The sequence below is a fragment of the Camarhynchus parvulus genome, chromosome Z, assembly GCF_901933205.1.
Source record: "Camarhynchus parvulus chromosome Z, STF_HiC, whole genome shotgun sequence".
Classification (NCBI taxonomy): domain Eukaryota; kingdom Metazoa; phylum Chordata; class Aves; order Passeriformes; family Thraupidae; genus Camarhynchus; species Camarhynchus parvulus.
In genome coordinates this window covers 13,436,281-14,589,713 of record NC_044601.1, presented here as the reverse complement: position 1 = coordinate 14,589,713, position 1,153,433 = coordinate 13,436,281, and the positions used below count along the sequence as shown (strand labels likewise).

At 37.5% G+C, this 1,153,433-nt stretch overlaps 9 protein-coding genes across 23 annotated transcripts; 4 read left to right on the top strand and 5 right to left on the bottom strand.

The window, feature by feature from the left end:
• Positions 1-205,042: 205,042 nt before the first annotated feature.
• CAAP1 (caspase activity and apoptosis inhibitor 1) lies at positions 205,043-223,804 on the bottom strand. Its single transcript, XM_030968930.1, has 6 exons — positions 223,639-223,804; positions 222,415-222,615; positions 220,831-220,915; positions 220,153-220,228; positions 212,418-212,491; positions 205,043-207,393 (listed from the first exon to the last, which is right to left on the bottom strand). The coding sequence occupies exons 1-6, from the start codon at positions 223,768-223,770 to the stop codon at positions 207,050-207,052; spliced, it is 912 nt and encodes a 303-aa protein (XP_030824790.1). The 5' UTR covers positions 223,771-223,804; the 3' UTR covers positions 205,043-207,049.
• A 3,246-nt stretch (positions 223,805-227,050) lies between these two features.
• PLAA (phospholipase A2 activating protein) lies at positions 227,051-245,406 on the bottom strand. The gene is made up of 14 exons (XM_030968748.1): positions 245,210-245,406; positions 242,874-243,067; positions 241,833-241,933; positions 241,629-241,749; positions 241,120-241,287; positions 239,955-240,090; positions 239,283-239,452; positions 237,654-237,811; positions 236,367-236,586; positions 234,304-234,372; positions 232,657-232,728; positions 231,706-231,807; positions 230,945-231,109; positions 227,051-229,483 (listed from the first exon to the last, which is right to left on the bottom strand). Exons 1-14 carry the CDS (start codon positions 245,356-245,358, stop codon positions 228,918-228,920), a joined length of 2,391 nt encoding a protein of 796 aa, XP_030824608.1. The 5' UTR covers positions 245,359-245,406; the 3' UTR covers positions 227,051-228,917.
• Positions 245,407-245,501: 95 nt separating this feature from the next.
• On the top strand, positions 245,502-281,561 carry IFT74 (intraflagellar transport 74). 3 transcript variants are annotated; one of them, XM_030968577.1, is made up of 20 exons: positions 245,502-245,649; positions 246,158-246,292; positions 246,762-246,897; positions 247,370-247,418; positions 248,177-248,275; positions 248,441-248,501; positions 248,920-248,979; positions 249,932-249,993; positions 260,661-260,799; positions 261,818-261,880; positions 262,497-262,640; positions 263,373-263,413; positions 264,645-264,724; positions 267,954-268,007; positions 270,459-270,556; positions 271,491-271,617; positions 275,506-275,669; positions 276,258-276,383; positions 278,823-278,883; positions 280,515-281,561. In XM_030968577.1, the coding sequence occupies exons 2-20, from the start codon at positions 246,182-246,184 to the stop codon at positions 280,628-280,630; spliced, it is 1,791 nt and encodes a 596-aa protein (XP_030824437.1). In that variant the 5' UTR covers positions 245,502-245,649; positions 246,158-246,181; the 3' UTR covers positions 280,631-281,561. The 3 variants fall into 3 exon arrangements, with proteins under 3 accessions (XP_030824437.1, XP_030824435.1, XP_030824436.1); XM_030968575.1 differs by having other exon boundaries at positions 246,158-246,304; XM_030968576.1 differs by having other exon boundaries at positions 245,644-245,757; positions 246,158-246,304.
• Positions 281,562-289,753: 8,192 nt separating this feature from the next.
• On the top strand, positions 289,754-328,912 carry TEK (TEK receptor tyrosine kinase). Of its 2 annotated transcripts, XM_030969101.1 has the most exons (23): positions 289,754-290,228; positions 301,720-302,031; positions 307,213-307,323; positions 310,468-310,620; positions 311,499-311,630; positions 312,750-312,890; positions 313,094-313,222; positions 314,186-314,340; positions 314,598-314,739; positions 315,106-315,267; positions 316,069-316,203; positions 316,971-317,264; positions 318,521-318,820; positions 319,327-319,484; positions 320,728-320,938; positions 321,887-321,997; positions 322,334-322,524; positions 322,981-323,094; positions 323,983-324,053; positions 324,630-324,670; positions 325,778-325,874; positions 326,371-326,470; positions 326,612-328,912. In XM_030969101.1, exons 1-23 carry the CDS (start codon positions 290,177-290,179, stop codon positions 326,684-326,686), a joined length of 3,387 nt encoding a protein of 1,128 aa, XP_030824961.1. In that variant the 5' UTR covers positions 289,754-290,176; the 3' UTR covers positions 326,687-328,912. The 2 variants fall into 2 exon arrangements, with proteins under 2 accessions (XP_030824961.1, XP_030824962.1); XM_030969102.1 differs by lacking the exon at positions 316,971-317,264.
• Positions 328,913-342,774: 13,862 nt separating this feature from the next.
• MOB3B (MOB kinase activator 3B) lies at positions 342,775-427,291 on the bottom strand. Of its 2 annotated transcripts, none has more exons than XM_030969126.1 (5): positions 427,164-427,291; positions 414,838-414,994; positions 388,913-389,521; positions 358,314-358,516; positions 342,775-347,848 (listed from the first exon to the last, which is right to left on the bottom strand). In XM_030969126.1, the coding sequence occupies exons 3-5, from the start codon at positions 389,328-389,330 to the stop codon at positions 347,819-347,821; spliced, it is 651 nt and encodes a 216-aa protein (XP_030824986.1). In that variant the 5' UTR covers positions 389,331-389,521; positions 414,838-414,994; positions 427,164-427,291; the 3' UTR covers positions 342,775-347,818. The 2 variants fall into 2 exon arrangements, with proteins under 2 accessions (XP_030824986.1, XP_030824987.1); XM_030969127.1 differs by lacking the exon at positions 427,164-427,291 and adding an exon at positions 426,759-427,097.
• Positions 419,592-420,158, top strand: IFNK (interferon kappa). The gene has a single exon (XM_030969128.1). It carries the CDS (start codon positions 419,592-419,594, stop codon positions 420,156-420,158), a length of 567 nt encoding a protein of 188 aa, XP_030824988.1.
• Positions 427,292-449,467: 22,176 nt separating the features above from the next.
• On the bottom strand, positions 449,468-464,913 carry C9orf72 (C9orf72-SMCR8 complex subunit). Of its 6 annotated transcripts, none has more exons than XM_030969155.1 (11): positions 464,021-464,158; positions 462,690-463,175; positions 460,028-460,087; positions 459,033-459,128; positions 458,341-458,405; positions 457,459-457,531; positions 454,321-454,437; positions 453,387-453,622; positions 452,830-452,887; positions 452,210-452,319; positions 449,468-452,128 (listed from the first exon to the last, which is right to left on the bottom strand). In XM_030969155.1, the coding sequence occupies exons 2-11, from the start codon at positions 463,131-463,133 to the stop codon at positions 451,942-451,944; spliced, it is 1,446 nt and encodes a 481-aa protein (XP_030825015.1). In that variant the 5' UTR covers positions 463,134-463,175; positions 464,021-464,158; the 3' UTR covers positions 449,468-451,941. The 6 variants fall into 6 exon arrangements, with proteins under 6 accessions (XP_030825015.1, XP_030825020.1, XP_030825018.1 ...); XM_030969158.1 differs by lacking the exon at positions 464,021-464,158 and adding an exon at positions 464,633-464,913 and having other exon boundaries at positions 451,942-452,128; XM_030969159.1 differs by lacking the exon at positions 464,021-464,158 and adding an exon at positions 464,485-464,622 and having other exon boundaries at positions 451,942-452,128.
• Positions 464,914-574,367: 109,454 nt separating this feature from the next.
• Positions 574,368-1,064,023, bottom strand: LINGO2 (leucine rich repeat and Ig domain containing 2). 6 transcript variants are annotated; one of them, XM_030968283.1, is made up of 6 exons: positions 1,063,436-1,064,023; positions 896,518-896,598; positions 808,962-809,039; positions 747,368-747,410; positions 737,614-737,771; positions 574,368-584,208 (listed from the first exon to the last, which is right to left on the bottom strand). In XM_030968283.1, exon 6 carries the CDS (start codon positions 584,170-584,172, stop codon positions 582,352-582,354), a length of 1,821 nt encoding a protein of 606 aa, XP_030824143.1. In that variant the 5' UTR covers positions 584,173-584,208; positions 737,614-737,771; positions 747,368-747,410; positions 808,962-809,039; positions 896,518-896,598; positions 1,063,436-1,064,023; the 3' UTR covers positions 574,368-582,351. The 6 variants fall into 6 exon arrangements, 5 of the variants coding, with proteins under 5 accessions (XP_030824143.1, XP_030824144.1, XP_030824145.1 ...); XM_030968284.1 differs by lacking the exon at positions 1,063,436-1,064,023 and adding an exon at positions 944,471-944,587; XM_030968285.1 differs by lacking the exons at positions 896,518-896,598; positions 1,063,436-1,064,023 and adding an exon at positions 842,736-843,011.
• LOC115915360 lies at positions 1,062,741-1,126,856 on the top strand. The gene is made up of 3 exons (XM_030968722.1): positions 1,062,741-1,062,785; positions 1,062,998-1,063,531; positions 1,126,731-1,126,856. Exons 1-3 carry the CDS (start codon positions 1,062,741-1,062,743, stop codon positions 1,126,854-1,126,856), a joined length of 705 nt encoding a protein of 234 aa, XP_030824582.1.
• Positions 1,126,857-1,153,433: the final 26,577 nt, after the last annotated feature.

Here is a 1,153,433-nt window from a genome sequence, read left to right as displayed (position 1 = left end):
AAGGATAACCAGAAACTGTTGTGAAATTAGCATGAATTTCAATATAAAACGAGTAAATGTAATTCTGGAAGGAAGAAAACTTGTGGGGAGACAGCTATGCAGGAAGTGATCTGAAGAGTTAAAATAAATAACAGGCTGGACATGAGTAACTATTTTGTAAACATATTTCTCTTTGACAACAAACAAAAAACTGGGGTCTGTAACTAGTGCATTATTAGGGATGTCTCATCTGAGCCACTGCACTTTAAGTGCCAAAAAGTCTAGAGCAGTTTAGCAAATCAATAGAGTTCTAGAAAACATGACCAGTAGAAAGACTGTGAATAAATTGGTAACTTCTTTATTCTAGAGAAAAAAAGAGGAGTAAGTGAGAACAGTCACAGAAACATTACCAAGGTGGGCATAAAAACATACCTAGAGAGACAGGGGGAAAAAAAATCAAAATTAGATCCTATGAAAATATTTCCAACAGAAGGAGCACAAAAGCATAGGGACATAATGGTGTCATCACCAGCTGAGCTTAGTAAGCATTTACTGAACCAGAATGAACAGGAAAAAATTGGTCTTGCCTTAATACAAAATGGCAGATCAGATGATATAAGGTGGCTCTAAGCCTGACTTTGCTGCTCTCTTAAAAAGAGGAAATAATCTTAGGATTTTTTGGATGCAAGACTCAAAGGGATACTAAGTAGGTTTCCTAAAGACACTAAATTTGGAGGAGCTATTGACTCCCTGGAAGGCAGGGAGGCCTCCACAAATCAGAGAGCTAGGGAATTACCAGCTGTGTGATGTTCAACAAGGAAAAGTGCCGGATTCTGTACCTGGGATGGGGCAACCCTGGATATACAGAGAGAAGGGACAAAGGGGAATGAGATACAGTGAGAAGTGACCTGGGGTCCTGGTTGATGGTGAACTGAATACAAGCCAGAAGGGTCACCTGTGTCCTGGAGTGCGTCAGGCACAGCACAGCAGCCGGGCAAGGGAGGGGATTGTCCTGCTCTGCTCTGCTCTGGGGCAGCCTCACCTCGAGTGCTGGGGGCAGTTCTGGGTGCCACAATGTAAGAAAAGATATTGAGCTGTTAGAGAGTGTCCAAAGGGGGGCAATGAGGATGGTGAAGGGCCTTGGGGTGAAGCTGTGTGAGGAGCAGCTGAGGTCACTTGATCTGTTCAGCCTGGAGGAGATTGAGGGCAGACCTCACTGCAGTTACATCTTCCTTGTGAGGGGAAGAGGAGAGGCAGACACTGATCTCTTCTCTCTGGTAACAGTGACAGGCCCGAAGTGAATGGCCTGAAGTTGTGTCAGGGGAGCTTTAGGTTGGATGACAGGGAAAGGTTCTTCACCCAGAGGATGATTGTCACTGGAACAGGCTCCTCAGGGAAGTGGTCACTGCACCCAGCCTCACAGAGCTCAAGGGGCATTCGGACAATGCTCTCAGGCACATGGTGTGACTCCTGGGGATGATGTCGTGCAGGACCAGGAGCTGGACTTGATGTAGCTTACGAGTCCCTTCCAACTCAGCATATTCTGTGGTTTTATGTCAGTACTTTGAGCAATGGTGGAGAGAAAAAAAATATATAATCTGTGACATTTTCCTATCTGAATGATTGATATGGCTTCTGCTACACTAAGTAATCTTAAAAAAATACAGTTATTATTCACATATTCCATATGCATAAAAATTTACTGTATGATTAAAATTAAATCTAACATTACAAGAGAAATGACCTTTGAAAAGAATGAGATTGAAAAACCTAGCTAGAAGGCATTCTGTAAAGATATTTCTTCAAAAATACAAATTTAGACTTTTTAAACTTATATCACAAAAGTTTCCTTTCTTCTTTTCAGCACCTTGTCATTTCCCCAGAAGCCTTTCCTTCCCCAACCTGACTTTTCCCTTTTTTTTAACCTGTTTTGTTGTTGTTTTCTTGTTTGTTTTTTTTCCCACTAATGCTTCTGAAGCTCTCCAGGCTCTGCGTTTTTCTCTTAAAAAAAGCTACACTGCTTTTTTCACATCCCTGTACCTTTCTTGGTTACCCTGGTGTAGGAGATGTTTGCTATTGCTGATGATAGCTCCTTAGACAGACTGTTCTCTCTGTCTCAATATGGTAAATGATAGCAATCTAGAAACATTTCTGATGGGGTTATATCAAAAAGGGATGCAACCATTAAAAAAAAAAGCTAATGTTTTTAGTTTTAGTTTTAATTGTTACTGTCTGTTTTTTCTCTCTTCTTTTCTGAGACACTCCTAGTCATTATTTTTGTTTGGCTTTTCCTGCCTCCCTGGATCTTTTAGTTGTTTTCAGCAGTATAACTGAAGAAAAAGTGACAAAAAGACAAAAAATCGGGAAGTTTTATTCTTTTCCAAAAATCACTCCAATGCTGGCAATCAAGCTGCTTTGGGAAAGGCTGACTAGGAAATTCTTCCACTCTAAATGCATACTTATGTGCATAAGTACACATTCTTCTTGGTAGTGTTATGAGTGTTAATGGATAAAACTGCTTTTTTTTTTTTAACTGACACAAGTCCTTTACCTTTCTTATTCAGCCTTGCCCCAATTTTTTTCTCATTTTGGGCCATGCATTGTTGCTGAACATAATTTACTTCAGTCAACTGGTTTCCAATTAGCAAACCCACTTTATACCTGCAGGAAGAGGGTCAGGTTTTTTCCCTATGACCTAATTCTGCTACCAGCTTGTTTTCATGTGTGCCACCACATGAATCTTCCCGTTGTCAGGAAATTGTCTCCAGAAAGGTGGTTGTGTCAGGCACTTGAGTTATTAGGAAGTGTGGTGCACACCTGGCAAGAAATCCGTGTAATCCACCCTTCTCTTTAACACATGAATCTGTACACACAGGAGCTGCATGAAACTATAATTTCAGATGAGACACCTGAGCAGGCCAGTGGTATTACCTGGCTAGGAAAGAATCTGTTCTAAATACTGCATTGTATCTATTGCCTCAGGTATGAAAGAAGATGGTAGAGAATTAAATATGTGAGATGCAGGTTCATTTGGACTTTGCATTTGTTATGAACATCAGCATAGTGCAACAAAGATTTTCAAAATAAACACCAGAGTTTAAGCGCATCTTTTTCATACCTCTCTATTTCTCCACATTATTTCATAAAGACAAATCATGTTAAGATCTCACCAAACTATTTGTGAACCATCCCATGCCTCAGTAGACAGTTTAATGTCTGACACCTTGAATGAGGCTTTCTTTCTTCATATTATCCAGTCTGGGAAGCTACACCAGCACCAGAATTATCAAAACTGAACAAATATTTGCAACATAGGTTTGCAAAAAGTATATTGTGATCCAGCCTTCTGGTAACAGAAATGAAGTGTGTTCTTTCCATTTTTTCTCAGGGGAAGAATCTATCAATAGGTAGTATATATAAATGAAACATTTGAAAAGCAGACAAATAACACTCTACCCAGTCTGCACTCAAACTTCCACCAGATAAGGGAATGTAGTAGCAGCTCTCTGTGTCAAAACTCTCTGAAGAGGAAAATGTGGGATAAACAGTAACATGCTGCAGTATGTCTTCTGGGTGTGAGCAGAATCCACATAAGATTACCCACAATTACAGTGTGTAGGGCAAGTTGCACAACAAATCTGGTATGATAAAAGTTTTAGGTAGTTCATGTTCTTTAAGTGTTATTCAAAGAACTGTGAAATTGTACAGTAAAGGTCTCCTTTGGCTTCGAGGAGTTGGTCAAGAGAATCCAACCAATTAAAATTTTTGTAAGATCAGACCCTAGTACAATTTTCATGTTTTCTTCTCATAAGATTTATTTTGAAAGTTTTTCTTTGAAGTGGGTAAGTTAATTACAGTCATGCAGACATCAGGTTTGAAGTTAAAAATTCTTCAAAATTTGTCTCTTTCTGCATCAACTACACAATGGTAAAATAGACTTTGTACTATCTTGCTTTAAAAATCAAAGTATACTATGTTGAGAGCAGCGAGATTAGAAGGATTTGTCTTAATGTTATGAAAAATTTTATTGTTTCCTATTTTAAAAAGTCATTTAGATAGGGTATGCTGAAGCAAAATAAAATGGCCACGCTTGTTAAGATTAAACAGAGCCGACTTGAAGTTTTGGTACAAAATAGGATGGAAGAAATTAAGAAGAAAGAGGAAGGAAGGAAGGAAGGAAGGAAGGAAGGAAGGAAGGAAGGAAGGAAGGAAGGAAGGAAGGAAGGAAGGAAGGAAGGAAGGAAGGAAGGAAGGAAGGAAGGAAGGAAGGAAGGAAGGAAGGAAGGAAGGAAGGAAGGAAGGAAGGAAGGAAGGAAGGAAGGAAGGAAGGAATCTGTCATCCTTTTAATAAAAATATTATTTTTTCCTTTGATTTTAAATATTTCTGTGTCTTGATGAACCTATTTCAGGCTTGTAGAAGGGTATAATCAAATCAAAGACAGGATTTTGGGAGATACAACTGTCAGGGATGAGGCCTGGTTCAGGTGTCTCTGGTACATGGAGATGCTCTTCCCAGTCCCCTACATTTTCCGGAAATGACAAGACTGAACACAAATTGTTTCTTCCCCTGCATGGCTGCATGATCTTTCCCATACAGTGGGAGCATGCAAGACGTTGTCAGGACTTGTGGCATCAGCACTGCAGAGATTTAAGCAGCTCTGCTGCAGCACTTCTGTTTGTCACTAGTGCTGTCTGTCACCAAAGCACAAGAGGCTGCGGTAGGCAACAGTTCAGGTGGTTGTTCAGCTGTGAATGGACTCCAGTGACGTGCTGGGAGCTATCATGAGGGGCATTTGGTGAGGCTTTTCAGTACAGCACTGCAGCAGGGAAAAATTTGCTCCTATATGTTTGCATACTCCAAGCTTCTCAGTATCAGGCAACTGTCTAGAAGTCATGAAGAAGGTATTTTCACCATACAATTAATGAATTCATGAATATATGCAGCACCAGAAGTTTTACATGTAGGACTGTGGCAATCTGAAACTGACCCTAAAAAATAGCACAGGAGACCTAAAATTAATTTGGAAAGAGGAACGGCTGCTCTTTTCTCCTAAAATGCTATCAAAATTAATAATTCTTGGGACCATTTATATCTCAAGACCCATTTTTCTTCCGCTTAATAGGAATCATCTCATTTTCCCTCAGCAGTTTTCCTGAAAAACCTTGGATTTGAGCCTGTGTTATTGCTTAATACCTAGGACTCAGAGAATGTAAAATAGGAATGGACTATTAGAAAACTTGCTGTAACATGGGACAGTGCTGTCCATTTCCAAAGAGAAGGAAGCTCAAGGTCATTTGTGGATTCGCTTCTGTCGTGGGCCACTATGGAAAGAGGCTGTTTGGGGTGCAGCAATGTCTTACCTCTCTAACACAGCAAACCCAGAGAACAAGAGGGAGCGAACAGCCCCTCCTGGGGCAGACCCACCACAAGCAGTGGTTGTTTGCCATGCAGAAAGGGCATGCAAAGCAGGTGGATCATTTCTCTGCAATACAGTATCTGTGAAATAAATAGGGTTACATTATCACTACTATGCTAATGGTGCAGTATGTTTAAAAATTATCCTGCCAATTAGTTTGACTAATATGGAAAAGGGAAGAGATTTCTGGGCACGACATCTTTTGTTGACAGTGTTGTTGTCTACAATATTGGATTCATTATCCAGCATGCAACAAGCCAGTAGTTACACGCTCTAGAGAGGCATTGATTATTTATTTCAGATTTGTTCTGGCCCAAGTGCTCTGTGATTTTCCATGACTTAAACATACCAACAGGACTTTCTACACCATTATTTATATTCAGAATTTCAGGGTTAGTAACTTTCCAAGTATAATCCTTCTATTTTGATTGGCTGGTAGTTTCCATGTAACTTTTGTAATCATTACTGACTTATGCCCAAGGGAAAGATCCTTACTGGGAGAGGTGTCTTTTTGACCTGTAGATGTGATTTTTTGTATTATAATGAAGATAGTTCTATTAAGGGATACATGGCCCTTAAGTCTTTTGCCTAGTTAGCAATGAATACATAGACATAGAACAACATCTTAATTTACTGCATTTACTACTTTCAGGATGTATTTGACTAAGGGATGCTAACTGGTTTTTTCCCCTGATGAAATATCTTTTCTTGCTGGGCAGGAAAGTCTTAATTAGCCAGCTTAAAATGTATAAGAAACATCCCATTCTAAGACAACTTTGACATAGTCCACATTTTGCAACAACATAATACTTTATCATTACTCATCAGCTTGTGTCTTGGAACCATAGGAAGGAAGATCTAATATCCACACCTGCTTTATATAAATAATATAAAAGCTGATTATTTCAAGAGGAAGGGGAAAAATACAGCTTGGGAAAGTAAAACAAAGGAAGGAACAGTAAAGTAAAATCCAAGAAAAATTTAAATTGCAGTATCTGAATAAAAGTGAAATACATTCACTGAAGGTGTTTTTTTAAGCCAATGGGGTCAAGAGGGATTTTTATGTATAAAATATTTGAAATATTGAGATTATTTCCTTTGAAAAGAACAATGAATTTGGTGAGCGGAGTAAATAAAAACATGATTTTTAGACCACAATGGTTAAGTAGTTAAGCTATTTAGTTTGGGTTTCACATTAAAAATGAAATTATAAGATGGAAGAACAATTTAGGAAGAAAAAGAAGGTTATTTAAGAATGCAGATTTGGGGCATTGACCTGTTGTTTAGGAGGCCAAAAGAGTAAGATGGCAGAGAAAACGCAATGGCATCCTAGTCAATTCCTTCAGAAGTCAGTAAATGTCTTCACATTTATGTCAGTGGGAATTAAATCCAGTTTTCAGACAAATTGACAAAGAAAACAAGACTTCAAGAATATACAATGAAAAAAAAGAAGTTGTACAAAACATGACAGAGCTTCAAGGACACAATGCTCTAATAAATGAGCAAGACTATGTCTTTGCCTTTGACAGGCACTATTATGCTAAATGATATGCTTAAATGACAAATGAGAGATTATTTTCTTTATAAGAATAATTTCTATAATCTGAAGTAATTTAAGACAGCTTCTATTAGTACTAATTAGATGTAGAAGCATCATTTTGGCAAACTAGGCAGTCACATAGAATCAAATAATCATAGAAAGAGATTAGAAGGCACCTTAAAGATCATCTAGTCCCAACCTCCCCGCCACAGGCAGTGATACGTCTCACTAGAACAGGTTGCCCAAGGTGTTATCCAACCTGTCTTTGAACACTGCCAGATTTGGGGCATCTGCAACTTCTCTGGGCAGCTTGTTCCAGTGCCTCACAACCCTCACAGTAAAAAACTTCTTCCTAATATCTTCTCTCTCCATTTTTACACTCTTCTCCTGTTGTATCATAAAGATTTCAATCTAACTGTCATATGAATCCTCTTTTTAAAAATTATTTTTATTTTTACTATAAATTATTTATTTACTATGTTTTAAAATTAAGCATAGACCTAAACATAAATACAGTCTAATTATCTGATCTCCAAATTTGAATCACATTTGGCCTTTTTCCTGTTACTAATATTTTTAATGAATTGCCACCCTAAATTACAGGGAATTTTCTACATAATTTTATATTTCTATGATAAAATTGTAGAAAAACCCCAACAACCTATGAAAACTATTGTTGTTGTTGAAAGCTCTCCGGTCAGAGTGACCATGAGGTGCATTAGAAAGTCTCTTTTCCCAGCCTTGTGGTCAAAGAAGGAGTCAGAGCTCTTAATTTCTCAGTCTCAAGGCTCTTTATTGTATCTTATGTATACAATTCTTTCTCCTGGCCTGCTGAGGTCCACTCAGCAAGACAGACAGAAGCACCCTGTCCGCCCCCGCACAGCATAACTTTTTATGATAAAAACTACGTGTACAATGTTTACAATTAATTTCCAATACTTATCACCTATGTTAGACAGTGAGCTACTCTAAACCAATCTAAAAGTGCCAACATCACAGCAGAAGATGGAGGCCAAGTAGAAGGAGAAAGGCTGGACATGCCCAGAGTCCTCCATCTTGCCCCCTGAACCCCCATTCTAAAAACCCCAAATATCTACTATCTTTTCACTCTGTGATAAATTCGCTATCATTCTACTTAAAATTCTGTGGCTTGTAATTCTTCATATAAGGTTGTTGGTTGTTTTTCCCAAGGGCTAAATCAAAGGCACAGGGGTCCTGGGCTCTGTGCTGAGGTTACTGAGTCCCCTGACAGGGTCTCGAGTGCTCCAGGGCAGCCAGAGGAATTTTCTGGGTTCCCACAACAAACATGCGTTTGGGCATAATGTATTCTGAACCTAAATCACACCTGCCATATCACATGCTAGTTATTTAATGATGTTGCCAGCACACTACTGATTTTAAGCTTCCTGAGGATCAGATCTTTGTCCAGTCTCTACCTGCTGATTCCCTCATGTTTATATGTAGCACTAAAATAAGAACAAAACCCTGTGGTACATTTCCCTCCAAAACCAACCATATACTCCTGTTGTCTGTGATTTTACTTAGTGAGCAAGCAGGATGATACTCCTGGTATTTCAATCATCCTTTGAAAATACTCTATTAAAAAACATGTTTAACATAAACTAGTGCACTTCTGTGGCCCGCTGTGTTCACTGGTACGTCATACAAGCAGATAGCTTCAATCATCCACACAGCAACAGTTGCAGAACTAAGACCAGAAAACAGGACAAAACAGAATGAAAGAGTCAGGACTTACTGATGTCAGTGGTTTCCATGGCTTCTGGACTAGTTCCAAAAATCTAAATATTCTCTGAAGTTAAGGAGAGTTTGCACTTACATGGGAACTGAAAGCTGGGTCATTATCCATGTTCTTTGTTTTCAGTGGTAGAGTTAACTATGAAAGGAACATTAGCTCATTCCTCTCAAGAAAAATTTATGTAGCTTCTATATTAAAATAACCAAATTATAAGTTTTGGGGTTTTTTTCCTATTATTTAGGCTGATTGGTGCTTTAATTTCTTTTATGTTTGAAATGAATGCAAGAAATGTCACGTTTTAATATTTTGAGATTAAGAATGAGAAAACAAATATGAAATCAGCTCTGATGAAGTTAACTAGCTTGTACTGCAGTACATTGCACATATTCCATGGATATGTGTGAATCACAGGATTGTTAGGGCTGGGAAAAATCTCTGGAGATAATCCCATCATCCCATCCAACCCCCCTCCCAAGTCAGGGTCACCTAGAGCAGGTTACACAGGAACGTGTCCCGGTGTGTTCGGAATGTCTCCAGACAGGGGGAGTTCACAACTTCCCTGAGCAGCCTGTCCCAGTGCTCTGCCACCCTCAATGTAAAGAAGTTCTTCCTCATGTTGAGGTGGAACTTCTTGTGTTTTAGTTTATGGCCATTGTTCCTCATCCTGTCTCTGAGCACCACCGAAAAGAGTCTGGCACCACCCTCTTGGCACCTGCCTTTGAGACATTTGTGTGCATTAATGAGAGCCCCTCTCAGTATTCTCTACTCCAGACTACAAGGCCCAGTGCCTACAGTCTAAAAGAGTATCCCACAGAATATTAAACAGTAAAGCAATTACTACATTTCAGTTAGGACAGAAAAATAGAAACCTCTGTGGTATATGAACAAGTAATTGTTGCTAAATTTTATCAGTCAGAGTTGACCAAATCCCACTGATGTTGAATTACTACATAGCAGAAATTATTTCCTCAATTTTTTTAAGCTTTTCAACAGTAAAAAGAGCTTAAGGAAAAGGGTGGTCAAAATAAATTAAGGAAATGTAGTCTGAAGAAAAATGTGCCATTTAAGTTTTAGAAGCTTCAAATTGCTTTAATGATAACTATGCCTTTGGTTGGATGATCAGACCTCCAAGTGGAGAAACATGCTTGTACACCTACATGCAGCATGGCTCTATTTAAACTGGTTCATTCTAGTCTACATTTCTAGTCTACATTTCACATTTTCTCTAGTTTTAGGAAGTTTTTATTCACTGAAATACATAAATGAGAACTGCATTTGTATCAAGTTATACTGAAAATTATCTGCAAGAAAACACAGACATAAAAATGCTGACTCAGGAATTTATGGCTTTGTGAGGAAAAGTATAAACTTTTCTTTTCTTTTTTTTTTTTTCATAGAGTAGAGCTATTGACCAGCCTTCTGGTGCCATGATGAAGAGCTAACCATCCTGGGCCAGCTCAAACATCCACTACACCTACTTTTAGATTAATAGTTATCTCCTGTTTTCAACTGTATGTGCTTTTTAGTTGTTTCCTCACACACCATGTAAAATAATTACTTCCAAATAACTTTTAATGCACAAAGTACCTGGGAATAGCAAACTGGGATTTTATTTCCATTTTTGGGCCCAAGTGAACACGTATCTCCATATATTTTGCATATATTTATTTTATAAGTTCATAGGTTGCAGAGCATTTCATATGTAGTCCACAGGGTCAGTCATTCAAATCTTGCCTAATCAGAAGCATCCCCTGTTGTCTGGGGACTGTATGAGACTCAAAAGACATTAATAGGAGTAGAATTCCATAATAAAATTTGATATTTTTATGTTTACATTATCATCTGTAGAGTCCAGAATCTCTTACCTTAAAAACATCTCTTTGTTTATAACATTTTGTGGTTTTAAATACCTCATATGGACAGCTATAGTAGAGGCAAATTACTGCAGAAGAGAAGTAAAAGTATAGTCTAGATCTGCAAATAAAACAAAGCTATCATTCTTCTTTAAAGAGCAGCTGCAAAACAATGGCACAGAGCTGTGGCAACTGTTAATGGGAATAGGTGCAGAAGCCAGCTGAGTGGTAGAGAAATGGTTAATGTAGTCCACACGAGGTAACATTGTGAAAAATCTTAAAAGATATTTCGTTGTTTAAGCCTTTTCTCCTTCATTTGTGGGTGTACCATAATTTACCACAGATCTAAGAGAAGAAAAGCTAGTAAAAGGGTTAATTCACCTGCATTAAGTACAAAGAACTGTTCTCTTCCCAGAATTATTTTATTATGCAGTTGTTACTTTAACTTTTCAGTCCAGAAAGGCATGTGAAGGAAAACATTGGATTTTAGTCTTTGTAAAGATCTTTGGGACAACCGTGTGACATGTGCCTTAAGAATGCATTATTTAAATGGCTGAAGATACTCCTAATTTTTAAATGCTGCCATGCTAGTTCAGTCTGAGATAAAGCTGAGTCCATAGACTGCATTTTGCCACCCTTTTTGTACTCAAATACATAGGTTTCCTACTTGACAAGCTCGTGGCATAACATGTCAAGTCAACTCAAGTGGCACTAGGAGACTATTTTTTTAGCTCTTCACTCTTTCCAGCTGTTATTTCTCTCTTCCAAAGACCTTAGTCTTATGCCAGAGAGGTCTTGTGTGTAGTGTTCATTTTCTTGCCACTTTTACTTTATGACTTCATATCAGGAGGAATCATTCTAAAGCTGTCTTAGGAAAAACAAACCAACTGCAAATCCATCTTTTTTGTGTGTGTACTAAAAGTACAGAAACCAGGTGGTGCCAAACCAATACAAAATTATAAAACAAAAATTTGAAATTCTGAAGGGATAGAAAAGGTGGAAGAGCTTTCAGGGAAATCCTTGCTGTGCTTGTTTTTAAAACTACGTGGCAATGATTCTATACAAACCTAGACATTCTAAAAAGAAAATTGTGTGTTATGAAACTTATTTAATAGCAAAGGAATTAAAAAAAAAAGGAAAATTATTATCAGGAGAAGCTGCAAAGATGACCAAAGCATAAATCAGGCTTTAATAACATCAGATTAACAATCAGCTGCTTCTGTTTTTTCAGTTCAGGTGAGAGGGATGCACTTGTCAGGGTGAATGTTCCAAAACACATTTTTGATTATTGTAATTAATATCTGCCATGGTCTTGATTTCACTCTACACCCTGAATTTCTTCTGCTCTGCGCCTTTCTTGTAGCTTATTTCTGTTTTTTGCTTTTAATCATCTTCTGCTCCAAATCCATTAATACTGTGGTTTGGGTTTCTTTCCGTTCTCCTTTTCTCAGAATGTGCACTGATATCAAATTTCTGCTTCACATGCTGGCATATAGTTATGAATTTGCACAGAACAAGTTTTGAGGTATTTTCTTGCAAAATGCTGCCTCTGTCCAAATGGAAACTTCTGCATGTGATTAGGTAGAACTTTAAACAAAGGAAAACTACCAAGTCTTCCAAACATCCTTGCTTGTTTGCATAGCCTGGTATTGGAACTGCACAGAGCTCGTATATCCCTTAGTGATAGTCAGTGTTGCTGCCCTCAGGAGTAAGCAGAATGAAATGGTTATGATTTTGAACGCTTGATGTGATTAAAGGTCTTGAAAGAAACTTGCATTTCTCAGGCCACCATCCTCACTTCCAGGCAGAGGATTGTTGCATAATTCTTAGACACTCCTGTTAGGTTCTTCTGAATACCAGCTGATAGCAGTAACCCTCCCCAGTTTTGCCTAAATGATACATGAGAAAAAGTTTTAGTTTCTTCCTTGTGACGGTGTTCACATGGGTCTTAGGATGAGGGAAGAGACGAAGATCTGACTCCATGTTTCAGAAGGTTTGATTTATTATTTTATGATGTATATTATATTAAAACTATACTAAAAGAATAGAAGAAAAGGTTTCATCAGAAGGCTAGCTAAGAATAGCATAGGAAGGAATTATAACAAAGGTTTGTGTCTCAGGTCTCTGTCCGAACCAGCTGGGATGTGATTGGCCATTAATTACAAACGTCCAACATGGGCCAATCACAGATGCACCTGTTGCATTCCACAGCAGCAGATAACCATCATTTTGTTCCTGAGGCCTCTCAGCTTCTCAGGAGGAAAAATCCCAAGGAAAGGATTTTTCATAAAAGACGTCTGTGACATTTCCTCTTATTCTATATAAAGAGACCATATGGTTAGGATAAGTAAAATGAAGAATATTCATCTGTTCAGTCCTTACACACAGGGCACATATATCTGGAAAACTGCTATAAGCTGCATATATGTAGCTCGTCCTAAATATACCACCCAGTTGAATTCAAAATCAATTTTTTCCTTTCATTTTGAAACTATGAAATATTAAGTAAGTAATACAGTTGAAAGAGAAGTGTGTTCTTCAAAGAAAACGAGTGCAATCCTGCTATTTCTAAGTTTATAGGGCTGACATTTTTCTCTCCTTGGAGTTTTGTAACAGTATGACTGGATTGGATCCAACAGTTAATTGGATCAAAAGGCAAGGGCTGTCACAACTTGAAGGCAGAAATAAGACATTAAATCAATAGACGCTTGTGGGAACAAAGGTATACCAACGACTGTTTTTAAAAGTATCCATACAGGGAACTTAATGGTCAGTGTGGAAGAACGTTTAAATACAGAAAAAGCAACCATTAAATAGTTTTGTTTTCAGACCTTCTTGTGTGTAAAAATATACCAGTTGTATAATTTTGAAGTATCTCCTTCTGCTCTGCATATAACAGTGCAAATTTAGTTCAGAAAAGCCATCCAACATGTCCGATGACTTTTTTGTACAGCTGTCAGAAAAAAAATGTGTTTAAGCAGTGGCTGCGTATCTTCAACTCTCTGCCTGTGTTCATCTCCCTGAAATATGCTGAAAATTAAAAAAACTCCAAGTATTGTAAGCCCAAATTACTTTTTTTAGCATTGTGTGTTTATTTTGCAGAAGTGTTAATCACAATATCTTCAATCAATGGGCTCGTGTCAAGATAAATTGACTATATAGATTGACCACTGAACATATGTCTGAATTTAGAACCAAAAGCAAGAGATGACTTTATACACCTGAAACAGAGATGCTATGCAAAGTATCAGTGAAAGACCATATGTAATTCTGACTGTGGAACTCCAGCAGCTGCATGTATAACAAGGTAGTTAGTGGGTCAAAGCTGTAAGAAAGTTAGAGAATTGGGATTTTCTTTCATAGTAAAGGAATATGAAGCCTGTGCTAGTTTTTAGCATGTCTTCTAATTTCATGCGTGTGAGTGGGTGAATTGGTTATATTTTATAATGCAGACTGAGGCCCCAGACTCAGCGCAGTGAAACATTACTTTGCACACAACAGAAATCAGACATAAAACCCAATAAAAAAATGTGACAGCAATTTGTGACAATAATTGCCCTGCCAAGTCCTACAATTAAGCATTCCCAGGTTCACACAGGATGAAGTCCATATGCTAAACAGTTCCAATAGGATCTGTGCTACTGTATTTCTACTTTCACAGCCTCGTCTTTTTCTTCACATACTGAATGTAAAACTGTACGGACACTAACTATCTTTTATTACTTAAAGTACTTCAGCATACCTTTTACCTTCTGATAGTAGCACACATCTTATGGTATTATTGGGAACAAATGCAGTCTTGCATGTATCAAAAGGCAAGTTGTGAGCTAAATGACTGGTGAAGATAATATTCAGTTTAGAGAGATGCATTCTCAATTTCCCAAATAGTGGACTAAGAGGAACAGAAATTTCCAGAACTGCTATTTTGTGAAATTTTTCAGAGATGTACATGAACTGTGTCAGGAAATGTTAAGGTATATTGGCAAGTGCCTGTTATGTGGTGTGGTGAGGGTGAAGGAACTTTAGGAAAAGAAAGTCTGAAAGCCTGAGAGACTCCTAAGTTTAAATGCTTTGTAAAACAATTTTCCTTCTGGGCCTCCCATGTTGTTACTCATGGGTGCCATGGTGTTACTTCGTGGCAATTTAAGCTGAGATGTTGGAAGGGAGACTGAAAATGTACTTATGTTCATTTATTACTAGGCTTATAAACCAGTAACTTTTCTGTGATGCCTTGGATACTTGCATTTCTTGTTGGTATCTTAACATTCTGGAATTAAAGTAAAGACCAGCCTCACTGAAAAATGAAGGAAATAGACAGTTAAATTCAGGGACTTTTAGTGCCTTGGGATCAGAGAAAGCACACCCTGAAAAAATTAGAAAGGGCTCCAATTTGAAAGGCAGCCACTCTGTTAAACATGATGCAACCAATTTGCAAAAGAGTGAAGTATACATCCCTCCTCACACCATGATCTCAAAATAACCTCATGGGAGCTGCAGCATAGAATGCATTTGCATACATGTATAAATATAACATATATATGCAAGCATAAATACCTGCATATGTATACTTATAATATATTTAATATTTAAATATAGCAAATATAAAAATATTTAAGGGCTTTTGTAAATGCCCAGAAGTTGTAAAAGATCTCTGTCACCCATGAGAATCTACCAATATCTGCAGGACAAAAATGGCATTATTATGCTTCTCAGTGGAGCTAGATTGCTGGTAGAACTCCAGACAAAAGGTTTTGTGCATTTAATTGTACTTCCTACAGTATCAGAAAACTGATATGTGTGAGCATCTTCTTCCCTTGTATCCACTCACCACTGGATTTTGGTGATTCCTGTCTGTGTAATGTGAATCTCCTCTCAAAGTACTTCTCAGACCTCTGAGACTGAGGAAGTCTTTTTCATCTGCTCTATAAGTTTCTTTTCCTATTCATTACCTTCCTGATTTGAAATGAGGTAGGACGGAAAAAAGCAAATATTTTTCAGTATCATGTATGAGGATACTGAGGCAAACTTGATTTTCAGCAAATGTTAAGTTCTTGAATATTTTGATTCCATAAAGCCCAAACTATATTAATATTTTGTCATTTTAGGTTCTTTTACAGAAGTATTGCACATCATGGATCTATTTACGTTATGGAGTAAATGTTTATGTTAAGAGAAATAGAATTAGGAAGAAATTAATCTTTCTGTAATCACTTAGTACTTTTCCTCTTTTCATAAAAGAAATTGAAAAATGATCTTAATAAAAACAATCATATCTGAGAACATAGTCATAAATTATGCCACAAAACACAGACACATTTAAGCTGAAAATTACTTCTGAAGTAATATAAAAGTAATTTCATATTCATATCTAAATCAAATGAAATTTTCAAAATGTTAAAGAGAACAGCAGATGTTTGTTTTCATATTTATTGAAAAACAGTTCTGCTGTTGCAGCTCAATCCTCTCTGACTGACTTTTTAAAATGGTTTGCTTTGTTATGTTTCATTAAAAACTCTTATAGTGAAATTATTTTCTGCAACAACCTGGGATCATAGTAGCTTTTAATGACAGAAATGTCCAGATTGTGATAAAAACCTGCACATATCAAATGTCAAAGCAACACTTAACAGAACTACAATAATGTAAAAGGAAGCAGAGCTAAAACACTGCAAAAGAATTTTCTTTCTCTTTTGCTAATCAGAACAAGGAATTTCCTTGAATCCATGAAAAAATATAGCAAATTACACTGGAATAGAATCTAGCTGCATTTGCATTCAATACTTTTTAATGTCCCTGAAATTTGTTCAATTTTATGACTATGATTAGTGAAAGGTTTTTTACTGAATTCTGTGAGGGCAAAGATGCAGATGCATACTGTGCAGATATGTTTTATCACATAAATCACATTTGAATAGGCTGAATGATGTAAATTGCCTGTTTTGGTGCCACCATGATATATAAGGTTTATAAAATAACCCAAGCAATGCAGAGTCAGTAGCATAGCTTTTACAACATTAATAGTAAATAATGTCTTTTAAGAATGTTTAAACACAGAGGACCTGCAGTCTCTCTGGAAAGTGAATGACCACAAGCTCTAGGAAATACCTGAGGCCACTCACCTGCAGATTGGAAGGCCATTTACAGAAACTGCATTCAAAATATTCTTATCAGTGACCGGGTGAGGAAATGTCATCTCTCAGGTGTCTACTTACCAAAGGGTTCACGTCTTGACAAGTTGAGTTGTTCACTCACTCAGGAGATTATTGAAGGCCAGTTCAGATCTGAAAGCAGTGGCCTTTTGTTCTCAGCATTGTCATTGTTCAGAAAAGGCACTGCAGTGAGTAAGAGGTGCCAGGAGCACTAGGACTGAGTCCCACTCACCAAAGCTCTCCAGCTGTGGTGCAGCTGCTGGCTGGATAATTTTGACAGGACTGATATTGCAGAATAAAAGATTTATTTATTTTCTCAGGTACAGATAAGCAAAAAGATTCTTATATGCCCTACCACAGGACTGGACAGGCTAAGGAGAGCCGGGAAAGACCCGTGTGAGTAGGTTTGTGAGTAATTAAGATCACTGAAATGGCTTAGGTTGGCTTGCTCACATGCTAGGTGCACAGTCACATCCAGCAAAAAAAAAAAGGATAGCAAGGAAGCTGTGGCATGATCCTGAGGCAGAGAGCAGTAAAACCAGATAATAAATTGTGCAGCTCCTTCTTCCACACAGAATTTCAACATTTTCTTGCATTTTATAGAAGTATAAAAACCTGTGCACAGAATTGCAAATATATATATTGATGCTATTCTCTTGAAAAAGATACATTAGGATACCTTGCCAGCACAGTGAATTTTTTCAACTAGAAAATTAAGCGTCAGCACCTAAGACAAAACAACTTCAATGGTGACTGCTCTTGGGTTGGCCATCTGTTCTCTGCCCCAAGATGAGTCGGGTGGTCTTGGAGTGACCCCGCACTCTGAAGAATGAGACAGGACTCTTCAATGTTCCGTCTTCGGGTTGTTTATTATTTCTTATCTATAAAATTTTCTCCCTGCCAAGCAGAGGTCTCTTCAGCAAGGCAGCCACAAGCACTCTGACTGCTCCCAAGGCAATGTCGTCTTTTTTATACTACAAACTACGTACATCATATTTACCTTTAATTCCCAATACCTATCACCTATGTTAGGCAGTGCACTTCTACTCTAAACCAATCCCAAGTGCCAACATTACAGCAGAAAATGGAGAACAAGAAGAAGAAAGAAGAAGGAGACACGCCCTGTTCCCTCCATCTTGTGCCCATAACCCCTTTACCAAAAATCCTAAAATCTACATTTTCAGCCTGTGTGCACCCTGTAAATACACCATTCAAACTCGTGTGATTTTCAAATCCCCATACCAAGTTGGCAATTCACTAGAAGGATCAAAGTCAAGCCACCAGGTGTTCTGGGCACCATGCCAGGATCTCCAAACCCCCCGAGGGGGTCTGCAGCGACTCTGGACATCCGGAGTGATGTGCTGAGTTCCCACTCAGCTGCCTGCCCACGGGGGTAAAGCTTGGCAGATGTGAGTCCCCTTCATGCCTCCCACTGTTCAGACCCCAATTCTGATTCATCCCATAATCTCATAAACATAACAAGGTCTTCTGAGAGTGGGTAATGGCGCTAATCATGACCAAAGCAGCACACCATGAACAGCAAGGGCCTTATCTAATCTATGTGGAAGCGCAAGGGATAAAAAAGAAAGGTTCCAATGTAGCCTGAAATTCCACCAGAAATCTTAAGTTCTTTGTGGGTTGGCAGTTTCAGTCACTTTGTGCAACGTGGTAGATGAAATCACATACAAACTCTCATCCGATTTTCTTTCTCTCTCTTCTATTTTTTAAAAAGAGGAATCCTCTAAGTTCCAGGCAGTACAGCTAAAAGCGCCTGATTGAAGCTTGTATCAGGATGATAATATAAATAGTACAGTGGTGAAAAATCCTTCACAACTAGAAGGGGAAGAAAGACAAAATTACGCACACCAATCTGGGATTTTTTGTAAGCAATTCCTTGGGGTTGATTTTCTGGTCTTGTCAATCAGTGTAACATGCTGCAAATATAATCTAGCTGAAAACAAGGGGAAGAGCAACAGCTAAACACCTTCAAAAATACTTAGCAACTATGCCATCAGGAAAAATGAATTAAGGCAGGACAAATAAAGCTAGGCTATCCAAAGGTTGTGAAATACCCTGAGAAATAGGAGAAACAACCCAAGATATTCTGTTTGGAATTAATCTAAATACTGATCCAAACAGCTCATATTTGTCAACTCTAAGAATTAGGCAATATTTTGCCTCCTAAGAGAGATATTTTTTATGTAATTGAAAAAGCACATTAAATCCTGGAGAAGGTACTTGGGTTTAGGGAGTGAATTTTTATGAAAGAATGAAGTACATTCTGAATTCTGCAGAATTACTATGGTCATACTGAATGGGTCAGTTATAAAAGCCAGTGTACCTGTTCTGTGTCCTGTTTCTTACTGTCCTCCAATAAAATCAAGTCTATTTGGCCAGGAATATATTTTCTGTGTTTAGCTCAGTTTTCTTTGTGAACTTGCTTAGGCTCACAACTTCATTATAGTTTCCATTATTTCTAAATTCTCCAGAAATAGGATGTAAAATGCAGAAAATATCTGAGGATAGATCAGCAGAGTAACTACAGGGTTCCTGTTTGGTTCTACGTACAGACAGTGCTGCTGTGTAGCCTGCAGCTCTCAGGAGAAGGCAATGCTAGGAGAGGACCACAGTCACGGCACTGCCTTTACACAAGGCTTGGGAAAGGGCAGCAGCCCTGGGTTTTGAGAACTGACTTTGAGGTACCAGTGCAGGCACTGAGCACTAGTCTTGAAGACCCAAATATAGTACATTTGTAGACTGGGACAGTATGTGAATCTATTTTTTTAATTCATATAATGCCATCTGAACCACATTTATGTTCAATTCCAAAAGTACATGATAGTGTTTTTACATAATTTGAAATGAATGGAATATATGAACACAGTGATAGGAAGGTGCAGAGCTGTCCTCAGTCCCATGCAGCCAATTGCACTTGGGAATTTTTAAACAGGTGTTCTAGTTTTGAGACAAATTAGGAGATCCTGTCCCCCCCAGGACAAAAGGGTAAGCAAATCAAGGGCTATTACACTCCCAGTTATGTTTCAAAGCGAAAACCTTTCTTGTCCTTACCTTAATATCATTCCAGAGCAGGTGACTTTTTAACAAAACGCACATGCATACTACATAAAAAGCAAGTAATCACTAAAAATATTATCCCTTTATTTTTCCCAAAAAAACCCTTAAAAATCTATCACAACACAGGATATGTGATGTAGGTGTGGTTGTGTCTGTTTTTGGGGAAAGAGAATGAACTAGGTAACCTTTCGTTCTCTCAACTCCCATTTTCTTTCTTCAAAAATATGATCTAAAGCTGCTATGGCAGCAAAGGTGTCAGAGTTCTTGGCAATGGCATGACATATGCCCTGCAAGGTGCTGCATGCCTTCTGTTTCCAGTTAGTCAAAAAAGAGAAGGGAGATGTGGGTTTTGTCCCGCTGTGGTCTCTGTCCCTTCAAAACCAGCTTTGCTTTGTCTTCTTCTTCACTCCTGAACAGGCAGTTAATAATCCCTGGGCATTCACCACAACACCTTCACTATGGAGGTCTCCTCAAAAATGATTGCAAGTTGGTGAGCACAAAATAGAACTGACATAGCGATAACATTTGAAATTATGGTTCCAACAGTACAGTCTGAGTTTTTTCCTAGCTTTAAGCTACTTTTATACTATTTTATACCCCTGTGGGCATGCTGAATAACACTGCTGATCCCAACCATTTTGACACCTAACGAGCCAGTTCTTTCTGTGCAATGTCAGTCAGATATCTCACTGTAGACAGAGGCACTTGTGTTTATCAACTGGCAACTGGTTTGATAGACACCGAGAGGCAAAGCTCTGAACACTTTAAGCACTTCATCCAGTAATGAACAATTACAATTAATAATTTAGTTTTTTGGAAATTAGGTGATCTGAAGAGGTGGGATTTAAAGGTGTTCTCAGGCAGTAAAATGTGTGCAGCTTCTTTTTTTCTTCTGCATTAATGAATTATTTTAAAATTCAAAAGAGGACTATCAAGTAGTAAATAGAAGCATTACTTTTACATACTTTAACCCAGAGGATAGGTGTTTTTCCAAGCACAGTGCTGAACTTTCCTAGGGCTAGTCAGTATAGGAGGAAAACAGGCTGGAGATAGGTTTGTACAAAGATATAAAGTACTTAAAATTCATCAAGAACCTGGGCAGGAACCATATACCCAGTGGCCAAGAGAATGGAAATGTATATTCAATGAATAGAGCTTAGCTAAACAACAACAGTTATAATTATCTGATATCCTCTCCATCATCAAGCTGATGGATCAGCTGTCCAAGTTTATCACTGAACAAAAAAAAACCCCAAAAAACTTTAAAAGACAATTTCAATCTAATTTGCAAAAGAGATTTAACTATTGAACTACTTGTATTACCATTGAAATTTCATCATCTGTACAGAAAAAACATGTGAAGGCCATTTATCGTCACTGAATGGATTCTCTAAATAATTACCTTAAATGATTTTTAGCAGCAAAAAGTGGAGCTATATTTAAAGAAGAATCAGTGCTCTAATTAGAAAGCTTCATCCTGAAAAATTAGCACCCTTTATCAGAGAGACCACCAAAGTCATTAGCTGCTTACCCAAAATGTGATGTGACTTTCAAGATGATAATATTTCACAGACTTTCAATTGATATTATTTTATTTGGATTTATTCTCAAGACATGTTTTTCACATAAACCCCGTGAGAGTTTGTTTTACATAAATTAGAGCTTCCCTCTATAGAAGAGAACAAGCCAATGCACGCTAAATAAATAAATGAATGGGTCTACAAAATGCTAAACTTCCATTAGCCATACGAACAAACTTTGAATTTTGATATTGAATCTAATTCATGGGAGAAAAAAATCAGCAACAAAAAACCCAAACAAACAAAGAAGTATGTGGAATTTATTTTATGATCTCAAGACAATTCAATTCCACAGATATAAAAATATGGCTTAGTAACATTCAAAGCAGTGACAAAAGATTCAAAACAGTATCCATTTTCACTGAAAATTTGAATGTTCTTTGAAAATAACATTTTTTGCCATTTTTTGCCATATTTTTGCTAATGTAATTGACCATGTCATCTGGGCCCTCAAACATTCCTAGGACATCAACTTAAGTAATTTAAATACATATTAAAATCTATTAGAATATTTATTTTAAGAGACTCAATCCCATAGATTTTGCCATAGCTATTAGCAATGAAAAAAGACCTGGTGAATTGAATATTCGATCTTTCTACTAATCCTTGCTAAAATAAATGGTTCCCAATGAGAAGTAGATTCTGCTTTAGCTGGTATCAGTGGAAAAATAAATACAGAGTTTTGAAGCTAGAATGATATTTGGCAAATTGGAGCAGAATGTAGCCCTGTAGGTTTTTCTGATCCTGTTTTAAATGAGAGAAGTGATTATGTTTTTGCTGTTTTTGCTTCCTTTAGGAAACCCCTTTGCAGTTTAACAGATCTGAATGCAAAGGTTACTTTTACTCCTGATATTTACTTTATTTTTATTTTTTCAGTTTCTTCCTGTTTCCCCACTAATTTTCTACTGAGTTACACGATGCATGCTACACGTATGTGTAGATACCTAAAAGCTCTGTCTGCTGCCACTAATATTCAGAGACCAAACATGACTGCTGAAATTGCCCTGTCATCTTAGTTCATGTAACAGACTCAATCCAACTTTTCTGGAATATATCACACCACGCCTTTTGTTTTTCCAGCACATTTCATTATACCTCTGCACCATAATGCATATGTTCGTGTGTTTATGTGCACTGCTCTTTTAATGTCTCCTCATGGACAAGTTTCAGTCCATTTTCCCCAAGTTTCATTTTACTCAATTACTGACATGCCAAATGAGGAATTCCAAAAGCCTTCCTATTTCCCCCCCTCCCCAAATGTGACGTCTCTCATAGGCACAATTTTAATATATCTGTGGAAATCACACAAAGTTTCTTTAAAAAACCCCAAAGCTCGTTCATGGCAATGATTTAATATTGGCAGTTCAGCCAGGGAGTAGAACTGCTGTTCATTTTTTGAGTAGAACAAGGAAGTGCAGCAGCGCCTGTGTTGTACCTCTCAAACAGAGCACTTCCAAGTACATCTCACACAAGAAGCACAACTGTGAAAATTTAAATGCTGCAGACCCAAGGTAGTTGGAAGGTGGGCTAAGAGGGAGGCTTTGAGGAGAAAGGAAAGAAGAATCATGGAGACATGATACATGTCTCCCAACTCTTTTCCATGAGTTTATAGTGCAGAAAGCACATGACTCTCAAGAAGCCGCAGCAAGAGGATTATGGGGACTGGAGTTCTCTGTTATCTATAGATCTGTTTTACTCTAATGAATGATTCTTTAGTCGTCTATAAGAAGGCAGTGCTCAAATTTGAACATAAAGCAAATGCACTGCCAGACAGGCAATATGGGGGGAGTTTTTAGGTTTGTCTTTTATTTAGTGAAATATGATGGACAATTAAGTGATAGTAAATCTGTTTATTCTGACAGTTTTTTGACGGTTTTTTCCCCCTGAAGGACCAGGGCAATCCTGTCTGGTTTCTGGCTTTTGGGAAGGCACTCCAAGCTGTGATTCTGCTCTAGAAGCACCCTAGGGGTATCTTCACTGGCACAAAATGTGAATATGCTCAGCTTCTTCTTGTCAGTACAAACTTTTCAAAGCAAAACGGAGAATGGGGGAAAGGAAAGGAATTAATTATTTAGGATATTAGGGCATTCAGGTTTTCTTCATTAATATTTGGTTAAACTGTGGTAGATTCTTTTTCATCCATCCTTTTGGGACTTCTGATTAGGACATGCCAGTATCTGTTGCCATTGAACATTATTTTCAGGATAATGCTCACAGAGTTTTTTGTAACTCATGGTGTTTACATCTGCTTCTCTGATAAGGCCAGCTTTAAAATGCTGTAACACATTTAGTGACCATATGTCAACTGATTTTTGCCCTTGAAATTGGAAGTGATGCCTTTGTTCATGTCTCTATCCAACAGGCAATAAGGAAGGCAGAAGGATATCACCTAATGTTGTCTTTTGACTATTGATGATAAGGATCACAGTATGGACATTAAAGTTAAATGAGGTATGTAGGGGAAAGATTTGTAAAAAGTGATACTTTTCAGCACACTTACGATCTGCCCTGTTTTTCTTAGCTGAAACTTTGCAAAAAGCCTCGTAGCACAGAGGGACCTGTGGTATCTTCTGGTGTGTCTCCTGGCTAGACTAGGGCAGGATACAAAATATAGGGTGGGTAAATGCTGTGGGATAGATATAGCCATGTGGAGTCATCAGATTGAACGAAATTGCTCTTTCTCAGTGCTGAGCTCAAGTCCTAGTCAAGGTAATCTTTATAATTCATAACTACCTGAATAGAGAATCAGGGAATATTTAATAACGAGGCAACCAGAATGCATGTGCCCTGTAAATGAGATACTATTAAGTGGACCTGTTTTGTCCAAGGCTGTTTGCAAGAGATTCCCAAATGATGTGCATTCTGTACTACTGTTCTAGGTAAAAATATACTTCTTAAAGCAGATAACATCATGCCAGCAAAACGAAGGGGTGGTCTTTGGTACAGAGAAGCTTGTGACCCATATCTGACACAATTTAGCAGTAAATCAGGAAGTTCCATTTACGTCAAGCAATCTGAATCCACTTCATAATCAGAGTCCCTTAGATAGAGCACACTGTGAGAAACATCAGAAAAAAACAACTAGGATTTTTTTTTTTTTTTAATAAGGAAGGATGGTGTCAGAACCTAAGGCAGCAGCACTTTTGAGATCAATAACAATAAATCCTGTAACTATCTGGAAGTCAGTGACACCTGACAGAATAGTCAAGATGTCAAATTCTAGAGAGGTGAGTTCACAGATGTTGTAGCAGCAGCCTTTAAAAATATTGCTCTGTGAGATTCATCATATCAGAAGTACATAAAAAAGACAAGATATAATGAAATCTTGGTGGATAAAATGAAATATGAGCGATTATGGAATAAAATAAACCTGACTTTTGTAATGATGCATGAGTGAAGATTAAAATAGATAATGTCTGAAAAGAGTAGACCAAGAGTGATTAGAGCAGAAGCCTAAATTGAAATTTATAGGGTTTTTAAAAATCTACAATTCATGTAAGAATTCATTATATGAAGTGCGGGAACATGTAACATGATCATTTGAGAAAGACACAGCTGATATTTATCGATGGAAAGAAGAAAAGAAAAGCAATACTATTATTGCCAAGGGTGTATTTATTTTCCTGAAAACAATGTTTATTAAAATATAATATTTATTTATATTTTAGATTTTATTTTTAAGTTTTGCTACTAAGATAGAGCTTCAATCCATAGATATATAACCGTGATTTATGGTATTGCATTAATGACAGTTCTCAGAAATTAGATTACTTAATCTGTGATACACAGTTGTGTCCCTTCAAAAAGAAGTTAGAAGCAGATCATGCCTAATTTCTGTGGTAACTTCCTATCTTTCAGTGAGAATCAGATCATTAAAAAACCTTTCTTACAAGGAAATAAGGACATGCAGCTGCCAATCTGCCATTCCCTTTTAACATATTCCAGTCAAAATTAAAAGTTATTCCACAAAAACTTTTCCATTGCAGATTTGCTTGGCTTTTTAAATGGAAAATCCTGTTTTCCTAAGAAATGGAACATCCATCATGAAAAAATTCACCAGGTTAAAAGTACAGGATCCTTTTGAAAACTGTAATTGTAATACTGAAAACAAACTCTGCCTGCTGTTATCTGGCCCTCACATCAGAATGTAAGGATCAATATTTCTAGCTCCTATTTCTGCTTTTTCTCATTTGTTCTCTCAGTCACTTGAGGTAAGTTACAGACCCTCTACAGTTCTCCTTTGCAAAAATGTATGAAATGGATTCAATATTCTTAAAAGGTGTTCTAATGCTAACCTATGTAAAATGCTCTGAGATTCTAAAATGAGAGGTTCTTTCTAAATGAGATTATGGATAAAGCACTATGTTTAAAGAAGATATTACACATTAGTGATCTTGTTCCCCCAGGATTTTGTTCTCTGCAGTCTCAAAACATTGGATAAGACATCTCCTCCTAGACTGAATCTTGAGGAGCAGTGTTTGTAATTTTCCTCTTCCAAGAACAGTAATCCCTCACCAAAACTGCTGGTTCCCTTCTCCAATTGGCCTGCTCTCTAAATAATTAGGGAAAATCTAAATATTTTATGGTTTATTTGATTATTTCAGACACAGCATTGACAAAGGCCTTGACTGAAGATCCTCCAAAGGATCAGGTTTTTCAACAAAGAAGGATACCAAAATAGATTTATATGATTTGTGTAAGATTATGTTGCCCTGGATCCAAGAGCAAATTTGCCACCTTTCTCTAATTATTCTGTCTTTAAAAATTACAATTTCTGGGGCAGAGAAAGTGTCCTCACTATTTCAGCAATCAGGCTAAATATATGAGCCTGCCTGGATCACCCTGCATCCACGTTCTGTGTAACATAACATAAAAGATTCCTGAAATGAGAGTTTATGCTGAGCCGGCCTTTAGGCTTGGCTGGACTCTGTTGGCAAGTATCACCTGCCACAGCTTTTTCACAGATGCAGTCTGGTTAATATTCAGAGCAAACATGCTCTGTCTGCTTTCATCAAGGCAACATGGATCTACTTATTGTCACCAAAATGAAAGATTTTCTATCTACTGCTGATGACAATTTCTCTGGGTGATGTTAAATGGAGAACCAGTGCCAAAATGGCACTATATACATGGAGAAAGCATTAATTATGTTGTATGATACCAGAAGAGTAGAGAGGAACATCAGTACAGTGTCAGTTGCCTATAAAAAAAACAGAGCAGAGGTGGATATTGGTGCTTCACACACTGGATGAGCTGTTGAAAACAGGAACACAACATATAACTATCCGGGCAAAGCCAGTTGTAAAAAGGACCTGAATTCCTAATAATCATTCACGTTCAAAAATAAAATACGATACTTTAGCTGCATTTCAAATTACATAACCTGTTGCCCATGATTATAGCTGGTGTCTAAATCAACAAGATTCATGTGTTCCAGTTTCCAAATAATTTCATTTTAAAATTTAGTTTGTTATTGTTACGGGCATATGTATTCAGTATTGTTGCATGCAAGTATTTGCAACAGCCTCCACTAGACAATAACTATTCATTTGACGTTTCTGTACTATGCAGAAGTGAACAAACTAAATAATTAGTTTCTTTTAGTAGAATAAATTGTAAAATTAATCAAAAAATATACTCATTACTTATTTGCTTGAATGCAACTTTATGAGAATCTCAGGTTATATCTGGATTAATTATATTATATCATACCTCTATGAAGTAGATGCAATGAGAAAAAAAAGGTAAAACAAAAATTAAATTGTGCCTGTTCTTAAATTTTTTAAAGATTAATTTTTGGCTCATGATATTGAAATGTCATTTATTTGTTGATACTGTTCCCAAATTGAAATGAGCAGAGTAAAGTCTTCCAAAATAGGTGTTATTTTGTTATTAGTCAACAGACTATGTAAAGCAAACTCAGAGGTTATCAAAATAACTGAGCAATGGATAAACAGTTGGAAAAAAATCAAGTCCCAGATTCTTATTCCTTTTAATGCAAGTTTGATTAGTTTTCTTCTGTAGCTGTTATCCAGAATACCATAGAGTCCAGAAAAGGAATTCAAACAAAAGTAAGAGTATCTCCATCAGGAGCTGAGTCTGTGGATGTCCCTAGAGGATGTATCTAATGGCAGCCATTCAGGAAAGCAAAGCACAAGGATTAGCTGCCTGTTTTGATCAAACATCACACAGATCTGAGTAGTGAGGCACAATATCAGAGAATAAATCATAGAACACTTCAGATTGAAAAAGACCCTTAAGATCATTTAATCTAACCATAAACTTAGCAGTTTACTGCTAAGCCAAGCTACCTACTAAGCCATGTCCCTAAGGGCCATATTTATAGGTCTTAAATAACTCCAGTGACTCCTCTAGAGCCAGGCTGCTACAACATTTGGAAACCCTTACAGTAATGAAGTTTTTTTCTAATATCCAAACTTGAACTTTCGTGGTGCGACTTGAGGTTGCTTCCTCTCGTGCTACCTCTTGTTATAGGGAGCAGAAAACAATCCCGCTTCCAAACAGCCTCCTTTCATGTAGTTTTAAAGGTCTTTTCTCAGTGGCTGCTCATGACTTACTCTCTAGACACCAGTATTTTGGAAGATGTATGAAGTATCAGTTAAGATGGGTTGGAGAGGAAGCATTTCAATAACCACTACACTGTGGTATTTTTCACATACTGAGGGGAGTTATCAACACAGGCTGGTGGGTGAGGGGCTGGACATGACCCAGTCATGGGCACTCCCAGCCCAGAGAGCCAAACATGTCCTGGGCTGCATCCAAAGCAGTGTGGACAGCAGGGGAGGGAGGGGATTCTGCCCCTCTGCTCTGCTCTGCTCTGCTCTGCTCTGCTCTGCTCTGCTCTGTTCTGCTCTGCTCTGCTCTGCTCTGGTGAGAGCCCACCTGTAACCCTACATCCAGCTCTGGGGTCACATATCCTCTCACCTCTCCTATGACAAAGGGCTGAGAGAATTGGGGTTGCCCAACCTAGAGAAGAGAGGGCTCCAGAGAGACCTTATTGAGACCTCTCAGTGTTTAAAGGGAGTTTACAAGACTAGGACAGGTCCTGTTAAACTTTTTAACAGGTCCTGTTATGGTAAGAGAAGAGAAATTGGTTTTACATGAAAAGAGGGTAGATTTATACTACCTAGAAAGAAGATTATTTTTTTTAGGATGAGCACATTTAAACCCTGAAACAAGCTGTCCAGAGGGGTGGCAGGAGCCCCATACCTGGAAATATTCAAAACCATGTTGGATAGGAGTCTAAACAACCTGATCTAGTAGAAGATATCTATAGTCACTACAAGGGATGATGGTGTTCAAAGATCCCTTCCAATTCAAACTACTTAATGTTTCTATAGCATCCTCATTAGAATCCATTACAAATGAATGTGCATTTTGAAAGATAACACAAAGCCAAGTTCTGTCATGATCCTCATCTGCTTAATTTAAATTCTAAAATATGTTATTTGTACAACAGATTTATTCTCCTGCAAAATTTAATAGAATTCTGGGGGGAAAATAGCCTGAACACTGGGAGGAATAAAAGTGCTCCATGTTTTCTTTCCTAGAACCTGTCTTCTCTCTCATTTTATAGGATGGACAAAAAAATCTTTTCAAATTTTTCAAAACTGCCTTTAAAGATCGCAGGAATTAAGAAAACTTCAGTGAGTCATAGACATTTTCAGAGGTCTCCCAGCTCAGTGTTTCCTAAAAAAATAAATAGAAAATGAATTGACTCTTTAAAATAACAGAAGCAATCAAAAGGAAAGTGAACTTCAATATTCATAACTTATTTTACATTCTCTCTTCATTCTGGCAACTGTTGTAGTTAACAGATGGTACAAAGTCAAATATACCTTTGATTATAGGAAAAAAAAGAAAAAACATTAGGTGATTCAGGTGTTCAGTTAAGCGTAAGATATTAGGACTGGTTCACTTATACTGCTAGCTTGTAACAAAATATAGGCAAGCTAGAGGAAACATGGAGTGCTTAATTGTCTTACAGGATTCTAAAAATGCATTCCATTAGCCCCAGTTCAGGAAGCAGCTCTGTTCCTAAAATCATGCTGAATCCTAAATATGGTCATCAGTGTTATTGACTTCATTGCTTAACTCCAACTTCTCCATTAAATTCCAATGAGCCAGATACCAGTGACATTATGTAATTCATCACCATCAAATAGATATTTAGATGTCCACTTCCTTCACTTTCTGAGCTCTGCATCAAATACCATGAATATTGGAAGTTGTCAGCCATTTCAGCGCTCACCAGAGCACTCACAGTAGCAGCTCTCCGCAACTCCTTCCACAAGAAAATCCAAAAAAGTCAGCATTAAACAGATAATACTTATAGTCAAACCATTGACTAAATGACTTTTCTGTTTTTTCTGATGGTGCCCTTCATTTTATTGGAGACCAGATGGCTTTGCTGTTATTGGGAAGCAGAAGGCCAATTAATTTTGACAGCACCAACTATTAACTCTTATGATACAGATTCTTCTGCATGAGTACCTCGTTTGCAACCCCTTCCATACTGAGGCCTTTATTTTCCACTGCAGATAAGCCTAGCATCTTTTTCAGAATAATTACCATAGTTAGCACGTAAACCTTACTTTTTAATTTCTTCGCTCTTTGTTTACATTTTAACAGTTATACAGCCCTGTGGGCAATTCATAGCCACAGGCAGGCTACCTTTTCTGGTCTACAACTGAGGAAAAGTGGAGTGGTGGATGTAAATATAGATTTCATCTATGAAGGCAAGTCATGGCTCAGTTTTCAGGTTTTGGTTTTGTTACAAGTCCCTGTCTATGAGTAAGAGTTCATCAGGCAAAGTGGTTCATTCCACATGGAAGAGAAAACCTTAGCTTTTCTCAGGGATAAAGTAGGATACCCAAAACTGTAAGCTGACCATCAACCTTCACCAGACTTCCTTTCTTGTACTTTGAAAACACAGGTCTTCTGTGTTTCACTTCAACGTGGGGAGTATTTCTCATAAAATATTATAGAGACCTTGCAAAGCTTCTGTCATGTGCGTGAGTCAAAAGAAATGTAAAAAAGCATTAATTGCTTCATAATCAGCTAGTACTAAGAAATAAAATCATCTTCCATATATATTCCTGTTTTCAAGCAGCTTTTTCATGCATGAAGTGTAATGTTGCTTTAATCTCCTTTCACTTGTACTCCATGTTATCAGAAGGCTGCAATTGAAGTTTTCAGTGTCTGTTTTCTGCCAGTTGCCATAGGGGTTGGTTTTTTTTATCATTTTATTTATAAATCAAGTCACTCTGTTAACTGGGTGGTTCTATTTTGATACTCAAGAACAATATTGTCCAGGATGTTTGTGTCTCTCTAAACTGTTATTTTGGTTTACCATAAATTTGCCTTCAGAACAGATTTTGCCATATCATTATTTATGTATTATAAATGACCCCAGAATAATACATTTTGCTGTGGTCATCTCATGCTTGACTGAGTTTGAGGAAAGAAATAAAACTCTCTGATTTCTTAAAAAGTTAACTGTTCCAGCTTGATAATTCCAGACGAGAAATGTTTCTTTAGTTATCAGTTGTTTTTCAGGAGAGCATCATCATACTCACAGGTTTTTGACATGCTTTTGATTTGTTTTCTTTTTTTTTTTTCAATTTAATTGCTTCAGAATGTTTCTGTGGTGAAAAAAAAAGACATCAAATTTGCCACTTCAGGAGGTTAGAAAACTAATCTTTTTCATTTTTAGAACATCATAAGGAATTTTTGGGATTTTGTCCTTGACATAGAATATTCTTGTAGGTCACTGGTAGTAAGATTTCTGAATTTATATCAAAAGTCTGCATTCATATGATATAATTATTTGTCTAGAGGTTTTTTTTCATTCTGCCAGGATGGGATCTTTATGGAAAATCCTGTGAAACAGTTTTTTCCTTGCATTTTTGTTTTCTTGCCTTGTTTTTTTTTTATAAAATAGGTATGCACAGGGGTTTACAGTGTTATTTGTTGTTCTACAATTAAGGAACAGACATATGGAATGAATATCTTATACTCTGTGTGGTACTTGTAAAATTCTAGATAAAAGAACTGCTTTATCCTGGTACAATGTCTTGTATATAACAATTTTGGATCTCTTGTTACCATAACAACAAATTGAAAAGCAAGACTAAGTTAATTTCATAATGCAATTTTTGACTGTTCATTCCTTCATCTAAAGATTTTCTTCTTCACTCTGAAGAGGCTTGCATTATACTGCATTTGTTGAAACATTATTATAGTAATTATGCAGAGTTTAATGTAAGTGATGGGGGGAGCAGGCAGATGGGATTCTGAATTTTAAATGAAAAGAGATGATTTCTCCCTATGGAACTGTAATTGTCCCACAGATAAAACCAATCCATCAGTCTCATCTCTCACTCTTGTGCATCAGTTCTTGTTTCAATCACTTGTTTGTTGTGCATCTGTTATTGTGGTAATGCATTAACCAAAGGATCAGCATCTTTACTTTTCCTTCTGGTCCATAAGAGTATAGAGAGATGGCAAATGCTGTGATTTTTCTGCCACTACACACTACCAGTAAAAATCCTACAATGAAAATATTTTGCCATTCAAAACAGGAGTTGATAGAAAATTGATACTTAGACTGATTTTCCACTGGGCCTAGAAATGGTCTAATACTAGTGAATTTACACATCTCACAGAAGTTTTTTTTCACTTGAATAAGAATCATCTATGAAATGGTTGAAGAACATATTTGAAAGATCCCACAAAGTACTAGATGTCTGCCAATAAATACAGTGCCCATGTCTTTGCATTTTGCCATGCAAAATTGTCTTTATGTTCCTTATGTGCCCCGAGGGGTGAAGATAACAATGGGGGCCAATGCACTGAGCTCACTAGCCACTGATCAGGGTCACACCACAGCACTATAATATCTCCATATTCTCAATTGCTAGCACTGTATTTAATTCTGCTTATATTCCACTCCTGGAGACCTTTTTTTTTCCTCCTGTCTACAGTGTAGACTACTGAGAGTATACTAAGTCATTAATGAGTTACAAAGGGTAACATTCTCATGAAATTCTAAATCATTTTGAGCCAATTTGCAGAAGTCAGCTCAGGTTGAGCAAAATAGAACGTGATGAGAACTGAAGTTTAATTTGTAGAAATTAAACTACACTTTTAGATCTACAGTAATATTTAATGTAGAAAAATGGTAGTAATTTCACTTTCTTGTAAATACTAATTGTCATTCAGCTGTATAATAAATTATTTTTAGGCAATGAATCAAAAAAGTAGTAAAAATAAAAGTGCACAGCAACTTTGATCCTGTTTTGCTTAAACTCTGCACAGTGTATTATCTCTCAGTCTATTATTTCTTTCTCTTCCCTGTCTTCTTTTCACATCTTTTTTGCCCTAAGCACTCTAACTTCTCTGTTGTCATTTGGGTTCTATTTTTGTTCATTGAATTGCAGATTATCTGAGGGCGTTAAAGTGTTATGATTCATTTACTAGAGAGAAATACAATTTGAGCCACTTTGCAATAATTTGTTTTGCTGCAGTATAATTGCCCTGTCATGACATTTTTTTGTAAAGCCCTCAATGCATTCTGTAATATGTGCAGTTACCATATATTATCTCACTCAATATAATTTATAAAATTTTGAAGTAATCATTACAAATTAATTCTGTGCTAACTGAGAAGAGTGCTGTACACAGTGCTTCAGCAGAAAAAAACAGGGCAGAGAGACTGATGTTCACTGAGTCAGGCTCATCCTTGTCACCCATTTGTCTCCTTGTGCAATACCTGCAGTGCCTCAGGGTGGCACAACACAGGCACTGCATGTTGGACATGTGACATGAACAGCAGGGCAAGAGCTGTGTCCTCCCAATTGCCTGCACCTTGGTCATTTCTATAAGGATGAAGGTCCATTTCCTGGCTCTTTTTCAGGAGTTATGAGCCATGACTGTGCCTTTCCGGAGTGTCTATTGTTCACAAGGTTTTCATCCTCATAAATAAAAGGGAGCATGGAGGGGCTTATGTGGCAGTACTTACCCTTGTTAATAGTGTATTTAAAAAAAAATTAATTGCAGTGAACCTTTATAGGTTTTATTTCTTATTTTTCTAATTTTTTAAATAATATAATTTATGGTTATTACTATTATTACTATTACTGCTACTGCTACTGCTGCTGCTGCTGCTGCTGCTGCTGCTGCTGCTGCTATATAACAGCAACTCAAGTACATCAGAAGGAATATGGAACCAACACTACAGGAACTGTAGAGAGCTTTTATGTGGAACTATCAATGAGCAAGTTGAAGAAAGGACAACTTAGCTTTACTATTGGATAGGCCATCCAGAGGTCCTTTAAGAATGGGACTTCTACATCTTCCCCCTCCAAATTCTGTAGACAAATACAAAAAGATAGCTCAAAAGGAAAACATGAGATTTTTTGTGAAGAAACAAGATGATGTAGGACACAATGAAATGGTCAGAGTGCCAGAAGGACACAATCAATGAAAATAGATTGTTAAAGCGCAGTGGAAACTTCAAAGTGCCCACAGATCCAAATATGGTTACAAAAATATAAAAGCAAAAATAGTTGCAAGAGAAAACAGCACAAATATTTTAAGCATCAATTGCTTCAAGTAAGATTCTTAGATGTCTTTTGTTGTGCAAATGAGATGCTCAGGAGGAGATTGTTTTGAACACCAGTTCAGAGGGATTTTGTACTCTGATTTTACATTTTTGCATTTCCCACAGGCTTGGTGCTTGTGTGCACCATTGCAGGGCTGTGCAATGCTGTGGGCTGAGAGTGAGTCTTTATGCTCACCACCAGAGCTACCCAGCATCACCATTCCCATCTTGGTCACACCTTTGTCAGCCCCAGCACGTTTGCCTGCAGCCCTACTGGGCTACCATGAGTCCAGCAGGACTCATGTGTTACAGGACAAACCTGGATTTCACATTCCTGTTTGTCAGAAGCTGCTGTTTTGTCACTGCTGGGTGATAAATGAGCAGTTTATTTTTTGCTCAGAAAGATCTGGCATTATTTTTCTTTTCGCAAAATGGGTTCTGGGAGAAGAATGGGAGGGAAGTTAGATGTTAAAAATCTCATTTAGCATTGAACTCTGCTAATGCTTTCGTCAGAAACAAGGAGATTTCAAAATATCAAAACATTTTTACTCAGAAAACATGCAAGTAAAATGTTTTGACATTTTCAAAATTAAATGCTTCATTAAACAAATGGTGAAATGAAACATTTTGAGAAACAAACCCTTCTGACTTTGTATTTAGCACCCCCCTTTTAGAAACTGTCTTTATTAGAACAATAAGATCTGAAGGAGATTGAATAATTCAGAACTGACACAAAATGCTTTTTAGTTTGACGTAAGTTGCTACTTTAATGTTTTTGATCTATTGAAATTGAAAACCTTACAAAATTTCCCCAGGACCCTTTTAGTTCACCAGGTTTCTGCTTATTTATCCAGACAACCACTGATATGAAATGCATTATAGCTCTAGTTTCAAGCTTTCACTTTTCTGCTGGTCCTTATTTTTCCTATTTCTTAGTCCTCTCTGCTCCCCAGAATAAATGTTTCTTATTTAAAAACTACTGAAACTTCTTCTCTTTAGCTGAATACTCCCTAGTCACCGTACTTGCCATTTGCTCACAGTCTTGGCAGAGAGATGAGGCTTTGGTTGTGGACTGCAGTGCGCACCAGGGCAGCAGTTACACAAGAAGGAAGGGCTTTCAGACTTTGACAATATCTGCAGTTCCAGTAGACTACAGAGGGCATCTTACTTTTTTTCTTTTTCTTTTTTTTTTAAATCAAATCTATGCAAAGTATTAAAAAAAAAATCTCGTGGATGTTATTTTTTAATCTTTCATTAGCCAACCTGTCCAGCTGCAGCCTAATCATGATTCAAGTGTCTGATCCATGAACACAGAGCCCATGCTTCCCAGTTTCTTACATGATGAGAAGTAAATTTCTTTCTGCCTAAGAAAAAACCCATAAAGAATTCAGGTTTTTTTTCTATCCTAAGGAAGAGTCAGCAGGAATATAAACCATTTTTAATGACTTTTTAAATCATCCTGCAGCATCCTTCCTGTGGTTAAACACATGTTGGATACCATTCAGTCCCCTTCGTTATTGAAGAAAAAAAATTCAACCCCAAGAACTATGGTCCATGATTCAGAGGGGAGCACTGTGACAGGGCACCATGACCACTTTCGTTCCAGACTTTCTGTACATATGAACAAGATGACCCTATCTTCCACACTTGTCAGACAAACACTAGCTGTTATCAGCCACAAACTCACTGTGGAAGACTCAAATGAACAAAGAAACAGACACAAGATACTGAACTTAAAAGAGAAAAAAAAATAACACTACAACGAAAACTATATGTTTTTAAAAGGCTTGAACAAAAATAAATACATTTTTCACAGAATGATATGTCTTCAATCTACTATGTTCTTTTAGAGACCGGTGATGTAACTTCATTTTGTTCTTCTGAAGATACTGAAAAGCCATTTCAGGGAAAATATTTCAAAAGAGAGATAAGATTCTGTGACCACCAAGAAGTTAAGGGCAGGGGCTTTCGTTCTAATTTATTCTCAATTCATTTTGGACAGGGACAGTTAATTTGAGCATTGGTCACAGTTTTGATGTATTGGTGACTTACTGTGTCACGGTGCTTGAAGCTGAAGTATTATTCTCTAATTGTATTTTAAATTTATTTTAGTAAACTTAAGTACTTTAATTGTACTTTAATTGTACTTTAAATTCTAAATGGAAGGTTGCAGCTGTTTTGCTGATTGGGTAAAGGGTTTCTTTTCAGTTCTGTGAATTTCTGGAAGGCTTGAGGAGCAGCTTTTGGATATGATTTCCAGAAATGCCCCAAACAAGTTATTTTTCTATCTCTGCACACCAAATTTCAGACCAATTTAGAAATACATAATGGTTGTCTTTCACCTTTGTCCATTCCAAAGCTGGAGGTCTGCCCTTGTGTATGAATTAAGAGGAAAAGCCAACAGAGCTGAGCCACAGCTGGCGATTTTAACCTGACCTAACAGATACGCCACACACACTGACTACAATGCAGTTTGCAGGGTAATGAAGCTAAGATCAAAAATGTTGAATGAGGTAAGAGCACATGCAAGTATTTGGATTGCAGAATGCACCTTGTGTGCACCTCTGCAGGTCAGATGTGTCTGTACACACAGCAGCTGGCACTGTGCTGTTTTGTGTGGCTGCTGCAGGACGATGGCTGGGCAAAGTGACCTGGCGTACAAGCAGGTGAAACTGGCTTGCACTGTCCTTCTCCCACCCCTTTGTAGGGCATAGCCTGGACATGGATGTGCTTTGCTGGGAGTTACCCATTCCAGGCATAGCAACTGCAAGTTTTCCTGGAACAGCAACCTGAGCAAGGTGGAGGTGGCGGATGTCAGCTGAAGCAAAATCTGCTTTAAGATCATGTCACAAGACTGCCAGACCACTGCCACTTGGAATCTATCACAAGGAATGGGTTTTTCTGGGAGAGAATCTATCATTGGCAAAGGACATGAATCTATTACAGGTGATGATATTTACAGAATGTAAATTTTTATAAAAGCCCAAATCTCTGGCTATCAAGAACAGAAAGCTAAAGAACTAAAGTAGCTCTATATTTTTTCCATTCAGATAATTATTAATTGTACGCAAACACATTTTCGCCTTCCTGACAGTTAATAGCAGTTTTCAATGATTTTATAGGTAGCATAATCCTAATTCAGATGTGATAGTTCAATAATATTTATTTTTTTAATTTATTGAATGACTCCATATTTTAATAAGGAAAATCTTTTGAAATCCAGCTTTCTCTCTCAAAAGAATGACATCATTTTAGGCATTTCTTTACTATTAATTATTTTTCTAAATATTAAGTCTAAAATCACCCATCACAGACTTACTGCCTGATAATTCTGCAAAAAGTGAACAGAATTGTTCACAAAAATTGTTTTGCACCAGAGTGACTCTCAATCAATAGAAGAGCAAGCTATTTACTCTTCTGATATGTATGCTATAGGCTACCCAACCTCCATTTACCTGTATTCATGCCTTTTAGATGATGAAGGATGGTTTTAATAAGTATTGAAATTTCAATTTCAGTAGGCATTGGTGCTCCCCAGATGTAATTCCCCCCATACATGAGGACTATATCCTCATTTTTAGCAGGTATTTTCCCTGTATTTTTACTTGTTTCTCTAGAGAATCTGAGCAAGGAGTAAAATGAAAGAGAAAAAATCAATAGTCCAGTGTATGTCAATGAAAAATGAAATATCAGTCTGAATAGTACATAGATACTGACACAGATTTCTGAAGTCAAAAAGTCACTTTCAAAAGTATAGTTTAAAGGCTGCTTCCAAACATATAAATCAACTCAATTGCAGAGAAGCTGTAAAATACCTAAGAACTCAATATCTTTAGGTGACTTAAGCACTTAAAAGCCTACATGTCATTGAAAGTCAGTGGTTTCTAAACACTTAAATCATTTCTATATTTGAAATTTGGGCTTAAAAAATCACATAGAAAATTCAAAGAATTTCACCTATTGCCACTCCAGAACAACGGCTTTTTGGAGAGTTGGATCCCCCATAACCACAGGTTTTAAGAGTTTTGTGAGACCTCTGGGTTTGTTTGGGGGCCTTTTTTGTTGTTTTGGGGGATTTTTTGGTAATTGGTAACAATTTTACAAAATCTTTTTGAAATCTTTCTTAAATCTTGCTGAAATCCATGTCTGAATTCAGAATAATTCAAAAAGCAATAATGCTACCATCTCCCTCCTGCCCTCTCCTTGCACAATAGCTGCAGAAGATAGGGCCATTGGAGGGAATCTAAATATTTATATTTACTTCTATGTGTCACCTGTGCCTGCAGTTAGAAAATGGAAATATCCCATAACATTGTTTCCAATGTTATTTTGTAGGGCCTTTTAAACAAAACAAACAAAACCCACCAAAAAACCAAAACCACAATAAAAGCCACGTGCACACACATATCAGGGATTGGATAGAGTTGATTTTTACATTACCTTTTACTTCAAATAGTTAACCTGTATTTAGTTTCTAATCTTCTTCAAGATCATGAACTTTTCAAGTCTTTTATTATGGAAGACCAAGCACACCATGAATAGAACTGCCACAAAAAGTGTTCAGAACCATCCATAATTCTGCACCTGGCCCTCACTGACAAAATACCATAAGGGTAAAGAAGAAAGAGAGAAAAGGCTTCATGAATTTGACATGTTTAGAGTTTTACCAGTTCTACCAATCAAAAGTAGAAATTGCATGTTTCAATTATTCACGTGGGCTAGAATGCCTCACAGTAGTAGTAGTAGTAGTAGTAATAATAATAATAATAATAATAATAATAATAATAATAATAATAATAATAATAATAATAATAACCATCATCATCATCATCATCTGGAATGATAACATAAACCTGGAGCAGATAACTGTTACCCAATTCATTGTGCTGTAGAGCTGTGGACAGTCATCTTCCTGACAACACTACTAAATGAGGATTACCTGAAGTTTTCCTCTGATTTTGAAAACCACATATCAAATAAATAAATGCAAGTGCCTTCTTCTTGATGTCCCAACATTTCATGTGCCCACAGTGCAAAAGCTCTCAGATATCAGGGATACAACAGTAATTCAACAGAAAACATTGTCCCAGGCATGTGTGTGGGGCTTTTACGGGAATTGAGCATTTGCAAACAAGTATGTACAGACACGGAAATGCCTAATGTGGACTATCACCTCCTGGTGACATTCTGGTGCATTTTTTCTGACCACTAGATGACTGTAACCATTATGCAGTTCTCATAAATTCAGCAGAAATAATAGAAAAACTTAAACTGACTTTTAACTGTGTTGCCTACAGGTATGCAGAGAATCAAGTATCACAAAGAATCACAGAGAATACAAATTGATATTTGGGGAAAAAAGTCATTCAGCCTAAGTAAAAAAAGTTTGTATTACTTACATCAAATATTTATTATGCTTTTCCATGAGATTAAGGACAAAAAGATGAAGAAAAAGAGTCAAAAATGAAAAGGAAGAAAAAAGATGGGGTGTATTTATTGCAAGAATTTTTTCACATAATTTTTTTTTCACATAATTTTTTTTTCACATAATTTTTTCTAGTAGTCCAAATTAATTTATTTTAAAAGAAAGAAAGTTTTAGAACTGAGAAAAAACCCCAAACTTAAAGAAAATGTATATTGAAGGTGACTGGCAAAGAAGGCTATTCTTGAAATTACATAAACAAAAGGCTTTGTTCCACATTTATATTCCACATTTCTTCCTGTTTCTTCTTGACATATTCAAAGACTTCTCCACCACCAATCTTTTGCATCAGGAGAAAATTTTCTGCAGGAAAGTTGCTTTTCTGCAACAAAAGACTGGTGCTTCAGTTAACCAGCAAAAAACAAATGACCTGTAGGCACAGATCCGTGTTTTTACTTCATTGTTTTCAGTTGAAGGTTCTAACTTCCTCTTTTTCTTAAGTGGGGTTAAATCCAGATCCCAAGCAGCGAGGTATTAAAATTTTTTTGCAAAACTAAGTATCTAGGTGGTACCTGGAATGAGCTAATCAGAATTCCCTGCAAAGCCTGTTCTCCTTATACTGATTCATCCCTATATGGATACGTGACCTGGGAGCAAATGCTGTAATTTTGTTTAGCTTTATTTTCAGGCAATATCAGGAAATGGGCAGAAGGGGCAACCTGTGGAGGAGCAGTCAGTGGGTGAGCATGACCCCTCTAACTGTGCTGGGTTGCTACTGGTTGATGCAGATTGAGTGGAACATGAATTACAATCATTTGGGGTGACAGCACTCTCTGGTGTGTCAGAAACAACACTGGTACCAACAACCTCTGAAGGGCTGGAGGAAGCAGTCATGCTTTCAACCCTGAAAAAAACAGATCAGGATTTTAAATGGTTAAATAGTTACTGTAAAATTTTACAAAGCCTCTTCCAAAAAATGGATCCATGCATCTCTTTAAAAGTTTATTATATTCTGACTTACAATGAAGGATGGATGGGTTATGTACCAGAGAGAGTAACCTAAAATTTGGAAAGCCAACCATGTTCTTCATAGTTTTCTGTGTCTAAGTGGCAGTCCATTACCCCAGTGAAATCTGCCTGACCTCCTCCTAACCAGGAGATTACATCCTCCTAACCACAAAAAAAAGAGTCATACCCAGTATTGGTAGGTCAACGGCAATATGTGGTCATATTGCTGCAAGCAGTTGACTGACTGGACAGGAAAAAGGGGGCTGGCCTGGTGCACATGTCATCCATCTGTTTGCTCGTGCTGCCTATCATAGCTCTTCTGCAGGCTGTGCTGGGAAAAGCTGGATGTGATGCTCATCCTTGGAATGACTCTTCTGAATGGTTCCCCTTTTGTTATAAGGAGCAGGAGAGAGGGATGTTCTTCCCTTCTTCCCCTGTCTTTTAAACAGAGCTCATCTTGTAAAGTTTTACAGTAGGATCTAAATTAGTGAACATGATATATCAGTAAAATTGGGAGAGTGCCTTGAGGAGTTAGTAAAGAAAACAGCAACGTTTAAAAAAATTATTTGAACTTAGGTGCTAGCTTTATTATTATTATGGGAAATAAGTCGGAGTAATTAAAAATTACTTAATTAGAATAACTTTAATTTTTTGTTTAATAATTTGCATTTCTTTTGGGCTTCCACAGTTACTGGATAAAGTGTTGCAGCATGTCTATTTTCTCTGTGGCATTACGAGTACAGATTGTGCATATGAACAACTGCAGCTGATTTATCGAGTCTATACATTCTTATGTAGTAAAAATTATGTTATCAATTCAAGATGTTTTCCTTGGAGCCATTCCTGTTACCAAAAATAAATTAAATAAATAAAATATTAAAAATAGTTACAAATCAGTAAATAGTAACAGTATATACGAAGACAGGTTAAAAAAATATACAATTTGTTAAAATAGGTCTATGGGTCTGCTAAAATTCCCTGTGTGCCTCAAATTGCTATTTTAGCCATGTTTGAGGTATGAAAACAATACATCTGATATTAAATGCTTAGTGCTGTAATATAGCCAGTGCAAGCTGATGCTTTTCCAAATTGAAAGACTTATTTGTATGGTATTGAAGGTTAGCAACAGGAAATGCTATCTGATTAAGTTCCCATGACTACAGCTCAGCCTTTATGTGGATGCATGCATTTGAGGCATCATTTAATGATGTGACCTCTGAAACAAGCAGATGGGGACTGTGACACAAAAAGTTCACAGCTGTTGAGCTGGGATCTATAAGCAACTGTTCCCTCTGCAGAACAGACACCTCATGGCTGTTATGCTCACTTTCCAAACAAAGACACAGCGCCAGCTGAATACTTAGAAACTCACAAGATCCCAGAAACTCTTTATTTGCTGCAAGGAGCCTTGAACAAAGCAGCCGACTTGTGAAGAAGGATTATACTATTAGGACAGCTATTAGGCCTTAACATGAGCCCAAGGAGGTTACAAATCAGACAAGCTTGTTCAGAAAAGTGATTCTAGAGGAGTTGCTGCAGGGAGTTAGAAATGCTATGGATTTAGCACAAGGAACTAAGCTCAGTGTATGCCTGTTTTTCTCACTAAGGTTTTTTGTTTGGCCCAAAGAGACAGTTAAAATTATATGCCATGAATTTGCAAAGAGAGATACATAGATATCTGAGCAAAGATAGAGCATTCTAGTTCTATAATATTCTTAGAGGGTACATCAGGTACACCACCAACATATGATTTTGGTATTGCTGGTTTTTTTCTGAGGTTTTAATTTAAATCCTCCCATACAAGTCTGGTGTTGGCTAGAACATGATCTTTGTCTTAGACTTTTGATGCAAAGTAACACGGATCATTTTCTAATGAGGTGAAGAAAATGATAGAGATATTTAGGCAATGAAGGCTATGAAAGCCTGTTCTTAAAGGTTTGAAGCCTATGATTATTGCTGTTGTGTGTGTAGGGATAAGACCATCTTGTAATAATTAAAACCAACCAACCAAACAAACAAACAACAATAAAAACCGAAAACACCCAAAAGGTTTTTTTTTAAGTGGCCTTAAAGATGACTAGAAGACAAAATGAGAGTGAATTATGTTATTCCCTGGAATCATTGAGACCTCTTGGCATTTAGAAAGAGGAATTTAGGAGTCAAGAGGAAAAGACTAAGACATTTATAAGGAAAAAAGGCGTGAAGGAAAAAGGCGTTTGGCAATGAGACAGCAGTAGACAGACTTCTAGAAGGACGTTGCATTGATTCCCTGTTTTATTTTCTTACTACTGATTTTCACAAGTTTTGATGAGATTGTTTTGGTTTGCATCCATTCAAGCATCAACAAAACCAGATATCTAGAGTCTTGATGGAGAAAAGAGCCTTAGGTGAGCAATGCTGACCTAGTTTCTGACCAGAGGGTAGTATTACACTAAAATAAGCTTTTTCTGCTAAGATTCTTTGGTTTAAGTCCTTTGAAATTGATGCCATATAAATCTCTCTTTGTTAAAAATTTATTAACTTAGTGTGATTACTTCTTTCCAGAAAGAGATATTTCTATAAATTAGAATATCTAATTGTAATACTTTTTGATGGAAAAAGAAAGGATTTAAAAATTCCCTTATTGTTATATTGGTTATAGTATAACCTCTCTGCTTTCTATCTTTTATAAGCTTAATAAGTAAGTTACTATTAGAAATTAACATTATGATTTGAGCTTGTACTGCTTTACTCTGGATAGCTGCTACCTCTGTGTTTATTGATAAAATAAATAATTTTGAATATTTTAATTCTAATTTTAATTTTAATTCTATTTTAATTTTAATAATTTTAAGTCATATTGATTGAAAATATAACTGTTACTACAAAATGTCTTTGTGTGAAGAGCTGTGGCATTCACTGAACTTGGCTAATGATACTGCATGAGCAGCACACATCACAGTTTAGCTAGACTATAGGCAGCTCTTTTCATCATAATTAATATCATCACCAAGTCAACATTTCTGATTTTGTCTTAACAATAGGAAAAGTAAGTCAGGAGGTTTGATGGACTGGTTCTAAACAGAGCCCTCTGAATTTTGAAGAGGTAGTCATGTTATCAAGATTTCTAGATGATGTTTTGCGTGCTTTGTGCAATATCTAGCTTCAATGGCATCTCAAAAATTTTTTGATCTTGTGGAAATCCTGGAAGCTTAAAGTGCCAGTGGAGATGTTTCCTGTTCTGATACATTGTGGTGCCAGTCTTGATGCTGTCCTGATTGATGAGCAGAGTTTCACTCAAAACCCCAAACCAAGCCCGAATGAAGACTTAGGAAGCCTTGGCATACATAGCCTAAGCAAGGTTCCCCACTGGAATAATTTGCTTAGACTTTATGTCTATTTAGAAAGTTGCGATAAAAAAGGTTTGTATTAATTTTCTCCAGGTTACAGTCAAGAGCAGTTGTTGTGGCCAAGCATGCTCAAAAATAAGAAATCCTACCAATTGAATAAATAAAGGTCATTGTTCCAAACTAGACTGAAACTTGTGGATATATGAATCTTAATGATTTCATTCTCTAAAAGTTCAACTAAAGGTGCTCCTTCAAATGCTTTTCTGAAGAAGATAATAGATGAAAGTCAAGAACTTTTTAGCATATGTCATAAGCTGCAATTCTAAATTAAATATTGTGCTATTGCAGGCTCCAAAAGTAACACAAGGTCACAAGGAATATTGGATGTAGCACAGGAACCTAAGACAGCAGATGCATCACAGCCTAGGCATCCTTGAGAGACTTCCTGAAGGGTACTGACTCTTTGAGGAGTCTGGGAAGATCTCTATGTTATCTATATGATACACTTTTCAGTAATTGAGTCACTTCTTCTCTACATCATACTCAGGCTCCATATGCTTATCCTTGCCCATTTTTATGTCTAAAATGAAGGCAATTATAATTGCATTGCTTTAATTTATTTTGGATGAAATATATTACTTATGAACAACTTCTACCTGACACAGATAAAAAATATTAAGTATCCAAGTCAACATGCCTGCTTTCCATGATAACACTTTTCAGTAATTTTATTAAAGATCCTGTCTCAGGGACTGTTACATTTAATGTTAGTATAATATGACTGACGCAGAAATAGGAAACTGTCCAAATTCAGGAGTATTTTTTGAAACCTCTGACTGAATCTGTAGGGAAAAATGGGATTTTAAATGAATATTAACTATGTAACAGAAAATTCTTATCAATATATGTACTTTACATTACATAAATGGACAAAATAATTTTAATACAATTTTTATACAATTTAATTTTTATATTATTTTCTTGAAGAGGAAAACCTTCCATTGGCAAGATAATTCCTAATATGGCACACAGATCTACAGTGTTCCATGTATAAGGGCAAGATATCACTGAGGTGAATGGAGAACTTTACCCAAATGCCAAATGTCAGATTTCTGAAAAAAGTGTTTTGATGTGATATGAAAATCTTTAAATGATCTCATGTGGACAGCTCAAAAGGTATAAATACTGACTAAAGTACAGCCCAAAACATCTGAATATTCATCACCAAATGGGACCATGGTGCTTGTGACCAAAGAAGTTGAATTGATGTAAGATGATGATCTCATTGCATTTGAAATAGTTCATATCAAAGAAGCCAGGGAAAATTTAAGAAGACACAATATTAAGGATCAGCTTGACATATTCCTTCCCAAATTTGGATTTAAAAGGGTTTCCTTTACACAAGTTGAATTTTGTAGCCATAGAAAAGGCACTCTGGTATTTCCACTGTAAAACACAAATTTTGGGTCACCATAAGCAGTGATAGAAAACCAGTCTCAATAATTATTGTCTAGAAAATAGGCAATAATTGTCTATTCCTGTTTGACATCAGCAACAGTAAAAGGATGAAATATTTTTCTGTACCGTAGATGAAACATGAATACATATATACAAAAGAAATCAAAATGTTTACTTCTTAGTCTTCCTTTCATTATAGAGATTTTTGACTGGGTAGGGGGTTTTTTGTTTTGTTTTGATGGATTTTTTTGATACAGTGTGGTTTGGTTTTCAGGGGGTTTTGGGGTTTTCTGTGTTTGTTTTCTTTGTTTGTTTGTTTGTTTGTTTTTGTTATCTTCATGTTTCAAATTCAAATAAAAATTTTAGTGGAGAAAAACAGGGTCTAAACAGAATGATAAAGTGTTCCTTTGCAGTAATTTATTATTCAGTATGATGACTGAAGGGCATGATGCTTTCCTAAGGGACTTAAGTTCCAGAAGTGCACTTATGGGAACCGCATGAGATTTAATAAGACCAAGTTCAAGGTGCTGTACCTAAATCACAGTAAACTTCAGTGTCAGCACAGGCTGGGGATGAACAGATGGAGAGCAGCCCTGTGGGAAGGACTTGGGGATGCTGCTGGGTGAGAGGCTGGCCATGACCCAGCCATGGGCACTCCCAGCCCAGAGAGCCAAACGTGTCCTGGGCTGCATCCAAAGCAGCGTGGGCAGCAGGGGAGGGAGGGGATTCTGCCCCTCTGCTCTGCTCTGGTGAGAGCCCACCTGGAACCCTGCATCCAGCTCTGGGGTCCCAGCACAGGGAGGACATGGAACTGCTGGAGTGAGTCCAGAGGAGAGGTACAAAAGTGATGAGAGGTCTGGAGCACCTCTCCTATAACAAAAGGCTGAGAGAGTTGGGATTTTCCAGCCTGGAGTAAAGAGGGCTACAAAGAGACTCTTTTGCAATCTTCCAGTACCTAAAGGATGCTTTTAAGACAAATGAAGTGGGCAGCCTTTTTAACAGGGCATGCAACAACAGGACAACAGATAATAGTTTTATTTTTATCATTATCTGAATTAGTCTAGATTCAGACTAGATATCAGAAACGTTTTTATGATCACATTGGTGAAATCCTGCAATGGGCTGTCCAGAGAAGTCATAGATGCCTCATCCCTGGAAACATTCAAGATCAGGTTGGATGTGGCTCTGAACAATGAACAACCTGATCTATTTGAAGATGTCCCTGCTTATCACAGGGGATTTGGACTAAATGCTTGTTAAAGGTCGCTTCCAACCCCAACCATCCTGTAAGTCTATTCTATGCTCGTTGTGAAGTTAGTTTACTCTGAGCATCACCTTTCCCCTCCCTACATACTTACTATAGGCTTATATCTCTGAGCACCACTACTGATGACCGCAGTTAAGATGCTAAAAGTTGTTGTTTTACTGGGTAATTTTATTACCTGCACCTAAATTCTGCAAAACATTTCTCCCATCTTTGTACAAAGCCAGCACTACATCCAGTGTCTGTGATAAAATTCTAAAACTGATGCTGTTCTTTCCAAGGGGTACTGAAAAAACCTGCAGCTGTCAAACTCAGAAATATTTGTAACAAAACAGCTGTATGCCACACTTAACTAGGAAATTTTTCTGGCCATGACAACATGAGTTGTTTGTGGAGGACAAGAAAAAAGGAAGTTTATGTTCTCCCTCAGGTTACGGTGAGTTCAGTACAAGCTGTAGCTTTGAACAGATGCGTCAGTTAATATAAATGCCCAGTACTAGGGCTTTCAACATGCATCAAATTTCTTACTTTTATTGAAGGAATGGGATACACATCCTGCTATTTCTATACATTCCTTTACTTTTATAAGGGATTCACCTGTTCAAGGACAGCAGATATTGGCTTTCTATGGTTGTCAGATAGCTTATCTTGCCTGAAACACTATCTTGCCTAGATATATTCCCTTGCTGCAGCATCGTCAAATAAAACGAATAGAAAAACCTACAGCCACTTAACAGAGAGTAGGTCAGAAGAAAAAAAACTAACCTAATACTTTCTAGCTTGTGAGTATGGCCTATTTCTCCCTTGTGGTTTCATACATAGAGGAGGTTTTATGTTTGGCCAACTGATAATTTCCAAATTCTGTTCTTAGACATAAATGAAAAATGGAGTGTAGTTTTTCTATCAGAACATAAAGAAAATAATTAAAATGTATATAGGTGATGCTAGCTTTCTTTGATGGCTAAATTTTTGAATTGTCTTTCACTTCAAATAAATAATCTGTGCTCCTTTTCATTATGGCGAAATAAGAGAGCAGGAACTCTTCAGTCAGCCTATTCCAAAGATGCAGCTGCTCTGGGTTCTGTCTTCACTGGCCCTGAGTAGTAATAGGGATGAAAACAACTGCTAGCAGCAAAGTAAAAGGTTAGGTGGAATAGGCACTTGTGGTTATTCTCACTACTTTTAAGGTGACTGCAGAGTCTCTTTGCCTTAGAATTAACAGATGCAAAATTTAAAGTGATTTTAATCTAAGACATTGAGGGGCTTGTGCCAACAATGCTTACTGATGACCAGTGCAGGCAAGTGCTGCTGAGATTTCCAGATCGTTTCCCATGATCACTGATGGCATAGCTGTGGTTTAAGTGTAGTCTCCCTAGACTCCGTCTGGCTGATTCCTTATCGCCCAGCTTTGTAAAAATTGAACAAAACTAACTAGGTTAGGTGCTTTATTATTTAATGGGTAAATGTCTATTTGTGACTGAAAGAGGTAGATATCTGAACCACAGATAATTTCATTGTAAATTTCCCCTGTAATGATCCTTACTGACTGCAAAACCCATTAACAGCTGACACTATTGCAAGTCACAGCAAATAACTATGTGCTTATACTGTAGATTTGTCTCATATATTGCTTCCCCAGTTGAACTAACAAGAAGAACTTAAATGAGCAAAAAAGAGACAAAACAGCTTCATTTTGTTTGTGTTAAGCAGCGGCTTCTATTTAGTATTGCCAAACTCCAAAATATCCACCTGATTTGTTAATTTGAAAGCTAGATGAAAGCTTAATTCAGAAATACAAAAAGAAAGTGAGATAGAAAAAGAAGACTGCAGGAGATTTCAGTAGGACTAAACCACAAAAAATTTGAGGGTGTATAGAATATTTGTTCCTACCACTGCACAGAAACATCTTTCACACCTTTAAAATGTCAGCCTGCATTTTTAAACTAAATTTGATTGTAACTTTTTCAGATTATGAAATGCTTTGTTACCCCATCTTTTGGTCTTAGTAACTAGGATCATAATCTGAAATATGAAAATAGGGTAAAGAAGTTACAGAATATATGACAGAACAATTTTAATTCTAAAGAAGTTACAGAATATATGACAGAACAATTTGAATTCTAAAGAAGTTACAGAATATATGACAGAACAATTTGAATTCTAATGAACATTCAGATTCAAAGTTACTTCTAAAATTCAGGCTTGTGCTTGTTTAAAAGAAAAAAACATATGCTTAAACTCTTACCTCAGACTTTGCAATCCATGACCACTCAGGTTTCAGAATTATTTATCCCCAGCAGTTCACATGTAATTTAATTATCTTAGTGTAAGACATAAGAGTGATTCATATGTCTCATTCATTTCCTCTGTAGACATGGTGCAATGAGGTGCAGAACTGCTTAGTAGGAGGTGCATATTGCAGCAGAATTTATGGTTATTTTGGGTTTTGGCTAGTGCTTCCCTCAGATTAAAAGGAATTCATAGCTCCTCTATGTAACTGTGATTTCTTCCCAAAAAACATAAAATGGGGGAAAAGATTAAATTGAAAATAGTGTACTGCAACAGAAAGGTTGGGATATACTATCCTGTCTGAATTTTCCACACTTTCAGCCAGCATCTTAACAACCTTCAGTCTTCCCCCTTTTTGTCTACAGACCCTGGGTGCAGTAATTTCTTCTCTTTGCTGCTTTACAGCAACTCCATGTTCCAGCTGCTCCAGAGCAAATGCAGGCAGCACAAATTTAAGCTGTTACAGAGAGCACATTTTATAAGCTGTAACCATGGTAAGTCTCAATATTGCATTTTAAACTATTTAGTTTCTAGACTGATAAATTATGCATGTATTAACTCAGTTAACTCTATTAACATCTTAACGCAAAACTAATGGAACAATTGAATTATTGATAAACCACTTTGACATAATGAAATTATAGCTAGGAGCAGTGCAACTTTGGTATACAAATTTGTAGCTCTGAATCTTGACTTTCAGTCTGCAAGATGTCTCTGCACATGAAAGGGTCCTTAAGCATGTGCTTAGCTTTGAGAAAATCTTAAGCATGTGCTCATGTAACTTCCAAAGCTGATACATCGTGGTCAGTGCAGTAAGGGAGAAAAAAGGTTCCTGTAGGAATAGCATTGGTGATTCAATAGGTGGCACTCTTATTGACTGAATGATTCAGCTTAGTGCAAAGTATTGAAGGGCTCATTTTTCAGCTGAGGTATAAACTAGGGGTTACAGATGAATCCTGATATTTACAGCTCATTACAATTTGAAGGTATTGCTACTGAGAAAATCGTGTATCAGCTGGACTTCCATGCTGTGCTTTTTGGTTAATATTGTTGCAGCCAGTGGACAATTCTACAATGTAGTGGGAACAATTGTATGGCTCTGAAGATGTTTCAGCTGAGGATGAAACAGGTCCCAAGCACAGACAGTGATTTAGTACAGGTCAGAAAGTAATCTCAATAACAACTTAGCATGAAACTATAGTAGTCTGGAGAGAAAGCTGCCTGAAGATCGGGTGTGGTCCAGAGGAGACGCCTTCACACTGTTCCATTTGCTGTCTGAGACACAGCTCACCAGGAGAGGAGTTTTGTAATGCAGCTGAATTCAGCACCATGCTCCACATCATTGCTCAGTGTAGAACATTCCAGAGAAGAGCTGCAAGCAGTCTTTCCAGGGAAAAGCAAAAGCAGCTGCTCAGTGAACTGCATTATATTTTACAAGAATATCCCATATTTATCAGGAAAAGATTATTAAACCTGCATTCTAGAAAAAATGATTCATCTTTAAATTAAATGAATTCAAGTTCTCTGTACAATTGGTGCAATCTCTGTTTAAATTTATTTATGGTATTTAATACCAGGTGCAATCACACACTATTTTTCCTGCAAGATACAAGTCATGTCCTTATCCCATAAGGCAGTTCAGGATCCTCCAGCTTTCTCTGCATGTACCAGCACAAAATCCAAATTATTTTCTGGTTAATGAGTTTCTTCTTAGATATTTCCTACCATATAAGTTCAGAATGATGCTGCATTTACATACCCCATACAGAAACAGATATTTTCAAGGACATTTTCCTTGTATTTCTATTGCATCAGTGCTAATGTTGTAGCCTTTTTGCTGAATCTCATTATAAGAGGTTGTCTGCAGGACAAGATCATTTTTCCATCATGAGCCCTTAGGAAAGTTATTGAGTTTGGTTCTTCAAATGTTTTAAATCATTTTAGCAGTTGACAGTGCATGCAGCTATAGGGGAGGAGGGGAAAATGAAAGCAAAAAAATGCAGATAGTGAATCTGGAAGCAAAAAGCCAAATTCTCCTCTGCTTTCTACTTTACATAGTCATTTTACTAGTGCTGGCCAATACAGATTCAGAAGCTGGTAGTAACTTATGATCTCTTTGAAAACCCTGCTCAGACGAGGGGACTTTGAATAAAAGTCAGTGTAAGACACCTAGGATGCAGTTTTACAGCTGCATTAGGCAGTCATTGCAGAGCTATTAAACACATGGTGCTCCTCTTCTGTCTTTGCTTGCCACTGCACTACTGTTAGAGAGGGAATCTGGATCATGGACCTGGGCTGCACTAGTGCACTTTCAATCTGGTACTGCATAGTGGCCTTGGCTTTCTAAACACTGGGAAGCAGCAGAGCAGAGTGAAGTTGGGAAAGAAGTATGATGGTTGTGCAGGTGCCATCAATTTGATGGACTTGAAAGTACTATAAAATTACATCTGAACCTACTCTGGTTGGGTCATCTGCACGTCAATATTCTGAAAATACCACTCTTCATTACACCTAATTTTGTGTGCTGAAAATTTCACACTTGAGCTAATGCCAGAAGTCAAGAGCTCGTATCCTTGAATGTTATGAGCACATATTTGGAGCCATTTAAGGCTAGAGAAGAGGGTCCTTCTATCTTTTCCTGCAGAAAGCCACAGTGTCTGTCCTCCCTGCCTCCATTACAAGAGCTGCTAGGTTGTCTTTCTCCCTACCTCAATTTCTCATTTCAACCTTTCAGTCTTTTGCTTCCCTTTCCCCTCCTAGGATAGGTACATTCTTCAAATGAGGAGTGCCTTCACTCACTTTTACCTGTAATGAAGTTCTCAGTCAGCAATATCCTATTATTACTGCAGGCTGAATTTCTTTCTACCTAAATGTGATACAAAGCTTCCTGTCTAGGAATCTCTTCTGCTCCTGTTTCCCTCACCAACATTTTTCTTATCTCAGGTGTTGACTGGCAGTGTAAACTCAGCCTTACTGACATACTGTTCTCAAATTAATGCTGTTATTAATGAAAAGTAGTGACTGTGGCTACTGTCTACACAATAGAAACAGGATGTGACAAAGCCTTTGCTAGACAAAAGAAGAGTCAGGGTAAAATGAAGGCAGAAAATTGAATTGCTCATCTACTTCATGCCAAGCTCTTGAGTATCTCCCTGTACTGCTGCTGCTGCACAAGGAATTGGACCGAAAAATACTATCTTCAGTCCAGTGCACAAAACATGGTAGTGTGGGCTGGGAAGTAAAACAAAAGAGCTACAGTCAGCACTCCTTGGCTTTGGGTAGGATGAGGGAAACATTACAAACCTTTCTTGCAACATGAAGGTCATGATATAGAAAAGAAACTGATTATAATGCCCATTGTAACCTTGGAAATGTTTTTCAATATGAACATTGCAGCTCTTTATTGTGCTTTTACATTTGTCTCTGTCTGTCAGAATCCAGTGAAATTTATTTGTGCCTCTGAACATATAATTTCCAAATACAATTTGAATTGGAAAGATTAAAAAATCTGAGGAAAGAGATTCTAGTACAACCCAGTCAAATGAGTACTGAACTAAAAGCAAGCATATCCAGTACAATTGATTTCCAGGGAAAATAAATAGGAAAACAAATGTGACACGTATCAAAAGATATACTGACACCAGATAAATATTAATGCCTGGGAAAAGACAACATATTTCACTGTCATTTACCAAAAAAAGTATATATCATTCATCTTAATGAATTAAGTTACAGTAAATTAATGATGATTCCCAAACTCAATAGCCATCACATAAAGGGATATTTTCAAGCAGTATTCTGTATTAGAAGTAAGAGACCTTGTCGCAATGAAATATGAATGATATCAAACATACACTGAAGAATGGTGAATGAGGTTACAGGAAAGTCAGATGCAAAGTGAATTTTCTGAAAAGACTGAGTGTTAGACTGAATACTTAAAGTACACACCTTAACAAGAAGTTTTGTTTCCAGTACTGACAGGAAAAATGCTCTCTAAGGGTGAGATTTTCAGAGGAGTTCAGCACCGGGGAGTTTATGAAGAAGTAATTTTGACAACATCCACTGTTAAAGTGAATTGATGGGCACTGGAAGTTTGAAGTTATATCTGGTCTCTTCCCTATCCGCTCACTCTTACAATGAAATAAACTTTTCCTTCCCCAGTAAAAAAGAAACAAGGAAACAAAGAAAACACAAAACAAAATCCATACAGAAGACTCTGATTAATTTGCTTTTGCAGAAGGACAGTTGTCAAAAATGCTTTGTATAGCTGTTTGCTATTTCAAGTCTGCTTTAGTAAGTCATCACTAAGTTCAGTAAGACATAAGGTCAAGTTATTCAGAGTTCAGAACTAAATGTTCTTTGAATCTGATTTACTGAGTCTCCTTGGCACTGCAGGCTCTTGAGGAAGAATACCTACTGTACAGACTCTTCAAAGGCAAGCATATAGCTCTGACCTATACTAAAGGGTTCTCTTTGAGCAGCAGCCACTTCTGCAGCAACTAACCTTTTTTATAAATCCAGTGCCAGGGGTTTTTTTGGTCACATGAATTTATTTTTTCATTGACTAAATAATTTTGCCTTTGTACTATTTCCTTCTTTATCAACAGCTTGCATAAAGTAGCAAATATTTTGCATTTCTACTCAAAAAATACAAAGATGTTAACAATACCTACCCAAAACCACCACCATTTTTTTGCTTCAGAGTTAGGCTGGAGGCACATGAGGATAAGGCCATCTGTTTATTCATGAAACAGTTCAGTTCAAGTGCCAGGCCCACCAGGAATTGTTGGACAGAAGAGCAAAAGAGCAGGAGTCACTTAATAGATGTAAATACTTGTAAATGTACAACTGGAATGATTCACTTTTTTCCCCCCCCTCCTTTCTCAGGGTGGAGAGTGTTTCAGACCTCCAGGACTCTTTCCAACTGTCTAGATTCTGCACTCCAATTTATAGCTGCAGTAATTTGGATACTCACATAATTCCCTCCTGCTGTCTGCTGTCTTTGAGGAATTTTTTGTCATGGAGGAATAGTAAGAGCATGGACCTCACCTGTTAGGTAAACACATAAAAACCTAAACATTTCACTGGGAAATCAAAAATGTAAGTATTTTGTGTCTGCCACACTAACATTTCTAACAAAACTCTTATGTTACAAGTGTTCTAACTATTTAATTGATAGTGATCAGCAAGATGTTTTGACAAATTTAGATTCAGAACAACATCATTGCCTCGTGCACAGTGGAGGACCTTCAGATCTAGCAAAACGCAACAGAGAGGGAACATCTGGCAAGACAGACTCTGACCTGAAAAACAGAAGCAAACTTTTCACAACAGCCAGTAAGGAAGCATAAATTTGGAGGTCCTCATATCATTTCCAGGGAGTGACTCTTCTGATCATAAGAGCCTTCCTTAAGAGCAGGAGTCCAGCTCTCTGACTTCTCTTGCCTTTTCTGCTTCTTTCCTTTCTCATCTCTACCGTAAGCTACTCCTTCACAATATGGAAATTGCAAAGTTATAACAGAGTTTGATGAAACAATTCATCTATTACTGATGCCATTTGGTTTTTGCCTTTTTACTTTAATATGCTCTCTGTACTCTTCACACATATATTTGCAGCCTATTGTACTAGAGGCTGGTTTTCCCAGTACTTTTCCATGGCCTTTTCCTAGGCAGAAAGACAAAAGAACTTGCAGAGCTCCAAGCCCTGGGAGGTGCATGGCCCCTCTGCTATCTTGGTTCCTCCTGGGAACCAAGGCCTACAACAACTCTTTGGGACACATTTCATGGACAAAGGCTGGCTAGTGCTGAGTGGGGGACTCCAGAGAAGGGGCTTGACCTGGGCAGGGGGGAATTACATCAGCTATTGTCCTCTTAATTGGTGCTTTTTATCAATTATGCTAATTTCCTAAAACGTATAAAAATGTACTCATCCTTGGGAGGGTGGGCTTTTGTGGACATCTTTCCATCACTGCCCCTGAAGGTCTTCAAATAAAGATCCACTCTTATATTACCTCCTTACTAAAATGATCTTGAGTTTCATTTCTAGGTTTGGAAAAAGGTAACATTACAAAGTTGCTGAAATTTACTTTATCCTTCTTTTTTCTTTATCCTTATTTCTTTTTTAGTAGTGTAACAGAATTTAGGAAATTTTTGGGCTGATATTTTGAAATATTATATTGAAATAGTATTCCTCTTTTGTTCCTTCTTTTAGGTCAAAGTGAGTGTTGTGGATCCAATAACAACCTCATTTTTTCTCAAATGAAAAAGACACCAAGAGATTTTCTTGGATAAGTACCTTTCAAAAAAAGAAAAAAGGTATTTCCAGGTTTTTCCAATTTTTTAATAACACAATAACATTTCTGTGAACATGCTTTGACAACTCAAGCACATTTTCACTCCTTGTTGGTACAGTAATATCTCACTGGAAATAACATTAAATCATATGAGATGCAAATCTACACCTATTCAGATGTCACAGCAAAGGATTTAATTTACATTTCTCTGTCTTGCAGTCTTCAACTATGATGTGCAGTTCAAGACCCACTTCTGTCACCTAATATTTGGTCCCTAAAAGTACATGGATGAACCTGGAAGTGTTTTCTGACTGCAACAGTGGTTGTGACATTGTGTTCTGACCTCTTCACATCCACTGAAGATGTTTCCACCTGTAAGAGGGAAGAGTATTTGCTTTCCCAGAAGAAAAGAGCTCAGCAAACTCACTGCTGAGCTCCCAGCACTGCTCCTGAACTCACCCCACAGCTGCAGGGTGGTGCAGCTCCTCTGTCTGTGAAGCAAACACAGCCCAGGAGTGATTTTCTGCATTTTCCTGGAAAAGTCATCTGCCTCTTGGAGGGTAGATGTCTTTTTTTCTTATCTGTTGGCCAAATGTCTGTTGTTTGATAGGAAATCCAAGAGAACCATCACTGTGCCCTGAATCTAATCTGTGGTATGAGAAACAACTTTAAAATCTGAACTCTGAAATACACTCCTACTGCAGCTTTTGCCCTTGATTAGATTAGAGCAAACAACAAGTCCCTCCTCTTTTGTAACATGCCTAAAGAATTTCAGCAGCTACAGAAGATACACAAAAGCTTAATATAATATTTTGTTCTGACCCAGGTCCCCTGAAACTGCTGCTTCTAGCACTTCCCTGGTATCACCTGGATATGCTTTCACACCTGAGGCAATTTTTTTCAATCTCTCAAAATGATGTACAATTCTCTCTCCTTCTTGTATTCTGAAACACAAGGCAGTGAGTACAGAAAGATAACACAGTCCTTGAAAAATATCAAACAAAAATATTTTATGAAAAAATGGGTCTTACATGCACTGCCCAAATATTTTTTTTAAAGTTTATTTTGGTTTTGCCTGGGTTTTGATGAAGCTTGGGAGGTTTTTTTGGTTTTCTGGAACAGCCATTTCAGAAACAGCATTTTTGACCTATGCCAGTAAATAAGTCTTAGAAGAACTTAAACAGGGAAAAAACCAACAAAAACCTCATAGCATATTAATAAAGCTGAATAAATGCATGATGATAGGTAGTCCTAGCTGTCATCACTGTGAGAGACTGAGTGACATTCCCATCCTAACAAAGCTTGATGCTGAACAAACTAAGATATTCAACAAAGATTTCCAGACAGCAGGGGAAAGAAGCACTGTTGTATGAAATTAAAATACTAAAAAGGAGGGCCAGAACAATTTTATACTTTCTTTCCAGACACCAAAAATGGGATAGAAAACTTGGGAAATTGCTGAGAATTAAGGAAAATTAATGTTTCTACATGTACAGTCATGACCATCTCCCTGCTAGGAGAGCTCTCTAAACACCTCTTCCACAAACTCTTGACAGATCAAATTTCCCCCCTCATAATGCATCCATTGCTTTTATTTTCACAATATGAAAATGACAATATATTACGACAATCTAGAAAGTGATGCCACAAAGTAAAATCTTATCCTTACTGGAAAAATCTAGCATGATTTTCCACTTGTCCTGGTTTTGCTTAAGATAGAGTTGATTTTCTTCCTAGTAGCAGGTACAGTCCTGTGTTTTGGGTTCAGTATGAGAATAATCCTAATAACACACAGATATTTTAGTTGTTGACAAAGCAGTGCTCATGTGTTCCATGTGCTCATAGTGTTCCATGCCCTGCCGACAAGCAGGCATAAGAAGCTGAGGAGCAGCTGACCAGAACAGGCCAAAGAGAGATTCCACATTATGCCCTGTATATATAGGCTGGGGGGAATTGGCAGGAGCTGTGGATGGCTGCTTGGAGACCAGCCGAGCATTGGCCAGCGAATGGAGAACAATTGTATTGTGCATCACTCACTGTAGCTGACACCTCATAGAGCAGATCATTAAATCAGTAATGTTTGCTTCCTCAAGCTTTGGCACACCATCCCACTCCTGTCCCTGGCCAGCCTGGTTTTGTCCTTTTCCCCATTCTGTTCCTTTCTGCCTTTTGATGCAGCCCAGGATAAAGTTTGCTTTCTGGGCTGTGAGTGCACATTGCTGGGTCACATCCAGGCTCTCACCCACCAGCAACCCCAAGTCCTCCTCACAGGGCTGCTCTCACTCTGTTCATCCCCCAGCCTGTGCTGATATTGGGGGTTGCCCTGACCCAGGTGCAGTACCCTCTGGATGCCATCCTGTCCTTCAAGGGTGTGAACAGCACCACTCAGCTTGGGGTTGTCTGAAAATTTGCAGAGGATGCTCTCAATCCCTTCATCTGTGTTATTAATGAAGACATTAAATAACACTGATCCTACTGTGGACCCTGAGGCACACTACTTGCCACAGATGTCCATCGAATGTGAGCTGTTGACCACTGAGCTGTGGGGTATTTTTGTTGAATTTCAGCACATGGTGTGTCCCACATCAACTAATAAAATTCAAAAAAAAGAATTCCAAGAAGAGTCAAATATGCGTCAGCAGAATCAAGAATTCTTGTGCAAAGATAAGGGTTGCCCTTGCATCTGTCTGAAGGTGTTGCCTGATCTTCCTGAGAGTGCGCAATTATGAAAAACAAACCCTTGAATTTGCTCTGTGTAGGTCTGTGTCAGCTTCTGAAACTATAATCCTTCACAGACACTTCACTTGAACAGCAGCCCAGAGACATTCAAATAATGCTGCTTCAAACACAATAAAAGAAATGCAAGCATTTTGCTCTAAACACAAATGCTTAACGAGTTACACTTAACCCTCAGCTTTTCAGTCTCAGGTACACAAACAATCCTTAAATTCCTCATAAGTTTGCTCTGAGGAGTCTTCCAGCAGCCACAAAATGCTCAAATACCATTTCAGAAACAGAATTTATTTAGAATCATAGCAAGATTTCAAAAAAGAAAGCCAAATAGAATTAAGGAATTACAAGTAAGCAGCAATATATGTACTAAAGAGGAATCAAGCACTTCCTTCTCTACCATTTACAAAATTTTTAAAAATTTTTAGAAAAGAAAGAAAAAAGAAAAAAAACCAGCAATTTGAATAAGCTACTGCATGGATTCATCAGATGGCTACCAGGTAGATTGCATGATTATTAAAATATCTAAAAACAATGCATTATCTCAACAGAGGTAGGAAATAAAAACTTAGTTTCTTTTGAGGTTTTCAAATCCCTTGTCTTCTTCTCTTAGTTATTCCTTTTGTTGTGTTTTGTCTACTCACTGGCCTCATTGTCATGGTTAGCAATCCTTAGAGGTGTATCCCACATACACAATTAATGCTTACTGGAAGAACACTAGCAAAACATACATTCTGTAATGGTCAAACTTCACAATTTTTAAGAAACTAAAACCTTTACTCTTGAAAAAAGTGTATTTCTCATGTGTCTAGAAATCTCTGGCAGCCAGAGCTGAGCTGTTAAACAATTTGAAATGGAAGATGTTTTGAAAAGAAGAGGAATCACCCATGAGGCAATTTGATATGAAACAGTATTTAAATTACAGCTAGGAATACATATGTGGTAGTTTTCTAGAAAAACGTTAGAAAAAGTTAGGCAAGCTATATGAAATATCAATTCTTAGCTGGAAAGTATATACTTTAAAACTCTGCTCCCTATTATGAGGTAAGCCAATAAAAACAAAGCAGAAACCAGGTATTGGCTGGTCTTGGAGACAAAGTAGTCATGTATTTGTAACAGAAACCAGCAGAACAGATAATCTCTCACTTTTGATGGCATTTGTCATTTAATTTGTCTTTAACAATCTTCTCCACCGGGAAGGTATCTTAGAAAATAGGGAAGGCATCTTCTTAGAAGGTGAAAATGACCTGTCTAGTTTTTCACTGCTGCATATGCAAGGCAGCTTGTGCCTCATCAGCCCACATTATCTGAACCTCCTGTGTCTCACTCAGCCGTGGTACTGTCCCTCCTTGCACCAACAGGTCTATTTCTATCAGTAAAAGTTTTTTTGTTCATAGCCCTTGTTGAATGGAGCCCACATGCACCAATCCTGCAAACCCTAAGACATCTTAAAAATACTACTTGTTTGTGTTAAAAATACCACTGTTGTATTCCTTCAGAATCTGAGGGAAGTAAAACAAATCAAAGTTTGCACTACAGCCTTAGGAGCTCATGAGAGAAAGCAGAAGGCAAAATCTCACTCCAGCTTTCTGCTTCAGCTCCCCTGACCACTTTACTCTTTACTTTAAGGATATTCTTAATCATGGGCTCACTTGCTATCTTGCAGATCCATCTGATTTTTTATCATTTTTAATCATTATGACTACTTCCAATTTGATTTTGTATTTTAACATGTGATGCTTTTACAATGGCATACCCATTTATCTCACACACCTGGTTTCCCATGGAGTTTCCTCTCATGTAGTGTTTCAGGACTATAATTTTTTGTATATTGCAGCCTGCTGTTGCTGAGACACTTAGAACAAACATTTTCTTCCACATCCCTTGATATGTTGGGCAATGCTACTTTCACCCCAGTTATCAGCCATTATGATTGTGCAGTTGATCACAGCTCTTCAAGAGCTCAGAGGTGTGTTGACACCATGCTTATCCACAGTGCTGTGCATGCATTCACTTACAAACATTTGTAGCAGCTCATTAGAGATAGCCCTCAAAATACTCCACAATTACATCAATCGCCTGCTTACAGATTTTGTTAAAGTGTTCACTGATGGTCCTAGATAATTCAGCATCAGCACTAATTGCTTTGCAATCCCAAAGCCACCCCAAACTCTGGGTCAGAACATGAGCACATCTTCTGTCTTCCTTACAGCTCCATCCATGAAGCTTCAGCCTTTTCAGTTTTACTAATAGAGTCCCAGCCAAAGAAAATATGAGACTTGATCAATATTCCACATAAAAATAACACTTGACCCACTTGTCTTAACTACCAGAATTAAATTACCAAACTGGATCAGTTTTTCTTAAGGAGGAGTTTCACTGTCTATTCAGAAAATAACACTGAGAGTTTTTACACTCCTAAACAAGTTCTGATACTTTGTTAACCTATGTGAGTTAACTACAAAAACCTTCTCTAACTTTTAATTAAAATTAGAAAAACTGGTAAATTTCATGGTTTGCGGTGCTATCCTATCTTTATTGTAATATCTCAAAATAATTCACACTTTCAATGAAGCAAGTAAGAGACATTGTCATTTTCCATGAAAAGAAATCCCAAAACCTCCACACTCACAACCCTTCTTGGCATTTTCAGTATGTTCTATTTCCAGAATATCAGTCAAAGACTGGATTTTTTATTTAATCCACATGGTTTTCTAAAAAAAACAAATCAAACCAACCAAGCCAAACCAAACCAAAAAACCAACCAAAAAAAACCTACAACATTTGCTAAAAGTTATAAGACTGCATTATTTACAAGTGACAAAATCCCAATATACAGAAATATTCATCTCTGTATATCATTATTAAAGAGGTTTGCTCTATTTATTGCATACCTATACAATTTTTAATGCAAATTTTTCCCAATAACAGAATATTCAAACTGGGCACTTGTGACAGTGCTCTAATTACAGCAAGAGAATTACTGCCTGAGAAAGGACAGCAGAAAGAAAAAAACCCATGCATTCTAGACAAAAAGCAGACCATTTTCAAACACTGGGAAGAGGAATCTACTGTCTAGTACCCAAGTTAAGATTTTATTTCCCAAGAGAAAAAAATGTAAAGACATAATTATCAGTAGAAGTATCAGATCAGCTGATAGCTTTACTAGTTTAGCAGATATTTCATTCCATTTGTGTGCATGTATACACACAAATTTACAGGATGTGTCATCAAATGGGGAAAGGATACATCAATATTAACTATCACGTTTCTTTGCATTTCTTTTTAACCCTTCATCCCAATGAAAAGTAACTTATCCAAATGCCAGACTTTCATAGTACATACTGTGGACCATTTAAAAATTATATTATCTTCAGCAAGGAAAATATGACCACTAGTGATCCTGATTGTCCTCTTGTTTCCCCTGGCAAGGTCTGCTACAAACTTCACTGATACCTGTGGCATAATACCAGACATGGAAAGGAGTCATGCTCCTGTGTAGTAATTTACACATGAATGTGTACATTTATAATGTTAAGTTAAATTAGGAAAAGTACACAATGAGAGGAGAGGTCCAACCTAGACAGCAGAGCAAGAGCCTGAGAAGAGAGAAAGCACATTCATTTCAGGAATAGTGCTTGGAGATAATGGCAACCCAAACTCTGTTTTCACACTGTTATAAAGCAAGTACTTGTTTTACAGTACTTTGCAGCCAAATAGTACAAATACACATTGTTCAGTAAATGCAGGACAGGAAACATTCAACTTTCTTACAAGATAGCCAAATTAATACTACAAATATTCTGTAGAAGATATATAATACTCCCCTGGTCTCTCACAGAAGGGTAGCTATAGCTTCTTGCTTTGCTGCCTTGTTGCATCAATCCATCATAAAAGAAATGAAAACAGATTAGTTATCCATCTTTCAGTTCACACAGTTTTGCGTTTAAAAGCTATGCTAAAAAATAACAAGATGCTGGTGTTCAGGTCAGGTCTTCCAGTGATGTAAGTGAGATGAGTTCATTTTACTTTAAAAGAAATTCAATAGTATCAGTCAGGTACAGAAAAGAAAAGACAAATCGCCCCCACTCCCCAAAATTGTATGGTTTCTTTAAAGATGCATTCACTGATAAAGAATGCCTGGAAAATTAATAGGTGTTAAGAACATTTTCATCTGATTCTTTCATTATTTAAACCCTGTTGACTCCTTATGGCAGTCACCAAACCAGACACAGTTGAAGAGGTAGGCGGAGGGATAGTCTATTACATTCTTTTTCTGATTCTGAAAAATGTTAAAGGGAGTAAAAAAAATAAAAGCAGCTTAAATATCAGTGTATAGGAACAGCGTAAGCACAGCAAGCTCACTGTCAGTAATCTATCTCATCCTTAAAGTACTGTTTCATTTCTGACACCCAACTTAATTGCATGTAAGGAGTAACCATTAGACCAAAAAATTAAAAGCTTTAAGCTCAGCCCTGCTTTACATGAGTTTGTGGATCAGTTTGTCCTTGGTCGGATACCTTACAAATAGATCCCTTTGAAAAAGTGAACTTTGGTCCTGTTGCTTTGACAAGGAAGACAGTGTGGCAGTACGACAGGGAAATGGCGAGCTATTTAGTATACAAAATATGATTAAAAGCTAATTCTCAAAACTCGGAGTTAAAAGGAATCTGATTGCTTATTTGTTAATGGAAAATAAAATTTTTAAAAAGACCGTGTAAATCTTGACATGAAATTAATATTTTACTGAGAAACATACATGTGTGTTTTCTTATTCTCCAATAACTCAATGAATGTTCTTTGTTCTGTAGTCAAACAACAGTTTTCTGAGCAAGCCATGTCAACTCACATAGAAAATTACCTTCCAGCCTTGATATAAGAGTTCTAGTGAATTCTTATTATTTCTGATTTATCCTAGAATGAGTTTTGGAAGTTAGGCACCCACTCTTCTGTTAAAAATTGCAGATGCTTACCAGCACAAAGGAGTCATTTTAAAAGATTCACCAAGAGAACATGAAGTCATCCTGAAGATATGGCAAGGCATTAACTGTTACCCTGAAAGCTGATCTTAATTGGGCCACACCTTGACTTATTCATTTGGATTTTTAAAATGAATCTATTAAAATTTGTCACATGTACCTTGAAAATTGTTTGAACACATATTGACAAAACATCTTCCAGTTAATTCTGGAATTCTGAAAACTACTTCGATTGTCACATTTTACCCAGTAGAAGGAATGAAGGAGAATTATAATTCATGTCAAAATCTCTGGACTTAGAAGTATTAGGAACTGAGTAGTATGGCTTCAACATCAGATTTGGTCCTAATTTCATCACCGATGGCCATGGGAAAGAAGATAAGCTCTTTGATCCCATTGCAGTTCCAGAAACAAAATTGAAGGAAATGTTAAGTTGCATATTCTGGAAATTGAGATATTTTCCAGGAAGAGTGAGATAGAAAATGTAAATCCTAGAAGCTCCTATTCTGTGTGGCCTTGGGGCCCCAGAGCTGGAATGCTTCAGTCAAGACATCTACAGGAAAGATGCATTTGAATCATGCTAATCAATCAGGAAGCTATTTGGAAAAAAAAAACTATTTCACAAACAAACCAGAAACATTTTAATAACTCCTGTAAATATTTATACTTCTCTTTTTCATTCTAATTTTCAATTCAATATATTAGTATTGTGCTATCTTGGATTTAACAAGAAAGTCTGAAGTTTTGGGAGGATAAAGACAGACACTTTTGCACAGATCAATCTGATTGCCTTTATCAACCAAATGAGGGAATCAGCATTAATTTTTATGAATACAAGTTTAGGATAAAAAACATTTTATGGAATGGATAGATTTATTTTTGTCTATTATGCATTATTAACTGAAAATACCATTAGAATTGTAAAAGTCAGAGCAAAATATTTCAAAGTGAGAGATGAAGCAAAGGCGGTATTGTCATTCCACCTCTTAAGGCATCAGCTTTCTGTAAATTCCATTGCACTGGAAAAAGGCAGGACAGTAAAATACACATGAAACTCTTGGCCTGGTGAACATGGTCTTTCAGATGCCTCCAGTAGGGTGAATTTCACTCAATTTAACAATCAGAAAGGACATTTTCAGTATGGACTTTAAAAAAGAAAGCTCCTCCCACTCTGTTTTCTGTGAAAAAGGGTATCTCAAGACTTACAGAAAGGCAGTGTAAATAAAAATGTTCTTCATTATCACCCTTCTTTTAAAGTATTGCATGTACTGATTGGTTATTTAATGTATAGGATTTCACAGAAGGAATTTATATCACTGGAAAAATCACACCTTAAATTTCTCAGCCTTAAAGCATACATTTTTCTCCACAGGTAGGACACCTAATTTGGAACTCACAGAAGCCATCAAAAGTTTTTAAGATCTGTTTGGATAAAAGTCTGTTAGCAGTCACATCTGATTCTACTTGATGGGGACAGTGCTGATGCCCCAGATTCCCTTCCCTTCCCTTCCCTTCCCTTCCCTTCCCTTCCCTTCCCTTCCCTTCCCTTCCCTTCCCTTCCCTTCCCTTCCCTTCCCTTCCCTTCCCTTCCCTTCCCTTCCCTTCCCTTCCCGTCCCGGAACTTCCCTTTCCCTTTCCCTTTCCCTTTCCCTTTCCCTTTCCCTTTCCCTTTCCCTTTCCCTTTCCCTTTCCCTTTCCCTTTCCCTTTCCCTTTCCCTTTCCCTTTCCCTTTCCCTTTCCCTTTCCCTTTCCTTTTTTTTCCCCATAGCAACTTAGTGACCCATAATCTTATCAATTAGTGGCTTAGCTTATGTAAAACACATGCAAGTCTCTCAAGTTTCTTTATCTTATGAGCTACAAGATTCAGTTATGAGAATCTGAGAAAAAGTATACAAGTAGTCATCTATACACAGAACAGGTATAAAATTTCAGCCTTGAGTCACACTTGAGTCACGAAAATAAGGCTAAAATGCAAAACTCAGTGTGCTATGGAACACCGAAACATTTTCCCCTTTCTTCTCTTTCTAAAGTTTGTGAAACATAAATTAGTAAGGAAAGACTCCTTAAGAGATGCAAAATCTGGACTGACAGATGTAAAATTAAAAGTATTTTACAGCAGTGGCATGAGTTAGAATCATTTCTACATGACATTAAAAAAAATCAATTTCCCAAATCATAGATCGGTTTGGGTTGAAAAAAACAAAACAGTAAAATGAATGTTTCAAATAAAATTTTAAAATATTCAGATACATTTAAAAGGGCCATAAATTTTTCTGACCATTTCTTTTGGGGAAGGTACAAGGACAAACCCCTTTTCAGAATGATAAAATAAAAATACATATTTTACCTGAAGATGTATTTCTCAAAAAAAAAAAAAAAACTAACAGTACTCAAGAGCCAATCTTGATGTGTTTTCTTCTTCTTTGGGTGAATTATGAGCTAAGCCCATTGCCAGCTCAGCCAGTCAGCTAAGATTTTCCCTTATCTGTTATAGGGTGCCTGCTAACCTCAATAGTCGACTAATATGCCAAGTCACAGCCAAACCCTGGGAGCAGCTGACATCCCTGAAGACCAATTTTTAGGTGTCTGAAACAGTTGTCTAAATGTGAGCAAAACAGAGTCCAAACATCACACAAGTAACTTAAGATCATGTCATCTTGCAATCCACATCTCCTGACTAGTCTAAATCTTTAGATATAATTGAAAGAATAATTTTAATTTCCCCAACATAAGTCCATTAATGAAGCTGTCCTGAATCTCCCTGACCAAACTGAATCCTAGAACTCGTTCTATGCAACCTTGGGCAGTGAGAAATGCAACATAAAGCAAATCCTCTGATGACCTCTGAATGTTCTGTCTGTGATTTTCCTCTACATTTTAGACATGACACTGGGGATGGCTAGAAAGACTCAGAAATGAAATTTAGGAGTCATCTAAATGTGTAAATAGGCTACACTGCCCAATGAACTACGCAGCCGGGGGCTGACTCAAAAATACAGCACATGGCTGAATGTTTCCTTAATTTCTGATATTTTTTTAACACACAATAATGCTATTTAAAACTTTTTTTCTATTCAAAGACATCTGGAGACATGGTAAGCCAAGAAAAAATAAAAACCAAAAATTGAAGACTGGTCCTAACTGTCAGGTTTAAACATGGATGGGCAAAAAGCATAATTTTCATAATATGTGTGCCTTTTCATACGAAGTTTTGGTATAGACTTCCATTCGATTTAATCTGTACTTTCAGTCTAAAGGGAAAAATATGGAATTTTAAATTCAGTTTATTTATTTATTTGGAATTTTAAGTTCAGTTCAAGATTTTCTAAACAAAAAATGGAAGGGAAATGACAAAGGAGGACGTGAAAGGGGAAATCGTGTTCAGCACATGAAAAAAAAAAGAAACATTTAAAATAATCTGAGTACTACTGCATAAGGCAATATTATGCAGCTCTGCTATAGTCTTCTCAGGAATCTGGAAACAATCAGCAAGCTCACATATATGGTTCTTTTCTCTTACGCATGTGAGTTTGCCTTCTCTAGGAAAATGGAAGGGTCACATGTTTATAAAAATTCCAAAACTATTGGCACAAATGCAGCTGCTTTCCCTTTATTAACAGACATTTTCAAAACTACCTTATTTTGCCTGCCACCAATACTTTTAATTTGCTTATTTTCTTTGGTCAGAGATACATCAAATAACATTGTTGTGTTACTCCTGCTCTCTCAAAACTGAAATACAAAATTAAAGAGCTGGATAACTGGCATTTCTGATGCTTGTTTGGTTTTAAAAGGGTGCATTTTCAGAACTAGTGATGATGAGTAGTGGTCATTAACACATTTTAGTTATTTCTCTCTTGACATGAATCATAAACATTTTTCAAATTTCTTTCCACGTTTCAGTGAAGAAACACTTAATACTAAGCTGAAAATAATCTGTTCACCCATATTTCTTTGGCATCACAAATTATTTCTCTTCCCTCGCTCAGTGCTGAGGATGTAACGGAAAAGTATGAATTGATTTTTAAGTATCTTGATTTCAATATGCAACACTCTCTGAAGCACACTGGCATATAACTTAATTGTTTTGTACATAACATCAGCTTCCCTCCATTTATATTCCCGTGAAGTATATAGCCTCACATTGCCCATCTGATTTAATTTTGACTGCTTGAATGCCTTTTAGATAAAGGACACCATTCCATGGTGAAATTAGGAGCATTCTTCTCTTTTGACTTCATTCTCCTCATTCTCTCTCCTGAAGCCATAGGAGCAAGAGAATGAACAGAGTAAAGAAACAAAAATTCATACACATCTAGATGCAATTCTCTCCACTGAGCAATAAGGTTTCATACTCTGCTGGAGAACCTACTATTCTTAATCCATCTGGAAAGGGGTCTATTCACAATATTTCACAATCTATGTACTTTCCTAACAAATCTATTATGCACTCAAAAAAATTATTTTCTGCCTGTGGAGAATTGTTCCTGGGTTTTTTCTTGTGCCAGCATCCTTTCTCTTTCCTTCCTCTTTATATCAAATTAACATCCTTTTTTAAATAGAATTCTCTTATCTCACTCCACAAATTCTTGGGGAAAGGGATCTAAAAAGATAAGCAACAATTGCTCTATTAAATAGAAATACAAATCTTTTGTCACCACACTCTTTCCCCTCCCCCTTACCCATCTTATATTATTGCATAACTCTAACTTTCACTGGCTTTTCATTTGTCTTGCTTAAACATACGGAATTAAGTAAATTCTGCAGCAGTTAAAATCAAAATAGAATCACTGGCTGTTTTAAAATCACGACATATTGATCTGTCAACCCATTTGGCATGGCAGGATGATTCAGGTCAATGTAAGCCTCAGGAGGTCTTCACCCACACCCCAGCCCAGAGCAGGCTCAGCTGTGGAGTCAGAGCAGGTTGCTCAGGCCTTTACCCTATTTTGTGAATTCATGCTGATCACCTTCTTGTTTTCCATGTTGGTAGAGATGGCCTCCAGAATAAAGTACACCCTCTCCTTTCAGGGAATGAGCTGAAGTTCCCTGGGTCCTCCTTCTTGCCCTTTTTGAAGACATGGTGACATTTTCTTTCTCCTGAGGCACCTCTCCAGGTCACCACGACCTTTAAAAGATGATCATAAATGGCTTCATGGCAGTGTCTGCCAGACCTCTCAGCACTCACGGATACATCCTGCCAGGGCCCAGGCACTCATGGATGTCAAGTTTACTTAGGTGTTCTCCGAGACTGTATTTATAATCTCTTCTCCAGGTTTTGCTGGCATTTCTACTCAATTTTTTCAGCAGCGCTGCGCTCACTGCTAAAGGGCAGTAGTTACCTTACGAAGACAGAGAAGATAGAGAGGTGCTGTGAAACACTGGGGAACTAATTGAGGCTCAGCCTGCTCACCCACTTCAGCGATCCTGCGCTATAAGCTCCAGGATGTTTCCATCAACACCATGTGTCTGCATCCTTTCAGTTCTTCTCCCACTCTACTTGAGTAGCACTGGAGCATTTCTTTCCCTGACAATTTCTAACATGCTAGGGAGCACGGTTTGCAAACATAAAGACATTTAAAAAGATTGAAAAAGCTTTCTAAGCAGCTGACAGGTGTTTTTTCACACAAAGAGCACTTGTGAGGGAAGGTCTGTTTATGGAAAAAAAAGATTTTTTTTCCTGCATACTCCTTATCTCTCAATGTGAAATATTCATTAATCCTGTAAGTAGCATACAATGCATTAGATACAGCCCAAAACTCTAACACAGAATGAAAATTGCTGAAAAGTGTCTTGTTTTTATACAATGACCCTGAACAAGCCCAAGAAACCTAAATTTCAAAGCACCATCTTGTACTGCAATATCCTCCCTGCCTGGACAAGAGGGAATCAAGTCCTAATTCCTAATAATATGCCTATCTCAACACAGCACATTTGTCAGCAACAAAAATTCCCATAGTTCCCAGTCATATTTTAGTCATACCTATTGCTTGTTCTACAGCAAGCACATTTAATATAAAAATTCAAATACTGCACAAAGTAAATCCCAGAGAGAAACTAACATACACATCTAGCTTCCTAACAGATTAGGTCCTGTAAGGTCAAGATCACCAAGTTATTTTTTTCCTGAAACACATCCCTGCAAATTTCCATCCTACAGTTTGTTTAAACTGGGCAGACTTTAAATTCACTGGGAGTGATGTCTCCAGATAGGTTGCTAAGGATGGAATATCACACAGGAGGGCTTTATGAGAAATGTGTACTGTGTTCACTAGGAGACACAATCCTAAGAAGTGGTTGCCAACAGTAGATAGAACAGTGAGAAAGGAAAAGGAAAAGTTACCTAATTACCAAACTTCCTTTTACACTTCAGGAAAAAAAAGAAGTTAGTTATATATGATAGTTATCGCTTTTAGCAGAGAAACACTGTTTCCTATGACACTGAGATACTGAGTGAAAGCATTTAGGTTAGAGTATAAACTTAATGAAAAAGACAAGGATCAATTGCATATTAATTCTTTATTTGAAGATAAACAATAATTCTGTAGGAAATAATCATTGATGAAACAAGTCACTGGCATCATGTTTGCTTCTGCTTGAAATTTTTTTATACAGGTCTTACTGGTTTTTCATTACTATTGACGTGTATTTAGTTAAGTTTCATAACTGTAGGAAAATTCTTCCATTTTTCACATAAAGTGAAACTTGCCTTCAGGCAAGAAGGAAGCAGAAGGATTCTGTACCTTTCAAGTCTCTTCAGCTTCTTAGATCAATGACTTAAACGGGATTTAAGCAGTGCTCTGGCCTCATGCCACTTCAGCCAAATGTTAACTTTACCAACATGTGGTGGCCTCGATTACAATCCAAGCACCCCTACCCCGCTAAGTAAACCCACTACAGGAACAGGTACTTTGGAAATTATTTTGTCCCATCCTGTTTTATAATGATTCATGCTGCATCTCCTTCTCAGAAATGGAAGCTAGAGATATTTTCTGGTAAGTGTAAAAATATGCACTTGTACCAGCTTGAAGATTTTCAACAATAAAGTTTTTTTTTTTTTTTCTAAACCAGGTTTTAAAGTGTTCTATATAAATCGGCATTACTACTACAAGCAGAGGATATTTCTTCAAACACACAGAATCATTAGGCAATTCACCTAATTTGAATGGATTTATCTTTCACATCTCTAAATCATGCAATAACCACTATTCAATCACTAGTAATGCTGAGTCCACAAGAAAGTGACTTGTAAATCTCTCAAACATCGATAGATATGCTCTGAATTAATTTGTATGGACTTCCTAATCCTTACACAGCATGTGTGCTCTCCTAACAAGTACTGTCTCCCCATGACCCATAAATCTTAACAACTAATGGCACCGTAACTAAATGAACCAGACTACTCCTCAGACTTATGAGGAGCAGCTCAGGTCACTTGGTATGCTCAGCCTGGAGAAGAGGAGGCTGAGGTGAGACCTCACTGCAGTTACAACTTCCTCATGAGGGGAAGAGGAGGGGCAGGCACTGAACTCTTCTCTCTGCTGACCAATGACAGGACTTGAAGAAACAGCATCAAGCTGAGTTGAGAGAGGTTTAGGTTGGATATATGGAAAAAGCTCTTGCCTGGTGTGTGATTGGGCACCAGAAGAGGCTCCCCAGGGAAGTGGTCATAGCACCAGCCTGACTGAGCTCAAGAAGGGTTTGTACAATGCTCTCAGGCCCATGGTGTGACTCTTGGGGAGTCCTCTGCAGGGCCAGGAGCTGGACTTGGATGATCCTGATGGCCTCTTACAATTCAGTACATATTATATGACCTTCTATGACTGAGTACAGTCCAGACTCAATCAGCTGGGATATCAATGCATTGGGAGAAAGCCATTTCTTGGCATCACTTCCTATTTGAATTCTATTAATGCAATATCCCTGAACTCCTAATCATTCTACAGTAACTCAAATGGATGCTCACCTTGAAGGAAAATTCCACACAACCTAAAACTCTTCTCAAGAAGATAAACTGCTGCAAAAATATTTTTCTTGCTGTTTTTCCTCTATCAGGACTTTCATAGAATTCAAAACAAAGTACTAGGCCTAGGACCTCAGTGACACAACACTGTAAGACCTGAGATTGTATTTATCAGCATGAAAGCAAATATTGACACTCCAGTTTATATTTATCCAGCTGGAGGACAACCCTGAACAAGGTACAAGGCAAAGCTCAGCATCTTGAAAACTACCCACAGTTCTCTATTGCGACCATGGATAAATCATGTCCTTTTCCACAAATGCATTGTACATTTTGTAAAAAGATGGTTAAGGCAACAGAAGTCAGCTCTCTTTTTTTTTAATCTTAACTTGAGACATTCAAAAGGACACCTCTTCCAGGGTTCAACAAGACTTGGGTCCCTACTGCAGCTGTTCCCAGCTTTCCACACCTAGCTGCTCTTATTTACATGGCTTTTCAGAAATTCCTTAGCAACTGTTTTCACAAAATACATAAAACCTCCATTATTTTTGAGACATCTCCTGCTCTGTTAGTTTTGATGTTGATCTACAGGTTAAATGTTATTTGGATAGAAGGAGGAAGTAGAAAATGGGGAAAAAAACTGTACTCAGTGTAACTTCTTACAGAAAAGAAGAAATGAGGCCAAACTCAAAACCTCATCAAAATAAACTGCTAATCTATACAGACATAAGAGGAAAGAAAGAGAAAGAAATTCAACTCTTCATTCAATAAATTTTTCTAGGCACATTTTTAGACATCCAAGATATGACAAATATAGAAAGCAGAAGTGAACAGACATGAAATAAATTTAAATAATAGAAAACAGTAAATATAGAAGGATGAAAAAAAATATTTAACTTAAACAAAATCATATAATTAATCCCTACAGCAGATGTGTGTATTTATTTGAATATCTTCCATACACTTCAAAGTGTTAATTCAACATAATATAGTTTATACAAAATTAAAGAGAATGAAATTGCTTAACGGGTTTTTATTCCTGCACAATAAGCACTAAGTGTAGGAATAGAAAATGCTTCCAGAGGCTGGGCCAGTGTTGTAGCTGTAGAAGATGAGCTATTAGCACCACAAACCAGGCACAGTGATGGCACTAAAGCCACAATGCACATTCCCTCTGGAACGGATTTAACTTAGAGACATAAGAGGTGCACAAAAACCAAATCTTAGATGAATGAGCTGACATGATTGATGTTTATCTTAAATTCATCTAAGTGGAGAGAATATAATCATCCATATTATTAGACACCTGAAAACTTCTATCTAAGCGGGATTTCAGCAAGATGTCTTCAGCCAGAGGTTATCCAAAAAACAATAAAGTCATGAACAAAACTGTTCAACACTTTCAGAATTAATACAGACTTATAAGATTTTGCACATCATCTTCACATGTGTGTCATTAGTATTGAAAATATACCACATTTCCTACATCTGGATCTGTCTATAGCCTGCTGCCACATATGGGTAAAAACATATGCATGCTTCAGATCTTCAGTGCATTACCCAGAAAAGAATATTTGGGGGAATCTTTCCCTTCTTACTGTTTTAATGCTGTATTGGTTGTCAAAGGAAATGAAAAGAATTTTAATAAGTATTTTTACACTCATTTCATTGCATCGATTCCTCTCCCTGTCTCATAGACATAAAGGCATAGACACATACCACTTGGAAAAAATTCTCTTTTTTTTTTAATGGTTCCAATCTAATTTAACTCAAAATTTGAGGGATATTCCAGCTCTGCAATAATGAGTCTGCAGAACAAGAAAAAGAAAGTCCTTTTTTGTGATGAAATATTACAGTTTTAACTTCATCATGAGTTTCCTCTATGAAAGAGCTAGTACCCAAAACCACTAGGTGGCTGTTGATGTCAAATGCACACAAGAGCATTTTTTTAAAAAGTGAGGAATTTTCAGACTATAAAACTTCTCAGTAAAATTCAATCTAAACTGAAAATAAACACTAGTACTAATCCAGATGAGGAAATTCATTATCTGAAGCAGACAAAAATTTGTTTTGAATTACCCTGTATGCATTACACCCATTAAAATTATCATGTGAAGATGACTGTATATTGCTGGGAAACTGTCAGTTAATTAATTCTTCTGGGCATAAAAGACTCCTTTGCGGTGTCTTTTTCCATACAAATAAGATAATACTTCTGTTTACTCTCAAATAAAAAACTTAAGCAGCACATGAAAGAAGGAGAATAAAATAAAACCTATAAATAGGTGCTATTTGTGAAAATAATATGTTGTTGATTAATTACTAAAAATAGCAAGTTGTGAAAATATCTCTTAGGCACTTGAGGACCATTGAGAAACCAACTGGAACTGTGCATTGCATTGATTCTCACTTTTGAAAACATTTATTTTATCAATTGTCCTCTTTACCAGTGCAGTAAGGTCAGAGGAAAATGTTCAGAGAACTCAGCTCACATGACTTAGCATTTATTTCTAGCATTGAGGTGTCTCAGTAAATAAGAACATCCAGGTTATAATACAATGTGGCTGAGTATTCCACTAGCTGTGTTCAGAAGTGCACATTCACTCACAAACCTTAGAGATATTAAATTCAGTGCAACATGGGAAAGAATCATAGAACAGCCAGTGTTGGAAGGGACCTTAAAGATTGTCTCTTTCCAGCTCCTCTGCCATAGGCAGGGCCACCTGCCACTTGACTAGGTTTCTCAGAGCTGCATCCAAATTGGCCTTCCAGGGACTGGGCATCCACAACTTCTCTGGACAGCCTGTTCCTGTGTGTCCCCACCTTCACAGCAAACAATTTTTTTCCTAATATCTAATATTTTACTTTGAAGCCATTTCCTCTTGTCCTGTCACTTGATGTTCTTGTAAATATTCTCCTTCGACTTTTCCTGTAGGCTCCCTTCAGGTCCTGAAGGGATATCTCCAAGTTTCTGAAGTAAAACCATTTCTACAGTGTCCTCATTGTCAGGGCTGTTGAATTCTCATTCTTCTGATGCCTCAGGTTCATATCCCTATATGTCACAAGGAACAGTCATTATGAATTAAAAGTATGATTTTACTTAAAATGTTAAAAGAAAATTGACAGAAAAACTGTATGCATGGGAAAAATCCTGTACACATACAGAACTCAGGATTTGAATACTGGGTTTGAACTGTAGAATTTTCATATTATAAATTCTTAAAAAAATTAAATAAATAGAAGATATTGTTGGAGATTTCAGCGCTATTTAGGACAAAACAGCATTAATCCAATTTTATTACGTACAAGAAAATCTCTAGAAAATGGGCACTTAGTTACTGCTCCTGGGGCTCAGGTACCTCAACACACCTAGCTCAGTGACCTATTCATGACATTCATTATCATCCCTGGTCTTTCATTAGGGATATATTTACCCCCAAGTTTAGACAGAAAAGGATCTTTTTTTCTGTCTGCTTTTGAAATAATGTAGCAAATGTAGGGAAATATCATGTTAAAAACAAAAAAAAAATCCTTGCCTGAAGAAAAAACTTTCAATGATAGGCATCTCTTTCACTTCTTGGTGCATTTTTCCAACTCTCCAGGCTTTGTCCTTCAGCCCACCTATGAAACAGTTAAAACTTCAGGCTACAATGGAACAGTCAGTTTTCATACAGATATGTTTCACTGTGAATGGCACAGCAATATATAAGAATCATTTTTTTCATAGTGGGCGTGTATGCTCTGTCTTTATAGAGACATTTTTTTAATTTGGAACATAAATTAAATTAAATATTTATGCCAGAGCTGTCAAAAGAAAGATAAATAGGGCTGGCAAACAATTCTCTTAATGAAGTTCAATCACTGTAATGCACACTGTTGTCAAAGGATAAGTGCAAGTTAATTTTTTCTTTAAAAGTTTTTCTCTTTTTCCCTGACAGTCATGTCAGAAAAAAATGATAGTTTAAAAGGTGATTTATTCAGAGCATAATCCTGTGCTCAGTTAAAGTAAATATAATTTCTTTTCCCTTCGGCAACATCAGCAACTGCTGAGTTCTTGAAGATATTTATTTATGTTTATTAGTTGGTTTGGAGGAAGGTAGTTTCATTAATATATATTTTTAGGCATAAACAGATTCACCTACACAAAAGACAGATATCTTTTTTTCTTATTTATTTAACTGCAGACATCCAAAGGAAATGGGCAATAACCTAAGCATAGCCAACCATGGTACCTCAATATCCTATTTATCTTATCCAGGTACAAAACTTGCATCATCATCAGTAGGCAGAACAAAAAACGGTGTGTTCTCAAACTCAGATTTTCAACTATAGAGAAACACTCTAAGGATTTTAAGAATCTGCTTTTTAGCACAGTTAGTGTGGGACACACATTTCTGTCTCCCACACTGCCAGCTTCTCTTACTCTCAACACCATTTTAATACCTGCTAAGAGAGATTGAGAACAATTGGCAGGACCAAAGCTAAATGGCCTCATTCCATTTCTTTGAAGTATGTAGAAAAATTGCTGAAATACCTGAACTCCTAGGTCAGTGACAAATTCCTGAAAAACAGCTTACAGTACTGCCACAAAATGTGATTTTAATGGTACTTTATAAGTCAAGTCCTCCTAAGCCTTATCAACTCAGTTTAATGACCGTTTCCAAATCTTTTCTCAATGAACTCATGTGCCATGTGAATAAGGGTGGATTGTATAGTTAAGAGCAAAGGACTGGCCTAATTAAAATAAAAAGTTGCATAACTACATTCCAACTGCATACCTTTCTGGTCTCTGTGTCCTTGATAACCTCCAGTTACCTCTTCTTTGTGCCTTGATTTTCCCAATTTTAAACAATATCCATGTCTTGTTTAACACAGTTTGATCAATAATATTGTTCAAAGAACTAGTAACCTACATTCACTTCTGAAGGTCTTCAAACTCCAGTAAAAATGTTGAAAGAGAAGTAAAAAGTACTGATCTACATTCCAGTCTCATTGTGAAATCTCCTAGTACCACTCCGTGCAATACTATATACATAACAAAATCTCTCATGTATGCACAGTGTGATTTTATCTGGCTGTTAATAAAAGAAACCCTGAGCTGATAACATGGGAAATAAAAAAAGGATACATTAAAACTATGAAGATATATTAAAACTATGAAGACAATCACCAACTGGTCTAAATTATCATCACTGAATTCCTTCTGTTGGAAGTCCATCTTTTCAACCTGCTTTATTGTTTGATTCCATCAAAATACAATGCCAGTCACTTATAATTTACACTGAATAGTATTTTCTACAGACAAAAATCCTGAGTCCTACACCTCAAATATTAACTGAAATCTTGAAAACAGTCCATTATCTTAATGACCAAAAACGTATGTTGCAGCATGAATTGTTGTCAATTATTCTTCATAGAATATCAAATACTACTTTCAAGGGTCAATATGAAGTTTGCAGAATACAACATATTTGCCTAACCAAAAGAAAGAGAAATTTTCACAGAAAATTCAATTCAAGAAAGGGAAAATTCCACATATAGCCCTTTTTTTTCAGCAACAGTCAGAAACCTCTGAAATCTGCTGAAGAACATAAAGAGATGCCTTAGGCAAATATTAGAGAAAACATACAGGTAACTAGAATGAAGACCATGCACATATTGTTGTCAGCCTCTCTTAATTTTTCCTTTGTGGTGAAATTCATGAAATCTGATACCTATAAAAACTTGTCACTTTTCAATGCAAAAAACACCCTTTGGGCTGAGGAGTAGTGGAGGTTCTTGCTAAGCATACCAAAAGGGTGCTAGGTTTTGGGTGAATTATTTCCTTGTGTTGGACCATTTAAAGCTGATTTAGAAATTAAATCACATATTTCACAGCTTTCTTGAAAATGTGAGCTATCATATTGTTCTTAATAAGGTTTTTTATAAATGTGTGTGTACATATATATATATACACACACACAATTATTTACATTCCCATAGTCTGCATATTTTGCTTTTCATGCTCAGAAATAGCTACAAAAAAGGGAGGATATTAGTGGAGTCAGTGCAGTGTTAGAACAGGGCAAGCATCTGAATGTGAAATTTTGAGCATGTACCTGCACTTTTATATATACACATATCACACTGCCTGAGAACACATCTACTAATGAATCAATAAGTTTCAATACTCTCCTCATTTGATACCACATTTGATGTAATAAATTGAAGTTTTACTCAGCTTTGATGTCTTACACCTTCGCTGGCAGCATTGGAAAAGCTTGAAGAGATTATAAGTGTCATTTAGAAATTCAGTACATTATGAAATAGTGTTGAGGGTTTTTTTCCCTTCTGGGGTATTGCTTTCTTTGCCAAGGCAGTGAGATCTGCTAATCTAATCTGATTCATGACTCATGCATGTGCAATTCCAGTAGTAACACTAGAACTAGTGTGCAACTTCAGCTTTTCTTCCCTCCTTTGAATAAGATGTATAACACAGAAATTTAAATTGGCTTTTTTGGTGATCCATATATCTTCAGACATACTGTCCCTTGAGACGGATCAATGCCTGTTTTTCATCAGATACATGGCAATTTTGAAAAATGGGCTAAAAGAGACAGATGCAAATATCAGCTTTGTGAAATAAGCATTGTGAGTCCCAGATCTAAGACCTAATGTTTCCCTGGACCAGCCTGAATATAGTTTAATGTTTCTCTGGTAAACATGCTTAGCCAAGTCATACAGAATTGAATAGTCTCTCACCTGAAAGGCCAGTCCTAAGCAAATACTTTAGGGCCTGCTTTAGGATATCCAGCTGCACAGCCACTTATAGATTGTAATAAAATGGGAAGCAGGTTATTCAGTTGCCCAACACTGCCAGTAGTTTCTGCCACAACACTGTTTTCCTTTCCTGGGACAAAACAGAGTCAATGAGTCCTTTGCATGCTCAGTCAACTTGATCACCCCCGTTCTGGACAAAACAGAGCATGAGCTTGGGAATTAACCAAAAATTACTCCCAGGACATGGACCTAAACAAGGTTTATGCACAGTGTCCTGAAGGGAGCTGTATGTCTTGGACAGTAAGGATACTGCCACCTTGTCTGGAAAGAAAAGAGGTTCTTTATGTGTCAAGTGCACATTCACCTATATCATCAGTGGTCTGTATCTACTGATCTGTCTTTTAAGGAAAGAAAAGTATTCAAGACTTTGAATACTGGTGGAAGCAGTGTCTGGCCCCTCTTCTAGCAAATAGGTGCCACACTTACAAAAAGGAAATGGTGGGAGAGAAGAGTCCAGAGGACAAAAAGGTCTTTAAAAATATGTTCTCAGAGCAGAGGATAGAAGCACCAGCCCTGAAAATGGAGATGAATAATAAAGAGTTTTATCTTCTTGAGCTTTTCAGACATTGAAGGAGGACAAGATTTAGTCCACTACAGAATTAAGATAACAATAAGCTGGAAGAAACTCTCCTTGATTTTCTTCTTGCTGAATAGAAAATCTTTGTTACTCTATTGTCACCACACTTGCTCTAGAAAGGATGTCACAAGCCTGAAAGTAGATTTCCATTTCAGAACAGATATCCAAGCCCTATTAGGCATCACCTGATTTGTGATCAGGTCTGGTACACAGACCCTTAAAATGAGGCCAGGTAAAACGCACACTTCTACTGCAAAAGTCAGGAAGAGGAGATTAGGAAGAGAATAGAATATTATGGCCTTGACAGAGATGATTTGAATTTGCAGTGGTGGTAGAATCTGACCCAAAACAGCTTAACATCAGTTATACAGAATCATTATAGGAAACTTTTTTTTTTCAATATTAACATTTGATTAAAGGAGCAATTCTTGAACAAAATATTCAACCCTGTCAGAAGGCAAGAAGTGATAGAAAATTAAAGGCATAAAAATGGCTTACCAAGGATATTTCATATAGCTATACATTAAAGTAGAAGGTAACAAGACAGCTTTGAAGGATATGTTAAAAAGCCATGTCAGTTGCATTCCAGAGAGTGAGAAAAAGTGGTGACAGAATGAAAATGGAGAGAGAAAAAAGATGATGTAGCAGTGGCAGAGTATATTTGTTTGGGTTTGGGTTTTTTTATTTGGGGTTCTTTAAAAAAAACAACTTATTATTATACTGATAATCTAATTTAAATGTTAATGTTTGAGTACATATCTCCTCATGAAAGATATAATTCATTATAATTAGAGCAAAAATCATACATAAATGGAAAATCAGCACTTTTATCAGTAAATCAGTTGTTAGTAAAAGACAGACATTGTACAAAGCATGAGAGAAGTGATCCATTTAATCATCAAGATACACTTTGTTTGCAAATCAGTATTTGATGTCATCAGAGCATGTAAGTTTTTCTATAGTTACATTTCATCAATAGTGGTCATGCACATTCAAATGGAAAAATGTCTACCCTCCATATTAGTATTATTAATAAACAATACAAAAGCATATAAGTGTTTCTAGAAAAAGCCACTTTTATCTTATGAGGTTAAACTGTCATACTTTTTTCATTATCCACCCTCTGTTTTCTTACCTAAAGACACATTTCTTAGGCTTGTAGATCTCCGCATTGATTTTTAATAATTAAAGTTTATATCACAATAAAAGTTCAATTTATCATTATATACCTTAAGAAATAATTAATTAATAAAATTCTGTGTATTCTTTGCTACTCTTTAATTGAATTCATGTCTCTCTTCTCCAAATTCTCCAACACTGACCATGACATGACCTTGACAGTTGTCATGCCAGATTCAAGTCTTATATACCAGTATCTAAATCACACCCACTAAAAAAAAAGGGGGGGGGGGAGGTAAAGTCCATTAATGAAATATTGGGGTAAGTAGAGATAAGTTAAAAGACTAACTGGTCTTGTTTTAATTGCATAATAGAATATTATTTGGAAGTTGGTGGTTCTCAGCTCAAATAAATCTCAAAACCTATAGTTTTGCCTTTATGAGTATTTCAATTCCTAGTTCTGATTCTTGTAGTTGCATTCTCACCTGCAGTGGGAGAGTAGAGGTGATTGCTGACATCCTTAGGCTTCTCTGAACAGCTGATCCTTAGCCTCAGCAATAATGAAAGAGTGAGATAGTCAGCAGAGCCCTGACTCAATGTGCACACAAACTTCTTCACATGTCAAGCCTGTGTCTTGACTGTGTCTACTCACTAGATATAATCTCACTTGTTGTATGTCTTGGTTTGGAAAGACAGGAGTCTGCTACAGAAGGCAGGAGCCTCCCCTGAAATGGAGAATGTAAACCCTCCCCACCCCTCCAAATTGCTATAATTTTAAATTCAGGGGCTCTCGGGCAAAAATATGGGAGCAGGAAATAACAGTTCTTTAATAGGGAAGAAAAAAAAAGAATAAAATAAACAATGCAGTCCACTAGAACAACATTGACAGAGTCAGAACCCAACCTGACACCCTGTTGGTCAGGGTGTTGGTGGCAGTCCGATTGAAAATGTGGCTGCAGTCCTCTGAAGTATCAGGTGTGGTTCTGTTGGAGCAAGGAGGTTCTGTAGAGAAGGATGTAGTCTTCCTCTGAAGATCCAGGAGGAAAAGGCAGCTGCTGTTCCTCTGGGGAATCTCGTGGAGAAAAAACTGAACTGCAATTTCAGAATCTCAGAGTATATGGGGTAGCAGTGCTTGGCTCCTCCCTCTGGGCGGAGCATCTCACAATGGGATGTTATAGTTCTTATCAGTCATGCACTGATATTCAATAGTCTGTTATCAGCGGAGGTCCCCTCCCAAGGGAAGGTGTGAATGTGGTCACTCAAAGAGAGAGATAAGGCAAACTGCTCACTTGACAAGGTAATCAGCCATACAGATGGTAATGGAAAACATCTTGCATGCAATCTTTGACATCGAAATTAAGAGCCAGGAGAACATAAACTGTTAATGTAAACTTTCATATAATTCTGATTATTTGCTACCAATTATTAAAGAATTTAATGAGGTTTGTCTTGAAAGATGGTAAATCTAAAATCACCTCAAAAATACCAGCTCAATATTAAATCTATGCAAAAATTGCCAAGTCAATCATAACCTAACAGAAGCAGCAACCTTTTCTTTCTCCTTTTAAGGATGGCTATGAGTTGTGATGTTCTGCAACCTTTAATTCATTAACACCTACAAAGAGAATGAAAAAAATTTAAAAAAAATTGTTAGGTATAAAAAAACATCCCTTTGTTGAGGACTATAGGCATTAGATTTAGAATATATTGAAATTTTATCATTTAAAATGTGTGCTAAGATGTATCTGTCTTATTGCTTAAATACCCAAGGATCTATAATTAACACTTCATATGACAAAAATACCATTTACAGTACTAATATACATTCTAGAAGGTTGGCAACTCAGTACACAAGGTTGATACTTGCCTTATTTTGATATCATTCAAATTCCCTCATCTCCAAAGCTAGAAGTTATTCTTGATAAGTACAAACATTATTGTGTGAGAAAATGTTTAACTGCTTTATCAGGCAGCAGTTTCACTGAAGTCCATACAGGAGCTGTATGATTTGGTGTTCACAATCAGAATCTCTAAATCGCTGTTAGTGAGCAGTTGTTAAGCTAGTCACACAAAATTAGTTTGCAGTTCATAGTGGGCATATGGTAATAACATAAAAATCACCAAAATGGGCAACTACGGCTTGTTTGGTTTGCCAAATGGCTTGTTTGATGGCCACCTGAGAAGCCATTGGTAGGACAGCTATTTGAGAAACATACAATCTATAATGATGCAATAAATGCTGAATAAATTACGACAATCACAACTTTCCTATTTTTATGACAAAGAGCACTAGGAAAGAAGAAAATCTTTTGCAGAACTGTGATTGTCAATAGGAGAATAGAGCTGCCTTGACAACTGTGGCATGAAGTTTGTGTTCATTACATTTCTGTCAGAATCCCAGCTCTAAATGTAAAAATTATATGTCAATTTTCTTTTCCCTTTCTCAACAAATATATGTGCTTTTCCGGAAACTCAGTAAACAGAGCAATTTTAATCTGCATGTATAGACTGCAAGAGAGCAGTGCAGAGACTAAAACTGATGAAAGTTAAGTAAACAAAAGATGCTGGTTAGAAGGCATGCATACACCACATAAGAAATTAATGATCTGAGGAAATATAGCATTGCTCCTATTAAGGCTTTGAAACATGATTTTTATTACTCTCTACTCTGCAGACATCTCAGTATGATGTGTGATGATTTTGCATCAAGGGATGATTCAGATTTTATTTGTTAATGAAATAGCACACTTGCTAGGCACAAGTGCTATGCCTGGCTGCCCAGAGCAGTGCCCAAACAGGTAATGCAAATTCAGTAGTCCAGAATCCGACTTAATAGCCTTCCCTAGAAAAATCAATTAACAGGTAGCTCTTTCATGATCATTTCATCTACAACCAAACCAGCATTTCCTAAGACTATGATCAAATACCCAATTTTCAAAATTAGTTAGATGTTATTTATTGCTAAATTTTCTGTCTTACAAAGGTGAAAAGTTATGAATTTTACACTGAAAAATTATAATATATGTGATTTACTTTTAAAATTTAAGGAATTACGTAAGAATATTAATTTGAAAGCAGAATAATGTTATAACTATTATCAACCTCAATGCTATGTACTAAATCTCTTTCACTAAAGAATAAAAATATGAGCTCCAAGCACATGACACAAATAATCAAATGGGACATTTACCTACTAACTCTATAATATATTTAACATAAGGGCAATACAGTGACTCATATGACTGATAGGAAAGAAACTGTGCTGGTAATAAGTAATTTAGAATTGCAGGAGGACTTCCAAGTTTTGAGATTATGAAAAGTAAGGACAGTCATGTAATTGAATCATATAACATTTCCTATTCCTAACTGCTTTTTACACGTGTTCTGTCTCTCTCTAGGTTCAATTGCATTTTAAAATGGGTGTTATTGTGACTGATCCACCTCATTTGCCAACATCCCATCTTTTGCTGTGGAATACCTTTATCTGCTCCACCAACAAATCACAACTAGGGACATCTTGATGCACAGACCACAGCTAGTGGTCACTTAATTTCCAAAGTCCACCCCAAAAGCTACTGAACTGAATTGTAATTTTTTGCAGTTGAGGTGAATGATAGGCCGGAGTTGAGACAAAGCAGGGCGAGAAAAGAGATAATTGTTTGTACACATAAGTACTTATGTGATTGTTTGCACTAATAGACTTACAATAAGAACTTCCCTTTACACAATTGCATGAAGAACATGACATTTATAGCACAGAAAAACAACTACTCAGAAGCTGTAAGAATTTTATTAGTCCTAATTCCACATAAATAGTGTCTAAAGATAATTACGAGATAGAACCTGGTGTTAATCCAAACATCCAAATTATGAAGATAATTATGAAACACAGAAAGAAGTATTAAAAGCACCAAAAATATTTACAGGCCAGTATTATAAGGTGGGAGCGTAAAAGGTCAAGGAAAACTGCAAAAAAAATCTTTAAAAACACCAAGACCAACCTTCAGATTTAACTACAGCAATGGAAGATGATGATGAAAACATAATTGGAAAGGAAAATTTATTATAATATACAACTTGGGAAAGAAATGCCAAATGCCAGAAAAAAAATTTTCATAGGATATAATGACTAAAGAAAAGGAGGGAAAATATTATATGGAAAGATCATATACAAATATTTTTGTCATATAAAAAACATTTTCAAAGATCTTTTAATCCCTCAGAAGACACGGGTCCTCAGAACTGAAAGCTTATCTATGATAAGTACGTATTTTGATCAAAGATATCATTAATTACACATTGAATAATAGATTCTCTGTAATACAATTTTGCTAAAAACAGACTCATACCAGCTGTAGGTATTGTGTAGGAGGAACAATTGAAAAGATGAAACTATTTTCTCAAGCATTCTTGAGTGCGATCTTTTAGTTTTGCAGTCTTTTCTCTACAAAGCTTTTATATGGAGCATTCTCTTTCCCACTCCCACTGGCATGATGCTCAGGGTTTCAGTTCATTATTGAAGGCAAACCCCTCCCTTGTCTAAATTCTACTGCACTCCTCCCATGGTGCTTGCTGTATCATCCCTTCTGAAACAGCAGTAAAGACTGTGCTAGAGGCCACATTAGTCCAGAAATACCAGTTAATTGTGCTCCAAATATGTCTGCAATGTAGGAATTGTAACCTATGTCTTGCAAAGTAGAATAAATAACATGTTTAGTTATTTGCAGTGTTCATATTTACTCCCATACAGAATTGTGAAAACTGGCTGTCCTATAAAGATCAGCTAAAAGAATTGAAGCCGCTTAGTCAGGAGAAAAGAAGGATTTTCTCTTTTTTTACACCTTCCAGTACCTAGAGTGAGCTACAAGAAAGCTGGAGAGGGTTTTTTTACAAGGGTATGTAGTGATGGGACAAGAGGAATGGCTTCAAACTGACAAAGCAGTACATTTAGACTGCTTTAAGAAATTCTTCACTGTATGAGTGCTGAGGCACTGGCACAGGTTGCACAGGGAAGTTGTGGATGCCCCATCCCTGAAACTGTTTAAGGCCAGGCTGTTTACAGCTCTCAGAAGCCTGACCTAGTGCAAGGTGGCCCTGCCCATGCCTGGCCAGGGGTTGGAACTGGATGATCTTTAAGATCATTTCCAGCCCAATCCCATCTTTGATTCTATGATCTTGAGAGGTTGAAAGCTGTCTTTGAGGTGTAATTCAACTTAAAAGTTCAAGAGACTCATCCAGAAACTTATGTACCAAACCTAAAACAAAAACTGCCTTTTATAAAGGCAATAAAGTTGCTTTATAAGTTGCTATGTAAAGAGGCCTATGAAATTTAGTCAATTTCTTTGCTGTTCCCTTCAAAAGTAATGGGTCTCTCACTCAAATAACCAAAACATCTGAAATACAAGAAACCCTAGGTCACTCAACATTCCATCCTGTTTTCCTTCTGGTCTGACATCTCATAAAAAATCACACAAAACTGGAAGAACATCGTAATTGTGGTAAAAAAAATAGGATAATATAACACTTCACTGTGTGTGTATTTATATAAGAGTGACAAAACAGGTAATTTTCTTTTAAATTAGTGAAAACTGTTATGCATGAGAAATGCTTAATTACTTTACCATATATTTTCTGAGAACAGGAGTTTACAATTGTAGCTTGAAATCTATCTAGGTACTGCAATTGGAGCTTCTGAGACTTAGAGTTCTGGCAAAGAAACTTACAAACTGCGCTTCTCTGAATAGGTAGATCATAACTGATAGGAAGTTGTTGGGATTTCACCCCAGCCAGCAGCCAAGCCCCAGCAGCTGCTAACTCAGTCCCCCACCAGTGGGACGGGGGAGAGAATCAGAAGGGTAAAAGCCAGAAAACTCATGGGTTGAGATAAAAAGTTTCATAGGAAAAGCAAAAGCCAGATGTGTAGACAAAGCAAAACAAGGAGTTCTTTCACTGTTTCCCAAAACAAGGAATTCATTCACTGTTTCCCAAGGGCAGGTAGGTGTTCAGCCATCTCCAGGAGAGCAAGGTCCTCTCAGCTATAACAGGGACCTGGGCAGACAAACATGTTTCCTCCAAATGTGCACCTCTTCCTTCTTCTGCCCCCCACTTTGTGTCCTGAGCATGGTGTCACATGGTCTGGAATACCCCTTTGGTCAGCTGGGGTCACCTGCTCCAGCTCTGCCTCCTCCCTAGCTTCCACACAACCCCAAGCTCCCTATCACCATAGCAGGACAAAAAGCAGAAAAGGCCTTGGTTCTGTGTGAGCCCTGCTCAACAATAACAAAAACATCCCTACACTGTCAGCCCTGTGTCCAGCACAAATCCAAAACACAGTCCTACAGTAGTCACTGTGAAGAAAATTAACTTTACCCCAGCCAAAACCAGCACAGAAACACAGACAATGTTCCATAAGTTGTTCTGCATGACCCAGAAAATACATATTTTCACATATTTTTTCATGTCTTTCTAGTGACTCTTTACAAGATTCAAGTGTTCAACTTCTTATCCCTGCTCCGGATTTTATGCTTAACTCAACAACTATTCCCCTAACAATTCAAAGCCTATAAAAGAGGTAGGTGATAAATTCCCCAGAATGGAAAAAAAATTAGGGACTTAATAAGGTATGCCATCTCTTTTTCAACATTTTTTATCATTTCACAGTGTCTGATTTCTCATTAGCAGTCAAATACAGCTTATAGAAGACTATATCTCACAGATGAGGAAAATGTTTCAGCTCTCTGGAAAAAAATTTTAGGCATTCAGAGGTGGCACTGAAAATTAAATTACGTAGTTTTCAAATGTGAATGAAGAAAGAGAAATTTAGGGATGAAAAAATATACTCTACTGCAGACTCCAAGGAGGTTGTTTTTAAATTGTCATTTTGTGAAAGTCAACTGCTGTCACTAAAGAGATAATAGAAGAAAAATAGGATGTAAAATCAAATGGTGGAGAAAAGAGAAATGCTGAGAGAATCACAGAAACCTATGTAATAGAAATACTTTGAAAGAGGAGAGGGGCAAATTAGGAGGGCAACTAAGAGGCAAAAATGAGTACTTCTCATTCATGCACTTATATACTTGAACATGCAGAAAATTAGAAGTATAGAATGAGTTCTCCAGGCTTCTGCTTTTAGGAAAAGCTATCAGGTTCTAAAGAGCTTTGTCACTGCCAGCAAGATTGTAATATTCCATCTAATCCTGATGTCCTTCTCGGATGGGCGAGGACAGAGTGAGGAAGGGGACAAAAGGACCCACACACAACTGAGGCAGGAGCACTGGGGCTCTGCCCACCTGGCAGTAATGCCAGTGGAGCTGGGAGAAACGCTCTGGAGAGGCTGAGCAAGGTCAGACAGATGAGAGATACAGAGAAGATTTTTTTCCCCATGAAGGCAGTGGGAACAGGGCTGACTCCTTCCTGGTAAGGTTTCCAGTCCCCACAGGATAAAGTCCTGAGCCCAGGTCTTATCTCATGGCTGAGCTTGCTCCACGTAGTAGCTAGGCTGGAAACTTCCCAAAGTCCTGAGTATCCAGTGGCACTGTGCAGTGGGCCACACACTAGCAGGGAGCAGGACTGAGAAACATGTACTTTGTGCTTCATAAGGAAACAGCTGAGGCACTCAATTATTTCCAAAACCGAAGCTCCATGACTGAAGATGACAGAGAAAGAGCAGCACAGTTTTTCAGCAATTCCTTGTGACCATGGTGCAAATTTGAAAAATCAGAAATTAAAGTGAAAATTACCAGCTGGAAATTAAGTTGTATGTATGTGAGGAGGAAGTACATCTGAAGCAAGGAATAACATTTCTCTCAGCAATCAAGAAGGTGAACAAATGTTTGAGCATCATCATGAATCTGGATTAGCCAGACATAGGTCAACTGATTAGAATTTTTCCTCTTTGTAGCTCTACCAATAATCAGTACTCAGTAACATTATGGGATCAACAGTTTTGGAGTTTCAGAATTAAAAATGTGTTAGGTAAATGGATGAAGTTCTCTTACAGAAACAGAATTCAGCAAATGGTTTAAGCCAAAGAGAATGTGGGGATAAGCAGAAAATTGGTAGAAAGATTGAAAATATGCTCAAGTGACCTTGCAGCTGGAAATAGCCCTTGATAAGCCTGTGTGAAAAGCAGCCTGGTGATTCTCTAGCACAGACTGAGTTTAGCCATGCCTGCATCTCCACTTCCCGACTGCTGCTTCGGGGATCCCCCAGTTATCAAGGTAACAGAAGTAAGTTTGCTCTTTATGTTTTAGCCAGGGGTTTGTGGTTCCCCCAGCTGTCTGCCTGTGCCAGGTCAGAGTCACCAGAGAAGAAAAGCTCTATTGTTCGTACTGCACTTCAAACCCAGTCTCTGACCTGAGTTTGGTCTGGCACAGACCTGCTTACCGACCTTCACTAGTTGCTGAAATGAGGACTGATACTCTGACTAAATGTTTCAGGATAATGAAGTGGGAATTAGATCTAGATGCTAGATCTTCACTAGCTTTACAAAGAAGAACCTCAAAGTGTCTTAGGAGTAATCTAATGTAGGTTCAAACTGACTATTAAAATCGAATTGGTCCTTTAAGGCCCCCAACGACAGAGAAAACCCCTACCCCTGACATGGTAAGACAGGTATTAGTGCAGAATGTTGAGATGCATTTTACTGTGATAGTTTGGTTTTATTATTGCAAACAAAATCTTTTTAATACATTTTATGTTTTGTGGTCACTGGTTTAATACCTGCCTTTCTGAAGATGGCTTATCCCCTGAGGTATTCAAAAGGCTAGGTCCTTATAAGGTGAGCTAAAATTTCTTTAAAATGTCCCTAGCTAGTCCATTTATTTAAGTAGTGTTTTTTTTCTTTCTTAACTCAGAATGAGCATGGTTTTTTAAGACACTGTTTATTTTTGTTGCCAAACCAAATTTTGTTTATTTCTATTCTTCAAGAAATTCAACTTTTCTATTAATACAAATGAACTGGTTTTGGGGGTGGGTTCTGGGTTGTTTTTTGGTTGTGGTTTAATCTTTTTTTCCAGTTGCTGTTTATAGAATTACCTTTTACAGATGGTTATCACAGGCAGTTTTCAATGGTGCAAGATCTGGAAAGCTTTTGACTGCTAACACAGTTTAAAATATTTTTATTGACCATTTTATTGAGGTAATTGAAGTTGATAGCAAAGTTTACTGCTGGTAATATATTAGTGGAAATAGTGGAAGCTTGTACAAAGTTTCATTTCTTTCTTGTATAGTTTATAGCTGATGTTATTACTGATGTTTAGATGCACTAAAGGGTCCTCTTCACTGTGAACCTGGTTTTTGGAAGCAGCTTCTTAGACTGAACTCATTTCCAGAACTTGTATTTTGGTTGTTGGTTGTTGGTTGTTGGTTTGGTTGTTTGGTTGTTGTTCTTTTGTTTGTGGTTTTTTGGGTTTTTTTTATGAGGGAGGGGTTGTGCATTTGGGTGTTTTGGTTTTTTTTTGGTTTTTTTTTTTTGATTGGTTGGTTGGTTTGGTTTTGGTTTTTTGGTTTTTTTTGTTCAAATGCTGTTTTGTTTTATGTAATGCCCATAGGTACCTATAGGCTGTAGTCTGGATATATTATGGAGACTTCAGACTCCATGCTGATATTTGACCAGAATAGTTTCCTCTTTTGTCTTATCAATTTTCAAAATGTTTTTTGATGTATTTTTATAGGAACACACTGGCCACAGTTAAATACTAAATATAATATTTTTAGGGATTATTTATTGTAAAAGCTTTGTATCAAATGAGTCTTTGAAATCCAGGTGCTTTTTCAACTCCTGACAAGAAGGTAATTTCTTTTGCTTTTTATCTCAAGACATAAGGAGAAGAAGATTAGTCCCAGAATATGCATTATAAGCAGTTATATACCCATTGTAAGTAGTCATAGCTATCAAGTAACTCCACAGATGATAAGAATTTTGTTATGTCACTCAAGCAGGCAAGTTTAGATGCCTTATTCAAAGCAGGCAAGTTTAGATACCTTATTAAAAACAACAAATATTTGAGGGGCACATTCTCTAATATTTAATTTTAAAACAATTTTGTTGGAAAAAAGGGAGATAGGAAAGACAAGGAGGTATTTTTACTCCATGTGACTTTTTCTGCTGAGATTGTAATAATATTGCCTAAAAACACAGCTTAAAACTGGGATTTAAGACTTTGAAGCCCCATGAGGCTGGCTTGCACTCCTTGAATTCAACAAATTATACTAATATCTAATTCCATACCTGTAACTAACTTAATAGTCTCATTTTTTGTAAGATGCCCCAATTGGCTAAACCTATATTACCTTGTCCATTACCACCTCAACTTAAGCATAAAGTAAGGCAAACTGAGTACTTATTTCCTAAAGTAATGATTAAAAGATTACTTGATTGAAGAACACTGTTATGTTTACTAATTTTTTTGTTAATGAGAAGGGTGACACTGTGTACCTGTGTGTGAAAGGAAAGAATGTTGTATGATAATTTTGGGAGGGTTTAAACATGTGTGTACATTTCCAGCAGTAAGTTATACTTTTACTGTGGGAAGGAATTCCTCTTTCACTGTCTCAAAATATGTGATATGGAAAACATTTATTTCTTTTTTTGTTTTAAATCTTCATTAAAAAGGCATTTATGCTCCCAGCAGTAGTAATAAAAAAGAGAAAGAACTAAAGGTAAGATTTATTTGCAGTGTCCTTTTCTGTTCTTTGCCTGTGGTAAGGGTACATTGCATAGCAATGCACACACTAAATGACAAACTGTTCAGCAAATAAACACTGCCCTCTGTGGGAAAAAAAGGTCCCTCATATGCTACAACTTTAGGCAAGTTTTTCAAAGTGATACCATACCTAGTGTGAAAATATTAGCCATGGTATTCCTGTAAGAGGAAATGATCAGTCTTTTAAGGTAAAACTTGTGGCCTCATCAAATACAAGGTTCCAATCTGTCTCTAAAACCATATTGCAATGTTAATTACAGGTAATATCCAGAAGCAAAAGATAAAAGGATAAAAGATTTTCTTTTATTTAAAAGGTATAGTCTAAGAGAAGATTGCACTACAGCTCCAGCAAAATAACTCTCTTATTTCCAGACACAGCAAAATGGAAATTTTCTGAATGTTAACTGTTCCTGAATCTCAGCAAGACAGGGATTTTATGCTAATTTTTTGTCTTCCCTTTTATCCCATGTACCAAAAGAAAAAATTTCTACACTGCAATATTTTGATGGCAGCTCTAATACACTCTTCTTACCAAGAAAAGTACAACAGAAAAACAAAAATATAGGGAGAGATAACAGGAGCCAGCAAGCTAACTCCATAGATCTCTAGAAGCCACAGGATATATTAAGCAACGACCAGAGAATCTGAAATCACCAATCTCTCTGTCTTCTAAACTAGTTTCATTATGCATTGTTTTCCAGTAGAAGGAAGGAAATCATACACTTTTGCTGCCCACATTCCATGACAAGACCCATACTTACAGGCTCAGGTTGAATCAAGGAAAAATATTTCTTACCACCCTGTAACATGTGCTTTGGTTTGCAGAAGACAGGGTCATGGCCTTGCTGTGTCCATGATTCTTGCCTTCAAGCCGCCTGAAGCAAATAGGGGCAATAGGTCAGAGGGGCATGCACAGGTCCTGAAATGTCTCAGAGGGAATGGCATGTATTAATGCCATATGGCACCACTGCCTGGCTCACCAGGGAATGTCAGTCAGCAGAGTTTAACCCTTTGGGGAAGAATAGAAGGGTGAAATTCGGCTTTGGTCATCAGCAGAGGGGTTCCCATAGAGAAATTAGTAAGGAGCTTCCAACTAAATTAACAAATTACATTATCAGACTGCAGGAAAAAAGTTGCCCTATCACCTGGCTTGCTGCAATTGAACTAGAATCTAGCTATAGTATAACTATAGAATAGAATATAGACTCTAGTTATAAATATAATTTCCTTCTCAATTTGAACAAACTTTAGCTTTCTAATTTATGTCTGAAAGGGTAAGAAAGCTATAAATTTAATGAGAAATACAGGTCCAGAGCAATCAGCAGTGTGCTCTTGCCTTTTTATGTCAAAGTTTGTAACTCAATTAAGTCAAGAAAATAGTTTCTTCTTCATGCATCCCCTTGGTTATTATGCTAAAAAAGACCTCCTATCTCAAGATTCAGGAGCTAACCTCAGGGAAGATTTCTCTATTAATATCTTTTGCAACTGTTCTTATGGTCCTAGTTAAAGTTATGCAGAAAGGCTGTGACACGGTATTTGTAGTTGTTTGCTTTCTTAAGCTCAACTGTAAGCAACAGTGTTGATCAGTAGACAGCTGAAGATGTGAAACAGTTGCCAAGGGCAGCTCCTGCGAGTTGTGTGGTATTATTCTGTTAGTGTATAAACAGTTTCAATACAGGTTTTCTGCTTCTAAGGCAAACACTGCACAAAATTCTAGTCTAGAAGGGGCATACAGTGTTCCACAATAAAAATACCAGCCTGTGAACTCACAAAGACTTTAAATCCAAAAAATCTCAGTCCCTTCACTTCTACTGAGCTGCATAGCTAATAAATCCTTATCATGCATCTCTAATTTCCCTAAATGCATCATGCATCTAGGGAAAATTATTACTTTAGGAATTTTATGGTGTCTTTCAGTGGATGTCAAATTGCTAAAGGTTCAGTAAAACATTAAATGGGTTGTTTCTTATTTTTTCAATGTGGATGTAAAACTGTTCATCATAGAGGTTTATAAAGCCCTTCAGGACATGCTTTGAGTTTGCTATCAATACGCATCAGACCTGAGAGCTGCCCCCTGTCTTTACTACTTTGTAAAGTGAATGAAGCAGAAAAGGGGGCAACTTCACATAGAGAAATTTTAAATTCCTGTTGCCATGGTAGCCCTGCTGCATGTTAGGAAGCTTTTCTGAATATTTTGGCTTTCTTTTCTATCCCTGTCTTTGCTCAGTAGATCTTTAGTGCTCACATGTTTAATTCACCTGACAAAAGCTTTTTTCTTTTTTATTATTTTATTGTTGTTGGTGGTGTTTTTGTTACTATTAATATTAACATCAATATTAGTGTCAATATTGTCAACTTCAAAATGTTTCCTTGTGCAGTTGGGGACATACTCTGTGTAAGAAAATGCTTCATGGTAACTTTCTTCCCCATCTTGGACAGGAGCAGCAGTGTCCAAACAGGTTTTAATCCTCATCCTTTAATGCAACTATCCTGCATGTTCATGGTTTTTCTTCTTGACTTCCTATGACTCATTCCCCTTTCTATGACTCACACATAAGAAAGATCTGGACAAAAAAAAGGGCCAGAAGTATCTGCACAGTCACAGGCCAGTGCTTGCTGGAGGAGAGTTCAGGGCTGACAGTCAGGTATTGTAAATCCTGAGGGCAGTTTCTACAGATAATCCTGACACATCCACTTTCACTTTCTGTCTCAATTTCCTCCTGGGTCAGCCAGAAGTGAGAGCTGGTCTAAGCAAGCACAGTGACCAGTACCTCTTCATGTTTAGCAATTACAGCCATCCCATGGGATAATACGCACATCTTTAACCTGAACCCAGCAAAAACTTAGGACTTCTTGAGCGTAACGGTTCACAATCTATTCAGAGATCTTTAGCACTCAGAACCATAACCAAAGAACCCCAAATTTTAACTTTTTAAAGTATGTACCTTTGAAATATCTCAGGTTTTAGGAATGATTTTTTTCCACAAAGCGCGTAGAGTTGTACTAACATTATAACATCTGTCTCTTTAATCTCTCTGCTTCATTTTCCCCATCTTTAAAACAGAAATTGCGCTTCTTTTTCATCTCTGACTTGTGTGTTGAGGTGTCTAGGCAGGCCGTGTCAGAAGAAAGAGAGAAACACGAGGCTAATGAGGAGAAAGAATTTTCTTATTTAGCAAATTGAAGTGGTTTGAAAATAGTAGATAGGCAACTAAACAATTAAGCCTTCATTAAAAACCCCTTAAAAATTATTATAATTTCCTATGAATGTATATAACTTTTGTTCTTTCCCTTTTAGGCACAATTGTCATTATTGAAATATTTCCAAAATGGAAAATAGCATACATGTACTGTGATTTTTGCAGTATAATTTGAATGTATTTTCATTCTTCTATTCATTGTTTGTATTTGCCTAATAGAAGTCCTAACCATAAACATCCCCCCAAAAAAACCATTTTCATAGAGAAGTAAACACCAGGATTTCAAAAGCATTAAAGCATTGGAGAGAAAATGTGAGCTTCTACTTAAAGCTCCAGTATTTAGTAGAAGTAACTGCCTGTAAGTTTAGCAGTGTAATGTTTCCTGCCATAAAAAATAAAGAGAAGAGGGTAGCTGTGTTTCTGCTGAAAAAGTCATTTCAACCCTGCAGAGATTTATGGATCATATTGCTTGTCATTACTCCAAGAGGTATAGACAGATATTACCTTTTTATTTTAAATGTAAATGAATAAATAAAAGTACTGATTTATAGAAGTGCCATTATATTATATTCTAATGTATTTTTCTAATATAGGATGCATTTTATTTTCTTCTTAAACTGAAACAGAGACTTCAGGAACCTCTCAAAAATGACTTGACAGTCTTAGGATTATCTAAGTTATTCAGAGACATCAGCAAATACAGTAGTATTCAGCCTGCACTGCATATGGCTGTCTTCCCTACTATTGCAGGCCCAGTCACTATATTCAAATTCAACATCAGTTAGAAACAATTTCTGGTCCCTTCTGTGTATTTTACAAGAGAACAGCCCCAGCAATCCCAAAAAGATCAGTGCTGCCATCCTCTGTATTATTTGTTTCTTCAAAGTGACAGTTGCCGGGAAGGGTCCTTACAATAACAGGGCAACCTGATCCTGAGCACAGTGAAGAACAAATGAGAGTTCGCATTCTGTTTGATTTGTTAACTCCCAAATCACACACACACACAGAACAATAACTTACAAGGAAGAAAAGATGGGGACACTCTAATTGATGGTTAGAGTTCCCTTTACCTCATGTTTAATTTACACTTTTTATCACTGTCATCTCTGGCCAGAGCAAACCAATGCTCTAATCACATTCTGATCATTAATATAATTCCAGAACTATCAAAGATCCCTGGTAACAGCACTGTTGCTTTTTTGGTTTGTTTGTTTGTTTGGGTTTTTGGAAGGGAGTGTTGCTTTTTGGTCTTGCAGATGGATGCAACATTTCTCACTCTGTGATATTGAAACTCCACTTCTGGATAGAGCAACTGGGAGTTTGCAAGTGATACTGCAATTACATGACAAAACACACTGATCATATAAACCCTAAACTTACCTGACAAAAAGTCAAGTTGGAAGAAGGAATAGAAGTAATGTTTTTCACACTCCAGAGTTTAAACTGTTCAGACTGATCAGTGAAGAATCATCCTCTTCATATATAGAATTCTGATATGTTGCTTTGAGATCTCAAGCTCCTTGAGTCTAGCACTGCAGTGATGAATTTTCACTAGAAAAATGCAGACTTGGCTATTTGGTAGAAATTTTTTTTAAATGAAAAGTTATGCCTCTTAGCTTTATAGATTATATACTCAGGCTAGAGTTCTCATTGAGTTGTACAAGAGGTTGCCTATAAATGTCTTTTTTTACAGAATGTCATGCAATAAATTAACTTCAGTTTACAAGACTATCCCCATTTCCTGCACTATATTTATCAATATCCATATGGTAAACCAAAATTTCACAACTATCCATTCATTAACAGGTATTCTACAAGAACAGTTCAACTGCAAAAGTTACAGCTTCAGTGCTTCCTGTTTCCTTTGCTTAAAAGATTGTGCTTCTCTCTCTCCTGTACTTGAACTTCAGTTTGCACCATTTTTTATTCTGATGGATATTTTTCTCTTGCCTACAGGCTGGAAAATATTTTTTTTAATTATTCTGTGTGACATTGATGCAGAATTTTATTACTAAATTACTAGATTTTCTAAATTATTACTAAATAACTACCTTGATTGCTAAACACTCTTGTTCCATAAGAACATGGAGGAACACCTTAAATTGACTTATTGTTTATAGTCATGAATTTTATAATAGCAGCTCCAAAAGAATGAACTCACAGAAGGAATATATTTACAAAGGTCAATAATCTTCCTAAACACTTGCCCTACTTTTCACACTGAAGTATTCAAAATGTTTCCACAGATCATGCAAAAGTCCTGTTTAATCAGTTGTCAAGGACTTTACTACCCTGACAACAATTTTTACAACAGTTTTTAAGTTGCCTCAAATCATCAGCAATGGTATTACAGAAGAGCTGGTACTGTCAGCAGTGTATCCTGACACCTCACTGATATTTAAGAGCATTTTAGTGCCACATTTTCAAAAGTGCTTGAAGATATGTAGGTAAGCATAGTGTGGGATTTTCACTAGATGAAAACACATATGTCTTTGAAATCAAGGGGCATGACACACCCACACTCTGCTGTGCTGCAAACCTCTCTAGACACCTCTTTGCTAATGTTACAATGCATTTAAATTCTAGCTCCCTGACAACTCAAGATGAGTCATTATTCTCAATTTTTGATCTTCCATCTCTGCATAAATTGTAAAAACTAGTCAGCATTATGTCTTCCTTGCCTTATCTGCATATCTGTATCCACAGGAAAAAGTCAAATGTGATGCTCCAGTATAGAGTATACAGTTTTTCTTATTGCAGGGCCAAGGAGTTCTGTCATATGAGAGTATTTCCATGCTTTTACCACCAGACAGAGTAGGAAACAGTTCATGCCTTGAAGATAATCAAATTGGGCAAACAACATGATAATGCTTTAATTCCAAGTCTGAAGTAGGATTTTCATTTCATAGAGAAGGAAAGGAGAGGCCACAGTATATTTGTAAGGTGATAGCAGAGATCTAGGACTAATATATCAGTTTCTCCAAAATCTCTGACCAATGTTTTGGCCATAAACAAAGGACAGAGAATGTCCAAGGAACAGTCTGCTTTTCCACACTACACAAATCTTAGAAATTTACTTATTTATTTTAAAATATGCTTTGAGATTAGCTTCTATCTTTTTACTCAGATAGTAAAATGAAAGGAGAAAAGTAGGAATTTGGAAGACTTGAGCAAAATACCCACCTAGACGTCAGGACTGAGTACTCCCTTGGACAGTCTTCAGTGTTAAATTCAATTATTCTTATCACCTCTAATTCATAAAGAAGATATCTGAAGAATGTCTAAGTGAGATTGTTAGGTGTACTTAAGGAGAATCCAGCCAGATATGGCAATTAACTTTTTTTATTCATAGGACTATTCAGCACCATGGAAAAACTGTTAGGAAATAGCTCCTGTTTGTTCCTTCAGAGTATTTGGTTAGCAAAGCAAAAGGACAATGTAAAAGAACAATTAAGAGCAGAATGAAAAAATAAGCAATCCATCTATATTTATCTGTAGTGAAATACAGACAGCTTCATAATCACTGAAGCATGCTCACAGACACACAGGATCCACCACCAGCTCAGTGCTTCAAACTTCAAGGCAGATAGAATCTAAACTGTAAAATTCAGCCACTTGCTAAGACCTTATGAAAACAGACCTGTGGTTTCAGCCTTATAGCAGTCTTCTTCCCTATTACACAGCTGAAGGTATAAAATTAACTCAGCTTGGAGCAGAAAAAGGGTTATGTGCACTGTAAATCAAATAATGTTCCCTCCAGCTGCAGTGTAAAACAGAGGTTCCTTTATAGTGAACCTGCTAGTTAATGTCCAGGTTTGGCTTACTAAAGAATTTGCAAAACATAACATTAAGAGTAAATTGTTCTTAACAGGTCTTCAATAATTTAGAAATGTAATAAGTATTGCAGAAAAACAACTGCAGTATGCTATTCTGTGAGAATCAGTGAGTAAAAATGGCTATAATTAATGAATCTAATGTCACAGTTTGGTGGGTTAGGTAAATACATATGCTGCTGGGTCTACACCTCACATATGAAAGAATAATATATATCATACCTGAGGCAGAAGAGCCCTGGAGCTAGAATTTTATTACTTCTCACCTACCTCAAAAGCAAGCCAGCAGAGGAATCTTAACATTTCCAGATGTGGCACCTAAGTTTTATTCAGTTCTTTTTTTCCCAGTTTTAGAAAGGTCCATGTTACGTTCATAATGCTCATATTAATATATCCTAAGATTAATCTGGATCTAGAGCTATTAAAAATAAATGTTTTAAATGTGTCTTTTGGTTTGTTTTTTTTTAAGCAAATGTCCCATAATGCAAATTGATGAGGGTTACTGAAACTATTCAGTCATCATCAAGGACAGTCATCATTTATCTTCCACAGTTCTAAGAATTATTTAAATTTGACCAAAAAAGCTTTTTTAAATTACAAGTATACATTATGCTTTGTTGCATTCCCATGCAAAACTGAATAAAATAGGAGGAGAAAGTGCACCACTCAACCATATTAATATTAGAGCACTGAGCTTACCAATGCACTTACACTTCCAAACAAAAACCAAAAATTGCCTTAAAATCAACTGCTGAGGGACAGAAGCATCTTTTACAAATAGCAGGCATGGTCACAAAATGAGAAGCATGCAAGGTAGATCACACTGGCTGTGGATGTTCAACTGACTTAAGGGAGCCACATCTGACTGCAACTGCTACAGCATCTGCAATTCTTTGAAGTTCAGTCCCAACTTTTACTTGTAAAGGTGTATCTGTTGGTTTAATCTTGAAAGGACAGGTCTACCTGACAAGATCTATGGAGAAAAGTCAGTTTATTTCTTTTGCCTGTTCTGAAAGAGTAGTGAATTATTAAATGCTCCAGGAAACTAAAAACATTAACTTAAACTATATTTAGAAAGATAAATAAAGGAAGTTATGTTTCACAAATGAAAATAACCTTTTAGGTTAAGAGTCCTTGTTTCCCAGCCTCTAAGGAAATGTCATCAACAAAGCAAAGCAAGTAATAAAACCTTTGTTATTTCTAAATACTTGCAACTGTGCCTTCAAAGAGAGCTGAAATATGTTCCCATTAAATTTTAAGAACTCTTCTTTAAGGAAGGACACGATCTGTAGCTCCTTTAGCTGGAGTTTTGCCAGCTCTTCATGTGATTATAGTACTAAATGCATGGATAAAATAATTTTAGAAAAATGCAATGCATCAAAGGTTATAGGGAGCGCTAAAAAAGATAAAGTACAAAAAAGTTTGTTTATTATTTGCACATATCTGAAATTAATAGTTATCAATGTAAGTCTTCCTTCGGAAATAAATAAAGTTTTAATAAATGTGCATATTTGTATTTTGGAAGATGCATTCATATAGCAAACCTACATAAGCTGATAAAATAAGTCTTGGGGTTTGTGAACGCTTAAAAATGAAACAATAAATGTTTCTTCCAATTAAATGTTGAAGCCTGGTTCAGCACTGATTATTTCTGTCACACACTGGGAAATCATAAAAAATGAAGACGTATTAGTTACAAACATGCTAGAAAAGGAAAATTAAAAGAGGCATAAATTTTAAAGAAATGTTCACTTGTGTAACAAACTTTAGAAGTGACTTAAAGAATCTCAATTTTCTTTTTAAGCTTTCACTTCATATTTTTGTGTGAAGAGAATATAAGAAACTTCAAAGTTACTTCAAAAGGAAATATATCTTTGTAAATTTAGAGTGAGTTAAGTTCTTGCACATGACGTTCACATTCATATTGTTATATTTTATAAATGCAGCTAGAAAAGGCACACAAAAATATAAAAGAAACAAGTATCAACTCCCATAGTGCACAGTAATTGCTGTATCACTAAAATTGTAGTAAAATGGCTCAAGTGACAAGAAGGAGACCAATCATCTCTTTCCTGCAAATATTTAGAAGTGCCAGTTGCTTAAAAAAAAAAAAAGTCTGGAGAAGAGGGAAGAAAGGCAGATTTCAAAACATGGATATGTTAAAAGCATACAAAAGGTCTAAAGATCATGAAAAGTTCAGGAGAACTATGAAAATCTAGGCTGCAGGATGAAAAAATTACGATAAATATGTTCTTTAGAGTAAAAAGGACAGAATTTAATAAAAATGCTGTGTGAAGGTGTAGCAGGCTGACTCTGCATAGGTACCAGTTGCCCACTCAGTTGCTCTATCTCTCGCTTTCCCGCTGGGACAGGAGAGAGAATAAGATTGAGAACAACCAGCAGGGTGAGATAAGGGAGTTTTATTACAGCAAAAAGAAAGGAGCAAGTAGAGATCTGCATGCAAGAGCTAAAGAAGAAAAAAAGATCAGTCTCTACTGCTCATCAGCAGCGATGTTCAGACACTTCCTGGGAAGCAGGGCCTCAGCATGTGTAACATTTCCTCTGGAAGGCAAACACTGAAAACTCTCAAACACCCCCCCTTCCTCGTCTCTCCCTTAGTTTATTTCTCTGAGCTGATGTCATATGGTATGGAATACCTCTTTGGCTAATTTGGGTCAGGTGGCCTGGTTGTGTCCTCTCCCAGGATCTTGCCCATCGCTTTGGTGAGGGAAGGGATGTCAGAGGAACAGTGCTGCTCAGCAGTAGCCAAAATACTGGCGTGTTAACAACACTCATGCAGCTGTCAATGCAAAGCAAAGCGCTGTAAGGACTGTGAACTTTACCTTAGTCAGATCCAATATAGATGGTTCAATAAATATTGAATAGAGATGATCAAAAAATACTCACAAAATCTCTGTAATATAATAAAAAATTAATATAGAATCTAGTTGCCATTTAAAAAAAATATTCAATATCAGGGAGAGAATTACTTATACAATTCATAGCCATTATGTAAGCTGACTTTTTCTTTTAACTTTTTTCATGGAGACCATTATCTCCATTCTAAAGGTGAGATGTCAACGTACAGAGATATTAAAATTACCATGGGTAGCACCAAAGAGCCACCTGAAATTAGTCAAGTGAAACACCTTTAAACAAGTGTTTAATTCAGCAACAGAGAGCTTGTACATTTCGTCTCAAGCATATACCTGAAAATATAACTGAAAATTCCTATTCATTGGGGGGCTGAAGTGGGGGAAGTAAAATACACATGTTGGAATCCCAAGTATGCCATGCTCTGCTGCCTGACTTTTGACTAAGTTTCTACTGTGGATTTGATTTACTTTGTGAAAAAAAACTCTTGACAGCTGATATCTGAAAAAGAAACATCAGCCTCCCAGGTCAGCATCCTCCTGCTGGGTGTCATCTTCTATAAAAGGGGTAGATCATCTATGCCAGAAAGATTTTCTCTTGCCAAATGCCAAATGGTAATCCTACAGAGATAAAGTCAAGTAAAAAGTTGGACCAGACATCAGGCCCAAGTCATTGATTCTTTCTAGAAGAAAGCAAGAAATAGACTCATTAAGATTGTGAGAATGATTTCCAGAATGACAAGGACGTTTTTCAAAAGACTAACTCATGTAAGAAATGGTCCGTTCCTAATTCAAAGACATAGCACAGAAAAACTGCTAAGCAGATAGATAGATAGATAGATAGATAGATAGATAGCGATCCTTTGTTTGTACTTACAGACTGATGACTAACACTTGGATTTTCAAACAAGTGCCTTCCTTATATTAACAGTAAAATTCATGTCTGAAGAGTGGTGGTTAAATTGTGAGGGAGAAAAATATAGGAATGACATACTTTTCCTAGGAGTGTAAAGTTTTCAGTTTGCCATGAAAGCTAATTCACAAATTCAGGCTTTTACAGTACTATTTTTAGGGAACTTTTTATAATTAACTCACTCCAATATTTACATATCACACAGAGCATAGTTATTACAGTAAGTGTGGATAAAAGTGTTCATAGCCTGTGATGCTGGACTACAATTCTTTTTAGCTCCAGACAAACAAGTAAGAAACAATTTGTATGCTGTAAATTAACTATGGCTTCCAGACTTTTGAGAAAACAGATATGCATTTCAGCAGAGTGGTTTCTGCCTGTTACCTTCCCTCCATTTGTCTGTTCTCTGCAGCAAACCAAGCAAAAGCACAGAAAAACCTTTGTCTCTTTTTTCTTCCATTCATAACTTTTTCTTATTTTTTCCTAAGATTTATGATACTGTTTCTCTATCTCTCCCCAGAGGAAATTTTGAGGTTTTTGAGCAGTGCTGCAAAGGCAGAATGTGCAGCTTTTCTTCACCAATATTGTCTTCAGTGTGTAAAACAATAGGAACTATCATCCTAACATTTCTTTGCACACTCAGATTATCGGAAGTCTTCTGGAAACATTAAATTATATCAATTGAATCCCAAAGAAATCCCAGGCCTAGGCCTCTTTCAGGATCACTGTGCAGTTTCCCCTTTTTTAGTCGCCTTGGAAGTGCATGATATGCTATGCTTGAACTATACTCCCCAGAAAGGGCCCTGAAGGCGAGACAGGCTAATCCAAAGAAAAGTACAAAGGAAAGTATTTGAACTTTTATGAGCAGGTTTCACAACAAAACCTGAATTTGAGTCCTCAGGCATGGTGAAAAATCTGAGTAAAATTTTAGCTATGTAAAAGCCAGCCTTCCACTCACAAGACACACACAGGGATATGTAGAAAATGCTTCTTCACACTTACAAATTACGCCTTTGATGACCAATATCAAAAATGCAACATTCTCTTGTATGGACCAGCTCAGCAAACAAGGCTTCTATGTGCTTGCCTCCATATTACTACTACTTTTATGTGCAGCTTTCTTCCAAAGGGGTCCCTTTTCATTCTATTAGCGGTATTGTTGCAGCACATTTTATCAGACAGACTTTCTCAACCTCAGAATCAAAAAGGTAATGAACAGGTTCAGATTAGTAAACACAAAACACTTTAGACCTCTCACTGGCAACCTACCTATAGATTTTTTTCTGTTGCAGTGAATGGCATGAAATATGTAGAATTTTCTAGAGCTGTAGTAAGAAGGCTTTTATTCCAGCAAGAGGGAATATAACCAGGAGCTGCCTGCTGGCCATACACACTGGGAGGCTCCTCTTGTTGTGGGCCACAGCTCCCCTTTCCCTGTACTTCTGACAAGAGGTCACACATCAGCCTTGCCCTGAAAGTCCCTCTGGTGCCTAGAAAAAGTGGAATCATAATTGTCTTTCATCTGGGCACTAAAGCAGTTGAGTAAGGTTTTTGAAGCGCCTGGGACGTGTCACTCTCCATGTATCACCAGTATAGTAGCAGGGTAGTTGCAAACAGGTAGGAGAAAAGAGCAGGGGAAAAAAAAATACAGAATTCTGATGTACTTCTGTAGCTGCAGTCTTGTCTTCTGCAGTGCTATCCAGTTTAGTCTGTGACTTCTTTTTTGAATCTGGCAGGGAAGATCTTGTGACAGGTCAGGAAAAAAAAAATTATATTTTCTGTTTCCTCTGAACCAGGCTGGAACAGGAAGACAGTGTTATAATGCTCCTCTGAAGCAAGAACACAACCAGCTATGGGTAGGATACTGAGAAAATTATGCTTCTGTACTCAGTTAGAAAACACGAATCTTGAACACACTGGTCGCAACTTTCTAAAGCCTGCAACCTTTGCAGTACTCATTGCTTCAACAAAGAAGAGAACATTGCTATCAACACATACATGTTAACAGGGGATTTTTTTAAATATTTCTCTGGTGAAAGTGCATTCTTGTCACTTTGGGCATCAACTACACAAATATCAGATGTGCTTGGTACTTCCAACAAATTATGTAAGAACACCTTTTGCACTTACATGTATCTTGCAGAAAAATATAACGAAAAATTGCCTGATTTCCCGTGGCACAAGTGGCCTGGTTTGAAAGAAGAGATAAAGGGCATAAAAGATAAAGTGTTGGATTATTTTCTGTTTTCTTCTGAAAATCTGTATGCTTTCCAAATTTTCCAATATCAAAAAAGTATTTCAGTAACACACCTGGGAAAAGCAGAATTATCCTTGCCTAATTAATGTCTTTTTCTGTTTAATACAAGTTCAAATATCTTCCTTTTACACACTCTTCTTGAAGGAAATCTGTACAAAATAGATGTCTGTAACTCCAAATCAAGAAAATATTAATTGTGATTTTACAGTTGCAATTCATATAACTCCAAGACTAGCTGAGGTTGTATTTCTACTCTTGCCATTTAAATAAGTCACAGCATTTTTTGCATCAATACCTGAATGCATAGACAGCATCAAAGCCCATTCTAAGGTCTCATAAAAATACCAATGGATTGGTTAATACTAGTATTACAGAAAACCTTGCATGAAATACATCCACATATTGAAAAAGACCCCAAACCATAGAAACCCCAGAAAATCATGAATTCTTTAAACTCTTCAGGTTCAGGGACATGGACTGTTAAGGAGACAGGACACCCTGATCAGAGTTTCCATCATGCATCCAACAAGCCAAGAAGGAGTGTCAAGTTAGCAGCTGACAAAAAATAGGGAAATTACCAGGGTATTTAATGAGATATAGCTTCCCACAGAATTCCTACAGAATCCTTGACAGGATTTCACTAAAGTTTTCTCAAACACAAGTCAACTTATTAATATTGGAAATGTTTTGAAAATTATAATCAGAGAAAACCTATTACATTTTTCACCCAGTTTTCCAGGATAGTCTCAATTACAGATTGCTCAAACACCCACAGAAAAAAGATCAAAGCCAAAATAAATGAAGGGGGTTTTTTTCTTTCTAGAAACACCAGATTCTTACTATGTCTAAGTGTTAACATTTTGACTATTTTATACCAAAAGTGCATTTCAAGGCGCAGAAATCCTTATTCAACCAATATTTCTCAAGATCACTGGGAGTTGCTTGAATATTTGCTCAAGAGATTTTTCTGGTGAATTGCCCTTTAATGACTTACCCCATGTGAAATGATAGCAATCAGACACCTGGCACATCTCTGAAACTATGATGAGGTTAGTTGTTTTGCTAGCTTTAAAAATTTGTTTCAGAACCCCAGGGAAGCTTTCAGATTGTTAGTGAGAATTTATTTGACTCAGATAAAAATCCCCAAAGTGACCATGACCTAGCTCCAGTAAATGTATAGATCCATTCTCAGAAAAAATTCCTCTGGTTAGGAGGTTTTTAGTTGCATTATGTTATGCAGATCATTGTGTACTCACTGACTTGGGAGGAGAAAGGTGAAGCTTTGCCACTGCAGAGGTCAGCTTTTTGGCTTCTCTTTTTTGCTTTCTCCCTCTCAAATTCTTGCAAAAAGAGGATTAGGAGAATAGGTTAAGGTTGCTGACAAACACTGATCATTTGGAAGGATGATTTCAGCTATGTCCTGGAGCCTCCATGCATTTTTTCCACAGGAGTATTTTGTCACTGCTGTCAAGCTTCCCCTACCTTCCCAAGTATATCTTCTGAATGATTTGTAGAAACTAGCTGTAACTCCTCACTCAGCAATGCAATATGCGAGGGAAGGTTCTTGAAAAATAGAAAATTAAACTGATGGATTGCTTGATTTGAAAACTGTCAGAGCCATCCCTGGAGTAGCTCTGCTCGAAGCAGATGAACTTGGCCTTCTGTTGCTCAGCATACTGATTGTTGATGTGGGAGTGTGGGCTAGGGGGTAAAAACACAGTGCAGACATCTGATGACAGTCCTGAGCTCAGCCAAAATTGGAGACTGGTGATTTTCCTGTGAACTGCCTAAATTTGCATATTTGAAGAGAAGAATTTGGCCTGCCGTGAAAAGAGAAATGCAGGAGATAATAATATAGTTAGGTAGTTATAATTCAACATAGAGAAGAACAAGCCATTTATTTGATAGGCAAAACTGTAGCTACTGAGACCCAGAGATGATTTTCAGAGGAAGAATCCTGGATTCAGGCAGCTATTACCAGAATAGTGTGATAAGGTTGTAATGAAGCATCCAACCCTACTCTTTCAATTGCCTGGAACATGAGCTTTCCCAGCCCCTCTTCTGCACCTGTCCTAAAAAAATGTGGTCTGTTTTCATAATAGGAAAATAAAAATTATCAAGATGTACAGCTTTGGTAGTTAACAAAAAAAAATTTAAAAACCCAGCCAACCAAAAAAATTGAACTCGAACCAAACAAAAAACCCGTAACAAAACAAACCCAACCAAAAAAAAAGCCCCAAACAAAACAAAACTAACAAAAAAATCCAAACCAAAACAAACTAAAACCTCACAACAGTCAAATATAACCACAACAATAAAAGATGACCTCATCTCCACAGAACAGAACAGAGTTGTTTCTCTGCAACAGATTTTCTTTTGGTGTGCCTAGAAACAAACCCATGGTACATCCCTTCCTCGACTTTCTTAATGCCCTCTCTCACTTGGATGCAATCTGCTTGTCTCGAAACAAGCTAGCCAATTCTTCATTGGCCCCACGACCCAACTTCCTCTGTCCTTATTCTCCCCGGGTAACTGCAGCAGCTCATTTGTCTGCCACAGATGTTTTGGGTCCCTGGCCCGATGGAGGGCTGAGGACAATCCCCACCTTGAATTCCTGTAGGCTATCCCCCACCTGGGGATGAAAGAAGAATTAAATATTACTGAGAGTACTGGTTTAAAGAAAGAAGTTTAAACTAATGATGCTTATCCCCATTTCCAGCTACCACTATTTCTAGAGCTTCTTGACTCACAGCAAGACCTCCACAAGGCATTTTGCCAACTAGAAGCAGCAGGAAATATCAGTCAGAAAACAGCATGTAAATGCTGTAGTTCCCTCTCTTTTAATAGAATGTTCATCTTCATTACATCATTTCATATTTATGACAAAGCTGCTTGTCACTCAAATTAATCCAACCATGCTGCATCCTTCAGTTTAATTTGGTTTCAGTTTAGGTGAATAGCAAAACAACTGTCTGAGGTTTGCTTTTTCTCTGTCAGTGGCTGGTAAATGCAAGAAAAAAGTGAATTTTAAAACGTTTATCAAATCTCAATGCTTAACGTGGTTTGACTTTTTTATGAATGCAATGTCCCTTATTTGTATAATTAGTAATGTATGACAATATTTCTCTCCCCATTTTTCCCCCTCTCATATTATTCTATGGCCTCTACACTAATTCAGGGACATTTTGAAACTGCACTTTTTTCCCTCTTAAGCAAGGGTGATGTCTGACAACACATCATCCAATGCCAAATCAGAGCAGTGAAGTAATATCTCCTGTACAAAATCCTTTTCTTGACTTCTTTTCCGTCCAAATTGGTGCTCGTTCTTTCTTGGTAAATCAGTACATTGAATTGCAAGTTCCATCATTTCACAATCAGCAAACTTCTCTAGTTTGGGTTTCAAAAACATAACTATGACATTTGAATTATAATATTTCAATAACACAATGCTCTGAGTATAATGGCAAACAATCATGGCAAACCAATATCACTATTCTACAATTGGGCTACAGGTGATTTATAAGATTTGGCACTGGCTGAGGTCCTGATGGAGCAAATCTTTCTTGCATGAAGAAGAGGTAAATGCTATCTCAATAGCATTTTCTTCAGCTTTGCCTGCAATCTTCAAGCAACACTTCATTTGGCATTTCTTGAAAAGGAAATTGGGACTTGTGAATTGAACAAAAATAAGGAAACTATATTCCTCCTCTTTGGCATTTCAGCATCACATGTAACTATACAATCATAGAATCTGTCAAGTTGAAGGTCCCACCCACAAGGACTATCAAGTCTAAATCCCTACTCCAGCCAGACTACCTAAAACTAAATCACAAGACTATGAGGATCATCCAGGTGACCCTTGAAATTTGACAACATTGGTGCCCTGACCACATCCCTGGGGAACCCCTCTCCAGTGAAAAACCATTTTGGTAAAGAACCCTTTCCTACTGTCAAAACTGAACTACCTCTGAAGCATCTTCAGTTTTGTCATGTCCCATTGCTTTGTGGCATGGGATGTACTTCAGGACATAGTTGGCACTTTTTGAGAAGAGGGCACACAGGGCATACATTCCAGCCCTTTCAACAGCTTTGTCACATCCCTTTGGATGCATTTTATTACATTCACATCATCCTTCTTAGATGGTGGGACCCAGAACTGCATTCAACTCAAAAAGTGAGGTGGCACCAATGCTGCATCCAACAGAATCATGTCCTCTTATAACTATCTGGCAGTGTATGATGCCCTCCAGTATGCAGTTTTCCCTCTTGGCTGCCTGGACCCACTGCTGGCTCACAGAGAGCCTGCCATTGACCAACAACAAAAGGTCCTGTTCTGTAGGGCTCATCTCCAGCCACTCCTCTCCCAGTTCATACTTGTGTCCAACTTACTCTATCTTAAGTGCAGAATCACATAATCACAGAATATACTGAGGGGGAAGGGACCCATCAGGATTCTCAAATCAAACTCCTTCTTCTATACAGTATACCCCAAGAATCACATCATATGCCTGAGAGCATTGTCCAAACAGTTACAGTGCCCAACCACACCTGGGTCAAAAAATTTTTCTTGATATTCAACCTAAACCTCCCCAACTCAGCTTCATGCCATCTCCTTGGGTCCTGTCACAGGTCACCACTGAGAAGAGATCAGTGCCTGCCCCTCCTCTTCCCTTCATGAGGAATTTGTAGACTGCAATGAAGTCTCCTCTCACTCTCCTCTTCTCCAGACTGAACAGACCAAGGGACCTCAGCCACTCCTCATCGGCTTCACTTCAAGGCCCTTCACCACCTTCATTGCCCTCCTTTGGACACTCTCTAAGAGCTCAGTGTCTTTCTTACATTGTGGCACCCAGAACTGCCCCCAGCACTCAAGGTGAAGTTGCCCCAGTGCAGAGCAGACAGGACAATCCCCTCCCTTGCCCGGCTGTGATGCTGTGCCTGATGCATCCCAGGACACAGGTTTCTTCCTTCTGGCTGCCAGGGCACTGCTGGCTCATGTTCAACTTGCCACAGACAGGACCCCAGGTTTCTTCCTGTGGTGCTCCTCTCCATCATCTCATTCCCTAGCATATACAGACAACCAAGGTTGTTCCCATCCCCGATGCAGAATCTGGCACTTTTATTTATTAAATTTCATGCCATTGATGATTGCCAATGCTCCAGTCTATCCCCATCCATCTGCTAGGCCTCTGTAAGAGGCCTAGCAGATGGACTTAAGAGAGTCAACAGCACATTCCAGATTGGTATCATCATTGCTGCTGAGGTGTTCAGCCCCTGCATCCTGATCATTGATGAAAATATTGAATAGAACAGGTCCTAGGATTAAGCCCTGAGAAACACCACTGCTGATAGGTCAGCAACCACTGATGGTCTCCTTCACTCCAACACTTTCTTTCAATCAGGTCTTCATCCAGCTAATGGCAGACCTTGTCATTCTGTATCTGGACAGTTTGTCCAGAAGGATGCTGTGAGAGGCAGCATCAAAAGCCTTACCAAAATCTAGAAAAACTACAACCACCGTCTTCATCCATGTGGTAGATGACCTTGCTGTAGAAGGATGTCAAAATAGGTAAATAGAACTTATGCCTAGTGAACCTGAATTAACTGTGCCTGATTCTTGCATTGTTCTCTCAATAGTACCCAGCATGATCTTCCTAATTTTTCCAGGAACCAAGGATAAACTGACAGGGCTGTAGTCACCCAACATATTATAGAGTAGTTGTTTGCTGGACATTTTGTCTAGAAGCTTGCGTGGAAAACAGAATCAAAAAGCTCCCAAAATTCACAAAAACCCCATATCTACTAAGTTATTTTGGTCAGCTAGATGGCTGTACTTTTCTTAAAAGGAAATCAAGCTACTTAAGGAAGATTTTCCCCTTGTGAACTCATCCTGGCTATGACCAATGTTGTTGCTCAAGTACTTTTCAATGATTTCCAGAGCAAACATTCTCCATAATTTTATCAGATACTGAGGTGGGACTGGTAGGCCTATTATTAACAGGGGGTTCTTTCTTGCCCTTCTTGAAAACTGGGACAGCACACATTAATTTACTATCTACAAGGATCTCTCCAGACTACCAGCCTGTTGAAAAATAATAGAGACAGGCCCCATGATGGCATCTCTTTCAATATCCTGGGATGAATCCCTTTGGGCCCCAGCGGTCTGTTGCACATCCAAAAAAAGCAGCAAGTCTCAAGCATGTTCTGGGTTGGCTGCGAGTTTGTCATCCTCCCTGAGATCCACAGTCTTCCAGCACAGGGCTTATGGGGTCCCAGGCCCCATCACGAGTGTCAAATACAAAGATGAGGAACATATTATATGTCTTTGCCTTCTCTACATCCTGATTTGTGAACTGACTTAATGAAGTATCAATATTATCACTCTGATCCTTCTTTTGCTATTTATATAATTTTAAAAGGCTTTTTTCTCATCCTTCACAGTGCTAGCCGGCAGTGATGATTGAAGCTGAAGCTGTACCTTACAGAAGTCAACTGAACTGGTGCATTGTCTTGAAGGGACAAGATCTGAATCTGTGGAGGTAACAAATTCTGTGCCTGCTGCAAAGGATAGGAACAAACCAGAGCAGAAATCTTCCATGGGATGGGTGTCTGATCCCCAGATTCATTCTGACCATCCTCATAGCAACAAACCTTGCATTTAATTTAAATCCTTGAAGTCTCTGGAAAACAGGCATTTCCACAAAAAAAAAATCAAATTATATTAATATTTTCAAGAAGCAGAATTTCACAAAAAACATAGAAATAATTCATTTACTTATATTCAGGATCAGACTAGTAAGATCAATAACGATTGCTCCTTAAGTAGATCTTAAGAAGTTTTCTCTGAAATTAACTTCCTCTGGTGACCCACACAAAATACCATTGCATTGCAATTCATGATCCAATTCCTGTGACTTAAAACTGATGAAGAAAAAAAAAAAAAGAAAAACACAAATGTGAGTTACATAACTGTTCCTTTTCCAGGATTCAGAATACTCATTTTGTTAATAACTAAATGACAAACAAAAATGAGAAAAAGCATTAAAATTATGAGAAAAAAAACATTAAAAATACAATTATTTTAACTAAGTCCTCCCTGTATTCAGCACTCTATTTTGCAAATTTGTATAAGGAATTCATCACTAAAAAAAAGCTTTACATGTAATGAACAGCATCCACAGTAAAATGTAATTTCATAAATTAAGGCCACAATAATGTAGGGGACAGTTTCACAGAAGATTCTGAATTTACCTAAAGTAACTCCATTAATTTACCTATAATTACTATTAAATTGACTTTTAGCCACAACGTAATACATATACACAAAAAAGAGGCATTTTTTCACTTACCAACTTTAGAAATAATTATACTTATTCCTCAGATAAATTTTCATTTATATCCCATAAATGCCAAAATAGTCTAATTCCATTCTAAAATTTACATAACCTAAATAAAAAAAAGTATGTAAGAAATTATCTGTTATGTTTCAAATTGGATAGGGCACAAATAAGTGATGTTTTAGTTTTAAAATGGTTCTACTTCAGTGTCTACCATCCTTCCTGAAACTGGCCTTTGATACCACCTGCAAACAAATGAAGATTTTTATGAAGTCTAGGATTTATATAATGGTTATTTTTACCTATTGACACAGGTGGTATCAGATTGCAGAGATCATCAGAGCACTTCCAAGTGGTGACAGTCTACTGCCATCAGCTGTGACACAAGTGACTCCAAGAGCCACCAGGTTTCTCCACATGCAGCAGCCCCACAATAGATATTCTTTATGTTTGGAGTCCACTGTTTACCTTGCAGACTTCATTGTTCCCTCTTTGCTTCCTTCTGGCTCTAATGTGAGGCAATGACATCTGTTACAGAAATACTTTCAGAAGACTTTCATGAATACTATAAGGGTTTGTGAATATATGGCAGTCTTTGTATTCCAGTTTCACTTTCTTTCACTTCAGCCATAGTTCTAGGGTTTTCTGTTTTTTCATGTTTTGCTTGCACTTCTACAGCAAGAATAATACGTGCTCAAAAGCATAATGTTGGCAAATTTACAAAGATGCACACTGGGAAATTTGACGAAATTATGATGGTGTCCCTGCTCATGGTAGAGATATATTTGCATTGTCAGGACTTGCCAATGAAGATCACTTATTAATTAAGTTAAATTCAAAATTCTGCTTGGTAAATAAGATAGATGGACAGCCCTCAACATAATCCTCTCACTCACAGAAGCCAGCATCCCTCGGACCACTCATTCAAAAGGGCATCTGAGCAAAAAACGTCTGCACGTCAACCAGCTGTCAAGACTTACGTAGCCTGCAGAAAGTAAATGGCACTTTTAAGGCATGTTTCATCCCACTCAAGGTTCACAGTAGGTCAGATTACTCTTATAGGAGCATTTTTTATGCATCAACTGTAAAGTGAGTTGGGACAGTAACTAAGACTACAAGAATGGTTTTCCTTCATAGATCAAGGTTTATTATAGTGTCACTCTATAAGTGACCAATAATGGATTTAACTGTAGGGAACAGCTCAGGGAAACAGTGTTGGCTATTAGAGAAGGTCTGTTTTAATCATAAAATGAAGTATGTTTTTAAGGACTAAAACAAGACCTGACAGAGTGGACAGGATTGGATGATGAAAACATCTTCATCTTCTGATGTAACAGCACACATGCCCACACATGTTAATAAGTTTCCTTTTTTCTAATAATCCATATTGTCCATACGTAACATACCATACCTAGCTTTGTTGTTTGTTGTCTGGTACATAGAAGAGCCCACTAATTTAGAAAATCATATTTGATCTTCTAAACATGAACAACCTCACAGATTACAGATGAAAAATATTTCCTCCAAAATTTAATGCTTTGAGCCATCCCGAGTTTAAAAAAAAAACCACAAACAAAGAAACAGCTGATGAAATGCACCAGTCCTGGTTTTGGCAGGGACAGAGTTAATTTTTTTCCTAGTAGTAAGTATGGTGCCATGTTTTGGATTCAGTGTGAGAATAATGTTGATAACACACTTACAGTTTGGTGGTTGCTGAGCAGCAGTGCTTATACCAAGTCATGGACTGTCCAGTGTTTCCTGCTCTGCCAGTGAGCAGGTACATAAGAAGTTGGTAGGGAGCACAGCCAGGACATGGGACCTCAACTGGCCAAAGGGATATTACACACCATAGAACATCATGTCCACTGTATAACCTGGGGAGAGCTGGCCAGGAGGGACTGATTGTTGCTTGGTCAGCAGGTGGTGGTCAATTGTACTTTGCACCACTTTGTTTTATAAGACTTTATTCCTGTCACTTGTTTGTTATCTCTCTCTTCATTATTTAGGGGCTTAATGGTTTTTTGTTGTTGTTGTTGTTGTTTTTTTAACTATTTCAATTACTAAATTGTTCTTAACTCACAGATTTACTTTTTCTAATTCTCCTTCCCATTCCACTGTGGGGTGAAAGGGTGAGCAGCTGCATAGTATTGAATTGCCAGGTGGGGTTAAACAATGACAATGTTGTCTTAGACAACACAGGCTTTGCATCACAAATGCCAAAGTATCAGAAACAACTGCATTAAATGATGTAATAGGACAAAAACACTCAGAAGTTTTTGCACAGAAATGTAACACTTTCCAACCCCAGGAGGAATAACATTTCTAATCTGTTCCTTGGTCTAAAAGGAATATAAAATTCAGTATCTTCTTTAGGGCTTCATTTACAAAAGTGAAAGTAACTAGAATTGCTTACTCAAAGGAAAAAAAATAAACGATGGGCATAAAATAAAAGATCAATCTTGAGAAAGAAAACATCATTTTTAATTAACTCCACAAACTATATAGAATCAAAAATTGAGTAGAATGAAAAAACAAGTAAAATAAACTGCATAGAAATAGATCAGAATATTAAATGGAAATATTTTAAAAGAAAGAACAACCCCTCTTAATTTGAATACTATGAACAGAATTGCTTTTGAATTCTCACTTGTGCATCAACCTTTACTTCAGTTCCTCAGTGCACAGTGTATGAAGCACTAGCTGTCTATTTTGTTCTTTCTGCATTAGATGAACTTAGACCATACTAAAAAACCGCAAACTTGGTAGCCATTAGCAATTGGTATTCTGATGGCCCAACTGCAGAAACAGCTGTCATGTCATCTTCTTACTGAACCAGTAGAATAGAATGCTGCTCTCTATATTAACTTCTCCAGAGGCAATTTATCATGACTCACAAAGGATTATGGACCTACCCAGGCAATTCTGAGGTTTGGCTTTGTAGCTTCATCTGATGCCCACATGCAAATTAAGGAATGAACAGAATTATCTTCTCTGCAAAAGTGTTAAGAGAGACAAGTGACAGCTGAAGGCAGAGGGACGACAGCTCTAAAACACCAAAGACTGTCTGACACACACAATGCTCTTTGATTCCAGCACAACTTACTGCCAGTGCTGCATGGACAGCCAGTAGATCAGGAAGATGGAAAACATTTTGTAAGGTCAAGATAATAAACAGAAATAGCTGACATCTAAATTTACTACAATTTCTTTCTCACATATACTGCAACTACAATACAACTCTACTAACTAAAGAACTCAAGACTTAAGAGGTCATAGTGATAGAGAGTTTAGAAAAGGATAAAAATTGCTTAAGCAGTAGTATCAATCATAAACTTTTGGCAAAGGTTTTAGTGCAAGATCTCTGTGACTGGAGAAATGGTACCATATTATAATAATGTCTTTGACTTTAAGACCATGCTCAAAGGGAAATTTAAGGGAGAAAAATTAGTACTCATCAGGTTTAAAGTGTAGATAAAAATCTTCAGTGAAGTTAAATTTAATCAAAGGTAAAGCTTGTAAAAACTTTTAGACTTCTCAGAGATACTTTGTTTCTGACTGTAACTGAAGACACAGACTAGTAATTCAAAATCACATGTAAAATAAATATATCAGAAAATAGGATATCCCTTTATAATTAAAAAAATATAAACCAAACCAACCAAAAATACACAGCAAAAATCACAATAGTCTGTGGAAAACAGCAATGGTCAGATATAGAAATTTGACCAAATAGTAATTTGTTAACAGAGAATTGTAAAAGATGGCAAGTGCATCAGTCTGGGGGATGTGCAACAAAAATCTTCAGCCATCCTTATGCTGTTCCCACAGCCAGGCTTCTGGCATCTTGGTGACAGCTCATGAAGTGGCACTGGGAAGAAGGCTGACATGATTTTGTCCCCTCTGCATAGGACTTTCAGGTCATGTCAGGCTCTCCAAGCACCTGTGCCTTTTTTCATACATCACAGATGCAGATCTCTATGGTACCAATATAACTGGTGCTGGTGACGGAGACAGGAATGCAACAAGAACACACCAAGGTCATGCAGCAACAGCCTAAGTTTATTGCTGAGCAGCCCCTGTTATAGGGGCTTCAAACTTCCCACACTTACATATATGATTGGATAGAAGCCTTACCTCCACCTGTCGCAGCAGATCTCTTGTTAGGGGTGGAAACGCACCAAGATGCAGACTCTCATTTAACAATGTGAAAAGGGTCCCAGTTTATTCTTCTTTACAGCTTGGCTATCCTGCCTCTAACTACAGCAAGCTTCTACTGTTGTCTTCTCTGGCAGACTCTGACTGCTGGCTACTTCCTGCTAGAATATGACTGCAAGTATTTTATTTCCTTGCTGCCTCTGACTGCAGGCTTTTACCTAGCTTGACTATGACTGCAGGCCAGTCTCTAACCCCATCAGACCCAGAATGACCTCATTGCAGATCTTTTGCAGCAGCAACTCTCTTTCTTGTTTCATTCTTTGTGTCTCTGGATCATTCTTTCTTCTTCCCTAGGGCTCATCTATCTCCTCCAGGTCTTCTTCCTCAAGATTCTCTCTGATGAGCCAATCCACTCTTTTATCACACTTATCTTTATTAGTCACAGCTGTGACCCATTAAGGGCAAGGCTGCTCTTCTTCTTTGGTAATCAGTACAGCTATGACTTACCAGGGATGAGTTCACTTGTAATCCCTTGTAGTATCCCATGAACCCCCTCCCTCCAGCCAATTCCCAAGGGCAATTGCACCATAGAGTTCATTGCTCCTGTAGAAAAATACAAGACTCCCCCATGGACCTCTGTTTCACTGATCCCTACATTTCACATCCTACCCTGGTTTCTCCTTACCTTGTTTCCTCATTGGTTACTCCTGGGGGCTGCCCCCTCTCCCCTAGAGATCAATCCCCTTTGCTCTGCCCTTAGCTCTGCCCCCCCATCCCTTCTTAAGCCATCCAGAGCACATGCTCTCTCTTTTGCCTGGGTTTCCTTCAGCCTCCATGTGATAAACTTCCACTGGAACATACCCACAAAGAGCCTTCTGCCTCTCTTGCTGAGCCAGCTGTGGCGAGTGCTGTGTGTGGATCTGTGTTGCCTGAATGTTAACCCAACCTGCATTTCTACAGGAGAGGTTTGTTGGGAACAGGCAATAGGCAGCAGTACGCACCATCCAACGCCCACAGTTTTAATCCCTTCCTCTACACCCACACCACACTGCCAATTATATGGGTGCATTCTTGTTTGAAAGGGATTTGCTGAAGTCCCCTGTTTAAGTTTGAAACTGACCTATCCTCAACATGCTCGGGGCTTGTTTACGTCAATTCCCTAACGAGCTAGGCTGGTCGAGTTGGTGTCTGTTATGCTAAATTATCTGTGCAGCTATAGACCAGCTACAGCTGTCACAGTTTCCCCTTTTGTGTTTAAAAAAGATGGAAGTGTTCTTTGTCATACTTCTGCAGGTGCCTTGTAGACAAGATGACAAGACAGCATGATGACACAGATGTTTTCACCCAGCTCCACAAGCCTAGCTTCTCCCAGCTAGCAATGTATCCCGTATATCATTGAAGTTGTAAAATTCCCAGGATTTGTTAGGCAGGATTACCAATAATACATGTTTCCAAATTGTCATGCTGCAGGTTCATTACTTGGAAGTTACAAACTTACAACTTAACTCTATAAACAGGAAAAATTTCAACAAAAATGTTGAAACATTACAACATTTCCCAAAGAACCGTGGGAAAACCAACCAACAGGGGAAACAATAGATTTTAACCCAGGTTTGTGACTCACATCCATGAATAGATAAATCCTTAAATCCTTATCTTTTAAATATATAAAATCCTTCTAATAGTGTCTAGTCATTTAGGGTATAGATAGCACCAGGCATTCCTCCTGTTTCTGTTTAAAATGAATATGTTTTAAAGTGCCATGTACTGGATACGGGTGGCATAACACATCCCAGAGCTGCAGGAGTCATTTTGTGTTTAGTGAAGTATATAACTGCTTTTGAAAGCACTGTTTACCAAATAAAATTATTAATGGAAACATTTCCTGTCCTAGTTAGGTTTTACAGGTCACATCTTGGTATATGATTAAAAATTACACATCCGTTATTTGTAATGTCCTTAAAATATTTGATTCTTGAGCCAGTTGAGTAAATTCACAAATTCCGGAGGGCAGACTTTGGCCTGTTTGGGAGACTTATTCAGAGAGTCCCTTGGGAAGCAGCCCTTAAAAACAAAGGAGTTCAGGAAAGCTGGGCATGCCTCAAAACAGAGATCTTGAGGGCACAGGAACAGACTGTCCCTGTGTGCCGAATGATCAGCCAACGGGGTAAACGTCCAGCCTGGCTGGGCAAGGAGGTTTTGGAGGAACTTAGGAATAAAAAGAGGATGTATCAGCATTGGAAGGAGGGTCAGGTCTCTAAGGAAGTATTCAAGAAGGCAGCTAGAGCATGTAGAAAAAAATTAGGGAGGCCAAAGCTCAGTTTGAATTTAGAATGGTGACTTCTGTAAAGGATAATAAAAAATGTTTTTACAAATACATTAATGCTAGAAGGAAGGGTAAGACCAGCCTTAGTTCTTTATTGGACAAGGGAGGGAACCTAGTATCTGGAGACGAGGAGAAGGCAGAAGTGCTTAATGCCTACTTTGCCTCAGTTTTTAGTGAGAAGATGATGTGCCCTCAAGACACCTGCCCGCCTGGGCTGGTAGATGGTGTCAGGGAGCAGAATGGTCCCCTCATTATCCAAGAGGAGGCAGTCAAAGAACTACTGAAATGCTTGGATGTTCATAAATCTATGGGACCAGACGAGATCCACCCCAGGGTAATGAGAGAGCTGGCAAATGAGCTTGCAAAGCCACTCTCCATCATCTACCAACAGTCCTGGTTCACTGGTGAGGTTCTGGATGACTGGAAACTGGCCAATGTGATACCCATTCACAAAAAGGGTGCAAAGGAAGATCCTGGTAATTATAGACCAGTCAGCCTGACCTCAGTACCTGGCAAAATAATGGAACAGTTTATATTAAGTGCCATCACAAAGAATTTACAGGATGGCCAGGGTATCAGACCCAGTCAGCATGGATTTAGGAGGGATAGGTCATGTTTAACCAACCTGATCACCTTTTATGACCAGGTAACCTGCCTAGTGGATGCAGGAAAGGCTGTAGATGTTGTTTATTTGGATTTCAGCAAGGCCTTTGACGCTGTCTCCCACAGCATACTCCTAGACAAGCTGGCAGCCCATGGCTTGGACAGGAGCACTCTTTGCTGGGTTAGGAACTGGCTGCATGGCCGGGCCCAGAGAGTGCTGGTGAATGGTGCTGCATCCAGCTGGTGGCCAGTCACCAGTGGTGTCCCTCAGGGGTCTGTGCTGGGGCCAGTTCTGTTTAATGTTTTTATTGATGACATGGATGAGGGTTTAGAGTCTTTCATTAGCAAATTTGCAGATGACACTAAGCTGGGAGCATGTGTTCATCTATTTTTGGGACAGAGGGCTTTGCAGAGGGACTTGGAACGGTTGGATGGATGGGCAGAATCTAATGGGATGAAGTTCAATAAGTCCAAGTGCCGAGTCCTGCACTTTGGCCACAATAACCCCCTGCAACGTTATAGGCTGGGGACGGTGTGGCTGGACAGTGCTCAGGTGGAAAGGGACCTGGGGGTGCTGGTTGACAGCTGGCTGAACATGAGCCAGCAGTGTGCCCAGGTGGCCAAGAAGGCCAATGGCATCCTGGCCAGTATCAGGAATGGTGTGGCCAGCAGGAGCAGGGAGGTCATTCTCCCCCTGTACTCGGCGCTGGTGAGGCCACACCTGGAATATTGCATCCAGTTCTGGGCCCTCAGTTTAGGAAGGACTTTGAGATGCTTGAGCATGTCCAAGAAGAGCAACGAGGCTGGTGAGGGGCTTGGAACACAAGCCGTATGAAGAACGACTGAGGGAGCTGGGATTGTTCAGCCTGGAGAAAAGGACACCCAGAGGTGACCTTATCACTCTCTTCAGCTTCCTGAAGGGTGGCTGTGGTGAGCTGCGCGTCGGTCTGTTTCTCCAGGCAACAACAGACAGAACAAGAGGACACAGTCTCAAGCTGCGCCAAGGGAGATACAGGCTAGAATTAAGGAGGAAGTTTTTCACAGAAAGAGTGGTCAAATACTGGAATCATCTACCCAGGGAGGCGGTGGAGTCACCATCCCTTGATGTGTTTAAAAAAAGACTGGATCTGGCACGTGGGGCCATGATGTAGTTGAGGTGTTAGAACATGGGTTGGACTTAATGATCTTAAAGGTCTCTTCCAACCTAGAAATTCTGTGAGTCTGTGTGATTCTGTGAAAGGGGTCTCTCTAGAAAGCTGATTCAAGGGGCCCCTCCCCCTACTGTTTCAGGAAAATATGTCCTTGGAGAAAAGTGGAAAAAAACTGTTTATTTAATGGGCAAAATATTCACAAACATTAAAAAAATAATAGTATTAAAAAATAAAACCTCTTGCTGTTCTGAAGAGATGGCAAATTCAGAGATAGTGTCCCTTTTTTGTAGTGTTGCTCATCTTGCTCAGTCTCTTATCAGTCCCTCCTGTGCTGGAAATGCTGCATCTCAGGCCCTGGTGGGCCACAGGTGTGAGCTCCCAGTGTTTTTCTGCATCTTTTCTCAGTCCAGAGCAGGGCTGATGAGTTCCAAGAAAAATAAAAGCCACAGTCCAGGGAACTTGTCTACCTCAGCTAGCTAAAAGCCCTAACTAAAATCAAAGGGCAACTCTCTCCCACTGTCTGTGCTGCAGACAACACAGTCTGAGAAAAAAATACAGGAGAGTGAGTGCTGTTTCTAAAAACAAACTCCATGCTTCTTCTCCCCCGCTTCACTCTCAGAACCAGTCTTAGTCTATTTTTCTCTCACTCTCCCTTTTATTCCTTTGCCTCCTACCCTCTCTACCAGATATTATTGTCCATATTTAATTAAGCCAGTTCTGTGTTCACCTCATCTGAAAATGACAAGATTGATGTTAAAAATAATATCAATTCCTCTGATTTCTAGGCAACCTGCAGTGTATCAGCTCTTACAGTAGATGACTGTAAGTCTTAAAGGTGCAGAACTTAATATCCAGCATAAACCGAACAGACAACTAGGGAGACAACCAGCATAAAGTCACCCTAGGACAACCCTTCATACCCTGAGAGAAGCTCAGCAGGAGTAGAAGTCCCCCATCCATTTTACCATCAGGCAGAAGGAGGAGATCTAGTAGATGGGGGGGGCAATGGAAAGAGGTCACTGCTCAGAGACGTAAAAGAATCCCTTCCTGACCCCCATCACCTATCCAAATGCCCTTTAAAAATACGTACAAGGCACTGGATCTAGAGAGTCTGGCAGATGACACTAGAGACAACAGTCTGTCTAGAGGGTCCCCCAGTTGCACTCCACCTGTCAGACAGATCACAACCTCAGGTATTAAGAGGAAAGGAAGGGTAGTTGTAGTATGTGACTCCCTTCTGAGGGGGACTGAGGGCACTCAATTTCAACCAGACCCATTCCAGGGAATTCTGTCTCCTCCATGGGGCCTGAGTGTGGACTATTACCAGAAGACTCACTGAACTAATTCATCACTCTGATTATAACCCACTACTGGTTGTCAAGGCTGGCAGTGATCAGGTTGACAAGAAGGGTAATTAAAATGGGTTTCAAGGCTCTAGGTTGGTCAATGATGGGACAAGAGCACAGGTAGTGTTCTGCTCAATGCCTTCAGTGCAGGGATGAATGATGAAATGAACAGGAAAATCTATAACAGGCTAAAGTACTGGTACCATCAGCAGAATTTTGGGGTTTTCCCTGGGGTACTTCCCACTGGTGAGGCCATGCCTTTAGGTCTGCATCCAGTTCTGGGCCTGCAATTCAGGTATGATACTGAGGTGCTGGAATGAGCTCAGAGTAGGGCAACGAGGCTGGTGAGGGATCTGAAGCAGAAATCTTGTGAGGAGCAGCTGAGAGAGATGGAGTTGTTTAGCCTGGGAAAAGGAGTTTTAGAGGAGTCCCCCTTTCACTCTCTACACCTCCCTGAAAGGAGGATGTAGCCCAGTGGGGGTTGGTCTCTTCTCCCAGGCAGCCAGTGACAGGAGAAGAGGCCACAGTCATAAGCTACACCATGGGAGGTTTAGGTTGAGCATTAGGAAGAATTTCTTCACAGAAAGAGTGATTTGGCATAGGGATGGACTGCACAGGGAGGTGCTGGAGTCCTTGTTCCCAGGAGTGCTTAAGAAAAGACTGGACATGGCCCTCAATGCCATGGTCTGACTGACAAGTTGATGTTAGGTCATGAGTTGAACTCAATGACCTCAAAGGTCTTTTCCAACCTAGCTGATTCTGGGATTCTGTGATATAAAGACAAATAAATTAAGCCATAAAAGGTAAGCAAGAGAGACACTTCCCACTAGCTATTATGCCATTTGCTTGGGGAATTTTGCTTTTCAGTCTTGTTGCAGAGTAGTTAGATCACTTTCAGTGCTTATAGAAATAAGAGGAAATCAAATATACATTTTCATGTTATCAGATGATAAATGGCCTACACTTGGTAAGCTAACACATGAGCCAGCAGTGTGCCCTGGTGGCCAAGAAGGCCAATGGCATCCTGGCCAGTATCAGGAATGGTGCGGCCAGCAGGACCAGGGAAGTCGTTCTTCCCCTGTACTCAGCACTGGTGAGGGCACACCTTGAGCGCTGTGTCCAGATCTGGGCCCCTCAGTTTGGGAAGAACATTAAGACACCTGAGCATGTCCAAAGGAGGGCAACAAGGCTGATGAAGTGTGGCTGTTGGGGGTATGACTGACATCAAAAAAGGCTTCAAGCATCTGTCCTTTACTGGTTTTCAGTACAACCTTGTATACCCTTCATCTTACATGCATTGCACCTGTGTACCCTTTTGTGACTGCTCAGTGTATCTCGGCACTCCAAGTCTCATTACCTTCAATACTGCTTACCTGTCCTGCACAGCTGTAGCCCTGTAGGGATGAGGCTTGGCCATAGCCCCACTCCCAATTAACACAAACTGTGTGTCTACAATTTCCCTTTTTTTTTCCTTTTAAATAAATGTTGTCATCTTGTTGCAGGGGTTCCATACTGTTGTCTCCTTATCACAAAAGTTTCATACCTTATTGGTACTTCTCGTGGGCATCTCCTCAGAGCACTGACTCTTTCTTCTTCACAAAGCAGGCAACTGACTCCAGTTCCCTTAACAGCCAGCCCACTCTTTTATAGCACTCTTCTCATTGGTTACATCTGTGCCCTGTCAAAGTCAGGCCTATTCCTAATCTTTGATAATTGGCCCAGCTGCAACCCCTTAAGGGTAAGATTACTTGCTACACGATCTTTATTTTCTTATATTCTATCCCCTTACAAATAAATGCCATGTCTACAATCCCTTTACAGGGCCCTTGCAGAAGAAATAGCAAACATGGTACAAGTATTTTTTGTTTAGGTTCCACCACTTCTGGAATGCATCCTTGATTCCTCCCCCAAACCAACATACATATCATCAAAGTTTTTATCCTTATGGGATATCAAGAAGCACCACTTGCAAGAATCCATGTGTCTCGGGCTGTTGTACGAGTCCAATCCGGCTAGCTCGGACCCTGGCCCACACGGTCTTACATGGACAAAATAAAAGATGAGAAGCACTCTTCTTCACATGGGGACGAGTGTCCTGTTTATTGGCTTGGGAAGAGGCACTTCCAGGTGAAACCTTCCAGGTGGAAAAGAGAGCGCGACAGTCTTGCAGTGGACTTTTATACCGGAGGGGATGGGGGCGGGGAAGAGGACTGCAGCCAATGGGATACCATTGAGGAGGGGCGAGGGGAGGGGTAACCAGGGAACAGACCACCAGGGTGTATAGCAGAGGGGTGCATGAGGGAAAGACCATGTGATGGGAGTGGGGAAATAACAATCTACGTGACATACCATACTCAGTACAAATTTCCCATCACCTAGTGCAAAACAACAACTAAATAAACTATTTAGTGCAATACAACACTCCCCCTTTTCAGTTAACTAAAATTAAAAGGAAATGCATCAGACTATTTCTGCTGCAGATTATCAATTTGTCCACCACTCATGATTTGCAGGCCTGTCAATTTTCTTTAGTTCCACAAACTCTGTGCGGTTGACTTCTGAGGTAATGGAAACCAAACTGTGGATAGCCTTTAAAAGTATGAGAGTAGAATCCCGAATGCTAACATGACTAGGAAAAGAACAACAAACTGGAACTGATGGATTAGACCTGGAATATTTTGATGGTATTGTTGCTGACCTAGCTTTGCCTGTTGAAAGATGTCCGGAAGGCGTGCCATTTCTGCTGGGGCAGCAAGGGAATCTGCTTTGCGATTACCTTCTGTGACCTTGCCTGGCAAATCAGTGTGTGACCTTACGTGCATCACATAGAAAGGGTGCTCCCGCTGCGCAACTAAATGAATTAGTTTTGAGAGCAACCTGAAGAGATGCTCATTCTTGATGTCTTTGAGAACTGCCTGCTGTGCCCCAGACACTACTCCTGCCACATAGGCTGAATTGGTAACCAAATTCATTGGCTCCGAGAACTTCTCAAAGGCTCTCATGACTGCGGCCAATTCAGCTATCTGGGGCGACCCCTCCACAAACTCAACATCAACTTCATAATGTTGGGTCTGGGGATTTCTCCAAGTCATCACTGACTTGTGGGATGCCCCAGATACATCAGCGAACACTGTAAGCACCTTGAGTGGCCTACGACTCCTCTTCTCAGGGGCAATGGGGTGGAATTCCTCGTTGAACAGGTTGTGTGATGGGGCCTGGACTGATACCTGTCCACTGTAGCTGTCCAGAGATAGCTAGAGACTGGCATTGCTCTGGAGCAGGTCCTCAAACCTTTTTTGGGTCAACCTCTCGGGAGAGTTCTTTCTCTCCTTAGAAAGGTTGACTGGCAGGTGAATACACTCAAAGACACAACCAGCCAGCTCACGCAGTCTTACCCTGGCCTTCCAGATCAACTGAGCTATCAGCTCCTGTGGCTGTGTGATGGTTTTGGATCACTGATGGGAGAGGAAAACCCACTCTATGATTAGAAATGGATACTTCTGCCCTTCAAACCACTGGAATATCAACCCATGTATGTGTGGTAACTTCCCCAAAACAATGAATTCGAAAGGCAGCTCAGGCTTATAACGATGAGCCTGCCTCTCAGCCAAAGCCTTCTGCACTTTTTGGAGGGCGGTTTTTGCCTCTGGGGTCAGTTCCCTGGGAGAGGCTAGCTCTCTCTCTCCCTTCAGTAAATTGAGAAGGGAAGCCAGGTCCTTGTTGGTGAGGCCCAGCCAAGGCCTGACCCAGTTCAAAGACCCACACAAGGAATGGAGATCTGCTAGGGTTTTGGGATCACTCTTAATTTCCAATTTCTGCAGAACAATGGTCTGCGCAGTGATTTGCAAGCCCAGGTAATTCCAAGGTGGCATCCTCTGAACCTTCTCCTCCTGCAGTTGGAATCCAGCAGAGGTTAAAACTTTAACCACTAGGTCAAGTGTGTCTTGGAGTGTTATGTCATTGGGGGCACAGACAAGCACATCATCCATGTAGTGTAGGATGAGAGCCTCTTTTTTCTGGGCGCACACTGGGGACAGTAATGAAGCCACGTACCGCTGGCAGATGGATGGACTGCATTTCATTCCTTGAGACAATACTTTCCAGTGGTAGCGCTTCATTGGGGCTTTTCAATTGATGGTAGGAACTGAGGAGGCAAATCATGGTGCATCTTTCGGGTGTAGGGAATATGGAAGAAACAGTCCTTGATATCTAGGACAGCCAATTGCCAATTTTGGAGGAGCATCGTTGGGGAGGGCATCCCTAGCTAGAGAGACCCCATGTCCACAATTCTCTTGTTTATTTCTCTTAAATCATGGAAGATCTGCCACTTATCTTTCCCTGGCTTTTTTATTACAAAGACCGGGGAATTCCAGCAGCTAGTTGTCTCTTCAATGTGTCCTTCAGCCAATTGTTCTTCCACAAGCTCCTCGAGCGCCTCTATCTTTTCATTACTGAGTGGCAACTGCTTTACCCAGACTGGATCATTTTTCAGCCATGTTAACTTGTGGGCGGAGCGCTCCACAGTGGCCGCTTCTAAAAATCCTGGGGTGTCTTAGGGATGATCAATTTGACCCCCCACTGCAACATAATGTCCCTACCCCACAAGGGAGCTTTGTAATTAGTTTATAAGCCACTAAAAATTTCTTTGACTTTTCTTACCTAACCTATTTTACTTTGAATTAACACTTTTACACAAATCTTTTTATTGGTCTGAACTTGTACTTTTCCCACTACTTTTACAGCTTTCACACATTCACTCTCACACAGGGAATAGGGTATTAGAATAACAGGTAGGGTTTACATGCTCTTCTCTCACCCTCTTGCCTGGGCAAACACACTGCAATCACACTTAGGTTGGCCCCTATGGCCGTTTCCTGCATCCGCTTGGGCCAAGGGGTCGGACCTCTGGCCTATCTCTTGGGGCTGGTCCTAGTGACCCAACCACCTATGTACCCCCGTGCCTTGCCTCACCACTGAGACTCTGAGCACACTTTGTGGTGCACGACAGGGTCCCTAGCACTGGGATCCTCTCAGGCTTCAGGACCTTCCCTGTCTAGCCACCCGCCAAGCCAGACCTATAGTCCGATCTCCGGGCTAGAACTGTCCTGTCCCTAGTGCTGTCTCCCTCCTGACTTTTTTATGCGGAGGTAGGAGGGTACAGGAGACTCCACGGGGTTACCTGGGGGTATCCCTTCCCTGTTACTGGGATCAACCCAAACGGGCCCCAACCCCTTTGCCTCCCACCATGTCTGGCTTGGCTGTCCCTCCCCTAGCAGAGAAGCCTTGGCAAAAGGGATGATTGGGTGTATGTGTGGTGTCCACCTTGCCCCCAGTGCTGACTCCTCACCCCTGTGCTTTCAGGCCATGGGTTTACGGCCCCCCTCCCTGGGACCATGGCAGTGCACCACCTACAATACGTCTGGCCCAGTCCTGGGAAGCAGGTACCTTCTTGGGCTCGTGGTATCGGCAGTGTCTAGGGGACACCCTTTAAACCCTGGTACGGTCTCCCAGCACCTCCACGGATGTATGTGACTCACACCACACCAAAGGCTCTCTACATGCCCAGAGCTGCCTAGGCTGCTACAGCCTTACCAAGGGAGGCCTAGCCCTAATGCGTGTGGCTCACAAGCAACTATCCCCTGCACACCCGGGAGGGCCCCCCTTTGTACTCAGGAGGCACCTCGCTCACTTGTTTCTTTCACTTCCCCCCATTCCCAGTAGGCCCCCTCACAGGAGTCCGGAACCACGGTACTAGGGGGCTCACATGCACTTCGAGGGTCCAAGATGCCAGCCCTCATCTCATTCATGGACCACTCACATGCCTCCTACGCCCACCGCCGGAGTTTGTTACCCTTCCGGTGCTCCTCGACGTCACTGGTCCCAGTCTGATTCCTCTGGTCCAGATAGCCAGCTGTCCTGGAGGCCCAAAAGGACAGGCAACCATCCCGTCTCTGGTCCTCTTCAGGCGTGGCAGTCCTGGACAAGTCCCCAGCTGAAATAAAAGGGCAAGGACACCTGCTCCTTTTTAATGCCTTTATTTATGAAATCAGCTCTGGGTGGGGACCCGAGGGGTCATGCACACCACCGCTGCTCCCTTCAGGGCACGGAGGAGGAGGTAAACAGCTTTGCTATGTAGCAGAGCTGGGGCTTCCATCCTCACAAGCATGCCTAGGAAGACAGCTCTCAATTTATCATCCAAAGTCCTCATCCTGGTCCTGTTCTTGTAAGTTTATGGTGGCAACCTGAAATCACACACAATGGAATAGAGCAACAGCTCCCAAGTAGGACATGTCACTCAGTCTCTTACACTGCAAGTTGGCTTGTCTTTTTAGGGGGTTTTTCTCTAGAACTGTACGTTGTGTCTCAATTTACATATTACATACGTGACATCACCTTCGCTATGGCTAAAGCCATTCTGGGACACCGTGGAGGCAACACTCGACAAGAAAAAAAACCACAGGCAAGGGGCTGCTGGGTAAGGCGACCAACAACATTGACAGTCAACAGAATCAACATATTCAACTGGGTAATCAACATTTAACAACCAACAAACAGGGCAAACCACCAATTTACTGAGTTATCCTATAAACTTGGTCGTAACGAGGGATAGCAAGATAGAGAGTGAGTGGGAAAGAACAGGGATTTAGCAGGCAAGCAAGGGACTGGCAACTGCACAGAGCAACATAAAAAGAGAAACCCAGGGGCAGTTTTTGCTGCATCCCAATAAATCCAGAGGTGTTTTCCTGCTGCAGTGGTCACTCCAATCCAGCGGGAGCAGATGGAGCTGCGGCCCGGGAAGCAAGGCTGGCACAGCCCCGCAGCCCCATGTGTGCCCCTCAGAGCCCTGTGCAAAATGGTGGCAGCGGAAGCAAGGAGGCCGTGGGCTGCAGGCAGCGCTGCCTCCCTGCTGTGCCACATGCCACAGGCGGCTTCAGCATCACCACAGGTGGTCTCGGGACACTGGTCCCGCAGCTGGTGACGAGCCGCCGAGCAGCAGAATGCCATGGATAAGGGGGACACTGGGTGTATAGCTAGTTAAGGAACAAAGAAGGGCAGTGTTCATCAGTGCCTCCCCTCGGGCAGGAATGGAGGGCCCAAGATAGCACTCAGACCCAAGGCTGAGGCAGCTGGGCAGCCTGCCTGGGTTTTGGGTAGGAGATGTCACCAAGAGACCCTCCAGCCTGGTATGGCTCTCTGCTCATTATGTGCCACAGCCTTCAAGGTGGGCAGTGATCTGTGCTTGATTCCAGAGGACAGCACTGGCCGAGTTTATGCAGCTTGTCAGCTGGAGACTGCTTATGAGCCTTGGAGAGACACCCCAAGGGGGGGAAATCTCTCAGTGCCTCCCTCTGTGCTTGCAGCTCTAAACACCTGGGGCTTCAGGGGTAATTATACCAGAGGTGCTCTGTAAGGTTTTCCAAGACATTCTGAGCATAGGGTGCCTGGAACACAAGTGTCATGAATATTTCCTTCCCAGAAGAGCTGCTCTGCTAAAAGGCCACCCGTGTTATCTGTTACCTGCAGCAACCAACACATCTGTGTGTGTCCTGTGGCAGTACCACATGGTGTCCGAGGACAAGCAGGAGGGAGCTCAGGGCCTCTGGATGACTGCTTGAGGGATCTGGGGCGCATGTGGTATTTACTTCTGCCACTTGCAGTGACCAGACACAGGAGGGTCCTCGAGATGAATACCTGGCCACCCTGGTGTTCCCAGCAGAAGTGTGTGGGTTTGACCCTGGGTTACTCTACAGGACACCAGGCCTGATGGCAGCACGTGGGTTACATCTGCCTCAGAGGGAAAAAGAATCTTGGCTCGGGAGTTTGTGGGGCTCCTTAAGTGAGCACTGGAAGTGGAAAGGCACTGCACACCCATGTTTGGGTGACAGTGGAGGATGGAAGCAGTGCTGCCATCAAAGGTCATGAATCTGCAGCAGAAGTAATGGGAAAAGCAGGTTTCTTGCCAGGATGCTGTCAGCCAAAAAGACTACCAAAGAAAGACACTTGCACTTGGGTTTTTTACAGCAGCCTTCATACAGGGCTTCTGATGGTGATTTCTGAGGAATAAGACAGGAGCGCCTTTGCATTCCCACGCACAGTGCTGCCTCCCAGAATACATCAACCCTTCTCCATGTTGTTCCTTCCATTCCTATGCAGAATAAGGAAATTCAGTAGTGGGGAGGTCCAGGAATTCACAGGCAACGTGGGCATACATTGGGTTGTTCACAGACACCACTTCGTTATGAGGTCACAGAGCCCTGTTTGATGTGAGGTTCCAGAGCTCCACTGTGCTCTTCAGTCATTCTGCCTTGTAAAATCCTAGAAGGCAACCCTCTGCCCTAAAATCCATGTTATTTTGATGTTAAACTAGTTTTAGCTTTTTAACCACAACTGTCTTGAAGTTATCTATAGTGACTGATCAACTCAGTTGGGTTTTCAGTCTTCTGTTCTGAAAAAGCTTAACAGTATAAATCTGATTATGAGAAGAATTTCAAAGTAGGGTGCAAATCCTATTAAATATCAAACACTAACATTTTTTTCAGATCACAGGGAACTCAAAATCAAATCCCATCAGGTGGAGATGTGATTTTCCCATTAATACCCATTCCCTCAAACTCCTCCCTCAAAATCACATGAATGAGTTTAAAAAAGGTGTGATCTGATCAGAAGGTAATGCTGCTGGGTTTTTTCTTAATTGTGTGAAGAGAAAGAGAGGTGAATATTTCGGTTGGGATCTCCTCACAAAGTATTCTAACTATTCATTAGGAATTAAATTTTTCTTTCTGGCCTGCTATCCAACATCATCATGAAATTAGGAATTTACCATATTGGATTAGGATGGCTGTGGTAACATGACATCTCAGACTTATTACCAAAATCTCATAATCATTTCATGGTAACACCAAAAATGTTAGAAATACACTATTAGTCAATGCAAACAGATACCGTCAGTTGTTCTCTTTAGACTTATTTCTTTCCTTATTTGTATAATTCAACAATAAATACCAAAAGCAGAAATAAACTCATTTGTCAGCCAGGCAGCATAATAGATTAGGATAATTTGTTGCAAATTTACTATATTTCTGAATATCTTGTCATGTGGACACTTAGGTCAGTGAACTCCAGGCATATTCAGCATCAGTACTGTTATTACAATATTAAGGTATTGAACATATGAGCCAACAGTAACAATTATTTCCTGATATTTAGTGGTTCAATTACTATAAGCTCCTTTCCATATAGGTGGTACAGTAACTGTACAAATACAATTCTTAGAGCAATAAATCATACTGTTTCTGTTGCAAAATCCACTGTTCTTGGCAAGTTAAATCAAAATGCAATTTTTAAGAAGGTATTTGTTTTGAAAGCACATATTAGGCTTAAAACTGTATTGGTGTTTATTTGGAGACTTCTTATGACAGTGTCAGTCCATATAGTAAAGAATTTTTTTAAACTGCAAGAAAGAAAATAAACATGCAATGCTTCTTCTAACTGTGTAGAGACATTTTTCAAGGCAGTAAATAAATCAGTGTTACTAAAAGAGTAATGAAAATGTTACTTATATTTATAGCAAACTGTCCACTGTAAAAAAAAATAGAAACTCTAAATAAATAATAGAAAAAGGAAACTAGTATTCATATATTTTTAATATATCTGGTGGGCAGGTTTTCAAGGTACCCAGACAATTCAAAAGATGCAAAATAGTCCATAGCAGAATTTAAATTGTATTGGAGAGTAGACACTCAGATGCTTTTAAAGCCATGACTAAATACTGCTACAAATTCTCTTAGCATGACTGTTATGAGAGGTGTGTATATATATATATGTAATTCTAAACTGAAAGCTGTACATTTGACTGAAATTAGTGATAATTTTCTTTTGCAAGAAACTTTTCCATAATTATCACTCATACTATCCTTAAAATTTGTTTCTTTGTTTGTTAATATCCAAAGTTAATTTCCATCAGAGATTCCCAGTTACACCCTGTTTCATTGGAGTTTCTGGGGTGTCTGCCCCTCTGTAAAACTGGAAGACACTTTGACAGGCATCCTCCAAAAAGGGAAGAGGATGAAGCAGCTGCTGAGAGGACAAGCAATGATGGTGACCATACAGCTATGGAAGAGAAAGGACTGCGGGTGATTTGGTGCCACTTCTCTGGAGAATATTTAACTCAGCCTCCTGAAACCCTTGCGACTATATATCTATGAAGGGAGAATTACTAAAGGAGAACATTGACATCAGATAAAGCCTGGAGTGGAGGGAGAGTAACCACAGCATCAACACCAGCTCTGTTCAGGAGCTGTTAAATAGGCAGATCCATTTCAAGGGGCTGAGAAAGAGGATTTAATGTAAATTATAAGAGTTAGGGGTATGAACCAAATTGTGGGAAATAAACTCCACTACCAAAGAATTAAATGGCAATCAATAGGAAAAGAGGTGCAGCATAAAAGAATTACTACTTGGAGCAGAGCAAGCAGCACAGCAGACTAGCAGCAGCAGCAGTGTTTGAGATACAGAGCAGCACAGCACAAGGACAGTGGAAGTCCTGGAGAATAAACCAGAAAATTCAGAGCCACCTTATCCATGACATGAGGCATAATCAAGACTGCAGCCAGGAATAGAGGACATGAGAGTCAGGAAAGGGAATCCAGTTCAAGGCTGGTGCTATGCAGAATTCCACAGGAGAAGAGTGAGAGAGAAAACAGCACTAATTTTATTAATCATGAAAACCAAGGGGTGGGAAAAGAATGTAAAGCCTCAAGACAGCAGCAAGGGAGACCACAGCTCCTTGCTGCAAGCACTATGAAAGATGAGAGTGATTGATCACAGTGTGACTAACATTGAGATCAAATGAGATGAACTGCAACTCTCAAGCAGCAAAGAAGGCAGTGGAAATTCTCTTCTCTTGCTCCAGGATTACAAGAAGAATTAAATGCTTAATAGGTTCAATTCTAGCACTGAATTAATTTAAGAACAACAGCAGTGGAATAGCGTGCTAGGTAGTGCTTTATGAAGTTTCACTTACCTTGTTTTCATTGGAATATTTAATAAAGTAGTGCAAATTCCAATTAATGAGTCCAATCAACATCTCATCTCTAAATGAGGCATTTGTTTCCTCTCAGTGTCAGCGAAGTCAAAGCCATTTCCAGGGACTGTGTTTCCATGGCACTTTTAGCATCACTAAAAATTACCTTGTGCAGTTAATAAAGTAGATGATATTGCATAGCTCAGCAGGTAATTTTTACAATTATTGTTTTTTTAGACTCAGCATCATGGGTGAAGGGAAGGCAAAAAAATAGTAATGGCAAAGAAAGTAGCCTTTGGAAATAAAAATATCAATAAAAAGCAAATAGCCAATATAGCCATTTATTCTGAACTAATGAAAAAATGTATCTGTGGGTAGACTTATGCCTGCAAACAGAAACATATCTTCCCTTCCCTTCCCTTCCCTTCCCTTCCCTTCCCTTCCCTTCCCTTCCCTTCCCTTCCTTCCCTTCCCTTCCCTTCCCTTCCCTTCCCGGAACTTCCCTTCCCTTCCCGGAACTTCCCTTCCCTTCCCTTCCCGGAACTTCCCTTCCTTCCTTCCGGAACTTCCCTTCCCGGAACTTCCCTTCCCGTTGTAACACCCAGACCTCTAGATCCTAATTCAACATTATTTCTTTCCATGAATTGTCCCACTGATCTTAGTGACCAGTCAACACAGACTAACAGTGAAATAAACAAAGGAAGAAAAAAAAGAAAAACAAACCCAACAAATAAAACCTCATATGGAATAGATGCAGTAAATATGTGATTCTGTTTTGAATTGTAATATTTTGCATTTTCTAATGTTAATGTTTGCCTAATCAGTCATGCTTCAAAAGTTGCATTTAGAAGCTTGCCTAAAATTTTTGCACTCCAGATATGCCTCTTTCATCAAGCAGCTGTAGAAGTTTTATGAAACATATTTTGAAAATTAAATTAAAATTTTAGTAGTACTTTGACACAAGTTGATCCAGATACAGCCTTCAAAACAATCCACTACCCTTCATTTCCATTAATGGGAAGAAGGCAATCCAGGTGCTCCCCTTCTAACACAAATTTTCAGAGTGGTGTGACTAGAAAAATATCACATGACTCACCATTCTGCCATTGAAATCCACCAGTATTTACCTGAATGATGCAGTGTATGATGTTCTGTCAACACATGTGTGATCAGGCAGTCAGACAGAAGCTGACTCTCTTAACATTTAAAAAAATCCCTGCTATCTTTGGAGAAAAAGAGAAATCTTACTCTTCTACATTATCATGTTCTCAGAAGTCATCATATATTCAAAGAGATTATATTTAAAAACTTTATTATATTAATAGTCCACTGGGATTACTGTCATTGTGGAGGAAGCCCAATAGACACTCAATAGGCGGAAACTCCATATTAGTTTATTGAACTTTAATTTACATTCTTTGTTCTTCCAGAGAGAAAGACTATTTCTTTTGGTTTCAAATCCAAATATCTAGAAGTGGACTACTCCTGTTGATTAAAAAAATATTGGAATAGTCTTTTCACCAAAATGCTAAATGTGGACATTCTTACAACTTAATGCAAAGAAAAAGACCAGTGTGATTAAACTGTAGAATTTTGGGCCAGACAAAAGGAAAGTTTTCAAGTAGTTTTTGTGTTGCATGTGGCACAATTTCAGTTTTGTAGGGAACTAGATGCTTCTGCAATGGCAAAAATTATTGGATAAAATACTCTTTTTTTTGTGTGTATGTAACCCCTCAATACCATGTTCTCAGCGCAAAAACAATGCAAAATTCCCTTGGAGGATTCCCTAATGGAAACAAACTGGTTTTTGTGTTTATTTCCAAAGGCATTTTGGCTCATATTTTAGAATATTTTGTGTAATTTCTTTCTGACTCTGACAAATGTTTCCTTCATTATTGAAAATAATTCAAGTTAACAAAGGAACCAATGGAGCTTTTGCAAATGCACATTATCTCTGTAAAGCTGGGTTTAATAATTTATTGATTCATCCAGGTTCCTCTACACTGCCTCCCAAAGCAGTTTTAATACTGAAAAGGAAAGAAAAATACCAAAGTTATGGTATTAATGGCAAAGTCATTTGCAGTGATCAACTACAACTTCTACAGTTTCAGTGACAAATGACTTATAAACAGTGATTTTGTCAAGAAGATAAAGTACTCATAGCTACATTCTGACACACAGAAAAAATTGCACTATGATTGTGGTTTCCATAATGCTTACCCAAGTTTCTGAGCAGACTTATAGATTCCTTTTCTGCACAATTTCCTCCACGTAATAGGTCCATTTTCACTTTTTTAGAAATACATTATCTTTATCTTCTTTGCTATCTAAAAAAAGTTTCTGTCAAGCCAAACACTGGAACTACCCACAGTGTCTCATTCTTGTTTAATACCTAAAAAAGAAAAGCCACTCACCAAAGCAGAGGGTAGCTATATGCATTTAAACATTGAAGAAAGAGTAAATTGGGCTGACTTCTACATCAGAAACTAGGTTCTTAGCAATTCAGCTATCAGAGTTACACTCATTTACCTGAGAAGTGAGCCTTCCTGAAACATTAAGGAATTAAAGGATTAATCTTCCTTGATTCTGTACTCTGCAGCAGGGAGAGATATATGAATGTAGCACCCTACAGGATCAGACTTCTCAATCAGTCTGTAAACAAAGGCTGTAGGTGTGAAGAAAAGGAAAATAATGCACATTGTTTATCTTGAATGCAATGGGCTTCAGGTATAAAAAATTACTATTGCTTGCAGAGTATTTGTAATCTGAAACACCACACAACTTTTTCCTCCATTTAATAAACTCCCTGAAAAAGATCTAGTCACTTGCTACACCCTGTTAATTAAAAACTTATGTCTGGTGAGCATACATGGTCCTGTAAGCTATGGTGAATAAAATTAGATGGATAGAGAAAGGGCAGAGGAGTACCAAGGACAGAACTATGTGATGCATCCATGCAGCACACAAAGGCACAGTGATTTTTTTAGAACTTTACTCGTAGGTAGTCAGTTAAAACACTTCCAATACTTTGCACATAAGGAAAGGTCAGTCTGCATCCAAACAAGCAAATGTATTAGAAAATTATGTTCACTCAGCAAAATTGCAAAGAAAGTAGGCATGGCAACAGAAACTTCATGTCTTGTGGAGTTGAATACTGTTAAGAAGTTATCAAGGAAAGGCAGCAGGATGAAGATACATCATGGTGCAACTTTGTTTCTCACTTTATTTCTACCCATTGTGGCTTAGAAAGAGAGCATGACTTTTCTCAAAGTTATGCACCACAGGCTTAAGGAAACTTTACAGCAAGTCCCAGTTTCATGAGAGGCTTCTTGAGGGAACCTTAAACCATTAAATATCTTCACAGTTTATTCCTTAACTAGGAGGATGATTAGTATTTCCATTGTTTACACAATTTAAATACCATGAAGGCATTTCAATCTGTGTAGAGCTAATACTTTGTTTGGTGTTACCAAAGCACAGTGATTGATTGGCATCACCCCTTCAGCTGTAAATAAGATGTTTTTTGTGGGTGTGTGGGTGCCACCACTTCCCAAATCAGACTTTCATTTAAAGGTTTGAGAAAGAGTGACGGAAAGAGGAAAGTAAGAAAGAGAAAGTAAGAAAGAGAAAAGAAGGAAGAGAGAAGAAGGAAGAAGGAGGAGGAGGGGAAGAAGGAGGAGGAGGTGGAGGAGGTGGAGGAGGAGGAAGAAAACTGTCCTGGTTTCAGCTGGGATAGAATTAATTTCTTCTCAGCAGCTGTACAGTGCTGTGTTTTGGATCGGAATAAGAGTGGTCTTGGCAACACTGATGTTTTTGTAGTTTTGGTAAGTCATGTTTGTCCTAAGTCAAGGATATATATTTTTTTTTTGTCCCACGTTCTTTCAGTGAGACAGTACAAAGAAGAAGCTGGGACAGATGACCTAAACCAAACGATGTTCCACACCATAGAATGTCCAGCCTAGTATATAAAATGGGGGGAGTTACCCAGAAGCATGGTTTATTCGGGCCTGGGAAAGGGAGTCTGACATCCCAGTTGAATTACAGCTTTACAAGACATGGTTGGATGAACAGGATTCTAAGTGCAACAGATACATACTTATTACTTAATTTCTAAGCATTTTATCAACTGATGCTTGGATAATTTAAGTAATTGGCTGATTTGATCAAAATTCAAATTTTATTTGAAGAGTTTTAAACCTTTTCCTTGACCTGGTTTTGTTTTGCTTATTATAGCTTTTGTCATTTTCACATTTATTTTATTCCTCAATAAGCTTGTACCTTCTTCTCCTGTGACATACTGGAAGTGTCACAACAGCAAACTTTACTATTTCTTGCATAGTTTTCCAATAAAAGATAAAATCAATAGCTCTAGTTCCACACTTTGCCATAAGCTCCATAAGCTGCCACCAAAGCATACCAGGAAAGGGAGGGTAACTATTATTGGGTATCTATGTCTTTAGAAATTTGTCCCTTGTGTCAAGGCATCACAGCTGTTTTTAAATTACCTCTGCTATGGGACCAACCAAGCAGCAGTAGCCTGGGCTTTGAGATGTCGAGTTGTTCCTCCACAGTTAGGCTACCATTTTTCATCTGAACTGGGTACTATGGTTGTCCTTACACAATGCTCATTTCAGACATAAACATCAGAGAATTACTTCTGTCCCTACTTGATTTTAGGCTTCTATGGGAACAATTTTAGTCTGACTTCAAGCTCACTTCTCATAGCCTTTTTCTGGAAATACCTTTGCTGGGGAGTTGGAAGTCAATGACAATGAAAAGAGTGGTGTCAAAAGTCATTAAAAATGTGTAACTCCATTATCCACACTGATCTGTGCAATGTTAATAGCCTGCATCCTGATGTAACAAAATTGATATCAGTCCTCACTTCCCTTGAAAGGACAGCAGACTCCTGAACACAAGACACTCTAAGTTTTGTACAGTTTTGTTTGTTTGTTTGTTTGTTTGTTTTTGTTTTTGTTGTTGGTGGTGGTGGTGGTGTTTTTGGGGGTTTTTTTAATTGTAAAAGCTCCTGAGTACTAACACATGCACCTGTTAGCAAGTATATGTTCTCTTTGAGCAGAGCTACTGGGCTCAATCATCTTCTTCTGAGGAGCTCAGGGGCACTTCTAGATCAGAGTGCAGTGAGGTCCATCCAGCCAGGTTTTCAGTAAGAATACTCTGGTATGACTGCCTGAGCCACACCCCTACCTCACCTTTCCTACACTCATCTAACCTGCCCCTATCATGATAATGGTAATTCCCTGGGCAATCCTTCTTCAAGGGGTTTGTAATGGGAGCCCAGCCACACAGGTTTGAGAGTGGTTCTAAAGAACAGCAAAAGTTTTTGTGAGTTAAAGAAGCTGTCTTATTCTACTGCAAACTAGGAAATCTTACTCTTTAAAAGGCAAAAATCTGAACAACTTAATCCAACAGGGCTGAAGCAAAGTATTGGTTTATAAACCACCCCACTGAACATGCCACGAAGATACTTGCTCTAAGCATTGCTCCCAGGCAGTGCAGTGGCATGCAGCACTTTGCATCAAGCTCTGTGCCTTTCCTGATCAGTGTCTTTATCTTACCCTTCAAACCCCAGCTGACAGTTGTTTTCTCCCTGTAGTCTCTCTGTAGAAGCAACAGACTTCTATGTCCTCGTTGGAAATTCACCTGCTTGCATCTCAATAAAACCATATCAGCTGCTCACAGCATCTCTTCTGGGTTTGTCCAACAGCAGCAGTTGCCCTTTCTCCGAAGGAGCTTACCTGAGCTGCTCTTTTTTTAAAGGCACACAGCATGTTGCAAAGGATGAGCAAACAAAAGAAAAAATTAGCTACATCAGAGATAGCCAGGTAACACAGACACAGCCACCTCATCGAACTGAGGTGGGTTGAGCCCAGCAGATCCCAGCAGAATACCTCATTATTGCATATAAACATCTCAAATACAGGTGTCAAGAGGAACATGACAAACTCTGTTTAGTGGTGCCCAGACGAGAAGCAACAGACACAACCTAAGCCAGAAGAAGTCCCATCTCAACATTAGGAAGACCCTCTTTAGTCTGGGAATGGCAGACCACTGGAACAGACTGCTCAGGGAAGTCATGGAGTCTCCCTGTCTGGAGGCATTCTAAGTCCATGTGGACACATTCCACCGTAACCTGTTCTAGGTGACCCTATTTTGGTGGGGATGTTGGATTGGATGATCTCCAGAGGTCCCTTCCAAAAGTAACAATACTGTGATTCTCCGCTTCTGTGAGTACTGGGGCAGATGGAAGCACTCTACAACCTCAACAAGATTGCAGATGATACCAATACAAGGGTGCAACTGTCACACCTGAGGATGTCATCCAGAGGGATGGCATACCATCCAGAAGAACCTGGACAAGATGGAGAAGTGGGTCCATGTGAATCTCATGACATTCAGCCTTGCAAAGGTGCCTCATCTATGTCAGAGCAATCCCTGCTAATATAGGGTGGGAATGAATAGGAGACCAGCTCTACGAGAAGGATTTGGGGGTGCTGGTGGGTGAGAGGCTGGACATGACCCAGCCACGGGCACTCCCAGCCCAGAAAGGCAAACGTGTCCTGGGCTGCATCCAAAGCAGCATGGGCAGCAGGGGAGGGAGGGGATTCTGTTCTTCTGCTCTGCTCTGCTGAGAGCCCACCTGGAACCCTGCATCCAGCTCTGGCATCCCAGCACAGGGAGGACATTAACCCATTGCAGTGAGTCAAGAAGACATCCACAAAAATTTTGAGACATCTGGAGCATCTCACCACATGCTGAGGGAATTAGAATCATTCAGCCTGGAGAAGAGAAGGCTCCAGGAACAACTTATTGAAGCTTTTCAGTACTTATAGGGGGCTTATAAGAAAGATGGGGACAAACTCAATAGAATCTGTAGCAATAAGGCAAATGGTAATGATAAAGAGACTAAGTTCAGACTAGATATAAGGAAGAAATTTTTTACAATAAGTGTAGTGACACAAAGAAGCAAGATGTCCAGAAAAGTGGCACATGCTTCATCCCTGCTAAGAATTAAGGTTAGGTAGAATGGTGCCTCTGAACAATCTGATCAAGTAGAAGATGTCCCTGCTCATTTCATGGGTTTTGGACTAGATGACCTTTAATGTCCCTTCCAACGAAAGCCATACTATGATTCTACGTTTCTGTGAAATTAGGCTCCTAATCACTCATCAGAGAGGACAATTTTTTCAATGGCTGCCAAAAAGACGGAGACATCTTCTCTATCATTGTGACATGAAGTCATATTTTCACTGTGGAAGAAAGCAGTAGCACTTGCTAGTCTGTTATTTGGGGCATTTGAGTTGAATGTGCAAAGTTCAAAAGCTGAATTCACTCCACTGCATCAGTGTGCCACACTCCCTTTTGAATATAAAATTAAAATTTGCATAAATAAAATCAAAGAAGGCAAAGTTCCAATTCCCACCAATGGCAATGTTTGCTCATGAACCCTTTTGCCTTTAAAGGCTTTCCTTTGCATAATGTAGAAAATAGGTTCTGCTTTACTATTGATGTACTGTTTTCTGTTCAAAAAGCTAGAACTTGCACAAAGTCTCTCAAAATTATCATTAAAAAACAGATCACTTCAGATGTGTTTGGAGGTTAACAGAGGTTCACTAACAGTTTGGGTAAACTAGAGATATTTTAACCATAGCAAATAAATTTGCTGATTTTAAAACAAGTTCATATATACTTGATATTGGTGATTAAGCAAAGGAAATTTCTTGTCTGATTCTGAAGATTTCCATGGAACAAAGCTACGAAGCAAACCCATACTCTTCCTTGTTAAAAATACTTTGATAAATTGCACCAAGCTGGAATCACCGAAAGTGTCAGTATTTTTGTGTTGAGTGTCATTTCAGTACCACTTTGTGAAAGATTGATCTCAGAGAAGGAAAAGATAATAAACGGAAAGGATCTCTTTTAGAAAGGGGCAAGATGAAATTTCTTTCATAGGGAAATGTTAAATCTTTAGTCTTGAATCTGGAGCTTCATCTAGGTGTATTTCCAGAAAAAAACAAAAGGTTTTGTAGCACACTTTATAGGCCATATGCTTAAGCCCACCAAGTTCAGGAGAGCTCCTACATTTCTGCCATTAACTTTTTGCTATCCAGGCTTTCAATCTTACTTCTTTCTGTTGTAGGACTTTCTGTTTCATCTAGTGCCAAGTTGTATGACTCCAAGCTCTGTTTCATCATCCCTTTTCACTCAGATGAAGGAACAGATTCCTGTGTTGCCCTTTCCCTGGGGGCTTACCCACCTGCATCTCGGGAGCCGCAGCCAAGCACAGAGGAGAGACATCACTGCAGAGAAAAGCCAGCATGGTCTTTGCATGCACAGCATTGTTCTGCTTTCTCTCTGATTTCCTTTTGCTGCTTCTGACTGAAACAATAAGAGAGCAACTGCACAGCTCAGGCACAAGAGAGCGGACCATTTTGGCCTTGCTTTCCAAGGTAATAAAATGAGAACTAGCCCTAATGAAAAACTACATCTCTAAAGCTTATTAGAGTTGAAACTAACCTTTCAAGTAACCCAGACAGATTGTGAGACAGAGGATTTACTGCCCAGTGCAAGATGTAATGGACCTACAAACCAATCTGACTACAGACATGAAACTGCTCAGAGAAATTATGCAATCTAGAGTAATGGAATGACAACATTTTTCAAATACAGAACTATGCAGAGTGAAAGAAGGGAACAAAATAACTGTTAATTAGAACTTTTTTGTTCCTAAATGAATTTTATTGACTTTGTCAAATTTTATCCTCTTACCATTGCAACATTTTTGTCATCTCTGTCCTTTATTTGTTAAATGGTGATTATGACACTGATTTACAGTTGATAATTACCTTGGTTTAATGGGTCTAAAGTCTCTTCATTTAGTGTTTGTCATTAAGAGGGTGTGTCTGTACAATATGCCTTTGGCTCAAAAGAAGTTTATCACCCTATAAAAATGTCCTCAGCTAAATAAAAAATAAATTCACCTCTCTCCATTCTATCATTATTCCAGTTTTATAAATTTGGGGTGAATATTTATCTTACAGAAAGAAGAGAGGTTGCTGTTACAAAACCTTAAGTCTGGCTGTAGATACACTATAATAACCTATAAAACGTATTTGCCCACAGTGACCCATTAGTGACCTAGTACAACTTATGATTAAAGCCAAGATTGTTAAGTGAGTTTGCCTGACAATATTGGTGAGTGAGTTTGCCTTTTCGCCTTTTGAGATGTAAGTAAGGTCCTTTTTGAGCATTCTTGTCAAGGTTATCTGAAAGAATGGAAGAACAATCACAACATTCATCCCCAAAGGGAAGAAGAAGGAATAGAGATGCATGGATGTGTGTTTTTCTGTCTGTGTTTGGGTCACCATGTGTATGAGAAGAACACTGTTTATGCATTACAAAAAATCTTGGTCCTTTTTTTTTTTCCTCATAAGATATCACTACTAAATCCAATGTAAATTTATACTGCAAGATGGCACAACTTGGTCTAAAATGAAAGTCAATAAAATAAATAACCTGTGCCAGATAATCAGCTCATTCTAAACTCCATACTGCCTGTCCTGTCAGGTCTTTGGACTAACTTGGATAAACTACAGATAAGATCAACTTGGCTACTGCAGGACTGACAGCCAACTTCTTCAAGATTCTGAAAAAAACAAAACCAAGACTAACAATCATTCCATAAAATTAAGACTTTATACTCATTTCTATCTAATTTCCATGATCTTTAGATATTTTTTATCACAGTACAGTGCCATAGCACTTGTAGCACATCCTAAGAGTATCCAGACTCCTGGCAGTCATTGTGAACTGTGGCTGTCAGATAAAGTATAGCAATTAGCACATCACCACATGTAGGGGTATGGTCTGTGTGCTCTTACTGATGCAGCTGCTATAGTGCATAGGCTGCCTAACGGATCAGCTTTGAAGTGCCTTTCTTCTGAAGTTATCATTTTCCCTCTATGCACAAAATTATACCTAAAAGCAAAGATGAATTACCATGTTAATAATAACACTGCCTAGTTGTATTGCTGTGATTAATGTTTGCAGACCCAGGCCAAATATGATTTGTCTTATGCTGGAATAAAAAACTACACAACTTTGACAGAGATGAAATGACAGTGCCGTGTTTAATCAAAATTCCATAATTTTTTTCTCTTGCTCTTATGCAATTTGCCTAGCTTACAGAATTTTCTGGACAGTTTGTTAGCTGAAATATTTTGTTTCAAATTAAGATTTCTGAAGAAAAGTTAAAACCAGGTATTAATAAAGAAAATAGTTATTTACAAAGCAAATGGCTGATTTAACAGCAGTATCTATGCCTTCCAGGCGCCCAAAAAATTACTATAAATTAGTCCCTTGGTCCGGGGTCAATAAAATGTATTTCAGATGACAACAGTCTTCTTTTCCTCAGACATATAGGAAAAATATCTGTGAGTGTGTCTTTGGAGTATTTACATAAAAATTGGCATAAACATGGACTAAGACTTTCCTCTGAGCTAATCAGAAAAAAAAAAAAAGCCATATAGTAGACGAAGTCTTTAAAGGAATTAATTTATGAAAATTAAGTAAATGAAATAAAACCATGACTACTAGTGAACATATCAAACAGAAAAATGCAATATTATATAGAAAAGTATTTTTGGAGCTTCTTAGTTGTATGGCTTCTTCAGCCCATTGCAGGAAATGCAGGACACAGTACAGACACTGAAGCAGCAGCTGTGTAAAATTGTCCCTTCAGGACGTCCCTGCTAACAAACCAGCACCACTAGCAGCTGTGGGATACTCTCCCCACGAGTCAGGAGAGCGTCTAAGGCTCTCACCTTGTTCAGGGATGTGACTCACAGCAACAGCCAGCAGAAGAAATAAGAGCGTGGACTCCAGCTGGGGTGAATCTGGGTTTATTGAATCCCGTCATGGAGACAACACCCCCAGGGGAACCAACAGCCAAAGACAGCGGTGAAGGGCTTATAAGAGTTTATAAAGAGCGGAGAAAACGGGGGGGGAGTGGGTCCTCAGGCGAATAGGATTGCAAGGGAGAGTGGGGTACAGAAGATTGATATACAGAATACACCAATGGGAATAACTTTAGGGTGGCCTTCAGGGCCCTGGCCTCTGAACCAATCACTTAACGGCCAGGCTGGAAGCTTCTAGAGAGAAGGGATGGGTCGCTAAGTAACAGACAGGGCACCAGGGAGGGGTCAGGGAAAGGATACATTGGTTTCCAGGGTAACTGGGGAGGAGACAGGGTGATTGACAATGCAAGGGAGGGAGGAGAGAACCACGGCAGAGCCATTACAACGGAGAGGGGGCTACAGAGCCGTCCAACCTACAATTTATACAATCAAGGCATATAAAATGCAACACAACACAGACACCATAATCTCTAGTTTCTGTAGTCCCAGCCTCTGTGACACAATAAAGACTGTTTCACAAAGCTCAGTCATGATGTGCTAACTTACTACTTCTTGATGGATTTACAGAATTTTGTTGCACACTATGAACAACAAAAACACAAACTTCTTCATTTGGACAGCTAGAGAAAAATACATGTCTGTTCTGTCCCTTTGATTTGAATTCCCTTCAACTTTCTTCTTATTTAAAAAAAAAAATTACAAGAAAAGACAGAAAAAAATCCTAAATGTATTTCCTTCAGAACTATTTCTAGTTCAGAAAGTAGTAAATATTTTTTTTATTTGAATACTGTGTTTTTATTAAAGAAAAGCAAATGCTTGGATTTTTTCAAGTTGTTACTATTGTCAGCATATATACGTGCCAGCTAAATAACCTGACACATACAGCAAAAAAAGTTTCACCAAGATATATGTTCAGCCAAGCTTGTGCCTAGTTTTGAAATAATTCCATCAAAATTTGGGTCAAAGTTTCAGTTAAACAAATTGACCCTGTTAATATATGTTTCTCAAAAAATTGCATTTTTACATGGAGTCGGAGATGGCTTGACACATCATCAAGTCCTCATTCACTGAAAATTTGTGTGCAGACCAGACAAATATGGATAAGCCAACCAAGCATAATTTATGCCGGCTCCTAATATAACGTAAAAATGTATGATTAATAGCTGCTTCAAAATACAGCGTGCAAGGAAATGAAACCAAGTACACGTTGCTTACATAGAGAACAGAGCACAGCATCATTTCATGACATGCAGCACACCTACTGTTGTACAGAAAAGCTTCTCAAATATGCTATTGTCCAGTGGCAAGTGACAGACCAACACAAAGGTGTTCCTCAGAGTGTCACATTTTTTAGTTCAACAGTATGTCAGGTCAAGCCAATCCTTCCTTACAATGAGGAAATAAAGTCATACTTAAAGCTCTAGAATAGAGTATAAAGTGTTCAGATTTTAGAACAGGAAGATCCATCCAATGACCATAAAAGAGCTTCCTTCTGTATTGGGCCCTGGGACAACAGAAATTTTGCTGTATTTTCTCTTTTTCACTATGCAGTTATCATATGCAAATCATTAACCCCTTTGATTTACTTAAACAGACATCATTTAGTGATTAGTTCATGTGCATGATTTAATCCTGCATCCCATGAAGCCAGTAAAATTACCACAGGCAATCTTTTTTATCTCTTTCCCAATAATCCTACTAGTCTTGACCTTCAGAATAATGGATAGAAGTGTAAGAGGTAGATGATGCATTAATAAAAGAAATTTTTAGAAGTATGTTGCAAAATTTAATTACAACTCAGCTCATTATTTTTTTATCTTGGTGGTCCTTAAAGCTTTGCCATAGTGTGGGTACATATCACAGAAAACACAGCAATTAAGATGCCTAACATTGCAACATTTTGACTCAATGCGAAACTCAGTCAAAGACAAAAAGCAAACTGTGGTGTCATTTTATTAACCGTCATTTCAAAAGCACTCAGACGGTAGTTAAAGAGATAAAAAAAGGATTTTTTTTTCTGCCATGTACCTACGAATTCACTGGGCTTATAGGAATATTAAAATTATGAAGGAGATAAGAATTGAGTAGAAGAGAAACAAATTATCTACTCTGCTAAGTTTTTTATACCAGCCTGCAGGAGACCCTGATTTTACTTCAGTTTATGCTACTACTAGTAAACAATACTGATTGTTTTCACATTTACATCAAGAAGAAAGTAATATAATTATTAAATAAGTAAAAATTACTAATAAGTAAACTAATAAAGATATAATTATCTAAGTAATTATTTCATTAATATTAAAAACACTTTATTTAAAAGTATTTTATAAAACAACTGCCCTATGTTTCCATAGGGTACCATACACTGGTATCAAAATATATTCTAGTTGTATATTCATGGCGGAAAAATCTGCTCTTCAAATATTTTCTTAGGCAAACTTCTCTCTGAAATTAGCAGCCTATGCTTATTTGTGTTTTAGGTCAGTTTCACCAGATTTTGGTTACTCCATCTCATGCAATACAAATCATGGGATGCTTAACCTCTTTCTTTTAGACTTAGGGGCATTGGAATGTCATGTTATGGTCAAGAATTATCAAAGTTTTGTGCATTAAGTTATTTTGGGTTATTCGTCTGGACCTGATATAACCTAGAAATTCTGGCTTTAAATTAATTTAGGGAAACTATTGTTGGGTGAAAACAAATAAATTAATGTTTTAAAAAATTATATGTTTTTAAAACAGATTCCAGTTTGGTATCATGAGCATATCTCTCTTCAATATTTTTGGGTAAATAAATTCCACCAAGCAGTTTGTACCACAAGTTGCTGAGAGAACATTTTGTCTCTGTTTCTTGAGCTGTGCACCCTGCTTATTGCATATTCTGGGAAGGTTTTGATGCTCTGAAGTGACACATCAGCATGTCAGTACATACACCAAGTATATCTGTGGAAACTGTGACAGACTCTTAAACGTAGCAGATACCACTTACACTGCATTAATGTTCTCTGAGTAGCTAAAGTAATCAGAAGAATATAGCTAATATACTTGAGATATTTTTCTAAAGAGCCTGAAAAGGCTTTCATAGAACTTGGACAGTTCCTGAATTAACCAGGAGAAAATTTTTAATGAAGTAAATTTTCTTCTACAAGGCATCCACAATTTCTGCATAAAATACTGTTACTTAAACTGAAGGAAATCAGTGAGCTAAAATCTGATTCTAAAGAGGCAAGGCCTGAAATGGGATTCTGTTCATCTGGACAGAATTCTGGGTTCTATTTCTTCCAGGTGAGCTTAGAACTCAAAAATATATACTGAACATAACTGTACTTAATTACTGCAATTTTATATAATACTAAAGAAGCAAATTCTAGATGCTCTATGCAACATACATTAACCTTCTATCACCTAAATCCTCAAAAAATCTGTATTTGAAGTCTAAGAGGGCGTTCAAAGAAATTATCAATAGAAAACAAGAAAATCTGAGCACATATTTTCCATGGCTTTAGTACTTGAAAGTCATGAATACTCAGTGTCTTCCACTATCTGCAATTTTTTTATAAATAGTTTTTTCCATCCAAACCAAAAAAGTTAGCCACAGCTTTCAGTTTTTCTATATATTTCCTTCTGCTGTCTGTGTCACCCACACACTAGGTAGTTTTAGTGTCTGTGTGACTCAGCTTCCAAAGTAACTTGATCTCATTCTACCATTCTTCTTTCCTTCACTAATGGCATTTCTAAATTCTACTTATATTGCAGATTTATGTGCAACTGATGCACTGATGAGCACAGAAATCTTCCTGTCAGCTATTTTGAGGTTTATGGCCTTGAAACAGGAACTGAGAAAAATAGAAAGGGCAGAACATTCCTCTTCTTTGCCTTTCCTAAAGCAGCAACAGTACATTTCAGCTTTACCACACACACGCCTTTGCCATATACCTAAATCTATCTAAAACATATTTAATTTATTAACAACCTCTTAGGTTTTGGCACAATTTTTTGACACCTTTAATAAAATCATGAAAATATATTTTTAGCCCTAACTGAAAACCCAGTCATCCTTTTGCCAACAAATATCTCCCAGTGCTAATAATTTGGTCACTTACTGATATGTATTTCCAAAACTTGTTACAGCACATCATGTCATGCTGTCTCAAGGCAAGTTTACTCCCCCTTTATCAAAATTTGTTAGAATTGCACAAAGTCCTACACTGGATCACTTTTCCAGGTGAGACTGTAATGTGAAAACTGAAGTGGCTGAGACACCAAAACATATATAATTTCAGCACTTTGCTGCAAAACTCTACAAATTCAGGGTGGCTGAGGACAAGTACCCAAAATTTTAAATCCATTATGCACAGTAAATTCCAGAGTATCAAATAAAGAAAGAATACTAATTTTTGAAATCATATCAATATTTGAAGTCCACAAAACCAAAAATATTCTGCCATCAAGTGTAGTATTTTGATCTTGTCAACTCCAACTCTCACATGTGTCAAACTTTGTGGCAATATACAGTAAAAGCTATAGTCCTGAAGAGAAAGTCAGCTCTCATGAGTATAATTGTGCCATTGCAATCATCTTGGTTGTGAACCTGACTTGTCAGTGTGATAAGTGTATGCTTGGAATGAGCAGTCTATGTATTTAGGAAAAAAATCAACCTGGGATTTTGAGCAATGTCATAGTTTAAATTGGAAGGAGTTCTGGTGCTTCATAATATGTCAACAATCTTACAGGCTTAACAAATAATACAAGAAGTTCTTAGATCTGTGTGTGGGCAGCTGAGAGTCTTTAGGGCTCTGCTCAAAGAATAACAGAATATTTTAGAAAGTGCCTCTGGAAAAAATAGAATTCAACTCTGGACTTTAAACAGGATTTACTTTAACGTGAGATCTGACAGTCTGTGTTGTTCAACTGAGCCTTGTGATTCTCTGACCTTCATGTGAATCTCCATAAGCAGCAGCATAAGAATCTAAATAGCTACTAAATGGATTTGGACTACCAAAAACAAAGGAAAAAAAAAGTGGAGATCTCATCTCTGAGGACAGGAGAAACAAAATAATCATCTACAAATGATGTAAGGTTTCTGATAGCTTCCTAATGCAACTGTAAGTAGTGACAGAGCATTTTTCAGTGGAAAACTAGATATGGTCATGATTGGAGTGTTTCTGTTCATTTCTATTCACCTGTAATTGTGGACTTTGCAAAATCCAAGACAGACAGCCCATTTAAAACTACAAAACTGTAATTTTTTTCTGATTAATCACATTTAATTAAAAAGCAATTTGAGAGTAAGCCTCTGAATCCAGAATAATTCTGTTAATTTGATATGGCAAACCTCAAAACAAGTCTAACATCTTCTCTTGAAAGGACCAATACTTTTGGATACACCCCATAGGTTACCTATGAATTTGTTGTCATAGCTGTATATCAAACTGTTTTAATTACTGTAGAAAAACTGGTTTAATTTCTGTCTTAAAGGATTACAATACAATACTCTTATAGGGAAAAAAAAAAGTTAACATTCTGTTAACATTCATTCATGTTCTGACATCTAGTGAATCTGTGGAGAATACACCAAACCCTAACAGTGTTGAAAAGATCTACTTCAATGGGATTGGAAAGACATCTTGAAGCATAGCTGCTCCTAGGAAAGCAAAGATTATACCTGGCAATGTTAAAATTAATAATTTTTGCAATATCTCTTAGAAATATATTGTAGCTATTATTAGGTCATTTAATTGGTGCCATAACACCTTACCAATATGGATTTTCCCTTGATAAATATGAGCCACGAATCACATATTTTACCTTTCTTTTTTTTATCTTGAACCTTATTAAAATTATTTTAATATTTTGTCTGAAAGTACAGCTGACTTAGAGAAAAACAACAACTGTCCATTATTACAACAATGGTGACATCTGCAATGATATCATAGATATTTCATTGTCCCCAAAAAAGTAGTCCCAGTCCCTTCCAGGGGTTCAAAAACTTAGTTTTTGTCAATGTAGGTCTTATGGGCTCCTTGAAACCTGGGGACACAAAGGCCTAAAAGAAAGTAAACTCTTCTCCTATTGATTGCCAGCTGGGAAAGCTTTCTAGCATTGAAAAAGGCATTGAAAAACAGTGCTAAACTTGGATTATAGCAGATGGGCATTAGGATCTAAGGCAATGGACATGAAAAAGTAAATATGAAGGGTGAATTATCTCATATTGTAATTCTGTGATTGTAAATAACATATTTTGCTCAAGCTATATTGTTACACTATTTCCAAAGTCTCACAATTATTATTAATTGTAATAAGTCTCTATTACTAAGCACATAAAGTTCTTGCTATTATATGAATTGAAGAAATATTTCTAATGGTAAGATTATTTCAAATAATCTAAAAGAAAGCAAAGCAGTTTATTCTCTTACAGAAACACAAAAAGAAATGGCGTTTTTCTCTATGCATCCAAAGAATTAATTTGGTATTTCACTGTTTCATGTCTGTGTTTAACCCGGCTATGTCTTTTCATCTGTCCAGCAGATTTGACTGAAAGGTTTGTTTAAAAATCAATTTGAGTCAAAGGCAAATAGGAATGGATAATGAAACACTAACAAGCTAAACCAAAACATAATATTTTTCAGTATGAAATGGTGGGGAAAAAAAATCATGTTTGGCAAACAGACAGACAAATGTGTATAAAACATTGGGGAAACAGTAAAAAAAAAATCAGCGTAGAAGGAGGAAGGAAGCTGCAAAACCCGGAAGAACTCACTGAAGTTTCAGGGGGAAAAATTTTAATTTTATTGTCTCCAAATGTTGATTTTGCCTGTAACATTTATAAAATATTGAAAGATAAGAAAGAAAGCAACATGGGTATGAATCCTGTGGCATGTTTTATTTTCCTTTGAAAAAGCTGCCATAAATCTTGGATGAAGCCAAATAAATCTGACAATTTTGGTCTTAATTATTTCCTATTATTCAAGACATAAATGATCCTAATGGAATCAGAACTAAACAGAATGTCTTTTTTCTATGATCTTCATATCCAATGATCTACAGATTTACACCGGCCAAGCTAAACCAGGCTTTCCCTCCTATTCTAAAGAGCCTGTTTGTGAATGTGCAGGTACATGCATTCGTGTGTCCATGTGTGTACCTACTCTCATGCTTGAATAAATACCTGAAATTTTAGGAGAAACTTGAAAAAAATTCTAATGGAAAAGGGAAAGGAAAAGAAAAAGCTATCAGTATAACTACTTCTTTTTATTTTTTTCCTTTGTAAGTCACACTGGAGCAGACTCATATTGATAGCAAATGTTATAGCCAGAAGAGATGCAGAAGAATTTATCTGGACAATTTTCTTTTTCACCATTACAGCCTTGCAGAGTTTTTGGCATTTGAGGAATATCTTTTGGCACGGTTGTTGCTTTTACATCACAGAACAAATGAAATCACGCATAGCATGTCTACAAATGGCTGGATCTGAAATAAAACTGACTAAGGAACCACATGTAAGAGATGCTGCAGAGGAATCACGTGGAATGTTAAGCACTGTCAACAAGAAAAAATACTATATCTGTTAGCTGATTGCTTATTTTGCCAGGAAAATGTTAAATCCACTGGAGAATTTTCAAAACAACATTTTCTTAACAGAAAAATGTATTCTATATTGCTGTTATATTGTCATTGAAACATTTTGATTGCATCAAGATGAAAGGAAAATGTTCAAAATAATTCTAGAAAGAGCATATTGCAGCTCATGTCATTTGAAATTTACATTTTATATTTTATTCCAGTGTTCTAATTTGATGTACCTTATTAAACGGCATCATCAGTGTTTTATACTAGAAGTGACAATATAAGCAAAACAAAAATATATTAAATTAGATGTTTCATTGAAATAACAGTTATTCCATGCTTTTTTTGTAAATTCTGCTTTCTTCTTCCATTGTTCTTGGCTTTTAGATCCAATAGATAATGGCAATCATCTTTTATATGCTTGAATTTACTGCAGGAGTGCAACCTCACTTCATTACTAGTTCTACTGAAAAAGGGTTATTCACTCAATAACTCTATAATTATTTTTAATAATTAATATTGTCCACAAGGGTCTCTAACTGCTCAGAACTCAAGGTCAAGATGAGTTCATTTTAATTGGTTAGAGATGTTACTTAGTGGAATTTTTGCTTCCTGACTATAATGAATACATATCTTAAAATTATGTCCACAGATAAATAATTACATTGCATGAATTCCCTCCTAAAATTTCATCATTCTTTTAATTGTAAATCTTACAGTTTATTTCTTGAATAAATATCCATGAGAGTTTTAATATTCCTCAAATAAAAGCATTAAATATTTTTTGTTAAATATTGCAGATTTTTTCTTATTTGTGTCAATGTAATGCTTATTATAATTATTTTTCAGCTATTTTATTACAAGCTATTAATTAGAAAAAAATTAGAATGTACTCTGCTTCATGAGAGTTTCTTTAAAGTAAGTATAAAAGTGTTAAAAATATTGAAGTATAAAAATACTTTGTTTTAGTCTACTCCACAACAATTTTTAAGTTATCTTGGAGGAAAGTGGTTGTAGTATTTCTCTATGTGATGTCTATAATCCCTTAGGAATGGAAGCCACTTGTGCCAGCTCTCATAGCCCATTTGGATTTAGTCCAACCAGAGTCATTTATCATGGAATTGTACATGGTTTGGATTGGAACTGACCATAAAGGACACCTTGTTCCAACTGCCCTGCCATGGGCAGCAACACTGTCCACTGGATCAGGTTTCTCAGACCTCCATCCAGCCTGGCCTGGAACACTTCCTAGGATGGGGCATCAACAACCTCTCCAGGCAACTTGTCCAGAGCTGCACCACCCTCACAGCAAATTTCTTCCCAATAGCCCATTTAAATCTACCCTCTTTCAGCTTAAGGCCATTTTTCTGTGGACTGTCACATTTGATGATGCAGCAAAGCCATTTCCAGCTCTCTTAAAGGCCCCTTTCAGGTACTGGAAAGCTGCTGTCAGGTCTTGCTGGAGCCTTTTCTTCTACAGGCTGAACAACTCCAATTCTCTCAGCCTTTCTTCGCAAGAGAGATGCTGCAGACCTTGAATCATTTTAGTGGCTCTCCTCTGGACTCCCTGGAAGAATGAGTACTGCAAGTGGGGTCCCACAAGAGCAGGGTAGAGTGGTAGAATCCACTCACTAGATCTCTTGGCTACACTTACTTTGATGCAACCCAGGACACAATTGACTTTGTTGGCTACAAGTGCAGATTGTCAAGACATGTTGAGCTTCTTGTCCACCAACACCCCTAAGCCTTTGAAATGCAGGGCTGCACTTGATTCATTCTGCCCCCAGTCTGTATTTGTCTTTGGGATTGCTCCAACCCAGGTGCAGAACTTGGCCTTGTTGAAATTCACAAGGCTCTCACTGGCCCTTGTCTCAAGCCTGACAAAATTCCTCTGGATGGCATCCCTTTACTCAGTGTGTCAACTGTACCACAGCACTTTTTCTTTTTCTTCTTAATTCCCCCTTAGAATTTTTTAGTAACTTAAAATCAAATGGGTTTACAGTTTGCTAAGTTGAGTAGGCTAAGGTAATGCTTTGAGAAGGAAGGGTTTTATGTTGACTGAATGTTGCCCTGAACATTTTGCCACAGTTCTCAGATTTTCTAAAGTTGTCAGTAAAGTCTATTTTTTTGTTTTGACCTCTTGAGAATATCTTGTTGGTATCTCTCCTGTGAGTCTAACTCAGAGTACATGAACAAACAAAAGCTCTTTTAAAAGTCTCATCAAGCAAGATTTTGGAGTTTAACAACCCATAAGCTCTCAGTCCATTCCCCAGTGCAGTTCCATGCACTCCAGAGGGTTACTGACACAGAAGGCAACACTGCCTCCTCATCTCCCTTGTCAATCCTTCCTCGGAATCCTGTATCCTTCCACTTCAACACTCCAGTCATAAGAGCCATCACACCACATCTCTGTGATGCCAATAAGATCAGACCCCTGCAGACATCCACACATCTCTTAACTTCTCTTGTTTATTCCCTATGTTGTGTGGGTTTGCATAGAGACTTTTAAGTTGGGCCCCTGGATACAACTGACTTACTGCTGGAATGGCTGAAACTCCTTTTTGTTCCCCTTCATGGGCAGAAACTAATGTACAGACAGTTTCTTCCAAATATGAGAAAGAACTTCTTTTTACTTCTTTGGTTTTTTTCCAAACTTTCTGCAAAGAAAAGAAAAAGGCTTTAATTCTTCTCAGATCTTTACATGAAATGTTCAGACATCTCTGGAAACAATAATTCATAAAGAAGGCACAGTAATTCAAACAGTAATCTATGGGCATATATATCATCCTGCAATGGTACATTAATCATTACCCTTCAAGACAGCCCGAGTGATGAAGTTTTTCCGATTGTGTCTACTGCAACTCAGCTATATTCAAGTGCTTTTAATCTGTGCTATTACATCAAAAAGTAGTAACTATATTTTAATCTAGAAATCTTTTATATACCCTTTGCAATGTGATTGGAAAAGAATCATAAGCAAAGGAGAGGTGGCTTGAATTCAGCATGCATGAGCATACACAGGCACTGCCATGCACACAGAAGAGTTATCTACAGAATACAAAATTTACGTTGCTTCTGAAGGAGAAATTCAATCAGGTCCCTGAAGATAGAACTTCCTATGAAAAAGAAAGAAGACAGGAGAGAAGGATGTGCATTTAGGCTAGGTACAATCCTGAAATTCATAGTATCTTGTGTCACTAGCCTGCAGCTGGTTCAATAGATTTCAGTTAGAAAAGGTCAGTGAAAGAGTTGACAATTTCACTCTGCTTAGACAGACAGATTTAAAAAAAGAGTATAGCAGTGGGGATGATAAAACACCTTCATGTTCAGAGACAAACAAAACAATTTCAAAAATTAAACTATTGTATTTATGTAAACCAAAATAAAATATATCAGACACTCCGTATTCATGGAAAATTCTATACTTCTTTATAACCTGGATTCATCTTAAGAAAAAAAGTATTAGTCCTGACAAAAAAGATTTTCCCAAAATTCTTTCAAGGAATTTAGTGCCAAAATGAGAACCTGTATTAAGGTTTCAATAGAAGAACACCATCTTTGAATGGAAATTTGATATTATTTTGAAAGTGACTTATTAGTTATGATCATGAGTCAGTTGAAATCTACAAGATACACCAATACACAGTTTTCTAGTCCAAAAATAGACAAAAATATTATCTCTCATGATTATGATGAAGAAACCAGAGATGTTGACTGAAGCCTGTTTTTTTTAGTGCAACCCTTTCAATTCAGACACAGGTGTTTCTCACTTTACACAGCACAGCACAGGCAACTTCTGTTGAGAAGAAGAACCAGCTGAGAATCTCATGACAGGCCCTGCAGGGAAATCTCCTTCGAAATTTGGCCCTGATAAAAAGCAAGCATAAGTTAGGGACCAGATGCTGTCTGAGTGGTGGGGACTGGATAGCTGCCAGAGGTGGTGCATTCCAACAAAATACTCGTAAGCTGGGTGTACAAAGACAGTGAGAAAGTCATTATACCTGAGTGACAATGGCACCTGTAACACATGAGCGTAGAAGATGTTATCATTATCAGGCACTTCCCATCTTTTGGATCACAAACTGGGTGTTATAGTCCCAAAAGGAAAATCATCATTTCGAGTATGGTCAGAAAGCAGCATGCTCTGCTAAATGTTTATATTTCACTTTCCACAAGTATTAGACTTCCTGGAAACTGGCCTATTATTTTGTACCTAACAAACATCAAGTTTATGGAAATTATACCACTACATCAAACTTCCTTCTCTTCTAACATCTTGAGATCTTATCAAGTGCTACAATTACCTGAAAGAAGGCTTCAGAGAAGTCAGACTCTTCTCCCAGGTAGCAAATGATAGAAGAGGAAATGGACTCAAGTTTCATCATGAGAGGCTTAGGTTAGATGTTGGAAAAAAAGTATCACTGAAAATGTGTTCAGACAATGGAACAAATTTCCCAGGAAAGAAATCGAGTCACCACACCTGGAGGTATTTAAAAATCTATAGATGCAGCGCTAAGGGATTTGGTTGAGTGGTGGACTGAGGAATTTTGCATTTACAGGTGTGTTGGGGAGGATGAAACAGAAAGCCTTATAAATATAATTGCCTGGCAAAAGGTTTTGAGAATATGGAAACTATAAGCGAGATTGAAATGAAAGCAAGCTTTGAGATCCCTTAGTTTCGGAACAACGGGAAAACAATTGTGTGGCCGCTGAAGGTAATCCTCTTTTGATGAAATAATTCCCTCTGCAAGCAGGCAGGTCCAAGGGTCCAAGCAGCACCTGCCAGCTTGGCAGAAGGGGTCCAAAGAGTAGTTTTTCAGGTTTTAAATGTAGCACAGTATGGTAATGTAGTGATTCTTATAGGCTGTATGGAAATGCTATAGGATTTGTATCTTGTACTGGATTGGTTAGTGAGAATCAGAATATTCAACACAGAAGATGATTTATTACATTGTAACAGGAACTTCTCACTCTTACTCTTACTCTTAGCTCTCAGCCCTTAGCTCTTACCCCTTTTACTCTCTTATGCTTTCACGCTCTTACCCTCTCTCCCCCTCTCTCCTCTCGGGCCTGCTCCGAGCTGTGGCTGGCAGCTCCCAGCAGGGCCCTGCACCCAGGCCCTTTGCAATAAACCCCAAGTTCCACGACCTGGCTGCAGAGATCTCTCGTCTCCATCCGTCCCGACCGTGCTGATTTCCTGTTGCTCCTACACAGGTGGTCTAAATGACTTTAGCATCTTCTCCAGCTTAAGTGATTCTATGACTCTATTCTATCCAATTTGTGACTCAGGCCAATATTATTTGACAGCCAAATAAAGCCTTTTTTACAAGCATTTATACCCAGAAATTTAAAAGGTCTAAAGTGTTCTATGCAATATAATCTGATACTAACCTCAGTTTACCTCTCTTTTAAAATCTTTTAAAATATCACAACTATGATACTCTGGAGTTTGATCTTTTTCCTTTTTTAAAGTTTACTCCTCTTTCTTAGCTACTGAAATTATCGATCCTTCTACTAAAAATTAAAATTTATTCTCTTTTTTAATAGCAATGTGATCAAGAGAATTGGCCATTTAAAATAAAATTAGAAATATAGCTTACTAGAACAGACCATGAAATTATAGGCAGTGCTTATTATAGAGACAGAACCACTGATCTTTAAACATACGCTTTCAGGCATACAGCTCCACAGGAATTAGAAGTTAAAATTTATTACCTGCACATCAACTCAATCCAAATACCTGACAGAGGGGTAAGCAACACTTAGAAGAATAGTATTTTATGGGTCAATAAGTCCTTTCTGAAATCAAGCTTATTCAATCTCTTTCACTTTCTCTGACAATGACAGCAAACTACCAGCATAAGTCAGTCTGAAAATAAGCATATTTTTCAATATTTAAAATTACTTAAAGAGAAAGATAATCAAGACATGACATAGAATGAAGAAGCAAAAGGAAAGAAGGATTATTTGCAATGGAAAGTAGACTTCAGGCAAGGGAAGCTTGCATCTCTTAGTTTAGTTTGGTCTATCCTTTACTTCATCAGAGAACCCTTGAAGCTCCCATGGGGCATTTCTCCATCCATCTTTAATTTTTGTACATCCTAAAATTAAAATCGTCAGCTCTTTTCCATCCGGACTAAACCAGAACAGTTTTTTTCAAACTGAAAACCCCGATGTTTTAAAGAGTGAAAAGAGAATACAGAAAATTAAATCCTTCTATGCAGTCAGTGAAGCCTTGCCCCAGTCAGATTCCCTGACCTTTTCTTTCAGCTAAGCCTGAGCTCAGGTGCACAGGAGAGAGCAGGAGGATGGTGGCTTTAACACAATTCTGAACAATTGTTGCTCCACCAAACCAGAAACCTGATGAGTAGTCTTAGCCATAAGGCCTTGTCCACCTGCACAGACCCCTTTTCCAATCCCATGAACAGGCAGCTTCCCACATGGATGGCAACCATGGCTAAGTACCTTGGGGAAGCGGCATTCTCTGTAGTATGGAGGACCCAGATCTTTTGTAGACCACAGATTTATGGTTCTCAGGAAAGAAACCCAGTTTTATATATCAAGTAGTCAATAAATTCTGTACAATTTGCAGATTCTGAACAGATTTAAGATCACGGTAGGTTGACCCTGGTTGGGCACCAATTGTCCACCAAAGCAGCTTTATCACCACCCTGTTCAGCTGGTCAGAGGAGAGAAATTACGAAAAACTGTGGGTCAAGATAAAGGTAGGAAGGCCATTCACCAATTACCATCACAGACAAAACAGACTTGACTCAGAAAAAGATTTCTTTTTAAAACTTCTCCTTAGAACACAAACTCTTACAGCCTAGAAGCACAATTATAGGCTTCCTTCACACTTTCTTCAACCCAAATCCATCTTTCCTCTGATGCAACAGCCTTTCATGCATATGGCTCACTAGATTACATGTACCTATTCTGGTGGCATAGGGACAGAACAACAAAAAGTCTGAAAGTGTTTGCAATCTGGAGTCATTTAAAGGAGTGACTTCCATCAAAATTAATAACTATAAAAAGTTTTTTGAGCTATGGATTTTGTCACAAACACTGAATTCTTCCATAGCCCTGATCCTTCAAAAGGTAAAAACATCTGAGGTACCACTGTCTTTGTCTTGATAAATGATACATGTCTTCATGTTCAAAATGGCAGAAATTCATTTACAAGGGGAAAACTGTAGGTTTCACTACTTTTATGTTTGGAGTACAACATTTTAGGGTTAATTTGAGTAGATGCAGCTACAGAGGATGCTCATAGCCTCTACTCAGACACAAAGAACTTAACCAGGCATTGTCCCAGTGAAAAAGCCCTGGAGCCATACAGCCACTGGAGCTGGACAAAATACATTAGAGACTGGATTTTACTTCCACAGGCATGGATCTGTTTTTTGTGAACCAGGAACCTAGAAAAGTTCAGTTTAAGAAAAAAAAATTATATTTTACCAAAAGAAACTACAAAGAACACAATGAAAACCAGCCTTTTTAGACAAGGGAAGCAGAAGGAGGAAAAAAAAGCCCAGGAAACAAAAACAAGAATGCAAACAAACAAAACACACCAAGGATATACGTTTTTCTGACCGAAACCAGTAAAAAATTTGTCTAAAGATGCAAAATATGTAATTTTCATGACATTTCTCCTTCTTTGTAATTTACTGGACAATTTAAGTGGGTAATTTCTCAGTCATTTTCTGTGTTCAAGTCATGTATAACTTTATTCATTATCATCTTCTCACTTGAATAATCACTCAAATATTCATTCCTGATAGCACAAAGCAAATGCAAAAATGTATCAAAAAGCAAGTTACCATAGCAGAATTCTGCAATTGCACTAGATTATATTGTTATAGTTGACATTGTAAGACAGGCAAAAATCAAGCTTTATTTATAGACTGTAGTGACACAAATAATCACTCAAAACATCCTCATTTTTTCATGCATGGCAAAGTTGTAATTCCCAGTTGGTAACAAATGTATTCTATCTCTCAAGTAATTTCTCTGTTCTTTGTGTATATATATACACATGTATATATATGTATGCATATATATGTGTGTGTGTGTGTATATATATATATACATTCAAAAGCATATTCAAAATTTCCTCTTTTAGCTTTCCTCACTTGGTACTTGAATTTCAGTAATTCCTCTTCCACTCACATATGCCTAACTAACCTAGACTATACGTATTTTCTAAAATTTTGTATATTGGATCTGTTTCGCTGAAGCCCATGACAGTAAAATTTTGGCAATAGGCTATCACACTTGCAAGAGCAATGAACTTTGTCATCACACACACAAATTATTTTGATGTGTTATCCCTGGGTGGGAAAATAGCACAAGAAAGCAAAACAGCCCAAGAGCAAAAAGCAGAAAAGTGGAAAAGCACCAACAAAACTGCAGTCATGTCATTTATCTTCCCTTTTAACTTCTGCATATGTTTTCATATAAAAGAAAGAGAATTAGATGGAACATTATTATGACATCCCACTTGGAGTCACTCCATCAGCAGTGCCCACAAACTGCCCGTTCCTGCTCTTCTGCTTCATAATTTATACTCCCTCTGTAAAACCCTGAATGGAAGAACAGTGTTGTAATCAATCATCTCCCACAATTACATCCTTTCTCCTTTACTGTTATTATTTTTTATCTCCTCTAAATCGTTTGTAGACAAGAGTGTAATATAGAAATTTGTGAATTTTAGATGAAATTACTTACAAAGGAATATAAAAAGTATATTAAGAATGCTCTTGTCTCTTGAAAATTTAGTCATGAAGCCAGGTCAAAATTCTTTACGAAGTTTGTCTAGTACAATTCTACAATAATAAACAGATCCTCAAGAAACACATTTAAAAAACTCTACAGCAACCTTTCAAGCACATAAAGCTCCTTTCCAGCACAGTTTTCTACTTCATGTGTCCTCCCAAATACAGATAGATGACAAGGAATCTGAGCCTATATTCTTTAAATGCTTTGTTCTTAGCAGTTCTTACTTAACTTTACTGAATAAAATACTACTGAATAAAAATATTCTTCTCTGACACTTTATTCAAAGCAGTGATGAGCATTGGGGTTAGATCAGGAGAGCAGTGATGCATTGGGGTTAGATCAAGAGTCAGACTGTCAATTACAAAAAATCAAAAAACCTTTTCTCCCGAAAATGAGAAAAAGTCATATAGTGCTGAAAGTGTCCCTACTCACAACACTATGTTAAAATTTTCATTTAAAAAATATAATGCAAATAAGGAATCCATTAAGCAAGTTACCCAAAATTCAAACCTCTAAAAATTCCTAGCAATGTGGTTTTAGAAAGGACAAAAATATCTCAAATAACAACAAAACTATTTTAGTATAACTCATTCCTGACTAAAGAATATCCACACATGGCAATTTTATCCTGTTTGAATTTCAGTATGCCCAAAAAATACATGGCTCCTCCATGAGTTAGCCACAATTAAAGCTAATGTTAGAACTAAAATTTATTTCAGATGTTTTATTTCATTTTTTGGACATAACTATTACTGCTATAAAGTCATGTATGAGAAATTCACCATTCAAATAGAATAAAATTTTTCCTATTTTTCCTGAAATATTTCTTAGATGGGGTAAAAAACTTCAACAAAGATTATTCAATGAAGAAAACACATAGCTCAAAAAAATCTAGAAAAAGGGGTTTTTTACATTGATGAAAGGAAAATCTCAGCTGATACTTTAAGCCACTTTTCATGATTATTTCATACTCAGGATATGATGCATAAATGAAGAACGTCTTCAGTTAAAATAAATGGAAGCATTTGATTGAAACTAGTGAAAATGCCACCACAAAACAAATGCCAAGCAGCTTCAGTGGTGTGAAATGTTGACATGCGATCACTCTGGTCTGACACAAAGACTGCTTTCCAAAGTTTGTGTTTTGCACAGCAGACATATAGCACAGCATTATCCCATAGCAGATCATGCCAGCTTGGGACAGTACTTCTGCTCTGACTTTGATCAGCAGCTGAAGACAAGATATTAACTTACAGCAGGACAGGCAGAGCAGGCGTGCCCTCCTAGTATACCCTCCCAGCACTACTGATCTATGATTAAGGAAGAGGATCAGAGCTTTTCAAGATGAAGTTTCCCTGAACACACTAGTTTTCTACAGCTAGATGCAAGAAAAGAGGTTTCCATAACCTCTTAGGTTATGGAAAGGGTTAGATACATGGATAAACATTATGTGTTTTGAATCACTAATCTTCATTTCGCATACAAAGCAGCACAAAAAAAGTTAAAAACCACTGGTTCTGATTATTTTAGTAATAGTCTCTGAAGGTCATGCAACATATTTCTTAGATAACTTGCAGCCACAACCAGTGAATACTTAGCGCATTTCACCATTCTCCCTCTAGAAAGAAATATTTTTTTTGTAAACCTTACTAAATAGTAAGCCAGAATTAAGCTGATAAATTGCCAGATGCAGCCCAACTCTGTACAGATTTTAGAGAAGCAACCACAAGATTGGAAGGAATAAGATTTATTAAGTTTCATTATCCACAGCACACAGATTCATTATTAACAGTACTTCTAAATCCAGCATGGGGAAAGGAAATGGGCTTCAGTCCTTACAGCCTGTAGGAATATGGAAATAATAGTTGGGGAGAGCACATTTTGTACAGTGGAAAAATTCTCTGCTCACACTGAAGATTATGATTGATGCTTGCCAAGGAGCATTGGCAGGCACCTTTAACACATCTAATTAGGTCTCTTCTTACAAAGCAGGTTTCATTGTACACCCTGGCTCCTTCCAAACTTGAGGAAACAGTTATATCTACTGTAGGAGTTCTGTTCCAGGCAGTACACACTCTATTTTATCCTTCACTATATTAAATCCAGACTTTTCATATAGTTTAGTGTAAACTGAGAAAATTTTAAACCATAAAAATAATTACAGGTGAGGACCAGAACGCACCATGCACATTTAGCATAAATGTCACTTTATGTGTCTCTTGTCTCTAAAAAGAGATTGACTTAAAAATCAGGGCTAAAGCATAAAATAGGTATTTTTTGATTTAAGAAAGTCATTGGAGGTCCATGCTCCTTATGTCAAAAATAACATTACTAGGGTGACAAAGATGGATGCCTGTTAAATTTACCAGAATACAATGGATTCAGCAATATGAGGAAGTGTTTTGAATGACAAGCATATTAAGCATTTCCTAGAGGCATGGTGCTGGCATCAGAGACTGATAAGCTCCTATTCATAATGCATTCCACCAGATCTTGAAGGAAAGTGTGTTTTCCAATATAATACAGGAGAGAAATAAAACTGTGTAAATTTGCCTCCAAAGATAGCTCAAAGTATACTGAAGTACTCTACCATTTCAAAAAATGTCTGAGCAGAAGGCTGTAATATGCCACCACTTCTTTCTGGAGGGATGGATGACTTTTTGACTTGGAAGAAGTAAACCCTCACCTGGACACATTATTATTGTTTTGCTCCATTTGAACCAGTCAGTTCTATTTAAAATACAGATTTTTTTTTCCTTGTCTAGGGTGAGCAACAAGTCAAAGAACCCACAGGCCATGTCCGTGCTCTCTGGCTGGAGCTAAACGTTTCACTCAGTCCCTGGCAATGAGGTTGCAACAGGATAAGATATTGTGCAGTCCTCCCGTTTTACTCAAAGAGGGATCTGAGTTACCTGTTAATGCAGAAGGTAGGTATCACTATCACTGCCATTATTCTGTCACTGTTACTTATTATTATTGTCACAGTAAGCCTGTCACTGTCACAGGCTTATTATTCTTCAATTTTAGGAAGGGAAGACACAAACCAGATAAAAAATGCTTGGTTCCATACTTTAATTCTTATGCTGAAAGTACCAAATACATTGGTGACTCCTGGCATTTAGCCACAAAGAGTTCACTGGGAAGTAGACTGGGAACCATTCCCTTCAGCTAAAGAATCACATAGTAGTCAGAGAAATATTCTTGGCAGCAGTGACACAGCAGGGACAGAATCATACCTGTGATCCAAGCAGTGCAATCCCAGTCTCACAGCAACTGGCAAGGGTTTGGTGTTAACTTTAATATTGTCCAGATGTCATCCAGGGGACATTTCCTCCTGCCAAGTCAGTTGTACTTCCTGTGCATACCAACTTCATTTGTTTCTGTTAACAAGCCAGTGAAAAGCTGTTGTCTTTGAATATATTAAACACCATGGAGAGAAAAAAGGTTCTCTGCCACAAAGTCAATGGTTAAAGGATACAGCTGTTCTATTTGAAGGGAAAAGATACAATCTCACATTTCAGTTTTTAGCAAGCATTAATGCAAGAGCAGCAATGCACTAAGTACAGAGAGGAAGAAAGCTCGGAGACTAATAGAATGGAGATGATATTAGCCTCACATTTGAACAGTTTACTTTTCAAAGGCAACACAAGGACAAATTGCTTTGTGCAAAGAGAAAATTAGTTTCCAAATTGTGTGCTTTCTACAAAGAGTCAAGTTAATTATTTAAAGCAGAGGCCCATGAATTCTCACAATTTAGTCATTATGTTCAGACACATTCAGGCCCAGTGAGCTGCTTCTTATCAAGAAGACTTTGATAATTAGCTTAGACATATCAAATAAAATTTCTGGAGAATTCAGTAGTAAGCAGGTATGATATCCTAACAGGGGTTGTATTAGACATTTCTCTGCACAATAATGTGTTAACAATCACTATGACATTTTCTGCCCTGAGGGATTTTGGCCTTGCTCATTTTTACAACTTGCTGGGAAATAAATTAATTCTTGACAAAGGTCTAATCCAACACATGACTCTGTTTACCCTGATTTGTACAGTAATAGGTGTCTCAAAATTAATGAGAAGTGACATAAAACGCCAGAGAAGAAAATGCAGTCTTCATCCTGACTGAATAGCCATGATCTCTCCTGATCCTGCAGACTGTGGGAAGGCATTTTTAACTGTTCTGATCCTCACATCACAGATACAATTTCAAATACATCTCCAGAAAAGAAAGGGCTTAACATTAATAATATTATGTGAAAATTCTTGCTCATATGTGAACTATCATGTGATTAATCTTGTACTGGTTACAGGGATACTTATGCTGCAGAACCTAAAGTGTTATTTATAGATGATCTGCAGCATGGAAGTGGCCTCATGCATGGTTTTATTTAACGTTTCATAAAACGGAAACGAGAGACTCTGCAAACACGTTTGTGGAATTCACATTCTCTGAACCTGAGAGAAGTGGTGAGAGAAGCAGAGAAAAGAATCATCAAAACAATTCTTATCTCATTTACTGCTGCTGTGTTGTACCAGAGTAGAATGCAATATGGGGATTGTTTACCCAAAGGGATGGTGTTTTGTTTCCTTGGCCTACCAGGGGCAAGCGCGTGTCCTGACGGTCGGTCAGCAGACAGTCATGAGATTTGGTTCAGTTGAGCGCTTGTGCAGTTTCAGTTTAGATGTAATGTAATGAAGCATAGAATAATATAGTATAATAAAGTAATTAATGAGCCTTCTGATATCATGGAGTCAGATACATCATTTCTTCCTGCACATCAGGAATCCTTCTTTTAAAATACACATTCTGATTTTGGAGGGTCCAGATAAAGGCAGAAGTATCTCTGGAACAGGAAAATAAATACATAAATAAAATTTCTGAGTTAGAAGGAGAAACATAAAATGGGAGAATAAAAAAAAAACCAAGTTCTTGTCTGAGCAATTACAGTTCAAAGAAAATTGCCCTGACTTATTCATAGCACAGTCAGATTGTGATATAATAAACCACTTGACTGTAATCATGGGCCAACAGGATTAGTAGATGTTTGTAATGATTTTATTTTACACTATATAGTAGCCATGACAAGTCTAGATCTTTTTTATTCTAGGTATAAAATCAAATCTTGTTGCATTCTGCTGCATAATAAAATCACAGAAGAACACATTATTGATGTTAAGAACTACTAATACAAATATTCTTTGAACTACAGTCTGCTGAAAAAAAACCAAACCAGAAACCATGACCTAGGGAGTCTAAGCCTGTACAATTAACATGTTTAAACTCTCTGGTAAAACTGAGTGGAGATTGGCCTGAATTCACAGAATCATAGAATACTAGGTTGGAAGGGACCTCAAGGATCATCTGATCCAACCTTTCCTGGCAAAAGCAAGATCTATGCAAGATGGGCCAACACACTGCACTGGATTATAAAAGTGTGCAGCAAGGAATCCACCACTTCCTGGGGATGAGATTGTTACCATGGTTGAGTGTTCTCATTGAGAAAAATTTTCCACTTGTCTCCAATTGGAATGTCCTTAGGAGTAATTTGTACCTCTTGTCCCATTCTGTCTTTTCCATGTGACTCCTGGCAAAAAGGGAGTTTCTATCTTCTTTTTAGCCACATGGTGATAAGATTTCCACTAAACCTTCTTTTCTCAAGGTTGAACAAAGCCCAGTGGCTCAGCCTTTCCTCACTCAGCAGGCTTCCCAGCCTCTGGACCATCTTTATGGCCCTTTTATGGACCCTCTCCAGACTCCTCGTTTAGGGACTATATCCAAGCACGGTATTCCAGGAGTGGCCCGACAAGCGCTCAGCAGAGTGGGATGGTGGTGCCTTTGTCTCTGTAAGTGATGCACTTTTTGATGCAGCCCAGCTTTGGCTCTCTTCCACAGCACACTCTGTACAGCCAGTGTGAGTTTGGGGACTACCAGGACCCCTGGGTCCCTTTCCACAGGGCTGTTCCCCTTCTGGGAAGATCCCAGCCTGTGCTGCCCTCCTGGATTATGTTTTTCCTGGTGCAAGACCTTGCACTTGTCTTTGCTGGACCTCATAAGGCTCTTGCCAGCCACTCTTCCAGCCTATCCAGGCCTTCCTGCAGGGTGCTTTCGCTTCCCAAGAAGCCATTTCCCACTCTCTTTGGTGTCACCACAGGCATCATCACAGTACACTTGATCCCATTGTCCAGATCAATTAGGGAGATAATCAGCAGCTTTGGGCCCAACACTGATGCCTGGGGTCCCCCATTTTGAGAGGCTGCCAGCCTGGGAAGGAGCTGTGGACCACCCCCATCTGGGGGCCCATGAGCCAGGGCCCCAGCCATGCCACAGACCTCTTTTCCAGATCATCACACATCAGTTTCTCTGAGAGGAAACTGTGGAAAACTGCATGGCAAGCACTGGAAAAATCCAGATAGAAAATATCCATTACTTACTCCACAAACTGAGCAGGATTGAAAGAGCAAAGCTGTAGTTTGGATACTTCGAGCAGCTGAGAAGATCTGTGGACACAGAAATATTCCCTTTTTTCCTAGAAGAGATTAAGTTAGTCATTCTTACGTGATGACGAAACATCTAGTAAATGTCTTATGTGTGACTCTTACTGTCAACAGGTAAAGTGAGAAAACAAGACTTGGAATTTTCAAGCCCCTCCATGAATGTTTACTCGTCACTGCATTTTTAGGAAATATTTAATCTCCCCCTGGGTTTAAATTACAGCTTCAAACAGTTTGAGAAATTGTTCAAGAAAGTTCAAAAGAAGTCATGACAAATCAGCTTGTCAAAAATAACACCTCAGAATAATAATTCTTGCACTGATTCAGGCAGAAACTCCTCTGTCTCCATCTTTGGGATCCATGCCTTCAATGAGGTTCTGGAATAAGCCATTTGTTTTATTCATAAGAATAAGAAATTAGCTCACTAGAAGTCAAATAAATAATGGTGCCAGTATGAAGGTGTACTTGATGTTCTGTCTAATATGCTTCTCATAAATATTTTCTCATTCAGGAGGATACACAACATTTATGGAAAATTAGTAAGAAATGCAAGTTACATTTGTGTTTTTCTTATCTTCTAAAGTTCTTTACAGGGTTGAGGAGATATAAAAAAGACCCATTATGTTGCAGGAAAATATGGAGAATTAATTCATTCCAACAGCATACAAGTAGTATTTTCACAATTGTTCTATTGCTGCTGTAGGGAAAATAGTGATCTCAAACACAGAGTTTTCCGTTATCAGGTAAAATCCATAAAAGGACACTTAATTTTTTCTAAAGGTTGTAACAGTGGACAAAAGCTATAAAGAATATAGCCCACCTGATGGATAAAAGTTTTCCCAATACCAGAGGATATGTGGGTGGAAGAAGTGAGTAGACATCAAGGAACTTTTTCCATTAAAATAAATTATTCTCTTAAGTTACAAACAACTAAAATTACAATATGCAGCAAATATACCATAGTTCACTGTGTCACCAACATTTTTTGGCGTTCAGATAAGGGATAAAGATTAAATTACTTTTATTTTCAATTGCAGTTTTGTTGCCAAATACAAAATATTTAACTATGAAGGCAGACATTATTCTCCTCCTGTTGTTGGCCGATTAGTTCTTATAATATTAAACGGAACTTCATGATATCCCTCCATATCACAAGTCCAGCTAGAGGAGATAAGCCTGATATAATATCTCTGAGAACAGTTATAAATTACTCACTTCAAAAGAATAATAATGCAGCTATGCGAAGCTGACTAAATCCTCAATATATTTTGTATAACTTACTTAGAAATGTGCAGCAATTTACAGCCAATAATCTTCAGTATTAAGCTGCTGCTTCCCAAATTTTTGCACAGAAACTTACCTCTGAAATACAAATGTTTAATTAGTTTTTAATGGTGACAATTTTTTTCACTAGATCTGTCTCCATTATTTTCTCTGTTTTTTATAGCTTAAAAGTAATTCTCTTTTCAAGAGCTTTCTTTGTCCTTCTTCCTGAATTTTATTTCTCTCTTTGAAAACACAAGCTTCATCAAGACCCACTATAGGAGCAGAACTCAGCCATTTCCTCTTGGCACAGGTGTTCCAAAATTTGAGGGCTCAAGTACGAAGGAGTAAGCTGGTACTAAGCTGACCCTCTGGCACATTGTATAAATGTATGAATAAGTGAAAAGCAATGTATCTTGCTTTGGTTTTCAGTAAATAACTGATGGCAGGGGGTGGGAAACATTGCATAGCAGGAATTCAGGCATTTTATAACTCTATGATTCACGTGCTGTTGTGGGAGGAAAAACCAAACAAACACAAAACAAAACCAAAACAAAACAAAACCAAACAACCCTCTTTGGATAACTTTGAACAGCAGTGGTCTCTACATTTGCTTCTTATGCTGTGCTGAAAATATCCTTCAAATTAAAGAATATTATTACACTGGCTTTTATTATAAGTTTGCCTCCATTGAGTATCTAATGACCATGATATCTGTAAAAACTTCACAAAAATGCTTTTTTTTCTTCTTTAGGCCAGCAACTAATTGAAAATATCTGAAGAAATGTAATTTTTTTTCTCTCATTAAATTTGGTCTAAATAGTAAAAATATTCTATTGAATTTTTCTCTGACACACAATAGTTCATCATCAGGCAGATACAATGTCATGGCCTTGTGAAGGGCCAGGCATAAGCAGGATTTGCCCTGAATATATTGACTTTTGGGACAGGAAAGGTGTAACTAGAAGAAAGGGTCCCACACCAGACTAATATTTCTTCCCTGGTGTTAGATGTAGGGGAAGGCTTATGTGGTGTTTGCTGCACGTAGGGAGGTACTGTAAGAGGAGAGCATAGCTAGGTAGGAGTCATACAAAGCAGTACAGACAAACAGGCACAAAATCCCTGGTTGGAGCTGAGGCCTCAGGGACTGGACTTCAGTTGTGATGCCCCTTTATGGAGTTAATGTATGCAAATTTATAGTTGAACTCTCTGAAGTTCAGCAGGGACAGGCTATGAAAATTTTAGAGGAAAATCAGTTTTGCTTTGATATTTAAACCCAAACAACAGCTGCAACCAGATCCAGTTGCACAGAACTAATTCAAATTACCAGATGGAAACAAATTTCAGTGACCATGGGGAATCTGTATATTCCCTGTTCACATCCATATTTTGTGACTATGTCTGCCTTTTCATGACCTGGGAACATGGTGAAGTTTCAGAAGGTCCATGTGCTGAATTTGGCCTTTTATGATAATGACTTCTACTGACAAGCATCCTACTTCTCTTCTTTGATTCCTTCCAAAGACAGTGAAGAGGTTCAAAGCCTTACATTAGTGAATTTAGGAGACTGGTCTGCATACATTTTAAATTGTCATTGCTTATCCATAAGCTGATGGACTTTGGTGGGTCATAACCTGATCACCATTGGAATAGAATGTGGTTCTCATCATCTGTTGGCATTGATGCCTAGAGCTAAACAGGGTAGGATGTGTATGGACAAAAAAGCATCCTCTTCAGAAATGTAAGCTCATCACAGTCCTAAAGATATTAAACAAAGAATTTGAATTTATTCAAAACTTTTTTCTTTCTGAATTGTGTCTTAGTGTCTATTTCTCTATGCAATATCTATTGTTTATAATTTTATATACTAGTTTTAAAAAGATAAGTTGCAGCAGACCAACAACACAAAAATTATATTTATTATGCTATACTTAGAATCAGTAGAAAGTTGTTAAACTGATGTTGCAACTGTATGGAATAAAAACAAAAGAAACTCTATGAGAATAATAGCAATTAATTTGCAGCTTCAGTTGTTCTCACCTGTTTTTATATTAAAGAAATAAAATACTATTTCAAAGGTCATTTTTCTATATTTCAATGCAGCCAGGCTGATGAGGAAGGACAAACACTTGAAAAATGAAGTTGCACAAGGTGCTTGAAGATAGAAATTGTTTCTTATAGTGTTTAATGATGCTTTTCAAAACCACTTCCTCTGGTAACCTAATCACATAAATCATAGTAAAAGGTTAAAGACAAAGTTCAATTGCACTAAATTATATCTGATAGTTTCCCTGACATAGATTACTTTCCATTAAAGAGTGAAGTCATTCCACTAAATAATCATACTCTTTGCATGGCCTCAGGAATGAAAGCTGGTACTTTGTCACACACTTGTACGGATGGATTTCTTGGCTGCTTAAAACTTCACTACATGGGAAAATAAGAACAAGTCATATAGCTGCAGTGTTCTGGAAAATAATCACTTAACTCATTACTTACTCCATGCAATGAAAATGTTACATGTGATTATGATTTCTGCAGAAACTCCTTGAAACTCACTTGATTTACAACAGGGGAAATCAAAGCACAGCTCGTTGACAGAGGCCGGCTGCTCCACAGAGCAGAGACTCTGAGACAGAGTGACTGAGCGGCCACAGTCTGTCTTGATCAGGGGAAGGTAGGCTGCGGTGAGGCAGAACCTATCCCCCGACCACCTGGGTCCCCTGGGCGGTTTAGCACCAGGATGTAACCCAGCGAGGTGGGACAAAATCCTCGGCAGCGGCAACTGCTAGAGCGGTGGAGCGATGAAGAGAAGAGGCGAGCCAGTCAATCTCCCGTGGAGGAACGAGGTTTATTGGAGGGAGAGGGAGGTACACGAGGTAGGGGTCACAGGAGACTGACCACGATCCTCCCCCTGGTCAGGCCTTATATGACCAACCCCAGGGGGAGGGAGACTAGGACATAACCAATCAAAATACATTACACAATCATGAAGAACAAATCAAGAATAAACAAAGGTGTGGCTTTCCCCCCTAGCCCAATCACCACCCAAACCCCGGGGAACTTTCTGGACTTGGGGTGTGGGTTGGGGGTGATGGACAAGGGGGTCGCCCGGACAACAGAGGAGGGGAAACATTGAGTGACAACAGAATTTACATAAAATAAGGAGGACCCGGCACGATTGACAGATAACGATCACTGGGGGTGGGGAGGGACCCTGGAATTCCCCTTGCCCTGGTCGCCATCTTAACTCAATATAATTCAATGGGAATAAAATATAAAACTTGTAAAACTTAACATCCAAACAGTAAAACAGTACAGAACCATGTAAAACAAACGCACCCCAACAAGCCCCAAAGTAGGTAGAAAGAGATTTGAACAACATCTTCAATTAGTGTTTTAGCATGTAACTGACAATTGGGAGTGCTGAAAAGCAGACACTTTGGTAAAATTCCATGTATTTAAAAAGATTTTAAAGTATTAGGTTTAGACTAGTGCAAGTGCAGGGAACAGCAGAAGAGAGGTAAAAATTCCTGAGACATATTTGGTTGATTAACTTGGATCATTTTTTTAAAGTTGAGTCTCTCTCATTTTGTCTTTAGAACTAAAATATTAACCAGTCTTTTATGCTAGTAAAAGTCAGGATTTAATTCACTAGCTGCACCGAAGAAGTGTCAAAACAAGCATGCCTCTTGATAAGGTGACAAGTTCCGTTCTCTGCTCAACATTTTCCAGTAGAACTACAACAAGACAATTTAATGAATCACAAGTCTTCTTTTTATTTAATGCAGGTGTGCTCATCAAGAACTTGATCTTCAAGTTCTCTCTGTTTCTTTTCTCCTTTTTTCTGCTTGGCATCTTCAACATCCTTCTCAAGCATTTTTGACTGAATTCATGTACATCTTTTAAGTAAAAATTAGTCAACACTCTCTGGAAGCAGTTGTGCTATTGTGTCTGGCTGGGGAGATAACTTTGCATGTATTGTTAGCTGCCTACAGGTAGACCCACCTTCTAACATACCCCTTAGTACTGCCAGAGGTCCACATAATTTTCCAAGTGGGATTTCCCAGACCCTTTGGCATAACTTCTCTAAGACCTTATTTTGGCCATAGACATATTACTTCAAGAGCCAAGAGATGAACTCTAGTATAAGAGAGCATGTTGGAAGTGCTAGCAGCACCATCATGAAGCTGGTTTCCATGGACGGGTTTCCAGCAGCATTTTCCAAACTGCACACATAAGACATGTTTCGTTGGTTGTGCTAAAGCACACTTGACACAACCTTAGCCTACCTGAAAAAGGGAAACTTATGACTCAAGCAGATGCCTGCAAGTTTAGCCAATAAGTCATGAGTAAGTATTTACTCTGTAAGTAAATTAGAGGCTCCCTAATTAATTAAGCTCCCTAATTTAAAGTGGGCCTCCCCACAAGTGTTTAACTTGGGGTGCAATCTTAAAACCAGAAAACTACTTTCTTTGTGTTTATTTGTGGAAAAATTTATCCAGCTGCAGTCAGGAGTAACAAGTTGAATACAGGCTCTTTTCCCAACATTTCTCTACATATTAACTGAATGAAAATACTTTACCTTCTTTTCAGTTTAGCTGAGCAGGCTCCAGAATACCTAACTAGATTTTCTGGCACAGAATAGAGAAAAAAATGGTCAAGATTTGTTTAGAGAACACAGTCAGCTGATTGCTGTTAAAATTAAACTTAGGGCCAACATCAATTAAGGCAGAACAAAAGATTTTTCCAGTCCTGCTAGCCAATAATCTTGGATCTCCCAAACTAAACAGTTGCAAATCTCTACAAAAAATACCATGGCCACATGCATTGAATCTTAACCCTATTAAAATAATATGGACCTGTGAACATTTCAGTGAGACCTGAATTTCTCTGTTGAGTTCAGGTATTTTAAGATTATATTTGATTCTGGAATTTCCCATACTCACAGTCATTCAGCTGCAGCTAAGCAGAGTAAGCATCACTTTTAAGAGAGTGACCTTTTCCTCCCTGGTTGATGAGGCGGGTTTTCTCGGTGCCAGCCTTCAACAGAAGGTCACTCTGATCAGGTTGACAACTGGTACTGTAAAACAAGTAATAACACAGAAAGCTGTAAATATTCCATTTGGTCCAACTACAGCTGTCTTCACATAAGGGTTACAATCCTGATTTTTCCTCCCACTACTTTCTGCAAAAATGTTGAAAGTATCAGCTCATATTGAGCAGTCAAGCTTCCATGCAAATATTGTACATCTAATATATTTGCACAATTCTTGCAGACGAACCTGCACTTACATTTTTCAGAGACATTTACACTCATTATGCTCCAGTATCATTAGATTCTGAAAATACCATGTTGAAGGTAATGAAGAGAACTCTGCCAAGAACACCATGTCAGGATAATGAAGTAGCATGGTTTTCAAACTGGTGTTTGCTCCCATTACTTGGCTTTGAAAGTAATTACAGAGAGAGCACAATGGAGACTGCAACTTCCAGGCCCTCTGACAGGAAGCACACTTTCACTTCAGGTTTGAAACTGACTAAAGCCAACTAGGCAGACATCAATCTTCCACACCATGTGCATTCCTGTGGTTATCAGTGAAAAGCTTCTCATTGCATTCAGACCCCTCTTTTGGAACCAAAAGCTTTTAGGTTTCTGGAACATTAGAGGAGCAAATAGACCTCGAAATTTGGCTAAACACCATCTTTTACAAAAAGCCTCTACCTCTAATTCCTCTATCCCTAATTCAAAGTGAATCAAGGAGATAGTGACAAGCACAATATGCACTCTGCACACTTCTCTTAAAACAGTTATAAGGTCAAGAAGAGACAAAATAAATTAAGAAAATTCAGAAAAGATTATTCAGAAGGACATTAATGGTAGATAGCAAGCTACCTACACTCTGTACTATTTTATGCTGCCTGTTTTTTTTTTCCCCCATATAATAAAAGTGTGGCTAAGGCAGTACCTTAAAGATAAGGGAAGTTAAAATTTCTGGCTCTGACATAAGAACACTTTTGACTGCAATTCCTTCTACTTCATTTTCATGTGAGTAAATTACTTGGAATGTTTAGAAATACTTCACAGCCTCAAAAGAACTGCATGTAGGTCTCCAAGATTCAAAATTGTTGTGCACTCGTGCTAAATACATGTGGTCACTCAAATACTTCAATCATGCAAGAGGAGAATGTGCACCTTCCATCTGCACACCTCTACTCCTGTATCATCAGGTCCTGCATTCTAATCTTCCAATGTACACTGAATTTCAGCCTTTTCAGTGGCATCATGAGCCTGTGGAGCAGGAGATTTTGCTTTAAATGGATCATGTTCCATTCAGAAAGAAAGGAAAGGCACCTCTCTGCTCATCTCTCTGTTAAGTTCTTGTTTATCAGTTTTTCCTGAGGAGGTAATTCTCCAAACTTTAACGGCATTGGCAGCAGAATATAATTTTTGACTCTTGGTTCATTTCTATGTTGCCACTGTGGTGTGGGGGATGAACACTTCCAGGTTTCTGTATGACAGGCAGAGAGCCCAGAAGTGATCATTCCACATGTAAGATCTCTTCTGTACATGTAATATTCTGCCCTGGTTTATGCATTATGACATATCCCATAAAGACCCAGGGTTCTTTGGCTTCATCTGAGCATATTGCAGTCTCAAAGGGATTTACACTTGTGCACTGATACCAAACAGTCATCTATTTGGACATTTAGTAGGTCCAGTGGTGGGACTAAAAGGAGCCTATTGCTTTCAAACCATAGTTGGATTGGTCTTTACAATGTGTGTCTAAAACTGTGATGTATTCAGAATGCAAAAACACAAGAGGTAACAAAAGTAGTTTACAAAATCTGGCGCAAGAGGAAAAAGGCCTTCTTGGGAGGACTGCTTGTAGGTATAGCTGCTTAAGTATAATACTTTTAAGTTCTGCTAAACCCCATTTTATAATCCAGTGAGAATTTTTGTACTACGTCCTTTTTGATGCTGTCTTATCTTTGCATGGCATGCAATCCCTTCCCCAAAGAATTTTCACTTTTTCTTCTAAGTCATCATAACACCTAACACAATGAATAGATGTTCACTAAGCTGGCAAGATATTATTTGTTTTAACACTAAGTGACAATTGGCTGCTAGCTTTAATACAAGCTGAGCCTCAAAACAAAGTGCATCTCTGTGTGTTACTTCAGTTCTTCACTGATTTATAGCAGCACAGAGTCAGCTTGCAAACACTGGGCCCATTTATACCACCTCAGGAAACAAGGCTTAAGACAATGTTTTATACTTCTCCCAGTGCTGTCTGACTTGGCAGTTCAGCATGTTGTGTAAGATTTTTACCCCTATATCTCCGTTGTGGTTACATCTGAAACATTTTTTTATCTGTTACACATTTTTTTATCTGTCAGCTCTAACTCTCATGTTACAATACAGCTCAGAGGATATCCTCTGTGATGCAGGGGAGCAGGAAAAGATCTTTGCATCTTGTAAATCACCACAACAGTTCTTCAAACATCACTATTACATTGAGAAAATACTCATCTTTAACTCTGTTTGACCATATTGAAGACAAAGGCCGCTTAGCACTAGTTTGAGGCACCTGATAGATGAAAGGATTGGCCCCTACAGGTTCCACCTTTCTGCAGGGCTCAAGGACAGTGTATGTCAGTAAGTGCGGTGGGACATGAATCAAACTTCAAAAAACCTGATCTCATCTAGAACAGGAAATTTTTTCTTTCATATCTCCACTTCAAAATGAAACAAACTTAAAAAAAAAAATCTGCAGTCCAGTGAAAAGAACTCTAAATAAAGTCCATTTGAAGTATAACACTGTAACACCTGAAGCATATGGGGATAAAGTAGGTCAAAACATAAACAAAATAACACAGCTTGGTTCCATACTATCCAGAAGATTTCAACAAAATGTTTTCTGTTTAGAGATAAACTGTTGCTAGTATTTGAGTGGGTGTAACAATAAGTATGAACATAATTTTTTAATCATTGTGTGCTACTTCAGAAACTAACTTTTTCTACACTATTGAGGGTAATAATATTGTTAGTATCTGTTTTTCTTTTTCCCAAATGTTACATTCTGCTACCTTTTAAAAAGAATGAAATAAAATTTATGAGACAACTCTGTAAGTTTTAGGTATATAGGTTCACACTAGACTACAAAGAGGAATGTCATGCCGCATTGGTGCCATTAGTTTAGGAGATGAGAGCTTAGGTGAATGAGACCCACATATAATAACACATTAAGGCAGAATTTATTAATTAAAAATGAGGTCTGGTTTCATTCACTTCTGGTGTGAGTTGAACAACCCATGGCATTTCTTTAACAGGAAAAAATATTCCTTTCCTCTTCAAGTACAAGAAAAAAGTACATGCCATATTCTTACATAAGCATAAATCAGAACAGCTTCACTAGTATCTGATAGAGTGTAACTATGTATAACTAAGAGTACTATGCACCAAAACATAGAACAACCTTGCATGATCATAGAGTTTCCACTTGCAGTATCAAAAATGTCAAGTAGTATTTTTGCTATGGAAGACATAACTAATTTTCAACTTGAAGTATTAGAAAATATCTCCTCCAGACTATTTCTTATAAAGGAAGGGACCAATTCGCAAATTTGTACATTTATGGAATCAATGTGTGGCTCAAAGAGTTTTACTGATACTTTCTAAACAAAAGTACAAAAATAAAACCAGAGCAAAAATATTATTGACTGTATCTTCTAACCCAATTAAATTAGCTCTGTGACTTAATTGAGGAAAATTCACCTCCACAAATTCTGCATCCTGAATCCTAGAGAAGCTTTCTACTTTTGGTATGATCTCTGCAGCTTAAACTTATCTTTAGTTCTAAACACAACTTCTTTAAAGTCTCTTTTATTCCATGGGAAAATGGATTCATTACTAAACCTGCTTACCACATACTTTCTTTATTTATAACAGCATATTGCTCCCTACCTGCCTTCTCTAGTAATATTCAGTTTAAGTGTAAACAGATATACCAGATATTGCAATGAGATACCTACATTAAATGGAATGTTATGTTTTTCTGGCTTTGGTAAAATATATTTCAGAAACAAATGTAAGAGACTTTTCTGATTGCCATTCCATTCCCACAATGGGATTGCCCTAGAGCAGGACAGCAGCTCCTAATACTTCAGTTATTCTATCACTCTTCAATTGAAAAAAATCTACCAACATTTGCAGACTGTTGCAAAAAATCCAGGGTCAGGGCCCATTAACGTAATCCCGCTACCTGATGTACCAATATCATCTATACTAGGTAAAATATTTTGTATATATGCACATTTGTAGGAAAGTAGACAGGCAGAAGTATAGATACATTGAAAGATGGATAAATAAATATATATATATGTATATATATTCCTCCAGCACTTCTATTTTTCAACAAATCAGCTGCGACTCTTCTGCATTTAACAGTTTAATGCATCTTGTAGATGCATTTCTTATGTAGAGGAAACATAAATGAAAATTAATAGTTTATTATGCCCAGTAGAAAAAGCACCTCAGATTATATACCTCATCTAAGTCACTACTCCAAGCAGAGTGAAACTTTAATGTTCAAATCTGAACAACACTTTGGTGAGGGAATGTGAGCTTTTCCGTTTGGTCTCTCACAACCTGTGCCCTCCACATAGTCCTTCAGTAAAACACCATTACCTTAGAGGTTTTCAGAAGCAAATGTTTCAAGAGACTGCTTCATAATTTGTAATATTCAAGACATCATTTTCTATTATCATTCAGTCAGGCTGACCACATCTTTCCTGCCTTGTCTCTTTTAGTTTGCTAGAAGAGCTGCCACTGCTGAGGGAGAGGTTAAATATAGACATCCACTGGACAAGGAAATGAAGATTTCTTGAAATTGAACTGATTTTTGCATTTTTTGAGTCTCTTTTCTCTTTTCCTCTTCCCTTCCCTTCCCTTCCCTTCCCTTCCCTTCCCTTCCCGGAACTTCCCTTCCCTTCCCGGAACTTCCCTTCCCTTCCCGGAACTTCCCTTCCCTTCCTGGAACTTCCCTTTCAGTACTCCCAAATCTAAAAGCACAAGTTCAACTTCATCTCAACTCAGTACTGTTAGCATGATCCTGAGCAGAATTCATAAATCCACCCATAATTTACCAAAGTCTTTCACAGTTGTCTTCTCAGCCAGTTCCCATGGCCTATACTTTTAAAAAATGTTTCTGTTACCTGGAAATTGGGGATACAAATAATGGATAAGCAGGATGAGAGTGACTGTGTTTCATGATTGAACTCCCAAGAAGCTTTATGGCAGGCATCACCAGCACCATCCTGTTTCACCACAGCTGAAATAAAGCACTGACATATGGGACTGCTTACCCTCACTTTAATTAGAAACAACTTAAAATCAGAAAAATTTTGCAAAACAAGGGGACCGCACCTTGCTGAAATACAGGGTATGGCTCTTGAGAGAAATCGCAATGAACCCAAATCTCCCAAAGGGGTAAGAAAAGGAGAAGAAGCACAAATGGTTTATGCTGCTTCCTAAGACTATATCACAAGTCTATTACAGAGTTTATTCTTAGGGCATGTATTCTTCCATGGCACTTTGTTAAACCAACAACAGTCTCCTTGGAATTAGTCACTTGGCAATATATGGAATAAGAATGCAACCTCCAGCTTATTTGGCTGTTACATTGCCAAAGGGGAAAAAAAACCCAACAAAGTTAATGAAAAGTTAAAATAAATATGTGGTTGAATACATAGGATGTTCATTCAGCACCACATGATTTTCCCATGGCAAGGAATGATAGGAAGTACTGAAAGAAGTGAAAGAAGGGAGAAGACTTTTACAGAGTTACACCAGAAACAAGGAGAATTACCTTGTAATCCAACTAATTCATGGTGATGGTAAGGTTATTGCTTGTTCAGCATCTGTGTTTCATTTTTTGCATAGTGGTCCTGGTGACCTTTGTGAGGCATGCTGTAAAAAATTACAGACAACACAACAGAAACAGACCTTACAACACAGAAAAAGGTGTTAGACTGGTTGTTTGTACAGGGGCAATATCCCTATGGATGAAGCACAGTCGTGTGTTTTGTGCCTGACAGATTCAGAAGAAAGAAGAAAAACCAAAAAAAATATTTTCAAATACACCTTCTGTTTATCATACCTTATTTTAAATTCAGTAGTGTTGAAAATTGAACTTAAAAACAAAAGAAAATTACAGAGGTGCCCATTGTGTCCCTTCAACCAAAATGTGTTGAAAACAAACCTTGGGGTTGAATTCTCAAAAGAATGAAACATGTCCACTATTCCTACAATTAAAACCAGAACAGAAGTGCTAAAAATGAGCACTTAAACTTCCTTTTTAAATAGCTGGATGATTTGACAGATGCATCACATCATTCATGTTTGCTTAAACCACTCAGAGTGAAAGCTAAAATTAGCTTTAACTTTAGGCTCTCCCTGAAATCTCCAGATGAAATAAATACAAGCTTTTTGCATCTAGTTAAAAATAGATTCTGCTTTGAACATGTTCATTAAAGCTAATTATTTGCATATGTGTTTAATCTCTATTTATCAGGGAAATTTCAGGGACAAGTATATATATATGTATATCCCTTTTTGGAATTATTATTTTTCTATTCAGAAATTATTAAACTTTAAACTTCATTTTCTTCAACTGTTACTGCAGGTCTCCAAGATTAACTAAAGTATCTACCCCCTCTAAACATTTTTGCTAAGTGTTGAGAGGAAGAGGTTGAAGAAGGTAAATACGCACAGGCAATATGAAAGTCAAAATAAATATCTTCACAATTTCTATAAATTATGTGAATGGGGTTTTTTTCCCCCACTTGCACATACTTTTCCCCTGTGACATCACAATATACATCTTGAATTAGTGATACAAATATACTCAGGAACTTCTAAATTTTAAAATTTCCTGATGCTTAATTCACAACAGAAAATTTTTTTAAATTTAGGTTTATAGTTCTGAAACATGGGGTTTGGACTTGGCTCAGCATTCTTTTTTCAAGAAAAATTAATGAATTATTTTAGAATTTGATTCCAATTTCACTAGAACAGAAATTCGGGTAGAGGGCTTTGACTTCAACCTATGTGTTTCCTCTTTCCACATCTTACTCGGCACTATATCATCCCCAGGGTTTGCAGGTTTTTAAACCAAGTGCTAATTTATATTATTCTTTGCTCCATGCTTGGCTGTGCCTATCAGCCTATTATGACGTTAATAGGGTCTCAGTATCTGTCATTGCTAATTTTAAGCAGGAAGAAGCACATGACAAGCCATAACATTGATGCATTTGAGAATATGTTAATTGTGTCTTTCTCCTTATGTAGCCTACTTAACTACTTGCCAATACTACTTTACTAAATACAAGTAATGAGAGATTACTCCTATACTTTAAAAATTATATCTGAATGCCTTTGAAATGTCAGATGTTTTCTACCAATTGAAAAATAGTTTTCATGAGGATTCCTGTAGAGAGATCACCAATCAGAGATAAAAGTTAATGTACAACTGGTGCACGCTACTGACTGCTTTTCGACCTCAAATACTAATGAAAGCTATCTGAACTCAGCAGAGTGGTAACTAGCTTTCTTTCAGCAACAGCAGTTCTCAGCATGGGCATAGAGCAGCTGCCAACAGTTCAATCACACTTTTGTGGCAAAATATCTGCGATAGCTGTAAAATGGCATGGTAGCAAAGGAGTATATTTTTCTCTCCAGCACATCTGGGTAACACTAATACTAACACTGACATGCCTGTGCAATGATGACTATATTCCACTCAGACTGCAAAAGGATGTGTTTACTGTGTGTCAGTGTGTACAAGGAAGCATAACAAATATTAGTGGTGATTTACTGCATAATTTTCCACTTTCTGTATGAAAACCTGTAATCCTGGAGGGTCCTACTCCATTTTAGCCTTTGGGAGGACACCTGATGTGGGGGTATTGGATATGTAGGGAGCAATAACTCTTTTAACATTTAGATGTCAAGTTTCCCATTTTGGTATTTCATTAATGGGCTGCAATATCTTATGGGCTGACTGAGATCTTATCTACACAAATGTTTTAAAATCCTCTTCCCTTTCAAGAGATGAAGCAAGATGGGAACCTTTCAAGCAATAAGTCAGGAAATATCTCCCTGACAGCAAATGTGAGCAAGAGAGAGGCAAAGAAAAGTGTGGGGGGAAAGAAGTGGGGAGAGTGCATGCATGTGCAAAAGCTGGTAATTCTCACTGCTGCTATGCTCTTTAAATAAGTGGCAAGCATTTTATGGGATATAACTCTTTTGTCTGTATTCCTTGCCATGTTACTGTATCTCACTCTTCTCTGAGACTGGAAAGGATTACTTATCCAAGGGGTGCATAAAAATTTCACTCCTTAGACCACCAAACCGCATTCATTTTGCATGTATTCATGTAGATGCTACTCTAGATCACAAGCTGAAGAAGAAGAAAAAAGAAGGAAAAAGAAAGAAGCAACCAAGATAGAGATGGAAAAGGAGGATGTGGGTTGCAAATGTCAAGAGATCAGGAACTGTGTTTGTTCAAGTTTTTCTCAAAGGAAAACAATATCCCAGACCTAGAAATTCTCTGTCTTAAGCATTTAGACTCAGATTTTCAATGAAACCTTTGCATGATCTGGCACTCAAATCCTCTAAAGTTGCATATAAGATACTAGATTCTTTGTGTCTGAAATAAGTCTAGAGTTCAACATTATATTTAGCAGAAAACAGAGGGAAGAAATGCATCTGTATAAATACTACGTTCCATGCAGAGATATACATCTTCACAGCAATGCTATGGAGGAAGAAAAGAATTCCTAAAAAAAGCGTAATTGACCATTCTACCTGTGATTTTAGATTAGCAGCAATCTGAGGAGACAGTTTGATTTGAGGCCATGACAGACCTGATAAATTTACTGTTGCTGGACAGCAGAATGTTCAGAGGCATGCCAAAGCCCAACCAGACAGTGCAGGTAACTTATATTTCAAAAGTTGACAGCATCTTTCTGTTGATTGCTAATTTTTGTGCCTTAGCATGGAAAAGAAAGTGTGATAGAGATTCTTATACAGATGAACTGTAATTGAGTGTAAGTTGTGTATTGATTCCTGCTGACAAGAGTTTAACCATTCATACTCTATGTGGAATTCAAACAGGATTTTTGTCTGGCTGTGTCATGACACTCAACATCCAACACCAGATGAAGGATGAGGCTCGTATCAGATGGTGCAAGAAGGTCTCTCATGTTCCAGGTCTTTGGAAACCTGTGCCTAGATTCCTTCACCACTGGAGACTTTCTTCCATGAGTGGTCCTGCTGGACCCCTAAATCAAGTTTAAATCCAGAGCTAAAGCTAGCCCCAAGTTGTGTGTCAAAAGCAAACACGTACTTAATGTTTTCAGATGTTTTCAATGTTTGCTTATCCTGTAAAGGATAAGCAAAAGAGAAAATCACAGAACCACAGAATCACAGAATTCACTAGGTTGGAAAACACCTTGGAGATCCTCAAGTCCAACCTATGGTTAAACACCAGTTTGCCAGACAGACCATGGCACTGAGTGCCACATCCAGTCTTTTCCTAAACACATCCAGGGACGGTGACTCCACCACTACCCTAGGCAGCCTATTGCTGTGCCCAACGACTCTTTCTGTAAATAACTTTTTCCTAATACCTAGCTTAAACTTCTCCTGGTGCATTTTAAGACTGTGTCCTCTCATCTTGTCACTGGTTGCCCGAGAGAAAAGGCCAACCCCCACCTGGCTACAACTCCAACCTCCTTTCAGGCAGCTGTAGAGAATGATAAGGTCTCCCCTGAACCTTCTCTTCTCCAAGCTGAACAACCCCAAATCCCTCAGCCATTCTTCGTAGGGCTTTCGTTCCAGACCTTTCACCAGCCTTGTCACCCTTTTCTGGATGTGTTTGAGCATCTCAGTGTCCTTTCTAAACTGAGGGACTCAGAACTGGACACAGTACTTAGGGTGTGGCCTCACCAGTGCTGAGAACAGGGCAAAAAAATCTTGTGAAAGGGGAGAAATTACCCATACATGCCTTAGAAAAAGAAAAAATGTAGCTGTAGAGTTCAACTCCATTCGATTCCCTTTCCATCCTTTAAACCAAAAACTAGAGTGAATGTTCTGAATTCAGAATGTCCCACTAATTACAACTTTTTTCCAGTGAAAAGGGGAAAGAGTTGTGTCTTATTTCATTGCAGCCTGGGCTTCCTACTCTTGATTTTGGTAGGTCCTGTCTAAAGACGCTTAGTGTTCTGGTTGTTATTAGTCCATTTTTAAGAAACAGTAACATATTCTTGTACCAAAGAACAAGCTGTGGGCAGTAGAAGCAGTAACTTTATTTTGGGTACCCCAAAACTGATTCACCTGTAGTCTAGGCCAGGTGTAATGCAGTCAACAGCACTGACCTGTGGAAGACAAAGTCCTTATTACAGAACACTACAAACTAAAGGAACACGATAAAGATATGAGTACGATGAAACTTGAATCAGAAGCATTAAGGGATGGAAGGCAGAAGAGAACACAGAATATATCTCATCTCTGTGCCATATGTCTAATTAATACAAAGAAAGAACTTATGACAAATCATCCCTCATCTATTTTCCTTGTACACAATGGATGCCTAATATATTTGGTCATTCATGTGCTGCAGTAAGGAAGCAGTACAAGAATACACAGTCCTGACCGCGAATTCACTGACAGGACCATATTGAACGGCCTTCCCCAAACTTAAGAAATCTGTGTTATTTAAAAATAATTCTTCAAAAGGTCTATATTTGCATTTCACAAAGTTTAAACATATGACAGAAAGCAATAGCTTTTCTTTGTTTTGCTACTGGTTTGCTGTGGCACTTTGGTCATACCTTCCATGCATTTTTTACCTTTTTTTGTCCATAGTGGAAATAAGTTTGTATGAGATAAATGGAATTTTATGAGTACTAGTTTTTAAACTTTCTGATCACTGTTTCAGTTCTGTTATCCCTTTCTCTCTATCTGATGCTGTAAGTGTGCACCAGCAGCCAAGGAAGATGGTAGAGCCTCATCCCCACTCCCTATCTGTTCACTCTTCAGGAGGCAGTAGGTACAAAATGCTGCATCCAAAAAGGCAAGGGAATCATAGGGGAAGAATTTTACAGGAAGAGTTATGTTGGGCCTAAGCTCTAAATGAGATTCTAAAATCTTCTTTTTTATACCCTTAATCCAGAAAGCAGGAAACAGTCCTTTTCTAGTTCTGCAGTTACTGGTGAGGATCACGTGGTTTTATTTTTCATGTGCCAGTTAATGGGAGACAAAATGGTGTTCAGACTGCTTCTGATGAAAAAAGGCACAGTGGTATTGGAGAACAGTGAGTTAAAATGAACAGTTAAACTGTATTAATATAAAAAGTACCTCGTCATTAATAGGACAACACCTCCTATATGTCACTCTCCAAGGTGAACATCTCTATCTTTTATTCTAGAGTAGGTGGAGCTTACTATTAAGCATGTACATGGGGAAAGGCACCATTTGTTTTCAGGTTTCACATTCATAAAAAATGCTGATCTCTGCTTGTAGAATCTCTCTCATAGTTACATGCAAAATATCTGAGATGTTACCTCAGGTGTGGTCAAATGGAGAAAACCATAGCTGTGGAATATTCCCTTTCTTCCTCAGATGCTCTATTGTTACATGGTTTTAACCATGCTAAAATATTTTCTGCTCTCTCAGTAAGCACAGAGTCCCATGATGTGAAAGAAAAGGGGAGGGCAGGGGGAAGGTTTGTGCGGCATTTTGTTCAGGGGCAAGCACGTGGCTCCCAATATACTCTGGGGACACAGTCATTCAATTTGTACCATGCAAAGTCCAATCACAAGCTCATGAATCAGAAGTGAATGAGCTCCCCATACCCAAGAGATGAGGCAAGTGGTGTGATTCCTGGAAGTAGCATCATCTGGAATGCAAAATCAGAAAGAAGAAATTCAAGCAGCTCCTCCTCACTGATGTTTGCATTGAAGCAAGCTGTGAAAGAGAGGGAGAGGATGAGGAATAGAGATAGGGGATGGGTGAAGAAGAGAGAAGAGGGAGAGGGAGAGGGAGAGGGAGAGGGAGAGGGAGAGGGAGAGGGAGAGGGAGAGGGAGAGAGGGAGAGGGAGAGGGAGAGAACATGCTCTTAACATTGTTTCTGGGTGCAGCTCCAGCACCTGCACTAAGAGCTTAGACTTGCAATTGACAAATGCACAGAAATAATTATAGGACGGACAATATGCCAGCTCTATAAAGCACCACCTTTACTCTGACATTGCTTGATGTGTATTATTTGTGTTAGTGCCTCTGCAGGATGTCCTAAAGGGCATGAGGGTGCAACAGGGTGCAGTGGAATGCACAAATAAAGACTTCCACAAGCCACTCATCCAGAGATTGCCAGACACAAAAATCTCCTTTCTGTTTCTAGTAGTTCTCCACTATATATAATGGAGCCCAAAGCTCTGGCAGTAGCTGCAGAGTCAGAGGACACAGATTGATGTGTGACTGCATGCACACTGCAGAAGGGTTTGGCTCTATTTACTGCAGCCAGCAGGGCAGCAGGACTCCTTCCTCCACTCCTTTATTTTGTTGTTACTTTCTTGCCCTGGAAAAAAGAGGTAAAACCTAGTGGTTTTCCACTAAAAGAGGCAGAGCATAGGAAGAGTTAAAGTAAGAAAGCCTGAATGTTTAATCTGCCAGAAACATATGAGAAGAGCAATCAAATCTGGGATAAGTAGTTCTGAATGAGGTATGCCTGATTGCTTTAGACCATGCTGTTTTCAGCCTTTTAAAATTCAAGTCATTACCAGATGCTGATCTGCTCTAATATTGTGATATTTTATCTGATTACACTTACGTGATTGTGCTATATCTGCTATTTGCCTTCCCATTTTTCCATGTATATTAAATGCAGGTGGTTTTATTATTCAGAGAGCTAGAAAGTGTGGACTGCTCTGAATATAAATGGGGATATTATATCATTACCTTGCTCTGAAAGCAGTCATTCAGTGTGTAAATCATATGCAAGGTACCTAGTGGAGACACAATAAGCCATAATGTCTTGAGAGAGAAAGCAATGAGAAAGGGATAAGGACATAAAAATTTAGGGCATTGTAAAAGAAGGATAATCTTCATAATCCTATTTAGTTCTTTCAAACCACCATTTGATAATATAACCTTTATATTCAAAACTTTTTTTAAGTTCATTGAGTAGCTCTTGGTGAAATTATTGTCACATGGAACATTATCAATAGTGAGACTGAATAAAAACAACATTGCCAACCAACCAGGCATCTTAGCTGCTTTCAAAAAATGCAGAAGAGGCCCACACATTTCTGCAATTTCTTGGTGGACCCTTCTTCTAAAACATGACTTACTGTGAGTACAGGATTTTGGGGTACCTTGGAAAGATAGTCAGGAATTACTTACAACATATCTGAAAAGCAGACCAGAGTAACAGGGCAATCCGGGTATCCCTTTTTCTTGCAAGCAAGAAAGTTCCCTTGCAAATTCCACTAAATTGAAAGCATGATAAATCCCACTGTGGTGATGCTTAGAAAAGTTACGGGATCATGGAAAGGCTGAGACTAGAGACACCTCTGAAGAACTAGCCTAGCTCCCTTGCTGAGCTAGAGTAGGTTGCTGAAGACAGTGTGCAGCTGCATTTTGGATATCTTCAGGGATGGAGACCCACAACTACTCTGAGAAACCTGTCCCATTTCCCAAAATCCCACACAGGAAAAAAAGTGTTTTCTTACATGTAAATTAATATTCCTGTCTTTCAGTTTGTGCCCATTACATCTTGTCCTGTCACTAGGCACAGTGAATCTGCCTACATCTTCTTTACCTCCCCATGAGGTATTCATACATCTTGATAAGATCAGCCCCAGCCTTCTCTTCTTCAGGCTGAACAGTCCCAGCTCTCTCAGCATGTCCTCTTAGAAGCGGGGCTCCAGATCTCTGATAATCTTTGTGGTGCTTCTCTGAACTTGTTCCAGTGTGTCCATGCTGCTCAGGGTGAGGGAGCCCAGGACCAGGCACTCCAGGTGTGGTCATCTCTAGATGCTGTTCTCTCCTTTGGCTGTTGTAGCACAACCTCTTGTAACCCTGCTCAACTTCCAACAGCTGTGACAGACAGATGAAGGTAATGGCACAACAAACAAGTAAAAAAGTGAAATAGTTAATGCCTCCCCATCCCTGCCCCCATCAGTTCTGCTTGCAACCTTCAGGATGACACTAGGGCTGTCAAGTCCCCCAGAAAGGTTGCTGCACAAAACCACCCAAGCACCCCTGTGTTTACAGGAAGGATTTCAGTGTGACTAGGAGTCCAGAGAGACATGGAGTTGGCCACGTGAACAATGACTCTGAGTAAATAGGATAACTTTATGTAGATGCTGGTGGGGCAGAGTGTACAGAAGGCAGACAGAGGAAGGCTCTACAATTTACACACATCAGCCATCAACTTTTCTGAAAAATAAAAAGGCAAAAAAAACATATAAGGAGGAGGAGAAAGGGCAGCCAATGCAAAAGCCATGGATGAACAGTTCAGAGACACAGAAGCTCAAGAGGAAAAACTAGCAAATAAAGAAAAACAAACATAGGAGAGAGAAACATAATTATTAAAGGTTGATTTAAGCTTGCAGGGTAAAGCATATCTGCAACAAAAGAAAAGCAAGAGCTAGTGAAATGTGACAGAATTTTAAGTAAAGGTGGCTTGAAATCCAAACTGAGGAAAGCAGAAATGCTCTCCACTCTGTAAAATGCACTTTCAGAAAGCAGAAACCGAGAATACTTTGAAAAGAAAAAAAAATAGGCAGACATAGTCCTCCGAATAGTGGCAAAATTCAGATGGGCAAGTCACTGGCTTAAATACTTCTCTCATGAATCTTCACTGATTTTTTTCTGCCTGGAAAATTTTTAATAACAGCCTATTGACATTGATATATAAATCTGGGCACTAAAGGAGCTAACTGCCAGGCTTGAAGAAAAATGTGTGATTTCGTCACAAATATCACAGAATGTTATATTGATAAAGCCTCTGCTACTGCAGACGTGGGACAGGGAAATCCTTGTTTTGAGTTAGTATTTCCAAAGTCAGCTTTTAGTCCCATTTGTGAAGAAGAGATTAAAGACACTAGCCCAAGGTTAAAAGTGCCGGAAAAAAAAAAAAAAGTACTTCAAATTTAAGCAACTATATTTTTAAATGTTACAGAATGTAATTTTCAAGATTTTTGAAATTTTGATATTCACCATGCTTGAGCTCAGTTTCACTCCTTTCTTAAATTTCCTGCACAGAAAAGCTAACTACTTTTCCCTGATAAAAAGGCATCTTGCTAATCACCATCTCATACATACAAATCTGACAGATGATGGGGGGGAGAGGGGGTGGGAAATGGAGAACAAAATATGAGGGAAGTTCAAAAACTTCAAGAACTAACAGTTGAAATGCAGTGTCAGTTCACAGAATAGAGGTTTCTGTAGGTAGAATACTTGCTGAACTGTACTAGGACACTTTTAGAATGTTTTCTTCTGTTAGCAGTTCTTTGAAGGAGGAGCGCTGGTTTTACCCAGCCTTCAGAAAGCAACTGCTTCAGCTGGCACAGAAGTTCATTCCCATATCTGCTTGGTTGTAGCACCAGACTGAGGATTTAAAGATAAAATATGACCAAATGGAACAGCTTTTTCCTGTTATTTGACTTCTAAGACTGGGAAATAAAGGGAACATGGGACTAGATGAACTGCATTTGGATGTTGATACAGCACTTTCATGTTTTCAGGTTTCAGCATTTTTAAGGAAACTTACTTCAAAACTCACACTCAAATTTGTTTGGACAAAGACAATCTTTTACAGAGTCTGAGTGCCAGAGTTAGGAGTGAAAGGTGGTGGTATAAATTTTCAAAGGTACCCAGATACTCATGGACAAGGAACACAGTCAGTTTTGGTTCTGTTTAAAGTCTTTCTTGTATAGCGTTTTAGAGTGAATAAATATTACATTTCTGAAAGCTCCAAATTATACTTAATGTAGAGGACCTGTAAACACCAATTGAGCCAGAAGGAGGTGAAATCTCTTTTAGGCGATTAGAAAGACAGATTGACAAAATTTACGACAATGCTCCTTATACATATTTCTGCCAAGTAGTGCACTCAAGGTTGGAGGCTTTCCTGAGGTGCAAATGTGCCAGCACAAACACCTTAGAAACCGCAATAGTTAATGTAATCCTGGGTGCAATGACATCAGACTTATTGGTTAGAGGGAGATGTTTGAAATCTCTGAGTTTCAGATCCCGCTCTCGACAATTTTTCCTCTTGGTATAAAAGAAAATAGGAAGAGGAAGCTGACATTTCTCAGATGACTGTGACAGGCACAGAAGAGTTTGTCAATTCTTATTCACATTCATATGCAATAATTTGCCTTCCCCTAGAGAAAAGTCAACTTATTTGAGAAAATTATATCAGAAGCAAAACAGCTTGAACAGTTTCTTGTCTTTCTCCTGCATTTGTTTATATGCTAATTCCTGTAATAGTTCTGCTAAAAATACAACTTTGTTTTGATTGTTAAAGTGAAAAGAACATCACTACAAACAGAGCCTGCAAAGTTTTTCAGTTCATCCTTCCACCTTACAAAAAGCCCCTCAGGCACAGTGTTGCAAGGCCTGAATGAGCTTTCCATCAAATTATGCACATGTTTTCCAGCTACACATTGTGAATTCTCTAAGTACTGAGTTCCACTGCTGTGGCCAGGAGTGACTCTAGGTTGTATAATAACCATTTTTCTTTGATGAGAAAGCTCAGTCAACTCCTTCAAGAGACCTCTTCAGACTGCTGTGTGAATTTACAAAGAGTTAACCTGGTTAATGCATGTCCAGGTGTGTAATTTTCCAAAGGCCTCAATGACTTCTGAGTAGTGACAAACGTGACTTTGTGGCTTTTATCACTCAGGTGAACCTAGCAAGAAATTACTTCTGGAACTTTATCCATGATGTAGCAACTTGATATGTTACAGAAATGATACATGTAGGAAATGGATTAACAATTCCTGTGCTGAAAAATCTCATTGGAAAAAACAGATGAATGTACAGTTTCATCATGCACATGTGTAGTAGAATCACAAAATCATGAATATGCTGAGTTGGGTGGGACCCATCAGGATCATCAAGTCCAGCTCCTGTTCTGGCACAGGACATCCTGAAGAGTCACAGCATGTGTCTGAGAGCATTGTCTAAATGCTTCTCAATTTATGTCAGCCTTGGTGCTGTGACCACTTCCCTGGGGACCCTGTTCCAGTGCCAATCTTCTTCTAGGGGAAGAACTGTTTCCTAATATCCAACGTAAGCCTCCCCCGACACAACTTCAGGCCATTCTCTTTGGTCCCGTCACTGTCACCACAGAGAAGAAATCAGCATCCTCCCCTTCTCTTCCCCTTATAAAGAAGTTGTAACTACAATGAGTTCTCCCCTCAGTCTCCTCCAGGCTGAACAGACCAAGTGACCTCAGCCTCTCCTCCTACAGCTTCCTCTTCACCATCCCATTGCCCTCCTTTGGACATTCTCTAGCAGCTCAATGTCTTTCTTACGTTGTGGCACCCAGACCTGCCCCCTGCACTCGAGGGGGACAATCCCCTCCCTTGCCTGGCTGTGATGCTGTGCCTGATGCCCCCCAGGATACGGCTGGCCCTCCTGGCTGCCAGGGCACTGCTGACTCATGTTCAGCTTCCCACTGACTGCATCCCTTTCCATCGAGCTGCTCTTCAGCTTCTCATTCCCCAGCCCACACACGCCACCAGAGTTGCCCCATCCCAGGTGTGGAATATGGCACTCACCCTTGTTAAGTTTCAGAGCTTTGCAGAGATGTTAAGACACCATGTCAGTCTTTTGTTTCAGAGGAAATGTCGGTTTAAGGAGTACCAGAAGCTGGGCATTATTCTCCGTGCTGTCCCACAGTTGCAGTGACACAATTGTTCAGTAAATTTCCTTGTAATATCTAATCAATCTATCTAATTCAAACCTAGTCCCACTTTGAAACCATTGTTTCCCCCTCCCTACTTCTACAGCTCCTGATGAAGATTTCACCTCTGTTTTCCTTGTAGGCCACCCAAGGATACTGGAAGGTTGCTATGAGGTCTCCAGACAACTTTCTCTTCTCCAGGCTGAACAGTGTCAACTTCCTCAACCTGTCTTCACAACAGAGGTGTTCTGCTAATGTTTTAGTGTTTCATTGGCTCTTAAAAAATTAAAAGTTAATTGGTGTGACATAAAATTTTTTTATTACTAAAGAAATACATTCTGCTTTGCTCACATCCTACCATCAAAGTACAACAAGCCAACCTTATTCCTGCCCTTACTTAAAAGTTTTTCCATTTACAGATGAAGAATTTAAACTGTCCACAAAATCTCTTGCAATGTCTTGTCTATTATTCCCTCCAACCCCATTACTACACCACAGAGAGACTCATATTAAGCAGCTACTAAAATAAACAATTTGTTGTGTAATTTATGATTCTCCATGACCCTCTTGGCAAAAGGCAGGGATGCAGAGGAGAATCCTATTTACTAAAGATTGTTTAGTTCAGGCATATTCACCAAATGAGTCCACTCAGCTTTCATAAACTATGGCAGTGGGTTTTCATGGAATGAAAACATTTATTTGAGGAAAACACTGGCAGCCACTAAATTCATCAATACTGGCCATGAGTTGTTTCTGATTTTTCTTTGAATAATTTTTGTGCAGCAAACTCATCCATTCAGTGCCCCATATTGTTTTCCAGTTACTCGTTTCCCAAGGGCAACCTTTGCTACATTCATCTGCTGATAAAAAGGCTTCTAGTTTATGTACATATGGACAGATGTGCTCACCATATATGAACACATGGGAACCAGAAGTAGTGTGCTTTTATTCCTCTTTAGCCATACAGAAACAGGCCTTTGTAGCAGTCAAAACCTTCACAAGCCAACACTTCTGCTGCATTTCGGAGCCACAAAAAAATCTGGAGACCTGAAATAATAGCATGCCTAAAATTTGACAAAATAAATAACCCCTCAATTTAATTTTGCAGTATGACTAGCATACCAATTCAGGCAGTCTAATAAAGTATTTAGAAATCTGTTCCTGATTCTTTGCAGATGGCCCCTGAAACTTATATCTAAATATAACAGCAGTGTATTCATTAGTAGTGTCAGCAAAATAAATATTTTCAGTAACAAAAATACATTAAATATAAAGGAAATATCGAGTCAGACATCATACTGTATAAACAAGCACAAAACTATTCAGGATTTTTTTTATTTTTATATAATAATCTATAAATGCAAGTAATACATACAGTATGGAAAATTATAGGCCAGTCATTTAGAAATAATTGGTCTTATGTGGAAGAAGAGGATAGGCTACAGAAGGGGACATACAACAAAGACTCCAATGAGGAGCATGCATTTCTTAAAAAAAAATGTGCCAGGCTACCGTAAACTCTCTCCCTCAGTTTTTAATTCTTAACTATTAGAAATATAGACTCTTTAATACTTTTAATGTTATTCACTATTTAGGCACTTTGTGATTAGCTTTCTTTCTGCTTGAAACTTTGTACCATCTGGGTACCAAAACATGTTTTGAACACTGTAAAGTAAAATATGTACAGCAGAAGAGCTTTCTATACCAAATTTTGACAAAAATTCTACTATACTCTACCAGTCTTAAGAATTTATGACAGTATATTTTTCTAAAGCTAAATGCATATTGGAATTTTTCAGGTCTGTATTAAGGACAACATTATATTAAAAACACCAAGAAATCTTATTATCAACTTCTTTGGAATTTATAACTTAGGTCACAAATCAAAACAATCTCTGTAAAAAACAATCCTTTTCTTCTTTTCTTTTCCTTTCTTTTCTCCCATAAAACTTCTGTTCAATACCTTTTTCTCCATAGACCACATAGTATGTTAACAATCTCTAGTTGCTGCCAATAAAAGAGTTGTTGGCTATGAACGACAAAATCCTTTCTTTTCTCGGTAGCTGAGAGAAAAATGGGACTCATTAAAACTAGACTGTCCTTCTCACACAGAAAAGGAGGAGAAAAAGAGACATGAAATGGACAGGGTCAGGAAGAATGTCTGGCAGGTAAGAATGCTATTTCTAGTATTTTCCTCTATATAAGCCTTAGGATTACCTCAAGAACTGGCTGTATTTTAAAGATATAAGAAAAATTTCTAGTTATCTAGGAAGGCATAAAGTGTGGTCCAAGAGATCAAAATAGTGCTAGCAAAAACCTTCACGGGGAGATTGAGCCATACCCTAAAACCAGAGAGACAGGAGGAAGCAGGCATGAGAAACAGGTGCAGGGAAAGTAAAAAGATAACTAGTTTGAACACAACTGCAGCGGCACCTGCCCTGAGGAGGTGTACGAGTTCTTTTACTGTGCAAACCCCATTTGTATTTACTATAACTGCCCAACACCTCTAGTCTCAGAGGCAAGTCTGAAGGACCATAATTAATATGCCAAAACAAGATTTATAGATTATCAGTTTACCCATAAGAGTGTGTCAATTTTCTCTCATAGGTATGAAAGAGGCACTTCTGTCACCACCAACAGTAGACTGAGAGCAGAGCAAGACACCATGAAGATACAGTGAAAAGGATGCCTGACGATCATTTTGTTGAGAAAATAAAGAATAAGGTGGGAACCTCAAGCCTAACATATAACAGAAGCTAAAAAAGTTTATTCACTCCAATAGTCAGCATGTTTGAGTAGCTTTGTGGACTGGGCTTCAAATTTCTATGCCTTAGCTGACCAGCTCAGTAAAGGACATCTTAGGATTGCCCTGCTCCACAGTGCAGTTCATTCAAATTCTCATTCATTCTAAATATAGAGCTTGAAATCAGGAAGAGTGAGGAAGTTCTCATGATGGGCATACAAAAATAAAACCAAAGAGTTGACAAAAAATGCTGTGGATCACACATCCAGGACAGTTGCAATTCATAAGGTGCGACATTACTGCAGAAGGACGTGCCTGAGTGGAGAAAATTAACAAGAAATTATCAAGGAGTGGAGAACAGAGAGGTACTTTCTAGCCGGCATGTGTGCTAATGCTAATAAAATACTGTTTCTAGTTCTTATGTCCATCACAGAGACCAGGATATGCAGAAGGGTCCAGCATCTCTCCATGCATTGGGGCAGAAGCACTGTTCAGCTGTGTTCCTGTCAGGCAGAGCCCCAGCAGCAATGCCAATGGGGCTTGGGACAGGCCTGAGGAAAAGGACCTGTGTCCTGCTGGGCACAAAGCTGAAAAAGGACAGAACCTGGAGATAAGGGAACATTTTCTCCATAAGAGAAGCCACAGCTGGGCTGTGTGTTTTGGGAGGTGGTGCTGTCTCCCTCCTTGGAGACATGGGATTAATGCCCTGACTCTGTGGCTGAGCCAAGTGGAGGAGGGTGGAGGTGGCTGGCAAGGGTCAGAGCAGAGACCTCCTGAGGATCCTGCTGGCCTTAAATATCTTGTACTGATTCAATGTTCTCAAGTCAAGGAGGGCATCAGAATGTTGAAGAGGATTCCTGGAAGACCTGATTAAGGATTCATTAAGTAACTGGAAAAGGTGCAGTGCAGAGGAAGATTTTTAGGATCTCAATCTTTTTACTGCATTAGAAGCAGGTCAGTGGATGCATTTATCACTGTTGTTAAGCATGACTTAGGGAAGAACAAACCTGATACAGAGGGCTCTTCAGTCTGCCAAAAGTTACAACAGAATCTAATGACTGAGACAGAAGAAAAGCTACAGAAAGAAAAAGCATGGACATTTATAAAATTAACATAATTAAGTCAGGATTTGTGAAAATTCTCTGGTCTCAACAGAATATAAGTAAGCTCAGTTACAGCTGGTATTTGAGCCTTTTATTCTGAGAACCTTGAGCACTGAATAACTTTTTTTTTTTAATAATCAACATGGGTCAGAGGTTTCATTCTAACCAAAAAATTTAGAAAATACATATATCAGCCATTGGGTGAGAAAAGGCACAAATTAAGTCTAGGAAGAGAGCAGAGCTTATGGAGAGAAAGAAACCTAAGTCCAAATGTTGTATTAAACACGTTTACAGCAATTCTCATACATATACTACACAACAATACATTACAACTCATACATATACTACACAACAATACATTACAACTCATACATATACTACACAACAATACATTACAACTCATACATATACTACACAACAATACATTACAACTCATACATATACTACACAACAATACATTACAACTCATACATATACTACACAACAATACATTACAACTCATACATATACTACACAACAATACATTACAACTCATACATATACTACACAACAATACATTACAACTCATACATATACTACACAACAATACATTACAACTCATACATATACTACACAACAATACATTACAACTCATACATATACTACACAACAATACATTACAACTCATACATATACTACACAACAATACATTACAACTCATACATATACTACACAACAATACATTACAACTCATACATATACTACACAACAATACATTACAACTCATACATATACTACACAACAATACATTACAACTCATACATATACTACACAACAATACATTACAACTCATACATATACTACACAACAATACATTACAACTCATACATATACTACACAACAATACATTACAACTCATACATATACTACACAACAATACATTACAACTCATACATATACTACACAACAATACATTACAACTCATACATATACTACACAACAATACATTACAACTCATACATATACTACACAACAATACATTACAACTCATACATATACTACACAACAATACATTACAACTCATACATATACTACACAACAATACATTACAACTCATACATATACTACACAACAATACATTACAACTCATACATATACTACACAACAATACATTACAACTCATACATATACTACACAACAATACATTACAACTCATACATATACTACACAACAATACATTACAACTCATACATATACTACACAACAATACATTACAACTCATACATATACTACACAACAATACATTACAACTCATACATATACTACCACAACAATACATTACAACTCATACATATACTACACAACAATACATTACAACTCATACATATACTACACAACAATACATTACAACTCATACATATACTACACAACAATACATTACAACTCATACATATACTACACAACAATACATTACAACTCATACATATACTACACAACAATACATTACAACTCATACATATACTACACAACAATACATTACAACTCATACATATACTACACAACAATACATTACAACTCATACATATACTACACAACAATACATTACAACTCATACATATACTACACAACAATACATTACAACTCATACATATACTACACAACAATACATTACAACTCATACATATACTACACAACAATACATTACAACTCATACATATACTACACAACAATACATTACAACTCATACATATACTACACAACAATACATTACAACTCATACATATACTACACAACAATACATTACAACTCATACATATACTACACAACAATACATTACAACTCATACATATACTACACAACAATACATTACAACTCATACATATACTACACAACAATACATTACAACTCATACATATACTACACAACAATACATTACAACTCATACATATACTACACAACAATACATTACAACTCATACATATACTACACAACAATACATTACAACTCATACATATACTACACAACAATACATTACAACTCATACATATACTACACAACAATACATTACAACTCATACATATACTACACAACAATACATTACAACTCATACATATACTACACAACAATACATTACAACTCATACATATACTACACAACAATACATTACAACTCATACATATACTACACAACAATACATTACAACTCATACATATACTACACAACAATACATTACAACTCATACATATACTACACAACAATACATTACAACTCATACATATACTACACAACAATACATTACAACTCATACATATACTACACAACAATACATTACAACTCATACATATACTACACAACAATACATTACAACTCATACATATACTACACAACAATACATTACAACTCATACATATACTACACAACAATACATTACAACTCATACATATACTACACAACAATACATTACAACTCATACATATACTACACAACAATACATTACAACTCATACATATACTACACAACAATACATTACAACTCATACATATACTACACAACAATACATTACAACTCATACATATACTACACAACAATACATTACAACTCATACATATACTACACAACAATACATTACAACTCATACATATACTACACAACAATACATTACAACTCATACATATACTACACAACAATACATTACAACTCATACATATACTACACAACAATACATTACAACTCATACATATACTACACAACAATACATTACAACTCATACATATACTACACAACAATACATTACAACTCATACATATACTACACAACAATACATTACAACTCATACATATACTACACAACAATACATTACAACTCATACATATACTACACAACAATACATTACAACTCATACATATACTACACAACAATACATTACAACTCATACATATACTACACAACAATACATTACAACTCATACATATACTACACAACAATACATTACAACTCATACATATACTACACAACAATACATTACAACTTATACATTATAACAGTTACATTACTACAGCATCTATCTCTACTTGTCGAGGCGGTCATAAAGTAAATACCTCAAATGTCCCAAACCAAATCCCTCAAATGTCCCATAATTATTGCTTGTTGGTGGCTCACCTATTCCCAGGTGTCTTGATTGAGATAATCAGGTTTAGACCTCCTTGTGGCTTCCACCTGCCACTCTCAGCTTCACCAACGCCGCCTCCCCCACTCTGTCCCAGTGGGTCACAGTAGCCCTAAACACTTTACACTAATACTTATACATTACAGTAAATATTACAACCATACTTATATATTACAGTGAGCATTACAACAACAGAGTCCATCCCCTCCAGGGGCTTTTCCCAAAGCACCCAGCCAGAAGCATCTGCAGTTAATCCAGCAGTGATCCAATGAAGGATATTGCTGCCAGACTGCCACAGAGCCCTGGCATGTCCGAAGCTTCTCCAACCCTCTCCTGGGGTCTACCCTCCTGGGGTCAGTCTTCTTCTGGGATTATTCATCCCCTCCAGGGGAACTCACCATCTTCTCCTGGGACTCTCCTGGTCCTCGCTGCAGCCCTCTCTGGGACTCTCCTGGTCCTCGCTGCAGCCCTCTCTGGGACTCTCCTGGTCCTCGCAGCAGCCTTCTCTGGGACTCTCCTGGTCCTCGCTGCAGCCCTCTCTGGGACTCTCCTGGTCCTCGCTGCAGCCTTCTCTGGGACTCTCCTGGTCCTCGCTGCAGCCCTCTCTGGGACTCTCCTGGTCCTCACCCTCTCCTGGGGTCCTGGGATTCTTCATCTCCTCCTGCAGTCTTTACACCAGCCATGCAGCTCTTCTTGCATTCTTCATCTGGCTTTTACAGTCTTCCTTCTGCTTCTTGCAGGCTTCTGACTCTCACTCCTTGGCTGACTCCACACTTTTATGGTCCTTGTACTTAATTGCTTACAGGTGTATATGCCACTTGTTCTTAATTGGCCCCAGCTACAACTCATTGGGGAATACTGTGCCTCCTTACCATTCTCCCTACATCCAAAGGAAACAAAAGTATGGAATTGCACAGGTGAAAACTATAAGCTGGCATGATAGAGAAGACTGAAAAAAGAGATACTTGCACTAATTCAGTTCATTCTGGCTTTGTTTTGACAGCTCTCTAGAGTAATCAAAAACTCACATGACCAGCAAATGAGGCATTATGTCTATAACTTTGCAGCACACATGGAGAAGAAAGATTATGTGGACCAGGAACCATGTTTCTGTGTTGAGAAGGTGGTGTGTCTCTTGTATTGTTACTGGGCAGTACCATTAGGAGTTGTTGTCAAGGCATCACAACAGCATGACCAATGCTGATACACAGGCAGAGCAGTCCTTTATTGTGTTCTGGACTTGAACCAAGGCTGTGTAGGGCCTTACAGTTTCATAACAGCTGGATGGAAAAACAAATCAGAAGGTTAGATAAATGTTAGAGACAAATAACAGCCTGTAGGTGGTTAATATTTATTTCGAAGTATAAACACAACAGAAAAGAGTAATAATTAGCTGAAAATGCAGCAAGAATACTTGTAGGCCTAAAACACAGGTGTTTGTGGGAAATGTCATAAGTAATGAGTAATTTCAATATTGTTTGCAGGTCTGGTGCTGAGCTAAAAGCAGAAGCTATAGTCAGAACTTGTTCTAACACCATAGTGACATTAAGAATATATTATAAAGAGTTTTCAGTGTTATCAGATTCACTCTTCTTTAAAGGACATAGAAAATAGCTAGCAAACCTTTTTCTTTGTATTACAGCCAATGTTGGCTGTTGCTTACCTAGGGTTGTTGGTGTGGAGAGTGAAGAGCTTTGACAAAGGAAAATGTAGAACTGATTAAAAAAATTAGAGTAGGCACGGTTTCTTGTGTAAAAAGTTTGAAGATGCCTTCTGGGATTTAAAACTGCCTTTTGTAACACTTGAGCAGCAAGTAGCAAGATTATTTTATCTAAAAACTCTACTACATTTGAAGTCATGTGCCTTGCCATGCAGATGGTCAGGGTAAGGTTTCTAAGAAAAAGCCATGCCGTAAGAACAAGTTTGGAACTGCCATCTCCTCTATAGGCATACACTTCCGACCACTCCAATTATCTTTGATGAAATGGGTTTGGGATCAGCTGGGTTCTTCAACATCAAAAACCTGAAAGGAATCAAATTTTTAAAATTGCAGAGTATAAGCATAATTTGTCAATGACTGACAAATGCAGTCTGAATTATCAGTGCAAGTTATAATAGCCCATTATTTCCCTTTGGCAGCATCCTTCCAAGGCTACTGTATCACACTGCTGTTGGACTATGTGGTGGAAAGGTCAGAAAAGCTTTTGATTGGAAAAGACCTCTGAGATCATGTAGTCCAACTTTTGACTGATCACCACTTTGTCATCCAGACACCATGGCCAAATCATTTTGTGATCATCTCCAGGGATTGTGATTCCACCACCTCCCTGGGCTGCCCATTCCAATGTTTAACAACCCTTCTGTGAAGAAATTCCTCCTGGTGTCCAGAATTCCTTCTGATGTCCTGATGTCCAGATTCAATACCGACAATCTTTCTTCTGCAAAAGTACAAGAACCTTGCCTCTCATCAGCAATGTTTCTTCCAGAAAACTGCACTGAATCACCGCAATATGCTTTCTTCATAACTGATTCTGCAGATTTTATTTGTAAGTCAATAAGGAGCCCCAGTTTTGTTTAATTGCTCCATTTTTATTAATATAATTCAATGCATTTTAAAGGCTGCTATGGCTGGAATTAAAAGGAGGTTGTTACACTATTGAACACTTCTCCTTTAGGCTGACAAAAAGATTCCGTCTAAACCTGATGGCAATGAAAGACAGTGAATGAATCACTGCTTGAGGAAACCAATTTATTTAGTCACTGTGTCATGGTTATTTATTACTTATCAGCACATGCTGTTAGTTCAATTAAATACAAAAACCTGAAGTTCTCTTCCAGCCTTCTCCCCTTCTCAATTTTAAAAACACACAACAACAAACCAGAAAAGAATTACTACAATCTGCAGTGCAAAGGCTGAACCCTATAAGTTTATTGTGCTTCTCTTGTTTTAATTAAACTTTGTTTATTAAATTTCTGCAGCTAAAGTATGGGGATTATTAATCTTATTCAGTAGCAAAAAGTTATTAGTAAAGAGAGGACAAAAGGAAGAAATTAATAGTAAGACAAAGTGTTGATTGCAACATTTTACCAAGAAAAATACAGGGAGCTGCAAAGAGCAAATATTTTCTCATCTGCTTACAAAGGAGAAAGAAATAAGAATTCCTAATTTATGTACATGTGCACGTATGTAATTTAGAACATTAGTAGTAAATGTATCTGCCATTTCAGAATATAATCACAGATATATAAAACCAATCATAATCAGTTCAGTACCACCCTTCCTCTTGCTTTTTGCTTCCTACATGTTCCTTGTTTAAGACATCATGAGAGCAGAAAACAGAATTTTTGTTCTTCATGAGAGGATACTCTGTTTTTTGCTTAATATTACAATGAACATGAGAAGCTTTTCTTATGAATAATATAACTAAAAAAGGCAAAATAAATAATATTTATATGAAATCTTCTGGTCTGAGGACAAATTGACATTTGGAGACCTGCTTAGTAAGTACCATTGCTGAAGTAACAATAAATTAGAGTTACTGCACCCAAAACCATTTTAGAAGATTAAGGGATAGTCTGAACTGCAATTCCAACTACAGTTACACATGAACAGTGTCAAACACTGCCTACTAATTCCTGACCCTGATTCCAGTTTGCAATAAGCATGTATTATATCCCAACAATTTCAGGGGCTGCCATTCATCACTGGCCCTCACTTTGGGTAAATTCATTCCTTTTGGACAGTTGAAATTTAGTGAAAAATACTGGCAACACTACTTTCCTTTTGCATCAAGTGGAGGTATAATTAGGGGCCCAAGGGCTCCCTGTTCTCACCGTTTTTTTTGTTTGGCTTCCCAATACAAACTTTAGTGTTAATTTAGGTGGCAGTGAAGTATATATTTTTGTTAAAAAACAGTCTGCTGAAAAGTGTTTCAGGCATTCACATTTTTGACATGCAATTATTTTCACGAGACAATAAAAATCTTAGTTAACTTCATTCTCAGTTCTTAGACAGATTTTTTATTAAAAGAAACACATTTTAGAAAAAGTGGAAGAAACAGGATTCACCAGGCTGGACTGTACCCGGCAAAACAGGCAGAAATGCCTGCAGAGCCTCATTATTCATGCTAAGGACACAAGATTCACCAACCAGAAATTTAGTAAAACCATTATCTACCAATCCCTTTACCAGTTTATTTCACCAAAGGAGAGTAATTTACTTATGAAAAGTATTACTATGATAAGATATGTATGGAAGCACTCTCCATGAACAATGAAAACACAGAAATGTTCTTAATGCTCTCCTGCATATATTTTTTTTTAAACAATATGCAGATTAGTTAGTTTAAAAAGTGAGGAAACTCCACTACTATGTGATCGAATGCTAATATTTGGTAGGAAGAGACATATTTGAATGGTCTAAATTCTGCCTAATCTTGATACCTAACACCTTCTAATAGAGGTTGTAGCTCTTCAGAAGTATACAAACAATGTAAAAAGATAAGGCTCAGCAACTTAAAGGGAATTTATATTGCCTAAATAAGGTCCTACTGTAGTAAATGCTGCCTATTTTAACTTCCTTGGAACAATATCAACAGCTCTTCAGCATTTCAGTACAAAGATATATTCCATAAGAAACCTGTTTCTTTAAAGTACCATTTTTTACACAGTTTAAAGAAGGGAATATATTAATAGAGTTGTTTAGATCCACTAAGTGTTTAAAAGGTTTAGTAGCAATTGAGGATAGAAAAGATATTACCTGCCTTTACAGGTAGGCAGGAGGTGACTTCAGTTAATTTCCCAATACTGCATCTACTTGTGCTACGTCAGTGCCCTGATGAGGACTGGAAAGCAAGTTGAAGACAACAAACAATGCACCTCAGTTTTGTTTGGGATACAGAGCAAATGGCTTCCTAAAATGATAGTTTAAGGAGTGCCATGTTTGTAGCAAAGCAATCTTACACCCTGTAGTGATACGCGAACTGGGGCAGTCAAAGAAACAGGGGACTAAAACAGCATATCCCAGTGTAACTGGGATATGCTCTGTATAGAAAATCCCTCTTTATGAAGAAAAAATGCTACAGGTTGCTAAATCTTGATGAAGAGCAACCTACACATCCCCAGTTCCAGCAAACTGGGTTATTGCATCCTCCGAGAAGCAATGCTATGACTGAAGTAACCAGGTCTCAGCCCTTCTACTGATCTCATGACAATGAGAGCATCACTTTATCCTTCAACTTTTCAACTTTTTATCCAAGTACCCAGAAAATAAAGTTTCGTTGCTCCTACACTATATTTGTATAAATTGCAAGTCATTTCCCTTTACTATTCTTCTCCTGTTCACTTTATTATGTAGGGAAAAATACTGCTTACAAGTAATTTATACAGTTTGGACTCTGCTTTTAGTACATTACTTTTTGAAACAGACATTGTTAAAGCAATACAGCCCCCTAGTGTGGATGTTATCCAAAAGTTTAATTCACATACAATTACAAGGCACTAGCTTTCACCAGATTTCTTGTAGTAAGAATTATACAGACTTCAACAAAAAACCTCTAACTAAACGATGACACAAATGAAAAACCCAAAACCATACACACAGAAAATCTGCACCAGCCAATAATTAAGAATGTAGATTTAACAAAAATTTTATAGTTTAGATAGTTTATATTTGGAACAGTTCAGCTAACATTTTTGGGTGAAGATTTAGATGCTTTCAAAAAGACAGAATTAAGTCATGGACCTTATTTCTCATACCTCATATCTTAAGAACTGGAAGAACTTGTTCTCAAGTGGGTTATCACTTATGTAATATAATCCAGCAGCTGGATTTTCACTACTCATTCTGTGGTGCCAACACAGCAAATTCAATCAGAATTGGTGCCCCAGGTGAGAAGCAGATGGGCAGGATTTCCTGCATGAATAAGTTTCCTGATGTGGTTCTGTAGATATCCACATTAACCTTAACTGCACAACAGCAGGGAGGGGACCAGGACACAACCTGGGAATAAGCAACTACACCAAAATGTATGCATGGTTCCTCACCAGCATTCATATTCAGCTTAAATGTCTTCCCCAGTACTGTTTCTGCCTGCCTTTAAGGCTAGTGTCAACATGCTTAGACTAAACACACTTTTCGAGTCGTGTCTCTTGCCCTGTGCTCCTCTAACAACCTTAGAAAATTTTATCTGCATCTGCTCCACTCCCAGTGGATAGGCCTTCAATACAGTCATGCAGAACTGCACACAGTATTCCAGTGAAGTGAAGCTGAGACTTCTTACGTAAAGTAGATTGCCTGGAATCTGGAAACACAAGATGGAGGGCAAGGCTTTAGATTAGACAATTCGTGGCTTTGCAGAACCATTAGATTTAAAAAAAATGAAATTTTGAGATTGACAGTAATCAATGATCCCAGGGACAAAAAGTTACCTTTACGCACTGTTTAAAAAAATGATGCAATGAATGAACAAATGAACATGTTCCATTCTCTGTTTATATTTGGTTTGAGGTTTCTTTTCATGCTATTATTGGGCTGCATAATGCAATAAATATGTAATATCTAGATTTAAATTTTTGCGATCTTTCCTAACCTGACTACAGAGTCAGGTTGATTAAGGGATATGTGGCTAGCCCTTCCTACAAGCCGTAATTTTTCTCCTCCTTTTATGTATTCTGTTTGCACAATATTAAAGCTAAAAAAGGGCCAAGAAACATGGGATTTCAGCCCCTGCCTCACAAAGTCAAGTATTTTAACATATATATTTGGCCACAGAAAAGGTGAACAAACTTTTTTTCTTCTCTATGTTGCAGATTGACTTAGCAATAAACATGAATGTTTATACTACTGGGACTAAATTGCAGAAATTTATAATCAGTCTTAAATTTGGTGCCTATGATCCTAAAGTCATGCTGTTCTTATGTTTCTGGATCAATTAACCACCTCATCTCCCTTCCTGACTAAAGGGCTTATTTCACAATTAATCTTTAATTATCTTCTGTGAAAAGGGCATATTTACCAGCATCAGTGATCTCATAAAGCTAAAATCAGTGTTTATAATTTTAAGATAGGCGCACCAAATGCCATATAATAACTTACTATGCACTCATGCGCATAAAGTCTTTCTTCAGATGATGTTTTTAGAGAATGCTTTAGCCACAGAAGGAAAAAAAAGCAACTTTAGTTACAGTAACTGCTTTTGTAAACATTATTTAAAAAATAATAGTGACAACCAAGCAACAATTTACCAACTTTAAAGCTCTGAATCTGTACATTTTGTCCCGAGGTGGCTGCTGTTTTTAAAACTGTGCTCCTTTAAATACAGACAAGGCCACAGTAAAGTGCTACCCAGCTGACTCCTTTGGCAAGACTCACAATGCAGTGCTGAACTGCCCGTGTTCCATCTGGCATCTCAACAGTACCCCGTTAGAAAAGCAGCCTCTTACATCACCTACACAGATTATCTGACTCCTTGTTTTTTCAAATACACTCAGAAACAACCTGTAGTTATCAGTGACCAAAATTTCATTTACTACAATTAACAATTACACTAATTTCAAACAGCACAGAACGTATTTTAAAACACAGCCTAAAATAAAGTCTCTTGGGCAAAATACTTTTGAGAGTAAATACTATATTGAAAAGTGTGTTACAAGGGCAACTAATTCTATTCTGTGGAAATATCTGGGATTTGCTTCTCAAAACTGGCATCTTGAAATCTATTTATTGTTCGCTATGAAATCACCATAACAGCAAAGCCTCCAAACAGAGATAAATACTTTTGACCCTCTGTGGGAGAGTCAATGATTTTTTATTCATCTAGTACACAGTTAACGCTCCTCCTCCTCAAAAGATCTTTTTCAGGCTGGCCAAAACCAAGTGTTTAATATCTGTTTCCTGACAAAATGTTTGATCAAAACCCAGTAACACTATATTAACATTTCATAAATAATTAAATATATTTTACATACAAATTGCCTCTCCTTCCAAATGAAATAATAAATTTATTTTCAAGGAAAGATCACAGACATATTTAAAAGTGAAAAACAAAACAGCTGTATAATAAATATTTTTAATACACTGTATTTTTTTATCTCTTCAGTGATACAAATCAATGCAAGAACACTTGTAATTTAGCTGATCTGTTTTTAACCTAAGCAGCAACAGTACAATATCCTAAAAATGAATTAGCACTTGTGTAACCAATCACATTAAGCATCTCACATGATTTTATTTTTATTTTTTGTAAACAGCTTAATTGAATTTTCTTGGAATACTTCTCATCTTTTAATTTCGAATTTAATTAGGTTGTAATTACAAACCTTCTCTGTCATATGCATAGTAAACCTGTTTCATCTCTGTCACACTACATGTTAAAGTTAGCATTAGCTAACTTTAACATGTAGTGTAGCTCAAAATAATATCCTTTAACAGTTCAACATGCTATATAACGAACTTTTAAGGGTGACCTGGGAAACCAGTAGAAAATAATAAATACCATATACCTCCACAAAGTAGTCAGTAGAAGGCAATTACATTCTAGTTTATCATTACTTCCACCAGTATTTTTGTGTTGCTAAACAACTGAAATGTGTTGTTTTCCAACATCACTGAATAAACTTCATACATGTGGCTTCTTCTGGTGATGCAGGAAATGCCCTTGCAAGCAAGATTTGCACTTCCACAGCAGGCAAGGTGAGGTACTTGGTGCCTTTATGACCTAAGTACAGCAGCACCAAAGTTTAGCTTTGAAATCTAGCACAGCTCCACCAGTCTATGCCTTTGTAAAAGAGAAGACAGCACATCTAAGTTTTGCCAGATGTCCTTCTCCGATTACTTCTTTAGTTTCTCTGGACTCTAATAAAACACAAATTCACCAAACACCTAAATGGAATTGACCAAAGACAACACCCACAGATTTTGAGACAGTAAAGTTACCTTTTGAATTGTGTGTATGTATTTTCACTTACAACCTCCATTTGCTACAAAATAATAGAAAAAACGTTGACAATGTGGATAACACTAAAGTCAGATGCACTTTACCCAGGTCACTGACATCACTTAGTAGAAGCACACTGTAATTTTATCAGCTGTATTTAATGAATGTTTTAGTTTATTATCAAATTTACACTGCACTAACATTTTACAATAATTTTGGTTGTAGAGGAAATCAATCATACTTAAGAAATATACAAGAAGCTTTCTACAGAAAAGGGTTTAAAAGGAAACTGGTAAAAAAGAAAGGGAATAAGGAGAAGGAAGAAAAGGGATAAAATGGAAGAATAAAAAGAAAATTATAAACCTTGAAAGAATTCAAGACATAATATCTGAATAGACTAAAGTTTGCAGTAATATTACACAATAGTAGGGGAAATTATGTCTGCTACTGTTGCAAAGCATGTAACCAGCTTTCTAAGTAACAACCAAGGAAAAATCATGAACAAAAATACATAATACATTATTTTACTTAACAAACAGTACAATTGTAAACTTCATACCTTTAAAGAAAAAAATTGAGGTCTGCATGTGTAAACCAACACACAAATATTTTAACCAGCATTAGTTGTAAAAAAAAATTAAAATAATTGTTGTAAGATATTATAGCATCGAAATTAATTCTGAAATTCAATTTATTTATAAAGGAATACCTTGAAATGGATAAAAATAGAATTTATATTTTAAAACCTCACAAATAAATTAAATGCCTTTTCTAAAAAAGCATACTGAAATTAGGTGGATTTTCTTACTTTCAGGGGACATGAAATGACCACATCAATTGAATGTTAAAAGCTCAAGGTCTTCTGAACTGTTTGATTTGTTAAATATTATGCCAAATATTCAAAAGAAAAGCTTTCCAGTTAGGAAGAAACTCTGTTTTCTTCAGTTATAATACAAAAGATAAGAGTGGAGAAAAGTGACAAAACTACATGGCAGTGTAATAAACTCTGCTCTGTCTCTTTCAGGCACTTTCATAACTCTAAAAATAACATGTTCAACTGTTTATTTGAAAGGTAAAAATCCTTCCCTTCAGGAATTCAAATTTTAAAAACTGAGTATGCTTTTACAGAAAGCATCACATTGTAATTAGAATACCTATATTATGATGAGATGGGCCCCAAGAAGAATTAAGCAGTCTCAAATTTCTTCCTACTCTAACCATTCAATGATTCTATGTTTCTACAACAACCTTTCTGGAAGGCACCAGGTAACTGGCACAGCTCCATATGTGGTGTGACTCCCTGAGGAAGTGACGCAGCACAAGGACATCTCATCTCAGGGAAGCATCTCTCGGGTCGGCTGCTTTGATCTCTGCTCCGAGATACATCGGGTGGTCCTGAAGTGGCACCGCGCTCTTAAGAATGAGACAGGACTCTTCGATGTTCGGTCTTCGGGTTGTTTATTACCTCTTATCTACAAAGTTTTCTCTCTGCCCAGCTGAGATCTGTTCAGTAAGGCAGCCACAAGCACTCTGACCGCCCCCGAGGTGGTGTCGTCTTTTTTATACTGCAAACTACGTACATCATATTTACCTTTAATTCCCAATACCTATCACCTATGTTAAACAATGCACTTCTACTCTAAACCAATCCCCAAGTGCCAACATCACACTAGAAAATGGAGAACAAGAAGAAGAAAGAAGAAGGACAAGACATGTCCTCATCCCTCCATCTTGTCCCCATAACCCCTATACCAAAAATCCTAAAATCTACATTTTCAGCCTGTGTGCACTCTGTAAATACACCATTCAAACTCGTGTGATTTTCAAATCCCCATACCAAGTTGGCAATTCACTAGAAGGATCAAAATCAAGCCACCAGGTGTTCCGGGCACCATGCCAGGAACTCCGAACCCCTTGGGGGGGGTCTGCAGCGACTCTGGACATCCGGAGTGATGTGCTGAGTTCCCACAAGCATCAACCACTGTTTGTGCATGTCATGGAAGCAGCACACTAAAGGCAACAAAACCAATGAACCACAGGTCAGGATACACAATACAGTTTGAATAAGGAATGTCACACCCAACCCAAACACAGCACTGAAGAGAAGAGATATCACCTTCTTTGAAACAAATAGTGAAAATGAAATCTGAACAGTCTCATGCATGTTTCTTTACATCACCAGCTTTCATCAGAGCCTTAATAGCTCTGGCCCTCATCTCGAGTTCCAGAAGCTCCAGCTGTTGGGCTGATGGCTGAACATCTTCTGATGGAGGAACAGCTAAGGTTGCTGCTTTGGGCTCCTTCGGGCTGGACTCTGCCAATCCCAGAATCTCATTCACACTCTTCTCAATGTCCTTCTGAAGGTCATCTATCTGGCCAGATCCACTTCTGACAGTGCTCTCTTGCACATCGGGACCATCCTCTTCATTGCATGGGCCTTCTATGTCACTATCATATGCATCTGCATTTATGCTGAGGACATCACTATCTTCTCCCTTGCCTGTAACACAAACATAACTATCACAGATTTGCCTAACAGAATTCTTTTACCTCAACTTACAAAATCACTTCTGCTTGAAGTGTTACTCTGCAAATTAAGAGAGTGAAAAAAATCTAGAAAAAAAATCTATATGATAACCAACTCCTCTTCTTTGTCTCCTTCAACTTTTAAAGGTAATTTATACAAGTTTTAATGCATCTTTATGCAATTCTAAAAGAACACACAATATATCAATACAGCAATACCAGAAAATTTTGTTCTCTCCCGTGAAGTTACATTACCTATTTTCCTAAATAAACTGTCAAAAAATTCTATATTGAAGAAAACTTTTGCAGTGCAAAACTGATTTTCGTTTCTCTCTTAAATAAACCTAATATTCAGAATGCAACTTCAAAAATTACACTCAACTATGTTATGTATTTTAAGAGGAGTAAAACTTTAGTGAGACACTGTCATGGTTTGACGCTGGTGCAATGCCAGTGCCCCCATTAAAATACATTCTCCCTGGTGTCTGCTGTGGGATGTGACCAGGAGTAAGCAAAGCAGGTCTCCACTTAGAAATAAAGAAAAGAAAACTTTATCAACTACACTACAACTATAAGTAAAAAGAAACACACACAGGGAAAATGAAAACCTTACAAATACATTTCCTCCTCCCCCCCCACACCAAATTTCCAATACGTCTATCCCCCAAATCGCTGACTCTCAGTCCATCACCACCCTGTAGATAATCAATTCTCAATTCGTCAAGAGGAGTCCTTCTTGTGCCATAGCGACCTCTTCCTTTCGTGTCCAGTGCTCTCACCACTGCACAAGGACCAGAGCTGCTTCTAGGGTTGTCTTTTAAGGATGCTTTGTCCCATTCCAAAAAGGGCACAGTCTCTCCTTTGGGACACCTGTCCCCCCCAAATTTTGTCATGCCCTGGGGCCAAGGGGTCTCAACACTGAACTGTCTTGGTTCTGAGCCATTGCCTCCCCCTGGATGCAGTCTCTGTGTCACAAGGAACATGGTTCTGTCCATGGCTATACAAAAAGAGTTCAGCAAAAAAAGCCACTCCATCATCTCTTCCAGCCTAAAACTCTTCTCTATTCTTCCAACATCTCTCACTGACCCAGACCTTCATCACACTTGCACATTTCCTTCTTCATCCTCCACTCCCTCTCCCCTCCAGGAAACGTCAATGCTCTGCAAAGTTTTCATTGTCCAAAAAGGGGTTAAAAGCTCCTACAAGCGGCCAGACACCTTCTCTGCAGGCCCGGCTGTGCGCCCGCACATGGTATCAGATTTCAAGGTAACAGTCCCAGGCGCTCTCTCTCTCTCTGTCTTCCAGGGGGCCCGATGGCTCCCGGTGTCTGTCTCTCTCTTCCACCCTCAGGGTCAGGCCCACCTCTCCAGGCCGCATGGCTTTCCCCTCCCCCCCGCCCAGCCAGCAGCTGGGTCGGGGGCCGGGGGGAGAGACCTGAACTCTTCCTGCCCGAAACCCAAGAGAGCTTCTCTCGCGAGTGCTCTGCTTTTTAACCCCTGTGTTCTCACAGGCATATCCAATGCCCCAGTGGCCAAACCAGATGCCAATATTAAAATCTGAGCACCCACTGGTGTGACCACAGCATATCCCAGAAAACCTACTTCCTATCAAACCACGTCAGACACAAGACTAAAAATTAATAGAAACCCATAGTGCAACTACTCAGAATTTATCATTAGTCCTCCAGATGTACTTAACTCCATGTAAAAACATGGAGGAATTTAAGACTTTGGTTTTTAATTGTGGCTGAAAGTTGGAGTGTATTTTTAAAAACATAATTAAAAGAGGTAGCTCAATAAAAAGCAAAGCTCTAACAGAACCTAACTAACCATTCTCCCAATTTAGCTGCAGCAAGACTTGCTTTTGACACACTGGCCTCGGAAGTTCACACTCTTTCAACAGCTTTTGCAAATGTGGAAATTAAGAGCAGGATTGGTTCCAGCTTAAAATGAACAGTGTGTAGTCAGATGATGATAACGTTACTGATTACACAGACTTTATAATTAAGTTATTATTTTTAAGTTGTTATTATTATTAAATTATTACTTTTGGTAGTACCATTTTTACCACTTGCACAGGGAAAAAAAGGCTTTAGAAAAATGTTATTATTTTTTTAAAAACATTTTAAATGCTTTATGGTACCTGTATGCACTTGGTATTAATATATGGAAAGTGCCCAAAAACCTATTTTTCTTGGTGTTTACAATATTCCTCCCATCCTGAGGGTGTGGGAAAAAGAATCAATACTGACTTCAAAAGCTATAAATGCGATTTCTCTACTTAAAAATTTCTCTACTTAAAAAAATAAAAGGAGGGAGGAGAGGAAGATCAAAACAGCTCAGAATTGTTTCATGAACAATAGTAATATTTTAAAATATTAGGGTCTTGTTGATTTAGCATTGAAAATTTTTTGTATTATAGGACACAATTCAAGTTACAATCACTCTGTATCAGGCTGTGATCATCACAGCATTTAAGTTCAGATTTAAGAATTCTGCACACTCACTCTGAGAATACAGTCACACAGCTAAGGTATGTGGCACCTCAAAAATTCCCAACAAGGCTATCAGGAAAGCAAATTCAGCTCACGAAAATATATGTTAAGACATACAAAAGAAGTTTACAGATCACTTTTCACCTTTTTTTTTAAGGCAAGATAAATCACAATTTTGAAATAATATAATCTGAAAGCCTAAAAAATAAACAAGGCTACAAAAAATTCTCCTCACAGCAGTAGCAGTGTGTATGAAAACTACTCATAAGATGAACATACAAAGGTCTTCTCTGATCCTAAGTAATCTTGGCCTGTTCCTACTGTGACAGTAACTTCAAGATTAATATCTCATTTTCATATGCAGTTTCCCCTACTTCCCATACCATTTAGTCATCTTTGAACAGTATCTTTTTAACTTTACCTTGCAAGCTACCATGTGTGTGAAAGATCAGAATAGGAAACAACAGGATTAAGAAACTGTCTTTCTTCACAGTATCAGTGAGTGTTTACTTAACATGCTGGTCAACCAAGCAGCATTCCCATGGATCAAAAAATCAGCTGCATTACAGGATCACAGTTCAAAGCCTGAAACTTAACATCTGAGCCTGACCATCCTAATATACTGCCAAAGTCAAACTGACCTGTACAGAGTCTGGCTGGGATGGAGTTATTTTCTTCACAGCAGAGCACATGATGCTGCTTCTGGATTTGTTCCTGAAGCATGTTGATAACACGCCGGTTTGCTACTGCTGAAGAGTGCTTGAATAGCCTCAGGGCTTTCTCTGTTTCTCACTCTGACCCCACAGAGAGTAAACTGGGAGGCTGGGAGGGATGCAGAGCCAGGACAGCTGGGCCAAACTGACCTAAGGGATATGCTCCACCATACAGCACTGGCATCTGCCTTCCCAAGTAACTGTCATGCATGTTACATGGGACAGTTTTCTTCTCTGTCTGCGTTCCAGGAAGTGGCTAAAAATCTGGCTGCCAATGGGAGCTTGTAACTAAGTCTCTGATTTTTGCTTTGTTTCAATGTACAGCTCCTGCTTCACTTACTGATGAGTCTTTATATTGACTCCTAAGTTGTCCTCATTTTGTTTTGCTGACTGTCACCTTTATCCCACTGGGGGACGAGCGACTGACGGGTTAGTAGGTGCCTACTGGGTCAGCCCACCATAGGATTCCTTTTGGAATCAATTGGTCACATTAAGAAGGAACAAAATATTAAGTCATTCATGTCTATGCTAGAGAAGCTGGGCAGAACTACCCAGGGTTCTATTTAGAAATTGGAACCTCCATAACTGTGGAATTCAGCATTCATTCGGGCTTTTTGGCCTACAGATTATTAATGAGCTAACAGGCTTTATTTCTCTCTTTTGCTCCTGTGTTTTTACAGTAATAAGGATCATGGCTGGCATTTCTCATTATCTTTTTCATTTTGGTAACTTTTACTTTTTTCTTCATCTACAGTTGCAAAATTCATTTCAGCACACTTAATTCCATTTTTAAATTTTAATTTTATCCACTTTTGCTTATTCTCTCATTCTCTCTTCTTTTTCCCACAGCTTCTCAGGCTCCAGTAAAGGAGAATGACTGGAGTTACCCTTTCTAATCTATACAATATTCTCAAAAGTTCTTAAAAGCTAACATCTTGAGAGGAGCCACTGTTATAGCCCAAAGCAATCAGGAAGCTCTGGTTGATTAAGTCATAAAAAACAACAATGATATCACTTGCAGTAACCATCAGTTCCTTTTGATAACACAGAAGCAGAAGAAATCTCAGGAAATCTGTCAGTTCTAAGGTTCCTCCAAGAGTACAACAAGCAACATTTAAAGGATTATCCACAGTCATAGCAACTCACACCTAAGAGTTTTGGTGCTTTTATTACGTATGACTCTTTCCTTTCCCATTTAACTCTTCTCACTAACTAATTCAAAAAAGAAACACGTTTCAAAACTCATTCCAAGAGACATCTTTTAGACAACATTCTGAATTGTGAAATAGTAGCTGCGAGAAGCAAATAAAGTTAGATCTTTGCAAAAAGAAATGTAGCTTAGAAGAATTTTCAACATTCTTTGACTGGAAAAGCTATTTCTGATCTTTCTGCTTAGACCCAGTCAAAATGAAAATAAACAGACTGAGACAGAAATACCTATAGTTCTGGTGCTTCATGCACAAACTAATATGGGCAATTGTTATATGTGCTGATTTAATGACTGGAATAAAATAAATACTACTGCTGGCTAAAAATACTGTTTTCTTGTGTAAAAAGCACAAATGTGCACCAATAACTTATGTGCCTTTGCATTTTCTAACCTGCCATACACTGTAGTACTTGAATGTCTCACAAGCTATGTTTTTGCATTTAAGAAGAAAAAGTACACAAAACAAAATACTCTTTCCCAATGTACGTTCATTCTCTGTTCACAAGAGAGCAGTCAGCTACTTGGAATTAGTCACTGGCCAGCACTGAGAACACAAAATTTCAGCTTTCTCTACAACATACCTTGCTTTGATTCCTGACCTTCCAGCTTGCTGTCTTCTCTCAGAGAAGAAGTTGAGTCTATACTGTTGTCCTGTCTGGAAACAATTAAGAACGCATTTTAATTACCATAATTTAACATCTAACAGAACATTTTTTAGAAACTAAAAAATTATCAGGTGGTAGGCCAATAAGCCAGCTACAGTAGGAATAAGGACAGAAGGAATACAGAGAGCTAATGTGAGCACTCAAAAATAAACTTTTTTTATTTTGCCTTGTGATACACAAGGATAAAGCAATTATTTCCACTGCATCCTTGCCTTTTAAAGTAACAATCCTCAACGGCTATAACTGAGGAACCACAGCTGAGCAGTTATAAAGGAAAAGCTCCTCATATTAGGAGCTTTTCTGTAAAACTCAAAATAAACTGTCATGTAATTAAATTGTTTGGGAAAACTACAATTTCTGCTGCATTCAAATACTATTTACTGTCTTATTTCGAAAGTAAAAAATTATTCTCGTGAAATTATCATTAGACCATCATCAACCTCTCCTAAACCAGAATCTTCCTGTTTCACAAAGGGATACCTTTTAGACGGAAACTGTTTACAACTCAGCTATTACAGTGCATTCAGTACCTGCATTTCTCTATTTCTCCTACTTAAAGACTTCAACCCTTGATGTCTAGGGTTTCAACTCTTTACACAAGTGTAAGAAAGAGACACTTCAGTGAAAGGTTAATGTCTTTCATGTACTTCACACATACTAGTTACACAAACTGTGAAAACACGCAGGAAGGGCACAGGTAGAACAATCCAGAATCACAGGAAGAGTTCAGTTGCCACATCCAGAGAGCACTTTGACAACAGAATTGCCAAATTTCTAAACTAAAGTTAGCATGTCAGTGGCTTAATCTGTATTAATATGGAATCAATGCAGCTCTCCTGGCCATGGGAACCTAACAACAGTATAAAAAGGAAGCTGTATTCTGGTGTCACAGATGTAAATATAATGACTAACAACTTGTTTCTCAGTAATGGCCTTTAGGGCTTTCCTGAAAGTGAACACATGTCTATTTTCCTCATGTTTCACAAGTTGTTTTTTTTTTCCATATGCCCAATGGTTTTATCAGGAGGAACAACACCATAGTATTTCTATAAAACATGGTCTGAGATGAGAGGCAGTCATTTTTATTTCTATTTCCTTTTCTGAAGTGGCAAAGGCTACATCAACAGACTCTCCTCTTTTCCCCCACTTTTTTTAGCCATTGGAACATAATTGTGTAAAGTATCATGCAATAACTCTTTATGGACAATAAACAGGTCAATACATTTGCCTAGCAAAGGCCTGGATGTGAACGTCAGCCTGTTTTGCTTATTTATTGAGCCACATGGCTACACTAACTCCTTTTCCAAGCAAGATAAGAATAATCTAAATATGCCTACACATGTGTAGGCAACTGCAACCAGCAACTGCAAAGAGGACCACAGGTCAGAATGGCCTACAGGACTGTGCTGCCAGAAATCAGACAGAATGAAAAATGTACACCTTCTCCAGGATTTTCAGTGTCATGCAGCTGTAAATAGATGCTTGTAATTCACTAGCAAACCTCAAGCTAGTCTAGACAAGAAGCAAGATGCAAGATCTGAGACTAAGGTATCAAACTGACTGTAAAATCAGAGGTAAAATTCCAAAAATAGACTAGGTTCTGCAAGTAGGCAAGCTGAGGGATGATAATAGAGCACTAGATACCCCAGAGATGAACAGCATCAGCTACTGGCGACAATCACAGGCCTACACCTGCCATCAGAGAGGCCTGCATGCACAAGGAGGTCTGAGCAGCAACAGCAACAAGGATACAAACCTTGTGAGCTTCTGTGTCAGCAGGCAGGGAGAGATGTGGATTTCAGACCAGTTACTGGTCAGCAGATGTGGATGGAACCACTTGGTTTTTAGCTTTTTTTTTTAAGCAACTCCTAACAATTTGCTATATCTAGTATCTAGATATTTAACTCTTGACCAAAATTAGGTTGTGATATACCCTGATCATCACTAAGAGTGGAAGCAGCTTTGGCTGCTCCTGTCCCATCCTCTTTCACACACATACTTCACCATTCAGAACTCAGTAGTCATGTCTGCACTAGACAGCAAACTGTCACTTTAAAAAGCCTGATCTTGCACCAGTAGTATTCAGACAGTAGATTTCAGAACTCTGGTATCACCTTGATGTCTGATGAAGAACTGTAATCATCTCTTTCAGAGAAAACAAAGTGACCACTATAGTTCACACATTGTCTGTGAAATTATCCACAACCATTTTAATAGTTGTATAAAAAGAAATTACCAACTTTAAAAAAAAACACACATTGAAACTTGTAAAGTTTCTTCCTGATGCTTTGACTTTAACAATAATTACAGCTAACCCATATTCATTTAGAGACTACCTACTGTCAGCAAAAGAATTTTTACAACATGGAAGTACTTTTACAGCACTCTCTCAGAATTGATTGGATTGGACTGCATTGCTGCTGAACCTTCACAACTTTGCTTCGTAGGCAAGCATTTTGCACCATCTACTGGCCCAACAAATGCATCTTAAGTTCATTGCTCAGTTTGACTTTTAACTTGTTAGCCTTGTTTTATGTGTCTGCTAGTGAAAAATATTTTTTCCCTAATTATCTGTACTGTGGTATACATTTAAGAAAGGGGGGTCTTCAAACAATGGGAGCAGAAGATACGTTGTTCTAAAATTAAGGGACATTATCCACACTTGATACTCTCTTTTTTCATGCTGTGCTGGTAAGTGACAATAGTAATTTAGAGTGTCACCCTTTTGCCAACCTTTATATTTCTCCCTCAAGATGACAGTTAAGTCCAAAGTCAATCTTCCAAGCAATAAACTCAGCACATTTAAATTATTATTTTAAACAGAACAACACTTTCACAGTATGATCTTTTCAGCAGAAAGAAGCTAACTTTCAGCAGTTTGCTGAAAGCAAATGTTGTAAATTTAAATTTACCTCATTTTACATAGAGCATGCATTTCATGTTGTCATGTGCCACACTAGTGTAATCCCTAACTGGGCTCACACAAATGGTTTCTGTACACGATTTGCTACAGGAATTTGTAGAGCTCTCAACGCATCTGGGTTTGAAGGTGATTTGGTACCCAATTCCAATAGGTTATCCAAAGCTGGGTAAAAACACAGCAAAGGTTAGGAAATGAGTACTGGCAGAGGAGCAGATGGCTAAGGATTGACAGTAGCTCTCCAATACTGGTGGCAGGGATACCAGGTTTCAGTGGTCACTGGGGTTGGAGACCAGAAGGCAAAGTATTACTCACCTGAATCTCCAGTGAGACTTGAGATTGGGACCTCTTATTTTTGACATAATGTACCTTCCTGAATTAAAATTTGCCTTTGCACTCAGTTCCAGGCATAAAAATCATTTCCAGAAGTCCCAAGTCCTTGAAAGATTCCTGCAAATTTTTGTTCCAAGGACAGTTTTTTTTAACACGCTTTAAGTAGCAAGTTAAAAAAACAAAAGGGAAAAAAGTTCTTATGAAGTAGTGCTTCTCAAAGAAAGGTATCTCAAAAGACAGGTGTTAATAAAATAGTTTAATGAGCTATGCAAAGTCCATCAGTCCTGTTACAGGTGATGTTTCAGGACACCATAAGAACAGAAGGCAGTGAAGCAAATTAGCCAAATGCTGATGTATCTGTTCAGTGACTCATGTAGCTGGTTGTTACAGTGATTCCAAATGCTGAAAAATTGTCTTGCAGGGCTGGGTAATTATCAGATGGTAAATGCATGCTTGTGAACAGCCCAGCAGCCAGGAGCACAACACATCATAACAAGACAAAACTTTTAACTGCTAACCTTTCCAAAAGAAAACAAGCAAAAACTGCACTTTTGACTGCAAAGTAGTAAAATACCTGTAAATTCTTGAAAGAGCAAATATTAAACTGCAAATTTTCACTCAGTGAAAAAATAAGCCAAATATGATTTTGAAGGCAAAAGATCATTTACTCAGACACATATGAACATTGATCATTATAATGCTATTAGAATGCTTGTTCTTTTAATGTTTTACTAATACAGCATGTAACTTACTTTCACTTGTTCTGCTGGAGGATATTTGAAGAGTCAATTCAGGTAAAAGAAAAGAAACAGCTCAAAAACATGCTAACACTTCTTGAACAAGATGAAGAATACCTACTTGGTTTTTGCAAGACATTATCTGACTCCTGTCAATTAAATACCTGATGTTTAGTTGGAAGCTTCATATACAGTAATTCTCTTGTTTTAACAGTATTCCATTTCAGACAATAACACAGAAACAGCAACAAAAATCTGAGAATTGCATATTCAAAAACCTATACAAAGCCAACAAATAACAAAATTTATCTATTGCAACAGCATGTTCCAGTTACTAGTAAATATAGGTCCTGCTTCTTCAGTTCTTCTGCATGGTTATTGCCGGATTTCTAATGCTTCACACAGCATAAGCTGGTGATAGAAGAGCAAATATTTTACATGCTAATGTAAGCATGTGAAGCATTTACATAGTTGAAATTCAAGAAAAGCCTCAGGACTTCCACTTCTAGTAACAGAATCAGGATATGTGCAAAAACCAAAAAAGGAAGATTCAATTTACAATTAGATGCAATACCATCTAAAAGCTTCACATAAATATCTGAATTTTGCAAATTTCCTGTAACTAGAGAAACTTCCCTAAATTCCTGCTACTTTTAGCTCGTTCAGACAAGAAACAGCTCTTTAGAGACGGAGAGTCATTTGCTTATTTCATTTTAAATTTCTCTACATGTATTGATTCAAGCATTCTGAATTTCAGTTGATACATGCAGATGGCTAAAGATATGTTTGTTGAATTTATTTTTTTCAAAGGACAATAATGAAAGAAACAAATGGATGTTTCCAATCAGTTAAAACACTTTTGATTAGAGTACTACTTGCTATTCACTTTTTCCCTTTCCACATTCACATTTCCATGTAAAAACTAATACAAGTCAGATTTAAAACAAGTAAGTTATAATAGAATGCAGGAAAAAGAAGTAGTTTATATGAAAGCCACATGCAATGAAGATAACCTAGGAAGAACTAACAGTGATTATATAAATAGAGAAACTGCCTTTTTTGTTATGAAAAGTCTTTTCTATTCCCAGGGCAAACAAATTTACCTACTTAAATCCAGAAGAGAAGTATAATTAATGATCACAAACAATGCTTGCTTGTCTTAGCAATGCAGTTTTCAATATTTTTTCACATATGCACCCTAAGCCTCTCTAGTGGCTGACTTGTTGCTGAAACACAGTTTTCTGAAGTTTTGAAAACTTGCATTTATAATTATTTACACACAGGTTATAAAGAAGCTGACCCAAGGCCCAAAGATTAGACTACTTAGTAAAAAGTGCTTGTGATTGTTTACCATTGTAAAAGCATCATATTGGTCTACTTACTGAGCACTGAACTTCAAGATTAACATAAAATCTTAATTCTTCTCATTTTCTCCTATCTCTTTATTTTTCTATCCTCCAAACAGTTTTTCTGTTTTGTTTTCTTTTTGTTAATGCCACCACACAGCTGAACCGTGGAGCCAAGGTACTCAGACAGCACCCACTGATGCAGAATGATAATTTTGAAAGGGAGAAGAAAATCCCTAATTCCTAAAACTTGCCTGCCCAGCTTGGAGGGGTCTGAAACCCTAAACTATCAGGATACAGATACAAGAACAAGGGACACCTCAATCACTGTTTGTCACAGGAAGCAATTTGCTCTACAACTATGAACAACATCTCTCAGTTTCGTTTACCTTTTTGAAACACAATTTCTTCTTGATTTACTACCAGCTACTGAAACCTTCCCAACTGGCACGGGAAAACAGGGTAAGTGTCTTCGATATCCACTAGCTAAAAACTGGTAAATTCTGATTTTTCTTATTTGATAGTTTTATTCATTAATTTCCTCTTTTTAGATTTTTACGAGCTCAAATAATTTCCATATAAGAAATAATTTACACAGTCTACACTATCAAAGGATCATAAATACATGTCTCAACAGTAGCTTTGAAACATCTTAAAGACACAGAACAACCTTACTGAAATCCAGCAGCACTACTCCTGCCATACATCTTGGAGATAAAGAACATTTAACATATTTTGCCGTAGTAAATAGCTTGTGAGTTAGGCCTTAAACAAAAACCCAAAACAACACAAAATGTCTTAGGGAATCAAAAACCTTGGGTGTTTTTTATGGCTTATTTAGCAAGCAAGTGTGTCTTCTGATTCTATTTAGAACTTCACTGGCAAATTATCAATCACTTTACAGAGACTATTCCACATAGAGACCACTAGACTACATAAAGAGACCCAATATTTAGTATATTTAATATTTTATTATATTTAGTAATTTTTCTATCTGCTTTTCCAAACCGCCAGCAGAGGGCAATGTCCAAAATAAGAAAATTAGTTTTTAAAACTGACTAGTGACAACCCTGTTCACAGATCAGGTAGGCAACAAATAGCACAGCAGGATACATTAACAATGGGCTCCAAATGGAACTTTAGAAGAAACAGTGTCAAAGGGTATTAAAACTGTATCACAAGGAAAAGAATGAAACATAATTTGTATTCACTCCAGTTCCTAGTATATTTGTATGATGAGAAGTCATCAAAGAAAATTTTGTGATAACTTCATAGCTTGTTCTGAATCAAAGATGGGATCAGAAATTAGGTCTCTGCTAAAGAAAAATACTGACCAGAAGGTGGAAGTTGAATTAGTGTTACTACCTTTCCCATCCATTTGTTCTTATTTAGGAGGTTTAGATAAACTAACCAAACCAATAAAAAAAGTAACCAATAAATAAAGTAACCAGGAGGTTACTTTAATCTGCCCATCTCTGCTGCATTGTCTTGTACTGTCTCAGAGGTTTACTAAGTGTGTCCTGAATCTCCGGACCACATGTAATCAGGTCAGTACTGAAAACATAAAAGCTTACTAGTCTTCTAGAAACAAGTTAGCCTCCCTAAATTTGATGCATTGTGCATGATAATGAGTAACTTTCCTTTTCCCTTTAATACTTCCATAGAAACTATCAAACAGGTGAACTCCTGACAAAGAAACGGTCTTTAAAAAACAGAGAAGCATTTTAAGAAAAGGTTAAGAAGTGCTGTCTTTTACAAAACTGCCAGATGCCAAGATAAGAGCAAGAGACTAGAAGTATCTGTTCTTGAAACTCTACATTCTGTAGCACTCCTTATACAGAGTGCATTGAACAGGTGAGTGCCAGTGCTGCTTCAACTGGGGCAGGAATGAAGGACCAGAATGAAAAGGTGAAAGAGAAGGGAAAAATCTCAGCTGAACTGAAAGTACACTTAAACAATTCACTGACCTAAGTGGGAGGGGTTTACTGCTTTAGCTCACAAAAAGACAACCTAAATCACACCACTTCTGTTGCAGGACACAAGTATGAAAGTTTAATTACCACAACTCAGATGATAGTTGGTATGCCACTATGAACCCAGTTATGTGCTCAAGACACACTTTATGTCACAAAGTGAAAAAATCATGTCTGTAAGTTTAGGGCTTGCTAGTAGCCACAGTTCATTGTCATTCAGAGTAATTAATTCAGGATATAGCAACTGGGTCTTTCAATTATATATTTGATCATTTCTCATGAAAAATGTCTGAATTGTTCAGTCTCCTGAAATTAAGTTTAAGTGTTTTATCTTTTACTCACTGACTGACTGAATCACCTCCAGTCTTGTCTCCTCCATCTGCCTCCTCGTCAGTATCAGAATCAGCTCCAATCTTGCCTAGATATACACAGTTCCAAACATGAAAATTTAGGAAAGTGATATAATTAATAATACATACTTAGGTTTACTTTTAATTATTAACTCTATTACAGTCAGCAGAAGAGGATTTTTCCCAGTTAAAGCAGAAGTTCTAAAATTAGACTTAGTCAAAACCAAAACCCTTATTTGGGAGTTTTCTGTTGGCTTTGCATACATTTATACTGGATTACAAAAAATCTGATTAGCTACTCTGATTAGTACAATACTGTGGGTGCTAAAAATAAAGTACAGAATTAACAGCAAGATACTCTGGAGCACTCAGACTCGAAGAGCTTTTCTTCATTGACAAGACAGCAATATGTTTACAAATAAGTTCTATATTCCTTAAACTCCACGTGCAAGTTTAATAAAGCTGTGAAAAGCTGGAATGACATATCCTTAACCAAAGTACCTGAGCTGAGTGACTTGGTGGAACTGAGCGATTATGTACACACTAATATATACTTACTAGTGTGTGTCTGTATATATACATACATATTTAAGTAGCTAAAAAGCGTGCCAATTAGGTTGAGGCAGACTATTTTCTGGTATACAGTGGAGTTTTAAAGTTTCATTCATACCTTCAAGTATCTTCAACAGTTTTTTTTCCGATAACAGCTCCAACTGCTCCATGCAAAGTCTTTTGATTTCATCCATGGAACAGTTCTAAGAAGACAGATAAGACAAACCACAAGCTACTAAAAATTTCTGAGAAGAGAGTAATTAAAAGATGTAATATCTAACTGTAATGAAGAGTTAACTTGGATTAAAGCCTCTCCCATATTCTGATCTGCATTGATGCAACTGCTGTAGAAAACCAGGCATTTCAGTTATAACAAGAATAGCATATGTGTGGGTTTCATCTGAAAAATTAAGCAATACACACTCTATCAGTTACCTGACCTATGGCTTGGAGTCTTTACTGCAGCTACAATACTGAGCACCAGAAACACCAGAACATATGTGTGAAGCATGGAACCGCAAACAATTGCAGACCTGGTTATTCCTAGTTTTCCATCACTAGGGGGAAGCTGGGCTATGTAATTAAGCTTGCAAAGACCAGAGGCAACTGTTGAGTGCAAGTCCACAAACTGGAGAAAATAATGCTATTGATGACAGACCAACAGATGCAAATCACAACACAGAAAATAAAGGAAGTATGTAAACTGTGATTAATTTCTCATGCTTGGTGCATACCATACACTGCCACAGATTTTACTGGTATTCCAGTTACTTTCAAATCTCATACCTCCTGGTGACATTTGGGAATTTCTCATTTTCAAATGAGCTATGATACCATGTACAAGTACCAAAATTAGGAGCTGCTAAACAGGTTGTAACACTCTCAATCATATTTTAAGTTTGGTTCTACACTATGAGGCAATTTCCCTACAAACTCAGCAATGTCTTTCCTTCCAGATTCTCAACTTCTTCTTCTACTGCCAGAGACAAGAAATGGATGAGCCTATGTGCAACTTGCCATATGTTTAAAACTAAGTCCTGTCTCACTTATATTATTAATAATACAAGTCATTAAGATAAAAATTTGAGATAAAAAATTTACAACTACTAACAAGCATTACACAGATGACATTTCACTTGCAGCCTCCTTCTGTACAGGCTGCTAGCCTAATTTATTTTAAGTCCTATCGTTCACAAGATTCAAAAAGTGTATGATCCAAGCCAGTAAAACTCCACCTTTAGTCCACAGGAGTTACAGCTTCAGAAGTTGTTTATGAAGAATGGGCTTTATTTTCTTATCTCAGACATTGCTTTAATACCATACAAAGAAAATCAGTTGCCACAAGCAGAAATCAGTATTTTATTTACAAATCAGCATATTAGTTAGTGAACAACACTACTGTATTTACTCCTCATAACCACGAAAATCTAAAGGTAAACCTGAAGTTCAGAAATGGTTGAGCAGTAGCAAAAGTAGTAACCTGGAATAACAACAGCAAATCTTTAAGAAGTCTCACTTCCAGACACATGACTGGGAGACTACTTAAGAAGAGTACTTGACTTCGTAGAAACTTCTTCAGTTGAGAGAAATATACAGGCAGCTTTTAAAATGTAAATGCACTAGGCTTGAGAAATAAGTATTTTTTGTCACACAAGCATTCAAGATCATGGTAAATATATAAATGGTAAGTGTACTTCGGTACCTTTAAAGTATCAGGCAGCATCTTCTGTAGTTTCTTCTCCCCTATGACACAGAAACACTGTTGAAGCATTTCCTTTTTGTCCCCAATGTAGAAACTGACAGGTTTGAGTGACACAGTGAGATCTAATCCTCCTTCTTCTATATCACTGGGTTGTTCAGCTTCTTCCACTTTTTCTCCAGAGAGTACATTGCATTTTGTTTCCTAAAATCAAAGAAGGCACATTTTCTAGTGAATTAGAGAAGAGAGAAAATTACAGCTTTACCTGTGCTTGCAATAATATTCCCTTCATAAAGGCAAGGTACATCTTAACATGGGTTTCTCAAGTTCCAGTGTTTCATATTGCAAGGTAACTGCATTAGAGAAGTTTATGTATTTTACTACTGAAAACATTATTGTGCCAGGAAAATTGTTTAAACCTCCATGAAGTGAAAACTACTCCTAAATATTAACTGGGAAATACTATCTGCAAACACTTAGCTGGTGCTTACACATGAAAGCATGCTTTAATGCAGAAGAAATCCATCTGATTAGCTGGGCAGTTAAATCATAAAGCTCATCATTTACAGCTACCCTGCTAAGACTGGCATACAATCCCCCGTATGGCAGTCTTCACAGAATTAAAATGGGCTTTGTATTAGAAAATAAACCCTCCATACATCAGCGGAGGACCTCTAAAATAGAAAAAACTAATTAAAACAAACAATCAAAAACCCAAACAAAAACAAAAACCCAAAAAAACTAAAACTCAACCAAACAAAAAAACCCCAAAAAAGACCAAAAAAAAAAAAACCGAAAAAACAAACGACCAGTCAGGAATATATTTGTTAGCCTCAGAATTCACTTAGGCGTGCATGTCACAACCATTTTTTGCACACCAACACATCCTTGGGAAGACTCGCAAGGGCAGAAGTGCGAAAACCACGACGGGCGCTAACGGACCTTGTACGCCACACCCTCACACCTGGGAAGCACAGACCGGCGTTCCCGGGACGCGCGCCACGGCTCGGCCGGCCCCCGCCGCTGCCTGTGCCTGGGCTGCCCATCTTCGCGCCGCCCACCCTGCAGCCGCACACCGACCAGCGCGACTGAGCCTGGCCCTTCCCGCAGCCAGCCCCGGCAGGGACCACGGCCAGGCCTCTGCCGCCAGGACGCGGGACCGGGACGCGCCTGGGAAGGCAGAGGCGGCACGGCACCGGCCAGACCCCGCGACTCCGCCCGCGCTACCTCCAGGGCACCGTGGCTGGACTCGGTGCTCCGCCGCTTCCTGTCGCTGCCGTTCGGCCCCGGGGCTCCCTCCGGGCAGCATGAACGCGAGCGGCGCCGCTTCTTCTCCTTGGAAGACTTCCTGCCCGGCATGGCCGCGCCGCGCGGACACCGCGCCAGCGCCGCTTCCGGCGGGACTCGCGCGCAGCGCCCCCTGCCGGCCCCGTGCCGCGGCTCCGGGGCCGCGAGAGGCGAGATGGAGGGGCTGTGAGTGTACGGAGGGTGGCTAGGGGAGAGCGAGGCCAGAGAAAAACTGCAGCCATGCGTGGGCACGCACCTCTTTACATAAATATCGATGATCTAGGGCCTAGAAAACACATCTGACCAGGAGCTGGGGTTATTTAGTGTACAGAAAAGGAGGTTCAGGGTTGACCCCATTGCTCTCTAGGACTCCCTCAAAGGAGATTCTCCTGCCGTGCCTGCAGTGAGAGGACAAGAGGAAATGGCCTTAATTTGAGACACGGGAGATTCAGATTAGATATTAGGAAAAAAGATTATCGCTGTCAGGGTGATCAGACATTGGAATAAGTGTCCCTGATGGTAGAGTTCCTGGAGGTGTTCAAGACATGTCTGGATCTGGTGCTGGTGGTGTGGTTTAATGGTTCAGTGGTTACAGTGATAATGCTGGGTGAATGGTGGACTTGATGATTACTTACAGTTCTCTTCCAACATGGATGATTCTACGATGATTCCACAGTTCTATCCTCTGTAACTACTATTTAATTCTGACCTTTTCCCTGACTTTCAACCTGTTTCAATGCTGCAAGGACCCACAAACTCCTCCCTGGGCAGCTGTTTTGCATTGCCAATAACTTTGGAACAATAATAACTCTTTCCAAGATACTTAATGAATACTGGAGAAGTATTTTCATGGGATGCAAACAATTGGGAATTGCAGCAGAGAAGCCTGTTTAAGGCGGGTGGCTGCTTTGTACAATTCACTAACACGCTGATCAGCTTTCTGCCACCAATAAGGTTACAGAGGGAACTCAGTCCATTATCCCAAAGTTAGTCAAAATTAAAGACTAGGGAAGACAAATGTCCAAACTAATGCAGAGAGTGTTTGTATTAAAAATCTCCTTTACTGTGCAAAGATACGTAATAATTTTCTTCTTTATTTAACACAACTGAATGTCTGTTCTTTTTTGTCTGCTTTCTTTCCCAGGTTCAAACATGTTGCCATCCAGTTTGTCCATATTGGGTTGGATCTTCAAATGGGAGGTACTGGCCTATTTAGGCACAGGTCTGCTGAATGCAAGTTGTACAAAACTAGTGGCATCAAAACTGCTGTGGGCAAATGATACATATTTGCATGGGCTGACACTGCTTCCAAAAGGGTTAGAATTTACTAAGTACCATCACTTCTTTTTTCAGCAAGCCTGAGTCCCTGCAGAGGCAGATTAGTATCAGAGTTAATCCTGATTAGCCTACGTTGTTAAAATTACCTGGATTGTGGGAATAGATGTTCATATTTATCATCAGCGAATAACAGCCTCAGCATACACTGAAGGTGGCAGAGGTAATGTAATTAGGAAACACTGAGGAGTGGTCTAAGTTTGGGATGAAAATGGGATACTTGAGCAACTGTAAGAAAAACAAAAAGTTTAGCAGTGTATGCTTCGGCATGCAAACTGTGTTTTAAATCAATGTACAATACAGAATACAGAAGCTAACTGGGCTGTTGATTAAAAGATTTGTAACAATATTCAAATTTATGTGCTCACAGGCTTCAAATTCTGCTGTCAAAAAGGGGTAGTTCATACTTTAAACTATTTTTTAACGTGTTTTGTACGGACCAACAGTGGTGTCATGAACATTGCAAATTTATTTTTGCAACTGGGAAGTCTAGAAACAAAATTTCCTACCAAATTTGAAACCTCAATCTCTACAGTGAATAAGCATCAAAAAACCACTGTAAGAATAGGACATCTGAAAATACCCAGAGACTTTTCAGGCTCACAACAGCTGCATAGGGAACCTTGTTGCCAAACATTTAATTTCAGTCTAATTAGTACACATTTTGAAAAGATGGGAAACATCTACTGTTCCTAGACTTTGGATTTGTTGATGCTTTAAGTAGGAAGTGACAAAAAGAGGCAAGTGATCACAGTATACAGTAATGGATTGCATTCAGCTAAGCTTAACTAAGTATTTTTAAGCAAAATACTTCACACAATTGAAACCAGCAGGCTATTACATTTCCTAAAGCATTTGGAGTTGCCTCTGTAATACTGATCTATGGTAAGACTCCTCCTGTAGATTATTATAGCATGTTACATTATATAAAAGTCAGTGCATCCAATTATTCATGAATGTACAGCTCAGTGTACACTGCTTTTAATGAAATAGGTTTGGAGACTGAAGTTAGTCTATTTCTGGCTGTAGCCTGAACATGACTGAGTAATTAACATTGCTTGGTCCTGATAGGAGCAAGGTGCATCATAGTAACACACATTAAAGAAACCTTGTGATCGATTTGTGTTACTGTAGTCTTCTTCTATCTTGGAAAGTCCAGCAGTTGGTGCTGACATTAAGTCTGCTTTGACTCCTTATTTAGTTCCTTAGGAAGGCATTTTATACTTGTCCTGAGCTTTGGCCTAAGTAGATCCCAAGTTTTTCCACTCCATAAAACCCAAGCCATGCCTAACAGCAATGCTTTAATGTGAGATGCTACTGTGTGCTGTTGGCTATTCTTTCTAAAATCTTCCTATTTCAGAAAAAGATGACAAAATAATTGTGTCATCTACTGAGAGACTTTGAATTCTTAGCAGAAGACACAGCTTCTCTTCAAGGGGTTCTTGAAATCTTTCAAACATATTTCAACTATTCCCCTGATAAATGAAATCGGGAGCCCTTAGCACGCAGATCAACTTATTCAAAATGTACTACTGTAGACAGTAAGCCAGCTCCCAGTTGTGTGTCAGGCACATACTTATTTTCAATGGCCTCTGGTCTCAAAATTTTTCAATTGTACCCTGGGACCTCATGTCTGGCACATTTCCCACTACAGATATAACATTCTTTCACTGCAACAGTAATTTCATCCTACTGACATGTCTAAGGCATTGCTCTTATTGGTCCCAGCAGCAGATTGTGCAGTACTCTTACATGCATTTATGTGTTTATGCATGTGGATGCTGACATGAACCACAATGGAGTTCTAAACAGCGCTATTTAAAAGCAAAAGCAATTCCCCACTCCCTGTTTTCCCAGATGATGCTAGATCATGGAAGGGTTGGTATCACAGTACCCTGTGGCAGCAGGTATCTTTCCAAATCATCCTGGCCTGCTTTGTTTATCTCACCTAACACTTAGTGCTGCAGTCCCCAGAAGGATTTTTTGCTGTGCCTCATCATTTCTCTGCAAGTTTAAGTGAATTTTGTAATACCTTTTAATATACCATTTCTTGGGAGTTGCCAGAGTATGTTTATTAATATAAACATTAATTTTTGGTCTGAGAAATTCATAACAATTTTCACGTAAAGAGATAATCTGTAACAGAGCAATCCCACAATAATAAACCAAAAATATTAAGACACGTATAATTTCTTAAAATAGCACAGGTACAAACACAGTTGAAGAGCACGCATTAGAAAGCTGAAGCTTCAAGAACAATTGTATAGTAGGCAACCAAAATTCAACAGACAGGCACATTATTTCACAGACATGTTTCCTAAAGGTAGTTTCTTAGATGCTTTCCCAGGAAGGGCTTCATCTATCAAGCACTGTAAATCACAAATAATTTGTTGGACTGCCTCATGTATAAACCTCCAACAGATCAAATCAGAAAGTGTGTGACTCAGACCATGATCAGGATTGTGAGGGTATTTATCTGGAAATCCATCCAAAGTGTAACTGTACAAGTGTGCAACTAAAGATCTGAGAGACAAAGTTTGCTGGAAGCAGCGTGTAACTCAGTTCAGGTAGCTGGAGCAAAACAAAAGTTAAGAACTCTTGGTCACAAAATTCTTCACATCTAACATAGGCAGGTATCATGGGGTGTGGAGTTCATGTGCCAGAATTTTGCCCATTTTTTCCTGTTTTCCCTTTTAGTAGTCTAATGAAAAATGCAACTTAAACACTGACCCTCTTTAGCTCATCTTAATTCTGAACCCAACTGTAACGCTTGCAGTAGTAGAAAATAGCATTTCCCTTTTCAGGTGAACATCTTAGATCTGCTGGAATAAGTTGCAAAGTATTATTTTCCCTTTCAACAGTCACCACAGTTATGAAGTTAAAGCTGCTTGATAAAACTTCACTTCAAATACGTGCAGTTTACAACAGAGTATTTCAGTTGTAAAGAGACCTGAACATTTCTGGACAAAAATTAGAGCCTCTTATCAAGGACATTGTCCAAATGCCTCAAAACACTGACAGGCAGGGTACACCAACCACCTTTAGGAAGCTTCTTCAAGCTTCTGCTGCTCAATCTCTTCTCTAGGTGTAGACTGCTCTCCCACTCTTCAAGATGACCTATTTTAATCATCTAGATTTTACAACATGGAATAAGACACCTGCTATTAACTAGAGGGGTATTTCTGTCCTTAAAAATTAAAAAGTCAAGTTAAAGGCTTCTCTAGAAGTTCATGCCATTTTACAAGCTGCAAGATAAAAATTTATGAGTGAAACACAACATCCATATGGCAGGTAGAGGTTCTACCCCTCAAAAAGTCATCTAGCCCTAGGGTTAAAAGACATAAGAGCCATAAAAGTTAAGTTTCAAAAGGAAGTGGAGAAAGCTGCTGAAAAATTTCCTTACCAGGCTATTTGAAAAGGGTTAATATTAACTAAGGTTAACTAATAAGCTTGTGAAATGCACTGCTGAACTTAAGGAGACCTCAGGGCCCCACATCCACTGAAAAAAAACCCACAGTGAAGAAACAGACGAATCATGCTGGAACACAGAACGTGTTTGGGGTAGGTGTCAGAGTTGACAGTCACTAAATAACAGCCATTTCCTACCCTTCTGTCTGGATGACCTGTAAGTACTGATATAGTTTGACTTCTTGGTGACCTATTTTTATCTGAGCAATGTCTAGACTCCTTGCAAAGCTTCTGTGCACTGATCACTTCAGAAAAGCAGTCCAATGACAAACAGTGAAAAAAGTTTTATTTGCTCTGTATCTTGAAACAAGTGTAATTAATCCACAGTATTTTCCCAAGTATAGTCTGTCATAAAATATGAACAAAAGCATCTTTTTTTCTGCATACACTGTCTTCCAAGTGCTAAGAAAAAATTATTATAACAGATTAAGAACAAACCTACAGCACTCTTTTACTTTAGCTGGTTCTGATACAGAGGCATACTTTTTTATTTGAGAATCAACTCCCAGAGACTTAGCTAATTGCACAGCATTTGTATCATCACTGATTAGCGTCCCAAGAGCCACAAGCAGTCTAAAAATGGCTTCAAGATCTTGAACAACTTCCATAACTGTGCTGATTACTGATAAACATTGGGCTTTGCCCTCAACGTTGTTGACTTTATGTAAACATACAGCATAGTTCAATGTCAGTGTGGCCAGTGCAATATGGATGTTCTTATTACTGCCTGATTTAGTTTCTATTGCTTGTGTCATTATTTCATCCCTCTGTTCCATCATGAGCTTCTGGCCTGCATGGCTGACAAAACAATTACAAAGAGCTCTAAGTGCCAACAGTTGGTTTGCTTGTTTGCCTTTAGGATTCAGAAATTTAAGAAGAAGGATGATAAACTGTACATGTTCCTTTTCACTGCAGAAGTTTTCATTCACAGTGGGATGCCTGACAGACAATCTAAGAATGTCTAGCGCTGGAAAGACAATATCTAAGAAACAGAACAAAACAAAATTTTAGTATTAATACTGCATTATGTATAAATTTATCAGTGAGTTTCTTTCAGATGCAGACCTTATTTGCCCTACAGGTTTGGGAACAGACAGTAACAGTTTCATGCGTAAGTGAAGCATAAATTGTTTCACATTCATAAAGACAAATATTGACAAATCTATTCCAGTAACACTTCAATTATCATTAAAAAATACACAATCCTTAATTTAGGATTAACATAGGGCTTTGCAGAAAATCTTAAAATCTTTTCTTTTCTTTGTCTAAAATCTCTAATTGATAACACTGAAGGTAAGCACAAGATATGTTAAGTAATCCAAAAAAGCCTCTGAAAGCTGAAAGTTCAGTGACTGATCACCCCTACATAGACAGCATCTCCCTTTGTCCTCATTCCATAACTTACAGTACAATATAGCTACAAAACTGCTTACAAGAGAAGAAAATAAAAAACATCTTCTCAACTGAAGAGCTGGAAATCATTGTAAGGAAACTGAACTGAAAGCTTGTAATGTCCCCCCTTCCCCAGATTCTGAATACATATATATCTTTGTATCTACTACTGGTATCCAATGCTTTCAACCAAATCAAAACTGAACTTGTCCAACTACTTATCTTATTACAGGTTTTTCCTGCATATATGCAGAATCTTCAGAATTAATGCCTTGTACAATACAAAGAGTCTGGAAGGTATGACATTGGCCATCACCAGCTCCTCTTTATGCAAAACACTATTTGATTAAGTGATATTATAAAATGAGCACGAATTTTTAATATTGAAATGTTTTTCTTATTAGTAAATCTTTAACTGCAATTTTTAAAAAAACAGTTAATTTTAACCATTCTTAGATATTTGTATGTGCAAACAATTGTTTCTTCCAGAATGTGCTGTAACAACCAAAATACCTTTTCCAATCCATCAGTGCTGACAATATTATTAAATGTAATTATATCACCTCCACTTCCATTCTTCCAGCATGTCATTTCACTAATGCAGTTTTGATCATATAGCATAGCATCAGTAACTTCTTCTCTACCATATTAAACAGGAGCTACTTTTGATTTTTTTTCCCCATAATTTATCTCATAATTTCATCTCTCATTTGGTAACAGCTTAGGATGCCAAGTTCGCACTTCCTTACTCTATTTCCTGACAAGTCTCACACCTTTTTGAGGATGGCCCTGCTAATGAAATAATCATAACTGACTTTTAAATCAAGTGTCCTCTTTATGTTTATTATTTTGCCAAAAAAACTTGACAGCCAATTACCAAATTTGCCCCTGAAGCTGATCACTGCTGTCAGCACCTTTTATTCATCTTCTCTTTTCTACTTGGGCTATCAAGTCTTTGGGACTGACTCAGTGTAACATACAGCATGATGAGTCTTTTCATTCATGGTGAAGTACTGATGAGATGATGCAAAAAACAATTGTAAGAGTTTACCTTCTGGCCAGTTAACTGCTCTCCATAAAGTCTGAAGTTGCTGTGCTGTAGGTGTTTCCGTAGAGGTGTTGCATGTTGCAGACAGTAACTTTTCTAGGATTATCAAGTCATCTTCAGTAAGCTTATGTTCTTCAGCTGCACTGCAATTAAGTTCCTTTAATTTGCCTATAATACCAAAAGAAGAGGCACAACTTTCCCAAAACAGAACTTCAGAAATTGAGATCTCAACTGAAATGCTACAAAAGCACTTTAAAAACAAGTAACAACTATTGCAATTGAGTGGTTCTTGGGGGGTCAGATTTTTTAAACATGTTTTCCAATTTGATAATTTCTCATTTCAAGATTTTAATTATCACAATGATTGTTACTATTAATTTCACTTGAACAATGCGACACAAAGATTCAGAATTTGTAGAAAAATTTTAGAAAATGCCTATATAAAGATAAAAATGCAGAAAGGAGTCATAAGAACAACAGAGCTTTCATAACTGAAATACAATTTAGTTTTGCTCTTTTATTAAGTAGTAAAAACATTAAAGGTACTGGATGTTCTTAGTGTGATCATAATTTTTTTATTTTTACTTCAATCATGTGATCATGTTTTGCTTATGACATATGCTATATTCAATCTTCAGTGTGATTTAAAAATCGAACTATTAGATTAATGTAATGGATCTGGCATTAAGGAAATGTTTTTTTAAAAATCTCAATCAAATTACTTCAAAAATATTTTAAAAAATCCTTGATATTAAAACACTGACCCAGTATCTGCGTAGGATTGGCCTGGTCAAAGGTGACAGCATCTTTCTTCGGAAAATAAATATTTTCAACTTTAGCTGCAGCTGACTGGTAGGCATCCATTCCTACAGAAGGGAAATACAGAGCATTCCACGGTGTACCAAGGTGTCTGATATAGAATGATGTCCTAGCAGTAACTCTCTACTCCTGGACATTACTCAGAAAAACGTCTCTTGAAAAAAACCCTGAATGTCTATGCAAACAGCTGTCATTCCTTACATTATTTTTAAATTCCTGAAAGCAATATCTTCACAAACTGTTCCCCCCTCATGTAAAAGTTTACATGAACTTTACATTTCAACTTCACATGAAAGTTGAAATTATTAACAGTCATTTCTTAATTATGTGAACTAAATACACAGTCACTTATAGCAACAGCTATCGTACTTGACACATAAAAATGGCATGGATCTTTTTAGGAAAAATATCCCTCTTGCCCCTGAAATCTTGTATTTTTATTATTTTCATAATGAAACTGTTCACATATTAGAAGATTTGCAGACATGATGAAGTTAGGGCACATGCAGTAGTAGCCTGAAATGTCTTTTTTTAAGGAGCAATATAAAGCTTTTATCATCACCCATAATGATTTCTTAAACTCACAGATCTAGCGGCTGATATTGTATAATGCCCATTAACTATGTATCAGTTTTTCTGATCAACAACACAACTACTAGGAGATCAATAATCCTGTCATATTATTAATATTATACATTTTAATGCTTGTGTGCATGATTCCTGCAGGCAAAGGAAGGCTCTGTTATCCCTCTTTTATGATTAATTTCAGAGTATAAGCAGCTTCAATCTGCTATTTTTAATAAAGTATGAATTTGCATCAATGCAGAAATCGTGTCAGAGGAAAACAACAAACCTAACAATCAGGAATGTTTTTCACTGGCAGACATTTCTCTTACCTGTAAATGGATCAACCCCGCCCACTGGAGGTACTGTGTTTGATGCTGAACCAGGAACATAGCGACCAGCACCTAAAAAAGATGTCAAGTTTTTAAACACCATCACCAATAAAGAGGTAATGTATACCGGTATTTAGTTACTACTTTTCAAACAAAACTATTAAAAACGATTTTTCTGCACTAAAGGAAATACAAAGTAGTGTTCAACACCTCTCTAAGGATTAAATCAATGCCTGTGCGAGGATGTTGGCGATGACAGCATTCACAAGCTGTGAGCCCACAGCTGGGAGACACTGTGTCATCACTGTGGGACACTGTGGGATCTCTGGCACTCACAGGTGAAGTGGGCTTCAGCACAGCAGATACCTTATCCATGACAAGTTCCAGCAGGAGGGCACACTGCCCTGGCAGTGACTCTCTTGTGCCTGAGCCATGAGAGGTCTCTCCTTTGGGAGTTGGACTCTCTTGCACTGAGGCCTCAATGAGGCCTCCATCTACAGAGACCACAGAGCCACAAAAGCCATGGAGGAGAAACAGCTGGACACAGAAGGCTGTCAAGACTCAGAAGACCAAAGGCTGTGAGTTTTTGTAATAGCACAAAGGCTTCTGCTCTACCTGTGTACCTGCAACTGCAAGAGCAGGCAGTGAGCACCCTGGCACTGGTGTGGACAAACACCCAGCAGTGATGTGTTAAGAGCCAGTTGAAACTACATCTCATGTTTCCAAAAACAGGAAAGGCAAGCAGCAGTGATGGGAAGCAGAGTAACATCCTGCATGGTAGGGAGGCACCTGCCTATGCATATGGCCTGGTAACTTGTGAAGTATGTGTCTGCTGGGGCAAGGATGCCACAGAGACACTAACAAGCCTTGCCTGGCCTTCAGACTGTTACTCTGCTACTCTTCCACATGGCAATCAATGGTTTTGCCAAGGAGGTCTTGGAGGATTTCAAGAGTGATTAGAGAGCTCTGAGAACAAGGCTGAAGAGTTCAGGGCATTTCTTTGTTACTCTGAACAAAGCAGAAATGCTGGAATGCAAATGGATTTATCAAGTGGATCCAAAACTCACTGGACGGCTGGTTTTGCAGGCAAGATTTTGGCATCCAGTGATTACAGGAACCTCTTTGAGGACCAAGAGCTCTTAATCAGGGATGGGAGAAGTCTGCCAATGCAGGGCTGGAACTGGGAATGTTTTTGCAAACAAGACTACTAAATTAGTGAGGAGGACTTTACAATAGCTATACCAATGAGGATCAGAATCTAAGATATGGGGCGGATGGTACCAATAAAGATGTAAAAAAAAAAAAACAAGTAAAAATGAAAATAGAAAACTACCTCTATGAATATACCTAATCTTGTGTGGTTCATGAATATGAAGTCTGGCAAAACAAAAGGTTTAGGTCCTTACTCTTCTGCTGTAGTGGACAAAGTAACATGAGGCAGACCCAACAGCAAAGGGCTTACCTCTACTGAAAAGATCTCGGTATGCTTTGAAGTGGCAGAGCCCACCTTACCAGGCTGTTCCACACTACTGCCCCAAACAGAAAACTGCAAGAAACAGCTGTCTGGAGCTAAACATTGAATGCAACAGAAAACAACTGAAATGTGTATCTTAAGTGCTAGCCAGACAGATATGAATTTTACATTACCTGTAAATGGGTCTGCCCCAGGTATTGCACTTGATCCAGATGAAGAGCCTGGAACATAACGTCCAGCACCTAGTCAAACACCAAGAAAAGCAAGGACTATTAAACACACCTTGATGTTATTAAAATCCAGAGAGGGGTAACAAAGCTGGTGAAAGGTCTGGAGTGCCTATCCTATGAGGAGCGGCGGAGGGAGCTGGGGTTGTTTAGCCTGAAGAAAAGAAGGCTCAGGGGATACCTTACCTCACTCTACAACTTCCTGAAAGAAGGCTGTAGCCAGCTGGGGATTGGCCTCTTCTCCTAGGCAACCAGTGACAGGAGGAGAGGGCATAGCCTTAAACTGCACTGGGGGAGGTTTAGGTAGGACATGAAGAAGAATTTCTTCACAGAAATGGTGATTCGATACTGGAATGAGCTGAGCAGGGAGGTGGTGGAGGTGTTAAAGGGAAGACTGAATGTGTGGCACTTGGTACCACGGTCTAGTTGACACGGTGCTGTTCAGTTATAGGTTAGACTTGATCTCAGAGGTCTTTTCCTACCTAATTACTTCTGGGACAACTGCAGCTCTCAGACTTACATATAAACCAACAAGCCTGTATTCCCATTATCAGTCCCTTGCAAGAAAAAGATTTAGCTCAATTATTTTAATGCTATTTTCTTCTTAAATTCATCTTTGTGAAATTAATTTAATTAGTTTGTTTTGTAAATGTGATAAGCAGATGTAATTGATTAACATGGTTTAGCTTATCAGTAATCAATTTGTTCTAGTTCCATTTCCTGCCTGAAAAAGGTCATTTATGTATTTCACATTTATTTATTTTGATTAATTCTCTGGCTAAATTTTTGCATTTTATTAATTGTTTTAACAGCATCTGGCACTTCTTGTATGAAAACTGGACCTTTCTTTCACTGGAAAAAAAAGACTAGACTGAAAAATACAACTGGCTTGATTAGAATTTTGCTGAATATTTTTCGTTTTTTGGCTTTTTTTTTCCGGAACTATCTGTGCCTTTGCCCTCAATCATTTAAGGATATGAAAGTATCTGTAGAAGTTGTTCAAGAGCTATGACACTGAAATCTGCGTGGGCAGACAATTCTGTGAGGTTCAACAAGGCCAAGTACTGGCTCCTCCCCGTGGGTCACAACAACCCTGTGCAGAGATACAGGCTGGGGGCAGAGTGGCTGGAAAGCTGCCCAGAAGAAAAGGACCTGGCAATGCTGATCATCACCTGCCTGACCATTACCTAAGAGTGTGCCTATGTGGCCAAGAAGGACAATAGTATCTCGGCTTTTATCCCAGCAGGACCAGGGCTGTAGCTGTCCCTTTGTACTTGCCCCTGGTGAGGCCACACCTCAAATCCTGTGATCAGTTCTGGGCCCCTCACAACAACAAACACACTGAGGTGCTGCAGGCAAGTCCAGAAAAGGGCAATGCAGCTGGTGAAGCGTCTGGAGCACAGGTTTTATGAGAAGCACCTGAAGGAACTGGGGGTGTTTAACTGGTGCAGGTGGACCTTACTGCTCTCTACAAGAATTTGAAAGGTATCAAGATGGGGGTCAGTCTCTTGTCCCAGTAAAAGGATGCAAAGAAGTGGTCCCAAGCTGCACCAGGAGAGGTTTAGATTGGGTATTAGGAAAAAGTTCTATATTGGAAGGGTGGTCAGGCATTGGAATAGGCTGCCCAGGGAAGTGTCTGAATCATCATCCCTGAAGCATCCGAAGAACTATGTGAATATGGGATATGATTTAGGGGTGAACATGGAAGTGGTCAGTTAGTGGCTGAACTCAATATTCTTAAGCGTCTTTTCCAATCTTAAATGATTCTATGACTCTATGGAAGGGATATGGATTGAAACCTAATGGGACAACCACGGCCAGAGGGTGGTGGCCAGTGCAACAACATTTGCTGGAATCCAGCCACTGGTGGTGTACCCTAGACATGAGTAGTGCATCCAGTCCTGCTCCACATCTTCACTAATGATGGTGTGGAAGATCAGTCAGAGTGTGCTGAAGACACAAAACTCAGAGGAGTATCTAATGTCATCACTTAACTTTAAAATATTTACCTGTAAATGGATCTGAAAATTGATTACTTGTACTCAACAGTGTTTGCCCCTTAGTGTTGTCCATAATAAACTTGGCCACCTGATCCAGAAACATAGGATTTAGATCATTCTTTTGCAGGAAGTTGTATGCAGTCAGCCAAGGATCATCAGTGATGTTATATGGCAGTTTGTAGGAAGGCCCATTTTCGTTTACATCAATGGTAAAAACATAGTCATATTCCTTCAAGTGGAATAAAAATAAAAACATATTAGAAGTCTTCCAGCACTTTTTATGTAATGTTGTATTAAATGTAGTGTAACAGAGGCCCAGACCTAAGCCTAAAAACTTAAACCACTGCTACTTACAGAACATATCATCAATACTCTCCTGAGAGATTGCAAGTAAACATTTGCTGATTTAGGGTAAACACTAAACATTACTTAGCAACAGCCAAAACATCAGTGTGTTGTAACACTGTTGCTATACTATATCCAAAACACACAGCATTGTACCAGCTGCTAAGAAGAATACGAACTCTGTTCAGGCAAAAATCACACTTAAACCTGTATTTCCCAGAACTTTCTGCTCAAGAAGAGCAGAGTAAAACAACATATCATAATGCATGTACAGATATATTACCAAATAAAGATGCATCAGGTCACTATCATGGACACATCTGGCTCCCTCCAACGCTATAAAACAATCAGACATCTCAAGAAATTTGAGTCTTAAAAGTACACTTCTAATGCTAGCAAACGACTTCCTAATGTTTCTTTAAAATCTGTGAGAGTGAAAATCAGTATTTTGGAGGCATTTCTTCTGTGGCGGACCCTGACAAGCTTTTCTGTGTATATTTCAGTAAAGGAAACATTTTTCAGCTTATATGTCTTTAGGTCAGCTTACCTGTTTTTAGGTTCAATAGTTACTATAGAGAAGCAGTACAGAAAGTCTGGTATCTAACATTTTAGGTAAGCCTTGCATTATAAAGTTAATTTCCTTTGGGAAGGATATTAAAACTAACTTCTCAAGGTATTAACAATACATACAATAGAACTTGACAACTTCTCTAGTAATGGTTTACCTTTCTCCAAAATAATGTGTCTATTGGCTTGCTCATTTTACAAAATGTGTTTTGTAAGTAATAAACTGTACTTACTTACACTTCTACCTCTGAGATCAAAGGTAACAAAAAAGTTCCTGTTTTCTAATACAGATATTTTTCAAAGACCTGTTTTCTAAATTATATTTTATATGAACAAAGACCAGTTACTTAGGAAAGAATGAAACAAATTAAAGTTTGCATATACCTTTCCTTCAAATAAAACTTTTCCAGATGTTTGTTGTGTGGCTCCAGAAGAACCAACAACATCACCGATCTTTATCCATCTTCCTTCACTAACACTCCATTGATATGCTTCTACTTTCCCATTATCTTTAATAAGCCGTGTCTGTCCATCTCTTGTTCCTGTAGGCAGGAGTTCAAACAATTTCAAGGATATGATTTACTTTAGGAGAGAAAAATACTCAAATGGCGCTCAGCATTAAAAATTTAAAAATAGTTCAACAACACTTGAATCAACAGCACAGGAATTAAGCAGATACACGGTTTAACCCCAGATGGCAACTAAGCACCACACAGACACACTCACTGGCTTCGTGGTTGGGGTGCAGGAAAGAATTGGATGCATAGAAGTGAAAAATTGGGTGACTGAGATATAATTTTAAAAGGTTAATCAAAAACCACATGCACAAGCAAAGCAAAACAAGGAATTCATACACCACTTCCCATGGGCAGGCAGGTGTTCAGCTGTCTCCAGAGGAGCAAGGCTCCATCAGGCTCAACAATTCCTTGGAAAGACAAATGCCAACACTGCAAACATATCCCCTCTCACTTCCTTCTTCTTCCCCCTAGTCTATATGTTGAATGGTATGGGGATTCCCCTTGGGTCAGCTGGAGTCAGCTGTCCCAGCTGCACCCCTCCCAGCTCCCTGCACACCCTCAGCCTCCTCACCGGTGGGGTGGGTGAGGAGAAGCAAAGGCCTTGGCTCTGTGTTATCCCTGCTCAGCAATAACAAAAACAGCCCTGTGTTATCAGCCCTGTTTTCAAGCACAAATCCTAAACACAGCCCCATAATAGTTACTATGGAGAAAATAAACTCTATCCCAGCAAAACCCAGACAAAATACTACATCTCACAACAAGAATATCAGCAATTTTAACGAGCATCTTACAATTATGCTAACAGTATCTGCCAGCCGACCAAGTGGCCAAACCAATACTTAGATCAAGTACTCCAGAAGTTCATCAGCTTCTCAGCAAGATGCCAATTAAGAAAAGTGATATTCTCTCATAGTCTAACAAGATGCAAAGTTTCATATGGATCTAAGATCTATGCCACTTCCTGATCATAGCCAAGGGCTGAAGTCACTGGTTACTTCACCTTGGGAAAAAGTATTTGTCTGTTTAAGAATAATGTTTACTACTGCTTCTACTGCATTCTCAAGTACCTACAAAGTGTGAGCCCAGCCCATCAAGACTATCTTTCAAGCCAAAAGCTAAAGCAGAAAATTTGCATTTCTACTGTCATTAAGAAAAAAACCTGCACATTCAGTACTCCTTTTACAAATTACCTGTTTCACATACTCTTGGTACAGCTGGCAGAACAGATAGAAAATATCTCAAACATAATGTAGTATCAATTCCACCCTTTTCTAAATTATCTCATAGGAGAATAAGAAAACCCCCAAAACCAAAAAACCTTGAGTCCTGTTTCTAAAAGAATCTGTGAAAGGATACCAGAGCAAAATTAAGCCATTTCCTTCAGTAACCCTATCAAAAGGGATTACAGTTTTAAGTTCAGAAACCATCAGAAGCTTCAATACCTCCAACCAAGATTTGGAGGCACCTCTGACATGACAGAAGTATAGTAACTTACCAGGATCCTTAAGGTGTTCTCTTCCAGGAAGGTCATCAGCATTGATATCTCCTAAATCACCAGTTTTAGGGTCAATGGATGCTTGGGCAAGCTCATTTTCAAAAGCCTGAATCTCCTCAGCACTTGCTGTACGTTCCAAGGACTCTGTAAACACCCTTATAATTCCATCACTGAACAGAGAGAAAAGATTCAAATAGAAATACTATTTTAAATATCACAATGACTGCATAAATTCTAATGGTGACTTCTGTGTTGCAATAAATCATCGCTATTTCCAATTACCCCTCCCAATTATTGCTATGAAAGGAATTCACTCTCATACTAAAACCATACAGAGAAGGAATCAAGCAGGTAACCCGGTCTTCAGAAAAATTTTTAAGTCAAGATACAATATGCTTATCAAAATGGTTTTTTATACCATGTTTACTAAATTTATTCTCAAGTCTATTCATGATTTACCACATTTCTAAAGAACTCACTCTACCCCATGAATGACATCAAAAAATTACTTCTTGGATGTAGTGTAGCGCATGTTTAAATTTAACGCACATTCACTCTGACGGCTTTATTTTTAAATATAAATGAAACTGACATCCAAAGTGATGCTGGCAATTTCTTCAAGGATTGTCAGATTCGGATCTACAAATATATTGAAAGTAAAACTTGGGATACCTTGCACCAACTACGATGTCACCATTGTCTAAGACACAGCAGCACCATACAGACTGAGCTGGAAGTCTGATTGTTTGAGCACATTCCCCTTGTTTCCAGATTCTAAGAGATCTATCCTCTCCAGTTGTTACAAAATCTGAAAATAAAAAGATATAAAAAAACTTTTGAAGTCTATTTTCAGCATACTGTGATAAAGGATGCTATTCTGAAACTGGATATCTAAAAATCACAACAGTAAAAGAATCTTTCTGCAATTTAGTACTTGTCTCAATTACAAGTAGAGAGCAAAAAAAACCTACTGTTCACTTGCATTCTCAAAAAATCCAAAGTGCATAAATTGCAGATTAAGCAGCCAGACAGTGAATAAAACTGTGCCCAAAACAAAAAAGATCCCTTCATCCTTTAAAGGGCTTGAACGATTTTATAATCATCATAGTTTCATCTTGCACAATAGTTGCATAAGTTCACATTTGTTTCAAACTGACTTTTGGAACATAAGCCTGCTTTATCAGGAAACACACAAAAGCAATTTTAAAAGTCTACAAACTCCTCAACGAGGGATTTTAAGGCATAGGAGGTCTACAATATAAGTACTAACCCATATACATGCACTTGACCTATTGAACACATGTGCAAGTGTCCAATACACCCCATAAAGGTCACTGACTTGGAATTTCTTCTGCAACTGGCTCAACAGTTAGTTCTGAACCTCTAAATCTCTAACTCTGAAAACAACTGTAATTAAGCCTCATAACATGAAATTCTTAACCTAAACTACATATAATGCACATTGTGGAAGTATTTGAATTTACATCATCTCAAACTGGCATGCCATACATTACTATTTTACTACTCTGCAACAGCACTGAAATACAAGTGGCAGCAAAGACAATAGTTTTGCCCACTGTTTCATCTAAGTTTTAATTAAGCTTTCAATTTGCCCTAACCCAGGACCTTTTATCCCACATACTGCCAGAGCAATTTTGACAGCAGAGCAACTCGGAGTCAATCTCAATGTATTTTTTTATCTATTTACACTAGGTGTAAGAAAAAAATTAAATGGTACTGGTGTTCTTCAGTTGTGGCAGTGGCACAGAACATCAGAATACACACCCTCCCATTTCATTTTGAAGAATGTTGTGTAACAGTCAGGAAGGAATCCTACCTTTACATCGAGGGAAGACAGAAATGCTGTATATGTAATTTGTATGTCCGTAATACACCTGCAGACACTCGCCAGAGATCTGCCACCTTCGAACACTAGCATCATTAGCACAGGAAAGGAACTCCATTTCACTGAGAATAGCTAGACCTCTCACACAATCTTCATGTCCTTTACAAAAGGAAGAGAAAATTTTAATGCAGTTATTGTCTCCATTAGCAGCAATATACCGCTTCTAAATATAAGTATAGTTCACATCTAAATTCAGGTAACAAATCTTTGTGGGAACAGTTAGGAAAAAAAAATTAATTGCTCACAATTCTGTGAGAAATATCTTATTTTTTTAGATGTCATGTGGCCTCTGGACATAACTACTTCAAAAAGTAGATTACTTTCAAAATCCTGACTAAATATCGTTCAGTTTATCCATGCTCTTGTAAGATTTTAATGTTTTTTCTCTTTTGACAAGAACAGACCACACCAGTGAAATTATCAACTGCAGCAACATTTACCAGCGAATGTTCTTTCACATCTGCCTGCCTTCCACAGTTTTATAGTTTTGTCAGCTGAACCAGTCAACATTAATCCCTGTTCAGGAAGTATCTTCACTGCCCATATTGCAGCTGTGTGACCCTGCAAAAAACCCAACATTGTTAAGACATGTCAGAATCAAATTCAGAGTACTTATTTCACATTCACGTAGAGAAACTTCATACCTGTAATGTCATCATACATCTGTCATTCAACCAGACTTTTGCTGTTGTATCCCATGATCCACTTAATAATGTGCCAAATTTCCCAGATGAAAGGCTGCAAACTGGAATGAACATTCAAGTCAGAACTGACAAGTACCCTGCACTGCTACAAATCTTAAGTAATTTCAAAAGATTCAATTAAGAGGATTTATTTGGTATTAGTAGCATATTTAGTGTTGAGGAGTCTAGAGAAGAATTAAGTGAACTGTAGTTGCAGTGCAACCCAGAAAGAAGCTGCTTAAAATTCTCCTAATTTTAGGTTTAAAAAATTGAAATATTTTTGCCACTCATATTTTAAAATTTCTCACAGTCATAGATCTCTTCTCTTGGACTAGAATATGATGACAAACAGGTGAGATAACTAGTCAAGACACACAATTAATGCAAATGTGTAGTTTTTAAGAGAAAGACATGTTTTGTCTATAGGTATTAATTTATGTCTTCAAGAAGTTATTTCATATGAAAAATACTTAGCTCACCTTCTTGGAAGGCAAAATACTATCACCAAGAAACTGTGGTGGGATTCAAAGATTTAGTAGAAAGGTAATCTGCAATTTACACAGTGTAAAGCTCTGTATTTAAAGCACCAATTAATATTAAATACTCATCTAAGTAACAAAATGGGCAGAGGAAGTTTATTTAGGAAGCTCATTTTTTTCCACTTGTATCAGCTTTGACAAAAAAATTAATACATGAAGAACTAACTGCTTCTTAAAAGTGCAATTCTTAACAAAAGGGTAATCATTCTGTGAATTGCCAGGAATTTTGAGAGACAGTGAAAGTTCAAACATTTATCAGGACAAACTTAGAAGTCCTTGCAATGAATGGTCACTGCATGAATTAAGATTATAAAATCCTATTTGCAGAGGACATAATTAAACAGTTTGTTACATTATATACCAAATAAATCAAAATTGAGTTTCATAAATTTGTTTTAATTTCCTCTCTAATAAATCAGGTTAACTTTTATGTAAAAAACTCCAAAATATAATTATGACATACCTGTGTTTTTATGACCCTTAAGAACGTAAAGAGGAGCTGGGTTGTCAACTGTGAAAATGCAAATATTATGATCATTGCCACCAGTTGCAATCAGCCCACGAGGATAGAGGTCACTTGGAGGTATGATGCACACGCAAGATACAAAATTTGAGTGGCCACTCATACAGTGCATCTCAGTAAAACCCCTGTTAAGACTTAAACATAGATGATAATCAGTTTAGAATCATGACAGAAACAGTACTTTATTTGAGTAAATTACAGTTCTTTAATTAATAACTATGCTTGCCTTGCACTGAACAAGTACTATAGATGGCCTAGAAAGAAGAAATTTAAGACAAAATTTACATCCCAGAATTCCTCCCTGTACACAATACTAAAGCTTTCCACTTATTTTTCAATGCAGTGATAGGCCTGGAAGGACTTTTCTTTTTTCTTGCTCATTGGCAAACACTCTGCCAAATTTTATCAGAAATAGCTACAGTCTGCCTTTATGGCATCTTTTTTTTTTTCTGAAAACTCAAATGTATGTCCAAGTACATGCTAAAGTAAGAGCACACAAATGTAGTTTACTGCCAGCCATGTGTATTCACTGGCTCTTCATTAGGAGCACTATAGAGGAATAAAAGTTAAACAGATCATAATGGACTCAACCAGCACCCTCATTTCTTCATCCTCAGCCAATCTCAGTAGTTACAGTACTAACCAAAAAAAGCTACTTATTCCCATAGGATAAACATGCAGGTTGTGGTGCTGTGTGCTTGCTCTGTTTTCCTGTGTTTGTTTGCGCTCACAAATACGTAACCTATCATATGATATCACACAGTTATCCTTCAAACCCTAAAGCTTGGCAAACTTGAAATATGTCAGGAAATCACAATACTCTTCTAGATTCTAAAAGATCTCCCCTTAAGGCACATAGAACAAATTATAGAAGGCAACATCTCTTCTTGAAAAAGCTGAACCAAAATAGCACACAGTAGTGTGCTCACCCACTGAACCCTGACTACTGTAGTCCCTGAGCCTCGGAAGCAGAGAAGCATAATCAATATCGACATAGTAAGTTGATACAAGTAAGTTATGTCTTCTTCCTCACAAAGTTCTCAAAAACTGTGGGTTAGAACTAGAATTCCTCTCCTCCTGCAAATTTCTGTGCAATTTAGCAAGTTCTTTGTCTTGTGATAACAGACTCAATAAGACCCACTTAATAAGATTAGTTTTTCTTCACCTCAGCCGCAGAGCTCCAGAGATCAATACGAAGAGACATGTGAGCACTCAGCAAATCTGCCAATTATTCTATTTCACATGAAGGCAATGGGAAGAATATTCATGCCTAGTAACTTCAGAATACAGATCACAATACACAACTACAAGTCTGGGAGGAGGTACACCCTGTAGCTTCCAGCAATACCCAACACCTCCCACACGCGTTGCTTAGCAGTGTATCTGGTCAGCTTTTGGTCAAGGTAATATGCTGAAAAAATCACTCTGTGAATTCAACGACACAAATTAGTAGGAGAAAACCCTGTGCAACATGAATATCAGGAAAATTAATCTTGGGATATTTTTTTCTTTTTCTAAGTGTTTGTGTATTTACTTTTCTGTACGGTTTTTTGTTCATAATCCATTTTACGTTTAAAGAAGCTTGTCTAGCAAGAGTGAGAAAGGATGGGGTTTTTTGGTGTGCTTTTTTTCAAAGCACACTGCCTTACTGTCAAAATGGCAGCACTCTTACTTAGCAGGATTACTTGGGCACTGAATACCATGAAGTAGAAACAACACTATTAATACCACCTAGGAAAAAAGATGCCTAGAACTATTGACATTGTTCCAATTTCCAAAGCACACTACAACATCGATGTACAGCAAAACTGCTTTAAAGCATACAACTTTCCCCAAAGACATGCAGAAGTTAGGCCTGCTTATCCTGGAAAATACAAAATTGCATGGAGACCTCATAGCAACTTTCCAGTATCTAAAGGGGCCTACAGGGCCCCTGCAGAGAAGTTGTGGATACTCACGGGAATGCTCAAGGCCAGGATGGACAGGGCTCTAAGCAAACTGTTCTGGTGAAAGGTGTCCCTGTCCGTGGCTGAGGTACTGGGACTAGCTGATCTTGAAGATCATTTCTAAACCCCTAACCTGATTCTCTACAAGTAACAATGCCAACCACGAGCGCCGCCAGCGAACAGGCTCCCGCCGCTCGCCACCTCCCTCGGCCCCACCGATTCTGCCGGCAGCCCCTGAGGAGAACTCAGCTGCACAGACAAACTCGGCGGGGCACGGGCGGAGCCCCTGTGGCGCCACCTCCACGCTCTCCGCCACGGCCCAGCACTCACCCGTCAGGGGTCCAGAGCCTCGCGGTTCTGTCCCGCGAGACGGACACGAAGCTGCCTTCCGGGAAGAGGCCGCGGGTGAGGCCGCGCACGTCCTGCCCGTGCCCCAGCAGGGAGCAGCGCAGCCGGAACGCGCTGCCCTCACCCGCCATGGCGGCAGCGCCGGCCTGACACAGCACGGGCCGCGCACCGCCGGAAGTCGTGCCGGAAGCGCCGTCACAGGGCGCGCCGCCGGCCCAATGCGAGGCTCCTTATCCCGGCAAGCACCGCGCCTTACCCAGCTGGTTGCGCCGCCGCTCTTCCCTCGCCAGGCCCTCTGGGCGTCGTAGTCTTCAGGAGCCACGGCAGGCTGGAGCGAGATTTGCGGCCATCGCGATATCCGCGCGAGCGGTTGCTGCGATACGGCGGCGCCGCCCGCGGGCTCATGGCGGCTGAGGGGCGCGGTGAGGGGACGGGGCCCGCTCGGGCGGTCGCAGCGCTGGCTCTGCGCTGCTGTGCGGCTGGGATGGACTCCTTGATGGGCTCCTTCGGGGGTGGCGAAAGTTGCCGGGGTTTGTCAGGGATAGCGCAGTTTGGGATTGCTGTAGTGATGGGTGGTGGCTTACAGACCCTCTGTAAATAACCGGAATGAGTATTTGCACCAGTTGCTCTCTTCCAGTTTGTTTCATTAAAGGTTTGCATTCAGATACTGAAACAATAAATGCCACAAGAATAAGCTGAGAACTTACTAAACACTGAAAAGAGAGTGGTGCCTCAGCTTACGTTGTGGTCTTTCCCGAGCCCTGCCGCTTATGGTCTCGTACCATCCAGTAAGGAAGTACTTTGCAGATTATTAAAAAAAACCAAAACCAGCCCCCATAACAATCTAGTAAGAGTTATGCTTTAAAGAGTCGGTTTCTCATAGTTTTAAGGACCTTGTGCAAGTCAAAGGATGATTTCTTTTCTTACCAGAGAGAAGTTAAAAAGGAAACGAATATGGCCAGCGGTAACAGACCTCCCACAGCTCGTTCTGCTTCAAGAGCAGGAATAGGACTGACCTCTTCATCAAGGCCTGCCTCTTCATCAAGGACTCCGTCAGCAGGCAGAGTAGGAACAGCGGTATGTTAGAAAATATCAAAAATATATAATTAATTTTTATGTATTTAGATTTTTTTGTTTGTTTGTTTTTGCTAATCTTATTTTTTTAGTGCCAAGACCAGAGTGAGGAGAAGTTCTTTTTTGAGAAGAATTTCACATTTCAGTTTTGTATAAAGTTTTCCTAACCTTGTCTGGAGGGGATCAGGGACATCCAGCATCCAGAATTCACCTGGGAGACCTAAATAGCATTAGTGTTGCAGATAGATGGAACAATGAACAGCTGCTCAAAAGTAATCCCTTATCTTCTACAGCAGATATTAATCTGAAACTTTGCTTCCCTGAAGAGATGTAAATGCTAAAAGATTCCTACAGAAAGACTGTACAGACTAACTGGAGTTTTTAACTGCTTTGGCAATTGCTTAAGGATAATAAAGTAATATTTCAGACATGGTACATTTTTCATTTGTTTTTTTAATAGATGCCTCCTAGTACAGCAAGACCTGGTTCTCGTGGTGGTTCTTTGACTCCTGGAGGAGTCTTATCATCTCAGATTAAAGTTGCAGACCGTCCAGTGACGCAACAGGGATTAAGTGGAATAAAAACTGCAGTGAAAGGTATTTTATACTGAAAATAACCCTCAAGATGTCTGCAAACATTTTGAAAAAATATTTAGGTTTTTAAAGGAAAACTTTTCATCATTGTGTAAATTACAGAGTGAAGAGCTGTGATTAAAAAGAGGAACAAAAAGCGAAAATTAAAGCATCCTTCTTTCTGTCATTAGTCTTGGTAGCCAAAGAAGATAAGCATTTTTCTATAACTGAGCTGTCTTTAAAAATAATTCAAAATAATAAAACAAGGTTATTGTGTCTTCTTCCATCACTAGAGAATACTTAAAATACTCTATTACGTAGTAACTATTTGTAGGTTTGTATTAGTAATGCTTGTCTTCACAGCAGTCCAAAAATGTCTTCTTTTTTACAATTACACAATAACTATATAGGGGCACCAAAATATATTATTTGCACATTTTTAATGCAAATTTTGCAAATTGTTTTCCTAATTTATCATATTACTTTCTTTTATCAGGTCCTCAGAGACAGATAATGGATAAAACGTACTACCTTGGCGTGCTGAGGTATGTCTTAACAGCACACATTTAATGGTCTGTTCCCTTTCAGACACAGAGTGGAAGCTTGAAAATAGCATGCAATAAGTGGTGTTCACGTATAATGAACTTTTGTAGGAGTGCTGCTGTAAAAGTGAAGGAAGTAGATTCCCTTGAGCTTTTGTTGTTAGGCTTGCTAAGTTAAATGCTCTCTCACAGTGTTAGTAACGGGAGGGTCAGTGATTCTGAGCTTCCAGCTCCAATGTTTATTAGGTCTGATAGCTCCATTTGTAACAAGTAACATTACAAAACAAAAATTTTTTATTGTACATTTCAGATTATTTGCTTGGATTATACATTCAGCTAGCAATGGCAAAGGCAAGACCTTGTGCAAACTGTTGCATGCAGGATTTTATCAGTTGCTCATATTACACTTTTGAATAATTAGTCCTAAAATATGTCATTTTAAATATGGATGGTACTCACATTGTATGAAATTAGACTGTGTGTTTTTTATTTCTGCATCTGTTTTACCAGCAGAGACAAAAAGCTAATTAAAACATTTTATTTCATACCAAGATTTCCCAGCAGCTACTTAGGACTTTAACTGATACAACCATTTTGTTTTTTTCTACACTTACCTCTTCTTAGAAATGCTGGGTTGAAACAAATTGCAGTGTGAGAGATACTAAATGCAAACCTCCTATTGTAAAATGTGTTTACTGTTTTAGCTGTGCTTTAGTTGGATATCCAAATGTTAATGATTCTTTTTTCTTTATTTTTTTCAGAAGTAAAATAAATGAACTTACAACAGAAATTAACAAGCTGCAGGAGGAAGTAGAAATGTACAAGCAAGAGAAATCTGTCTATTTGTCCTATGAAAAACGGTGAGATAAATTGCAGCTAACGCAGTGCTAACTTTCTAAGTCACAAGACTGTTTTCAAGTATTGGGCAGGCTTCAAGGAATCACTGAATAGGTTTTTTTCATTATTTTATTTTTACATGTGCAAATCTTACCATCTGAAGTTTGACTTTTTTGTTTCATATTTAGGGCAGAGGCTTTAGCTGGTGAAATCAAAGATTTTCAAGGGCAACTAGCAGACTACAACATGGTATGCTGATGTTGAATTTTGATACTGAATGCTCCTATTTATTCTCTTGCTGCTTTTGCTTTATTCTGAATCATCTTTTGACATTTCTGTGTGAAAATTTGTTAGTTAATACTGCCTTTATTCAGTTATTGGCAAGGAAAGAGATGGAAACAGGAAAACAAAAAGTGTACTATACATTAGGAGAAGCATCTGCATATGGATTTAAGAAACTGGTGCTGTGTAATATTTCAGTGCTTCAAACAGCTACATATAATGATGATTATTTCTAAAAACGACATATAATCTATTCAGATTGCCAAATCATGTTTTTTCCAATTGCAATAACCAAAATTTGCTGTTTTCATGAACCTTTTGTCTGACTACTTTTTTTTTTAAGAAAAGGAAAGCAGTAACAGGTTGGTATTCTTTCTTGTTTCAGGTTGTGGATATACTTAACACCAGTACAGATATGGCTGAAGTGATCCGTGATTACAATATGGTAAGAATTAGGATATTTGCTATGCTTTAACAGTGAAAGGATGTGTTACTTTCTTGGTGCTTTGAATGTGTGACATATATAAAAAAGCGTAGCGCTGACTTAAAACTTAGGCATTTTTTTCCAATTAGGTTATTCATAATGTTGGCAACATGTTAGCAGTAAGAAAATTGCCTGGAGTCTTGTGTTAACTGTCCCATGATAGTTTTCTGTGATTTACTTCTGAGAAGGGTGTTGTTACCCCAAATTATGAGTGTTAAATTATCTTTTTTATTTTTTGGGAGCACAAAACACTAGTCTTAGGGAGGCAAATTTAAGCAGACTGCACTGCCTTGTAAAGCTGCCTGGTCTTCTGGACATTGAGTTCTCTTTTGTCTTCAGCCTTCTAAATGTCTCCAGTGTAAAAAATATGAAATAGGTCTCTGACATAGCCACCACAATATCAAAGAGTTTTGTTCTTCCTTTGCTTTCCTTGTTTTATTTCTAATACAGCCTTTTAAGTGTTAAGGCATAAATGGCATTATATGGATTTTATTTCTTATGATCAATTTGTCCATAAACAAAAGAAACCAGTTTCAGTAAAGGTTGTTTTGGTAACTTGAAAGATGACCTGAATATTTCTTGGTCAAAATAACTTTTTTTTTGCTTGCATTTGGTTGAATAATTAATGTACAATGTCTGTGTCGTAAAGAGAAGAATGCTTTTCATCCCATCTGTGTAGTTTTAAACAGTATATTAGGAAGTGTTTCAGGAATAGATCCCACAGAAATAGGAGGTGGATCAATTTCTCTGGAGGTATTTAAAAGATGTGTACATGTTGTTGTGGTTTATTGGTGGACTTGTCAGTGCTGAGTTAAGGGTTAGATTTGGTGATCTTAAGAGGTGTTTTCCAACCTATATGATTGCATTATTTATTACAAACTTGATTGTATTTAATTTTTTAATTTTTTTTAAGTTAAAGGTTCAGAATGACCGAGACACTCAGAATATAGATAAAATTTTCACAGAAAGACAAGCGTAAGTACATTTACGTGGATGTTTTTCACTTTTGAATAACTCAACTTCTCATAACTCAGTTTGGGAAAATTGAGGTGTTGCATGTTACCATAGCAGTGCAATGCATATGAACAATTTCAAGATGATACATTAGTGCCAGGTTGTAGTTGGAGTTTCTAGCATTAAACTCTAGTAACTCTTCTGAAGATAATTACCCTGCCATCCAGGAAGAGTTAGGTGGCAGTAGAGACTCCTGCTTTTTGCAGTCTGCTGTCAAGTTCTGGGAGTTTTGTTGTGGAGTAGCAGAGTGAAGAAAGTAAGCAGGAGTGGGAACTAGACCTTTACTTGGCTAGTAATGTAGGTTTGTGCAGAGGGACAGATGAGAATGGTGAGATGCTTGAAATAAGAATTTGTAAGCCATGAAAATGGCTTTTGTAGTGGTAGGCTGAGAGTGAGTTTTTGGGGTGGTTAATTTAGGCACAAGAGAGGTGCAGGAGAAGATATGATCCTGCTTGTTGCCAGTGAAAGCAATCTCAGCAACGAGATTTTATGTGTCAATAAGGACTCCAAAGCAACAAATTTACCAGTTAATAATCACATTGTATTAATACTGTAGATTTCAACAGGTCACAATTTTGTCTGTTCCACCCTGAATGAATTTTTAAGTGTTAAGAAAATATGAAGAGAAAATACTTGATTCAGTAGCAGTGCAGTAAGGGTAGTTTTTCATTGCACTGTACATACACATTTTTGGGAATATAACAGTTGGTCTTTCTTGCTCTGCTAATTTGGGTCAAAAAATACCTAAATGCTCCATTCTCTGATTGTGTTAGTTTTGCCTAATAGACTTCAGAGCTGTTACAGCATTGATTTGGAGCCAGCCCCCAGTCTGTCTGTGGTCTGCTTCAGCATCTTAGAGAAATTATTTTTCTCTTCTAGACCTCTTCACAATGACAGCATTAATAATTATGCCAACTTCACCTGCTACTTTGTTCGTGGTAAAGAATATGTAGTAAGCCCCCCAATATAAGTAGCCAAATACGTTTTTATAAAAAGTAGATTATAAGTATTTTTTGCAAGTTTTTAAGTATTTGTTGTGCCAATAATGCATGCATATGACCCCATTTTTTTAACTTCCTGATTGATGCAGCAAAATCTTGTTAAGAATTTGGCAAGATGAAAGGAGATAGACTGGATAACTTCATTCTGTATTGTATGTAATAAAGCATAAAATTGAAGTACAATGTACTACATTTTTGATATGTCAGTTCAACATCCGTTGTTTAAGACATTAACGCTCCTCATTTACATAAATATCTATGTATTTATCCTCAATAAATCCATCTTCTTCATCTCTACATGCATGAACTTTCTCAAATACTACAATGGGTTCTTCACTGCTTGTGCCCGATATTGAAGGAGAAGGACTCATGTCAGCTGAGAACTCCTGTTCAAACATCTCTGAGTCATTTTCTTCCAGACGACGGTGACGATAGCTGATCAAATAGTGATACCATGCCGGGCATTTTACAGCAGTGAAAATCAGGAGTGTAGTGCCTAGGACAAACCCTAGGACACCTGCTAGGAAGGTCCAACTTTTACCAACAAGTGGTAGCTCTTTAAAAAAAACAGGAAAAGAAGAGTAATCTTCATGAGGAATACTAGCAAGAGCTCAAGTATGATTTTTTTCATAGTTTAATTGAAAATTCACCAAGTAAACATTGATAGGGGAATGAGTGTCTCCAGAGCTTTGTTGTTGCTGTGGTGTTGGGGAGTCAGTAACAGAGACTAATAATGTATGTGCATAGCATGTTTCCCAGCAGTATAAATCTACCTTGCATATTTATAAAAAATAATTGTTTCAAAGTCTATTTTAAAGACAAAGCTCTGAGGGCATGTAAAAGATAATAAATACATATAAATATTTTTTCCAAAAGTTAAATTCCAGGATTAACCTTTGGAAAAAAATAATCAGTAATTGGCTTCAAATTCTATTTCCCAGGCTTTACTTTTTATATGATGATAATGTCTGAACCCTAAAATATCATGCCTTTTGTTTGGCATATCCTTTCAGCTGTGCTTCTTTAATAATAAAAATTTCAGTAAACTGTAGTTGCCAGTAGTTTTTATCTAGAAGCTGCTTTTGTGTGCTGGCCACTACCCTATAAATAAATTATCAGGTGGTACAGCTAAATAAATGTGTCACAGTGGTAAGCTTATAATTTGTGTATATATCTGTAGATAATTTTCTTGCTTTAGCCAGAAGAAAAAAGTAAAGCATTTCAAGATGGAAGGGTTAACTGACATGTAAAATTAACATTGAAAGGTGAGGAGACTATCAGTGAAATTTCCAGAGAATGTGTAACAGGCACATTCACATCGTTTATACTGAGCACAGTTAGGACAGGAGTAAAATCTGTAAGTTCCTGCTATCATGTTTTAGGAAGACAACTACATCTAGAAAGCAGTTAATTTGGAAAAAGCAATTTTTTTTAAAAGCTTCTTCCCTAGTTCTGTTAGGCAGAGATCTAGACAATTATCTGAATTTTAGGGCTTTGAAATTTCATCATCATTTTTTAGTATAATTTGAGAGTTGTGGGGTTTATCTGTTTTGAACACTTACTCAATAGGCCTTAATATTCGCTGCGATGTCTGTGACTGTTTACCAGGACATGGAAATATGCCTGCTCTGTAGCACTGGCTTTTATGGAAGAGTCAAAGTGTACTAGGGATGCAAAACACTATAAAGTCATTGAACAGCAAATCAAACAGCTCATAAGCAGTAAAATGAAATATCTGTGTATTACCTGCACGCGTTCCATTGTTTCCAGTGATGTTGTTTGGAGTCAGAGCTGTTAAGGCATTACTTCTAAGCTTAACAGCAGGAGTGGAAGTTACAGTGTTTTCTAAAGGAGTATTTTCAGTTATGCAGTCAGCTGGTTGAATAGCTGCCATCTTGATGGAGATTTTTTCCATGTTTGGGAGTGTACATGTAGTGTTGCTTTCATTTTCTGTGAATGTGAGCAGTGAAAAGGCTATGAGATGCTGGTAATTTTTTGGCACTCTAAAAAAATCTCATGGATAGCTATTGTATTACTGCAAAATATGGGTAAATTTATGGTTGATTTTATCCACATGAGAAAAAAATGCACACTAAAGTTATTTGATGTAAAAAAATATTAAATGCTGCTCTTACCAAAACTTACCCAATGTCACATTGGAGGTAGTTAGCCATATCTGTAAGTCAAGGAGATCACAGGAGCAGATCCATGGGTTTCCAGCTAAAACAATTTTAATCAGTTTAAAGGATGATTTTATATGAAAATATTTCAGAAAATTATACTGTAGATTTAAAACTCTCAGACTTTCTAGAGAAGTAAATGTATCTGAATCCAGTTGAACAATCATGTTATAGGATAGATTCAACACTGAGAGTTGATTTAATCCTGCAAATGCTGCTTTATGAACTGTGCTAATACAGTTGTTACTAATATCCAGAGTTATGAGATTTTTCAGATTGTAGAAGCTGTTATTGTTCAGTACAGTAATGTTGTTATCATTCAGATAAAGTTCAGTGAGGTTAATAAAACGCCCAAGAATCTCCTTGTCATGATCTTCTAAAGTGATTTTGTTGCTTTTGAGGCTTAATTTGGTAACATTTTGAAAAAGGTTGAGGGAGATATTAGAGAGGTTCTTTGCCGACTCCTCACAAGCAACCTGTTGAAAAAGGAGAATGACAACAATTAAATACCATAGAAAAGTCTGCTAAAGATGATGTCTCAGTGAGGAGTCTTAAAGGCAAGAGAGAACTATCTTCTATTTTTAATGCTATTGCTTTAAAAGAAAAGTTACATTGCTCTTCATTAAGTTTTATTCACATTTTTCTTAATCGACTTATGGTCTGGTGAGAGAGTGGAATGAATCCTCCTAGTGTCTAGAGACCTGATGTTCCGGAGGACTTAATGCTGAGCTCTGTGCTTAGATACATGGGTCTTTATGTGATGGTCATCCAAAATGTAACCAGTTTGTCGTGCCATTTTGGAATTAATATTTGGAATGTATTATTTGTTGGATATAAAAAGAATTCCTTTCCTACATAATCTGGAAAGGTGTCATAGAGGAGATTTATTCAAGACTGCAAATTAATTAAAATATAGTTTCTAAAATGTATTTTTTTTTTAAATCTATGTTTATTCTTAATTTAAAATAACATCTTTAGAGCAGATCTTCAACTAAACTTTTGTTATATATATGTATGCTATAGCACTTAACTTCATTTTGCTTTTCTGTGTCAAAGTTTAGCGTAGCTAGAGTCTTTTCTGATTTGAGTCTTTGCTCTCAATACTTTGAAATATTTTTGTTTTCTGAAAAGAGTATATTTGTTTAGATATGTAAAGAGGCATTCCTGTTGTTTGGAAGAATTTGAAATACAAAATAATCTCAAATATGCTTCAGTGTTATTTACCCACTTAAAATGACTACCATCAGCTAATTGTCCATTACACAGAAAACCACTTCTTACTTATATTTTTGTATTTCTTTCTTCGGGACTTTTATGTTTATGAAGCAGTTTTTAAAATGCCTTCTGCTTCAAGTGTATCTTTCAAAAGTAAGGGTAGTTCAGATCAATGTAAAACTTACAGTTTGGGATGTAATGTTGCAGTCAGCAGTGACTGAATTCAAAAACAGTGTTCCAACCCAGATCACAAGCCAATGGAATTTCATGTTTGGAGCCTAGTAAAAAACAACACTTTTGCATATCAAGACCAGAATTTTACCGGTGTCTTCTGTAGTGGTTGTTTAACAAATTAATAGATACAGTTATTTCAATGATAGTTTAATAAATTTTGTTCTACATAAATACTTTGTCATTAAAATTAATTGAAAAAATTGGGGTTATCAGAAGTAATGAATTCAGCTTTCACTTAATTGAGCCAAACCTAAAATCCAGTGTGCAGACTGTATCAGCAACTAGAAAAGGGATTGATTAGACAAGTTAATAGAGAAAAGTATCATAAATGAATAAAACAAATTGGCAGGGCTGTACTCATTATTATCCCTGTTAAAGCAGTTATGTGTACTGGAAGACTATGATTGGCGTAAACTGCAGAAAGTATTGAAGCTTGCATGCTCTCCCCATGCAATTTCTCTTGTTGCTCTGACAGAGGCAGAATGCTCTACTAGACAATTGTTGGTTTCTCCAGTCAGATCTCTTTTACATTCTTATGTAAGTTACTAAGCATTTTTTTTAATATTTACTTAGAAGATAAATCTTTTCGTCTCTTTCTTGTCCATAATATAAACTATAACATGACATAAACTGGCACTTTTCTGTCATGAAGGTATAGTTGTTGCTCTGGTCTTTGGAACTAAGTAATCTCAATCTCTAAGTTCAATCTCTATTGATGGAATTCTTGTACAGATTCAAGCCTTATTTTTTGAAAGTTAGGAAAGGTCCTACAAATGGTATTTACTGTGACATTAACATCTCTCAAAGAAAGGGTCTCTCAGTCATTGCCTTTGAATCAGACACTATTTGTAATATCTATTAATTTTGAGCAGAAATGTTACACCATATCTCTGAGATGTTAAGTTAGTCCCTGTTTGTGTCATTCATTATAGTTGAATGAAAATGTTATGTAAAAGGTAATGAACCTTTAATTTTTCCAGTTTTTCTTAAGCATCTGAAAAGATAGGATGTCAAGTTAATATTAGTATCTCCTTGCCAGATTTCTATCTTGCAAAGTAATAGAAACCCAAAAGGTAAAATGTAAGATAGTTGTTTAAAGTGAGCTGTACAGAACATTCACTGAATTTAATAGAAAAGAGTGGGGGAAATTACACGAGGAAGTTTAATTACAAACAGTGCTAAATATAGGCAGCCTGTCAGATTTACAAAACCTCCACCAGTCCTTAAAATGAATGCTGGAAGGTCTTTGCTGATCATACTGAAATAAATGAGGTCATAGAACAAACTGATTAAGTCTGTTTGATAACTTCTATATATTTGCATGCCAGAGGATTGACCTCATTCACCTAAATTGAATCAGCCTGGAAATTTCATAACTTCTTGGAAAGAAGAGGAAGATAATTGCCACTTAAAATGCTCTGATCCATTGTGTATTTCTACTTCTGTCAGAAACTTAAACTGAATACAGAGGGAGTTCATAAACCTTTTGCCATTTAGCCATTATCCCTGGCAGGGACAAGGGGTGCTAGCAGCAGCAGCCCCTGTGGAATTATATTCTGTATTAAGTTTTGCACTTGTCAGTGGTGGTACTGGTGGCCTGCATGTTTTTTTAGTCAGTTTGTGTATTGTTAATGGAAGACATGATGCACTTTGAGAACTCCCAAAATGGCCATTTTAACATCTGGATCTTGCAGCGTATTTGAACTTTGAAGATACTGCTTCCTATAAGTTCAGAAACAGAGCAGATCTTAACCTGGCAATTTATAAATACAGATTAATAATTTTATTGTAGTTTGCAGATTAGAAGACAAGAGCTGTCTGAAATAGAATGGGAAAATATATTAAGTATTGTTTTTAATGTTAATCTGGACGTTAATAACAATCAAGTTGAAAAATCTAAGTTGTACATATGTCTAAGTCCAAAACATAGCTCCTAGTTCTTACTTAAGTTTCTGCTGAAAAGGTAGGTATTTCTTACAAATGTGACTGCCTGCATTTTTTGTGTGTGAAGCTGTATAATGAGTAAAAGAACAGGAAAGAATCTGTAATTTTAGTTGCAGTTTAGCATTTTACTAGAACTAGTTTTTATGAGCTGCTGCTTAAACTAACTGCTTTGAAAAGAGGCTTAGCCTGACAATACACTGGCAATACATTGGTAGCATTTTGATATTTCCTTGTAATTACAAGAGACTTCTTAAAAATTTTCATCTGAGAACTTTGAAAACTATATGATTTAAAAATAATGTAATTAGCTTTCTGGGGAGGTGATTGTGTTTATAGAATTGGTCTGGTTTTCAGAGTCTGTTCCCCAGCTTTTTAATGGAGTAGGATTTACTTAACAACTCAGCATGTCCAAGGTTCATACTAATTCCTGAAATTTTAATGTACCTTGAGATGTGTTTGCTTCCTGTCTAGCAACAAAGTTACAGTAATAAATCTTTGCCTGCATTTTGAATTAGACTTGCCAAGTATCTTACCTTTTGGTTGCTTCTGAGACGTATCATATGTACACGTGTGTAGATTTTTCAGTGTGGTGACAAGAAATAATATGGTGAAACAGCACTTTGTTTTTCTTCAACCTTTGTACCTGATGAATAACCAGGCAGTGTAAAAAAAATAATAAACCTAGAAAATCCTTAGCAAAAGATTGACTAAGTTGAGCAACTTCTTATAATCATCTTGGATTTAATTGGATCAGCAGCCAATAGGAAAGTCTTAACTGTAGTATGCTGAAGTGTCAAGTTCCAGATCGTAGAGGAAGCAGTGAGTTTAAATGCCACAGGTGATTTACAAGCAAGTTGAGTTATAATCAATTAAAGAAATGATGGAGACAGAAGAAGACTTGCATTTTTAATTTGATCATTCATCAAATGAAGAAAATGCCAGGATATGTGCATACCAAACTAAAGCTTCCTAGTAGCTAGTTAACTCCATTTTAATGCTTGTGTTTTGGAAATATCATTGTCAGAGGAGCTGCAGGGTCACAGATAAAGGTCGTTATTTACAGAGAATTACGTGCCCTATAAGGATGTCTGTAATTAGGGCTGTATTTCAGGAAGTTATAAAAACAAATCATACTTTCTCTAGAGTGAATTTCTATGTACAGGCTGAAAAAAAGGGATTATATTGATATACAAGTGCTGTGTCCTATGCATTTTTACTTGCATTAGTGCTCATTCTGTCTAATACATATCACCAAACTACAGAGCAGTTCATCTCCTTTCTATCTCCATTCCTCTCCAATATGTGGCATTATAAATTGTTTTATTTCACTATGTCTTTGTTGTTACTGGTGCTTTTGTTTTGCATAATATCTCAAAACATTCTACAATTTTTCCAAGCCTCATCCCTGATACAACTTCATGCATAGTGTTAAAATTATTTCTGGTAATGAATTGTGTTTCTGTGACAGCCATTGCTGATTTTTTATTGCCTCTTGAAAAATCACTAAGTCGCAGCCTCCCCTCACAAGGTTTCTGCCAGCGAAGATGCATCACTGTAAGTCAGACATTTCTAGTCTCAAGGACATGCTGGACCATCTTGAAGTATTTAGCCAGGAGTATATATCATGTAAGAAAAGGAGAATTGCCTCATGTAAAGAGGCTACACTGTAATGTGTCCACACACTTTAAATAGAGGGGGCTGGAAAAGCATGTTTCTTTCCTTGTCCTGTTTTGCACACTTTGAATCTCTGGCAAAGATGAGAGAAATCCTATAGAGCTTGGAGACATCACTGCCCTCAAGAGTGGTATTGCTATACATGTAGAAAACTGTATTCTCACTCTTTTGAAGGTTCCAGTGATCTCCAGGAAAGGCACTGTGTTTGTATTTAAATACAAGCTCCCTCTAAGCCATGTTAGAATGTCTCCAGGAGAATTACATCTAGAGTGGAGATTTCTTCTGAAAATCAGCACCCTTAGCATTTTATTGAATTTTTTACTGCACTTTCTCAATTTTCTTTCTTCCATGTCCTCAGTTGGGCTTGATTTGAGAGAAGCTATCACTGCTGAGACCTTGCAACAGCTTTACTAGGTCCAGACTGAGGCATGAGGCGCACTCAATAAACAAGTAACATGAAAGCTCCCTAATCTCCGAGCTCCATGCCTTCCAAAAGGTCTTGGATCAAACTACTCATGTAGCTTAAAAAAAGCTCTCTTCCATTAACACATGTAACATAATTAACCATTTATAAACTGTTGTTCATGCAGTGAGGGACTCATATTTGGACTGGGTCTGTATAATTTAGTTTTAGTCTCAAGAGGGTATTAAATTTAATGACACGTTACAACTATCCAGTATTTCTTGTACAGTCCCAGTGCACTCCAAATTTGCCAAGCTAAGTGTGAGATCATGATTTTGATTTGTTTCATCATCATCAGGTCCAAAGCATTTTTGCTGCATGGCCTGCTAATCTGTCAGAATTGCTACATAATATTCTCAGTTTCTTAGATATTATGGATCTTTCTTGGAAGCTAGTTGGAAGTGGTTACATTTTTGAAACTCTTTTGAGAATTCCTTGTAAGTGATGAGTACTGTGGGGTAAGGCTGAGAGAACTGGCATTGTTTAATCTCCAGAAGAGAAGGCTTAGTGGATATTTTATTGAAGTAAATACCTGATGAACAGGGGTTGAGAAGATGGAGCTGATCTCAGTGATGCCTAAGGGCAGGACAATGACTGGAAATGAAGAACAGCAAAGTCCCTTTAAATATCAGGAAAAACACTTCTGTTTGTAAGAGTGAACAAACATCAAAGCATTGCCCAAACACATTGTGGTATATCCATCCTTCAAGATACTGAAAACCTAAAAAAGACACCCTGCTCTAGGTGACGGTGCTTCAAGTAGTGCACAGGTTGGACCAGACAACCTTCAGAAGTCCATTCCAATGTCAGCTCTACCCTGCTTCTACAATATTTTCATTATTTCCTTGCCCTGAAATTATCATTGTTCAGTTCCACTATTTTGCATCATCTCTTAAACTTGAGGTCATTTTTGTCTGCAGTCTTTGATCCAGTGGTGTCATTTACACAATTTGCAACTTGTCATCTTGCAACTCAGGAAAAGTGTTTGAAAAACAGATGAAAAAAAGTCCTGCAGGAAGATATTTGGCTGATTTTGTAATTTTTAACAGGAGAAATCACTCTGGAAACAAGCAAACCATTTTAGCAATCTTTCATGAACAATGACGGGAATTAAGGTATACCTTCAGAGTCTCAGTTTTAATTTCCTTTTAGTATGTTCTCAAGTTGATTCTCTAGCTTTCAGGAATTTCATAGAAATTACTAGACTTACCTAAAATAGTGAGAACAGTTCTTTATGTGTTCTTTAAATCTGCTAAGACAGTTGCTTGTTGCTCACTATAGCTGGAATGGTAAAGTTTTTGTATTTGCAAACTATCAATTTTCTAACAAGAATAAAGTCCTGATTCAAGAATGTAAAAATACCTAATTTCTTAGTTATTGCATAGCTAAAAAACTACACTGCTCAGACCTCTGAAACCACTCTCCATTCTAAAGTAATTAACAATTCTTTGCACAGAATAATCTGTTCATCATCATCATCATCATCGTCATCATCTGGTGCTGTCAAATCCTGATATCTGTATTATATTTTCTTTAGGTGCATTCACAAATTGCATATCTACTTCCTTACTTCAAACTGCTTGTTGTTACTCCAGAAATTCACTGGTTGAGAGATAGTACCATACTTTTGTGAGTGTTGAGACCAAGGCAGATAGACAGTGTGGGAGTGTTGGAAAATACCATGTGGGTATTATAAAGGCAGAGAATTCTTCATCTTCTCCACATTTTGTGAGTGTTTGTTTTGCTAATTCAGTTCCAAGAAGATTAGATACAAGTTGGTAACACCCTTTTATGGCATCTAGGCTTTTTCTGTTACACTGAGCGCTTCCGTGAAGCTGAAGGAATACTGGAGTTTGAAATGAATGTTTACAATATGCATTTACCAGTGAAAGTTACAAAAACATTATATTTTTACAGCACAGAAAAGTTAATTCAAGCTGTAGAAGAAGATATCGAGCGTGAAAAGGTTGTGGCAGATGACATAATGAAAGACATGTCGCAGGAAAATCAGGCTAAATATCTGGAGATAAAAGCTGCTAATGAGAAACTCTCCCAGGTTAGCTTGTTCCATTATGCTTACCTAAAATACTTCTTAAACTGGCTTTTTGGGGTTTAGATAAAATTTAAATACTGAAGAACTTGACAACAAAGTAATATAATAAAAAATCTTGCTGGTGTCTTAATCAATTGTAGAAGTACCTGGAAATAAAGCAATTGGCTAAGACCAAGTGCTTTGCCTTCTTATATTTCATACTTTAGGAAGAAATAATGTTCACAATTTTCTGTTTGAATTTAGGGTTTGACATGCAGTTTTTAAAAGCCACTGCAATACTTAGATGTTTCATCATGTGTAAAAAGCAAGGAAAAAGGAAAAATAACCCCAGCAATTTTTGTAGTTCACTTGAGTAGAAAGTTTTCTTCTTGTGTAAAAAAGTGAATCTGACTAGCTTTTTCTATTACTATTATTATTATTGTTGTTGTTGTTGTTGCTGTTGCATGTCTGAATGTATCTGAAAAAAAAAACTGGGCTGTATAAAATGTTTGTTACTTCACTAATCATTATGTTAACAACAGGAGTAACACTTCTAGGCTCTCTGGGAGATCCAGTTCAAGCAAAAGTTCCTCTGTATGGTCTGTACAGAGATGAGTTCCATGTTTTCTATCTGTCTTAGAATGAGCTGAATCAGTAGTCAGGGCTTACCTGTCTCTTTCTGGACTATGAAGAATCAGTTATGATTCAGATTTTAAAATTTGACTCTACACTCCTGAAATACAGATAATAAATTCTACTGGTGGTACTGATTTAAAAAAAAAAAAGTAGAAAAAGTGCAAACCATTTTTGGTAGTAGCCCAGCTGCAAATAACAATGATAAGAGTAATGGAAAAGTTGGATGCTGAAAGCAAGTGTTTATTACATCTGAGTTATGTGAAGGAGCTGAACAGGGTCTTGTCTTTCAAATTTTTAAGAGCAGCAATGGGACAGTTTACAGCATTTGATACATACTAAGGTTTAGAGCAAAAAAGTAGTTAAGTAGTAATTTTTATCTGAATTTTGCATTTTGCTTCCTCTTTAGGAATTGGTTGTTCAACAGCAGGAATTGGATGCACTAAATGTGAAGGAAGAGAGTCTAAGAGCTGTATGTATGATAACAAGTGGTCATCTTCACTGAATGCTAGTGTAAAGAATAATACAGTCAGAAAAATACCCATAATTTCTTTTCCTTAAATTTTCAGACACTGTAGGATCATGCTCTAGTATGGGAAAGCAGATATGCCTTTCTGGTTTCCACTAATAATTTCTAATCAGTTTTGGGTAAAAATATCTTATTTTTTTCATATTGGGCCTTTCATGAATAAAAGGATCTATGACCTGAAGCATACAGTCAGAAAGTATTATTTTCAAATACTACTAGATATTTTTTAGTCCTTTTGAATGTTGCACATTGTTTGAAATCCCCTAGAAACTGTGAAGTAATAAATCTCATCAGAAAATTGGCCCAAGGAAGAACTTGTAAATCAAGAAGTAACTGATTGGGATATTCTATTTCAGAAAATGAAATATTGACAATATAGATTATAAATTTTACTTTTTAGAAAGTACTTTGTAAAGTGCTTTTTACTGTCTCTGTGCTTTTTGTAAGAAATAAGCTTCACTTGCAATGTATAGGTAAGTGTTGCTTAACTAAAACATGATTGCCACAATGCTCTCTTCCCATCTGAAAACAGCTAGTAGGTGTTTGCTTTTCCCAACAGGAAATAGCACACTCTGCGGTGAAACAGGAAGCTGTGCAGTTATATGAAAAGCTCCATGAACTCAAGGAACATCGAGATCGAATGATTGCTGAGGATAAGAACATGGAGTCTCCACAGGAGGAAAGAGAAAGATTACTAAAGCAGGCAAGAATAGAAAATGTTGTTACGTAAAAGATTCTCCAAGCCAGTGTTATTGGGGGTGATAGTACTTGAAAATACTTAGGTTTGAACTTTGCCTTTATTTGTCCTCTAGGCAGTGCAAATAATCTGACATTAAAAATAATTAATGAATTGGAAAGTTGGGATATTTCAGGTCCAGCCAAAATCTGGAGACCTATTGTAATGGGTTCAGAGGAGGGCTGTGAAAATAATCCCAGGTCTGGAGCATGTCTTCTATGAAGACAAGATAAGAGAGTTGGAGCTGTTCATTTTGGAGAAGAGAAAGCTCTGAAGAGACCTGATAGCAAAGTCCAATACCTAAACAAGGCTTATAAAAAAGTGGGCGAGTGACTTTTACACAGGAGGTTACTTGTAACCTAACTCCAGAGAGTATCCTTGTGAGGTACTGAACAGATATACTAGTCCAGGAGTAATTGGATCACTTTACAATGGCCTATACTGTAACTGGCTGTTGGTACTTCATAGATTTTGGGTCTGAATGACCAATGGTAAGTGTATTTCATTTTTTAAAGTATGATTTTTAAACATTTGGAAGACATGCTTAAATCTTCACTTTTTGTTGGACTGTGTCACAGATTTGTGATTTCAAATGCTAATTTTCTATTCCCTGTATTTTGAATTCAGATTTTTTTATAATTTTCCTTTTTTCATTTGTAGATTTATTTCATATGTTAAAGTTGTTGAACTTTTTTATAGGTTAAAGATGATAGTCAAAAAATTGCAAGCATGGAAAGACAGTGAGTAACTCCATTATACTGTTGCTATAAATTACATGTACACCCTAAAGACACATTGTGTTCCTTCACAAAGTCTATTTCTATGGACTTTTAGAACATCACCGCGTCTTCAAACCTGTAGTAGTCTAACCTTCCATAGAGAATAGAATATGTTCTTCTGTTTCAGGTAAACAAGTTTTATAGTGATAAGACATTTAGATCTGCATAATAATACTTCCATCCCTTAAGAACACACGTTGAGAATATAAATTTGTAATAGCACTGACTTAAACTTGTTTAAGGCTGAAGAAGACATTGATTTGTAAGAGATGCTCCTCTGAGACAGCTATGAAATTGAACCGTTATTACACTGCAGTCACATTTTTAAGTTTATGTGTTCTTAAAGCTTTACACTGCAGTCACATTTTTAGCTTTATGTGTTCTAAACTCTCCTAAGAGTTACATAAGTTCCATTCTAAAGAGTAGAAGGGCATTGCTTCTTGATTCTTAGGTACTGGGCCTTTCCAAAGACTGGCCAGAAAGTCAAGTAAATTTTATAATAAATAGTAATGTATTGAGGGGGAGATAAAACAGTACCATATTTTCTGGTTTTGAGCCTTTTGATTTCTCTTTCTTGAAAGAAAAACTGAGATAATTCATAAAATCTCTTAAAATCAATATTAAATTCTTTTAAGCAATATTTCCAACTATAATTATTTGTTAATTTTTAATGCATTTTAATTGCATAATGAGTTGCTTAACAGAATTTTTTTAATGAATAACAATAACAAAGAATTATATTTGAGATTTTATGTAGAGATATGTTAAAGGTAGTTTCATTTCCCACTTTGATTACACAGCAGAGTGACTTATTTGGAAGTTTCTTAGTGAATTTTACTAAATACAGTTTAATTGCAGTTTAACAGTTATGTTGTACCTCCTTGAAGGTACAACAATACTCTAAGAATAGCAACCAGCAGAGGGACTAGTTGAGTAAGTTAAGAATTACTGATGACTCAACAAAAATTGTTTTTTAATTAAAAGGAGCTACAGAACTTCTATTTAATAAACAGAGGACTAAGTGACAATTGATTTACATATAGCTTTTATAATAACAAGAATCCTGTTATTCTTTTGGGTTTGATTAAATCTATATTTTCTATTTTTATTCTTGACTTTTCGGTTTTGTCTAAAATAAAGTAAGTCTTTTACAACACAGTTTTAACCTTGATTTTCATTATCTATTTGTTAGGTTGGCAGAAGTAAAAGAAAAAATAGATTATTTTAAAAAGGTCATTCAACGACTTGATACAGATCTGGAGAACCATCGAGGTAATATGATTAGAGTTGTAGCAGACTGTGCAGAGTCGCGTCTGATTGTTCTATAACAAACTGTTATACCTAGCAGTTGCTTAAAATTTTGAGGCTTATGCAGTAAGTCAAATACTCATCAGCATGAAAAGTTCTGTGCCTACAGGTACAGCCTGTTCTTTTCAGACATAACAAATGGAGAGTACCCACCTTTAGTGATACATTCAACAAGTTCATATTGAAAATTACCATATAAAATAATAGGACATCTGTCTGGTTTTCTGTCCAGTTTTATTTTTAATATTGTTTGGGGAATAGAAGTTTATCTTACTGGAAGCACTGCAGAACAAATTCATATTTCGAAATGCTTTAATTAATTTTACCTTTTACATTATCTGTTACACTGTCAGCAAATGTGGAATTGAGGATATTTAATAGCAAAGTGTAAAGTAGACCGAGTTCAGTATTATTTTTATCTGTCTTTGAAACTTCTTGGGTTGATCTTGGCAAGAAGAGTTTGTAAGCTGCCCGATAATGGTCTTAGCTTACACTGACCTCCAGCAAACACATGCTGCTGGTGCTTAGGCTAGGTTAGTTTGGAATTTGCCCTAGCACTGGAAGTTATGGTTCTGTGGTTACTTCCTCTTCTGGAGGAAGTAACTTCAGTTTGAGCACGGGCCCTTAAAAGCCGTAAAAGGCTATAGATAAAAGGAAGATCCATGCAATGGATAACGTTATTTTGGTTATAAGAAATCTTGTTCAGATAGGAATTTGATAAATATATGCCTGCATTCTGAAAGTCTTTACAAATTTTTAACTTCTGTAGGATTGAGGAATTATGTTCTTCTTGCTTTATGCCTTTTCTTGTGCAATCAATGTAAAATCTAGCTATAAGTTTATTCTGGGTGAATAAATATCTAAAAATCTGCCTCTAAGCAAATGTTTCAGACATCTGTTTATCATCTTTTGCATGGCAAAATATTTCATATTTCTACAGATACTTCATATTTTTGGAAATAATTTATTAAGACTGCTTTATTAGCTTTGTGTTTCCAGGTAATATCATTGCAAACTTTATTGTTCTTTAATTTTTCCTTTTTGTTTGGCTTGCAACCATTTTTTTATTTTAACTTTGGAGAAATACAGAAGGTAAGAAGGGAGTTGCTTTTCACATTTTATAGTTCAGTGCGCACACACAGTCATTCGTTGCTGGACTGTCTCTTGTTTTAGGAAAATAAATTTGTTGAAGAGGAGTTTGAAGCATATGGAGGAGAAAGCACATGTTCTTTGTCAGCATATCAGAACTAGTCAGAATATTCAGATTCAAGTTATTTTGTGGTATAATGCAGAGGGAATTATACCTCTTTGTGTAACACTGAGGGACTAAAGAAGAGGAGTTTGAAGCATATGGAGGAGAAAGCACATGTTCTTTGTCAGCATATCAGAACTAGTCAGAATATTCAGATTCAAGTTACTTTGTGGTATAATGCAGAGGGAATTATACCTCTTTGTGTAACACAGAGGGACTAAAGATACTCATAAAGAGTAGCTTTCAGACACAGAAATGTAAACTGCCAGTGCTGCCTTCCCAAGTGAATGGAGAGAAGATCACAGAGGGCCATTCATGCTTCTGCTCTAAATCAGTATCTTGGTGTGTCCTTGAAATTCCTGTGCTCTCTCCTCCCCAATGACTTTACTTCTGGATCAGTATTTAAACATTATTACATAGCATTCCCAAAATTCAGCTCTAAAGTTTTTTATGTATATATAAGGTGAAATAGCCAGTAAAAAAAAAATAGACATTTTAACAAAGGATTATTTAATATTTTAGGATAAATATTTCAGTGTTAGAAATATATCTGAGCAGGAAAAAGACGAAACATACAATGTTGGAATAACTATTTTTAGGTTTTATCTGAAAAAAATCTAAATAAGTAAATAATTCACCCACTTATTACTTGGCCTATATACTAGCAGTAAACTTTAATGATTAGTCAAAGTCAGCATTAACTCATAATGCAACAGACTTAACCCTTCATACATTGAAGATGAGGTTAAGACAGTTGTGTATTAGTGGTGTATTTGAAAGAAAACTTACTGAAAACACATCTCAAAATTGTGGAGTGCAAATATTTTTTTTCTATAAACACTTGACAGATTATGTAACTCTGTTTCATGGCTCACCTTTACTGGAATTCTTAAGAGTAGAGCAGGCTAAGTCATTAAATAATGGAGCCTTGCCTTGCAAAATGAAAGAGAGTGTCCAGCAAGGAGCAAAGCCGCAGCTGCAAGGAAGCTGAAGCAGAATCAAAGTCCCTTACAGCCCCTCAGGTGTTCTTACTGTTTGTATATACCAGATAAAAAGGAAAGCATGGGGGTGCACAAATAAAAAGTCCTAGAGAAATTTGTTTGCTCAGTTTTATCTGTACTTATTTGATTCTTTTACTTTTTATCCTTTAAAATTAAAAAATTATGTTAAAAATAAAACAGACTCAATTAAAAATGTAGATGTTTGAAACTTAAAATTATTTCTAGGAAATGAATTGTCTCATCTTCTTGTGACAGATATATCAGGTGTCCCACCTTACTAATACTTACAAATTATGAGTTAATTATAATCAGTAGTTGAATTTAAAAATAAGGTGTCTATGAATGTTATTCCTTACTTCTAATACCAGTATATTGAAGGTGTATGGAAGTGTTTCCAACTTAATTGTAGAAAGCTTTCTTGCATTTTATTTTCCTAGACTATTGCTTGTACAGTTCTCCTGTTTATTTCCTTGAGAATATCACTTGCAAGCTGCATATCCTTATGAAAGTCTATTCTAATAGGTGAAAGTGCATTTGAAGTGGCTCATATATTAAACAGGACTGCAGAAAGTTTTAACTAATCATGGTGCCCGAATACAAAGAAGCATTTGTTCTCCATTGTTGAAATTCACTTAACTTCAGAAGCGCCTGTGAATTTCCTTTGTCCAAACCAAGTATTTATCTCCGTCCTATTATCAGAAGTTGTAACCTTGAAAGGTGGTCAAAATTGCATTGAGGCTGATTTGTTACACTATCTTCTATTTTAATATAAAGATATATATAATATAGTTAGTTGAACTGACTACATTAAATGAAATAGGATGAATCCTGTAGCTCCTAGGCATGTAGAAATTTTATTTTTGAAACAGACATTTTACCTTCATGAAGGAGTCCAGGCCTGAGACAATGTAAAGTTAAATCAATGATACATGTCTTGTAGGAGAAGAAAATTGGAAATACAAGGAGTTGAAGAAGAGGGAAGAGAGCATGGACAGTAAGTTGTCTAATATTATTTACCTAATACTGTGTGTGTGTGTATATATGTATATGTATAGATATGTATATATATATATATATGTGTGTATAGATATATATATATATATTATTAAGCCTAATTTCACTAAATTACAGGTTCTGGTTTACTGTTAAAAAAGGTAATTTATATCGGCAAAGAACTGGTGTGCTGATCTTTGCATAAAGTTCTGCATTCTTGTTCTGTGGACAAGATAATTGATATCTTACATGACAGTCACAAATATTCAGAGCATCTTTCAAGGCTTTTTATCAACCAATAAATGTCTTAGGAACACAACTTTATTTTATGAAAGCAAAGTTGTAATTAATGGATTGAGTGATTAAAGCAGAACTTCAGCATGGAAGACTGTAGATAAAATGTAATTCTATAAAATTAGAACTTCTCATATCTGTTTACTCAAGATGAATGTTTCTAAAGCTTTGGTACATGTCAAAAAGTTTTAATGCTGTAGAGACTTCAGAAACAACTAACAGAGGGTGAAAACAACTGACTTTAAGTATACCTTATTCCTTTCATACTGTAGGAGACAGCTTACCGAAAGAGTTGGTCTGTTACTCAGCAAAAGGGATAATGGTCAGTAAACATGCCATGGAGGTTCAAGGGATATGATACCTTTTTTAAGTGTTCTCTAAAAATGTTCTGTATAACTTACGGCTATCGTGATACTGAGAGAAAGGTCTAAGCTGATAATAAAAGAAGATTAATAAAAAACACAGCAAGTTTCTGTGTTTTCAAATTGCCAGGTTTCCTGAGAAGCAGAGACAAAAGCTCACTTGATCTGGATTTACCATATTAATACAGATGGAGTCTGCAGGGCTTGACATTTTGGGTTTTAGTTCTGCTTCTACCCTTCATTAAAGGTTATTGCTACAGTTTTAGATTTGGGGGACCTGAGACCTGAGAGATTTGGGGGAACATGCCAGGAGTCTTAAGGATGGGGAAAGAGGAAATATGGTGCCTATGCAGAGGAAGAGGGGACAGGGAAATACAGGCTAGTCAGATTAATATCAATTTCCAGAAATAATTTGGGAAAACTATGCAAGCTAACAATATGTAAATGTTACAGGAATGGGAATATGAATAACGCTTGTATTGATTTGTCAAGTACAGACAACTTTTTTTCCTTTTTTTGTGTCAGAAAAATACTGCAGAAAAAGGAAGGTGTAGCAGATTATGTGTACTTTAACTTCAATATAACTTCTGCTGCCTTGTCTTTTTAGAAGCAAGCTAGGCAAATATTGTCCATTATTAATCTATATTGTGCATTAAGTTAAAAAAATCATTAGTTTTGAAAGATTTGGTGCCAAAACTAAAGGATGTACTATGTGGGGTTTTGCAGTGTGTCAGGTTGTCAGTGTGTTCAGGTTACACAGTATTTTCTTAATCAGTTGGATGATGGGAGAGAGTATCTGACAGCAGTTACAAAAAATGGTCCATCAGAAAAGCTGAAATCATGTTGGAGGACATAGTTAGAATTTAGTATACATCTCTTATGTTAGAAATGAATTACAAAAAAGTTTGGAAAGGACTAAGTGTAAGTTTCTACACTTGGATGGAGTAATCAACAGCAAAAATGCAGAGCATGGAGCGATTCATAAGGTACAGCTCTGTGGTATGACTCAGAGACTGAAAGACAAAGTGAACGTGGCTGAGCAGTATCAAACTAACAAGGAAAATACCACAACAGTGGGTGTACATTGGAGTGTAATTTTTTTTGAAATCTGGAGTATTTTTTTCCCTGTGCATCAAATTCTTCAGATGGGAGTTCTGCTCATAAAGAAGGGGGCTGTCAGTGCTTAGGAAAACTGATGGGAGTATGCAGAAAGCATGACCTGCAAGGAGATATAAAAAGAATTTGTCTTTTATTTTAGAAAATTTAAGACAGTTGTCAAATGTGTAAAAAGGCTGTTTCAAATAATAATGGAATAATTTATTTCTGCATATATGTGGAGGATAGAAAAGGAGTAACATACCACAAGGTGCAGAAAGATTTCAGGTTGGATATTAGTAAAAACTTCCTACCAATAAAACTTATCAAGCATTGAAATAGGTTATCCAGGAGAACTGTAGAGTATCTATCAGGAGCTCTGTTTGTGAAGAATATAGACAAACATCTGAATTACAGACATAGAGCTGGTTTTGTCTTGGAGCAAGTGAATTAATTTGATGAGCTCTTGAACTTTCTTGCATTCAAGGGTTTTTATGAATCTGTGAAATACACAGCATTCGCATGGAACAAGGTCAATAAGCTGACAAGTTTCAATGTCTCTACCACCTGGCTTTTAAATAAACAATTACAGTAACCTATCTGAAGCTGTACTGCTTCCAATACAATACAAAGTTTTGACTGGAAATAAGATTGCAACCATAAAAGTAAGAGCCTTCTTTTTCATGTTTGTTAATCCCTAGATTTTCTAGCAACTTTTGAAGATGTAAAGAATCAGGAATTGGAACGAAAGGCCCAAATAGAAGCCAACATTGTTGCACTCCTGGAGCACTCGAGCAGGGTAAGCATGTAGTATTTCCATCCTCCTTTGGCTAGCTAGGACTTCAGACACACAGAACAGGAGAGTGGCTGGATAAAGAAGGATGGTGGATTTTATATATTTATATTTATCTACATAATTGTATCTTGAAATGATTAAACATTAAACCATGTACAGCTGTAGTTAAAAAAGGATTTGTTTAATTTCTCTCTTTTTCTAGGGGAAGAGCTTTGAACAGTGTATGATATTGTAACCAGAACAAAGGAATATTTTCATAATTTCATGACTCTGCATCTCTGCTATAACTAACATTAATAATGATAAACATTTCCAAATACTGCAAATAAAACTACTGCAATATTTTGTTTATCCACAGTTTGCAAACCTCAGTTCATGGGTATTCTGTCACTAGTTTTACTGAACTAAAAATATTTCAATTGTCCCTCTATTAAAAGTATGTCTGAACTACCCTGATGCATAATATTTAGTGTAAATATTATAAATTTATAATGTAGCAGTTCAGAAACTGTTCCTATTTCCAGTCTGCCATTTTTCTCACTTTCTAAACTTATATTCTTTTTAATGTTTTTGGCTCCCATGGATTTTTTATGTTATAGAAAACTTTCACCTGACTAATATTTTGATTCTATGATTATTTTAATTGTCTCTTACCTCTTTCAATATAGTATACCATAAGGTATATTTTAGGCACTGTTACTTACTTTGCAACAGACGTATATGACAGCACAGTTTATATTTGCTGCATATTTATTTCATCTGTACTGGCCTGTCAATACATCTTTTATCAGAAGTTGGCAGAATGCAAGTCATTCACATTTAAATCACCCAAATAACAGACAATGTCATAGGACCGGAGAGTTTCTTACTTATCCAATTACCAGTTGTTGTTTCAAAAATACAGCATGTTCATATCATTGTTGTTGGTAACACACAGAATCTGAATCATATGAAACAAATTTCATCTGTTACCAATCAAGAGCTGAAGATTATGCAGGAAGACCTCACTTTCAAATCAAGTGAAATGCAGAAATCACAAAGCACTGCTAAGAACCTGATTACAGGTGAGATCAGCGAATTTTCTAATTAATTCCTTAAAATAATAAAGACTACCTGCATTGTTACACTGATATCATGTAGAAGACTTCCAAATATTAGATGTCAAGTGATCTCCAAATATTAAAATACTGTGGTAAGTTCACAAATTGAAATGCTTCTTGGTAACAAGTTACTTATTTTCATCAATTTATTTCTATTTGTTTTATTTATTTATTTATTTATGTCTATTAGATGTTGTATACTATGTATTTATAATAGGTATGTATACTTATTTATATTTACCTTACTATTATCACTAAATTATCATCTTCCTTGCACAGATATATGTTTAACAAGTGTATTTCAATACAGGGGTTGAATTGAGCTAGAATTTTATTTTACCAATACTTGCCTCAAAATAAGATCTTCCATCATCTTGTGTTTAATAAACACAAGATTGTTTAATAAACTGAATAATAAATAAACACAGGATTGTTTAATGAACAAGAGTGTTTAATAAACTGAAACAGAGTCTTACACATTTATCTAACCATGAATTATTTGTAAATGTAGTTCTTAGTATCACTTACTTATGGTTTATGCTTTTCCAAATGGATACGTACCACAGGCAATTAACTGGCAACAGTGAATAGCTCTCAAATCCCAAGGCTTCGGTTCGGCAGAGTGAATATTCATTTTGACTTTATTTTCTAAACGCTCAAATACTTATTAGCATCTTGAGGATGTTCTCTGTAATTTCAAAAAGTAGACAGTAGTTTAATTTCATTCCTGTAAGAAGTATCTCTTTAGGTCGTTATTTGCACTGTTTATGGTAAAATTATCCTTACAATTCTGTGTCTTTGCCAATATCATTATTGGTTCAGCAAACCTTTCCTTGTTTGTTTGGCTGAAAGGAAGGGGCAGGAATTAAGAACGATAAATCATTTTTTTAGAAGGCTGTTTCATGTTGTACTTCACAGTAATTTTCAACATAGGAGCCAGTATTGTGACTTCAAAGTAGTTACAAGCAAATAAGTTATTTGGCACAAAATTTTAGAGAAATTGATTTTCTGTTGTATGATTTAACACTAGTGTTTGCTCATCTGCAAATACTCATTTTGCAGTTGTAGTGTAGTTTGAATTTTTGGGCCTTATATTAAAAGTTCAGATATGACTTTTTGTTCTTCCATATAAGCATAATTTCTGACTGTTTTCCAATATAAGGATGTTTTGGAAGCATGTAGTACTATAGAGGCATTATTGAAAGAAAAATTTCTTTCTCTGTAAGGGAAGAGGAGGAAGTTACAGTACATGATTTTCAGCAGGCAATTTAAGTTATTCCTAAGTAAATGTCTGACAGCTGGGATTCACAGACAGTATAACAAACAAGATTCCTTCAGAAATACAGTGAATGCTCAGTTTGCACAGTTGAAGTTCCTTCTAATCTTTGAATTATAGCATAGCCATCTTCAGAATTCTTTTGTTATGATTAAAATCTGAATTTCCATATTTTCTTGTTGTAACAAAGATATAAAAAGTCCACTAGCAGAATCCTTAAAAAAATAAAAAAGAAAAGGAAATCATGAAGGATAAACAAAAGTGCTGATGGCATAGTTTCCCAAAAACATTTCCCTGGGTCACTGTAGTTTGTTCTGAGAATTTACCACTGTGTACACACTGCATGCTAGATGCTGCAACTTCGTGGCCTATCAGAAGGAACTGGTCTGCATCCTCTTCCTGTCTCTTCCCCTAGAAGAATTTTGAGTTTTTTTCAGTTTTGAGTTTTTTTCATTGAGTCTGCTGCTGGATAAGGATAAAATTTTCCCCTTACAATTTCATTCCTTTTCTCCAGAAAGTGTGAATGGATAGGAATATCTGTTGCAGTGTCGCCATACTTGTATTAGACAGAACAGTCCAAGAAATTTTTTGCCTTTTTGGCATTTGGGTTGGCACTAGTCTTTACATGTAAAATAAATTTCAACTGGTCAACTATGTATAATTTTAAAATAACAAAATACAGATATTAGAACAGCTGTATATAAAGTGAAAATGCTGTGATCAGACCTAGGTAAATCCTCATGAACATCTATAGTTGTTTTCTGTTTTTTCTCTCCAATCTGAGTCTATTTGTTAATTTTATTTTTTACTGTTTCTGATCTAAAACTCTCATTTATTGATTTGTCTTTAAACCACAGTGCTCTAGGAACAAGAAAGGAAAGAGGTGATTTGTTCAGTTGTGGTTTACAATCTGTCATTGACCAATGCCTGAAACTTCATTGTGGAAGACTGAGCAGTTGTAAAATATTGTAGACACATTGAATGTGTTTTCTTAAGTCCTTTGCAGTGGAAGGCAGATTATGAATTACTTATATGTGAAATAATTAAAAATATTATAATTTAAAATATTTCTTTTAATTTGCATGGCATTGTTCATATTTATATAAATGCTCCTTGCACATAGAGGACACTTTCAATCTTACCTTATGGATAAGCTTTCCTCAGGATAATTGCAAATGGTACAGAAATCTTGCTTTGTTCTTTTTTTTTATTTTGAGGTTCCTAAAGAAATCATGAAAGTGCTCTGTAATATGCCAGAAATGTTGATAAAAGTGAGTGTTTCACTCTAAAATATAAGTATATGGCATAAATACACAAGCAGAGAGATGAGTAGCAAAATCTTGCTCTGAGTCTTTTGATCAGGTGAGATTTTCCCATGTAAGTCCACTGACAGAACCATACCCACAGTTTTTGGAAAGGTGAACTCTCTTTCTATCACATGGACACACCTGTTTTCTTCTGCCTTAAAGATTTATACTGTCTTGATTAAGTTGGGGAGGAAATTTTCTCTCCTATTTTCAGCAGATGAGCACAAATCTCAAGATGCAAATCTATGCCAATAAACGGTTTTTTGTGCAGTCTTATCACTCTCAATAGCCCATGTTGCCTGATACTTTGGAATGTAGTAAGAAAATGGCATTTTCTCTGTTCTTCTGAGTTAGACACAGATCTGAAACATAAGATGATATAGCCATGTGTTCAGTGTTCAAGAACGTGAATGAAATACAATGACAGGTCAGATCACAAAACCATCCAAACTAAATCTAGCCAATATCTAGTCCTTCCTGACTCCAGGTTAATAACTTACCCCAAGACTGAGTCAAAGTACTTTTATTACTTTGTGTATATATTGTTTCTTCTCTCCCACATGTCTGGACAGTTTCAGTCTCTACAGTCCTCTTTATGTCGTAATCCACCCACAGTTTTAATTTCTTTAACTATGTAACTCTGCTATGTTTTTAATGGCATCTCAGAAGGAAATGCTATATATTATAGCCTATGTTGATGTTGTAAGCTGTGACACTTCTTTTTTGAAGAATATATGAAGGATATATGAAAATGTTTTCCTCTACAAAGCAAATGTTTACAGCAAGTTTCACTATTTGTTGTCCTAAAACCAAGTCTTATCCATATTCATGCAGCACAAATAAAAAGAACATGATGCTAAAAAACTCATAAAAATACTTCTTGGCATTCTGTCTGCACTTCTATTGCATTGCAATAAACTTTTTGTAAGTTATCACCACTGCTTTAAGATTGTGGTGCTATAATTAATTGCATGGTGCTATAAACATTACAAATAGAAACACTGTTATACAGATCATCACATTTTCATTACTCTTCACTTATGGATTATAATACAGTAATTGTAGTGTGTGAGTCTGACTTGTGGCATGGTTGTGAAGATCAAATTTATTGTTTCCTTCACATTAATGACTCCCAAAAATACAAAAAAATCAGAAGTATATTTAGGAGTTGTTTATATTGGTTAAATATAGCATAAATCTTTATGTAATGGGCTGTGTATTTTGAAACAAAAGTACTGTTAATTAGAGATTGTGTTCCTGGTGATCTAGAGAGTCAAAAACTGCAGCTGGACCTACAGAAGATGGAACTGTTGGAGGGCAAGATGGTTGGTGAACTGGCTTCTCTTAAAGACAAAATTGAACAGACGAAAGCAGAGTTGGAGATCTACAATAATTTGCCAGCTCTGAAAGCATCAGGAGAAGAAAAGAAAAAGGTAATGAAAGGGATAAAACAAAGTGTGTGCTTTTGAACAGTTAGTGGAAGGGAATCCAGTTTTGTGACTGACAGTCCTTCTGACAGCTGAAAAACAGGATTGCACATCAGTGCAAATTAATCCAAATACTATTTTGCTTATATGTGTGACTTGTTAACTGGGTACATGTAGCAGGTATTCAGCTGGGTTTCTTTTGATAACCTCCTTTCACAAAATCTCCCCATTCTATTTTAGTGATTCAGCTAAACGCTTATGCAATTTATGGCTGCCCATAGCTTTGAATTTAGCAATCTAACACAGAACACAAGCAAAAGAGAATTTCCTACAAATTCTTAATAACAGCATTCCCACTAGTGCTCATACAGTATTGTCTAAGCATACAACTTGGTCATAATCATTGGTTATTATTTTTGTTAGAGCATGCAGTGCTAGAGAAAAACATATGAGTTCTTTACGCATGTGCATGTGATCTTGTTCTAAAAGGAAAAAAAGTAGCATCTTAAAAGGTAAATTGAAGTAATGTGCCTGAAGCCTACATCACATGAACTCATCCATCAATCAGTTTGTGTTGTGTTTTTCCCTAACTAGAAACTCGAGGATGACAAAGAAAAATTAACAAAACGCAGTCGTGCTTTTAAGAAAATAATGGAGCATTTGAATACAGAGTATGAGACACTAAAGAAGGAGCTGCAAGAAAATGAGACCCATTCTCAGGTATAGGTCAAGTTACATATTATTCCTTCAGTTGTTTGTTTTTTGGTTTTGTCTTTCTCATACACATGAAGCATTGTATAGGCAAAATCTGTTTGTTCCTTTTCAGTGAGTTCTCTAAGTCATGTGTTGCAAGTGTGTAACTGTATTTGCTGTTTTTAGACAAAAGGTAATATTGTGCCAATAAATGGCTTGTAAGCTTTGGATTATTAGCAGAGATATTTCTGAGCTAAAAGTTTTGTGAGTCCTTTGTTTAAGTGTTTGTGTTAATCTTGCTCAGAACTCTGTACCTTCTGCCCTTCCTTTGCTTAAGTAGTTTGAGGACAAACTTAGAAAGAAACTTCAGGGAAAAAAAGGTCACTACTAATTATCTAAGATCTCTTTCGCTTTTAAAGTCGTGGTGATTTTTTTTTCCTTTAAATCTGTGCTAGTAATTCCATTTTCCTTTTTCCAATTCTGCTCCTTGCAGGCCACTGAAGTTTTAGGGTCTGTTCACATTTAAACAACTTAGGTATATATGTATGTTTGTATTTCAAAAGTGAATCAGGAAAGATGTTTATAACTTTTTGATCGGCTTCTATTCTTTCATTATAAACACACATAAATTGCTATCATTTTGGCAGCATAACTTTACTGGTAAATACCTTTGAATGCACAGAAGAAAAATAGATAACCTTAAAATAAGGTGGAAAAGGAAACTGATTTTTTTTAATGCATTTCGCTGTTTTTTATTGATTTATGTTGTTGAGATATTTGTCCTTTAGAACTGTTTTTTTTTTTTGATACAGTTAAAAGCTGAAGGTCATATTGTACACGTTTAAGTTGACTTTCTTTTGAAATTAATGCTGTGGAGCAGATGAGAAGACATAGCTCTGACTGAGGCATATGTGTCCATTTGTAGCACAGGATTATGATAATCATTCTAGGCTGAAGATACAAATCCTGAAAGCTACATGCCAAAATGTGGAAGACTTCAGATACTGTGAATCTTTTTTGCCAAGATCAAATTCTAGGGTTTAGATAAATTAGAAATGCATACCCAAACAGTTGTAAGATACTTGCATAATGAGTCTAAGCATTTTATATAAAATAGTAGTTGTATGGAATTTCTTCAGTTCATTAAGCTATGGCAGTTCTATTTTTATGTGTGTGAAAGGATTTGTTTCTTTACTTCTTATGTCCTGAGTGTAAAAAAATGAGGGTGAATTAAGATATGTCTTATAATAACTGATTATTTGACATTCATCAAACATTTTGAAGTACAAATAGTGTTCATAAATGTGGAAGACTTGGCCAGTTTTGCAAGAGGTCAGCTGGTCTTCAAGCAGTTACTGTAAAAATACACTGAATCTTTCCTTTTCTCTGTGCAAGATAACATGTATTTCAGTTCCAGGCTCCTTTGCTGGCTGTTATGTGCAGCAATGTCTACCAAAAGGACAATAATAATTCTAATTAGCCAGAAACACCTACTCTTGGAAACGAATGATTGCCTTGTTTGCTGCAAACTAGAACACTAGATTAACTGATTCTTTACTGTTAAGGTTTGAATTATATGGAAACTATTTTCATCTCTTCCAGCTTAAGGAAAGTTTTAAACTAAAATACTGCAATATTTGCCTTATTTATTACCTTAGTTTCCACTTAAAGTTTAGTCTCAGAATGGTTTTTAGTTTTACTTTTAAAAATAACATCTTCATATCTTGAAGTGCAGAACCTTGAACAGTAGCATCAGAAAAACAAATATAAAATTGTATTCTAAGGAAGCAGCCATCAATATAATGTCCACATTAGTTTCCTGTTGATGCTGAAAGTATTGAAGAAGTGCCAGCGCTGAACCCACACTCCTACAATCTTCTCGCTGCAGCTCTGTTCTTATCACAGCTTCTGGCATCAGACAGGAAACTTAACTATGGAAGTAAGGAAGTTTCTTCTGTGTAGTGCAAAGTCCAAGACGGTGTCAGGAAATATTGTATCTCTGGTGATTTTAGATTTTACTGATTCTAAGAAGAGATCCATCTAAATGATATGGTGCATAATTAGAATTAGTATCTCCCTGAATTGTTCACCTTTTTACTTCTGACTTGCCTGTTAACTTTCTTATATGACAAATCTTGAATTCTCATCTGATTTTCTCATCTGTTGTTGCATTTGCATACAGTATTTTTATACAGATGGATTATGAAGTGCTAAATTATATATGCAGGTTAATCAGCAGCAGCTTTAAAAGCATTTTGCCATTGTTTCTCATTTCTGTGGTTTTTATGTGAAATAACTTTGATCTTATCAGTTGATAGAGTACAAGGTACTGATACAAAATTATTTGTATAAATATATAAATTGGTAATTATTATAAATAAATTTATAATATATAAATTTATAATATATAAATGGTAATTATTACCATTTTAATTTTTGGCTCTTTTTGTTGTTTTGTGTTTTCAGCTTACGAATTTGGAGAGGAAGTGGCAGCACCATGAGCAAAATAACTTTATGATGAAGGAGTGTATCCTTTTCTTTAAGAAGTAAGAGTCAAATTCACACACTGTATTAATTGAGGAAGAAGTCTGTTTCCTCCAGCAGAATAAGACAGGACGGAATGGGCTGCAAAAGACAGGGGAGGAGGGGAAAGGCAATCCTTTGCAATTATCTGCTTAGCTGATAGATATTATATATAGTGAAACTTGCATGTGTTGTCTGAAAGAGTTTTACAGAGTCCTTGCCTTGCAGTCTGGAATTTTTCCTTCTTTCTCAGGTTTTCCGCAAGGTTACATATAAAGATCTTCACATCTCTCCAGTCTTATCTGATATTAATCTGCCAGCGTAGCATTGTTTGAAAACATGCTGGGGTGGGGGAACTGTCTTGTAGCTCTATTTTTATGGAATTCAGATTAATAAGTTGCATTCCAGTAATCATGTCAGCAAAATCATTACTTGCTGATTTGCAAATGGCTTTCATAAGATAGTTTTTGAAATTAGGAAAAGCACTGAAATTTGTTTTAATTAAAATTGATGGTTCTTCTCATCTGGTACTGTTTTTCCATTTTTCTCCTTGGTTATTTATAGAGATCTGAACAGGACCAGGCTGTGCTTTTATTTTATATTCTAGGGACAGTGAATTCACTGCAATAAAATTACTTCTTTAAAATTATTTAAGAAACAAATTATTATTTAAAAAATCTGAAATCTCCAAGATGCACAAAATCACCATTACGTGATTACAGTACAAATGTAATTGGTAAAGGTAACATCAAAACTAGACCCCACGATCTAGTAGTGTGTTGAGCGATGAACATTCCTTCATGTCTCAGAAAATAACATGGAGATATATTTCAGGCAATCCTGTGTTAGGCTAGCCATCACAGAAATAATACTGATGATGATGGTAATTATTTAGTAATTAATGCATATACATATAGCTATATGTACATGTAAACATGTAATGTTGTTTTCTGCAAATACCAAATATCCTATTTCTCAAAACTGCTACATGCTCTAATTCCTAGAAAAATATCTGAAAAAAGTCTTGAACAGGGTAGTATAGTTGGAGCCACCTCCTCTTTGAAGGAGGCTCTACAGTAATATTTTATTAAGGCAATACTCTTAAACACAGTTTTTCTCAACAGAAAAGACTTTAAAACAAACCAAGAAAAAAAGTTGATCAGGATATTAAAGTATCTCCTAACTTAGTATAAAACATTGCCTATCCAACTGCAGACCCTTATACAGAGTACTTCTGTCTTCTTGGGCTACTGGAGTGGGGCTGCCTTCTTGAACTGGGGCTTCTGTGATTTGGTTTGCAATGTACCAATAAGCAGAGTCCTGCATGAGGAACTTACTGCCTATATATATATATATATATATATATATATATATATATATATATATATATATATCATATATATATGAACAAAAGTGTCTTAGGTATGTAATCGCTCCTTTTTTCTGAAGTGCTTGTCATGAGATGGCGGCTAGTAAATAAGTGTAAATCTTTTAGCCCTGGTCTGAGTTTTTTCCACTATTTTCATCCCTTGACAGTTTTCACAGAAGGAAATGTATGATCTTGTGGTTCCCTTGTGATCTGTGATTATGCTCATATTTATACTGGGAGATTGTTTCCTTAATTCTTTTAATCAGTCATAGCAACAAAAAGTCAGGAGAGTGACTACCAGCCAATAATGAAGAATTCGAGAAAGCTGGTCAAAGAATACAACAAAGCTCTCATAGAAGCTTTACAGAACACCAAGAACTGAACCCAGGCATTTCCTTCCTGCCTGAATGGACCAACAATGAGAGATGTGCAAAGGCCATGTGGAAAGCTGGACTACTGAGATAATTTATTCACCACTAGGGTGGAAGATATTCTTAAAATTATTTTTCCAGGTTTTTAGAAGTTACAGGTTTTAATACTATCTCTCCTTTTGCACTGTTTAAAATTTTTAGAAATAAACATCTGAATTTTAGAAACAAAAAGGAGATCCTGCCCAATGAGTTACTGAGGCCCGTTGCTGAATTGCATCTCAAATGTGAAATTTTAGTCTGCTTTACACCCTGAATTTCTAATTGCCTTGTAGTCCTACCCCTGTCAAACACAACAGGACTGCTTTACACGCTGTCATATGCATTATCTTAAATTAAGTGCATAATAAGATAAATGGTAACATCAACATACCATACCTATATATAGCAATTTATACCAAGTAAGGAAAGCATCTAAGGATGACAAGCATCTTTTAAAGTCAAAATAGCTTCATAGTGTAAAATCTTACAATAAAAGCAAATGCCAGCAAATTTTCATTTCCTAATGGAGACTTAACTTTGTTATTTTTTAAATTGTAAAGAGCAAAATCTGATAAAAAGTAGTGAAACATAGCTAACACTGATTTTGTGTGAAGCATTTTACTGCTGTAGTATTCACCAGTAAAGGAAATAGCAGAGAAATTTATTGTATTTTCTGCAATGTGTTTTTTCCTCCAGTTTCAAGCGGCAGTGTCATATGAAACCTCTGACAAAAATCCACAAGGAAGAGTTTCAACATAGAACAAAAACAGGGCTTATATAGAAAATAACAATGTGCTTTATGATACCAAAATTGCAGAAAACATTTAGATTAAAAAAAAAATCCATTTATATATTTCTCTCACATTCTACATGTAATGTATTTTATAAACTGCTTATTGATCATTTCTTTCACCTGGTATGTTGTAAGCTAGTCGCAATCAAATAGAAATAGCACAGTTGACTATAGATAGAAATCTTAGCTGAACAGTAAGCTAGTCTTATAGACAGAAACTACAAAAAAGCACTAGGATCTGGATTTATAGTTGTTCTGCTCTCTTAGAAAAGTTTTCCAGAAAAGAGGTGGACTATGCGCCTCACTTCATGAAACTGGAGTAGACAAATTATTAGGAAATGTTCTGAGTCCATTAAAATAGTTCTGTATTTTTGTCACTAAATTTCCTCAAATCTATGGTTGTCTTTTTGAGTACAAAAAAATCTGTAAGCTAAAAATATGGAAGATTTGTGCAGAAAGCACTGTGTTTGCTAATTCAGCACACTGAATAGTGTTGCTCTGTATGTTTAGAATATTTAGAGATAATGGAATGGGATTTCTATAAACTAAGGACTGTTATCTAGGGGAAATTCCCACTAAAGTCTCTTCCTTCCTGTCAGAGTTTCAGCTATTCCAGAGAAAGCCCATTATTTGCAGAAATAAAGTTGAAGTCTAATATTCTCACCAATCGAACTATCAGCCAGAGAGATCACCTCCTGAATTCCACTTGTGCTAGAATAACATATTGCAATGAACAATGGAAAAAAGCTGCAGACTGAATAAACAGATTGCTTTGACTTTGCTTTCTCTCAGGGCAGGGGAAGGTTTTATTCCTTGGTAGGGATTCTGTAAGGTAGCGTGGTAAAGCTTACAGGTTTTTTGCTGTACTCCCAGGAGATGCCTGTCATGAAATCCCTTTCTCCAGCATGCAGTTCTGTTCCTTCAGTAGAAACTGAAGGATCTTCAGATAACCAGTTTCTGTGTAAGAGTCTCATCACTCAGTCTTTCTCTTAACAATTCACCCATATGCTCCTTGATAGCAGTCATAGTACCCATGGCTGAAAAGAACTGTATAGATTCAGAGTGGTTAACTGTGTGGCAAGTGTTTCATCTCCCTCTGGAAGATTATTAATTCACTCCTAGTAGTGAGCTGTGTAAGTTGTACCCTTATGTAGCTTCTCAAATGAAAATCACTTTTTCTTTATATATATATATATATATATATTTTTAATACAGTTTAAGTACCAGACAATGTTTTTTCACTGAAGCTCCTGTGCGTACATCAGGACATGAATTCAGTAACACAGGTCTCTCTCTACCCAGACAATCTTTTGTGCATTTTATACTATGACTTCAGACTGAGAGGACATGAATTAACTGTCAGCATCTGCAGAGCGGAGATGCTTAAAATCTCTTCTGCTCACCTTTCTCAGCAGGGCTGAGTAAGTATCACCTCCCTCAGTCTGCCTGACAGTGCTCTTCCTAACTTGCTCCAGAATACTGCTGGCCTGTTTTGCTGTGCGTTGTTGTCTATTGGTCAGCTTGGTGTACACCAGGAAGGGCCCCCAGGTGCTTCTCAGTAAAGCAGGTTTCCAGCCACTCAGCCCTCAGTGTGCATGGGTGCCTGCATTGTTCCTCCACAGGGGCAGGACTGTGCATGCATCTGTGTGGAATTCCAGTGTGTGGAACTTCATGACATTCTTGGCTGCCCGCTTCACCTATTTAGATCCCTCTGACTAGCACTACACCCATATGGTGTATCAACCACTCCTCCCAGATTTGTGTTATCTGCCAGCTTCCTGAGGGTGATCTCTGACCCATCACCCAGGTCATTGGTGAAAAGGTTAAACTATATTGCCCTCATATCCATGGCTGTTTTATTCCACTACTGCCTGGCCTCCAACTGGACTTTAGGCCACTGACCACACAGAGAGCCCCAAGGCTGCTCATCTAACCATACTTTGTCAGGTTATCTGTGAGGATTTAATGGAAAACTCTTGCAAACAGCTTGCTTATGCTGAGGTAAACAACATCCACACCTCTCTCCTTGCATGTTATTAGTTGCCTCATTGTGATGGCTATCAGGTTAGTTAAGCATAATTTCTGCTTCATAAGTCTGTGCTTTTTGCTCATGATCAACTTCCCATCCTTCATGTGTCTGGAGATCCTATCCCCCCTTAGTTGCTACACAACTTTCTCAGGGATTGAGGTGAGGCTGACCAGTCTGTCATTGGACAGATCACTCTTCTTGCTTTCCTGAAGTGACGCATTCTAGCTTTCAGTACTCAGATGCCTCTCCCTTACCACCATAAGATGAAAAAGGTACTCAGGAATGACCTTGCAATGCCTTAAGTCAGCTATCTTTCTACACATGTGGTGCATCTCAACAAGCTCCATGTAATTACATGTATGCAGTTTGTTAAAAGTTCCCTTCCCTAGTCCCCCTTCCGTAGGATGCCACTGAGGCATTAGGGTACCAGGTTTGACAATTATTTCCATCTCACTTCAATGGCACACTGTATGAAAGGAAGCATTTCAATTTCAAAGCCTTCAATCAAAGCATCTGTTGCTGCCATGTTATTTGTTCTTGAGGATGAGCACAGGAATTACTACTGTTGTTTGCAGCTCATGATGGCATGACAGTACTCCAGCGTCGTTCCCATATATTGAGGGATATCATCATATCTCCAAGCAAACTGTATTTTTGCTGCAAGTAAAGCTAATCCTCTTGTTGGTCTTCATGTTTCATCTTGCCTTCATTACTTTTCATGGTGATTTTAAAAACCTTGTTTTTCTTTCAAAATAAGTTTATTTTTTAATTTCTTTTAGTGATCTTAGAAGACAACAATGCAATATTCCTGTGAGCAATTCCAGACAGGCAGAACACTGAGAGTTCTTTCTGCCTGACAACTTTATTTAATGGCTCTTAGTGCTAGTATGTGCTGTTTCACAATTGTGAAACATGTTTCTCATGTTTCCAAGGTGAAGTGTTTGTAAATTCTTTCTGTGCACTTCTATTTCCTTGCTGCAAGCATAAAACAAAAATACAAGGCACAATGCAGGCCTGATGAAGAGGTGCAAGCCATTAGAATGTCTTAGTTTGAGGAGAAAGAGATTAAAGACTTCCTTTGTAACTGTTCTTAAAATATATGCTTTGAGTGAGCCCCTTGGAAGTGTTTCTCATGGTGATAATGGGTGTGGTGGGTATAGAAACTGGAGTGAAAACCCCTCAGATTCTGAAAGTGATCCTAAAATTGGAGCTCACTTGAACACCTGCATGGTGTGAATAGCAGCTGAACACCAAATTATACATGTCTTGTATGTGCAGAGCAAGGCTCTGAAATGCAGGTCAAGCATTCAGAAGGGAACTGGATTCCTCCCAAACAAAATAGTTGTCATCTTTTTCTGTTTGATTAAAGAGGAAGGAAGCCCTTAAGCATTCACTGCTACAGAGATTATCTGAATTCAAATCCCACCTTTGATCAATCATTTGTTGTGATTGACAGAATCTTGGAGCAGAGGAAGAAATGTTTTTACCCTGATTTGTGCTCAACACTTAGAGGTCCTCCTTTAAGGAAAGAAGACTAACTGGACAATATGCCAAATGTGTGAAATGGGAGGAAATGCTTCACATTAAAAGAAAAAAAAAAAGAGAGAAAAAGAGCCAGAAATGTAAAATTATCCACTCTTGTTTCCTCTTGTAGAGCTAATTCCTTGAAAGCTACGTTCATTTAAAGTGACTGAACTTGATTCACTGAACACTGGTATCTTTATATCAGCCCCAAGAATTCCACTGTGCAGTAAAGGATGAGTAAGGTGCCAGACCTCTGTCTCCAACATACAACTCAAGTTTGTCCACAAATACTTGTGATGTAAGGGAGGCTCAGCACTTCTTACAATTAAGAAGAAAAAGAAAATAGTGACTATAGTAGAAATTATCAGTTGCATCAGTGACTAACAGTTATGCATGAGAGACAAAATTCTAAATTAAGCCTTCAGATTCCCAAGATTTCTGCATGATTACCAATCCCAAATTTGGAAGAAAGGCAGGTAAACATCAAAGTTTAAAAAATCACTAAGTTGTACTTGTTTAAAATCACCATTAAAAAGTACCATTAAATCATACTAACAGTGTGATAATAAGTCAGTGGAAGATAGTAGGTCCTGCAAACAGGACATTAAGAATGAATTTCTGTAACCCTTATGGTTGAGAACACTACCCCTGAGATCCAGTTGACATGACCCGTTTCCTGGTCCTTGAAAACAATAGTCTGATCTTCAAATATCGCGTGTATTAAGAGGCTTATGAAATTAATCTTTATTTCTCCAGATTGCAAAAATATGAAATTTGCCTTGTTCATGCTCTTTTACTCTAAGCAGTAGTAGTGTTATTGGTGTGCATCATTTGGGGAGATTTAATATCAATATCTTAAAGATATTTGGATATACAACTGTTGCCATTAAACATAGATACACAGACTCATTTGTACTTCTAAATATGTTGTAAAAAATTACAATGAAAGTGGTAGAGAAGAGAAGCAAAAGCTTTTTGTCCTTCTGCTGACAACCAGGCCATTCTAAAACATACATGAAGCATTTTTCTGAGGAATCCAAGTGACTTGCAGAGTCGAAGTTTTCAGAGCACCGATGTTAGACAAATGGCCTGATGTCCTTAACAATGACTTTACTGATACAGAAGTTCTAAAGTACTTCTGTGTTGTTTCATCAGCTGAGCTTTCCCTTTGAAAGTAACCTGAAATTCCTATCAGGTCCTGTGTTTAATTCCATTTAGTAGATTCCCTTTCATTTCAGCATTACAAAGACAGGAAAAAAAACAGCTCCTTTTGGCTGACGCTATTCTGTATACTGCTCAGTATTCAGCCATTTTCCAGGCTATGTTCACGAAGAGAAACTCTTTTTAGAAAAGAAAACAAAAATGTGGAGCAAAAAAAGTGGATCATAGCTATGTTTACAACCCTGAATTGCCTTCTAACTATGCATATGCAGGAGAAGCAGTAGGAAAAGCATAAAGAAACTGCACCTCCTCAAAATGAGGGGCAGCAAAAAACACTGTTACCCTTTCTACCTCACCTTAAAGTTTCTCAGAACCACCCATTTCAATACCACCATTCCTCCATACTTTCCTATCCATGTTTGCATGACATGTACCCCAGAAACCTTTAGCTCCCTGCATTTACCTCTGACACTGAAGTGGTAGGGCAGTGCTCATCCTGAGTGCTTGCACCAGCCGCTGCACGTGTCCTCTGCCTGGCCTTCTGGCTGCTACCTCTCTCTTACAGGTGGTCCCAGATAGATGGCTTAAGGGCTGTAGATGCCCTCAGTGGCACAGGACATGCTGCAGGGAGAACATGATCTGATTGAGAAATTAAGCTTAAATCCCATCATTTGTGAACCTTTGTTTCACATTAGCTGACTGTGATGAGTAATAATTCCTGAAGTTCCTTTACTGCCTCCTACTAACACATTAACATCACGTCAAGGCCAAAGTAATGGCCTGGTTCCAAAAAATAGAATACAACCAGACACTGCAAGAGGATATGGGATTTCTGCTAACACATCTACCTGACTAAAGAAGTATAGTGGCATTGTTTCTTTTTCCTCTTCACATATTTCCATGTGGTACACCATGTATGAATGGGTTGTCCTTGAGACAACTATGCTGCTTATCTAAGGAGGAAAGCCTGGTGTCAGGAGTTCAGGGCACTTGACATATCATAAAATTAGCCCTCAGCAAAGAGAGTTATGAAAAGCCATGTTTAATGCTAGGGTTCTATTTACATGTTGGAAGAAAATTTGTTTCCCTGCTGCAACTAATTTGAATTCATGCATGCCATTGTGTTGGGGGCTAAGATGTGAATATGTTTGTATCAGCAGTTAACAACCAAAAAAACGGATGTTTTAGAGGGGAACTCTGAAACTTTTGGAGTCTTTCCAAGTGCCTTTAGAAAAGATGAAAGTGTGACCTAAGGGGCCAATATACACCTACATACCTGACTGAGGCTGTAGCAAGGATGCTTATTGGACAGCCTGGTAGTCAACAACCTGACATGAAATAAAAGTTAGAGCAACTCAGTACCATATTTTATTCCTTGTGCCATCCTTACTTTTAGCCCAGTTTGTTTCACTGACCATCTGGTTTTCCCATAGGCTATGTGGAATTCTTTAGATCATTAATAGTGAGTGCCAGCTGAGACTCAGTATCCCTGTTAGCTAAGGACTGTCTCTTTGGTGGCGGGGACAGACAATCATCAATCAGAGGGTGATCAGATCATGCAGTTTTTAATTCATGGGACACAAAATTGATATCACCTACCTTAAAAAATACTTATGTTCTAGTCGCCTTAAATATAAGGATGAAAATAATAAAGGTAGACCTAGCAGACACTTAATGTTGACTGAGAGTAAGTCAGAATATTGAAATCCTTTAAATTCTGCAGTAGACAAAGTTTATCATGTGATTCATTTTCAGTTCAGTGGGAGTATTTAAACTGTGGCACTGAAAAGCTTTCCAAATAGAAACAGACCTAAGGGGAGTACATTATTGTTGGCTGAATTATAGATGCTATTCTTTATTTCTTCGAAAATTAAATTTTGTAATGAAACAGAAATCAAATACATGGTCCTGCTGATGCTGTTACCCTAAACAAATTCTGACTGGGGTTAGTATGTATCTCCTCTCTTCTGGCTTCAGCAGGCCTTCGTAACCTTCTTGAATTTGTGGAATGCTGTATATTCAGCCTGTCCACTCTGTCCTGGAGATAAATAACTACCTTGTCATCATAGCAGATGAAATGATCAGTAATACAAGTTGGCTCTTCAAAAAGAATAAACAGCTCACTTGGCTCATTTTTCATACTGCAAAATCAGTATCAGGAGCATTGCTTTGTATTTAGGTGTATTTCAAATGGAGACATGACACTTTTCTCCTCAGTGACCTCTTCACAGCAGGAAAGTGAGATTTCAGTGAAAACTTTAAAAACCCCTCTAAACTTAAAATAGCAATCACAGCCGTGACTGCAGTTGCTTAACTCCCCTCTCCTTCTTCCCTGCTCCCCATCCCTCAGCAAATCAAAAGACATTAAAAAAATAATTGAGGATTGGCCAACTTATAAAGAGGTTAAAAGAATGACAAAACAGTTTTCCAACTTATAAAGAGGTTAAAAGAATGACAAAACAGATAGGAAGTATGATAATACTTAGTATCTGCTAATACAGTGTATTCTGATATTGGAGGCATCGCTGCTTGCAGACTTATAAAAGATAAGGTGCAATTGAAAAGGGCAATCACTGCTGCTTCACATCTAGGAGTCGAGAAAGAGTAGATATTCTCCAAAATCTAAAATGGACAAAATATACATAGGGGTTTTTTAGTCTGAAACAAAACCACATGAATATCTTATATTCTGCCTCCTTTACCATCAAAAAGGAATTTTAGTGATGTTTGTACCTCATACTGTGCTTTTGCACCCAAAGGGTATTTTCAGTATAAATTTCTACTTGCTTTGGCTTTCAGATAAATGGAAGGCCAGGAGGGACACGGGTAAGGAACTCTGGGCTGCTGCCTTCCCATTTGCTGTGGTTGTAACCCTTCTCACCGCATGGCAATAGATCTTCGGTATGAAGGACTTCCTCCGTGAAATCTACACTACAAGCCAAAGCTAAAAGGAAATTAAAACAAAGTAGGATAAACCCATGCCCCCTTTCCAAAACTAAGGTGAATATTCTGTACTTCCATAAAAGTAATTCTAGCTGTTGGCATCTTGGCAGGACTACAGAAACTTCCAAATATTATATTGCCATGGATCATGTCTAGTCAAGTGGTAAATAAGATTGCTCTTTATTTTCAATTTGGTTTATATATTTGAGTGCTGCCTTTCCATTTATTTAAATTTTTTTTTCTACTTTTCTTTGTATTTTTTCTTTGAGTTTTGTTTTAGCTCCCAAGACCTCCCTGAGTGATACAGGCATTTTAATCCCACTGAAGTCATAATAACTCTGTGTGAGATTTATTATTGCAACAAGTTTTCAGTCTGGTTCCAATTGTCAAATGTAAAGAAAAATTGTTTCCAAAAACACACATGAACTAAGGGAGTAGTTCACTGGATTGTGGATGGCTTTGGTCTATACTGGATTTAGCTGGCTGCTTTGTTACTGTTTACTTCATATTTTCATTATTGTGTGCAGAAATGCATTGCAGCCAGCAGCTTACATGTGGATTAAATAAATAAGGGAAAACACAAGCATCCTGAGAAGTTAGGAGACCCGGTCTTCAAGAAGGAGATAAAAACACTTTCCACCTACTGTACCTAGGTGGAGGATGTTTTACTTGCCCTCTCCCGCCTACTGGAGGATGCCATCATTGTTCCTATTCTGCTGACTATGAACAACAGCAGTCCCCTGCTTCTCCCGCAGCTCCAGATAATTGTTTTGAAGTATTGCTGGATGGACGGGATTTGCACTGCCCTGCAGTCCTGCTGATACAAAAATGCCTTTAAGATCCTGCCTTTCCCATCCTAATCTACAAAGGAAACAGGAAAAAGGAACTTAAACTCCCTGTACTCAGACAGCAATGAGACTGTTCCAGCCTGCGCCAGTGCTCTGATTTCTTGCCCGTGACTTGTAAACAGCGTACCATGCAGGACAAGAGTAACTGCTAAAGGGCTACCCCAGGGAAAGGATACTCCATGAGCAACTGTAAGAACTGGATGGATACACTTTGGAAAGCATGGACCCTCTAGCACACCTAGTTCTCTGTGGATTCAGCCTGTTGATTTCAGGTAAACTTTGTCTTTAATTGCTGTAGTGGACCTGTCTTCCTTTGTTTTTCACACAGTATGCATCTACCCTTTGACTATCTATCCTTCACTCCAGCGTTTACCTTTTCTGATTTAAGTACTCATGTTTGTTTCAGTGAGTCCACTTCTCTGTGCAGAGCTCTTACAGTCAGTGATGGCAGGACTGGGGCCAAGCAACTGGGGGTGATTTAACAACATGTAGGATCCACTGCTGCAGCTTTTAACTATTGAATTTGTTGACACGTTGCAGCAGGGGTTTTTTTCTATCTAATGGTACAATTTTTTTCATACAGCTGATAACTTTACGACCATTGGTGTCATTCCCTAAGAAATCTGTTCTAAATACAGATTAAATGTCAATTTCTTCTGTGACTGACTTTTTGAACTAGCCATACCCTTGATTTGTGTATCTGATTTTAGAAAATATTTCACAAGTGGAATTTAGATGAAAGTCAGTGAGCAAAAAGGCGAAAAATACAAGATCAATTAAAACCACTTCAAATATGGTTATATAGTATTATCAGGAAATGTCATTAGTTCAGCAAGTCACAAGTTATCATAAGAGATATCTGTAGAAAGGTATACAGAAATATACCAGATTCAAATTTAGTTTACAGTAATTTCAGCATTAATGTTTGAGATACCTTGCTGAACCTATCACATGCAGAGCCCTGGGGAAGACTGTCCTCCTGCCATCAGATTCAGAGTTGCTCCACATTTGAGCATCACTTTAACAATCCTCAATTTGATTTTCTAGTCAGTTTCTTCTGTAAAAATATGTAAAAGAAAAATACAAGTCACATGATAACCTTAGACTCTTAACTCACCCCTGACCATTGTATTGAGATATATACAGTTCCAGTCCCTGTCACAGTGAAAATGTAATGTGCCGTAGAACTGCAAATTGTCCTGCAATGAAAACCAGAAATTAGGAAGAAAAGGCAGAAGTCCTCATTTCCACGCAACTTTCTTCTCGATTGCTTTGCACAGATCTTCCTGATTAGCAGCATGCTAACAGCTGTTAACAATAAATTTGCGAGTTTGAGATGTTACTTTGGCTTCTATAAAAGGCTAGAGAATAATGCAGACCAAAAAAGAAAAAGTTTTTAATCTGCTGAAATCATGTTTGGAAATATTCTTATCTAGTAATTGCTGTAATAGGCTGCATATTGTTATTGCCAACTCCTCTTCTGTGGCTTCAGTTTTTTGGTTGTTTAGCTGCACATGGATTAAACCTATTTAGTACTCAGATCGCTTACAGCTTTATACTTTTTGAAAATATCTGGTGCTGTGAGCATTATGGATGGAGAAGAAAAGAAAGTCCAGTTATTCCGACTTTTTTCCTTGTCCCTCCTGTTTCTCTGCATTTTGTCATATATGTATTTGACACAGACAACAATGACGTTCATTAAGTCACAAGTACAGGAGAAACAAGTCATTTGCAGAGATTAGCTATAAAAATGTGGAGAGCACAGACAGCCCATCGCCGATGAGCTGCCAGTCACTGAATTTTCCACAGGGGCTGACCAGCGCGGTGTGTGCTGTAGTCACACCCATCTCAATAGATCTGTCAGCTTTCCCGCTTTTGTTTGAGAATGATATCATGTTTCCTGGGGCTAGCAGTGGAAGACAATGCGAGCCTGCTTTCCTCTAGATACTGCAGGCGGAGTTCAGGAAAGCAGGAATGACATTCCCTGAGCAGGGGAGGGTCTACACTGAGCACAGACACTGAACTGGCTTAACCTTGTGCCTGATGATTGTGGGCTTCTCTGGGTGTGTTGCTGGGTAGGCACAAAATCCACTCCACCCTTTTCCAAGGTGAAAACCACTGACTTGGTTCCCATTAGGAGAAATGGCCTTTGATTTAATGTCTTTTTATTTTTAATAGCAGTACTTCGTTAGCAGCTAGAGCTAATGATCCAGTTTGGAAGGTGGCATTCAAAGTATACACAAATGCTCACTTCTGCACTCTCTACATTCCACAGCAAATGTTCAATTAAACTGATAAGGAGTTGAATTTAATCCTACTGGGATTCTTCAAACCAGATTGAGTATCACCACGTGTTTTTTCTTTTGGTTACTTATGTCCTTGACATTTAGACTATCAAAATTATGCTGACATCTATCCTGAAGTATGGATTCAAATGCCAACCTTGTGGCTAGGTTCAGTCTTTTGAGTTCTGACCAAAGAAGAGCTGCAGATTTATTTATTCCTCTGAAGGCAAGGAATGAGTGTCACAACTCGCATTTTGCCTCAGAAATGCCTCTGGCATCCTCAGCTGTCCTCAGATGTCTAGAAATACACTTGCAGTTTCTCACAGCGAGCTAACTCTCAGAAATGTTCAAGTGTGACCTTTATTTTATTTATCCTTTATCAATAAAGGATTGGTGAAAATCAGCCACAATTGCAATTAGCTTCAAGAACATTTCTTTGACTATTCTATCAGGAAGCAAATATCAAATGTCTCCATTCTCCAAGACAGAATTTTCCATGCTGCAATTTTTCTCTGCCAATAATCTTAGATCCAGTGGCTCTCTAAAAATACAGGATTTTTTTTTCTGATTTAGCTGTTGGACCCATATATGGTAAAAGACTCAAAGGATTATAATAGCCTTTTTAGAAAAAGGCAACAGTGGAGCAAACCAGCGCAGCAGCATTCAGTTTATCATCTATGCTGATGGCTTCTATGCATTTCCTTTGGGATCAGTAGGTGTTATGAAAAAAATCTAAATTATCTGTACTATGTGACTTATTTTCATATTTGGAAAGTTGAACAGCTTTTAACACAAATTACCAGACACACAAGCACCTTTATAATGCTGTAGGCTTTTCAAAATGACATGTCAAAATTTTTAGTTGGATTGGAAAGTTCTAACAATTCCGCTTCAAGACTTTTATTTCTCTTTTCAAGCTTAATTTAACCAAAAGAAAACCTGTATTAACCAGTGGCTAATCCATGCCTGTGAGAGTGAACAAGAATATAATTCTTCCCATAATTAAAGGGATTAGGCCTCTGTGAGCATCTTCAAATAGGCTGTTGTCAGATCAAAGTGGCAGCTGAACTTCAGGGTATTGGGTGGCTGAGTACTGGAGTTTTGAACTTTCCACAAAGAAATGGAGAGAAACTACTTCTGATCTTTTAATCTTAGGTATTTCATAACTGTAACTGTGAGGTTTTAATATCAGGTATTTGTCACATGACCAGACTTTACACTGATGCACAACCTTTCTGACACCTAAATTATCCAACTAGTAATGCGAATTGGAGGAATTTTAAACAAATTTATCTTTCATTCCTGAAGTGTGTTTGATTTGTGAGACACAGAAATTGCATCTGCCTGCCATACTGTGCCTGGTTCAAATCTACAGAGATGCAGAGTAGCTCTCAGGAAGCTTGTGTTCCCAAAAGTCATTTCAACAGCTGGGAGTGGTCAGGAGTGAAAAGGCATTACATCAGGACCAAAGGAATCAGTTCTGAAAGGGTGAAATGAAGCCACAGTACATTTGTAAATGTTAACATATGCTATTGTTTTAGATACAATTTTCATATATAGAAACATGAACACACATCTACTATATGGTTTTTATATTTAGCCATAATTAAGATGGGTAGATTACTTTTTTGGTGAATTTTCATTTAAGGGAAAACCGAAGCTGTAATATTTTGCATACATTGTCTGGTACCCACAAGATTTTTATCTGGAAGGTTTTACTGTACAAGAGGAAGAATAGAAGTCATAGATACTGACTGTCACTAAACAGCTGTCTCTAGGGCAGGGAGATGCAATTGGTCCTTCATGTGCTCAATGATACTTACCTGGGCTGGAAACTGACTCTGTATCAGTCACATACACAAGCGTGCTTGGCCTAGACCCATCTCTTAAACAAACAAAAAACTCTGTTCAGCTCTCTTGGAAGACCAAGAAGTCATGGAGGTATGGAGGGTTTTGCTTAGGCACAGCAGCAATGAACCAAAAATGGATGCACCTACTACTTGTGTGAAACTGATTTAGTTTCATGACCAGATGCCTCTATAAGATCTATCTGGGAGTGGAGGGATGAAAATCTTAGAGAATCTGCAGCAAAGGACTGCCATCCAAAGACAGTCTCTATCCCGTATTGGGTAGGTTGTATTTAGGATGCTGTTCCACTGTAGTTTCAGTGGAGCCATGCAGCAAAGAATGTCTAAAATAGAGAATTTCCTATAGAGAGTTTAAAATGGTGAATGTTTATATTACAGATTTGATAACTGTTCTCCAACTGTTAAACAAGGGTCATATCTTAAAGAAGTTAAAAAGCTATAAAAATACATTTTGTAATTCATCACTTGGAACCTTAACCCCTTTACAATGTAAAGATATTAGGCATTTGCTATGTTCTGAAAGGATTTTTGAAAGATATGTTAACAAATGACATTTCTCTTTTCGGAAATGCAAACTTTTTACTTCAAGGCTGGTATTCTTTTTCTTGCCTGCTATTTATTTTTTCCTGCTGTCAGCATGACTTAATGAAGTGGTTTAGTTAATTTCTCCTTTGGAGTATAACAAGCCCTCCTTGACAATGCAATTCCAACTGCACTTCTGATTGTGCTGATGATTTTCCCTTGTGTTATTTCCTGGCTGTTCATCACAGACAAGCCACTGGTCAGGGGCCTTTCCCTCCTTAGGCACAAAATGTGCTTAGCACCAGAAACACCTCCCAGCTACTTTAGTCAGAAAAATCAGTAAGTGGCAAAGTGGGACGTATTTATTTTGATGTGCACATGCACTCTTGATGATATGATACCCGTATTTTGCTGGCTCCAAATCCAACCATATGCACCTGAGCTACAAGCCTGTCCTACTGGAGCTTTCCCACATTTTTCAGCCTTTTTCAACATTTTCAGCATTACCTGGCATACTGTCAGCTAGTTATTCAAATAGCCATTGGTGCTGCTATGTTGTTTCCCATTTTACTCACTTGTGGTCAACCAGGCATGCTTTGCTTTGGTTTCTTTCTTGTGTTTTGGTTACACACACACACACACACACACACACACACACACACACACACACACACACACACTCACACACATTTTGGCATGGCTTCTCCCCTGGAAACCCCAACAAAGCTGCAGCGCTGTTTCTCTTCCAGCTTTTTCATCTTAAAATATTGTTTTGACAGGTTGTGAAACAGCAGAGAAAACAAGAAGGCAGTGGTATTTCCTTCAGCTGCACCAGAGGTACCCAAAGGCAGATGAGCAGATACCGAGATAGGCAGCCCTCATAGCTTTGAAACTATTTTGTTTTTCACACACGTGCTCTGGTCTTCCCAGAGCACTTACTGCATAGTGATTGCCGGTCAGTAATTTCTCCTCTCTTATTAGTTTCACAATACCTTCCCCCCACAAATAGTGCCCTATTTCTAAGGGCAAGTGATTTTGGTATTGGAATGGTGAAGCATCCCAGAGCTGCACAGTAGCATCACGTAAAATACAAAAGCAAGATTCTTTACATAAACAACAAAAAAGGTTTTATTGGGAAACCTGGTTGTTAGCTCATTTGTCAGATGTTTTCCAGGAGCATTTCTGTCTTTTTCTTCACCCCTATTGTTCCAGTTCTGTGGTAGAGAATCTTGCTCTCTTTGGACAATAATAACTTCAACCTTGTTTTCCTGTGGAGGAATGAGCTGTCAGAAGGGAATCTGACTCACTGGGAGAAATTACCTGAGCTGCTGCTATCTTTGCATTCCAGCTAACAGGACACTTAAAGATCACTGTGCCCATAAAATGAATACATGGTTTCACAGCCCACCAGATTATTTTCTTTTTTGAGAATGAACCAAAAATATTAAAAGTGTTGAGAGCCCAGGAAAAAACATCCAAAATTGCCAGATTCTGGTTTGGTTATGTTCTACTCTTCCTATGAAAAATATGCCCAAACAGTTAATGTTTTGGGTTAGTTTCTGACTGGCTTTAATATCAAGTAAGGAGTACTTAATTTTTTTCCTTTTGGAAGAGGAGACATGCTGATTTAGTCTCTATTTTATTTATTTCTTTATATTTAATTTGCATTATTTCCAGACTGATTATCTTCCACATTGTTAGTTAATTAATTTTTAAAAAATCATTGTTTATTCAGTATTTCCCCATGAATTAATCAAATACTATACTTCCTCAGTAAAATTGCTTGTAGGGTTGTAATTCGTAGTTCCAAATAGATTTATTTAATTCTTTTAATCTGATACGTTTTGTTTTATACCAAAAAATAAGACTGGAGAGGGTACAGCTGAAGTTATAACGACAAAACAGGACACAATGAGAAATACTGAGGTTTAGGCTATTTAGCAAGTTGGGTTTGTTCTAAATCAAAACCTTATTATTTCAAGTAGATGGACTGTTCATTGTTATATTTTAAGAAACTTTCAGGAAGAAGGATTGATTACTTAAAAGTTTTCACAGTATCTAAATTATTTTTAAATCCTGCAGTGAGTGTCATATGCAACTGACTTTTTAACTTTCAGCATAACACCAAAACTAAGCTCAGATTCTACTTTTTCCCCGCCAATATAGTAGCTATATGTTTTATATTCTTGTTCCCAGATGCCTAATAGCAGGAATCATTAGTGTTCCAAGCAATAACACTAAAGAAAAAAAAAAACTACATAAATGTTCCATATTACATCTATTCTCTGCTTCAGCTGGTGAAAAATGGAGTGGAATTTACTGGAGTTTTCTACCCTCTCATCTTCTCTTAAATAACTAGTACTTTAAAAGTATTAATCTTTCTGCTTACCTCTACAACAGATCTTCATCTTGATCTGTTACACTTCAAATACCAGGAGAAAGACTTCCTCCTTATAGTAATTTCAAGCAATCAGTTATAAAGCTCTACAAATATAAGGAAATAAATATATCTTAAGTGTGTAATGTCTAAACAATTTCTTTGCTTCTGCTACCAATCATTATTAAAAACGAAAGCCTTCCTCAGATCTTTGAATTCTCAATACCCCTTGCAAATATGACTTCTATCCATATTATATGAGCTTTGAAGGACAGTGGGGTGTGGTTAGCCTGTGATGGAGCTGACAACTCTGGCTGCTTGCTGTGGAAGAGGAGCATAAGCCCTTGTGTTGAACATTTTTCCAAATAACAGACAACTTTGCAAAGGCCTCACACTAGATAGAAGGTGCCTAGAATTTTCCCACATTTTCCTGGAGACAAGACAAGGGTTAACAGTGGAAATACATGGGCAGGGACTGTCAGAGGAAAGGACAAATCAAGACTTTTGTTGATTTGTTGATTTTGTTGAACTAAGAGTTGCTGTATGTACTCATCTATAGCATCAAACTATCTCAGCTCAAGATTGCCACATTTATTCATGAACCCTAGTATCTAGCACCAATAATGATCTAGAGCAGTGATATTTTAGTCTTTATCAGAGACTTGCTTGCTCTTTGAGTAGAACTATGTCTGGGATGTGTTCTAAGGAATTTCTGAGAACTATTTCTTTTGGCTGATCCTAGCTGAGTTTTGCTGGTGCAATGCAGCATAGAAAATATGATGACTGTGCCTGTATGAATGACATTTTGGTAGGGAATAACACACAGGGACTACAGACACAGCATGACAAATTTATTCTGCGTTCAGCACAACTTCCCCAGGTCAACATCATAGAATCAAAAAATAATTTGAGTTGAAGGGACCTTTTTAGGGTCATCTATTTCCAATCTCACCCCTCTGGACAGGGACACCTTCATTTAGACCAGGCTGCTCCATCCAGCCTGGCTTTGAACACTTCCAGGGATGAGGCATCCACAATTTCTCTGGGTAACTTGTTCTAGCAGTTCACCTCCCTCATTGTGAAAAATTCCTTCCTTATATCTAATCTAAATTGACCTTCCTGTTGTTTCAAGCCATTACCCCTTTTTCTGTCACTACATGCCCTTGACAAAAGTTTCTTTCCAACTTTGTTGTAGCCCCTTTAGGAACAGGAAGGTGCTATAAGGTCTCCCTGGAGTCATCTCTTCCCCGTGCTGAACAATCACAACTCTGACAGCCTTTCCTCATTGGAGAGGTGCTCCAGCATCTCTCCAATCATCTAGGTAGCCTCTCATGGACCTGTTTCTACAGGTCCATGTCCCTCCTATGTTGGGACCCCAGAGCCGGATGCAGGGTTCCCCTCTCACCAGACCAGAGGGATAGAATCCCCTCCCTTGCCCTGCTGGCTGCACTGCTTTGGATGCAGCACAGGATACAATTAGCTCTCTGGGCAGCAGAAATCTGTACTAGAAAAGCTGTCAAAGACACAGCTGAGTATCACCAAGCAAGAAAGAGGACAATCCTGTAATTTGGAGCGGGCCAAGAGGAACTGTAAGCGTTTCCCTCCGTTTATTTTGCTGTCTGGGCTATAGTCAGTGAGCTGTTATTTAAACTTCTATAGAGGATGCCATTTTCACTGTGCTGGAAAGACTCAAAGCACTGCATCATAGCGAGTGATGTGTCATAAATACTTGGCAATGGGTCTTCTTTGCATGGTATTTCCCATTTACAGCATTAGCCTTCTGCAAGCTCTTTCTCTTCTCAAAATCCATTTGCACACACAGCAAATTGCCTTCCTGATAAGGCCTGTTCTTCAAGAACCAGCACAGGAGTGAAAGGACTTTTTCAAGGCAGCACAGAGGATTGTCCCTGCTGCTGAGATAGGCTGCTTCCTCTCTCTATTTTTTGTGCTTTTCTCAAAGCTAAATTCTGTTGCCTTATTTGGTTCTTACATACTCAAAGCCTTCATTAGCATCTAGGACATGATTGACCTAAATTTTGCCAGACTAGATAAATTCCTTTCTAGCAAGCGTAGTTATTTTATTTGAAATTCCATTATCATAAAGAGATGCTGTATGAATCCCCACCCAGTGGAATCAAAGAAAACATTGCTATCATCTCCAAGGCCTTATATTGCTAAAATGCCTTTTTTTTTCTTTTTCAAATTATATCTCAAGCATAGTTTTTCTTAGTGCAAAACTTTCACTATTTTTATTTCTGCTTGCAATATATTCCAGCTATGAAACCTTAGCTGCAAAGTCATGTTTGACATATAATTCTATACTTATGCATAGATATAAAATCCTTTTAGAGGCAGAAAATTCTTATCTTTCTCTGGGAAGAAACTCCATCTGTGTTCCATCTGCCTCATTGAGGTGTCCGGGCTATCCTGCGGTGTTTAATATGACAAAAAGCCAGCTATCTTTAGACACTGAATCAGAACACTATCCATTCACTGGTGGATAGATTTTGATTCACCCAGAATATTCTCAAGTTTAAAAAAGCAATATGTCTACTTGTTCTACACCTTTATTGCATGAATTTACTACAAGGAAAATATTATGCAGCAAATACCCCGATTTTGGTAGAATGTTGCTTTGCATATGGAAAAAAAGGCAGCATGAAAGCTGGTCCTCAAAATTCAGGCTTCTCCTACTGCTTTTTCTCAGAGTATTAAAAGCCTGAGATTCAGGGGAGGAAAGAGGTGTTATTTTCACCTTTCAACCTTTGGTGGAAGTCAGAGGAATGGAGAAATGCTAGGGAAAATGGAACTAAGGCCCTGGATGACCAGCTGTCCTCTGAAGGACACCAGCCCTTGGGCTCACACCTTTGTATTGGAAAGGCAGCCGTAGCTCTGTGCCCCATGGATGCCAGGCAGAAAAATATTTCACTTCTGCTCTCTAACACTGGGCCTGACCTCAGTGCAGAACATCATGTCAAGTCACAGAATTTGAATCCAGATTTTTTTCTGAGTTTCACAAAAGTTTGCAGAAACTAGGATCTTGCAGTTTGTGATTTTAAGCATATCTCTACCTGGCATGTGAAGCTTGCTGGTCTAAACTGAAGCTTCTCTCAGTGCTGGTGATTGTTGAGCTATATTGGCCTTTGGCTGATGCATCAGATCCATAGTAAAAGCACAAATGTTCTTCATACTAAACTAAGAACCTTGAGACAAATGTCTCACACATAAAATGAATGTGTGAATTGGCCTCATTTCTATCACATACCTCTTTAACTTTGTTCAAAGGATTCATGTTGGCAATGTGCAGCAGGATGAACTGACTTTACTGACCTTCACGTTTATGCAGTATTTGCTTTAATGTTCGTTGCAACGTTTCCAGAAGGTTTCATTTCTCCATTATGTAACTGCAAATTATCTGGGCTGGCACATGAAAGGGTGGTGGCTGTGGAAGACTGGTTGGGTGTGGTGAGTGTCAATGTGCTGTCAAGATACTTCAGTCCCCAGAGTGGTTGCTTGCACTGAAAGCAGAGGAGGACCTCCTCCCTTGGCCCAGAGCACCGCAGAGACACACGCAAAGACTGCAGTCAGCACTGCGACCTTTTGACCTTCCTTATCTAAGACTATACCCCTTCCTTCCCATCAGAGAACATTTGCAAGCTGACCAGCACTAAATATTAGGTCTCTCTATGTAAATACAAAATATACTTGTATCCAAATCAGGAAAATAGATGTGATGAATAAAAGAAATCAATTATTCTTCCTGTTTCAGCTGGAAAAAATGTTAGTATTTCCCTTCTCCTTACCCTGAACTTAAAAAATAAGGGGAAACGCCTATTATTTGCCAATTGTTCATTATAGGAGAGCTGAATTTCCCTCCAACTATGCACATTTGAACAGCTAAAACTGTGACACTCTGCTAGAAGATATTTTAATTAGGCTTGTATCTCTCATTTTCAAAGAATCTTTCACCTCTGTGTATTTCTGGCAGTCCTATTGATCAAAAGAAGCAATTTTGAGTTATTTAAACCTGACCTCATTTAACTGGTGGTGCCAACTTGCTCTTTGTTTTTGCATAAGTTGTTTTGTGCCATGGGTCTTGTCAGTGTCTGTTAGGGCTTCAAATATTTAATGTGATTGACTATGAAATCATTAGTCCAAATTCATAAAACAGCTGCAAAAAAATACCACCACCAAAAAAATACCAGTGTTCAGATACTACCATCTCCTATAACTGAAGTCATACCTGCTTTACATCTGTTCATGTGTTCTAAATCCATGTAAAGGAGATTGAGGAAACACTATTAAACTGACAACCTTATCATCCACCAAATCTGCTGCCAGAAAAACACCATACTTGAGGCATTTATGTGCATGTCTAACTATACACGGATCGATCTTCTTTGGCAACCTATGGTTTTCCTTGGGCTTCTACAACAGCTCTTGAAAGAAATTCAGCACATTTGCAAGAAGCACTGCCTTTTCTAAGAAGAGCAAATTCCATCTGTTTGTGTCATAAAAAATAAGTCCTCCAGTCATTGTAGCAGAATACTTAATCTGTGTTCATCCAATTTTGCACAAATGCTGTGCATGGCACCAGCCAGAGAAACCCTGAGCACTGGGTGACGCAGCTTACCTGGTGATTTGATTGGCCACATCAAATTCTGCAGTAAAATTTTTTTCCATTTGATTTTTTTTTTTTTTTTTTTTTTAGGTAAAGTAGAAGCAGCACTGGACCTCATACTGATCAATTCCTTCCCTCTGGTGGGCAACTCGGAGACATCACTTATATGTGTCACTTCCAAATGGCGTTCCCGTGAATCTATCACAATAGGCCGGGACCAGGAGGATGTGGCAAACCAGCACCGGGAGCCACTGGAAGTTAATGAAGATTCCAAGAGAGCAGCAGCCAAAACAGTGGTGTGGAAGAGGGAACAGGCCAGTGAAACTATTGGAGCATATTACTGTGAAGGGAAACTCAAGGATGAGGTGACAAGGATACATACCATGAAGATGCCACTGGGAGGTACAGTATAGTGGTCAGATCTGAATTTGCCATGGCACTGCTTGCAGACTGGCACCTATCCCTGGCTGACACAAGTGGGCACAAACAGGGTTCCAGACCAGGCAAGGCAGTCCTGAGTTAATAAAAATGGACTTGGTTCAGGGTGTTTTTTATTTTTTTCTGCAGTGCAGAGAAACTGGTTGGTACTAGGTGCTAGTCATTTCCTTGTGGAAGTTAGTCAGACATCTGTAAGTATTCTGCCTGCATCTGGCTATGGCCAGGAACACGAAGTCAGCAATTAAAGTGGCCTCACTGACCCCATGGAATAATATACATGGCAACTCCTCCGCTGGGTTTCTTGCACGCCAGGTGCTTGATTTCAAACAGGCTTCCATTTATAAAGTTTGACAGGTCTGAGATCTAGATAGCTAAGCATCACTTTTCTATCTGTCTTAAGTAAATAGACAACCTGAGCCCAGAAAATAATTGCCTTGCCTAAGGTTTAGTAAAACTGCAGATCAGCAACACTGGATCTGCATTGTCTGTGTCAGTGTGGGGAAAAAAAAAAGAGGCATCCCTCTCAGCACTGGAAAGGAAGCCCAGAGAAGTTTTCCAAAATCTGAGAAAGTTATTCACAAAAATCCACTACAGATTTCACAATTCATTTGATTTTGGTTTTAGGCTATGCACAATAGTAAAAGCAAATGTGCAGGGATATAGTGGGACAAGAAGGTAAGATTTCTAAGGTCCATTACATTGTATTTACATATGTTCAAAATTTCTCTTGTTTCTGGACATCATTAGACTTCTGGGACAATGTCCAAAGCAGAGATCACCATCAACTACAGAAAGGCACAAGAAATTTTGAGTAATTTTCTGCAGCAAATCACATTTTCAAAACTGAAGATAATTTAAAATAGATTTTAATGTACTGTAATGTTTTGTGCCATGGCAACTGGTCTGTAAGGATGCTTGACAATTTTGATCTTTCTTTATAAGATTTTAGTAAGAGCAATTTTTGTTGTAGGTATCTCCTTAAATAACACAACAAATTTATAAAAGGAGATTATTTCATTTGTAAGAGCTGCAGCTAGTGCCCACTATTATTTCTTTGAACATGAGTAGTTTGGAAGCAAGCTAAGTAGGACACATACAATTTTCTTTGGTTTATGTTTTCTCTGACCAAATGTGGTCTTTGAAGGGTTGGATTGGTCACCAAGAAAGATCTGCAGATGCAGACTGACAACTCCATTGTTTCAAAGGAGGGTGCAGTGAGGAGGAGATAAGATAACAGTTGATGGAATGTCACTGTGACCCTGCCTGTGGCAGTCTGCCAGCAAGCAGAGCACATTTCTAGCTGTTGTAGAGCAACATGCATGGGGGAAGAATGTCTTCTGAATCGATCAGTTCTTTCCATTTGGCATCTGTGGGCCTAGGAACAGTGAGCTTTAATAATCAAATTATGAAACCTTCTTATGTGACAGATATTGTTCTAAACAGAAGTAGAATTCACACCAGTAGTTGGCAGGTTTCTTGGATTAATTTCTAGGTTTAAGTACCTTTCTCAAATTTTCTCTGCAAAAGTTTTCACTAAAAAATTTCAGACTAGCAAATCTTCAGTGAAAGTATATAATCTAATCAGATTAGATGGGAGAGAGAGAGATACATCAGAAATTCTCATAGCTATTAAAGTGCACAGAAAGTGGTGAAAGAGGTTAAGGAAAGATTGTAGGGTTTGGCAAAACAAATGTATCTGGAAAACAGACCTTTTTCCACTTAACTGTTGTTAACTTCATAATTTTTAAAGGCAGAATAAGATTTTCAACAGCAAAAATTGAGTTCAAATGTGCAGTTTCCCATTGGAGACACCGAAGTCAAAGGAAGAAGCAGCACTTCTGGAAACCCAGCCACTGTTTCGCATCCTTCTATCAAGAAGCTGGTGAAACACTCACTAAGCATTAATCATTTTGGTAGCCCTACTGACTCAGTGGGAACTGCCATCTCCCTGATTGTATACCTATTATCAAATATGAACATATAGTGAAGAATTTTGCTGTGTAATATGGAAACAGGTTCATTTTCTTGACTTATTTTACCATCTGCTATTCTGAAAGTAACAAGTCCATTCTCCTGAATTCTTTATACTGAAACATTATAGTTACAAATGTAATATTCATACATGCAATGAGAGGGAAGAGTTTATGCTTTATCTTCTTAGGGGGAGCGATCCTTATTCTGTATAAGTACACATCTCTAGAATAACACACCACAGAGTGTTCTCCTTCTAGTCAAAAACAATTTATTCAATTTCTCTACACAATAAATGTTTATTTTCATATATCTGATTGAGTTTTCCCCACAGAAACTCAACCACAGAGCTGTCAAAGGGACAATAATGGAAATGCTAGCAGTAGAGTATTATGGCATTTGTGCTGCAACTCAGTTCGTTATGTCTCTATAAGGAATTGGCACACTTGAGATGTGAAATTATGTAATACAAGTCACAATCTAAAAATACATTGGAGCTGAGCCCAACAGGGAGTGTGCATTCCTTTCCATTGCAACAATACCCTGTAGAAAAGTCTTGTGGTTTAGCCTAACATGCAAAGAAAAGTAGATGGGAATTAAAAAGTTCGATATCTTGTTAAAACAATTAGCATTGTCTCACTAAATTTGGTCCAAAAAGGACTGCAACTAAACCCCTTAGGATCATTTGTAGTTAACAATTTATTTTTTACAAAAGCTGTTGAATTATTTTTCTCTTAAATAGATAATGATTTTTCACTATGCATTTGTTAGTAATGAATAACTTCTAACTTGGGAGCTGACAGTAAGTTGGAATTGCTTTCAGTTTTTGTTGCCTGTTTCTAATGAAAACTTAGTTCATTATTCTATATTAGAATTTTCTGTTTCTCTAAGATGTAATGTAGATACCAATATTTAGGAAAAATTACAAAAGCATGTACTTAATGTGAAACAGGAAAACTCCTGCTGAAATCAATTGTATATAGCTTACAAAGGAATGAAAATGTGTGGCAGAGTCTCAGAGCATAACCACTAGAACTGTGCAGGGGATGGAAATTCCATTCTACAAAGAATTGTGTATTTTCAATAGTTGTCTGTTTCCACTGATAAATAAAACATTAAAATGTCAAAATTTTCAAGGAAATAATATCCTAGGAGGGAAGTTGGCTTGGATTGATAAAAATGTCTTCATTCTTGGTCAGATTTTCTTTATTTAATTTTACATCATGTGATACAAACATTTTTATTTTTAACTTAAAATTCCACTTTGTAATGAAAATATCAAATTGTTTTTTCTTTTATTGCAAGAATATAATCATTTTTACTCCCTCAGATTTTGAAAAATAATGTTGTAGAGGTGCCTCATACAAACTTTGATATAGCATCTGTCTGCTCATTTTTTTACGGCTCTGTTACACATAAAATATGACAGAAAGTTACTTCATAATTTTTTCTCTGCTTTCTGATCCTATCTCTGTGTATTTCTTTCCCACCAAATTTTAGACAGCTACAAGCCCCAAATTATTTTTCTCCAACAGTTGGTATGAACCAAAGGATATTTTATTGACAGTTCTGTAAAAATGAACCAAGAAAGGAGGCATGATTCTAGATAAAGGGCAAATTTTTAATTAATAAGTTTCTAACAGTTTATATTAACTGTTCCTTATATGTTTCTTTAAAAAAAATTGCTGTGAAATAAATATTTGCTGTGAAAATATTTGCTGTGAAATGGAACCTCTGAAAATGCAGAGCTGCCTAGGAGCATGAATGGATATTCAAGGATTCCTTTCAGCTGAGACTCAGGTGGGTCTTATGTCAGAATAGTCCCACTCACCTGGCTGGGGAGGCAGGTGGCAGCAGAAGGAAAAACAAAGATAGATGGAGTTACATGGAGGAACTTGCATAGAAGGAACACGTAATGCTAAAAAATTTCGTATTTAGAAAGAGCAAAGGGATTGGTTTAAATCAGTACATAATTCCCCTGAGCGCTCTAAAAGGGAAAGTACAGAGATATCAAATTCTTTGTCAGGTAAGGAGCTTGATAGTTAAGAAGTCAATTTGACTAATTCTAGAAGAGGTTTTTTTTTCCATAGGACATATAAATGACAGTATGGCATAAACCCTCAGAGCTAAAATGACCTGAAAACCTAAATTTGTCCTCAAAACACTTCACAACTTTCCCTTTGGATTTTTCAAGTAAATGAAAGGAAGCATCCTTAACTTCTAACTTGTTTCAATGTAATGTGGTAATTAAAATTACCATTTCACTAGTTTCATTAGAACTGCCATTTCAAGAAAGGGCTATTATTTCTTGAGTTTTTTCTGTCTCTTCCCCAGTTATCTTCTGATGTACTGATAAGAAATAAACAGAAATGTTGGGAAAATCATTTTATCTACTGCTTTCTTTATGTTTAAATTAAGATCTACAAACAAATGTATAAAAGTTCCTTTCTGTTTAAGCAGGAAAATGAATTTCAATTTCCCTGCTGGAAAACTGGCTGATTTACACCAGTCTCTCACATAGAATTTTTATTTTCATTGAGCCATATTTTCAGGTGAGACTATTTTGGTGAAAGTCCCACAGCCTGTGAATATGATTTTTTCCTCTGGTTCTTAGTGCTATCCAACACGCTCTGTATTTCCAGAATTTGGTGAACTAACACAAATACAGACCTACTACATCTACCTCACCTTCTCCCAGCCCTGCATGATTGCAATCTCCTGAACTATCTCACAGTTCTGCAATATAAAACTTAAGTAGAAAAGAACTTAAATCAGGTATTAGGTATTTATTTGCCAGTGACAGCTTGTTCCCTACAATACAATTTCCAGTACTTTTTCCAGTCTTCTTCAAAAATGTCTTAAGAGATGAAGAAACTTTGGAAAGTGTTTTACAGCCAGTTGGAGTTCCTAGTTAGAAATTGTTTCCAGTTAGCCAGAAACCAATTATTTTTTTCATGCCTCAGGTTCTAGTGGCAGTCTGTTGTTTCAGGGTATAGGCAAGTCCTCTACCAAAGCATTGATTGAGGCTGCTGATGGTAAAGAATCACTTTATGCTCTAAAGAAATTGGGGTGTCAAAATCTGAGTGAGGCTCATGCTGCATACCATTCTCAGCTATCAGGCCAGAAACCAGATAGAGACAGTAACTGTTATTTATCACATACTTCTGTTTTCAGCTTCGTTCCACCCAGTGGCATTAACTGTTACAGCAAATAAGGGAGAGCATGTGAACATCTCCTTCATCAGAATGGCATCAAAAGAGGAAGATGCAGTGATCTACAAGAATGGTATGGAATGTTTCTTGTCTTTTCTCTTTCTGCTATAATTGTTTTAGTTGAGGGCCAAGTAAGTCTTTTAAAGTTATGGCTGTTGATGCCCATGCTGGGCAGCTGTAACAGGCATCATTCCTCATACATTTAACATTTCCTAAAGGGCTGAATTTCCATATGCAATATGTTCTGTCTGTTTATTTTCCACCAAAATGCCCAATCCTCTGTTTATATCTCTGCTTTGTTTTTCATTTTAATTTTTGATTTCCTTCTACATCCCTTCATAATTTGCCTGGTTGTTTTTAGGTTGGTTGTTTGTTTTTCTTTCTGGGCTGCTGTGAAAGTCCAGTTAGAATATCTTTTATTGCATTTCTACAGTTTTTCAAGTGATACTTTGCATTCTTCAGAAGGCTTTTTGAGGCCATTTACCTTCTATGATGCCTTTCAAGCTAAGAAATTAATTACCAGTACTCTGCTATTAGAAAGAAAAAATTGTAAACAAAATCTATCCCTTATTTCATTCAACTACAAGAGTTAGTCAGGTTGTAAATTTTGTAATTTTGTAACACCAACTCTTCTATCTAGCATGGCACCTAAATCACATGTAATCATTGTTCAGCTGTGTGTTGCTCCTGCTTGACGCTTAGAAATTTGTGCAGGTTGCGCTCTACCTTCTGTAGAAAAATATAAAAATAGAGGTCACTATTACTCACAGTACCTTCATAACGACATTGTTAAACCACAACAAATTATGATTGTGGGAAGCACATGCAATGTTCTGCTCCATCTTTGACAATCTAGCTTACAGTGAGCCATGAGGAAACAGGGAGTAAATACAGCAGGATGAGGTAAGGAAGCGTCAACACACTGCCAAAAAACTCATGTAGTGAGTCAGCCTCAGCCCCAGCTACTGATTACCTGGAGCATTTCAACAGGCTGGAAGAATTAAATAGATAAAAGGTGTCTTTTAAAGAGGCAAAAGGCAAAGTAGCCTTTCACAAATATCTGTTTCTTGGGACTTCAGAGACTCAGCTGTGTCAGGGCACAGCAGACAAGTTTGCCATCACTTGTCATTACACAGTGCCTAGGAAAATTTTGTGATCTCCTGTCACCAGTTTCTCAGAAAAGAACCAGATGAGATATTGGATCAGGACTGCTAACATCATGATACCCCCTTAGCTGCGATTCCATCTGGAAATTCAGCAAAAAATCTCAGATTGCCTCTGGACAGTAGGTCAAATTTTTCAGCTAAGGTTGATGTTGAAACAACATTTCTGAGAAGTCCTGATACAGCAACTGGAAAAGAAAAGCCTTCTACTATATTTACCTGTTGCAATCTTTCACTTCAGTTGTTTCAAGTACTGCTTCCCCCTTACAGAATCTCATAATGGCTGTCTAGACAAAGAAATGGTCTTGCTAAACAGGGTGGCTTTAACACATTGGCATAACGTCTTGGAAAACAAGTCATAAGAATCGAGCCTTGCTTAGCATACTGTAAGCATAAGCCTTTCTTAATGCTTTGTTGTCAAGTTTGTTATGCAGCTTTTAACTCAAAAGATATTAGAAAATGCCCCACAGTTTCAGAACAAATCCCTTTAAGTATTTGTTCTTTTAATTTAGCCCTGTTTTCATGGAGAATGGTTGTCATGTTCTGTCATGGATTGAACTGACCCATAGTCTTTCTGCTGTTTTGGTTGTGATCCTCAGCAAAGTTTTACATTTCTAGACTGCCTGAAATTTGACAACAGTCAAATTGATAGTATGTATGGTCACAGACAGCAGAGGTCCTGCCTGATGCTGTTTACCTTCTAAATAATTTAAGAAAAGTGGAAAAAAGGGAAAAGGGGGAAAAAGTTGTTGCATTTTCAGTGTGACTGTAAGGAAATGTAGAAGACGAGGACAATTTGATTCACGAGAGTAATGGTCATTCAGCCATTTGAGCTTGTGAATCAGAACAGGATCAGACTGTCTGGGTTGTTAATGTGAGCAAGCTGGGATTTGCAGCCAGGAGAAGCCCAGAGGGAGACCTCTATAGCAGCCTTCCAGTACTAATGGGAGCTGAAGGAAACCTAGAGAGGGACTTTTGACAGTGACAATGGGGAATGGCTTTAATCTGAATAAAGGGTGTGTTTAGATCAGGTACAAGAAAGAAATTTTTGTATGTGAGTGTAGTGAATTGCTGGAACAGGCTGTCCATAGAAGTGGAAGTGTTCAAGGCCAGGTTGGATGGCCCTGAGCAACGTGATCTAGTGCAAGGTGTCCCTGCCCATGGCAGGGGGTTCAAAACTGGATGATCTTTCAGGCTCCTTCCAACCTAAGCTATTTTAGTGAGTGTCATATGGGCATGCAGTAGTCATAAAATCACAGTTGTTCTGTCTGGGTATATTGGTGGATGACTTTGTTTGTACAGTGTGGATGAGCATGTGCACAAATATTTTAGTGAGATCTAGCTGGACATGGCATCAACCTACTGCAGCAGCCTTGCTCTAACAGACTGGAGTGGAAAGACTCCTGGGGGTCCTGAAGTTCAATGGGTGCAGCTTCTCTTTGACAGCAGCCAGTGTTCAAATGTTACTTGGTGACCCAGAGCAATGGAAGAAGACCAAATACTATTATTTAACAAACATGTATCATCAAGCACAACAATCTTAGAATAAAATAAAAACGGTCTGGTGAAAAAAACTGGAAGGAACAGAAATGTGTTAAATCTGGGAAGAAAAGATAAAGCTATGCCGAATTCTTCCTGCTTTCATCTCCTAAGTAAATCCTTATGCTAGTCAGACTGAATAAGACCTGGCTGGCATTTGTTTTTCAAGTCCAGCCACACTAGAATTCTTGTGGATTGTTATCCCTTACTTCAGAAAAGACCAAGAAAAAAATGAACACTTTTAACCACTAAGCTCTTATCAAAGCTGAGTGTGAAGTTGTTTGTCCTGTTTATCTATTAAATCCCCTCAAGATCTCTCTTCCTTTTTACTTGCACTTCTCCAATTATGGAAAAACCAGTGTAGCTAGAGTTGTCAGAAAATTCATAATTAATTAAAAAAAAAGATTCTGCTGCTTATCTTGCCCCAACTGTCCTTCAGTTACCAATGCAAGCTCATGTATTTATTTAGAGGGTGAATGATGTCTGTCTGTTGTATCTGTGTGCTCCTTCCTCAGGCTCCTTCATCCATTCTGTGCCCAGGCATGAAGTGCCAGGAGAGCTAGAAGTCTCCTATCCTCAAGTTCAACCACAGGATGCAGGGGTTTACTCTGCCAGATATATAGGAGGAAACCTTTTTACTTCTGCTTACACGAGGCTTATTGTAAGACGTAAGTTCTATTAATGTGTGGTGATGATTAATAGTTAAACATCAAAATTAATCTGAAATGAAACATATTGTGCTCAAATAAGAACCAAAATCTTTCTTGACATTTGCTGCTATCAGATTATGTCAGAAGAAAGTTTTGTACCAAGGGCCTTTGATACAATCTGATATTAATGTCAACAGCTGAGAGAAAAAAAATGCCACCCCATCAGATTTAAGTTGAGCTCATTCTTAGCTATTGCCAGGACAGTTAGCTCTTTTTTCAGCATCTCAGTTTTTCAAACACCACAAATGAATAAAAGAGTTAATTCTTCACTGGGTCTCCCTGTTCTCTATGGTGGGTTATATCCATACCTCACTTATCCTGGGGTTCATCTTTAGCATACATTATTATAATTTCGCAAACTACCTTAGTTTTAATTAGCTCTTAAGGTTCCCTTCCTACTGGATGAAAGAATGAGTTGGGATACTTTCCAACAAGCATTTTATATACTTTGCTGCTCATGCTGCTGTGTCCATCAGATATAAAGAAAATTATATTCTGTTAACTAGGACAGAAATGTAAAATTGATGTGAAAAAATAGATAGCTGTTCAAATATCTCACATTGTAGAGAAAATATTTATGATGGTAACACACATTTATTCATGAGTATCCACACGATAGTTCCAGGAGTTGTGAATAAATAAATGTGATGCCCCAAATTTGCATTTTGAAGTTACTGCTACCTGACTAACGGCAGTGGTCCAGTTGGCTGGTGTGTGGGGTTCCATATAGCTTGTACTTTCTTGTATTTTACTGTATGCTCTAAAAAGAATATTACAACCTGAAGGGTTACTGAATAAGAAGACAACAAATATGTCATTATATTTTTCCACAAAAGGATGTGAAGCTGAGAAATGGGGCCCTTCCTGTAGCTTCCACTGCCCTTCCTGCACAAACAACGGCATTTGTCATGAAGATACTGGGGAATGCATCTGTCCTCCAGGTTTTATGGGAAAAACATGTGAGAAAGGTAAGTAAAAATTATTTTCAGTGATCGCTTATTAATTTGTTCTCAGTAAAAGAAATTGGCATATTATTGAGGGAAGTATCATATGGAGTACCTGGTTTTATTCTTGAAAGCTGCAGCATTTACAGCTGGTGCTAGAGACAGGACGGAGTTGTGTGAGATGAATCGTGAATTCTGTTCTGGCTGTTCTTGCAGCTGTGATTTAATTTCTCTTTTTCTCTCTTCATCTAGTAGAGATTATTTTGCTAGGGATAATGAATGTTTCCAACACTTCTTGATCAATATGCACTTGGACAGTATGCTACCTAATATCTCCTAGGCTCCTTTTCTCATAAAAGGCTAGACCAGATGATCTGTGGAGGTCACTGCCAATCTGGGTTGTGCTATGACTCCCTTGAAATGAGTATGTTCAGTGCTGCTGACTAACTTAAATGCATAGTGGTACAGGACACCTTAAGAATACATTGGCTGAAGAAGCTGCTAATGTGCTCACAGGGTGCTTTGCCTCTGTAGGGACATCAACAGTGTATATATTTTTGTGCAAATCTGTGTGTGTGGCAAGTAGTTTGGATTCTGGAAAAATTAGAGTTGGCATCACATTGTTTTGACTTCTCCAAGCATCTTTTGGGTTCATTGCTAAATATGTATCTTTTTATTTGACTGAATTGTAATGCTGAAAATACTAGAGCTAAGCTGTTGGAATAGTTGGTGCTAAAGAATTACAACAGAGCGCTGCTCTTATCATCGAAGCAAAACCTTGACGTCAGCAGTTTTGTGCGCATTCATCACTAAGAATATTTGTGTTTCACAGCACTGCTTGTCCATTTTACATTAGAAAGACTCATAAAAACACTTTATTGCTGAATCTGTGTCCCCATAGGTCTAAAGCAAGGGTATTGGCTGACAGATCCTCACAGTGAGAAAATTGTTTCTGCTGCCTGTACTCGACTATTAGAACAGCTGTGGCTTAAGTTGCTGTGGTTGTTAATATATTTGAATTATCAAAGTGCTATTTTTAATTTAAATTCATGTTTTCCCTTGTCTAGTGCAGTATCATGAGAAGCACTAGCTTTTTCATGGACAATGCCAGTGGGTTACTTTTTCCTTCTCTCCCTTCAACAGCTTGTGGAGCCAACACTTTTGGCAAAACATGTGAAGAGACCTGTAAAGAAAATTATGGCTGCAAAAACTTTATGTTCTGTCTACCAGATCCATATGGTTGTTCTTGTGCCACAGGATGGATGGGACTGGAATGTGATAAAGGTAGAGTGGAAAAAAAAAAGAATGGGAGGATCCTTAATGTTCTGCACACAGGAAATACAGGAGGAAACCAACAGAGAAGAGTAATAGATTATATATTTTACAGTCATGTGAAAAGTTTTTTTCTGTAATGAGACTGAAAAATACTCTAAGACATTTTCCATTTTCTAGCACCTGTGCACTAACTGCAACATATGTATTTGCAGAATGCAAACCTGGGTTTTATGGGTCAGATTGCAAACTCAAATGTAATTGCCACAATCGAGGAACATGCGACAGATTTAAGGGCTGCATCTGCTCCTTTGGATGGCATGGTCCACAATGTGAAAAAAAAGGTAAAGTAAGGTACTAAATGGTTGCTCCCAGTGTAACTAAAACAGATCTTAATGCTGGTACAGCATTACCATTCCAGGCTGGTATTCTTGCTCCACCCACTACCTTCCAGGAGCATAGACACTTCTGTACAGCCTCATTGTAATACAGTATTTTTAAGCCTCTGACCTATATGTTGCATTTATCAGGATGACATCATTAGATTTTCAAGCTTTACTCCATAGGACTTGATTGATCTTAACATTAATCCTTGACAGAAGCTGCACATCTAGCTTTTTGTATAAACTCATGGAATTTTATCATTACCTACCTCTTGGTTGGCTGCATACATGCCTATACCATGAGCTTCATGACCTGAAAATGATGACTGAGACACTAAGACAACACCAAAGTTTAAAACTGCTCTTTCTCTCTGGGAGAAAGTTAAGTTTATAAAGCTGAACACGACTTGTCTCATTGGATTCAGACAAGGTATTCTATAAGATGCACTCAGCATTTATTATTTTAGCTAGATAAATAAAGAGACAAATCCACTGCTGATTTGTGAAACTTTTCAAGAACAAAACCAAATAGAGAAATAAGGCTCTGATCCAACCAGCCAAATTATCCTGCAATCTGTTGCAATCTGTCTGGTCTTACAAACAGTCAAAATAGAGAGTAAGGAGGTACTGTACATTCAGAACAAAATGCGTGCATGATTTTGCCATGGCTAAACTGTTTGTGCTTAAAATGTCAACAACAAAGAGAGGAGAGGGATCAGAAAAACAAAGAGGAGTGAACAAAGGGCTTGTTCCTTCTTACATTATATATAAAATGATGTAAAAACCTTGTATTTGAGAAGCGTGATTCTCGCATATGCCCACATGAGGGAAGGCAGAACCAGACACCTACACTGCCTGCGCACCTAAACCTGTCTTTTAAAATGTCTGTTGGAAGGGTGACCTTATACTATATATCTTCTGCAGGTTCGGCAGATCTTTCACCTCAGATAGTGAATTTACTAGATCCTGTGGAACTCAATTCTGGCGTCGAGTTCAAACCATTTTGTATAGCAACAGGGATGCCGCTTCCTAAATCTGAAGAATTCAAACTCTTGAAGCAAGATGGAACTGTTCTGAGGGTAGGCTCCTGATCAGTTGCTTTCTGCTATTTCTAATGTTTATATTGACTTTATCTGTAGTTAATGCATACTATGGTTTTCAAGCATAATATGAAATTTTGGTATTCTAGAGTACCCCATGAACTTCTCAGCACATATGAAAATATGAAGTTGACCATTATAGATGCTTTTTATAGATATTATTAAACTCAAAGCATCATTGGAATACTCCAAAATGCCCAAATTTTTCAGGTCCTGTACATCTTTTGTCATTTCAGCCTGATGAAATTTCTACCAGTAATCACTCTGAAGCCATATTTAGAATTAATCGAGTCCTGCCTGGTGATACAGGAACTTGGGTTTGCAGTGTGCAGACAGTAGCAGGAATGGCAGAGAAACCATTTCAAGTTACAGTCAAAGGTAAAAGCTTTCTTCAAGTGTCCTTGTCTCTCTAATTTTAAGCACAGCTTTATACTTTAGCATGTCCAAGCTTTCTCTGCACTGCTGGAAAATGCCTGAATAAATATTTACAGGTGGAATATGAACAGAAATCCATTACAAGTAACACACTAATTATGTATATTGAAAGAATAAGTGTGATGATAAGATTTAGAAGAACACCCAAGGTTTTTTTAAAATATCTTGTCAGCCTTAGTGCATAAAGCCCCATCTATTTTACGCGAGTTTTGAAGAGCATCTTTCGTTTTCCTACAGATCTAGGAATAACCAGAGTCTTACTGATATAGGGAGCTAAAAGGTTAGTTTAATATATGCATTCTTGTTCAGTTCCTCCTGTGCCACAGTATGCCCCGCGGCTGACAGACAGAGGACATAATTTTCTCATAATTGATATCAATGCTGAGTTACACAATGGAGACGGACCTGTTGTGTCAACAAAACTTCTGTACAAGCCAACAAAACGTCATCAGTCCTGGATGTCTGTGGAAGGTAAGAGGATATTCTTTAATTCCCTTAAAGACAAACTTCACCTACCAACTGAAACATCATGTGTTTCTGCTCTTGATTAGCCTCAAAAGACTCCACAACGCACACAAATTTTGTGACTGGATGTGTGACTGTTTATCACTACACATAATGTTCATGTGGATTTGTTACACCAACGGTTGTTGAAAGTGTATATTCACTTCAGGAACAAAAGGTTTTCCCCTCCTTCCTTAGGATAAAGTATACTCAATATTAGGCTCAGTTGTTCTAAACTTCCATGTAAATGGAAGATTTTCAAAAGCAGTGGGCAGTACGGAGACATGCTGGGGCATCTACCATCTTGCATCGTGTTCATTGTGGCCCTAGTGAGACAAATAACTTACCAAAATATTTATTAGTAATGGTATAGGCAAAATGAAACCTGCTTATGAGTTAGATGACCTCCTCCAGTTATGCTTTCAAATTTTATGCATAGCCTAAAATACTACAGGAAACATTCCAGGACCTTTAACAACAGTTGTTACTAAATCAGTATAACACAAGACCTGTATACAGAAAGGACATTGACTAAGCAACCAGTATTGTTTTTTCCTGAAAGAATGGCAGGTGAAGCCACCTTTGGACAGGGTTGGAGCTCAAATTAAAAATAGTTATATTATACTTTTAATTAGTTTATCTTACTGAATCAAGAACAACAACAAAAAAAGGAGCCTGTGTATCTTACCTTGTATTTTCCAAACATTTTCTTCCATAACATATTTCAACATGGGGCATGGCTTTACTTACTTTGACTTTTATTGTCAGTAAAAGGCACAACTAAAAGACTGGACAATTTGGAACCCAAAACGGAGTATCAGTTCTGTGTTCAGCTGAGTCGGCAAGGGGAAGGTGGGGAAGGCCATCCTGGACCGCAGGCCAGCTTCACAACAGCTGCACTTGGTAAGGGATCACTGTGGTTTCTCACAAATGGGGTATTTCAGCTCTTTTTCTCTGCTGTCTGTTTCCTGATCTCTGTCACAACACTTTCACTTGAGCAAAGAAAGTTGCATTTGAAAACTTTGTAGACTCTTTCAAAAGAATCTCAAGCGAAGGGATATTAAAAAAAAAAAAAAAGCAAGGAAAAGAAAAAAACAAATCAAAAAACAGAGGTGAAGAAAACCAGAAAAAAAGCAAAGCTATTATTTTCCCTGATTTAGAGATAAGGGATCTAGGAAAGGAAAAAATATATATTTTGGCTGGCTATGCAACAGAGTTGGATATAAGAATCACTTTTTTGCAGTCCTTCCTCTTAGTTTTAGATCAATTTACTTTAAAACTGAAGATGTTTTAACAAGCTGGAAAGTTTTTAGTTCATTTAGGACAGATCCCAAACTAAACAACTGAAAACAGACATACAGAATAAATGAGGATTGCACCAGGACCTATCTAGCAAGACAACAACTGTTGGCTTCTCACATCTATAAAGTGCACCTGCAACACCAGCTCATTGAGGATGCCATTTTACTGGCACATCATCTGTTGCTAAGATACTGTAGGACTATCAACACCTCTTAGATGTAACTTCAGCCAAATTATGTGGGATGGCTGAGAGAATTACCCTATGTCACCCCAAACTGGGGCAAGTGGTTGGGAATAACTGTACCCCTATTTTAGCTTAGATACCAGACATGAAATGTTGTTCCCTGTTTCACTGTGGCTTTTCCAAGGTCTTCCTCCACCAGAAGGTATCACTCTCTTTCCAAAAAGTATGACATCACTGAATTTATCATGGCATCCCTTAACACTGAGGACAGAGGATGATATTCGTGTTGAAGTGGAAAGGAAGAGCGTGAATGACAACGGTGACGAGAGCAGTGTTATTACTCAAGTGCCAGGAAATATGTCCACCTTGATCATTAAAGATCTTGAGCCTAGACAGCAATACATGTGCAGGGTACGGGTGAACACCAGGTCCCAAGGAGAATGGAGCAACTATCTGTATGCATGGACTTTCAGTGACAGTAAGTGCTGATTCACATCCTTCTGTTTAATTCTTCATGTTACCCCCAGTGATCAGACCAATAGTCACTTGATGACTACATTAAATGTAATCCTTTATTTTGGTAACGCTTAGTTCCTGATGATCGCTTATGGTTGTTATTGCTATATTCAGAAAGCTCAGCATCCAAAGGAATTCTTCTGCTGGAAATTGTCAGGAACTATTAAGGTGGGTTTCTTTTAAACAGAGAAAAACAAGCTTGAGAATCCACATCTTCATTTCTGTGCAACTCATGCTTCTGACACAAGTAGCGTTTTTTCCTCCTCAGAATGATGAGCCATCAGAGTTCACTACTCCAAGCTCTTTTGTTACTCAATTCGGCTATGACAATAGAGAAATAGTCAGCACTTAAAGAAGAGAAGATACAATGCAAGGTAAAACCCCTGTGAGCAAAGAGTAGTTAAGTGTGCTACACTGAAGATCACCCTTGAGCTCTCTGAGTGTGAGCACTGTGCTTTCACAACACCACAACAAATGCCCTATCTGAATGAAGTACCATCTGAACACTGTCCATCTGAATGGCTGAGGGGTGACGCTGCCCTTACCACACACTGGAAGGGTGGGCTTCTTCCTCCTTATAGGTCATGTAAGGAGGCCCTCACTGAAATCCTACACATGTTAGTGGAAGTATCAATGGCTGTCATGGGACTCTCCATTTTCCTGAGCTCTGACACCAAACTGCACTAAGAAACACAAAAGGGTACTGTTTTCCAGGAGAAGGTACTTAGCTTAATATTCATGGCTGCATCTGCAAGTGTAGCACTCACCCCTGCTGGTAGTTTTCTGATTAGATTTTTGGAAGTGTTGGTATCAATTTCCTTTCTTTCTAACAGCCTGACAGGTAATTGCTCTCTGAAGCAGTGAAAGTACAGGACATGGGAATTACAAGGGAATGATGATACAGTAAAGAAGGATATTAATCCTTTTTGCATTAATCTGAAAGGAAATATGGTGTGCTTGCATACAGCTCAGAGGATGTGAATCTTCATCCAAGAGAATATGTTGAATGCCACTCCAACCTCTGCTGGAAGTATGGAATACTGCTACAAGGATGACAGCACATCAAGATCATAAAATTATTGCATTCAGTTACCATAGCTCATCAACAAATTGTGTTTAGAACAGCAAAAGCGCCAAGGAAAATGTTTTGCTCTCTGTGGAAAGGAGAAAGAGGTGGATGTACAAGCCAATGCCTTGTGTGTTTGTGTTTGTTCTCAGGAATCCCTCCTGCACCGAACAACATCAGGTTTTCCAACACCACAGACACATCTTCAGTCATCTCTTGGACAGCTGCTGAGGGTCATTCTATCTCCTCCATCATCATCAGCTACAAAATTTATGGCAAGGCTGAGTACAACCAAATTGATATTATCATAAAGAACACCAGCATTACTCAATATCAGCTCAAGGGCCTTGAGCCAGACACTGTGTACCAGGTTCAGATTAACGCTCAGAACAACATTGGCTTGAGCAACCCGAATACATCATTTGAACTGAAGACCCTTCCAGAAACAAAAGGTTCGTTAATCCACCACACTGGATTTGCACACACCAGGACTGGTTGTATAAACTAGTTAGCTAAGACATTATCATAATACTAAGGTTTTAATCTGAGTTTTCTTTTGCTATTAATTCTGACACACAACACAGCGCCACCAAAATTTAATTCTTATTTCACTGCATGGTATTGATGAAGTGACGACATGCACCATTTCTGTATATCCACTAAAAAGGGCCCAGTGACTCAAAAATTGAAGAGCTGCATGCAGCAAGATCATTAGATCATTGAATGTGGCCTCATCTCTGCTCTGACTGAATTAAATAGAATATTGAGGTGCTCATACACCTGAAATTCAGAGCATTCAATGTTTCTGACATTTTTGGAAAACAAAAGGATGTATCCCTAGCTCTTTAAACAGTTTACAAGAGAGGAGTATTCAATTACACATTGCTAATGTATATTATTGCTAATAATTCAAAATAAGCTGAAAATTATGATGAAGTTTTTTGTCCTTCCTCAACAGCTACATATGAATCAAAAGGAGGCAAAATGCTGCTTATTGCTATCCTTGGATCTGCAGGGATGACCTGTGTAACAATTCTCCTGGCCTTTCTCATCATGCTACAGTTAAAGCGAGCCAACTTCCAGCGTCGAATGGCTCAGGCTTTCCAAAATGTAGTGGTGGGTTTCCAGCTTTCCTGTGTCAGTTTGATTATTGAATTTAGCTCATTTTTTCCTGTATTTTCTTCCAATTTCTTTTTCCTGGCTTTCCCAAACACTGTCTTCTCTTTATGTGTGCAATTAGTACTGTTGTAAAGCTTCTCTATCTGTGACCCCAAAGCTAAAGCTAGTAGGCTACAGTTATAGGCTAGGAGGTAGAAAACTTGACTTGAAAAAATGTTTGCAGACCATTTGCTGTGCTCCCTCTTCTGCCTTGTCACACTTGTGTATGACAAGTACCAAGCCAGACAGAATAGAGGAGCCTGTTCTGCCTCTATGAAGTCATGCCTGATTTTGAAAACTACCAAATATTTAATTTTGCTTTTGAGCATCAGCAGCTGCTCATACATGCTCATCCATTTTCAACCTGGGGACAGTACACCAGGGATCTATCAACAGCAACATCAGAGTTTAAGCTGTGAGGAAATTGCTGACGATTTTAACATCGCATGGAGATATCTCTCTATACACACATATTTCTTTGTATCCTGCTGCAGTCTCTAAATCACTCTTCTTTCTGTTGCTTTTTTCTGCCTCCAGAGGGGAACCTGTGGGGCAGAATGAAGCTGGCCCAAATAGCTCCTTCATATCTAAATAGATTTTTTCAGAAACAGGGGTGAGAGCCTCACCCAATTCTATGATCAGTCTGCCAGCCAAACAGAATAGCTTCGTCTCCTAGTCCTAAAACTTTTCCCACAGCAGTATTTCATGAGAATGTGTAACTGAAGAGGAGATGTCTCCTTAAGCATGGAGGAAGATAATTTCCTCTCTCTTTTTATTTTCTTGCTTCTTCTTGTATCACCTTGCCTGCTCAGCCTGACCAGCACAAGATTTAATTAAGCCTAATATGAAATAAAGCTTAAGCCTGAGACTTATAACTGGTTTTGAGATGTTTTATCGCATTATTTTTGCCCATGTCCTTCATCTTCAAAATGATTATAAACTGTTCAGGAGGCCCAGATCTAAAAGGATCAATTTAGAAGTCTGAATTATTTTGTGGATCTGGGCAGAACTGCTTGTTGCAGGTAAAGTAGATGTAACTGTCTAACGTACTCAGTCTGCTGTACGTGTACAGCTCTGTATGTGTGTGTGTGTGTGTGCGTGTGTGTGTAGATGAGTGAGCATAGGCATTTTGGAAATGTAATCAGGGTGTTGCTCAGTGAAGTAGAAATCTCAGTTAATGTCATTCTTAATTCTGTTGCAGAGGGAAGAGCCAGCTCTGCAGTTTAACTCAGGTACTCTCACTCTGAGTAGGAAGGCCAAAAACAGTCCAGATCCTACTATTTATCCAGTTCTTGAATGGAATGACATAAAATTTCAAGATGTGATTGGGGAAGGTAACTTTGGGCAAGTCTTGAAAGCACGCATTAAGAAAGATGGCTTACGCATGGATGCTGCAATAAAAAGGATGAAAGGTAGTAAAGACCAGGGATTCTGTGACTAAAGAGTTTTCTTGATTGTGTATTTCAAATGTTTCTCTGTCATACAAAATGCTTAGCAGCCCTCTTTTAAAGCTAAAATAAATATTCAAAGTTGCTAATTAAATTGTATCAGGTGTCACTAGGCCAAGATTTGTCAGTGACTGTATTTCTGATGGGTAAAGTTGGTTTCCATTTCTCCTCAGTGGTTGATACCATTAACTATCGTGTATTTTTCAATTCATAGACCTTTTCAATTCATGAGCTTCACATGAGTTCATCTGCAAGGCAAGATGCATTGGATATACAGGAGCAGAGAGCATCTCTTGGGGCACAGCATTAGTTCATCTTGTTCAGTATAGCTGTTCAGACACAACTGCACCTAAGCATTCATATAAGCACACACCATGGGCATCATTACCTTTCTTTTTCTTCACTGGGTATGACAGCTACATTCCAGGCAGAGCTACAATGTGTACAATACTGCAAGAACGTACATGTTTTATTGTAATTCAGCAGGTCATTATCTAGGCAAATTGAAAAACACTTTTAAGTGTGACGATTAATTTAAAAATAGCCAATGTCTGCATATCGGCAGAAGTAATCAACAGCACACATATGGAAGGATTTTTAAGCAGCTCCTTTTCATAAGACCTGCTACAATATTTTACGCTGTCAGGTAAGAAGGAGAGTGATAGGGTGTGTTAAGATACTTCCTTTCTCTGCAGATAGCTTCTAGGGACACTTGTTTCTCACAATTTTTTTCCTCTGATTGAAAAATCCTGGTTTTTTCTGTAAATACTAATGTATCTTACAGTTTTTCTCTTTCTACTGGAGTTGAAACAGTAATAACCCAAGCAACATGGAGTCTTCATAATTAAAAAAATGCATTGTTATAAACTCAGTTACAACTAAAACATAAATGTGTGCTTTTTTGATTTTCAGAGTATGCCTCAAAAGATGATCACAGAGATTTTGCTGGAGAACTTGAAGTTCTTTGTAAACTTGGTCACCATCCCAACATCATAAATCTTTTGGGAGCATGTGAACATAGAGGTAAGATGCTATCGAATGCATGTACTTTAAAAATTAGTTTAAAAAACCCCTCTCACAATATAGCCCACACAGTCCAGAGAAACACTAGCAGGCCCCTGTGCAACATTTGTTAAAAGGTCAGATAAACTTGTGTTTAGATCTACAAGCCCCCATTAATACTCCAGAAATTATGTTCAACATTAGCTCTAAATTCTCCTCTACTCCTAGAAATTAGCCTGTTTGACATTTCACTCCAGTGTTTATTTCCTTTTTTCACTCAAGGTAGTGTAAATTTCCCAAAATTACAATTGACCATCTCTTACTTTGTGATATGCTCACTATCTGATGTTTTGTTAGGATATCTTTACCTTGCTATTGAATATGCTCCCCATGGAAACCTACTGGACTTCCTTCGGAAAAGCAGAGTACTAGAGACAGACCCAGCATTTGCTATTGCCAACAGTACTGCATCTACACTTTCCTCTCAGCAACTTCTGCATTTTGCAGCAGATGTTGCCAGAGGGATGGACTACTTGAGCCAGAAACAGGTCAGTCTTCAACTCTCTATGCACTGAAAGCATGGAAAATACTTTTCCAGGGAATATGCCCTTTAATTACATTAATTTTTAATTTTACCTTCTATAGCACACACTGAATGAGATTTATTTTGTTGTCTCTATTTAAACTTATCAAATATTATGTCATGGAGAATCATGGAAGAGGCATTAAAACTTAAAACAACATGGTATTTAACTGCTTTCATTTTCAGATAAAGTTTAAATGTTCTTGGTAGTGACATACCAAGCCACTTTCTTTGTTTTATGTTCTTATTCCAAAAGGTTGCAATTTTCAATATAGCAGTAAATGAATACATGTAAAACTCAATTATACTGATTCCCTTATTTTGTTACATTATTACATTATTATTATTACTATTATTATTATTGTTATTACTATTACTATTAGTATTATTGTTATCATTATCATCATCATCATTATTTTAGTTTATTCATCGAGATTTGGCAGCAAGAAACATCTTGGTTGGAGAAAATTATGTTGCAAAAATAGCTGACTTTGGCTTATCAAGAGGTCAGGAAGTTTACGTTAAGAAGACCATGGTAAGGATCAAAACAAATTGATACAGACTGTTTTCTTAATTTTGCTTTCTTATTTCTTAATCTGTGTTTTCATATGAAGAAAAACACAAATTTATGGGTATTATAGAATTGATTATTTAAATTTTATTAATTACCATGTAAAATATGCATGCTTATTAATATACATATAAATACATCTACTTGAAAATAAATCCTATACCATGTCTATAATATAAAATGTAATTTAAAATTATTTATATGAATATCAATGACAGTAAAATAGATGAGTCAAGCTGGTCTAATTCTATTGAACAAGGCCAAAATTAGCAAGAAGGTAACCAGACGTACATCAGGATGTGTCCAGAACTAGTGCTTTGGAAGATCTGAAAGAAGGTATGTAATAAGCATCATGTAGCTAAAGACCAGAAATAGCACTGTGTTGTCAAGGCAACATGATGGCCAGAGGCATCATCTGAGGTATTATTTACATTTCATCTTGATGCTGATTGGATAATTCTTTTATTAGCTTTCATGTGAACTGTTCCTTTGGGAAGCAAATCATATAATCATAGGATCATGGAATGATTTGTTTGGAAAGGTACCTTCAACACCATCTAGTTCCAACCCCACCTTTCACTACACTAGGTTACTCAGAGCCCCATCCAACTTGGCCTTGAACACTCCCACATCCACAGCTTCTCTGGGAAACCTGTTCCAGTGTCTTACCACTCTCAAAATACAGAATTTCTTCTGTAAAACTGCTCAAGTTTAGTAAGTTTATTTACTTGATAAAGTTTACTTGCATAAAGTCAGTTTTCACTAAGGCAACACAGAATGACTGTTGGCATACAAACTGCAATATTGCTATACCAGCAAGTGAAAAATAAACTTTCATTAAATAATTTCTAGGGACGGCTTCCAGTGCGATGGATGGCAATTGAATCTTTGAATTACAGTGTTTACACCACAAATAGTGATGTGTAAGTATGTGTTCAAGTGGCATTAAAAAAAAATATATATTTTTCCATAAGAAGGAAAGTTTGAGAACTAGCATGAGACATCCACACTTAAAATACTCAGTAGTAATGTCACCATAAGTAAGCAATGGAAGCAAAAAATAAAACCCATAACAAAAAAGTTACTTTTATTTCTTCCTCAGAGTCTGATCAAGTTCTGTGTTCACAAACTACTTGGATGTGCCCTGCTACTTTAGCTGTACTTCTTATTCAAAATTTGAGTCCTGATGAATATCTGGGAAATCCAGAAGAAATTTGTATTTTATTTAGGAAATTAGAAATTGTATTTGGAAAAGAAATTCTGTCATTTCAGTATTTGCTGAAAGCTCACAATCTGATAAAGGTCTTTGGTTGACTCAGAATGAATTAATTTTGCTAATTTTCCTGTTTTCTGATTCTACAAGCCCCATCATTATACAACACTTTATAAAAAATACAGAAAAACATCACACTTCCCTGTGTTCCCTGAATACTAGTAAAACTACTTACCATTTTAAAATATTAATTCTTGTTGCACTTCATAATATCCCTTTGTTGCAGATGGTCATATGGTGTCCTCTTATGGGAAATTGTTAGTTTAGGTAAGTACCTGAATTTTGTACTGCACAAATAAACAATCTGCAACAAGGCAGTTCTATTCACTCAGTCTTTTAAAAAATATTGTTTCACAACAGATTTCAATTTTCTTTCTGTTTTATTCTGCTACATTTTATTTAGGTTCAGTATGCTTGGAAATGCAGTTGTCAAATTTTCAATCCAGGTACCACTTTAAATAAGAAAGAACCATAATGACAGCATAAGGGTTTTCCTTACGCTGTAAAACCCAGGCCATACCTAAATATAAATTCCAGGATATCATATGATATATAGACTTAGTACAATATGTTTTGAGTTTGAAGGGTGGCTTTTCCTCAGCCTTCCTGCATTTCAAATCAAGACTTATATTTTAATGACATTGCAGGGTGGGGAAGTAATCACCTCCTACTCCAAATATTAATGAAGAAAACTTTTGATCATTAACCTTCAAATAAAATTTAGAGTTCATTTCTGCAGATACCACTACCCATCATGATTGTGATACAGCCTTGCACCACTCAAAATCACTGTGTTACACCTCTCTTGTGATTTGCCCTGGAGATGTGCCCATGGTCTGCTGGCCAGGAGAGGCCACTGACTGAGGCGCACATTGCCAAATGGACTCTGAATTTCTGATTTGTTCCTGGCTTTCTTTACTAAATGAGTTTGCACTAGATATGGATGCAGCGTGGAAAATCAAGAGTCCAAGCAACCAAATACCTACAGAAAGGGGCAAAACCAGCTGAGAGTAAGAGCTCCATGAGTCCATAACAGATCTTATCATTATGATGCTAATGAAGGAATGACTTGCCCAGTGACGTCAACGCTATTGAAAAAATATTTTGAATACTATCAGATCCTGGCCCTCAGACTTGTAGAGAAAATTAGGCCAGCCACACAGATGAGAAAATTGACGCTTAATTTTACTTTTCTCCTCCATATTGTGCATCAAGCAGTAAGGAAGCATCACAATAAAAATGTAGCTTCAAAATACCTCCTAATTTTGGATTAATTTAGCTGTTACTATGTTAGTAATTTCAATTTCTACTATGAAATTAAACTTTCTTTTTTATTAAAAACTGCTTCTATTCATGACAATGGTTAAACTTTAGGTGGAACACCATATTGTGGAATGACATGTGCAGAACTATACGAAAAACTCCCTCAAGGGTACCGACTGGAGAAGCCTCTCAACTGTGACGATGAAGTGTGAGTATTGCCTCAGAAAAAAACCAAAAAAGAAATAGAATAACAGCAACCTCAGCTATAGAAAATAGAAGATTTCTACAAGAAACTGGCAAGCTTTTTTTTTTTTACTGGAAAATTTTAAAACTACATTAAAGATTAAAAAAGCACACAAAACATAAAAACTACATTAAAAAAATTTAAAAGGGCATAAGTCCTTTTGTATACAACATACAATGTTAATTTGCCATGAATACTTTCCCAGGCTCTCTGTTCCAGCCAGTTATCCTGTTCTTTACATAAAACACTAGGGTTTTAGCTCAAAGAGAGCTTTTTGATTATTCCAGAGTAAAAGAAAGTGCTTTTGTGACAGCAACCAACTATGGAAAATGTAACTTCAGCTATGTAGAAAACCATTTCCCTCTGAAAAGTGGAATGTGCACAATCTTTAAATTATCAAATATTTGTAACTTTAACCTTTGTATCTAAACTATCAAATGCTGGTGTTGGATTTTTAAAGGTATGACCTAATGAGACAGTGCTGGAAAGAAAAACCATATGAAAGACCATCATTTGCTCAGATACTGGTGTCACTGAACAGGATGTTAGAAGACAGGAAGGTAAGAATAAAACTCTATTTTATGTAAATATATATACTTACATTTATATAAATAATTAGGCTATGCATAATTTCAATATTATTTAGAGTTCTTGAGGTAATGCACCTTGCATCACATTTTCTCTGCTTATTTCCTTTCCAGACCTATGTGAATACTACGCTATATGAGAAATTTACTTATGCAGGCATTGATTGCTCCGCTGAAGAAGCTGCTTAAGACAGAAAAAAATCTTCATTCATCAATGATGTATTACAGAAAACCAAAATTCAATTTGCTGGAGCCCAAAATGTGATTTGCTGTGTAGAACTGTGTATAGCTCTAACAATATATAATACAGCAATACTGTTTCACCACAGTTATGCGTGTGTATATCACACAGTGATATACACCTCTGCCTTCACAGGCTGTAGAAGTGTATATACTGTCCAAAGCCGGTATAGACTAAAGTCATGAAATCTGCTGTTTCCTTCACAGGGTATTCTTTTTTCCTAGATATATGTAGATATAATGTCTACATAAATATTGTAATGCGTTAGGTATTGACATCTTAGAGGGTTTTTCATATTTTCCAAGAGCTACTCATAGCAAAGTGGTAACTTACTGCAGTATTCCATATACATTTCATTGTGTTTGAAACAAAAATACTGGGCAGTTGCAGTGCAACAATGTTAATCTTAATCCAGTGTGCTCAAAAAAGACAATTAAGACAGACTCCTGTTTGAATGCAAAAGTCAGCTAATAGAAGTAATCTAGTCAAAAGCTCTGTCGTAAGATAAAAGGCATTCTATTGTTCTTTCATTGCCTAGCATGACTATCAGTTTTTGCCCATATACAAAGTATACATATATTTTGAAGTGTTTAATGTTATCAGAGGCAGCCATACAGCAATACTCATGAAGCACAGTGTTGAGGAGCATACTACATATCGTAAAACACATTTTTACAACTCGCCTGGATATACATGAGACTTATTCAATTTGTATGTCATTTAACAATTTCAATGCATAATTATAAATTACTACCTGTTATATGCAAGTAGGGCTTACTTACTTTTGTTTATTTTACCCTTTCATTCTGTAGTATGGTATGGCCTCTTACAAAATGTCATACTCAAATGCTTCAAAATAGTGGTATTTGTCCTGCCAGAAAGGTCCCAATCCTTACGTAAGACAAATAACGGCAGGATTGGTTTGAACTTCTGGTGTCAAGCGAAGCACAAAGGTTTTGGTGGATTTACCCTATCCAAATTTCACATAGTAGCCAACTTCATGTTTTGCACATATGTCCCCCTCTTGCCCTTGACTTACCGGCTCACAACTGTCCATCAGACCACAAAGATGTCCCAGTTGGGTGCAACATGTCATCCCCTCAGACTTGGAGAAAGATGCTTGAGAGAGTGCAAGATTTCTCTTTCTGATTCTTTGTGGATGGCTATGTGATTGGTTACAAAGTGGGGGTATCACAGCAGAATGTAGAGTAACATTAATGACATACACCAGACTGACTCAAATAGAATATTCCCTATTAAAATGGAATAGGCCAACAAACAAGGGTGCTGAGATGACTTGTGTGGCCTTGAGATAGGCAGAACTTGCACTGTAAACCAGGTGCTAGATGTAAACTAGGAGTTTATTGTTGGGGATTAAAATAAGTTTACTTATAGAATATTAAAAATTATCTGTGTAGGTATAAGTTTAATTGTAACTTGCTTTCACCTCAGCATGAGAGGGCCCTGCTCAAAACTTAACGTAGGTGAACTTTAAATGAACCCTTATCATAATGGCTAAGCAGGGGAGAAAACAGAGAAAGACTAGTTATCTTCAGATAAGAGCTGAGACCCTGGAGGGTCCCAAGACTGCCTCAAGCTGGAATATAAGAGCAGTTAATGGCACACGAACCTCATGGAGAATCCAATGAGGTGTTAGAAGACCCCAGACCATAAATCACCATAGGACTAAGAGGCTCATGCAGGGCACACGACAAGTGCGTGAAGGTCGGGTGTACAGACTGTAAGGGTATAAAGGCCCAGGAATTTCTTTGGTCAGGGTCCCTCCCTGGTGGCACCCAGCTCAAACTGAAATAAACCAACTCTGCCTTAGAATCCAGGGTCCGATCTCTTCTTTCAAGTTTACACAGAGCAAAGAGATTCACTGGACCAAAGCGCAGCTCCAAAAATAAAAAGAAATTCCACCATATTTTTCAAAAGAGACTACTTAGCCAGTGGTTTCTGAAGCATGAGCATTGCAATTTGCAGTTGAAGTACATTCTTACCAATCAGTGAGGTGACTGGTATGAATGTACCTCCAAGGGTGTTTTCTAGACTTTCAGGCAAATGTGGCTAAAACCACCTGCTGGAACTGCTCCAATTTCTGTACAGAATTTTTCAGAGGTACAAAGAGATTCTCATCTCATGCTCTCACACATTTCTAACAAGCAGACACAAATGACTATTTTGCTACTTGATGTGAACATCTCCATCTGTGGCAATTTTTTACCTGGAACATTATATCACATAATTAAAGCATCAGATGTCATTCATCAACTCAATAGCTCTTAATACTGCCTGCATTTTAAGTGCTTAAGTCTCACTGTAAATTGTCCTGAAGGACAATTAGGTCTCCTTATAAATATTCTTCTTATATTCTTTTATATTGTAGCATGTAACAATTTTCTACATTTCTTCCCTGGACATATATGTAGGGAACTGGCTGTAATGGATGTAAAGAAAGCAAGACAAAACAGTTTAAACAGAATGTGGAACTTAGTAAATGGTGGTGGCCGGAAACCACTCATGCAAAATGGACAAGCCCCATCAGAAATGGGAGATGTGAGGCAGAGACTAGTTAGACAGGCTACAGGAAGGAGGGCGTAGGGAAACAGAAACCACAGCTGTTCCAATATTTGGAACCATCATTCCCTGTTGTCTCACTTTTTAACAAGTTTTTCTGTCCTTTATAAAAAGAAATTCCTCAGGATAAATGGCAACTTATCAAACCTGGTCAGCTGAGAGGCTTTTTCCCCTGCTGCTGTAATGAAGGCCAATTTAGCAGCATTACCTAACACAGAGATACAGAGTGGTGCCTAATGAATTGATTTTGTACCACTTAATCTCAAAGATGAAAACTCTCAGCTCACACAGATGGAGGAGACTTGTGTATTCCCTATTTGCTGTGTTGATGCACACTTGGCTGGCACAGCTTTCCCTGGGTGAGCAATAACAAGCAAGGACAGTTCCCTCCCAGTCGTGCAGCCCAGAGATCTGTAGGGCACCAACGGCACCCGGCTTCGTAAGTGACCAGTTCTGCTGGAATGGAAACCAACCACCAAATCCTCGCTGACCGCAGCAGCAGCAGTGCCTGCATCTGATCCCCAGGTCTGGGGCTGGGCTGGACAAAGGACACACACGGCACATTGCCCCTGCAGAATGTGACTCTGGAAACAAGTACCTGCCACTGTCTCTTGTTATTTGCGCTAGGGTCACACCAGCCTGAGGCACTGGGCAGCCCTCAGTGCCACCTGGGGCAGCAGATGACAGGCCCTGGCCTCTGCCACCAAACAGAGGGGAGAATTCACTCTCCAGACCGACCTTCCAGATGGAAAAGGTTGACATATGAGGCTCTCCTGCACATTAGCTGCGCCAGTTACACAGCCCTGGGAAGCAGCCGCCGAGCACTGGGACAACAGAAGGAACAGAAAGAGGGACAAAACCAATCAAGCACAAAGGCTTTTCATAATTGCTGAGCCCCAGATGGTCCCCAAGCGTGGTGCCACCCACCAGTCCTTATCTGATGACAAAGAGCCAGTCCAGCGGGTGCTGTCCCTCCTTGGCCAGGCAAAACCCAGGCTCTTTGCTCTCACCTCTCCTGTAGTGGCAGCAGACATGCCCACCTTCTTTGGTTCCACTTGCAGAGCCTTGTATCTATTCACCATGGCCACCTGGGAAGTGGGAGCAGTCACAGGGGAGATGTGCCATCTGCACCAGGTGGGAACCAAGGCCTCTGTGTGCACAGATGAAAACCTGTGTCCCCACAGGATGTTTTGGCTGCCCTGCTCCTCATTGCCTTTTGGCTGGAAATGCAATTGTGTTTTCTTCCTCATCCAGAAGTCCTCGCCCGGGCAAAGCTGGGGCAGTGTGCTGTATTCCAAAGGCAGTCTATGTTGGAGTTGATTAAGGAAGGAGACTGTTCCAAATTCCAAGCCACACCAGAACAGCCACAGGAGGAACTTTCCATCTTTAAGAAAGAATGGACAATTCAGAAGTGAACATAGGGCACTGTTCCCTGGGTGAAAAGGAAGGGAATCTTTCTACCTTTTGAAGGTTTCTAGAATTTTTATTCTGTATCTGGCTCTGAGCTGGCATTGGAGAAAGTAATCCTGAAGCGCTCCTGTTCATGTGCTCCATCTCCTTGATTGCTTGGCTTTCCTTCAGTTTCCTGCCTTTTAATTTGAAAAGCACCTCAAGTAGAGATTTACATGGTGGGGACCCATATGATCTGTAGAAGGAATAGTAGAAGTGATACCAGTCATGAAAACACCACCAGTATGAAACCAGCCCCACAGCCAAACAATCTCTCTGAAGTGTTTTGTCTCCAAACGCAGTCTAAAGGCAATGTAGGAGGCCAACTAGTCTGATCAATATGGCCAGACCAGCACACACATGTTGACTCAGTCATTGGCTAGGTTGCAGCATTCTGCTGCTCAGGAAGCAATCCCTGCTTTTGCCTTCACTGCACAGGGAAGCTCAGGCAAAGCCCACCCACACCCAACTGCCCTCAAAGGCAGAAGGAGTGCCCCAAAATCAGTCCCTGGCTGCCTCCAAGCACAACAATGGCTTCTGTAGGGAGTCCAAAATGTCTCCCTGACACCAAAGTCAGGAGGAAGATGTGCTACAGCTCATGCTGAGGCACACACACAGTCCATATCCCCAGAAACATTCAAGGTCAGGTTGGCTGGATCTCTGAGCAACCTGATCTACTTGAAGAAGTCCCTGATCACTGCAGGGATGGTTGGAGTTTGTGACCTTTAAAGTATCTTCCAACCTAAACCATTGTAATAGTCTACTTTATTTTTGTTTGAAAAGCTATGAGATCAGAGATTAATATGAGTGGGGGCCATCTGATGCTTTGGAGTTTAGTGGATGGGCAGTTGTTTTATTTGCAGCCTCTTTGCATTTTGCCTCCAAAAGATCCTTGGTAAACCCTCACCTACCCTTGTCCATGTGCAAACAGCAGTTCAGAAAGTTGTGGAACACAAGGATCAGTTGCTTCTGCATCTTTGCTATTTCTTCCCTAGCTTTGAGACTCAGTGACTAGAGAAAAAGCAAACTTGAGATTCTACCTGCTTTTTTCATATCCATCTATGCTCAACTAGACCCTGTATTTTAAGCTCCAGTCTGCAGTGTCAGTTTCTTCCCTTGCAGAGGCCTAGAGGGGATTTTTCTACACCAAAAACTGACTCCAATGCAGACACAGCTATTCAACATCCAAAGGATCTTTTCTGATTTTATTGGCTGACCTAGTTAGTAGGAGCTACACCATCAAAAGCACATTTTTCTTCTTTGAGGAGTGACACCAGCTTTACAGCTATTTTAAACCCTGAATTTGGTTCACTATGCTGTTTCCAAGAATTGTTATTAAAAATGCATCTCTGCAGTGCTCACTGGCCCCTGAAGTACAGCGTCCATTTTCTGGCACTGAGCTTAACAAAAATATCTTCCTCATATCTTTATATTCCTCATAAAAATCATAATCACATGAAAAAAGTGAAACCCATCAGCTGGTTCCTCAGATAAAGAAACAAAGATATTTGGAACTTCATGTTCATTGCAGACTCAATTGTATGCACAAATGTAATGAGATGAAAAAGCAAAACTGGGCAGATTGCAGTCACCTGCAACTATGTGTTTCAGTAGCCTCCAAATTCTAGATAAGCCTCATTTACATACACTTTTCATCCTCACCTATTTTTTTTGCTTGACTAAGCTACAATTCTTTCAACCATCTTAGTGATTACAAAGTTTTTTGTTTAAAGATATAATTATTTCTAACCTTAAAAAAAATTTAAGATAATGCAGAGTGTAGACTTTAAGTTATTTTTGCTGCGGTTAACATTAAATGAGCTACCTGGGAAATATATCCTATTTGTAGTCTGTAACAGTCTGCCAAACTGACTAAGTGACCACCCCTGTGCCGGTACACTTTAAAGAAATTTTAAGGCTGGAGAATGTTTCTAGCTTAGCTGAAGTGAAAAAAGAGCAAATTCAGATCTGAAGCTACATGGCTCCCTCTGCTGACTAGAGAAAGACAAGTCAGATTTTTAAAATATAAACTAAAAAAAAAAAAAAAGAGAGTTGCAGAACAAAAATATGAATAAAATCCAGCAGCTGAGAAACAACATAATTATATTGGGACTATAGAGAGTTATAGTTTTTAAATATTTATTTAATCAGCACTTTCATTAGCTGAATTACTTATGTGTATAAAGTGAGTTGACTCACTTTATACACATAAGCAAGACTTTAGAAGTTGACAGAATAATGCAAAGACGAGAAGGAGGAGCGTTTCTGGTGTGGCACACTTGGATCCAGTCTGCAGCCCTTGTAAATTCAGTAAAATGGCTTTTGACTCAGTGAAATGGACTATGATCCTACGGCCATCTCCATTCCCAGAGATATTCACTTTTGGTTGTAACAGTCACTACTCCTCCAAATTTTACACTAGGGTATGAGCACTTGAACTCTTCCTGGTGGAAAATGTAACATCTTTTTTATCATTGGAGGTGAGCGCATGTCTGTCTGGAGGAACAGAAGGCTGCTACCTCTGACTGAGGTAGACTGAATTCAAGCGTTAAATCCCTTGCTCCAAAGGAGAGGAATGGCACAGAGGCACCTGGCATGCAGTCATCCCCTCCACAACCATTCCAGGCAGTGCACAGACCTGCGCAAGGAATTCAAGCTAAGATTAGGCATAGTGTATGTGACACTAAAGATTTGGGTTCATATTCAAAGCAGTCTGGGAATGACTGATTGACTAATGAATGAATAGGGGTATAAAGCAATGTTAAAGAGCTGCCAGGGAGTTTGTACTGCAAGACATGAGAAAATGGGATTTTGAGCTGAGAGGCTAGCAAAACTAGACACATGGTAAATGCAAGCTGTGGAAAAGAACCCCCACAACATGACACTGAAGTTATCCAGATTGGTTATGGGTATATTTTGCTTCCATACAGTGAAAATTAAGATATATATGTGCGCATCTGAATTGCACAGATAATCTATAAAAGGTTTAATTTCAGGCTACTAGTTCTTAGCTGTTTTGCAATTGATCTACAATAATCTAATTCTCTTATTATTTATTTTTCTCCTTTTACTACATATCACAGATTGTCTTCCATTTTCATTTTTCAACAAATAATTATACTGCCTGACATCTTAATGAATAAGCATTGCTAGAGGAGCAAAGCTAATGAGATCTATCCTGCTAATTTCCTGTCATGGTCTTTGAAAAGGCTTTACGTTCCACCCATAAACATGTATTCTACTTAGGATTATCTCCTTCCCTCTTTGCCCTCATTAAGTGCTCCAGGAGGGAACCAGTTGAGTGTACCAGAGCCAATACCTCCTGCCCGTGGATATTCTATTACATCATTTTCTATGATTTCTTTTCTTGGTTTTTCCCAAAACAAGTACCAGAGGAGGCTGTTACTAACAAAAAAATGCCCACAAAAACACACACAAAATCCCTAACAACACCCCCAAAAAGTAAAGAAAGAATTAAACACCAGAACAGAATAAAATATGAGGCACTTCATACTAGTCTAGAAACTAATTTCTCCTCATGAATTTATCTCTGTCCATCAACTACAGAATTAGTTTTTTAGTTAAAGCTAGAAAATGTAGTATGTTGCATTCCACTTGTAAAGAAAACACAAATTTTTCCATCTCATAACTAAAAATATATGTAGTGCATTCCTTAGAGAATGGAGTCCCAATGCCATTTCTAACATGATGATTCCTTGCCACAGCTTTACTCTGAACAGAATTTTAGCAATTCACTTTTATGCACTTGGGTTTGACATCCAAGAAAAAGGCTTAGTAACTTTAGCCTACAGAGAGAACAAGACAAAAGGATTTGGACATTTCCTGATTTTTTTTTCCCTCCTCCTAGACATGGGACAAAAAGCCTAAGGCAGAGTAGCAGAGATGCTTTAAAAAAACCGAAAGAAAACCAAACCAAACACTAAGCAACCCAACCAACGACCCATCCACCCAACCAAGGAAAAAAAAAAAGGAAACCAACCTGAAGAGCTTAAAGTCATACAGAAGAGACAGTCTTGTTTTCCTTTATTTAAATATAAAAGTATGTGGGCAACAGCTGATATTTTTACTTTCACATAGGAACTAGAAGAGTAAAAAGAAAATACTGTTTCAGTGTTTGGGCTTGAAAATATTTAACCACTAATGGTTTCCAGACCTTTCACTAGGAAAACTAAAATACCCAATCTCTGTTTATTGTCTTTTATTGATTCAAACAAACACTTTTCTCGTTCACTCACTCGTACTGTGGGTTTCTCTGCTCTGTACATCTCTCTCCGAGAAAAGGAGAATGTCCCGTTCCACTATAAAAGGGGAAGTCGGGGAGGATTCTTTTTGGCAGATTTCTCAGATGAAAATAAAACGCAAATGCAGCAATATTATATCTGAGAACCGTTTATTGATGCAAAAAGGTAAGTGTTTCTACTAAAAAGAGGATGGAAAAAGGAGCAAAGAGGGAAAAAGAGAGAGATAGAGAAAGAAACAGAAGAGAGAGACAGCGTTACCATAAGAACGCTCTGTCAGCATCGGCACGGCAAACGAAGCACGCATGCTGCCAGCCGCGGTGTGTCTGTGGCGGGCGGGGCACGATTTCCAAGCAGCAGCGGTCTGTGTGTCTCTTCCATAGGCGACGGGCGGGCTGCCGTGTCTATGGGCGCGCTCCTAGAGAGAACTGCGGGTTCTCGGGTCGGTCGCGGCACCACAGCTGCGGGCACGTCTAAGAGCAGGTGGCGGCGGTGGCGGAGCTGCGGCTGCGGTGCTCTTGGCGGCCACAGGCAGATCGCTGTGGGCCAGTGCTGCGGCAGGCCGTGCGGCGGGCAGCGCGGAAACCCGGGCGGCGACGGCGGGGTGCGCTGGGCTGCGCTGGGCTGCGCTGGGCTGCGCTGGGCTGCGCTGGGCTGCGCTGGGCTGCGCTGGGTGCAGCGGCCGCGGCCGGGAAGCGCAGCGGGAGTGCCAGCACCCCCTCTGCTGGGCTGGCAGCGGAGCGCGAGGTTGTCTCTGTGCTGAGCAGGTTCGTGGAAATGGTGAAGCAGGGCAAAGCAGGTACGAGTAGGGAAGCAGGACCACAGCGGGGAAAAGCGAGACGGGGGATGAAGGGCCAAGGTGACCCTCGGAGTGAGCTCCCGATCCCTCCAAGAAACGGGAAGCAAAAATGGCTGGCGTTGTCTCGCAGCTATTTGCTTTAATGTGCTAAGGTTTCTGCCACAGCCCGACTTCACGGGCGTTTTTGGGAGGCTTTCTTTGCGGGCACCCGGGCAACTGGCCCCCCAGCCTGTGGCGGGTTCTCTTGCAGCAGACCCTGGAAGATTTTTCTGCCCTGATGGGCTGCCAGGTGAAGCCTCTCCAGGGACAGGGCTGTCAGCACGTGTACAGCCCTGATAGGAATCCTTCGCCTCATGTATACCATGCGTTGAGACATAAATAAAAATCAGATTGGTCCCTCTCAGGGAAGTTTATTTCATCCCTCTGAATATGTCTCATAAGTGGGCTGGATCAAACAATGAGCCTTTGGCTGTGCCACAGATGCAGGAAATAGCCAACGTGTTAGAGTAACTGTTTTGAATGAATGCATTAAGTCCACCTTGAATCCTGCAAAACCACCTCTAAACTAAGAACAGGAAATGGCAGCAAAATTCAGTGCCATTTGTCATTCCAGTCACTGAATGAGTGAATGGCTCTAAGAAGGTTTTTATAACGCTTTTGTTAAGGTCAATTTTTCAGCCATGAGTTTGATCTCAGGTGTGAGTTTTGAGTTTCAGTATGTTCCCATTACAATAGTTTGATCAATTTTCAGAGACCAGTTTGGATAATGGCAACCTGTGGAAATGCAAGAGCTCACAAATCAGAAGAAACAAACTAAAGACATTTTTTCCCCCAGCACGTGAAAGGGCAATGTCAGAAACAACAGCAGTACAGTCTGGCCTTCAACATCACACTCAAGGCCTGCAAAGTCCATCACCTTGTTTAGTTGTTTTGCTCTTTTTTTTCCTCTGCTGTATTTTGTATTTTGGAATTGTTTTTTTCCAATGGGCTAGTATAAAGAATGATTTATGTAGGCCCATTTAATGAAATCAGCTTGTGAAACGCTGGCTAGTAGCTACAAAATGCTATGTCAAACTAAGGTAGTGATTTATCACAGTTCCTGCTCATTTGCAGGAACATTCAGGTTGTTTGAGATAGAAACCCTGGCAGACACTCGACATTCATCTACCAGTAAAATTCAGTTTTTGGTGTGTTATTTGGAACAGACATTTTGAGGGTCAGCCATACATCACAAAGCTCAGGATCATGCACTGGTGATTCTAAAAGTCGATTTTTTTGAGTAAACTCAGACTCTTCCTTTTGTTCAACCTTCTTCCCATTTTTATAACTATATGTCATGTCCAAGTAACTCTTGAGGCAGAAACGCAGACTGGGCGAGTCTGATTTCATTGCCATGGATGATCATCTTAGAAGAAAATGATCAGCAGATTGTTTGATCATTGCATTTCAAACACCACTAAACCAAAACAGTATTATTTCTGCAATTTTCTTTTTTTCATACTGATTTTTTTTTTCTGCTAGGAAAATCTAGTGCAGGATTGCTTAATGAAGCATGTCCTCTCAGTGAGACCTGTTATTTAGGGGAATTAGCTCTCCTTCCCAGGTACATGCACTCCCTCATAAATTGATTGACAAAATCATAGGACCATGGAGTGGTTTTTATTGGAAGGAACTGTAAATGTCACCTAGTTCCAGCCCCCCTGCCATGGGCAGGGTCACCTCCCTCTAGAGCAGGTTGCTCAGAGCTCCATCCACTCTCTCCTTGAACAGCACCTTGGGCAACCTGTTCCACCACCTCAGAGAGCTCATAGATCCGCCTTCTTTCAGTTTAAAGCCATTATTCCTTGTCCTATCACTACAAGCCCTTGTCAAAAATTTTCTTGTAGGTCCCGTTCAGGTATTACATACTACCCTGTTTGAGAAGGACAAATGCAGTATATTGGATTATTAGGATTTTGGGGGTGTAAAGAGTTTTTCAACTAGTAAATATCATTAGTCTCTTCACACTTTATCATGTCATAGCTCCCTGGAAATTAGGCAATCAAGTAGATAGATAATTTGCGATTGTTACGGCTGGGAGTGGCAACTGGGGGATCAAGTGACTTAATTCTTGGACTTAACTCTGCAGGTCTTACCTGTGTGTGTCCCTGAAGCTACTGGTTATTATGAGAGGGTTTGGACTGCACTGTTAGCTTATTTCTCTTATTATTTTCTAAGATAAAGCCTCAGAAAGTTTAAACAGGAGGTGGAACAGTTTTCTTTATTTTGTTAACATAGTATAAAGTGCATGTACATTTAGTTTACTGAACACTTGTCTTCTGGGACCACAATGGAACAATTTGTGGAAACATTTGATTTTTACAGCTTGAGACCAGGGAAGGCTGAAAGACAGAGACCATGAGTGAAGTACACTCATGGTGAAGAGACAAGGCTTGGATAATCACTTAGAGCTGACTTTAGACCTGACTATCTGCAGACTCAGGAGGTCTTCCAAACCTGGGCCAGAATTCTGTAACTATCACTGCATCCACTGATTCTGTTTTTAGTAATGAACATTGATGCCAGTGTGTAGAAAACAAATTGACAATTTGTCTAAAAGGACAGCACTGCTGAGACAGAGACCACCAGCAATATTGGACGCAGCTTTGTTCAGTTTGTTCCCAGCCATTTTGATGTTTTGCTGCTCCATCCACACAGGGCTAGGTGTGTTCAGCAAGAGCCATCCTTCATTTGGTGAAAAATGATGTCACTTTTTAGAAACCAGTCGCTTGCTATGAGACCTTTCCAGTGCATGAGCTGGTGGCTGTTGCCCATTGCAAGTCAGAAAAGAACGTGAAATGCAGGATGGGTCCCCCTCACGAGAGAACGTCCTGTGTGGGTGCAGGCAGATCGCTCCTTCATGGGTCCCGTTAGAGCAGCTCCATCTCTTCCACGCGTGCACAGTCCCAGATGTATATCAAACGCGCAACCAGGGAGAAGGAGGACTCGAGGCACCGGTGCAGATCCAACTGGGTTTATTAGCGGATGGTCCGAGGGTTTAAGGAGAGAAGGAAAGCAGGGGTGTAACCACAGTTGAAGGGAGCTGGTGTTGGGGTGAGCTCGAGCCCGAACTGGCGTGGGACCGGGGTTTATAAAGGGGAGAGGGTAGGTGGGGTCAGGGTACAATTCAACCAGTGGGGAAAGGGCTCAGAGGAGGGGACAAGGTGGGGTGATTGGGGGTACACCTATAGGAAAGTGGGGAGAGGGTGGTCTTGGGGCAAGGTCCAATGGGGCAGTGGGGAACAGGGAATGTTCCAGAAGGGAGGGAGTGGGCTACAGGTGATTGATGTTAGAATCATCCCAGGACGCTCCCACCCCATCTTCCCTGTCCCCTCCTCCCACAATGAAACCTGCTTAAGACTGAACAAAACAACAACAAAAAAAGCATCCTGATTTGCAGAGCTGACTAGCCTGACAAGATTTTGTGATGCTCTAGAAGTACTCTTTGACACAGTTGATAGGTTATAAATGCCAAATTTCATAACTAGTGTGGTTTTGGTTTTATGCTTTTGTGGTTTTTTTTTCACTTTTCAATGGATAGAATGTGATTACACCCAGAGAACCCTATTGTTCATGCACCTCTCTTCCTAACTACTGCTACCCTTTGTGCCATATTTATTCCTGAATGGTTAGTAATTACCTACAGTGTGGCTTTTAAGGGTGTGAGTAATCTGTGGCTTTTACTCTGCCAGAATGGCTCCACTTCCCAAAATGCATGCATCAGGTGGGTGACATCTTCAGATGACCTGTAAATTTACTTTAACTGCTTTAATTGCCATGACACATTAAACACAAGCTAAGGTTTCAAACCATGAGCATAATCTGTTCCATGTCAGATGTAAATTTTTTTTAAATCAGGAAGATTGGCTTGTTTTTCACCCCATCACATGCTAGGTTTGTCTCACTTTTGTTTTATGCTTTCTCCAGGGACTGTGAAAAGCAGTTTGGAATAGAAAAGGGAGGCTGGATGCTGCTTTGCCATCATATTGAGCAGCAGCAGGAAAAAAATCATCCCATTTATGGTGGTAATGCATAGCTGAGACAACTTGTGTGGTGCAGAAAGGCATGTGGGCTGCAATAGCCAGTGTTGCTTCTGCCCCACTCCTTCACTTCTTGGCTGATGCAGGGAGGTGCCTTCCTCTAGCTGCTAGCTTTCACTGCTGCGTGGAATCAGGATAGGAAGGCATGCAACAACATTCTATAGGAGGGTTTCCTACTGTGCTTTCCAATCACAGGCCTCTTCTGGCCTCAACAAGGGGATTGCAGCAGCGCACTGAAGAGCCTTATCACTGCTGGACAGCCTAGATAGGCTGCTGTGATAGCAGGCCCACCACAACCCCTGGACTGGAAGCACTGCTGACAGTCCCTAGTCCAATGCCACTCAGAGCAAGGTCACTTTCAACAGGTTTTTCATGTGTTTAACACAAGTTTCCTGTACTTTATGTCAAATTGCTTCTGTCATTGGATACCACTGAGAAAAGTCTGATTGTTTTCTTCACTCACCTCTTTAAATGTTTATATATAGGGATGTTGAGGAATGGTTACGTGACCAGAGTCACATAGGCATAGTCCAGGTGGCTGAAGCTTGGAAAGTACCGAACTCAGCTAATCTGAAGCTTTGGATGTAGCAAGGCCAGTGTGTCCTTGGGCACAGATAAGGTGGTTAAGAAAAGCATGAGAAAAAGAGAATGTAATTTTTCAAGAACCAAGGTGGAGCTGATGTGTACAGAATAACCAATAGATCGCTTAAGTTACAGAATATGCATTCGCTTATTAATTTACTGTATAAAGGTCTGATGCTCTAATCAATAAATCAAAGCTTGCTGTTCTCTCATATTGAGAGCCCAAGTTTTTCCCCCACCGGACAAATGGCCCAATGCAACATAGGGATAACAATCCCCACTGGGCTTCTACAGGATAAACAGTCCCATCTCTTTCAGTTTCGCCTTGTGTGAGAGATGCCCTTGTTCATTCATCATGCTTGTGGCCCTTTTCTGCATTCCTCCAGTCTGTACTGTCTCTTGTATTGATCCGTCCAGGAGTGGACTTAGCACTCCAGGTATGTCTCACCGGGGCTAATAACAGAGGAAACATCAGCTCTTGAACTGCTGGTAACACTCCTCTTAATGCAGTCCAGGAGGCTATTTGACATGTTTGTCATGAGGGCAGATTAGTGGGTTGTGGTGAGCTTGGTGTCTCCTGGGGCCCTGGGTCCTTCCTTGTCAAACTGTTTTTCAGCTGGGTGACTCCTGCATATATGGGCTGAGCCTAGTCCTCTCAATTGCAGGACTTTCCACTTCCTTTTATTCAACATCATGAGCTTTCTCTTGGCATTTTTCTACAAACTTTTGAGGGCCCTCTGAATGGTGGCACAGCCCTCTGGTGTACAGATGTGCACATGCTACCCTGCAAAACTTCCTGCTACTCTTGCCATTGGGCTTCTTTCAGCTTGCCAAGTTCCTCAGCTTCCCTCAGCAGCTGTTTTCCAATTACTCCATTAGTCTCAGCATCTCTAATCTTCAGATCCTCCCCATGCCAGAGAGAGACATCAAAAGTCCAGCATCAGCTCTCCTACTGGGTGTTGTCGCTATTGTGCCAGTTCTTAACCCCAGTGCTCCTGCTCCCCTCGAGCTCCGTACCTGACTTGTATTAGGTATAGTAATTTCAGCATGTAATTATGCACATACATGTGCTTATCTGTGCTTTAGGAATGAGGACAAAGAGAACAATGCAGTGAGTGCCCCAATCCATATGCTGGAGATAATTTCTATTGCCCTATTAGACCTCTTTTCCCTGTGTGGCAGCCAAATTCTAATTGAGGCTCTTGAGTTTTGTTTTTAGGAGACAAAACTTTAACTGGCTTGGTGCTACTTAGCCGTCACTCCTGGAGGCTCCTTGAAGTGTCTCACCAGGACTCAGGTAAAGGATATGATGAAGCCCATGAGTTACCCAAGCTCAAATATTTGACAGGCAAAAATGAGCAGGCCAGCTTAGCTGAGGAACAGCTACTCACATGCTTTGTTGGATCCCGCAGTGTTGGTGAGAGGCTGGCCAGTTGCATCCGCATGACATTTGGTCAGTTTTTCTTAGTATCACACTGATGATGGGAGGTCTGTGAAGCTGGTGCATTGGCAGTGATGGGTCTCACTCACCTCTGAGTCCAGGGTGTTGTGGTGCGAGTGCGAGTTTTGTTTGTGTAAATTTTATTCAGTTTTACATATAAGTTGGTTGTTTTATAAGTACTTAAGATGGCGTTTTCAGGTGCTGTTTGTAGGGCTCCCTCCCCCTTCTTCCCCAGTCAGTTAAGTGCCAATCATAGACCACCATGGCAACTCCCGCCTTTTTGTTTCAGTTTTACTGTCCATCCATGTAACCCCTCCCCATTCATCTCATTATTTCAGTCTTCCCCCGCCTTGTCTCCCCGGCTACCCCCCTGTCCGTCACTCTCTGCCCACTCCCCAGTCCTAGAAGCTTCTTCCAAGGGCAGAGGGTGATTGGAGCAGGGTGGGAAGTCACTCCCATGTAATGTTATGATTTGTTCCTGTGCTATGTCTATCATTATGTTATGTATTGTCATTGGTCATGTATGATTTCTCCCTCCCCTTGGGGTTTCTATAACTGCCCCAACCGAGGGGTGGGACCTGGGCAGTTATCTGCAGTCCTCGTGCTGTCTGTACCTTCCCTGCCTCAATAAACCCACCCCTGCTGCGGATATCTGCTCGCTTCTCGTCTCCTCTGTGCTCCGCCGCCTTCTTCGCTGCTGCCGCGTGTCGAGTTTGCCTCTCTGGGTCGCCTTCCCCTGCCTTGACGCAGAGGAGGACCCAGGAAGCCGGCTGTTCGCCCTTCACGTCCCCTGCGAGGACGCAGATCGTGGTGGCCACATCAGCCGGCCCCACTAGGCTGACGGCTGCGCCTTCTCCCTGCTGTGGAGGTCGCCGGGCTCTTCAGTGCGCAACCGCACCAGGGAGCAAGGCCAGAAAATTCTGCTCTGTGGTATGAAAACCACATGCATTTTTCTTGCTGAAGAGTTAGAAGGCAAATAACTCCACAACACTTCTGCATTGTTACGTTTATTTTATTTATATTTGTATTCCATTGCTTCATCCATTATGACTGGTTTGAAAAGTAAACTTTCCTTTTCTTTTAATGACTGCAGCAGTTAATGTTGGTCTCTCTTCCCATACAGTTGAACAATTATTTAATAACAAACAACTAAAAAAGTCCAGGACAAATGTGACAGAAGTAAAAAAAAAATTAACACACCAAACAGAGCTGATGCATGGAGGAAGAAAAGGAATCAACCACTTATTTCTCAGAAAGATGCATTGCCCTAAAAAATTACCAAAATTTTAAAAAAATGTATTTCATGGGAAAGAGCAGGGAATGTACATGTGCATATGCTGATGCTTCCACATCCATATCCCCAAACACACAACAGATATGTATATATACACACACATGCACATACACAGACACACATGTATTAGACTGGAGAATCTTTTTTATCTGTGAGAAAGTTATTATAACTTTTAATTATATTAATTATATCTGTCTTTAAAACAGGAAAACTTATTAAAACCCAGAACAGAAACCGCTTTAAGAGCTCTAACATATTTAGCTAAACCTTGGAAATCACCGCCTATTTAGCATAAAACACATTAAAAAATCAACTTTGATAACTTTTTATTTAAACGTACACCATCACCAGGTTCTTAGTGCTGAATTGGCTTGCTTTGACTTTGGAATATGGCCCATAATTATTAAAAATGTCTTTTATTAAAAATTTCTTCCAATAGGTAGGAAAAATATCTGACCACTTATACTGGATGCCCCAGTGTTATCCCCTTTCCAAAGCCCATAGAGCATGCTTTACTATAGCAATCATATTTCTGTTTTACATGTAGTGACTGTTGTTTTGCTGCTCTTGCAGGAACTTCCGGCTCTCGCTTTTGTTCTTCTGAAGAAGAGATGGTAAATAGCCAGCCCTTGATGGTCTCTCTTCAGAGGACATAGGTGAGAAGTAGCCCTTCTAGAGGCACAGAAGCAGATGAGAAAGCTACTTTTTGTAACAGCAATGTCCTTGGGGAAGCAAAAGGAACACAGAAGGGCCGAAGGCTGGCTCTGAGACCTCCCATCCAGAAAATAAGAAACCTTAAGAACATGCAGAGAAGGTAAAAAGCAATAGGAAGGAGTAGCTTTTTGTGAGACATCTCCAAAATATGTAATTTATTTAACCCAAAGGCGCTTAAAGTCCTTTTAGTCTGTTAATAGAGACTTGACAAGAGTGGCTTCCCACTACAAAGAGTGTCATTCTCTGTATTCTCTCCACAGACAAGGAATTTGTGGTCACTGAGGACAATGTTCTCCCATTAAGTTTCTGCACATCTTGTGTTGTTGTCTGTAGGTCCCTGTAGAGTTGCACCTTATCTGTTTTCCTCTCTTTCCCTGCCTTGTTCTTAATGAATCCATTCATCAGGAGAGTCAACTTGCCTGATGTAAGTTTTGCTGACTTAGAGCCTGAGTTCTTGGAGAAAACTAGTAAGTTTCATAAGTCTCCAGCTTCTCTCAAATCTGATAGAAATAATCAATTTCACTGTTGTGGATTAGTAAAAAAACCCCACCCTTCAAAAGACTCTGGGACTCCATTGTTCATAAAGCCTAAGGGAGGTTATGTTCAGATTTTTTTCATATTACAGTTGTCACTAACCTATGTTAACACAAACCAGAAGTTCATTACAAAATCTCTTATTACAGAGACAATCAATGAAAGTTCTCAAGTCTTTAACAACTGAAGTAAAGTTTGGTGTCATAGGATCCTTTCACAACCTTTCATTACTTCAGAGTATTGCTGAGTTTCAATCAGTTGAAATGATTCCTCTATAAAGGCACTATGAAGTGCCTTGAAGCTTAACATAACAGCATCTTTAAAGTATCAAGGAAAAAAATATGTAAGAAAAACAAAACCTGATTGAAGAACTAGAAAAGTGATTAAAAAGCCACAACAAAACCAAAAATCCAAACAGTAACCTCTTTTTTCCCTCTCCTTCCCCCACCATTCCCAATCCCAGAACAATATGGAATGCTATCATTATTAGAAACAAATTTAATAATAAGATCAGGTAGAGAAAGCATTAACAACCAAAACATGGTTCTGTCTGTTTGTGGCCCTGAGCAAATTACTGTTGCAGCTGGAATACTTGATCAGAAGATTCAAGAGGAAGCTGCTTTTCTCTCGCTATGGGGAGGGGTAAAATGATACTTTTACGTAGTGATGCCACATTCCAGACATTTGTATTTGATTGTCAGCTACCACAGAGTGGAACAGGAGAGATGGCCTGTGGTATGTGATGGCCAGGTGGTGGCTCACTAGCTGTGCTGCAGAAGCAAGGGTACCTGTTGAGAGATACCTAGCAGAAGGCCACACCTTGTCAGGTGGAGGAAGGAAACTACATGTTCTTCCTAGCAGAATAATCAACCAAAAAAAGTATGCTTTTCCCTCCTTTGCATCTGGCTCATCTCCTGTGTAATAATGGACTTTTACCATTACAGGGATTTTGGCCAGGTCAAACACAAACCCTCTAGGGTTCAACTCTGCATTTTTCCCTCTTTTGCTTCACACAGTGTACCCTACCAGAAAATGAAACATAGGGGTTTGTGGAAAAAAAAATTAAAAAAAGGAAAACACTTCCAACTGATAGTTTTGCATTCACAAAATGTATGCATTCACGAAAAGGTTACTGAATTTTTTCTCAGGTAATTTTTTCTCAGCCTAATCTTCAGACTCAGCTGCAGTGAATAGTCTCAAAACAGCATATGGTACGTAGTGTAATAAAATGAAGACTAAATTATTCGTAGAACCCCATGTTTTTCATTTTGTGTAGTGACTTTGATCTTTATGCACTAAATTCCACACCTTTGCATCTTTATGTTAATCTTTTAAATACAGTGCTGCCCAGACTGAGAGCACCACATGGCAACTGTCCATGGTGGCAGTGAAATTCAAGTGCACTGCATCAGCCAGAGCTCCATCTCAAACAGTGCCTTAGCCCAGGCACTTCGGAGGAGTTCAAGATACCCTTTATAAGCAATTGAAGTTGTAATTCCAGGCAGTTGCCAGCTACATGAACCACCCCAAAGAAGTTATATTTTTCATCTTCTTTAAAATGAGGCAAGCTCAAGAGTAGCTGTGGCAATGAATTCCAGAAGCTAGTTATATCCTGCAGAAGTGCCAGCAGAACAGAAATCAACTGTGTGTGCATTCCAATCCCCAGAGAATTAACCTGATTGCAAAGACTGCCAAAGGAGGTAAGAACACTTAGGTCCATCCCCTTGAAAGCAAAGGATAATGCTGCTTGCGTAGTTCTAGAGATGCAGAAAAGCTCCCATCATAGGTATACCAAATATTCACAGACAAAAGCACTTTTTCCAGCAAGAATTTTACAAGCCCTGATTTAAACAAGCAGGTAAATAAATCATCATGTGCTACAACATTGAGCTAGAAAGTATTTGCTGTTATTCTTTAGTGTCTGCTACTGCTCTATTTCAAATGTTCCAATCACTGGATACTCCATGAGATTTTCTTCTGTTTCTGTCTAAGAAGATGTAAACATACCTAAACTTATTCGAGGAGAAGGCAGCAACAGGGTTCAGCACTCACTCAGGAAAAAGTAACTTTTCACAATAACACAAGTGTGCAAAATTCATTACAAGGCACAGAATCCATAGATGTGTTCCACTTGATTCCCATTTATTCAGAATTATTTCTCTTGTGATATTCTGTATCACTTTAATTTTTTAAATTTTTTTAAATTTTTTTTTTAGAAAAAAGCCTCCTCAGGGCATATTTAGCATAGAAGATCTGATTTGCTGCAATGGATCCTTCTAGACTATCCATACATGTGTTCATTTTCCAGAATTAAGTTCTGGAAAAATGTATTGTGTTAGTCCAGTGTACAAAGCAAGTCACATTACTGGGTACTGTTTAGCTGCAACAGGGACCTTCAATTAGTCCCTCCTGCTCTAACCTTTTTTACTACTCATCTTTACTGTATCTTCCTGCAAGTTACCCCAATTAAATTTATTTTTCTCTGAAAAAAAGAAATTTTAGGGTGATTGGGAAGGATCCTTTTCCTAAGGGAATAAAAGGATATGAAATTACACAACAGATTGGTGTACTTCATTGGGTACTTCAGGAAAATTACTGTAGCTGGTTTTTTTTAATATAATATAGAGATACTGAGAACATTTGCTGTCAGTCACAGCATGAATTCAAGGAAAATACCTCAGCACTGCAGAGCTGTATCTGGATCCCTGTTCACATAGTTGAAATCAGAAACCCTTCCATTGTCATTAAATTATGAGTCACAATGAAGCATAAACTGTCTGTTCAGCTGAAGGACAGGGCTGTCTTCCCAGAAACACAAGGCTTGCTAGCATTTGGGAATGGTGGCCAAGCTTTGGGTGGCCTGGAGCAGGGCAGGGGGCATTAAAGGCTAAGTCTTCTTTCATTCCAGAACCTTTAATAGTCTGTTGCAGTTAGGAAAGAAAGCACATACCAAGAAACAAAATAAAAAGAAAGCAAAATTGCAGATTTCATTTTGAAACAACTAGTCTGGAGGTCAGCCCAAGGACCTGAATTTCAGTAAAGCTTTGGCAGCAGGGGCACTGTCTGCCATTACTTATGGCTGAAGAGGTTCTTATCCCTGATAAAGGAGCTAGAACTGATATAATTCTTCTTTTTCTCAATAATCCATGTTGCTCAGATGAGATTCTTAGCAGCATATTTAGGGTTAACAACATTGACACTGGAGAGAAGCATTTGTGACAGTAACTGTGGCTCCCAACTTTCATGCTTTCAGGGATTAACGAGCAGGCTTAGTCCATGAGGGCTGTCATATTCTTGAACTCTGCAGTAAGAAGGAAATTGGACTTTGCTTTTGTTCAGTGAGTAGTTTTTAGTGACACATCCTGGTTGTCATCTCTTTCTGTAAAACAAGAAGAGGAAATAAAAAGACAAATGGCATTTCTGATAAAGTATGCACAGGCCTCTTCACTGTTAGTATTTCTGCAACTCTGCAAATTCATGTGGTTTTATATGGCGCCATGTTTCTGCCCCTTTCTGTCACTTTCAAGGACAATGAACATACTTGCATGTAAAATACAGCATTTTGTCATTTTGACAGCTTTAATAATGTAATAAATCCCTAGCCATGTCAGGTAAATGGTGCTACATCCCCCTGCCCTAAGAAATAAATCAACTGCAAATGCCAGAAACCTTTTAATTTAATGTAAGAAAAAGGATTCAAATCATTGTAATTGAACCTGCAGCCAACAGGAGTCCTAGATATACCTTCTCTGCCTAGTTATTTCTGCCTACCCACAGGCACAAAGGGAACACAGACCTTGAGGACTTGACCAGAGCTGTAGCATTCATCTCTAGGATAGGGGTTTGGACCATTCACAGACTCCGTTAGGAACTGGGGTTTGGGATCCCCATAGAATTTTATTTCATCTGATTTACAAACACTCTGATACATACTCTCTGGTAACTGGCTGCCCCATTCTATAAAACTTCATATTTGTCAGCAGATTTTCTGGAAAGGCATTATCTGACCAACAGCCATACACATACACCAGACCACGCAGCAGAGAGAGAGAGAGCTAAGAGAACTTAGCACACATGCCCCCCTCCACTTAACTCTGCAGAACAGTCCCCCTCAAACCTCACCAAAGATCTGATCCTTAGTTACTCTGCTGCTGCATAGCCTTGGGTGGAGCACTGTCTAACAAAAAGCTAACAAAAGTTTTTCTCTGTCTCCTGAGTCTCCTTGGGTTTGTGCTTCTGTGAAACATCACTGTTCATTTTAAATTGGGAAAGGTGTAGAAGTATGCTCTTGACTAACAGTTACTGATTAAAAGCACAAAAGAGTATTTCCCAAACACGGGAGATGACAAAAAGCTATCAGCTGACTCTTCTGAAAAGGCAGGAAGACTGGAAATGCACTCTGTCTTAAAGTACTGTGATACCCAGTCCCAGCTGGATCTTGAATGAAATATAAAGGCTGGACAGACAAGGGACTCAGAAAGTCAAACACAGAGACACAGATAGGCACACAGGAGCACTGAAAATATATTGAAAACTTGCAAAGTTTTTCTGTGCTTGTTAACAGAAACTCTCCATACCAGAACTTTTGATACCAGATGCACTTCCTTTTGAAAATTAATTACAAGACACTCCAGAGCATTATTCTGCATTCAGACTTGTTCCTGCTCTCAGTTCTGGATTACACAGTTAACTCAAAAAAATGAAGGCAGAAGTAGATGCTGTTTTTCAAATTCAAAATGCAAATCAGAAGTAACTGAGGGGAATTTAACATGGAACTCACTTCAAAGGAACATAAAGAGAAACATTTGCTATTCTTTATGAAGTCCTTCAAGTTAGTTACTTGCTGGAATTAATGCTAACAAGTCATTCTGTAAGCATCGGGAATCTATTTGATTTGTTTGTATTTGTGAATTCATGGAAGAACACATTCCTGAACATTTTTCAGGGAATACCAACTTGATTTCACAGATGAAGGAAAAAAATAAGTATTTATAAAGGTAATCAATATTTATATCTAAAGAACGTCTGGCTCTCTCCCTTCCATAATGCTCCAACATAAACTTCAGATACATTCAGCACATAAATCTATACCTGACTATTTCAATTTTTACTCCTCAGTTCACCTTTAAATGCAGCAGGAGAAGAATGAAAAAAAAGCAACATAACCAGAAGTAGCTGAGAAAATCTCTTTTTAATGTGACAAATTTACCTGTGCTAAGATATTGATTACATCTGAATGGATTACAAGAAGAATGAATTTCCCATAAAGAATGATGTTCTTCAAAGAAAATTATGTTTCTGTGCTTATGGAAGTATAATATATAGCTGGCAAAACACAAGGCAGAAATCCTTCAAACAAACATCACATTTGTACCTGTATATAATAGAAGCCAGAGGCCCCTCCTGTGCAAAAGCTGATGAGAAAGTAGATGAAGTGAAAAAACAGTGTAAGTAATAGTACTCTACAAAATAATAAGAGGAAAAACAGGAAAAATAATAAATGCAATAATGACCTTCACTAAAACCAGTGTTATTTTAAAGACTCAAATCCTTCTCAGTGCCTGGGTCTCACCCTCACTTCCAGTTCTCCAAATTGAAGCAAAGCATTTCTTGATATTCCCTCTCCTCAGCTCCTCCTGCTGCTACTTAGCAAGCCTAAGGATGATGTGGAAACATCTCCTTTTAACCCTTTGACAACTGTTTTAAGCATAGTGAGGTTTTTAAATGTCTATACAAGGGTATTCGCAGACAAGTGGATAGAGAGAAAGCAATACCTGCTGATGGGCAGGGATACTTTGCCTGGAGGCACCCATCAGCCTGGAAGACCTGACCAAGAGGCAAAGAGCAAGGACATGCCAGCAGTGGGCACCATGCCACATACATTTGCCAAGCTTACTGACTCCACAGGGAGCCACTCATGTCTCCAAATACTGCAACCAAAAAATCCCAACCCAAACCAAACAAAAAAACCCCCACAAACAAAAAACATTGCCCAGCATTAACCACAGTCTCACAGGTAAGGAACTTAGAATCAATTCAACCATCCTATGAGGCAGTGCTGGGCAGAAAGGCAATACACAAACAGGCCTCCCAGTTTATGGACTCATAACAGTCCAATCCAGCCTGACCTGAGGCTCTGCTGAGCAAACACAAGCATCACTGGGACACACATTTCTCCTCCCTACTCTCATGGACAGAAAAGCAAGACACAACCACAGGGAATGGTATATGCACACAGAGAGGCACTAGTGCAGCCAGTTCACAGTCTTTCTGTAGTTCATATCATAACTGTAGAATAAGATGAAAAAGAGAAAGATCTGTTCATCAAAGCACAAATGGCTATGACATCTGCTGCTTTTTATTGCTGCTTTCTTCACAAACCTCTCAATAGTTAACAAATAACTAATGTGGACAAAGTTCTTGGTGTCCTGATGACACAAGAACCTGTTTACAATGAAATAGCACTGGATCACGAGGTCTATGATCCTGGGTGCACAACTAATCTGTATTCAGATAGCTGATTGATCAGGATAGGAAGACTGACAACAGAATTGCAACAATAAATTAATCTACAAAACTTTTTTTTTTAATGGAAGTTTTAGTTTGAACCATGCCCTGAATATTAATTTAGAAATTGTTCTCCAAAGTTAGAAAAAAAGAAATTCCTCTACTTCTTCCATTACTGCTCTCTCTGTATCCTGACTGAAAAAAACCCCAACAGACTGGTAATTGCTGTCCAGTGGGTATATTGATCATTCAGTCATTTCCTTTGTTAGGTTTCACAATGTCTTCCACTTGAATAAGTCTCAATTATCATGACGCACAGCATTAAATTAATCTCTCAGACAATCTCTTTGGCTTCAGGGTAGTTATTTTGAAGCTAAGGACAGGCTGACAATCCTATTTGGTTCCTCCTGGATTTGTTTGGTATGTTTGCGGGACACAGATAATACTCCTGTCTGCAAATGTAATCCCTTATCACTGATGACAAAGGTATTTTATCAACTGACTCCAAGCAGGAACAGGATCAGGAAATTACCCTGCCAAATGCACCTAAGAGTACAGCTAGACCCAGCTAGATACAAAGTACATGCATTTGGATGACTGATTTGCTTAAAATCATCATATTCCAAGGAGATATTTTCACCTTCTGCATGTTTTTGTTTTCTGTAACAATAAAATAAAAGTTGCGTTTAGTGTACCTTACCACATTAAAAGGACTTGAAATGTGTTACTTTTTACACTGAAGTGATGCAGAGTGAATAAGGAAACACTGCACCTGTATTTAGCATAAAATTTTTGCATAACATTAATCAAGAGACATGTTAGTTCTCTACTATGAACTACAATTTTGTTGCACATAATAGGTATTTTGCATAGATCATTTTATACACTAACAGATCTGATTAAATGGGACAATAAATACCTCTTTCCTAATTTCTTTTTTCTTTTGCAGAACTTCTAAGTTCATGCGACCTGAGATTTTTTTTCCTTTGACAATTAGAAAAAGTGGACTTGTTTCTCTGTTTTCTGGTTCTTGCAGGTTTAGTGACAATATTAACAGTTCAATCCAACACCCAATAAAACTAATAAAGTCACTCAACAAGTACTGGTCAAATTAAGAAAACACCTACTTTAGTTAAGTAAAGTAGCTTTTCTGAAACTTCTTCTGTATAATGCCTTTACATTTGCCTTATGACTTGCTAGACTATTGAAGGGAGATGTTAAGTGCTAAAGACAGGAGATCATAGGCATTTTTTTAACAGTTAACCAAAATCTCACTAGGAAAGTCCCTCTGTCTTCAGTTAAGTACAAGCAAGACAGCTGATGCAATAGAAATAGTCACTGAAAATGTGCCAGAAATTATATATTCAGAAAATCCAGTGCACCTTAATGCTCTGCTTTCTTCAAGCACCAGAGTTGAGAATTCTATTTTTCAGCAATGTTAAATCCTAGAATTCTCAATTTCCTTCTAATTTCCTGCAGGACATGGAAAAGATGGTATTTACCTATAACTGGTTTCTTTAGTTAGTGATCAGATCAATTTTTTTTAGAAATTCTCACTGCCTGTACAATGTAAAGAAAATACTGTTGGATATTAACACTGTAACTAGACTGGGGCCAGGAAATACTAAGTTGTTTGGGTTTTTTGGTTGGTTGGTTGGTTGTTTTTTTTTTTTGCACTTCTGAAACAAACAAACAAAAAAAAACCAAAAAAAAACCAACCCTATTTTCTAGCTGGGACCAGTGACTAGACAAGTCTGAAGAAGACTAAAAGTTACATATTACCTGCCCAAAGCTTAAGCCATCCTGGCAGCACACACAACGCACTGGGAAGTCTGGAAGGATAAACAGCTGGAGGTATCTTTAAAACAGTGTCTTAATATTACTGTTGTCTTGCTTCTTCTAAGTACTGTAACACAAGACACCTTGAAAAGATCTGAAGGGCTGTACTTTGATGGCAATGAGCAGCAGTATGAAAGTAAAACTGGGTAGATATAATGGATAGTGACAACAAGAACACAGTAACTATAATGAGATTAGTTTTCCCATACTCTTGAGCTTAAACTGTCCTCTTCTGATTGGCAAATAATTTGTATTTCAGACTTTACTGATTTGTGGATGCATTCACTGCTTTCATAAAGATTATAAGTGGCTATACAAAGAATATGGACTGGAAAGTTTAAATTCTAATTTTCAGCATCAACATAAAAACATAGCTAAGTGGACAAAGAGATATTTTGGAAAAAAACTTCAGTGAATTAAAATAGGAATACTTTTATTTTAAAATATATGCTTGAAATTTTTGTCTGCATAAAAAGTCTTTTCTAATCATCCTGTTTCACATAGCTGTGCTTCATCTGAGCACACCTGTGTCAAAATCCCAGTATTTTGCCATGTTTTGCTAAACCTGCTACAGCTGAGTTTTCCACTGAGGGCTGAATGAAATTAGTGCCAGAAGTGTTACGTTTATAGTATTTTTACTACATTTATGGTATTTCTGGCAATGAATTGCCTGATGAGCAAGACAAAGATGCAAACTTACAGAGCTGAGGGACTGATATTTATGAGGTCTGTAACCCTAGGGAAAAAAAAAAGCACAAAAGAGAAATTCTCAAGTGTTTACCTGAACGCTGTATGACTACATTACTGTTAATGGCACATCCTGAAATAGACAGAAGACTTGGTGGAACTTGTGTGAAAACAGAAGCTTCTTGCTTTGGTGTCTTGACTTCCATGTTACAATTACTTTTAGACAGCTCCAAATACCAGATGAAAATGTTTTCAGAAACCAATCACACCACATAGCCAATGGAAGCTTTTACAGTGAGAATAATGAGTCAAGAAAATCCTAATGTCCTTGTTTATCCTGCAGAGGAAGTCCATACTCATAGAGGCAATTACCAGCTTCACCATTTTTATACACTCAGCTCCACTCATGGTCACCACTTCCAGACCCAATTCTAGCCAGTTGCTTCTGTGGCTGATAGTCTGCATCTAAATGAAACCAACATTTCAAAAGTAAGCAGAATTTTGCACATCAGCAATCTACTTCTCTACTTTTTGTCATTCAAATGTAATTATTCCTTTCTGCTCTTATGAAAAAATGTTTATAAAAATTACTTTGAGAAAAAGCTCAATGTTTTCATAGGATGTGATTTATTAAAAAAAAAACAGCTTGAGAAATATAAGTGAAGCAGATTACTATATTCTGCTATCTATTACCCCAACCTCTAAAGAAAATTTTACCACCATCAATAGTTTCCAGTTATTTAGGAATCTGCTGGGAAACGAACCGATTTGCACTGCTATCAAACTAGTAGGAGTGGGATGGACTGAGTTTCCCCTCCTACTGGCACCTTTAGTTTAAAAACCTCTTCACCAGCTTGGCAAGCCTATGGCTGAAAATGCTCTTCCCTTCCTCTGATAGATGGACCCATCAGCGCCCAGCAGGAAAAAGCTTGATCACTTCCCATTTCCACCAGTGTAACTCCTATAGAAACAGGAAAGCAAATCAGCAAACACCAAGTTAAGAAACACAGAAAGTTCTGGTCTTCCCATTTCTTTTGTATGTGACAAGGCTCCAGTTTGTTGCTGAAGGTAGGACGTAGAATTAGGAGCAAGCTCTTCTCGTGGTACAACCATTATTTTGTGGCACCAGAGTACTTTGCAAACACTGTTAAATTCAGGCTCACAAGACTTCTGTCAAATGCTAGATATTTTTATATGCCACATAAGACGACTGATGAAGAGATAGGCAAAAAATCTAAAACAAAATTGGAAACAGAAGGTAAGTCTTTAACCAAGAGATCCCCTATGACTTAGAAGAGGTTGCTTTGTACTGGGCCTTACTGGAAGGGTTTTGGTGGCAGGGGGCTAGCAGGGTGGGTTATGGTGGTAGGAGGTCGTGTACTGTCCTGTGCCACCCAGCTACTGCCATCTGCTCCTGACACCACTGCAATAAACCCACCGTGTGCCAAAGTTTCTGCTAGACCAGCACATGGTGCCTCTGCTCAGATATTTAAGAAAGCAGCAGCTGTTAAGAGGAGAATACAAATGGTGGCACTGTTGCAATGTGGTTGGAGACATATTTTTGGAAGGAAGGGCCATGTGCCAGGGCAGACACAGCCCTGAAGGGACTGTGGGTCCCAGCACAGCAGAGCAGGGACACAGTGGAGGGACTGTGTCCCACGGTAAACGCACGCTGGGATGGAGGAACACCAGTAAGAATCATGAGGTGACAGACACCTCCCCAGTCTCCTGCATTGCCCCTCACCTCCCTGAAGGGATTAGGAGTATCTGAATGTAACCTAGCAAACTCAAGGTGGCTGGAGACCTGGAAGCCGGGAGAAGTTTTATATTGAATTAGAGCCCAGGGAAGAAAGGTGTTTCTTTGCCAACTGTTTTATTTAATTCCCTTTTTTCTCCTCAGTACACAGATCAGTAATCAAAAGTTTTGTTAACTGGCAATAAATTAAATTAATTCCATGAACCAAGATTGTTTTACACATGATGTGTTTACAAAGTTATAGGGTATATTTCTGAAGTCCTACATACTGTAGAATACATTGTCAGAGAAAAGGGATCCCAGGAAAGAAGTAGAGGGGCAATACTTGCTGTAGCTGTGTTAATGTTTGAACAACAAATTTATGTGCTGAGGCAGCTGTGTACAGATTCTCACTAAAAAGTATATTTAGTTGCTGTGCTTGAATTTTAACAAGTGGTCACCTACAAAGGGTGAGGGTCTGATGGAGGTAATAGGCACCCCCATTCCTGTTGTGTTTTGGCCATTGGAATAGGCTGACAGTGGGAAATAAAGCTAGTCACACAGGAAAACAACACAAAACAAACTACACATCTTAAAGCTAAGTATGTTTTCCCATAGCCTCCCCATGGATGCACACTTTAAAGGTCTTCTGAGAGCTCTCATGGTGCTGCCTTGTCTGTCTGTTGGCTGCAAAGAAGAAATCATATGCTTTCAGACATCTTCTTTTCCCCTAAATTAACCAATTGGACATGTGTTTTTTCTTCAGGATGCCCTGTGGGTCAGTGACTATGTCAGTTTCCTCTTTTGTCCCCATATAAAATAACTCTATGAAAGACCCAAGAATCTTGCAAATTAACCTGCTGATGGGTATGGGAAAATGACATGTAGCATTTTAAACTATAACCTCTTTGACTGCAGAAAGGACGAGTTATGCAACTCCCACATGGGAGGGAGAACCCTGTTCGAATTATTTCTTCATTTGATTTTATAACTGCTTCACTGGGTTGCAAAAGTCTGATAAAATCTATTTTAAACATAGAGCATAAGTCCTGCAGACTAATATTATGATTCATCTACTGCCAACTTCCCCAATTATTCTCCCTTCTTAAAGTTATGTTGATAAATCAGTTGTCTTCCCATTTATTAAAGCATGTGGCAGTCTGTTTATTTAATCATCTCTTGGACCATTTTCTAATTAAGGGAGATAATGCAGGCTCATTTCCTGTCATGGTGAACCTGGCAGTCCACAGGTTGTCCTCAGCTACCCAAGATTATTTGTAATGCCTGATTTGTTTGGCAATTCCCTCCCTTCTCCTTGCTCAGCTGAAGAGAAAAATACAGGCATGTTTTTTTTTCCTGCACTTCCACACTGCTCACACCCACCCAAGTCAAGGACAGGAAGAGGGAAGCAGGTGAAACTTTTATTTGGGAGATGGTGAATCACAGAAAAGTTAATAATCATACAATGATTCCAAGGATAATTTTGTGAAGGGAGGAATACAAAAGGAAAGCACACACCAACTGGAGCACATTCCCATCTTGCTCTGCTGCTGGGCTTGAGTAACCTCCTGCCCTATCTGTCAACTTTGTGCAGAGGTTTTGATACCCATTAACTGCAGCATTAAACCATTTTTGTCCTCTCTGTATTCTAAAACTCTTGTAATAGACTTAAGATCACCTCTATTCCTATCTCTGAGATATTCTGATTTGTATCTTGCTTATGATTCAACTTCAGTATTTAATAGCTACAGGCTAACCTAGCATCACTACTCTGGCAGAAAAACTCTCTTTAGCACAGCTGCCTTCTACCCTTTAGGACATATTTATATAGCATATTAAATTCTCCTATGTAGAAAAAAACATAGATACATTTCAGCTTATCAATACAGGCCAAAGAAGCGTCTTGCAGGGGCCTTGCGAACTGTTGAAAACAAGATGATACATTGTGTCTTACTTCACAGACTTCTTGTCCAATCAGTTTAAGTATATACAAGAACCACACCTGCAACAGCTCCAATTCCTGCAGAAATGCAGGCAATCATCACTTTGCCACACTTTCAGAATCGTTTCATATCAACTGTGCTACACACAGCCTTGCAATGTGTTATACAAAACAAGTAAAACACGATGTGGTGCTGGGTACCCTTTCTAGGTGACACAGGGATTTGGACTACATGATATCCACAGGTGCCAGCCAATACCTCAGCTATCCTGTGATTCTGTGCAAAAAAAAACACAACCCAAAAAAACAACCCAGTGATTCCAGAACTTCCTAATAGGTTGTATGATACAGTATAGTCCAAACTCTAACCTATGGGGAAATGTCTCCCCAATCCCTTTTAAAGTTGGCTAGACACCCACAGTGAGGATTTGAACTGCTTTCTGAATTGTTCCTTACTTTTCCTTCTCTGCTTATATTTTTTTATTTGCATTTGCAAGCAACAGCAAAAACATTTCCATTTCTGGGTCCTTGCTTCTGGAAACAATGATTTTAATTTTGATCTATTTCAGTCCACAAGGAAGTGTCTAGTTTTGTTACACAGCTAATTATCTGAACATCTGTCTCACTTCATCTATCTCACTTAGATTCAGTGTGCTCTGGATCTAACACAATACCTTCACAAACACCTACTTAAGGACTTAAAAAACCTCACAGATCACCTTTATATAGATAACTGTTCCCTTTACATGCATTTAAGTGACTGCTACGACTTACTGCCATGCTGTTACTGACCAGTGAAAACAGACAGAATAAAATTATATACTAAGTATATAGTACAGGAGGAAGCAAAAGACAAATGAACTTCTATTTTCAAATGCCAGGATTTTCCACCTTATGTTTTTCCATACAACATACACTACATTTTTTTATTTCTACAGAGCCTACTGAGGATTTCACAAATGCTACAGCAGAAGGAATGGGTCTATGCAGGGAGGCAGAGTTAATCCCTTTAAATTGTCTGTGTTGGATGAAAAACCTTGTTCCTAAAGGAAACTCACTGCAACAAGGACAAGAAAGTCTTGGTGAAGGGAGAAGGAAAATTTCCTAGAGCTTTTGCCCAAACCCCACACTTACCAAAGGCTCTAGTTCTTTGCGGTCTATGAGGTTGAGCTCTGTCACAAAATAATAAAAATGCTTGTAACAGGTGTTGACGTGGGCCTCAGCCCCCATAAGGATGATACGGTCAAAGTGATGGATGTAGACATGAACAAACACCCGAAAAAGCCGACAGAGTATCTTCTTGCAGATCTGGAGAAAGTTCTTTGGAAAGGGAACACCTGTGAATAGAGAAGGCAAGGTTGTCATAGCCATCTTGTCAATCTCTCAAGACAAAAACTTTACAGCCAAGTGTGAGATTGTAACTGCAAACTAGGTTATGACTTCCTAGGCCTCCCTTCCAATCCAGAATATCATTTTATGCACGCATTTATTTGACAGCTAGCACCAAAGATAGCCAAATATATAAACAACTTTAATGGATCGAGACTGACAGGAACAAGTTATTTTTTTACTATATATAATTTGGTGAATCTATCCAGTATTGTAACATAGGTGATTTTCACTGCAGTGCACACCTAACGATTAACATCAATGGATTTACATCATGCAGTAACTGTTCCCCAAAGTGATACATACAGAGCACTTAGAAGTAACAGACTTCCTCCTCATGTTTCTCAACAGTGGCATTTCACAGCATCAAATTTAATACCAAATTTGAAATAACTGACAGAAGGACCTTTTTGCTTTCAACTTCCTCACAGTTACATGTACCAATCTGATTGCTCCTTTAATAGAAAATCTCTTGACGAGATACAGGAATGGCTCTTTCAAAACTCTTTTAAAGTTACACTACTTTGTACCTGAAGATTCCAAAGCAGCTGCAAAAGCACCATTTGCTAATAAACTGTCAGGCATCAATAATGAGGCATAAACAATTTCTTCAGAACTGCTCTCCATTAAAGACTGATCTTGCATGGAGTTATGTGCTGCTAAGCTATCCCCAAAATCCTAAAGTTTTATCTCCTTTTATGATTGTCTCTCAGGCATAATGACTTTAGTGCCATGCTTGGAACTTTACTGCTACTCTGCTTTGTTGCACAGTTTCCTGATTTTTTGGTTATCTAATTCATGCTTTAGTTGGATTTGAACCACATAAATGCAGCTATTGCTTCTTAAAAAATTAGAAAAACCCTCACAGTCAAGCATTTCCATAGTGCCTAAAAGCCCAGTTCATGCTCTGAACAAGAAAAATGTTTATTATTGGCAGAAAGAAGATGGAGGTACAAAACTAACACTTTTGCAACCTTTCTAGTTTTCAAATTTTAGTCTCCTGTTAAATGTTGCTCAGGACTCATAAAAGTGGTGAATTGACAGACAAATTGCCCAGTTTCACTGAGGGTGATGTTGAGGACATACAGAGAGAATTTCCATACCAAAATTTTTGATTACAGATGACATAAATTATCAACTGTGCTGTAACAAGTCTGCATCTGATCGACATAAACATGCATCTTATTTTGGAATCCCTGGCCAAGAAGGTACCAGGATATACCCACTGTGGATATTAACATTGGTATATCCATCAGCATGTGAGTAGGGAAACACATCAGCCTGCAGAAGTATCCCTGAACTGCTTCTATATTTGCCATTACTGAGGTGCAGATAATGTTGGGAAATGTCTTGGGTTTTTTTGGCCTGTACGGGGTTCACGAGATATTTCAAAATCCTTTTGAAATAATTTTAAGTAGCTTGTAGACACACAGTGCTGCCGTTCTTATTCCTGATGTACAAACCAAGGATCAGAAAAATAGCTGCATCTATCAAAGCACAGCTGCTTTATCTTCTTAAGAAATGTTTGCTTTTTGTTGTCAAATCCATTCATTTAAATGCTAAAGCTACTATGGAAGGTTACAGAGGAGAAGGCTTGAATGCTCAAGACATGAACTGAGACATGGTTAAATTACAGAAATGACAGTATGTACAGATGTCTCGGCAATGTTTAAATCACAACTCCACACAATTACCCAAGCACCTGGATAATAACAATTGTTGTTATTTCCAAGGGCAAAATAAACATAATCTATCAAAAACATAATAGAAACTCCAAGTAGTTGCTCATTAACAAGGGGGATCACATTCACATTCCAGCCATCAGAGCATGGCTAAATTCAGGAATTACTATAGCATCAACCTGCTTTACATTTCTGTAAAATATACCCATACCAGAAATTAAAAAATATACCCAAGAAAATATCCAGTCTTTAAAAAGGGGGAAGGGCAATAACTGACACTTTTCACTGCAAGTTGGCTTGCTGAACTGAGTGATGAATTCTTGAAAGCACTGTATTTTGTAATCCAGAACAAATATGTTCCAAAATGGAGAACAATTAGTTTCATCTAGCAAGGGCTGACACGTAATTGTTACTGAAGAATGTTGCTGTAACGAAGACATTCGTACTTCTGTATTAACTGACTAAAACAATCTGAATAAACCAAGCTGATAAATCCTTTAATTTCTCTTCAGGCCATGTTCCTTCACAGTTACAGGCAGTAACCACAAAAGCCACAGAGCACTGTTTCTGCTGCAAGAGAGGATGTTCACCCAACAGTTTTTTAGATGCATTACACAGTCAATCTGAGAACATGTAAACAACACATTTTTTAAAATAGCTGGTATAGAACAGCCTAGGATTAATAATAAACTTGCAGTGTTTCCTCTTGCTCCTCACATGAATCAAGGTTTCAGACCAGTTGCATAGTTTCACTTGCTGTTGCAGAATCTCTCCTATTTTATGGAGTTGTATCTGATTCATTTACTCTTAAATAAACAGTGAAACATTGCTGCTGTCACAAATATATCATTTGGGCACAGGAGAATTGGTAGCGGCTCTCTGATTTCTTTCACATTCCAGCAAAACTGATTTACAAACTGACACAGTGTCCTAAAGAGTTAAAAAGCATCTCCTAGTATCACTGAAATCAACTGATAACTTTTTGGTGAGCTACCTACACTCCTCAATCTTGGAGAGCCTGTCAGTCTGTCTATCTGTCCCTGGCACGAAGAAGAGGCTCAAAATCTGGTCAGCCTCAAGGTACAAATGTGCATATCAAGGTGCCAGCAGCCCTATTTTGAACATACACCCTGCTGCTCTTTGTGCTCAAAATTAGATAAAAGAGAACAGATTCTGACCTCAATTACAATAGAACGAACTCGAAGTAATGTCATCAAAATTGAAAAAAAATCGGAGCAAAACTATTCTAGATTTATATTCTGAGGTCAGAATTTGGCCTCATGTTTTGTTCCCATTGCAACTCTACAGTTATAAATAAATCAGGCACAGAACAGAGTAATTACAAGTGTCTCTTGGGACTGGACTAACTTATATTTAGATTAATTTGATTTGTTAAGAAGCTTGTTCTCTGTCCTTCATCTCAGCCACAGCAGTCTTTGCCTTAGAATCATCAAAGTTGGAAGAGACCTACAAGATCATCCAGTCCAACTGTCCACGCAGAACTATGATTGTAGTCCCTAAACACTAAACCACATCACCAGCACCAGACCCAGGTGCTTCTTGAACACTTCCAGGGATGGCAACTCCACCACCTACCCCAGACAATGTATTCCAGTGCCTGACCACCTGGCAGAGAAAATATTTTTTCCAGTTACTGATCTGAATTCTCTTGTCTCAGCTTAAGGCAATTTCCTTTGTCTGCTCACTGCAGGCACATCAGGAGTGACCAATCCCTACCTCCAGTCAGCTGGAACTTCTTCAGTTAACCAGGACTGCTGGTAGATGATTGAGAGGGGTTTGGCAAGTTCTTCCATCATTACTATGGGGTGGATCCCATCAGGTGCCATAGACTTATGTCTAACTGGCATAGCAGGTCACCAACCACTTCCTCCTGGATTATTTCGGCTTCACTCAGCTCCCTGTCCCTAACTTCCAGCTCTGGGGGCTGCATATCCTGAGGACACCTGATCTTGATATTAAAGACTGAGACAAAAGAAAGACATTAAGTACATCAGCCTTTTCCTCATCCTTTGTCACTACACTACCCTCTGTAATCAACAAGTGATGGAGACTGTCCTTGGCCCTCCTTTTGCTGCCAATGTGTTTATAGAAAGTTTATTCATTGTCCTTAAGACCAAATCAAGCTCTAGCTGAGCTAGAACTTGGCCCTTCTAATCTTCTCTGTCCATGGCCTTACTGCATCCTGATAGTCCTGTGAAGTTACCTCGTCCTCCTTCCAGAGACAATAGATTTCTTTTTTTTCCCTAAGTTCCAGCCAAAGTTCTCTGTTTAACCAGGTCAGTTTTATTCCTGACACTACATGTGGGGACAGCCTGCTTCTGAATATTTAACAATTTCTTTCTAAAACACATCCATCCTTCCTGGACTCCTTTGCTCCTCAGGGCTGAGTCCCAATAGACTCTTGTCAAACAATCTCCTAGACATGCCAAAGTCTGCCTGCTGGAAGACCAAGGTGAAAGTTCTGCTGGTGCTCCTCCTTACTTCACCCAGTATTGAAAACTAGCATTTCATGGTTACTATGCCCAAGATAGCCACTGACCACCACATCACCCACCAGTCATTCTCTGTTCACAGTCAATCAGTCCAGCAAAGCACCTCCTCTAGTAGGCTCATTTACCAGTTGTGTAAGAAAGATGTCTTCCACACACTTCAGAAACCTTCTAGACTGCTTTCTCTCTGTTGTCTTGTATTTCCACCAGACACTTGGCAAGTTGAAGTTGCCCACAAGTACTAGGTCTGGAGACTGTGAGACTTCTGCCAGTGCTTGCAGAATACCTCATCAGCCTGTTCATCCTGGTTGGGTGGTTTAACAGATTCCCACCACCCACCCTGCTGATCTTTGCCCTGATCTTCACCCATAGGCACTCAACCATGTCATCTTCATCATCATCACTTTCAATATAATCAAAACACTCTTTAAGGTACAGTGCTACCCCAACCCCTTTGCTGCTTTGCCCATCTCCCTTCTGAAGAGTTTATACACATCTATTGCAGCACTCCAGCCATGGTAGTCATTCCACCAAGTTTCCATGATGGCAAACACATCATAGCTTTTCTACTGCACAATGGTTTCCAGCTTCTCCTACTTGTTATCCTCGTGCATTGGTATAGGTGCACTTCAGCTGGGCTGTCCATTGCACCAACTCTGGTATGTCACCCTCAGGCTCATCTCTACAGAGCCTGGCCTTATCCCCTTCCCCTTCTAACCCAGTTAAAAGACTGACAGTATTGCTACCAGCAATGTGACGCTGTAAAGAGACAGAATGTAAACCTACCAAACCAGACTGCTCAGTTATGGTTATAAAAAGACAAACAAAGACGTTACTGAAATTTTTGAGCTAGCTGATTCTTTCTGCAAGAAGTATTTCTAAATGAATGAAATGGCAGCCTTGATTCATATGTAGGATGAGCCCCAGTGCTGCCATAACGGAAGAAAGTAACAGAAGGATCATTTTGGTTAAGTTGGTGTTTGAAAGTCTAGAGTTCCCAAATATGTTCCAAGAATGTGCAAGCAGCTTTTAAATGTTTCAGTCACACAGCAGAAGTTCCTTTAGCTCAGAATTACATATGTAATTGGGAAATAATACAGTGGGGCTTAGATAGGCATGGTAACAAGCATTGTGAATATGACTGTTCCTGTACCTCTCAGGAGTGTGGGCTGTACATGCCATTTTTGTACCAAGGGATGATATACTCCTGCAGACAAGCTGCACCCAAATGCTCTTGTGAGAGATCACAGAATTGTTAGGGTTGGCTGCCCCCAGCCTTTATATTTTCAACTGGTACCTCCTTGTTTGTTCATACAAGGTCCAGCAACACACCCTTCCTTGCTGGTTCCTCCACCACTTGCATCAAAGAACTTCCTGGACTGTATGTGCTGGGCTGTGTAGCCTCTCCAGCAAATACCAGGGTGGCTGAAGTCCCCCAGGAGAACCAGAGCCTGTGCCTCAACTTCCTCCTCCTGACCACATAGCCTACAGTGAACACCCACAAGAGTGCCACCCAAATTGTGCCTGTCCCTCAATTCTTACCCATAAATTCTCAGCTGAGTAAAGCTTGATACATTCCAGTTACTCTCTCACATAAAGAGCAATTCTACCACCTCACCTCTCTGACCCGTCCTTACTAAAAGGCAGATTCCCATCATACCTATCCATGGCAATATTCCAGTCATGTGTGCAATCTCACCATGTCTCAGCAACTGCAATGAGATCATGGCACTGCGTACACATATATTTCCAGTTCTTATTTATTTTCCATGCTGCATCCATTTGTATGCAGGCATGAATCTATATCTATATCTATCTATCTATATCTATATCTATCTTATATACATAAATAATAGGATCAAGAAGCCACGTTGCCCAGGAGGGGTGTAAGAGGATTCACCGTAGCCGTAAGCACCTATGATGTGTTTTGTGTTTTGATCCTCAACTCCAGGGGCAGCCAAGGCACATCTGACTCTGCAATGGTTGCTATGACCTGCTTCCCAGGAGGAAGCAATGGCACAATTGTTGCACATTTGCACCCTGCCTCCCAAGTCCTTCAGTTTAAAGCCCATCTCACCAGACTGGCCAGCCTCCTGCCAATGATTCTCTTGCCCATTTTAGCCAGGGGGATCCCCTTCCCCCCTAACAAGCTAAAAATCATAAAAACACAACCCACTGTTACAGAAGCCAAAACCTTCTCGATGCTTTTGGCCACAAACCCAGACATTGATTTGCACAATGTGTCTCCCTCTGGCTGTCCTGATTTCCCTAACAGGGAGGACAGATGAGATGACTTGGGCACGGGGATGACTTGTGATATTTTCCACCTGCCTTGCCAGGGCTTTATAGTCTTCCTTGATCCCACCTATTTTTTGGCTCGTGGCATCATTTGTACCCACATGAAAAAGTGATGGGGGTAGTGGTGTATGACAGGTCAGAGTACCCTCTTGGCAACACCATGGAACCCAGCTCCTGGAGGGCAGGATGCCCCTTGTGACTGTCTATTAGGCTGGCAAATGGACAACTCAGTGCTCCTTAACAGAGTCACCCACTACAATTCTGTTTCTTTTTACAGGTAAGTGCTGCTGGTGAGGCTCTCCTTGTTGGCCTTGTTCATGGATATATAAAGCCTTTGAAGCAGCATATCTGCTTGTGGACCACAGCAGCATAGTAGAACAACCACACTGTTTCCCTGGCATGCCAGTCTCCCCATACTCCTTTGATCTTTTTGCTTCTGTTGACTTGCTGGAAAGGCTACTTCTCACATAAAGCAGGGCTCTCTAAAACTCACAAAACTCAACTGGCCCAATATATTCCTGAAGGTTTTAAGAAAGACTTAAGGTTTTTCTTAAGTCTTCAGAAAATAGAGGGGTTTTCCTTTTCTTTTTGAAATCAGCCATATACCCATGGATCTCCATGGCTATCAACTTCATTTGTTACATTTTCTTAATTTGCTGTCAGGTGATCTGCTCCTGTGCTGGAATGAGGATCCTGATCTCATCTACCCATCATCAAGCAGATTTACAGCACTGTGCTACAAAAACGAATCATGACATTGATCTTCTGCCTCATTTCTTTGCATATTCCACCTCCATAACTGCAGAGAGTGTAATGGCCCTCCTCTAATGACTCACTCTCCAAAGGCACAATTACAACTTCTTCTCAAAAAGCTGGTCACAATCACAATGGAAATATATGCTGAGCATCTTGCACAGTGATTACCAGTAAGGTAATGGTTTGCTGGTTTAAAACATGGATGTTTTAACGTCATGATGAAGGCCCTAATTTAAATCCTGCTGATAAAAAAACTGTTTTTTGCATGATGGGGAAAAAAAAAAGAGATGGATTAAGAAAGAGAGATTAAAAGTTAAAGAAATTATCTTAGGTGGGAATAAAAGATGGCAACTAAACATCTGAAATGAATGCCACAGGCAGAAGGCTTATCTCATTTGACATATAAATCTTGAATCTTCTTACTTCAATATGCATCACAATGTCCCTGGAGTAGGTCAATTGTACAAGTGAGAAAGGAAACAGAAGAAAAGTCATTGTACACATGGTCTTTGTTGCCTGATTTTCTCTAGGCAAGAATCAGAATGTGTAAGGTCACAGAAAGACAATGCTGAGGAGTCAGAGAGAACAACCTGGCCTTTTGTCTGCCACATTACCTGCAGTTCTCAACTGGCCCACAGTCCTCCTATCAATCAAGGAAAATGATCGCCAGTTAAACCTTGAATGATCCAGATGCATGACCAATTTTACCTCCTGTATTTGTATGGTTTGATGTCTTGCTCTACTCTAAGCAGTTGTTAAGTCCTTTGGCAATTGTGCACAGAAATTTTCATGCACATTTGAAAATCCTTTTACAGGCCCCAATTATAATTAATTCTTTTTTAAAAACACATGTGGAGGGAAAAAAGATTGCATTCTCCACTGTCAAAAGGATTAACACTATTCTATTGCAAACACAGCTTAAGAATGTAACAACCTGGTAAAGTAAGAACTGTTCCCAGTTTTATAATAGCTATCAAGGTAAGAGTGTTACCAGAACCTAATAATGTTGAGAAGTTAGCTGAACCAAACCGTTCCACTCTTCCTCCTCAAGGCATGAAAAATTGCAAAAGATGCCCTTTGCTGCAAAAGCATCTATCCTGAGCTAAGCCAATGTGTAATGTTTTCACAGTGTGTTAGTCAAGGAAGTGTCTATCTGAAACGCCAATGAAAACAATGTTAGTTTTGCTGGACTTTGTTCCTCAAATAAATAAGTAGATAGCTGCAAAATATTAGGGATAATCTACACTACCGTGTACCTATATTATCATGATACTGCCCTCCCTTCTGCTGCCAAACCAGAGGGAAACAGAAGCCATATAATCTTAAGATTACATGGCTTCCTTAGCAAAGGGGTGTACCACTTTCTTTTTAAATAGGAATACCCCTAACAGTGTTACTCTTCAGTAACATAAATCAGCAGGCAGGTCCACTGTCAGTTCTTCAATGAACGTATTCATGTGCTGTCCTGAAGAGAACTCTAAAGGCAACAGGTTACAAATCAGAAAATTGTTGGAAGCATTGCAGCATTTGAACATCCCTAACAGCTCTCTCCGCTGCTCTATTTCGAAAAATGGGTGATGGCACTAAAATCTGCCATTTAATTGTCAATTTCACCACAAGGCCGATCTTATAATGCACATACTGTGAAACAGTATGCAAAGTATCTGAATTAAACTCTCCTCAAAATCAGAGACCTAAATTCCTGCCCTGTGTAAGCCAGATCCCTTGGACTTTGAGAAAATTTACAGAGGCTGTTACTTGACTGCAATCCAACCTCCTCCCCTTTACTGATTACTTCTGCTGCTGCTGCTTCAGAGGAGGAGAAGAGAAACTCTTCAATGCCACAGAGCAGAACACTCTTGCTGCCTGTTCCAAGCAAAGGTAGTTTTACTCCAGACAATAATCAGCCTGATAAACCCATTAGAACAGCTCTGTAACTCTTCAAGACAAAGAGAACACTGACATAAAAAGCTGCAGAGTCATGATTATGTGTCAGTATAACTCATCTGCCATGGAAGATTCATTTTCCACATAGCAACAAAATTAGGTTTGTTGGATTGCTGCATTTGAGCAAGTCTGTATGGCATTTACATACATATATATATATCCTAAACTAACTTGGAAAACTATTAGAATACTTCTGAGAGCAGAAACCATAGTGCAGGTGCAAAATGCAGCCTCTTCTGGGACAGAAAATATAGCAACCATTTGGCAGTATAACAGCTTAGGAAGGGAAAAGAGAATTTTTTAACCCATTGAATGAACATTAGGAAAAAGTATGTACATTCATACAACACTGGAGCCTGGCCAAGTTATCAATGGAAAAGCATTCCTCCCTACCTGTTAATAGCCCTGTTCATACAATACTTACAATGAACAGACAATTTCTAGGCAATGATGTGGTTTTGGCTTTCCATGTTGAGTGTACCACAGCGCAGCTTTTACTTTCTTTAACTCCTGATGTCTTCAACACCAAACATTCTGGTTGCCCATTAATTTCACAGAGACACTGGAAGACACATGCTGTTCTAAGGGCCCCTCTCCAGAAGGGCTGCAGGAAGCAGCAAAATGAAACATTATCAGGAGTAGCTAGCAGCACAGTCTTGGTGATGCACTCAGAACCAGACTTCCCGTCTGCAGCACACATATATTCCAGCAGTTAGGAAACAAGCAGTTGTAGTTGACAGGTAATATCACAAAAGAATTTTTTTTTCTTAAGATGATTACTAAATTGATTTTCATAGGCCATTAGAAGAAACAGGAAACTTTAACTCCTCACACCGCAGCCCTTATGTCCTCTAATGCAAGGTGTTTTCTGACTCTTTGTGCCGACTTACAAAGCTTGTATGTGTATGACAATATTCTCAGTGCATATCAGGAGATGATTCATAAAAGGAAAGCCATTTCAAATTATTCTGGAAAAGGAACCAGAGTACACAGGAGTTTACACTCACAGGTGACAGCAATTTCCAGGAAATTTTAGGTTATATCAGCAGGCACACACACGCACACACACACATGCAAATTCAAACACAGGAATACAGGGAAGGCTGCAGGAAAGCTATCATTGACTGACCGGTTTTGGGTCCAGCATAATTCCAAACCAGGAACACAACCCATATAAAGAGAATTTGAATATTTTGATTGCATATGCCGCATAACTCTTATGTTAACTGATAAAGTTAACATAAGGCCAAAGATGCTTGGATTTACAAGGCACTCGAAACCTACTATTGTCTTTGCAAAAAGAGTCACTATCACTTAAACAGATTATTCCAGTATGTCATTAATAGATAACATCTGACTCTTCAGATCCCATGGGGTCCATATGGTACCTGGAAATCAAAGAAAGCTTAGCCACTAAATTCCTTGAAAATAAATCTGGAAAATCAATAAGCAAAAGTATCCTACCTCTTTCAAGGAAAAAAAAACTTAAGCAGAATAAGAATATATTAATGTCATTAGCAAAGGACAGTTACAGAAACAATTTCAAAAGATTCAATAACTAGACCTACACCAATGACTTTTGTAAGATACAGTCAGGGCCAAGTAAAATTTTGAAGAAAAATAAGTCAATAAACATCAAATGCACAGTTGGATCAAAAGTTTTGAAAGAGATAAAATAAAAGGGTTATTTTAAGACATAAGTAGCCAAAAATAAGTCAATTTGATTTGTCATCAAATTCAGCTGAAGGGAGGCACCCTGATTTCACTGGAGTAAATTTTTCTCTTTTACAGATTAATTACAGGGTTAATACAAACTGAATCCTTCCCTAAGTTGGCATCCATCATCCAATTCTGAAGTAAGGCAAGAGTAAGAAAGTTAATTGTTCCATTCCCTGCAGTAGCACCTCATTAACATGAATGCTTATATTTTTCTTGGATGACCAATTTCAGTGGCCATTGAATCTGGAGTACAATCTATTTCAGCATTCTCTGTGTTCTAGCTCTTTATTCTTTTAGCTCACCCACTCATAACATCTTGGCCTGCCTGACTTTCTTTGGCAGTTATTCATTTGGCAGTTGAGCCATTTTCTGCTATTTCAACTTAGTACTCAGGTGTATGGCATCATCAAGAGTAATCTCATGCCCTCGGTGTATAAGACTTTTGTAAACATCTCCTTCCACTTTCAAGATCACAGAAAACTCTTAAAACTCCTACTTTACTTTATTCCTTCAGGCAGTTAAGTTTCACCACATTCCTAGAAGTTAATGCTGTGTATAGTATTAGATTGAGATTGTCCACTGCTGTGAATCATGTGCTGCCTCTTATACATTCCCAGTATCCACTGTAATGCTTATCCAAAGAACCTTGTGTTTCTGCTGTTCACACAGTTGCATGATCAAATCATTAATAATTTCTGAAAACTAAAAAGCTACTCCAAGCTTTTCCTCTTTCTTTGAGACCATCAGCATTAAAAGTAAACATTAAGAGAGTTTCACGCTTCTTCTTGAAAAAAAAAAGAAGAAGAAAAACCCAATTCAAAATGTGGATGACAATTAAAAGCAAGTGAAATATAAATTGGAAACTTTGTGGCTAACTCTCTTGGAATAACCATGTTAGAAAAAAAGCACTGCGTGGAGTTCAAATGTGGTATGCAGATGATAAGTTTAATAGCTATCTTTAAGCACCATTAGGTAATTTTACAGCTTGTCCCTGGCCAACAAGGGGAAATGGGCCATTAAAGATGCAGTACTAAGAAGGAGCCATCTGCTAAAGCCTTGCAGAGGCTGGTTGGTTGAATTAGTGTCTGGGTCTACAGGTGAGAGGCCTTGCACTCATGTCTCTGTCTATCACAGTCAACAGGAATTAACAATAGGAAGTTTAAAAAAGAAATCAGTGTCCATTTCGCTCTGCAAAGAGTACTGGAAGTTCCCCTACTTGCCTTTTGGGGATCATATTCTGACACATAGATTGTTATTCAAAACTTTACTCATTGGGTAACAGAATTGGTGGTGGAAGAGAAGAGCTTTAAATTCCTATCTGGCTGAATAAATCTAGACCAGATGAATGTATACATTATAGAGGAGAATGTGGGGAACATATAGCAGCCAAGAAGAGAGAAAATATAAACAAGAGAAAGATGTTATTTGTTCTATTCTAGAAGAAAATACTATGAAGAAAAAGAAAAAAAAATAATCTGAAACTAGTAATCCTCATCTTCAATATTCTAGTTTTCATAGTCAGGCATACTACAGTGAAGGCAATTTTAAGTTTTAAGTAATTTAAAGTTATCTGGGATTTGATTAATAATCTGCATTTCCATCCTATCTTTCTCTTTGCCTACAAGACATATCATCCAAATGTACTTTCTGAACAAGTAAGTGCATATAAGTAGCTACACTCGGAGAGGTTTTATGGAATTGGATCTTGCTTGCTGCACCTTCTGTTATTCCTCCCCAGAGGCACCTGCCTGTGTCTCCTAGCAGCTGCCAGCTACAGAGCCTCAAGGGGTTTTGGAAGAAGGGGTTTGATCTCCACCAGATACAGCAGAGAACATTTTGGCAGGTCAGATTCAAGCTAGTGTGCCATCTAGGGTTATACCACAAAATGCCATTTAAATGTAGTTACATGCACATCAGAAACTGTAACACTTGTTCTAAGTGATCACATTATAAATGTTGACAGGACTGCAGTTAGAGGACTGCAATGAGGGGATGCAGGTTTTTAAGGAAGGAGAGGTAGGCAAGGTTATGTGGGGAATAACCTGCTTTGTGAGAGCATTTGAAATGCAAACAAGTCTGCCTTGGGGCAGGACAGGAGTCAGTGAAGAGCTTCTGCATCAAGATTAGTGGGTAGACCAACATAGGCACTGTTATGGTGGGAATGTGCTATGACTTGCCTGCTCAAGAAAATGCAAGTAATGTCTTCAGCAAACAAGCAGAAGTTTTCACTGCCTCTGGTCTTCAAGGGGAGCCTTAACACTCTTAAGGTCTCTTGGAAGGACAGTCCAGCAGGACTCAAGTAATCTAGGATACTTTTTGTGTGCATTGCAACCTCCTGGAACACATAATGAAGGAGCCAAGAAGGAAAGGTACTCAGCCAAGTCTGATTGTTAAAGAAGATGGAAGAACTGTTGGGAAACATGAAAGTTAGAGGCTGCCTTGGCTGCAGTGACTATAAAGTGGTGGAGGGCAGATCCTAAAAGGAGAAAGGAAGGCAAAAATCAAGATCACAGCCTTGGATTACACAAAAATCCATTTCCATCTCTTCAGGGGTCTGCCTGGAAGAATGCCATGGGATAAAATCCTGTTGACAAGAAGGTTCCAGTAGGGTTGGCTGATATGAAAGGATCACCTCCTGGAACTCAAGAAAGGTCTGTCCAGACAAGTATGAAATAAAGCAGGATAATCTTCTGTGAGGCCTGCATGGATGTGCAATGAGCATATTTCTCCTAACAGGAGCTGAAATCTTGGAAGGTATGTGAACAGCAACAATAAAGGATTTTACAAGTAAACAAACTGCAAAAGAAAAACAAAGGAAAATATGTGTCTGCTGCTGAATGGAGCATGGGAACTGGTGACAAATGACACAGAAAAGTCAGAGCCTTCCTAGGCTCAGTCTTTACTAATTAAAGGGGCCTTTAGAAACCCAAGGCCTCTAAGACCAAAGGAAAAGTATGGAAAAAAGAATAATTACCTCAGTGGAGGAGAACAGACTTAGGGGAAGGTTAAGCTATGTGTTATCTAACATCCAGAAATCCATGGGGGCTGAAGGGATGCACCCAAAACTGTTACAACAAGGCCACTCTTGATTACGTTTGAAAGGTCATGGTGATCTCATGTTCCTAGAAACAGGGAGAAAGCAAAGATCACTTCTATCTTCAAGAAGGCTGAGTTGGAAATGTGGGGAACTCCAGGACACAGATACTCACCTCAGTCTCTGGGAGCTACTGGGAGAAAATCTTCCTGAAACACATTTTCAAACACATGAAGGACAAGAAGAAAAAGAAAAGCAGTCAGCATGTATTTATGAGGGGAAAACACACTTGTTCAACCTGATGGCTCTTACAATGAGGTCACTAACTAGGCAGATAAAGTGAGGAGAGAAGCTGATGTTCTTTAACTTGACTCCAGTGAAGTCACTCTATCTCTGCCATCACAGACAAGTTAGCAACGTGAGGGTTAGAAAAGTGGACAATGACATGGATTGAAAGTGGTCTGAGCTACTGGGCCCAAAGAGTGGCTAGAAATCCAGCTGGAGGCCAGTCAGTGTATCTGTATACGTATGTGTGTATCTTGAGGCTCAATACTGGGGCCAATACAGTTTAACCTTTTCACCAATGACCTGGTATATTGGGTCAGAGTTTGAAGAGGACACAAAGCTCAGGAAGTTTGAAGAGGGCACAAAGCTGGGAGGAGTGACTGATAAACCATATGGGTTCAGTGCTCCTCAGACAGACCTAAAGATGTTGAAAAAATAGGCAGAGAGAAATCTCATTAAGTTCAGCACAGGTAACTGTGCTGTTACAGTACTGTTACTGTTCCTGGGGAAGAACAACGGAGGCACCAGTACATTTTGGCAGCTGAGAAGCTGGAAGGCAGCTTTGCTGAGGAGAACATTTGAGTTCTGGCAGACCAAGCTGACCACAGGTGAACAGTATGGTGAAAAAGGCCAACAGCATCCTCGGCTGCATTGAGGAGAGCACTATCAGCAGGTCAAAGGCAGTGGTCTTTCCCTCTACGCAGCCCTGGTGAGGCTGCACCTGAGTGCTCAGTCCAGTTCTGGGCTCCTCAGTAGAAGAAAGGATTTAACTGAATAGTGTCAAGTGCAGGACCCGACAGATAATGGATGAAGGAACTAGAACATCTCTCATATGTAGAGAGGCTCAGAGGTAGGACTATTCACTTTGAAAATAGAACACCCCAGGGGTTTTATCTATGTGTATAAGAGAGAATGAAGAGAGGGGGCAGATTCTTCTGCATAGTCCAGCTGGCAGGACAAGAGGCAACTGGCACAAATTAAGGCATGAAATACCACCTGACCCCAACAAAATGAGTTTTTGCTCTGAAGGTGGTCAAGAACTGGAACAGATTGTCCAGAAAGGTTGTGAAATCTCCATCCATGGACTGGACAACCTGTTCTTCACGGTCCTCCTTTGAGCAGGGCAGTTGGACCAGATGATCTCAAGAGGTCTTTTCCAGCCCAAATTATTCTGTGATTCTAATTTTGTCCAGTACAGCCCCAAATGTGAGGATCAGTGCCTGAGAGCTCACTGTCTTACCATGCTGCACTCATAGCCTTTAAGAAGCACCTTTACACCAGAGCTGCTAGGGTGTGATTTAAGCATGATCACTTTAGGAGGTGAGGAGGCCTGTTCCCATCAACCAACCCGGAGCTGTACTGTATAGCTCCCATCTGGACTTGCACAGCTAAAGAAGTACTTTGAGAGAATAACTTAGGTAACACATCTAGACCAAATGCTACACATTACAGGTATCTTGACAGGTTCACAAAGCAATTCATTCCCCAACAGCAAGAGAGGAATGGACATACATTTGCACTTCCATCCAGCAGCAGAGCCTAAAGTGGAAACAGATTCAGGGATGCAGACAACTTAGGCACATGCTCAGCTAGGTACCTTGGTGAAGGCAAAATATGTCTTTGACACTGGACAGGTTGTTTTCCCATTGCTGAAAGAGTGCAATCTAGTTTTGTAGTTATCCACTGGAAACATTTGTAAATATCTAGCTTGCAGTCTGGGGTCAGAAATTTAGCAGGTGACAGTTTACATTATTCCAATATGTATCACACAATAAGACTGAAAAGGACTTGGTCCAGTTCAAAAATTAAATATTTCAAAAGTCAAACTATTAAAAGAAATGGGGACTGAATTCTCTAAAGGAACAGTATTTTAATAAGACCTTTAAATCCATTTGTGGCCTCCATAGCTATATATCCCCACGATGCTGAAAGGACTACAGTTCATTAGTTGTTACTATTTCCAGTGAGCTTTTATGGGTTTAACTGCAGGATGAAGCAAGAGTTGAAATAGCTTTCAAAGGTGGCTGCATTTTTTTCCATGATCACTGCAGCTGGTTGACACAGAACTTTTTGTCAAAGCAGAAATCCAGTTTTGTTGTGCATGCATAGACAGGGTTTGGTGCACTACAGTAGTACTGGTGTACATCTGAGGATCCCACCTGTTCAAGAAAATTTCCATGACCTTTAGGACAGTTTTGGCTGAGCAGTGACTTAGCCAAAGTGCTAAGTGGCACTAACTGCGGGTGATGGAAAGAACTGTTATGGGTTTTTTTTCATCTATTTTTTTGTTTTGGCCTAAACACTCTGAAATACTTCCAATGACAGAAATCATTAGTATATTGCTCCCAGTTATGCCATAAAGAATCAGCCTGTCTTAGAAAGGTTTTATAAAAGATTCAGATTTTAGATTCAAGACTGTCACTGAAAGTCAATGATATTTAGCGCCTGACTCTTGTTTCCCCTATATTTATGAAACCAAGCCTGATGATAAAAGCGTCAGGGGAAGACTACCAACAAAACACCATCCTGATCCAAAAATCAGCTTTTGTTAATTAGCCCTATAAAAACACACATACAGAAAAACCTGCTCAAAAAAGTCAAGGAAGGTCCTGTTGTCACCAGCATTCGCTTTGAGAATTAAAAGATTTTTATGGTTTATTTGAAGAGGAACTGTTAAGACATTGTGAATGAAAAGAATTTTTGTGTGCTTTAACAACTGAGGCCTTATAAGAGGAGACATGCTAGAGTAAGCTTGGGCAGATGACAGGAGAGATTAACAAGGAAAACCTTCATTTTAGATAAGGCTATATTCCATGTGATAATTTTTTCATCTTGAATACATACAACATTGCTTGCTTTATGTCAAACATTTCAGCTCACACACAAGCAGCTGAATCTTTAGAAAGACATCCTCAGTGTCCTGCAGCCCAATTATCTGCAGGAGGCACAAACTATGCAAAACTAAAACTTTATCCCAATGCTGGTGACAAATGTCCATATGAGTAAATAATGCTAGTTTCTTTGAGTCAACAAGGTTCAGTTGCGTTTAGGTTTTTTCCTTCTTTTCTCATTTTCTGCTATTGGTTTATCAGAAGACAATTACATTATTTTAATTTTTTAAATTACAATATGTTTCTTGACACCTTTTGCCATGCCTTGGGACATTTATAAAAGCAATCTCTGTGGCAAAAATATATCACGTTAGTTAACTGATATTCAACCAGCCCCAATTACAACAAAACCTGAATACTAAAATTATCATTGCTTTTTGCTCAAAAATTTTGGGTCTGGCTATGACTGCTACTGTGACATAAAATGTTTTCAATATATGCCTGTCCAAGGACAATTTATCATCTTCTCTTTTCTTTGCCAGGAAAATTCATGGGCAGAAATTCTCAATGCAGCCCAAAACAGTAGAAAATTGAAATGCATAAAACAGGGAGTCACTACCAAGATAAAACAGTAAGATTGTAATTTGTGAGATTTTCATTCTTACCAGAATTCCCCAGGTCAGAGAATATTTTGACTCCTCCAACACAATCTCTATCATGTAGATTGCTGGAAATTGGGAAATAGCATCTTTCCCTCTCCCTTTCTTACACTGAACAATGAACATTCCCTGTTTGGCTGAATGGACCCTTGCTTTGACCTTTACAGCCTTGCTTCTGCAGATTGTGTATTTAAAAGCCAGGGATCTGGAACCAAACATTCAAAATGTGATCTTATAGGTCCTGAGTAAACAAACAGCTAGGCAAAATCTTTCTGTTTGATCTACAGTTTTAATCCCCCCAGAAACTGCATCAAGCATTCTCTTGGAGGGCTAGAAATGCATGGGATTTGGAGTCTTTCCAAAGGCTTTCAGTTTTCATTCTCTTTACTCCTGCATATATGGAGCTAGGAGTTTAGGAACAGATAAAGAGTACGCTTGGTATCACTGACACTACCATGTGTTTGTGACCTGTTTCTGGATCCACAAACAAACAAACAAACCACAACTCAAGAAAAATATTTTTTACTTAGAATTTCCTACCTGAACAGCTACTTACACACTATGTCATCTTATTTAAAAAACCAAACAAAACCAAGCCTTAAAATCCAAAAGAAAGGCAGTCAAGAAACACAACTAATTTTAAAGCATATAAATTCTAAACAGATGTATTGTTATAATGTCTAAATATTCATTGGCACTTTTCTAAAAGATATTATGTCATCCAGCATGTGATTTGGGACATGTTTCTCCTGCTTAGTACTATAGCCAGCTTCAGGGATTTGTCTATCAGAGGACTGAATTTTGTCTGTTAAGTCTGGTTAGAGTCAATGCTGTACAAATACACTATTATTTCACCATGCTAATGTTGACAGTATACATTCATTGGTAAACTGTAATGTTTCTCAGTTCACCTGAACATCATCTTTTTAAACGAAAAGATACTTCCTTCCATATCCAAATGAGACGTTAGTCTATCAAAGATATGCTGTTCATTGTCCTCCCCTTTCCCCTCTAACTATTACTAACTTTGATTACTCCCTTCTCATTTATCTCTGATTCCTGCTGATTACTCAGCAACCATCCTTTTGTTTCTAAATGAGTCAAAGCGCCACTGATTCACATTATGAGAAGGAAATACAAGTTTCCACTGCATATTTTCAAGCATATGAAATGACACTGCCTTTCTGAAATTCCTAGATGTGATTCATTGTGAGATGGAAAGAAATAAAAAATCCCCTGTGTCAGCACTGTCAGTAAAGCCTGTTTCACTCCATAGTGCTGCTGAGATGCTCTCAGCATTTGTAAGGTCTTTCCTAATCTTTGAGTTTCCTGCGAGTGTTATTTTCTGCTCAGTAATACAAAACAGTCACTGAACAGGTATCACATATACCCCCTATTACAAGGATTCTAAGCATGACTCAGAGGATTTTCCAAGTGAAGCTAACTTCTGGAAGGGGAGACACATGAAACACTACAGAGATCTGTGTTTCTAGGAAATTCCTATGTTCATTTGCACAGGGAGGAAGCAACTGCCATGGAAAATCATCTGCTGGACAGTATCTTGGGTGAGTCTTCAGGGAAAAGGAAACTATTTAGGCCTCGGCTTTTGTGGTTTTTCTCTACTTGGAAACAATTATTTCAGGTTAAATGTGTAATCAAAAATTGTGTAATGACTTGTGGTTTCATATAAACAGTGTCAGGCACTGAAAATTATATTTCCACAGTCCACAATATGCACATGTAAGTTTTATGGCACTGTAATGGAAGAATTTGTACTATAAAGGCTGTTTTATCCCTGTGACACACAGCTTACAACTCAGCCCAAGAATGACTGTCAGGCTGCAGAACCTTTCTCTGGGGAACCTGTCATGTAATGTGAGTTACAGGGTAGTAACAGTTTGCCGGGTATCTCTCAGCCACTGCTTAGGCACACAGAGCCTACATTGAACACTAGGGTAGGAGGAGGAAAGTTAATTGCCTCAATACAGCTCATGCAGACCTATCCACATGGCTTGCAGAAGGTAACAGAGAAGGCGACTGTTTACATTATTTCTTTTACTCATCGGATCTGTTTGTAGTTCAAGCACTGGGCCCTGCCACAGATACATTTATAAGATTGACTTTAATCTTTTGGCTTTGAACACCAAAAAGCATATGGAGGATGCACATCTTTTTTCTTACTTCACTGCAAGCAGTTTCTGGAATGTGTTGGTTGATGGGTTTCAGTCAAAACTGCTCAGCTTACAGTCAGTTACAGCATCAAGGAGAGAAAGAAAGAGAATTATTAAATTCCAGATTCGGTTGTATATCTGTGCAATTCCAGTCAAATAGAAAGTAGATTTTCATGGGGGTAACAGTTCTGCACAGAGGTAACTTATGAGTAGATTGGAGACCGTAGATGAAATTCTACAGGGCTTAAAAACCATGACCCTGTGAAGTTGTACACCTCCCATGAACAACTACAGGATGGTTTTTTTTAAGGAGCAAGAAAGCAAGTCACATAGAAAGGCCTGTGCTGGTGGACTGGGAAAACACAACTCCTAGTTAACAAGGACTCATCCCCAATTATGACTCACCACCTACAGACATTGGTCATATTTATAGAAATGTTTGCATTGCTGCTCTGAAAATTCGAGGCTTCTGCTTTGATTTTTCCAGGACATTGAAAAGGTGTAAGAGGGCATTTTATGCTTTCTTGGATAGATCCATAAAAGCAGAAAGGAACAACCTACCAAAGTTTCTAAGTTTTGTTTAGGTTTTCTGAAGTTAGGCGTCCCCTGGCACATAACAGGTTTCCATGCTAGAACCAAAGCACAGATTTGCCCTATCAGCATGGAGCATAAACTGGTGAGTATCCATCTTTGTTAGGTTGTTCTAGTGTTTTCAGTTACTTTATTTTCTATCATTCAGTGTGGACTTATGCACACTTCAAAAACTTTTCAGCTATATACTTTTCGAAGTTTCCATTAGCTAGGAAGTTGTACAAAACATATCTTGGGAGTATTACAGGACTGCCAGCTAATATGAACAATTCTATGCTCAAACACCATTCTTTACAGGAAAACAATTTTCCATTTTCAATTTTCCATAAACAGGGAAAAAACTCATTACTCTGAACTCACTACTGGAACATTAAATGAAGAAACATGTTTTACAGCAGTGTCACTAGTATTTCTGTATACAGCACCAGCTGTGAATCCTGTGTGGTACCAATAATTTGATAGCTATGAAAAAGGCATGAACAAGCTCGTTTCCCGTAGTGAACCAATGATGACTTGAACCTGCTTTTAAGAGTAATTCAGCTTTTCCTGAATGTAGCACATAAACTTAAATCTATTTTAATGAATGGCTGAATTACTCTATCACAGTCTTGTGGAACATACACAGCAAGCCTTGGGTCCCTTTGCTAAGGACAGAGGGACAGTGAATAAGCAGGAGGTTTGTGTGGACTGTAGAAAAGTTTTCTAACAAAATTAACATTGCCCTTAACAATGCAAAGACTGGCAAAGGTGCAAGACTGACATCTGCTTTTTTCTTCTCCTCTACCTTCCTAAGCAAACTTATATGTTCATGTTCAGGGTTACATGCACTTATATTTTTCAAAAACAAAAAGGAAACTGTTGTCCTTCCTACTTAAAGTTCTCTGTTAAGGTCCGAGGCCTCTCACAACCCTTAATAATCAATACACTAGAAGAAATACAGCTGTCTTTTTCAAAATCACACTATAGTCTAGATTTCAAGTTGCTTACCTCAAAGTACTGAGTAGCAAAGGAACAGAGTACTGACAATCCTCTGCATGAGGGAATACAGTTGTCCACATACCACAAAAATAGCGTATACAAGAACCACAGAGCTAAAGGGAAGCCACTCAGAGTGTCTGAAATGAACTCCCTTCAGAATGACCCCCATCATCCCTACACCTTTAACGTCTTTGGTATGGCCTTAACACATGTAAACACAGTCATGAAGAAAAGAGATACATAAGATGCAGTTATGCAGACAAGGACTAATCATGTCATGCGCAGCACTACCAGTGAGTGTTCAGCTGAAAACACTGACCAAACTAATATGATGCAGATAAATCCATCCTAACAGAAGCCAGACTAAACTGCTTTTCTTCCTGTTATATAATATTTTTTTAATATATAGTTGTATATATTTTGTTATATATATATTATCTTCCCATATGATATATATATGTAAATAATTTTTCTTCCTATAATTTCATGCTGACTTTTTTTTCTATGAGCATGTAAAGCTCCTCAAGGCAGAGAACTTCTCCAGAACTAGGCATAGAAATGTACAAATGCAGTTGTCTTTTAATGGTTAACACACAAGTGACTTAATCACACCTATAAAGACTCGTATTGAAAAAGTTTGATGGTTTTCTCTGTGGCATTATCAGAATGAACACTGTACTTCCAAACGTTTCAGGTTATTTGAATATCTAATTCTTGGCTTTGTGTTTAAAGATAAAAAATTAAATTACTTAGGTTTGAAAAGACCCTTAAGATCAAGTCGAATCATAAACCTAACACTGCCAAGTTCATCACTAAGACATGTGCCCAAGTACCTTCTACATGACATCCACATGTCTTTTAAATACCTCCAAACGACTCAACCACTTCTCTGGGCAGCTTGTTCCAATGCTTAACGATGCTTTTCATGGAGCAATTTTCCCCAATATTCAATCAAAACTCCTCCTAGCACAACGTGGGGCTATTTTCTCTTGTCTGGTTGCTGACTACCTGAGAGCAGCGGCTGACCCTCGCCTGGCTGCAACCTCTCATCAGGCGTCTGTAGAGAGCAATGCCCCTCTCAGACTCCTTTTCTCCAGACTAAACACACCCAGGTCCCTCAACCACTCCACATAAGACCTGTGCTCCAGACCCTTCACCAGCCTTGTTGCTCTTCTCCGAAATCACTCCAGCACCTCAATGTCCTTTTTGTAGGGAGAGGCCCAGAACTCGGCACAGGATTCAATGTGGGCCGAGTACAGGGAGAAGATCACTGCCCTGATCCTACTGGCCACATTATTTTTGGCTTTTAGCTGCACAATGTTTTTTTATCCAAGTATTTTCTACATTCATATTTGACTTTCTTCAAAAAAATACCTATAAAAGACATGAGAACCTCATTTAAAAGCAACTATTAAATTTTCTCTCTCCTAAAGTTTCTGCATTTGCTCCATATACATAATCTATATGAGTTTAGAAGGCCAAATTTCTGTTTGAAAGAGGATGGAGAAACTTGAAAGATAGTATTGATGTTTCTGCTTGAAGCAAAAAATCTCCTCCTAGATTTAGGCCTTCCAAAAGTTCCTTAAGAGCCACGCTAAGCGGCACTCCAGCCACTCAATAGTGAAATCAAATAGAGACTGTTGTTTAAACAAATTAGGACTAAATTATTTTATTTTCATGCCTCTATGATCACACTTCATTCTGATGATTGTTACCATATATCTGGTGCAACTGATGATGCCCTGTCATCAGGGCATACATCTCTTCCCTTGGCCAGATTGTGCATAAAATATGTCCCAAAGCACCACTGTTGTGCTCAGAAGATTGACCTTAAGGATGAAAACAAATTTCTCAAAGTAGAGACTACCATGAATTTTCTACAATATTTCTGAGCTTAAACAACAACTTCAATTTGGCAAAAAAACATAAGAGGTAGTCACTAAAAAAATTTATTTCTGTGAATCTTATTTTGTTTGTGTTCCAAACAACGAACCAGCAAAGTCATTATGATATGTAAATTCTTCTCCTACACACATTCTGCCTCGAAGCCTGTGACAAAAGGCTTTTTTAGAAGGTTTTACATAAGAAGTTATTCTTCTTGTTCATCACAGGAAGGAATTCACACATCACTACAGAATGCAGAGTGCTCAATTCACAAAAACCCACTTTCCAAGGTAAAGTATGTTCAAGGTATCACACTTCCCACACTTTTTGAGTTGGGCACAAGCTCAACCCCAGCATGCCTACCTAAAACATTGTAGACATCAGCTGTGCTGTGGAGGTGGCTAAAGAAAAGAGGTCACAAGTTCAGTTAGGGTAGAAGTTGTGGTCATAGCACTGCTGATTCTCTGAGACTAATTTAAGTAATGTCCCACAACGTATGTACTGACAACATGCTGGAAAGCTGAATTCCTCAAGAACACGGGAGATGGCAGATATTGGACAAACCAGCCCAGTTCCTACATGACACATAATTTCTTGTGGGTGTTCTGTACCTTTTTCTTCCTCCAAAACCAGCATCAGACTGAGCAAAGATCCTGAAACCTTTGCAGAGCCAGCTAATACAACCCTTTCGTCTCAAATTTTCCCTCCACCACCATTCATACCACTTAAGTTGATTTCCTCTTATTTCCCTCAAGTTTGAGACATGAAGAATGGAGGAAGAAAGCCACCGAGACCTGCTTCTTAGTCTGTTAACAAAAGTGCTTTGTAGCCCTTAATGACTACCACAATACTGAAAACATGTCACACAAGGCATCAGACTCCCAGTACACATTCTCCAGGTGAGACAACATTCCTTCATACCAGCAGTGCCAAATCCTTCTCAAGGAAAAGCAGAGAATACACTAATAGATTTGCACTTACTTTCTACTGCACGTATTTTCTTCTATCATCAAAACTAGAATGCAGAATGGGTTAATTCATATGTCCGAGCTGGCAGTGGACCTTTAGGTACCTCAAATGATACACAGAGCAACAGACCAAGGGGGTACACTGAGGAAGGCTTGTCAGTGATATGGCTTCAGGATCAGACTACTAGTCTAGACTACTCCCAAGCTTCAGTCCCTATTATTGTAAAAGTAGAATACTTAAACTAATCAAGGCATTTTACATATCAGATACAAATAGGGAATCAAATTCCTCCAAGATATAATCAGTCAGCAAGAAAGTAATTCAATGCTAAGAAGGCCAGATAGCTAACTGCTAAACTGCATTACTCACCATCCAGCTGGACTTAATGCAATTTTCATCAATCTTTTGTGATGATACTCTTCAAGCACGCTAGGTTGGTGGGCTGGTTCATATGCCAGCTTAGGTTACTTTGAATCACCTGTTAGATCCTGAACCACAGAGGCAGGAAAAAGGTGCGAGAAGGAGGAAGCTCGAATGTGTAATCTAATGGTAAAATATCTACCTGATATTTTCCAAGCACATATATTTCAAGACACCAAACTCTCTAAGAGCATACCTGTGCTGCTGCTATAACATTTGTATAGGCACAGAATTCATAAAGTTTAATAACTGGAAAAAAGCTGTAGCCATAGGACAGTCTGTGTTTTGCAGAATTTTCTTCATTTCATTGACATAAAGAATAATTCAAAGCTCTTGGCAGGCACATCCATGTTGAAGGTGTGACCAAGAAAGGGCAGCAACAGGGACAAGCAGGTAAACCTTACAAAATAAAACCCTTCTACCGACCAAATTCATCAATACTGTGACAGGTGCAAAGATCAAGCAGAAAGGATTGTTTGGATTTTACGTTGGTCTTCAAGTGGTAGACTACAGCTATATGCATCTAGCACTGGGGACTGAATTACCAGTTAACAGCCAGTAATCTGACCCCTCCCTTTGGTCCCTGGCAGAGTTTTGTCTTAAAAAAAAAAAAGGAAACATACCAGTTATAGAGATTATATATTTTTGATTGTGGGGTGGGTATGCATGAAACAATGGCAGTTCCCAGATAGTGCAATTGCAACAGCAGCAAAAAAATGAACAAAAAGCGTTTGTAGGAAATGCCAGCAAGCACCACTTTGCTCACACTATGGACACTTCCTCATACTTTGGAACAGGAATAAGACAGACATAACTGTAAGAAAAGAAAACTGTAGAAAATTCTACAACAATAACCGTAAAAAAATCTACAATACCACAATATTAGTAGGAAACCATAGAAAATTTTGAATCATGTCTGCAAAGGCCCTCCAGAATCTTGATCTGCTTTTGTAGGTGAATTATTGTGACATACTGGGCTCCTTTCTTTGAAAGCAGCATCACACACATGCTCTGTGCAAAACCTGAAGCTGTTAGTTACCAAAATTTGCTAGCCAAATATGGAACAGGCAAAGTATTGATTAATATACATTATTTTTTCAGCTGAAGTCCTAGGCTTTAAATATGTTTGAAGTATTTTTTATTTTGATCAGCCATAACTAGGCTATTTCATTACATTAATAACTTTTTAAATCCTCCTATACAAGAACTCTCATACCTTAAAAGTGATTTTGTACATCCTTTAAATGTCAAACTATGGTTTGTTAAACTACTTAATCAGGTTTTAACAAATTTAGCTCTTTTAGTTCCTTAGGCAGCTTGGCAGTGCTGAAATTTGAATTAAGAATCACAGAATATTTAAAGCTAGCACTGGTTTTGGGAAGTCTTAATCCCATCAGATCAGGTTGCTTAAGGTGTTATTCTGCCTGGTCTTGAAAACCCTGAAGGATGGAGATGGCACAACCTTTGTTCTCTTTCAAATGCTTTATTTTCTTCATTGGGAAAAAAATTCATTATGTCAAGTCAGAAAAGAAGTCAATTTTCTCTTAGTTTCAGCAACATTTTCTGTTGCTTGACCATCTTCTCATTTCAATCTGGGGACTGGTTGAAGAATTCATGTGGTGATGTTCTTTGGCCTGTGTTATGCTGGTGTTCAGATTAGAATAAATGACATAATGCCCTGTGGCCTTAAATTTCTGTGTATCTTTCCCAGTGACTCTTACACAGAAAAAACCTCAGCATTCCATTCACTGAAAAGTGAATGGAATCCCAACAAGACATAATTACTCTCATTTTAAGGCTGCAATGAGTACAGGGAAGAACCTAAAGCAAATTAATTTATCATGTTTGGAAATCAGGATTTAAAGGGAGCACAGAAAAATAGAATTCTTCTGTGAGAATTCTTTCTTAGCTCCTTTTTTGAGGTTGCCAAAACTCATATGGTGAAAGCTGACACAGTTCAACAAAAAGTGCATCTTTTCCTAGGATCTACTGCTTTCTATTCTAAATTATTTCTTCAGACTGTTTACCAAAGGCTGACAAATATATTCCTTGAAAAGTGTTAAACAGTGAGACTAGTAGGTTCCCTAAAGAGCAACTAGTACTTACCAAAGAATTTACTCTAAAGCTAAATAAACCACAGGCCCATTACAAAAATTAATTTTGGGAATGGATAACTTCAGTAGTGGCTGAGCAGGTGGATAGATTCAGTTCTATTACTGCATTCTCACCCACTGAGGACTGACACAGATCTCTATGTGGTTACTTACAGAGCTCGTTTCCAGAGCTGTCAGCCTCTTGCATGCCTTAGATCCACTTAAATGGATAAAGAAATTGGTAATAATGGAAATAATAACAAGAACATAAGCATGTATACAATCTTCTACAAATAGTGAGGCCATTTTACAAAAACAGTCCTTCAAGTTTTGCTATACAAAGAAGTGATCTTGATATTTAGCACCTGCTTTCATCACCTGCACACAATTCTTGACAGTTCTTCTTTTTCCAAGCAACCAGCTCCCTGTAAGTGGGAGAGTGGTTGAGGGATGAGGCTCTTTATCATAAAATGAATAAAACAGAAGGACAGGGGAAAGCAGAAAGGAAATATGAGACCACAGGCAGACTGGTAAGAGGCCATAGACCATTGTATAAACACTGACAAGGTTAAATATAACATTTATAACAATTTATAACTCAATTGCATTTGTGGTTTTTTGTTTTGTTTTGTTTTGTTTTTTAACCACAGAGGAAAACCACCACCACAAAATGAAGATCCCACCAAACCTGGCTGTCCCTACTCTGAAATTATTTTCCTTGAAACTAGCTCCTCAGTGAAAGCTGCACTTAATCACAGTTCTTGAAATCCTTCTTTAGATAGTTTGCATGAGAATGCTAATTGAAAGAGGAAAAGTTTAATAGGATTAAGCTGAGAAAAGTGTGTTCAGGGTTTCTGTGAACACCACTTACTAACCCAACTCTGGATCTCCTCATTAAACTTATCTGCTAATGAAAAAGTCAGCCCAAATACCATCCACTGGACACATTTTTTTTCCCAGAACAATTCTCTTTAGATTAGAAAGATTCAAAGCAATGAAGCAATCTCTAATTTACAGCCACTCAACACTTTAAAACTGTTGTCCTGTTAGTAAGGTCATACATAAGCCTGTTTTGTTTTCTGAGTATATCATCTTTCAAGATTTATTTCAGCTGCTGTGAAGAATGAAGAATTGTCACCATTAATTTATGTGAATGAAAATAGAGATTTTAATTAGTACTATGCCTATGGTGCATAGGCTAACCAAAAGGCTGCTGCAGAACAGTTAGGAATAAACAGGTAGAAATAAACCTAACACAGCAACAAAGGCTCCCTCTCTGATCACTTGTGAAATGCAGCACAGGTAACAATACACATGCTCAGTGAATTTCATTCAACAGCTTTATAAAGCAGTACTCAGATAGGTTTACAGGTAGTATCACATTCAAATTTGGGGCTGATACGAAAATCAACCAAAAAGATTCTTTTGAAAGGCAACTTACCCCAGGAACAGATCCAAACTTCCTTTTGCATGTTTTGAGTCCCTAAGTAGGGACTTGCTCACATAAGAGATACCCAGAATACTAAATTCAACATAGCATATATTTTTCCCTGAATTGAAAGATCTAGAGCCTCCCAAACAATTTTACCAACAGTTTCATATGGAAAGCAGTTAATCAAAAAGATAATGAGAAATATGCAGGGGGCCAGCATGGTATCTGCAATAAAGGCTGAAGAGAAGGCTGAAGAAAGAAATAGGGGTACAAGTGCTGCTCTAATAATGCTCTAAAGGTATCTATAGAATCTCTTTACAGGACTGTCCAATCATCTCAGTCTGTAATATGAATATGGCACAGTCCAATACAAGCAGACTTGTCCCTTTCCTTTGGATCAATTCAGAGTGAGACAAAGATTTGTATGAACATTGGGCTTTCCTGTTTTTACTTTTGTCAGAGTCCAGCCCCATTTTAGAGACCAGATGTCTTTCCCCTTCTTCAGTTTCTCCATGTTCGATTTAATTGACAACAGCAGAAGCTGCTGGGAGAAGTAGACTGAGTATTTACTGATGTCATTCTTAGCTTACAATAGGTAAACCATCAGGACAAAAGTTCCTTCAGAAGCGTCTTATTACAAATATATTGGTGGAGCATGTAGGGCTGAATGCTTGCGTGTTAGAGATTATTAGTTGGTTCAGTAAAACCCATCAGCACACCAGTTGTGCTACCTGCTCCCCATATCTGCTGAGAGACAACACTTTCTACACAGGCAAACGATGCAAAACCAGAACAATATAATGAAAGCCTGCAGAAATACCAGTGGAAGCAAAATCACCTATTTCTCTGCACCTTCAAACAAACTTGAACTCCAAAAATCATTTACCCTGAAGAAACAAAAAGCAACCAATGCTTGAGAAATCAAACCCATTTTTCACTACACAAAATATATGATACTGCTTCTTCTGATATCATCCTTCTTCTTGCCATGTTGTCAAAGTCCAGATTAAAAATGTAATTAATGCATCCTTTCTACCTATTAGAGTAGAACAGAAAAGCGATAGAAACTATGAAACAAACCACAGATTTGTCCAGATAGATAGCCGTGAAGTCCAAATGTAAGGTGCTTCAATGGTCTGGAAACACTGATAGACACAGCCTCTCAATGCATTATCTACCAATTAGTCGCAGGCCTTAGCTGCCTATAAACTCCAAAATATTGGGCTGAACTTATCTAAACATATGTCATTCTTCCTGTTTGTTACTCATCTGGGCCAACCAATACATAACAACTTACATTTCTTACAGAAAGCCCCCAGCTTTTCCATTTGAAAGCAGTAAATCAGGATCCATTAATTAAAACTGCTAAAAATCATGCAAGTACATTTCAAAAGCATAACTTTTTTTGTTGTTGCATGCAGCCACAGCTAAATATTTATGTTGTCTACACTACACAATGCACTCTTCCACTTTCAGCAAGGATGTTTCTACCTACTTGTGCCACTCTTCAGAAAGAATATTATAAAAAGGAAATTTGTGAAGCTCTTAACAGCTCTCTCATCTAGACTGTCTGCTTAAATAATAACAAGGCTTATTAGTTATATGTAGTACTGAAAACAATACTTTGGAGAATAATTCACAACTTGTGAGTTTTGGATGAGAAATCAAGAAAAGGTGGGAGGGCTAAGTTCATTGCATTCTTCATTCTCCACTGTCTCATACATAAATGTACACACTATGAGAGTAGTCTGACCAGTTTTGCTTTCCATCCATTCTGTATGTAAGTAGCTGGCCAAAGTGCAAAGCTACAAATTTGATTAGTTTTCAAGAAGGTATTAACGCAATGCTGATCACCCTCAGTGATTAACCTGACAGGCTTGTCAGGGACAAATGTTTAAGGCTAACAAACACTACCATACCTATAAACCACAGTTAACATTTCACACACTGCATACTATTTCTGATCCCTCCTACTCCCCACCTGCTGTTCAAGAGCTTTTATGTCCCTAAATATGTGGGAAGAGAACATGCTTAGTACAAAAATGAAAGGCAGTTTATGCTTTAGGACTTCTTCCTTACACTTACCTACACTTGTGGGAAATATATCCTCATTGTTGATTTGCACCTCGATCCAGTCCATGAGAAGATTCATATATTGGGGTGCTGGCAATGCTGTGGGCTTCTTGTACTTCAAGTCATCCTGCCACCGATACTCATACCTGGGGCCTCCAGACATCACTGGGCAGCTCCTCTCTGTGCAGAACTCACAGATAGTCCCATAAATTAGGTTGATCCTGTTGAAGAAGTCGACAACATGAACAGCCACCCAGTCATTCTGGTCTTCTCCACTGGGCAACTGCACAGCTGCTTTCAAGTCCACGCCTGAGTTGAGAGATGCTTGCGCTCGTTTGTGAAGTTCAAACCTCTGTGTTCCAGGTTCAAACTTGCGTTTTGGGCGGAAAGTCTTATCTTTATTAAAGACTTGCTTGAGTGCTATGGACATGTCTGTTAATCTTCTGCACTGCAGTAGCTGGCTGGAAAGCACGTCTGAGATTTAATGCAAGTATCTGAAAACAGCTGCTCTCTATCACAGGCTTTCCAGGACCTGCTCTTTTTCCCAGAGAAGCTTGTATCAACTTCAGAGCAATTTATTAGCTCTTCCTCTTGAAAGCCTCCCTGAAAGGCTTCATTTCCCTAAGGATACAGAAACAATACACATCAATGGCAAGCTCAAGTCTGGTCCTGTTTTACCAGAATTTTCTAGCAATTATAAGATGAAAAATAATGTGTAATATGCTAGCCTTAAAAACTGCCCAACCCCTAACTAGAAGATTTTTTTTTAAAGTGACTCATTTTTTGAAGTATTAAGGAATTAACTTCTCTGTTCTTTTAAAATATCTACCCAAATAGAGGCTCTTAAGTTATAAAGATAGGAATTCAATAAATCTTGTATGATCTTCAGATTTTAAAACTAACTTTTTCACTTTGCTACATTTTTACAGCCACTGTATAACATTCAAAATGTGCATATGAGTCACGTAGGAAAAAAACCTCTGTGACAATTTAGAATCTTTATCTAACTGCTCCTGGAGCTACCAATGGGGCCTCTAAGTATTTGCATAGCTTCAGTGCTCATCTCTGTGGCAAAAGAAATCAGCAAGCAAAACTTATCTATATTTGTTCTCTGTTTCAAATTATTGAGGTGTTCACTTTTGCAAACCACATAGAACCAAATAAGAAGGATAACTATGGTATTGCACAGAAATAATTCCTGTTTCCCACTGTATGGACATTGTTACTTTTATTGACCTACCTTCAGAAATTCAGTAGTGGACTTAGATTTTTATTGGATTGTGTAGAACTATTAGCAATTGTGAAGCCACCGCTTTTTTATAGCTCTATTCATCTTCTTTGGAGGGGAATACTTGGCATTGTTCTTACAAAAGCAAGAGCATAGACTTTGTGTTGTTCCATCTAACCTAAGCTGGCAGTGGAATGGTTTTAACAGTGAGCCTGACTGAACAAATAAATTACTGCATTACAGCTTTGTTTGCTCTCATATATGTACAAGAAAGAAAGTATATTATTACTAAATGTATACACTTAGAAGTGACAGGATGGATAGGTGCTGCTTCAATTACACTTTTGTTTTAGTACTAAAGATTTTGTGAATAAATATAGAGAATAAACATTTCCTTCTGTGCAATATTTAAATTAAATAACACAATATATCTTAAACCTGCACATACAAAAATCCTCCCCTATCAGTGGCCAATTCTTATGGGATTATCTGTGTTCCACTGTTTCCCTTAACCAAAACCATGTGAATGAAAATTTTACTAGGCAGTGTGTGCCTAGCACTAAATTCTTCTGAAGACAGTGGCCTGAGGCTTTGCTGGGGGCAAAAAGGAAGAGAAAAAGGTGTTGCTTTCCTCTTAATATCTACAAGAAAGTAACACCTACCTTAGCAAAGAGAAATTTGGTGTGCTAGACTCTGTGTCCACACAATAGGATGCAAGTGCCACAAAAAAATCCTCTTCCAAATATGTGAAAGACTAGTATGCAAGCTAATTTGTTGGCAAGCAGCAGTCACATGGAATCAGCAGAGAAGTGTTTGCTTTAACTTTTCCTGATGGCATGATGGAGAGATATTCCAATCATTACCTTATAAACAGTCATTTTTCCATATCTGCAAAATCCAAGAAGTTTTGGAATTAGCTCCAGGAAGACTATTGTCATATCTGACATGCCCCTTGAGTAATATCCAAAGACTGAGATCCTGAATATTCCAGTCCAGAAATTCCTTCCCTGACAAACATCAGGGAAAGAAGACTTTAAACAGAAGTAGCCTTGGAACAGTTAAGTGTCAATGGCAAGAAATGAAGGTACTTTTAAATAGTCAACTTTGCCCTACAATTTGTTGTTTGTTACTAAGACCCCAAACATCCAGCCTCAAATACTCTGTGGCAGCCATCTGTTTATTTAAAAACCATTAAAATCATTGTGAGTAGTGCTGCATAGACTGAGCCTGTGACTGACACACCTGAAGGTGGCATGGAGCCAATGTCCCAGTTTGCAATAATAATAAGCAGGTTAAGTCCAGAATTTTACAGCTCAGGTAATTACTTTCTTCCCCACATTAATACACCTGATGCTCTTATGTGGTTTGACTCCCTTCATCACCTGCAAATATTCATCAGAATATGCAAGGAGTTTTATTTAAGACAACAAGCTGAGCAGCAAATAAAACTCATCTTCAAAAGAGACACTTTGAAACACAGTACTCACTGCAATTAAAGCTCCTTCAAGAAAAACAGAACACACTGTATTTTATAAGCTATGTTCTACTAAATATGCAAACAAAATGAATCACATTAAATAGTGTTTCCCACTCCTCTCCATATATTCAGGAAATCTGCATAAAATTAATTAATTCAGAGAAAATTCAACCAAAACATTCAGCAAACAACTCATTATCTCAAGTCTTATGTTGATGTTGAAGGTCTCTGTGGAAGCACACACACATAATGGTCAAATTCACCTCTAAGACTCATCCAAAAAATTATTCTACTGTGCAGCCAGATGAAACTGTTCTTTAACTGACCAGGCCAGAATCAGAACAAGCAAGAACTTCCTATACATTTTGTGTCTGGAGAATCTTCTGTTCAGTATCCTGCAATAAAAGCCAAGGCTGTTCCTCTTTCATCTTTCTGTAACTTTACAAAATACAAAAGTACAAAGCTTGTATCTCACTGTTTAACTTCTCTTAAGAGATACAGCTCTGCTAAGAGCTTATTTTTTTCCTCTTTCTCTGTTTAGAAATATGACTGAAGACTGCAATGCTAGGGGACAAACATACTGCTTTCTCATATACTCTCACATTCCAAGAATGCAAAACAGAAAACTATAAGACCTGACCTTTACAAAATACTGCAGTGAATCAACCCTATTAAATACTTTTTTTTTTGCATCCTGGTTCTTGATGGTATTTGCTATCTAATTGATCATTATCTTTACTCAAAAGCTAACAGAAGTGAAAAAAGAAATAAAAATTTAGGCTTTTGTAAACATTTACAAGCAACATTACCACTATTTCCTTGGAATAAAGAAGTTTTTCTTTTATTGACAGGAGACAAAGGAGCAGGCTCACCTTATTTTCAGTAGTGATCAAGCACAGGCATTTTAGGTTTGGATCCTTCAGAGGCTGATGCTAATGGGAGAACTCTAGACAAAATCATTGTGCTCTAAGACCATCTTTTCTGATTAGGCAATAAAGTGGCAGGTGTTAATGATAGGATGGCCACTCCTTTGCTTAGGCCTGATTCACTAATCCGTTGCAGGAACTCAATTACCTTTAGACTTCTAGCACTCCCTGTACTGCACTTGAATCAACAATCATGACAAGAGGTTTTTAATTTAATCTTAAACCACATACTGTCAATTAAAACTTTGTATGGGGGAACTTAAAAATCAAAGCTATTGCTTCAAAATTGCATAACATTGGCAAAAATGAAAACTCATCAGATAGCTTCAACAACAAATGACAAACAAAATCTCACCATTTTTAAAGAACTGAGAATGTAACTTGCCTTGCCAGTCATCACATTCACTTCTATGACAGTTTTCACCTTACAAGAATGAAAAATGCTTCCAGTTTCATGATCTCAACTGGTCTTGGGAAAACTGCTTCAAAACTGAAACACTGTGGACAATGTGATATGGGTCGGACTGAATCACAACTCCTTGAAACCTGTGGTACAGTAGCACCCACTCTCATTCCACATAACACTAAATTTGTCTCTTAGTAAGAGATACTTCGCAGTTTACTTCTATAGTAATGCCAACAGAACTGCTCCTGGTTTATACTTGCGTCAAAACTGAGAAACTGGCTTCTAGTCTTTTATGACAGGTTCTAACTATACATAAAGGCATAAAGAATGATGTTATCACTCATGGTATTTGGCTCAATGGTATGCTGGGACAGTGTCCTGCATATCCCTCTGAACTAAATTACTGTCCTGGTATGGGCAGCTCAGAGAGGTAATTCCTCCCAATGATTTAGTTTCTCTTTTTTTTCAGAGCAATGTATTTCTGGGACAGTCACCAATATCTTTTCCTGGTGGACTATTCCAAAGCATGTATAATGCAGCTGGGTGAATTCCCTTGCTGGCAGAGCTATGCCTGAAAATGGTAAACATAGACGCAGAGATGGTCTCAGAACAACCAGACCTCATAAAGCTTCATCCATGGCATCAGCACCACAGTGACCAACTCTTGTACTCCAGTTTGTGCACAGAGACAGAGACAGAAACTTGGCCTAAAATACCAACATCTGGAAATAATAAACCAGTCCTACCCATGCAGATACCATTTCAAAAAAACCACAACAAACACGCATCATGACCAGCATCATATCAGAGTCACTGCTGTGTTAAAAGTATACTATATACTTTCTCCACATATTTTCTATTAAATCACAGGGAACAAGAATGTTAAATGACACACTGTTTCTAGACACATACCTTTCATCATGACATTCTAGGGAGTTACACAAACTTTAGAAGTCTGCTGGGAAGATAGCTGATATAAATCCTGTTTTATTAAACCAGACAGTGTGGAAACATTACTTCTCCAACAAAAAACACACACAGAGATGACTAACCAGCAATGCACAACATGAAAACCAACTCTGCATCAGCTCACTTCTACATTTTTATATTTTTCTTTTTAAAATCTAAGTCTCCACTCCTCATTCTATTGGGAGTGGTACCGGTTGAGTGGGAATTTCCTTTCCTCTAAAGCTGCTGGGATTACTTTATGCTAGTAACCCAAATAATGACCTGCAGACTCAAGACACTCAGGTGGCTTAGAAAGAAGCCTTCTCACAGTCAGAAACACTTCTAACATATAACTGTATGCATTCATTTGACATGCAGTAACTACCTAATGCTCCATCTGGGCATGGGGAAGAAAAGGAGCAAGTGATTTTGCAAGACTAACAAAAAACCACAATTGTAAACAATCACAGGAATCAGCATAGTGTTTCCATAATCAAAGTATTAAGGCCCAATGGAGCAAATATAAATAACCTTTGATACTTTTCTAAGGTAGAAGGCTGGAAAGGGAAAGCAAGATACAATGGATAGCTGTCCATAAAACCGTGTGCTTTAAAAATGAATGCAGCTATGAAACAAGAGATGAATAGTTGCTAAATTGGATCAGCCTGAAATAAATGATTTATGGATCTTAAAAATACTGAGGTTTTCATAGGAATAAAATTGAAAAATAATGTTTGGCTAAAGAACACAATCATTGTCATGACTGAGTAGGAATGGCTTGGGCTTAGATCAGGGCACAACACATGACATTTGTAGTCATTTTTAGACTGATGCCCTTAAACATCGCATCATATTTTTAATGAGCATGTTAGGTAGAACTATTGTATTTATGCATCCCAATAATTTATTTACAAATATTTAATTCCAATTCTTTCAACAAACTTCCCTTCTATACAGATGGAGATGCCTCTCTTTCCTTTTAGGAAAATTTGTTGTACAAAACAATTAGAAGTTGACTTAAACTGCAGTAATTTCTATGACGAAGTGCATCAGCTGTTCAACAGCAGCAAAATCAGGTATGAGTGCTCAATCTTAGATGATAAGTGCTGTTTATTAGTGCAAATAAAGCATGCTTTTTCTCAATGGTGATAAATGTTTTAACAGATGACTGGCTGCTCAACTAGTATCATTCTAGTGCCTTTTACAAATCTTAACTCCAATTACACCTCATCTGAAGTTCTGCAAAAGTACACTGATCACCACAAAGGTACTGAAAATACCCTGACACTTATTTGCTACAAGTTTATATTGGTTACAGCATCCATGGCATTCTAGTTTGGAATGCGGACTTCCTGTAGCATATAATTTAAGGTGAATTGAAAAAAGTATCTCTCAGAACTACAGTAAAGAAACTACAAAAGATACATTAGTTAGATTACACTGAAATTCAGCTTATGCTCCCCTGTTACCCAGGAATAGGAGGTCTTAATCCATTACAGGCTGAAAGTCATGCAGGGTGTGTATGGCTACATTATTTTTCTAAAAACTCAGTCCTACTTCCTCTTCTCTCTTTTCATGTTCCTACCTTCTTGACATCTCCCCTGTGATACCTGGCCCAAGCACTTATATATTCCCTTGCAGGGAGCTGTATGAGACTCACATGTAAACTGTAATAATTAAAAACCCACAGATTTTTCATCCCAATCGACTTCTTTGATCCTGTTTGGTCACACAAAACAGGGAAAAGGAGAACATAAGAAAAGGTGTGTGGAAGGCAGAGGATGAGACAGATGGACTAAAACCCCATAGGGAGTGGTTATTTAGCCATGGCCACTTAAGTGAATTACAATGTTTGCCATAACAATTTCAGACCTCCCAAACTTTCAAGCAGATTGGGAACTCCCTTTAGCTCAGGCAACTACTGACAGTGACAGATCACAGTGAAACATGCAGTTATGACATTCCCTTTGAATGCTGTTTTGTTTTTTTTTTTATTGCACACAGGTTTTTCCAGTTCTCTCTCTGGTTCACAGGCTTTTTTACCGACCTGAGCTGTTAGTAGTACACGTGCAAGCACACTGAATCCTGTGCCACTAATCCTGAATCATGAAACCACATTTTCTAAGTACAAAACCAGCCTCTGTTTTCAGTTATCAAGCCCCAGTTACCTGCTACATCCTTCCACCACCAACAAAACAAAGCCTTTACAGCTGCACGTGGCTTGTTTCACCAGCTGCTGTTACAATCACTGCTCTTGCACGCAGCTGACCATACTGTTGGACTGCACAGGTCAGCTTACAAACTGCAGTATGAAGACCAACAGAACCGGCTCACTAACCCTGCTTCTGCCAAAATCTCTAGGTATATGGGGACAGAGACTTCATGCTAACAGTGGATGGTTGTTAGGCTTTTGCAGTATGCATACTGCAGCATTTGCTGCAACAGAGAGCAGTTATCCTTCATTCCTTTAAAGTCAATATACTAAGATCAGGTGAAAGGAGTAAGTTAAAATAGCCTTGAAGAAGAAGAGGACACAAATTAAATTACATTTTGATTCTCTATTATTCTGTAACATTTCTTTCCCCCAGCTTCCTTAACTTCTAATTCCAAGCCATTCCTGAAGATGAAATGTTGACTAAGCTGCATTCAGTGGGAGCTGTGATAATGAATGCAGAAAACAGAGCTAAAATTTTACTGTTACACTCTGAAAACTCTCCTTTACAAAACAATAACATGTCCTTATCAAACTGTGGTTGAACTTCAAAACTCTCTCTGTACTGTTCAGCTTAAATTCTAAACCTACATTCTGGCTTTTAAAAGCACTGACAAAACCAAGTAAACTCTGAGAGAGTTAAAATATTATTTCCTGCCTTCTCCAACATTATCAGATCATCCCTGCAATTCCCATATGAAAGCCTAAAACCAAATCCACTCAATTCTGTTGAAAATATGCTAGTCAGCTCATATGAGCTATAGGGAACAGAAAAATGTGCATACGCAAAAATGTGATTTCAGACCTCATTCCTGGGCCTTTCTGTACAAGGCCTATCTGTTAGAAGCCAGTAATTTATATGCCCTAGAACTTCAGGTGTCTAGTCTGCATACCCTGGCCAAACTCAAATTTTATTTTTGGTCTAAATCTCAGCTTTAGGAAACCGTGTATGTGCTCTGCTTTAAGAAAAATGTCTAAATCATACGTTCTATCTCAGTGACATTTCAAATAAAGCCACTTATTTTCTTGTCCAAGTAAAGCATGCAAAAAACCAGGGATACAATGGCAGAGTCAAGTTACAAACACTATACTGGCAAAGACAAATAGCTAACACTGTGGTGAAAACGGCACTTCCCACAAGCAAACACACTGAAAACAAGATGTAAAAAGTTCAGCTGACATCCACCCATTCACCCTTATTCTGGCTTCTCCTGCCAAAGCTCAGGTTAATGCAGGGGGATGGACAGCATAGACACACTGTTGGTGACACGGTGCCTTCAGCAACTTTTCTAAGAAATTCATTATATCAGAGGGATTTTCCAAAGCAAAGGAGGCTATGACGTCCTTTACTTTGTGCACTGAACCCTTTCTTAACAACCACTGATAAATCTGTACGTGAACATGATGATTTTCAGTTAGAAAAAAATTACCCTTAACTCCATGTTGCTAAGAAACAAAACCCACCTAAAATCATGTGGGAGTTCGTGCAACCCCTCAAATTGATTGCAAATAACTCAAAAGTGATAATTTAATTGTGAATATCTTCCAATTATTTATACCATAAATCTGTAATCTTGTTCTGAAAAGGATCTCTAGCAGCTGTAGGACCTAATCCATTAACTTTAAAACACAGCTCTGCATGATTATCAGAAAAGTTAAGTGTATGAAATAACAGCAGAAGTCTACTTTCCGTGGTTTGGATCAAAGTACTCAATATGGCAATACATAGAGTGGCAGCAACTACAGCTGATTATCACAAAATTCCTGAGTAGGAAGGGACACAGCAGGATCACTAAGTCCAGCTCCACGCACTGCACATGACATCCCCAAGAGTCACAGCATGTGCCTGAGAGTACTGTCTTAACACCTCTTGAACTCTGCCAGGCTTGGTGCTATGACCACTTCCCTGGGGACCCTGTTCCAGTGCCCAACCACCCTCTGGAGAAGAACCTTTTCCTGACATCCAGCCTTAACCTCCCCTGACATAAATTCAGGCCATTCCCTTGGGTCCTGTCACTGTTACCAGAGAGAAGAGATCAGTGTCCGCCCCTCCTCTTCCCCTCATAAGGAAGCTGTAACTGCAATGAGGTCTCCCCTCAGTCTCCTCCAGACTGAACAGACCAACTGACTTCAGCCATTCCTCACACCGCTTCACCTCAAGGCTCTTTAACATCCTCGTGCCCTCCTCTGGACTCTCTCTAGCAGCTCAATGTCTTTCTTGTATTGTGGCACCCAGAACTGCCCCCAGCACCCAAGGTGAGGCTGCCCCAGTGCAGAGCAGAGTGGGACAATCCCTCTCTCACCCAGCTGGCAATGCTGTGCCTGATACATCCCAGGATGGACATTTTCAAACTTATATCAAGGAGACAAAGGAAAGGTATTTGTACAGATGTCTTTTAAAGACTTCACAGATTTATGATTTCACTGTTTTATAGGTCAAGGGCATAGTGTAGTCATAGCATGCAATTTGGCAAGTGATAAGATGCTTTAGCAGCATGCAGTCACATGGCATAGCCTCTGCAAGTGGCAGTGGGGTCATAATTGTCTAGTTGTGGGATTTGTGCTTTCAAAATTCAAAGAAATAAATCATCCACAAGGTTGATTTCTACACAGGTTTTAACTTGCAGAACTGAACTGACTTGATGGCTGATAAGTAATTTCTCTGGAGAATAATTTAGATCCCCACAATGTAAACCTTAGCATGTTCAAACTTACCATTTGGCCAAAAAGACCTACTACCATGCATAGGGAAAAAAAAGAGAATCTGCTAGATAGAAACAGAATACCTAGAGTGGAGCAACCATCCACATTCCAGAGCTCTAAATCAGCAGTCTTGAAGGACTCACTTGGAGGAAAAAACCTGTTTTCCTTGCCATCCATGATATGTGAAATATGAAAGCAAGTAAAGGAAGTCAGTGACATCATAAATCAAAAAACAATATTAGAAAGAAGACTTGAGCATTATAACTACTTCCTCTGAGGAATGCCAGTCTCCTCTCCAATGACAATACAACTAATTGTTGCTGTAACAAGGATTTTTCACCAGGAGAGAGTTTAGGATAGCAAAAATGTGTTGCCTTTAATGCAGTTGAGCAGATAGTAACTAGCCAGCATTGTACTGACTGCATAGCTCTGCAAAGACCATAAAGTACCATCACTAGAGGAGCAATGCACAAGCAGTATGCCCAGGGAAAAACTATGGAATTGCCTTGTTCCCCCTACACACTGAAGAGTAACTTCTCAGTTTATGACTCTACTTTACCTTTCTAGTGAACTAAACTACTTTGAAAACTTTTTCTGCATACTGCTTAACCCATGGTGTGCTTCAGAAGGAATTTAACAAAGCACACAAAACTAATCACAAACTGATTTGGAATAAGGGTTTGGGTAATTTTTTTATATAAATAGATCACTGTGGCAAAGCCCTTTATAGTCAGAAGTACAGTATTTGATTACTCTTTACAATTTGTGGTCAGAGCAAGTCTCACACAATACAAGCTCTCCTTCTAAGCATATACACAAAAAAGTTACTGTAACAGAGCTATAGCAACAAACTCTTAAAAGGTATAAATACAGGAAAACTACCTTCACTGCCAGTTAAGGATCTTGCTTTTCAAACCAAGTTACCCACAGCTGTGACCAATAAATATCCAATGCCATAAAAGAAAGGAACAAAATTCATTATTCACACAGCATATGAACATGACCAGCCAGCAGGGTTGCGTTCTTTCTCCTATGACCATTGCAAGCAGCTACTCTGAAGCAAAATAAATGAGTGCTCCTTGCTGTCTGTGTGGCCACAGCTGCCAGCACACAGGGAAAGTACAGATGATAAGCTCTGGAAGATGCGATCTGCATTGTAGTACAGTGGTTCCCCACAGCCTGGCAGTGCCCAGTTTAGCTCTAAACAAAAGTCAATTGCTGATTTTTATAAAAAAAATTGATAGTAAAGACGGTACAGTTTGAATGCAGGAGTTGTCAGGTGGCTAAGCTTCCTCCTACAGAATGCATTTATGCAGCATGTTTCCCACACTATGTCCCCCATAATTTCTGATCAAGAAAAAGGAAAGCCTGGTAGCTTCTTGTTTCTACTTGCACATTTTTGTGCAGCACATGCTGTGACTCAACAGGAAGGTCTTTGTCTCAGATCCCAATCAGAGTACACCATTAAAAACTTTAATTTGCTGCTCTAATTAAAAGGTCACTGGGGTTTCTGTGGTGATGTTTATTCAGGACCCCTTGAAACCTTAAGGCCACTCTCCACCATATCTCATCCCATGGCTTCACAGAAGAATTTTAGTGGGAACTGTTAAAAGCATTGAAATCTTGGCACTTTCTAAGACAGTGTAGATGCTGGGAAAATATACTGCAGGACAGCCTGTCTTATCAAAGACACATCCAAACCAAAAGATGGTTACTGTGACACAGCACTGGAGGAATTGACAGCATTTTCAGTATATCACTAAACCATGCATATAACCAATTCACCAGTAAGATTCCTATTCTCTCAAAGTAAGATTTCATAAGACTGGCACAATTGCGTGACACTTAAAGACATCAGAAGCAGAGGATGGTTCAAAGTAATCATAGCAAAAAAGAAACCCAAACCCCAGAGCACCACCACTAAAATCAACAAAAAAACCCCAAAACCAAACTGACAACCAAAATCACCTGCCAAAGACATTGTCTCCCCGCTCCCCCCACCCTCAAACAACTAAACAAAATCCTCAACTCAAAAAAAGTCCAAAAGCCAGAAAATCACTGAAGAGAGAAAATGTGAGATAAGCAGGAAAAGCCACCAAAATGGTGGAGAAGTCATTGGGGCAAACAGCCCTGTATTATTTGAACTACCTGCACTCAGTCTGAGCCTTCTATCTTATTCTTTTAACAGGTTATCCCCAGTTTGAGAATCTGAATATACGGCACTTTATCATGAGTTAATATTCCACTGGTGAAAGACTGAGTTAAAAGAAAAGCCAGGAGAGATTCAAAATAAAACCTTGCAGATAATTTGGAGAACCTTACACAAATAATATTTCATACATTCAATATAATTGTATTCAACTGTAGAAAAACTACAACAAAGAATATCCTCCCAAAATATCACTTACTGCTTGATTAGTGCCTGAGGTTTCTACCCTATTGCAGTCTTCTCCTCACTTCTGTGCATTCTTCCAAATGGGAAGCACTTGGATTGGCAATCGGTTTTACACCCGGTCATCCAGACCATGGCCTAGATGTCATGCCCTCTCAACATTATGACAGAAACAAGAGTAATTGTTGTATTTTTGAATATCCTCATGCCCAGGTTGTTTTATCTCTTTTCCTTTACTACTTCCTGCCAGAGACACACACTCTTCAATGCATAAAAATAATGGTCCTAGATCTTTTTATCTGTTTAGCACTTCTGTTACATAGCTGTATTATATTTATTCTAACATTTTATTACCCACTAGAATTTGGTGGAATCTTTAACAACATGGAGGATACTGATTAATTCACACAGATTTTAGCACTTGTAATTTATTCCTGAACTGGCACAAAGACAGGACAACCTTAGACCTACTTCCCCCTATGGTGCTTTCATCATTATAATTGCTACATAATAAATGGTTAGGAAATTGCATTGCTACCTTGCTATTCTTTAACCCACTTCAATTACATCTTTTGCCACTCATGCATTCCATACGTTTATGGTCTTGATCCAGTCCACAAATTATTTGAGTATACCCAGCTGTATCACACACAAGATCTGCTATTAGAGAGGCAGATACCATCAGGATTTTTGAGGTAGCAAACACCACAGATCCCAAGAGTACTCCCAAATAATAATATATCTGTTCTCTGAAAAGAATGCCATCCAGGTAACTAACTCACAAGACTGACAAATCCTCATCCTAGTACAGCAGGGACTGAAGTCCAAATTTTCTTTAGAAAAATGAGTGAGAATCCTGGATAACGAGCCACAAAACCAAGTTTCTAAGCAAGAGGGTTTTTGAGCCACTGTCACTGTCTTGGAAATCATTACTCTGGTGTCAGAAAGACTGGAAACTTCAACTATGGATATTTCTTTAGGACCCACAAATAACACCTGAGTACCAAGGTGCAAAACAGGGAGGTGCATCTGCAGTTGTCATGATTACAGCCAATTGGATGGTAATGAACTAACACACTGCTTCACATGTAGAAAACACACACCTCACTGATGCTGTAAGATTGGGCCAAATTCTGAAATGCTTTCCTATATTGTTCTTTGTGAGGAACTTCTATACCTTCTATTCCTTTCTTAATTTTGAAACACCTTCTTCCCTCTCTTAACACTTTCTTTTTCTTTCTTCTCTCCTTCACTCACCCAGACACTGCACCAGGCTTTGGATTAAGTGTCAGCTAAATAGCAGTTCAGAAGAATGACAGGCAGACACTAAAGCAAAAGCTCTTGGCCACATGGCATTTTGTCTCCATTGAGTTTCTAACCCTCAGTTCAACTGTAGAAAACAATCAGGCATATATAAAAAGATAGTGTAAACTACCTACATTTGCTGCCCTTCACATAATCATGTTCAGACAGGTTCAATTTTTAAATTATTGCATGTATGTGGGAGTACATGCAATTAGAGGATTATTCTTCTTGTGGACTTCCTGTTTTTACAACAGGACAACATACTACAAGTTAGACAGCCTGTAAGACCAGAACCTATCAGGCAACTCTTCACGTGCTTGCTCTAAAATAAAAGCTCCATTTAGGTCAGAGCCATACTGACATGGCACACATGGGAATTCAAGATAAAAACCACTACTCAATCTGTTATTCAATTCTAATACATCTGCTTAAACTGACATGAAAAATGTGGTATAAGTGGCACATGTATTTAGAGAATATGGTTACTATAAAGGAACATGATAAAGTACTTCAAATACTGAATATGCCAGTTATAATTGCAATGGAAAATCTACTATTGCCAGAAAATCAGAATTTTCCAAATTCTGCTAAACATCATCATTCTTCTGTTTCTTTCAGCTCTAACTTCTTTATTATAAAACAAACATGGACACTGGCACTGTATTTTCCACTACTTACTGAAAAAAAAAAAAGTAGGCAAAACAACAGACAAGACTCGTTATGTCCTAGATATTGAAAAATAAAGACCTAACTTACAACACACACATACATTCAGATTCAAATATATTTCAATCACTGTATTGAACAGAAGCAGACAAATAAGGCTTGCAAAACTTCATGTCTATATTTCAACAAAAATAATTTTCAGAAGTCCATCCTGACCTATCTAATGGGTTAAATGAGATTTACTTTATTATAAACATACTGATAGTCTTGTGAATATAATAAAAATATAAAGTAAGGGTGCTTCTGTAAATGTGTAGGCCCCAAGCAAACACTATAATTCCAAGGTAATTTAGCAAAGCAGATTCTGTCTACAGAGTCATGCAGATATAGGCATGTAGATTTTCTGTCCTACAGAGATATGGTAGGCGCTATCCAGTTCTATAGATTTAATTCAAAGCTTGTAAATTTGATGCAATCTCCAGTTTTTTAGAAGACCCACTTATGGAAGTAGAACATAAACCTTAACACAGGTACCCATCCAACACCCCTAAAGCCAAGTGACACAATACCCTGAAAAACTCCACAGAACAGATGTCATCTGTAGTAGGTTGGATACACATAAAATGTATCTGTTGACAGCAGTCTTTGGATAAACTGACTCATATTTCAGCATTGTGGCAGAGATACTGTACCTAAACTGTGAAACCGCATACTCCATGCCTGAACTGTGGTTTTCACAAAAGAGATTTCAACATATGGCTGCTAAAGGGTAAGAGGTAACCTTATATGCTCTCTTCTGATCTCTCACATCCCTTTGTCATTAGAACTGTTAGATTAATTGCATGGTTTATTCCAGCATCAGGCAGATGTTACAGAAGAGCTTCACTGAAAAAATGCAGGAAAAATTATGTCAAGCTTTATGTTTCTTGTCAGTTTATGACTTTGTAATATTTTGGTTTCTAAGACATTATCAGATGAATTAGTCTAGGGTGCAGATGGTGTACTGTACTACTGTTCACAGGAGCATCAAAAGATGAAACTTTGATGGAATATATTCCAAAGTATAGGCAGCAAGCCAAACAAGTGAATTGGCCCAACTGCACTTCTTTTTTTGTGAGAAGGTATCATGAAATGGACTGAGGAAAGGAGACATCTATGAGAAATACAAGGAATCATCTGACTAACCCAGGCCCCAGTATCCCAAAAAACTAAAATGATCCCTACTATTATCCTACTGTCTACATTTGAGTTGAAACACTAGCATGTACACAAAAGATCCTTAGAAATAAACTTTGAGTACAAACACAACATCTCATTTAAGCTCTAAGTCCTCTAAGCAGGGAATAAGAACTAAGGCAAACTTTTTTCCCCCAAGACAGAGGTAAAGAGAAGCACAGAACAGCACAAAACTGTCTCATGAAGACTTCACCTATGACCCAGTTAACACCTTCCTAAAGTAAAGTAGATGTCTTTTTGTGGGTAAACATGTTCCCACACTAGGTAAAATTTCAAATCAATTTTCTGTGTCTGTTTTTGCAGACTGTGTATCAGTTTTCTCTGCTATCATACCCATACATATTCTGTCATGTTTACAGATCTGAAAAAAATATTTGCTAGCAGTGGAACATTAGTTACAGAGGAAAACTTGATGATCCTGTGGAATGTAAGTAGTAACAGTCCCTTTTACCTATTTCTGTTTAAGGGAAAAAACAACTCTGGAAATACTTTACCTGTCAATCATGAGATGCAATGTGATGTTAAGGACTTCCTAACTATGACACTTTAAGAAAGAGTTCTCAAAGAGGATTTAGCACTTCAGAATTGCTCACACTTGCTTCTTTTTATAATACCATTCTAAACCAGTCCACTAATGGTAATTCTACCATCTTCTTTCTACTGAACATAAGAGGTAAGAGAGTAGTCTGCAGGGCAAACAAAGATTTGGCCTTCCAATATTAAAAATCATGGCAAAAATATATTTTAGGGGATCTGATTCCTTGTGGGCTTCCCATGAAGTGCTTTTGAAATAAATCTTGGAATTTGAGTCTGAGAGATGTTTAAAAACATTGTGCATGCTCCTTTGCATGTCCCTACCTCTAGTTTAACTAATAAAACTAGTCTGCCCTGTCTTAAGAGAAAATTAGCTTTGATAATGAAAAACAGTGAGTTTGTGGTGAATGTAGGACAAATGCCTGAAAGTATTACTACAGCTACATAAAAACAATCATTAGTGCATAATTGAATCCCACAATTTACAAATGAAAGAGCAATATGAACAACACAACAATGTATCATCAGCTTAATTTACTACATTGCTGAGAACAAGTCTATATTATGAGCAGCTAATGGCCCTGCCTTAGAAATATAATGATTACAAAAAATAACTCGGCAACTCCACTCTTCTGGACGGTATGTCAAATTGCACAGCATAATAAACAATCACACATACTACAACAAATAAATGCATGAACAAAGTTTCTAACAAGCAACCCCAGGAACTCTCAATTATCTATCAGTATATTAATTCAGTAGAAAACCATTCATGAAGAATAGAAAGTAAGACAACTATGCCTCTGGACTGGCATGGTCTAAAAAGGACTAAATTCTGAAAAGGCATAGGACTGAATTTTGCCTGTATGATTTGAAGGGCCAACATTACCAGCCAGACAGGCAATTCCACAGTGAACACAGCCTGATCACCCAAGCCAAGTGACCTAGCCATAACTGATACTTCATCACTGCCCCCCCAGGACATAAAAATGTATTGGCTTTCTGGTTACCAGCCCAGCCGAGTTCTCAATGTTTTTGTTCCTCAAAGCATGAAAACCAGGGAAGCCTTCTGGCCCTCTGGAGCACACTAGTCCAGCAGTATGTTCAGGCTAATCAATGCTTCAATAATGTACAACATTTGTGCCATTGGCTCTGGCACAAATAAATACAGTAGTCCAGCAGAACCAAGTGCAGCAGCCACTGCCACGACTAGAACATGGCAAAAGGTAAAGCCTTCATGTAAGCTATGTGGGTTATTTTCATAGCAAAGTACATAAACCTGGAGTATTTCTTCTTGGAAAAGGCATTGGATAGTGGTAAGATATAGGGAATTACAGTAAGAACCAAGGCAATTAGCAGCCTGAAATGATCTTTTGTGGCCTCCACTTGTGCCATTACAGGCTATCAGTCACCTTATTTTGTTTTCATTGTATTAAATATGTTGCCATGATGCAGTAGGCATTAAATTAAAAGGCTCTAACCAGTTGAATTCAGACACTCAAAGTTAAATTCTTTATCTAATAAATCATATTTACTCCCTATTATGGTGTGAACCTTTCTACTGTGGTGTAAATTAACTTCTTATACCTACCTTATTTTGTCTTAGAAGACATTGAGTTATGACCATCTGTATTGGATTTCCATGGCCTGGTTCTGGAAATGGCAGGGTGGAAGGAAAGGGAGGGACTCTGGGATGGCTTTTGTGAGAAGATGCTGGACATTTCTTCCATGTCTTACAGAGCCAACTCCTGGTGGCTCCAAAGACAGATGTGCCTTTGGCCAAGGCTGTACCAATTAGAAATGGTGGTAACGCCTCTGTGTTAACATATTTAAGAACAAAGAAAAACAAAAAGAGGTTGTGCAGTTGTAATTGTGACCAGAGAAGAACAAAGTGAGAACATTTGAGAGGAACAATGCTGCAGATACCAGGGTCAGTGAAGGAGAGGCAGGATGTACTCCAGGCACTGGAGCTGAGATTCCCCTGCAGGCCGTGGTGCAGCCCATGGTGAAGCAGCTGTGCCCCTGCAGCCCATGGAGGGATGGGATTGCAGAGATCCACCTGCCTCCTGTGGAGATGCCCATGCTGGAGCAGGTGGATGCCTGAGAGGAGGCTGTGATCCTTTGGGAGACCCACGGAGAGAGGGGCCCTGCCCCCAGGCTGGAGCAGCCTGTCCTTGATGGACTGCAACCCATGGAAGAGTGACCCACACCACAGCAGTCTGAGGGGGGCTGGTGCCCAAGGGAGGGACTCATGTGCAGCAGGTCACAGGGAGCTGTTGTTAACGAGATGGAGCTGCATCAGAAAAATTCATGGAGAGCTGTCTCCCATGGGAGACGCCCCAGGGTGGAGCAGGAGAATGACTCCTCTCCCAGAGCAGTGGGAGCAGCCTCAGGTGGTGAACTGATCATAACCCCCATTCCCTGTCTCCTTGCACCACCAGGGTAAGAGGTAGAGCTGGAAAGAGGGAGGAGTGGAGGGAAGCTGTTGTTAAGGGCTCTTTTTACTCCTCATTTTCCTGCTCTGATTTTCTTAGTAATAAATTCAATGCATACCTCTAAGTTGAACCTGTTTTGCATGTGACATTATTTGATGAGTGATCTCTCTCCTGGTCCTTATCTCAACTCAGGAACTCTGTTAAATATTCTCTCCTCTGTCCAGCTGCAGAAGGGCGTGAGTGAGCGGCTTTGGTGGGTATCTGGCAACCGGCCAAGGCCAACCCATGACATCATCTTTTAATCCTAACTAGGTTCCTAGATAAGAACATGAGTAGGACAGACTCTGGAAAACAGAAGCTGTATTGGTGATCCACAGCTCTCTCTCAGGCCTTTATTTATTTGCTAAGTTCTGTTTTGTTAACATGTTAGTTTACAGTATGGTGCAGAATATAGTACATGGAAAAGAGGTTATTAGTTACTGAGGTTATCACAGTAGACTCTGATGCCTGGTGCCATGTGGATTCTGCAGTCTGTCTCAATGGAAAAGCCTTGAGAACTTTGAAGACTCTGGAGACTCTGCAGGAAACCTATTTAGTTGAGCGGGAGAGCTGGCTTACACAGGCATCTCCCAGCTTGTGCTCCAGTTGTACTGCTAAGAGATTGATTATTAATAATTTGCAATTCTGTCTAAAAAATAATGTGACTTGGGGATTGCATTTGGGTGATTGTATTTTGTAAAGCAGAACACACCAGAACTTAAGATTGCCTGAAGCAAACAGAAGAAAGTAAGTTCTGCACCCTTCAGACTCCTCATGAAAGAGAGAAGCTGCTTAAACATGTAGTCAGGAAGGAATGCAAAATCCCATTACTTGCATAGGATTTTGGAAGTAAAAAAACACTAAAGAAGAGCACTAAGGAAGTTAAATCATATTAACCTGTGTTGTACTCTACAGATAACAGCCAGGAGTTAACTTTGACAATCCTTGTGTATCCCTTCCAACTCAGGATACTCTGCGATTCTGTTTTTTAGCAGCTTATCCTCTCCTTTTCCTCCAAAATGCTTCAGCAGAAGGCTTGTCAACCTAAGCACTTTCATTGCAAGACAAGAGCTTTTGAAGGTAGATCTTGATTTCAAGATCTACCTTCAAAAGATGGTAGATGAAATCAAGATTTTGTTCAGGGATTACAGTGGAATGCCATCAACATCTTACATACTATACGTTACACTTCTGGATTGTCTCATTCCATGCATCCCAATGGAAGCACACTGCCCCGGCAATCTGCCACATTTGATGACCTGCAGAAACCAGTACATTACTAATGCAAAGCACTATAAAAATGAAGAAGTTAAGAAATTACAACTGCAAGCCTAATGAGATATACAATCTAAAAGAAATTTTCCTTCTTTATAATTCTATAAAGGTCATTAATGTAATTAAGTTGTGTTTGGTAGCTTTATCAGTACAACAAACAAAATAAATCAGATTATGAAAGCTGCTTTGTTTTAATAGTGAAAGATCTGGTTTTTAAATGACTGCTCTCTTTGCTGTAAGATATAACCAGAAAATTCTTATCAAAACCACTGTCTCATGTAAAAAATATGTCTTCTCAAGTGCTTTGGGAACAGCAGATGAAAGCAAGAAATATGAGAGCACACCATTTGTCCAAGGTCACACACCAGTCCAACAGAGATCAAGGAAGGAAAACACAGTTGCCTCATTTGGAGTTGCCATTTTTTCATAAAGCTCTACTCTAAATACATTCTTTAAACAGATTTGGTCCCTCTGTTTAACTCAGCTTGAACCTGCTCAACATAATGTACATCCCAATTTCCACTGGATAATGGAGTCCTTTGGATCTAATAAATTCACAGTGGAAATTAAATATCTGATGGATAGCACAAACTTGACATCTGCTACACGTACATTCTTTATTCGTCAAGGGTTTCAAAGCTGTCCTTCCAATAGACTTTGAAATAACCATTAGAGTGAACTGGTTCATGGCTGCAGCACTTCAAAAGTTCCCGTGTTCAGAACTTTTGTCCGGCTCAAAACATTGATCTGTCATATGCAACCCTCTTCAATTGCCTGTCGTGTGTGGCTAAGCAATTTCAAAATAAGCAACGGTGCCAATGACCAGTTACTAATATCACAAAATTATAAGACTCATGCCAATTCACCAATTCCACAAGTGATGTAACTCCCGTACAGTCCAAGTGCTTACTCAGCAAAGACTAAGACAGGGCTTAGGAACCCACCTAAGTTTTAGGTTCTGTGCAAGTTCTTCCACAGACAGACTTCTGCAAAATTCTAAGTAGCACACAAGACAGTAACAGTAGTTTTTACTGTGGAGTCACAATCTACACAGCAAATCAACTGAATATCACTGGATTCACTGAGGATCCTCAAGCAGGAAATTTGAACTGCTTCTGATATAGTGTGACGGGGAAGTTGGACCAGATGTGGGGCCCACTATAGCCCCTTCCAGCCTTACCTGTTCTGTGATTCTGTGAGAATGGATGGTACTGTAGGCACTTCTCTGAACACAGGAGAACAGATAGTCATATTTTCATGGAGCTACATGAGCTATTCCTAACACAGAATCCATCCTGTTACAGGAACCTCTCTGGTCACACATTCCTGGCAAGGTTTATGAGAGCCTTCAGAACAACTTTGTTACTTAGTAATATATCAACCACAGAACTAAGTATTCCTGCAACCATTTAGCATCCTTTAAGCCAAGATCATTAGCAAGGCAGGTTTTTAGACTTGCTGGTAATATCCATTTTCATACGTGACCAGCTCCCGAGGGGGAACAAAGGTTATCTGCAACACTAACATTTGAGGGAGGGGCAGGACAAAGATGCAAATGACACAATGAGAGGGGTACACAAGAAAGAAAAAAACAACGAAACACAACAGCCCCAAACAAATGAAACTACTAAAAAACCAATAAATAAGCAGAATTTGGCATGGTTATTATGCCTGTTGTCAAACCAAGCCAATGTAAACATTCTTGGTTCCCACCTTATTTTGCAGTTTTTCACAAAAAGTCCACAGCCATGACACTTGAAAAAATTGCTTAGACTTGCTTAGTTCTCTATGAAAGTCATTAACTTTTAAGAACTTTTTAAGGGAAAACATTTAATTATCTCTCTATTACATTTTTTAAACTGATTTCATGGAAACAAGACTTTCCAAGAACAAGAAAGTCCAAAGTGTCTGTCTTGCTAACAATAACCTTACAAACCACCATCCTCCTTCAATGGTGTTTGAAAGAGCCATTCAAACCTCAAAAAAACCCTTCAAAATAAACTCAGTCCCCCAGAGCACACAAAATTAGCTGCTGAATGAGGAGGAAAACAAGCCTACTGACCAACACAGGAAAAATCTCACCATTCAGCACACAGAAGCATAGAATAGCTTGGATTGGAAGGGACCTTACAGACCATTTAGTTCCAATCCTCCTGCTGTGGACAGGGAACTTTCCACTAGATCATCAGAGCCCCATCCAGACTGGTCTTGAACACCTCTAATGATGAGGGGTCCACAACCCCTCTGGGCAACCTGTGCTACCTTCACAGTAAAGAGTTTTTCCTAATATCTAGCCCAAACTGGCCATCGTTTAACTTAAAGCCACTCCTCCTTTTCCTATCACCACATGTTTTTGTGCAAAGCCCCTCTCCAGCCTTCTTATAAGGCTCCTCTAGGTACTGGAAGGTGTTACAATGTCTCCCTGGAGCCTTCTCCACTCTAGACTGAACAGCCCCAACTTTCTCTGCTTGTGTTCATAAGAGAGGTGCTCCAGCCCTCTGATCAACTTAGCGGCTCTTCTCCTGACTTCCTCCAATAGGTCCACATCTTTCTTGTGTGGAGCTCCCAGAGCTGGATGCAGTGCTCCAGGTGGGGTCTCACCAAGGTAGAACAGAGCAGAAGGACAGAATCCACTCCTTCACCCTACTGGCTATGCTCCTCTGGATTGTTCTCATCACCATCATTCCTGCCCAGAGAAAGGAAAGGTGATTAGCTTTCCAGTCACACTATTTTTTGACGTTGAAACAGAATTAAGTACAAACAGGAGAGAAAAAGGACCAGCTCTTTGGGTAGGACCAGCTCTTTGGGTAGGAGTTAGCCATCACATCAATTTGACTGTGTGCAGTAAACTTCACCTTCAGCTTGGGATCATTCATGCTGTGTTAGAGGCTTGCTCCCAGGAGTAATTTGGCTGATGGAGATCTCTTAAAATACATTCAGTGTGAAATATTTCCTCTGCAGTTGTGGGTAAACAAGTCAGTGGAGCTTTTCCTATTATGTTTATTGGACTCTGTGATTCAGGCCTAAGGGTTTTCCAGGGGAAAAATAAAGTGATGCACGCTTCCCAGAAACAAAAACACTGTTCAGCAGGAAAACCAAGCAAATCTAGTCTGGCATTTTGATTTCTTCTTTTACCACATGACACCTCTACTTTAACTAGACTAGCACTAACTCATACAGGTGAAAAATCACTAGAAACGTCGTATCTCCTATTTCTGGGGTAGCATTTTCATAACCACTCTTTCACTAGCTGCCAAGATGACCTTCTTACAGACGGACGAACAATAACAGTTAGTCTAACTGTTTATTACAATTGATTGCAAGCAGATGAGAACATTAGTCATGAAAATCTAACCCAAAGAGTCAGACAATGCAGCCAGATGGAAATTCCTTTGGAAAGTCAAACAGTCCCTCACCCAGGAAGATATTTAGAAATGGAGTTTACTGGGAGGGCATAATGCTCTTCAGGTCATAACAGAGAAGAGTTTTGACCAGCTGCTGTTTAAACATGACCAGTCCTTTTCCTCACTCTATTTTCACATGCTTTTTCCTTCCTAAACAACCTAGTTTTATTCCTTTTCCTGCCTTTAATTTCTCCCCTAAGTATCCCATAATAAGTCCTGTCTTCCTCTGTATGCTGCAATGTGTCCTCTACCTGCAGGCAGCAAAAACAGGAAGTCTGTGAGGTGCTCCAGGACTGACTCATATTGATGCATTTCTCTCCCATGCCATGGGGATGAGGCTGCCCCAGGACAATGCTGGAAGGGGCCTTTCCTCAGAATCCTTGGATCTTTGCCTGCCACTGTCCCTTGTGCTTCTCTGGGTTTGAGGAGATAGGATCCAGTGATGGGGCTGGGAGCAGCTGTGGAAAGGGTTACTAAGGCTCCTCCACACCTGCCAATGTTTCTCTGCACTACCTTGTGGAGCACAGGCAAGTTTTTATCACATCAACTAACAGTTTATCACTACTACTTCTTAAGCAAGAAAAGAGGGCAATGCTGAGGGAAACAAAGACAAAATGGAAGCTAAAGTAGCACCTCTCTCAGAATTTAGGGTTGCCCAAAGTCAAAACTGATTTTCAGGTCTCAGCCTTTTTTTTTTCGGCTTTTTTCAGCATTCCTCATAATGCTTCCATTAGACAATCTTGACAAAGAGCCTGGGTAAAACTGTATAATGTTCCCAAGACATGTACTAACTAGATATATTTACTTTGTAAAGAAAGATGTAGTTAAAATACAGAAAAACTAAGAAACTTTGAACCTAGGCAAATTCATTTAGATGAATTCAGATATGGGATGTCAGTTCCATTCAGCTGACACCTAGTCCTTTGTACTAGACCTTCAGCTTTATCCTCTGGATTTTGTTTTCACCTCCCATCTGAGCCATAAAATTTTCATATTGTCATCTGCTTTGGTGCAAAATGGGATTCTTAGTCCAAAAGTTCTTTAGCCTTCACTGAAACATAAGAGGCTATGTAAGAATAACTACAAGATATTTTGGTGCTCACATTTGTTACAGACATACAAAACTTTTGACAGACAAATTTTTTAAATTATTATTGTTGTTGTTGTTGAGAAAAACAAACTGCAAAAAGAAGCAACAAAAAAAAAAATCCAAACCAAACAACCATATTCTATCTCACTAGCCAAAAAAAATGTTCTTTCAGCAAATCTTGGTTCATCCACCAGACTTCAGAGAAGTGTTTAGGAGGCAAGAACACAATGAAATGCAAAATCCTGAAGCACTGAAACTAAAGCACAGATGCATAGCTTCTGACTTATTCAAGCCCACTTTTCCCACAGGAAAAGTATTTTCTTATTTACAGGAAGAGATAAGGAAAGGGCCAGTGTGAGGTGCTTGGTCACAGGGTGGCTGGTTTGCACTACAAGGTAGAATGTGTCCTCTCCCTCCTCTGTTTTCAGGGAAGAAGAGTTCTGATTTAGAAGATGATAATCTCCATGTGGATCCTCAGATGTCCCCAAATGTGGGGGGTTATGCATAATATTAGGTAGACACATAATATTAGGTAGACACATAAGATTTGCACCAGTTTGATTGGAGACACCATCAAATCCTCTCCAGCTACTCTGAGAAGCAATTGTCCTGACTTGTCCCTAGACAAGTTGCACAATGCAAACAGGTCACTGATCCCTAACCCTGACTTAAAGGTTCTTACACAGGATATTCTCTTCTTCATCACTTACAATACTCCAGACTGCTTAATCTCCACTTGGAATTTTTATTTTTTTTCCCACAACAATCAAATATTTCATGGGTTTCCTATGAAATGACAATGGAAGGAAAAGAGGGATGAGAGTGTATAAACAGAATAGAACCACTGAACTGTGAATCAGATCCACTTTGTTATGCAGCACTAAGCTGTTTCTCATGTTTCTTTAGTAGATTAAAGGACTGGTCCTTATTTGATTTAAATCAATGTTCCATTTAATGCAAAAGATCCATACACATGTACACTAAATTTAAATTAAAAACACATCTGTGGCAAATCAATGTGCTAAATCTACCATAGTCCTTCTGATTCTCTTTTCAGTCTTTCAAACACAAAGACATCCTTACCACAAATTTAATTCATAAACTAACTTCTCTGAAGACCTCTGTGTGTAGATAATTTGTGACAATACCACAACACACTACAGCCTTAGCATCAGCAGAAGCAAAACAAGAATAATTGTGGGAGAATTCCTACATTACTAGGATACTATCGCGTAACTACTGAAGTCACTGGTTTGCTAAAAAAAACTGCTCATCCATAGCAATCTTTCACTCTGTCAGACTATAATAGATCCCTCCAAGCATCAACAGGATTTATTTTTCCTTTAAAAAAATACTTTCTAATCTCAAGATCATTGTGGAATTCCTTCACTGCTTGCATCTGTCATGGTTTAACCCCAGCTGGTGACCAAGACCCACACAGCCACTCACTCACTCCTCCCCCTTCCCCAGTGGGAAGGAAAATCTGAAAGAAAAGTAAAACACATAGGTTTAAATAAGAACAGTTTAATAAGTGACACATAATGTAATATCATCATCATCATCATCACAATGATAAACAACAACAACCACAAAAATAGTGATAAAGAGGAATAAAACCCAAAAAATATAAGTGATACACAATACAATTGCTCATCACCTACCAGCCAGTGAAAGATCTGCAGCTCCAGTTAATATACTGGGCATGATGTTCTCTGGTGTGGAATATCCCTTTGACCAGTTCAGGCGAGCTGTCTTCGCTGGGCTCCCTTCCAGCTTCTTCTGCACTTGTTCATTGGCAGAACACAGGAAACAACAGTCCTAATGGCAACAGCGAAATCATTAGTGTTTCATCAACACTATCCTCCTGCTGAATCTAAAACACAGCATGCAATTAGCAAAAAAACCAAATCCTATTCCAAATGAAATCAGGACATCAAATATTTCTGAACTTTTACATTTCCCATAATCTTTTTCAAATATTCCTGTAATTATGCAGAGACTGAATAACATAAAGGTAAATCACTTTTGTTCACTTTTAGAATTAGCAATCCATGAAGATTCCCACAAGAAGAAAAGCAAATCTGCCTGCTAAACACTTCGTAATTTTTGCTTATCTTAATGGTCAATTCAGTCGTCCTTTTCAACCACCAGTGACTTCCTATATTGGGATTATAGGAACGAGTTCAAAAGGTGGTACTGCACTAGAGGAAGGCAGTGATACATAGAAATATCGCTCTTTGCTAATGCATATTCAGGAACCAACCAAGCACTTCAATTTCAAGCCACAGTGCTTAGTGGCCCTTTCTTAGAAGTGTCATTATCAAAGGCTGAGATTGATTCAGGCACTTAGAATTCATCCAGTGGTGCCTACCTGCAGTCCTACTACAACCTGGCCCAAAGACCTGACAGTCAGAGAAGTACATCAGCCAGACCCTGTGAGAAAAATTTCAGCTTTACACCAGCTGGAGTAGTCCTGAAGATGGCACATTTTCCTACCAACACAAGTGAATTCAGTCTCCTTGAGAGCTTGTTTCCATGGGAGTGATATCCAGGTATTAGAAAGATTATTTACTTGCTCATAGAATAGTCTTGTTAAGGTTTAGGGCTTGTCAGGCTTCAATGATCACAGACCTAGCAGGAGGTTAGCAGAGCTGGGGGAGAATGATGCACCACTGAAAGCAGACGCAAAGAATGCAGAATTTATAGGCCACAAGGTCATTTGGCAGAACTCCCAAGATAAGGAAGTAAAAAAGCCAACATTTCAACTGGGTAAAGGGTAATTCTGGCAAGGGAAAATAATGACCATGGACTCAAGAAACACACTAACTCAAGGAAGAGAAAGACTGAGCAAGCAGACTAATTAGCAAAAGAAGCAAGGGAATAATTTAACCAAGAGAAGACAGAATAGTAATTAATAACAGAATTATGTAACCTGTAACAAATGAACATTAATGCCTTTGTTTGCTAAAATGCAGAAACAGTAAAAAGCTTTGATAGTCTGTGGGCTGGGTTTGTGGGCTTGTCACCCAGCACCCCATTCTGTGCAGAACTCTAAATAAATCAAATACCTCAGTTTTGTGTGTGGATCAGCCTCTTGCATAAACAGGTGAAAGAACCCATTTTGGGACAACAGTCTAGGTGATCCAAATGGGAACTATAAAGCCTTGCCTTGCCTGGATCACCTTGCTGCCACCAGCAGAGGAGAATCAGATCAAATAGAATTTGCACCAAATTCTACTTGGTGGAGTCTCCAATCAAATAGAGTTTGATTAGAGACTCCATCAAATCCTCTCCAGCATCGAGGCAGTGAGCAACTCAAAGGTAAAACACTCCAGAGGTATTTGAACAAGGGCAAAAGTAATGTGAATTTCTAGACTTGTGAGTATCAAATTTCATTTTGTTGTAACTGATCAGTGTGAGCAGTTCTGGACTAACCAGTGGGATTGGTAGTTGAAAACTTCAAGCTCTGTATAAATTGGATAAGGAAGATTTGGAACAGTGACTATCACTGTACACAACATAAACAGTGTGTGAAAGAGAGGAGGTGTCCTCCTATCTTTGCTGACACAAGGTCAGGCCACTGTGTAAATAACAACAGGAGATCAGAACAGGGAAATAAATAAATAAATGCCTAGGCATTAAAATTGTTACAGACAAAACTGTGTGATGGAAGAGAGTGCTTTTCCTTTCTCTGACAACAAGGTGTTGGAGCAGAGAGTAAAAAATTCTTTGCATTAGAGGTCTGGATCTAAGGATAATGGAATTGGGCAATTAAGTATTGGCAAACTAGTCCAACAATTCTACTCTGTAGTGTGACGGTGTTCACAGGGGTTTTCAGGTGAGGGAAGAGATGAAAATGTTGACTCTATGTTTAGAAGGCTTGATTTATTATTTTATGATATCTATTACATTATAACTATACTAAAAAGAATAGAAGGAAAGGTTCCATCTCAGAAAGCCAGCTAAGCTAAGAATGGAAAAGAATGAAAACAAAGGCCTGTGGCTTGGACAGAGAGAGCGAGCTAGCTCTGCCATGACTGGTCACTAATTCTGAACATCTACACAAGACCAATCACGGATCTACTTGTTGCATTCCACAGCAGCAGATAACCATTGTTTACATTTTGTTTCTGAGGCTTCTTAGGTTCCCAGAAAGAAAAAATTCTAAAGAAAAGGATTTTCGCAAAAGATGTCTGTGACACTGTAGCTCTTGGGGTTTTATTTTGAAAAGCTGGAGTAAACTGGGGAAGATCCAATTACTAAAGATAAAATGAATACATACTGTAAGCAGTAGTGGACACCTTATAAATTGGAGAATGGGGAAAATGGATTTTTGTGGTTTTATTTCGGAATTAGTGTTTTGTTGCTGACTTGGTAAATGGGATAAGTTTTGGTTTATGCTGATGCTTTTATGACATTGTATAGAGAGCCAGGTATTCAGAAAAAGTATATGTTGGGAGGACATTTGCTGATGTCATGTACCAAGGCAAAGATCGTGTGTTGCAGGGGGGATGAGGCAGAAGGTGTGTGAATGTTAGTTCCCTCCTTTTCACACCATATAACATAGGAGTAGGGATGGATTAAGAGAATATGGATCAAAATAAAGAGCATATAAGAAGTATGGATTTTAGTCCTGGTCACTAATGGTCACTGGTCACTGCTGGCCAGACTCAGGGAAACAATCAACCAGTGATACAGGCAACTTTAAAACAAGCAGCAGAGGTCTGCCAGGTTTTATACATGTCCTTTCTTATATCTCATAACTGTCAAATTGGAAGTGATCTATTGGTTTCAGCTTTTGAACACTGTTATCCTAACAGTTACATTACCCTAACTGGGGTCATACTTAGGCTAGACTGATTACTGTGTTACAGTGGAAAGAAAAGAGAACTGGCATTACAAAGGTGAAAGAAACATGATAAGCAAGGGGCTTGGGGCCTGAAAGGCCCCTACTTCCCCTGCACAAATACCACACACTCTTCTGGCCTAAATCAATGTGATATTTGCAGGCAGTAAGGGTCACTGAAAACATGGAAACATTATGATACTGGAGAATTGTTTACAATGAATGAGTGGACCAGGGGAACATATCAAGGAATCCCCAGGAGACCCTCTAGTTCCAGTAAAACCAGATTAAAAAAAGAATTTTTTATAAATGGCAGAGACACATATTGAGTAAAAACTATCTGTAAGGGCTAAGTGAAGTTACAGTGCTGATTTTTGGGGCAGCTTTATGGCCACTCCTGCAACTCACAGAGTAGCCAATTGGAGACATTAAACTCACTCATGAGTTTCCATATGCCAGAATGTTGCTGTCTTTCCTAGGATGAGATTTATTATGCAAATTAAATAGTTGAGTCAGAAAGCTCTATACATCTCACAAGGTAAGGCACAAAAGGCTTAAATCTGTTTACTAGTGACCCAGACCCCAAAGGAACAAGAGAGTCAGAAGGAACAGGATGTAAGAGCAATAAACCAAATAACTGTGGACAAATACTGATGTGACTGGTTTGGATTTAAAAGACGCTTTCTTCTGCATTTCAGTGGATGAGCAAGGCCAGACTCTGTCACAAACCAGGTGAAAGAACCCACTTTGAGACAATGGGAGGAGGCTTCAGAACAAAAATTTTCTTACTCTGAAATGTAAGAAATTCCCCTTTTTTAGGTAAAAGCATGCTTTCCTTAATGGATTTTAAAAATGAGGCTGATTCATCAAGTGATGGAGTAGAACAAAGCTCCTCTGAACAGTGAACTATCAGAGATTTTGGAGAAAAAGGCATCTGTCTCAAGAGTTGTATACACTTCTTTTTTTGCCAACATAGTCATAGCAACATATGCCCCTAGTGAGTCAATGCTTGTGTCAACAACAAGGTTATTTTGCTAATAAAATTTAAGCCATTGCCCAAACAAAACAATTTATCCTACTAAAAAGTTATTTGTTCTTAAATCAATAAAATTACATCTTGCTTTGGTTGCGTATCTGTTAGCCAGGGATGTGATTATCTTTTACTGTCTTTGCCAAATTAAGCATAAAAGTAAAATTTTTCAAACAGGACTGCCAATTCTAGTAAGAATGAAAGAAGATGAAATGCTCTTACCACAGTCTAACCTGCTAATCTGCCAATATTCTCTGAATCACTGGATTGACTGATTTACTCATTTTTCAATTAAATACAGCAGAAATGAGCAAAACCTTTGCAACTGTGTGAAACTGAAATAAACAGTAAACCTTGGCAGGACCATAGTTGTTAGAAAGAGCAACTCCCACACAGTGAGTAATACCCAGTGTGTTGTACAGATGAAATAAATTCAGAGATGTGAAAGAGAAGCATGAAAGCAAGACAAGACAACCAAGAAACTGCAAGCTTATGATCTGCAAAAAGGAAAGGAAAATAGTGCTGACTGCTTCATCAGCATGACCATTATGGTTCAGAGAAGTTTACTGCAAATTTGCATGATAATAGCATTGTACATCAAAATCTCACATTCAGTTTGTCTTTTCCAAGGAAACAAAGTGAACTATCATATCATGAACTTTCTGTGGAAAATGGGTGGTTATTTTCCCCAGCAATGTCTCAGCGAAACAACTGATTTCAGATTCCCTGTAGAGATTACCAAGGTCACACAGAAGAACATCATAAGGATCATCTATGAGTTTCTTCAACACATCTTCCAACTATTTAGCAAAAATCTTCCTGTTGATGTTTGGAATACAAGCAAGATTGAGAGCTTCCAAAATGGAATTCATCATCAAATTGAAGAACTGGAGACATGTTTGTCAGAAGAACAATCAAAAGCAAGAAACAGTTTTCAAACATGGATCCTAAAAAGCTCGACATATAGCATAAAAAAGTACTTTCAGAGAATCACCAATTTCTTAAAAGATAAGCAATACAGCCATTGTTCCTGGGAAGCAGTTCAAATGGAACTGAGAACATGTCACAGAATTTTTGACAGTCTTTTGAAAAGAAAACCTACATAAAGAGGTAAAATCTTTTATGTTTTGTTTCTTTTTAATAATACAATAATTTCCCCCATCTTGATAAGTTTTTCATATCCACATTTTAATAATTTTCAAATTGACAGTTAGGACTAGTTTTCAAAAAACATTCAGTGCTGTAAGTTAAACATGTAGAGTAGTCAAATGAAAGAGCATTTGGCATCATTGCTTCTGTAGGTCTTTAAAAATACAAGTGGATATTGCTCCTGTATTGTCTCTTTGCACTATTTAAAAAAAAGGTTTTGTAGCCTTTCCACATAAAATAATAGTTGTTTCACAACCTGAAAAATTTACATACATTACTGCACAGATTTTATAGTTGCAGTACTTTCACTCAGGAAAAAAGTACAAGATGCAGACATGCATAAGGAAGACAGAACTTCCTGTAGTCTTATGCATTATGAAGATCTTATTTTACAAAACAGATGAGAATTTAGGATGACCAAGACATCTTTGAAGTCAAAAAAAAATGACAGGTCCTCCCAAACAAGAAAAGTCAATTACCAGCTTTAATTTTTATTTTGCAAGCATAATTGTCTCTATAGCCTACGGAGATATATTCATAGATATGAAATATACATATATGAAATAAATATATATGAACTACATGTTTATATTTTATATATATATATACAAATTTATATATATAGCTTTCTATACAGCATATTGAATAACTATGGCAGAGATTTTCAGGACATGTTGATTCACAACACTAAGTAAAATATGTATGCATTCAATGTGCTTCAAGTTCATAAGCAGACAAAATTAATCTGAAAACAACTACTATATGAACACATACTAACAAATTTCTTCAATTCCTCTTCCATCTTTCTTTCCTTCATTCAGGCAGAATCAAGCAGTACTTCAAATTACCATCTTCATCAGTTTAACCATTACTCAAGACACCTTGATGGTCTCTGTATCACCCCCTATTCATTTGAAAACTGGATGACCTCTAACACGGATTTTTTCCACCTCAGATTTCATATATCTTCAAATATATCTCATTTCTCATATATTTTCATCATAAATTGAATGTGTCAAACTTGAATGGAAGAAGTGGAAGAAGAAGAGTTAAAATATGTCCATGACTTCTGGAACTGGGGAAGAAAAAGGGATTATTTTGACAAAAAAAATTAATGTACTGTTACCATTACTTGTGGACAGAATCTCGAGATTTTGCTAAGAAGTTTAAGGGCTGGATTGTAACTTAGGTTTCCTTTCTTTCCTTTATTCAAATGAAACAGACATTTAAAAATCCCTTCTCACTTGGGTGGGGGGGGAGTAGGGGGGGAACTGATTCTGCATACAGCTATTGCAATGAATTGGTATAATTCCTTATTCCAGGAATGCAACAACAGGGTATTTACAACTGCCTAATTTTAGGCATCCAAATTAGACACTGGGCTAGGGAAATCAGGCCCACTCACTCCCCTCTCACATGCTCTTGCTTTACAGTGACTGGGACGAAAAAATGGGCTTCAGACTCCTGAATATAATTCTGCTTTCAATCACCAACAGAAGAGCTCAGTTCTTAACTGGTTGTATGGGGAACATAAGAGCAGTTTGGCACATAGATAATGTAACATTCCCAACTTTATTAGTCAGTCTGTTTTATTAATTTAAATGCTTTGCAACTACATTGACACTGAAGTGATGTTTGATTTCTGCAAAATAAGTTCAAGTACACATAACTCTGATTTTTTTTCTTTAATTTGCTGCCTTTAATGTGTGGTTACTGTGGGGAATTAACGTAAACCAATTTAGGATACCAAACTCAAGGAAGTTGACAAACTGAAGGCCGTGACCTTGAGGTTTCCCTATACATAATGTATCAGGCAAGATGATATAAGGTTGTATCAATGTACCTATATTTATATTTTACTTTCTTTGCTCTGCTCTACACTTAGATTCCAGTCTCTAAAAAGTCAAGAGTCAGCACAGACTTTGGCAGCTATGACTAGTGAGTAACAACCTTGCACAGCCTGGTGGATTCTAACTGGATTCTATCAGTTCTACATGGAATCACAGCATGTTTTGGTTAGGTAATGACAGCACCTTGGCCTAAAAAAAGCTCATCCCTGGACAGCGTGGAAATATTCACTTTCTCCATCTGCTCTTCTGGGGAGGTACTTCAATGAACAGAAAAAAGATATGCCTATTAACTCATGCATTCCTCATTGCCAATTGTGACTCACACTTCCAAAATGCAGGCTGCTTGGGTTTTTTTGAAAGGGGGGAAGAGAGACCTCATTAGATGATAATTTGGGGTATCCAGGTAAGCTTAACTAACTGACATCAGCTAAGCTTTTACAGGGAACACAGCTGTTTAAGAACTGCCCATGCTAGCTCGCTGTAAAAAAATCTGTGCTTTCACAAGCTACAGTTAACTGTATCTTATAGAGGAAAAAAGAAGTAACTGTAACCAATACTATTTTCAGATTTCTCACCTGAAATTCAGTCTTAACCCTCCTTGAGAAAACAATATGCAACTTTCTACTCCTGTGGAAAGAACTGCATTTTCTGAAACTGAATATGGTCTTCTACTATTTAAAGTCAAATAACTAAGTATTGACTTATTTTTTCTTTAAATGAGTACTTAAAAATTAAGTACTGAACGTTCTCATGAAAAATTCTAGACTAATGCTGTTACATATAACTCTTACAATTAAAACTTTTTGTAACTTTCTATCGCTGCTGCAACTAGAGATCAAAAGAAACTAAACCATGTCTGTTTGTTCAGGGTTTTTTAGTGTATTGGCTTCAATATATCTGTGAATGGACACCACTTCAATGTCTATCTTAACCAAGCACTCTAATATCATGTTGGTGGGTACAAGAACAAAGAGAGGGTGGGGGGAAGGAGAGAGACACTAAAATGGGAAAGCCAAAATAATTACTAATTATTAAAACTAGTAAAAATTTCAAATCCACTTAAAATTTCTTTTAAGAAAAAAAAATAAAGAGGCTAAATTTCAAGATCTTAATTTTTTTCCTGGTTAAAAGAAGAAAAAGTTAAAGCTCCTAGCATTGGAACTGTAGTGTACTGAACAATGAAAGGTTGGATTACTATGAAATACAGAGTTGTGAGCTGGAGAAGATTAACTGCAATCCTGCTAAGAGGAAGAGCTGAAGTAAGGAATGAATAACCAAAGGGCAAGAAATCAGCCCCCCCGTCACACCTTTCCAGTTTCAGGACACTGGACGTGCCACCCAAGTCAATGCCTGGTATCAGGGCTCATGAGGCTGCTTTAAACACCTGTTCAGCATCCTCTCCAGAGGGTGCATTCTTCTATCTGCTAGAATTTGCTTTGAAACTTTAGAGTGGCATATTTTTTTCATTTTTTCTATACCCAAATAGTTATAAGTGCTAAATCACAAAAAACCAAAAATCCAAGATCCAAAACTAATGCTCACTACAGTGGAAAGAGAGTTATTTTTAAGACAGAAGTGGTCATCTATTACCAACCACCTGGATACACTGCATGCTATTATCCACAGAATTTACTAAATTCTTTCTAGATTAAAAACCTACACCTTTTGTCAGCATAAGGGTATGTTGAATCTTCAAAATAAAAAAAAAAAAAAACAACAATTTTTTATTTTTTGATTGTATTTGCGTGATAAGCAAATGCCCTCAACAGCAGAAGCAGCACATGTTTTAGATTAAAACTGACGACAGATTTCCTAAACCAAACAGTTCTTAGAAACTCTTAGCCAAGGAGCCCCCTGCTGTTAAAAAGTGTGGTCCCATTAAGCTACTTGATTAGGCTAAGTCCCCTGTTATCCTTCCAGGGAAAATTAAACAACAGTGATGGTTCATAAGACCAGATGACCCAGTTTTACATTTTTTCTTCCTCCCTTTCCCTCTTTCCAATTTCACAGCTTTGTCCTGCTTTAATAGTTGTTGAACCTTTCCCTGAGCCCATCAGACAAACAAAAAATTACCCAAAATACCCAAACAAATAAAATCCATAGTTTTGTTCAAAGGTAAAGCCTTAAAATCAGAGAAGAAAACCCAGTGCATATGAGAAGTAGCACAGAAGAGAAAGGGGAGTGTTGCAGCAAGACTGGGTAACAAGAATAGTGAGCAAAACCTCCTCTGCTTTTGTTGTCTGGCCCAAATGCCTTTAAAAGAACCTCTCAGTTACACCACATATAACTGATCTTCAGCCATACCTGCAGTTCCTCTGTAAGTATTTCTCCTTTAATATACTAATATGCTAATTACCCATCACCACAACCTTAGTGGAATAGCACGGTATAGTTTCTCTGGAAATAAATTTACTTCTACAGTACTTAGGTTAAAATTCCAGTTCTACCTGACTCATTTTAGGTTTCTCTCTCCATCTTATCTGGACAGTTCTTGCCTAAGTCCCTGGCTCAGAAGACGCTCACAAGACGTTCATCTATCTGTCAAAGGTGCCAAAGCCACTAATCCTGAGATAATACCGTAAAACAGAAGACTGAAAATAGCACTGTGTTTTGCCTAAAAAAATTCCATCTGAAATCTCAGTTTACCTAACTGGTGATAAAGACTAAATATTAAACAAAGATGAGCACCATGTTTGTCCTATAACATTTTTTAACAACTGCTATTCCAAATTACTCTGTGGTCCTTGTTCCCAGGGCACTAGGACGTCTCTGTTTCTCTCAGTTTCTGTTCCAAAACACAAGTACCTTCCCCAGGGGCCTAACGATTCCAAGTACTTTGCTGGCAGTTAATAAAGAATATTTTTCAGGAGAGAAACACCAGCAAAGAAACTGAAGCGATCTGGTCCAGTCCCAAGTCTCACATCACTCGCTAATGCATTCTAAGCAGCATCAGCTACTACACCAACACACCAGCAAACTGCATAAAATCATTATTGCAAGAGACTTGATGCCAAGCAACATCCAGCCATTCTGCACCCACCTCCTTTTCTCTTTAGCACTTTCTGGAATTCAGTATTGCTTTACTGTAATCTACCTTGTGCTCCTTTTCTTTCTACCCCACAGGCCGCTTTCAGATGTGCATATTGTCTGTTTAAAAAACATCAGTTTCCTCCTTCTGGTGTTTTTTTGTTTCGGGGGTTTTTTTGTGTGTTTTTTTTCTCTGTTGTTGTTGTTGTGGTTTGTTTTGGTTTTTTTGTTTTGTTTTGTTTTTGTTGTTGTTGCTGTTGTTGTTCTTATATTTGGGGTTTTTTGAGTTGTTTTTGTGTTCCAGGAATGCTCCTTTCTGTGCCCCATGGAGCAGGGAAGCACAACCTGCTCACAGGTCACAATTATTGGTCCACTCAGAGACGTGTGCAAATCTTTAACAATGTGCTTTGCTGTGGAAAAGTGGGAAACAGGCTCTCCTCTACCTACTGCAGTGCAACCAGCACATAAATTGTCCAGTTAGGCATGTCCAGAACACTGTCTCACAAGTATCTCCCATTAAATACAATTTATACCTGTGAGTAAAATACAACTAAAAGTCTTGGAGAATAGAGGCAATCCTGATGCCTATATAAAAAGTTGCTGAAATTTAAGCAGGGCTGGGAAGAGTCCTCAAACACCATTTTGACTATCATACAGCTATTCAATCAGAATATTTTATTTATGAAAGCTGTCCACAACCAGTCCCAGAACAGGCTGATTTGACCATCAAATGGGAGCAAGAAGGCTTCTACATCTTCAAATGCCGGCTGGCAGCAATCTTGCCAGAAGATAGATGATCTGCAGGGTCAATCACCTTCAAGCAGGATTCTCCAGGAGCCTTTGCCTGCGCTTGCACTGCAGTTCTCTTTTAAGCCAACAGCGGGTGCCTCTAGGGCGTGCGAGTCCTTGCAGGGGCAATTACGCGTTTCTCTGTAACAAGCCCTGGGTCAGTCTCTGAGACAGCAGCTGTCAGGCTGTCACACTGTGACAGCAAAGACTTGCAGGGATTTCAAATACTGTGTTCCACTAGGGAACAAGAAGTTTCACACAAATCATTTTCCCTTGAGCAACCTTGCAAACGAAAAGCAAAATCCAGCGCCCTGAGCCTGTGTTTCCACAACAGACCTGGCAGATCAGCTGCACGGCACGTTTCTTGAGACACTAACTTCGCCCACAGCATTAAAGAAAGGGCAGCAAAATTGCCCTTTTTAAGAGGTTAGGTCCGAGTATTTGCCACGGAAGACGACAAGCTTCCGGCTGAGTCTCCCACCCCTCTGCTCAACACGGTTACAAGAGGACCAGCACGCAGGGCTGCGGACCTCGCCTCCCTGCGCCAGGGCACGGTGCGGAGAAGCGGCGGGAGCTCCGCCCCCAGCCCGGCCGGCCCGGCCCGGCGCAGCCCGGCTCGTCCCCCCTGCGCTCGTGCACCCGCCGAGGGCAGCAGGTCCAGAGAGCCCGCGGCTTCCGGGCAGCACCGAACCGGCTCCTGAAGCTCTGGAGGAAGGACACAGAGACCTACCTCGGAGAGACGGGATGGGGAAGGGAAACGAACAAATAAACAGATAACGCCACCTCCCCCCCTCCCCCAAAAGGGGAAAAAAAAAAAAAGAAAAGAAGAAAAAGAAGTAAGAAATAAAAAAAGAAAAGTAAAAGGAAAGAGGAGCACTTGGGAAAGCGCACCTTCGTGCGGGCTGCAGCCCAGCCGCTGCTGCTCGGAGCGAAGCGCGCTCACCAGCACCATCCCATCCTCCCAGGCAGCGCCCACCACCTGTCGTTCCGGCCGGCACAGGGGCACGTTCTGCCCGCTCCCGCGCCCGCCTCAGGAGGAGGCCCGGGGGCGCCAGCGCAGCGCGGCCGCAGGACAGCAGGAGCCCCTCCCCGCGGGGCCGGCACCGGCCGAGCCCCCGAGCACGGCAGTCCCCGCGGGCTCGGAGGAGCTGGGCAGGGCTGTCACGTCCGCTTGGACCGAGCGCAGCAGGGAGCGGGCGAGCGGCTGCCGCACCGCAAACGCGTCCCGCTCACGCCGGAAAGTTTGTGGGCGGTGGGACCGACCCCCCACCCTCGCGTACACCGCCCCCTCCTTACCTCCCACCCCTCTGGGCGCCGCCGCTCCTTCAGGTGCCTTCCTCGCCTGAGGGCCGGGAAAAGAAGGCAACACCCAGACTTGGCTCCCCCGCGTATAGTCGGCTCGGCTCGGCTCGGCTCGGCTCGGCTCGGCTCGGCGTCCGTCCCGTTCCGCCCCCCCGGCCGCCACCTCGGGCGCCACCCCCGACGGCCCCGGGCCCCCGCACAGCCCTGCCGCGGCGGAGGGCGCCCCCTGGCGGGCGTTGCGCCCCTGCCCGTACGCGGCGTGTCCCGGGCCCAGCGCGCCCTGCGGCCCCAGCACACACGGCCCGGCCCCAGCACACTCTGCCCCAGCACACACTGGCCCTGTCCCAGCACAGCCTGCCCCAGCACACACGGCCCGGCCCCAGCACACCCTGCCCCAGCACACACTGCCCCTGTCCCAGCACAGCCTGCCCCAGCACAGCCTGTCCCAGCACACACTGTCCCAGCACACACTGCCCCAGCACACACTGCCCCAGCACACACGGCCCGGCCCCAGCACACCCTGCCCCTGTCCCAGCACACACGGCCCTGCCCGAGGGTCAGCCCGCGTACCGTGGAATCACAGCCCATCCTGAGCTGGGAAGCACCCACCAACATCATCAAATCCAACTCCTGGCCCTGCACAGGATATCCCCAAGAGTCACAGCCTGTACCTGAGAGCTTTGTCCAAATGCTTCTGTCAGGCTTGGTGCTGGGGACCCTGTTCCAGTACCCAAACACCCTGTGGGTAAAGAACCTTCTCCTGATAGCCAGCCTAAGCCTTCCCTGGCACAACTTCAGGCCATTCCCTTGTGTCCTGTCACTGGTCACCTGATTCACAGACTTTGTGAGTTTGTGACACTGGTCTACAAATTCACATTCTGGAGAGAAGAGATCAGTGCCTGCCTCTCCTCTTCCCCTCACAAGGAAGTTGCAACTGCAATGAGGTCTCCCTTCAGTCTCCTCTTCTCTAGGCTGAACAGGCCAACTGTGAAATACAAAGCAGTGTTTCGTGTCAAGTACAAACAGGCAACGTGTGTATTTGTGAGTGCGAAATCTGTGGACACCGACAGTGGGAGAGCTGTGAATTCTAATAATAACTGAGGAAAATAAAGCATAGAAAAAGGCCTTTGAACCTATCTTTGTTTGCAATTAACCCTGGTTGATTTAGGAGCATTGGAATTAAAGCGTTAAAGATGTTGCTCTTTTTTGCTTGTAGTTAATCCATAAAGAGCTCTGCAATAATAACCTTTTGAAGTATAATTTTAGAATATTACTTGTATCCTTGAAACTATAGCTTTAGAATATATATAAAAGAAATATGCTTATCTCACACCCTATTGAAGCAGAGAAAAACAGCTTGAGAAAAGAAGATGAACATCACCTCAAGATTTGTAGTCTCTGCAATTAAAAAGTAGACCCACATCTGGGGAGATGGACTCCACCAGATGGGATTAGTCTTCCTTCTGTCAGAAAATGGACCACCACCATCTGGAGATACTCCTTTAAAAACACATCCTGAGAAAAACTAAATCACATTAGTGTATAGAATTGTGATGTAATAATTTAGGATAAATATTGCTGATGAAGAAAAAATTAGAAATAGAAACTGCTGAAAAAAACTGATGAGTACCCCTATAAATACCTGTAATATCGGTGTGCAGTTGCAGGGAAAACTTCCCCCACTGTACCCAGCGCCGTATTGCTCATATTTTACCATATTAAATAATAAATTGATTGCTGCTTGAATATTGGCCTAGTCAAGCTTCTTATTTATAACACAACTGACCTTGGCTGCTCCTCATATGGCTTCCCTTCAAGGCCCTTCACCAGCTTTGTGATCCTCCTTTACACCCTCTTTAATGACTTTATACCTTCTGTTATGGCACCCAAAACTGCGCACTGGTCTCCAGACAAGGGTGCCCGACTGCAGACGAGAGCAGGACAATAACTTCTGGGAAGAGACAGCTTCTGGGAAGAGACCTAAAACCTAAATTAGGTTTTGGGAGAAAACCTAACTTCAGTTTAGGCAACAAATGTGAGACATTGACCAACCATAGAACCTGTAGCAGTAGCAGTAAAAACCTTGGCCCTATGGCCTTCTTTCACAGAGCTCCTTGCAGACACAGTGCTCTGGAGGAGTTTGCCTCCATAAGAGTATTCCAGCTGATGTGGTAGTCATCAGCACAGACACGGACCCTTATCTCAGGGTTGACTGATAGAATAAATAACAGTATCCATGTTACTGTTTTATCAGCTAATGAGATGTTTGGTTTGTCTAACCCATGACATTTTTGGGAGTATGTTGATGCACAGTCATGTGTACAGAACTACCCACCTTCGCAGTTACGTTGTACTGATTGTCTCAGTAGGGAAAAAACCCAACTGTAACATACATTTTCCCAGCTGACTATATATGTATACACAAACTGGAAAAAAAGTTCTTTCTTTTTCATGCCTACAAAGATTTCTTACACCTTCCCATCTGACCCATCTTTTCTGCAGACAAAAAAGAGGCAGGAGGTGGGAGGAAAGAGAGAGAATAACAGCAGCGACCCATTTCGCTGACACCCAACTAAAAGCAGGGTGGTTATATGCCAAACTCTCTGTTCTTAGGTGGAAAAAATGCAAACGCAACAGCAATGCAGAATGAGTTTGGGAAATCCTGGTTTCACTGAGTGAGCAAACTCCAAATATCCCTATGTTCAAGCAGCAGAGACCCACAAGGGTACAGCCTGACAAAGATGCAAGACAAATAATCATGCGAAATTGAAGGTGTTCTGTGAACAAGAGCAGTGGGGCAAACATTGACCAAGAACCGTCCACTTAATGGGTTTGCAGAAAATAGCAGCAAATCAACCAGGTTTGTTGAAAACTACTGTGCTTCCTTTCCCACTGTGAAAGGCAAAGAAGGTGGCCTCTTGCCCTGCTGTGGATCCCAGCTGTTCTGTCACAGAAGGGCCCAACTTTTGTCTCTCTTCAAACTGGAGATCAAGTGAGGTAGCAGCTTCCATGTGGCAGCGTCAAAGCAGAACCTTAGCTGGCCTGAGGGAAGGACCGAATCTGTGGCCTCTTAGATGAGAGGTTGGATTAGGAACTACTGGCTGCCAAACCAGAGGAGAAAAGGTGGATGGGTACCTGAGAAGCTGCCAGCATGTTGTGACTGGGGCAGAAGATTGGTTTGCTTGGAAGGAAATACTCTGCTGTGACTGATTGACTTCTATTTCCTAACACTTGCAAATAAAGATAATAGAAGTAACCCTTGCACCTTCACAAACACTGTAAGAAAAGCCTGAAAAGTGACCCTTTTTGAAAGAATTTTCTATTTTTTATGAGGCGACCATAATGTTCATCACAAAGATATCTGAACAAATAGCAGTAGAAATACTCTTTTTTCTGATAGCAGAAAGTTTTAAGCAGGTTTAAGTCACTGGTAGAACTGCTTTTCTATATCATTACCAATTCCCTGCTTTCAGGCAGAATCAGTTCTTTTTTCTGCCCTGTGTTTCATATTTTAATGTACAAAATTAAAGACAATAAAACACGCATACAGAGAGTTTGCAGGATCACAGCCCTAAGAAGGAGTAAGTTAAAAAAGAGAAACTGTCCAACTCCAAATTTCCTAAGGTATTTGGAAAGGCCTAAACATAATATAAGGAGAATGCCAGGTTAAAAAACAGTGACACAGTAAAACAATTTTCAGACAAGCTCCCTGTTAAAGCAACTGGACAACGAAAACAAGTAACTGCCTTCCCATTGTCCCCAAAAGTTAAAAGTTTGCATCCCTCTAAATGCCCCATGGAAAGATGTTTCAAAAAATGCAGTAGGTGTAGTTGACAAGATCCATTTGGTTATATACACTCAAACAGGGACAGACAGTGCCTTTGAGGACAGCATTTTCTTTTCTGTGATTTATAATATTTAAAGCATATCAAGAACCTGCCAGCTTTGCTTAGGCAGAACCTATTTTTGGTGACAAAAGAAGAGCCCAGAAAGGACAAACTACAGACACAATTCTTTTCCTGAACTTCAATCCACAACCCCTTTATTTTCTAACCATCAGAAATTACTAGAGTGCTTAAAAGCACATCAAGGACAGCTGACTTTCTGAACAGAAAGATGCCTGCTTCTCCATTCTCTGTAGTCATGTTGCAGTCTGGATCATTGCCATGGCTACATTCACCAGCATATTTGATGGAAGTTGCTCCTTTGCTGCTGGGAGAGAAGCCAGAAATCAGAGCTGTGAACCCAATCAGTCAATTTACTTCAGCTGAATTTAACCAGGAGTCAATTCAGTCATCTATGCCCTATTCTAATCTCATACTGCAAAGTTGTTAAAGTCAAGGCTCTTTCCTCTTCCTACTAGAAAAAATGCACAACTTAAAAAAAAAGTAGGTCTTCAGATTTATTGTTGTCAGTACAAGCAAACTGAAATGCAATTTAATTTATCATCAAATGATTGAGAACTGCTTAGTCTCTGCCATTCTTGGGAATACAAGATGGAGAATTACACAGATTGGACAATTCACATTGGTACAAACAATTTGAACTAGCAGGAATAACATGTTGTGATGTTGCTGTTTAGTATTAGGTGTGCTTGGATGCTCTGAAAGAACCAAAATTTTATATGTGGAGCTTACAAGGGTTATTTTCCTGTGGCTGTTCTCTGCCTGTTTTTTTTTTGTATTGTTTTGGGGTCTTGTGCCTGATAGGACTGAATTCACTTTGTCTCCTTGGTAGACGACAAAGTTTGTGTACATCTATTTTTCTGCCTTGGCATAATGCATACATTTTTTATATTTTTATCCTTTAGTTTGTCCCTTGATTTTACAAAAAGAGCTAGCAAAATCAAAGTTGAACTGGGGACAATAAGAATACAGGCATGTATGTAACCATGATGCTATCATAACCACTGTTTTCTTGGGAAAGCAGGATAAAATTAGAGCCTACTTCATCCTCCTTCGTTTTTCAAGTGGCCAGCTTATAGTTTTGATTTGAGTCTACAAGAAATTGCTATGGCTTCGTTAAACCCAATTTAAACTTAAAGATAATTTTTATGACAGGCTTCAAAGTACAGCATTTTTCCTCCCTTCTACATCAAGTGTACTGGTTTCATTTTATGTGAAAGCCCTGAATCAGCTGATCAGGTGCTGGCACCAGACTGGCCCCTGTGTGTTGCAGTGCCCACCTAGACTCAAGTAGGGTCAGATACACAACCTCAAAGCACACAGAAATGGCTAGAAGGCATTTACTACCTCAGCCCTTTAGGTACCCTTTGCATCTGTAGAGGAGATGTTTTATGTCCCTCTTAAAGAGAGTTTTCCTTTTTCATCACCAGCATGACTTAGCTTTCCTCTGTTATTTTTAGAAAAATTACAAACATAAAAATTTGAAAGCATATAAAAAATTCAGCACATGCAGGCAATCAATTAATGAAACCCTGAATAGGCTCAACTCACAATGTATGCAAACCTAAATATACTTTCTCCCTACACTCTTTCAGTTGGCAACCCAGAGGGTACTTCACATCAGTATCCATCATGGTTGACTCATGGTTTTAACAGCTCTTCGCTGTTCACAGCATGACCATGTGGTACTGAGCATTAAGTTCTGACTTAACTCTACCTTTCTACACAGTGAAGACCTGTTGTCACAAAGACATATTTATTACAAGAGTGCTCTTTCATACTATACCAGATCCTTCACACCGCACTACATGAAATTTATGTGTATGGCACAGATCTAGCACGGTTGCTTCTCAGATAGTTCTGGAAACATGCAGAGTGTTGACCAGCCCAGCCAAGGCCACAATAGACAGGAAGAAGGGCTGCAAAGAGCTGTGGCTGCACTGCTGATGTGTGCTGAAGGCAGGATGATGATGGGGGTGCTGAGGGAGTGTCCAAAGTACAGTGGTGAAAGAACTGTTCTCTTGACAGCTGCTACCACCATGATATATCATGCACCTGCTGCAAATACAATGTACCTCTTCCACACATTCATTAATAGCTTCATCCCTAGTCCCGAGCCACCCTCTAGGGATGGCCAGAACAACTTGGGCCTGAAAGTGGTCTCTACCTCCTGTTCATGTGGGACAAATGGACAATTTACCTTCCATACCACACACATGTGCTCTTGTGATTACAGATAGAAGGAGACTGTTTCTTTCCTATAAAAAGAAGATGCAGAATTTTCTTTTTTTCTCCTCTTCCCTCCCCTCCCTCCCTCCCTCCCTCCCTCCCTCCCTTCCTTTCTTTCCCTTCTTTCCCTTCTTTCCCTTCTTTCCTTCTTTCCTTTCTTTCATTTCTTTCCTTTCTTTCCTTTCTTTCATTTCTTTCCTTTCTTTCCTTTTCTTTTTGGTGTAAATATTCTCAATAGAAAGTCTAAGTTCTGTATTCCAAAGTCCATGACTCACATGTTACTGTGCATTATTTTGTTTTGTTGTGGTTTTTTTTTGGTTTTTCTTTTTTTTTTTAATATGGAGACTGTACACTGAAGTTGTTGGCATAAAGCACAAATATTATAGCAGTAAATCTTCTCTCTGTTATATTTAGGAACTGTGCCACCAGTCCTGATTTACTTATTCTAAAGAAACACAATCTGGAAATCTCCCACTGATATACCTGGCAAAAGAACATGTTAGGGTAAATTTCAAACAGGGTCCTTGCTGTCATAAGTAAAGACAGAATCAGCCTTTTCATATATCCACTAATTTTCAAGGGTGTTGTGATGGGGTTTTTTTGATTTGGTTTTGGTGTTGGGGGCTTTTGTGTGTGTCCATTTTAGTTTGTTTGTGGTTTGGCTTTTTTTAAAATTTCCAATTTAAGAATTTTTTTGCAATTTGGAGATGTTTCAGTAAACACAGTGTAGTGGCAAGCAACAGCTGCGAATACCATGTTACAAAAAGCACTGTAAGACTGGTTTTGTCATTCTTTTGGGTGACTTGTGGAGCATCCACAAATGCCTCCTGTATAATGGCTACTTCTTACAACCAGACTTCATTATTCACAGAACTGCCAAGAGCCAGGTTATGAGGAGGGAAAGTTCAAGAATTCTGAATAAAGCCATTGGATGGCTCCACAACAGCTTTATTAGGTTTGGAATATTTTTTTTTGTTGATGTTGGCCAGAGATTATGATGATCCTGTCAAAAGCCTATTTTTCGGTTCAATGATTCAGAAAGGCAGCTATTCCCTCTGCTGATTGTCCTGATAATTATAGTTGCCCATAGAAAAAATTATTTCCAGCAACTGAATGGCATCAGCAAGAACATTTGGTGGTCTTGTGGTGGTGCCAGAAGCCTAAGCATGTTTTGCTGCAGGTGTGCTGTTGGTTGCCTACTTTGATTCTAGCTCTGTCACAACTGCCTCGAGAACTCATTATGGGTCTGGGCCAAAAAATTAGTGAGGAGAGAAGAAAAACATTTATCCAAGGTCTGACACTGACACTAACCTCTGGGCTGGGTGGTCGGAGGCAGTTATTGCTCTGGCAGTGTCTCATGGAAGGAATCATGTTTTGTTGGAAAAGCAGGTGAACACCAGCAGAATAAATTTGCTGGTGGTTTCATGAGTGAAAAAGAAACCTTGCTGAGGTCAAAAGACTGGCATGAATCATCTTGTTTCCCTTGCTACCTGCCTGTTTCTGCTCATCTGTGGGATATTCTCATGGTTTTCTGTGGTTGAAAACTGAAGGAGAGAGGCAAAGACTTGTGCATTTCTACAGTAATGAAATCTCTTTGATGTTTGCCAAGCAGTGTGAGTGATGCTAAAATGAAAGACAAAACACCTAGGAGTACCCAGAGGGGAAAGGCAACATGTGCCCAAATTAGCAGCCTCACTTTTGCATTAAGATAATTTTCCTAGAACTCTCCAAAGCAAAATATAACTCCTCTGCTGGTAGTATCATCTTCCAGATTTTATTGTGAAGTACATGGAAACAAGTTTTACCCAATTTTAGCAGCATGAACTAGGAAAATCTTCTGCTTCTAGAATGAAAAGATTATATGTTTTATATGAAGGTCACCAAGAGTGGAACTCGGTGCCCTTTATCCCTCTGAGATTAGAGAATTATTTGCTATTCCTACCTGCAAAAAGTAAACAGCAAAATTCAATCACTGTTTCCTCTGACTCAAACACTGCTTAAGGTTTCTCTTTGGACAATGGTTATATTCAAAATGCTCTCTGGACTTACTTTAGCTTTTATAATGACAACATCTCTTTAGGATTTTTTTTCAGAAATATGTGGATCAGAAAGTGCTGTAATTTAGTGCATTTTGACAAAATATAAGTCCTCTCCTTATCGTTTTTGTGGGTTTGTTTGTTTGGTTTGGTTTGGTGGGGGTTAATTTGGAGGGGGTTTTGTTTGTTTGTCTGTTTGTTTGTTTTTAAAGCTTTGCTTCCTCTCTCCTATCAACAGCAGAAAGAATGCTTTTCTGGAACTAATGCCAGAATTTTGTCTCCTCCTGGGATTGCTGCAACATTAATGTAACATGAATGGGCCTAGGACTCTGTCAGGTCCACAAAGCATACACTGGTTCAGTTTCTGGCTCTACTAAGAGCTATTTGATGAAGGATTTAGTTTTCAGCCACTCAAGGCTGATTTAAAAAAAGGGTCAGCCAAAACCAGCTTTTCCCAATGACTCCATATAGCTGAAGGATATATTTACAACAAGTGAAAATCATTGTAACCTTTAGAGCACCAGACAGGACAGCCTTGATATAGGATGCTTGATTTGCCTGAGAACATCAGCTGAACTAATGAGCTCTGCACAGTGGAACCCTCTCCTTCAACCCTTGCTGCCAGAGTTTTGTAAGAGGACAGCAATGCACAATAACCTCCTCAGGAGAGGAAGCAAAGAGACCTCCAAGTTTCATCAAATATCAACAAGCTTATATTCTCACCTAGGCCCAGCCTACTCACCTGCATTTGCTACAGTAGGAAATGAATAAGAGAAATATTCTGTTTAACTTGGGACACACAGAGGTGAAAGAAATATATAGCTACAATGCTATGGAGAGGCAAGAGGAGTATCCCTCAGAATTCAGCCTGGCTCCTTTCTGGTGTACAAGAGCTACTCAAAATACATTGTTAAGCAGGGCTACTACTAGATCTACTAGCCTACAAGTTTTCTCCTAATCTATTTTCTCTCCACTTTTAGAAGTCCTCCATCAAACATCTGAAATCCTGCTTAAAGCTACCATGATCCCTGCTCCATCTATGCTTACAGAAGATCATCAAAGGATCATATGCAAACTGTCCTCTTCACTCCAGTTCCTAGTGATCCCACTATTTATTAGGGAAGCTATATCCGTTTTCAAACACACTCTGAATTATTTTTCATGAAAAAAATCCATTCAGTCCATGTTGTATTAGTTTGGCCTGCCATTATGGGGCAAATATCTTAGGAAAGGAAGACAAATATGAAAACTGCAGAATTTCACTATTCTTCTAATATTTCAAGAAGAGAGACCCACCATGAACCAATGTCTGCCATGCTTTGTTACTAAATACTTGACAATATATAGGAGGTATAGAAAAGTTAATGGTGTCTCTTGCATGAAATCTGTTGTGAATGACACATCAGAACAGTATGGGTATGATCATGCACTTTAAAATATATCTCTCCCCACAATGATAAATATTTTTGATTAGCACTTAACCTTACTTGATGAGTGCTCACATAGCATTTTAATACTTTCCAGAAAGATATACCTGCAATTGGAGAAGCTATGGATTGATGTTTCAGATTCTGGCTGGCCTATTCCCTATCTGGCCTTAATCTCTCCTTCTATTTAATGACATCACTTGGACACCAAAGCTAATTTGGAACCTGGTGGCTCACTTAAGTGGGACTTTGTGACAGGAGAGCATTACACTCTGCTCAGACAGCTGCACTGACTGCGTGGAAGTCCCCAAGGAAAATTCAAAGCTTTCAAGGCCCTAATTGTTTTGGATCTGGTTCTTTTATGATCAGAAGAGGCACTCAACGTTGAGAAGCCTTGTATATAGCAGAGAAGTGGATGGCAAAAGCACTTGAATATTCAGGTCTGTTCATCCCCAGATTGAACTCCCACACGTGTTATTAAAGCCTATTTTCCAGTCTGATGACTGGGAGAGGGAAGGCTTGCAGAAGCTTTTTGCAGCATATAATTAGTTTAGGAGCTCTTCCAGCTGAGCAATAGCATCAGCTGGAAGAATATATAGATGATGAAATCCTGTAATTTTGAATAGTATTATTAAGTAGGAAGACTATACAGTCCTTGGAAAGGCATTTCTGGTGTTTATATCTTGTAAAACATACCTAAATAAAATATACTCTCAGAAGTTATTCTTTGAAGACTCCACAAATCCAGAATGCTAAACTAAATTTGGATTCAGAATAACAACACAGACATGGAGCACAATGTCATGTGTTTCTCTTAAAAAAAAAAAAAAAGAGTTATTTAAGTCACTCTTTTATCTAAAGATAACCCTACTGTCTTCCCTACAAGGACGGTTGTGTTATACTCCAAAGCATGGACAAAGAATTGATTCAGTGAAACGCATGCACTTGCTTGAACAGCCCACAAGATGAGTGGTCTGATGTCCCCAAGAAGGGCTCAGACCCATACATTCTGCAACAGGAGAAGAAAATATTGAGGTTCTTTCTTTACTTGCCACCTGGGTCTTTCTTTGGCCCTGGAGGCTGCAGCCTCAGTTTTCAGCAGGGATGTGTCCACTAACCTTACATGCACTGTATACCGAGGCAGAGCAATTTTTTTCTCTCTGCACTCTGTTTCACTGAGTGGATTTACAGGAACGTCCAGATGAACACAATAACTCTTTATTCACATACAGCAATCTCACCTGGGTCCTACAAGTTTTGCAATGTTATTCCAACCACAGCAATTGAAGGAAAGGTAAGAGCTCGGTACTGCCTTTAAAAGTATACAAGATATTCTTCATAAACTAAAGGACTCAGGTAAATGCAACTTCAAAACACAGTTAAGCCACAAGGCTGACATTTTTCAAGGTGACTGTCTTCTTCAAAAAGCACTAAAGACTCACTTGATAATAGAGGCAGACTCATAGTCTAAAATCTCATCTTTAAGCATTACCTCCTTTTTAAAATTAATATGCTAGCTTCAGTAAAAGCTCCATCTTTTAGAGCACCAATTTCTTGACCACTAGTAAAATATGATGTATTTTTTCATTAAAGAGAAGGTAGCAGCACATCTTGTCCCCTCCTTGAGCTGTGAAAATGTGAACTAATTCATCATAAGATAAAATTGTACATTACAGCTGGTCAACAAGACTAATGGAACTGAGTGGGGAATGTATTTCAAAATATAGAACTAGTCTAAATATTCCTGTGAGTTATCTGCAGTGGTACAATTTGCCTAGAAACATAATTCTCTAGTGAAAAGCAGAGGGTTCAAATAAATGAAATAAAATGTACATAAGTGGGTCCTGGCTACATGTAGGACCATCTTCTTGGTGTAACTCCAGTGGGATTCTATAGCCTGAGCATGAAGCCATGTCCAGACACTTTCCTTTGTTTCCAGGATGACTATCTGATGACTATTTATGTAAATACATTCTCAGACTACATAAACTAATCACTGTTTGATATCCAGATGACTGAAAAACCTTTTACAACAGTCTAATGGGGAGGACTTAAAATCAAAATGAACATAAAAGGCAAGTGAAGAATAAAACTCAAATTTCAGTTTCCAGTGCCATTTTGTACCTCACCTGAAAAATCTCTGTCCACAATATTCTGTCCTTGCTGATAGTGCAATACCTATACAGTAAGATAGAGGTTGCAATAATGCTTTAATTCCTTCTATACATAGGTAGATGACAGAAAAAGTTCTTTCTGTCACTGGAAACTCTCTGTGGTCTCTGAATCAGACTTTATACTCTAGAAAAAAAGATTTGAAACTGAAGAGAGAAAACATCAGTCTGAACTGTCCTTGTGCTTAAATTCCCCATGCATTTTTAATCACACACACTTGTATCAGGTTTTAGTAAACTAATGCAAGATGTTTCTGTTCCTGTTTCCATCTCACAATTTTAGATTCCACTGTGGGACCAGTGGATTTGGTCTCCAAGTAGCATCATAATTTTCAGATTTAGGCATGGTTCCCTGAGCCTACCTGAACCCACTACATTCAAAGAGATGCGTCTTTTTAATCCACTCAAACCATGCATTCAGCAAGGTCTTCTTGTCCAGTGAAGATCTTGACACAGGCTAGATCATGACAAAACATTCTTTACAGATATCTCCAAAGTAAAGAGACAAAAGAGATACCTGAACAACCCTGCAAGTAATGTCCATTCACAAACCAGGATCAAGACTGTAAAACCCCATCTCAAACTCCTACAGGGAAGGAGAAACTAAAGGAAGAGTGAATCCTTGTCTGAAAATACTGGAATTACTCTTGAATTACATCAGAGATAAATTTTTCCTTGTATATTTTTGAGAGTCTGTGTTATTCTGGGGTGATTCTGATTTTATAGTCACTAAATAACTTTCATGAATTACTTGAATTGGGAAATTATTCCATCAGGATTGCTCCACTCCAACTAGTTCTGTGATCATTCTTTCTGAATGGGGTCCAAGGGTATGATAAACTGCATGCAAAAACATGCAAGAATTCAGAATGCCTGAGATTAAAGAAGAGAGAAATTTTAGTTCATCAATTTGTCTCTTTAGCAAGTGAGACTGCCAATTATATGGGGTGTAACACACTTTGTATATAACAAATGACTATGTAAAAAATGCCCTTGCAAGATTTGAAATGAAACAGTAAAAAGTATGTCAGAAGTTAATTCCATTACAACTTTCACATTTCAGCGCTTACTGTATAGACAATAAAGAGCAAACAAAATAATCTTAAATAAGGCAGCATTTATACAACTGAATCACTCAAAAAATCAGAAATCTGTTGCATTTGGGTTATTATTTGGGGTTTTCCTTTTGTTTTCTTTTTCTCTCATTATGTTTTTTTTAAACTTGCTTGTAGTTGTTTTACAAAAATGGTTACAAATGATTTAGAGTTTTCGTCTCACACTTTCTAAGCACCTTATTGAAAACTAGTCATATGGCAGATTTTCAGGAAGGTAATTAGTAAAAGCCTTCCTTACTTTCTCCCTTGCTTTCTGCTTCCACTTCTGCTTCCATTTCCCTTCCCTTCCTCCTGAAAACAATTAGGTCCAGAAAAGGGAGCAGACAAGCTTGCCATCAGAAATATACCTGTCATTTCCCATCAGGAAAAATCAAGAGTGACTGGGTGAGCAATTTTGCTACACAGCCAGCAAGGAAACCTCTGTGCATAACAGAGAGACTAAACTGCAAAAGAAAAGAAGAGAGAAAGACTTAGGCTAGGGGCTGAGGCTTTTGCCTTCCCTTACTGACTGAAGATCAGCATTGTGGAAACACCACTGTGGTTCATTGCTGGTTTGGGGCTTCCAAATGAGCAGTCCTGTCAGAAGCTGATCATCAGTGTCTGCATCACCGAGGCTGTGACATAATGCAGACGTACATTACAGAGCAAAGCCTAGCTTTCTTACTGACAAGCCATAACTTGGTGCAAATTGACTTTGGGATATGTCTCTGCTTCGGGCAAAACCTAGCTGTTTCGTTTTCTACTTTTGTTAAAGTAGAAAATTTCGTAAAATTTTCCACTTTAATGAATATTTTCTGCCACCCTTTAACCCAGAACAGTTATCATACAGTCCCCCAAAAATTTAACAGCAAATAAAATGCCTCCTTCAGAGAAGTTGCTTAATAAAGCAAACCAGTACTAAAACCTATCAGACCTTGAATAATTCCTCTGGACTATTTCTAGCTGGCTTCAAGTTGCTTACCACAATCACTTAGGTAGATTAATGAGGTATAAACTTCATCACTTTTTATCTCTGCAGCTGCCTATCAGTAAAGTCATTTGTACTCATCAGAGCAGTCTCTTTACAAGACAAGTGAAATTAACAACCCAGAGCATCAAAAAGCTGTCTAAACATCACACTATCCAGATGACTGTACAATCCCTTGAGCTGTTTTTTCCAGGAATGTTCAGCAGATGAAGCTAAAACCCCAAGATGCTGCCACAATATAAACAATTTGTGGTTTTGCTAGCTCCTTCCAGCTTGTGGTAGATGACATTTAGCTCTCTCCTGCCTCAAAAATCAGGGAAACACATAGATCTTGCCCTTGTCTTTTTTTCCCCTCACCTACAGCCTTCCCCTGCCCAGAGTCAAGGAAATTTCAAACATGAAAAACTAAAAATATTCTGGTTCTGAAGTCTGTCCTAAGTCAGCAAAATCTGCATTGCTTAACACAACCTCAAACACTATAAGAACCAGATGGGTCTTGCTCTTTTTGGAAAAAGTAACAATGCTGTTTTAAATAATGGCTTTATTTTTCTCCAGCCGTTGGCAAGATCTGACATGCAGAATAGTCAGCATTCCACAATTTCTGCCCACAAGCAAGTGTGAGATGGCTCCAAGATGGCTTGCTTCTCTGTACTGTAGGAGTTTTTAAAATGAGAAGCCAAACTCCTAATAATTGGAGATGCTGCAAGACAAAAAGCCCTGGGAAAGGAACCTTGTGAAAAGTAGAAGAGAATTAAACTGGCCTACACTGGAAATACAGGAACCTATAGCAATGAACGTAGTAACAATTTTTTATCTGTATACTCTTTCAAACAAATGGTGAAAAACTTAAAACATACTAAGTTTTCCCACAAACTCATCCCATGGCTGATATCAATAGATGTATTTCAGTCCACTTCAACTCCCTCTGAAGAGGTCACATGTCCTGAAAGGCATTTCAGTGTATTATAACAGTTTTTAAAATTCACCTTGTAATAAAGCATGTACTAAAATATTTGCTGAGGCATGTTCCTGCTTGCTTTTTCTGACACAGGCTGCTTGAATTTTCTGTTAAAAATAAAAACACAGCCTACATTTAGTGATACATTGAAAGGGAGGAGAAAGGAGGAAGGAACTGGATAAATGCATTTCAACAGCCTTCTACAAGAAGAAGGAAAAGTATGGTAATCCAGACCAGATGAGGTAAAAAAATAAAAGCACATAAATATGGTCATTCTGGTATCTATTTGGTTTCCATTATTCAGATGTTTTTTTTTTTTTAGTGCTGAACATTCAAATGTATTTGTGATAAAAAGAGACCATTTTTCTTTTTTTTTTTTTTCACATTTTCTCCTTTCTGTTTTCCTTCTTCCCTCTAATTTCATTTAAACACTCCTACTTGTTATTTGTGATCAGCAGCTTAGGGTAGACAGTACATCTGTAGTAGCGTTTCAGTTCACACGGGGAATGCTCTCCTAAAATAATTCACCTGATCATCATTTTTCTTCACTGTGTTTACCTCACCTAATGGTCTGCATAAACTGGATTGCATCCCTTTAAACCGAATGGGAAGAGGTACTCCAACCAGGAGGCAGTCAGGGTATGGGATAGAACTAAAGCTTGTCTGAAGCGGGGTACTGCTGAAACACTGAAATAAATGCACATGGATCTCAGGTCCTCAGTACCAATTGTTTTGCTCTTTGAAACCACTCTCACAGCATTTCACCAAGTGCTAACACGGTGTAGCAAAACAAAAGGCATGCATTTGAGTGCCTCCCCACACGCTGAGGCCGTGTCCTGTGAGTGCTAATGCTGGCTTTCAGGGCTGTGGTTGTCACACACAGCTTTGACAGTCTCCCTTTGCACCCCTTGACCACTGGGCTCCCCAGCACTCCACTGTTCTGCTCTTGCCAGCATCCTTTTGTTCTCCTCTCTTTCCTTTCAAGAAGTCTTGACTCAGTTTCTCTGACCTCCATGGAAGGATTTTTTTCCTCCCACTTGGGAAGAATTTCCCAAGAGCCTAACCACTCCAAGTACTCCTCCTTCTACCCAAATCCTGTTTTCACTGGAGTAAATGCTTCTCTTTCAACACAGTCATAAGCATGCAGTTTGTTTTTGCTGTGTCATTGGGTTGCTCTTCTCAGCTTCTTCCTCAAAATATTCTGTGAATTCTTTGCAAACAGAGAGAATTTGAAATCCCACTGGCTGCCCCTGGATTGGTTCAGTCACAGGCTCCACCGACTGCAGCAAAACTGTTTCCAGCAGCTGGTTGCAGATAGACAGGAGGTCTCTGTGCACTGAGCAGGGCAGAGGATGGCTTTGTGACCCCTGTTACCCAAGTTATCTAAAAGCCTTCTTTTCACAGCCCAAAGAATTGATCTTTCATTGCACAGCAGAATAACACTGGCTTGTTTTGAAGGAAAGGAGTAGCCCTGTTTGGGTTTAAAAGCAAAAATGTTTTCAATGTCTGCACAATTGGGCTCTTTGGAGTTCAGACAAACGGTCTCAAGTGAAAAATTCTTAATTCTTTCCTATTTAAACTGCTTTAAGGCCATGGGGAGATTTCTCTATTTATACTAAAAACCTCTGTTTCTCTCACTGAGCTGTAAAGGTAAAAAGCAGAATTTGAATAACAGGGACTGGTGGGAGGTGACCTGAGTTTTTGTCCTGCTCCTTTTTGCTGGGTAAGCCATATTTGGTCTGGGACTCAGAACACCAAAATGTTGCCTTTTGGATTCTCTCTTCATTTTCTTTCAAAATAATTTACGTCTTTTCCTCTCTCCCAGTCTCCAGCTTTCCACACACACCTCCCCTTCCCCCCCCCCCCTTTTCTTTTTTAAGCTCATTTGATAGTTTTTCATAGTGTCTGAAAATCTGAGCAGGCCTGGGAAGATCAGCCAACAGCTGAGACCCCCAGGAAGGAGCACCTGCCCTGCCTCCTCCCACAGAGGGCAACAGCAGCTTTCAGAAATGGGGCTGAAACTGTCTCAAAGCTGTTACTCTCATGTTCCTCCCTGGTCGCATCACTCTCTGTGGCTTCAGCATCACTCCAGTAGCTCTCAATTGTCTGAGTCCTGCCTCAAAATTGCTGCAGTTTCCAAATATTATCTTTTGTTCAAGGGTTGCGTTGATCCAAAACACACACCTTTTGGCATTTATCCCAATGACATGTTTTTTATAGTATTTGACATTACTGAGCATCAGGAATTAACAAAACCAAAGGACAGCTCGGTATCCAGTTCATGAATTTGCACTCCCAGATAAAATTACCAGCAGTGAAAGCCACAAAAAAGCCACATTAAAAAAACCGTGGAACATTAAATACAGCCTCCACCATCATAACTCTCCACTCAAACACTATAATTTATGTGTACACTCTATTAAGAAAACTCCATAATTAAAAAATAGATACAGTAATGTGTGATGCTATAGATTTGGCTACCTTTTATTGGTAATAAGCACATTTACAAGCTGATGCTTCTCTGGAACTAATTAAAGGCATCGCATTGTCACCACATCCATGAGAATAGTTAAACAGACAAACATTTATTTTCACATGTAACAGAGTGGTAGGTTTGCTCATAAATGGACAAAGAAATCTATTGATATATGGAAAGATGTGAATGAAAATTCAGTGCTTAGTTTGAAAAGAGACATGCTGAAAGTTAATGAAATCTATTAGCTAAGAATGTTTTTTATGTTTTTTTCTTAAATGCATTATCAGAAAGGTGACTGGAACATTTTGTTTTATTTTTGTTCCATCTTCACAGTTTACACTTTATTTATATAAGTTTTATATCTACGTGAAAATCTTGCCTGAAATACAGATAGCTATAAAGACAGTTCAGCCCAATGCTCAGTCATGCTGCAACTATCCTAAAACATGTCCAAAATATAGCTGTTTGTTTGTGGAGAACTTGAGAGAGGGTGAAAGGGTCCAAAGTAAAATTCACAATTTATAGAGCTACCATGGCAACTATTAGCTGGCATCAAAGAGTAATTTTATGTGATGGAGTCACAGGAAGTCAAACATCCACGGCAAACGTCCACTGCAAACATCTACATCCATCTTGAGTGCACTGAAATCAAGACATGCTGCATCAGCAGCTCCCTGAACCATAACAGACCTTGTTTTATGAAGTGCTGTACTGCTGTACTGCTACCTCATGCTCTTATATAACAAGGTTCCCTATAAGGAACCTTGTTAATGACTGCGTTTCCCCATCCTGGAGGTCCTGGCACTGAAAGCTCGGCTTCCTGCACATTCTGCAGCTCACAACCCTCTTGGCCTTGGCATACCAAAGGTCCTGTGGGACAAGCGGCCCTACAGCAGCCAAGGTCCTATGAGAGACCTGTGACAGACCACAGCAGATGTGGGAAAAAACAAATTACTCTGCTTCTCTGGTATGTAAACTGTTGGTGTGTACAGGGAGAACTTGCTCATGCCCAGTATGAACTAGCCAGGGGCATGGAGGATAAAGTCAAGCAATTATGTCTAGGAGTAAGTCCAACCAGGCTGAAGTGAACAATGGCTGGACAGCTTTGAGTGCAAAGCCACTTACACTGACCTTCACTGTTGGTAAAGTTACGTAAGTCCGACATGGCCAAAAAAGCCACGTACGTCCAGTGTTGCCTAAGTGAACAGTATCAGAAATAACACATTTGTGTGTGGATGTAGCGAAACTAGGAGGACTAATGGAAAAAATAAATCAGGTGTGGAGTGGAGCTTGGTGGAGTAAGATGCAAAGATGGAAAAAATGTCAGCTTAAAATTATAAAAAATGAGAAGTAAAGTATGAAGTCAGGTAGAGAAAAAAGGAAGGTGAATATCCTAGCAGCAACAGCATGAATATTGGCAGACAGTCATGCTGACCTGCATGCTCCCACACACTGGGATGCCAAAGAGACCCTCCTTGGACAACACATCATCTGGATGGTGTCCATTAGATGTGGTGTGGGAGGATATCACTTTGCACACCTTTGCATCTGCACACTAACAAAAATGTAATTTGACGGCAATTGCACACCTATAGGTTTCACTGGACTTCAAACCTATAATTAACAGTGTCACAGTCAAGCCTAATACCCTGCATTGTTATTTAATTAAAAGCTGGTATATCTGATTGCCTAGACCTGAGAACTTTGCAGTCCTACACATTTCCTTCTGGTGTGATCATTATTCAAAAACATGTCAATCATGTTTGTATCAGCTGCCTCTCAAGTCTCCAGCCTCAAGGGAAAGCTTCAGACTTTGGTAGTTATGATGCTAAAAGCAGACTGAACCCAAAATGTTCTTCCTCCTGCCAGCATCCAGCTCTCTGCCAAAAGCTGGTATGAAGTTAATTAGTCATTACTTATTATCTAGGTCCCTTGTGCTCTCTGTGTTTTGTCTGTGGAGGTGCCTTTGGCTACTAAAAAAACCCAAAACGCCAGAAGGTCCTTCCTCCAGATGCCAGGTTATCAGAAACTATTTTCATATACTGCTGTTACAGAGGTGAGGCAGAGAATGCGATGAAGTGACACAGGGCTAATCTCCAGTGAAGAGGCAGCCTGAGACAGACAGGACAAACTGCTTTTTATTTCTGTGGATGAATGTTGAAGGCCAAAACTGCAGTTTCATCAGTCAGCTGAACACCTCAGCAAAAAATATTGAATTATTCTGTGTATAGGCTGCACTACAAATTTCCCTGACCTGTAATTTCTTACATTCCTGCTTCTACTGAAAACAACAAGTCTGTCCATTAATAATATTTAATTGAAGCTGTAAGACACTCTCTTGTACTATAATGAGATCATTTTATAAATGGAAGAGACTGGCATTGAACTCAAAGTTTTATCCATTAGCTTTTGGCTGTTGTACATTTTCAAACATTTTAGCTTTTTGTTAGATACAGATTAGGAATGAAGCATCAGATATTTGCCTTTGAGAATCACAATTTTACTTTGAAATTCAGCCAGAAATGAACTTTACTTACTCACCCTTGCTTAGATGTGTACATTTCTCTATCTTAAGTCTTTGTTTCCTTGCTATAGAGAGATGTTTCCACAAAAAGTCCTGATTAACCCCCATCTTTCAACTAGAGGACATGCTGCCAATAATTTTAACATGCACACTAGAGCCTATAGATGTATTCCTGATACCTATACTTTTCTTTTTGAGATCCATGTACTAGCATATCTCCAGTTTTACTGGTGAACCCAAGGCCACCTCAAGGCTTTTGGAATGAAGTTCTGGTCAGAACAGACCAGACAATTCTATGAGCAATGTTGACAGGAGTTGGCCTGGTCCAAACAGGGGGTTGGACCCCTACCCTCCAGAGGTCACTGCCCACCTGTTTTCTCTGGCCTAAGGAAAAATGGCTGCAGCCTGCCGCCACAGCACACTTTGCGCTGGTAGGCACCTCAGAGGGTCTCCCTTCCTCTTCCTGCTCAGAGCAGGCTCAGCCCTGTGGTCAGACCAGGGCTCAGGATGTTATCCTGTGAAGCCTGGGAACCCTCCAGACAGAGAAACAGCACCCCTCTCTGAGTGCATCTCCGCTGCCCAGCTGTCCTCCTGGGCCATAAGCTCACTAGGACCCAGGGCCATCTCCCCAGAGCTGCCCATGGTCTCATGGCTTTCAGAGCCCAAGGCAGGGCTGCCCTTTTCTGCTGTCCCAAGGACATGGGGAACCCATCCTTTCCTCCCACCCTGGTCCCTATGGACAGCTTCCCTGCCCTTGTGCATGTTGAACAATGATCCCTGATTTGGCACCACCTGCAAACCTGAAGGCCTTGGTCACCTCGTCAGGTCATGGATAGAGATGTTGCACAAGTCAAACTCCAGGGGATGCCCTTTGGGATCCCACAGGGCAGCAGCCTCCAGTTAGATATGACCCAGTGGCCATCACATCGAAGCCCAAACACCCAACCAGATATGTGGGGCACATACCTCCACCCCAACACCAGCTTGGCTACAAGGAGATTGTGGGAGGGTGCCGGAAGCCTTGCTGAAGTCAGCCTGTTACATCCCACTCTCCATATCCTCAAATCCAGTCATTTTATCACAAAATATAATGAGGTGGACGAAGCATTATTCACTTTTCTGTGCTGGTAACTCCCTATCACCTTTTCCTCCCTCATGTGGCAAGACACAAAGTCTAAGAGGACACATGGCATGATTTTGTTTTATACCTGAGTAAAACTGGTCAACCTGAAATTCCTCAGTCTTTTGGCTCTTTTCCAGTTGTCAAAGGCCTCCTCCATCTATGTGACAATAAAGACAGAAGTATCTAAGAGAAAGGAACAATTACCAGTTGCCATTCTGTGTTAAGTAATTTCTCTTTCCTCCGATTTTTTGCTTTTAAAAGCTGCCCAATGATAGTCAAGCAATGCTAATCAAGCAATGCTAGTCAAGCAATGAAGGGTACCTCTATTATTTTATTTAGAGCTGAAGTCGGACTTACTTGATGGCCGTGGTCAGGAATGCATCCTTTACTTCATACTTCTGAACTTTTACTGAAAATCTTCTGTGTTTGAAACTTTTGGCCAGGCATATGAACAGCGTGGCTTTGAGAAGTGAGATAATTACTTTCTATAACTGAAATATCATGTGAACAAGCTTGCAAATAACCACATCCTGCCCTGGAACTTCCTTAGTGTTCTGCCCAAGTAGGAAGCGCAACAGGAGCTCTGTGTCAGGATGAAGGCAAAGAAGAAAACCAAGTTCTACTCTTGCGCAAAAACCTACTCTGCATACTAATGAGTAGGGTTTGTGCCTCCTCACTGCTGAAGAGGACAAAGTACTTGCTTTGTAGGCTCTGATTAGACAACAGAGGGGACCACCCTACCTGTTTGTCCTCATGTTCTGGATCACATTCCTTTGTGCTCACAGGTCTGAGAATAGGAAGAGAAAGCTTTCTAACATCGTTTGCCAGCACAGAACTCAGTGCAGAAGTCCTGGCACTCTGTATGGGTATAACAAATTGCTTGCTTAGATACAAGAACCAAAATGCCTATTCTGCCCTAGAATAAAGCTGACACTACAACATACTGGTATATAGACAGGGAATATCCTCTGTGGTCCTAATAAGTAAGACATTCCAGTGGATACCTTTCTGTGCTACCTTTTAGGTGTCCAAAGACCAGGAATAATGTGCTACTAAAAATGCTTGAAAGCACTACTTTCTTTTCAAATCCAGCTGGAAGAAATAAATTTGCCATTTTCTTTTAAATATAAGGAAAGAAAATCCTGAAGAAAGGTATTCACTGACTGCTAGATAAAACATTCTAACCTCTCATCTATGGGATTTAAAGTTTTTAAAATTCATAATTGAGTACATCAGAAGCATAGCAAGTCCCATCGGTCTCAGCTTGAAAGGACTAAATCCTTAACAAATGAAGGAACTAAATAACATGTGACTTTCATCACTGACAGCAACCAAGCATAAATAAATTTAACAAGAAGGAAGAAAGGTTTCTTTTTAATTTCAAAGCATAAAAGATAATGATGCTTTTAGATACAGAGCAGAAATACTGTGAAAAAAATCAGCAACAATTAAAGTCCAAAAATTGTGCATGAATTTTATTACTTTGTTTCCTGAGCTAGATTTACAACACAACATGCAGATGCATTTAACAATGTACTTCACTATACATTCTGCACTTGTGACAGCTGTGCAACAAAAGTAGCAACTGAATTTCCAGTTTTTAGTAACTTCAAAAAGTAACAGAATCTTCAGTAAACAAAAGCTTCACTGTTAGTAGTGTCAGTGTCTAGTTTCCAATGCTTATCAATTAATTTCAGCAGCAGATTTAAAGCTCTTATATTTTGACACAACTTCTACATTAGAAGTTTTGGCAGTGTTTATTACATTTCTTTCACTATTTACCCATGAGAGTAACAACTTAAGCACATTCAGGCTCTAACTGAAATCAGTCTTGATTGAAAACACAGAAGGGAACAGTAGTGGTAGAATGACAAACTCAGCACAAGTAACTTATGTAATTCTGACAAGATCCTCTGATGAATCACCAAGCTTACTGCAAGAGTTCTACATGCATGTACAGCAAAAAGATGGCTGCACAAAATGTCAGTTCTTTTGCAACCTGGTAACACGGATGATGCAAACGCACAAAAATGGTGTGCAGATGGGGCTCAATTTCACATCTTTTAGAGGCTCTAAACATTTGATAGAGAATCTTTGTCTTTCAGGAAATGTACTGGAATTTTGGGCGTCTAAATAAAGAACAGTATTTCTTTTAAAATCTGAGTATTAGACATTTCAGGAAAAATGTGAATCTAACTTTTCTGCCACAATGCATGAAAGTAATACTAAAACACTATCTTGAAAACAGAGACCTATTTACAAAGGAGAGCTATAAACAAGGTAAGCAATAAAGCAGCCATGGCTTCTCCAGTCAGTGCAGCTCCTTCGCTTTTCCAGTGAAGACTGAGTTATGACTTTATGCTGAAACATGACACAAAGAAATTCCTAAACTTGTCCAAAAAGAGCAGACATACAACGTGCACTACAGATATACCTCTGATTTCTGGGTAAAAAAAAAGTCTGGATTCACCTGACACTGCACTTTTCTATATGCTACTGAGAATGAAAGGTTGAGACATACCAATAGAAAACGTGTTTTGATTTTCAAGCTAAATTGGAGATATGCTAAGCTGAACTAAGAAGACAGGTAAGCTTAATGACTACAGTTAACTTACTAAAATGCTAATCACATTAGTTCATAGCTGTGCACATCTCTAAACTAAGGATTATTAAATATATTAATGGTGATGTAAATGAAAAAAAATTACTGTTTTATCTTTTACCTGGTTATCATCTTGATGTTCTTTGGAAGGGTCTAATACTTTAATCTGAATATTTTGTCAAGCATTGGAACAATCTGCCCAGAAAGTGGTGGAATCACTGTCCCTGGAAAAATTCCAAAAATGTGTAGATGCGGTACTTAGGAACAAGGTTTATAGGTGGACCTGGCAGTTCTGGGTTAATGGTTGGACTCAATGATCTTGAAGGTCTTTTCCATTCTAAATGATTCTACGAGCCTCATGGAAACTGACAGTGCAACCACCAGTAGCAGTTTACACACAGAAGGACTGACAACTGCTGTGGAATGACACAAGTCTTCTGTTTTGTGTTTTGAAAGACCTCAGTTAGCTGATCACTGACCAGGACCACTGACTCCACTGCAGGACAGTCCAGAAATATATGATAAGAGTATCCTGGCTGGCACTTACATGCACAAAGCTGCTTGAGTAATGATCTAATTCCCATGTGCAACGTACTGCTACTTAAGCTGCAAATAATCAATAGTCTGCACTCAGAAATAGCACTTCGTAGTACATTAAAACTGCAAACGTTTAAATGCTCTAAAAGAAGAAGGCAATAGTGTCAAAAGAGGCAGAAGAGTAAAAGTCATATTTAAGATTTGCACCACATACAGAAGACCAACAGTTTTAAAAACTCTGAAACTCTTGGAAGGGGCATTTTCTGCAACCTCCATGGTTGGTGAGGACATATATACTGTTTTCTGTGGAAACACTGAAAATACTGACACAGCAGGACAGGTGAAACCTGACACACACTTGAAAGAAGTTTCTGGGGAATAAAAATTAAAATGCTTCCTTTTACCATACACCAAAACATATCCACATTTATCCACCAAGCCAATATGGCCAAGGAATCTCTGGTAACCTCTGGTAACATTTACCATTTAAAAAACACACAGAAGAGACCAATTAATTAAAATCATGCTTATATAGCTAAGCTGAAATTCCCTCTAACAAGACCCTTACTGCCTGAGACACACATCAATGTCACTGTGCTCTTGATGCTTTACCCTCAGTCGACAATGCTTGTCACCAGTTCGGGGGTCCCACTGACAGATTTCGTGTTCTGCAGGACTGCAATATCAGAAGCAGGGAAGACTTTAAAATGTCATGAGCATGTCACGTTCTTGTACACTAGTGTAGAACGGCCTCCCAAAGATAAAGGAGTGTAGACCTGGTTTAATCTTCTCAGCCAAAGCCATTATTATGTTAAGATCGCCCTCTGCTGTCAAGTCAAGATCTATCTTTAAGCTACGAAGAGACTTAAAAGGTTTTTTACCTTTTTGCCTGCAAGGAAATAAAAACATGTGTTTTAAAAAAGAGCAAAAGAAGCTTCTCAAATTTGCTTTCCATCATCTGTTCACTTACGTGTCATCCTCTATGTACTTTATTAAAGTTAAGGCTTTTCTGTGAAGGACCAGCAGAAATTGTGCAAGGAAAGTACTCCTTAGAGACAAGCCAGGCTTCAGGTGAAAGATCTGTTAAAAATTAAGAATATGAGGTAGACATGGAAATTCAAGAATCATTTCAAGAATCTGGAAAATAAAGAAACATTGTATGCACACATAAGATATCCTTAATTATAACAAAGCAGGCAAATAACAGCAGATTTGTACATAGCACACTTCCTATGTTTTCTATCTGCTCAGATACAATAAATGAAGCTGTATTACAATTCTGTTTGGACAATTATGGGAAATTATTCCCGGTCAGGCAGTTTTTTCAATACTATAATTGCAGACACTGTTGCACAGCAATAGAAAATGTCCCTTGTTTTTCACACTTTAGAAGGGGTTTAGTATTATATCAATATTTTTCTTTCTACTTATGTAGAGAAGAATCACAGCAGTAGTATGAAGAAAAGCTACCAAACCACTGAATGGTATTTGTGTAATTATGTAATTAATGTATTTGTGTTAAATTATCTGTTCCTAGGGGTCAAACTACTGAACTGTGTTTCTTTTTTTTCTGAAAAAAGCAACAATTACCTGATCCAGGAAGGCTTTTACTAATGTATCTCTATGCACGATATCTTGAAAGACATTTCTATGGAAAAGAAAACAAATGAATGTGTAAGTTAATGCCAGTAAGGGATATTAACCTTCTAAGAGTCGAACACAGCAGTAGCATTACTGTTGATAGACTGGTTGAAATTAAAAGTGAATTTAAAATTGTAGTAAATCACAATTCTGGTATTTTTAAAGGTAACAGAGAATTTTAAAGCACTCAGATGAAATTAACTAAATCCAGAAATGCCACTGGTCTCTGTCAAATACACTTATCTCTATTATACCCCTAATTACAACAGGCAATAAAATTAACATGACATGGTCAGAATTATCACTGAAAATTTATTTCAATAGTATTTGATATAACCAAACTACTGAAGGACCTGGTCAATTCTGCCAAAACAAGTGTAAATTCCAGAACTGAAGAAGTTTTTCTGCTTTTAAGAAGCTCCATGTACTTTATTAGCAAGTAGGCTCCAACTCTACATTCTTACCCCAAATCAAGTAACTTTGTGAGATGTGAGAAGAATACGTACAAATCAGGTGTGAAACTCTCATCTGTGTGGATAATATGATCTTGAGACATTTCTTCATCTGAATTAGCTCTCCAAAATGCTGTCAGTTCAGATCTCATGTATCGTCGTTGGTTATAGATGTGTTCATGACAAGGGGGCATCTGCTTCACTGTATTGACATCCACATCTATATGTGTAGTAGGGTATGGGGCATACATTACTTGACGGAAGGGCAACACAAAGCTTCCTGTTGCATCCTGTTTTAGTAGGAAAAAAACCCTATTTTAGTTAAAAACGCAAAGCTGTACAGGGACAAAACAATATTAAAACATCATGCCTACATTTCATATGTATTTTGTTTGGAATAACTGGTGGTTGTATTGCAGGAATAGGTCCTTAATACCAGATGCTTTCCTTGACAAAAAGATGAAAACAGGTACTGATGTGACCTGTGTATTAGAGTATTGCATCATCTGGTTTGTGAGCCCATTAGCATTATAGTATTGTAATTATCTGGTAAGTTCAGACTGCTTGCTAGAGCAAGAAGCATTATTTTTCTAGTCATCTCCACCCATTGCTAGAGACTGTTTAAAATACTTGGAAACTCCAGGCCTGATATGACTGTTCTTCCTTGTTTTTTTTAAAACACAAAAACTTAAATGAGTTTTGGAATTCTATCCCCAAGCAGACAAGAGCATATTATTATTGTACCTCAAAGTACAGGAACAATCCTGAACAATCCTCAAGAAACAGATGTGTCATAGAAAAGACTGGCTTGGAATTTTAACATGAAGATAATTACAAGGAAAGTTACAATGCCAAAAAAAATGACATCACGGGACAATAACATGTTTTGAATGTGAATGTCTGTATGTGTGTGCATATCATATGCAAAAACATACACTGAAGAATGTTCTTAACTACAGAAGAACAGAACTCTCCTAAGCGTACTTACTTTGAGTAAGCCTTGAACAAAAAGTCCTGACTCATATTTGAAAGAGGACTCACTTCTACAGAGTCTGGAACACTTCCGCTCAGATGGTGTAAGAAACAGGCACAACGTTCTCACAATCTGCATTAAAAAGAATAGTTTTGAAAAACAGGAAAATGTAAGGAAATAAGTCTGACTAGATTGTGTATCGAAATGCCTTGTATTGGGCATTTCAAGTTATGAACAAAAGAATTCACCACATTTATTAGAAAAGCCAAAACTATGTAACAGGCCACAGAACAGTGACATGCTTACTTTTACTTATTTTTTAATTATGGCGCTGTAAGCCATACTATTCCAACTTCTTGTCAAATTATGAAAAAAATCCTACACATTCGTACAACCAAGTTTGTTTTTTACCCAATTATGTAGAACAAATCACTTTTATCTTCTACATCTTTCTTTTAATAAACATGAGTTATTGCGATTACTTTCCTAGCCTTTCAGGCCTCTTATTTTTTGTTCATTCCATATTGAAATAGCAGTTATTGTGTCAAATTGGGCACAGTCAATTTTGTAAATAAGCACTGATGCTTATTTCCTCAGTAATTTCCTTAAGCTCTCTACTACAATGAACACAGGTACTTCATCACCCATCTTCAATCTTCTGAGCTGAAATAGCTACAAGTTATCACTCCAAATACAACACACATTCCATTCCACTCATCATTTTTCAGTCTTAACCTGTGGTTTCTTATCTGTGTCTGTAAGATATTTGATAAGACTCTGTCCTTGCACAATGTGTTTCTGCAGTACCTAAAACAATGACAACATAATTTGTGACTGACACTTTTTGTCACAATATGCCACAAGTGGTTTTTTTTTCCTTTGAGGCAAGCTGAAATATACTATTAAGAAAGCAGTTACTTCAGAAGAGTTGTACCATGACATAAGGAGCATGCTGCTGAAAAGAACATGTGTAGAATTAATTTACGAAATTTACTCTCTATGTCTTGAGGCTCATTCTTTTACACTGTTTTTTCCTTATACTGTCTAACTTATTGGTATATTATTTTACATATTCATAACCATTTAGACATTAGGTCCTTTTTATTAACTATTTAATGATCTATAAGTTTTTTATAACTACTTAAGCTTCCTCTTGTATTATACATAGCATATGTGTGTACATAGATAGCATTTCTCTTAAACATGTAACATGTCCAGTAACTTAACTATGCGCAAATCTTAAACTTCTGAAACAATACATATTAACTATGGTTAGCTGTGATTGCAGCTAAGATCTGAGAATTTTCCTTTCTCTGGTTTGCCTGTTGCTTGTGGGCATCTGCATTTACCATTGATTTGATCAGAGGTCCCTTATCACTGCTGGTAATACACACGAAACAATGCATTCCCTCTGCCCCAATTTTTATAAACTATAATGAACTGTTTATTTCAAAACACGTGTTTACTAAAGGTACCTTTAATTTTTAAAAAACCAAACTTTAAAAACTTTAAAAAACCAAACTTTAAAAAACCAAAACCATACTTCATTAAGGCAAGAAGTCCTTTATGCTATAAAATAGTATAATGGGCTTATTGTATATAGCATGCTATACATATATAGCATGTATAGTCTACAAATAATATATCATTTATTCAGCAGGCCCACTGTTCATAACTTTTTTATTTCACATTGAAGAAATAAACACATGTTCCACAAAGCAGCTCATGACATAGAAGCCTGTTTACTGCCCAGTGCAGGAGAAATTATGGAGACACTAATTGTTTAAGAGCATACAGACAATACCCAATGACATGGGTATTGTCTGTATACTCACCACTACCAGTGTTTCCCAGAGCTCAGTTCTAGGCTTGATCATATTCAACATCTTTACTGATGGTCTGGATGTGGGGATTGAGGGCACCCTCAGTCAGTTTGCAGATGACACCAAGCTGGGCAGGAGTGTTGATCTGCTCAGGGAAGGCTCTGCAGAGAGACTTGATCAGACAGACTTGATCAATGGGCCAAGGACAAACTGCATGAGGTGCAAAAAGGCGAAGTGCTGGGTTCTGCCCTTGGGTTACAACAACCCCATGCAGCACTACAGGCTGGGGGCAGAGTCACTCGAGAGCTGTTCAGGAGAAAGGGACCTGGGGGTGCTGGTTGACAGCCAGATTTAAATGAGCCAGCAGTGTGCCCAGGTAATGATGAAGGCCAACAGCATCCTGGCCAGTATCCCAGCAGGATACTGCGGCCAGCAGGACCAGGGCAGTGCTTGTCCCCCTGTACCTGGTCGTCATGAGGCCACAGCTTACATGCTGTCTTTACTTCTGGGCCTCTGGCTTCAAAAAGGACACTGAAATGCTGGACTGCTGGAATGTGTCCAGAAAAGGGCAACAAGGAAAGGATTAGAAAACATGTCTGAGGAGGAATGGCTACTTAGTTGTGAAAAAAGGAGGCTCAGGTGACCTTATCACTCTCTACAGCTCTCTGAAAGGAGGGTGCAGTGAGGTGAGGACCAATCTCTCCTGTGTCTCCAGTCTCTGCTCTGACTGCAGTGAGAGGACAAGAGGAAATGGTCTTAAAATGAGTGAGGGGAGACTCAGATTAATTATTATAAAAGAAATTTTCACTGTTAGCTGTCAGGTACTGGAACAGGTTTCCCAGGGAAGTGGTGGAGACTCCATAGCTGGACATGTCTACGAGGTGCCTTAAATCTGGTGCTGGGTGATGTGGCTGAGTGGTTTAGGGGCTACAGTGGTAGCGCCAGGTGGATGGCTGGACTGGATGACCTTAAAGGTCTCTTCCAAGTTTGATCATTCTGCGATCCTATGACATAGCTGAAATGGACAAGCCAGTCAGTCTCTCCTACTTTTGTATTTTAGCTAAAAAAACTGATTTTAAAAGCTCAGACTCATTTACTTCTCATTTATGTATTGTATCAGTTAAATATATTGGTTTTCTTATAGTTGTCAGAACACAACTGAAAGGCAATTTTCTGGCAGAATTCTCTTCTCCTAGACCAGGCAACTAAACATAGCCAGACAACAGTACTCCTTCCTTCCTCAGCCTCAAGAATGTTATAGATTAACTTTGTTCCAAGTAACACTCCTATTAATCAGCATTTAAGTTCCGTTTATTAGAAAGTATGTTACCTTATTAACTTTTTCTGCACTGCTTCCTACAACTACAGAACAACCACAGGTCTGCAGGTGTGAACTAATTGCACTGCAAGTAAAACCAGACATAGGTTAATACATTTAATCAGATTTTTTAAATGAAACAATTGTCACCTTCACAAGAAGAGAAGTGTTTCAATTATAAATATAGCCTACATGTCCATAACTATAGGACTTTAAACAGCAGCACATGTTACTGCTGAAATCCAAAAGTTCAATGGTTTCCTCAGTATTGGAAGCACATGAGATGGTGTATAAATAGATGGCACCAAGCACTACATATATGAATGCAGTTATGCAGGAGATACAATGAAATGTAACAGAACATCAATTAAAACCTATTAAATACACTATCTTACAGGAAGAGACCAAACTGCTCTCTAGTTCAACTATTTCCACTTAAAAATTAAAAACAGGGGTAAAAGAGAAATACACAACTCAACAATAAGCATGCTATATGCCATACCATTAAGGACTCTTATTTAGAGTTTATTCACAACCCAGGTTTTTTGCTATTTAAAAAAATGCAAGACTTTGACTTAAAGTCTTATAAAATTAGATGTAGGTATCAAAGAAAAACATGTATTTAATAGGATTTCTATTATCAAACAAATAATCCTGTGACAACAGAATCTACAGAGATGCAGCTATTAGCCCAGAACCATTATTTTAAAATGACAGAAACTTCATAACATTTTATTGACAAAAATCTCAAAAAGCCAAATATATGTCATTATTCCCCCTCTTATAAAGAAATCTATTCCAATCCATGTTCACATGCACATGCAGATAGATACATTTAGATGCATACGCAAGTTTAAATCATTTTACAGCATAAATCAAAACTGAATTTCATACTTGAGGAGAAAGCCTTCATGGCAACTATCCCCAATGTCATCATCATTTAGCACTGTGTCACTTATCTGAAATGCAAGTAAATATAAACAAAAGTTAGACAAGAATCTGATCACCTTCCAATTAATTGATTTTCGCTTGATACATGGGAACTGTTTGGAAACTATTTAAGTTAACTTGTAAGGCTTCCCCAAAAAGCATAATCTTAAGAAGGCCTGTCTTCAGACAAAGCATTTTGAAAATGAGAAAGTCACTTGATTATTAAGTCTTCACCAGTCACAGGTCAGGTTTCTCCTAGTGTATTTTTTTTCTGTAAAAAATGTCCTGAATACTTTAGATTAGCGCATGTCATATCACTTCTTCCATGAGAACACTATAATGTGCTGAAACAGGTATCCACATCAAATCATTAATCTGCCCATTCATTTTGGTTTGCATCCAACTGCCTCTCCATTTGTACAATGACATCATCCTATGCAGTCAATTTTGCTAAGTGATGACCATAAAAAATACTGCTATGCATTACACCACTTAGGAGAACTTGTTGTGAGGCAACAGTAGTGTACGAGAATTTAGGAAAATGGGCATTTTCTCTGGCAAAGTGAGTACCAAAGTAGAGGTCCAAATCTATGTTTTATCCAGATGGAGAAAGTCACTTTTAAAAAATTCAGAATAAAAATAAAATAAGAACTTACATCTATTTCTTCTGGAACACTGTGTGATTTCATAGATGAAAGGAGTTCCATTACAGGAATGACTTCTCCTGTCAGCATTGGAATGATGCTCTGACCCTGAACAATAAATAAGATGCTTGAAGTAAAAGCACATTGGGTAGTGTTAGAAGTTACTACTAACATGAATTTGCAGTATTATATGCAAAACATCCCAACTTCCCACTGCTTGGAAGGGTGGTATGAGCAGAAATTGATGCATAGACTTCTTGGGCTTTGCTCATCAATAATTAAAAACTGGAAAAATGTATTTGGCTTCTCAACATCACACCTAAAATGTGTATCTGGGTCTTACGCTAATTTTCAGCATCAGTTTTGATTGGCCTAGACAACAAGTATTTGTTGTGAGATAATTTGATCATACTATGTTACATGCAATCACTGTTAAGCATTTTACATTCAAGTCTGATCTTGTAACAATGACTGGAAACCAAAACCAGCATATTACTCATTAACATACAAAAATGCTTTCCTAACTTATCTATCACAAGAAAAGGAAGCCACAGTCTCAGAGTTTCAGAAATCAAATTCTTTTCACAGTCTCATCCATTAAGTCTGCAAGCACATTTCAACATCACAGAGTCTGTATGTCTCCATAATTCTAAACCTAACCTAATGGAAAAACAACCTTGATAGGAGGCTGGCATGACTCTATGGAAGCTGCTACCTTTACAGAGCTTCAAGTTCAAGTTAATGAGCTTCCTTTTCTGAAAGGTAATATTCTTCACAAATTTCTACTTTATCTCTAAAGCAATGAAAGAGAATTTCCTTTAATTTGATCACAGCTGCCATCATCCTATCTTCAGAAACTTTGCCTAGTGTGCTTGTCACATTATTAGCCAGTCTAATGCATCCTCCCAGATCCCAAAAATAAGAAACAACACCAACTTCTACAGTCATAAGAGGCAGTCAAATGTCTTGCAATGGTGTGCCATATGCATCCACCAGATGGCCCTTACCTGATCCTCCATTCTTTCTGTGCCTTCCAAGACAATCTTCTGGAAATGTTCTTGCCTCTCCTGTGCAAGAGAAGCAGTTAAACATAAACACTCTGGCATTTGTTCATGTATGTATGCACACACCAGTCACGCAGTTTCTTCCCTGTGGAGTCAGGCTTCTTACATTCAAATTCTGATGTTCAACTACGTTTTTCTTTTACAGAGCTGACTTTAGGAGGAAGTGATGTCATGCAGCACAGATCAATGCTCCCTGCTCTGCCCTCCACTGCACATCTCCCATGTTTGGGCAGGAAAGGGAAGGGTTTGATGACAATGTCAAAACATTTTTGTCATTATAGATCAAGAAAATGCCAGATGATGAGATTATGGTGAAGAATTCCACTTTATATATGCATTTTTATTTTCAGATGGATATAGCACAGAGAGAGGATTCCTGACATAACAGGAGAAAAATAAGATCTTCAGAATAAGAAAAACTATTTGACTGGGGAGGGTGGGAAACAAAAGACTTTTTTTCCCCACCTCTTGAAGTACTTACAGGTCTTCAAAACATTGTTTTATAACCAAGTACAGGAGACACAAAACCTGAGAGCACACAAAACAATGTACAAGAGGCTGAACAAAGCTCTGAAAACAGGCTCATCAGCAGCTGAATAGCAAACTGCATTTAAAATGAACTTAAAATAGAATGAAGTTATTATTAATGAAGAGGATTTGGCATTAATCGCTGGAGCATCAATACAAGTCACAAAAAATAGTAGACGCTGGGAGAACTAATGATATCTTTTGCTAGATGCTGACAGGTTATTGCATTTTTATTGGTTAATCATTAGTTTCCTGTGACTGACCTACTCAGAGTTAATCACCTTCAAGCGTGAAAAGAGTTGGCAAGAGATTTTTTTGAGCAGATGAATAGGGAATAAGCTACAGTAGTTTGCCCTTAAACGGCAATAAAACTTTTTTAAGAAGCATCAGTGAAAAACAATACTGGAACAAGGCAGATTCCTTCAGGGCACCTCCACCCTTCAGTCACAGAAGAAAGACATCCTTGACAATCATTTTAAAAAACTCAGTCTTCTTGAAGAAAAGGCTGAACAAATGGTGTAAGCCACTTCTTTTCAAAAATATAACTGTAGAAAATTATTAGACAAACTTACAAAGCATAAACTGGAGTAGGTGAATGGGGTTTTTAATTAATTATTCTACAAATCATGCCTAAATTTTAATCTACATTTTCCAAGCAGTTTTCTCTTTTCTGAGTTCGACTGAAAAACTACAAATATATGCAGGGATCTGTGCTCTCTCTAAAAAAAAAAAGCTAATAAATGTCTATTTCAGAATTCAGAATTTATTGCTGTCTTAAAACAAAAGAAAAATTATCATTATCATTCTTGATGCTGCTTGAAGGTCACTTCTACTGTGAAAACCTATTGGTATGGACCAATATAAGAACTGAGAAAATGTATTACAGCTAAAAATGATGGATAATTCTTATTTGACCACTCTCATTAGAAGGCAGTGCAGCGGACACTAAATGAAAGAAGCAATGTAATCAGGAACATAAGATTCCATTCACTTACATTAAAACCACTAACATCTAACAGAGTTTTAAAAGACTAGATAAGGAATTATATACATGTATTTTTACTATTTTGAGAAAGAACTTTATGTACTATCCTTCCTCTAAAAAATAAACCCCAGAAACTATGAAAAGCCAGTGTTTCAGAAAGCACTAGCAGCCATAATCAGGCGATACAGCAAAAGGAAACACCACCATAAAAATAATATCAGCTTGTTATTTCTGTAATTAGTTCAGATAAGAGCACTCAAAGAGTAAGGTTAAAGTATGTTGACTACAGGCCTCAGAACAGAAGATACTAGACAAATATGCATCACCATATTCATTACAGCTGATGGGCATTCTACTGCTCTAGGACAGCTTGGACTCCATAGAGATGACAAAAATTTTAATTTTTACCATTAGACTGTTGTTTAGTTTAAAGAAAAATACATAAATGTTTCACTTTATAAGGAAATATCGATGATTTATCCAAAGGTCAGAGTTCCACCACCTAAGAAAAAATTAGCACGTCTTCATTTTTAAGTTTCGGGAGTAAAAATATTTGGACTGAAGCAGATGTGCTTTTGTACATCTCCTTTAGTTCTACAAAGCTCCTTTAGTTCTACAAAGTTTAAGTCCTGACAAACTGTTTGTTAACACCCTCTTTTTTTAAAATAAACATGTAACAGGAATGGGAAGATTAACTGCATCAGTTCCCTTTTCTGGACCTCAACGAGGAAAACAACGATTTGAAACACAGTAAATTTACAATTATACCTAGTGTAAATACACAAACTAACACAATCAAAAGCAACAATTTATATGAAATTTAGAGAGATAAAAACTGTACAGGAAACCTCTTTCAACTATACAGTCTTGCACAGGCAATACAGCATCACCAGGATAATCCCAGCTAAAAATCTCAGCCTTGAATTTGCTGACTTATAATCTGATAACCTTTAACCTTCAGAACTGTACAGAGACCAGCCTTTTCTGAGTTTGTGCCTCTGGACTCCACATAACAGACATCACAGCATCTCAATTTTTGCTACTGCACAAAGACAATCTAACAATTATTTAAGCAATGGACAAAAAACTTACCTTATGCATCCATATCCTTCCTTTCCTTATAATATGTGTTAACCTATCCACGCACACTCTGTGAAGGGGCAGGTAGAAACCAAGTTCACTTTGCGGAAGTATAATTGACAGTCCATATGTGCTTCTGTCTCCGTTCCAGTTCCCATCAAAGATTAATGACACAATGATTACTCTTTTTTCGGCCAAAACAAAGAACTTCACATCAATTGCACCACTTTCTGCATTCCGAAGTATTTCTCCATTCAGGGTGTGGTTAGCAAGAAAAGTTATTTCACCGTCACTGAGAAGTACCTGTTCTGTCTTTGGAGCCCAAATGTGCCGCACTCGGGGGCCGAGAATATTGTCCCAGTAAGCAAAAGTGGCAGCTAATAATGGTGACTCGCCATTCAAAGAGATCTCTGTCTTAGCAACTGCAGGAGATGGTGGTGGACAAAGAGCTGACATGCCTGTTTCCTCTCTCTTGTCTAACGAAAATGCTTACATTACCTAAAAAAAAAAGAAAAAAATTACAGGGGAAAAAAAGTTAGAGCAGCCATCATAATTATCTCATCATCTTTTTACATGGGCAGATAGCGTTAGGACTTGTTTTAAACCAAGACAGAAAATATTTAGAATAGATGTTAGGAAGTAATTCTTTAGTGTCATGGTGGCGATGCACTGGAAAAAGTTGCCCAGAGAAGTGGATGCCCACTCCCTGGCAGTGCTCAAGGCCAGGCTGGATGGAGCACTGAGCAACACTAGTGGGACGGCATGCCTGCCCAGAGCTGGAGGCATTGGAACTACATCCTATCTTTAAGGTACCTTCCAATCAAAGCCTTTCCACAATTCTTTTCTTTCCAAATGACACTTTCATAAAGCAATCTGGCTTCTTCGCCCGAGATTTCATCATAGACTTCATTTAGGAAGGAAGTTTGTATATATACAAATCTATGTTTCACATAAAAAAGTGGCATGCTTTACCATCATTAGTCAGACCTCAAATGCCCTTTACTCACTAGAGAAGTATGATGAACCTGCACAACCTACAGCTTGTGTACGAAAACTGACACAATAGATCTATCCTTTACACCATATGCAGGGTGTTATGATACAAGTGCTCAGCACTTTATAGAATATATTGACAGATAACTTCTTATCTTGTGTGGACACAATCCCTGAACATCTTCCCTAGCTGTTTCCACCAACTCTACAGCTTCGTCATTCTGATGAGGCTGCAGAAGCTAACAGGAAGTTCCCTAAAAGTTAGGCTAGAGTCACAGGAAGATATGAAATAAAAAAGGTTTGCCAACAAATTCAACCAAGGATAGAAAACTTTAACAGCTGGAACCCACCCATATTGAGGAAAACCTCTCATGAGCAGTTGGCAGCTTTCCTCTCCTTTCTGCCTGCAGCACTCCAGATGACAGCAGCAGAGAATCCCACCCGGGACCAACAGAGCAGGAACACACACCTCGCTACCACAGCTTAACTCGCCAGAGCTCTGTATCTGAAGTTCTTTTTTTATTTATCACCTCACAGCAGAAGCGTAAAACCTTTCGCTCCGGCTGCTTCTCAGGAGGCAGTCGGCGCCCCGCCCGAGCGGCAAACGGGAAGCCAAGGCCATCTGACTTGGCCATCTGACATCGTGACTTTACGGTTTTCAGGGAAGACACGGCGCCAGCCACCCCGACGGACCCCTTGCACCCACGGGCTGATCAGAGGCTCGCTTTCACCACCGCCTCTCCTTCGCGGCCGCGGCCACCTCGGCGGCTGCGGCACCTCCGCGCTCCCGGCCCGGATCAGGCCCGTGTCGCACCGTCCGGATCTGGTCTGAACGTCTCGGGGAGGCGGCGGGCAGGCAGCTGCAGGATGGCCTCGCTCCTTTCCCCGAAAAGCAGAGAGGCCGCTAACACAACCCCCGACGCTAACACGGCCCCGGCACCCCGGCCCCGCGACCGCCTCACCTCGGCTCCTGCCGCTGTCCCGCGCCTGCGCCGCCCCACCCCTGCCGCACACCGCGGGCTCCGCAGGCGCGGTGCCGCCCCAGGCCAGGTCAGCCGAGGCGATGTGACCGCCCCGGGTCGGGCCGTGGCGGGCTATGCCGGTGTGACTCTGCGGACAGGGGAAGCCGTGCCGCTGTATCCCTGGCGGGGGAGCCGTGCCGGTGTGACTCCCCGTACAAGGGAAGCCGTGCCGCTGTATCCCTGGCGGGGGAGCCGTGCCGGGGTGACTCCCCGGACAGGGGAAGCCGTGCCGCTCTTTGCCTGGCAAGGGGAGTGTCTCGCGTCTGGCGGATCACAGTGGAAGGAAACAGGCCCAGCCCAGCGCAGTTTGTGGAGGAAGCCAAAAGGCGAAGCTGCATTGTGCTGGGAGCAACCGGCACAATTTATGGAGGGACTTTTAGGCCTAAAAGAGAAAGCTGGTAATGACAGATTTGGGTTGGTATCCCAAAGATAGAGCAGGGCGGATGGTGAAGGTGAGCGGGTTTGGTGTAGTGTTGCAGGTACGTGGTGAGTGCCTGTAATCATCTTACTCAATTAGCAGTCCTGTCCGGGGGCCTGTGGGAAGGCCGAAGAGGAACTCGTCATTAGGAATTGTAATGACAGGACAAGGAGAAATGGGTACAAATTGAAAGAGAGGAAATTTAGATTAGATATTGGGAAGAAATGCTTTACTGTGAGGGTGGTGAGACACAGGAACAAGTTGCCCAGAGAACCTGTGGATGCCACATCCCTGGCAACGTTTAAAGCCAGATTGGATAAGGCCTTGAGCAACTGGTGCAGTGTGAGGTGTCCCTGGATGTGTGTGTGGGGGGTGGAACTTGATGGTCCCTTCCAACCCCTTAGTATTCTATGTTTCTATGATTGAAATAAACACAGACACATATTCGAGGCATTTATTTATTTACAGCCTAGAAAATAGGAGTATCCTGAAGTACCCTGAGGTTGCATTGGGAAGTACCCTGGGGACTTGGCTCTTTGGCAGCTTGAACAGGCCCATGCAGGAAGTTTTAATAGGATGCAAGAGACCTGAAGTGGGATTTTTTTTTTTATTCATACGCTCCAGCTTTAATCACCAAAACCACTCACCTCAAAATTCATAGAATCATTAGGGTTGGAAGGGAGCTCTGGAGATGATCCTATCCAATCTCCCTGCTCAGGCAGGATCATCTAGAGCACATTACACAGGAAGGTGTCCTGGTCGGTCTCTTGAATGTCACCAGAGACACTCCATGACCTCCCTGGGAAGCCTGTAAAAATCCCTTTAATGATAGACTATTGAATAGCATCACATTGAAAAATGTAGTCTTCAGCCAGCTAAAATTTGCCTTTTAGATTACTTTAATTAATGATTTTAAAAACATGCTGAACATGAAATTACTTACGTCTACCTGTTAGATTGTAATTTTAATTTCTGAGAAGCAAAGCTCCAATAAAAGTAAAAAAAAAAAAAGGCAAAATTTTTGTAATCATTATAGAAAAGCTTGGAGGAATAATGGAATTAAACTAATTTGAAAAGTTACTGCTATTTAATTTGTTTAATACAAAGATTGGATGTCAAACTGGGGCATTTCACTACTCACCTCTTGTCTAAATGGTAATCTATGCAGTTCATAAAAAAAGGGTCTGTGTCTTTAGTGTAAATTGATTATCATGCAGTTGTAGACACCAAGCTGTACAGTAAAAAAAATGCAACTGATATTAAATCAGTAATGATACTGAATAAGTGGACTTCAGAAATGAAGCTGTAAGGGTTGTCATCATTTTGTAACTGGATTATCATGTAGTATTCCTGTATCACTTAGTATTGCTGTATCAGTTATCCCATTATAAACTGCCTTGTGAATTCTACATTTAAAGTCAAATCATCATGTTCTACCCAAAGGAACATAATTATGAATTACAAGTCCTTTATTTTTCTCTCAAAGTTATAGATCTGTAAGTGCTGTGGTGATAGTGTTGGCAGTGTGAAATTTCTGTATATCATAGTACTGTGGTTGTTGTCTTTTTCTTTTCCTTCACTGTTGAATGCTTTCTTCTCATGGAAAAGACAGTAAGTCTCATTGCATATAATCTGAAGAGACTTAACAATATTTCTGCAGGTGCCTTTTGTGGACACATCAGGTAAGTGACAGGCTGCAGTGCAAGCAGTTGTTTTTTCCCTGACAGAAAATACATGTGGCTATGAAACCTAATGCTGCACATTTACACAGAAATTAGAGAGTATGCCACACAGAGAAGATGAAAACAAGCTCAGGCACCGAGCTCAAGTGAAAACACATTAGAATTTTATTTTTGTTTTTAGTATGGCAAGCTGAGTCATCATCATGACTTAATGCTTTAGAATAAGGGAGAATAAGGGATTTCACAGGCAAAAAGGGAAAGAAATAAAATATAGTGGAATTCAGTTGCTCAGCCTGGTGGAGTAAGGTCAGAGAAACGTGGTGCTTCCTAGCTGCCCTGCTTCAGTGAAACCATGCATACACTCAGCCAGTGCAGGCTTGCATCACTTCATAAAACTGATGTTGAAGAAATCTAATTTTACTGTAATGAAATTCTTTTTCAGCCAGAGCAGATTGGCAAAAAATTTATGTCCAAGGTAGCAGAGAGCAAATGGGAACACTTGGTTGAGGCTTCAAGAAGCAGGGGCACTCAGTGCTAGTACAGGTATCAGTGCCGAGATTACATTTTATATACATATAAGCATCTTGAAGGCAGATTTTTGAGAAAACAAAGCTTGCACTGCCCTATCCCCAGCAATTCATTCTTATAAGAGGTAAATGATGGGCTTTTCCTCAGTACTTCTGGTTTATGGTTTAAGGCAGTTTTGCATCTGTGTTAAAACCATTGAAGTGTGCTTGCACTCTCGGTGCATGTTCATTGAGTCTCTTGTTGCTAGTTTTAGCATATTCTAAGAACCACTGGTTTTGGTAAGTACTAGGACCCATGCAAATTTGAGCTTGACATAAATATAAATTGATTACACAGTACTTCCGGTATTGATTCTAGCTGCCCCTCACCAGTTGTTTGTATCTGAGTGGTGCTATCCCAGACTGCTGTCATTATGTTAGTACTTCACTGATCACAGAATGGGTCAGATTGGAAGGGCCTTCAGAGGGTCACCTGGTTCAACCTCCCTGTTCAAGCAGGGTTGTCCCAAAGCGCATGGCACAGGATTGTGTCCAGATGGTTCCTGAATATCTCCAGTGAGGGAGAATCCACAACCTCTGGACAACCTGTTCCAGTGCAATCACTAAATGCACAGGCATGACAGTGAAGGGACCAATTAGTTACAGAAAACAGCTTGAAATTACAGAGCCACTCAGTTAACAATTTTCAAACAGAATTTAAGGATACAGAATTTTGAAGTGCTGAGGTATTTCATTTTAAGAGAATTCCCTCTTCCCCTCCCCATGATTGTTACACACATGGAAAGAGTGATTTGATCCCCTAAAGAAAAGTGTTATATCTTCAAGCCCTCATGACTGGTGAAACAGCTACAAGAGATCTACGTAAATGGGTGGTAGGAGGAAGCTGTATATGACAAAAGAGCTTTTATAATTGGTTGTATTGGAGCTCAGGAAACAGTGATCTTCCTCTGAACAAATGTCACTAACTTTCACACAACAGCAGTTCAGCTTTGTACAGGCTGGAGCGAGAGAGTGTGGATTTAGGCAGTAAAGATAGTTAATTTTTTTTGACAGACTATGGATTTAGGCAGTAAAGATAGTTAACTCTTTCTTGACTGCTGAACTCACACTGACAGTTCCTCTTCAGCTGCCAGAAATGAAAAAAAATGAAAACCAAAATCAGTGTCTTAAAAGATGCCTACCATCAATTAGAAACATGTAAAGAAAATGGTGATGGTGTTTTATTTATGATGGATCAGTAGTCATTTGAGTTCCAAGTGTTTTCTTGATTCCAGTGTTTTTTTTAAATCACAACAAGACAGGATCTGCTATACTAACCACAAGAGTACGTTTGACTTGGCAAAAATAATAGGAATGTGGAATCTACACTATATTTCTGTGTCTTCAGTTAGAAATAAATAAATAAATTACAAAACTGAAGAAAAGGATAATTCACCCCAGGATATAACCAGCTGTGTTGTTTTATTCTAACACTACTGATGGGGAGAGCTGTCTCAGTAAGATAATAAATTATGTCAAAGAAAACATACAATTATCCATGAAGAGTTTAGCTGGAAAGTGGAAATAGACATGAAGCTGGAAAGTGGAAATAGATGTGATATTTTTGATAAATAAGAGATAAGGTCATGTGGTATATATATCTCTCAGATATACTTACCCTAAGTAAGAAACCCAAGTTTCTTCTAGCAGTAAGATCTTAGCTAAAGGTAGTTTTCATTAATCAAGTTCCTGTGCTGGGTGTATTTTTCAAATAAAGGCATTGTACAGATGCAGTTACACAGCAGACTTCTTTAAATTCTAAATTCACAAACCTATTGAAAACAGCTGGTCTCATCTGATCTGACTTCCCAACTCCAGGTGAGTATTCCCTCTCTCCTTTTTCTTCTATATTAATATTTGTGTGACAATACAACTTAGCTCTATCACAGATCAGCCTTAGCTTGTCTAAACATCTACAGCAGTTTAAAACAGTTTCTGTTTTGTTTGGGTATGTAGACAGGCAAACCTAACTGTGGGAATAATGTTGCACAGAAGCAAGCTTATGTCATTATATCCTGTTGATCTAACAATGAAACAAAATTGGTTGTAATCCAAGACCATATTTTAAAATTGGAGATGTGTATTTTGGGAAGTTTTCAAGTATGAAAAATAGTGGGAAAACAACAGAAAGCTTCTTCAATACATGTCACAAAGGAAGAAGGCCAGAGAAACTATAGCAGCACTGCTTATTAGGACTACAACATTAACCACTTCTTCCTCATTTTCACTTCTTCTGTAGAGGTTTACTTCTCTTGTTTGGGGAGACTCTGACATGTATTGATGAAAATCTGTGAGAGCAGACTGGTTTTAAAGGTGGTAGATAGTCCCTGCAGTTTGCCATGGATATACTGATTGCCAGCAGCAAGGGGTTTTGAGGAGGAAATCTTGTCCTTTTCTCCAAAGCTTATGAAAATGGCCCAGTACTGCTCTATTAGGATAGTCATATGTGGAAGATGTTTTAAAATCTTCTACATGAGTGCATTAGCCTTCATGTACCACTGAGTAGGGGAGTGTAAAGTACTCTCATGGACCTTCCAGCTGCCATAAAAGGCCCTCTTGAATTTTGGGTAGCAAAACAGACCAAGTACTTGCCATCATGAGCAGACTGTGCTAAAAAAATGCATGTCTTTCATAATCAGGTATGGCTGCAGAGGATTCATCATGAAGTGTGATGTTTGATGGACACGTTTCTATTCTACTGTTTGTGCATATACTCGTGCTTGTAGTTAGGGAAGAAAAGAAGTCAGGAAAGGCAGAAAATACTTCCTTTTTTGAAACCCAAAGATATTCATGCTAAAACTGAAAATAGACACTTCAGTTTGTTCATCTTTTGAATCAAAAATCACATCTTTTGCAATAGCTTGCTCAGCTATTTTCTTGGATGCGTAGTGTTTTCATACTCTCAAACATAAGAACTTTTGAGACATGGCATTTCTGTACTTGAAAGTCTTTTTCCACTTTCAACAAAATATTGAAATACACACTTTTTAAAAACACTGATTTTCTCTTCATTATTTCTAGTGTCATTTCCATTTGAAAGGAGGTCAGTGCTTTCAAAGGCATGTCCCTTACTGCTGCTAGAGATGTTATTGTACTATGCTACATGCAAGGAATACCTCTTGTTTCTGGAGGAAGTATATAATGTATTATAAAATTACCATTGTATTCTTTCAAAATATATTACTGTACACTCTTGAATAGCATGGCAAGATCCTGGTTCTGTTTTGTCTTTGGAATGGGTCAGACACTTGCTGGATAATCAGCAGAAGCTGGTTGGTAGCTGACTAACAAGGCCAACATAGGTAAAAGGTCTTCCAGTGTAGTACCTTTGGTTAGTACTCAGAGGTTTTTCCTGGGAAAATGGTAGGAAATTTCTGAAGTCAATATCTGTGCTGAGAGAAAGAAGAAGGGTTCTGATGTCACTGCTGTTCTGGTTCAACTCTTCTAGGTCTTGGTGTCACCAGAAGACTGCCGCAAATCTGACGTTCTTTAGGACTTCATGTAAGCTAGAGGTCAAGGAAGGACAGACAGGTTTCCTCAGGGGTCACTGAAGATCAGTACCAAACTTGGAAGCAGCCTGTAGATTTCTCCTAGTGTAGTCCAGTTTTAGACCCAGTACTAAAATTTGCTTGAATACCAGCCAAGGTTGCAACTGTCACCAAAAGCAGACAATACTGCTGAATTTTCCGTAGTTGCAATTTTCTCTGGTCAGTCAACCTGATTAAATTGCCAACTGTTACACATCTCCTTTTCAGTGTTTTTACAATAAGAAGCCATTTGGGTTTCAGTTGTTGCCTTGGCTACACCTATATATTCTTAGTATCGCAGGACATCAGAGCTGGCATAACAATCTTTTGATAACATATACGTACTTCACACAGGATGACCATACTCATGGCATAATGAATCCCAGGGTGCAGCTTATTTCACTTTCACCTGTTTCATGAAAAAACAGCAACTCAGACTGCCAAGCCACTGAGGGAATCCCCTGCAAGGTCACATAGGCACATGCCTATGGGGTTCCCTCCCCTGTGTCCTCCACAGAAAGAGGGTGCAAGTGCCCAGCAGTGCCCTTCAGTGTGGCTGCTCTGTCTGCCCAGCATCAGCAGCTGCCATCTCCACTGCTGCAAATGTTTTTGCTGCTTTTATATTGCTTTTTAGGGGGATTTTTTCCCCCACCAAAGTCTCTCTTAGTTGTCTCATTACCGTTTAATCCATCTGATTGTTATCTTAATCTTTAGCATTATCAGATTTGGATGAACACACCCTGAGACAGTTTTGGTAGTCCCATTCACATTCACCATTACACCAATGCCCCTATCTGATCCTTTCTTGTTACCTGTCTGTTGGAACAAGAAGAGGCCCCTCACAAGCACCCCAGGACTCATTCTTGAACTCTAGGTCTTTGCTATCTGAGAACAGAATTAACCTTAGAAAGATGGTTTGTAGCTAAAAGGATGAGGATCCAGAAGAGCCAAATTCTGTCCTAATTGCATATTTATGACTTGCCATATATTTAAATGTATTTCAGTTTATAATGCAGAAAGCATTATAAGAGTAAAAATACAGCATGTAGCCTTGGAATCAAGACAGTATTACACTTTGGGTAAAGGATACTGTTGCTTTGTTTTCCAGATGGAAAACACTTCCACACATACTTAGAGTTCTAGTCATTCCTCCTTTTCAGGTGTGTGACAGAACGTTCTGTATTAAAGTCTCCAAAACTGGTTGAAGATGGCCTTACTACTACCCATGCTGTATGGCTAAGTCAGGTTGTCTGTCTCTACTACTGATTTCAGTGTTCCTACTTCTAGAACAAAACAAACTGTAACCAGGACTTCCTGTTCAGAATGTTCCATAAGCTAGGTAATGTCTTTTTTGTTGCTCTGATAGTGTTTTGAGCATGTAATTCTTCGGTTGAAATACTTTAAAAGGAGTCTCAGTGATACTAGTGTGTTGTGCACCTGAAATGGCAGCAGCTGAAGGGTAATCACAAGTTCATGAAGTTGTAAATGTTGAGCTAGTCTATCAAGCTGCTTATTTGGCTTTATTGTCTTACTGATAGCTCATTTTAATCTCCACAATCCTATTGTCATTATTGAGACCTTTACAAGTGTTGAAGAATCTGACTTCTAATTCCGACAAAAATATGGTACCCAAAATTCACGTTTTGTTAGAGCAGAATGTTTATCTCTCTGCTGCTTTTCCACCTGTGTGTCAGAAGAATTTTCAACTGGATTTCATGCAGAGCATTTATATGGACTCTTAGATATGTAAACTTCTTTGTTCCTCCTCTTGAGCAAAACAAAGTTACTACAGCTGTTTTCCTGCAGCTCCAAGGCCAAAGAAGTATATTCCACTACTTAGCCAGACTCAAAGTGTGTATCCGAGTCTTCCTAGATCCACAAGACATGAGGAACCTACTCCTCAAGCAGAGGCCCAGCAGTTATTTGTAAGCAGAAAATGGCAGCAGATCTTCACTGAGGGATAGTTGTATATTCAGCTAGACAGCAAGGCAGTGAAGAACGACCACCTTTGGCATTCCCTTGTGGCTCACTTGCTTGCATACTTTATCATCCAGCAGCCTTGTCCTATCAACCGCAACCCTGTCCTATCACCTTGCTACCATCACTGTGTGCAACTCCAGCACAAATACTACATTTTAATTTCCTAGAGCTGCATGTGAGCGAGGAGCCAGTGCTACACACACTTGAACTGAGCAGTGAAGAGGTACAATGGTTTCTTAGGATCATGGTAGTTCCGAGTGACATAGCCTTTCCATATGAGAAAGTAGTTAAAATCCAAATACAGCTCAGCTCTTTATTATAGTCAGCTGGAAGAAGAGTTTCTCTGGATGGTAAGTGCAAGCCACACATGTTGAAGTGTCTGCAGGCTGCATAGATTCTAAGACAATTGAAAGTGACTAAGTTTCTTCAAGCATCCACAGAACTGGCTAGCAATCACATCAAATGCATTTAGCAAGCCCTCTGAGCTATGTGTAAAGACTTCTGAGTAGTGTATGGTGTCAGTTTAGAAATACAAATAGGATTTCATTATACTTAAATGATTCCAGGTACTCATTTATCTTGTACAGTTAAACAAAACAGTGACACAATATGCAGGCAAACCTTGAGTATCAATGAGGGCTGCAGAAATATATCAGTGTTGGAGATGTTTTTATTTTCCTGTATCTTTTTCCATTCTCTGCATTGGCTTTTGCTTCCACTGGGATTAGTAGCAAAATTTCCTTTAGATTCGCATGAGAGGACAACCTTGCCTTGAGGCAGTGCAGGATGTTGACTGCAGCTGCCAATGACAACTTTATCTTAGAACAACAATGTGGGTATAATTCAACACTGCCTCATAATGTGTACAATTATTTTCACTGGAGAAAAGATTTGGAATCTTTCTGTACCTCATTTAATTGATCCTGCTCTGAAATGTTGCAGGCAAAGCTTGGTAACGGACACTTCTCTGGCATTCCATCTTGACTTCAATATTTATTTTCTCTGCCCTTATAATTCAGGCTTGATTATCTTGTTTGGTATGTTCAAATATTAGAGGGTCTTTCTGAGAGATTCTGAAAAAGCGTGATTCATCAAATATTTGTTTTAATTGTTGGTTGACTGGTTAAACTTTGAGTGGGTTATGGTAGATTCGTGTCTTACAGAAGCTTCTGTCTTACATAACCTAGTGAGGCATTTTTGTTAGACATTTTATTCCTGCTTTACTTTCATGTATTTTATGTATTTTCATCAAAAGCATGATGAAAAAACTGTGTGTTGTGATACTGAGTTTTTAAAAGCTGGTGGTAGTGGCACCATTACCATCCTTAATAACTTCAGGTATACACCCATTCTGAATATAACATTCACCCAGTCTTAACTTTCTTCTCTCTTCTCTTGGGAAGATTGCTGTTGATCTTGGAGAGCTGGGGCAAAAGTGTTGATTTTGTGCTATTCTGGTGCTTACAGTTACTGATCTTGAGTGTCAATGGCCAAATCCCCAAACACCTCTGAGTGCTTTTTTTTGGGTGCATTTTCAAGGAATTTCCCATTTTTCCTATTTTACAAACCTGCTTTTCTTCATATAAATATATGTAGAAACACATGTGATCTGCCTCTAAGCTGAAGGGTTTGCCTTGTGGTATGGCATATGCCTTTCTTTATTGCAGGATTTAGTCATGTCACTTCTGTTAAATCCAGAGTATTTCTATGTTTTACAACAAGCCTATACAGGTTTTAGCTAGCAACTAGCAGACCTGTGCTTGGGAATTGAGAAGCTCAATTTTGGACATTCACCTTTTATGTCTATGGTTATCTGCTCCCTGTTGATGTTAACAATCTAAGGTATTGTCCACAACAGTTAAAAATACCGACATTTAAAAGGTGTAAAGAACACAAATTATTCTATGGTCTGCTTTCTGTTTTCCTAGTCTTGAACTGAAGAATCTTATACTTACTTACTTGTCCATTTTTCTGGTAGCATGCCATTAATTTTCTGCTTGGATTATTAAATTCTTACCAGGCATTTTAAAGCTAGTTGAAAGGGGACTGATATGGCCTCATGTCATTGCCTTGTTGAAAAAAGCAATTGTACTTTTAGATGATGCTGAAAACAATCAACAGTTTCAGACTAAGCTCTAATTTTCTTTTAAAGGCTGGTTATAGCAGCGAGGTACCACATCAAGTATAAAAAATATTTATATTTAGGAAATATAAGAAAATACTCAGATTGAAACACCAAAGAACATATAATATTGCTTACTCTTTAAAAACAGAGAAACACACATCAAAACCAGGGTCTCTCTTCTCTCCATTTGGCAGAATTATAAAACTTCCAGAGGGAGTTTTGCCTGAGAGAGTAGCTTTGATTAATAGCTAAAAATAATAATGCATCCAGGGAGGAATAAAATTGGCAGGCAAGAAATATGGCACTAAGAGCGCTTAGTGACATGAACTTGTCATTTCTGCAATGCTTAACTCCAGAGGAATTTGTCCCATACATGTCTTAAATCTTTAAGCAAAGTGTAAAATCTGTATACCTTCACTGATGAGGTTAATAATTGTTTTCTTTCCAAAATGCCAGACAAAGTAGCTGGCCTCCAGGGCAGAAATGCATAAGAATAATATGAGATATTAGAACTAAAGCTCAGGTGCTGAAGAATAAGCTCTTTCCAGAGAAGTAATGAGGGAGAATGGAGTAATTTTTATTTTCATAACACTAAAAGTTAAAAATACTGAAAGAATTGAATTTGATGAAGGAAAAATGCAACACATTTTCCCCACTACTGGTTGATTTTTTTTCAGGATTTATTAATGGCAGAGGAAGCAAACTCAAAATATTGGAAACAAGGATTAAATTTTCCATTTTTTATTCAAAATTGGCATGTAAGATTACAAATATTGCTTAAAAATAATTTAGAAATCTTGAAAGTTGTTTCCTTGTTCGCACATGGATATAAGGAATCTATCAATCATGGCTACTGTAGCAGGACAGGAGAATTGCCCTGTATTTTTTGTCCTGTTATAATGCACTTTACAAGAAACTTAACACGCTGCAGTGCTGAATCTTCAATCCCCCTGCTATTCTAATACTTGTGAAAGACATCTTTTCATATGTTTTACTGTGTTCTGTCAAGAAACATACCAAAAGTGGCAAGGAATGAGCTCATCTCTTACTGAAATAAATATTTCAGATCAAAGCCTGTAGCAGGAGTTAACATTTAACATGCCTGTCACTAATGAGTTTGAAGCAGCAGTGCTGCTAAGATGATGTATGGGAGGTGGGTGAGCGACAGCTCTTTAGGGCAGTTTGTGTTGGGTGCCACAGGGGCTGCAGGGGTGGTGGCTTCTGTGAGAAGATTCCTCTGTAGCCCATCATGAAGACTGTGGTTAGACAGCTGCCTGCAGCCTGTGGAGGTCCATGGTGGAGCAGAGATCCACCTGCAGGCCGTGGAGACCTCCAGGCCTGGAGCAGGTGGATGTCCAAAGAAGACTGTGACCTGGTGGAGGCCCTATGCTGGAGCAGGCTCCTGGCAGGACCTGTGGCCCCATGGACAGAGGATCCCACAGTGGAGCAGGTTTGCTGGCAGGACTTGTGACCCCATTGGGGATCCAGGCTGGAGCAGTCTTCCTGAGGGACTGCACCCCATAGAAGGCATCCATGATAGTGCAGTTCATGAACAGCTGCAGCCTGTGGGAGGGTCTTGCACTAGGGAAGTTCATGCAGTTTTCACTCCCATGGGAGGGACCTATGCTGTAGCAGAGGAACAGTGTGAGGAGACCTCTCCCTGAGGAAGAAGTAGTGGCAGAGACAACATGTGATAAACTGACTGCAGCCCCCATTCACCATTGTCCTTTGCTGCTGGTGAGCAGGAAGTAGATCAAAAGGGGAGTGAAATGAAGAAGGGAGAGCTGGGGGAAATGGCATTAGGATTTTCTTTTACTTCTCATTGCCCTACTCTGATCTGATTAGTAACAAGTTCAATTAGCTGCCCCAAGTTGAGTCTGTTTTGCCTGTAACACTGAGTAATCTTTCCCTGTCCTTAGCTTGACCAACAAGCCTTTGGTTTATTTTCTATCCTCAGTCCAGCTGAATAGTGATAGAGCAGCTTTGGTGGTACTTGATGTCCAGCCAGGGTCAACCCATCATGCAGTTGCTAGCTGACATTCAAGATTTTGTTTCAATTTTTTTTTAAAGATTTTCAATTTGAATGCACTCTCTTTTGTGCCCCAGCACAGCTAAAGAAACAGAGAACAGTATGTTGTGACCTGTTGGTTCCAGTGTGCTTTTCACCTAGGGAAGGGAAAAAACCCTTCTGGATTCTTTTTTTGCTAGCAAGCCCTACAGCACTTCCATCTTTCCTTGCTGCTCAAAGTCCTTTACAATTTCTCTTACTTTTTTAGTGCCTTTTTCGAATTCACAGAAGTGAAGATACTCATTGGTCAAATATATATTCAGTAATATTGCCACTGTCAGTTGTTTAAATCTGTCCTTGTAATTACTGTTCAGATGCCATGGGAGCTTATATGCAGCAGAAGAAATGACTTCAGAGAGTTAGGCCCTCTGCCACAGAAATTCATATGTGAGCCAAAGACTTGGAATGCACAGATGTCATTATATTAAGTGAACTTGCATTTTAGCAGCTCCCATGTACTTGAAATGTCTATAACAGGAAGGTCATTTAGAAGAAACAGTGGTTTCATTTGATATCCCCTTTATGTAATTTGATGAGCAGAAATTTCCAATCTCTGGTGGAGTAGGTGGATACTGCTGACCTTTAGGGCTAGCAGCAAAAAGACCATGAGTATCCATTTGTTTTCATCTACTCCTTTGGTCCTATCTGGGGACAGGTTTTCATGGCCTAGCATGTGACAAAGCATGATTTTCCAATGTCTAGATTTTAAACACCAACACCAATGGCCGCCAGAGGAACCCTGCTGACAACCTCGAGATATGACCAAGTTGCATGCTTTCACTCTGAGATGATATTTCAAACAATGTTTAGATATACTTATTTCTAAACTTCTTCTGAAGAAAAACGCTCAGTTTCCAGAGCATCTTTCAGAATGTGTATCCAAAATAAAGACCAAGAAACCCCCACTATATTACCTAGCCTCCACTTTCTGAGCGGGAATAAAAAACCCCTGTTATTTTAGTGTGTTCAAAAGATCCAAGAATGTCTGCAACACAATACTATTCAGAATATTGTTGAATAAAGTGAGGTAGGTTCTTCTTGGCCTGTTTTCCAGTGTGTTACAGCTAAAGTTGTCAAGATGACTTTGGATATGATATGAACACACAAGTTCATTGATTGTCATTTGCAACTTCAAATGTAAATTGTTGTCCTGAATGTGGGTTCATTACTCAATGCCATTGCTCACACTGAGTTGAGGTATCTATTTTTTTATCCTAGAGCGTGCAAAGGAGGGAGCTGAGTGGTAGCAAACAAAAGCCTGACTCCCTGATCATCTAAACTTTACACTTCTTATATTTTAACAAACAAAGGCATCAGCATTCATTGGTCACAGTTTCCACAGTTTTTTCATTAGTTAGTACCCAACTCCCAGTTTGCTCTTTAAATCTCTCACTTCTCATGCTAATTAGTCCTCAGGTGTAGTTCTTTCCTCCGTTTGAACCTTTGGTCAATGAGTTGGTGGTCAGGATCTGCCACTGCTGGAGTTACCTTTCTCCCAGTTACTGCTCAGTCATGGTTTCACTCCTGGTGACTCTCATTCATCTTGGAATTGTCTTCACTTTTTCTTGAAACAAAATGTTAGGCAAGAAAACAAATTCACAGTGCAATTGCTTAATTGTAACTGTCCATCTATGCTACTCATAAACAACTAAAAAAAAATTAAATTGCCAAATTCGGTTTGAATCTTGAGGGTTTCAAATCTTGAGGGGCTTGATATCGAGTGAGTTTTGTGTGCTATAGTTCTGAAGATTGCTCTGACAACCCTTGCTCCATAAATTTTAACTAATGAGCAGTTTTCCAGGTATTTTCATGTAAAGCATGAATCCAATCTTGATAAGAATATCTGAGAAAACTAACTTGTACAAAGAGGACACATGCAAAAGCCAGTTAAGCTTTTCTGCTGATAAAATAAATGGTATAAAATTGTAAACAGTGCTAAAAGTGAAGAACACAAATGAGGAAGCTACATCATGCTGTTATCTACATTTGGTAGTTGTTAAGCTTTCTCAAACACCGTGGTAGGGATCAGCCACATGAAGCGTAATGTCACCCTGCAGTGATTTAATTATGGTCATGTCTGCTTTCAGTCAAGAGCTGGTAATGAGCCACTTTAATTTTTCTATTCAAATATTTCTGTGGAGCATTTTGTCAGTGTACAAAATATTTTAAATATTTTGCTTAACAGGTGAAGACACTTCACTCTGCAAAAGCATCACCCTTACTCACCTGGGTGGTAGGAAGTAGGTTTATATGACAAAAGTTGCATAGGCAAATGGAGTGAAGGTCTTGTGGTCCAATCACAGAACATTTCCATGCCCAAAGAAACTAATAAAACTGCTTATGAGCAGAAAGCTCTCCCATCAGGAGATTGTCTGTAATGCCTGCAGCCTGAAACATGAGGAATCTAAGGATGATTATGATGCAAGTGTGTTCAGTATCCACTCTAACTACCTCCTGTCCCAACTCCAATTACAAACTTTATTAAAAACATTTGATGATGCTATGAGAAGTTATGATCTTTGCCTTTCCCTGAAAGCTTGTTTGAAGGATGTTTTTAAATAAGCTATATACAAAGAGAAGTATTTCTTATATGGGGCAGTGGTATGGTAAATTTGTAAACTGGAAAAATGAGCTATCTCAGCAATAGGCATAAGCCCCAGAAAATGTAGTAGGTAACAGGGCAGGCATGGTATCTGAGACCTGGTAACCCTGGAATCAGAAAAAGAAGTAGCTATCAAGGTCTCAGTTGCCTACCCTGACATGCAATGAGATACAAAGAATATATGTGAATCCTCAGGGATTTAAATGATGTAGTGTTATTGCCTAGGCTTTTTCTTTTATGTTACAATACACAGGACTGTCCAAAAATCACAAGAGGCTTTAACAAGACAGTAGTCAGGAATCCTAGTCAGTTCCTATCTCCCACTGGCACCAAGGACCAGACAAAACGTCAAGTGTCTCTCAAAGGCATAAGTTCTAGATCCACAAACACCTATCAAGTCTCACAGAAATTATAATCAATTCATTATCAAAGATGCCAAGTGTATTCCTAATTGAACATATATGTTATTTTAGGGATTGAAAATTTACTTCATTATAGTGGAGTTTGAAATGGGGCAACCCCAGCACTTTTGTGTAAGCAAGGAAGCAGCATAATCAGCTTAGAGATTCAAACAATCTCTCTTTTGCCTACTATTGCATTACTGGTTCTTATCTCTACTTCAGGAAACTATTTTGGAATCTTCTATAACAACATTCTCTTTCCACCTACGAAGTTACAGGTGTACTTTTGATTGAACCTTGAGTGCATTATTAAATATTGTAAGATATTGTCAAATTTCTAATATCTAGTGAAGTATATCTTAATTTTTAGATTTTTAAAAAAGAAAATTACAAAAGCCATTAATTGTATGCAGTGTTAGAGGCATGCTTGAGCAATTTTTCAGGTAAGCACACAAAATGGTAAGCCCAACATTCAGGCAGAGAAGGTTTTCAGTTACAGCATCAGCCCACAAATGTAATAACAACAGCATCTGATACAGACTAGCAGGATTATATCCTTCTAGTGTCATACTGAGGAAGATGTGGCATCTGACTAAAGAATTTGCAAGTCAAATGCTTAGGGCTAGTGAGAAGCACTGCTGATTAAACATGAGGCTCCTGTAATCAGTCACTACTATTTCTGTATGAAGTTTATGAACAGAAGTTAAAAGAAAAATGTCTTCAGACGAATTACAGTGGATGGGGAAGAGGCGGTGAAATTCTAGTTATTGAATGACAGTGAGATGTGCACATTTTCTAATATGCTGAAGAGTGCTTTTGTAAAATGAGAGCTGATAAAAAATAGAGTGTATGTTGACAACAGCAAAAAATTCCATACTGGGTCTGTAAGCAGTGACACTTTAAAAATGGCAGACAGAAAATTAGTTGCTGGCGTTTTCAGGGAGTACATTTTGCTAGCAAGTATTTGAGAGGTGACTAAATGGCAAAACAGTAACTTTCATGCATGGGATTGGTACCTCTGCTGGGTCCAATGGACTGCCATGGAGCTTGGCCATTTACACCAGAGAAGGACATGTCCTGCAAACAACATGTCAGCAGTCAGATTACACTGAAAATTTTTTTGTTTGTTTAGTGCTGTGGTAATATCATAAGCCTTGGCCAGCCTTCCACTTTCTGATTGTTATAAATTATCAATCGAAAGCCAAATTATCAAAAATGCGAAAAGATTTATTGATCTTTTTCCGTGACCAAAATACGGTCCTCAAAACCACCACAGCCAAAGAGACAGTGTCGAGCCCAGGATCGGTGCTGGGTGAATACAGATCCGACCTGTATCACATCGGATCCCCCTCTGTTCACACGTGCTGCTTCCAGGAGGCTGTTTTATACAGTTTTTTATGCCTGAGGCAGAGGTGTCCCGATTTCCTTTGTAACCACGCATATGCATGAGAGTTTCTTTCACTGTGCTGGGCTGGACAATTGCTGTTTCCTGAGTAGTGGCAGGTGCTGATCATGTCAGGAGAAGCCACATATTCAGATGTATCTTTCTGGCGACTTTTGTTATCTTGATCAATGGTATCAGTCGGAGATGATTACTCTTGAGTGTCTCCTGGTTACCTGGAGGACTACGGCTACGCGGCTAGTGCTGGCCATGTCTATTCGTAGGTAAATGGAGTATTGTTCTCCTGCTGCCTTCAGGAATTTCGACATTCCGAAGTAGACATCTGTCCCTAGGCTGCTTGTGGTCAGACTCGTTTGGATTTTACAATCTTAAAAAATACATTCTCTCTTTAACCATTAATTATTTCATAACATATCTTACACTGATCATTAAAATGCTTGTGCTGCTATATGAATCACCTCTACTTAACAATTTTCACTGAGTAAGAGGCACATGTCCTGATAGGATTCAGGCACACTACCCTCACAGCAACAATGAGTTAAATTTAATTAGGGTACCCTAGCAGGCAGAAGTTCATATTCTTACTTTGTTATCATTAAAGCTAAAAAGAGCGTAATCTTGCAAATAGATATGTGTTTACATGTAGGGAATTAGAGATCATTATGATTGGAGTTTTTAGCAGACTGATAAAGCTGGCCAATTTTAAACTCAAAAGCCTTCATTAAATACATTCATTAGCAACTCATTTTGCTAATGATTAATGCTTAAACAATATTCGTGGTCTTCACTACATATGCAAAATTATTTGTCCTTAGCATAGATATCTGAAATCACTGCTGTATATCTGGGGCCATGACACTGATGCCATGAAGTCTGATGGCTATGTCCTTGGTAGTTTGGTTATGGAGGTGGAGGCAATAAGGCTGGATACCTCTTCCATAGGGGATGTCTGGTCATATGTGGGCCTGTCCTCTTCCTTTGCTGTCCTTCCTCTTGCTGCCTGATGTTAATTTGTTCTTTGCCTGCCTTCTGAAAGAGGGGTATGATCTACTTCTCTTACTGCTTATCTTGGTTCTGGTCAGTCATTCTTCATTTGCAGGCATCAAGATATCCTGCCCCCTGTGACCTTTTGTATCTATCTCTTTTGCATCTATCTTTGTATTTATCAGTTTTTTTCTTGAATTGATGCTTCCCATGTGTTGCTGTATGCATACTTGTTTCCCCTGGTGGTGGTCACATTTCTCAGATACATACATAAAATATATGGAAGAAGCTTATAAGCTTCTATTGGTTACACTTTTAATTACATTTATATTGGGTTCAAGGCAATTTGATGTTAGTTATACCCTAAATAATGCATGCTCAGTTTCTAGGTTTCACAAAGCTCTGCTTTAGCTACAACGAGGTTAATCTTTCTCTGCAACAGGAGTAGTAAAACATGGCTGTCTATTTTGGCATAGGAAAAGCTGCTTTGACTTCATGCTTGTCAGTCCCTATGGGAGAAAACAAGCTTTGAAAGCAATGCTCTTGGAAAGGTAAATCCAGGGGAGGTCCTTGCCTGCCTTGAGGCTAGATCCTGGTTTTGTTTGTACTGAGATTTGCTGAAGCAAAGTGGGGAGAGCTGCTAAAAATATGGCATAGTTCTCATATGTTCAATGTGGGTGTGCCTGAAATATCTAAGGAAGACAGACATCTAAAAGAGGATGCAAAAGTTACACACACACATGCAAATCAGGGCCAGGTATGTCTCATCCAAGATCAGATCAATAATTTTCCCAAACAGTTGCAAGAATGAAAAGACAAAAATACCCCAAAATGTGGATAAAATTTTGTATTTTTCAAAAGGTATGAGATTTAATGCAATTCAGTCATCCTTAGATATTGTTTTGGAACATTATTTTATGTGGACAAACTGCCATTTGATGTCGCGCTGTCATTTTCTAGTTGCATCAGTTGTGTGCCAAATTCAGGCAAGAACTGGATGCATGACTTATTTATTTCTATATATTTATACCAAAGGCATGTCACTGAATACCAGTGCTATTCAGTACCATTCTTGTGCTGCACTCTCTTTTTAATGCAGGCCCCTGTATAGCTAGAAATTCACATCCTTTCCCTTCAGAAAGCTCTGAAGGAGAACTAGCATCTGTACATCTGGAAACTTCCAGTCATGAAGACTGTGATTCAAAATTCATATGATTTGCAATGACTTATGTTTTAATTTTAGCTAGTTCTAAAGAATGAACATTACTCTTCTGAAGCCAATTTAAAGAACTTTAAGGGGCAAAACCTCCTGAGTATCTAATTGGGCATAAACACTCTCAATGAGCAACATGTGAAACTAAAGATCACCTTAAATGAAATAAATAACTTTAATCTTCTTCTAAAATATAATAGAGGAAAGACACATGGATTCTTTCCAGAGTGATGTGACTGAAGGCAGTGGCACAGTATGGTGCAGAGAAATAATCAGTTTCTCAGGATGGCAGTAAAAAAAGAAATATTTTGTTTTCTCAAAGACTAAACAAAGGTCTTCTTAATAGACCTGACTAGAGGTATAGAAAGAATACAGGAGCTGCTAGTGTTATCCATCTCCCAGGTGTCGTAAGAGAAGGTTATGAGTGTTGTATGTATTCTGTGGAAACTCTCTAGAGAAAACAAAAATGGAGGAAAACAAAATCCTCTCTGCTATGTCAGCACAACTAAAATTAAAACAGATGCCAAAGCATGTCATTAAGGGAGACATTTTCCAAGACAGCAGTAGTTCAGTGCCCAAGTTACACCAAAAGTCGTCCTTTAAGAGGCTTTTGCAGCTGTTGCAGTAACTCGTCCCCTCACTCAACAGGGGAAAAAGGCCTTTAGGACAAGTACCCTAGTAGCTGCAGAGAAAAATAGGTGGAAATAAAACAGTGATTCTAGGCCATAACTTTTAAAAAGCGGAGTTTTTGTGTCACAAACTAATACCTAATTTACTCAGGGGAAAAAAAATCACCCCTTTTGAGTAAAGGCTGCAGTATCACAGTATTGTCTGATCTATAAAATATGCTCCATCAGCAGTGAAATGTTGTTATGACAGAGTCAGCTGGCGGTTTCAGGATGATGGATATGGTGCAGTAATAATATCCTATATGGAAAGCAAGTATTTTGAGGAGTGAGAGTGCTGTCTGGAGAGCTGCATGTCACTGCCCAGGAGATTACTTCACTCTATCTGTAGACACTCAAGTCAGCCAGTCTGTCTTTCTATAAGTGATCAGCATTGGAGTGCTTTCTTTATCCCTACTGAGCAGCAGCTCTAGTGGAATCGCATCTTCCTTATTTACAGTCCTTACTCCTTAACTGCTTGCACATACAGGCTATGAGTTAGTAGTTCCCTCAGTTATTTGCTTGCTGACCCAACTGACCTTTTTTTTGGACTTGGTGAGTATGTGCCCAGGCATAAATGACAGCAACCATTTAAGAATGAAGCTGGTGTCCTTTCTTTTGAAATCAAAGAGATTGGACAACTGAGAAAAAAATTGTTGCAGCAAGAAGCTTTCCCTTACTGCTCTCACAATGGATCCATGGTGAATGGTGTTAAAATTATATCATGTGTGTGAAACTGAACAGAATAAAGAAAGAATAGCAGTGAAGGGGTTATATCTATTTTTAAAAGACATTTGGTGGAAAGATTTAAATGAAACCAGTAATTTTTTAATGAAACTAGTAATGATATACATCTTTTTGACACAACTTGAGGATTCAATACTGTGCTGAAGAGGCAAGGTACAATTTTTTATTGTATCTTTCATTTTACAGTGAAGAAAGGAAAATATGATATAGCCAACTGTGCTCTTTTGTGCACTGTCTCCTGCATTAGATATTTGCCTGTTTTCCAGCAATGTTTCTGGGCCTTAACAACAAACAACAGCATTATTTTTAAAATAAAAGCTGTTTAATGTCCTTCCTTTGTAACCTGTTGTGATGCCTCTTGTTTTGTGGCAGCAAGCACAGAAGCATCTTTTAGAGGCCCAGGTAGGCAGTGATGGGGCAGAAAACAAGCCCGGAAAGGTTGTTATTGCTGATTGAGATATGTGGGAGAGAATGACAGTAAGAGCTGCTTCCCCTACTTGTGTCTTCAGATCTGGGAAGGCATGTGGCTACATTCCTTACTCCTGTTTCCCACAAAAGTGATCCTCCTTCAGTCATCCTATTAGTTACATTCCTTACTCCTGTTTCCCAGAAAAGTGATCCTCCTTCAGTCATCCTATTAGTACTAAGTGAGCTCTAAGTGCTGCCATTCTGGGAGTGTAGAGAACCCTCTACAGAGTCATTTTACAAAACTAATGTGCCTTTTTATGTCTTCTATCTCCTTGTTTGATTTATCCCAATGGTTTTAAATGATGGTGTTGGAGGTGACCTACTCCAAATGAGTAGCTCAAGCTCACAGGCACAGTCAAAGCCTTGGGGTTTAAGGATGCTCTAAACCTATGATTCTGCATATGCTGGAGCACTGATTACAACACCCCCTTTAAAGGCATGCCTATTAAGGAACATGTACACATCATTAAAGCTGTTTTTCCATACACGTCATTAAAGCTGTTTTTCCATGAAGTCTTAGGTTATATCTCCTCTTTAATAAGAGGAGACACAATAACACAATAAAAAATAGCACTTCAGTTGACAGAATGTATTTTCTCATCAACTGTTTTTTTAGCACAAGGTTCCATACCTGATCTATCTGTGAAGGAAGTATCCCTTAATTTAAAAAATGAGTATTGGATTGTTAAACTGTGGATACTCAGCTACGGCTATAGTTCTGTGCAATCAGACATGCAACTCTCTTCAGCCTGCTTTGTACTTGCAAGTACTTTCACTATCTATTGCAGTCTAGACTTAAACTTACAGAGGAATGATAATGGCTAGCTAGAGGTCCACCAGCATGCACTTCACCTGTGTACTAAATCTGAGCACAACCTCTTAATGTCATCAATGTCACCCAGCAAGTGATGAGGGTGTGGGTGCTTGGGGATGGCAGGGCTGGCCCTTGCCAGAAGTAGGTTGCTGCCACGTGCTCCAGTGAGGGCCTCGAGCTTACTTTTCCATCAGAGCTGTGTATGACAGCACACTGACAACTGCAATGCATTTACAAAGACGGTTCAGGCTCTGCTTGCAACATTCTTCAGAAAGAGAAAATATGCATCATCCTCTTCTAAGAAAAGACAGAAAAAGACATCAGTGAAGATATATTTCAGCTGATTACAGAGTTCCAATAATATGTGGAGCATAAAGAAAATTAGTAGTCTTAGGAACACTAAATTCCTCTCTCATTCTCAGCAATTGTTCCCTTTATTATTCTTGTTAAGCTGAAAACAAACAGAGTTGATAAAAGATAGGTAATTTTCTGTAAGAATGAAGATTAATTCATCGCAGGATATTTGACGATGTCTGTAAATCAATACAGAAAATTTTAATAATTTCCTTAGGAAACTAATGGAAAAGGGAATCATTAAAATTTAATGTTTAAAGGCATAGCTGGGAGAGATGGAGGGTGGGCTGTTTTCATGGTGTCAGATCTGAAAGAACATTATATGTCTGAGACTGGGAGAGGAAGAGAAAAGTTTCGTAATACATGCTGAAGGTAATGAGGCATTAATTAAGAACAAACTGAGTTATTTTTTTTAACCACAGCAAGGCTTGTAGTTTTTATGCTCTAAAGTACTAACAACTGTTGGCTGGTTGGAATAGTACTTTATACTGAACAGATATGAGAACATCACTTTTCCATTGTCCAATTTGTGATACTGACCAAGCAAAACTGAACCCCCAAATAGTCATAATGGAACCTGTACGTCCATAGAGTGTTCTGCTGCTTTTCCTCACAAAGGGCTAAATTAGCTTCAACATAATATTTAATTTATATGTAAATCAGGTATTAGTATATAATCTGTAGCAAAAACCAGAAAACAAGTAAGGACAGGGGACTTTTGCAATACAAAAAGGAGATAAATTTTTGTACAACAGCTAGACATTAATGAAAAAGGTAGATTTTATTTGCTTAAAGGACTATTCTGATTTAGCTGTGAAGTGATTTATTTTTTCAGTAGTTACTGTTCTTGCTTAACAGGAGGATGCCATTTCTCTCCTCTGAGACACATACTGTAGACCTGTAGGTAAATGCATGTTTATGTTGTTAATGTTGTCTGTTGCGTAACATCCTGGGTGATAAGCCCAGGAACCACCCTCACCATAACCACAGAAAGCAGTGAACATGCCATGGTGCCCTGCAGAGATCTAGGAACGGCTCTGCCCTTGTCTCTATTCTAGTGTGGTTCTGGCCAAGCCACCCTGTTGCCCAAAGAATGGCTCCAGTGGCATCAGATGTCAGCCAGAACTGGAGTTCCTATGTATGGCACCATTTATGTGAGGGTGGCTGCTCAGTTCAGATGTAAAAGAAGCACTTTCTGTCTTAAATCCTGCTGCGATTGAGTGAATTATGAAGTACTCAGAAGTCTTGATTGTTTGCTTTTTGACACAATAGTGGTAATATACAGTTATAAGAATAACACAGTATTTTCTAAATACTGTAAAATTTGGGGGAGGAATGTGATGCATATCCTGGAATAACACATGAAAAAGGGGAACTGGCCTGACAGAATGACAAATGAGCAACCTTCACCACTGACCACCAGGGAAAGGTGAACAATTAGGGCCACAGAAGACGGCACCCAGATTTAGACTCTCTCTGCAAGCTCACCTCCATCCTATACTGCAGGGGCACAATGAGAGCCGTCATAAACAGCTGTTGTCTTCTACCAGTGAGCTATTCTGGAGTTCATTTCCCTCTGGGTTACCTGGCCTATAGCTCTCTATCATACCAAGATTTTGATATGAAGCACAAGGCCACTATGGCTTCCCAGGAGTGGGAGAATAAGCACTGGTGATATAAGTGTGTTACAAATTTTCATGGGTTAAAAAGATCTACACATCTGATCTGGAGAATTACTCGAATTAATAATTCTCTTAATTCTGCAGTTATTCCATTTGCTTCATTGGCCACCTGCTACAAAACTGCATAGAGTTCTGCAATCTTCCATTTGAGAAAAAGAAATAAAAGGATGATTTGTAACACCAGGATGACAAAGAAATCCTTCCAAAAGGGAAAGGAATTATGAGGATCTATCGGGATTCTTTTCCATAAGTCTGCAAACAGACTGTCACAGTAATTTGCATTATCATCCATTAGTTAAATAGTCCTTATCCTTTCCTACTGTTTTCTGTATTATATTCAGAGAAAATCACATCCTTTTCTTGAAGCCATTTTTTTTGGTTTTTGAGACAAGCTGAGCTTATTAGTTCTATGGCATAAGGTTTGTTCTCCATCACCAGGCTTGGAAGGTGTTAGTACAAGTTATAAAAGTGAAAGGGAGGGTTGTAAACATGAAAATGTATGGACAAATAGTGCAAGAAGGCCATGGCTTCTGAAGTGATTTGATAACAGTTTTTCAGACTTTTTGGAAGCAACAGCCCTCCTCTGAAGGACTCCACCTTCCAGACAATATTTGTTAAGGAGCGGCATGGTTTCCCTTTACTGATTCTGGCAAGGTTCTATCCAAGATTTTTGGTTTCGTACAGAGAGGCAGGTGGGTTCAGACTTGCATACACACCCAATGAAATCTGGAATAATCTCCATGGAATGGGTACTATGCTATCACTTTGTACCATGACCCCTGCCAGGCTGCACAAGGTGATGGGAGTGGAGCTGAGGTGGCCCAGTGGAACAGTGTCAGGGTTCAGATGCAATGCCTCAGAGACCTGTGGCTGTGTGCACTCTGGGGTGCTAAGGCCAGGCAGGTGTGGGAAGACAGGGTTTTTCTGTCTTCAGAATGTTCTGAAGACTGACTGCATACAGGTCATGAGAAAGAAAACACACAATTTTTCAACAACACTGACAACTACACTAATGAGGGAGAAAAAATACTAGTAACATTGCCAGATACCTTTTGTTGAGGGAAAAAACCTGACCCTGAATCCTTTAAACATTGATAAAGAATATTTTTGTGGGAGTGTAGGGAACATGGCAGCTTGCAGACGAGGCCTGAAGCACTGAATCAGCAAATGGCCCTTCAGGATATCAGTTAAGAATGTGACAAACTTTGAAAAGTTTTTCATTCTACCCAAACTTCAGTTGATGGACAGTTTGCACTGTGTCTGAGTACACACTTAAAACCTGATTCAGCAAAGCACTTCAGTGACTTATTGTTCAATGATTTTCCTCCTTGACCCAAGTTAGTCTGCTCTTATCAATTTAAGAATAACACAGCTGTGACAAGTCAGTCTTCTACTCCTGCAAAGCTCTGTAAGTGCCTTCTTCACCTTAGGTACCTTGATTAAACAGATTCATTTGTAAAATTGCTGGCTGCCATTGACTGGTCAGTCAACTAGAAAGATTCTTGACATGTTCACTTGTGTGCTGAGGCAGACTGATGTAGAAAAAGGAATCAAAGAGTAAGGACTGTAATACATTTGATAACAGAGCAAAAACTTCAAAAAAGGGAGAAAATATTTTAACTTGTCTAAAACATGAGGCTCCTTTGGACAGGTTCTTGTAAGTGGAAACACTTCTGCACCTATTCACTGCATAAGTGCTTACTTTGTACTCAGAAGAGTGTAGGGTGCTCCTGAAATAAATTTTTATCCTGTCATCTGTGTTTCAGCCCTCATTTAGCTGAGTGTTTGTGGAACTTGCCAGTGGAAGTTTTATAGTCTGTACTTTTAAGAAACATTTTTTTCAGGATCACAGATCACCTTGACCTGCCAGATTTGTAGTCTTCTGGGTACCTATGTCATCCTGCAGAATAAGAGGCCCTGAAATGTAGCAGTGAAAAAATATCTCTACAGTATTAATGCTGTTTGCTTTCTAATTTTTGCGTATCTTTGCTTAAAAGTTATTCCCTGACAGTGAATATGAAGAAAAATATCTGGAAAACTAACTCTGGATACAAATAGTCATGTATAGGTTCACCCATTTTAATATTTTTTTCTTGTGAGTATACTTCAGTACAAAAATGCTCTGGCAGTGATTGTTCTCTAGAAGTTTTCCATTAAGAATTTTTATGCTCCATGGTCTAATGCAGTGACTTTGATCAGCAAGCAGAACAAAGAAATCTTCATATAGCTAGCAATAAAACAGAGGAAAAGTCTTAAAAATCATATTTATTTTGTATTTTTTGATTGTATTCAAACTGTTCTTCTGCCCTATTGATTTTTTTTTTGATCAACTGTTCTATAGCCCTTTTGAAAGAAAGCAATGAAAAATAATGAGATCTGAACCCTAGAAGCCAGTGGACCTTAAAACCAAGAAAAGACTTTGAAAAAGAGTTCTTGGTGTTCTGGAGGTACTATAAATGTCATCAGTGATGCTACAAGGAGCACTGCCATCCTTTCCAAACCTCAGCACACTTCATCATTTGGGAAAGTTATGGCAGAGTTACATGATATCCTAGTGATATCAAAAAGAATACACATCAGAAGATTTACCGGTATTAAATATGGTAAAGACCATTCACCCCACATGCTTGGTGTAATGAAATAAACTTCAGTGGACGGTAAAGAGTCTATGAGGTTCTATCATGCATGAGTAAGCCATGTAATGGCTTTGGAAACTAAGTAAGGAAACGTTATGTCTTTGGAAACTACTGAATGTTTTTAACAGGATCCTCAGGAGATGCTGTTCTTCCTCTTTTGCAGTAGAGGAGTCTGATTCTAAAAGAGTTTGGGTAAAAGCTAGTCCTGCAGTAGGTGAGAAACAGGGAACAAATAATCCCCATTTTCGTACTGTCTTTTCCACATTGAATGTAATCAGTAAGCCATGAACAGCCAGTTTACAACAGTTTACAGCAAGCCAGTCTGATGGGGTTTCAGTGAGGAGTATCAACAGCTCTGCTTTTCCCTTCTGTCCCATCTAGTCCCATCACTGTCTCAAGGAGCATCGTTTCATTTTTTTCCGTCCGTCATAGCTCTCCCAGTTTTCCTGTCCCATCTTAGTCTCAGCCACAGCAACACTTTCTGTTAAAGGCTTTACGCAGTGTTCTCGATTAGCATCCTTTTCCTCAGCTGAAAGATCTATCCCACCCAGCCTGTCCTCCTTGCTCATTGCATCCTGGCGTCCCAAAAAGCTGCAATACCTTTTGGCTCCCACTGAAATCACTTGTCTGGGCTTGTAGCCTTTGCTCATAGTTGTCTGCAAAGAGCAGTCTTGTGGACTTTAAAGACAGGGTCTGACATCCACAACAGAAAAAGGGGAAAAGAAGCAAGTAGGAAAACATGCAACTTAGGAGAGACATAGCCTGAAATATGAAAGATGCAGAGTTCAAAGAGGCTGAGGAAAATTCCTCCTTCATGCGAAATGAAGGATGAATCTTTCTAGGGAAAGACTATCACAGCTCTTTCTGTAATGACCAACTCACCTCAGCTGACAGGAGGTAGCAGTTCTAGCCATCTCTCTACTGGGTTGCTTACTGTGTGCTTTGCTGCCTGGCTCTCTATCTCCCAACCAGAGGCGTTCTAATAGTAATTCCCAGAGATCAAGCCTGAGATGCAGTGATGGCTGTGAGGCAACTTGGTCATCTGAGACACGTGAACCCAAGCCACTTAAAAGGTAGATGTCTCTTTTCTGCTTCCATGTAGGGCAAACAGACAAGGTAGCCGTGTTACATAACAATAAGGGAGAATCTGCTGGGAAGTCAGGAGTAGTTAATGGGGTTATTCAAGCCCCAGATGAAACCATCCTGGAGGTGGTGGGCTCTTCCTTATAGGTCTGTGGGAGCAAGTTGGATGTCTATCTGGCTGTAGTGACTGTGGTAGTTCTGCTTTGGCCTCAGGGCAGGGGAATTAGTAACTTGATTGCAGGTCCTGGTAGTTTTATGATTTTACAAGTGTATTGCATTGTGTAGAACTGAAAAAAAGTTCAACAATATCACAAGCTATGAAGTGTTCTCAGTGGAATGACATCTAATTTGATTGGGCTTCCACTTCTTGCCAAAAACCCCCACTAAAATTAGCAAAAAATGGAACAAAGTGCTCGAAGAGCACTGAGGAAGCAAAGCTGTACTAATGAGGAAATGCTACCACTTCACAGAGGAATGTGACAGAATTTCTCATGCCAGTCCAGAAGAAACAACTTTTTTTTTTTTTCATATAGAAAGGCACAAATTTTAGAGGCTTATCAAGTGAAATGAAATAGTGACATGCCTAGTAGACAAGCTAACAGTCTGCAAAGATAAAGACTGCAGCAAGTATGAATCTGCTCAAGATTTTTATGTCTGACTATGTTGTATACTATATGTTTTTGAAAATTCAATTGCAGTACTGGGATTGTAACCCTCTGCTTAAAAAGTAGAGGTGTCTGCTTAAAAAGGACAGACGTCTGCCTGATGAATTAATGAAGAGTGTTTCAGAGCCAGCTAGAGACTAAAAGCTCTACAACACTGATCATTACAGTCAAATGGTCTTGAAAGGCGAATCTTAAATGGCATTAAGGCTCTTCAGAAAGAAAGAAGAAAAAAAGAGGAAGGGAGGAATGGATTTACAAGAATGAAAATTCCAGTATTTCACCCCCAGAAAGAAAATTAGTTGTTTGACAGGTATTATTGCCTGAGATCCCTACTTATAGTCTTTTCTTTTAGCACTGGGCTGAACATTGATTCCTGTTCTCTAAGTAATGCAGCTCTGTTAAGAGGCATTGATCTTGGTTAAATGACATTTTGTGTTAAAAAAGAAAAAAATTCGAGAGTGCTTGGAGATATCTTGGTTACACAAGGTCAGGAAGGAAGTGAGGCCTTTATGGCAGACTCCTTTTTTCCACTTATGTTCCTCAAACGACGACTGGAAGGTAATAATTTTTATAAGTGATTTATATTAGAAATAGTGTCAGGGCGGTGTGTGCTGCATGGAGACTCTCCCCGCGTGCACCAGAAGGGGTCACTGTTGAAAGCTAAATCATCTTCTCCGAACCTGCATCCGCGAAGTACAAATACCTGAGCCTGCACCTACAAGGCAATAAAAATCCGTGTAACTGCTTTTCTCCATTTTCCTGATGTATAATGTCTTGTCATGAAATAGCTCTAAAATGTCCAGGCTTAACTAAAACTTACCCTACCAATATTAAGGGCAATAAACGTGTTTAAAGAATTTACATGAATGAAACAACCCATGTCTGCACCAATCTGGAGTGATTGTTTAGGGGCTAGAAAATATTAGTACAACCGTATAAATTATGAAGCTGCAGACATGATAAGTGCTAAGACATCAAACACAGGCAGCAATATTGCAGCCTTGATATGTACGTGCCGGTGTACCTATGCATAGAAGTACATGTATGTGATCCTTGGCTGCAAAGTAGTCAGGCGAATTTGTGAGATTTTTCATCAGTCCCAGATAAATGTGAAATGTTCACTCTGCGGAGCACATTTTGGCTGCACACAACATATATTTCTGCAAGTGCTGTGACCACTTTCCTGGGGAGCCTGTTCCAATGTCCAACCACCCTCTGGGGAAAGAATCTTTTCCTGATATCCAACCTCCCCTGATACAACTTCAGGCCATTGCCTTGGGTCCTGTCACTGTCACCACAGAGAAGAGATCAGTGCCTGCCCCTCCTCTTCTCCTCCCAAGGAAGTTGTATCTGCAGCGAGTTCTCTCCTTGGTCTCCTCCAGGCTGAACAGACCAAGTGACTTCTTACTTGACTTCAGCATCAATCTGTTGAGGATAACTAGCTCTTTAAAAATCAATGGTCAAATAAAATGTGGTAAAAGCCTTCAAGAATTTCCCCAGAGATTGCATATTCAAGCCTCTGAAAGATCTCTTCTCTGAACATTCCATATTGGAAAGGAAAAAAAAGATCTCTAATACATGATTTAAATTTCAGTGATTGAATGTTCAACACAGTCAAGTAGGTAATTTCTCTAGGAAAAGAGAAGAAAATGTGGACAATTTTGTAACATTTTTGCTCTCATGGAGTTAGCAGCAAGCAGTCCAAGACCATCAGAGCCTGGGACAATGTGTTGCCTTTGCTGTGGGCCTGTCCCACTTGCATGTGTACATGGCAAGGAAGGTCTGTGTGGGGCTGTAGGAATTACTTCTATCATCAGCACTCCTATAATTGTGATATATTTGTGTTCATAAGGTAACTGATGGCTACAATGAAGTAAACAGAGATTTTTTTTTGTAATAAAAAGGATTCATATTTAAGTTTCCAGTTAGCATTGTTAGGTAATCTTCTGCATGACTAGTTTTGTGCTTGTGTGTTGGTGCCAGTTCCTTCATCTTGGCACATTTTAAATTTCTACAGCACCATGTGCTGCTTGCCTCATTACCCAGGAGTGATCTATGACAAGCAGACGTGTTTATACACGCAACCATTTCTAGGCCCCTGGAACTGACAGCAAAAAATAGCATCTTGTGCCCAATCTGTTTCTCCAATTCTTGTGCATTAGCTTGATCAAACCAGTTGTTTTCCTTCAATTTTTCAGATATAGAAATAGATTGTTACAATATGTTCATCTGATCCAAAGATATGCCAAGTTCCCTGTGTAAAGGAGCAGGGTTCATTTCACATTTTATATCATGCTCATCATAGTTCTTAGCAAATAATTGCATATCATTTGACATTTTAAAATCAAGATTGTCTCTCCCAGAGAGATGCTGCAGCACAAAGGTTATGAGACTGGTACAGAAATTGTTAGGTAAAGAGCTGTGATCTATGTTAGGTACAAAAGCACACTATCTAGACCTGTCCTTGCCTTAAAATTTAAGTAAAAAATTATGTCCACGAAGCCCTGAAAGAATAGCAAAGGAATCCTCTAAAACTGAATATTAGAGGAAAACTCTCAGCAGATCATACTTCCATCTGTAGAGCATCTGTGATATGGTAGCACTTCAAGCTATTGCAGTTTTGGGGTACAAACCTCTTCAGACCATGGCTTGACTAAAACTTGAGGCCAAGGTGATGCTTCTAAAATGAGTATACAGAAGCACAAGTAGATATTTTCAAATGTAGTCAGGAAACAAGCATTAGAGTTAGTCTTCTATGTGTCTTGCTAAGGGAAAACACCCTACTTACTCCAAAATATGTGCATAAGTGCTACATTACGGCTGGTGCATAATTACTGTATATACTTTTAAGAAATTTATGTGTGGCTGCAATGCTGCCTTTTGCAAAACTGGCCAGTTTTGCAACTGAACTTGTAACTTAATTTTTCTTCACTCTAGGATTTTGTTTGTTGACATTAGTGTTAAACACAACCAGATGTCTTGATTTCTAGAAGCATGCTTTCATTATGATGCATTCTAACTCTTTGTCAGTGTTCACCTATAGTTCAGTGTCTATTTTTGTACTTATCATACTTGTGTGAATATAAGTGTGCATGTGCTGATGCATATAATATTTATATAGAACAAATGCCTGTTTATGTGAGTAATAATGGGAGATTTCTTTGCAGATTCTTTCAGTTCTTATTCAGGATTTTTTGCCACTGGTTTTCCATAAATTGAAATAATCCAATTTCTGGGTATTAGCTTCTGATCTCTTCCTGGGAGTGGTTAGGAGCACAAGAAGTTTTTTTGCATGTCAGTGCCCATGTCAGCATGTTAAGCGTATCTAGCCTGAGGACAGCTTGGTAAGCAGCCCATTGCTCATCTCTGTGGTGGCGTTGCAGGGCATGCCCTGAAACAGGTACCTACAGGAACATGCCATCTCCCCTTTCCTGGCACACACAAATGGAGCATGTGCTAGGACAGCGACATGATAAGTGCTTGCCTGACATCACAGAGGGAGAGATGACTGAAAAGGGCAAAACTTTTCTTGTGGGACACAGCATGTGCCTCAGCACTCCTCTGTGCAGAACCACTCTGAAGCAAATAAATCTATTGGAGCAATATTTTACTTTGCTGCAAAACCTCCAGTGTGGTAGTGGTGAGGGAAAGTCTTTCTGTGCATTCATTCTGCATCAATATCAGACGTTTTAACAGAGCTAAGAGGATGATGGTCCAACACATCTTCCTACTCTGACCCAAATAAAGCTGCAGTTCTCTCCCTGTGCAGATATAAGACACTCAGTATTCCTGACTCCTTGGGCAGGCATCCAATGGGACAAGCTGTGTGCTGGAAAGCATTCCTGCCATTTCTCCAGGTCCAACTAACTACAATCAGTGAAAGCAGATTTACCAGTTTAACTGTGGATTGCATCAGGTTATGAATAAATCTGCATTGCATTGCATATCAGGGACACTGTGCATTAGTATACTCTGTATCTTCTCCCTGAAACAGACTTCACCTATATTGAAGATGAAGCTTTGATCTTTCCTTTTTTGTAGAAAAAAATTAATCCCATCAGAAAGTACTCAATATCACTGAAGGAAACATCCCCCAGCTGGGTAACTGTTCCTGCCTGTAGGCAGAAAAAGATTTACTTTTCATTTTCACAGCAGATTTTATGTCAGTAAAGGCAAGCAATAACTTTTTTCCTCCACCACCAAAAAGACTACTTTTACAGGAAACATATGGACTTGCTCTTTGAAATCTCTCTTCTGTCATGCTTATGCTTTCTATCCATTCTCAAAAGTGAGTCACTGTTTTAAATACATATGTGTATATTACTGAATAAGACAATACCAGGAGTTGCTGTTTACAATGGCAATGTGTCATTGCTGCATCCTTCATTGCAAACAGGACACTCCCTGAGCTTTCTGAAGATAGCTGCAGAGAGGAACTCCTTCAAAATGGATTAAAACTTGAGTACTAACAATGCCTTTTCTCCCAGTTAGTTAAGTGCTTCTAGTTGGATCTTCAGGCTTATTACAAAGATGACAAAGCAAGATGGTCCCAAGAGAAAAAAGATGTCTTTTTGCTCATAGTTGTGCCATTTCTGTAGTTTATGCTATATTATATATCTGTAATTCAGATAGGATCAAGCTCATTTAAGAGCTAATGAGACAGCCCTATATGTAAAACTGTCAAGATCTCCATGTCAAAAATAGCCAAACATCTGCTCACCTAAGTTACACAAAGAGCTCATTTTTGTTCTGGATAATTCCTTGTTGAGGAATTAAGTGGTAAAGAATTAGTACTTGTTCGGCCAGAACACCTTGTAATTATCTGTGTAAGACATCAGATGTACATGAGTAGTTTTAGGTAAGACCTGGTATCTGTGGTCTTTATGTTCAAAAAAGGCTTTTCTTAAGCTACTTTTTTTTGTAAGTTTGGCTTTTTTTTTTTTTTTTCTTCCACAGGGCCACAGGACTCTATTACTTAAAGAAAGAAACACTTTAATAAAGCATGGAGGACGTGTACATATGGGCCTCACTCATGCAAAACTCTTCTTAATACATCCCATATAAAACTCAAGATGAAAAGTTCTAGGCAGGTTTATGAGGCACTTAAGTGACCATCCACACTCTTGACCTGGACCTATGCATACAAAGGGGATGGAGTTTGCTGCAGACAAGAGATTTTATCGTGCGAAGGGCTATCAAAACCTAGTTTATTTCTCCCAGCAAGCCCACCTGCTTGTAAAGTGAGTCTCTTGGCTCTCTATACAAGTAAGTATAAATAAACCTGGTTTTCTGTGTTCTTCACCAGTGTGAAATGGAGCACAGCTCGTAAAACCTGTGATGTGTTATGTTCAGTGACAACTCAGCTGACATCCGTATGGTGCACAGTGGTTTTGCACGAGTGGGTAGAAAGAACAGAGGAAAAACAGTGGGAGCATGTAAGAATGGAAATAAATTCTGGTGTGGTCTCCTTACACCAAAGGTAAAACAAGAGGGCAGGACAGGTCACTGAAGGTACTAACCTCTCATCTGCAATAGTAGTTTTACATTTTTCACCTGCCTGTTGATAGAAGGCAGGAAACTAGTGGTTTTAGGACATGCCACGTGAAATTGAGGATGCAATTCTTTCCTTTGTAGATAACATCCGCTTCTGAACAGACCTTTCTAATGAGGTTAAAAGAACACAATGTGTTTGGGAGCACAAGCTAAAGAGAAATCCTAACTCTTCATATGCCTGACAAGGCATGTCTGGAAAAGCAAGACATAAGGAATTTTCCAAGGAAAGGCCAGAGGAAGACATGCAGTAAAAGAGTTGCCTATCAGGATTTTAGTGCTCATGCCAGTTCTTGAAGGATTTTAGAGAGCTGTCATGCTGTGAATAATATGCGTATCCCTTAGTAAGAGTAACTCCTTAGAATCATGGTATCACAGAACAGTTTGGATTGGAATGGACCTTAAAGAGCATCTAGTTCCATGCTTGCTGCCCTAGGCAAGGGTCCCTTCCACTTGACCTGGTTGCTCAAAGTCCCATCCCACTTTGCCTTGGGCTCCCTAGCAGGGATGGGGCATCCACAGCTTCTCTGAGCAACCTGTGCCAATGTCTCAAAATCTTGGCAAAGAAGATGCTCCTAGAATCTAATTTAAATATCTCCTCTTTTTGTTTTAAATGATTCCCCCTTGTCCTGTCACCATCTACCTGTGTAAAAAGCCACTCTCCATCTCTTTTGCAAGCCTTATTTAAGTATTGGAAGCCTGTAATAAGGCCTCCCCAGAGCCTTCTTTTCTCCAGGCTGGGCAACGCCTGCTCTCCTAAATTGTCTTCAAGCCTCGGATAGTACACCAGCAGTACAAGATCAGCCATAAAGGACTGGAGGACAGAAAATGAGCAAAAATTCCACTTTGAAATTAAACTTTGAAAGATATTGCAGATAGGATAGAGTCCAAACACTCATCATTACCAAGGTGAGGTATTATGATTAGTTCAGTGGTGTGTGCCAACCCATTTTGCACCAACTGTCCTATCTCTTATTCTGGTTGGGAAACTGCATCTCATCCAAAGTTCAGGTTTAGCTCTCCACACAGTCATGCCATGTTGTTGCACTTGGTCCAGAAAACGCATTGCTGTATGTTCAACTCCCAAAGACAAGCATTTACCAGAAATCTTCCTACTACATAAACCTTGTTTCTCAGAGGTTTGCAATACCTCCTACTGAACCCTTCCAACTGCCTAATAAAGAGGTGTTTTGCAGTTTCTTGTTTGTCATGGTTTTTATTATTTTATTATCAGTGGCCTTTTATTTTATTGGCCAGTGTCACAATTTCTGCTATTGCTGCTAAACAAACACTTATGTTCACGTGTGCATATAGGCATTATTTTCTTAGCTACCTCCTTCCTTACAACAGTAAGAGCAAATTAGACACACCTGAGGAGATAGTGCTACAAATGCATACCACAATTGGTTTAAGGAGTTCTCAACACTGTATTTCATCTATCTCACAGTAATGGCACTGCTTCAAAACTGAAAAGAAGCATGATGACTGTTTCTTTATTTAGCAAATTATCTATGCTTGTTGTGCTGTAAATAGCTCTACACGGCTTCATATCTTCAATGCTTCCCCCTTTCCCCACCTAAAGAAACTCCAAAAGCAATGCATAAATATCCCCTTTGGCTTAACCAAAAGTCAGTTTAGACACATGTTCTGTCCAGTTAGAGGCTGTTTTCCTCTGACTACCTGTAATACGACATACGTAGGTTGTAAGGGACCCATGGAGATCTTTAGAGCCCAAGCTCTTGTTCAAAGCAAGGGTATCTTCAGAGCTCAGTCAGGCTGCTCAGGAATCTTGTGATATTGTGTTTTAGGATAGAGTGACCACAAAATGACAGTGATAACAAGTTAGATATGAAGCTGATATTGTGCTGTGGTGTAGGGCTTAGATTGCAATGTCCCAGAGTTGGCCTGGAACAAACTAGGAGAGAATTCTCAGTTAAAATTGAGAAAACTGAGTATCTGATTTATGAAAAATCTGCAAAATTTCTGGATATGATCTTAAAAAAAAGGCAAATATGTAAATATATTAGTTTTATAAGTTACAAGCGAGTCAGTTGAGAATTTTATATTAAATAAGACTATATGAAATTATTTTCAAAAACCAGGCAAACTATTATCAAGAAGCAATAGCTACAAAGGCCAAGGAAATTTTAGGGCCATTTTTTAGAAAGAGATTAGTAGTCTCATGACAAGGACAATGTAAACAGCACCTGTGGAGAGAAAATTATTTACCTTTTCTGGGTTACTCTTGCTCTTTCCCTGCAGATATCGACAGCAGCAGCTTTGAAGTAAAAACAATAGGATGCTAAAGCGAGAAAGATTTTTTCATTGTTACACTTGGAAAATATAATTGGCTGTAAGAACATCTTGGGGGAAATAAATTATAACTTAGACAAGGTCAGTTCTCTTTGATACCTTCCATGTGTTCATCTCAGTCATACAAAAAATAAAAAGAAATATAAAACCAGGAAAGGAGATGTAAATCAAAACCCCAAATTATTTCCAGCAGGGTGAGACCCTTACATATCTGTCAGGACCATAAGATTGCTTCTTTATCATAGTGTAACAGAACTGCTGGCTGTACCTCAAGAATGTTTTGATTTTCGTCTATAAGTTAGAGTCAGTTCACCTGCACAGGTACATCAAATCTCACTGTTACATACCTGCATGTGTGAAATTACATGACTTTTGAGATGGTCTGAGAGCCATTGGCATGCAGAAACAATGAAAACATGGAAGTAGGGTAGAAGTATCCTATAAAATGTTCTTGGCTTGCAGTCTACTCAAGCTTCCATTCTACTCAGAAACAATCATAAAAGCTTTCTAGCATGCACAGACACTTTTATTTAACCACTACGATGAACCAATTACATGAATTTAGCTGATGTCTTGCACCCAGAGGTTCTGTTCCAAGTACTTTTATGCCATCTGAAAGGTGAGCAGGCCTCAGGTGGCCACCTTTAGAAGTCAGAGATATAATAAGGCTAATAATGTCAGAAAGGATACTAAAGTGATGAGACAGGCAGTTAGGCAGGTGGTGCCTTACTGAGGCAGGTGTGGAAGCTGATGTTACTAAAGGTATTGAATCTGATGCTGGAAGACAGGGGAGACAGCTCATTTATAACAGATGCAAGATTAGTGGAATCATCGTGCCTGACTGTTGAAAAATTTAGCAAAAAACCACACATAAAATGTGGTGTTGCACTGCTTGACCTCAGGCTGGTGTCACTCCACATCCTATCTGCAAGTCTAAAGTTCATGATCAGAACCAGAAAAATCTGCAAAAATCCCAAAACAGGTGGGTTGTGTTTCTGGGGAATGCTAAGGTTTAGGAACCCACTCTCCCGGTTTTTACTCACAGTAACATTCTTCTAATGGCATGTCTGAGTTTATCCGTGCCAAACACGAGAAACAGCATGAGACAGGCTTGAAAGTAGCACTGCCACTTGAACATGTTCTTCTTGAACAGTAAGTTGAGGAAATGGTTGCAGAAGCATTACTGATAAACCTCAGTGATACAGACTATTAGAAAAACAACTCTGTGCCAATTCACTGAGATCACAAGATATTGTCCAAACAGTTTCAAGGTCAAACCTCCTTGGTTTCAAAAGCATAAGAATTTATTATACTTTCCAAGAAGTATAATTCTGCTTATTGCCCAAGTAATTGGAAATAAATGGCTGATGTTTGGGGAAGAATAAAGAATTTGTGTGTAGCACAATAATTGCGAAAAATGTGTGTGAAGTCTATTGTAGAGGTGGAAAAAAATAAACCTCCAGTATTGTTGAACATAGGGGAATCATAAACCTGTTAGGAGGCTACAGTTCCAAAAGAACAGTTCTATTTTTCTTGCATTGTTCTTATATGTTTGCATAAACATACAAAGCCAAAACATCTTCTCCAAGCAGTGAAGACCCTCCCCGTAAACTCTCAGTCACACAACATCCATCCAGAAATACTCAAAAATCTCTTCATGTTCATGCTCATCACAACTAAACAATACGCTGACTGATTAGCAAAGCTTACTGCCTTGCAGCGTCTCAGCTTCAGAGTGAAGTTCCTGTGGTGGAAACATAGGTGTGGCTTTAGATTAGCAAAATGAAAAGACAGAGATCATGGTGCAGTGATTCTTCATTCCCCTTCACTCACTGCTGTGTGAGATGGGCTCCTTGCCATGAGAATATTTGCCTGACAACCTGCCTGGGGATGCCCCAGCCTCAGAATTCTCTCTGTGGGAGAGTTCTCCTTAGAGAAACAAGTCCTGGGATAGCAGGGGCAGCACAGCTGGGCATCATGACACTTTCTCAGCTGAAGGCACAGGCTGAAGATAGTTGGAGACTTCTGTCCTCTTAGTTTCTGGCCTAATAAACTGTAATCCTTTGTCTGTCCATCCCCAGTAACAGGGCTGGAGAGGTGCGCCAGCCCAACCTGCATGCGCCTGAAACTCAGGGATCTGAAGTGATTCTAGTGAAATAGCAATTTATGAAAGGGACATCATAGGATATTCACAGTAACAGATAAATGGCCTGCGCTGATCTCTTGGGACCACTGTGCATTTTTAAAACTGATTTGCTTTGAATGTCTGATTTGTAAAACTCTGTGTGACTACAGAGTCGTAACTATAGGCTGAAGAAGAAAGCAATGTATGAGGAAACTGCCTGCATGTTGAGAGTGCTCACATTCAAATACGCAGGGTAGCCAGCCATACATGGAAACTGTCTATTGACTGTACTTGGAGGCCATCAAAGACAGTCCTACAGGCTGCAGGAGAGCTTTCCACTACGCATGAAAAGCATGCCTGGCTGTCATCCTGCATCCAGGAGCACTCAACTTTGTTCCAATGAAGTACTTTTATGCTTACCATTTCAGCACTTGCCCAGAGCTTAAACATTACAGGACATTTTTTTCCTGATGGATATTTTGATAAAGAGCTCTTTGATTTTAATAACCATTTCAAAGACTCTTTTTCTGATTAAGAGGCAGAGTATTTTCTTACACAGGCCTCTTCAGCTGACGCTTTCTGTTTTAGTTACTTTCACAAATTCACCTTCTTGTCATACAGTTTCTTCAGGTCTCATTCATTTTATTCAATACTTGCTGACAGCGTCTGGGCTTCTCATTTCAGCATCGCTCTTCAGAAATGCAATTGACTTTAAGTACTACTCTATTCTTCAGGTCATTTAATTGCAGTGCATTGAGCCCTTTTGAAGGTGACAGCTCTGCAAATTCAAAGAGCTCTGATCAGTTCAGAAAAATTGCTTTCAAATGTAACTTTTCCTGACATTACAGAACCTTCTGTTAAAACTTTTTCCATTTTCCAGACTATCATTTTGTTTTTGAACAGAGGTTTCTTTTCTTTGAGTTCTAGCAACAACTTCCAACTTTCCTATTTTTCCCCCATCTTTCCTCATCTTTCAAACTGCTTCACTATATTTCATATTATTATGAGCACACTTTTTTGCCTTCCTCCCTGGTTCAACCCTGTGGAGTGATATGGCCTTTTGTAATTCCTTTCCTGTGGTACTTTGCACAGAGGAAGGCTCTACCTTTCACCCAAAGCTATAACAAATATCTGAAATTAGAAGGAGTGCATCTCCCTGTGGTGCAAACCCTGGGCAGAGCTCAGAGCAGAAGAAGGATCCAGCTTGGAGGCTGCTGCTGTACAGCACCTCAGCCCCTCTCCATGCTGGCCACGCATCATCCCTGAAGGGCAGGGGTCTCTGAGCAGAGCTGTGATCCCTCCCTGCTGCAATCTGGCCTGGGGGCTTTGCCCTGCTCAGTGTCTGCCTGACTCCTACCTGTCCAGGCAGCAGTGAGTGCTCTTCCTGCAGGGAGTGCAGCCAGCAGGCTGCTTCTGAAAGGGGCCATCTGCCCCTGCTGTTCTCTCTCCTTTCATTCTCTGCCTCTGAAAAGATAGGACTATGAGGCCAGCAATGGCTTCAAGAGTAAGAAATGAAGTCGCTTAGCAGTAACTACTTCTTTTATGGATGAAAAGATCTGGAGAACAGGATTTTCTTTACTAATGAAAAATTGTGTAAGATTTTTCTTCTATTGTTGCTCCTCTCTTATCAATATTCATAGTTACAGATTTCCTGCTCCTCTGAGTTCTTCTTGCTAACTCAGAAAAAAAAAAAAGGTGTAGAATACAAGTGAGTACTCACAACTCTGGCAGCAGCTGGAAGTTCGTGGTTCCCAGAAGTGCAGCATCTAGCGTCTTGAAAGGCATATGCATATGACATAATGTAATCACAGCAACAGCAAGGTTTAGAAATGGACTATTTCTATTATTCCATCAAGTTCTTCCCCAGTCCTTTCTGTACTCTTTCAGATCAAGATTTTTAAGTTTGCTTTCAGATTTTTTTTCTTTCCAATATTTACTAACACAGTTATTGGTGTGTATTTTTCTCCAGTGGTGTTTGCAGTCAGATGGGTAATAGGAAATGTCATGATTAGCAAACCAGGCTGCATTAAACCTGACTTGTCTCTTTACATGTAAGATCTCAGCCATACGTCAGGAGACCCTTAGGGAATTGAGACCCAGAAAACATGTTTCTAAAATGCTACTGCCATAAAAATGCAATTGGATTAGGGAACTTCCCAGTACATCTAGGGAGCCAAACAGCAGAATCTTTCTTAAATGAAGGTCACCTTCAGTTCTGGTTCCTCAAGTCACACTCTGGACTGTTTTTTGCCTTCCACTGTCAATCTCTGCCATTTTGTATGGCTATGCACCTTCAACTTCGCCTTTACAGAATGCAACCTCGGCTGCTATCTCACTCCTCATCAGTGCACAGCAAAAAAAAAAAAACAAAAACAAACAACCAACTTCACTTTATACCACAAACAAAGGCCACAAGCTCCTTTTCTTTTCCAATCAGGAAAATTTTCAATAATAGAAGTTAGAGAATAGACTAAAAGGTGATAGAATAATAGAGGCATCTGAAAGGGTTACTGAAACCAATGTGTTTCAAAACCTCTGAAAAAAAATATAAATTAAAGCACAGCACTACTGAGCAATTAGCAAAGGTACTAAGTCAACTTGCTAAGCAATTTTCACTATCAGACACAACTGACATGGGAAGAAATGGAAAGAACACTAATTAGTAATTAAGTAGGGCTGCTTGAATCCAGAATCAGGCAGAACCCTCTGTAGCTGAGAAGAACTAACCTTTTTGTAGAGAACCTGGTATTTACTTGGGTGACTGAATGTAAGTTACATAGGAAAACACAAAAGAATTGAAGAACAATGAAGGCAGTTCTTTGCTGCATTTCTGTATTTTAAAATCTGAAACAAATAATAGATGAAACCATTCTATAAAGACAGGTACCAAACAGCAGCAAATACCAGAACACAGGACAGCTCAGTAATGGTAGCTCCTGCTCCTTGGAATAATAATCAGAGATGCTCCTCCCAGCCAGATCCTGTTAATGCTTCACAGATGTCTGGGTCCTTGGCATAAGCTAAAGAGAAAAAAAATCATACTGTCTTTTTAAAACACAGCCCTTAAAACAATGGTGTCTACAAATGTGTGGCTTTATAAAAGAAAATAAAAGCCAAACAAATATTACCCAGTAATTTTTGTTTCTTTTTGCTACAGTCTCTAGGCTAGAGTAGTCAAGTGAGTTAAGTGCATGAGTGAAAATGTAGAAAGGTATCTTAAGGTTTCAGAGAGGTGTCAGGAATCAGAATGACTATCCCCTGCTGGCTTGTTTGCACACACGAGTTTCAGATCTGCAGACGTGGCAGATGTGTGTGCCGAATGCGGCGAGCAGGGCATGCAGCTCCTCTGGAGTGGAATCTGCATGGCAACAGTATAATCACAGCTTCCTTAAGTACCTTTAGCACAATGTTATGCATTTCAGTGGGGACATGCCAGATGTAGCCTTACACAGGGGACAACCTGACCATTTCAGTAATAATAAGAGTTGAGGGGATTCTATTTTTTTTTTTTTTGTGATGTTCTGCACAGTACCTACAGCCTGGAGTGTGAACTATGCTAATGTCTAAAACAAAATCTTCAGGAAAACTCTGCACTCACACTTGTTTAAATAAATAATATGTAGTACAGAAGTGACTATTCCCTGAGTTGCATGCTTTCATGAAATGAAAGATGACTTGCAGAAGAGGTCACTGTAAAGCAATATTATCTGAGCTTTTATTAGAACCTGGTGCTCTAATACTAGACAACAGCATCATTCACAAGGGAATAAAAGCTTGTGGGCATGTGAATAGGGAGTGTTGTACAATTACAGAAACACCTGTGCTAAATAACCTTGCAGTCATCCCCTAGGAAAATCTGCATGCTCAACAGTCCTGAAATTTCTCTTGTGTATATTAAGTTACAGCATAAAAGCATGGTATGATAAAACAGGGTGAAAAATATTCTTCAAGGGCATATATATAAAACCTAGGGGTTTGCCTCTTTTTTTTTTCCCCTCCTAAACAGTCTGCAGTGTTAAGCCACATTTTCCTTCTGAGACAGCAGAGACCGCCCTCTACATAAAGAAACATTGCTTTTCATCATACCATGGTGGCAAGGATATCCTTTCTGATTTTTAGCAGCTTAGTCTCTAGCCTTCTTGTTCTGAAAGCCTGTTCAAAGCTTGCCAGAACAATGGCAGTCCTGATACCGCTTTCTTTGGATAAAAAGGGTGTCTCTTCATCCCCTAATTTTTCATGACCTCCTGCATTTATGAGCCTCTGAAATGCTACCTGCCAGAATGAGTAATACTGCAGAGAGGTTACTGGCAGCCCCCAAGGCAAAAGACTTTTGATTAGGGATCTGACAATCTTTCAGAAACTCGTGTATCATACAGACACAGATATTTCAGTCTTAAGTGATGCTTAGCATTAGCAATTAGCTCAGCTTGTGCTCACATGCATTCAAGTGTGCATATAAGGACTGTGTTGCAGCTTTCTCTGTAACAGTGCAGATACAGCTTGGATGCCAAATTAGAGACAGAGCATCCTTCATGGGTCGCTGTTTGGCCTGGAGGATATTATAAATCTCACACAGGCTACAAATTGTACTATTTAAGCACAGGAGATTGCTATAGGGGTGAGCATTAATAAAGGCGGGGCTTCTGTTTCTAAAAACTTCAAATCTGTGTCTGTTCTGTTTCACACATAGATTGACCCTCCCTTAAATGTACAGAAAGTGCTGAAGGAGATTCCCTGTCACTCTGCCACAAATCAGTTTAATTGACTACAGTTACCTGCCTTCCCCTCTTTTACTCCTTCTGCTTTAAACTAAAGAAAAATTAGTCCTTAGTAGAGGGTTGGACCTGTTAGAGAGCAGAAAGATCAGATCAGTAAGTCTGTTCAATTGGCAGGACAGAATATCAACTCTTGAAAAATAGAATCATAGGCTGATTTGACTTGGACAGGACTTAAAGGTCATCTTCCCATGGCAAGTCCCTTGCCATGGACAAGGGGCACCTTCCACTAGACCAGGTTGCTAAGGGCCCCATCCAACCTGGACCTGAACACTTCCAGGGATAGAGTTTTCACAGATTCTCTGGACAATATGTTTCAGCATCTTGCCACCCTCATCAAAGGTGAATAAGTTCTTCCTAATATCTAATCTAAATCAATCTGATACAGGACTTTATACAGAGTAAAAAGGTAGGAAATTAGAACTTTCCAGCTGATCCATGAACATGGCTACAATACAAGGACTGAATTTGTAGTCAGATCTGTAGCAAGAACCAGTTTAGGTGGGGAATGGGCAGTGCTAGTGACATCTCCTATATCCAATGACAGGAGAGAATCTCTTCTGTGTTCTGAAGTGTGAAAGAAAGGGAAAGGATACTGTGGTTATGAAGCTGTGCCTGTTAAGCTGCTCTGAGGCCAAGAACCTTGCCCTAATTATGACTTGGAGCAGCTTACTTGGTCTTCACCTGCACGCCTTAATTTCTCAACTCTAAATGTCACTACTGTCTGTGCCAGGAGATTTTATGAATAGGTATGTCCTTTATCAAATGCTGACATTGCAGTTCTGTGGCCATGCTGTAGATCACAGGCACTGGCAGTGCTAACAAGCTAACTGAAAATTTGTTGTTGGTCTCTTGGGATGACTACTGGAGCAATGCTTCCACTAATTTTACCAAATTAGTTGTGACACAAAGAGCCTGACTTCTCCCTGTACATCTTTGAGTAGCCCATGCAAACCCTTACCCATTACTTTTCAGGATACCAGGCAAAAATGCAGTGGTAGTTAAAGGATGAAAAAGTTTAAATAGCCACATGTATCAATATTAAATGCTCTTAGAAATTATTCTAAAAATAATTATCATCCCTGAAGCAAAAACTCAAGCTGAAAAAGGGAGCAGGTCTCATCATCACATTAATTGAAACAAGTCAGCGCTTTACTTAATATGAGCTTAACACATTCTCCTAGTGCTCAAAGCCAAATCTTCCAGGTGGATACCACCTTCCAGAGAGAATAAGGAGAGAACTGCGTTTTTGAGTTTCACTTTACAATGGGCAAAAAACCAAGTGAACACGTGGGTAGCTCAGCTTCTATTAGAGCAGTTTGGCTGGCCCATACAAAAATAAACCTTGTAAAGGCATCTTTTTTACTTTTTCTCTTCCACACTGTAAGTCAAATATCCAGCTTTTGCAAGGAATAGAAAGACAACATATTGCTGAGGTAACAGGAAAACTATAATGGCTTTGCATTTCCAGAAAACAAGGGGAGGACAACACAGCTTGTCTGGCAACTTTTCTACCTTCACTTTCATTAAAAAAAAAGATTTTAGGAGGAAAAGCTTGAAGTGTAGGCACAAATAATCAATCCAGATTCTAGTTGGAAAGTAATAGGTTTTTTTTATGTGTGGAAGATTTAAGAGAGAAGAAGATGCATATTATTCAAACAAACATCTTCTTTACTTTGGTACATTAAGAAGCAGAGTCAGAAGGAGGCTTGCAGAAAAAGCAATGTGGTCACATATTTCCTCAGTCGGATTTTTAATCTGACTTAAACTTCCATCAGCTTTATTTTCCCATGAGCTAAAGGGAGTGCATAATATGTATATCTATAAGGCCACCCCCTGCTCCCTACCCCCACCAAATGATCTACCAAATTGAATCTTCTTTGAGTCCCTGCTACACTTACAGCTTGAGGCTTCAGCTCCAGAACAGCTTTCCAGCTCTGGTGTAATATAACAAACAGGGCTAGTATGAGGAAGCGTCCTGCTATTCCATCTGTAATTGTCACTCTCCCCTAAAGTGTTATCTCATGCAGAGCTTCAGAAGGTGTGAGAAAACAACCATTAACTTTATTAGATAAAGGACATAACCTAATAAAAACTTCTGGGCTTTATCAGGGCAAGCGAAAATATTCCCTGAAAATATTCCTACTGAATCTTGAGATTGTATAGCCAGGCTTACAAAACATTCTGATTAAGGAGAAAATGCTGATTCATTCCTATTATCTGTCGGGTTTATTATTTCCAGGGAGTGGTTTATAACACAGTTGGCACCAATACTCACAACTGTATACAACACATCAACACAATGGCTGTATCATTTTGACTGGCCCTTGCTTGAGTTATAGTAATGCCTGCTGGCATTGCCTTGTTACAGGAGGCTTGTCTCAGCAGTTCTGATTCTGTATAAACCCATTTGTTTAGCAGGTTATAATAACTTCACCATAAATATATTTCTGGGATTGAATTATTATTATTAGCAGAAGTAATGCAAATAATACCTTAAATTTATATTTTGTCTTTCATCCAAAGAATCCCCAGGCACTTCCAGGAATGAAGAGAGTACCATTACTTTAGTAAATCCTCAGCAATGGTACTTTTCAGGATAAAACAAAGCATACTGAATTACATCAGATTTTTTTTGTGGGGGAGAAAATGTGTTTAACTCTTTCTTATGAGCAAGAAGTCAGGTGCACTTATCTATACATCCATCCCCTCTAATATGCAATGAGACCAAGATTGCATACAATGAGTTCCTACTCATGAGTGCTACTTAATTTCAACTTTTAAATTAATGTTTTTAATAGTATTTAATGCATTAAGGTTTGTGTTCTTAACAAAACTTGTAATCCAAATAATTACTATTTTATGGATACAGGAAATTAAACAAGAAATACTCATTTGCTTGCCCAAATGGATAGCCAGGTTAGACACTGAATGAGGGAGACTTGTGAAGTGGGCTTAAACAGGTCTGTCTAAATGAGCAGAAGAATTAAGAATCCAGGAAGCATCTACACTTCTGCTGTAAACTCTCTAAGGAGCCAAGTCAGAGAGCCCAAATACATAAACTACTTTCTCTATACATGATTAGACTTAAAGTCATTAAGATAAATTAAGCAATTCCTACAAAACCCCAGAGGACAGAAAGTCTCACATAAAGACTGTCTGCCTAGAATAGCTGTGATCCATTGAATGTAAGGGGGAATGTTTGGCATCCACAAACAAGTACCCACCATTAAACTGAGAAGTTAAGACAAGGCTGGTGATGAAGAAGATTTTAGCAGGGAAGATTGCTGCAATGTGCTGTTACTGGACTTTTCTTGAACAAGACAGGTACGGTATTCTCCAGTCATGGCAGTCTGCCTCAGAGTTAGAGATCTTGCCCAGGAAGTAGAGCTCTGGCAATGAAGGGTCACGCTATGGTTCGGTCTGCAGGTACCAACTATAATTCCAGTTTTTTGCAAAAGTGAGCCTGTTAAACTTTGTAACACCCAGGAAAAGCTTATTCAGCCTATTACAGAATACAATGTGAGAAGTGTAGGTCACTTTTTTCTAGCACATGTTCAATAGTGTCCTGTTTCTTATTGTGTCTAAATAAAGCAGAATGAGTTTGGACACGTGGAGCTACTGGAGCTGCAGAACAAGGAATCACAATCTGTGACAAAGACATGACCTCAAAATCATAAAATCAGAGTGGCTTGGGTAGGAAAGGATTTTAAAGTTCAAGTTCCAAACCCCCATGTCCTGTGAACATTTTCTCTGGGAATTCACAAGCTGCATGGACCTCTGCATCATGGAGTAACAGACTCAGTCCAAACTGCCATAGGAAGCATTTAATGCAGATCTCCTTTGGGATCCAAGAGGATATTCATTAACAGGATCCTTGAGACAGGTACCTTGTTCCTGGATCCTGTCCCCCAAAATGGGAAATATACAGATCCAGATTTAAAATGTCCAGATTCATCCAAAATCATATCCATTATGGAAACCTGGATGATAGAAAAATTCTACAAAAATTACCACTGAAGGATCATCACGGGGCTAATATCTTTCTTTTCCCTATTGAAATTATGAGAGAAGATTTAAGGGGTAGACTTGTTAGTCTGACTTGAATCCATAGTCTAGCTTGTCTTCTTGGTGTTAAAAATCTTGGGGCATAATTTCATGGCTGATGATAGTAATGAAATTAAACTAGATAACCATAATTAATCTTTCTGGTCTTGAGCTGTGTTAGTCAATTTAAAAAGCATACAGGATTCCTCTGATTACAGTGCTGAAGTATTCACTGCACATGCACAAGTTATTTGCTGCAATCTGGTCAGCACTTAAACCCAGTGTTAACATAAGGTTCAAAAAATTTCCTTGCTCCATAAGTTTGTGTGTTTTTGAAAAATTTGAATTATTCTTAGCAAAATAATAAAATGAAAGAAAGAAAGCAAAGATATGATGGTGCAGCTGTCCCATTCTCATATTGTCAGTATCACTTACCACTTTTAAATCCATAGATGGGAGGCTTAGCAGCCATGGATATGTGAACATGGGAACTGCTGCCTGTGGCATATAAAAGATCAAACACAGACTACAGGTAACCTCAGTCTAACAGCAGCCAATATTCTCTTTTAAGGTGTAAAATGTTTAAGACAGTCCACCACACAAATGCAGATTTTTATTTCTAATCCTTAGGTCAGTTTCTATTAAGTCCAGGCTGTACCCAAAACAGGACAGAAGAAGGAAGTCTAATCCATATGAAGGCATGCTCAGTCAGAGCAAGTATGTTATTTCAATCAGCATTGCAGGGTCAGTGTTCAAACACTAGACCATTAGGAGGTCACATTTCAGGGTCTTTAAGCACATAAGATATACAGAAGACACCCAATTTCTGCTGAGAGTCCATGAGCCTAATTTCATTATTCCTGAAAGAGCAGGAATACTTTAATTTCTTTTTGGTTGGCTGAAAAAGACTAGAAGAAGGCAGATCAAATGTTGGCAATTATTAGCTGTATTTTTCTTTCTTTTGGATTACTAAGATGGTCGTGTTAGTGTTTGGCCATGTTTTCTACACTCTTTCACATAGTAAAAATACCCAGCTTTTCAGCAATTGCTCTTGGAATTAGGATGGCTGTTTTCTTCAGAATCCCAAATATAAGAAGGTTCTTTAAAACAGAAGCTTGTTTGAAATATGTTTCAGACCAGAATTTTTATAAATGAAAACTGAATTTTGTGTCTCTTTTCTGAAGAATTTAATGAGATAATCCAAAGTCATCAGACAATCAGGTGTTCACTTTGTAGTTCCTGTTTTATGCAATAAACTGTTCAGGGTTTCACAATAGGCCCATCTTAAACATCTGTTTCTATTTGAATTTTTTCAGATAGCTGAATTACCAGCTATGTGAAAGTAATGCTCAGGATCTCTTACCAGCAGAGGGCAAAAAACCTTAAGTTCTTTGCCAGACTAAGACATTGGTGTTTTCTCAAGGCACTCATCACCATCCCCATGTCACTACCAAACATCAGTTTCAGTGCACTGGTCCACTCACTCAGACTAATTAACTTGTCTTCCCAAGTGTTACAATGCATCAGCGCCATATGGCTGGTGGAAAATAAACTAGCTATTATTTGCACATCTGCTGAGTAATATTATGTTAAAACATTACATGCACAATTATGTTCAATTATATTAAACAAATCTACATATTTTAAATAAATAAATAAATAAAATAAATCTATGTAAATTAAACAAATTCATGTAATGCTGAACTTCAGGGCTTGCACATCTTTAGTTACTGGGAATTTAGTGCGGGATAGCAGATGTTGGCAATTTATTAATTGGATATAATATGTTTAAAATGTCAAGTGCACAACAATAATTTCAAAATGGATATTAATTTCAGGCAAATAAATAAAAGTCAAAGTTTTTTAAAGACATCAGAGGAGTTGCACAAAATCTATCATACGAACATAGTCTTTAACACATGTGAACAAACATGGCATTTTTCAGACTGCAGACAAGAAAGCAATGTTTACACTTCCACTTCAGAATTATTCACAAACTTATTTTCAATATGACTTGAATATGCTTGGTACCCTTCTCACCTTTACCTTCTAATGGTTTTGTTTTATCTGTTCTTGCTTTTTACTTTGCTTGGTGCTTCCTTTGTCACAGATTTGACTTATGCATTTTATTTTGCCCACTCTATTTATGGAGGGATATTTGTCCAGACTACAGATTAACACCGATAGTAGGAATTGGTCAGTTGAAAACACACTTTGTGAAGTACAAAATTTCTTTCTTTTCTTCTCCTAGTACTCACCCTCAACCTGCAAATGCTATCCTGGCTGGCCAAACTGTGTAAATAGTCTTGTCAACACCATACACAACATTAAATCCAGATGTTTTCATTAGAAAGAATGTGGTAGATAATAGCATGCTAGGGCTAAATAAGGGATCTGTGGTGAGTGAATTGTAATATTTCTTTAGCATTTAATCCTACCAGGTATTTTAAAGACCTACTTCATCAGCTCTATACATGCACAACAGTATATTTCACAATTCAACTTTGTCATACCAGCTGCTAGAAAGCACTATCACTACCCAGTTCCATCTACTTATAATCCTTGCCACACCTGTGGGGTATTTTCTCCTAGCTTTTGCTTCTGAACCACAGATAGAAGTTTGTGGCAATGACAAAGCTTTTACTCCAGCCCAGTTACAAGTGAACTCAGACTGGGCCTGTCTATATCCATGTTTCCATCTGATATTACACAATATATTTGTGAATAATACATACATGTAGAAGCAAAAACGTTTTTTCAGAAAAAATACTGGCTTTTTTTTAATATATCCATTTCAGAATACAATGATTATCTGTGGTCTTCAGTATCTCAGGGTCTCAGAAAGGCCAAGTGGGAGGAAAGGCATCCTCTGCAAGACTGTAGGCTCCCTGAAGGTGAAAGAAAAGATGTCCCAGAAAGGGCTTTTTCAGTCCACAAAGGATCAAAAGCCAGATGGAGAGATTAAAAATTAATGCACTTATCCTTTATTCACCTCAATAAAACATTAATCCAGTAAATAATAAACACCTAGTCAAAGGAGATAAAAAATGGTGTGCTCTTGTGCTACAAAAAGTTTTTTGGCCAAAACAATACAGAAAGAGCAGATTCCAAGGGTTTGCTTTTCTTATTCTGCAGGTGGCAGACCAAAGATGTTTTCTTTTGAAATTGCAGTGCAAGGCAGGGCTTTGCAAACTGCAATATGCCGTTTCTGGGTAGTCCCTGTTATATAACGTTTTGCCATACTTCTTGAAAAAACATAAGACAATAAAGCATTTTAGGAAAGTTTCTGCATGTGAATCTGGCCACTTAAGTAAGCATCTGGCAAATAAACAACAGAACTGACAGAAGGATTCCCAACCCTCTCCATCCCCAACTTCCAATTTCTAAAAGATTTATTTCAGTTTTCTCCAACTCTCTGATTTACCATAGAAATGCTTAGTTTACTGTTGAGACTGTTTTTGGTTTTCCTGAGCTGGAAACATGACAAGGAGTGTACTGGCTGGATACCAAAAGATAGCTTAGCAAGAGAACGAATGAATGTATTAGTATTGATGGTTAATTGTGGAAATGCCACTGTGATGTGAAAAAATCCTCTGTTCTCATGCTGTTCATCGTCCAGTATCCACCAGATACAAGAAGGTTCATGGCTAAATTCAGCTGAGTCTAAGCCTAAATAATTTTAACCACTCCTAGTGCTAGGCCATGCAAAGGTAGCAAAACACTGACTTGACTTGCCCTCTGAAGTTGTACCTACTGCCTGCGTTTGTTTGGAGGTGCCTGCGGATGAGTTACGAGTAACAGGACAGCACACACACCTTTCCCACATGTGTGGCCTTTCCTTATGTGTGTCCAGCTCCAGTGCTTTTGAGGCTCTGTTGTGCCCGCCCTGTGCTCCTGGCTGTTGCCCTGCTCCAGAGGAGACCAGCTGCTGCAACAGCCACTCCCCATCTCACCTCCTGCTGCAGACATATGGCTCCGCATCAGTACTGCAGGGATTTCCAGGGGAAATACTGCTCAGTACAGTGACTCCATGTAAAACTGCTTTTGTCCTTTTAATCACATTAGGTCTTCCTCCTTACAAACCCAACCTAACTCCTGCTAAAACAACATACGTGTCTTTATGTTTGCATTTAATGAAAACAAGGCTCTGTCTTACAGGGCGTCTCCCCACCTCTGAATTGCAATGAGAAAGAGCCAACAGTTTGCAGCAGGAATCAAGCCTCTGATTTTCAGTACTGTGAATAAATCTCATTTATCATTCTCACTTGGGAAGCCAGCAAGCAGAAATACACATTAAAAAAAGGAGACCAGCTTTCTCTGTACCTTAGGAACAGTAGCTAGGGAAAAGGAAGACAGACAACTATTGAGGGAGACGATTGACCTAGATTATTTCTAGTGATAAATTGAAGTATCTTCCTTCCAAAACTTTACAAGCACCAACTGCATTTTGATGAGGAGGAATTCTACTAATCTCCAACAAATTTTTTTAACTGTAAGATGACACCTGAGTCTTAAAGAGCAAGGATTTTATGCAATTTTCATGAGCATAAACAATATTTGAAGTCTCAGACTACTCTTTTTCAATGAGTAATTAACCCCAGGATTCATTAAGAGATTGAAAAGAATAATTTGTTTTTGTAGTGTGGGAGCACATTTTATTCCTGGTCTAGTTCTTTTAGATGAAAAGAGAGTTTGCAGTAATTTGACCACTGACTAAAATCAAAGTATCCTTCATCTCAGAGCCCTGAAGCTACAGAAGAAAATTTGGTAAGTGCTCAAGAGCAGTGGCAAGATCAAGACAGAGCAGCGAATGAGTAGTATACCAATGGAAGTGTCCTGGAAGGAGTCATATGGCTGAAAACCTTTTCATGTGAGGCTTTGGTGTCAGGCACTTCCTGTTGTAGAATTGTTGTGAATGCAGTGTGGAGGAGGGGTACTCAGTTTGTCTGGGTTGGCACGCATGTAAATGCTGCAGAATTTCAAGGCAAATGCAAACCTTCCCTTTCCACCACCTCCCTTAATCCAGCTGGGGCTGGGGGGAGAGAGAATTACTAACAGACTGAGTGTGATTCTGCCACTTTGCATCAGAGTATGGTAGTATACAGCTGGGAAGAAGGGAAGAACAAGACTTTCTTTGCATGTGAACACAGCATAGATTTCCTTCTGCAAAGGAATGATTCTTTTTAAAGTGGACCATTAGTGGGAAGAAAGCACAATGCACAGCCACCACCATGACTACTTCCCTCCCTTGCAACAAATGTGGACATATTTACCTTAGGGGAGTAAATATGAAAGCCTTGAAATTCTTCCTTCTTAAATGAGAAGCAGTACCAAGCCTCACTGACCTCTTGCTCAAGAAAGCCTGGGGCTTTCTCAAAATGAAGAAAGAAGGAAGCTGAATAGATTTATGATTTGTGGAACAATGCAGGAAAAAACCTGTCATAATAATCCCAAACCCTGAACTTGTCTGCTGAAGCAGAATGCCAATATTGTTTAAATGAAATTCTACCAGCTCCACATAAGCATTCTCCAGGGACTCTGTGTATGAATTTTAACCTGTTTTCCTCAGTGATCTCTCATTAACAAGGACTGGTTCATAGGCCAGCTGAAGCCCAAGTATACCTTTCAGCTTTGTGACCTCCTTGTGGAAGATCATGGATCCATTATACTGTTTTTCTACAATGTGTTGCAGAAATGAATTACTCGGCTGCATCCAGGACAAGTTTCCACATGGATGAATTTTGCAAGCTGCTCAGTGTACACGAAAGCCAGCCATAGCCATATGCTTTCATGCCCATGGACAATCCCCAGAATGCAAATAAAGCCACTTCCCACTCACAAGTTGTGTCTTGTCTTTTATAGACATCGGTCTATAAGAAAAGACTAAATCTAAAAAAACACTTTGGCTGTCTCCATACATCCTTATCTCAAAGGTAGGACTTCAGAAGTCCTACACACTCGATTTTCCTCCCCATTCTTCTGCTTTTGCCTAGTGCAATGCACAGCTCACTGGCTCACTGTGAAGATCATGGAACCAAAATACAGACACCTGGAGTGAAGGTGTAGATCTGACCCTACACTCTGCCTTTGAAGCACTCAAAAGGAGAGCTCTGAAGAGTGGAAGAGGAAAAATGAAAACAGTGTGGCAGGAGAGTCACCAGGGGAGGTATGAAATAAATGGGTCTGTAGTATACAGAAGCTTATAACTTTCCAGGACTGCAAAAGGGAAGATGGGGAAAAGAAAAACATGTAAAGACAGGAAACGGTAAGACAAAGTGACCTGGCTGTTCTAAAGAGATGCTGTAGGTGGGCATGCACATGAAAAAGGAATGGAGGCAAACCTTCATCCCTTCAGCAAAAACTCTCTAATCATTTTATGTGGGCAGCTAAGCTGCGTTTACCCCTCTAAATGCTTAGCTCTTCCTTCAGCTGTCCAAATCTCAGCCTGCTGCACAATGGCCATGGTTCATATGTGCATTAATGGGCAGAGCTTGCCTCAAATCTGAAGGGCGTAGGAAGGTCAAAGGCTAGGCAAAAACCCCTCTTTTTTATGGGTCAAGGATGTGCTACTCCCAGGTTGAAGCACTGTAGCAGGCATTGCCCCAGGACATTTGGACAGCAATGGTGATGCTCTGCAGGGAGGCGCCAGCTCTTTGTGCAGCAGCATAGAGAGGAGAAATCTGCATTTCAAACACACAATAAAGAGAAATATAGATGCATGTCAATAACTTGAGAGAAACAAGAAGGCACAATGTCAGTCAGAAATCCACACTACAATACAATGGCAAAAACTTAGCTTGGGTGACCTTGACATCCAAGGCATACATGACAAGAAAAAAGAAATTAGACAGGGGAGGGTGAAAGCTGGGTTTGCAGCTGTTTGCATTGTGAAATAACTGGACAAAACGCAGGGATTGAAGACACAGGGTAAAGCATACTACAGCCACATATTTTAGCACATGAAAATTTGTTTAATATGATCTAAAGAGTTTAGAGACATTAATTCAGTGTACTGTGCTCTTTTTATACACAAGACAGAAAACATCTTCCCTTCCTCTTCACTCCCCTTTCCCCCTGAGATTTAAAATTTCCCAGGGCAGCACAGGTTATTGTACCAGATTAAATAACAGAGAAAATAATACCCTCATGTTACTGCAATTAGAGTTAAGATGGTATCAACATTTCTTTTACACATTTCTATGCATATAGGATTTATAAGGCTGACACAGCCACAAAAATTCACTGTAACATGACCTACAGGACCATGCCCTGAGACCAAGAGGTCAATTTACTTAATTGTCTCATCTCAGTTATTATCGAAAGCTCTTATGTTTCATTTTTATGAAAGCCACAGATAGAGAGATAACTCATGTGTCCCCATTATTTCAGAAAAAATGACCACAATATGAATGTTTTAAAAGATTCATGAACTGAACATATGTTCAGTAGTTATTTCAAAATTAAAAGGTCATAAAACTTTGGAGTGCCTTGTTTTAAAGATACTGCATGGTTATTGGAACTAATGGAGTACACAGATAGCTCTCATTGAGCCCTGGGTGTGTGTTTTGTCCACTAAAAGAAAGCTTTATGACAGAAAGCTCTTTCATCAAAGACTTTAATCCTTTTTAAACAATGTGTTTGCTTGGCTATGGGTCAGAGAAGCAGTTTACTTCACGTCACTATTCATCTTGTTGTGCAATGCTGGAGCGGAGTGATCAATGATATTGAACTTGCCAGAGTTTCCCAAATGTGATCAGGCCCACGTGACACATGCTTTGGCCCCCTCCTGATCCTTGAACCTGAACAGTCAGATTAAAGGTGAAAGAAAAACCTTATTTTAGGGTCATGGAGATGGAGAGAGGCCTGGCTCTAGGCTGCCAGTGCATTTTTTTTCTCTAGCAGCATAGTAACAAGGATTCCCCAGAATGAAGTATAACATCTGATAGGTCCAATCCCAAGAAAATCTTCAGGCAAGGGCCACGGGTTGGGTTTGCATCTGCTGTCAACTGCTGCAGTTTTCCTTATTTGCATGCCAGTAAAAGCTGAGTGAGAGAGCTTTTGCTGAAGTGCTGACCCATCTTGTGAAGTGATGATAGATTCTCTGCACATATCTGATGTTTTAAAAACATACTTGGACTCACCTGCCTCTGCTTGCACACAAGGTGACTGGTGCTTTTCTCCGCTGATTTTAATCTGCAGATCCAAGTTCCTTTTGGGACTCTGCTGTAGTAAAACCAAGTCATACCAAGTCAGACCAGACAGCAGCTTCATCAACTGTTGAGGGGCTTTTTCTAAAGAATGGCAGGAGCTGGTCTCCCATTGCTTGCTTCAGGACCTGCTGCAAGCGTCTCTTTTCTCCAGAATTGTCTTCACAGCTTATTTCAAAAAGGAATGTCCCACATGGGGATTTAATTTCATGCTTGGTGTTTGCCAACACTGAATCAGTAGGTAATAAAGAAGTGGATGACTTTCTTTTGCAATTAACTGAAAACAAGTCACTAAAAAATGCTACATTCCTCTATTGTTGTTTTAATCTCAACAAACATATACACATAGATATCCTCCTGACTATGGCCTAAAATTAAGGAGATACATAAATCTAAAGGTTATTTGGGTGATATATCATCCAGCACAGGACACTAGTGCCACATCCTTCACTTAAATTACCATATGACCAAACTTCCATCTAAGAACACTCAGTTTCAAATTTATTTGCATAACTTAAGTTATTTTGGTGTGATCAGGCAATGGTTGTTTGCTGGGTACACAACAAATAAAACCAAACTATATCCTAGTCCTGAGGAAACACTTATGTGGTTTGTTTTACCGTGAACAGATCTCATAACTCACCTTCATGGTCTGGTACTTAATGGTAAATGTGTTTATAGTTTTTGAACTAGGACAATTAAGAAAGACAGAAAAGGAGACTTTGTTTGCTGGCACTAGTGTCCTTTGAAATAACTGAGTTATTTATATTATGACTGATGTGCAAAAACATTCCTGTTGAGGTCCAAGGCAATTAGTATACAAGAAATTCAATTCTGGAAGACAGGCATCTTCCTCTGTCACAACATTCAGATAAGTATCAAAAATTCTTGCTTAAGACAATGTCACAAAAAAAGATTCTGTAACTCTGTAGTATAACAACCATTGCAATTCTGCAACTGAAGCCTTTGTGCAGGTAAGAATCCTGAAGAGGTTATGCAGGAGGAAAAGATATTGGCAGATATTGATAAGTTCCAGTTCTTCTCATTACATCAGGTGATACCACATCTTATGATAGAAAAGAGAGAGGAAAATGCCTTCCTCAAAATGGAAAGCAAATGGAAAACTCCATTTGTTTGTAAAATCTTACAATATATTGTTTTAGAAAAATAGAAGCACATCCCAATTCTTCTCAGAGATCTGTCATGGCTGTGGTTTTACAGGTTAATGAGAGCTGAAGAAAGGGCATTGTGGTTCACAGAGCCCTCTCCAGATTAACTTCTTGATTGCTGGCTTCTGTTCAACCGGATCAGGATACTCCCTTTACATGCTACATGCACTTACCTATGAATGGGGAACATTACATACTGAAATGAGTGTTATAGTATCAGTTTATGAAATTTACTCCCTCTCTGACTCTTAAGCTAATGGTCTAAAACATTATATTCAGGTGGGACCCTATAAAGGTTTTTTTTTCCCCCCTTTGGAAATTAGCCCCATTTATTAAATTTCCCAAATTGCTTGAATTGCTCATTCAATGGATTTCTACCATTTTACAACAATTGAGCATTACCAGAAAATTAGTCTCTCTCTCTCTATTTTTTTTTAAATCATAACAAGCATGCTGTTGACCAGAACTTCACACCCTATAAACTCATTCAATCTTAAAAAATATACCAGCACCAATGGGACACTTTTGGTTCACCAATACTTCAGAATACAGTACTGTAATACAGTAGTATAGAAACATGGAAGAACTTTCTACATTCGAAGGAAATTGCATAATAATAGTGTCAGAGATGCTATGTTGTTTGGTACATTTCTAAGTATCAATTGAGCATGCATTCAGGTGTTTACCACAGCTGTTAAACTGCCAAGAAATAAAGATCTTTTTTAATAAAAGCCACTTGAGTTCATCTTGCAGTTTTTACTCTCAGGTTTTCCAAGTACTGAAAGCAAGAAGATGATAAGGTTGCTCTGCAGAAGCATTGTATTTTCAGTAGGGTGATGAATTGCTAGATGCTGTGTCAATAGCCTAAATGCTCATAAACAGGCTGGATCTTGGACATAAGTTAACATAAGTATGTGGACATGTTAGAGTTAGAATTAACCTGTGGCTAACTAGCGGCAGTAAGGTAGCAGGAAACACCAGTCTGAGACGTGCTGGCTAGCAAGCCCTCCAGTAACCCAGCATCAGTAGCCTGCAGCCCTGTATTACTTTTCCCTCATTGCTCTTACATGCTCTTGCCTTCATCCAAAAAACAGGGTCTCCAGAACTGCAAATTATACAGACATATTGCATTTTCAATAACTTTAATTGCTCCTGTTGCATTCAATGGTACTATGTGGTCTGTTTAGCCTTGCGGTGACTCCTACTTCTTATAAAGCTCGGAGTTGGGTTGGGTTTTTCCTTTTTTTCATTTTTCATTAAGATTTCAGATAAGAGTTCTATTTGGGTTTAATATCATGATTATTGTACATCCAAATGAAGAGTCTGTGTATTACTTACACATAACATTGCCTTTCTCCATTTTGCAACATTCATAATTTAATTTCTTATTGCAAATGAATAGCTTTTGTTATTTAGAAGCTAATACATGCTTTTGGCTTAATAATACTTGGAAATAAGGAAAATGTAATTACAAAGTCTATGCTCCCCATTAACTTGTTTGTATACTCGGCTATGTCCAGTCTTAGCAGTAATGTCATCATAATTTTCCAATGAACTGAAGATAGAGGGAGAAATGAGCACAGTGCCAATTTTAGCCTTAGCTGCAAGAAGGGATTAGCCTTTAATCCACAAAGATATCTTCCCAGCCCCGCTGTTTGAAGTATTTGATTTCTCAATGTTCAGACACTCTCTATCACTCAGCAGTATTTTCAGGTTCTTCCCTCAGTAAAGCAAATCTCAGCTCACACATAAAAGGGTGGAGGAAAGGGACAGTGCTAAAACAGGGGTTAGCTAAACCTTTAATTAGCAGAACTAGCATGCATACTACTTCATATTTATTTATTGGTAGCAGAGACTAATCACTCCTGGGAAATCACTACCTTTCTCCTGAGTTGGGACAATTTTTCCACCTGAGCCTTCGACTCAGGATTGCTGGGGCATGCAGGACAGTGATGGATTTCTTTCTTTTCTGCTAAAGATGTCTGTGACAAGAGAGCAGAGTTTCTTTCTCATTGATCTCCTCTTGTCTTTCAAGTGTTAAAACAAGTAGGGTCATAACAGCAGAAGGGAGCAGGGCTTCCAGCAACCCCACGAACTCTCCTAAATATAGAAACCACCTTGATGAGAGAAGCAGCAGAACAGCTTGCACTGCTAATAGCTTCCCTCTCTGAGAAGTGAGTATTCACACATCCGCTGTGAATCCCAGCAGGCCAGAGCTAGAAGAAGGGGTCATATAGATTTTTCTACACTTAATAAAGGCTTTAGGATTCTAAACACTTGGACTGTGGCAGAAATGGACAGCTTTGGATACACTTACAACTCTGAAGCAATCAAGATATCATCCAAGTAAAAGGCACTTTCACTCCCAGGGACCTTAGGAAATGAATAACTCATCTCATAACCATGACTACTCTTGGAGCAATGCACAGTCAAACACCCTTGTGTACTGCTGATGTGTAGTGCCTCTCTACAAAGACCTTCAAAGTTGCTCTAAGAGACTTAAATACAAAAGGGTCAGGATGCTAAGTGAGGTTTTACCTGAAATCTATTCATTTCAGAAAAGGTCTGTTTTTGAGATGTAAGGTTTATATATGAAAATTGACATGAGCGACCTATCTGCAGTTGCAGAACAGTCTGATGTGGAGAGTTTGACATGATGAAACTATGCTAATTAAGCACCAACAAACAATTCCCTTTGACAAGTAGCAGTGGGCTAGATTTCTCTGTCTTTTGTATAGTATGGATTAAGTTCAGATGTGAATTTCAGATTTTCAGGCTGACCCAGATCTGAATTTTAATTTTCTTTTTTTGGTGAACAAGGATCAAAGTTTTATCATTATTAATATAACATATTACTGGTAGAACTGGTAAAACAGTGCTAGAACTGTTTTAGTCAAGCAGAAGTCAAGGTACACCCTTATCCTTCTTTTCTGGTGTGCTTTCCCCTCACATAATCATGAAGTGACTGGTTTTGTAGAACTAGAGATTCATGTACAATTTGCAAACTAATCTGCTGTTCATTTGAGCAAATGTATATTTGCTGAAAGAGGAGCTACATCTGACAAAAAGACACATTACATCGAAAAAAGTACACAAAAAGCATAAAAGGGAAAATACCAGCCTTTCTTAAGGTTAGGATATATTTTGATGGCCTAAATCTATTCTTAATTGTATATTTAACAATCTTTTCTAAGCTCTGAAATTTAGCTGAACCTCACTTACATTAATGAGGATATGCTAAGTATTATCAACTATGAATCCATACTGAAAATCTGAGCTGAAGAAAGCAGAAAATGACCCTTTAAGCTGGAAGGTAAGTATGAAATGAAGCTGCTTTTGTGTAGGAGAACTGGCAGCTTAACCTTATGCAGCTGGGCCTGTGAATTTTTGCCTTAGGCTAGAAGAGCACAAGATGAGTATTTTCTTTTTAGAAGGCTGAAAATGCATTGTTATAAAATCCAATGGGTCTGTATTGACTTTGCTATTTTCTCTGTTTCTTCAGTGTCTTGTTTCAAGACTTCTCCTTGTTATGGAAACAGATACACAAATTGGTGCATGGCAATAATTACCCCGAATAACTTTTCCAAGAAATTAATCTTTTACAAGAAAACAATTTAAATAATCAAGAAAAAATGCAAATCAGTTTTTTGCAGACTTCCAAACTATCCTAGGCGCCTTTTCTAAACACTTATTGTCCTCTCAAGACTGAAACAGTACTAGCTCCAAGAGGTGATAAAATTTTTTTTTAAGGAAAACAAACTATTACTATATTATTTTCTTCATTCAGGATTCTTAAGGCTTGTCTTCTGACAGAATAGTTAACATATTTAGCTGGTTTAAACTTATGTTATGCTAAGACTTGGAAAACTTTCAGCTTCTCCATTATTCTTTCGGTTTACAACTTACAAAGGATTCCAGCAAATGAATCTGAAAACTCTTTCTGAGGAACTAGAAGCTGTTTCAAATAATAATGTGTCATGCAGGAATAAATTCTGTCTCCTTATCTCATAGCTGTTCTGCATGGACTTTTGCTCCTGCTTCACCTGAACCACTCTTTCTAAAAGCTGATTTCTTAAGAGTCTAATTTTGTACCTGCACAACAGGAAGATGAATTTTCTGTCTTAACACTAAGGACATTTAAGGGTTAAAGTAGCTTTGGAGTTCTGTTCTGTAGTGTTAAAACTCTAAGAAGAATAAAAATTTGAAACAGATGGGAATACACTGGAGTCTTATGAGCAGATTTATTGAGTCTTCCAGCAGTGAGCTGGAAAATGTTTTTTGTTTCCTGAGCATACTTCTTTCCATTGTGTTAAAACCATCTTCTCCATCCAAATATAGCAAGAAAATGAAGTTATCTGTTTATGGGATACACTGAACTCTTTTTGTCAAGAATGCTTATACTCAGTACTGGATTGGGTACAGCTTATTTTTCATTTACAGTCCATGTACATCTGTGTTTTTATTACAAACCTCTTTGCACTACACAGAAAAGACATGATAAGTTCTGGTGGAAGAGGACATGTACTTTTTTTGAAATTATTTTCATTTCATTATTTATTTCTGAAGATGATATGAAGCTGCTGAGGAATTCTCAAATTTCTTATAGTTAGTCTTAATAAAAGATGCATTCTACTTCTGTAGGGTTTTTATATTCATAATTAAGACAAATGCAATAGTAAGTCCCCTAGACGGAACACTTGTCAGATAGTTTAATGTTATCTGTTCTGAAGCTTTCCGTCGAATCCAATTAATACTGGAGTGTGACAGTGGAGGACCTTCAGCTGATGCTTTTCAAATTCATCAAAAATTTTAATGAGTCCTTGTATTCATATTCTGTCTAAGCCAAGTCCACCTTTCAGAAATGAAGGAGAATAGGAACTTTGCCAGTCATAAAATGCCACGATTTACATTTAAGTTGTTAATCCTGTGCTATCATTCATTACATGTAATTGGTTTCTTAATTGCATCTCCTCAAAATCCTATCTGTTCAAGTTCAGCAACTGTTCAGACCAGCAGAGTCCAGTCTTCACTTAAATGTATTCACTTCTTCCAGGTGTTATCAGAATTTCAGTAATGAATTCACTGAGATATACCTAACACAGTGTCACCAAGTGAAGAATGTGATGGCATATCTTGTGTGGCATTAATCATACTTTAAGGAAACCAGTGACACTTTATTCACAATAACAAAATTTTATTAACTTAGGTGGGTAGTTTTCAAAGTCTTTTTCTGCCTTCTGGTAGTGATATGCATCCCTCTACAGTGAACAATCAGATTGGCAACAGTCTGTATTCCCTTAGTTATTTTTTAAGAATCCCTGGATCTCTTTCATTCTTAACATCAGAGATATGTTTGTTGAAATCCATTGAATTAGTAAATAAATGAAGAAGACAAGACATCTGATTAGAAATGTTGTATGGAAAAAGAATGTACATAATGGCTAATGAATTTATTTCAGGCTTATTGTTCTGCTGCAGGACTGTACCCAAGCCAGCAAACTCAAATGTATAAGCATATGTAGAGATAAAGCTGCAAACAGATGAAGACTTTTCAGGGCCTTGAAAAACTGTCCATCTCTGCATTTGCAATTTTTGTATAGAAAAATAGCTTATCCCTTTAAGAAAAAAAAGAAAGACACTGTGAATATCAGTACATGAAACTCGTGGATAATAGAACAATCGGTTTCAGTTCATGAATATGTTGTAAATTCACTTGGATACTTTGCTTGCCATGAAGTAAGATCTGCCATGGAAATTACTGATTCTTGCATCCAGCCATTACCAGCTCACCCACTCACTTGAAAGTCATCTGGGTGAGCTTTGCCACTTGCCTCAGAAGTTGGTTATTGTAGATTGTACTACAATCAATGCGAACTCCACGAGGTTGTTTAAAATAACCTTAAAACATATTGCGTTTAAAACAGTAGCTTGGTCTTTGTATGATTTTGTTTTCTGTATACTTCTAGAACAAATAGTTTTTCCAATACAAGTAACTATGAATGCTGTTTGGGTGTTTTGAGCTTACAGTACACATTTATGCAATTTGCAAATATGGATATTTAGAAAGCAATGCTGTGCTCATTCTTTTCCTACTGTTAAAGTGCACTTGCATATAAATACATAGATATATCTAAGTGTCGAGTTGTGTTATAGATGCCTGTCATTTTAAAATTTTATCAAGATGGACCCTCAGTTCATCATCTGTCCACTCAGTTGCCTCAGTTAGTTATCAAATGAGTTGATATATGACAGTAAAACTTCTTTTACTTTGGAGGAAGGAGAGGGACAGAGAAAGAACATTGTCCAAGGAAGAACAGTGCAGAGTAAATGACTTAGATAATATAATGGTTGCTAAGTAAACCTAAGCAAATGACCTCATTTAATAGGCATTGTTTTCCTAATCAAAACATGTCTTCTTTATGTGTAATTTTTGTGTATTCCTTAGTATGATTTATAGCAGAATTTTCATTCCTGCTTCACTCCTATATCAAGAGACAATTGCTCACACGCTGATCTATCATTTTAATGCCGTGGAAAAGCATCATCTTGCAGAACTGTGAGTGAACATTTTGAGGAGACAGCCTCAGCTGAACTGAGAACAGGCACTTCAGTGAACAGTAACTTGCAATTCTATTTGAGGTATCTTGGTAGCTTTGAAAACATCCTCTTAATGGCAGCGACTGAATGAAAGAAAAAGGCTGAAGAGCCACTTACGAGACCTGCCTGTGAATGACAGAGTGAAACCTTGTTAAAAGTGGAACAGGAGCCCTTTGCCTAGCTCAGGCCCAAGCTGGGGTGGACATGCCTCTCCCAGAGCAGACACAGAGTCATCCTTTTGAAAATCAGAAATGGGACTGGAAGTACACAGAGTGTTTGTTGAATCGAGACATGGAAACAGATAAAAGGTCTGTAATTCAAGTTTTTCTTGAACAGAAATAGGTGCTGCAGCTTTGGAGAAAGTCTTCATTGGATAGCATTTTGAAGACCTTGCAAAAGGACATTTTCTTCTGTGGCATGCAATGTGTTTTGTAAAAGTATTAATTTTTCTAATTCTGTCAAATTTTTATCTCAAATTGTTTTATTATTCTTATTTTTTATGTGACAGGGACAACTTCATTTTTGACACGACTTAAAAAAATATAAGACTTTTCAAACAGGTTTTTTTTTCTTATTTCTAGAATGAAATGCAATTCTAACAACAGTATATAGGTACATCTTTTATTGCTTTTTTTATACTTCTGTTGGCTTAGAGTAGGATAAATTTGACATAATTGGACAAATTACATTTTCTAAAGCATCATTCTATTCTTTCTATCATCCTTTTCCCTAGTAAGCATAAAAGTGAATCTCTGGTTATCTCAAAGATTTAAAGGAAAGTTGTGAGTTGTGATGGTTGAATGCAAAATTTCACAGATTAACTTCTGTGTTTACTATTCTCACACATTTTAGCAAGTCCTAGTTACTTATAAGCACTGCTCTACAAAAAATATGTCATCCAATTATTGTAAAAGTAATGCAAATATAGAAATTTTCCTACTTTTTAATTTTATTCACAGGACAAGAGAAAAAGCAAGCAAATATGCAATATTAATTTTTAAAAAAACCATATTTTTTTTTACAGAAACATAATGTGGTGGGGAGTAGAAGATACTTGTAGGGAAAAAAAACCCAAACAAACCTGAACTAGGGCTGATCTGCTTTTAGAAGATCTTGTGCAGGAATAGATGGGGTGATGCTCTATTTCATGGTTTAGTGAACAGTGATAGATTTCAATACTAAACAAAATAGTAAATCAATAAAAAGATCACAGAAACACCCTGAATTTAAAAAAATGGTTGTTGTACTTGATCAGCTTATACCGTTGTACCAAGATGTTCTTAGTCAGAGTTCCTAGGGATACAATTATGTATTCTTATCCTGTTTCCCTACAGGAAAGTATTATTCCCTCTCTAGGCGAATGGCTTTTAATCTATAGTACCGTTTCAGTCAAAATTTATGAGGAGAGAGAATAAAACAATTTTGGGTAACATGGCAAGATCCATGCTTTATTACTTCTCTTTCTTAATTAATGGTTTGTGCTTTTCTGGCAAGGCAATTAGGAATTTGCCTTTCACTTCAGCCAGACTGGACAGCATTTACTGCCACTCAGTTCATCTGATATCAGCCTTCTTACTGATACCACAAAGCAAGCCCTTCACTACTGTGTTTAGGATATTATGTAGCCACAGAACCCACCTAAAATACCTTATCAGGCCCCATGCTTTGCTTTGCCTCTTTGTTGTACAGGTGTAAATTGCTTTCCAGATTGCACAGGAGTACCAGACAAAATTAATATATATCAAAGATGCACAACATCATAGCGTAAAGAATGTAATTCATGCAACAAACATCCATTTAAATCAAGAATGTAAAAATGTGTACAGGACACTTCTGTTTCCCTGAAGTCCTGCAAAAATCCTGGCTGTGAAGAATTAAGAGGCTGTTATTAAATATTCCCTGCATCATCTTAGTTCTGTTCCTCTGAAGCAGTAGTTAAAATTTCTACCAAGTACAGAAATGTTAGCAGGGAATATTAAAATGCTGAAAACACAATCTAGAAAATCATGACAGCATATGAAGGACTGCTGAGATGGCTAAAGATAAGGCCTAACTCTCTATAAATCAAAAGGCTTCAGTGGACAGTCAATGACATCTCTCAGTCACTGCAGCAGAACCTTTTGTGGCTTTCCAGCATTTTGCTGGCCCTTTCTAAATAGAAATTTAACAACGAATTATATAAAAATAATGTTATTTAACTCAGTGTTGGAAAGGGATAGTTAGCTCTGTGATCTGTGTAAACAAGAATCATAAAGAGTTCAAAATCAAGAATCAACATGTAAATTGACTGAAATTCTTCTGAAATTTCAACTGGAATCTCCTTGTCTTTCATTTGAGGAGAAGTTACTTTGCTTCTGAGTTGGGTGTAAGAGACTGAAATGTTAGCTGTTAATGCTTCAAATAACTGGCCTTTTGAAAAGGCAGAGACCGCTTTGCTAATGACATGTAAGATAACAGCGCAGGTGCAGAGGGGGGGAACACCAGAGGGTGACCATCACAAATCAACCTTTGTTTAGCAACAAGCTAAGGTTTAAGCCCGGTAAGGGAGAAGGCTGGTAAGAAGCAGATAGTGGGATAGTGCTTTCTATCATGCCAAGGTCCTCTCTCAAACAACCTAAAGAGGTGTAACCACCCCCCTCCTGCCCAGGGGCAGACTGGGACAGTACTTGTGGGTATGAAGGTATCTGGCCCTTCTGATGGGGCAAAACTGGCTCAGCTACTCTGATGTAAGAGGCAGCTGTCATGTCTTAGAAGGTGCCTGGGTGTTCCCGTAAACCTAAAGGTATATTAACCCACTGAACTCAGTTTTGTGGGCTTCCCCTGACCCTGACAGATCCAGACTATGACCATCACTTCAACCAGCGGACACTGAAATTGCAGCAATCATGTCTCATTGCTGACCCATGGGTGGTGACATCTTCCTACTCTTATTCCTCCTCTCTTTCTCTTTTTCTTCTCCTAACTTCTTTTCAAAATAAATTGTAAGCCAGACTAAAAAATCCCAGTCAATAAATTAGTTAGTACCTTGTGTCTGTTATGAGTAGAAAAGCTGCCCATTTTTTTTAAAAGGTTGCAGAATTCACAGGTTGGGCCAGTTGCTGCCAGGGTAGAGTTCTAACTGTTTGTTATTGTAATCACCTGTCGTTCTCGTTAACTACCTGCTGTTGATGGTTAAGAATTCCTCCTTTTGTCGAGTGGCACCCTGCCGCTTCCTGGAGGATGGCACCCAGATGGTGAAGAGGAGGGGACATCAGAGTTGGCATGCAAATGACATCGGATCCAGCACGCAATGGAACAAAACCCCGCACCAAACCTAGTGAAAAACCCCTAAAAACAATGAATCACCACGGAATTGGACGGCCCAAAGTGATGTCTAGACGTTAGGATCAGAATCCAGTATCCGCTATGACCCTTTTTACTCCTCACCCTATGTGCGCTGGACACAGGATCTCGAATGTCGAACCAAAAAATTAGGAATCTCCTTATGCTCTGGTGAGGATGAAAGCCCCAGCTCTGCCCACAGACCAGCGGACAAAGCTGCACACTTACTCCTCCTCCTTTGTGCCATTCCTGGGATCAGTGGCGGTGTGAGTGCGGACCCATTGGTTCTTCCCACCCAAGCTGATCACTTTTAATAAAGGCATTAAAAAGGAGAAAGATCTCCTGCCCTGTTTATTTCATGTCTGGATAAGTTAAAGTTGGCTAAGATTAAGTCTGCTCAGTTAAAGTTTGTGAAATGCCTTACTCTGTCTGGCTGTTGCTTTAAATTTGCCAAGTACATTTTTCTACCTTAATGTTCTAAAGTTTGCAAATAAAATTTGCCATTGAACACTCCAAGAGTTTTGTTGTTTCTCCTGTGCACTGTCCACAGTGAATCAAACAACTTTCCCCAAAACTATCTGAGCAGTCCAGGGCATAAAACTGAAAAACTTGAAAATCATAACACCAGAACTCCTGTTGCTGAGTTGAGTTGTAAGTCTAAACGTTGCAAGTACTGCAGAGCTGACAAAACCAAAGAAATTCTTCTGTGATATTGCAAACATTTACTACCCAAGTGGTTCTTATGCTTATAGCGTGATTTGATCTCCCGTAGGCTGGTAAGCCTCTCAAGTCCAGTGTGCCTGTGTACTGGCAGTATGCCATCAAACCCAGGAGAGTTGATCTTTGAATCCTGGAAAATTTAATGCAGGCTGCAATAGGAACCATTTGGAACTTGATGGGCCCTGTCCTTTTATCTCCTCACTAAAATTACATAAATTTAATATCAAAGAATTTACAAACTCCACAGGTAGAAATGTCAGAGTTTGTCCAAATACCAAGGCTTGGGGTTAGTATCTTGATTTCTGTACCACTGAATGGAACTGCCAGGATGAGATTCTTATGTCATCAAGGGTGGGCTTCACCACTGTCTTATTCAGAGGAAATAGGCTTGTCCTATTTTGTGCTAATTGCTAATTGCAGGCAGAGAAGGGAAAAGTGGAAGGAAATATAGGGGACTGTTAAGTATAAAAGAAGGACGAAGTAGTCCCATTTCATCTGGATGATTAAACTCAAAATATGGATGAGACTAACAGAAGCTATCACCTCTACCAGTCTTTTTTTTTCTGGATTCAAGCTCAGCCTTTTGTCAATAAACCATATAGAATAATTTCTAATTACAACACAGCTGTACAAGCCTAAGGTTGTTGCTATAAACATCTTTAATTTGTTTAACTCCAAATATATACTCATCTACTCAAAGAATTTGTGGTGTTAGAGAGATTCTGACTCTAGAAAAGACATAAAATAGCAGGAGCAGATGAGTTTAAATCAGATAAATCAACCTGAATTTATGCAAGAAGTACTTTAAGAATTTTGAGCATATTTAAAATGCCAAAGGAGCTCTGTTATTCTTATTCTGTCTGCATCAAATATCCCAAATGCTTGTTCATGTAGGTTTGAATACACTGATCTCCATGACCACTTCTGATTGCCACTCTATTTTGACCTTTAAGCAGTCATAGGATCTCTAGATATGAAAGGACTTCTCACACATGCTTTGGAATAGTCATCCATTTGTACTAATTTTTAGTGATCTGTCCCTTCAAAATCAGACTCTTAGTTAAAAAATAGCTCAATCCAGCCTAATGCCAGCACAACTATTTCTGCTTTGTATTCTTGTTTTTGCTTTGTATTCTTGTGATGAAGAAGAAAAGAACAGAATTATTATGAAATCCATCTCTGCTTAAGCACATGATGAAGGCTTAAAATAGTCAGTTAGAAAAGTGGCTACTGTACCAAAGTAGCTGTAGAAACAGGCTAAGGATGTGGATCAGATGGAGTAATGAACATAATATCAAAGCTGTTTCACAAAAATTTGGTAATTCTGTACAGTTTAAGCCAGGTCTGAAGCTTAAAGTCCTGTCAGAACTAAATTTCATTAATATCTAAAATTTTCATGCATTGCAAGTGCTGTCTCAAGTTTTCTCTCTAATTCTGTGGTTAAAATGCTGTTGTGTTTTGCTTTTAAGTTAATCTAAGGTATTCCAGGGAAAAGAGATTGTCTAAGAGCATCTTTTAGGTTTTTCCTCCATAATATATGTATCTGTATGTCTTTTATGGAGAACGATGACACAATATTTATAACTATGGAGGTTTTACAAAGTTGGGGTTTAAAGAGAAATTAAACCTACAAGCCTTCACATTTCTCCAAATCTTCATAGTGACTAGACTATTAGTGTGGTTACACAAATATGTTCCCAGAAAAAGCGTATAAATAAATTGTAATTCATTCACTAGTTTCAATAAGTTCTGCTATATTATTTTGGTATTATTCACCTGGGATAATCATCATAGAGCCCCAGTGGATTTTTATTTTTCTGAGTTAAACTCTGACAATCAAAACAGGCTGTGTACTTTCACCTCAAAAAGGTAAATATGCTGAGAATTAAGTGATAGGCACAATTTGCCCTTCAACACAAATCAGCTTCTAGGCTTTTGTGGACATCAAGACACATGATTGAACACTTCATGCCCAATAAATATCATGCTGCAGAAATCTGCCTAAAATGCAGTTGTGGAAGACGTTTAAGCTGTCCTTCCAGGTCAAAGTCCATTTTGAGTCCAGTCTATTTTCTTACTAGAGAAGATCAGGGGAATCTTCACAAAGCCTTCTTCATGCAATCATAGTTACAAGCTGTGTTTTTTGGCTCAAGTAACTCATTAATGACATGAAAAGGAACAGCGAGCCAGCTCTTTGAGGAAATTATGTGGTAATGATAAGCTGCCTAATCCTTCAGGAGAACGGTCCATTTTGCAGAAGGGATAATTTACACATAGTTGAAAGAACACCATAAAAGCCCCTTGAAGACTGACAGCTGACTGCCATACAGAGGGATGGGTTTTTGTTTGTGTTTGCCAGCCAGTCTAGGCTATCAGCCTAATAACTCTCTCTCAGTGCCTTATTACAGCTCTGTGTAGACCTATTCAAAGCCCTTGATCACACCAGAAGGAGAATAAAGAGGCCTCCATACTCATGCAAGGAGGAAAGAAACCAAAGCATCTGCTTCTATGAAAGCAAATCTGGGTAGCTGCTAATGACTCTTTACAGCAGCCCCAGAGATGCCATGAATAACACAAGTTTGAATAATGTTTCTGATCTCGATGCCTTTTCTCATTACTAAGCAATGGAATAGCTTGATGTAAGCTGCAGCTGTTTTGGGTTGGAGAAAAGAGTAGATAGCCGTCAAGCTGCTAAAGTCCAGAGTGGGCCAAATAGCTCAGAAAAATGTGACATTCATGTGAATCTGTTGAGAAATTAGGTTTGTTGCAATCCAGCCACGCAGTTAGGTTTATAGTTCTGCTGTGAAAGGTGCAAATATTAAAATTGGGATAAGGAAGAGTAAGACAGCTTCATCCAAAGCTGGGATTTTCCTTCCAAGCAAGGCAAGATTGAGCAGTGAAAGAGAAAACCATCTCTGAATAGCAGAGGAGAAAGGAAGCTGTGATGTAACCTTCTACAACTTCCCATATACCCAGATTTTGTACAGGTAAAGCTTGTGCATGGAGGGCACAAGCAAAGCTCTACAAGAGTCTGTAGAGCTATGTCTGTATTAGATTTCTGCAGAGTGACTTGAGACCAGACAGGTTAGGAAATGCTAGACTAACGTCTAAGTAAAGTCCAAGAGAGGGAAAAGACATTGACTCTTAAATCACAGTTTTTTTTGTACTCCTACAGTTTTAGATGGACTTGGCAAAGGGTAATCGACTCCTAACTGGTTTACTGAGGAAGAGAACACGGTGTGTGCAACTGTGGCTGAACTCATACCAAGCAGACCTCCAACGGGGAGAGGGTCTCACGGAGCTTCTCCTAGACCTGTTAGTTACAGTTAGTATTCCCTGCTGTTACACTCAGGGAATGCACAATATTCCCCGTGCCAAACCTTGCACCCCTCCAAGGACACTGCAACCAGGCAGGAAACCAGCAGCCTTCCTCCCTGGCCTGGCCACTTGGAGGCATATCCTCAGTCAGTTGTGACTGAATAGACAAACACATCTGGTCTGCCACTTCTTACAGGAACATGGTGCCTTCTGAAACCATGTGGACAGTGTTTTCCAAGTACTTATTGTGCTCTCAGGTTACCTGATTTGCCTGTGTGTTCCTCCACACCTCACCACTCATCAGTGACTGTAAGAAAATGCTGACCTTCACTGACATCACAGTGACCACAATTGGGCCACAGCGACTGGGTACGCTAGCTCTCTAATTTCAGACAGTAGGCAATAACATTGTATGCGCCAATGTTTTTGACACAAAACCCACAAACACACAGAAACAAACAAACGAACAAACGAACCAAACAAAAAAAACCAGTCTAGGCAGAAGCCATTCCATGAGGATAAGTGCTCAAAAAGTTATTGTGTCATAGAAAGGTATCCAGGCCATTCTACCCCATAAAAAGGCATACAATAGTCCATGAGTTCAGACCTAAGTTCTCAAATTAATACTATATAATTTTGTGTATCATTTGCATTAACAGTTTCATTGTGGTGGGCAAATCTGACTCCACTGAAAAAATCTCTTTGCAGCAAAGGCACTAATACTGTCAGGAATACCACTGATAAACCTCTGATAAACCTCTAAAATTAAATGTAAATGAATTGGTAAGCACATGATGGTTGTATTTCGGGTGATGGACAGATGCATGTCCTTTACTCAGTTTGGATTGATGGAAGCCAGGGGCTGGGCTGAACTCTGATGAGCAGAAACCTGGCCTTGTGCCATGCTGTGTACTGCAGCAGAGTGCACAGTTTCACACTGTGTTGAAAGTGAGGAAAGCTTAGCATAAGTTAAACTTCCTTAAGTTTCCCAGCATCTAATCCTGGAATGAATGTCAAAGGCAATATGAAAACACTAAACATTATTTTCCAGAGAGTGAATGGTTTCTTGGTGGGATGTGTTTTTGCCATGCAGATGAATCTATTTTTTCTTTCTAGTCAATATATCACTTTCTGAAAGAACCTCTGGAAATCATAGTTGAATGACTTCTTAGCTGTTTCTCTACCTTCACTGAGCATATCTTATGCTGTAGATGGTGGATGAGGTACAATTTACTGTGACTTGTGCAAGAGATGTAAGAGTGTGCACAGCACCCCAGGAGGGCAGTGTGAAAATGCGCACAATCTACTGCAGCACGGAGACAGAAAACCCAGCGAGGGCAGCTTTGGGCAAAGGTTTTAAAAGGGTTGTTTTGTAAAGGGAAGTTCCTATTGATCAGGAGCAAGAGAATCAGACAAGTACCCTGGTGTTCCTTCTGTGTTGGGGAAGTTGTTGCTACTTATGCTGTAGCTCCTGCAAAACCATGGCACTGTGCTTGGAGAACTTGCATCTTATACCTCACATCTCTTTCCAGTGCATGACTGTGATGTCTGCCAACCAGAAAAGGACTAGTGAAGGATGGGAAATAACTTATGAGGTTAACCTGATGAGTGTGCCTCTTAGCCCAAGGGATCAGGACTAGGCAAGACCCCTCTTGAGTCCTAAGGCTTAAGGCCCAGTTTGTGATTGTCAAACTTGTACTGACTCATTTTTCTTTCTTTTTTTCTCCATAGGTTTTCCATCTTTACTGTCTCTAAGCATCAAAATTATGTGTACTGCTGTTCAGATTAGAAGGATTATACACAAGTCCCATAGCCAGTCTTTTGAATTTGGAAAACATCCATAATGGAATTAAACAGAAAAAGAATATTTAAGCAGTGACAGAAATGCAAGAGAGAAGATTCTTCATAGATATTTTCCAAATGACTCTCCGGGAGATTCATTCTGATGTTGCAAATTCCCTGTGAATGTACCATTTGCTACAGAATTCAGTTTTTCCATGACACAGAAAAATAAGTGGCCTTACTGTAAAAATAAAACTAAGCCATTCTGATGTGGGCATGATGTCTATAATATCAGGGTTTAAATTTAACATAGTACATTTTACTTTGCTATTTATTATTGCCACTTTGTAGGATTTTGGCACAGAGTTTACTCTCAGTGATTTACTTTATACATGTAGTTTATTTCTGTATTGTGCCTGCTTTAACTCATAATTGAGAGTTAAAGCAAATGAACACGACTATATTAAAAGGATTCAGTTGAGAGATCAAAGAAAAATAATGGAAGCAATGCATACCTGGTAGTATTATCTCTAAGGTGCAATACAGTGCAAGACTTGTGGTTCACTAAATCACTTTCCATCATATTCCTGGATAGCTGGGGAGGTCTCAGATGATAACGTTTGTTGGCCAATGTGACACCAATCCACAAGAAGGGCCACAAGAAAGATCCAGGGAACTACAGGCATCTCAGCTTGACCTTGATATCTGACAAGGTTTTGGAGCAGATCATCTTGAGTGTGATCATGTGGCGTATGACAACCAGTAGAGCAGAGCCAGCCAACAGGTGTTTAGGAAGAGCAGCTCTAGCCTGACCAACTCCCTGATCTCCTTTTATTTTTTTTTTTAAATCATTTCACAGAACATTGTGAGTTGGCAGGGACTCACAAGTATCATGGAGTCCAACTCTTTTAACAGAACTAGATGACCTGTGTTGTGAATGTGGGAAAGGCTTTGGATGTTGTCTACCTTGACTTCATCTAAGCCTTTGACACCATCTCCTGACAGCATTCTGCTGGAAAAGCTGGCAGGCCATGGCTTGAACAGGTGCACTCTTTGTTGGGTTAAGAACTGGCTGCACAGCTTGGTCCAGAGAGTGGTGGTGAATAGTGCTGCATCCAGTTTGTTGCTGCTCACCAGTGGTGTTCCCCAGGGATCAGTGTTGGGCCAGTCACGTTTAACATCTTGATTCATGGTCTGAATGAGGGGATTGAGTCTACCATTAGCATATTTGTGGATGACACCAAACTGGGGGAGAGTACAGATCTGTTGGAGAGCAGGAGGGCTCTGCAGAGGGGTCTGGACAGGTTGGATCTATGGGCCAAGGCCAAATGTGTGAGGTTCAATAAGGCCAGGTGCTGGGTCCTGCCCTTGGGTCACAAAAACCCCATGCAGAGACAAAAGCTGGGGGAAGAGTGCCTGAAAAGTGGCTCAGCAGAAAGGTGGGGATTGGGGTGCCCAGGTAGCTAAGAAGGCCAGTGGCATACTGGCCTATATCTGAAATTATGTGGTGAGCAGGAGCAGGGAAGTGATTCTTCCATTGTACATGACACTAGTGAGGTCACAGCTTGAGTTCTATATCCAGTTCTGGGCCCCTCAGAAAAGTCAGAAAAGTCAGGAAGGACTTTTATACCAAATGGTGGTTCTAAATGAAACAAACCTCAAGAATGTAGCAAGTAATGAAATCATCAGTTCCCTCATCAGATGTCTTGCTGCAAAAAGGAATGTGGATCAAAATGAAGAACTAACAGCTATGTTAAAGAATGGGTGAGAATTGAATTTGGGGAGTGGTGATTTTAGTAGCCACTGACTAGTGTGCGTATTGTGGGTCCCCTGGGTATTGAAACATTTAAGTACTACCTGTTTGACTATTCTAGAATCAGAAAATCAGTAGATCTTGGGGCAAAAACTCAACAGGATAGTGCAGTACTGATCAGAAGTAAAATGACATCCTGGAACTTAAATACCAGACCTCTGTAATATCTTTTGGGTTCAAAGCACCCTACAAATCTGGCATGTCTGATTTGGAAATCAGTAGTTCTTTGCCTTAATCACTTCAGTAACATAGAGTAATTACAAGCTATTACTTCTTAAGGAACATTAAAAATATCAAAGAAATAAAGGAAGCGTGAAATAAGCAAACACTAAAGAAAAGCAGCCATTCTTATTTACTTATTAGTTATCTAGTTGTTCAGGGAACACCTGCTATTCAGAATTACCTGCTGATTTTTTCTTTTCAGTTACATTTTGTAATGTGTTTTGTTTTTAGGGGAAACCATAGACTGAACTGAAAGGAAACAAATATGCAACTGTATGCTTTTGAGCCAGAAATTAAACTTTTTCTAAAGGAATTTCTAGAAGAGGCACTTCTAGAAATTCTGAAGACCTGGTTGAAGAAATGAATACAGATGCAAGTTAGTGGCAGAATAGTCAGACAGCAGAATTAAAGTGCCAGGCCCTCAATACTTAAGTTTCAGACATTTGAAAAAAAAGATGGAGGCTTAAATGATTCAATACATGAGAAAGTGTTTATACAGAATATTTTACAGAGTGTTCTACGTCTTTTATTTCATAAACTTTTGGCAAACTCAAGATTTTTCTATTTTGCAGCGAACTAATCAATGGTTGATTGGATCAGTCAGATGGAACACTGAGAGAGTACAAGGTAATAATGTATCTGCAGATGAAAGAATTCAGCAGTTTTGGTCAGTGAACAGTTCAGTGTGGGCCTGGAGATGTTTTCATCCATAGACTGGTTTGCTTGTACAATATTTTGCTCTAGTAAAACAGTGGAACGAGAGCAGTTGAGGAAAGCAGAGTATGGAAAACAATGAATAATGAAATGGTTTGAATAGGAAGATGGTTTAATTTTGAGTGGTTACTCCCCTGTCCTTCTAACACAAAGCAAATCTTTCAAGATATTTAATTGTAGCAAACTGCTAAATAATATCCAAAGAGCTCTTCATCTACCATGTTGTCAGACCGTGGAAGTCATTGTCCAAGAGGTTATTAAAGATCAGAGCACATCAAGATTAAAAAATTCTAAAACATTTTATGTTGGATATATTTGGGCAGATCTCATGTATGAAATATGCCTTATAATGCTTCCCTCGCCTCAGTCATTCACTGGAGTTGCTCTAAAAAGACCAGGCACCTGGCAGACCAAACTAAACATATCTGCTTTGTCTCTACAGGCTGAAAAAGAAGTAAGAATTAAAGGATCAGAAACTATAATGATTGAATCAGGAGGTATTTTGGGGGATCCCAATTCTCAGTAGCCTCCTGCTATTTATTACAATTGTTTCTTTACCTTTATGAAATTTTCCTGTCAGACCTCTGATTAGTCTAATCATAATTTTCTGCACTTTTCTGATTTTTTTCAGGTCTTTTGTAAGTGTAAATTATTTGATTTCGATACCACTTTGTAGGTGTGATTTGGTAAAATGTCTTTAGTATTCCACTCCATCTGCTGGAATTATCCTCTCTTCTTTCATTAGTGCTTAAAGTCACATTCACCACTGCCTGTGAATGAGATTGAAGGAAGAGATTTGATAGAATTTATGAGTTATAATGTAGTGATCTTTTGACTTGGCAGGAAAGCCATCACTGGTATAGTCCTGGGTACATTAAGGACAATGTTATTCCATGTGCATAGACAAACCACCTTCCTCTGCTTGCAGAGCTACTATATCAGACCCATAAAGAAGGAATGAACAGAGATTAGAGTTTAAAATTTACTTGTTTTGCCCTGCTTACTGTTACCCAGAGAGAGTCTGAATTTCCTTGGAAATTGCTGATGACTTCTCTAGTAAATTTCAACTTTAGTCTTTATTTCAGTGCTCAAGACTGGAAATATAAAGAGAAAGATCCATCAAGCCTGAACTCCAAGCAATCTGTAAGCGCAGACTTCACAGTTCAGAATGACTGCCCATGTAGAAGTCATTATTTTTTTTTTTTGGGGCAGAGAGGTGGGTGAAACAAAGATTACAGAATTGAACTGCCCCTTGTCAGCTTCTGACAATACAAAAATAACCCACATTAGTGTTGTTTTCGCACCTATTGGCAATTGAAGGACCACTTGGAGTTCTTCCAGACACCATTTTTTGCCCTTATATTCATAATCTCCCCTCAGCCCTGTATGATATGATGTTTTGGAATAATCCAAGAGAAATAATCCAAGAGAAAGAAGCCAGTTTCCCAAAAGGATTTCGTTTCCCTCATGTAGGGGTTTTTAAAAGAACTTAAATCAATGGTCAGTCACCAAATAGTAACCAAAAATTTCTTTTTACAAAACTGTGACTAAACTCATGAGCAAAAAGTTGTAGGGATAACCAAAACCTTGTAAAGGATGTCAGTTTGATTTGATGAGAACATGGTTGAGTTCTCATGCCTAAAAGGTAGAATTTCCCACTTGTGTCCAGCAATACACCAGCTCACAGTTTCACTGGCAGAGGTGGATCCAAAGCTACAAGGACTAAAAGGAGGGCTTGCCCAGCCACATCTGGGGGTGACCTGGGCAGGAGCTGTTAGCAATAATGATCAGATGTACATCACTGTCAGTCTCAATTGCTTCTGTGCTAAATGGACCCTCCCAAGATAACTCAGGGATCACAACACTTTGATGACTGCAGGGTGGCAATGAATGATCCTGCAATCTCCTTCCAGACATGATAACTCCATCTCCTACCATGAACATCTCTCATTTTCTGATAATCCTGCTCTAGGTGGGATTTCCAAGTTAATGGCTGTCCAGCACCTCTTTTTTATTCCCAGCAGAAAAAGCCTCCCACCCCTTCCCTGGCAGGCCAGGATTAAAAGCAATCCTTTAGTCTTTGCCGATACTACTCCAAATAGGTATTCTGGGTTAAGAGACTCTTGTTAACACAGGTAGATCTTAAAACCTTTTGCAACAATCAGTGTAAGCTTTAAGTGTAAGTATGGGGTCTGCATCCTGCAACAACAGAGAGAAGTAGAGGAAAAGAAGAAAGGAAAGCAAGCAGGTCAAAACCCAAAACCAGGGTTCTGCTCATCATTAAGCTTAAGGATAAGCAACAATCCTCCTCATTTCACTTGTATGAGAAAGTGAAATGGTCTCTCAGACACGCTTGCATGGTCTTTCGCACTCCTGTTTTCCTAACACTGTCAGAGACATCTATCTTTAGTCATCCTTCTTTAAATTCCTTTAATTTGATACTTTTCTATATTTGGAAATTAGTGTGCATGTGCCCTTTGTCAGAATAATTCCTGGTTAGTACAGCCCCATTTGATGAAAAAAGGAGTTGCTGAATTGGCATGTGACAAAGATATGGTTCTTCATTTATTTTTATTATAAATAATTTTATAATAAAAATAAAATATAATGTATTTATTTATTTATAATAAAAATGTTTTACCAACAATAGGCTTTAAGCAGCCCTATAACAAATTATTTATGCTTGCACACTCATGTTCCCATGTTTTAGTTTCTGTCAGGGTAGATTCTGAATTTATGCATATTATATTCCTTGTGTTTTTCTCATTGATAATTTGGCCATTAGCCTATGCAATTTCTACCCTCAATCCTAGGGATCCCAAAGTATAGACACCTTTTGATCTAATTTCCCCAAATGAGTTTCCATTTTGCCCTTTCTCTGAGTGTATATGTGGCCTTTAGTCACATGGAAAAGCCATATGTGTAACTCATGAGTTTATGAAGCTGCATTGGGGTTCTTGCACTCAGAAGAGTAGGAGAAAAACCTAACAATGTCATGAGTATCAAATACTACCTTCTCTTAGATTAAAAAGACTGTGGCAAAAGGAGAGGAAATGTCAGCCCCTTATGTGCCACTGGTGAAGCAGTCAACAAAATTCACATAGGTGAGATGTGGGCTAGCAACACTCCTAGCTGGCCAAAGGAGAATCAGGGTAAGTGTGAATAAAATAGACTTTGATACCATGATGGTCTTTGCTGGATAATTTTAAAAGTCAACTCTGGGGTGGAAAAGAACTCCTGTCTTTACATTTTTGATAGAGGACATAATATGACTCTTTTCTTCTTCATAAATTTCCTTAGGAGTTTTTACTCCATTAAATTCTCAGAGTATTGTATTTTATTAAATTAGTGAGCATCTGAGGTTTTAATATAGTCATTGTTCAGACTTATGCATCCCAGTTAAGTATTCACTACTTTCACTACCTCTGGGAATATTTGCTGTTTACCTTCTGTAGGGTTGCAGAAAGAAGTGCTTAATACGTACTCAAGAAACTTTTGTATTGCTTACACTTGAGAATATGAAAATATACTACTATTTGTAGTATCTTTCTCAAAATATTTCAGATATCTTAAAAGGAGAAGGGCTCCCTCTTTCGATATTCTTACTGGAATATAAGCACTCTTCTTTTTCAACATTTCAGGGTGATTTCAGTGTGTCTGGCCTAGGGACATAGTTTATGCTCCATGGATTTCACTTAAACTCAGCCAAAGAAGTTCTGATTTTGTAGCATGAATACTGATAAAGCCACCTCTATTTGAAAATACTCTGCCCAGATGAAAAGGATATGTTTTCACAGTTAACAGGTACTGAATTAGAGCAGTGCAGCCTAGTGAAGTGCACCAACCCAGGACCCATGCAAAGATGCACAGGTCATACTCTCTAATTCCCTGCATAATGCTTTACATCCTTGTATCACATGCCCTAAGCCCAGATAAACTTGCACAAACACAAATTCACAGAGTGTAAATAGTATTTGCTGCCTTGTTTGCTATTGCCACTTTTACAGTTCCAAAGAACAAAAATTCAAGCTATAAGTCCCTGTTTGAACTTCCTGGTAAAGGCATTCTGCAGATTCTAAAGAGCAAATCCAGAATCTGAATTTATATTGAGAGTTACAGGCTTTTGAACTTCTTCATATCAGAGAAGACAGCATCTAGAAGAAAGATATAGATTCAGAACAACTTCTAGGTTTTCATTCCAAAAGATAATGTTCAATATAACTCAGAGAAAAAGAGACACAACTAATTAAATTGTAAATTATATAAACAGGAGAGAGAATGCTGTCAGCATTTAATCTCTGTTAATGTATGACCAGATATCTTCAGAATACTATTAATCAGCCCAACTGTGCAAAAGGAAGACCTTCAAATCTGTCAGGCAGCTGTCCCCGGACACCTTATAAGTGCCTTGCAGATAACAGGCAATCATTCATAGTATAGCCCTGATCATTTTCTCAAATTCTTGAGACATTATAGAATGATTAAAACAGTGAAAAATCCCATTACTAATTTCACTGACTCCCACTTGTCTAATTGTTGCCTCTACCTCTGAACTTTAGGCCTACATGTTAAATTTCCCTTACTCTGGTTAGCATTTATCCTCTCTTCACTTGGGTTTAAAATTTTTCTGTAGGCTAGTAATGATTTTTCTAAACTGAGAAATACAGGTACCCTTTGGAGGCAGCTCATGACTGCTGCTAAGAGAAATTTTTTGATAGCCAGCACTTCATTCTCTTTTTCAGGAATTAAGTGGGTGATGCTATATTTCCAACTGTAAAAGCTTTTTAATCTAGCAGAGAAAGAACAAAATATGTGACACCAAGCTGCTGAATTTAAACTGGAATTGAGAAACACTTCATATAAACGCCCACTCATGCAGATGCTATGCTTCCAAAGAGAGAATAACATCATTACATCCCCTATGTCTACCGTTGGACTGTTTGCTGAATTTTTTACTTTCTCAATGGCTTGCTCCGGTTGCGTAAAAAGCAGAATTTTCCTAAGTAAAAGTGCAGTGGTTTTTACACAATGCATTTGTGTAGAGAGCTCTCTTCCAGCTTGAAAGCACTAGAAATTCATCCTCAGCTTGCTGTTATTTCAGGCCTTGTCCAGGGCCCTCATTATATCTTCTAATAAATCTGAGACTAGAAGCCCAATGTCACTAGAGTGACATGCTTAAGCATAGGATGTGAAACATTGAGTGTGAGCAACTTAATAATTTGAGCTCAGATGTTACAAATATGTGTCTTTTTTTTGGAGGGCATGGTGGAATGTGGGTTTGGGGAGATAGAAGGTAACTTTGTCTCAGCAAGCCTACATGACACATTCTCAGTTTACAGTACTCTTGTCATAAAAACTATCATTAATAGTGCATGCTGATTTAAAAATAATGAAGCCTGATCAGTGGAAGAGTTACACCACCAGCTGTAGCACTAGTACTTGTAGCCCCAGCAACACCTTCGGGATTATTTCATTTGTACTCAATATAAATCCTTATTTCTGGCATTAAGAGTGTTCTGTGTACACTTACACCAAAAAAGCAAATCAACACAAGTAAGAAAAACACATCTACCAAAATATTAATTATATCTTTCCAACACACAGCCAAGTCATCATTGTAAGTTTTTACGGCCTTTGTTTCTGCCAAGCACTGCAATTCTAAGGGAACTACCACATGTTAACACTGCTGGGCCAACTTCTTTGGTGAGGTCAACAGAGTCCTCACTGACAACACCTTCAAATGACCTCAGTTCCTTGTAAAATGGAGGAAAAAAATGAATAAACTAGTAAAAATAGTAATGGAGATGAAGGAGAGTTGAAGGAAAAGAGGACATATCAGAAATTTTGTGCTTTTGACACAGAACTTTTTGGTTACTCACAAAACAGATGAGTGACATATAAAGATGCTACGCTTGGATTTGTCCAGGTGCTCTGACTGGATGAGACATTCTGCTTTCCAGCATCTGCTAGCAGGCAAGGGAAATAAAGTCCCAAGCGCTGATATAAGTGATGAAATGTATTGTTTTTAATAATGTAGTTAAATAATAGGAATGATGTATTGAATAATGCTAAGGTTAAAAGTTTTATCCAACCGTCTTGTGGCTGAATGAATTGTTTTATCTCTGGAACAGTCATTATTCTAATTGATGAAATTATGAGTGTTAGTGTTTCATGTAATAAATGTTCCAACATGATGGATTATGAACATGAATTCACTCATCTTCACCAGGGGTGTTTCTGTAAGCACAGCTGATGTAATTTAGATCTGACTAAGAATTCTGACTTCAGAATAGGAAAGGAAGGGACGATGTGATGTAATATGTCCAAACTTCCCAACTTAAAGACAAGAATTGATGGTGTTTGTAGGATTATGTTTTAACTTAGAGTTTCTGTGTATATATTAGCCTAGTAAAACCAATGAAGGTTCAATTACCAGTTCTCCTCTGAAAGTATATTAATTTGGTTTTAGAATTCTGTTTACAGCTGACACTGATATGAACACTACCAAATTAAAATCTTAAAGGACTAGAATATATGAAAGTTTCCCCTTTTTTTTTTCCCAGTGGTACCAGTTGCTAGCATAAAAGGCTTTACTTTCCATGGGGAAGCCCCTCACAGAGAATCACAAATTAGTCATGTAATTAAAGTGAAACAGCAATGCACTCTAAAGAAATAATTTGGGCCACACCAAACTAATCTGCAGCTTTGGAAGCAAGGGTTCCAGAAGAGCTTCTGTGGTTTTTAGAGTAGTCATGCATACATTCCAGGAGATTTCAATGAAGTTTTTTGACAAAAGGAATGGGACATCAACTGCTATGTAATTTATATGATATTTTCAAACTTTGCTGCATGCGTGTTTGCTAGAACCAAGGACTACATTATGGAATTATTTTCTTTCCAGAAAAGAGGCCAACAGTATTCTATTACTGAAACTGAGGAGTGCATCTTCAGCACTTTAAACCAGAGAGGTCTGGAAAAGGCAAGAGATCAGGATGGGGATATTTTCCCAAGTCTCTATTATGTATGACCATGTCTTTCACGACCAACCATCTTTTCAACCTCCTGTTAAAATGTTGTATTTATACGACTCCTTTGCTTGCAAGCATAGTCGTTTATATAGATTCATTCAAGAGACCTTTTGGGTCATTGCAAGTTGGCTTTACTGTGTGCTCTGTCTCCTGCCTGTTTGTCTTTTGTAAACTACGACCATTTGACCATTCTGAGATAAAGTCAATAATGAGTCCTTTATCACCCTTTCTGTACTAGAGAAAAACATAACAGTATCATCATCTGAATGTTTAAACATTGATAATGAAGCTCTGACCAGCAGCAGTGGGCACGATTGGTCAAAGAATTGCTGATGTATTTTATTCTTGGTTTTCAGTTAGTAAAGCATTTAGACTTGCAAATTGTTAAACTTGGAAGAATGGATTAGTGTGTGCTAATATTCAAGGCCAGTAAACAAAAATTGCACATATCTTTTAGGTTTGAGCTGATGTTCTAGCAGTGATGTATTTCAGGTCGTAGGAACTGTCTTGTGCATTAGAAAGTACAGCATTTCTTGTATAAACTTTTCCTCTTACTGTACTGCGGCTACTTCCTATAATATCACATTAACTGGACTCCAAATTTTAGGATAGAAACTCTGCCATGATGAGACCTCAATAAATCTATCTAATTTTCCTTTGAGTTAAGATTGAATTAGTGTCTTTCTATCCTGAATTGTTTTAAAGAACTGGGATGTTAAATTATTAAATATTCTGAGCATTAGAAAGCCACTACAGAAGTAGTGGGCCAGCTACTTGCATGTATACTGATAGTATTACTACTTTGTATTGTTTTGATGACTCAGTTTCTCAGATAATCAAAATGTGCATTCAAAATTGACAGATTTTGACTGCACACTATCTAGGACTAAAGAATTTATGAAGTATGTCCCCTTTATATTCTTAAGTATTTCAATATCTTTTTGACTAGACTAGTAAATAGGTTTTAAGGTTAATAGATTTTAATTAGGGAGGGATTAATTCTTCAGCATAGACTTATGTATTTCTATAAATAGCTAGAGGATAATGTTATATTTTTTCTAAAGTACCTCTTTCAAATTACCACCATCAATTATATTTATCTTATGAAATTTTTGAAAAGTATAGAATTTTTTCCTTACAAGGATTTTTGTGGGTATCTGTCAAAGAAAAAAGTTGTTAAATTACAGATTAAATGATCTATTTAATATTTTGACAGTTGTAGCCTCCTCAGGCCCTTATCTTTAAGCCTTAGACTAGTTCAGAAGCATAAAGTTTACATACTGATTTTGATATTGACTAGATTGCAAATTTTTCTGTCCAGATCTTGCATTTATTTGGAGACGTCTTCATTACTGTCTTGATTATTGATTCATTATGGTGGGAAGAAAAATAAACCAGAGAACACTACATGAGGCCCTGTGCAGACATATTATCACAGCATCACCACTCACCACTTTGCAAAGTGGCATCTTGAATATCATTCTGCAGCAAATGTGTGTAATTTAGAAATTCATTCAGTTTATAACCTTGAATGCTTGATTCTTCTGTAACTTTACCTTGTCTTTAAGTAGTCCTAGTTCTTTCCTGAAATCTTTTTTTTCAGTCCTTTGAAACTCAATATTTTGTTTCCTGCAACATGACAGTTGTCTGTCTCTGGGGTCAAGGGAAATATACCTGAAGTATCCAGTTACTAGGTGAGGAGAAAAAGACAAAAAAGTTGAGGATTTGGCCAGGATATATCTTCAAATTTCAGTGTTTCTCATAATACCCCTGAAAGAGATTATTTTAAGAAAAATATAGTTTTGCTTGCAAAAAGAAAATTGAAAGATGTACCTAAATTAAAATGAAACAAAGCAAAATAAAAACAAACAAAAACCCACCTGCTGAAATGTGGAAATGACTTCTGTATACCTGACTTTCAGAGACAGTTTCTAAAATTGCTTAAATCTCTCTATTATTATCTGAGACAGCTGCCAACACTCTTTATCCAGGCTGAATTTTGCTTTCTGATATAATTCACACTGGTTCTCTGAACTAAAACAAGAGTCTGAATAAATTTATGTGGCTTCCTCCCACACACAGATTCACTAACTTGCAGATACATGTTGAGTCTTATGTTCTCTTCGCAGTGATTCTCATCTTCAGCAGCAGCACGCCACTATTATGACTTGAGAATGAAGTTTACTGGGATACTTAAACATGTTATTTACGTGTATCTTAAATTTCCAGTAAAAAAGAATAATTTAAGATATATAGTTTTGAAGAGTGGTAAACACTGCTTGTCGGGGTACATTTTGAGGAATCTAATTAAAATTTTATATTATTTACCCTATCTTCAAAACAGACTGCCTTCAGGAGCTGGAAGCTCAGTTTAGCTGAAAGCTAAACCATCATTTTGCATTTACCTATTACAGATTTTATATGGGTGCCATGCCCATGTAGGTGTACTCTGGCACTTGCCCAACATGCTAGACTGTTACACTTGTTCTACTTGACTGAATATTTTTTTTTTCTGTCAGCACACAAGTAAATTTTTATGCTTGGGGAGATGTGCACCATATGAAAAACTTCCAACCTGCAGAAGCAGCGCTGGGTAGAAGTGAAGGAAACACAAAGAAGAAGATTGGTTTGGTTCCTTTGAATTGTGTTTATCAAGTTGTGTTTTAAGATAGAGACTTTTGAGTGTTGTCACTGTTTTACCATCTACATTGTTTAAAGTCTAGTGAATGGCAGTCAACTCAGTACTAGAGAAAATCTAGTTTTCTCCACTACATTCATGTTGAAAAATGGAGCAGTTTTTTAACAAAAAGGGCCAGGAACATAAATCTGATAGTCACGCAATACTAGAATCTGTTCACTGACTTCTCTGCAAACCTAAATTTGTTGGAAGAAAAGCATGTCACAAGGGAACATTTTTCAAAATTTCTTTTTTTCCTCTTAAATAAGCATATTCAAGCTGCACACAGCTTGAATACAGGAGAATGTCCCTAGAAAGACAAAAACCTAATTTATGTTCAATTTTATTTTCTCTGTAAAACCTTGCTGTGTAACAAAAAGTAATTTGTTTCCAATCAGAAGGTGGAAATGGAAAATCTGGAGACAAAAGTGGCAAATGTTCTGTGGAAACACAATGACACTATATGAAAATGGCAAAATGGCAACTTAATTTGTGCCGTGACTAAAATAGTTTTGTCATGCAAAAGCATCTGTTTATAAGGGGCAATCATGGGCAATCATGGGCAGATGTGATAATATAGAAGACATTTATTTCTCTTAGAAGGGGATGCACTCTACAAACTCTTAATTACCACGTTGGTATCATTACTACATCTAGCAAGATCTTACCCATTGTTTTTTAACTAAAGAGGCTAGAAATTAAGCTAGCTGCTTGGCATATTTCTTTCTCTTGTAATATATGAGCCTGTGAAAATCTTATATCCTTTGCTACTCTTAAGGTCAAAGAAACTAGTTAAAGAAGTTTTGTCTAACCTTCAGGCATCAGTTCATTAGATACCATGGCCCTGATTTAGACCAGATTATGTTCCCACCTTGTAATTACATAAGTTAGGAGGATGATACATGTATTTAGTAAGTGAACAAGCCATTAGGTGAAAAGAATTGAGAAGAAGGGGTTATCTTGATTATCTTAAGAAGAGCACATTTGGGTGATGGCATGATGAGGCCTTAGCATTCTTCAAAAGTAGAATGCAGAGTATTTTTCAGGAAAAACACATTCTTGTAAAGCAGAGGATTAAAACTGCTGTAATTAATGATCAGGTTAACATCTGTGGTACTTTTCAGTATTCCAGTATTCCAGAAGTGTCTGCAAGGCCAATGATCATTGTGAACACAGGGAAGAACTTAGCCTAGAAAATTTTCTTTCCAAAAACCTTGCAGAAATGCTTAAGATCTTTTAAACCTAAGTGGGATTTTTTCAACTCAGAGATTCTTCTAACTTTTAGAAACTGGAACAGATTCCTGAGGGAATTTGGACAATGCTTTCAGGCACATAGTGTGATTCTTTGGGGTGCCTGCTCGGGGCTGGGAGCTGGACTTGGTGATCCTTGTCAGGTAATCACAATGGAATTATACTGGAATCCATTCTAGTGACTGCAGACAAGTACTGGAACTATTCTAGCCCTTTGTCCTGCAGCCACGTATGCCCTTACATAAATTTTCAACTGGACATATGCCCTTACACAAATTGAACTCTTGCATTTACATTCAGCCCTGTCTTCCCATGTATCATCATGGCTGTCCAAGTCTGCTGTGAGTCCCAGTCAGCTATGCCAAAGTTATCTCCTGTATGGAGCAACCTGATGGACACCAAAAGGATTTTAAATGAATCTACTATTGTGTAGAATCAGTATTACTAGAATAAGTAAGGTAAATTCTCAATAAGTGTTTGAAAGCCTAGCTCATGTGCTGTGATGGACTAGAAGGGGTTCACATGTACTTTTTTGAATTCACTGTGTCCCTTTAGAAGAAACATCTTGCATTTAGGCATGGTTCCTGACACCTCAGAAGCTTTCTGTCCTGCAGCAAATTGCTTAGCCAATTCCAGAAGCTAGAAAGTGTCTTTTCCCTCTCCTCTGAGATCTGCCAACTTCATCCTGCTCTCAGCAGTCCCTCTGCATGCACCACAACTCCTCAACAGCAAGCAGCAGATCTTCTCAATGTTTTATCCTGTTTCATGCTTCTCTCTCACAAGCAGATTTGTTTCCTCTCCAGGGTACTCCTACACTGTATGGAAGCAATGAAAGAGAATGAAGCACTTAAAAAAACAAAAAAAATCCCTCCTTTTTTTGGTTGTACCCTTTTTTCATTGTTGAAAGTCAGATGGAATTTGATTTATTTACAGTATTTATTTACAGTTTTCCTTTTAAAAGCAGATATTGTTCCACTGTTTCTCCTGCCCTTCCTCTTCAGGTGGAGGAAAAGGAAATCCACTATGCTTGCTCCATTTAATCCCTTGTCCAAGAAAGTGTTGCTGTAGGTAGTGCATTAGCGTTAACAATGTACTTCCCTGCCTGACAGATGAAGAGGACTTTGATCTAAATTTATTTGAAGAGTTAGAAATATACTTTTATGCAGGCATTCAAGCATGCTGTTCTCTTCACAGTGCCCTTTGTCAAATAGAATTCACAGGTGGTAAATAAAAGTCTCTGCATTTTTGTGCAGTGGACATTTCAGCTGGCTTTTACATCTGCCACATTATCACAGAATCATTGAATGGTTTGGTTTAGAAGGGACCATAAAGATCTCCTAGTTACAGCTGCTCATGGCAGGGACGTCTCCCACTAGAACAGATTGCTCAGAGCCGCACCCAACTTGGCTTTGAATATTTCCGGGGATGGACCATCTGCAGCTCCTCTGGGCAACATACTCCAGTGCCTACTGCTCTCAGCAAAGAATTTTATCTGTATTTCTAACCTAAATATACCCTCTTTCAGTGAGTACCCATTAATCCCATTAGTCCTACTGCTGCAGTTCCTGATGAAAAGCCCCTCTCCAGCTTCCCTGTAGGACCCTTCAGATACTGGAAGGTTGCTGTGAGGTATTCCCACAACCTTCTCCAGGCCAAATAGTCCCAACTTCCTCACTTTTCTCCCTGGTCCCCTTGTCAACTTTGTGGCCTCCCTCTGGACTTGCTCCAACAGCTTAATGTCCTTCTTTTATTTGGGGCACCAGAACGGTATGCAGTATTCCAGGTAGGGCTTCCCAAGAACAGAGCCAAGGGTAAGAATTATGTTCTACAGTGTCTTACTGTAATGCTCACATCGTTGTTAAACTGAATGATCAGCTAGTGCAATGGTTGCTACTTGTCTGAAGTTCAGGGTTTTTTCCCAAAGAAGGAGGTAGTCTCAGCTCTGAGAGTCTACACCATAAATGCTGTGTGAAACACCCACAAAACACCATTTGTTTGGATCTAGAATATATTTTTATTGATGTAGAATTATAGTTCTTCATTTCACCAAAAAACTTTCAAATTTAGAATAAGTTATCTGTAATTGTCTCCAATAGGAATTGATTAATAGACAATACTGATAACCATTCCAAGAAATAAATTCAGACTGAAATTCAGGAGCCATGCATTTTGACAAGGAATGGTCCTGCTCTTGTTCAAAACAAATGAGGATAATTGAGTTAAGTTCAGTGAGAAGACAACTGTGAGGAGCCAGGAGTTTTCTTTCACTAAGAAATGGAGACATCTGCCAGGTGCAATTGTGCAAAGTGAGGCAACAGCAGCTTCCAATGAGTACACTAGAAAATGACTGATAAAAACTGCTTCAAGCCAGCATTGCAAGTCTTATGCCAAAAGCAATGTGTCTGCTGATAGTAAAACAAGAATATTAAAATTGGTGGTTTTGGCACACAGGGACCCAATGTTTGTAAAACTAATAAAGCCCTAGAATATCTGGCTTGCTTTCTAGCCCCTTGTATTGGTTTTGCTTAGCCAAGTTTTGGTAGCAGGGGGGCCGCAGAGGTGGCTTCTGTAAGAAGCTGCTGGAAGCTTTCACCACATCCAGCAGAGCCAATCCCTGATGGCTCTGAGGATGGACGTGCTGCTGGCCAAGGCTGGGCCAGTTGGAGAGGTTGATGACACCTCTGTGATTTAATGAGAAAATCAAAACAAAATGGGGCACACAGAGCTATTTTTCAAGTCAGAGAGGGGGAGGAGGTGAGAAGATGTGAAGGAGAAAACATGGAGACACCAGGGTGAGTGCAGAAGGAGGAGCAGGAGGGGTTCCAGGCACTGGAGCTGAGATCCCTCTGAGGCTGTGGTGCAGCCCATGGTGAAGCAGCTGTGCCCCTGCAGCCCATGGGGATTCACAGGGATGCAGAGATCCACCTGCACCCCATGGAGATGCCCATGCTGGAGCAGGTGGATGCCTGGAGGAGGCTGTGACCCTGTGGGAGACCTGTGGAGAGAGGGGCCCTGGCCCCAGGCTGGAGCAGCCTGTCCTTGGAGGACTGCACCCCATGGAAGAGTGACCCACACCACAGCAGTTTTGGGAGCACTGTTTGTCTGTGGGAGGGACTCACATTGCAGCAGTTTTGGGGGGACTGCTGCTTGTGAGACTGGAGCCATGCTGGAGAAGTTAATGGACAACTATCTCTTATGGGAGGGGCTCCACAGCGTGGCAGGGGAAGGACTCCTGTCCCAGAGTAGTGGAAGAAAACCTCGGTGATGAGCCGACCAAACCCCTGTGCCCTCTCTCCCTGCACTGTCAGTGGGAAGGAGGGAGGAGTTGGGGGAAAAAAGGTGTTTTTTTAAGGGCTTATTTTACTTGTCATTTTCCTCCTCAGACTCTGTTAGTAATAAATTCACTTTTTACCTCTAAGCTAAGGCTGTTTTGCCCTTGGAGTGTTTTCTCCTGGTCCTTATCTCAACTCATGAATCCTTCATTAATTTTTCTCTCCTCTGCCCAGCTGTAGCAAGGGAGGGTGAGCAAGGAACTTTTGTGAGTACCTGGTGTTGGGCTATTGTCAAACCATGACACCCGTGTTGCTATCAGTTTCTATGTAAACTCTAAATATCCTTTTAAAAAAGGGAAGAGTAGATAAGAGCTGAGAAAAGCACTCAGCTGATAGACTTGGAAGTGGAAGGCTTTCTTGATCCTCTTATGAGAATAAGGAATATTGGTAGCTGCTGGGCTTGTAGTTGCCACCAAATCTCAGTTAATATGAAGGACAGTCTGAAAATGAGAGTTCCAGCCATGCCAGGAACTGTAATGGCTTCACTGCGTCAGATGACAGAGCACTTAGGTAATACATCTGTTTTAGAGTTTTCCTGCAGTGAAAAAGTCAACAGAATGGGAAAGGTATCTTGTGTCTGCTTTTGAGCTGGTAAGCCAGCTTTGCTGCATGATATTTTAGGTATGAGGCTTTAGTAACTCAGTTAGTTGTTGAATTCCAGCTGCTCTGGATGTAGTTTAAAAATAAACACAAAAAAAAGTAACTAACTTTCAGCACTGGAAATGGGTCAGACACATACTAATTAAGGTTTTTGAAAAGCTGCATTTCCTTGCTCCATACCAGGTGAATGCAGTTGCTGGTATCTGTGAGGAAGACAAAGCTCATATTTCACAGCTCTTATCATCCTCTTAATTTAACAATTATGACTTTAGCATGGTTAAATATTTGAAATGGCACCTTCTTTGCTTAATTATGAAATAAAACCAGTAGAACCACTGGTTGTTTGTTAAATTTTGTGTTGTTGTGCCTACACAACATGTAAGCACAGTCTTTGCAAGTTATATCCAGATTTGTCATCATATCTGTTTACTTATGCTGGATTTGTCAAGGTTCAAGGTTAGTCTGCGTCAGGTGCTGTACAAACATATATAGAGTGAATTCTTAAGGTAATATGCCAGCAAAAATAAGAGCACAGAAACTCCTTTTTGCCTCTCAAGTGTGAAGTGCCTCCTAGCAAATATGCACCTTTGATTTTTTTGTTATTTCAGACTGAACCAGAAGTAATATGCTCTTAAAAGTACAGATTTAATTTGTGTTTGGAATTAGTCATGCGCTTAAAGTTCTGTAGTATGGAACAGAGAACTTTATCTCTTATAGTTCTTCAGCTATTTCTGCGTTACAAATCTTTGCAACTATGGTCATCCCTGCTGTTGCTGGACACAACAAGGACTTGACTATCAGGCTGAACACTGGTGATGCCTGCATATCTCCAACACCATCATGGCTATCCAGACCATTACAGTCCTATCGGAATCTGCTTCATGTGAATTAAATGCTGCAGTTTCTAACAGACACTTCCTGATACCTTCCTTGGGCAGATGTGCTGTGTAATTTCTTCTTGTGAGAACCTCTGAAATTGTTTCAACATCCTTCATTTTCAGGAAGTGATGTTCTTCCTCCCTGGAAAGCATTCAACATGAAGGCTTCCCTTTCTTGTGTCTCCTTCCTCACCTTGTGTTGTCTTCTGCAACAACCCAGCTGAATGTTTAAGTGGTGCCCATGATTAAATACTGAGAGCTTTTATTTTTTAGCTTGGTGTCTCTCATCTGTATTTACCATAGATATAGTGGAATGTTAAAGTTATCTTATCCTGACAGATTCTGAGATTTATGCAACAAGATATTAATCTTTTTGAGGCTCTCTGCAGAAAGAATACTTCTCTCCAAGAAATGTGGAAAAATGCCGTTTAGATTTTTAGATGTTTATTCAATGAGTCTCATGCTTCAGCCAGGGACTTCCTGTCTGGCAGCCTGCCCTTTTAATTAAAATTTTCCATGAAATATCCCTGCAGGATATTTTGTGTATTTCTCTTTTCATATTCTACTTCTCTTTAAATATGATAAGCCCCAGCACTTCCACTCAGAACTGCTTCTTCATGTGCCACATTGCTGCTATCTGATATACAGTGCAGCTGGAAAGGTGTTCAATGAGATTTTTAAAACAAGTATTTTGGAATAAACAATTGAAATATTGCTTTTACTTATCCTCAGCCATATCCTGTACCATTCTAAACTAATGGATTATGCAGTAAAGTGGTCAGCGGGGCTGAAATGGGGCCCTGGAAATGCTAGGTTCTGGTAGTCTTGCACATATTGGCAGAGATGGCCCAGTGCCTGTGCTTCTCCAGGCACAGCTGTCTCCAGCTGTTGGAAAGATGGGATGATGGACTCTGTAACTGAAGTTAGACTCATTTGTCCATTCAGTTCTCCCCCTGGGTTTGCAATTCTTTTGTATGTGTGAGACTGTGGACCAGTGAAACTCCAATAAGGTCTATTACATATCAGTGCTTGATCAGATTCTGCCCAGCTGGCTGTTAGGTACTTGTATTTCCAGCTTTCTCTCTTCAGAATCCAAGAAATTTGAGGGTGTTATGTGCATAGACCTCGGACAGAGGTAACTGTGTAGGATGACACGAATAGCAAATAAACCAGGAAGAAAATCTGCAGGAGTCAGTTATTTTCCCAGATTCTTATTTTCTTCTTCTTTCTTGTTAGTTGATGCTATTATTCCCATCTCTAGGAAAAATCACTTTTAATGGAATGCTGCCAGTTTCTGTTAACCAACAGTTAATATTTTAATCACTGAAACACTATTCATTCTACTCAGAGCATCTTACTCAATGTTAGCTCAGGCTATTTTAATGTCTTAGCACTCAGCAGACACTTTTAATTTATGGAAAGCTTTTCTCTGCCTTCAACCAGATTGCAATTTTTCTTTCCTCTTATCTATGTTAGTTATTATAATGCATTTTGCATTAAAGGCTTTCTTTATTGTATGTTTTTCTCTTAATTCAACTGAACATATAATCAAGCTATCACTAGCGAGTATCTTGAAAAAAAACTTTAACCAAACTACTGTGCAGCAATTATGCAAATAAGTGGACTTAGCAATTTTAGCATTACAAAATCAGCATACTGTATTTAAAAATAAATAAAAAGTTATAATGGATTTTAAATATTTATGATAAGTTGTTTATCACTGAAAATCATCACAGAACCATTTTTCAATGTTATTTTCTCTACCAATTTTCTCCTGGCTTACAACATGCTGTTATGACTAAGATTTGAGACACAATCCTCAGCTGATTTAAATTAGAAGAACCCTACTGTTTTTGATGAAGTTCTGTGAATTTATAACTGCTACGATTCTGCACCTCTTCTATGACATGCTGTGCAAAATCTGGACAGTAGTCTGGAATTTATGAAATACATTGTACTTACTGTTTTACTGAAATCCTTTCATTGACCTACATTTTGTCAGTCTACATTTGGGGACAAATTAGCATTCTACATTTTTGTCACTCTGGAGCTGTATAGAGTAATCTCTGTGCAGATGGTTCATCAAGTCCTATCACTTCTTGGATCAGACATGCACTTGATTCTTTCTTAGGCTTAGTGTGTTACACTGGAAGAAGTCCCACCAACCAAATATTCTTACCTGCTGCCAGAATGAGGCCTTCAGCTGATGCTTGGAGAAATTGTATCTAAGGTTTTAAAAGTCTGCTGATTTGCAGTGATTAACCTTCAACATCTGCCTCTTGGATTGGGCTCTTTCAGTGAAGCAACCCTACTCAAACCGCTGTTCAGCTGCATCAGATGAAAAAATTCAGCGTGTTTCTGGAAGGCGTTTTCAGGGGACCAAATCCTTGAGGTCAGCAGATGCTCCTTTCTTGTCACTGCAGTCACTTCAGAAGAGGAGGAACAGATGAGATTACCAGCTGCTGTGGGGCACATGTAGATGGAGCCTAGGCAGGTGAATACTGTCTGCCCCATTCTGGGTGAATGAAACTGATGTGTATCCCAATCTTCACCCCAACTCTAACTTAAATTACTAGATAGAGTAGTGTCATTGTGTATTTCTGGATATTTTTAAAGTCTCCATTTTAAGTGAAAGGAAAAGATGGAAAATCAGTGATACATTTAGAGCCTGAATTTACACCAAAGATAGATGTCATCCAGATTTTCCTACACCTATGAGAGTCTAAACCATTTCTTCCAGATAAACCAACTACAACTTTTCCTTTTGCCACATTAGGCAACCTTTTCTGTGTTTCAGCAGCATAGCAGCTCTAGGGGGAATTTTCCCCTGAAATCCTATATTGGCTAATGTTATGCCCTGTGATTGAGTTTTCTGCTTTCCCTCGTTGATGCCTGAATAGACTATGAAAGCAGGACTCACTTGGAAAATGATGGTTTTTAGTCAAATTTAAAAAGTAGCCTCAAGATGAACTATAGAAAGCAAAAGCCTGGGACTCAGGACCCTCACTTGATAGACTCCCACTTTTATACCTCCTGGTCCCTTTATGTGATAGAGAACATATGTGCCATTGAAAATATCGTGTGTTGGCCCTAGATGAAACTGTGGAAAGCTTCAAACAGGACTTAGTGTCAGGACATTCTTAGACAATTTTCAGGAAAACATTTGGTGATCAACATTGCCCTTGTCTTCCTTTCTGGCTCTTGGAACATTTTAATTCCTTTATTCTGAATCTTGTGTCTAGTCAGTTGGTTTTGTAGTTTTCGGTTCAGGCTATTTAAGAACAACAATGCTTGCTTCTTCTTTAGACTCAGACTTCTTTAGACTTTAAACCAGAGGATTTAATTTTGAGCAAGAATCAGATGAAAGCTCAGTTTGGATCCCTAGGGTGGGTGTCAGTGCTCATGCTGGACCCTCAAGAAAGAACTTATTATAGAAGGAAGCATTGAATTATACAGACATAGGAAAGGTTTTTCCCAATGTAATTCCCCACCTCCTTGTATCCTGATAATCACGGGACAAACTTGTGGCAAATGGTTCTGCCCTGAGCACTGGCCTAAGAGAGTGATGTCTCTGTTGTAGTCAGTTTATTTGTTACATTTCTGTGTTATGAAGAGCAACAGAGTTATTGGAGAAAGCTTTTATGAGCTGTTGTGCCATGGAAGATGGGCAGCATTCTGCCTATACTGCCAATATTTGTTGTCATGGGGCAAGATGTCAACACATATTTACTTTAAGAGCAAATATTCAGGGTGGGGTCTTAAGAATGAAGGTTTTTGTTTATTTTTATCTCTAGAATATTGCAAAACTACAGATTTCAACATTTAAAGGAGGTACAATTTGATTTTTTACTCTTTCATGATGGTGGGATTCACTTGAGTGGGGCAGAAACATGTTTTACACAGAAACCCACAAAGCTGGGCTATTTGTTAAGTAAATAGAAAATTTTCTTATCACCTCCTGGGAAATGAATATGAACTACTTAACTAAGTAATTTCTTCTTTTTTTTTTTTTGTTTATATTTGTATTATTTAAAAATACAATAAAAGAGAGATAAGGTATTATCAGATTGCAGGAGAGGAACAAGTGCTACACACTATTCAAACCAAGGAAAATATCTTGGTAATATTATAATGATTTCATGCAGATAAGTACTGACTGTACCTATGCATATATGTTTAGAAGACTTAGCTTGCAGATCACAGAATCATAGAATTAGAGAATATCCTCTGTTGGAAATAACCCACAGAGATTATTATTGAGTCCAACTGCTGGGCCTACATTTCAGTCCTTAAAATCACACCTTAGGACCATTATCCAAACACTTTTTGATCTTTGTCACGCTTTATGCTGTGACTACTTCCCTGGGGAACCTGTTCCAGTGCCCAACCATCCTCTGGGGGAAGACCATTCTCCTGATATCCAATCTAAAGCTGCCCTGACAAAACTTCATATTGTGTCAAGTCCTCAACTTACTCTCTAGACCCTTCTCCAGTTTTGTGGCCTTCCTTTGGTGGAGCTTTCTATCTTTCTTATACTGTGGTACCCAAAATTGCCCGCAGCGCTTGAGGTGAGGCTGTCCTGGTGCAGAGCAGAGCAGGACAATCCCCTCCCTTGCCTGGCTGTGAAGCTGTGCCTATTGCTTCCCAGGACTTGGGTGCTCCTCCTGACTGCCAGGGCACTGCTGACTCATGTTCAACTTGGATCTCCAGGTCCTTTTCCGTGGCATTGCTTTACAATGTCTCATTCCCCAGTCTGTGTGTACAACCAAGATTGCCCCACACAGGCACTTGCCCTCATTAAACTTCATATGGCTGGTCATTTCTCAGCCCTCTAATTTGTCCATGTCTCTCTGCAGGGCCTCTCTGCCTTTGAGACAGTGAGCAGCTTCTCCAAATTTATTATTGTCTCCAAAGTTGCTTAGTAACTCTTCCAGACCACTGTCCAAGCCATTTATGAAGCTGTTGAAGTGCACAGAGCTGAGGATAGAGCCCTGTGGAACCCCACCAGTGACAGGTCACCAGTCTGATGTCACCCCATTCTCTGTAACCCTTTGTGCCTGATCCTGAGGCTCCTGCTCACCCATCACATGAAGTGTTTATCCTGATGTATCCAGATGCTGAAATAGAACTAAAATTTCAGTTACAAGTACAACCCTCTTTTGACATTTCTAATTATGATCTCAGATATAAAAACTTTTGGCGTCATAATTCACCATAGCCATAAGTGGTTTAAGGGAATTATTCTATTTTTTGGGGTTTCTTTCCGAGGATTTAGGAAAAAGTGTTTTGGCTATTTTTTGAGTTTCATAAGTAAAAAAAAAATACACTTTATATCAAGATATTTAAAAATGTTAATCCCATATAATTGAAAAATGAGAGGCAATAGAAACTTGGCTTGTAAGAAGGTAAGTCAGGGTTGAAACTTAAGAAGACTGATGCAATTTTCCAGCTGGGTTATCCAGAATGCAAGCAATCATGCATGCACTGTAGGATGTGTTTTATTTTAGTGGAATAGTTCTTTGGCATACTGCAAAATATCTTTCTGTCTGTTCTACAATGGCTTTGGACCATGAAATAACTGTTGTGCTTTCAAAGAAATTTTATTTTCAGAAAAATATTTGTCTTATTTTTCATTGAACAAAGGAGATTTATTCTAAGAGTTATACGTAATATTAAGATTTCTCCTTTCGTAGTCACTAAATTTAAGAATGATTGGGAAAATCCCAGTAATTTTACTTGATATTAAAAAGCTTTTTCAAATATTATTTTCCTCCATTTTTAGGTGTAGTCTTCAGTATATTCTTAATGACTGCTTTAAAAAAAAATCTCTGCATAATTTTCTGTCACACTGGAGTTGATGAAAATATTGAATGTGGGGTGAAGTGGGAAAATCAGTGGCTCAGCCAGTGAATTCTTTTCTTCAGAAAACTTCCACAGTAGACTGGGAAAATAAAATATTTTTCTTCAGAAGGTACATCAGATTAATTGCAGTGGCAAATGTATTGATGTGATTATGCATCACAAAATGCTATTATATTAGACCATATTTAGCCAAATAACTAATATGGGATTACTGTTTTGCTGAATAAATATGAAGTGAATTCCTTGGCTGAGAGAAGAGTAGAAAATGGGACTCAGAGATACAGAACACAACATTACTCGGTTCTAGTTTATGTCACTATAACTTTGAAAAATGAGTACAGAAAAGGAGGAATCTCTGGATTATCTCATTTCTACAGTTGTACAGTCCTCTCTAAAATGTTGTCCAATACGTAGGCTATGCATAAATGTAAAGTCAAATGGGAGAAAACAGCCTGCACGTAAGTATTAAATGCTTTACTTATTAACATGAGAGTGCAAGAGTGAGCGCTCACAAGCACTTACAAGGGTGAGCAGCAAAATTTTTTTTGACAGAAGTTTTACTCTTTTTTAGCCTGATCAGTCAGACAGAACTTGAATTTCCTACTGATGCTCTTTCAAGGTGAAAATGGCCATCAGCCGAAGAATAAGTGGAAAGTGCTCTGTGTGATTTTACACTCTGTAAAATTTGTTTCAACCATCCTAATCCCATCCTGCAGCTTGATTTTATCAAATCAAATTGTGGGTATCAGAGAAACTGTAATAGAAGACAGTATGTCACAACATGCTGAAAGAGAACTCTGTAGGCAGAGGCATCCTACGACTCTTCACTTCTATCAATGCCTTGCATTCCAATAATATCTGACATGTTCAGATGATCAGTGGTAGCAATGCCTTCCTTCAGTGAAATTTCTATGGCAATTCCCTATTTATCTAGTCTCTTTGGGCCTACAGAGCTATGATAAGATGAATAAGTAGCTATAAACACATAGCAAGGAAAGAATGCTGATAATCTTGCAATAATTCTCTAGCATCAGCCCAGCAGCCTGGTACCTTACTGCATGGTAGTGGGCCTTCAGCATCACCAGCAGTCATGGCAGTCATCACTACTGCTCACAGGTGCAGGCATTATCTACCATGCAAGCTCATCTTTCCTGTCCTCTGATGAGTGCTGTGCTGGGAAACCCAGATGGCAGGTTCACAATATTGTGTGCCAAGTAGATGGGCGGCTAACCAGAAACCTTAAATCACATCCAGCACAAAATGGATTAAGGTAAAAATAAAAGTCCTTGCATTGATTCATGACATCCAAAAGAAACAAATTACAAATGATGCTTATATTTATCTATAAAATTCACAAGCTGAGAAACAAAAAGGAGAGATTCAATCTATTTATAGTAAAGTTACATCGCTGTAAAATTTCTTTGAACAAAATAATCTTCTTACTTGGAAAGGACACATGCAACAATTCTAGATAATCATAATAATGTAGCTATTATGAAAATAAAGCCATTAGTAGAAGATATTTCTTGGATACATGTTTAGATTTTTGGAACTCTTTTTCATGGATATTGCAATTAAAACTGCCCAAGCGGTTGAATTCTTTTTAGATAATAAACAGCTAAAAAGAGATAGATGATTAGATGTAAGCCTCTGAGATAAATTTGGAATTCTTCTAAAGTCATTTTTTGCTCTTATAGCTAACCCACTTGCTCTGCTAATCTTGGTACTGTAATAAACAGATAACACACTGTCCTATACAGTAATCTGTGCCGGGTATAAGAGTATGGGAGAGTTTTGTTGCTACTGGTTTTGTTGCTATTGGTTTATTTTTATTCTGGATTCAATTTTAATTTTTTGGCCAATCTGGAAAAATCTGATTATATATTTAATAAATTATCATGCTGATACGGGACATATGTCTACTATTTTTCTGCCTCTCTATCTACTGTTTGCTTTTTACAGGCAAATAAAGGTCTCAAAGGAAAGAGAAGCAGCAAAAGTTATCAAAGTCCTTGCAGAGAGAAGACAAAAAAGACAACTCAATTAGTCACCCCCATACTTTGTGCAAAGACCACGACCCACACTTATGACATATGAAATGGAAAGAAGGATGGGATGGCAGGCAAGCAGGAGTGTGCCTAGACGGCTGAGGTCAGTGGCACCCTCACTTGTATCAGAAATACTGCAGCCAACAGGGACAGGGAAGTGGTTGTCCTTCTGTGCTGGCACTGGTGAAGCAACACCTCGAGTCCTGTGTCCAGTTCACAGCTGCTCAATTCAAAAAGGATGTAGAGGGGCTGGAGCATTTCCAGAGAAAGGCAAAAAAGCTGTTGAAGAGTTTGAAGCATAAGTCTTACCAGGAGCACTTAAGAGAACTGCAGTTGTTTAGCCTGGAGAAAAGGAGACCCATGGAAGGAACCTCATGGCCCCACATCCACCTGAAAGGAGGTTGTAGCGAGGTGGAAGTTGGGATCTTCTGCCACTTCTCAAGCAGAAGGATGCGAGAAAATGGCAGAAAGTTGCACAAGGGAAGGTTCAGATTAGATATTTGAAATTAATTATTTTTCACTAAAAGAGTAGTTAGATATTGAATCATTTGCCCTGTGGGGAGGTGGAGTCACCATCTCTGGAGGTATCTGAATGTGGCTCATGGTTTAGGCGATATTTTGGTGGTGCTAGGTTGATGGTCGACTAGATAATCTTGAAGGTTTCTTCTGACCTTGATGATTCTGTGGCTCTGTGATTTATTCTTCCCTAGTGTCTGCTTCAAATTTATTCTGAAGGAGAGGCTGTTAAAAGCACAATGTTCTTACATCCTTCTGCCATTAAAACAACCTCCAGAAATCAAACTAACCAAAAAAACTAACCAAAAAATTATCCCCAAACTGCCATGAATAGTTTAAAATATCAGAGGCATGATCCATTTGACATTTACACAAATGATGATCTGAGTGTTCACAAGCCTGTGACAGACTTCTGCCAAAATCAGTGATGCCAGGAAGTGTTTAGAAGGATGCTGTGCATTACAGACTCACAGGAGCACAGCCTGGGGGGCTGGTGAATTGTGCAGATGTGCAGATTGATGAAGACCTGCTGTAGTTGCGGCCTGTAGCCTTGCTTCATAGTACAAGGATTCTAAAAGTCCCCTGCAACTCCTTAAGAGGCTAGACTCATTGGACAACGAAACAGACATACCAACCTGCCTGCAGTATTGTTTTTTAGGGGAAATGATCAAACAGCAGTAGATATTTCAGTAGCTGAAGCCGTGAAAATACTGTTTGTTTAAAAGTATCCAAATTTAAAAACATGCTTAATAGCACGTACACAACCAGTCAGTGCTGTTTTTATGCATGAAATACACGTAACTGCCTGGTGGGGAAAGCTGAGAAAGTGGTGTGCTTTCAGCCAGAAAAATGTGACAATTGAACCTTAAGGTATGTGTATTCACAACATTAAAACCAAGGAATTATTCTAAATCGACGGGGAAGTAAAATGCCTCTTGTGGCTACAGTTCTGTGTAAGGAAATAGGGGAGTGCTGAGCAACAAGAAGAGAAACCAGTAACGAGTGAATCTCCTAAGGGTTGTTCAGGTAAACAAAAGTGATCGTGTACTGATTTAAATCATAATACATTATAAGATAATTTGATGGATTTTCTCTGCAGTGCTTTGAACTTGGCTGGATGCCAAGTGACCACCAAAGGTGTTCTTATCACTCATCTGCTCTTCTGGATAGGGAAAGAAAATATAATGAAAGGCTTGTGTGTTGAGATACAAACAGAGAGAGAGCATTCACCAATTACCATCATGGGCAAAACAGACTCAGCTCGGGGAAATAAATTGAATTTACTAACAATCAAACCAGAGTGGAATAACAAGAAGTAAACCTAGTAAAAACATCATCCCCCCCCATCCCTCCCCTCTTTCCAGGCTTAATTTTACTCCCAATTTTCTCTATCTGCTCCCTTCCAGCACTGAAGTAGGGAAGAGGGACTGTGGTCAGTTCACCTGTATCAGTATCTCTGATGGTCCTCTCTCCTCACTGAGAGGAATCCTCACAGCCATCCCCTCTGCCAGCATGGGGTCCCTTCTCACAGGACACAGTCCTATTAGTTTTTCTATGTGAGTCATTTCCACAGTCCATCATGAACTTCTGTAACAGTCCATTGTGGGGTCTTTTGTGAAGTCACAAATCCTGCCTGCAAACCTGCTTCAGTGTGGGGTCATTTCTCCACAAGGCCATAGATTCTGACAGGAGTCTGTGCCAATGAGTGGTCACAGGTTCCTTCAGGCATCCACCTGCTCCACTGTGAGGTTCTCCATTGGCTGCAGGTGGATCACTGCATCCCTGTGGATATCCATGGGCTGCAGGGGCACAGCTGTCTCAATGTGGCATTCAGCATGGGCTGCAGGGGAATCTCGATGCTGGCACCAGGACACTTCCTCTCTCCTCTGTGGCAACCTTGGTGTCTGAAGGGCTGTTTCTGTCAGGTATTCTCTCTCCATTTCTGGCTGAAGTTGATGGGGTTTTTTTACCCCTCTAATCTATATTACCTCAGAGCTGGTACCACTGCCACTGATGGGCTCAGGCTTGGCCAGTGGCAAGTCTGTCTTGGAGCAGGCTGACATTGGCTCCACTGGATACAGGGGAGGCTTCCAGCACCTTCTCAATGAAAGCAACATCCCTGCAGTCCACAGCGCTATCTTGCCATCAAAGTCTTGCCATGCAAGCCCAATGCACTATCTATATCCAATCCTTTCTAAAATCTACCTGGAATTTATTGCAAATGACTGGAACCTAATGATTCTTCTGCTAAGAGAGAGATCAGCAATTCTAGACTGGATGTTATACACAATCAAAACTTTAGCAAGGCATTGAGCTGAAAATGGTGTCTATCCCTTTTTATAAGTGGGACCCATACACGCAAATGTTGTTCCCAGACTCAATTTATAGCAGACACAGTTTTCATAAATAGTTGAAATAAATGAAAAGATTTGGTATTGTTTGCTACAATTTAAATTGATGCATACAAACATTTGTTATAGGCAGCAACTAAATATCACAGTTACAATTATACTCAGGCCTTGTATCCTGTAAGTGCTTACATTTGACATTCATTGAATTTAATTTCTTGCTGACTGGAGATAAGTGAGCTTTTTCTTATAGTCAAAGGTGTCATAAAGTCCCAAAGAGAGGCTTGTGGAGTTCTGGTTTGTGCCCCCTCTGTGCTAGTTATGCATTCATGGCACAACATGTACAGGCTTCAAAGGCATATGTGGTGAACATGTAATAAAAATTTTATTTAATTTACTAATGTTTGCCACAACCACCTCTAACTAATGCAAGAGAGAAAGTGGGAGTTCTGCATGCTATGTGCTCATTACTTAATAAGCACATTGTACAGTGCACAAACTATGAATATTAATGAATTTCTAAACACAAGAATCACATTCTTTTGGAACACAACATACAGACAACATAATGACAAGGAAAAAAATGCAAAACAAAATTGTGGAGAGGGATCAGTATGATGGGAAATGAGGCTGCCATCAGCAAAAGATCATTTTCACTCAGTAATGGGAGTGTACCAAAGTACCAGAAGGCAACAGAAAGTTATTGGCTTGGACAAATGATTGTTATAGAAATGGGTATTTGGGATTGAGGAAGGATAGTGGTGGGAGACTTGGCTGTGAAACAAGCAAACAAGTTGTATGTATTGCTTCTCTCAGAAATCATATTGAGAAATTGACTGGGGTACAGGCATGGTTGATTGCCTTGCTGTGTGTTAGAGCATTGTGAGAAGGGCTGAAGTTTCTTCTCTATATGTGTTTGCTAAGATGGTGCATGCAGAGTGCAATGTGATGGTCTTCTCATCAAAACTGAGTAGTTTCTTGTTAAAAAACAAACAAAACAAAACCAAACCAAACAAACAATCAAGCAAAAAAAAAACCCAAAAACATGTAGTGATCTTTCAAAAGGGGAGCTGATTTCCTGATTCTGGCTGCTGAAAGCCAAAGAAATGTAAAAATTAAATTAAGGCATGTTATTCCTGCATAAAAGCAAGGACTTCTTCATGTGGTATTAGGTCCTTTCTAGAATAGGGCTTCTATGTGACCTGTCATGAGGAAGCCAGCCACATATCTACAGAAGACAAATCTGTAAAGAGCTACTGCTAAGGACTGTGACTGCCTGTATTTGATCTAGAGTATACTTTTATCTAAAAATGTACAAACAAAATTAATATTTCCTCATAATTTTCCTGTAAAGTTCATTAAAAGGGAGGACACAGAAACAATGAAGCCTATCAAACACAGAAAGATGTATGAATTACAAGACAGAGCATTAACAAAAAAAACCCTTTTCCACCATTGTGTTTCAGTCCTGGATAGGAAAGACCTGGCTGATTTCTGAGACGTCCCCACAAGAATGCAAGCTGTCACTAAAAAGGTAATTAAGAAATCCAATATACTGCCTTCTTAGGCTGGATTTAAGCTGTAACAGAAAACTGTTGCAGTATTGCAATAGCACTCAGTACCATTCCTGATATTAAAAATGTATCCATAAAATCTTGATCTTCTAAAGAACAATCTTTTCTGGAAGAAAATGGTGCATAACCTCAAGCAGAGGTGCATGGTGAATATTTGTGGGTGACAAGGGCTTTAACTGTATTAGTTGTGTGCTGGATGCCAGGGCTGTGTTGTCACTCTTGTTTTTGGGAAATCCAATAATTCTGTTTATCTAACTGGCATAAAATCTCGCCAGCTTCAAAAATATTGTGATACACATAGACCAAAGAAATACACAGTTACTTGACAACCTCCAGCACTCTCATAACAGCAAGAGGATATATCTTTTACAATTCCTTGTTCTGGGGCACAGAACACTTGGCTTTGATTGTTCTCACTCTAGTTGACCTTTGTGTTCCAACTTGCTCTGGGCCTCTGTGCTGTAAAATTATTTCTTTCACAGGCCTGTTTGAGTACATCTTTGTCCTTTACCTTTATGGTACTCCAAAGTCACAATTTCTTTTCTTGGTGGAAAGGTATCATTTCTTAGCAGTGAATATCTACAGGTATTATTGAGATAGTATTTATCTCTGTAATGGAGGCAAAAATTTTACAAAAGGTTTTTACAAAGCACCAGCGTTAACTGGCTGGAAGATCTGAGATACAAAGAGTGAATTGTTATTTGGCTTCACAGACCTCTTCGAACTCCAGCTGAAACATCAGACTGAGAATATCAGGATGGCTGTGGAAAAGAACTGCCCAGCCATCATGCCGGAGGTCACCCACTGCAGCTCTGGGTCAGGTCCCTGCAGTCCCCTGCCCACTGGGAATGGTGTATGCTGTGGAGAGGACACCAGGGAGGCCATGGGGTGATGACAGCTTTTGGGTGTGGGCTTTTAGGTGCCTGGGAGCTCTTGCCTGCTGGCTCTGTGGCGGGCATTGTGCTGCGCTCTGAAGTCAGTTTGTGTTTGCGCTGAGAGTCTGATGGGTTAGGCAGGTTCTCACAGGGAGCAATCTGGCTTCCTATCGGCCACCATATCACCTTGCAATGCCTGCTGCCTGCACCAGGAAGGCCCATGCAAACTCAGGGAGCAGCTCTGGGGGTGGGCACAAAAAGCGGCCGTCCGTAGCCCCTGAAGCAGAAATCAGCACCAACCAAAGGCACACTTGACTGTCCAGGTGTTATACACACAATTAGCAGATTTCAGGCTGAACCAGGCTGGATACACTCTGCCAGTGCCTGGGCATGAGCGCTGAGTGTGGCTCAGTTCATCATTTCAGTCTATTGCAATGGGCCATGGCAGCAGCGCTCACTCTGCTGGGGCTTCCTGAAAGGCACTACTCCCCTAATTTTTTAGTCTTCTTCTCAGGCTTAATGTTTTGTGCTTGCCACCAAGGACTTGGCTGGGTTGTCCCAGTGCCCTGTTAGATGCCTCTGGTATTTTCTTCCTCTTGTTACTGTTAGATACCATTTGGTAGCTCACAAATACACATGTCCCAAGGCTTGAGTGTGCCTCAGGTGATCCTGTCTGCTATTCATGCCACTCTACAGCCCTCCCCATAGGCTGGTTGCCATTGGAACTGTTCCAGCTGTTGTCTGGAAGCCAAACATCAGCACGAAACCAGAGCCCAGAGGTGTAAACACCCTAACAGAACATGTGCTGAGGGCATGTCCATCTCCACAGCAAAGAAAAATTGTTTCCACCTGTGTGGGCCGATGTGTTTCTTCTTTGGCAATGATGAGCACAAAAGTAGAAATGGACAGCAGAAAAAGGGCTTGAAGTGTGGAAGGGATCATTTAAAAGATTATGGATCAGCAGCTCCTCAGCACCCAGACCCATCTGCCCACACTTGCCTGGGAAAAAGGCACTGGGACAAATTCATACATTTAATGGTCTTGGGACTCAATAGGAACATCACATGTGGAACTTACCAATCACACCCTGCTTGGAATGTGTGTGGAAAGGACAGTCTGAGAGATGATACTTCATGGCACATACTACCCTAGTTGGGGGAGACTAGATTGTATATGGAGAAAAGCAACTTTATTAGAATATTTAAGAGAAACCTTTTCTCTTTACAAGCAATATACTCACTAAACATTATATGCATATTTCCAAAAGTATAGAAGAGGACTGGAATGATAGCCTTAAACTTTTGTCCTAAAAAACACAAGTGAACCAGTAGTGGATTTTTATATTTATTTTTTCTCTTTTTTCTTTCATTTTTCAAGGAAAGTATTCTTTGTGTCTCAACAGATGAAATTCATAACTTTGTTTTGTGATTATATAATTTAAACACAGAAATTAATTACAACAATGCGCTTTCAAGCCTTTATTTCTTCATTTAAGTAATTGACAATTCAGAAGGACACAGACAATAGGCTTGTAGCAGAACAATGTTACAATTAAAATCGATTTCTATGAAAAACAATTACAATAGCTGTTGAAAATCCAGGAAGGGTTGATATTTTGAATATAACAGAATGCATTTTAAGAAAGTATTTGTACTGAAATGAGGTGGTTTATAGATCTCCTCTTTGAACGAGGAGAGAGGAGAATCCTTGTGTCTAAATACTGGAGGAAATGTATTTTATGATCCTCCTCTTTGAAGGGAGCATTTTATTACATTGAAAAATTAATTTTCTCATCAACGAGTTAACTTTTTACTCATGTTTCTGACTTTCATTCTTACAGTGTAAAACCCACCAGAGGCATTTTTTTTAATGCATACCTCGTTTTGTTTTCAGCATTTTAGATTTCTGCTTCAGTAATTTAATCCTTAAAGGACAGATTGATTTCTCACATGCCTTTCTGTATGCAGTTCTCTAAGTTGACAAGCAGATCCAGTAAATATTTCCTTCAGTTCTAAATGACTTGGGCACACACCTTCCAGTGTCCTGAAAGCTGATGGAGGTCTTGAAAAATAAAATGGAGGTACTGATTAATCTTCTTCCCAAGGAGTAGTTGTTACTTTTAATCATGCCAGAGAGGCCCATACCTCAGAAATAGTTCCCAGTGACTGCTGGATGCAAGGCTGTAACCATTAACTATCAAACGTACTTCACTGACATTCACAGCAAAATCTTCTGGCTTCAGTTCTAAAGCAGAAGCTGGGAATGGGGAAGTTCCAAGTGTTTGGCTCATGTATAAGCAAAACAATCTTGATTAAAAGATGAAGATGAGGTTGGCCACAACTCAATGTTGTGGTAAATTGCGTTGTGTCAGGACAAATTTCCAATGATAAACACTGGCAGCAGTAATTTGAAAAGTGTATCCTTCTTACTTTATGTATTAAAGAGCTGGGAAACATGTGGAAATACTAGTTTTCTTCCAAGAAACTTGGATTAGAGGGTGGAGAAATTGTGGGACTTAGTTTTGTTGGTCTTGTATAAGGACGAAACAGAAATATTTTTGTAGTCGTCTGGGTGCTTGGTGTGACACTTGACAATTGATGTGTGTTTTGCATTCATTTCAGCACTTCTCTTCTATAATCAAAGGCAAAGACACAAATTTTGTAGATGCTTTAGGAGATAAAAATGTTTTTCAAGCATTGCAAACCAACTAATTAAGTGAGGCATTAAGAGGTTCTTTCATCCAATATACCACTGAACTGCATAAAAGTCAGCATCTAGTTGGTGTGCATCTCTCATGAAAATTTTCTTTCATTCACTGCCACTGCTCTGCAAGACCCTTTAATTTAGAACTGTTGGAAAGGCTGACCACAGGGCAGACCACTGCTATCACCACCTTGCCAAAAGGACCGTTCATCTGGAGCACTTTGAGCAGCAGGGCTTGCATTTCTTAAAAAGTATTTTCTTTGTTTGGTACCAATCTCCATCAAAATTTTCATTCCTCACACAGGAATGGGTGAACTATAATTGCCTGGCTTTATAACCCTTAGGAAAATGGTAGAACCATCCTTTTGAAAGGTAAATATTATTGTATTCTCCAAAGAGTTAGAGGCCCAGGGTTTTGATTACAGCTAAGAAGTCCTGAGTTGCAGCCTTCTGTTTGTTTTATAAACTGAAAGCTGTGCCTTCTCCAAGCCAGGAAAGGATGATCTGATATCCTTTAACAAAATGTGACCGTCTGCCAAACCTGTAAAAGCCAACAAAAATTCAATAAGGCCCATTAAAATGCAAATGTTTCTGCAACTCAGAAGGCTGCATTGCCTCTAACCCCTTTGCATGGCATGCCTGTCCAATGTGAAAGCAAAATGTTTTTGCAGTGCATTAGTACTGGTGAACTGCACAGATGCAAAAAAAGTCAATAGATTCTTAAGGTGAGATGTTTGGCTTTAATGATAGCAATAATTTTGATAAGAATGTAAACTATTAATCTTTGTAAAAACAGCAAAGAGGTCTCTTAGCAAAAGTAATAGATTAAATTTGTTATCATTGTCTTCCTATAATAAAATAAGTGTGCTCTCCATCACTTGTGCTTTTGTGCAATATAAATAGGAAAGTTATTGGAAAATAGCTCAGAAAAATATAACTTCCACTTCGGGATTGATGAGGTAAATAAGATATTCCAGCTGGTGATTACAGCATTAACTAGCTGAATGAATCCCCTAGCTATTAATTAATAAACCAGATCCTGCAAACCAAAATCATTCCAGAATTACTTAGACAACGTGCTAAGTACCAATGTAACATAATTTTTTAGATACGTTTTGATTTTATTCATGTTTACTATCCAGTCCTACATTTTACTAACTTCTTACTGTATTTCATTTCCCATTGATTACTAAGGTTGAAACTTAACCTTCCAAGAAGAGAGGGAAAATGAGGAATTTCCTGTATCTAGGAAAGAAGGAATTTAAACTAAATTTCCCAGACTGCTACTGAGTCTGAGTAGACAGAAAGGCCAGTTCCTTTGCAATAACTCTGTGTTTCTTAATCCAGCACTTTCACACTTTATTTGTGCTTTCCCAGCATGAATTACCAGCCTCTCCTCCAGTTTCAGATAGTACCAGAGATGAACAAAGCCCTTTTCTTTTTAATAGCATGTCATCTACAGCTGTACGTGGGAAGGTTTTATGATGCAGAAAATTCACTGTGAACATTCCCTTATATGAGAATAACTCAGTCTCTGTGAATTGAGTTTACTTGGTAAGTAGTGGGATTTTCAATTTCCCATCAGCTTTTAAAAATACAAAAATATTAAACCCAGGCATTTCTTAAAATAAACTTTGGATGCCAAGATTTGTTTATTTAAAGATGTCTGTATTATCCAATATAGAGCTAATAACTCTGTGGCAAATCCTGTATAGTAGATGTGCAATAATATATTCTTAAAAATTTTTGAAAGTGACTGTGCTTTAGAAAATTTTGTATGCATTTAAAAATCTAAAGTGTGTTTGTCTGTTTGGAGTTATTAATAAATTTTATTTTTTTTCTTAATTTTAATGAATGTGTCAGTGATTGCCTGATGTGATGGTGTTTTTCTCTACCTGGTTATCATGGAGAAAACTAGTAGCTGCTTCTACTGTAAGAACTAGAAATTGCTCAGTAGATCTTGTGGTATAGGAGCAGGTTCTACCTCCTGATATAGAGTAATCTTAGGATGGAGGAAACTTTTGAAGATAAACCTCTGTTCTCTGTGCAGTGGTAGGGGAAATGGCTCTTTTTTCATGTCATACTGAAGGCAGTACTGCAGTACATTAGACTGCCAATCAGATTAAAAATATTATAAATTAAGTAGATTACTATAATAAAATCAATAGTAAAGTTTCTCTGACAATTCGCATTTGCATTTGACATTCTGCTCCAGAGGAGGGTACAGTGATGCAAATCAGTCAAAATCTTTTGGAGGTGTCAAATGCAAATGCGGGAGGATAAGACACATTTCAGGGGACATAGGAGAGCTCAGATTCAGCCCCTGTCTGTCTCTGCTCCTAGCAATCTATCAGGATTTCAAGCTGCTGCTTCTTTTCCTGAGGTAGCAACTGTTTTCCCTTCTAGAGAACAGGACCCTAGGTCAGAGTATAATGGGTATTCAGGTGATAAATCTTAATTCAGATTATCCCAGAAACCATAAAAAAAAAAAATTGCTGTTGGTAAAAGTATCTAACTATGGAAAAAAAGGAGTAGCAACAGTTTAGATTACAGCCTGTGTCCTTCTTCAAAGTTGATCTCTGATGAAGGCTTGGTAGATTGTGGCAAGTCTCAGTGGATTGAAATAAGTTTCAACCTCAGCAGAATCTACTTTCCACCACTTAATTTTTTTCTAATTACAGAGGTGTTTGAATACTGGTGATTTCCTCAGTAACCATGTTTCAAATGCAGATTTTCAGTGTTTGTTGCCTTCCAAGTGACACAGCTGGTGAAATCTATCTTTCTGCTGTTCTTTCCATGGTGCTGTTAAGTGCCATGCTTTTCTTCCTCCAGCATCTGTCTGATTGGCATCCCCATCAGTTACCTGAACACACTACATGAGTAAAAGTGAGGACACAGGCTGACTGATACTTTGAACGGATAATAAATCCCAGTACACATCTGAATGAGACCTAAGTTTTTCTCTGTGTTTGAGGGCTTCATGCAATGAAGGAGGAGAGAGTAGCTGAAAAATACCTGCCAGAGTCTTCATTTTCTCACTGTGTTCATTCAGATTCTCAGTTCAAGAGGAGCGGGCCTGAAAATTAGCTTGTGTGAAGACCTGGCATAAGGACGTCTGTAAGGAAACTGTATTTTTCTCATCTTAGTTTTCTACACTACACCTTGGGGAAAAAAGTGATCAGCTATACAGGGGAAACAATGTAAATTTTCTTCACTTTTGCAAGTAAATTTTGCCACTCCATGGAATTATTTATTTGGGTTTCATTGTGGATAAGTATGACACACATCATGACATAAACCCTAAAGTAACTTTTAAAATGACATTCAGGACAACTGTCTCGACAACAAAGCTCTTTTTTTTTTTGGTTTTTTTTGTTTTTATGTTTTTTTTTCCATTATATTTGCATATTTTGCTCAAACATGAAGCAAACTTACGGACAAACCTGAATTGTCATGTGCTTCATGGATCATGACAGCAAGGCTGTTTCATTTCCCATCCATACTCATGATCATATATATCAAAATAAATTACAGCACAATTTTTCATGTTAAACTTGTCACTTTTTAAAAACAATATACATTTAATACTTGAAATAAGAAAGGAACAAAACAAATATAACTATTTTTTTCACACACAAACATGTACATATGAACTACATGTGCTTGCAAACAGATTTCAGTGTGATGATATTTTAATATATCTGCACTATGGCATTCCCTCAACAAACAATGAGAGACTTGTTATCATGTGTACTTGCTCAAAAGCCAACTTCCTACTATATGGCTGTAAGCTCAACAGATCAGTGTTATAATTTACTTCCTACTTATACAGTGCCCAGTGTAATGAAGCCAAAGTGTTTGCTTTTAGTATCAAAATGACATAAATGAATTCTTTAAGAAGCAATAATATTTTGTTTTCTGAAAGACCAAAATTACTAATATGTGTACAAGTTGACCACCATCTTCAGAGATGCTTGTGCAGCTGCCTATGCACAATGCTATAAAGCCATTGTTCTTGGCTTTAAGTGTGAGCAGGTGATGTTTCTGACTTGCAAATGCCATGAGTAGAAATAGGCAGACTTCTTCAAGGTCAGAGATTTCCATTTTCCTTTTATCCATTTCTTCCCAGAATGTATATATTCATGTTCTGCAGCTGTGCTAGCAGTGTAAATATTAAAGCAATCCAGAATAAAAGGCACAAGATGCCACAAGATGAGAAATAATTAAAATATAAGTTCTGCTTATTGTCCACTACAGCCTGCTTAGTAGAAAGCAAAAAACATAGATTGATTTATCAAATTTCTAGTGTAACCAGGACCAACAGAATGGTGTCAAGAGGATTTCTCCTGATTTATATTGTCTAACTACAGTAGAAAATCTGTTTTCAGTCTCTTACTGCAGCAGTTCTACTTCATGACAATTTTGGTACAGTTGAATAAATACAGAAAATCAAATTATGAGGCAAAAGTCTGTCCTTTTGTATGTATCTATAACCTATTTTAATATGAAAACATCTTTCAATTTAAGCTGAAATAACATAGAGCATTTTATTGACTATGCCATCTCTTTCCTCATTCTGCTGATGCTATAAATACAGATTTTTTATTTCCAGCTGGTCTTATACCCAACCACCTGCTTCTAGTGAAAAAGGTAAAACAAAGCAGAGCAAAACAAAACAAAAATCCCCCAAACCCCAAAAATTCCTGTGGATGGCTTTTCACATGTAGTTATCTTAGTAGCAGGATTCTCACAAAATTTGATTTATTTAATTTGCAGGAGGAGGTTTACTCAAGCTTTTTCTTTCTTTTTTACTTTTATTTTTGGCTTGAAGAAGGTTTAGGATCCTGCTTTAAGATTTAGATTCCAAAAGCCATGTGAACATTCAATGAAACTTAACTTAATCCATAGATCTTCCTTTGGCATCACAGTCATTTGAAATCAAAAAGGGAATTGAGCAGAGCTAGGAGACAGACAAAAGGAGCATGTGTCTCTGAACTAACTGTGATTCTTCTAAGCTACCAAGGAAAATTGAGATTTTAATTCTTATTACAGATAATAAGAACAGGGCATCCAAATTGCTTGGCTAACTTGAAAAATCTCATTCATTTCTTGAAACATTCTCCAGCAATCAGGTCCTTTGACTTTTCTAAAGATGTTAACTCCTTCAGACACAACTGAGTTTTAAATTACTGGATGAGAGCTTTTAGTTCTTCTTTCCTGGTTCTTTCTAGCACAAAGAGCAGTCAATCATACAGGATACTGAAAGAAGATCAGAAAGCATGTATCCAATTTTTTCTCACATGTGGTTTTATGGGAAAACCATGGATCATCTGCAGCAGATCGAGATTTCTAAGACACTATTGCTGTGCTGCTCATCACAGACAGTTCAGTGAGGAGGGACAACTTGACTGTGTGTTATTTTCCCTGCTACCCTACGGCAAGCCACATGGTCAGCAGAGGACGGGAATGGACAAACAGTCATCATGATAGCCCCAGGCAGACTAGGACCATTCAATGGTAAAAGCTTATTAGCAAACTGATCAGAAGGGGCTTCCTCTTCCTCACTTCTTGCTGGATGTTTCACAGCTTTAAGTGGAGGTGGAACAGACTGTAGCTTATTATGCAAATGTTGCCTCCTGTGAAGAAAAATGAGTAGGGATTGTGCATTTTATTGGTGGCTAATGGACTGTATTGTCACAGGATGCAGTAGTGAATAAGGCAAAATAACTGCACGATCATAGTTTCTTGTCTATCCTTGCTGGAAGCTGCTGTTGTCCTTGGGTAGCCAGAAATTGCTTGCTCACCTGGATTTCCAGCCAATGCTTTGTCTTTTCATGGGTTAATATCTGGCATTCACACATCCTGAGAGTCTTTCTGGGAAAGTCTAATGTCAAAAACAGATATCCAGGCATGGTGTATAAAAGTCTGTTTCACCTCTTAGATGTGATTCAGTTGCAACATGGCCTACATACCTCAGTAAACTCCTTGCCAGGTTTTTCTTCTATTACAAAGTTTAGATATGACTTTCTATTAAATATTAATGCTGACTTCTTATGGTGTCTCATCTGTCTAAATTACAATTTGTTGTGCTGAGGATGTAATGTATAATATTTCTTAATTTTCTTCATGGTGTTATAATTGTTGTTGTCATAGGTGATGCAAAATCAAGATTAAGCAAATAAGGAAAAAAAAGATTCAAGTAAATAAAGGAAACCTTGAATGGCAGTATGATAATGAAGCCAGCTGAAATGAAGTTTAGTTTAAAAATGTCCAGTGACATCAGCAGTTCTCTAGGGGCCTTGGTGTCTCCTGTTCAGTTGTATCAGGAGCTATTGCCTGTGCTGGCACTTAGAAGCATGTGTGAATGTATGATGAGGTGAGTACAGAGGGTAAAAGCAGCTTCCCAGTCTGAATCTAACATTATGTTTTAACGGACAAAGCCTTTCTGCAAAGCAAGTTGCAAAGTTAAGAAGAAAGAAGAAGGGACAAAAAACAGAGAACCAGCTCAAAACTTAAAAATAAGGCTGAGGTGGGGTGCTGCTTGCAACTGATTTTTTGCAAATCATAGCAAAAAACTCCTTTCTGTATACATTGCTTTAATGTTCTGTTTAACTCAAGGAAAGTTTAACTGGCTTGGAAAAGGGCTAGATTAAAAACTGTTTGAAGTTCTTAAGGCCCAAAGAGAGGTGAATGCTGCCACAACCTGTTGGTTTCTGGTCACTGGTTGTGTTCCCAGTCTCAGGATTGGGCCCAATCTGGTTTAATATCTTTATCAATGATCTGGAGTGCTCCCTCAGTTAAGTTTTCAGGTGACACCAAGTTAGATGTGAGTGCTGATCTGCTGGAGGGCAGGACAGTTCTGCAGAGGCATCTGGATGGGCTGGATTAATAGTTCAAGGCCAATGAAATGACGTTCAAAATGGCCAAGCACTGGATCCTGCCCTTGGGTTACAACAACCTCATGCAGCGCTACAGGCTGAGGATGGAGTGGCTGGACGGTGGCCCAGCAGAAGACCAGGGAGTGCTGGCTGACAGCAGCTGACCATGAGCCAGTGTGTGCCCAGGTGGCCAAGAAGGCCAGTGGTGTCCTGGTCTGTATCAGTGATAGTGTGGCCAGCAGGAGCAGGACAATGATTGTCCCCCTGTACTTGGCACTGGCGAGGTCACCTCAAGTCCTGTGTCCAGTTCTGTGCCACTCACTACAAGAAGGACATCGAGGTGCCGGAATGTGTCCAGAGAAGGTCAACAGAGCTAGGGGAGAGTCAGAGCTAGGAGAGACTTACAGTGTAAGTCCTATGAGGAGTAGCTGAGGAAACTGAAGGTGTTCAGTCTGGAGAAAAGGAGGCTCAGGGGAAACTTATCACTCCCTACAACTCCCTTGGAGGAGGTTGTAGCCAGGTGAGGGTCGGCCTCTTCTCCCAGGCAACCAGTGACAGGAGGAGAAGACATAGCCCCAAGCTGCACCAGAAGAGATTCAAGTTGGATATCAGGAAGAATTTCTTCACTAAAAGGGTGTTTAAGCATCGAAATGGACTGCCCAGGGAGGTGGTAGAGACACTATCCATGGGGTTGTTCATGAAATGACTGGGTGCGACATGTAGTGTTATGGTCTAGTTGTCAGGGTGGTGATCAGTCAAAGGTCGGACTTGATGATCTTGAAGGTCTTTTCCAACCTAAATGATCCTGTGATTCACTGTGATTCTGTAAACAATTGTACATTCATCTGTTCTTATCTTCATACTGATCTGTGTAAGTGGACTTCAAAACATATTTGAGAGAGGCTGGGCATTGCTCCCACAGGAGTTATTGACAAGGATAATTTGGTACCTGTTTTCTCAAGTTCCTTTGCTGGTTTGGACATTTTCAGTTTTCTCCTTTTCTGCAGAACTATTGCTGCTCCTCAGAGTTTTGTTGCACTGGCTACCCGGTAAATTCAGGCTAGTGTCAGCATGGCGACCAGCCAGTATGCAAGTCAGAGGTAGGTTAAAATCTTTGATTCCTCTTTCAGGTATGCACTACCAACCTGTTTCTGAATATGTGATAGGGGAGCCATGTGGGTCAGATGCCTTCTCACAGCCCAGTCCTTTTTCTCCCCTGCAGTAAAATAAATTGTGGTGCACTTCCTTGATCTCTAGCAGAGAATTGACTCCTTCAAGAGGCAGGGTAAGCATTCAGCCATTGTTCTTAAAATAATTGCCAAAAAGGTGCTTGTCTGGGTCTGACTTTGACACTGTATTCCTTATTCACCCAAAAGAGCCTCAGTTAGTATGTGTCCCACAAATACATAAGAAGGAGACTATGTGGAGCAAGAGAAAATCGTCTCTGGGTCTTGCTGTCCTCACTTCTGTTAAGAGGTGCCATATGCCTTGTTAAGTCCATGCTGAAATAAGTAGGCTGCAAAAAGTAGAACATTGCTAGAGGCAGGGAACAAACACTGATTCTGAAAAACTGAATACTGACTGAACTCAAGGCAACACACAGAATGCTGACAGCTCTGCAAGGTGGTGCTCAGCAACAGCAAGCGGTGATTTCCATCACCAGCACACATTCACATAGATAACTAAGCACATTTCTGCTCACAAATCCTTGCAGTGCACTAACGGCAATCACTTCTTAGAGTCATTCCGAGGGAATAGGGGAATACAGCAACTCATAATTAATCCTAAAACTACATGTTTTCTAGGGTGGTGTTTTTGGAGATTATTTTTTTATTGTGTAATTTAATATGAAGAAATCAGCTGAAAATGTCTAGAACTTAGGTGAATTTTTGCTTCTAACACTGATTTTAACATTTAACATGAAATGACTGCAGGGGCAATAGATAACTAGTTGAAGAAAATGACAATTACAAGGGAAAGGCACATGCAAATGTCTTCAAGGGACAGTTCAGAAACATTTTGTTTTATCCCCATTTGTTTCTTTAACTGCCCGCATTAAGGTACAGTAGAGTTTTGGACTTCAGTGCAGTGGTTATTACGTCAACAAAAATAATTTCCTTGGTGTTAGAATTTAGTCAGGGGTTGTTCCATTATATTGATGTTCTACAAATGTCATAGAACAAAGAGTATTCTTATCCAGCATGTCCATAAATCTCCAACTATCTAGTTCAGAGCATAAAACAAAAGGAAGCAAGAAAACCCAACTCTAAACTTAAAGCCAAGTTAAGTGAAAAAAATTCTATGAACCCTTGCAACCTCCTCAGTTTGACAATCTAAAATGAAACAACGATGCAACCAATGATCAACCACTAAAAAAAGAGATTCTCAAAACTGCCTAGCTTGGGTCCTTCAGCTAAGTCATGGGTACTTCTGGGGAGCGCAGCTGGATTTTACAACTTTCGGCACATTTCCCTTGATAGAAGTGGGAGACTTTTTATCCTGCTTTTAAAGTCTCTGCAAAGAATGTGGATACTAATTTTAGAAGCACTTGCATCCTATCATATGCCAGCCTGACTTTGGTTTCAAAATGCCGAAATCTAGTACTAAGATTGAACACAGGCTCTTAAATCACATTAATCTGAAGGTTCTGTCTTATAATATTTCATATTTGTCTTGGCTAAACATAGATATACTAATTGTCATCTTTTCTCCAGATTATGCCAATCATTTAAAAATGGTATTTGCTATCAACCATGTATGACAAACCTATGGCTCATAACTGGTGGAAAACTTGAGAGGTGGCTGAACAACTTTGCATCTTGCAATTGCTGAGGATTTAAAAATAAAATCATGGTATTTATGATAAAGAATAAAATTTCACTTCTCTGTCTTTTGAAGATTTCTTTGGAAACATAAAACAAACAAAAGGTTACTTGTACTGAACTAATGTTCCACTTCTGTCTTCTTTACATTTAAAAAGATTCCTAAAATCTGGAAAAACTTGCCCCTCTTGCTCTAAGATACTGCCCCTGAAAGAAACATAACCACATTGTTATTAAAATGGCATCAAGAATAGCTAAGGAATCAGTTCTTGGAAATTAGCTTTGTGTTATCTACAAATATACAAGATGAGAATGACAGTGGCTAGAGGTTCATTATATCTGGCAGTATGTCAGCCTTTTTGAGGCTATCATGTTTTAAACACTATTTTAGTATTATAAATCCCCATATTATGCATGAACAACTGTAGTTTACTTGGCATTGGAGAAGAGTTCATTCCTAGTAGCAGTGTTTATATGTTTCAATTCACTTGTAAAAAGAGTAAGATGACCATATTTCCCAAGGAGTCTGCAGAATGTATTATGCTCTTTATTTGGCCCAGTACACATTAACATTTTAACAGTAGCTTTGAAATTAATATCAGGGCTAACAAAACTGATTCTCTCTCTTCAAGGTAGAACTCAACTCCTCCATGCCAGCATTGACTAGTGGGTTGCCTTCCCTGTGTGAGAGCCAGGGCTGTATTACAGTAAACTGGTCCAGTGTGATATCACAGATATAAAAAATATTCCATTCTGTATCAAAACTAGGCACATGCCTTATATTTATATGAAGAGTAGATCAACAGAGTTGAGCGGTTTTGCTCTCAACTATTCAGCTCTGGCCTTCTACATGAGGAGAAAAATATCTTTATATTATTTCTAATTAGTAACTACAAGGATCTAATTTGGGTTTTTATGGTAGTTAAAAGATGGGTGACATCACACTTGGGTCAGTATTGGTGGATATCTAAAATTACAACCTCTCATTTGTATTGCTTCAAAATGTACACAGTATAGATGTAGATTTAAAAAAAAAGCTACCAATTTTTTTTTTTTTTGTGTTGAACCAACTAGAAGGGAGGATGCAAAGTTTTACCAAATGAGATATATGGATACAAATTTCATTGTAGAGTGTGGTTTAGACAAATGTGTCTTTTTCTTTAAGTATGTAAATCCTACACTGTAGGTTTTTTTCTTTTCCTTTTGTAGCAGTAGAAAATGTTGAACAATTGTCCATGAGCATGAGCCAGTGGTTCATTGCTGATATCCCCAGAATGCCAATATTTGCAATGCAAACAGTTAGTACAATTTCCCAGTTCTATGAAAGGCCCTGACACATCTGCCTCAAGGTCTGGAGGCTCTGTTGTATAACCACAAATAGTCTTTCCATTTTCATATAACCTTTTGATACACTGACAGCTGCATTAAGCTGCTTCTGCCTAGCAATTCCACATGCCAGGCTGTTTTAATTGGTTTTAATGCCACAGAAAAAGCACTGCTAGCAGAATACCATCAAATCATTTTCATATTGAACCTTCGTGGTCCAGAAACCTCCCCTTCAACCACAGCACCATTGTTTTTGCGAGGGACATATTCAAGGTCAATGCTGGTTTTGTGTTTGCCTTTCCCTCGGCTCCACACAAAAAGAAGAAGGAAACAAAATAAAACCACTCCAAGGAATGTGAAACAGCCCATAGCTGTGGACACCAATATTGTCTTAAGGTCCAGAGAGTAGCTGTTTGCATTAGTTCCGTTAGAACTTGTGTCGTTGGAGTCCGTCATATACATAGGGGTCCTGTTGGCATAAAGGAAACGGTCTGAAGTAAACCCCTTTACTGTCAGGGAGGCCGAGTAGGTGTCATTCCCAGCTGCGTTACTTGCAATACAGACATAGATCCCAGTGTCCTGGTCTTGGGCAAATCGGATCTCCAGAGTGCCATCTCCCAGCACAGTGGCTCTACCATTTGATTTAGTTGTGATCAGCCTCCTGCGTGGAGTAACCCAGGAGATGGTAGGCTGTGGGTCCCCATCAGCATTGCACATCAGCTGCACGGTCTGTCCTTCCTCCACTACCAGGTACTGCAACTTCTTGTCTTGTATCTTGGGCTTCTTACAGGTGAAATAAAAGGAGAGAGCTGTGCTGTGGAAGTCTCTGAATGACCTCTCTCTGACACTGTCTGGGCCAGCACACATTGGTGGCTCGCCACCAAACTGCAAGGTGGGCTGCCGCTGCAAAATCCAAAGAAGACGACAGTCACAGGCCAGAGGGTTGTTGTTAATGCAGAGGACCTCCAGGCTTTTGGAGGAATGGAATACATTCTCTTCTAGGGTTTCTAACAGGTTTTGGGACACGTTAAGCACACGTAAGAATCTGAGCCCTTGGAAAGCATGTGGTTCAATGGTTCGCAGCTGTGCCCCCACCATGTGGAGCTCCTGCAGGCGCACTAAATCCGACAGCATGCCTGCCTCGATGGTGCTGATGGGGTTGTAAGAGAGGTTGAGATGTGTCAGGTAAACCAGATGTTTAAAAGCAGAGTAAGGTACTGCAGACAGGTTGGTGTTTGTGATGGATAGAGAAGTCAGGTTGAGACCGTACAGACTGTTGGCAGGCAGCATGTCCAGGAGGGGCCAGGCCTCTATCTGCAGGTCCTTCAGGCGAAACAGTCTTTTAAAGGCGTACGCTGGCAAAGCATTAATGTTGAGCTGTTTCAAATGCAGGCTGATGAGGTTGTGGAGGTGAGAAAGAGCTTCTGTTGGTACGGCTGTGAGGTTGCATCTCTCCAGGGTGAGCTGCTCCAGGCTAAGCAGCCCACTGAAGGCCCTGTGTGATATATACACCAAATCATTGTCCCCAACCTCCAGGGATTTTAGGTTATGTAGATCTTGAAACATGTAGTCCAGCAAAATGACAATCTTGTTTTCACTTATATCAAGCTTTGTTAAGTTTGACAACCCAGTGAACACCCCAAGGGGAACCAGCTTCAGACGGTTTCCTTTCAGCCTCAAGGAGCGCAAGTTGAAGAGATTGTTAAAAGCTCCAGGCTCAACATTGGAGACAATATTGTCGCTGAGGTCAATCTCCTCCAGCAACGGGTATGATGTGAATTCCTCAGGGTTAACGCTTTTCAGTCGGTTCTTGCTGAGGTCCAAGATTTTGGTCTCAATGGGGATGCCTTCTGGGATGGACATCAGACGTCTTCGGTGACAGCTGACAGACTTGTTCTGTGCTGAGCATTCACAGCGGGCTGGGCAGCCCGCAGTGGGGCTTGTGAAGACAAGCAGCACAGCCAGACCCAGGAACAGCTGCCAGCATGATAGAGCTGTGTGACGCATGACTCCACTGATCTGGGCTAACCCTCCGTCACGGGCCTGTGGGGTGAGGATGGGAAAGGGGAGAAGTTAAGTCTGCAGAAAAAGAACAGTACCACTGCAAAGTAAATGCATGTGTTTTCATATTGAGCAAATCAATAAAACCTATTGTGAGTGGCATGACCTACATAAAGCAGATTTTGCTTCCATATCATAGTGCTAGTCGCAGGATTTGTGTATCCAGCATTTACCTCCAGATGCTGATGAACACAAAACAGCTTTTCCTAGTACAAACAGTAGAAGACCTTTCAGTCTTTTCTCAATCTCAGTAGGTTTCCTCAAGACAGTTCTGTAATTAACCCAGAGATAAATACCATACACTATGCAAAAAGGACTAATAGCATCTGCGATAAGTTTACAGCATTGGATTTCTGTGAGGTGATATGATACTAAGCTTTTGCCTCCCATTAGTGTTTTAAGTCAAACGTTAATGATGTATTATAATCAAGGAAAGGAGGTCCTTGACAATGAAAAGATTCCTCTTATCATTTATTGCATATATTACAGCTATAAAGAGATGAAGCTTGTTCATGCATACACATACACAATGGCTCAGATGAGGAAGGAACAACTGGTGCATCTCTGATTAGAATTTATAATAGGTCAAGTTGATTCTTTGCTTTTTACTGCACAAAGATATTTTGTGTGACTGTTTAGAACCCAAGATCCAAGAAGGGTTTGCAGAATACATCTTTGTGCTTCCAAGACATATAAACTAGTTTTAGGAAGACAAAAAGAAGGTAAGATGAGCTGTCTGTATTTAAGCAGCGCAGTGTCCAAAGAAGCACCAAGCTACCCTTGTCCAAGCAATGCACTTTTCAGGTTTAGTCACCAAAGGCAGGAGACTTTTTCTAAGTCTACTTAGAAGCTACTAAATGAAGACAAATAATAACCCGTTTCAAAAGAAGAAGAAGAAAAGGATATAAGTGTTCATCAAAGGAAGGTGTGTTTGAGATGTTCAGAGTAAAGCAAACTGCAAGCAAGGACCATGGAAGTGCTTTCACTCCTATGGTACAGCCAATTTGATGAGGCTAAGGTATAGTGCTGGGATACAGGCTTCATAATACTAATAAGCCTTATAATGGGCCTCAGGCTTTTGATGCCTTTTCTGCATTGTTTAATTTGGGCTTAATTTTAATTGTAGTTGTAAAATATTTAAATAACTCCCACCAGTAACTACTTCTTGGATCTGCACAGATGACTATGGCCCATCTGCTCCAAGGTACAACGACAAAATTACCCAATAGCCAAGAATCCACAACTTATCTGCCTCTTTGGGCTTTGAGGATCATCTGGCTACTGTATAAGAAATTTTTAAATTGCATTTGAGTCAATTTTTTTTTGTCTATGTGCTGTCACATAGATTGTAACATAAAAGAAATCCTACCATATATAGAGGATACATACATTTAAACAAATATGGTATAACTAAATTGATGAGGTAATCAGACAGCTATTTGAGCAAATAAGCTCTTTGAAGCACATCAAAATAGTCCTGTGTAAATCACAGACCGATGAAAAAGAAAGTCCCACCAGTAACTCTGCTACAGCAACACTGCACTCCGCTGGTACACAACTTGGAACGTGATAACTCACCAAATCATCCTTCCTGATGGAGGAGAGTTGCACTCTCAGACTGTGGAAGATCAGAACAGTGGAGATTCAAGATGCAAGAAAAAGAGCAGATATTTGGATCTATTGATCTTATTGTATTTCAAAAATTTCTAAACAGGAACTCTGAGGTTTGGATTATACACATTTGCACTGTTGTAACTTGACTTAGAAATAAACAGCTGTTTTGCTCTGACTGTTAAAAACTAAACTGAGTCAAAAAGCATTTATCTTGGAACTTTGTATAAATTGTGTTTTTTGACTGACCAGACATGAATGATGCACATATTACTCCTCTCACAACTCTGTGGAAGAATTTCACTCTTGACTGATATGGCTTTGTATTTCCATTTTTACACTTCTATGCAGAGACCATTAATGTGAGGCACACTGCATGCTGGTTTTGACATATAGACTGGAGACTGGATGAAAATTACTCTGTATTATATTACCGATAAAAGCACATTTCCACTTTGTTCTAGAAGGACAGCCTACTGAGATTCAGTTTCCCCCTTAAATTGTAGTCTTGCAAGTAACTATTGCTAGTTATCTCCAGCTGTGACAAAGGTTTTCAGAGATAAACTTCACTTCATTAGGCACTAACTTAAAACTGGAAACCAATAGGGATTCTGAGTTAGGTGCTTTCAATGAATTTAGATCAGAGAGGCTTCTGGGTGCTCTGATGATTACTTTCAGAGCTCAGTCTGTGAGGTTAGTGCTGTCATAGTGATACTTCTACCACACAGGGATTTCATTTCCTACCGTGTCCATCTAATAATGTATGAAGCACAAAGTAAACAGGTTCAGTGGAAGATGAGCATCCTGGAGTGTTTGGTTTAGATAGTGAAAATATGAAACACTTTTTGCAGCTGTCCAATCCACCTGGTGGCTAAAACTTCTGAGGAGTACAAAGTAGAAGGTAGACAGTATAAAAGATGATAAAAGACTTTTTTGACTGTGGCTGGAATATAGAAAAAGCAATTCAAAAATTAACAGCAGTGTTCTGCAAAGGTATGTGGAAAGATAATGAGATAGATACATATTTATCTGTCAGGGCGGATGCATGTGTGTGTATGCACTTGAAAGGAAGCAAGATTCAGGACTGAGATATAATCTGGAGTGGATACATTTCAATAAGGACAAATAAGAAATTATATTAAATATCAAGTCAGAAAAACAAAGATTAGGTGGATCAATAAGTACAGGTTAGAAGAAAGTATAAATTAAATTTACTATTAGTACAATTTACATTGAGCCAGATGATTCTTTCTGCTAACCAAATCTGTGACTATATCCTTCACTTTGAACTGCTTTACTGAAAAATGACTTCATCTTCATTATGCAAAAAATGTAACCTTATCTCCAGCTAGGGTTAAAAGGTCTAGCAAGTAAAACATGTGGGACAAGGTAAATTCTGGGAGAAGCCTAGGGTGAATTTGATGATCTATTGCATATGGCCCCCATTTGAATTAAGTGAATATAAAGTTGTATTTTCAGGACATGTCCAGTAACACCACTAGCTAGGCCGACCTTGTGCCTCCAGTCTATGAACATTTTGAAAGGATACAGTTTCATCTGTAAAGTACCTTCCATGTCAGTGTGATCACAATTATTTATTAGTATACATCCATTAATCAAAAATGCTACTTTAAAAGAAAGAAATTATGCCATTAAAAGATATTCTTCAATGCAAGATGATCTCTTGAAGTGAAAAATTATTTTCTGCACGTCTTTAGACTTGTGGGATGTTAATTATTTGGAACTTCACTGGCACAGGGCTGAATTGTTAGTGTCAGCATTCAACATGATGACTTTCTTTCCTGCTTAAACCACCAGCACTACATACTTTATCTTTGCCAGTGTAGGTATTCCCTCTAAACATCTGCAGCATTGTTGTTTTTTGCTTCCCTCTCTTCCTTGTGATACATACAAGATGGTAAGGTGTATACATGCAAGTACGTACGCGCACACGCACACACACACACACACACACACACACACACACACACACACACACACATATACACAGATAAATATAAGCTAGAAGTATAGTCTTACTGATCTATGATTGTACCGTGCCTTGCACTGCACAGTAGTCCTCTAAAATTATAGCTTGTTTGATGAAAATTCAAAAAACATAAATGATTATGAACTAAGAGTTTTTCTGTGTTTGAATGTGAATGACAAAGTATAAAATTGTTTTCCGGACTTTCTGGGGTATTTGTCATGCTTTGATAGACTCTGGGAAATGAAATATATGAAGGAGTTTTTTATTAAAAAAATAAAAATAAACTAATTATCTTCTTTTTTGTCTTTCTCTGGCTCTGTTCTTTAAGTCCAAAGTCAAGAGTCAAGTTACTGTTGGCTGATACTCTATTTTAAAAGAGGACCCTATTCAAAGTTCAGCTATGCAATTATGAAAGCTCATTAAAGTTATTAGTTAATAGTTCTGTGTGATCTCACCCAAACCAGCCACTACTACTTTGAAATGCAGATCAGTTTTTACAAAGTTCTGAAGCTTTGAATCTTCTCAAAAGTGCTTTACAAGAACGTACAGTGCCCTGTAGCTTTTAAATTGAAAAGCTATAATTAAAAAAAAAAAAAACAACAATCCAATGATGTCCTAGAATGCAGTGCAATTCGAAATATCATATATAGGAATGTAACAAATCATGCATGTGTTACATATTTTTTCACTTCTCCCTCTCCCTCAGACTCATTTTGCAGCCTTTAGAACTGAAAGCGAGACTGCACTTGACCATGGTCCTTTCCATGTCCCATCTGATGCTGTGTCTCATCTGCATTGTATGGGACATAGCTTTAGCCAGAAAAGGTGAGTCACAAAATCTCTTTCTGTCATTAGCTGCATTATCATCACTAGATGCTCTGATTTGGTAGTTTTGATCGCACCTTTCCCACCCCTTTTCTCAGCCTTTCAGACAATAAAACACCTCAGTGGATCATATCAGAGATGACAATTTTGCCTGACGGTCACTCAGTAATTTACATTCTAAAAGCCTCTTTATAAAAACATACTGTATTCAATAAATGTTCTACGAGTAAATGATGCATGACAAAACAGACTTGTACTGATTATTCACTTAAATGCTACCAGGTAATCCTGAGAACCCAGTGAGCTACCTGTTTGAAAAGTGTTTGCTGGGTTGACCCTGACTGGACACTGGTTGCCCACTGATACTGTTCTACCACCCCCGTCCTGAACAGGACAGGGCAGAAAAAAGTATAAAAAACGGTTCACACATTGAAATAAAGCAGGGGAAGAACACTCACCAGTAACCATCTCAAGCATAACAGACTTAGCCAAAGGAAATTAGTTTCGTTTATTGCCAATTAAACCAGAGTAAGATAATGAGAAAAACCCTCAAATTGTAAAACACTTGCCCCAGCCTTTCCCTTTTTCCTGGGCTCGACTTTACTTCATCTTTTCTCCCTTTCCTGTATGGCTGTGCAGGGTTTTGGGAAATGGGAGCTGCAGTCATTTCATCACATTTCCTCTGTCACTCCTTATACTCTTCCCCTGATCCAGCATGAGGTCATTTTCATGGGAGACAGTCCCCAATGAATTTCTCCAGCGTGGGTTCCCCTCTTGCACAGTATGCAGTCCTTCGAGATGGATATTTTTTGAGACTGTGTTTAGGGATAGTAAATTGTTCTGCCTATATAAAATTGTTTCTTCTATGAATGCTGAATTTTAGCATTGCTGTATTTTAAAGCAGGGAGCAGATACTGAGGAGTATAAATGTTTCTGTCTTTGCATGGCTGTCATCATCTTTCACACTTCAGCAAGCAGTCAGCCAAAGCCATTGTTCAAATCTTTGCCATAATACACCTTCGCTCGTGTGCTGAGCAGACAGATACTGAATATATGCAGCTAAAACTACTGAACTTCTGTGGTGGAAAATTTTGCCCAGCTCAGTGTGGTTTGGGAAATTTGCTATTCACAGCTTTATCTCTCAAGTACCTGTTGCATTTATGTTGGAAGAGCAGCTGGCCTGGCTTTCTTGAGCTCTCCTTTGGTGCTGCACCAGACCAGGTAAGGGCAGGAAGGGTAACTCACCTTTGCTGGTGGACTGTACCCAAGGTGCCAGTGGTGGGAAGTGTGGCCCAGGAGATGAAGGGAAGATGAAAAACAAACTGAGATGGTTTTAGGGACAGCCAAAAGACACATGAAAATATGGGACATTTAGAAATGTTCTTACTGTGGGACACAATGCGACTAGAATGAATGAAATCCTGACTGTGTCACTTTCTGACCCGACTGTGCAATTTACATTGCCACTCCCATCATACGGTCTTTCAATGTAAGAGCTAGTTTGTAAAAGCAAAGGCTTTGCCTCATCATGTCTCATGCCTGAAATTTGTCTAAGCTTGGTGTATTGTTCCTAGATTCTATCATAGACTAAGTCAAGACTGCCTATATACTCTAAAAAGGATGTTTTTTTCTTTAGAGTATCTCAGAAATGGTTTGAATGACTCTAGGTTTCTCCTTTCCTTGTGTCTTTGATCAAGCCCTTGTGCTTATGCAGAGATTTGGTTCTCCCTTTATTGATATCTTAAACATTTCAGCATTTAAATAACTGTAAAACATTAAGTAGCTATCTGGATTCCAATAATAAATAGATTTAAGAATCCTTGAATAACAGCAGCAGTAACAACAACCACTAGTCTGACAATTCATTGAATTCGAAGCAAAGATTTGATTCAATTTTTCTGAAGTACTAGGATCGTTCTCATCTACTAAGTCATCAGCAAAAAGTTTATGGGTTACCATCAACTCAGAAATTACAGTCAAGTAGCATTTATTTTTAGAAAAAAATACTGAGATTCAGGTAATTAAAAAAGTCATAATACAGAACTAGGAAACAAAAGCAAAAAAGGCAACTGGAGCAACATTCTTTATTAGCTTACCCAGTAGAATTATTTTAAGATTGCTTAAAATATTTGTATCATATGTTTTAAAACTAAACAGGTGTGTATAGTTTTCACCCCAAATACTTATATTTTTTGTCTGAATCAAAGTGAAAGAAGCATGGGTTCCAAAACCCAGAAGGTAAGAAAATCATGGTGACAAATTCATGTAATTATACAAATTATCTGTACAAGTCTTTGAAGTCCACATTCTCCAAATTAAGCAAAGAAATGAAGCCATCACTACACCCTCTGTATTTAAACCAATATTTTTAAGATTAATTTAAAAATTTCTTTCAGTTTTCACAGAGAAAGTGAGCCTCAGGAAGAAATCTGAAGGAAAAATAATAATAAATTTTAAGGATTGTCTTGCAGGAGACATTTCATGCATAAGTAACAGGAAAAGAAAGTGGAAACGTTTGCAAGAGTTATAAACACTTCCAACTGACATTTCAACTGACCTTGCTGCTAAGTTGGAAGGGAAGAGATTTATGAAAAGCTGATAGGAACAATTATGTGAAGGGATATAAAAGATGCTTGGATGTAAAATAAAATTCAGACTTTTTTGGTGCAAGTTAATGATATAAATCAATCATTCAGGGAGGATAGCACTACTTTCATACCCACAAAATTACCTACCTTATAAAAATTGAAAATATTTGCATAGAAACACATTCTGATAAAGAATTCTTAGTTGAATAAATTAAAGAATTAACATCAGTGAATAACAGATCTCTTCTACCATCTATTCCTTCTGAATGCAGAAGAAGATTTTTGAAAGGTAGAGTTAAACAAAATTTCTTTTGCAAAGTTCACTTAGTTGTATTAAATTGTATTCCTATTTTAGTAGTAAAAAGTGACGTCACTAAGAGATAATTGTTCAGTGGCAAAGACCAGAACAACATAATTGCCATGACAATAAATGTATTGATGTGATAGTGCAATGAAAGAGAAAGAGAACTTGTACCTCTGAAAACAGTACAGCTCCTAAGTAATTTGTACTGTGTTTTGTTAGGGCTCCTTAGTATTCAAAGACCACCCTCCTGTTGTAGCTAAACTCCATCCCTGGACCTGGTGTTTAGTATCTATGCATGGTAGCCCCCCTGAGTGATACGTGACTTCAAAAACAGTGCATGAGCCCACATTTTTATGAAGCTGTTTTGTCTTAAGTGTTGCAAAGCAAAATTCCATTGCACTCTCTTTCTTTGATTATTCTTGCAAGATTTTAGTGTTCCAAACACTGAGAACAACTTATCACAGGGTGATGGCATTTGGAAGGTGTGGTTGAAAGATGAAGTTATTGTAGTACAGGAAGATAAATCATATGACAACAAAGAGCTAAAGTTGTAACTCTTGGAGAATGTAGCAGACCAAAAATGTAAAGATTTGGGAAAAGATCAAAAATCTCTTGCAAATTAGGATTCATTACTTCAGAGTAGATCTTATGTTTCTAGTGTTTCTTGGCAGGTGAATCTTAAAATTCTTTGCTACCTCAAACAGGACACTGGTGGGAGAATGTGAAAGTTTTAAATCCTATACTCACTTTCCATATCTGTTGTAGCTAATGAAGTCTGAATAAATTAATTGAAAGCTAAAACAATATGAAGGCTAATTGCATTGATTAAAGTTTAGGAAGTTTTTTTCAACAACAATTAAAAGTTTATCTGCATTAAAAGCTTTTCTTCTTCATGAAAAAGATAGTCTTTCTTCTAAAAGTGTCTGAGCATAACAGATGACACCACTGCAGCCTGCACAATATCTCATATGTAGAAAAACAGGGATAGAATTTCCTCTGAAGTTTTAATTCTAACATCCAGCTACTTCTCATCTTTAATGAGTGAAGACGTCGGTAACAGAAAGCTACTGAAAAGAAAGGAGCTGCTTTTAAAATCTGGATTGGTAGAAAATTTTGAGGGCTAGTGCATTCAAACATAATTGAATTTCATTTCAGTAATCCAATTAGGAAGCCACAATCTGCACTATATCTAGATCATATTAAGAAACATTCTTGATATAGCCTGTTATAGATGGATATTTCCTTCAAATCCGTGAACATTTAAGTCCAGAGAGCTCTGCTGTCCCAGTAATGTGCTGACTTCCACCTTTTGTAAATAGAGGCTCTCATTGGTAACTTTAACAATATGTTTTGCAAGATTCTACCCGTTGGCATGATTTCATTTTTGTTAGCTTTAAAGGCAAATATTCTTATTTGCTATCTTGCCCACACATGAAAGCTGGATGACAATGACCTTATTTCCTATTAAGAGAGGCAAACAGACTAATGTGCCATTAACAGCTGAGAACTTTTTCCCTAGCAGCTCTATGTTTGCACAGGACAAAAGTGAAACCAAAAGTACTTCAGAGAGTATAGGCCTGGTAGAGTTAATTCTAGTGTTGACCACAGTCCTGTGATTACTGTCATCAGAAAGGGTTTCAAACTATTTAATCTACTGACATGGGTCCCTGCAGGGTATTTTCTCAGTTTTAAAAAAAATTTAATTTTAATTCTTTTATTTATTTATTTTTATTTTTATTTTTATTTTTATTTTTATTTTTATTTTTATTTTTATTTTTATTTTTATTTTTATTTTTATTTTTATTTTTATTTTTTTTTTTTATGGCAGCAACACAGGGCCTGGTGACAAATCATGGTATGCAGAGGCTAAAGTGTACAGAGAATGTGCCCAGGAAAGATAAGAGATCATTTAATTAGTACTACAAGGGCTATTTCTTCATAGCACAGTTCAAAGAATCTTTAGCCAAAAGGGTCTGAACACTTACACCTGTATTTTAAGAAACATTTTTTGTTAAGTACATCTGAAAAAATAAAATGCATTTTACAAGGTAACATTCATCTGTCTTACTAGAGGTGGATAGAGTTTAAGTTGTTTAAAAATAGCTTAAAATTGAATTAAATGGGAAGCTGAAAAAAACTGAAACCAATATATTTTCTTTTGTACCAAGACAAGAATCTCAAAAGTATAGCAAAGCTGCAACAAATTATTTCAGTACTACTTATCTGGCTAACACAAGAAAAAAATGAAACCCATCCTGTGCTATTTTCTCACACCTTGATAACTGTTAGCAGCAGTTATATTTGTATCTTTCACAGAAACCCTATCAGACAAAGCAAGGTGTATTTTCTCTGGGGACTATCTTCATTCCATCACACAGAAGGCCTTCACAGTACAACCTTGCAGCAAGCTGCTGACCTATCTGCTGCTGCTCTTTTTGACTGCAGGAGTAGTCAAAGTCTGGAAAGACAGTACAAATGCTACAGCATTATATTTGGAACATTAAAAATAAGCAAAAAGAAAGGAATACAATTTTTAGTCCTTGCCAGAAAGCCCTCAGTTCATATTATGGTTTTGGATTCAGAGTGGCTATCTTAGCAGAAAATTGTGGTCAGCATTTGAGGTAGCACAGAGGAAAGAAGGGATATATTTCAACACATTAGTCAACAGTAACTGGGCATGTGTGAAGAAATTTCTTGATAGACCTAACTGAAGTCACTTAATAACTCAGATAAGGAAGATACCTTTGGGACAGCTGCACAAAACTACTGCACTTTGAATTAAAATAGAATTGATTATAACTTATACAACTGAGAGAAGAAGAGAACAGCAAACTACCTTGGAGATTCCCTGTTTGCTAAAGGCATTCTTGAAAGATACTTAAGACTCAATATCAGCCTGCAGATGAATTAAGGTAGGACATTTGGAAATAAGACCTGACATGTTTGCAGGTGGACAAGACTCAACCATTATTCTCTGCTTTATTCATACCCATACTCCATGAATGTTACTCCGGGTATTTACTGGTGTCAGCTGACCTAAGAACTAAGCCTCTATGTTCAGCAAAAAAGGAACAGGAAGAGATACATTGTGGAAGACAGCAAGCAGATGAAATTTGGTAGTCAAGATTTTTTTTTCAACTGGATCAGTAATAACTCAGCCCTTGATTTGAGCCTGGCCCATTGCAGAGCTCTTAGTGTCACAGCAATGCTGTAGGTAGCTTCCAAGTGATGCAGACAGAAATTTGCTAACTCTTCTATGCTTCACAGACAAAATACTCATCACAAATTAAACTTATTCTTCTGAGAATTTACAGTGAGCCATCTGCTTGAAATGTGTGCCCATATTTGTTTGCTATGGTATCAGAAACAACTTTCCAAATCCTGGAGATTTGGAAATGGAGACTTGTTACCTCAGTACTTTTTTTTTTTTTATTTAGAAATTTTTTCAGAAAAAAGGCACTTCCTAAGAAACTGCACCTCAATCAGTTAGTATGAAATCTGATGAAAAAAACTTTTGTACAAGACAGAGCCTCTGCTACTAGTATGTATTTGGTTAACATTTTCTTTAATTACTAGCAGAAGATGACTAATACTTCAACAATATACCAAATACATTTATTTTCCTGGTTTATCAAGATAAAGGGGTTAGAAAGCACAGCTTTCCATATTGAATTTACTCAGCTGCCCTAGTGTGCTAGCACTAGGTACCCAGGTAATTATATATAGTTTTTAAGCTAGTAAACATTTTTTTTTCTTTCTTACTTTTTCATGAGAACACCGTGTGTGTCTATGTAACCTCGCTGCTTCCTCAAGAAACTGACACATCACATTAACAGTGGATGGTGCTGCGTCCTACAGTTTGTCGTGATCTATGTGCGATGTCCAGAGGCTGATGCCGGTCAGAAGACACCTGCCTTGCAAAGAACTGGTGCCAAGCTACAAGCACTGTAGCTGCTGCACTGTCCAGTACCTAGGACAAGCTCATCTACAGACTTACAGTCTCTTGGAAGATCTGCAACAGCTCTTTATAGTCCTGTTGTACTTCTCTCATCAAGGTGAGGAGTAAACCTCAACTACACCCATATCATACTTGCAGGACTTTTTTCTTGGTTTAGATTTATAGATTTCAGCTCAAAGATGGTGATCTAGGTTATGTTTTCTGCCTGACTCTACAGATGTACAGTACAAGTCTACAAAATGAAAAGCTTTTTTCTCCTGAAATTATTTTATCATTTGTTGAAAACTTTTTTTCCCAGTGAATTTTTTTCCAGTGATTTTTTCCTCAAAACATTTTCTAAACTGTTATAGCTCATTAAAACCATAATATTCTATCTAGAAACAGTTTCAGTGAATAATTTTCAACCATTTCACGCATACTAGGACTCACAAAAATGCATATATACTTAGATGTCCTTAAAGGAGAGCACTACTTATACCATATGTATTAATACTCTACAATACTAATGTACTTGTCCTTGTCCTAAATAAAATTAATGCTAGAATAGCTTTCTACTGCCAGAGCACTTTCAGATGGCCTAAATTAAAAAAAAACTTGAGTCTGCCTGAGATGGCCTTAAAAAAACTTGAGCCTGTCTGAACTTGAATATTCATTATGAATATCTATCCATAATGATGTCTCCATTTTATTCCTAATTAAAAGCTCATTAATATCAAAGACAATTGTACAAAACCCAGATGAGACCATATCATTTGGGATTTTAAAATTGAAGGCACTCACCCTGTCAACGCAAAATCACTTATTCAAAAACTACTGTAGGTATTGTGTGAAATAAAGTATTATACTACAGCAAGCATTGATGCACCTCTTTATGCAGGCTGTATGTGATTTTTCATCCTTTCTGTTAGTTTCTAGCTCTGAAAAGCAACTTAAGCCATGGAGTAACCAGAAACATCAAAGAAGAGAGGAACTGGAAGAGATCTGAATTAATTCATTCTCAAAAACACAGCACATTTACAGCATTATTGGTGCATGGGTGTAGCAAGGGGTTTGCAAAAGGAGGGTACATGAACAGAAAGGATAATATTGGAGCTGTGAGATCTTCCAGCATCTCCTCCACAAGAGATCTTGCACATCTGTGTAATTTTTGAGCAGACACTATATAAATGCAAAATCTCTGTAGTGGCTAAGAAAAAACAAGAGAGACATTTATTTGCCTTGTATGTTGAGGTATGAATAGTATGACTATTATGCCCTTTGAATCTGGAGGTGAAAGGATATCCACAAAGGAATGGATGCTAATGATGTCCCTTTGTTCTGAAATATATAATATGCCTTTCTCTAAGCTCCTTGCTAGTTAGTTATAATTAGCTTAATTTAAAAAATTCACAGCAGTTTTAAGCTTTATTACTGATCACAATGACAAATATTACTAAAATTATTTAGAATTCAAGAATAATCATAAAATCAGTGTTTATTTGAATGTATAGGTACAATGGTGATATCAATTAGATGGAAAATGAGATATTCTTTTCAGGCTGCTCCTGAAAAAGGGCTATGGTCATCACCATGATCATTTTTTCAATCATGGAGTCATAAAATCTCTCAAATTGAATGAAACCCATAAGGGTCATTGAGTTCAACTCCTCATTCTCACAGAACGACCTAAAAGTAAATCACAAGAGTAAGAGCATCATACTTCATAATTCGTGAATTCTGAGAGGCCTGGTGCCATGTGCACTTCCCTGGGGAGTCTGTTCCAGTGATCAGCCACCTTCTCAGTGAAGAATTTTTTCCTAATCTCCAATCTGAACTTTCCCTAATAGTGCTTCATTCCATTTTCTTGTGTCCTATCACTGATCACCAAAGGGAGGAGATGAGCAGCTTCCCCTCTGCTGCCTCCCATGAGGAAGGTTTAGACTACAGTTGGGTCACTGAGTCTTCTCTTCCCCAGGCTGAACAAGCCAGGTGACTTCAGTCATTCCTCCAAAATTTTAACCCTCAAAACCTTTCACCATCTTGAACACCCTCCTCTGGACACACTCTGATGATTTGTTGTCCTCCTTACATTGCAGCACCCAGAACTGCCCCCAGCACTGGAGGTGGGGCTGCCCCAGAGCAGAGCAGAGCAGGGCAGGACAATCCCCTCTGTTGCCTGGCTGTGATGCTGTGCCTGATGCACCCCAGGACATGGGGGTCCTCCTGGCTGCCAGGGCACTGCTGGCTCATGTCCAAATCGTAATCAACCCAGACACACAGATCTCTTTCTGCAGAGCTGAAATCTCTTCTCATCCAGTTTAAATGTATAATCAGGATTACTCTGTCCCAGGTGGAGATTCTGGCACTTGCTCTTAAATTTCACATGGTTGGTGATGGGCCAGAGCTCTAGTCTATCCAGATTTCTCTGTAATGCCTCTCTACCCTTGAGGGAGTCCTAGCTTAGTACCATTGGCAAACTAATTTAAGATACACTTGAGTCCTGCATCCAGAGACTATGAAAACATCAAAGAACACTGGGCCTAAAGTTGAGCACAGGGAAATCCCATGTGTATAGCCACTGTAATTGTTTAAGCTCAACCCATCACCCAATTTCTTATCCAAAATGTCATGGACTTATCTAGCAGTGTGATGGACATTTTGTCCACAATGATACTGTGTGAGACAGTGTAAAATTTTGCTAAAATTCAAAAATCCCATATAAACTACTACTTTATAGATGGCCACTAAGATGCAGCTCTGTAAATCTAGCAAGGAGATGAAAACCTTCTTTTTCCTATGGGATATTAATTTAAATTACTTTGTCTTCAGAAATAATTAACTGGAAAATCAGCTACAGGCCAAAGTCACACATGTAGTATCCAATGATTGTTTTCAACTGGGAGGTCTAGGTAGCAAAAATACATTTAGTTATCTAAAAGTGTCCATGAGTAGCTTTAAATATTTTGTGAGCCCTGACTTAATGGATCAAAATTGAACTCCACACACTTGCAAAAGAAGATTTTATCCTTGAAATGACACACTGAGATGGAGATTTCTTCTGCTTAATAGACTGAAATCCATTGATCAGTAGTGTAGAAAAATTTTGTTTCATGCTGCCATAAATCTCACTGGAATTAACAACAGCCAACTTTCCATATGGTATGAAATTGCCAGATGTGCAACTATTCTAGGTTCAGGAACTGGTAAGTGGGATAAGTAACACAGAAAGACAATAAAACCTGCAACACCAACAGTCTTCACTCCTGTAAGTCTATCAGAAATGGTTATCTGTCCTAGCATTTTTTTGAATACACCACACTATTATTCATTATCTCTAACTGTACATATGTTGTAAAGAGAAGCCATAAGCCTAAATGGAATGTTTTGACTGGCCAAACTGAGTCCTCAAAAAACTCTTAAGATCCATGAATTTTTATTCATATACAGGGCCTCACACAAAGTCATTTAAGATATACTCAGGTTGCTTCTCAGTCTTGCATCTCAGCCCGATCTGACTTTCGTGTTTCAGAATACAGAAGAATGATACTCAAAAAGGAACAAGTGGGCTGCACTGATCTCATTTTTTTGGGCACCATATTTTAATTCAACATCTTTTATATAATTCAAAGCCTAGAAAATCCTCTGTAAAGCAACAATCTTTGTTCTTGTGCATGACAGAAATACAAAACCAGCTCCCTTTCTTCTCCAAGCTAATTTTTTTCCCAAAGCCTTCCATGCTTTTCCATTTGATTTCCTAGTTCCACACCCAACTGCTTCAAAATCACTATAATAATATGGCTCAGAAATTCCACTAATTTTTTAAATGAAACCAGGAGAAGAAACGAATGCAGCAATGACCAGTCCTCTGTCTTTTACTGAAGCAGCTGCTATTGGGTATAAGATTCACAGAGGTTAAAATGAATATCTTTTTAGGGGTGTTTTTTAGGAAGGGAAAAGAGCAATGACTATAGGTTTCCTTACTCCATATAATTATAAATACACAGAACTGAGTCATAAATTTAAAGGAAATCAATATCTCACCCTAGCAGATGATACAAAGCTGTGAAAAGTATTCAGTGTTTCCAAAATATTTTCTTTTCTAGCTAAGCAAAAATAAAAATGATTTGCTGTTTTCTTCCTTTCCTGAGGTTATCATAACTTCATGATTATAAGCAGTTATATACCATAATTGGATGAAAGAATAGACTAGAATAAAACAGCAATCACCCAAAATTCCATTTTCAGCCTCCTTCAAAACACAAACGGTGGCTTCAGTTATTAAAGGAGCACTTCATTAGTTAATATTAAAAGAATGACCAATTCGGAAGCATCATCATAAATTCTAGGTATCCTCTTCCCTGTGTAAAACTGTCTCAGCTTAGCTCAACAGCTTTACACCCTTCTTTTCTGTTACTTTATGCCTTTATGCCATGACATAGGGACTGAATACTTCAGCTTAAGACGGAGGACAGAGCAAATTTGCTGAGAGGACATCCCCCATGTCTTATTTGCACCCGTGATCAGGTTTGTTATTTCATGCACCTCTTTTATTTTTTTTCTTAGGATTTAAGTATCTGACCTAACATTGATCATATCATCATGATTTTACTTTGGTTGCTGTCATTGCTGAATCCATGCTTGTCAAATCAAACTTTCACAGATTATATAAGTAAATGTCTATTTTACTTTAGGGTGTAAGGATGTATCTCTAGTATCTTGTTTTATTTGAAAAAGAGCCTGGCCAAAGAGCTAGTCAAAGTCTGATATCTCAAAAGATGTTTCAACAGAACAGAGAGAATCATCCTTGTCTTTGGGTCTTTGGTGCAAATGTGCATTCGTGTCTCTCCTGTCTCAGAGAGCTGAGAGAGCAAGTTTGGGTTGAAATGCATGAAGGTATGTATGACTTCAGCACTGCAAAATGTGAACCTCTGCCTCGTACTCACAACCCTTCATACTCCTGTGCCTCTTGCAGGTGGATAGTTAAAACCTGGACTAATCGTGGATATGGGAACCACATCTGTTGTGCTCAATTCTGAATGGGCATGTTGTCAGATGTCACTACCACTGCCTAAGAGAGGCACAGCTTCCTAAAATAACATTGTGGTTTTTGAAGACAGTCGAGGTCTTGCAGACTAGTTTCACTTCCAACTAAGTCTTGTTCTAGGTAAGAAGATGAAAAGGAGCTTGTTCCTGAAGTCAAAGAAGCTTGCTAGCGGTATTGCTGGAAGCCTCAATGCCGTGAATCAAACTTCAATTAATTTCCTCAATCAAGGAATTTTGCCAATGTCTGTGTACTTGAGAACAAAATGTACTATCAGATTCATACTAAATAGTAACAATTCTTTACCCACTGTCAGGATTTCCCTAGGCTTATGAGTTTTCCATCAGCTTTGATGCGTCTGGTATAGTCTGTTGCACACAGACAGGACTTCCTCAGGCAGTTTTAGGTATAAAAGCATTTTTTTTTTTTTTAGCTTACCAACATTGGATATCTCAGATTAGAACCCTGGATTTTCCTTCCTTCTTTACTATATAAACAGAGTTCAAGTAAAAAGTCCTTTTCACTTGCACTCAGGTTCCTGTACTTTCAAAGGCAGCAATATCACATAGTACACATAAGGCACACGAAGCATTTAATATGACAGGATGACTCATATACAAGAAGTCAGTCAGGTAAGGGATAATTGTTTGCTCAATAGATTGTGTTACTTTTTCCATTTCTGTCACTCTAGCATTACTAGAAGTGCCTGGGGTTTTTATTTTTTGCTCCATCATAGAAAATCTTTATTTTTAATAGGGTCATTTAAACATAATCCTTTGTGCTAGAAGAAAAAAATAAATTAGAAAATGACATCCCATCTTCAATCAGTCAGTATCATACAAAGCATACACTTTGGAGGTAGAAACAGAAAAATACAGGGCACATTTTAAGTGCATAGATGCACTATAGTGCAATGATAATGTCAATTCTGATAAATTTTGAGCCTCCAGGTTTTTGCCTAGGCTTCTGGAATCTAGTCATAGAAACCAAGCCCTCCTTTATCGACATAAGTTCAAAATGTCATGTTTAGGAACTGTGAGCTCTAAAATACAGAAACAAAGACAAACCAAAAAAGCATAAATGATAAAAGGAAAAAAAAAGGAATTTTATTTTTATAGAATTTTGAGACTAGGTCATGTTAAATTTGTGATTTACACTCTGATTACTGTGGTCTGAATATCTGCTGTTGCTTATCCAGTGGCAGTTTGGAACATGTTGGTAACTGGTAATGGGATGTGGTGGAGAGTAAATAGCAGAGAATTGTTGTGCTGTCTGTACATGTATAAAATAAAAGCTTTCTCTGCAGAAAATTGATAGATGAGAATGACACAGGTTAAGTCTCAGTGCTGTGATTCAGAACTTTTCTGCCCAAATTCCATTTTCAGTGTTTGGGGCCTCTGACAATCACCTGGGAAAGGAAAGCTGCATATTTTAATTATCATCAAATGCCTGACAGAGAAGAACACAGAGTTAATAATGGGCATTATTAACTGTTTTTTTGAGTCAATGATTCAGAGTGCCTCTTTCTGCATTCTGCTTTAAGGTCTTCATGAACTGAGTGTTACCAAAAAGACTTAAGAAAAGTACTGTATAAAAGAAAGAATTGGTAGACCGTTAGCCACTCTGTGGGGATCTTTAATTAAATAAAATGAAATAAAAATAAATACAATACTCATATGGAGAGACGATAGATTAACTCCAGGCTACATAGAATAGATAGCATTACAAATAACACTAAAAGAATCTATATGAGCTGCGAAGCCTTTGACCAGTGTAGCTGAGCACGTAGCTTCCTATGTACTCCAGACATGCTTGGTGCTGGATAGCTAGGCAATTCCTGTGTGAATTAGGACATGTTTTGTAATAACTTCCGTATAAAATAATGAACTGGGATTTTGAGCAATGATGCAGAACAATGATGCAGAATCTTTTGCCCGTTGGTGTTGTTTGAATTTTCAGAACTAAAGTTCCATGTTTATTTCATTTACAAACAAATTTAAGCCATATATTTAATCAAATAGTGTTCTTGCCTGCTACTGTGAGAACAGATTTTTGCAGAATCACAGAGTCATTTGTAAGGAAGCTGACCCATTTTCATATGGATTATTTTAGTGCATATATATTTATAACTTTTGAATAAGTCACTGATAATTTGGAAATTAAAATGACTAATTTGTTAACCATTATTTCAATTTATGTTTAAGGAAAGGCAGATTAAGTAGGTACAATTAGAGATTATCATGCTTAAGTGACTTTAAAGTCCGGTCTTCCACCCAAATGCAACAAATGCTTTGAAGAGTCTACAGATAAAGGTTCATTATCAATCGAAGTTCAGTTTTGTGTCTAAAAAGGTAACATACTGACAGCTGAGATTTTACAACAGACTATTTATCAATTCTCACTATTTGCTACCTCTGAAATGCAGAATAAAAACCATGAAACCTACAAAATTCTGGGACTCCTTCTATTTCAAAGATGTCCTGTCCAAAGTCAGCCAGAGAGGGAAGGTCACTTTTATTCTTAATGCAATTAAAATTTTAGACAGCTACTATGACATCTGAGACAGAACCATGAGAACATAATATAAAAAATGAGTACTGGCAACAGATGTTTCTTCTGTGAAGCTCTGACTCAAATTCTTGTATTAAAATTTATCATTAATGAAGAAAATGCATTATATCTATCTAGAGAGCAGTGAACATAGTAGGTTCTTCCATACTAGTATCTGTATTTTCTTTTCAATATGTATGCATTTTATAAATGCATCACTTGGCTGCCAGTTTTGTTCTCAATCAGGAAACTTAATGCCTGACTCAGTTAAGATAGTTGATCAATATTTACTTTTCTGTTTTTGTGAGAAGGAATTAGGCTGGTAAATTTTCATTATTGCTGTTGATTGGTATATATTTACTGACAGCAAATTGGGTGGTTCTTTCTTTAACAATGTGGTATCTGACTTTGCCTGAACAGACTAACACATGGATAAGCTTTCCTTTAAGAAATATTCATTCTAGCTAATTTAGCTTATTTTCTGCATGGTCACTACATCCAAATACTGATACTGAGTCTGGAAAAATCTCACAAACAAGCATATATGAGATGAAGTTAGCATCAGGCAGATGTTTAGAGAGTGGAACTTGGAGTTTGATCAACACTTTACTGATTTCTGAACTATCAGCTGCACAGAATAGGATTTTAGTAGTTGCAGATGTTCCTATCTACTTAGTACATAAATAAGTGTACTGTCAGGACTCAGTGACCAGAAATTCTCACTGTAAGGGAAAAAATCCAGTCCAAACCTTCCAACTTGTTCACAAATATGAAGAGAAAAAAATAAGGAGTAAACACTGTTTGTTTCCCTCTGCCTCTCCTGGGACTGAAAGGGTATGTTCTGTTTGAAAATTTATCCTTCTTTTCTACTGCCATATGGAGGAGACTAAAGGGAATGAATCACTGGCTTCACATGGGGTAGGATGAAGGAAAAAAAGGCACAGAGGGGAGAGGAATGGCGTTCAGAATTCAGGCCAGAAATCCTTCTGATCAGTTCCAAACATCAGTTTGGTTAATGGCTTGGAATGGCAGCGCATCCTTAAAAAAGCACGGGGGAGGTGGATGCAGAGAAGATTAGGCGTGTCAGTCTCTGATCCACTTTCCAATGCCTGGCTAGCAAGCGTGTCCTCTGCATCTCTTCACACAATCTGGTGGGGCTGGTGGGAGGACCTTCTGGTTCAGAATTTCTGCTGTATGGGAGCATACTGTATTTGGGAGCAGCTTTCCCAAATCTGTCTTCTTAACTGAGTCATCATTTTGAGCAAGAGCTCTTCCTTCCTTTTAATGACTCTCTTGTTTAATGACTCTCTGTATTATGAACTTTTTTAGCAGTGCAAAAGTTTTCTTTAGTTATGGAAATAAATCACTATACCACTGGACAACACAAACCTATTTGTTGTATGCGACATTTCAGGCATGCTCAAACTTTATCCGACTGAGTGGCTTTCAGCACTTACAACACTGTAAAAAGACCTGATGGTGTAAGGACCAAGTCTAGCTTGGCACATCTGTTGTACGTACACAGCAGCATCTGACTTGTAAAACCCAACTCTAACATATCTCAAAAGGATGACTCAATTTTCCCAAGATCTTGGGAAAGAAAAGTTTGCTTTTATTCTTCCTTTTCATTCCTTGAAAAGCCCTCTAAATGTGAAAAATATTGGAAATAATATAAACAGCAAAAGTTCTCTTTCTGAATAAATAACAAGCCTTTGTAACAAAACCTGTAACACAAATAACTGAAGCTTATATAATTGCTCCAGAAATCCTCAACCTATTTCGAAATATACATTTCAAATTCACAGAGTCTCAAAACTGGGTAAGTGGGTTAACACTGAGGTTGCTATTTCAACAATACACAAACTTCAGTGGAAATGGGAAAAAATGAGCAAGACACAATTCAAACAAACTTCTATTTCTAAGGAGTATCTTATATTTAGGTATTTATAGGAATTTTCTTGGGGAGTTTTACGTATGACGTTCTTTGCAGAAAAGCAAATCTTTGACGTTTTAGTTCACAAAATTTTTAGACAGTGTCCTGCCATGCCATCTGGTGCTAGCTGGCTGTTCAGTCAGAGCATTTGCCATGCATTTAGGAACTGTTTTTAGATGGATGTAAGCATGTGCACTTGCTAGTTTGAGGTATAATGAATGAAACAGACTAGTCATCAGAAACAGAGACCCAAAAATCCAATCTACCACCTTGATTTGACTTTGTTCTTATGTGTGATTCATAGCTTTTCCAGCTAGGAAGTGATAACTTTGCTCCTTTGTCTCAAATTTTAAATTACTTTTGCATAATGTGAAGTATGAAGTCACTTCATCACACAGTATGAAGCGTGGCAGTCCGTTCTTGGTAGTACAAGGACTTTAACAGAGACAATTTTAATTAAGATAGCATTGGAGGTCAGCCCTTCACATTTCCATTCCATTCCATCACTCCATTCCTCTGTAGGGTAATATTGGTACATAGTCTATAAACTTTTCCTTCTATCATATTCTACTTGAATTATACCGTAAACATACCAAGAGGAATATCTGTTCCCTTCCATAAATTCCAGAAGAAATGCAAAAAAATCTCATTCACATTTCAGTAACTGTTATATGAAAAAAGTATCTGGAAATATACACCATTATTTGCATGAAATGATATGTGCCATTTAAGAAAATGCTGAATACATCATTCTCATCTCTGATTCAGACCCTATTTCTCTAAACACATGCTATAATACTTGAAATATGTTTATCATGAAGTTTGCAAGACACTGATTTATAAGTATTTCCATACCTATATTCAGCTTGGTTCTCATGAGACTCCAAAATCTCTTTAGACCACAGGTGAAACTGGAATATTTTAAGGCAAATGGAAAAAAAGAGTGTGAAGAAAGCAAGTACATGACACCTTCAAACTATGAAGAATAAAGAAGTCTCAAAACAACCATGCTATTAGGGTTTGTTTTCTCTTTTTGAAGTCTAGGAAATTAAATGTCTCATGCAAACAAGCCATTCATTATTTGGTAAAGATGGCTAGAGCAGCTTTTGATTCTCAGACAGTGAAGTAAAGCCAGAATCAAGTCACATTAAGAATGACAGCTTCAGCAAAAGGTAGATATTGCTGGTGTACAAACTAGGACTACTGCCAAGATCTCAATACATTTCCTTTTCTAAAACCTTATATTATCTTAATAAATATAAAAATCCCTTAAGGAACATTCACAAGTATCCACGCTTTTGACAAACTATGTATTAGTGTATGGTAGTGGTGCAGTAGCACATGGAAGCTTTTTCATATTTAAAATAAAAAAGCAACGTAGAAGCAAAGTGAAATTAACAGAATATGTAATGAAGAAGTGTATTCACTGCAATTTGAAAAAAACGTGAAGTTTACAATGGTTCTGTATGTAGGCAAGTGAGAGAGAGGCAGAAGACATGAGAAGAGAGAATTTCAACAATCTCTTTCTCAAATATTTACTCACAGGCCTCCTCTCAGAGCATCTTGTGGGAAAGACAAGGGACAAAGAGCCATCATTCAGGAGACAGGGTAGTGTCTTGGTACAATATTTAAATAGTAGCACTTTGAAGTAGTGCTTCCTAAATTGGTTGACTGATGATATTTGGAGCTGTTCATCAGCCTAATACACAGAAAACTATTTTGGGACTATAACTACCAAAGGACCTCAAGACTGAGGTTTAAAAGTGCAAAGCTCAGTGACACTAAGTCGTGTGGGAGTGCTGATCTGCTGGAAGGCAGGAAGGCTCTGCAGAAAGATGTGGACAGTCTGAATCAAAGGGCTGAGCCCAACCATATGAGGTTCAACAAAGCCCAGTGGCAGATCCTGCCCTTGGGTCACAAAAACACCATGCAGAGCTGCAGGCTGGGACAAAGTGTCTGGACAGCTGCGCAGCAGAAAAGAAAAGGTCCTGGGTGTGCTGGCCAATACCCAGCTGACCAAGAGCCAACATGAATCCAGGTAGTCAAGAAAGCCAATGGCATCCTGGCCTGTAACAGCAATAGTGAGTCCAGCAGGTCCAGGGCAGTGATCGTCCCTCTGCGCTTGTCACTGGTGAGGCCACACCTTGAGTGCTCTTTTAGGTTCTGGGCCCCTCACAACAGGAAGGACATTGAGGAGCTGGAATGAGTCCAGAGAAGGGTGAAGGAGCTGATTAAGGGTCCAGAGGTAATTCCTAGGAGGAGCAGCTGAGGGAACTGGCGGTGTTCAGCCTGGCTCAGGGGTGACCTCATTGCTCTCTACAACTTCCTGAGAAGAGATGGCCTCTTCTTCCAGGTAACTACTAACAAAACAAGAGGAAATGGCCTCAAGTTGGGCCAGAGGCAGTTCACGTTAGACATCAGGAAGAATTTCTTCACTGAAAGAGTGGTTAGGCATTGGAATAGACTGCCCAGAAAAGTAGTGGCAATAACATCTCTGGGAGTGTTCAAGAATTGATTGGGTGTCACATTTAGTGTCATGGTTTAGCAGGCATGGTGATGTTTGATCAAAGATTGGACTCAATGACTTTGGAGGTCTTTGCCAACCTTAATGATTCTATGATCATTAATACCAATCACAAATATTCAAGGAACATATGGAAATTTTAGATCAAAGCTGGGAGAAAAGCCTATCTCCCTTGCATGGAACAGGCAGGTCTCCAAAGATGTATAACCAGATGCCATGATACTGAAATACTATAAAAGGAAATCATGGGCTTATGAGGACTAGCAAAATCCAATGATCTTGAAACCTATCAAAGACACTTCTGCACAGTGTCATCTGTTTGAAAGCAGAGGATGATTATAATTTATTCAGTCTATCATTAATAGACATATGCTAAAGAATAGAATCAGAGGGTGTGTTTTATGCCATCTGATGAGGTCAGAGAACAAAAATCCCAGCTAATGACTTAACTGTCATCAACAAGGCTTGCTACCAGCTATGAATTATGTCGTATCTAGTTTTTACAAGCAATGAAATTATGGGAAGATAATTTATATAGATTATCTCTGTTTCAATAAAAGTACTTTGTCTGGGAAAGGGATGGCCTCAAACTTCTCTAGCAACTTGTTAATGACTGCTTATCATTACTGAATGTTACCTAAGAGCAAATCCTCAAAACACTGGTTTTCTGTACCTGCTGAGAAGGATTGCTTCAAATTCATCTGCATAGGATCTCAATGGGCCATAATTAAGTTCTGCTCCAGCTGTATGGGGTCAGATCTTTTCTGATTAAAAAGCCTATCAGTTGTGTTTTTCTCTACTATGTAAAGCCATTCTCTTTAGAGCTCTTGACTGAAGAGACCAAGTTCCCCGCAACTGGATCCTAAGCTTTTCACCCTCTGGGCTACCTATTCTGTTGTCACTTTATAATCTTGATGCTCTCTTGGCAATGCTTGAGGAGTCTTTGCCAAACTGGCCATGAAATGCTGCTCCTTGCTGGCAGCTGCAACGGCTGCTGGTGTCTGCAAAGCTTATTAGGGCAGGATGTAGCTCCAGTGCGGAGCAGCAGATCAGCACAGAGAACCATGTTTGGTTCTTGGTGAACTTATCTGACCTTCAGATGCTTTTACATTTTTTCTGGTTTCTTCAGGAGGTGTCCAAGACCCTGGCAAAATACAGCTCACTCACATTAATCACAGGTACACTTCTGATGCTGCTGCCAGCAGCAAATGAGACACAATACAAGGCTAGATAGATCCTGCCTAACCTGATGTGGCAGCAGTGTATCTGCTGCACTACAAGGTGACCTTGTACACTCGGTGTGTACTGGTATAAATTTCACTGAGAGGTTGACCTGTGGTTTTCTAAGAAAAGCATTTTACATGCACAGATTCCTCAAGTGTCATTTAAGCGCCTCACTTTCATAAGAATTATCGATTTAGTGGGAATTACTTAGTCCCAGAAGAAATAAAAATGAGGTAATGCATAATACCTATATGACAAAAGAAAACCTCTATATGCATTACATTAAAAACGGTTAGCTTTAAAAAACCCACCATCATGAAAAACACTTCCTTGCCTTAATGGCAAAAAAAAAAAAAAAAAATAAAGTTGATATGTGGAATTTGTGATTTTAAGTGACCTCCTGCTTTGTTCTGAAACCCCTGACTACAGCAGTCATGCAATAAGCACCAACCCTCTTTCTTCTGAAAGTCTGTCACAGCACTTAAAACACATGCATTTTTTTCCCTGCTTTTTTGAATACAGAAAAAATTACAGAGAAGAACTGTGGTGCAAAATGCTTTGAGACAACACAGAAGCAGGGAGGCACCGAGAGCCTGTTCTGAAAAACCTTGACAGTGTATCAGTAAGGGGGAGAAGTAATTCCAGCTGCATTTACCAAAGCCACTAGGTGTCCCTGCTAACCTGCAGCAGCAGCGGCGGGTTCAAGTCCTGCTGGGAGATACAAACACACTTCATAAACCTGTCCAAAAAAAATACCGCACTACCAAATCAGGCAGCATCATCTGCCCAGCTGTGCATCACTTCATCGTATTGTCCATTACTTTTACCTTGCAGGCTTTCAGGGATGCAATACTTGCAGACAAGGTCAGTCAGTACTAGTCAACTGCACTGTTTCCTGTTCATTAAATAAATTCCAGTTATGTCCTTGGCAAATGTGTTTTGAGACTGGAAACTTTCCGAGACCACATAGTTCTCAATAAAAAGCCAGGAAGTTTTCAGTGGTGTCTGTTGCATTCGGTGCATTAAAATGAATTATGCAGCATTATTGAAAAGGGCGCAGATGATGTTCTTTCAGTACCGACTAAAGCAAATATATTAAGGGGCCATTTTTTTTTTTTTGCTGCTCCATTTTTTCAGTTTTGTTATATGAAAGCATATGATTTGATTTAAAATCTCATTTCTGGGAAGGCACAGCTTTTGCAGTAAATCATATACAGATTTAGGGACTCTTCAAGCAAGTGTAATATATTGCAGCATGTTTTTTTAAAAGAGCTTATATCACACTCAAAGAAATAAGATGCCTTTTATTAACATTACTGGGAACAGTGTTCACCCAGTGTTGCACTTACAACCTTAATTATTCCATGATTCTATGCTTCTTCTAATACTGAAACAAAAAGCATACTTTTTGAATATAGTCTCATTTCATGAAGTAGCAGATAACTCCCTCTAACTTGCTTTCTACAAATTAGAGCTTCACAAACCCAAATATTATATTCACAGGTTGCTTTGTCTTTTTCACTGTAAGAAAGGACTGTTTTCTTCTCTAGGAAAGAAGAAAAAAACCCACCAAAAGCCTATCCTTCCTCTTGTCCCCTTCAAACAGGAAAAAAACCGCCAGACACTCTCTTTAAAATCTGTATTTTTCTGATGCTCAAAATGCCTGGGCATGATGGTACCTCACTGAAATTACAATCTCACTATATCCTACTACATATACCCTATTATATGAGCTGGGATATCTACAGGCTGCAGTGCTTCCCTCTGGGATGCATCACTATTTTGTCCTAAAAAGACACAGTTTATTTTACAAGAATAAAACAATTATGTTACCGTCTAATAGGAATAGTTCTGCCAGAAAGATAAAACTGCAAAAAACCCTACCAAAAGACCAAGAAAAGGCTAATATTCAGTAGTTTGCTGAAAATATTATTACAGAGCATTTGAAAATATACATATGCTATTTACAGTGCAAATTATGTTGAGATTTTTTTTTTTTACTGAAAATACTTCAATGGCAGATTTTTGGGGTTTTTTTTTGATCCCACTTTTATACGGTCATTTGGTTTTAAAGTTTCAGGTGTTTGACACCAGGCTTCAGAAGATAATCTGCTCAGTTTTCCCCACTAATGACGACTCTTACTCTTACACTGCAATTCATTACTAGAAAAACCTTCCCATTTTCACTAACAATATTTTTTGCAGCCAGTTTATGTGGAAATTCTGAAGAAATTCAGTGTGATTTTTACAAGATTAAATGACTGACTTTTTTTAAAACATAAGAGCTCTTTAAATCTCCAAGCTAGTACAGCTTAATTCTGTGGCTATGAAAGCAAAAAATCACATTAGATTTTTACTCACTACTGTTGGTTGCCCCTCTTGGCCTTCTCTAATGTATGTACAAGAGTTAAAAGCAATGGAGATAAGTGCTTAATGAATGCCATCAAGTTTTCAATATTGACTTTATGCAACAGATGGTTCTTAGGCAAAACAGGAGTAATGAAATATTTAAGAAATCACTATTATTTATGAAAAATTTCAACCATTACCTACTTAGGTTGATGTTGATTAATTTAGAGCTGAGGCCAGTTGTATTGTTCTGCTCCTGATGAATATTTATAACACTCTAAGACACTGCACACAATATATTTATGTTAGAAGGAAACACCTTGGTGCAGCTGCCCTACTATTGGCCAGGGCTGTCCTCAGTTCATTGCTGACATTCATACACTGGTAATCTTGGACTTTTAAAAGAATATTTTAATTGTAATACTATCAAATGCAAGCAAAGTTCAGGTCAGAATGCTCAGTAAGAATAACATAAACTAACAAGGAATAGGATGAAATTTCAGCACATGGGTGAGCACAAGAGCTAACAAGGCCTCACATGTCATCAGTGTAGCATGTGTCTACAAAATAAAAATGATTCCTTCTGGGAATAAGATTTAAAATTGCAAACAAAACTCTTAACCTTGACACAAAGGAATTGTTTTGCAAATATCAGGCTCAGACCCTTTTTTTTTTTTTTTTACTTTTTCCTTTCCTTCCTTTTGTTTTGTTGTTCCAGTCAACCACAGTAAGACATGATTGACAACTCCTCAGTGATGCTGTGTTTCAAAGATCACTCAGATTTCTAGGGTCTTCACTGGACCAGCTCTGTGGGAAGAGACCAAGATATAGGGAAGGGCAGACCAGTTTCTGCAGGAGGCAATCCTTCTGCAAGAATAAAGCTGTATAATAAGAAGCAACAGGATCCAACAGGAGAATAGAATAACAAAGAGTAGAGATGAAGGGGGAAATAGAATAGAAGAAAAACAGTAACACAGGACAGGTTATGACCCAATAATAGAGGAGCTGGGGAAAAAGAGAGCTGATGAAAAGGATGCATGTTCTCCTAAAATGCAAAAAGAGAAGGAAAGATATAAAAGATGAAAGAGACTGTACTTTTCCAGGTCCAAGAGTTTGTTTATTACCCTGTTAGACAAGCCACTGCTGTTCTATATAACTTGATAATAATCCCTGAATAAAGTAGGACTTACCACCTTAGCTAAATCAAACAAAAAAAGGGGAAAAAATCTCCTAAAAGCAGATTGTTTGTGATTGAGACAAAAAGACAGAGTCCCATAGCAAGGCCACTGGGATGTGCAGAAAAGTTTTAAGGCTCAGATTGGGATTCAGGAAGTTCAGGCATATACCTGGCCTCTGCCACTGGTGTTCAACTCAGGTAAGAGTCATTCTCAGGTCCTAGTCTTGCATTATTCTCAGTTCTTCAACACAGCCTTCCTCTCACCACTTTCCTTGTTTGTGTAATTGATCTGTAAGCCGTTTGGGAACTAACAGCCTCTTGCCATAGGAGCGTGAACTGCTGACAGCCTTTTAGCTCTCAGTCAAATGTTAACTGCTGCCTCTTCACAAACCTGTAACTCACATAAAAATCCCTTTTGATTTTCTCTCTGCTCCGCAGGTTGCACCCTGCCCCTGGCAAAGGCCGTAGACTGGTACCATGGTCCTGCGTGTTTGTGTTCGTGTGGGTGTGTGCGTGCGCAGTGCTATCTGCACTGCTGTCTCCAGCTCCCTGCGTGCAAATGGCATCCTGTTGCCCTGTGTGCAGATGACTACTTCCAGCATCTCCTCGCTGATTGGTTCTGAGGGCCGTGGATCTCCCTTCTTTCATGTGGTGTGGGCAGAACAGACCAGGTGCAGCCAGCTGAGAGTTAGGGAAGAGATGCCTGACTGCACTGGAGTGTGGCACAGGGAGGAGACATGATTCTCCCTTGTGCAGCAAGTTTCCCCATGACTGAGCTCCTGTGTGAGGGGTCATGGCCACTGGCTAACTATGAAGTGTGAAAGAAAAATCCCTTTCTTATCCCTAGATACTTTACCTTCCTTTCCACTTCCTTTACTTACACAACAACTTCTTTTGTATTAGTACCGTGAAAAGCAAAGGGTGTTGGTATTTGGAAAATGCAACCTATATCATAGAATCATAAAACATCCTGAGCTGGAAGGGACCCATCAGAATTATTGAGTCCAGCTCCTGGCCCTGCACAGGACACCCCAAAGAGTCACCCCATGTGCCTGAGAGCATTCTCCAAATGCTTTTTGAGCCCTGTCAGGCTTGGTGCTGTGACCACTTCCTTAGGAAGCCTTTCCAGTGCCCAAACACCCACTGGGTGAAAAATCTTTTTCTAATATCCAACCTAAACCTCTTCTGATGCAACTTGAGGCTGTTCCCTCATGTTTTGTCACCATTTGCCACAGGGAAGAGATCAGTGTCTGCCCCTCCTCTTCCCCTGTAACTGCAGTGAGGTCTCCCCTCAGTTTTGTCTCCTCCAGGCTGAACCTTATCCACAAGAGACCATATCCACTCCTCATACAGCTTTCCTTCAAGGCTCTTCACCATCGTGACAGCTTTCCTTTGGATGCACTCTAAGAGCTCAATGTCTTTCTTATATTGTGGTACCCCAAGAGTGCCCCCAGCACTAGAGGTGAGGTTACACCAGTGCAGAGCAGAAAGGGACAATCAGATTTTTTTCCGAAGTTTTTCTGAGTTTGTTGTTTAGTTCCATCAAAGCTAGTGCCGCTCCTGCTTTTTCAGCATACAATTCTATGAGACTATTTTTATTAACATGAACCACATGTACTCTGATGTTTCTTATCTTTGTGTCTTTGGACTTGCGACAGGATGAAAACTGTGGTGCACTTAAAAGCATTCTTAATGGGAAAATGAGGAATGCAGCAAATATTTTTTGTTTAGATTAAAAATATTTTGCATTTTTTCTACCCATGTTGGCTTCAGCATAACAGAAATAAGCCCATGGAAGAAGCTTGTCAGCCTCAGGGACCATACTCAGCCATGCACAGTGTGTCACTATCATTCTCTTTCTATTACAATCACTACAACTTCTACACTGGATTCAGCTCCTATTATGTCTTTGCTGCAAATAATGAACTTGATGGCCTCAGAGTCACACCAAGAAACCTGCTTCTGTTGATAAGCAAGTATCACTGACATGAAAGGAGACAAAGTAAAGCATTGGTCTATAAGACAGAAGGACAGTGGCATTCACCTCAAGTGTTATCAATAATGTAAGGGCAGTTACTTCTGAGGAGAAACATGTAGGAAGTTCGATTGCTTGAACATTTTTATCTGACATAATAAGATAAATTAAATACAAATTTAAATGTAATTAAATACATAAACAAAGAAATTAAGTCATTAGCACATTTTCATGAGCTTTAATAATAAATTTCTTCTGGATTTCTGAAAACAGTGTCAAGTAATATATTTTAAAATGGGGCTGAAATAGCAGCAGTCTGACCACACGGAACAGAAGGCTAATAAAAGGGATGGATAGGGAAAAAAGGATGTGAAAAGAAATCCATGTGCAAGAGGGAAAGAATTCACACAGAATTAAATATCTTATACACTTAATAACTATAAGAGAACAGCAAGCTAGAAAGTTTATACTATCAAACTTAGAGATTTGGATTTTATCAAAGCTATGTCAAAGTTCAGCGCAGGAAGATTTTCAAGACAAAATTAAAATGTAAGAGAAGTTGTTGCACAGGTACTGGTCTATGTACACTTTCCTCCTCTTTAAAATATTTTACTTTCCTGGGTTCATCTCAGTGAGACCTGCAGTGAGAAGTCACAGTATTTCTACATGTGATAACTGAGCACATTCTATCTCGAACCTCTGCTCCCTTCAGAATGAAAACACCTATGCTAAATTATAAACACCAGCCTCTGACAGCAAATAAACGAGGCAAAAAGAAAACAAACAAAAAAACCCCACAAACAGCTTTCCAGTTAACTTTAAAGCTAAGGCAGTCCAAGAAAATTGTTCTGCTACAATATCACACTGATGATGAGTGAAAACACTAAATATCATCACACTTGAGGCATCAACAGTTACTTCTAGCTATCTGGGCTGGTAGGTGAATCCAATCTCCTGGTAGTAAGAGTGGTCAAGATATGAAAAATTCACATCTGCCTATTTCCATTTACAGGACAGGTGCAGATATGCAGAACTTCTCTCCAGCCACCTACTTCTTTGAGAGAGCCCTTTCAGTAAGAATATTATGAGTAGTTCAGAAAACTGATTATACCTTTGATTGCAGGTAATGATTTGGTGTCATTAGCTAAAAGCTTCTTCTCAAAATGAACTGCCAGAAAATCTCCATCCCAGGCCGCAGTTTCTCATAAGCAAGGTCAGCAGAACTGAACAACTGCAGGCATGTGAGAGGGCGTATGAGCAAGGTGAGCTATCATCCCAGTATCATATGTGGCTGTCACATATGCTGGTCTTAGCTTTAGTAGCATGCCTTTTGTTTCAAACCTGTTTCTCTGTCACTTTCATTACTTTAATTTATTTAGTTTCATAAGCCAAGAATAATAGAAATAAGTTCAGAAAAGGCATTATAGCTACAGATATAGATAGATATGTACAGATTTAGATACAAGTAAGGTATCTATGTAAAGCAACACCTAGTTTATCAGCCTGAGAGTATCCTCCATTCAATAATCCTCCAAATGTCTGTCTTGAGGTTTTCAAAATTCATCATTTTCAAATTGGTTAAGCATTTTTAGTCTAGATTTATGAGACCACAAGACTAACCTTTTTGTGCTAGCACATTTTTCCCATGTCATCTTCAGATTAGAGAAGATCATAGAGCTGTAATTATCTAGAAAAGAACTGAGATCATATGAAGATGCCTTTCTCTGTGAATCTCTGCAATGAACTTTACCCCCAAAATTAAAAATGAGGAAAGTGCTTTCCTGCAATTTTTGAACTCCCAGGTGTAGACACCAGTCAATCTGGAAGCCAACTCTGTATGTTGATGCTATCACGTCTAGTACAGTTACTAGACGTGATAGCATCAACATACAGAGTTAAGACAAGAGTGCCAAAATAAAACAGAACAACTTCCCAGAAGATGGGATAAGGAGGTATCAGTCATGGTTCCTACTATACAGATGTTTCTTAGAAGATCAAATGCACAATGTTGCTTACTCAGATTCTCTGTTATAATCTCACTGACATTCTACCAATTTTAACTAAGTCTAACAAAAGCTTACTGTATTAATACTTCAGTGCTTTCTTCACATTCCTTCTTTCAAACTCTACATACTCTTTGTGCTATTCCAAAAATAAGAGATGCTGCTGGTGTTGTGCTTAGAGCTCAGACTGCAGATGCCAGGCTGCAAAAATTTGCATACACTGATTGTGGATACAAAGGAACATATCCCCAGATCATGCAGAAAGAAGGAAACCTACTGCATCCTGTAGATTTTTGCTGTGTTTCCTAGTTAGGAAGTCTGCTTCTCTATCACTTACATTCACAACAAAACACATTAAATCAACATGTTCTTTTTTACAAAGGAAATTATTTTACGTTGCAGGGATTCAATAGTCTAAAGAAAATACCCTTCTATTATGTTTTAACTTCACAAAATAAAGTCTCATGCAATTTACAGCCAACATCTTAGTGCCTTTGTAACCAGTATATTCATGTCAGCAATCAGATCTATGAATATTTTTTGTGTTTAATAGGTATAATTTCCATGAATCACTAATGGAATCAGTAGGAGGATATAACATGCATGCAAAAAAATGAGGTGGTGCCCTTCAGAATCCTGAAGGGATTTCATCAGCATAAACCAGTCTGCTTCTTTACTTTACAAAGCCAGGGTTTTTCTCTCAAGAAGGAATTTCACAGCAATCTGTAATGCAGCTCTGGGAGGACACACTAGCATTTTATTCATATTTTGTGAACAATATTTCATTTTTAAAAAAAATCAACTGTTTTAGCTTTTTAAAAGCTTAGATATATGGAAATAAAGCTGTTTCTTAGCCTGGAAAAACATTAAGCAGTTTGGCTAATACAGCCATTTTTTCCTCCAGATTTAATGCAAGGTAATTGGGTGTAAATGCTCAGGTCGTATGTTGGCTCTAGAGGACTGAATAATTGGAAAGAGAATTAGTTCATTAATGCTCTAAGAACTTACCAGTACTTCATCACAAAGAGAAAGGAGTAGGAATAATTCAGCCACAGTAGAGCTTCATTTCAGTCATAAACTGTAAGCAAGATTCAGCACTTTGATTTTCCTAGAGCTCCACATTGACTTTAATTGGCTTTGGATCAAGGACTACACTAAGCCTCTTCATGTCTGGTGTTCATAGACTGCATTCTGTCTGTGAGGCATTATCATATACATTTAAAAGGGCTTATCACTGCCTAGTGATAACTGCAGGTTATCACCTTTTCTCTTCCCCTAATGCAAGGCGAGAATCAGCAGTAGACTCTCACTATTAATTATCCAAATCTTTCTGTCCTGTTTCCTGCCACCCAAAAAAACTCCTCCCTAATAACTGACACTGCCAAAGGACTGCTATGTATGCTAGTTACAAATCTTCAACAATTCATTTGAGGAAGAAGAATCTCTACAGATACTTATTTTCCCAGCTGGCAGCACGTCCATTATGGGAGGGATGTTTATCAGTCCATAAGAATTATCTGCAAGATTGGCACACACAGAAAAAGACAAAAATTTGCTCCCTTTTGAGTGTACAATGGTTTAGCAGTTACTCCTTTTCAGTTAGGGAGGTGGGTATGTTGAGGACAGCTTCTGGGGCTCAGTGTACTTTTAATTTGAATATTCCAAGAGCCAGTGAAACATGGGCATTTCCATCTTAATGCAGCAGACCAGGAAAATGTGAAAATATCTTTTGGTTCAACAGGAAAGGAAAAACAGATCCTGTGTGAAACAACATCATATAGACTGGCGAGCATGCAGTGACTACATATCACATGCAGTGACTACACATCACACACAGATATGAATCATTTGGAGAAGGGGGGGAAATGAAAAGTGGAATTAACTAAGGAAATTGAGTTATTAAAAAAACTTGAGTATCTAGTCCTGGTAAAATAAACACACAAAATCCCCCTAAGGTTCTTGGAAAACAAAGAACTCCTCACACTCTTCCCCCCACCAGCATAGGGTCCCTCTCACAGGAGAGAGTTCTCCACAAACTCTTCAAAGCGAATCCTTCTGTGGGCTATAGGTCTTTATGAATTGGTTGAACATGTGTCTGTCCCGTGGTGCAGTCCGTCATGAGCAGACTGTTCTAGTGAGGATCTGAAGGATCCCAAATCCTCCGAGAAAACTGGCTCCAGCATGGACTGCTCTCTCCATGGGGTCAATGGTCCTGCCAGAAGCCTGCTCCCGTTCAGGTTTCCCATAGGGTCACAGTCTATTTTGGGCATCCACCTGGTCCAGCCTGGGAATCCTCCATGGGCTGCATGTGGATGTCTGCTCCTCCTGGGGTTTGCGTGGGTTGCAGGGGCAGAGCCTGACTCACGATGGGGCTGGCAGGTACCTGGTACCTGACAGGCACCAGGGGCTGCAGGGGAATCTCAGCTTTGGGAATCTTCACCTTCTCCCCCTCGTGCTTCACTGCCCTTAGTGTCTGCAGAACTGTTTCTCTCGCATGTTCTCACTCTTCTTGTGGATGAAGTTGCTGGGTATTTTTCTCCCCTCTTCTATAATAGATTACCCTAGAGGCGATATCATCATTACTGATGGGCTCAGTTACAGTCAACAGCAGGTTGGTCTTGGAGCCATCTAGCAACAGCTCCATTAGACACAAGAGAAACTTGTAGCAGCTTTTAAAAGAAGTTGTCATCCCACTCCTATAGTCCACCCCACCACCCAAACTTTGGCATGCAAACCCAGTAAAGCATTGTTAGCAGAAAGCTGGCAAATGCAGTAATTGTTTTTTTCCAAGGCAGAAGATCTGATGAACTAGCAGGTGGAATTCCACAGCAGGTTCAGCTCAGTAGCTATTTAAAGGCATGCCTGCATCACAACAAAGGAACAGCAATTAGAGAGACCTTTTCTAGTGATACCCATTACTCTTACACAGTTGTCCTTTTTGTGATAGCAGCACACAAGAAAAGATGTCTGAAGTAATTGCAATTGCATTATCATGTTTAAGCTCATTTTACCACAGCTTTCTGAACATCATCTTCCATTTTACTAAGGAAGTAAAGCTGAATAGGATTATCACAAGCTCTCTATGCCAATCCATCACTGATACCTGTGGATTTATGCCAAAAATTAATCTTGTGCCTGAAATTAGTAATAAATGAAAGATTTATTCAAGTAATTAAATGGTGAGTTGTAAACACACTACTTTCAAAAGCAAATCACTTACAAGAAATCTGCTACTAAGACATTCAGATTGCAAGGTTACCTGACAACTTTGTACAAATATGTGTTCCTGATGTGCAGGTATTTTAAAGGAGACTCATTAAATTAGAAATTCAGTTCAAGCACACATATTGCACTGTGTTTAATGAATGAGGTGGGAATAAAAGGGGAGAAATTGGGGCACCTATAAGACAACTATTCTGCACAAGCAGAATTTTAAAACCTGACAGGTGAGTAGAAGAGAAGAGATGACACACCATAAAATTCACATTAGAGGGCTTGTTTGTGCTTGTTATAAAGAAAATAAAATACACATAGCATGAATGCAAATTATTACTTTATGAAAATGAAAGAGAAGCATGTGTATGAATTTCTGTTATTTATTGTACATAGTATAAAAGTTTATGAGCGTCTGGCACCAGTGTGTTAAGGCTGGTGTGGTGGGTTGATCCTAGCTGTACACCAATCCTCAGCAAAGCTGCTCTATCACTGTGCTCCTCAGCTGAACAGGGGAGAGAAAATAAACCAAGAGCTCGTGGGTTGGGATAAGGACAGGCAGAGGTTGCTCACCAGTTACAGTCATGGGCACAACAGACATGACTTGAGGAAATTAGTATAATTTATTCCCAATGAAGTCAGAGTGGGACAATGAGAAATAAAACCAAATCTTAAAAACACCATAATCCTACCCCCACATCCCCCCTCCCCCACCCCTTTCCCTCCCCCCCTTTCTTCCTGGGCTCAACTTTACTCCTGATTGTCTCTAAATGCTCCCAAACAGTGGCACAGGATGATGAGGATAGGGGCCTGCGGTCAGTTCGTCATATGCTGTCTCTGACTTTCCTATCTCCTCCGTGCAAGGACTCATCACACTCCTCCCCTGTTACAACATAGGGTCCTTCCCACAGTAGTCCTTTCCAAAGTTCTCCAGTGCTGGACCTTTCCATGGGCTGAAGTTCTTCATTAAGCGCTCCAGCATGGGTCCCTGCCATGGTGCAGTCACTCAGGAACAGACTGCACAAGTTCCTGTGGGGTCACAAGTCCAGACAGCAAACCTGCTCCAGCACAGGCTCTTCTCTCCATGGGGACACAGACACTGCCAGAAGCCTGCTCCAATGTTGGCTTCCCATGGGGTTGCAGTCTCCTTCAGGCATCCACCTGCTCCAGCATGGGCGTCCTCCAGTTGACCTCCATGGGCTGCAGGGGCCCTCACCATAGCCTGCACAGGGGCTGCAGGGGAATCCATGCTCCAGCGGCTGGAGCACCTCCTGCCACTCCTTCTCCACTGGCCTCAGTGTCTGCAGGGCTGTTCTTCTCTCTTATTCTCACTCTTTCTTCTCTGACAGTAATTGTTGCACAGTAACTTTCACCCCCTTCTTCAATATATGATCTCATTTAGTGACAGGAACTTGGCCTCGACTACCAACAGTCCTGTCCTGGGGCTTCCCGCAGTTTCTCACACAAGGCACCTTTGTAACCCTCCTGCTACCTTTTCATGGCTACCCAATACAGACAGCTCTCTAAGAAGAGCTGAAATGTGGTCATAAAATAGATAAAACTAAAGAAGTGGTGGGAAATGCCTACATTTATGTATTAATTTTAGCTTGCAAACTTTGGAAAAAAACATTGCTGATTTCTAACAGGTTGTTTTTTTAATACAATCTATTTTCCAGTCATGGGAAAAACTGGAACAGCACACTGGACACAGACAGAATTGGATACAACAGGTAAGAAAAAGGAGTGGCAAAGTGAAAAGTACTAGATTGGTTAGCATTAATTTGGACAAAATTGGAATAATCTACAATTTCTCTTAAAAGACATGAAGAACTGAACCTTCCAAAGGGTAAAAATCCTAGCATTAAAGTAAATTTACTTGTTTTTTTTAAATTGTGAGTGTTTACAAAAATATCTTGAAACTTATTTGACAGATTTCTCTGCAGGAACATGTCTCTTGTGAAATGCATGCCTAAGGTAACTGATTCTCAGAAAACTGACCCAACAGGCAGGGATTCTGAGCTAGGTCACAGAAAGAAAACCTTTTTATTCTGAGGGGAAATAAATATCTTGTGAAGCCTAACTGGGCCTGCTTGGGACAGATCCTTAAACACTATACATCTTGTGCAGCAGGAGTGAGGAGTGAGGCTAAAAGAGCTTTTTTTCCCCATTTAACAAACAGAACTAGAGATGAATTAGGAAATCTTGCAAATGCATACAGATGGAAGCAGAAAACACTAGCAGAGAAAACTGAAACTGACCTCATGAAGGCCTTGTAATATTTTTTCCTATTTTCTATCTTTAGTCCTTGGATACATGCTTTAGTAAGTGAAGTGCTGATGGTTGCATATGTTGCATATGCAAGCAAAAAAATCCACTTCCTCCCCCACTTTCCCCCCAGAATGTATCTAGCAAATGTAGCTTTTCTGGGGAGGATATATTACTAGAGGGGTATCTAGGTGATCATCCTGAATAAAATTATTTTATCTTTCATTTTTCTTTCTGCTATTGTGACCTTTTGTGATGCTTAGGAGGAGTCGAAAAGTAATAAAAATCAAGTGAGAGGATGATTTTTGAATCCTCCATGCTCCTTTTATGGTACTGTTCCATCAAGACTTATTGTCCCAGCTGTAGTTAAAATAATTACAGAGCAATTACAGTCTAATGAGGAAGAATGGTGCAATCTACTCAAAATGAGTGAGAGAGAGAAAGTAGTATTCCTTAGGACTGATAAAACCACCTTACATACATGTTACCAACCTGGAAAAACAACAAGAAATCAAATAATCTAATGCATTTGGCAGCTAAAAGTATCAGACAGTGCTAAACATTTTCCATACACAGGGAGACAGATAGCTCCTATTTCAAAGAGCTGTCCTTAAAAACTAAAACACTGGAGCAGAGAACCTATGATATATCTAAAAAAAGTAATTTACTTTTACATTTTCCCTTTTTACATTTAAATCCACACAGTAGGCAAAGTAATAGAATTTTCAAAGATTTTAAAACCTTAAGATTTCTTTACTTAAATTTGCAAGGATGGACTCCAAAATTAGCAGGTGATCTCATATTGACCAGAAGGGCAAAAATGAAACAAGGAGGGTTGTCTGACTTCCAGGAAGTCTTTTCTTCATGAGTGCTGAACACCCTGTTGGTGATGGGATTATTGTTTGTAAGCCATTTGGTGTGTGTGCACACTGCCAGCTACAATACAGTATTGAGATACTTGATCTGGCTCCGATCTGGTTGAAGCTCAGGTAAAACTAAGGATGAAATTGCAACTCCTAACAAATTTGCTTTAGTCAGAGAATGATTTTTGCTCAATTTCAGGACTCATTATTCAATGCTGACAGCTGACAATCTGCATCACTGTAGATACAAACTTGCTATTCAATTTGGAAATCGTGATTGCCCACCTGCGTTGCATAAAGGAGGATTCTTATGGGATACAGGAGAAGCCTCTTTTCTGCATGGACTCATCAATTTACAGCAGTTTTACTCTCCAATCAGCATTTAGTTCAAATTCTAAATATAGTAATAACATGGTTAGATTGATGAGTTTCTGGATGAAGCCCAGGTTTCCAGGAATGGTAAAGCAATAAACCTTGTGAAGTTATGGTGATGCTACTGTTGTGAACTGTAGGTATAAATCTCACAACCTTCCCTCCCACCTCTTCCCTTCTCCTCTCCTGAAGTTTTTTTTTTTTTATTATTTTGCTCATTATTTCTTATCTCCTGAATAAAAATTGGCTTTGCATTCCTTTGTGGTTGCATTTTAACATACCTCCTGGACATCCAGCAGAGCAGAAGCAAAGCCCAACAACGAGAAACCTTAAGAGCTGTGGATGTTTAAGTCACTTGCAGTCAAAAGTGACTGTGGTGCATTCTCACCATTATCATTTGTTCCTTTTAGAAACAGATCATGCAGACACCCCAATAATTAAATCATTTACTTACTGGGAGGTACAGCAATTGGTAATGATCAAGACATTGCACAATCAGCAGGCTGTACTCATTTGTTCTGCTGCTTAACATCACCACTGTGAGAACAACATTGTTTATTATGGCTCACAGGCAGTAATCATTTTATGTAACATGAGGATTTTTTTCACTCAATTGCTTTCATGCTTTAGGCTGATGAAAATAATCATCATGTAACAATTACTTGCACCTCTACAGATGATGCTCAAGAGTTCAGGTCACTGAATATGAAGTATATACATTTTTACTGGGGTACAAATTGTCTTTTGCACTTTTGAAGAGAAAATAATACAAATCTGGATCACTGATTTCTTTTCCCCTGTGTTGAGAACCCTTATTAAATTTAAAAGACTAACAGTGTCCAATAGCAAGACATCTTCAGTTCTATGAAAGAATTCAGAAGCTAAAGATGAGGTGAAGGATTAGCTATGCAACTTTGACTTACCAACATATTCAGAAGTGAAATGTCTAAATCCACTGGGCACTGACTTGGTTTGAGGATTTATATATGAATAATTCAAGATCTACTAATTTTAATTATAGGCAGCTGAAAATACTCCAGCAATCTTTTCAGGAAATAGGTATGTTAAACACTATATTATTCCATACGCTCACCTTTTGGTCTGCTAGTAGCTGACCATAAATACACGCTGCATCTCAAAAGGTTTGCACCTCATGTCCAATTCAACATTAAAAATAATGCTATGTGAGCTTCTAATTGACACTGTAAGCAATTTTTTGCTCTAACAATGGAGGCAAAACAAGCATGAGGTTGAGAAGTACTTAACTGAAATGATTAATTGAGAGTAAGGGGGTCAAATTTATCAGAATTTAACTTCATAAAAAGGCAACTTTATACAGAAGCATTTTCATCCTGAAGAAGAGAATTCCAGGCTAGGCCCTCTGCACAAATCCATTGATCCAATTCACTCTAAGAATTCAAAGTTTTAAGATAGTTGAGATCCGTGAAGGAAGACACCTTCAATAAGGCAACAAAGGATTTCACAGGGTACTCAAAATACTTCATAGTTTAAGTATATTTTGTTTACTCCTTTTCATAATTTCTCTCACATGGGTGCAAAGAAAGAAGAGATCTTTCAATCTCTAGATGTTAATACAAAGCAGACATGATTTCATGACAAAGAAATCCAGTAATTAATATTTCTAGGTAATGGGTCATCATGGAAGGAGATACAGAAAAACCAGAAAATTTAAGTCATAATTTACTCTGTTACAAAGGAGTAGCATAGAAAGAAAATGAAACTGGAAGCACAGGTACAAAGTAGACAATGTATGTCTGAAAGTTTGATGAAGAGACTTGCGAAATGAAAAAAAAACTAGCAGAGTGTTATGCAGGAATCTTTCTAAGTGGCAATATTTTGAACACATGGGAGAACAACCTCTGACAAGCTCAGGAGAGGACTGGTGTGCAGGCCATTTGGTGGTGATAGAAAAGCCACTTAGTGGAGAAAGATAAGAAAATTATGCTATTTAAGGGTAAAAGACAGAAGAAATGGCTCAGGCTGCCTTGACTGTATGGGAACAGCTGAGGACATAAATGACTGGCATCAAATCAGGTCTTTTCTGTAGTGATGGCATTAAAACATCCATAAACAAGATAATTTGCTTATCACAAAGAGATACATAGCTACCAGAAACTATAACAAAGTGACAATAGTGAAATATAAATTACTTTCTTCAACTGTGGCATATGGAAGACTTGTTTTTATTAGGCTGCATATATGAGCAATCTCTTTGTGCTACTGTGAAAAAAATGGGGATTTTGTATATAAAACATTTTGCATACAATCACTAGCCCATTGCTACCCAAGCTGATCTTTGTTTCTGATAATTCCTAACCTTATGCTGGTTACAGCTATCATGGTTAGGGCCAGTGTGAGTTCCTGTTCCAGTTAATTATAAATGAAAGATATTACAGAGCATTAAAAGCCTAATGCTTTTTTTTTAACCACTCCTTCATTTCTGGGTCCACTTTTTCTAAACTCTCAAAGATGAAAAAGTCAAGTCAAATCTTCTAGTTTTGTTATGTGTTCAGAGAAAAGAAATGCTCTGCTGTTCAGAGGCCACCATTTTGAACTTCAAGTCCTGCGCTGAGTAGGCAATATTTATTAGGAGCAAAGTGAGATCAAGAGAAAAATGGAGAAAGCTGTAATTACAGGAAGGGTACAAAGTGAAAGTCTTGCAGTCCTATTCAGACTGAAGAGCAGTGTACTTATTATCTCTACAAGCATGAAATTATACATCTCCCAGTGAGTCTGACCCTAACATTGACTGCATGCATGGCACCTGTTTGATGACATCATATTTTTTCAGATTTCAGGTAACTCAGTTATTCTGTAGAGACAGGTTTTTTTTTTTAATATCCCTTTCTGCCACACCTGATTAGTCCTATTGAATGAGAGAAATAAATCCAGTCTTCTGCAATGCTAGGCTATTACCATTGCATAGGAACAATAATCATCCATCACAGAAAATCCATATGAAGTTGATATTAAATGTTCTAAAACAATTTGGCAATAAGATTGGACGAGGCCATATCTTATTGTAATCCACTTGCTCCCAGCAGTCTCCTGTTCCTACAAAGACAGTGAATCAAGAGAGGGAATAGATAAGATACTAAAGCTCTGTTGGGCCAGAGAACAGCAGAATACTGCTGCTGAGCAGACAAAAGGTGGAAAACAACAGTTAACCTTAGAAAGAAGAAAGAATGGATATGCTAAAAAGATAGAAGAACATTTAAGCTGTTATTTTACTAAACCATGCAAGTAGTATAAATATCCAATTGACATGGAAAAAAACCTAAGACAAACCTAAAGCAAGCCTTTCTGAAAACAATACACTTTAAGGTGAGTGTGGCTGAAGGTTTCTTTGACAGGACAATGATCACAGCCCATGCTGCACTAAATGAGGTGCTGGTTTCTCCCTATTTTCTACAGTTTCTCAGATGAAAGTAGCTGAAAACTTAAGTTCTAACACTGGATAAGTGCTGTGAAGTAATGAAATATTTTAGCAACACTGTTATATTAAGTCTTTAATTAATGAAATAATTATGTTGTCATGGTTTAATACAGGGAAATGAAGGAGAGTATAAGAGGGCAATCACAGAAATGAAAGCAGAGGTTTCTTTCATAAACTAATGGCATGTACTCATATATCAGTGTTTACCATTTTAATTGAAAACAAAACAACCACTGCAGCAAAAGTTTTGAGCATGAAGCCTTCCATTAAAATTCTTGTTCTTCCTTTGGTATTCATGTTTTATACTCCTCAGGCTACACACTCTTCTTTCACAAAACTAAAACAAATGGTGTGTGAAACACATTTCTCTTATCTTCACTTTACAGGTGTTAGAACGGACATCAAGGTAAAACAAATGGTTCTTTCAAGGTCCTGAAGGAAACCTACCTTTGAGCCACGAAATCTATATTTTTGAAATTTCAGTACAGTGCGTTAATAACCAAGAACTCATTTTTATCATTATTTAAGTAGTGTTCTGCTCTTATTTCTTTGATTTTCTATAGAAAAGACATGTTAAACAGCCTTAGTGTTTTAAAATTGACATCTGTAAACTGAGAACTCATCTTTTGCTTTGCTATGTTTGGAAAAAAAACAACAAGAGTTTAGTGAGCTGTGGAGAGATTAATGTAACTGGACTGAAAGAACTTTGTGTGAGCTGGCAGGACTTCTTCATAACATGGGCTTTGAACTTGTGAATTTTACTGCAAAAATCTAGGAGTTCAAATTTGATCCAATAAATATTCTAAACTGGACATAAACTCAATTAGTTCTAAGTTTCCTAAACTCCTAGATGAACCAACTAGGAAAGCACAAAGTGCTTTCCAATTTATTATTTACTTATTTGTTTATTTACTTATTAGCTTGGATAATCATTGAAAAGCTTTTAAACCACCCAAAACTCAGTCTTGAAACTTGTAATGTTCATTCATGGCAAGTCTGCTGTGCAAATGGGAATGGGACTTCTGAGTGCTCTCTGATAGAGAGACTTCTCAATTTTTCACTGATTGCAGAGTATTGCCATTTCCTATTGGCCAATCCTGACAACAGAGATGTTTTATAGTCTGTTCAGAGCATACACAACAGTGTGCTTAAACATTATAATTGCATACAGAAAAAAAATCTTAATATTTCATTTACTGTTATATTTATTCACAAGTATTTCTAATAATTACAGAGTGCTATTCACACTATTTGCCTGTTTGGTGAAAATTTATTCATATTTTTATGTTAACACACCTTTGTGTGTTCTGTACTTTAAAACTAGGACTTTTTTCAAATACTTTAGAATTATATGTCTGTGGGCAAAATACATGGTTACTTAAAGTGAATCATAAGATATGCTGCTTGTAAATTCTCTTTAGTTCCTCAGTGGATGAGCAAGCAGCACACGCTATGTATCTTGGGCAAAGCAAAGGAGTCTATACTGTTTCCATCCAACAATGCAGCAGGACTGTGGCTAGAGAGGATTCAGATTTGATCAGATTTTGACCTTCATTCTGTCAGAACTCTTACTTCCTTGATGGTCCATAATACTACTTTCTCAATGATATTGTGGTTTTCTTATTGACAAGGCCGACTGATTCTTTAAAAGTTATATAGATTTCTGCAAATCTTTAATTGGATAGTTTATACTTCCAAGGATGATATTTCATTATTTTGTATAGAAAATGGGAGGCAGTGCTCTGTAGCTGTAGGCCAGAAATACTAGAGATAGAAGATATTTCCTAGGGAAAGAAAAAGGGATTTTTTACAGAATCACAGAATAGGTAAGATTTGAAGGGTTCACTGGAGCTCACCTAGTCCAACCTTCATGCTCAGGTAGGATGCCCTGGAGCATAGTACTTGGGGTGTATCTAGACACTTTCTAAATATCTCCAAAGGAGGAGGCTCCACAAGCTCTCTAGACAACCTGATCAACCAATCTGTGCATGGTCACATGCACAGTAAAGAAGGTTTTTCTCATATTTGGATAGGACTTCCCGTGCATCAGTTTCTGCTTGGTGCCTCTTGTCCTGTTGCCTGGCACCATCAAGAAGAGCCTGGCTCCATCCTCTTGACACCCTCCCTTCAGACACTTGTATACCTGGATAACGTCTCCTCTCAGCCTTCTCTTCTCCAGGCAGAACAGGTCCAGATCCCTCAGCCTTTCCTCAAGAGACAGATGCTCCGGTCCCCTTATCACCTTTGTTGCCCTCTGCTGGATGCACACCAGGATCTCCTGGTCTCTCTTGTATTGAGGAGCCCAGAATTAGACACAGCATACCATTCCAGTTATTGCTTCAAGCATTTTTACTAATTCAGTTGTCTGACAAGACTTATTAATGCAGTCATTAATAGTAAGGATTTCTCTTTTTCTTTTAGGCAGTATGTGATACATTAAATAAAAATGTCTTATAAGTCTTCTTTAAAAGCAAACAAACCAACAAATGAGAATAGGACCCCAATAATACACCTAACCATCACATTACTACAGTTTCATAGCAAGACTTCAGGCAGCTGTTCCAGTAAGATTCATATCCTACTCAGAACAAAATTATTTGAGAAAAGTAAGGTTCTTACAGTGCTCTGGAAATATGCTTCCCTATGTTCTATTTTGCCATCAATTCCTGAGGAAAAATAAAGCCCCACAGTATTTTGTAACCAAATAAATATCAACCTACATATCCATATTATGCTTATTGGCAGAGAATAGTGCTTTATTAAGTAGAATAGCTTTATGAAGTAATATAGCTTAATTTTAACAAGGGGACAATACTAAATAAAGCTCTAATCCACTCCTAAATAGTGGTTACTTAGCCCACTTAGTGGTTATTTCTGCGCTTAAAAAAATTACTTCTTTTTGAGCTAGCCTGAAACATATAGAAAAATTTAAGCTAACTCTGACATATGTCTTACATTACATGTTTGGAAAAAACACTTCCATTCTTAAATTTGAAAGTAAGAATACATGCAGAGATATATCTTCAGATCTGTGTACATATATATACTATCTGCAGAGTTGCACAACTGCAACTGGTCTACAGCAAGCTGAGCATTGCTTAGCCATTCCATACATCCCTTCACTAAAAACTAGGTGCTTCCATATTTTGATTTATAGATGGAGGTCCCAAAAGCAAACTGTTAAAGTGCTCAGAAAGGCAGAAAATAGGAAAAAAAACAGTAGATAACAGCAGCTAATTAAAAAAATATATTCTCAAGAAATTTCTTAAATTATTTCTTAAGTAATTGCCCAATTTTGGCTTTTTGATACTATCTGAAAGATGGTAGCATTTATCTGGAAATTGCCTAGCAGCTACAAAAGGCAAAGGACACATCCAAGGAAGATACGTGTGTGCTTTTATAAAAGGGTAAGATTTCATGATGTCATACAAAACAGGAAGAACTATTTGTGACTTTTAAATCATATAAACGTATTTTTAAAGTATCTTTCCATATTGCAAAGGGCACTTACTTTCTTTTCTATTATGATGTGCTCCGACTAATCTTGTTTAACAAACACTACATTTCTAGGGTTTGCATACATGTTGAACTTGATGTGTATTTGTTGCTTATTATTCACTCTTCCTCTAAAAGAAAAGCATGGTGTATCTGATAGATTAGTATGAGATGAAAGATTAACATTTCCTTAAAATATGCAAATATTGTACTTGAGGTATTAAAATTTCACCTCCATGTTATTTTGTTGCGGCTATGTGTCTTAAAATTCAACATTGAATTTCATAAGGATGAAAATATTTCTACCAGATACCTGCAGAACCAAGAAGACAAATGCTATTCAGAGTGTGTGAGGATATATTTTACAATAAAGATGAATGGATAATGGCTAAGATATACAATGACAAATAAGATGTGGAAAAAAATGCAGGTTTTACTATACTATGAATCATAGATTATTGCTAATTTTCTTTTTTCCCCCTTTGTTTCTTAATGTCTCAATTTCACTGGCCATCTTTCAGCACTTCATTGAAGTGCATGATAAGAAGTATTAGCTAAAAATAATTGTGGAAATTCAGAGGCCTAAGTACATATATCTACTGCAGCCAAGCAAAGTTATGACACCTTACTGCTGTAAAAAACATCAAAATTTGGACAATGTCAGAAATGATTGTTTGACATTGCTGTAATGTTGGTTTGCATCGTTACTCAGAAGGTACCAGACTGAACAAACCATCAGCATTTACTTGCAGAGAGTGAAATAAGATTTCCCTAAAAGGTATAATTTCTATTCTCTACTCTACCTCCTTCTCTGATATAATATGCATATACCTGTATTTTCACCTTGGAACAATAATCTCCCACACTGCTTGGTCACCTGAACAGAGCACCTAGTCAGACAGAGGGTACAGTGTGAGAGGTACACAAATACCTTTGCTAGGGAATTAATGGATGGATGGCTCTCTCCACTGACCTCCATCTCTGCTAAACAAGGCAAACACAAAAGCTGAGGCCAGGAAACAGAACACATATATTGCAGACTTCTACCATTTTTAGAATGCAGGTATTCCTCAAGTCCTCAAAAACTGTCTCTATATTTTGCAGCACTTCTCCTTCTGTGACCTGCTTGCAACTCCTCTCACAATCAGTACTGCCACAGTGCTGGTGTGTTGTAACACCACAACACACTCTGCATTCATGACAACTGCAGGAAAGAGCATCTCCCATCCTATCCATCTCTCCGTCTCCTAAGATGTATCAGTAAGTAGGTGATAATTAGTACTTTGAATGCAGTTGTACAAATCGTTTGAATTAAAGCAATATCTTTGTTCTTCATCCTAATAAGTACAGCTCAACTAATTAATTACATGGCTTGGTAGCACAGTTAAAAAATAAGAAAACAAGGGAAAAACAAAGATGTGTGTCTGTTTGTGTCTTTGGGGGCAAGTGTGTTTTTGACTAGAAAAATGTTACAAAAATGTGATTTTTATCTTCTAATGTGATTTCAGAGCTTACCTGGGCAACTCTGAGACTACCATATGCAAACCTTTTCTTCACTGTCTCCCACAACATTTGTAGAGTGAGCAGGTTGTCACACACTGCTCTATCTTCTCCACTGAACAAATATTTGCTGTGTAGCACAGGTACAAGGTATGTAAAACTTTTGTGATTTCAGTTTTGTCCTATGGGAGTATCAATGGCTGGCTTCCAACCACACCTAGTAATCACCATGAATAAAATCAGGTACCAATTGGCAAAGTTATTTAGTGCAGTGGTACATACACACACATAATCCTTGTGTGTTTAATGAAACATTCACTGAACTTGTCAGAAAAACATAATAAGAAAAGTTGTGGTTTCCCATCTGGCAAGAAAATTAGCATTAAATGTATAATCTAAGATGAGGTTGTGAAACACACCAGAGAATATAGGAGGAAGGGGATTTAGCTTAACTTTATATTCAATAGTGTCAGATAGAAAAAATACCTAAAAAAGTGCCTAAATTATATAATAGAAAAAGTGCACTGGGGAACCAGTGCTGGTTATTCTTTTATTTTCTTTTGAAGTTGTCTTAGCTTCAAAGACCTTGGTGATCACTAAAATTTAATTTTTAAAAATCTAATTTTTAAATAAGAAAATAGACAAGCTGTAATTTCTAATGACATACAACTTTAGGGTTGCAGATAAAGAGCTTATTTTCTGTGTATCTGTCAATTCAGAAACAGGGAGGATACACAATTTTTTTCTTTGTTTTTATATTTTTTCACCTTCTGATTATTTAATTTAGCTATGAAATGTGGGGAAAAGCCCTGAAAAAACCAAAAAACCACCAACAGCTCAAAGAGATAAGCCTAGTTGAAATGATGACTGAGAAGTCCACGAGCAATTCACTGCTCATTAGGATAGATCTTAAAGATAAAATAATACTGGAAATCCAAAAAGCACCATGATGTATCAGTGTTAAACTTTGAGCTAAAGAGTTGATTTTACTGTGCTAATAAATCTCCACCACATGGCATGGAATCTCATCAAAAAGAATCCACCCTCTCACTTTAGTACTCCAAAATCCCTTTGAGGAGCTATATGCTGTTGCTGCTGCTATTCCAGGAGGTTATTACCAGTGTGTGAAAGCAGCTCTGGGTCAGAGGCTTAGCCTTTATGTACCAGCCTCCACTCCCACAGCTGCTCCTGCTACAGAATGGAGCTCGTAACCCGGCCGCTCTTCACTACTAGGCAACTATCATTCAACCTTCTCCCAAAGGCAAAATTGTATGCCTATTGGGATTATTATTGTTATTTTTAGTATATTTATGTATCTTATTAGCCCACTTCCTTTGTTATTTCCTATCCATGTTCTCTTTTTCTGTGAATAGATACTGAGACAAGACTGCTGGTACAACTAAGTCAAAATTCAGTATATATCAATGAGAATGGATAGCTGTTAGGTCAGTTAGGTTTGTGGTGACTACAAGCAGGATTCACTTATGACTAATGCAACTCTACAATGGAGCAATGTGTGAAGATGTATCCCCATTAATTAAACAGATGTGGTGCTAACAGATACTCCTGGTTATGTAGCATTCTGAGGACAATTTAGAAGATATCCACCTCTTCTCAGCTATGCTCTGCAGCTGTTCACAAAACACTGTCATATACATCAAAATCAGTGACAAAAAAAAAGATGATTTTAAGTGGTTGAGCTCAATATGGTTGAAAGGAGCAGAGGCCACTGAAAGTTCCACTTAAAGAAGAGCCCTGCAACTATATTGCAACTGCAGCTCTACTGACTAGATGCAGATGCCTAGCAGACAGGAAAAAATTCTTTCCTAATTTATGCCTGCATTTGTCTCTCCCCTTCACTGTTTTCCTTTTTTTTCAGTCCTTATATAAGTATTCTGTAAGGTTCTCCTGGGGAGACTATCACAGCAGCTGTAGAAGTCTATCTTCCCACAGGCCTCTCCTGAGTCACAGGATCTGGTGGACGCAGCAAATTTTTAAGTTTTTGTACAGTGGGCAGAACCTCATAAACCTTGACTTTTCACCTCCCTCCCCGTGAGCTGAGATGGTGAATGCACACTTAATGCTGAAAGCACACCTTCTGAATAACAGAAGAATCAAACTGCCTCCAGAAGCCAATGTTGCTGTGCAAATGTAGGCATTTAGACTCACTGCTGCTCTTTAATGCTTCTTGAAAAAAACAGGTTCTTAAGCTGCTGTTCCTCATTTAATCCTTCTCTCCAAGGCATTGTGGCTTACATACTAGAAATAATGAAATACATTCTGTCCGCTTTAAAATTTCAAGGATATGGTCTTTAAAATCAAACATCTCCAAGCACTAATGTTTTGGTTAATTGAACCTCTCTGACATGTAGTCCCTTAGGTCTCATGTGCTAAAAGTTCAGAAAAATTCACCATGCTGTGAATGCATTATTCCTTAAAAACACCAGGACAAAAACAAAGATACTCTTGTTCTGAACTTGCTGTCATGTTTCATCTAATAATACTTTTCCCATTCACACTTTTGTGATGCCAGGTTGCTTCTGAATTAATTTGTTTCAAACTCCAAGGTGCCATTACTATATGCAAGAGATATTTCTTGGTAGGGAAAATGACTTGCTTTATAAATTCTTAAAGGCAATTTGATTTTTAATCTAACATATTGTATTTATATACATAAACCCAACATACCTACAGACACATATTCGTACAAATCTACTTCACATTCAACCAAATACAGTCTGGAACATTATGAAGGAGAAATATACACACATTTAACACCCAAACCCTCATTCAATTAAAGAAGAAATCAAGATTGCAAAGAAAAACAGTGAAAAGCTGGGAAAAAAAGAGATTCAAGTTTTTTTCAACTGGTTTGCCAGATTACCTCCTGCATTTTGGATGCATGTGTTATGATAGCCTTTAAATACAGGATATTTTTTACCACAAAGGATGTTGATCACTCAGCAAATAAGAAGAAAATTCTTCCTTTAAGATCATATATTCTACATTTTGTTTTGATTTTAACTTTTAACTGCATCATATTCTTGGCTCTGCCTATAACCAAATATTGCTTTCATTGTAATCCCTGCAAATGTTAGAACTGACCTCTGATAAGAATTTTACTTTCCACTTTTCCCACAGTTCTCTCTTTTTAAAACATCAAGACATTTTTATTTTGTCTTTAGCACACCCTTGAGTATTTCTTTATGCTACAGAAGGGCTATGAAAGGACATAGCACAAACAATTATACATCTTTTGCCCTGGTCTAGTGATGTGAATTAATTCAAATTTTGTGCCTGGAAACTGCAACAGTTGTTACAAATTGCTATTTCTAATAGACCTGAGAGGGGCTTGGAGAAGAGTGGAGGAGGATGGTAGTGAAGATGTGAAAGAATTCAGAGGCTTAAGCTCAGAGTAAAAGAAAAATATTTGTCATATAAACATAGAATTTGAAGCAGATCTGTTTCCCAGTTCTGTGCCAGGTATGGGACTAATCTGGGAGCAGATGCCAAATCAAGGCTCAAGCATTCTTATAAAACCTATCCAAGGGTCTTAATGTATCTCAAGGTTAATTACTATTATCAAATCCTGCCAGTTTATATGATTCATTTATAATTTCCAGTAACTTCAAGATGTCAGAACTTTTCATCGCAGTAATTTTTTTTAAACCAGCAAACATCTTCTAGGAAGTTCATCCTCTGCATCTTCTCACATAAGACTGTACTATTTATTTTTCTTTCCCTTTCTGTGACTAATTTGAACTGATCTGGTGTTACCTGTTCTCTGAGATAATTCAGAAAAAAAGAGGAAATGTCTGCTTCCTTTTCTCAGGTGCTTTTACTGTGGATTGTAATCTTTCTACAACACTTTGTTCTCTTGACTGGTAATAATTGATTCTGAAGAGACTAGAGAGTAATTCATGTTGGGTTGTTGTTTATGTTTTTTTAACCTCCAAAATAGTATTTACTATGAGGCTTTAGTAGTCTTACAGTCCTTCCTGATTTAAACGAAAATCAGAGGATGAGATCAAAAGTCACATGTAGCCATGAAAAAGGAATTTTTGTGTCTTTAAGATTTGTTCTCCATCTGCCTGGCAGGTGGATGAGGAGTGCAGTGGCACCAGGGGTAAAATGGGATCTCACCAAGGCTGCTTCTTCAGTTTTCTATGGCACAGAGAATATATTTCTTCAACCACAATAAAATCACACTAAATGGAGAGACCCTATGACACGCTCTGATTTTTACAGTCCATGCACATTTCCACTGTGTCTGTGGACATCTTAATTATAAAAATGAAACAAACTTAAAAAGGGTTTTTGTTGGTTTTTTTCTGTTTTTTTCTTTTTTTTTAAGTTGACGGAAAGAGAAAAAAATAAATCATTAATTTTTAAATTCTGTAAAAGAACAGAACACTTTGAATGATAACAAGTGCACTTCACAAATGCAGGGAAGAATTACATGAGCAGTACTTTGCCTTTTGAGACTATGAACAGGGCTAATAAAGAGCAAACTCATTTGTCAGGAAACAGCAGCAAATCAATTGTATGAGATCACTCAAACAGCTGCTCCCTTGCTAAGTGTAGGACCAGGCAGCTGGTAGTTCACTAGCTAAGCCCTGCCTGCTGGCAAGATTTGTAAGGCTCATTTCAGCAAGCCTGGGAAAGGCTTCCCCAAACACACACCCATGATGCTGTTTCTGCTTTCCTCCTCGTCCTGAGAGTCCTGTCACAAAACAGCCCCAATTTGACTCATGCTGTGGGAGAGGGCACAGCTCTCACAACTTGGTTTTCAAAAAAAAGTGATCTTGTCTTTCATTCCTCACATTCCCTCTCTCTATGGATGCAAACTATCATAACAATGCTCATCAAACTCTTGCAAGAAGGAAATCAGTACAACCTGACTATGAAATGGAGGAACTACACAAAATGACTCCAAAGAGGGGTAGCTGAACACTCAGATGAATCTGCATCCTTGAGATAACAAAATGGGGCATTGCTGACAATGAGAAACTGCAGTAGTCTTACCTCGAGGTAAGTGTACTGACCAGCAGGTCTAAGCCTGTCCTGCTGAGCCTGACAATACTGCCTATACAATAATGCCATATTTGACTTACAGATGGAAGAAGCATCCATTCACAACTTTGAAAAACAAAAACCCAAACCACACCAATATCCTGCAACACCCAAGCTAGTCATGAAGGAGGACAGTTACAAGCAAATCACTGCTTGGTCTTGACTGGCTCTACTTCCCACTCACTCCCTTTGGTACAGGTGATCAGCTTTGTGGTGAGCAAGGGAGCAAGGCAGGAACTGCTAGGCCTGTGATACAGAAATGGTATAAATGGAAAAGTCTTCTATGGTACTATAAATATTCAGGTCAGATAGACTTGGGGTTCAAAATACAGAGATTATAGTAAGGACACAGGTTTTCATTCAGCACTTTCTACTAGACCTCAAAGGAATTCACTGTCCTTTCTTTTTCAGCACTGCTGAAACACAGTGTATATACCCTCAATGTATATACTGTACATTTGGAGTGCAAGTTGTCTGGAGGAGTTGCCTCTTACATACACTGTGCAGTACTGGAGACAAGTAATTTGGATTGGGAACTTTGGATTACAAATAATAATATTTTAAAGAATAAATTGTCTCCAATAACTGAAAGATTAATGCTATATCCCATGTGGAAAAATGTGTTGTGGAATATACAGCTTGTCGGATTAGTTTATTATTACATTATAGAGGGAAAGCTTTCATGGTTTTTGAGGTTTCAGAAATATTAGTGGTTTGAAAGTGCATGTTTTTTTTCCTGCAATTCACCTTTGGGGTATTATGGTCTTGTTCGAATCTATTTTTTTTTTTCCCTAAGAGAGCAACCTACCATACAAAAAAATCAATGCCTAAAAAGGTCAGCCTGACACAAGTTGATTATTTTGCTTATAAAATGCTTAATACTTGTTATCTGAAATGATTTCTCATATAATATTCTTTATCATATTCTTCTTTTTACTGCATTAAAAATTTCTAGAGTGACCAAGCTTTTATAGAAATTTTAGTCCTCTAAGGGCAGAAAGAATATATCTACTGGTTTTAATTTCAGAAGCTGAAAAGCCTGAATAAACCAAATCAAAGTGCAGATTCTGAATTTAAATTGCACTTCTTTTTTTATATCTTGCTCTAACTTTTTGCACAGCATTCAAACTTTATTAGGTAAAGAGTGTAGCTGAAATTGCAAAGTCCTTGCACTTCCTAAGGAATTTTAGGTTGTCACAGAGGATTAATTCTCCATAGGTTTCACATTGTAAAGGGGACCTCATTAGTGGGTATTATTCATAAGCATTTTTTCCCAAATAAATAGTTATTTTAATGAATGCTATAATTAAACATTGATCAAAAACAGTATTTTCAAAGAATAAAATAGAATTGTAAAATCTGGTTTATTTTTTATTTTGTGTAAGAGTTGACCTTATCTGGATGCCAGGTGCCCATCAAGCCTCTCTATCACTGCTTCTTCTCAGATGCACAGGGGAGACAGAATAAGAAGGAAAACAATTTCTAGGTGGATATAAGGCAGTTTACTAAAGCAAAAGTGAAAGCTTACACATGCACAAGCAAAGAGGAGAAGAAAAGATTTTATTCTCTATTTCCTATTGGCAAGCACATGACGCCGTTGCTCTGGAAAGCAAACCTTGTAAACAATGAATGTCCTCCCTTACTCCTCCTATTCTTAGCTTGTACATCTGGGCTGACATGGAACACCCCTCCACTCAGTTTGGGTCAGCTGGCCCAGCTGTGTCCTCTCCCAGGAAACATTGCTGCATTATCAGCACCTTTGTAGCCACCAAGGCACAGCACAGCAACGCTATGGGGGCTGCTGGAGGGAAATGAACTCCAGCTCAGCCAGACTCAATGCAGTGTGCCATTATTTGCAGCTTTCTCTTTTTTAAATTTTCTCAATGGACTGCTTTTCTTTTAGATGAAATTAACAACTCAGAGTATCTTCAGGCTGGATCCTCAAATAAACCACTGATATTCCTAACAAATTATATCTCTGGTATCAGAGTTCTGTGTAAAATGTAGCCACTTCTCTTTAAAAAAAAGACCTCTGTCAAAATTTTCAAAACAATTTAAAATGTTTTCACCATCTTTTGGATGATAGCAAGAGCCCTAATGATTCATGGAACTTTTTTCTCACCTATAGTTTCTATGGCTCCATTGGGCGATGCAAACTAGACAGAAGATATTTCCCAGATGGGAGAGATGCCTTCTAAACACATAAATAGATGAATACCATATTGGTGTTCCATATCCCATACTGGAGTGAAATTGGAAGATAATGAGTCCGTGTGTAGTTTCAATGCTGCATGTGGTGCAGGCACATGAGCGCAGAGCTCAGTATGGACTTAACTACCTTGGGGTTACCTGTAATGCCCATAATGTGCTGCAGGATGCGCTGTGTGTGCAGTTTTGGACTCTGTCTGGTGTTTTGGGGCTTAGTGCAAAACTCGCACAGAAAGATAAATGTAGTGGGGACAAGAACACCCATTACACAAGAATTTAATAACACAAGTTGTAACACTACCATCCTTGACTCAGCAAACTGAGATGCACTTAGCATTGATCAATTGCCAAAACAGAAATTTTGTCTCCATGAACTCCTCTAGTGGGTGAAGACTTCATTTAATGCTTTACTAGTTAGAGGTGTCTGTGTTTACAAACAACAATGTGCCTAAGCACATCAGACCTCACACAAACTTCTTAATGGATCTACAGTAAAAATAGCTCCAACGCCCCTCAGAATTAAACACATTTGTAACTCAAGCTACTTCAAGAATGGAAAGAGGTCTCTTAGAAAGACAGTTCAATACACATTAAATACGTAAATGCATGAATTCAGTTCAAATATTGAAATAATTTTAGCTAAAGACTACAGGTTTATTAACATCTCAGTCAGAACCCACATAGTCCAAATATTCACCCTTTCATCTCAGAAACTAAACCTCACAGATCAGCCTTTCAATCATTACTTTTCTCTGTTTTTCTTGGACTATATGTGAGCCCCCATGCAACATTTTAGAAGCCCTCTTTCTCCATCCCTCCCTTTCTCCTACATTTTCTGCACTTACACAAGGCAAATTTTCTGGGGTGGTCCTTTCTCAGAAAAACACTCAGCATTGAAAGAAAGAACGAAGAGATCAAATAATAAAAGTCAGATCACTGAGAGGGCAGTAGCAGTATCAGCAATGAAAAAAAAAGTTGTAAAAGATGCAATCATCTTACCATTCTTTTTACTTCCTGCTGCCCTCAGTGGTTTCTGAAGTGGACAGCATTTAAGTGACAGCTTTCCTGTTTTCTTAGTGCCTTTGGCTACAGTCACAGGCATTTTCACAAGTGCTGCACATTTAACCTTATTCAGAAAACTACCTTTGTAGGGAATAAGCCTAAGTGAAAAGCAGTTGAGATTTCCTGGGACTTATGAGATTCCCTATGGGCATCTGCAAGGCAGAGCCATGATGGGGAACAAAGACACACACCAGCCTGGGTTATTCTCAAAGCTACGAAATGAGGAGTAGAAGACCCCACTGGCTTTAAAAAATATACTTAAATAAACTCTGGCAGAGATTGTGAAAAATTTAAGTGGTCTTGCTTTCTGTGAAGATTTGGGCACTATCTCTAGTTTAATTAATCACTGGGGAAAATTCTACAACACTGCTGAAATTACAAAGTAATGGGTCTATCAGGCATAATTAGACCTCAGCTGAACACTGTGGTTTGCTCGAAAACTATTCAAGTAAACAGTTGTGGGTGCTGGATGGGACTCCTTTCCTAATTAATCCACAGAGAATTGAAGTATTAGCTTTTCCTCAACAAGGCATTTCCTAATGTGTGCGAGTGTTTTGCTTCAAGGCTTGCTGCTAATTCAAGGCAGGTTTTCATATAGGTATTCATTCCATTGCCACAGCACTGTCTTAGAAATGCTGCTCCCTGTGGCATGTCAAACTGCTGTGTCATTACATCACTCTCAGAGGTACCACATGTGACATGATGTAATAGCATCAGGAGGAAAGAAGTGCTCACAGTGACATAATGCTCCATAAAGCATGTCTTTGATGACAAGAGAATTTACAGGAAAGATTGCCCAGCTACTCCACTGGAGAGGGCTGGTGACAGCCAATTACATTCAAATTCTGTGATTCTTTGGTAATTGCAGGTACCTAAAAAGAGAAGAAGGTCTATTTGTTCAGACATTCAGATTTTCTAAATGATTAATAACTTTAATCTGATATAAATATTAAGGTGTCTGACCTTAACTTTTGAACAGAAAAAAGAGCTAGCTAGTTCTGTTAAAGGCATTTAGCTCAGTGGTGGGATGGAAAACACACTTGAATACAGAATATGTAGTGGAACAATCATACACAACACACAATCAGATCAACCTCACTGGAAGGGGAAAGTTTTGGTGCCTTTACAAGAGTATAAAAATCAGAGTAATAGAATTGTTAAGGTTGAAAAAGACCTCTAAGATCAACACATCTAATAATTGGTAGTTAGTGCCTTCTGTTCCTATTTTCATTCTTTCTCTTCAGTTTTCACTGAACATTTCAGTCATGTTAATCTGAACATTAAATCAAAAATGAACAATTTTCAATTCCAGTTTTCTGCATGTGCAAGTGAATGCAGTAGAGACACATCTGTAAAACATCCAGAGCAGGTCAGTTCTAGATAAATGGAAATGCAAATCACGACTCCTTTCAGCAAGAACTAGACATAAATGGTGTTTCTTTTCTCATTTACAAAGCAACAAAGTCTATGTTTATCTAATTTCTTATTCTCATACTGAAGTTAAATTTCTGGTGGGGTGTTGGTGTGTATGTGCAGAAGAGCTTGAGACCCCTGACCAGCTGGTGAGAAGTTCATCACCTTATTAACTGCTTCTTGTTCAATGTCAAATGTGCCTGCGTTTGTGCTGCCTTTTAAATGGATATTATGCATCCAAGTAGACTGAGTATACATCTGAGTTACTGAGTGTTACAAGGCATTTTTATGGATAGGCTGACACTGAGGGAAAAGAAAGGGAAGGTTCTATCTAGGTCATGGTCCATTTAAGTAACACTCTTGACATGAAGAACCACTTAGCTGTCATAGCTAAAAGAACACCTCAAAACCAAAAAACACTCAAAACCTCAATCATTCCACACTGAAAATTAATGACTCTACTGCAAAGAAAGTGCTGCATATAGGAAGCATCTCATCTGAGATCCAAATCATAGCTGAAGTAGCTGTGTGATTTGTCCTTGTTGTTAGCCTGACTTTGTAGTCTGATAGGTGAATATGACAAGGGAATATGTTGCACATTCAAGGCATAGTGCCTTGTTAGAAAGGACAAAAGTACCCTACACTAATGCACTAAAATCTTGACTTGCCATAATGTCCACATACAAAAGTAATGTGCTGAGCAAAATAGCCATCTTTTCTGTTTCATTTTCATGTTTCCAAACATTGTGACTAGGGTTAAATATGGGTTTTTGGTTTTGTTTTGACTTGATATGTTATGTACTCTGCTAAAAATTTCCCAGTTTTACCATCTGAAGTCACCTAAGGCTATCCTGAAAAATAGAGATGGTCTCATTTGCCAAAGAATAAAACCTTTCAGACGACCCTTTTTTCAAGGTCATAAATCTCGGGTGGTAAAGAGGAAAATACTAAGACAAGGCTCTCTTTATTTTGGTCAGCACAGTCTGGCCTGTGGAAACTTAGGTGATACTTAATGACTGTTACTTCAGTGATAAAACCAGTAAAACTTGCACTTCTCGCTTCTCAGGGCTAGATCCTATTCACAGGATGCTGCAATATCTCACATATCCCCTCCTTCTCACAGAATCATAAAATTGTAGGGTATCCTGATTTGGAAGGGGCCCACAAGTTCAACTCCTGATCCTTCACAGGACATTCCAGGAGTCCTGTGGCACCATTTACCTGAGGGCATTTTACAAATACTCCTCAAACTCTGTCAGTCTGGTGCTGTGACAAATTTCCAGGGGAGCTTTTTGCAGCGCTCAACCACCCTCTGGAGGGAGAAGTTTCTGAGTTAGGAAATTTATGAATCTTCAGAAGAAGATTCTGAAGCTATATATACTTTTATAGCTTTCTTTTTGCCTCAGAAACAGTAATTTAGGGCATAGAAGGTATTATTTCTATCTAAATAATATAATTATATAATCACAAAAAGGCTTGGATTGTAAAGGACTTCAAAGATCATCTATTTCCAATCCCCCTGACATAGACAGGAATGCCACCCACTAGATCAAGTAGCTTAGGGCTGCATCCAACCTGGCTTTAACACTGAAAAGGCTGAGATACCCACTGCTTCTCTGGTCAAGCTATGTCAGTGCCTCACTGTCCTCTGGGTAAAGAATTTCTTCCTGAAATCTAGTATAAATCTCTCCTCTTTTAGGAGGAGACTACCCTGTGTCCCATCTCTACAAGCCTTTGTAAAAAGCACTCTCTCTCTTTTTTTATAAGCTCACTTTAAGTACTGAAAGGATGCAATGAAATATCCTTGACATCTTCTCTTCTCCAGACTGAACAATTCCAGCCCTCTTAGGCTGTCTTCTCAAAAGAGACATTCCAGTACTCTGATCATCTTTCTGGCTCTCCCCTGAACCAGCTCCAAAAGGTCCACATCCTTGTGGTGCAAATCCCAGACACGGACACAACGTGCGGCTAGGTGGGGTCTCACAAGGGCAGAGTTGAGGGGAGAAGCTTAAAGTTATCAAAGCAGTTTTTAATCTATGATGATACACTAACATTCAAGTTGATAGGTTTTTACAATCCCAGAAATTCTCAGACTGCATTCAGGCTAATGATATCAGAGCTATGAATTTATTGCCTTCTACTGAATTCCTTAAATCAATTGGCTGTGCCAGTGAAGTACAGTATCATTTTCTGCTACTCTTCTTCAGTAGTACCTTAGATTGCCCTGTATAGCTCAGCTTTCAAAAGTGATTGAGATTAAAACTGAATTTTCTCTGATTGATTACATCAATAGCAAATTACAGCATACAGAATCTTAAATTCTCATTGACATGCATATTCAGTTCTTTAATTTTTCAAATTCCTCCTTAATCAGAGCAAGCTACAGATGTTGGGATGAAAGTGACAAAGCTATCATTACTGCAGCAATTTTGTAAGGTATATGATTTAAACTGGTGTGCTCAGTCCGGCTGAATCCTGCTGGGCAATTTCAGAAGAAAGGACTGAAACTTGACAGATAGAGCTAAGCCCTAAAAGCTTAAGGGCCTGTCATTCAAGAAAAGGAGCAGGCTGTTTGTTCTCTGGGAAGAGGACTTTTGGTGTAAGTGTTGCTAATCCAGCAGACTGCACCAAATGCAGACAAAAAGAATGTTTTGGAAGAAAAAAGAAATCCTCTTTGTGCACTCTCAACACTTCTCAATAAAGACTGTATTTTTTGTGCGTGTGTGTCTGGAACCTTTTGCAACAGCATTTACTATATTGTGCTGTGATATAACAAGGCCAGCTAGGGAACACTTCTTGGTAGTATTTCACCCCCACTCCATGAAGTTGTCTCATGCATTGAACTCTCCGAGCTTTAAGTAGGAAATAGGGTTGGGAGAGCAGTAAGCTTGAGATACAATCATCTAATTATCATAACTATTCCCATACCACATTCTTTGTTTTTGAAAATAGAAATCACTCCTTCTGCTTAGCCTTCCCCCCATTTTTACATGGAGAATAGCAATATCTGAGAGACAAAATCCCTTAGCTTTTTATTGACAAGACTTCTTACCCCCTGCAGATGCATCTGACTTCCCTAGAGAAGTGGTCTTGAAAATCTCCCATCTTCAGGCCTGCTTTTGACAACCCATTCTTGCAATTTCTTGTATCCTCAGAATGTTTGTCCCCAATGTCAGACATCATGCTCTTGATACTTCCTGAGTGCTACTGTGTTATTCATATTTCTCTGAGTTCATCAGTGTCTCAACTTGTTATTCTTGCTGTTCCCCAGAATAATAGAGTTTAGTGAGGCAATTTGTGCTCAGCTTCTGCAGCATGTGCAAGTAAAATATTCTATTCAAATTTATAATAGAAAAAATAGCAGCTGCATCTAATCACCTTTCCTCCAGAGATTTAAAATACAATAACATTCTGTCTAGCTGTACTCACTTAATGGTTCTTTAAGTAATACATTTTAATGTAGAATTGCTTATATGCTCCCTTCAAGGAGCACATTTCCCTCCACAATTTGGCTTTAACTCCTGATGGACGCTCACTTGTGATCATGTCTCACTAGTGTAAATATGGAATAATGCCTCAAATGTCAAGAGAGTCAGAACGGAATAAGAAAGAAGATAGACTAACTCCTTTTGTGTGATATAAAAAGCTGCTTTTATCTACACCTTGATGATATCATAGTGATGCCTGCTTGTATACTGATATAGTTCTACACAGGACTGATTTTTCACAGACAAGATAGTTGATTTAAAGTATTAAAGAATTATAATGAAGTATTTTCTAGGTCAGGGTGCCTCAGCACAACCAAACCAAATGCTCCAGTTGTGCCTGATTTCAATGCACAGAATTTTCTCCTGCTGTATTGTCTGCTCAGCACAGTGTGCAGACCTGCATTCGTCTTCATGCATATATGAGATCAAGTATTGCAAGGCATGAACAGAATACCAAAGTGTATTTTGCAAGTTCTTCAGCCTTCCCTTTCAGTGTCTCAAGTACCAAAAAATATGTATCAAAATACACTATTTAGAGATGTTTTCATTTTTACAGTTCATGTGGCAGGAAGCAAGCCAATATTTAAAACAACAGCATTAACAGATTTATGTCTGAATTATCCATAATACCTAAATGATCCATGTTCTTTAACCATGCCCTGTGAATATATAAAATAAATTATTCTTATTTTAATTTGAGAACTTAGAGATCAAAATGCATTCTATTCAGGGGAAAAAAGATGTGTTTAACTTTAAATTCTATTCAAAGATTTGAAGAACATAAGTGCCTAGCAAAATTATGAAAACCATACTATGCTTACTTTATTTCATAGTACATGCAATCTTTTCTCTGTTTAAATTGATTTGATGTAAGGAGTGCACTGGATTTATGTGTTAATTTTGTCAGTTTTTCATATGTTACACACAGGACAGCAGCAGGGAGGAACTACTTATTGTACACAGGTCCATTAGGACTTAAAGGAGCACAGATGCCTGTCTCAAAAGACTGTCAAGGCCACAGAACTCGCCATAAGACAAGCCACCGCAGTGGGAATTTGAGGTAAGCACAGAAGGGAGAAATCTGTGACAAGAAGGTGTTAGTTCCAGGCATGGTGAGGTGAAATCTGGTTACCACACCTTACTTAATGCATTACAATGCATATTATAATACAATAATGTGACAGACTGTGGGAAAGAAATCAACTGCTCAAGCATATGATACTCCAAGTTACACTCCAACATCTGTGATCACCCTGTGGATGCAGAGCATGGGCTGTACAAAGGTGGTGCCCCAGAAGAACAATTCTGGGACCCCCACAACCCAGAACCCCAGGGTGAAGAAGGATCAATGGGATGATGCTGGATCTCCTTGTCTCTTCCTCCCATCATTGCCTCCTCCTCCTTTTTCTCTCCTTCCCTCCTCTTTCACTCTCTTCCTCCTCTCCCTCTCTCCCCATCCCCTTTTTCGTTTCTTCCTCTCTACTTCACATTGACTATTAAATAAGGTCCATATTATTGACTTCAGCATATGGTGTTGTTTGCACCTTAATTTGGGCAGAAGCCTCTCTCACTAGTTGGATTATAACAAGATTCCATATCAACTTCTCAGCTACTCTTCCCTGACACAATTCAGAGTCCAAAGAAGCATTAGAGTTTGGAATCTCTATGCCATCCTTCAAATCATTAAACTGATGAACACAGGCGGATAGGATTTTTTGGGTTCTTGGTAAAGAACTTCCTAGGTTTGCCATGCTTCAATTCCATTGTTTATGTTGTCTAGTGGGAAGTATATTTATTGCAAAATCAGGTGGCTGAATTTTCCTTGCTCTTACATATCTCTTGTTCTTAAAAGTTGTGGTTCCGCTGACATCAGCTTCATGCAGGAGCCATCTAGGATATTCCAGATGTGGAGCAATCACTGAAGAATCATCTTCCTTATATTGATAGTCTTTTTGTAGTCTAAACATATTTTCAGATCAAAAAAGCCAAGTTTTCTGTAGATGACACTTGATCAAAATTTTAATAAAATGAGCCCAAATTTTATGTTACACTCACAATTTCACATGATGTTGCTGTGCTTCATGAGGCCAGAGAAGTTTTCACAGATTTATATTTTCAAGCCAGCTGCACTATGTCAAAAACAATAGCGCAACTGCTAACCTTAACTAGCATTTAAAATATGTTCATAAGAAGGAGATATAACACTGCAGATGTGAAGGGTTAATGTTTGAAAATAAACCAGAGGAGTAAAATCAGGTTTCAGTTATTCCAGTCTAGCCATCAGAAATGTTTATCTTGGGATATTTGAGGATGTGATATTCTCTGCCTTGCAGGCCAATTTCATAGGGTTGTGGCAGAAAGGGTATGTCTAATGTGAATACTGCACAAGTTGTTTCTGAAATTTTATTTGAGGGCAAAATCCTACAGAAAAGACCAGACATAAACAGACAGGTTCTTTTATCTCTGTTCCAACCATTTTCTCTTGTTTTCAAGGTCTGACAGTTTAGCTGCTTGTATAATTACATTATGAACCTCTGTACACAGGATGTTTACATCACAAGCATCAGCAAATTTCTGAAGGATGCTCTCTAGGTCCACCCAAGCTCAGGAATGTTTTTATTCTGAAACGTTTGCCTAGGAAGACATCTGTTAATCTACAAATGCTGTAGAAATGATAATATATAAATAACATGGTGCTGCAGTTGTTCTGATGGTCCTTTGGACTATACCTTCAAAAATTATTTTGAGAAAGAAAATCATCAATATTTCAATATGAAGCAAAGAAAAAGAAAGCAAAATTGTAAGATTTAATAAATAGGCAGAGATATAAATTATGATTTTCATGAAAAACATAGACTGTGAGTGTAAAAAATCATCTACATATGAAATTCAGAAGTTTGGATCCAGATGATTTTATCATTTACTCCATACCTTGAAGAATTTGCATCAATACCTTCCACTGTATTTTTGTATGCCATTGTATTATTCTCTAAACGTGCTATGCTGTATTTCATAGCAATGGAAAAATTGGAACTGTGGACTAACTAAAATCATGAAGAAATGCTCCTTGCAGAGAGGTATCTCTAGACTTTGATAAGTCATTAAAAAAAGAAAAGTCAAATCTGCTATTGAAGCGATTTTTACATTTCTTTCGTGCAGACAGGATCACATGATGAGCAAAGGGTTTCAACAAAATAAGATTGTGTTTGTTATGCCAGGAGGAAGGCAAAAAAGCTGATGACAGGGCTGGAAGTTATGTCCTGTGAGATGCAGCTCTCGTTTGTCTAGTTTAGAGAAAAGAAGGCTCTCTACAGCTTCCTGAGGAGGGGGAATTGTGGGGGAGGTGATGAGTTCCTCGCTCGTGGATCCAGTAATAACAGGCTGGGAATGGCTCAGAGTTGTGTCAGGGCAGGTTTGAAGGTTTGGACTTGACATCAGGAAGCACTTCTTTACTGAGAGCACGGTCAGATGCTGCAAAGGGCTTCCTCAATAAGTAAACAATGCCCCAAGGCTCTCAGTGTTTAAGAGGTATTTGAGCAATATCTTAAAAATATATTTTAACTTGTGGTCAGCTGTGAGGTGGTCAGGCAGTTGGACCGAATTACCATTGTAGGTTCTGCCAACCAAACTTGTCTATTCTAGTGTAAACTAGTCTAGTACAGTCTAGTCTACTCTATTTTGTATTTTGTATTTTGATTGTTAATTACATTTTTTTTTCATTTCACATATTTTTACTTCAGATAATTGCCATTATCACTTTGATTCCACACAAAGATTATGGGAAGCATAGTCACCCAGAACTAGACCACAGTGGCTTTTTTTTTTTTTTTTTAATCTGGAAAGGGACCCCATTAACTAATATATACTCTATATATAATAATATATAATATTATATATATTATATATATATATATAAAATAGTATAGTATATAAGAATACATACTATACTGCAAACCATGAAACATAAATAATAAGACCTTTGACTTTGGCTTGGCAGACCAGGGAAATAAACCAAGCCAAGATACAGGGATATTTCCATTATGAAATCCACTTTCCCAATTTGGCTGGTTTTCAAACCGCAATGCAAGAATTCAAGACAATGTACTATGCTTTGCTGTTTTCTGATTAACAAATATGTTTTCCCTTCAAAGAGAGAGTGTAAAAAAAACCCACAACTTTTTTTGGCTATGGTTTTTTGGGTTTTTTTTGGTTTTTTTTGGTTTTTTTTTGGTGCCAGCCATTGCATATGTCATTATGAAATCTATGGTTTCAAAGAAAATAAAAGCTGCATTACTATAATCATAGATGCCAGAAAAATTCAATCAGAATATAATTACAATAATAAAAGCTCTTTCAGATTCAATGAGATACAACTGGTAGGGTAATGATTGCTTCTTGAAAAACAAGAGTGCTTTTCTCCATTTCACATGAGTAACATGGTTTGGTCCTAGCTATCTTTATTCAAGTCACAGGATAAAAATGAATTCAGTTTAACTGACAGACATCCTAAGGAAAGAAAAAAGAGGAGTGAAGTTTGGTTTTGGTCAAACTGAATTGCTTATGGATTATAAACACACTTGAACTATCCTCCCTTTTTTTGCTGTCAGTCAGGTAGGCTTTCCCTAACAGCATTTTCCTCCTGAGTTAAATAACAGAATTTTATTTTGACTGAAGTGTGATGAAAGTAAGAATTTTCATTTTGGCAAAATATGAGTGGAAAAAGGTTACTTTGAAATTTAAACAGTACCCAGAACTGGTCTCAGTTCTACTGCACCAGACCTTTCAAATGAGATGAAATGCTGTGCCTTAGGGATTCTGTGAATGTGAAGATATTTGGTACAAAAACTTATAGGACAGGGCCATGAACAGTAGCACACTACCTATATATTAAAGAGATGAACCAAGATCTTATGGTGTTGTGATACACTGAAATACAGAGCAAGAATTCCTCAACCCTCAGAGGTAACGAAGACTTGTAATTTAATCAACAGTGTAATCTTTCAATATTTTAGTTCCCATATTCATTGTTTGATGACTAGAACAAGGTGTATTATCTGAAGACTGTTTTACTGAAGGCTTTATTAGGATCTTTCTCTTCTTGTAGGCTTCTCGCAAAACTAATTGGAAATTTCTAGTTTTTGAGATACAGCCCTCTGCCAAACTTGATTTGAAGCTGAAGAGTTCAAACTTTTTGTCTGGACATCAGTCCAAAACCAGAGAGCATAACTGCTGCAGCCTCCTTCGTTTTATATATACTCTTGCAAGGGGTGTACTAGAAAAAGTGACAGAAGACAACAAAGTCTTTGGCAGGCAAGGATGCTCAAAAAGACTGCTCTAAAGAACTTGTCAAAGAATTAGAAGGTTGCTACAAGTATTGTGAGTATTGCTTTTGCTAGAAACTGTCATGAGAATTATAGAGGCACTTGAAGGAAGATATGAGGTTCACAGATGTTTGTAGGATGATTCTAGTTTTAATACAGGGACAAACAAAATGTAAAAGATAATGGTCATGACACAAAATGACATAATCAAATGTAAGACAAAGTTGTATACCTCCAGGTAGACTTTAAAGTCAGGCTATTTTAAGTATTTTTAAATTCACAATCAATGTAACATGGGAATCAAGAACAGCTGTTAAAATTTTATTTAATTCTGTCTTTAAATTAATAATGGCTATTGTTCTCAGATGAATCAGTTATTATTCTAAAAAGATTAATTAAAAAAGGACTAGTTCAGATGATTCCAGTGTGAAATATAAAAACACAGGCTTTTCTGAACAAGTACTTTGCTTTCAGCCATTGCATACCTGCAGCAGATGTTCAAAACTGCTTTTAACTTTTGCATTACAAAGTACTTCAAAACAAGCACAGGTAACTTAAATCATGGACAGTACTTCCTACATCGTTCAGCACCTAACCTTAAAATACAAGATGCCTTGATGACATGATTCTGAAAAAACTTCAGCACTTAGGTCTCCTAACAATCTCCAAGTACTTCAGTGAGTGATCACAGCCTTGGACACAGGGAGAACCAGTTCAATAGGACCAAGAACAAAAAATAATAATGTGCATAAGAAAAAACAATTAAGAATAAGCACACGAAAAAGAAAGAAGGTAGTATCTTTCTTTTCCACAATTTTTTACCTTTAATTCTCACCTGAAGCTGAGAATTAATCAGAAGCCAGTATTTCTCTTTAAAGTTCTGAAAAGTCTTTGATCAATCAAATGAAATTAAGGGACAGAAGATCTGCTAATAAATAATAAACATTATTTTATCTAGCTACTATGTAAGTAGACTATTTCCAGGGAAAAGTTTAGCTGAGTTCTTTCATGTGATGGGCATCTAAACTGTTTTCTCTGTAGGGAAGGCATATGGCAGTAGATGATTTTGTTCTAATCACAACACTTTCTCTTAATTTCCACTTTCATTTTTTCCTGGATGAGTTAATGTTTTCACATCTTTCATTTTCCAGTAGTAGAATGGATGGATTCCAGACGTTTTACACAGCTGAAGATAGGGACAGCTATGCTGCCTTTTTGTAGTCCACAGTAGTTTTATAATTCACTGCACTAGAAAAATAATCAATCCCTCTATATGAGAAGCACTTTATTTTAAAGTAGAGCTTTGAAAAAGAAATCTAAAAAGCCCTTCACACCTCAAAACATATGAATTGCTTACCACTAGCTGAGAGGAGGAGGGAAAACTCATTTCAGAAGTTGTTCGCTAAGAGGCATGAACTCAGAAACAGTCAGCCCTGGTAACTCACATGTGTTTTTCACAGTAAAATATTTTGACATTTTTGGCTTAAATGAGAGCTTCTGAGAGGTGTTCACACAAAATTGAAACTCTAGTGAACAAGTCACTGTAGGTGGCATGAATTCATACCAACATCTTCCCCTCAATTACCCTGCCAGGCCATATTCCTATTCACTCTGTGGGTGTGGAGACATAGAGAACAGCACAGAAAGGGTTTTTCCACCCCTGAGGGGCTCTCCAGCGTGTCCTGATCCTGGCAAACAGTGGATGGAGTCAACCACAGTCCATCTTCCTTCCCTCCTGCTCCTTGCAGCCAAAGAGCAATGCCTGAGTACTGGAAGATGGGACACAGGCACACTTTCAACTGTCTTTCCAGTGCTGAGCTGGTGTTATTTGGCCAACTGAAAATGACATACATAGAGAGTTACACACAAAACTGCAAGGGAAAATTGCAATTTGAATAGATACAGATGCCTGAAATCCATATGCCATCCTCTACCGAGGTTTGACATGATGCCCAAACTTCTCTTGTTTTGAGAATCCTAGCATCAGCCCTTTCCAGTGCTCCCATATTTCTGTAATGCAGGATAAGTAGAGGTGGGGAAAAGAGGTGACACAAAGAGATAATGTGTAAATAAGAATGATCTAGATTGGTTTTGGGGAAAAAAAAAACAAACACCAAAAAACCCAACAAAAAACCAAAAGACTAACCAATAAACAAGCAAAAAAACCACCCCAAACTGAAACAAAACAAGTGGAAAGAGAAATGGAATAACTTGCAGGAAAGAGGAAATAAAGGTAAAATATGTAGAAGGAAGACTGCATTCATAAAACAAGAGAGAAACAGGAAATACTATAGTTTTTAAATTGGGTGGGGTTGAAGAAAGGGAGGAGAAAAATGAAGGGAAATGACAGAGAAAAGGAGAAAGGGACTAAAACAAAGCACAGTGGAGCAAAAATGTTAGGATGCAGAGAACGAAATGGAAGATAAGAAAACATTAAAAGCAAATGGAGCAGCAAAAGTAAATAACTTTGCAGTGGACTAAATTTAATTTTATCTTCTTGTTTTGTCTCCAGACTTAAGCTATTTTTTGGCACTGTTTATAAATATTTATGGGGTAAAAGGATCCTTGCAGGTTACATCTGCCTTGTTAAGAGATAGAAGATACACAAAAAACAAAGCGGATGATACAAACAAAAACAATTTTGAGAGGACAGATGTTTTTTCAAGATGCTATATTATTATTATTATTATTATTATTATTATTATTATTAATAATAATAATAATAATAATAATAATAATAATAATAATAATAATATTTAGTGAGAAGTAGATTAAAGGACTGTGGCATTAATTAACAGCCATGATATATTGTGGTTGATAAAAATGGGGTTTGCTAGAAAGATTTTAGAGAGTACATGATTTTTTGACAAAATGGCTAACTAGATGAAGAAAAGTAGCAGGGTGAAAGTGTCATGTGAAGATGGATAAGCACTGTGCTTCAGAGTTGTGTGTGAAAAGAAAAAAAACAAATGAAGGGGTGGAAGGAGTAATATGCTGAGTGAACAAGAATCAAGAAAGCAGGATAGGTAATGCCCGGTCCTTCTGTATGTAAGATAAACTGGGAGGGGAGTGCCTGGAGATGAGCTGTGCAGAACAGGATCGGGGGTTGTTGGTTGGCAGCAGGCTCACTGTGAGCCAGCAGTGTGCCCAGGCAGCAAAGAGGGCAAGCAGCATCCTGGGGACATCAAACACAGCACAGCCATAGAGTCATAGTGGAGATTATCCTGCTGTATCCAGCATTGGTGTGACCTGAGCTGTGTTGGGCCACTCCACTGGAGAAGGACGTGATGGTCCCTGGTTGTGTCCAGAGGAGGCCAGCACAGCTAATGAAAGGGCTGGCTAGCCTGCCTTGTAAGGAGTGGCTGAGGACTCAGGACTGGCCTCATTTGCAGAAAATGAGGCTGAGGCTGAGCTCATTGCTCTCTACAGATTCCTGAGGAAGGGGATGGAGAGGGTATAGATGATATTTTTGCCCCCGACAAGGAGAAGATAATTATGCATCTGACTCCATCTTATTAGAAGGTTAATGAATTACTTTATTATACTATATTATTCTATACTATATTACACTATATTACATTATGTCTAAACTGAATCTGCCAAGCACTCAACCCTGCACACAACTACACTGCAGCTCGTGACTGTCAGCCCACAGTCCCAACACACACACACACACACCTGGCCCTGATAGGTCAAGGACACAAAACACCATCACTTTGGGTAAACAATCTCCATATTGCATTCTACTTTTGCACAACCCAGGCACAGCAAATAAGATAAGAATTGTGTTTTCTTTTCTCTGAGGTTCAGAGAATGTGAAATCCAGAAATATTCTTGGGAAGAATTGTGCCTTGCTTTTCTCTGAGAAGAGAAATGTAGTGACAGAGAGGGAGGTGCTGAACTGTTCTCTCTAGGACTCAGTGTTAGCAGACATGTGGAAATGGTTCAAAGTTGCATCGGGGGAGATTCAGACTTGAAATAGGAAACAATTTTTGTCAAGAGGGTGATCAAATCCTGGAACAGGCTTATTAGAGTGGTGTTTTGTGCTCTATTGTTCTTGCTTTGGCTGGGATAGTGTTAATTTTCTCCATAGCAGGCATTGTGAGGCTGTGTTTTGGATTCACGCTGAAAATAGTTTTGATAACATAGGGTTGTTTTTGTTATTGCTGAGCAGGGCTTACATGGAGCCAAGGCCTTTGCAACTCCTCACCCACCCCTCCAGCGAGGAGGCTGAGGGTGTGCAGGGAGCTGGGAGGGAACAGCACTGGGACAGCTGACCCCAACTGACCCAAGGGGTATCCTACATCCTACATGATGTCTTGCTCAGCATATAGGCAGGGAGAAGGAGGAGGATGGGGGAGACACCAAGAGTGCTCCATGCTCCTGGAAATGGCTGAACACCTGCCTGCCCATGGGACGTGGTGCATGAATTCCTTGTTTTGCTTTGCTTGCAAGTGTGGGTTTTTGCTTTACCTATTTAGCCTTCTTTATCTCAACCCATAAGTTTTCTCATTTTTACTCCTCTGATTCTCTCCCCCATTCCATGGCAGGAGAGTGAGTGGGTGTGTTTGGGGTGCTTAGTTGCTGGATGGGGTTAAACTACAACAAACAAGCCTGTCAGTTTTAATATTTTCTCATCCCACGATTGTCCAGGCATTTGGGCTAGAGGATCACTGTAGATTCCATCCAACTAAAATGATTCTCTTTTATTCTACTGCCCATGAGATGGCATTTGACATCCCCTCTTTCCTCCCACAAATTTATCTCATTTGTTAACAAGTATCTTGTCCTTAAAATGAATTCAAGCTCCTTTATTCCCATTTATACTATTTAGGATTAATTTGATTATGAAAATAACATTTTTATTCAGTCCAGGAAAAAAAGTATGTATTTGAATTAAATGGTATTCAAATATTAGCAAAAAATTATTTAGGTTCCTAACTCTTGTTGCCATTATTTCTGGAAATTATTGACTAGGATTCTATAGCCAGGAGGAAGAAAAAAATTAGAGCATAGAAGAATTTTGTCATTACATCAGGACTAGAGATAATGCAATTAAAATAAAATAGGCCACATTAAGAAAATAGCATTTTCTTGTACTAAAACAGAATAAAACAGGTAAGATAATAGAAAAATCCACATTACTTTAATTAACATAAATGTACACATTTGAGTGCAAGTAAAAAAAAAAAATCATCCTGTAGCTTAACAGTCAAATGTATAAGAGAATTGCTTTACATTGTGCTTTTCCCCAAAAAAACTGTCTTCAATGCAGCGTGAGAGTAGAAATTTCTCAAAGGGACATGAAAACAGACACAGGTATTTTTTAAAGTAACAAGACACTTCAGCCTGAAAAGCCTGGCAAGGTCTAACATACCAAAAGTTAGCACAAAATTGTCTTCCTAATAACTATGGTATGCTTAAGAGACAAAAAGAAGCATTTTTAGCCTTCCTATCATTCCTCAGGACAAAGCTGAGTAAGGATATTACAGACATAAAAGAACAAAGTAAATAAGCCTCTGTTTTGCTCAGTAACTTTGTGCTGTTTAAAAACTTGAGCGATAAAAAAGTTTCAAGGGAGGTACATACACCTTCTTAAATGTTCACAGGTGTTCAAAAAGTGAACATTATTGTCCTTGAGACTAATCTGGTTTACAAACCAAAGTCCCAATGTCCAGCATGAAAATTACATGGACTGATAGATTTTTTACTTAAATTCTTAAAGGCTTGCTTGAAAGTCTTCACTGCAGACTGCAATGTAATTATATGTAATTCTTAAAATAGTTTAATGCAAAAATGCAATTCTTAAATTAGCCCTGTTTAAGAAGCAGAGAAAATTGTTAAAGGTTGCAAGATTCTTTCATTTTGCAATCATCCTTTCTGTAGCCATGTTAGCCTTCTGTGTAGAAAAGTGAATTTGAAAAAGGTAATTTCAATGCTTTGAAAAAAGTGTGTTCTCTAATGCCATTATGTACATTTAAAAGTCATATAAGAGAAAAGAAGAATAAAAGTGTAGAACTCAATTTGAAACTCTCTTGGCATCATGTTGAAACATGCTGAAGATGGATCAGTCATGATTAAAGGTGAAGCAGTTTTTAATCCCTACCAATTAGTCATGTATGTAATATAAATTAATCCTTATTTAATGATGTCTGTGTCATTAGAATCAAGTTTGCATAGATATAGATAGATAGATAGATAGATAGATAGATAGATAGATAGATAGATAGATAGATAGATAGATAGATATAATTAGTGCTTCAAAACCCCAACTTTTATGTGTGAAATGAAGGTCAGAACTAGAGAGAGACACTTTTATTATTAAAAGAGATGCCAAACTCTTTATTGATATACTGCCTGGGATATTGCTGTGATAGTTTCACAGTTAAGGCTCTTGGAGAGGTTGATAAAGTGTAAATTATTGCTTTTTGTTTGGGGAGAATGACATACTCTATGAACTGTAAAGACAAACTTTTGGTAGAACAGAAAGTACTGCCTGCTGAGTCACTCAGTACTCTGTGTCTTGGAGTCAATAACTTCTCATTGGGACAGACACAGCAGTCTGTCCCATAGTCAGTCAAAGTCAGGAGGAAAAATTAAGTAAATAGTAGGTTAGCGGGGAAGCAACCTCTTCCTTTGAGTGCTTAGAATAACTTCTCTACAAAACATATTTTGCCTACAGCAAGAGAGGAAGACATGCCCCAGATTCAGAAAACTACTCACGCTGTGTTGTGTAATTCTCTGTACACAGCCCTCAACAAACTTAGGCAAACCTATACATTTGTTTTCAGGTACTGCCAAGAGCAGGAGTTTTAGAACTTCCATGAGACACAGACAGTTAGTCATATTTTTCTCTGGCTAATGTGCTGAGTTTGGTCATGGAGGTGTTTTGTCTGTGTTCACCCAGGGGTATTTTCAAGTGCTCAATCTCTGCTGATGCGCTGGAAAGAAGCTATCAATGCTTCCTCCTCATGTTTCTCCTACAGAAAATGACTAGGCTTCTTGTTTTGTACCACAAGTTGTATTTTAAGAAGACCTGGGATTTTGGTGTCATGTGTCATGATTTGGCTGATCTTTAAATACCAAAGGAAAAAGGAGAAAGAAATAGAGGGGACTAATTCCTACCTTTAGAAACTACTCTGTAGATGACATTCCCTGCCTCTTCCAGGTGGGTCATCTGAAGAAGCTAGGAAAGAACATTCGTTTTAAGACCTGAACAGAAATAAGACTGAGATTAGTGGTTCAATTTATTTTTATTTTCCCCAGGGACATTACAAATCCCTCAAGACTTACAGACACCAGTTAGAAATAAGTTCCAGAACTATGTTTTAGACTTGAACTGCTCAAGGATCTTGAAAACAGATGATGTGGTTTCAATTCATGTAAAGAATCTGCTTATGATAACCAGAAATAAAGCTCAAAAGTAGAAGCTGTCCACTTGAGTCACAGGTGGAAACCTGAACCAGTAGAACTGCTGATGGATGCATTTCTTTTGTTGCTTTCATGGATAGGAAAAAAAGGCCATTCTCCCCATAGTCTTACACTTCCAAAAGCCGTAATGAGAAAGAAACTCTCATTAGTTAGAAGAAATTAGCTTTAATTCAGCTCCCCAGAAGAATACATTTCCTTTAGCTAGTCTGCTCTTGACACAGATATAATTCTGATAATAACTCTGGAGAAATCAGAACACTAGATATACATGTGATCAACCTATTCATGGCTATCTAACTGAGCAATTAACTAAATGCCATGCAAAAAGAAAAGGTATGAGGAATATGAAAGTGATGGTTTCATGTTAGCTATTTTCACATAATTGCTCTTTTTTCTGTACCTGAACCTCCAAGCACACAACTTAAACCTTCTTTCTAAAGCACACAACTTAAATTTTCTTTCTAAAAGAAAGAAACAGGAATATACCATTTCACCATGAAATGGAAGTGACTTGTACAGCACTTCAATTATTGATACCAAGAAAATGCATAAACTAGCAAGAAATAACCCACTTGTTAATTTCCTTCACTCCTACTGCAGAAGCTTTGGTATTATAAAATATTAGAAGTTTAAAAGCAGAAGTTTTGGTATTTTATTTTTTAAAATTTGTTTCCTCCTCCCACCATGGTGAAGTGATAAGGCAAACAAGGGAGCATATAACTGTGTACACATTCCCTATCACACTTAAATTTAACTGTCAAAATATCAATTTTGAAGAGATTTGTATCCTACATTCAAACATCTTGCAATTGCCACCTTTAAATGGTGCCATTATTCTAAATGATGCTTATAGACCCAAACAATTTTTATGCAGCTCTTTTACTTATTGCCATTGTCAAGGAAAGTGGAAACCATCTTGGCTAAAGGAAACCAAATATTAAAAATACAAAAAAAAAAGTTTTCTGTAAGTAATGGGAAAAATTGATGAGAGAATGGCGTTCACCTAATTCACCTTCTAGCAAAATTGGCAAAAAAACCACTTTTAAATGAAAAAAAGTATTTTATTTTGAAATACAGACTTAAAAGAAGCCTGGCATAACCTTGTAAAATGTCTACAAATCAACATTAAGTGTTAAGAATATATTTATCTAGCTAAGGCCCAAAATTTTTACTTTTTTTTCCTAAAAAAAAAATTCCCTAAACAACAATCTATGCCTTTTCCTTCTTCTGTCTGAAAGATCATCACAAATTGATGAAACTTGACATCATGATGAACCTTACGAATGTCTGGCCTAAACAGACACTTCTGTACTTGCAAATATGGCGGTGTGCCATGTCTGAAAGAATGGGTGAGAGTTTGTCTATACTGCCTACTCTGACACAGCAGCAAAACCAGAAAAAAGTAGCAAAATCCTTCCAGAACAAAGGAGTACAACATGATTGTTTATATCAGAATAAATCAAGTCACCACTCATCTGTCTTGTTAAGTTTTTTTACCTCATGTCCAAGTTTCGATTTCCTTATACAACATTTAGCTTTCTGTTTTAAGGCCTTCCCTTTTGTTCATGTGCTTCAATTTGAGACAGAGGGTCTTCAAATGACTCAATTGCAGAATCTAAGCCAAAGGTCCTTCAGACAATACACTTCAGGAGAAGAGTGCCAGAATTAAAACTTATTCATCACCAACACTGAGGGTGATTTGTACATCCAACTGAGGAACTCAGAGGAATGATGCAATTCTAGAACAGCATCAATCAGTTTTCATAACAAATAATGATAAGAATGATTCAATAATGATAATAATGAAAGATCAAAGAAATCTGAACACATATTTTTATGGTAAGATTATATGGGATACATGTATTTGTACATACATATACAGTATAAAATCCTCTCATGTCTTCAGGTATAACTTGTCTTATAGGAACAATTACTTTTTCCAGTCCAAAGACATTACATGCTTTCTCAAGAAGTTATATCTGGTTTGCATTCTTCTTATATAACAGGAAACAAACAATTATGGATACCCAATTACTATTTCAGACACTGAAGTCTTAACTAGGAATCTGGTTCTGTTGGACTCTCCCTTAATTGTCACTGCAGGGATTGTTGCTATGAGATTAATGCAGGCAAGATTTCACTGTCATTGGTAACAGAAAGACAACTGAAGAGCCAGGGGCACATTTAGAATCTATTTGAGATGGACCTAGACAATTCAGATCTGAGTCACATTGTTATTTGCTCTCTATGCTCTGAATCATAAGAATGATGAGTGTACTTACAAAGAAACTTAAAGCTGTCTGAGAGGGCAAAACCAAATTCAGCAGTGTTGCAAAAATGGGATTAAGGTGATATTCTGAGAGATTTTGAGGTAGAAAATGTGAAGTGGTCAAAATGACTCTCAGGTTAGTTGAGAACATCTCATAAATTTAAGTAAGCTTAGAAATCATTCAATATACAACTACTGCAGCACTGTGCCGTTCACACAAAAGCTAATCTTCTGGTATACCATCTCTTCTAGAAAGCATAGTAGGAAAAAGAAATGTTTGCAAAGAGGCAGCTGATTTGGCAGATTTGGTTCCAATGTTACCCTGTCTTCAGATGAAATTAGTGGGATTAGGAGTCCCTGACAGAACCTCTCTATCCCTTCTGTCATGCAGCCTTGTTCAAAGTCATTGTCTGTGCTGCCTTTTGATAACCTGCACTTCTCCATGCTGTGAAAAATTTAAAGAACATTCTACACTTCCAATTCATTTTTCTCAATGCTTTACTTTAATGAGTGCAGAAGCAGAATGATCCTTACTGTGCTAGGGGCTCTATCCCCCATTCTTGGGGTAATGAGATATAGTACAATTTCTCAGATGCAGATTGCTTGCACTCTGCCCCATGAACCTCTGAATGTCTGATTACCAGGGGAGTATTCTCCTCCCTACCCTTTATTTTTGGTATTATAGACACTGTCCAACTGCACAAGATAAACTCCTATACTACTGTATACAGGAAAATATTGTCTTTCTTTTATTTGATTTCTGAGATGCATGAAGTCAAGTTAGGAATAGACAAGCATTCAAAAAAGGACTAAACTGAAGTTTCTGTTCTACCGGGATGTCAGAACAAATATTTTTATTGTCTATTAAAAAAATAATCAAAAACCACAACAAAAACAAGGATATTCTTTGAATCCCACATTTCTCTTTAAAGAGAAGGGATGTGGAAGTTTTTGCTCTGTTAGCTGAAACCAAAGCACTGCCAGGGTGATGAAGGGCTTGGGACTCCAGCTATCTGAACTGGTTCATATGACCAAGTCACAGTGTCTGTCATACCAATCTGTATTCCTTGGATTGTACTGGTATCTACCATGGTAACTCCATCCCCAGTTTCCATTTAGAAGTCTAGAAAGGATTGAAGCCACCTCTTCTACAGCCCCCACCTTCTGAAGTTATATAATATCTAATACTTATTGTTTCCAGGGAAACTGATACTCAATTTCTACACCATGACCCAGTACCATAGAAAACTCGGAACAGAGAAACAGAAAAAAACTCATAAACATCAGACCCAGACTGCTGTGAGAAAAAGCCACAAAAAATTCACTTGCAACGGGGTTTTTCACACAGAAGCAGTTTGCAGCATAGAAAATGCAGAAGTCAGCAGAGCATTGTTTCATCACAGGAATGAAGAAATTGATTCTGAATTGTACTGAACATATAAAAATCCCATCGATAATCAGTGTAAATAAAATGTCAGAAAGCAAGTAATATTTGAAGCTAGTTCAGCTATTCTCAGGATTACGCAGGTATAATGAGAAAGCTAATTCTTGTATAAAAATTCAAGAAAAAATTTTTAAAGAATAAGGAATGGACATCCTTCCAGAGATGTCAAGAGAAACTCTAATGATTGCAATTCCTCCCTGTTTTTATGTTTCCATTTTTAGTCAGGTTTAGAGCAGCTTTTGTCAGAGAGAAGACTATTTTAAATCAGCACTGGAGGCAACAAAATGTGCTGCAAACATAATTGAAGGAAAGGGATCACTAGTTTTCTTATATACTGATTTTCATCTGCACTCTATAAGACATGACAAAAAATAATGATCAATAACCACTTAATTTATCACAAGCTAAGCAACAGCCCTATTAGGTCCTCCAGTGAATGAAGTCCTGTCAATCAGAAAGGCTCTTATCTGCTAAAATTGGAAAGCACAGCAAAAAAATCATCTGTGTTGGTCTGAGGGAGTTGAAATTCTACTCATAAAAGCAGTATTTGAGTTCATCATGTTTTCTCTTGGTGCCAAGAGAGCCTTCAAATATCAGAATGCTGAGACTGATGACTTCTTGCCTGAGCTTGCTAGTTTTGCTTGACTATTTTGTCCTCTCTGCACTAAGCACAAGAGTGTGAAAAATTCTGACTTGTTGTTTGTACACAAATAACACTATATGGCACCTGTTTAAATAACTGTTTATGGCAGACAACTCTACCTATTTGGGTTTTTTAAAATCATCATAAATTTGAAAGCAGAACATCTTAGGGACTTGGACATTTACAGAAAATCAAGCAAAGCAGTATGCAGTTTTTCATAGTTTCTTGGAACATGGACATTGCACACTTTAATCTCAGTTTAAACCTGTTGAATCAGTTTAAAATTATTTATGTTAGGAAACTTACGTGCCATCATGTCTTTCCAGGAAATTTCCTAAATTTGAAAAGTCTACGAAGGTCCTTGGACTTGTCACTCTGAGAAATGTATGGTAGCTGCTGTGCCATTGATATTAGGAGGGAATAACAGTGGGAGATAAAGTTATGGTTGTCAGGAGGCCTTCAAATCCATAGATACTTTGGTTTCCCTCAGAACAGTTCCACAGAAGCTAGGAGGGGTGAAACTTTTGGTCCTTGAGAAGTGACTCTCAAATGCAAAATCACAAATCTGATTGCCTTTTAAATGTATTAAAATTATATTGAGTACACAACAATGGCTGAATAATAAACTATAGTAATCAAAGTACATAGACTGAGGGGGAACTATTACCAGAATGACTATAATTAAGTATAATTATAACTGTATAATATAAATTATATATTGTAGATAGCTACAATACAGAGTTGCATTATGTATTATACAGTACACACTCAATTATGCATCATATAATTCATTATAGCTATAAATATTTATTACTTATTATTAATTATTTTAGCCACATCCATTCTCTTTGACTAGCAGAACTAATTTTTGCTCCATAAGAAATTGAAGAAGTAGGCAGTTTCCACCCAAGAGAGTAAACAACGGCCTTGTCCCCCACAGCCTAGATCCTCCAATGCACAGGTAGAAGGAAGGATGACCAAATGGGAAACAAATGTACACTTAGGATGCTAAACATCTTTAGAGAGGTTTAGTAAATATGATGAAAGGTGGTGTGGCCAAGTTCAAGTCTGCAGACCATGCACACTGCCTTGCATTATCACCTCTGCTGCTTAATTACACCCAAGTGTTTTTTTACTTCTCTGGTTCTCTGTTTCCAATCTGGATGACAAGAATAATGATACTGATCACTCTTACAAGAAAATTTTAGGTGTGTGATAAAAGAAATCCAAGGTGACACTAGTACTGTTGTTTTCCTTTTGAAGAGGTTTTAAAGGAAGACCCCCACACAAATCAAATGAGTCTGTCCATTGAGGCAAGGGTGTCGTAGGTAAAGCAGAAGCTACATGAATATTTCTGGAATTTTCCCTTGTTCTGTATTCCAGATAATAAGTATTATTGGTTCCCAGATTTCACTGGTTAACCAAAATAGTTCAGCAAAATTTGAAGAAATCATACCACCATTTTATATCTCTGTGGTATATTTTTAAATGCAGAAAGTGTTAGTTATTGCTGAAATAATTATAAACACCTGAGAGACATGTAACTGGTCTGTTCTGAAGAGAAAGAAATTCCTTTGGATGAATTTGGCCCACACTCTATTTTTCAAAGCACCTCATGTGACCAGTTTTCAAAGTTCATGCTACAAGAATAGAGATGTGTCTCTGATATGACACATTCCAGTGTCATACTACTCCAGTTTGTACACCTGTTGATATTGTGGTGATTTCAACATGGGTGGATGCCAGGTATCTGCTAAAGCCACTCTATAATTCCCTTCTACAACTGTATAAGAGACAGAAAATATAGCAAAATGGCTGTAGTTTGAGATAAGGACCAGGAGAGATCACTTACCGATTACCATCACTGGCAACACAGACTCAGCTTGGAAATATTAACCGAATTTATTACCAACAAAATCAGGGCAGGACAATGGGAAGTAAAATGAATCTTAAAACCACTTTTCCCCCATCCCTCCCTCCCTCACAGTCTCTATGTCTTGCCCCAGCAGTGCAGGGAGACAGATAGGGGCGGTTATGGTCAGTTCATCGCACAAAAGTTTCTGCTGCAGCTCAGGGAGAGCAGTACTTCCCCTGTTCCAGTGTGACGTTTCTCCCACAGGAGACAGTTCTCCATGAATTGCTCCAACATGGGTCACTCTTCCATGAGGTGCAGTCCTTCAAGGACAGGCTGTTTCAGGGAGGGTCACACGAGAAGTCACAAGTGCTAACAGGAAACCTGCTTCAATATGGGGCTCTCTCTCTATGGGCCCACAGACCCCTACCAGGAACCTGCTCCAGCACAGGCCTCTCATGGTTCACAGGCTCCTCTAAGGTATCCACCTGTTCCAGCGTGGGTCTCCTCCTTGGGCTGCGGGTGGATACCTGCTCCACCATGAGCCTCCATGGGCTGCAGGGGCACATCCTGCCTCATCATAGTCTGGAACATGAGCTGCAGGAGAATCTCTGCTCTGGCGCCTAAAGCACCTCCTGCTCCTCCTCCTCCACTAACCTTGGTGTCTGCAGAGCTCTTACTCTCACATGTTTTCACCCTGCTCTTCTCTGACCCCAATTACATCGGAACATTTTTTTCTTTTACCCCTTCTTAGTATGTTATCACAGAGGTGTTACTACCATCTCTGATTGGCAAGGTCTTGGCCTTGGATCCCACACAGACTGGGTCTGCTGGACATGGACACAGTTTACAGCAGCTTCTCACAGTAGGGTAGTCCCCTTGTTACCAACACCTGGGCCTGCTACCCAAACGTAATGCTCTGAATCACTTGACAAATGATTTCATGCACACTTAAGTAGCTCTTCCTCTAGATTTATTACTCAAGTGGAGCATTCTGCAATGCTTTGGCTATGAATTAAATTTGGTAGAACAGCATTTGAAATTAATGTGTAGTCAGCAACCCAAGGCAAAAGTAAAAACAAAAAAACGAATCTCCTTTACCTTCCACATGACTCAAGGCAGGATTCTTATACAAAGCCTAGGAAAAAGGTGCTAGCAGAATGGTTGCAGCTAACATGATATTTACAGCCATGCATATAAGTGCTTATACTATAAATATATTTTTATATATTGAGTGTATATATATATGTATACATATACATGTGTACCCACACATTTCTGACCAATTGTTGAATTTGATCTTAGAAGTCTTTTACAACCTTATTGATTCTATACTAATAAATATTTTTTAAATGGAAGAAAGTGATACAGGCACAATAGTCATTCATCAGTGTCAGTCCCAACTCTGGCTTTTCATTCATAGATGTTTCCACCGTGCATTCCATGGAATCATAAAAAGTAGAATATCCTGAGTTGGAAGGGACCCATCAGGATCATCAGAGTCCAATTCCTGTTTCTGAACAGGACAGCCTGAAGAATCACACCATGTGTCTGAGAATATTGCCCAAAAACTTCTTGAACTCAGGATTGGTGCTGTGACCACTTCCCTGGGGAGACTCTTCCAGTGCCCAACCACCCTCTAGGGGAAGCCTCTTTTCTGGATATCCAATCTAAACCTCCCCTGACACAACTTCCGACCATTCCCTCGGGTCCTGTCACTGTCACCACAGAGAAGAGATCAGACCCTGCCCCTCCTTGTCCTCTCGTGAGGAATTTGTAACTGCAGTGAGGTCTCTCCTCAGTCTCCTCCAGGCTGAACAGACCAAGCGACCTCAGCTGCTCCTCATATGACTTGCTCTCAGGGCCCTTCATCATCTTCATTTCCCTTCCTTTAATGCTCTTTAACAGCTTAATATCCTTATATAGTGGAGCCCAAAACTGCTCACAGGTCTCAAGGTGAGGCTGCCCCAGTGCAGAGCAGAGCGAGACAATCCCTTCCCTTGCCCAGTTTTGATGCACCCCAGGACACAGACAGCATGCCTGTCTGGGCAGGGCACACTGCTGACTAAGTGTGGGAGTTCCTATGAACTGGGAAAGGCCAAAGAAATTCTGATTTTGAGAAATCCAGCAGAGATCTGAAGTACTACCTTTCCTGTGTTGTACAGAGCAATCTAACATAACAAAAATACCTTAAGTACAGCAAGTGACATTGCATTTCAGAGTACAGTTGTATGCTGGAAATGCAACTAGATGTGAATGAATGAATCTGTGTTGAGCATCATTCCTGTACTGCTAGACTGCATCTAGCATCTGATCAACATAGCTTTTAGCTGACTCAGTAGTCCAGCATTCTTTGGGGTATTTATAATAATACTGCCCTGACTAGCAACAATTACACATCCCCACATGAGCATTTCTCTTTTGTTTCACATGAAATGACCCAAACCCCCCCCCCCAAAAAAAAAAAAAAAAAAAAACCCTCACAAACAAACAAGAAAACAAACAGCCCCTAGCCCTGCCAAACAAACAAAAACCAAAACCACAAAAAAAAAAGAAAAAAAAGAAGAAAAATTTGAAATGGCCACAGTGAAAGTAATGCCATTTATGATAATGATACTGTCTGTTCTCTGGGAAACCCAATTTCCAATTTATTTATTTCTGAGATAAATATCATATGACTAAATAAATAATGCAAGTCCTGACTGGAGAGAAATATAAAAGTTCCACTCTGCAAAATATATTCTTGCTGCAAAATATATTCTCTCTCTGAACATTCCATTTTTGGTCATAACCTTTTCTCTATTCATGCTTACAGGAAAAATAAACTACTTTATTCCTGCATTTTTCCAAACAAATTAATGAAGACATTGCTTTGTTTCAATATTTTTGCTTTCACACTCTCTAGAGAGATGGGAAATTATGCCATATTCAAACTGAGACATTAAGTAATTTTCAAAATCAGAAAAAGGAGACAAGCCCTGCAGTCCAGAAAAAAAGTAAAAATAAAAACAGCATAAACAACTGCAGCAGTAGGGTATACGAGATTTTTTACTGATCAGCAAAAGGAGTGAACAGAAAAAATTTCTTTGGGATTTAAAACACTGCAACAAACTGGGTTAATGGTATGAACATAGGTTAATAATATTTCCTTTTTTTGCATTTTTTGTACCTAATATGCACTAAAGAAAAGAAACTAAGGAACCCTTTGTTGCCTTATGGCTGCAAAAACAGTTGATTTCTTTTTGGGTGCAGTGTAACATCCATGGTTTAACTGGCAGCACTGACATATGTCTGCACGCTGTGTGTCCATAATGACCCAAGCAGTGCTTTTGCCTGCACTACTCCACCTCTGCCAGCTGCCTGATGGGTCCCTGCTGGCAGGAGTCCCTTTCCAACTGCTTGGCACTGACCCTCATGGTTCAGTGCAAATCAAGCCTGGGATGGTATATCCCTTAAATTCATACTGGCTGGTAGATACCTTCAGGGAGAGCACTCAGCTTTCAAAGGCTATTTCTGCCTTTGGTTCTTGAAGGTGAATCATCTGAGCTACTGTCCTTTAGTGCTGAACTCGGAACAGCCAATTTATTCGCCATTTCTCATCCTCTGTCATTTTTAATTTATCAGTTAGATAGCAGATATTGTGAGTGCTCAAGTGAAAGTTTGGGAGTTAAGCCTGAGGATTTCCAAGGCCAAGAGAAAACATAATGCTGTTCTGTTAAATCACCCAGGGAAGCCAACTGAAACTACAGAACTCATTACCTGACCTAACTTAAATTTTTGTGTTGCTTCCTTGAGCTAATTAACTGAGTGTCTTTAGAGATCATCTGAATAAAACATCAACCACAGCAGTGAGAGAAAAAAGAAACTACTCCATGCACACACAGTTTGCCAGGGTTCTCTCTTTTAATACATCTTTAGCCCAACCTTCTACAAATTACAGCTTTTATACAAGTGCATACTGAACAATTGACTTACATTTTGCTAAGTAAAAATAAAAATTAGAAAAAAAAGTCTGTCAAGCGTGTGTGCCTGTGTGTGTATGTATATAAATAAACTAAAACATTCGGCTGATAGTTGGTGTTGGGAATTATTTTTTAAAGATTGTTGGGCAGAGCCCAAACACACCATGAAGGTGAAAATGTGTGCCTCTGTGTTAATAGCTGCCGGTTGCATCAACATTGTCTAACTGGGTAACCAAAGACTCAGGTAGCTAGCAGGACAGCTGCCAGCTTTCATTAGTAGCTTGAAGAATAACATGGAACAAGAAGCAGTTGCTGAAGAGAGCTGGTCTAGAAAAAGACACGAGAAAGGTTAGGTGGATGTATCACTTATGTTCCCTTTCTGTTGCTCATAGTATGTCATTTCCCTTTGTCCAGTTTCACTCAACCACACATCATGTGGTGCCTAAATAAGTTGTTCTTTTCTTAACAGTGATATTATAGGACAAATTTCCTTAGAAGATGATTCTATGTTGTGTCAGAAAAAGTCACAGAATCATAGAATGGTTTAGGTTGGACACGACCTTAAAGGCAGTCATATATTATTTACATTTCAAGTACTTTAGATAAGAGAAATATTGACTTCCATAAACTTCAACAAGGATATTTCCTCACATATCAATCAAGTTCTACTTTTTCCTTGTTATTTTTGTTACAGCTTTTTAATTTTGTTTTGTTGTTTTGTTGGTTTTTTTTGTTGGTTTTTTGCTTGTTTTGTTTTTAAGTTACTGTCATGATTAAAGTTTTCATAAAACCCAAGATAAGTTCTAGCTATACATTCTGAGAGGTCTTCAACGGTCCAGTAAGCATGATAATCCTTTTGCTTATGGGGAAACAAATGACTCACAGTGTATTTCATAAATGAAGATCACCCTTGAACTAAGCTAGCTCTTTCAGTCTCTCTAAAGAGTATTTATATGAGTTTGAATGATACATTCACAATGGAAATCATATCTTGTTATAGGATACATACAAAATACAAGTACTTGTCTGCCCAGATATAAGAAATAATTTCATACAGGATTCCAGGACTAATGCAGGTGATGCTTTTTCTTCTATTTGTAAGATAAATAGCAATGGCAAATAGCAATAGACATGATCCATACAAACAGGTCTTTTTCAGAGTCTGTTCAGTGAGGCAGAAAAAGTTTCAGTTTTGGCTGGCTGATGTGTACTTTGATTGCAGACCCTTGAACCCCAGGGAAATAAAAAAAGGAGAATGAAAGCAGAATTCAAGTGGCCTTCCCTCTGCTGAAGTGGCAGAGCACATGAGTCTAGCCATTGACATTAATGAAAAGCTGAGGCATTGCACAAGCCTGATCAATCACAGAAAATAGAACAGTCACATCTAAATTCAATTTCAGGGGCTGATCTTTTATATTCCCCCAAAGTCTCTAATTGCCAACACATTTATTCCTTCATTTGCAGTAAATGTTCTCTTGTGAAAATCCTTGTACTCATCAACTAGCTCCTAGATGTGATTTCAGTCTAGCAAAATAGTGCTGAATTGAGATTTTCATAAATCTTAGCTATCCATGCTAATATCAGAGCTCTTGTTTAATTAAACATCTCTTATTTAGTAATTTTTGCCCATCCCAGTTACAAATGTTTTTTAACTTTGTTCAGAAATGCTGCCTTATTTTTGGACATGACAGTAGAGTCAGAATGCCTGCCTAATGTCTTGTGACAGATGGAGGTGGTTGGAGACAGCCTAAACGCAGAAGTGGGTAAAGGTGGAGCCTTGTTTCTTAAGAGTAGCTGCCCTTGAGCACAAGAAGGAAAAAAGCTATGCCATGGTAAGTTAAAGGAGGACAAGGGAAATAACTTACCCCATTCCCTTGCATACCAGATTGAACTGGAGGTTAGGGGAAGGAAAAAACCAGTAGTTACCAATTCATACGGTGCCTTTATCTATCCTGGGCCAGAGCAACTCTTGGCTCTTGAAGAAGTTATCGTATTTCTATCAATACAAAGGCAATTATTAAGACACCTTGATGTTAGCAGAACTTTAACTGCGAGATATAAGGCTGGCAGAAGAGAGACAAGCTTAGAGTGGGATGATCATCAGGAAAGCTGGTTTGGCTCTACTGGAACATAAAGTCCATATTTACCATTGTAGAGGCAAAGTGGGAAAACTGCCACAGACTGCAAACTGTTCCAAAATGACATTAAAGCTCTCTGAACATAAAGAAGAACATGCATAAGAAAAATATGGATTTGAAGGGTAGAAATGAGAATACTCTCACTGATTAGTGAGCAATTAATATGCTAATTGAAAAACAAAACTGTTAAATAAAGAATTAATTTAAATTCTTTCAAATTATTACACAAGAAAACAAGTGTAATTTCAATTTACTAAAGGAGAAAAGAGAAAATATATTAGTAGGATCTGTTTTCTGACACACTACTTTCTGTCCTTTTTTCTGGCTTTTGGCTAGCAGTGAATGTTAAAGATATACATAATAAACGTTAAAAATATACATGCCCAAAATTTCAAATACTGGTATCTCAGCTGTCTTTGCATTATTTTTCCTTATTGACTTGCTATTTCTGTCCTCAAAGATACCATTCTCTGTGAGTAAAATGGCCAATCCCAAAACAATGGAATTGGTAATAATAATAATAATCTATGTGTAATTCGTATAAATCACTACAAATCCTGAACCCCATTTGACAAACTTGCTTATTCACTCGAATTCAGAAAGGTGCACAATGCTGCTTTGGAGCTTGTACACACTGTAACAAATCAGGATGCAAATAACAGCTTGCAGAAAAGCAGTTCATTGTCAAAGTTTAGAAGCATGAGAAAAATAAAAAATAAGGAATTTATATAAGTAGTGTGATCCGACTATTAGTTTTGCCATTCTGAATTATGCATTATGAATGCATCTGCAGTTTCACAAAGCTCGACTGTTAGCTCAGCCCAACCCTTTAGATAAATGCTAGTGGAACAGTATAAGCCAGATGAACTTTATTATCAGAAGTATAAAGGACTCAGAACACGATTAGCTGCTACTGCTGCTCTTAAGTACAAAAAACCCAACAGCTCCATGCCTTTTGCAAACCCAAACCCCAACTCCAAAACCACACACACACACATAAACATGTGCACACATACAGAAATACACACAGAGATGCATCAGTCTGTGAGAATATATTCTGAGAAGAATGAGGATATATTACCTGAAAGCTGAAAGAACCATTAAAAACACATTTCTGGAATCAGAAGGCACTACCAGGGGAAACATGAGAAAGAAATTACTTGAGAAAGGATAATTTAAAGCTCTTCAAGGCCAACCAGTCCTAGGGTTCTATATCATCTTATTGTTACTGTGTAAAATATACTGTGCCGTATTTGATCTTTATTATAACCATAAAGAAATTGTTCTTATTTTTTATCTCGGGCGTGCCATATCATCATGAATGTGTAACAGGAAAATGTTGTGTAAGAAGATCCAATCCCAAAGACCTATTTAACACTGCCAAAAGAAAGATAGAAAGCATAAAGAAGCCTGCACCTCTGCTTTTCTGTGGCTTTGAAGAAAACCAGAAACAGACGTCTTTCCTGCTCTCCCTAGTCTTTGTCAAAGAGTCAAGCCAAGGGACAAGTCCAGAAAATCCACCTAATTCAGAAAGGCTAGACTCGGAAAGTCACAAAGCATCCATTTGGCGGAGACTTGACAGTTAGATGAGTGGAGTGATTCTTTCAGAGAAACAAACAGTTCATTTACAAATTACACTTCATTAGTTTGGAGATGATTAATCTAATTGCAGATGGCAAATTGCAACTAAAGCTGCGTAATTTTAGTGGAAGCACCAGTAAAACTTACTCTTCACGAAAACTAGAAGTCCAGAGGTGAATGGCTCCCTCCACACCTCAAACTGAAAGAAGGTATAAAATTCTTACAGCCTAGAGTCTTAAAGCAAGTTTAATGGGACTGGGAGGTAGAACAAAGATGTTTCAGGAACACATGCGCTTAGCTGTATTGTTTACACTTGTAAATATACCCATCATGTTTCTAGGCCTATCAGGAATACAGAGGAATACAGAGATGCTTCTGCATAGGGGTGGTCAGGAATTTTTTTTAATCCAAAAGCTGATAGTCAAAACCAAATGCACTCCTCAGCTTGGAAGATATTGAAAGGAACATGCAACTCCAAATAAAAGTTTAAAGAAATTATTGTTCAAGCACGGAACTAATTTAGCAGGCAAGAAGTCCAACAAATATCGAGAAAGCTATTAATATGGTTCAAGAGTCTTCCCTCATGAATTTCATTCTAGCAGTTACTTAATCATTAATACAGAGGTTGTCAACTTCAATAAGGGACAAAAGGCATTCTTACAAAACAATGGTACTTAGCTGGTTTGTGGAAGTATCATAAGGAGGGATTTTAAATGGGGCATTTTTGTCAATGAATAAATGGAATCATAAAGATGGGCTATCCTACATTAGCGCCTTTACATTCTTTTAATAAGCCTGGAAGACTGGTTTCATCCCAATCTCAAGAAGGAAATTCCTCCTGCATCTTGCTGCGATATTCTTCTAAACAGATATACTAGTCAAAAACTTTTTACTATATCTATGTAAGTGTCTTTTAGCTTCAGAATTACAATGTCTTAATCCTCTCTTACAGATTTCCATAGCTAATAATCCTTTCCATATTTCCTGCATAAGACTAGTGACATCTAAGTCATCATATTGACCCTGCTGCGTCAATTCACTTTGGCAAAAGCAAAAGCATACAGAAACTGGAGTCTGAGAATTCTGATGACAGATGACACCTTAACAACTGATGATATGACAAATTATTAATAATCCATCTGCATCTCTGAAGACATAATAATGTAAAACAGCAATGATATATAAACAACACAAGAATTATTTTCTTTTTTTTTCTATTTTCTTCAGGTATTTTGTCAATTTTTGGATAGATTTTTAAAATAAATTTATTTGAATCTTCTCTTCTTGTCAGTTAAAAAGACTTTGATGTCAAGCAGGCAAAAACCAAAGGAATAGGCAAAGCAAAGTAAGTGCAGAGATTACAGTAACTGTAATCACTGTGTGACATTATGTTCATTTGTGCTGACATTTCTGTTGGTCAAGTGGCAACTTTGCAGTTCCTGAAGTGAACTAGCAGTGCTGTGCATGCTTTATGCACACATCCCATTTGTTTTTAACAACATTGCCACTAAAAAAACAGAAAGCGAAAAACAGACATATTCTTAACATTCAGACAAAACAAAATAAAACCCAAAAATAAACACAAAATCTCCCCAACAAACGAATCAACCAACAAAAAAACCCAAACCAACCCAAAAGAAACCAAAAACCCAAACCACTAAAAAACAAACCAAAATCCAAAAACCTAAAAAAACCCTGCAGCAAGCCTCACCAGGGAGAACTGATTCATTATGTCAGCTCCTCAGGGGTTTCTAAAATAGATTTGGCAGGGCAGTGACTTTCTGACATGACTCAGGTTGTTGAGCCAGTGATCAAGTGATTTGTGTTGTGACAGTTCTCTACAGGTCAGTTCTAGGAAATGAGATTATTTCCGTTCAGCAGGAAATAACGAGACAATGGCAGGGTCAGAGAATGCAGCAGACATGGAGACTGCATAAGGGAAACTAGTGATCAAGAGAGGGCTTTTGTAGCCATGTTTCCAACCATAGAGTTCTAATATATGGTCCAGATACACCTCTCTTACATAGGATCCACAAAGCCTTTTCAAGCATTAAATTAAAAAATGAAAGCAAAGATACTATATTTTAAGGACATAAATTTTAACAACATTCTTATACATCTTTAGTGTATGCTAATGAGATTACAGAGATAGTAAAGATATGAATACAAACTAAATTTTAAAAAGAGAAAATTATATGAAATTATGACAACTGGTGAGGAAGACATTGGTGCAGATACAGGACAATCTACAATAATGGTACACACAAAAGTTTTGTTTGGAGACCCAACTATGAGCTTCGAATACTGGTCAGCCTAAATGTACAACATATAAAAACTCTGGAACTTTATCCATTCCAGGTCAATTAGAAGAGTGTAGGTTAACAGGCTTGTCTAAAACTTCACTATGCAGCTGGAGAAGAACGTCTCTTTGAAACTGTAGATGCATTGAAAAAAAACAACTTCAAAGACAGTTGAATGCTATCCATCTATGAAGTCACGTCAGGATCTTAAATACATCTATGGTCCTATTCAGCTGCTTGAAAGGCTGTTGACCATTACAGATAACATATCGAGGTCCATATTTCTTCTTGTTTGCTCACACACACTATTTGCCTTGTATAATTGTGTGTTCAGCATGTGGGCTTGGCTGAGAATGGGCATATATGCAGTGCAGCACAATTCTGCCCTGTAGAGTTCATCATATTTGATTTAAATCATTTAAGCAGTATTTTTAGTATTTTCAAATACCCATAAACTGATGGTGCAAATCTCAAAACTAGAGTAATTTCTATGGTTATTACACTTGGACATTTCTATTTAACCATGGACAATTATATCCATGTATAACCCTTGAAAGTGGTAAAATTTCAAAGGTAAAAGTGAAGACATATTTACTCTGGTGCACTCACTTCATCCAGTATTGCAAAAGATTATCTGTCAGTGGCTGATGTGGACACTTGCCCTTTAGTAAGAAATGTTCTCCTACTTTACATGGGAGGGAATGTTCATTTCTTAATAGCAGGAAGCGATCACAGTCCCGTTACTCCCAGAACTATTGCCATGCCCAAGGTGATATATCACTCAGTTTTTATATTACACTATATTCAATGATTGCATTTGTTTGCAAGTGTCATATTTCATAGTTGAAATATAGTAGAATTGATGTCTTCTCTGCAGAATAGTTCTTAATACTTTGTGGAGGCTTGACTTTCAAAGGATTTGTGGATGTTATTGAAAATATTGTGATGACAGTATCCCTTGATACTGGAAGAATCATTCACAAGAGGCAAAATTGAATCTAAATGGAGGGTAAAGAATTTAAAGCACAAAGCTTGCAACCTCTACACTTACTAAGGCTTTTCTATACTACAATAAAAATAAAAGTTATTTTGCATTTGGGTAGGACTTCTCTGTCTAAGGCATTTAAATATTAACTAAAATAAAAGTCCATGAAAAGCAGGGGAAATCCACTGCTAGGACTAACACCTTAGTTAGCAGAATTTCTATTGCTTCATTTTGTTGAAGGCAGGTCTTCAAAATGTATGTGATTTACAGTGGCTGATCTTTGGTTAAAAATGAATAAGCCAGGTGAACATAGTGGTGAAATACCATGGAGGGGATCAAAGCAGTTACATCAAGCCAGCAGAGACCTCAGAAGGTTCTACTCCTAACCCCTGCAAAGAACAGGCTCAGACATGGGGTCTGACTGGGTTTCTTAGGAATTTATTGCAAGGAATTTGGAAATCCTCCAAGGAGAAAGGCACCATCACCTCCCTGTGCCCTGCACTGATGCCTGGTTGTCCTTGTGGGGGAAAAAAATTTGTCTTAAACCTTAAAACTTTTGTTTTGGCAATGTCTTTCATTCTCCCACCAGAAATCACTGTGAAAAGAACATCCCCATCCCTGTGACCCCCTGTGATTCCCCTTCACTCTCTACTGGGATGCAGTCAGATGCTGTGAAGCCAAATCTGCTGCCACAGAACCAGTCCCACAACCTCCTTTGCTGAGTGAGTGTTCCAGCCCTGCTGTCTCTGCGAGAACCTCCAAGGTGTTAATATTTCTCCTGCTGTCTGGCCCAAGCTGGAAAATGTTTTAACCTTAGCCAAGCCACATTGAAAGTTCCCCATTAGACCCTTCTCTCTCACATGCCCACAAATGTGCACCAACAGGGCGTAGTCTATGAATATTCTTGCAGCTGTACTGAGGCTGTGTTGCACACTTAGTCTTGGTCCCCCTGCCATCTCTCAGAGGGCTAACATGTTTAAATGACAGAACTAATATCTTTGGAAAAAATAGGTAAGTTTCTTCATTAAAACTGAGAAGAGCAGTGGCTAGTTTCAAGTTAAGAACAGGTGAAAAGCAATAACCATAAGTTGAACCTAATTAAGTTCATTAGTTAAACAAATAGAGGAAAGGAATGTAGTTAGCACCACTCTACTAGCAATGTGCTTGACACTAGATAATTAGCCTTTTGGAAAAGCAACACAGAGCACCACAGTGCAGCAGCTATGCAGGTTTTCAGACTAACTTAGAAAGATCTGCATAGTGGAGTCATCAATGTAATAATCTCCCTGAGAACATGAGAGGAATGCTGTAAGTAACTTTTTTGGAAGTGGGAAGATGTATTTGTTCTTAAAAGATGCTTTTAACACTTACACTGTACAAGAGGAACAAAATTCCAAAGTGCTGCCTAGATATGCATTTGTAATCTAACTGTGTAATTTGCTTTATAACAGTGGTATGAAGAACTTTGTCATTTTGAGAGGAAGGTGGAACAGGACTGTGCTTCAGCCACATTTTTAGTATTTATGTGACTTTAATAATACCAGTATTAGCAGTATTGTCAAATTCTTCTCAGGCCAAATTTCAATTAAAAAAGACAAATAAAATTTGAAGACAGGCAAAGCAACAAATGGGAGAAATGCCAATCAGTAAATAATGTGTTTCTATTTCTCAGTTATTTGGAGCATTATCTGGAATTAGGGCTTCTTTACTGGGGTAAGGCTTAAAGCAGAATATATATTACTTTACTGTTATAAAGGCATGCTGCGTTGCTTGCAGTTTATTTTGCCCTTGAGTGCCTTAATGACTTTTTACCTGTATTAAATCCTTGTGTTTTTGTAATGAAATGCATGCTCTTGTGCCTTAATGAGCCCTCAAATGTAATTTATAAGCAAACAATACGACTCTGCAATTGCTACATTCCCTGTTCACACATACCAGTTTCCAACATACAACACGACTTTATTTCTGGTGAATCTGTCACTCCAGCCTACTGGTGATTTCCTAGATTTGAAGTACTTTTAGTTGTCAGTCTCATCTTCCTTAGAACCTGATGGAAGTGTGGGTGTTTGTTTCTAAAATTCCTTATATTAAAGCAAAAGGACCAAAACCTCTAGCTGGGAAAGGCTGAATGTTTCCTAGTAGATAAAGGAGAAAAGGAAAGAAATAGTGATTGCATGATGATTCCAAATGTCTTCTGCAATAATTGCTAGCACTACTATGTTTTGGTGTAATCTATGTAGGTTTCCACTGCTTTGCATTCACACCAAGGGAGAGCTTCTCCCTGATTTTGACAGTATCACAGCTAATATCAGCTCTGAGAGAGAAGTTTGTCACTATAGTTTCCTTGTTTTTCCAGTGCAAAAAACAGCACAAAAATTGGAACTTAAAGAGGCACACCTGATTAATTAGACATACACTGTCATGAAGTTTGAGCAGTTATGAATAACCTAGTATCTCTTTACTGCGTCTAGTCATCCAACCTGATACTACATAGTTTGCCTATTTCAATAAAACTTGGTATAAGATCACCTAATAAAAATGCTTCAACTCTTTTAAAGTTTTTCTGAAGTTGATGGATCTCTTTGTAGGTTTTCTCTATAGCAGACATTCCATTGAACTTGTTTTATCTCAAGTTATGTTACCGTATACCATATTTCAGAAATATTTCATCTACCTACACTGACAGAAATCAAAATCTTCCATTACCTATGATGGTTGTATTCGTGAGTTAGTGAATTACTGTAGCTAGAAATATTTTCTGTCACTTCATTATGAATAGGAAAAATCCAGTTAGCTAAGCTATATCACTGTGAATAAATTAGGAGTAGTAGAGATGATTGATCAGAGTCTCATCTTGTATGTATGTAAAAAGGATATATGATTGTGCAATAAGTCAACTTATTTTACACCTTAGTGAATAACTATCTTCTTGTCCCTTTTTCTTTCTGTGTACATAACAATATATAGCTAATATATATCAAGTCACTATTTTCAAATAGAATCTGTGAATCTAAATGCTCTGAACAGCCACAGGGACATATTTATTCCAAAGAGTGAATCTGAAATGACACAGCTAATTAGTATGTCCTTGAAGAACTTAGGCTGCATTTATGCATATGTAATTTGGTTATGATGGATTCACTAAGGAAAGGCGAGATGTCCATATTACCTGAAGCCTATTTGAATTGAACATCTGTTTTGCTAAATGAAGAGCATTTTTGAAATGAGAATGAGCAAGAAACCTCATCTTTGCACATGGAAATAAAAGAAGGAAGGTCTTAAGACAGAGCAGTTAAGTACCAATATCTACCAACATGTTCTGGTGCTGGAAAATAACCATACAGAAAACTGCATGTTTTCTGGGCTGCCAGGACCAACCCATATATTTATAAATATGAATATTCACCATGCTGTTATAATCTATAGAAATAAAAATAAGAGATTTTTCCCTATGCTGTGTTTATTGCTACTACTTTCTAATATTTCTCAGGTAATCCATACCTGCTCATTTGTTCAATTGTACAATTATTTCAGCATTCTGAGAGAGACATTCAGAGAGAGGCAACGACAAAGCTTTCAGGCACATGTTCTGCATATGTATGTAGTGTGGCTGCAATGGACCCCAAAAAGATTCCACTGGCACTTAGTTTGGAATGAGAAGAATCAGCATGTAAGACAGTTATGGCTGACTTCATCTCTACTTAGCTTGCCTCCTAAGTCAAAAAAGCCATACAGTTACTTGCACCCTGTGCAAGTCAAGTATGTTCTCCATATGTAATGGCTGGATACACAACAATATATTTTGTAAAATCACATTCTGCAGAATGAAACATTAACAAGGTATACCATAACAAGGTATACCTATAAAGGAATATAAATAAATAACCATATGTATTAATAAAGGATGAATGACCAAAAAATTGTGTCTGGACCGACATAAAGCTACACTTACTTGTGGTTTTTCAAGATTATGCAGGGATTCTGTTTTACAGATACCAGAGTGTTGGTACAGTGCGTTCTGATCATCAGAAAAGTCCAAATTGTGGAGACCTTGATTCTTCATATAAAGTTCAATACTCTTGCAATATAAGCTTGGCTTTCCGATATTAATCCTTCTAACAATAGGAACTAGAAAGAACTTACTCACTCTCCACCACTGAAACAAAAGGTTCCAGTATGAAGAAGAGCACAGTGGATGAAGAATTTGGTTATACTCTTATACTGAATTTTGTGTCATTTTACCATATTTTATCACATTTCAAAAAGCAAAAATTCTGTATTTTTTAGTTCTGAACTGCTCTTAATGAAGTGCTGTATCAGATTGACATTATCCACTGTAAAATATTGTTTTCCTTCTGAATAGTAAGAAAGAGTTAAAGTTTCTCAGTTCTGCCTTACAGCATCCTTCATCTTCAGACAGCAAATCACTCAGGGAGGGCTAACCTTCTGAAAACCTCATGTTATACTGTGTCTATTACAATTCATTTTTTGAAGCTAAGAAAGGTGTAAGATATCTCACTGCTTTCCTTCTCTATTGGTTTATCAAGACAGTGGGTGAGTCTTTCATGTTTTCATGGCAATTATTGTTAACATAGTGATATTTGCATGTATACCAGAGCTCAGATTTTTAATTAAAAATAGGTCCTGAGTAGCAGGACAAGCACTCTATGAATGTGAAAAATAATTTCTTGATTATAAGGCTTTAATCATGTGTCTACCTGAAGCATGACAGGAAATGCATAAATACTTTTATGCATCTATCTCTTCCTCATAAATTAAAATCACTACACAAATTAATCATGAGTCATATGTATAAGAGTACAAAGGATGAAAATTTCAGAGGTACTGCATTTTGGTCAGGAGCAGCTGAGTACCTGCTGTTTATAGTCTCAAGCTTTCCCACAATTGCATCTGTCATCCATTTAGGCACTTAGACTAAGAGGTAAAAGTAGAATGTAGACAGGGACCAAAGGCAATGATGTTTGTTTTACAGGCTCAATAAAATAAAAATTAACTGTTTGATCAATATACTAGAAATAAAAGAAAAACCTTCAAACCTCCAAATTGAGGAATTTTAATTTAGTTTAGGAATTTGGCAGAAAATGAAGATAAGTCGATACACAGCTTTTCCTGTTCTACTTCATGATTCATCACTCCCTTAATTTAAATATACTGTCCTAAGAATGCATTATATATAAGTAAGATAAAGTGGGAAGTGAAACTTGTATTTAATAGCTACAGACCACAGTAGTGTTTCTGGCAAATAAAATGAAAGAACCCAAGTAAATGTTCACTTCTTATTAGATTAACTTTTCATCCCTTTCCAACAACATGAACGTATATCATAAACATGCAGCTGTATTTTGACAATGGCAAGTGTTACTCACTGCAAAATACAATTAGAGAATGAAAACTGAAACAATTCTGAACATTACCTAGCTGAATTTTAAATAAAAAAGACCTTACACACAGAAAAAGGGTGGTGGTGAATGGAGATAGAATGTAGCTGTGATTTACCCCAACTTAGTAGTTTGCTTCCCATTTTGTTCTAACCCCCTGATCTTTATTTCTTAAAATTCAGGTATAGAAAGCAATAAAGTAAAATTTTTCTTCCTCTTAACTTCAAGTCGGGAACAAAATTGACTCTTAATTTCAACTTTGAGCCATCATACTGTTTTTCTCTTTTCTAGAGCATGTCCTCCTACTTGAAGATGTCTTTCCCTTGGAAGAACTAAGAGACAACATCCTCATTTTTCTAAGGTAGAGGAAATGTCCCCTTCCAACTAGCTGAGTGGACTGAACTGATTGAAATTGGATTCCTCTTCTGACTTGTTACTTTTTTAACCGTGCATCTTCCTTTTATGTGATGAGAATATTGATCGGTCAATTGATCAATTATTGACTAAATAGTGATTTTCAAATCTACAGGACTTTTATTTTTTTCATTTCTTACAGTCAAGGCATATACTTCTTCCTGTTAGATGCACTACTGCAAGGACAGAAAGCCTAGGAAAATCATCAATAAGTGAAAAACTTTTGTTTCATGGATTGAAAGGCTCAGCAGACTTCTGTTAAAAACACTGTGAAAGGCATAACTCTACACAGGAAAAATGTTTCCATTAGGCACCTGGGGCTGACTGCCTCAGGCCTTTACTAAGCAGTCAAACATCATCCCTCATTTGGGAAAATCTCCCTGTATTCTCAGCTGTGATTCTGATCACTGCGCAGTCACCCTCTTGAAAGGCTGTTTTTGCCCGTTATCTGTTCCATATTTTTCTGAAGTTCACTCACTTTGTGATTGGCATCTCACACCTCTGACACCATTTCTACATCAATAAGCTCTTAACACTAGACTAGCCAATGCCATGGTCTCACCCCTCTGCAAAAGAGAAGAGTTCCACACCACCCCCGCTTTTACATTCTTGTTCTCTCTCCAGAATGTGCCACTGATTCTCAAAGGAGTCTTAAATCTGATGACTTCAAAATGTTAAGAGAGGAGAAAGTAAGGGCTCCATAAAGCAAAGTTCTTCTGAAGTACTGGCGGATAAAGCACCTGATCTTTGTTACAAACCTGGCATACATAATCATACAGAAGTTGTTTTACTAGGAGTGGAATAAAAAAAAAATAGAAAAGAAAAAAAGGAAGAAGAAAATGGAACCACAAAACTGGTCAATGTTATGTTAACAGCATTACTGAAAATGAGGGAACCCACAAAAAGCCTAAAAAACAAGTAAAATTGCAAAAAGCAAGCAAGCAGAGTTCTGCTTAGAATTACAGGAAAATGATAAAAGCTTTTTAGAATGACTTTAATATAGCATACATTAAATCCAGGATCAGATTTTTACCATTTGAATTCTAAATAATACATGAGTCATTGGTTTACCAAATTTTTTTTCAGTGAATTCAGCTTTCAAAATGAACAATGGCAGATTAAGACCCAAGGTTAGAAAAGAATTGTACATACTCAGCTGCACATATATTTCAAGGAAGCCAAGTACAGGATTGATGGAAAAAAGTGCAAGTTTCTTACCAGCCAGCAAACAATTTTGTTTTGAAATGGTGATTTGAGAAAAAATGTTTGTTAAATGGATTCAGTTCTTAATGACAGGTGTGGCAATGTTTTCACCTCCATCCCTTTCACATGCAGATGATGACACAGGCTATACAGTCAGTGCAACCAGGGCTTAGGGCTGCAATACTTCTCAAGCTGCTGTGATGCTCCTCAGCCATCAGAGACAGCAACGCAGGTGACAGACCATGCATCACAGCTGTGCCCTTCAGCTTTAGAGTATTCAGCCTTACTGAGCCCAGGTTTTTATTGTGATTTGACCATGGCTTTTTTGGTTTGGTTTGGAGTTTTTGTGGGTTTTTTTTTCCTAAGAGTGAATGTAAGCAAGATGCAAATGAATCAAAAACCCCTAGCACTTACATACCTGGTGAGACAGAAAAAATCAAATCCTTCTATTCAGTGAATATTAGGGCAAATATTACAGTATTACTTCTTCAATGTCTAAAGTGCTTTTCATTTTCAGAAAAAAGAAAATAAGCACCAATTACATGGGATAGATTTCTCTCTTCAGAGGTTCTACAATTGTGTAAGACCAGTAGAAAAGTAAATGTGAAAGCAAAGAGTCATTCTTCTGTTTTAAAAAACTTCTATAAAAGAAATTGTTTTGTAAGAAAATTCAGTCAGAATCTGCAAAAGGAAACAGATAAAATGAAGATTTGTCCCCCATTTTTTTAAAAAAACCCAGGCAGAATATAATTTTTCATTAAACCTTATTTAGTGATCAAGAAAGCTGTAAGAACAATTTCTTTGCAAAATTTTATGCAGTATTTTAAAAATAGCACTAAGTCTTCAAAAAGTCTTCAAGATGTGGACCACATCTCCATATATTGAGCCTGAGAACTAAAATTTGCCTGCTTTGGATGTCAAGAAGGAATTTTAGATATGTGTGCAATGTATTTTACCCCATCTTTTTTTTTGCAGCTGAACTATTTTTAGCACCATTTCTATTACATACGCTTCTCACAAACACTGTTAGCACTGGTTAAGTTTTCATTGTAGACAAAGCTCAGCAGTGCTAACTAAACTAAGACTTCTCTGATAAATGAGCTCACTGCTGGCTATCCTATATATATATCACATAATTCTCTGCTAGGAAGCAATGGATCAGCAGAAGTAGTTATTTTCTACATGAGTTCTTAGAGTGGTGAAAAAGAAATCTTCAGTATATTTTATTGCTTTTGGATTTTTATTTTATATACTGATATGAAAAATTAATTCTGACATTTGGAGAACTTCACAGGAAGTTATAGCCATCATTAAAAACACTAACCTCAATAGTCTTTACTTAGCAGAAAATGATACAGATTTCTGAGACTGAAATTTTGACAAACAAGCAAAACCAGTTCACTGACAAATAGTTTTAGACAGTGAATTTAATGAGGAGTTTTTAATTAGGCAGACTCTAAGGTTTATAGAACAAGGATGATACTGCTGAGGTTCATTTTTTATTCAGTGGGGACTCAAACTAAACAATATTAATGCTATATATATTTTCAAAGGAAGTTTATCATGGCATTTCATAAAAGCATGATTTCAACATATGTTTCATCTCCTTTTATTTTTTCTCTTTGCGTGATTTTTCAAAGACCAGACAAAACTGCAGTTCCTGGAATGAACTGGCATTCTGTATGGGGCTCTTTCTATAATACAGTGTCTGACTGGATCTCTACTATAGCTTAAAAATATGAACAACACTTAAGGTTTGACTTTAGCATATAAATCTGGGTTATGTTCCAATAGATACAAAGTATTTTCTTATTTTATAATGCCCTTGTGCTAGTACTTGTAATTTCCTTTATTATTTATTACTGCATTTTATTAAAATACTGTATCTGTAAGTGAATAGTTTGATGATACACTATTATTTCATATAAACTTGATACAGTGAGGTGGGAAACACAAAAAAGCTATGTAGTTGCAAGTGTACTTTTTTTCTATATCTGAATATCACTGCTCTGAAAACCAAAACATAAGCAGCGAAAAGCTGAGTGTTCAATCTCAAAGATAGGAGAAGCACCAAAGTGAGGTTTGGAAGTTCACTTGTTTAAGTTCGTTATTGAGTTAGTAAAGCAATGTGTTTTATGTGACCATTGGGAGGTCATCCATCTTGCAACTTACTCAGCTTGGAAAATGTTTCTAATCTTACTGAATGATCAGTGAAGAAATACTTTGGTCATGCCACTTTTACAGCCAGTGATCAACACTGATGCAGGATTAAGAGAAAACTGAGGCAAGCCAATAAAAATAGTAAATTAACAAGAATCATCAAGAAGCCTGGAAACCAGGATTTATCAAGAATGACTGAAAGAGCAACAAAAAGCAAGATGTTGCTTCATACCCAAAGCTTGTCTTTTCAAGTACTTCATCTCTCTACATCTACCCTATATGTCTCTACAGGAAGATACCAAATTTGTCTCATTAAGGGATATATATTCCGAAGCAATGTCTTAGCATTTGAAGTATATTATTTAATCTGCAGCAGTTAGCAAATAAACTAATAAAATTTAAGTTATTTAGTATCAAAGAAAACTGGCGGGTATGTAGCTGGTTTGGGTTTGAATTATTGAGATCAGGTGGACTTTTCAACTTGCCTTTGTAGTTTTTATAAGCATTCTGTAAAGAAAAAAATAATTACATCTCTTACAAGTACTGAATAATGATTTTGTTTAGAGAAGCATGCTGCAAACAAACAATTTTGCTTCAAGTCTTTCATCTGACTTCTCAAAGAAACAAAGTCTGCAAAATATGGGACAGAGAAAATCTGGAAGATAGTGTTGATATTGGCAAAGATTTTCACCTCACATGTGATTTTTGATGTTGGAATTATTTTCAAACATAACAAAAGATAATAATTAATGTGTTTTATTTTATGAAATCTTTGTATACTCATCAAAATATTGGTGTAACTTCATGGAGCTAACATACACAATTTGTACTTAACAAGTACAAAGTAAATAAAGGAACTGATTATTTCCAGAATATGAGAACAACCTAAGTGACGAAAGCCTTCTCACTAGATGTTATGACTGATCATAGGTTTACCCTGCTCTAAGCAAGACTCAAAATAGTTATTGAAAAGAAATCCACTATGTGTTGCTAAAAAAAAAAAAGGAGTATCTCCAACTCATAGTCTTCCTAAAGCAGCTTCTTAGAGGCTGGGCAAATATATCAGGGAAGCATTGTATATAGTTGTTTTGAATCTTTATTCTTCTTGAAAAATGATTTTGACTTATCACTAGGAATGGAATGCTGGGACAGGGGGATCTTCAATTTGACTTTGCATATCTGTTCTTATAGTTTCACATTTGCTTCATTTTTCTGGCCTTTTCTGCATTGAAATTCCATTCTTCCTTTATCAGTTTCTTCACAGGATTAACCTGGTTATCAGGTCATATGCCACCGCTGTTGGCCTTTATTTGATATGAAAACTACAGGGTGCATAAAAGTTTGTTTGCATGATGTAAGACATTGCCTGTTCTGGATGATGCGTTGTGTGGTGGAATCTGACTCCTACTCTGTCACATGGAAGTCATCTCATTGTTGCCATGAAGTTGACAAGGTAATCATACCTTGTCACTGGAATGCAACAATAACTGCTATTACAACCCATGTGCTTGACTAGCATTTGAAGTCTCATCTCAAGAAATTATTTTTTCTTGCAAATTATATAAATGTATTGCATGTGCTGTTTTATTTCTTGAGATGGTGTACATCACTGTATTATGTACAGTGAATTTCGGTTCCATTGAACAGGTCATTACAAATCCTAAGAAAAGTTTGAAATAATGCAATCAACCTGCACATAAAGACCTACTTGCAGAATTCTCAAAAAATTTGCAATTTTATCTGCCAGTCCAAATATCTACATGTATAGCTGTCTGTGTGTTTTGATCTGTATTTCAAATCTTTTCTATTGAATGATGGCTAATACTAATTTCCCTCATCCTGCATCAAGCAGTAAGCATACAACAGAAAATTATATGAAATTTCCTCATTACTATTAAAGATATTCTCCCACAGGAGAAAGGAGTTTCCACTTGCTCCTCCAACACCACTTCCACAAGACACAGGCACAGATACTTGTAAAAGATTGCATTCATACATCATAGTTGCATTTTCAAGTTTTAGATTTTTTTTCATCTCTCTCAGCTAAAGAGTTTGATTCTAAATTTTGGGTCAAATCAATGATTTTGTTCTCATGTTTTGTTTTGGTTCTCCTATGAATGTAATAAAAATAAAAAAATCAAACTGATCTTGAATTGATGGGGAAGTTGCCAAGCATGTAAGCTAGTCATAAGAAAAATAATATAAAATATCTGCCCATTTCAAATTTTTCAAACAGTGAAACTCTACATGAATATATAAAATAAATAATTGCTTGAAGAGCAGCTACTCAGAAAGGATTTTTAACAAGCTATGGATATGTCAATAATTCTCAACTGCTGTTAGAATAAATTTTCTCTTGGAAAATAGCTATATTTAAAGAAAATACTTGTTTTTCAGTTTTTTTTTTATGCAATAGGCATCAAATGAGAAGAAAGTGAAGGGCAGACTTTGAAGACCGATGAACTTGATAGGAGTCCAAAAATTATTTCAATATCTATGTGGCAAAAATTATTGTAGGTTCCATTAAAACAAATCACTGTCTAATATTCTATTCCTGGCATGTAAATCATTTGACTACCATCCAAATAGAAGAGCATTACTCTGCATTGACCTGATTTATTATACAGTGGAAAGAGGAACACAATTTCTCCATCTCTAGAAGTATTTTCCACATGGAATGCTTCATATCTGAATTTATTTAAATAAATATTTAGAATATGTTGAGCTTATATAGTTTTGAATTTCCACATATCTTCTTTGTATGGAGCATTTAACCTTCTCAGAAAGAGGCAACTTTGGTTTGATGTATTAATTATGCAAATGAGGCACAGCTGTGAATAACAGACATGAAAGTGGACAGGTGATCAGTAAAATTATTTTGTCATGTGCAGTGAAAGGTCTTAGGATCATGGCTTAGGAACAGTCAGTAAAACCTGTTGCCTATGCTGGATTCACCATGATGGTATGCTGATGTTCTCAGGGGCTGGAAAGGTGTCCAGGTAGTCTAGGAGGATTGTTTTACATCACAGGGAACCAAATGTTGAGTTATCTTCCAGAGAAGACTTTGCTCCCTGATGTATAGAGCCACCTTGTACCTGTCAATTTATGTGGCAAGAGGCACGAATCCTTCTCTCATTAGCCTACTAAAAACATTCAGTAATCAATTACTATAGAAATATTGAAATAATTTAGGTTTCTGTCTAAGAGCATGTCAGGCGCACATTTCTGTACAACACACAAGTTGGCTGCATGGTGTAAGGAGCTTGTGTCCCACAAGCTGGGATGTGCAATTTCTGGATGTAAGTCAAGCCCAGATGATGAACAACTTCAGAAGAACATGTAAATCTATCTGGTACTTCTGAGAAGGTACAAAGGCACAAGATAAAATATCTATGTGAAACAAAAATATCTACATGAAAAAATGCTACTGTTTTCCATCCAGTGTGCTCTCTGCAGGTCCAGAGATAAATCACAATCAAGTGGGTTATTCCCATGAGGTAATTCATAAAATAGGGAGTGCTAGCTTGTCATTACTGAAGTCTTAGAAAGGAAACAAAATGGTTTTCCCTTCCCATAAGAGCCTGCCTTTTCCCCATGCCACCAGCATTATACTCAGTAAGATGCCATGTCAATCTCAGAAGTGAATTATCTATTTTCTTCAATATATCTGCTAACTGGTTTCAGGTTTTCATAGTTTTTAGCTAGTTCTCACAGGACAGACTCCAAGTGAAGATGTAGGGATAAAAAAAAATCAAAAAGCATTATCTCTACTTTGAGGGCTGGATGAGAAGAGAAATAAAAGGAAACCTGAATGCATATGCATAAAACTAGACCATTATAAAAGCAGGTAAAACAATTGTTCTATCTTCTGCGCAAATAATTGTTCTAAATAATTTGTTAAAACTTCAGGGTTGTAAATTTTTGTTTTTATCCCTTTCACACTCTTGAAAACATAAAGTACAAAATAAAAAAGAAATTCAAGGAACAGAGAGAAAAGACAGTGAAAGCTCTTTATCCAGATTGCCATTTAATGCCTTGCTCACTTCTCTTATTGTAGAAAATTCATCTCTCATTTAAAACCCGTTGCCACTGCAGCCGTTCCAATACTTGTGCTCTTTTCTCCCTCCTTTCCATGTGTCCCATATTTCCTCCCACAGGCCTGAAGATTACAAGTTGTGTATCTCACCCTACCTGAACTGGTGTTGTGCCCACGGGTCCACAAGGCTCAGACACCAACTTTTGCCTCCATGGAAAACTGATCTAGGACTCCTCCCTCTACTCACCATTGACTTCAACAAAATCTGCAGAAATTCCAATCTTTGAGGCATCTACTCTGTTGTATTTGATCCAAACTTGTCAGCTCCAGGGTCCTGGAGGAATAGGGATGAGAAAAAGCAGCCAATTCTGTAGGATTCTTTCCTTAGGCGCACACAATACAAGGGAGAGTGATGAGAGCATGTACAACACTGGGTCAAAAAGCAGCATTTCATGAAATATCTAAATGCATTTAAGCACTTCTTAAATGTCTATTAATGCAAAATACAGAGATGGAGCAATGTACAGACTGAATAGGCTGAACAATGTCCCCCAAAATTACCTACTAAATGAGATTCTATGACATTTTTGCGACAAATTCTAAATCATTATATAGAAAAAGCAGAGCAGAATTCTGTTGCATTCCTCTAGTCTGGCCATCAGAACCACCTCACACTTCCTCTCTTGATGGGGGCCACTAAGAATCTATTAAAATCTGACTATTCATTTACTCAGATGGAATGAGATTTTTATACATATGTGGTGATCGGAGGTTAAGTGTAAGCACAGGAAGGTCCCTGGTCCACAGATCCATCATGGACCTGTTGTCTTCTGTCAACAGCAGGATTTGTAATATAGGATCATTCAAATAGTCTTAAAACATATTCTTAAGATATATTTAATGCTGATACATCATCTATTTTGCACGAAGTGCCCCATAATGGGAATAGATTGGTCTATTCCAGTAAAACATGATTCCTCCTCTCTTTTTTCAGCATAAAAGAAGATTAATTATTACAATATTTATCCTATTTCTTCAAAATTAAGCATCAGCATGTGCTGACGTGCTTAGTTATTGATGCCACATTATATCAAATATTGCTGTTGTGGGGGTACAGACTTTAGAGCTTTTGAAAGTAGATGAGTAAATTTTCATTTTCACCTTGTAAGGTCAGTATAATATTGTAATTAAAAACTTCTGAAGACCTCAGAAGAGAATGAAGAGTTTCAACAGTGCAAGGAGGAAAATAACAATCTTCCAAGAGCAGCAAACAAGCTTCATTTGACTTCAAGAGGACGTTTTAATGAAAAGCAATAGAAAACATTTCTTCCCAAAATTAGTTTGAAATTATATGAGACTGACACAGAAAATTTCATCCCCACTGAATAAAATTCAAACCCCAGCCCAGTGTGCTGTCAGACTGCTCTATAGAGGTAACTGCATCATAGAAAGGTAACTGAAGGTAGCACTTTTTAAAGCATCTTGTTGTCATGCTGACAATATCAGCAGGTTTTCATGCTTGACCTCGCCCCAATCTAATCATACTCTGACAATCTGCTACATAATACTATTGTGGCAACCTCTGCATCTTCCTCATTGTTTAAATGCCCTGTACAGTGGATTTCTCCAGGAAAAGTACAATGTGGGCAAGAGAGGGGAGAAAATAATTTGCTACCTATACATAATGTTCTAGCTCTAATTAGTAAGATGTGAGAATGTTCCGCTTCATATCCACAAGAGATGTTTTCACTATTAAATGAAATTGAATCAATAAGCCATAACAGTTAAACAATTTCCAGGAAATAAACAGACATGTTAATAATATATCTAAGCATATTTTGGACTTCCTGATTTCTTAATATACCCAAAGGTACTACTAAAGAGAATGGGTTCTTCAGTTGAGGGCTGAAATACTTTACAAGGAGATAAATCTTATTCCTAGTTTTTCCAAGTTTAATTTTGAAGGAATCGTTTTTACTTCTGTCTTCCAAAGTTAAAACTTAGAACTCAGTAAATGAAATTTTTTCTCAAATTATGTAGAAGAAGGTCCTCCACAAGATTTCATATGATTCTTGGCATTGCTTACACAGCATATCAGACTTTCGACAGCAATGTAACTTCTTATCAATTTTGTTTAAAATACAGGTTTAATTGTCCACTTTGAAATAAGAGATGCACCAAGATTACAGGGTGTTTTATTTCTGTGGCCTCTGTTATGTTTCTTTGGGAAGAGTAATCCAAATCGGATCTTTGGAAGGAGGGAAGATTTCCTGAAACTGCTTTGAGGGAATGGTATTGAAACTTCAGAGAGCAACAAAAAGAATTCTAGCTGGGAAAAGACATCTTATTCAAAGACAGAAAAACTAAAGTAAGGGATAAAAACATAAGCCTCCAACAGATTGAAATAATTGTTTCTAGGGACAAAATGCAATACAATCTGGATAGTCACGTGTTAACAAAAAACAAGGATCCGCCTTGGCAAATACATAGCAAGTAGGGGAACAGCTAATATATATATATATATATGTGTGTATTGCATAAACCTATTCTGTTCAAACTAGTACATTTAAGCATTCTTTGTCAAAAACTACCTAATACTTATCCTGCTGACATAGTAAGGAAACAGGTTTTTCTTTAATTTAAAGGCCTCTCCTTCCTTAGAGTGTTTGGCACCCAGAAGTCTCAGCAGTTCTTTCCCAAGTTCTACACAACTTGCATTGTCCAACACAATATTTTTCCTTTTTATTATTTTTCTGAGGAAATTAATTTCCAACACAAAATACGTTAAATTTTGGTTAGAAGAAACTATAACCAAACGTGGCCACCCTCAAACTCCTTTTTAAGCTAATGGTCTCTTCTGTGAGTGGAAAAATATAGGGGGGGCATAAAGAGAAGCATAGAGATATATGTAATGCTTATTACACTAGAAAAATTGAATTTATTTAAATCCTGAAAAGATTTGCATAACATTGTTCTATCTTGTACTTCAGTTTTGAGTTTTTATTACGTCATCTTCCCTCATGCTTCTGTGATTCCTTATAACTGGCTTGAAATAAGTGAAAACATCCTTTCTTTTTCTACCACCCTCCTCCTGACCCATAGGTAAGAACATTTAAATTAGTGAGTTATTCTGGCACAGTTGTAAGACATTTCCTCACAATATCTGATCTATGAACAGAACAAGAAAATGAGAATGTGACTATCTTAGACTCCAAGGATTACACCTTTGAATTGTGAGAAAGTTTGTCTTCTCTATTGTCTAGACTGGGCTATTGCATACTATTTATGAGAGAGAAAGAATACAAAAAATCCATAGCCCAGCAATGGGAATCATATGAAAATTGCAACTTACTTTCCAGTCTTCCTACAACTCTGAATTACCAAAAGAGCTTGTAATGTTTTAAAAAGAAACAGTATTATATTTCTCTTAGGGGCCTGTCTTCCCTTATTTTTAAAGATTATCCCTTCCCTAGTCCCTAACAAACCAGCTCCTTCATGATTTATAGATATTCAGTATATAAATTCTATATATAACAAGAAAATTTATATTTGCTTAGTTTGCTGATGAAACTCTTCCTTTTCTTCACCCTTAGAAGAAGAAGAATAAATATCATCTTACTGTCTCTAATAGACTGTCAGAAATTGGAATTGAAACAAATGGGTTCTCCAGGACCCTAAAATGCTGAGCCTGGAGTTCAGACTACTGGAACAGCAGTGGGAGACTATCAGTATCTTCTGCAGAAGAGCTGAAATTCTCTTTTATTCCTTGTAATGGAAATACATTAGAAATAGGTTTTATCTTTTAATCTCTAGAAAACATGGGATTAACTCTTTTCTCTCCCTCAGTGCACATCCTTGGAAAAGCCTGCTGTTGACTTTCTCAGTGTGGAGTAAAATGTCCAATGAAAACAAATCAGAATTTTGCAGAAAAAGATTAAGTACCCAAAAAATACACTATTGATTACTAGTGTATTGATTACAATAACGCAGTTATATTTCTATTGCCTTTGTTTTTAAGCTGAACTTTATTCTTGACAAATAACTCTGATTTAAACCCCCCCCCCCCATAATTTTTCTATGCTAAAAAAAATTTCTGCAGTCCTTACTTTTGTATGAAGAAAAATTAATACATTGTTCCCGTAAATCTAAACTGGGTATCTATGGTCTCTATTTCTGGTGTGACTTACTTTTCCGTTTTTCCCATATGTTTGAAATGCAAGTGAGCCTCTGATCTCTCTCTAGTGTTACAGTGTTAAACTGTCACTAAAAATCACATTTTCCATTGATAAAATTGGCTGAGACGGGTAATCAAGCCCCTGGCATTACTTTCAGGTACCAAATAGAGTTTGTCTGCAAAGCAGCTAAACAGCTTTTGGGTTTGGATGTGCAATGAGCAGATTCACTACAGAAATCACTGAAGGAGAATAAATCTGAAATACCATCATTTTTTTTACCATAATCATTTCTTAAGGACAGATTATTCTTAAGTTTTAAAATGAAAATCCAATTTGAATGCTAGGTGGGAGCTGTGCAGAAGGAAAAGTGCAAAGCAGATGTACCAACATTTTTCTGCAGCAGATAAGTGCAGAACTGACGCACAGATTCTTTATATATGCTTAGGTCACTAAGGAAAGAGAATTGAATAGGAGAAGTAAAGAAAAGCTGATGGACTGTGACATTTCTTTTGTTTATGTGTCTACTTCACTGACACTTGACAGTTATTAAAGTTGTTCTCATGTTTGAGAGAGTCATTTCCAATTGCCTGTACATGTAAAAGCTTTCAAGAGAAATACAATGTATCACTTCAAGAGTTCCACAGTTTAAAGTTTTGCCTATTTAGATCTCTACTTTATACAAATTTGCCAGGCAGAGGGAGAGCACAAGGATTGACTTGTTCTGACACTTTCTATTGCAGCATCTCTCCTGACTTTTTCTTATGCCCCAGATGCTACATCTTTACATAATGACAGTGAAAAACAAGCACAACATGGCTTTCACATTTCAAACTAGGTGACGTACTTCATTTTCCTTTGAAAGCACGTGCCTCATTTGACAACATTTTTTTTGTCAATGCAAAGACAAAGATGCCTATTCAAAGGCAGTTGGTAGATGACACAGAAATAAAGGATGATGGCTGAGCTAAATGAGAAAATTACAGATATAATTTTGAAAAATATGGAAACCCAACACCTACAATGCAGATGACCCTTCAGGAAATTGCTCCATATTGAACAAAATTTATTCAAGAAAGATGCCTACCAACCCATCCTTTCACAAGGATATAGGTGTTAAGGTTTGGCTCCTAGTGAAAGTTATAGCATTTAGATGCCATAATGTACTTTCTGTAAAAGGGAGAAAATACAGCTGATGCTTCTCCTAGGTTGGATTAGTCCCACAGTCTTTAAAGACTTAATAAATGCAGCTGCAGTTTCCATAATTCTGAATTGCATAGACTTAGCCCAAAAGCTAAAGAGTTTGTGACTGCCTGTGCTTCCTACTAGTCTGGAAAATGAATGTTACAGACTCTACACATACATATTTTTTCCTACCAAATAAAAAACCCAATCCAGTGTGACTTTAGTAACAAGAACATTAAACAGAAATCAAATGCCCTGAAAACCCAAATCCTCTACCATCTCTCTTTTCTAGCAGCAGTGACTGCTCCACTAAGGCTACCATATTGTGCTCATCTATTTTGAAATAGCCCTGTTAGAGAGTAAAGAAACAAATAAATGTCTGGACTGTAAAGTGTTAAAATCTGCGGCCTGAGCCTCATTCCTGTCAGCAAAATCAAGTGTTCCTATGGGTCTGTTAATTTGTTGGCACCTTTAGTAAGCTTTCTGTGTAGAGAACAGAATGTAGAAATGTACTCTGAAATCCATATCGACAAATCTGTTAATTAAATGTCAATCATAAGACCTGTTCAGCTAGACTCTACTTCCAAGACTATCAATGTTTCTAGTGTTGAGAGCTGAAATAAAAGCACATCAAGGAACAATAAAACCCACACAGTATCACTATCCTTACATTTTCCATACAGAATCTAATTTTCATAAGGAATTTAACTTTCCATTTTCCAGCAACTGAAACCAGCGGGAGATTTTCCTGAACATGCCAAAGGAAGAAGAATGACACTATTCTTGGTGAACTCATTAATCTTTCTCTCTATCAGCACTTAGTCATGGCAGCAAAAAGTGAAAAAGTCTGTGTATAAGATATGGGGTTTTATATGAATCAAGGAGCTGATGCTCAGGAACGGGTAACTGAAAAAATAAGGGCATTAAGTGACAGATGTGCCTGTGCTTGCATATCCATAGAAAAGATTCCTATCACAGTGTATTTTAAAGGTTATCAAGAGCTGTAAGACAACAGAACTATGATGTAGTGCTTTTAAATGCATTTGTGCTGCTAAGGAGATGTGATTGGGAAATATGTCAGAACAACCACTTACTCTAAGATATCACCCTGGGAGACAATTTGGGGTCGTGGAAGAAAGAAGAAAGATGAAATCTAAATCAAGTTTTCAATTTATGGAATTGAAATTCATGTAAGAAAATTAGCATAACTAAATTTAGCAGTAAAGAAAAAAAATCAAAATCAGTGCTTGTAAATAAAGGCAAACTATACAAGTTTACATCACATAGCAGTGTGAGTTAATACAGTGTTCTGAAAATAGTCTTACAACTTTACATACCTTTTTCATGTATGACCTTGTTCTTTATCACATTTCTACTTTGATTTCAAACACTGTGCTTACAGTACAGTGTTTGAAATTAAAGTAATAGAGGGTAGTATTAATAAAAAGGCAAAATGTAGATAGAGAGGCACAGAACAAATACAGACAAGGTATGTTGTAGTCAAGGATTAAAATCTAGCTATAAAACAAAGGCAATAGAAAACTTTTGAAATAACACGTCAAGCATACTTCACAGCAAATGACAAGATTTCATTATAACTATTGCTACAATGCATTGGAGTACAAAATACAACAGTAGCATGAGATATTCAGGAAATCCAGTTACTTAAAGGAAAGTATCCTTGAATCAAAACAATTAAAGTGAAAGAGTGAAAAAAGTCTTAAGTTGTGAATGGGTCTCAACTGTTATGTCCCATTTGTTTCCAGTAAGATATAACAAATGTAACTGTCATATCACCTTAGAATTTTGGATTGTTTCACAGGTACTGCATTTGAAAATTATGCTTAAAAACTTGAAATCCTATACAGCTCTACAGTGTAGACCCAAAAGGAGCTCAACCAAAAATAGTCAGACACACATACACCAACATTTCTGCAAATTCAGCAAAAAAGAAACAAAATCTGGGTTTTACATTGTGATCGTCACCATGAGCTTCATACCTGACAGTGGGTACACAGAAGTTCAGTTTCTGCTTGAAAAGTAGGCATAGATTTTGTCTTGATTCACTACAGAAAGGACAGCTGAATCACTTTCTAAATTACTAAAACTTCCACATACCTCTCAATTGTTCCCACTGCTATAGTTCACTTTTCAAGACTTTCACCCAAATACTGCAAATTTCTGCAAAATTAACTAGTTATCCAAAATTGTTTTGGGGGAACATGATTCTTTGTCTTGCAGAAAATAGGAGCAATATTATTCCATAACCTGTATCTTACTGCATAACCTGTATCTTACTGCAGAGTTTTGTAACCAGGAAATAGGAAAACACAATCATATAAAGTTTTACACAGTAATAACTGTGATGACAAGTACATTGAAATACAGTGAGTATGGAGTGAGTATGTGTATATGTTTTTCACCTTTGCTATGTAATCAGGATTTACAAGAACATTGAAGAATCTAGGAACCCTTAAATATGTCTAACATGAACCACTTGAAAAAACTCCTAGATACCATTCAGAATGTTCATGTGCATCTGAGAGAACTTCATTCATATTAAACTAATAAAAATACACCTGAATAACAATCATTATCTTGATGGATGGTCTATGGATAAAGGTAAAAAACGTTGAATATTAGTGGGAAAACTAATTAATTATGCTAATGGATTGGAACCTCCCCAAGATTTTGTATGCAAGTCTGTAACAAATGGGTCTCCCTTCTGCCACAAATGTTACTTTATTTCATTAAAGGGAAAATTCTATTTGGTTTATTTCATTAAAGGGAAAACCTTTTAATTTTCTGGGGTTGGTCGGCTGTCTGCTCTTCAGAAATCCTTGCCTGAGTGCAAGAAAAAGGCAAAAATTACTGCAATAGAAAAGCTTCTGGTTCCCCCTCAGTACACCATCCAGCACTTACTGCCATAAGAAGTCCTGTACATACTACAGGAAATACATGGCTCAGAAGGCATCATACATAGCAGAATGTACAGGTTGAACACAAGGATGTCAACATCATTTCAGAATGATTTATTATCTCCTTAGTAGTTAAAATAAAAATCTACAGTTTGTTTCTGACAGTTTATTAATCACATATTTAATTCATAGGCTATGTTTATGAACAGCCTTTAATTCTGAATCCTACTATATATTTTTATAGCTTTAACTCAAGCTATTTAAAAAGTGATTAAGGAGCTTAGAAATAAAGTCTTATTCTTCAATTTAGGTGAGTTTATACCTGAAAGGGAAAAACCCACACAATAACTTGCTAAGTAACTTAGTCTAGATGCCTATAACTTACTGGTTCACACTAGCCTATCCCAGAATTAAGTAATCTTTTTTTCATCTTATTTTCTCCCCTCTTCATCCTACTGAGGAGGGACTGATGGAGTATCTTGGTGGGCACCTTTATTCAGCCACAGTGTAGCTTATATTCCCTTCTCTATGTAACTGCTTGGTAACATTCACTGTCTAAGCTCATACACCTCAACTTTTAGAACGGACAAAAAAAAAAAGGGTAACCAGCAAAACAAACTGGCCACTGGAGAAGGGGGAAGGTGTGTATTCAATGATAGTATACACTTTGCTACACAGACTCATAGAATTACCTAGGTTGGAAGATATCTTTAAGGTCACCCAATACATCCATCCACCCAGCACTGCCACTGTAACCCCTAAACCACATCACTAATGCCTGATCCAGATGCCTCAAGCATCTTCAGGGATAGGGAGTCCACCACTTCCCAAGGAAATTTATTCCAATTGCTTGATCACCTTGACAGGCAATCATAATATACAAATTGTATATTGGTCTAATATACAAATTGTATATGAGAAAAAATTATTTTCAAATATACAATTTGAATCTCCTCTATTACGGCCAGTGGCTTATAGACATTTCCACTTGTCCTGGCCCTGCAGGCACAGCAGAACAGAATGAACCCCAGCTCACTACACCCTCCTTTCAGGAGCAGTGGAGGGTGATTGTGTCACCCCTGAGCCCCTCTTCTGGAAAATAAACAACCCCAGCTCCCGCAGCCATTTCTCATAAGATACATTTTCTAGGTCTTTCATGAGCCTTGTTGCCTTTCACTGCTGTATTTGATTTATATGGCCTGGTTTTGATGGGGGAGGGGGAGTGATAGAGGAGTTTTCTGTGAGAAGGTGCTGGAAGCTTCCACCATGTCTAGCAGAGCCAATCCCTGATGCATCGGAAGATGAACATGCTGCTGGCCAAGGCCGGGCCAATTAAAGATGATGGTAACGCCCCTGTGAAAACATACTTAAGAAGAAATCAAAGGTTGTGGGCAGTTTTAATTTGGATAAAAGAAGAGCAGAGTCAGAACATGTGAGAGGAATGACTATGTAGACACCAAGATCAGTGGATAAGGATGGGTGTAGGTGGTCCAGGCAGTGAAGCTGAGATTCCCCTGCAGCCTGTGGTGCAGACCATGTTTTGCCCCTGCAGCCCATGGGGGTCCATGGGATTGCAGAGATCCACGTGCATTCTGTGGAGATGCCCATGCTAGAGCAGATGGATAACTGGAGTAGGCTGTGAACCTTTGGGAGACCCATGGAGAGAGGGGCCCTGCCCCCAGGCTGGAGCAGCCTGTCCTTGATGGACTGCACCCCATGGAAGAGTGACCCACACCACAGCAGTCTGAGGGGGGCTGGTGCCCAAGGGAGGGACTCACGTGCAGCAGGTCACAGGGAGCTGTTGTTAATGAGATGGAGCTGCATCAGAAAAATTCATGGAGAGCAGTCTCCCATGGGAGACGCCCCAGGGTGGAGCAGGAGAATGACTCCTCTCCCAGAGCAGTGGGAGCAGCCTCAGGTGGTGAACTGACCATAACCCCCATTCCCTGTCTCCTTGCACCGCCAGGGTAAGAGGTAGAGCTGGAAGGCGGGATGGGCAGGGTGGATTTTTAAGAGCTCATTTTATTCTCATTATCCTGCTCTTTATTAATTTTATTAATAAAAAATTCACTCCATATCTCTAAGTTGAGCCTGTTTTACCCATGATAGTATCTGATGAGTGATCTCTTTCCGGGTCCTTAATTTCAACCCAGGAGCCCTTTGTTAAATTTTCTCTCCTCTGTCCAGCTGCAGAAGGGAGTGAGTGAGCAGCTTCGGTGGGTACCTGGCATCTGGCCAGGGCCAACCCATGACAACTTGACATGCTTCAGCACCTCAATGTCCTCTTTGAAGTGAAACCAAGTTTTCTAATGCAGAAAAATAGAGGTTGAAATAGACTGCTATGCACTTAGAACTTGCTTACTAGGAGAGATCCCTATCACTCTGAAATGAGTGCAAACACAGACTGAACCTACACACTTTAATGAATGTAGTTAAATAAATATAAATCACTCTTGAAATAAGTGGTGAATTATGTGAATTAAATCTAAATAAACCTCAGGAATTCAACTCAAATATGTCTTTTCTCCAGTTGTACAGAAAATTTTTCAAAATTTTAGTTTAGAAGTTGAATGTGAAATTTGCTAAAAGCACTTTCAAAATCTCAAGTTAGATTAGAAATTATCTAGCAGGTTATATAAAACATAATATTTGCATAGATTCAAAACTCATCATGTAAATTGTTCCTATAACTGGGGAAATTAGTTTTAAATTATAGATGCAATCCTAAGCAAATCAAACATGAGCAGTTATTAATTTTAAAACCCTAAATATTCAGCTGCTATCAACAGTTATCTTATTGGAAAATAATTTATTAAGCCTTTTAAGAAATTCTTTTTAGCTTTTATTCCTGGTGTCTAAAATACCCTGATTTACAAGTAGAAACTCTCAATTTTTTGTTCCCATTTTTCAAATTACCTATTGCAGTCAAAATCCTTTTACTTTTTCTCTTCCTTTCAGAGTTCATAACTTGCGAATAAATGATGGTTCAATCACCCTGGAGACTAAATGCTGCTAATCCCTTTTTCTTATGAGTGATAAGTGAGGGAAGGTTCAATATGTCTCAGCTTTGATTAGAATTTAAAAGAATTCGTATTTTGATGGAGACTGTCATAAGGTCTCTGATCCTCGATGAGTCTTGAGTTGTGTCAAGTAAGGTAGATCAAGTGATTATAAAACGAGATCAGTAGAAGAGCTTTAGAAATCAATGCGCTTTTGTGGAAGGCACTAGGTTGAGGGGAGATTGAAAGGCAAAGGTCTGTGGACTCAACTCTTCTGTTCATTATCTGGGTAAAGCAGGGGAGAAAAGTGGGTATTGCACACCCTCTTAAGTATTCTAAGATGACCTGAAAAAGTCAAGACTTCTTCATTCCTAGTCAAGCTGATGACCTGCAGGACTTCCCACTCTATAAAATCTAGACACGCTGTATGACCTCATTCAGGAACACAAAGGCATTCACAGATTGCACATTTCGATATGCATTGCTCACCACAGGTACAAACTCATCTTTCCACTTCCTATACCTGTTACCCAATAAAGCTGGGTCATGTTGCAGGGATACTTCTCCAGCCTCATGGTGAAGAAATGCTTTCAACAGCTTTGCACATATCCTGTGCTTGGTACAACAAGGCCATCTTATGCCCTGCAAAAATCCTGTCTTAATTTTAAACTGCTCTCCCAGTTTCTACACTTTGTTTGACAAGTTCAACTTTCTATGAACACTTTCCTATCACAAAAGCTCAGTTCAGACAGTAGCCCAGCTGTCTGCCTCATGACCACAGAAGCTGGCTATAAAAGCCTCCCACCACTGTGCATGAAGCAACCAGGCTCAGACTGATCCAGTGATAAGGTGCTATCTTCTCAAAAGACTTGGTCAGCCTTTTCTGAGGACATTTAAAACATCACCTCAGTGTGCTCTGAGTTGACATCTCTCAGGACTATCTATCCCTTGGACTCTTGTTATGAAGCCAGAGCAGATATGTCTCTCCTAGCTCTGTCACTATCTTCTAGATTTGCCAGTTGAGATGCCTAGTTGATGCCAATCCGATGCTCATTGTTAATCAGTACATTTCCCCCAGACTTGTTTTTCCTTGTGAGACAAGGAGATTTCTCAGAGTATTGCACAATGTCTGGCCCTCTCTCCACAAGTATGAGTAAACAAATTGCCAGAATTTGCTTTTGAGTCAAGTCACTGGCTATCATTAGGTTTAAAGACTAAATTAATACTTGGATAGAAAACTGAGCAAATGCAGAAGGGAATGAGCAACAGTCCAGCAAAAACCTGTAGGCATCTCTTGGAATTCTGAATTCCCAGCCTTTTATAATAATTTGAGCCCAATAAGAGCCACATTAGTAGAGGTTTTATGTCTGAAAAAAATACCTTGCTTCTGAACCTAGACATAGTTCTGCTAGTACAATATATATGCAGGACAGAATTAAGCTTCAGGGAGAAATTTGCAAAATCAATTCTTCTTTCAATGTTAGTTAAATTGAGACGATTGATTTCAGATATAAATCTTGGTAGGAATTCATTTGCTTACTTTTCCTTCTCAAAGAGTGTTATATATGGCTACCTAATTTCAGTCACAGTCGTGAATTACATCATGGAGACGCAAAAGCATACTCATTATCCAGCACACAAAATCAAGCTAATATGAGGTGATATCCTTCAGCAGGAAGGTTAGATTCTGCAGCAACTGTCCAATTTCAGTTTGTCTCAAATGCAGGTGCAGAACTCTTAGAAATGCTTTCCCATCACTTTTACTTACTGAAGTAATCTGAATTTTTTTATCTCAAATTTACAGAAGTTATTTACTTTCTATTATTATGAAGTGTCCTGTGTCTATACATATATTCTTATTTAGAAATAGTTTCTAAAAACTATTTCAAAATCCTAGAAAGGATTTTGCATTTCAGTTTAAATTATTATTGGTATTACATTCATCACAGTAGTAATGAAAAAACTCCTGTTTACTGTCAAAAACCAAATTTGTCCTATTTGGTAAATGGGCGGGCTAAGACATAACAGCTCTAGGTATCTTGTTTTTCCTGATAAAGCACATACACTAGGTGATCAAATAATAAGTGGTTTTTTTAAATTTTAAACAAAAATCAGTGGAGATCATGACACCTTAATTAGCATTCTGGATTTGGTCTTCTGTCTATTTTTTTCAGCCTCCTATGAATTCAGTGAGTATAATATCCGTTCTCAGTCTTCTAGGTATATTGTGAAAGTGTTGCAAAAGTGAAGCATCCACACATAGATGTCATTTCGATACCATAATATGCTCTTTCCTTGATTTTTCCATATCACCATAAAGACTCTTATAATTCAGGCCACATAGAACATGAGAAATAAAGTCAAAAAAGAAAACTAAGAGGCATTAAAATATCATACTTCCCAATCTTAAGACATTCCTCTGGTCATGAAGAAAGCAGACATATTGTAAGAAAGAAACAGTCAGATCTAGATATAATAAGAACAAGAAAGTTTTTATAAGCAGCTGCTGGATAAACATATGCCAAACACACTGAGATCAGCTATTCTGCTATCTGAAAAGTCATACAACAAAAAAAGGAGAAAAAGTTGGTGAAAATTTAAACACTTGAAGCCTTTAATACTCTGAGACTAAATCTGTGAAGTTAGCCTTAACGATTTTTATTGCATATCAGCTGAATGTGGTGCATCAGAAGCCCAGAGGTTCAGTGAAACAGATATAAATAAGCTTGCAGGCTATTCAAATAACTTTTTTTCATCTTTCTTATTTCAGTTGTGTGACAGAGCAATAAATTACATTGAACTCTTTTCAAGCATGTGGCATTCAACACTTCACTGAGCTTTACAGCAGCTATTTCTTTAATTCCTTTAAAGCACCATTCATGACTTATGTGTTGTTGAGTAAGAAACACTCCATGGGGTCAAAAAAAAAGTCTACATTATTTCACCCTGTATAGGTGTGATTCTGCATGAGAGTAGAAATGCTCAGTGAACATCCCACAGCAAAATGATGGCTCATTTTGAAAATTCAGTTGCCTAATGGAATAACTTCTGAAAATAGGGAAGATGGTAAAAGGAAGATTTATTTTTCACTTTCCAGTGATACATATATAAGGAATCTCAAACTACCAGTTTAGCTGCACTTGTCTAGCTTATAAGAAAGAATTGACTGCTTGTGACTACCTTACAGAAAACCTTATACAGTCTAATTATCTTTTGGAAGATTGAGAATTTTGTCTTCATCTACATAAAGCTGCATATAGACTCATACATATATGCACACATGACAATATGTGTAACTTTTGCTACTGTTGTGTTTTTAGTCCATTTGAATTGTGACTGTGTATACTGAGACATTTATAATGCTTCTTCTCTACTATAGTCAGATCTAATCTAGACCTCTGCATCTCAATCTTTTCTCAGAAGACAACTTTTCAATATGAGCGGAGAGACCCACCCACCTCCTTTTCCTCAAGCTCTTTTCTGGATGTAAAACTATAGAGAATTGCCATCAAATTGGGCAAATGAGCATCTTTCCATTCTACTGGAGCTATAAAGATCGAAAGAGATCAGGTTAAGCAAGCTACAGTCATTCATGCAAAGTAATAAAATTAGTGTTGCAGGAATGTACAAACAACCTTTTGTTATAGCTTTAGTATGAGGGATGCCACGTTTTGGAGTCCAGAAAGTTCAATGGGCTTTTAATTATGTCCTGTGAGAATAAACTCTTTTACTAATCATTATTATGTCTCTTCTCCCTTGAGTTTCCCTAAACAACTTCTCTTGTTGGAAGATGCTGCAGCATGCAGCTTACAAACATAAAAGTAAAAATGTAACACAGTGGAAAAGCCACAATACTTGTTTTGAAGTCCGACCTTTTGAATTCTCAAAGTTACCACTTCACAATAGTTATATTGACGTGTGCTTACAATATTGTATCCAATTATACATCATTATGTAACCTAGCGAAAAGCACAATAGGCTAACAGTAATACCTAAGCAAGAAATTATTACTGTTCATTATTTTAAACACAATAAATTCCAGTAAAGAAGAGATAGTTCAGAAAAGATCATACAGCCTTTTGTAACGCACAGGTCACTGCTTGTGCTCAGGCAATACTGTGACTCACAGCCATGCTGGCTGAAGTGTCCAAAGACACAAAGACTACACAGGAAAGCTTGCCCAGCCATTCCTAAGGATAAGTTAGGTAGGAGCTGTTAGCAAAAATTATTGTTAACAGCAAGTGGTCACAGCCAGTTTGACTTCATTGTCACAGCCAGTTTGACTTTGAGGGGAAAGTGCAGCTTGTGAAACTCAATTTTTTTCCATGACAAGGTAGCCCAGCTAGACAAACAAGAGAAGCCAGTTGACATAAACCTTTCAGACTGCAGTTAAGCTTCTGATGCCATCTCTTACAGTAGCCCTCTGGAAAAATTAGAGTGCTGCACAATCACCAGCGATGTTTAACAAAGACAATTGATGGATTCTGCATCTGTGTCAGGCAATCATTGTTGTGCATTCAAACAGTGGAAAAAGACTGGAGAGCAGCTCTGTTGAAAGGGGCCTCAGGTTTCCAGCCAATAGGAAGCTGAACATGAGCCAGCAGTGCCCTGGCAGCCAGGAGGGCCCCCGTGTCCTGGGGGGCATCAGGCACAGCATCACAGCTGGGCAAGGGAGGGGACTGTCCTGCTCTGCTCTGCTCTGGGGCAGCCTCACCTCGAGTGCTGGGGGCAGTTCTGGGTGCCAAAACGTAAGAAAGACATTGAGCTATTAGAAAGTGTCCAAAGGGGGGCAACAAAGACAGTGAAGGGCCCTGAGGGGAAGAGTGAAGAGTATGAAGAGTGGCTGAGGTCATTAGGTCTGTTCAGCCTGGAGAAGAGGAGGCTTGACTTCATCATGGTCTTCAACATCCTCCCAAGAGGAAATGGTGGGGCAGGTTTTATTCTCTTCTCTGTGCCAGAACACATGGGAATGGTTTGAAGCTGTGCTGGGAAGTTTAGGCTGGATATTAGAAAAAGGTTCTTCACCCAGAGAGCAGTCAGGCACTGGAAGAGGATCCCCAGGGAAGTGGTCACAGCACAAGTGAACAGAGTTCAAGAAGCATTTGGACAATGCTCTCACAAAGTGTGGCACAGTGTGACTCTTGTAGCTGTTCTATGCAGGGCTACAAGTTGTACTTAATTATCCCTGTGGGTCCTGTCCAACTCAGGATATTTTATGCTTCTATGATTTTACGTTTCTATGAAGGTCAGATGGACACAATCATCAATCTCAAATTCTTCTCTGTTAAATGGATGCTCCCATGACAATTCAGGGATCAAAACACTTTGATGACTGTGGGCTGGCAATGTATGATCCTGCAATCTCCTTCCAGACACGATACTTCCATCTCCTACCGTGGTCAATTTCCAGTACTTGATGGTCCTGCTCTAGGTGGGATTTCCAAACTAATGGCTGCCCGGAACCTCTTTTTATTCCCAGAAGAAAAAGCCTCCCACTACTCCACCCCACCCGGCACGCCCCCCCCGCCCCACCCCTTTCCTCCTCCACCCCGTCAGGCCAGGACTAACAGCAGCCCTTTAGTCTTTACTGATACTACTCCAAATAGACCCAGAACTCTTTTTGTTGACACAGGTAGATCTTAAAACCTTCCACAAGACTCAGTGTAAGCTTTAAGTGTAATATGGGGTCTGCACACCGCGACAGAGAGAGGTAGAGGAAAAGAAGAAGGAAAGGAAAGCAAGCAGGTTGAACGCAACACCAGGGTTCTGCTTGTCATTATACTTAAGGAAAGGCCCAATCCTCCTCATTTCACTTCTATGAGAAAGTGAAATGGTCTCTCACACATACGCTCTTTCACACTCCTGTTTTCCTAATGCTGTCAGAGACATCTATCTTTAGTCAACCTTCTTTAAATTGCTTAAATTTAAATTTGATAATTTTTCAGATTTGGGATTGAGGTGTATGTGACTTTGTCACTTAATTCCTGGTTAATACAGCCCCATTTGATGAAAAAAAGGAGTTGCTGGATTAGCAAGTGACAAAGATATGGTTCTTCATATATAATAACAATCTTGTTTTACAAAAAACTAAAACTGGCTTTAAGCAACCCCATAAGAGATTATTTATGCTTGTACACTCATGTTCCTGTGTTTTATTTTCTGTCAAATTAGACTCTGCATTTATGAATATTATAATCCCTGTGTGTGACTCACTGTGATCTTGGACTTTAGCCTATGTGCTTGCTGCTTTAAATTCTAGAGATCCAAGATGCCCTGTGTATTGGCACCTTCTGATCTAATTTTCCCAAATTGGTTTCAGTTTTCTGAGTGTACAGGTGGATTTTAGTCACAGGCAAAAGTCCTATATACAACCCTTTACATCCCACAGATAGACAATAACATTACAAAATCCAGCAAGACTGGATCTAAAATGAGATGCCATGCCTAGCCCTCCTATTTTAGATCATTTGAAAGTTAATGGACCCGTTTATTTTGAGGTACTGCATCATTACACCGTATCAGTGATAATATTATAGGACTATCAAAAGATGAATTAAACTACACTGTAAGTGGCAACACAGAGTTTCATTTCCTTCTGGTGGATATGTAACCACTATTGTTTGGACAGGCTTTGAAACATTATCAGAGAGCAGGAAGAAAACTTTTTAGTATTAGAGCAGAAAGGGGATGGAACTGACAGAGAACTACTAAAATATATCTGGAGTCTTTCTTGCATGATATGCTTCAGTTCAGAATTTTACAGCAGCATTCTCTATAACATTTTATGGTTTGCCATAAATATAGTATTTGAGTTCCTGATATTGTTGACAAGATTTCTCATTAAAAATACATCTTCAATAGAAGCTATTATAATTTTTTTTTTTTTTTTGCAGAAGGGAACCATACTACATGCTTCAGGTAAGGAATCTGCACTATTTGAATACCAGAACTTCTTACACAATCACTGTGAAGGCATTTCCTACTCAAATAGATGTTAGGAATTTTTCTAAATTGCTGACATGTCATGATATCTTTTAAGTCAGATAATCCATTTCTAGTCCATCTATATATTTTAATATGATTAACCTAAGTGTTTCAACTCATATAGAGGAATTTACCCTACAAGAATTTTAGTTTGTAATTCTAGTTCATATTTAATGTTTTTTGGTTATGGTTTTTTTTTTCAGTCCTGAATCTCAAAAAATACATTTAGAAAATTAAATGTTTGTGGGATCTGGTAGTGTTTATGTACCTTACGTTACTTTTTTCTCCCACACTTTATAACAGCAAACAGAAAACTTCCGCATTTTAAAACAGAAGCAGAGAGGCTGATCTACTAATTTTTGGTTTTTTTTTTTTGTTTTGTTTTGTTCTGTTTTTGTTTTGTTTTGTGTCTTTTTTTTTTTTTTTGGCATGTTGCTTTAATAGTAAGTACAAACAATATAGGAGTTCCAATATTGGAAATACTGTACTCTCATTTTCATGGCTTTTAAGGTGAACGCATTTTGTGATATTTTCTTCTTCAGATGCACTGAGGCAAATGAAAGAAAGATAATCAATTGATTAGGTTAATAAGAAAGTAAATTTTGTATAAACTGTGAGTTACATGGTTGTAGGTTGAGAAGAACAGGAAAATGTGGAAAAACTTCATAAAGTTATGACAAAGTATTTCTGGTTATTAACATCTATTTATCTCTTTGAAAATGTAAATAGAAAAAACTATATTAACTTATAATTGCCTTGTAATGACTCTTACTTCTCTGATCTCATCGTGGGAAATCATCTGCTCCACTGGCACAGACACGTCATAGCATTTTAAAAACAATCACCACATGGCTATAATGTAGATGCAAGATTGAAGGTCCATGTTGCATCTCAAATATTCATTGAATCAAGCATGTCAATCAATTGATGAATTTTTAATTAATGTAAATTTTTTATGCAAAACCAACATTGGACACATTTATCCAAGGTTTATTTTTGTTTTTTTTTTCTTTTAGCATAGTGCTAATTCAAAGATGAAGTCTAGAGAACAGCCTCTGTTTTCCTTTTGTGTAATAAGTTCATTTCTTCAGGCCTTAGCCTTCCATGTCTACCCATCAAAATATATTTGTTCAATCAATCTACTCAGAGATAAAAACCAGTAGAAAAACCAAAGATATTTCATACAGACTCACTTTTTATATGGTTTGGTTTTGGATCTTTTTTGTCCAGATAATATACACAAGTTCTGTTTAAAAGTTATCAGAAAAGACTGAAACCAAACCAGTTTAATTTGGTTAAAATATTTTCTCACATATTACAGTGAATGATCACAGCTCAGTGAAACCTGAAAAGTAGCTGTGGCAGTAACTGAACAAGTATTTTACTCTAAGAGGGAGGCAATGTCCCTACTGAATGTAATTGTCATATAATACATTTTGCAAAGTGATCTCTCCAAAGCAGATGAAAAGCTTTTAGTCTGGAGGAAGGAGACAGGCAGCTTTCACCAGAGAATAAATTGGGAAAATTAACTTTTCAGGAAGAGAAACAACAACCCACTTGGGTAGAAGGTAAGACATACAAAATAAATTAATGCATTTATAAATAAAAAAATAAAGCAATTATTGGAAGCAGCTGAGGTGAATCAGACCATGGCTATTTTCAGAAATTCTTCCTGAGATCAGCATGGCTTATTACTTCTTGCTCTTCTTTGAGGTGGACCACACAAAAATGCTCAGATAGCATCAGAAGGAATTCAGTGTGGGGTATCCTTCTCTGGACAGAGCTATGACCCCTGCTTGGGGTCCCACGCACATGAAGAATTGTTTTCTACCTCAATGTGCAGGGATTTAACAAAGTAAGCTCTTCATGAGCAACAAAGAAAAATATGCTTTTTAAATTTTAGTACTACCTTCAATACTCTTCAAACACAACTCCAGTAAATAAACAAACAAACAAACAAACAAATAAATATATAAAGTCAGTAATTTTATGTAGAGTGCATTATTTGAAAGTGATTTTAACAAATAACACTTCACATTTAATATGAATAGGCTAATTCAAGGACTTTGTGATTCTGCTGAGTTCTGCAGGCTATTTGGAACAATGTTTTGGTGACCATTAAATTTGTCTAATTCATCTGCACTGTTATTGATTACTTTTATTTTTTCTCTTCATGAATGAATATCTTTTTCCTAAGGGAAAAAAACAAAAGGCTCTGGTTTACCCTGAGCAGGTCAAACACTTGAATGTTACTCTTTCAGGGTGCAAAATTTTCAGGAAAAATGACAGTTTTCTCTGTCCTATAAGAGCATACAGGATATTACTGCACTATTTAATAAAACCTGATGGGCCTGTTAGAAAATCAGAGGGCTTAAAAAACTCATTGGGGAAAGTTGTAGAAGACAGGAGATAATTTTTAGAGAAAATCATATACCTTCCTTAGAAGACATTACTCATTTTCCTGCAATGTCTTAGATGAATATAATGTAGTCCTGAGAATTTACTTGTCTTACCTCTGTTTTGTTTTTTTTCTTAATTATAAATCCACTCCTTTGCCATGGCTAGCATTACTATAGGCAATCTATTTAGTTTCTCTTAAGCTTACTTGTTCTTTAGCTGTTGCTCCTCAGAGGCTCAGCAAAATTCCCTAGTATCACACACACACAGGATGAGAAAATAATTTCCTGGTTTTTTCCTCTTCCAGTGCTCAGTGATACAGGACAACTATTGTGTAAATTAAATGTAGGAAAATTTGGACTCTTAATTATTTTTATTTTTCTTTACTACTTGCTTTATTTCTATGTGTTCATATGTATAAATGAATATGCAATAATACTTTCTTTTATTATAGATACCTTTGAGAGAAATTCCCCCAAAGGACTACCATATTTTAATAAGATTAGCTATAATGATAATAATAAAAAGAAATAAAATTTTGGAATATAAAAAATACAAATATTCTAAAATTGCAAGCATGCTCCACAATTTTATGGTCTCTTCTCTTCTTAGGCTTTAGACTGCTACTTTACTATTTTTCTAGAAGAAAAAGTGCTAAAAATATTTGTAATAGATTTAAAAAATAATCTATGCTGACATGTCATTTAGATAGACTCAGTACTACCTGAAGCTGTGACATGACTATTAATATTCTTTATGATATGTACAGTTCCATAAAAATGTATAGATCTACCTCAAAGCAAGGTGATGAACAATAGAACCTGTCCTAATCTTATGCCTGATTTAGATTTTTGAATTGTGTTAGGTTTTGTTTTTATTTTTGTTTTCTAAAAGTGGAATATGTCAAATTTGTGTTGAAAAGCTTAAGTTCTTTCTCTCTGTCAAATACAATCCCACATATCCTTTAAGTTGACATAATTTCTCCTTTTCATCCAAATGCAATCTAGAATATACAAAAGTTACCAAGCAGTCTGCTTGGTAGACACAAAAGTAGGCACAAAAGGTGTCTACTTTTATTTTCAAAAACTAGTTTGATTGGCAAACGATGTAGTTCTTCAAAAATATTTTTCTATGAAGTTTTTTATAGTTTTTTTTACATCACCTTAAAATTGAATCTGTTTTTATTAGCTTAAGACAATATTGAAATAATTTTCAACTATCAATGGAAGACTCAAATGTATTAATATCTTCAAGGTAATGACTTCAATACTTGATATTAGCTATGACACCACATGTAAGAAGTATAGAGAATTTGGAATATGGAAGAAATAACTGAAATAGTTTTTAGAGAATAATTTTCTTGGTGAGAAATTATTTGCAAAATTCTGTATTTTTAAAGTAGGAATCGTTTCACAAACTAAAAAAACCCTAAACCGGTCATATAGTAACTAGTTCAGTAGACTACATAGATTATTTGCTCACTTACAGCATACCAAAAAGCTTTCTAGTAATTCCCATATTAGACTCATTGTTTGTTTCAACTACAGATGACTTTTTAATATAAACATAGGCTTTCAACCCGAAATTTCATATAAACCAGGACTGTATCATTCCTTATTAAGCAATTATGTTGTCACTGATATTAATTAACTATCACTATTGTTAAAAGTGGTTTCTATTCTAAATGTGCTGGATGCTGTTTTCTACTTATTTTGTCTATTAAGAGTTAACTATTATAAATTATTTTACTATTCATGTAGTCATATGTAATTTTATTTCTAATATTACATCTGGAAGAAAAAAAAAGGAAGCTATTAATTCTGTCACGTAGGCTTTTTCTGACTCTTTTTCATGCTTCTTGCAACTTTTTTGAACTATGAATGTCAGTAATAACCACATGTGAATAATATTCATAGACAATAATGCTTTCTGCTTGTACTTCATGGTTTTTAGATTAACATTTGACTTATCTGTGTCACACTTTAATTTCAGTGATATTATCACTTTGATTATCATACAATTCTGTTAGGAAGATTATCACTATTACCGTTTTTTAGGTGAAAATCCAGGCCCAGTTTTCACAATCCTTATACACATTGGGATGTGTGCATCCTAGCAAAAATCAAAGTAAAATCTCACTAATCATATTTGACAGCTGTGCTTTTCTGGGAAAACCAGTGACACAGTTCCTCAGTGAAGCCAGTGGCAAAATTGCAGTGGAATTCAGTGAAGCAAGGATTCTTTATTCACTTCTAAACAGCACCTGGGAGCACACTGAGGAAATATACAACAAGGAATTAACTACTCACATAATCATCAATGAGTGTCTTTTATTTTCAAAGGCTTGCAATTGAACGATTAACTTTAGTCTCTTCTTAGGAATCTAGCTTAGTTAAAAGAGTTGCTAGTGAGGTTGAAATACATTTGAAATCCAATTTTTTTTTTTTTAGTGTCCATCAAAGTCTTAGTTTAGAGCAACAGTTACTGTTGTTTTTGCTCAATGTGTCCTTCATTTCAGTTAAGAATTAGTAGTTCAATGCATATTAAAAAAAAAAAATACAGTACAATATAATATCCCAAATGTTCCCCAAAAAGGTCAGAATGAATATGATAGCTTATACTAATTTACTGTATTTTACATGGATCTACCCCTGTCATATCACAATGATGAGTATTATAACAGGATAGAGAAAATAAAATACTAAGATAGCAGACTTTTTAAAAATTAGCTTTCTATGATTATGCTGCGCAGAATCTTACAATGGTGGTTTTAAGGGCTACCAGCATAACTCCAGCATAACACTGAAATACTCCTTTTGTAGGCCAAAATTTTCAAAACCATTAAACATAACATCAAGCACATCCCAATGAGAACACTAACAGTAATCCCAAATAGTACCTTTCAAAGCACAGTTCCTCATAAAGAAACAAATATGCTAGAGGCAGATCAATTTACAGCACCATGACAAAATGGATGCTTCCCTGGAATTATGTGCTATTAGAAAGGTCAGCTTTACAAGTACAAAGATGTGCTACCAATTTATTTTCATGCATCCTTAATAGGTTCTATTTTGTCTCTCATCTGGTGCTAAGGAAAGGTATTGATCCCCAAAAGGCATTCTAGTTGTTTACTCATAACAGAGAAGCAATTTGGAGCAACTTATCTAGCTTATCAGATATAAAAGAGCTACATAAAGTCGAGGGACACTGAAGGTAGGAATGGTTATATAAAGCATCATTATTTCCCAAGTATGGCTGCCCTGGTTGCTGCCCACTGACACCAGTAATGAACGAAGGCAGCTACCAACTTCTCCTGTGATTCTCCCAGTGCAAAGTCAATTCTCTGACTCTCTTCAACAGTGAACATCAAAAGGTTGTTAGTTTTTCAAGTTACTCATATTTATTGATCTTCTGTCTAAAAAGGAGCAACAGGTAAAACATTGCTAGCTTGTAGATGAATTGCTTATGCTTTTCTGGGGAGTGAATTTTTTTTAAATAAGCACTGCTCCCATGAAGAATGCATTACACAGGGTTTAATTTAAAAGCTTCAAGAAATGTACACTGTTGTCATGTACTGCTTCACAGACAGATCTGTCTCCAATCATTTCTGTTACAACAGTATGTCATAAGTCATTCTCCTCAGTCATTGCTATGTGCTCAAATGTTGTGTAGAAGCAAGAAAAAACTTGTTGTCCTGTGGTTTAAGACAACCAACAAAGCGGTTCATGCAAGAGAAATACAATTACTGCACAGCAGACAAGCCGTTGGCCTGAATTGAAATTCCTCAGAGCATTGCCTAAATAGAATATCTAATCAGAAAGTGAGAATAAAATCACTCTAACAGATGATTACAGCAGGAATGGTCACTTGCAGTCCTATCACTTTGATTTGTGTATTGGGTTTGCATGACAAGGTTTCAGTCACAGAAAAGCTACAAAAGAAAGGGCAGCAGTGACAACATGAGATGAACTGATCACAGCACATCCACCAGTGCTGCTGTGGGGGGAGGAGGGAGAGAATTCAAGACACAAGTTTTGACAAGAAAAGGGAGGAGTGGGGGAAAGGGGTTTTTAGATTTGGGCTTATTTCTTATTACACTACTTTGATTTGATTAACACTAATTAATTTTAAGTCAAGTCTTTTTTGTTCGTGACAATAACAGGTGAATGATCTCTCTTTTCCCTATCTCAGCTCATCAGATATTTGTTATAATTTCTCTTCATTGTCCAGCTGAGAAGGGCAGTGATAAAGGGATTTTGGTAACCATCTGGCATCATGTCAGAGTCAACCCATCACTGTCTGTTGAACTCCCATTTTTTGAGTAATACAATCCTATTTCCTGCAGTGCTTTTGAAATTACATCTGCAGTCAGTCACCTCTGCTATTTCACAAATTCTACTCTGTTTTTTGGACAGTTTTTCAAAGAAGCTGAAATGGAAGCACTTTTTTTTTTTGGTTCTATTGTGTGTTAACATCAGCTCCTCCAAATGGTGCTTGGAGGAGTAACTTTACAGAGCAACTTCCTTGCCTGATTTAGCAGGATACTGATGAATTAATAAGGAGTACTACAATATCAAGATAATTAGTGGTGAAATGTGGATGAAGTGAGGTTCAGTATTTTTCTAATTAAAAAGATTATGGGTGGAAGAACAAATGAATGCTGGATTATGCGTTTTTGTAGTCAGACAGACAATTTTAATAAGATGCTCTTTAAGAAGCAGTACACCAGCTTTTATTCTGATATACCCAAATACTGGACAAAACCAGTACAAGTGAGTGCAGCATCAAGCCATGTGCAGCTGACTCCTGAAAATGAACAGAGGAAACAGGGCACCCAGGAGCTTTGTGAAGCCTGCAAAATGTGCGTCAATTGGACTTGGATAGGAGCCTACCATTTTTATGTAGTTTTGCAAGAATTTTTGTGCTGTGTGCTCATACTAGCTCAGTACGAGCTACCCAACTGCCTGTGCACTGATCATAAGCTCAATGTACAAAAATTAATTAAGACTGCCATGAGTGGTGATGAAGTACAATGCTTTGTATTATATGTATCAGACATGAAGAAAGTTTGTCTTTACACTGAAAAAAATCCTCAATGAATGACATTGAGGTGGAAGAAGAAGACCTGCTGCTTTGGATTCAGTTGTGAGAAACACTTTGTCTCTCCTAGAAGTGATAGCTAAGACCATGTCTCAGATGTATTAAATAAATAAAATAAAGAATGTTTCACTCTTGCTGTTTATGTCAATTGTGATCCATTGAAACAGAAAACTCTTCAGTTGCAACTGCAGGAAGGCACCAACACTAAAAAAAGCACAAACAACTTTATTGTTGTTAATATTATTTTAACACCATTACTTCTCTATAAAAGGCAGGCCTCCTTGTCAACAACTCCTTAAAAATCAAAAATGTTCATAGGGAGTCTGACAATTTTCTTTTTATGCATATAGTTTTCTCAGAAAACTAATGAAATTTAAAATTTTGACATACATATTCACATGCATGGATGGGGAGCTATTTTCTAAAGAACTAATATTTCACTTAACTATAGCTAAAATGCAGGCAATAGAATTTACTTCTCAAACTTATTGGTACATAAATGAAAACAAAGAAAGCAATGTAGGATTAAAAATCAAAGAAATTAAAATAATCTTTTTTCTTCAACCAATATAATTCTTAACTCTTTGTCTGTACAACTTGAAATTTATTTACAGAATTCCAGGAAGTTCTTGAGAGTCATATTAACACAAGACCAGATCCAAAGGCTAGTGACAAAAACCTTTTCAAAGACATGGTCGAAGAGTAAATGTTTTAAACATTTGGAAATTTGTATTACTTTAATATTAAGACTGAAAAGTGTGTCTCTGTTTTAGCTGCAGTGATCCACAATAAGCAAGAAAACTATGAGTCTAAATGTAAAAGGATACTGATGGAGACTATAAAAAAGAGAGACCAGCAATCTGATCTGTGAAGGACATAAATAAAATCCTGATTTTTAAAATATCAGGTTTCCTCTTGTTTTTAAACATAAAACAATCAAATTGAAGTGAGGCTGTGGCAGAGAAAAGATTAGTGAAATAAATTGAAAAATCACAAGCCACACTCTCAAGCAGCTAGGAAAACTTGTTCTTCTCAAACTCTAAAAAGGAAAAGAGTTCATTTTACTCCCTTTCCAAAATTATCACTCCAGATTGGTTTCTGTTCAACATGAGGTTGTAAGTGATCAAAAAAAAAAAAAAAAAAAGGAAATAACCATCACACTGATTTTCAGGTAGGGCAAAAGAAGGATTTGGAGAACTACAGACCAGTAACTCAAATTTATCTCAATTTCTGAGAAGGCGATCAAGTGCATCCCATTATGGACTCTTGTAGCTAGAAATAAACAAGATGGCTGGGAGAATGGATTTATCAAGGCTAAGTTGTGCCTCACTGACCTGGGTACCTTTTTCAGTGAGGTACTGGTACAGAAACAGATGTTTTGGGTGAGAGGCTGCCACTGGGTACTGTATATTCTGACCCCAGCAAAATTATATACCAAACAAATCAGGAGAATGCCATTGGTGGCTGGTTTCTCTTTTATTCATATCAAGTGAAATAGTTGTACTAATCATGTGAACCATTGCTTTGGACTGACACAGCTCTCAGCCCCTCTTTGTTTGCCCTGTGCCTTGGCCATGGTGAAGACTCTCTGCTGGATTCAGTCCAGAGTGCTGGAATCTGACTTGCACATGTAGCTCAAATCTGGGCAGCATTCGGTGCTGCTGGCCCCCACTCCCCTCAGCCCATTCCCGGGTGCTCCTGTGATGCCTGGGTACACTGCTGACTCCTGGCAACTCGCTGCCTCCCAGGGCCCTTTCTGCAGAGATCTTCACAGCTGGTTGTCACCTCTGAGGCCAGCGTGTCCTTGGCCTTTGGGGAACCACACAGGATTCCCATCAAGGTATTTTTCCATATCCTTCTCAACTAAAGCCCTGCCCTCCTGATCACTAACTGCTTCTCCCGGGCTGCTGTCATCCACAAACAATCTGTGAGTGCTTTCCCAACATCTAGGCTCTAATGAAGGCAGTAAACTGGATGGATAAAACATCAATTCAGCCACCAGACAACACTAGTTAATGCCTGCCAGCTGAAATTTTCACTACCAGTCAAAATCATTTGAGCCTGTGCATCTAGGCACCGTGTCATTCAGCTGTCTAAACTGGATCTCACTAATTCAGTGATAAGGAAACTCTGGGATGCTGTGAAAAAACCCCTGCTAAAGTCAGGGTACATCCAGATCCTTCCCAGGAACTAAGGAGAAGGCTGACCTGCCTGTATGGCATGGATTTTCCTTATTACTTTTTTTGAGGATGATGTGATGTTTGGCTTTTTTCAAGCATCACAAACAAACCTGCAATCTTTGAAGGTGACAGATGTAAGCACTGCATATACACCAGACAGCTGCCATTGTTGAGTTCTGTCTGTCCCATGGACTGGGAGGCTCAGAGCCTTGAGTGTCTTAAGGGCAGTTAAATCTTAAAATCTTAAGATTTTACTAGCATAAACTGAGACAAAAATGTACCTCCACCATCCCCAGGTCTTTGGTCACTTCCCTTGTAGTAACGGGCACACATTTTCATTACCTCTCCTGTTATCAAGAAGCCTGCCTCCACCTACAGTCTTTTATGTGTCTGAGGTCAGAGGCTCCATGTTCAGACACACTTTCTTGACTTTTCACATAGTGAAATGAACCATTCTTGTGCTCTGATAAAGCTATCCTTCCACCTAGTCTCTCCAGGACCAAGCAGGTCCTTGAAGAAACCATAAGCCTAAATTTGAACATGTTCCTAACAACAGAATCAGGAACAAAACACTAATTTGGCTAAAGCTGTTTACTCTGAAGTATTAATTATTATCGCTCACACTTTTTTCATCTAGTTTACTTGGCAATCCAGCATGGCAAAATATATTAGATGAACTCTTTCCAGCCTCAGCATCTTATATGGTGCTTATATGACCCTGATACTTTTCATTATTTTGACTTTAGACCATTGTATCAGCTCTGTCTTTCAATGCAAGCAGATGAGTTCATCATTCACCCCATCCCCATTCCAGACTTCAGAATTAACAAAAGTGACTGGCAGCTTTAGGAGATCTACTTCCCATGGTAGAAGGGTTTAGCTCAAGACATAAAAGTAGGTTAGGTTTCCCTCTCAGATCACCTGTTGTAACCACAGGGTAGAGTCCCAATATTTCTGTTGCCTTCTGCATTGTGTTATCGATTTTCCTGGAATAAATCTACATTAAGGAAACATAAATGCTACCTGTAAATGGATATTGCAAGTGTTGATATTAATACACAGTTGCCTACCAAGGTCAGGTCATATAATACATGACTGTGTTATTTCTGAGCCTTATTGGGATAATATTATAAGATTATTTAGGTGCTTAAAATTTTATTTCTTTTAGCAGCATTTAAGCCATTTCAAGGATGTTTGAAAATTCAAGTATCAAGCATGCACGGGAGCAACTGTTTCCTGTAACTCAGGTATGTAAAAAAGCTTATATGTATTCCACTATAATGATTTTAAGCCCATATGAGTCAGTCACAAAGAATTTAGGAACTAGTGGATAAGAACTCTCCTAATATGCCTACAATCCTATTGTATGCTCTTCTTTAGTCTATGAGCAAAGAAATAAATCTGTTTCCAGAATAATTCTCCAAGACTTCAGAAATTATTAAAAAGATGTCTTTAAAGGAAAAAAATTGCTAATTTATACTTGACAACATTGATAGTTACTAAAGGAAAACTACCAGTATATCTTGGCTCTTCTGTCCTGCTTACATTTTTTTTAGTATTCTCCACCTTCTCTGCATGTGAATTTTGCTGCAAGAGTGACACAGGCCAGAGAAGAAAGTGAAGCTGAAATAAACCAGCAATCTTATTTATTTATTTAATAACATTTTTTTTCTTTAATCAATCATGTCAGAAACCAAAAAGCATCACTAAACTGATGGACCATAAATGACTTCCTGGATTGAAGCAGGTTGATTGAATAATCAAATTCCAAAGCATAATGGAAATAATAAACCTCATTCAGTCTAACCTTTCAAAAATGATAAAAAAAATACCACAACCTACTTAGACTTTTTATTGGATACTTTTTTATATCAAATGGCTAATGAGATGGCAAGTATGTATGAGTAATCACTATTACTTACTGTTCTTATTATAGCAAAAATGAGCTACAATTCTTTCAGTCGGAAATAAAAATTCTTCTGATGGCTAGAATATAGAATAGCTCTTCCCAATTATGTTGGTGTGAATGTGAAAGCAAACCTTTACTTGAAAGCATTCAGGTACATAAAATGGCAAAAATAGCATGGAGTATAATAATTCTACAATTTTTATAAGGTTAGTTGATTAGTACACTTATCATATACCATCCAATTAAAAGGCTGTTGGTTAGGGGTCCTGCCCCACTGGGAGAATTCCAGAGGTTTTCTTTGCCCCATTTTTGTTATATCTGGTCCAGATTCTGGTAGGAAAACAGAACATCCTTGTAGCTGTTTCTCTTCTTGGCATAAGACTAAATAATATTTAGGAATGTATTAATAAGGTTAACTTATTGTTCCTAAATGCTGGGAAGAAAGATAGGAAAAGTACTAGAAGCTGCAGCCATGCTTTAGCAACCTACAAAGCATTCAATATGTGAAAAATTTAAAAAACTATAAATCTTAGGCATCACTTCCCTGATCAGTAACATTAAATTGACTCTTTATTCAAACAAAGTAGCACATTTAAATTGAACTTTATATAGGAAGAATAAGTATCTCTGTTTAATAAAATTAATGGTTTCCCTTCTCTTGTCTATATACCACTTCTAATTTTTTAAAAGTCTTTAATGGGTTTAGTAGAAAAAATTTTGCCTTAGCACATGCCACAAAATACCCACCACTCTTGGAAGTATAGCTGAATTATTTTCAGGCACCAACTAGAAAATGGTTTTCAGGTTTTTTATGATAAGAGTTGTACTTCCAGCAACTCCAATATTTAGTGCTGGAGGACAGAAGTCTCAATACACTTTTAAACAATTTTCAAGGTGAAAAAAGGAGAACTGATGTTGAATGAGCTAAATCTTAGTGTGGAGTAAAAATTAGCAGACAAATATTTGAATTTTGTCATTAGGTGAAGAATGCATCCTGTTTTGTTGAGCTTGATGCCTTTCAATTTCTACTTCAGATACCATAGAATGGAAACCTGTATTTACCCTGTAGGTTGCGTACAGAGGGCCCAATAAATCTGTGGTGACTCTTCTTCTGGTCTAAGAATCAAAGTTTTCCAAAGCCAGTCACTGAGATACAGATATAAGCCAGATAAGTGCTAAGAAAATAAAATTGCCATGGAAATTTTCCATAAAATTGTAGTATGTAGTATTTTGCTTAACAAAAAGGGATATAACCTTGTGGCCTTTCAATATTTAAAGGATGTTTATATGAAATACAGAGAAAGACAAGACAACTGGCACAGGTTTTAAATTGAAAGAGGGAAGGTTGAGGTGGGATATAAGGAAGACAGTTATGAGGGGGATGAGATTGGAACAGGTTGCTTAATGAACCTGTGGGCATGCAGACTTCTTTCTGCTGTATTTTATACAAATATCTAACATCTTTTCTAAAATCAGGTACTGTCACTAAAACTGTTCTTCTGAAACTAGGGATCTGCCCCTTGGAACCATATTTCTCCCATTTTGTTGTTAAACATAACAAAGTTGACTCACAGGCATAGAACTTCAGGGAAATTCTACAAGAAAGAGCATAATGTCATCCTATCTTCAGGCAGAATATCCAGCAAAGCCTTTCAGGTATTCTGCAGCTGACAGGGCTTTCTACAAAAAGAGACAGCTGAAATGAACCTGAAATAAACTTTGATGCTCCATAAAAACTCTGAAAACTCAAAAAACTATTTATGCCAAGGCCCTCTGGAGTTAAGTGCTAGATGGAGAATATTTCATTTCAGATTGCCTGGTGCATTGCCCCAGTATTCCCAACATTTTTTCAAACACAACATAATTGTCATCCCCCCATTTACAGATTTGACACAATATAATATATGTGCAGGTGTTTCTATGCTTTCTCTCATAACTTTAGAACTTCCTATAAATTCTCTCGGAGTCTCCTTAAAACTATTGTGGCGCTGTCTGCATAAAAAACCACATCAATTAGGTACTGCCCAGCATATCGATCAGTATTGCCTTAATCTTGTACTCCCCTGGTGTGTTTGTTTCTAGCTGCTGTCTCACCTTAAACATACAAACACCCTGGGAAAGAGAGTTCTTACTATTTCATACACTACCTAGGAAAAGTGAGCCCTGGACCATGGCCAAGGGCTGATGACAGTGCAAATACCAGTATATTACAGGAAAAAAAGCACGACAGCATATCACAAATCAAAACATTTCTGAAGCAGGTAGTAATCTGGGTCACATTTTTAAAGCCCATAAAATGATTAGACTGTGATTCTTTCAGATCATACAAGTAGTATGTCTTCTCCCCAAGACAACACTTTTTGTTAGAATTATTATCACCTAATAGTTAGTACTGAATATTCACATCTGCAGAGAATTAGTTTTCCCAAACCCAGCTGCTCTGTAATTCCAATTACAACAGAATAATGAAACTAGAGTAGCACCTGTCTGACAGTAGAAATAACTATAGAAGAATTTGCTGCTTCCACTCCTCCAAGACAGATGCAGTTTGGGACCATCTCATCACCTGGAAAATCTCTTAAAATATTATTTAGGCAACCATGGTGACCATGACAAACTGGTAGAAAAAGCAGTCATTCCCAGAAATCGCATCCCCATGTCATGTCACTGATACTGTGACATGGGTCAGCTTATGTCATGTGCCATTATGATAAGTGGTACCAAGAAGAGAAACATGGAACTATACATCACCAAATATATAGCTTATTATATAGTTTCATATTATATTAATTATATATTTATTATTATTTATTACTGTATATGTAATGTATTGTATATGTATTAGATATAATTTATTTATACACTCATGAGGGAACACTGGAGATTGTGTGTGGAGATGCACATCATCTTTGACATTTGAAAATACTTTTTACTAGGAGATGAGACCTAATTATAGCCTCCAAAAAAGGTTTAGCCTTAGGAGTAAAAGAGATTTTAGGGAGAAAAGTTTGGAGGATGATAGATGCTACATAATGCTCAGAAAAAGTTAGTTTAGTTATCCTAGGATTATGGACAGCATGAGGCACTGTTTGGAAGACTGAGAGTATGACCTAAAGTGTTGTCCATCTGGACTTTATCACTAAGTTCAGTAAAGTAATATGACTGACCATAGTATAGCATATAACCAACAAAGAAAAGATTTACAACTATTTGACCTTATTTGTGAAAGTGAATGATTCAAAAAATTCCAAAATTTCAAAAATGTATTTATTTTCATATGAAATTTAACAGGAAAGCACAAAAAATGAGCAAGACTATGCTACTAAAGAAATTATGAAAACTCTGGAGCTAACAAAGACTATATGGGAAGGGCTGAAAAAAGGCAGGGACAATGTGGTAAGGTGCCACTGTTCCAGTTATCACTGTTTTGAGACTGGTAGGAGGAAGCAAAAGGGGAGTCAGAATGAAAATTTAGGAATTACAAGGTAGTAATATATTAGGGAATTGCTACCAGCACTCCTTCTTTTTGAATGCTTGCTGCTCTTTAAAATGCAGTAAAATAATCTTCAGAAGTTGGCTGCCTTCATTTTAATATGATGCATAGATATGGATACTCAGTTCCTATAACTCATTAAAAATGTCTTCTAGGAATATTTTTTTCAGGGGAAGTGCAGTCTGTGGAGATTAACATCCACCTCACCAGAGAGTCTTGTTAGTGAAGTATGAAAATAAATCATATTTCTGCAGCACAATGAGAGCTGTAAGCTACAAAACAGTACATCTTTTTCTAACCATTTTTCCACATGATCTTTATTCTCACTGACTTACCAGCCCCACAAAAGCTTACACAATGAATATAAATCATATCCATGAGGAATTTCTCTCTTTCCTAAAGGCTGAGAGCAGACACACACATGTTGTTTTATTCTTCAAACAATGTGATGAATATTTTATGAGGTATGAAGCTCAGTCACTTCCATGAAAGAGACACCAAAGGAAAGCTGAGTCTCTGCCCTCCCATTTCCTCTCCTCTGGTTCACCTCCCACTCTTCCAAATTAACTTTCACACACATGAGAAATAGAACAGACTGTGGTCATACATACCCCCAGGAAATCTGTGACTTGTGTGGCAACAACTTGTACTGTGTCTCTCACATTTGTCTATGCTACTTAAAAGAGAAAAGGTTTTCAGCAGCAAATTCTTGTGCTTCTAATCTGTTTTTTCCTTGGGGAGGCCAAAGGAGGTGGGGGTTAACATTGTCCCAGAGCAGAGAGGATTAATGCCAACAGACTGAGAACTTGGCAGCAGATCACCGCTGACAAAACTCATGAGATAACACAACAGATTGGAACAATTACCTGCTTGAAGTTCCTTGAAGTATTTTTTTTTTCCCAAGCCTAGTTTTGACTCACAGGAAACTACTGAAGCTCATAAAACATAGATACTTCAAACTTGATTCTTCCCTACTAAGCAGCTCATGCATGATTTATGTCTGTATATAGCAGATGTAAGAGAACAAGACTGAACTGATTGCATTTCATACCTGCTTTTATCTGGGTATAAATGACTGCATAAATAGCAAGATGTGAAGCATCAGGCCCATTTTCTTAAATGAGTAGCAGAAGAATCTTTTTATGAAGCTCAGTCCATGCTCTCAGAGGGGAAGTCTAATCACCACTGCTCTGAGAAGATCCTTTTTTTTCAATGATCATTGGTAGAATTTTTGTGTTTGTAGAAGGTAAAATAAAGTCAAGGGAAACAACAAATATGTTTCCTTTCAGCTCTGCCTAGGAATTTGATGACCCTCCTAGTGTAAAACGTTGTTCCTTGTTCAGTCACTTTCTTTTCCCATGTACTCTTTTGCTACGGAACTTAACCAAAGGAATGCTAAAGCCATGGAAAAAGGCTTTCAACTTTGGAGTGACAGCTTTTACCTATATGGGTGAAAATTAGTGATGTTAATGATAATTCACAGGCTCAAAGTCTTACATACTTGCAGCTCCAGAGGATCTTTACTAAATAAATGATGCAATAGTCACAGCAAAAAAAGAGATAGGGCAAAAAAGAGACAGGATGGAAAGTTTAAGTGAGCAAACTTCAGCCAACATTACATAGCACACTGCCATTTTTGATTTGACCACTGTCAAGACTTCACATGCATTCACTGAAATCCAGGTGACATAGTGAAGATTGTCCCCTTAGATGTCTTCACCACTCCTTCTTATCTTCCTCATTTTAAGATTATTAATTAAGATCCCCTTTAGTGGATCCTTAATCTAAACCAGAAAGGTTTTCTGAGCTAGAGTTCAGTTCCATTCCACAAGTTTATTCTTAAAAGTACTGCTCAAGTTGGAAGTAAGAACTTTAAAAAGATAAGGCTTGAGGGAGTAAAATGAGCACCTCTTTTTTTCCATCTGTGGTTGTACTGTGCAACTATATCAGAGACTTCTGAATGTCTTGCTATGAAATCAGTAGGAATCCTTTTTACTCTCTTAAAAATGACTGAAAAGCTGAATTCCCACTCTTTCCTTTTCTCACTCTCTAGCCACTCATAATACAGTGACACTTAAAGCTATCTATACTTTTTAAAAGTTTTGATTCAAGAAAAGTCATCCAACCTTCAATTTCCATGCATCTGACAGAGAAAAAAGCAGAGAGGAAGCACAAGGGATAAAAAGACTAGACTAAGAAACACTAAAATGCTGTTTAATCTCATTTCTGACTCCTTGACCAAAAACCAGAAATCTTTCAGCATTTCACAAGGTTGAGGAGAAATTACTTAGCGTTTCTATTTTCCCATCAAAAATTATTAAGAATTTATTCTGGGATAATACAGTAAATATTTTCAAAATAAGTATATAATTTAGTAATCCAACTATAGGTTCTTCTAGTATTCTGAATGCTGGACTGTGACTGCTTTGCTGCAAAACTTCAGTTACCGTGGGCAGAGCTATTAGATGTGAAACTAATGTCTACTTATATTCTGAAAAGGTGTAAGGTTTGTTTCTTGTTTTCTACTTATCTTTTTTTTTTACAGCAGTAATTCATATTTAAAAGCAAACAAAATCTGAAATTCTAGACAATACATAAGAGAAAGAGATGTCATCCCTGTGGACTGGAGAAATGACAAAGTAATAGAGAGTAACAGAAGGTTTTTATCTAATAAAATACACTAAAATAAATCAAGCAAATATGTAATTTAATTTTGGAAATTAATGCTGTGAATTTTTCAAAAGGTTGTTCTACCTGTACTCTGAAAGTATCCTATTAGGTCATGACGGTAGTACATCCAGGTCCACTGTTGCCCCTCTGGAACTGGCTGTAGGAAGAATTATCAAGCAAAGGATATTGTAGGCACCTGTGCTCTCCTAGAATCCTTTAGCATGGATTAATACCTTCTTTCTGACCTCCAGCTATTTAAACATTTTCTGAGTCCAATGTAGCTTAAAACTTTCAAATAATATTTGAGCAATTTTTAGCATTGCAAACCAGAAACTTTTATTTAAAACTGTTTTCTGGGGGAGAAGCATGTGTTTTCTTCTTAATTTTATTTTAGTAATATCTTACTATCATCTACTTAGTGGATTATGTAATACAGAAAAAGGTAGAGGAAGAACATATTCCTGATATTTAAGTATATGATTATTTAACAAAGCAGAGAAGATTATTATGATATTCTGGGATATTTTTCAAGCTATTCTACTCTTGCTTTTATTAATCAAAAGGGAGAAAAAATACTGATCTAAAAATGACAGGCTGGAAAATATAAATATTTATATCTATCAATATCTATGTATCTATCCATATCCATATATAGATACATACACACACATATGAAATTGTCTTCTAAGGGCTTATTAAAAACATGAAGTAAAAGAAACCAGGTTTAGATTTTATATTAGGAGGAAGTTCTACACTGTGAGGGTGATGAGGCATGGAACAGATTGCCCAGAGAAGCTGTGTATGCCTCATCCCTGGAAGTGTTCAAGAGGCCAGGCTGGATGGAGCTCTGAGCAACCTGGTCTAATGGAAGGTGTCCCTGACCATAGCAGTTGGAATCATACAATTTTTAAGGTCCCTTCCAACACAAACGATCCTATGGTTCTATGGTTACGTTGGATTTTTCTTTTCCCCCATTACACAAAAGAGGAAAAAAGGATATCTGCTACAGCCAAAATAATTTGAAGTTCTAATCCATCTGATATTACTTCCATAGAAATGTTTCTTCTCAACCTATTTCATTTTCTGGGATCTCTTTTTGCAATAAAATACTAGTAAATACAGCCAGAGATACCAACATTTCTGTTTTTAAAACCAATTACACGTAGTTTAGGAAATCTCAATAGCTGTTATCATATAAATGCAATAGAGGAACTGTAAAGAAAAAGACAATATCATGAGCCATCTTCAAGACTGTCTCTGAGAGTGAAATGTTCTACGGTTTTTTCAAACAGCTTTCTCAGTAAAATGGAAAACTAAATGCAAACACAACCATTCATTAAATATTTCACTGTGAGGAAAAAAATAACAAAAACTACCCAAACAAAACTAATGGCCTGAACCTCACTCCCAAAAGAGTAAATGCTTTCAAACGCAATATCAAGCCAATATCAAGTTACTATCAAGCTATTATCAAGTTAATGGAAAGAGATCTGCTAATGCTGTCTAGCTTCTGAAATACCAGTCCCCACAACAGCAATAAAAACGCCCGCAGTTACTTGTTGAAATGTTTTTGTAAATATTGACTCCCTCTTTTGGTGAGATTCAGATGTTTTAAAGCCACTGTGGCTCTTTGGGCCACAGAGCGAAAAACAACTCTGCACAGAGGCAGGTGGCATCTGGGCTGGCTAAGTCCAATCCACTAAATCCAATCACCACCAATCACTTCTCTGTCCTGGTACCAACAGCTGCTGTGAGCACATGAGGAAGTGTAGGCAGACCAAAAATCCTTTCAGAAATGAGAATTCAAAGGCATAGATGGCTTTATTGTCAGGTAATGATATCGGGGGCTGTTAACCTCCAGATAATGGCATGAAATTGCCTGAGGTCAGCAATGACTGAAAATTGTGACAATTAGATGGCTTCTTTGTGGCCTACAGGAAATGAATTGGTGGCCTCATTCCAGTTCTCTATCATAAAACAATTACACCTAATGCTGATTGACATCTTTGATTGCAACCATGGCTCAGAGGCCAAGACTGAATGAGCCTTGAAAATAAACTGCCCTTCAACCCAGAAAAGTCAATCCTCTGAGCCAGAGGTGAGGCACAACTAGACTGAGAAAAAATGTACCTCTTTTTGCTCACTCTACTGACAGAAACTTTGTCTCTCCTACTAACTGTCAGTGCCTTTTGCTTGTGATGGGACAGAAAATGAAAGTCCTTAGGAAGGGTTTAGGAAGAGTTATTACATATAACTCTTTATGGATTTCACTCAAGTAGGCAAGACTTCAGGTGGTGTGGTGCTGTGGTGCCAAGGTCTGTGTGGGTGCTGTGTTCAACAGTCCACTCTCCGAATTGCTTGCCATCAAAACAAATGGGACATGTGGGAGCCAAGAAGCACCATAACCACAGCCTGACAGACAGTGCATGAGGCTCCCTGAAACAAGTAACAAATCTAAGATCAAACACTTAATGTGTGGCAGAAAAATGAGCCCAAGCAGAGGATTGGGTCTTGGCTATAAAAGTGAGTTAAAGGCAAACAGTTCTGGGTCACACAGACACTTTATACGTTTTATTTATGGCATCCCAAAAGGGGAAATGTGCCTGAGTGTCCGTGTGTTTAATGTCAGTCTAGCATTACTGATGTGCAATAGAAATAAGGAAGGTTTTAGACTACATTTAGATGGAAGAAAAAACCCTAATTTCCTGCCCAATGCTTAAAGCATTTGTGACTAGCTAAATCCTATCCCAGACCCAACTAGGTCAGAAGGTTTTACTTGAGGAGCCGTTCTGAAATCTTATAAAAGATTTCATGCGCTGGGAGACATCTCAAAACTCCTGTTCCCAACTGTTTATTTCACAGCATAAAGGTCAGTTTGCACTGCCTATGTAAAATATTAATAGTGGTAAACTCACACATTGATTAGCATTTGAAAATGTCATGCTAATAAAAATATAAATGAAAAAGAAAAAAGAGAAACTAGAAGTTAGAGTGTTCCTATACAACACATGGGTAAAATGTGTTTCTTCTGAAGTAGTGGGGATTAAAAAAGAGAACAGTAAATGTCTGTAGAAGTGTATGACTCCATTTAGGCAGCTTTCCTTGGCTGGACAGGGTTCAGCCTCCTCACCTTCTTCTGTATTCAGTTATAGAGCATGGGCTGTGTCTGCTTGTCTTAGACACTGCAGTACAGTTTCAGCTCTGAGAAAATCTATGCAGCAGCAAAAATTCACAACAGTGCTTTTCCAGTGGAATGAAGCATTTCAAGCATAACTCTTGAAACGACCTGAGGCAAACACAGAAAGATCAAAGAAACCTAAAGGAAATTATGCTTATTGTGCTCAGATGAAGCATAATAAGCAACCTCTAACTGCAACTTATATAATCCATCTGCCTTTTCCTCTAAAGACAACAAATGTCTTTCACTGGTCTTACATTTTGGGAGGTTAAAACCAAAGTATTTCTTTGTCAATTGTCCCACTGTACAAATGAAAAAGACCTATAGAATCACAAAATCACTTAGAATCACAGAATAGTTTCTTTTGGAAAGAACCCTAAAGGTCACACAATTTCAACCACTCCACCATGGGCAGGAATCCAATCCACTAGATCATATTGCTCAGGGCACCATCCTAATAGGTTTTGAACACTTGCAGGGGTGGGGCATCTCCATCTTCTCTGAGCAACCTGTTCCAGTGCCTCAACACCCTCACAGTACTCTCAGCCTGTCTTTGCAGGAGAGGTGCGCCAGCATTTTGATCATCTTTGTGGCCCTTTTCTGGGACAATTCTAACATGTCCATGTCCTTCCTGTACTGAGATATCAGAGCTGTATGCAGGGCTCCAGAAGGGCAGAATCTCCTCCCTCCCCTGCTGGCCATGTTGCTTTGGGTAAAGCCCAGGACACGTTCAACTTTCTGGGCTGGGAGTGCACATGGCAGGGTCATGTCCAGCTTTTTATTTATAGAACCCCCTAGCTGTCCTCCACAGGACTGGTCTCAGTAAGTCCATCTCTCAGCATGCGTCTGTGCTTGGGATTGCCCTAGCCCAACACCTTGCGCCAACACACTTGTTTAACTTCATGAGGTTCTTGTGGACTCACTTGAGCTTGTCCAGGCTGCCCTGGATGGTATCATTTCTTTCTCTTGAGCCCACTGCACCACCCAGCTTCATGTCCTCTGCAAACTTGCTGAGGATGCACTCAATACCACTGTCCATGTCACTGATGACAATACTGAAGAGCACTGGTCCCGGGACAGAGCCCCAAGGGACAGCATTTGTCACTGGCCTCCATGTGGACACAGAGCCAGAACTCTCTGTCTGCGTCCATCCATCCAATTCCTTATCTAGAGAATACTGCACCATTCAAATCCTTACCTCTCCAGTTTGGAGATGAAGGCCATGTCAAAGGCCTTACAGAAATCTAGATGACATTTTAAGGTTTAGATTGGAAAAGTCCTTTAAGATTGAGTTCAGCTGTTTACCCAGGACTGCCAAGTCTATGATCAAATCATGTCTCTAAGTAACACATCTATATGACTTCTAATATGACTTCTAGATACTTCCTGGTATGGTGACAACCATTTCCCTGGACAGCCTATTCCAATGTTTCACAACTCTTCTGGAGAAGACTTTTTTTTGGTAAATATCCAATCTAAACTCCCCCTGGCACAATTTGAAGCTCCTTCTTACAGTCCAATCAATTGTTACTAGGGAGAAGAGACTGACATTGAACTGTTGTTCACAAATCATTCTTTTTTTGAATAAGTTATGAGCTGGAACTGTTTCTTCCTGCACTACATTCACATAACTATAGACAATATGCTTAGTTCAGCTTAAGATATGACCACTTCTCAGCTGAGATGAAAAAATGTGGCATGTGAATATTCTTAACCTATTTCAGTTGGAAAGTATATCGATTAGCTTAAATTGCTTTCATATTCTATATAATTCTGATCAAAGTAAAGGTATTACTATTTAACTAAATGCAAAATGAATGGAGAGGGCCCTAGATATCAGGCTAACAGAATGATATGTGATCTACTTTTTAGCATGGTTAAGATGTAAAAATTAAAACTTTCCTATCCCTTTCTTATGATGGTTGTGTTGTCACGTGCTGTAATATTTTAACAGGGGACCAAGATGCTACAATTTATATGCTAAATGGATGAGTCCTGAATAGTTGGAATTATTTTTCACTGATAATAATAAAAAGAGAGAAATAGAAAATCCTGCTGGTTATTGCACAAATCCAAATGGATTAACAACATGAGTATATAATATGAACAAAAAAACCCAGAGAGCAAAAACTTAAGTTTCTATTTTAAAGTGTCATTCTAATAAAATCCAGGACAAAAATTTCAAGACTTAGTAATCATGGTATCTGAGAATCTCCTTAAAAGATGGTATAGAAGCAGGAAACATATCAGGCTTGATATGAAAAAATATACTACTTACAGATAGTAAAGCACATATATCAATATGCAAAAAAAATGTTGTTACAGACTTAATAAAAAACACCCAATCATCAAAAAAAACCCACTTGTATGAATTCAGATTTGAGCACAGGGTGCTCCTAATTTTTTTTTTTTTACATTTATAACTAGGGAATGCTGACTTCATAGTTTCTCTTTTCTCTCAGTAGATATTTCTATAATGTATTTTCATTTAAGGAGTTAACAACTTCAATAACCTGTATTACTAAGATACCTGAAAGCTACTAAATGCATTATCCACAATTTCAAAAACTGGAATTGTGCATAAAATTATACAAATGGTATAATTTTGATCTTACATATGTTTCTGTGAGATACTGAAACATTAGTGGTTAATGACTAAAAAAATTGTCAATGTGAAAATGCAATGACTGCTTTGCTGAGGCCAGGTTTGCACTCCCTGCCCTGAAAAGAAGGGGAGAAGGAGAGTGTGGTGGTGAAAGCTCCACATCAGACAGAGCAGCTGAACACCCACCACTGGATGATACAAGCTGGGTTTTGATCCAGATAAGGGAGAAGGCAAATAAGAAGCAGTCCCCGCTGAGGCACCACAGTGCTTTTGATCACACCAATGTCCTCCCTTACGTAACTGGCTCAGGTGTAAAGCTCCCCAGAGAGGTACTGGGATATTCTAATCTGCTGCAAGAGAACAACTAATAAGAACCTGAGTTACCTCTGCCTTCAGGGGCAGGTCTTATCAGTTTCAGAAATAGAATTTCTTATTTTCCAGTGTTCTTAACAAACTAAAAAGTTGTCACCTGTGCTGTTTTCCTCTTTCTTCCTAAAGCTTTAAATATTCAAGGACAATTATGGTCTGTGTTACATCAGTAAAATTTTCATTCCATATAAGTGGCAATGGTTTTGATGGTTGTGGAGTTGCAGGAGTAGCCTCTGTGAATAGAAACCAAGACTGCCAGTGCAGAAAAATGTCTGTTGCAGTAGACTACAGAGCAACTTGGTCTTTGCTAAGCCTATTGACCATGATAATGGTAGTGCCTCTGTGATAACAGTTCTAAGAAAGAGTAAAAGGAATCCTGCAGAAAAATTGTAAAAAAGACGAGTGAGAAAATGTGAAAGAGCCCTGCAGGCTGCAAGGTCAGTGAATGACAGGGAGGAGGAGATGCTCCAGGTGCCAGAGAAGAAATTTCTTGCAGCCCCTGGAAAAGACCACAGTGATGCAAGTTGTTCCCCTGCAGACCATGGAGGTCCACAATGGAGTACATATCTACATCCAGCCCATAAGGGACGCCATTCCATAGCAAGAGTGTGCCTGAAGGAGGCTGTGTAGAAAATTTATGCTGGACCACATTCCTGGCAGGAGCTGCAGCCTGTGGAGGAGTCCATACAGAAGCAGGGCTTCTGGTAGAAGTTGTGGCTGGTGGGGGATCCTTTTGGACCAATCAATTTCGGAAGGATTCTTCTCTGTGGGAAGAATTCACACTGGAGCAGTTCTGAAAGAACAGTATTCTGTGATGAGGATATCCCATGCTGAAGCACATGAAAGATGCAAAGGAGTGACAGAGAAGAAGTGTTATGGCATAATCTCCATTCCCCATCTGGCTGCACCACTCAGAGAGGAGGCAGAAGGATTGGGAATGGAGAAGCAAAGCTGATCCTGGGAAAAACAGGGGAGGCAGGGGGAATGGAGAGAGAGATGTAGGTTTGTCTACTTTTGTCTTTGATCTTCACTATTCTACTCCATTTTAAATTTTCCATATATAAAATCAATCAAGTTGAATCTGTTTTCTCCATGATTGTAACTGGTAGGTGAACTCGTGTTTGAAACAATCTATGAGTTTTTATATGTTATTTTGCTGCTCTGTCCTCTTGAGGAGAGGGAGTCAGGAACTGCTTGGGTGGACATCAGTCATCCAGACCAGATCAATCCACAGAATGCTATAGATTAAATTGGAAGAAACTTCCACCTTAGGAGAAACTGCAGAATTGCTTCTCCCTATTATATGAAGCAGCAGTGGAACTAGCAGAACCTGAGAGCAGAATATATTCCCAAATACAAAGAGAAATCCAACATGTCCACCTCCTTGCTAGAGGAAAAACTACCAGAGGAAAGCAAGAGGAACACTAATGTTCTAATCTGACAGAATTTGTTACAATGAATCATAACTTTGCCTTTCAACTGCAAACACAGTTATTACTGTGATAGTGGGAATTCAAAGTTCATGTCATTACTTAATGAAATCTATCTCCTGTAAGTATATACACATATGTATAGTCTGTAGGCAGAATTTCTGACATTGCCACACATACCTTTGAATGCGATGTTGTCCATACAGGAATAATGTATAAAGATGTCCATAAAAATATATGAAATATGCATATATACCATTTTACCAATTGCATCCACCATTTGCACATTTAGTTTCACTTATGCTTTAAGCTAGATCTACAGCAATAGAAGAGCATGTTATTCTCAAAAATACTTTTTTGATCTTTCAATCCTTAAACATACCTTATTAAAGAGAAGAACCCATAATATTGAACTCTATTAGTACTAAATATTTGTTTGTGATGAATGGCTATTTGATATGATGACTAGAATAATTTTATTGTAGTCTGTGCCTAATAAGCACTCACAATTTAATTGCAGCAACCCATGAAGTAAAGTAATTGTCAAGGATACCAACCGCATCAGATCCTACTCTCAAGTTTTTGGAAACATCACTTGAATACTACTCAAATGTCTGAAACATAAATAGCTGAAAAAAAAGTGTTGTTCAATGTACTTCATACATAATATCTTAGGCATTAATGTCTTACAATATCTTACAGCCATGATCTTAACTTTCCCAATTAAGTGGGATGTTTAATAATGTTAATGACATATGTATTTCCCTGAATTAGTAGATTTCAAAAAAAAACTTGCATTGCAATATTAAGAATGGAGATTTTTATTTTTAATTTTTATTTCTATGGTTTCAGCTTTTTTTCCAGGAAGTTATTGTCACTCACAGAACTTTGGAACACTGAATCTGCTATGAGACATGTGAAATTTCACTTGTCAAGCTACAGATATTACAAAGGACATTTTAAAGGTGATTTTATTGCATGATCATTCGCTAGAAGATTTCCATTCTACCTCCTGACTTTTTGTAGGAAGAAAGAATAGGGTATTATTCAACTGACTTAGACAGCTCATCTCAAGCTGCTAAAATGTATCATTTCCAATGTTCATTTAGAGAGTTTTTAAAATTCTTACTGTTTATTTGACAGACCATGAGATTTACATCCAGTTTAGAAGCTTTATATCTCAATATACACTGGCTGCTGAGTGTGTTTACTTTGACAATCTGTATTGAACTGTCCCCAACTATAGTAGCATCATCAAGCTGCATCACACTGAGGCAGCCATTTGTTGATTCCTATCTCATCACAGGATGATGCTCTTGTAGTCTCAGATGTGTGCAAATACATGTTTTATTCACAGTGCCACAAAAGATCAGCCAATAAGAATAGAAAAGCAAACTCTCATAAAACTTGAACTATGAAATAGTTGAATTGTAAGGAAAGAAATTCAAAGCACCATTTGAATTTGACTAAATCCTCAGACAACCAAATTTCAACCCGAACCAATGTAATGCAGAGAAATGTCTGTAAAAAATAATGGAACATTTTAAATGTGCCTATGGTGGAACAGAAATATAACCCAATAGGACATTTTGAGAAAAAGAAGGAATAAGAAGAGACCTTTATATCAATTTTTATATAACCACAGTTTGCATAGCAAAGGGTTGGGAACTAGAAGGAATGGCTCAAATAACTTGACATTTCCTTTGATATAGTGGTCCATATTTTTTTCTCTTTTTTCCAATTTGTTCTGTGAAGTGATGAACATTTAAAGGGGTTTACAGATTTTAAAAATACCTGAAAAATGCAAAAACAATGTTAAGATTCAGGGTCTTGATTGCTAACCTGATCTAGATTGGATGTTTTCTGCTTTTCAGCTGCACCTTGACTTGTGTCAGGGAAGACTTTATTGCAGAAGTCACAGTGCTATGTGGTTTTAATTTCTCTTGTCAGCAACAGGACATTGTGTTGACACACTCAAGATGTTCCTAATCTTTTTCCATACTTCTCTTTGCCTCATCTTTTTGTAAGATCCTCTGTAATGAAACAATTTTTTGTAACTTTCCCTAGGAACTAATTTTTTTTTTTTTTAGCGAGCATTTGATTTCCTTTGTCAGCCCACTGAAATTGCTAGACAATTGAAATTTATTGATTGATGGGGTGGTAAAATGATGAATAGAAGGATAAAACCTGCAAGATAGAAGCTGAGTTAGAGAAATAAAATTCAGAAGTGACTTTATTTTTAATTGCAACATAAATTTGAGAAACAGGGTTATGAGATTTCATTTCTACAAATGCTTATGGAGGTGAGTTTGAAGAGGCAAAAGCTCTCTATATTGAGCCCTTCTGGGCTGATATGGCCCATTGTGTAAAGTTGTATTTAAGTAATTAAGGGTGGTGAAGGCTCAATGGGGAGGACCAACTAGAGTGCAAAGCAGGGAAATGGACAGTTCCAATGTGCACCACTGACAACAAAATTTGCTTACATCACAAGCTACCAGATGTGGAAAAATCTGTTAAAAGACTGAAATGGGATAGAAGAGTAAAAAAAAAAAAAAAAAGAAGAAGACAAAGAAATCATCCTTGATTTTCCAGTGAGACAGTGTACCAACAAAAGGATCAGTATACTGTCAGTGACATTCCCACAGTGTTTACACAGGAAAAGCAAGACATTCTCAGAGGTCTACTGACTAGATTTTCCCTGATTTAACTATGTGAACAGATTTTATCTATAATAATTTTAAAAATTATGATGATTGTAGTAAAATTAATAACCTGACCTCAAATGGAAGGGCAAAAATATTTATAGAAACTTGTCCTCTTTCAGAAAGTATTTATCATTATAGCTGCAAAAATCTAAAGATGTGACTAACAATAAAAAGACAATTAAAATTAAAATACAAAGGATTAAAGGTTTAATTTTTTTTGCTTTCTTCTTCTTAAAGGACACAATCTTTTAAGGACAATTTTCTGCCTCTAAAAATCACAGAATACCTTAGATAGAAATGAACACTACATTTTCAAGTATTTACATGGCTTAGGAGCCTTTTATTCCAAGAAGACAATAGCTTCTAAATTAAATTCAAGAAATTCCAAGTAACTAAAGAAAATTATTAAACATACATGATTTCAAAAGGAAAATAAAAAAATGGATGAAGAAAAATCAAAGAGAAACAAAGTTGTAGAATCAGTTCCAAGTCTGTCAAACTCAGAATACCCTCCGTAAATCACTGGAGCAGTCAAAAACTTGATCAGCTCATCCCTGAACTCCCAGATATCCTCACTTCTCACTTCATTTTGTAAGCAGACTACTGTAAAGAGCCATAGATTAACTTGGAGCTATCAGTCTATTGCACATGCATAAGTGCCCTAAAGGAAAGACATGGTATTATTATCAGTCACTCACAGCCTCCAGACATAAAACATACAATTACCCCCACGTCTTTTCTGAAAGTACAGTAGAGTTAGCTAGTTTACATAGCATATTCAGCTTTTTTGCTGTTGTGAACAGCAAATGTAAAGCTTTCATGATATGAACTCACCAAATTTTGGAACACTTTCATTTTTGTTAATACTCATGGAAATATCCTGAGTTTGCCATGTGTATTTATATAATATTTACATCTCTGTTGTGCAGAAACTTTAAAAGATAAATATTATTTGTTGAAAACAGAATAAGATGGACTGACATGAACCTGGGGGGGATCATTTCATAACCATGTCATAAGAGGCTAAAACCAGCACTGAAATATCCTGACAGACTTCTCATACATTAGCAATATTGCCATTAAATCAAAGTAGAAACCAAACCAAATCAAAACAGAAAACAAGTTTTCCCAGCAAAAAGTCCCACTAAAAGTAAACCTCTAAAAAATAGTGCCTTATTTTTACTGTGTGAAGAATTGCTTTAAGCTTCCATGCACTGAAAAGAGTCTCTTACAAAAATATTTGAGTTTTTCATTAGATAACCAAAGTTACCATTGTTCTCCCTCCAGACCCTAAAAGAGTACTGGGCCTTGATAGGATACTAATTGCCCTGTGCCATAGCGCCACCATGCAAAATTTGAGGAGAAAATAGGAAGATCTTTGGCAGTTAATTTTCCCACTGCTTCTTGGAGGTTTTTTTCTAAGTTCATTGGCTAGTAAAGCAATTTAAGACTTATGAGAAAGTATCTCTCCCACCAGTTGTTTGTAGAGCTCCTAATTTTTGGCCCATTTGTTCAGCCAGAAGTGTATCATAGAAAGCTGGAAACAGTTTATACTTTGATGTAAATGGTGAAAAGTTTGAACCGTTACTATGACAACAAACGTAATAACAGTTTAAGTGTACTTAGTTTTTACAGTACAGATCACAAAAGACTACTACAAATGAGGGACAGCACAGAGAAATCGTAGTATTTTCTGAAAGGCAAAATAAGAATTGCATGTGAGATTAGCTTCCCGTGTTCCACATACTACACAGTTTGAAAGCTTTGACTTCTATCACTGTTGACTTCTATTTAATAGCTAACTTTTAAATTAAATGTTATAATTTCTTTTAAAAATTGATAAAAATTGAGTCTTAAGGAGATAAATATTAGTGAAGCATAAACAATCCTGATGCAACAGGATCCTGAATAACAATCCTGGTCCAACTTCCTGTTCATATCACCAGAATAAAGCTACCATGAGAAATACAGACACATGAGAAGAGCATTTTACAAGGCTGTAGATTTCTATGGGAAAATAAAGTGAAACTAGAAACACATATATACATACATAATTCTATATACATTGTTATTTTAAACACTTTTCTTCTCACTATATATCAGCATGAAAATTCCCCAATTATGATGGGGATGATGAGTTGCAACATAGTGTTTATGAAATTGTTAGTCATATTTCAGTCACTTGCCAACCCTTTTTCCCTTTTATTTTTTATTTTTTTAGTTTTTCAATGTTAAAAACTGCAATCTGTTAAAAATCTATTACTTAAATTACTAGTTTTGATGTCAGAGAATAGTTCAGTTACAGCAATAAGTGGCCAGTATGTATTTTTCTTGACAGTTACAAAAATAATTCTGTTGCAAATATTTTTTTTCTGAAAACAGGCAGAATGCAATGGTAATGCAGCTGTGAAATAGATACAGATATAGCTGACCTGCATCTATCTGAGTGTACTCCAAACCTAGAAGTCTGGAGAAATGGATGTGAAGACAGTTTTCTGTACTTCTCTTTGGGCTGTCTTTTACTCATGGGGTCATGTCTGGAGGTTGTACAGTCCAGATCACAAGGTACAGTGTCACCTGAACACTGCTCTAATGTTTCCTGAGCCAAACTGTGTATTTGCATGGTACATCTCACATTGGAGAAAACCCAGAATTTGTTCAGCAGTATTTACTGCTGCGCTAGACATACCTCAGGACAGTTTTGACTAGATCTGGTAAATAATGTATCAATTCTTTATTCTTTACCAAGGAGAAAATCACCCACAAGATGGAAGAATCTTAGCTTAACACATTGCCTTGATTCCTAGATTTAGTTTGTACCAGAGTGCCATGATACTGCATAGTTTTCAAGATTTTTACTTGAAAAGATAAAAGCTACAGCAACATACAGAAAAAAAAGATACAAAACTGTTCTTGATCTTCCTCCTGCCTTGTGAAACATCCATCAAAATCAGATAAGACAGACTGACTTTTGGTAAAGTTTTGGTGTGTCCTTACCACATTGCCTTATCTTAGGTCAATTGGTTTCTGCAGGTTATTCTAAGAAATGAGATGGATTGTTTAAACAGGAGTCTTAGAGATTAAAGAGATTTCTCAGTATCTAATAATAAACCAAATATTATGGTAAAATAAACAGAAAATCAGCCCTAAAATTCATACACCTAACAATGTTTTAATAAAATAGCTTACATAGATGCCACTAAACTCTGTTAACTGAATTATTTACATTTTTTAATTGCTCTTACAGTGGTTATATGCTATTGGGTGTAGAGATTCTTCTTGGTATCTCAATGTAAGGAAATAACTCTGTCTCCTTTTGTCAATTTTTTTTTCCTAAAGAAAACAGTTTACTGTACAAAATAAACAGCTGCTCAGAACAAAACTTGTGAAAGTCATTTGCATTTGTGATTGTGAAATAGATTTTTTTTTGGACAGAGGGAGCACTGAGATAGAACCTGCAATTGAAAAAACCTGAAAACTGACAAAAAAACCCCAAACTATTTCAATAGACTTACCTGTTTAATTCTCTTAAAAGTCCAACACTTCTTCTTCACTCCACAAATCTTTTAGCCACTGGGTGAAGTCAAAATACAGCACTTGATCATAATAATCCCAGCCTCTCATGCACAACAGCATCTCTCATGGCACCACACTCATAATGCTTGAAACAGACCTGGAAAATGCAGATATTCTTACATTTTTATAGAAATATACTCAACCATGTCTTAGTATAAGGAAATATGAGCACTTTATCAATGACTAGATTATAAAGGAGTATAAAACCATCAATATCACTTGGTGAACAAGATGGGGACTGAGAAGCTCATGTTCCAGAACACATATTTTAGCTGAGTATATGCAATTCTGTTGCACTTATTGATCCATTAAAACTCAGGAATAAGAAATAGTATTTATCTTTTTTAAATTGCAGATTTTCAGACATAGACTTGTAAGTCCTTTCTCATTTGAATTTCAAAATTAGTATCTTCTTCCAAACAAAACAGAATCTTATCTGAGAAAGGTCATGGAAATATTTCAGTACAACTGTAGTTAGTTGTTCCATCTGAGCTTTGATGAGTACCATTTTATTGAGTATCTTCAATGGAAAATTGTACCATCCAACTGGATGATGCAATGCAAACTGATAGCAATAGTAGGCTCTTCTCTTTACTAAGCAAAACAAGTAATCAGGTGGTATATTGAAAGATGGTTGCAATATTAATCTAGAACTTTGCTTCTGCATAGTTGCAATATTTCTTGAAAAAATTTGCTACCATTTAAAAGTACCTGCCAGTAATTCACAGAATCACAGAATCACTTCTGCTCAAGGAACTAATGAGGAATGTACCTGGTAAAGCGCTTTTCAAGTCACTGGAGCCAGTCAATACTGGACACCTTTTGAGCGCCACCTCCAAAGGGCACAGTAACAGGCAACTCCAAAGTGTCAGAAGTCAAGCAAGCAGGACAAAAGGCCAGCCTGCCTGACAGGGATCTTCTCTTGAAGATAAGGCAAAAAAGGAAGGTGTAAGTGGGAGCAACATCAGGTGGTGTGGGAGGAATACAGAAATGCTGCTAACCACTTTAGGGAAAAAATTCATTCAAAAATAGTTCATGGAGCTGGCTGATTTCTTTGCAAAGCCTCTCCTGATGATTTTTTGAATGGTCTTGGGAATCTGGAGAGGTCCCAGCTGACAAGAAGCTGAGGAACATTGTTCTAATCCTTAAAAAGGACCAGAAGAATGAGACTGGAAAATACAGGCTTGTCAATCTCACTTCACTCCCTGGTAAGGTTATAGAGAAGACTATTCTGGAAGATACTGAAAAACTAAATGACACCTGAATGACAGCACAATCACCAGCATGGCTTCTTGAGGAGAAAGTCCTGCTTGTCAAACCTTTTTTCTTTTTATGACAAGGTAACCCACCTAGCTGATCAAGGGAAGCCAGCTGATGATGTAATAATTTTGCATTTCAGTAAAGCTTTTGATACCGTGTCTCACAGAAACCTTCTGGACAAAATAGCCAGCACACAGCTGGATAAGCACATCATGAGATAAGTGAGCAATCACAAGCCTGTGTGTCTTGCTTACAGGTCAGGCACAAAGGATTACAGTGAATGGGGTGACATCAGACTGAGGAACTGTCATTGGTTGCCTTCCACAGGGCTCCATCCTCAGTCCTGCACTCTTCAAAATCTTCATTAGCTGCATGGACACAGGACTAGAAGGGATTCTAAGCAAGTTTGCAGTTGATACAAAACTGGGAGAGACTGCTGACTCTCCCTAAGTCAGGGAGACCCTGCAGAGAGACTTGGACAAATAAGACTGTCGGGCAATCATCCCAAATATGAAGCTCAACAAGGGCAAGTGCCAGATTCTGCACATGGGACTGGGCAATCATGGGTTTATGTACACACTAGGGAATGAGATACTGGAAAGCAGTGCCATGGCAAGGGACATGGGAGTCCTGGTCGGTGGCAAGTTGAACATGAGTCAGCAGTGCCCTGGCAGCCAGGAGGGCCACCCGTGTCCTGGGGACATCAGAAACAGCATCACCAGCGGGGCTCTGCTCGGCACTGGGGCGGCATCACCTTGAGTGCTGGGGGCACCTTTGGGTGCCACAGTACAAGAAAGATGTAAAGCCATTACAGAGTGTCCAAAGGAGGTCAAAAAAGATGGTGAAGGGCCTTGAGGTGAAGACATATGAGCAGTGGCTGAAGTCACTTGGCCTGTTTAGCCTGGAGGAGACTGAGGGGAGAGCTCATTGCAGTTACAACTTTCTCATGAGGGGAAGAGGAGCAGCAGACACTGATCTCTTCTCTGTGGTGAGCAGTGACAGGACACAAGAGAATGACCTGAAGTTGTGTCAGGAGTGGTTTAGGTTGGATATCACGAAGATGTTTTCACTCAGAGGGTATCTGGGCACTGGAACAGGGACCTCAGAGAAGTTGATCAGACAGAGTTCAAAAGCTTTTGGACAATGCTCTCAGGCACAAGGTGTGACTCTTGTGTATGCCCTGTGCAGGGTCAGGAGTTGGACTTTGACAATCCTTGTGGGTCCCTTCCACCTTGGCATATTCTGTTATTTTTGAATTTATGTTGGAGGACACCTCTAAGCTCATAGAGTCCAACCTTTGATTGATCTAGACAGTACAACCAAGTGCCATGTCCAGTCATATCTAGAATACCTGCAGGAATGGTGTCTCCACCACCACCTCAGGCAGTCAGTTCAAATGCTTACTAGCCCCTTCCATGACATCCAACCTCAACATTACCGGGAGCTATTCAAGGCTACGTTCTCTCGTTTTGTCACTGGTTTTCTGGGATAAGAAACCTGTCACTGGTTTTCTGGCCAAGCCCTATCTTTCCACTACCTCCGTTCATATACTTGTAGAGAATTATAAGGTCTCTCCTGAGCTTTTATTTCTCCAGGGTAAACACCCCTTCTCTCAGACACTTCTCATATGACTGAGAATTCAAGTGGACATTTCTGCTGCAATCTAGCTGGTTTTTTTTTCAGAGTTTAAACTGCAGTGCACCTACCTCTTTCACTAAAAGGATGAATAATTTAGATAAGTTTACTTAATACAGCTGTTTTACCATCTGTCTCTGTCACTGAAATGTTTGGACCAATGAACATCATGGAGATATGGACCAATGAGATATCATGGAAAATACCAAATGGCCCTGAGATAAGGTAAGTTGATCTGTGCTTTCCTTAAGAGCTTCAAATTGTTATTTCAGTCCTTGTTGAAATTTAAAGAGCACTGCTCCTAAACATCTCAAAAGTTCTGTATGTTCCCCCTCCACAAGTGTTGCATATGGTTTTTAATAGAGAGAAGGAAAACATGCGTACAGAGGTGTTAGTTCCATGCATATGTACATATGATAAAAAGAAAACATTCTATCTGCATTGAGAAACATCTGAAGGAAAATTACAGTAAAATTAGTTTTGCAAATATTTCAAAAGTTAAAATATAGTATGACTTTAGCCTACATTTAACCTGCAGCAACTGAAGTAAAAGGAATGAATCAAAAGAGAAACTGTTGTTCAGCCTTCATCAGTCTTTGCCCAGTTTGGAAGTGAGAGTTCAGTGCATCTGAAGCATGATGCATTCCCATGAAAAACAAAGTTCCAAGCCTAAAAAATTTATCATCCATGACTTCAAATGGAAGAGCAACCATATCCATGGTTTTAGGATCGTACTGGACTAAATGATCAGAAATTACAGTATTATGTTTCATCATACATTAGGCGAGATGAATGCAGGAAAAGTTAAAGATTAGTGGAACATGCTTTAAAAATCAACTGAATATGTTGCATTGAGGTGCTGTGTTTTTTTTTTTTCCATCTAATCCAGTGCATACAGATCAGTCACTGATTGATGTCTGGGTCTCCATTATGAAACACAGAACAGAATTTTACTGAAATTGAGGAATAAACAGACTAATATTCACACTATCATAATAAATCTACTATGGAACTCAAAATACATGGGAAAGGATTCTTTATCTTTGTTTGTAATTTCCATCATAACACCTCCTGTGGAGCAGCAAGAAATTTTTCTCCAGAAGCATAATATCACAGACACCTAAAGGAGTATAAACAAAAAGTAAAGATTTTATGAGCATCTTCCAGAAATGCACTGGAAAATTGTATTAAATTGTTGTCACAAAATCTTCAGAATATGTTGGACTGTGTATGTTCAAATTTAAATACTCCAAATATTTATTTAAAACTGTGTGATATTTCTGCATCCTACAGGAAAGAAATTAAGATTTCAGATTTGGATACATCCAAACTATATGATCAACTTTGATCTTTAATGTAAGTGACCAAGGCAGAAAGTAATATGAAGGATAAAGTTTCTCCAGAAACTAGAATTTGATAATAGCATACATAGGGGACATTTTTGAGTCAGAAAAAGAGAAACTGGGCTGAAAAGGTCAAAATGAGAACTGATGCCTGACCTTAACCATTTACTTCTCTAAAGTGATAGCATGGAAAATAGAAATTTTCAGTTCTCTTGAAATTGCAAGATAAAGCTTAAAACTAACAATCAATTAGATAAAAGAATGTGAATGTAGACACACAGGATGGTACATGTAGCTGGAATCAGTGGATCAACACACAATGAGGAACCTAAGTGATTTTTGTGGCAAACTTCTGTAACAAAAAAGAACAGTGCATGCCCTAAGAATAGTGTAAGGCAGGGCCACTTACAGTTTTGGGGGCTGTCAGTGAATACAGCCACCAGAAACTCCTTTACATGACCCTCTAAGACCACAAAAGGAGTTCCAGTAAAAGGGATGAGGTATATAAGTTAGTGCTAGGAAAAGTTATATTTATCTATTAGCTAGGAAGTATGTTGCAATGAATGTGTATGATCCTGACGGAATAAATAACCTCTTGTAAATTTTCACGACACACATTTGAGTAGAGGAAAATCCCCCAAATGTGTCCAGCGTTGTAATAAAGAACACCTGCTTTCTGATACCTCAAATTGTGTTAGAAAGTTTATTCTCCAGCCAATTTTGGTGTCAAAAGAGAAAGAAAACTGCTTAAAATTAGAACAATCTAGAGCAGAAAAAGTAGATAGGAAAGGTGCTTAACCCAGTGAGGGTAGGTACTTGTCTCTAAATACCAACAGATGGAGCAGCAGGCAAAATTTCCACTAGTATCCTAACCCAAACCCACACACCTGTGCTAACAAATGGGGATCACCTGTTAGTTCAGGACACCACGAAGGAAGATTCCTTCTTCAAAAAGGCCCAAAGCCATCCTTCACTAGATTGGAGGGTGAAACAAGGGAAGAGAAAGACAAAGAATATGGACTGTGTGCAAGACAAGCATTGGCTGAGAAGTATGAAGAGATTTCAAGGATAAAACTCAACTATGTGGCCATAGGTGGCTTTGCAAGATCTCCTATAAATAGTCAAGCTCTGAAGACAGACCATTAAAAAAAAAAAAAAAGTGAAGGAAAAGGTATGTTTGATCCCGTTTAGCTGGTTTTGGCTGGGATGGGATTAGTTTTCTCCCTATAATTAGTATGGGGGTCTGCTTGCATTTGTTCTGGAAACTGTACTGACAACAAAGGCATATTTTTGCTACTGCTGAGCAGTGCTATGACAGACACAAAGCCTTTGTTTCTCCTCACCTATGCCACCAGCACAGAAAGCTGGGAGGTGACACAGATGAGACAGCTGACCCCAAATGACACAAGGGATATCCCATACCACATGGCATCAGGCTCAGCATATAAAGTTCAAGGGAAAAGAGGAAAGGGAGGGGAGACTTGGAGAAATGCAATTTGTCTGCCCAATTCTACATTAAGCATAGTGGAGCCCTGCTCTCCTGAAGATGGCTGAACAGCTGCCTGTGGATGGGAAGTAGTGAACAATTTCCCTATTTTCCTTTGCTTTACCTATTGAACTGTCATTATCTTAATCCACAAAAGTTTACTCACTTTTACTTCTCAGGAGGGAGTGAAGGAGTGGCTATATAAGGCGGGACTTAGTTGCCAGCCAGGGTTAAACTAAGACGCCTGATAAATTATGTTTCATAGGTCAGATCCACCATAAAAATCAACAGAGCAAGAAGATACCAACATAAATAAATGAAGAGCTGAGGTCTGTAGAGAAATCCGAGGAAGAAATATTGAGCAATAAAGAGAAGCAATGTCATGAGAATGTAGCAGGATTTATATGAATTAATTAAGAATCAACACAAAGTGGGGAAGCAGGGAAACAAAAGAGCAAACTACCTGTGATTTCACTGGTGTGTATAGTGTCTGATATTTCTAGAAAAAACAACTCACCTAGCATAGGACTCAAATTTTGTGTTCATATCCCAGGTGCAAGGTTCTAACTTGACTACTCAACGAGTTTTAATTTTTCAGAAAAGGAAAGGCTGAACAACGATAACATCCACTGCTTGCCAGCAATTTTTGACTCAGAATCCATGGCAGAGCTTTAGATCATGAGAGCTCATAAATGAAATTTAGATCACTGTGAACAGCAAAAGCAAAAAAAAATTATTCAGGAATTAGATTTCTTGTAATCTTCTGAAGAGTTCTTTTAGCAGACCCACTTGTGCTTACTGTCACTTTTTTCCTTACTTTTTAGGGGAAAAGATGATTTATTTTCAAGGAACACCTCTGCAAGGCTCAGGGGTGTTCCACCACCCCATACAGAAGTTAAGAAGAGTTTGCCTTCAGTAATTTGAAGATGATACAAACCAGGAAGGAGTGGTTGATATACCAGATGGATCTACTGCCTTTTAGAGAGCATTACCAGGCTGGAGTAATGCATGAACAGGAGCTTCATGCAGTTCAGTAAATGGAAATGCAAACCCCTATGTCTGGGGAGGAAGGACACTTCCAGCATAAGTTCATGGTGGGGCGTGACTGACTGCAAACCAGATCTGCAGAGAAGAACACGGAGTTCCTGGGAGACAAGCTGACCATGCTGCAGCATGTTACCTTTGCAGCAAAGAGGGTCTGCATTAGCAGAAGTCTTGCTTGCAGATTGAGGCATCTGGTCCTTCCCCTCTGCTTATACCTGGTGAGATAGACTCAGGGGACTGTGCACAGCTCTGCCCTCTCTGAAACAAATGACATGAACACACTAGAGCAACTTCAGCACAGGGCCACAAAGATAGTGGGCCAAAGCTTGTCTTACACGTGAGTAGTGGCTGACAGTGGCTGGGACTCTCCACCATAGAGAAAAAGGACTTGGGCTAATCTTATCAGTGTGCATAAATATATATCTGGAGCAACTGAAGATGATGAAGTTAACCTCTGCACTAATGCCAAGTGGCGAGACAAGAGACAACCGCAAACAGAAATAAATGAAGTTCTGTCTAAACATTAAGAAAAGAATTTCTGCTGTGATGCTGTTTGAACACTGGAGTAGGTTCCCCAGGAGACTGTGAGGTTGTCATCCTTGGAGATACTCAAAATCTGACTGTACATTGTCCTAAGTTATCTACTCTAGATGACTCTGCTTTGAGCAGAGGCTCTGAACTAGGCTATCTCCAGAGATGCTTAGCACCCTCATCCATTCTGTGATTCCATGAAGTCTTACAAAATGGTTGAAAGAATGAAAAAAATCATCACAACTTCTGTTTACTTCACAGTAGTTTGAGATGCATCAGTGAAAACTCTGTTATAATAACATATTCTTTTACAACAGCAAAAAAAGAGAAGGTTTATTTTGTCTTTACTCTGCTAAGACAGTGGGTTTCATGCAAGAATATTAGCTGTGACTTTTGAAGTTATGGATATTCAATAAAACCGTAACTTAAATAAAGAATCTGCACAAGAAGGACATGCCACTATATCTAACCCCCCAGAACCCCATTAAATAGACAGGTTTAATATTTAACATCAGTTTCATCCTCTACTTGTTCATTTTTACCGTAACTGCATTCCAATTTTTGAAAGTGAACTGAGGTAATACTGGAGAGACAGTAAGGGTAAAGTCTGGAGAATACTTTTAAAAGCATATTCCCACAGAACAAAAACCTAACAGTGTACTACTTAGTAGGGGCTAGCAAAATCAAACAAGCAAGGCATGCAAAATGAGCCTACACATTCTGCTGCATTTCCACCATCATGGAAACAAAATAAATGGCTATGTTTTGCATTTCCTTTGTTCAGAGATATTTTATTGAAGCAGAATCCAATTTCTGTATATGAGAATCTTCATGATATTACTGGTGACAGCACTCTGCTATTTCTTTACACCTTGGGAACTTAGATTCTGTGATGGCCTGAAATTCCACTCAGGTTTGAGAATTGCACTGCTAATTGCACTATTAGCATTTTGCTAGTCTTGCTTAGCAATTTCATGACTGTGCCTAGGTCTCAAAGAAGAAGGAAATGGGAGATGTGGATAACTGCTCTTTGGCTTGTTCTGTATAAACTCCAGGGAGATACTAATCCCTCACTCTATTTTTTATCATAATTTTTTAATAGTGCTAATGGAAAAAGAGGGTACCATAACAGGAGTTTCATGCTGCATCTGACAGTATAAATGGTATGGACCATTAATTGACCCAAGGGTTTAACGCTTAAATCAAGAGTGCAGACAAAGGGTGGAGAAAAAGAGCTGTCTGAAAGAAAAGAACATAGATGCAATATAATATCAGTTCTGACAATTTGCTTTAAATGCTCGTTCTGAATTTTGAGACCTTTCAGCGGGTTTGTGACAGAGTGATTTCAGAGGTAGCACAGCAACAAAAGAAGAAAGGTGAAAGGTGCTTGGAACAAAGAATGGTAACTTTCAGGATACAAAGTATTGTGATGGTGCTATCACAATCTCTTACAGATTTGGAGTCTTTTTGGGGCTATAGTGTACAGTGAAACAAAAGCCAATGTAAAAAATACCTCAACCATAATTCAGCAACATCCTGGATCCCAGAAAAAGGACCAGTTTGTTTTCAAGGGCATTCAAAGGATATTAAAAATTTTCACCATTCTATAACACTAGTGTAATCAGCCTGGAGCAGAAAAAAAAGTGGAGAGAAGGAGGGAGGAAGAAAGGATGTGGTGGAAGGAAGTGGCGGAAGTGGCGGAAGGAAGGGCACTAAATCACTGTTGTGTTTAAACTGCAGTTGGCAACTAAATACTCCCTTCCCTTCCCTTCTTCCCTTCCCTTCCCTTCCCTTCCCTTCCCTTCCCTTCCCTTCCCTTCCCTTCCCTTCCCTTCCCTTCCCTTCCCTTCCCTTCCCTTCCCGGAACTTCCCTTCCCAGAACTTCCCTTCCTTGAACTTTTTTCCTTTTCCCCTTCTTTTCCTACCTGCAGTGCTGCATCTAGCACCTTATTTTATGAAAAAATGGAAAGATGAGGTTCTCAAATAATGAGTTACAGGAACATGACCTTTGATACACAGTCGATCAAAATGAAGGCTCAGTAAAGAAAAGTTCAATATAATCATGTAGAGATTGTATTTTTCTTTCTTTTTCAGACTTCATGATTTACAAATGTAAACCACAAAACTGAGTAAAACTTATCAGTCCCTAAATTTTTAAAGCTATTTCATCCAGTTAAGAATGATGACATATATGACCTGCGACCCACTTGCCAGGCAAAAGAAGAAAAAACACATACATCCCATTTTTTCCATATAGAGAAAAAAATTCTTAGCATTTGCAAATGTAAGACAAAGTCAATTTAATTTTTAACTGTCTTGCAACATATACACAAACAGCAATAGAAGGCATACTCAGATTGTGTTGTTTTACTATGGAAATCATAAATGACATACCTTAAGACTTAGAGGGTCCAAGTCCTGGAGACAATCACAGCACCTTTGAAAAGAAGATTCCTTCATTAAAATTATTGAAACTAATATAGTTTAGGATAAAAGTCATTGTCCTCTGAAAGCTTTTGTTTATCACTGTTTTCAAACTCCTTTATTACCTAGCAGCATGCTCCTGTCTGATTTCAAGAGATGAGTGCAATTTGTTCAGTCCCTCAGTTCCTTTTTTGAGTTTCCCAAGAAGAAGTTTCACAGTACTATCCAGTCCTCCTTAGTCCAGCCTCCCTTCCTGGATTTACATTCATTCTGTATTATGAAGCCTAGAATGAAACCTTTCTAAAGCAACTATTTTATGAAGTGAGTATCAGCTATATTTTGCAGTCCCTCTGCAGCACTGTTTACTGCAACAGCAGTTAACCAACAAACTGTTCAAGAATAAATACTAATCTCACAGATGACAGAAAGAAAATACCTAGCACCAACTTCTTACTCAGCTTTCTTGTAATGAAGGAGAATGTAATGACTGGAACTTTGGTTTACCAATGTCAGCGCATTGGACAAAGCATTATAGGCACAGCACTGGGAACAGTTTATTTTGCCAAGGAACAGTTGTTCCTTTTCTCATCCTAACTTTTGTTTTGCACGTGTCAGGTGAATGTTATCACACGCTCTCATACTCTGTTGTACAATTGGAACATATCCTTTGCTTCTCTATCTGTGCAGTGATTTCAGAAAAGTAATAAAAATTTATTTAAGTATCTTACCCCTTGAGTTCAAGATAGCAAAGCCCCATTGACAAACAGACCATGCCAGCATATTTTTTTTCTGCGAGAAGAATACTTCTGTGGTAGTGTGTCCTTGCCATCCCTTGTTCTACCCTAGATATATATTTATAAATCTATACTTATACTACTGTAGATCTATACAGACTTACATATGTATGTGTATAGCATTGCCACATATTTTTTTAAATACTGCCTGAAAATATTTATCTCTCATCCCTTTGAAAATGTCTTAATTCATAAAATATCAGACTTGCCACATCCGAATTTCTGTAAGTGTGAATTTACCTTCCACCCTTGATATATGATAAAGCTATAGTCCAAGTACTCTGATGTTACTCTATTACAGAACTTGCCTTATTATGATATAGATAGTAGAAACATCCTATTCACCCTAATTTCACAGGTTGATATGTTTTATAGCAAAATACACAGTTGTATGGGGATGATCCAAGACATTTCCTTTATGTTCATATCACTAAATGGTCTCTGTAAAAGTAATCCAAATGGTGTAAGAATCAGAGTAACCTTGTCTCTAAAGCAGTTGTTTTATTGGCTAGTATAAGTAAAAGTATAGCTCCTTACCTTTAACAACATGTCATGTGTACCAAAATTATAGTTTTCTCATTAATTATATATTTGTGTGTACAGATAAACATGCCAGCAATTTTTTTAACTTCAAAGACACTGAAACTCCTGACAAACATTTTCAATTGCATTAACCTGCATACAAAAGAAGTAAATTTACTTTTCTACTCTAAAAGTAAATACTTATCTTTAGATAAGTATTGTTGTAGAAAAGTAAAATTAAAAAAATACAAAATGAAACAACAACTACCCGAAGTTAAAATTTGCTTATTTGAATCAATTGTCTCAAAAATGAACCTCAAACAAATGCATTAAATTCAAGGAAAAAGATCTTCCTTCTAACTGGAATGATTCAGATAACCACACTGACATTTGCAACAGTATGAAAAAATTCACTTCAGCTATGAAAGAAAGCACTTGAAGAATACAATTTTTTAGCTGTAAGTTTGTACTTAATAGAATACACATCTCTATCACATTGTAAGCATAAGAATTATCAAGTTTATTCCTTCAAAGCTTTCTTTCTGCTGTACATATGACAGGATTCTGATTTTAAGTGAGTATTCCCAAACAGATCTTTTGTTAATGTTCTGCTCAAAAATCCCACAACTCTTATTTCATGATACTATCTACAAAATGCTTTTCAATCATTGAGATTGAAATGGTGGTTTAGACGTCAGCTGATGTAACAGCTAATGTTAAAAATTATTGTCAACTTGGTTTGTACTTTGCCAAATTCAATACAGAAAAAGATTACCAGTGACCTCACAGGTCCTGATCCTCCAATTACTGTATTTTTGACAATGATATATTTATTGGATTGTTGACAAAAAGACATTGAAGCCAAGACTATCAGCTCCATTAATCACTGATGAGAAAGTAGCTGACATACTTCAGTGATGACTAAATTACATTTCACTAAGGAGCAGTACTTGTTGAAATGTACATATATTCTGAAACATTTATTTCATTAAAAACCCCCACAATTTTAATATGCTTAGAACAATCTCACAAGAGACCAACATGCTTCATGTACCTAGTCAATTTATTTCATCTCAAGAACTAATTAATTCGCTCTCTGGCACAGTTTGTTCAAATGCAAAAATAGAAATCCTGATTTGTAAAACAAAAAGACAGATACATATATCAACACATCAGGTGGTGGGACTAGTTTACTCCAAGGAGCAATGGGCTATGGACTGGATTTTCTTTTTTCTGCTAGTTATGATCGAATAGCTCTTAGAAACAAAATTATGCCAGTGATGGAATTGAGACATTGAGCTTTGCATCAATAACAGAACAAGATGCACTGTGATAAATCATAAAGTATCCAAAGTACGATGGTTCAGTTGGTGAAGGATTTACAGCCTATGGTATAAGGTAGAAATTTCTCTCAAGGGTTGTCATGTTATAGTTCTAGTGCTCCCACATTTCAAAGAAGCCCTCATTCTCTGCTGAAAGAGCAGCTTTTTGCCACAGTCGCCATTTTGCTGATCCTCTGAAAATCTGGAAAGAGTGGCCAAGTAAGGGGGCTTGTGTGCATACACAGTAGAGTGAAGGCGAAAATCAAACTGTAGCTGCTAAAACTTGGTAATTTGTGACCAAAAAATGATGTGGCATGGAGGACAAGAAGATCCAGCTGCAGAAGAGGTTGAACGGTTTGGACAGAATAGGAGTGACAGGACAGAAGGACTCTCTATAAGGTAGTGAAGTTTCCCTTGGGAATGAGGTACATTGCAGAGCTGTCTTGCAACAATCCGTCACTCATGGGCCTAAGTGCTCAAAAGCTGAAGGCCATCTTCAGGCAGCAGAACTGTGATGGAAAATGGATCCAATATTGGGTTAACGTTCATGGGATTGGTACCACTGAATGTGTATATAAGGAATCAACTCCTGATGCGCCTCTGCATGCACTGGGAAGAACAGTTTATAGTGATAAGACTGCCCAGTGCACCGTACATTAAATCTTCTGTATTTAAGCACAAGCCAGTGTTTAATTCAGCTCAAGGAATGCAGTAAAATTTTCCCAACCAGACACTTGTGAATTAGCGGTTAAAAACATACAGATTCTTCCTGCACAATTGACTGGACCATAAACATGGTATTTCCACACAAAGGATGCGTTTATCTCACCTGCAGTTATAATATAAAACTATTTTTAATGTGATGATGAAGATCTTGGAAGTTTCAGGCACACTACAGATCTCTACTGGGGTGTTCTGTGAATATTTATTAAACATGTTTATTTTGGATTAAATTTTCTCATATAAAATCAAAATATATTGTGTACTCAGGTAAGTACTTTTTATGCATCCTATTGTATGTACCAGAAGGACAATATTAATTTCTCTTAATATAATCTATAGACCTTGCTATCTACACTGAAAATAAGGGAGAATCACCCAGTCTGCAATAGTCAGCTGAGTGAGCTATAAAAATAAATTTCCTCATCTAAAAACTATTAGGAATGTAATACTGAAGGCACATCTCTCACAATAACTGAGGTAATTACTAAGCTTGTTCTGTATCTGATAGACAAAGATTTTGAAAGGAAATTAAATCACTGATTTCCTCTCCTAGAGTTAAATGCCAAATGAGATAATATAATTACAGATGAATGACTTTTTATCCTAATTTTATAACTAAAATAATATCTAGTATGCACATTGCAAAAGCAAGGAAAATAAGAAAATTTTGTGTTTATTTCAAGGAATAACAGTGGATATTCACTTTGAGCATACAAAGACTGGTGCAGTCTTGCAGCTACAGGGTGATGAAAATTATTCAGCCCCAATGAAATCATCTACATCCACAGGAAAATTTCTCACAAAGTTAAGCATGCATCACCAGGACTCTCTGACAGGAATTAACATCACAACCACAGAAGGAATGCACTGATGGCAGAATGTGCTTAGGAAGGTACATAACCAGCAGATTTCCATGCGGGTCACATCACATCCCTTTTTATTCTGTCCTGCCTTAAATAGCATTGGCTTCTTTACCCATACAAAAGCCTCCATTATTTCTTCATTCTTACTGGCACAGTCACATGCTTCACTGACAGCTGCTTCTCATATTTTAAAAGACCTTTCAAGTGACAATCTGATTGCCATAGGAACACGTACATTTCCCGACATGAGGATGGGAACAATGTAACTAACATGTTGCTACTAAATGGAATAAAAAATTGCTATGTTCCTCTACCTCCTCTGCAACTAAAAAATTCCATCCTTCACCAAGAAAATTGAGTCTGCATAGTCCTTGATATGCTATAGATTGATTTCTGCTGAATTAATCATAGCATTAATACTTAAAAGCCAAAATTTACCTTAGTGCTGGCAACTTCGTATTTAAATCAGGGTTATGGAAAATAAGAGTAATGAACCTCATGGAACTGAAAAAGCATCCAAAATTGTAGCAGAAAATGAAGCAAAGTCAAGTCCATCAAAGCAACTGTAGAACTTTTGAAATTCATGGCTTTATCAGAACATGATATGCCACTGTGAACAATTATAGTTCAATGGAAATTTTTTGAGAGGACAGTGACTGAAATTTTGCTTAATTTCTACTAAATTTTGTTTGGGTCATAGCCACAAAACAATACCTGAGGACCAGAGGAGGAGCAGACCAATTTATCTTGTGCTGTCTATATTGTGTTTTGGGTTATCATGACTTTAATAAAATGCCAGTGCAGGCATAGCAGTGCATTTCAGCAACTAGACAGAAATACATTCACGAAGGATAAAGGCCTTTTGTGCACGCAGGTGCCCCTTACAGGCAATAAGCTTTAGCTCTTCATGGAAAGCTCTTCATGCACAGGATCGTGCAGCAAAATGTGAGAGGTAAGGTCTGTGCTTGTGTGAAGGAGCTGCACTAGGTAGAAGATGCTCACAGTGCCACAGCCAAGATCACATTGCTACAGTCAGGCTTGCACAATGCTCTCTAGTGGAAACTGTTTTCTTACAGCATCTGTTCTTTACTTATATTTTCTCTTTTAAATAAAGCAAAATCCAAACCAATTTCTAAAACCTTTTCTTCATGTGATATTGTGGACAACACAAGGCCATAATAAATGTCATCCATTATAAAGCTTTTTCATAACACTTTTCAGCTAAGCTATTTTTAAGAATGTTTTTACCAGAATAATTTAACTGTAATTGAAAACATGTAATTGAACCAGGAATTTGGAGGAGGGCAACAAATAAACTTCCATAAGCTGTAGAACCCTGCATATCCTAAAATGGAACAAGTAAAGAACAGAAACTAGAAAATAAGTGTGCCAAAAATGCAGTTTTAAAAAAAAACAACAGGCTTTTTGAAGTGGTAAGTTGTTACAATTCCCTACTGACCTCTAATTGACACATTCTGCTAACACTTCATACTAGGCCAGTTTAAACTATTCAAAAGGAATCCACTGTACCTTTCCTGCCTTCTTTAACATCATTCCAGAATTCAAGTAATCTATTTGTACATGCTGGCTGCTGTGATGGGAAGTAAAATCTGCTATTTATGTTGCAAACTAAAACAGTGCTATAGCCATAGTAATACTCTCAAATGGAGATATTCCTGTTACTTACCAATTTACATAATTTAAGACATCAGTAAAGCCTTGAAGAGCAGCTGTTTCTAGGATATCTTGTGATTCTGACTCTACAAGTGCTGTCAGAAATACATTCTGCTCAGTTGAACCAGAGCTTGATGTGCACTGACACATACTTTGAGATTTTAAGAACTACCAGAATTTAGAACCACTAAATACTTTATTGTCAGTATGAATCTTCTCACACTATGTTAAAAACCATAAGTAAATTGATGGATTAAGGTGCACCTGGCTTGAGAGTAAAGCACGTTAAAGACAATGCCCTCCAGCAGCTGGATATGAGAACAGTTTCAGCAGTGTGTATCAGCAGGGCCAATATTTCAATTGTTCCTCCCCGAGTCTGTATATAGCAATTATACTAACAATAATTCTGCCACTCACAGGTTTTCTGGTAACTCTAGTGTCTAAAGACATTCTTTTCTTTTTACAGCAAAGATTTCAAGTACTGGTTAAAAAGATTTTCAACATCCTACCTGTATGTTCCTTTAGACTGGTTTAATCAGATATTATTAGGAATGCCATTAGCAAGAACTAACAGGGAATAATGACGACATTCAACCGCAGTTTCTAAGGTTCCATAGTTTTTAATTTAGAAAAAAACCCTAAAGCTGTATAAATGTTCCTTCTCTTTCAACACAGACCTCAGAGCTTAGGTCTGCATTAAGCGCAAGCTGAAATTTTTCTTAGCTGTAACTGCTTATATGTGTCAATCAACAGACCGGCTGGCCAACAGCCTCGATGTAACTAGTTTAAAGCAGTCTGACTATGAATAGTTTTGCTGACTCAGATCAGTCTCTCCACCTCTTATCTCTCCAAATCAACATAAGTGGAATATGAATATGGGTTACTCACACCTCAGCAATTTTAATTCTGTTCCTTTTTGGACTAACTCAGTACAGTTGTATTCAACCAAATATAGCTGCTGAAAGAACATGAATAACAGTCCTAATAGCATTTTGCTTCAGAAGATATAAATAAGAATACCTCTGCTGCAGGCAGTTTAGATTAGCTGAAAACACAACCAATGTGGACTATCCTAGAGTGCAGAAGAGTGCAGAAGGAAAATAAAAAATATATTTCCTGTCCTGACATATTTTCAATTTCATACACAATTATAAATGCATACCTATTTCCTTTTTTAAAAACATTTCAAATATATCAAGTGGGAAGGGACCCACAAGGATCAAGTCCAGCTCTTGGCCCCGCACATGACACCCCCAGGAGTCACACAATGTGCTTGAGAGCATCACCCAAACACTTCTTGAGCTCTGACGTGCTTGGTGTAATGACCACTTCCCCAGGGAGCTGTTCCAGTGCCCAACCACACTCTGGGTGAAGAACCTCTTCCTGATATCCAAGCTAAACCTCCCTCAACACAACTTCAGGCCATTCCCATTGGTCCTGCCACTGTCACCAGTGAGAGAGATCAGTGCCTGCCCCTTCTCTTCTCCTCACAAGGAAGTTGTAACTGCAGTGGGGTCTGCGCTCAGTCTCCTCCAGGCTGAACAGACCAAGTGACCTCACCCACCCCTCATATGACTTCCCCTCAAGGCCCTTCTTCATTGCCCTTCTTTGGACACTCTCTACTGGCTTTATATAATTTCTATATTTCAGGGACCAAAGTTGCACACAATGTTCAAAAAATATATTAATTTTTTTTCCTGGGAGGAGAGAGACAACATAAAATTACAATGGTAGAAAAGGCTGCAGCAGGCAAACTGTGCTGAAATCAGGCACCAAATTAAGAAGTAGTTTATTTTTACTTACTGTCCTTATTTCATGCCTATTGTTACAGTATCCTTTCAGGAAACAAGCTATTTTATACTTAAGGCGTTTTATTGAGCACAGAATGAAGAACAGAGAATTGCTACATATTAATCTTAACTCTGCTTCTTCTCACATAATTTGGACTACAACACTTTTTTTCCTCCTCCATCATCATACTAACAACAAAGGTTGCCTTACCGAGCCCTCAGAGCCTCATCCGTGATAGAGCATTAAGTGCTAGCACCCATGGGGAGCGATAACCCCACTTAATTCCCAGATGTTCTCTTGAGCGTGATTTGGGGCAGAAGAATTTCAAAATGAGTGAAGAAGGCAGAGAAGATGTCATTGTACATAGACATGGTCCATTTGTAAAAAGGGCCAGGTCGGATAACCCCCTAATTCATTGGTTTTTAGGGCAGATTCTCCCAAGGTGTAGCCATGCCATTAATTTGAGTCTGGAGTAATTTCAATCTAGGTATGTGTACTCTCAATACCCAACTCCAAATGAAGTAAAATATGTGCATATTTCAAAATGAGAATTATAATGCTTCAAATTCATATGGTGTTATCCAAAAGTGCCCTTTGAAAGCAATATGACAATTTTGAATAGTAAATGTCCCTATTTTCAGGCCACCTTACAACCTTACAGTACTTAACAACCCCTGTATTACTAGAAAGAGCTCCTACCAAAAAAAAAAAAAAAAAAGAAACAACAAAAAACCCATTTCTCTTAAAAAACCCAAACCCACCTTATGCCTATAACATATTGACAATATGCTTCACTAATCAAGCTGAAGTTGTCTGGCTTTTGACAGCAGGGAGCTTGAGAAGAATGACAGTTTAAAATAACCAGGACAACTTAAAGACACAGACTATCATGTCAGAACTTGCCCACACAGATACACACTGACTTTATAAGACTTGAAATTATTAGCTGAACATGTGAAAACACTCAATCCTCCTGAATGGACCTTTTTTTGGACTTGTAGAATTAACTGCTTTTTATAAAAAATGAATTCTCAACAAATCAACACAAGGGTGAGATTGACTGCAGTTGGCATCAAAAACTACAGCTACAGCTGGAAGCAGCCCAGCAAAGTATCTTGCCCTGGAATGAAGAGAGCAAATAATGGACAAAAACCCAAGAACATGAAGAAGGGAGACAAGTAAAAATGGTGAATAAAATAAGATCAGTCTTAAAAGTGAAACAATCCCCATATTGTAAACAACCCAAGATTTCAATTTGAAACAAATGAGTTTTCAGAGAAGAATGGGGATAGTAATGTGCTAAACGGAATTGTTAATAAGTGCTAAAGTACTGGAATTATCTGCCCAGGGAGGGGGTGGAGTCACCTGGATGTGTTTAAAGGGAGATTGGATGTGACAGTCAGTGCCATAGTTGAGGTGTTAGAGGATGTGTTGGACTCTGTGGTCTTGAAGGTCTCTTCCAAACTAGCGATTTTATGATTCTGTAATCAAAGTCCATTGCTATCTGCACCTGAAGAGCCATTGTAAACAAATTCAAAGCATTCACAAAAATGATTGAAAAAGACCATATTGGTGAATGAGAATTTCCATTATTAACTGGCATTATTAGAAAACAGTAATAACTGATTTAAAGACAGCTTCCTAATTAAAATTAGTGAACAAGATTATAATTGTTATTATTGATCATTGTCTTCCTTGGAATGCTCATTTCCCTTTTTAAGAGTGACGTTCCTGTATAAATAGTTATTTAGAAAGTAACTGAATGTAGTGGGATTTCCAGGGAAGGTATATATGTTTTTCAGGAGACAAAGCTCAGAAGTATACAAATGCAATTAAGTTCATTACCTTCATAGAGAAAGATATATATATACATATAAGTATGTACAGATTTGCCCACTGAAGCAGTCAAGCTGGGGAAGGATTGTCCTTCTTGGACGTCCCGGCTAGCTATCCAGAACTGCTAGCAGTAGGGGAGCACTATCCCGATCTCCATGGTTCGGGACAGCGCCTAAGGCAAACGCTCTGTGCTATGACAGCAGCGCTACCTTGTCGTAGGACGTGGCCTGGCTTATGGCTACAGTCAGCAGAAAAAGAAGAGAGCGCGCTCCAGTTGTAGCAGACCCAGATTTATAGACTCCCGCTGAAACGGACAACCGAAGAGTGAGAGAAGAAAGTTGCAACACCTTATAAGGAGGGAGGGAAACAGGTGAGGATTCAGTACTTGGACGAATAGGGTTTCAGAGGGGAGTGGGATATAAAAGATTGACTTAGGGAGAACACCAATGGGGACAACTTGAGGGTGGGGCCCCGGCCCCTGAACCAATCACTCAACTCTCTATCTGGAAGTTTCTAGAGAGAAGGGTGGGAGCGCCGAGTGACGGACAGGGCACCGGGGAGGGATTTGAGAAAGGATACATTAGTCTCCATGGCAACTGGGGAGGAGTTGGGATAACTGGCAGCACAAGGGAGGGAGAGGAGAACCAGGGCAGAACCATTACATGATAGGGGGGAACAGAACAGCCCAACTTATACAGACGCAGCGCAACATCCCACCGTACTACGTTCTTCCATCTTGCATGTGGTAGCCCTCCAACTATAAAGCCAAAGAAAAGTTATTAACTCTGTATTTATGCCTCATATCCAAGAACACATGGCTGTTCCAATACAGCTAGTGTGTGAGGCTGGGTAAGAAGAATAACCCTGAGCAGGACAGTCTTGCTGTGAGGAGAATGCGCCCCACCACGGGCCATTCCAGCAAAGGGCGCAGAGGAGGGACTCTGCTCCCAGGTGGTGCATGGGTCAGAGGGCTGCAGGGAAGCACAGGTGCAGGTGGGGCTGCAGTGCCTGTTGTGCAGCGGGAGGATGGACGATTGAGTGTGTGCATGGCCCCACCTGTCAAGAAGGAGGTTTGCAATGCTCAGAACCTGTAAGACAAGGTGCTGTGTGTGCAGCTATGGGGCTGTGCAACTGCAACTGCACTTCCACGTGAGTCTGTGTGTGAATGGCAATTGTATTGTCTTAGGATTTGCCACAAAAGGCTGCCTGGAAATTTCCAGGTGTTTACTAAGCTTTGAAGTGTTTAGTATTGTGGTTTATATGTCTTTCTTGTTGATATTGGTACCAAATATATAATTCACTGACTTAAATTTATTTCTGTGCTTTTAACACAAACAATTTTGATACTGATTTAAATCATTTCAGCACAACATTTTTTTTCTATATTGTGCTATAATGTCTTTCTTTTATTAGAATGAGTTAAGTTGAAACAAAAAGCCCACACTATGAATATACACACTGTCTTAACAGCACCTTCAATACAACACATGAAAATATAGTTTGCTCCCCAACCAGACACAACTACTATGCGATTTCAGAGACAGGTACTGTGTCCTTTGGAAACCAAGTGTAATGGTAATGTTTCACATTTGAAGATCAAGTATATATTCCATCAGTGACTGAATGGTGTGCAGCTGTTACACTGATAAAAGCCACAGCTGAATAAACTTTTTGTCATTCTATTTAGATCCTGTGTACATTTATAGGTGGTGTCTATATACATACTCACTAAAATTTGACATTCTCATAATCATACCTAAAACGAAGGAAGCCTGTAGATGAATAATTAAAATTACTAATAGAAAGTTAATTTCTTTAATGGCTTCAAGTAAAATATTTTGTGTAGTTACAGATAGAGTTTTGTTTCTTTTGTATTGTCATTTTTAATGGTATTTGGTATACATTTAAAACCAAACCTGCAATTCAGCTTATCAAGAAAAAAAACTTAGAGTTGTTGTATACTGTGTTTACTATTATTTTTAGTGGATTAATACTGGTTACTATTTGCCTATGATATTACTAATTATTGAGAAGCACTGAAGTAGAAATGAGGAATCACTACATTCTGATAACCAGGACTAACAACAGAAAGTGCAAATAAAATTATCTGGGAGCCCTATCTATAAGAAAAGACCCTAACAAGAAGGTGGCATCAGCAAAGGTGGGTGCAACCCAGTTACAAGCCAATCTTTTAAAGGAAACAGGAAGAAGGTTTATATCATACACACAGCAGAATGCAGTTCTCTGGAAAATGGATGAAGGCAAACTTCATTTAAGTGGAAAATAGAAAAGTAGAAGATATATTGGATAATAATGCTAAGTACAGTAATGCTTTAGAAATAATAGAGATGAACACAAGAAAGAAAATAGAATTGTGTGACATTGTTTAATACAGCAAATAGACTATGCTTTGAGGTTTTTAGATATTTTTAAATACAAAAATCCTTTGGTTTACGCTGGACATAAATCACACACTTTTAGCCAAATGTCTGCTCTTATTGAAAATTGAACTTTTTTCTTAAAACCAAAAGAAAGCTTACAGAATCCTCTTAGATAAAAGGCAAATGACATTGAATTTTTAACTTTTTGACTAATGTTGTTAGATTTTATGTTAAATGAAAATATAGGCTGTATCTGAAGCTTACAAACATAGAGTCTACCCCCTTTGTTAGATATCTTGAAAAGCCACTTATAGTTTTTAATGTGATTACATAGGATTTCTCAATGCAGATATATTATATTAAAAACCAAAGAACAGTTAAATCAGTGCCATCTGTGGTACAGAAGGTTAATCTGATTAAGAATTAGTTTATTTTATTATAATTAGCTCATATAAACTATAGCAGCAGAAGAACTACTGTAGACTAATAAATAAGTCCACACTAGATAGTAAATAGTCCGCACTAGGTGGATCAGGGCTTAACTGGGCTGATGTACACTCCAAGAGCTCTGAAAGCACTTTTTATTATACAGGGAGCAAATTGAGTGATCATATTCCAAATGATATTTGGTTTATTTGCCATCATGGATCATGCTGAAGGAAATGAAATTAAGGTTGTAGAATTCAATTCCTATTTAAGGAAAAAAAATCATAATAAAGGGATGCTGTTTATTATATATTTGCTTCAAATGTTCAACACAAATGAAATGTAGTGAGATGACCTTACAGATCATTACTATTTATTTTAGTAATAATCCACAAAGCCCATAAAAGGAATTTAATGTGATCATTTATCCTAAAATGATTTTTTTACACTGGAATATCTCAAGGACAATACTTCTGATGAATTAAGAAGGATACTAACAACTCCTCTTCTAAATGTCAGCTCTTACATCTGGATACTTGAATATCTCTATGGAAATAAAGAGAAAATGTATAAATATTTATTAAAGAAAATAGAGTAGGCAGGAAACAAAACTTGTTTTTTTCCTATTTATCCTACTTAAACCAATTCCCCTGCTAATCACTGTTGCTTTTTCACTCCTGGAGTCCTCAACTTTTTCCTTCAAATCCTGCAATTTTTCACCTTTATATCTCTTTCTTAGATCACCATGCTTTTTTTTTTGAATTCGTGCAACACTGGCTTCTGTCTAAATCATGGAAGACTTACATATAGCATAAAGTGAAATAAAACAGAAGTAAAGAAAATTTCCTGTTAATAAGGCTCTGAAGACTCTAGACAAGAATAGAATTATTAAACGAAATGTGATGGTTCAAAGAAAACATTTTCCTTCTTTTTTAGTTTTCTATTTTAATTCTGTTCTTAAATTTGAAACCAAATTCTATCTTTGAAATAAATACCTTGGCTGAAACTTCTCAAAGCTGACGGTGCTTAACTGGATCTGTAAACACCAATAGTCATAGAGGCTGAAATTGAGGCACTGTAATCCTTTTCTTCAACTCAAAGGGAAGAGTACAACTGTATGGTTAATTAAAGTCTTATTTTTGAGTAAGCAGTTAAGTACTTGTTTAGTTCCAATTGACTTTAGTTGCTATAATGTACGTTCATAAATGTCCTTAAGCAGAAGTGATTCACTGAACTGAAGCCCAGAAGAAGTGTAGTGTTGACACTGCTAAGGAGTATAAAAGCAAAAACCTTGTTGTTAGATAATTTATTACAAACTATTTATACATCATTAAAGATGGCGAAGAAAGCCAAATGTACTTGAATCTTGAGTTCCCATTTCATATGCAATTATTTTCATTCTCCAAAATAACTGGGGAGGATTTTTATGCTACTGAAAAACTGTTATGAGCATTTTATTTACACTGTTTTTCTTTTGCAAGAAGCATGTTATGAAATACCATATTCAGCTCCTCAAGGAGAACACAGGAGTGAAGAAAAAACATCTCTTATTCAGACCAAATTGTTAGCAGAAGGGTGTATACTCCAAGAATTAACAGGCCAGTGACTTCCTCTGATACTCCCAAAATGTGATAGATAAGCAGTGGTCACCTATCTGTATATAAGATATGAAGTTAATAAAGCACAATGAAGAATGTGTGAGCATAAGCTTCAGTTCCTACTTGAACATCAACCCTATGTGGAACCTTACAGAGGTAAGTTAGTGTCTTCCATCACTTAGTACAGGTAATGGTATGGCATGACTGCTATGAGGGAAAACTCAACAAAGATAGGGGAAAACTCAGATAAAACGGTAACAAATGTCTGACAGCTATCTAAGATGAGAAAACAATACAGAAATACTGAATGGAAGAACTAAAACCAGCAATAAGACATGATTTAGTATGAAAAAAAAAATCCAAGATGGTCTAGTATCAAACACAATTCAAGGCACTACCTAGGTAATTACCTCAGTATCGCCCTTTTCTACACGTGTTTCAAAAACTCACTTTTGCCAACCACTCTCACACAACTGTTCTCACTCATTATTTGTTCCAGAGGGACACAAAACCTAAGACAATATTGTTCCAAGGCATTAAATTTGGACTAGACACAGCAGATGACTGTGAAGGAACCAAGGAGAAGGAGGTGAAGGGCCTTCAGCCTGCAGCCTGCAGCACAGTTGACGACTAAGTGTCAGGTCTGTGGTTCCACCATCAGGAACACTACGGTTACATTTCACCTGTTTCATTTGCTCATGCAAGAATTAAAAGCTGTAAGGAAGAAATTCTTTCAAGCAGATTTGCTTGAAATCTGGTACGAATGGTAGCCTGACATTAAGCACCCACAAAAGCCACTCATTCACCCTCCCCTGCTACAGCTAGGAAAAGGACAGAAAAGGAAGGATTCAGAAATTGAGATCAGGACTGGGAGAAAACACTCCAAGGGCAAAACACGCTCAACGTAGAGACACAAAATCAGTTTATCATAACAAAATCAGGGGAGAATAATGAGAACTAAAATTAAGCCCTTAAAACCACCTTTTTTTCCCCAGCCCCTCCCTCCTTCCCGCCAGCAGCACAGGGGGTGGGGTTGGTCAGTTCATCACACAAGGTTTTCTTCTGCTTGGCTCAGGCAGAGGAGTCCTTCCCTTGCTGCACCATGGGGTCCCTTCCCACAGGGGACAGTTCTCCATGAACCTCTCCAGCGTAGCTCCAATCTCGCAAGCAGCGGTCTTCCCATGCTGTGGCATGGGTCATTTCTCCATGGGGTGCAGTTGTCCAAGGACAGGATGGGAGCAAGGAGTCCCCTCTCCACAGGTCTCCCACAGGGTCACAGCCTCCTCCAGGCATCTGCCTGCTCCAGCATGGGCATCTCCATGGGGTGCAGGTGGATCTCTGCATCCCTGTGAATCCCCATGGGCTGCAGGGGCACAGCTGCTTCACCATGGGCTGCACAACGGCCTGCAGGGGAATCTCAGCTCCAGTGCCTGGAACCCCTCCTGCTCCTCCTTCTGCACTCACCCTGGGGTCTCCGTGTTATTTCCCTCACATGTTGTAATCTCCTCCTCTTCTCTGGCCAGAATTAAAATGGTTTCACACTTTTGTTTTGATTTTCTCCTTAAATCTGTTATCACAGAGGCATTACCAACCTCTCTAATTGGGCCAGCAGCACACCCATCCTCAGAGCCATTTTAGGGATTGGCTCTGCTGGGTTTGGTGGAAGCTTCCAGCAGCTTCTCACAGAAGCCAACCTCTGTGCCTTCCCCCTGCTACAAAAACCAGGCCATGCAAACTCAACACAATATGTTCATCTTATTCTAGGAGCACCACACTTGTGTTTCTTGAAAAGATCCCCTCTCTAGGTAGGGGAGTGGTATTCAATACTATTCAATGTTTATGCCACTCATTTTTCCAGTGTGCTTCCATTCAAAATACAATAACTCCATTTTGCTCTAGAAACAAAATCTCCATGGCCTGACAAAATTACAGAAGGCCTACAGAAATTATGTAGATCAGCGCAGAAAAAGAAGCTGGTTGACTATTAGCATGTCACATGCATGTAAATGAAATAGTATTTGACTTTAAAAGCCCTCTTATATAATTCTTTAACAAAGAAAATAAAAAGGAGGATCCAATAAATTACTTGAATCCTGAATCCCTTCTTGGACTATGTTGCTCATATTTGCTTTTGAAGTCCTGTTAAACTGCAAAGTGATATTTATAGCTAAATGCAGGGTTTGAGAACATCAAAACACCTCAGGTAAGTGCTTTCTGTTGGATTAAATTGCCAGGAGGATTCAGTTCTGCATATTTTCTCATTTGTTTTAAATCCTCTAATATTACGGGGAAGTTGTCAACTAGCCTCATTCTACAGATGAGAAGTTTTATTAACTTGGATTAAAGTTATGATATCTGTACGTGGTGAATGGAATGGTGATTGCAATAATAATTCTCACTTGGACAGAAGCAGTGGATTGTGGTTATAAATCTAGGCTTTGGTTATATCTGCATAATAAAGTGCAAGGGAGCCTACAGTCTTCTGAACATTTGAAATGGGGATACTTTCATGAGGAAAGAAAAAGTAATAAAAAAGTCCAAGCTCATAAACTAGCGGCGTTTTCAAGCTAATGACATTTACATGCCTGTATGGCACTTATAACGCAGGTATACTAGATAATTTTGAAAGTCCATTCCAACCTAAGCCATTTGGTGATTCAGTGATACTATGATATGAAAGTTTTTGGAAACCCAGAGATTCAGAAAAACACTTTATACATAGATTTAAAAAAATCAAACCAAATCAAAACAAAAAACCTTAAGTACCTCCCTTCACTTTCTTCCAAAAGATGCAAATAATTGTATTTATGAAATATTATATATATTGATATATTTATGAATAATTGTATTTATGAAAATAAATACCTTTTCACCCTCTGTTTTGAGATTTTCCCATCTCTCTGGCACAAAGACAGCCTTTAGAAATATGGTCCACAGAGCTTCCATTACCACAGGAGGAAGAGGCTGGAAAACTTGGCTTACGGAACTGTGTTATGCCTTGTGATTAGTGCAGTAAACAGAATAAATCAGTGAATTTCCAATACCTCCCATCCCTCACAGCAGAGGATTTAAGTTGCTATGTTTGCTGAAAGGGCATGTAACACATCATTATATCTGCCTGATTAGGAAGAAGGATCTTTGCATACATTTTGACCTAACTGTGTGTCTTACATAAAAAGAAGGTAAGAACTAAGACTATTTTTAGTCAGGGGTTCTAATTCTTCTTGCCAAGCTGTAGAGTACAAGATTATTTTCCAGACTACTTTCATAGAACGTAGAAGCAGTCCCTGGAGAACTGAATTATGATGCTGCTGCAATTACGGGTGATATGCCTGTGTTCACACTATGCACATCTGTGTTAATTGCCATCAGACCCAAAGCTGGAGGGACAATCTAGAGTTACCTTCCCAGTATTACACACAAGGATTATGGAATGACAAGTATTTTAAGTTATTTTTCTTCAGTGATATAAAAGCATCACAACGTTGCATTTCAGGGAAAGCCAGCTCTATTTCCGTTAACACTAGCATGGTTGAGAGATGCTTCACTGGAATAGAAAAGGAATTGACAACTATTCACTAGAAGCAACTATAAAAAAGTGATGCAACAAACTGTAAATTAGCCAAAGTCCCCCTCCATTTCAGGGATTTTCAGTTCAAGAGTAAAGGAGGTATTTCCTAGATCAATAAAGGCCTTAATGAAGGGCTTTTCTAGAATTTTTGTTTTGTTTTGTTTTGAAGATAATATTTTTTTATAAAATACAGTGAACAGATAAACAAACATTTTGGTCACTTAGCAGAACATGCTAGGCGAGGTGGCTACAAACAGATATTTCAGTCTACAATACAAAAAAAAAAAAAGACTTCTTGGGAAGCATTCTTCTTAAAGAATCATAAAATGGTTTGGGTTAGAGGAGTCGCTTGATGATCACCTAGCCAAACACTCTAGGGAGGATTATGTTTCACTAGATCATGTTGCTCAGTGTTCCATCTAACCTGATCTTGCTGCTTGCAATGATGTGGCACTCACAATGCCTCTGATTTTTTTTATGTCCAACCTAAATTTGCCCTCTTTCAGTTTAAAACTGTAGCTCTTCGTCATGTCACTAGAGGCCTTGGTAAAAAGGTTTTTTTTTGGTTGTTTGATTGGTTGGGGTTTTGTTGTTGGGGTTTTTTGTTTGGTTTAGTTATGTTTCTCCCACATCTCCTTTATGTATTGAAAAACTGTGATAAGGTCTCCCTGAAGCCTTCTCTTCTCCAGTCTGAATAAACTTAATCCTGTCCAATTTTCTTCATAGGAGAGATGTTCCAGAACTCTGACCATTGTTGCATTCCTCTTCTGGACCCAGTCTAACACATTTGTGTTCTTCTTTCACTGGCGTCCCAGAATGAATTCAGGTAGGATCTCTCCAAAGCAGGGTAGAGGACAGTCTACTTCCTTGACTGGCTGGCCACACTTCTTTTTGTGCAGCCCAGGGTATGATTGGCTTTCTGTGCTCTAAGCACATATTGCTGGCTCTGTTGTAGGTTCAGGAGGCCCAACAGCTTTCATTATGTCAATAACACATTTAGAAAACTGGATTTTGCCATTTATTTCACTAGCACTCTTTAGCAGTAATTCACGTCAACAGTAATTGCTGTATGCCAGCTTCCGTTAGACATATGATCTGAAGCTTGCCTAGGGATATAGGAAAGATTTCTTCATATTTATTTTCAGAAAAATAATGAAGAACAGAGTAATAGAACTAATAGAATCAGAATCATGGAAAATGTTACTAAGAATGGGGTAATATCATTTCATAAGAAAATGTTATAACTCTTTGTAGATTATTACAGAGTCATAGAATGGTTTGGGTTGGAAGGAAGCTTGAAGATCATCAATTCCAAACTCCTACCGTGGGCCACTAGGCCAAGTTGCTCAGAGCCCTTAACCCCCTCTATCATCTAAAGATGTAAGGGAGATCAACAAAACTGTGGAGAAAGCTGCATGATTTATTAGTTTACTCTAAAGTAGGAAACTAGCCAGAATAGAGGGACTTCTCCTTCAACACATCAAATATTTTCATATTGATAATTTCAATTAATAGCCATCTATGAATCAATATTTTGTTATCAAAGTAATAGTCAGCAATCTCCTTGTATCAGGGGTAACTTTAGTAAGATACACACAAATAGAGAGGGCTGCCAGTGGTAGATAAATTTTCTTCCCATTAGTTACACTTTCAAAACTAAGTAGGGAATGTTTGAAACTCTTGGTGAAAGAAAGACTATCAATACTGAAGTCATCAGTAGTCAAACTATTAAAGGATTAAATACTTAATTTGAACCAGCATCAAAGATCTGGATGCTTATGTTTAGTTTCTTTATCTTCATCTACATTTTCTGCATCTGCAAATTTCCTGAAGCTTCAAGGGATAAATTATCATAAGGCACATTACAACGAAGATGCATCTAGAAGTGCCTGAATGTGTCTTCACCACAAGTAGTGAACTGCAGAGAAATGTCATCTCTATTAAAAAAAAAAAAGCAGCAAGATACATGTGATGTTATCTATACCATAAAACTGCAAGTTCAATTGATTCAAACTGGATTCAAAGGAATGAAAAGATACTGTTTATTCACACCAACACTTCTTTGTTTAAAATATATTTTCCTTATTTGCATTAAGTTTTCAATGTTTTACTTCCTGAACCCGTTTAGGTTCTGCATAGATGCTTAATTCCAAATTCAGGTATAAATCACGAAGTTCCATCTGACAGGAACTTAAATAGAATACAGTACACATAAATAAAGTGAGGACTTGCAAGCCTGAGCTGATTAACTACACATAAAAAAACCAAAAACAAACTAACAAACCTGAACCAAAAAAAACCCCTTAAAATAGCAATCCTTTCATTTGAAGCCAATTTAAAATGCTATGTGAAATCTTTTACTCTATGCTACAGAATATGGAAGAAAATAAAAATTCTTTGTTAAGGTAGCTGGCAAAGTGTTTCCTAGAACAGGAAATTCAAAGGGCTCCCTATAAAGAATCAAAAAATAATTAGCAGGTAACAGTGTATATGTTACAAGAATGAATGTAAACCAGGAAATGTAAATGAAAACAAACTTAACAAAAATGGAATTTTTAGGATAATGGAATAATGTTTCCTCCAGGAGAAGACAGTTTCCAATTGACATCATACTGCTTTGACTATACTGACTTCCTTGACAAGTTCATTTTGAGCATAAGCCTCATTCAAACATTTTGAACCACTGTATAGTAATACATATGTTCCTATTTAGCAGGGCTGAGAAGAGTATGCAGCACTTCTGCATACAAAATAATGAAGATTTTCAATTTTTTCAATTGAAAAAAGAAGTGAAGAAAGTGAAGAAGTAGAAATCAAGTATGAAGATTTCTAGGATGTCCTGGGAGGATGCCAATGCTTTCAATGACTTTTCTTTATCTAGTTCATCTGTCCTGTCCATCACCCTGATAAACACTAATGGCAAGTGCACACTTTTTCCAGCTGGGAATTTCCACAATTAACTTCTTGATGATCTAAGAAAGGCCTTTGAAACAGACCAGCTTTTGAAAGAGGCTGCTTTATCATGGATTCCATGATTTGCTCCAAGTTCTATAGCAGTAAAGTCCGAAAGAAGACTATTGCAAAGTTACAATTTAGACAGGAGAAACACAACAGGGGATGTTCTCCTTCTTTCATTGTATGTAGGTACAGACTGAAGAATGGCAGAAACGTTGGTTTTGGAAAGATGAAGATGGTAGTATTCAGAGGATATGCACCCATGGAGATCTCATTCCTATTAACTGAGTATGGCATTGAGTGAGAAAATCCATTATCCACTTTTGCATTAAGGAGCATATAAGGTCTTGCAAGTTGTACATAATAGTGAAAAAAATCTTTGGAGCTTTGGAAATTAGGGTTTGCAGAAAGTGATAAAAAGTGAACAGATGATAACCATGTGAATAGTGATCAAAGTCCAAGGAAATTACAACGCCATTTATAATCTTTAGTTAGGCACTTGGTCATGTTCAGAACTTGGGAAAATATACTAGCTTTGCAAGAGACTAGGGAATTACTGATAACATTAGCAGGATCTACAGAAATACTAACCGTCCAACCACTCTAAAATTCTTATTAGCACAAGTCCTTTTCTCAAAATCCACTAAGAACATGTGATCTACTAGACAATTTTACTCGTGGTGGGATGTTTTACACTCAGAATCAGAACAGATTGTGAGATTTGAGAAATAATCTCAGCAAAAGGACACTGCTACAGGTACAGATTTCTAAGCATGCCTTATTTAAAGTCATCTTCTGAGGCCAGAGTCCTGTCTGGTGTAGATCACCATTAATCCATTAATTTATAGTTATTTAATCATGTAATGTACTGGAATTAGAATTATTTACAGTTAAAGCTGTGGATCTCTTGCTGTCTTTCATTTGAAACAGAAATTAAATCTCCAGACAGTTGTAATGAAATGTTGCAGGAACTTGCAATCAATTTTATGAAAGGCACACAGAAAGATGGTGGCTTTCTTGAAAAAAGGCTTTATAGAGGCCTAGATAAAGTTGAACATATAAAAAAATACAGTGAAGGAAGTCATCTGAGCCATCTTCTACAGTACAATGAATTAGTAATAAATGAAGCAGGGAGCCAGGAACAAGTGATGGCAGAAAGCAAAACATAGTCCCAGCTGTCAGTCAATCAAATGAGGCATGAGCTAAAAACTTATTGTAAAAAGGAAAAGTAGGAATATATATTAGGAAGAGGGATACACAAGTGAAAGAGAAACACATATGAATCTGAAGAAATCAGGGAAAGAAGATGATAGATAAGCAATGTTTTTGGAGGAAAGGGCATCAAGCAAGGCTGAGGTGTGTGCAAGATACAAGCATCTGGGCATTGGTGGTATCTTAGAATAGAAGGGAGGCTAACAACAGACAAACATAACAAGTAGCAGAAAAAAAGAAAAAAAAGAAAAAAAACTGGGTATCATTTCTTTCCCTAGAGAGTGAAAACCAATTGCAGAAGCTAACTGAAAATTTATAACCTGCTAATATCTAATGTAATACCTTTTTTCATGCACAACTATAATTATGCCAAGCAAAAGATGAACAGAGTCATAATAAGGGAGCTTGGAGTATGGGTAATCTGTCTTCAAGTACACCCTGCACAATGAGACAAGTATAATTAGAGATGAATTTAAATCTGCACAATGACTGGAGATAATTGTCCAGCTAGCAGCACAGGCCATACATGACCAGAAAAGCAGGTAGTAAATGGCAGTCTGTTAACCTTTTTCAAAACATGACAACAGGACAAATATTTGCCCATAGAGATTCACCCTGCAACATTCTCTGCTAAAATAGACTAGGGTCATCACAAAGCTACTATTGTTCTGAAAACTGGGGAGAAAAAAATAAAACTAATGCATATCACCTTTGTGAGCCTTTCAACTTCTGGAGAAAACTTATAGTGTATTACTTTCTCAAACAATATTTAAATAAGTACAAATGAGCTACAAGGACAGTCTCAAAAATTAATAATGCCCCCTACCTGCTTCAAACACTTGAAGAAGATTAAATAAAATAGAGCACTGTATCCATATACATCAGTATCTGAGAGTGTGAGTAGATAATCTATTACCAAGCAAAACTTTTATATAACTGCCTTGAGGCTGCTCTCCCTGCCACCACCTTCACATCCTATAATACCATGAATGCAAAAATAAATATTGACATTGCCCGTACCATTTCTGTTTCATTTTCATGACCTTCTGTATCAAGACTCAATACTTAGATAATGCTTTCTACTTGTGCTAAAACTTTCTTCTGTAAATTTCTTTTCACTGTACCTGAGCTACAATTTGATTAGAGCAAATGAAGTGCCTTCCCCACTCAAATGACCACATCTCTTTTTTTTGTGATAAACCACTTGCACCTCATTTCTAATCTGAGTAATTTCCAAGCCATATATCCATGAGAAACAGAAGTGCAATGCACACAGTAGTCCTATGACGTAAATATACATATAAGCAAATGCACACACACACACATAATATGTATATAGAATAGACTTAAGATAAAAACATATCTATATCTATACCATCTATATCTATCTATATCTATATCTACCTCTATCTCTATCTAAATCTATATATCTGTATCTATTTCAGTCCAGTTTAAAATAGCATAAAATAGCTCCACCATATGTCTCAGGAGAGATCTGAAGTATGAATGATTTGAGACAACCAAGCATCTTTTGCACCTTTTTTAAAAATTTCATAAATTCCATGTAAGTTATTACACCCTCCTTCACTGGAAAAATCTTTCTCACAGTGATTCAGTTTTTAGCACTGAAATCTGGAATTATTTTTTCAGTTCTGCCACTGCCACTCACACCTGACCTTTGGTACATTATGTCACAATTTTTTTTGTGGTTCAGTTTGCTGATCTGCAAAATGATATATCTCTGTTGCAGCAAATGGATACTCTTGCATAATGAGACAGCCATAGATGAAAAGCAGTATCTAGGAATATCCTGGGTAGCTAGTTGCAAGAGCAAGTGCAATGACAGGATTAAGGTTGGCTAGTCACATAAGTATTAACTCTGTTAAAGCCAAAAAGCAACAAAATTATATAATAATAGATTATGGAAATACATTTTTGATAGGACATGCATCACATAACATATATTTAATTTCTCCTAAAAGTGGAACAGGAGACAAAGCAGATTTTACAGCAACTTTGTTATGGCTAATGAAGATATGGAAAATAACAGCAGGACAGAAGATTTTTTAATTAATATAATACCATCTATACATTTAAAGGCACATTTTACCAATGCAATTAGCAGATATTTTCACTCATAAATACCCATATAAAAAATGCACATTACTAAAAGGAAAATAATTTTAGAATTGAAATTTTTTTTTGGCATTTCAATATTTCTGGTCTTTTTGTTGTATTTTTTTTGACAGATTTTATGATGCTTTTATCTCAAGATTACCCCTTGGAGGCAAAAAAAAAAATCCACTGAAAGACTTTATTCAGAAGGTTGTAAGTGCTAAAAGTTAGTTTTTAATTTTTAGACATCCATTTGAAATAAATATTTAATGTATATAAAATCTGCACATAGTAATAATACTTAATTTAGGCAATTTTTCTACTACATCCAAAATTCAAAGTTCAAAAAGTTAGTATAATTTGCTAATAAATACTCTGTTGCTGGACAGAGTACAGCATATAATTACAGATGTAATTCTGTATAAACATATGTTCCTAAATCATAAAAAGATAGATTAATCACTCTGCAATTTTATTATTTTTACTTTCATGTCTCTTTAAGTAAATGGTAAATTTTGGAGCTATTAAAAGTATTTATAAAAGTCTAACTCCACAGCAAACACCACAGGAAGATATTGTTTCAATGCCTTGAAATAATCAGATTTATAATTAATTTATTATTATTTTGTGCTGGACTTTCCAATTAATTATTTTTTCTTTACTATTTCCATGATCTGATATCTACTCCCTGAACTCATTATTCTTTTCACCAGTTTTTTTACTTTTTAAAACTAAGTTTAATTGTTTAAAAATTGTTAAAATTGTTTAATTGTTTAAAACTCAGTTTAATTGTTCAAGAATCTAAAACTGTCAGGTGACCTTTATTTTTACAACTGATATGATCTTTAAATTAATTAATTTGCACTTGGTTTCTTGGACTCTTATTGACCACGTGAGTTTTTATTAGAGAGGAAAACTCTTTTTGCATCTGGTCTGTCATTGCAAATAGATTTTTATTCACAAAGATTAATATTAGAGAATAGGAGTAGAATGTCCATAGCATATTGCCTCCAACAGCTTTCTTTGAATTACTAATCTCAGACATCAGCTATCTCCCGTGTACTTTGAAGTGAGCCTCAACATAACACAGCAGTACATCCCTGCAACATAACACAGCAGTACATCCCTGGCCATGCTCCCTTGCTGTGTTCTGGTTCTCCCATGCAGTTTCTTCAGACTTTGTAGGTTTGGATTTGACTGACTACTGTGTCATTCTCAAGTCGTATTCACTCCTGACTCACTTTACATCTTTACCTGGATACAATGCTCCCTCTGTAGATTTGTTGGAAGCCAAATTCCCTGCTCATATTCTTCTACAGTGATATCACTTTCCAAAAGAGGTATACTAAAGGCACAGGAAATATCACCTTTACACAGTCTGGTGGGTTCAATATTCTGGTCTATCCACAGAAACACTTCTAGTTCCCAGAAAAGAACATGTTTGCTCAAATGAATATTTCCAATTTATTTCAGAAGCCAGTATAGATTGAAAGTAAACTTCATTAGAAGATAAATAAAAATGCTATTGGAAAATCATATTTATCTCAGGACTTTTCTGGGAAAATCAACTTTACTTTGTCACATGTATGCCTAAGTTAAACAAGTATATGACATAATCCTTCAATATACAGGAAAGAAAAATACTCGCACTAACCAAGGGACCTGGACTACCATATGTTTTGCTCAGGTCAACTTAAGTGCAAGGTTTTGTGATTATCAGACTATAATGTCAGACTATACTAGACTTTCCTTCAAGTTACATTTTTCTTTGACATTGCTTATATTTTTAGCCTTCCTTCCTCCATAAGAAAATATTTTAATATTTTCTTACTCTATTAAAAAAAGTAAAATTCTATGTCACAAAATCTTTTACAAAAAAATGCAGACATCCACAAGCTGAAGTTATTCTTAAAGCCACAAAAAAAAAATAATCTTACTAGCTTTTGAAGTTATTATTCAGGAAAATTAACAAAATCAGTTCATGTCCCAGGCAAATCCCAGTAATTCTCACAGGAATTAACATGATCAGAAAATTTTAAAGAACAAGCGATAGTTTTGTTCTTTTTACTGACTAGCAGTTCATGTAGATTCTGAGCAGTTTCTCGCCTCAGTGGCTACAGCTGGTATTATCCTGTACAAATCCAAAAGGTCATGCTACATAAGCTATTAGTACTGAAAGCACTAAGATTTAAATTCAAGGTTTCCCAAATATCTTTGATAAAAGGAAGCACAATGAATTTGTGATTAAAGAATGAATAATTGAAAATAAAATAAAATAAATAAAAATTTTCTTCAGTGTCAAATCCTAGGGGTGTTTGTCTTTTATAATAACAAGGGATTTACAATGTGTGGCACCTAGATGTCAATAATACACTGCAGATATATATGGGTCTTCAAAGGCATACTGTTCAACTGACCATAAAATCAACACTGTGTTACCAAGTTCGTAACCGTGATGATCAGTAATGTAATATAAACTCATTTATCTAGCAGAAAGCCTCATATCAAAGTGTTTACCTTGAGAGTCCTAAGTAGATTGTGTCACAAAATTATGGAGCCATGCTTAAGCCAAAATCACCTCATGAATAATTCAACATGACAAGCTATATATTACAACTGACAAAGATAAATTTATCACTTAATGTTCTACATATCATATTATTGAAATATGATAGCATCCTGTCTTTTCCAGTCTTCAAAGAAACAAGAAAAGGTTTGAAAAAATTGATACAATTTTAATGGTTGATGGAAAAGTAGTAGTTTCCCAGTAATGCAGGGGATAGAGTCCTGTATTGTATGGTAAGCCATTCTGATCTTCACAGTTATTGGTTTCTATGACTCTACTTCTAAATCTCTCATATTAGAAAAAAGAAAAATAAATATTTTAATATGTGAAAAGAGAGGAAACAGAGAGAAAGAGAGAGAAAGAGAGAGAAACAGAGAAAGAGAGAAACAGAGAAGGGAAGAAAGGAAGAAAGAAAAAAAGAACCCCCCCAACAAAAACTAGCAAGCAAGATTCGACGCGGAATTTGCAGATGACCTAAGCAGATTCAAGGGAGCTTTCCATCTCTAATTTTACTGCTGGTGTAATGTCCCTACTGTAAAGAGAACTTGCTGAGCATACAGTTACCACTGCATACATGTTCAATTTGAAAACTAGACCTCTCCCAGATGTGCTGCATCCTCAGTACAATTCTTATATTGCTTTGTATTGCTCTTGTGTTTTCTTTCTGGAAAGTTTAATAAAGTGCATTCCACTACCCTCTTCACTAAGGTTCCTTTTAAACTATACTGTAACATCTATTGTTTATAAGACATTCAGAAGATTGTTGATTGTAAAACACAGATGCATATTTAGCCTTTGGTCACATGTAATAATAATAAAAACAAAAAGATCAGGGTTGTAAAAATTACGAAGAAACTTCGGCAAAGTTTATAATTCAACTTCAGTTTATAATTTACACTAATTCTACTACATACACAGGATGATATTTGAAATGGTTCCAATAGAAAACAGTGGTGAAAGAAGTATTACAAAGCTGGAGTTGTAGTCTACACTTTATGATACATAACCATTCCAGCTGGGCAATAATATATTGACTGAAATGATCTATAAATATTTGGCCATTTGTTACACAGTTTGGAAATGTCAACTAGATAACACCACTGAAGTTTACATGGTAAGGTGTTCATTTTCACTGACTGTGGACTGCACCCAGTATTTGCTGCAAAACACTTTATGCTTGGAAGCCAAGCATCAAAAATGACAGACTTGATTCTACAGTGCTAAAAATGTCTCATTCTGATACAACATATTTGGTGAGAAAACAAGACTCTAGTTCATAAACTCAATGGGACTACTAAATTTCTTTCTTGGAAGAAAAAACAATTAAAATTTTTTAAAAAAAGGATCTTTCACTATTTTTGCCAAAAATATTAAAAGCCACTTAAATCATAGGTATATAGTTATCATCTGGTGACTTTTTCAATACAAAAGAATGTGTGGAGATTTCTCCAATTGTCAAGGGAAAATCATTAGGAGCCCTAACTATTCAGACAGGAGGAAAACCAACAAATTGATGACAAAAAACACTTTTATATTGCTAAATCAGAATTTATACGCGATAAGGTCATGGTTACTATGAGTGTAATTTTTAGAATAGTGTATGAAATGGACTTCATCATAAGTCACCTACTGAGTTTTAGATATGGATGAAAAAATGGTGAATCTGAGGTTGTCTGTCCCTGCCTGTGTTGATGCTCTCATGCATTTCTCAAATGCCTGACTTATTACTGTACCCCTTACTTCAATCCACATAATCAGCACCTGGAGCCAAGTCACAGAATCATAAAGACAAAGACCGGATTCAGGGACTTTGAAAGATTATATGGTCCAGTCCTTATGGGAAAGGCAGCCTGGGTGAGATTGTCTAGCAACCTTTCAAATTGCGTCTTGATAAAGTCCAGCGCAACTAAGCAGGTTGGTACATTCAAATATTTAAACCCCACTGTTTACCTAAATCGTGTCTTCTCTAGTTCAGAACAGTGGTGCTTCAACAGTGTCACAGCACATGGACTCAGCAGCACAAGAATTTATTGTTCAGTGACTAGATTGTATAAAGGTTTCTGATGCAGAAATTCTTTATGTTATTGTCACAACCAAGGTATAGATATCATGCCCAGTGTTTGCCCCAAAACTAGAGGGTGATTCCTTGATGTGCATATAAATATGGTGAATTTAATTGAATCATAAGAAATATTAATTGGGTAAGAAATATTAATTGGGTACTGAAACAGAAAATAGCAACTTGGTGGTTAGCTGTAACTTTCAGATTTCTCAGTGGAGTAGGAATCACTCTTTCTTCTTCATTTTGTATTTTCTACTGGATTGAAGTAATGGAGAGAAGTAAAACCTACGACTTGTTTCTAGAAAAAAAGAGGCCTGATATGGTCAAATTTGGTGTAGTAAGGAAGAAGAGGTTCAGGAAACTGAATTCCCTTTGGTAGAGAAATATTAAGCAACTGAAAAAGGACCAAGTTGATATAAAAAACACACTACTCATACATTTATGCAAAGTTCAGTGCCAGAGACCTCCTGATTATGCTATACATAAGATGACCAAATTTTTTATTAATCTGAGATCTATAAGCAATTTTAAAAAGCAAAATTTACATTTTTAAAAAAATTAAAAAATAAATATTCACATCACTTAAAAAGAGACATTTAGTGAAGTATCTACCCTCAGTATAAGCTTACTAGAGAAATATGCACCCTTAGCAACCAAGTAGATTTTCTGTGTAATGAAACAGCACAATTCATTACACATTTTACTGCAGAGTATCATTAATAAAATACCACTGCACCAGCCCTTCTGGGAACTCATATCTGACAGCAGTAGTTAATTGCCTTCAGGAGGAATGCAAGTAGCTTAGAGAGGCTGCAGAATCTTTTCCTACAAATACATTGGTTTACAGCAGAGTAGGGACAGAATGAAACACAGGCATTGTTTCCATATTTTTCACAGACAACCTTGCCAGTTACTCTTCACCAAAGGTATTATCACATATTTCTTATCCTTCCATTGTTTATATATTTATGACAGACACATAATTCAGAGGTAATCATGACAACCAATACTTACCATGCTGAACCTCTGTGCATTATAATCATATATGCATATGGATGGCGAAGGATAAAATCCTCATTATCAAATCCAAAGTGAGGGGAAACTTAATGCTCTTAATTGATAAACAAAGTAATAAAAAAGAAAGATATACTTTAACAGACACTGTAATACACAATGAACACATTTTTTTATATCACATATAACCCATCTACAGAACAGAAAGAAAACCCCCCTTTTAAGGTGACTTACAACAGATTTCTAAGATCAGCACAAGCATGAGACAGTTAATAGGCTTTGGGAAAAATTAGATGAGAGGTGTCAGAGTCAACTGGCCAAATAACACCTTATGGGGCATATGAACTTTTCTGATGCAGGCTCATTTCCAAAAACTGGAGAGAGAAGATATGTTCCAGTTTAACATTCAGTAATTAACTTTCAAAGTACTGTCTGTACCTAAGGAAAGTACTGTGGTTTATAAAAAATGATTGTTCACTTACAAAAAACAAAACATGAAAGAAGTGTCCCATTTAAGTACAAAATGGTCCTGAGAAAAATTCTTGCCCTGATTGCTTCCATGTGCTACTGTCTAAGAAATAGCTAGTTACCTCTTCACCAGGAGTAACCTGGAATTGCTTTGCTCTCACATGGTACTGTCAGACCTTCATTCTGGAAGCCACAGTGGTCTGGTGCCGATAAAAATCTACCAAGGGCAACCCTGACCAGGTTCTGTGACAAGTGACTTGACAGAGTGTTTGGGGGACAGAAGTGGATGTTGCCCATTGACTTTAGCAAGGCCCTTGACATGATCACGTGAAGACTCCTTGGAGCCAAGGGAATGTCTAGGCTAAGAATGGACAAGAAACAGTGAGAAGAAAGTACTCTGGAAAAAGGTGCTGAAAGTGTGGGAATCAGTGTTACAATGCTCAAATAGTGGATGGTTAAGAGTGACATTGCTCAGAGACTGAGTCCAAACCGTTTTAGTGCCTTCATTGCCTGTTTGATGGACATCAAGGCAATGCCAACAGTGATTGGGGGTGCAGAATATTGAGAGGAGTACATTACGCTAGAGAGTAGAACTGTTATTTAGAGGGATTCAATCAGGCGGAAGAAATGAGCTGCAGCTGGGGATAAGTAAAGGATGTAGTAAGTAGTCATAGTAGTGATGAACTACGTATGGAGTTCCACAAAGTCCTGGAAAGTACTCACCCCTGCAGCAGGACAGGTTAGGGCTCACTGAGCAGAAACAGCTCTGCAGAAAAGACACTGAGAGGCAGAAGTTCCTGGGAAGCAGCAATCTCTTCCCAGGAAGAAGTGCACCTGGGCAGCAAAGCATCCCCTGAGTCTTGGGATTCACTTGCACAGCCACAACAGCAGGGTCAGGCACAGATGCTGCTCTAGTGTTCAGCACCAGTGAGATCATCTGAACAGTGCAGAGTCCTGGGATTTGGCACAGGACAGATACTGACATACAGGAGTGATTTCAGTGGAGTTCACCATGATGGCCAAGGCTACAGCATGTGGATGAGAGATATGGGTTTCTTCAACCTTAGTGAAGTGAGATTCTTCCATTGCCAAGGAATGAGGAAGAATAAAGAAGGTAAAGCCAGAACAAGCACAGCTTGGAACATGTGAAATTCAAGTTCAATATAAAGAAAATTTATTTGACATTTATAAGGGTTTTCAAACAGTGGAACAAGACTTTTTGGAGGAAAAGCATCCCTTTTCTTGGAGATGCTCAAACCTAAAAGAAGACCTAAGAAACACAGTCAAACCAATACAGATGTAATACTCTTGAAATCCTACTCACCATTCAGTTTTGTGTGATGTTCTCTAGTATATTTAACAATTATTGTAGTTGCCCTTTGAATGATTCATGCCAGTATGTTTGCAGTCCTTGTCAGTGTATTATGGCTTTAAACTGTCATGCATCAAATGTAGGACAGGCATGAAAAAATAGGTTGAAAATTATCAGTTGTCTATTTTTTTAATTTGATACTTCAATTGCAATTTAAAAAAAACCCTTTTTAAAAATTCTAGCTCCTAAGTTACTTTTCTGAAACAAAAAGTGACTTGGATATTACATGCTTGTATAGTAGGCATAGTACACAATTTACTTTATAAAACCCATTCTGTAGAATCACTGTATTCTATTGACTGTCTTCTCAAAGGAAAAAAAACAAAACAAAACAAAACCTAGAGACAAGAGGCTGTCACAAGGTCCTTGCAAAGATGAGTTTGACATATGACTATTTCAGCAGTAAATACACTAATTTCTACTTCAGCAGGTGTAATTGGAAGATGTCATTACCAGATGTCCTTCACCAATGCACTTGCTGTGACAGAGAAAAGAACTCCAGGTATATATCCTATCAGCTCACATCTAACAGTGCACAGCACTGCAGAAATTGTCTTTTGCGCCTCAGCAGAATGTGCCATTTGATGTGAAGGAAGGAGGAAAGGAGTCAGTCATGAGAAAGCTTCTGAACTTCTCATTACAGTAGTTCCAAAGTAGCAAGCCCCTTGATATTAATGGAATGCAAGCTCAAGTAATGCAAAATGACATAATCACCAGTACAGTGATATCTCAACTAAATCCTTCATTTCAAGGTTTCTTATAACACAGTGTAGCATCGGTCATAGGTTCCTTGTTCCATTTTTCATCTAAATGTTTCAGCTAAGATAGATTATACTTTCATTAAGGACCACACTGTTTCATTACTCAAATATGTATTTTTAAAAAAAGGAGATGGGGAAATGACCAGCAGAACGCATTAGGAAAAGAAGTTCTACAATTTGCTTGTGTTGCATCTGTTACATCTTGAAGACTCTGTAAAGCAAGAAAAGATACTCCCTTACTAATCAACAGAAGTATATACCTAGAGTCCTTTGTTCTTCTGTTCATATTCCACACAAGCCAAATGACAGATTGTACATTATGTCTGTTGAGCAAAAGCATACTGCTCACAACTTGGCATTTCACAAATAAGTTTAACCTTTCCCTCCTCTCTCTCACCACTGTATCACTCTCCCACTTTTCCTGACTTAGTCTCTTAGACATCTGAGAAGGTTTACATTAACATTTTTAATGGTCTCATGAGAGAGAATGAAATTCAACTATCTATCAAAACTCTTCTTGCAGCCTTCTTGAGAAAAAAACAGCAGTGATACACAAAGAGATCTTTGTGAGTTAACTTATTTTTTTTTTTTAATTGACACTCTAAGATGCAAGAGAAAGCCCTGCTTCTGGAATTACTTCACTCCAGTGAAGACATTATAGGGAATGAGATCAAAGAATGCACACTCACAGAACTACACTGGCCTGATGTCTAACAGTAGCCATTGCTCCAGAGTTCAGCACAAAACATCTGCTTTTTTTGGCAATAATTTTGCAATTTGATCTGGTCTCTGTGCCACCATTTTCACACCCCAAATATTTTTAAGCCTTCATCAGTTTGCAGTGGTAAATCCCAAGATTAGACTTCTTTACATGCTCAGCAGTGCAAACTTCCTCTTATCTAAAACATCTAGTGGAAAAAAAAGTCTACTCCTCTGCGAAAAGTTCAAATAAAGAAAGTATTACTTTGTTTCCTAAAATTACATAACAAAGACCTCAGCAAAACTCTGTGTTTTTCTCTCTTCTTTCCTTTGAGAACCAAGTCCCTTCCTGCTTCCTGTGGTCTGATAATGAAAGGGAGTCGACAAAAATTTTCTCTGAGCTGGATGTTAAAATGAAGAATTTATGTTAAAAACATTATTATAAAATAGAAGCAAGAGAAAAAACCCCAGAATCCACAAAATTTACTCTGAAAAGCGTCAAAAGCTAAACTGTCATCTCAAAACTATAAAATATTCTCTTAGAAAATCCTGTAAATATAAGCTACAGGGTGTTTTTAGTTTTGTTCATCCTAATTGGGAAAGAAAAAAATAAAAAACCCAAGAAAACAAAACAACAGAAAACCCACAAAAACCATTATCCAGAGCTTTGCTGGGTGCAAGCGTTGTGTTTCTGTGACTTCAGTGCTAATTTGTAACACCTACAGACTGAAAATTTACCATTCACTAACTTTGATGGTATTCCCAAGCACTAAATCACTTCTAAGCATTGTTTAGAGAATAAACAACCCTTTCATAAAGTACTGAAATTATGATGTGATGAACACAGACTAAATGATAGATTTTAAATTACAGGGTTTCCACTTTATAAATTCTCATTATTTTTGTGTATGCATGATTTCCCACATCTAAAAGATGGCTCTAAAATACTTCACAGAAGAGTATACCCAAACACTACATTTTTAGAAGTCATGAATTCACAAAATTAGATGTATTCATTCTTCAAATGAAGAAGATGACACTACACAGTCCTACAAAGGAAGAATAAATTATTTATAAAGACAAAATTATAAGTTCAAACAAGGAAACAAGTCCTATAAAAGGAAATTAAAAGTGCTATACCTAGGGAGAAATAACCTTGTGCATCAGTACAAAGGACATCCTGCTGGTGGACAAGTTGGTCTTGAGCCGCACTTTGCTGCAAAGTGTGAAGGAGCTACTCGGACTCATTGGGAAGAGGTTTGCCAGCAGGTTGATGGAGGTGAGTCTTTCTCTCTGCTAAGTCCTGAGTCCAGCTCTGGACTTCCCAGTGACAGAAAATTGTGGATTTACTGTAGTGAGTTCATTGGAAGGCCACAAAGACAAGGAAAGGTGCTGGAGCATTTCTCAAATAAGAGATGGAGACCTGCAAATTTTCATCCTGTAGAAGAGAAGTATCAGCAGCATCTTATCTCAGTATAAATACCTGATGGGAGAACTGAAGGGCAAACCAGACTCCCAGAGTGGTGTGCATTGATGGGACAAGAGGTAATAGGCACAACTGAAAACTCATGAAGTTTTCATCTCTAAACAAACAACCGAAAAAAATAGTTTTCTATTGTGAGGGTGTTTGGAGACCAAAAACAACTTCCCAAGGAGGTTGTATTGTCTCCATCTCTGGAAATATGCAAAACTTGACAGAACACCCTACTGAGAAACTTGGTCCAGCTGCCTGTGCTTTGAGCAGAGGATTTGGACTAGATAATGCCAAAAGGTGGCACCAAACTCTGTTTATGTGATTTTGTGAAAGCATACTCTCCATTACTGTGTGCAATATCTCAACAGGGTAGATAACATATTTTCTTTCTTCCATTTTATTTTGGAAGGAGATACTAGCACATTTAGAGACATGAAACATCTCTTTTTCACTTTATAAATATGGCGATAATCTTAAATCTATACCATTCCAATATTTCACTTCAAAGATGCTGATTTACCTCCAACTGGAATTTCAAAAAGAAGTAAGTTTTGGTTTTCATGTAAATCTAGAGACTGCTTCTGGATTATTTTTTATACCTTCTCACACCTATACTCCATTATTTTATGAATTATATTATTCAGTAAACCATATTTTCTACATATTATTGTAGAGAAAAAAAAAACATTATCTTTTTTTACTGGTTTAAATGTGGCAGAATTTAACAGTGCTGTGTAGATATCTCTCAGGGATGGACAGGGAAAGCAGAGAAAGGATAATATTTTCACAGAGAAATTTATGCTGAGGAGATCTCAGGATGTAATTATTTCAATAGCCTTCTTAAAAATTTCAAGTTAGATCAGCTTGCTCAAAACCTTGTCCCTATAGGTTTTGAAGACCTCCAGTGTATGAGTTTCACAGCCTTGCCAGGCAAGGAAGGAAGAGACACCAAATGTATCTCTATCATCAAGCTCTAAATTCAACAATGAATTTTATTTGGACAGAAAAATGGGAAATAATTTGCCTTTTTAATCACAGACTATAATTTTCTCTTGCAGGATCTGCAAATTAGTCTTTTGTTGGATTGCAGACATGCTGAAGTATCACAGTTATATTCCTCTAGACAGGGCTATCTTCCTTAAACACCAAAACCTTATACAGAAAATAAGCTTAAAATATTCAATAAGATAATTTCACAACATGGAGAAATATTACTGAATAACTTTCTACCTTACCTTATGATCAAAATGACACACGTGTACATTATTCTAGATATACCCATACTTGTTTGTCTATATCGCAAAAACACTTTAGAAGTTTGTTGATATAATGTATTTAGAATGATGTCATAACACTCTCTTCAAAAAGAAGGCATTATGACATATATTTTTCATTTAGCTAATTCTGAATTTTAGTTTTCTGGTTGTTCTACTGTTGAAAGATCAAAACTGAGAACTTTAAAACAAGTTAATTTTGTTAAACAGTCAGAAATGGGGATGCATCTCTTAGCGGTTAAAGTAATTTGATCTACATTATTTATAGAAAAATGCATTTTTTATGTTTCAATAATGAGTTATATACTGGACCAAACCTCAAATCAGGTAATGTTTTTAATATTAAAGGACACCGTAAAAGCTATACAATATATTTCTGTTTTCTCAAATCAATAAAAAAGTCAGTTCTTGTTATCAGAACATAGCAAATAATTTGTGTACACTGTGCTTGCCAGAAAATTTTAACACAGATTTTTTTCTTGAATAATGTAAGAATTCATTTTAAGATTTTTAGCTTCATTGGAAAGGGTTCAGAAATTATGCCATTTTCCCTTCTGATTTCCAGAAATTGCATTTATTGAGGCACCTATGAATTATCCTACAAAGTCTATTTTATTTTTAGGCTATTTTGGTTTTTTAGCTGCTTTTCTCCTTTCCTTCTTGTTTTCACTTTCCTGTTCCATCTTCACCATTTTTATTCTTAAGATGCTACTTTTGAATATTACATATTACACAAGGACACATAGTTACATTGGTCCAACCCCAAATTTCTATCTATCTTCTCTATTAACAATTTCTCTTTGTGTCTTCAACAATAAGAACAGCAACAGAATTCTAAGCAAACCAAAAAATAATGCAAATTTATGTTGAATATTATTCAGAGAGAGCAAAATGGAAAAAATTTACACTAGATTATTTTTATGTTATTGCATTCTACATAACTAAAATAGAATTCAGTGTATTTACAGTCAAGAAACGTGTACCTTCATTTTTGGCAAGCATAATGTGACATGAGATTGAAAAGGTTGTACAGAATTAAGGTTTTGAAAATAAAAATAAAACCTAAGCAATTTTATTTAGGAACATAAATATGCCTGAACACACTGGACCACCATGTTATCCTAAATTGTATCCATCCTGTTATCTTAGGTTTGCAGTTACAAACACCTCTAGTTATATCATCAGCCTTTAGTATCAGTACAAAGTAGATTTGGGAAGCGGGCAAGGTCATAAATTAACTAAAGTCTGCATTTAGATATATGCTCTGACTGGAAATCCATTTAAATCCCATAGCAGTGCAGTCTGGTAAGACAGTAAATGGGTTGGTAGCAAGGGTACTCTTGGTATCAGTAGCAACTATTTTCAATTCTAGACCTTTGTTGTCTCAATTGAACAAAATAATATGTCTTAAATAGAGATAGAAGGTCAATATGGCTAATATAGTTTGAAATGCTAACCCTGTGGCAATATATTTACGACACATAGGATTCATACACGTTTTTAATAGAACACCTTGACTAGAGAAACCACTGTGCTTCCAAAGACACCAATTAAATAAAAGTGTAGATGGAGGTTTAGCGTAGATGAACATTCTAGACATTTATCTGCTGCATGCTCGCAATGAGCACAGAATCAGCACTTGCTTTCTGTTTGCCATTACAGTGTCAAAACTTCAATATACCATATTCAAACACCGTTAGTGCAAATTCCTACTTCCTGGGAGATACCCTACAACCAGCGCATTCTGCCATTCTTTTTTATCGTGGTTGACAACATTTAGACTAAAGGTAGCCTAACTGAACCTGGACTAAACACATGTGAAAGTGGTTATACTTACCAGGCATGGCCTCTCATTTGATTTGAGAGCGTATGTTTTCAACTGTGTATATTGCTTTTGAGGTTGTACTACTTCTGTACAGTTGAGACTTTACAATGGAATTGGTTGGAGGGAACTCCTGCATCCATAGCATTTATAATAGGGTTAAGAAGCAGTGGTTCTAAAATTTATTCCTGGGGAACCCCATTGCTGGCTGACCACCAGCCTGATGTAGCTCAGTTTCCTTACCTCTTGGAGCCTGACCCACCAGCCAAATGCTGACCCAATGTAGCATGGATTTGCCTAGCTGAGTGATGGACATTTTGTCCAGAAGGACACTGCGCAAAAGGGAGTCAAAATCTTTGCTAAGGTCAAAAAACACCTCATCTACTAGCTTCCCTTGGTCAGCTAGATGGGTGACCTTGTCATAACAACAAATTATGTCCAGCAGGACATTCCAATCGTGAGCCTCTACTGGCTATGACTGGATATTCCTATTTATTTATTCCACAGAAGATTTCTCAAGTCAGACACAAAGAGTAACAAAAACCACCACCTTTTCAACACTTGCCAGTGGATATTTTACCTCTCTTATGCTGAAAATGTTCTAACATTCTTTGTTATAGAGGCTGTATTATATGAGACAATGAGTTAAATAACAAATATTTTCAAAAAAAAAAACCAAAAAGACCGTGGACTGAATCCTAGCTATAAACTAGATATGTTTTTGCTTTCTTTTCTTGTGACCAGATGTGGAAATGAATCTTTCCTTGCTGTTTTAAAGTAAATAATAAATGGTAAATTCCACTGAATTCTGAAATCTACTGAAAAAAAAAGTCACTTCTTAAGATTTCTGCTGATAATTTTTTTAAGAGAGGAACCATATTTGCAGTAATATTTCAATCTATTACAGATCATAAGTGTACTAAGTATGTGATTTATGCAAATCAGTGAAAAAAGTGAGTCCAAAATAAATACAATGTGATTAACACATTTTATGCATAATTTTCTATGTGGCACTAAAGGTAAGCACAATTTCTAGACACCTAGGGGTAATGAATTCTGGAAAAAGTGGCCTGAAATGGTAGACTTCAGAATGCTTCTTGCTTGCTTGAAATCAGCTCCCTTTTTTATTGTGCTGATTAAGTCTCACTCTAGCCAGGATTACAAATTAGGGTTATTTCAATCATATTATAAAAAGAACAGATAACAGTGGAAGGAGGGACAAGTCAAGGGGGGACACACCTAAGCACAAGAAAATATCCATGGAAAAGAAAATAGAGGAGCAAAAATCAGAGTTTGGGCCATATCTTAAGCAGTGTTACTGAGAAGATGGATAAGAAAATAATAAGCATTTCACAGATTTTGCATCAATCTTTTTGATAAAAAGATGCTGAAATATTAAAAGTTGATCCTTAATTGGCAAAAGATACTTGAAAAATTGGAAACTTTAGACCATCTGCTTTAGATATCTTTAATTCAGGAGATTCTTGCAATGCTTTTTTTTTTGCTTTTGGTAGGGTTTCTGTTATATTGGTTGGTTTTGCCTGGGTTTTTAAACTCCTCTTGCTATTATATCTACTTCTATATGTTACTTAGAAGTGTAATTCAGCTTCTTCTGTGGAAAAAGTGAGAGACAAAAATTGTGGTAAAGTAGTGTGAGTCCAGTCTATACTTCAAATATGGTCTGCAGGATTGAAAGGATTCCAGTGATTAGTGTTGACGGAAACTGGAGATAACTTATATGCAAAATAATGAAGGTTATTTCAATTCTTTAAAACAATATATATGCATTTTCAGTACTAGCACAGAAGCTATCTGCCTTCCAAGTTAGTTTACCAGTTTTGGGTTTCTTAAGTCTGTTTCAGAGCAGGCTAAAGGGAAGCTATGAAAAAGGAGATTTATGTACATCTGCTCACAGAACCTACATATGTAGAGGCTGCATTTGACTAAGTACATGTAATGACTCTTATTTTGGTAAAGGTGATAGAAACAAAATATAGCATTTGATATATTATCATGACTCATTCTTTTTCCCGTCTTTCTTTGAAATTCTGAAATATTTAATAATAATAATCACATTTTAATAAATCACTTTTTGTATTGTAATTTTCAACAGGCTATCAAATTCAGTGTTCAGAAAGGAGGAAAGTGTGTCATAGCTACAAATTCATGGAATATTTTAGAAATGTATCAACTTTTAAATATACCTTTCCAGGCTATATCTGGGGGGCAACAAGAATGCACTGAAATAATAGCTACTACTAATTGCAAAGTTTCAGACATAAATAATGTCTATTGGTCTCTGATGCATAAAAGTGCTCATATTTGTTTAAATGTAAACCTGCAATCAAGCCTGCAGATGTTAATGGGAACATTTGCATTCAAAAAGCTAATCTGCCACTAAATTAGCTACTTGAGTCAGCATTTAGTGCTGAAATTCCAGTAGGATTCACAGCCTGAAAAAAATTTAAGACTTATTTTATGTATTCAGGATAGCTAAAGTATGTGTCTTTCATGCAATTCTCTCAGAAAGTGATCAGAAATACTCCTGGATCAAATATCTACTGGTAGATATTGTAAGTGATGCTTAAAGAAACACCAGCATTCAAGGTGACTGGAATATGTCAACACAGCTGCTGTGTGGAAAAACATCTGTTTTCTGAGCATCAGGTATCTTGGAATGATCTATCTACCCCACACCTGCCAGAAAACCTGCATAATGCATCATAATCCAGCTTCAGAACTACCTCTGGAAGGAGTACAGGAATTCCATTTGACAGTGATAACACCACACTTAAGATTTGTTTTCCTTTGTCGTCTGGACAAAGGTCATGACAAAAGGTCTTTGTTCATGACAAGCAGTGACCTTTAAGGCCAAAAGCACCAAACCAGCTTGCCTTGGCTGCTGTATGCTTTCTTCATGGAATCAGGCTTCTTCTCAGGCCTCAACCTACTTGAATGGTAAAGTCATCAAGACAGAATGTCGGAGCAGAAGATTCCCTGAATCTATGTATTCTTCCAATTTATGTGCAGGTGACAATAGAAGAGTGAATATTTAAGTAGTCAGATAATTTTATTTAAGGAGGAAATTAGGAAAAAGTATGGGCATTCTGCACATAAAATTTTCAATTTAAATATGATCAGGGTTATGTCATGTGATGACCTGGTTTCCAGGTATTTTCATGCCAGGGAGTTTGCCAGGTTTCCGCTGCTGTTCCACCATTGCTTCATAACATAACTAGGAGAAGGAAAACCAGCACCTCTACAACTTTCCAGCTTGTGTTCCTCCACAGACAGCAGGAAATTCTGAGTGATACTGACTACTGTTACAACAGTTTTCTTTAGCTTGCAAGCTTTATGGGTGGGGTACCAAACATCCTACCTGACATTCATTTACTCCCCTCAGAGAAAATTTATGAACTCCTCATTTGGATTAGTGACTTTTCTATGTCTCATTTACTATTATCTCTAAGTCATCTGGATATACTTTTACTTGCGTTTCATTGCATTGTCAAGCAAATTGTAGATTCACAGAATTGTAAATGTTAGAAGAGGTCTTTAAGGTCACCCAGTCCAACCATCCACCTGGCACTGCTGGTGTGGCCCCTAAACCACCCAACCACATCACCCACACAAGATCCAGGCCCCTCCAACACCTCCAGGGATGGTGACTCCACCACCTCCCTATGCAACCTATTCCAGTGCCTGACCTCCCTGATGGTGAAAATTTTTTTATTTTTAATATAAAAACTGAATATCCTCTGTAAATCTACATTACAAAGCCAAAAAAACGTAGTTCTCTTTCTACCAATCAAAGAAAGCTAAAATTAGTAGCATTTATTTTAAAGATGTTCTAAAATTTAAAAAATTTATCATTTTTGTTGGAAATAAAAATGCTCTTTTTCTCTTGTCCCACTAGTAATGAATAGTATATGGGAGGTAAGATTTACTATTCCTTAATGTAAAGACACATATTATATTAGGTCTCTTTTTATCAGTTGCACATGTTCACAATTTTTTAATAAAAAACCACTTCTGATTGTGATGAATTAAAAAGAGTTAGAGATGCATGTGTATTTCACAGTGGTTTAGAAAGAAACCATTTTCATAAATGTAAGCATTGATTTAATGCTGGTAATGACACTGAGTGAAATATACACAGAAATAGTAAACATTTTTATGGTAGAACTACATCATCCTATCTTTGGCTAAATCTGATCATTAATGCAGTTTCCTAGAACTTTTTAGAAGTTTGAATGACTTACCAAGAAACCTTTCTGCCAAGGTTCTGCCTTAATATATAAATGTACTTTAATGTTACAAATCAATTTTTGTGAACAAAAAAATGTATTTTATTAAAGTGAAGATTTTCCAGCACTTCAGAAGCATGTCTAAACCTACCTGTCTTCAGAATAGTGTATTACATGGATGCAATCCTTCTACAACATTATACTGAACATGAGGACACTTAAGCATGAGAAACACTATTTATAAGTGTGACTTTTTTTATGGGTGATGGTTTCATGGCTTCATTAATAACCAAATAAACATTGTTTGTTTTTTTATATTTAATAGACTTCTGATCCTACAAAGCTTTCTAGTAGTGTCTAAAGATCTTCAGGGATATCTCAGCCTGCTACAAATTGAAAATTACAGACTAAGTAAAATTAATTATAAAAGCATGAATAATGAAATAATGACCAAAATATGCAGAGGAAATCTGAAGGATATGGACAAGGATTATGGTTAAAATTCTGGTCTCACATAAGTTACTGACAGTTTAGACTTTGTCTTCCACTGGGGCTCCCCACAGCCATGGTCACAGCACCAAGCCGGACAGATCTCAAGTGCTTGGACAGTGCTCACAGGCACATGGTGCGTCTCCTGGGGCTGTCCTGTGCAGGGCCAAGAGTTGGACTCTGATGGACTATATGGGTCTCTCCCAACTGAGGATAGTCCATAATTCTATGCTTTCTGGTTGATGCTTAAATCAAACTATTCATTGCAAGATTTGGGAAGAGAGACTACCCTGAGAGTTAGGAGGAACAGTCTTTGTGACAAAATGACATCCCTTTCATTTTTATTTCAGCTAAAGTTTTGAGGTTTTTCTATGCTAGTATCTCCCGATTTCAGATCTACTTCTATATTTTTTTTCCCCTTGTAATTTTTGCATGCCACTTTTGGAAATGTCTAAGTTAATTTTAAATTTTTCTTCTTTCAGTTCATATTCAGAATTGCATAGCTTTCTTCAATCTAACTGATAAGATCATCTTTCCTTTACAAGGAGTACTTCCACAGGTTGTTCTGGGACTCTGAAAGTAGTCTTGCCTATACTAAAACCTGTGAGGCAGCAAGTGCTTTGAAAAGAAGCAAAACAAAAGAAACATCAAATACTAAAATCCAGGTTTTTTGTCCTGTAGACAGACTTTTCAAGATCATATTTTCATTGTTCACTGTTCCTATTTTTTCACAATGTTAAATATCACAGGATATAAAGCGGAAAAGAAAACAAAAGAAATAAAAACAAAAGTCAAGTTTTCTGTTATGTTCCATTTGCTTGAAAAAGAATTGTTCTACCTACCAAGTTGATTACTAGTTCAAAGAAAGTTTTAAAGAGCCTCACTAGTTGTTCAAATTTCCAAGTTACTATTAAATTCAAAGCTTCAAATTAGTTGCATATAAAAAAACCACAGATAAATCTGTATTAACTCAATTAACTCCAATTTATCTAATATAACATAAAATTTTCCTAAAATTTGCTGATATTTCCTTTATTCCTCTTTGAAAAGTTTATTAGTCTGTTATATCATCATTTAAACTGAGTGAGGTCAAGTCTTAGCTATCTTTTTACTGCTTTTCTGTTTTTTTTTTTCTATTTTTGTTTGGTTTGGTTTTGCAGCAAAAAATGAAGTTATATTCATACTGAAAGAAATAATGCATACATGGGCAGGAAGACATGATTCTACCATTGAATCTAAATTTTTGTCTCTTTGTAATTTTTATCTATCTGTAATGCTTGAAAACTGTTATTGCTCAATACCTGCGATAAACTGGATTACTGATAGCTGAAGTACCATGGAATATAGGTAATTCACACTACATACAGATATATATATACACACATATGAATAGGAATTATATATGTGTGTATATATATACACATATATAGAATTTATAATATATTTATATTAAATATATCTCTTCAGATATAAATACTGATATATTATATTATATTATATTATATTATATTATATTATATTATATTATATTATATTATATTATATTATATTATATTATATTATATTATATTATATTATATTATATTACATTACATTATATTATATTACATTATATGATATGATATGATATGATGATATGATATGATATGATATGATATGATATGATATGATATGATATGATATTATATTATATTATATTATATTACATTATATTATTACATGTTATAACATGATAAGAAATTATAATATTGCATACCTTGGACAGGCACATTAGTCAAGGACACAACAGAAATATGAAAGAATATTTCTTCATTGTGAATAAATGATGGGAACTTTATTACATGAACTTTTTCTCAAGATATATATCTTCTTTCAAACCTTGGAAGTCTAATGTTCATGTGCTCTTTTCCTCTTTTCCCGTCTGTCAAAGAAACCCAAACCAACCACCCAACCAGAAAAAAAAACCAAAACAATCCCCAAAAAACAAACAAACAAACCTAAAAAAAACCCACCTAGAAGTTTTAGTTAGGTAGCCAATACTTTTCACAGACATAAAAAATAGCAGAATTGTCAAACATATCACAGGCAATTTTGCATGTGTGTTTTTGATAGAGTGGGAGAGCTCTGAAGTGCAGGTGAGCCAGAAGACTACGCTCAAAACTGAGCAAAACCCTGCAGAATTGCCAAATAACCAGTGTGAAATTCAGAGACTTAAGAGATAACAAAAAAATCAGGAAAACTTGCACTATAATTCCCTTCTGCAAAAATGCCTTAAAATTCTTGCAACCTTTTAGAATAGGTTTTACTCATTTTGGTAAGATCCTGATAGAGTTTCTTCTGAAATTCTGGCCTGCTTTGAAGGACCACAAATTCTCAGATTACAGTAATCTCTAAAAATCTACTGATATTATAGTATTTGAAAGAAGAGCTAAAGATTAATACCAATGTTAATAAAAAAAAATGTTTCACACAGAAAAATGTAGAATCATAGTATCATTTAGGTTGGAAAAGGCCTCCAAGATTATCAAGTCCACCCATTAAGTTACTTTTGCTAAATCCACCACTAATCTATCTCTCTAAGTGCCACATGTATGAGTGTTTTACATAAGTCCAGGGAAGTTGACTCAGCCACTTCCTGGGTCACTGCTCGGCATCTTCCAGTGCTTGGCAACTTTAGGTGAGAAAATATTTCCTTATCCAATCTAATCCTCCCCTGCTGCAACTTGAAACTATTGCCTCTTATCCTACCTTTTGTTACGTGGGAGAAGAGACTGACCTCCGCCTGGCTATATCCTCCTTTTAGGGAGTTCTAGAGGGTGACAAGGTATCCCCTGAGCCTCCTCTTCCTCAAGCTAAACAACCCTGTATCCCTCAGTTAGTCCTTATAGGCTTTGTGCTCAGTGAGTGTCCAGTGGTCTGGAATTCAATAAACCTTGACAAAAAACATTTTTATCATTAGTTTTTACTCAATTTAAATTAATTTAAACAAGTTGGAACAGTATAGCTATTTTTTGTTTCAATCTTATTTTATTTCGGTCTTTAGTCATTTAGGAATAATCATCAAAATTAAGACTTCATGCAGGCATGAATACTGTGAATGCTTTGGTTAATCCTAACAAAAAACCTTTACTACAGCAGCATATTGAAAAAAGATAATTGAAACAACTATGTCGTGCTTGCTACACATATAATGTCACACAAAGCAAAGCTACCTATTAATAAATGTAAGAAAAAACCCAAGCAGTTCCATTGGGCTGAAGTGCAAAGTAAGTTATGTTCAAAAGTTAAACCTAGCCTCCATGAAGGAATGGAATAAATAGTGATTAAAGGGAGACTTCCTATCTTTCTAGTTTCGATGCCAAGACACGGAATAAGGAGTCCTTCCTTAAATATTTATATGTTGAATTGGAGCGATTTGACAGTCATAGCCTTTCATATCACCTGCTTACATGAAATGCTTTTATAAATATATATATATGTATGTTTATAAAACATGCATCTGAAGTGTTGTATTATTTATAGAGTTCTGCCTCAAAATTTAAATTATAAACTAAAGATATGAAGAGACAACAAGGAGAAAATAAATTTGCGTGCATGTTTGAATTTCATGAGATGTCTGTTACCATGTCTGCATTTATCTCCTTGAAGCAATGTTAATATAATGTAATTAAACAGCACATGGCAGTGAAGAAAGATGCTAAATGCTTCTAAAAATGTATGTTGCTAGGTGTCAGAGTGTTTCATTTTTCATAAGAAAACATACATATAATCAATATACTAACTGAATCCTCCCTTGTTTCACAATTGGAGTTCAGAGAGAAGTTCACATGAAAAGATGATGCCTGAACTAAGAAGCCTTCCAGTTAAAGATGCCCTTTCTAAAAGGACATTGCAGTCATGGCCCATTGTTTTTCAAGGGCTACGCTGAGGTAGCCTCATGCCTGCCCTCCACCTGTCCCTCTCTGTGTTCCACATAGAAGAAAAAGAAGTGGATTGTCTCACTAGGTAGGTTTAATGGGTCCATCATCTTAATTAACAGCAAACAAATTTAGTGTTACCATTTTCTCATCAAGAAGATAACAAAAGTGAGGCCAATTATTTTATTTTACCTGATTTACCGTGGCTTAATTGGGACCTTATTCTCTGCCCTGTTGAAGTGAAGTCCTATTTTTTTACTGTATTTTTAACTTATCGATAGCTGAGGTTTCCCAGTTGGTTTCTTCTGTAAGTCTGATGAAACACAGACATCTGCACTCATTGGTTAAAAAGAAATCTGCCTTCATCTTCATGCTTTATCTAGACTCCCACAAACCAGTGGCCAGATTGGACATATTTATCATTTTTCTGTCTTCTAATGAACTAAACCCTCCCTTTGGTCTTTGGATTGCTTACTAGGCTGAGCACTGAACTTGGCTGACTACCCTTTCCTGTATTAACAAGGTCTGGGGCTGCCTGAAGCATCCATGACCATGAAAGAAGTTATAATTTTTCAGACTGACTGATAATAGTTAGAAAACAATAAGAAGGGAAGACAGGCTAAAAAGATGTAATAGAAGTACAGTCACAACAGAGACAGACAAATGACATGGTCATTACATAAAAATATATTTTTTTACACTGTCCTTTTGTTACTGTTTCTACTGATACTTGTCTTGGTTGCTGTTTGCTCACTGTCTTAATTCTTTGCCAGTCTTACCATGTCATCTAAATCCAGCCATCTTCAGGCAGAAAAACACTGATCTCTTCAATTATTTTCCATCAAAATTAATTAGAATTATTTTTTGTTCTTTACTTAATTTGCAAGCGTCTTTTTCTCCCAAGGTCTCATTTCTTTGTTCTCTATGTTATTTGAAATTTAATCTCAGACAGGTAACATTATATAAATTCAATTGAATTAAATTAAACTTTTGCTTGATGGTTTGTAGGATCATCCATCCGTCTCCAACAATAATTAAATGGAACCATTTCCAAAAATTAATGCATGAAATAGAAAAGATGAAATGAAAAGCAATACACCAGTATCAACAATCTACTTAATATATTTGCTCATAAACCAAAACCATATCAAATATAAATGTAGGACAGCAGCAAGCCCCAACCTTGACAAAACCAACTCCTATAAAGCCATAGTCTTCTTCATGCAGTGAGTAAGGTTACCTGGCACTGACATAGAATAATGGTGTAAACTGAAAGTCTTTATTGATGTATCTTTGGAGTTAAAAACTAAGCTGTTTGCACTATTCCTCCAAGAAGAAAAGCTGACTAGATCTGCAAAATACTGAATTTACAGTTTTCAGAAATACTTGAATTCTTTCTGTCCATAAAACTATACTGAGTATGTATAGTCTCTAGGCCGTAGACTCAAGAAATCAACCAAGCTCATCAAGTAAAGGTACTAGGCACTCAGCATGCAAACCCCAAAAGCAAAATAATGGGGTTTTTTTTCAGGCTTTCACAGAGCAGAAGGGCAGAAGGTATCCAGAAATATAATATTTCAGAAATTCTTTTAACTGTTAGAATCTGATGATGGCCTGATTGTCATGTGATTTATTTATATTTGTCTATAAATCCAAAATAATTATACTGCATTAGAAATCTTTTTTTGTGGCTCACCGAGCATGCTGCTGTAGCTGAAACAGCTGAACAGTTCTATATATTAACTGTAAATTTCATTTTTATGAACCAACACAGGAATAGGACAATGCTCAAACTAAAGCTTGTTTCAAAATACTGAATACCATGTCAGCTTGGAAAAATGAAGAAATCACAGATGTGCTGCTATGTAGTTATTATTAGAAATAACTCATCTTAAATTTATGAGATATCTATGAAAGATTTTTTTTTATGAATCATAAGTGGAAATTTTACTAATATTTAAGAAAATCCAACAAAAAATAGAAGAAAGGAAAAAAAGAAGCAAATAATTATTCTCAGGATTTTGTGGTAATTTTGTTTTTCTGGCAATTTTTTCTTCAGAAAGAAAGAACATTATTAGTGTGGTATTTTAAATAACAGTCAAAATTACAGTGTTGTCTTTTCTTAAGAAAACAGAGAATTTCAGCACTATATATGTTTTAATGAAGTATTTGAAAATGAATACACATAATAAAATAGTAATAAGTTGTCTATATGAACATCTATATGAAATTCAAATAGATGTTCACTGACAAAATGACACCTCAGAGTATTTATATCTGGAGACAAATACAGGGAGTTCTTCAAAATACTAAGATTCAGACATATAGATGATCTATCTGACTTCAGTGATCACTTGGGCAAATGGATTTTAATGTCTCAGGATTAGGGTACTTGATATCTATCAGAATTTACTGACAAAATACCAAATAAATAATGTTCTTGAACTTTTGTGGTGGAGGTACAAGTAAAAGTCTGACTTTCATAGGAGCTGAACATAACCCAAACAAAGTAATTCTCATGGATTTTTTTCCCCCCTTTGGATACTTTTGACACTTCCGAGGTGGGTGGAAAAAATCACAATGGGGCAAACTAACAGGGTACTATAAGCAGAGCCGTCTGAAAGAAGAGCTGTGCAGCAGAATGCGACCAGATTGTGCGGGGGTGTCTTGCAATCCACCTTAGCTCTGTGGTGTACCCAGCAAACACATCTAATTCCAGCTTGGAAGAAAAGAAGTGAGGGGAGACTTTAAAAACCAACTTCAGCAGTTTTTCAATTTAAAAAAGCCTTAAAATTAAATAACAGAATTAAAAACCAGATTCTTCTCAAAATAAAACCTGTTCACCTATATTCTCAATGATGATGATGACTAAACAGTGAAGAGCCACATTAAAGAGTTTTGTTTGGTGAAAAATGCATAGTCCCAGAATATTTTGTTAAAACCAAGAGAAAAATATATTTACAAATAATTAAAATTTATTTTGTGGCAATCCTAATGACTATGTTAATTTATTTATTTTTTAAATATGACAAAGAAACACAGGTAAGTGAAAAATATTTATTCTTAGAAAAATTCAGTATTTTTCAAGGCATTCCATACTGTTCATATATCATAATTCTACCTTAATTTCAGGCTTTTCTTTTTTGTTTAGGAAAGGGAATTGTCAATTTAGAAACCTATATATTGCATCTAATTCTGTCATTGCTCCAGAGTGGCACCTCTAAACTATTCAACCTCAAGATAACTATGCTTGATTTCATGATTGCTCAAATCCATGCACAGTAAATGAACTAATATATGCTACTGGAGTTATAGATTTAGAAGTTATGAAGAAGGGTTTAAGCTCTTTCAGAACTTGAGCCTGCCCTTATTTTCACTACATTTACAGTTACAAGTATCATAGACATAAAATAGAAAAAATCTGTTATGAGATGCATTTTAAGAATAATATTTGCATTTTTAAAAAAAGGCATTTCAATTTATTTCAGATAATTTTTACTTTCCCAGTAATACTGTATATAAGTAGCTACCTTTGATTATTTCTGCTATTTATAAGATGAATGTCCTTCAGAGCAATCACATTTTCATAGATAAGAAAACCGGCAGTACTAAGTTAAAATACCTTTTCTGTTTAAAATACAGAAAAAATAATAAGTTCAGGGACAGAAAGGCTGCAAATGTGATCACAGTTTACCTACATATTCTCCACATTTAAGAAAGGGTTTTCTGTTTGGTTGCTTGGTTTTGGGGTTTTTTTTAAACTTTAAAACAAAAACCCCTGAAGGGCAAAAGAGCTGATGGACCGCTGAGACAGGGATACAAAAAGACTCCTAATCTGAAAACAAACAAACCACCAAACAAAAGAATAATTGTAAATAGACTTTTTACTTCTGACCCAACTCCAATACTAATTTCCTACAGAAATGTTATTAAGGCACTATGATAACAGCGTTAGTCAAATGCTAAAAAGCACCACAAGAAAAAAACCCAAATCAAGCTAATGAAACATTAAGAAGCAACTTCACTAAGAAATATGTCCCTAATTTCAAAACAACTTCAGCCATAAAGTTGTAACAAGACAATAGGTGGAACATTGTCAGTGGCTTTGCTTCCACACATAGCAGTTTAAATGCTGCTGCCTAGCTGTCTCCAGCAATTACTGAAGGGGCACTGCAGTCTTTTATAATAAAGGAAGGCAGCAGATACAGCCTTGATAACACAGGAGGATTCACCCAGAACAAACTATCCACAGAGGAGAAGAGAAAGTGTAAATGAGATCTTAAGGCCCTGAGGTTTATTATTAACATTAGTAGCAGCAAAGGAAACAAGATTTAGACAAGATTTTTTAACTTAGAGATCTAATTTTAGATGTTGGGATTCTCATGAGTGGCCCTGTTTGAAAAGTTAATTGCTATCCTACATAACGTCTGAAAAATAAGCTGTTGAGAGTGCCAAAGGAGACCTAAACCTGTAATTAATAACAAATGCCATTCTCTGTTAGTGTCTCACTTCAAATCTTACATGGCAATGACAAAATATTTCTATATTTTATTGTGATTCTGTGACAAAATTCTTTGAAGCACACTGAGAATGTGAAATTAGCACTTAAAAGGCAGTAAAGAGCTTTGTCAAAATATTCTTCCTGCTTTGCAATAAATTTCCCCAAATGTGGCAGACACTCTGCCTGGACTTCACAATTGGTTTTGTGTAAGCTGGGATGTTAAAGGCCATAATACTTCCTGAACTTTCAGAAGAAGATATAGTCTTGAGAGTTTATAGGTATTACCTGCATAAAAATAAAAGACAAGGGTGTCTAACTTCTGCCTTCTAATGTTAGATAATGTTATAAATAATGCCAATCAGAAAATGACCCCTGAAATGCCTTTGTGATTAAAAGGAATACTTTAAAATATTTTTGTCAAAATATTCCATTTTTCTTTAGAGGGGATGAAGAAAAATGCTGTCATATCCTCTACCTGACTTAATTTTTTCTGTGTCAGTGTATTACCTTCTGCCAATCTCTAATAATTTTAATCAGTTCTAGAATACTGACTAAGCCAAACATCATGATGGTTCATTCTAGATGCATAACAGAGCCTCTATACTTCCTGAAGGAATAACAAAAGCAGAAAGTTTCCAAATAGATGTTTCTTAAAGGTTCATAGTTCCAAAAAATTGGTGGTTTGAGGATTTTTTGTTGTTTGATTATTGTTAGGTTTTTTGGGATTTTTTTTTTTTTGTTCTGATTAACAATAGGACAATTTACCTCTTCTACAGCTTATACCAAAAACCATCTTGATCATGGATAGCCCAATATTTGCTGAATAATGAAACAAAATTTATGTCCCTTAAATGTACCATTGTGGAAATTTGCACAATTTCGTTTCTTGAGTATGTAAATGAAGCAACAATCCGTGGAGCTCTTACACTCCACAATAAACAACATGACTTCAATTTAAGGAAGGGGCATGCTGAGGTGTATGACAATTGAGATAAGTATTTGCCAAACTCAAATATCTTCCTAAACCAACTAAACAATCATGCTTACTCATTTTCCTTGTTAAGGCTTTTAAATCTGTCAGGTAGCTTGCTATATTTTCTTGAGAAATTAATGGAAGTTAAACAAACATACAGAGGGATTAGTACCCTGCCAGGCTTATGAAATCTAACACCTTGCCCTTTAACATCTAGAATTTCAATTAACACACCATTCATAAAATGGTAGCACATATAAAATTTCCTTAAATCTGAAACCAAAAAGGACTTTGTCACTGATTTAATTTCCAAATTTTCTTCTTTCTAGAAGATGGAGTATTACAGAAGGTTTTCACTAGTGACATATCATGCAGTCCAAGTGTTAATCACTATTAGTATTTTAACTCAGTCACAGTCTAGGGTTCCAGGGGAATTAAAATTCAATACACAAGCAAAAAATATAACACAGAAAATATTAATGTTCAGATAACATAGAGCTTCTTCAAATTTCAACATTGAATGGGCATAACAGCAGTGCAATAAGAAGAAAAAAACCACCCCAAAACACTGAACTAGTAAAGCTACTGACTTCTTGCAGCTAAATGTTAGTGCTTTAGCCTGCCAACATCCAGAGAAGGATTTAATTTTGATACTGTAGCAAAATTGAATATGTGAAACTCCTTCCAAGTTTTACAGTCATAGAAATACATAATTTTTAACAGAAATAAAACACATTCAGTAGAGTATAGAGATAAGATACAATGCTACGCTTATATGCTCTCAGAACTTGAGAATATGTTGATCGAAATTTTAGACTCAACCATATTGCCTTACTGGCAGTACACTGGAGGTGGCAATGCAAATCCTCATAAAAAGCAAGACAGAAAATCTTCAAAAAATCTTGCTAGTGGGTAATTCAAAGGAGGAAAAAGAAAGCTGAAAGGAACAACCCTCCCTGGGATTGCTCTTTTTTTTTTCCTATTCTTTTTCTCTACAGTGACTTAATGAATTCTAATGAAATTACATGCTGGTGAAAAAGTCTTGAAGGATTTCACCCATTTACTTCAGATACAATTCTAACTTTGGATTTGAAATTCACAGTAATGCATAACGAGAAGAACCTCCCCCCCCCCAATTTTGTTTGATATTTTTCTCACAATCAACTGGGAGAGAAGAAATGGACTCTGATCAGTTTCCTAAAAGCACATCACCACCCCAGAGAGCAGCTGGTCCCTTACAAAAGCAAAAATGCATGCATCCATGAATGTAGGTATGCTTGCATATCCTTTAGACATCTGCAGTTTCATGAGAATTGATGTATTATTTTCAATGAATATTCTGAATTTATTAATTTTATTTGTTTCCTCTCCTTTCCTTTTTCCAGAAAAGTTTACTGCTGGAAAATTCTGCTGTATCTTGGTAGGCTACAGATAAATTTTTAATTTGACAACAGCTGCGTAGTCTTAAAAGGATAAATTTACATATTGAAACAAACTAGAAGAAATAGAAGGAATATATTCAGTGGCTTTCACGTTCCTGAAAATGGCTGTTGTACATCTTACTATCCATATTTATTGCCTCTTGTGACACATTAGCCATAATTATTACACATTACCAGCCCATTCCTGTATTAATCAAATTTATTCTTTTACTTTAGGTGAGGAAGATTTGTAATTTTGATTATGATGTGCTCCATTAGAAAGGAAAGAGCTTCTAGTAAGAGAGTGCACTAGATTTATTTAAAATTAAAATGAATATAAAAATACAACTTGGAGTGTTCTCGGATGTCCCTTAAGCATGAAAAGAAACAGCAAGAATAATGCTCAATTTTGTCAATATACACTGACAGAGGGAGAGAGAGAAGATTAGGGGATAAGAAAAAGTGAAATGAGGAAAAAAGAAGAACTAACAATCTGAAGCCTTAATACAGTTAGTTGGAAATATTTAAAAATGGCACAGAAATGGGACACCTCTCCTATGAATAAAGGCTGAGAGAGTTGAAGTTGCTTAGCCAGTAGAAGACTCCTGGCTAACATTTAGGCACTGGCCTTTCAGAACTTAAAGGAGGCTTGTAAGAAAAATGGGACAAACCTTTTAGCACGACCTCTTGTGACAGGATAAAGGATAATGGTTCTAAATGAATTATTGAATGATTCTCTAAGAGACTTCAGGTTCCTGAAATTTGCTGAAAACAGTCCTCACATGTACCTGCATCTTCTGTCTTAGATGTACCTGCATCTAAGACAGCCCTTGTAGAGGACAGAGCTTATTTAAAGGAGGAGTGTCCAGTGATATAAGTCCTTTGCCCTAACAAGCGAGGGGGTACCTGAGTGTGTATTCCCTTTTCCTTCCCGCAGGATTGTCTTGGGCACACAGGTAAATGGGCTCCTCACCTTCATGAGTTGTCTCCCCTCACTGTTCACTCTTGTTTCCATTTATGCAGCAGCTCTCTAACTCAATGGCTTTCGTGCTGGCTATTACATACAGCTTGCCAATGTCTCTTTTTTTTTTTTTTTTCCCTCAACACTTACAGTAAAATGCCATGGAGCCAATTCAATAAAAGAATAAAGCACTCTGGACTTTTTTTAGAAAAGTGGGCAAAGGCCAGGAGAAAGATATTTGTGCTACTAAAAGCATTTCCAGAGATGTTAGAACATTTTTTTCTGTTATACATCATAATAGAAAAAAAATTCTTGCTACTTCTTGCAGCTCATAAAACAACAAAAAATATGAAACTCACAGAAGTTCCTCTTTAAGCCCATACTGGATTTAGCATTTGAGAATGCTTCATCCAAGCCACCTATCTGCTCTGTCCTGCTGCATGCATTGCCATTTTTCCATTTCCTTCTTTGATTACATTTAGCTTGGGCAAACAACATCTTATCCGATTTTTCATGCAGTATCATGGGAAGACATTGGTTTGTAAAGTAACTTTGGCCATTAACAGTGTCATAAAGATTGTAATATATTCATTTTCTCTCTACTAATATATTATAAGGTGAGAAGTGCTTTATGGCCCCTTCACAAAGAATAAATCAGTTCTAGCTCAAAGTCATAAAGCAGCAAATTGAAAAGTTACTTTAATTAAAATGTTTTAACATATAGGACTACTGAATAAGCTTAACTTACTGATAAATTAAGCACATTAAATTATGAAGTGAAAACCCACTCTTGTCACCAACTGCCTTCAATATCACCATCTTGCCATCTCGAGAGCAAATTTATGCATCAGTGCTGAAAAATAAAACCTTTTCTGACAGTTAAAAACAAACAAAAACAACGTTGTGTATAAGTTTGGTATTACAGCTTCATTTTCCTTTTTACCCCTTCTACATTTTGTTTTATTTTGCTGTAGGAATGGTTGCTAAAGGTGTAAATTCTGATTAATAACATAACACAGCTAAGCATTTGCTTTGATAGTTAAGCATTTCTCAACTACCTAGCTAAGGTACAACGAAGCAAATTTCAACAAGAATATTTTATATATTACAAAGAGGATCATATTTAGCAATTTTGTGCAGTGTCCTTCGATTTCTTCCAGATAGAGAGAAGTTTGTAGGGAAAGTTGTTGTAGCATATATTCATGAACTGATCAGCCTACTCTTGTAGAAGAACATAAAATCATCTTTAAACTCAGTTCATTGACCATGTGAGTCAAATATCTGAGCTCTCAAATATAAAAATGCTTTTCAATATTAAGGTCTCTCAGGACTTTTTTCTGACAAATGATTTCTTCTAATATGAGTGAGGCACTGTTCCACAATTAAATAAAATCTATATAGGCTGGCTTGCTCTTAAATTTTTTTTACTATTAGTATTTGAAAGTTAATAAAGTGTAAAGAAATTATGGAGATGTGTTTTTAGTACTAATGTTTGCAAAGTAAAAATTAAACAATAATAAGCCAGAACTCACAGAAGAAATACATTTATGCTTGTGTAAAGTCCAAACATAAGATTGTGGTCCCAACTCACTGGTTCATAGGCCAGGAGATGCTTTCTTAACCAGCTTTGGGTAGTTAGCTTCAAAGTAGATCCGACACCATTCCATTCCTATTATAAAGCCCTTTTTAACAGAATATCAGAATAGAGGAAATATCAGAAAAGAGCAAAAAGGTTTTGCAATTTGACATCATAGAATGTTTTCTGCTTTTTTAAAAAGTAAAGAGCATTGTTAAACATGGTATACTTTGTTCCCTTAATGAACCCTTTTTTTTTTCTGTTTTCTTCACAGGTAAATGCTCATCAGAAATTAATAAAAGGGTTATAAATTCTACTTCAAACCAGCTGAAGACTGGATGTCCTTCAGGAACACAGTGAAACATATGTATAATCTAATGTTTAAAACCAACCCTGCAAAATACATAGAAATCCTTAAAAGCAAAAAAAGAGTTTCCTCAAATCTGACTTGTTTTCACAGAGCTTTAATTAGGGTGTTATTAGGAGAAATAGTTCAACAAGAAGGGTTTAGAAAATTTACTAACCTCTTAGGACTACAGATTGAACCAAAATCAATGGTAAAATTGTATAAGAACAATGCATGAACTAAGCTAAGGGAGGTTTAGCAAGAAAATATGATCCCTATATTTCTGAACTGTTAATGCTTGACATTACCTCCTCCACTGTTCCATGGTCTGATGAAAGTCCAGCAGAACTAGCAAGAAAATCACAAAATCTTCCTCCAGATTATTTATTCTCCAAATTACAGAGTATTCTGTGCTGGAAGGGACCCAGAAGGATCATCAGGTCTAACTCAAAAAAGGGGCATCTCCTGAATGAAGAGGTTAAGTAACTTGGGTAAGATTTACTAATAACTGCATGATATCCCAAAATTAAAGAAAATATTATGAAGGGAAAAAAATCATACATTTCTTATGACATCAGGGAAGGGACTGATGATATTCCTTGTTTTGGAAACTTACAGCTTCATCACAAATTGGACAGTGGTCATAGTTCGGGGTGTATTCTTTCAAAGAAAGGGGAATGGAAAAATATTGTTAAGTAGGCAGAATTTTTCATTTACTTGCTTCTGAAATGTTCCAATTTATGATGTTTGTAATAACACATAATGCACCGAAAAATGTCAGTGACCTAGAAGACATAACCACATACTGAAAATACACTACACACTGTTTAACTTCAGATTTTCTCTCTCCCATTCTCACTACCTTTGTAATATTTTATCAGGCTAACCTTCATTCTCTTTCCAGCTGTATTGTTTTACTTACTCTTGCTACAACTCCTGTCCTACTTTCTGGGCTGATCTCTGCCTGTCATTTATGACCCTTCCACCCCTCCACACCTACTCTTTGCAAAGCATGTAAAAAACATCTTTTCATACCTCTATTAAATTAGCACATCAAAGAGTAACCTTTCCACAATGATTTTATAACACTTTCACTGTCACAGATGTCTCTCCCAGACAAGAAGAGCAAGCCAATATGAACAAACCCCGTCCCCCCGAAATAATAAAGAAATAGAGGATTCTTTTTCTCTATTCTTAATGCATCTGAAAATGCAAGAAAAGCCCTGGAAATTTTCATTAAAACAAACAAACAGGAAATTGCTAACTCAGAGTGGCTTAGTTTATTTGATTAAATTGAATCTGATAGCATATACTAACTGAGAAACTGGACATGCCCAGAAGTATCTTCTACAAGTTAATGTGAAGAAACATAACAACCTAAGAGAAGCATCTTGTGGCTTCTGTATTGAAATAACACAGTGACATGAGCATGGCATGAACCTTTATTCCAGAGCTTGATCAAACACCACTCAGTTTACCAAAACAGGAATAGAATAAGATCTTGAATATGAAGGTAGGTGTGGGACTCTAAACCTATGAAACTGATTTTGAAGAAATATATTTGTATAGTTAGTACAGTCATAGTCAAGTAGACTCACCCACTCTTTTCAGCGAAGGGAAGTAGACATGATAGCTCTTGAGACATTTACTCCAGGAATATTTATACTTTGTCTCAATGATGGTAGGGTACAATTCTGCATTACTCAGAAGAACCACAGTAACATTGGGTTCTGGGAAAACTCTCTACACTAAACAGAATCTTTTCCGAGCCAGAACAACACAAGAGACCAAGGCATAAATAAACATTGTCTTAGGGCAGCACTTTGGTTCCTTCCCTGTATAAAAGCTATTTATGAAACTGTTCCCATACCTGTGGAAAGACTTCACTACTTCTGTCTTCCCTGACTAAGGGTGTGGAATTTAACAGACAAGGTTTCATCCTGATGATATGGCTTACTACAGTAACGTCATATAACTTTTTTATATATATCAAAGACCATGATTATATTAAAATTAAATATTCTATTTTCCTAATATTATAATATTATAATTCTAATATTATAATACTATAATTCTAATATTATAATTTATCTTAAGAGTGTTTAATATTGCATTATCATTGAAATATTGCTCACAAAACTGATAGTAATTTTTTTACACAACAACAAGAGCAACAACAAAAACAAACAGTAACAAAAAACCCCAAATCAGTATGCTATACTTAATTATATGTTTCCTGATGCAGTTCCCCAAGTCATCTTTTCTTTCTCATTCCAATTAATATGCTTAAAAACACATAGACAGCAAAAAAAGTTGGACTACAAATCATTGTTAAAGCTGCAAATTAATTCCTTATTAAATGAAGATATTTTAGAAATGCCAAAGAAGATCAAGATAGGGAAAATGTTAACAGTTATCAATATAGGCTGTCACTCACTGAAAAGAGTGACAGGCATTTTGAAGTAGCTAAAAATAAAGGCTTAAATAGTCAACAGTAGTACTTTTCACCTGTTCCATGACTTATGGCAATGCTGCTTTTAAGATTAGTACTTTTTCAGTAATGAATAACTTTTGGGGTATGAGATACTTTTTTCAGTCAAATTACTCTGTTTTCTTTACACAGTATTTGTCCAGATTTATCTCTGATGCAATTCCTTTACTTCTAGCAAACCATACCTTGATCATTGCTCCTATGACATTAAGACAGCACTCTACTCTTCTGCACTTAAAAAAATGAAGAGATTACATTCATAAAGCCTTTCTTGGTTTTCTTAAGGTAAAACAACATACAAGTACATCTGTACACTAAAATAACCGTACTAGTAACTTCTAAAGTTATGTGTCCATTACTGTAAGCTGCTTTTGGAAAAGATGACAGCAAGAACTAGACCAAAACAAAAGGGGAATCTCAGAAGTCTGCAGTTGAGTTTTTACCTCAACTTCAGATTTCCCAAAGGAAGGTGAATTAACAGATTTTCAAATTTCTATATACAAAATTTGGTTAGAGTTTCCAGTAGTTTACCAATTGCTCCTATTTTAAAGCAACGGTATGCAAAATCTTTGTACCTAAGAGCGTGAGATCTTCTCAAAGCTGAGCTACTTTTTTTCACATTTTAAGCTACTTGGCAATTTCTTAAAGTGGAGCATGCTGACATTTCATGCCAGTTTCATTTATATTTCAAAACTAATTCCATGAAGTGGTTAGTGAATTTAAGAAAAAATGCTGATAAGAATTTCCTCCTCCTTCTTGGGAATAACTTTAACCATAGAATCAGAAATCTATTAATCTACAGAATGATTTTGAAAGGAAGCACACCTTGGAGGTTATCTAGTCCCACTCACTTCTTAAAACATGACTACTTAGATCAAGATGCTGAGGATGATGCCCAATTTATTCTTCAAGGACAGATATCTCATAATTGCTCTAGGAAACTTTCTTCAGTATCTAATCCCCCTCATGGATAAAAAACCAGCCAAGTAGCAACTAACAAACAAGCCAACCAACTAACCAACTAACATAAAATCTTCTTATACCTAATGGGAATCAAAGCAAGATACAATTTTGAAAATAATTCTCAAAGGTGCATGCATCCCTGACATACCTAAAGTGGGGCATGCTGGTAGGTTTACACAATTATGTTCTACATAATGGATTTACAAGCTTTTTCTCTGCCAAAGACATCCTATAGATGTATTTTCATTTTCTGGGTGGCAAGAATTTTCAAGGAAGACTGAACAGCTGCCAATTTAAACACATTGAAACACATTTTAAACACCTTGAAGAAACAATGCAATTTTTTGCTACCTGAAACATAAGTGAGATATGCGATGTTAAAGCATGAAAGTCCCAAGTGTCCTGGGGCAAATTTAACCTCTGGAAAGCACTCCTGTTCCTCAATACCTTCTCATACCATGTGCAGGGTGTAAGGAGAGGGCTGGGTCCGTTTCCAGTTTGGCCAGACTGTGCAGGTTTTGCAAGCTGGTGGTGCTGGGCTCCGTGTGGTGAGCCTGTGAATTGTTTTCCTGTCTTGTACACTCTGTTATCAGTATTAGTAGTGTTATTTTGCTCTTCTTGTTTCATTACTGTTCCTAGTTAATTGTTCTTTTCTCAATACAGGATCTTTACATTTTAGTGCGACCCCTTCTCCTCTCCATCCTGCCATAGACAGGAGGGAAGGAGTGAGCAAGCAGGGTGTGATCTTGGGTGTTTCAGTGGGAAAATTAAACTTGAAAACACCACTCCTAAACCAGGACAGAGGGGTTTCTTGCTTTGTCATTATTATGTATTATACTGTCAAAGTCAGTCCAGAGGTAAAGTGCTACTGATTAATTGTAGTAAAACAGAGAAATCATTGTATTTCCTTTAAACAAAGGATATAGATCATCAGAGATAGATGGATAGATAGATAGATACATAAACATACATACAAACATAAATTACTACACTTACGTATATATATGAAATTAAATATCATAAAAGACCAGTCTTGACAGAAGGCTGCAACTCCTTATCAGTTATTTTTAATGAAAATTTTAATGCATTTATAAATCTGGTTTTATACTATTTTAGATATGTGATACCACAGTTTTTCAGTATTTCAGATTATAAACTTGAGTTTGTTATTCTTTTAAGTGCTGTAATTATTTCTGAATTTCTAAAACTGTCTTTCCATTTCCCAGCACTTCACAGCACACTATTAGGCAAAGGCTATGTACGTGTGTAAAGAAAACAGAAGGTTTATTCCAGTCACACTGGGGAGTTAGACACTATTATCCCTAAACATTTAAAAGTACATGTCCTCCTGAAAGAGATAGCAATACTTCAATTGCACCGACTTTCTTCAGGGAAGAAAAAAAATCCACAGAAATATTTTTCATAAAAGGAAAATTCACCTGAAGCAAACATTTGCATGATTAAGGCTGGAATAAATACCTGCTTTAAAATTACAATTTGAAAACCTAGAAAAGTTGTGGGGTTTTTGCCTTTTTTGGTTTAATTTTAATTAGTTGTCTTGTTTTTTGGCCAGAACAAAGTTAATTTTTTCACAGTAGCCATGAGGGAGCAGAGTCTGGGGCTGTGTGGGTGTGTCTAGGTTGTTATTCTAAATCACCTAAGGTCATGCTTGGTGGCAAGAGTAAGGGGTTCTTGCCTCTGAGAAGAAAGTGGGCATGGCCTGTGGTCAGCGAAAAAAGCATGGAAGCGCAGAGGGTCTGTCTGCAATTGTTTCTTATAGTCCCAGGCTTTTGAGCATTTTTCCATGTAAATCACCCTCTTTTGCACACCTGTGTTTTTATATTTTTGTAATTGCTGTCCATTTTTCTTATCTCATTGCTGTTTCCAGTTCATTGGTTTTATCACAAAACATAATTTTTGCCTTTTGTCTCCCACAGGAATGATAGGTTGACGAGTGACTGGTGATTTGGAGTGCTATTCCTAAACCATTACATTAATAAAATAAATAAACCAGGAAAATAAGATTTTACACATAGATCCTTCATTTCATAGTTTTTCTCGAATTGCAAAATATAGACCTGACAAAGCTGGGAAAAATATGGGAGTATTGTATACACACTTAATGGATAAAAATAATTTTGTGTGCTAACTATTCTGTCTGGAACTGAAACTGCTTGGATCCATGACAAAACTGCATCTCAAAGAGCTAATGAGATACTGAGCACTTGTGTTTTTTTAAACATAAATCAAAATTTGTGACATTAAGACAGAAATATTACATCAAGAATAAAACCAACAGTAAGTGTGATCTTGCTGCAAACATAAATGAGAACATCAGTGGGAAAACCATCATCAATACAACAATAGCACAAAGATAAACTTACCAGGTTGACACTGCTCATTTTTCAGAATTGTGGTGAGTCTTCCACTACTTCCCTCCTTCAGACTATCTTAATATCAACCTGATAAGAAAATAAATAACAAAAAACTCAACTCCCAACAAATAAAATGCATAAAATAAAATAATATTTTAGACAAAATAACTTGAGTTACTGAAATCCTTGACTAGATTAGTGAGATGGATGATCTTTTTCCTTTCACTGTTTTTATATCTCAAGAGTGAGTACCTAGCACATCTTTGACGTTAAACACTCATAGAAAAGAAAAGCATATCTGTGAAAACTGTTAAAGCTGCATATTTACTCAGTTTTTGACTGTTTTAAAAATTTAGTAAATAATAATGGAATCTTTAGAAATGTAATTTATGAAGTTGTAGTCATACATGGCAGGAGATAAAACTTGTTGCACATTGAAATCTAGGACTAGAAGTAGTCTTTTATGTCTCATTTTTTTCAAAGTGTACTTAATGCTATTGCAGGTTTATATTACTTAAAAAAGAGCTTACAAAGCACTATAACACAGTAATTGATTAAAAAAAATCATAGCTTTTTTTATGGAGGGAGGAGATAGGGCAGGTTTAAAGGAAAACATCACTGGGGAGCTGAAATCTACAGCGTGGCGGTTCCTCAATAAAAAGTCCTCCTTCTGGTTATATAACAGTTGTAGTATCATTCTTAAAAGTGATAGTCCAGATAATTAGTTCATGAAATTCAAATAGTCTTCCATATTTCTACCTGGCACGGGGTTTGACTTGAAAATATTGGCTTATTTTTAATATTTTTTTTTAATTAGGGTGGCATTTTGGATTCAGGACTTTAAACAACTTCTACCATTTTGGTTTTGAGAAGCACTTGGCTGGACAAGATATCACCAAAAACTAGTACCAAACTGAAAATCTCTTAAGAAGACTGAGATCTCTTAAGAAGATCTCAGTTGATATGCTGTTATTTTTTTCCTGAAATAATCACCCATTGGTTTATCATGCTGACTAGACAGGGTTAGATTGGTTAGGTTTATTTTAATTTTGACGTGCCAGAGAAGTTAGAGAGGAAGGTTTCTTAGCTTAGCAAATGTCTTTTTGCATAATCTAATGCTAATTTTTCTCCAGGTGCACTTTTAGGTATGCTCTTCTAAATCACAGCTTTGTAGAAAAAAGACATAGGCTTGACTTAGCTATCTCAAATATGCTTCCAAAGTTTATTTCTATGACTAACACAAAAACTATCTCTCCACTTTCTATTGTTAAGATCTCAGTCAAGACAACTGCTTGTATTGGAGTAGTCTCTGCTTCTTAAATACCATTGCCTTGCAGGTTTTACAGCCACAATACTGTGATTCATGTTGAGAACTGAACTTAATGTATTAGGCTTTTTTAATTTTTCTATGAAGAAACACAAAGCCACAGACCAATTGTCTGGAAAGGACCTCTGGAAGCCTCTTGATCAATACCCCAATTCATATGCTGGATCAGGACTGAATTCAGAACAAAGAGTCATAAACCTAAGTATTGGAAAGTACATTTTCATGACACATTTAATCTTAAAAGTTAATAAACAGCTATAATTTTAGCAATTCTCTGTCATTTTTACAAATGTATAAGGGCTAATTAACATAATTTAGTTGGCTTTGATTACTATTTTAAAATTATTTGTTTTATATAATTTTCTTTTATCTTATTGCTATCCCTAATTTGAGTACATTACATGTTCTATCTATCCATCCAGTTTTAGATATTCCTGTTCCATATCTGGATCAATGAATGCATTAAAATTTGCCCCATTTATGTGACAGAAAATCTTTTCCTTCAAACTACTTTTAAAGCTAGCAAAAATAGTTGCTTCATCCTCTGTGTAATGAACGATAAGTTTTCTAAGAGTAGACATTTTTTAATAATCTACTTAGATGGTATGAAGGTTACCAGAATGATTTTTGTGTTGTTTCATGACTTGGAGAATGTTTTTTTACTGTCATAAACCAGGAACACTAGAAAATTTCTTCACTGTTCAATTGACTACTTTCAGAATGCACTGTTTAAATAATTTTCCTTCTAAAGTGTTATGAAGAATTATGTTGTGTCAGATGCACTACTAAGTGGTACTCCAATATTGACCTGTGTTATGCACAGGTATAATACAGGTCAATATTAGGAATTGAGGAAGGCTGTAAGAATACTCACTTGACTTGTGAGGCATTTTGTAGAGTTCTTGACAACAAAAACTAAGTAGCATAAGTCAAATTCATTTGTTAATGAAGATGAAGAGGCAGTCAAGGTAACCCCAAGAGGCAAATATAGAATAGAAATAAGCACAAACTCTTCAAGAACTTGGGATTAAGGCAGGCAAGACCTTTGACGTTTCTTCTTAAAATATTAATGCCATTCAAAAGATTCAACTACTGAACTTCTGGATTATGCATAAAGGGTGACATGATAAAAGATTTAAACTCAATATGCTGAACATAAGTGTCTGCTTAGAATCCTGTACCTTTACATACTGAAAAGTCAAGGCCAAGAATTAAAGCTTAGTTCTTGTTTCATTATACACATTTTTGTCATTATGGTAAGATCAATCATAAATTATTGTCTCACTGGGAAAAGAAGAGAAGCAGAGAAAATGGAGACTTTGATTTATAGTTCTTTTCTGGAGATAATCTAGTCATTGCTTCAGAAGAAATTATTTTCATGTTTTACCTGACTTTGGGCCAGTACCTGAGCAAAACTAGCTGTTCACAAAATAAAAAATAGTTAAAAAAATTAGGATCTACTCTGGAAGCATGGCTATCAGAAGAATACACGAGAAATTTTAGTTCAATTTTTATAACATTTATGTCATGCATTCAGTGTGTACTTGGCACTAAAGAGAAAGCAGAAACTGCCTCTGCCCTTCTCTGACACACCCATCCTGAAGAGTCCTAGCATTTCCATAAAGGCATTTTCTTACTTCAAGCACATGCCTTATTCCCTCCTCTAAATTTTTTACTAATGAAATTAAAATGTACAGTGAAACCGCATGACCGAGACAGTAAAATTATAGCACAAGAAATGGAAAAAATTAAAAGAAAAGCAGAAACACTAACTGCCAATGTTCAGAGCAATAATGTGAGAGTCCTCTGCTTGGAGTAAAGCCTAATTTACTTTCATAGAACCATGTTTCTCTAAACATATTTTACTTGACAATTATAATCCTATTTCACATATCTAACGCAGTTTCATAGACTCATAGAACAATTTGCTTTGGAAGGGATATTTAAAGGTCCTCTACTCCAAATTGCCAATTGGCATTTTCTCAAAATTTGTTTCCTTTAATGAAGTGCTTCAGCAAAAACACCTCTCACAAATTTTTCATTATAATTACCTATACAAAGATATAATTTATCTAGCACGATACTTTCCTAATGGACTAACCAGAAAGAATTTCCTCCAGTCCTCACATTAGGGCAGAAACATTACATGATCTATATAAATATTAATGTCTTGAGACTAACAGAACTAATGGAATAACTGTGGTAGATCCATGTTTTTATCATATTAGATATCAAATTTTGGTTTGCATCTGTCTGTGGGCAATGAGTACTCATTTGTTTTAGGATAAACTTACTACACGACTTGCAAAGAGAAAGAGAGCCAAAATTTTTCCTAATACATGACTGGAATTTACTACACTGAAAGAAGAGCTACTCTATGGTCAGAAAGTAATAAAAGAAAAAAAAAAATCTCTCTTTCTTTTTCTCTCTTTCTTTCTTTCTCTCTCTCTCTCTCCCTCTCTCTCTCTTTTTGGAGAATAAAAAAGGAAAACAGCAAGATATATCCTCAGTAGCAAATCACGTTCAGATTTTTCACAAAAATTTAAGGATTTGACTGTTTAAATAATAAGATAACTGCTTATAAATGATGGCCAAACACAGACATCTTATTATTTTGATTATGCTTATGACTTTTAGAGGTTTATTAAACATACAGGTGACATTCAGCTCTGATCTTTAAACTGCCAGTACTAGAATCCAAGAGCATTTACAAAAAGGTTGCTCATTTTATACAAGAATCCTCACTTTCCCTTAGCAGTATTGGAAACAGACTGCTGCTGAGCTTAACATCTGGTCTGAGTAAATAAAGAAATTCTCAGGGTGAAGAAATCACATTTTGCTAAGTTGTTTAAGTGTCTTCCCAGCTGAGAAATCAGAAATATCTTACCCATAGAGAAATGTGAAAAATGACGGAGGACATGATAAGCATTTGAATTAGGAGACATTATTTGAATTTTTGAGGGCTTATTTTTTGTGCTGTGATTTTATTTTTTTACCTCTCACAACTAGGAATATTGAGGGGCTGTTATCTTACTTACTAAACAGGACCTATTAATTTCAAAAGGACTATTTATATAAAAACATACTTTCTCAGTGTAATCAAAGAATGTTAAGGGTTGTTTTTAATTGTGTGCCACAGAGAAAACGAAATGGCACCTGGAGAAAAAGCAGCTTTCACCAGGAAACCTACTATTAACCTATTAACCAGTTAACAGAACAGGAGGTATCTACAGTCTGACATCCCCAGCTTTATGAGCAGATGAAAATAAATTTTGTAATTGATTTCTCAAATGGCTGCATTAAATAGAATGCTCTTCTGCCTAACAGCAAATATCCCACTCATGATATTAAAATTCAATGGCACACTTTCTAGAAGGATGGTGTGCACATATATACATTTCAGCTGCAAGGCATCTGAGAGATCCTGTCTCTACCCACAACTGATACCACAACTTAATTTATAACTTGAACAAGATGCAATGAAGAGCCTAAGAGCAGTGGGCTTGAAAACTAAATATTTTATGAAATTGATCACAGGTAGGAACCCACTATTTTTTTAATAGAAAAATCAGATCACTTGCATGATTTGTTTGAGCACAAGTTAAGGATTCAATGTATTGTTAGGAAATAGTGAAAACAAGATTTCCTATAAGCAGTAAATTAGTTTTTTAATCATAGCCAGCAAAATGTTTTTCAATTCAGAAATACAGTGACTCCCTAACTGCGATTTCCTATTCTAAAAAGTCAGTTGGTGTTACACAGTCTTTTAGAAACAAAAACGTTTTAGGAAATTTGTCTATGGAATTAATGCATGAGTTATTAGGATTCCTATTTCTGGACAGTAGGAAACAGGAACAGCAAAGTAATTCTGAAAAAAATAGGCTATTTATTGATAGTATTTGAAAGGGACTCCTGCTAGTGGATCTTTAAACAGTAGATACACTTAATAAAAATATTTTACTTTAGATTGTTTTGTATTAAAACCTTTATTTCTCTAACAGATTATATTCTTACATCATAAGGATGGTTTATCTATTGACAAGTCAATTGACTATCCATTGATAAAGTGCTTTTTTGAGTAACACAAGCATTTTGTATTTGGGTGAAATTAAGTGAGTTTCAATATAAATAAAGAAATTAGGAATGTGCAAAAATTCAGGGAGTATTCAGCAAGATATTGCTGTGACAGATGCAAATACAGGCAGATACAGCATGAATCAGTGCAATGGAATTATTATTTTAAGTAAAAGATCTAAGAAAGGTTGTTATATTATGGAGCTTACTCTAAAATAGAGTGGTATAATCCTCAACAATTAAATTTTTTGGCTTCTGACACTGAGATGGAGAGACTGTAGGAAAAAAAATTACATCAAGCATTATTCTAAGTAATGCCAAAAGTATAAGTAACCATGTTAAATCTGTGTTTTGTAGTTCAGTATTAGATGAAAAAATGTATGTTTAAGTGTGTTCTATCTTCGTATAATTTCACAAAATGCTAAATTGAGTTCTATCCTGAGGCCTCTTAAAATTTCAGACCCTTTTCTTCCTACTCATCATTATTTCCCAGCTATACTCCTCATTTACTAAAGTGAATTATTTTTATCCCAAGAGATATACATTTTACTTAGAAATACACTAAAGAAAAATGCAAATGCTGTAAAATTCTCTGACATAGTGAAGTGTGGGGTGCTCACTGGAGGCAGTCATGGGTAGTGACTGCTCTGTCCCTCGGGAAATGGTAGATGGGACAGGCAGAGAGATTTTCTACTCATTCACAGCTCATGCTGCCAAATAGTTCACTGCACAAAATACGCTTCCCTCACATTTACAGTTTGCATTTTTCATGTTTGCTTCTCTGATATTTCCCACAATGACAACTCTGATAGATACCAGAACATTTCTGAAAGAGCCCTTCCTCAGGGATTTCTTAGACTTCAACCAGTTTAAGCTGTGCCACAATGATTTTCTGAGCAGACTTCTTAGTTTACATTAGTTCCTGCAGTCAAGCTAGTGGGTAGTACCTATATTTCACAGAGACAATACAGTAAGTCACATTAAGCTAGAAGAGCTAATGTTATTTCAGACAAAGATTTCATCTTACATTTCTAATTATTTTAATTATGACAATAACATATACTATAGTATTGGGAATTCTACATTGAGAATACTAGAGAACACTATACTGAGAATACTACCTTGATCTATTTATTATCAGCTACTCAGTAACTAAAAATTGTCTTTCAAGAACAGATTATTTCAGCCTAGTACTCCGAAGGGTGCTCAAATCTACCTCAATGTTGAATTATATCCTTGTATTTATCAGTTCCTTTCTTGATGCTCATTGCAGCAAGATGACCCCCAGCTGGGGAATAACGTACAGTGACTCTATGATCTCAGAAGGCTGATCAATTACTTTATTAAGCTATACTGTATTATACTACACACTACACTAATACTATGTTGTATGCTCTATACTAAACTAAAGAAAAACCCGTGACCCCTTACAGACAGTCACAACACACCCTTGACCTAAGTGGCCAATCAATCCAAACAACCATCACCAGAGTCCAATTAACAAATCAGTTTTGGTAAACAGTCTCCCTAACACATTCCACATGTGCCAAACAACACATACAGCAAGTAGAGATAAGAATTGTTTTCTCTTCTTTCTCTGAGCTTTCTCACTGCCTTCCCTAAGAGAATCCTGGGAAGGTTGTGCCTGCTGCTCTCTGTGAAGAGAACTGTGGCCACAGACACTAACACTTTGTACTTTCCTATCATGTTAGTCAAGTTCAAAATCCAACCTTCATCTACTGGAGTGCTTAGGATTTTATGTTTCCTTAACCTTCTGAGTCGTCTTCTTCTTCTTAACACGACAGATTTTGTCTTTAAGGCTCTATCTATGATAGCAGCTGAACATAATGTTTTTTCTTATTTGCACCCATCCTTTCCACCCCAATCTTCTTTTCAATTCTTCAACTAATGTTGTCTTTCTCTCATCAACTCAAAAATAGCATACTGGAAGGAAAAGCAGAATTTGAACCTGGAATTAAATACGACAGTACTTATGCTCCAATAATTTTCTGCTGGCAAATTATTATTAGGGAAGGTAAAATTTGGAAAGTTTTGGCTATCTACTATCAAAACATAGATGTATAACTGGTTAATAGAAAGTTATCTTAATAATTTTTGAGGTTAGTATTTCCAATTAATCTCCTCAATTTGAATGCAAGTATTAAAAAGGCAGAATTTCGCCACCAAATAAACAACAGTATTTGAACTCCCCCAATCAAATTTCATTCTTCTGGAAATTTCAACCCCTTGTGTCATTGTAGGGTACATTGTGCTAATTTGTAGCTTATTGGCAATTTACTGTTGGAACATCACAATGGTAATCCAACAATCAATAAAATTTGCTGACAATTCCTTGAGTAAAGGAAACAATTTATGGGAGCTTCCAGGTTCTTCTTGGCTAGTGCTTCTGAGCAACTCAACCTCTATGACTTAGGAGCACCCAGCCGTCAGCCCTAAATAGAGTTGCGTCACTCTGTGATACTGCATGCACAATTATGTGAGGATATAGATTTTGCATACATAATGATAGCGTGGAGTAATGTGTAGAATAAATCATTAGCACTACAGTACAATGCCAGTGTGTGAATTTATGAATGACTTGATTTGAAATTTAACTAATCAGATTGAAAAGTATAGATTCATGGCATCACAGAATGGTTAGGGTTGGAAGGGACCCTAAAGACCATCTAATTCCAATCCCACTGCCGTAGGTGGGGATACGTTCCACTAGACCAGGAAACTCAACGCCCCTTCTAGGGACTCGGCATCCCTAACTTCTCTGGGCAACCAGCTCCTCTGTCTCACCAATTTCACAGGGAGGAATTTCATCCTGAGCAGAGACTGACTGACATACAGTGTAGCTGTTATTTTGTCGGTATCAGACACTTCCAGAAAAGGAGTATTGTGTATAGATATACATAGATAACCCATGCACACAAATGCACTATCAGTTGCAACATAGACCCTGTCCAGCATCAATTTTCAGACATATTATGTGGGGAAGTACAATATGCATAGTCTAGGAGATCCTGTCATTCTCACCATCACGTAGAGAGTAAAACTTTGATTATTACATACAAGGCTGTTTGCAGGATGCATGTGCAAGCATACAGGGTTTTTGTTTCTTTTATTCCATATCTAGATATTTTTTCCAAAGCAGAAAGACAATTGGACTCATTGTTGTTACCTTTTAGGGTGTTGTGAATCTGTGTTTCCAAAATAAATATTATTTATTTTTAAATTATTCATCTTTAAAAAACCCAAAAAACCTTCAGTAACTTCAACACAGTTTAAAACATACTTATCACTAGAAATTTTAAAGGTAATAGAATGATAGTAATAAAAAAAAATATATATTTGATATTTTTCATACCAAAGGTGAAATTTTTGTCCAGGCAGCTTAACCAGTAGCTCAGTGATTATTCTTTTTTCCATTTCATAGAGGCCCTTGTTTTCAATGTTGCTACAATCTTACTAGTAAATATCAAAATACCGCTTTGCAGCTCTAGTTGTAAACTTTATTTCACTGTAATACAGGTCTTGCTGCAACTTGTTATGCATTACATACTCATTCAGTTAAGCTATATTTTTAGTGTGTGTCTTTCTTATATAAGTTTTCATTTTTAGTTCAATTCCATTCTGTTCTTTATATGCCTAAATTTCTTTAATAAAAAGAGCTACAATATTTCTACATATTAAATTTTTACTACGTTTATAAAATACCATAAATATAATTGGTTCTATGTAGTTATTAATATTTATATTTGAAATATTTTCCAAATATTTTTAGACAATGCTGATATTAATTAAGAAATGTTAAATTCCCAAGACAATTTACATAAGAATGGAAGAATCCAGGAGAGAAAGAACAATCATGAAAGAGCCAGAAATTATAACTGAGAGATAAGGGGTATGATAGATAAATCAGTTTGTTCAACACAAGAGAAGGCTGAGGTAGTACATCACTTGATGTGAACAGGCTAATGATTAACTGTTTTCAAGTTCCACTACAAGTTGGACAGCAAATATTGATTCAACTTCGTAAAACAAACCCTTTGGGCAGTTAAATAATGTAGAAGCCTTCTGTCTTGCATAAATCTGGCAACCAGGAAATGAATCTGTCAGGAATGACCTGGCTATAATGAAGTCCACCTCAAGATCTTGCTCACTTGCATCTACTCTTTGTATGTTCCTTAGAAACAAAAATCTACCTGAGAAATTAAATATTGTTTCAATAACATCAGGATCTGTGAGATTAAAATTAAAGTTTAATATTATATGATATCTGAGCATGCATAAAGCTTGCTTTCTACAGACACAGAGCTTTGAACTTTTGCTGTGACAACAAAAACTTCAAATTTATTCTCAAAAAATGTACCCATGATGCATATGTGTACCTATTAGGTATCTGGAAAAATTCAGCAATGACCTTGCAAATAAAACACACAATTACTGGAAAGTAAGTCTGGCAAAAAACCCCATATGTAGACCTCACATTTGTTGAACTTAGAAAGTAACAAAAACCAATTTACAACAAAATCTTTTTTGTATAATTGAATTAGCAACTCATTCTGTTTTTTCTTTTTTTTCTTTATAACCTTAAAGGCACTTGAGACTTCCTCTGTCCAGGACCTGGATAACTAATTCACTTGAATTTCTGAGACCTTGATTGGTGTTCTGACTTCTGCAACATAAATCCTCATGGTCAAAAACTTGCTCTATCTGAGTTAAATCACATTGCTCCAGGTAAGGCTGAGAAATACCAAAGATTTACTCATCATCCTCTCAGGAAGGTACATAGACAGGGATGTTAAAATGTAAGTGCCAGAAAATCCCACAGCTCAAGTACTGAAGTCAATCTTTACTGGGCTGCCTAGAAATTCTCCTTTGTAAATAAACAGTGCAGAGTTTGGGTTTCTTAACTTACATAGGAGACCTACTGATATATTACCTCTGCTCTGAGGGGAGGGGAAAAAAAGTAAACAGAGGAAAGTGATTTCATTTATAAATTAAAATGCCTCTGATTTTTCTTTTTTTTGAATCAGTTTATAGGATTTTCAGCTAGATAAAGGTTACTCCAAAATCTTCAGTCCTTCAGATTACATTCTGAAAAGTCTTGTGATAACCTAAAGGTGACTGGAAACACATTTTAGAATCCAGCACTGCAGGGCATTTCAGATAAGTGCTTAAAGTATACAAAAAACTACAGAACCTTCAGCAAGAGTTTAATCTGTAAACTACTTCAAAGTAGTCCACAAAGATTAATTCTGTTGCCTCCTGCAGTTAGAATATTACAAAATGTGCATTTTCACCAAATATTTCAGCACATGTACATAACTGCTAACCAGCCTAAACTAATTTTCAGTTGTTCTCTTTTTACATTATTTTTTTTCTTTTCCTTGCCACAAAACTGAAGTCACAAAATCAATTTTCATTCACCAGAATGCTTGAATTTCAACAAAGAAGCACACAGATCTAGTTTCATCAGTGTGAAAGAAACACTGTAATTTGCAGTCCAAAAATCTGTGTGCTGAAATTGTGGGAACTTTTACAAGGGGAAAAATATATGGGAATGCCACGGTTCTAAATTATTGATAAGTAGTCTTATCAGCATTACAATCTGAAATCCAGAGGTATCTGCTTTTTTGAAATCACAATTCTACTTTTGTTTTTAAAGATAACAAAATATAATTTAAATGTAAAAATTAATTTAAAAAGTAATACCCACACTACAAAATTTTATTATTCTATACAATACAGCATATGAATAAAAAACACCAGTAAAAAGCTTTAATGCATACCAATAGCTTTTTAGTATCTTAGAAATGTACTTTCAAGACTGCAAAATGTTATATTTTAAGTGAAGCTCCTCATTAGACAGTATGAGGCATGAAAGATAAGGCATGAAAAGAAGGTAAAAAAGCCCTTCCTAATAGCCCCTGTGCAGATAACATAGGGCAAAGACAATCAATACTCATGCTTCATTTGTTTTATGGTTTTGAACATTTAAAGACAAAATGTTAGTATTTTCTGTCCTGTTGGGCCTCACAGACTTGCAGCAGTAATGACAAAACAGCAGTAATGACAAAAAAAGATTTGCATATTTGCATTGCGACTTATATGAATTCATATTCCAGTGGCAGGTGGCTATTATTCTCCAGTATGAAAAGTAACACCTACTCCATTAGTCTGGATTCACTAAAAAAACACATTGTCCTACTACTTGGGATAGTCATCAAAATGACACAAACAAATCCAAAGTATCATAAACACAGTATAAAATCAAATAAAATATATGCCAATAATATAAACATCACATTAAATACTTTCATAAATAAGACTAACCTTTACAATCTGTGCCTCTACTCCTGACTGAAAAATGAGACAACATAAAACATATATATTTTCAATCCCTTATTCATGGTATTTGAACAATTATTTTCTGGACGTGTTTAAATATAATTTTGTGTGACAGTCGTGCTACCATGTTTCAAAGCCTTACAACCTCAATCAGATGCAGTTCTTAGAAACAAATATGCTTTATTAGAAACAAAACTAGGAGAGCCAATTTGTGAAAGAAAATTTAAGAAAAGGTTGTGCTGGAAAAACAGAGTATTTCGTCATGTTCTTTTAAAAACTGAGTGAAGCAATTTTATCATATTTAAAACATACAGCATGGTTAAGATAGAAGCTGGTTAGTCCTCTATAAAACAGTTTTAGCTAATAATAATAGCCTAAATGAGACATTAAGGCTTTTTCTAATATTCAAGAGAAGTAAGAAACATCTTGAACTTCCACAAACTTTTACCTGCAGTTTTCCTGTATGTATAACAGCCTGGGAGACTGGAAACAAGACATATCCTATAAGCCTCTACATTAATTTTTTTCAACTGACTGGCTTCACTCCTTCAACCTGCTTGGCAGTGCCCCTATTTTTATCACTCCCCAAAGAAAACAGTTGCTGCATATACTCACTCCAGTAATCACTCATACAGATAAGATTTGACCTCTCGTTTACAACAGGTTTCACTAATGTTTAAAAGTCAGACTGCACTATTAATCTATTTTCTAACCTGTATAATACTACATATAAGTGATTTTTTTAAGCTTCTGAAGGAAATTAGAATCCAATATAATTAAACTGTGTTTCACTTTGCTTGATCTTTTATGAGCAGAGATAAATCAACAAAGATGAGTTGCAACTTCATAGCAAGGCAAATTATGCTTACAGAATCGAGAGTTTGTACCAAGTACAGCTCTGACAGAAGTGACTAAGAGGCTGTAATGGATAAACACCTCCAGGCATGTCTGCAGGGCAGCACTCACCACCGCAACAAGTGCATGCAGTTCTAGGACTGGTAATATTCTGCTGAGCAGATTTCATATCTGAAGTTATTGTCATCTATCTCCCAGAGCAGAGATGCAAATCTTGAAGAAAATAAATTCCCTTTTCAGACTTACTTTGTAAAACTACTCTCTACACAAACTAAATGCATTAACATCTGGAACTCTCCCTGATTTATTGGGCTCTTCCTCTTTGGCACACTACGCACAGAAACCTCAAGTACTTTTTCAGTATGCTCTCACTGACTCCAGTCACACCAAAAGATGGTGGTAATGAATGATTAGGATAAGTCATTGGTGGAGCCGTTGCCACAAATATTTTAATTTAAAGCTTAAGTGGCAAAGAAATAACACTTCAGTGCTAATCTATTAAAAAAGCTTTGTAATTACAATAAATGGAAATATTTTTATCTTTATATGAGGCCACCAATGGAATGCCTCATAATATTTGACATTAACACAACGGGTGTTATGCCTCACAGATTTACAAAGCAGAGTTATTTTCTAAATAACATATCTTAGAATTGCAGCTTTTTCTACAACACCACAGAATTTAAGTTTATATCTCTCTTGAGATTTCTTGACTGTCAGGGCCTCAACACAGAGAAATAGATACTGTAAAATGTATTTTTCTGTGTCATATAAATTGCTGGAGAATTTGTATGCTTAAGTTGAAAGAAAGCACATATGCTAAGATATAGAGTACAGGCTGGAACAAGATTTGGGACTCGCATCCAATGACTACTGTAATCTAAAGCTGAAATGAAAGGATGGTATCTTAAAAACTACCAGATGCACAAATTGTCTGATACATTTTCCATTAAAAATCTGCTAGAGATACACAAAATCCACTTCCTTCCCAATCTTTTACATATTGTTGATTGTACATTCCCAAATTATGTATCTGAAAGAAATGCCATGGGCAGCAATATCCTTCCTACAACAGTACATGACTGTTATAAAAAGAGAGAAAAGAGTGAGAAAGAATCTATCAGCAGTACCTGATACCTGCATGATGGTGCTGCAACCAAAGGATGTAATTAATTTCCCTGGCAATCCCTTTTGTAATGCCAGATAATATTTAGTAGCGTAACCACTCTGAAGAATACAATGGGATGAAAGAAGAATAAACAAAACTATAAAAACAAAATTGCCATAAACTTTAAATTTAATATGTTTTTAAGTGTGAGCAAAGAATTTACAGCTACCACACTGCAGTGAATTTTAAGGATGATATTCCTCAAATTATTGTTCCTGCTAAACAACACATCTCTGGCTCATTCTGCCTCCCCATACCCCTTCCTCAGCAACAGGATGGGGAGGAGAATTGGAGACGTGAAAGGTAAAGATCAAGGATTGAGATAACAATTTACTGGAAACAGCAATGAGGTAAGGAATGGACAGTACCAATATTGATATTAATGTTGTGTGCAGGAAAGATGATCAATTCACCTGCAAATGCCCACCCCACGAAACCTGATGTTACACTGGCTGGAAGGGACCCCTGTTGCCTCCACTTGAGGTGTGGCGTCCTGGGTCAGGAACAGCACGGCGGAAAACACTTTTTGCCTGCTCGGGCCAATCACTCGCAACACCAATGTGGTCGATGGTAAAAGGCGTTTAATAACGGTAGAACAGGGTAATTTATAGCAAGGGTTAACGGCTTAACAGTAGAAGGGGAGGGGCTCCTTCTGCATGTAACATCGCGTTATCTCGCGGCTCTCCAATCTCACATAGGTGTGAGGTGGTACAGGATAACCTCCAGGTCTGGGTTACGCCCCTCCTGGCTACAGCAAAAAATTACTGTCTTGGCCAGAACCAGGACAAATACTAAACTGCTTTAATAATAAAACTTTTATTACTCACAAGGGAAATATTTGGGAAGAAAAGAAAAAGAGAACCTTGAAAGTAAGGTAGAAATTTAAATAAAATATTCCGTTTCAATTATTCAGATAATCCTTTTTTTATTAATTCTTGCTAATTAAGAGTTCCACAAAATTAAAGAGGAAGATTTTATGGGTTTTGACCTTGATGAGGTGAGGAGGGGAGATAAAAGATGCAGGAGCAAAAGCTATCAGGAAATATTTAAAAATACTTAAATAATACTGATGAGCAGAATAAAAAAGTTTTGGTTCTTTTTGCATCTCTAACAATTGTACCGACAAAATCTGTCTTATGATTTTTAATTAAATAATGCTTCCTAGGCTTGATATTTCAAATATAGCAAGTTTAAAAGAAACTGGAAAATTATAATATTAAGATCTGCATGGCATTTGACTTCCTGTGTACAGCTCTGAGATATTCACTTGGATCCAATCCATCTTTTTGTAATATCTTTGCACAAAGTGGTGAAACAGGATCTCTAATGTTATCCAAATATTTCACTCTATCCATTGTGCAGATAACTGTCCCTCAGACTGGCCTGTGAGTATTAAATACGTACAAATCCCAGAACAGACTGGGCAACTGGGGGAATGAGATGCTGGAAAACAGTGCCATGGAAAGGAACCTGGGAGTCCTGGCCTGTGTCAAGTTGAACATGAGTCAGCAGTGCCCTGACAGCAGGAGGGTCACCTGTGTCTTGGGGTTCATCAGGCACAGCATCACAGCCAGGCAAGGGAGGGGATTGTCCTGCTCTGCCCTGCTCTGGGGCAGCCTCACCTTGAATGCTGGGGGCAGTTTTGGGTGCCACAATGTAAGAAAGACATTGAGCTTTTAGAAGATGCCCAAAGGAGGTCAATGAAGGTGGTGAAGGACCTTGGGGTGAAGCTGGATGAGGAGTGGCTGAGGTCACTTGGTCTGTTCAGCTGGGAGAAGAAGAGACTGAGGGGAGACCTCATGGCCTTTACAACTTCCTTGCGAGGGCAGAGGAAGGGCAGACATTGATCTCTTCACGCTGCTGACCAGTGAGAGGACTCAAAGGAATGGCCTTAAGACAAGCTGGGGGATGTTTAGGTTGGATATCAGGAAAAGGCTCTTCCCCCCGAGGATGGCTGGTCACTGGAACAGGCTCCCCAGGAAAGTGGTCCCTGCACCAAGCCTGGCAGAGCTCAGGGGGTGTTTGGACAATGCTCTCAGGCACATGGTGTGACTCCTGTGAATGTGCTGTGCAGGGCCAGGACTTGGACTTGCAACTTAGCATATCCTGTTATTTGATTCTTAAAAAATGCCTTTGCAAACAAAAATGAAAAGAATTTTTTTATCAATTGTCAGTAAAATGTCTTGTGTTCCTTTTTCAATTATTTTTTATATTTTCAAGTCTTAAGTTTTCATTTTGATTAATATACAAATGTGTAATTTCAGCCTGAAGTATAGGTATTGTGGAATGACAAAATAATTGTTTGTCTGGCCATCACATGAATTCCTAATGTACCTTTGAATAATTACTTCTATCTACTGGGGATCATTTTCAAGAGCTGAAAATAGAGATAATACTGTCTTATGAATATAGGCATAAAAGTATTTAATAACTAGTAAATAGCTGTGACATGTGCTTTAATAGGTTATTTTTCACTAGTTCATCGAGGTCAGCAGAGAAGATAAGATAGAGACCATATCCATGTGGTTTTAAAGGTTTGTCAGAGTATGTCCTTAAGTATATTGATTACTGCTATTAATTTCTGCTATCATACTCAGGTAAAAAGAGAAAAAACAAAAACAAAATTCAAAATATACTTATCCTTGGATCAGAATTCTGGTGTTGCACAGTGTGGTTTTACCAGGAGGGCTGACAGGGTCAGACATGAAATATTGTCATTCCTTTATGGAATGATCAACAGTTTCTGCAACCCCATTAATACAGAAAAACTTTTAGGCATAAGCCATTATCTCTGGTGGAAACAATCCCTTGAGGTAAAATCAGTCATCAAATTTACTACAAAAGAAATTATGGAAGGGCATGTGGTCTCACTGTACATCTTAGTTATTTTAACTATTATTTATACTCTCTCTCTCTAATCATATTTTATAGTCTTTCAAAACACATGCTTTACAGAGCCTGAAATTTGATGGAATCCATGGGATTTAATGAACAGCACCAATAAATAGCAAATAGAAAACTAAAGTGAGAATTTTAAAGTTTTCATTATTAATTTAACTCTCTTCATAAAGAAAATGATAAGAGTGTTTGCATTGATTTAATGGCAATCAAAGAAAACATTTCTTTGGGTGTTTTGGGGGATTTTTTGTCTTCTTTTTCAAAATAAACCTACTCTAGATGTCAATACAGGTAAAAGAACTTTGATTTAAACAAAAAAAAAATGGTCCACGTAGTGAAAGATTTATTCCTGGTGGAAATCACCACTACTTATTTCAAGTGGATTGATTCACCAAGATCTATGTATTGCTAGACCTTCAAATCAAAAACTGAGAAACAGTACCCCCACCTATACAAAACATCAACAAGGGCATGTTATTTCTTTACGTAAAAGACAATAAGACTGTTCTTTGTGTGGACAGGTTAACCAAAAGAAGTACTGTAATCCTCCTCCTAAAGAAATTACTCAGTGAAATCCTTAGCAATCACCACAACCAAGAACATAACAATAACACCATTAAAAAAAGTTTGAAAAAAATGTGGTAGTAACCACATAAAAGTTGAATTTTTACAAGTATTCTCATACTTAGCACTAGTTTCACTGTTGATATCTTTCAAAAAGGACGAAACACTAACAGTCGTCAGTTTTTTCTACAACCTTTGATCATACAGTTTACAAAATTCAACTTACACAGCCTAAGAATCAGCAAGAAATAAATGAGTTATTTTCCTTCTCTGCTGACCCAGATAGTGGTACTGCTGAATTGCTCATCTGTGACCAAGCTTTCTCAAACCACACACTACAATGTTCTGACTTAGTAATACCTCTTTAGCATACGTTTTCTCCTCCTAAGCTTTTTTTGAGGTCTGTCCCTCTCTTCCTCTTTCAGACTCCCCTTGTTCCTTCTCAGGTGATATCTTATATATGTTGGCGTTGCTGCAGTCCCCCAGGAAACAGAAATTCAAGTTTTAAGCTGTGTTCCTCATCTGTTCAGCTGAGAATTGAGAATCTTTTTCCTAAACAGGAGTGCCCTACTCACTGAACTACTAACTACCATTATTAAAAGCAATTTCTCATGATCATTCGTGGGAAAGAAATCCAAACAACAGAAAAGAACCAAAGAACCCACAATTGTTTAGCTAGATAGAGGTGTTTCTGTGGTCAAAATGGATGGTGGTATTACAATACTGTCAGCGCTGCTACTGGAATTCCAGCACATCACATCATTGAGCTACTTGGGATCATACTGGTAACTCACAAACCAGTGGACGTTTGTCCACCCAGCTCAATCTGCCATCAAGTATTTAACTTGGAGTGTTTGATTGTCATATACATTGTAGAAAAACATGCTTCATCTGCCCATGCTTAAATGCACTGTCTATATACATTCTCTCACCATATTCTTGGGTTTTATCAACTCTGCTACTGAGAAATTATTCAGCTCTATTAGCTCTTTGAAGAAAAGAAGAGCTTGTTCCCTTTGTCTGTCTTAACCGACTTACTGCCTTACATGAGACTGCACACTGCCATTTCAATTCAGCAATTAACATTTCCTTATAGTACCGTGGAATATCATACTATAGCAAAGAAAATGTTAAATTAAGTAGTATTTTATTATCTGTTTTTAAGTGCTTCTGTCAAAAATTGTAAATTCTCAAGCAGTACAATGTACAGATTATTGAAATTTTAAAAAAAGACAACATCACTTTAATTCTTTGATTTCTGCACTAGATTTCTTTACAAGATAGCATTTAAGGAAGCAGCTAAAATAAAAAGGTGTTCGTGTAAAAACATCCTCCTTGCCCTCTTCTGCTCCACAACTACCACAAGAGTTTCAATATGATTAGAATAGTGCAATGTTCCTTTATGCTAAACTGATTATCTGTGATCTAATATTATGATATGAAATATATAAATATAAATAAACTAAAATCTTTATGTACTCCTCAAGTTTAAACAAAAATATCAATCAGAATTTCAGTAAATAACGAGTAAAACTGAAGGCAGGACTCTAAAGAGTTCATTGATATTTCCTGATTATGAATGGGAATAATAATGGCTTCAAATGTCTATGCATGTTTGTTACTTTTGACTGTTACTTGAACCCTTTAGTCTAAGACTAGAAAGAACATTGAAGAATACCGTGTCTTTGATGCACTATATGTCATCTAAGAATATGCATGTCTTCTGAAACACATCCAGAGAATTGCTGCAGTGATTCTGAAGGGTGAGACATAAGTTCTCAACTTATTATTAACAGCTTGAAAAAAGAGATGCATATAAGAGACCAGTATCATCCTAAATAATTGTAAAGAAATTTAGAAGGACAGAGGCTTCAACTTTTTTGAGTGTAATTCTGTAGTACTTAAGAAGACTGCAAAAAATACATTCAAATACATTAACATTCAAGCATAAAGAAATTTGATTAAAAGTAGCATCCATTTTTCAAAACAACAAAGTTGTTTGCTCCAAAAACTAGTGGAAGGTGATGTCAGAAATTGGTGAGGAACCTATTAAAATAGGTTTTGAATAAAGAGGGAGATGGAACCAGAAAAACAAAAACAACCACAACAACAACAACAACAACAACAAACAAAAAACAAACAAACAAAAAAACCTACAAAAAACCCCTTATTTAGTAACAGAGGGAAGTCTGGGAAGTGTTTGTTGGTTTTTTTCCCCACCAGTAATTTAACAAAGGGTGAGACATTTGGCAGTATACTTATTTTACATTCACCTTGTTGAAGCTGTGCATCCTGAATGGATGAAAAAAATGTGTTAAAGTGAGATAAAATGAATTGCACTGAAATAGTAGAAAAATACAGAAATAATTTCATTTAAGTAGCACAATTAATAATGAAATTTTGCATATTTTTACTTAATTTGCATTTTTAAAATATTTTCCTCAATTTTCTTTTCCTGTAAAATTAGAACATAAGTTGTAGGTTTAACATCTATACGGCTTAAAATATAAAGCTTCTATTTAAGCAGAAGAGTCAGGGTCTCTAACAGAATCTATAAATAGGTTTCAGAGGTTTGCATTTAATTTTAAGGAAATGAAAGCCCTTAATTATGCATAATAAGTTCTCTCATTGTTGGAAAGAAAATTATATATGGAAAACAATAAAATATAGCTATCAAATAGAAAATATTTCTTTAAAGACAGTGACACACAATTCTCTTTAAATAAATTGTATATACATAGTTTCTGAAAATATTTACTTCACCTAGCATCTAAAACACAGTTCATCAAATGCTGGGATAGGTTTTTAGCTATCCAGACACTAGTAAGCAAATATAAAGTTGCTGAGAGCTACCCTTTTTAGACTGTTTAGGGAAAGGTGGCAGTCTTTTATTCCATTACCACTCCCTTTTTTTATTTTCTTCTGATGGACAAAAATATTCCGAGAAAACAAGGATAATTGGTTGGACTTTTCAAATAGGAAATATTACTTTAAACGGACACACTACATAAACAATGGAGTTAGGAATATGACCTTGGAGCTTCAAGTCTGGATTTAGTTTACTGAGCTACAGCTTACAAAATGCCATTACTGTGTATACTGCCATATGTTGTCTAAATATCTTAGCATATAGAATTAGGTTGCTGCATGACTTTCTGAATACTTCCCCAGAAGCAATTTCTTCCTAAGCATACAAAATACAGATACTGTGACTTAGCATGCACTAGGAGGTCTCAGTAGGAAATGTGAATTCAGAGAGAATTACATAGGCTTACTGTTCAACACCAAATTGATTTTAAAATTGCTATATGACAAACTACAGCATAAAGATCTGCACAATTTGGAATCTCTGTTTTTATCCAGACTATTATTTTTAAGAGTTTAGAGGATGTTGAGATTTGAAGTTGGTCATTTCAAAGAAGTGCACATAATGTTCAGCAGTTATGCTTGTCAATTTCAAATCCACTTCCAGCTGAGGTCCAGAACACAGATTCAGGTTCATTTAAACATAAACTTTGATGTTTTCCATCTGACATCTTCAGCCACTGAGTGCTTGTGCTTTGTATTTTATGTAGCCGAAAGTACAAAAATAAACAAACCAAAAGAAAATTACTTCACAAAGAAACATCTTTGCCACAAAAGAGATTCTGCTTGTTTGTCCTTGTGCTGTAAATAAACTTCAGGTTGTTGAAGTTGTGAGATTGCTTTTGGTAAATACTAAGGTTTGATCGTAGATAGCAAAAAGTGTAGACCCGTTGTTCTTTCATTACGCTAGTCTGAGGATCAGATTTGCAATATTCATTCATAACAAGAATGGAGATAACAATCTACTGCCTTCCTGCCAATGGATATGAGAGTGGCTGAACCAGATCAGAGCAAAAATTCATCTGACTGAGGCCAAAGACAGGTGCCTAGGGAAGAGTATAAGCATGATGCAAACATATTTTTGTGATAATAGTAGACTTATGTTCTAGCCAAGTTTCTAGTAATGCACTGTTTATAGACATCCTAAGCAAAGGTATTTTCTTGAGGTTTAACTGTCTTGTATGGATTTTTCTTTCAAGTGCCTCCTGACTACATGTAGGTCCAATAGTTTTTTTATCCTACAGAAACATATACATACCTAAAATACAAGTTTTGTGAAAGGGATATATTCTTTCACTGCTTCTGAAGTGACTTTTGGAAATATTTTTAAAAAAAGAGATATATTGTGGCATTAGTTTGTTATAATAAACATGATTATGCTTCTGCCTGGAAAACCTGATTTTATGCCAACATGTTCAAAATGTAATACCAAAGACACTCCTTCATTAGTTATTTATATAAATCTCCCAGGGATATCTAAAGTTCCAAAACCATTTTTTTTCAGACATTACCAATTGACTACTGTCTTCATTCTTAGGATGAAGAGATTTAGCCCAATGTTTTCAAAAGATTTTGCGAGAATTTTGATGAAATTTTAGAAAACTATTGCTAGCTTATTACAGTTAAAGTATTATTACTAATTAAATTTATTTGACTTTACACAAGGTTACTGACAGGAACAATATTGGAGATTGAAGATACTGAAAGATATTGAAGATACTGAAAGATATTGAAGAGACTGAAGATTTTTCCAGTACAGTATATTATTATATCAAAACTCAATGTCTGCAGCCCATGCCACAATAAGCTTGCAGCATATAACAGATTTTGCTAAATTTGTAGGTAATAGGTACATAATTTCTGTGTGCTTAACTTCATATTTTCAAAATTTACATAACTGTGTCTTTAGAGAGATTGTTAGAAACATATTCCAAATTACCCCAACAAACAGGGATTTTTATACTAAAAATGCATGATGCATATTTTTATCCATATGAAATTTTAGTAAAAGCTAGATTTTCACAAATAGTAAAAGGTCAGTAAAAATGGAAGTTCTAGGGTTGATATAACCATACATATGGCTATATTTTTTAGCTCCAGACTTTTCACCTGATACTGTTGAAGTAATCTTGAAAATAACATATTGTTTTAGCAGTACATTGTCAATAAATGTAAAAGAATACAGTACCAGTACACCTTACATGCTTTCCAAAAAACAGCAGTTATACAAAATTACTCTCAAAGCACTGTAATTTGAATAAAAACAAAATACTGTTTAACAAGAAAAGAAAATGGTAGTTTTCGATGACCAGAGGTAGTAAAAACAAACAGAATAAATCAAACAAAAATCCCCCCCAGATTTGATAGTTTAACATCAAGGTTTTAACATTAGAGGTAATATGGCCAGCTTATGAAATGATTGACAGAAATTATATTAACATAAAAAAGCCTTGCTCTGACTGTATTTGGAAAGCTACAAAAAATTTGTGGTCGCTGCAAACTGTGTCAGAAAGGTATATTCCACTTATACGAAAGAATAAAAGAAATAGCTTGGGACTTGGAGTAATCTGTTCCTGAGGTACTCCTTGCTTTGGGGAAGAAGCAAAGGAATTTTAATAGGCATAATGAAAAAATAAGAGTGGTTAAAAATAAGAGTTGTTCAAAATCACAGTAGGTACAGAACTACTGTTATATTACCATCCTTTGAAATTTCCAAAATTACCGAAGAAAAACCGTTAGTGATCTGGCCTGACTTTGAAGTTAGCCCTGGTTTCAGAAAAAGATTGGACTACATACCTGCACAAAAAAAAATCTTTCTCTAAAGGCTATATATATCAATGCTGTGCTTGGCAAGGTGATCAGAAGAATATAAGAAAAACTTATTTGCATATGATTCTGTAATGTAGTTTGTGAGGAAGAAAACTGATCTCCCTACTGAGCCAAAGGACGGAGTGTTAACCAGAACTTAAAGTCATAATGTTGCCTCATTTAACATCTGGGGAATACTCAGAGGCCACTCCCTGTCTGAACTAAGGTAGATCAACTAAACAAGCATATTTGACTAGCTTCTTTAGTTCTCAACTCTCTAGTGTTTGTTTGCACCCTTAGCACCTTGTATTATTGCATTTGTACGTTACGTAAATGAAACTACCAGGTTCTCCTACTCTTTCTAGTTCTTCCTTCCCCCAGAGCCGTAACACAGGTCTTTTATCCTACTCTGGAAAAAAAAATGAACAGTCACAATCACAGTCTTTATTTCTGTGCTGGTTCACTTGATTCCAGACAGGAGGAACCTTGTCACACTATGTCACTTCTACAGGAAACACCACCAGCCTTCCTTCCTTCCTTCCTTCCTTCCTTCCTTCCTTCCTTCCTTCCTTCCTTCCTTCCTTCCTTCCTTCCTTCCTTCCTTCCTTCCTTCCTTCCTTCCTTCCTTCCGCCACTTCCTTCCTTCCTTCCTTCCTTCCTTCCTTCCTTCCTTCCTTCCTTCCTTCCTTCCTTCCTTCCTTCCTTCCTTCCTTCCTTCCTTCCTTCCTTCCTTCCTTCCTTCCTTCCTTCCTTCCTTCCTTCCTTCCTTCCTTCCTTCCTTCCTTCCTTCCTTCCTTCCTTCCTTCCTTCCTTCCTTCCTTCCTTCCTTCCTTCCTTCCTTCCTTCCTTCCTTCCTTCCTTCCTTCCTTCCTTCCTTCCTTCCTTCCTTCAGTAGAATGAAGAGCAGTACAAGTGTGAGTTGTCATATCACAGATGATCTCAGTATACAGCATGCTACCATATCAATGCAAGGACCAATAAAGAACATAATCATCATATTGAAACCAAAGCACAGCACCATTTGAGCTTCTAGGAGAAAATTAACTATGCACCAGCCAAGAAGAGGGCACCCGATACAACATTTTCACAAGGTGCCTACCATGATTAACCCTGGACCTAGTCTAATTTTTATAAGGCAATGGTGGCTCCAGCCCCCGGCTCTGCGGGTCCTGTAAAATCCCCATGGAATTATCTAAAAGCTATTGCTCAGTGCCATCCTATATTTGAGACTACTCAGTCCAAGAGCATTAAAACACAGCCTTAGACTATTAAAACAAAGCAGAGAGATATTGAATCAAGAATTTCTCATTACTTATGTTCATGTTCATTTTTCTAGTGGTTTCTGTTTTTTTTTTTTTTACATTTGTCTGGAGGATTTTACCCTTCCTAAACTCTTAGCTTTTCACACATACACAAATCTAACCTGTCTTCAAACAAAGTCCACCAAGTTTATGAATCTTGGTCCAGAGTCCACCAAGTTTATGAATCTGTTTCTGAGGGGAAAAATGTACTTGCTGGAAGGCTCTATTATTTAAATCAGGTTTTTTTAAGGCAGGTCACTGTGAACCACTGGGCTACCTCAAAGCAGTGTGAGGCAGGCTGATTTGAAATGTGGTTGTAATGTACACCAGCATGTTTTGCAGGGAGAAAGGCCTGGTTTAGATTCTCTGAGCTGGCTGGTGCTGCTTGACAGAAAACTCCTCTGAATCCCTGGATTAACTAGACAGAACTCAGCAGTATTTCAGGAGATTAGGACACAAAAATTAAACTTCTGGAAGTTTCAGGTTGGAACACTTGCGGGAAAGAAACAATGTTATAAAATGGCCTTGTAGATTGCACCAGCCTCCTTCTGCATCATAGCCTCGAGGCAAGTGTCTGCCAAGGGCAAATTTTCACAGCTCAGTAAAGAATCCTTGAAAATTAGTGTTTTTAATGTGAGGGCTAGCACAGCCCATAGCATGAGATAGCTTAGTACTAGAGAAATGCAGAAGACTCAAAATAAAGAGGAAAAGTCTGATAAAAATACATGGTAGTGCTCAAAAAAAATGAAGATTTAGAGCAATGCAATTTTACAGAATTGCTGAAACTTCTTTTTAATTTCCCTTCTTTCAACATTTTTAATTTCCAAGAAAACCACATCATGGTACTACTGTAATGAGCTTGAGGACATAACTAAGAGGTAAAATTAGATTTAATGAAACCTCCTCATCCCAGATTCCTGCTTTTGATAGGATCAGACCTACATGCAGAACACCTATCTGAATGTGGGAGGAAAAAAAGGAAAAGAAAAAAAATGGGGTTCTGTTGTTGAATAATGGGAGCCAAGTTCCAGGTGACAAGCTAAAGAACAAAGCTGTTAAGCAATGAAAGAAACAGCCACAGGCACGTAAAAAATAAAAAATTGATGATCTAAGTCCTGGAAGTGCTGGGAACTGAAAAGATTATCTCCTTTTTATCAAGGATGTTGCATGATAAGCCAACTACAACTCCAGTTTTGACCAGTTTGGCAGTGAGAATTTGCTCAAACAATGACTGTTACTCACTATATAGTAAAAGTACACCCCAGCTCAGATGGTCCCTGACCACAAGAGACCACTACATGCAAAATTTGTGTTATTACCTCTTGGGACACATTTGCCTTTAAAGGTGGAAAGGATGAGCCAATAAAAAACTTAGCCAAGTAATGACTTAAGCGAGGCCTGCTGGTAGCCTGAGATCATAATCACATCTCCTTCTGCGTTCTCTGCGTATTTGCCACGCAGCTGCCTACTTGGGCAGAAGGAGAAAATAAGTATGTCAGCTCTGTGTGTGGATAGGCTTCTTGCCCAGTGGGTGAACAAATGCCATAAATGCTTTCAAATGAAAGCCTTCAAAGGCTGACTAGCCAGTAGAAGGCAGCCATGACTCAGTGGTCTGAAATCTGACTTTTCAAATCATGTTGTCCCCTAAAACTCCCCTCCTCCTTTGTTACAGCGTTTTGTTCTTTGTTTTGTTTTGGTTTTGTTTTCTTTCTTTTATTTTTTTTCTGTTTCTAAAAGGTGTTAAATATGTTAATATTCACGTTTTATAAAATAGATACATTTTGATTTCTTCTGTGGATACTGCACTTCCTGCTTAATAACAGTAAGGAGTGTTACTGTGACCTAACTCTGTTTTTCGTGTCAGAATTTTTTCTCCTCCCTAAGGGTTACATTCTATGCTCTTGTTAGGGATCTTCTTTCTCTGAATTATCAATCTTCAGTGAAGTGCCTCAATAACTGACCTTATTTTCAGGTGCTGAGCCCCTGGCAGCTCCCTTTAAAGTAAATGGAAGTTGCCAGAGGCTCAGCATTTCAGAATCAGGGCACTTAAATTTGTTGCCTATCTCTGGATTTAAAAACCTGGCTTGAGGTTCACTTTTCTTTTTTAACTTTGCTCTATAATCCAACATCAAGGGAAAAGTGATGAAAGCTTACTTAACTACAAGAAAGAAGGGATCCAGCTTTTCTGTCTGTTGGAGTTCATTATTAAAGAGACAGTGTACATTAAAATAACACTTTCTAATTCAGGCATTTTTTCCTAATGTGTTACAGATATAGAATTATATAAAAATTAAGTCTTATGCCGCTCAGAGAGGGTTTTTTCTTTCTTCTTCTTCAGCTTGTTATGTTTATGTTTGTGACAAGACTGTTTGTAAATATGACATTTGCTCAGACTTGATCAGGTTTACCTGAAATATTTCTAATGGGACACATCTTTTAGTTTGAACCAGCTTGCCAGTCCTGTCAGATCTTAAGTGGGTACTGAACTGCTTTCTTAATAGGCTAAAATCAAAAGAGAACACCGTACCTACAGTGGTAGTACTGTATCTTTTTCCAAACCACAGATATTAATGAAGCAAGGTCATCTCAAGAGATATGTACTTGTTTTAAAGCAGCTAATACTGCTCAAAAACAAATGATGAATTACTCTCTGTACACAAAGGTTGCTGTCATGACATTAATGTTTTCTTAAAGCTATTATACTTCTATATTTTGTACCCTTTTTTTTTTGCTGCTGAGTTGTTTGTGACAGCTTCTTAACTTTGATCCACAACAAAATACTGCACTTGGACCTGAATAAAGGTATACACACTTTTTGGGCCAGAGTTTTGGGAAAATAAGTCAGTTACTGCTGGTGTTTTTCTCTTTGAAAGGAGATGTATATGTAGTACTAAAGATGCCAAAAAATATTTTTCTTCATGAGAATATTTCTTGTAATGTTTTACATTGCATTACAAGTGAGGTAATTTACATTCCCTCCATTAAAGAAAAATATATATGCAGTATGATCTGACGAAGAAGCTACCAAATATGCAAGTCTTCATAGCAGAAGAAAACATGATGGGCTTTCTTTATTGGAAATTTTATACAGTGATGAATAGTAGATAACCAGACAAATAGGAAATAAAACACTGCACAATTAATTTTAAAGTTATCAGGATTTGAATGATGTGTGAAAAAAATAATTGAGACTGAAAAAAAAAGAAAAAAATAAATGTCAGGAAAAGGTATTGTCTACATCTTAAGCATCTCTGGAGTACTTTGATGAATGTGCAAATATCTTATGTATTTCTGATGGTGGTTAACAATTAGACTTACAAACTGTGAGTACCTCAAACATTTCCCTTTTATCATGGGAAATTCTTGCCTGTAGAACTACTAAACGTAAGTGCCTCATAAGCAGGGCATTAAAAGTACCACCGCCTCCCAAGTAACACTATCTCTCTGCTCTACCAATCATTTTTTTTTATTCAGATATTATTTTATACACATAATTTTTGAGAATGGGCCCCTGTAAATCTGCAGAACTAACAACATAAATCCCAATCGTCCAATGACATAAATCATGCTGAAGTGAGTCATGTCACTAAAATGTTTAAATACTGCCCTTTAAAGAATTTTTTACTCTTATTATTAATTCCTCAGTATTAAATCATTAAAGCATTTAACTTATTTCTGAATCATTTAGACTCAAAACTTTTTAATGAAAGTTTTGATTTTGAAATAGAATTTTATCAGAAAGGAAGAAAATCTTAAAAAAGAAAAATCTCCCAAATATAAAATAAGAAAATTACATAAGAGCTAGAGAAAAGCTAAGTGGCTCAAATAACACCCCTTAACAAATAAAAACATGTGTTACTGTTTATGTTAGAACAAGGCAAGCCAGGTTTTTTTCCGTTCAAGGCTATATATATATATATATTTAGGTATCTCTATGTAGGCGTGTCAGCTCCCGTTGTAAACAATTGAGATATGTCAAAACAGAAAGCAGAGCTTAGAAACTGAGTCGTCAACTAACCTTTTTCTTTTCACAGAATCAGTGAATGGTTGAGGTTGGAAGGGTACTCTGTAAAAAAACCTGTCCAAGTCTTCTGCTCAAACAGGGCCACCCAGAGGCAGTTCCCAGTACTATATCTGAATGGCCTTGAAATCTTCAAGGATGGATCCCAGCACCTCCCAGGCAATCTGCTCTATCACCCTCACACACACCCTGACCTACTTTATGTCTACAGGAAACTTCCTTTGTTACAATTTTTGTCCATTGCCTCTTATTCTGTCACTAGGCACTACTGAAAGCAACCTGGCTCCATGATCTACACTTTATACATTGGTAAAACCCTCCTGAGCCTGCTCTTCCTCCAGCTAAACACTCACAGCTCACTCAGATTTACCTCTTATGAGAAATGCTCCAGTCCCTTCATCATCTTTGTAGCCCTCTGCTGTACTTTATGTGTCCGTTTGTCCCTTGTGCTGAGGAGCTCTGAACTGGACACGGTACTCTGGTAGTGGCCTCACCCAGGGCTGAGAAGAGGGGCAGGATCACATTCCTTGGACTGGCTGGCAACACTCCTCCTAATGCAGCTCAGGATGCCACTGGCCTTTTTTGCCACATGGGCTCATGGTCAACTTGATATCCACCCAGATGTTTTGGCCCTTTTCCACAGAGCTGCTTTCCATGTGGGTGGCCCCCAGCATACACTGGTGCTTGAGGCGTTCCTCGCCGCATGCAGGATGTTGCACCCACCCTTGCTGAACCTCATGGTGCTCCTATCAGACTATTTCTCCAGCTTGCTGAAGTCCAACTGGATGGCAGCATGATTCTCTGATATATCAGCTATTTCACCCCTTTTTGTGTCATCAGGAAAGTTGTTGAGGATGTGTTCTGGCCCATTGTCCAGTTCATTAATGAAGATGTTAAACCGGATTAGACCCAGTACTGACCACTGGAGTACACCACCAATAACTGAACACCAATTACATTTTGTGTAGCTGATCATCATTATCTGAGCCTGGTCATTCAGACAGTGTTCAGTCTGATAATTCAACCTACACATTGACATCTTCTCTCTGAGGGTCTTATGGAAGCTGCATCAAAGGACTTACTGATGTCCAAGTAGACAATAACCATTTGTCTACCACACTGCCCTTGACACAGCAGTCATTTCATTGTAGAAGATTAACAAATTGGTTAGGCACACCACAAGATGGTCAAGTATGACAGAGTAACAAAAGACTTTCTCTAGACATCACTAACAGCGTTACCTAGAACTCATTGAAATAATAAATATTTGGTTCATTTGTAAACCTACATACAGATCCTTACCATGCAGGCAGCCAAGGCTTGCCTTTGGCTGTGTGGAAAGGAGATCCTGCTTTGCCAGACCTTCTTCCCATTTGTAGAGATATTAAACTCAGGCCTATCCTTCCCACTGACTTCCCTATCTCAAAATTTTGAGGTGCTCTTTTGTTACAAAGCTGAATTCTGAAGAGTTGGGGAAGGAAGCAGGTAGGATGGGGTGGCCTGGCTGTCTTATCCTTAGCACTGGGTTCATGGTGCAGCCAATGTAAAGGCAGCAAAAGCATGGGGACTTTTCTATTTCCTAATTACAAGCCGTGCTGCTATTCCTCTCCAACCACTTAATAATGGAGGATAGATACTTCAGCTTTTTCTAGTCTGACTGATGGCATAATTATTTTCTTTCTTTCACCTGAAAACTGGCAAGTCAAAGAGAAACATCCTGTGAAGTGAATTTAGCTCATGGGTTGTCGACCACCACATAGTATGCATAAAGGTAGCCTGACTTCACAAAAATTAGAATTTTACTGCATGTATTAATGTGAACAACTTTTCACTACAATTAGTTCTCCATTCTCACATTCTAGAAGAAATCAGATACTGCTACTTAAAAGTAAACACAAGTGGTGAACTACATCTATTATATTTATATCCATTTGCACTGTAATATAAGTTCAGGAACATCTACTTAAAATTTGCAACAAAAAAATATCATAAAGTGCGATGCAAAACTTAGCTCTATCTTTTGTACTCTGAAATCTGGATAAAGTGATTTACCTGTATGGGAAGATATATAAAAATATTCTAGAGATTGGCATGAATTTTGGTGTCTACTATCATCCTGGCTGCGTAGAAACAGTGACAGCAGAGACTGGGTAGCTTGGGATTAGAAATTCTGTGCAAAGTAGAAGGACAATTAATTCACCTTGAAAATATTACTGAGCTACTTGGCTACTGAGAAAGATGTAACGCAGAGTTGTGCCAGCCTCAGAATTTAAATTAATATCCAATCTAACTCAGGAATTAGTTATCTCATATCCATGAAGTTTTAAATTTTTGATCTGCACAGTGTAAATACAGCAACTAAAGAAATAGAAGTATTCATTTGGTTTTTAGTTTGCCAACCAATTTATTACAGTTTCCAAGCAGATTAGTGAAATATCAAGTAATGTGTTGATTAGTCAAATTTCTTCATAGAATCTATGAAGTTTCATGAAGTGAAAGAGAGCTTAAAGATCATCTATTCCTGCTACATGATTTGCTATGTATAGGGACACTTTCCACTAGACCAGGTTGCTTGAAGCTTCATCCAACCTGGTGTGAAAATTTCCAGGGATGAGGCATTGTAGGAAACACAAAACAGGGACACTAACTGAAGATAAAAGGGCTTGACTTTTACTACAAAAACCTACAGAAGATTTCACAATTTCCTTCTAGAACAATTTTCAAAGAAATAATACCGCTTCTAAAACTCGTGGTGATCCTTCCAGTAGAGGTGCCTTCCAGGAGGTATCTTAACCATTCTGCCTTGTAGCTGAGCTATCATTATTCATTGCACACATTTATTTCCTGATCTTCTTTTTTCACAACACAGTCCTATATCTCAGTAGTTTTTCTGTGATCATAAGCCCATTTTGATAACTAAAAAAAAAATCATCCTAAGATTCTGAATTTGAAACACACTTCTGACATGTAGCAATCTATATTCTATTCATCTTTCTCTGTGAAAATCCAGTTGATTTCATTGGGAATTGTAACTGACAGATTTATAAAATTATCAGAACTCTGACCTCTCTTTTATTCCCATAAAAATATAATATCATAGAGATACACATTCTTGATGAAAGAATTAAGATAGCTGAAGATCTTCCCATTTCCGTTTTCAGAGATTGACTAATTTAAGCTAAACATAATTTGAAATGGCAGCACAGCGAGTCCATATGCTTGCAGTTAAGGTGTTAGTTTTACAGACTTAGAAAGAATGGAGTCTGCCTAACCATAAGTCTTGAGGAAGTTTCAAAGCTTCCATTTCAGTTGGACAATTTATTCAATCTCTATATTCTAGTCATCTATGCCACTGTATTTCAATGTCCAAATCTCTTGAAACTTTAGATTAAAAACTTCAAAAACAAAACCCCTAAGATTCATATTAAGTAAATATCTTTTCAGAAAAAAACCCTATTAAAATGTTTTCAGTGGACATGAGTAGGTCTTGGTGAAGCTACAGGCTATGTCTTAATTTAAATGCTTTTCTTCCCTTATCCTGTGTTGTGCTGACCTAATTTTTCATAGAAGAAAAAGACAAAACACAAAATCAATTAGATGATAACTCTTTGATGTCTCTTCCCAATGGGGAAGGAAAAGCTCTCAGGCAAATATTTTAGGAATAGTCATGATTTAATGCCAAGGGAAATCATCCACTATAAAAATACACTGAAGGGGGAAAGTTTTTCAAAATGGAAAGAATCAGAAAAAAATTACAAAGTTGAATCAAAATAACAGTGAAAATTATTACAGAAGTTGAAATCTCAGTAGTATCTGTGAACAAATTATCTAGCAAAATTTATAGTAGATCATTTCGGTTTTGTTATTTGACTGGACTCTGGGTGACTGGATCCTATCCCTGTCTTTTCTACTTATGGCAGCAGTTCCTGTGGCTATTCTAGCAGCAAAAGAAATGCATTAAATCCAACTAACATAAATTTTATACTATATGTATCTGCTAAATCACAGTGCAGTTTTCACTGCCAGTCTTGAATATATAAGCGCATATCCTGCACAATAAACAAACATTTTCTTTGAGGAAAGAAAAAGTGCTTGCCATAGCAGTTATCTATTTAATAGTTTTCCATAGGGGTTCTACCAAAAAAAAAAAAAAAAAACCACAGCAAAGACAACAACAACAAAACAAAAGCACTTATCTCTTCAATCCAGTGGGATCTACACCCTTTTTTTTGTTCCCTTTCTCCTGAAAAGAATGTCCTAATGATAAAACACCCAATGAGAATTAGAGAATCAAAACCTTGGGTAACTGGTGCTCTTAAATTACCTTTGATGGTCAGTTGACCTAAAAATATTACATAGTGTATCTCTGGCAGGAAAGGAAAATAATAATAATAATAATAAAAAAATACCACCAAAATTGAGCATGACAGTATTCAGATCTGAGCTTTATCTTTACAGGATGGAACCATTGTAAAGTCCATTCTTGTCCTCTGCATCATTCTGTGTGTTACGCTGACCGAGCATCAAAACAACAGTATGGAATGCCTTAAAATAAAGGCAGCAGCTTAAATTAAAACTGATTTTCTGACTTGCAGAAAGGCATACATAATTTTTCTACAAAAAATATATCTTCATCTTCTATAGAACAGTCAGCTGATGGACTCAGGAATGCTTGAAAATAAAGAGTTATCATTTGCACATAACCAAGTCCAGCATTGGGAAACTTTCACTACAAGCAACCAGATGGAGTCGCCTCCAGAATTACACCATTTGTTTGCTAAACTGTGGTGACTGTGACTCATACTAAAAAAACAATTCTATAATATTCTATATATTGCTTCAGTTTGGTTAGTTTGACATGAGATTAAGCTCTTGTTTAGTTTAGACTTTAATATTACTGGTACAAGGGGATCTTCAAAACTTGTTTCCAGCCTGATTGTGTTCCTGTTTTACTCACATGCCAACAGCATCTGCTAAGCATGTACTGTAAATTTCTGGTTCAACTTGAAGCTCTAAATCTAGTCAAAAGTTCTAGAAAGAGAATGAAAACAGGTGTTAAAACAGTGAATTTGACTAGACTGATCAGCTGAATATACCTTGGAGCTATTCCTGGTCCAGATCCACCCTGTTAGGATTACTACTATCAGGTATAGTGGCCATGAATTGATCTATTCTCTTTTATGGAGATCGTTCATCCTCCCTCCTCTGGAGCCCATACATCCTCAAAAGAGTGACTTCCATAGCTTAGAAACACATTATACCATGAAAAAACCGACTGATAACAGCAGTATTACTTTCAGTTTTGTTTTCAAAACTTGTCTGAGACTACAGAGACTTTGAGTTATGTAAGACATGGATAAATTTAGCTTAATATCTAAGAAAGCACTTTAAAACTCTAATTTTTGAACACAATTCTTTCATTTCATTTGGCTTAGAAAATTAAAAAGCTCAGACTGTTTTACTGAGCCAAAAGTGTTCTGCACACTTTTATCTCATCACATTTTAAAGTTTTCTAATGTCAGGGTTATTAGGAACAGCCTACCTTTATGTAATGTGCTAGCAAAGATAGTACTTTCAAACAATTGATGATCTCAGTTAAACATTGCTATTTCCTTCAGTAGGCTGCACCTAGTGACATCTGCTTCTGTGGTTGCACACTGAGAAAAGAAAAAAAGAAAATATTCAGCCTTCAAGAAACCCTGATAATCAGACACTTGTGCGGCAAAGTGCCACACCTGTATACTGCACTGTGTGTGGCAAGGCAAAATCAAAAAGGCTGTGCAAAATTCCTCCTATACCTGAAAGGCATCTGGCTATAATTTTCCTCATGGCTCCCAAGAACAGCATATTTCAGGTCTCTTTTCTACCCCCATAAAAACTTGAAAAATCCATCCATGAGAACTTTTGGTGCTTAACGGTTAAATATTTGGCTTGAAATCCTTTTAACATAATAGTTTTAATCAGTTTATCTAGCTGCATCTTGAGTAAAACCAGAGATCTAAGAAAAACAACCTACAAAGAATAAGAAATATTCTACAGCAAAATTGGCCTCTGACAGATATTACATATTAAAGGTAATGAAATGGTTGCTCCTGGGGCACTTCAGGCTGCAGAGAGACAGCTAAGGAATTCAGTCCAAACAAAAATATACCAACAGAGATATCACAATTAGCATAATTTATGTTCTTAACAAAGATTGAAACTTCTTTCAAATTATCTTACAACAATATTTTATTTTCCAGAACGTGAACTTTTGTCTGGTGGCACTTATGAAAATAGAAATTTTAGGTTTATGGTGAGTTGTGAATTAGTAATTAAAATTACCAAGTTCAATTTAAATGGAAACATTAATGCAGGAGGTGCTTGCCACACCTCCATCCTTTCAAGATGTTCAGTGACAATACTGTGCTCAAAAATAATATTACAGTATTCAAAGACAAAGTTACATGAAAAACATTATATTAAAACCTAATTAACTACTAATTAAATATTACACAGCACTTTTATATCCAGATTTATCAGAAGGGTGTTTTATTTCTATCTTACTCTGGAAACAGCTTGGGGAAGGGATCACAATCTGAGGGGCAGAGTTCATGCTATATCTGTCTCAAGCTGCAACATCTCAAGCAAACTCAAAACTTCTCCTTCTTCCTATTGTCTCTTCAGGCTCAGTGAACCTGGAGGGTTCAAAGCACTGTCACTGATCCTCTCTACTTATTTGTACCTGAGAGAAAACAAGGCTGACCACTGATTCACCTTCACCTGCAATCCACGCTTAGTGTTAATCCCCATTTTCCTCATATTGCAGAGTTATAAGGACCAGGAATTTTAATGTGATTCACTTTAGGGAAAATAGTTCTTAATAATATTTAAAAAGGAAAATATGTCTTTGGCAACTTTGTGATAGGAAAAAAAAATCCCCTTTTGAGGAGATTACAAAAACATGTTCTGAAATAAAATTTCTTTAAAGTCTGCAGTTGGGCTCTATCAAGAGAAGAAATCTTTCCTCGAGGCATTAAGAAAGCTATTTTGCTGAGTTTGTATCCCACTCATGTACATGTAGACATAAAAATAAACAAATACTACTTTTTGTTGCATCAGTTTCACCTGTTTTTCTGTTTCTTTTTAGGTTATTCTTGTAGTTATTTCCGTCTCTTCCCGACCAGAGTGACAATGGCTGTGTAAATGCTGCAGGCTGATCATGTTTCCTGGAGCTGCTCTCGCTGAAGCTGTGACACTGGACTCCCACTTGATCAGCTACCCTGGGCATGATCCTGCCCCTACCCACAGTCAGAAATCCTGTCCTGGTCTTGCCTGCCTCTATTCCTAGGGATGTGGGGATAGGGCTGCTAGTCTTGTCTCTAGCAGCACCCAGCACTCTGCAACACCCAGGCAGTTATTTTGGAAAAATCTCACTTGTTGCGGGAATCTATGAAGTTAGAGGGTTTTTAGGAAGGTGGGAAAAAGACAGTCTTCAGTTGCAGCAAGATCGAGAAGAAGTCACTGTCAATATGCTTTTGCTTTGTGTAATTGGCTACGACGGTATTTGTAATGCTGTAACATTAAGTTTCTTTAGCTTGCTGCCGATATAGCGAGCTGCTCGCATCTCTGCATGAATGAAATCATGTAATGAGACAGATGCTGAGAAATAAACAGCTCTAGACACATTTGAAGCAACCCTGTCCTGTTTGTGTCTGTATATAAATTGCTGGCATCACTTGTAACAGTGCGTTGAGGCTGTGTAAACCAGGAATCATCCTGAAACCACATTAACAGTCAAGCAAGATGGTGACCCTGAAGGAGGGTTTTATAGAGGAGGGATGGCATTTGTTTCCAGGCCACTTTATTAACTGAGGTCACCCAACTGAGCTGAGGTAGGGGAGGCCATTCAAGCTGCCCCCATGGAAAAGTCTCTCTGTCAGACCAGCTGGCTGGCCATGTGGAGATCCCCAAGCAGCAGAAACAGGAATTACATACGGGCTCCTATAGCCGCCTGTCCTCAGTCCTAAGGGCAGCCCTCAGAGTGCCAGGATCTCCCCAAAGAACACGTGTAGCTCAGAGGTTGAACCTGAAGGTCTGCCCTCTCCTTGCATAGGACTAACTCTAGATCTATCTGTGCTGGGTGTGGGGCAGATTCAGGCAGCTCCAGAGCCACCACTGGCCAAAGCTGAGCCTGGCAACCATGCTGGTGGTGCCTCTGGAAAAATATACTTAAGACCAAAACCACCCCACAGGCAGAGGAGGGGGGAGCAAAAGTGAGAGAAACAGTAGTGAAAGCACTGGGGTCAGGAAGGAAAGAGGGAAGGAGGTTGCTCCAGGCACTGGAGCAGGCATTCCCCATGGAGAGCCTGAAGAAGAGGTTTTTGCTCCTGAAATCCTGCATCTTGTGGGAAAGAGACCCACTGGGGCAGGGTAAAGAATGAGGAAGAAGAGTAAAGGCAAACCATTATGGGGACTGACTACAAGCACACAGTCATCAGCTCTGGAAGAAGGAAAGGAACGCTGAAAATGAAAATTGGCAGAGAAAAAAAGGTGGAGGAAGATGAGTGAGGGAGCAGCTGGTTGGGAATTTAGCGATAGTCACAAACAACCACAACACAGAAAAGTTTCTGCTCTGATGGTATTAGGTTTGGGAGAAGATAAAGGAGATCTAGCATGTACACTGCATTAATATGTGTTATTCTGCTGTGAAATATTTGGATATACCATTACCTGAAGACATTTAAAGTTAAATAAAAACACAATGAAACCAGAGGGTTTTTTTACTTTATTTAGTAAGAAAAAATGTCCTTTATTTTGAGCTTATTAGTTTCTTCTCTCTTCCTCCCTCTATGAAACTAAGTTAGACATCTTATCAGCTCCTCCCAAACTTTATTACATTAACCAGATTTTTGAGGCTGTGATAAGCTTACTGCAATTCTTGGAGGCTCTACAAAGCCATTTCAGTTTTTAAAGTGAAAACCTATAAAGTACTTTCCTGTCCATAAAGTAACTCATAAATGTAAAGGCTGGAGACTTCCGTTAGTGATTGTGACACTTCTAATCTTAAACTGTGGTTTTACTTTGGAAGATATAGACTGCAAGGTGTTCCTGAGTAGAGAATAATTAATTTCATAGTTTCAGTGGCTGGACAACAGGTAGAAATTAACACTGCTATGGTTTGTTTGCATGAAGAGCTTAAAATGGAAACACAGATACACCAGTACTTCAAAGATTCCAAAATTTGTTAAAAGACTAAAGCAACTAAAATTTGAGAAAAAAATATCCAAACTCAAACCCAAAACTAACCATCTCAGACCAAACCCCAATAGGTTTTATAAAGAAATTAGAAGAAACATTTTCATAGAGAAGATGTTTATAAAACACCCTTTTCAAAAAATGGCTATTGATACAGATAAAAGTATTTGCTATAGTGGTAACAATCCCTGGTTTAATTGCAGGTTATTTGTAAAGATAAGATAAACTAGTTTCAAGTTATGTTGCTGTTCTTGAATGATAAACCATCCCAATGTAAGGAGAGCTGAAGAGGATGGTTATACACATGCATGTTCTGAAACTTGTGTAGAATGTTAAGCTACTTAGAGAAAGAAGATGAGATTTTTCCCAAAGTCAAGGGTTGTACCTTCCTACCATGGCTGTGTTTTATGATCTTCTGAAAATCCTAAATACTCCACAAAAACCTGTGAAAACTGCTTGCTTGTGTTCTTCACCTTCCCAATCAATGAGCTTCTGGTGTGGGAAATAAACTTTGAAGACACATTTATTCCTTTTTCCTTTTGCAACTGTTCACACCAGAGTGCAAATCAATCTTCTCTAGAAGTCCCAGTAGGATCCGAGTAACTGCAGCTACTGTCCCACCAAAGATCAAGGATCAACTATCTGGTTAACATTGCCCTTTGACAATTCTGGTACAAAGCATATATTTATACAAAACTGTCTGACCAGTGTTCCTTTTTGAAGAACGAGGGAGGAAAGGGTTTCTATGGAGAGAACAGAGTTTACAGCCATAGAGCATCATCAGTTGCTACCATCTCCTTCTTCAGTGTGAAATCTTTTAAGTTAATTTTTTACTGGAAAATATTTGTATCATTCAGTTTGTCCAGTAAATATCTGTGGTACAAAATTCTAGTCCGTACTTTCTCCATGAGGTCCCTCTAATGAGCATGTAATAGAGGTTGCGTGTGCTAGGAAAAAGCCATTTGGAGCTCCTCACTCTGTGCTCCTCATGCACCCCAGGATGGCAGACAGACTGCAATTGCATTCAACAGCTGCAGTTCTACTTATGAAATGAGTAAGAAGCATAAAAGGGCAATTGAAGGCTCCTTGAAGCATGCAGAAATTCTGCATGTCTGCTGCAAAACTAACTAGCAGCAGACTGTTGTCCTCTGGTGATTGTAATTGGGTCCCTCCATCCTTGTCAAAGCTCCTAGCAAAAATTGCTGAAAATAAGTTCTTCTTAGGGGGTAAATGGTTGCTAACACAGGAAGGTGTAATTTCCACCTTTCTGCAACATCTTTATTGACTTTCTTTTTTCCCTGTACTCAGATGGATTAACATTATACAGTCTTGAATGTATCTTTAAAAAAACCCACAAAAACTCAGCCGGCTACCAGAATTATTTGAAACTGCAATTTATGTTCATAGCACAATGATATGTGAAAAGTGTTTATGTGTGTTTTTCATAAAGTTCTTTTCAGTTAATGAGCTAAATGTATGGTAAAGAAAACTCTGAGATATTCTTGAGTTTATTTGTGCATCAGTCAACAGCAGTCTTTTCTTAAAAAAAGGCAACCCTAAAATTAGTAATGGTCTCACACCTCATCTGAGTAGGACATTTTTCTGACATAACCTGACTACAGGTTCTGAATATTGCAGTTAGGAATGGTATAAGACCTATTAATAAAGGTTATTTTTTTAAACTTCAGGTAGACTTAGCCATTCGAAAAGTTTTTTCTTAGCTATTTTAATCTTTCAAGGTTTCTAATGACAGTAATTTGCATTTGTATTATAACTCCCCTACAATAAGTACTAAAACCACTTTAAAAATTGGTTTACAAACTTGGGAAAACAATTCTCCATACATCACTCCGGAAAGCTCAATAGACTTTTAAAGGTTTGTCATATTTAGGTCAGTCACACCAGAAGATAGGATTGAAACCCAAGGATACATGCCCCAAATTAGCAGCATCTTTCACTTAAGGACTGTATAGTTGCCCTCACACTCCCATACAGAGCTCAAGAATCCTTTGGACAGTGCTCTCAGGCACATAGTGTGACTGTTGGGGGTTGTCCTGTGTAGGAACAGGAGTTGGATTGTATAGGTTCAGAAGGTCTCAAAGGAACAATTTCATGTATTATCAGATTTTTCTACAAACTATTCAATTTTATTCAACAAAATTTTCATTTAGTTAAAAAAAAAATCAGAAGAAAAAAATAGTGCTATGAAGGACAATATGTCGTGATTGCAGGGAAGAAGTGCATGAGGTTTTTTTCGACATAATCAACAAGACCATTCACTGGTTTATATTAAAACAGCAAAGTAAAATATATTTTTTTCCATTTGAAAATATTGTTAATAAGAAAGTAATTCAGAAGCTGTAATATTATCTAAAATAATAAGGGACCCTTACTCTAGTTATGACGTCAGACATCAGGCAACATGATTAAGCAGGATTTTAATAATATTGTGAATAACACAATAAGATAACAAATAATTATTTTCCGGTATCAGAAATGTGCATTTCAGCTTATATTCCCCATAGAAAGAGGAAACTAATAAAAAATATTATTTTAAAATAATATGCAGTTATCACAATTTTACATTAAATAATTCTTCACACGGTCCTGTCTTTAGACCTTTGTAGAAATACATTCAAAGTTTAGAATAAAAATGTTGCTGATTAATTTACTCCATTGTTTCCTTAATGTTCAAAGATATGTATTTGACAATGTTTTAATTGGAAATATTTTTAACTCTTATGTTATGCTAGGATCATAATTAAAGCTGTTTATATCACTATAATTGCATATATGAAAAATTTATATTTTCTTTAGGAAAATATCCTTATAGTTATAATGAATTAGAAATTACATCCCACGCATGTTTAGATGTAAACACATTCAATCAGTCTTTACTGTTAATATAAGCATTGCTGAATATCAGGTAGTTGGTTTTAACAAATATTTTGCTGCAATATCCCTAGGTCTGGCTGAGACAGTTGCGTGAGAAGGAATCAGATACTTGGCTATCAGTGAGCTTTGCAGCTTCAACTGTCCAGTTCAGAGAAGCACCAAAATGTCTGAAAATGCTTCTGTGATTCTAGAAATCCGGCTGGTGTTTGAAAGCTGATTCTTCTCACTGCGCTGAAGTGGTTAGCAGAGATAGCATGAAGGAGAAATACTGCAAGAAAATACTCATATTTCAGAAAGAAGTTTCTCTCTGTAGGGCATACTTTGCACACACGCACTTTTATGGATTTTATGGATACTCACACATGTACATGTATAATCCCTTTATAGAACTGTAGGTAGGTCAGGTTTTCAAGACACTACTGGACATGTTGCCATCACCCCACAGAGCAAGATATAGAGCTCCTGAGACTCTGTCAAGCAGAAACACTAAGCAGTTCCTGGCAGGCACTGCCCAGTGTAACCTATGACACCTGCTCCAAATTTCCAAACTAGCTTAGTTTACCTGAGTTAACAGAGCTCCATATTTGCTCTATGCCATAAATGCACCAATTAATTAAATTAGCATAGAAATCTTACCTTTCCATTTAAATACAGATAAGTCTTCTTCCTCAGTATTCTAAGACCATTCAAGCACTTCCTAATTTTATATTGAATTTTTGCTCTTTTTCTCCTTTCTACATGGATAATATCCCCAAAAATTATCCTAGGTGATTAGGCATAAGCTGTGCAACTGCATAAAGAAGAACAATAGCTTTGTTTTTCTTAAGAAAGGTGAAACAATAAAAAGCTTGTTGGAAAAGTCAATCTTTTATTTCTGAATGTGTCCTACTTATCTTATTCCTCTGTTACAGAAACTTAAGGTGTCAACTATGATTCAAGATGTCTGCTTCTAAAACACAATCCTTGCCCAATAGCTTTATAAGATACTGATTGATCCTCAAATTTCTCTGCAGTCACTATGGGTTTAAACATTCTCAAAATAACACTTTGGTGAAACATTCAATGGGATTTTTCTCTAGAAAGTGGTGCTAAAAAGACAGCACTGTAGGAGTCCAGATTTAGCAATTAAAGGGAGCACAGCCGAATTGCACTGTGTTTTGGTGCTGCTTTTCAGTTTGTATTATAAAAAAAGCATTAATTTTTTCAGAGTTTTTGGAAATTTAACACTTTTTTTTTTAATAATTACTCATTCTGTATGTTTATGTCCCTTTTGACAAAATTATTTCTTTGTGGCTCTGCCTCTGAAGAAAACCTAGCAGAAAATTATTGTGAGAGTACATCTTAGCTAGAAGTTATGAGGATGAAAATTTCTTGTTAATGAAGTGGAACAAGCTACCTAGTCTCTATGTCGTCTCCTTTTTCATGTAATTTTGGGTATTTCAAACAAATTTGAGCAAATTTGTTTGCAAGATCTTTTTTGCTGATGTTGCACCAGCTATCTAGCCACAGAGAGAAGCACAACTTTCCCAAGCATCATTCTAGCAAAGGCTCTGAGATAATCAGAGAAAAAAATGAGAAACAATTCTTATCGTAACTTGCTGTACCTGGTATTGTGAGCATGTGGAATGTGTTATATACCAAAGGGTGGTTTCTTAATTAGCCAATGGTGATGGTGTTTTGATTGGAAGACAAATTAGCTCCATCTGTAGCGAACTGAGGTATAAAAGTATGGGTTTCTTAATAAAGACAATCAGCCTTCTGTAAATGCTGATTGAAATTCTCATTGAAATGCTAACTCCAGTTACTGAACTGGAGTTCAAGTTACTTATTGCCTGGTTCTGGCCGATTGTGCTAATGCACTAAAGCATAATTGACCACACAGGCCCAAGAACCAAAAATTAAGATAGAAGTCATCCAGAGCAAGGATCAGATAAAAAATATAAGCGCTGGTTTTCTTGCTTTTTTTTCTATTCTTCAATTGATGGATCAAAAATGCGAATCTTCATTTCTTAGTACTATTTTTTTTTTTAGTTTTACATTGTATTATCTATTTATTTCAAAAAATAACTTCTGAAAAGATTTCATGTTCTGCTTATAAAAGTAAATGGGCAGATAACATGACTACCTGCAGAGCTCTAACATAAATAAAGAAAATAGTCAGTTTTCTTTTAAAGCAAGATTCTTGTATTTCACTGTATTATCCCACCTCTCCACCTTTCTTATTCAAGTCACATTTATTACAGACAAGCATTATAAGCAATAAGACTAATGAGACATTATTATATAAATATGTAAACTGAAAAAATTCCCAGGACATTTGATTAATGTCTTTAACAGTTGTAATCATACTTACATTTGAAAAATCTAGCTACCTGTATTATATATGTTTCAATCATACTATTTTCTGAAATTAAATACTATTCAGCTAGCTAAATCCTGTAGTTTATTCCTGTTCCTTCTGCTTCAAGAATACCTGGAGGTTACCTTGCAGTAAGCGCAACATGCGTAGTTGTTATAATCAAAATTGACTACAATTCTGTGGTATTCAGTGGTCATTTACAAGCAATGTGTAGGGTATTTTTGCATTGATTTCTCCTCTTTACACTGACAACATGTTTTTACGTTCAGTTATTTCACTTTAATACAGCCATTATCAAGTCTATCATTCCCAAGACTCTTTTTATTATGAATAGTATTTTCCTTTCCTTACATAAAATTGTTGAAAAGATGTGATGACCAGTATCTTATGAACTAGCAATAAATGTGAAAACTGTAAGTGGAATAAAGAACTGGTGTTTAGAATAACAAAGTACGAAAGTGTACTTTAAAGCCTTCACTTATTGGTCTCTGCTGCCACAATAAATTTATCCCAATATTTTTCTGATCTTCTATGGTGATGTCAAAAGCTTTAGAGCTGAAGGGGAAACAAAAGTTGCCAAACTGAAGGTAACCATCATGAGATGAGATTCCAACATGCAGCATCAGCCTTAGCAAGAGACAAGAAAGATTCTCCTTCAAGTGCTCTCATTCTTGAAAAATGATGTCCCACTGAAACTGCCAGACCAAGTAGGTAATTGCTTTCTCAGTAAGGCCTCAAGTCAGACCAGTCTTAAAAACATAAGTAGCTAATATGTTTTCCTAGGAATGACAGCAGCAAAGGAAAATTTTGAAGGTAATTCAGAAGCATTTTTTGAGGCAGAGAGGATTGAGAGGCCTGTAGGGTAGACAGGGCACAAAGGGCAGCCACACAGAGTCACTGGGCTACTGATTAACAGTGAATTGTATGAGAAATTACCCATTACCGAGAGCTGCCACTGCCCTGTCCCTGGAAACTGCGGCTCTTCTTTTTAAATGGTATGTCTAATTGAAACTCATCTGAAGGAACGTCAAAGGAAGCAGATTATGATCTTTCTCCTAAACTCAGATTTTTGAGGGCTTTTCCTTGTTTCCCTAACAATAAGAGTGACTTAGGTCTGTGACACAGAATTTTGTAACATGGTGGGATCAGGAAAAAAGCATTTTTAGTGGATCTGCAGATTCATCCTAACCATTAATTAAACCTGGCCACATGCCATAGAAAAATCTTGGCAACCATGACAGTAGACAACTTGATAATCGTTAGAATTCATTTCAATCAACAGTGTGGATACCCTTCTATAAGATAACTTAATGTGAAAACTGAACTTTGACTTGCTGACAGCAAATGTAAAACAAGTTATCACTGGTCACAAAGGGCATCTTGTGGTGTCATAGAAGTGATCGCCATAAGAAAGCCAGCAACAACCTTATTACCATACCAGTATCTGAGATGACAATTTTCCCTCCACGTTTCAAAGAACTAAACCTGGTGATTATGCAGGTCAAAACAAACAAAAAAACCCACCAAAACAACCTGATGTTTTATGCAAATAAAAAAATCTTGTCTGCATATTTAATTCAAGTGCAGTGCCTTGCTTAAAGAAATGTGGGTTTGCCAGAGCTCAGGGCTGGCAGGAGTCAGTCTGGGAAACAACATGGGATCAACACATTTGGCACATTTTCTGGGTGCCATGCCACCACTTGGCATTTGTGGTCCCTGAACAAAGGGTGTTGATTGAGATGCTAATTTCTGGTGTTTGCTGCTGCTTGCAAACAGTAATGCAGCTGTTTCAAGACAGTTGCACAGGAATGGTCTGGCTGGAATATTTGTCTCCAGCAAGGCAGCCTATTTCTATCTCATACAGGGAATTAAGGGCAACACACGTGGAAAAGAGGCAGTATGGAATCTCTGCTTTTGAATGGTTTTTTATGTTTTTCAAAAGGGGTATTACTCTAATGTTGCCCAAACATTACTCTAAAACTCCTTCTCAATCATTACAAAGATACTCTTTTCCTAGGAAACCTGTGGTTACACCTCCACATCCTGTAACTCACCACTTTGTATCTTATGCTTGGAAGTTTTCTCATGGAATAATGAAGTGGTCTGCTGGTCCACCAGAAAACCTCAATAGCTGTGATGGCTGTCCACTCTAGTTCCTGTGTGCTTAGTCCCAATGCTCTCTCATTAAGGATTCAAATCACAACCATATGTTATGACTGGCTGCTCCTGGCAAGATGACAAGAGCATGAACCTGAGAGAGCCAACTCCTGTCCTCTTCACTGGGTTTGCCCAGGCCAGCACTGGGTTAAGCAGTGGAGAACCTTCATTATACCAAGGTGCCAGGATGCTGCCATGTATATTACATATTAACACAACTTTGACATTTCCTATTAGGCGTTTATTCGCCAATGTCTCTCCCAAACAGTACTTTGTAGACAATGCCAAAAACAATGTACATCCTCTAAAGACTGCCTTGCACAATGTATATGCACAGTCCTTCTTTTGGCTATGAAAATTCCACTATTTCACACTTGTGAGAGGGGATACTGAGTGCTGGGCAGATAACATGAAGTTATTACAGCAGGTAGGTTTTAGGTCGGCTATATTATCATTAAAAAGGGGTCTGTGAGTGGGAACATGGACGCATATGAAATAGTGAAAGATGTAATTTGTGCAAGAAACATTTGCAGTACTGGAGCAGAGACCAGGGTACTGCTGCAAATGCACTCCATGCTTTAGAAATGCAATGAAGAACATAACACAATCTGGAGCTCCTATGAACAGCCCTGCTCCCATTTAATCCAAAACAGCATGCAGAACATCTCTCCCTTCTCCCTGGAGGTAGCTTATACAAAAGATTTTGTGAAAGTATATCTGTACATAATTTTTCAGGCGTAATGCTTCGGTCCTTTAAAACACTGGATTGTGTTTTCCTACAGTAAGATAGCTGCAGTGTTGTCAGCTCTCACTGCTTACAGGTTAGTGTATTTTAAAAGTCTCAACTGTGGTAATTTTGTCTTGCTTGAGAATTTTAGGGTCTCTATAAAAAGAAACTGAGACTTTTATTCATATAGCAGCAGAGTATCCATGCATGTATGTGACCCTAATGCAGCCTAACTACATCAGTAAATAGGATTGATAAAATTTTATCTACTAGAAGGTATCACAGGTTTTGAATGTTCAGCTTTGAACAGCCTGATAGTCATCCTTGTTTACCCAACCAGTCCAAGTTTTGCAGCTCTTAAATGTAATAAGTAGAACAGGCATACACTTTTGTACAACCTCCTCATAAGAGGAAAAAAACAAATGTTATGGTGATACCTTTTAAAGCTGAATTATTTCAATGCTTAACAAGTCACACACAGAAAAAAAACTCAGAGGTACTACCAAACACAAAATAAGCATGAATGAATGAATTAATTAAGGAATGAGTACAGCTTTCTGCAGCCCTTGTATAATTTCTTCTATTTGTGAAAACTCATGTGGATTTAATAGTTGGACTTGTTGTTAAACCAGATTATATTATGTTCAGCATGTAGCAAAAGAAGATTATTGTGTAAAAAAATTAGTGATTTATGTTTGACTCAATTATCGAATGTGTATCAATGACTGCTCTTCAGCTGTGAAAATTGCCTCACTTTCATCAAAAAATGCAAAATTACTAACATTAAGACTAAAAAAGATGCCACTATGTTTAGGTTTCTCTTAGAGAAATGAAAACAGAAACTATTATTATTACTATTATTATTATTATTTGTAATTATTTATTTTAAATAGCGAGTATATTTCTATTTGTGAATGCATTTCCTAACTTCATATGAACTCTGTTATAGGAAGTGCCTTGTTTAAGCAGGTTATATCTTTGTCTCTTGAATATATGGTTTCACATTCCCCAAGGACCTGCCTTCCCATAGTCCAGCTGCTTCTCAGATTCCCTCAAGACACCCATGAAGCTTACAGGCATAAGCACAGATTCAGCCACAAGTCTTTTTGACAGAGGTCAAGACATTACAGTACCTGAGACATAACTGTAGTCACAAGACAGCTTTCAGAAGAGAAGCCTGACCTGTTCTCCCAGCAAAAAGAAACAAGGAGGTCAGTTTTTCTACCAGCAGAATGCTCAGCCTGGAAAATTTTGGTGAAAGGACTCTTTTATTGTGACTATCAGTGTCATTAAACATGCACAGGCAAGGTTATCACTCCAGGACACATCAGTTATACTACAATGAAGACAATCAGCTCTATACTACTTGCAGTTTTCAGAGAATGGCATCTTTAATTTTGTTTTTAGTAATTAATCCTTTCTTTTTTTCATGTTCTGTCCAACTGCACTAACCCACAGCACATCAGAATTTCATGCTCCCACTATTTTTCAACCCCACAGAACAATATAAATCTTGTTTAACTGCAATCTAACTTAAAGTTGTATGAGTTGATGTACCACATTATCTTTCATGAAGAAATGCATATTAGAAAATTGCATGATGCATTTTGGCTCCAGCCAGTATATTTTAAATGAGCTTTGCTGGAAGGAAGCCAAGGCAGGAGAACGTATGAACCGACAGTTTGTGATGATGGCGCTATTTCATTGAAAGATATTTTTTGGACATTACATAACATCTGAAATCCTCCTGCTTGCCAAAAGAAGTGATAGCTGCAGACAACACTGACTGCGAACAGTCACCCTTCTCCTTTCATGTTATGTAACTATTAACAGAGACATAAAAGTAAAGCACAAGACCATGTCATTAAAATGTGTGTTTGCCCATTTCTTCTCAAAGTTGATATTCTCTGCTAGGTCCCAGTTGAACCCTTAATTATAACCACATGATTTCTGAGAGAGAAAAATTTTATTTAAAATAAAACCACCCCATTGACAAGAATAGAATACTAAGTGATAAGTAGTAGAGATCATCAATGCTGGTGTAGTGATATTCCTGTTAGTACCACAGGTATTCCACAATGCTAAAAGGTAAAGTTAGCATCAAATATATTAGTTACGAGTGGAAATTAAAAAAAGAGAAAAGCCCAGAGTTTTGTTGTAACATTTAGTAACAGCTAATAAATGCCTAAAATAGGTTTAAATTTCACTCAACTGGTAAATTTTTAAGTCCTGTAAGCTCAAAGACACGAGTGCATTTTGAATACTAAGAAACTATGTATTAATCACAGCCCCTCTCTTTTGCTCGCTTTCCCTTTTCCATGTATTAATATCTGTAGGACTGCCCAGAAAAGGATCCAAAGACATCACAATCTCTGAGATGCAAAACAGAGTCTGACCCTTATTTTGGGACCCCCTCCAAGCACAGTTGGTAGCTTCATGAAGTTTTATATATCCACAGTCAGGCAAAAGGTTATACATATAATGTACCAAAAACTGAGATGTTTCAAATAACAATTTCTTACCCTTAGGGTTATTTCATTTCACCAAATGAAGAGATTAAATGAGCAAACGGCCACTAAGGTCAAATTACCCTAGTCATGATGAACTCTCAAAACATGAATTGTCTACATTGGCACCATTTCACTGTCCATGATCCTTTATTTCAAATTATTGCTGTCCTGTCTGGAAAATTATGATCAAACTTGCCTTGAAGCGCAAGTTCAAAGAACCAAGCAGAATCTTCTGTTTGGACTATTAACCTACAGATAATATAATATCTCACAATCATGCTTGAGGAATGAAATTTACTCTGTTTTTAAAATGATAACTAGTTTCTATAGTCATAAAAAATTATCAGTTTGTCAAAATTGTTAGTAAATAAGAAACTTATCAGAATTTACAAATATGTTATCCTCCTTTAAGTATCAAAATCAAACACATTTTTGTTGCTTTGCAGAGGAAACAGGACCAAAACTTGATATTATTCCCCTCAGTGGCAAGAATCCCACTGATATAGTCTGCTAGGAAGGAGGATCAAGCCTTAAGAGCAATTGCCAGCACTGTCCCAATAATTACGCTGTCATTTAGTGTGGCTGAGAAGATGCAGGCCTTTAATTTGCAAATGCCCATATTTCTCCAAATCTTTGTTATGCAGTCAGCTTTATGTTGGGTCAGAGATGCCAGTCTCTTAGGTTATGATACTAAAAGAAATACTCTTCACCAGTTTGTGTAAAATGGTGCAAAAAGGCAGCTAATAATATGAGGTTTCTTTAAGAGAATTAAAAGAAAATTCAAACGTTTCATTATTTTAATTATACATAAAACATGTTGTAGTTTAATTTTTACCTGGAGACACAGAAACAGAGAATTTGCTGTGGAAAGGACCACAAAGATCACAGAGTCCAACTCCTGGCCCTGCACAGCACATCCCCAGAATCACAGCATGTGTTTGAGAGCATTGTACAAGCACTTTTTGAAGTCTGTCAGGCTGAGCTCAAGCCCTGTCACTGCTCACCACAGAGAAGAGGTCAGTGCCTGCCCTTCCTTTTCCCTCACAAGGAAGTTGTAACTGTGTTGAAGTCTACCCTTAGTCTCCTCCAGGCTGAACAGACCAAGTGACCTCAGCTGCTCCTGATCTGGCTTCACCTCAAGGCCCTTCACCATCTTCATTGTCCTTCTCTGAGTGCTTTCTAACAGATTAATGTTTTGGTTTTGGTTTTTTTTTTTTTGGTTTTGTTTTGTTTTGTTTTTGTTTTTTTGGTTTGGTTTGGTTTGGTTTGGTTTTGTTTTTGGTTTTTTTTTCTATTGTGGCACCCAAAACTGCTCCCAGCACTCGAGGTGAGGCTGCCCCAGAGCAGAGCAGAGCAGGACAATCCCCTCCCTTGCCTGGCTGTGATGCTGTGCCTGGTGCCCCCCAGGACACGGGTGGCCCTTCTGGCTGCCGGGGCACTGCAGGCTCCTGTTCAGCTTGGATCCCCAGGTTCCTTTCCATGGCACTGTTTTCCAGCATCCCATTCCCTACTCTGTTGGTACATTCAGAATTACCCCATCCCAGGAAAATGCAGAATCCAGCATTTTCCCTTTGTTGGACTTCATATGGTTGATGATTGCCCAGCTCTGTAGCTCATCAAAGTCTCTCTGCAGAGCCTCCCTTCCTTCAAAGGGCCTGAAAACTCCTCCTAGTATAGCGCTTTTGTCAAATTTGCTTAGTATCCCTTCGAGTCCTGCATCCAAGTAATTTATGAACATTTTGAAGAGCATAGGGCCAAGGATGACAGAACGCACTACTGACAGGTCTCAAACCTGTTGTCAGCCCATTCACTGTAACCCTTTGTGCCTGTGTTCTCAGCCATGTCACCATGCATTTGTCCAGGTATGGGCTGGACATTTTGCCCAGAAGGGTCCTGGGAGAAGCAGTATCAAAAGCCTGGCAGAAATCCAAAAACATTACACAACTAAGTGTGAACAAGAACTTGAGATTTGAAACAATCAGCAAGAGTCCTTCTGAATGAAAGATGATTGTGTACCTACATGGACAGCTTCAAAGCTCATTTTTTTTTTAAATATTAAAAAATGTGTTCATAGGTTATCACTTTTGCTTAACTTCCCTCTGCTTTTCTTGTTTCATTGGGATTTCTGTATGAAGCCAATCAAATTTCAAAAGAGCAAGTCAGATGTACATAGAAAAATTAAACAGAAAAGAGATTACACTTTTTTCTGGGGCTAGCAGAATCATAACTATGTTTTTTAAAATAGGAATGCTGGACCCAGATTCTAATTAAATTTCTAGTCTGTGCAAGAAAACAAGCTAATAGCTACACAGATTTCCTAATCATTCTTAAGGACATTATTATTCATATTAAAGATCACTTGATCTCATTTTATCTTTTTTTCCCTTTTCACACTCTTTTGTTCTAGTGACACACACAAAAAAAAGATGGGGTAAGAGAGTGCGTGGTCGTACTTACTTTTTTTGAGATTTGAATTATATAGCAGCTGTTCTGACAAGTATTGGTTGCTTAGAACATTTAGGACTATCATCTGGTCTCACCTTTGTGACCTGCCCCCCATCTCCTGAAAATATTTAAAACAGGATTGTAAAATCACAAAGAACTGGGAGATATCACCTTTCATGTTATTTGACACTTTCATGCAAGGCAACCCAAATACAATTTTCTGTATTTTGAGAATCACACCATAAAGGATGCTCTCACCCCTAGGGAGGACCATCCTTTACGGTGTGATTCTCAAAATAGAGAAAAGGGGGAAGAAAACCCCCTAGGGAAGAAAGGCTATTTCTTTCTAACAGAGAAGCTTCACTGAACGTCTTAAAGGGTGATAACCAGGTGTTCTGATGTCTTTAATTTACACAAAACTTAGATGGAAGCACCAGAGAGAGACACACGAGTTATGACTCTCGTGGTAACATCAATTTTTATACCTAAAGAACTACCAACACTATAAAGAATCAATACACTCCAGGAATAAGCCTCAAAGCCCAAGATAATCTTAATAGTTATCTTATGGGAGCTGGTATATTCCCTGAAGAAATTTGGTGCATCTTTCCAGACAGATATTAATACTCTTTCATACATCATCCACTTTCCTTGACACTTTATTTGCCATCTCTGTGATATTTATAAAAGTTTAAAGCTAATAGCACAACAAATACAACTAATGGTAGTGCAGATGCATGTAAATCTTGGGAAGTATAAATTATAGAGTGTCACACTAAACTGAAATTAATGGAACTGAAGCTGAGTGCCTGAGAGTAAATAGGTTTAGCTGTATTAGAAGACTATCCTCTCAAAAATTGAAGCAAATAACCCTCTTGCTGAAGGCTAATTGCTTCTCTGGCATCATACTATACCATGTTTGCATAAACATAAAAAAATCATCTAAAAATCAGTGGGTGACCTAATACTGGGACGGATACAGGAGAGCTGGTAGAGACCTGAAGAAAGGTAAAAGACTTACCTTTCAGGAGTGCAGAAAGGATTAAGGCTTTTATCTATATATGGGATGCCAAGAAAAGATCTGCTTAATCCTATATGTCCTCAGGGACACACAAAATATCTCTGTTCCCATCCTTCCCTTTAATTCAACCACATTCTATGCTATCTGTTATTTGAGTTTAGACTCTCCTCTGAAAGGGAGTAGCTAGACCTGTTAGCTCAGCCTGTTTCTTACCAAGCAAACCTTGCCTTTTTGTTTTACTGGAGCTGAAGGTCAGCGTACTGCTGTTACAGTCCTCATCCTCTGTCAAGGAGGCAGCATGATACTCATTCCAAAGTGAATCAGCTTTGAGAAGAGGTGAAGTGAATCAGCTTTGAGAAGAGGTGATTTTGGTCAGTGCCCAAATACAAATGAGAGAATCACAGAATGGAATCACAAGGTTGGAAGGGACTTTAAAGGTTGCCCAGTCCAAGCCCTCATCACGGGCAGGCACAGCTCCAGCTAGATTGGGTTGCTTAGAGCAATTTGGACTCTGCTGTCAAGATGAAGTAGAAGGGGTGGCTACAAACACCTCTTTTTTGTAGTAGCAGCTTTGTCCTTACCTGGATGGGTCTTAGTATGGAATAAGGGAATAATTTCAAATAAACTGACATTCAGACAACAGCTTCCTTATTGAATGAGACTGTCAAAGAGACTGATAGAGTAAAAAGTGTGTGGTATTATTTTTGCAGTTATCCTGAAATTCCCCAAAAGTATAAAATTAACCTTTTCTTGTTAATTCGTGTTTGAAAAATGCCAGTATGTTTATGAGACCAGAGTTAAAAACAGAGTATCAATGAGTAGGAGAAAAACAAAATAAAACAAAACAGCAAACCTATTAACCTGAAGCAATATTACTCTGACCCATAGTCTCAACTTATCCAGTAGGAAAACACAAAGCTAGAGGTTTAACTCTAGCATAAAGACTTCACCCAGCATCTTGAATTCTTGAAAAACAATAAGGAAAGCAAATATATTAAAAAACCCTCCACATTTGTCCAGCAAAGCTGCATGAAACGGTCAGACTCCAGCTGTCCTCTAGATCCACTTTTCTCTTCTGTGTTAATTTTTTTAGTTCCATCCTCACCGCAACTGCAGACCCTATTGCTAGGACATTTATAAGCTGGTGACCTCCTAAACTTTAAACATAAAAGATGAATGCAAAATATAAGGGGTGCCTCAATGTCTTGTCAGCTTTCACAAGCTCATCCATATCCATCAAGATAGTGTGTGCAGAAAACTTTCCTAACTCCATGATAAAATATAGGAAATAACCCACATCTGTTTACAGATGTGAGAGCAGGTGATAATAAATATCCTCCAGAATAACTACCTTCAGATAATTTATTCATCTTTTAGCTCTGTTACATCTTTCTGTCATCCCTACAGGCTTAAAATGCATGAGTGAAGAAAATACAGCAATTTGAATGTCAATCTATGTAGCAAGTGTACTTTTAAAACTTCTTCTCTATAGATAACTTCTGCAGAAGTATATTTCACATTTTCATCATAAAAGGATTATAAGTAGAATTGCTTATTTAGAGTTGGAATGACAAAAGCACTGCTAAGAAAACATCTCCCCCCTTATTTCTGACTTTTCTCACTGATTATTTACTCTTAAATATCCTTTCACATATTTTAATCTTTGTATATATTAACCACATTTCACACAATATTTGTCCTGTTTTCACCCACATCTCAGTCATTTTCTCAGAAAATGTTATTCCTCTTATCTGCTGCAGCATCTCCTGACACTTTGTAAACAGCAGTACCTTTCCATCTAATTCTTTAAAGTAGCCTGTCTGTAGATGGCAAGGGAGTCTATGCATCAGGAGGAAAAGCTGAGACACTTGTGAGATTCTATTCTGCCTGAGCAGTTCTGCTGGTTACACTTAAAGGAACATAATCCATCCCTGGTGCTCTCCTTAGTGCTTGTCTGCATTTTGTGCCTGCACAAAATTTATCCCTCATTTGTTTTTCCAGATCCCGCTTAGTGATATTCTATGCAACAATTACTATTGGCATAGAAGCACTAATAACCCCTGCAGAGAAGACAGAAAAATATCACTGCCACAAGTGGGCTTGTAATTCCCAATTAACAACTCAGAGCTGGTTGAAAAAGAGCCAACCTGGTGGATCCATTGGAATCCAGTGAAAATACTCTCTCTTCATTTTGTACAATTTGTTCCTCAGTTTTTATACTAACAGAAGGAGTAACTGGAATGTTTGGAAATTTTCAGTTCTACTCAAATAATTTTTTACATATTTCTCAAGGATTTTGTTTGTCCTTATTTCTGACCATTATATTTGGAAGTGCTGTAACTCTGAGGAGAACAGAAAGTCAGTTCCTCAACTAATATAATGAATGCATAATTTGGATTTCCACTCATTTTTGGCAAAAGAGAGGAAAAATCTGTAATTGGCGGCTGTGACAAAAGTTGCTATATGCAATGCAGTTGTCTTCATAGTGTGACAGCTTTTTAAAAAATAAAAAAAATCTTCTCTTTATGTCTCTGAAAAATCACACTAACCACCACTTATGAAATAGACTAGAAAATTGATTTATGTTTTAAAATTATCTGTTATAAAGGAACAGAACTCCTTTTACTGCATGGTCATTAAAAAGGAAATCAAAATGCAGCAACTTCAGATGGGTTTGCTTGAATAATGGATTCCCAAATATATTTCAAACTAATCAAAAACAAATAAACAAACATACAGATTATAATTTGAATAAATGCTATGCTGGCTCACTTTTTGGGATGAAAAAGGAAAATTGAAAAAATAATTTCAGGACTAGCAAATATTCTGGCCCTAGAAACTCATTTTGCCTCTCCACAGAGTTACCTAGTTTTATATTTATGCTTTCATTTTCAAATGAAAGGAAATTTATTATGAAATCAAAAATAAGAGTTTTGATTTACTGAATTTTCTCTGCCTTATCTGGGGAAAAGTCATGTGGCGATTTCCAGACAGAGTTAATGAAAGATGTTAATTTCAAAGGATTTTATTTTGATCTAGAAGCAATCAATATGATAGGCTCTGTGCAAGTCATAGTAACAAGAAACCAAAGACCATATTAAAACCTTATTAAAAATTCCAGGGACCAAGTACCTAAATTGTCTGTATTAAAATAGTTGCATAACTTCACATTCCCCTTCTGATTTGACTTCTACAACTCTTTTAATAACAAGATAAAATATTCAACCCTCCTAATAACCTAAACAGGATTGGGCCAGGTTTTATTTTAGTTAAAAAGATAATATAAAAATGGATAAAACCTGCCTACAATTACGTTGGTTAAATTTAAGAAGGGGCAACAATTTAAAATCTCTGCATGTAGAAAAATAAGGCTTCTAACAAATCGAATTACTTCTTGAATATTATTTTTTTTCCAGCTCTCTCAATGGCAACATTTCAACAGGTTTAAATGGGAACAGGATTTGACTCTTGCAGACGGAACATTGTGTGTCTCAAACTTTGTCTTTCAAGTTCATCTTTCAGTGCACGTTCAGTGGTAACAGTTAACTCCACTAGTCGTTTCTTATTTTACTAAGCCCATGCTGATTTCTAAAAGAGAAAAGATTAGGAAATGACAATCTTCCCTACTGACATGACCAACAATGCATAGTGGGGAAGAAGGACTGAAATGAACTGTGGAATTTAATAAAAACATGAAGTTACACAGTATTATACAGAAAAAAATATGCTATGTTTGACTATACTGCAGCAACTAAGGCTGAAATATTCTTCAGTCAAGCAACAGAGGCTGGCAGAGGCTGACATAAAGAGATTTCAAAGAGCAAATGCAGTAAAATCCATTAAAACCCTCACAAAATTCATGAAAAACTCCAAGGAATGTTTCTGTGATAGTAGTGACCTTTAACTTCACTGTTTTCAAGAAATGTCCTTATCTTATTAGTGACTTTCCTGGTGTAAAGCAAGATTTTCTGTGGGAAAATTTGACATATACAGAGCATGATAACTTTTACCCAGGCAAATATGCTGTGTTCAAAAGGGGAAATTAGGAATTTTTGCACAGTTAAGAAACTGCTGGACACGTATGAAGACTGAGCTGATGACTCTCAGTGTTTTATTCTTCCTAGGCTAGAATTACTCTGGAAGTAGTTTCTCAATGCCCTATCAAGTCATCGCACACACACACATGCATGCAACATCTGTATTTAATTTTTCATTCATGCTTAGCCAATAAGTAATGACAAATGGAATCCCATTAAATTAGAAACAGTCTTATTCATTCTCATTTATTCTTCCTAAACCTCCTGTTCTGGTAGAACAGCATAATATCTTTGTAATCTAAGTAACAATCCATCCTTTCAAAAAAACAAACTAACACTCTCTTAGAATTTATGTATCTGGCCATTACCTACCTTCACCTTTACACTGCCTTTCTCTGAAATTTCAACACCACTATTTCAAATAGTGCTTAAACTTACCTGAGATTTTTTACAGTGGTGTGGAGACTCATAGTGTTTATTATTGTACCCAATTCAGAAAGATGCTGACTTAGATTGGTTCTGAAAAGTTTATCATTTTGTTGTTTCCTTAAAGGGCAATCTATCCCTAAATAATTAAAAAGTTATTAGTATTAGGATTCTAGGAATAATAAAAATTTAGTGCATTGGGAAATCCATGTGTTTACTTGTTAGCAGTGAAAAGAAAGAAAGAAATTGTTTTAAAAAATCAAACAGTTAGATTCCCAGTAAGTGCAATAAAGAAATCTTTATATCTGACTTTGTTCCCATTTTTCATCTGTTAAAACTCTGAAGTTTTAATCTAACAATGTAGTTAAATGAATAGTTTACAAATAAAGTTTTTTTTGTTTTCATTTTAAGATTTATATTTTATTGCTATAATTTGCATTTGAACACATCCCGACTGTCTTTTTCATCTGTACCTGTTTCTATTTTCTTCTTTACAGCTTAGGTATGATTAAATAAAGCACAAAAACTTATGAATATACTGTTCTTACAGCGTCATTGTGTTATTCTTTCTAGGTCTCTATCAAAATAGTCAGAACTACACTAAAATCAGTTCCATTCTCTTTCTTATTATCTGCATTTTGAAGCATACAATAGGTGTCAATAATTTTTGGTCTATTCCCAATAAACGTTTAGATATAGAATAAAATTTTATTATAAATAATTTTCTATATAATCAATAAAAACTTGGATGTGCATGTCTGAGTCTTCAGACAAAGGTCTGATAAACTCAATTAGAGAAGTTATTTTTAGTATTTCTAATGTTTGCAAAAAATGTTTGCCAGTAAGACTAATCCATTCCATAAAGTAACACAGAACACTCATATATCCATGTTGTTCCTGAAAGCTGTTTGTTTAAAATGTTCCAAGCTGATCTAGAAACTACAGTTTTAAAACATTGTCTGCTCACAGCATGACATCTCCAAGTTGCCTTTCAATAGAAGAATTCCAGTGTAGTGGTGAATATCAGCTCACTCTCCAGAGCACAGTTTTCCAGCTGAATTTCATTATGCGCAAATTCTTCTGTTATCAAATTGCCTAAATGCTCCTGCAAGGTGAAGCACTGGGAAATTCTCTGGCCACAGTCATTCAATTTGTCCCTCCTTTCCCACAGAGCAACTTTCAGAGAATAGTTATACATTTTTCACTTCTAGGGAGTTCCACATGTTCATGAATTTTCAGATGATTTCTGTGAAGTTGCTTTTCTAAAGAGACTTTCTGGAACCATGAAAAAAAGGCAGAATCTACTTTTTTCTAATTCTTGTTGTGCTTATGCACCTTCACAAATCTTTAGGTAAGAGGAGTACAACCTGAGAGAGCATTCCTATTTCCAGCAGGGTTTACAGTAATAATATCAGAAAAAAATGACTTTCTACCAAACTCAAAAAGGAAGGCGAACTGTCTACAGTAATCATACTAGCCATTTAAAGATATTTCTATAACTACTCAGTTTGCTACTTTGCTTTGCAGTCTTCCAGGGGATATGGCAGAGTCCTTGTAAAGGCAGAAAAGCAGCTGCCACAACTGTCTCCGGAGACTGGTAACCACATTTTCAGGCTTTTAACACAAAGAGACACTGTGTGACTGTTGTGTGCCCTACACCAAGAGTTGCAGGGCCATGATCTTCATTTCTCAGTCTTGCATGCACCCAAGTGCCTGAACTGCTCTACAGATGAAGTACAACAGTAAGACTCTTGCCTTCCTCCCCCCGATTGCCCAGGGAGGTGGTGGAGTCACCGTCCCTGGATGTGTTTAAAAAAAAGACTGGATGTAGCACTCATTGCCATGGTTTAGTTGATGAGGAGGTGTTAGGTCATAGGTTGGACTTGGTGATCCAAAAGGTCTTTTCCAACCTAGTTCATTCTGCAATTGTGTGATTCTGTTGCCTTTTCCACTTTTGCCTCCAGCTCCTCCTGACAGCATCTCCTCTGCTGATTTCTAGCTAGTAATTGTTTGCAAAGCTGCACTTTGTGCTCCCTGACAGAGACAGTGGAGCTCAGTTGCTTCCAGGAAACAGTTTACTCATCCTGTAAAGGAAGCAGTTTACTCTTCCTGTGGACATATGATCAGAGTCAATGCAAAGTGGCTTCTTTATTGTACAGCAAAATGACACTGAAACAATGCTGAATACATAGAACACACATTGTTAATTAAGATCACCTTCACTTGCCCTGTGACTGTGATGATTCTGAACAAATTTTTTCCCATCTCCTTTTATGTATAAGATCAGTTATTTATAAAAATGATTAGCTATGAGAAGTAGTCCCTGGAAAGTCCCAGGCATATAATGGAAAGAAATGTACTTGTAGGTTCTTTCAATAAAAGTTCTGTATTTCTTAAAGCCCCAAACCATTTGCTGGAACTTGTTTAATTTCCATATTACCATATTCACCTTGTAATTAAAGATAGAGAATATTTTCTCCTGATAAAATTTGGGTGATATAATATTGTCAATAACGTATTTCATTACGATGATTTACTGAAAAGTAAAATAACTTAAAATTTTCAATAGAGATAAAAAGCAGCACTAGGGAATATTTCAAAAAACTGCTTCCTGTACCTAATATTGTAGGTTGAAATCCAGATATGGATACAGTAGAATTCTTTTAAGAGCATAGACACACAGGATTGGAATTACCAGTTTATTACATAGCCTCAATTACATGGTTGACAATTACTTTGTTTTTGCATACCAAAAACAAATAAATGAAGAGCTCTTTGTCTAGGTGAGATGTTGTGATCCACTGAGAGAAGCTGTTGACTACATTTTATGGTTTGAATAATTGGCTGCTGGATGCCATCTTCAAATTTCTGACAGACTGATGAATATTTTATTTATGCTTTTTGTATTGCTATTCTAGTCTTTTGAAATTTATTTTCACACTCAGGAACATAAGTGCTATTGTCTTTTTTCTATAGTTTGTAAGTTCTGGTCATCCTCCAATAGGTGTTCTTTAAAAATTTAGCTGTATTTATGTAACTGTGATTGTTAGGAAATTTGATTTTATTTTAAGTTCTGTTCTTTGCAGTGTTATATTTTCTCTGCTGCTTAGTTTTTTTTCCAGCTCTTATAAGAAGGATCAACAGATCCTCAGAGTGGCTAAAACTGGCTGACTACACCACCATATGTTCACTTTTGTAGCTTTGTTTTGATGTTCTTAATCCAGATGGTGGTAGAATGCATTCTATGTTTTAGTACATTTTAGATTTTTTTGCCACATCCTTATATGTTTTTCAGATGGCAAGCCAAACCAATTTCTTGTCATGGATTCAAAGTTTTTTATCCTCTTTTGCACTGGGTTGCTACATTGCTTTGCTAATCTTAATTTTGTTATTTCTTTATTTTAGTATTATTTTATCTCTTCTTTACATACACAAGATAGAACCTAACTTTGATGTCTATTCTGTTATCTAACATACTGTCAGAGCATTAGAACTACTGAAATGCTTTCTGACATATAGGATAACCCCTCCATCTGCATTGCCTTTATCTATCATCTCAGTATTTTTTGGATTATGTACAGTCTCTTGTCAAAGTCTATCTTGTGTGTTTGGAAGGGAGTGGCACTTCTGCAGTGAGCCAGAATGTGATCTTGGTCACTATATTGTGACTTTTCTGGTGATCTGAGCCCTAAGGCCTCATTTTCACCTGACAGCTCTGATAGTTGAATAGCAGGCATTTTGGTCAGCTGGATGCTTTCATCAATGGCTTTCTCATGGTGCTTTCTGAAAGTCATGATCAAACCTACCTGGTGTGATGATTTTATTCCAAAGAGCAAAGAATATTCTTTTTAAGTATATTCACACACTCTTACTGAGTCTTTAGTGGACCTTTTATCAAATGGAGCAGATTGCCACTTTTCTATCACTACAGCTCCCTGGATAAATCAAGTAGTACATTTTCAATTGTTAGTAATAGGCAGCAACTTCTTTTGCAGGTGCTATTCAGCAGCTTTGAATCAATGCAAAGCCTTCGAAAGAATAACAAGCTCCCAAGAATGTGATTTCATAAAAAAGGTTTAAGCTGAAGCACTTTCTTCATCCTCTGAAATGCAGCAAAGCTATTAGGATTTTCATTCATGAGAAAAATAAGGTAAAATGCTAGCTTCCAAATAGCCAACATGACCAAGATTAGGATACTAGTTTGATACTAATATGTTAGAACAACAACATTATAGACATAGTTTTTCAATTTTTCCTGTTAGTGTTTTTCCCTTTCATGAATGTAATTAAATACCCACTTCACCAGGAATGTGTTCATTTTACAACAAAAAAATTTGAAGACTAAATAGTGTGGAATCTGGAGAATCAAATTCCAATACACTCTTAGAGATCAGTCTATTACCTGAACATTTTATTTTCTCTTTCATTTTGTTTTATCTCCTAATAAAGCATATAATAATTTAATGGGCATATTTCCATGAAAAAAGGTGTGACTACTGTATGATTCCATTTCTGCCATTGCTTACTCACCAAATGCACACCATAGTGATAGGTGAAGATACCGAGGTTTCTTCTCATTTCTGTGAGAACTTTTCTTTCATAACAGCAGCAGGACTGAGCTGAATCCATTTTGGCAGACACGCATGCTATGTTGGGCATTCTGCTTAGAATTTACAGGTGTTATTTTTGTGCCCACTTCACTAAAATGTTTCTTTATATTGCTGATAAAGGTCTGGAGCAACTATTTTTTCACTTAATGATTATCTCCTCGCTCTCCTCACATAGTACTGAGTGATTTCAAAAGGGCCTATTGTCTTGCAATACTACATGCAGCTGTATTTCAGGTCCCATAAAGTCTAACTAATATCACCTTTTTGGGGTCAAGGTTTTTTTCCCTATGAACAGACCTTGACATAAGAAGCACAAACTTAGATTGTGCCAGCACATTTCTGCACCTTTGTACTGCATTACAGATGCATTCCTGATCCCACTGTGATTCAACTGTTGTTGACTTAGCAACAGAGTGGAAAATTTTGCTGCTATCTTTGTGTGTTATGTGCACACTGAGAGTCTTAAAATCTGTTAAAGCCATGCTCCAGGAAACCTTCTTTGAATTGCAAGGCTTTAGTCTTCAGTCACCTTCACATTACTGCACTACTTAGGAGAGCCCACTACCTCAGAATACAAAATCTGTAGCTTCCTCTATTGTTTACAAGCTTGTTATTGCCTTTGTGCTTCACATGTTCTCTGAATAATTTGAAAGGTGGAAACCATTCATTTTTAATTCATCTTTCTCCAACTCCCCTCCCATGTTTCTTGATGTGATGATTCCATAATTCTGTCCTGAACTGCAAAGGTGAACACTATTTTGTTTCCTGTCTAGGATGAATCACGTTGTTCTCCTAGAAGCATTTCTCCAGGGGTGGGCTGGTTTTCTCATCTATGTTTCCAGCAATCTTGAGTTGTGTATGCCAGAACCATATCATAAGTAGGTGTATCAATTGTGCATTGACAGAGACGGATCTTGAGCTAGGAGGAAGTGTATTCTAACCCATTACAACCAGTTTAATATTCTTAAGCAGCCTTGCAGAAGGTGACCTGAGATTCCTAGTCTGTGGCAAGCTGAACCTGAGTCAGCAGTGCCCTGGTAACCAGGAGGGCCATCTGTCTCGTGGGGTACATCAGGCACAGCATCACAGCCAGGCAAGGGAGGGGACTGTCCTGCTCTGCTCTGCTCTGGGGCAGCCTCACCTTGAGTGCTGGGGCAGTTTTGGGTGACACAGAACAAGAAAGTTAAACTATGAATAGAGCATTCAGAGGAAGGCAATGAAAAAGCTAAAAGCCCTTGAAGCCACTTGAGGAGTGGTTGAAGTCACTTGGTCTGCTCAGCCTGGAGAAGAGGAGACTGAGGGCAGAACTCACTGCAGTTGCAACTTCCTCATGAGGGGCAGAAGAAGGGTGGGTACTGATCTTTTCTCTCTGCTGATCAATGATAGGACTTGAAGAAATGGCCTGAAATTGAGTCAGGGCAGGTTTAGGCTACATATCAGGAAAAGGCTCTGCATCCAGAAGATGGCTGGGCACTGGAACAGGCTCCCCAGGGAAATGGTCGCTGCACCAAGTCTGGCAGGGCTCAAGAAGCCTTTGGACAACACTCTCAGGCATATGCTATGATTCTTGGAGATGTGCTGTGCAGGGCCAGGAGTCATACTTCATGATCCTGATGGTTCTCTGCCAACTCATATTTTGTGTTTCTATGAAAAAATGCCTTTGTCATCAAATCATAATTTTCTTTTTCTTTGTAAAACTGGCACTATCTATTAAAAATTCCTGAAAAGTGGCTATCATTGAATAAAGCCCAGGATCAGTAGAAGGGTGCAGACGGAAACATTATGTTACCAAAAAAAAGGCATGGGGTAGTAACCTCAGTTGTAGCAATTTTTTCACCTATTATGGGAATAGAATTGGTGCTGTCCCACCCTGAGTACTGAGTGCAGTTCTGGTCCCCACAATTCAATAAGACCATGGGGTCACTGAAATGCATCTTGGGGAAGTCAACAAGTGTGGAGAAAGAGCTGAATGGTATGTCTTATGAGGAGCAGCTGAGGGATTACTTAATTCCTCTTCTGTACTGTGAGGGAGGTGAGGCACTGGCACAGGTAGCCCAGAGAAGTTGTGGTTGCCCCATCCCCAGCAGTGTTCAAGACTAGGCTGAATGAGGCTTTGAACAATCTGGTCAAGTGGAAGGTGTCCCTTTACAGGACAGGGGAGTCAGTCCTTAAAATCCCTTCCAATATATACCTTTCTGATTCTATGATGCAATCACTCTCTTTCACAAAAAATAAGAAATCCCAATCTTTGTTTGCAGAACAGAAGTAATGAGGTAGCTGTGGGGTTTTTTACAGATTCTTACCCATTTCACTTCACTCCTCCATGTCTGAGACAGCAGAGCTGATGAGCCTGTCTGTGGTCTCAGAAAACAGAATTGCATGGCTTCTCTCAGCAAGTGCAGAAGGATTAAATAATTCTTGATTTTTCTGAGCATCTCTTTTGAGGATATGATATTTATGAGTTCTTAAGATCAGCAGAGTAATTTCCGTTTTTCAGCTCGAGTAAGAATTTTTCTGAGTGACTTGGTAGAAAGGTATAGGAAAGTAAATGAAGCTATTACCAATGAGATGGAAAAGGTAAGATGCCTTACTACTTGCTATTAGTAAAGCATAATTAAAGTCAATAATTTGGAGGATCCAAAACTGCCAGCCTTACTATCATCTTGAGTGTCAGATAACAGCACCTTCCTTTGAAAGCTTTATGCTATTTTTACACATTTTATAGCAGAACAATCCAATATATCAATTATCATCTGACTTCTACAGGTTGTGCACTCAGATACAGTGTGTTCTTCCCTGCCAGGTAAATAGAGATTTCATCATGATAAAGTTTATTTCACGGGCTGGATGCTAGCAAGAATTGTTGACTCTAGGACTTTTCATCTAAAAGGACAAATCTCTACTGGCATTTTTTTAAATCCAGCTGCCACAGTGTTTATCATCTCTCCTGTTACTCAGCCACATTCCTGGAGGCACAAGAAGAGATGGGGAAGATAATTCTTTGGTTTCCATTCACACTAAGTTAATTATGAAGGTAAGAATCAGAAAACAGACAATGTGCAGCTCCTTCAGTTATCAGAAAGATGTGTTGGGAAACAAAATGCAGCAACAGTGAGATATTTTTCATTCTATTTTTCCTTCTCTGAAAAATAGAGATAATAGTGGTTTTGGAAATCAGTATGCATCATGTTTGTTATGTTATTAATTAGAGACAGACTTGGGTTCCTGAGTCAGCCTTCAATGCAAGGATATATCATGCTGCCTAGAGCTTCATACTAGCGGCAAAGTGATGCATTTCCTGTTGAGCTGGTCTTTCCATTCTTCTTCCTGATTTAGATTCCTGTGATACTATTCTACAAGTAGAGTCACAGAGAGGACTGCTCTGAGAGGCAGTTCTGGGGGTTTCTGGACCAGCCACATGCACTGAGGAGGTCAGACTGGGTATTTTATCAGCATGTTCTTCCATGGCTTTTCCATGAGAACAAGGAACCATGGCTCACACAAATCCCCCGGGGTTGATTCTTTCTGCTTGTTCCCCAGAGGCAGTGCTGTGCTACAACACAGGTGAGCACTTCTAGCCCTGGGTGCTGGGAAAAACTGAGCCAAGTAGACAGACGACTGTTCCTAGGAGATTGGAGGCTATATGGTATTTCACAACTTGAGGCAAGTTGTACAGAAAGGAAAGAAGTCAGGTACTGATACCCAAAAGACGACAAAAAAACCCCACAAACAACAAACAAAAACAACAAACTAAACCAACCAAGCAAACAAAAGAAAAACAAACCAAACAAACACATGAAAAATATATCTGTCTATCTACATGCAGCTTTAATTGTTCTTCTTCTGAGAAGTCTACTTCATGTACATTTTCCACATCTCCCGTGTTGACCAACCTATGAAGCAGGACACCTAACTTTGATGTAAACGGGAAACAACCAGTCTTGGCCTGATTTAACTTTGATGATAAATTTCAGTTTTTCCCAAAGCTACGTATGATGCTTTATGCTATCACTGATATCAAGAATCCAGCAAGCAGATTTTCCCAGTCATGCTCTCAGTGTGAACTGAGATGAAACACCTTGGGAATTTCCTGTAAAGCAAAACTCACAAATTCGTGTGTTGTCCTCTAGGCTAGTGTAAGGTTCTACAGGAAGGGTAAAGCCCTGAGATCATAAAGTGGTTTTGTTTTCCTTTTTATTTTCAATGGTGTCCTATTTTGTGGTATAATTTACAATAAATTAAAATATTAAAAGTTGTGTGGACAAAATATTTCATTAATAAAGTTTTTTCTCATGTTAAATGATTTATGCAATGTCTATTTTTAGTATACCTTTTAATTACAGAGATTTTCCATCAATAGCTAACTAAACTTGTTAGACAAACAAGGATAAGCACACCAGATGCTTTTTTTTTTGTGAATCAACTCTATACTCAGTTTTGAGACAGAAGATAAATTGATGCTACTTTTGTTTTTCTTTTTTTTTTTCCTTTGCCTTTCAGATATATTTCAGGTGTATATTTATGTCTGCTTCATTTACAAGAGATCTCTAGAAATAATAATGTTCTCTTTCTCTTCAGGGTATGGTGACAACCTAAGAGCTAAACAAAGAAAACTTGTCACCTAAAGAATATGAGGCTTTTTAACAAAATTGCTGAATATTCTGATACTGCTAACAACAGGCTTTATGTAACAGTTATGAAAAAATTTCCGGATATCTGATTCTTCCTCTTAAAGTTTCAAGCCAAAGGCAAGTCAGTCATGAAAAGATTAATGGCTGCATAGATGTAACTGCTTGTGTTCTGGTGTTGTTGAGTAGCTGTCAAGAGGGAGTGGCTAATAGTGAACAGCAGTTGTTCAAATATTTAGAACAAGACAGCAGTTTTAATACACTGGCTACAGTACTTTAAAGAGCTAGGTATATATGTGTCAGGAGGGTGGGAAAAATAATTTCATTTTGTTCAGCATCAGCACTGATACCTCTCCTTGCAATTCTCAGTAGTGTATAAACAGCACTATGCCCTTCTTTGCCCAAGTTCACTGATCTTCAACTTGACTGAGTCAACTTGGAGCTGACCCTTAGCCAAACCCGAAGAAACTCATACAGGCCCTGATGGCCTAAGATCAAAGTGATGAACAAACAGAGCTTTTTCTGGTTTCACTTAAATCTAAAACTCGAGATGATGAAATTTACATGAAATTAAATAGACCAAATTTAATTAACCCCTTTGGGAACTTCAGTAAAACTTCATAGAACTTTGCAAGTAAAGACACAGAATATAAATAAGGGATGCTACCATGCTCAGGACAAAAATGTGAATGTCTCATTCCCACCAAGGATATTCATGTTAGATGGATAGTTCAAGTCTATTTATACTGTGCAAGAAAACCTGCATGTATCTGCATATACAAACCTGACTTTAACAGTGGTATTTACAGATCCCTCAAGTAACCTTTTGCTATCCAAGTGATGTGATTGAGCCCAGCATGGCATCTGTGTGTAGTACAATTTGATGAATAAAGCCAATTAACATTTATGAAATCATCTATTAACTGCAACGATATGTATTTCAAATTCTCAAATGAGACTTCTGCCATTTTATGGGTATCATCAAGGACTGTCTGCATAACCAAAAAGCACAGAAAAGTAGATTAGGTGTTCCCTATATCTTCCATGTTGAGGTAAAAAAAGAATACAAGATTTTCATAGGACACCGTATCCTGGTATAGAGAACATACAATACAGAGGTTTTGAAGGGTCCACATGGTTATTTACTTATTTTCACTGGGTGAGACAGTAGTGGTAGATGGTGCTCCATTTAGGTCTAGGAAGAAGTAGTGGGAGCTCAATATGTAGCCTACTCAATGGAGAAGCACACTGCTGCTTTTCGAAATGTCTGAATAACGTCCACTCACAGGTTCCCAAAGAACAGTGAATTAATGGGGAGGAATGGCACAGCAAAGACATCCATGCTCTCCTAGATTTCAAGTAGATGGTCACTTAGGTACAACATTTCCCACTGTCACAAAGTGAATTAGCTATTTACTAAAATATTTTGATTCCCACCTTGTCTTTTTTGTCTTTAACCTAGGGTGCTACCAAGTGGAACAAAATACTTGGAATTTTGGTCTTTAATAGTCTTCCCTCTGTCCCACTGTCCAAAACACACAAATTTTAGAAAGCATATTTTTGATGCTACTGCATATTGCATACTTCACACTGCAATTCCCAAAGGAATAGGTCTCCAGCCATTTAATTTGTACCCCTTTTCTTTCTGGGACTTTTGAATTGTTCTCTTGAGATCTATATTAAGAAGGAAAACAAAATGTTTTCACACTGCATTTTAAACAATGCAACTCAGAAAATCACTGAAAATAAGTTACAATAAAATATGAGTGCATTCTTTCTCTAAGGATCTGCTCAGGAGAAAAAAGGAAGTAAGAAAGGGGGAAAAAGCCCCAGGTGGTGATTTAGCTTCACTATAAATATATAGGCTGGGTTGTAAAAATCCTTAGGACTTTGTGAAGGGAAGTATGCTGCAACTTTAGCCTGACTCCATACCTGGAATAAGTTTTTGTCTATTTATAAATTTAAAATATGAAGTGGTTTCACTGACTTTGCTTTGTGTACCTCTTATTAAAAGATGTATTTTGCGTGTTAACAGCCAAAAAATACAGCAAAAAAAAAAAATGTACTTCTTCTAGCCATGAAAATTCAAATATTTGATGAGTAGAAAATGGACACCTAAGAGACTTTGTGAGGTAAAAATGAGCAATTTCTCCATATTTTTGGTTCATGTTTTATTAAAACAGGAGAACCATAAGTGCAATAGGTTACTGAGGGTTAGCTTGGATAGTCTCTGCTGCATGCTTGTTCTATGTCACAAACAGCAGAAGTGAGGTGATGGGTGTTACTACAGCGTAAACACAGCACAATGACATCTGTCACCCCAGGCACATAAAAGAGAGTACCATGTCACCAAAACCTACCATACTTTATTTATACATGTCATTTTTAATACAGCCAGGCTTTTACAAGCTATCGTTTTTCTTCATGTCCACTAAGGAGTCAAATTTTCCAACTCACAACTTGATAATATTGACATATTTCAAGTAAATTTTTAATGAAATTATTATCTAAAGCTCTCTAATGAATTTCAGGCTCAGCCTGCCCAACAGGCCTGAAGGATCAGCCATTCCTAGCTTTTTGTGTTTTATGAAGGATCACCAATTTCCAGCATTTTTGTGTTCTACTAGTAATGGCAGCGCCCCATAAATACTTGCCTCCTGTGTGAAAATAGTAATCCAAAAACTGCTTATTATGATGTTTAGGGAAGAAAGCCTCTTATGTTTTTCTAGTTAAAATATTGCTGAGGCCTAAACTTGTTTTACAGAAAGGATGGAAATTGGTCTCAACACACCTGAAGAAAGTCAAAGGAATTTGCGTTTGGACTAGTGGTATGGGTGAAAGTTTAAGTTTAACCTAATCCTAGATGCTAATTTTAGGAACTTTAGTGCTATTCAGACACTAAAATTCAGAGACAGATGTTTTTCAGTGTATAAAGACTCATTCCTATTCATAATGAATACCTTGATATTAATATTGCCTTCAAAGGAAAGAGGAGCTGGGTTTCAAAGAAAACTTTTACATTAGTTTACTTTAAAATACTCTGTGGAAAGATCACTTGGTGATTTAAATTGAATGTCCAAAAAAAGTAGGAGCAATACTAAAGAAAAGCTTGAATTATGTATGAAAGAAAATAGACAAAAAAATGAAAGACTACAATAAAAGAAACTAAAATTCAGTGAGAAAAGGAAAATTTAAGTATTACAGATTGATGCAATCCAAATCAGTGGAAATATGAACACACTTCTTTTCACCTAGTCCAACGTCTATTTGGGAGAGAGACAACAAAACACTGACTACCTGTATAACATTAAAGTAAAAGACGTAATTAAACTGTGTGAAACAAACCCATCAGAATCTGACTATTGGAATATTTATAGAAAGGATGAATAGCATGTGAAACCTATAATGGTATTAGATGGTTGTTCTACCTTTGTAGAGCTAATCCTGTAATGAAAATTATGTTCAATATATTTAGTAACAGGTGTTTACATATAATTTTTTTTAACAATTACATTATTTCAATTTAAGTGTCCGTAGGTTTATTTACAATTCTAGAGATAAAAGAGGTACAATACTAGAGGTAAAATTTTATCTAAAGGGAAATGAAGATTTTTTTTCTTCTGCCTGAGTCAGGCCAACTATGTGCTAGCCTTAAAACCTACAAAACAAAATAAAATATAATCCCCACCTCTCCCAGTTCACCATTGCTTTCCTCCAAGCATTGCTAAATCATTTCATTGGGAGTTAGTTTGAGAAACCATGTGAGCTTCCTAGCAAACAAGAAGTTTAAGTTCATTGAATTTGGTAAAAGCTGCCATGCAAAATTTTGGCTTTGCTCAGCAGTGCGCCTAAGTTTCTTCCTCTTTCATTGATTTTGAATTAATGAATTAACCTAGACTATACCATGTTAAAAACAATAACAAACAGAACAAGACAATTCCTTTAATAAGATCTTAACCATGCTTAACTGAAAACACACAAAACCAAGAAATAACATCACAGTGGATTTGGACTTGAGTTATCAACAATGTTATATATAGTGCTTAAAGTGTACTAGCTGAGAACCACTTATAATTTTTGACATGAACCTTGTATATAACCAAGTCTGTCAGTTAATCCACGCAATCTTTATTCTTTTAATCTGAGCTGACTTCTCCCACTGCATAACTTCCACATCTGAGTTTATCCCACCAAAAGGAAAAAAAAACCCAAGTTTTTAAGGAAGAAACAGCAAAATTACATTTTGTTCTCAGGTGATGAATAACTGGTATCAGGACGCTAATTCTATCAGATTGTGTTCAATTATTTTATATTAGCTTAGTATCTCATTCTACTCCACTCCACAGAGCAAAAACCTGTTAGTGTCAGGAGATTATTTTCTTTAAATGTAACAAGACCAGGGAGTTATTTGGTTCATATTTAATGACAGCGGAAGAACACAATTATAGAGAAGATATTAAACAAAGACTTATACCTTCTGCAAGTCTAACAGCCATTATTGTTTTTTGTTAAGTATTTTATGCATTTTTCCTAACAGTAAACTCAGTAATATACAGCAGTTAGAGTGGTGAGTCTGTTTTAATGAAGGAACCTCCTGTTCCATTCTGAACAATTAGAGTAAATTAGTGCATTCCATTTATGTCTCTATCATAGCATTTCATGGTCAGACTGTGAGATAGGGAGGAGCTGTTTGCTGTAGAGTGTGGAAACAGAATGGAAAAGAAAATGGGAAACAAATAAATGAAGCAAGTCAATGTTCCTTCCACCCTGTTACGGTTGGTATAGAATTAATTTTCCTGCACAGCAGGTACAGTGCTGTGTTTTTCATTTAGGATGACGATAATGTTGATAACACATGGCTGGTTCAGTTGCTGAGCAGTGCTTAAAATAAGTCAAGGACTTTTCAGGTTCTTATGCTGCCCTGCTGAAAAATGGGTTTGGTGGTGCCCAGGAAGGAGGGAGTGAGCACACAAGGGCAGTCGACTCCAACTGGCCACGTGGCATCATGCTCAGCACAAAAACTACAAGGAAAGCTGGCTATAGGCTGCTGCTTGGGAAGTGGCTGAGAATCTGCTGGCTGGTGGTGAACAGTTTTTTTTCACTTGCATCCCTTGTTTTTCTAGGGCTTTATTTTTCTCTTTTTTTGTTACTTTCCCTTCCATTACATTTTTTATTATTATTTTTGTCACTGTTATTTCATTTATTAAGCTGTTTTATTTTCAATCCAGGGGTTTTCTCACTTTTACCCTTTCAATTCTCTCCCCAATCTGACTGGAGGGAAGTGAGAAATTTGCTTTGAGTTACTTAATTGCTGTCTGGAGTGAAACTATGACACGCATTTCAAAGTTTCTTCTGAATGTCTGCTGCAACTGAAAATCTGCTTATTTTGTTTATTTTTATGATCCTTTAGGAAAGTGACATGAATCCAAATCTCTTATTATACATACAGAAGTGCCGTACATACATAAAAATGAAAAGAAGCTATATCAAACATTTGAAAACTTTTTACATTAAAAATGTCATTTTTTCAGCAAATAATTTCTACAATTTCTCATTAATCTGTTTGGGGGACATGTTTTTGGATAAAACAAATTTAAAAAAAAACCAAAAAAACCAAAACAAGCAAAACCCCAACCAACCAACAAAAAAAAACCCCAAAATAAAACTAACTTGTTTTACAAAGCGTGAAACAGTCTTAAGAAATGCTCTAACCAGGATTAAAATGGGATGTCAATGCATTTTGTTGTTTCCTACTGCATTGCTTTTTACTTGGAAGTGCAAGGTCTGAGTTGTTCTTTGTAATTTGTATCAATGATAGTCTTTATCTGCTATTTTTCACCTACGAAATTTCTCACATTTTTTTATTTATGCTCACTAGAGCATCAAATGGATTGATGACCCCAGCTCACATTTCAACAAGTTTAGCTGAAAGCATTATGCAGCCTTCCAAAATTTAACTAGCTAGGTACTCTTTCTCAGGCTGTATTTAAAAAGTGTGTTTTATTCATATCATTGCTACTAATAATGGATTATCTTATTCATACATCTGCTTCCCCTTAAGAGGCTATAGAGAGATAGGAAAATTGACTTTGTTTAATATGAACATTTATTTTCAGTTTGCAAAGTCCTATTAAATAATTTATACAGCAGGAATGCTAACAAAAAAGAGCCAGAGAACCAATTTTATGTCGTTTATATCTAAATATCAAGTTTATATATTTTATGTCATTTATATCTAAATATAAGTTTTACTGCCTTGTGGCAAGCTAGTAGTTAATTAAATAACAATATTCCATAAAAAGTTCTTTAGGCTGAAGTGTATAATTGATTCTACTCTGCCTGTCTTAACCTCAAGAGACTTACTTACAAATAAGAGAATTAAAAGTCTTTGAAATTGTTCTAGGTGAATTTTATCTTTCTGAGTTTTTTAATAGTTTTTAATGCCACTTTTCAAAAAAAAAAGTGTCCACTAGCAGCTGTTAACAACAATTATGTCTGTGTGGATAATTTGTGTTCAGTTATCACATACATAATTTGCCAACAATTGTTGATAATTGTTAACAGTAAGATTCATGTAGGGGAGAATTAAAAGAAAAAAAACCCCATCAAACTAAAATATTTGAGTTTACAGTTGGTCTTTGAATTTATGAACTTTTTATTAAGAAAGGCTTGTGTGTTTTATATGATCTAAGTCTAATACAGTGCCACTAATCTGTGCAAACAAAGCCAGCGAGACATTGCATGAACAAATGCTTTCACGACAAAATACCCATTCATTGAAAATTCAGGTAGTATCTGTTTTCTCAAATGTCTTGTCTTGTTCAGGAGGACAGTGCTTTCTTAAGAAATGAATAATGTAATTATTTTTTAAATTTTATTGATATTTTTAAAAAGATAATTGACCTGATTTAATTCACAATTGCTTGTGTAAGAATAAATATGTCTCATAAAACATTAGTAAGACCTCTGTTCAAAAATGCACATAAAACCAATTTGCCCTTTTTTCCTTCTTAAAGGTATTATTCATCCAGTCTTCATTTGAAAGAAATTATGAAAGAGAATACAGAGGATCAAAAAGAATATATCCTGACTCACATCTCCTGCAATTTACATTGAGAGCAGCACAGGGTGTAGAGGTAGAATGTAATTTTTTCTAGAAAATTGCTCTTAATAAACAGAAGCAAAAAACCAGCAATGCTTGTAATGCAGAAATATTTCCGCCATCATTAACAATTCTAGCTGTACAGAAAAGCAGACATGAGTCTTCCTATAGTTAGAAGTCTTGCACCAGCTCATTAATAAAGCAGTAACTTGTAGCCCTAAAATCACTGTGTTTGCAAGATGATAGAGTAGCTACCAACAATTACTATTCTTTCCGCACAGGAATACATTTTCCAAGGAAATACTCACTGACCTAAAACAAGCATTGTGGTGTGTGACACTGGCAACTTAGGTCAGCTGTGTCTGCACATAAGAAGACACATTACACTATGCACTCTTCAATGGAGCTAATGGCTGCAGTGTTTTCCTCTGCAGAACTTAAGAGCTTGACAAGAAAAACAAGACCCATGGAGCAGCTTCACAGACAAGAACACTATCAATTGGATATTGCCTTAAATCATTGGAAACTCGTATGTTAAGCAGATGGTACTGTGTGTGAAATAGGAATTTGCGGGATACGTGTTTGTAACTGCAATATTCTTGTCAGAAAATTCTGGCCTCTGCCAAGGATTTTCCTTCATTTTTTTCATATTCAATTTCAAAAAATAATGGAAAACAAGCTACTAGCTTAGACCTAAGGAATTTCAGAATTATTTAAGACAAGCCATATAATTTTCTATTCCCTTATTATGCAAATCACATGTAAATTTCTGAATAAATAATGGAGGGGAAAAACAAAGCTCTCTCATAAAAGAAATGAATTCTGAAATAATAATAAGTAATTAATAAGAGGATAAAAATAAGAATCCTAAGAATCACTGACCAGTCAGCCACATCTCTGCTCCTCATAAGGTGCAGTTTCTCCTGGAAGAAACTCTGATCTCCGTATGTTGAAGTGTATGGGATACTGGGAAGTGACACAACCAGCGTGACTTCACAGACCAAATTATGCCTTACTGATTCATACAGTGGCTTTCTGTGATTGAGTGACTGAATGGTGGACAAGGAAACAACTACAGTTGTCATTTACCTATAAGGCCTTTGGTACAGCCCTCCAAAACATTCCTGCCACTAAATGGGACAGGTATGGGATGGATGGATGGATGGACAGAGAGATGGACGGACAGATGGATGATGGATGGATGGATGGATGGATGGATGGATGGATGGATGGATGGATGGATGGATGGATGGATGGATGGGTGTTTAACTGGGTGAAGAATTGTCTGGATGGCCACACCCACAAAGTTTTATAGTCATTGTCTCAATGTCCAGGTGGAAATCAGTGATGATTGATGCCTCTCAAGGGTCTATACTGGCAACTATGCCATAAACATCTTCCTTGATGACATAGTGGGATTGAGTACACTTTCAGGAAATTTGCAGACTACACAAACTGGATTTGATGGAGCAAAGGGATGCCATTCGGAGGGACCCAGACAGGTCTGACAGGGGAGATCTCTTGAAGTTCAACAAGGGCAAGTGCAAAGTCCTGCACCGGGGGGATGAAGGGACTGGCAGTAGCCATGCCAAGAACGATTTGGGAGTGGTGATGAATGAAAACATGGATGTCACCCACCACTCCCAGCCCAGAGAGCCAAACGTGTCCTGGGCTGCATCTAAATAAGTGTGGGCAGCAGGGGAGGGAGGGGATTCTGCCCCTCTGCTGTGCTCTGGTGAGAGCCCACCTGGAACCCTGCATCCAGCTCTGGGGTCCCAGCACAGGGAGGACATGGAACTGCTAGCGCAGGTCCAGAAGAGGACCATTTAATGATCCTCCATAATCTGTGAATGACCAGAGGGCTGAAACATCTTCCTTATGAAGGAAGATGATTGAGAAGATGGAATTTTTTTGGCCTAGAGAAGAGACCACTCCTGGAGGCCTCATTGAAGCCTTCCAATACTAAAAAGGAATCTGTATGAAAGACAGACTCATTTTTTCTAAGATACTTAGGGACAGGAAGAGAGGCAAGAGTTTTAAATTGAAAGAGATTTGAGCGTATTTGAGTAGATTTAGTATAAGGAAGATATTTTTTACATGAGATCAGTAAACATTGGCACAGGTTGTCCAGAGAACTTGTGGATACCTCCATCCATGGAAGTGTTCAAACTCAGGCTGGATGAGAATTTGATCTAGTGAAGGATGTGGATCATGCAGATAAATTGGACTATATGATCTTGGAAATCGGATACTTTCCAACACAAAATAATCTTTGGTTCAGATTTCTGTTCAGAATACCTATACCTCCTTAAACTATATAAACGGAGAACTGGATTAGAGGTTGAGAGTACTTTTTTCAGCATTCTAATGTGTAATCCCAGAAAACTTGTTTCATTTAATCTCATTAAAATAAATTAAAAATTTTAAAATCTTTTCTGTCTTAACCATTATGGTCTAGTAAATTTCTTATTATTAGAGAGGAAAAAGGAAAAAAAATCCTGAAGGTGAAAGCCCATTCTACCAATTTCTTACTAACACCCAGATCTATTTCATGGCCAAATATCACTGAATACTGATAATCACATTACAAATCTGAATATACAAGTAAAGTCAGATCCCTAAAGTTTTCAGACTGAAATTGTATCTGAAAGGTAAGTCTCTTTGCCCTAAGCTACACTTCACTTATTAGCAAGACAGTCTAAAATGATGCCTTGCAAAGTGACAGGAAATGGCTGAAATCTTCCTTCTTCTGATCCCCTTAGGGAAACAGCCACCTTGGCTGCCATACAGAGTTACTGGAATTGCACAGCAGTGCTGCAAAGAAATCGCTTGTGCTTGCATGCACAGACCTGAGATCCTCAGGCCAAAATATCCTTCTACACCTCTGCCCTGGCTCTCACAAGGTGCTCCTGCTTGTTGAGCTGCTCAGTTTTTGAACAGAGCTACTGAGCACCCTATAAGGCTGGTGTAACAGCTAAATATTTCAGTATGGCCGACCCACTTATTCAGATCTCCCTGCCTGAGAGATTGTATCCTGGTTGTAGAAGCAAAGATCCTGCTCCATTTCACTTTCCTGTTTGGTTGTTCAATCTAGATACAAATTATACTTAATACATTCCAGGAATAACCAGTTCCAGAAATTTTCCCTTCTGTGAAAATATTCCCTTTTCTGTGAAAATATTCCCTTTGGAACTCCCATATTTATTCCAGGACATTTCTTTGTTTGTCCCCTTTTTTCTGAGGAAGTGCTTATTTATTCCTATTGACATTGTCTTTAGAAATCAAAGTCTCACACATTCCTGCAAATGTCTTTTTGTCAAGTGAAAGAGATGCAGTCTTCATGTGGAAGCCCAGTACATTTGATCAATTTATAGCAACTGCTTCCTTTTTAAGATTAATAGCCAGAATTTAATGTATACCTAATTTTTGGAGCATTATAGTTATTATTTTTTCCTACTTTTTTTACACATATTAATAACAATAAACACCTGAGAAAGGGAACATAATAATTCTCCCTTTGAAAGGCTACAATAGGAGATAAGACATGTTTTTATCCAGGCTAACTAATACATGTTAATTACTTGAACAAACCAAACATACAAACAAATAAACAAACAAAAAGGAGAAAGCTCATTTCATCTGGCTGTCATAAAAATTTGCTCACAAAAAGAGACAGTAATTGGGAATTTTTTGGCCTATTTCTAATAAAATACTTCAGTGATACAGATGTATTATGAGCTCAGTTTTGGTTTCACCAAATGGTGCCATCAGGTACAAATTAAATAATGTCAAAGAAGTTGTAATATGTGTCCTCTTTTCAACTGTAAATGCTGTTTTCTATGTTTACAGGCTTCAGCAGTTTTAGTTTTAGAACTATATATGCTCAAAACAATGCATTTTTCTAGAAATTAATTTTTTAAGATATAATCTATTTAGTTTGGCTTAAACTTGTTGAATAATTCTTTCTGTCTTTCTTTCTGAAAGCTTTAAAAACTTTTAAAACTTTCATTTGGAGACTTTTAGTGTTTACTTTTATTTTTGTGCTGCCATAAAAGGAATTAATGTGACACCTCCAGGATGGTTTTATGGTGGGACATAAAAAAAAACAAAATCGCATAAATTATTTAGCTAACCCTACTCACAAAAGAATGAATTCCTATTGTAAAAAAAAGAAAGTTTCTCCAAAATTGGTGCTTCAAAGTTCTTAATGAATCTCTACCTTTACTCATGCTCTGTCCATCCACACAGCACTTAAGACAATAGGCAAAAAAAAACCCAAAACAAACCAAAAAACAATGTTTAAGGTCTATCTACATAATTGGTCCTGTCTGCAGATTTTATTACACTTTCCAGACATAAAAAAGGACATCACACAGTCTATAGTGGTAACATAATTTAAACTACAGGTTTGGCAATTGTGTTATAGTATTCCTAAATATTTAAACAAAATAATGCTTTAATGAAGGTTGAAGACCAAGGAATAAAAACCTTCTATTATTACCTGGGAGAAGAAGGGAAGCAAAATTACTGCAAAGAGAAGTTAGTCCTTTGTACCACTTACAGAACTGTGCAGAACTGTCTCATGGAGTTCAGCAGACGTTCCCTAGTTAGACAGAAATGTCAGTGATACCTAAATAAAGACTTACCTCAAAATACTTTCAGATTCACTTGAATTTTTGAAAGGTCTCTTTTGAATGTTTTTGTTTACCATTTAGATAAATACATGCCATAAGAGTTTATTGTAGTAAATATTCTTTAAAATGTGTGTGTCAGGGACAGAAGAATAGCTGGAAAATATACAAAAGAAGGAGTGGGGTTTTTTTCCCCCCGAGGATTGTAATTTCAAAACATAATAAGTTCTTTATTACTTTTCATATTTGCAGAAATTATAGTTCATGTGGGACTAAAAGGATTAAAGCTCTGTAGGATTCCATATCCTCTGTGGTGTTTCCCATCACCAAACAGGACACAGTTAGAAGACTCATAAAAGCACTACACTTGTCTAGTCCTCTGTGTCCTTTAAAGGCTACAAAAATGTAAAACTTCTGCTTCTCAGAGTCTTGATTTCAACTGAAAATAAATTAATGAGATGCAATAATGTAATCAGACACATTTTACCAAACTACCCAGGTAATTTTGTGTTGTCTTTTTTTTTAACATTTTTATTGTATGTACTTGAGATCTGAGAACCATCTCACTAGAAAGGATAAATTATTCAAAAACATTAAATATATTCAAAAGTTCAATGTGCTTACTTTGAAAGACCTCAGTAAAAGAGTGTCCTTAAAGGCAAAATTATCTAAGTACTTTCCAACATGTATTAATTCAAAATTAATTTCTCTGCTAAATACTTATTTCAGAAATCACAATTTTTTCCTTCTCATAGCATTTGTTCTTATTGAGTATGCTGAATGTACCACAATGTTAATTTGAGAGTGGAGATAAAAATCCCAGCATTTTAACCAGAAATATATCATTAGAAGATTATGTAAGATAAGTATGATACTTTAATTGAAGGAGAACACTAGGCATTGTAGTAAAGAGAGAACTTATACTAATGGCAGCTTAACTATTTATATGAATTTTCCTCTGAAGCATTTAGCTTTTACCTTTATGCAGCAGCCTCCAGATAAATACAGCATTTTGGAAACAAAACCCTCATCTGGTTGAAAAGGAAAAATTCTTCCTTTGATCAGTGAAATGGCACTTATGATTTTCCTTTTCAGTCTTTAGGCAAGACTCACACCTGTCTCTATGGGCAGTTGTTTTTTAGAACTGGTTCTCCCATTTGGCTGTCACTCGTTTGCTTACAGGTACAAACCCAACCTTTCATGTGAATATCCAAAGTGAGTTGGGCAGGAGCACAAGTGCAAGGCAATGCAATTCCTCCAGTCAGACTCCAAATGGGCGGACCCAGCTCCATGGCAGAGTCCTTCAGAGGACCTCAACATTATTCACAGCTGCTTTGAAATTAAGCTGATACATTCATTGCTGAAGACAGAAAAAAAACCAATGCCTCAGAGCTTGCAGTATCCAATGCTGGTCTCAGCCACTCTCAAAGCAATCTTGGTTATGTTCAAGGGTTCATATAATGCTGGAGTGACAGCGTTGAAATTCTTGTTATTTATGTAACTGAAGGGGAAGAAATGAGAGGCAGAACGTGACAGCCTTCACAGTATTTCACTGACAGACAGACTACTATCTGAAATTGTCTGTGCACTGAGGGAGAAATGAACTTAAGGCAAAAACTGGAATTCAAACAACAGGGGAACAGCCCAGAACCTGGTCAGTTCATAAAGGAAGAAAAACCTTTTCTGACTACCAAAACCTGTGTTTTATTTAAGTGAACTAGAATCTCCAATCCACTGCCACAGTAAATCTTCTAACCTTCAATTACTATTTTACTTAAAAGTGAGTGAGCTGGCTTCTTAGCGACCCAGAAAATGTGTCTTTTTCCACAGGATGCAGTTCTGCTAGCCATTATCTATCTACCTGCTGCTACACACAAAATATACATTTTGCTAACAACAGCAGAAGTAACTATATTTTTGTTTCTGCACATTGCATATCATCTTTGTAAAATGAATTCCCATAAACATGCTTAGTAGAACTGAGGAGCTCTATAAGATGGTAAAATGAAGCTAGAATATTATCACACCACATAATTTACACCTTAAAAAGTGTAAGCTCTTCACATCCAAAGTATGAAGTAGCCTTCACAGCTGTACAGTTTAAGTAATGTGAAGGAATTTTGCACAGTTAGAATCAGTGTCTTAATGCTAGTGGATCAGGGGCATTAATCAGAATGGTGTCCATTCAAAGTTATTTTTTCCTCTGAGAAATTTACTTTTCTCTTCAGGTTCTCTTCAGGTTCATCAACCTGTCATCTTTGGCAATTTTGCCAAAATTGACTTTCACTAGAACCCCACTGGGCATTTCTTTTATACTATAACTTAATTCCACATTTCCTCTGTATCTTATCTTATGTCTATTGTCTCCGTTTAAAAATTTGGATCACTTTCACCTTCACTGACATAATTTTAGAATGCTATGCAGCTTTTTTAGCCTGGGCACATACATGTGTTGAAAGTATTTTTTTTCCCCAGGGTTATCCAAGCATAAAAAATATGATCTCACTACCTTCTGAGGCTTTAATTAATTATTTGATTTTTTTTTCCTGCTCTGCATCATGTTATTGAATTGCACAAATGCATGATTTTTCACAAGGCCACATAGCAATAGGACAAGAGGTAATGTCATATCGTCATTAACCTGAAAGAAGGAAAGTTTAGATTTGATCTTAGGAAGAAATCCTTTACTGTAAGGTTAGTAAAAGACTGGAAAAGTTTGCTCGAAATTGTGGATGCCTCATGCCTGGAATTGTTCAGGGTCAGGTTGGATGGGGTTTTGAGCAACCTGATCCTGCTCATGGGACTGGAACTAGAGGGTCTTTAAAATCCTTTCCAACCAAAATTATTCAATTCTGATTCAATGCTGGTTCTCTGATTATAGTGTGTGTTATGGGTCCAGTTGATACTTCAAACACTACAGATTCCTTGAATTTTTTTATTAAAGTTATAAGTGCCACAGTTCTGTTTTTATCAAAAGCAGCCCTACTTCATGAGGAGTCAACTGCCCAGTTATGAAGAGCTACTTTCCTTTAAAGGGTGGTTCATGAAAAAGTGGGAAAGTGGGACACTGTAAATAGCATAAAGTGGCTAGACAGATAAATCTGAATGTGATCAATTGTGATATTTTGAGACGCAATGAGGAAACTCCATCATAAAAAATAAATCCTTCCTAAAAAATAAGAGAGGTTTTCAAACTAAAGGGGGCAAAGGAAGCAACAGAAAAATCAGGCAGTGCATAAGATAAGCACAGTTTTAGAAGCGCTGACCATACCCGTAACTGCAGTGTCTCAATATGTCATTACTACTAGGAAGTCTGGTTGCGACAGAATTGAGTCATCTGACTCATCTTAAATTATGGTTCTGAAAGAAAACATTACATTCAAATGCCATAATTAATAAAAACATAGAACCAAATATTTGAAAGTATGCTGTGAGCTGTTAGGAGACACATAGGCTTAAGATGTTTGAATGGTTTTAGGATGTGTGTCCTTAATTTCCTTCACTATATACCATTTTATGTCTACTAGGGTCTTTTGCATGAAAATAAATAGGTTTGGTGCATTTAGTTTAAGTTTGATTTTGGTTTTGGTAGGCTTTTATTTGGTTTTGGGGGTTGCTTGTTTGTTTGTGGTTTTTGGTTTTTTGTTTTGTTTGTTTGTTTGGGTTGGGTTTTTTTACTTTTTATATAATTTAGGTAGCTATTAGCTTTCTATGGATATTGTAAATACTGATTTTTAAAGTAGGGACAATATAGCTGTGACTTTTTTTCTCTCTCTTCATAACATTTGTTAAATTATTACTGATTTGATATCACAGTTTAGGCGATCCTAATATTTAGTGACTGAAATTAATAGATGTATTTTTGGTTCCTGGATACCAGGTGAATGATATTACTGCATGAAACAAGCTTCTCCTGAATTTTGATATCTGATATTTTTTTTAGGTAGAGCAAAATCAAAGTCATAGTATATGGATATGTCATAGTAACAAAAAATAATAAACACCTTCACTCTGAAAATGTTCAAATGAATAAATGTGGCAACTTCTATAAAGTCTTTCATCAAAAATATTTCAAAATATTTCTTCCATGAACTTCAGTATAGAGTCAGCATAATTTCCAAAACATAACTTCTTGTAAATTAATATAACTTCAGAGATAACACGATTTAGATTAGTTTAGGATATGACCTTTAATTTCCATGACAAATTTGACTTTAATGAAAATGGGAAATTTTCATATATGCATGAATACTGCAGAAATAGCCTGCTTAGTCCCATAATGATGAGTCTTTGATTCTGAAAGGCATCACTGTTGTAATCACAGATCACTATTGTAATCACAGAATCATAGAAAGACTTAACTTGGAAGGGTCCTTAAAGGCTGTCCCATTCCAAAATCCCAGTCCTCATAGGAAAGCTAAAATAACACAGTTCTTGGTTTAGTCCCTTTTCTCTATCCACCCCATCTTCCAGGTGAACTGTTATGTCCAACAGAGGCACTGATCTCCTAGGCTAACATGACATCAAGAGATTGAAATGGTAACTGCTTTCTGGTTAGTGTAAATGACAATTTTCAGAGTGAATACTTTTAAATAAATTGTATGATAGCTCTCCTTTCATTGTAATCTTTAAATTTAATCTGTTCTGATTTTGTGCCATTGTTTACAAATTATTTTTTCCCATTAGAGCACCAAATTTTGTACAGAAATGATTACAGACAGGTTTCATTTGAAACTCAAATTTGCAGAAGTAGAAACAGCTTAACGTGTGGAAAAAAAAAGAATTTTGCACCGATATCTTCTGCATACTTACTAGACGGAGTTCAAATAATTGCTTTCAAGCAGTGTCAGCATGCTTCAGAGACAAAACAGGAACTCTACCTAAATAAATTAACAAATGCAAGAGTAGTCTTGAAAAAATCTTTATGACCCTCTCTGAAATTTGAAGATACTTTTTTTCTTAGCCTTCTATTTAAATATAAAGAAAGGAAGATGATGCCCCTTTGCCTCCAAATTTTCATTAAAATGCTTATATTTTACTGAGACTATCTATTTTTTATTATTCCACATTCACTCCTCATCCTTCATGATTTTAAGCATAAGAATATGATGACATTAGAATTTTCTATTCTAATATTTACAGGGACAACACTTCCAAAGGACTTTTGCAGAAAATACCATTTTCTACATTTTGAATACCCTTAACTCCTTTTCCATGTTCCAGAGAGGCCAAGAACTGTGCTTTTTCACCTGTCTCCTTAAGTGCTTTCTCAAGACATGTCACATTACATTACTTGGAAGTTCTACTGACCTACGGCCATTCTCATTCTCATGCCTGGGTCACCTGTTCTTCCTTGCACACTAAAGGGATTTTTACTGGATTTGAGGCAAGGCTTGCCCAGGGAGCTCGCAGAGCTCCTCACTGTCTCTCACTTGATTGTAGCTTTTCAGCATCCTGAGCTCTTGGATTTTCAGGCCTGAGGTCTCACGTTATTAAACATTCCCTGTCAAAAAGTCCACTGTATGTGACTAAAATGAGGCAGAAGGCAGTCGCCTCCATGATTTGACTTAAAGGTGTAGTGCATCTGATTTTGTAGTCTAAAGATGATTTAATTCATAGTGATGTAGTAAACAAGGATGAAATAAAGCCCTGAAAGCTTGTTTTTCAATACTGACACTTAATGTTCATGCCAAAAGCTTCTATACAATCCCTAGTGGTACTGAAAATATTTTACCAGAAACCAAAGCTACATTAAAAATAGAAATTATGTAAAAGAATGTAAGGCGTCAAACTGTGATCAACTATATAGTTATTAAAAATATGTACTTCAGTGGGCTGTTACATAGCTGATTTTTTTTATCACAGAGCCATAGAGTGGCCTAGGTTAAATGGGACTTTTAAGATTATCAAGGTTATGGTTTGGTTTGGCTTGGCTTTTGCCAGTCAGGAACTGAAGACCACTTTGAGCATGCAAATTCTTCTTCCAAAGTCAGAATAAACCAACTGACTTGGTTCAGTTTTGGAGAGTTACATATATTATCTTGCTGATTTATCCTTTTACCTTTTCCTTTAGCTCTGGCGTAACCCTTGTATTGACAGAAATAGTATACAAAGTTATTGCTTTTTTTCCTGCTGATATACCTTCTGATTAATGAAATGCAACACAGTATTTTTCTGCACTGAGCTCTCATTTCAAAATTCCATACCAAAGATTGGGCTGCAATGATAAAAATGCAAACCACAACGATTTAAGGATGCACAGTAGGATTGTGAGTGAGGCATGAAGGAAAGTCAGGGAGGATTGAATTAATTGTTTCAACCAAGATACACGATCTAAAATTATATTTCTTTCTTAAGTCAGAAAATGGAAGCATATTGACATTGTTACTAAGAGTTGACAACAGATCTTCTAGCATTTCTTAATATGTCTTTATGTTCTGCCAAACACAGGAAGTGTCTTCAGAGTAGTTGAATAACAAAGCTTTCCTACATTTCTAGGCCTAAAGAAAACATCTTTTTATTTGTGGATTGTAACTTTACTTTTTCCAGCAGATTGCTTCTTTAGGATTTTTTTCATCTCTGCTTGACTTTTCTAAAACAAAGAGTACTGGGGTTAAGTTTCTATTTCCTAACCAGCAATTTTAGTACCCTGCAAATGTAGACATCACTTAATGTTTGAAGAAACCAGGGAAGAAACTGGAACGTCTTCACTGGATAAACCACGTCTCTCCAAAGAAAGGTCTTGTTTACTCTATTTAAACAGTTTTAAACATCTGTTGATTATATTGGAATGTGGATGCCTAAAGCCCATGGTCTAAAGCATATTTCTGACTTTCATCTGAAAAATCAAGACTCAGTAAACTTAAGGACTCCACATAAATCCAAACACTTATTTAAAGTCCAACTGTAACTTGGACTACAACTCCCTGTACAACTCAAAGTATGCAGGTGACTGCATATATAACAGCACAAGATTATACCCAAAGAAAACTGAAATGGATTGTTTTAATCTATTCTAGCAGTTTCAAGAATCAGCAGGTCTTGCATCTCCAGCGTAAGCAAAGATGTCTATAAGTGACTTTTTGGGTGTGCATTTTGAATTTAGAAGAAGCCTGAATTTCATGAAGGAAATGGTCAGAATTTAGTGAATATCAGACCCCTTCTGGCTGTAAAATCTGACTGTCTGAAGTCACCTGCTACTTTTGAAGGTACTAGATTGAATTGTTAGAGATTATTTGAGCATGTGGATTAAAATAAGTGTTTTAAACCTGAGGGAATTTACACTCTTTTATTCACATAAGAGCACATATGTATTTCTAGTAATTTCAGCACAGCTATTCCAAGTTTTCTTTACAGTTGAAGGATATCAACTTCCGGTCTCAAAAGCAAAGCATTATGATAACCTTTGCTTCTTTTCAGGCATGCAGATCTTGTAACACTGAGAACTGTGAGAAACCTTAACTAGTTTTATTACCCAATTCTTGGATAAGTACTTTTAATAACCTAGATTTGTAGGTTAAAGGGCAGGAAAAAAATTACAATCATCCAGAACCTTTTGTGTTCTGCTCTAGGAGTGTTCCAGAGCTACATATTTTCCTCAATATATAGACACTAATCCACCAAAATCAGAGCATTTACTCAAGAAATGTAGAAATTTAGAGTATTAGAAATATGAGTCAATATAGAAGATTTTGGAACTGATAGTAAATTATTTTTATGCAAGTACTGCACTGATGCAAAATTTAGCTACATCTGGTAGTATTAAAATTATCTGTCACACTGGTAGGCTGAAATTGAGGGTTGGAAGGAAAAATCAGTTCTTAGAGCAGTGTTGGCCTACGGAAAGAAACTAAGTTAATCTGCCTGCAAAATCCCACCATCAACAACAGCCATAGCTATATAACACCACATCTCATCTAGTTTAATTTGAAATGTCCCGGGGACAAAAATATATAATATTTACGCACATGAAAAATTTCAGTTTATCAAATTGTTTTCTTTTCTCTTTTGAAAAGAAATAATATGCATGTATGAAATAACTTTCCCCCCCCCCTTTCTTTTTTTCTGAAATGATAAGAGTCATTAAACCTATTGGTATATAATGCTTTACAGCAGCATTTAGTATAATCTAGATCAGTAAAGACAGAAACATTCTTGAGATGCCTAAAACCTACTCAGGGAGGTTTCTAACATCAAATGGAAAGTATAGAGAAAACTTTCACAGCCTCATTTTATGGAAATTCACAGATGTTATGCACTGTGCATGCCAAATTCACCACAAGAATGTTAGGAAAACAAGTTGAATAGGCAGTAATGAATCTTTTCAGAGGGATGAAAACAAAAGGCAGAATGAAAGACAATTTACTTCCAATAGTTCCTCAAACCTTTTTAAAAATAGAATTTCAAATTACAACTCTGAACCTACCCTTTTGTTTGATTAAAAACATCTCATTACCCCATACAAGCTCATCATCATAAAGATATATTAGTCTATTCTTACTGACAGTGACTTGTTGTTAACTCCAAATTGAATATTGGTGTTTTACTATTGAAATGCCAATACCAAAAATTGCACATAAGTCATTAGAATCAATGGCACCTTCAGATTTAATTACACATACAGTCAAAGGAAGACCAGTAAGTCAGAGGTGGTTATTATGCATAAAAAGTCATAATACTAGTTTGGAAAAAAATAAATGCTCTTTGCCAAATAGTTTTTAAAACATTGTATTATTTTTTTGTGATTTCTATCTTACAAAAGCTACAAAATTATCATATGCAATGCAGAAAGAGCACCTTAAGCCTGCTGCTATGTCACCTACAGATGCTTTGGAAATTCTACTTATGGTTTTCACTTTCAGTTCTTTTGCTGTAATTCATCCAAATATATCCCAATTCTGCAAGTGTTTAAGTACATTCTTAAATTTCCATTAAACACAATGAAACATAATCATGGAAATTGTGATTAAACCCATGCAAAATTATAGCTTTAGCCATCAGACTTCTGACTGCTAGTGTTTTTCCCTTTTCTGCTGGCTCTGCAAACTCAAGATAGAAGAAACCTACGTACAACATGGCATCTAGGGAATTGCACCAGGAACACTTTGAAATGTACCCACTGTTTTTTTTTTTTTGTTTGTTTGTTTGGTTTTTTTTCACAAATCTGATTTTAAAATGAGTAATTATCTGCATGGAAAATCATTGTGTCTGGGCTTTTCCTAAAAACTGGAAATTTTCTGCCATTTCTAGTATTTAAAAGAGACTAGCCAGACACCTTCTTTTTTTTTTTTTTTTTAATGTCTTCCATCCTCAGAAGGAGCCCTGAAAGAAATGCTACTACTTTTCTTTTATAATCACCACTCACCATTTCATAGGAAGTTTCACTCAAGCAAAGGCTAAGTAATTTTTCTTTCCTCTGCCTTCTTAAGAAATTCAACATATTAAAATGCCCAGCCTTGGGGATCAGTTTATTAACCAAATGCTGAAGAGTAGGATACCCACTCCCTTGTTCCAAGTTCTGGGAAAGATGCTGATTTTGTTTTTCAAAATGCTCAATTTTCCACCTTGAACATACAAGCGCTCCTAGTGGCACTTCTGTCAAGAGGGGTAATTCTTTTCCCCAGCACAAATTTGGAGTGGCTGTTGCATAGCTTGCTGTTGAATTCTTTACCACATATAAGCAGACATATTTTGAAAACTTTGTTTCACCATATCTAAAGTAGCAAAAATGGCCATTTCAATGGCAAAAAGACTAGAGAAGAAAGTTCTTTCCTAACAACAATTAAGACAACTTCAAAGATAAAATTCAGGAGTGGGGGAAGAAAAGTGTCAAAGCAAACAGCAACAAAACCTGAGGGAGATATCTAGGTTAATATTTCCTTGGTAACATATTTTTTCTGGGAGAAACAGCAGCCTTCCACAGTAATTAATTACAATAAAATCATGATAACAAAATAAGCCAGCTTCCCTGAGGTATTCTGGACTCTAGAAAACTAGATTTTCCAAATATAGAATATAATTACCTTTCAGATATCATTATTAAAAGCTATGTTTAAGAGCAGGAATAAGAATCTCTTAAAACTATATAGCAATGAAAATTGCAAACATAGGCCAGGGATCTCAAGAATTACCTTCAGTCTTCCTTCTAATAAAGTCTCGAATAAACACGACATTCCCAATAAACACAGAATACAGAAAATACATATTGACATAATGAATGCATTCACATTAATCTAGATTTTTTTTTCACTCGGATTGATGGAAATATAGTAGAAATAACCCAGAAATTCAAAAATTACTTAGATCTTGCCATTCTTTTCTTTTCTTCCTGAGAGTGAGGTTTATTTGTTAATAAATCCAAAGGAACTAAATGCATTTATTTAAAGTTGCAAGAGGATTCTAGTAGAATTCACTGCTAAAAGTGTAGATTAAACACTAAGCAAGGTTATTTTCTTTAAAACCTAGAGGTACTATAAGATCATTTAGACATTTAAAATTTTCATAGCATACAATTACAGTCAATTAAAATGGAATGTTTACCTTGCAAACCAGGTTCCATAGATACAAGCAGGAAAGACAAAAGAGTTTTCTGCCAAGTTTTCCAGCTCCACAGCTCACTTACTAGATTAAAAAAAAAAAAAAGAAAAGAAAATTTATTTAGTCATCAGTTGTACAGAGATTTTTGAAATGGTGATGCTCTCAAAGAAAATGCCTTGAGACATTTTAAAATTATATTTAGCTCCTGTCTGAAAAGGAATAGAAAAAAATTTCAGAACCATAAATGTGTCTGCTAAGGTAAATAGGGTTAGAGGCGATTGAAACTTCCTAATAATACCAAAAAATGGTGTGCTTTCATTGGCACTCAAGGGGAGCAGGCAACTGTGCAGCCTAGGGTAGGATAGAGAGACATTTACTGGAGGATCTGAAGGTGAAACTGACAAAGCATTAAACCTAAATAGAGACAAAGAGGAAAAAATCACATCAACAGTAGGATTAACTGTTTTTCTCTGCTGATGATAGAACTTGGCACCTCCACAGATTTCTCCATCCATGTCCTCAACAGTAAGAAAGGAGAGTTTTAGAATGTCTTGCCATATTGAATTAAAATTTGAATTTTCCATTTATTTTAACAGGACAGATGAAGAAACACCTGCCTTACACAGTGAAGGTTGAGGAGTTAAGAAAACTTAATCACATATGTGTCAGGACCAGAACATGCCGGAAAGAACCACAGATTGTTTGATAAGGCAGAACTATAATGATACGAAAGACCAACAAAGACTGCACTATTTCAAAATTAATGTGAAAAATGCCATAAACTCTTTTGATCAACATGTCTCACACAAGCTTTTCAGAAAAACCAACTAAAATAATAAAATTATTTCTCTTCTTCCATATACAAATTACTTCTCCAAGACCTTTCCCAATACCTGAAAAAAGTTATCCGCATGTCTACGTAAAACATAATGTGATCTATTTGAGATTATTCTGTGAAATGAAAAACATCATATAAAAAAGAAATAAGAATATTATTTAAAATTATTTATATTCTTAGGATATAATAAAAATATACAGAAAAGATTAGATATCACAAGTAAAGGCAAACTTCATGATGAAATATGCTTTATCTAAATCTCATTCAACTCGTTTGTTATGTGGTATACAAATATATGAGCCAGTTCAATGATTTTATATTATAGTTTGTGGTTTATAATGGGCGAGGTAAATGGACTAATAGCTGAACTGCAGAGTACAACTGCAACATAAAGAATTTATGCAATTTGCAGAAGCAGTCTTGAAAGACAGCAATGAACTGTGAGCATTCCAGGGTCTGGTATTGTCTCCACTAAACACAAATATTTCCATAGAGAAGAAGCTGGGTTTCATATTCACCAAAGCTGTAGATTTGGCATTATATTTGCATCAATTCTCTAATATCTCTGTAAGACATAATTTCAAGACAAAACAGAAAATTTATTTAAGCTCACAGCAATATTTTTTCCAGGTTTTCTCTTCCTAGAGAACTGTAACTATTTATTGATTTTGCATTTTTTTCTCTTTGAATTCTTTTCAGAATTAACATACAATTTAATGGAATTGGAAGGGAAAAACCGCAAAAAATTAAATACTTAAAAAAACCACCAAAAAAAGTAAAAAAAAAAAAAGAAAAAAAAAGAGAAAAGTTCAAAAGTTCCACAAATAAGACAATTCATCATGACTCTATGTTTTTTTCATTTTGTTTATGCTGAAGCCAAAGGGAAATAATTATTATAGTTGTTGTTTCCCTTCACCTTTGGTTGGACACTCAACAAACCTAAAACAAGGGTGAGCATGGCATTTTGGAGTCTGAGAGAATTAAACTCTGAACACTGCATTATATTCTAACTAACCTTCAAAGGATATTTAGATATCAGATCTAAACAGGAAGAAACAAATGCTCAGGAAGTTCCACCTGAATATGAGGAAGACCGTCTTTCCTTTGTGTGTGACTGACCACTGGAACAGATGGTCCAGAGAGGGTGTGGAGTCTCTCTCACCTGAAATATTAAAAAACTGTCTAGATGAAATCCTGTGACATGCGCTTTTGGATGACCCTGTTGAACAGGGACATTGGACCACATGACCTGCTGGACCAGATGGCCCTTCCACCTTGAACCATTCCAGATTCTATGATTTCTCTCCTCACCAAAATGTAGCAGCGAAATGGAGTATCAACATGAAAAACTCCTCCATTAGAGAAGGTCAAGGGTCAAACTGCTGATAACCCAAATGTTGATAACATCTCCATCTCATTACTTCATTATTTCTAAACGTAAAACTCAAGTGGTAGGAGAGGACTAGAGGGTTGTTATTAAGGCCCTAGTGGGAATTCAACAATATCAATACAAGAGGCTATCAGAGAAGTTAAATTTTTCTGCAGCAAGAAATATCTTCTTCAGAGATAAGTGATTGCCTAACAGGTGAGACACAAAGGAACAAATCAGTTTTCCCAGCTACAGGGTAACACCAGTATCTCACCTTAAAACAAGCTGCCCCTGGCCCCAGGCTGCTCTTTAGGTTGTACAGAGCTGATGCTGGGGAAACACACAAGCTTACTAACCAGCTGTGGAAATGGAAGAGGATAGTCAGTGCCAGTGCATGTACACATGGGGAAAAATGGGCAATCACACTGGAAAAAAGTATTGTGTGCCCCTCAGATATAAGATCTGTGAGTTCTAGAGAGCTGCTTTATGAGGGCATTAGCTTAGTTGTCAAGAAAAATCTTAAAGGTATGTATTATTGTGAATGGAAGAGATAAAAAATAGAAAATACTTATAGACAAATAAGAGGGAAGGGCTACTGCAATTTTCTACAAAATCTTTAGTGGTACTAAAAAGCCAGATGGTGTTTTATAATACCTATCTGAATAAAAATAAAAATCCAAAATAAATTAAAATATGCATTTCATTCATAGACTGTACATAGAAAATGCAGAACGTTTTGCCCCAAATGCTGATTATCCCAGATTTTTGAAGGAAAAATTATGTGCAAGAGTTCCCCTCCAGTAACTCTGGAATATTTTACCTAACTTTGTCTATTGCAACAACACATATGCAGCCTTAATTATGTTGCTTTACGGAATAGAAAAACTGTCACTAAAATCACAAATGAAAATTTAACAATATCAAAATCAGCAGTTATCAAAACTAGAAGTCACTAAACCATGCTACAGAGAGACAGCCTGGAAATATTAAAGATTTCATTGGATTTTTTGAGCCACATGCCAAACATGTGAAATGTACTAAGACAGTCTTGTCCTAAGATCAGACAATAAACATGAGCATCATGAAAATTAGTCATGTGATCTACATTGACCTACACTGAAAAAATTAAATGCCACAGAGCTAAATGTTGAAACATAACCAAAAAGTGACTGCTTAAACTGCAGAAAAATAAACACATCAGATTTACAGAAGGATGAGCTACACCAGAAGAAAGAAGATCACCCAGAGCTGTATCTTGAAAATATAATGAACTAATTTTATATATAAATGAAAGTATGAAAAAAAATTCTTTATACAATAGTATTTTGTAAGGGTACTGGCCATATTTTTCTTTGGATTAAATCACAGTTCAGGATTTTTTTACAGAAGGAGCTGTTACCTACCATACATGGAGGAAATGAATATCTTCTTTTTTAATCTGTCATATTTCAAAATATTACCTTATAAAGTATGTTTCCTTTCAAGCCTTAATGATTTGAAGATAAAAAAATCACATAAGCTTAAGGCAGGAATAGATTTGTTTTTTGGTGTTTTTTTTTTCCTTTCCTTTTTTTTGGGTTTTTGGCTTGGTTTGGTTTGTAGTTTTTTTGTTGTTTTCTTTTCATTTTTAATTCAATGCATGTTTTAGATTTCTTACAGTACATACATATTAAGCTTAGAGACAGTTTTCTTTGAAATATAAATAACTAGCTAATAAAAAAAGTAAACCATGTGGGACAAAGATATCACACTTTCTCTGAAAGCAAAATCTCCAAGACTTGGTATTGAAGAAGTTAATTAAGAATATCTGCTGCATACCAAGGTCTTCAGACAAGACCTTCAAGAATCAGCATTAGGAATAGATAGCAAAACTCTTCAGAACATTGCTTCTTTCAGTACAGTTAGTAAGTTGTGCCAGACCACTGTAACCTACAGGCGCCTGTATATTCTCCTGTCTCCATTCCATGCTCCCCAGCTACAAGGATTTCCAGAGAGACACGAAGGAAGTGTAGCTTTGTGAGAGCAGATATTACACTGAAATATCCACAGCTTCCTATCTGGAGTTAAAGGGCATACTATACTCTCTGGATATGTAGTTGAACTGTAGCATCCTAAACAAGAAAATACTGGTAATAACAAAATCAGATCTTAAAGTTGACATAGCTGAAGTATTGAGTTTAAATTGCAGAAAAAAAGATCAAATATCAATGAAAAATCCTAAAGATGCTTTTCCACTGAAATAAAGTGTCTATGGGAGTTGTGGAACCTCCAATATTTCCGTCATTGTGAAGCATTGGTAAATATCTATCAGAAATCACACATATACAGCCAGAAGGCATCACTGGGGGAGGGCAATGGGTAATAGGCTCTTGAGAACCCATCCAACTCATCTTCAATGATATTTTCAATAATTTCTAATATTTAAACAATACAAACTGGATATACTTTTTGGTTCATATTTAAGCATCTCACCTAAAATATGCATCCCTCATCACTTTATTTCAGGTATCAGAAGAGATCAAAAGGGAACAAAGGCAATAATTTTAGCTTCAAAATCAAGATAAAACTGGAAAAAAGTCAACATTTTCCTTTTTAAATATCCTCAAGATTCGTATCATCATCAATTATTACAGTTCCTATTCTAATGATTATGCATGAGATTTTTGAAAACTAATCAATTTTAGATTTTTGAAGCCAAATTATTATCTTATTTCCTTTCCACAAAGCCCATATAAATTTATTGATGCTTTTGTTCAAAGTCAAAATATGGATGCATTCTGCAACAAAATAATTAACTTATGTTAATAGCTTCATTTTTCATCATCATATAACCTTCAGTTTCAATGAATGCTTACTAAATCTAATATTTAATTACTATTACAGACAAAAATGATGTAAAGAAGCTTGTGGCCTCTGTAAAATCATTACTTACAAACATTTATTTTCTATGATTTTAGAAATTTGGTAGTTTTCCTATGAAAGTCACAATGTTTGGTCACTATTAAATGTTGCAAACAAAATTCAAAATTATCAAGAAAGCAAAAAGCCTTCACTACAGGATAAACTTCACAGTGTCACCTGAAAAAATCATAATCATTTGACTCTCTCCTTTCAGTGCTTGTTCTCTTTACCATCAAGAGCATTCCTCTATAAATACAATAAAAGTGTTTGGTTCCTGTCCCTACCTCTAGAGATTTCCTCAGGTTTACAGCCACCTGTCAAAATCAACTTAACATGTATCTTGAAAACCAGAGTGCAGTTTTGTTAATGTCTCATCAATATATATGTACGATCGTTAGGTTTTTATTTTTATCTGTGCTATTCCAAACATTAAGGTAACTGATATGGATATATGCCTCCTACTCAAATCTCTCCCCAGCCCATCCCACTTCCTCGCATGGTGGATGAAACACTGCTTGGTGTGTTACTCATTGAAAAAATTACAGCTATTAAGAATTCCCTAAGGATAGACAGATATTCTACTTATTTCTTGCAATGAAATATCATGATCAGCTCCCTTCCAATAACCTGTAACACCAGCACTTGTCAGATATGTTCTCTTACCTCATGATGGACCATTGTTCTGTAAACCACTCCTATAATTTTGTTTAATTTTGGAGACATTTAGGAGTAACTAGTTAAAGTAGTGGGAATTATTACATCAGTCTCTTAGGAGAAATCATCTCTTTTTACCATGGATAGTGGGAAGACATACAGTCTTATATGAACCAAAGACTTCATAAAACTACATTACATAACAATTCAAAAGTGGCAGAGACAAAGTTTAAACATGTCACATTGAACGGGACAAAGACAACATGAATAGCTAAAAGGCTCAGTACTCACACCATCAATCATCATTTTTAACTGTAGGGTTCAGTCATGCAGAGTTTCATAGACTGTTTTATTTTGTTGCATATTAGCTAGTTCAAAGAAATTGCTCTTTGGTAGAAAAAAAAAGTTTATGAAATTATATTGTATATACTAAACTGTTGCCACAGCTTGTTTTATATTTTTTCCTTTCTAGTTCAGCAAATATGATTTGTCACAAGATAAAATTAAGTAATAAGTCCTTTATTCAAGAGTGTTTCCCTTTTCAACCAGAGAGTTGTTGAGATGGGAAGACAGGAGAAATTAAAAGAACAGGTATTAGAAAAATTTTAATTTGTATGAGAATAAATCCAACAGCACTCTTGTATTTTCTATGTGACTATAATCTGTGTTTTTCATGTACCTCCTACCCCTCTATCTTTCCCGCCTCTTGTATTTACAGAAGAAACATTGCTTCCCATTGCATAATGCTTATTTCTTGCAGAACAATGAGTATTTAGGGTTTTTGCCATTAAAAACCAAGGACAATTTACTACAAGAACTTCGGGAGAAGTTCATTAAGAAAGTTTAATTTCAATGCAACTTAAAGTACACAGTTACAATAACCAACATGAGACAACAAATCCTGGAGTTAAGACTGCTTGTTGGCTTTGGTGAGTAAGCACCTTTTATCTTTTGTTTGTTACTCAAAGTTGCCCTACATAATTTCTACAGCTGACGAAGATAAGGAATATGCTATTTGCTTTAGCCATGGATACACAGAGCAATTTCAGTGCCAGTGACACGGCTTGACTAAGAGCTGCTAAAATACGTGGGGATTACCAAAGGGAGAGAACCAATGAAGGAATTGCTTTGCTTACAGCTTCTCTGCCTTACTCTGAAACAAAATCAAATTGCCTCTGAGATTGCCTTTCTCTTCCACACCCAGATTTATCTTATTCACAGTCATATACAGAAACAAGTGCCTGAATTAAAAATGTTACATCTATAAATCTTCAGCATGCATACATAAGAGTTACTATGTTTTACAGCTGTAATCTACCTGTAATGTAATTGATACTTTTTGCAATATAAAAGAGAATATGGAACTGTCACAATAACTAAATCAACTTTATATGAATGTTCTTACACTAAGCCAAGTGTTGTTTGACCTTGCACTTGTAGCTGGATGGGTGATTCAAGTGCAGACCTGGTTCATTTCAGAGGACTGTGTTTATAAAATATATGATATTCATCTTCAGATTGGGGAGCTGAGCTCCTGCACTTAAGGTTTGCAGTAGTTTTAGCAGAATTGTAATCTGGAAAAGGGTGCCAACACTTTTATGATTTCCTTACCCTTTGGCAACACTATTTTCAGGGTAAGAGCTCTAGCAATAAATATTTTGTAATATAGTAAGAACTTGGTGAAAGTATTGAAGCAAATCAAAACACTCTAAACTCCAGATGCCTCATTTTATGACTTCACCCCAAAGCAAACAGATTACCATCTGGGCATATAAAAGAGAAAAAATAAAATATACACTTAAAGCAGCCTGTGTTTGAGAGCGCAGTGTGTGTAGCATGATCTAACATACTATGAATTAGAAATGTGTTTCACCTAAATGGTATTTGAGACACTACTAAAATGCTGAGCTGATATTTCAGATGAAGTGCAATATGATTTAATTTAGCAGATAAATACTCCAATTAAAAAAAAAAAAAAATAACCAACACCATTGATAACAACTGGACTGGTGATTTATTTTTCCAGATAATTTCAAATATACAGAAAACATATTGAGGCTACTTAAAGCATATTATTTCAAAGAAAGGACTGTAACTGTTCAAGCATATTGAACTAATTTCCCCAAGTGGCTTTCACAAACACTCTTCTTATCCTCATGCAGGTTTAAAGATCACAGAATAAATACTTATAAAGGAGATCATAAAATCTTCCCTCATGACTTCTACATATATGCACATCACACTTCTTGACAAACTAAAGGATTTTCAAAAGGTTTATAATATGTATTATGAAATTTTCTATACAATAAAGAGCATGTAGAAGAACTTCTACTTCAATTTTTTTCTACAGAAAGACATTTTACAGCAGCCAATAATCTGAAATGTGGGTAATAATGTAAACTGAAGTCTTATTTTTGTACCATGGACACGCTTATTTTCTTGAAAACAGGGCAAAGTCAGAAGCAAATATTGTCTCAGTGAACTCTGTTTGGGAAACAAGATAGACACTTTTATTCCTGTACTAAAGACTTCCAGCAGTCAGTTTGGATACAGATGTTCTCCACTGTCTTGCCAGATAAAGAAGACATTGGAATCCTGACAAATGGATGGAAAGGCTTCAGGAGGAGAAATTTAATATGTTTACTGATTTGTTACTGCAGATATACTGACTTTGAGTTAATTCCTCTAGAATCTCTACCACTTACTAGTGTTACAGTTGTTGTATTAGATGTATTTTCCATTTTGGAAATGTAGAGATCTTATTCACATCAGATGTCTGTGTTTGCAAGAGTTTATATAGTTCCTGCAAATTCCCTGGTGTTTATGGTGTGAACATCTCCTGTAGAACACTGACACAGGTTCAGAGCAATTTTGGCCATCTCTGCAGTGCCTACTGTGACTTCCTTTTGTTTATCTCCATTACTTTAGTATAAACCAGCAGTTTACCATACAGTACCAAAAAGTCTATCAAGAAATTTTGTGACCCCTTTTGAAGAGAAACATGGAACTTTTACCAAAAACCCCTATGTTTATTTTAGATCATCAATATCAGCTTCCAATGCTAAATTAATATTAAATCCTTTTTCTTTAAAACTGTACTATGCTCTTATTGCCATATTGACCTTGTTTCCCTTCCATTTCAGATGGCAAAACAATTGGCTGTCCTCATTTAGGTACTAAATGCTATTTGCCTCCTACAATGAAATATATTTATCTAAAGGCAAGTGTAACCCAAAGAGTAGTCTCTTCACTTCTGGAATGCTATCAGATCAGACTGGATTTGCATCTCTTATGAACCATTATGAGATAATGCAGCGAAATAAAAAATTAAGGTCTAGGTAAGTCAAAGGAAAAATTAATTTTAACTCAGTGAATTAAAGCCTTTTGCTTCCAATTAAAATGAATAAATATTTAATTTAAATTTTACCCCAGAAAGCTCAAAATAATAATGAATTGACACATTTTAATTTTTTCAAAAGGGAATTGTTCTGATTTGACAAAAATGACTCCCTACCTAAAAATTCTCAGCCATGTAATTTGAGAAAGGTATATCTTCACAGCAGAAATGCACACTTTACATTATATAACTTCAAGGCCTGGAATTTAAAGGAATATTTCAGCTGTGGTTATATTTATTAGAAAAATATGTGAAAATCACTACTAAAATTTTCAAATTAAAAAAAAGATCAAAAAATTAAGTTTAATAAAATTAAGAACTATTCCTCCTTAAGTGATATGATTTGTACATTAAATTTTTTTCCCACCATTTGCTAAACTTTCTGCAAATCATCTGGATATGTTTTTCCATTTACATGGATCTTTAGTACATGTTTTATTTTCTGGAATGAAGTCAGCAGTCTAAAATAAGAGTTTCCAACACTGGCCACAAAATAAGGCATCTTAATATAAATCTATATATATAATATATTATATATATAAGCATCTACTATATATAAGATATAGTAGATGGTATTCCCAAGTTAATGTTGTCTTTTAACTTAGCCATTTGATTTCCCTGTAAAAGTAGATGGACCAGATTATCTTTAAGAACATTCCAGCCTCAGAAAAATAACAACTGGAAGCAACAATGAGTATATAAACCAGCTTTTCCTTTTAAGAGCATGTGGACATTGTGGGTGTCTAAGTACTGACTGAGCTGGGGAGAAAGAAACACTTTGTAAGGAAGAGTTTCATGGCTGCAGTCAGGACACAGAAAGTAAGTGATTTCCTTAAAAAAATATTAAGTTTATTGGTTTCATTCTTGTAACAAGACATGCAGTTGTATCCCTGGAAGGGATAACCTATGACAACTATTTCAGGAAATTTTGCAAAGCTACTTTCTGCATTCTTTGTTTGAGAGTCAATAGGGTTTTTGCATACTTGGAACATCTGGGGAATAGGCTAGTAGTCTCTACATCTTTCATATCTGACTACTTAAGGACAACATTTAGTGTCCAGGATCAACTTGAATCACAACAAAAATTTTACGTAAAGAATTGCTAACTGGCATTCCTTAATGCAAATGTGTTAATAAGCTCAGTACTTTTCTATAAAACCATTACTTTTGTTTCCTTAGTCTTCTATAAAAAAATGATTTCATGTTTGTGAGGCTGAAAATCAATAAATAACCAATTTATTAAGAATTATTTACTAATACTATTTATGTACAAGTTTCCTGTCAGGTGTGGAGTGAAAATGAAGGATGGTACATCTATGTGCTGTATATGCTGTAGTCTTTATACCTAAACAGTGTCAAACTCAGAAAGCACATAACCATCACAGAGAAGAAGCTAAGCCATCTGCTCAGCATTTGCATAAGTAAAAATAAATGATTTTATGCTGCTGCTGTATTTTCTATCACTGTGTCAGAAAAGCTAATAATACTTCCAGTACACTTCAGACATCTGTGTTTAAAACAAAATAATAATTAATTTTACAAAGTAACATTGTACTATATTTCCCTGTGATTAATAAACACAGTTGCATCAACATGTAATGATTTATGCAAAACACGGGCATCCTTTTTTTTTTATATTCTTTTACTTGTTAGCAAGGCTAAAAATTCTGATTAACTTCCCCACATTTTATAGAAGAATCAGAAATGAACTGAAACTCAGTTTCAGATTCACAATAGACAGTCAGTCTATCTTTCTCTCCTAATGAAACCTAACAAACAGTGCTGTTGCTGATTCATACAAACTATGATAAGAAGTAGAACATTTAGGTAAGAAATGACTTACTTTTCAGAGTTATATTTTTCAGAGTCACAATGTAACTAGACACTTCACCAGCTTATTAACAGTTTATTAATGACTCAGAAATATTAGGCGCAGAAAAATGCAACCCCCTTTTTCAAGCATATTCATTCAATATAAAAAATACCTAAAATACAATAGAAAGTAATTTTACTGAATTTTGCCAAACCTTAATTATAGAGTCCCATTATTTTTCATAATTAATTTGCAGTTGAATAGTGTCTCTAAGAGGACGTGCAAATCAGAACTATGATACTGTGCAGAATTCCAATCATACTTGAAAGCCCGCAATATGCCAAAATAAAGAAACCTTTCTGAAAACATTTTAATGGGAAGAAAAAAAATTTTTTTAAAACTTCAAATTCTGTGTCCTTGTGAAAAGAACTCAGACACAATTTCTTTCTACAGTTTTAAGAATAACCTTCTTGTCTTCATAATAAGCAACAGAATGCTGTCTGAGATCATTCTCTACAAAACATGTAGGTCTATATAAAACAATTGCTATGTACTTAGGATATTTTGTATCAGAACTGTGGTATCTATTGCAGAGAAAAGATAAATATATTCAAAAGATACCCAAGTTGACTTATAAAGAAGCTTTTTGTTGTTAAAAAAATACATGAAATCTGTAAGATATTCCTTTCTGTATAAAGAACATTGAGAGTCACTGATTTAATTTTTATTTATAGTTCCTTTCCAGGAGAGCACACACACCATAATACGCACCTTCCTTCCCTTGCCTCCAGTTTCCTTCCCAGTTTTTACATCTGCCGTTAAGGACGGAGGACTCAAACAAGTACAGTTACTCTGTTAACATCGTACATAACAAAGGAAGAAAAATGAAGGCAGTAGTGATACATGTCTGCTTTGTGATATTCATTATTCCTATAAATCCCCTTTAAGTACCGAAAAGCTGCAATTATGTTTTCCTGGAGCCTCCACTGCTCCATGGTCAATCACCCAACTTTTTCAAACTGTTCTCATAGAAGAATTGCATCAGCCCTCTGATCATTACTTCCATGGCCCTTCACTGGACCTGCTCTAACAGGTCCATGACCTCCCTCTGCTGGGACCCCAGATCTGGATGCAGGGTTCCAGGTGGGCTCTCACCAGAGCACAGCAGAGGGGCAGAATCCCCTCCCTCCCCTGCTACCCACACTGCTTTGGATGCAGCCCAAGACACAGCTGGCTTCCTGGGATTGGAGTACCCATGGCTGGGTCATGTCCAGCCTCTCACCCAGCAGCGCCCCTAAGGTCATTCTTGGCAGCACCACCCCCAGTCCCTTCATCCCCCAGTCCATACTGATACTGCTGGTTACCCTGACCCAGATGCAGGACTTATCGCCTGCCCTTTTTGAGCTTCAAGAGAATTGCACAGGCTCTCTCTCAGACCTGTAAGGGCCTTCTGGATAGCATCACTTCCCTCCAGCCTGTTGATCACGCCTCACATCTTGGTGCCTTCTGCAAACATTTGGGGGGAATATTCAAACCCACTATGTCCTTGAAGAAGATGTTGATGGTATAGGTCCTTCTGTAGACCCTATGACAATATGCTGTTGCAGAAGGAAAGGTTTGGCTAACTCATCTAACATGGTAATGACAACTGCAAGTAGTCACAGAAAAAGTTATTTCTACTATTATTCAGTTGTGTTGTTTTTTTTAATTGAGTCCCATTGTTTTCATTCTATCTGTAATCACTTTCTGCAGATTTCTGCTGGCTCACAGGAATGATTGTCAAAAGAAATGGCTGCCCTTTTCAGCAAATACAGCAGAAGGGAAGTTCTCAATTCATAATTCACCCAAGGAGCATGATTCAAGGAGCTGCTCTATGCATTCAACCAAGTAACAGAAATATATCCTAACACCTATGGAGCCATAAAATTGTGTTTGAGTACAGGACACTTAGAGGAATACTTATAAAAGAGAGTGTGGGAGCAATTTATTGCCTGAAATAAGCTACTCCATTCGTGAAAAAATTGATGACAAACAACACACTATTAGAACTGGAAATAATTCTAGGTATTTTTCATCTTCATCTGTTATGAAATTATTTACATTATATATATATATCTCTTTCAGACATCTTCATTTCAGCAGTCATCTAACTGAATCTTTATCCTCTTCTTGTAAGCAGGAAAACATTCTCTGATTTCATTTATGGCTATTAAATTTTCAGTGTAAAAATGGTTTTTCAACAGGCCTTGTTTATAACTGTGAGTGTGTGCGTGAATTATATTAAAATTTCAGCAAGTCAGTAAGACAGTGTGGAGGCTGAGCTCAAACACACAAACTCACAAAAGCATGTTCTTTGCCAATATCAGTTCGTGTGATTATTTTAGCTGGAAGTTGATTCCAGCATTATGAGTATAATCTTCACTGTCAGGGATTTAACTCTAAGAGATCTTCCTGACTTAGCTGAAGACATTGCAACTAAAATCTAAAATGGTTACTGGAAATCTTTCCTTCTCTTCCTTTACTGCAACTGTAATGGTCAAAGTGGGATTAAAAAAAAATGGGATCACCTTTAAAACAACTCAAATTTTCACTATAAGCGCTTGTTAATGCCAAAACCCACCAAGGTTACATAGGTTATAATACAGTCATTTTGACATGCTAGTAAGAATGGCTACCTAACTGAAGTCTGAAATGTTCGAGATGTTCTGAAACTGCTGACCTAAAACAAAAGCATGCAGACCCTGCTAATATTGTAGGGACAGTTAGGTGACTAGAATGATTTCTACTGACAGTCTTTGAGTAAGGCAGGACATTTAGCTAAAAAATTGTCTGACATACCAAGGTATTGAAAAATTTTAATCATAATACTTGGCATCGGATTTCTGTAAATGTAGTTGTAAAATTAAAATTTTTGTCCCTAGCTTGACTGTATATTGAGGATCCACTCATTATGCCTGTTCATGAGATTTTCTGTGTTTGAAAGGAAGCACTGTGCATGAATGTATATGGAAAAAATGAGACTATCATGGCAATGATCATAATTTAAACTTCAAACCCCTTAAAATTATCCATATAAGCTTAAATTTATACATATCAATTCTTAATAAGCCCTTACACATATAAATATTCTATTTTATGAGGAAAAAAGTAAAGAAATAAAAGCATTAAACTATGAAAACAAACTTCCAGACAGATTACAAATACAAACACCTACAGAATGTATTAGAAATTCATACAGCAATGATAGGTTAAAAGTTTCAAGATTATAATCAGAAAAGTATGACAAAATCAGAATGTTTTCAGGAAATGATTGTCACACTTTATAGCTCTAAACAACTAGTCACTGTGGTTCTTCCTCTACTAAGTGTACATCTGCTCCAAAATCTAAATAATGGTGCTGTACACAGAGCGGCATCATGACTTCAAAAGCCATAGGCAAGACTTAAGATGGGGAACAATATCTCCTGGTAGGAGGGAAGTAACAATATAAAACCCATATCTCTCCTTGGTATTAACAATGTGGAAAGTATGATTTCTGAGAAAAGATTAAATCACACTGAGAAGTTTTTTATACAGAAGTAATGGGGGAGAGAGATGACAACCCAGAGACTAGTAAAGAAATGATGATTACATCAAAAGAAATAGGGTGCTTGGAAATTGGAGCAAAGGAGACCACAGGACCAGTTTCAGGATGTCAGGCTCCCACCTCAGGGTAGACACACAACTGCACATGGATGGAAACAAAACCACAGTGACTAGGATATGGAGGGAAAGGTCACATGACTGAAATAGGCAGTGGATGAGTAAGAACTTACAGTAAAGGTAGATGGGGAAGAGAACAAGATGAAGAGGCTCTCATTGTGACAGCACCAATACGTAGGGCTCTCATACAGGGGCAGATGAGCTGGGCCTAAATCAGGAATGACTTTTGTCTGGGTATTCATTAATGAGGGTTTTCTCTATACTTAGGGATATGATTCAAGAGCAAGAATAACGACCAGAGGAGGATGAGCCTACAATTACTGTGAACTCTAAATAAACTCTCAGGTTTCACTCAGCTGTGCTAAAGGAAGCTGGCTAATGTTCTTGCAAGGCCATCCTTCAAGAAAAGTCTCGGAAATTTCTGGGAGTCTTGGGAGATCTCTGTCTACAGGGAGAAAGTAACCTGTCTAACTACAAGCTTTACTTTGATCCCTGGTACAATCAGGGAGCTGGTCCTTTAGAAAGACATTCTGGAATATGAAAGAGAAAAACATGATGGGGAATTGTTGTGGTGTTTTGACCAAAAGTTATTCATGTGCAAACCATCTGGATACCTTCTGTTATAAAATGACTGAATTTGCAGACATGGAGATGGCAGGAGCTATCATTTAGGTTGACTCCAGCAAGGCTTCCAACACCTTCCCACAACGCCCCTGTAGCCAAGCTGGATATGGGGGGTGTGCCCCATCAGTGGGGTAAATATGGATTGAGTGGTTGTGCCCAGATGGGACGGCCACTGGGTCATACCTTCCTTGATTGATGCCCTGTGTGATCCCACGGGGGCCACCATGGGGTTGGTTCTGTGTTACATCTTTGTCTGTGATGCGGGAAGGTGACCAAGTGCATCCTGTCAGGTTTGCAGGGGGCAACAAACTGGGACAGCAGACAGACCCATATGCAGGAGGACAGGCCTTCTGCACAGATGGAGAGATGAAGATGCCAGTGGGACCTTCAGGTGACCACAGCGGGTACAAAGGGCAGCCCTGCCCTAGGCAGGGGGAGAATTTCCAGCTGCCACAGGATAAAACCCTGAGCAATTTGCTCTGGTCCACAGCTGAGTTTGCTAAGGATAGAGTGTTGGTCCTGAAGTCTCCATCATCCTGAATTAACCTGCAATGCTACAATCCATAAAGTATCCATTCTTCAGCAGATTAGTAACTTTTTGGTAGAAACAACAGGGTGGTATTGTTTGGGGTTTTCTTGGCAGAAATCAAATTCTAGGCAAAACCCCAAAATCTTGCAGCACAGTATGCCCTTGACTCAAAGTTAAAACAATGTATTTAGTACTACAGAAATAAAATTTAAAAAGTGTTGGGAGTCCCAAAAAAATAAATTAATGTACTGACACATGGGGAACTGTTCTTGTGTGCTGATGCCTTAACGGCAAAGCTCAGAGTGTTCTGCCTTGAGACTCCAGACCGTAGCCATGTGCTGTTCTAAATACTGGCTATCAGATCTAAGTTACCACAATGCTAACGATGGCCCACTCACTCCAGTGAAAATGCAACCAGAAAAACAAAGAGTAAGAATGCTAGGTGGACATTACTTTATTCTATTGTCAAGCTCTGCCCCACAGATTGTCCAGGTCCTCCTAGGAGAGGTAAATGTGGCTGTTAAAAATTCCTAGGTTGAGTTAAGAAAGAGAAGATGAAATTTATTCAGATTCAAAGTACAGTACAATTCTGTGTCTCATAATTAACCATTGCAAACTTTCTAATAATCTAACTGAAATCAGAAGACATTTCTAATGTCGTCTAGGAACAAGATCTGAAGGAAAAGAGCGATAACTAAAGAAAAAACTGTATTCACAAAGTTAACAGGCTGCATCCACACACTTTTTACAACATCATGATGACATTTTCACTAAGAAAAAATATCCTGCATATTGTTTATCTCACTTATTACTACTTTTCTTTTTTGGTTTAAACTTTCATGTTCTATAGCAAGCCAACTCGCAGTTAATTTGCTGTCCACAAAAATACTGTGTATTTTATTTCTAGACCATTAAATTTTAGACACACAGATGACTTTGGAAACTACACAAAACAATGACCCAATCTTTGAAATGCAGCAAGCTTGCTAAATATTTGCTAGTCATAAACACATCCTTGTACCTACAAATGAGTGAAAAGCCTGTGTTTTATGGGACCACAGGAACAATTTTACAGAAGACCAGTCTGACATCCTGCTTCTTTAAGAAATGACATGTGGGAAAAGAAGATAAGATGATAATGAACTTGCATGAGCCTGCCAATTAAGGCATCAGTAAACTGAGGCATGGTGAAAGCTAGAAGGCGGCAACTTGTAATTCTGTGTCATAGAAGTATAAGGAATGAGTATGCAACAAAAAGAAGGACATATCTCTCACATACAGAAGCAAAGAACATATAAAGGGTATATCTGAAGAAATATTGCAATGGCAACATAGGAGTTTTAAAAACCTGGATTACTGTATTAAAGCAGAAACAACCAGTAACAGTTTTTGGCAAAAACTACTCATTGCTAGAAAAAATAAAAAGAGAAAGAAGTAAGGTTAAATGCAAGCTCAGGAATACTGAGCACTTGAAGTTCTTTAAGGAAAAATATTATATATAGGAGCAGAGGAAGCCCATTATAAAGAATGGGCTAAACTGAAACACCCTAAACTGGAACCCAAATTCAAATGCAAACCTCAAGAATAACCTTTTATAAATATTTTCTCTCTGAATTAAGGGTGATAGTCAGTTACAACGAGAAGCCAGGCATTTTGTTCTTTCCAGCATTCTCTAATTAAATGCCAATAAATTTCTTCTTATCCCAATTGTCTCTACTGCATTGACATGTCCTGAATGCAATGAATAAGACTTACAGATTCTTTTATGTGTTATGGAAATGCATGAACTCATTGAGTGACTAAGCTTCTGTAAACAAATGTGTTGAACATGCTTAACTAGATACTAAAAAGCAGTAAAACAGCTTTGCCACTTGTTTGTCCACAAAGTAATAACTTTCCACTGTTTTCCGAAGACCTCTACAGAAGTTAATTTTGGTTTGGGCTGACAGAAAGGCAAAAGATTGAAGTCTGAAATATGCCTCACAGGATATCCAAACAGAGGTGAAAGAGTGATAGAAATGCAGCCAATTATCATGCTTACAGAGGTTCAATCAGTGTAGGGTCAGGCAAGACCAAGCTGCTTAAACACAAATTACTGCTACTTTAAAAAAAGTAGAAACATTTTTAATATAAATGTGTATGATTGCATAACACTCCGGACACTTCCTGGTTTTGCAGTTGTATTTACTAAAGCAAAGAAACAAAAAAAATCTAATGGCTTCCCTACTTTCAAGAAAAAAACCACTAAAGTAGTAGAAAAAGGATATCATCTCATATAAACTGAAGCAAAAATTTAATTCTATTCTTGGCCCAGTATCTGGTTCCATACATAAAAAAAATACTTCAAATATGTCTCTTCATTTCCATTCTAAGTTACTAAAATGAGGTACTAATGCTATATTTTTCAAAATTGTAGAGATATGAAGACTAATCAATATCTGCAAATTACATGAAATCCCCAAACAAGACCAAGATACATGTCAAATTGAGCCTAATTCTTGATGATACTCAGGTACACTTTCTTTTTTCACAGTAGGAGAGTAATGGATATAAGGTGAATGTTCTAGTTTTTTTAAAAATTAGTACCTGTTACTGCATTTTGTCCTTTATTCACAACACACCCAAATAAAGATGAAAGTTCCAAATCAAAATGGTTATGGGGTCAAGGATAACCTGATTTTAGAGAATAAATTTAGAGACCAGACACACAAACATTCACAAAAAAAAAGATTCTGCAGAATATTTTTTACTTTTAGTAACATGTAGCACAATTCGGCTCTTTTATGTAACCATGGTGCATAAATTTCTGTATTTCCTTTTTGACACCCCTCATCTGCAAGGCTGTTGCATATAATGAGCTCTCATCAGTGCTTGTGGAGTTTTTAGGATTTCTATGCTAAAACAAGTGACCTATATTATGGCACTAGTGTCAAAGAAGATTCATGAATATATACAGATATAACCAACACCTAAGTAATCCATTAGTTCATCCACAACAGCTATTGTACTGATAGAGAACATGGAAGGTCCAGGTTCCAAATCCAGAAAAATCTGCTAATGATCAAAAATAATGTGACCTTTAAAAAGGTCACATTTGCCTCTTTGTTTATAAAAAAGGGTTAACTTTGAACAAGAACAATAACTTCAAGAACAGAGGTGCAGACCTCATAAAAAATAAAGATAAAAATATGGTCTTTACCATAATTATCATTACATGAGCACATTTGTGCATTAGTGGCTGAAAGAAAATATAGGTGGCATGATATCACTGCACTATTAGTATTTGCAGTTGCTATTATAGTTTATTTTAGCTATATGTAAACCTTTATAAAGCTGTGTAAACTGCTTTATAAATCAGTGTTTATGTTTACACTGCTTTATAAAGCTGTGTAAACACAAGCACATTAATATATACTTGACAAACATTTATGCATATTTTTGCATATATACATATGTATATATATATGTACATACATACTTACATGAATACTTATATGGCAATACACAGACGTGATCCAATAAAGAGATCTTTGCAGACATGCATTTCCTAGATGTGAAAATATCAGATTAATTATTTTTACCAGGAGAGAATTTTGCTGACTGGAAAAGGCTGATCTGATTAGAAGAGCTGGGATGGTGCTACTCTTGTATGTTTGTATCACAGGAAAATTGTTTTTTATAGCAACTGATAGGTTTGCACAAGGTACCCCATTGAAAAGAGAAAACTTGATATTTAAGGAATTGCTTAACCTAAAAACTGTAAGTCCATTAAAGGGCCAGATGCCACTTGATGATGCATTCATGGCTGAGGAAGGTGTTAAATCCAGGTTAAAACATTACACCTCTGAAGTGTCAATCTGTTCTTATGAGATTCTCACTGCATACAATCCAGAAAACACAGTCATATGGACTACTATGACCATCTCAATAATTTTTTTTGTATTCTAATCCAATTCTTACCAATCAGAAGGTAGGTAGGTACACCAAGACATTACTATCACATATCCAAGAATGGTTGACTGAGGTGGGATGTGTTTTCTGGGAGGACTATCAGCCACCTAGCACTTGTCATAGTGAACCAGGCAGCACTAAAGCAGTTCAGCAGGAGCTGTAAAATTATAAATGAAACCTCACTGTAAGAGCTCTGTTTCCCAGTGCTCTTGATATTTCAGAGTTACATTTGAGATTAACTGGAAACTTAAAAAACACCTCAACATATAACTTGTAACAAGAAAGAAGACATAAGATATTCATTATTTCTGCCCCATGGACATAAAGACTAAAATATGTGAACTTTGGAAAACTTGTAAGGGTAAATTAATTTCTTTGAAACAACAGCAGTTTTGTCTGTCTGCACTGGACATGATGACAATGACTTTTTTTTTTGACATAAAGTTTGTACTTACATTACAATAGGGTATATAATACAGCATAGAAGTAAGAACCTTTCATTCATTCTGAAAACTGTGTCCAAAGATACTCTCTGATATTTTTGTGGTTTTTTGTTATGGGAAACAGAGACTAATAATACTCTCCTAGCCTTCACACCATTCAGATTTACAGGACATCTAGATCATATCCCATTGACTTACCTTTTTTCAGGTTAATGAATAACTATCTCTTCACACAAAAGAGATAGTTCCACATTTTTTGCCTTCTCTGTACTCTTTTTAATGTCCTTTATGGTGCATCTCTTGAAAAGAGCAATGCAGGAGATACTTAGTACTCAAAAGGTGAATTTATATTGTTGCTCTCTTCCCCAGAAGACCCTATGATTCTTCAGTGTCAGTGTTTCTGGCACGCTACAGACAACTCTGTTAACTAGGATAATAAGGAGGCAACTGAAACCACTAATCAGAGTTCAGGCTAATCAGAGTTCTAGAGGGCACACTGTGATTTTTGGTGTAAGGACATTAACAAAAAAGCAGACAAGCCTGCATCAGTTTATGTTCAACCAGTTAAACCTTGGTTATTGGTAAAAGCTAAGATCCAGCTGGACTTAGTTGTTCCAGTTTATGCAAACCATGTAGAATTCATATTGGCCAGCAGATTAACTCCATGCAATTGCATGGTTCCCAAGGGCTGTTTGTGAGGTTCAGAGACAGTCCCAGATACAGTGACATTATTGTATGATGTTGGTTTTCACTATAAGATCCCAAAATTTGTGATGCTTGGGAACAAGTAAATAGGTGATGGATCCAAGAGAAGAAGACTTCTATTATTCTCAATTCTTTCCTAATTTCAAATTGCCCAAATGGCTGAGCTGTCACTGGAAATAGTTCAGCCAATCTGTCCTGGAAAGACAAGCCTCTGATCCAGTGACAATCTCCAATGTCTGGCATCTCTTCACTGAACAGAGTAGATACTATCCCTTACTAATGCCGGGAGACTGACAACTGAGTTCACTTTCACAGAGAAAATTTTTGTAAGTAAATGGAATGCCAAGGAAATTGCTAATGACATAAAACCAACTAAAACTCAGTGAGTCTGGTTTCTGTATCTCCAGATTCTTTATTCTTCCACTTAAAATATGCAGAAAACACTCCTACTTTGTCTCATCAAAGCATTAGAAAGTTTACCTTTATATTTATGTGGTATTTTTTTGGCAGAAATAATATTGCAGCTGTATGTGGCTCTGAAGCCACCAGGAAATCTAAAAGCCTAACTCTTTTTTTTCTTCTCATGCTGGTCTAATAAAGTCAGTGTAATCACCAGAATGTCAGATAAAAAGGCAGATTTTACCCAGTCCTAATCTGGATTGGTATACATTGCACACAAAGGACAACTGCTAAGAAATTCAATATGCATGGAATTTTAGAAAATGGAGAGAATGAAGAGTTCTACTGAAACGTCTCAGCATGCATAAATACTATCTTAACATCTCCTCTGCACAAAATACTCTCTAGTTCATTGCACAAAATAAGATTAGTGTTAAATAATTTAAGGGATTGTCTTGTCTCTTGATAGTATGATTACTATTGTTTCAAAGAATGATTATTTTGTAATTTTTTCTATTATTCCTTTAATCCTCATGTTTACAAGATTTGCCAATAGTACTAAATGTGCTTTCTAAAGCAAATGCTTCATTTGCAGAATTTCAAGCAAGAGAAAAAACTGAGACAATCCAAATTTCACCGACTAGGTATGAAAGGTTTCTCCATTTATAATACTCTACTGGTTATAACTATATACACACAAGCAGAATCACAATTTTAGTACATAAAAACGTAAAGACTACTACTGCAATTCTCTACTGCAATTTGAAATAAGTATGTCAGAATAAATTTTCCAACTAAAGAACTTTCTTACATTTCCTTGGTTATTCCAGTATTTCTCCAGTTGGAGATATCCTCCTGAAAGGGGGAATTTTTTTTTTTCATTTGGGATGACTCAGAGAAAAGTACAATCCAAAGAGACCTCAGAGTCATCAGCCACATTCCCTTAACCCAAATTAGCTGTACTTACGCCTTACTTGACTGACTAAGCTACTTCTCCCAGATCATCAGTTCAACAAGTTCCTTATATGTGCAGTTACACTTTATTTTTTAATATATTATAAAAATCTCATTGTAGTTTGATTTCATTCTGCTTTTTCTGACTTACTGTGGGAATTAGGTGTACCTTAGTGCAAAAGGCTTTCTTGTTCACAAAGACAGCTATACAGATGTTCTATAGAGAGAGTACATATTATGACTTACATTAACAAATTCTACTTTTGTTCTATTTTAATTCTAAAAAAAGGAAAAAAAAAACACATCACTTTCTAAAGCTAAAGAAAGCTTTAGCTTTATAAAGCTAAAATTTGGTCTACTGTATCTCTGCAATGAAGCACAGAGCTCAGGTTCTTCTTGTTAAAGAGTTATTCTGCAAGAATAATATAAAAATCATCAAAAGCAGAAGGTGAAACTTCCCATGAATCAAAAGCTTGATACAGTTGAGTGAGATGGACATCTATCTTTAGCAACAAATTCTGCTAATTCTTGATAGCCTCAATCAGCTTCCTTGAGAGAATCAGTAATGTGGATTCCTGTTTGGTGCCTTTCCTCTTATCCTTCATTTGTAAGTCATAAGCTAGAGCAAAGTACCTTGTTGAGCTTTTGAGGCATGAGAAAACCAGTATTTCTTCCTTATTTTGTCTTAAAATGTAGCCGCCAAATTAGAAGTTTTTTATGCTCATCAAGACTAAATTATTTGCATCTGTCTATACCTTTTTTTGACATCTCTAGTTTATGATCACTGATAGCATGTAAGAAAGGCAGAACTTCACTTCCAGTATTATATTTCAGTAAATTAAACCTGACCGCATTCAAAAAAATTTCTAGTAGCATGTAGAATTCTTCTCATCACTTGGCTGCTAATCCTTGGCTTGGTCCAAAACATTAAAGAGTATTAAATTTGAAATAAGAAATCTTTCCTTACTCAATAGAATAAGCTTATCATTGTCCTACAGCTGCAGAGGATATTTTTGTCACTTTTTTAGACATTCATTTCCTTTTACTGTATGTGATACACTGTTTTGGTTGCAGAATCTTGTCATGAGCTGGATGTATTAGCCTGTGCCAAATGCTAAAAGTTTATCAGTGTCTGGGCTAAGAAATTCTCGAAGGGTACCATGATAACATACTGAGCAGACAACCACTTTTTGCTGTCTATCCCATAAAACTACGCTTACTGAAACAAAAGGGTAACTTTTACTAACCCACCAGAGGATTTTATTTAGAGGATACAGATCTTAAATTCTCTTTGACTCCTAATTTGGGATATAGCCCCATTTTGTCCAACCCTTTTAGCTAGATAACCCATTCCCTGGAATGAACTGCAGCAAATGTCAAAAGTTTCTACTTGTGTGGCCTGGAATTTTAAAAAAATAAACTATGGCTATCAACCACAAACTTTCTATAACCAAAGCTCCCTTTATTTTTTCTCACCTTCTCCATGAACAACAAATCAGTCTAAAAATAATATGCTGAATGAAACAACCAATTAATAAAACTGTAAAGAGATGTCACTACTGGTTACTGCTCAAAGCCATTGAAAGCATGTGGTTCTGTGCACACCTGCAGCAAAAAGAACAAGCTATTTGATTGCCTAAACACAGAAATTAAATATACAGGACAGAAAATATAATGATGCTTCCTGATACATTTCCCTCTCTCAAAAAAAAAGATGCTGTAAATGACAAGGATTCTGAAAAAAAAATTGTATTTTATGCCAGCCCCAAAGAACATATATTGGCAAAAAGGTGAAGAAGGGTTGACTTATTTTAACCATAAAGATGTTTTAAGTGACCTGGGAAAAGCATAACGAGACATATTATTCTTCATATAACAGGAATAAAACAATCAAGTAATGACGAAACATAAAAATCTTTCATCCAGCTATGCTGCACAACTTCAACTAAATGTACTTAGACCTCCAGAGTTTTATAAATATATATATATATATGAAATTAAAAGTGACGAAGGAAAATGGGTGGACTGCCATTCCCCTTTCTAATGGGAATAATTATTAACAATGGACTTTGTCAAACTGTTGTACAGTGGTACAGCAGTTTGACAAAGTCCATTATTAATAATAACGAGTCACTTCATGTTTCTTCAGTTTGTTTCATGTACTTTCTTTAAAACTAAAATCTCAGATGCAAATGTCCCTACATAAAATTGAGAACTAGGTTTGTTTATGGGAAAAATCTCATTGTGTGCAGATAAAAAAAAAAAGACAATATATCTATGGAAACAATTTTTTAAATTTGTTTTTATCCATCTAGTGCCATCTATGCATCTGTCAAGTTAATTGAAAAAAGCCTAATTGAGTTTTCCTCTCTTAAAAAAGATTTGCATTCAACTATGTGTCCAATCGGTGTTAATGATGGCCACATGGTTGATCACAGAATTATGCAAGAATATAATGAAAGTCAATAAATCAAGTGGAATCAGGGGAATATTTGGAAGGGCAAACCTAGCATCTCCAGCAAATACAAATGCTAAAATTAAAAAAATGCAGGTCATACCTTATTGAGCCATGACAGCAAACATTTATCAAACAAAGGAGAAGAATAACCCTGGAGTAGAGACAGTTCCTGCTTCTTAAATTCCGAGTGAACAGTCTGGTAAGTCTATCTAAATTAACTAAAAAGAGCAACAGAGGGCAGGACTACTGAAGGGAAAACATAGGCTAAAACTAGGATTCCAAATTCACTAAAACACAGATGACTTTAAAATGCCTGGACAAATATCATATATACAGACTGCTAGTAAATCTTCCTGCAAGATTGCAAACCAAGCTAGATCAGTCCAGATCTGGCTTAATACTGATCCTTCAGTGACAAAAAAAAAAGTATCTCTGAATACATTCTGAGGACTGCAGAATACATTCTTGACCTTCTTGTCAGGTAAAATATTACATCATTTGGAAAGACAAGCCCTACCATTACAGTACTCGTTCTTGAATATACTACTACCTGTCTAGTTTAGCCTGTAACAAAGTTAGCTACTACCACAAGCAAATATTTGCTACAAAGGGCTATTACAGATTCAGTAAAGCTGCTGCAGTGTGTTCATAACTAGATTTACAGATGTTATTGTGGATAAACAATTGCCTTTAATGTGGGATGAAAATTACCCCAAATGGCAATTAAAATGAAACAGACCTTGGCTGCAGAATACAATTAATCATTGTGGTATACATATTACATAGCTGTCATTCCAGTTGTTGCTCTAATTTTATTACACTGCATTCCCACAGACACCATGTGAAATACTGACCATAATAAAAATAGAAGAAACATTCTGCCTGAACATGGGAGATTATATGAAATATAAAAATATTTCCAATAATAATAAGGAAATAGAATGCAAATATTGTTGGCATTTTGTTTGCTTCTCACCGTTTAGCCATAAAACATTTAACTGGCAAACAATGACATCACCAGATTATGTAATAATCAGGTAAAGCAATGAATATTTACTGTAAGATGGAGCATGAGAATATAATTTAGAGCTAAGCGTACTGAACTTTTTTTGTTTTGGCTTGTTGGGTTTTCTGTTGTTTTTTGTTTGTTTGTTTTTGGGTTTGTTTATTTGTCTTTAGATTTTTTTTCTAATTTGGATGCTGTTAGTAAAGTTTTGTCTAATTTGGATGCTGTTAGAAAAGTTAAAATAGGAAGCCAAGAAGAGTGCAATGCTTCCTTTGACTCCATTCTTTCAAACACCAGGTATATTACCCCACAAATATCATGGCACTAATTTGTGCCACTTCTTCATTGCCATTGTTAAACAGAGCAAAAAGAAATCAAGCAATTATTAGTTACCCAGTTGTACAGGACTGAAGCAAAGCTCTTTCCTTACTAGACAAATACCTCTATTACGGTTACCCCAAAAAACCCTGCCAAAAGGAACCAGATACTGCTTTTTGCTGCAGTACATCTGATGTACATCTATGCAACTGGAGGCTTTTGCCTGAAGGGACTACATCTCACCTCCCATCTTGGAGCAACCTCTTGTCTGTTGTTCTAGCAAGTTTCCATAGATACATGTGTTTTTAAAATACAGAAACAGATCATAAAGTTCTTACACTTTCATTTATCTACATAGTAAATCTCAGTGGAGACTTTGCTGGCTGTCAGAGTAATAGCCACTATAGACCAAACAAATGATGTGCAAATGAGAATGCTTTCCAATGTGTCAGAATTAAACATTTAAACTTGATAATATATAATCTATAGTATATTTGGATTTGGATGTTGCTACTCTACCAAACTTCCAGTAGTGTAAAATAAATATTAAAAATTCACAGTGAGAGACAAGAATAAAGATAATTTTTAGCAAATTGCATTAAGTCCTGTTGTGTACAGACTACCTAACTACCAATCCATGATCAGCTTCTTTGTCATGAATATACATGATGCAGCATGGTGAAAAGTGAAATAAATGCAGGAGGATAAGAAGCACCTTTCCTTGTGTTAGTGTTGATCTAAGACTAACACAATAATCACCATAATAATTGTCCTAAATGAATATATAACTATAAGTTAGCAAAGAAGTTAGCAAAGAGTTTTTGTAGAAGGTCATGAAATGAGAAATTGCCTTTAATTGCTCTCTTGCATTTGGGAAAACTATAACAGAAATTTATGCCTTTCAGTCCTTCCTGCATGAGCTGGGACTGAACTTTCTTATCCCAAGCAGGGTGAGAGATGGGGATGAGATATCTCAGCCACTCTTAGGTTAAATAAAATCAGTATAAAGTGGTTCTCTGTCAGACTTTTATTACTGCAGCAAAGTCAGTAACCTTTCTGTTTTATGTCAGGTCTCATATGAGCCAAAAAGAAAGGGAAAGGAGATGGAAGGAGAAGATAAGGCAGGATTTATGTAACTGATGTACCAATGCACAATGCAGTTTTAAGGCTGAATTCTGCTGTTTCCAATGTGACATCATTCCATCTGGAAGCATCAATTGAAAAAAAAAACCAAAACACTTCATGCTCTTCTTGTTTGTAGTTTAACAATCTCTGATTGTTTAACAATCTCTAATTTATTTGAGAAATCTTTGATTTCTTTGAGAAATCTTTGATTTTCTTTACAGCAATCTAGCAGTATGACAGATTTTTTAATATGATGATTCATTGTCACATTAAAGTATACTCAGTGCTTTCCATGGGACATAGTTGAGGCAAATCGCAAAAGTCCATGAAAGAGTGGACAAGAGGAAGCCTGCAGAAAAAAAAAGTGAAAAGACAATAACAAATTCCCCTGGGACTTCAAATCTGATAAGAGTTTGGGAACTGATTAGAAGAAGAAAGACAGCTGACAGTGCTTTGTGGCATTTCTTTCAAGGACAAGAACATCAGCTCTGTCAGCTGCAAAATGAGCAGATTGTTCACCCTTCAACTCTGAGCATGTGTGTCAGGGTGTGAATAAGGGGCGACATTTCTACCTGTTTCCATGTTCTTCCCTCATCTCTTTTCTTTTTCACTTATATACACTTACTACTGTGTTCTTTATAGGTGGTCTGAGATTGGAGAAGCAATGACATGTACCAACTCATCCACCCTGTCTGATCACTGCAAAAAAATTGTCACATTGTGTGTGATCCAGCACAGCCCTATGGCAACAAGTGGGGTGGAACAAATCCTAAATCAATGTCTACATCTTGGGAGGCAAAATTAATTCTTCTACCTAGAAAAATTGAAAAGAAAAACTACCCAGCTTCATATACCTGTAACCCTACATTGAGAGGAGATTTCCACTAGCAACAGCTACTTGCATGTACAAAAACCTTTTTTTTAAAATTTTTATTATGCCTTTTATTGTCTTTTGTTTTAAGTTTCCCCTACAGATATTATTAAGAGAATGCTGATGAATACTTTTCAGTTGATGTCATACTAATTTCCTTATACAATATGTCAATTGAACTACTAAATGAATACTATGTCAATATGCAAGCAATTCTTATGTCAGTGGTCAGAGGTACAAGGTCATGTAGTATTCATGTTATGCATAAGGTCATGTAGTCATGTAGTAAATACTAGAGAAATAATAAAAAACCCCTAATTGCCTTAAAATTTTGTTCTAACAATTCATGTACTTGGTTCTTCCTAATAGGTATCATCTCTTACTATGCCATTCCACAATCACACAGACAATGAAAGACAAAAGTTCTTATTTCACATTTAAAATCTTCAACATCAAAACTAGAAATATGAGTAATTGAATGATACCCAGTTAGAATGTCCTTTCTCTGAAAGTTATTAGTGAGGAAAGATATCACGACTTTCTTTGGTCTGATGCTTGCATTCATACATTATTTAAGCGGCTGGCAGAGAAGGGCGACTTCTTTACAGTCCAGTCACAAAGCTAAAATTAGCTATTTACATTTAGTATACTGCTGCTAGAGAAAAAGAGTACTGAAAGGTCTCCAAAATGTGTGGTGTTAATTTATACCAACCTGGTATGAGTAAAAAGGCCTTTAATCAGCAGCTCTGTGATGCTCAGTACTCATTCAGTCAGCACTTAATCTGATGCCCAGGTTTTGCAGCAAGTATCTCAGGACTCATTAAAAGCAGCAGGTAGGTTTGAATATCCTCTCTCCGCAGAACTAACAACATGTCAGTGTTGGCAAGTAAAGGCAGGGTTGTTTGTGCATTTTAGATATTTAAATTTCTTCTCATTCCTTCTCAGCATACAGCATTATAAAACATTCAGGTCTTAGATAGCTCCAAACTTGAAGTTTCCTTTCCAAATGAAAAATTAACCTCTAGCAGGTTATGGTAAATATCATGTTCAATTTCCATATGGACAAGCCAGGTAGCAGAACAATTAGCACACAGGTTTTGGGAACCCTGCTGCTTTTTAGCTGTTGCCTGGATGTAATGTTTCTCTCCTTCTGTCCCTTCTGTACACTGTTTCCTCTTCCTTCTTCATCTTTCTCTCTCTATCTCCATCTCTTATTCATCCATGCACACACAAAGTCAACTGCTATCTATACAGCCAGAAAAATCTTAGCATAACAGCACTCAGTAATAGGAGAAACATGTCAAAGCAGAGAGTCCTTGCCCTGCAGTCTGATGATATTGTATCACACTGTAGTACAGACTCATGGCAAGGAAGTACTGAACAGCAAGTGGTCCTTGCAGTCAAAATTGATTTATATTGAGAATAAAGCTATCCCATAAAAATACTAATAATTAATACACAGAAAGATAAGTAGACACCTTTGCCATAATATGTTAAAAGTTAGAAAAAAATCTATCATTCCTCTATGTATATCTTCTATGTTATCACCTTATACTGATTCTTTTTCATTTTGTTATTCTAACAGATGATCTTCCTGACTAATGATTAAATTTGTGCTACTTTTTCCACGGTACATTGCCACCAGTTCTGCTCTAGAAATCAGCCAAAAGAGATAGTAGAAACATTGTATGTAATTTACTGGACAGAAAGAAAAGCAGAAGAAAAACATCCAAGTGAAATTTTCCTGCTATTAAACATTGGTTTAATTGTTTACTGACTCTCACAGGTACTTCCTAGAACCTTGTCATGCCACATGGATCAGCTCTGGCACTTCCCCCACTCTCAGGTAAGTCAAATGGACTCACAAACATAAAATAAAACAATTTTCTTTCTTGTCAGGTTAACATCCTGACAGTTTAGCAAGATGAATCAGTACACTGAGTAGTCAAAAAAGTACTGAAATCACTGCATGGGAAAAAACAGCAAGGAGCTTGGTGTCAGAAAGTAGTTAGTAGAGTACATGAAAGAGAAGGGGGCAGCCTTTGACAGTTACGATTTGTTAGATCATATCTGCCATCTTGTGAAGCCTCACCACTAATTAGCACAAGAAAAATTGCATGAAATAGAGAGGCATATCCTTTCATTTTTCCAGAGGTCACCTTACAATTTCAGGTTATGTGTCACCCTCACTGAGAAAAGATTACATTCCTGGAAGATGAATGCGTCCAACTATATTTAGCTCTTCAAAGAGAATTAAAAGTTGTTTCTAGATGTGAAAGCAAAAGGTATTCCCAAGTTAATGTGGCAATAAAATCTGACACATTTAAATAGAAAAGCACAACCAGAAATCATGGTTTGATGTTACCAGCCCTCCTTTTTTTTATTTCCCTGCCTGCCTTGTTCCCAGGTTCATCTGCATACTGCTGCCTGTTTGACTACAGTGATGGAAATGCTGTGGGTAGGAGGACAGAAAACTCTCTCCCCTACAGATTTCAGTTCTGAGCAGTGCCAGCAAATGCAGATACCAAGAAAATCCTGCTCCGAATGAAAGTCGAACAGTTTCTTCAACTGCTTCTTTGTGGGGTTGGTGAAACAAAAGCTTTTTTTTTTTTTTATTTTCTTTCTATTTCCTATATGTCTGCAGTGGTGATACAACTACTTTTTTAATTATGGGCAGTCTCAACATACATGAATCTAAATACCAAAGAAGTCCAAACTTGTGACACATTTTAAGGCCAGATAAATCTTAGCCAGCAAAATATTAAGCAGGACAGCACAGATGATGAAACCATAAAACCATGTTCATACTTGGAAAATTGAATATGCTATTCCTGACAGGACATGTGTTTTATGTAGAAATTGCTGAAACTTCACAATCCAAGTTTTCTAATGGGAAGAATTTTAATTGCTATTGCCATTTTATAGAATCAGTGAATACCCTGAGTTGCAAGGGACCTACAAGGTTTATTGATTTCCTGTCCTTGCACAGGATGTCCTCAAAAGCCACACCATGTGGACAAGAAAACCTTCTTGCATTCTATCAGAATGGTGGTTGTGTGGTCAGTTTCCTGTGGAGCCTGTTCCATTGCCCAGACACGGTCTGGGAGAGAAAAAGAGAAAGGACCATTGTCTGCCCCTTTATTTCTCCTAATGAGGTATAGACTGCAATGAGGTCCCCCCTCAGTCTCCTCTTCTCCAGGCTGAACAGACCAAGTAACCTCAGCTGCTCCTCATACAGCTTCCCCTCAAGGCCCTTCACCACCTTTTTTTGCCCTCCTTTGGACTTTCAAATAGTGCTACAGCTTTCTTATTTTGTAGTGGCCGAAACTGTTCACAATGTTCAAGGTGAGACCACACCTTATGCAGAGCAGAGCAGGACAATCACTTTCTGTGACTGGTCTCCTTCCCCTATCTGTATATTCTCCCAGGGTTTCCCCATCCCCTTGCACAATCTGGCACTTTCCCTGGTTATATTTATTCAGATTTTACAATTTCTACCTGTTTTCAAGGTCTGAAAAAACCTTCAATAGGTGTAAAGGAACACCTATTAATGTTTTGGAGATAAACACGGACAAAATTTCTGATCTAAAATCAGTCTGAATTCTGGAAACTCACAGGTTGTATTGCATAGTAACAAAACTTGATGCCCTTGCTTCGTGGCAGCTTCCTTCATTCATTTTTTTCTGTCACTTTATTATTATGCTCTTTTTCAAAATTCTCTGTGGTCAGTAGGAAGCCAAGAGAGATAGAGAGAGACAGAAATAGCTCTCTGATACAGATCACCTTTTTTCATTTGTTTGTGGACAGGTTTAATTTTCATGAACAGTTTAATGAGAAGGTTTCAGAAGGATCAGTGTGTTATTGCCAACCAAAATGAGGAAGTCCAGGTACTTTAACTTTTTCACTTTGGAGTATTTTTTTCAGACAAAATTGATACTTCTCACCATAACAGAACTAAACTAACCTGTTCTATTTTTACATGGTGAGGGGTGGCGGATTCCTATCTTTCATCTTCCTAGATGAAAGAAGCATTTTACCAGGTTAGTGTTTAAAATTCACTTGCTATGCTATCAGTTGAACGTTAAGAGTTTACATCAGGAATAGAATGGGTGGGAAGGATATTAGCTCCCCCCACTCTCAGCCCTCCTTCCCCCATTGTAGTAGCCTGGAAGTCAGCTAGATCCAGAAAGGGATTGTTAGAAACAATAGTTCTCATCAGCAGCTAGCTTGGATGAGGCCTCCACTGTCATAATGCTGGAGTCAGTCTTGAGCCCGGAAACTGAGTAGTATGTTTTAACCATTTTGTTCCTTATTATATCTGCTAGAGACTTTCTTCTCTTCTCAGAGAAAGTTGAAAAGAAATTTAATTTCATAGAGCTTCTAGAAATGTTACTTCTTTCTCTTGTAGGCATTCTTTTCACAGTGCAAGGCCATAGATGTTTGTGTTCTTCCCTTTTTAGTATGTATGATGGGGTGTTGTGCACAGTAGATAAGTTTCTGGGTCTGTGGGTAACGCTGGCAGCTTGGCCATAGGTAGGAGCACTTGGGCTATATGGTACCTGAAACAAGAATGTATCTGGTGGATGTACTGGCCGAATACCATCCGTTTAGGAGATAATGTTTGGGTTTTTGATGGAGACGCATAGCGTATGGTGTGGATTATCCTACATTTCATGGACTGTCTGATGGGGCAGAGAGTGTGACGCATTACTATACATACCTTTCCATTTACTTTCTTATTAGTGGCAGATAATTCAAAAATTAACTACTCTTTTATATTCTTTGTAACCTACATTTACCAATGGTGACTCAAATTCATGACCTTCTTCCTATATATTCTACATGCTGTGGCACCTTTTGTTCTTCAAATCCCTTATATTTTTGACTTTCCACCACTTTCACTTCCTGCCACTCCTTTTCATGTCACCGTGCCTTCATTTGTCCCCAAAACACCGTGCTGTAACAGATATTTGTAAGCTAACCTACCTCATGAGCCCTTTGGTTAATCTCCCAGAGTCAACATCCTTCTGAAGGAATCACATGAGCTACTTCTCCATGTTGTTACTACACAGTACCACAGAGTTGCTAGAGGCCATCATGACCTCCTGATTTTCTTGAGAATTTGTAAGTGTGTTCCTTAGGCAGAAAATTAGGAAGGACTAATTTGGACTGGTTGAGTATGCAATTGCTTAATGGATTACCAACTAAGAAGCACATTTTAAAATATGTGCGGCAATTCCTCTCATTCGCGTGAACTGAAGGTGCTCATCTACAAGATCCGAATGCAGATCTATGACTGCAGTCATGCATCATTGCCTTCAAGGTGCAAAGCAAATTGGTATACTCCATTTTCTAGCATGTGACACAGTTAAATAATAAATTCCATTTTAAAACTGATTTATTTGAGTGTGCTATATTTGGTATATTTTTAATCTTGAGCTGAGACAGTGATTGCTTCTCAGTATCAGATTATTAAAAAAATCTAATAATTACTTACCTTTTGCAAAATAATTTTATTAAAAAAATCTAATAATTACTTACCTTTTGCAAAATAATTTTATTGTCTTTGTATACCAAAATTCTCCTAGAATTTTACTGGTACTTTTCTAAATATACTCAGAGTAAGACAGTTTCTGGGTTTTTTGTAAAGTTCAGCTTTCTATCTTTATACAACATATTAGAGGTGAATTAATTTAAAAATCTCTGGCTAATTAACAAGGCACACAATGCTTCTAACCCTTTAAATACACAATAATTTGATTTAATTTGTAGTAATTGTATTATCAGTGTTTTCCCCCAATGGTAGGTATTACAAAGAATGAGTTAATCACATTTTTAACCAATCATCATATTTCTTTATTCCATTTAATTGATTGCTGCTTTCTAGATTCAATAACACAGTCTGTCTAGGCTATCTACTGTCCACATCCTTGTACCTCATGCAATAGTTTTAAATAAATTATGCCCAATTCACAAATCCACTGTGCTGTAAACAAAACAATTAACATTTATTATTTCTTAATGTAGTATGGCCTGTTAGTCAGCCCTAAGACCATGGAAAAAAGACAGAGCTAATATATGTGTCTAACAGAACAGCTTCCTCCCACCTCTCATGCCCCTGCTCACTATTTTGGTTCATATTTAGTAAAGCACATGATTCATTTAAAGCCTATGAGTTGTTTGAATTTAAATCACATGCCTAAAAATATTGAACATTTGCTCATGAGTCCTATGAATACAGAATCTAGGACTTTCATGGAAGAAAGTTAACTTTTTTGGTAAAACAACTCAGAAAACAAACAAAAAATCCCCACAACCCCAATACTAATTAAACAATCCAAGGGTAAGAAAAGTATCCAGTCAATTTGAAATCATGGATGAAAACAGATTATGGTGGAGATTTAACAACTGCTTAATGATGAAGTATATTTGTAGTCATCCATTTTTCAGTCATTCCAAATGAATGTGCTCTGGGACTGGATTTAGCACATCCATTTGCCAAGAATATCCAAGTCACAAGAGCATTCATCAAAATGAATGGGAAGCTGGAATGAACAGTATTTGCTCACTGTTCCTCCAAAGCCAAATATATCTTCAGAGCACTGACTCCCTCTGCCTATCACAACTCATTGCCTGTGCCCTGATTTTAGTACTATGTTAAGTATGAAGTGCTCATCCTCTCAAATGTGAATCAATATTTATTTTCAAATCACTAACCAAAAAAAAAGCTCTGCCTAGATAAATGAAGAGAATTTTATTGAATAGAGAATGGCCACTTCATGGCTCCTCCCAATACCTCCCAGAGTCAAGAGAAATTTCTATGAACACCTCTGAAAATGATAACACTGAGACCTGTGTGAATATTTTTTCCCGAGAGAAAATTTATGCACATTTATTTTGTTGCTGCTTTGGAATTTGTTGATTTTTCTGTTTTTTTGTTTTATTTTGTTTTCTTGTTTTGTTTTGTTCTGTTTTGCTAAAATACAACTTTCCCAACAAACTCTTGCTTTTTATCAATAACTGACCAACTAACTTTAATTTTCTTGAACTGCATGAATCATCAAGACAAAATCACAAAATATTTCTCCATATCACCATCTTCATAAGATAAAAGGTTTTTTTAAAAGACATTTCTATAATTAGTGTTATTTTTTAAAATGAGCAGTGACAAGAAATCACAGTATCTATCTGACCATTGAGCTGTTTCCAGCTGCTTTAGCCTAGTCATATGTACAAATATTTCAGGATACATTTAAAGCTTTTTTGCTCTTCCTAGGACCCCTTTTTGTGAGTCTATTCACACTAGGTTTTCATGAACTAACAACAGCAGACCACACCTCACGCTACACCTAGACAAAAATCAAAGTGCTGCTTAGGACTGACACAGCAGCACTCATTGCCCTCCACGTGGGTAAAGCTTACTGATCACCTATAATTCTGCACTGCAGTGGATAACATCTCAGCAGCAAGCAGATGATGGGCAGTAACAGGGTCAACATCAACATGTACTCACAGATCCTTCTTAGAAAGTCCATTTGACTTCATTTCTTTCATTCATTAGATCCTTTAAATCAATGCCATCCATCATAACATTTCCTTTCCTTTTCTGTGCCTCATTTAACTGAAAAGCATGTCTAAGTTTCTGGAAGATTCCCAGCAATTTTTCAAATAAGAAACATTGATATGATATAATATGATATGACATGATATCACAAAAAATGCAATCCCCTTGCATGCATCCACTGTCTCTTTAGGAGAAATTCTTTGCTGTTAGGGTGGTTAGGCACTGGAACAGGTTTTGCGGGGAAGTTGTGGATGCCCCATCCTGAAGGTTCAAGGCCAGGCTAGGTGGAGTTCTGAGCAACATGGTCTAGTGAAAGGTGTCCCTGTCTACATCAAGTGGGCTGGAACTAAATGATCTTTAAAGTACCTTCCAACCCAATCCATGATCCTACTATTTAAATTATGATAATAACTAAACCCATGGAACCCATATTTAAACATATGAAGAAGGGTAGTACTGTTCCCACTTACTTGGCTGACGGAAAAAAAATTCATGGGAACTGCTGGCTTACCAATGATAGCCAATGAGGTGTTGAAGTAAATTCTGGTTTTCTTAGATTTGTAAAGCTATTAACCATTCACAGTTCTCATTAATTCATTATACGCATAGGCACCATTCTCCAATAATTCATATTTTGATGTATTTAGGCGGAATAAGTAAATCACAAATTATCAAATACAACATAAGTAACAGAGTGCACAAGCAATTAAAAAATCCAAATAACCTCAGTAAAAGCAATTTTGAAATACTTTAATCTGGATTTATGAAAATATTTTTCCTTTAAAATTAGTCTCCATTAATTCAAAATGGCTTAGAGTTAGTCACTCTTCTAACAAAAGTTTTAAAAGCAACATCCCTAACACTAATCACAAAGATCAAAGCTAAAGTACTGTCCAAAGTTTAAAGATCACTCTTATTCTTTTATTATTAAATCAGTAGAAAATAACAGTGATTCATTGTCAATATAAGGACTTCTACCAATTTGAGGAGCAGGACCATCAGTAGCTGACCCATGGCTAAGAAAAGCTGTCCATAAAAGCAGGCACAGACAGCAGTTTGAGAACCATACAAGATAAAACAGCATCAAGGGTGGCTACAGGGAATGCTGGGCCCACGTACAAAAGCAAAGGCAGGCCTAGTGCTGCGCTTTGATACTTGTTGCTTCTCTTGATGTCACGTGCAGTACTAAAAATTGGAGCTTAATTTAGCAAATTGGTGTTTAGTTGGAAAATACAGGGGTCTAGGTGTAACTGAAATCAGTCCTAATTTCTTTCAGAGAAGAGAAAGGTTTTCTGTACTTTAAGCTGGCTACTTCTCATTAGTCAGAAGTGAAAACAGTTGAATTGCTCTGCTAATGTAAGTTACTAATTAAATTAATTACTTAAATACTAAAATAAATGAATATGCTAAAAGCAAACCATGCTTTTTATTTGAGTCTATAATTTACAGTAACACTTCAAAAAATTACTCTCGAGATAAAATAAAAACATTCTTTTTCTTTCTTTTGATAATAATTGAGCAGATCTACTCTATATCTAACTAAAATATGCATCTATATAGAAAGTCTGACTTACTACATGAATGAAAAGTATTCGTAATTAACTTGAAATATTGGTTTATTGTAGTAGCTGAAGAAAAGTTTAAAGTAAGCTGGAATCACATTAGTGCAGTACCTTATTACCATTACCTAATTTAGCATTCAGAAATTTTATATTTGCTTATAAGAAAATAAGCAATTTTATTAAAATCATTAACAAACTGCATGGCTCTCTAGTAAAAGTACATTAAATATACATTAAAATCAGTAACAGTTTTAATGAATACCTTAGACATCTAAAAGTCTTTGTCAAGTTACTTTCTAAACGATTTGCCAATTTTTTTTTGTGTGTTGAAATTGCTACCCTATTCGATGAAGATTCCTTTATATAAATCAGGCAAAAAATGCAAATATAAATAGCAAAATATGTAATACTTTGATGCAATGTAAACTAGACTTTCAACCAGGTTTTCAATATAATAAGATGATTAGTCTGTGGGGTAAAAAACCCAAACAAACTGTCCAAAACAAAACAAAATATATTTGTGGGCACCATGACAAATCTAATATATTCAAAAATTCTGCAATGGAATCATATTAATTTTTATGAAATCCTAAAATTTAGACATATTAATTATATTATTTAAAAAGAGAAAGTAAAGATATGCAATCATAACATGCAAAGCTATTACCTTGAGGTCTGTAACACGACTACCTCCTGCCATATAGAAATTTAGATTATTGAAGTTATCAAGGATCATGTACTTCTCTCTTACCCCCCAGAAGATCTGAATAGCCATAAGCTATGTTCTTGCACTGCTTTAATTATGATCTCTGTTTGAAATACATCTAACTCTTAATGCTTCTTTTTTGGCTATTTTTTTCATCTTCTGTGGTGTCATACTACTACTACCATCAAATAAATAAATGAATAAAATAATTGTATGTTTTCATCAAACACACCTTACCCTGTACTTTTTAATATTCCATTGGCTAAATTTTCAGGATGTATTTTTTTTCTCAGCTATTACTATTCCATAATGGAATCTTTGCTTTTGCCTTCAAATCTAAATGATCTTTCTTATATTACCACAGCCAAAGTAATCAGGTACATCATATAATTTTCCAGCAGAAAATCTCCCCTTGCAGTCAAATACACTTGGAAACTACTGATGATCAAGTGTTTAACAAGATTTCACAGGTATCTCATTAAGAGAAGAAAATCCAGTGTGTTAACTAACATGGGCTACTAATGAAGTTATATTGTACAGTCTCTTCACCTAATCAAAGTCTCAAGAAGCAGTTACCATTTATGGAAGATCCTCCAGGTGTACTTAGGATGGAATGCACACATGATATAGGGCTCTGATATTTTCACAATTTTAGAAAATTAGCATAATTGACAAGAATCCCCAGTTAGAAGTACAGTAAATGAAGTAATTCCCCTCTTGGTTTGGCCCCTTACTGAAACCTCGTTGTTTCTAGTCCCAAATTTTTTACGTCTAAGTCCATGGGAAAGTGACATGGTCTTGGTTCATGGAAGAAGCAAGATTAGAATTGGATTCCAGGATTGTGTTTGAATAATGAAGTACTGAAGCTAGGTAAGAAACTATATAAATATAAAATAATAGACAGCAGAGCTATGAATATATGAAAAATATATAAAAAAGCAAATATCTTTTGGCATCACTACCACCAGTAGTGAAATGACTCAACTATTTCTCTCAGGGCAGTAATTTCCTTTTAATAACCATTAATTACTAAATAATTTTTTTAATTTCACCATGATTCTTGGTATAATCTCACCATCATTACTGGTAATTACAAACCTTAACGTTATTTGGCAGTAGAGTTAGGATTATATTGCCCTTTACAATAATCTTTGTTGTCCTGGAAAACAAATACATCTTCTCCAAAAGTAATTGGTTCAGAATATTTCTACCCTTAGTCTTAGAATGTCAACTTCTGTGCTGGACACTTATTTTCTTATTTTCAAATAAGAAAATTAAGGTGATTTAGTACCTAGATTCATATCAAGTGAATATGAAATTGGAGACAATAAACCTTGTATAAAATTCCATGCTAAAAAAAAAAAAAAGTAGCTGTTTTTCTGCACCTCTGTCCCTTGCAAACCATTGAAAATAAATAATTTGTTCAACACACAAAATTTATAGAGTACACTTTGGGTATCTTTCTCTTTAGCCATTGTTTGTGAAAGGCTATACTCTCAGTTTAGATGCTAAATTTAAGTACAAAATAATCATGGTGAAAAACAATTAATTTGACAGAAAAATTATGAACTATAATATTAAAAGTTCAGACAAGCCTAATGTACTGAGTTAAGCTTTGTCACCTCCATTTTTTAAGGTAAAAACTTAACAGAATATTTTGGGATTTGGAAATAGGAGGGTAATGAAGGGAAGGAAGATTTAAGTCCTTAATTACCTCTTTGAATGAGCATACCATGAACTTCAATAGCCTTCACCTTCCCTGGGGTTAAAAGAGGTTTATTGTAAGCAATACTTTTATATTACATTCAGTCATATGGCTTCAGAAATTAGTTATAATATGAACTGTCTTCATGTGTAGTAGTCAAGCATTTCCCCCTACTTTGTACAGTGGCACCTCTGCAAGAAAAAAAAAACTAATTACACCCAATAGTAATTTAAGGGGAATAATTAAAAGTGGTGTCAGAGAGTGAAAGGAAGATGATGCCATTTTCTAGTTAACTGGAGCATTTAAAGACTCACTACCCTATTCTTTGAGCTTAATTAAATATATTAAAATTGGTTGTGAAGCTAATATATTCAAGTTGTGAAAAATTATTAAGAATTAGTAGCTTTTATGAATAAACATATTCTGATTTCTTCACTTACAGAAAATAAATTTGTGATCAGGGCAAAAGAAAGTAAAATTTAGAGTTTATTGCAAATTTCAGCGTCATCATGTCTTAATTGTGCTTAGAATTTATTTGTAGTAGAAAATAAAATTGAAAATTGCAGGAAAAAACCTACATCCCTTATGTAGGGGATTATCAATAGTAATAATGTGGATAAAAACTGCACCACCTGCTAGACCAGTATTTTACTCTGCAAATCCTTCTGTTTTGAAGCTGGATTTTACTTGAACTGAACCCAGCACTGTATGTATCTGTGACAACATGCTGATTTGTCAGTAATACCATTGTGGTCTCAGAAGCTCTGTTCTCTAAAACACGCTATTTTGCCAATTAAGTATAGCTTTGAATCCCATCTCTATGATACTTATAAGAGGGACATCCAAGAAGGTGTCTTCCAGAGGCAGATAATTTTTGATGCATTTGAATAATTTAATGCAGAGGCAACCATTGTGAATACTCATTTTAGAAAAAGAGATAAATATCCCATCCAGACTAGAATCTGTTATGAAGTCACAAAACCATAGCCTCCAAAAAACACAGTCTAAAAGAGACTTTTGTCTTTCAATGACACTATTTCAGAACAACAGATCAAATGAAAACATCTCATTTAATAATATTTAAAAAGAAATTCTGATTAAAAATATTTGAACTAGTGTGGACACACATTTCTGTATCAATTTCCTAGTTGATATCTGACAGATATTTTTTTCTTTTCATTAAGTAATGTAATGTAATGTGTCAAAATATTGATAATTCTACTCCAATATTAATTAAGCATTTTGAATATCTCTTTGGATATGAACATTTCAGTGGAATTTTTGACAACCGCCATATATTCCATATCAAATGCTGATTTTTCAGACTTTGAAAAATCTTGCAAACACAATACCACTTTATTTTAGAAGAAAAAGGGATTCATCTGCAGAAAAAAAGGGGTTCATGAGTTGTCTTTAGATGTCTGTATCCTGATGTGCTGGTTCTGCACCTGAGAAGTAGGTGTCTGGAAAAACATGCAGAGACATTTTGTATTATGATTTGCACTGAAATCCAGTTCATTGCTGTAGCTACTCAGGGTCTGGATAAGTGAACTCTTCACTGGGTAAAAAAATGGCTCATTAGCCCAGACCAGAGAGTGGCAGTGGATGGAGTCAAATCCAGTTGGAAAACAGTCAAAAATGCTGGTCTCCAGGGCTCTGTACTGGGGCCAGTTCTGTTTAATAGCTTTACCAAGGGCCTGGATGAGTGTACCCTCACTCAGTTTACAGATGAGACCATGTTGTATGGGAGCGCTGATCTGTTTGAGAGTTCAAAGTCCCTATCTCATGTAATGTAAAGTATGCCATTTTTGGGAAAACATTACTTTTGCATTTAGGAACAATTTTGCAGCTAAACCAATATCTAAATTCTGGTTTCCTTTGCTTTACTGATTTTATGCCACTGACAATGTTTTAGATCACACTCTTTAGATTTACTTTCATAATTTTAAATTAGAGTTTGAGATTGATAGGTCAGTTAAAATATGATGGCAGAATATTAACAATGACAAGTAAAAAATTGATGATTGGTTACTGTAGAATACAGCTCAGCAGTGCAACAAGCACTTCCACCTAAATCAGTGTCTACACTACCAGTATTCATATAAAAATTCTGTCTCCCTAAATGCTACAATTTCCTGTTCAGACACATTCATTTGGATGAATTATAAACTAAAGGTTATTTCTACAGCATTTTTCATGAGCTAAGTCTTTCAGTTTGTAAACTAGCAAGAGCATGGAAGTAAACTATGCTGTCCAAAGCTCAGAAGTCTTTTTAAAATGAAAGTTTTAAAATTCATGAACACATGAAAGGTATCTGAGGAAGTTTTAGGAATCATAAAAAAAGAGAATTATCTTCTATCAATCATATACTGAAATTCAGTGTAACTTGTTCACCTCGCCAATAGATTTATTTTCTGCAGAAGGCAAAAGTATGGATCATCTTCTTCCTCTTCTTCTTCTCAGATTAATAAGTAAGGGTGACATTAATGTCAGTGCATTATAGGCCTTCTGCGCTTAGGAAATGGTACCATGAAGCATTTTGTATGTAAAAATTCTACATTATTTTCAAAAAGATATAATTAAATATCAAACCCTTACTAAAAATCATAGCGATTTTGCATGTATTTTTTTTGAATTCTGAGTTTTTCTAGGGTGTGTGACTTGAGAGAAAGGATTGAATGTTGTTTTTTCTTTCCATGGCTCCCCACAGTAGTGTTTTATGAAAGAGCTCACTAAAATAACTTATTGCATCATAGACCTGGTTACAGAGTCCAAATATATATCTGCATTGCTTTTCAAGTCCTACAAAATGTCCCAAACTTTAATTTTACTTGTATTTTTATTCTAGTACAATTGTCTATGGTAATTCATAAAACATAAATTGTCTTGCATGAGATTCAAGAAAAACTAATACAACCATGAAACACACAGTCTCTGCTCCAAGAGAGAAAAAAATCATTTAGGTAACCCAGAATTACTCCTAATACTTTACTAAGGAAAAAAAATTAAAAGGCACCAACCAATGTATTTTATAAGGAATTAACTTTATGGCAAACATTTGCCCCTCTGTTAGAAATTTCTGAACAGTCAGCCAAATTCTGAGCACTTAGGATCTAGGAATAAATTTTAGGAATTATCTGTCACAGGTTGTCCTCAGCATCTAGACATAGTTCTTATGTCTGTAGCATTTCCAAGAAATCTCTCTGTACTTACAGTCACATCCAAGGGTTCAGTTATAAAAAATTTAAAATACGTTAAGCAAACTGCAAATTTTAGATGAGATTACTAAAGCAGCATATATAGAGAGAAGAACCTTAATACACAATGTTTTTCATTTCTGAACACCAGCTCTTTAAAACTAATCCTCAAATGTTCCATATGCTACATAAATCATATAATATGCCACAATACTCTTTGTTGTAGTTTATGGTTAAGTCTACTCTTCACATTCCCCAACTCATGTATGTGGAATCATGCTATCCTTCACTATAACTGATTGCCAGAGCCTTAGATTTGTATCGCTGTGGAACAGGGGTCTAGAAAGAGTCAGCCAACATTCCTAAAATGAGATAATGCCTTTTGCATTGACCATAAAAAATGATTATTGGTGGAATATAAAGATACATTCAAACTTTATAGTGAATACCTTGAAAAAAAAAAAAACACAATAGTTTACATGTGTATGTTAAAGTGGGCCTGCTTTTAATCCGTTGAAGGCAGGTTGTGAATTTTTTGAAAGGCCATAAGTCATGCTTGGTGGTTTCTCTATAGTTCTCCCTCTTCCTCTTGGGCTTAATTCCAAGGTCTTCTCCAAGGGGTCATTACTTGCAAGTCAGGTCTGCTAGCAGTCTTAGAAATACATGAAAATGCCAATTAAACCACTGAACTTCATGGAGTGAATACTCCCAGTATTTTTGTGATCACAGATTTCATACCTTCAGTCACCCGAGATTCTAGGTAAATGGAGTGATCCGGCACACTAATGCAATTTGGAAAGCAGAGACATAGCTGACAAAGTATTTATACTTTTAATTTCTATCCTTAGAGCAGAATCCATTTAGCCATGGAATGACAAAACAGAAGATTAAGAGATTATACCAATTCTTCATGGCTTCACATTATGGTCTTTTCTAAGCCTACATTAGCACCGGCAGACATTTCTATAGCCATAGAGCACTTGAGAAGGTAATGAAGACAATACCCTTTATGTTTAATTCTCAGTACTCCTGATCCTGCCAGAAACACAAATTTGATTAACAGTAACATCTTTGAAACTTCCACTCAATTATAGACAGATAGACTTTTAGATATAGCACTGGACACCAGGAAAAAAAAACAAAACAGGAACTATTGGCCTGTGGTCCTGGCACAAAGCTGTGCTGAGCCAAACTCAGTTAAAGGAAAAGTCATAAATATTTATAGTGGAATATAGAGGAAAAAGGGATGCAATAAATACTTTTCTGTTTTCTGTTTCAGATTCATATTTCTATTCCTGTCACCCTAATTTCACAGTGATTTTCTGACACAACTCCTTTCTCTGCTAGTAGGCAGTTTTCTTCAAAGAATATTGACTGGCAGCAGCTAAACAAGTTCAATCATGATCAGAAGAAGATGCTTTGAAATAATAATGAACATCATCATAACCACTCCCATTAGCTCTTTCTTTTTCTGTTTTTCCTTCCTTTATGAATAAAAATAACTAAAATCTAGTAGTGTTAATAAAAAAAAAAGGAATGAACTGCATTCTATAAGAACATCAAATTCAGTCATTAACCCATCACTGCTCAAGTCCACTACTAAGCTATATCCCCAAATGACACATCTAACAGGGATAGTGACTCAACCCTGGGTAGCCTGTTCCGGTACTTGACAACATTTTTCTGGGAAGATATTTTTCCTAATATCCCATATAAACCTTCTCTGAAGCAGCTAAAGCCATTTCTTTTCAGCCTGTCACTAGTTACCCAGAAGACACTGACATCCACCTCACTGCAACCTCTTTTCAGGAAGTTGTAGAGAGGAATAAGGTCTTCCCTGAGCCTCCTTTTCACCAGCCTAAACACTCCCAGCTCCCTCAATCAGTCTTCAGAAAACTTGGTTCCAGACCTTTCTACGACTTTATCGCCTTTCTCTGGAAATGACACAGCACTTTAATGTTTTTATTGTAATGAGAGATTCAAAACTGAACACAGGTTTCAAGATGAGACCTCACCAGTGCCAAGCACAGGGAGATGACCATGGCCCTGGCCACACTAATGCTCACAGATTTGCTTTCAGGAAATTTTATTTATTTTAAAGAGCAGGCTAAACCAGTGGAAATATGGTTGGACTTCTGGACTTGAGAAAATGGCAGCGGTTTATGTTTACTAGAAACCAAGGTAAATGGGAATCCAGAGACATCCTAGCTGATCAGAATTTGGCAAATATTGTCCGGATTTTCCAATATGGAAAGAAGGAGGACAGAAACAGGAGGCCTGTCAGTCTCACATGTCACATGATGAGTGACCTGGCCCTGTGCTCTTCGGGATCTTCATAAATTATTTGCATGAAGGACTGAAAGGGATAATAAGTACATTTACAGGTGATTCAAAATTGGGAGATGTTCCTGATTCTCTCCAAGGCAGGCCCTGTAGAGGGACCTGAACAAATCAGAGGGCTGGGCAATCACCAACCACATGAAGTCTAACAAGTGCAAGTGGGATGAGGCAACCCTGGATGTACAGACAGACTAGGGAATGAGAGGCTGGAAACCAGCTATGCAGAAAGGGGCCTGGGTTGATTACAAGTTGAACATGAACCAGCAGTGCCCTGGCAGCCAGGAGGGTCACCCGTGTCCTGGGGGGCATCAGGCACAGCATCACAGCCAGGCAAGGGAGGGGATTGTCCTGCCCTGCTCTGCACTGGGGTGGCCTCACCCCAAGTGAGTCCTGTGTGTAGCTCTGGGTGCCACAGCATAAGATAGATATGAAATTATTCTAGAAAGTGCAACATAGATGGTAAAGGACCTTGAGGAGAAACCTTGTGAGGAATGGCTGAGACCACTCGGTCTGTTCAACTTGGAGAAGAGAAGAATGAGGGGAGATCTTGTTGCAGTCTACAACCTTCCTGCGAGGAAAGAGGAGGGGCAGACCCTGACCTCTGTGGTGACAGTGACAGAACCCAGGGAGATGGCCTGAAGTTGAGTCATGAGAGGTTTAGGTTGGATATCAGGAGAAGGTTTTTCACCCAGAGTGTGACTGGGCATTGGAACTAGCTCCCCAGGCAGCCTGGTCACATGAAACATTTGGACAAAGCTCTAAGGCATATGGTGTGCCTTGTAGCACATTTTGCACATCTTGGGGATGGTGTCATTAAGCAACAGGAGCTGGACTCAATAGACCTTGTGAGACCCTTCCAACACAGGGTATTTTGTGATTCTGTGATTCTGTGAAACATTTTTGCCTCTTTTTTAGATACAATGCAAAACATGTCTAGATGAAAAAAGTCTGATCCTGCCTCTTAGATTTTCAGGCAAATAAAATCTGATTTGTATATTAGAAGTCTGGTTCTTTATGGGCAAGAAAGGTAACAAGACCAAGCTATCTAGGGATTCTGACCACCATCCTGATGTGTACATTTTCTTGACACTTGAAGTGAAACGAGAAAATTCATTATATGTAAGAGCAAAGATGATACTGTGGCATCAATGAAAAACAAGGAAGTTCCTGGCTGCCCTAATGAATACTCTTATTTAAAGCAGATTTCATATCACTGAAAATATACTCAGATTTTTTTTTGTGTACATTGCTTTTCTGGAAGTTTTTTGTGCAAATCCCAATGGCATTGTTTCAACAATGATCTTTCCCCTGCAATTGTTTTAACACAGATAATAAAGTCTCAATTTATTCATGGGCCTGGATGAGTCAAGTTTCCTTTTCACAATGAGGACTCAGAATAATTCCTTAGCTAAAGGATTGTCCTTTTTTCTATACCATCATTGCTGCCAAGAGTCCTATCATATCTGTTGATTTGAGAAATTGAAAAAGGAGTGCATTAGAATGAAAACACAAGTAAAAAATAGTATCTGCTGCTTCTCAGATTCATGGCTGATGTATTCTGTTTGAATTGAACAACCCAGAAAAATGCATGTTTTAAAAATCAAAATGAAACATATTTAGTATGGTTTCATATTTTTGAGTGCTTGCACTTGCAGATTACATCTTGCTTTCTGTGACCAAGTAAATTAACCAGAACAATACAGTTGAACTACTGTGAAAGAAAAAAAATTAGTCACCTTGACACAGTCTGACAATCACTATGACAATTATGTGAAAGAGTCAGCTGAATGTTCAGCAAAATGCTGTTAATACTAGGTCTAAGATACATAGCAAATAAGGGCTTCTGCCAGTATTAAGAATGCAAACCTAGTCAGTCAGTTAATTACTTAACATGCAGAAGATTCCATAACTTATCCTACATTTCACAAAATGACAGACTTCTTTCAGTGAGCAGTCTGCCTTATCCATAAAGGTGCTGCAGGTGTTTCAAATAACTGGCTGATTGCCTAGTGAACGGTCCATTAGAACAACTGCAGATGACATGAAGAAAACAGAAAATTACAAGTCTCATAGAAGAAAAAAAAATGCAAACAGCTTCCTACCCTAGCTAAAATAATGTAAAATACACTTCAAATCCAATTGTAAAATACAATAAATCCTTATAATATGAATTTAGGGGAAAAAAATCCTTACAGAAATTTTTGAGACTGCCTGATCATTGCCCAGTGCTACAAAGTCAACACATAGGAATGTTGTGGAATCTGAAGAGATTGAACATTATTATTTAGCTCCTACTATTTTGCAACTCTAAACAGCATATTGATGTAACCATCTGAATAGATCTTTCTGCAAAATAATGTTGTTATTCAATATATTTGGATAGGTTCTTTAAAAAGCATGTAAATTGAAATATTCCACATATTGTATGGATGCAGCATCCCAGCATTTCCTGGAGACCTTAATCTCTGTTCTCTCATATTGTAACTACAAAATTATATACAAACAAGAAAATAAAACAATCACTTTTCTCTCCTTAAATCTTACCACTGTCTAATGGATGTCCCACATACTTTCCTTGTACTACATACTTTCCTTGAACTTCTTCCCTTTATTAGCTTGAAATACTGAATTTCAATTCCTTGCCATAACCTATACAGCCTAATGTGTTTTTCAAACAAGCAGGTATTCAAGACAGAGTTTCTCTGTGTTGTAAAGTACTTTTCCCTCTAAGGAATTCCTAATGCAGCTCTCTCTACCCAAATTCAGATTTCTAGGGTTTCATACAAATGAATTTTCTATCTGATAGACAAAGATAGAAATATTACTTGCGGTTAGAAGCAGCAGTGACCATTACGGTATCACAGTTAACATGAAGGTATCAGAGGGAGAAAACAAGCTTGGTTTCTGACAAAGAGTATAACCATGTAAACCTTTCCTTTCCATGGAAACTAAGATTAAAAAAAAAAAAAAAGCAACCTTAGTAATTTCATCAAATAGAATGTAATATCATATCATATCATATCATATCATATCATATCATATCATATCATATCATATCATATCATATCATATCATAATACAATACAATGCCTTCCTGAAACATAGTCATTATAATTAAGAATATCCATGAAACATGGGAAGGTGTTTAGAAATTGCTAAGTAAAATGGTGCATTTCATTATCATATAATATTCAGTGAAGCAAGACTACACTATATCTTACTACAGTACTAGCATAGAGAAGAACCTTAATTTTAAAGAGAAGAGCTAAGCAAGCCATTTCAGAAGAAGATAAATAAGATGGGAACTAGAAAAAAGGGATAAATGTCTCAGAACATTGTGGAATTTAGAAATATTAAATTGAAAGCTCATATAACCTGATTTTACTTAAATACAGAAGGTTTGAGAGAAACTGCACCCCCAAATGTCCCTAGAACATGAAGTGCCAGAAAATATACATTTCCATTTTCTTACTCTCCTCCTTACCTGAATATTTATGGGGAACGTCCAGGAATCTGAGACAGGACAAACTGCTTAATCGATCTCCATGATGGATTCTGGAGTGTGTCAGTGCTATGTTATGTGGCTGATATTTTAGAGGGAGGAGTTGTAAATCCAGAGGGGCCTTGGCAGGGTTGACAGGTAGGTCTGCACAACCTCACGAAGTTCAGCAAGTCCAGGTGTCAGGCCCTGCACAGGCATAAAGACCCTATCTGGATCAGGAGTGGATTGAGAGCAGCCCTGAGGAGGAGGACTTAGAGGTGCTGGTGGAGGAAAAACTGAATGTGATCCTGTAAAGTGTGCTCACAGGTCAGAAAGCCAAACATGTCCTGGGCTGCAACCAAAGCATCCAAGTGTGGGCTGCAGGGGAGGGAGGGGATCCTTCCCTGCTGCAATGCATTCAGCTCTGGAGCCACCAGGAGGATTTGGATTTTTTTAACTGAGTCCAGAGGAAGGGACAAAGATGATCAGATGTATGAAACACCACTCCTGTTAAGACAGGCTGAGAAAGCTGGGTTAAGCTCTGCATATAAACAATTCTCTTGATTTTAAAGGAAACATTTCTAGGTGCAGTGCTAATTATCAAAATACACGAGCTTCATGTAGTATAGTTTTTAGACACTCACAAACTACCTGCAAGGCCTGTTGTTACCACAAATTGTTTCTTCAAATAGATATTTTTGCAAAAAATCCAATGAAACAAGTCTGGTACTCAGCATTTCCTGATTTTGAAGACTATAATGATGTGTTTTCAGAGGGCCTTTTTTTTTTCAGCAGCAGATCCAAAGCAGACTGAAAAGTCAGGCAAAATTTCCAGTTGATTTTCACAGACTGAACTGAAGAAAATAATAGAAATACTAGATACATTTTTTTGGTCTTTTTTATGGTCTGTGAAAAATCTTTATAAGCGACTGTAGCAATGCTCAGTTCCTAGAAACATGAAAGTACATCTGGGCATTTAAGACTGCAAATCTAAAATTCCAGAAATGCAGTACACGAAATCTAAACTCTTAATCTACTCTTTCTGGACAGCAAATTTTTATTTTTTTAAAAGTTACAATTACTTTTTAATAACAAAATGAGTTGCCATCTGACCATAAGTTTATATAGTATGTCTTTGATTGAGCAGTCATTACATTCTTATAATGTAGACTAATGACAAGTCTAATCTGGACTTATATTGGTGCCTCAGAAGTATATAAACTACATCAGTCTTAAATACCTGAATAAACATTATTAAACCAAAGCATCAAAAAATACAGGTCATGGTATTTGTAAAGGAATATGCTAGACTCATACTCCAGGAGCTCCATGGAGTTAATTTCTTCTCAGATCACAGCTGAGCTCTGTCAACTTCTCTGAACATTCAACAGAACTGAAAAATAAAAAGGCATCTGCAGTCTTCAGAAAATCCTCAGACCTAAGTCCCTTAGAGATTTTCTGGTTTCTGAACTGCGTGCACCAAATAATTTTTGTGATTTAACCTTGGCACTACTGAAATAAAGGTTGGAATTTCAAATTACGCTAGCTGTTATAGTAGGATTGAACTCTTAAGTTTTAGATCTCTTCAGATTTATGTATTATTATTCACTCTGATAAAACAAATTAATTTTTCATCTATTTATAGGTTTTAAAAATATATAATTTATTGCTAAGATTTCCTGAGGCCTAATACTTAAAGAAGCAAAAGATATATTTAAATACTGCTTATATTTCCCAATTTTTCAGTAGGAAAAAAATTAGTCTAGGAAATCAGAGGCATAATTTTATTAAGCCATGATGTATCCCCCTAAAAACTGCTAAAAATGCTATTTATTTATTAATATTTGAAGAGAGCAGCAAAACTTATATTAAGGTGTATTATGAAGCAAGTAGAAATTGCTGTGAAAGCTTAGGTACTTATTTTACCGAGTTAATTCCAGGCAACCTACATTTAATATGAAGCGCGTTTGTACAAAACTGTCATAAAATGCATAAATGGGAATAAATCTATTTATGCAGTCACATTTCTTTTCATTTTTCTTATAAAAGCAAATATGAAAATGTAGCCTGATACATGAATAGTAATTTGCTTTCTTACTCAAATGTTACAGACATTTCTATGAGAATACCTGTAATTTTTCAAACCTGTTTGGAAGTAAATCTAATTTTTTAAGTCACTACTACAGATGAACAGAAAATGAGTAGGAAACAGGATCCATTGCAGTCAGGTGTTAACACCATACAAAGAAGATTCCCATTCTAGAGGATGTACTGCCTAAACTGAAAAATTAGTTTAGATTTTGCAAAGAAAAAAATTAACCAGAAGGAAAAGAAGCAACTTTTCCAGGACCATATGTTGATATGTACATAGAAACATGATCTACAAGCCCATCATAGTTCACAATTCTACTGTTAATTCCTGTACTGCTCTCTATCCTTCTAATTAAAGACATTGACTTGCTTATGCTTGAAGCTGTATTTTAAAAGCAACATGTCACAGCCTCCCAGTGATTCAGATGAAGACATTCTGCTTTTCGTCTAACAATGTCTAGATTCTTGGTGACACTTGTCATAGGGATGAAGATTGTTCAAGTTGTAGCTCAGAGAGAAAATAGGCAGAACTGATACAAACAAAGGGACTTATTCACCCTTTATTTTATAGTTAGTGTTCTCTTATCTGAAAGTTGCAGAGCTTAATCTTTCACCCCATCTTAAAATTAAACCTTTCTAAACACATGTATTTGACACAAGGAAAGAGAAGGCAGATACCTGCACTAACAGAAATCAGTAAGTATGAGATTAATTTTAAAGTTTAAACCACAATATTTTCAATTTGAAACCATTAACAATCTGTCCACAGAAGAAAGTATTTGTAACTCTTACTGATGCCTGAAGAATTTGTAGATCTCTCTGTTCTACAGCCTTAGCTTGACTTTTAAATCAGCTTGTCATAACCAAAGCTAGCTACTGTTGTTCCTTGCTTCATAGATAGGAGACCCAGAGTGCAAACAGAAATTTTTGAATTTCTGTTAATTTCATCTCCATTTATCTCCATTTTATTTTTAGCTCCATTATTTTTCGTCTCGGAAGTGAAAGAGCATGGAAGCAGAGAGCAGGTTAACAATGGTTGTGTGGGCTCTTCTGAGACCTCTTTCTGGCACTAAATACACAGGGAAGACCACAGACCACCAAGAACACCAGGAGTTAGCCCTAATCAGGAGTCCAGCTCCATAGAATGATTTGCAAAAGCCTTGCTTGATTCATAGGTGAAAAACCAGGTTTTCCAGCCTTACAAAATCTATGTCATTATTGTCTATCAAAATCTGGATTATTGCCTTTTCTAGTAGCAACACAGGTTCTGAAGCAATTCTTATAGGATATGGCTTTGGCAGATTTCTGTAGTCAGTGTTTGACTAGAGCTGGACCAGATCATCACTGTACATCCCTTCCAGCTGAATTATTCTGCTCTATCCTATCCTATCCTATCCTATCCTATCCTATCCTATCCTATCCTATCCTATCCTTATAAATCAAAATAGTAATCTTCAAGATGATTGCCTGAAGGATATATTACTTTTTCATATAATTGTGAATTAGTTGAAGAGAGACATTATGGCACTTCTCAAATCAACTTATTAGTATGGTTTCCCAGGGCTGAGATCAAAAAACTTGACTATGACTTTTCATATAAGATTGTTGACTGTTCTGTTTAAGTAGCAGAGGTTTAGATAGCTTAGAAGATATTCTATTTTTTCCATATACAAGCAACTAGTACTGTTAAATATATCTAAGGTGACTTTTAAAGTAGATCTAACTAGAGATCACAACATGATTTCAAATTTTTTGGGATTAAAATAAAATTCTGTTTTGAAATAAAATCGAGGACCTATTAGGGAGACACAAATTAGTGTTTTGTAGTTTGATACCTGTAGCAGGTTGACTGCTGGCCAAATGCCAGCGCACTCATGAGAACCATTTACTACATTGATCTGGAGTAGGACCTATATCAGAATACTACTAGATGGTTTATCACAGGAAAATTGTGAATTTCTACATTGGTTCTTAAATATCAAGTAGTAAAAAATAATAAAAAAAATCTGGCTGTTTAGCCACATACTGTATTCAACAGAGAAACTTTCTCTTAAAAATTTGAAAGAAAGCTTTTTTCTTTTGTACAGAGAACATTTCAAAGAAAGGTTGGAAACATTTCCATTAGTACATTATAAGAAAGAAAATACAGATAAAGCCTGCATAACCTAATAGCATTTCACAAAGTATAAAAGTATATGGCAGATACATGTTTTAATATTTTCATGACTACAGTCATGATACCTCTCTTAAGCAGTATTAGCCATGTCATTATGGATTCTTAAATTAAAATGTGCTTACCTTACCCTGTATTTTCTACAAATTTTTCCTATATACATTACAAATTTGGAGAATATTCTTTATGCTATGATCAGAAATACATTATTTTTGTTGCTGTTATTTTGTTTAATTTTTCTTCTTGAAGTGTGATTCAGTACAGAGGATCATCATGTTAGGAATTGTTGACACTGGTGAAGACTAAACACAAACATCACCAATTACTTAATCACCAGTGTTTTGAATCTCTGGTTTTCTATTACAGTGACTGTCTCTTAATTTATTTAAATCACTGATGTGATTTCTACTGTAGAGAAAATGGAGAATGTGAAATTCTAGTTCATCTAAATCACTGTAAAGCTAGAACACATTGTAACATGATCTCAAATATCTTCATATAACTGAAACAAATGCCTACTGAAGTGATTGCTATTTTCTTGCATGAGAGAAAATATAAAAAGCATTTTAACAAATTTTCAACACTTTATGCAAATATGAACACCAATACAGAAGCAATTATAAGGTAGAATAAATTGAATAGATGACTTCTACTTTTGATAATTCAGTATTTCTGGTAAACTGAGTGCTACTGATGTGACATGAATAATAATTTTCCATACTTGAAAGCTGGTGTCCTGAGAAAACCTTGGTGGGATCAGCAGGGGAAAATCTTCATACTCCTAATTTCTTGTGGTTACCATAGGAGAATAAATTAAAATCAGCTTTGTTGGGGGAGGGCAGAAGGTTCCCCAGCTATTTAGAAAACATGCAATTAAATTAATTCTAAAAAAACCCACACTGTATCTCAGGTTTTTACAGGATATTCAAGACAAAAAAGGATGCTTCTTGAGCTCTAATAATCTATCATTTCTCCTGTCTGTGGGCTGCAAATTCATTATTCTTTTTTTACTAATTTTATTTCACCAAATTACCTTATCTAAGGCAATGTAGATGCAACAGAAATAGAAAATCCAAAAAATACTCTCTATTTGCTCCTTTTTCTGTACGCTCATCATGCCATCACCTTTCTGCAAAATGCTTACAAGGTACTAAAAAGTCAGGGGGGCGACCCTGGAGGAGCATTTATCATTTTACAAAGGGATAAAGAACCATGCTTTTGGAAAATGAGCTTTAAAACTCGCCTCTGTAAGACAAACTGATTATGGCAATTTCATTATACAAGAGAAAAGTAAAAACATCAAGAAATCAAGATGAAATCTCCAGATTTCCTCTAAATTTACTAGACCTCAGAAGGATGGCACAGCTGAAATACTGAAGGTAGTTTTGGAGGCTTCAGGAAGATGAGGGGAAAAATTTTAAACACACTGTGCTCTGAGTAACTCAGAAACCTGTTTTGTTTCAGCTGTGGAGCATCTCGCACCAAAAAACAAATCTAATGTCAGTGTTTGGTTAAGAATTTGGCACCCAATCTTTCCAAGTAGCACAATTCAAAACTACTGCGTCTATCTCATATCACAATATTTTGTGTTAAGAAAATAATCCTCACAATCTACAACAACATTGCCTAAAATATACATTTAATTATTAATCAAGGTTTTCCCTCATCACAGCCAGATTGGTCTTGTTAGTGAGCTTGCATTCTTTGATATTTGGCCTAGAAGGAATTCAAAGTTGAAAAACATAACAGTTAAGAGGAATAGGGATTGCTGCTCTCATTCCGTAGCTACTATAAAAAACTGTAGCATCTTCTCAGAGGACAAGATGAAAATGGAGTGTGTATTAAAAAAAAATTAAAAATTTATCATATAGCTGTCAATATAAGCCAGATATGGAATTTATTGGCTGTGTAAAGACAAGAACTTGGCCTTGTTGGAAAAAGATTGACTTACTTATGAGTATTACTGTTGTAATATTATGGAAAAACTAGATTTTCATAATTCAGATGTCCTTTTCGCCTCTCAAGTTCAGCTTAACACATTGTTAACAGGCACTTCCTTGTAAGACAGAGTAACTTCTTGTACAATGCAGTGATTCCACTCTTGCTGAATGTTAAGTATGTGATATGCCTGGTCTGCATTTTCAATGAGAGCAAATGGAGTGCATAAACCTAGACATTACTGCAGCTCTTGATAAGAAGACTGCCAACCTAAGAGTTACAGTCAACATCTTGCCCTTTACTATCTTTTCTGTAAAGGTTACTAATATCTCTTGGGACTTGTTTCAATGCAAGTGAACTGCTCAACATTTTCTGTAAGCTTGGTCATTTCTCTTCCAGTTACTTCATCATCTGAAGCAATGACAAGAGAAAGAGACGCAGCAAAAACGGTTAATAGGCTGTAATTTAACTCATGCCAATTAAAGAGCTAGTCCTGACTAAGAAAATTATACAGAGAGCATATATGAGACATGAATTTGTCTCATTAGTAAACCAGATGTATTAGGAGGGTTTCAAATTCTGTAATTTTTAAAGTATCTGTATCTAGCAATGGAAGTACATGGTTGTTTCCATAGTGAATCTGCATGGCCATTGATAAAGGCTGAAAAAGTATTAAGGATTTCTTTTTTCTTGTTTGCAGTCACATTAATTAAAAAAAAAAATTTGGACCTCTGTACAGTGGGTGAGAGAAAAATACAGGTATTTCTCATAAACTCTGAGAGTAAGTATACTTTCCACTGGCATTTCTGGTACACGATTTTTCTGTTAAATTCTTATAATTTATGTGATAAAAATGGTGTTAATTGCACAAAATACAAAACATAGCTTCTCAAGCAGATATTTAAATAAGAAACTGTTTACCTCCAGGTTTAATGTCTGTTCTACTTTCCCAGTCTTTATAAGAGTCAGAGATCCAAATTATGGTAAAAATTTTGCCCATGTACCAACATCTCTGTTTATGATAGACAAATGGGAGTGAATTCAACTATCTGTCTTGTCATGCTGCCTATGAATAAAACATTATAAAAACCCCTTATTCCTCTCCCTTTTCCTCTTCCAACTATAATTCAAATTTTCATTGAAACTTATGCTGCGTCTCTTATTACATTTGATTATAAATAATTTATCCAAATAATTTTCTCTCCAGATATATTATTTTTTTCAAAATAGCAAAAGATATTTTTGTAGTTAATGCCACCATTTTTCTTTTTCATCCATATATTTGTAAATAATGCTAGTTGTTCCATTTGGTGCCTGAATGCAAGTCACCAATGAAAAAGCATTATTTCAGAGAACTTACATAAAACCAGATAAAGGCGTATTCCCAATATTAAAGTACAAAAATAAAGGATTGGAAAGTTTATATAGTTTGACAGAGGCTATGGAGAAATAGATCCAATAAATCTTGGCACATTCTATAACTACAAGACAATCCTATCAGCTTTCCTTACCAAGCACAAAATAGGAAAGAAAAAGAAGCACCCTAATGTTGTCCAAATTCAAAAACTATTGTGTGGCATTATATGCTCCTGAGTTTACCTCTCACAGTCTCCAGTAACTCCCAGAAGCTAAGCTTTCAAGCGAGAGATCTCCAAAAATGAGATTTTTAAAAAAGTACATTCAGTTCAGTATGAAAATCTACAAATATCTAAAGAAGCTCTTTTCTTCTAACATATAGGGCTACAATTCTATCTTTGTGAGATCTACTGCCAATTACAAGGCTTTAATCAGTGAATTGAAGGGAACAGCTACAGAACTAAATAATGCAGAAATACTACTACAAATTATATTCTCACATTTTGATTTTTGAATAGTTTCCACTGGGGATTTTACTACTGTGTCCATCTCTATATGGACTGCCGGCATACAGTTTCTTTATATAGAATCTGAGGAGCACAATTACTTAGTGGAGAATGGATATGATGCAGAACACAGTGTAACACCAATGGCCAAGGGGTATTCTATTTTCCTGGCGATTTTCTGTTTCAGCACCATTGGTCAAGATGAAAGAAAAATTTCCTCCTTGCATTAGTGTAAAAAAAAAAAGGCAACAAAAGAATTGCTCATTGCGAAAGCTGAAACAAAAGCTGAATATTCCCTTCAAAAACAGACATCGGCCGAAATATAATTTTGCCAGTCCAGGGCACTTCTGGTCAACACAAATGCTGTTCTGTTTGCCAGGAAGAGGAGGAAGAAGAATATTACATCAAAGTGTATGCACACCCATCTCTAGCGACAACAGTGTACAAAAAGGTTTCTTTCATTATCTCTTTGTTACCACTTCAAATAATAGAATAATTATGCTCACATCTGAAGAAGGAATATTTTTGTCAAAGTAAAAATCTGCCATGCGTAACACAGCTGTGTTTTGTTTAGGCTAAAATAAAGAAGTTCTTCTATGGAGAAATACTACCTATAACCCCCAGTTATTATAGTTCATTGTCTTTGAATCTTCTCCAACTGGACTACTCTGTGATGCAGCACTGTGACTTCCCTCACTTCCACTTTACCACATTTGAAATGAAAAATTAATGTATTTATGTATTTTTAACATCTTGACTTAAGAAAACAGTGATAAATTAAATGTATTCCACTATTTTTACTGGAAATCGGGTTTAATGCCACTAACACTCGCATTCAGGATGTTTTTCTACATTTTAAATAATTTGGTCATGTCCATAGGGTCATGATGATTTAACAACTCATCATCACATATTTCTGTATCAAGATGAATGTAATTTTCTGAGATGTTCTTTGATGGATTAGATTTATTCAAAATGTTTCAAGGAAGAACCTAAGAAAGATTCTTTCCTGTAAGAAAAAATACAACTATGCTTTCCAGATTTTAAACACTTATCCAATGCACCAATTTTGCGTTGAAACTCAGCAAAACTATTTCATATCTTTTAAAATAATTTGCTGGAGTCATATAGTATTTTTGTAAATAATGTTGTGGGCTACTCCCACTTGACTGTTGTTTTCATTTATGTAGGTGTACTTGTACTAAGGTGGCTTCAAATACTTTCCAATTGTACAGATAACTAAAAAATCTAAATGTGTGCACTCGCAGAACCAGTAAAAAATCACAGTGGTCATTAAGCATAATTCTTTATAGAAGTATATACACAGTTTTCAGCTACACACAAATAGCAATTAACCCCTCAATTGACAGTGTGTTGGATTCTGCCGATAGATTTCTATTTCACTGTCTGCTTCATACACAAACCAATGATTGCAATGCCTGGGTTCTCTGTTGACTGAAGATGCCAGTAAGAAGAAACTCCAGTAGAGACATGTTGTACAAGAGGTGCTTTCTGGGGAGTTTTAAAACGCTCCTTTCACAGATGCTTCATTCAGTTGGCAGTTGATAGTCCTGTAACCTGGCTAACTGAGAAGGCTGAAACTCCTCTAGGGTTAAATGACCAAAGTGTCACTGTTGCAACAATTTACACTTATGGGAAAGAAAATTCTTTCTCCTCAGTGTCAGGTATAAAAGGATGTATATATCTGACACTGGGACTTTTGTCAGGGACTTTTGACTGAAATCAGAAATCCTCCCAAGAGTTGTTGTAACAACTTGATTTCTTTTTCCCCCTAGGTTAAGGCAGCTTTTATTCTAAAGAAATGTGGAAATACTACAGGAATATCTACAGGATATGTAGCTATACCAGAGAGTATACCTTGTACAATAGACTAGATATGTTTCTGTAAAGCGTACAAAGGTCCCCAGATGGGCTGTGAAAGGTTCTGTGAAAATTCCTAATATCCTGTACTACAAATAGCTACAGATATTCTGTTCGCTAAACAGCAACCTATGTCACTAAAACACAAAATGATTGTGTGCTGAGCATATGCCCTCATCTTACCTAGCTTTAGCCAGGTATTATAATTTTATAATATTTTTTCCCTGTAATCTAAAATCCTTCCTATTCCAGAAATATTTTGGTGGAAATTAAACAAATTTTAATGCAGGCATTATTAATAAGTCTTCTATGGTATGGTAAAATGTTTCCTTTTTCTAGCATGTTTTGATTTTTTATAAAATGAATGTGCTCAATATTTTAAGCTCTTTAGAGATTTTATTGTACTTGCTCTAGCTGCTGCATCATGTTGCTACTCTAACTTTCACTTTTATAGACAGGCAAAAAATGTTGATACAAAGTCTCTGCAAAGACTTCAGAATACCCTCAAAAAATATATGTTATTTAAAACATATAAAACAGAAATATATCTGTTTCTGTGGAAAAGATGTGGAAACCCCTATTATTTCTCTCTGAGAGAAATAATTTTTCCTACATATTTATTGCTGACTTTTTTTCCTGGGTTTGGATGGACTGCCTCCCAAGTATTTGCATAAAACAAAGGCTCCTAATGAGATCTTAAGCCTCCTTGTGACACAGCAATTCAGTACAGCCACTAAATGTGTGCACAAACTACAGGCAAATATCAGCCTCAATTATCATATTACATTAATTTTCCAAAAGACCAGCAATAGCTGTATCCCGAGATAAAAATGACACTGTCAATTAACTGCAACATCTATTCAGAAAAGGATGTGGTGTTTCCTTATGATAACTGCTATCTAACTGTGATAAGACACCCATACCACAGCATCACATAAAAGACAGGAGTTTTGTTTCAAAGAATACATGTAATTTTCATTGCTTATTTTGAATGATTAGTTAAAATAATTTTTAATTATTATTTTAGGTAAATTTTAATTGCTGCATATTAACCAAAAAGAGCATAAGAAAGATTTGAATAGTGCCTTGAATGATGTCTGGTTTTGTCTTTTTCTAGTTCTTGAATAAACTTCTTATGTATGCTTGCTTTCAAAATGAAATTAAATGAAGTTCCTAAATGAACTTCTGTCCATAACAGCAGGCTTGCCTGTTCACATTCTCTTGATTTTACCATTGCTAATGATTTGATTAGAAGAAACTTAGTGGAATTCTTCATCTAGTAGAGAAAAAATTGCCCTATCCCTGCTGAAGCCAGTCTGAAACAATGAAGGTCACTTTATCAATGTTAAAAAAGAAATAGGTTGGATACGGAAGAAAATAAATTAGTTCTTTGATGGGACTTTTTTTCACTGAGACTAAACCTCCTATAACAAACACACAAACGACAATTGACACTAGAAAGTTAAACGCACTTAAACACCAGCAATAGGAGAGCCAAATTTCTTTTATAGCAAGAGTTAGGAAATAAGGTGAGAATGTGGTAATAAAAGTATCAATTCCCAGTCAGATGGGGCCATCCAGAAAGAACAGAAAACAGTAACAAATTATGTTTGTCTTGAAATAATTTATATACCACTAAAATTTACAATGAACTCTGAAAATTCTCACAAAACTAAGAAAATTATTTGTAGACTGATCCTTTTTTTCTCAGGGGTATATTAAAGATACCAAATTTAGTATTTCAAATACAACTTAATCAGAGGAAGTTAATATTGCACAAAACAAAGTAAGAATTACAACATATATTCAAATATGAAAGGTAACTACAGCAGAGTTCCTTGTAAGATTTTCAGACTTCCAGAATTCAGCAACTAAACAGTACCAGCATCCTTCAGCTCCAACTGGCCAGCCAGATCTGCCCAGGTTTCTGGACAAGCTTCAAGAGATGAAACTTCAGGTACCATTGAGAAAAAGCATTTCTGGGAGCTTTCCACCCCAGTTTTCTATTAGCATCTCCTTACCTTCACACACCAAGAGGATGTGACAACCTCAACTTTCAAGGTGAATATTTTTAGAATAGTGACCATCTAGAGATCAGCATGACTCAGCTTTCCTCATTTGAAAATTTGGTTAATTTAGTCACTTGAGATTCTCTCATCTTCAGTAAAATTCTGTGTCTGAATTACTCTTTGGAGAAGATTATTCAGTTACTTCAATAATAATCAGGACTGCAGAACAGCTCCATACATTTTAGATATAGGCAAAACTCTAGCTTACATGCTGGAATATGACTTTTGGCATAAAACTCCCATGTGTGTGAGTTATCAGTGCTGATTTGTTTTAAGTCTTAATAGTGTTTTGCCATCTTAATGCTCTGGAGTCATCAGACTGATTCTATCTTTCAGCTACCATGAAACTTTACCAAGTGTCACTAGGACCTGCCCAAAAACCTTATGCAAAATATAAAATAAAATTGCCATCAGTTTACAAAACTGCACAGCACTGTTGACAAACCACTACCAGCAAACTGTGCCTGCTTTCTGGCAGCAATAATAAATTCAAGCATCCTGCTGCTTGCAGAGCTTTATGTGAATACACAATGCCAGGGCAGGCTGATCTCTTCAGGACTATGACAAGTACCTGGAGAGTTTTGCAATTAATATTATTATGCACTTTCTGCCAGGAATGCCCTTGAAACTATGAAATGCCCCCTGCTGTATCTGGGAAAGAGAAAACCACTGAGAGACGAGGAAGAATTCATTTGATAACCAGAGTTGTCTTAAAATGTTAGACTGTGAAGAAGCAAAATCCTTTTGAAGGTAATTGAGTTAGTCATTAGCAGCACCTTAACCAGAGCCATTTTAGAGATTTGTGACAGGTGTAGGAAAAAGCAAATAGCCTTGATATATTTCTCATTCTTCCAAGCCTGTGGGATTAGGGGCTGCATTTCCATTAGGAATTTAATTCTTATCAGAATGTTGTAATCAAAAGTTTGGTACTGCTCTATGAACTTGTGAATAGAGAAGCTACTTTTTATATCTTTTGATCTAAGACAGATCTAAATCCATCTTAAAGAGGACACCCACCGAGTCACCTAACTCAACTGTGTTCTTATTTCTAGCAACGCTGTGAAAAAGCACTCCATGACTAAGCACCCATTTGACGTAAAGCACTGGAGACTCTCTCAAGTGTGCTGCTAATGTCAAATCTTTACATAATGTTTCAGTTCAAAGTAAAACAAACCAAAACAAAAAGCAGTCAAACAAAAATATCCCAACCCACAAAAATGCCACAAATTGCATTATGTTTCTGCTAGCCTATCCAATCGTATTCAGGGCCTGTCCTTAAAAATTCTTAGTTTTTTGTTGAAGAATAAGCTAAAAGTTAAGTCTAGTCTCCTGCCTTAAATTAACTGAAACAAAACAAATACATCTAATTATTTGAAAATTACATAAAAACTCAGCTTTTATGAATATTCACTATTTCTTACCAATGTTAAAAATACTGAGAACAGAGGTAAAACCAGATGGTTCTGTATGAAAACAATAATTATTGCATCAGAACAATGGTTCATATCCTCCCTCTGAGAATAGCCAATAACAGCTGCTTTAATGAAAAGTACAATAAACTCAACAGTAGGCTGTTACTGCTTTTCTCAAATTGAAAACATCACAGAGCCAAGTAATTATTTTTTTCATCAGCAAATTCTCTGTAATAAACACATTCCCAAACTATAATAACTATTTTAAATGGCTGTGCATTTGAGCAAGAAAAAGTAATTATTCTTCAATAATATTTCACACTAGGTTTAGAAATACTCTAGTCATTATTAAGTCACAGAAAAAATGCACATGAACAAACAAGGCATAATGCCCATATTTTCCACAGGATCCCACAGATTTCTTGGTTATTCAGCTTTTGGGAAATTATTTATTTACATGCCTTTAAAATATTTGGTGGCCACAAATGAAAGATTAGAAAGGTGAGAAAAGGCCACATTTTGTCTATTAACTTCAAGCTAAAGTTCACATCACCACCATTTAAAATTTAACATATTGATTTAAGCTTCTAAATCAGCAGCATGATCTTCCAAGGTGCTGAGCTAGCCAACCCATCAATTATAGATAGAAGATTGTATCAATTATTTCTGCAATTGAGGCTTTAAAAACATTCCCCAAAACAGACAGACAAAGAAACCCATCATCCTCTCTAACAAAAAAGCAGAACCCTTCTTTGTGTCTATGCAGTGTGACCTGCATATGGCCCAGCTTCAGATTATCCAGTCACTAGCTTTTTCCAGCTATTTTTACATTATTACTTTATGGTTTGAGATTGTTATCTCTACAGCATCAATGTTTTTCACTAAAAGATACACAATAAGAGGTTTGAAACCTACCTGCTGAGACTATTTGCTCTGTCTGTGTGGATGTGCACATGCATGTGTGCATGGCTTGATGCTGAAAGACTGTTCAGAACCTAATCTGTGCAGGAGCTTAGCTTTCTCATCCTCAAATATTCACTGGCCATATAATGTCCACAAAAAACCTATTCTACACCACAGAGCCCCCAGTCTGTAGCACCATAAGCTGTGTAACTGCTTTCTCTGCAATAAGTGAGTACTCAAGCCAAGTTTTAACCAAAATCTGGTTTTAACAAAATATTAATCATATGGGGAAAACAATAATTTAGATGACATTTTTGTAGCCTGGCTACATTTAAACCTTTTGTTAAAAGAAAAAGAACAAGTTAAACATACGTCACACATATATGTCTCTGGACATACACAAATATCTATACTATTAAATCTTAGTAGGCAATGCAGTAACAAATTCTTCCTGCCTGCCCCCAGAACAGAGGGACTTCTTATTTGGGCATTGCAGGCAAGTATTCTGAATACAGTATGAAGGTGCTATATCCAACTGTTGCACAGCACAGGAAAACATCTCTCTAATTTCATTTTGCCATTTTCTTTTCTAAATGATAAAAGATAGTCACTATTTGAAGAGGTATGAATGCAAACTATATCCCAAGAGTGAAAAGATGCTTACAAAATTCTTATATGCTGCCCTGCAATGCAACCCTATTAGAAAGAAACATGATTTCTCAGAATTTCTATGAATAGTCTTAGCTTTTTCTAGAGCTGCAGAGTTTCACTACAGGTAAAACTGTTTGAAGATCAACTACTGCTTGACTAAACCAACCTTGTACAAGAGTAATGTTGCACATAAATAAATGCAAATAATTTTATGTATTCAACTGATGCTATTGATCTAGACAGTCAGGAAAATATTTTTGGCCTTACCATAATGCAAAGTGAACTCTTCCCTTAAAGTAGAGGTGCACATATAATTCTATCAACAAAATCATGTCCAGAAAGTTTACATGTTTTTTTCTCTGAGAACTGAAGCTCTCTACTAGCTCTCTAATTACTTACACGCCAATGTCACCTGTTATCTCCCTTGTCTCTCCACCACAACAGGGGTACACATGGATTGATAGTTACAGATGATTCACTAGCCTTTACAATTCTGAATATATTAGCTTTGGCAGATAGATATTTGATGCATAATTCAATATAAAGTGTATAAAATATTAGGCATGACTACTCAATTGAAGTTGTATAAATATTTCCAATGAAATATTTCGCTATCACCCACTTATAACTTGCGCTTCACAGGCTGTCACACAGACTCTTGGTCTAGGTCTCACGTTGACAACTGAAGCAAAATGAATTTGTTCATTTTGCGTACAAAGGCGTACACATACCCAGGCTCCTCTGTCTCTGCACATTTTTATGAGAATTGTCACTGCACAGGGCTCCCTTCCTGGTAGGCATTTCCCTACTCTTTTAGAGATACGAATAATAGCACACAGCATTCAGAACACTAGAAAAAGCAGAGCCTGAGGAAGGATTACAAGTTTACTAAGGGGAGCATCCCCAATGTGGTTGTGTAAAAACCATTGTGTAACCTGTGCCATTCCCCAGGCAGCACCATAATCTAGCTACAATTCTGCTGTTGAGGTTGCGTCTTTGATAGAGTTTATTGCTCTGGACATGATTTAGTGTCATTTTGAATGGTAGCAGACATATTAAGGAATTAGATCTCAGGAGAACACAGATTTTTTCCCAAGCTATTGTTTTCCTATTATTTTAAAGTTTGTGTCACTGAATACTTTAAGGAATTCTCTTCATTATTAAGAAAAGCCTTGACATGTGTATGCTCAAGCACACAAAATGATCTCTTATAAATCAGTGATAGCAAGATTAAATAATTAATTGTTTTTTAACTATTATTAACGTAAACATAGTAGGTTTCTCCACTGCCATGCATGCTAATGGATTGGTTCTGTTTAATATCTTTATCAATAAATTGTATGAGGGGATTGAGTGCAGGCTCAGTCAGTTTGCTGATTATACCAAGGCGGGCAGGAATGTAGACTGCTTGATGGTTCAAAGGCTACACAGGATGGTAAAAGTGAAGTGCTCTGTAAATAACCAGTAATTCACAGATGTATCTTTGCAGAAATCCAAGTTATATAAATTAATTTTTAAAGACTGTCCCCACACATTGAAGAAGATTGTTTTTATATATTTACAGATAGTATAAATGTCTTTATTCCACTTCAAAGATCACAATTGCTCATCTTATTTTCAGTTTTCAGTTGTCCTTTTTCTTCTCCCTTCTATCTTGTTCTTGTATTTAAGGGTTCATAGAACTCAACATATTTTCTAATTTTAAAACATTCTTTATTCTCATCTTCATTTTACATAATAAATACATACACAATAGTTGCCTCTGCTCTAAGCTCTGGTTAAGTACTGCAGCAGAGAAAGCTTTATTTTTTTCATTTTTGACTGATGTTCCAGTTTCTCATCAAATTTAGCTTTAGGAGCCTATAAAACTTGCCCTATGCAATTATGTAATCAATCAATTACCCAAAATAATCCTAATGAACTGAATTCTAGCCTGGGTCGATGGTTCCTCATTCTGTTTTGAAGCATGAATGCACACTCATACAAAGCTAATGGCTGCTCCCCATTTCTTCCCTGTGGCCAGTGCCATTCTACCCTGACAAGTGATTTTGCCCTTTACTGGGACTAGATAACATAAAAAGTGACTAATACAAACCCATGTCCTTGAAAAGATGCCAGGAATCTGACAGGAGGTGTTTTTTTGTTTTAGTAACTTGGTTAGGGAAGCTGAAGAAAAATGCTTTTCTCGGTGGAAGAAGGCTGTTCTGCTATTTTCTAGAGGAAAAAAATGTATGTTTTATGCTTGGTGTTCTTTATTGAGCTAATTTTAGTTAACATTTTGAAACAGTTTAAAATCTCTTTAAGAGTCAAAATTTAATCTAAATATATTTATTGATGTTTTCAACTCTTGTTTTTATCCTGAATATCAAGTTGTAAAGAACTCACGCTATGCTTTTTGGGTGTTTTTGGTATTTCAGCAATTCAGAGTATGTTTAAAGTTTGGAGAAGCCATAACAGTTTTGGTACCCTGATGGTATAAGTTAAGACATATTTTGCAAAATTCTGGCTCCCTAGATATGACACACAGGAAAAACTATTTTCTCTTGATAGCATATGTGCTTCCTACTGATCTCATTACTAACCTTGCTCTATGTAATGGGGTAGTATAATTCTTGCACCAAGAAAAATTTTCTCTGCCTTACTGACATTTTTCTTTCAGGCTGTGCACTATATAATTAAAAAATGATAGAAAGGTACAAAACTTTGTTAAATAGTCCTTTCCAGCTAACTGGTACCAGTTTACTTAGGGGAAAAACCGTATGAAACATCACCAAAACTGGATCATTCCCAGGGATCCAAGATGGACCTTGCTGATACTGCCTGTACATGCTGTTGTTTCACTGGCTGTGTTTCCAGAGGGCTGACATTCTCCACAGCCAGTTACCTGTGCTTTACTCTGCCTTCTCAGTCTCTTGGGAGATGGAAGACATCACTAGTGCAAAGGCTGAGCAGTGCTCACTGCACACTTTGCTGGCCACCCGCTCATTCTAACAGCTATCATCTACCAAGGCAGCAAGAAGTCCAGCAAGGGGATGCTCTAATGCAAGATGACTGATGACAGCAATTTCAGTACCAGCCAAGAACAGGCACTTTGCTTTTAGCAGTCTTCACCAGGAGGGCAAAGTACTCATTTGAAATTTTCATCTATGCTTGCTCTCTTTTTTTCCTCAAAAAATATAACAATTACTGAAAAATTATTCAGAGAAACCTCACATTCTGGTTCCTAAAGAGTTCACTGGTTTGAGTCTAGCATGACAAGGGAATGACACCTCTATGGCAGGGCAATACATAATAACCATCACTGTCTCTAATAACTACTAATTATATGCAGTCATTTTCAGATTTCCAACAAAACATATGCTAATGAATACAGCAGGATTTTACTCCTCCTCAACTTGCCAGTAATAAATGCATTGCCTGAATTAATCATGTTCTTGCTAGGCAATGAAAAAGAACCAGTGGCTGTCAGTGAACAAAGCCCCTGGTGTGCCAGAAACCATGCCACCTGGGCATGCTGAAGCACCCAGAGCTATCTTTGGCGTCTAGTGTGTGAGCTACAACATAGAAACCTACCTGGCAATTTTCATGTTTCAAGTCAATATCTGATCTAACGAAATGTTTTCGGGACTCCTGGGCTGGGCTGTGCTAAAAGCAGAGGGCATAAAGCTCTATGAAGATAACAGAAGAACAACACCTTCTCCGGGCTTTCTGCACTGTAAGAAACCACTAACTGGGCACATGGGTCTGCATGTCATGTACCAGACACATTGAAAGCCAAGCTGAATGTCAATAGTTCTGTCCCATTTCCATAGTGACAAGAAGTCAATAGTTGTCCATGGCGGTTTTGCCTGGGATGGAGTTAATTTTCTTCATTCTAGTATGGAATTCTATTGTGTTGGATCTGTGCTGGAAACAGGTTTGATAACACAGGGCTGGTTTTGTTATTGCTGAGGAGGGCTTACACAGAGCCAAGGCCTTTGCTGCTCTTCAGCCATCTCACCAATGAGGAGGTAGGGGGTGTGCAAGGGCCTGGGAGGGGACACAGCCAGGACAACTGACCCAGCTGACCCAAGGGATATCCCACAACATATGGTGTTATACTCCACATATAAAGCTGGGAGAAGGAAGGATGGGATATTCAAAGTGATGATGTTTGTCTTGCCAAGTAACAGTTGTGCATGGGGGAGTCCTGCTTTTCTGGAAAGTGCAGGCACCTAAACACCTGCCTATAGATGAGAAATGGCAAATTAATTCCTTGTTCTGGTCTGTGCAGCTTTTGCTTTATCTGTTAAACTGCTTTTATCTCAACCTATGCCTTTTCTCACTTTTACTATTCTGAATTACCCAACAGAGTAGTTTAAGTGAGTGGCTGTGGGGTGTTTGTCTACTGGCTAGGGTTAACTATGGCTCATCTATATGAAAATGGTAAGTGTCTGGATGAAAAAGTTGGTAAAAATAACACAGCATAACCACAGCGTAGCATGTAGCATAACACAACATTATGTGGTGAGTTGACCTCACCTGGATGAGGGGTGTCTACCAAGCCCCTCTATCGCTCCTCCTGAGTTGGACAGAGAATAGAAAATTAGATGGAAAAAAAATTGTTTTCAGCTAAGTTGAATTGAGACAGTTTACTAAAGCAAAAGCTCTCAGTTGTGCCTGCACAAAGAAAACAATAATTGTTCTATACTTCCCATCAGGAAGAAACCTCTGTCCACTTCCCAGGCAGTAGGGCTTCAACCGCATAGTGGCTACTCTGGAAGGCAAATACTATAAATAATGAATGCTCCCTTTCTTATCTTTTGTTAGTTTCTGTGTCTGAGCTGATGTCATATGGTATGGAACATGCCTTTAGTCAAATGCGGCCAGCTGACCTGTTTTTGTCACCTCCCATGATCTTGCCTGCTCTCAGCCTACTGATGTGATGCAGGATGATAGAAACCCTGCTGCAGTGCTGATATTGCACCAGAATTACCCAAAATGTTGGTGTGTTATCAACACCTTTCCAGCTACCAATGCAGGGCACAGCGCTGATAACACCAGCCAGTTCGCTCAGGACTCTGGGATTCATCTTATCAGGTCCCCTGGAGTAACTAGTGTACATTCAGTTTCCTTAGGTCTTGAACCTCATATTTCCATACAGTGGGAAGGACTTTGCTTCCCTTGCCTATCCTGCTATCCATCCACTCAAGGGGTGTAGAAAGCAAGGCTGTCACTGAAGACAGAGGCATAAAAGTTATTAAGTGACTCAGCCTTCTCATTTGTTGTTACCAGTTTGCTAACGCTGGATGCCACAAGACAGTACAAAGCATAAAGCCAGAATGTAGTTTTTCTGTTATCTCTTAAGAAAACTCTCAGAATAGTACGTGCAAAATGCTTTTCAAAACAGGAGACCTTTAAAATGTTTCTATCTACAAATGCTGTTTGAACATATAGTTTTATCAAACATGCCATTATGTAATCCATATTAAAATACTGATGCTAAGAATGTCTCATGTTGGCTTCCATAATTTCATTTTCTATTCCCCTAATTACCTGGTAATGTAATTAGAGGTAAGGTACCATGACATTAATTGAAAAGAAATCAAATTATGTTTAACATTTATTTATTATAATCACAATATACTTCCCTTTCCAAAGAAGCCAAAGTAATTGTTGGCAAGCCTGGAAATACTTTATACCCTCAATCCAATAAAGTATGTGAAGCTTGAAATCAAGTGTCAAAGCTGAATTTTGCTCCACAATATGCATCTCCAAATGATAACTTCTCAAAGGGATTATTAATGTTTAATAATTTCTAGAAATAGTGCTTCCCAATTTACTCTTTAATATGCAAACTAACTTATCATCCTGCTGATATTTCCTAAGAAAATACACAGAATATTTCTGGCAAGACTTCAGAATGGTAACACTCAGCTAGGAAACTATAACTGCTCAATGCCCATATAAAACCCAGCAGTTCTGCTTTTGTATTCCTGCAAAATTATTAAATTTTACTGCTCTTTAAATAAGATGGAACCCCCATAATTAAGAATTTCAAGACTTGAAGTATATGCTCCCTGAGGTTTATGCTGTTCATTTACAATTTTTGGTAGTCATCTTGCAAACCCAGCCTACTAAAAATACTGTTGACTGCTGTGATGAAAATCAATTTCAATTTTCTTTACTGTTATAGGGATTAATCCTTGTATCAGGTTGTGACAGTAAAAAACAGAGAGGGCACGAGGAAAACTGATCTTTTTAAACAAAAACAGGGGAGGCCATGATAATCTGCTTTCAAGAAAATAAAGTGACTTTTTAAAAAGCTTGTTTTGGGAAATAATAATGAAAAATAGTATCTGCAATATTTATTTTAAACTGTAATTTTAAACTCTTTTGGAGCAGTCAACAGCCTCGCTATTCTTCCCCTAGATATTTTTGTCTCTTCCTTTTTTCACTCTGTTAACAAATTATGTTTGGAAATAAAGAGGAGGAGGACAAGACCATCTGAGATTTTTAGGAGCAAAAGCTCTAAAAGATGATATAACAATGGAACAAGGATGTTATCTTCCATCATTAAGCTACCTTGCTAGTGGTTAGAGAAATATTTGTGACAGCTGAAAAATGCTAAGCATCACATTTCCTTTTTTTTCCTTTGGTGGCATTTGGAATGACAGCAGGTAACAGAGGAAAGTCCAACACATGGATTTTGAGTCTCCTTCTGGAAGAATATGAGGCTCAGGGAACATGGGTCTGTAGCATATGAAAGACAGCATGAGTTTCTGTGCAATTTAGTCTCAATATGCAATACCAAGTTCCCACAAAAGTAGGCCAAAGATAAAGTTCTTGTGTGTCAGCCTATTCTGAACCATTCCAGCAAGGAAACCAATCCTAAAGAAGTTTAGGGAAGATTCTGAAGCTCTTCTAAGTCACAGTAGCAGCTGTGATCTGGCCTGCAATTTTTAACATCCTATTCTATATCCAAATCCACTTTCTTCATAAGGACTTACAGAAAAATGTTTGCAAAGATGATCTGTGGTGATTTCTCAGAAAGTACTAGAATCATTCATTTCCTAGATACACTGAAGATGCCAGAATGTTATTCAGACTTAAGCCAGTAACTCTTTTTCCAAATATGCTATATTTCCTGATATTCCCATCCTTGGGAAACTACTTATTTCTTTCCTTCATCATTCTCCTTCATCAAAGGGGAAGCTTGGGTGCATCTTGGGATGCAGTTATGCAATATGGTGTAACTGCCATTGTCTAAAAATGGCCTGTGGGAACAGAGCTGCCAAATGCATGGCTCCACAGAGATGTATGACAATTGGAAAGATGCCACACACAAATCTCAAAGACACTCACTGCTCTTCTAAAACTATGTGCTTATAAACCCTTTATAGAAAACCATCAGTGTTCTGATGATGATTTAGACTGTTGTCCAAGTTAAAAAAAAAAGTCAATGCAATCTGTTCAGAAAACAACAGCATCCCAAATGAGGCCCTGTGTTCTTGCCTCACTCACTCACAAGAAAATGTTTTTACCTGATAACAAACAGGAAGATTTAAACCTTCAGGGATATTAAAATATTTTTCTGAACAGCTGAGCTGCAGAGATGATCTCAGGACACAGCTGCTAGTCCTGACATAGTAGCTGCATTGCAGCTTTGGCTTACCTCAAAAGCGTCTCCCACTGAGAAAAATGATGCTAACTGATGCCAACAATACCACAGAGTATTGCCAACCACAACTAAAACCCACAGGCCAAAGACAGTATGTGTCACACACTGACAGTCACTCGCTACTTTCTGTAACAACCTTCCCCACTTCCATCCTGTTTACCTTTGATGCTTTGCCCTCTTCACTGCAGATAATATAGCTGTGCTACAAGGAATTATATTGTCACTTTCCCTTAGAACCCCAACATGTAATCTGGCAACATAAAAATGCTTGTGTAAAAGAACACGTCTTTCCACTTTCTGTTCTCCATTTTTAGGGAGTCAGCTATAAACAATTGGCAGAATTGCAACTAGATCATTGCACCAGAGAGTTAGAAATGTGAGAATGAACCCTCTCAAGAGGCAGTTAATTTTTTTTTCAGAAACCCTGGATTCAGGATTGTTGACTTTTTGCAGATTCTTACTAAATTTTAAGAAAAAATAATTAGCCTCACTTGACATTTTTGTGCTCGGTTTTTGTGCTAGCATTAAGCACATCTGCTGTACTTCAACTGCAGCCCAAGGTAGGCATTTCAGGCTTTTGCAGACTAAATATTTTTAAAATCTCAGGCAGGAGCCTTATGAACTATGAAATATTATGAACGTAATAAAGGCTACATGTGAAATAACATATAATTACTATGATCTTATGGTCAGTGTAAGCATGAGAGGGATCATTCATTAATGCTCCAATAAATCTGAGCTGAGTGCTGTGCTCATCAGCTGGCTGCTGATTACACCTAATTAGACAATCCACTAAACTGCAATGTCACTGATGAATGAGCACATTGAGAAACAGAATTTTAGCTTCTGAGATACCATTTGCTGCTGCATGGCTACACCTTTGTTCCAGTTCCTATTCCAAATAATTGCCTGTGATATGGCACCTAAACAAAACATTTTCTTTTCTGGAGCCTGAGGCTTCATTAAATTATTTTGCCAGACTACAAAGCTTCTGTAAACTATGAAGTATGTAAGATAGTAGGTATGTGAAGTGCGCACTTCTCATTGAGTAAGCTATTTTTCCTCACATTAGCTAACAAGACCCACTTTCAGTTTTCTTCTGCTGATTTGGTAAAATATGTGGTACAAGACAACAAGAAAATACTCCTCCTTTTAGAAGACCTGTTCAACAGCACATCCACTGAGAAAAAAAATACTTCAGAATCACATTCTACACTACTGCCCACAGTGAAGGCATCTTTTCCTCCTTTGTGGGCAATAAGAATAATTTAATTCTTGCTTCCCATAAGTAAAAAATTCAATTATCTGCTAGAATTCATAATGGGGAGAAATTATACCATTCTACAGCATTTGCCTGAATCAAGTTTAGAGCTCCACAAATGGATCTGGTAGTAACATACCACATGGCAAGAAATGGAAAATAAACTCCAAAACAAAACCTTCACGGGCCATATCAGTAACTATTAAGAGAAAGCATTCTGGAAACAAGATTTTGAGATGGGAGAAAGCAGTCAAGGAGTTGCAGATGTCCTGCAAACTACCTGCAAAGAGGTTACTTAATAAGACAGTAGAAACTTCCAGTGATGGGATAGTGTAAAATCTGCATTTGAGGGGAGGAGGATAGAGAAACTGCAAGAAGCTTGAACAAAATTTCTACCAGAGACAATGACTGGAGAAAGAGGCAGCATCTACATACAAGAAATGCAGAAGAACAAGTACAGACCAGATAAAATGTTGGAAAAAGCCATGGAATTAAAGATCTAGGAGGAGTAAAGACAAGCCTTGGGGACAGAGCAGGTAACATGGCCAAAACAGAAAGGCCATGAGGGTCCTATTCTTGCTGTGAAGGTAAGGACTGTTGACACATCATTCTGACTTGGAAGAAGTCATTCAGTTCTCATTTCTTGTGTGAGACACAGCATTGAAATGTATGTGGCTGAGACTGCTTGGTTAAAATAGCTCTGAGAAATACTAGGCAGCAGTTGCTGGTCTAAACTTCTAGAAGAGACAGGACAATAGAAGAGAGAGCATGAATGAAGAATACATATCTGGCAAAAATGACCCTCTTGAAGGCTACTCAAAAAGAAGTAAGCACAACACTAAAATAGGTGAGAGGGGTAAACATGGAAATGAAGGCAAGCACAAATAACTACACGAAGTATTAATGACCAAATTGGACAAAAGAAAGAAAGGAAGCACCAGAAATGTTAGGATTGGTATGTCACAGGCATTACTTGTAAGAAAACAGAAAAAAAAAGTTAAAATGGTGAGAAACAAAACAAGTCAAGGTAGAACACAAACAAAAAGGATTAACTTAGGAGTGCATATAAAACAAGTGAAAGTGGGACTTCCCTAAAATATGCAAGCCAGCAAAGCAGTCTGCTGCCTCTTTTAGGTTTGCCATGAAGAAGACAATTTTCAGTACTGTACAATGTACAAAAAAGCAAACAGAAAATGAACAATGGTGGCAGAGAAATCTGCTGTCCAGTCTATTTGCAGACAATCAGACAACTTGAGTGGCTGTAAATCATTACAGTGTCATTAATGTTAATGGGACTTCCCCTTTGTGTCATTTAATGAACAGAACAGGGACTACTTGGGAATACAGTCACAGATAGCTAGGAGGAAGGCATCCTAAAAGATAATGTTTTACAAATAACTGAGAAAATCTAGAGAAAGTTTGAAAAATGCAGAAAACCATTCCCCATAAAAAAATATTGGAGGACTGAAAGTGATACACCAGCTCTAAATTTAGTTGGACAGAATTTTATTAATCACCATCAGCTCCCAGAATTGGACTTTGAAGGTTCTTTTAACTCAATATATTCTATGATTATACAGTAAGAACCCTATGCAGACTTATTTAAGTAAATGTTGCATGGAAAGTACTCTGTGTGTTATTTATACTCTGTCTCCAGTAAGATGACTTTCTTGTCCATGAAATTTTCTCAGGTAATTCAGTTCTTTCACTTTAAAGCTGTACATTACTGAAGCACTGGTGACTGAGAACAGGCACACCAACCTGGTAACAGAAACATTCACCAAATTTACAAAAGACATAAATAGCTGGAGAGCTGAGAAGGAGGAATATGTCAAGAGCCAAGCGAAAGAATTTAAATCAAACACCCACCTGCTTGCAAACTTATTCTGACATGGTTTGCTGAAATTGGGCCTAGTTTTTCACTGTATAAAATATAAAGAGATGTTCACTGTAAAATATATATAGAGATGAAAAAATATTGTAACTTTAATTAGCGTTTTGGACAGATAAACTATAAATATCTCAAAAGAAATTATTGTCAGGAAGGTTTCTGGTATCATATAATTGTCACTAAAATCATGGCATCATTACTTATTAACTTTGGAAAAAACCCATTACTTTCTTTAGGCTAAGGAGATAGATTGGCAATTCTAAATGAACAAAGAAGTCTAGGGCTTAGATATGCAGCTCAGAAAACTGTGGAGATGGCTTGAATCACATGATGGGAGACAGATATTTGGAGTAGGAACTTGGAAGCCATGCTTATGCTTTTCATTTTTAAAATTAAATAATACCAGTGCAAACATTGCAATGCAAAAAAAAATCAAAGCATATGTACAAAAATATTGCAGTAGATTTATACAGAAGATTGTTTGTTTTAATTGCAAGATTAAATACTTGTAGAAAAGAAAGTCAAATGGAACATTCTTATTTTAACACAGAGGAAAGGAATTAATATTAAAAAACATTTGTTCAAAATTATATGACAAAGTACTCCCTTTGAAATTTCACACAGCTTTCTAAATACCCTTCCAACAACTATAAAATATTTTTGTTTGAGGTTACAAAAGTGTAATTGCCTATATGCTAAGTATTTCTTAAATGAAGAGAACCAATATGCCATAAAATGATTTCAAAGAGAATTTCTGCTTGCATGCTGAGTCTATTTCAAATGTAGCAACTTTATTTCCACTTTTCCATAATGTGTTTCTATGCAACCTAAGTAAATAAACATGCTGATAGTTAACAAGTCAATTTTATACAATATACTGCAAATTATAGCACTCTTTTGTTGAACTTTTTGTATGCAAAAGCAAAAAAAAAAAAAAAGAGGCCCAAATATGCACACTTTTTCCTTTTTTTTCCCATTTTTATGATATCTTATTATTACTGGAACTCAGTGTCTTGTTATAAGAAACATACTGAACTTAAAAAAAGAACAAAGGAATGTTGCCAAAAATTTCCTTATAACATGTAGTGTGGAACAAATTTTTCAGCCCTAACTAACAATAAACCAATAATGTAGATACTCGGTTATAGAAATGAAAAATAATGCAAAGTAAATGCTCACTGTGATTCCTGGCACAACCACTTATTACAGAGGTGATTGTAAGGTACTTAGATTATAATTTCATTTTTTTCTTTACTCCTATAACATCCCAGGAGGAACTTCTCTACTTGCTGTTGAACGCATTTTTTTCAGCCTTTCTTCAGAAAAAAAAATGTATAAAATTGTTCCTAAAAATCAGTGTATTCTTAGCATTCAACATGTTTCAATAAATCCAAATTATCACCAAATGTCGATGGGTGATTCCACAAGACGAAAAACTACATTTACTCCTCTTTGCTCATGATTACATCTGAAGCCAGGGGGCTGTACTGTTCATTTAAGGAAGATTCTGACACCCTTCCTAACTCATTGAAATATCATGCAACCCCTGATCCCACCAGGATTTTGAGCATAGTGTTGTTAAATGACTTTTGTACCCCTCACTATATAAGGAATGATTTCTAAATCAATATTTTTCCTGGTGAAACCAAACGCACCAAGGCTGACTCTCTCTTGCCAGACTTGGTGTGGCTTTCAGTCAGCCTCGCTGTACAGATCAGAACCTGCTGCTCTTTATCATCTCCCTTCTACCAGATCTTCACACAAGCCTTGACAATCACTCCAGAGTTTGTTTCAAATCAAAGAATAAGCCTAAAGTTGTGTTTTTATTGGTAAATATTCTAATGGGTTTATGGTGGAAATTTCTGGAATTTTCCTATGCCAAAGGAAGTACCTGAATACCAAAGCAACCATACTAGTTCAAAAATTTTATCTGTGAAAACATTGCATATAGTTACATTTTTAAAAAGTAAAATGTGTAATTCTCTTACAATATATTTGTCTAAGCATCTCAGTAATTTTCCATGTGGCGCAACTGAGAAAACAGAGCAAATAGAATACAAAATACATGAGCTTGCCAAGAATTGAAGTTTTTAATAAAAATAATAAAAAAAAAGAAAAGCAATTGAATTATAAAGAAACATTCTGAGAAAAAAACATTGATTGCTGCTATCCATCAAAAAGGAGAATATAATCAAACTAAAGAGTTAAACTCTAGTTTAACACGCAGCAGGAGCAAGATTTTCAAAAGCTGACCTGGGCTGTGAAGGACAGGTACTTCCTCTACCTTCCCAGCTCAGTGGGAGCTGGATATCAGAAATATCCGGTCTGGCTGGAAATAAATCTTGCCTCTGATGGAGATAGGATTGGGCTCCCATCTCCTACTGAGGGAAGATCCAGAACTCCCTGTAAACTAGGCACAACATAAGACTTGCTATTTTGGACTCAAGAGCTCCCAGTTTTTGACCAACAAAACTTGACATTAAGCCAGCTGTCAAGATTTGTCAAACATCAGTTCCTGATCAAACCTCTTCAATTTGGAAAACTTACAGGAACTGTGGGGGATGGACAACACAGGATGGACTTTTCAGGGAGTGGCTGGAGTGTGTTTTATACAAAAGGGTCTCACAGTCTCTGTCTGCAATGACCCACAAATCCTGCATTTGATTCTCATTTGCATCTAGGGAACCAGGAGAAAAAGTAGATTATTTCAACCCTGGGCTTTTCCAGTTATGTTGACATTGCCATAATGCATGAACTTGCAAGGCAAAGGAGAACCACGTACCTTTCCCATCAGTAAATGAGAAGAGAATTGTGCAATGAAGCCATAAATTATTAGAAATTTAAACAATTAAATAATTAAATGCTGAAATGTTATTGTATAATTTAAAGGAAGGCAAAATAAAAAGTTATGCAATGATTAAATTGATGTGTATATTAAAATTTAAAAATAAGAGAAGAATGAAATAGTACAGTTCTAGTTCATCAGGTACCTTAGCCAAAAAAAACCCAATTTTGTGAATGTATCTATATAAATAAAATTAGCCATTTCAAAAAATTCAGTGGAGAGTCTGTAGCTGACCATATTACCTATAAAAAATGTAGACTAGATAAGAAAAAAAGGCAGTACTCCATTCTCCTATGAAATGAACTTGCAACCTGATGGCCATAAGGGAGACAAGTTTGTTAATTGGCAAATACATGAGTTAATTTGTGGGTAAAAATCCTCATTCTGAAATACTTGAAAAAAAAAAGCTTGACTTCCTTTTTGTTTGATAACCCCTACCTTCTTGCATAAATATCTTACACGATATATTTCTTAAGACATAACTGGGCATTTCTCCCAACACTTTCTATTTCTCATCATACTTTTTAAACTTTTTTCCTTTTTTTTTCTTTGAAAATCAGCCATACGTGAACAGACTTAGAAAAATCATGGTCTAATTGTGTAAATCAGACTTTTAATGCCATTGGAAACTGACAGAGATTTCTGAAGGACTCATTACAGCTATACTATTCTTTGTCTTGGTTATAACCAACTATCTCTACAGTTAGTTAGATGATGGTTAGTTCTTAAGTTAGAAAGCAGAGTTGCAGAGCTATCTTCTGTATACTATAAACAGAACCATAAAAGATGTCACCAGCAGAAAACAACTCCCTATGTTTGCTTATATTTTACAAAATTGTGTCTTCATGCAGAGAAGGCACAGTCTTTTTTTCAAAAATTCTAATCATGAGATGAAAAATATGAAGACTTTGAATCTCTTAATATTTTCTAAATGTCTAAAAGGACAAAAACCCACATATTTTACATATGTTTGCATGGAAGACTTCTGTGTATGTATCCCTTCTTGCATAAAGTGCAGTTTTAAAGTGTTGAAAATTCATCTGCATTTGGGAGTCACAGTATTACAAAAAAAGGTAGGACAATCTATTACTATGTTTAGATGCAAATATCCTTCTACCTGTAAAATTACAAAATATCCTTCTGCCTGTATTTTCATGGACCTTCATTGCCACCTTCCTTGCTCTCATGTGCATGAACAGGAAACAGATATCCTAGCTCAGTAGCCTCATGGGAGTCCATTTCTGCTCTCTGCCTCTTAGCAGGAGAATAGATGTCATTTCCTGCTGAAACTGTTTCATTCTCCAAAAAAATGAAACTGAATGCACTGCAGTCAGTCCAAGGAAATGAAACAATACCATCCAAAACCAGTAATGAAGAAAGAAGGATGATTTCCCATTTGAGCTCCAGCAATTGTGTGAGTCCTCTCTGTAATATATACAGTAATCTTCAGGGCTGTGACACTTTTTGGACACTTCTGAAATAGTTTTTTAGCCTCTCACTTTTGCACCTAGAAAGAAGGATGCTGAAGAACCAGACTAGGAAACAGAAACATGGAGAACTAGAACACATATCCTAGTGCATACTCTAGTTCTGAGTAACAGAAAATTATGTGGATGGCTTTAGTTGCATTGACATCAGAATACTGGTACGTGTTGCTTTATGTTTTTTGTAGACTCCATGGTGAAATCAGAATCTGAAGCACCTGTGGATGCACACAAAATCTGAGGCCATAAGGAAACTCCACCCTGAGAAACAGAGGTGACCACAAAGCTAAGACATGCCCATGATTTGGTGTCCATTGGACATGAGATTTGGGGATTACAATTTGAGACTGAGGTCACTGAAATGCACCTAGGTTTTCCCTTCACACATTAGACTCAAGACAATTGTTTTGGCTTTTAAGAAAATATCATTGTGAAAGAGACAGTGAAGAGATTGCAAAGACAAAGCTAATACTTCCTTCATCCTTGTTATATCACCAAAACTCCCAGTTTTTCCTCTTTTTTTGTTTTCTTCTAAAATAATAAAATAGCATAGGTATTATCCTTTGGAGCACATTAATTCTCCTGTGGGATTTTACTCTGCAGAAAGCATACTTTAGAAGGTGTCGACAAAGAACTATGAACTGTATTCAAGACCATTACTCTCTACTTAATTACTTTTTTCCTCTGGCATTTCAGAGACTCCATAAACCTAAGGGCAAAATAAAAGTTTCATTAGAAATGTTATAAAAAGTTAAATTGCACAGAAAAAAGCATATTAAAGAAAGTCCTTTACCACCAGTAAAGTTCAGCTAAGGCAATACACATGACAAGGTCTGCTCAAAGAATACCATGTGCCAACTACAACTGCGGCAAAAAAGGCAGGTAAATTCCATCTTCCCTTTATATTAAGAAGGTGGACTCTATGGGATCTTCTGACCTAGTGTCTATCCTTTGCTGAGGCACACTTACCTCTAATATACCTCTTTTCATGAGGATCAAGTTTCTCCTTAAAGGTAGTCAGGATTTTTTGTCTTCATTATCCAAATGGAAGGCCTATTAGAGTTATGGGGACAGTGCTGCCAAGTCCAGTTGCCACACGCAACATGCCAGAGTCATGAAACTCAAAGTTTAAGACTCTGAAGTCCCTGTGAATATCTTTCACGGACATCAGAACAAATGTGTTACCTTGTGCTGGTCCTGTAATTCAAGGAGGCATTTCTATTGCTGCTGCTTACCTGATATATTTGTACTTAAACCCTGCCACATGGCTGCCTCTGTTTGACCCCTCTTCACATGTTTACTGTACAGTCTTTTGCCATCTGTTAACATCTCAGTAAGCCTGAAACAGTTTGAGTCAACCAAGAGACAGAAAAATAAGAAATCAAGCACCAATCACTAACTTTTTCCTGTGCTGTGCTTGAAAAGCCATCAAAAGTTGTGTGATACTGCATATTCAGTTTTGAAGCCGTGTGCACTACCACTGTCAGATCCTCTGCTCAATAGAAAGGCTACTTGGCAAAGCTTTTCTTATTTCAAAAGAAAAAATCAAAAGCTAAACTAATTCTGGATAGGTAAAAGTAGATTTATTCACAGAAACTGGTATAAGTATTCAGTGGGGAAAATTTCAAAGGATAGACTGGGAGGAGATACAGAGCTGGAAAATACCACAAGTAATTACAAATCCCACTATGTGAAATTTCTATGGGATAAACTGCAAAATAGAATCAAGGATAGCAACTCAGCTAACTAAAAGAAACTTATGGGAAAAGTGTAACAATTTTGAAAAAAGAGAAGATTGAATTTAGAATCCTGCTTAATCAACAGTGCCTTGAGATCTTGCCTCTAAGAGAAGTAATTAACACATGACCGTGGTCTTGATGTAAGTTCCACAACTCGCATCAGCTTGTACTGCCCTTTTCATGATAGAAAGGTTTCATACTTCTAGGAGACTCCTTATACCTGAAAAGTTACTAGATACGTCTCCTTGCGGCTTTCTTTATTTGAAAGATGCTTGTATGTGTCCCAATCCTATGATGAGACCACTACCAAAATAAGCATCTAATAATTCCTTATTAGATGAATGTGAAGCAGTATGTCACGAGATGAGAAACAGGACTTACATTGGATCAGAAACTCTTTGAGATGAAGAAAAGTACTAAACTTTTAGAGAACTCAAAGCACAAAATCATAGCAATTAAAAGAGACCCAGGAATCAATGGCATGAAAGACATAAACTTCAGTGCAAATGCTAGGTATTTTACATTGTCCAGATTTTTATTTACTTTCTACTTCCCTATTTCAATCTATACCTTTGTCTCCTCCCACAAAATCCCTACTGACTGAAAATAACATCTGAAATTGCTGATTATCCCAGATACTTAATTCAGACATAAGGAAAAGTTTCTTGTTTCCTAATCTTCATCACGCTGCTGAAAGCATTACTATGCTGTTTCTTATGCAGTCATTTCTATGTATTTTTTAATCTAAAATGAATATGGAACATTATTTATGCATAGACTTAGCATGATTGGTTAAAATGGAAACCAAATGAGAAGCAATCAAACAAGCAAACAATCAAAGCTTGGTTTTTTTCTTCCCTTCCTCCTGCTGCTGCTATTTACACAGTATCTAAAGCTCCTAGTAATTAAAAATCATTGTTCAGTTACCTTTCCCCCGCTAATAATTTATAAGTAGAGTTTCTTTGCTTCCTAGTTACTAAGTTTGATAAAAAGATACAGAATACTTTTAAAATTTATTTCGGTACAATGGCCCTTCAATTACCCTTTTTGGTTTTTTTGTGAGAAGAATGAACCTGGGGAGGTCCTTGACCCCTGGAAGCTAGCCAACATAATTTCAATGTACATGAAGAGCAAGAGGGAGGTCTAGGAAACTACAGAACTGTGAGTTTAACCTCAGCACTTGATAAAATAATGGAAAAGATGATATTGAATCCTGTTGAAAGGCATCTAAATGAAAATGCAATCATCAGGCATGGTCAACATAGGTTCACACGGGGAAAACGTTTAACTAATTAATATCCTTCTACATATGTGCCTCCTGGATGAAGGGAAGGAGGTGGATGTAGCAAGGGTGTATTTTATTAAGGTTTTGACACTGCGCCCTACATCATCTTCTGGACAAGTTATCCAGCTTTTCCACGAGCAGGTTCAGGATGCTGGGTGAAGAACTGGCTGAAGGGCAGGTCCAAAGGGTTGTAGTGAAAAGGGCTGTTGACTGATCACTAGTGATGTTCCTCAGAGCTCAGTTCTAGGGTAAGGTCTGTTCAAGACTTTTAGGCAATGATCAAGATTCAGGAATTGAATGCCCCATTAGCAATTATGCTGATAATAGCAATCTGGAATGTGATTTTTCCCCCTTGAGGGAAAAAAGGCCTTGCAGAGTGATCTAGATAGACTGAGCACTGGGCAATCATCAGTGCAATGAAATTTAACACTGGATTCTGCATCTATGATGATGTAACTCTGGTCACAAGTATGAACCAGGAGAAGAGTGGCTGGAGATCTGTCCTGCAGTGAGGATCTGGGAGTACTGATTGGCAGCAGACTGTGAGCCACTAGTGTGCCAGGGCAGCCAAGAGGGCACACTGCATCCTGGGCAAATTCAGCACAGCCAGATGGTCAAGAAAGGTGATGATTCAGCTGTATTCAGCACTGGTGTGGTCTGAGTCCTGTGCGCAGTGCTGGCCTGCACAGTCTATAAGAGGATGTGAAGGTTCTCAAATGTGTCCAAAGAAGGACAACAAAACTGCTGCTTCTATGAGGAGTGGCTGAGGACTTTAGGTTTGTCTAGTTTGGACAAAAGGAGGCTGAGGGATCACCTCATTTCTCTCTACAGCTTTTGGAGGAGAAGTGGAGAGGGAGGTGTTGACCTCTTTTCTCTGGGATCCTGTGACAGGAGATATAGAAATGGTTCAATGCAGCATCGGGGAGGTTCAGACTTGACATTAGGAGACATTTCTTTATAGAAAGCCTGTTCAAACAGCGGAACAGACTTCCTATGTGCTCAACAAACCACGTCTCTCAGTGTTCAAGAGGCATTTGGACAATGACCTTATTATAAGGCTTTCCTGTTTGCTCAGCCTTGAAGAGGTCAGGCAGTTGGATGGGATGATCATTGTAGGTTCCTTCCCATCAAACTATTCTTCGTTTCTTTCCCTTTCCCAATAAAAGGCTATGACGAATCGTGGTTCAGATACTAGGATCAAGGAAAAATATTAAATCTCTCTATAAATCACAATTGGGAACAACAAACTGTGAAAAGGAGACTAAGAAATTGACAGAATTTCTTTGTTATTTTAAACAATTTGGAAAAATAATAGCCAATGTTTAGAACTAAGTAGCAAGTCTACTGCCTTGAAGACCTTTACCACAGCACAGGCCCCACAACAAAGCAGCTGCTGCCAACCTTCAAAAAGCAGATGGTTAGAAAAGGTCCTTCTTTCATGCCTGAGACCCTCTTCACCACTCTGCACCTCTAAGGGAATAAAACACCATTATGATAAAATATCTTTTATATGCATTGATGCAAAAAACTCATTTTTAACCAGAATGCCAACTTAAGAAGCACAGGACATTTAAGTCTGGATTTGTATAATGGAAATGAGAACCTACTCATATAATTCTACTTTCCTATGAGCTCAACAGCAGAACTCTTCTTCTCTTTTTTGTTGAACTTGTTTCAAATGCAGGCCAAATCCAGCAATCATGTCTCTTTCCAGCCATTCACCTTCTTCCCACACACAAGCTATACCACCTAACATGCCCCCATTTTTTCTAAAACCTAAATTTGGTTTAGATCAACAGCAGTCTTGGCAAAGTGGATTAAAAAAGATGTACACCACGCCTGCCTGGGAAGAGCAAAATTACTTGTCTACAAAAGTTTAATGTAAAACTGTCATCCAGCACAAAACAGACACGTTTGCAGTAATGCTCTGACTATAATGCAAAAATGCAGCCAAGGAGTGCTGGAAAGAAGAAAACATCCTGCTAATGGCTTGCCTTGAGATGCAGTAATGTCTGAGAGGAAAGAGGAAGAGGTGGTGACAGGTTTAATCCAGAGCTACACTATGTAAACATTTATAGCAGCAATAATCAGGGTGATTGACTATCAGATTGAAGGGGAAAAATTATTTCTAGCCACCCTTGTCTTTCTCAGTGACAAGAGCCCAACAGAAAATTCAGGATTGGTGATGTACATCAATTCTGTCTCTATGTTATGTACATTGTCCTAGAAAAAAAAAAGAAACCCTTTTCATTAAGCACTGCATTAATATTTCTTTGCTTTGCAACAAATATATGGATTGCTCAATTTAAGCAGAACATTTAATAAAATATGACATTTGTGTTTTCTAAGCAATGATTTATAATCAGTTGTATTAGTGAATTGTGTCTAAATGCATTCCCATTAAATTTTACTGTGTATGCATCAGGCAGTTACTAATGAACTGAAATTACAATTTCAACCTGAACAAACAATCATTTAATCTAAAAAGTCTCTGTGTGATCTACCTTTACTACAGAACTAACTGAATATGTCTCTGATGATTAAAAATTTTACTCATATGAGTTAGTACAGCATGTCTATCAAAACACAGTTCAGGAAAATACACAAAAAATATTTTAAAAGTCCTTCCACTCTTTGTCCTTTCTATTTTGCTTTAAATGTCTGGTTAGAAGGTATTGCTTCACAAATGATATGTACCAGTTGATGCAAATAACAAATTCCATAAAACAGTTTTTAAAATCATTTTCTCATTTATATATTCCAAAATTATTATAGAAAATACTTGGGAAATAATTGTCCCATAGCACTGTTAAATTCCTAGTTCCTCAGTGCGGAGAAACACCTTCCAAAATGCTGATAGCTATCAGCTGATCATTGCAGAGAAAGATGACCTTACAGCTTTAAATTTACTTGGGACCTTGTCATTTAACAGATGGGGATGAAGAGCTTCAGGTTGTGGTGCCCTTGTCTTCAAGCGACACATACACATGCCATTCAAGCAGGGTTTTTGGGAATATGAGGGTTATATAGAAAGGGCATTTGCATGTGTCTGTCTTAAGAATAGAAAAATCTGGGCTTGGGCCATCAAAATGTCTTCATAGTAAGGGAAGTCTTATTGATGTACCGTCAACATACAATGCAGCTGATGCTTATTAGTTCACAAAACAGGAAAGTGGCAGACACCATTTAAAGACTACATGTATAATCTCATCTCTAACACTGGCCAACTACATTTCTGTAAAAATGTACTTCAGCAACTGCATAATATCTAAGGATTTAATTTTAAATACAGATTATTCAGACAGAATGTTAGAAAATATGTTCAGAGCTTGGCATAAGTAAGCAACACATTTTTATTTTCTCTTGGTGCAATGTTTAATTGATTCTAAATTTGAAAATAATATTTATGTGATGCTGTGAAACAACATAATTATCACAAAACCATCTTTATTGTACAATATTTTTACTTTATCTATTGTTTTGTCTTGAAAAAACACTTAGTAAACGGGTAAAAAGAGTAAAAATATCCCAGAACTATCAGAAAAAAAAGCATTTTCCAACGAGCAAGGAATGATACTACATATATAAAGAGACAAATTTTTCACAGGTAATTTTTATGAGCTGATGCAGTAGAAGAAAGCACTGACATGAGAAAATAATGTTTTAGTGCTATTTTAAGTTCATAAACTCACCATAGTTTTAGCATGACAGAATTTTTGAACACTGTGTTAGGGAGAGTAAAATAACATCTATCCACACAGAATTGTGAAGGAAGAAGGAGTATGCTTACATTTCTAGATTTAAAGGCACCACAGTGTCTTCTGGCCATTACTTAAGCTTGTAAATACTCTGTTAAATACTGATAAAATAATTATCAACTTTTCATATTTTACTGCTTTGGGGAGATTAAGCTATACTGCAGGATTTTTTAACAAGTATTTGACACAGTATATAATTACTGCATATTTGTTTTATATTCCATCAGATAACTTAATATGTCAATGACACTTTCAGAATAAAGACAAAAGAAAATATTCCAGATCCAGTACACTACAACATCAGACTATGAAAAAAAATTATATTAACTACTTAAGAGATCAAAAATTCAGGAGGAGATGTGGATTTCTGATTATAACAATAGGATGAGACAAAATTCAATTTGAATCCACTGTTCTCTTTTAAACCCCTCTTACAACATTATGCAATGCATTAATTTATTTTATATGATGGCCTCTTTCTTTCCTTTAATGTTCCTAGACTTTTCTTTGCTAGAAAAACTGACAATGGAGAAAAATTACTTGACTGTGCAACTTCCATATGGCAGAAATTGAAAATTAAAAAAAGTATTCTCAGCTTGCAGATATACATATGTGCTAAATGGTATCATCCAGTATCTTGTAGAAGAGGTTGGCATGGGAACCACCTGTTCATCGAAATCATATAATATTTTCCATGAGAAACTCTCAGTCTTGCATCTTAACTCTGAACGATTATCATAGCCTTTAAACCTCTTGAACCTAGTACACTGAAACAGATGCAGTTATATGGAGTACTTCATAAAGTTCTGAAATCATAAGTTTGCTAAGCTAATGCAGCTAGTTTGAACTTAAAATATGACAAATAAGGTTTTAGGGAGAAGTACCAGCTTGGCAGGGGATTGAATCACCTCATTCTTTCAAAGAAACAAACTAAAAACAAACACACTTTTGGAAGTGGTTATCCATGGAAGTGGTGGAATCACCATTCCTGAAAGTGTTCAAAAAATGTGTAGATGTGGTGCTTAGGGACATGGTTTAGTGGTAGACATGGGAGGTTTAGGTTAATAGTTGGACACACTGATCCTGGATGTCTTTCCCGACCTTTGATTGGGAAGATTCGATTCTGTGATTCTCCCCCCAAACTGAACAGATGGGATAATAGCTCTCAGTAATGTAATGAATACATTTTAGAGGGAAACTGCAGGTTTTGCTCATTTCTATTGTTGGTCTGAAAAACTTGCTGATTGATTCATACTATGCTACTGATAGACACTCTTGGAGCTGGGCAGAGAAGTACCTAAGGAAGTTCAACAAAGGCAAAGGTAGGATCCTGCACCTGTGGTGGAATAACCCCATGCATGAGTAGAAGCTGGGTGTTGACCTGCTGGGAAGCAGCTCTCTGTGGAGAACCAGCCTGGGGGTGCTGGTGGGCAACAGGCTGTCCATGAGCCAGCGCTGTGTTCCAGAGACCAAAGAGGCCAATGATATCCAGTGGGGTATCAGAAAAAGCACTGCCAGCAGGTTGCAGGAGGCATCTGCTCAACCCTAGTGAGGTTGCACCTGGATTGGTGTGTCCAGTTCTGGGCTCCACAGTTCAGGAAAGATAAAAACCTACTGGAAAGGAGTACTACAAGGATGATGAGAGGATGAGAACATCTCTCTTAGAAGGAAAGTCTGGGAAACTGGGCTTGTTTAGCCTGGAGAAGAGATGTCTGAGAGGAAATCTTAGCAAAGTCAAGAAATGTCTTAAGGGTGGGTGTCAAGAGGATGGTGCCAAACTGTTTTCAGATGCCCAGTGTTGATGCCCAACGATGGTATAAGGGACAATAGGCACACACTGAAACACAGGAAGTTCTATCTAAATATGAGGAAAAACTTCTTTGAGGGTAACAGAGCACTGGAAACAGGGTGCATGGAGAGGAATCTTCTCCTCTGGGTATGTTCAAAACCTGCTGGGATACAATCCTGTGGAACCTGCTATAGCTAAACCTGCTATATTAGGAGGGTTGGGCTATGTTCTGTACTACAGAAGAGTAGTACAGAACATGCAACCAAGCCACTCTGTGTTACTTCTGCTGCATTAACATCACCAAAACTGCAACTATGCAATTTGATTTTCAACAGATACTGATCTACAGATAATACAAATGTGGTCAGAGGGGACATCCTCCTCCAGAGTGGAGCAGCTGGGGGCTCCTGTTTTTTGTAAGTGTGTCCAGTAGACATATTTTGTATAGACATCTCAGAAATTTCAAAATAGAAATTTCCTGATTACTAAATAAATGTAACTTTATAAGTCACTGAATGTTATATATCCATAGTTCTGTAGCTACAACACACAAATTCTGATGTCACCTCCTTATATCATACATAGTAATAAGAGAAAGTAAAAGCTTTATTGAATCTGCAAAATCTTAGTGTCTGCACTGTATTCAAAACTACAGCTCTACTGTCAGTTATAAAAATAACTTATTTCTTTTCCTGCTAATAAAGCAGAAAAAGACAATTTTCCACAGGGTCAAGAATAAGGTGATATAGAATCAACAGATATATGATGTTTGCCTATTAAATTGTAGAAAAATTCTATAGAAATTTGAAGAAGTTTTATGATATGCAGGGTGATAAAGGAGCATTTAGAAATTGTTTCAGTCAATTCACTGTTTCCAGGACAAACTAGCATTCTGTTTGAGTGAATTTTCTGATGGAATGGAACAGCATTGCTGTTGTGTTTTCTGTCTCAATAGAGCCTAGACTAAGGCTAGGACCTCTTGTCTGTCACTATGGCAAAACTGGGAAAAATTCATTTAACAGAAACTTACAAAGCTAAAATATCTCCTATGAAATAGGGAGTTCAGTTTTGGTTTTTTCTTCACTTTCACTTTCCAAACTTAAAAGCAAATTCAAAACTTTTACGCATGGTTGCACAATTAAAAATTACAGGCACATATAATAATTCTACAAAGTTAGGAAGTATATGCATATGTGTCTCCAACAACACTGAAGAGAAGCAACAGAGCTTAGTACAGTTTCAATAGAATTGCTCTGGGTCAACCATCCAAAAGTTTTTTTTTCTCATGAAAATTTATGCATATAGACCCCATATATGGAATATCTGTATGTATGTATGTATATGTGTAGGTCCCTAAGAGAAAAAACATTCATATATATATATATATATATGTATTTATTCTTAACAAACACTATAGACAAAGATTTTACCTGAGTGCCAATAATATATTGGGATTTTTTTTTCAACTATTTATACTGCATAAACCTGCCTCCATATTAATTTTGTAACTCATGCTCTTTTCCAGCAATAAAGCCTTGAGTTCCCCAGGACACTTCTTAAACAACAAGTTGTTGTTGAATAGTTTTTTTCATCATGGAACCTTACTAACTACACCCAACTGAGGATGTAACTCACAGTATTAAATCTTACTATAGACATCAGTGGAGCTAGGTTGGCATTCTTCTGTTTCAATATCCCTGGATACCTAACTGAAATAAAGATGTCTCATGAAACGAAACTCCTGACACTTTCTGAATTCTGAGGAGAATCTGCCGGGAAAATATTGAAAAAATTAGTACTTTTTTAGTACAAAAAAGAGTGATTGCTACATTTTCAATCACAAACATTTACATTAAATTACCCCTTGTGGAACTATTCCTATCAGTCCAAGTTATTTACACATATTACCAAAGTAATGAACTTTGTATGAATATATTAAACCATTGCATTAATCAGTACAACCACATTAACCAGCATTAAATTGTTCAAAGCAATTTAAAAACTCCAGGCATAATTGAAAGAATGCCACACCATCTGTCATTGTCGTAATTCTCACAGTTAAATACTCTTAGGTTCTACAAATTTTGGACACATTTTGATGACTCAAGGATTCTATCTTTATTGAAAAGGCAAAGCAACAAACTGCTTTTTACATCATTAACATATTTTATTGTCATTGAGATCTTATAGCAAGTCACATTTCTTTTCAATTCTTGGTTCCAATAAACTTTAGGAACTTTTTAAGAGTCTTGTATAAATAATTGGCTTTGAGCCCTGCTAGTCAAGCAAGACAGCTTACAAGTCTTTCCCTCACACATCACAGTGTCAAATACTACAGGACAAATAAAACCTGCTCAAATGGACTTAACATTAATATTTTGAGAGTATGTTATTGCTTACTTTTTATTTTTGTCAGCAGAGTTCTGTGGTTCACACCTTGAAATACATTGGAGGTAGTGATACTCAGGTGGACATGGCTCTGGTTTTATGACCAGCAGGAGTAGCAGGCCTCTGTGCTACAACATGCAGATGCAAAGCCTGGCACAATTTAACTATGTGAATTGTCACATTAAAAAGAAAACAAACTACCCCCCCAAAAAAAAAAAAGTGCAATATATTGTATTAAAGCATCATCTGCCATCCACACCAAACAACAAAAAAATACATGCGCTCGCATCTGCTGGAAGATCCTCTTAACACACTTTATTTTGACTGCAAAAATTCAACACTAGCAACAGTGCTTAACCAATCCATGGTTGGTCTGGAATAACTTCTGAAATTATGTCCTCCGACACAGTTTATCAAACAACAAGAATACTCCACTAACACTGCTGCCCCAGGTACTATATCTCAATCTTCCCATTTGTTCATTCTGCCCTCTGTGCTTTTATTTTTTTGCTATGAGGTACTTTTTTGTGGTACTTTTTTGTGCATGTGTCAATAATTTCAATCCCAAGAATAGGTTTGTAGGTTTGGGCTCTTTTGTTTGTATTTGGGTTCTGCTTGTTACCTGTGGGCATCTACCCTGTCTTTGGAAGGAACAAGTACAAATGTGTAGGTTTCAGAAAGCTGGTGCAGTCATCCACAAGGATTTTCCACAAGGAAATCACTTGAAGTAAAGAGCAACATATGAAACACAAAGCAAACTGCAGGTTTCCTGTCCAGTGCAACTACAGGACTGTGCCATAAAGCAAACTGAATTTAAAAGGAGATAAAAAAGTTGAATTAGAGATTAAAAACTGCTACACGTTTCTGCTCTACTTCTCATTGCATGAAAGAATAAGCACCAAGCAATAATGAAATGGAAACAATGAAATATGAAGTGAGGAACACAAAATTCATATCAAACCTGCTGTGTCCAGGCTTCCATTTCACAACCACAATAAAATCAGCCACAGCTTCTGTAACAGTTTTTCAGTGTTAAAACATAAGAACACCTGAATAGTTTCCTTCATTATAACCTTTCCTTCATTAAACACCTCTCTCCCTTCTCTCTCCACCCCATCCAAATAATTAAAACAGATTTTAAATCAGCAGTAAGGTATAACTACAATTCGAATTACAAAAACAACTACAAAAAAAAGTCACAAGTAGTGGACAGATTTAAGAAGCTGGTTTCTTTCACATTGCTTTTCAGCAAGTAGAAGTTTTACTGATGAACAGGCAGTAGCGTGTATAATTATGCTGAGAATGTTATTCTGTGTAATGGATGAGATTCTTGTTAGAGACACTGCATTAGGGAATTCAGTGTGTCTGACAAGGATTAGATCACAGAGTCCACAGGTCTAAAGAGACAAACATACACAGTGGGTCAGAATGAATTTTAAATTGCAACATTTTACCCAGATGTTAACCAGGCCCTGAAAATAAATAAATTTGTAAATATATTAATTTCCGGTCCTCAGCTTGCCTTGAAGTTGTAGCAGCAGCTGGATTTTTGACATATCAGTGCGCTGGTAATCTTAGCCTTACCCTTGGAGGATGGCAAGGGGCTGGAGCATAACATATGTTGCACAAGCAGGAAACAAATAAATTTTTTTTTTAGTATTATCATATTATTGGGCTGCCATCTTCCTTCAAAGTGCCATTTTCCACCAGAGATTCACAGCCACAATAGTGTCTTAATTATACCTGAGTTGAAATATTCTCCTTCAATTTCAATTGTACCCATCCACTAGTTCTTACAGTTGTTCTACTGTCCCGGTAGGAGGGACAAAGGCTATCTAAATTCATGCGACCATATGGCAACAACACAGCAGGAGACCTATGTTGTACCCTACCATATAAGACTACACCATTGGCAGCCACAATTTAACTTTATTGTGTATAAAAACAACGGTGGAGGGAATTGATTACTTGGAATGATGAGATAGAGTCTATAGTGCCTCACTTTTAATGACTTGAAAACATTAATTTCCATGATTCCTATGATCAGTCAGAATAACTTGATGCATCTCAGTTTTAAATATAAAATATCCAGTACTTTAGTGGTTACCACAGTTAGAAATATTTTCTTAAAAAGCAAACTGAGGACAAAGCAAAAAGGAAAGTTGAGGAGAATAATTATCTTATCACAGAATCCCACTCTCCCAATAATTGATTCAACTCTATTATACAACAGAAATGATATCTCTATCTCCTCAGCAGAGACAAGAATGGCGATGACTGCTGGTTTACAGTGGAAGCATGATACAGGGACTAAATGTGCATTGATGGAACTCACAACAAATTAAAGAGAGCATCTCATAACTCATATCAAGGTTTTTAGACCCTCTTTAGTAACAATGTTATGACTCATTTGTATTTCATTCATTTTTTTCACTAAAAATGGGTGACTGGGACTGAGAATTAAATACTAAAATTTCATGGCTATAGGAAAAATAAAATTAAATCAAGCCTCAGAAAAGGAGGCTTTAGGGGTTTAAATGTGGTAATTACACAGGTCTGCATCATGGTTGATGTACTGTAGTTTCAGAGATCAAAGCACAAAAGCAGAATGGAACATTTTCACTATGGCTCCAGGCCCTTAGTGCTGCTAAGTGACAGGGTGATGGGCAATGGCAGAATCTGATGCTCAGGAAGTTCCACCTGAACAAGAGGAAGAACTTCTTTACTGTGTGGGTGGCACTGGAGATACTCAAGAACTATCTGGATGCAGTCCTGAGCAATGAAAAAGCTTTTTTTTAACAGAAAATGTTTACCTAAGAACTCCAGGTTTATGACACACAAATAATTTATTTGCATTATTGCAAAACAGTGCATTAGCACTGACAATGACAATAGAACAGCTGTATGCACCTGGTAGTGTTGGGATATGTTCCAGTATGTTCAGTTACCAAATACTAAGTAGACATGAGGATTACACCATAGAAAGAATGAGGCAATTGCTCATGATTATATGAAGTTATTATATAAAATATATTGTAATTGTCCAGAAAACTGAAATTAAAATGGCTAGGATAGAGTGACTTAATTAAATACTGGAAATACTTTGGAATGTATGATATTGTTGGCCTGTTCAAAGCTACAGATGGGAGGAAGTTTATTTGGTCCTTTTCTCTTCTTGTGTATATACAATGCATTTCTCAAGAAAATGCATTCCAGTGCTCCCAAACAGTGATCAATTCACCACATATGATACCCCAATGTTGTCTCTCCTCTTTCAATTCTCTGTTTCACAAAGAGCTTTGAAACTCTGAATTTTCAGAAACAAGCAAAACAAAACAAAATAACTACAACTGCTGGAATGACTAAATTGCTCAAAGGCTTCAAAATGTATACCAATACAGCTTTATAGCCCCATAACACTTCAGAGGGCTTAGGTAACCATGTAAAAACTAGCATCTAGAGACCTCTCCTACTTTGCATTTTGGGTTTTTTCCCAAAGTCACTCATTTTGGGTGAAGAAATTGAGATAACTCTAAAAGACTATGATGCAGGTGAAATAAGCCAGAAAATGAAGTTATTTTAAACCTGAGGATTAGTAGTTTTATCAACTAAAGGACAATGTGCTGCAAACTAGTGTAATAGCTTAAAGAGCAGCTACTGTGTAATCACTTGGGTAAACATTGCACTCCCAAGAAACTGTGCATCAAAATCCAAAGTAAACCAAACAAAAAACCCAAGAAGAGTCCCAAACAAACAAAAACCCCAAAACCAAACCAAAAACCACTGCAAACCCTAGAAGAATCATTCTTCCCCAGAAGAATGGTGTGAGAAGCTTGTCATACTTGGATCACACTGTATTCCCAGTATTTCTTTCAGGTTCCAGTGGACAGTGGAGACCCTATCTTCTAACCCATTCCCACTGACAATTTAACAAAAAAATCATGAGTGAACTTTGATAAAGCATATATAATGTTTGCTGTGATATTTTGCAATGACAGCAATTGACTATTATGTTTTGGAAAATAACTTATCTATTTCCAGAAAATAAATCATACTGAAAAGTTGTTTTCCTGAATTTTCAGAGAAATGTTACAATCCTTTACAAACTATTATGCAATTTTTCCTAAAGAAACAATATGGGTACAGAAAATGTCAGAATTTCTACATGAATTTCTACAGAATGCTACGAGTCAATACAAGATTAAAAAAATCATAAACAAAGAAGGGGTAAATAATGAGAGTGGATAACAGAGAGGGAGGAATTCAGTTACAGAATGGACGACACTGATAGCTTTATAAAAGACACAGTAATTCCTTTACATTTTTATGAAGTGTAAAGAGCTCAGAAAATTTCCGTTCAAGATCCAAAAAGATAGACCTGAGACTTCAACTAATTTCACACAGATTAGTCAAAATTCCAGTTCATTTGACTTAAGAAGCTTATACAGCCCTTAGTGCCACTGCTGGAATATCACTGTTTTCTTGACCAGAACTTGACTGGTCTGCTAAACACAATTTTCTGAAGCTTGTTTAATCCAAGCCCCAGCTCTCAACTGAGGAAAAAACAGTGATCTCGCTAAAAAGAACATTAGTGTGCAAGCTGCACGACTGTACCAGCTGTCCACTGAGAAAACTGAGGAAGAAGTGCTCTGAAGATAAAAAGACCTAAATAACGCAACAGCTCATGCTAGGTGTGATTGCAGCAATCTGGTGGCAATTTGTTGCTGTATAATGAATGCCTAGAATATACTGCAGGCAATGAATCAGACACTGAATCTATCAGTTGTCGTTCTAGAAAACTAAACTAAAAAATAATTATTTAATTTTAAAAATTGTAAAAGAAGCATTAAAAAATGACATTCATAAGTCTATAATTTTCTCTTGAAATAATTGAATCTGTTGATTATCCAAAATTTTACAACTTGTTTGCTTTTCCACATAAAACCCCCAAAACTTACAAAAAGTAATGCTGTCATTTTACATCATTTTACTTATAAGCCAAGCACTGAAATGCTATACTTTTGAAAAGCATTTTAAAACAGTGGGGGGCCCATAGAGATCCATACCTTCTCCCAAAAAATGTAGCTCAGCAGTACTTTCATTTATTTCTCTTTACATTTTGAACTAGCATTTGAATATTTTGATTCTCCTGATGGCAGAAATTGTCTTAGCATGCTAACAAGCATTTATTTGTGACAAGAAAATAATGAAAAAACCTTCAAAAATTAGGAAAGAAAAATATCCGCAGCCCACTTCATTAGTCTCTGGTGCCTTGAAATTGCGCTCAACAAAGTACTTCCAATACCATAAGACTATCAAGACCATTCTCAAAAGGTTATTTATTTTTTCTTTGTCACTGTTACAACCTGTTTTAATGAAAGAATGCACAAAGAAGAGGTTTTTCTCATAAAAAAATATTTTTCTCTTGGTTATTACCATTAATTATTCAAGGAAACACTAAAAATCTTTCAAACTGGGCTTGAGATAATATGCAAAAAGAGATCTCTCCAAAGCAATGATAGATCTGACTTATCTTTCAAATCAGTGGCATTACTTCTCTGATTGTGGAACTTACAGCAATGGGATTTACGGCAAACACTATGTATTTTCATGGCATCAAAACATGCAAAAAACCCCATGTAACTAGAGAAGAATGACATCTGGTCTCTGTCGCTGTTAAGGCACAAAAGTAGCAACATTATTTTGACAGGAATTATTTTGTTATTTTAGCACATTGAAGACCAGAATTTAGCCCAATATGTCAGGGATGAACACTTGTCATTAAATCATTCTGCATGAATGTACTGCTATTCACTTTAATTTGTCCCTCAAAATATGAAATCTGTTTGGCAAGGTTAAACACCTCACCCATAAACATAGCCCTGAGTGTAAGGCAAGGCAGATTCCTCAGACAGTGTCAAATGCAGCATTCATTGTGCCTCTTTCAAAGGAATCCATTTAAATATACACTAAATTCAGTTATGACCTTTATAACCTTGCAGCATTAAACCCAGCTCAATTTCCTTTTTAAAAATCAAACAGTCAATTTTCAGTTACTGTTTAACATATCAGTTACCCATCTGCAAAGCAAGACTTAGCAAATTATTAAGCCTGTACTAAACCAAGCGCATGTAATGTCAAAAGTACAAAAAAAAAAAAAAAACACCTAATGCCACTAAATTATTTACAGAATGGAAATATGCAGCATAAATCTGATTAAAGTTTTGAGGACAAATAAAAGATAAAACATGATTGAGAAGTGGTCCATGAAGTTTAATCTGCAAAATAAAGTTGTTACTTGAACCACATTTAGATGACTAGTAAGACTTGGATAATTTGAATACTGCTTGTACTTTTAGAAGTGATCTGAAACACTATAGGTTCGACATTTCCAAACAAACTAACTCTGAACAATTTGAATTTGACTGGCCTTGCTCTCAGGCCAATTAATCTCATTGACAAATTCAGGCACATAAAATAAAACCACAGAATCACAGATTATCTTAATTGGAAGGAACCCATCCGGATCATCAAGCCCAGCTCTTAGCCCTGCCCAGAATATCCCCAACAACCAAAATGTGTGCCTGAGACTTTTGTCCAAACCCTTGAACTCTGACAAGCTTCCTGCTGTGACAATTTCCAAGGGGAGCCTGTTGCAGTGCCCCACCACCCGCTGGTTGAAGAACCTTCTCCTTATATCCAACCTAAACTTCCTCTGACACAACTCCAGGCCATTCCCTTGGCTCCTGTCACTGTCACCACAGAGAAGAGATCAGTGCGGGCCCCTCTTCTTCTCTCATGAGTAAATTGTAACTGCAGTGAGTTTTCCTCTCAGTCTCCTCCAGGCTGAACAGACCAAGTGACTTCAGCCACTCCTGACATGGCTTCCCCTCAAGGCCCTTCTCCCTTATTTTCTTTCCCCAGTCCTTTGGTGATGAGAATTTATGTAACACATGTCTTAGGTACATGGACAAAATTCCAGTTTTGCTTACACTGGATCATTGTCCAGTGTTTCTGAATAAATGTACGCATCTGTATATTTCAAGCACACCATGCAGTTATTTTTATTGAACTACATTTCTTGCTGAACTTTATGCAAGCTATTTTCTCACTGATTCTCTAATTTCCTGAGTACCATCTTGTCTGGTAAGCTAATACTCTTAGTGGCCCTCCTCTGAACTCGCACCAACAGGTCCATATCGTTCTTCTCTCTCCTCAGAGTGAGGAGAGCAGAAGGGCAGAATCCCCTCCATGACCTTGCTGGCCATGTTCCTTTGGATGCAGCCCAGGATACACAGTGGCAGGGACTTTCCTACCCCTGCCCTCATTTCCCACTCCATCCACTTGAGGCATGTGGAAAGACAGGTTGCCATTGAAGATTGAGGCAAAATATTTGTGTTCAGGTTTTTTTTTAATATTAAAGCTAACACTGGACTATTCTATTTTTTCAGGGTTAAGTCTGGATCCTGAGATAGATGACTATGAACAGACATGAGTTCTGTTGCTGATATCAGCTAAGAACATGAGGTATTTGTCAAGTAGTGAAAAACACTTTTCTGTTCCTTATGACAAGATACCTGCAAGGACTAATATTACTTTTTTTCAGATATAACATGCTCAAGAAGAAGTTTATGGCAAAATATAAATGGTCACTAGAGGAAAGCAGAAATCAGCAACATGATGAGGGAATTTTAATTAGCCACAAAATTGAGCTTAAGAGGGTCCTCCAAATGGATAAAATACGATTAGAGGGATGAAGCATCTCTCCTATGAAGAAAGGCTAAGAGAATTGGGATTATTCAGCCTGGAAAGTAAAAGGCCTTTTTTTAAGGTGACCTAATTGCAGCCTTCTAGCACCTGAAGGGACTCTACTAGAGACAAGAAGGACTTTTTACATGCTCTTGTAAAAGAGCCCGAAGATGCCCCAATCCTGTGAGTGTCCCAGGCCAGGCTGCATGGAGCCTGAACAACCTGCTCCAGTGAAGGATGTCCCTCTATATGGTATGAAGACTGGAACTAGATCGTCTTTAAGGGCCCTTCCAACCATGTCCATTCTATGATTCTGCAATTAACATGACAACTATTATACAATTAGTACTTCTAATTATCAAGACTGGTTATACTGTCAAAAAAGATCAAAAATTTAATTTTGTTCTGAAATTAAAATGAAGCAAAATCTTTTCCTGTTATTAATACCTTCTGACTCCTGGTCTGTAGACAAGTATGCAACCATATTAGATTTGTCAGCAAATGTTAAAGGTAGTATGAGAGAACTGATCTGCATTACATGATTTAGAGTGATTCTGAAAAGGAACTTTTCAAGATGGGAAAGAATATTTTTTCAATATTCCTGCTAGAATACTGCTCCTGCCATACCTAATATTTATTCTAAAGACCCAGCTTTACTACTCACAGGAATGACAAAATATCACCTGAAACCAAAAATTACCAGAACTAAATTTTATTTTCCTACATTATCAGCTGCAGCTAGCAGGGTCTTGTTAACACACAATTTATTGTATTAAGTTTTGCGTTACTTTAGGGATTTTGCTGGCTTTGACTTAAGCTGTATTTGTGCAAATTTTTTATTCTAACACTTTGTTTCTGTTAACTGAAAAAAAATTATTACAAAGGTGTATTTGTAAATTCTGTGAAATTCTCCTACAGTGAGAGGGGGAGATATTTCACAGGATGTGTGGGAAACTACAAGGTGATGAAAATGAAAAACATTTTTGTGAAGGTTTATTTATAGCCAAATTGCCTTTTAAATGAGAAAGGTACAAAAGTATAATACTTGCAAGCTCACATAAAAATGAATTGTTTCTTGACAAGAATGTATGCTACTGACAGCTCATTTTACTACTAGAAATCTGTAACAGAGCAGGTATATACGGTATTACAAGATAAATGGAAAGCTGGCAGCTGCTTTGAGCAACCTTATTAGCTAATATATTAATATATTCAATTATTCTTTTTTAAAGGCCTTAAAAAATCCAAACAAACCCAAAACTCTACCAAAATCTGAACCCACCAAAAAACCAAAATCAACCAAATAAAAAAACCCAAAAGACACAAAAAAACCCCAACTAATAAACCAACTAAGCAAAACAGATCAAACTCTTAATCTATTTCATTTGTTACATATCAGGACATTACTTCTTCCTTCACTCTGAATAAAAGAACACTTCACTTCAAAGACATTCCAAACGATTATTAACAAGTGCGGACTAATAGATCTAGATTCCACCCATGGCCATGTGTCAATTAAGTTCCAGGTTCACTGTCACTATCTGGTAATTTTCTGTTTCTTTTATTTTGCTTCTTCTACTGTAGAACTTTTCTTAACTATACTGGAAGCCTCTCTGGCCCGTTACTGTGGTGCTGCCATGCTGCTAGCAGAATCTGACATTCTTTTCTACTACAAGGGAAATGAAATAAATTGCATTGAGGAGCTCATACTCTTTCTCTGTGCTTGCAATGCTGTTCCTGGAATGCTGTCCTAGCATTACACTAGGAATTGCAGTTTGGCAGACTTCCTTTCTGCTGCAAGAGAGCCAAAACCAATGGCATGCAAGGATGCAAGGATGGCTAGGAACAGGGTGACTATATGCCAGCCTTATGGGCAGTTTTATAGTGAGTGTATTGGGCAGCAGGGCAGCCAGACCAGTAGAAGCAACAGAGATGTGCCAGAAAGCCAGATGAGAATCCAGATGTCGCTGCTGGGAAAAAAAAAACAAACAAAAAACAATAAAACACCACCACCAAAACATTTTCCACATTTCTGAGCTTTCTCTCTGGATGACAGAGTTGCCAATTTATCACTTTAACTGCTTTGAAATGTCAGATCATTCATAACAGATTAATAAAGCTTAGTTCTCTGATAAACATTAATAAAACATGGCAGAGGACTGCAAGTCAAACTGAAAAAAAGAGATTACATTGATCTAAATTATGTAAATCAGATTTTTCTGATTCTCTGTCTGAATACATTAGGATTAGACTAAAATGTTTGTAAAGTACAAACACCTCTTCATTTATAGCAATTTTAAAAGTCAGTGCTTTGATGACATTATTTCTCTAAATACCTAAAACGTTTTTTTTTGGTTTTACTCTACAACACAATGCATATGGCAAACACGATAGGTTTGATGCAACATTCTTCGAAATCTCACTGACTTCCCAAACATTTATGTCTGAAAATGTACATTTCAAAATACCTTTATATTTGTAATTACTAATCATTTAGAAATAAATGCTCACGTTACATTTTCAACAGTAGTGTTGCAGTGTCAAAAAGCCTTCAAAGATATGAACTGTCTAAATTAACACTTCTGTCAGAAATATTTTACTTTTTCCACATCAAAACTAGCACTCTCTTTCAACATGGCATCTGCCTTCGATAAGTTAACTAAAGTTTTAAAAAATAAAATAAATATTTTAAAAATAAAAGTTTTATTTGTTCTAAATCCACTTCAAATATCAACAAAAATCAGTTGGAGACTGCCTTTTTAATGCCATATTACCAAGCCTTCTCTTGAGGTAGTGATACTTGGATACCCATTGCAATAAATACATTTTCTCCCTAATACCTTTCTATTATTCCATATATATTTTCAAATAAGATTCTATACATGCTGACAAAAGGCTCAATTATTTTCTGCCCTCACTTCAATACACTAATGCAACCTTCTCCTTTATAAGTTGTCTTCCTCAGTGTCAAACTGAGACAGTGATGTAAGTTTAGAACTAAAAAACAAGAAAATATGTGCATGTAACATGCATAAACGTATCTGGATCTTTGCAAGGATTCTTTCATTTAAGAAAAGAAGGTAGTTTTTATCAAAGATGATGGCAATCCAGTGTTTGAATCATTAATATAATTTCAACATAGCCCCTTCTCGTTTAGATCTGCACAGTACCAAAATTATCAGAGACATTCAGGATTCCAATGAAAATTTGGTAGCAAAGTCAAGTTTTTTAAGCAAGTCAATAGAATTACTAGAAATTTTACATCTGCTTCTAGCAACCTCTGCACTGGGATTGAGTTCTGTTGACGTGATTGAAGGGTAAAGTATTAGCAGCTGATTGATCTAAAATAAGTCCTTAGGTAATGATCCGTGTCTGGTCTGATCCAGGTGGGTCAACATGCAGTCTCACGTACAACTACAGTAAAGTCAATTAATTTCCTTAGAAGACCAGGAGTTCATACCTACAGATTAAGATCTAAAATTCTGTGGTGATTAAAAATGCATTATCTTCATAACAGCCAACAAAATACATCTTTATCACAGCTATTTACAACTACTACAGATGTCAAAAGCTACAGATAAGGGATACACCACAGAAGCATTACCAAAACCTGGTCATTTTCCAGACACTAATCATATTAATAAATGTTTATGCACAGTATATTCACCAACAATTCTTCTACTAATAAGCACATATTTTCTGAAAAAAATCCCTTAACCTCATAGTATATTTTTGGTTCTTTTTTTTTTAAGAGTAAATTTTCTTGTTTCTAATTGAATTAACAGATGTAAAACTAATTATCTTAAGAGTATGTAATGATGGCCTTTCTTGGTAATTTGCGACTGCATCACAAATTTTTTATAATTTTTCCTTTTTCTAATGGAGTGTTTTTCACTTTGAAAGTTACATTCATTTATGTGTTATGTTAGGTTCATTTTGGTGTGTTCATTTTGAAGTCAAACACTATACTGACCTATTTCCTCTGAAAAATTCTTTCCCATTTCTTGAAAAAAGGAGAAAAAAATGTCTAACTCTAATGACACTTTTAAATGTACTTGCATTTAAACTGTCTCGATTAAGCTTCAAAATTTGCACCGGCAAAGCTAAGTGGATTGAGGAACAAAGGGTTTCCCAGTTCAATTATTGCAAGATTAGGTTGAGACATCACCTGCATGTTGATTAGTTTAAAGCAATAACACACTTGAACTTTAGAAAAAATTAAATGGAAAGCTGAAACTACCACAAGGTGCTTTTACATAGGAATCCTGTCTTTTGCTTATACTGGTGTATTTGTCTTATGGTCTTACAATCAAATATCATATCAAACATGGAGTTTCTAACTATTGCTATGAAATAAATTAGTTTTCTCTCTCACTTTATCTTATCATTTGGATTCTAGATGGTTTTGCTGTGTAGGATTCTGGAGGATTTGAGATTTCTTCCAGAAGATTCTACCTGCATTTTGATGGCTTCAGCTTTCAATAGCATCTGGGTTTTGTGGTTTTGGGTTTTTTTGTTCTTTTTTCCCATCACCATTGATAGTTGATTAGACTAACTTTCTGTTATTCTGCTCATTCTAGTCTGCCTTTGATACCAATCAAGTCTATGCCATTGATAGTTGGCATAGACACACCTACCGTACAAAAAGGACTACGCTACGGAATAGCCCTATTCATCACATCAGAAGCCTTCTTCTTCCTAGGCTTCTTCTGAGCCTTCTTCCACTCAAGCCTTGCCCCCACGCCTGAACTAGGAGGACAATGACCACCCGTCGGAATTAAACCACTCAACCCCATAAGAAGTGCCTCTCCTTAACACCGCTATTCTCCTAGCTTCAGGAGTCACCGTCACATGAGCCCACCACAGCATCACAGAAGCCAACCGAAAACAAGCAATCCAGGCATTACTATTAACCGTGCTCCTGGGATTCTACTTCACTGCCCTACAAGCCATAGAATACTACGAAGCCCCCTTCTCTATTGCCGATGGAGTCTATGGATCAACATTCTTTGTCGCCACCGGATTCCACGGCCTTCATGTAATTATTGGCTCTACATTCCTTCTAGTTTGCCTCCTACGTCTAATTAAATACCACTTCACATCAAACCATCACTTCCGATTTGAAGAAGCCGCCTGATACTGACACTTCGTAGACGTCGTATGATTATTCCTCTACATTTCTATCTACTGATGAGGATCCTACTCTTCTAGTATATCAATTACAATCGACTTCCAATCCTTAGAATCTGGTTTAAACCCAGAGAAGAGTAATAAACATAATCTTATTCATATTAGCCCTATCATTAGCCCTAAGTATCCTCCTAACAGCACTAAACTTTTGACTCGCCCAAACAGCCCCCGACTCAGAAAAACTATACGAATGCGGATTCGACCCACTAGGGTCCGCCCGGCTTCCTTTTTCAATCCACTTCTTTCTCGTAGCCATCCTCTTCCTTCTATTCGACCTAGAAATCGCCCTACTCCTCCCACTACCATGAGCAACCCAGCTACAATCCCCAACCACCACCCTAGCCTGAACCTCTGTACTCATCCTACTCCTCACCCTGGGTCTAGTGTACGAATGAATCCAAGGCGGACTAGAATGAGCAGAATAACAGAAAGTTAGTCTAATCAACTATCAGTGGTGGTGGGAAAAGTTAGTCTAATCAATTATCAATGGTACCAATCAAAGTCTATGCCATTCCTCCTGCTTGAAATCAGAGGAAGAAATAAATATGGGAGAAAGTTTATTAGTTTTACTGCCTTCCAAATTATGTATCCCCTCTATTCATCCTGACACTTTTAAAAGTTCACTAGGGTGTGCACCATCTTTTTCCTCATATTCCTCATGCATTCTCTGAAAAGACCTTAAGGGCAGAAAAGTTACAATTATACTTAAGTCAAGCCTGTGCTATGGAACCACACTACATATAGTGCACTTAACATATATGAACCATTCAAGTATAGACACATGTAAATGTAGAGAGAAAACAATAAAAGTATGTCTTGTATATGCCAAATGTGAATGATTCTCAAGATGCATTTACTCAAAATCACAGAATCACAGAATTTCTAGGTTGGAAGAGACCTTTAAGATCATCGAGTCCAATCCATCTTCTAACACCTCAACTAGATCATGGCCCCAAGTGCCAGATCCAGTCTTTTTTTAAACACATCAAGGGATGGTGACTCCACCACCTCCCTGGGAAGATGATTCCAGTATTTGATCACTCTTTCTGTGAAAAACTTCCTCCTTAATTCTAGCCTGTATCTCCCTTGGCGCAGCTTGAGTCTGTGTCCTCTTGTTCTGTCTGTTGTTGCCTGGAGAAAGAGACCGACCCCCAGCTCACCACAGCCACCCTTCAGGAAGTTGAAGACAGTGATAAGGTCACCTCTGAGTCTCCTTTTCTCCAGGCTGAACAATCCCAGATCCCTCAGTCATTCTTCATACGGCTTGCGTTCCAAGCCCCTCACCAGCCTCGTTGCTGTTCTTTGGACACGCTCAAGTGACTCAACATCCTTCCCAAACTGAGGGGCCCAGAATTGGACACAATACTCAAGGTGTGGCCTCACCAGCACCGAGTACAGGGAAGAATGACCTCCCTGCTCCTGCTGGCCACATCATTCCTGATACTGGCCAGGATGCCCTTGGCCTTCTTGGCCACCTGGGCACACTGCTGGCTCATGTTCAGCAGACTGTCAACCAGCACCCCCACGTCCCTTTCCACCTGAGCACTGTCCAGCCACACCGTCCCCAGCCTATAACACTGCAGGGGGTTATTGTGGCCAAAGTGCAGGACTCGGCACTTGGACTTATTGGACTTCATCCCATTAGATTCTGCCCATCCATCCAACCATTCCAAGTCCCTCTGCAAAGCCCTCTGTCCCAAAAATAGATCAACACATGCTCCCAGCTTAGTGTCATCTGCAAATTTGCTAATGAAAGACTCTAAACCCTCATCCATGTCATCGATAAAAATATTAAACAGAACTGGCCCCAGCACAGACCCCTGAGGGACACCACTGGTGACTGGCCGCCAGCTGGATGCAGCACCATTCACCAGCACTCTCTGGGCCCGGCCATGCAGCCAGTTCCTAACCCAGCAAAGCGTGCTCCTGTCCAAGCCACGGCCTGCCAGCTTGTCTAGGAGTATGCTGTGGGAGACAGCGTCAAAGGCCTTGCTGAAATCCAAATAAACAACATCTACAGCCTTCCCTGCATCCACTAGGCGGGTTACCTGGTCATAAAAGGTGATCAGGTTGGTTAAACATGACCTATCCCTCCTAAATCCATGCTGACTGGGTCTGATACCCTGGCCATCCTGTAAATTCTTTGTGATAGCACTTAATATAAACTGTTCCATTATTTTGCCAGGTACTGAGGTCAGGCTGACTGGTCTATAATTACCAGGATCTTCCTTTGCACCCTTTTTGTGAATGGGTATCACATTGGCCAGTTTCCAGTCATCCGGAACCTCACCAGTGAACCATGACTGTTGGTAAATGATGGAGAGTGGCTTTGCAAGCTCATTTGCCAGCTCTCTCCTTACCCTGGGGTGGATCTCGTCTGGTCCCATAGATTTATGAACATCCAAGCATTTCAGTAGTTCTTTGACTGCCTCCTCTTGGATAATGAGGGGACCATTCTGCTCCCTGACACCATCTACCAGCCCAGGCGGGCAGGTGTCTTGAGGGCACGTCATCTTCTCACTAAAAACTGAGGCAAAGTAGGCATTAAGCACTTCTGCCTTCTCCTCATCTCCAGATACTAGGTTCCCTCCCTTGTCCAATAAAGAACAAAGGCTGGTCTTACCCTTCCTTCTAGCATTAATGTATTTGTAAAAACATTTTTTATTATCCTTTACAGAAGTCGCCATTCTAAAGTCAAACTGAGCTTTGGCCTCCCTAATTTTTTTTCTGCATACTCTAGCTGCTTTCTTGAATACTTCCTTAGAGACCTGACCCTCCTTCCAATGCTGATACATCCTCTTTTTATTCCTAGTTCCTCCAAAACCTCCTTGCCCAGCCAGGCTGGACATTTACCCCGTTGGCTGATCATTCGGCACACAGGGACAGTCTGTTCCTGTGCCCTCAAGATCTCTGTTTTGAGGCATGCCCAGCTTTCCTGAACTCCTTTGTTTTTAAGGGCTGCTTCCCAAGGGACTCTCTGAATAAGTCTCCTAAACAGGCCAAAGTCTGCCCTCCAGAAGTCTAATGCAAGGGTCTTACTGGTGCTCCTCCTGACTTCACCAAATATTGAGAACTCTATTATTTCATGATCACTCTGCCCCAAGCAACCTCCAACCACCACATCTCCCACCAGCCCATCTCTATTTGCAAACAGCAGATCTAACATAGTCCCTCCCCTGGTGGGTTCACCCACCAGCTGCAACAAAACGTTATCCTCCATACATTCTAGGAATTTCCTGGACTGACTCTTTACTGCTGTATTAAGTTCCCAGCAGATGTCTGGTAGGTTGAAGTCACCCTCAAGAAAAAGGGCTGATGATCTTGAAACATTATCTAGCTGCTTATAGAATAAGTCATCTACCTCTTCTTCCTGGTTGGGTGGACGATAACAGACTCCCAGTAGGGTGTCAGCCTTGTTGGCCTTCCCCTTAATTCTTACCCAAAGACATTCAACTCCATCTTCCTCAGTTTCAATTTCTACAGCATTGAAAGTCTGCTTAATATAAAGGGCCACGCCTTCACCTCTTCTTCCTTTCCTGTCTCTTCTGAAGAGCTTGTATCCATCCAGTGCAGTACTCCAGCTATGTGAGTCGTGCCACCATGTTTCCGTGATGGCAACTACATCATAGCTCTGCAGGTGCACCATGGCCTCCAGCTCTTCTTGTTTGTTGCCCAAGCTGCGTGCATTGGTATACATGCACCTCAGCTGGGCTACTGACTTCACCCCTAACTTAGCCTTGCAACCCTTGGGCCTGCTTACAGATAGCTCAGCTGCTTCCCCTTCAAACCTAGTTTAAAGCCCTCTCAATGAGGTCTGCCAGTTCATGAGCTAAAAACCTTTTGCCCTTAACTGAGAGATGTACCCCATCTGGTTCCAGCACAGCAGATGCTGTAAAAGTTTCCCTATGATCAAAGAATCCAAAATTATGCCGATGACACCAACCCTTAAGCCACTTGTTGATTATGTGGATTCTCCTGTTTCTTTCATCATTTTCCTCTGCTACCAAAGGGACTGAGCAGAACACTACCTGAGCTCCTGCCCTATCAACTACCTGACCCAGTACCCTGAAGTCCTTTCTAATTGCCTTGACACTCCTCTTTTCGATTTCATCACTGCCAGCCTGGAGTATCAGCAGTGGGTAATAATCAGAGGCCTGAATCAGCCCAGGGAGTCTCTCAGTGATATTTTGTACCCGGGCCCCAGGGAGGCAACAGACCTCCCTGTGGGATGGGTCTGGTCGACATATGGGGCCCTCAGTTCCCTTCAGAAGGGAATCACCTACAACAATTACCCTTCTTTTCTTCTTGATGTTAGAGGTAGTGATCGGTCTTACAGATGAATCATAATTGGGGGGTTCACTGGGCAGACAATTTTCTCCTATATCATCTAGTTGGGTCTCTAGATCCAGGACCTCATACCTATTCTGAAGTGGCACCTGTTTGGATGATGGGGATGGGGGGGAGTTTTTGTTATTACTTCCCTGAATGGGGACCCATTTCCATTCCTCTTCATCTCCCAGGCGCCCTTCTATTGCCTGAAAGCGGGAGGCATGTAAGTCCTCAGTTTCTTGGTCAGAGGCCTCCCTTAAAGATGGAAGGGCTGAACTCCACCAGTCTATTTCTCTTTCACTTTCCCTGATACTCCTTAACCTTTCAACTTCCTCCCTAAGCTCAGCCACTAGTGAAAGGAGATCGTTCACTTGTTCACACCACAGGCAGGTTTCCTCCACAACACTCCCTGAAGCCACTGATAAGCTCAGACACTCTGGGCACGGATGGGTCTGCACAGACGCATCCTTTTTGGAGGGCTCAACTTGGTCACTCAGACTCATACCAGCAACAGTTTTTGACCGTGTAAAAACCATTACTAATAGACGCCTCAAACACAACCAGGCAGCAGAAAGACCTCAATCAACACAGAGAACTCCTTACTAGTAAGAAAGCTGGCAACCCTGCCTGCTTTCCCTGCCTGCGCGAACTGCCTTGTATACGTCCCAGAGACTCACCACACCCCTCTTTGCCGCGTTCCGGGTCACCGCGCTCCCGCTCCGGGTCGCCGCGCTCCCAAATCTTCTATTGCTTACAGAACACATTGTATAAGTACTTAAAGATTAACAGTTCCTAGTGGGATTTCATTTTGGATTTTAAAATGAATTTTTTTAGCCATGAATTTTCTGTGAATTAATTAGTGCTGATTACAGATCAATAGAAAACTGTTTTCCTAGTTAACTGCATCGAAAAAGATATTTTCATAAACAAAAAGACAAAGAAACATAAGGGATCTCTGTTGCAAAAAACTTTTACACATACACCCTATGAAAGACAAATACCTGTTAAATTATTTTTTTAATTTCAAAGTTATCCAAAGTGAAAACAGAATGTTAAAATATTTATGGTATCAGCACAAAAGGCTAGAGTTTTTCCATACTGTCCACAATATATTTTAAGCACAGAAATAATCTGGGTTGTTTTGTCCATTTAATCTCTAGAATGAGGAGACTGGGGATTTTATCTCTTAAGCAACATTCATTGAATTCTGGTCCACAGGAAACAGGCATAATAATATGCCCAAATTATTTGCTGTGAGAAAGATAGAAAACTCACTGAAATAAAACATATATTTCCACACATGTAGGAAACAAATTGATGGAAAAATTCTAAAATCATAAAGGATCATGCTAAATTCAGCATATTGTGTTTTGTTAGTCACACAGAACAAAACTATGCAAGGAAGGCCATGGGTCTGATTTTCATTTACCTTCAATTTATTTCGTTGAAGACATTTATAAGAAGTCTTGAATCTAAGGGTGTGAACTTTTCTATAAACACAGAGGGCCTGATTTTGACTAAGCTTTCCTTACATTGAATAAGGAATTTTCCTAAATGAACATAGCTGCTCATGCAGCTCTACAAGCAAACAGACCTGTTACAAACACACTGAACTGTAACAATAAATCTCAGTTCTGTGGCCAGATCAACCATTCCCACAGGTTTTTACATTTACTCATTTCTTTCACTACTGAATATTCTTAGATGAACAGAAACAAGCTGCTGTTACAGACATGTTGACAGCCACTCAACAAAAATCATCATATTTGTAATTGTAAAAGCAAAAGTTGATGATGACACTAATTAGCGATTAACATTAGACATTTAAGTGACTAAGAAAGTGAAACACTAATGCATAATGTTCTTGATGGTATGCCTGACAATACATACATCACATTTAACAGATGACAAAAAAGTAGAAATATTATCTTCCAGGAAAACTATTATTTTTTCACAATCTATCACCACAAGGATTTCTTAGGACCAAACCAAGATAGAAGCACGGATTTCATTCAACAGCAACATACTAAGATATTCTGCATTCAAGTGTCACAATGTTTTGAAGGTTTCCTAAAAGTGTATCACACTTGCAATTCAAGTTTAACTGGGTACAATTCATAATGACACTCTGTCAGTCATTATCCACAAGATTCAGTTGATGCCACCTATGCACTCGGAATTCTTATGATAAATACCAAATAATTAATATAAAAATTTCATTCTTTCTCTCAAATTTTAATGTTAATGGAAAGGGATTTCAGTCCAAGGTCAAGAATTTCCTACAAACATCACTGGAATTTACAGGACAGAGAAACAAACTTCCTCATTATAAATAAATACTAAATAAATGTACAATTGAAAATACATAAGATTTAATGACTGTCTCAGGAAAAAATATACTAGATCAAATCCCTTAGCATGAGTAGCCATTTTTTACTACATTATTTTTCCCCTTTTTTTCTTCATTTTTTAAAACACATTCTTATATTTTTAGAGTCACAGGATTTTACAATTAAAAAATTATATTATATCCTCAAATTTGAAAAACAGCCTAAATCTTCAAATTAATTATAATTTCTTTTGTCTATTCCATTAAGTAAAGGAAATTAAAACTGACAGAACATAAGGGAAACACAAAAAAAACCTAAATAAAATCTACAAGCATTAATTTTTTCTCAGATTAATATGAGAATTATTCATTATTAGTATTCTAATAATTAGTATACTCCTGATTTACTTACGAAAAACTTTACATTCAATAAAATCTTAAAATTCCCTAAATGTATAATCAGATCAGACCCTAAGTACTGACTCAGATTTCAAAGGTTTCTAAAGAGGTAGAGGTATCTAGTGTAAATAAAAGACCTGGCAGTATTTGACACCTGTATTATCAAAATATAGGCTGACAAGTGACAAGATGAATTTTCAAAGTGACAGCAAGCTGTTGAAAAATAATGTTACACAATAGTGAAAATAACAAAGTCTAAACTAAGTACAATCCACATGCAAAAGGCCAGCTTTAGTATTCAAAAAGAAGACATTCATAATAAAATAAGTGGAGGAATAAAGCGCCTTAGGTATCTGAAGCAGGAGAGTAACTCAGCCTAATGCACTACCCTGTTGCCTTCACTTGTACATTTTTCTAATAACATGATCACCTATGTGTTATATATCTCTTGGACTTTAATCATATAGGATAATGTAATAAAACTCATTTTCTCATTTCCTCATCCTTAACATGTGAATTTGATGTTCTGTCAGTAAGCCAGTTAAAAAAAAAAAAATTTAACATAACTTAAGAGCAGGTGGCAAAGAAAACTTTACGAAGAAATTACAATTGCTACATTGCTCTATAGCATTGAAGTGCAATTTTATTTATTCTGAGTACTTCTGTATCCTTTCATAAATAATGAAAAAAGAAGAAAAAAAAGCACCATAAAAGACTGTTAAAAGATATGATAAATAATATAACTGAAGATGAAGATACTATACAAATCAATTAGCAGAAACGGTGAGAGAACTCCAGCCTTCTGGTATGTGTCTTCCTGAAAATATAATCATAAGGATTGGCTCTTTGGAGTTGAAGAAGGAGAATATGCTTCACTGTGCAGCAAAGTTTTAAACTAGAATTTGTGTGCTCTTCTCAGTTTATTTCATAATTAAAATCCAACCAGAGAAAGGGAAAAAGAAAATCTGCCACTGTCGATGGCCTAGACTGTGTTGGAGAACATTTGAGTGTTTTTTGGTCAGAAATTTCACTGTATTTCGATTCTGCGTTGAAGATGTTGTAGTGTCTTTATTCTAAGTAAAAATAGGCCTTATCACAGAAACAATCAGTATCCTCTAAAATATATTTTAAAAAAGTAGTCCATTTATATGAACAGCAAAATTCTATTAAGCTTTTCCTTTTCAGTGGGCAAAAGAAAGCAAATGTACCTTTCAGCCTTAACAGAAACCACGTCAACTACCACCAATTCTTATCCACTTCACTAAAAATGGATTTTTGAAAGAGTAGCAGGTGTACAGAAAAACCCATAATCAGTCTACAGAGTCCTTATTTTGGTCAGAACTGAAAATGAATAGGAGTATGATTCATCATTCAATAAATAGGAGAACCCACCTGTGTCTGACTCAAAACCCAGTAATCTCTGTGTGTCTCAGCAGACTCAATGGGTTTGGCTACACTTAACATGTTCATAATGCTCAAATGGATCATACAGAGATATTTTGGCATTCTTACTGAAAACAAGACAATGAAATTCTCTGAATTTCCTCATATTTGTAAATATATAGCTCAGTTTTCCTAGTGCTTTACCAAAGCTGATTCAAATTATCCTAGGACTCAATGTTTTCAACCCCATGCATCACTGGAGGAAGAGTGAGTGGAAAGCAGAACAGCAGAAAAGGACCACAGAGTGCTGGTTGACATAGACCTGAACATGAGGCAGTGTATGTCCAGGTGGCTAAGGAAGCCAATGGCATCCTGGCCTGTGTCAGCAATAGAGTGACTGGCAGGACCAGGACAGTGACTGTCTCCCTGTGTTCAGCACTGGTGAGACAGAAACTCAAGTTCTGTGTCCAGTTCTGGTCCCCTCAATTCAAGAAGGACATTGAGGCACTGGAGAAAATCCAGAGAAAGGCAATGGAGATGGTGAAAAGTCCAGAGATTAAGTGAAATGAAGAACAACAAAGGGAACTGGCGTTCTTTAGCCTGGTGAAAAGGAGACTCAGTGGGCTTTATTGCTCTCTGCAACCATCTCAGAGGAGGTTGTAGCCAGGTGGGCTGGCCTCTGCTCCCAGGAAACCAGTGACAGGACAAGAGGAAATGGCCTCAACCTGCACCAGGGGTGCTTCAGGTTGGATATCAGGAAGGATTTCTTCACTGAAGGGATTGTCAAACATTGGAACAGTATGCCCAGGGAAGTGGTGGAGTCTATCCTGAAACACTATCCCTGAAAGTATTCAAGAAATATTGGATGTGGCACTTAGTGTTACGGTTTAATTGATATGGTGGTTGGATTTGATGATCTTGGAGGTATTTTCTGATCTAGTCTAATCTAATCTAATCTAATCTAATCTAATCTAATTTCATCTCATCTCATTTTATCTCAACATTTTACTATTCTCTTCTATTATTCTATCTCAAAAAAATACTGTTCAAATCTTCACAAGAAACCTTTTAGATAAAACCATCTCTTCTCATATCTGCTTCCAAAACCCATACTGAATGATCGAGTTTTATCTTCCTAAAAAGGCAGCTTTATTTTATTTTTTTGTAAGAGCTGAATTGCATACAAGTCTTTGACCTAATATTATGCTAATTTTCTTGGCAGTAGAATGTAGTCTTCACACTCAAAAGTGTATAGAAAAACACCAGAATCTGGATGTTCACATCAGCAATAACCTTCTTTCACCTTTTTCAGTGTCTTTCTGGAGTTGATACCACCAGATGCAACTACACAAAACAGCTGTCTGTCAGCTTATAGTCATGCCCTGGACCTCAAGGCTCCAATAATAAAAGACTTGGGCAGAATCCGACTTAGGCAGTCTGGAAACATTCACTTGGTTAATTTCATAGCAGTCTCATTTTAAGAGCATTTTGGGGGTGGGAGAAGAAGTGAATGAAATTGTGAAGAAATGATAAATATAACTATTCCTGACAGCAAGTTTGGCAAGTATTCAACACCTTACAGGCTCAGGACCACTAGTTAGCACCATTTCCTAGAATGAACCAGAGATTCTGTAGTCTGCTGCTGTCACTGCAAATTCATAGCATCATCATGTGGATGGGAAAACTATTCCAATGCTACCTCAGGAAAGAAAAAAAACCAAACCAAACATACAAATATTTTAGAAAAGAAGAAATGGAGAAAAATATAGCAAAAAACACACTGACAGCCATATGTAAGCATAAAAGTCTATATTTTAAGGTTTAAAGTGACAATTCTACAGAAAAAAAAAAAGAATCAATTGTACGGAAATTTAAAAGTTTTTAAACTTTTATTGAAATACATTTCTTCTCAGAATTTTTATTTGCCTTTATGCTTCATAAAATAACATCCAGCAAAGAAATAATTTTGACATCATGAACACTGAAGAAATGAACAAATATTACCATTTTATTTTCTTAGTCTCCAACAACTTATTTGCAAACAAGAAAATACTAGTCAAAATTAATATGTATGTCAAAATAGGTTATTAAAAGAAAAAAAGAAAGAATGCTAAACAGGAAAGAACCTCAAACCAAACCAAAACCAACCACAACCAACAAAGAAAAACCAAAAAACTCTCCAAAAGTGACCTAAAACAAACCCACAGAAGATCCTTAAATATTAAGCAACAAATAAATATTTCAGGACAAGTTTTGGCTCTACTATTGCTTTCCAAAAAGATGTCTTCTGGCTATATAGGCTGTAAGATATCAACTAGCTTTTCATCTCCAAGTATGAAGGTTTTCTGTTGCAAGATCACAGAAGAATAAAATTCTGTTCATCTCCATGAAATACTGTTAAAAATTAATTTTATACATAACTTGTATTGCAAAACCTAAATTTATTCTAATAAATAAAATGCATCAGACAATTCACTACATATTTGAATTATAGAGGTAGAATGATGAAAGAAAATTATATATATTCTGTAGAGAGAAATAGCCAAAATCAGATCTGGAGTGTAGACTTCCATAGTCCATGGTCAATATTGGATTTTCAGCCAAGAAACCTCTGTTTGTCATATCCAGCCAGTGTACTGAGGATATTAGGAAAGGATCAAAGTACCTTTGGAAATATTCAAGACTTGTTTTCTACAAAAAAGGGAGAATTTTCCACATGCACTCCTTAAACTTGAATGCTGATTACATGACTTGATTGGTGTATGGAAATGTAATGACTGTCGTTTTTTTCACTTGTCTTATAGAACAATTTCAATTGCAAAACAGAATAAAGAGACATTTTAACACACGGCTTATGGTATTCATTTTCAGTACTCTCGCATTTCGAAAAGCAAAGCAGTCTTGAACAAAGCAGATTTATTCATCAAAGGTGATCTCTTAAAAAGAAAGGCTTTCATTTTGGGAATAGTACATGGATAAAATTTTCGTATTTCCAGTAATTATAATCACTCTTAAACAGCTAAGTTCTGTGTCCAGTTGAATTGCAACAGACCAATATAAAAAGCTCACCTTGAACACCTATTATACCAAAATTTAATGGAATGTAAAAATGTTTTAACCTTCTTTGAACTATATGTCAAAGTCAATTTGACTCAGCTCGGGGAATGAAATGAACCTTGATATTTTAAAGAGGTCTAGAGAAGCCCTTCTCAGTGTCAAAACATAACCCTTATTGTACCTTGCCTTTTTATAGGTGTTTCTTTCCAATGATGTTTTTATAAAGAAACTATTTCCTTGTATACGGCAATCTTTAATTTCTAATTCTAGTTGGTTTAATATTACCAATTTTTGCTATTATAAATTTTCCATCATATCCAGCCTTCCAATACCTTTTTATGGGGTAACTCAGATGTGGTTCAAGTATGAGCAATTTTGTCAAGTCCTAATAGTAGTGTTATCCCAAACACAGCTGTATTTCTTGGGTGAATACAAGATATAAATGAAGAAATTTTGGAGTGCAATTAAAAAAACCAACAGTCAATCAGTTGCAGAAAGTCTAGGTGTAGCTCATTCTTTACTGCTGACCTCCAGGAGTGTATGTTGAGGACAACACCATTCAACATTTTCATTAATGGCCTGGATGATGGGCAAATTGCACTCTCAGCATATCTGCTGAGAAATAGAAAACAGGCAGGAGTGACTGATATGTCAAATCACCACAGGTCGCCACACTTCAGGTAAGAGTCAGTGGGAAAGTGATGGTTATGACATTAAGAGTGGGAAATTCAAAGACCTCTGCGTGGGAGAGAATGACACCAAGAAATAGTTGATGTAGCTGTCTGGAAATCAGGTCTACCGAGAAGGACCGGAGGGCCCTGCTTAACCATAAGTTGAGCATTAACCAGCAGTGTGCCTTCAGACAGCCTCCTGTGCTCCACTAGAAGTGCTGTGAGCAGGTATCAGGATGTGATCCTTCCCCTCTAACCAGCCCTGGTGAGGTATTCCTGGAGTGTTGGGTCCTGGACTCTTATCTCCAGGAGACATATGGATATTCTGAAATGAGTGTAGCGTAGAGACTCAAAGACATTAAAGACCAAGGAGGAGAAACTAAGAGAACTGGGACTGTTCATACTGGAGAACTCTCAGACAGCAATCTCAGCTGCATGGAAAATACTTAATGGGAAGGGATCAAGAAGACAGAGCTAAGATCTCCAGACAGCTAGTAAATCTAGTGACAGAACAGAAGGCAACAGGCACAGACTGAAATACAGAAATTCAATACAAATAAAATACTTCTCTAATATGAGACTGACTGAACACTGAATGGGTTGCTCAGAGTCCGTAAGTCTCCCCACCCTTGTAGGCAGTTAATACTGACCCGGACAGAGCCTAGACAACTTGCTCTAGTTTAGCATGTTCTGATCCAGGAACTTGGAACAGCTGACTTGCATGGGAGTTGATAACATCAGCCTTTCTGCGATTATTATCGATTCTGCGATAATACCACTGTGAAAGCATTAACAAAGACTATGTATTCAGCACTAACATATTACAGAGGGGAATGACACACAATCAGATGTACAAATGCAAATGTACAATTTCTGTCTTAAACCAAGTAGGTACCTAAACATAATTTCTATCATCAAAACCACTCTGTCCTCTCTTTAAAATGTACTGTGAACCGTGAGAGTTTCATGTAAAACATTCAGATCTCAGAAAACATTCCAGACATTTGTATAATTAGTTCATTAGTTGCTACATATGTCAAGATATGCCAAGGATGTACTGAACACCAGGTGTGCACTGGAACGTAGCCTCTTTCACATCTATAAAAAGGAGACCATAAAAATAAACAGCAGTCATTGACCTGCTGAATGTTAGGAGACTGTATTAAGGAAGTTTGCTACCTTTGTTTAAACCTCATAATTTGGATACAGTACACCTGCATAAATATGTCAAAATTGTAGATGTTTGTTATTAACCTCATGCTGCTTTCCAAGAAGAGGGAACTGTAGAGACAGAAAAACTATTGCTTTTTCTTTAACAGATAGGCATCTTATACCATGAAAATTTATTCACCACAGACAGAGTAGGCTAGCATTATTATAATGTAATTTACAAAAAATATTTCCCCTTATCTCCTTTAAACATGTGTCCTGGGTAATAAATCTATAAAATGTAAAGAAAACGGTGCCAAAAGAGCAGTAAAGAAATTCTTTTGTAGAAACTGTCCAAAGAAGAATAAACACGGTCTTCTTCTCATATCTTCCTGCAATAAATATTTCTGAATTTTTATTTTAGCTAGCATGCTTAATCATATTCAAACACTCAAAATTATATTAAATATTCAAAATTACAAAATAATTTAAGAAATAGAAACGAAATACCATCAAAAGAGAGACGTTCTCCAACAAATGGTTTCTCTTGTGCATAGCCAGAAATAAAGAGCCAGTTTAAGTTGCTCAGAACTCTGAATTGCAATACCAATAAAGAATTACTGAGAATTGATACTTAGAATTGAGAATTGAATATTTATTAAGAAAATTATTATATAGCTATTAATATCTAAATTATACCAGCAAAGTAATCTTAGTACTGCAAAATTATTATAAGCATACCATGAGGGTTTCGTGCACAAGAAATAAATAGTCCTTCCCTTTCTTATGCCTCTGCTTCCAATTCTGTGCAGCATTTATGAAAGTCTTTTCACAGCTGTGAGTGTCAATAAGGTGTGCTGCAAAATGGTTTTATTTCTGTGCTTCTCTTCCAGAAGTGGATCACTTGAAAAAAAGAGAAGCTTTCTCCTAAGTTCAAACTTCAGAGTATGCTTTACTAATATAGAGCCTGGGAAACTGAAGTAATCAATAGTCATGTTAGGAAGGAAAAAAAATAGTGGAACTACTTCATATGTCTTCAATTTCCCTTTCATTCACAAATATATCTGCAGAAACATATGTATGTGAGGGCTAATGCGACTATCCCAATCATATCCCATATATTATCACATTTTTTCTTTCATCTTCATTTTGCATTCTACCCTGTGGAATTCTGTCTAATAAAGACAGGACTCTAACGTGCTGCTGTGCCATACACAAAACACATTGTGTTCTTCACTACTATGAACAAATTATTCATTAGGCAGAAAGCCACCCTTGATTTTTTACAGTCAATGGATTTTCTTTACATAATCACTCAGTTATTCACTGAATGATAGGAGGTGTCCAATTCACACTAGCAAATCCTAACACCAGAAAGAAACTAAGATTTTTCTGGACTATATTTAGGATGCACCTTTGAAAAGACATCACATAAAATTAAATTGGTAGTGGTGCACATGTCTTCAAATGTAGTCACTGTGATTTGCACCTGAAAATTTATAATTTCTCTCTAATAGAAAACAATTATGCTCTTATGCTGTATGATTTGCCATGGCAGCTGCAAAGTGTGCAGAAAAGGGTGATGCAGCACTAGTGTTCTGCCTGCTTCTGATTGCCCTGTTCTGTGCACACAAATATTCGGCTCCTAGAAGGCAGCACCTTATGCTCTTTTGACACCTCTGAGACAATCCTTTAAACAAATACTTCCACGTTTTCCTTTAGTTAGAGGTTTAGTTGAGCAACACCTTAACCAGAATTTTTAACTTGGGAATTAATTGCTTGAAATCACTGTATACTTTTTTTCTTTGTTTCTTAATTGCTATACTGAATCAGATAACACAGTACATACATATTTTAATCATACAACTATAAGACAAAACCCAACAAAAGCAAGATAAGCACAGGCTCTATTTGCTTTGCCATGGAAAGAAAGGAAGTGATGACACAACCGGTATAATTGGAAGACAGATACACCACATTCACTGTTCCACAGTACAATAATTCAGGTATTTCATTCTCCCTACTCTCCCGCGCACACTGCCTTTCATTGCTGTTGTAATGCAAGTAGCTCATGAATATAATATAACCACATAAGCTCAGAATGTACCACAGCAAGACACCTCACCTTTACCTCAAGGCAAGATCAGCTATGTATGTAATTCAGAATCCATCACAAGATATTTGTTCAGTCTGTCTTTCCAAACTGCAATGATGGACCAACTACAACCTCTGTAAGCAATATTCAGTCAGCCTTAGCAAATGAATGTATTTTCTAACATGTAGCTTACAGCAGGAGCTAAGGAAAGCACTCCAATTCAAATGGACACTACAGATTAAAAATCACATTTTCTCTTGAATAAAGTTGTGGTAATCACATATTTTCTGAACAGAGAGAGACATAGCTCTCTTAAAATTTTCTTAAGAAGCTGTGAGAAGCTGTGAGAAAGCTCAGAGAAAGAATTAAAACAATTATTATCTCAATCTCTGCACCTAGCAGACAATCTCTGTTTTTCAAAGACATTTTCATGAAAGAGTTGTCCCTTCTTGACCAATAAGTGAGAGAAGATTCCTAAAAAGCAACCAACTTTTAAACCCACCATTTCTTTTATAAGAACTGTAGATTTCTAATAATAAAGTACTTTTTTCATACCTTCTGATGATGGAGTCTCTGCATCACCTTAGTCTGTCTCCAGTACCCATTCGGTGATATAAAGTGATAAAAAAGTTAACATAAAGTCTCTTTCTTTATGAAAGTTATACAATTTAATTTCTTTGATTATTTCAGTCAGCAGTGTATATATCCTAGAACTGACTCTCTGCAATTTATTGATGTGCAGAACCTCACTCGTTTAAGGAAATGAATACATGAACATTATGCAGGGAAGTATCTAATGGTATTTTTAAACTTTAATTTTCATGTTTTGCTTTAGTATTTGGTTACTATATTCCTAATGTTTGAACTTCCAGTTTTCAGACAACCATTTTCATTCCAAGTTGACTTTTAAAATTTATATGATGGTTTTGATTGTCATTTTGGGTGATCTTTGAGGATTTTAGCAGTAAATGAAAAGTTAATATTGCCACCATAGGCAAAAAATTAATCAGACCTTTTCAGGCATCTCCAGTTACTAAAGGAGATGTCACTCATGTAACATTACTACTTATGTGACATTCTATCTGCACTATTATCAAAATTCAGCTTAAATGTCTGAAGGCAATTCTATGATTCTAAAACGATAAAACATATGTCCTAACAAAGCCTGCACAGTGTTTCCCTCTGAAAAGCCTGGCCATTAGCTATTGGAGATAGTGTTGATGTCAAATTCAAAATCAAATTAACTCTTATATTCTCAGCAGTAAGCTGAAAGGCAACATTTCCTCAGCAAAATGAAAAGCAAACAATGAAAACATAAAAATATAAAAAAATAAATATAAAGTAACTAGCTCAAGGATATTTTGACAGATAGAATCCTGTTTAAACTAAAGTTATGTTCATTGCAAGTGATGATTAAAACAACTTTTGCATGTCCTAGGGGAATTTTGGTAACATAATGTCAGTAACATTTGCCAAGGATCAACTGGTTCATCTCCCAGATTAATACAATTTATCTGCTTTTTGTAAAAGAGGGGAAAAAAGACAAGGAAGTATAGGGAAAGTAGATTAATAATTAAATTTCACTATCTTTTCTATCTGTTTCTTTTAAAGTAATTTTTCTCAACTGTGCACGTGTCAGGGCTAAGAAAAAGTTTCTAAAGTTGCATATACATCACTACTTTAAGTTGAAGAAAGACTATGCATTTTATACAAGCATAAAGTTAAATTTGATCACAATTCAACATGCTCCTTGAAACAAAGAAGCAGGAATGTTCAGGGGTCTCAAAACAGAGACCTGAAGAGCACTGAATTTCCAGAAAAAAAATAGGGAGCTGAGAAATCAGAGAAGATATTGAATTTATCAGCCACAGTAGAAGTCAAGAAGATTATTTACCCTAAAGAGTTTTAGAAAATACTTTTTACCTTTTCACTGGTACAACCTCATTTAATTCCATAGTGTCACTCTGGATGTAAAAGCATCAGCTGAAGTACAGAAATCAACCACAAAACTTTTCTCAGCAGATGAAAGTGAATTTATCACATCTGAGAATGTAACGCCACATTTCAAACTCCACATTTAATCATTGATTTTCTTCAACAGCAAGTCATTCCTTCTCTTTTTTTAATCTGAGTAGTAAAAAAATAATAAAGGAATATAAAAGCAAAATGTTTTGAAACATTTCATTCAGCATCTGGATTGGCAAAAGAAATACCAATTAACTTCCATTTCTCCAGTTATTAAAGACTTAGTGTTTATTAAAATGTATTTGGTTTCAGTGCCTAAATATCACTTATATCTTTAATAGTTTACAGAAGTGCTCTGTTTCCCCTTTTTTGTGTGGTACCACTAACCATGGTTCTTCCTCCTCTGTCTCCCTAGGTTACCAGAGTGGAAATTGCCTGCAGCCCATATGAGAGCCTGGTGAATAACATGGTGGAGGAGGTGACTGTTTTCTGAAGGACATAAGTCCTTGGGAGGAACCCCACACTGGAGCAGGGCAATACGGTGACAAGGAGGGAGAAGCAAGGAAGATCTGTTACATACTGACTACAGCACTGATTACCTATCCTCCTCTGCTGCTCAGGATGTTGCTGGGGAGCCGACAGGTGATTTGGGAATGAGGGACTAAAGGGGATTGTGGGTAAAAGGAGTGGAGGAGTGGGAGGAGGTGGGTTTTAAAGTTTGTCTTTGCTTCTCAATATGGAAATATATTTTAACTGGCAATAAATTACATTAATTTTCCCTAAGCTGAGTCTGCTTTGTCCATGACAGTAATAATTTAGGGATCTTCATGTCCTTATTTCAACCTACAAGTTTTTTAATTTTCTCATCTTGTGTCTGGTGGCTGGGGGTCTAGTGGCCAGCCTCTGTCAGGCCACCACACCATTGCACATAGTTACCCACCCAGATAAATTTAACACTGCCACACTATGATTTTCAATTGAGTACTGAAGAAGCCAGCCAGTTATACATGACATATTTATCATGAGAGCGAAACAACTTTCCCTTTTTAAGGACCAGAATCGTAATTACAAATTTTGCAGAAGTGAGCATCATAAAATTTTCAGTAAAACTGCACTGGGTGAAGCCACCATACTTTCACCTGCCACTGTTGTTATTACCTAAATAAAGAATTAATGAAATGGCAGTATCATCAAGGAAAAAACATAGTTGTCTTTTGAAGGTTCTGACCAAAAATTGTATTTTGAGTCCATCCATATGCAGACAGATGACACCTATATTTCAAGTTGTAGTGTGTTGTATACATGCAGACTCTCATACATTTCTCATGCAGAATCGAGAAAAAGAGAGCAGCTCAGGATTCACATGTTTTGGAGACACTGCTCTAGAAACCATTACAAAATATGTGTATGCGTCCTCCCTTATGCATGGCAATTCCCACCAGTGTTTTGTTTCTGCAGTCATCCCATGCCCCCCAGTATCTGAAGCAAAATCAGTCATGTTATGTCAAAGCCACACAAGCAATGTATTGCGGGGGAAGTAAGAAAGAGAAATAAAGAGAGCAGGCACATACATTCTGGAATACATTCCAAATTGCAGCTATAAATGTAAAGACTTCCTGCCTGCAAGTCAGTTTCAAAGAGACAAAAATTGAAATATATTATTTATTTAGTAGCCCATACATATGTGTTTTCATAACACTACCAAAAGCAGAAAAAAAATATAATCAAACAATTATACTTCAATTTCATGTATATGGGCTGTTGAAGAACATCAGAAAAGGTTTTGCTTACATAAAAAAGAAGTAATTTTATAGTGTTTCTGAATTATCTCTTTATGAAGTTCTAACATTGATTGATATTTAATCAGATTTTTAATTAGTCAGAGGAATAAAACAACAAGTGACACTCACATGTTGCTAAATCCTTCTCCAATTTGCGCTTGCCAGTAAGTGGTTTCAGTATGCCAAAGTACCTTATGAGACCTTTTATTCTTTAAGCTGTATTCTTTGGTATAATCAAGTAACTGACCTCAACATGAGTCCCAAATATTATAATGCACAGACCCTAAAATATTTGTGTAATCCTTTGTTTCAAACATTCAAATTTCAAAACATACACTAGTCCCTGATAGCTATATAAATATTGTCATTATAAATATTATCCTAATTTATGAGGAAATTTTTTTTATCATTATAATATATCTGTGTTCCTAGTTTATGTGTGTACATAATTCTGACAGAAATTACTGCTGAATTTTACTTTAAAAAGTTACTTCCTAGAATCTGATAATAGCAGAAAAACCCTATTAAACTACAACTTTATATTCTAGTTATTGGTTGGATTCCCAAAGCAAAGAAAGGACTTGTGATCCTTTGTCCAGAGTAGGTGGAAGCTACATCTTAGCTGCAGGATAACATTTTTAGCTTGGTCAAAACTAAAGAATTGAAAAATTCTGATACAGTTTTTTCTACATGTATAGTCAACCGAATATCACATCTCCTCAAATAATAAACTATGCCAGGTTAGGCACAATTGTGCATGTGCACATGATTTATCTTATACACATACACATATAAGTTTTCTCTTGTATCTTGGGATCTTGTTAGTAACACTTACAGATGTCATGTTTCCCATTTAGAAGTGTGATTCAGCAATCACTGGCTTACTGACATGGCAGCATGTAAATCAGACTAGCAAAATATATATTAGGATTTCACAACTTTCTTCTCATTCAAATATTTCATCATCTGTCCAAACATGAATAAGAGAGCTCAGAGGAGGTGCTTCCTTTGCTACCAAAGTCTAAAATATTTTACAGAGATTCAAAATCTCTTATGCATTTGAGAGATATATGTTATTTTATAAATATATACATTTCAGATATATACTTTATTTCCTTTCAGGAGGCATAAGGAAACTAGTGTAAGGACTTTGAGATTATGTCTTGCTGTCAGGATTTGGCTACTTGTCACCATCCATGAGAAAATAACCACTGCCCAGGACTGGAGCTGCCTGGCCACTGTCCTGCTCCCTGGTGAGGTGGTTGGACAGTCCTGGCTAACTGGTCCTTCCTTGCTACTGTCATGGGGACAAGATCTTTAAAGCTTAAATATGGCATATGTGGCCTTAGCATGCACTATCATCAAATCAAGTTGAGTCAGGTGACTCTGATCAAAATTACAATTTTAGGGGTTGCAGTGCAGTCATCAGAAATTAATTCTGTGCATTGTTAAGATGCACAGATTGTTAAGAAACCCCTTTGACAGGAAAGAGGGCAGAGTCTTCTCCTAAGAGGGAAGTACAACTCAGGATAAGCTGCAGCTTCCAAAAGTGTCCAATCAGGAAGGAAGCCAAATTCCCTCACGCATTAAATGATGGCTCTAAACACAAAGGAGGATTCCAGGGCTCCCTGTCTCCAGGGTTTATTGAAGAATAATGCTCACCTCCTTCAAATACTCCTTTAAGCTGTAGAAAAGGTACAGAGGTTGGGAAGACTAGCATTTTAACAAACAATGAACATTGCTCATTTAATGTTGAATCTCTCAGCAACACTACCCCTCTTTTTTTTTCTTTAATCTGAGAATCAGTAGTCTGTTATATACATAATGTTACTTTGTGGTATATTGATTAATAAGGAAAATGATAAATAATTGTAAATAGAAATTTAAGTCCTGTAGATAACATTCCTCTGGCTCAATACAATGAAGAGGTGATATTTTGAAATGAGTACATTAGACTTAATACATCACAAGTTTAAATGACTGTTTACAAAGCCCAGGACAGACAACATTTCAGCACTGACATCCATGATGTACGATATAGTTACATAAATTTTAGGGGTTTTACACTCATAATGGCACTGATTATAATTCTAGGGATATATTCCCTAAGTTACTACTGTAAGTTACTATTTTAACATTGTGCTTTACTTCAGAAGGTGTCTAACATCTACATATATTTTACCATTCCCTTGGTAACAGTAAGAGCAACATAAACCCTGCATAAAATGGGGCCTGTACAGTAAAAAAACTAACCATAAAGTTTGATGAACTAGATTTTTTTTTCAAATGTCCATCAGTAACTTTCAAATTTACAGATTATCAGGAGTGAAGTAATTTCACAACGTAAAATGTGCATGGAGGAGTGTAGCATGTACTGGAGGACTATACTCTCTTTAAACAACAACAAAAAAGTCTTCTTTATTACCAGCCCTAAATCCATCCTGTGCTGCTTTACCTTCAGAACAGGTAATGTACTCTACGTGTCTGCTTAATTTAGATTTTAGTGTGACTATCAAAACATAAGGCTGGTCTTAAGAGACATACTGTAACAAGCATGCTAAGCATTTGCCTTAAGCGATAATAGAGAAACAAACAACAGGTATACTTGCTAAAACAGGTATCTTTCTAATTGGTTCCTGACCTTTACATCCTGGTAATATTCTGCTTTACCACTTTACATTAGAACCCAGAGCAAACGATTTTCAAAGCTAACTTGCCAGAATGCAGCCCATCTTGACTGCAAAAAGAGCAGGGTCAATCTTTGTCTAATTCACTGCCCTCACTCAGCTCAGTCTGATACTCAAAGGTAAGGCTTTCAGGGCAGCTACCCTGTAAATTGCTGAGGTGTGTCACCCAACTACATCTGAAATGTGGTTGTGATGCAGAAGTACAGTTGTACACATGGTTGGAAAAGGAATAAACAAGTGAACAGAAGAGCACAGGATATAAGACTCGGTCAAATAAAGGAAATTTTACACTTCCAAGAAAATGCAGTAATACTTATTGTGGTGAATGGCTAGACTGTCTCCAAGATAAGAAAGGTAAATTTGCTTCAGAGAAAAGGATTCTATCCAGAACATCCAGAGGTCTCAAAGGAGCACTGGAGATAAAAGCTCAAAATGGTCCACTGAGAATGGATAATGTCTGACACTCTGGAGCATGCAAGTGCAGAAAGGCTCCCAAACAGCAACAACAGCACATCAGCTGAACAGGCAGAAGAGATTTTTTTCCAGCTCAAACTCAAGCTTTACACTTAACTATTCCCATGAAAGCTGCACTAATTGAAGTCCACAGGGGATGTGCACTGTGACCCTCTGACGCTTTTAAGAGACAACATTACACCTATCAAACAGCAACACAGTTTTACAGCTTTGACTTACAATTCATTATACCTTTCTAGCAGTATATTTTGGTGTACATCTAATACACAGAATGAAACTTTTTTCTTATTGAATATGAACACTTTAAAGTCCTTGTAAGTGAGTTTAAATTATTTCTGCCTGCTTTCTATGTTCCTTAGAGAAACTGGGGCTGTTAGCATTAGACAGGCAGCTAAACTCTTCAGTTGTTCCTTTATATTATCTTAGATCTTGGGGTGCAATTTCAATTTTGAATAAAAGTTATTAAAAAATAGTTGCAATTTTTCCTTTCTGTGTCATCAATTTCAAAGGCTTAATAAAAAAAAAATCTCCAATCCTTCTTAATAAAAAAAAAAGAGCTGAATTAATCTAATCCATACAGAACTTCTACACTAGAAGAAGTTAGTGTAGATAGAGGCTATCAAAACTAATTTTAGATGTGAAGATATCCAGTCATAAAAAAAAGTATTCTAAAGTAGTCCTTCTGCTTTTTAGTAGAAACATTGCCTTCCTTTTTTTTTTTAACAATAATAACAAATATATTATTTGTTTGTAGGTAAGTCTAGTATTTAAACTGGCAACAGGTAGCACTTACAGCTTAACTATAAATATATAATATGATGGAGAGTCATTCATTATGTTTAAAAAAAAAGTAGATGCAATTCACAAGAAAAGCTTGCTTTGACAAACCATATCTGTATAGTAAAACACATATATTGAGTATAATACTTTTCTGATGGCCAGGTAGATTGCAACAGTTACATCCCATTTATAGATTTACTTTTTTAAATGTTTTGAACATTGATTGAATAGGCTTCAACAACTGAAGTGAATCTGCAAGTTATTTAAAAATAAAGTACTCTTCAAATGAAAAAAAGAGATCCCTAGTACAATTACATGATATAGAAAGGCTCTAGGTAATTATTTTCTTTATTCTAGTAGAGGCAAGAGAGAAAGAGACAGCAACATAAGAGGCAGCAATTCATACTACATAGCACAGAAGAAGAAAAAAAATAGAAACAAAAATATAGGATAAACTAAATAATAATCCATGAGGTAATATAAAGTAAGCCCCGGTGCGATTAAAGCAATATTACCATGAAAGCAATAACACAAGGTTGAACTATTAATTTAGATATGAAAGTGGATGGGAAGGAATCAGTATTACCTATCAGAGCTGACAATGAAAAGGGTCTAAAGATATCTTTAAAGATTTTGAAAAAAATACATTCTTTTCCTTATCCTCTGGATACAGGATTCTGTATAAAAAAGATCAACATTTACAACTGACAATTGCAATGAAAAACAATGTCAGCAAGGATAACTTCAGTTTTGAGTCCTGTCAGATTACTTTTTCCCACAAATATATGTCAAAAAAGAGTTTAAGCCAAGGATTTGAAAGAATTTGAGTGTATTCCAACAAGTGTTTCCAAAAAAGGTATCATGACAAAACGTATACGGTGTTTGTCTCAACAGAGAATAGGCAGACATGGAACTTGGCAGCAGTGTAAATCTTCCTGCACATCTGAAACTTCTTTTGGGTTTCTTATAAGCGGTGTGAATTAAGTGCCCAAAGGAAGGTAACTACCTTTACAGTAACTAAAATTGGCTTTTGCTCTAGTACTTTTTCTATCTCAGTATTTAGATGACAAATTACCACTACCACTTATATAAAAGCACCAATACTTTATCTAAATATATGCATTCCTTAAAAGTCACACAGTTGTGGACTAGCTGCCATTGTTCCGCATATATAGTGCTACCCTGATCTGAATAAGACTACAAACCTCCTTTTAAAATTGTGAAGTCCCCTACCTTACTCTAGGCTTTCATCTTTATTTCAAGGGCTTTGAACCCCATGATAACCTTGAAAAACAATCTGAATTCCAGGCAATCTACTTTTTTTGTCTTGAGACGCAACAGCCTTTTTTACTGATGAATCTTCCTCTTAAAAAAGCTCAAACATATAATTTTGCTTCTGGAAAAAAAAAAAAGGAAGAAATCATTAGGAAAATAGAATCATCTGAAACTCTGCAAGTTTATGTTTTGCTCATCTTAAGATCTATTTTCTCTTCAGGAAAATGTTTGGTTTTTACTCCACAATTGAAGAGAACCTAATTACATCTCCATCCACAAAGCAGATACTCCACCACCTGCAAGGCTCCTAATCTTATTCTTCCTAACTGTGATCCATTGGTCTATATGTCAGGATGTCCCCTATAGAAGTAGGGTAGTGTCATTCACACTACATTTGAACAAAAGACCTCTTAGTATTATGAAGTGCTACTTCCATTTTTTTTTATAAACTTTTTTACCATTCTGTGTGGGACTTGCAAAACCATCTCAGTCATGCAACCAAATGCATTTAACACTTCCAATGGGAATACAGTCTTTAAAAAACCTTTAGCACAAATATAACATTGGTGAAAAAGAAGGTTTTTAACCTTACAAAAAGATGAAGAAAGAGAAAAAACACCTCTGTGAAAGGATCCTGGGAGAACAGGTTCTAAGATTACAGAAAACATGTTTCTAAGGATGATATTATTAGGAAAAAAAAAGATTAGACTGGGAAAAACCTTTCAAGGAGGTGTATCCCTTTCTCCTCCCCATATAAGAGAGATTGCTCAGACCCAATGTCAAGATACTATGACCTCCCCTGGCAAACTATTACATTTTTTCCTTAAATCTCTGTTCCTTAATGTGTATCTCCCCAAACCAGCACATCACACCCTGAAACCTTTATGTATGTTGAGGAATGAGAGACTACATATATAACTAGTGGGTTATTTTTCTACTTGTTCAAAATTTTTCTACTAATCTTGTTCAAGTTTATGATCCACTATTGCCCTTTTCTAAAGAATTGGCCATTACTTGTATTTGTATAGTTGGCATATCTTGACTAAGTATAGTACACCGCAGTCATCCCTGTCAAAATTCTCCCTTTCCAGAAATTTCTCGAAAACAGGTGGAAATATAGTCCCAGCACACCTGCAGAATTTGTCATCTTCTTGTCATCTACAGATTCAGAAAGCACCAATTTCAGACTGTGAAAATGTTAAAAAATCACACTTGAGAAAGGCTGTGATACTGTCACTAAAGTTAAATGGGAATAGCTACTTATATTTAACATACAGTAGCACCAAGGTCATTCCTATATCTAGGTCAAAGACCCAAATTGTCATGTTGATCCTTTGATGATTTTTCAAAGACTTGCCATGTGTAGTATTATCTACAGAAAAAAAAATTCCTCTTGCTTTTTCTATTAAATTATTGAATTCCTCCTTTTTCATCGTATATAATTCCTTCACTGCTGAGCTGGGCAAACCTAGGAAAAATGCAATACTAAATCCTGTGAAAGTTGTATGCTACTTGCTGTAAGATTTGAAAGGGCATAGTTGATACAAAGAAGAGGAACAACAAAGTCCAGAGAATAATTTTAAGGAAAAAGCAAGTGAAAGAAAGAAAAATATATTTCTTGCCTTATAGGAATGAAAACTATCCAGATAAAATCAAAAGCACTTGAAATACCCAAAACCTTTTTTTTTCCTTTTTTCTTTTTTTTTTTCTTAGATTGAATCTTGGGGACAGAAATCCAAAGAAAGAGAAAATGGAACATTAATCAGTTGTGCTTCTTGTTCCTGCCTCAAAAATCAATTGCATTTTCATAAACAAAACTGTGAGAAATTTTAAATATCTTTTCTCTGATGACCAGGCTGTATTATGTACAATACTGTTTAAGAGCTCATACTGCCCCATTCAAACATTCCTCAAAATTATGACACAAGTTTCAGTTTACCTGAGTTCATATCCAGGATAATTTTACTTATTGTGGCATGCAGTTTCTATTACATCTTTGAAATAAGCATAGTTTGAGGAAAAAAAGATTCTCATCTTTTCTACTAGTTAATACTACAGGAAACTGGACAAAGAAAATACATCAGCAGTGAAATTAATGAGGTAAGATCAACTGCACTATAATTTTAGTCTCTACAGTTATTTGTATTATTCTTAAAACACAAGGAAATAACTCATAATTCTTTTGTAAAATTACAAACTCTCCTTAGGTTAAGTCCCAGATCTGGAAAAAACTCTTGGTTGCAATCTTCAATTTTATTCTCTCTTTTTCATTCTACTCAGAGACTAAATTATGCAGACACCCAAAGAGACATTTCTTTATATCCTTATGGAGAGCCTCACTCATGTGAATTCCCTTCCAATCCAAGAAAAAAGATTTGTAAGTACCCAAAGGGAAAGCAATACCAGCATTTCACTTTTAGCTCAGAAAATTTCTCAGAAATATTTCACTTTGAGCTCAGAAATATTTCTTTTCACTAGTTTCCTTAACTGGTGTTTTTAAAAATCATAAACTCTGTGAAGAAAGAAAAATTAAGACTAAATAGTCTATTAAAATTAACACAGAACAGAGTTTTAAAGATTCTTGCAAAGCATAGTACGTTTTCAAATTGACATCTTCATATCTTGCGTCTCTACAAATGTGACAACTTCATGAGTTGCCTGTGAATGTCAATACCGTGAATATCAGTAAAAAACAGGAGATCCCAAAAGAAAACGTATAAAAAGTACATTGATACATATAATCTTGATAGCAGTATTTAGTCATAAAAGCAATATTTAAAGACCATTTAAAACTTTTTTTTGTCTGGGCACAATGGGGTTTTGATGTTTTCTGTGATGGGGATGATTGCTACTACCAGAAGCTGTTATATATTCTTCTTGGATTTCATACCCATTTTTAATGTATTGCTGGTATTTTCAAAAGCATAGTCTCATTATATTTTCTCTCATTTCAACAGAGAATTTTAGTAGAAAATTACAAGATAAGTTTTCTTGAACTCTTAGTATTCAATGGAGATGACAAATCAGTACATATTAACCTTGGCATCTACTTGGTATTGCAAAGAAGAATGAAACTATGATGTTCTTTTCTCAAAATTCGGATCAATATTTCAAATGTTACACCCTCAGGGGAAAAAGGAAGAAATATCATGAAAGGCTCAAAAGTCTGAAAGATATTATTAATAGCTTAGATATACTGCAATGCCATCAATGTTTCAAAGCTGTATTTTCAGACACATAAAAATTCTTGATCTTCCTTCTACTTCTTTACACAGGACAAGAGACAAAGCAAATAAAAATGAAAAATTATTTAAAAATTTTTCCTTCAGCATTCCATGGCATACAGTGTAATTGTCCAAAATTTAAAGGTAGAATGAAAAATGTATTTGAAAGCAGTTCAGCAGAAATCTAGAGTAAAATGAAAGATTTTTAGTTTTATGTTTGAAGTCATAAGAAATCTTAAGCTTTTTAAGAATTGCTCTTTACTTTTAGTAAGATGCATCAGAAGTCAGAAACACTAAAAGCTACTATTAAAAACATCACAAGCTATGTTGCAAAATGAATTGGATCTCCTTCACTGTAAAATGAAACTGATAAAGACAGTCGAGTTACATTGTAAAGAAGACTAGAACTTTTGTACGTGTATTAAAAGAAAGATAACTTGTGCTTAGAAGTGCTTTTTTGGGGAAGTTTTTTTTCTTTTTGCCTGTTCCTTCCATTTGGTTTGGGGTTTTTTTTCTTTGTTTGTTGGCTTTTCTTGGTTAATTTGTTTTGTTTTGTGGTTTAGTTTGTTGGGTTTTGGGTTTGGGTTTTTTGGGGTTTTTTGGGGTTTTTTGTTTGCTTTGGGTTTTTTTTTTTTTCCTGAAAAATTAGGGTATTAATAAGGTCTGTAATTCTGGCTCGAAGCTCCAAACTGCAACTGAAACATCAATGTATGGGCTAAGTATATCACACCCCTAACTATGGTTCCCGCACTCAAAAAAAGGACAACTTCCCACCCTCAAAAAAAAACAAGCAAAAAAAACCCCAAACAAACAAACAACAACAAAAAACCCTAACCAACCAAACAAAAAGGTTTAAGAAAAAAATCAATGGAACAGCTATCTTCAGCTAGAAAACAGAACCATGATAGTGAATCCTGGACATTATTTCTGAATTACATTCTAAGATGGGCTTTTGGAACTAGATGAGCTCTAAGATCCCCTCCAACCCAAACCATTGGGTGATTCAATTTCTACTATTCCCTTTAATATATCAGAAGTATAGCTATTTCCATGCAAATTCATTGGGGAATAAAAAGTTCAAAATTATAAGGAACAATTGAAATTTAATCTTGTGTCTCACAGCTTTCATATTGTACAGTTTATTCATCCTATGATTTTCTGGGTTACTTTCTAAATAAGGTAACTTTTCTATGACTGGTCTAGTTTTCTTGTTATTAGATTTATTAATTAAATCAGATTATATTCCTAGAACAATCCAAAAGTACTAATGAACTAATATCTTAATAATTTATGTAATACAATAACACAAAATTAAAAAAAACCAAAAAACAAAACAAAACAAAAAAACCCCAAAAAACAACAAACGTACAAGCTACTTTTGGTAAAATGCACCTTAATCTTTTATTAATAAATAATACTTTTAGAACACAGACTGGACAGAAATTCTTAGCTTATAAAGATTTTTTTTAACTATTCAGATTCCATTTTGACGCTAAACCACTACAGTTCCTGTGTAGTTCCTCATGATATCAGTGGAGGTGTAATGAAAATCCAATGCTACTACTGCAATCTTCTTCAAGTAATTTTACCATCATTCCAGTACAATTTTTATATTTAACCCAGATATTTCTCCATGAAAGATTTTAATGAGGAAACACTGAACCTGGTGCTGATTTAGAACATGGGTTTTCAGTCCTACTTGCCCTTTCCCATCCAGTCTCACCACCCCTGCTAACTAAATTATGCATTAAGATTTAATTTGTGCCTCTTCAATTCCATCAATTCTCAGAGCCAATTCGAAGATGGAAATAAATATAGACAATAGATAATATCAGAAATTCCATAGAAATATCTGTGAGGAAGCGCATGAATGTGGGGGAAAACTCATGCTGTTCAGAACATATCCAAGGAAAGAAGGCACAGTTTACTGCAGATCACTTGAAGCAGTTGGTGAGAAAATAAGAGATTCAGAGGGAAATAAAACAATATGGGATTGCATTTCTTAATTTTTCTTTTTGTAAAACTGTTTCATTTTATATGTTTTTATATATATATATATATATGCAATGTTTATAATTTCAGTTGTGCTTTCATATAATTTCTAAGTAGAAAACCTGAGGGTCAAGCTGCTGTAACACATGGCAGTTAATCATTCTAAGAAGTTCTTGCATATAATTTTACCTTCAGACTTTTCAAACATTATCCCTCCCTCAGTTTTGTATTCCTACTGTTCCATTTCTATTTAGTGACCTGCTAGAAAACTGGAAGGTCAATCTGGCCACTTTTTCTCCTTTGTAGATATGCTTATTTCAACTCTTATCTAAATTTGCCTCAGAAGTGTTACAAAAGAAACAAAGCCATATGACAGCTTCACAATTTTACAACATAAATTATTTTAATGCATTATTTTAGGATGTTGTTTGTATTCTAAGTTGACATCTTTTTGGCAGTTGTTTTCTTTAATGGGATTCTGTAAACAAAAAGGATATAGATGAGTCTTGCTGTTTTGTAGTAACATGCTTCAGGACTAAAATAAAATACTGACCAAAGTGAGAAAGGATAAAAGAAAGGATAAATGATAACATAAAAAGGATAATCCAATGGAAATTAATGATGTTAGATTTTAATGGAATCATAATTGCTCCTTTTCGTGGAAAGATAATGCAAAAAAAAAGAAACATGGAAAATGTTTTCCCTTTTTTATTGCTTTATTCACATAGTTTTACCACTAGTATAAGAAATAATTAAAACCTAATTGTTTCATGTAATGACTAAATCTCAAAAGACTCCATTTCTCAACACTGCAACAATTTCCTCATATAGCTGAACTTATAGCACTTGAGAAGGAATCACTGATTGTTTGCACTGCCATCTCAAGGATGTAAAATAGAATAAATAACTTTTTCATTGCTTATTTCAGTTACTTCTTACCAAATACATATTCAGTGCCTAATTAAGAGCATAGTAAATGGGCAGTAAGGCACAAATATAATCTTAAGTGCTAATTTATCCGGCACTTATTTCAATGCTTCTTTTAAAAATCTTGATTGAATGTCATGGTTTAGAAACCACATATTTAAATGAAGTTTCACCAGGTTAATATCTCTGTAAATTAATTTTGTAAACACGCAATATAATGACATATTATGTCATGAATCAATCTTGAAATATAGCTCCACAATGCTAGACTTCACCATGACAGGTTAATTATCAAAACATTCTAAGAGATTAAGAATTACCCAGTTGTCCTTGGAGGACTGGCAAGATAAAATAAGTTTTATATACATCAGAATTCACTAATTAAAAAGCAGTGTTTCAGTTTCATTTTAATGAGGGACAACAGACATTCTATCTTCTTTTTACACGTTCTCCATTTCATATAACTGTCAGTCCTAAAGAAATTTAGGCAAACAGGAGATAAAGCAAATGGCTTTAATTTAAGGTTGCAGCTTTCTCCGCTTGAAGCAAGAGGTAAAAAGTAGCTTGAACACTGAACTTATCCTTGATAATATTTAAGTATGGATATTTTTCTACACTCATTTGTTTCCTTAGCCAAGTAGTATATTTACAGCAAATTGACAACTAACTAGGAACCATCCTAATTTTTGTTTTGTTGGCAACACATCAATAATATTTTTAAAAGAGAAAATACCAAAGTTGTTGTATTATAAGAGTGTATAAATTAAATGCATTTTTTACTAGGACTAATATCTGTTTTACTAGAACTAATTTCCATTACACCAGTCACAAGCTATTTATCTAAGGCCCCGAGGTAAATATGAGTGTTCAAAATAATTTCAGACATCCTTTATTTTACTTGCACGATAAGCCAAGTCAGTTTATGAAAAGGGTTTAAAAGATATGATTTGTATCATTGGTCAATCATACAGAAGAATTCCTGGAAAGGTTTATTAAATTTATGGGCTTTTAAAATTGAATTTGCAGATTTTGATATGTCCTTTATAATGAACACAGTATGTAATTCACTTTCACAGGCTTATTATTGTCCGTGACTCTTTTTCATCTAAAAGAGTGCTGAATCATGTAGTCTTTAACAGTTGTTTTATATATTTATGAGGTTCTGTGTAGGATGAGCTTTGCTGTTCATAGATGAATCATGACTTTCAGCTGAAGGTGGGCAGAGCCCATCTGTCTAACTTAGAGAAAGACGCCTCTGTGAGAGGACGTATTATTTCAGCAACATACCTTTCTTGTTTCCTTAAGACACTTTTAACCCTTATCTATTAGGCACTAAATCTATTTGCCACAGCAGAATAAAGGAGATTACAAGAAAAGTAATTCTGTTGTATTTCCAGTCTTAAAACACTTTGTTTGGCATCAGTGCTACCAAATTCAACTTCCTATAATTTAAAAAAAAAGAGGAAAAAGTCAAACAAACCAACCAAAACCAAAGAACAACTAAACATGATTTTCAAAGAGTTTACAAAAACCAAATTTGCAGGTAATCTTGAAAATGAATTACTTAAGGATGAATTAGACAATTCTTTGAAGACAGAAGAATTGAATTGTAACACAACAGTTACACTTCGAATATTTAACCAAAACACAATGCTACTTGATAAGTTTGTCTTGATAAGTTTAGAACCTATCTTGATAAGTTCATCTTTTGAATAAAATATGCTATAAAAATGAATCTCCTAAGATCATCAATGTCAGGGACATTAATAGATTTTCAGTGACTTGAACACACTGCCTGTTCTACTTTAACAAATAGTTCAAAGAACGTGTACAGTAAAATAATCCACATGTCCTGTATTTCAGGAAAGTATACTTCAGCCTTGATCTTACCTGGCCCAAGAATTTGACCGTACAGAAGTCTTAAACAGGTCATCCATCTCCTGAGAATGCTGCGCATAGCTAACAATGAAGCAAAGAATGACAACTGGAAACAGCCATGAGGTTTGTTTCAAAAAAAAAAAAAATCACACTTCAAGTCCAAACAGCTGAATCAAGGCAGGAACACTCCATGATGGCAGAAGGCAAAACTAAGTAGTGATCCTAGTCCTGAGAAAAATTCTGATATAAAGAAATTTAAAGTATTCCAAGGTTAAATACTATGCAATAAACATAGAATGGTTTCTGTTGGAAGGGACCTTACAGACCATCTAGTTCTGATCTCCCCACCATGGACAGGAACATGAAGACACTGTCATAGAAACTAGTATCTAGCATTTATTTGTGTTTATGAGCTGTCACATGGTTTTCAGAACACTGGCAGTAAACACATCACTGAAAAATACAGTATTTTGCTCTTGAAAACAAGCTATTTTGTAGACCAAATTTATCCAGAGCTTGTGAAATACTGAGGCATGATATAACTACCTATTACAGCTTCTCACAAATGGGGAGTTCATTTAAAGATTATAATCCTCAAGAAGAGGAAAAAGCTGCTAAAATCCTGGTATTAATTCTGTGCAGCATCTGCATCAGTTAGAGAGCTCCATTTGCTCAGAATCAGCGGCAGGTAAAAATACAACATTCATGAAATTTGGACTCTGATGTAGTTATTTTTGAATGACTTGTAGAAGAAATGTTATTCAGTGTTTTAAGAAAAGCTAGGCACTGTGTTTCCGTATAAACTACAAACAGGCAATGTATGTTTATATGCCTTCTGTCACACAGCATAGAGACAGAATGTATTAGTTTCCCAGTAAAGCCTTCGTGTCAAAGTATAAATGAGACAATTACAGTACCATTTAGAACAGACACATTGACATCCTAGATTTTTACTTTACTTTCTTGAGTAAGAAATCTATAATAAATATTTAGAAAATTATTACTCTGTGGTGGGCTAGAAGCACTTAATTATCAATAGCTCTATTTAAATTTTACTTAATTTTATTTCTCTATTTGTATTTTCTAAAAAACCTGTATTTTTTACAATGATGGAAATGTAGAATAACAAAAAGATATTAATCTTCTTGATGGCAAGTCTTCGTTGTGTAAGAACTCATATGGACCTGATAGCAAAAACAGATCATTCCTACTTTGAAGTTCCTTTTGATGAAGTATATACATGTGTGCCTGAGCAGTACCTGACTTTTTTTTTCTCAATCCTGAATAGAAAGCAGATAGATAATAGAAAGATATATGATACTAAAATATTTCAAGACATTTGCATTATCTTAATTTAAAAACTAACTTCATAAAAATTGCTTTCTTTATCTGTAATTTTAATCTAATTGAAACAAAGAAAATCACAGAAACTGGAAATAACCAATTGCAACAAAATGTTATACAAAAGCAAACTAAGTACTGTATCATCAAGGTAAAATGAGAAATCAATTTTAATGATGAAAGGAAAGGAAGTGTAATAATATACTTGCTCTCCACACCCAAGTAGTTGCAATTAGGAACAAGAGATGATCATTAACACTAAAAACTGGCAGATAAAGACCTTGAATAAGGCTAAAAGTGTATTAAAACCACATCTAATTTTCTGCATTTCAAGGTTTCATGTAAAATCACTAGATCAGTCTATCTTACATGTCAAGGAACAAAATTTTCACCTTGTACAACCTATGCAGTAGAATGACTATTTCTTCATTGCAGGAAATTGAAGAAAACGGATAAATTATCATAGCAAGACTGCCAGAGACCATATATTTTATTTGGTTCTGATTTAACTCTAATTTCGTATTCAACTCAAAGTACAATGATGCTGACTAATGAGCTGTAACACAGCAGGTGAATGCATAAATTGAAATAGTTGTAAGTTGGTTTTAAGTCTACCAAAATAATTTTTTAATGCCTACTGATGTTTGTATCATTCCAAGATAAAGTATTTCCCTAGAATGGAGTTAAAAGATAGATCAGAAAAAATCATACAAGCTCTTCTGACAGATCACTGCCAGTCATTAAAACATACTCCTTTATTTTTTTAAGTATGCCCTCCTTTTGACATGCAGGACAGGTATTTAATTACCTGAATTTAGTTTAGACTAATGCAATTACACTAAAAGTTAATATTTTGTTACAGAAATCTTTCAGCAGAATGTCACTCCCAATAACAGACAGAAAAGTTAGCACTTTTATGTGCAGTGTCTAAAATTATCAGTGAGACTACATCTAAAAGAAATGCTCAGCAGGGTTTGGCACTGCTTCCATAATACTCCTTTAAGTTGCTATTGCATGCAAATTGTCCTTAAAACATTTTAAAATACTATTTATACAGATAATCAACATTAGAACAGTCAAGAAACGTACTATTTCTTCTGTGGAAAAGAAAAATGCTAAAGAAATATTATAACTGTGTGCAGAATGGTACCCATGTTTACCAAGTCTCAAATCAATACTATTCCAGCTTGTTGCTTATGATTTTTTCCAAAATAGTAGAATTTAACACACAGGAAACAAACAAAAAAAAACCAAAATAAAATAACCAACCAAGCAAATAAAAAATACAAGGACTAGCTATGAGTTGGCCCTACTTGCTTAATTCGACTGGTTTATTTCAGTAAAATTCATCTTATGAAAAGGAAAATAAGCACCTCTTGCCAGTTCCACATGTAAAGACTGTATTATGAGGAGAATCCTCATAATAATGCAAATCAGACTATAATTTCTGCACCGAAGTGGCATACTCTAGAGGAAGGCTAAACCACATGATATAACCAGCATACCCAGATGTTCTCTGCCTTTTTTCACCATTCACATTTTAATGACTCAGACATGTAAATATACAGTTATGGTTAGTTTAGCTTTCAAATGAGCCTTTGGGGTGGGCAACCTACCTACTGACTTCTCTGAATTTTTGCATAACACTGAAAAGTGGAAGTTAGAATATGTATGCTAAGATAAAATTTTTCTTATAATAACAATTAAAATTATTATAACACATCTAAACAAAAACTGTGCAGGTTTATAGACTGTGGGCTACTGCACCACACCACAAATTCCAGTGGTGGGGGTCACAATCTGCAGTTCCAAAGTCATCCCTTTTGGACCTAATTTTTTTCCAAAGAGCTTACAAATTAGGCAGTAAATATTTTGGATTTTTCTCCCTGTTTTGTGTACGGAATGGGAAAAGCAGAATTTACTACATCACATGCATTTTTTTAAATTGATGTATTCATTGCAGAGAAGGTTTATCCTTGTACAAAAATACCCACACACGAAATTTTGAAATGTTTTAATGCAGCTTTTGCTGGCTGAACAATATACTATGTTGTATTAAGAAAAATTTTAATTATTCTGAGAGTATTAAATGTTTTAATTTTGTTGTCATTACTGCCTGTGTACACATTCTGAATGCATAAATTTCTGTCTAAAAGTACATTCCAGTTTTTGATTTTGTATTTTGTATTCACTTATACCATACATGTACAGCCAGATTCTGACTACACCTATGTACATTTTATGGGAGCTCATTTCAGCACAGCAGGAACAGAAATTCATTTAGAAAAGTACTGCATTTTTTGTTGTATATATTCCCCAATGGTATTCATCTTTTTAAAAGGTAAAAAAAGCACTTTCTATAGTGTGTGCAGTGTTTTCTGTTGATTGAACATCATAAATTATTTAAATTATCAAATAAAATTTCTCTTCTGTTTGGAAGTTAAAAATAGCTTAAAAGTTTCCAGTGTTAGGACTACACATAGTAATGCTCATAGAATCAGTCTGAAAGGAAATCATGGTCTTCATGGTTTCCAGTTATGCTTAATATTTTTAACAATTGTTAATTGTTATTGCCTGGTTACTTAGTGTTCACACTCAGTTGGAACTCACTGTGTTAAACACAAGTCATATATTACACCCTAAACCTATATGTTTCTAAAACATTTTTAACAAAATCCATTTTTAAAAACAATTCAGCCTGAAAAAAGGTTTTAGTGAATTATCTTGAATTCTATACATATAGCAAATTCCTATCTAATTCTTGGTATTAGAGGCATAGTAGTAGAATAAATTTAAATAGTAGAACCTAATCAATTTAGATTAGGTTAAAAATTATAATTTAATTTTAATGGAGAACTGATAGAGACTTCCATCATACCTGGAGAAATAGAGGCAAAATCTGGAGGTTAGAGGTGGGGATGGGTTTGGTCTGGGAGACAGAAGCAGCTGATATTGCAGTTTTTTCTCAAAAAAAAAAAAAAAGACAGTGGAAATCACTTTATGACAAAGAATATGAGAGAGACTCAAAACTCAGCATCACATTCATTGATATATTGATTAGAAAGTGCCTCCATAAAAATATAATGAAGATGTCCCAGCTGTACAAGAAGAACATTTATTTTGAGCTTGTTTGCCTTCTCTCTCTCTTTATTTTTCTTTCTCCTTCTCCCTTTCCTTTCCTTTCCTTTCCTTTCCTTTCCTTTCCTTTCCTTTCCTTTCCTTTCCTTTCCTTTCCTTTCCTTTCCTTTCCTTTCCTTTCCTTTCCTTTCCTTTCCTTTCCTTTCCTTTCCTTTCCTTTCCTTTCCTTTCCTTTCCTTTCCTTTCCTTTCCTTTCCTTTTCTCTTTATTTTTGAAATCCCTGCCCAAAGAACTTCCTTTACCACAGAAATTATCTGATGATGCTGAGAAACCCCAATTTATTCGACAAGGTCTCCAGGCAAAACATAAATTCTGATCAGGAAATAATTTAATAAAATTCAACTGTAGAGGTTAATTAATACTGCCAAGAAGAGAGAAAACAGCTGTAATTTATAATACGAAATGGAACATGCCTATTCTATTTTTTAAGACGGGGGATATGCCATTTGGTACATTCCAGTGAAACAAAAGACATTATCTGCAATGTCTCTGAAATGAGAGCCACACCATCATAAATCAGAAGAGTCATCAGTGACTTCTCATAGAAGAAAGAGTTTTTGCTAAAGAGCATGTCCTTATTAAATATAATCACTGTCCATACTTCCTTGTACTGCTAACAAAATGAAGATTCAATTAATTTTTTTGGCTGAAAGGGACCCAAAGAAAGGTCCTGAAATCTTTTGTGTATCTGGGTACTACTCCTGGAAATTAAGATCTCCAGTAGATAATATGATAGAACCATAATAATTTATTCTGTATTTTGCTATTCCCCTCTTTTTTACTAAACACCTGTGTTTAATGCAAGCCTTTTGTTAAAGCAAGTCCATAACTGGTTTCATATCCTGTCAGATTAGAATACAAAGAAATTTTCAGAATATTTTGCATTGAAATATGGTGATCCTTTAGTTAGAAACAGGAGTTTTTTAACTAAAAAAAAAGGAAAGAAAAAAAGAATGGTAAGAACAATGGAACATAACTGAAACATCACTGTTTGATGTAAACTACTGACTTCCATTTATGCTGAAATGATTTGTAAGCTATTCAGTTCTGCTTCCCTCAAGTAAATCATCCATTAATATATGTAGATTTAACTCTGTCTCCTCAAATATCTGAGGTTATCTGATATGGAAACCAAAGGTTATCTGTGATGATGTGCCAATAAATGGGCCTTAACATTGCACTTTGAGGCATAATTTAATTTTTAATTATTGCCTTTTGACCTTTTGTCTTTCTTCCAGAGCTACCTAATACATATGCTTGAACACATCTATTATCAGTAGTAATAGCACTTAGAGTAAACACTGAAATTAAGAGAACTGCTGGACTGGGTACTTCATTAAAGACTTGCATATAGTTCACCAGCAGTCTACTCATTAGTGGGCAGTCATGGAACAGGACAACATTAAGCCCATTGCCACAGGGATAACTACTCTGCTGTGCAGTGCAGTAACTTGAAGACTACACCAGGTATAATTTTATTCATGCTAATACAACTTGACAAACGAATTCTCAAGTACTCAGTTGGTAGCATCACTTTCAGGGAAGCAAGATGCTTGATGTTTCAATCAGAAAAGACAGTGAAATAATGCCTCTGAGCTCTGCCAAGCAACGGTACAAATATAGGGACAATGACTGCTGAAACCTCTGCTCTTTTTAAGCTGTACCATTTTCTACCTCCTTCATTTCTTCCTGTGCCTTGAAGACCATGGCACTGAGAAACAGAAAGACAATGAAAGAAACAGTAACAGCGGGAAATGCAATACAAAATGTTGTCACTGGTAATTCATCTGATAATATATGAGAAAGTGATTTAGGAAAAAAGTAACTGTAAAATAACTGGAAAACACTGAACAGTTTTCACGTGATTATCTAAAATACTGTGTCACTAGAATCCAGAATAATTTTTCTCCCTCATAGGTGACTTTTTTGCACAGATATTTAGCATAAAGTAGAGACTGAAGGAATGGAGAGGAGAATTGATACTGCATGTTATTACTTGTATAAAAATCTAGTATGGTCAGTAAAACATTTAATTAGAATATGTAGAAACTATTCTAAGAGTTTAATATGCTTAAGCATTGTAAAGCCTCAGCCTAGAGCATAAAAGTTTTCTATACCTAATATCCGTTTGAGTGATATGAAAAGATAATCCAAAATCAACAAGTTTCACTTTTTGGTCTATAGAACTTTGGACACAGCTCTTCCCTTCTGTGTTCATCTTCCTTTTGACCTTTTTCTTGGCAGGTCAAAGACCTTCAACTTCTGCATTAAATTTTCAGAGATAGTGATATGCCATTTTTCTGTTGAGAGCTATAACAACATTAACACACAGGATTGTTCAGACATCTCAGAAGAAAAAGTCCCCCATAGTTCCTCTTTCACTAAACTTCCTGTAATTTTTCAAACTGCTGTAGAAATGGAGTCTGTGCCTACAAGCTGGCCACATATAGATAGCTGTTTTTGAAATGCATGATCCAGGAAATTCTTACAAATGTCCATTGGTTCATTAAGATCAGATACATGATATTTAAAGTCTAGTTGCTAATCATGATGGAAGGTCTCTTCTTGTTTTTTTAAATAATAAAAAATTTTCCAATGCTTGGAATAGGTAGCATAGAAACAAATTTTAGGAATTAGCATATTATTTTGTTTTGTTTAGTTGTAGGATCTTATGGATCTTGTGAAATAAAACCTTTGCACTGAAAGGTTCATTTTGTTCATATGATTTACTCTTTTTCTTTGAGGGTGGAACAGATAGTTAACAGCTTATTCACCTCATTTATTTTATCAATGCTCTCATGTTCTTTATAATGATTCAGCTACAGTGTCTCAAGTGGGTGAGCTCAGTGAGCCACAGGCAATGTTGACCAAGCAATACAGAAGCCAACTAATCAGTTTGTAGATAATAGCTAAAATTCAGAAACATCTGCATCCCAAAACCCAAAGGAAAAATCTCCCTGAAAGAGAAAAAATTATAGGCTTAAGAAATAAAAGGACAAAATTAAACAGAGAATAATCAGTTATCCTTTGTTAGGTGTAGGTGTTCTGGTTTTGCCTGCAATAGAGCTAGTTTTCTCCATTAGCAGCTCACAGGGTGTCATATCTTGGATTTGTGACAAAAACAGTGTTGGTAACACACCCATGTTGCTGCTATTGCTGAAAAATATATCAGTATCTGCATAATATCAAAGCCATTTCTGTTTCTCACACTGTCCTGAAAGCAAGTAGGGCTGGGGATGCAAAGAACAAACTTGAAGAAGACACACCTGACCTCAACTGACCCCCGCGGTATCTCATACCACACAGCATCATGCTCAACAAAAGATAGGAAGAAGGAGGAAGAAGGAACATTTGGACTTTTAGGAATTTTTCTTCACAAGTAAACACTACACAAGGTGGAGCCAAGCTTTCCCACAGAAGGCTGAACACCTGCCTGTTCATGGAAGCAGTGAATGAATTCTTTGTTTTGCTTTGCTTGTGGGTATGGCTTCACTTTACCTAGTAGCTGACCTGATCTTAAAATACAAATTATTCTATTTTTCCCCTCCTGATTCACTCCCCCATCCCACTAGGGGGAAGTGAGTCAGCAGCTGTGTGAGCCTTAGGTGCTACCTGGAGTTAAACCACAATAATATGAAAGAAGATTCTTTTAACAGGTCAAATTACATAAATTCTTGATAAAAAGGTATAACAAGAAACAACTTATCATAACTGAATCAGAGAACATACCTGTTATTTTCAAAAGAAAAAAACATTTCATAGTCAACAGAAATGGGGCTTTGTTATCTAATATGTGATTACTACAGAGCAGACGGGATAATGGTTCTCCTAGCGCCAAATGAAAAGGAACTTACATTAAAAAAACCATAATGCAGGTAAGAAGTAATACTGATGGAACACAACTTTATAGAAAATTGAGTGATACTACTAACAGAGAAGGCATAAGATCAACCTACTCTACTTTGTAGTCTATGACTGCTAGAGAACACTGAGCATGGTAGAGAAACTGAAAAGACTGAAGCATATGGGGGACTATGCCAGCAGATTGCAAGCAGCTATCATGCTTTTCTAAGGAAATCTTGGAATGAAGACAGGCCAAGCAGTGAATTATACAGGAAAAGGCATTTTCCAACTCAAGTTACTCTATCGTAGAACCAACCATCAAGAACACACACATTAAAGGCATTATCACAAGGACAAAATTATGGATGCACCAATCTTTGAAAAATAAATCTTCCTGGATCATAGACTTATGGAGGGAAGTCGGTTTGGACTGGCTGTATATGGACATGGCTAGGAACCCATGTTCAGAACCTAAGTAAATGCTATCTAAGTAGATTTTTAAATGAGGAAATGAATAAGTGGTTGTGTACAAAACAAAGACATTAAATTTTTTTATCACATCAATTGCTTAAGAACTGGCAAAGTAGCAGACCTCTGCATGAAGGCACTGTGATTCAGAATTAGCTAAGGAGCTAAAGGTGCATAACATAATTCATTTATTGTAGCTAGAACACAATGGGAGTATTTGTGGAGCTGTAACCACTAAATCAATAGCCATAAGCCGCGATTTCACTTCAAACAATGAATATGTAACATTTCAATGACACATGAAACCATGACGATGAAGCGGGAACAAAAGACAACAGAAAATATTTCAGATCAAAATGTCACTTTCCTTATACCCTTCATAGAAATAGTACAGTCAAGAAGAGAAGCAAGTTCTTCAATATATTTCTGAAAAGTCTCTGCCTGGCAATGAGTGGAAAATTTTGATAGCAGGTAAGGACAAGAAAGGAGGTGATGGTCTACTATGAGAGTACTGATTTTATACTAACTACTATAAAGTAGCCCCTAAAAACACCCTAAATTGCCAATTTAAAGATTCCACTAAAACTGCTGCTAATAGCACTACAATAATGAAGAGAGAATTACCATATATTGAGCAGAAATTGGAGCTACATAGTGCACACATATCCAAAGGTGAATCTCATCTATAATTTAAGGCAATAATGAAATAGTAGAGTAACTAACACAAAACTTCCTTTAATGTCTTTATATTTATCCCACTAAATGAAATTTTTGATCAAACTTTTTAAGAAATTAATGCAGAACAGAAAGGAGGAAAAAATGCCTTCAGATCTTGTATCTTAATTTGCCCTGCTTTTTCACCCCATAGGTTTAATTGCTGTGAGTTAAATCCATATTTCTTGTCACATATGTGCCTAATACCAACAATTCTTGGCTTTCTGAACTCATTGCAGGACCTATTGTTATAGCTGAAATAACATACTCCACTCATGAATAGTAGTATGTTCAGAGGTGTGAATTTAATTAAATAGAAAAATGAATGGTCATTTTAAAATGTCCTTTATCTGCTGTACAGGTTATGTATTTTCTCCATATCCTAAGCCATGTTTGTCTGCAGAAACCTCAAGAATAGTAATTTATCTTCTGATGAAGAGGTTCTATAGAAAATGTTTCAAATTAGTTATTTTATTTTCTCTCTATCAAAGGAACACCATGTTACAGCAATCTAAAATTTTTCAACAAAAGAATGAATATCAGCATTCTTTAAGGAACAGCATATACACAAAGATAATCCTTGACAAAAAAACAAAATACAAGAGCAAAAAAGAACCCCAGAAAACCAAAGTCAACTAAACAAATACTATTTAAAGTGCTCACAAGGCAGATTTCCTGACTGGTATCATTACCATTATACATTTCTATGTATAGCAAAATCTCCCACTGCAAAATACTGTACAAAAACACTGGGCCTTCAGATTAACTGATCACTGAAGTCTCATTTATGCAGTGGGCAATGATGTACAGATGTACATGAGAGCAGATTTTTGTTGCATGTTGAATCTCAGGGAATCTCTTTTCCCCCATTTACTATTAGATCATTTTTTCACGATTCCATCTCTCTGCCCCCTCCTCCCCCTCCACACCCTGTCTATCATATCGCTCTTCTTTTCAAATGCTTTGGACATTTTTACATACCCCTGACATAAAATATGACAAATTTGAAGCAAAAAATCAACCAAACTAGAATAAAAATACTGAGCTACAACTGTATTCCATCTCATATATTCCATCACAAGATGCATTTGCTAGAATCCAGTTTTCAGTTGGGAGGTTCACTTTGGAGATAAAATGAAAATATGTTCTGACAATGTCAAAATTATTCTGCTTTCAGATTACGTCTCCTTTCAAAATCTGTTTATATTAATATATATTTAAATGACACATGAAAACATGAAGATGAAGTAGGAACAAAAGACAACACAAAAATATTTCAGATCAACTGTTATTGAATCATTTTTAGTTGTCCCCTGGAAAATAACAAGTTGAGAAAAAATGGATTTATTTGAAGGGAATCAATTCTCTAATTTTAAAATCATAAAATAGAAATACAGTCTTAGAGCATTACTGCATGGTACACATGAATGCAAAAGCAGAGAGTGAGCATTATGTCTCCTAGAGCACACTCTTTCATTCAATACAAAAAACCCCCATGTCTAGCAAGAAGCAGTAACAGATCTTACTTTCCAAATATCTACAGATCTTACTTTCCAAATATCTATGCAAACTAGGATTAACAACTTTGAGTTTGTTTTGATGTCCTCTTCTTAAGGAAAGAAGTCATGAAACATTATTACTCAAGACTAGAAATCTTAAAAACAAACCCCAGTGTCTTCCTCTCCAACTGCAAATCATATTTCGGAATTTGGTCTTCAGCTTCATATTCCTGACTGGGATTACAAAACAATCTAAGTGACTTAAATTGCAAAAATTAATGGCTGCCTATTTTCCATTATGAAATAACAAAGATGTAGCAGCTTATTTCAGAAGCCAACACAGTGTATCTCCTCTATCTATTATCGTTATCTATTCCTTACTCTGTGTCTGTGTATACGGACATAATAAACATTGGTAAAAATGACAATTTATTTATTTTAACTCTCAAATCAAAGTCTCACACATCTTTCTTTTAAAAGTTACATTTTTTTTTCTAATCACTTTATTTTCTAAGTCAGGTTCCCTCTGCTTTTTGGCTTTGGCTTTTTTTTAAACATGTTATCTAGAGAAAACATTATGTTATGTTCATTCATCATGGATTTGGGGTTTCCACTCAAATAATGCAGCTGAAATTCTCAGAAGAAATCAAAACTGAAACACTAAACACTTACATGCAAATAATATGCAAAGGAAACTTAATTTCAGAATTAAGATCCAAGCTTCAACACCTTTCAGAGACAAAAGATCACCTAATACCTGTGAAACTGCATGCTGTTCTTGGAAATGGTATATCTAAATGGCAGCTAGATACAAGTATACGTACAGTTCATTTGCCTTTAAGAATCTGAGATTGTCACCTCTCTCAGCAGATAATGTACACTCACAATTAACTCTGTCGATGTCTCCCACCTTGCACATAGTGAAATAATCACACCATTCTCATTTGCTTCCCCTGTAAAAAAGCTGGAGGGCATAGTTTGATAATGATAAGTTCATCTTTAATTGTGCAAATAAATCTTAGTGAAACCTTGGCAAGATCTAGCTGTCTGATTTGCCACAAATCTAAGCAAAATCTATGGTCAGACCTTTCATCCTCTTGTCTCCAAAAGCTTTTCCTTCCCCCCCCCGCAGCACACCTTTCCCACATTTTAATCTTTGACATTTTACGGTGCATGTATTAAGTTTTCCAAGGCTGACTGCTCCACCAGAGATGATAAAAAGAATTAAAAAAACCTAAAATATAATTGATAATCTAAACTCAGAAATTTTTACTTGCAGCTATTGAAGTTCTAAGTGGTGACAAATATTTACAACATTTCAGAGCTACTGAACTTTTGGTGATTTGGTTTTAATGCGTTTTTGTGTAGTTTTTTTTTTCATATCTACTAGGTCCATTCAAGATTTGCTGTCTGTACTGGGTGATTCAGCTCAGGAATATTGTCAATGTCACTTACTTGAATATCAGGAAGAAGAAACAGAAAATAGAAAAAAAAACCAACCAAACAAAACAATCAACCAACCAAAAAAAAAAAAAAGCCCAACTACAAAACAAAAAACATAGTTTTACAAAGAAAAAGCATATAGCTCTAGACACACAGAACACCATTAGCAAATATCAGTTCTGAATGTTAAGTTGTTGCCTACTGCTTTGATGGTTCCCAGATCATCTGTCCCAGTTTGGTTGAAGTCAATCCACCTCTGTAATGCGACATGAATGATACAGTATATCATTTGCACATACAACAGTGCTCATACAGCCTCATGATCAACAAGACCAAACACTTGGCCTACTTGCAAAGAAAATCAATTTAAACAAAAACCTCTTTTTCATTCAGATCAATCCAGCTTGGGTTGATCAGAAAAGTATGCCCTGAGGACTATTTACCAGAGAAGTGAATTAGAATATTTACTTTACACGGGTCAATTCACTCAAGGTGAATGTGATCTGAGTGCATTTATCTGTTACTTTTAAACTTTCTCTTATGACTTCTTGCACTTTAAAAAACTAAACTATTCAGTTGCTGGAAGTAGCATGGTAGCTCTAAGGAAATGGATGTGCATTACAAAACACAGTATATTTGAGTTAAGTCTTTGAGCTGTGGGACTGGTACTAAATCTCTGAGGAAAATCCTTTTACAAGATGGGATGTGTAAAAATCTTAGTTTCCTTTTTGGTCTCTGGAATAAGGAATCTTGTTTCTCCCACTACATAATACACAAATGAAGGAACAAGGACAGGAAGGTATGTACCATATGGAGTGACCGGTGAGATATTTTAGGAACCAAAGTCAAACAAAGAAGAGCACTTGAAAAATTTCAACTTCAAGGAAGGAAAATATTTTCAGTCCTTTGGTCAATAAAAGAATAATTACTGGTCAAATATCTCTCTTGGAGGAAATGAACTCAAGATGCCTCAGATAAGGCTTAGATGTGATATTTAGAAAAATTTCTTCACTGAAAGCGTTTTGTAGACTAGGCTGCTCACAGAAGTGGTTGAGTCACCATCCCTGGAGGTATTTAAAAGCAGTGTAGATGTGACACTTAGAGACATGGTTTAGTGAAGGACTTGCCAGTGCTAATGATGAGGAAGGACTCGATGATCTTAAGAGGTTTTTACCCAAATAAAATTTCTACTTCCCTTCTACAGTGACATGTTGAGGTAACATGCTGTTCATATTTTAAACCTCCAACTCTGAAAAGTCCTGTTATCCATCTCTGATATGACAACGGTATCACTTAGTTTCTTCTTAGGATAGTTCATGGCAGCCTTCATGATCTAAAACACCTATAAATCAGGTATTTATCTGCCTTCTATATAACTCAGACTCATGACTTGTGACTTAGAAACCTCAGGACTCAAATACTGACTGTCTTTGTGACTGCTTCTTAACCTATATATGTAAAAGCAGCTGGAAACAAGACGAAACAGATTATATATAGATTATAGATTATAACAGATTATATATAAACAGGAGCAAAGAAGGTAACTGTGAGAGAAAGACTGCTGGAAATAAGCTTTCCTATCAAGAATACTGTCTAGGCTATACCATGTGAAAGAAAACCACAGGAATCTACCTTCAAACATCTGTTATCCTGATACAAACCTGTTGAATCTGTCATACAGAGTAAGAATTTAAGAACAAAATGACCTACACACAAGTGCCACTGTTAATCTTTGATTATCAGCTTGAAGAGCCTGATTTGTCAGAATATGTCCATGTTTACTGGCCTTTCATAAATTCAACTACCTCCATTTTTGATTTCAACTGCACTTATCTGGCAGCCACACCTCTTCCTCAGTACCCATAACCTAAGATAACGCTATTACTCAGTGGCCCTTAAAATATTTGAGTAATCCACTAGCATCACAGAGATGCTACTTAATGGCAAGGAGGAGATAAAGACTTATCCCTTCACCTGAATGTTATGTTGAAACTGCCTTTTGTATTTTAGATCCTTTGATTTTCAAGAGAAGGTACTGATCAATTCTGGAACAGCCTTGAATGACTTTTGTGACTAACCCTAACCACTGATGACTTCCATTTGTAAAAATCTTTGAGCAAATTTCTATTTGTTTCCTGATGGTCTTATTAAAATCTAGTTTAAATGAAACAAATTTAATTTCAATGTCTCTTTTTGAAAACAAAACACAGTGGTTTTTTTTAATAGTATTCAAGCAAAATGCTGGGGCTGTTTGGATACAAATTCAAAACCATCAGCTGAACTCAACACAATCTGTATTTGGGGTAAATAACTTATTTTTTCTGAGAAATTTTATTCAAATAGAAGATAAAAGGCAATGGCACATAATGTGTCGAGGAAATATATTTATACATGATTCTTACATACAGTAAATGAATATTGATCAAATGATCATGATACTGTAAAAGTTTTTCACTTTTAAGCCAATTTTTTTTAACCCCCTCATATAAATCACATCATCATCATTTATGTCAAAGTTCTAGACAAAGATAAATCATTTCCTACCAAGAATGTGTAGGTTCCAGCCCTACACCTTTTGTTTGTTTGTTTGTTTTAACCTGAAACACATTTTGCTCCCTTGGGCAGAAGTAACAGTGAATCAGTCACTTTCACCAGATGGCATGCTTCTTACTGAATTGAAAACTGCACTGAAGAAAGAGTATAATCTTACTGGCATGACAGTTTTCAAACCAGTCCCTCTTGCAGGGATCTAGAGAAAGGAAAGGCTTATCTTTGAAAATCAGCTTTTTGTGGTAACAAAACTTACAGAATCTCCTGCTCAGTAACTCCATAGAAAAATAAAAATACGAAGTAGTTCAAACAGCATATTGGTAAAAAAATGCTGTGAAAAAAAGAGGCTGAGCAGATATACTTTCACTATGTTTACCAGTAATAACAACCCATTTTTAAATTTTGTTTTGTATTAACCTTACTTCTAGTATGAATACCTACATTCCTCCTGAAAAAGAATAGCACTGTTACATGAAAACTCACCCCAGAAAAGTTTGTAATCATTACATAATTTGGGTACATTGGGACAAAAAGGAGTATAAAGACCAAAAAAGCAAAAAAGACTGAGGCTTATATTGAAGCAAAAGACAAAGTCAAAAGATCATCAGTGACTTAAAGTTCAGAAAAGAGCTAAAAAGCATGTGTAATGCCTTTTTTTAATGGTTGCACACTTTCTTAAGTGCTTCATGACTTTTCCAGTAACACTATGAAAAAGCTGTCATGCTGAATCAAAGCAAGAATGCTATTAAAAAATTGAGTAAATCTTGAACTGGTTTACAAGATTGTTTTAATACAACAGTTTGTACCACTTGAATGGCTGTGAAATTCCAACTGAATTACAGTGGCATAGTAAAACAGCCTGTTTAACTGTAGTAAAATAAGAACATAGTAGCCTTACTTATAAAGTCCTTTTTAAAACTTTTTGTGCAGAGGGTAGGGGTGGAGAGGCGACAGGAGGAGAGAGAAGGATGGGAAGAGAGGAACGGAAAATTAATTCAATCACCACTTGGAAAGCTCAGTACTACATAACTTCTATTTACATATTTATCTACAATCTAAAATATTGGTCTACCTCCATCACAGGACTTCCTTCAGCAATCATTAGGCAATAGATATCTTTTTGCTAGGAGTGATTTGTGAAATTCTTGTTATTGTGCCTATTTAGAAAACCTGCAAAAATATTTTTCAGTCCAATATATCATTGTAATGCTAATTGTTAAAAGGCAAACAACTAAAAGATAGCCATTGTTATAGCTATTCTTCAATAAATGTTTTTATTTCCATGTAAGGAATATCCATTTTTCTTTCTTAATGACAGAAGCTACAAAGAACTTGTTATGACAGCAGTAAAAGATTCTTCATGTTCCTAAAATAAAAATCAAACTTTTACAAGAAATGTTAAATTTCTTAACAAAAATAAGAGAATTTTCTCTATAAATATGTATATATGTGCTTGTTGAAAACTCTAAACTTCTGTTGTACCATATTCAAGTAATGCTTAAAGAAGTGACAGATTATTAATGTATAATTAAGATAATTGTGTCTTACTTCAATCTAAAGGAGAAAGAAAATACCATCCTACTTAGAGGCCTCTGTACTTCTTTCCTTGTAATACAACCTGAAAGTGTTGGGTTTACATACCCACTATTCCACAACTGTCTTACACATATTAATTCAAAGACATGCATACAGATAATCTGGTGAAGTCTGGCTGTTCCCTTGGAAGAATATCCTTTTCCTAAAATATCTATGGAGACAAGTCTTTGGTCTGATTTTTATCTGGTTTCTTTGAGACCAGCGTGTTGGGTCATGGAAAAGAGCGTACTGTTTCCTCTTACTGTCTAAAAAATACTCTGACAAAGGAACAAAAGCCAGACATGCACTCTGTACCACATGCATTTTCATAAATGGGTACAGAAAATACTCCTCCTCTCAAATTTACTGTCAGCTGATTCTACTGACTTTACTGTCAAAGACCCAGCATTGACAAACTGTCTGTACAGATAAGTTCACTAAATTATTGCTATGACAAAAAAGCCACCATGTTGTACAGTACAAAACCAATGTGTTTATTCAGTACAATTTAGACTACTTGTTTGAGGACAATTCAGTTAAGCCCCTGAGACTTATAGAAAACACAACTTCATTAGATGGATCAACTCATATGATATTGTAGGCAAAACTTAATAATGTTTGAAATTCTAGGTTATTGTGCAATGTACTAAGTACAACCTACTGAAAAGCTTGTCAGATATCTCTAAAACTTTCTCAAGAGCTCTTATAGTGCACAAAGCTATTTACCATTTCATACAGTTCACCATTAGAAGCATTTATATTTAGTATTTATAATAAAGCTTCAGTGTTTTCTACAGCTTCTTAATATGTTACATTCTATAGAGCAGTAACTGTCCATGATAACTTAAACGACTTGTTGAGTGCATTTGTTAGGGTATCTAGTTGTATTCACTGTCCATAAAAAACTGCAAATATTTTTAGATTGACTGCAGTCATGAAATGCAGGGTAGCAGAATGCCCAGCCTCAGTAAGGGTTAAAGGCAAAACAGTTCATGCTTTACCCTATTTTACAAAAAGTATTCCTGGTGGACAGAGTTGCACTGCTTTTGGTATTGAAGAGTGCTGAGACCAGACTGACTCTTCAATCTCAAAGCCAAATATTCTGAAGATGGGAAGAACAATGTCTATCTTGAAGGAAACTGGCACCAGTCAATGGCAAAATTTTGGTAAGAGAATAAACAAGTGATAGCAGTAATGACTTACATAAAGCTTCTGAGCTGACATAGCTGGCCTAAAGGTATGACTGATAGTCAACCACTTTATACTGGAGAAGCCACATCCCACTTTTTAATGGAAGGGTCTTCTAATATACATCGTCTTTTTTGAGTGTGTGTGGAGGTTTCTTCCTTGAGTTAGGACACATCTGAAGGTGTGTGAACAGGACACACCTCAAGGCTGAGTGAAAAAGATTTCCCCATAGTCATTAATATGGGTGAGTAATGTCAATCTGCACATAATTATTTTGCTAGCTTTTATAGAATTGCTTCAATATAGTTTCAAAAATATTTCACTATAATAGTTATAACTAACTATATTCTAACTATACCTATATATAACTAACTATATTCTGTAGTTAAAAATTCTGAATTCTTTTAGACTAATCATTTACATGATCACAATCTATTTAAATAAGTAAATTTATTTTATCCTTATGAATACATCTGAGTTACCATCCTTAATCATACAAAGGACAAAGTCATATAAAGGGTCAATTGCACCTATAGAATCCTTTAGACCTAAACCATTGACCAAGACTTATTAGGATTGACTCCAGATGCACTTAGGTGTCTCTCTGAGAAGGTATTAAGAAAGGAAAGTGATCCTTTCTGAATCTCATGATTAAATGGCAGGGTCTCCCTGACAAATCTTTTTTGATGCTCCCTTTCTGCTCACAACACTTGTAAAGAAGGTGCTTTTATATATATATATATATATATACATATACATCATATTCAAAGAAAATCAGTATTTTATATATAAATGCAGTCTCTATACCCTCACAAATAAAATAGCCCCAAATTCTTGTTTGATAATTTCATACAAAGTAGTAGCTTCATAACTGTGCATATGTTCAGAAGTGAATTAGACCCTTTTTCAGTTTTAAATCCTAATAGCTGCTAACAACAACAAAGCAGCTGATTTTCAGTAACTTTGAAATAAAAAATGAAGAAATATCTGAAACTTCCACAGTCTTCTAAGACACAGTAAATAAACCACTATTGAATATTCTCTAAGTACCTGGATTACTACTTCATCAAAGAAAAGAACAACCAAGAGGCCATTTCCCAAGGGAAAAAAAAAGTTTTCTATGGTTTATAGTGGAGGGTTTTTTTCCCCCCAACTTTTACTAAAATAGGACCCTTATCATTAAGTTTTCTACAAGGAAACAAAGACAGAAATACAGCAGCCTCATTCTCCTGCCAGAGTATAAAATGTGTGTCTGGTTTTCTATAGCTTTAACTGAAAGCAAGGCAGTGAGGGGAGTAGGGGAAGAAGATTTTAGTTTAACTCAAGTCAAGTAAGACAGAACAGCCTTAGGCACAGCAATACTATCCTGTGTTACTAAAATCCCTTTCCTAGTTGTATAGGAAAGTGACTCATTTTTAAGACATTTCTGTTGTTACAATGTAGTCTATATGATATTTCTTCTATAATTCAGTCATACTTCATCCAGTCTCTTTTAAGATATTCACCAATTATATATATCTTAAGATAAGTCACTATCTCTTAAGATATGTCACCAATTCAGTGAACTGTACTCCGAAATTAATACAGAATGAAGTTCAGATTCCAAGCACTGGTGAAAGGTACTCATAAACAGCACTGCTCACTCAGGTCCTGGTGAAGAGATGGTTTACCCACCGGAACACTGGCAAAGTCTACAAATGTCATTCTTTAAAATGGTACAGCAAATTTGGAAATCAGACACAAGCATATTGTTATGGAAACCAACAGGTGATAAAAGCCAGTAAGTACTCTTGTACTGATATGCCTATATAAAACACTTGGTTTCAGCATGGAGATATCAACAACAGTGTCATCATCTTGGGCAATTAATCCTTCAGCCTAGATTCTTCCAATTCAAAGGCAGTACCACTACTGCCTCCTCCTGCATTCTCTTTTCATCTGAAAATACTAACTAAAAACATATGTAAACTGACACCCTCTTGAGCAGAGTATTACCATGCCAACACCAAACTCAAGCCCCCAGAATCTTCACATCAAAAATGATGGATTATGAAAGAAACCAAATTTTATTGATTTCTTTGGAAATCCTTAGTGAAATTCCAAAATTATTAATTTATAACTTCTGCAAAATTTATTTTCATCTAGCTCTCACTAAGGCAAATCACCATCACCAAAGCCAGAAGTGAAGATTATTTAAAATTATTTAAAATTTCACAAGAGTAACCTGATTAAGTAAATGCAAAATGAAATTTACATCTTCATTTTTTTACGTAATTTAAGAAAAATAATTTAATTTCATTTTTGTTATTAAAAAAAAGCCAATTTTAGAAAAGCCATTCATGCAAGAACTTCAACATTTTCTGTCAAAGTATCTATAGTTTTGTCTCTGAAAAATATTTTCTGAAAGTTTCAACCTATTTACTGTTTTCTTTTTGTGAATGCATTTTTGAAAGGATAGCCACTACATATCAAGCACATAAAATTTCCAAGCTGAAAATAGCCATTCATTTAAAGCCTCACAGTCATTATGTCACACAGCATGAACACATGGGAGTGCAAATTTAATTTTCATCAAAAGCTAGACTAGTAAATCCTGTCTCTGGAAATAAACCCCAAAATCACTTGCACAGGTCCAACTACCATCCCAATTCCAAAGGATAGAATTCCTTGCAAATGACAAGCTCAAAAATTAGTGTCTGATCCTTCAGTCATTCAAAATTATACAACAGAGAATGCCTACTGGCTGTCATTAGTGACAGTATTGGCACCTACTCCTGAAAGAATCCCACAGTGAGGTTGATATTAAGAGAATCTCAGTCACTTTCTGGTTAAAAAATGCCTTGCAGTTCTTCCAGCCAGAACTGAAAACACTCCTGAGACAGCTTTACTGGAGATCAAAAGAAGTTCCATTTATATGCAGCCATTAGACACATGTACTCTTTTATACTGTTCTTCAAATAATTAAGGAACCACACAGATGTGGAGCCACAGTGTGCCAGAGTGCCCTAATAAAAAAAACTAACAAAATATGGGAGTAAAACAGACAAATTCATAAGGACTTTAAGACACTCCCCTCTGCAGCACTCATAAAAAACTTGCTACCACTTCATATTTAACTTCATTAACAGTGAGTGATGTTACCCTAAACTTTGAAAAGACACCACACACAAACAACAGCTCCTGCTTCCTTTTCATGACACAGTTCTGTTGCTAATTGTTTTACGTCTGCGAGACCCTTTAATTTTGTAGTTGCTGTCTAGTAACAGTGTTGTTGTAGTGATATGTCCTAAGTACATTTTTGACCTGTGAGTAGAGCAGACTATTCACAGAAGTGTGTTGAATCAATAGCATCAGCCATACACTGTGCTAGCACTCCAGTGACAGAAGGGATTATGTTGTCTTCTACCTTTTTGTTCCTTATGCACTTGGCTAAAGACTGCATTGACAACTGAGCAATTGAAGGTTAGAAAAGCTAGAATTGCCAGCTAGCAAGTTCAGGATTACACAATCACCTTCCTGCCAAGAAGTAAAAGATACACTTAACATGCTGATTTACAACTGGCGAAGATATCAACAAACACAGAAATTGAAGAGCATTCTCCTTGTGGCTTTTTTTTTGGTGATATTTTCTATTTTTACTAGTTCTGGAACAGAGACTAGCAAACCGCATGTTTCTCCTCATGTCAAACACTTAACTGAAACATCATGTTCAAGGATTTAACCTTCCTCTAAAATATATTAATTCAATTTTTTTGCAATTTGCCACAAATCTCAGATAAATAATACCACTAAACCAGTAACAATTTATTATGCCATATAGCAGAGAAGAAAAGTATTATTTTAAGAAAAGGAAAATGTAACATCTTAAAAAGACCATAGAGCAGTGCCATCTAGTGATTGACACTATAAATAAAAAAGTTTGCATTAATATGTGATGCAGAGTGAGTATTCTTGGTTCTTTACTCAGGCAAAACATTTTTGAAACAAGCTGCAAGGGTAATAACAAGTTATATCAGAGGTCATGCACTTACCTCTTCAAGAGAGCTCAGCATTTGCATTTCAAAGCAAAAATGCTACTGGTAGCAGATTCAAAGGAAGAAACTACCATCACCCCTCACAATGTAGTGTTAGGAAAGGAGTTAATATTTCCAGTGCTCTACAAATAGCACAGAATAAGTATTAGTGAGCAGTAGCTCTGTTGTTCCCTTTGAAGGATGTACTGGAAATTATTAACTGGAATTAAATTGCAGGAGAAAGAGAAAACTACATAGTTCATACACAGGTCTAAATTATTTTCCTGACAGCAACAGAAAATGGTCCTATTGTACTCTAAGCGAAGCCTGTCTGTAAATATTCTTAAATATTGGATTTCTTGTATAAAAATGTAAGAATTCAAGCATGGGGGATACTGAAAAAAGTAGAAATATTGATATTTTTTTTTCAGTTTGTGGTATATTTCATTATTACCAGTTGTTCCTAAAAAAATAGCATGCTTCCTCATAGGATATTTACTAACTACAAGTCACTGAAATATTATTTTGGAATTCAGATTTCAAATTTGCATCAAAATGTATACAAAACTATATACTAAACTTTTAAATGGACAGAAGTTTGTATTATAAGAGTAGCAGGTCATTTCTGCATGTGTGTACATAGACTGGTAGAGCAGAAGTTTCAAAAGAACCTGAAGTTATGCTGCTCACCGTAAATTTCAGTAAGCTTTTCTAGTGTGAATCCTTTTGGTTAGTTTAAAATGTAATTGCTTTAATTTAGATCAACAGAAAGGACGGCATTACTATGTATATATTACAAGATTACTTTCTGCAGTTTTCTGTTTGCTTCATAAATGCTGAACAAACAGTAAATTATGAAGTTTTGTTAACTGAATAGCCTATATGAAATAGAATGTGCTGGTAACTTGTCATGGCCCCAAAGCCATTACCTAATTTCCAGAGTTATTCCCAATTTCAAATCAGAAATATGATCATATTGCCTTCAAATAAAATACTACAGCAGAACATGTTCTATTTTGACAGCTGCTGAAGAAAGCATATCCGTTATATAGCCCAAACTCACTTTGCATGTCTGACACCACCTTTGAAGAAGTTTCAGGAACTTCCAGCTATATCGGCTTTCAGTATCTCATTGCTCTCCTTTTTTACTTCTGTGCTGATCCAAGGAGATGTCCAGAGTGAAAGTACTTGATGACAGCAATACTGATATCTCTTTCAATCAAAAGTAGAGAGTTTAAAAATTGCACCAGTTATCTGTATGTCCTCTTCTCTACCATCCTTGCGCAGTGCTTTTTTCATGTGTCCAGAAAGCGTATAAAATATTACTAGTACCAACAAAAGCAACATATGGTTAGGATGGATGTAATTAAAATGGAAATTTAGGCTCTCAATACATTACAGACACTCATTTAGTATCCTTCAATTTATCAATAATACTGTGCTAGAATGTGAATAAAATAAAACTTGATTACATAGTAACCTTGATTACATATTTAAGTGAAAATTCCAGCAGCCATGGATGTAACATACATTCCTCATACAGAACATCTACAATGATGAAGATTGATTCTTCTATATGAAACATTTCCTTACTTCCATAAAATTCCATTTTCTAGCTAAACAACTGTCTCCAAACTGCAGACAAAGCAATAGCTTCATTGCTTTATAAAAGGCAACAGTAAAAAAAAGCCATTATCTTCAGATGCACCAGATATTCAGTACTGTTACCCTAACTGAATGAGCAGTGAACTGTTTGAGCCTCCTAGCTGTTAAATCTAACCATAATCTCCTCTCTGCAACTCTCACCTGATGTATATTCAAATTAAAGATAAAACAAAAAACCACTTATAACAAGATTTTAAGTAAAATCAAGCAATGTTAAGCAGAAGTAAAAATTCAGATTTTGTTGTTGTACAATCTAATATCAAGATGGTGTATTGCTATAACACACTACATGATTATACCAAGGTGTTGATGTAAGTATTTGAAGGCTACTGTCTACTCACTGCAAGGTGAACTGTTTTTAAGCAAGGCTATGAAGCGTAGCATGTACTGGTCAAACAGACATGTAAATCAGATTGGTTAGTGGTGCAGTAACCAATGGTGCAACAATTAAATTGATGGTTCCTACTCTCTGGTACCCTTCCTTCTGAGCAGTGTAAATAACTTCAGCCAACAGCTAAAGCCCCAGAGCAAAAGATAAATCTCCCAAAGCCAGGGAAGCAATTGAGCAACATGGCATAGTGCAAAAGATTTTTTTTGTGATATTCAGAGCACTCTTATTAAATTTTTTTTACTCGTGCTTTGTTCTTCTAGTGCTGTTTAAAAATTTTTGCCTGGCTATAATACCTCTATGGTTTTAGGAAAAAAATCCTGAAGTTCTTACTTCAATACTGTTTGGTTAATGGACTACTAATTTTTAAATAGATAGTAATTCAAATTTCTTTACCCATCACATGATTTTTTGTTTGTCTAATGGGGAAAAAATCATAGAAACTAGAATATTTGCTATTATATAACTTTATCATATCTCTACTTTTTCCATTTCAAAGCTTTAGCATGTTAATCTTTAAGACATGCAGGGTTTTAATTTTTTACACATCACAGTTTTTTTTTTCTTTTTTTACCTTTGGCTGTTTTCAATACTGCAAAAACTGTTCACAAAGGGAAAGTACAAAATAATTACTGAAAAAATCTAAGCAAGATTTTTGTAGCCTTCTTAATATTTTTTTTATTTTCACATATAAGATTTTTAACTTGTCTTTCCCCATTAATTTTTTGACAGGAGTAATTTGATGGCTTATTTTGCAGTCCCCAATGCATAAGACTGCCCACTACTTAATTACTTCAATGTCAAAGTAGAAATTATATCTATTTCTTGCAAGAACTAGTTTTTTCAAAGTCCCAAATTACTCCTATTCTGAAAACTCTATCCCTAAAAGAATAGGAAAGACCTAATGGTTCAACATAACTTCCATTTTCAGAATATGGTGTGAGAAAAAGAGAGAAGCATTGGTTGCAAAGAATAAAAAAACTAAATTATTTACAATCTCTTTTTTTTCTTAAGAACACCCATGCAACTTTGTTCCTTTAATCAAGCTTTTTAAAACAATATATGAACAGCTTGAAGAAATGTCATCAGCAAGAAAAGTATTTTATAATAAGAATGTAACTGTACATTCACTTTAAGCCATGCTGGCAGTGAGAGTGAAGCTGAACAAGACTGTTATTACAGCACATTTGTATATTTGTCTCCTTAAAGTGGGCAGCAATCATATCCTCCTGATATTTTCATCTAGATGTTTTGAGATGTTGACTTCATTTATTTTTCTGAATTACTTCCTTGGGGTTTGACTACTATTTATTAATTCCTGACATAATTTTTCTTCCTAATAAGTGGCTATCCTCCAGATCAGAAATAGCATTTAAAAATAAATTATAGATTCAGAAGTCACTCAGGTGCTCAGCTATGCATTTCCTCTAGAAATCTAGGAAGCAGGCTATTGCAAGCTTATTATTTACTGCAGTTTAATTTCTACAATTGTTCCACTGCCTTTTACCTTGATACATCTTTTCACTACCTTTGCAATAACTCTAAGATAATTACTTCCTCTTCATTGTCTATGGAGACAACAGAAACAAGAATTTCTTGGGGGTTAAGCTTATTTGAATCTACTTATCTACTTTATAACCTATTCTAGCAAACTCAATCCATTCCCAATTGGAATGAATTCTTGTTTGCACTAGGGTCTGTTTATGTTGTGAGCACAGAGGAATTTTATCTCAAATTTAACTGGTCCTCTTACTCTTTGAAGGCTTTCACTTCATAAATGAATATGTTCTGTTTTTACATGCTGCCTATAGCCCAAAATGCTTCTTTTTCATTGTAATGTGTGCCAGTTTACACTGGGAATGGAATAGTAAAAAGCTGGCATGAGACAGCTATTTTCTCAATGATTTGGTTACTCCCCCTCTGTAGTTCAAAAAAGAAACAAAACCAAAAAAAAAATAATTCAAAAGTACTATAAAGCCTATAAAGCCATTGGCTAATGTAGAATTCTGCATATTCTTTCAGACTACCTCCTCACGTACTGCCACAAACACAACGCATTTCCACAATGGTTCTTCCCCACATACATTATTAACACTACATTTTTCCTAGCTTTCAAATCAAAAATCTATTACTGATACTAATGGTCAAAGTAATACTTTCTGTTTAATTGAATGGTAAGTCTCATCTTTTCTTCTTTATAATTGTTCTGGTTTTCATAGTTACATACAGCACTGGAGGCATTCAGAGGAATATCTAAAGCAAGTCTTGTACTCACATGGGGCCATTGAAGATGAGTGGCTTTCTGAATCTCAACACTTTCTAACACCCATGAAAGGAATAGCAACACAGTCTCTTCTTTCAGGACAATTACTGCTATGCCTGGAAAATTGAATCACAGTGTTCAAGCATAAGTGTAGTTGGTTACTTCTGAGAACAGCTAGGCAAATTGATGCTGAGAGGCCACAGTCTTGTCTGGCTCTCTCTTTCCCAGTCACACTCCACCGTTCCAGCTTCAGTCTTTCCTAGTCCTTTCCACTTCAGAAACATGAGATTTTGTCGCAAACAGCCACAAACTCTATCTTCTCTTTACTACGGCTGACAGGTGTTATCTATCCCAACTAAGGGTCTGCAGAGTTGTAAAGTCTCACAATCTTGAAATCTCTCCCTCCTTTTTATTCTCCAGGGCCTAAAGGGAAGCATAATTCCTTCTTCCCAAGGAGTTTGTTTCTCTTCTTTTGTCTCTCTTGAGGTTATCTCAGTCTCTATAAATATGATAAAACACAGTAGAGTCTTTGTATGTGTCCTCCCCACACACAGTATCTGCCTGCAGAACTCATGCATTCCAGATGTGGTGGAGTTTTGATGATTTTAACTGACTTTGGTACACACTGGCCTGCAAAAGGTGCAGGGCAGACATGGGACAATATCATTGCTGAAGCTCATGTGTGCTGTGAATGGGAATCTATTTGATGACTTGTCACAGAAGAACACAAACCTTTCTACATTAAAGGAAACAGAATCCTGAAGATGCCAAACTGAGCCTTTCCTCAAGAAATTCTCTCATTAAACTCTTCACAACCAGCATCTACTACTATTTCATAAATACTTCACCAAAAGTTGAGTTGAAATGCATTTTATGAATTACAGCAACTGAGAAATAAATACCATTTGAAGAAAACTTTGTGTTTCCTCAGAAACAGGATTAAGTGAAGGAAATAATAGGATGAAAGTTCTGCAAGTTGGAAAGTGAACAGAGGATGACAATCTAAGTAGCTGTCCTAAGACCAGCCTATCTGGTTTCTCTAGTGACGTGATTCCCCATATTACACTCTTAGTTACAGAAAAAAACGCCGGAGGGGACTCCAGTGAAATCCCACTCTTCCCTTAGAGATGAAGATCTGTATTTGTATAGTTCAAAGATGGCCTTTGGCCTGCCTCAGTAAATGCCACCCCATGGCTCTTGTAAATATTCAACACTGAAGACAGGTTGGCTTAAAGAGAGCTGAGGGACAGGGAGAAGTGAGGGGTATGGAGTGATACTAAATCCCTATAAACTTAACTAGTGACCACTGGTTGCTCCTAGGCATTAAACATGCATATCAGAACAAAAGCAATTTTCTAAAGTATAACTTCTAATATTAAAAAATAGTTAATTTTTCTTGCCCATAGTTTTACAGGATATATTTGGGGTTTTCTACCATTTAAAAGAATCTGTGTCCACCTGAAGAATAATGGCTTTAAGAAGCCATGCAAATTTTATTAAAAAAAAAAGTAGAAATAAAACATGTTTATTAAAAATTATAAAATATTAATCATAGTACTGTTGTATAAATACTAGCTAAACAAAAAGAAATAGGACTATAGAATAATTATTTTTCCTCAATCTGACCAAAGGACAGGCATTTTGCAGTTAATCAAACAAAGCCCATAATAAAGAAATATTTTTATAGAGACAAATATTTCTGCTGAAGATGATTCTCTTGACTCCATTGAAATACATTATAGTTTTATTTCCAATAATGACAAAAGTTGGCAAATACTCTATTCCTTTTTCTTTCATTGCAACTTTAGTTTTGAGACTGACAGCTAATAAATTATGTCACTTTATTCGCCCAACTAAACCCAATTTTCTCAGTTTTCTTTGTTTTTAGGAAATGTAATAGGACCATCAGATAAAAATCCAGATATACAATTCCTTCAGAAACATTCTTCTGAATTTTTTTTAAGAATCACCTACTTTGACTATGCCATTTAAAATACACCAACTCAGGTAGAATTTTGGCATTTCCTTGCAACCCTTGCCTGCTATGAAGGGAATGAGAAAACTATTAGCAGAAGTGCAAATCGATAGTAAGAAGCAGTTTAAAATATTTCCACCTTCTATAAAATAATAACTGCAATGCACCCTTATTTCTATTTGCATGTAATTGGGAATATTTCTGAAAGATGGGTTAAATGGTCCACTAATTCCACCAGACAGAAGAGGTGTTCACCAAATATCCACACTGACCTAATAGGACTTTTACAATAATAATCAATCTGAAAACATTAACAGTATATCAATATATAACAAGACTTGCCTACAGTCTGCTGATACAAATATCTACCTCCAGTTTCAAAAGGAATAAGAGATTAGGCTGTAATCAAATAGCAACTCTGATCAGTACGTTTATAAATAATCTCGTGAACTACTGCTTCATCGAATAGTTCCAGATAGGAAAAAAAAAAAATATCACTAGATTTGCATTTTATCAACAGAAAATGGGCCACCAAAATGCCATTATACAACATGGATGACAGTTTATCTTCCTGCCTCCACAGATTTTCATCATTAAAAAATTAAATTGTCCCCCAGGAATCAAAAGGTTTATAATACAGGAAGCAGCTCAAATATGAATTCTACTCAGCATATCTCATGGGAATAATATTGATATCTCAGCACAGAAAACATTGATTGGTATATTGCATATCTTGAAGACCAGTGTCTATAAATTTCAAGTATTTCAATCCCATTCTTTACAGAGTCATCTCACCTATTTTAATGTTTCTCTAAGTAACATAAAGGCCACACTCTCCAGAAAAGAAGAAAAGTCTTGTTTTTATGCTTTCAAATCAGGTGAAAAAATTAGCATCTGGCTAAAACCACATGAGATTAAAACATTTTGGAAAATCAACAGTTAAACTAGTCACTGTACTAATTAGAAATGAGCAATAATTTATAAAGATTCATAATTAGACACACCTTAGCAAAATCAGCCTTATGACAGAGGCATGTCAATCAGTGACTACTTAGAAATAGAATTTTCTTACATTTCCTTAATAGCTGTACAAAAAAATGAAGAGAAAGCACAGAGAATTAGAATGCACTCAGCATAATGTATCATAGTACTAGTAGCCAAATAAGCTCCTTTGCAATAGGAGAATGCAGCAATATACATACCTAGTATCATATAAATTGATCCACTTATCCTTCCATTTGTCCATCATCTGGATTTTTAATTACCAGCAACAGCTATAAAGAAATCCACCTTCTCACAAAGGACAAGTCAATAAACCAGCAGACAGCTATATACAGAGCCTTAAGAACTCCTTAATCTTTTTGCCCCCACTTTATTCACTAGGGTTTAGACAGCCAAAAGGTATACAAACAAAAAACCAAAACCTCTAAAAACAAGCAACAGTCATATCAGCATGACTTAGAAAAATCACCATAGGAATCCTCCTAGAATTCATATCGATACCCTCCCTCTCCAATAACCACACCCACCCTGTGTTTATGCTATTTGAATGGCTTTAATAGAAGATATGAAAAAGGCACTAACACAGACTTACATTGTTAAACTCGGCACAGGGCCACTAATATTCCAATCTTCAGACCTCCTTAACTGTCTGTGTTGGACAAAAACGATACGGCTTCAGAACTACAAAGGGCAAGTTACTTTGGTCTTTTTTCTTAACTGCAGGATACCCAAATCCTGCTATTAGTTCACAGTAGCGTGCCAAAGGAGTATTAATCGCAGTAGCTGTGGACATCTCCTTAAGCTAACAAGCTTCTCTAATACTTTGTATTTTTTCACCTCTTGCTGCTACTACGCAGGGTAACATTTCATCCTAGAGCCCTTTCACAGAATGTCGGGATTCTAGAACAGTAACAAAAATCTGATACCTGTTATAGTACCAAACCGTCTGTTTCTATGTAGCTGATCACACCTTGTGTTGTTCAATCTATGTAGGTGTTATTCCTACTCGCTGAAGAGGGAATTCAGAGCAGTAAAAGCAGTTTTCAGGGATATTCTGTTTACTTAAAATGGATAGTATCACTATTCTGATCCACATATATTAGCTACTGTCAAAAACACCACTTTTCAAGAAAAATAAGGAGGTGGCACAGTAGCTGAGGAGTCAATCATTTTAAGTGCTGATCTGAAGAAAAAATCCCAAATCCCATTTTGACTGGGATATTTACATGTGTATATATATATATATAGTAGGAGTAGGAACATATTGACATTAGTGCACTCTTCTGTGTGGCCCATTATACAGTAAGGTAGACCACATAGCAGCTCCAACTCTACAATGTAACACTTCCTGGAAAGGGTGTAGCCTCTAACGGAACTGCTGGTGCCTTGATTGCGTACGGAAGGAACAGAGACTATCTCTTTTAATTTTAGGTTTTTCACTGGAAGGTAGAAGCTCAGGAAAGCATATCCTTTTATTCTACCTCCTAGCACTTTTTTTTTTTTTTTTTGTCATGTGAAGGCAGCTGTTGTAATTCTGAATGGTAAATTAAATGCTAGATCTTAATTTAAGGGCATACACGTTGGTTTGAGGTAAAATCTAACACACACTTTACATTGTAGATCTGTTGATTCCAGACGTGTCACTATAAAAAGTGGGGTAAGGCTTCAGAATTATTGTGTTCATGGCTTTACAGGTTATGGCTTACTTCCATGAACACTATGCAAACTAATTTTCACTTCCATTCCCCTAGTGCTGTAGTTTTGACTGAAATAAAGACTGCATGGCTCATTTTCATGACAAAGGCACAGAAAAGCTGTGTGCTTCTTTCTGCCCCCATCACCACCACCCAGCACTTGGCAAGCAATGCAAGTTCAGATCTGATTTATTTTTTAAGTGTTCTGTGCTCAGGCGTTTTCCTTTTTATGTGAGAGGGGTTTTTTTAAAACGAGAAAATCTTTTGAAATAACAGTATTTTAAAACAGCAGCATATAATAAAAACACACTGCAGTTCTTTGCTTGGCAAGGAAAGCTAGATTGGAAAATGCTTAAGAACATTCAAAGCACTGCTGTTTACTCCAGCAACTATAGAACAGGACTGGCAAAACCTTATGTTTTAGACTCAAGAGACTGGACAATGATGAATCAGTGGATGATTTTCTTGCAGTTATTTTTCTTACAGGTATGTTCAGAAGCACCTGCATGTACTTTGAGCTGCTCCCTAAAAGGGGGGGCTATTCAGGATTTGCTGTGCAGAAGATAAAACAGTGCCTTCACCGTGCAGCAGCACCATCACCCCCCTAGACCCACTTTACTGATGCACGTACTCCAGCGAGCACATCCATCACAGCAGCGGACACAGGTGTAGAAGCATCTCTTCGCTGGTGACAAAAGACTATTGTGTTTGTGTCACGTCTCTCGGAGCCCCCGGAGAACTCCTGCTCCCATCGCACGGTTCCCCGCCCGGCGGAGAAAGCTCTTCCCCAGGGAAGGTGTGATGCTGGGCACGGCGTCCCGCCCCCCCAACCCGCCACTGGGGCAGCCCGACACCCCCCCTTCACCACGGCGGGCAGCGCCGTCCGCCGCTCGTCCAAGAGCTCTTGGGGGGCCGGGGACGAGGCCAGCCGGGGCGGTCGGCTGTGGAGAGCTCTGCTGCACCGCGTCCCGCCGACTCTCGCCGCCCGCAGCCCCCGCATCGGGAGGCGCAGATCCCCACGACGCGGGGATCCTCTTCGCTTCCAGAGGCCTCCCCGCGAAACTTATTCTGCCCTCACAGGCGGACTCCCCGCGGCCGCCACCCCCGACGGCACCGGGAAGATTCCCGTCGCTTACCTGGCGGCTGCCGGGGCGCTCCCTCACGGCGAGCAGCAGTGGGGTGCGCCGCAGCCGAGGCTGCCTCTGCCGCCACCTTCACAGCCCCCTCCCGAGGTGAGCGATGCGCGGGGTGGAGCGGGGAGCGGACGGGGAGCCGTGACATTTAACCGGGGTGCCTCTCCTCCCTGGCGGGCTGGGCGGACGATTACCGCCCTCCTCTCCACGGGCAGGCTGAGGCGCAGGACGAAGCCCAGTCCATCCCCGGAGACCCAGACGCAGCGCGTTGCCCGAGCCGCCGGCGGCTCCACTCCTCTCCCGTCCTCTCCTCCCGCTTGGCAATCGCCGCTGCGACTTCCCTGCAGCGGGGAACGAGAGACGCAGCAGCCGCAGCGGGGGAGAGGGCTGGGCTGGCCACCTGCCCCTCGGCGGGGCCAGGCGCCAGGGGGACAGCAGCGGGGCGCAGTGGCGAACGGGCGAGGCGCCGGCGGCAGAGCGGGCTGGTAGCGCCAGCTCGAGGTGAGGGCGGGCGGGCGGTGGGGAGGGGAGGAGGGGGCGCGTCTCTGTCAGAGGCGGAGCGGCTCCTTCCGCGCGGCGGCTCACACGCCGGCGAGTCCCGCCGAGGCAGCGGCGGCACCTCGGGGAGGCAGAGCGGTTCGCGGAGTGGCGAGCGAGCGAGCGAGCGAGCGGCCCCTATCCCGGTGACGGCTGGGCCGCGGAGAGACGCCCCCGGCCGCGGGCAGGCGGCCGCCGGCCTTTATTAACCCTCCTGGCCGTGAGGAGGGAGCGCGTGCGGCGCCCCCACAGCCCCGCAAGAAGCAGTGCCCCCGCCTCCCCGACGCGGGCGGCGGCGTGGTTGATCCCCCCTCTTCCACCCTTGCTCCCTCCCCGCCGTGTTCCGGGGAGAGCAGGGCGGCTCCGCAGCGCGGAGGTCGGGGCGCCCCCGGCTCCGCGGGGTGCCGTGGTTCGGGGGTGTGCCTCCCCCGGGAGCGGCGGGGGGGGGCGCAGAGGAGGGGAGACCCGCGCGGCTGGGCGGCCATTTCAAGGGCGGCGCGGTGAGGGGGTGGGGGTTTGCGGCCGGCGGGACCCCGCAGCTCGCGCCGGGACCGTCCCTATGCACGCCCGACGGCGCCGCTCGGGGCCGCTTCGGCCACGCTTCGGAAGAGACGGCGGGAGACAGGAGGGCACTGTGTGGCGGGGCGAGGGGGCGCCGGCGCCCCGGGGAGGCCATGCGGGCGAGGGCTGCCTGCGGTCTGGCGGCGGGCACGGGCTCCACAGGACGGGGGTGCAGCTGCGGAGCGACGACCGTCGCTGTCGGCCTTGTGTTCTGCAGGCGGCCGCGTCCGAGGCTTCCCCGGGACCGTACTGCGGGGAGGACGCTGACCGCGTCGGTGGTGTGAGGGCGTCTCCAGACTCCTCGTCGCTTGCTTGGCTTGTGTTTGCTGATGGAAGAGCAGTTGCTGGCCCCGTTCCTCCCTGCACTTGCGAAGTTAGTGCTGCGTGGGGTTTGGAGCTCCGCACCTCACTCTGCGTTCTTTGTACTCTTTGAAATAGTCGGATTTAACACATTTTTTAATGGCGGATACGGAGTGTTAGGTTTACACTGAGCAATTCAGGAGCAGCAGTACGAAGTCCCTAACATGATTCTAAGATGATCTGTTGGGGTTTTGCGGGTTTTTTGGTTGGTTTTTTTTGGGGGGGGGGGATTTGTTTTTGTTTTTGGGGGTTTTTTTACTGGCAGCAAGTCCTATCCCTGTCATATCCCTGTCTGTAGAAAGCTTCTGGAGGCTGCAATCGTCAGAAACCTGCATATTCTAAAATGGATGAAAAATTGATGTAGTTGAGGAATTTTACTTACCGGTAGGAGCAGTGACATGAAAGTTTCAAAGAATCAAATAGTAACTGAGTTGTACAATATTTTGCATTCTCCCTTCACTTTCATAAGGGTATGAGTATGTGTACATACACAGTTTGCACAGATTTTTGCTAACGTAAGAGGGTGTGAGGTAAATGTAAACATACATAATCCATATGGTGGAAGACTTAGAATAAAGGAAACTTACACAAGTGAAATATAGCATTTATTCTTTTACCACCAATGTCCAAAGTTAAGTGTTTGGGTTTTTTGTTTGTTTTTTTTCAAGCAGTATCCCCAAGCAGTAGCCCTGGTAGCTAGCCATTCTTCACAGATAAGAAAATTGTCTTTACAGCAGAAGCTTTTCCATTTAGCTTCTTTTGTCAGCTTTAGGGTTAATTTCTTACCAAGTCTTTAGGGTTAAAGTCTTACCAAGACTTTCTGTTTCATCTTGGCTCCTTCTGTGTCATAAGCCGCCCAAATAACCACTGATAAATATGAAGTTAAAGAACACTATCTTGGTGTTGGTCCAACATCTGATCATGCAATAATACATATAATGCACTCATCAGTAAAATGCAGCACTGTTAATCCAGAATCATGCTAAACATTCACACAGGAGAACTTTGGTTTATACTATATTGCAGGGAGAAACAATAAGAAGGAATGATCCATAGTGAAATGATTGAGAGTTCCTGCAAAGTTGGGAGAGCACAGTAAAATGGTACCTGGTTTTATTTTTTCATAAAACAAACTGCTTTTTACCTGAATTCAAAAGCAATTAACTCGCTGACTTCTTTGAATTAACCAATTTTTATAAAGCACTGATAACATATTGCAATGTTCCTTGAACTGGTCTCAAATCAAGTGCCCAAATATATTAATTAATACTGAGTCCCAGCTGTTACACAGTAGTTAGTTAAAAAAAAAAAAAAAACAACAACAAAAACAAACAAACAAACAAACAAAAACCCAGAAAACATTTCTGTGATTTCTGTGAAGTGCTAGTAGCACAATTCTTTCCGAGGAAATTGCACTGATACCCCATGGAAATTTAATATTGCATATAGATGTTTTTAAAAATTGCCAGTTCAGTGTAATTTTTCTGAAGATATATAAATAGCAAGATAAAGTAGTACATCTACTCTAAGTGTACTTTCAACAATAAATTAGTCTCTTCTGAATACTACCACCTTTAGCACATTAGTCTTAGTGAAAGACAAAGCAGGATAGCTGTACATAAAGACTGAATTACTACAAACTAAAAATAGGAACAGGAAAATGCTCACGTTATCACTGGGGCCCTTGGAGTTCTTCTTGAAGAAAGGAGATGCTACAGGTGAGATCTGGAAAAAATTGAAGACTGAAACTTATGCAGAAGGGATCACCAAAGGGAACTTCATTAAACAATGGAGCAATAGAAAGCTTTAACAACACACCTGTGTCTCTTCAGTCAAATCTCAGTTGTGATGACCGGTTCAAAGCATTGAGCATGTTTTGTGAATCACAAAATGTACTTTTGCAGTAAGATGCCCAACCTTAGTGCAGCTTGAGAAGTCTACCATTTCCTTTCACCAGTAGGTATTTGACTTTCGGAAGAGATGAAACAACACTGCAGAACAAGAAATCAAATGTTTCCGTACTGCTGGTGATTCAGTCAGGGCTCCATATAGAAATTGAAGCTGATGAGACTTGTTTTTTCCTATCAGGAGGGATGTGCATAACGCAATTTAAAAGCATTTTCAAAAGAGCCCATTAGCACTTAATTAGAAAGGGACTTTGAAAGCGTGTTGTACTTCTATTTTGCCATAAGACCTGAAAAAGGAAGGAAAAAGTAGATCACAACCATACTTTCTTTGTCATTACCTCTGAAAAAGTAATTCCTATAGAAACAAGAATGATGCATTTACCTTCAACTGTATTGTAAGTAAAGACTGTGCCTCTTCAAATGAAATTAAATAATCTTTGAATCACTGAAAATTTAACATAAAATATTAAATGTATCAAAATGTTTCAGCTATTTTTAATGTCTTGTAAAGATTTCCTTCAGTAGCTGTACTGGCACTCAGAGGTTTCTGTAGCAAAAATTCAAACAGAGCTGTCCCTATTGAGTTTGGTATCTACAATAAATTTCTTTCAGATTTTTAGCAATGCTTAGCCTTATGAATCTCTGAGGAACTGGGCTCGCAATGGTGTTCTCATGGTGGTTTTGCCCCAGTATTTAGTATATTATATGGCATCTAGGTAGGATGAAATCATAGGTTAAATCATGGTTTGGACCTTATAATTATAGGCATCTCTATCTACAAGGAGAAAAAAATACATTAAAGAAAATTAAAAATAAGAAAAAAATAATTTAGCATCTCCATATGCATATCAGTATATGGCTAAAAGTTTTCAAAAAGTGCTTTCAATGGTAAATTAACTCAAAACTTCAAATTTTAAGCATTTTCAAAATATGTATATTTTAAAAATGCTGCTCACATACTAAGTTGCAATTTTTTGTGAAAAAAATATATTTTGAAAAATTCATATTCTTTTTGTAATATACAGTTATTCCTAACTCTGAAAGAGAAATCAAAAAATAAACTGCTAGTCAAAGGTTTTTGGGGTTTTTTTCCCCCATGGCCTACCTCTTACACTGCCACTAGTTTAATTATTCAAGATCTAATATCTTCTTAGTTCACGTGCTTTTACATCTCCTCCATTTGACTGAGAAGCAGTTTGAGTGTATTTAACAAATGTTCTGCTGAATTAAATATAGTCGGTGGATTATAAGGACACCCTGCTTTGTTCCTTTAAAGCCTGTACTTGAAGTGTCTCTGCATGTAGGGTGAAAGCTGGAAATGGTGGCTAAACCTCCAGAATTGAAGGATGGGCACCACGTGTTGTGTAGGTCTTCTAACTGTGGACAAGGTATGCTGTCTAGCAGGTGGTGGAGGTGGGACTGTTGCCGTCCGTGCCAAAGGCGACGTTCTTAGTTTGCTGAATGAGAAAAGGACCTGTTCTGGAAGTACAACTGCTGCATGAACGGGCCCCACATTTTTGTGCCAAAATAGATGCCATTTAGAATTTGGTGGCATGAGATATGCTGTGGAGAATCATCATGACCACATATCTGTGAGGTCAAATCACAATGTTTACCAAAATAGTACTACTCTGCAGTTCTGCATAGCTTTTGTACATACTGCCGTAGCTCCTCAATGGGAATCCCAGAGTTCTTCCTAGCCATACAAGTTTTCACTGCAATAGACCACCCTCTTGCCCCAAGCACCATTAACTGGGGAAGGAGGTTTCATAAAATATGTGTCTGTATATCACTACTTACTGTAAATAAGTTCAGACACAATAAATAATCTATTCTGCTGTTTTCATCACAGAGGTCAATATTTCAATATCTTTTACTTCTAATCACATATAAAGTGTCTCCCTTATGCTAAAAGGTATTCAGCAGATAGAAATCATGTCTTTACAAACTACTGATCAGAAATTTAATTTTTAGAGGACATCAAATAATTCTGGATAAGAAACAATCTCTCTTAAATACCAGTAGAAAGATAGCAGTGTAACTCCAATGCACAATGACTACATATTTAGCTCCCAAAAGATGGAAGATTTGTAGTTTTTCCCTCTCTTAAAAGTTGGAAAGGCCAGAATTAGATGCATCTCTGACTGAGGAGGAATGATACATTCTCTTTTGTGCTTAATTACCCACCTTCCCTTTCTTTGTTCAGAAGGAGGGCTGTAGTAAGCATAAACTCTCACAAAAGTTAAGATATTATGCATTCCTATTCACCTGCTTTAGATTATAGAAGATGGACATAGAGGGGCATTATGTACTTCCATTTTATTTGAGGATTGCATGAATGTTGGAGGTAGAAAGACTTTGAGAAAAGCACTGAACATTCCTAAATCAAAATCATAGGAAATCTAGCTTAAAGAAAACTAGCTTATCATTTTCTTAAATTGTTTTTTGGATCTTATTCACTGTTACTTTGCTCCAATTTCTATAAGTATGATGTCAATAGCATTAAGAGGATGTAATTTACCAGTGTAAAGTAGGAGTATCTCACAGGTGAAGCCAACCTGAATTTTCAAAATTAACATTTTCTCTCAGCAATTTCTCTTAGCTACAGAACATTTGTACTCTTCTAAAGAACAGCATGTAGCTATTGTTGCTGTTCAAAAGTTGCTCTAAATCATAGAATGTTATTTAGGACTAATTTCTAGTACTTGTCATACATGTATAGCAGGAAGAGCAATAGTTTTGTTGACAGATAAGGAAAAAAATTAACATTGTCATTTCTTGAAGAAAGGGCAATTTAAGTGGTCAGCCTAAAGCCGATTTGTATATATTATTACTTCCAGCATTTATTTGAAATCTTATGATAACTTTTTTAAAAATGTTGACATAGTTGTCAATTATCCTATCAATGCTTTTAATTAAAATACATGTATACAATTTGAACATGAGGTACATGCAAGAAAACATGTTTGAACAAAAGCTAATAGGATGTGCCTTGTACCTGCATGAAAGTCCTAAGTATGATGGTAGTTGATAGATAACTGGGTCTGTTTGTAGTATTGTAGAAACAAGGGCTCGTGGCAAGAACTTATAGTTGCTGTAATGAATAAAAATTCATTTTCAGTGTGCTGTGATTTAAACCAAGCCAGCAACTAAGTACCACACAGCCACTTATTGACTCCCCTAGAGTCAGCCTGGGGAGAGAATTGTTAGAGTAGAATTGAGAAAAATTGTGGGTTAAGACAAGGACTGTTTGATAGGTAAAGCAAAAGCCATGCACACAAGCAAGGCAAAACAAGGCATTCATTCACTGCTTCCCATCGTTAGGTAGGTGTTCACCCACCTCCAGGAAAGCCAAACTCCATCACATATACTGCTGACTCGGGCAGACAAATATGTTCACTATGAACATCCACCGCTCCCTCCTTCTTCCCCCATCTTCATATGCTGAACATGATGCCATATGCTGTGGGATACCCCTTGGGTCAGCTGTCCCAGTGCTGTCCCCTCCCAGCTCCCTGCACACCCTCAGCCTTCTCAATGATGGGGTGGGTGAGGAGATGCGAAGGCCATGGCTCTGTGTAAGCCCTGCTCAGCAATAACAAAAACTCCCTTTTATCAACACTGTTCACAAATATAAACATAATCTCATAGCAGCTACTGTAAAAAAATTAACTCTATCCCAGCCAAAACATCACATAGTTATACCTAAAATAATTTATATTTAACTAAGCAGCCATTTTTTTGGCAGTGTTCACTGAGTAGTATTGAAGATATTAATTTTAACAAAATTGTCATGCATTCAAAACAGTTTCTCTAACACAGAGCCATTTTTGCCATCATCAAGATTTTTCACATGGAGATAGAAATATTTCAAAACCATCCGTGCATTACATAATAATCCCATGCTAGCAACTGCAAGACTTCAGTCACTTGGTAAACAAAAGCACAATCTGGTTTCAGTCCTCCTCGCATTTTGGATGGGTACAAACAATAACATCGCTTTTTCCGAGCAGCAGGACTCTTGTTCTAATGTATTAAATAGTCCTGGGGGTTGTTCTGTGGATTAGATGGCAAATTAATGTCCTGTTCACACTCCTACTCTCAAAATCTCACTATCTCCAAGAAAGGCTGGCCGCCAAACTCTGGTGTGGTCCCAGAAATCATCTAGAATGTTGTTGGTTGAGCCAGGCTATTTTTCAGTCTCTTCTCACTGGAGGTTAAGCTCACCAAGTTCCAGTGCCTGTATCCTTAGACTGCTTATTTTAGTACTTCATATGCAGCTTCTGTTTGCCTTACAAGTTGAATGGTTTAAATTTCTAAAACCTGTGGTTAAATTTGTTCTGTGACTCTGTCACTTGACTGTGGTACCAGATGGTGATAAAGAAAAAATAGACTTTGTTGCAGTTCCATAATCGAAAGCCAGATGGTGATACTAAGGCTGATAGAGGGAAAACAATAATACATCACTGCCCTACTCTGCCTCAGATTTCCAGCTATTGCTATTTAACAGAAAATGCATCTGTTCAGACATTACTCATATTTTGTCAGGCATTTTTGGAACAAAAATTTCTGAAACTGTTACAGGTGCAAACACTAGCAAACTTTATATTTCCAAAGTATATTACAATAATAATTAAGGGGCAATTTTAAATCCAGTTTTAGTCAGAAGATAAAAATATCTGACTCTCTTCAACTAAAACCAACTTAGTATTTTACATGGGGAGACAAATCCTCATTATCTGAATAAAATGGATTTAATCTGAGATAACTAGTCACCTAGAAAAAATGCTCTTTTTATGTAATGAAAACTGAAATTTTATCTCTAGATACCTATAAACAGGTTGATATTTGTTGATACGTGAATGATAATTATTTGAATTATTTGTTAAAGAATTTTGAGAGTAATTTTAGAACATGTTGTGCATAGCTGCCGGGTTCAACTGAAATTGTTTTGACAATTTTTGTAAGAAACTCTCCTATTAAAATTTATTCAAGTTTTTTTTACTGATTTGGTTCCTTTTGTATGAGGATGTTTTCACTAATCATTAGTGATTGCCTCACCAAAGTAATGCAACAAGTGTAGATGTTAAACAAAAGTTGAAATTGGCAAGCAGACAGTGAGACCAAAGAAACAAAAATAGAAAAAATGTTGCTTATTATTTAAAATTATGGTAATTTCTGTAAATAAAATTGCAACTCAAGGACATGTAGGTAATTAACTGGTTTTTTTTAAATGATCATTGTTGTTTTTATTCACAGAAAGGGTATCAAAATTGCATATATTTATCTACAAATCTAGCTATTAAAAATGTTACTGATGCACTAAAAACAGTACCCTGTGATTTTAATTTTAATTTTATTTTGTACCATTAAAAGAACAAAAGGAAGAACTGGTGTCTGACTTGTTGCATGTGATGGTGTTCACAGGGGTTCTTGGACTGGGGAAGAGATGAGGCTCTGACTCCGTGTTTCAGAAGGCTTGATTTATTATTTTATGATATATATTACCTTAAAACTATACTAAAAGAATAGAAGAAAAGGTTTCATCAGAAGGCTAGTTAAGAATAGAATAGCAAAGAATCATAACAAAAGCTTTTGTCTCGGACAGAGAGTCCAAGCCAGCTGACTGTGATTGGCCATTAACTAGAAACAACTCTATGAGACCAATCACAGATCCACCTGTTGCATTCCACAGCAGCAGATAATCATTGTTTACAATTTGTTCCTGAGGCCTCTCAGCTTCTCAGGAGGAAAAATCCTAAGGAAAGGATTTTTCATAAAAGTTGTCTGTGACAGTTGCAATCCTGTGCATTGGATGTAGGTCTTGGGATGAAGTTCACCCTCACTGAAGTGAGTAGAACCATTTGGGCAATAACTAGCTGCTGGATTACATTGTTTCTGTGTTGCAGGGGGGCTGTGATAGCTAATGTTTTAAGTGAAGACGCAAAGAAAAGTCTTACTTCAAAAGAGCTCCTTCAGTAATTTGAGTAACCTTTACTCCAATTGCTGAAGTCATATGATGTGCTCAGCATGCCAAGAATTTAGAACAAAAAATGAGAACATTTCAAAAATTAACTGTTTGATGAGGATAAGGAATATTTTTGCTGCGCATCCACTTTCAATTGAAATAAAGTTTGTACAATATTTAATTATTCAAATATTTGGATTCATGGTTAAAATTTGAAAGAGAAAGTTGTGTAATTCTTGAATAAGGTGAGTAGATCTGCCCTGAGCAAAAGAAGGGTGTCTGGCTCAAAATTCAGGGATGTATTAAAGCATCTTTGACTTGGGCACGCAGGATGCTATCTGCTCTACCTCTGCTATTGGCAGAGCTGAAGAAAAGTCACACAGAGACCAAGACTGGATTCAGTGGAAGTGTATAGTGTTCCTCTACAAGCCTTTCCCAAGGAGAATTCTTCTGATTCAATTGGGAGTTGCAGAAAAGAGGAACATCTGATCTGTGTGAATTCCCATTCACTCCTTCTAGCTTACCTACAAGTAAATTTTAAAGAGAATTGGGCAGGCTCAGAACATGAGGTTGCATAAACTGTTGGGTAATCTGCACATACAAAGACTGATCTTCATCAGCTACATATTGTGGCGTCTTCCAGATGTGGCTTATCTAGTTGAAATACACAGGTAGGGGCAAGTCTATGAAGTTGTGCTCCAATATCTATTTCTTCCCCATAAAAGTTTGAGTAAGGCAAAACCTGTTGTTTTTATTTTTATTTGTCTTTTTTCTGGTTTGTTGTGGTTTGAGGGCTTTTTTGGTTGGTTTTTGTTATTTGTTTTTGTTTTCTGTTGGGTTTTTGTTGGTTGGTTGGTTGGTTGGTTGGTTGGTTGGTTGGTTGGTTTTTTGTCTGAAAGGCTTAATACAAGATAGATTATATTCTCCCTGAAACTCCTAAAAGACCATGGAGAATAAATATTCCTTATTTTGAGTTTTGCTGCTTGGAAGGAGCTGGAATAGTGGTAACACATTTAGCACTACGTACCATTGAAATCCCACACGTAAGTACTGGTTTTGTCTTCCACAGAATTTCTTATAGGTAAGAGCTATGTATATTTTGATTCTGTATCAGAGATGCTACTTATGTAAATGTTAAGATGAACTATATTTTCTCTACTGCACTGGCCTTTATTATCTCTGTACCCTTGCAGATGCACAAAGAACTTGAAAGAACACTTTAAATGGCCATATATTAACGGCATATAAAGGGTATGGTGAGACACATCTGTTTTTCCTGGTCCAATCAGCAGCTTGGCCCAAGATGTGTTCACAGTAGACACACACATAGAGAGCAAACATATAGAACACTGACACATATATACACATATACACATATAGACATATATACCTGACCAGGCACAGATGACAAGACAGACAGTCCTTTCTGAACATATGAATCTTGCCTTCCAGAACAGCAAAGGTCCCATCACTAGGGATAGTTTCTGGCTCCTCAGGTGATTTAAAGGGTGAATGGATACAAGTAAGCAACCAGTTCAAGCAACACTTGATAGGGCAGGGTGACCTTTTCTGTTGCCTGAATGCAGTATTCAGAATAACTGTGAGCAATACACCATAGAGGATACAAATGATCTTTAAGAGACCAAGAGCTGTTTGGCCTTCACACAGAGACTCAGTAAATACCTGTCATTCCTCAGAAACTTCATGAAGATACAAGAGAAAAGCAGATAGTTTAGGCATTTGCTCATATGAAGAATTCCATCACTAAGCATAACTAAGAGATCCTTTAAAAAATCAAAAAGCAATACATGAAATAAAACTGTGCAAAGAGAAATTTTCTATCTTGAATCTCTGACCTAAGTCAAACACTTCTTTATGCTGATTACAACATATATTTCAGGTACAGCAGGTCAATGTCAAATACAAAACCACATCTCTTTCATATTCAAGGACAACCCTTTAGTCAAGGAAAGCTTTGTTTTGTCTTTAAAAATCTTCAGAACACAGTCTCTATAAATACAGCTTACATGTATGTGTATTTAAAGGACTTTCCATTTTAAACAGTGCAGTTTTGTTATTCTACTTTGCTCTCCAGAGAATGCCCTATGAATTTCTCATCCGTAGAAAGAGAAATCCTGTGATGTATCCTAGAAAGTATTATGAGTTTATCTTACATGCAAATAAAATTTTTTAACTCATGCCAAAAATCTTGCATTAAAAAATAAGAGTTCATATGCTGGTCTTCTCAACAGCTATGAATTTATGGCTGTGTAGCAAGAATAAGAAGTACAACAATCTCTGATTGAAAGTCAAGTTGCTTGGTTGTGTATATCAAATGGCAGTCTACACAGGAAGCTGAAACAGGCAAAATAAATCTTAGAAATCTACATCTTCCTTATACCACTTGGAAAATCTTGATAGTTAAAGGGAGAGGCTGAGTTCTGGTGCTTCTACACATAATAAGAAAAATACGTTGATAACTGTGATTACAAAAGAAAAAAAAGTAAGGTGCACCAAGAATATTTTATCTGTACTTGTGACTATTAAATTATTGTGTGTGAATCAGACCAGATCACTATCTAATGCATTAGTTGGTAGAGGTTTACTCTGTTTTCAGTGACTTTTAAAATGTAATTTTAGTGGCAATTCTAACTCAACAATATATGTCCTCTAAGTGCACTCTGTAGCATTTCCCTCCCACACCGTATGTGAGCTACATTTTTATAATGAGAACAAAGAGGAAAATAATGGATCTTTGCTATTGTTTAGTGAATGGAAATTTTTAGAGTTGCTGGATAGTACTGCATTAGTGGTGGGAAATCAGGTTTTCCCACAGGAGCTGAAATATTCTGACTGACAACTTTGGCTTAAGGATTCACTCAGGAAGGAAACATGCTGCATGTTAGAAGACAATCCCAGTTATTACTGTGCCACAGATGCTTATCTGGATGTATGTAATTCCCATTGGGCTGTATGAGTGTTTCACAAACACTGGAATAGATTTAGCCTCCTTCTCTCTCTTACTAAAAATAGAGAAGTTAGAAGAAAGGAAAGCAGCAGAACTATGACCTTAACTATCCTTAACTATCCAAAACTTAACTGTCAGTAAACAGGGAAGATTAATGAGACTGTGAGAATGAAAATTGTCTTCCTTTCCTTCTAAATAAATGAAGTTTTCTTACTTAAAGAAAACTGAGCATGAAAAGTAAAATAATACAGAATTGAAGTCTCACAATTTTTCTTCACACAATGCCTGTAAGAGACAAGTAAAACAGTATCCATATTTCCTGTCAAAAACTTGAATTTTCTTAAACTGGAATTGTTTTGAATTATGACATAACTCTTTGGGAACTGAAGACAAATAAACTGATATTTTACATCTTTCCTTCAGATCTTTACACAGCCATTAATGTATTCTACAGAACTAGCATTGTTATAAGAGACTTACTGGAGTCTTAAGATTCATAGTCTTCAGGCTAAATGTTCGTTAAACTTTTTTCAGGAGATTTTCCTGAGGAAAATGGTAAAATATGGCATTTATAAAATAGGGATTGATTTTAAGTTTCAAACAGAGAATTTTCTATCATCCTACAGACACAGAAATAATGGGAATTCAATTTAGTTGAGGTCAGAGCAGGAGCAGTTTATTACTATAGCTATTGTAGAGTTGCAGGAGTATATACCTCTGGGATGTACAGTCTGTTCTTCACCATACCCTGTCAGATAAGCAGGACTATAGTACATTGCAATAGAAAAAAGTGATGTGTGGGTTAGTTCTGGAGACTCCAGGCATTCAAATAAAGAGGAGGCAGTAGGAAGTAGCCCCTAGGCAGTGGCATGGTTTTACTAATAATTCACTGCTTTGTTAATTAATTTGTGCTGACTCAGTTAGGTCATGCTGATTTATATTTCCTAAGTAGTGGAGTCTGCAAAGAATTTAAAACCACTGTAAAGTTCACACTAAATTTGAGAGTTAATATTTCTGTTCTTGAAGGCTGACTTTCACAAAATTTTGTTGTGAAGATTCATTCTGTTGTGGTGCTGCACAGAAGAAGGTCCCTGAGACTGTTTACACATGAAAGATTTTTCAGGTCTGGTGAGGAAAAAAAGATTCAGGTTCCTACTCAAACTGGTACAAACAGTATGCTTTTCATCAATTCAAGGCACATGTGAAATTATTTTTCCTTGACATCTCTGTAGTAATGTTAAGCACTTGGAAAGAGCTAGTAATGTGTTAAAAAAGACACAGACTGTTATAAATTACTAAATCTGTGGTCAATTTATCAAAAAAATCAACAAAAATTTATTAGGTCAAACAACAAAAAAATATAAAATTTCAAAATCTCACCACAGCCAAGTCAGCTCCAGTCCCGGGAGCAGCCGCTGGGTGCCTTGGGTTCTTGCTGACAGAATGACAGCTTTTCCCCAAAGTGCACACCGAATGCCCACAGGAGCCAGTTTATATACATTTTATTCTGCCTGAGGCAGAGATGCCCACATATTCCTTTGTGTCCCTTTACGTGTAAAGTTGAATCCATACAGGTGTAGAAACAAACAAAGATGAAATCTGGACCCCGACGAGTGTCTGAGCACCTAGGCAGAAGATGTATTCACATGGAATAGGTAATGTCCGCTCCTGAGTGCTGTAGAGAAATCGTCTCCAGGTGCATGGTCTCATGATCTTCTTCAAGATCGTCCACTACGGGAAAGCCTAGATAGTATCTTCCCTTGCAGGGTGTTACAGGAAATCCCTTCCGATGGCCCGAGCCAGCCTCTTCATATGCATAACTTGGTCCTCAGTCCAGGAAGCTGCAGGCTTCACTTATAGTAATAAGGTAACTGGCTTGATGTTATCGTTAGAATGTGAACCGAATGCCGTTCCTGGCCGGAGCAGTCATTAACATAGGGTTTGATTTCTCCTAATATTTTATATATATTTATTTCTATCTTTATAGCATGAATTAATCTACCACATATATAACACAGACCATTAATCCTGTGGAAAATGGGTGCAGGCATGGGATAAGCCTAGGGAACAGTCACCTGCCAACCCACAAATACCACGTAATTTGGCAAAAGGGGCTGTAAGAATAGAAACCATTTTGTCAATTCCTTGCTTGAGTGACAGATCCTAAATGAGAGAAGGACTGAAAAACTAAGTCCAACTCTCAGCATAAACAATCTCAACACCCAAGACTTTATCCTTCATGTAATATGAAAATGTTGAAATACACACTATATTTTTATGGTGAATAGATCATGTGTCAAATAGATTGAGGGACATTTCAGGAAGAGACATAAGTAATCTTTAATTTTTTTCAATCAAAGGAACCATAAAAAGTCCCAGCTAGTTTTGCTCCGCTGGTTAGGCATAGAACAAATTAATATTCAGTAAATATGCACACTTCTTTTGTTCATGAAAGATTCCTTCCACACAGCAGATTCTGACACAGGTCATCAGCCACTCTCCCAGTCTGTTCCTCAAAATGCTATTTTAATGGTCGGCTTTTCTCTCCCACTTAAATAGCTTTTAGCCAGCCATTATGACTTAAACAGCAACTAAGTCATGAAAAACAAAGTAACTGTAGTGTGAAGGTTAGATCAAATGACAAACCATTGGCATCTCACTGCTGAATTTCTTCTTTTACCACAAACTGCTGTTTTCTTCTTACTGAATTTTTCACATATTATTTTTAATGTAAAAGGAGACTACTCATGTATAAATGGTGGTATGCGGTCTTTTCAGCTGTCTTGGAATCAATGTGTACCATGACCATGGAAAATATCCCAAAAACTATTATTTATGCATTTGGTGTAAGTTTATTGGATATGTTTGGGGAAAATAAAATATCTCTCTCTCCCTCTGTTTTTGTTTTTTTTTTTTTTTTTAATGATTTCTTGAAAGATTAAGACTCTGTGAGGAAAGGAGAGAAGTAAATGAGTGTTTTCACAGGCTGGATACTTGATAATCTTTGTCTACAGGAAAATGTCCCTTTTTCATTACTTCTCCATATCTACACTCCACATCTAAGTTTAAAATTCTTAAAACAGGAACTCAAGGGTCTTTGTTTGCTTGATTATTTTCTATGTTCTAACTACTAAGTAAAAATTGCCTGGATTGATTAATGCTTTTATAGTCTCAATACTCACTTGTTAGCTTAAGAACAAGTCTCAATATCTCACAAGTTAGCTTATTAACAAGCTTATGAACAAGATTGGAGGATAAAAGAGCCAGCATGGGAGGTTTGTTCTGTTCAGTCTCTCATTCCCAGTCATGGCAGCATTCAAATCAACTATTTCTAATTTAGTGTTTACTGATAACACTCTCAGCTCAGAAAGACTGACTAGATTTAAAAAAGTTCAACTTTGTCAGTTAGGAATCCAGCATTATGAAAATAGTTAAGCAACTTGGCACCTTTTCTGTCTGTATGCCTATCAGCTTATAGTCCCAAAAAACAGGACAGAGTGGAGTTATTTTAATCTCTTGTCAGGAATCTGGATGAGAGGAAAGTTATAGTGATAATCACATGTGAATTCAGTTGGAAGTCCAGAGGAACACAAAAGTTTCTGTTTACTCTTCTTGCAGCAGCTGTAGTGTATCCCTCAGTGGAAAGTGTCCCTATAATCAATGCCTTTCAGAAATGCCCTTCTTTCAGTCTCCTCAGAAACAAAAAAGGGGATCACACATACAAAAAGATAATAGACACAACAGGTACAATTTTGTTTGTTGGTGGTTAAGAGGGAAATACCTGCCTTTTTAGAGCTGGAGCTCATTTAAGGTACCATAAGAAGCCAGCTGGTCCATATACACACTTTGCCCATGAAATCTAATATGCCTGACAGAGTATAAATTAGATGTCAAGGTCACAGGCTACAGCACCTGTTTAAGCTGACAAATTTCTGTCTTTAGAGTGCAGTAGTTTTGCTGCCAACAGTAGTCTGTATTTCAGTTGGCGGTTTTCCACACAGACAGAATGATGTGCTTATGCTGCAACTGAATTATAAACACATCATGTTAGCAGAGTAATTATAGACCAACATAAGCAACACAGTTTGCAAAACAATTTTTATACTTCTCAGTGCTACAAGGTTTCATATTATTCCAGAAAGTAATTCCAAGTTTAACATGTCTGTTAATACTTTCTGGTTTGCATTTTTGAAACAGAAACTTTACAGAGAAAAGCATAAGGTTCATTCATCATGGAAGGATGATACAAAACTCATACTGACTCTGTCTGCAGGGGTGAATTGCATGCTAAAACCACATAAAAGAATACTGTGAGCAAATATCAGACCTGTAAAACTCAGAGTTTCACTGCACATGGACTGAAAAACTAGTATTTAAATAAAAAATATGAGCCACAAAGCATTCAGGAATGGATTCCTTATATAGAACTGAAAGATTTCTAGGTAAACTATAAAACTGTGACAACTCACTTTCAAAGAACAAAAAAAACCAAACCAAAACATAAATCCAGCAATGTAATGTGCAGAATCTTGAGATTGAAAATCTGAAACACAACATGATCTTTACTCACATAACTTGTTCACATTGTGATCAAAAATTAGTATCTGGGGATGAATGAGCTCCTCCCCCCATTACTGTAATGATCACACCCCACACTCAAACAAACTCCATCTGGCCAAATATATCCAAACTACTTACTCTATCTACATGGGCAATCTGTTTCATTTTGGACGTAATATTTAATAAGGCTTATTTAGAATAGACTTGGCTTAAAATCCTTAAATGTCTTGTGTAAATATCACTTGTGGAATATCACAGTAGTTTAAAGTTAACAGATGGAGAGTGTCAAATAATGTAACATCTTAGTTAATATTTTTCTCAGGAGTTCAGTTTTTATCCAGGAATACAGTTTGGGCACATGCCTGTTTAAAAGGTGAATAATCCAAAGTATCTTTCTCTAGTTACCTTTCATAATATGGTTTTCACAAGAGTTTCATGGGTCTGCAAATAGTGATGCCATAATATAACTGAGTGCATGAAAAGTCCTCAGTACAATATTTGTACCTTTTTTTCTGGATATACACTGCAGGATTTCTAACAGAAAATACTGTAGAACTTGTAAACGATAGTTCTGATTTATTGCAACATTCAGGGAAGTTTAGTAGATGCCTGAAGTAACTGGAAGCACTTGCGATGGTGACTGAAGATTCTTTGTGTGGAAACAGTTATCCCCACGGCTGTAGACATGAGTGTAGCTTTTCTCAATTTTCCTGCTCCTTCTGCCCTGCTCTCTCTCTTATTGGTTGCAGATAATGCTCTTTCTCAGGACAATGAACAGGACTGTTTGGCCCTTTTTCTTGGGCTATCACTTAGCATGACTTACATCCTCAGCTTTCTGGAGGCTCAACTTATTTGCCTTTCTGGAATATGACAACAGAATTAACTCTGGTGGTCACTGTAGAGTGCTGACAACATCAAACTGGTCCAAGTGGTGAGCCCTGGTTCCAGCTCTGTGTTTCTACTGGTACTGGAGACCATCTTCCTTTCAAAGAATCCTAGTGTTTTTTCTTTCTCATTGTCCATGTTTTCAACAGTTTGTGAGACCTCAAAGCTTCAGGAGGCGGCACCACTGCAAGAAATTTTCATCCACATGATCAGCTTCTCACCACCAACCCCACAGGTCCCATCTCTGCTCCTGTGCTGGTGAGACATCGCTCTGTTTCTCTTCCTTTGGGTCAACATTAGGTTAGCAAGTCCTATTCACCCAACAGTAAGGTTCCTTTTAAGCCACATGTCAGGAAAATGCCTAAATTTCAGGAATCAGTACAGTTTGAAAGCTAGTGTTGCCATCCCTGGGAAGACTTACAAATCCATGGATTTTTGTGTGTCCTTCTTGTATCAGGACCCACTCAAAAAAACATTTTTGATTCATGGTTTGAAGTAGGAGGAAAGTAAGGGTGAACAGTAATCTCATTTCATTGCACTGTGGGTGAGGCCCAAGCCCCAGCTGACTTCCAAAGAAACAGATGGTATTTTTTAATGTGTAGCGTGTAAGGATATCTCTTATTAATAAATTCTGCGACTTCCAGAAATTCTCGTAGCATAACATAAAACTGTATTCAAGTAGAAAGTACAACCTTCCAGGCTATTATTAATAGCAGAGTGCATGATAGATTGTCTCAAAATAATACACTGGAAAATATGCCACCAAACGTTTGATAGGCATACCAATCTTTTGTGTATCAGTTCATATAATTACTTTGAACTTAAACCTCATTTTTCTTTGAGTTAAATTTGGCTTATATACTGCGTTTTTTTCTTTAATAGTTAAAATATTTTTCCTCTTTAAATATTTATGTCTATACATATAGCATACAAATAAAAGCTTTGAGTATTTAAATGTGTAGCACAGATGTTGTATAGATCTCATGCTTCCCCCTTGATGCAACTACACCAGTGGAACAAAGCTGATTTGTAAAGCTGATTTACATTAAATTAAATAATATAAATTTCAATGTTCAGTTTCAAATGTAAAAATCTTAAGGCTATTGTTTCCAGCTCCTCAAACAACCATTGAACTTGTATTATCTTTATATTGGCTTTAATTAAAATTCAAGCAGGTGGATCTAGATATGGGGATGTGGCTGAACTCCAAATATCTTTTCTCAGTATGGGACAAGCGAACGATAGGGTCACCTTTACAAACAAGTAACACTGGCTCAGAACTGTTCCATGTCAGTCCTTCAAGCAATGGCTTAGATATCTAGACATAATCTAACAGTCAAACCATTGCAGTAGAATATAGGGTCAGCTTCTGCCTGTTCATCATCTATGCCACCAGTTCTCCATCATGCAATGCAAAATTCCCCAGACTCCCACAAAGCAGCCTTTGCTACTGCTTTCTGCTGTTTTCAGGGCTGGCTCCTTTTCTTTATATATATGTAGTACGTTGTTTCCTCTGTATTTTTTTTTTAAGAACCATTGTGCTAGGTAAGAATGAAAAAATTCCAAGTACTATACGCTCTTGAAATTATGAAATTCTCAGTATTAAAGTGTTTTTCTATCTGCAAGACACAGAATCAGAAGTAAATATGTGCTGGTAATGCAATTGTATAGTCCCTGAAAACATTGTTGGAAAATTGTCCTCAAAATGGTTCTGTCATGGTGTTTTTGCATGCATTAACTGTGTAGCCAGTTGCTCAGATCTTATCTTTGTTGGTGAACATCTCATGTTCAGGAGATGAATCAAAGTAGCGTGTATGGGTGTCAGCATCTTTCAAATACAATGAGAATTGCAAATCACTTAAAGCCAGTAATATATTTTTTTTTATCTTTACTCTAATGGGAGGAAAATAGTTACTGTTATAGGCTGTGACAATAAATACTCCTTTCCATATATGTGCTCTCCCTTGAGCCGAGCGGCAATATGCCAAATTAACTCCTCCAAAGGAAACTCTGAAGGCTCTGCAAGTGTCTCACAATCTTGTTGGCCCTAACTCACAGTACAGCCCTGTGCACTACTTTCACACATAGTGTTTAAGAAAGTCAATTGGCTCTTGACACTTCAGATCTTGCATAGGATTACCCATGGCCTGACTTACGGAGATGCTGAGCATTCACAACATGAGGATGTTAACAAAAGGAAAAAAAAGGTTCAGGAAAAAAAGTCTTTAAAAACAGGCCTTTGGTATCTGTGGATCCTTTAGCTAGAATTTGAAGCACCAAAGTTCTGTAACCACATTTGAAAGTCTTAGGTGAGAGATGATAACAAGAGTTTTGTCTCTTACACCAGCAAGGGAAACAGGCAAAAAGCAAGAAACACACCCAAACAATCTGGAGCATTCTATACAAGCACATTTATTAAAATCACTCTCCTGTCTTACTGTTTAAATGTATTTCTAATGAATATTTGTGTGTTCTGCCAGCTTACCTGGCAAAGTTGACTTTGAGGAAAAGGACACAATCATCTTCAAAGTAAATGAATCTCTGCCTCTGCAAGATTGGTGTGTCCATGTATTTCTGATGTACAGGCTCTTGGGCAGAGGAAGGAGTAAACTCAAGGGTGAATCATTTTGGTGAAGTGAAGCAGAACAAAACCTGGAGTAGTTTCTGCAGATTTGCTCATTTCTGTAGCATCTCTACTTGGTTTGGTAAAAACCTTTGTTCTTCTTAATGTCTGCTATGTAGCCAAGCTTGACTGTATACTCTGTCTCTCATGACTTTTTTTCTGCTTGTAGCTGTATGAAAAATTAAAGAACTTATTCATCTGTGTACATCCTACCAACTATTTTCACATGGCTAGTCCAGTTAATTGATCCAGCAAGAGTGCACTGTCATGCCTGAAGCAGTCCAGGCTTTAACAGATGCCTTGAACCTCAGCTTCTCCTCTGCTGGCCTTGGATTATTTGTGTGTTTGTCATAGGAAATATTATGAGATTTTTTTTCCCTGAGAACTATGCTAATACAAAAAAATGCTTGGAAACATTTAGCTTTCTGGAATTCAAAGAGCTCCCAGTTCTCTGGGAGCACATATCAAAAGGAAAAAAAAGTGTAAGAGCAATTCTGTAAATGCTCTCCGTAGGTGTTATTATTTTTTTAGGGTTTTTTTTGGGATTTTTTTCTGAGCTGAGAATACTCAGGTTATTTCCACGGGTAAGAACTGCTGAAAAGCTCAGCAGCAACAGTGGCAGTCAGGCTTCCAAAACAGTTCACTTCCCCTTTTAGACATCAAAATAATAGCACGCTCATTCATAAAATTATACAGCATGCTGTAGTGAAGATATTTTGAAAATGAAGCTCTATGTGTTTTATCTATATGACAAATGGAAGTTGAATTTTATGTTGTTGTTTTTAAAAGGAAAGACTGAATAAGTAAAATTAAATAAACACTGGAAAAAACCCAAAAACCTCTTCAGTCTCTGAAAAATCATGTTTTCAGTGGTAACCATGGGCTTTTCTAATAGTAGAGCATAAGAAAATTCTCATTTCTAGGTTATTCTAGTTTCCTACAAATTCAAGCGCACCTTTCATCTTAAATCATTTCCATGTCGTATCCATTATTAGTGCTTGCTTCTGTGGTCTGCTGAATTCACCCTTTGGAGATGGGTCACTCTCAGAAATGTCAAAAAAGCTAAACAAAATGTAGACAACTGAACCCAGAGTTTGGGGCAAATATTTTTCCAGATAAAAATAGCTGTTGTATCCTCCAATAAAGACAGAAGAAGAAAAATGTACTATCACAGCTAGCCATGATTTTTTTTTTAATCTTATACTGTTAGTTTTCCAACAGAGTGTGCAGTAGCTAAACACTACATACACAACTCTGCCTAAATACGTAAGCTGTTCTATTCCTAGGCCACAATAGCCCCGTCATGTAGTAGTTACAAAACCTAAATCCACCCCTCTAAATCCTGGCCCAATCCAACTGAGCAGAAATTCAGCTGTGGAGTTTGTGTGTCTGGCTGTGTAATTAACAGAAAAAAAAAAAAAAAAACCAAACCAAACAAACAAAAAAAACCAAAACAAAACAAACAAACAAACAAACAAAAACAACAAAAACCAAACCTGAAATTGTATATATTCCTAGTTTTCCTCTCACTTGTGAGAATGCATCTCCCAGCTTTTGCACCAACAACCTGACAAGAAGAAGGAACATGGCAAAATATTGCTATTGTTAGCTTAACCCAAAATTTTCCTTTGAGCAGAAACAGCACCATTACCTAATTGCCAGAATGGTTCCATTATTTCAGGGGTATCAAAGGAAGATTATCTTCTCAGAGTCGTGTGAGTGCTCGCAAGCCTTAGTGGATCTCACTAACTTCCCATGGAACCTGCCACAAACCTTGGCCCAAGAGCCCCATTTCTACACCCTCAGAACTGCATGTTGAGGAGGACACAGGTGTCACTGGGATTGCCATAGGCTTCCATGCCTGAGGAAGCACACCTCCTACTGCTTCTGGACCATACCAAGTTCATGCCACTTGAGTTTTTTTCTTCAGAATTAACATGGAATTTCACTCACTGCTTTGTTTAGAAGAAATGTGAAATTATTACCTAGAAACTGAGTAAAATAGCATCAAGCTATCTTAATGGAGCATCAAAATGTCAAGTTATCAGGTAACAATTAGATGCACCACAGTTCTGGAACTTCTGAGCACGTTGTGTGTGTATATATAAGCCCTCACCTGGACACATGTGGGATTGCTTTTGCATGTAAATGGTGGTAACAGGTCATTATATTCTGGAGAATGACTGTAAGCTCTTGTTATATGGAGAAGCAGAGAAGTAAAGCAATGTAAATTTCCATTCTTCTCTTATTCAGAGAATTGCTAGTGTTAAACATTGAAATTTGCTGGATTTTACAAAGAAAGTGGAAGATCATTTAAAAAATCCTCCAAGAATGCCTTTAAGATTAAGAACACAACTTTCTACTGAAGAATATTAATGCAGTTGTTCCAGAGCCAACTATAGTACATTAATTTATAATAGCAGGTTATTCATGATACTTTGCAAACAAATGAAAATGCAGACATTCCACTTATATGAGGCTCTTGCTGTATTGTTCCTTACAGACATACATTCACATTCAACAGAGCCACAGAGAACATGTTTGAACAAGAGGTCAGACAAATTTATGGAAGGGTATGAAAATTTTGTTATTACTTATGCAGTGCCACATGCATTCTCAAAGACTTTCTGTCAGTGAAGAATAAATTATGAAAACAGAAAACAATGTCCTTTGGCTCAAAGACTTTCCTGCTTCAAAGTGCTAGAGTACGACACACTGAATATGCAGCTGATGCAGATTTGGGAGGTTTTTTGTGAATAGGTAAAAAAAATACTACGAAAAAAAAAATGTTCAAATTATCTAAAACATGGAGGTGAACTCATGTTTCCTGTAGTGAATTTTCCAGAGCATAGTGAAGTTTTTAAAGTCTGAAGGCCATTTTTGACACAGCCCTTGCAGAGACAGCAGTCATGTCTACTTGGTGAAATGGAAAATATTTGTTCACAGTCCTTCCCCTATTCCCTTAGCCCACCCTTGCAGATTTATTCTTTCAGATTGATTCGAAATGGCCCACCTTCCTAAGTGGGAGTAACCATTGTCCAGTCATTACTGGTAATCAGAAAGGTTTTTTCATGCTTTTCAAAAGCCTGCCTGTCTTCTCCCAGGGTTTCTCAGACTTTGTTTAAAAAAAGCCCTTTTCATTGCTGGATCCAGCTCTGTGGGCTGCAAATTTCTCTGCTGGGCAGATTCATGGCAAAGAACACACTCTAGCCAGAGGGTGTGCTTGACCTCCTCCTCCTCCAAGAGTTTAACCCCAAACAACCTGGTAGGTCAAGCATTCATTGTCCGGCTGATACAAGTATATGCCCAGGAAATCTCCTTTCCCGGCTTTCCTGGTAATTGTTACTATGTTGTGAGGTCAAATTCTGATACTTCTGTGTCAGAATCAGAGTAAAGTCAAGGGGAGCTGTATAAGGAGAAGATAATACTGATTTGGGTAGGGATTGTTTTGGTCTTATCCCAGTTCAAGGCCTAATAATATTAAACTTTGGGGGTTTTTTTCATAATGAGAGTATTTATGTATTTATTTACTCCATGCCTGTTCATTTTTTCTTTTGGTGAGCTATATGGCAAGACAAGTCATACTCTGGTCCATAACTGATCCAGAAACTGAAAGAAGTTGTAATCGGAAAGAAAACTCTGTTACTTCAAAGTTATAGAACTTACAACTTGATTGTGAAATAAGATTTCACATGTGAACAGCCCAAAAGAACTTAAAGAACTTTATCTTAAAAAATTATAAGCCAAGTATATTCCTTTATGATCATTCAGTGTACAAAATAGTTAAAGCCTTTTGTTTTGCAAAATATGACAAAAATTCTTCAAATCAGTTGCATGCTATCCCAGCAGAAGCTGGACTTGAAGTATCTGAGAAAGATAGGTAACCTTATTCAAAACATCTGAAGTTCTAGATGAAAGTTAAACCTTTTTTTCTTAAGTTAGGAAGATTCAATGTCTGATTTGTGGGACAGTCATTGAATGCCTGAAACCTTAGTGTATTTGAATGAGATCTTTGGTGTGAAATGGCATAATCCTTCAAAAATGAAATGTCCATCATATTTTTCATATAGATTATTGATCTCAATATGATTTACAAGCATCTTTTCTCTCTTTTCACATCTACACATTTGCCAATATATATTCCCCTGAAGAGAGATTATTCCTGCATCAGTAACTCCTACAAGCAGCAACAAAACACCAAGACTCACAATACTGTAGGTTTCGGGCAACATCATTCACATGAGTGATAACTAGGATCAACTAATTCCAGTTTGTCATTGCATCTTACTAATAGAAGTAAAGGGCTAATAATTAGCATCTAAAATCAAGACTCTTGTTAGCACTTTTTAGACTTTTGTGTTCTTATGAAAAGAATATCAAAAGCAATACCTGAACTGCTGGAAAAGGTTCAGTGTTTTTTATTTTCTTACAGGAGTGTCAAGTGGAAAAATGTGAGTAATAGAATATTTCCTCCCAGTTTTGTTGTTCAAGATTCAAATTCTAAAAGAATGTGAGAACATAGGTAGGAAAGAATGACAGACATTATTTAAAAGCCAAAAGTTAAAAACTAGGGAAAAAATATTGATATTGTCTTACACATTATTAAACACAATATTTTATCTAATGCCGTAAGGCAGAAGTTAAGGACCTGTGTCTCTCTTTCTGTGTTTGAGTGTGAGCTTCTCTCTCTTAGCAGCCTTTAACCTTGTAATATTTTTTTTTAACTTTTAGAGTCAAAGGTATGAGGTCACAGAAAGACATATGATATAGAGTCTGAGAGCTAAAAAAAACAGTGTCTGATGCAATTTTTGCTAACTTTCCATGTCTTTCTCTGTTTTCTTAACTAAAAGTTTCTGGGGAGTTGAGGGGAATAAATAATTCCTTCAAGTAGGGATGTTTTAGAAACCACTATTATCTAGTATTTCCTATCAGACAAAGATCTTAGTTCTTATTTGGTGCTATTTGTGTGACTTCCCCTCAACATTACTTGAATGATGCTTCTTAATTTCCTGTAGTAGAGGATTTGCAAAATGCAAGGAAGAGCCACATATGTAATGGAACCAGTCAGCACCAACTTTGGAAGAAGTTCCTGGATAAGTAGTATGATGATATTTTACTTCTTGCCACAGTCTGTAGCAATGAGCTACATGCAAATACTTCAGATATTTGCAGGCAGGCACATGTTGGGAGACATTAGGTGATCAACATTGCCTTCATTCACTGACAAACAGGTTATTGCATAAGAGCTCTTGAAAAAGGTGGCACTAGGGAGTCTCTGGTAGAAAAATACGTTTTATCTATGTCTACTGAATTTAATATCAAAATCAAGGTGACAGCTCCTTGTAGCAAGACTGCATTTTCTAAAGAACTTGAAAACAAAGAAAGGCTACAGTTAAATTTCTTTACATTACTTCAACGCTGTCAGGCCAAATGAAAAGCTAATGGGAAAAAAAAAATGTGGTCTTTCCCAGTATTTCCTTACAGCATTTTAGAGATTCTGTTCTGTGGCACATTCAAAAAATATCTGTTCTTTGTTACGCACCTCATGTGAGGTTCAGGGCAAGCTTGTAATTAAGCAATAAATATCTATGGCAGAGAATAATACATACCATAAGTCTCACAACAAGGACACCCATGTAAGCACAGCAGAGTTAGAGCAATCACCTTTTTAACAGAGCTGATTAACTTGCAGAGAATACTACCACAGTGCTGCTCCATGTTCTTGGTCCACATAGAAGCACTTAGAGCATCTTTGCAAAACAGCATGCACAGACTTAAATCTTTTTAGAGATGACTGGAACAGGAGTCAAGACAAAAGTGAAAAAAGTGGGATAATTTTAACAAACATTAGCATTTAGAAAGACAAGAAAGCAAGAATATAAACAGTATAGGATCTTAGCTTCAACAGCCACTGGATATCAGCTGTCTCCTAAGTGATGTTACTTGCCAGTGAGATTGATGATACATGAATTTTCAGTGTTTTACATTGAGTTCCACAAGCTTGTTCTTGTTGTGCCCCGAACTCCAGGTTCATATTGCACCATGTTCTCTTCTTAGCCACATTCTCCCTGTAAATTAAAGTTGTTTTAAGTGCTTTACTGTGGTGCAAGGCTGTAAATTCAGAGTACAAACAATCACACACTGACTTCTACAAGCTGACAAGCCCTGAGATTTCTGGAAAAATAATTGATTATCACACCAGATATTTTGAAACGGCTTTAAGGAGGGCTTTAAAGCTTAAAATCCAAATTCAAAAATGATACTTGATAGATAAGAAAGCATAGGTTTAGTTTTAACTTTTCTGAGATATAGAAACAATTTGAAGTATTTTAGATTTTAACATTAGTATTTTGCCTGTAATTTTCAGAGGTTGCAACGCCTCATATATAAAAGAGTACTGATGTCTTGGTCATCCATTTAACCACTGCAAAAAAATCTACTTGAGTGGCGCTGGGTTTTTTCCTGCCATTGAGATCAGTAACATTTTGTACACCCTCTCTTTTTCACTGAAGATCTGTATACCAGGACTTGTACTAATCTGTCTCAATAAGCACAAATAGTACAATTATCTGGAACAAGGTCATTCTGCTTGCTGTTGGTCTTTTGTTAGGATATTTCAGTTAAAAAACCCATTTTAAACCCATCCACTGGCATAGTGGATGGCCAGTCGATGGCAAACTAACTTGGGAACATGTCAAGTGATATACTCCCATACTGCACCAGGCACTTCTGCTGTGTTGGGTGGTTGAGAGAACATTAGGTTTGTTTTTTCCTAGCTGCATCTAGATTAATGAATAAGTATTAGTTCAGGATATCATCTGTTCAAATACACCTACAGTAAATTCTGGAAACAGTAGAGCTGACCAGATTTGCATTGACAAATGTATCCATCAGATGCTTGTGGACTTCTCCCTACATGGAGGTACACTGACAGTCATACCAGAGCCTTTTGCTATGCAACAGCAGTTTGGCTGTATGCTTGCATATTTCTTAAATACTGGGTGAAACATAATTTTTTTGCATTTTCATTATAGCAGAAAGACATAAGAGAGGAAAATTAAGGGACTAGACAATCTGCTCTCTGGCCACAAGGAATTTTAATATTGCAGAAACTGCTTTTTCATTAACATTCAGAGAAAACAGACAAGTTAGGACATTTGTGTAGAGGCAGACACTGAGTTCTTGAGAAAGTGCTTGATTTACATTACCACAGTATTATTAACTTAGAGATTTAAAATTAATGTAATTTATTTTATTAATGTGGAACTTGCAAAGATCATGTAAATGTAAAATCAAGCTAAGTTGACAGAGCAATATTTTCAAGTAATTTCAAACTTTTAAGATCTGAGTACTGTCAGATGTTACGTTTTCTTTAGAAGGATGCAGCACTTCTAAGAGATGTTAATATCTGGGGGTTTTTCCCTCTGGAAAAAAAAATTATCTTTTCTCAAAGTGTTCCAACTTTGAAATCATTTTTATTAACTTGCATTGTTTTGTAATTAAGGGATACCTTTAACAAGAGAAAAGCCATAATAAAATAATTCAATATTTAAACTCCCTTTTCCCTAAAATATGGGGTTTTTTTAAGTTTACAAAATGACATTCATATACACTGATGCTGCCTTTGAATGTCACTAGCTATAATTTCAACAATTTACTTTGCTTTTTCCATATTTTATAAAAAAAATTTCTGCTTGAGTTTTTTCTGTTGTAACTGAAATGATTCAGCTCAGTCAAGGGATAACCAAGCAATTTAAATAGCTGTGTACTCATTATTATGCATACTTTTCTTTATCGAGGTGCGATGTGCTCCTGCTCATTTGCCAGGAGACCAGTAATTTATTACCATGAGTTTAAATTACCATGCTATCTAACTGCTCAGATTCACTGCAAAACAATTGGGCAGCAGCAGGCTTTTAACATATATTTATAGCATGAATAGGAGCTGGGCACTGGGTACATGGATGAGCACTTGACCAAGAAGTTGTCAAATCTTAGGTCTTCTGACAACCTCAAAGGATCTCAGCTGAATACAGAATTACTTTTAAAAGATGAGAACAAGGAAATTCTGTTAAGTAAAATGTATGGTAAACACCACTGAAACCATAATCAAGGCGGCAAGTAATCCTACTTGGCAAGTTAGCCTCTAACAGATTTTGAAAGAAATTTGCATTCTTTATGCCTGACAGGCAGGCAGAATAAACTAATATCACACAGTAATGGATGAAAGAAGACTGCACAGGATTAGAGGGAATGGTTATGGGGTCAAATAAATCCTGCATCTGAAAAAGTTTTGAATAAAACAGACAGTATTTGTGATGTCACTTACTTGTCTTACTTGTCAAGCCACCAAACCAAAACAACAAAATCCATATTATGAAAAATTTCTTTTGAGGAATGCTGGAGAACTTAATAACTAGCATGACTGACTTAGCACTGAAAAGTTATTTGTTGCAGCAAAAGTGTAGAAATAACTGAAACACTATTTTAACTTCAATTTTGTGACTTAGAGAAGAGATTCATAGGAGATCCTCTAGAACAATTATTATATATTGGCTCTAAAAGCTCTAGCACTATGCAGCTTATTTCTTACTACAGCATAGTGTAGGAAAAAAACTTTGTACATTTTGCAGTTTTACTTTGCTATTTTTTTCAGTGAGGCACCAGGTTAATACAATGTATTAAAAAAAGCTGTATTATTAAAAAGTAACTGTAAGAAAAAAAAATAGATTTTGAGGATAGAAAGAGCAGTTACTTGTGTTTTTAAATAATTTAAACATTTTTATGTACTTCTTAGGTGGCTTTTCCTTGTATGAGGAAACGTAAAACCTCTGAGAAATAAGTTAATAATAATGAAAGAAATAGAAGCATATTGAGCATTATGTCAGAACTGCGGTATAGAGAAGCATATCATAAAGAAAGCTATCTATAGAAGGGACAGATCTCAAGTGTGCGTAAGTTTTGCATGAGACCTTCATTTTGAATCTGTTACATACAACATTACACACAGGAGGATCTAAATGGCTAAGAAGTAAGGCAGCACAGCAGTGCTTTGCATTTAGTCATGCATTTCCCTGACGCAAGCAAATTCAAACTATTTTCTGTGCAAGATTTTAAGAGCAGAGGCTAGGGAGACATACTGGACTCCATTGCAGATACACATCAACAATTATGTTACCTTAGTAACAGCCACAAAAATCCATGCTGTGAATGGTGATTTTTGAAATAGAATTAATTGTCCTGACTTTGCAATGTTGGTAGCTAAAGAAATAATAATTTTAGTGCTACTCTGAAAACTTTCTGTGCCTCTCACTTATATTTCAAAGCACACTAGAAGTGAGTCAGCATGTCATTGTATAGTAAATTGTATTTTAGAGGCTGCATTTCAACAACTTGAGAAGATCACTTACCAATCCATTGAACAAACACAAATACAAAAATAAGCCATCTGAAATGCAGAAATCACAGAGTTTCAGTGTTTTTTTTGGCATTCTATATTATTGTTTCAGTATGTGAACACTGACATTTTTATTCTTTTACAGTTTTGAGGTCTAGTTTGAGTCTAATGACAATGAGGAAAAGGCTGAGTTATGCCTCCACCCCCATCTACTAATCTGACCACTACAGAATTGAAAAGCAGCATTCGTTCTTTCCAGTGGAAGGTTCATAAGAAATCTTCATATACATGTAGAGAGGAGGCTGTCTAGCTGGATCAGGCTGGATTTAATTTAATCTACAATAGCTGAATGTTACAAAATTACAGGATGGAGTTTTTAATGGAATCAGGAATTCTTAGACCATTTTGCTTTCAGCTTAATATAAGTAGCCTAAGGTGCAGGGGGCATTTCCTGACCCCCTGTAGAACTCTAAGCAGATTTTATTCAGTTTTCATTTCATTAAAGGGTACATTTACAGGTATTCTAGCTAAATGACCCACATAATTATTTCAGTGTAGCCTCCCTCTGAAGAGAGAGAGAATTATGGTATACATGGATACTGTGATATCAAGTAAATAATCATGATATCTAAGGCAATACATGAAGTGTAGATTATTTCTTTTTAAATGTTTTCTCCAGCCTTCTGCATCATGCACTAAATTTACCTGTTCATAATTCCATCTGTGCTTTGGCTATACAAACAAACCTCTGAATTAGAGCACACAGAACAATATATTATAAGTTACGTGCAATAGTTCCATATTTAGGAAGCCACTTGTCTCTGGGCTGCATTCTAGAGCAGTGAGTTTCAGTGTGGCTACATAAATTTATTCAAATTCAGGCTTGGGAACCCTAAAACTGTTCAGTTTTCTTCAGTGCTCGATTTGTATACTCTGCAAACAAATAGTCACAAATTGATCACAAGATTGAGTATTCACAAGACGTAAGTAAACAAACAAAACCAGACAGACCTCTTTAAGTCAATGCAAGAAGATTTTTAAAATGTAAATAGCATATAACCATGTGCACAAGGCCATAGTCTTGACTTCAGTAACATTTGAGTCCATAGACTACATTTTTGCAATTGTTACCCAAGATTCCTTGCCTTCTTCCTTACCTAGAGAAATAGAAGACCAAGTTGTAATAAAGTAGTCTTTATTTGGAAGCATCTATAGATACAGACATATCAGCATTCTGTATATGCTGAGGTTTTGCTGCCAGGTGTAGGATAAGAGGTGGCCCAGGTGAATAACACAGTGGTAGAAATTAAATCAGACGGAATATTTCATAAAAGTCTCAGGAGACTAGGCATTTGGCACTAGTCTCAGTTGTTTTGGCACTCTTACATGCTTATATCCCTTTAAAAATGACTTAAAGGATTGGATCCCCATAAAAGTTTTCAACTTCACAGAAATAATAGACTTAATCAAAACAACGATAGCAAGTCTACATAAAATTACAGAAAAGTACTAGGGAAAGAAATATAGTTGTCATTAACTCCACAACACTGATAACATCCATGTCAGGGTAATCCATCATTCTTGATTCAGTATGCATTTCCTTTAATGCATAAAGACACAGTAGTCTTGGTTTTTTGCACCATAGCTTTGCAAAACTAATTTTTCTGTGTAAGGATGCAAAAATCCCCTTTTTTCCTGGGGTAATTTTTGTCATTTCAAGTTTCTACCAAGAACAGATATTAATTCTTGCTTCTGTCTCTTTACAAGATTTCATAATACATTCTGTGTTCTTAACTGAGGTTCATTTCAAGATTTCTGTTTTAATGCTTCAATACACCTTTAAATATAAAACATGCATTAAGAAGTACAACATCTCTGGAAGCTGGTTACTGAATTAGGCTTTTAAATGCAGTAAACAATACTTTTGCCTAGTCATTAATGATTGATTAATTAATGAATAATTATTAAGTGTAATACATGAGATTCTCTAGAGAAAAAAACCTCTAATGGAAAAATATTTGTGCACCACTTTCTAAGATGATCACATGATATCAAATATACTTTTAATGATAAAAGCATTTTCCTCTCTCCTTCACTTTAAGGCATGGAGGAGACTCATGACTCTCAAGGCTATGACAAATAGACTTGGATCTTGCAGTAGTTTTTTTTTGTTCAAGCCTGAAGCTTCAGTTTTCTGTTCATATGAAAATTCCCATAATGTAGTGTTATTAGCTACAGCTTTTTTGTAAGAAGGGGCAGACTGATATTTTATAGAGAAAGCTTTGAAAAAAACTATACCACACAATATACACTGCTCCAAATTAATTAGATTATCGTATTCGATCAGCAATATCCCTAGAGAAACAGGCATATAAAAGTGTTATCTTTCTTTTGCAGCTGAGAAAGTGAAGATGCTAATTTCTTATTTTCTCCACAAGCTGCAAATTATGGAAGTCCACATATCAGAGTCCCTGGGCTAATTGTACTTTTGATCCATCCAGATTGCCAGAGGCTATATTTTGACATCAATGCCAGCTAGATTGTGTGGCCTGACTGCACTACTTCTCTTTCAGGAGCAACCACTGCGATAGAAAAATGTAAAAATTCTCTTAAAGCGCAACATGATTTAACTACAATGAAAGAATCGGAGAGAGAAGAGATATCCAAAGGAAAAAGAAATAGGCTATGTAAATATATAAGCTCATTGAAAATGTGATCTTTTTCTATACGACAACTCTGATAGACAAAACTTTCCTTCCTTTGCTTACATCATCCTGAAACAATTTGTCAATTTGTTTTTCCATTCAAATTTTCCTTCAACTCAAACACTCAGTAAATGATAACTAAATTTACTTACCATCTTATCAGCTTCATCGCACTGCTATTCTATGATAATGCGTAATAGTCACACAACTTTTAACAGGAACATCCATATAAGTTTTGAGTTTGCCAGTTTTGTTGACTAGGGATGAGAATCTCTTCATTTAATGAATTGCACTGTCTCTGTTTGAGCTGGTAATACAACTAAGATATGTCTTAATTAGAAAATATGTTCTCATTAGATGTTTATCCTTTAGGTTTTCAGTCGTACTCTAGATTTCGGTTAGAATTTAAACCTTTGGTAAATACAATGCACAAATACACATATGCTTTCTGTGTAATTTCATGACATATGAGAAAGAAATAAAGGAGCAAAATTTACTTAAAAAAATATTAAAAAGCAAATAGACAGGACCTGCTTATCAGATACAGGGGAATCTAAACCCAATGAGGTAGATTAGCAAATAAACAATTTTGTATAAAATTTATATAGTTATAAATATAGTTATAACAATTTTATATAGTTAAAAATATTGACATTGAAGAAGTTATTATCATATAAACCTTCCATAAAAAAACTTCTTTATTCAAGACATGATTAAATTAGAACTTGCAAAGATATTGATCTTTTAGAGTTTTCTCAAGGCAAAAGCTCTAAACAGAACAACACTGCACACATGGTACTGTGATAATCACCAGGTATTTTGTAGCTGCAGCAAGATTTTTAGCAGATGCTTTCGAGTCTCCAGTTACTGTAGAAGAGCACTGTAACTGATAAATTTGTATGCCACATAGTGATGCAGAAGGTACCATCCTGGTAGAACTGCTCAGAGAATATGATTCGATATAAGATTAGGTCAGGGGAATTAGTTGTGCCCTGTTAATTCTGCAGAGATTCACTCTAATTACTAGAGTCAGTAGAGATTTGTCACTGATTACCAGGTGAATGAAACATAATAACCCAACATCTACACTTGCCAGGCACAATACTAGGGTCTTAAAAGTCAATTTTCATGGTTGTCAGTTCTGTAGCAAATATTTTATGGAAAATATTTTCAGTTTGTATAAGACTAGCAAAGGAAGACATCACTAAGCAGTACTGTAATTCAAATAAAATTGCTTATCAACGGTATTGCAACTGAGACAACTCTTTAAGAGGTGAAACAACTGTCATGGTATCAGTGTACACACAGAGACTTGAAAAGTGGTGTATTTTAAATGGTGATTTAGAACATTAAAACCTCGCTTAAATGGTGATTGAAACATTTTTAGGATATTTTTCCAAGAGAATATTTTTAGCTTTTACATTACTCAAACTGAACATAGATATGTGTATTTCTATTTTGTAGCTTCTCATCTTGCAGTTTGAAGTTCATAATAGCATGTTTGAAGAGAAGTGCTGTACACCCATATGTGGATTAACATAGCAGTGTTAAACAGTTCTAGTTTCATTCTTCCATTTTAGGTTCATGATAACTACTCAGGCTCAAGGCTTGTTATTATTAAAATGCATATATAACAGAAATTTAAACCCATATATGTACTTTTGAATTCTGGAAAGCTATTTTCTGCAGAATGAAGAGCAAAAGCTTTGACTTAAGATTATGTAACTTTGCTTCACTCCCTGTTTCAGAAAATAGTTTCCTTACATGAGGATCAAATACATACTGGCTAGATTCAGAAAGGAATGATGTGTAATATATAATCACAAAGGTTTACCTGGTTTATTGTAAAAACTTCTTACTTGAAATATTTGAATTATGTTGTGATTTTTTATTCTGCAAATTTGTTAAATATTTCTCTAAAACTTCAGTGAGACACGCTCTTGACTCTGTTGAAAACTAAGAGTTCTATTCCTCTTTATTATTGTTGTTATTACTATGCATCAAAAAATTATTCTACAGATAACAATTTCTTTTTCTGTAGATCATAGTCATGAAACTTGTACAAGGTAAGAGAAAACCCTTGGCAGCAGTTTTCTTCAGCTCTTTCCTCTAGAATAAGTTCTATTAAAACATGAGAGAAATGCACATAATATAAGCAATGAAGAAGAAGTATAAAGCAATGAAGTAAGAGTGAAACACAGAACTATGGATTTGTACCCATTGCTGCCTTTAGGGATGATCCTTCTCAGGACAGCTGACAAAACAATTTCTGTACCTGTGATGGTTTTACTAAAGTTTTATGGACTTCTGAAGGTCATACTTTGGTCTCTTTAGGAGTCTGGCTAACAGAGTTCTCTGGCAGTCTGTCGTGAAGGGCAATGGAGCCCAGAAAGGCTGGGGTGGGCTTCCTTAAAGAAGGACTAAGCACAGGAGCAGGCTGTCCCCATGTGTTGAAAGATGAGCTGGTGAGGAAGAAGATTAGCCTGGCTGACCAAAGAACTTTGGCAGGAATGCAGGGACAAAAAGAGGTTTTATGACCTTCAGAAGAAGGGGCAGACAACCCAGGAGAACTACAATGATGTTGTGAAGTTATTCACAGAGAAAATTAGAAGGGCCAAAGCCCAACTAGAACTCAATCCGACTACGATCATAAACAAAAATAAGAAATATTTATAGAAATATATTAAGAACAAAAGGAGAATTAGGAGAATCTCCATCCAGTATTGGATGCAGAGGAAAACATAGTGACAAAGAATAAGGAAACTAAGAAATACTTAAGGCCTTCTTTGCTTCAGTCTTTAATAGTAAGACCTGTTGTTCTGGGGCCACCCAGTCCCCTGAGCTGGAAGACAGAGACAGAGAGCAGAATGAAGGTCCCAGGCTTTGTCTGACAGCTCGAAAATATTCTGAAGGGACAGACAAAGAAGGAGAAGTGCAGGAGCTGCCATTTGTGTCAAAAATGGGGCTGATTGCACAAGAGCAGCAATGCACAGGTGGAGAACTTATGAGTGAAAATTAGAGACCAAGAAAACAAGGGTGACTTTTGGGTAGGTGCCCAGTAGAGACCTCCTGGTCAAGATGAGGAGTCTGATGAAAAGTTATTTATAGGCTGCAGATAGCATCATGGTCATGGGCTCTGATCCTGATAGGGGTCTTCAGCCACGAAGACATCTGCTAGAAAAGTGCAACAAGTAACATCAAGCAGTCCAAGAAAGTAGAGGAGTGCATTAAGGAAAACCTCCTAGTGATTGAAAATCCAAGCAGAGGAGAGGCACAGCTGAACCTGTTATTCACTAGAAAAGCTGTTGGAGAAGAACTTATCAGAGAGGTGGGGTTAGAGGTAGAACAAGAAGTCAGATAGGAAGGGCTAAGTCAGTATGGATAAGCCAATACCTCTTAGCCAAACCAAAACACAAAACAAAGTGGAAAGCATTGGAGACAGGGAATATGCATCCTGGAGAGATGATAGGGGTGTGGCCTGATATCACAAGGTGGGGATCAGAAAATTAAAGGCACAGATGAAACTGAACTTACCTACAAATGTAAAATATAATAAGATTTTTTTCAGGCACACAGACTAAGAGAAGAGGGTGGAGGAAATGCACCATCTCCCTTGAGCAGTGAAATGGGGGACTCAGTTACCACATACATGGAGAAGGGTGAGGTATTCAAAATTTTTTTTGCCTCAGTCTTCACTAGCAAGAAATTTAGCCACACAACCCAATTCACAAAATGCAAAGGAAGAGACAGCAGTAAGATCAAGCTCAAACCATCTCGGGAACATCAATATACTCAAATCCATGGGACTTGATGAGATGCATCTGAGAGTTCTGAGGGTACTGGTGGAAGAAGTTGTTAAGCCCTTATCCATAATACCAGTGTGGCATTCTGGTGAACTTTCCAGTGATTTAAAAACATATTCCCCATTTCTAAAAAGAGAAAAAGGAAAATTTCAGGAACTACAGGCCAGTGAATATCAAATCTGTGTCTGGCAACATCATGGGGTAGATCTTTCTGATAACTATGCTAAGGCACATGGAAAACAGAGAGTTGATTGGCGATGGCCAATGTGGCTTCACCAAAGACAAATCATGCCTCACAAATTGAATGTCATTCAGGGATGTATTACAGCATTTGTGGAAAACGAAAGTGTGACTGATGTCATCTGCCTATACTTGTTCACTGGGTTTGATACTGTCCCACACAATGTTCTTGACCCTGAAATGAAGAGGAATTAATTTCATGGAAGAATGACTTTGTTGAAAACAAATGAGCTGGATGATTTCATTTACAGAGTGTGCATGCAGCACGTACATGCCAGTGGTATCAGGTCCAGTCAGAAGAGGTTTAGGAAGGGCATGGTACAGCTTGACCAACCTGATCTCCTTCCACAGCAAGGTCACAAGTTTATTGGATGAGGGAGAAGCTGTATGGATGTTATTTACCTGGACTTTAGTAAAGACTTTGATGCTATTTCTTCCAGCATTTTACCAGAGAATTAGCCTAATCAGATTAGCCTAATTAGCCTAATCACTAATCAGACTCAAAAGTTTAGTAGTCTTGGTAGTACACAAACCATAGTAAGACCTAACAGGTGTGCCTGTCATTGTTGAGCTGGCCAATTTCATCATATCCACTAGCAAATGAAAGTAGAACAGTTGTGGTGACACAATGAAACTTGAATTAATCATAGAAACTAAACTCAAAAAAGCTATTCAATACTTAAGAGAAAGTATCCTCTATTTACTTGAGGACAGAAAATTCTTTAATGTTTAAAGCACGCCTTTTCTGAAATTATTTTCTTGTCAGAAGAAGAAGAAGAAGAGGAAGAAGGAGAAGAGGAAGAAGAGGAAGAAGAGGAAGAAGAAGAGGAAGAAGAAAAGGAAGAAGAGGAAGAAGAAGAAGAGGAAGAAGAAGAGGAAGAGGAAGAAGAAGAAGGAGGAGAAGGAGGAGAAGGAGGAGGAGGAGGAGAAGGAGGAGAAGGAGGAGGAGGAGGAGAAGGAGGAGAAGGAGGAGAAGGAGGAGAAGGAGATCTCCAGCCATTTTTGCTGGTTAAACACTTGCACCCTTAAAAGTAAATAAAAAAATAACCTTGTTAGCAGTAGAACTTCTAAATATTGTGCAGGAAGGTTCATTGATAAATCATGAGGTTTTTTAGGCATTGCAAAGATGTAATACAAAAAATAATTTCCTAATTCTGCATGGTGAACTTCCATTTAGTTATTTTAAATTTAAAATATAGCATAACTATTACTAGTAAAAGATTCCTTCTGAGCAGCAAAAAATGACAATCTGCAATGATAAATAAGTTTGTTCCCTTTTGTTTTCTGGCAGATGTCTAATTATTTGCTTTACAGTTATACAAAGATAATATTACATATTGCTTTTATTCAGAGACAAACTAAAAATGAAGCTCTTTTTACATTTTCCTATTTTCATGCATCAAAATATTAGTTTCAAAGTAACTCAAACTGCATTATTTAATCCAAGCAGCAATCTAAAGAGTTCAGCATTGAATATTTGACTCTATCCAACCATATTTTTAAAATTCTTAAGGAAAAAAAAATCCTCAAACAGAGCACAATGGCAGTAACTTCAAGTAATTAATGCAAATTTCAAATAATAGTTGTGTAACTGAATACTTCATTGAACTTGTACAATTTGTAAGTTTATGCTTTTCTAGTACTTATACACTCAAGTGGTCTGTCTGTGCTTTTCTAGATTTTTCCTGCATGTTCCATGCCACCATTGGCACATTCTTGCGTAATGGAAAGAGAAATAATAGCCAGGTGGGCCAAAACTAAGGTACTGGTTGTTTGGAAAACAAGAAAGATCAACAGAAATGTCTCTGGCAGGTACCACTTAATTTCCCATAACAGTTGCATTTAGTCATTAACAACCTATCTCACACAGAAGAAAACACATTTCTATAATGATCTGAGATTTCAACCTCCGAAGCAAAACTTTGTTATTTGATTGAGAGAAAGTAGTTGATTGTGAGAGATAGGCTGTGAAAGCTTGCACAAGAAGATATCTGTTGACCTTCCCTTCAGTTGTAGGACTTTTTTTTTCATTCCTACAAATGAGCAGCCAGTGATTTCTTACATGCAGCCACTCTCATACAGAAAGGCATCAGTGACACCCTCTGTTCCCCCCAGATTGTCAGGGCTGGGCCGAGGAGGCTGTGGACCCAGGACAGACAACACCCTCAGTTAAAGGAAACATCTTTTGCAGCAGAACCACTCTATGAAGAGCCAACAGCAAGAGAACTACCAATCTAAGTGTATTGATCTTCATGGGCAACAGTAACAAAGTCACCAGAGAGTAAACTAGGGCCCAAGTATATCCCCCTTCCTAATTTCTTCTTGGTTCACCTTTGCAAATTATTCTTATCAGCTTAGTGTATAAACACATTGGAAACTGAGATGTCTTCCTGAACAGATCCCCTGCTTCAAGACAGTTTTTGAACAGAAAATACAAAAGCCAAACTAAACAACAACAAGGTAAAATATACGCAACACAGCACTCATACCAGTAAAAAAGAAATTAAATAGATGAATAATATAAGGATCATCTGCATTCATGGGGCAAAGCTTGAACTATATCTTTTGCTGATTTTGTTTCCAACAACCAGACAAGTCACTAATAAAGCCCCTATCCTGGCCTTATTATTGAGCAGTGCAAGATGATCCAGGAGCCCAGTCCCTCAGAGAGACAGAGTGCCCGAAAGCTCAGTTAGCTTGTGGCCATCGCCGCAGGCTACCCCCTCAGCAAGTTTTGCGATTGCCTGCTCTATAGTGATATCAGCTCTCCTAGGATATCAGCTCTTTGCTTGCTAGGTAGATAGCCCTTGGCTGAGGCTGCAGCAGATGGCAAGAGAGGAGAAGGAGTGCCCTGGCGTTCCACAGTAATGGTTTATTAGGGGAGAGACCGTGAAGGTTCCAGTGACAGCTCTTCTTCTGTTGAATAGGCTAAAACAGAAGGGTTTTATAGGGGGATCCAAAGTTGACCAATAGTAAGGGTTAGGTAAAATGGCCTATAGGGTTGCAGTGATAAGCTTTGGGGCCGGGGGTCAGAGAGACAGGAACTTATTTGCTGTCTCATCATGACTCAGCCATTTCTACTGTTCAATCCTCCATGGTGCTTTACCAATCTCCATGGGGTTTGCTGCAAGTCACCTTTACCCAGACACTGCTGAGTGCCTATAATAAGGCATTGCTTGAAAAAACCTTTAAGGACTGCATATGGTAACTCATCACTGTGCATTGCAGACTATGCAATTCACTAAAATGAAAACTGTTCCTTCTGTTTAACTTTTCTCCCTTCTATATGCACCTATGTACCTGCACATTCTGGCTGTAGGCTCTGTTGCTCATTGGGAAAAACAGTGACTGCACAGGTGACAGGCTGCTGGATGCAGAAAAGCAAAGTATGCACCATGAAATGCCATCTGCAAGATGAGGTTGAAGATGAATCACTTTTGTGTATGACATAAAACATCCAGGCACCCTGAAGCCATGTCTGGCCAGGCACCTGTATTGTCAGCTTACATGTTTATTTCTAGTTGTCAGTAGGAATAGCAGTGCAGAAGGAGAAAGGGTTGGTAGGATGTGGTAGATGAGAAAACCATGAAAGAGATGCACTTCCAAGCTCGAAGTTAAATGGATATGAGACAGTATCAGACTAAATAATTAATTATTATGCATAATCAATCTCTTTAGAAGATGCCTTAGTAGGCCTAGAGGCCACAGCTTGGAAATGGGTATTATGCAGCAGCAGTAGGTCAGTTAACTCACCAGCCCCTCAGGTCTAGGAAGGGTGCTTAGGTTAAAGAGCATAAGGCAGAAGTGCTGCTCACAGGTGGCTGTATGTGACAGCAGCTCTGTGTTGGAAAAGTCCCATGGACCCATGTGGGGAGCCCAGGACTACTCATGCCCAGGTATTAGAAGGTCCTGAACACCAGCTGATGCTATCTCCCCATTCCCCAGCCTCTTGCTGAGAGTTTCACAGTGTCTCTAGGAGTAAAGGCAGCGCAGGTGGTCATGAAACCATGCTTCTACCTACCCCACAACATAAGAACCAACTCACAAACACCAGTGAAAATGAGCTGCACAGAACCAAAACATTTCTTAGCTCTGTAATACAGACTTAGGAAGGAGAGAGAGAGAAGTGGGGCATGCTTCCACACTGCTAGTTACTCAAACTACCACATTCACCAGATTCATCCAGATACTTTGGAATCTACAGCAGGTGTCAGCCATCACTACTTTGTTTCACAAGACAAGAGCCAAGCAGTTCTACAGGGACTCAAGGTGTAACTAAACACACCTGACAGCCTGAAAGCTGGCCAGGAAAGCAGAATGTAAATGCAATTCCAGACTATGCAAGCAAGCAGTCCCAACAGAATTTTACAGATATCCAGTCCTCTCTACTCAAAGGTAGAGCCTCTTACAGGACTAGAGTAAATGCCTCTGATAGGACTAGAACCAAAATATATCTCTGGCTGCCCTGCTATCAGGCAACTGTTGAAATAAAAACAGTATGTTTAGCAGTGAGAAAGAAAACAGCTTGTTGCTAGAAGTGGAAAACCAAAATACTGCTTTCACCAATATGTCAAATATAGTAAAAATCTGTTGGAAGGTGGCATAAAATAGTAAAAAAAACCACACCACCAAATCACAGGCATTTTCCCTTAAGTATGGCTATATTCTGTGGCTTTGAAATTATATTGTATAGAAAACACAGATATACTGAGATTATATATATTTGTGTGAACTTCTAGTTGCTGAAAAGTGAAGGAAAAAGGGAGAAGAAAGTTTAAGACAATTGCATTATATTACCATGAGGAACTTGGTTTTTTTTAGTATTATTCATAATTTTTTCTGGTATATTTGCTTTCTGGCTATCAGAGGAAGCTCAGGATGTGCAATTTGGAGTATTCAGCAGTCTTTCTCATACTGGTGAAATCAATATTTCTAAAATCCTAAAATCATGTATGTGTTTGAAGTTATACACTTTATGCATTTATTGAGTTTTCCCACACCCTCCTCTCTCCTGGATTTTACCTCATGTGTTAATCACATCTGGATTCCGCTACTGATCCTCAGCAACAATAAGCATCAACAGAATTCCTCATGTAAAACCCTACATGGTGAGAGGTGTAGCACATTCAGGCAATAGGTATGTTATTACCTGTAAAATAAAGACCAGCTGTTCTGAAACAATGGGAAATGGACATCTATATTTGTGTTGAAGATTGCAATGCAAGTTGTTTTCCATTACCATCTGTATGGCAGATTGCCTTTGTCAAGTGGGCAGTTTGCTTTATCTCTCTCTTGGAGTGACCACATTCACACCACCCTCGGGAGGGGACCTCTGCTGATAACAGACTATTGAATATCAGTGCATGACTGATAAGAACTATAACATCCCATTGTGAGATGCTCCGCCCAGAGGGAGGAGCCAAGCATTGCTACCCAGATATAGTCCAGAAGTTTTTGAGACACCAGCACAGCTTTCTCCACGGGATTACCTAGAGGAACAGCAGCTGTCTCTTCTTCCACGGGATCTTCAGAGGAAGACTACATCCTTCTCTACAGAACCTCCTTGCTCCAACAGAACCACACCTGATACTTCAGGAGGACTACAGCCACATTTTCAATCAGACTGCCACCAACACCCTGGCCCACAGGGTGTCAGGTTGGGTTCTGACTCTGTCAGTGTTGTTCTAGTGGACTGCATTGTTTATTTTATTATTTTTATTTCTTCCCTATTAAAGAACTCTTATTTCCTGCTCCCATATTTTTGCCTGAGAGCCCCTTAATTTAAAATTATAGCAATTCGGAGGGGTGGGGAGGGTTTACATTTTCCATTTCAGGGGAGGCTCCTGCCTTCATTATCAGACTCCTGTCTTTCCAAACCAAGACAACTTGTAGGGACACATCTCTTCTATTGTTCCCTTCTTGGGACACGTTGGTTTTGTAGCAAAATATTCTAATAAAAGCTAGTTTGTTTTACAAGTGCTTCTCTGCAACTCAGGAAAATGCAGAATCAACATAAGCAGACTTCCAAAGGCTGCATGTCAAGTCTGTACATGGCCTAAAGGTTCACAAAATTCACCTGTTTTATCTATTAAAATGATTTCTCAACTCTGATATTTAATGATAGTTATTTTTTATATTTATGTTAATTTTCCAAACCTCCCTCTGCCCCACACAATATCAATCTAACAGGTTTCTGCTTAAAATAGCAGCCAGCTCCATAAGTCACATGGAAATAAAATTTGACCCTTCCTGTACTATCCCCACTCTCCTAACTTTGGGAAACAATTATACATTTTGAAAAGCAAAATCTAGAGTAATTTCAAATGAGAAAAATATGAAGATAATTTTATACTGATTTGATACTGATTTCCCCTTAAACCATATAATATCAAATTCATGCATTTTTCCACTGTGATTTCAATGACATTTAGAATCACAGAGTCATAGAATGGTTTGGATTGGAAGGTATCTTAAAGATCATCTAGTTCCCAGCCCCCTGCCATGATCAGGGGCTCCTTCCACTACAGCAGGTTTCTCAGAGCCTCATTCAGCCTGTCTGTACACAGTCCCAGGGATGGGGCAGCCACAACTTCTCTTCTGGCCAATGTGTTCTAAGGCCTCTTCACCCTCGCAGTAATTTTTTTTCATAATATCTAATCTAACCCTGCTGTCTTTCATTTTGGAGCAATTTTCCCTTGTTCTGTCATTACTTGCTCTTGTAAGTAGTCTCCCTCCACTTTTTTTGTAGGATCTCTTCAGGTACTTGAAGGGTGCAGTAAGGTCACCCCAAAGCCTTCTTTCATCCAGTGGACAGTCGTTCCTCACAGAGAGGTGCTCCATCCCTCTAAAGAAACATGTGGTCTCAAAATTGCAATCTTGGCTGCAGAGGTAAAGTGCAGTCCATGGAATATTCTGCAGAGGCTTTCACTTCTTTTGTTTTCAATAACAAGTGTCTATCCCTTCTCTTGAAGCATCCATTATGCAAGAGGTTTCACTCATTTTATGTTCTTCAGGACAGAATCTCCAGTTGTAGAAATTAAAAATTTGTTAAATTTTCCATCTTTTTTAATTTCATATTTGGGAGCCTGGAAATGCTAAGTGGAGCTACAGATTCAACTAGACTTAATCCTGATTAATAGTGATGTAAAAGTAGAATTAGGCTACATGTTAATGACCATATCAAATCCAAATCAATTAGTAGTATTTATCTCGTGGAAAGTGCTAAATGCCAATGCAACAATACTTATCAGCCTTTTAGTTTCTTTTATGAATTGTTGTCATATCATATATTATACTGTATTTAATTTTCTGCCCCAAGCAGTTTTCCTTGTAAGCCTGTTAATAGATAATTCATCTCCTTGTAGCTTGGTTGCCCCTCCAGTAGACCTAATTTAGCCTCAATTTGTCAATGAAACTCTGCCTAAAGCAGTTGATATCTGGTACTCTCCTCAAGATTCAAGGCTCATTGTATTTATTCCATGCAATGCTAAGATACATAATTCTGTGCTCAAGTGGACCGACAATCAACTCTGATGATGAAAACTCTTTTCACACTAGGCTTCATAGAGGTTGTTAAATACACATTTGTGTATAGGGCAATTCCTGGTGAGGAGGCCCTATCTTCATTACTTGAGGGCAACTTAATATAGAGGACACAAGCTTCATTCATTTTAGGGTTTGATCCTCTTTGAACATAAAAAGAAGATATTTTTTAGACTCTTCTTTTATTAGACTGACTTTTACATTGCTGATGGCCAAAATGCTAGTACAGATACCTTCATTTCTGAAGAACATGACTTCTTGGTAGAGATCACCTAAATTGTACTTTATTCTTTAGGTTGTTTTAATAATGAGCACAATACAGTACAACCACATATACAGCTTGATTCCATTAATTCTGGCATTTGATTGAAAAGTAGAAAACCTTTTGTTTTGTTTTGTTTTTATTATTTTCAAGGTTTTACAACAAAGAGAGGACATTCCTTACTGAGATACATATAAAAAGTATACATTTCTTAGTTTAAGTTCCACTCAAACTTTCACACAGGAAAAAAAAATCTGCAAATATTTTATTAAAAGAGCCAAAGTTACAGCATTGCTTTAGAACTTTTAATTACCATATTTTATAGGAAGAACACTTACTAAAAGAAATAGTAGTTACAATAGGATCAGTAACATAAATGTCCAAATTTCAAGGGATTCAACTCATTATCCAAAAATTAAGCAAAGAAAATTTGGAGTACTTTTTCAAAGTTAAAACAATAGTAGCACATATTTTTTTATAGTTTTGACTGACAGCTTTAAGCGAAACACATTTTCTACATTAACTTCTAACAGTATTACAGTGTTATGATGTGTAGACCATTACATTTTAATTAAAAATGTACATTTAAAAATGCAGCTAGGTCTCATTGTATTCTGTGGCCATGCCTTACCTGCTTGGCCTTCTTCTTGGATAAATAAAGTAAAGAGGTCTCATCAATGTACTTTAAAAATTACAAGCTTTTACTTTTCATGAACACTTGACCTGAATGCTCATCCTTTCATACTTCTGTCCCATCAACATTCAGATTTATGATTTTTTAGCATGATGCAGGCCTAAGTCATCAGAACAACCACTAAAATTTTCAGAACTAGAATAGTTCTGATATGTAAATACTCTTATAATTAAAGGAAGCATTTAAATTGGTATACTGATAAGATTGGTAACACAAACTTGACAACTGTCCTTACAATCTAAGCTGCTGAGTTATGCTTGAATTTCCCATTTGTTGATTTCTGTACAACAAAGTAATTTGGCTGAAAATTAGTACACATATGCATTTGAATCAAACCACATTCAGCTCTTCCTCTTAAATACAATAATTTGAACTTTCACATGTTTTTAGCTCAAAATTCCGCACTTCTTATCTTTTCCTATTAACTGCACAGGAAAACATTACTGTCAGAGGAAGGCATTGTTAGAGGTTAGGTGGAGCTTGCTGTGTGAAAGAGTAAATATTGCTAAAGCTCATAACTTGAAAAGTTACAAACCAGCAGGACAAAGAGCATCACAGAGGTGCCAAGAAGTACGTGATACTTTGTCCCAGTAATAATGCAGAAGTCAATTGATGGTGTTGCCGGTGTCCTAAACTTCTTGCTGAGCCTTGCTTCAGGGATAGAGGCAAACTTTGGGCTATCATCTTGTCTGGTGTCATTCATGACTGCATGAACTATAAGGCTCTGGGAAGTGCTGTCAGGTGGCGTCTGAAAGACGGGATTTGGCACAGAAATCACACAGTTAATTATAGGCAAGATGATTTCACACATGGCTGGTAGATTCCTCATGGGAATCCCTCCCTGGCTCTGTGGAAGCAGAGCAGCTGTGCTGGGGGGACATCTAAGCACTGTTTATCACGTGAATGATGTTTTGGGGTTCTAAAGTCTTGCTTCTGCCACCGGATTGGCCCCAAATTGGCAGAGAATCTCCCCATGGAAGAGTGCTGGGCAGTGCAAAAAAAAAAAACAACAGACTGTACTCAAGTTCAATATGGTCAACTGATGGTGCAAATTTGTTTGTACCAAAATGAAATACAGGCTTCTTGAAACATTTATAGAGAGGCATGCAGTGCATGGTGAGTGATTTCATAGCTGGAGCCATTCTCTCTCCTCCTGGCATGATTCCTGGCAGTTTCAACACACAGGTGTGTGAAATGGATGTACTGGCATCTCTGCCACAGACCACCAGGTCTTATGGTCTGCCAACAGCCCATTATTTTCCCTGGCTTTATGAGCAGGCTCGGATAGCAGAGTTGTATGCAAACTGTTGCAGATTCCTGCTTGGACTGCCATAGTTAGTAATTTCTGAAAGTGGCATTCTAAAGAGCTTTTGACAAATTACCTGTATCTTTTTCTGGAATACTCACAAAATACGTATCTTGGGTTCCAGATGCTCCAAATGAGACTAGTAGGTTCACAATTTTATGAGACAGTTCACCTTCAAATTTAATAGTCTTAAATTGATAAAAAAATGTTCTAAACTAAAAAACCTACAAAACCAAAGAAAATATTTGTCTTACATGTTTAGGAGATGATCTGCCCAAAATATATCTCTGATTTAACTAAACAAAATTGAAGTACTGTACTGCTCATACAAACTCAACAACATTAAAAACTGTAATAAAACAAGATGTTCTTAACATGATTCTTCATGTTACCTGATCACTTCATAAAACAGTGCTGCTAGCACTTCATAGCTCAATCAGTCTGAAAGCATACATGTTGCCAAACCTTTTTACAATGGAAAAAGCAGCCTGGGATATCCCAACAGTATATATAACTAAACAAGTGTTATAAATGATCAATTGAAAGCCAAATTATAAAAAATGCAAAAAGATTTATTTATCTTTTTGTGCAACCAAAATACGGTCCTCAAAACCACCACAGCCAAAGAGACAGACAGTGTTGAGCCCGGGATTCCGGTGACTCGAGATACTGGTTATCATCCCGTTGGGTGCATCTATTCTTACGCGAAAGTGCCGATCGTTATCTAGCCGTCTCCAGGAATTTTGGAGTTTGAGTATATATCTGTCCCTCAGGCTGCTTGTGGTCAGAGACTCATTTGGATTTCACAACCTTTATAAAATATATTCTTTGATAGCATGATTTATTTCTAACGTATATTACACAAATAAGGCAAAAGTAATCCTGTTTTGTTACTTTAAATGCAGAATCATCTGGCTTGATTTTATGTTTAATAGAAAGACCATGTATGTTACTTCTCACAGGTTTTTGTGTGGAGTTTTTAGTTTTGCTATACCATGCATCAGGATGACACAAGAAAGCTTCTGCTGTTTTAAAGAGTTTTAACTTCAGATGCTTTATTTATATACATACTTCAGATACTTTATATATATGCATAGACACCTTTTTTATTTTCACTCATGAAGACACAAAAGTCATCTTCTCTAAAGAAATGCCAAAGGACCACACATTGACAATGGGTCTGAGGAGGTGCTGCGCTACATCTTGTTGGAAGTGCTCTGTTTTATTCAGCCTGGACTGTAGTTATTTCACTTTCAAAAGATATTCCAGTCAATAAGTTCACACCTAGTAATTTTCTAAGTAGACTTGACTTTGGAATGTGCAGATTTTTAATCAGTTGGAAGCTGTAACTATCTACATAAATTTCATCAGCTTCATACTGCAGTCACTGAGTCAGTTAGCCATATTTATTATGCTTTCTATTTGCATTGCTTTAAATTTATATTTTAAAATTTGATGCAAGTACGTACAATATTAGACTTATGCCCTAGTGCTTTTATAAGTCACAGAGTTTGTACATTTTTGTATTAACTCCTTTGGTTTTGAGACGTTTATCTTTTTTCTCTTGCATGTTCAAGAGATCAGGCCTCTGCCATCACCCATGGCTCATTCCGCAAGGATACACAAAAAGTGCCAGAATAATTTTCAAACAGTTTCAGCTTAATTTAACTTAATTATTTTAAGCAATTCAAAATGCTCTTTTCTGAGTTATATTTTCTGGAGAAACTTAAACTTTAGGAAAATCAGAAATGGAGGACTGGGATACCTTGTCATTTTACTGACTGACAGGGTCAGACCACATTTATGTCAGCAGTTATTTGAAAGCCTAATTCTGCTTTTGTATTTGGTTTCATCTACAATTATAAGACAGTTTTTCTACATGGAGATCCTCCAGAAAAGAGTGAAGTTAATGCTTTATTTCACCAGAGGTTAATCCCACTGCAAGGCATTTATTGAATCCCTCTATAGATGCTTTAATTTAGAAGTCACATGGCTTTAGTGCAGTAGAACTGAATGAAATCTCTTAGGGAATAGGCTAGTGATGGTTGCTTTCCTTCTGAATAAGGGAATTCACATGAAGCCTTAACAGGCTGTAACTTACCCTTATTTTTTCACCCCTCTGGCTAATTTGTGCTATCTCCCCAAAGTAATCATCAATATATTACAAATTATACTTCAGTACCAAAGTTTTTAATCTGGCAAGTGATAGCTTTTCATTTGGAGCACACATGCTAATAGGAAGTACCTATGTATAAGAAATAATACACAATCCTGCTAAAGAAATAATTGCACATATGTAATGAAAGTTGAATATTAATCTCCTCATAAGTACCATGGAGTCTGAACTATTTGGTAGCTTGTAATAATCTGTGAAAATTATAGATAAGCAGGGTGGGAAATAATGACCACTTGTTTCTTGTAATAATTTTAAGCAATAGCTTCCCTCTGTATCTGTCAAGCAGTTAAAATTGTGTACAAGATCATTCTGAATGACTGAAAAACAATGAAACACAGCAAGGGAATAGAATATTGCAGAAGATGATCCCCATCACCACTCTACCTTCTGTTCTCACAAGACAAATTCTGGGAACTTTTGTCTCAGTAAAATCCTGAGAGAACTTTGTATTTTTCCAAGGAAGATAGACTTGCAGAATGTGTCCCGTTTCTGAGCATTAGGAGTTAGTTTTAGCAGCTAAGCAAGGGTCTGAAAAAATTTACGCCATGTTTTGTCCTTTACATCCGGCTGGATGCAGGATGTAAAGACCAAAAGAAGTAGCCCTGCCTTGTTGGAGCAAGTGGATGTGTATGAGGTCCCATGTCCCCTGCATAGATCAGGTTGTCTCATGTCAGGCACTCAGTTAAAACCAGACCAGCTGGAAGTACAAGCACAATCCCTAAGGTCTTGTTGATAGCCTTTGTGTTTATTCATCTGAAACACGGCATCTGTAGGATACAGAATCGCTCCTAACACCTCAGGAGGAGTTTTCAGCTTTTGCATTTCAGGCATTATTCTCTTTTATTTTACTGCTAGGCTGTTCTAGATTCTATATATTCACTCTCTAAACCTTAAAAACATGCCAGACCATGCGTGGGCGATTTACCTTGTATGATCTGTCACAAGGAACTAATCACAGCAAATGCCTATCCCCTTCCTTCAGATTTGTGTAAACCAGCAGCTGGAAGTACCACACCAGAAACTCTTGAGTCAGCTACTGATCCTGAGCTCAGTCCCATCTGGTTCTCCAGAGGCAAAGCATGTGTGCTGCTGCTTAAAGATCTCCACAAAAACCATACATCACTTCACAGAGAATGCATTATCATTACAGGGAATACTTTCCTTGTATATTTGGAGAGAAAGGTAATTGCTGTGCAAAGACTACATATGTTTTAAGGCTCATTGACCAAATTATCATTTCCTATTTCCCATCTTCAGGCAGAGGAGAGTGAGAATCCTGTAACCTGACACAACAATATGTGAATCTGTTTACTTGCAGGCTCCAGAGTTCTGTGAGCTACTAACATAAAAGTCACTAGGCAACAGTTAACACAGATAAATTATTTTCCTTTATTGCAGAGGAGTGTAGGTACATATCTCCTACTAGCAGACATGAAATTCTAGCTAATAGTTTATTTGACAAAATCACACAGTCTTAAATAAAATAAATAAATAAATAAATAAGTGAACAAACATGAAAACAATAGGCAAAAGAGGACATAATTATTAAGTGTAATTATTTGTGGCTTTGAATATGCTGCTTATGGGAGTGAAACTCAAGGGGATTAAGAATGAGCCATAATAGGAAAGAGAAACACTAGAACAATATAAATTCTCTGAAGGGAATCCATACCATTAAAATAATAATAAAAAAGTAGAAATACTTGAAATGTTGGGAGTGTCTACAGGCAAATGTAGACCAGTATCCAAGTGTTCCAAGCAGCATACAGACTTGTGGCAAATGTCAGCCTTTATACTAAAGAATTTGAAATAAGAATGGTATAGGTGGGAAGCTACAAAACATCTTTTTCCCTTGGCCCTAGGGAAATCCTTGGTGTATTCAGATTGCTGTGGGTTCTCTGTCAGAGGAGTTAAAACAAGGGCTAAAACCTAAAACAAGATTCTCAATCCTCTATTGCTTTGGCTGGAAGAGATTTCACACCTGTTGCACTTCTAGCATTTTTCATGCAAATTCTTGAATTTCTCAGTCACTGCTTTTAAGGACTCTTCTTAACTTAGATATTTATTCTGTTCATTCACTAACAAAAGAATGCATAAGGTGTCAGTGAAGTGGGATACCAAAAATAACATGAAAAAGGACCTCTGAACATCCTTGGGAGAGAAATGCATACACACTGACATGAAATCAGATGTTACACTTAAAAGTGTGAGGAGTTAGTGAGACATTTCAACATGACTGCCTTTCATTCTTCTCGTTGAATTCCCACCTACTGCCATCATCACTGGTCTAAAGCTCTGTGTAAAATCCAGCATTTCAGCAACAAACACCAATTGAATTTGTCGCAGAAAAGCCAGAGTGAAATGTCGGCATTTTCCAAACTTAAGCCTTCTCAGAAGAGTCTTAATCATCAAGATACCCTGCTTATTTATTAAAGCCCACAAAGAGAAGACAGCTCAAGAACACTGTAGTCTACACACACTGCAGTTAACCGGAGCTATGAAGTCTCCAGAGTTGGAAGACTGCTCCTCTTTTCAGGTCATTGCAGTACAGGGTGTCAGCCCTACCTGACAGCCCAGCTATACCTTGGCAAATTCATTCTCTATCAGGAAAGGTTAGGCAGGCATTTTTTCTCTCCCAATGAGGATTTTCTCTTGCACTATGAGAGAGCCTGAAGGCTCTCGCTTGTAAACAAGGACCAATCTGGGATTAGAGACAATTGTGAGATTCTGACATTAGTACCAGAAGAGATTGTAATGGCTTTCCTCAACAAAACAGAATTGATATTAACAGCTGGAGGCAGCAGCAAAGAGGGAATAGCAAGAGGAGTGCATGAAACTTTCCATGAAGGGATGATTACCCTTAAGATCACGTATGACTAGACAGCTCTGGTGATCTGATTCCAAGATCAGAAAAAAAATGCTCTAGAAAACTAGAACTATTAGACAAAATGGTGATTCAGAGATTTCCCTTTTCAGTTTCCTCTCCACAAGAAGCTTAGTAATGCTGGAAATAAAAAAAAAGTGCCTAGGAAAAAGGCACTTTTCTCAACCTCCCCATGTACTCATGCAGAGCGAGGGAGAAGCAACATTTTAGTTGATCTAACCTTTAATTACACATGATAAGTTCCTGAAAGCTCATCTTTAGTATTGATTCTTGCTGTGGGTAATTTAATTGTATCTAGAATCCCCAGTGTTAACTACTAAAGTGAAACCAGGGATGGTGCTATGATCTAGACATTTTCAGAATATTTCAACAGCAAGCAGACTTAAAAGAAGTGAGTAGAAAAACAATCAGATTAGAAACAGTAGAGTGACGCAAGAACAATTTATTGTGGAAAAAGAAGACTGGCACAAGTTTTTCTGAGCTTTTTAGGTTGGATTTTTGTTTGGGTTTTTTCCTTTATTTTGTTTTTTTTCATTCTCATTCCAGTTTACTATTTGTTCAGCTCAGTTTGCTTCTGGTTCACTTAGTTTTGACATATGACTAAACAAAATTGCCAAGGGCACATAGATGATGGATGACACAATGATGGCTGACTTATTTTCATTCAAATTCTAAATTCTTCTAAATAGGACATTTTTCTTTCTACGTTCAATATATTGCATGTATGAAAGTGAAGAAGTTCGCCTGATCTGATTGTGGGGGAAGAAAAAGGAAGAGAAAGCTGGACTGCATTTTTGCAGCAGTATAAACTTTATTTAGATTCTTCACCTGTAGGAGTTCTCATCCCTTACAAAAGTACAAAGAGATATGAGTAAGTGCTTTTTGCCTTCTGATGTGTTGCATGGCAATCTTAATGAGCTTCTTTCTCTGTCCTGTTCAGGAAGCAAAGAAAACCACAGCAGAAACATCACAGGCTTGAAATTGCTGTTACAGTCGTTAACAGACTGCTGGAAATAAGTGCCAGCAGGAGAGCAGACTAAGCAGCTCAGCAGGGCCAGCATTTTTACTGAACACAGAGGAAAGGCTGAAGAAACAGGAGCCTGTTAGTCATACCACATGGCTGCTAAAGGAACTTTGCTGGTTCCCTTGTGTATGTGTGTTCTACTTTTACCTTTGGCCAGTGGCACAGCTGCTCCAAAAGGAAAATAAGGAAAATCTTGCCAAACACACCAGAGGTAATTAATTAGGCCAATGGCATCTTTTCCTTCATGTCAGACCTCCCCTTACCAGGTCACGGAGAAGATACAGTTTTAATTTTTGCTTGCCTTTTTTTAAGGCAGGCTTCTCCTGCCTTATAGCTAGTAACAATAGAGATACTAATTTTGGAGGTTAAATGCACAACTACTCCCCTCCCAACACATCCAGAGACTTTAAAAAAGGGATAACTCGCTGCAAATTTCTTGCCAATGAAAATGTGAAGGGTAAATTTCAGATTTTTGTGGTGATCCACAAGACTTAGGACTGTGATATTAGAACTCTGCACAAACTTTTTTTCTTAAAGTCTGATAAAACTAAATATGTTCACTGTAACACATGGTTTTCACTCCAGTATTTAAGACAAATTTTTGAAATTCCACAGAATTCTTTGAAGTGAAATAGATGTGAGACATGGCTCTTTTGTCACTCCTGAAAAAAAGGACAAAATCATGGTACCTGTAGACCTTGAAGCATTTGTAGATTTTAAATCCTGATAATCTATTGCCTGCTAACCTACAGTTAGATGTAACTACAAAAAGCACACTAACTTAATTAAACCACACATGAAGTTATAAATTAACTTGGTGAGTGTATACTCTTTCAGCCTATTCAGCCCTTTCAGTGTTTTAAACAGCATATATTTCAGGACAACCCCTTGAGGAACTTCACCTGTAACTACCCCCTACATGAAACACGAACCAGTAACTACTACAATGATCCAGCTAATTTTGTCTCTTCTTTTTGTCCACACACCTACAACATGACATCCCAAGCTAATAGAGACAGATTATATCTACCTGTTTTATTCCTAAATTCTGTCATTTTTTTGCAAGGTCATTCATGGCACACCCTCAGCAGCCCACACTAACTTTCTCATCAAATTCTGGTTATTAATGTGCTCAGATATGTGGTCCAAGAGGACCTGCTCCATTTTGCGTCCAAGTGAAGCTGACTAGCCTGCACTTCCCAGCATAATCCTTTTGGAATTTTTTGAATATGGGTGTGACATTTCCCTTTCTGCAGCTGTTGCAGATTGCCTAGAATCTCCATGATCTTTCAAAGATAACACAGTTCAGCCTTTCAAAGACAATCTCTGTGCACCCTTAGACATAGCCCACCAGGCCCCATGAAACTTTATGGGTTGAGTTTCTTCAAGTGACTCATAAGCAGGATCTTGTTCATTATTGATTGTTATTTTTGAAACTTGCCTTTAGAAAAAAGGCTTGGGAGACCTTGCTTGTGAAAGGAAAATGGGAAAGGAGCTCTGTTCTGTCAGAGGGCAAGATGGCATAAAATAACAAAGTGTCAATATGTAAGTAGTAAATAAGAGAGCAACCAACATTGATCTTTAAAGCATTAAGAAACAGAAGCTAATGTATCATTGTGAGACATCATTCTCCTATTGGTCGTATAAGCTTGCAATCATGTGTGAAATTTCTGCACAGGGAAAAGGCCCAGTGTTTTATCACCAGTAATGAAAGCATCACTTTCAGGGATCCTGTGGGTATTTGAAGCCTAGATGTTCCTCAGTGCAGTAATAGAAGAATGTTGATTATTATATCCAATTTGCAAATTGATTTTGAAGTAATTTCACCTTGAATTCATAATTAAGGTTTATTTTTCTCATGAATCCAGACAACAAAAGGAACATGACTTTCCAGACTAGTTTGGAAATTGAAGGCCTCCTTAAAAAATAAGGGAATAAATGAACCTGTATTGGATCACAGCAGGAGCCACAAAATCCCACTTCTGTCAGCAGCAGCCTCAGAAAATAAATCATTCACGTACAGGAAACACCCTTTGTGAAAGAAGGGAGATAATGGTGGGGGGTTTTCATGTTTTACAATGTGGGACCACGTATCAGAGAGGCTAAAAATTCCTGAGATTAAAAAAGAAATCATATTGTTCTGTCATAATGATTAGCAATGCTTATGAAAATCAGCACAGAGACTGGGGAAAGTGATGACATTAGCATAGGCATCTATCAAGTATATTAGGCTTAGATCTTTAAAGCAGCTTAAGGGACTTGGATATCACTACTCAGTAGCATATAGGTCTAACAATTAGGATTGAGCAAATCTAGGGGGAAAAGAGCTGCTTAAACAGCTTCTAAGATTTTGAAAACATAGAAACAGAATACATGGTCTAATTCTGAAAACACCAAAATAGGACCAACTTTTCTCTTGTTAATAATCTCATTAACTCAATGGGACTGCTGACATGAATATAATTACCTCATACATAAATAGGCATTTTCAGGTTTCCATGTACCAATACCTCTCAGCACAAAAAAAAAAAAAATAGATCTTTAATAATGAAATCTCATTACTTGCAAGTGTCTCTTTACAAATATTTGACAATAAGCTTAATGGTAGAACAAATATGGTATCAACAGAATATTGCTTAGCTATGTTTAGGAAATGGTAAAGTACACACATTATAAATTAAGAAAAAAAATGAAGTATTTTTTTTAAGCTATGAGTCTAGCACTTCAGTTATGCAAGTGCACTTTACACTTGGGATGCAATTCAATTTGATGAAAGATCCTTTAAAATAAAAAAGTCCTCTGAATAAGAATACTCAGTGGGAAATAATGATCTAGCAAGAGTTTCATTTTGGAGTCTTCCAAACATAAACAAATAAGAAAATTTTTAAAGCTCTTTCTTTCAAAGAAATACCATCTGGACACTCCAACAGTTAAGAATTTTTGGTCATCTAAGAAAGAAAAATTTCTCCAGGTAAAATGACAAAATAGATTATCTAAATTCAGGCAGTAAAAAGACGTTTTACATAATCCAAAGAGGAGAAAAAGATTATCTTGTCAGAAATCCTGCTGTGGCTGACTCTAAGCAGTCAAAAAGCAAGATGATTCCATTTAAAACAGTGTTTTGTTGCAATTTATATTACAATTTAATCACTGGAGTTTTTAAACTGCATATGTTTCTACCTACTTATAAACAGGATTTAAGGCTTTAATCCACATACTGAGGGCACAGAGCTTGAACTCTGTGAGCAACATATTTACATTTTAGAAAGTATTTAAAATCACAAACCTGCGGAGTAACAGAACATGATGCCTTATGGATGGGTGATTATGGTTCTGTGAGTCATGTTTTTATGAAGAACCAAAGCAAATTACTGTATACGAGAATCCTGGTGATCGTTGCGTGCTTTTATTCCGTAAATTATGTACCCCGACATGGGGCAACAGCAATAATTATAAAATTTACTTCCCTGTCTGTGTTTGTCCAACATGCTTGCAAAATTGGGCACAAATTCTCTGCATGACTACCTGTGCTTTTCATAGAGGTTAAAATAAAACTTCAAGTATATATGTGTTTGAATTTAATTCATACAATCATCGTACCTGTTATCTCCTCTGTCTTTTTGCCTATTAACAACCACTTGAGTGAGAGGACAAACTCATTTTCACCACCAAATCAACTGTTTTGTTGTATATATTCAAAATAGTACATGAAAGGAAGTGAAAACTGTGAAGTAATAAAAATAATTTGATTAAAAGACTCGAAAACATACTTATGAAACACAGCATTTCTCAGACATTCATTGTCTTTTATTGGAAATAAAGTTTTTTTGGGTTTTCTTTAGGTATTGACACTTATAACATATCTTCAGCCAGTGGCCACACGCTGAATCTGAAATGTCTGCTAATTGATAACAAGGAGGCAAGATACCCATAGATTGCATAGTTTTTACATCTTTATCTTTTCTATCACCACTCTCACAATACTTCATATATGATAATTTCTTAATAGAAGCAACAGTGGAGGAAACATTTTCACTGTTGGTTCAACAGTTTTTTAGTGGAGAGTACCAGAACCAAAGATATGTTTCCATGTTATTTTGGTGGCATTATTTAAAAAAGCTTCAAGGACATTTGCAGCAGAAATTATACTCATATCAAAGAATTGAAACAATGAATGTAACTGATGCCTACAGGGATATAAATAGGTTTGCAGTATGAAACACTTTTCAGGATTGAATGGATGCTCAGCACTGCAGTATGATAAATGTGTATAAAAAATCATGTTGTGTATATACAAATGTGTATAAAAAATGGAAGAATCACTATTAACCATACTAATTTTATTGAACATGGAAAAACAGAGACCCCTTCTCTTTTATGCTAAATATGACTATTCTCTTTCACGTCTTTTCTACATGGAGGTTTGAAATCAAACACAACAGTAAAGCAGACCCGACCTATCTTCTCTTCAGCGTCTCCTGCTTTGCTTTAAAGTGAGTCTTGATGAAGATCTTTGCTCATTTGGATTATGCTCTTGGGCACATGGTGTTGTCCTGTGCAGGGACGGGATTTGAATTTCTGTGACCCTTGTAGGTCTCTTCTACCTGAGGATACTCTAAGATTCTATGATCCTTTGTCACCTTCAGCAACAATGACTGCTAATTTTCCCCTTTGACTGGTGTTGAGGGAGAAAATATGTATTACTTGGAGCAATTACATTTGCATAAGTATAGGAAATCTCACCAGTTGCCAATACTATTCTTCAGTTTATCTCTAACAGGCTTCTCAGCAATTCATCTGTTTGCCTGGAAACAAGTGCAATCCCACCAAGAAGCCATGAAAAAAAAAATTAACAAAATCACAAAAGCAGTGAAGGCATAATTGTTATTCACCAAATTCCACAAAGTTAGAATGATGTAGAACTTACTGAAATATGGAATTGCATTAAAGAGAAAATAATTGGTTTGTTTTTACAGTGAATAATGACTGGAGTGGACTCTATGAAGGGAGAAAACCTATGTCAAAAACTTGGGAAAAGATTAGACAAATTGGTAGGATTAAAATGCAAATACCAAAAGGAATAGGCAACGTACCTCTTATAACTTTTACCCAAAATTATAAAAGATAGAGTCTAATTTAGCATATGGAGGGTTGAAGATCAAGTTGAAGAATCAATCATACATTTTACTATGCAAAGAAGATGAGAAGATGCAGTCATGTAAGGTGTATAAATTAGGTACTTGAAGCCTACGTTTTGTTTCAAATACAGAAATGATGAAGCTCACAAACTCACTTAAAAATTCTTATCCTGAAATATGACATTCACACTCAGGAAATTTTATTTATATTTGATTAATTAATGTTACTTTTCTTTTTATTTAAAATGTCATCTCATCTCTTTGACACAACATCCATAATATAGGTTTGTTAGTGAGCTACCATCTTGAAGGGTTTTTATAAGAAATGAGAATGGTCATATCTTGTGTCATCTTTTCATCTACAATCAAAATACTTTTAATTATTATGTGATGTTTTGTTTATTAGCCTGCCTTCCTTGTTTTGTTCAGACATATAATTTCATATTGACAGGGTTTTCTGTTTTTTTCTATGTCACTCTAGTGTTGGGATTAAATCTCTGAAGAGCAGGAATAAATGGAAAATGTATGAATGAATGCTCTGTTAAAAAATGACATGTGTTCCAATTTATTTAGCTGGCCAATGAGAAATAAACTTAATGGTAAGACAGAATATTTTTGGAAACCATCCCAGTAATTATCAATTACTTAAGGACAAGCAAGAATCAAAAGTTCTTTGCCAATTGCCTTCCCCTTTATAAAAATACATGTGTTTACTCAAATGTGAAAGAGAAAAATCTGTATTTTTCAGTGAAAGGGTTAATAATTCAACCTTATGTATATATTTAGCATTCTCCCTCAATTATTTTTCTTCAAATTAGATCTCACTTTACAAAAATATACAAAGAAATTATCAATCAAATAAAAATATCCTCTCTGATATGTGCTTTGTATTCATTTGTATACTTCTATCCATTCTTGAAGAGATCTTCATTCATACATTAAGAAATAATTAGATCTTGCAAAGAAAACTTTAATCAAATTAAGTAGCAAAAAGCTAACAATATATAATCTACGGAGAATGGTTTCTTCTCCTTGGTCACAAACCAGGTAATTTTGATTAGAATAATCCACACCATGGTCAGAAGCATGTATACATGCTACAAACTGCATTATTGCATATGATATTCCCTGATTCTGAAGTGCCATATTTGCTTATTTTTTTGAGCATCTGTCTACAATCAATCACTAAGCTAACAATGTCTATCAAAGGTCTTGCAAGTGGCTATAGACTACAAATTTGATAATCCAATGGTAGCATGTCCTTTGTATGAGTTCTTCCTTCCAATGCACACCCTCTGCCCTTTGAGTTCCACTGATGGGCAATGTGATTTGTCCTAAGAACACAAGGTGGGAATTGCAGGAAGAGCTGTCTGAATGCTCTCCTACCACAGACGTGTGAGCTGTGATTATTGGGATTGACTTTGTTACATTGGCTTGCAAAAGGATATAAAATGCTTCTGGAGACTGGGCAAACAGGGCAAAATATAAGCAGCTTCTAGATGGAAGGCCTGGCTAAGATCTGGTCACATAGGGAGACAAAATCCTACAGTAGCTCCATAGGTCCTTTGTTGCTTTATAATTGTACATTCTGCAAGGCTGAAGACTATAAACCAGTACATATCTAACAGAACAGGTCTAATATCATAACCCTTTAGAACTGCTTGCATTATATACTGCATTGGCAAATAAATCTAATTGTAATGGAAGACCAGTTATCTTATCTTCGGATAAGTCCCACTTGGCATTCCTAGGATAAATTATATTGCCCATCAGAGAAAATTGCAAGGGAGAGTACGTGTATGTGGCTGAAGACCAAACTATTTTCATTGCTGTGACAAGCTGGAAGGGAAAAGGTACTGGAGGCCCTCAGGCATCCGCTAAGACATTAATTGTCAAGAACTGTAAAGCAAGTGAACCAAAGTGAGTGCTTCTGAGGCACTAGGACTTTGAAAACTACCTTTGGTACTATGATTGCTTCTTATGCCACAATTTGTGGTGTAAGAAACAAACCTAAACATACAGCATGAGATTAATTTTCCCTCAGAAAGTCATTTGAAGACATAAAAAAAAAATGTTTTGTTAGCAGTTGAATCTCTGCCCCAAACTATTTCTACTATGTCCTATCTTACCCTAGAAATGGAAGTATTTAAATGTTAAGTAAATTATAGACAACTAAATTTTCAAAAATAATTTCTATCAAATATTTTTGTAAATAAACAAGGTTTATATTTTGAAGTTCACATTTGTTGTTAAACCAAGAATCGTCTGGAACAAATCTCCTTGAGCGGCTAAAGAGCACTAGAAAGTTTGAAAACACTCATTTGCTAAAATGAAACATAACATTTTCAGACTAGATTTACCAACAGAGTGTGACAAAATTTCAAAACCAACATCATTCATAGATGATTCTTTCTTGGCAGCTTATCTTTTCTAGTCTTCTAGTTATATCTTGTAATTTTCTTGATTCTCCAAGCTATTTATTTAAATATTAGGTCTGTGCTTGGTTGTAATGTTTTTTATGTTTTGCCTCCTGGTGCTTACAGCTTATGCTATTTGTTTTGTACCTTGATCTAATATAACCTTCAGTTGTACTATAAAATATATCTAATATTTTTGCATTTTTTCTAATTAAATGAGAACAAACTTGCCATATTTCCAACCTAGGTAAACATCAGAAGTAATAATATGAAGGTCTTGCTTGAAACTTTAACTTTGAGACTTCTACTTGAAATCTAGTTTTACTTTAGCACTCTATTTTCTAATCACTAGACCTGTTCATTGTCCAACAGGAGTTAATGAAGTGTTAAAGACTATTCTAGGGATGGAAGAAATTGATATGGCAATAATGTTTAAAATTTCTGTCCTTCTGCTACAGCGTTCTGAGAAAAATCCACTTACTCAGTTCTTGAAATTTCCTACTAGGCAATTTCAAATTTATCTGCACTGCATGTGTTAACAAATCATTGTATAATCTTTTACTTTTGGCCTCACAACACCTGATTGCTGTTTATTTCACAAACCAAAACTTTAGAAACTTTAATTTCTAAAGTCCTAAAGCAACTTTATCTGGAGGTAAGACTTAGAGATTAAAAATAAAATCAACAAGAGAATAATATCTTCTCAGCATATCCCAGAATGATGCAATAAAAATTCCTGACGGATTAGAAAAAAAAAAAAGATATGTAAAATTTCAATGAAGATGAGCTTAAAAATTACCAATATTATGTTGAGTAAAACAATTTGTGAATGAGTGCATAGTAAAAAAAAAGTGAAAACAACAAAAAAAATTTGTTCATCTACAGAAAATGGAGGGAATGAGGTGCTGCCCATGGACATCACTGGGAGTGCAGACACAGTAATTTTATGTGTGTTTTATGTATAAAATATATTAGCTTCAATAGTCAGTATTACCCTGTTTGGAATAGAAGATACAGCATTACAGATACACATAGCAACTTCTTAAAAAAGCATGCTTTGTGATTCATTTCCATGAGAGTGTAAAAACTGATTGCTATTGTCAGATATTAAGAGCTGAATAAATGAATTTTTCTACTGATCTAGAAAGCTCTTTGTTTCCTACTATATGCTGTTTTCCAAATAATCTAGCAAAATAACACTTAATTGTGAAATGTAATGAAACTCCAGCAATTACAGTAGCCAATAAAAAGAAAAGCTTTCCTTCTGCATGCATATGGAATCCTAATAGAAAGATTTGTTTACATTTAGGGTTGGTTTGAAATAAAATGCAAGTATCTCTTTAAATGTTTTCACTATACAACTTACTGTTACATAAGCACTCTCCGCCCCCAACAACCAACCAACCAACCAATCAAAAACCAAAACAAAAACTCCAGACCTGGTGGAAATAAAACTGTGCTTTAACTGACAGAACTTCAAGATTCATATGTGTTTAGTTCAACAAGGACAAGGTGCATAGGCATGGGTGATTATTTAAACAGAAATCTGGCTAATATTAGGTATGATTTTAGCTGATAAGTGCACACAATATACAATACTTTATTGGTATTTTGCCATTTTCAGTGTGCTATAAGTATGGGTTGTTGACAAGCAGGAGGTCATAAAAACTACACTCCCTTAGTGTAGGGAGCCAAAAATACATTACAAATCTGCGGGCTGCACTGCATCAACTAAATCCAAAACAAAGAAGTGTAGTAAAGCTTGTGCGTTCTTTTGCACAGCCTGGTTTTCGGTAGTGGAGGGCAGTGAGAAGCTGCTGGAAGCTTCCACCATGTCCAGCAGAGCCAGTCCCTGATGGCTCTGAAAATGGACATACTGCTGGGCAAGACTGGGCCAGCTAGAGAAGTTGGTAATGCTTCTGTGATAACAGATTTAAGAAGAAAATCAAGACAAAGTGGGGCACACACAGATATTTTTTTCAGTCAGAGAAGAGGAGGAGGTGAGTACATGTGAGGGAAGCAACATGGAGACACCAGGGTCAGTGCAGAAGGAGGAGCAGGGAGGGGTTCCAGCACTGGAGCTGAGATTCCCCTGCAGGCCGTTGTGCAGCCCATGGTGAAGCAGCTGTGCCTCTGCAGCCCATGGGGATTCACAGGGATGCAGAGATCCACCTGCACCCCATGGAGATGCCCATGCTGGAGCAGGCGGATGCCTGGAGGAGGCTGTGACCCTGTGGGAGACCTGTGGAGAGAGGGGCCCTGGCCCCAGGCTGGAGCAGCCTGTCCTTGGAGGACTGCATCCCTTGGAAGAGTGACCCACACCGCAGCAGTTTTGGGAGCACTGTTTGTCTGTGGGAGGGACTCACATTGCAGCAGTTTTGGGGGGACTGCTGCTTGTGAGATTGGAGCCATGCTGAAGAAGTTCCCGGACAACTGCCTCCTGTGGGAAAGACCTCATGGCATAGCAGTGAAAGGACTCCTCTCCCTGAGCAGTGGAAGACCTCAAGCAGCAAACTGACCAAAGTTCCATACCCTGTCTCCCTGCACTGTTGGGGGGAAGGAGGGAGGGTTTGGGGGAAGAAAAGTTGTTTTTGAGGACTTATTTTACTTCTCATTATCCTCCTCTGATTTTTTTTTAGTAATAAACTCATTTTGTACCTCTAAGAGAGCCTGTTTTTCTCTTGGAGTGTTTTCTCCCAGTTCTTATCTCAACTCATGAAGCCTTCATTTAAATTTTTTCTCTCCTCTGCCCAACTGTGGCAGGAGAGAGTAAGTGATTTCCATGGCTTCCTGGTGTTGGTCCAGTGTCAAGCCATGACAGCTTGTAAAACAGAAAGAGTGAAAAAGTGAGGCAAATATATTTTGTCTTCCAAAATTTGAGATTTTATATATCTTTTTGGAATCTGTTATACTTCTGTTTTTTCTTCCCTGTCTATAACTGGACGAAACATTTCAGGAGACTGTTATTTTGGATACTCGAGTCATACAGCTTCCAGACCACTGGAGCCTATTGCAAACAACTCATATTATGTGTTTTCTAAAGAAAAGCCTTGTCAATATATATTTCCTATGAACAAAACCTTTCTATCTCCACAAAATGAGCAGTAGAAAAAACAGGTTTTTATGACCATCTTGCATAGGACTTGAATGGGGAAAAAAAATTAACTAGAAATATTGAAAGAAGAATAGCAGTGGAACAGAGAGAAGTATTTTCTCCAAAGCTACAGTTGAACAGCTTAGCAAAATCAGTCTTCTAAGTTTTCTCAGAGGCAAATGATCTGAGCTGTATTCATGGGAATCTTTCAGATTATTTTTGTCACCGAGAACATTCCTTGTTTCAGAGTTTGGATCTATCAAATTCCTTTGGAAGGGTGGACCTGCATTTCATCATAATTCAAAGGAACCCAGCTGTTGTCCTCCACAGGGGCCTGTTACCTGGTGCAGTAGCGCCTCACATGCCCAGGTGAGATATTTCTGTGTTTTATCCTAGAGTGCACAAAGGAGGGAGCTGGGTGGTAGCACACAAAAGCCTGACTCCGTGATTATCTAAACTTTACACTGTTTATACATTTTAACAAACAAAGGCATCAGTGTTCATTGGTCACAGTTTCCACAACTTTTTCATCAGTTAGTACTCAACCCCCTATTTGCTCATTGTATGTCTCACTTCTCATGTTAATTAGTCCTCTGGCATAGTTCTTCTCTTCATCTGGCTCTGGGGTCTGTCTGGAGTGGGTGGTCACTGAAATGGTGGTCATGATCTCCCACTGCTGGAATTACCTCTGCCCCAGTTACTGCTCAGTCCTGACTTCACTCCAGGTGGCTCTCATCCAGACAGCCCATTCATCTTAGGATGTCTTCCCTTGTCCTTGAAAAAAACATATGAGCCAAGAATACAACATTCACACTGCAATTGCTTAATCATAAACCTAGTAAACCCGACATAATTGTCTAGCTACGGCTTCTGATTAACAATGATAAAAAAATTTCTAAGTTTGACTCAAATCTTGAGGGGTTCATATCTTCAGGAGATCAATTCCACTGTAGCAGAAATTCTTGAAAATATTTAAGGTCTTAAAAAGACATAAAACTATACTTCCTCCCAAGAAACACCATGCACAACATGAGAGAATAGTGCAAGCTTCTGCTTGCATTAAGATGCATCTCTTATCAAAACTGCTTCCACATTGGCATTTAAATTTTCACTCTTGTAAGATAGTGAAACAACATTTGTACAACATTTGTTTTATCATGGCACAACTCCAGTATCTGCTGAATTGTTGTTACTGATTTTAAATTAAAGAATAGAAGATTAATTTGATTTTTCACAGTGAAAAGTTGTCTATCTGCGGTGTATTTTCTTTTAGATGATGGAAGAAGGTTTCCTAATAAAAAAAGTAAGGAAAAAACATGAATATCAAATGAAGTTAGGAATATATTAATATATGTTTTCATGATAAAGCTGTTATGATTGCATATTGATTCCAGAAACAACTATTTTTTAAGCTTCTACATAATCTTTCATTTCTACTTGTCATACACAAATATTTTATTCATACAGAATTTAAAAAATATTATTAATATTGATGCCACATAAATTTCTCAGCACTTTTCTTGATTATTTCTATTCGCGCATTTCTCCTCTGTGGTGGTGAGGAGGCAGGTGGTACTGTAGCTTACTCACATACTTCTATGTATGTATATGCATATAGTCAAATTAATGAAGAACTGCCTTCTGTAGTAGGAATATTCTAATTACATCTGTCACAGTTTGAAAATAATCACAACACTGCTCAATAAACAAGGTAGTTTAAACCCCGTTCAGAAATCCTTGTCCTGTTCTGTTGATGTAACAACTATTGTTTCAGCTGCAGAAAAGCCTGACCCTTTTCTCCTTTTTCTCTACTCAGAAAATAAATTCAAGAACTGTTGGTCTTATCTTGTTAAGAAAAGTAGGTTAATTATGAAATTTGTAATAATTTTCAGCATCACTCACATAATTTTAAGTCCAGCTTTATTTTGTGGTGTACAAAGTACATTTGGTTTTATCAGTAAAATAAATTGATATAGTTTGGATATGGAGAGAGCCTAATAATGATGTAAATCAATATAACCTGATATAAGCCAAGTACATAAATTTTCCCCAAAGGAAGATTTAACATGAAGAGTCAATCTGTTCCTAATAGAAGTGTCATTGTTTCTTTTCTGACCACAGAAACCATGTCATTCTGACCTTTAAAAAATTCTGAATGCTATGGAGACTATCCTTTATAGAAGTAAACAGCTCATGGAAATATTCCATTTTATATGTCTGACAGATGGCCTGACATTATAAGTGGAAAAGAAAAAAATCCCCCAAAACTATGAGTTTGATTTTTATCTTCATTTGGTTGTGAATACAGACTATAGGATAATATTTTGGGTTTTTTTTCTGTCTGTTTGAAAGCAAATTATGTGCTGCCTGTCTTTTTACCTTTAAAAACAGAATCTAAAAAGAAAAACCATATTACTTTTAACTGACTAATGCTAGAACAGTATTTCTTTTTCAAAAATGTTTGAAAAACAATGGTTTAGAATCTGTGATACTAATATAGGTTGTCTTCCTTTTTTTTAATCAGCAGTGTTTTGATGAAAAACTAGGGATTTTAAAAAACAATGTACTATATTGTATGAGTGTTTCCTAGTATACCATTGAATAACTGGTAATCCCCAGAAATCCATGCATTTTGCTTCAAAACAGTGCTGCAGGTGTCCAAAAATTTGTTCATTTTTGGCTGTCTCTGGAACTACATATTTTAATTGAGCAAACATTCTTTGCTACACTGAGAGGGAAGAAAGCCTTGTGCTCTGGTGAACAGAATTTGGAGACAGGTCCTGGTAAGAATAGGGTGTCAGGAATAGGAGCCAGTCATCACAAAACTCGTCAGTGTGAATGCAAAAAACGAATTTTGGTATTTTCTCTTAGTGAATGGATTGATCATTGTCTAACTAATAGCTGAATAAATATGAGCATTCACGAGACTGCTGGACTTGCTATAAGGAATGCAAAGCCTTTGTCACTTTTCCATCTCTGGCCATATCTGTAATACCATGTAGAGATATTTCCATGGGATACTTTATTAAACCAGATACCCAAATCTCAACACAGATTTTTCTTTCTGGCTCTCCATCTGTTATATCTATTATTCTTACAAAACTGATGGTAATGCACAGTACCAGGAGATGAACAAGGCTACCTCCATTTAAGGTATAAACCCACAAAACCCTCTCTTTTCTCTCTGTGTCCTGCTGTACCCATTGAGAAAATAGTGCCTTTACCTCAAGAAAAAGCAAAAGGAAATCTTTCACCTGATCACTTACATTACCTAACTGCAGTGAAACAAAAAGCTTTTAAGAAAACGTCTCTAAAATTGAACTGGGAATTCCTTGTCTTCCAGAGATGAAAAAGCTTTTTAGTAACTTGAAGAAGCAAATGTAATTCGCTTACCTTTTGTAGATTAGGGAAGCAAGGTTTTATTTACACAATACTTTGTTTCCACTGGTCATACACAAAAATCAGGACTATATTCCTTTATTCTTTTCAGTAGTATTCAATGTTTTGAGTCTTTGCTGCCTTACATGATCATTTACAGCAGAGCAAAGTGAGTTCTGCTGTTCCAATTTGCTGTTTTCTATTCCAAGTCCTCTCTTCAAGAGCAAATTACATATGAATATGAAACCATAGAAAAAGCACCAGATTGCCACTTTGGAAAAAATGTAATACATAGAGTGAGGTAGACAAGATTATCTGCAGTCTTTAGGGCCCACTTTCAGCTTATGCCTTTAAGGTCCACTTGTAAGTGTGTGAGAGGTACTTCAATTTTAGGACTAGTAAGGGACATTGAATTTTTTACCAGAACATACAGAGCCAACAATCTAGTCTAATCTAAAACTGAATTTTTTTTTTCTACAAGTACTTCAACAGGCTTTGGCTGCAACATTCTCACAGTTTCTGTATATCACCTATTAATCTTTGTCTATTTCAAAAATAGCTAGCAGCTATTCCAACATTTTGCTTCCTCTTTGCCATTATTTTACAGGATTAAAATTTCAAAAGTTCCCGTAAATCTCAGACTAAAATTTTCCTGTGTTGCTGTAGCATGACAATAACACTTACAGTTAAAGACAATTTTAGACCTATATGGAGAACATGTTTGCCTATACCTCTAGGACCTTCTTAGAAGTTCCTAATCACTGCAAAATCTTTACTTGGAAGATAAGGTCTGGTGTTGTAAGCTGTGTAATCCTTACACCTGAAAGTTTTGTCCATATCCCTGCTAATTACAGAGGGCTACTACTTGGTTAATATCTATCTTATGTCTCTATTACTATCTTACGTGTATTCTTCTTCTGCCTTCCCAGTCTCGTGTCTCATGCAATGGAAAAGATACACATATTGGTTTCCTCTGAGAACAGCTAGAAAAATATTCTGAAGAGGAATGAATATAATGTACTACAGAAGATCCTTCCAACAATTTCCAAGACAAAGAATACTGGCAGATGTAAAGAAGGAATATCAGATGGGTATGCTGACACAATTGTTTTGGTAGCTCTTAGAGAAAGACACACAGAGGAGTGATGTGTTAATGCGACACAGTTTAAACTGTGTCACCTTTTATTAACTGTGACATGCCCTTGTAGAATTAATTATATATATTATTATATGCTGACAGAACTGGGATGGGCATTCATAGAATGAAAGGATAAGAGAATGGTTGAGGATGGAAGGGACTGCTGGAGGCCATCTCATCCAGTGTCCCTGCTCAAGCAGGGCCACCCAGAGCCATATTCAGATAGCTTTTGAGTATCTCCAAGGATGGAGACTCCATAACCTCTGTGACAAAACTGTGCCAGTACTTAGTCACGCTTCCAGTATGAATTTCTGCTTCATATTCTGAAGCAACATCCTGTGTTTCAGGAGCATTATGCCTCTTCTTGTGTTTGATCACAGCAAAAGTTAAGGAATTTTCTAAAGTAAACTTTCAGATATAGAATTATCCTTGTTCATACCCTTGCTGCCTTTTAATTTCTATCGTGTATAGAATAAATATAGGTAAAGTTTGCTGGGTGGGAAAAAGCTGCAGACGAAACACTTTCTCTTTTGTGATAAGTTCACTTTCATTTTTGGATTATTTGGGTTTGATATGTAGCAATTTCATCAATGCAAGTTTCATATTAGATCAGAACGTAGAAGAAACAAGAAAAATTAAAATGGGCCTAGAACATTCCATCAGTGATATTATGTAGTGATCCACTTGGGGGAGATAATGAGTTGCTCATATGACAGTGGTGCATAATATTGTATAAGTGTTAATTAAGAGAAAGCAATTTGCTTGTAGCATGGGTTTCAAAAGAAAATATCTTCCAAATCCGTATTTCTGTGACCTTTCTGTGGTGCACCTGCATGAGCTTATACTACAAATGGAAATTAAGAAAATACAATCCTTGGGACTTTTTTTGAAATCCATTTGGGATACAAAGAGGGAAAATCTCAGCACATTAAAAATTATTTGATTGTATAGTACCACTGGTATTTGCCATGAGACAAGTAATTAAGTGGCTGTCCATCTACAGCTTCTAGCACAGTAAAATTCCCAGTGGTCAGCTGCCCAATACATGGCATTTTTTGTCCACTTCAGTGATATTGTGTCAGTGTATTGCAAGTAATGCTTCAACTTTCATAGTTGTACCAGTAAAAACCTTATTTCAGTAGAAATACTAATCTGAAAATGCTTAGCCAACAATATATCTGGAATTTTATTTTTTCTGTTGTCAGATTGACAGGTGTCAAGACAGTCTCTAGAAGCCCATGTTTTTCAAATCTCTAGAAAATTGTTATTATGACAGTAATGAACCAGACTTTCACTTCAGTCTGAACATTATGAGTGGTTTTGAAGGCACTAAGGAAACAAACAGTGATGCTTTAGAATCAGATATTTGAAACTTCCCTCAAGTCATATGAGACAATTTATTTGTGCGCCTCTGGAAGAAATGCCATTAGAGGCACATGGAAAAATGCTAAGGCATCTTGAATCAGGAAGAAAGAGCCCTGAGTTTCAGATTCAAGCTGCACCATATATTGTTTTAATCTTATGCAAGAAACCGCTCCTGTAATTTAAATTGACATCAAAACAACTGAGTCCAGCATTCCAAATTTACATCCAAATATTATAAATAAGTTACAGTAGGGGTGTGTCATTGATATTAGATTCAGGCTTACTCTCTTGAGAAGGCTAAAATTTTAAAACTGCTATGGTCAGATTTGCTTTCCCTGATTTACACTAGCAATATACTTGCTATAAATGTTTACTCATTTAAAGAAAGTGTAAATGGTAGACAGGCATGTTTGTCATCAAACCATCTGAGTAAGTTGCTACTAACTGAGTTGAAGTAATGTACTTTCTGGTAGCATAATGGTTAATGATATTGAGTCCACAACCAAGAATAGAAAAGGAAAACATTCTGGCGTCTGCTCATACACTGTTCCAATAAGACCATATAATAGCCAGACAAGTATAAAAATGTACATGCATCAAATCACAAAAATGTGATCTAAATTCCAGCACTATTTGTGGCCTTTACAACGCTTGTACACCCATCTTTCCTCCATGCTTTGTTACAAATTCTGCTGCACTATTCTTTATTCCTTTTTTTCCTCTGTTCAATAGTAAAGCCTAAGAGATATATTTCATAATTAAAACCCGAAAGTTATCCTTCTTAACTTATGATGTTAACAGACCCTGGATCAATAGCTTTTGCTTCAAATTTTCTGCATTTCAAATGTATTTGTATCTACATTGGTATAAAAAATAGCCCCCACCATGTACTCTATCTTCGTACTATACTATACAAATACATACTCAATATGTAAGTGCAGTTAGTAGAAATTAAAATAGAGATTGCTAAAATTTGGACTTTTAAGAATATACTGGGATGACCTGTCTGAAGGTATTCTCTCAAATCAATATTTACCTCAATTCTGTGAGCTTAAAGCAATATTTCCCTGAAATGTCATTTTTTCAGTGTTCAGTAATTAGATTGCTGAGTGCTTTCCTGGTACAGAGCAGTCCACAAAACTAAGAAAGGTGATGATGAAAGAAAGGTGTTTGTTTTTTTTTTTTTTCTTTCCTTAGGCTGTATGAGAAGAAAACTAGAAATATTTAATGGACTGAATAAAGCATCCTATTAACTAATATGAAATAATTCATTCCTCCATCTTGTTAACAACATACTTGTTGTGACACTGCTGGAGAACTGGAGATGTTCATTTTTGATCTTGAATGCTTGGACCAATTTAACTTGTTCTTCAAAACAACATAATATGGGGGTGAAATTTTCAAGAGAATACTTCTGCCACACAGAAACTGGTGATGTACCTCTTGGTCTGCAGGTCCACAGATACGTGAAGACCTGACATAAGACTGGCTCATCATAAGGACATGGAAGAGATGCAGGCAAATCCACTTGCCGTGTGACAGCATCATGGAAAAGGAGAAGCACTCTGCAGTGATTCCTTCTATTTGTTCTCTTTTTCCTTTCTGGCAGAGTGGATCTTCTGTTCATAGAGTCATTACAAGGGTTAAATCAGTCTATAAATTGCATGCTTCTTGTGGGCCTAATGGGTGATTTCTAGTTTCTCTGATTAAAAAGCCAAATAAAACTTTGAAAAACAATAGGACATCGAGAAAATATTTGTTCATTGTAGGAAACACTATGTACACAAATAACATTTGCACTAATATTTACTACCTTATCATTATATATTATATTCCTAAATATGTAGTTATATAATAATATCATAATATGAACTATATATGCAACATGCAATTAACCAGATCAAGTACATCAAACTCCATTTAGATACATAAATGCAAACACACATGTATACTGATTTGAAAATGCAGGGCTTAAGGGAGCCAGTAATATTTTTTACTAAATATTTTCACTGTAGTTTATATATATAGAAATATGAAGTCAAATCATGAAGTTTATATATACAGAAATATGACGTCAAATTGCCCGTGTACCTTGTACCTTAGTCACTACGAATAGATTAAGTCATTTGGTCATTCTGGTCTATACTCTTTTTTTTCCCCTAATACGAAGAAATATAATTTATGTTATCATAGTTGATGATAAGGGATAGAGAACTTGTGAAGTTTCCATCAAAACCAGACAAACAAGTGATGAAAAGCTTTTCAGAGGTGAATTGTTATTCGTGATGAGTTTGTGTAAGCATACTGTCATTCATTCCTAACCAGAATCTTCATATCTTCATAATAAGTGTGAGAAGCAGGTTATACAGACACATCGTGTGAAAGCTTTCTGTTGGAAACCCCTGTATGCTTTCTTTTTTAATCCCCTCTTCCCTGTTCCAGGGAATTATGACTGGCAGACCGATTTTTCTGATTTCTTCTTATGCCTGAGAGGAGGGAATGATGGAAATTCTAGGTGATCTCCAGAACTGAGTGTATTTGTACACTCTTGGCTTTCAGTGTCACAGGGTGATGACTCAAGGTACAAAGTGATGGAGAATCAAGATCAAGTGTCTAGAAGATGTGTAGATGATGGTGCAATCAGCCCACATTTGTGAGATCACACAATTTCATTTCAAGTGGATATTTGACAAGCTACGGAATTCATAACAATCTGACTAGAAAACTTCAGAGTGAAATTTCTTGTCTTTCCTAAAAAATGTGACTTAACACTCTTGGATAAAAAAATGAAAAAGAATACTCAGAAAATTAGTACTATTGTTCACATTTGATTAAAGATAAAGCAAGAGAGGAGAAGTGAAAAGGAAATTATTTGAATGTTTTTAATCTGCCAGTGTCTGATTAAGTGATCAAATGGTAGAATTTTAAATTAAAGCAACATGAGTTTCATAAGAAACACTTAATCTATATCAAAAGTTCTCATATTGTTCTTATGAGAAGACGGCTTTACTTCATGAAAAGAAAATCTCTTCAGGGTATCACTTAATTACAAGGCATGTGAAAGAATAGTAAGTGAATAGAGATGGACTAGAGCAAGAATGTGTTTCTCAAAGGTGGTTTAAGAGATTGCTTTTTCTGCAACAGGATGTAAAGTCAAGTTATTGTTCCAGCAATATCCTCTGAAGAATGTCTTAGGATAAAATATGTTATGAATTGTTCTGTATAATGTCAGGGAAGTACTGGAGCCATGAGTCATTTTATGTCGAGGCTGCTGGAGCGAATACAGTCCATAAAAACACTTACAGTCAAGACTGATAATATTTGTCCTGTAACTTTTCGTGGTTGTCATAATAGCCATGAGAAATTACTGGGTCCTCTACCTTTAGCAGTTTGTGGCAAGCTGGTTCTCTCTGGGGCTAGTCTTTTAAATGATTACCCTGTATAGAATAGAAATTTTATAAACACCTAAACCATTTATGTCTTACAGAAGAACCATAATTACCAGCATTGGATTTTTTCAACTACCGCTAGTACCTGCCATGCCTCCCTTCTCAGCTGGCACTGAGCAAGATACAGAGCTGCATTAGACTGCTGGTAGGCTGGATGGTCAAGGAGGACATGGGTGGAAATGTACATTCCCATCACACTGCCAGTCCTCCTCAGCTTTATGATATATGAGCAAAAAGTTATCTTTAAGGGGATTCTATTGAGTCTAGTAGGAGTATCCAATACTATGGCAGTTAAAAAAATCCTACTTCCAGCTGAAACAGGTCTGCATCAGTTAATATTGCAAGTTTTGCTATGTGCTTTGAGACAAGGTAGGGAAGAATAAAGCTTTGCTTGTCTTCTGTATATTACCTCTGCCCTCATGTAGTTGTGTTAAAAGTGTGCTCATACGTGTGCAAAGATTAAGACAGGTTGCAGTAGTTAATTTTTATGTCTAATAACTTGATTCTGATATTTCTGAATAGAATATTGTAAGGCTTCTTTTTCAGCCTGAAGGAGGTAACGATGTTGCATGAGTGACATCCTGACTACTGTCTTAATTACAAAGAAAATGGAGTTGTAATACTATACTGTATCACTGGGAAAGCTCAATGGGTGCCAGTGTGGAATCACAGTACAGAAGAATGCATTATCAGTGATCATAGCAGCGCCTATCCTTTTCAGGGAATTTACCAGGAAAGGGTGGTTTAACATAAGTAATTCTTCTATTTAACTGCATGAAAAGCAGCACTTTTCCCATATATGTACTTTCCTGTGTATTTCAGTGCTTACTACATACTCCAAAAGACTCAAGTGTTCCTAGAGTTTTGGTTCATAATATTTGGTTTGGTTTCGTAGCATAAGCTGTAGCTCAGCCTTATTAGCAAAGAAGAAAAGATCAATGATTATTCATTCAAAAACACATAGCATTTCAGTTTTCACACTGCTTAAAATCCTGAAAATGTTTTAATTCCTGTGGGACAGAAATTCATTCTAACTTGCAGAACACATCCATCAGTGGAATATAAGTAATTAGGCTTTGTGTGTCTCAGTGTTGGTTGCAACAGTTAGGATTTTTTGGTTGCATTTTCAGAATAAATAAGTCTATCTTGCCACAAGTATCAGAATGAAAGTAATTGAAACAAGGAGGTTGTGAACAGTTTAATTTTAAACTTGGTGATACATAAGTGCATGGATTTGCCTCTGGGATGTCAGGTATGGCAGTCACTTGGGACAGGAGAGTTGAAGTGTTATGTGGCACCAGCTCAGGTTAGTTCACTGTTGAACAGCTTAGTGTAAGTCTCCCCCTGCCTCGGATCAGATGGTTCCCGTTAAAGACATTCCTCTAACTTGTAGCTCAAGCCATGGGTTACAACAATTTAGAATCAGAGAATCACAGAATGATGAGACGTTGGAAGGGTCTTTAAAGATCACCTAGTCCAATCCTCTTTGCCATGTCCAGGGACACCTCTCACCAGACCAGATTGGTCAAGGTCTTATCCAACCAGGCCTTAAACACTGACTTAAAGACATATTTACTATAATCTGCACCTCTGGTCCCTTTGGGCCAGGGCATAATGTTCAACATTGTAGTGACCTCTTCCCCTTGCCCCTAGCTTTGTTACCAGCAAGGGGGTCCTGCTACAGTCCACCGCAAAGTTCCATGGTCTTCAGAGGGACAGCCAGCCTCACCATGGTATTCATCATGGGCTGCAGGAGAATCTCCTCTTTCCCTGCTCCACTATGGGGTTCTCCCCGCAGAAGACAGGCCTTCTTAAACTTTTTCATAGTCTGCAGTTATTCAGTAACTGCTCTAGTGTTAACTACCCCTTCCTTGGAGTAAAGTGCCTCAGGAACAGCCTGCTCCAGCATGTCACAAGTCCTGTCAGGAAACCTGTTCCAGCAGGGCTTCTTTCTCCACAGGTCTACAGGTTCTGCCATCAGGTAGATCCATTGCAGGCTTCCCAATTCACAGTCCTCCTCACCTGCACCCACCTGCTTCAGTGTGGGGTCCTCCATCGGCTGTAGGTGGTGGATATGTCCTCCACTGTGGATTAATCCCAGGGACACCAACTCAAATTGACACTGGAATTGCAGCCTGTTCAGTAGAGCAGCACAGGAACAGCAGCTCGGGCACAGCAGCGATGCCCTGGCCACCTGCCAGCCCAGGCACGTTGCCGTGGCTGCTATCAGAACATTCCCAGGCACAGCAGAGGGAGGTGATCAGCAGCACAGCACTGCAGTGAGTGGAGAAGGCAAAAAGCAGCTGCTAGCAAGCTCAAGAGTACAGTCTACAGTCAGACAAGTGAGCCCCATGGCAAGCACAGGAGCTTGCTGATTTACTGCAAAATAGCAATAATGGACATAAATTCAACCTAGCACACCCCAACCAAAGCTGTCATTATCTTGAATACAGCAGCCCCATACTGGATGCCAAAAAAGATTGATGTAATTTAACCCAAGCCAACAAGTAAATGTCATGCAATATCTTGCTTCTTCCTTCCCATTGTGGGATCAGAGAGAAGACTGGAAAAGTAAAAATGGAAAAAAACCCCTTGTGGACTGAGATATAGTTAAAGCAAAAGCCACGCATTCTAGCAATGCATACAAGGAAGTCTTAGAGGGTTCCATCATGTGTGATGGTGACTTGGGCAGACAAATGTCATCCGTCCAAAGGCCCACATCTTCCTCCTTTTCCCCCATTTTATATGCTGACCATGACATCATATGATATGGGATATCCCTTTCAGTCATTTGGGATCAGCTTTCCTGGCTGCATTCACTTCCAAATTCCTGTGCACTCCCAGTCTCCTGACTGGTGGGATGGGGAGTAGAAAAGGCCTTGACAGTCTGCAAATACTGTTTAGCAGTAGCAAAAACATCTCTGTATTATGTATTATCATCATCATCATCATCATCATCATTTTAGCACAAAGGAAAAACACAGTCCCATACCAACCATCATGAAGAAAATGAATTCTACCCCTGGCCAAAACCAGCACACCACTGTTGAAAAACGGTGGCTGAAATCAGTGGAATGCTCAGTTAATTCAACCCATGCTATAATGATGGAGCCTGGAAATCTCATCTTCTTTTACTGTCACTGGGGGGTTACATCCCACTGGTCAGCTGCAATCATCCAGTTCTCAGTGAGTTCTGTACTCTGGAGGAGAGGCTGTACTCCTCCTTTATTATTTCTTTAATGCACTTATAAAAGGTCCATGTGTTGAGGTCACTCTTTATGTGAGCTCATAGTCATTAGTCAGTCTCCAAGCCTGTGCTAGTTTTGTGGGTTTGTGGTTCTGCAGGTAATTAGGCTTAAAAAAAAATCTAAACTGTTAATTGAATAGTAAAATCCCTTTCTTCCTTCTCAGACCTTTGAGAATACTCAGCCTGCCTGTATTACTGTAAAAACCTTGTGATATTTGCCTTCAGAGAAAAATACAATTACTGCCATTTTTCTTTTGCAAGCAAAATAAAAAGAAAATAGCAGTTCTTATGCAGCAACAGGACCAGATATAGCCCCTGCTTCAAAGCAATACTAAACAAGTTCAGATTAGCATGGGCACTTTCTATCCCTTTGATCCAGCTCAGAGCACCAGTTTCTCGTACCACAGATACAACTACAGAAGCAAAAATGAAATATCCACTCATGCATTTTAGTACTACCATTTGAAGACATGTTCCTCAAAAAATTCACCTTATGGATGAAAACCAGCTTTTGTACCCCATGTGGGCACTGTATTGACTATGACCCATGAACAAAAGGCAGCTATTTTCTCACTGATATTGGTCTAATAAAGAAAATGATTACTGCTGAGCTGTTCAAAGCATTCCATTCAAAGTGCATGCATATTTTCCTTGTGTCAATGGATGCTATCTGCCTATTATCTACCTTTGAAACTCAGATTCATGTTCAGAATTATCTTCATAAACAAATTCAACAAATTCAAATTGCTGTGAAATGTAATGTTAACTCCTACAATATATATCAGACACAGACAAGGGATATATTTTTGTCCCCTTTGATAAGTTTTTAGGAAAGTAATTCAAAACAAGCAATGTACTAATCCATAAACAAAAGCGAAAAATAAAATTGTGTCAGCTAAAACTGAATCATAGTATATGTGTGATACCCAAATTACATGGTTACTGGGAATGCTTTTGTAATCACTTAATGAAAAGAACCGTGAAGAATACTTTCAAAACCAAAGAACATTCATACTTAACTAAACTTTTCTACTCACTAAGGAATCACAGATTAGTTGTGCTAGTAAAGTCCATCAAATGTGGCCAGCCTATGGAAAACTCCTTTAAAAATTTCCATAAATAAAACCTACATTCTATTAAGAGCCATATAAAGCTCTGGATAATTTCTCTTGCCAGAAATTCACAGAGAGAAGCAACTGGGACATACATTTTTCTAATGAGTATTTCCTGAGAAATCATTATCACCACAAACCAGCTGAGAAGGTCTTTTGACTTCTCTCTGAAATTACCAGTTGAATAAGATCAGGGATTGTGGGCTTCTTTTGAAAAATATAGGAATATGGAAAGTCCTGAAGAAAATAAGCTTCCTCAGATACCAGGCAGTCATGTGCATTGCTCAATAGTTACATTAGTTTCAGTGGCAAATTTTCTCAGGTCAGATATGTCATTACGGAGGTGATAACACTGATCCCAGAAAGTTATTTGAGCTGATGGAGGCAGTGATATTGAGGTAGGACCAAGTCAGAATTTCCTCCTGATGCTGAAAATGTACACACAAGCAGTGCATTTTGTGAACTGCATTTAATGAAAAATAACAATTAAAACTGCAGTATTTTTGTTTGCAGTTCATGCTGTAGAAATGGAACTGCAAAAGGAGTTCTCATCTTAGGTTCTCATCCTTATTTACCTATTTATTATAACTAATCATGCTGTAGAAATGGAACTGCAAATGGAGTTCTCATCTTAGGTTCTCATCCTTATTATAACTAATCATCCTAAATTATCTTTTTCCCTTCACTTTATCAAAGAGAAAATGTTTGTTTGGTTGGTTGGTTTCTTTTTTTTTTTTATTGTGGCCATCACTGTACCAGTTTGTGAAGTAAAACATAATTAAAAGGAGCTTCAAAGTAAATTTTATATAAATTATTGATGGATTAAGACCTCAAAAAAATTGAAAGGGTAAGTAATTGTATTTTTTGCCACTTCTGCAGTGAATTCACACTTGTAGTGTTCTAAACTGTGACTGCATTTCACCTGGTTTGAACTAATGTGTATTTGAATAGACTTAGACTCATTTGGTATCAAACAACACTTGTCAAAAATTAGTAAGTGTTCATTGCTTATGCAAATTTTCTTTCAAAAGGAAGAAACGGGATATAAAATACTTTCCTATCACAATATCATGCCAAAAAAGGCCTGTTAAATAAGTGTCTTCTAATGTCAGCAGCGAAAGTTGGAGCCTACATAGTCCTTCAAAGCCAAAGATGAACAATAGCATTTCAACACTGAATTTTATGCTGCATTGTTGTATAGACATAATAAACCTATCATCACTGTTGGGTATTATATTATACTATATGCATACAATTGATAATAATTACAATATTTAGGCTTTTCTAACAATTATTTGTTGAAAACAGCCTTTTCTCTACACATGCAAAAAGACAGATTTTAAGTAAAAATTTAAGTTACAAAGAAAGTCTTGGGAAAGCAGAGATAATAATCTACTCACGGACAAAAACAAAACCCAGTATCTGATAGAGCAATTATTTTGGACCTATAAAAGAGACCTATTTTTTCAATAACAATCATGAACACTGTAGGGAAGCAGCTTTTCCTCTTATCAGGCTGCTGTGATGTATATAACTGGTTTTGGGAATAGGCAATTGCCTCACATGTATATAAGGTTATATTTTAACTGTGGACTTAAATAGTACGCATTCTAACAACTGTGATATCAAGTAAGTATCAAGCTACTCTAGCTCATATTTTATTAACTCATTTCAAAGTGTTTTCAGGATTAAGGGTAATGTTTTCCCTTTGTAATATAAATACTATTTCTGTGTTTAATTTTCCTCATTTTCATAGAGTAATAGAATGGCTAAGGTTGGAAGGGACCTTAAAAATTATCTGTTTCCAAGTCCCTTGGCATGAGCAGGGACACTTTCCACTAGACCAGGCTACTCAGAGCTCCATCCAATCTGGCCGTGGACAATTCTAACGATGGGACATCCATAGCTTCTCTAGGAAACCTGTTCCAAATCCTCACCAACCTTACAGTAAATAATTTAGAATAACTTCTAACCTTATCTACCCTCCTTCTTCTTAAAGGCCATTCCATGTTGTTCCATCACTACATGACCTTGTCAAAAGCCCCTCTGCAGCTCTCTTGTAGCCCCTTTAGGTATGGGAAGCTGCCCTGAGGTAACAGTGGAGCCTCCTCGACTACAGGCTGAACAGCCCCAACTTTCTCAACCTGTCTGCATAGGAGAGGGTCTCTAACCCCCTGTTTTCCATATATAAGTTTATACTGTTTTTTAAATCCTCTAGCAAACTAGCAGTATGGCTCATAGCAATATACTTAATTTGCAAAAATGGATTTTATATTTCCCATAAAATAATGAATTTTATTTATTGCATTTAATGAGTCTTTACCCCTTCTGTTTAGGAAAAAACATTCTATTAAAAAAAAAACCTGTGAGAGAAAGTTTTGAGAGGCATTTGACAGGAGTTTAATAAATATTAAATTTATTTTAAAAATGTCCTTTTTGTTTAATTTTAGCTCATGTGTGGTCAAGCAGTCACAAATGTCAGAATCTTTATAGAAAGGTGCATATTGGTATTGTGAATTTAAAAAAAAAAATCAATTTACAGTATCCCTAGAAAATGCATGGCAGAAGAAAATAGTAAAAGTAATGATATTTTTAGAAATCTTGTAAATGGTGCTTAGTTTGTGGGGGAAACATATTTTAAGAATTAATGAGTTAAGTAAAAGTAAAAAAGTCTTATTACATTTTAGCTTAACTTTTGGATTTTAAACACATATGCATTAAACTGCAAATAGGCCTAGTATTTAACAAAGGATAATATAAATGTTGTTTCATTACTTCCAGTTCAAAATGATTTCAGAAACTTTGGATTTTTCATGCTGTTTGTTACAGATCCCACTACAAGGCAAAGAAGATGATGTTTAAAAAATATCTGTAAAATATAATCTGGACTTCAGTACTGAGTGATAATCAGACCAATTTATATCACATTTATGTTGAGATATTTCTCATCTGAAGTTTTTATGCCACATTATATTGTGGAATTAGTGTTTAGTTTTATGGTCTTGTTTGTACCATATTACAGCTTATTATAACTACAGTCCAAACACACTCAGTACTGGTGGGGGTACTCAGCTGCTGGAGTACAAATCCAGATGTTTGGGGCAGAAATCAGAGGAGCATCCTGCTGGATGATTAGCACTGTAATTTGACCTTGTGCCTTTACGTGATGTGCAGGTTCTTAAGAGTTAAGGCTTTTCCCCTTCTCTAGTTGTAAAGAATTTGGTGAGCAAATATTGTAGGTTTCTATCTTAATAAATGAGGTTGTGGCAAGCACTGGGACAGTCAAAGCAAGACATTTTTCTCATGCATATCCTTTGACTAAAATCAGGATCACCAACATTAGTGCCTTTTTACTAAAGCAGGTTTAGATCTTGTCCTAGATGTCTCCTCTGTTTGAGTTAAGGTCCATCATATTAATTTCCTCTTGTAAAATAAGTAGTTGAAACATACTTTGTCCTGGGGTGTTAACTGTTTCACTTTCTGCTTTCCCGTACAAAAACAAGGACAAGAAACCACTGTTTGAAACTGACAGGAATTATCACAGTATCTCAACAGGTGCATGTCATTGTTCACCAGTACTTTTCCCAGGGTGTCAGGAGATAATCTACGTGTATTGTTAGGGGCCCAAGCACTCACATGCAGACAGCACTTCAACCAATACTGCTTCTGATTCATGACAGTATGAAAATATTCTGTTTGCTGTGGCAGCTTCAGGAGTATTTTAAATAGAGGACTTTCTAAAAGTTCATTATTTTTCTTTTTGTATCAATGTAAGAAATGAAACTATGAATTATAGGAAAGCTTAGGTTGATGCACTGTTTATAGTGAAAACAGTTATTCTTGCTATCTGATTAAAAATTTCTAACTAAACTTACAAATAGAAATGCATATAATGAAGACTTTCACATTTTTCAGCAAGCATGCACTGTGAAGATTAGAGTAGAAAGCTGGCCTTTTGGTAAATGATATTCTATCCTTTGTATCAAGTGGTTAACACTGGAGTCAGGAACTTGTGATAATGATCTTCCGAAAAAAAAGTTAGAAAAAAGAAAAAAGAAGCATTCTGATGTTTAAAAATGTCAAAAAGGAAAAATTAGTGTTCATGATCTGATCAAGAGAACTTGTTACTCATAAATATTTAATCACAAATTATTTAATTTTTGTTAGACGTTGCTGTTCGTCTCAGTGAAATCATTTCTACAACTACAGTACTTGAAAAATGTATTGATATTACAAAACATCAAACTATAATTATTTAAGAAATTTCTCTTTAAGAGACATGGAGGGGATTGGGTTGAAACATCAAGTCTTGGAACCTATTGATTAAGATCAGCTTTTGTACTAGCTGGCTAAAACCCTAAAAATGACACACAGATCCTTCTCTCTTCCTCATAATAATGTTCTTCTAATATTTCTTTTTAATCCATCTCATTTGTAGTTATAAACTCATATGCAGAGTTCCTAGTTGACTATATTAGAATTCTGTGTTTAGTAGCAATGCAGGCAGCCTGGCATCACCTGTTGCAATTGGATTGATAAATCTTTGATGTTTTTTGATGTAGGATAAATCTTTGTCAGCTCCTCACACTAGTTTAATAAAAATAAACATATAGAAATAAATATCTTCAAGACTTGCCTTGCTGTTTGTTGAAATGTAATATACATATATTTGCAGGCAGTTAATACCTTTAGTGCTGGGCACAGTGTCAGTTCCCACAGCTCCCAGCAAAGCAGAGGTCAGCACCTCCATTTTTCTCCATTTTTGATATGCAGTATACATACCTAAATGTTTCCATAAATGTGGAATAACTACCAAACTATTTTTTTAATAACTCAAAAATTTTGCTGTAGCATACAGCAAAGAAACATGAACAACCATCGAATGAACAGCCCTTCTAAAACCTTGAGATTCTCTCAGAATACTAGTAAACTACTGGAAGTGTCCTCAGAGTCAGCTGTAAGAATGATGTGGATTTTCATTATAATATTTCAGTCTTTGCAGTTTTACAAAGGTGTTTCTTGCAGTAAAGTTACTTGTCACAAAATATTTTTATGCTTACAAGCCATTAAAATGTGACAATTACATAATATCCCACTTTAAAATATTACCTTTACTTCTGATTCATTCCTGTATGACAAATTACACTGGTGTGACCTGACACAAAGTACGTAGGAGTCTCTGGGGTGCATTTCCATTATTCATCAAAGGTTTTGCACCTGTTACTTAGATTCACTGTAAATGACAGTAGAGGTATGTTGATCATACTTAAAACGTTTGATCTTGATAATACATTTTAAAAAATACATTTTGCAAGAGAAAATCAAAATTGTATTCATTTTTGTTAATATATTAGTGCTGTCTCTAGGCTTAATCACCATTTCATTCTGAAAAGTGGAATAAAAAACAAGGAAAACATTTGGAAGTGTAAGGCTTAAGAAGTTCTCAGCTTCTTTAGTAAAAGAATAGACCTGATTTTGGCCATTGGCATAAAAGTAATGCAATAAATATTCAAAATCTTCAGAAGTGAAAATGCCATTTGCAAAGGCTGAAACTCCAGGGTTATATTGCATCCAAAGAAATTCCTAGTTTTATTAAAGGCACATAAGTCCCATATTTCTTGAAGTGTACTGGGGCTAAGTGTACTTTACCCTCAAATATTTAACATATTACTCTAATAAAGCTTGTACAAAATTTGTTTTTGATGACCATAGGTAGCATAAATGCCAAACTAGACACATGCCTCAAAATGAAGGCACTAATGGTTATAATTTAGTCATGTTTGACATAGTCCAATAAAGACTGAATTTCAGGCCATGTATTTATTTGTGTATCTGAATTTCTTCACCAGCTTTTGTGACTCCATAATAATTTTGTCTATGATTGCTACTAATTTTTGAAAAGAGATTTCATCTCCAAAACCACTGATATAACTAACGGCAACAACTATTTAATGTATCCCTTTATGGCAAATTAAGTCTTATATTCTCCATCATATTTTATAAGTAAAAAAGTGAATTGAAGGGAATTCATAACATGTCCTGATTTTCTATGCAGCTTCCAGTTATGTTCTTAATATCAAAATTGATTTCTATGCAAATGTCAGAGTTTGAAGTGTCCAGACACAAAGTATTTGATGATGCAGAAGTACCTGTATTATCCAAGTCAGCCGAAGTGGCATATAAAGACCTCCATTGAGAAAATCTGCACAGAAAAGCTGTATTGCTGGCACAATCTGATCAGATGCCTCCTTTCCTTTAGCATGCGATTTAGCAAGTCAGAAATGCAAGAAAATTAACAAAACACATGGATTTTTTTTTTTTGTTAAAGACAAATTAAGGCAATAGGCAGAAAAAAGGGGAAGAATGTCTCAGACAAAAATATTTGCCATAGGAAATATAAATCCATAGGAAATATAAATCCACTAAAAAAATCATCAGTTTGTAAAGCTAAGGTTTCCATAGTGTCAAAAAAGGACACTATAGAAAATTTTTTGTGTGAAGTATTTATAATATTAAGAAACCATACCCATTGCATCCAACAAATATTTCAATAAAGTTCTAATATTTAATGTTAAATTATTGCTTTAAACCGTCTTGTGTTATTATGTTTTTATACCTGACCTAATTTCTTCCTAAAAAAAAATTTATGAAGCAGCCATTCCCATTCTTCCTCATCTCATCCTGCCTCTTTCAGAACAAGTCAATCAGTTTGTTCGTTTCCTTTAAGTTTTCCTATTCCAAATTAAAAAAAAAAGAAAAAAATAAAAAGAAAAGTATTTTTTGTTAATGCTGTCCAAGAAGCTGTGGTGGAGCTGTTGGCTAGACCTCTTTGAATTTCTGATTTTTTTTTTCTTTCATTGGTAATCAAACACTGAGAGGAAGTGGAGGAAGAAGCACAACTGTCAAAAGAGTTAATTCCTAGTGAGCAGAAGCTGCCAGCATCTGCTAATGGTCTTTGCTAGCAAGAGCAGAACCAGAAATAAAGATTTCTTCACACTGTCTGCCTGATTCAAATCTCTCTTCCACACTGTCCAGCTCCCCAGGCACACTGTCCTTGCCCTTGCAGCAATAATTATGGTGGCTCAAAATGTTCAGCTAAAAAATGATGAATTTGTCAAAAGCTATTACAAGTAAATTTTGGTGCCTATCCAAAATATTTTTTCCTGCAGTCTAGAAGAATCTCTATGACTTGTGGAAGCCTACTTCACCAAACTTTGAAAGAACCTTTTCTTCCTCTGATAATAGGCCTGCAGTCTGTGATTAAATAATTTGCCAAATAAATCTGAGATTTTGTGGTTGTGTAGTCTGTCATAAGGCCCATTCTATGGTGTCTCTGCTGCTATCATGACCACAGGTAGCTACTGTACTTGACTGAGTAGCGCCAGAACTGCAGGACTTTCTTTAAACTACTGAAAAGATTAATTCTCCATCAGTATTTGTGCAGAGATAGCATACAGCCAGATAGGTAAAATTGCTCAGAAAAACCAAGCATCCATAAAGCAGTCCCCTGACTCCTAGTGTTCTTAGCTAATATTCTTCACACTCTTTCCATTAAATCTTGTGTCATCAGAAGGTTGAAGTTATCTAGAACTTCACTGATAAGGTGTGGTGATTCTTTGTGCAACAGCTCACACTTCCATAACTAGACTGTTTTTTTAAGCAAATAATAGATATATCTGGACATATTGACACAGGTTGAAATGAACATCTGAAAAAGTAGTGAATGGAAATTTCACAGGCTGAGCGAGATATAATGCTGAGTGGTCGCAGAATTCACCTTTCTGATCTGAGTATCTGCATAGACAGATATTATTCCCCAGGTGGTCTGGGGCTCATGAGGAAGTAATTCAGGCTGAAAAGTTAGATGGTTGTGATGCACTAAAACCAGGTGGAGAAAAGGGGTAAGGAAACACCTCAGAAAACATCATCAGTCACTTTATCACTTGCAAACTTTACCTAAGGAAGTATGAAATGCATCTGAAAATCAGTGATGCACAGAGAGGATGGGTGAATAAATTTTTGGCCTTTCTTTTAGGAATATTCTGAAGGAGGGTTTAGGGTGCAGTGGTGTTTCCCCAATCCTGATTTTGTCTATGCCTCTTATAATGTTGCCACAAATAACCTGTACAGAACTTCATCTAGCATAAGGCATAGTTTAGGGTGACATACAATAATTGCAGAAGCAAAAGATCTGTGTCTGTGTTTCAGGTGTCACATGCTGACCTGAGGTTTCCTTTTAATTTGGGCACCCTCTTCTATTTGCATGGGTGAGTTTTTTGAAAACATGTTAGTTGCACAGTTATTAGTCTGCTTTATGAACTCAGCCGCAGTCCTACCTCCATCAAGGGCCTCTTGTAGCTTAAAAGTTTTCTCCCTCCCTCTTGTATTTTTAATTTCTTCACCACAAGAGTTGAAGGCCTCTCTTCTCCCAGCATTAACTCATTAGCCTCAATCTTGGATTGTCCCCAGATGTTTACAACTTATTTTTATTTCTCCCCAGTATTTCTTAAAGCCTTCTGGTACAGTTAGAGCTTTGCCATCTGCCACCTTCCTGACTTTGCAGTAGGGAGCAACTTCTCTGAGTGATGTTTTCTGAACCGTTATGAAAAGTGTGTCCGTGTTCTCATTTCTCGCTGTGCTACTCTAACATATTGCATTTTTTTCTTCTGATCTATTACTGCCTGTCTTCAGTCACCAAATGTGGTATCTTTCAGGTGACAGACACTTAAAGTGCACTCATCTCATTGTCTCTTCTCCACTAATTCCACCCATCTTCCTTTTTCCCCACCATTGACTAATAACTCACTTCATTTCTACGTGCTGTTTCCACTCTCCATGCTTTATTTACAATGTTTCTCACAATGTCTAAGATCAAATATCTTACTCTAGACCATTATTTATTAAAATCTTGTCATTAGACAGTTGCATTTATACATTCTCCTGAACATTAACACTGCTTTAGAGTTGGGGAAGAAGGAGTTGTGACTCAGTAGCTGTGAAGCATTATTGAAAATCTCTACATCACTAAAGAAAGAGCTTCTGCTCTGTACCATCTTTTGGTAGAAAATTCAGAGAAATATGCTGGGAATGGGTGACAATTTAAAATAATGTTAATGCAGGAATGTTAATATTATGGTTTATTAATGTTAATGTTATGGTTTATTGATTATCAATAAAGACACAAAATCATTGTGTCTTTATTGGTAATCAAAGCCTGTGATTTGTTACATCCCAGGAAGGAAGAGAAAAAATTACATTTTTACTTACCTCCCTCCTGAAGCCCAAGCTTCATTTCCAAATGACTTGAATTTTTTGGGCATTGCAGTCAAGGAGAGGTCAGACTGGACAACAGCCTCAGGTTAGGAGCTTCAAATAATCTGCCCTGCGTAACACTAATTTTGACACCAATTTGTTGAAATAAAGAAGTCTCTGGGAAACCAAGCTGGCTGATCTGACTCTATCCTTTGCATTCTAATGTGTGCTTGTGTTAAAGTTAGCCTGTCAGTTCTGAGACGATGTCTGCACTCCAGGTTTTCACTGTGACTGGGAAATCCTAAGTCCAATTTTGTTCTGCTCTAGGTGGCCTAGAGAGGCTACCTAGAACAGAAGTTAGACAGAGTTAAAGGAATAAAGTAGGCATTTATTAAAAGGCCTTCAAAGGATACACCTTGGGCAGCACAAGAGCCCAGCCAGTGCTACACCCAAGATCTACCCAAGATGAATGACTGTTCATGAGTTTTCACATTTTTATAAGTTTTGGTCCGTTTGCATATTGGGGTTAATTGTCCAATTACAGCTTCAGGTTATGAAGTCCCATCCTCTCAGATTGCTCTCCTCAATTTGCTGTTGTTTATAGCTTTTGGGCCTGAAGCTGCAATGGTTCTCAGGCTGGAAAAGGATTGTTTTGTCTAAGCTGTGAGAACTTGATAATACTTTATATGAAACTCAGTGTCACACACAAAGGCAGTACAGAATCTGAAAAATATGAAAGCTAAAACTTTTAAACCATCACTCCCTTGCATGTGAATGTGAGAAAAATTATCTATGTGTAGACTTATTCTCCCACCTGTAGGAAAAAATCAAGATTTGTCCTGCTGCAGAGCACAGTTTAGTGCGTATTTGAAGTTTCCAAGAACTCATCTGCATGGTTTTGAGAGAACAACATTACACTGGGATAAGCACATTGTGACTTGACGGAGCATACTGTAGGATGGAGGGGAATGCAGGCTTTCACCTTTCACTGATGTAATCCTACAAGCAAGTGTTAGTAACAATGCAGTAAACCCACACACATGTGACAGAGTTACGCCTGGGGGCCAGGATGGCATGCTCACATCTGTGGTTTAAGAATGCCACTGTTTATCACCACCCAGTGACATGCTGAAAGTATTTCTGCACTGGTCAGAGGCTAGAGAAAATGCACTTTCAAACTCCGAATAACAGTTTTGGCTGCAAGGTTTGTTTGGATTCTTTATGATTGATCTGAGAAAGGTTGAAAAAACAAAGCATTATTTTTGGCCCTCTCTCTTATTTTTGGCCTTCTCTCTGTCAGATTCCAACTATTCCTGTTTACGGTGTATTATTTCAATTTGGATTTAAATACAATGCAATTGCATTATGGGACTAACCTTAATGACTGGACAACACCTGAAATCTGAGCGTACATTGTAGTAGAGAATCAGTTACCTTGTTGGTTTTCCTGGGTTGTAAGAAGAATGACAAATTTTGTTATACCACCATGGTGTTCAGTGGGTAAATTCTAGTGTCATTCAGCAGCAGTTTTAAAACAGGGAAAGCTTTTCATCAGAAAATTCTCCCTCCTTCTCTTAAAACAATGGGTAGAATAAGACATATAGTTGAGTCATCTTACTTATTAAATTTATGATGATTTTCACAAAACAAAAAAAAACTTGTCTATTGATCAACAGTGTTTACTTGAGCTACAACAATCTAAAATGCTGTCCCTAGCATGGTTTTTCTTTTAGATATTTGAGAAATTTTATCACTGTCATGTTATTAAGGCTGTGATCCCTGACCTTTGCAGATATTACCTCCTCAGCACTGTTCACAAGCAGTGACAGATACTGTCCTAAAACTCCCCTAAACCAATCACTGAGTACTGTAAAAGCTACAAGTGTGTCAGAAGCAAGCCTGAGAGATTTTACATGTACACAGAAGACTCTTACACTGTTTATAGAGGCTCCTGGTATATTGAAACTGAAATTGGGAGGGTGGTCTTTTCCTAACTATAATGTAGGTATTTCCAGCTAACACTGCTGTGGTTAAAAAATTGTTTTACAGAGTATGATCACTTAAGCTAGATACATTAGCTAGCTGAATACCATAAAACTTACTTTGGAACTTACATGCCATGACAAGCCAAATGTGACAGCACAAACTTGAAATTTGGTAGAGTTGGTGCTACAGTTTTCTTGAAAACAGTTTCAGCAGATCTAAGCCTCAAAAAAATGAGGTCTTCATTATTGCACTTTCTCTTTAAGCAGAAAAAAACTTTGGCTAGCCGTTGCTACTGCTTTTAGTCTACAAACATCTTAAGGCAGACATTTTGGAAAGCTGCTTAGTTTTACCCAAATAGCAGGTTTGGCTCTGCAGCACCAAAGAAGTCCTCAGTACAGAAATGTCAAAAGTAGGTGACCAGCTTCACCTCATGGCTGTGTGGTCTGCAACCTCAACCTCTGTACATTATTCTCCTCCAGCTATGCCTCTATTTGTTCTCAAGGCACTCTACTAGAAAAATATTATCACCTACTAAAAACGAGTTAAGTAATCTAAGGAATGATTAATCTCTAGGAATGTTTTGGTGAGGTTGTTTTGTTGGTTTTTTTTCTGAGAATGAGGAGTATGTTTTTCTTCTTTTATTTTACATCTAATTATGAGACCTCAAGTTCATTTATGCTTTTAATAATCTGATAATCTTAGTTGTGGAATGATTAGACTAAATGCTATTGTTATCATGAGCCTTTAAGATCATGCTCAAAGCCATAAACCTTGCTAGATATTGTCCAAAAACTCTTATGTTTAAAATAGAATGCCCAAATTTGAACTGCAAATGAGTTTTCTCAGGGTGGAGTTTTCTCTGGTTTTTAAGAGGGCTCATAATTTTTTCTTACATTCCTGCTTTTGTGTTTGAAATTTCAATTTGTCCTGAGGCAATCATGATTTTGCCACTGTATTATCATGAACTTATAGTACTACTAGTAGTATTGATAATATAATCTCCATAGGAAAAAAAAGATTTAAAATCAAGAATAGAGAATAAATTTATCTACATATAAAATAATATTTGAGTTATACAAATTTTGCATGATGGCCATGTTTATTCCATAACCTGGGTTTAAAAAGAGATCATATTTGATAGTGATGATGCCCTGACAATTAAGAAAAAATATCTAAAAGAGAGCCCATGAAATTAATGCATTTTTCTTGTTGTTGCTTTAAATTTAGGTTCACTAGAACTGTGAAACACACAGGTATTTGGTTTAGTGTTGATAGAGAAAATCTGATTTAAATAGATATTGCTGAGATATAAAGTGCCAGCCACCTTTAGTAGAAAATGAAGATAGGGTGTTGAAATTTCAGCCAGAACAGAATAAGCCTTTTGCCAATTGGCAGGTAAAGTCTTGAATTCTCTTTCTTTCTTCTTCAGGAGGAGTCTCTGTTGTCTCACAACAGGGTTGCCCTCATGTGTCACTCTCTTTTTCAATGGAAAATGCTTTAGTTCCCTTTTCCACTCTATATTCCCCATTGAAAAAGCATCACCATCAAGATCTCTAGCCCTCATTCAAGCTTTGACTAAATTTTACTCTTTTGAAATAGTGCTTGCCTAAAGGTAGAATAAATGAGTACAAGAACATTCTTGTTCTTAAAGCTGAGGTAATGTGCTATAGCACTGGAAAAGAAGAAATGTGTCTTTTTCCATTTTTTACTGGAAATTACCAAAATTTCCATATCAAATCTTCTGGGAGAACAAAAGTGTTGTAGTAGCTGATGATGGTTAAAAATACTACTACTACTACTATTATCAATAATAATAATAATGACAATGAAGGAGAATTTTAGTATTAGCAGTAGTAATAGGAATAATTATACCACCTCAAAACTCTAATTGTGTTTTACCAAATGTTCTAAACTGATATAATCTTTATTTTTTGTATAATGATCATTACATTTTGAAAATCATTCTAATTTTTGAAATCAATATCAGCGAACTCACCTCTTCCATTCTCCTGATTCAACCAAA

Excerpts from the sequence above, each read along its gene's own strand:
- CAAP1 (XM_030968930.1), bottom strand. The coding sequence starts at position 223,770 with ATGCCGGGCAGGAAGTCTTCCAAGGAGAAGAAGCGGCGCCGCTCGCGT. Across the intron at positions 212,492-220,152 it reads GGAGGTGATTCAGTCAGTCA|ACAGGACAACAGTATAGACT; the intron begins GTGAGTAAAAGA and ends AATTGTTTCCAG. Across the intron at positions 207,394-212,417 it reads AGGTCAGGAATCAAAGCAAG|GCAAGGGAGAAGATAGTGAT; the intron begins GTATGTTGTAGA and ends TTTGTGTTACAG.
- PLAA (XM_030968748.1), bottom strand. The coding sequence starts at position 245,358 with ATGGCGGGTGAGGGCAGCGCGTTCCGGCTGCGCTGCTCCCTGCTGGGG. Across the intron at positions 237,812-239,282 it reads AGAACACCTTAAGGATCCTG|GAACAAGAGATGGACAGACA; the intron begins GTAAGTTACTAT and ends TCCTGCCTACAG. Across the intron at positions 234,373-236,366 it reads ATTTTCAGATCCATTTACAG|GTGCTGGACGTTATGTTCCA; the intron begins GTAAATATTTTA and ends GTGTTTGACTAG.
- IFT74 (XM_030968575.1), top strand. The coding sequence starts at position 246,182 with ATGGCCAGCGGTAACAGACCTCCCACAGCTCGTTCTGCTTCAAGAGCA. Across the intron at positions 260,800-261,817 it reads CTAATGAGAAACTCTCCCAG|GAATTGGTTGTTCAACAGCA; the intron begins GTTAGCTTGTTC and ends CTTCCTCTTTAG. Across the intron at positions 268,008-270,458 it reads GAGGGAAGAGAGCATGGACA|ATTTTCTAGCAACTTTTGAA; the intron begins GTAAGTTGTCTA and ends GTTAATCCCTAG.
- TEK (XM_030969101.1), top strand. The coding sequence starts at position 290,177 with ATGGACCCTCTAGCACACCTAGTTCTCTGTGGATTCAGCCTGTTGATT. Across the intron at positions 312,891-313,093 it reads GGGACTGGAATGTGATAAAG|AATGCAAACCTGGGTTTTAT; the intron begins GTAGAGTGGAAA and ends ATGTATTTGCAG. Across the intron at positions 314,740-315,105 it reads ATTTCAAGTTACAGTCAAAG|TTCCTCCTGTGCCACAGTAT; the intron begins GTAAAAGCTTTC and ends ATTCTTGTTCAG.
- MOB3B (XM_030969126.1), bottom strand. The coding sequence starts at position 389,330 with ATGTCCATAGCACTCAAGCAAGTCTTTAATAAAGATAAGACTTTCCGC. Across the intron at positions 358,517-388,912 it reads TATATTTCCCACAAGTGTAG|GTGTTCCCTTTCCAAAGAAC; the intron begins GTAAGTGTAAGG and ends CTCTATTCACAG. Across the intron at positions 347,849-358,313 it reads GCAAAGAACTAGAGCCTTTG|AAAGAGATGACAACCAGGAT; the intron begins GTAAGTGTGGGG and ends CTTGTTTTACAG.
- IFNK (XM_030969128.1), top strand. The coding sequence starts at position 419,592 with ATGACCATTATGGTTCAGAGAAGTTTACTGCAAATTTGCATGATAATA.
- C9orf72 (XM_030969158.1), bottom strand. The coding sequence starts at position 463,133 with ATGTCAGCTCTTTGTCCACCACCATCTCCTGCAGTTGCTAAGACAGAG. Across the intron at positions 459,129-460,027 it reads CAGAAAGAATGGAGGATCAG|GGTCAGAGCATCATTCCAAT; the intron begins GTAAGGGCCATC and ends TTTATTGTTCAG. Across the intron at positions 457,532-458,340 it reads CATGAAGGCTTTCTCCTCAA|TGCAATTAGTTCACACCTGC; the intron begins GTATGAAATTCA and ends TTTTACTTGCAG.
- LINGO2 (XM_030968283.1), bottom strand. The coding sequence starts at position 584,172 with ATGCGTCACACAGCTCTATCATGCTGGCAGCTGTTCCTGGGTCTGGCT.
- LOC115915360 (XM_030968722.1), top strand. The coding sequence starts at position 1,062,741 with ATGATGAATCAGTGGATGATTTTCTTGCAGTTATTTTTCTTACAG. Across the intron at positions 1,062,786-1,062,997 it reads TGCAGTTATTTTTCTTACAG|ACTATTGTGTTTGTGTCACG; the intron begins GTATGTTCAGAA and ends TGGTGACAAAAG. Across the intron at positions 1,063,532-1,126,730 it reads CTTCACAGCCCCCTCCCGAG|AGTTTGGATCTATCAAATTC; the intron begins GTGAGCGATGCG and ends TCCTTGTTTCAG.